The sequence below is a fragment of the Ovis canadensis genome, chromosome 1, assembly GCF_042477335.2.
Source record: "Ovis canadensis isolate MfBH-ARS-UI-01 breed Bighorn chromosome 1, ARS-UI_OviCan_v2, whole genome shotgun sequence".
Classification (NCBI taxonomy): domain Eukaryota; kingdom Metazoa; phylum Chordata; class Mammalia; order Artiodactyla; family Bovidae; genus Ovis; species Ovis canadensis.
In genome coordinates, this window is record NC_091245.1 from 19708959 (window position 1) to 20862391 (window position 1153433).

The 1153433-nt window shown below is 43.8% G+C and overlaps 22 protein-coding genes, 8 long non-coding RNA genes, 7 other non-coding genes and 7 pseudogenes across 104 annotated transcripts; 22 read left to right on the forward strand and 22 right to left on the reverse strand.

The window, feature by feature from the left end:
- The first annotated feature begins 42904 nt into the window (after positions 1–42904).
- RNF220 (ring finger protein 220) lies at positions 42905–305938 on the forward strand. 5 transcript variants are annotated; one of them, XM_069589626.2, is made up of 14 exons: positions 42905–43550; positions 269114–269246; positions 278326–278371; positions 281899–282000; positions 286690–286732; positions 289932–290053; positions 290408–290561; positions 298838–298934; positions 299140–299226; positions 299358–299413; positions 299529–299607; positions 303878–303986; positions 304133–304207; positions 304962–305938. In XM_069589626.2, the coding sequence occupies exons 1-14, from the start codon at positions 42926–42928 to the stop codon at positions 305031–305033; spliced, it is 1800 nt and encodes a 599-aa protein (XP_069445727.1). In that variant the 5' UTR covers positions 42905–42925; the 3' UTR covers positions 305034–305938. The 5 variants fall into 5 exon arrangements, with proteins under 5 accessions (XP_069445727.1, XP_069445748.1, XP_069445759.1 ...); XM_069589647.1 differs by having other exon boundaries at positions 42906–43550; positions 289932–289975; XM_069589658.1 differs by having other exon boundaries at positions 42910–43550; positions 289932–289975; positions 290408–290540.
- On the forward strand, positions 78602–79085 carry LOC138429013 (DNA-binding protein inhibitor ID-2 pseudogene; annotated as a pseudogene).
- Positions 208687–218205, reverse strand: LOC138440694 (uncharacterized). Its single transcript, XR_011257092.1, has 2 exons — positions 217467–218205; positions 208687–210512 (listed from the first exon to the last, which is right to left on the reverse strand). It is a non-coding gene; the product is annotated as an uncharacterized lncRNA (long non-coding RNA).
- Positions 240675–243035, reverse strand: LOC138440692 (uncharacterized). The gene is made up of 2 exons (XR_011257091.1): positions 242900–243035; positions 240675–242037 (listed from the first exon to the last, which is right to left on the reverse strand). It is a non-coding gene; the product is annotated as an uncharacterized lncRNA (long non-coding RNA).
- Positions 260799–286242, reverse strand: LOC138440654 (uncharacterized). 2 transcript variants are annotated; one of them, XR_011446612.1, is made up of 5 exons: positions 285987–286242; positions 285759–285821; positions 265916–265995; positions 264922–265033; positions 260799–261112 (listed from the first exon to the last, which is right to left on the reverse strand). It is a non-coding gene; the product is annotated as an uncharacterized lncRNA (long non-coding RNA). The 2 variants fall into 2 exon arrangements; XR_011446611.1 differs by lacking the exon at positions 285987–286242 and having other exon boundaries at positions 260884–261112; positions 285759–285847.
- On the reverse strand, positions 290252–299141 carry LOC138440685 (uncharacterized). The gene is made up of 3 exons (XR_011257088.1): positions 298767–299141; positions 291802–292089; positions 290252–290830 (listed from the first exon to the last, which is right to left on the reverse strand). It is a non-coding gene; the product is annotated as an uncharacterized lncRNA (long non-coding RNA).
- Positions 305939–308442: 2504 nt separating the features above from the next.
- On the reverse strand, positions 308443–325922 carry TMEM53 (transmembrane protein 53). Of its 2 annotated transcripts, XM_069590169.1 has the most exons (4): positions 315423–315853; positions 315005–315145; positions 313771–313892; positions 308443–309161 (listed from the first exon to the last, which is right to left on the reverse strand). In XM_069590169.1, the coding sequence occupies exon 4, from the start codon at positions 309123–309125 to the stop codon at positions 308460–308462; it is 666 nt and encodes a 221-aa protein (XP_069446270.1). In that variant the 5' UTR covers positions 309126–309161; positions 313771–313892; positions 315005–315145; positions 315423–315853; the 3' UTR covers positions 308443–308459. The 2 variants fall into 2 exon arrangements, with proteins under 2 accessions (XP_069446270.1, XP_069446259.1); XM_069590158.1 differs by lacking the exons at positions 315005–315145; positions 315423–315853 and adding an exon at positions 325591–325922.
- ARMH1 (armadillo like helical domain containing 1) lies at positions 325499–384608 on the forward strand. 26 transcript variants are annotated; one of them, XM_069589840.1, is made up of 15 exons: positions 325976–326137; positions 328885–329111; positions 330723–330824; positions 341056–341179; positions 342153–342380; positions 349213–349281; positions 350908–351074; positions 352249–352445; positions 355113–355197; positions 383144–383266; positions 383358–383430; positions 383581–383710; positions 383791–383868; positions 384140–384221; positions 384296–384608. In XM_069589840.1, the coding sequence occupies exons 5-15, from the start codon at positions 342175–342177 to the stop codon at positions 384412–384414; spliced, it is 1329 nt and encodes a 442-aa protein (XP_069445941.1). In that variant the 5' UTR covers positions 325976–326137; positions 328885–329111; positions 330723–330824; positions 341056–341179; positions 342153–342174; the 3' UTR covers positions 384415–384608. The 26 variants fall into 26 exon arrangements, 25 of the variants coding, with proteins under 25 accessions (XP_069446078.1, XP_069445935.1, XP_069446021.1 ...); XM_069589995.1 differs by having other exon boundaries at positions 325996–326137; positions 328885–329064; positions 384276–384608; XM_069590018.1 differs by lacking the exon at positions 330723–330824 and having other exon boundaries at positions 325996–326137; positions 328885–329064; positions 384276–384608.
- On the forward strand, positions 339902–340334 carry LOC138440621 (proteasome assembly chaperone 3 pseudogene; annotated as a pseudogene).
- Positions 384609–389058: 4450 nt separating the features above from the next.
- Positions 389059–389174, reverse strand: LOC138431108 (U5 spliceosomal RNA). Its single transcript, XR_011253533.1, has one exon. It is a non-coding gene; the product is annotated as a U5 spliceosomal RNA (small nuclear RNA).
- An 8143-nt stretch (positions 389175–397317) lies between these two features.
- LOC138421354 (uncharacterized) lies at positions 397318–406680 on the reverse strand. Of its 3 annotated transcripts, XR_011249476.1 has the most exons (4): positions 406035–406667; positions 404093–404243; positions 402174–402532; positions 397318–398359 (listed from the first exon to the last, which is right to left on the reverse strand). It is a non-coding gene; the product is annotated as an uncharacterized lncRNA (long non-coding RNA). The 3 variants fall into 3 exon arrangements; XR_011249471.1 differs by lacking the exon at positions 397318–398359 and having other exon boundaries at positions 400139–402532; positions 406035–406680; XR_011249474.1 differs by lacking the exon at positions 397318–398359 and having other exon boundaries at positions 400139–402532; positions 406222–406668.
- On the forward strand, positions 405942–424702 carry KIF2C (kinesin family member 2C). 2 transcript variants are annotated; one of them, XM_069555367.1, is made up of 21 exons: positions 405942–406948; positions 407793–407887; positions 410610–410711; positions 410888–410936; positions 413207–413326; positions 414325–414447; positions 414998–415098; positions 415737–415832; positions 416413–416467; positions 416577–416739; positions 418132–418222; positions 418492–418555; positions 418633–418724; positions 419488–419630; positions 420426–420630; positions 420752–420862; positions 421646–421713; positions 422034–422139; positions 422231–422344; positions 423810–423933; positions 424043–424702. In XM_069555367.1, exons 1-21 carry the CDS (start codon positions 406885–406887, stop codon positions 424123–424125), a joined length of 2169 nt encoding a protein of 722 aa, XP_069411468.1. In that variant the 5' UTR covers positions 405942–406884; the 3' UTR covers positions 424126–424702. The 2 variants fall into 2 exon arrangements, with proteins under 2 accessions (XP_069411468.1, XP_069411557.1); XM_069555456.1 differs by lacking the exon at positions 414325–414447 and having other exon boundaries at positions 406754–406948.
- Positions 424703–437891: 13189 nt separating this feature from the next.
- On the forward strand, positions 437892–440622 carry RPS8 (ribosomal protein S8). The gene is made up of 6 exons (XM_069555715.1): positions 437892–438076; positions 438490–438596; positions 439028–439127; positions 439509–439684; positions 439900–440029; positions 440457–440622. Exons 1-6 carry the CDS (start codon positions 438073–438075, stop codon positions 440564–440566), a joined length of 627 nt encoding a protein of 208 aa, XP_069411816.1. The 5' UTR covers positions 437892–438072; the 3' UTR covers positions 440567–440622.
- On the forward strand, positions 438328–438407 carry LOC138431618 (small nucleolar RNA SNORD55/SNORD39). The gene has a single exon (XR_011253771.1). It is a non-coding gene; the product is annotated as a small nucleolar RNA SNORD55/SNORD39 (small nucleolar RNA).
- LOC138431622 (small nucleolar RNA SNORD46) lies at positions 438847–438950 on the forward strand. Its single transcript, XR_011253774.1, has one exon. It is a non-coding gene; the product is annotated as a small nucleolar RNA SNORD46 (small nucleolar RNA).
- On the forward strand, positions 439748–439817 carry LOC138431620 (small nucleolar RNA SNORD38). Its single transcript, XR_011253773.1, has one exon. It is a non-coding gene; the product is annotated as a small nucleolar RNA SNORD38 (small nucleolar RNA).
- On the forward strand, positions 440269–440339 carry LOC138431619 (small nucleolar RNA SNORD38). Its single transcript, XR_011253772.1, has one exon. It is a non-coding gene; the product is annotated as a small nucleolar RNA SNORD38 (small nucleolar RNA).
- A 2586-nt stretch (positions 440623–443208) lies between the features above and the next one.
- Positions 443209–447433, reverse strand: BEST4 (bestrophin 4). The gene is made up of 9 exons (XM_069555792.1): positions 447258–447433; positions 447071–447165; positions 446100–446333; positions 445785–445939; positions 445312–445389; positions 444637–444822; positions 444453–444533; positions 444188–444342; positions 443209–444040 (listed from the first exon to the last, which is right to left on the reverse strand). The coding sequence occupies exons 1-9, from the start codon at positions 447407–447409 to the stop codon at positions 443773–443775; spliced, it is 1404 nt and encodes a 467-aa protein (XP_069411893.1). The 5' UTR covers positions 447410–447433; the 3' UTR covers positions 443209–443772.
- Positions 447434–461197: 13764 nt separating this feature from the next.
- PLK3 (polo like kinase 3) lies at positions 461198–466498 on the forward strand. Its single transcript, XM_069555911.1, has 15 exons — positions 461198–461897; positions 462034–462141; positions 462236–462352; positions 462487–462616; positions 462698–462785; positions 463570–463665; positions 463753–463951; positions 464064–464190; positions 464391–464482; positions 464723–464816; positions 464953–465036; positions 465126–465288; positions 465436–465565; positions 465765–465878; positions 465986–466498. The coding sequence occupies exons 1-15, from the start codon at positions 461688–461690 to the stop codon at positions 466175–466177; spliced, it is 1944 nt and encodes a 647-aa protein (XP_069412012.1). The 5' UTR covers positions 461198–461687; the 3' UTR covers positions 466178–466498.
- DYNLT4 (dynein light chain Tctex-type 4) lies at positions 466403–467789 on the reverse strand. 2 transcript variants are annotated; one of them, XM_069556011.1, is made up of 3 exons: positions 467647–467789; positions 467283–467354; positions 466403–467179 (listed from the first exon to the last, which is right to left on the reverse strand). In XM_069556011.1, exon 3 carries the CDS (start codon positions 467166–467168, stop codon positions 466512–466514), a length of 657 nt encoding a protein of 218 aa, XP_069412112.1. In that variant the 5' UTR covers positions 467169–467179; positions 467283–467354; positions 467647–467789; the 3' UTR covers positions 466403–466511. The 2 variants fall into 2 exon arrangements, with proteins under 2 accessions (XP_069412112.1, XP_069412190.1); XM_069556089.1 differs by having other exon boundaries at positions 467701–467784.
- A 1037-nt stretch (positions 467790–468826) lies between these two features.
- On the forward strand, positions 468827–479952 carry BTBD19 (BTB domain containing 19). 8 transcript variants are annotated; one of them, XR_011249781.1, is made up of 9 exons: positions 468827–469261; positions 470531–470744; positions 470839–470892; positions 472652–472711; positions 472811–472879; positions 472953–473084; positions 473209–473396; positions 478108–478161; positions 479566–479952. XR_011249781.1 is itself a non-coding variant. In XM_069556533.1 (8 exons), the coding sequence occupies exons 1-8, from the start codon at positions 469176–469178 to the stop codon at positions 473576–473578; spliced, it is 876 nt and encodes a 291-aa protein (XP_069412634.1). In that variant the 5' UTR covers positions 468827–469175; the 3' UTR covers positions 473579–474542. The 8 variants fall into 8 exon arrangements, 6 of the variants coding, with proteins under 6 accessions (XP_069412634.1, XP_069412905.1, XP_069412988.1 ...); XR_011249731.1 differs by lacking the exons at positions 478108–478161; positions 479566–479952 and adding exons at positions 473444–473722; positions 475003–475254 and having other exon boundaries at positions 473209–473334; XM_069556533.1 differs by lacking the exons at positions 478108–478161; positions 479566–479952 and adding an exon at positions 473444–474542 and having other exon boundaries at positions 473209–473334.
- LOC138431103 (U5 spliceosomal RNA) lies at positions 477248–477364 on the reverse strand. Its single transcript, XR_011253531.1, has one exon. It is a non-coding gene; the product is annotated as a U5 spliceosomal RNA (small nuclear RNA).
- Positions 479852–496337, reverse strand: PTCH2 (patched 2). 5 transcript variants are annotated; one of them, XR_011249693.1, is made up of 23 exons: positions 495259–496337; positions 494651–494843; positions 488274–488463; positions 488097–488166; positions 487874–487965; positions 486923–487118; positions 486207–486328; positions 485925–486072; positions 485717–485848; positions 485481–485636; positions 485305–485397; positions 484912–485037; positions 484702–484820; positions 484256–484604; positions 484027–484163; positions 483851–483938; positions 483616–483758; positions 483352–483532; positions 482967–483247; positions 482741–482878; positions 481191–481333; positions 481005–481104; positions 479852–480631 (listed from the first exon to the last, which is right to left on the reverse strand). XR_011249693.1 is itself a non-coding variant. In XM_069556259.1 (22 exons), the coding sequence occupies exons 1-22, from the start codon at positions 495328–495330 to the stop codon at positions 480365–480367; spliced, it is 3603 nt and encodes a 1200-aa protein (XP_069412360.1). In that variant the 5' UTR covers positions 495331–496337; the 3' UTR covers positions 479852–480364. The 5 variants fall into 5 exon arrangements, 4 of the variants coding, with proteins under 4 accessions (XP_069412360.1, XP_069412429.1, XP_069412275.1 ...); XM_069556259.1 differs by having other exon boundaries at positions 483851–484163; positions 488295–488463; XM_069556328.1 differs by lacking the exon at positions 484027–484163.
- A 5365-nt stretch (positions 496338–501702) lies between these two features.
- Positions 501703–620745, reverse strand: EIF2B3 (eukaryotic translation initiation factor 2B subunit gamma). 2 transcript variants are annotated; one of them, XM_069589800.1, is made up of 12 exons: positions 620607–620745; positions 617633–617789; positions 608429–608577; positions 579988–580147; positions 567207–567318; positions 546715–546804; positions 527588–527715; positions 526262–526452; positions 524381–524458; positions 523703–523851; positions 509640–509743; positions 501703–501858 (listed from the first exon to the last, which is right to left on the reverse strand). In XM_069589800.1, exons 2-12 carry the CDS (start codon positions 617778–617780, stop codon positions 501815–501817), a joined length of 1353 nt encoding a protein of 450 aa, XP_069445901.1. In that variant the 5' UTR covers positions 617781–617789; positions 620607–620745; the 3' UTR covers positions 501703–501814. The 2 variants fall into 2 exon arrangements, with proteins under 2 accessions (XP_069445901.1, XP_069445912.1); XM_069589811.1 differs by having other exon boundaries at positions 620298–620641.
- Positions 519055–522642, reverse strand: LOC138440588 (14-3-3 protein theta pseudogene; annotated as a pseudogene).
- Positions 579098–579638, forward strand: LOC138440610 (glycine cleavage system H protein, mitochondrial pseudogene; annotated as a pseudogene).
- A 12719-nt stretch (positions 620746–633464) lies between the features above and the next one.
- Positions 633465–641438, reverse strand: HECTD3 (HECT domain E3 ubiquitin protein ligase 3). 2 transcript variants are annotated; one of them, XR_011446613.1, is made up of 21 exons: positions 640970–641432; positions 640649–640809; positions 640325–640417; positions 640110–640245; positions 639749–639864; positions 639552–639665; positions 639326–639408; positions 638717–638882; positions 638423–638504; positions 637603–637785; positions 637401–637453; positions 637166–637230; positions 636902–637005; positions 636517–636636; positions 636319–636408; positions 635186–635392; positions 634856–634939; positions 634653–634727; positions 634451–634532; positions 634237–634308; positions 633465–634077 (listed from the first exon to the last, which is right to left on the reverse strand). XR_011446613.1 is itself a non-coding variant. In XM_069589421.1 (21 exons), exons 1-21 carry the CDS (start codon positions 641336–641338, stop codon positions 633993–633995), a joined length of 2586 nt encoding a protein of 861 aa, XP_069445522.1. In that variant the 5' UTR covers positions 641339–641438; the 3' UTR covers positions 633465–633992. The 2 variants fall into 2 exon arrangements, 1 of the variants encoding a protein (XP_069445522.1); XM_069589421.1 differs by having other exon boundaries at positions 634810–634939; positions 640970–641438.
- A 2458-nt stretch (positions 641439–643896) lies between these two features.
- UROD (uroporphyrinogen decarboxylase) lies at positions 643897–647371 on the forward strand. 4 transcript variants are annotated; one of them, XM_069590097.1, is made up of 10 exons: positions 643897–644071; positions 644759–644871; positions 644993–645072; positions 645148–645210; positions 645427–645624; positions 645728–645889; positions 646243–646380; positions 646548–646648; positions 646731–646797; positions 647137–647371. In XM_069590097.1, the coding sequence occupies exons 1-10, from the start codon at positions 644052–644054 to the stop codon at positions 647296–647298; spliced, it is 1104 nt and encodes a 367-aa protein (XP_069446198.1). In that variant the 5' UTR covers positions 643897–644051; the 3' UTR covers positions 647299–647371. The 4 variants fall into 4 exon arrangements, with proteins under 4 accessions (XP_069446198.1, XP_069446200.1, XP_069446195.1 ...); XM_069590094.1 differs by having other exon boundaries at positions 643921–644456; XM_069590099.1 differs by lacking the exon at positions 645148–645210.
- A 780-nt stretch (positions 647372–648151) lies between these two features.
- On the reverse strand, positions 648152–816784 carry ZSWIM5 (zinc finger SWIM-type containing 5). Its single transcript, XM_069589283.1, has 14 exons — positions 816038–816784; positions 703309–703665; positions 697644–697792; positions 696068–696218; positions 687791–687970; positions 682065–682241; positions 679410–679556; positions 678770–678907; positions 677121–677381; positions 676771–676906; positions 675817–675974; positions 652181–652344; positions 651618–651699; positions 648152–650896 (listed from the first exon to the last, which is right to left on the reverse strand). Exons 1-14 carry the CDS (start codon positions 816633–816635, stop codon positions 650034–650036), a joined length of 3561 nt encoding a protein of 1186 aa, XP_069445384.1. The 5' UTR covers positions 816636–816784; the 3' UTR covers positions 648152–650033.
- LOC138440673 (uncharacterized) lies at positions 676477–690631 on the forward strand. Of its 2 annotated transcripts, XR_011257085.1 has the most exons (3): positions 676477–677304; positions 682411–682590; positions 687427–690631. It is a non-coding gene; the product is annotated as an uncharacterized lncRNA (long non-coding RNA). The 2 variants fall into 2 exon arrangements; XR_011257084.1 differs by lacking the exon at positions 676477–677304 and having other exon boundaries at positions 681420–682590.
- LOC138440599 (large ribosomal subunit protein uL6 pseudogene) lies at positions 693057–693747 on the forward strand (annotated as a pseudogene).
- On the forward strand, positions 706110–706213 carry LOC138431379 (U6 spliceosomal RNA). The gene has a single exon (XR_011253645.1). It is a non-coding gene; the product is annotated as a U6 spliceosomal RNA (small nuclear RNA).
- On the forward strand, positions 715534–717470 carry LOC138440689 (uncharacterized). Its single transcript, XR_011257090.1, has 2 exons — positions 715534–715658; positions 717135–717470. It is a non-coding gene; the product is annotated as an uncharacterized lncRNA (long non-coding RNA).
- On the reverse strand, positions 758079–758469 carry LOC138429020 (small ribosomal subunit protein uS8-like; annotated as a pseudogene).
- A 58261-nt stretch (positions 816785–875045) lies between the features above and the next one.
- On the reverse strand, positions 875046–941705 carry LOC138440681 (uncharacterized). Its single transcript, XR_011257087.1, has 4 exons — positions 941448–941705; positions 928541–928728; positions 877000–877424; positions 875046–875984 (listed from the first exon to the last, which is right to left on the reverse strand). It is a non-coding gene; the product is annotated as an uncharacterized lncRNA (long non-coding RNA).
- A 2636-nt stretch (positions 941706–944341) lies between these two features.
- On the forward strand, positions 944342–946814 carry HPDL (4-hydroxyphenylpyruvate dioxygenase like). The gene has a single exon (XM_069590058.1). The coding sequence runs from the start codon at positions 945408–945410 to the stop codon at positions 946578–946580; it is 1173 nt and encodes a 390-aa protein (XP_069446159.1). The 5' UTR covers positions 944342–945407; the 3' UTR covers positions 946581–946814.
- Positions 946815–947190: 376 nt separating this feature from the next.
- TOE1 (target of EGR1, exonuclease) lies at positions 947191–960527 on the forward strand. Of its 3 annotated transcripts, none has more exons than XM_069589697.1 (9): positions 947191–947339; positions 956607–957040; positions 957755–957897; positions 957984–958024; positions 958170–958266; positions 958396–958554; positions 958825–959084; positions 959285–959444; positions 959523–960527. In XM_069589697.1, exons 2-9 carry the CDS (start codon positions 956989–956991, stop codon positions 960225–960227), a joined length of 1617 nt encoding a protein of 538 aa, XP_069445798.1. In that variant the 5' UTR covers positions 947191–947339; positions 956607–956988; the 3' UTR covers positions 960228–960527. The 3 variants fall into 3 exon arrangements, with proteins under 3 accessions (XP_069445798.1, XP_069445819.1, XP_069445808.1); XM_069589718.1 differs by lacking the exon at positions 947191–947339 and having other exon boundaries at positions 956758–957040; positions 959523–959631; positions 959718–960527; XM_069589707.1 differs by lacking the exon at positions 947191–947339 and having other exon boundaries at positions 956758–957040; positions 958212–958266.
- Positions 947384–957220, reverse strand: MUTYH (mutY DNA glycosylase). Of its 7 annotated transcripts, none has more exons than XR_011256981.1 (17): positions 956706–957220; positions 951713–951796; positions 951433–951559; positions 950753–950901; positions 950624–950663; positions 950429–950502; positions 950250–950291; positions 950096–950167; positions 949905–950018; positions 949727–949824; positions 949500–949644; positions 949350–949413; positions 948985–949176; positions 948849–948880; positions 948502–948683; positions 948270–948311; positions 947384–947568 (listed from the first exon to the last, which is right to left on the reverse strand). XR_011256981.1 is itself a non-coding variant. In XM_069589469.1 (17 exons), the coding sequence occupies exons 1-17, from the start codon at positions 956988–956990 to the stop codon at positions 947437–947439; spliced, it is 1914 nt and encodes a 637-aa protein (XP_069445570.1). In that variant the 5' UTR covers positions 956991–957220; the 3' UTR covers positions 947384–947436. The 7 variants fall into 7 exon arrangements, 6 of the variants coding, with proteins under 6 accessions (XP_069445570.1, XP_069445550.1, XP_069445579.1 ...); XM_069589469.1 differs by having other exon boundaries at positions 948502–948654; positions 948738–948880; positions 948985–949134; XM_069589449.1 differs by having other exon boundaries at positions 948502–948654; positions 948738–948880.
- Positions 960435–1101568, reverse strand: TESK2 (testis associated actin remodelling kinase 2). Of its 6 annotated transcripts, XM_069589531.1 has the most exons (11): positions 1101215–1101565; positions 1067443–1067754; positions 1030675–1030796; positions 1001260–1001308; positions 974147–974293; positions 964409–964491; positions 964099–964183; positions 963530–963613; positions 963227–963313; positions 962408–962525; positions 960435–962092 (listed from the first exon to the last, which is right to left on the reverse strand). In XM_069589531.1, the coding sequence occupies exons 2-11, from the start codon at positions 1067662–1067664 to the stop codon at positions 961368–961370; spliced, it is 1722 nt and encodes a 573-aa protein (XP_069445632.1). In that variant the 5' UTR covers positions 1067665–1067754; positions 1101215–1101565; the 3' UTR covers positions 960435–961367. The 6 variants fall into 6 exon arrangements, with proteins under 6 accessions (XP_069445632.1, XP_069445640.1, XP_069445645.1 ...); XM_069589539.1 differs by lacking the exon at positions 963530–963613 and having other exon boundaries at positions 1101215–1101568; XM_069589544.1 differs by lacking the exon at positions 974147–974293.
- LOC138428442 (BCL2/adenovirus E1B 19 kDa protein-interacting protein 3-like pseudogene) lies at positions 1003878–1015284 on the forward strand (annotated as a pseudogene).
- On the reverse strand, positions 1057937–1062524 carry LOC138440577 (high mobility group protein B1). The gene has a single exon (XM_069590278.1). It carries the CDS (start codon positions 1059048–1059050, stop codon positions 1058403–1058405), a length of 648 nt encoding a protein of 215 aa, XP_069446379.1. The 5' UTR covers positions 1059051–1062524; the 3' UTR covers positions 1057937–1058402.
- Positions 1101569–1105377: 3809 nt separating the features above from the next.
- On the reverse strand, positions 1105378–1110048 carry CCDC163 (CCDC163 homolog). 2 transcript variants are annotated; one of them, XM_069590050.1, is made up of 12 exons: positions 1109984–1110048; positions 1109628–1109757; positions 1109496–1109529; positions 1109142–1109332; positions 1108958–1109039; positions 1108610–1108796; positions 1108431–1108498; positions 1108072–1108139; positions 1107667–1107767; positions 1107224–1107357; positions 1106883–1106997; positions 1105378–1106785 (listed from the first exon to the last, which is right to left on the reverse strand). In XM_069590050.1, exons 1-12 carry the CDS (start codon positions 1109995–1109997, stop codon positions 1106710–1106712), a joined length of 1200 nt encoding a protein of 399 aa, XP_069446151.1. In that variant the 5' UTR covers positions 1109998–1110048; the 3' UTR covers positions 1105378–1106709. The 2 variants fall into 2 exon arrangements, with proteins under 2 accessions (XP_069446151.1, XP_069446142.1); XM_069590041.1 differs by lacking the exon at positions 1109984–1110048 and having other exon boundaries at positions 1107230–1107357; positions 1109142–1109679.
- A 162-nt stretch (positions 1110049–1110210) lies between these two features.
- On the forward strand, positions 1110211–1115609 carry MMACHC (metabolism of cobalamin associated C). The gene is made up of 4 exons (XM_069590180.1): positions 1110211–1110480; positions 1112885–1113079; positions 1113759–1113911; positions 1114838–1115609. The coding sequence occupies exons 1-4, from the start codon at positions 1110400–1110402 to the stop codon at positions 1115249–1115251; spliced, it is 843 nt and encodes a 280-aa protein (XP_069446281.1). The 5' UTR covers positions 1110211–1110399; the 3' UTR covers positions 1115252–1115609.
- A 1118-nt stretch (positions 1115610–1116727) lies between these two features.
- On the reverse strand, positions 1116728–1127623 carry PRDX1 (peroxiredoxin 1). Of its 2 annotated transcripts, none has more exons than XM_069590214.1 (6): positions 1127171–1127623; positions 1125404–1125520; positions 1123617–1123770; positions 1122766–1122888; positions 1122366–1122496; positions 1116728–1117065 (listed from the first exon to the last, which is right to left on the reverse strand). In XM_069590214.1, the coding sequence occupies exons 2-6, from the start codon at positions 1125507–1125509 to the stop codon at positions 1116980–1116982; spliced, it is 600 nt and encodes a 199-aa protein (XP_069446315.1). In that variant the 5' UTR covers positions 1125510–1125520; positions 1127171–1127623; the 3' UTR covers positions 1116728–1116979. The 2 variants fall into 2 exon arrangements, with proteins under 2 accessions (XP_069446315.1, XP_069446304.1); XM_069590203.1 differs by having other exon boundaries at positions 1126803–1127181.
- Positions 1127624–1153433: the final 25810 nt, after the last annotated feature.

The following is a 1153433-nucleotide window of genomic DNA, read 5'->3' on the forward strand; positions in this document are numbered from 1 at the left end:
CAGTTTGGTGTTGTGGTACTGCTCCAACTTTAATGTGCTCACATTGCAATCACCTGGGGATCTTGTTAAATGTAAATTGTGATTCTGTGGTCCTGGGAAAGGCCTCATATTCTGCATTTCTCATGAGACCTCCAGTGATGCTGGTCCTCAGACCACACAAGAAGTAGCCTGGTCTTTGTGCCATCTCTCTGGTCCAACTTTCCACTTTCCCCAATTCATCTGCTCACAGAGCATTCTTTTCACTGAAAATGGTTCAAGGCTGCTGTGGCTCTTCACTTTTATTTAGCATCTATCTTTTAGAAGCTGTTAATTGAATATGTGCTCCACACCCAGCAAAGGATCCGATGCAGAGTGTGCAGGGCTCAGGAAGACAAAAAGCAAGACATTTTCCTGCCCAAAAGTGTTCCATGTCATCTAAGAAGGGGCAGTTTTCTGTGAGCTGCCCTCTGCCAGACCTGTCATAAACATGGTAAATGAGGCCTGTCTCAGGAGTACTCCCTGGGGCCCCACCTCCCCGGCAGTCCCATCCAGAGATGAGCTTGTTTATCCCTAACAGTTGTCTCTGACCTCTAAATCAATTCCCTGTCTGATACACAAACCCTAGTCTTCCCCAACCCTCCTCCCAATTCCAGACTATGTCAATTTGTAAAATTGGAGGCAGCATGTGATGACAGGAGTTACAAGCGCAGGCTGTGCAGTCAGACTGCCTGGGTTCATAGCCCAGCTCCACTACTTATTAGCTGGGTAACCTTGGGCAAGTGGCTTAACCTCCCTAAGCTTCAGTCTTCTCATCTGTAAATTGGGGATAATAATTCTTCCTGTGTCAAGAGGCTGTTGTGGGAGTCAGATGTGGCAGTGCCCATAAAGCACAGCCCCTGAAAGAAGCAGAGAGCTCCCCATAACTGCTAGCTATTGTTTTTAAAAATACAAAATCCTGGGACTCCCCTGGTGGTCCAGCGGTTAAAAATCCACCTTGCAATGCAGGGGACCTGGGTTCAGTCCCTGGTCAGGGAACTAAGATCCCACATACAGCTAAGCCTGTGGAAGGCAGCTAGAGAGTCCATGTGCCTCAGTGAAGATACAGTGTGCCTCAACTAAGCCCCAACGCAGCCAAATTAATTAATTAAAAAACAGCAACTAGATCCTGTGTGTACAGGAGCTTACCAGAGCCTTTTTGAAAGCTCATATGAGTGAAAGTCCTTGTTATCCCTGGGCCACCCAGGATGGCTTTTTCTGCCTGCACCACCCTCTCCCTGATGCTGGGTGAAGGAGGAGGCAGAACACCTCTCAAAGCCGGCAGTACAGAGATGCCCCGCTGGATGAGCAGCCTTTTGGGAGCACTTAACAGGGCAGGGAGCTTTAGCCTCCCAAAGCTGCGGCTCCACGTTGCAGGGAGAGGCTTTGAGGATTCCCTCCTACCTCCACCCGTCCCAACTATATCCCCTCTGTCCAGGGTCATCCAGGCTGCCCCTCCTTCCGGCTGCAGGGAGAGAGGCAGCTTCAATCATTCATCTTAATGTCTCTATTAAGCAGGGTTATGACCAGGATGAGACAAGAAACAAGGTCTTTTAGTGTAAAAACACGGCTCCCAGGACTTGGCCCCAGGGGACTCCTCTCGGCACTGCTGCTGCTCCCAGCTACTGCAGCTGGAGGCCCGATGAGGCTCAGGTCAGGCAAGGTGATTCTGCCCTGGGTTCGCTCTCTCTTTCCCCACTTCTCTGGAACTTTCTAAGGGCCTGCCCAGAGCTTTCCTATCCAAAGAGAAGAGCATGACTTGGCATTTGGTGGCAGCCCCAGGGTCCTCGAGACTGTTAGGCCTGCTTGCTGGCTTGGGATCACTTGTCTGCATGTGCAGGCAGTGACAACCTTAGCCACTGTGGCTTGATCAGCCCTGACCTGGAGTCTGAGCTCAGAGCCAAGGGGATAACAAACAGTATTCCTGATTATGGGAATATTGAGGAGGGTCCTAACAGGACCATTCCACAAGTCCCTGTCACTCAGAGAAGGTTTCAGAGCCATCGTAGAGTCAGCATATGGTGACTCAGGCCTGCTCTAGAGTGGAAGCTGTTGGCCCACAAAAGCAGGGATTAGTGGGCAGCAGCAGGGCCAACCCCCTCACCTGGAGGGAAAGATGGAGGCCCTGGGAGAACAAGAATCAAAAGGCATTAACCCAGAACACACCAGAAGGTCTCAAAGGGAGCCATGTGCACAGACCCACCCTTCAGAAGGGTGGCAAGAGTCCCCAGATAATTGTTCCCACATAATGTCACCAAGAGAACACGAGTCCTTTAGCTAACCGACATGGAGGATGAGAGTGTGGAGCACTAAGAGGTCAAGCCAGGTCCAGAAGGAAGACACAAGTCCCTCAGCATAGTTTGCTGACCACCGCCCTGCTGATCCTCAGGCCGCTGACTTCTGACTTCAGTGGGATCACTGCTGCTGCCTTCTCACTGGCCTTGGTTTCTTCCTCTGTTTCAAGACTTATCCTGAACCTGAACTTCTCACATGGGCTCCCCTGAGGAAGGCTGGCAGAGGGGAAAGGCTCAAGCTGTGGAGTCACATGGTAAAATTGGGTTCCAATCCTGGCTCTGGTCCCTTCGAAGCCAAGCCACTCTGGGCAAGCCATTGCTGCCCCCTGTCTTGTTCTTGGGCTTCCCTGATAGCTCAGTTGGTAAAGAATCTGCAATTGCAACGCAGGAGTGTTCTTAAAGGTCTTGAGGAGTTGCTGGGACAGCTTGTGTCCAGCTTAGAGTAGGACCTGGAGCCTAGTGGAGGGGAGAAGGTGGAGGAAGGAACTAGGGGTCTCTGTTCTCTTCATGCACAGGAAGAACGAAGCTGTAGTCCTTGCTGTCCTCCCTGCTGGCAGTGGGTGAGGGGCCTTGACCAGAGAGGGCTGAGAGAGCAGGGGTGCTGCGGAGGGAATGCCAGAGCCGCTGAGGGCAGCACAAAGTCAGAGTGAGTTAGCACTGGTCCCAGGGGCTGCATGAGCCAGGCAGGCTTTTACAGAGATATCCAGGGAACGAGAAATACCAGCAAGGAAGTTGCCCCATTAATAAATAAGAAGGCGGGAAATTAATGATGGCCTGAAAATGGCTGAGCTACTGAACTCGTTCTTTAAATCTGTCTTTAACAAGAAAAATAAAGAAAAGAGATTTGGCCAATTAGGAGGTAATGAAGACATTGTAAAAATAGCACCTGACAAAAAGCACACGTTAGTAGTGATTGGGGGAGTGGGGGCAGTAGGCACTGAGTGAATATCCAGTGGCTTTGACTCTGCCCCCCGCCACCCCAGAAGAAGGCTAACAACACAGGGTAGAACAGAGGATCATTGGAGGACCTGGGAAGGGGCAGGTAAGGAACCGGGATGGGGAGACTCCGTTTGGGCTTAATTGATGCTTTTCAGGAGCCTATTGTGAGCCACGCAGGATGCTCCACCTTCTCCAACATTGTCTCCTGTGAAGGCTGGAATGAAGGTGAGAATGGGGGTGAGAGTGGGGATAAAAGGAGAGCCAGAATGAGGGCAGATGAGGTGATTGAAGGGGGCTCAGAGTAGGGGATCTCTAAGGACATGGGGCAAAGCAGGACCCTGATTAGAATCACAAAAATTCTAGGCCCCTGTCATCTTTGGGTGGTCCCTTTGCAGATGGTGATTGCAGCCATGAAATTAAAAGATGCTTACTCCTTGGAAGGAAAATTATGACCAACCTAGACAGCATATTAAAAAGCAGAGACATTACTTTGCCAACAAAGGTCCATCTAGTCAAGGCTATGGTTTTTCCAGCAGTCATGTATGGATGTGAGAGTTGGACTATAAAGAAAGCTGAGTGCTGAAGAATTGATGTTTTGGAACTGCGGTGTTGGAGAAGACTCTTGAGGGTCCCTTGGACTGCAAGGAGATTCAACTTGTCCATCCTAAAGGAGATCAGTCCTGGGTGTTCATTGGAAGGACTGATGTTGAAGCTGAAACTCTAATACTTTGCCACCTGATGTGAAGAGTTGACTCATTGGAAAAGACATGATGCTGGGAAAGACTGAAGGCAGGAGGAGAAGGGGACGACAGAAGATGAGATGGTTGGATGGCATCACTGACTCAACAGACATGAGTTTAGGTAGGCTCTGGGAGTCAGTGATGGACAGGGAGGCCTGGCGTGCTGCAGTTCATGGGGTCACAAAGAGTCGTACATGACTGAGCAACTGAACTGAACTGATCTGAACTTTGGAACGCTATGTCTGTAAATACCAGAAGGGAACAAGCGAGGAGGCATGGGACAGAAGGAAAAAGAAGTCTGGAGGAGGGCTTCCCTGGTGACTCAGTGGTAAAAAAAAAATGTGTCTGCTAATGCAAAGGACAGGGGTTTGATCCCTGGGCTGGGAAGACCCCACATGACACAGAGCAACTAAGCCTATGCACTACAACTATAGAGCTTGTGTTCTAGAGCCTGGGAATCGCAACTCTTGAGTGCAATGCCCTGGAGCCCGTGCTCTGCCATAAGAGAAGCCACGGCAGTGAGAAGCCTGCACACGGCAACTAAGAGTGGCCCCTGCTCAACGCAACTAGAGAAAACCCTGAGCAGCAATGGAGACCCAGCATAGCCAAAAATAAATAAATAAATAAATTTTTAAAATAAGTCAGGAGGAGAGACCTGATGTTGAAAGGAGAGAGCACAAGGTTCTCACATGGAGGAAGGAAAATGAGAGGGAGTATTTGGGTGAGGCTTAGGAAAGGAGCTAAGGGAGCTACAAGAGATGGGCCCTTCTGCTAAGTTCTGGAAAAAGCACACTGCTGGCCAGCTCTAGCACTCCTCGGAGGCCCGGGTGACCCACCCAATGAGCAGAATGGCAGCCTCAGTGACAGGTGGCATCACAGGTTGATTGTAAGCAGAGGAGCTTTGAAAAAGAAAGATGAACTAGAAAGATGAGGGTGAGAAGTCCCAGAGAAGAGGTGATCTTGCAGGGTGAACTACAGTGAGGAGAGTCTGGATGGTGCTCTGATCCCCCCACCACCCAGGTCAGGAGATGGGGGTAGGGTGGGTACCTGCAAGAAAAGCAGGGTCACAGAGGAGATTTAGAGGCAGGCTCTTGGGTGAATCTGGGCAGGGAGGGAAGGGTAGGGCTTGAGGAAGAAAGTAAGGGAGGGAGCATGCAAGCCCGCTCTAACACCACCCATGCCCCCTCTTAAGGGCAAATGAGCAGGGTCCTATGGTGAGGAAGGGAGCCTGTGCATCCTTACCCCGCCCTATCCTTTCCTGGGCCATAGTCCACCCTCCCCTGTAGCTCTTGGGTGCTGCCTTTGGGCTAACCCCATTGCCTGTGGAAGCCAAGACTCATTTCCCCCAGGGGACTGAGGTGGTCCAGGGTCTGTCCTGAAATCCAGCCCCAGAATTCAATCCAAAGTGACTGGGCTGTAACAACACTGACATGGTCCACGTGGGGCAGGGAGACTACAGGGAGTGACACTGCAGGAGAAAGAGAGGGCAGCTAGTGATGAATAGGGGCAGCCAGAGCCTCGTTAGAGGGGGTGCAGAGAGGGTGGCCACTGCAAGGATGAGCCAGGGGCCTGATTTATCATCTTCAGAGCTGATCTGAGCGAGAGGGGTTAAGTAGCAAGTTAATGAAATTTGCAGATGCTGCTAAATGGGGAGAGCTGGGTGGCTAGAGGGGATGCAGAAGGGAGGCAAGGAGGCTGGCCCCTGAAGAAGGAGACTCATGTGGAAGGGGAGGAAGATACACATAGCCCAGAGAAGGGGAAGTCATGTCACAGTCCCTGAAATCCGGCTTCGGCCAGCCAGGGAGAAAGAGGTTAGACTGACAGCAGGGAGGCAGGGAGAAGCCAGGCCCAGCCCAGGGACGTCCGCAGGGACATCAAGCTTCACATCGCCGGCCCCAATCCCAATAGGCTTCAGCAAACACTTACTGGGCGGCCCTTGAGCCCCCAAGACGAGGAGGTGGACCAGACGGGCCCTCTGCCATCTCTTCCCCCAGGCTGAGCGGTGAAACAAGTAACTGCAGTTCGCCGTGATAAGTGCTGTTGAGCAACACAAAGGAGGGAGCAATTAATTCTGACAGGGGAGGCCAGGGAGGTCAGGATGACATTAAAGCAAGGCTTGAAAATAAGGATTTTACCAGGCAGAAAAGGGAACACAAGGATTCTAGGCAGAAGGAACAGCATGAGCCGAGGCCAGGAAAAGTGTAAGGGAAGCAGAGGGAAAGACAGCTGGCCCCTCACAGACCAGGTCAGGGAAGGGAATGGGCCAGGGGAAACCTGCCTACAGCCTGGTGTACTCCATCCACCAGTGGGCTCACCTGGGGGTGCTCTGTGTTGTGAGGCTAGAGCAGCCGGCCCAGGTGGTCTGGGCAGGATCCTGGCCACCAGAGCCAGTTCTATGTGCCAGCTGCATGCTCTGTATCTAACAGGACCTCTGTTACGGGGTTGACACGAGGTTGCAATCAAAGCATCCACGGAGCTTTGGGCACAAGGCCTGGCACACAGTAAGTGCTTACTAAATGTAAGGTATTATTTTAGTTGTTAATCTTTATAGGCTGAAGTTAAAAACCTGGGCCAAGTGCATGGCTGCAGCTCAAAAACGTACCCAGGTAGCCAGCAGAAAAGAGGGCCGGAGAGATAGAAAGTAATCCATCACTCTAGTGATGAGGTGGGACAGGGTGCTGCTGAGACATCAGGGCCCAGAGATCCCTAAGAAGCGAGAAGACTGAAACTAGGCTATTGAAACGAACTTTGAGGACCAGAATGTCGACACTTCTGCCCAGACTCCGCAGGCGCAGCTCCTGGAAGCAGAGGAGAGCGGTTTGCCTTCCCTCCCTTCCTCCAGCCCTCAGAGCTGTCGTGAGCAGATGCGCACAGCCCTACCTACAGGTGGCTCCCTTCTCTTGTCCTGAGCAGTAACCTTCCCCCGCAGGAGAACCTTCCCATAGGGAAGTAGCAAGGGTATAATGGCAAGACATGTTTCCCTCCTTTTTATTCTCTATTAACTAGGTATTCAGTGATTGTTGTTGGATGAAGGACCAACTCAATCAGTAAGAAATCTTGAAGCTCTCCTGCATAGCACAGCTCAAGTATACTAGAAAAGCTCCTCAACCTCCCCTCACACACTCCTCTTTCTTCATTCTATCTCATGGCATCTGGCTTGAAGAGAATGGCTAATTGTGTGGCTATTTAAAGAAAAGGTCTTGATAAGATCCAGCAATTCTGCTTTGCGATATTTATCCAAAGAAAACCAGAACACCAATTCCAAAAGATATATGTACGCCTATGTTCGTTGCAGCATTATTTATAATAGCTGAGATTTAGAAGCAACCTAAGTATTCATTGATAGGCAAATGGATAAAGATGTGATACATATATGCAATGGAATATTACTCCAACATTTAAAAAAAGAATGAAATCTTGCCATTTGTAGCAACATGGATAAACCAGGAGAGTATTATGCTAAGTGAAATAAGTTAGAGAAAAACAAATATTGTGTGGTTTCCACTTATACATGAAATCTAAAAAACAAAACAGACTCATAAATACAGAGAACAAATTGGTGGTTGCCAGGAGGAGCAAGGTAGGGAAAGAAGTGAAATAGGTAAACAGGATTAAGAGGAACAAACTTCCATCTATAAAATAAATGTCATGGGAATGTAATGTACAACATGGGGAATATAGTCAATAATATTGTAACAACATTGTATGTTGACAGATGGTTAACTAGACTACTTTTTGTAGTGATCATAATGTATTAAAATATTAAATCCCTGTTATACACCTGAAACTAATATAATACTATGTGTGAACTATAATTCAGTTTTTTTAATTAGCTAGAAAGAATAAAATACAGGCCTTGAAGTCACACGGTCCTGAGATTCAGATTTTGCTCTGCTGCTACTGCTAAGTCGCTTCAGTCGTGTCCAACTCTGTGCGACACCATAGATGGCAGCCCACCAGGCTCCCCCGTCCCTGGGATTCTCCAGGCAAGAACATTGGGGCGGGTTGCCATTTCCTTCTCCAATGCATGAAAGTGAAAATTGAAAGTGAAGTTGCCCAGTTATGTCCAACTCTTCGCGACCCCATGGTCTGCAGCCCACCAGGCTCCTCCGTCCATGGGATTTTCCAGGCAAGAGTGCTGGAGTGGGGTGCCATCACCTTCTCCAAGGCAATTTTGCTCTACTACTCACCAACTCCATGCTCCTTGGGAAGTCACTTACCCTTTGTAAGTCTCAGTTTCCTCTTCTGTAAAAATAGGTATAATAATAATGATGATAATACCTACTTCATAGTTTTGATGGATTAAATTAATAATTCATATAAAAACCTTAGAATAGTGTGCATGGCACACAGAGATAGACTCTTGCTGGGGTTAAAGTCAACAAAATCAAAACAGTAAAGAACATTAAAGCAGTGGTACAGAAAACATCCTAATTCTCCCTTCACCTCCACCTTGTATTCCTTCAAAATTTCTCTAGGAGGCTGCTCTTTCCCTAGCTCTTGCTACATGGGTTTTTCTAGCCAGGTCCCATGACTTTATTCTTTAATAAAAACTGGACTTTGAGACACACTGAGTCATAAGGCTGTGCAGGCCTGGCGACAATCCATCCTCAGATGGAAGAGGCAGATGTGACACTGAGCACGAGCAGGACTATAGGGCACAAACCACCTGCTGAGTGGGTGTCCCAGCCTCCTGTGTCATCTACTCCACTGATGCACCAGCGCGTCTCTCCTGCTCACACCTGTTTGCATGGAGGAATGACCAGGGGGTAGGAGGAAAAAGTCCTAACTTGGTTCTTGGTTGGGTTGACTCAGTGCGGGGGGACAAGCTGAAAATGGACAGGGGCTACACTGAGAGACAGTGCTGAGGGACAGTGTTCCCAATGGGCAGAGCACTGGTCATCCACCTTGTGTGGAAAGAGAAGTGATTCAAGGATAGAATATATCTGGACTCATGGGCAGTCGTTAATGAATGGGCTGACTGGTCAAGGGCCTAGAAGGAACAAGATTAGAAGATCACAGACAAGAAGGTCTGGGGAGTGGCCAGTGACTAGACCTATGAGAATGAACGCAAAGTGTGATGATTTTTGTATCACATGTTAATGCCCAGCAGAGAGTATCTATCATAGAAGGGGCACCAAACCATCAAGTAAGCAAGATGAACCAGCCCACTGATACCTACCAGCCTCTCACTGGCTACCCCAACATCAGCACGATGAATGCGTGAATAAAGGAGCTATGATGGCAGGGATGGAGGGAAGTCCTGCACGGGACCAAAAGCACGAGTTGCTACTTACCAAGGCTGATCTGGCTACTGCCACTACAGAATGGCCAACCTACCAGTAACAGAGACCAATGCTAAATCCTAGGATGGGACCCTCTGCTGAAGAGATCGATCAGCCAACTGGCAGCAAGCTGACTATTTTGGGCCCTTTCTATTCTAGGAGGAGCAGAAGTTCCCTTTGACAGGAATATTCCCATTTTCCACTTACGAGTTTGTCTTTTGTGTCTAATGGGCTTTAGCTAGCATCACCAAGGGAAGGTTTACAGGGCGTTTGATCCACTAGCATAGAATTCCATACAAAATCCACCACATGGGACCAAGGGATCCACTTTACAGCACAGAAGGGACCCACTTCACAGCATTTTCAAATACAATGTACATTTTTTATTTCTTTACCCTTTTAAATTTGTTTTATTTTGTATTGGAGTGTAGTTTTTTAATTAATTGATTTCTGGTTGCCCTGGGTCTTCATTGCTGGGCACAGGCTTTCTCAAGTTGTGGCGAGCAGGGGCTACTCTCTCTGGCAGTAATGCACAGGCCTCTCGCTGCAGCGGCTTCTCCTGTTGTGGAGCACAGGCTCTGGGCACACGGGCTTCAGCAGTTGCAGCACACGTGCTCAGTGGTTGTAGCACACGGGCTCAGCCTCTCTGTGCTATGTGAGATCTTCCTGGACGAGGGATCCAACATGTGTCCCCTGCACTTTGGCAGGTGAATTCTTACCCACTGTACCACCAGGGAAGTCCAACACTGGAGTATGGTTGCTTAACAATGTTGTGTCAGTTTCAGGCATACAGCAAAGTGATTCAATTATACATATACATGTCTCTATTCTTTTTCACATTCTTTTCCCATTTAGGTTATTACAGAATATTGAGCAGAGTCCCTTGTGCTATACAATAGGTCCTTATCGGTTATCTGTTTTAAATATAGCAGTGTGTAATGTCAATCTCACACCCTCAAGCTCTTTGTCCAGCAGAGAAATGGAAAGGGAGGAGAGAGGGGAGAGAGAGAGAGAGAGAAAGTAAGAGCATGTTGACCTCAATCAAGGCTTCTGTAAGCTATAACTCAGTATCTCGCCAAGCCAGCCTTAACATATCTAGCCTGGAGGAGCCTTCTGGTCACCACCTCTGGGCATACATGGGTCAATAAGAAGATCAAGCTGGAGACAGCTGTCTGTACATTTATGTGCATGGAGACATGTTTGTGATTGGAGGCTCATTCAGGGCAGAACAAAGCCTAGCCTTACACCCCCTGGAGCCCTGCTTCAGGCTGGTACAGGGCCTGGGACTGAGAGCCGATGGAAGGTGAGTTTTTTCTCTGGGACCTACTTAATCAGGAAGGGCTCCTTATGAAAGAGAAAGAAGGTTTGGGAAAAGCAATGCAAGTAGTCGCCTTGACTCAGGTTATGTTGAGGCAGACAGATAGATGATGGGCAGAGAGAAGGAATACAGAGAGGAGGGGAGGGTGAATCAGTGCTGCAGGCTGGGTCCTCGGCAGATCACACAAGGACCAAAGAAAGCCTCTCTTTCCATGGAGCACACTCATGGCCTGGGCTGTGGCAGGAGCCTGAGTGGCCTCCCTTTAGGACTTTCTGGGGCAATATGGCTGCTGCACCTCTTGGTTCCCTCCAGGTACTCCAACTGCTCTAAAGCCTTCTGCTCCACCAGCTCCAAGAAGCCCCACGCAGCAACGACAGCTCCTCCTTACTGTGCATGGGATCTGGTGGCTCTGAGGCCCATTTGTCAAGGGAGAAGTTTCTGTCCTCTTTGAGGACTTGGTGGTGCCTGAGGCACCACCAGGGGGCACTAGGGCTTCTAGGCACCAGGGGCCAAGGGAACGGACAGCCACAAAGCGTGGAAGCCTCAGGTCCAGGCGCTGTGCCCCTGCTGCAGCAGCCTCCTCCCGCAGGACCTCAGCACAGATCAGGGAGACTCTGCTGGCTTATCTAACGAGAAATGAGAGGACTGGGCCAAAGAGCCCTATTTCTATCCAGCCCTACACTACCTGCCATAAAATTAAATGATCACAATGAGTACATTAATTACCTGACATGAATGCTTTAACATAACAAAATTATTAGCCATTCTAGATTTAGTGTTTGTACAGCACTTTATATTTGCAAGGGCGTTGCAATAACTTACCCTGCTGAGGGTGCATTTCAGGCCCGGAATGACCTCCTAAAGGGTTTCCTCTGGCCAACCAGCTGTCTGGCCTCCATCACAGCTGGTCCCCTGCCCTCCTTGCCTTCACTGACTCTTCTTCTCCAGCTGCCACTTGGCATCTCCTCCTGGTAGACCCCTCATCCTTTTGTCCAGTCCCTTTTATTTCAGAGAGACAGTTTCTTCACTTGCGCTCAGGTCCCCTGCCTGATCCTGCATCAAAATGAACGGGCTCAAGCGCAGCTGCTGTGGCCACAGCTGAGGTTGCCCTGTCCGGCAACTCTCTCTTCAGGGTGGGCTGTGGCTGCCGGTACAGACACATGATAGGCTCAGCACGTAGCAGGAACTCGAAGTGTGAGGCCTGCGGCCCCCCAGCCTCTACAGGAGTTGACTGCACATCCTGTCTTTGGAGAGGGTTCCCTGCACCCACCCCACAGCAAGCCCAGGGCCCTCGGGGGGCATGGCACGAGGGGACTCACCTCTGGACAGATTCAATTCCACACAGGAAACTTCACTAGGAAAACTTGTTGCCATTGGCTTGGGTGTGAAATCTGCTTCCTGAGCAGAGAGATCAAAAGCCGCCGTGATGGATGGCTGTGTACCCAGCTCTCCTTGCTTGCTTTCATCTCCCTTCCAGAAGGAGGAGTAAACATTAAGCTAGTGAGCACTGCAGGTGTCCTCTTGAGGAGTGAAAGGGAATATCACTGCGTGCAGACCGGACCACCAATGTAGGCGGCCATGGGATAGCAAGGGTCTCAAGGAGGAGCAGAATGTAGGGCCTTGCAGCAGCAGTTCCAGAATTTCTATGAAGGAAGGTCTCTGGGGCAGCAGCAGTTTGGCTGGAAGATTACTGGGGGGACTTACCTTGAAGCTGCATTGGTATAGCTTGTATGATATAGATCAACACTGTTTGTTAACATGCTTTCAGTCATACTTTATACAAGTTGAGAAAACATCCGTTTTCTGGATGGTGTGTGTCTTAACTCACGGTGTAGTCGTCAAAAACAGAACTCTGGAGCTGGATTGCTTGGGTCCAAGTCTAGCTTCACCATTAAGCAGTTAGGTGATCTCAGGCAAGGGTTTTAGCTTCTCAGTGATTATTTCTTCATCTATAAAATGTGGGTAACCATAGTATCTACCTCCCCAACTTGCTATGAGGATTAAAGGAGTTAATCCATATAAAGTCTTTCAGTTCAGTTCAGTCGCTCAGTCATGTCCGACTCTTTGCGAACCCATGAATCGCAGCACGCCAGGCCTCCCTGTCCATCACCAACTCCCAGAGTTCACTCAGATTCACATCCATCGAGTCAGTGATGCCATCCAGCCATCTCATCCTCTGTCGTCCCCTTCTCCTCCTGTCCCTAATCCCTCCCAGCATCAGAGTCTTTTCCAGTGAGTCAACTCTTCACATGAGGTGGCCAAAGTACTGGAGTTTCAGCTTTAGCATCATTCCTTCCAAAGAAATCCCAGGGTTGATCTCCTTCAGAATGGATTGGTTGGATCTCCTTGCAGTCCAAGGGACTCTCAAGAGTCTTCTCCAACACCACAGTTCAAAAGCATCAGTTCTTCAGCACTCAGCCTTCTTCACAGTCCAACTCTCACATCCATACCTGACTACTGGAAAAACCGTAGCCTTGACTAGATGGACCTTAGTCGGCAAAGTAATGTCTCTGCTTTTGAATATGCTGCTGCTGCTAAGTCACTTCAGTAGTGTCCGACTCTGTGCGACCCCATAGACGGCAGCCCACCAGGCTCCCCCGTCCCTGGGACTCCCCAGGCAAGAACACTGGAGTGGGTTGCCATTTCCTTCTCCAATGCATGAAAGTAAAAAGTGAAAGTGAAGTCGCTCAGTCGTGTCCAACTTTGTGACCCCATGGACTGCAGCCTACCAGGCTCCTCCATCCATGGGATTTTCCAGGCAAGAGTACTGGATTGGGTTGCCATTGCCTTCTCCTTGAATATGCTAGCATATAGTAAATGTTGATATACTTGCTCCTTGGAAGAAACGCTTGCTCCTTGGAAGAAAAGCTATGACAAACCTAGACAGAATATTGAAAAACAGAAATTAATTTGCCAACAAATATCTGTCTAGTCAAAGCTATGGTTTTTCCAGTAGTCATGTATGGATGTAAGAGTTGGACTATAAAGAAAGCTGAGTGCTGAAGAAATGATGCTTTTGAACTGTGGTGTTGGAGAAGACTCTTGAGAGTCCCTTGGACTGCAAGGAGATCAAACAAGTCAATCCTCAAGGAAGTCACTCCTGAATATTCATTGGAAGGACTGATGTTGAAGCTGAAACTCCAATACTTTGGCCACCTGATGCGAAGAACTGACTCACTGAAAAAGACCCTGATGCTGGGAAAGATTGAAGGGAGGAGGAAAGGGAGACAATAGAGGATGAGATGGTTGGATGGCATCACTGACTTGATGGACATGAGTTTGAGCAACTCCGGGAGATGGTGATGGACAGGGAAGCCTGGTGTGCTGCAGTCCATGGGGCCACAAAGAGTCAGACACGACTAAGCAACTGAATTGAACTGAAATATTGATTAAGGGTTAGCTACTATTATTTATTGGAAAGAGATCTAGAAGGGCCTAGGATGCCTGTAGCACCTAAACTAAACATCAGGAAGTAAATTTCTAAGTCATTCAAAGTGAAGGGGAGGTAAGGAGAGGGAGTAGAGATTTAGGCTAGGAGTGGTATATATGATGGGGTGCTAAGGAGACTCCTGATTTATCAGAGAATTCCACCTCTAAAAGGGTCATGGAAGGGAAGGGCTATATTCCAGGTGATGGGAGACCTCCAGCCTTTTGACATGCATAAAATGGTTGGTGGCTGCCTGGCACCCCCTTTAACTGGTCTAGATGTTATACCCGTGAGTAGTAGGGAGAATGTGGTATTCCCTTGCCTTTCAGATCACAGAGTATGGAGTGGAGGTGGCATGTGGAGGGGAACGTCTGTGCGGTGGGCAGGTGACCCTGCGCCCCTGGCCTGCCCCTGTTCTGTGCTGTTCATGGGTTCATCCCCAGGTTCCTGGCCCTGACCCAAAGCGGTAACATGATAGAGAAAACAAGCCCAGAAGGAAACTTGGCCCCTGGTTGAGTCACAAAAAGCCCCAGGCCCACTGGCTTGGGGGATCTTGGGCATTTCCAGCCACACCTCCCTCTCCAGTGAAACAGGGAGTCTGACAAGTTTCCACTAAAGCCGCCTTCGTCAACAGGCCCATTTGAAATTCCGTGTCTTCTTGTGACAGTCACCAGGAAAACAAGGGAACAGAGCTCAGTTCTAGGGTTTTGCTATGACTCTTCTGGGCTCTGGAACCTTAAAATTGAGATGTCCAGGCCCAGCCCCCCTCCTCCCCAGGCTCCAGGCAGAGTAGGCTCACCCATTACAAGGTGAACAGAGAGACCCAGATACCCATGTTTCTTCCTGGAACCTCGTTTTCAGGAAGACTCTGGATTGAATATAGAAAGTCAACTAGAAAACCTAGTTACTTGAGACAACCTTCTGATCTCTGGGTCTTCAAAGGTTAGGAAGAAAATGTTTGAACAATAATTTATATGTATTTTTAATGTGAAGAAGAAAGAAATTTGGGATTTGCTGATATTTGACAAACACACTGAGACAGGCACCCTCTCTGATAAGTCACTTGGTCACCTGTCCTATAGGGAACCTGGTGTATCCTGAGAGGAGACAGGAAATTCAACAATGTGGAGTTGACTAGGGTGCTTATGACCTATTGCAGTTAACATGTGTCCAGCTAAGGGATTTGCTGATTATATTAACTAGTTTTAGTTGAACATCTTCATAGAATGGACTGATGGTTTTAAAAGATTCCTACAAAGAAAACATGACTTTTAAATAATACTCCCAAAATGCAAGCCCAAGCAATCACTTCTATTCCTAGTAGGAGTTCTTAGTCAGATTATCAGATTAAAAACAATTACAAGTTTATCAAATTTGACAAGAAGTCATCAAAAACTTTAAAAAATTATTTAGAAAAGTAGAAGAGTTTGTGAAATATGGGTTTACACAATCATTACAAAATTTCCACTATTGTACCTTGATATATTAGCTAAGAATAGTAATCTAGAAATAAATATCTTAAGGGGGTGTGTGCTTTTTTCTTAGTAAGTATACATGGTTAAGAAATCTGGAGATCACTATTTTAGCTTGTCTGTGGCTCAGGTCTTGTCAAAAATAATTATTGTTTTTCAGAATAGTAATAAAACTTCATTTCTCTTAATTTGTGGTATGTTATCTAGTGTCTGACTGTCATTTCCTATCTATGAAACCTTGTACAAGTATCTCAAAATTTTCTGACCTTTGCCTTGCTTACCTATAAATCATTATAAGGTTATTTTAGGGATTATATTAAAATGTTTAAATGTCACTCACATTGTGAGTGTGAAAGTTGCTCAGTCGTGTCTGACTCTTTGTGACCCAGTGGACTGTAGCCTGCCAGGTTCCTCTGTACATGGAATTTTCCAAGCAAGAATACTGGAGTGGGTAGCCGTTCCCTCCTCCAGGGGATCTTCCCAACCCAGGGATCGAACCTAAGTCTCCCACATTGCAGGTGGTTGTTTACCGTCTAAGCCACTAGGAAGCCAGCCCTTGGTAAATAGTTGGCATCAGTACAAAGAAAGAGATTGCTAAGCCAAATTAAGAGGATTAACAAATTAATAGGATAAACAATATTTTAGCATGACACTTTTTAAAAACTCATTTTATGGAAGTATAGCTGATTTTCAGTGTTGTATTACTTTCTGCTATACAGCAAAGTGATTCATTTATACATATTTTTCATATTGTCCTTCATATTCTTTTGCATTATGTTTTATGTCAGGATACTGAATATAGTTCCCCGTGCTACACAGTAGGACCTTGTATTTCCATTCTATATATAATGGTTTGCGTCTGCTAATCCCAAACTCCAGTCCCTCCCTCCCCCTCCTCCCTCTCCCCCTCGGCAACCACAAGTCTATTCTGTATGTCTGTGAGTCTGTTTCCGTTTCAGAGATAAGTTCGCTTGTGTCATATTTTAGATCCCACATGTAAGTGATATCATATGGCATTTGTCTAATTTGCCAAAGGCTCTGTGGTCCAGAGTTTGGAGCTGGGCTGCCTGGGTTACTGCAGCAGCTCTCTGACTAGTCTCCCTGCGTTCAGTGTCCTCCACTGTTTCCTAACTTCAGCTTCCATTTTCAAGTGACCAAGACACCAGTCCTCCTCTTCACTTTCATCACTCATTTCCATGCCTGAATACCTTCCATGGCTCTCTTGTCCTAGACAATTATCTGCCTGTCCTGTACTATCTTGTCTTGTTCAATGACTTTTCTTTGTTAGACTTCTCTTCCCAGGTAAAACTCTTCTAGTTAGCACTTAAAACTTACAAATAAGGAACTTCAAGTTGCCCTTGAGAGACTTTAACTTAATCAGCAGGTGATGAAAGGAACCCAAGTTCTCCTAGGCCCCTTGGAACAGTTACTTGATTTCTAATCAGTGGTATTAACACACCTAAAGAAAGGAAGCTTCAGGATGGTCTGCAATATAGGAAAGAGAGGAAAGGCAGAGGAATAAACTTTGGCTGAATGCATCCAGCAAAGTCCATGGGAGAAAGTTATTGGACACAGGGGAACCTGAACACTTCAGTCATTAGTCTTCAGGGCTGCTACTTCCTCCACCCAGGAGAGGTCCTGCTCCACTGTCCCTTCTACTTCCCTAGGTAAGATACCCAGCATTCTTCTCATCTGTGACCTCCCGGGTGAAAATTCCCCTCTTTTAATTATAGTCGACCCTTGAACAATGCAGTGGTCACTGGTACTGACCCTTCATGCAGCCGAAAATCTGTGTGCAACTTGTAACTGGCCCTCCAACTACAAGTTTCTTCCGTATCTGAGGATTCATACCCACAGATTCAACCAACTATGGATTATGTAGTGTTTTCTATCAAAAAAAATCAGCAAGTAAGCGGACCCATGAAGTTCAAAGCCATGTTGTTCAAGGGTCAACTGTACTAGTTCTGAGAATACCCTCAGCACACCAGTTTACTAATTCTGCTTCCTATGTACCTCCAGAGAGAGATGGAAAATTATATCTCCATTGTTTATGTGAGTATGATAATCAAAGTTTGGTAATCTTAGTTTATGTAAAGCTGATAATTAGATAAGGATCGAAGTGAAAAAGATGAAACTTACAGACCATGAGAAAATAGTGCAGAACATTTTTTAAAATCTTGCAGTTGACATGTTCCTTTTAAGTAAGACATAACATGTCGATACTGTAAAGCAAACATTTAACTAAGGAAGAAAATTCAAATTCTATACAAAGGAAAACACTGTAATTCGAAAGATGTTATGGACTGGGATTACATATTTGCAATATATAGGATAAATAAAGGATGAAGATCCACAATATATGAACAGAACTTAATAATGAATAAGGAAAAGGCAACCCAATAGAAAAATGAGCAAAGATATGAATTAGGAAAGTCACAGAAAATACATCCAATATTAATATGTCTCACAGGCAGTTGAAAATGATTCAAGTTCTCTTTTAACTAAGGAAATGAATTTTAAGAAGCAGTGATATTTCCCTTCCATAAGATTGATATATAATTTTTTAAAGATATGAGAACTAGTAGAACTAGTGTAGAACTAGTGTAGAACTAGTATTTAATTGAAATTTTTATAATGTCTTTAACACAATTGATGAGGGTGTGAGGAAACAGCTATTCTCAAAATACTGCTAGTAGGATATCCATTGGTACAGCTACTTTTTGAGGATCATTTGGAAGTATTTATTAAAACGTGACTCTTGTGGCCAGCTTCCCTGGTGGCTCAGATGGTAAAGCGTCTGCCTGCCATGTGGGAGACCCAGGTTCGATCCCTGAGTTGGGACGATCCCCTGGAGAAGGAATCGACAACCCACTCCAGTATTCTTGCCTGGAAAATCCCACGGACAGAGAAGCCTTGTAGGCTACAGTCCATGGGGTCACAAAGAGTCGGACACGACTGAGCGACTTCTCTTTCTTTCTTTTCCTGTGGAACTTCCCGGGTGGCCCAGTGGCTAAGACTTTGTGCTCCCAGAGCAGGGGACCCAGGTTCCATCCCTGCATCAGTTCGATCTGGTCAGGGAACTAGATTTGCTGCAACTAAATCCCAGTGCAGCCAAATAAATAAATAAAAATTTTAAATGTTACAACAATAAAATGTTACTTTTTAATAATACAGTTGAAAGACAACTTGCCTAAAAATGGGTTGCGTTTTCTCCCCCTCAGAACCCAAAGTCCGTGGCTCTATTGCTTTGTGATGTTGCGTGTTCCTTTAGTTCTTTTATCCCGGCCTTTTCATTCATCTCTTGATGGGTTTGATTTCATCTTAAGTTTTTGTTTTGTGTTTTGTTTTCAGGAAGGGATTATATGTTCTTTATTCCCTAAGTTCTTGCTTGTTTAAAAATGTGTGTCTTGGTATGTTTATTTAAATGATAAGTTGACCAGATGTGATATTCTTGGGCTCACTTTATTTCCCTAGAAAGCTTGCAGCCATTGAATCTGGTGGAAAAGTCTGAGATCTCTTTTAAGTGACCTGTTTTTTCTGCCTGAATGCCTGAGGAATTCCTTCTTCCTCCTTAAAGCTGAAGGACTTAATCAAGATCTATCCTGGTTTCAGTTGTTTGTAACTGGTTTTTCTTGGAACACAGTATGTCCTTTTAATGAGTACATTCAGTTCTCCATAGGTCATATCAGGAAAAATTTCTTCTGTTATACTTAAAACACATTTATTTTTAACTTGTTGCATTCTCTGAGAACATCAATTTTCCATAAGCTGTATCATCTTTATGTGTCTCTCATATTTTTAGAAATCTTATCTCAATTTTTTTTATAAAATTGCCTTTTTTCCTCTGATTCACCAATATTAAACCAAGAATCATTTTGTTCCTTCTTGTTTTACTTAATTTATAAGTTATACAATAGTGTTCATTGAGTCTCTAATTTTCTCTGCTCTATATACCTCTTTTCATCTCATTCTGTTGTTTTATCATGTTACCTTTGAATTCTTTTACTTAATCTATGCTTTTAGAAATTTCTTTTGTAGCATGAACCATTCATGGTCAATTTTCTTTTCCTCTGGTTATATTTTCCTCAACAGTGTGCATTCTTTGTTTTTTGCATGCCATATTCCTTTCTTTCCTTTTTTCTTTTTTATTTGCCATATTATGATTACACATTTACCATGTTATTATTGTGGAGGAATTCCATATATATATATATATATATATATACATATATATACACAACATTGTATACTTGAAACATCAACTATTGTACATCAACTATTACCTCATTAAAAATAATATCTTCTTAAAAAGAAAATAGTCATCATAACAGCTAAGCATCCCTCACCGTCCTTGTATGTTCTCAGGCTTCAGATATGTAGGTACGCTACCCCAATCCTCCCTAAATTGTAGCTCTTAGGGAAAAACAAATCTCAATTCTAGCGTCATCTCCTCAGAAAGGTTTCCTCCAATGACTCTTTCTAAGAGTATCCACACTCTGGTTACTCTCTCAAAGCATCTAGTTTTATGTCTTCAAAGTGTCCATCACTATTTGAGATAGATTACAGTGACCAGTCAGGGTGAAGGTGGTGGGGGTTCTTACAAAGAGGTGAAGAAGCAGTGGACTTCTAGCGCCACTTAGGAATTTCTCCTCGCCTGACACTACATAGGGGTGAGAATATGAGCAGACATTACTGGGAAGAGTTGCGGGGAAAGTACTGAAAAGAGAGCCAGGTTTAGATAAGACAAGAAGCAGAAAGAACATTTAGAGAAGTGACTGAAGGCGTAGAGGACTTGGAATTTCCAGAGGGCTAAAGGAAAGTTTTAGCATGGAAAAGAAGGGGATTTGATTAGGCTGAAGAAAGGGTAGCACATTTTAGGCATGACACTCCATAGAGGACAAATTTAGGAGGGCGGCAGATACTTTTACTTCAGTCTTTGATCTATGAAAATAGGAACAAAGCTTGGCAGGTTTGGTCACAACTGACTTTCATGCATTGGAGAAGGACATGGCAACCCACTCCAGTGTTCTTGCCTGGAGAATCCCAGGGATGGGGGAGCCTGGTGGGCTGCCATCTATGGGGTCGCACAGAGTCGGACACGACTGATGTGACTTAGCAGCAGCAGCAGCAGACCCATGGAAAACAGTGGACACGGGGCTTAATAAAAGTCGACTATGGTCTGGAAGGTTCTGCAAGTACTTGTTTTTTTGTAGACATATGATTAGTCACAGCAGATGCAGCAGAGGTGAGCAGTGGGAGCAAAGAAGCTTGAAGTTCAAGGCTCTTTGAAGGGAGTGGTGAAAAGCTGACCTAAGAAGATGAAACTCTTGGGCTCAGTATCCACTGGTGTCCTATTTAATCAGAGGTTGGAGATCTTGGTGCTTGCGGGTGGGGTGTATGGAGGGGAGGGACTTAGTAGTGGCCCAGGAATCTAGCCTAGATTTCCATGTGCAGATAAGGTTTAGAACTTCTATTACAGCACAATCTTTATTTTCATTCTCCACATATAGAAATTATACCTAAACTATTACTTTAAAATATTTACACTTTCAGGCTCAAATTTTACATGATTTGGGCCATTTCCCCCCAATTTCTTTATTTTAGCTTATTATATATTTGCTCAATTTTTTAATTAAAATTTTTTTAAATTTTCAACATTCATGGCATTGGGTCCCATCACGTCATGGCAAATCAATGGGGAAACAATGGAAACAGTGACAGACTTCATTTTCTTGGGCTCCAAAATCATTGCAGATGGTGACTGCAGCCATGAAATTAAAAGATGCTTGTTCCTTGGAAGAAAAGCTGTGACCAACCTAGACAGCCTATTAAAAAGCAGAGACATTATTTTGGTGACAAAGGTCCATCTAGCCTAGTCAAAGCTATGGTTTTTCCAGTAGTCATGTATGGATGTGAGAGTTGGACTATAAAGAAAGCTGAGCACCAAAGAATCTATGCTTTTGAACTGTGGTGTTGGAGAAGACTCTTGAGAGTCTCTTGGACTGCAAGGAGATCCAACCAGTCAATCCTAAAGGAAATCAGTCCTGAATATTCACTGGAAGGACTGATGTTGAAGCTCCAATACTTCAGCCACCTGATGCAAAGAACTGACTCATTGGAAAAGACCCTGATGCCAGAAAAGATTGAAGGCAGGAGGAGAAGGGGATGGCAGAGGATGAGATGATTGGATGGCATCACCGACTTGATGGACATGAGTTTGAGCATGCTCTGGGAGTTGGTGATGGACAGGGAAGTCTGGCGTGCTGCAGTCCATGGGATCGCAAAGAGTCGGACACGACTGGGTGAATGAACAGATTTTTAAAAAATCTGATTAATTTTTAATTTAAAAATTGGGAGTTTAAGTTAAAATTTCCAACACAAGAGAAGTCATGGAGTTAGAAGTCTTAACAAAACTTAAAGTTGTCATGTTTAAGCGGGGAAGTATAAACCTTAATTTTTAATTTGTTCCTTCTTACAACACCTTATAGAATCAATAGGAAATACATTAGCAGAACTAGGCTAGAATTATACACAGTGAGGCTCCGTGTGACTTCTTGCTCCACTAAACTTCTGGGATCCTTTTGAATCCAATACTCGAAGCTTTTTATGGGTATATTCCAATATTTTCTCACTGTGGAAGCTCTTTATTTTTAACCCACATTCAATCACTCCTAAGATGCATATTTTCCACATTGTGGAAAATAGTTTTGATATAGGGATGGAAATTCTTTGATTACATGAACTGTAGTACTTCCTAGCACATCCCCATACAACCTAAGATAAGTCCTGACACATAGCAAGCACTGAACAAATGTTTGTCTGTTGTTTGACTAATACGTACTTTAAGAAGGGATCATTCAATTCTAATTACTTCTTCAATCAAACTTTAACTAGACCTCTGGCATTCCTTCAATCTCTCAAGGTCCCTAAGTCTTTAGTCAATGAAACATTAGATTGTTAAAAAAAAAAAATAGAAGGAAGAAATAATGAAAGTGTAATTAGTCAACTGCTTTTATGACTTTTAAATGGACTTAATACTTGGTAGGTGTTCCATAATAATACCTACCTTACTTTTGTATAGAATTTGTCACCAAAGCCCCCGTATAATACAGGTAGGGAAAAAGAGTAATAAAGCATACGATTCACTCAAGTTCCACAACTAGTCAGTGCCTTGCGTTCCTGGTTCACAGCACTTGTTCTTTTCACTAGTCTGTGTTGTCCCATGGAAAGGCAGATGGACCAAAAGCATTCTTAAAGGAAACTCATTTTTGCAGAAGGCTTCTTAAAACTGATTGCCATGAAGTGAAATTCAAACTGCACATGTGCTGTCGCCTTCATCTCTTTCTAGTCTACAACAGAAAGCGTGGGAGAAGATACCGCAGAGCTAAAGCATAATTGCTTATTAGGCATCATTCAATGAAGGAGGCAGTAAAAAGCGAAACTACTATTATTGCACAGTAAAGAGCGCCTTATTTAGCTCTTGGGAAAGACTGAAGGATATTTACTGCTAAAATACAATTTTCACTCACTTTGAAGAAATTATCACAAGCATCAACTCCTTTTCCAACTTAGCACCTTTAAGTCATTCTCATGAAATGTTTATATTCATTTGTCTTGCATGGCTCTTCTGCACACTCCTCCTCGTGTTCCTCCACTGCTTAGCTTCGGTTTGACTTTTGCAATAGTTTTCACTTCTACACTCGCATTTCCAGGCTCTCCTTAGGTTATCCCTTTCCTGCTCACGTGTCACTGCAATGATATATTATCTGACATCCATTTTAACTAAGATTAACTTCCATTTGCCCGCAACCCTCTCCGGTATTCTCGCCTGGAGAATCCCAGGGACAGAGGAGCCTAGTGGGCTGCTGTCTATGGGGTCGCACAGAGTCGGACACAACTGAGGCACCTTAGCAGCAGCAGCAGCAGCCCCTGAATATTTGATTTTTCTCTACCTGAGAGCTTGTTTTGAAGCCAGAAGTGTCCCAGTATGGAAGGGTCTATTTTCCAATTTTACTGAAGTTACTTTTTGGATTTAATTCCCTCTTGGGAAAAACAGAGTGCCTTTCAATGAAGGTCACTACTCCAGAAAATAATGGGCACTGATTCAACAGGTTACAGCAAAGGAGCCTGGTAGTAGCGGTTGGCCTGCACTGTGGTCAATCTATCATACTGGTGCCTTATCTCTCCCTTTCTACCCAAACTGCTTGCAAGGCACCTCCAGTGACTTCCAGATAGTTCTGCCTTTGGCTTGTTTTTTCCAATTATTTGTTTATATTTCATTATTTTTCCTTTTTAGCTATGTTTTAGCTAAATTTTGAGCAGGTTACTTAATCTGAGCATCAATTATTTTAACTGCAAAATATAGATGAAAATACCTACCTATAGGGGGTTTTGTAAGAGTTAAGTGACAGCACTTATTTAAGAGCAGCTAGCTATTTCATTTCATAGTTAACTCCTCAAAAATGTCCCTCAGGTCAGTACATTCCTTCACTATTTGCAACCTGAAATCACTCTGATCCCTTGCCATGCTCTTGTCCTAAATATTCCTCTCCTGAACTCATTCAACTTTTCCAAATTCACGTGGTCTTCTAGTAGACTGACCATATAATTTATCTGGACACTTTTTGAGAGTATAAGGGGGAGGGAACCATCAATTGTTATGCTAGGACAACAGGTGTCAACTGGGACTGTCCTAAACAAATTCAAAGGTCACCTATTCATTAGCCCCCTTCTGGCTCCAGCAGACTGCCTCCTACCCTGGGAAATATCTTCATGGTTGTCCTTTCAAGTCTCAGTTGCTTCACTGACCTTCCTACTCAGTAAATTTTTCCTTCTGTCACCACTGCTGTCAATACCTATGTTAACAACTGCATATGTTTATTTCTAAACCACCCTCCAATACCAACTTCTCCATTTCTACTGAAGGCTAGACCATAGTTCAGAGTTATCTTTGGCTTTCCATATTCATTCATATCCAGCTGGCTGGCAGAGTTTGTCAAATTCAATTCTATAAACACTTAATGAGCGTTTACTTTGTTCCAGGGACTAAGTGAAGGAGTAAGGATAAAAAAAAAAGACACAATCCCAATGTACAAGAAGCTCACATTAAATAATAAACATGTAGATAAGCAATTGCTATTTAGTATCTGAAGTCCAAAAATAGAAGTAGTCTCTTCAGTAAAGTGATGATGTCAACATGGAAGTTACCAACTTTGGGGCTTCAAGAAAGTATTTACAGAAATAAAGATGAAGTTGGCCTGTGGCTTATTATATGAATGAATTAATATTTTATTAACTATAATTTGCTAAAGTGCTATGCTATACACTGCCCTTCAAAATCTTCAAATTACTGGACAGTTGCACTCATTTCCCATGCTAGTAAGTTTATGTTCGTGCTTCTTTTGTGCTTGTCACTCAGTCGTGTCCTACTCTTTGCCACCCTTTGGGCTGTAGCCCAACATACTCCTCTCTCCATGAGATTTTCCAGGCAAGGATACTGGAGTGGGTTGCCATTTTCCTTCTGCAGGGGATCTTCCTGGTCCAGGAATCAAACTGGGGTCTCCTGCACTGCAGGTGGATTCTTTACAAGCTGAGCTACCAAGGAAGCCCCAAGGTTATGTTCAAAATCCTTCAAACAAAGCTTCAGCAGTATGTGTTCCAAGAACTTCCAGATTTACAAGCGGGTTTAGAAAAAGCAGAGGAACCAGAGATCAAATTGCCAACATATGGTGGATCATAGAGAAAGCAAGGGAATTCCAGAGAAATTTTTACTTCCTTGACTACTCGAAAGCCTTTGACTGTGTGAATCACAACAGACTGTGGAAAATTCTTAAAGAGATAGGAATATCACCTTACCTGTCTCCCGAGAAACCTGTATGCGGGTCAAGAAGCAACAGTTAGAACCTTATATGGAACAACTGACTAGTTCAAAATTGGTCACCCTGTTTATTTAACTTATATCTAGAGTACATCATGTGAAATGCCAAACAGGATGAGTCACAAGCTGGAATCAAGATTTCTAGGAGAAATATCAACAACCTCAGATATGTAGATGATACCACTCTGAAGGTAGGAAGTGAAGGAGAACTGAAGAGCCTCTTGATGAGGAACCTCAACATTCAAAAAGCTAGGATCGTGGTCTCTGGTCCCATCACCTCATGTCAAATAGAAGGGCAAAAAGTAGAAGCAGTGACAGATTTTCCTTTCTTGGGCTCCAAAATCACTGTGGACGGTGACTGCAGCCATGAAATTAAAAGACGCTTGCTCTTTGGAAGAAAAGCTGTGACCATCCTAGACAGGGTATTAAGAAGCAAAGACATCATCTGTATAGTCAAAGCTATGGTCTTTCCAGTAGTCATGTGAGAGTTGGACCATAAAGAAAGCTGAGGAATGAACAACTGATGCTTTTGAATTGTGGTGCTGGAGAAGACTCTCGAGAAGCTCCAACACTTTGGCCACCTGATGGAAAGAGTGAACTCATTGGAAAAGATCCTGATGCTGGGAAAGATTGACAGCAAAAGGAGAAGAGGGTGACAGAGGATGAGACGGTTAGATAGCATCACCAACTCAATGGACGTGAACTTGAACAAACTCCGGGAGACAGTGAAGCACAGGGAAGCCTGGTGTGCTGCAGTCCATGGGGTCATGAAGAGTCAGACACAACATAGCAACTGAACAACAACCAATGCTATGGACATGGAATACATTGATAGACGAGAAAGGTATGACACTTGTCCTCTTGAAGCTTATAGGGCTATTTACTAGGGAAGACAGACAGTATAATGGTGAGGAGTATTAGAAAAAGGGGGGGAGGGAATCATGTGAATACATAAAAGGAGAACTAACCAACTATGCAACTAAGTCCAGAACAGTTAAGCTGAAATAAGAAAAGATGAAAAGAAGTTAGGTGAAGGGCAGAGATTGATAGGAGCGGGAAAGAGACCAAGATCTTGAGGTGGAGAGAATATGATGAATTAAAACACTGGGAAGAGATCAACATGACAGGAGAGGAAAGAGGAGTGGGGGAAACGGACATGGCATGAAATTGGAAATGCAGGCAGGAGTCAGAACTTCTAAGACTTTGTAGACCCTATTAAGGACTGCGAACTTTACCCTAGGTCAATGGGCAGCCATAATCCAAGCACAGAAAGTGATGTAAACAGATTCACTCTTTCTAGAAGGAGGCTGGAGAAGGAAATGGCAACCCACTCCAGTGTTCTTGCCTGGAGAATCCCAGGGATGGGGGAGCCTGGTGGGCTGCCATCTATGGGGTCACACAGAGTCGGATACGACTGAAGCAACTTAGCAGCAGCAGCAGAAGAAGAAGAAGAAGGCTGTTGCAGCAGCTTAGAGATGATGGTAGTAGAAATGGAGAAAAGTATGATTTTTAGAAATATCTAGAAGGCATAATGACAAAATCAGTGATTGATTTGTTATGAAAGGTGAAGAAGAAATGATTGAGGATGGTTCCCCCAACAGCTGGCACTGTTATTGACTGAGTTAAGGAACATCAGAGAAGGACCAGGTTTGGGAATGAAGATAATGAGTCCAGGTTTAGATATGCTGAATTTGAGGTACCAGCAAAATATTCAGGTGGGGAGCTCAGTTGGATCTGTTTGTCTGGAGCTACTGATTTGGCAGTTTTAGGTATATCCGTGGTGATACAGCCGGGGAGGTGGATGCATTTACGTTAGGAAAAATTCAATTGTGGGAAGAGACGTTAGAAGAGAATATGTAAAACATTTAATGGTTGCATGAAAGAAAATCTATCAAAAATGGTTAAAAGGGAGCAGCTAGAGAAGAAAGAAGAAAATCCCAAACATGTGATGTGACAAAAGCCAAAGAAGAAAGCATTTGAAAGAGGGAATCGTGAAAAATGAAACTGGAAGGTCTTACTGAGGACGGTGTTCGAGAAATGGCAGGTGCAAAATCCAGATTAGTGGGTCTAGGAGTGAGCGGGAGGTGAGAAAATAGAGGCAGAGTATATAGGTAACTCGCCGTAAGTTTGGGAAGGAGAGAGGAGAGCTGAAGAAACATGTAGATGAAGAATTAAGGGAGTCTTTCGTGTCCTGTGAGAGCTACTTGAATACATTTAAATACTGAATAGAAAGAACCGCTAGAGAGGAAGACTGGAAACAGGAAAGAGACAAACCAGTGCAAAGGTTCCCAAAGGTAGCCAGGGCTCCAAAGCACAGATGAGAGTCCAGCCTTTAAAGGCACAGAGGGGCCTTGTCCTTCCCACCCTCTCTGCAATAGGAGAGAACAAGAAGAGAGAGGTTCAGGTGCAAGTAGGAGGCGGGAAGTGAAGTTGTTTCCACTTGATGGCTTTTCACATTTCAAAAACAGGTGCTCAATAAATATTTATTAAATCAATGACTAAATAAATGCAAGTAACAGGAATCTGAAATCTGCAAAGTTCCTTGCTTTCCACCAGAAGCATTCTATTGTCTAGAAAATTTTGGAGATGACTGTAGAGGTGAGAGGATTCAGAGTACTTGTTCAGTAAGAATAGCTTTAGGAAGAGTACTTTTAGGAAGGAATGTCTCAAATCAACAATAAGGATACTGAAGTCTTACTCCAAATGGAAACCAGCAGGGGAAATGCTGCTCTGTTGGACAGAGTGAAAGCAAGAGAGCGGGCGACCTGTTCTCTACAGGTTTGTTTTTTACTTTTTTTCAGTTAAAGCAATCTTTTTCAATCCCTAGAAGTTTCAGACTACAAACTTTGGCTTTGAGGGCAGAGCAAGGATCTATCAGCCACTGAGCACTTATTTGCTACAAATGGTGAAGAATAACTCCCCACACTGGAGAGTAATCAATAAGTGGTAGCTGCTGCTGCTAAGTCACTTCAATCGTGTCGGACTCTGTGTGACCCCATAGACGGCAGCCCACCAGGATCCCCCGTCCCCAGGACTCCCCAGGCAAGAACACTGGAGTGGGCTGCCATTTCCTTCTCCAGCGCATGAAAGTGAAAAGTGAAAGTGAAGTCGCTCAGTCGTGTCTGACTCTTCATGACCCCATGGACTGCAGCCCACCAAGCTCCTCTGTCCATGGGATTTTGAAACAGGATCAATCTCAGACTTTGTCTTCACTCATTTTTAACTGCAGAGTTCTACTTCCACCTCAGATTTTAATAACTCTTACCATTGCAGTCTTTACAGTGCCATCATGAGTAAATTGTTTCTCGACAAATAATGCCATGGGTGCTATTTTTGTGATGTTTTGCACTCTTCAATATTCAAATCCTAACTCCTTTAAGCCCTACTTAAATCCCACCTTCTCCCAAAACACTTCAGGACACCTGAAATCCTGATGGTCTCTCTGGCCTTTAAAATCATATGACAGTCTGCCTGTGTTACTCATTCGATAAATTTAATCTGCATACAATTGAGTTGGATATTATTTAACTTTTCTTTGATTATGACTTGGGCTTCCCTCGCCGCTCAGATGATAAAGAATCTGCCTACAATGAAGGAGACCTGGGTTCAATCCCTGGGTTGGGAAGATCCCCTGAAGAAGGGAGAGGCTACCCACTCCTGTATTTTGGCCTGGAGAATTCCATGGGTTGTATAGTTCATGGGGTCACAAGGAGTCGGACACGACTGACTGACTTTCACTTGATTATGGCTTAACATCACAAATCCATAAGCTTCTCAGAGGATAGAAAGTGCATCTTATTATGTTTCTTTTTTTGGACATCTTTTAAAACTTTGTCCTAATGCCTTATCCATAGTATGCTGCCAGTAAATATTTGTTGATTGATTGCTGGGTCCGTCTCATCATCAATGTTGGTTGAACATCTCTGAGAGCTGTCTGCAACCACTTCAGAAAGTTTCCTGTTGATATCATTCTGAGAAATGGAGGAGTTTTTATTTCTGCTGTGGATTTATTTTTTTCCTTTCTGGTTATAAAGCTGGGAATCTCAAAAAGACTATTGGTTTGTATGTGTGTGCAGGGGGGTTCCTTTTGAAAGGGAGTGTGGAAAAAAAAAAGGCAGACTTTTTATTTTGTAAAGGTTTTTTGAAGCTTACAAGTTCTCATAAAAAAGTCCAAATTGGTTGAACTTGAAGTTCCCCTCCTCCTTTCTCCTCCTGCAGAGCCTTTTTCTAAACCTACTTCCCTTAAAATGACTTTTATTGATTTTCACTCATTGAGAGTTATTCTTCAGAATGAGGATGGAGGGGTCAGAGAGAGAAATTTACCCTGTGCTACCTGTGGAATAGGTGTACCTCCGTATCTAGTCTTGCTTTATTTGTTCTGTTTCCTGGATCCAGAAACCTGCACGCTGGGGATCATTAGGTCCTCTGTGTCTTGGTCGGAACTTGAGTACAGTATACTAATAGATCAATTTATGTGTTCATTCATTCAGCAAACATTTATTGAGCAGGCATGTCCTAGGCATTGGAGATACTAAGATGAATAAGACGTAATCGCTGCCCTCAGTGACCTCCAGATGTACACGGAGGCACCAGCGTAATGGGGGTTGGGGTCAGAGAAGGCTTCCTAAACGAGGTAACTGAATATCCTCTGTTTGGCAATCCTAAAAGAAGGAAGAAATCAGCCCTGTAAAATAAATATAAACATTTAATCAAGTTAGCCAATTAGAAAGACATTTCTTAAGACAGTCTTTTACCAGTATGTCCTATGTTTCTTTTGCAATTTCCCCCAGTTTCTTTGTTTCCCAGGTGGCGCTCGTGCTAAAGAACCTGCCTGCCAGTGCAGGAGACATAAGAGACATGGGTTCGATCCCTGGGTCGGGAAGATCCCCTGGAAGAGGGCACAGGCAACCCACTCCAGTATTCTTGCCTGGAGAATTCCCATGGACAGAGGAGCCTGGCAGGCTACAGTCCATAGGGTTGCAAAGAGTCAGATATGACAGAGCTGCTTAGCACACATAGTCTACGTTTAAAATTGCCTCTAACCTTATTTTTCTAAACCCTGATCTGATCCTGTCATCCCTGTCTTGAGAATTTGTAATGGCTACTCATTCATTCACTCTGCATATTCATCCATCACCTACTGTGCTGTGTCAGGCGAATACTGTTTGGGATGCAGTGTTTGTGAGCAACCAGTTCCTCCCTTCAAGAAGCTTTCGGTCTAGATCGAGAGACAGACAGGTAAGCAGACAGTATTGGTACAGTCTCATATTAGCAGTCACAGGGTAGGCACAAGATTCTGTGGGAGTACAGAGAGGAGCGCCTTATCCTGTCCCTGCTTCCTAAGTCTTGTCCTCAGATTTAAATCAATGCAGCCCAACAGATACCAGTATCTATTGTGCTAAGTACTATGCAAAACAACTGCTTTTAAGCAGATCAAAGTCTAGTGGAGGAGCCTGAGAACTTAATCAATAATTCCAGCACAATGTGGTAAGTGGATAGATAAATGCATTGGATGCTAGGTTAACAGCGGTTGAAGAGGAGAGAGGACTGGTAGACAGCAAAGCTTCCTGGAAGAGACCACGCCTAAGCCGAGTCTTGAAGTACAAATAGGAGTTAGCTAGACTCTGAAGCATCCAGTCCCTTAGCGTGACAAACAAAACCCTTCACAACCTGTTGCTTCACATTTCCACTGCACCCTATGTCTTGTATACCTTTGTTTTTCAAGTTAGGAACAAGAATCCCTAGAGGATCATTTAGTGTTATACATCGGATACAAGGAAGCCCTGGGTAAATGTGGTGCATCTTTACGGGGCATCAGTTTTACCAGATGATAAATAATTTAAAGTATTGTTTTGTATGAAAGCACAATATATTTGTGAACTTGAAGGCAACATTTCCATTGTTTTTTTAGAAGATAAAACAAGATACATAGAAAGTCATTTCAAGCTTGTCCTCAGATACTACCTCTTTCTTGTGGAAAAGTTTGAAATGCAGTATTTTAATGTGCCAAGAACTTTCAGGTCTCTGAGGCTTGGGATATGTTATTCCCTCATCCTGAGTGCGGTCCTTAGTTTCTCCCTAGGTAAACCACTCAAATGGCAGAAAGTGAAGAGGAACTAAAAAGCATCTTGATGATGATGAAAGATGAGAGTGAAAAAGCTGGCTTAAAACTCAACATTCAAAAAACTAAGATCATGGCATCCAGTCCCATCTGCTGCTGCTGCTAAGTTGCCTCAGTCATGTCTGACTCTGTGCGACCCCATAGATGGCAGCCCACCAGGCTCCCCCATCCCTGGGATTCTCCAGGCAAGAACACTGGAGTGGGTTGCCATTTCCTTCTCCAATGCATGAAAGTGAAAAGTGAAAGTGAAGTGGCTGAGTCATGTCCGACTCTTCGTGATCCCATGGACTGCAGCCTACCAGGCTCCTCCACCCATGGGATTTTCCAGGCAAGAGTACTGGAGTGGGTCGCCATTGACTTCTCTGATCCAGTCCCATCACTTCATGGCAAATAGATGAGGAAAAAGTGCAAACAGTGACAGATTTTATTTCCTTGGTCTCCAAAATCACTGTAGATGGTGACTGCAGCCAAGAAATGAGACACTTACTTCTTGGGAGGGAAGCTATGACAAATCTAGACAGTGTATTAAAAACCAGAGACATCACTTTGCCAACAAAGGTCCATGTGTTCAAAGCTATGGTTTTCCCAGTGGTCATATATAAATGTCAGAGTTGGACCATGAAGAAGGCTGAGGGCTGAAGAACTAATCCTTTTGACTTGTGGTGCTGGAGAAGACTCTTGAGATTCCCTTGAACTGCAAGGAGATCAAAGTAGTCCTTAAGGAAATCAACCCTGAATATCCATTGGAAAGACTATGCTGAAGCTGAAGTTCCAACACCTTGGCCACCTGATGTGAAGAACAGACTCATTAGAAAAGACCCTGATGCTGGGAAAGATTGAAGGCAAAAGAAGGGGGTGGCAGAGGATGAGATGGTTGGATGGCATCACCAACTCAATGGACATGAGTTTGAGCAAACTCCGGGAGATGGTGAAGGATAGGGAAGCCTGGAGTGCTGCAGTTCATAGGGTCACAAAGAGTCAGACACGACTTAGCAACTGAACAACAAACTCTATTTACCCTTCAAATTTCGATTTAAGTGTCATCCCATAAGAGTCATTTTTTAACAGTTTAAATGTCGTCCCATACAACAGTTACTTTTTGCACATCCACTTACATTTTGCCTCCTTTCCTAATAGTGCCAGGCAGAGTTCGTACCACCTTCCTTTGTGTTCCCACCGCCTTTTACCCACAGTTTCCGTTACAGCACTACTCACATTGTACAGCGCTGCTCACTGTTCTCCTATCCATTTCTGCTGCTGCTACACTGTAAGCTTCTCGAGGGCAGGGACTAGTTTTTAATTTATCTTTGTCTCCTTAGTGACTGGCTCTTGCTAGAACTTCAATCAATATTTTTTGAATATTGAGTTTATGGACCATCTCCTCTGTATCCCCTCTGCTCTTACATAAAGTAATATCTCCTCTCCTTCTCATCGTTAGGGAGTGATGTGTTCCACAAAAGTCTATTTTCCAGGCAACTGAAATTTACTTCCTAAAGTATCAAAACCTGCTTTCAGTGGGAATTTATTTTTTTTAAGTTTTCACATGCCTCCTCTCTTAAGTAAAATATACTAAGCATAATGTGTTCCTTGATGACTTATCCCTGAAAGCACCAACCTTATGCTGGTTTGGAATCCATGACATCCTCTGGGGACACTGATGGGATAGGACTTCTTGCCTGCACACCAAATAACTCCATCCTCTTCTGGGTTGAGAGGTCTTATGCTCGATTCTTGTGTTTTGGTCACGACTTGGCATCAGTGTGCTCCCTCTAACAACACTGCCTTTTGTTCCTATTTTGTCTTTTAATGAATATTAAAGTTATAAAAGAATATGTTCACTGACACAGAAACAGAAGCATTCCAAGTAAAAACTCAAAGTCCTCCCTCCTTCTTGGCTCCCCACCTTGCCCCTCCCCCACACCCACACTCACTCTCAAGGTACAACCATTGTTAGCAGTGCCATGTGTATCCTTTCCGGTCATTTTCTGTCCATGCATATGTATACTCCTGTATACACAAATATCAAGTCAGCTTCTGCACAACGTTCTATAACTGGCTTTTCTTCCCAGTCCACAATACAATAGGTATCTTTACATGTCAGTATATTCGAGTCTATCTCATTCTTTTTAATGGCTGCCCCCTTTTAATTTGACAATCTTAATCAGCTGTGAATGGGAAAGCCAAATAATCAAGCTTATTAGAATTGTACCTAAGAAAGAGTAAATCAGCTCTGAGTGAAGGCTTGAGGAATTCTCCTAGGGGTAAAATGTGTTAACTTTAGTGCATGGTCTTTGTAATGTTTATTTTGGCTATTCTGGGACCCCTTTTGCTTATTTCCTGGTTCACTGTGTTTTGGATAGCTGAGGTTGCTGGACCTATGCCCTGTGAATTAGTGAGGTATTGCATATTTGATTTTGCATTATAGGATAATACTATGGTTTTGTGGGGGTTGTGCATTTGATTTTTTAATTTAGATTGTCTTTGTAGACAGGGATTATTTCTTCTGATCCTAAGTACTTACATCATAGTGCAGATGGTAGAATATGGTAGCAATTAGAATGTTTGGCTTGGTGATTGACATGGGGCTTCTTATCAGTATCATCTACCTGCACTGGATTTGTGGGAACTCTGTAAGCTCATCTGAAGAAGCCTTTTATTACTAACGAACATTAAAGTACTGATAGCATCTTGCCCTATGATAATAAAATACTATTTAGGATTTATATGGGGTTTTCTGCCTTCATCAACTATAGTAAATGGCTAAATCCTGTTAATTTCACCTTTTAGATTTCACAGTAATTTGTCCTCTCTTCTCCATTCCCACAGCCCCAGTGCCTTGGTTCAGGCCCTATTACATTCCAAGTGAATTACCTTTAACAGACTCCTTAATTGGTCTCCCTACCTCCAGTCAAAACTCTACTCTGCTCACATAGTATCTAGTGCTCTTCTTACCAAAGAAATTCTATCATGTCACATCCCTGAAAAACCCTCTAGGTGTTTCTCATCAGCTGTAGCATAAGTCCACAGTCCTTTGCCCCACTTCTGATTTTCTCTTGTAGTCAGAGCTCATACTACAAGTGGCTTATAGTTTCTCCAACACACCACACAAGAAAGTTCCCAATAAATGCTTGCTAAATTAATGAATGAAACACCTCACCTAGTTAGAGTGACCATTCAATTCACTTGGTTCAGGATTCCCTTCCATCCCAGCCTAATGATTAATAGTGCTTTTCCCTATTAAACTTGTCTGAGGCCAATAAATTACATGGTCCCCTAATCACAGCACACATCAAATTTTTTTCTAACTCTAGTCCTACCTACTAGATAATGGAAGCAGAAATTTTGTTCATTTTACTTGTATATCTTCATTTATTCAAATAAGAGAATGACGCTGTTAGATGCTGAGGTATAATGCTAAATAAAACAAACATGGTTCTTGCCTTCATGAAGCTTATAATCCAGCAGGAAAGACTAATCTAGTGGGAAGAATAGTGCCTAATACATTAAATGCTGCTGTGTGAATGAATGACTCAACGTGGAGACAGATATAGTCATAGCATAGAACTCTAGGTTGATCAAATTAACTATTTAAAGAGTTGCTAACTAAAAAAACTAAACACAAACAACACATACAACACATTAAACATATATAATATTTTTAGATGCTACTTTAATGTGTAAGAAATTGTGAGGAAAAAGGAGACCATGAAACAATAGCAAGAATGAGACTGTGAGGGCTCTTTGTTTTTTATGTAAGCAATTTGTAATCCATGTGGTTCTTTGGAGGACAGATTATCAGTATGCATTCTACCCCCGGCCTTTCTTTTTGAGATGAGAAATCTGTGGTTTTAGAAACGAGCCACAAAAGAAAGGAGTGATGCCATAAACTGGGGTTAGATTTTGGTTGGGTTTCACTACTTGCTATCCTAGACTAGTTACCCATGTTCCCATGGACAAGTTACAAAACCCTTTCAACCTCACTTTCCTCTTCTGTATATAAAATAGTGCTAATATTATGTCCAGAATTGATCTAAGGATTAAATGAGATTATGTAAAGGCATTTAGTCCCATAACCCAGCTTCTAGAAGGCACTCAGGGAATGTTAGTTCTCTATCCATTTCTCCTATTTATCTTTCTGTACGTGGTGAATTAAAGGATGATATAAAATTATTTAAAAAGAACGAACTGTAAATATAAACACCAATAACATTTTTTATTCTCAAATATGGGTGCCAACCTAGGCCCTCTCCATCCCTTCTGCCAGTACCAGTTTTATTTATATTCATTTATTATCTTATTTTTATAGGCAAAGACTCAGAGAAGCATTCCAGGAGCAAGGCAATAGGCAAGATTTTTCTGGGAAAAAGGCAGAGTTTATGAGGGAGTCATTCAGCTGCAGTGGGTGTCTGTTTTAAAGATAACCATTTACTCTTGATCGCTTTTGGTTCAAGAAAGGAAGAACAGTCATCCATCCACGGAGATCTTTCAGTGGTGGGGGTAAACGTGAACAAAAGCAGGATCTCTCTTCTCGCGACCCCAGGACTTTCCAGCTCTTTCGCGAGTGTCCTGGGTCTGGACTCCATTTCCCAGAGTCCCTTAGTGCCCTAATGTATTCAGGGCTCAGAGTGCCTGTATGTGTGTGAGTGTGAGAGAATGTGCGCGTGTGTGCGTGTGTGTGTGTGCGTGCGCGCGTGTGTCTCCGAGTCCCTGGGAGAGTGGAGGCTCATTCACTGATTAGAGCCAGCGCTGAGAGGCAGCACTGCTCCTTCTCTCACACCAACCAAGTCTCTTGATCTGTACATGCAATCCCAGGCAGCTCGCGAACACAAACCCGGGGCCAGCCGCCTACTGCTGCTGCCGCCGCCGCCGCCGCCTCTGCCTCCGCCGGCTCTGCGCACCCGGGACTTTTCATGCACCACACTCACAGCCTCCTTCCCTCTGTGTCCTGAAAAGTGCGACCGTTCTCCCAAGGAATTTCCACGGCAAGTACGGAGACCAGAAAAGGGTGTGGATGCGTGTGCGTACACCCGAGGGGTGGGTGCGAGGGCGGCCGGCTGTCTCAAGAACCCGGCTAACTTTCCGGGTCGCTTTCCTGGGGATTCGGGCGGCTCCCCGGCGATAGGGGCAGGGGCTGGGACCTGGACTGGCGCGTCTCGGATCTTCGCGACGGTGCCTCCCGGCATCGGTGCCCTGCGCACTCAGTGCGCTGCCTCACTCAAACTTTCCGTCTTGAGTTTTCCTTAATGTGTTTTATTTGGGGGGTGCGAGGGGGAGGGACCAGGCGCGGGAATTGGACAGGCAGGGAGGGTGAGGGGGCAGGGGCAGTGAGGGAAGGGAGCAGGACTCTTTTTCTCCATCTTTTAATAAGCCACATTCCCACTTTGTTTGGGTCGAGCGCCGGAATGCCCTGTCGCCGGGCTTCCCCGTGGATCCCGCGGTGATTTCCGGCGGGGCCGGAGCCGGGTGGTACTCAGCGGGGTGCCCGAGGCGGCTGGCGGGATGGGAAAGGGGCGATCCGAATGAGAAAGGACCTCGACCGCCCCCACACAACACGCGGCCGGCCCGGGTGGGGTGCTCGGCGAGAGGCTGGAAGCCTGGGCCCCCCGGGGGCTCGGCTTACTTTCCTGGAGGGGGCGGGGGTGAAGGGCGTGGAGGAGGTGGGGGTGGGCTGGGGGGAGCCGCCGCGAGCAGCAAGGAGGCAGGTGCTGGCCCAGAGGTGGACCGCTCGAAACGCAGCCGGTAAACTCGCGCTCCGCCCGGCCCGCCGGCCTGGCCTCAGAGCAGCCCGACCCGTGGAGGCGGGGGGGTTGTCTCCGGGATTTCCCGGGCCGGGACTCTCTCCCAGCGGTTCCACCGAGCGGGGTGGGAGGACCGCGGCACAGACAGCAACGCGTGGCTCTTTTTGTAGTTTTATTTTTAATCTTAGACTTGCCTTAAACTGAGTAACAATTTCTCTTCCTCCGACTTGAGAACAAAACTTTTCAGCGAGCACGGCGGGCACTGCAGTCCTGCGGCCGCCACAGCCGCGCTCGTCAGCCGCGGCGGACCGACCTTGTCCGCGCGGAGCCTGGCCCGCCACCGCGCTCCCGAGCCTTCGGCCGCCCCCTCCCCAACCCCGGGCTTTTCAGGGCTCCGCCTGGGCGTTTCGCCTTTGTGCTTTGTAAGGGAAAACCTTTTCTTCCAGGGCACAACAAACTTGGGCGGAGAGCTTCCGTGTGGCCCCCCGGGCGAGGCCGCCCACGGTGGTGAGGCCATCTGAGGGGATGCCCGGTCTGTCCTCCGCTCCAGGAGCCCCTCCAAGAGCTAGAGACCCGGGTGGACCCCGGCCGACGGGAGCCCAGAAGTAGCCGGGGCTCGGGCTGCTCGGAGGCAGGGGAAGAGCTCTCGCTTCCCGATCAGAACGCGCTGTCTCGGGCCGGGCCGCGGCTCCAGCGGAGGGTCAGGGCCCGGGCCCCCAGCCGGGCGCGAGTCGCACCGGGCGCGGGTGTATGGGGCGGGGGCGCTCGGCGTGGGGCTCAGCTCTGCCCGGTGGGGCCGGGCCGGCAGTCTGGGGTTCCTGGCCTCCTGCCCCGGAGCAGCTCAGAAGGAAAACTCTCTGCCCACGACGCCCACCAGCCACGTCTCTCCTCTCGTCCTCCCCAACCAGACTCGGCTTGATGGGCAAAGGGGAAAGAAAGGAAAAATAAAGAGGAAAAAAGGGGCGGGCCGGGAGGAAGCTGCGGGTCAGGCTGGAGGAACAGACTGGGCAGGGGTGCCGGCCTCCTCCTCTGCCCGCCTCAGGGGTTCTTCCCGCAAATGGAAAATGAGCCGAGGAGGGAAAGGCAGGAAGAGCGTCGAGGAAGAGCGACGAGGGCGTCTTCGGTGCCGATCCCTCCCGGCCCGCGGAAACCCGGCAAAAGTGGCGTTGAGTTCGCTCGCGGCAGTCCGGGACGAGCGGGGAAAGGCCGAGGACAGGGCGGCGCCGCGCCGCGGGTGACAGAAGGTGTCGGGGCCGTGCACTGAGCGAGCAGGGACACACACCTGTTCTGCGAATCGCGTCGTGTGCGGCGGCCGAGCGGCCGCGGCGCGAGAGGCGGAGCCCTCCCTCCCGTACCCCAGGCCCGCTGTCCGGGAACCGGGAGGGCCCGGCTGCCCCCGCGCCGGCTCGCCTAGGCAGGAGCCCCGCAGTCCAGGAGCCCGGGGGCTGCCCTGCGAAGCGGTGGCGTGCGGCGCCGGGACCCGGCTGACCCGCGGGGCGGGGCTGTTCAGGGGGCGAGGTCCTTGCACTCTGATGGAAGGTAGTCTCCTCCGAGCTGCAGCCCCGCAGGTCAGACCCAGCCGCGCACCAGGGCCCATCGCATTTAGCGGTTCTTCCCCGGCCGGAGTCCTGGTTCCCCAAAGTTACAAACATGTTTCTTGCGGAGGTTGTTGGGATCTAAAGTATTCTTTGTGCAAAGGCAACCGAGAGGTCAGGCCGAGGACTGGTGGGCTCGGCTCTGCGTCGGCCCTAAGTTTATGTAGGTTTCGCCTTTACTTCTTCCTTTTCCCTAAATGAGTTGGGTTTTCCCGGTGAAGATGTAGCGACCGAACTGTGCACCCGCGGCCCCGCGGGCCCGCACTCTCGGACTGGCCAGATGGTCACCCGCCGGCCAAGTCCGACCTGAGTCGGGATCCAAATCTGGGACGGATACCCAGCCACGTCTGAACCGCAGGCGTTGGCCCCAGCCGTGGAACCAGGTTAGCCTTCTGCTTCCTGAGCTCATGCAGATGGCGGTAAAATTTCTGCAAGAGCGGTGTTTCCAAATACCCCCCGGGCATTTAGTGTGCGGGAATTCTCTTCCAGCGAAGCAGTCTGTGAACTTAAAAAAAAAAAAACTTTCCTGAGTTCTTAACAACCCCCCACTACCCTGGCCCCATTTCCCATTGTTCTTTGCTTTTTAAGTTGCCTGTTAATTTTTTAAAAGTTTATTTATGCAAAGGGAAAATATCGTTTAATTTGTTCTATTATTTTAATTCTTGGCTTTTGGAAATGGTTCAGACCACAAAAATGTCACCTGTTGTAATAAGCAGAGGAGGGTTGTGTGTGCGATTTAATTACCGGCAGAGTCGTAGTTTGGTGGGCGTTCAGAGCTCGGGCTCCGGGAAAGAGGCTTTTGCAGCTTTCTTTGTGGCAGTCATTTACAAGTGGGTTTGGCTCCGGGCTGCAGCAGGAGCAGCAGCAGCGGAGCTTCCTTCTACGCCGATCCAGGGCGCGGGTCAGGAAGCCCAGACCCTGGACAGGGATGGTCAGAGGCTGGGGTGGGAGATTGCCCGCTCTCTGAGACTTTCTCTCTGGCTTTCGGTTTTTCAACGCGAAAGTGGCTAGTTCGCGCGGGAGAGCGAGGAGCGCTGCGCATCAGCCCAGTTTCAGACATCTTCACATTCCAAACGTCACCTTCTTCGTTTCATTTGTCTTGGTTCTGGCATGTTTAACAACGCAGTTAGTAATCTCACTAATTATTCAGTTAGCTGGCGTTTTGTAATCACTTTAAACCAGGGTCGGATGTGTGATTTAACAAACTGCCACACAGACACTCCTAAACCAAAACCATCACGTCAAGGATTTGAGATTTTTAAAACTCAATATTTGTTGGTCCCTCAGTCCAACCTCACTGCCTGCTAGACAATTTATTTAGCTTCGTGAATTGATCCCTCCTCCTTGTTTAGTTAATTCAACAAAGACTTTTTGCAATCTGTTTGGAGTTTGTCTGATGCCGTGGAAAAGTAGCTGATGATTTATTTGGTTGCTTTTCGATTTCTGTCTTCAGCCCTTCTTTCTCCTCCTTTCAGCAGGGATGTCAGCTGTTATTACTTCCTATTGATCCCTTTGCAAAGTGAGAAGTGAACTAAAATTAATGTCAATTCCACTGCTCGGATCAATAGCTGGAGTTATTTTAATCTGGATTTGCACGAAGTGCTAAATTAAAAAAAATCAGCATAGAGGCAGAAAAGTAACAGTTACTTACTTTCCCTTTGCCTGGCTCTTTACAGTCCCCCAAATGCTCCATCAAGCTGATTATCTTACAATCCATATTTTTTTAATTAAGAGGGTCAGTTAGTTTTCTTATTTGGGGTTCTGTGTTTAAACCCATGACATTTTGACATTGGGAGTGTATTAACTATAGATTTTCATAATGACTGTGGTCTGCTGAAGCCTCATCTATACAAGTTGTTAATGTGAAGAGGGGGGGAAGAAAGAAAAAGGAAAAGAAAACCGGCACCCCCCCTTCCCCCACAGAGACCAACGCCCACACAGTAGAGTAAAAGAGATGTGGCCTGGGAAAATATTGTTGATTTATTTTCAGTATAATGAAGTTTCAAATGAATAACCAGGTTTGAGTGATTCACCGTGTTCTGTTGGAGTGTCCGGTGCTGTCGCCAGATTACTAATTTATGAAACTCATTTAACATAATGAGGTGATCCAGGAAGTAAAAATAGAAGGGCGAATCCTCTGGGTGATGGTTATTTTTGGGGAAAAAATCCCACCCCTCACCCCTAGTGTATTATGTTTGCCCTTTTCTCCAGCTTGCCTCATGTAGTATTGCCTGTGTGACAGACAAGTAGTTCGTTATTTCTTTTGTGAGGAGCTGCTTAGAACCCTTGGAACAGCCCTGGACCCACTTTCAGAGCATCCATGTTGTATGACCATTAATCTGACTTGAAAACAGCCAAGAACAGTATTCCCAGACTTGTCAGGCTAACTGGCTGTCCTTGGCAGATCATTCCCTGCACTGCTATAACTTGACAGGAAAGTTATTTAAAATTTGGAAGAGAGAAAAATCCGTTAATGTGAGATACATAATCTGGTAATTTAGCAATGATGTCTATAAGGAAAGATGCCAAATGAGGAAGCAGTCTGATGGTGTGCACTCATCTTCCCAATTAATAACAGTCATTGACACGTCTGCTACAGGATGGGAGAAGGAAATACTCTCTATGCACTGCATTAAGCCGGGAGGATTCATCTAGTGCTTAGCTGAGATCTCTCTGTTTGAGGGAATAGCAAAGATACTCCTTTATCTAGATGGTTTTTTTTTTTGAAGGGGACAAATTTTATTTGAGACATGATTGTTAGTTTAGAGGTTATAATTTGTAACAGATGGTGCTTTTTGGTTACACTTTGAGTTTCATTAAGTTTTTATTTAGAGTATATTTCTGAAGCTAATAAGTCCTAGTGTTCATCTTATGTTATCCTGACTCATCTACAGCCCTTCTCACACCCTTACTCAAAATAAATTTTGCAACAGGATCAGTGTCTATGAAAATGTACAACCTAAATTTAAAAGGGAAATTGAAGGAGGTCTTTCTGAACTCCAGTTTGTTCCAGGGGCCTTCAGCGGACATCAACTCTGACTGGGCCAATAAGCAGAGGAAAATAAGTCAGAAATTTTGTTAACATTTTGCTCTAAATGTTAATGGCAAATTCAAGGCAGTTTACAAATCTACTTAAGAGTGAGTGCATTAGTAACTAAAATTACCAATCCGTTCTTTGCTGCCCCTGGAAGACAGACGTTTCCCCGTAACATATGCCAAAGGCACCCATTATGTTTTTAAATATTGTCAGAGATGGCAGGCGCTTTATTGATGAAGGTTTTGTTCCTTCTCAGAAAAGCGAAAGCCTATGTGATTAAAGAGGGGTGTGGATCAAAAATAATGCTGCTGTTGTTTCTTCACATAGTACTTCTTTCTGGAAAGAGACTTAGATGATACATGAAGATGTGTGTTTATGTATGTGCCAATATGTGTGATTTATCCACACATACGATTTGTACCAACTAACATGTGGAGATATTCATGGTTTAAATGTGCTTGATTTAGGGGTTTTTCAGTCTCCGAGCATTGTTAGGGAAGATGAGAGGATGCAAATGTAGAGGGGTCTTATAGTAGAACCTGGCCTCTGTTTGAACATCAGGCCTGTCATGAGTGGTGTATGCAGGTGCAGGCCCTTTAAAATAGAGACCCCACCTCATCTACTGGGTGGCTTGGCCTTCCAAAGCTCATTTGCTCAGGGAATATTGTATTTGGAGGTTTTATGATTTTTTTTTCCTTTGCTGGGCTCAGGCGCATTTCACCCGGAACGTGTAGGGACCAAAGTCAGCTACGCGTACATCACAGTAAGTTGTCTATTGATTTTCCTGAATGAAAATGGTCTGATGCTGCTGCCCACTGGCTCCTAAAGCCTGTGGTGTCTCATGCCCGAGCATCTGTAAGCCAGAAGGATGGTGTTTCAATCACTTGGGGTTTCCCTTGTCTTTCCTCCCCCTGACCTTCCTCCCCCCTTTTTTTTCCTCTTTGCTGTTTCCACAGGTCTTAAAAGGGGACGATGCCCCAGTAATACTCCCTGCCCTGCTCCCAGGTGCCACTCCCTCCCAGGGAAGACTGCTTCTTGTGTGACGCGGGCCATAGAGAGAGACTCCGATGGACTTACACCGGGCAGCCTTCAAGATGGAGAACTCATCCTACCTCCCCAACCCGCTGGCATCCCCAGCCCTGATGGTCCTGGCGTCCACGGCTGAGGCCAGCCGTGATGCATCCATCCCTTGTCAGCAGCCACGACCCTTCGGTGTACCTGTCTCAGTAGACAAGGACGTGCATATTCCGTTCACCAATGGTTCCTACACCTTTGCCTCTATGTACCATCGGCAAGGTGGGGTACCAGGGACTTTTGCCAATCGCGATTTTCCCCCTTCGTTGCTACATCTCCACCCGCAGTTTGCTCCCCCAAATCTAGATTGCACCCCAATCAGTATGCTGAATCACAGCGGAGTGGGGGCTTTCCGTCCCTTTGCTTCCACTGAGGACCGGGAGAGTTATCAGTCAGCCTTCACGCCCGCCAAGCGACTTAAAAACTGCCATGACACAGAGTCTCCCCACTTGCGCTTCTCAGATGCAGATGGCAAGGAATATGACTTTGGGACACAGCTGCCATCTAGCTCCCCCGGTTCACTTAAGGTTGACGACACTGGGAAGAAGATTTTTGCTGTCTCTGGCCTCATTTCAGATCGGGAAGCCTCATCTAGCCCAGAAGATCGGAATGACAGATGTAAGTACCTTGGTGCAGCCCTCCCCTAACCCCAGTAGGCCCTGCCTTACAGTAGTATTCAACAGGTCGGTGGCATTTTTCATGCTCCTTGTAATGGGAAGGGCTGACTCTCCCATTCAGGAGCTGTGGAGTGCTGACATTTACTTGTGTCTTGTCAATGAGCATTGATAGTTCTTGTAGGAAACGTTTTTCTGAAGGTAGCTGGAGGCATGCTGGCCTGCACTGCCCTTCCTTCCGGGGCACGAGTGGCTTATTCTCTGGGGACTCTGGAGTGGAGGGGGGTGCCGTACATATACCGGAGTGAATGTCATTTCATTAGTAAGCATAGGTTCCTAGGGAATTTGTGTGTTGGAGGGGGGCCGCTGAAGACACCCGTCCATCCCTCTTCCCTTTGCTCTCCTCATTATGTTTCTCTGACCTCGGTATTATTTTTTAGCTTTTCCATTGTACCACATCTAGCAGACTCCACGTGATTTTATTTTCACAACTCTCAGCCCTTGTCCAAATCAGGCTATTTTTCAGAGAAGGACAAAGGTGTCGTCAATCACCATAAAGCATTTCAAACAGCTGTGTTTTCCTTGCAATCGCGAGGCTAGAAAGCCAAGTTCTCTTGGGATTTAACAGGTTTGCTGGGTGCTTATCCTGGGGCTCCCTTGTAGAACTAGACAGGTTGGTCTATGTGACTGCTGTTTTTTTTTTTTCTTTTGTTGATGCTCACAACTGTTACCAATTTCTGCTTAAGAAACAGCTCTGTCATATTCTCCAAGGGCCTTGATGGGCTCTGGCTACACTCACTAATAGTTGGGGCTAAACCTTTGCTTGGAACTTGTAGACTAGGAATGTTGAACCCTGCCATCCTCACCTCTCATGTAATCAGAAAATAATTGTGTTTTGAAGCTTTTGGACTATGCGTAGACCCCCACAGAGCAGTTTTCTTCAAGCCTGGTGAGAATTTATGAACTGGGGATGTTTTTTTTCCAACCAACCCTTTGTTCTAAGATTTGCTCCATTTTATTTTCTTAAGAAAACTACATTTGAGGTTTGCTTTCCCTCTTCTCGGTTTTTTGTGCTCCCCAGTCCTCTCTATAGCCACCATCACGAATGCCATTTTTTTCTCTTCTCTTTATGACGCCGAGGAGAGTAATAGAGACGTTGCTGCTCTCTCCCCTGTCGGCACTGCTTCCTCAGGCTGTCTCCTTGAATTAGGCACTGTGTTAACTTTCCTGCGCTAAAAGGCATCTGCCTAAACCCAGCGTACCTTTTCAATAAAAGTCATCATAAAATCAACCTGCCTTGTAAATCCATCGCTCTTTGGTTTTGAAATATGTTGCGAGTGTGTCTTTTATGTCAGCGTCTGTAAGCCTGAGACCTCCCCACTTCAGGGAGAAGGCTGTATCTGACAGCACAACTGCCTGTATTCTGTCTTTTGCTTTAGCTCCTATTCCCCCTTTCCCCCTTTCTGTACAGCTGACGTGTGTGTGTGCGTGTGTGCGTGCGTGCTCGCAATGATCCTGCTTTGGGCATATACTCGCTGAATGCCGTTGTGTCTGTCTGTTTCAGTTTAGTTGAGTTTTCATTTGTCAATGTGCAAGTGATCAAGGCGAGCTTTAACCTGACCTCTGGCCAAAACTGCCCTGGTTTCGGGTGTGACCAAGTCTGCTCCTTTTTTTCTCCAAACACACGTTGAAAATGAAACCCTCTCAAAACTAACATGCCACAAAGTAACACCTGGAGATCAAGAAACCTTTCTTCTCTCCTAACAAATCCAGCTTGTCTCCATTTTTCCATTTTTTAGCCCAAACCTGTATCAGACCCCCAGAGTAGGAGGAAGCTTGTTAGTCGAGTCAGAACTCACAGACGCGGATATCCATTCCCCTCCGAGTGTCAAAGCCATAACTCTTCTGTTTGCCTGGTTCGCCTCGTGTGGGGGTGTCATCCCCCATGGAGATGGATCCCTCAGACAGGAATACGCCTGGGTGGAGAAAAATTAAATGAGTCTGTCTCCCAAAGTGAAATGGAATTCTGACCTTGAAATTAATGAGATTCTGATCAGAAGGGTGGGGAAACTTCTTTATTTCAAATTGTAGTGTTGTATAAATTTGAGCCCTTCCCCCTTTTGTTTAAAACATCCTTCCTTTAGTGAGTATTTTGTGTTCTCTTTTTTCCTCTTAAACAAATGTTAGATCTATAGGCATGCCTGAGTGTAGAATGTTTGTCCACTCACATTATCTAGAGTTGCATTTGTGACTGATCTTAAATGAGAAATAAAGGCACAAAGTGCATGGGAGAGTGTTATCTTGTGATAACCCTGGATTTGTGTTCCTTTCTCTTTTCCTTCTCTTGGGTGGGGTAGCAACCATCACAAGGGTTGTCCTGGGGAACATTTGTGCTTCGGATTTTGAGTTTTGGAAGGCTGGGAAACATTTTTCTGTAGGGAAGGGTCGAAGAGGCACCGTGACCAAGTCTGCTGCAGCCTTCTTGCCTGCTGTCATATGCCGACGTGTGTCAGAATATTTATGGTCTGTTTTATGTAAATACATATTTAAGGGCCGTTAGAAGGCCTGATTATTCCCACTAGATGCCTTTCAGGTCCTCCCTACAGAACCGTTTTGAAATAAGTAATATTTCTCAGATAATCGAGTGACAGTATACAAGACTGCTTCCAAGGGGAGTGCTTGAGGGGCAGATGGGGCAGTAAGGGGGCGGGGGTGGGGAGGCAAGAAAAGAGATTACAGAAAGTGTTCAAGAGCACAGTGATAGGATACTGTGGCTTTTTGCCCAGATTGCCAAAAATTAACCATGTATATTTTAGGTTTTGTAATTCTTAAAATTTAGAGCTAATCCTTGATATAGTTGACTGATTTTTCAGTTCTCTTCATATAAATAAAATTTTTTTCACAAACTGTAAGAGAAGCTATAATTAAATCCAACAGTAAATCTCCTAAACAAGCATGTAGCTTGAGGGTTTTGTTGAGGGGGCGGGGTGAGTACGGGTGTGTGTGTCCCTTAGAGTAGAAGTTTTATGACTGAGTTTTAGGTCAATGAAAAAATCAGTTTTACAATGGAAACACTGACAGTTTTTACTGTCGCAGCCACCCCCTGCTCACACACTGCATCCATATGCAGATATGTCCACATCTGAGAGCATTTGAAAGAAGGGCCTGCAGACATGGTGTAATGCTCACGTGTTCTTTCCTTCAATCTGGGTACTGATAGGAAGGATTTCTTTTGTGGTTAAATACCTGTTTTTGTAGAAAGCAACACAGCTCCTTGGGTAAAGTATTATCTCTCCTAATAGATGATTCCATTTTGCTGTTCATCTACCTGGCATCACAGGTGATTCCTGAGGTAGGTGTTGGGCTCTATGGAAAAAAGAAGGCTTTACTCAACAGGACTGACTTATTTCCCCTGGAAATAGAAGTATTTGATGAGAAGCCATTCATGGAGGATGCATGATTCCCCAAGAAGGGGACTGAGGTAACTCCTGTTTATTGTCATTCCCTGAACCCAAGGCTCCTTGTCCATGTCCTGGGAAATGATGCGAAAATTTATGGACCAATTACAAATAGTCCACGTGTGTCTTATATACCAAGTGTCTACAGATATGTTTCCCAAGGCTTTTAAAATAAACATTTCCTCATTAAGGAAACTTTACAACAAAAGGGAAAATAGGTCTTCTTTGCTGCTTTGTACTAGAATCTATACATATATGACCCCCTGAGCACTCTGGCTCTTATCCTGTGCATTTCCTGATTGTTCTCTATAGGCCACTCCAGGGCCCAATGCCTGTGGGAGACCCAGTCTTTGGCCAGCCTGCCAGTCTATCCACTCAGCCCAAATTGGAATTGGCCAGGATGCATGTTCACCCTGAGGGCTGAGAGGGACAGGAACTGCCCTTGGGGAGCCATGATGGGCCCTGCCTTGTGGCTCACCTCAGAGGTGGGTACTGGGCACTGGCTTCAGGTGGCCTTCTTTCCTGACCCTTCCCTGTGGTCAGGGAGCCTGGATGCTCCCAGATGCAGTTTCCAGATGTTGTGCTTTGCTCTCATCTTTGATATATTTAAAAAGTCACTCAAATCTGAAAAGCGCCGAGAAGGAGATGGTATTTTGTACTCTGAGATGTGTCTTTCCAAAGGCACCTATCATTGAAAACCCTATGTTCTAAAAGAATCACGTCAACTGAACCCACATAGGCCCAGGGCAGCCTGAAAGGAGCTGGCTGGCTGCATCATTGGAGTGTTAGGGGGCTACATCCCAAGGGCTCTGGGACTGGGGTGGGTAGGGACCCTGCTCTGAGCTTTTAAGAGAATTGCTCTTGGTGGAGAGGATGTTTGGGGGCACTTCTCAGGTCACTGGGCTCAACTTCTGGATCGTTGCTGGAGCAGATGACCACTCTGAAAGGGCATGGACATCATCAGAGATGGGTCAGATGGTTCCCGCTGTGCTGACTGCCCAGACCTAGCCCAACTGTCGACTGTCGGCTCAGCTGCACCCGGCTTCTCCCGGAGTCCCTATTCCTTACCCATCTGGGGTGGGGGGAGGGGAGGGGCAAGAACTCCTGTGATGTGTGTGGTTGTTTCTGGTTGTTCGCTCCCAACACAGTCATGGAGACTCCTTTTCATGCTGCTGGGTTTAATTGTCTTGTTGGGATAAAGAAATGTTTGCACAGCTAAAGTGGGGCCGGGCTGGACGGGAGCAGTCCCTGATGGCTGCAGAGCCATCTGGCCTGGCTTGGCTTGGCTCGGCGCGCCGCTGGCCCGCCCGCCCGCCGGGCGGCTGGGCTCGCTCCCGCTCCCGCTCTCTTCCCCTGCCCTCGCTCCACGCCGCGCCGCTCTGGTCGGCGGCCGCCTCCTCGCACGGCCGGAATGCCTAATCACCATGGTGAGAAAACGGACACCGCAGCCGTCCTCCCTCCTCGCCTCGCGCCCTCCCTCCCATCAATTGTCATGCAGAAGTGATCCGGGCTGCCGTTTCCTCGCGGCCGCCAGCCAGCCCCTCGCCGCTCCCGGCAGAAGGGTGGCTGGTAATTGATCGTTTGGGGGGAGGGGGCGCGGAGAGGGGCGAGGCCGGCCCGGGGGAGGGAAGAAGGACCACAGAGTGGGCCCCGTTGGCTCACTTGAAAAGGACCCCCCTCCCCCAGCCTCCGTCACGGAGATGGCGTTCAAGTGGTTTCAGAAATGTTGGTGACCTCGCCGTCGCTCGGCCGGACTGCGGGAAAACTCCGGGAGCTGCCCCCGCGGGCCGGGTCCGGGGGCCGCGCCCCGAGGGCCGCCGGGTCCCCCACCCCCGCTCCGCCCTCCACGCCCAGCGCCTCCAGGTCGCGCTGAGAACCGAGCCCCGGGCGGGTTTCCCATACGTCGTCCGAGCAGCAGAGAGATGGGGTCGGAGCGAGGGAGTGGGCGGGGGTGTAAACCTAGGAGGGGGCGCGACCACGCGGAGGTCCGGGTGATCCAGGACCCGGCGGGAGGTGCAGAGGGGTGGGTGGCGGAGTGAGGAGGCTAGGGGACACTGCGAGGGGAGGGGGCTGGGGGACGAGGCCAGGGGAGGCGGGAGCCGGGAGGATGGACGTGTGTGCACGCGCGCATCTGGACCTAGCGTTGCCCTCGGCACCCTAGGACTTGGGGTTTCTCACGTAGGTTCGAAATGTTTTCCGCGTTCGTCTTGCTTTTCAAGTCGGGGAATGTTTTCCCAAGTCCCGGGGTTCGTGAATCGCCAGGATGGCTGGTATTCGGGCGAGGCGAGTGGACTTAGCCTCTGACCGTCCGAGGCTCGTAGCCAGCACAGCGGGGTTCGTTAATGTCGCGGCAATTTCTGGAACTCTTCCCACGGGAAGTTTTCCGGGGCTGCCTTCCGGTCAGCGGCCCCAGGTTGATTATTTGGTGGCCCTTTTTTGTTTGAAAACAAAAAACACACATTGTATCCAAATAACAAAAGTTGCTCTCCCTCCCCACCCCCTTTCCTCATTAGGCAGGGAAGAGGAAACTGAAAAATAGAATTATATTTTTATATTGGTTTTCCTTATATTTAACCCTTATTAACTTCACCCATCTGGTTAATAAATATTGGCACACGTTGAACTAGTTTTTGTAAATACTCGGAATTTGGACTGATAGTACATTTAATCGAGTTATATTTTTATGATGGATTTTCATATTTTTAACTCTTTAACCACATCCATCTGGTCAATAAATATCAGAATACATTTTGGAAGGTACTCTTTATAAATACTTGAGACTCAGAGTGATGATACATTTTATTGTAAAACCCACAGGATTTCAACACCAAACTAACAATAATATTTGGAATCAAATCTTCCCTTCAGACAGTTGAGCTACATTCTCCAGTGCCATTTCACCCTCCCTAAAAAGAGATGCAGGAGAGGCTGGTTCCATCTCTGGGTGGGGAAGACCCCCTTAGGGAAGGAAATGGCAACCCACTCCAGTATTCTTGCCTGGGAAATCCCATGGATAGAGGAGCCTGGTGGGCTACAGTGCACTGGGTCGAGAAAGAGCTGGACATGACTAAGCAACTAAACAGCAACAACAGAGAGGGATGAGCTGCAGACCTCAGGATAACATTGCTATATAGCAGCTAAAATGCCTTAAATCCTTTTTTTTTTTTTTAATGTCATTTAATTTGTGGCATTTGTGGTTGAACAGAGTGTGATTTTATCCTTTGGAACCTCAAAGTATGTGCTCCAGGGTGGAAATTCCTAAATATCTCTTTCTTGGGGCAAGGAGGAGAATTTTCTGCAAAAGAACTTTCACCTACTTAGTCACTTTGTTGTGCCTTTTCCAGGAAAAGATCCTGAACTGGGGCTATGAGTTTAGGCCTGGAGAAATGAGAGGCTGTGGTATAAATCAGTCAATCTAGTAGATGCTAAGTAAATAGGAATAATTCATACCCTTACAGCCTTACCCAATGGATCAGACTTTTCTATTATCTCAATCACATTTTACTGCTAGTGTTAAAAAAAATTTACACTAAATCAGTACCAATCACAGCAAAGGGTTCAGTGTTAGTTGAGTATTGAATAAATTGATGGCGGTGATTATAATCTGATTTCTAAAGTTTTCATCAATTTGTCACACTTCAGCCTTACTCTAGATAATATCCAGAAAACTGGGCTGTCCCACAGGTATAGTGGTTTGAGGAAAGGAAGAATTTATATGCCTTGAGATTTGATAAGGATAAAGGTAGGTAGGCAATTTTTCAAGACATATGTGCAATTACCTTTCTCAAATATAGATTTATTTTGTTGATTATTTTGGTTAAAAAAATCTTTCATAACTTAAAAAGCAGTTTAAAATTTGCTTTTCTCTCTTTACTCTAGAAACCTAAGATTAGAGTCTATCCCCTTCCCAAATGTTTTCCCACAGCATCACATCCCCTATCATGGAGTCCACAAATACAGATCTGCTTTGTGTGTATTTTAGGAAAAAAAAGTTTCTACCTGGATCCTGACTGGAGCTGGAAACAGACAAGTGATATGTGGGTTTTGTAAACACATATAACCATCTGGCAATTCAGACATTTCACCGTCAGTTTTCTCTGTGGAATGTGTTCTGATCGAAGATGACCCAGAGGAAATGAAAGCTGTGTTTTGGGTGGGGGAACGTGGCGCTGTGTCCAGTGCATTCTGTTCAGCAGACAAGGAGCTTTAGGAAAGTCTAGACCTGAATGTGTGAAGGAGGAACCTTTTGGTACAGTCTCATGAGAAATCAAGCCCAGTAAGCCTGAATGTGACTCACCAGATGAGGGTTGTCTTTTTCCACTGAAATTCATTTGTAGGCTGAGACTTATGGCTTTGCATCCATCTTAGAGCAGCAGACAGTCAGAAAGCTGTAGGGAGGGGGCAAGGGCCAGCCCTGGAGAGACCTTTGCTTTATTTTCAGGTATATGATTCCCATTTAGGTGCTAGCTAATCCTATACTGCTCTCACTTGATCTTGCTTTTCAGGGTTTGATTTAAACTGAATCAGAATGGCTTAGCATAATAAATACCTGTTAGAGGGATAAATGCTGTGTTTGCCCCTTTGAGCCTCAACTTGAAGCTGTTACAGATCAAAAGTAGGGAAGCAATATAACATAGTGGCTATGAGTTCAGCCTCTGGAGTAAAATCATGACCCTTTAGCTTACTTGCTCTGTGACCCTAGGCAAATTATTTAACCTCTCTGGGCCTCAGTACTGTTATCTGTAAAGTGGGAATTACACAGCCTAAAAGGGTTGTTGTGAAGGACTGAATGAGATTAAGCAAACTAATAATGCTCAGAACAGTTCCTCACACATACTAAGTGTTCAATACATAATGACTATTATTATTTCAAGGACAATCTGGTGGTATAATCGTCCTTGTTAGAAGCACTGATGTAGTCAAACACAGGGTCATTAATGGCTAGCATGTATGTAGGATCCTTTCATGCACTCATGGCTTATGGTGATGTGGAAAGAGGGGAGGGAGAGAGGCTCAGCTCTTTTCTGTGATAGCAGCTGCTTCACCTCTCTGCATTATTATCCATCCACCAGGATTAGCCCTGGTGGCCCTCTGACCCCTTTCTCCCTTCATTTTATTGAGAAACAAGGTAATATTACAGTTAAAGAAACTGAGTCTCTGAGCCAGGAAGGGACTTAACTAGGGCTAAATATCTAACCTAGTGGCCCAGGTTAGAAAATCCAAATCTCACCAGATTGTCTTATTCTGGAATTTTGTATTATCAGATATTATTTGAAATAGATGGGTCATTAGAATTTGTGTGTGCTAGAAATTTGGGCCATATATAATCAGATTTGCTATAATGGTATTTGACTAGTATTAGAATTCAAAGTCCCAGAGTTTCTAATATTTCCTCAGATTTTAAGTTATACAAGCACTTTCTCCCCCTCTCGCCTATGTGAGAGAAATCTGTGAACCTTCCCCCATCTGTGTGTGTCACAGTCCCACAGCATGATGGATTGTCTCTGCTTGGGGGAGGCTTAGGATGGGGCTTGAAGGGGCCTTGTAGGTCAGGAGAGAAATACAGCAGCAGGACTGAGCTGGGGGGGCTACTGGGGAGGGATTAGCAGGGGAAGGGGAGGGCAGAGTTGGGCGGGGACAGACCTCTTCCATAGTGTCTCTGTGCATTCTCCTAGGAGTAAAAGAAGGCTGTCCATTACCCTGAGCGCACAAATAAACTCGGTGTTTTTCTCTTTGTAGAAAGAAAGCCCCAGGGGACTTGGGAACACCAGAAGCTGACCGCCTGTCAGTGGGAGAGTTGGGAAGTAGGAGGATAGGAGTGAGAAAGACTGACCCTCTGCCTGAGGACCTTGGATTTGGGTCTGTTATCTGAATATAACAGCTCAAAGTTGAAAAGGCTTCTGTTCAAATACGTGTGTAGCAGAAATAGCCATTGGAGGCCAGTTGTCCGATACCTCAATCCCCATCAGTTCCTTCATGGCTCTGTTTAAGAGAAGGGGTTCTGGTCACTTTGAGGGCCATAATGTCTCCATAGATCATAGAGCACCCATTCTCCTCTCTCCCAGGCCCCAGTTCTTTCTACTCACAGACTTGGAGGCATATGGGAAGTAAGAAGGGAAATGTTGAATGTTAATGTTCAGTTTTTAAAGAAGGGGAGAAAAGTCTGGGATTTAGGCTCCAATGCCATAGTCATGGTTAGGAAGGAACTCGAGGAAAGGAAAGAGTTGGGTCTGAGAGGTAGATAGGGAGGTGAAGGCAGCAGTGCATGCGAGGGTAAGTAATCAGCAGGACCGCAGTTAGGGCCTAGGCTTTGGCTTCCTTCCTGAGCAGTAAAATGTAAAAAAAAAGCCTTAGAACAACAAAAGTCTGGACGCATGGGCTTCCTTCCTGACAGGCCAACCTGGTGGGGCTTCATTCAGCCTGAGCAGCAGTCAAGGCTGATTTACGGGTAAGAGGTCCAGACAGACATGTGTGCTTAACCCCTTCCTAGCTGTAGAGATGACTCCTTGTAAACGCTACCCTCCTCTCCCAGCTTCCCTTCATGGGGCGGGTAGCTCTTTATTGTTATTGTTTCTTTATTCGAAGAGAGTCCCTACTGCTGAAGGACCCAAAATCATCTTCATGAAGAAGCTGGGTCTCTGAGAAACTGAATGACTTGAAAGAGATCTTACCATCCAGCTGGTACTGTGGCTTCTGGCAAGTGTAACTAACAGGCTCTCGGTGACGTTACATTGACTTTGGAATGTTGTGTCCTTCTTAGATCATGGGAAGTAGCTTCTGGAATCTCTATTGGGGTGATCTGTGAGTCTCTGTTCCACATCTGTAAAATACTGGTACTGCAGAAGGAAGGGTGCTGCTCATCGAGGGTGTTTTTAGGTGGCACTGTGGATAAAACTGAGGCTTCCAGGTGGCGCAGTGGTAAAAAAAAAAATCTGCCTGCCAATGCAGGAGATGCAAGAGATGCTGGTTCGATCCCGGGTCGGGAAGATCTCCCGGAGGAGGAAATGGCAACCAGCTCCAGTGTTCTTGACTGGAAAATTCCATGGACAGAAGAGTCTAATGGGCTACAGTTCATAGGGTTGCAAAGAGACAAGACTGAGCGACTGAACACTCATGCATGTGGATAAACCTATGGCAGAGTACAGGAGGCATGGTTCAGTTTCCATCTGATAGTATGATATGTTCATTAGTTTATTTAATCATTCAGTTATTATTTTCTGAATACCTGTGTCCTTCCAGACACTGTGCTGGGTGCTGGTGATATGATGATAGGCAAGAAAGATTGGAGTCCCTGCCTTATTGGAGCTGGAAGCTTAACAACCAATTGCAGGATGTCGTGAAAAGTACTCTAATAGAGGAAATGTAAAATGCCATGAGGTTAGAATCAGAAGCACCTAATCTTGTCTATGAGTCAGGGATAGTTTTCTAAAGGGAAACTATGGGATAAGCTGATATCTTAAGATCAGGGGGTCACTCAAAGAGGCTAGGTGTGACAGTTTGGTTTTCTGGACAAAGTATGGCATCTGAGTGTGGAAGAAAGAACTCCAGAGCTGCCAAGCATTACTCATAATGGTGAGTGTGTGTGTGTATGTTAGTCGCTCAGTTATGTCCAACTCTTTGCAACCCCATGGACTATAACCTGCCAGGCTTCTCTGTTCATGGAATTCTCCAGGCAAGAAAGCCCCATGATGGTGAGTAAGAATAGGATTTCTCTCTGCCAGGGCCTCAGAGCTGACTTTGGATCTCTATTATATTTCATCCTATAGCCAGGCATTCTTGAGACTGTCTGTCTGGTGCTTATATGGTTCTGAGGCTCAGCATCATGTAGGATCTTTCTTGTAAAGTAGCTTTCTAAAGATCAATCACTAGCAAATACTTTCTGATGACATATATCTTAAGAACCACGAGCACCCACAACCATGCTTGGGATGGAGCAGCCACTTGGGAAATATTTGCCAAATGCAGGACAACCTCGACCCTAATGGTGTTTAGGGGGTAGGTCAAGGGCCCTAAGTTTTATCCTAGAGTTCCTGTTCGACTCTATACTTGCCTTGCCTGAAGACTTGATGGGTCTCAAGATCCAGAGTACTCCTGGCCATTAAACTAAGCCACATAGCACCCAGGATTCTTGGCAGGATTTCTTGGCAAAGTTTCCTGTAGGAGGTACATTGCACAGACTTGACTTTCATGACGGAGGTTAGGAGTATAGTGCCAAGACTATTGAAGGAAAGAAAGAAGGCGAAACCAACCGTTGTCCTTGCCTGGCACGCGTAGGCATACTAACATCAGTTCCTTTCAACCGGGGCCGCGGGACTCTGCCATCTCTGCTGTGGTTTTCTTTCCCCCAAAGCCTCTTATCACCATCGTGGTCTATATCCACAGCATTTCCTGAGCTCTGTATGTAGAGCCTTGTGCTCGGCGCTGTTTGCAAGGGAGTCGAAGAATCAGGAGATGATACTTCCTCTTTTTGAGGGCCTTATGGTTAAGGTGAGTAGTTAACATGTACATGGGAGGAAATAAACGATAATGTAAAATAACAGACAGATAAGGCTCTGGGATCTCAAGAGAAGGAGTAATCCCCAAGGCTGCTTTCTTAAAATGGGATCTAAAGACCACCTGCGTCCTGATCACTTGCCAGTGTGAAGGAGGAGGGGGTGGCCTGGCGTTGGGGTGGTGGTGAATGCGATTTACAATGCAGATTCCTAGGGCCCACACCAGACCTGCCAATCAGAATCACAGGGACTATGCCCTGGAAATCTGCATATTGAACAAGTAGGTGATTCTCCTTAAAGTTTATGAACCCCTCTTCCAGGGTGAGAATACTCAGAGGGAAGCTTTGGCAGAGGAGTGTGACTTTGGAGGAAGGGGAATCAAAGCTAGGCAGTGGGGAGGGAACAAACCCAGGGGGCCAGAGGTGGTAAGGGTGAAGACCCGGGGTCTGCCCACAGTGGTACCTTCTCCAGTCGCCTGTTGTGGATGAAATCTGGCCAGCTGCCTCCGGGTACCCCCTTTGCCTTCGCTCCTCCTATGGTTGTTTCCCTTTTCCTCCTTTATTGGCGATCAGCTAACGGTATGGGCGCAGACCTCCCCTTTCTTGGGCGGCATTGTAATTATGAGGCAGCCCAGCGGAGGGGTTGGCGGTGCTTAGCCAGATGTGAGGGAGGCCGGTGTGCACTTCAGTGCTCCTTGGGTTCCAGCCAGCTCATCTTCCACTGCTGTTATACTGCTGAGAATGGGCTGGAGAGTATTTTTTGCCAGCCTTCTATCTCCTCTCCCCCAACCCCGAGGCTTATTTCTTATGCTGAAATGCTCGTTTGTAAGTTTGTAAGGAAATAAGGGTGAGAGGAATTTCGCAGTGGCAGCATTGGTGATCAGCACCTGCAGGCTGGCTCTGTGCTTCAAGCTTTAACCCTTCTGGGGGCAGCTGCCAGTGGGCAGGAGGTTAAATGAGCCGGACATAGGGGCCTGGTTCAATGTTTAGGTGGCTGCAGACACCTGTACGCTAGTGGTTGCTCTCGGCCCTGCGAATGGGCTTGGGGTGGTGTTCTTTTCCAACATACTTCGTCCTTCTTAAGCATTCATCACTTTGTATTGTAATTATTTGCTTAATTGTCCTGCCTCCGAGGATTCCTGTCCATCTCCTTGTGTGATTCTATCCACTATTTCTCCTCGTGTAGCACCTGGCTTAATAAATATTTGTTGTGAGAGTAAGTGAACCCTGGATCTCTGTTTTCTGGGCCCAGTTATGCTGAGCATTACCATCTGGCTCTATGCATTGACAGTCTGAAGAACCACACAGGATCCACCGAAGGCTGAGCACCTCGTGGCTCATTTTCAAGTGGGAGGTGATGACAAGCAATAGAGGCATTGGGAACAGCTCAGCAGTAGGACAGGATCGCAGAGCCAGATTCTCTGTCTTGTCATTTACTAGTGTTTGACCTTGGGTAAGTTGCTTCATTTCTCTGGGCTCCAGCTCCTATATATTATATACCATGAGAGGTGACAGACAATCCTTGCCCTACTGTAAGTGTGTGGGCAAGCTAAGTCGCTCAGTCATGTCCGACTCTTTGCGACCCCGTGGACTGTAGCCCATCAGGCTCCTCTGTCTGTGGGATTCACTAGGCAGGGATACTGAAGTGGGTTGCCATTTCCTTCTCCAGGGGATCTTCCCGACCCAGGGATCGAACCTGCATCTCTTGCATCTTGAATCAGAGAAGATAATACAGATGTGTTTTGGTTTTCTAAAAGTAACCATATAAATGATATACAATGTATTATGGATATATATATATATATACATATGTGTGTGTGTGTATATATATAATATATACATCTTCCCCTTCCAAGAACATCTGTCTAAAGAGAAGAATGGCCATGGGAGACCAAAGTATCAATAATCTATGAAGTACCTGAGTGTTCGGCCTGGAGGGAGCCCTTTGACACACTTCCTTGAAGTTGGCTCCAGAAGAGGCTGCACTCCCTGACACTGGCTACAGCTGTTTATTTTCCTAGGAGGTTTGGGACAAGAGTTGTGTAGACGTTTTGTGAACGTAGGTTGGCAGGCCCCTTTCTGTCACAGATCTGTGACACCTCCACTGAAATTTTATCTCGCCAGATTGCCACTGAAAGGAATGTGCCTTCTGCCTTTCTTCTCAACAAAATTCAAAGTGCCTTTATTTTTTGGTTTCCAGGGCCAGTGACTCTGTTCCTGCTTCCTGGAGGGAAATGTTTTGGCTCAGAGGCATAATGCCCTGGCCTAAGGAATGATGGGCAGAATCAAATTGAAGAGGGCTTTGCCCTGGAGACCTTTCCTAGGCTGCGAGAACAGCCCTGTTCTCCAGGCGTTCTCCAGGCGAGCAGGACAAGATGAAGAGGCCCCTGTCAGATTGGAAGGATTTGGAAGGGCTTGCCCTTAAGGGAGAGCTTTAGAAGTCAGAGCTGGGCCAGGAGGATTGGAAAGAACAAGCATTTGAAAAAGGCTTTACTTGTGCGGTAAACTTCATTGTGTGATTATTTAATAGACTATTAACAAGCAGATTCATTAACAAGATCTTAATTAACAAGTTCCAGGGTTATTCCTCCAAACTCTCAAGGGAACTGTTCTCCTTCTATTTAGTCCCAGAGACTTCCTATCCTCCTTAAACTAACCGTACCAGATGTGTTTAAATTCAGTCTTTTTATTGCGAGTGGAATGACTGCGGGCCCAGACAGGCGCAGAGGCTGCTCCTAATAAGAATAATAACACTTTTGGAGCGCTTTCTAGGTGTCAGGCCCAACTCTGAGTGCTTTACAGGCAATTGTTTATTTAATCCTAATAAAATCCCTATGGGATGGATATTGTTATTTCCATTTTACAGATGAGGAAACTGAGGCCCAGTGTTTAAGCAATATATTCATTGTCACAACAGCAAGAAATAGCAGAGATGAGATTCACATCCAGGCAGTCAGGCTCCAGAGCCGATGAGAAGGAGGATAAACCCCAGGAGAGGGAGGTCTGTGGGTTAGATTTGTGAGGGAATAAGAATCCTTGAATCCTGCTCACCCATGGGGGACAGTTCTCAGCACCACACCTACATCTGTCGGGCTGGGTCCTTACTCAAAGTCTCCTGTAGTGAACAGCCCTTAGGCACCATCTGCTCGGCCCTTCACAAGCCTTTGTCACTGTGTCTACCCTGTGAGTTCTGTGAAGTGGTGACTGTGTCATCTCTGTTGTCAGTGCCTAGTGTGTTGCCTGGAATGTACTAGTTATGGTTTAAACCAGAACAAAAACCAGTGTGTCCAATGTTCCGCTTGATGGGAAGGGGAAGATGTTTCAGCATCTGCTGAGTCCTAGTGCTTCTTGCAGTGTAGGCCCTGCTTTGGGGATACTCTGCACTTTACAGATACCACAATTCAGAAGAGCCAGCTCCTGAGACAGGACAGTGACATCTCACCCTTCTGTGCCTCGGTTTCCTCAGGGTAAAGTAGAATTGGCACTGTATCAGTCCCCTTTTAAAGACGCTTACTCCTTGGAAGAAAAACTGATGAACGGAGATAGTGTATTAAAAAGCTGAGACATCACTTTGCTGACAAAAGTCTGTATAGTCAAGGCTATGGTTTTTCCAGTAGTCATGTACGGATGTAAGAGTTGGACCATAAAGAAGGCTGAGCACTGAAGAATTGATGCTCTTGAACTGTGGAGTTGGAGAAGACTCTTGAGAGTCCCTTGGACTGCAAGAAGATCCAACCAGTCCATCCTAAAGGAGATCAGTCCTGGCAGTTCATTGGAAGGACTGATATTGAAGCTGAAGGCAGAAGGAGAAGAGGGCAGCAGAGGATGAAATGGTTAGATAACATCACCAACTCAACGGACATGAATTTGAACAAACTCCAGGAGATAGTGGAAGACAGAGGAGCCCGGTGTGCTGTAGTTCATAGCATCACAAAGAGTCGGACACAACTTATCACTGAACAACAGCATCAATCCCCGAGGGTTATTATAAGGGTTAAATGAGTTCATATAAAATACAAATCAAGTCCTAAGACAGGGCCTGGCGAAAACTAAGCCTTTAATACATGTTAGCTAGAATCACTGTTACCAGGGCTTGAGCACAGATGTGGAGTCTCTTGAATCAGGCTCTTTCCCTCCACCCCACACCCTCAACCTCTGCTTTTGGTAACATTACAGGGATACTGATTCTGGTGAGCCTTGATCTCTTATGGGTTTGTACAGATTGTGACAGGTCTTTCTATAGCCGAAAGAGATTCCTGGTTGATATTCCTGGTACCCACAATGTTGTCCCTCCTTCTTGACTCCACTTAAATGGGGTTGGGGTGAGGAGGGCTCGAAATCACCTGATGATGATTCCCCTTTTTAACTACCCTCAAAGGCTTAGGGTGGAAATAACTAGAACTCCTACCCAGGAAAGGACAGTGAGCCATCAGGACTTTCTTTTGGGATCAAAGGTTTGGTTACTGTTGTGTTGTTTGTTTTTTAATTTTTGGCTATGCAGGATCTTATTGCTGTATGTGGGCTTTCTCCAGTTGCAGCCAGCAGGGGCTCCTCTCTAGTCAAAGTGTATGGATTTCTCATTATGATGGCATCTCTTGTTGCAGAGCAGAGGTGCTAGAGTTTCAGTAATTGTGGCACACGGGCTTAGTTGCCCCATGGCATGTGGGGTTTTCCCAGACCAGAGATCAAACCGGTGTCCCCTGCATTGCAGTGTGGATTCTTGACCAGTGGACCTCCAGGGAATCCCTGGTTAGTCTTGTTCTTGGCCTCTGCCCTGCCAGTCACTGAGATAGCGAGCCTCTGGGCTCTTTGCCAGCTATATTGGGGAGAGGATAAGGGAGTGGCAGAATGCCTAGAATCATTGGGAAATTTGAGCTAGGAAGGAACTATTGCAGGTTGCTTGATTTATTTTATTGTCTAATTACTTACATGAAGCTTAAGACTGATTGATTTCCCTTTGGTGTGCTAAGTCTCTTCAGTGTGTCCGACTCTTTACAACCCAGTGGACTATAGCCTGCCAAGCTCCTCTGTCCATGAGATTCTCCAGGCAAGAATACTGGAGTGGGTTGCCACACCCTCCTCCAGGGGATCTTCCCGACTGAGGGCTCGAACCTGCATCTCTATGTCTCCTGCATTGGCAGGCGGGTTCTTTAGCATTAGTGTCGCCTGGGAAGCCCAATTTCCCCTTTATCCTAAGGAAAAAATATTCCTTTATTTACTATCCAGATTTTCATCCCATTTGTAGTGTACAAATATCCTCTCCTCAATCTCAGCTGGAAGACTTGAAGACTTCTGAAAGCCCCATTCTCACTGCTGGCCACTTTTGCTCCCACTTCAGTCTCCACCATCATCTGTAGTTAAGGATATATTGATGCTCGTAAACCCCCAAACTGGCCTCCCTCTTCCCAACTTAGCATCTTTGTGTTCTTTCTAAGTAGCTTGGCCACAATATCACTTTCTTTAGCAGCATTCTAACTTCTAAGAAGCTTAATAGGCAAGGAGATTGTGGGGTCTTTGACTTTCTCTGAGCCTCAGCCCTAAGTGGTTTATTCTATTAAGCTGATTCCTGATGGTGCATAGGGCTTTGCTGGATAAGAAGTTGGGGGTAGTGGCGGATGGTGGGTGGGGTTAGAGGAACAAGATGCTTTCACTCCCTCTTCCATTCTGCCCTACCATCCAACCCATTCCTACCCCATGATTCTGTTTTCAGAGCTCAGGAGTGAAGGGAATGGTGATGAAGCCAAAGTATAGAACTTTTCTTAGAGGACTTAAGTTGGCTTTTTCCTGAGCTGTACTTTGCCCCCTCCCCACTACCCTTCCTGCCCATTTGTTCCTGTGCTTCGATGAACTGCTTTGGGATTTTTTTTCTCTCTTTCTTTCCTTCCACCTTAACTTTTGCCTCCATTCCAATTCTAGCCACACACACACAAAAGAGTAGTGAATAAAAAATTAAGAACTGTTGATTCAAAGGGAGGAAATCCAGGTGTGGAATATAGGAAAAAATAACAGATTAAGTTCTAGCAAGGAAACAATGCAGAATTCTTCTTGATGTTTTTTTCCCTCAGAATTATGGCAGGATGAATTTATTCCTTCTGATATTTTGATCCAGGTTAAAGATTTTTGAGTTTCCCTATTAACATGCCTTATTGGTTCTGGATGGCCAGCAGGTTGAGAGAGTAGAATAGTCTGTTTTTTCTTTTCTTTCTTTCTTTTTTTTTTTTTTACTGAATCATGATGAGCTGCAGAGAAACTTTAGGGGAACTTTGTGAGCATAAAAAATGAAGTTGTAAAAAAAAATGAAGTTATTAGTAAAGTGAGGAAAGGGTATCAGGAGTATAAATGTAGAAAAAATATAAGACAGTTTTCACAGAGGGAGGCAGGAAGAAAACGGAAAGTGACCAGAAAGCGAAAAAAGAAAGAAAACCTGAAGAAGGAGGCAGGAAGACAATGGAAGTTTTGAAGCATTTCAAGGAATTACATGTCTTGTTTGTAACATAGCCACTGATGAAAGTATGGGGAAACAGGATCCCATACACAGCACTGAGTGGAGTATAAAGTGGTATAGTCTCTTGGGAGGGCAGTTTGGCAATATTTGCCTATGAACATTTTAAATGCAAATATCCTTTGATGAGATTCAACAGTAAGAAATTATCCTACATGTATTTGGTCAAGTACATAAAGAAGTATGTACTTTATTGTATTGTTTGTAATTTGAAAAAAAACCCAGAAACAATGTACACTGATGCATTTATTGGTAAAATAAATTATAATACATCTATATAATAGAATATTAGGTAGTGGTTTTTTAAAATGAGTTAGGGCCATATGTGCTTATATGTAAAACAAGGTACAGAGAAGTATATGACCCCTTTGTATGGAAAAGAAGAGCCTCTGTATATATCTTTGTATATGCATATAGAACTCTTGAAAAAGAAATTACTAACAGTATCTCCTTTGAGGAATATGACTGAGATGGGAAGTAGGATTAATACTTTAATTATGTTCTTCTGTAGTATTTGAATAGTTAACGTGCATACATTACTTTTATAATTTAAAAATCTGATTTATGATTTAAAACAGATAATTTGGAAGCAGTGGAACAGAAAAATTTGTTGTTTAGTGGCGAAGTCGTGTCTGACTCTTTTGCAACCACATGGCCTGTCCTCTGTCCATGGGATTTCCCAGGCAAGAATACTGGAATGGGTTGCCATTTCCTTCTCCAGGGTATCTTCCTGACCCAGGAATCAAACCTGCATCTCTTGCATTACAGACGGATTCTTTACCACTGAGCCATGGGGAAACCCTTGTTAATGGGAAAAACTCATTAATTTGAATAAAACTCTAAAAATTTGAATAAAATATAGACTTTAGTTAATAATAGTGTATTGATATTGGCTCAGTAATTATGACAAATTACCATACTAAAATAAGATGTTAATATTGATAATAGGGGAGACTGAGTGTGAGGAATTTGGGAACTCTCTGTACTCTCTTTGCAATTTTTCTATAAATCTAAAAGCTATTCTTAAAGGTTTATTTTTAAAAAGACAATCTGGAAGACTATATTATGGGACAGACCCATAACCTAGCGTCTAAAGATTGAATCTTGGAGAGATGAATTGATAAAATTGAATGATTCCTCTGGTTCTAGAACTAATTACTAATTGGTTCCATTTCTTTCATGGCCAAATGGTATGAGATATATAGTCACAATTTCTGGGCAAGTGTCTGATTTCTTGTTGTTGTTTATTAATTTTCTTTTCTGAATTAGTTTGTAAAAAGTTTAACTGATGGTTGTTTCAGTTTCAATGTCCCAAAAGTATAGACTGGTCTGGGAGCTATATGGGGACAGGGGTTCAAAAATGAAGAGACTTAAAGGTGGTCCGATGATGCCACTTTCTTTAAATGAGCAGGGTGGGGTGGACAGAGGACAGATGTGAGTGGTACGTGGAGTCCCACTTAACTGTCTCTGTTTGTGGCCATTTCTGTAAGATCGGCTTCTCTTGTGGGGCACTGTGGCCACATAGGAGCGGGCCAGAAGACTCTATCCCTCACCATCCTCTAAGTGGGGTCTCTTTCCTCCATGCGCCATCAGGGCCCTTACTGTCCACTGGCAGTTCTTTGCAGCTTTAGGGTCTAGAAAACACACCTACCATTGGCTCAATATGTGTCCACATCTATCTTTCTCACCGATGATAAGAAATGGTAAAGACCACGCATAAGATGACCCGAGGGATGGTTCAGGGAGGGAGGTGAGAGGAGAGTTCAGCATGGGGAACGTGTTCGCCTGTGGCGGATTCATGTTGATGTGTGGCAAAACCAATACAATAGTGTAAAGTAATTAGCCTCCAATTAAATAAATAAATTTAAATTAAAAAAAAAAGTAAAATACAGCTTCAAAAAAAAAAAAAAAAAAGAAATGTTTCCTCTGAATTAGTTTACATGGCAGCCAGAGGAAGGAGGCCTTGGTTTTCCCTTCCCATGGAGTGGAGGGAGGTCTCTGGGCCCTCCCATTGGCCTTGGCACCTGCTTCACGGGAGGGGTCCTCTATAGTACTGGATGCAATTGATGACGTCATCCTTCTTGGAACTCCCCTCCCTTGGCTTCTGGGACATGATACTCCTTTGGTTCTTTTTCTACTTCTTTAACCCTGTTTTTATTCCCATAATACCTGGTTTTCCCCCGTTGCAGCATTTTTTATCATGATAAGATAGTGAAGTATGCATTTGTGAGGGGAGTAATTTAGCTATGTTACCCTATAGAGGAATTTTAAAACAACAATCAACTAAAAGTTTATGTACTTTTAAATACCAGGCTGGCAGTTTTAAACAATGTTGATTATAAAATGGTTCTCTCAGAAAGCACCTTTTGTCGGTCTAGGATTTGAAAGATTGCTGTGGTTCTTGAATTTTAATCTTACATATGTAAATTTCAGGGCGTCCAGGTGACCCTAGTGGTAAAGAGCCTGCCTGCCAATGCAGGAGACATAGGAGATGCAAGTTCGAACCTTGGGGCGGGAAGATCCCCTGGAGAAGGAAGTGGCAACCCACTCCAGTATTCTTGCCTAGAAAATCCCATGGAAAGAGGAGCTTGGCAGGTTACACAGTCCATAGGGTTGCGAAGAGTCGGACAGGATTGAAGCAACTTAGCATGCACACACGCTTGTAAGTTTCAAGTCTGCACCTTTTCTATTATTCATTCTTTAATAAACATTGTGTTCTATAAGGAAGACCTGGGAGAACTTCCAGTTACACTGTGGGCCCCAACAGCTGTAGATTCACTTCAAGTGAAAGCATCTAAGAGCTCAGCAACATCTGAGCTCACTCAGGGCAGTTTCTATTCCCAAGTCCTATATATACTGCATATTCTGCATGTGAACAGCATATTCACAGTAAACAATGAGAGCATGTTAATTGTTATTTCAATTTTTTGTGACCACTTGGTGTTTTCATTTATGTTTAAATTTTGGAACAGTGAAACAAGCTGTAAACTGAGGTGAGTGACGTTTTTGTTTGGTCTGTGCAAATTTTAGTTCATCTAGTGAACAGTTTACTGAGCTAGAAAATCTTTAAAAATAAAACATTCTTTTAAAATTGTTAATCACTTATATTAAAACTAAAGAATTAATCAAAAAATAGTTTGTGCCTGATTATGACATGATTGTTATAAAAAAAACTATGCTGTGTCAAATATGCCTGATATACCTCTGAAGGTGATGTTTAAATTGAAATATGAATGATGATTAGGTGACCATCACACAAGTGTTTGGAAGCAGAGTGTGTTGGCTCATTGAAAGAGCACAGAGAAAGTTGGAGGGCTAGGATGGGGTGAACTTGGGGGAATACAGAGGAAATGAACTGGGGAGGGGCTCAACTTCTGAATCTTTTAGATCATTTTGTTCTAGGAGGCCACATGCCTCCTATGCCATGCAACAGGAGGACACAGTGTTTAAACAGTAAAATAACCATGTTGTGATTTATCATTTAAAAAGATTACTCAGGCTGCCGTGCTATGCGAATAACCAATTGAAGGAAGGTAAGTGCCAATAAAAGAGGACCGCTGTCAAAAGGCAGTAGCCACAGTAGAACAGGGGGCAGGAATCATGTCTTACAGTTCTTGAAATCGCCACAGTGCCTTTCCCATAGTAGGTACTTAATAAATACTAAATAAACAAATGTATAAAGCACTGTCTTTAAAAACCGCAAAACTGCAACCAAACAGATGCTGCATGACAGGATGTTAGGCCAAGAACATTGACGTTGATGCTTAACAGGTTGGGTTTTAGTTACAGCTTGAGCACTTAATAGCTGTGCTGCTTTGGTGCAGGTCATTTAAACTTTTTGAGCCTCAGTTTTCATGTCTGCAAAATGGGAATAGCTAACTCATGTTTTTGTTTCCTTGAACAAATGAAGTGAGATAATATATTTATAGCATGGTACCTGATCTGGTGGCTCAGACAGTAAAGAATCTGCCAGCAATGTGGGAGACTCAGGTTCGATTCCTGGGTTAGGAAGATTCGTGGAGAAGGGAATGGCAGCCCATTCCTTTATTCTTGCCTGGGAAAGCGTATGGACAGAGGAGTGTGGGATTGAGCGACTGATACTTTCACTTTCACCTGATATACAGTAACCACTCACTAAATAGTGACTATGATGGTTAGCGGGCTTCCCTGGTAGCTCAGCTGTAAAGAATCTGCCTGCAATGCAAGAGACCCTGGTTCAATTCCTGGGTCAGGAAGAACCCTGGAGAAGAGATAGACTACCTCCAGTGTTCTTGGACTTCCCCCATGGCTCAAACGGTAAAGAATCCACCTGCAACGCAGGAGACCTGGGTTTGATACGTGGGTTGGGAAGATCTCCTGGACGAGGGCATGACAACCCACTCTAGTATTCTTGCCTGGAGAATCCTCACGGACAGAGGGGCCTGGCAGGCCCCATGCAACAGTCCATGGGGTCTCAAAGAGTCAGACATGACTGAGTGACTAAGCATAGCACATGGGATAGCAGGACATGAGACAGTGGTTACTGGAGCTTTGATGTAGTTCCAGCCTTGAGAACAGGGTATCTGAGGGTACCTTAGGGTGTTACAAACACTTTGAATCTTTTCACAGTTGAGATCCTGTCTCCTGAATCTAAACTTTCACTGACTCTTGCGTAACGGGATTTTCAAATCTAAAGATGAAAAATAAGAGAACTCTGGAAAGATAAACTTAGATATAACCCTAAATATTATCCTCTCAGCTAAGTTCTTCCCTTTGATTTTGCTGTTTGGTTGCTAAGTCATTTCCAATCTCTTTGCGACCCCATGAACTGTGGCACAGCAGGCTTCCCTGTCCTTCACTCTCTCCTGGAGTTTTGCTCCAACTTCTGTCCATTGAGTCAGTGGTGCCATCCAACCATCTCATCCTCTGTCACCCCCTTCTCCTCCTGCCCTCAGTCTTTCCCAGCATCAGGGTCTTTTCCAGTGAGTCGACTCTTCGCATCAGATGGCCAAAGTATTGGTGCTTCAGCTTCAGTATCAGTCCTTCCAATGAATATTCAGGGTTGATTTCCTTTAGGATGGACTGCTTTGATCGCCTTGCTGTCCAAGGGACTCTGAGGCATACTTCTCCAACACAAGTCAAAAACATCAGTTCTTCAGTGCTCAGCCTTCTTTATGGCCCGATTCTTACATCAGTATATGACAACTGGAAAACTCTTTAATGTTAGGAGGAGTCAAGTCTCCTGTCACTTCATTCCCAAATGAAACAGTGAAATCCTAAGGTAGGTGCTTCCTTCACGTGCACCATAGCTACTCCCCAAAGCAAGTTTCCAGTTTTCTCTGCAAAAGCTCCCTGGAGCACCGGGATCTCTAGTCTTGTACCTAGTTAAATGCCCCTATTAAGGATGTAATCATAGCTGTTTGACTCTGTGAATCATTTGAGGCCCACCTGGAGCATTCCAGGTCTCTGAGACTGCAGCTGTGGCCATTCAGAATCTCTGAGGACAGGTGGAGTGGGGCGCTGCTTTCATCCTCAGTGGAGAGGTGAGAGCCACTTCTTTGGGGGTGATATAGCTTTCTTTCTCATAAGGTTTTCTTGCCAAGATGTGTGTCTGTGCATGTGTGTGTGAAAGAGAGAGTAAGTGAAAAGAAGTGAAAAGGGGGAACGGGCCAACAGTGTACAGAAACTGTTAGCACAAAGGCCAGGGGAGGGACTTGCCGAGGAAGACAAGGAAGTGATTTTGCCCAGTTTAAATCCCACTTGAACCGTGTGGTTTCTGAGTCCTGAACCTTTTGAGGTTCAAGTTGAGTGCACTCTCGACAAAACATGATTTTCTGGTTCACATCAAAAAGGCTTTAAAAGACTTCGAAGTCTTTTCCTTGGGACATCAAACAGCCCTCCACAAAGCAGGGTGCTGATGAGATGCGTGCAAATGCACAGATTAAACTCTCCTGTGAGGATTAGAGGCTCCTTAAGAAGCATGTGAAGTCAGATACACGGGAGCGCCGCCAAACAAACTCCCACGCGGGGACCCGGGAGCCCTCGTGCCTGTTTACCCTCAGTGCCTCCTGGGCCTGGAGGCTGACCTTATTTGTTATCAGGTTCACATCGAAGCACCCAGGGAATTAGGAGCTGGAAACAAACTCTTCTGTATTCTCTATCTTGCCTAAGGCAACACTTAGGTCCCCCAATAAAAGGTGCAAATTAACTTAGAAAAGATAGGTCATTCCTTTGAAAAATTGTCAGTTGTCTAGGTAGCTTAGAGCAGAATTTTGCTTATTGAACCAGCCCTAATCTTTAGAGAAATAAGGACTTAAATGTCTGCTCCCTTACGGTAAGTGGACTGGCCGACTTTGGGATTAGGGTAGCAAACCAGTGGGGTAGACTCTATTTCAGAGCCAGCAGCAGATGCTATCTGCATGGACGCGGCTGTGGGTGGGTCTTCGGCATTTACATCGTCTCTGAGCTGAGCAACTAAAATATTAATGATTAGCTTTAAGGTGAAGCAACTCAAACTGAGGCCCCTCTCTTGAAGAAACCATAATTAGCAATTAAAGCATATTTAAAGAACTGTTCCAACCAGCAGCTTCTAAATAAATAATTGTCACTGCTGATTGAACTTGTTTTCTTTCCTTGTGTTTTTTCTTATCTTTCCCCCCCTCCCCTTGCATAACTTACAACCCTGTAAATGCTCAGTAGCTTTTAATATGATTCTGTCAATACGTTTACCATGGTGACTTGGGCTGTATTTGGCGAGCATTTGAAGAAATCAGTCACTGGTTGGAGGGAGGAAAGACAAGCTGTCGATATCCAGGGAGAAATGCTAATAACCCTGGTGACAAATCGTCCTCTGGATTCTCCAAGGGTTAAGGAAAAGCACCTCTTAGACATGGGAGCTCAGGGCTAAGTGGTGGCGACTTGTTAGGAAGCACAAACATTAGCTGTCACGAACCTGCAATGTCCTTTTCATCGTCTTATTTTGTATCTCTCGAAGCCGTGGATGGATTTTGGACACAAATGGACCTGGATTTAGGTCCTGATTCCCCTGTTTTTTTAACTGTGTGACCTTGAGTGACTGCCAAACCTTCATTTTCTCATCTGTGAGTTAGAAATTGCAATACCTAGCGTCAGAAGGGGGTGGGAGAGGCCTTGCACAAAGATGTTGTTCACTGCTTTTCACACTCTTCTGGGAAAGGACACAGATGATAGAAGAAAGTAAATTTCTGGCCCCAGCATTGTAAGGGTGAATAAAGAGTAAAGCTTATTTAGGAATCTTTCATTATCTTAAGTTTTGTGAATTACACATTCTGGCTTTAATTTGTCAATGTTTAAATATGCTTTATTGTTAACAGAATTGGTGTTCTGGTATGATGCATTAATTCGACACATATTTATTGGATGCCTGTTATGTGCTAGGCAGTTATAAACACAGAGGATGCTGCGGTGAATAAAACAGGTAAGGTCCAGATGACCAGAGAGTCTACAGCTGCATCAGTCAGGACACCTAGTACTGGATAAATCTGAGGTCCTCTGTGACCCACGTGAGAGAACATCAAACCCTGCACAAGAGAATCCCAGGGAGGCCTGGCTAGTTATCATGATTTTAAGCAGGGAGAAATAGTGAAACATCTTCACAGAACTATTAATATTTTGGCATATATCCTTCAAGATTCTTTTTATGAGTAGATAGATAAGTTGACCAAAAGTTTTTATCAAAGTAAAATTATATTAACGTGCTGGCTTGTGACTTTCTTTTCACTTTTTCATTTATTTTAGATAGTGCTCCATACTGGTAAATACAGATCTAAATAGCACCACTCTTGATAGTTACTTAGTATTCCATAGCAGGGATATATCGTATTTTATTTAACCAACCTCTGATTGTCTAATTAGAGTGTTCTCAGCTTTTCAGTATTATAAACAACACTTACAGAGAACATCTTTATAAATTCACCTCTGTCAAGTGCCTGGTCATTTTCAGAGGATATATTCCTAAAAGTAGACTGCTGGATAAAAATATGCTTATGTCAATTTTTGTGCTTCTTGCCAGGTTACTTATCAACACATGCTCTTATCAATATATTATGATGCAACTTTTTAATCTTTGCCAATTTAATAAGCAAAAATGGTATTATGTTCATTTAATCTGTATTTATTTAATTACTAGTAAAGTTAAACATTTTTTAATATTTTTGAGATTAGTTTTTTTTTTCTTTTCTTTTCTGGATTGCCTGTTCATTTCTTTTATCCCTGTGGTGCCCATTTTTCTTTTACTGATTTTAAGCACTCTTTTTATTAATACTTTTTTATGTATACATTATGTTTTATATTTTTTCCCAGTTTATCATTTGTCTTGATATATTGGTGGGGCTTTATTGTTGTTTATTTTGCATATATAATGAGACATTTTATTATTCCTTTCCTATTTCATTTCTAACTTTTAGCTTATCATTTCTGGGCTTCCCTGGTGACTCAGGCAGTCAAGACTGTGTTCCTGCATTCCAGGAAACCTGAGTTTGATCCCTGATTTGGGAAGATCCCCTGGGGAAGGGAATGGCTACCCACCCCAGTATTCCTGCCCAGAGAATTCCATGGATAGAGGAGCCTGGTGGGCTACAGTCCACGGGGTCACAATGAGTTGGCCAAGACTGAGAGACTAACTCTTTCACTTTCGCTTTGAAAGGTATAAGGCACACTTAATTAATCCTTAAAGCTTCCAATCTGTAGAAATTGCCTCAAAGATAATAGTTCCCAACCTGGAAAGGGTCTAAATCCTAAGGTCCCATGGGTGTCCACTCAAAGGGAAGGTAAGAAGTATCTATACCTGAGAGAAGACATTTGTAGGGCCCCAAGAACACCAATGAAGTTTATATCCTGATGGAAAATACAAAACAGTAATTTTTAAAAATGTGTTAAGTGATATTGTAGGAGAAGTGTAGAGGATGCTATGGAAGTAACAGAGAAGAAACTGAACTGGGTCCAGGGTCTTAGGATATGCATCCTGGAAGAATAGATGTGAAGCTTGAACTTTTAAGACTAAGTAGAAGTTAGGCAGGTGAAGAGTGGGGAAATGACAAATGCAAAGATTTACAGTTTAGAACTCTTAAGTTATGATAGCCGCTAGCCATATGGAGCTATTTAAATTAATTAAAATTGAAGAAGATTGAAATTTTATCTCACTGATCCCATTAGCTACATTCAAGTGCTGACTACCCCCACAAGGCTATGGATATTTTAGTGGGCTGCTTTAATATGGAGATTTTCCTTTTCTTTTCTTTTTTTTTTTTTTTTGCCACATGCGCACCTGTGGGATCTTCATTCTCCAACCAGGGAATGAACCCAGGCCTTCATTAGTGAAAGCAGAGTCCTAACCACTGAACTGCCAAGGAATTCCCTAATATGGAACTTTGTCATCCTGCAGAAAGTTCTTTTTATTATTATTATTATTATTATTATAGAAAGTTCTATTGTACCATTTCTGTGAAGAAAGAGCTCTATGTGTTCAGGGAACTGAAAAGAGTTCATTCCAGCAGGTACATACTATGCAAGGGAGAAGGGCGAAAGATGAAGAGGACATAGCAAAGAAAGGAGGAACTTTGTCAAAGCTGACCCTGGGGTTGGGGCTGATGCTCCCAGCCTGTTATGGAAGAAGTGAAAGGGAAACCGGGATTTCCCTGTCTCAGTTCAGTTCATTCGCTCAGTCGTGTCTGACTCTTTGCGATCCCATGGACTGCAGCACACCAGGCCTCCCTGTCCATCACCAACTCCCGGAGTTCACTCAAACTCATGTCCATCGAGTTGGTGATGCCATCCAACCATCTCATCCTCTGTTGTCCCCTTCTCCTCCAGCCCTCAATCTTTCCCAGCATCGGGGTCTTTTCAAATGAGTCAGGTGGCCAAAGTATTGGAGTTTCAGCCTCAACATCAGTCCTTCCAAAGAATATTCAGGACTGATTTCCCTTAGGATGGACTGGTTGGATCTCCTTGCAGTCCAAGGGACTCTCAAGAGTCTTCTCCAACACCACAGTTCAAATGCATCAGTTATTTGGTGCTCAGCTTTCTTTATAGTCCAACTCTCACATCCATACATGACTACAGGAAAAACCATAGCTTTGACTAAACGGACCTTTGTTGGGAAAGTAATGTCTCTGCTTTAGCAGTATGAACTGCTTCTGTTAGGTCCATACAATTTCTGTTCTTTATTGAGTCCATCTTTGCATGAAATGTTTCCTTAGTATCTCTAATTTTCTTGAAGAGATCTCTAGTCATTCCCATTCTATTATTTTCCTCTGTTTCTTTGCATAGATTACTGAGGAAGGCTTTCTTATCTCTCCTTGCTATTCTTTGGAACTCTGCATTCAGATGCTTATATCTTTTATTTTCTCCTTTGCTTTTCACTTCTTTTCACAGCTATTTGTAAGGCCTCCTCAGACAGCCATTTTGCTTTTTTGCATTTCTTTTTCTTGGGGATGGTCTTGATCCCTACCTCCTGTACAGTGTCACAAACCTCCGTCCATAGTTCATCAGGCACTCTGTCTATCAGATCTAGTCCCTTAACAACCCTTCAGGTAGATATATCTCCATTTTATGGACTCAGAGTATTTAAGACACTGACCAATACACAGCTAGTTAGTGGCAGAGCTGGGATTCAAAGCCAGACTTGTGCTGATGCCAAAAACTCATGCTCTTTTCCTGTTTCTCTGCAACAGATTACAGAACTCTCTGCAAAATTCTCTCTTCAATCAAGGTAAAAGGGATTCTGACTCCTTTTCAACATGGTCCTTCTTCTGTTGAGGGAATGTTAATCATGGGTGAGCTTGGGACCCCACCTTAAAGTAAGTGTAAGAGAGAGCTTAGAGGCAGAGTATTTTCTGGAGTCTTGGCCTCCTGTTCTTAGAGTCTGAAAGGAAACCTCCTTTAGGTTCCTGAGAAGCTTTGACATTAGCCACATTCAAGGGGGAGCTCTCCCCAGGGCCTGCCCCTCAGACCCACGACAGTGTTGCCAAGGAGAGCAGCCCACTTGGAGCATCACATCTGAAGCCCGGCAGAGGCATTTCTATATAGCATAATGTGTGACTTGATTCATCCCCTGCCCTAGAGCCTATTGTGGCCACTTCCAAGGTTCTATCTTTAGAAAGAAAGAGTGCTTGTCCCCCTTTTTTAAATGGGAAGTCCTTTCCCTAGTACAATTCCATTTCATCCAGCCGTTGAAAGATGTGTTAGGCTATGGCTGCCCCAGCCCTAAGCAGCCATGGAGACCAAGGCTTTTAGTCTGCTATCACAACTCCAGGGATTTTCTGAGCCTGTGAAAGTCATGCATGACAGGATATTAAAGAGAATTACCATCAGTATGTGAATTCTAGGTTAGTCTGTTTCCCTAAGTATAGCATCTAGTATTTTCCAGGGTGAACATGGTACCTTCACATCATCTGAGCTGGTGTGATTATGAATGAGGGGAAGATTAAATGTATAATCATTCAGAACAGGAATAATGAAGGATGCAAATCTGAGGAAGAAGTACAAGAGATACGGTCAAGGTGATAGATAAAGGATTAGCCTTGGAGATGAGCAGTTATTCTGAGAAGGGTATGTCAAAATGAGAATGTTATAATTATAAATAAAGAGGTAAAGAATATTTCCTTCAGTTAAATAGTATAATTGGAACTTTTAACTCTTAAACATAGCTTTTTAAAATGCATGGTTGATAATTTTATTTGTTGTCAATAATGAATAGCTTATTAATGTTTTCCTCACCTCTAATAGTGAATTTTAAATTGCAAAAAATTGTCCAGTAGCTTTAATTTTAAAATAAAACTAGATATTGAAATAAATTTGATACTTTAAAAAAAATAATTTTAATTGATAGGGAGAAAGATTCTAGTGGCCTCTACATTTAAAGTAGGAATTAGAGATCTGTGGAGGAAAGGACAGAGTAGCAGCTGGAAACTTAATACATGGAGAAGGTTTATGGTCTCCACTGAATATAATGCATAGACCACTCTAGACACGATTATAAGGGGAGCAAGCAGCATTTCTTCATTCCACAAATTTATGGAGTACTGTACTGTACCTATTATCGGAGAAGGCGATGGCACCCCACTCCAGTACTCTTGCCTGGAAAATCCCATGGACGGAGGAGCCTGGTGGGCTGCAGTCCATGGGGTCGCTGGGAGTCGGACACGACTGAGTGACTTTACTTGACTTTTCACTTTCATGTATTGGAGAAGGAAATGGCAACCCATTCCAGTATTCTTGCCTGGAGAATCCCAGGGATGGGGGAGCCTGGTGGGCTGCCGTCTATGGGGTTGCACAGAGTCGGACACGACTGAAGCAACTTAGCAGCAGCAGCAGTACCTATTATAGGGATGTCCCTAATGGCGCAGCAGTAAAGAATCCACCTGCTGTGGAGATGGAGGAGACGCGTGTTTGACCCCTGGGTCAGGATGATCCTCTGGGGGAGGAAATGGCCACCCATTCCAGTATTCTTGTCTGGGAAATCCCATGGACAGAAGAGCCTGGCGGGCTACAGTTCACAGGGTCGCAAAGAATCAGACACAACTGAGCGACTGAACATACACACACACTATACTACTATACATTGTGAACTGGTAGGTCATAATAATCCAATTAAACAAGACTCAGCTTCTTTTCTTCAAGAAACTTACAGTTGTGAACATAGATATATAAGTAGTCAAATACGTTACATTGTAGCAAGTATTTTAAGACAGATAAGTACATGGTATAGTTCACAGGAATTAGGTCAAGGAATCCTTTTTTTTTCAGTTTTATAACTTGATTTCACAGTCAGTCATAAATTCTCACCAATATTGACTGCAGATTTTTGAAAGCAGTATATAGATATCTGGCATACACAGTTTATTTGGTAAACTTCATTCTCAGTATGTTTTCTAGACAACCACACCAGAATGGCTTCAGTATGCTGCTGCTGCTGCTGCTGCTGCTGCTAAGTCGCTTCAGTCATGTCCGACTCTGTGCGACCCCATAGATGGCAGCCTACCAGGCTCCCCCATCCCCAGGACTCTCCAGGCAAGAACAATGGAGTGGGTTGCCATTTCTTCTCCAATGCATGAAAGGGAAAAGTGAAAGTGAAGTCGTTCAGCCGTGTCTGGCTTCAGTATAGAGCATTCCTTATTCCTTTGGCCCAGACAAATTTATTGAGCCTGGTATCAATGCACTCATCTGGAGGTGTTTTTTGTTTTTTTTTTTAATGGCAAATTTCCAGATCTGAGTGCCTGAGGGATATACTTCTTGAAATCTACACCGTGGTGGTGGTGGTTGTTCAGTTGCTAAGTCATGTCCGACTCTTTGTGACCCCATGGAGTGTAGCACATCAGACCTCCCTGTCCCTTACTATCTCCTGGAGTTTGTTAATGTCCATTTGAGTCAGTTAATGTCCATTGAGTCAGTGATAAGCCCTGAATTTTACAATAAGGAGCTCATGATCTGATCCACAGTTGGCTCCAGGTCTTGCTTTTGCTGACTGTATAGAGCTTCTCTATCTTTGGCTGCAAAGAATGTAATCAGTCTGATTTTGGTGTTGACCATCTGGTGATGTCCATGTGTAGAGTCTTCTCTTGTGTTGTTGGAAAAATGTGTTTGCTATGACCAGTGCATTCTCTTGGTAAAACTCTGGTAGCCTTTCCCCTGCTTCATTTTGTTCTCTAAGGCCAAACTTGCCTATTACTCCAGGTAACTCTTGGTTTCCTACTTTTGCATTCCAGTCCCCTGGATGAATAGGACATCTTTTTATGGTGTTAGTTCTAGGAAGTCTTATTGGTCTTCATAGAACTGGTCAACTTCAGCTTCTTTGGCATCAGTGGTTGGGGCATAGACTTGGATTACTGTGATGTTGAATGGTTTGCCTTGGAAACAAACCGAAATCATTCTGTCATTTTTGATGTGCCTGTAATTGTTAATGGTGTAGTCTGTGGTCACTACCTCACTGATGCCAGAACAGTCCTCATTCACTCCAGCCTTCTTTGCAGGACCTAGGTTGGAAAGCAGGGAATCCTTTATGTTTCGATTCGCAGGTATCTTCTATGTGAAGCCTTTTCTGATTTTTAATTCTCAACAAAAATAGCTTTTCACTTATAAATGCATCTAGCAGTATACTATTGTTAATGTGCCTCTTGGTTTTTTCCTAAGTGCCTTACTTTTTCTTTTATATTGTGAAATATAGCTTCCCTAGAGAAAGGTTCACAAAACATATGGGTACAGTTAAACAAATAATTGAACACTCAGTGAAACCGCAGCCACCCCAAGAAACAGAACACTTCCAGCATCCTAGAAGTCCTTGTATCCTTTGCCTTGATCACAACCCACCCCTCCCTTAACTGGATATTCACTCCCTTCATTTTTCTTTAACTCTGTTTATTTATTTGGCTGTACCAGGTCTTGTTGTGGCACTCGGGATCTTCAGTCTTCGTTGTGGCAGGCGTGATGTTTAGTTGCGACATGTGAACTCTTAGTTGCGGCATGAGGAATCCAGTTCCCTGACCAGAGGTTGAACCCAAGCCCCCTTCATTGAGAGCTCAGAGTCTTAGTCACTGAACCACCAGGGAAGTTCCTCCCTTGACTTTTATAATGATTCCTTTCAGTTTTTCTTTATAATTTTATTACATATATCTCTATCCCTAAACAATTAGTGCTTTTGGATATTTATATGGGTAAAATTTTTGCCAAAGTGAAAACAACACCTAGTTGTGGATGTGACTGGTGATAGTAGTAAAGTCCGATGCTGTAAAGAACAATATTGTGTAGGAACCTAGTATGTTAGGTCCATGAATCAGGGTGAATTGGAAGTGGTCAAACAGGAGATGGAAAGAGTGAACATTGAGATTTTAGGAATCAGTGAACTAAAATAGACTGGAATGGGTGAATTTAGCTCAGATGACTGTTATATCTACTAATGTGGACAAGAATTCCTTAGAAGAAATGGAGTAGCCCTCATAGTCAACAAAAGAGTCCAAAATGCAGTACTTGGGTGCAATCTCAAAAATGACAGAATTATCTCCATTCATTTCCAAGGCAAACCATTCAGTATCTCAGTAATCCCAGTCTATGCCCCGACCAGTAATGCTGAAGAAGCTGCAGTTGAATGATTCTATGAAGACCTACAAGACCTTCTAGAACTAACACCCAAAAAAGATGTGCTTTTCATTATAGGAGACTGGAATCCAAAAGTAGGAAGTCAAGAGACACCTGGAGTAACAGGCAAATTTGGCCTTGGAATACAAAATGAAGCAGGGCAAAGGCTAACAGTTTTGCCAAGAGAATGCACTGGTCATAGCAAACACCCTCTTCCAACAACACAAGAGAAGACTCTACACATGGATATCACCAGATGGTCAACACCGAAATCAGGTTGATTATATTCTCTGCATCCAGAGATGGAGAAGCTCTATATAGTCAGCAAAAACAAGACTGGGAACTGACTGTGGCTCAGATCATGAATACCTTATTGCAAAATTCAGACTTAAATTGAAGAAAGTAGAGGCAACCACTGGACCATCCGGGTATGACCTAAATCAAATCCCTTACAATTACACAGTGGAAGTGACAAATAGACTCAAGGGATTAGATCTGATAGACAGAGTGCCTGAAGAACTATGGAGAGAGGTTTGTGACATTGTATAGGAGGCAGGGATCAAGACCATCCCCAAGAAAAAGAAGTGCAAAAAGACAAAATGGTCATCTGAGGAGGCCTTATAAATAGCTGTGAAAAGAAAACAAGTGAAAAGCAAAGGAGAAAAGGAAAGATATAAGCATCTAAATGCAGAGTTCCAAAGAATAGCAAGGAGAGATAAGGAAGCCTTCCTCAGTAATCTATGCAAAAAAATAGAGGAAAATAATAGAATGGGAATGACTAGAGACCTCTTCAAGAAAATGAGAGATACCAAGGGAACGTTTTATGCAAAGATGGGCTCAATACAGGGCAGAAATGGTATGGACCTAACAGAAGCAGAAGATATTAAGAAGACGTGGCAAGAATACACAGAAGAACTGTACAAAACACATCTTCATGACCCAGATAATCACGATGGTGTGATCACTCACCTAGAGCCAGACACCCTGGAATGCAAAGTCAAGTGGCCTTAGAAAGCATCACTACGAACAAAGCTAGTGGAGGTGATAGAATTCCAGCTGAGCTATATCAAATCCTGAAAGATGATGCTGTGAAAGTGCTGCACTCAATATGCCAGCAAATTTGGAAAACTCAGCAGCGGCCACAGGACTGGAAAAGGTCAGTTTTCATTCCAATCCCAAGGAAAGGCAGTGCCAAAGAATGTTCAAACTATCACACAATTGCATTCATCTCACATGCTAGCAAATCGATGCTCAAAATTCTCCAAGCCAGGCTCCAGCAGTATATGAACAGAGAACTTCCAGATGTTTAGGCTGGTTTTAGAAAAGGCAGAGGAACCAGAGATCAAATTGCCAGCATCCACTGGATCATCAAAAAAGCAAGAGAGATTCTGAGCCTAGTATGGTGCGGAGCGCAGCGAGCTTCGCAGGCAGCGGTGGCAGCGGTGGCGGCGGCCTGAGCTTCGGGGCAGCCCGCTTCCCTCCTCCCAATCTCTTCGCTTCCTTTCCCCGCGGTCTGCATGAAAGCCTTCAGTCCAGTAAGATCCATTAGGAAAAACAGCCTTTCGGACCACAGCCTGGGCATCTCCCGGAGCAAAACCCTGGTGGACGACCCGATGAGCCTGCTGTGCAACATGAAGGACTGCTACTCCAAGCTCAAGGAGCTGGTGCCGGCATCCCCAAAACAAGAAGGTGAGCAAGATGGAAATCCTGCCGCGCGTCATCGACTGCATCTTGGACTTGCAGATCGCGCTGGACTCGCACCCCACCGTCGTTAGCGTGCACCACCGGCGACCCCCGGAGCCAGGCGTCCAGGATGCTGCTCACCACCCTCAACACCGACGTCAGCATCCTGTCCTTGCAGGCTTCTGAATCCCGTCTGAGTTAATGTCAAATGACAGCAAAGCGCTCTGTGGCTGAATAAATGGTGTTCATGACTTTTTTTTCCCCATTTGCACAACAACAACAAATCCGCAGGCTCTTTTAAGGCGCTGAACTTATTTTTCAACCATTTCACAAGGAGGGCAAGTCAGATGGACCTTTTTAAAAAAAAAAATGGAAGGAAAACTTAAGAAAGATCAACTTCCCCAGGGTGTTTTCTGACCTGGAGTGTGATATTAGTTATTTATGAAAAAGTCTTTTAAATGCCCTTTCTGCAGTTGGAAGGTTTTCTTTATATACTATTCCCACCATGGGGAACGAAAACATTAAAATTACAAGGAATTGCCCAATTTAAGCAGACTTTGACTTTTTTCAAAGGTGGAGCGTGAATACCAGAAGGATCCAGTATTCAGTTACTTAAATGAAGTCTTTTGGTCAGAAATTACCTTTTTGACACAAGCCTACTGAATGCTGTGTATATATTTATATATAAATATATATATACTGAGTGAAACCTTGTGAACTCTCTAATTAGAGTTTTCTTGTATAGTGGCAGAAATGTACATTTCTGCATACAAAGTGTAATGATGTACTTATTCATGCTAAACTTTTTTTATAAAAGTTTAGTTGTAAACTTAACCCTTTTATACAAAATAAATCAAGTGTGTTTTTAAAAAAAGCAAGAGAGTTCCAGAAAAACATCTACTCTGCTTTATTGACTACGCCAAAGCCTTTGACTGTATGCAGTTCAGTCCCTCAGACATGTCTGGCTCTTTGCTACCCCATGGATTGCACACGCCAGGCCTCCCTGTCCATCACCCACTCCTGGAGTTTACTCAAACTCACATCTATCAAGTCTGTGATGTCATCCAACCATCTCATCCTCCATCATCCCCATCTCCTCCCACCTTCATTCTTTCCCAGCATCAGGATGTTTTCCATTGAGTCAGTTCTTCACATCAGGTGGCCAATGCTGAGTTTCAGCTTCAGCATCAGTCCTTCCAATGAATATTCAGGATTGATTTCCTTTAGAATTGACTGGTTGGATTTCCTTGCAGTCCAAGGGACTGTCAAGAGCCATCAACACCACAGTTCAAAAGGATCAATTCTTCGGTGTTCAGCTTTCTTTATAGTCCAGCTCTCACATCCATACATGACTAGTGGACAAACCATAGCTTTGACTAGAGGGACCTTTGTTGGCAAAGTAAAATTCATAAAGAGATGGAAATACCAGACCACCTGACCTTTCTCCTGATAAATCTGTATGCAGATCAAGAAGCAACAGTTAGAACTGGACAAGGAACAACAGACTGGTCCTAAATCAGGAAAGGAGTATGTCAAGGCTGTCACCTGGCTTATTTAACTTATTTGCAGAGTATAGCATGTGAAATACTGAGCTGGATGAAGCACAAGCTGGAATCAAGATTGCCAGGAGAAATATCAGTAACCTCAGATATACAGATGAAACCACCCTTATGGCAGAAAGTGAAGAAGAACTAAAAAGCCTCTTGATGAAAGTGAAAGAGGAGAGTGAAAATGTTGGCTTAAAACTCAACATTCAGAAAACTAAGATCATGGCATCCAGTCCCATCACTTCATGGCAAATAGATGGGGAAACAATGGAAACAGTGAGAGACTTTATTTTAGGGGGCTCCAAAATCACTACAGATGATGACTACAGCCATAAAATTAAAAGAGTCTTGCTCCTTGGAAGAAAAGTTATCCCAAACCTAGGCAGCATTTTAAAAAGCAGAGACATTACTTTGCCAACAAAGGTCCATCTAGTCAAAGCTATGGTTTTTCCAGTAGTCATATATGTGTGTGAGAATTGGACTCTAAAGAAAGCTAAGTGCCAAATAATTGATGCTTTTGAACTGTGGTGTTGGAGAAGACTCTTGCGAGTCCCTTGGACTGCAAGGAGATCCAACCAGTCCATCCTAAGGGTAATCAGTCCTGAATATTCATTGGAAGGATTGATGTTGAAGCTGAAGCTCCAGTACTTTGGCTACCTGATGCAAATAACTCACTCTTTGGAAAAGACCCTGATGCTGGGAAAGATTGAAGGCAGGAGGAGAAGGGGACGACAGAGGATGAGATGGTTGGATGGCATCACCAACTCAATGGACATGAGTTTGAGCAAGCTCTGGGAGTTGGTGATGGACAGGGAAGCCTGGCGTGCTGCAGTCAATGGGGTCGCTCAGACACGACTGAGCGACTGAACTGAGCTCATGGGTAAAATTGTGGTTTTGTACTATTGGGTCTCGATTCCTCTGTTCATTATTAAGAATATAGGATTTGTCCATATTATTGCATGTAGCTAGAATTCATTCATTTTTATTTCTATGTTATAGTCCATTGTATGAATATACCCTGATTCATGTATCCATTCTAATGATGGTATACATTTTGGTATTTCCCGTTTTTCTTCTTATGAAAAGTACTACTGTAAATATTTTAATATTTGTACTGTTAAGTGCCCTGGTGTACAGGGTATAAGTTTCATTAGGGTAGAAATCTGGACGTAAAATTGCTGGGTTCTGAGATAAGAGCTTCTTCAATTTTATTAGTTAGCATTGAACTGTTTTCCAAAGAGGTTCTGCCAGTTTATTCTACTGCCAACATGTGCATAAGAATTTTCGTTTTTCCACATTCTCACCAGTGCTTGGTATTGTGAGACCTTTTCATTTACACCAGCCTTGTTGATATATAATGATGACTCGGTGTGGTTCTTATTTACATTTCCCTGGTTACTGGGTAGAGTACGTTTTCATATCTTTATTGGCCATTGCCATTTTTTGTGTGTGTGACGTACTTATTCAAAGTTTTGCTCATTTTTCTGTTTTCTTTAACCTGATCTCTTCTCGTAGACTTAGTATTTCTCTTTCAATTTCCATATAAGAATCTCCTACAAATATATATATATTTATATATATGTGTGTGTGTGAGGGGGTGGATCTCAGCCTGTGGGATCTCAATTCCATGACTAGGGATTGAACCCTAGCCATGGCAGCAAAAGCCCCAAATCCTAACCACTGGACCACCACGGAACTCCCAACCTACAGATATATTCTGCATATTCTAACTGCTCTCCTTATCTCTAACTCCATCCTCTTCATTGCTGTCAGAGTTCCGTTTCAGGACAAGCCCTGTTCTTGTAACTCCTGTGCCTGGAACCCTTCGGTGACCCCCATGGCCTCACAGGCAACACCACATGAAAGCCCTCCATCATCTGCCTGCTGCCCGACAGGTCTCAGCTCTTACAAGTTCCTCTTAACCCTTCCTCCCTCCCTTTTTCCTGTAACCTCCATCTCTACCAAATTGCTCACAGGTCCTTGAATGCATAAAATTGTTGTACATCCGTCTTTACCAGTTATCCTTTTTCTTCCTTTTGCCCTTAATTTGGAAAACACTCTTTTGGGGGGGGGGATGGGGAGGGAAGTAGATAAGAATAGCTTTATTACTTTGCCAAGCAAAGAGGGACACAGTAATATCAACTCATATATATGGAATTTAGAAAGATGGTACCAGTGATCCTACATTCAGGGCAGCAAAGGAGACACAGCAAAGGAGATACAGGCTTTTGGACTCAGTGGGAGAAGGCAAGGATGGGATGATTTGAGAGAATGTACTGAAACGGAGATTCAGTTCAGTTCAGTTCAGTTCAGTCGCTCAGTCGTGTCCGACTCTTTGCGACCCCATGAATCGCAGCACGCCAGGCCTCCCTGTCCATCACCATCTCCCGGAGTTCACTCAGACTCATGTCCATCGAGTCAGTGATGCCATCCAGCCATCTCCTCCTCTGTCGTCCCCTTCTCCTCCTGCCCCCAATCCCTCCCAGCATCAGGGTCTTTTCCAATGAGTCAGCTCATTGTATGTAAGATAGATGACCTGTGCAAGTTCCATGCGAAGCAGGGCACCCAGAGTCAGTGTTCTGGGACAGCCCAGGGGGATGGGGTGGGGAGGGAGGTGGGAGGGGGTTCGGGATTGGGGGAAACACATGTATACCTGTGGCCGATTCATGTTGATGTATGGCAAAACCCATCACAATATTGTAAGGTAATTATTCTCCAGTTAAAATAAATTAACTAATTTAAAAATAATTTTAAAAAAAGAGGGACACAGTAGACTCCTGTCTTGAAAAACTATGTGTTTTTAAAACTCAGTTCAAAGGTTACTTCCTTTATGAAACCCCTCCAGCTCACCTTCTCATCTCTCATTAACTTCTCAATCTCTTGTCCTTCTCAACACACTATTATTTTTTCTAGCAGGGCTAGAATATACAATTTAGTATACAGATTAACCATACTCTATCGTTATGTTTAGTCTGTATACCTGTCTCCCCCATCAGATTGTATAAGCCATAAGCCCTTTGAAGGCATGGGAAACCCCCGAATGTAGAGAAATTTCTCATTTCTCTTTTCATTCTCAGGGCTTAGCACAGTGTCTGGCACAGAGCAGGTGGTGGTAAATAGTACAAATTGTTGTTAATGTTATAACAATTATTATAGGTACATGTCAATCTGTTTTCCTTATTGTGGACTCCTTGAGGGGCCTGGCACTTGGGTGGCATGCAGTGACGCTTGTCTAATGAATGAACAATTTATAAAACATCTGAAAACAGCCATTGCTTTAAAGCAATATTTGAAGTAGCAATAGAGACGTCATGAGTATTAAACTTGCAGAGAAATGAATCTGATGTATATCCATCTCATGAAGATGAAAATTTTAGCTTAAACTAATTCAAAGCAAAATTTCATAAGAAGAAATATAAAATGTTATGCTTCAGTTAAAAATTTAAGCTGTAAAAGTAGAAAAGGCCTAGGTTGTTGGTTCATATGGAAAAGGAGTTCGAATCTATTATGTGATACTGTCCTTCATCTAAAAAAATTAAGTTGCTAACTCCTGCAGCTCAATTCCAGAAAAATAAATGACCCAATCAAAAATGGGCCAAAGAACTAAATAGACATTTCTCCAAAGAAGACATACAGATGGCTAACAAACACATGAAAAGATGCTCAACATCACTCATTTTCAGAGAAATGCAAATCAAAACCACAATGAGGTACCATCTCATGCTGGTCAGAATGGCTGCTACAAACAATAAATGCTGGACAGGATGTGGAGAAAAGGGCACCCTCTTACACTGTTGGTGGGAATGCAAACTAGTACAGCCACTATGGAGAACAGTGTGGAGATTCCTTAAAAAACTGGAAATAGAACTGCCATATGACCCAGCAATCCCACTGCTGGGCATACACACCGAGGAAACCAGAATTGTAAGAGACACGTGTACCCCAATGTTCATCGTAGCACTGTTTATAATGGCCAGGACATGGAAGCAACCTAGATGTCCATCAGCAGACGAATGGATAAGAAAGCTGTGGTACATATACACAATGGAGTATTACTCAGCTATAAAAAAGAATGCCTTTGAATCAGTTCTAATGAGGTGGATGAAACTGGAGCCTATTATACACAGTGAAATAAGCCAGAAAGAAAAATACCAATACAGTATACTAACACATATATATGGAATTTAGAAAGATGGTAACGATAACCCTATATGCAGAGACAGCAAAAGAGACACAGATGTATACAGAACAGTCTTTTGGACTCTGTGGGAGAAGGCGAGGGTGGGATGATCTGAGAGAATAGCATGAAACATGTATATTATTCATATGTGAAACAGATCGCCAGTCCAGTTTCAATGCATGAAACAGGGCGCTCAGGGCTGGTGTGCTGGGATGACCCAGAGGTATGGGATAGGAAGGGAGGTGGGAGGGGGGTTCAGGATGGGGAACACATGTACACCCATGGCTGATTCATGCCAATGTATGGCAAAAACCACTACAATATTATAATTAGCCTCCAATTTAAATAAATTTTAAAAATAAAAATAAGTTACTGAAATAGGTTATAATTTGCATACAAGTGTGGCTGGAAAGATGAAAAACTAAGGAACACAGTGTCAAGAGATTATCCTTTGATTAATACTTACGTTTTTTGTCTGAAAAGCTGTCATTGTTACAATGAAACCTTGTATGGCCCAGCTAAGACTTTCTTTGCTTAACAAGAATGCCTGTTTCTTTCTAAAACCGTTTTGAAGATGACACAGTGGATAGAGTTCATGTGCCTGGCACTCCGTCATAGACAAACCTACAATGATGTACAATTTCTGACCCATGAGCTCTGCTTCCACTCTTTCTCTCCCCACCTTCAAGAAAGCGTATCATAACGCAAGTGAGCAAAAGTGACGTTATTTATTATAGTGATGACCTTGATCTGTTCCGAATTATATTTTCTAAAAACTCAATCATTTCTCTGAACTTCAATAGTAAGAAATTGCTATATTCCTCATGGTTGACATCTTGGTTGAGAACCAAGGTGGTATATTTGTAGGAAGAAGAGAGATTTTGGAACCACACCAATAATAATTCGGATTGCACTTCAGTCACTGCCATGTGATCCTCAGCTAGTTGCTTAATATCTCTGACTTCCATCTGAAGAATGGACCACTTTATAAGTTCCTGTCAGGACTATAAATAATTATGTAAAACACTCAGCATGCTGCCTATCTCCTAAATATCTTTCAAGTCTGTATATAGTAGTATATATATATTTATCTTCTGGCTCCTCACCTCTCTGTGGCTGCATCCCTGTTTTAAGCCACTAGTATCTGTGTTCCAGATTACTGCAGCATTCTTCTTGCTGGTCTTTCACTACCCCAGCCTTGCTTGCCCTGTTTTGTTCAGAGCAAAGGATATTCTACAAGGCTGACTTGAACCCTTAACCCCTAACACGTGGAGATGGATATGTTGCTGCCATTTATTGAGCACCTATCACACGACAGGAGCTGGCCTAGTATCTTATGTTTTATCTCATTGAATCCTCACAATAAGATCGTGATGTCAGTACCATCATTCACCTTTAAAGAATTGAAAGTTGCAGAGATTGAGTGACTTGCCCACGGCCACTCTGCTAGGAAGTAAGGGACTCTGTGTGTGTCCAGGGTTCTCTGGTCTCAAAGTCTGTGCTCTGCTCCTGTTTCATGCTGCCTCTGTATCAGGCTCAGAGCCTGGTGCTGTTAAACCTCCTCATCTCGTGACTAACGCCCCGTGTGCTGGTTCTGGGCTTACCACATGGTCTCCCAGGAGTCTGGCTTTGCACGTCACTTGGCTACACACTTTGGGAGATGGCTGTCACTTGGCTGCACATCACTTGGCTACAGGGAGAAGATGATGGCAGCAAATATCTGGTCATATATTAATGAACTGGTACTCTAGTTTTAATCTTCAGTTTTTTACGACTTAGTGAACATACAGAAACCCCCCCTAGGTTCTCTCAATTCTGGACCACTTGATCTCATGAATAGCCATCAGCAACCTCAGTCACAACATACCCAAACTGATTTTGTTAACTTTCCCTCTTTGGAGAGGCAGTATAACCTGGACCAGTAAGGCTGAGGGCCAGGGTCTGGACTTTGATAAATTTGCCAGGGGAAGTACCACCTGGCATGGGTCTTCTGGCAGCCAGCCTGCTGCTCCAAATTACCACTTTTCGATGTCTACAATTAACCTTGATGACATTGATGAAAAGTCTTGTATTTGATTTGAGACTTGACTGCTTTTGTAGAGTTTTAGCTGGTAACAGAAATGTAGACTCTGTCTGCATTTGGTTTTATGAGACAGGCTAGTCTTTGTGAATGGCTGCTCATTTCCTAATGTTTTCTCAAGCATTCAACCAACAAACATTCTTCAAGCCCTATAACAAGGGGAAATACAAAGAAATTTAGCATTTTAAGATACTTACAGTATAATGGGGACTATTAGACACAAAAATAAGAAAATAACCAGCAATTAAAAATACAAGATCCCAGTCCTTTCACATGATAAGCATTCTGTGAATCAAATGGGTTTGAAGTGAGTGTTTGATGTAACATGTGCCTGGAGCTTATGTGGAAGCTCAATAAATATTTGTTGAATGTTCACCTTCCAGATGCCACTCCCATAGAAAACTAATCCATATCTCTAGCCCTGACCTCTTGACAAAGCTGCAGACTTGTGACATCCAGCAACCCACTGGACCACTTGATCTCATGAATAGCCTATCAGCAATCTCAGTCACAACATATCCAAACTGATTTTTGTTAACTTTCCTCTTTGGAGAGGCAGTATAACCTTAGAATACTCTGAGCATGGAGTCTGGAACACTGGCTTCAACTGCAGCTCCCATACTTAATGGGTAAGTGACCTTGGGAAAGTCCTTAGCTCTTCTTCCCTTGCATGAGAGAAATTTAAGGCTTTTCTTAGGATTCAGTGAGATAATGGATTGTTGTTCTTGTTTAGTTGCCAAGTCATGTCCGACCCTTTTGTAACCCCAAGGACTATAGTCCTCCAAGGTCCTCTGTCCATGGGCTTTCCCGGGCAAAAATACTGGAGTGGGTTACCATTTCCTTCTCCAGGGGATCTTCCCAACCCAGGGATCGAACCTGCATTGTCAGGCAGATTCTTTACCACTGAGCCACCAGGGAAACCCGAGATAATGGATACAAAGCATTTAACACAGTGGCTGCACACAGTAATCATTAAATGTTACCTATTGTCACAATTTTCCCCACATTTCCTATTTTCCTTATTTGGTACTGAGACCAGTTTTCACTCCAACCCTCTCCTTCACCCCATCACATCTAATTTGTTACCAAAAACTGTATGTTCTACTTTTTTATTATCTTGCAGATTATGATGCATTCAACATATACTTAACATCTGCTGAATGCCAAACACATTTCTAGGCACCAAAGACTCAGAGATGAATACTTACCAGTCTCTAGTTATCAGTTCTGTTCAGTAGCTCAGCTGTGTCTGAGTCTTTGCGATCCTATGGACTGCAGCACGCCAGGCTTCCCTGTCCATCACCAATTCCTGGGGCTTACTCAAACTCATGTCATCAAGTGGGTCATGCCATCCAACCATCTCATCCTCTGTCGTCCCCTTCTCTTCCTGCCTTCAATCTTTCCCAGCATCAGGATCTTTTCAAGTGAGTCAGTTCTTCACATCAGGTGGCCAAAGGATTCGAGTTCCAGGTTCAGCATCAGTCCTTTCAAAGAATATTCAGGACTGATCTCCTTTAAGATTGACTGGTTGGATCTCCTTGCAGTCCAAGGGACTCGCAAGAGTCTTTTCCAACACCACAGTTCAAAAGCATCAATTCTTCAGCACTCAGCTTTCTTTACAATCCAACTCTCACATCCATACATGACTACTGGAAAAACCATAGCTTTGTCTAGACAGACCTTTGTTGACAAAATAATGTCGCTGCTGTCTAAAATGCTGTCTAGGTTGGTTGTAGCTTTTCTTCCAAGGAGCACTCGTCTTTTAATTTCAAGGCTGCAGTCGCCATCTGCAGTGATTTTGGAGCCCCCCAAAATAAAGTCTCTCACTGTTTCCATTGTTTCCCCATCTATTTCCCATGAAGTGATGGGACTGGATGCCATGATCTTAGTTTTCTGAATGTTGAGTTTTAAGCCAACTTTTTCACTTTCCTCTTTCACTTTCATCATGAGGCTCTTTAGTTCTTGGTTTTCTGCCATAAGGGTGGTGTCATCTGTATATCTGAGGTTATTGATATTTCTCCCAGCAATCTCGATTCCAGCTTGTGCTTCATCCAGCCCAGCATTTCACATGATGTACTCTGCATATAAGTTAAATAAGCCAGGTGATAACATACAGCCTTGACATACTCCTTTGCCGATTTAGAACCAATCTGTTGTTCCTTGTCCAGTTCTAACTGTTGCTCCTTGACCTGCATACAGATTACTTAGGAGGCAGGTCAGGTGGTCTGGTATTCCTATCTCTTGAAGAATTTTCCACAGTTTGTTGTGATCCATACAGTCAAAGGCTTTGGTGTAGTCAATAAAGCAAAAGTAGATGTTTTTCTGGAGCTCTCTTGGTTTTTTGATGATCCAGTGTATGTTGGCAATTTGATCTCTGGTTCCTCTGCCTTTTCTAAATCCAGCTTGAACATCTGTAAGGTCACAGTTCACGTACTGTTGAAGCTTGGCTTGGAGAATTTTGAGCATTGACTTGCTAGCGTGTGAGATGAGTGCAATTGTGCGGTAGTTTGAACATTTTTTGGCATTGCCAAAATCTTTGGAATTGAAATGAAAACTGACCTTTTCCAGTCCTGTGGCCACTGCTGCGTTTTCCAAATTTGCTGGCATATTGAGTGCAGCATTTTCATAGCATCATCTTTTAGGCTTTGAAATAGCTCAGCTGGAATTCCATATTTATGGAGGCAGACATATATATGGTTGCAGGCTTTAGTTGTTAGCCTATGGTTGTGCGTAATGGAAATGCATAAAGTGTATTCAAAAGAGCCTGAAAGAGATATTTCTTCAAAACCAAGGCTCTCACTTAAGCTTATATCACCTCTTACTGTAGATATTGCAGGAGGTTTTTTTTTCTCTTTCTTTTGATTGATTTTGAAAATTTATAGGTAAAACAGAAATATTTGCTCATTATAAAAATAATAAATTACAGAATACTAATTATAAAGTAAAAGTCTCTTTTACTTGACTTCTTTAATCTTACTCCTCACCATAAAGATAAATACTGTCTACAGATTAGTTTGTAGCCTTCTAGACCTTTGCCTGCTTATACATGTGAACGTTTATATATTTTATGGTAGACAAAAAATCTGGATTTTTACACAAATGGGATCAGATCATAAACATACTTCTTGCTTTTTTCGCTTAATGATGTATCTTTAAATTTTTTCCACGTCAAAACAAAATAGAATTACCTGGTTCTTTTCACTCCTAAATGTTATTCCATATTTTGTAACTACTGTGAGTTATTTAGCTGTTTGTCTGTTGGAAGCATTTCAGTTGCTTCCTGTTTTTTACTATTACAAGTACTATGGACATGTGCAATAATTTATGCAGGTAAGTTTCTAGTAGTAGAAGTGCTGGGTTAAAAGATATGAGAGTTTAAATTTTTGTTAGAGTGTGCTCAGTTATCCTCCCAAACGACTACCATCCGACAGTGAATGGGAGTACTCATTTTCCCACATCTCACCAACACTGGATATTATCAGTCCTTCAATTTTTGCAAATTTAATGAATAAAAAAATAATGTTTATATTTTATAGATTTGTATTTCTGTGGTTACTAGTGAATTCGAGCATGCTTAAATATGTTTATTGATCATTTGTATTTCTTTTTTCAATGAATGTTATTTGCCAAGATCTCTATTAGGTTGTTATCTTTTTCTTATTGATTTGAAGGCTTGCATCATTACATTGTGATATTAGTTCTTTCTCTGTTATAGGTTACAAATATATACATATATATTTAGTCTATTGTTTGTCCTTATTTACACTCTCTTACATACTATAAAAGGTTTTCATATGTAGTAAAATTCATCAGCCTCTTTTATTATGGCTTCTGGGGTCTGTGTTTTACTCCTAGAATATTTTAGACATACAATCTTTTTCATCTCAATACTTTCCTAGTTTTATTATCCAACTTAGATTCTTAATACAATTAAAATTTATTTTTGCCAATTAGTGTGAATAAGGATTTTAATTTTAGTTTTTCCCTAAGAAAATTTCTAATTGTCTCAACACAGTTAGTCTACTTCTTTCCAACTGATTTGAAATGTCAAGTTGTACAAGAGTCTAGTTCTGGATTTATCCTTATCCCTGAATTTTGGGTCCATTTTTGTACCAAAGCAACTGTTTACATTATTGTAACATTATAGAATGTTTTTTTATACCTTCAGTTCTGTTCAGTTCAGTCGCTCAGTCGGTCCGACTCTGTGACCCCATGAATCGAAGCACGCCAGGCCTCCCTGTCCATCACCAACTCCCGAGTTCACTCAGACTGGGACCCAAAACTACATTTACTATCATTTTTCCTTGGTCTCATTGTTTTTCTTACTCATAATTTTCTTGAATGCTTTTATACATTGTTTTTCCTCCCAGATGAATTTTAGAATACATTTTCCTGGTTCCATAGGTACCTTATAAGTATTTTGATTGGAATTTCATTAAATTTATAGCTTAATTTGAGTCTAATCCAAGAACATGAGGTAGTTTTCATTTATTTTTGTCTTCTCCCAAGAAATTAAAAGACGCTTACTCCTTAGAAGGAAAGTTATGACCAACCTAGACAGCATATTCAAAAGCAGAGACATTACTTTGTCAACAAAGGTCCATCTAGTCAAGGCTATGGTTTTTCCAGTGGTCGTGTATGGATGTGAGAGTTGGATTGTAAAGAAAGCTGAGCACAGAAGAATTGATGCTTTTGAACTGTGGTGTTGGAGAAGACTCTTGCGAGTCCTTCGGACTCGCAACCAGTCAATCTTAAAGGAGATCAGTCCTGAATATTCTTTGAAAGGACTGATGCTGAAGCTGAAACTCAAATCCTTTGGCCACCTGATGCGAAGAACTGACTCACTGGAAAAGACCCTGATGCTGGGAAAGATTGAGGGCAGGAAGAGAAGGGGACAACAGAGGATGAGATGGCTGGATGGCATTACCGACTCAATGGACATGGGTTTGGGTGAACTCCGGAAGTTGGTGATGGACAGGGAGGGCTGGCGTGCTGCGGTTCATGGGGTTGCAAAGAGTCGGACACGACTGAGCAACTGAACTGACTGACTGACTGAATGTCTTACAGTAAAGTTTACAGTTTCTTCATATAAATTGGAACATATTGATCAGTTTGTATGTGTGCCCAGTCTCTCAGTCATGTCTGAGTCTTTGCAACCCCGTGGACCATAGCCCACCAGGCTCCTCTGTCCATGGAATTTTCCAGGCAAGAATAGTGGAGTGGGTTGCCATTTCCTACTCCAGGAGCTCTTCCTGGCTCAGGAATCAAACCTGCATCTCTTGCAGTTCCTGCATTGGCAGGTGAATTCTTTACTGCTACACCACCTGGGAAATCCCACTGGTGAGTTCACTCACAAGTATTTTATAATTTGCTTGCTATTTTAAATATTTTTCATTAAGCATTTTCTATTTTGTTATAGTTGGCTTAGGGATGGCTACCAGGTGGCTCAGTGGTAAGGAAACTGCCTGCCAATGTAGAAGACTCAGGTTTGATCCCTGGGTCAGGAGCAGTTACTCTGTGGTCTCCCTGGAGGAGGGCATAGCAGTCCACTCCAGTACTCTTGCCTGGAGAATCCCATGGGCAGAGGAGCCTGGCATCCCCAGTCCATATGGTTGCAGAGAGTCAGACAGAACTGAAGCAACTTAGTATACACACATAGTTGGTCTATAGGAAAAGGAGTGCTTGCTGTGTTGATCTTCTATCGAGCTTTTACTAAGATTTAATATTAGTTTTGAATTTTTACAGTTAATTCTTAGACTTTCTGAGTTGAAAATTAAATCACATGTAAGTTGTGATAGTTTTAATCTGTCTTTGTAATGCTCCTGTTTCTTTTCCTTGTCTTATCACAGCAGCTAGGACCTCTAGTGCTGTGTTTAGTAGTTGCAAGAATAGCAATGAAACAGGTATCTTTGTCTTGTTCCTCACTTTTGTGGGAATAATGAATGCCCTTCATGGCACAGAGGTTAAAACGTCTGCCTGCAATGTGGGAGATACTGGGTTCGATCCCTGGGTTGGGAAGATCCCCTGGAGAAGGAAATGGCAACCCACTCCAGTACTCTTGCCTGGAGAATCCCATGGACGGAAGAGCTTGGTGGGCTACAGTCCACGGGTCGCAAAGAGTTGGACACGACTGAGTGACTTCACTTCACTTCACTTCACTTCATCAAATTAAATAAATTTTCTTCAATTACTGGCTTGCTAAGAGTTTTTAAATTCTTGTTTTGTTCAATAACTTCCTCACACCTTAAAATCAGAAATGAACATTAAAATGTATCATTTTTTAATGTGGGGTGATCATGAAATTTTTCTCCCTTAATCTATTCATGTAATGGATTGTATTAGATTGTATTAGTAGACTTCCTAATATAGAATCATCCCTTACATTTCTGGATAAATCTTATTTAGTCGTGAAAATTATTTGTTTTAAGAACAATTAAGTTTAAGATATTTGCATTGATGTTCTTAAGTAAACTGGTAGTTTTCTCCTTTGTCTATTTTTCCCATTGGAGTAATATAAGTTTAGTATAATAGTTCTCAGACTTTTTGATCTCAGGACCCATTTTTACTCTTAAAAATTATTGAGGATTCTCAAAGAACTTTTGTTTATTTTAAAACACAAGAATGTACCCGGGACTTCCCTGGCAGTCCAGTAGTTAAGACTCTGTGCTTCCCCTGTGAGGGGGGCAGGGGCACAGGTTGATCCCTGGTCAGTTGGGGAACTAAAATCCAGGATGCTGTGTAGCACAGGCCAGAAAAGAAAGAATGCACAAGCATATGTTTTATTAATTGTCAGAGCAGTGACATCATCACACAGCATTCCATTGGTCTCTAGAAAACTCCACCATACATGTGTATGAGAGAATGAGATTAAAAAAAAAAAAAACTGAAACATCTTAGTATTGGTACAGAAATAGTTTTGCCTTATGGACTCCCAGAAAGGGCTCCAGGGACCTTCAGGATCCCTAGACCACACTTTGAGAACTGCTAACATAGCAGAATGTTATAAGTTTTCCATATTTCCTCTATACTAATATAAATAACAGCAATTATTTTTGTCTTGAAGGTAGAACTAATCTATAAATTATTTGAAACTGATGGTTTTTTGAATGGTGTATCTTTGCCTACCATTTCAATTTCTACTATGGTTATTGGCCTACTCAGGTTTTATATCTCTTCTTGAGTTAATTTGTACATTTATATTTACCTAGAAGGTCATGCAATTTCAGGTAGATTTTTATCTTTAAAGTATAAAGTTATACTTAAATTACAATTTTTACATTTTCTTTATGTCAAAAATTAAACCCCCTCTTTTATTTTCATTATTGTTTGCCTGTGAGTTTTCTTTTTTATTCTTACTTGGGTTGCTAAAGGTTTCTTTGTTTTAAAGTCAGATTTATTGAGGTATAATTTATATACAATAAAATTTACCCTTTGCAGTCTATAGTTCTATGAGTTCTGACAAATCAGTACAACCATGTAACCACCCACACAGTCCAATTGCATAAGAAATCTACAGTTCTCAGAAATTCCCTCATTTCCCTTTGCAATCAAACTTTCTTTGATCCCCAGTTTTTGGCATCCTATTTCCTAGTTTAGTAGTTTGTTTCTTTTTATTTCTGAGTAGTATTCCATTATATGGCTGTACTACAGTTATCTATTTACCAGTTGAAGAATATTTGGTTGTTTCCAGTTTGGGGTGATTATGAATAAAGCCACTATAAGCATTTTCAAATAGGTTTTTGTGTGAACATAAGTTTTAATTTTTCTTGAGTAAATACCTATGAGTGGGATTTCTAGGTCATATGGTAAGAATTTGTCTGACTGTACAAGAAACTGCTGAATCATTTTCCTATCATTCTTTGTTTACTGGATTTCTGTTTATTTTGTTTTTTTCCTTTGTTTCTGGTCAAATCTCTTTTTAGAATGTGAGTTTGGTCTCCTCACACTGATTCACCTTAGCAAGGGCATGCTTCACAAATAAAGTGCTAGGGAGGACACCTCAGTGACAAGGCTTGGGAAGTGGTTGCACAAGGTGATATTATGTTTTCTGAACTGAGACACCAATGGGGGATCATAGGAGGGAGGAAGGAAAATGGGATAAATAGAAAGACAGAGAAAGGAAAGGAAGAAAAGAAATTTAAACAACATGATGCCTAAAAGGGGAGTGATGTGTGCTACCCTGTAATACCTTTTTTTTTTTTTTTCAATTTAAAAAAAAATTTAAAAAAAAGTACTTGGCAAACAAAAAAAATAATTTTAATTTGAGGATAATTGCTTTATAGTGTTGTCTTAGTTTTTGCCATACAACAATGCAAATCAGTTATATACGTGTGTGTGTGCGTGTGTGTGTGTGTGTGTATCCCCTCCCTCTTAAGGTGCTTCAGACTCCTGTAATACCTTAATGTAACATTATGAGTCATGGCAGCCTACAGAGAGCACTAACCTGGAGGGCAGTAGGGTAGGGGAGGTGGGCCAGGAACCACTAGTACAGATCCTGAAGGCTTATGGTCCCAAAGTTCTATTTGAGTAGATAGGTGAGCCACTATGGGCTTTGGAAAAGGAGAATGATCCTGATCCAGTTGGGGTAGGACTGTGTATGTGCATGCTAAGCCACTGCAGTCATGTCCAGCTCTTTGCTACCTCATGGGTTATAGCCCACCAGGCTCCTCTGTCATGGGATCCTCCAAGTAAGAATAATGGAGTGGGTTGCCATGCCCTCCTCCCAAGTTTCTTATGTCTCTTGCATTGGCAGGTGGGTTCTTTACCACTAACGCCATCTGGGAATGGGATTAGGATTTGGGAAAAGGAAAGAGGCTGGAGATGAGGCAAGCAGTGAGGCTGCTGTCAGTCTTGGGGGGCTCATGGTGTTATCAAAGGAAAGAGAGATTTGTGAGGTGGAAAATATGGCAGGCACCCAATAAATACTCATTTAATTAATTAAGGAGCTTGCTATTTCAAGTTGATTGCAAAAAATAGTCGTTTGGTAGAACTGCAAAAGAATGAACTGGAGATGATGAAAACATTGAAAACAATGTGGAAAAGTGAGTAGATTGAAAGGAGAAAAGAATCTTGAAAAATTAATTTAACAGTCTGGGACAAGGAAAGGAGCTGGCAACAGAGTCAGAGAATCAACTAGTCAGAAAACTATGACTATAGCACAGACTTTTGGGAATAAACGTGGAAACCTGAGTTCTCTAGCTCCAGCGTCTGACCATCTGTCCCTGTTTGACCCAAGCTCATCTGGACACCCTGAAGCCAGAGAGCTAAGTGATGATAAGCAAGGTTCCTGAGAGGTTCTCAGCTTTGGGGTGGGGTGAGGGGCAAATTAAAATGACCCCGAAGGACCTTTCTATCCTTGGGATCTTGTGATTCTAGTGAAAATATTGCTCAAGTGTCATATTCCCAGAATAAGGACTTGATTTGAAGAAAGGCCCTAAGACCTTCAGTGGGAAAGAACAAGTAAAGGCTATTGGGTAACCCAAGCCAAGACAATTTCCATCAATCTCTGAAGGTGTTTAATTTGGGAGAGAATGGAGCTCTTTCCACTGCAGAATTTATGGAATTTTTTGTCCAGCGCTCCTATAATGAGGTATGGTTACTACATGTTGCAAGAGAAGGAAAAATAATAAGACAAATAACATGGTTTTTATTTGGTTTCAATGGCACATTAAGAAAGATATCAGTTCCCCCTTTACAAGAAAGGCCATTTACCTCTCGGAGCATTGAAAAGCCCATGGAGTTGAGTTCTACATAAGAAAATAGTGTAGAGTGAAAACTGACATGGTAACATTGCATTATTTAGGTAACATTGTTAGCAACCGACTAAGAGCTGGGTGCTGCAGTTCATGCGGTCACAAAGAGTCAGACACGACTTAACAACTAAACAACAGAGAAGAGATGGATCGTCTTGCCACCCCAACCTTCTTCCAGTTTCTCAAACTTGTCTCCCTTCCTTCTGTCTCTGGGTCTTGGTACCTACTGTTCCCTTGATCCAGAACACATGTCCTCCCACCCACCTCTTTGCCCCTACCTACTCCTGCCTCCAGCCCACTTTGCCTAGTTAATCCCATTGCCCTTCAGATCTGCTCCTAAGTTAACACCTCAGTATTCTCAACTGGTTGCTTTTTCCTGCCCCTCTCGTGGTAGCTCATGTCTACTTTCCTTTGCCCTCTTCCTTTTTCCTTTCCTTCTTCCCTCAAGTATTCAACAAATGAACACAAAGAGAAACAGAAAATGGTAAATTGCAATAAATGCTTTGAAGGAAAAGAACAACTTACTTCAAAAAAGACATATATATTTAGGGCTTTCCAGGTGGTGCAGTGGTAAAGAATTCGCCTGCCAATGCAGGAGACTCTGGTTTGATCCCTCGGTTGGGAAGATCCCCTGGAGTAGGAAATGGCAATCCAACCCAGTATTCTTGCCTGGAAAATCCCATGGAGAGAGGAGCCAGGCGGGCTACAGCCCATGGGTTCACAAAGAGCTGAACACGATTGAGCAACTGAGCACACACAGCACAGATATATTTATTGGTTCATTATTCACACAAATAGATGTTCAGAATTTTGTGTTGAATAAATGAATGAAGAATAATTACGAGTAAGACCTCTCACTGGAAGAGGTGGTAAAGAGAATTCCAGGCAAGGAAAATGACACCTGCAAAGATACAGAAGCATGAATGAGTGTGAAGTAATTGACAAATCACTAGAAATACGAGTAAGTGGATGGGTTGAAGATAAGATTGTAAAGGTAAGCAGGATCCTGTTTGTAACTTTGGCTTTTTTCCCAGTTGGGAGAGAGTAGCGGAAATCAAAGGTTTTTAAGCAGGAGAGTGTTATATTCAGATTTGTGTTTTAGAGAGATAACTGATTCTTCATCTATTGCTTTTCCATCCCTGAAATTTTAAATCCTGAAGCAGAGAAGTCCTACTCATTTAGCATGGCTCATATGGTGATTAATCAAAATCAGTTAAAGTGGAAAATCATGAAAATTATATATATGAATAATATATATAATTATTATAGTGAATAATTACTATATATATGCATATTCAAAAGCAGAGACATTCAGTTCAGTTCAGTCGCTCAGTCGTGTCCGACTCTTTGCGACCCCATGAATCGCAGCACGCCAGGCCTCCCTGTCCATCACCAACTCCCAGAGTTCACTCAGACTCACATCCATCAAGTCAGTGATGCCATCCAGCCATCTCATCCTCTGTCGTCCCCTTCTCCTCCTGCCCCCGATTCCTCCCAGCATCAGAGTCTTTTCCAATGAGTCAGCTCTTTGCATGAGGTGGTCAAAGTATTGGAGTTTCAGCCTTAGCATCATTCCTTCCAAAGAAATCCCAGGGCTGATCTCCGTCAGAATGGACTGGTTGGATCTCCTTGCTTTGCCAACAAAGGTCCGTCTAGTCAAGGCTATAGCTTTTCCAGTAGTCATGTATGGATGTGAGAGTTGGACCGTGAAGAAAGCTGAGAGTCAAAAAATTGCTGCTTTTGAACTGTGGTGTTGGAGAAGACTCTTGAGAGTCCCTTGGACTGCAAGGAGATCCAACCAATCCATTCTAAAGGAGATCAGTCCTAGGTGTTCTTTGGAAGGAATGATCCTAAAGCTGAAACTCCAGTACTTTGGCCACCTCATGCGAAGAGTTGACTCATTGGAAAAGACTCTGATGCTGGGAGGGATTGGGGGCAGGAGGAGAAGGGGATGACAGAGAATGAAATGGCTGGATGGCATCACCAACTCGATGGACGTGAGTCTGAGTGAACTCCGGGAGTTGGTGATGGACAGGGAGGCCTGGCATGCTGTGATTCATGGGGTTGCAAAGAGTTGGACACGACTGAGTGACTGAACTGAACTGATATATATATATATATATATATATATATATATATATATATATATATATATATATGTTTTCAACGTCTTACTCTAATTTAGAACATATAAATCCACAACCACTTCAGGTTCCCTTAAGTGCAGAGTCTGATTTTTGAATGACTGCATCCATGTAGAATTATCTGTGGACTTAGCTTCAAAATAGAACAAGAACCTTGTTGTTCAGTCGCTAAGTCATAGCTGACTCTTTGCAACCCCATGGACTACAGCATACCAGGCTTCCCTGTCCTTCACTATCTCCCGGAGCTTGCTCAAATTCATGTGCATTGAGTTGGTGATGCCATCCCACCATCTCATCCTCTGTCTCCCCTTTCTCCTCCCACCTTCAATCTTTCCCAGCATCAGGGTCCTTTCCAATGAGTCAGTTCTTTGCATCAGGTGGCCAAAGTATTGGGGCTTTAGCATCAGTCCTTCCAACAAATATTCAGGGTTGATTTTTTTTAGGATTGATTGGTTTGATCTCCTTACTTTCCAAGGAACTCTCAAGAGTCTTCTCCAGCACCACAGTTTGAAAGCATCAATTCGTTGGCGCTTAGCATTCTTCATGGTTCAACTCTCACATCCATAGAAAATTAAATATTTCTTATAAAATAACCTCAGCACAGAGTCCATGATTATGATACTTTCAGGTTTTTTACATGATATTATAGTGGTTAATACACAGTCTCCCAAACCAGACTGCTGGGTTCAAATCCTGTACCACTTCCTAACTCAGGCGAGTTGTTAGCTTCTTTGTGCCTCAGTTTCCTTAATACTCGCTTCAGAATGTTATCATGAGGCTCAAATGATACTTTACATAAAGGCCTAATGTAGTGCCTGAGACATAGTCAACATTCAACAGGTGTTAACTATTTTCAAGTTGTCTCTCCCACACCCAATTCAATATAGCATTTTAAAAAGACTTTCTTCCATGGGGACTTGCCAAAGCATTTAGTTCAGTGTTCTTAGGAACAACAATTCTCTTTCTTTTTGTACCACTGGCTTACATAATATTTAATTATGTAAATACAGTTACCACTTCTATTGGCAAAAACAAACTTTGGCACAATCACAAAGACTTATACTCAACCCGTGGAAGTAGATGTGCACATGCCAGAGGGTAACCTATGAGTGAGGACCATGCAGGGTGCTGTGGCCATTAAGCAGGGTGTTTTACAGTGGGATTGGAGAGTCTCAATGAGCCCAGTAGATCAGTAGAGAAGAGATCAGTTAAGAGAGCATCTGCTCGTGGGTGACAGCCTCTATCCTGCTTGCATCCTTTCTCCTTTGCTCCTATTACAGCTATGCTTTAATTTCATCAACTCCCCAGGCCTAGGCCAGACCTGTAATCTTTCTAAGCATCAAAAAAGAGACTGCTCTCCTATGACATTTAAAATAAAAGCAATAGTAACTTGTAAAATAAGCGTTAGAAAGTCCAATAAAGGTCTGACTTTTCCCATGGTGTTTATTTTGGTGTTTTGTAAAAAAATTTCAGATTCTGTCCCCAGAATTGTAGCAGGGGTTCCCTTTACTTTGCTGGGGACTTGAGAATGTGTTTGTCTATTGGGTAATCTAGCACTGCATTTGACTCCCACATTTTCCCCCAACCTCTCAACCTCTGGCTAGAATCACTTTCCTCACTTTTAACTGCTTTCTTGCCAGAAACTTTTATCCCATCTCCTTATACAGAACCCATCCAATAGCCCCCAAAACATTGGATATATTGAATTTGATGTGACTTTCAGCTCCCAGGTAGAAATGTCCAATAGAAACTTGAATGTAAAAAGTCTGGAACCCAGGAGAGAGACCAAAAGTAGATAGATTTTAAAATCTGCAGCACAGGGACATCCCTGGTGGTCCAGTGGTTAAGAATCTGCCTTCCAACGCAGGGGATGCAGGTTCAATCCCTGGTTGAGGAACTAAGATCCTACATAACACATGGCAACTAAGCCCTGTGTCACAACTAGAAAGGTGTACATGCTATAACCAAGACCTAGCACAGCCAAAAGGTAAATGAATAAAACATTTTTTAAAATAAAATCTGTAACATGTAAGTGTTAATATCTCAGTAATCCAATGTAATCTATGTCCCAACCAGTAATGCTAAAGAAGCTGAAGTTGAATGGTTCTATGAAGACCTACAAGACCTTCTAGAACTAACACCCCAAAAAGATGTCTTTTTCATCATGCGGGACTGGAATGCAAAAGTAGGAAGTCAAGAGATACCTGTAGAAACAGGCAAATTTGGCCTTGGAGTTCAAAGTGAAGCAGGGCAAAGGCTAATAGAGTTTTGCCGAAAGAACGCACTCTCATGGGTCATAGCAAACACCCTCTTCCAACAACAAAAGAGAAGATTCTACATATGCACATCATCAGATGGTCAATACAGAAATCAGATTGATTATATTGTTTGCAGCCAAAGATGGAGAAGCTCCATAAAGTCAGCAAAAACAAGACTGGGAGCTGACTGTGGCCCAGATCATGAACTCCCTATTGCAAAATTCAGACTTAAGTTGAAGAAAGTAGAGACAACCACTAGACCATTAAGGTATGACCTAAATCAAATCTCTTATGATTATACAATAAAAGTGACAAGTAGATTCAAGGGATTAGATCTGATAGACAGAGTACATGAAGAACTATGGATGGCGGTTCGTGACATTGTATAGGAGGCAGGAAACAAGAACATCCCCAAGAAAAAGAAATGCAAAAAGGCAAAATGATTGTCTGAGGAGGCCTCACAAATAGCTAAGAAAAGAGAAGCTAAAGGCAAAGGAGAAAAGGAAAGCCATACCCATCTGAATGCAGAGTTCCAAAGAATAGCAAGGAGAGATAAGAAAGCCTTTCTCAGTGATCAATGCAAAGAAATAGAGGAAAACAATAGAATAGGAAAGACTAGAGATCTCCTCAAGAAAATTAGAGATACCAAGGGAACATTTCATGCAAAGATGGGCTCAATAAAGGACAGAAATGGTATGGACCGAACAGAAACAAGATATTAAGAAGAGGTGGCAAGAATACACAGAAGAACTGTACAAAAGAGATCTTCATGATCCAGATAACCACAATGGTATGATCACTCACCTAGAGCCAGACATCCTGGAATGCAAAGTCAAGTGGGCCTTAGGAAACATGACTACAAACAAAGCTAGTGGAGGTGATGGAATTCCAGCAGAGCTATTTCAAATCCTAAAAGATGATGCTGTGAAAGTGCTGCACTCAATATGCCAGCAAATTTGGAAAACTCAGCAGTGGCCACAGAACTGGAAAAGGTCAGTTTTCATTCAAATCCCAAAGATTTCATCAATGCCAAAGAATGTTCAAACTACCCACACAATTGCATTCATCTCACATGCTAGCAAATCAATGCTCAAAATTCTCCAAGCCAGGCTTCAACAGTACGTGAACCATGAACTTCCAGATATTCAAGCTGGATTTAGAAAAGGCAGAGGAACCAAAGGTCAAATTGCCAATATCTGTTGGATCCTCAAAAAAGCAAGAGAGTTTCAGAAAAACATCTACTTCTGCTTTATTGACTATCCCAAAGCCTTTGACTGTATGGATCACCACAAACTGTGGAAAATTCTTCAAGAGATGGGAATACCAGACCACCTGACCTGCCTCCTGAGAAATCTGTATGCAGGTCAAGAAGCAACAACAGACTGGTTCCAAATCGGGAAAGGAGTATGTCGAGGCTGTATATTGTCACCTGGCTTATTTAACTTATATGCAGAGTACATCATGAGAAATGCCAGGCTGGATGAAGCACAAGCTGGAATCAAGATTGCCGGGAAAAATATCAATAACCTCAGATATGCAGATGACACCACCCTTATGGCAGAAAGCCAAGAAGAACTAAAGAGCCTCTTGATAAGAGTGAAAAGGTTGGCTTAAAACTCAACATTCAGAAATCTAAGATCATGGCATCCAGTCCCATCACTTCATGACAAATAGATGGGGAAACAATGGAAACAGTGAGAGACTTCGTTTTTGGGCTCCAAAATCACTGCAGATGGTGACTGTAGCCATGAAATTAAAAGATGCTTGCTCCTTGGAAGAAAAGCTATGACCAACCTAGACAGCATATTAAAAAGCAGAGACATTAATTTGCCAACAAAGGTCCATCTGGTCAAAGCTATGGTTTTTCCAGTAATCTTATATGGATGTGAGAATTGGACTATAAAGAAAGCTGAGTGCCAAAAAATAAATGCTTTTGACCTGTGGTATTGGCGAAGACTCCTGAGAGTCCCTTGGACTTCAAGGAGACCCAAACAGTTAATCCTAAAGGAAATCAGTCCTGAATATTCTTTGGAAGGACTGATGCTGAAGCTGAAACTGCAGTCCTTTGGCCACCTGAGGCCAGGAACTGACTCATTTGAAAAGACCCTGATGCTAGGAAAGATTGAAGGTGGAAGGAGAAGGGAGCAACAGAGGATGAGATGGTTGGATGGCATCACTGACTTGATGGACATGAGTTTGAGCAAGCTCTGGGAGTTGATGGACAGGGAGGCCTGGTGTGCTGCAATCCATGGTGTCACAAAGAGTCAGACGTGACTGAAGAACTGAACTGAACTGAACACATAAGTGGGATTTGAGCCCATGTGTGTAGGTCACATAACCCAAAAAGGACATGTCGAGAAGGAAGAGCAATGGCTGAGCTGAGAGCTCTGAGGAATATCACAGTGTAAGGGCCAGGTGGAGCAGGAGCTGCCAATGAAAGAGTCAATCTCGACATGCAGGGAAGCCTGAATCCAAGGCAGGAGGGCTTTAGGAAGTGATGGTTACCAAGTGTAACAGAGAGGCAAGGTAAGAATAGACAGTGACTGGCACCTGGTACTCAATACCTATGTGTTAACTGATGTATTGAGGTGAGAGAGAGTGAAATATTTCAAGATGCTTGGCTGAAAAGAGAAGTTAAAAGCTATATCAGTAGGCTGACTCTATGGAGGGCAGGAAAGAAGGGCAGAATCTAATGGAAGATCAGAACCTCCTGCTGATGGTCATTGAGGAAATTCTCACTTCCCCTTCTTGGTTAGGATGAGAAGTAGTGAACTGCTCTAACTACTCCCGCTTCAGGGTCCTTCTTCATCTTCCTTAGATCAACCACCAGTGTTTTTTCTGCTGGGTTTTGGGATCTGGGTTTTCCACTGAAGAAGTCCTGCTGAGTCCTCCAGTTCAAGGTCCCGGAGACCCTAAACCTGAAAAGCCAGAGTAGCCTGACTGCAGGGGATGAGCACCCTGGGGCAGGAGTGGAGCCCAGTGGCCAGACTCTGAGCCCCTGGAGAACCAGAGGGTCTGCAGAGAGCTGCTTCTGGGGGTTCTCCACTGACTGGCTCCTTGCTTACCTAGCCTTCCTCTCTCATGTCAGCAGATCACAACAGCAGTTGGTTTGGTTGGGGGATAAAAGTCAAAACCACAAAAGAAAAATTCTGTGCCATTCTTCTAAAGTGTGGATCTTTATTTGATGGCTGTCTAGCTCAGCAAAAGCATTAGCTTATGAGAGCAGGGACTGTATTCACTTTAGCACTATTGTATCCTTTGTGCCTGGGATATAATCAGTATTCAATCAGTGTTTGCTTAATGGGGGAAAAAGCAAGTAAAGCTTTCTACTGATGGTGCCTAGACCAGTAAAAAACTGAGATTTTTGTATCCCCCTGAAAGTGGGTTGTCTATGAAGCTAATCCCTTATGATTATACAGTGAAGAAAGCTGAGCACCAAAGAATTAATGCTTTTGAACTGTGGTGTTGGAGAAGACTCTTGAGAGTCCCTTGGACTGCAAGGAGATCCAACCAGTCCATTCTGAAGGAGATCAGCCCTGGGATTTCTTTGGAGGGAATGATGCTAAAGCTGAAGCTCCAGTACTTTGGCCACCTCATGTGAAGAGTTGACTCTCTGGAAAAGACTCTGATGCTGGGAGCGATTGGGGGCAGGAGAAGGGGACGACAGAGGATGAGATGGCCGGATGGCATCACGGACTCGATGAACGTGAGTCTGAGTGAACTCCGGGAGTTGGTGATGGACAGGGAGGCCTGGTGTGCTGCAATTCATGGGTTCGCAGAGAGTTGGACACGACTGAGCGACTGAACTGAACTGAACGTGGGTTGTCTATGAAGCTAATCCCTTATGATTATACAGTGAAAGTGAGAAATAGATTTAAGGGACTAGGTGTGATAGATAGAGTGCCTGATGAACTATGGACGTAGGTTTGTGACACTGTACAGGAGACAGGGATCAAGACTATCCCCATGGAAAAGAAACGCAAAAAAGCAAAATGGCTGTCTGAGGAGGCCTTACAAATAGCTGTGAAAAGAAGAGAAGCAAAAAGCAAAGGAGAAAAGGAAAGATATAAGTATCTGAATGCAGAGTTCCAAACAATAGCAAGGAAAGATAAGAAAGCCTGCCTCAGCGATCAATGCAAAGAAATAGAGGAAAACAACATAATGGGAAAGACTAGAGATCTCGTCAAGAAAATTAGAGATACCAAGGGAACATTTCATGCAAAGATGGGCTTGATAAAGGACAGAAATGGTATGGACCTAATAGAAGCAGAAGATATTGAGAAGAGGTGGCAAGAATACACGGAAGAACTGTACAAAAAAGATCTTCACGACCTGGATAATCATGATGGTGTGATCACTCACCTAGAGCCAGACATCCTGGAATGTGAAGTCAAATGGGCCTTAGAAAGCGTGACTACAAACAAAGCTAGTGAAGGTGATGGAATTCCAGTTGAGCTATTTCAAATCCTAAAAGATGATGCTGTGAAAGTGCTGCACTCAATATGCCAGCAAATTTGGAAAACTCAGCAGTGGCCACAGGACTGGAAAAGATCAGTTTTCATTCCAATCCCAAAGAAAGGCAATGGCAAAGAATGCTCAAACTACCACACAATTGCACTCATCTCACACGCTAGTAAAGTAATGCTCAAAATTCTCCAAGCCAGGCTTCAGCAATACATGAACCGTGAACTTCCAGATATTCAAGCTGGTTTTAGAAAAGGCACAGGAACCAGAGATCAAATTGCCAACATCTGCTGGATCATCGAAAAAGCAAGAGAGTTCCAGAAAAACATCCATTTCTGCTTTATTGACTATGCCAAAGCCTTTGACTGTGTGGATCACAATAAACTGGAAAATTCTGAAAGAGGTGGGCATACCAGACCACCTGACCTGCCTCTTGAGAAACCTGTATGCAGGTCAGGAAGCAACAGTTAGAACTGGTTATGGAAGAACAGACTGGTTCTAAATAGGAAAAGGAGTATGTCAAGGCTGTATATTGTCACCCTGCTTATTTAACTTCTATGCAGAGTACATCATGAGAAATGCTGGGCTGGAAGAAGCACAAGCTGGAATCAAGATTGCCAGGAGAAATATCAATAACCTCAGATATGCAGATGACACCACCCTTATGGCAGAAAGTGAAGAGGAGCTAAAAAGCCTCTTGATGAAAGTGAAAGAGGAGAGTGAAAAGTTGGCTTAAAGCTCAACATTCAGAAAACGAAGATCATGGCATCCAGTCCCATCACTTCATGGGAAATAGATGGGGAAACAGTGGAAACAGTGTCAGACTTTATTTTGGGGGGCTCCCAAATCACTGCAGATGGTGATTGCAGCCATGAAATTAAAAGACGCTTACTCCTTGGAAGGAAAGTTATGACCAACCTAGACAGCATATTCAAAAGCAGAGACATTACTTTTCCAACAAAGGTCCATCTAGTCAAGGCTATGGTTTTTCCAGTGGTCGTGTATGGATGTGAGAGTTGGACTGTGAAGAAGGCTGAGCGCTGAAGAATTGATGCTTTTGAACTGTGGTGTTGGAGAAGACTCTTGAAAGTCCCTTGGACTGCAAGGAGATCCAACCAGTCCATTCTGAAGGAGATCAACCCTGGGATTTCTTTGGAAGGACTGATGCTAAAGCTGAAACTCCAACACTTTGGCCACCTCATATGAAAAGACTCTGATGCTGGGAGGAATTGAGGGAAGGAGAAGGGGACAACAGAGGATGAAATGGCTGAATGGCATCACCAACTCGATGGACATGAGTCTGAGTGGACTCCGGGAGTTGGTGATGGACAGGGAGGCCTGGCGTGCTGCAATTCATGGAGTCCCAAAGAGTCGGACACGACTGAGCAACTTAACTGAACTGAACGAAATTTAAACTTACAGGCCCCTTGTTTGCATAGGCTCCTAGGAGAGACCTTTGCAATACTTTTGTTGTTGTTGTTTTAGTCACTCAGTCATATCTGACTCTTTTGCGACCCCATGGACTGTAGTCCACCAGGCTCCTCTGTCCATGGGATTCTCCAGGCGAAAATATTGGAGTGGGTTGCCGTTCCTTATCCAAGGGATCTTCCCAACCCAGGGAAAGAACTTGTGTCTCCTGCTTGGCAGGTGAATTCTTTACCACTGAACCACCAGGGAAACCCAACAATATTTTTACATGGTCACATTTTTTTAATTTGCAAAAAATAAGATACCTTAATCAGAGTTTAATATGATTGTTGTTTCTTTTCTGACTCCGTACTTCCTTTCCTGTGAAGTGGTTTGAAGCAACTGTGGGTGTTTGGGAGACCTGGTTAACGGGAAGCTGATCTGGGGATATAGCTTGTTTATTTGGGTTTGAAGGATCTGTTTATGTGGTTTGCAGTCTCCTCTGTGCAGAGTTAACTTACTATTGGCTGTCCCAGTGTAGAAATGTCTCTCAAGAGTCCTGCTACTGCCTACCATGCTAACTCACAGGGGGTCAAGACACAAAGATACATGGCCAGAGCTTGTAGGGACATAAATGTGCCCTAGGGTGCCCTGCCATGGAAGAGAAACAAGGCTTAAAAAGGTATGGATCAAGAAACTTGTCATCACATATGTGAACAATTGTAAGTGGAAATTTGGGGTTTTATTGATGCTTCATCAAAACAGAACCTCTCACTTATTAGGAATACACTTCTTATGCATTATATATAGTGATAAGTGTATTATATGTTTTCTTTTTTATGGGAATCACATGAGATAGTTTATTAAAATTCCTATGTTTATAGGGCATAAACCTGTAGCAATACTACTACTAATGAGTGCATTCTTATGTGAATTTATGTTTCATACATCCCTAAAATACTGACAACACTGAAGATAATATAAAACTAATATGCATTATAACTAGGACATCAATAATAAATTGGTAAAAGAGTGTCAGTAAAGTCCAAGAGTATTCAGGAAATTTTGAAATGCCCTGCAATATTACAACTCCTATGTAAAAGAAACTTGATAGATGTTCATAATAGTCCTTTAAAATTTATATAACAATACTAACAGGGAGTTTTGAAACTGGAGGAAACCTCTCTAAGTTATCAATAATAAAATTTGATCAACAGTGGTAGATGAAAAACTGAATTATATTTCTCCTTTCTTTACAGAAAATTACCCTTAAAAATTGTTGGCCCTATGGAGAGTTAAAGCACCTGGAGTCCAAAACTCATAGGAAATAAACACTTAGGGGGTGTAACAGACAATTATTTTTTAAATTGTTATTCAAAAATTTATGTCATGCTCATGATTTTCCTCAGCTTTTAAAATTTTATAATTTGTTGCACTAGCGTTTGTCATTCCATATAAATACTCATTTTTGAACCTAATTTTACATTTGTAATTTAAAAATATTTATTTTTACTTATTTATTATTTGACTGTGCCAGGCCTGAGGGCATGTGGGATCTTCAATCTTCATTGCCAGGATGTAGGATCTTTAGCTGAGGCGTGTGAACTCTTAGCTGTAGCATGTGGGATCTAGTTCCCTGACGAGGGATCAAACCTGGGCCCCCTGCTTTGGGAGCACAGTCTTAGCCATTGGACCACCAGGGAAGTCCCCTTGTAATTTTTTCAAAGAGGTTCTCGGAATTGTACATGTGAAGTTTCAGATGCCACAAGACATGGATCTGCTCCTGTATCCTCCATCTTCCTGGCTTTGGGTGCTTTTGGATGGGAAGCAATAGTATCATTGGAGTCCCAGCTCTAGGCAGTTGGTGTATGACTGGTTCCCATGTCAACATTTTAGATGGCACCTGACCTCTTTTTTTGATTTATAGAATGAATTTCCAGAATTAACCAGGAGATGATGACCACTCCTTTCTGATACACTCATGGGGTTGAGTTTCAACCTTACGTAGCTTCTTAATTCGAGTCTCTCTGAGCCCAGGCTCCTGGGACAGATTCCTTCTTCCTTTGCCATTTGGCTGACTCTAGAATGGAGGCAGAGTTGAAGGGGAAAAGGGGGAAGAGGATCACAGGCCTGCAGAATTCTATTTTGATGTCTTTTTGTAGGGAGTGCCTCCTTACTGGTCTCAGTTGGTATATCTCACTAAGAAATCTGACAGAAATGAGAAAGAAGGCGTATGATGACTGATTGAAGGAAGTGGTGATATTTAGCCTGGAAAAGCAATGTCTCTGTTGGAGACCTGTATCAGGAGTCTGGCCGCAACATAGAGTAGCATGTCTACTCAAAACTCAGTGCCGTAAGATAGCGGGTATTTGTTTCCTGAATGCACAGGTATGTGGATCACTAAGGGGCAGCTGATCTCAGCTGGCCCCAGCGGGACCTGGCTCCAGGCTATGGGTTAGGTCCAGCTCTGCTCCATGTGTTCTTTGATTCCCTTGAACAAGCAGCCCCCAGAGGTGTGCTTTTCTCATGGTGAAAGGCAGGAGCCGATCGTGCAAGCACATTTCTATCCTCTGCTTGCTTTATGTCTGCCAACATTTTACTGGATGAAGCACATTAACGGCCAAGCCCAAATTCAAGGGTGAGAAAATCATCCCACCCTGCTTTGAGGGCAGAGCAAGCCATCTGGGCAAGACAGCATCAGTGGGACAGGGAAGATGGAGGTGGGAGGGTACAGGAGTGACTGTTCAGTGACTGATCATGTAGTATACCTGAAGAGCTATGATACCAAAGGGGGAGGAGATCTCCTCATATCTGGGTCCTCAACCCAGTAGAATCTAGCCTCATTCCCTGCTTTTACCAAAATCACTAACGTATTTTGCCCCCTTATATCTAGAATCTGATTCTTCTCATTTGTTCTCACTGAATTGCTTGCCTGCATTGCTGCTATAGTCTGCTAACTGCTCCCCTTTCTCCTTTCCTGATTCATCATCCACAGAGCTGCCAGCTATTATCAGTATCTCATCAGCATCATCATTATTATCTATTTTGCATTACATTTACTGGTTTACATGCCTGGCTCCTTCATTACATTGACAGCCTCTGGATGGCAAGAACTGGGCTTTATTTATCTTTGACTCTCCAGCATCCTGCCCTGGGCATGATGTGTAGTAAAATTCCAATAAGTAAGCATGAGAAGAGGGAAGCAAAGAAGGAATATGGGATTGCAGTTTGTCTGTATGATCTTAAAGCCTAAACTCTTTCTACTCTACCCTAATTTAGCCTTAGTCACAGATGTGTTGCTGATAAAAACAAGGATAAAGCTACACTGTAGGAAAAGCAGGCTACTTGATCTAGATTAACTAAAGATTGTTTCTCCCATAATCACAATAATCCTTCCTGATCCTGTTTCTTCAAAAGTGGAAAGGTCTAGAAGGCACAAAAATTTGTAAATGGCCATAAGCACTTTAACGATATGAAAAGATGCTCAGCTTCACTCTGAGAGAAACACTTATGCCATTTTTTTATCAATCTGATTGGCAGAGATCAAAAAAGTTTTAACATGTACTGGTGAAGGGTGTGGAAAGAGGTCCATAAATTGCTGATAGGAGTGTAAATAGGTTCAATCTCTACAGAGGGCAATTTGGCAATCTGTCAGCTCTTTTGTACTGATACGGAAAGGTCTCCAATATACCCTGTGTTGTAAGTGAAAAGGCAAGATGCAGAACACGGAGTGCAGAGTTACCTTTTGTGTACATGGAGGGAAGAAAATCAGATATACCTATGTGCTCTTATTGCTCAGGCAAGCTCTGGAAAGATATGTAAGAAATTGTTAATAAGACTCCTGTCTGGGGAGGGGGAATTGAGCTGGAGAACAAGGCTGAGAGGAAGATTTTTCATTGTATATTCTTTTGTATCTTTTAAGTTTTGTTGTAGATAGAACAGAATTGTTTAGATGATGGAAACACTATCAGAAGATAAACAAACTGGAAAACATATTTGTAACATAATATGGCAAAGGGCCAATTTCCTTAATCTACAAAGAATTTATAAATCAGTTAAATTAAGAAAGAGGGAGGGGAATTCCGTGGAGGTCCAGTGGTTACAACTTGGCAGTTTCACTGCTGGGTCCTGGGTTCAGTCCCTGGTCAGAGAACTAAGATCCCACAAGCTGTGAAGTGCAGCCAGAAGATAAAAAGGGAGTGGGGAGAAGAAGGGGGAGAAGATATAATAGAAATACAAATGGCCAATAGTTATATGGAAAAGACTCTTAACTCATACATTATTAAAGAAAAATCAGAAGTCCTTCAAGAACTGAATTCTATTACCAGATGTGCTTAAAGGAGAGATTAAGTGACCAGTTATTAAAGTTGTTTGTTGTCTCTTTCAAACATCTGGTAAAAGAAAGGTTTCTAGCATCCAAAGGAACTAATTTTTTCTAATCTTTAGGGTCTTTAAATCCTTCTGGTACCCAGTGGAGGGATGTTGACAAGGCCAAGCAAGTCAGCCTAGGGAAAGAGGGGAAGGAAAATAATGAAAATTCACCTAAAAGCAAAAAAATCTCAGAAATGGAAGGGATCTTGGAGCTCATCTTTCAACCTCCCACCTAATGCATTGTCTCTTGGGACACAGTCCCAGATTTGCCACTTAATAACATTGAGCAAGCTTATTACCAAATCATTCATTCGTTCGATAAATATTTACTGAGTTCCTTCAACGTGTCAGGCACAGCCCCTGTCCTCATGGAGACAGACATTAATCAAATATTTATTCAAACAAATGTAAAACTGCAACAGTGGCAGGCTATGAAAGCCTAAGGGTGTGATATGACCCAGACGGGGATTTTAGGAAAGTTGAGCTGATTAGGCTGATAGGAATTCAACTGGGCACCAAAGGGAAGGGAAACATGCTAGACAGGCCAACAGCATGTGCGAAGGCTGTATGTTTCAGGAGGGCTTAGGACAAGGCCTAGGACAGAAGAGACTGGAAATGGTGATGAGCACGTGGTATGAGGCGAGGCTGGGAGCTGGGAGTCTGTCATTGGAGAACTCACAGATGTTTGGGGTGGGAGAAACAGGGGACCAGCGCCTTGATCAGATTCGCATTTTGAAACATGGATCTGGCTACTGAGTGGAGAATGGATTGAAGTAAGAGCAGATGGGCACAGGTGAGTTAGGAAGCAGGTGCGCTAGACTAGAGAGGATGGTGGCTCAGATGAGAGTGCTAACGGTGGAGCAATCTGGGAAAATGTGCAGGAGGCTTAAGAAGGAAAATTGACCAGACTTGATGGACTAGATCTGAAGAGTGACAGAGGAAGGAACCTGTAAATAATATTTTGTTGTTCAGTTGCTAAGTCTTGTCTGACTTTGTGACCCCATGGACTGCAGCACTCCAGGCTTCCCTGTCTTCACTATCTCCTGGAGTTTACTCCAACTCATGTCCCTTGAGTCAGTGATGCCATCCAGCCATTTCATCCTCTGTCTTCCTTTCCTCCTCCTGCCCTCAATCTTTCCCAGCATCAGGGTCTTTTCAAATGAGTCAGCTCTTCTCAGGAGGTGGCCAAAGTACTGGAGCTTCAGCTTCAGCATCAGTCCTTCCAATGAATATTCAGGGTTGATTTTCTTTAGGACTGACTGGTTTGATCTCCTTGTTGCCCAAGGGACAGTCAAGAATCTTCCCCAACACCACAGTTCAAAGGGATCAATTCTTCGGTAATATTAATATTTCCTAAGGAGAAGATGTTGGTACCGTTCACTCAGACAGAAAAGAATGGAAGACAACTAAGTTTAGGAGGAAATCTCAAGAGTTGTTTGGAATATGCCAAATACGAGATGCTTTTGAGAGGACGTATCAATCAGTCGGCAGCATTTATTTATGCAGTGTCTACTGTGCAGCTGGCAGTGGAATATACGGGTTTGTTTATTTGTGAAAAAGAAAAAAAGGATAAACACAATTCCCCCCTTGTCAAGAACTTTGCTGTTCGACAATTATATTGTCGTTCCTTCTTCTGACATTTGTCTGACTCTCTAAACTCCTTGTTTGTGGGATGGAATGATCCAATACCTGACATGTATAGCTTATTGTCCTATTAATTTCTAAAGACCACTCCATTTTACTGCCTAGTCCCATGGCCATGCTGTGAACCTTATCTGTCAGAACCCATCAACCTTGAACTCCTTTTAGTTTCGAACTGTACCCTCCTGTACCCTCCATCTCTCCCTTTGTTTCTTCATGTCCGTGTCCTCCTCTACTTACTGTCCCATTTCTCTCCTCGTTATTCCCAAGCTGTTTAGAAGGACTTCCTCCCTATTACAGTCTGACACATAGCAGACATAATGTAATAAGTATTTGTTGAGAAAATATGTCTCCACTTCCTTATCTCCCATTAACTCCCCAACCCATCATGGTCCAGTGTTGACCTCCATCATTCCACCTTTAGGCCAATAAGGTTTCCTAATTACTGAGCCCACTGGATACTTTTCAGCTTTGTTTTACCAGACCTCTCTTCAGCATCGCTAACATTGCTGCCTTGCTTTTAAAATTCTGTTTCCTTGAATTCTGCATTTTCTCTCTTTATGACCACTTTTTCTTCATTTCTTCTGAGGGATCTTAACCCTCAAGAATTATCTTCAGCCTTCTTTATTTCTCCTTTTTACATTTTCCCTAAACAATTACATCCACTCTCTGTTGTTAATACCAAAATATCAATGTCCAGTTTAGAACTCAAAGACTGTGTCTCCAACTGCCTACTGGATATTCCCACCAGGCACCCAGTAGGTGTTTTTTAAATAGTTGTTAAATGAATGAATGAAAATTCTGTAAGCACCTCACAGTTGCCATGCCCCAAAAAAGAAATCATCTTTTCCTTTCAACCCACTCCTCATCTTTTTACATTTCCTATTCTGATTAATGGTAGCATCACAATCTAATTACCAGAGTCCTTACTAATGCAAGGAGATCTGATTATTTTCACCCCTGAATGTGTTTGAATCTGTCTTCTCCTCTCTGTGCCCACTGCTGCTATCCTAATTCAGGCCCTCATCAGATCCCACTGGCTTTTCCTTTCTCAGTCTTATCATAGCTCACTTAGATTATGCCAATAGGTTTAAAATTAGTCTCTCTGGCTTTTATCTTGCTCCTCTTCAGTCTTTTTTAAAAAATGAAGACAAAAATTCACATAACATAAAATTAATCATTTTAATAATCTTGACGTGTACAACTCAATGGGTTTTAGTACACTTACAGCATTGTACAACCATCACTACTATCGAATTCCAGAATGTTTTCCCTATATTTCTGAAAAAAAAAAAAAAAGCCCTGTTTTTCCCAGTTCTCCCCCTTCTTCTATCTCTCAATAACCACAAATCTACTTTCTGTCTTTATAGTTTTGTCTGTTCTGGACATTGCACATAAATAGAGTTGTATAACATACGGCCTTTTGTGTCTGGCTCCTTTCACTTAGCATAATGTTTCTGAGCTTCATCCACATTGTAGCATATATCAGTACCTCATTCCTTTTTATGGCTGAATAATATTCCATCATATGGATGTGTCACGTTTTGCTTATCCATTCATCACTTGACGGGCATTTGGGTTGTGTTCACTTTTTGGCTATTGTGAATAATGCTGTCATGAATATTTGTGTCCAGGGTTTTTGGTGGATATATGTTCAGTTCTCTTGGGTATAGACCTAGGAATAAAAATGCTGGATCATATGGTAACTCTGTGTTTAATATTCTGTTGGATGGCCAAATAATTTTCCATAGTGACTGCAACATTTAAGGCCATCATTCCCGTCAGCAGAGTATGAGGATTTCAATTCCTCCACATCCTGGACAACACTTGCTGTTTCATTTTCTGTTTGTTTTTTTTTTAATAGCCATCCTCATGGGTGTAAAGTTGTATCTCATTGCAGTTTTGATTTGCATTTCTTTAATGACTATTGATGTTGAGCATCTTTTCATTTTTTTTTTGGCTGTTTGTATATCTTATTTGGGATACAGAGTCTTTAAAAAGCAATCTCTACAAACTATGATGAAATGCAAAACATTAGGAAAAAAAGCAATCTCATCACATTACTTCAAAAATTTTAATCACTCCTTATTGTAGAAATAATGAAATAAAAGTTTCTTAATGTAGTACATAAGGCCCTTTCTGTTCAACCTCTTCTGTCACTCCCCTCCTCACTCTTTATGTTTTAGCCACATTGAAGTAAGGAGAGGTAGGGGGGATTTAACTTTTGTTTACATTTTTGTCAACTCAGTCTCCAACAATAGAGGATGTTCAACCAATGTTAAGGAAGTCATCTGCCCAGTGGAATGATGAGGTGGGATTAGGATGCCTGCAAATCTCTGCTGGTTTCTCCTTTCTAACGTTTATCTTTCTTGTCTTGCTTCTTGGCAGCACTTACTTTGCCTTAACCAAGCCACATAAGTCCTGGACAGGACTACATTCATGTCTCTAGATCTTTCTGGAAGGTTCTAGCTTTTAGGTCTTCCTGGGTGTGAGGTGTGTATTTCCTCCTGTCCCTCCGCTTTGTTGAGACTATACAACCCAGGAGGAGGCAGGTAGGCAGAGGAGAGGAGGCAGTTTGCTCCACAGGCCCTTTCCTTCTCTTGTCTTGACTGCAAAGGGCTGGAAAGTCAGCTTCTATTGTGATTAAGTTATAATTTAAGGCAGTGAACATGTGCTCTGCTGGCGGCTATAAAGATTCAAATCATAAAGTTTTACAGTGGAACGGTTTCTGTAAAAGCATCGTTAGGAAGTGGGAACCATGCCTTTAATTCTTATGACATATGGGACTGCCTGGTTTGTTTTGGTTTCAGTGGAGTTTAGCAGGGTGATAGTCTGACTAATTAAAGTCAGGCCCTCTTCCTCGCCACAATGCTGTGCTTCATCCGAGGACAATGTAGGAAGGTGGAACTTTCCTCCCCACTCTGTTCCTTATCTCCACTTCCTGGGGACACAGAACTCTTAGAAGTCAAGAGTAACCCTTCACCTATGAATCTTTTAACATCTCCAACCCATCAGGCTCCATTCCTTGGGGGCTCCATGTCTTCCTCTGTCCCTTACTGATCCAGGAGTAAATCTAGATAGTGAACCAGGCCAGAGATGTTTTCCTCAAGTGGGGATCAGCTGAGGAGAGAGGTGGCCAAGTAACTAGGTCAATGGTAGAAACAGAGAATAATAGTATAATAGCTCTCTTCACTAGCTCTGCCTAACTGACTAACCAAGTTAACCAACACTCTGCTCTGTAAAACACGCTAACTAATGTCTCCAGTATACTCTCGCTTAACGGTTCCTCTCAATTTTGCTGTTAGACAGTATGGCCCCTCGCTGCTTCTCCCACCAGCTAACTTGCATGCTTATCAAAACTCAACTGTACTTGTTCCTAAATCTATGTCACTAAACTCAACACTATAAAACTGGAAAGAAGTGTTGTTTGTTATTGTTTTTTTAAGAAAGTCAAGCTGAAAATTAAAGTGAGTTTTTAAAATGCTATTGAAAGAGGTGTGGGTAAGACATATTGAGTAAAAATATCACAACAATCTAAGAATGGGCACTCTGATTTCTTTAAGTTCTTGTTCCACTATAAAAAACTAAAACCAAGAATTGTAGGCAATGTATTAGGAGTGTGATTTATGCAGGAAAGATCTGGAAAGCCAGTCAGCAGCACATGCCTTGGCCTTACATCAAAAACTTGGAGACTGAATCCACATTTATATATTTTAAGTTAAAATGTTTCAGGTAAGTATATATCTTTTTAAAATGATATTCTGCTGTACAGGGCTTTTTGGATAATCAGCCAGTGCATTGGATGAGAAGGTTTCTCTATAATAGGATTTATCATTTATTGGTACCATTATTGACTAGGTTAAATCATTACAGAGAAAGGCATTACTGTCCCCATTTCACAAGTGAGGAAACTGAGGCTTGGAGTGGTTAAACTTGTCCTAGTTCACTCAGAGTCAGCGACCATCCCAGGTCTGTTAGCTGTAGAACCGAGAGAAAGAAGATGCAAAAGCTAGTGTGGAGTACATGAGCAAATGGAACAGTGGAAGAGGTATTTGTGGTTGATCTAAAAAGTAATATTAAATAGAACATGATAAACTGTTGGGCATATAAATTGTTATTATCGCTTTGGAAAAACATAGCATTATCTGCGTTTATTCAGTCGGTGTCTATTGAGACATTGACTGTGCTGAGCACTGTTGTAGGTTCTGGGCATATGACAATGAAGAAAACAGACAGAAATCCTGACTTAATGTACTGTAACTGCCATTCTTGTAGACCTGAGTGTGTTTATATCCTATGGCTGAGCAGTACCATCCCTAGGCATATTCCCTAGAGACACTCTTGCTCATATACGCCAAGAGATGTGTATACAAGATGTCCACAGCAGAATTGTTTGTAATGGCAACAAAACAAAGCCTGTAAATAACCCCACATGTCCATTAACAGGAGAAAGGATGAACAAATTGTGGTATATTCATAATTGAATACTATAAAGTGGTGAAAATGAAAGCACTTCAACCATATGAATCAATACAGAGAACTCTGAGAAATATAATGCTGAGGAAGAAAAGCTATGACAAACCTAAACAGCATGTTTAATAGCAAAGACATCTCTTTGCTGACAATGGTCCATATAGTCAAAGCTATGGTTTTTCCGGTAGTCATGTACAGATGTGAGAGTTGGACCATAAAGAAGGCTGAGCACCAAAGAATTGATACTTTCAAACTGTAATGCTGGAGAAGACTCTTGAGAGTACCTTGGACAGCAAGGAGATCAAACCAGTCAATCCTAAAGGAAGTCAATCCTGAATATTCATTGGAAGGACGGATGCTTAAGCTGAAGCTCCAATATTTTGGCCCCCTGATGTGAAGAGATGACTGATTAGAAAAGACCCAGATGCTGGGAAAGATTGAGGGCAGGAAGAGAAGGAGACGGAGACAGAGGATGAGATGGTTGGATGGCATCACCAACTCAATGGATATGAGTTGGAGCAAACTCCAGGAGACAGTGGAAGACAGGGAAGCCTGGAGTGCTGCAGTCCATAGGGTCACAAAGATTTGAACATGACTAAACAACAACAACAGGAAAAACCAATTGCGGAAGAATATATACAGTATGATACATTCATAAAATTCCAAAGAAAGCCATATACTGCTTAAAAGATACACTTTGGGTAAGCTATAAAGAAAGATAAGTATCTGAGGAAGAAAAAATCTGGGATGGTGGTTACATTGGTGAGATGGAGGAGACAGAAAGATGGAACTGAGAAGGAGTGCATGACTATTAGTGGTCCTGTTCTATGTCTTCAGTTGGATGGTGGTCCATAAATGTTCATTTACTATTTTGCTTCATATAATATATGATATGATGTGTACATATCATATAACTCATATATAACATTTAATAAAATATTAAGCCTTGCAGAAGAAAAAGTAGAAAAATATAGAAATTGGAGGTCAAAGATCTTGACTTGGAGACGCTTGGGGTTAGGAAGCCAGAAAGCCAGACCTCCAGAAATAATTCACTTAGCTTGGTAGATTTGTACCAGGATCAAGGCTTTACATTTTCTCTCCTCCCCTCCCTTACAAGAGGACTTCCACGCTTATAAGAGACCCTGCTGTGGGCTCTCTGTTTCAGAAATATTGCAGAAACTGATACTGGAACCTTGCAGCAGGAGTAGCAAATGCTCCTGGGAGGAACCTAGTGGTGGCTTGTGTGAGTGCTCAGTTGCTCAATTGTGTCCTACCCTGTGATTCCACAGGCTGCAGCCGCCAGGCTGTTCTGTTCATGACATTTTCCAAGCAAGAATACTGGAGTGGGTTGCTATTTCCTACTCCAAATTATCTTCCCAACCCAGGGGTCAAACCCGCCTCTCCTGTATCTCCTGCATTGGCAGGCAGATGCTTTACCACTGAGCCACCTTGGAAGTCACAGAGGTGGCTTGGGGAAGGTTTATGTTGGAATCACCAGTGTGCAGGCTTAGAGCCTTGGGCTGATGATAACCTTGGGCCTCAGGTTTCTGCCATAGCTTTGAACCAAGCTCTATGTGTCTATTTTTGTGGGTCGGTTTATATTTTGGGAGCAGATAGAATACACCAACCAAAGTTTGTGAAGAAACTTGCCCTGGCCTTGGCAAAAACAGCAGATGGCCTCACCTGCCTCTTTGACCTTGAATCATAATATTTGTCCAGAAGCAACCAGACACAGTAATGGGCAGGGAGCCCACCAGTTAGACTGGTTGATTTGGTAACCAAGAAGGCAGTCTACTTCCTTGGGAAGCACAGCTCATTAGGAAGGGAACAAAACAATTATTATTAAAAATAAGAATGAAGATAAATTGAATTTCATTTTTAAAACTGTGTTCTGAGTAGTCCAAAGAGTACATATACCAAATGTTCCCCAACATATCTTTTGATAACATGCTGGGGCTTCCCTGGTGGCTCAAACAGTAAAGAATCTGCCTGCAATGTAAGAGACCCAGGTTCAATCCCTGGATCTGGAAGATCCCCTGGAGAAGGAAATGGCAACCCACTCCAGTATCTTTGCCAGGAGAATTCCATGGACAGAGGAGCCTGGCAGTCTACAGCCCATGGGGTTACAAAGAGTCGGACATGACTGAGAGACTAATACTTTCACTTTTCATGCATCAGTCTTAATCCTAACTTTGAGAATAAGTTAGTGAATAAATGGACATGGTCCTTTTCTTTACAGGCTCAACAGTGGGGGAAAACAAGGAAATAGAAATATTTATTGTTACAAATGAGGATGAGGATTATGAAACAAATGGCAAAACAATAATTGGATAATTGGATGACCTACTAAGGGTGGTCTCTGAAAAAATGCATTTAAATAAAGTTCTGAAGTTAAGACCTGCAATGAGCAGAGGCGTGTTCAAAAAGAAGGAGTGGGTTATTTTAACAGTCCTGAGGCAGACAAGTGCTTGTTGCATTTGAAGGATGAGAAAGAATCAGGGGCATCAGTGTTTTGAAGAATAAGAAAGAACCAGTTAGCTATTACTACATAACAAACCACCACAAACATCTCAGTTGGATACAGCAGTAGCACTTACTTCTCCTGCATCTTTAGGTTGGCTGATCTAGGTTCTGCTTGGCTAGGCATCTCTGCTCCTTGCAGGAAGTTAAGCTCTAGTTTGATCCATGGATGTTCATTCTGCAGCTTCTGCTGAAGAGAGGGCGGCTTCCTGGGGAGAACTCTTTCCTCAGGAGGGCCAACCACACAAGCATATTTCAAGGCCATATTTTGAGTCATTGCTGACTCCATATACCATTGGCCAAAATAATCTCATAATTAAGTCAAAAATCAAGCAGCAGGAAAGTAAACTCCTCCATGGAGGTGGCAGGGGAATAACAATTTCGAACAATAATCCAATCTATCACAACCCACCTCTTGTTTATTCACATTCCTCTCACCTGTAAAATACACTCACTCACAATCCTAAGACTTCCCCCTAAATCACTGTTTCTTGCTTAAAGGATCATGTCAGTTCTAATTATGTTTTTTCTTAATCTAAAGACCTAAGAACTGAAGTATATATACCTTCCCCCATTCAACATATAGTGGTGGAATAGGTACATGATAACAGCAATACATTTTTTTTTCATTGAAAAGGGAAGAACTAGATTGCACAGAAATCATCAATCCATAGCAACTCTGAAATCCTACTAGCAGGTGTCAACAGGTCCCACCATGCTGGGAGTTGGGAATGTTCCCTGATTAGGCCTGGTTCTGTTTCCTGGGTGTGCATCTCCAATTCCTTGTTCTCCATGGCTCTTGGTTGTATCCTCTGAAAGTCCTTCCTTTTCCACCACCCTTGGATATTTCTGAAGAGGACATTGACTAGCATGCCTTTTTTGGATGACCGAGCAGCTCTTTCAGTGTAACGCCTGGCTGTAGAAATTTGGGGAGTTGGAGATCTTTTTAACATGTTGAACAGTCTCAGTCTGAGACTGTTGGTACTGGCAGTGTACTTGCCAATACAACTCTCTTACAAGCTGTATGAGTCCTGCATATCTGATACTAGTCAGTTCTGTCTGCCACAAGCCATACCTACAATTTATATAAGACATGATTTATCCAGACCTAATTACTGGTACTCTTGAGTATATCAGGCTGCTATATAACCAAACTCATAAGCTTTCTAGAAGCCTCTTTTCCTCCTGAAAGATGGAAAAACACTGCCTTACTTTTTTCAGTGCTTAATGAAGATTCTTGATTGTGAATTCACCTTGAAACTATATCTACTGGCAGCACCATGGATTTGATCGTTAGTCTAGGATGAATCTTAATTTGAAAATCTTTTACTAGAGAGGCTGGAGATGAGAAAGTTTTGTTTTTGAATCTAATAAGTTCTGGGTTCTCTCTATTCCTGCTGTACTCTTCTTACAAACTAGCCAGTTGTCTTCAAGTTTCTCTCTTTCTTGCTGCTGCTGTTGCTGCTAAGTCGCTTCAGTCATGTCCGACTCTGTGCGACCCCATAGATGGCAGCCCACCAGGCTCCCCAGTCCCCGGGATTCTCCAGGCAAGAACACTGGAGTGGGTTGCCATTTCCTTCTCCAACGCATGATAGTGAAAAGTGAAAGTGAAATCGCTCAGTCGTGTCCGACTCTGAGCAACCCCATGGACTGCAGCCTACCAGGCTCTTCCATCCATGGGATTTTCCAGGCAAGAGTATTGGAGTGGGGTGCCATTGCCTTCTCTTTCTTGTTAGTGCCTCATCAAATGTAGGTAAAGCAACCAGCTCGTGCTTTCAGTATGTTGCCATGAAAATCTCCTCTTCTAAGGGTTCATTAGATGTATTTTCTACCTTCCAGATTGTTATTGCTTGGCCAAATGCTTACCACTAAAACTACAAGTTGCTATTATGCCTGACTTTTATATCAGCTTCCTTGCTGCCCACTATCTGCTCCACAGCCAATGCCACATATTTCAGAGGTTCTGCTGTTGTTGTTTTTTTATAACACCACCTCACTATTTAAAGTGATTTAAAATGATGAAATCACTGAGGCAAATAATGTAAAAAGGAGAAAATAAAAGGGCACAGATCCAAGCCTTGGAGAACGCTAACATTAAGTATTTAATAGAAGAAAAGAAGAATGGAGCCTGAGAAAGAGTGGACGGAGAGAGATGGTAAAACCAAGGAGCAAAACCAAGGGGATTGTTTTTATTTTTTTATCTTGAGCAAGTAATTTATTTTCAGAAGCCCCAATGTAAACATAATACACTGATAATGAAGCAAAATTATCTAAGTTCATTGTAAACATGGTTCAATCAAATTTGGCTTAAATCAAAATGGATTTCAGGTCTGTTTTTTTTTTTTTTTTTTTTTTACTGGAGTATAGTCTCTTGTGGAAGTGTTTTTGAAAAGAGCAAATGGTGAGTTTGTCAAATGCTACTGAGAGATCAGAGAAAGGGACGTGTCTTCCAGATTTGGCAATAAGGAGGGTGATTGGTAATCATGAGAGCCATTTTAGTGGAGTAACAGCGCAAATACAAATTGACATAAAATGAAAAGTTAGTGGGAGGTGAGAAAAGGTACACAGCAAATGTAGACAGTACTTTGGAGATGATTGGCTGTAAAGAAGAGCATAAAAATGTGATGGCAAGTGGAGAGGATGTAGGTTTAAGTCAGGGATTTTTTTTTATAGGAAATATCAGTGCGTATATATATGTTGATTGAAATGATCCAAAGAAAAAGACTGATAGTACAAGAAAAAGAGATTATGATAAATGAAGCAGGTTTTAAAAGTCAAGAAGGGATGAGATCCAGAGTACGTGTGGATGACTAGACTAATAGGAAGAAGGTCATTGTCTCAGTTGTAACACGAGGAGACAAGGAGAAGATGGGCGTTAATACAGAGATAGGAAATGGAACAATGATAGCTAACATTTCTCGGGTGCCTTAGACATCATGCCAAATGTTTACATGTGATACTTCAGTTCTGTAAACTTGGTGTTTTTTTTTTAATTCCTGTTTTACAGATAAGAAAACAGAGGCTTAACGAGGTTACATAATTTTCCTCAGTCTTACTAACTTATAAGTCACAGCTGAAATTTGAACCCAGTCGATCCAGCCCTGAATCCACACTCTTGACTTCTGTTCCAAGTTAGTTCAGTTCATTTTTCCAAGGAGGAATAGTAATTTTTTTAATGACGCTAAACCAAGAATACACTACAAGTCAGAACCAGAAGTGGTCTAACCTAGGTCTCTGTATGCTCCGTTCTCGCATGAGCAGGAGTGGGGAGAGAGTACTGCAGGGAAGACTTTCCAGGAGAGGAAGGAGACCAGACTGATGCCAGTCTGTTCCCCTGCGTGTGCTGCACTTTTGATTCCTTCTCTCCGTGAGTAGTGCATGGCGTAAACGGAACTAAAGGGCTACCAGTAGGAAGAAAAGGAGCTATGTTCCAGTAGTCATAGGTACTTGAGTTCTAGGGGATTTGAATTGAGAGTCTTCCTATTTCATAGTGCAGCCCTTGGCACGGCCGATGGCTAATCTCAAGCATAGTGTTAACATACACCTTTCTAGGGGTGATTCCCATTTCCTTGGGGCCAGTTAGCTCTTCCCTACCTTTTTCAGTGCCTGAAGCCCAGTTTTCAAATCCCTGCTTGTTGATCAGAAAGAAAACTGAAAGGAAGTATGTAGAGGACTGTCTCCAGTTTCACGGCACCACTTTAGAGTAAGGAGAGTCAGGAAATAGATTCATCATATTAACATATGCAAAGCTTGGTGCTGTTCATCTAACAGATCCTGAGCCAGGACTGAGTTCCTGGTCCTGAGCTGGCTGAAGGGTTACAGAGCCGCATGAGGCCCTTCTTCTGACCTTGAAGAATCCCCAAGCCAGTAGGCAAGCAGATCACCCTGAGAAGGTATTTGTTGAAACTGGGTCCAGGGAGCTGTGAAAGAAAGCAGCTCCAAGACAAGGGACCAGATCAAGGTGGGGGGCAAGGGGGCAAAGATTGTAAGCAGTGGTACAACTTGCTCCAGTTTGAGGTTATGATTTCAAGTTTGCTTCCACATACATGATGATTATTCCATTTGAGTCACATCTTCACATACTTTAGCTTTATCACCTTTTTTCCCTTGAGCCTTCCGGAGCCTATCAGAATGAGACTTGTCAGGTGTGTGAGGGTCCGAGGAATCCTCACAGCTGTGAGCAGCCTCTTCCAGGTTCGGCCTTTGAGCTCACAACTGGCCTTGGCTGTCCTAAGCCCTTTATCCCGTCCAAGTGCTGAAATGTGTCCCAAATCTGCTTTCCTTCCTTGTTCTTCACAAACTGAGGAGCCTCGGAGGAAGAGGTTGAGTCATTTCATTCACAGGCTTTATTAGCCAAGAGAGGGTAATGACTCCATCAAACAAAGCCTGTTTAGAAGGCAGCTTCAAGGTGGTGATTGTGGAATTCGGATTTGTCAACCCTGAGGGTTCAGAACCCTCTGCTGTGGTTTCTAGCTGGTCCCTTGAGAAAGGGCAGCTGGAAGAGCAGGCGGGGGATCTTCACTGGCCCCGGGGAAGTGGCCTGCATCTCCACCTGCACTCCAATGAGCAGAGTCCTATCACATCTCAGGGCGAGGGGAGCTGGGGAAGGTAGTGCAGCTGTGTGCCCGGGAAGGAGAGGAGATAGGCCTGGACTGGGGGTGGAGGGGCTGTGTACAGTGGGCTCAACTGCAGAGTGGGGAGCTGACAGAGTAGACTGCTGTGCGCTGGTGACGACAATGACAATAATAAGATCCACCAGAGTCTGGAGACCTAGCATATTTTAATTCAGCTTTGAGGTTAGGATGGCCAGGAGAGGCAGTAGCCACCCACTAATGAAAGAAGCCTGTGCATGTGGGTGGCGAGTGACTGGGAACCACTCTGACCCAGACAGGAGCTGACTCTGGACTGGGAGGGGGCTCCCTGCTGGGGTCTCTAAACAATGCTGGAGCCATCTGATGGTCTCTCTTCAGCCTTTTTCAACCAGGGTGAGCACAGATGCGCTAACAACACCCCCCACACACACCCTGAAAGTAATAAACGGACGTCTCTCCCATGCCTCTAGAATGTACCGTCTAGATGTACTCGTGGTGCTATCCTTGGGAGAACTAAGGAAACAGTTACTCAAGTAATTTTCTGTCTGTGGTTCAGTTGAGGAACCTTGCTGAGAAGTACTGCCTGGGGAGATGCAGACAGCATTTTTATATTTGAAGCAAATGCTCTGGGCTCTTTCCCTCCTCCCCCCAATCTCCTGCCCCATGAAAGGAAGCAAACTGATGTCAGAAGAAATTCCTTTGTAATAACAAAAACAAATGGGAGGTCTCAGGGGGATTGTTTGCATGGAGAGACAGTGGTCGTTTAAGAATGAGAAAATGGTGACTCCTGCTCGGAGTTCTGGTTAAGTACCGGGTAGAATTTTTCCAACATCATTTTGAATCAAGGGAGACAGGGAAATCGCTTTAGTAAAATCTCTGAGTGGGGAAAAATGTAAAGAAAACCAAATCCAACTAAGGCTGCTTTTCCCCAGGAAAGGCATTAGTCAGGCAGCCGCTGGAGCCAGCCGCCTCTCAAGAGCCTGTTTGTCAGTGTCACTACGGTGACTCTCCATGCTCTGGGTTTTAATTCTAGCCTCTAATCTCAGTTGCTTCTGTGATAAATTAATTGTAATGATAGAGGCCCCAGTTACGAGGTCTGCACCGTTTGCTTGTAATGTGAGCGACAGGTTTAGGGCCGGCTTTATTTAAGATGCTGGGGTAATTACATGGGAGTTAGCATATGCAGGCCGAGATATGATTCATTCTTCCAGCCGCAAGCATGACACAGCTGTTTGCGGGATAAAATAGGGGAACCGTGTTGTTACAAAATGTTCCCCTTATTATACCTCATTAAAAACAAGGCTGTGATAAGTCAGGGCTGGCAATGAAGAAAATCTATGGCCCCTCTGTAAAACCTGATAGGAGAGGGGCTCGGAGCTGTGCGGTGCTGTTTTATTTTTTATTTATTTTTATTTTTTTATTTTTTTGTCCTTTCTCTGACTCTTTTCTCCCTGTTATTCAGTAACTCACTGAATACTCAGGGAAAGAGCAGTCTCTCAGACCCTCTTCCTTTCTTCTTATGAAAGAGGGTCTGCCCTTTCCCTTTCTTAGATAAAGCTGAGAATTTTTCAGAAAGAGAGAGCATTCACTCAGAACAAAGGAAGGGGGGTCTTTGGGGTGACCTGTCCCAATTTTGTCCTCATCACCTTCAACAGGAGCCCACGGGCTGAGAAAGCGCCCAGAGCAGAGAGAGCTCAGAGCCTCCAGCGGGGAGCAGCACTTCAAAGTCAGAGGCAATCACGGGCAGGAGACAGAGGATCCTACCTTTTAAGAGACAGATGTGTGCTGTCTTCCCCCATCATCTTGCTTTTTAAAAATAACTTTAAAAATTGGGGTGAATTTTGGCCTCATTTTCCTCCTTCTTTTCTCTCTTTCGAAGGGAACTAGTGAGAGTTGAAACCAACCTGCAGATTAACACTGAACTACAGATCCAGGGCCAAATAAATTAGGCTGTTCTTGATCAAAATGGGTGGTTATGAAAGATAGGAGCCACAGCATGGAGGGCATCCTTAGGGCAATAGATACCCAGGGCCATTTCAGAAGAGCTGTTTCATGAGCCACATCTGTGTCTGTTCAACAGTAAAGCTAACCTGGGAGGCCAGAGATCTTAGTGGTTAAGAGAATGGGCCGGGAAGCTAGATGGCAGGGTTCAAATCTTAATTCTATTCCATAGAAATGTTTATTTGTGTTAGGTAATATCTGTGAAACAGAAACAGACTCTCAGACGCAGAACAGACTTGTGTTTACCAAGGGGGAGGCAGGGTTGGTGGAGGGAAGGATTGGGAGTCTGAGATTAGCAGATACAAACTATTATTTGTAGATGGATCAACATCAAGGTCCTACTGTATAGGACAGGGAACTATATTCAGTATCCTAAAGAATGCTCAGTCTACCACACAATTGCACTCATCTCACATGCTAGTAAAGTAATGCTCAAAATTCTCCAAGCCAGACTTCAGCAATATGTGAACCGTGAACTCCCTGATGTTCAAGCTGGTTTTAGAAAAGACAGAGGAACCAGAGATCAAATTCCCAACATCCGCTGGATCATGGAAAAAGCAAGAGAGTTCCAGAAAAACATCTATTTCTGCTTGATTGACTATGCCAAAGCCTTTGACTGTGTGGATCACAATAAACTGTGGAAAATTCTGAAAGAGATGGGAATACCAGACCACCTAACCTGCCTCTTGAGAAATCTGTGTGAAGGTCAGGAAGCAACAGTTAGAACTGGACGTGGAACAACAGACTGGTTCCAAATAGGAAAAGGAGTACATCAAGGCTGTATATTGTCACCCTGCTTATTTAACTTGTATGCAGAGTACATCATGAGAAACGCTGAACTGGAAGAAACACAAGCTGGAATCAAGATTGCTGGAAGAAATATCAATCACCTCAGATATGCAGATGACACCACCCTTATGGCAGAAAGTGAAGAGGAGCTAAAGAGCCTCTTGATGAAAGTGAAAGAGGAGAGTGAAAAAGTTGGCTTAAAGCTCAACATTCAGAAAACGAAGATCATGGCATCTGGTCCCATCACTTCATGGGAAATAGATGGAGAAACAGTAGAAACAGTGTCAGACTTTATTTTTTTGGGCTCCAAAATCACTGCAGATTGTGATTGCAGCCATGAAATTAAAAGACGCTTACTCCTTGGAAGAAAAATTATGACCAACCTAGACAGTATATTCAAAAGCAGAGACATTACTTTTCTGACTAAGGTCCATCTAGTCAAGGCTATGGTTTTTCCTGTGGTCATGTGTGGATGTGAGAGTTGGACTGTGAAGAAGGCTGAGCACCGAAGAATTGATGCATTTGAACTGTGGTGTTGGAGAAGACTCTTGAGGGTCCCTTGGACTGCAAGGAGATCCAACCAGTCCATTCTGAAGGAGATCAACCCTGGGATTTCTTTGGAAGGAATGATGCTAAAGCTGAAGCTCCAGTACTTTGGCCACCTCATGCGAAGAGCTGACTCACTGGAAAAGACTCTGATGCTGGGAGGAAGGAGGCATCCCAGGGGGCAGGAGGAGAAGGGTACGACCCAGGATGAGATGACTGGATGGCATCATGGACTCGATGGACGTGAGTCTGAGTGAACTCCGGGAGATGGTGATGGACAGGGAGGCCTGGCGTGTTGCGATTCATGGGGTCGCAAAGAGTCGGACATAACTGAGCGACTGAACTGAACTGATAATAAACCGTAATAGTAGAGAGTATGAAAAAGGGTATATAAATATATATCTGTATATATATGTAACTGAGTCACTTTGCTGTACAGCAAAATTAACACAACATTGTAAATCTACTATAAAAAACCTTAGCTCTACCACTTCCTAGCTGTGTGGCCTTGGGAAAATTGAGTCAGTATCTATAAACTTCAGTCTCCTCAACCTATAAAATGAAATTGGTAATAATATTACCTACCTCTAGGGTTATTGTGAGGTATAATAAATAAGATAGTATATGAAAAGAGCTAAAACAGTGGCTAGAAAACAGCAGGTACTTAATAAGTGCTATCTATATTATAAGTAGCATAGTTAACAGCAGCTGGCTGCTATGAACCAGGCTATGTGTTAGATTTGAAAGGACTTTAAAATAAAATGTGGTTGCTGAAACAGAAGTAAAGACTCTAACCTGACCCTTCCTCAGCGTTTGGACTTGGAGACAACGTTTCAAAATTTCAGTTTGAGAAAACAAGGAGGGAAATTTCTGGGCATTCTTAGTTGTTTGAATTTTAAACCAAAAACCTGCTCAACTTGGTAAGAGGGGTGCCTTAGGTCTTTTAATTTTTTACACTGTGATTTACAGTAAGAAATATGTTTTACAGTGTGACTCAGTACACACCCACCAACTAAAATAAAAGTTTCACAAATGTAATATTTATCTGTCCTTCATGCAATGAACTCTGCCATTTTCTATCTTACTGTATTTTACTGTATATCATTTAAAAGTGCTAATCATCACTCTTAAGTTGATATCATCCTCCACAAATGGATCTCACTTTGCAAGTGATGGGTACTTGGTTAGTTCTCAATAAGTGAAGTATTCTGGAGGAGGGGGTAGAATATGGAAAGAACAAAGACAAGTGTGTATGGTGTATGCAGGGTACAGCAAGTTTTAAAATACTGCTAAAAGGATAAAAGTTGAAGCTGAAGAGGTAGGGACAGATAATATAAAACTTTATAAATAATACCAGTAATCGGGTCAGAAAAGCATTAGATCCTAAGAGAAGAGATCATGCAGTTTCAAAGATAACTATAAAACACTGTGAGAACAATTCTGAGAAGCTGTGCGAGTTCAGAGGCACGTGAGATGGCTTTTAAGAATTCCTTGTTTTCCTCAGGATTCTGTTCTCCACCGTGTTTATATATTCATTTGTTCAGTGAATATGTGTTGAGTTCCCACTATGTGTCAGCACTCTCCCTTGGCTCTCTTCCATCTCCCTGGTTTCAACCACACGAGCATGACTTGGATTAGGTCAACTGCCTATTAGGTATTTTCCAGCATGTAAAAGGAAAAGTCTTTTTTCTCAAAGCCCCAGTTAAAAGTCTCAGTGAATGGCTTTGACTCCCATTTCTGAACCAATTACTGTGGCTAGAGCAATGTAATGTTCTGATTGTCTTATGTCTGGGTCAAATCCGTTAGCCTGGAGTGAGGAGTAGAATCTGCTTCATCAGAATCTCATAGACCAAGGATGAGGAAAAGGGTGGTCTTAAATACCCTACTTTGTTGCACAACTCCAAGTCTTCACGCATACTATTTCCACTGCCGGGGAAGTGGTCTTTCATTGTTTTGCCTGACTAAAGAGTTATTATTTGTCCTTAGACACCCTGCTCAGTAATTATCACCATTGTGAAAGCTGCTCTGCTAGACAGAGCTAATCACTTCCTTTTCTGTATTCTTTTGTACTTTAAATATAAGTCTGTCATTGAATTTATCAACTCATAATTGTCTGTTTCAGGGTCATCTCTCCCACTGTACTATGAATTACTTCAGTACAGAAACTGTCTTAAATATTTTTTATTCTCAACCCTCAGCTTGAACATACTAGTACTCAACAAATGTTTATTAAATGAAACTGTTTTTCATAAGACTAGTTAGGCAGCAAAACGCAACATCAACTAGAAAGGCAAATATTGGATATATTTTTTAGGGATAGTTAAAGACAAATAATGAAGGATCAAAGAAGAAATCAAAAGGGAAATTAAAAATTGAGGTGAATGAAAATGATAACATCACATCAACACTTATGGGCTACAGCTAAAGCAGTGCTCAGAGGAAAGTTTATAGCTATAAACACCTATATTTAAAAAGAAGAAATATCTCAATTCAATAACCCAATCTTTTAACTTAGGAAACTAGAAAAAGAAGAGCAAACAAAGTTAAGTCTGAAAACTCAAAGTAAGGAGAAGGAAGGAAATAATAAAGACTAGAGGGCTTCCCTGATGGCTCAGACAGTAAACAATCTGCCTTCAAAGCAGGAAACCTGGGTTTGATCCCAGGATGGGGAAGATCCTCTGAAAAAGGAAACGGCAACCCACTCCAGTATTCTTGCCTAGAGAATTCCATGGACAGAGACTGGTGGCTAAAGTGCATAGGGTTGCAAAGAGTCAGACACAACTGAGCGACTAACACTTTCACTCTAACAGAATAAATAAGTGAAATATAGAAATGAAAAAAGAGAGAAAAAAAAAAGTTGGCTCTTTGGAAAGACCAACCAATGGAGAAATCTTTAGTTAGACTGAAGAAAGAGAGAATATCAAATTGCCAAAATTAGGAATGAAAGAGGAGACATTACTACCAGTCTTATAGAATTAAAAAAAAAAAAAAACATTATAAGGGAATACCATAAACAACTGTGTGCCAAAAAATTAGGTAACTTAGAGAAAATGGACAAATTTCTGGAAAAAAAATGTAAACTACCAGCAGTGAATCAAAAAGAAACAAAATCTGAATAGACTTATAACAAGGTGAATTAGTAACTTTGAAACTTCCCACAAAGAAAAAAACCAAGCCCAGATGGCTTCACTGGTGAATTCAAACAAACTTTTAAAAAACAATTATACTAATCCTTCACAAACTCTTATAAAACATAGAAGAGGAGAGCTCTTCCCAAATTATTCTGTGAGGCCAATATTATTCATACCAAAACCAGACAAATACACCACAAGAAAACAGAACTACAGATCCCTTACAAATATATGTACAAAAATCCTCAAAAAATATTTAGCAAACCAAATGCAGCAAGATCTAAAAATGATTATGCACCTTGACCAAATGAAATTTACCATGGGAATGCAAAGTTGGTTTAACATATGAAAGAAATCAATGCAGTACACCATAGTTATAAAATAGAGAGCGAAACCACACGATCATCTCAACAGATACCAAAAAATGACAAAATTCAGCAACCCTTCCTGATAAAAACTACTCAACAAACTAGGAATAGGAGGGAACGTCTTCAGTGATGAAACACTGAATGCTTTCCTCCTAAGTTCAGGAACAAAGCAAGATGTACATTCTCATCACTGCTGTTCAATTTTGAGGTTCTATACAGAGCAGTTAGACAAGAAAATGAAATAAAAGACATCCAGATAGGAAAGAAAGGAGTGAACTGAATAATAAAAAGAATAACTCAGTGTTAAAATGGGCCAAGGATATGAACAGATATTTCTCTAAAGAAGATATGTGAACGTTCAATAAACACACAAAAAGATGCTCAGTATCATGTTATCAGGGAAATGCAACACAAAACTCAGTGAGATTCTACTTCTTACCCACTAGGAAGATTATAATCAAAAAGTCAGGTAATAACAAGTATTGATGAGGATTTGGAGAAATTGGAACACTAATGAACTCCTATTGGGGATATAAAATGTTGCAGCCACTTTGGGAAAGAGCCCAGCAGTTCCCCCCAAAAGTTAAATATAGAGTTACCATTTGATTCAGCAGTTCTACTCCTAGATATTTAATCAAGAGAACTGAAAACATATGTCCATACAAAAACTTGCACACTGATGTTCATAGAAGCATTATTCATAATAGCCAAAACATGAGAACAATCTAAATATCCATTGCTCTGTGTGTGTGTGCACTCAGTCATGTCTGACTCTTTGCAACGCTATGAACTGTAGTCCACCAGGCTCCTCTGTCCATTGGATTCTCCAGGCAAGAATACTGGATGGAGTGGGTTGCCATTTCCTCTTCTAGGGGATCTTCCTGATCCAGGGATCAAACCCATGTCTCCTGCATCTTCTGCATCAGTAGACAGATTCTTTATCACTGAGCCACCAGGGAAGCCCTTCCACCATCTGATGAATAGATAAACAAAATGTAATTTTTCTGTAGGCTAAATAGTATTCATCCATAAAAAGCAATAAAATACCAAACATTTAAAGAAGAGTTAATATCAATTCTTCTCAAACTCCTCTCAAAAAGTGAAGAGGGAGGAATACTCCCAAACTTATAAGAAGCCAGCACTGCCCTGATACCAAAGCCAGATAAGGACACAGCAAGAAAAGAAAACTGTAGGCCAATATCCCTGATGAATATAGACCTAAAAATTCTCAACAAAATATTAGAACACTGAATTCAACAGCACATTGAAAGAATCATACACCATTATCAAGTGGAATTTATCTCTGGAATGCAAGGGTGGTTCAACATATGCAAATCAATAAACATGATACACTATATTAATAGAAAAAAAATCATAGGACTATCTCAATAGATGCAGAGAAAGCACTTGACAAAACACAACATCCTTTTATGATAAAAAAAAAAACTATTGAAAACTTTCTTATAGAGGGAGCACTGCTGCTGCTGCTGCTGCTGCTGCTGCTGCTGCTGCTGCTGCTGCTGCTGCTGCTGCTGCTGCTGCTGCTGCTCCTGAGTCACTTCAGTCGTGTCCGACTCTCTGCTACCCCATAGACCGCAGCCTACCAGGCTCCTCCATCCATGGATTTTCCAGGCAAGAGTACTGCAGTGGGGTGCCACTGCCTTCTCCAAATAACATCATACTCAGCAGTAAAAGCTTGAAATCTTTCCTTCTTTTATGAATAAGGAAAAGGTGCCTATTCTCACCATTCCTATTCAACATAGTGTTATAAGCCCTAGCCATAGCGATCAGATAAGAAAAACAGCAGGAAAGGCATCCAAATTAGAAAGGAAGAAGTAAAACTGTCTCTGTTGACTGATCATATTTTATATATAGATGCTGCCAAAAATGAAACTGCCAGAACTAATCAACACATTCAGAAACTTGCAGGATACAAAATCAACATACAGAAATCTATTATATTTCTATACACTAACACGCTAGTAAAGTAATGCTCAAAATTTTCCAAGCCAGGCTTCAGTAATACATGAACCGTGAACTTCCAGATGTTCAAGCAGGTTTTAGAAAATGCAGAGGAACCAGAGATCAAATTCCCAACATCCACTGGATCATCGAAAAAGCAAGAGAGTTTCAGAAGAAACATCTATTTCTGCTTTATTAACTATGCCAAAGCCTTTGACTGTGTGGATCACAATAAACTGTGGAAAATTCTGAAAGAGATAGGAATACCAGACCACCTAACCTGCCTCTTGAGAAACCTGTATGCAGGTCAGGAAGCAACAGTTAGAACTGGACATGGAACAACAGACTGGTTCCAAATAGGAAAAGGAATATGTCAAGGCTGTATATTGTCACCCTGCTTATTTAACTTATATGCAGAATACATCATGAGAAAGCTGGGCTGGAAGAAGTACAAGCTAGAATCAAGATTGCCAAGAAATATCAATAACCTCAGATATGCAGATGACACCACCCTTATGGCAGAAAGTGAAGAACTAAAGAGCTTCTTGATGAAAGTGAAAGAGGAGAGTGAAAAAGTTGGCTTAAAGCTCAACATTCAGAAAATGAAGATCACAGCATCTGGTCCCATCACTTCATGGGAAATAGATGGGGAAACAGTGGAAACAGTGGCTGACTTAATTTTTCTGGGCTCCCAAATCACCACAGATGGTGATTGCTGCCATGAAATTAAAAGATGCTTACTCCTTGGAAGGAAAGTTATGACCAACCTAGACAGCATATTAAAAAGCAGAGACATTACTTTGTCAACAAAGGTCCGTCTAGTCAAGGCTATGGTTTTTCCAGTGGTCATGTATGGATGTGAGAGTTTGACTATAAAGAAAGCTGAGCACAGAAGAACTGATGCTTTTGAACTGTGGTGTTGGAGAAGACTCTTGAGAGTCCCTTGGACTGCAAGGAGATCCACCTAGTCCATCCTAAAGGAGATCAGTCCTGGGTATTCATTGGAAGGACTGATGTTGAAGCTGAAACTCCAATACTTTGGCCACCTGATATGAAAAGCTGACTCATTTGAAAAGACCCTGATGCTGGGAAAGTTAGAAGGCAGGAGGAGAAGGAGATGACAGAGGATGAGATGGTTGGATGGCATCACCGACTCAATGGACATGGGTTTGGGTAGATTCCAGCAGTTGGTGATGGACAGGGAGGGCTGGCGTGCTGAGGTTCATGGGGTTGCAAAGAGTTGGACACGACTGAGCGACTGAACTGAACTGAATACACTAACAAATATCTGCAAAATAAAGAAAGATAGCCGTGCCATTCACAATAGCATCAATAACAATAAACTACATCAGAATAACCTTAACCAAGGAGGTGAAAGATCTATACACTGAAAACTGTAAGACTTTGATGAAACAAATTGAGGAAGACACAAATAAATAGAAAGTTATTCCATGTCCATGGATCAGAAGAATTAATATTGTCAAAATGTCCATAAACCATCTATAGATTAAGTGCAAATACTAATCAAATTGCAATGGCATTTTTCACAGAAATAGAATAATCTTAAAATATGCATGGAATCACAAAATAATCCCAAGGGAAAAAAAAAAGCTGGAGGTACCACGATTTCTGATTTCAAAGTGTACTATAAAGCTATAGTAATCAAAACAGCATGGTATTGGCATAAAAATAGACATATAGAGCCATGGAATAGAATTGAGAGCCAAGAAATAAACCTTCATATACATTGTTGTTGTTCAGTTGCCAAGTCATGTCTGACTCTTGGCAACCCAATGGACTGCAGCACCAGGCTCCTCTGTCTTCCACTATCTCCAGGAGTTTGCTCAAATTCATGTCCATTGAGCTGATGATGCTATCTAACAATATCATCCTCTGCTGCCCTCTTCTCCTTTTGGCTTCAATCTTTCCCATCATCAGGTTCTTTTCCAATGAGTTGGCTCTTGCACCAGGTGGCCAAAGTATTGGAACTTCAGCATCAGTCTTTCCACGGAATATTGATGGTTGATTTCCTTTAGGATTGACTGGTTTGATCCAAGGGACTCTCAAGAGTCTTCTCTAGCACCACAGTTTAAAAGCACCAATTCTTTAGCACTCAGCATTCTTTAGGTCCAACTCCCACATCTGTACATGACTACTGGAAAAACCATAGGCTTGACAATGTGGACCATTGTCAGCAAAGCGATGTCTTTGCTTTTTAAATACACTTTTTTAATAGTTTTGCTTCCAAGGAGCAAGTGTCTTTTAACTTCATGGCTGCAGTCACCATCCACAATGATTTTGAAGCCCAAGAAAATAAAATCTGTCACTGCTTCCACTTTTTCCCTTTATATTTGCCATGAAGTGATGGGACCAGATGCCAATATCTTAGTATTTTTTTTTAATTAATTTATGGCTGTGCTGGATCTTCGTTGCTGCAGGGCCTTTTCTCTAGTCAAGGCAAGTGGGGGCTACTCTCCAGTTGCACAGCACAGGCTCCAGGGCACTTGGGCTTCAGCAGTTGCTGAGAGTGGGCTCAGTGGTTGCAGCTCCCAGGCTCTAGAGCACAGGCCCTGTAGCCGTGGCCCAGCTGCTCCGAGGCCTGTGGGATCTTCCTGGGTCAGGAATCAAACCCGTGTCTCCTACACTAGCAGGCAGATTCTTTACCAGTGAGTCACCAGGGAAGCCCATGATCTTAGTATTTTAATGTTGAGTTTTAAGCCAGCTTTTTCACTGCCATCTTTCACCAACATACATAGCCAACTAAAAATTGCAAGGGATCCCAGAATACTCATCAGAGAAAGGATAGTCTCATCAATAAATGGTGCTGAGAAAACTAGATGATCACATACAGAAGGATGAAACTGGACCCCTATCTTACACCACTCACAAAAATTACCTCTAAATTGAAGAATGAAGTGAAATCACTCAGTCGTGTCCAACTCTTTGCGACCCCATGGACTGTAGCCCACCAGGCTCCTCCATCCATGGGATTCTCCAGGCGAGAATACTGGAGTGGGTTGCCGTTATCTCCTCTGAGAAAACATAGAGAAAAAGCTCCCTGACATTGATTTTGACAATGACTTCTTGGATATGATAACAAAAGCACAAGCAACAAAAACAAAAATAAGTAAGTAGAACTACATCAAACTAAAATGTTTCTGCACAGTAGAAGAAACAATCAACAAAATGTAAAGGCAACCTATGGAATGGGAGAAAATATTTGCAAATCCTATATTAGTTAAGGGGTTCATATTCAAATTTTATAAGGAAGTTACACAAGTCAATAGAAAAAAAAATTGATTAAAAATTGAGCAGAGGGGAATTTCCGAGGTCCAGTGGTTGAGACTCCATGCTTTCACTGCCGATGGCCCAGATTCATTCCCTGGTCAGGGAAGTAAGATCCCACAAACCACACAGCATGGTATATCACCCCCCCCCCAGAAAAAAGGGGGAAAAATGAGTAAAAGATCTGAGTAGACATTTTTCCAAAGAAGACATATAAATGGCCAGTAAGTACATGAAAAGTTGCTCAGTATCATTAACCATCGGGGAAATGCAAATCTAAACCACAAAGAGATAGCACCTAACACCTTTTAATGGCTATCATCAAAAAAGCAAGAGATAACAAATGCTGGTAAGGATGAGGAGAAAATGAAAACCTTGTGCCCTGCTGATGGAAATGTAAATTGGTGCTGCTACTATAGAAAAAAGTATGGAGGTTCCTCAAAAAGTTAAAAATAGGACTTCCCTGATGGTCCAGTGGTTAAATCCACCTTCCAATGCAGGGGACATGGGTTTGATCCCTGGTCGGAGAACTAGATCCCGCATGCCATGGAGCAACTAATCCCATACTCGGCAACAAAAGATGCCACATGCCGCAACTAAGACCCAGCACAGCAGTGAGTGCTGAAGAATTGATGCTTTCGAACTGTGGTGCTGGAGAAGACTCTTAAGAATCCCTTGGACAGCAAGGAGAGAAACCAGTCAATCCAAAAGGAAAGCAACCCTGAATATTCACTCGAAAGACTGATGCTGAAGTCCACTACTTTGGCTGCCTGATGCAAAGAGCCAGCTCATTGGAAAAGACCCTGATGCTGGGAGACATTAAAGGCAAAAGACAGCAGAGGATGAGATGGTTAGATAGCATTGCCGACTCAATGGACATGAATTTGAGCAAACTTCAGGAGATAGTGGAGGACGGCCTGGAGTGCTGCAGCGCATGGGGTCGCAGAGAGCTGGACACAACTTAGCAATTAAACAACAACAACAATTAAAAATATAATTAGCATATGATCCCTCAGTCCCATTTCTGGGGATATATCCAAAGGAAATGAAGTCAGGATCTTGAAGGCATATCTGCACTCCCATGTTCATTGCAGCTCTGTTACCATAGCCAAGACGTAGAAACAACCTGAGTGTCCCTTAATGGATGAATGGATACAGAAAATGTTATGTGTGCATATACAAAGTAGTATTACTTAGTCCTTTAAAAAGAAGGAAATCCTGCCATTTATGACAATATAGATGGACCTTGAGAACATTATGCTAAGTGAACTAAGTCAAACAGGAAAAGTATGATATCACTTATATGTGGAATCTAAACAAGCCAAATTCATAGAAACAGAATAGAATGGTAGTTGCCAAAAGTTGGTGGGTGGGGGAAATGAAGAAATACTGGATGAAGGGTACAAACTTCCAGTTATAAGATGAATAAATTGTGGAGATCTAATGTACAACATACATTTATACTGTATTATACAGTATATAATACTGTATATATAATACTGCATTATATATAACATAGTATAATAATATAGTATTGTGTTATAATTATGTATAATATACAGTATTGTACATAGTACTGTATTATAGTATATTGTGATTATATAATATCATGTATTATAATGTGTGTGTGTATGTGTGTGCTCAGTCATGTCCGACTCGTCTTGACCTCATGGAGTTAGCCCATTAGGCTCCCCTGTCTATGGGATTTTTCAGGCATGAATACTGGAGTGGGTTGCCATTTCCTCTTCCAAGGAATCTTCCCAACCAGGGATTGAACCCACAAATCCTGCATCTCCTGCGTTGACAGGCTGATTCTTTACCACTGAGCCACCTGGGAAGACCATGTATCACAATACTGTATTATATATTGGAAAGTTTCTAAGGGAAAAGATTTTAAATGTCACCACAAAAATGAAATGGTAATTATGTGAGGTGAGGGAGGTGTAAACTAACCCTACTGTGGTGATCATTTTGCAATACCTGTGTATCAGATCAACACATTGTACAACTTAACTTGTACAGTGTTATATGTCTATTATAGCTCAATAAAGCTGGGGAAAAGCAGAAATGAAGTATTGATACATGCTATAGCATTGATAAAGTTGAATACATTATGCTAAGTAAAAGAAAACAGACACCAAAGGCCATGTGTTGTTTGATTCCATCTATGTGAATTGTCCAGAACAGACATCTATAGAAAGAGAACGTGTATTACTAATAGTAGTCTCCTAGGACTAGAGAAATAGGAGGATTGAGGGGATCACAGCTTAAAGGTATGGAATTTGAGGGGCAATGAAAATGTTCTAAAATTCACAACTCTCTGCATATACCCAAAACATTGAATTTTATACTTTTAATGGATCTATTATATAGCATATAAATTGTATCTCAATAAAGTTGTCTTTAAAAAAGATATCATGAAGACTTGAACTGAAACAGTAACAGGATAGAAAAGAGGAGTACTCTGATGAGCCACCTGCCCTAAACTGGGACCCTCTTCAACTGTTGCAAAAAGAGATTCCCAGCTCTTCCTGAGCCCCAGACTGTTAGAATCTGGAAATGATGCTGTAGTCAGGAGGGGTCTTCTCCCGGAGCTTTGCTTCTCTGTCGATTGGGCATACATAAGACTTCAAAGCTGTCTTCCATTCTGTCCATCAGATCTCACAGGCTCACTCTGGCAACACACCCTTCTGCTCTGGACTGAATGCTCTGTGGGACACAGGACAGAAACCCAAGCTTTTCCATCCTTGAGGAAAGATCAGTCACCATTCTCCTTCTAAGGGTTGAGAGCTGCACTAAGATGACAGCCTCACATGGTGACTGAACACCTGAAATGTGCCCAGGGTGCTAGGGAACTAAATTTTACATTTTATTTAGTTTTAATTCAAATTTTAAAACTGAAAGAAAGAAAAGGGGATAGGCTAAAGAGAGATCACACAACTGGAGAATCTATTGGACTTATTAAAATTTTGTTTTATGGACAAGTGAGATTCATGATAAATTCAGGATAAAATTTCTAAGTTAGGTGGCTGGGAGTAATGGGTAACACCATTAATAGAAACGGGAAATAAAAAAGGAAGTTCGGAAGGCAAGATAAATATTTTTAGGCTTGCATAGTACCTGGCCTAAAACAGATGATCATTAAATATCTGTTGAATTCAACAGTGCTAGGCTCTAAGTCGGAGAAGGCAGTGGCACTCTACTCCAGTACTCTTGCCTGGAAAAATCCCATGGGCGGAGGAGCCTGGAAGGCTGCAGTCCATGGGGTCGCTGAGGGTCGGACACGACTGAGCAACTTCACTTTCACTTTTCACTTTCATGCGTTGGAGAAGGAAATGGCAACCTACTCCAGTGTTCTTGCCTGGAGAATCCCAGGAACGGCGGAGCCTGGTGTGCTGCCGTCTATGGGGTCACACAGAGTCAGATACGACTGAAGTGACTTAGCAGCAGCAGGCTCTAAGTATACGACAAGATGGATGTCAAAGACTGATTTCTAAGAATATATTGGCTAATGGGAATACAGACAACTTGAAAAGTAGTTACAACAAAACATGGCAAGTGCTTTGATGGGGCTGGTACAAGTTGCTTTGGCAGCATAAAGTTAGGGGAACCTAACCTAGTCTGGTAGAGAAGGCAGTGGCCACCCACTCCAGTGTTCTTGCCTGGAGAATCCCAGGGACAGGGGAGCCTGGGGGGCTGCTGTCTATGGGGTCACACAGAGTCGGACACGACTGAAACGACTCAGCAGCAGCAGCAGCAGCAGCGTAGTCTGGAGGGCAAGAGACCTGAATGAGGAGTTCAGTAGGTAAGAGGGGGTTGGAGTAGTGATACATTTGGTGGAAAAAACACAGTGAACTTTCTAAGCTGAATAAATCTTGTACATGTTGGCCCAGAAGTGAGAGGGGAACAGAGAGTAAATCATGATGTCTAGCGCTCTGAGATGGGCAGAGGTCAATTTTGTTCACCTCTGTGTCCCAGCATTTAGAATAGTGTCTGGATTGTAGTGAGGTGAAGTCGCTCAGTCATGTCCGACTCTTTGCGACCCCATGGACTGTAGCCTATCAGGCTCCTCCATCCATGGGATTTTCCAGGCAAGAGTGCTGGAGTGGGTTGCCATTTCCTTCTCCAGGGGATCTTCCCAACCCAGGAATCAAACCTGGGTCTCCCGCATTGCAGACAGACGCTTTAACATCTGAGCCACCAGGGAAGCCCAAGGTAAGAAGCACTCAATACATGTTCACTGAGTGAATGGATAAATGGGACAATGGCAAGACATGATACTGGAGAGGCAAGCGAGGACCGGTCATGTGGGGCTTTTAGAAGCCCTTTTAAGAGACTTGGACTGAATCCTAAAGACAATGGGAAGCCATTGAAGAGTTGTAAGTAGGGCAGAAATATGAGAATTGCGTTTTAGAAGGAGCAGGATGACTGCAGGATGGAGAATAAAACATAACTCTGGGAAAAACTGGGTGACAAGGTGGACAAAGGGACCATCCACTGAGATAGAGAGACGAGTGTAAAGGGAAGAGGGAGTGAGTTCAGCTTTGGACATATTGAATTTTAGGTGCTTGTGGGAAATCCTGGTGAAGTGAGGGGTACAGTTCTACCAGGTGGAACTGAGGAGAGGGCTCCCGGATGGTGATACAGTCACTAACATTTGTTATTGTTGTTTAGCCGCTAAGCCGTGGCCGACTCTTGGGACCCCATGGACTGTAGCCCACGAGGCTCCTCTGTCCGTGGGATTTCCCAGGCAAGAAAACTGAGCTGGGTTGCCATTTCCTTTTCCAGGGGATCCTCTCAGCCCAGGGATTGACCCCAAGTCTTCTGCATTGGCAGGCTTTACCTTCTCTTTCCTGCCGAGACCCCAGGGAAGCCCCACTAACATTTTTATAGTCACTAAAGATGTGGAAATAAATGAGCTATCCCTGGAATAGGGATGTCTAGGCAGAGAATGAATGAATGAATGAAATACATAACCTGCTCTGATTAGTTTTAGTTAAAATCCTGCAGGATGAGGAGTGCTGCAGAGAGAGAGAGAGAAAAGGAAAGTGAAGTCGTTCAGTCCTGTCTGACTCTTTGCAACTCCACAGACTGTAGCCTGCTAGGCTCCTCCATCCATGGGATTTTCCAGGCAAGAATACTGGAGTGGGTTGCCATTTCCTTCTCCAGGGGATCTTCCCGACCCAAGGATCAAACTGGGGTCTCCCGCACTGCAGGCAGACTCTTTACCATCTGAGCCACCAGGAAGCAGAAGGAAGGGAAGGCTTAAATTATGATCCAGTGCTTCCTCCCAGCCCCGAGGTGCAGGGCTGGGTGTGAGGGAAGAAAGCTCTGTGCCCTGGAGGAGGCAAGGGAGACTTGCCACATCACCCTTGCCCTTTGCCACCTTGCGGATGACAGGGCTTTCTAGTCCACTGTGGTGCTGCTGTGTGATAGGTTTCTGTGATGTGGCCAGCGGTCCAGAGCGCAGCTCCTTTTGTTTGGCTGCATCAGGTCTTAGTTGTGGCACTCAGCATCTCCCTTGCATCATGTACAGCATCTCTTTCGCTGCAGCTCAGACTCTCTAGTTGTGGCTCGTGGGCTTAGTTGCCCCGCCGCCTGTGGGATCTTAGTTCCTCACACAGGGCTGGAACCTGTGTTCCCTCCACTGCAAGGCAGATTCTTTACCACTGGACCACCAGGGAGGTCCCCAGAGCCCAGCTTTTATCCTAACTTGTCCTTTCCCCCCAACAATGAAACAGCCTAGTTCACCTAGCAAGTTGCTAAAACTAAAACTTAAGCATGTTTACCTGGGGATGCTGAGCACAGGGAACTTCTGCGACAGACGGTTACAGCAAAGAGAGCTGCAAGAGGTGCCTCCACTTTGTTGCGGTCCCTCTCCAAACTCCTGATGGCCAGAAAAGCTCTGGTGCCTGCCTCCTGCCCACCTGCCTATTGCTTCAAAGGTGAAGAGTCCTGGCTTTCATGATGCTGGCCTGGAGGTAAGGGCAGGAGCGCCAAGACAGTTGTTCCTCTGGCCAGTCTGCCCTTTCTGTGGATGCAGAGAAGGAAACTAGTGTCACCTTTCAAATGAATTCTGGGTCTTAGAGCCCAGAATACCTGGAGCATCTCTGGAGGTTCCTTTAAACCACTGCTGTTACAACAGAGACATTTCATTTGTCTGTCTCATTCTTTCTGATTGTTCCCTTATCCACAACCCAGATAGTTTCTTAAGGGTCTTGTTGGTTGCAGGCACATATGTCCATGATAATTCCTCCCATCCCCACCCCCCGCCAGTGTTCTCCCCTACACTTAGAGATCAAGCTCTTTCTATGTGAAGTCATCTGCCCTTATGCCCTTGGACACTTACCCGTCTATGTGGGATAATCTCCTGGAATCTTGAGTAAACGCCAGGTCTCATGAGTGCATGATCAGACTCCAGTGTATAGCACTGCCGCATCCGCCTGTGTGTGGTAAGCTGTATTGCCGCACCGCCACCACGTGATAATCCTTCTCTTTGGTCTTGGTGGTGTTCTGTTGAATGAGATGATCTCCCCCAATCAGTCTTCCTGCATAAAGGCCCAACCTCGTGAATACATGATCATTTTCACTCCCTCTCCCCAGACCATTGATAGTCCCTCCACCCCCCAAGTCCAACAATTCCTCTTACTCCTGCCTTCATTTACTAACTACATTTATTGAGCACATATTATTACTACTCCCAGGATCCCCTGTTACATGCCCCCTTTCTTTCTGCTAGAAGTTGTCTCCGAAATTCTCATTGTTTAGTAACTAAGTTTTGTACGACTCTTTTGTGACCCCATGGACTGTAGCCTGCCAGGCTCCTCTGTCCATGGGATTTTCCAGGAATGGGTAGCCATTCCCTTCTGCAGGGGATCTTCCTGACCCTGCAAAGCCAAAGCTAATGATGTTCCTTCTCTCATCTGAACTTCCAAGGCATCTGAACTGGACCTGAAGGCCAAGATGACTGATATATCGTGCTGCTACAAAAATAGAAGTGAAGTGAAGTGAAGTGAAGTGACTCAGTCATATCCGACTCTTTGCGACCCCATGGACTGTAGCCTACCAGGCTCCATCCATGGGATTTTCCAGGCAAGAGTACTGGAGTGGGTTGCCAGTATCCTTCTCCAGGGGATCTTCCTGACCCAGGGATCGAACCTGGGTCTCCCGCATTGCAGGCAGATGCTTTACCGTCTGAGCCACCAGGGGAGCCCAGCCAGTAAAAAGCTTGGCCTGGCCGAGGAGCTCGCTAACTAGAAGCAGTGGATATCAGCCAGCCATTAACTTGGCCTCCAGAGCAGTTGCTTCCCTAGACCCGAGCATGCCAAAAAGAAGCCAATACTTATTATGGAGTATATTTGGTGGACAATACACATCCCTATTTTTTTTCATTCATGGGGCTATCTATCCTCCAAAACTACACTTCTTCTGGATTTCTAGAAGAGAAGGACACCTTAGCAGGTGCGAAGTGGATACCCCAGAGGTCCACATGCCTCTGAAAATATTCTCACATCTTCTGCCCCAGAGTCTACCAGGACCAGTGTCTCATGCTCCCTGTTGATTTCACTCACTACAGAAGCTCCCTGATTTCCAGGAAGCCTTCATCACCTGAACTGTTATCCCCTTAGGACCCTGAATGTCCCATATCTAGTGGTTCTCAACCTTGCCTGCATATTGGAATCACCTGACAAACTTTAAAAATACTGATATCATTAAGGTCCCCCTCCCTGCCAGATAATAATTTCACCAATTCTGGAGCACAGCCCTGACACCTGGGGTTTTTTAAGCTCTCTGGGTGATTCTAATGTTGGGCAGCCACAGTTGAGAAACACTGCCCTAATTTGACCCTACTCTCACCCCTCCTCAACTCTGTAATCCATCAAAATCCCCTACACTGAAACTCTTGAATGTTAAAATTGTTCAATCAGCCAGGAGAGCTTGTTAAAACATAGTTTGCTGGGCCTTGCATTCTGAGTTCTGACTGTGTAAGTCTAGAGTGCAGCCCAAAGATCAGCATTTCTAACAAGTTCCCAAGGGTCACTGATGCCACTGGTCCAAGGACCTCACTTTGAAAACCATTTCCAATATCCTGTTCTCTTACTTCCTTGGCCTTCTTTCCCCTAGTGATCTTATCCTCCGCCCTACCTCAGTCATGAATGCTAATATTCATCCCCCAAACCTTGTCATTACCAGTAACTGTGCACGCGTGTGTGTGTGTAAGTTGCTTCAGCCAACCTTACAGACTGTAGAGCCCACCGTACTCCTCTGTCCAAGGGATTCTCCAGACAAGCATACTGCAGTGGGTTGCCATGCCCTCCTCCAGGGGATCTTCCCAACCCAGGTGTCGAACCTGCACCTCTTATATCTCCTGCTTTGACAGACAGGTTCTTTACCACTAGCACCACCTCGAAAGCTCCAGCAATGAGTGTACCCCTTTGTAATGTCCTGCCTTTCTGCCACCTACTGGCTTTTTGCATACTCAGTCACTCAGTCATGTCCAGCTCCACGACCCCATGGACTGTAGTCTGCCAGGCTCCTCTGTCCATGGGATTTCCCAGGTAAGAATACTGGAGTGAGTTGCCATTTCCTTCTCCATCTAGCTCTTTGTTGTTACCCCAGCAAAGCGGGGTTACCCGAATTTTAACCCCAGTGGGATTACACACCTGTGATCCTACCAGCTTCTCGCTGTCACCCCATCATGACCTAACTTCTCCCGTAACTCAGCTTAGGTTCCGTGACCCACTTTCATGTTTATTCCTTTGCATACATCCTCAATTCCCTTGTCCCTTTTTCTTTCATTATCCTGTCCTTGCAAATCTCCAACCCTAGTTAAGTCCACCTCTGGCCTTCTCTCAGCTTTATTCTTGCTTCTCATTTAATTGAGAAAATGGAACAAACAAGATAACTTTGACTTGCTCCCACCCTGCTCTCCCACCCAACCCATTTATGTCTGGACCATTAATGAGCTTTCTTTCCTGTTGCTCTGAATGACTTGTCATGCTTCTCCTCCAGAAGGAGAACCACTTACACTCTGGATCCCAGTCTCTCTCACTTCCTGAAAGACACAGTCCCAGCAATTGTCTCCCACACTTACATCTCATTGTATGTTCTCTGTCTACTGGATCATTCCTGTCAATACACAAACGTGATGATAGCTACCATCCTTAAAAAATTTTTTTAATATTTACTTATTGATTTGGCTGTCCCAAGTCTTAGTTGTGGCACACAGGATCTTCTTTGTGGCATGAAAACTCTTAGTTGCAGCATGCAGGATCTAGTTCCTGAAACAAGGATCAAACCTGGGCACTCTGCATTGGGAGCGCAGTCTTAGCCACTGGACCACCAAGGAAGCCCCTACCATCTTTTCTAAAAAGCTTCCATCGGTCCCCTTTTTCCTTTTAACTGCTTTGCCATTTCTCCATTCCCCCTGTTTCTACACATGTTGTCAACTTCCTCTCCTTTCATTCTCACTTGAAACCTCACTAGTCAGATATTCCCCCATCTTTCCTCCAAAATGACTCTTGTTAAGGTCACTAGTGACTTCACCTCTTGCCAGACCCAATGGCCAATCCTCAGGGCACATCATGCTCCACCAAGTCCCTCCTTGTAAAGCTTCACTTGTTTCCAAGACAACGCTCTCTCTGCGTTCTCCTACCTCACTACGCGCTCCTCTTTTGCTGGTTCTGACCTCTAAACTTTGTTGTGCCTTCAATTTGTTCCACGGATTTCTTCTCTTTTCTATCTAATCTTGTCCAGTGGCTTTTATACCAGCTAAATACAAGTGACTCCCAGATGTATATCTCTAGCCCAGGTTTCTCCCCTGAACTTCAGTCAGGTACCCAGTTACTTCCTGGACGTCTCTGGTGGGATGTCTAATAGGCAGCTCGAATGTATAAGCCCAGCACTGAACTCCTGATTCTTCTAACTGCACTGGCTCCCATGAATCCCTTTATTTCTGCCATCTCAGTAAATGGTGACTTCAGTCTTCCATTTGAATCAGGCCCCAAACCTTGTAGGCCTGTCCTCAATTCCTTTCCCTCACACCTTCCATCAGCAAATCCTAGTGGCTCTACCACCAGGATATACCCCAGATCTGACCACTGCTCTCCATCTCTCCTGCAGTACCCTGGTCCAAGCCGCCATTCTCTCTCACCCGGATCATTACAACCGTCTCCTAAGCTCTCCTACTTTCTACTCTTGTCCTAGGACCTTTTATTGATAAAGCACAAGTCAAATGCTTTGACTTCTTACTCATTCAGAGTAAAATTGAAATCCCTTATCAAGGCTTAAAAGACCCCACAGGATCTGGCCTCCCTGCTCCTCTCTCATGCTGTTGGGTCTGCCCTTTGATCTCTCTGCTTCAGCCTCTCTGTTTATCAACAGTTTAGGGGCCTTTGCTCTTGCTGTTCCCTCAGGCTGGATTCTCCTTTCCCAGACACCCCCCATGGAGGTCTCCATCTAAATTTTAATGATATCCCAAGGCCTTTACAGGAGAAGGCAATGGCACCCCACTCCAGTACTCTTGCCTGGAAAATCCCATGGATGGAGGAGCCTGGTAGGCTGCAGTCCATGGGGTCGCTAAGAGTCAGATATGACTGAGCGACTTCACTTTCACTTTTCACTTTTATGCGTTGGAGAAGTAAATGGCAACCCACTCCAGTGTTCTTGCCTGGAGAATCCCAGGGACAAGGGACCCTGGTGGGCTGCCGTCTATGGGGTCGCACAGAGTCGGACACGAATGACTTAGCAGTAGCAATGCCTTTACAACAAGCCCACCAGTCCCGCCCCCTCCCGTAACCTAACCCCCACCTGGCACTCTCTTCCCCTTTTCTTGCTCTACTTATCTATATAGACTTATACTTGAAATATTAATATGATGTATTGATCATATTTGTTAATTGTCCGCCTTGATCACTAGAATGTGAGCTCTGTGAGGAGGGACTTTATTTTGTTTGCAGCCATTTCCCCAATGAGCATATGGTAGTTGCTCAATAAATACTTGTTGAATTAATTAATTAATTGAAAATGGTTCGGGTCTTTACTCCCCAGTGGCTGCAGCCCTGTTCAGGGAGGTGTCCCCAGGCTGCCTTTCTCTATTCTCTAATAGCCTCCTGACCACCACCTGGGCCCCCTCCCCTCCCCGGGGCCTTCCAGACCATTCTAATTGCTGAGGCTGCAGAGGGAGGGAGATCTTCACTAAAGAGGGAGAAAGGGGGGAGGAGCTCCATCTGGTGTCCAAGAAAATAAGGGAGCAAGCCAAGGTCTGCTGTGCTAGGTCCACCGCGAGGCCATGACGCAAGTCTGGGGGGCTATGGGGCCCAGCACTCTTTAGGCCTGGACTCTTGACTTTTTTCCTCTCCTGTCAGAGGGTGGCCCTGAGCACCCCCCCTACAGAGGCCCCAACTTCCCTTGGTTTGGCCAACGAAGCTGGGCCCAGCTTTAGGCCTCCAAGCTACAGAAGGCAGTGGGGGTGGGGGTGGCGGGAGACAATGGAGAGCCCAGAGCCAGCCCTCCTTTTCCACCAGCCTGAAGAGATACAATGATACAAAGGGTGAGTCTTGTGCTGGGGGAGGGGGTGGGAGAGCCCTTTGTCCCGCTGTTTCATACACTGCTGGGGGGTGGTGAGGGGTTGGAAGGTTGGTGGGAGGGTGGGTTGGTAAGCGGCTGTCAATATGGGGAGGGGTAGAGAGTAGAGCAGAGGCCCTGAAAAGTTTTTGAATTTCAATCAGGTTGGCTTTGAAAGAGTTTGGCTTTTGTTGAAAGAGAGAGAAAGGTTAACGCTAAAGTTGAGGGGGAGGGGGTCGGTTCTGAAGATAGAGTCCTGTTTGCAGGCCAATCAGCTGTGGGACACCCAGACAGGCAGAAAGGCTGGGATGGGGGAGCAGAGAAGGAATGGGGTGCCATCTCCCTTCCCAGGACCAGACTGAGGCACACCAGTCAGTCCTAGAAGCATCAGGGTGACTGCAGATTCGGGAAGGGAAGCACCAAGGAGCAGAGCCAGGCGACTGCTCTCTTCCTTTCACCATCCTTACAGAGCCTTTGACTTTTTAAGCCAGCGAAGAATGAAGTTCCCTCCCTCTCTCCCGTCCTTCCCATACACCCATGCTGGACTGACTTTGTGACAAGTGCAGGCTTAGGTTTCACCAAGAAGGGAGACAAGGCTGGCTTAGGACCTCCTGGTGGCCAAAAATCAGCTGTCTTCCTGCTCTTGGCCTCTGCTGACCCTCCTCTGCACCCTAACTCTCCCAAATATAAAACAAAAATATGAAACTATTGCAGTCTTTGGAATAGGAGAAAAAGAAGGCATGTGGGAGCCGTAGCCATGAAACAGGCTGAAGATCTGCAATTTCAGGTCAGGGTGTAGGGGCCTGGCCTTGCCCAGCTCAGAAGCACCGACGTCTTCAGGTCTTTCTCCTCCATGGATTTTAGACACACACATACACACATTTTAATAAGGCTCCTAGCTAAGGCTGAAGTATGATCCTGTGTCTGGGGAATGGTTCTGCAGAAAGCTTCTGTGGTGATCAGTTCTCCAAAACGAACCACTATGTATTCTTGGCTTCATGGATTATAGACCTGCCTATGACACCCCCAGACCAATCCCTGAACCCCAGCCTAGAAACACTTCAGCAGAAAAGGTTCTGAGAAGAAGAGAAAGAAAATTGGGGAACGGGATATTTCTTTTACTAAGCATCCATACATACTGTTAGGCCTCATCTTCAAGGAGCGAGTATTTGTTCATTAAATATTTGTTAAGCATTCCTTGAGTTAAACGTTATGCCAGGCCCTCCAGGACAGAGGAAAGAACTGTTCTTGCCCTCAAAGAGCTCACCGTCTAGAATAGAAAAACATACAAGACACAAAGAATTATAATCCAATGAGATAATAATAATAGCCCCATGTCACATCGTCGGCTCAGATAGTAAAGAATCTGCTTGCAGTACAAGAGACCTGGGTTTGATCCCTGGGTCAGGAAGATCCGCTAGAGCAGGAAATGGAATCTCACTTCAGTATTCTTGCCTGGAGAATTCCATGAACAAGGGAACCTGGCGGGCTACAGTCCATGGGGCCTCAAAGAGCTGGAAACAACTGGGTGACTAATGCTTTCACTTTCACGTCACATTTGTATATTATAACATAAATTACATCTAACTTCATTTGACAAGAGAATTCTATGGAAAAATGTGTGAACCAAGTTTTAAGATTACATTCACATTTTTGTCTTGAATTTTAGTACATTTGGAACATTTGCAAAGGAAAAGCATTGCGGACATGAACATTTGCCCCAAGCGAGAAAAGACTTGGGTTCCAAATCCAGTCTAAGGGAAAAAGAAGACTGTGTCAATTTTTGTACGCACACAAATGAATATGCTAGAAGATGTCCATAGATACGCTGCCCTTCACTGGAAGCACTTTCCTGATTTTGTTCTTTACCTGGTTTGCAGCCAAAGAATAATCCCGACTTCCCACTTTCACCACCCCCCATCCCCTCCTCCCAAAAGTCTTCAGTTCATCTTTCAGGGCCAGATCTGAGGTGAAGAGAGGGCACTGGGAAGCCAACAGAGGGAGATTTCTAGGCCAGTGTTCTCAAAGCCTGGGCCCTGGGCTAGTAGCATCATCATCACCTGGGAATTTAGGAATACAAACACGCAGGCCCCACCCCAGACCCACTGAACTGGAAACTCCATATGCAAGGCCTAGCCATTTGTGTTTTAATGAGTTCCGTAGTAGTTTCTGATGTTCCCTAAAGTTTTAGGGATGCTGAGCAATATTGCAACTCTTAGTTAAATATCCTGATTCTCCTCAAAATTAATTTGCTCTGGATAGGAGTCAAGCCAGTATTCCAATCTAGCCCTGAACCTGTCTTTAAAGCTAGTTTAAAACTCAACATACAAAAAACGAAGATCATGGCATCCAGTCTCTTCACTTCATGGCGTGTAGATGGGGAAACAATGACAGACTTTACTTTTCTTGGGCTCCAAAATCACTGCAGATGGTGACTGCATCCATGAAATTTAAAGACGCTTGCTTCTTGGAAGAAAAGCTATGACAAACCTAAACAGCATATTAAAAAGCAGAGACATTACTTCACTGACAAAGGTCCTCCAAGTTAAAGTTTTTCCAGTAGTCATGTATGGATGTGAGAGTTGGACTATAAAGAAAGCTAAGCACTGAAGAATTGATGCTTTTGAAGTGTGGTGTTGGAAAAGACTCTTGAGTCCCTTGGACTGCAAGGAGGTTAAACCAGTCAATCCTAAAGGAAATCAGTCCTGAATGTTCATTGGAAGGACTGACATTGAAGCTGAAGTTCTAATACTTTGGCCACCTGATGTGAAGAACTGACTCATTGGAAAAGACCCTGATGCTGAAAGATTGAAGGCAGGAGGAGAAGGGGACGACAGAGAATGAGATGGTTGGATGGCATCACCAACCGGGAGTTGGTGATGGACAGGGAAGCCTGGAGTGCCGCAGTCCAAATGGGAGCACAGGAGCCTAGCAGAAGTACCTAGTGGCAATCCAGTATGGTGGATCTTTTTGAGTTCCTCTCAGGAACCCAGGCTTATAATAACACCAACACAGTTTGATTCTTAGGGGTTTCTGGATAGGCATGGATTATGAAGGGTTGGTTAGAGTTGGAAAGGGAAACAAAGAATAGAGCAAAGTTCCTACTTTCATGTTTGATTTTTCAGGTAATATATCAGAGGCAGGGCTCAGGTACCTGTATTTCCTTTGTATCAGTATCTTTCTTGGCAGAGGTTGACAGTTTCTTTTTGGAAATAAATCCCTTTGCCAAATCACATGACCATTTTTGTCTTAAGAAGTTGGCATCTCTCCTTTTCTCAAATTGGTCTCTCCAGCCTCTTTAACCCCTCCTAGTTTTCTTTTTCACCTTGAGCTAGGAAATTTGTGTCCTCTGAACCATTTCAGGTTGCTCTCACGAAGTGTCTATTAAAATGAAGCAAGAATTCCTTTCAGAGGGAAAGAAAACTTAGCATTCTGTAAATATGAAGTGCCAAGCGGCATGCTCCTAGCTTTACATAATTCATCTCATTTATCCTCATAGCCACCCCGTAAACTGTTATCTCCCCTTTTATTAATAAGGAAACTGGAGTATGAGAGAGTTTGTCGCTGTGTGGGGTTGCCTAGGTTTGAAGTAACATCAGGATTTGAACCCAGATCTGTTCATTCCTCTTTCCCACACCTTCTCAGGAGAGTTCCTGACCCCCTTCCAGACAACACCAAGGATACAGGGCTCTGGCCAAGGCCCCCGGCTATGTCAGTCCTGGCTGGATTCCTTCTTGGTTAGGCTCAGAGTCAGGCCTTACCTAATTTCTGTCCTTCTCTTCTCCTGGCCAGCTGGACCCGGTGCCCTCTTGGCCCTGCCTGGCACCTGGGGGAGAGGGCAGAGTGAAGCCTGGACAGGGTGAGTGGGCACCCTTTCCACCCAGTGTTAACCCCTGCGGCTGGCCCACAGCAGGGAAGCCCTCTTGCCGAGCTCTGCACCAACTGCTTGCCTGCCTGAGTTTGCATTATTTATTTAATGTCTTGTACCGTAAATAATGGTAACTTTATGGTTATTAGGAACGGGTTAAGGTACATGCGGGTAGCACCAGGCTGCCTTCAAAAGGAACAGTCCTGGCATAAAATGTTGCGATAATTGCTTTACTGCTGAGTGTTGGTCTTTATTTTGTGTCTGATTTGTCCCTTAAGCCAGCGTAACATTCTCCCCACGGCAGGAGAATGCAGAGAGCAAATTGAAGGGCTGAGCATGAACAATGCGACATGGCGCACTGCTGGGTTTTTCTTTTTTCCTCTTTCTTCGTTTCTCCCTTGACCTCCCTCCAATCCTCTCCGCTCCCCTCCCCCCATGCCCTGCCCAGTCTCCGCCCCACTTTGGTTGGTAGGATCTTTCTCCCCATCCTTGACATCTCTGGAAGGTATCCCATCTCACCCCCTTAGTTTGAAAATTAGGTTAAAAAAGCACTCCTCTGTCTTACCTCTTCTCTGGGCAACAAACAAGACAAAACAAAAGAATAAACAGAAACAAGGAGGCTCTTTTGCCTGGACCCTGTACCAAGCAGTGCCCAGGCATCTCGGCTCAGAGGTGGGTGCCCCTCGTTTCACACAAAGAGGCTAGTTCCTGGCATGAGCCCACCTCACCAACTTGACAGTCCAGCCCAGCACTGCAGCGGTTGTTGGTAGGGGGTTTGGGGTTGGGGGAGGTTAGGTATGCCAGAGAGCTGGGTCTGCCAGCAACTTCCTGATAGTGGGACAGGGAAACAGCTTCCAGTGGCCGCTAGGACTCTCTTCCTTTTCTGGTGCCATCACACCCAGACAGGAAGACCCCTGGCCCCACCTGCTATGTGTCCAATGGAAGCAGGCTGCCATCACAAGCCGTGGAATGGAGCAGCAGGCAGGATGCCACAGGGCCCACAGGCTCAGCCTTTTGTTTTCCCAGAGGTGGGCACTCCTGGCCTTCATCATCACCCAAGATCATCTCTTAGCCTCTCACAGTGCCCCATAGACTGGGATGGTCCAAGAAAAGTAAAACCTCTGCCCCCTGTCCGAAAGAGCAGGCTCAGAGGAGAGAGGGCACCAGGGCCTACTCTGGACCTCAGAGCATTCAAGGGAGGAGAGCACTGAAGCAGGAGCCGGGAGATCTCTCTTAGTTTCCCACCAACTTGCCAGGTGGTAGTAAACTTGTGGGAAGGGAAGATCCTTGGAGTCTTTCTATCTCAGTTTCGTCTGTAAAGTGAAGGCAAAAATACCTGCCTTGTGGGATGATTAGGATCAAAAGGAGAGAATGACTACAAACCCAGAACAAAACGTACTAGGTTTATCATGGAGGCTCCGCTGTGCCTTCACGCTCTCTAGCCAAAGGCAAAAGGCTGCTTCTGGGTAAGGAAGAAAAGGAGGTGCTAGTGGAGGAGAACTGGCGGGGGCAGTACAAAGACGGAGGAGGAGTGTAGCAGACACCCCCCACCCCCGCCCCAGAGCTCTCTGCGGAGGAGATCACTGTTGCTCTTTCTCCACCCGGTGGGCATCCCGGCTGTGCCCCGACCTGGCAGGACACCCTGCAACCGGCAGCGGGATCTCCTCCCACCCCCAGCCCCAGTCCCTTCCCCTTGTCTGGTTCGTGTGCCTCCACCTCTTGCTTTCCCCTCTAGGGTTCCTCCAGCAGAGGAGACCGCACAGCCCCAGCACGCTGACAGCACTGACTCTAAGCCATCGGAGACTGAGGGGATTTGTTCTTCTCTCCACTCACCCCACCTCTCCAGAGCCTAGTAACTCATCAATAGCGGAAATTTGAACAAAGTGGAGAACCTGGGATGAAAGGAGAAAGGCTGCGGTGATTGGGGTGGGGGCAAGGGGCAGGGGGATGGCTTTAATTAGGGCTCCTTGGCCTCTTTAGTCCTGGGGCTGGTTGGGGTAATCCAGTTAGAGTCCTAGGCTTTCATCTCAGCTGGCTGGCCTCTCTGGGGCCCTGTCAGAGCCTTTAGGGGGCAACAAGTAGCGGGCAGGCCCCGAGTGCGGTGGGGGTTGGTACCGCGCTCACTTCCAGCTGGACGCAGAGGGGGGTGCGGAATGAAGCCCCGCCAGCACAGCAGTTGGTGGTGGGCAGTGAAGTGGCCGGCGCGGGGCGGCTTGGGCGCTGGGCGGCTGTCTCCTGACACCAGAAACTCTCTTTATGAAAGGATCAAGTCGGGAGCATTGTTCTCCGGGCCAGGGAACCAAGGGCTCAGAATGCTCTTTTGTGTGGAGGTGGCCCCCCCAACACACTCCCCCTTCTTTTTTCTCCCTTTGAGCCACTGCTGGCTGTGCCTCTGCCCCCATGCTTGGGGGGAGCGATGGATGGTGGAGATGGGCTCGGGACAGACAGTCCTGGGGGAGCCATCTGTGCTGGGGTGGGATCCACTGGAGCTGAAAAATTAAACAGCATTTTCAATTAACTTTTCCTCTCTTGTTTGGGGGTGGGCGTGGGGGGGGAGGCGTGGAGCAGGCTGGTTGAATTTAACCTTTGAAAAGCTACTATGGAGAGAGGAGGAGGGAATGACCTTTCTTCATGAGGCAGGGGTGGGCAGGGGTGGGCAGGGATGGGGAGCAGCGAGACTGTTTCCTCAGGCCAAGCAGGGGACCCTCTCCTCTGGGGAATAGCCGCAGAAACTCTCGGTGTCTTTGGCCAAGGTCCCACCTGTGTAGGGTGAGTTTGTGCGTGCATCCCCAGAGAGCACACCCCAGGGAGAGATGGGGAGAGCAGCTCAGGGTCAGCAGGTGGAGGGAAGGCTCAGTGCTGAGCAGGAAGAACCTTGTCTACCCCTTAGTAACCCCGCTAATGGTTGACCCCCTTCTCCACACATCTTCCCTTTTCCTCGAGGAGTTGCCTTTTCATTTCACCTCTTGGGATGGGTGCCCCACAACGTGGAAGAACACCTGTGGAAGGACTTGGCTTCGGATGGCTGACCTAGATGCGCTCCAAGGCCTCTCCAGCCCTGTCTGGTTGGCAGTGTGGAATATGACCAGAATATACAGTGGCCAGACATAAGAATCTGCCTACAACATGGGAGACCTGGGTTCGATCCCTGGGTTGGGAAGATCCCCCGGATAAGGGAATGGCGACTTACTCTAGTATTCTACCCTGGAGAATTCCATGGACTATACAGTCCATGGGGTTGCAAGGTCAGACACGACTGAGCAACTTTCAGAAATCAGAACCCAAGAGTTGAGGTTGTACCCTTCTCACATCCCCAGGACTGCATCCCATGGCCTTCTCCATCTTCCTTGGGATCTGGGAGCAGGTCTCCATCAGGCTCCACTGCTCTCTTCCTCACTCAGGGCCTCACCTCTTCCTGGGTCTTCAGTGTGAAGACTTCTCTCACCATAATGAATATTAACTCCTGAAGAGCTGTCTGTAGTTTTCAAAGGATTCATGTGAGTCCTCACTTAGTTTGTGGGATGGATGGTTGGGAAACTAATGAGGAGACTCAAGAGAGATTAATTTTAAAAAATGGGGCATCTTTTGGACAGCACAGCAGCATCACCGAGGGGCCCCTTTCAAATTGCCCATCCAGGACTCTGACCACTCCTATCCTTGCCTTGACTCCAGAACAGAATTGTTTAATGAAATTGCCTCTTGTGCATTTTCTGTTAGCAAAATACAGCGGCCCATTTACAGGAGAGAAAATGAGGAAGGCTACTCATGTCAGCTGAGGCAAAAGAGGAGATAAATCCAATGGTTTCCCTTGCTTCTTCACCAGCCCATCTTTCATCAGAGAAAGAGGGGAGGATGATGCTGGGAAACAGACATGGGAATAAGTTGTCCCCCAACCCTCCTAGGGCACAGTGGAGCATCACCCGCCCTCCCAAGCCTGTTCCTTGTCTTGAAGATTTCATGCTCAGTTAAGGACACTATGCTCAGACCTCAGCTCAGGGCCCTCTCCCATTCGCTACCTATGTTCACTCAAACTGCTTTTCCTTTCATTCATCAAATGCACCAGCTTTCCTTTCCAGCATCTTAGAATATACTTCATCCAGTTTTTACCCACTTTTCCTGTCTCTGTGGATTTTTCTGCTCAGAAGAGCCTATTCTGTCCTCTGAAAGTGAATTTTCGTCCTCTGATTTTACCTTCTCATAGCACTCTACACGTCCTTGATATAGCAGATCATGGTTCAGAATCATCCATGGAGTTGAGGAGTGCTAACGACTCCTCCACTAGACCTGAAGCCAGTGAGAGCAGGCATCCTGCCACTTTGTCCACTACTGTATTCCCAGGGTTGGTGGTAGGCACTCAGGGACTTAACACACACTGACTGACTGAATGAATGAATGGGGAAAGGCAACAACTCTCAGACAAAGTGAGCAAAATGAAAACTGACTTTCCCCAGAAGTATAGGTGAGGACTGATGATAGCTTTGACATCTAGAAAGTGAAGTGACGTTGCTCAGTCGTGTCCGACTTTTTGCGACCCCATTGACTTTAGCCTACCAGGTTCCTTTGTCCATGGGATTTTCCAGGCAAGGATACGTGACATCTAGAAAGTTCCTTTAAAACCCTGCAGTGGAAGTCAGTAGGTGTGAATGGTGCAGAGGACATTTATAGAGCAGCAGATGGGAAAGAACGGTGATGGGCTTTCAGGTGAGGCAGGAAAAGCAAGCAGTCGACTTCCATTTTCGCCTATATTTCAAAAAGGCAGTCCATTTTTGGAGTCCTGAGGAGGAGAAGGCTAGAAGGAGAACGCTAAGAACCGTAGCCAGTTGTGATGAGGAATAAGAGAAGAGGCCTTACCTGCTGGATTTGCTTAGGGTGAGGCCGCCTAGTTTTCTGCAAAATAAAGGGATTGTTTTCAGGCAGCAGCAGAGGATAGATCCTGGGACTGTGAGCAAGAGGATGAACCAGAGGAAATGGAGAGAAGCTTGAACTAGTGAAGGGTTAAAGGGAATACACATGTTTAGCAGTATATTGAGGGAGAGGGGAAGGGAAAGGGGGGAAAGACCAGAGGCCTATAGACCGCTAATAAATGAAGAGAAGAGGGAGATCCATCTTACCTCCTACAGGGCAGAGATACTCGGCTCATTTTTTAGATCCATCTTTAAGAAGAAAAATGGCAAAAAGGAATTTGGATAATTAGGAAGTAAGTGCAGACTGTGCAAAAATCGTTACTGATAGAAAGCAGGTAGGAGAATCCTCAGGAAAAGCAGCGAGGCTGGATGACATCCATCATGGGGGGTTAAGGCTGGTGTTCTGGGGACGTGCTGCGCGGGGAGCTGATGGAACCACTTATAATTATGTCTGGAAAATCATAGAAAGTAAAAGCAGCCATCAGGAGCCCGGGGAAGTGAAACGACGTGACTCCTGTCTTCTGAAACACGGTGCAACAGTCCTAAAAATGTTCGCCCAGTCAGTCTGGGAGATAGAGACAGTGACGGGGGTGCGGGTGATGTCTGTCATCTTGGGAAGAAAACTAGAGTCTGAGCCCTGTGTGTGTGTGTGTACATACAAACACACACACACCCCCAAGGGCCGAACCACACCAAACAGAATAACACCAAGTGATCAAATTGGAAACACAGAAACAGATGTGCTGTAATGGGTGTGCCACCAGTGGCAGTTGTTAAAACAGGTTCAGGTTCTCGCTGGTGGTGTAGGTATGTAAATGAAAGAGGCGCTGAGAGGAAAATCAATGGCAAGGAATCCTTCCGGGAGAGGGACACTTTTCTGGTGAGCAGAGGACCGGAGCCTCTTCAGCAAGGTCTCATCTGGGGCTTTCTCATCTGGAGAAAACTGCATGGAGCTGAAGAAGCTGATAGATGGGTGTGGCTGAGAAATTGCACAGGGACCCAGAGACGTCACCCACCAGCATGAGCACCTGATGCTGTGTGTGTGTGTGTGTGGTGGGGTGGGGTGTGTGTGTGTGTGTGTGTGTGTGTGTGTGTGTGTGTGGTGGGGCTGCGTTGGAACAAATGACCATGTCTGGGGGAAAATGCCCCCTGCTTTTCCAAGAGGCCAGAGGAAGGCCCTGGAAGCTGCCTTGTTCTGGGAGCTGTGTGCACAACATTTGGGTGTGGAGCTCTTGAGCCTGGAAGGGAGGTGATGCCAACACCCTGAAGTGGTTTCCAAAAGGAGGAGAAGGCCCCCTGAGGGAGCTGGCTGAGAGGGAGTGGCCTCTCATGGTAATGATCCCGTGGACTCTGCAGCCCCAGCGCCTGCACGCTTTTACAAGGTTAAAGCAACAGCTTGAACCTGTATGGGGCAAGCATTTGTTTCCTTTCCAGATTGCCAGCTAATGAGGAAAGATTAAAGGAGCTAAATCTGTTTAGCTTGGCAAAGTGACGACCGAGGCAGCGGGAATGGAGAGGCATGCTGGGCCTGCCGGGCCCAAGCGAGGGGTGTGATAACTGACTGCAGATTTCAGAAAGGTGTCTGTCGCTCCAGCGCAGGAAGAGCGGCTGTCTCGGGTGGGCAAGGGGCCTCAGCCTCCCTCAGTGGGAAGAGACCCAGGGAGGGTTTCCCAGCTGTGAGCGTGGTTGCTCATGGTGCAGTAGGTCAACCTGCCGAGAAGAGGTCAGGGATCAGGACATCCTGGCTCAGCTAAAGGAGGGACCACCTGTCCCCAACCAGCAGCCTTCAGTTGGCCCTCTGCTAACACCACCTTCCACCTTTGCGAGGGTCTTCTCTCGCCCACTGCTGTCCCCACTGCAGCCAGGGCCTTAGGGGTTTGGAGTCCAAAAAGGTTACCCCACTTGCAGGCCTATGGCAGATGTTCTTAGTAACTGGTTTGGGGATTCATAGCCAGGCTATTCTTTGATGATGTCTTCAAAGAGAGTCTTCCAAGCCTGTGCAATCAGAACATTCTAAGAGCAGAAAGAATCTTCCCTTGGGGGGAGGGGGGTGTCTAGTATCCTGGTCCAGTGACCCAGGGGTCCCCAAGCCTAGACTCTTGGGAGAGCTAGGCTGCCTCTCATCCTGCTTCCTGTTGGCAGTCTCACAGTTAAACACTTAAACAATCTTTCTTTCTCCTGCTTTCTCTCTCCCCCTCTCTCTCTTTCTCTCCCTTCTTTTCAGAGTTGACAGGGGCCAAATAAAGGCCCTTTTAAAAAAAACACACAAAACAATTTTGTTCCTTCTGAAAGTGATGGAGTGAAAGTGAGTGTAGATTATAGCCCTGTGAGGCGAGGGCCTTCGTGATGGGGGGAGAAGTAGTGACATGATGGGAACCTAATGGCAGTAATTGGCCTTGGCTTTGACAGGGCCCATATCACAGCTCAGGAAAAGAGAGATGTTTAAAGTAAAAATTTACACAAAATTATATGTTTTCGGGGTGAAAAGACTGTTTGGATTTCATTTTTTTTCTTCCTCTTCTTCCCCCCAGGGCATGGTTCCTGGGCCTTCTGCCGGGGTGTGCCTGTGTGCATGTACATGCCTCTGTGTGTGTGTGTGTGTGTGTGCATGTGCGTGTACACACTTGGCCATGAAGCTGTCCCACAGGTATATGTTCATTTTAGCCCTGCGTTGTCAGTGCCTTCTGTTTTCTCGCTTATTCAAGTGGAGACACTGCTCAGCTTTGGAAGTTTCTCATTCCGAAGTAGGAAGAGCCTAAGAGAAGGAAGAAAAAGAGAACCAGTCCAAATAATTTAAGAGGCCACCCTTCATAATTTCACCAAAGCAACGCTTGCTCAGCCTTAACACAGTCAACTAATATCTTGTATTTATTTATCTTTGTAGTTCTCAGTCCTCAATAAGACCGAGGAATAGACTGGGTCATTGTGTCTGTTCAGTGTCTGATTCCCATTCCAGAATGTGAGCCCTTTGAGTGCAGGTCTCTCTTTATCTGGTTCAAGGCCACAGTCCCAGCACCGAGCACAGCACCTGGTGCATAGCAGGCTTCCAGCACAAGTTGCCCAGGATACCCGAATTCTGTTGAGACAGAAGCTAGGCTGGAAGATCATACCTTCCTGAGGATTAAATGCTGATAAATCAGACTTTTGTCTCAGGTACTAGACTATTCAGATAATTGAGTATTTTTTTTTTACTTAATTTTTATTGGAGTTTAGTTGCTTTTCAATGTTGTGTTGGTTTCTACTCTGCAGCACAGTGAGTCAGCTGTACATATACATATATCTCCTCTTTTTTGGATTTCCTTCACATTTGGTCACCACAGAGCACTGAGTGGAGTTCCCAGTGCTATTCAGTAGGTTTTCATTAGTTATCTATTTTATACATAGGATCAATAGTATGTATACATCCATTGCAGTCTCCCAATTCATCCCACCCACCACATTCCCCCTTGATCAATATGTTTGTTTTCTACATCTGCATCTCTATTTCTGCTTTGCAAATAAGACCATCTATGCCATTTTTGTAGATTCCATATACATGATTAATATACAATATTTGTTTTTCTCTTACTGGTTTACTTCACTCTGAGTGATAGTCTCTAGGTCCGTCCTCATCTCTTCAAATGACCCAATTTCATTCCTTTTCATGGCTGAGTACTATTCCATTGCCTACATGTACCACATCTTCTTTATTCGTCTGTTGATGGCAGATAATTGATTCTTCATTGCTTATTAGAAAAGCGACCTGACAGGAAGACATCCACAGTGGCAAGGCAACGAGAATATTAGGTGTTCATCCCTTGTTGTGAGCAGTCCTAGAATCTCTACAGTCAAACTCTGATCAACTCTTTAATACTAATGACCATTCCCAATGTAGCATGGTCTATGTGGGGCCTGCAACTTGTACTGCAGCTCACTGCTTTACTTGGATTTAGACAAAGTGTATGGGCTAAGATGAGGTCTAGTCAGCTGTCAGTCTACTTTTGAGCTTTCTAAAAAAAAAAAAAATTCCATTTGACTAACATAATAACAAGATGCACAAATAAAGCTAAATTGAATGTTTTTTCAATGCGAGCTCAAGATGAAGTACCAGAATCACAGAATCTCAGGTTGGGAAGTGTCTTTAGAATTCTGAAGTACATCCTTCACTAGTTGCCTTCACAGCCTCTACAATAACTCTCAAGTTCCAGTTGTGAAGATTGGTGTGTTCAGCCAGGAAGCAGGGTTAAGAAATGCAAGAATTAGGAGCTGGGCTGGGCAGGAACCAGTCCTAGGGAATCGGTCAGTCATGAGGAACAAAGGGGAGACCCAGCAAGGACTGTGCCAGCAAGTTGCTGTGGAGGTGGGAATCCATTCTGAAAGGAGAGGTCTGAAGGTTGGTGTAGAATGGGAATGTATAGGTATTGGGAACAGGGCCAGGCAACTTTCTGTGACCACCCCCCTCCCCCGTTTTACCTCAGTGTTTGAAGAGAATTTCAACCCAGGCAACTCAGGATGTTCCAAGATCTCTAGGGGAATCCAGAACACTAGGTGGGCATTGCTGGGGGTGGGAGAAGGGCAGCAGTGTCTAGAACCAAATGAGAATGATGCTTCTAGAGCTGTGGTAGTCACTGAGATGTTGTCAAGTGATGCCAGTATAATTCAATGCATGGTTCTTGAATGACACAGTGTTCTTGAATGGTACATGTAGTTAGCACTGAGTTAGGTAAGAGCAGGTGATTCTGTACATGATTTGTAGGATTGCTGTGCTCTAGAAGTGAAGAGCATGATGTGATCACTTATGATCAGAATATAGGTTCTCAAAGAAGAATTGAGGCATTTAGGGTTTGGGAACCATTCTTTTGTACCAACATTTATGGAATGCCTACTCTATCGAAGTATCATATCTGATGAAAGCCCTTCAGGCCTACTACTTAATTTGAGTCACTTCCCTTTTATTTTCCCTCTATATACTGAACTGAGATTGTAAACAAAGAAAAAATTGGCTGGCATTCCATCCAAGAAAATCACAATATGTGAGAAGGTTCTCTTACAACCTCAGAGCTCTCCAAGTTCTGTAGACAACCCAAGAGTCTAGGGGAATGGCTGCAGCTCACAGTTTTCCTCTTCTGGCATTTGGTACAGAGATGGTAACCTTGTCCTCCTGTATTCCCTCTGTATAGAAATATTAAAATTGTAAATTGCAAGCATTTTCCTAAAATACAGTCCTTTCACTGCGATCTGGAATAATGGCTTGGATGCAGGTGTCCCTGGGTACCACTTGACTTGCCAGTCAGTGCAGTGTGTTGATGTGAAGATGAGATGCTAAACCCTTCTAGTCTGACCCCGTTGGACCTGACGTTAGCTGTAACAGTATACCTTCCTAAAAGGATAAGCAAACAGCTTTTTCACTCATCTAAACTTTCTACTTAAATTATGGACACTCCGAACCTTCTTGTTGGTGAGGCAGCATTTTTTTCAATAGACTGCCTAGACTAAGTTAAATGCTGGAGATACAGAAGTTTAAAAACAGTGTCTGTTTAAAGGAATTCTTAGGTCACTGAGAAGACATCCCAGCCAAAGAGATTGTTTCACTATACTGTAAGTGCTAAGATAGATGTCTGAGCAGGATGCGGCACCACTGAGAAGAAGCAAGCCCCTCGGTCAGCCAGAGACCTTAGGAAAGGCTCCACCTTTCAAGCTGGCAAAGCTTGAAATGATTCTTTAGGGAGGAAGAGAATTTTGCTGAGCAGAGGAAGAGCAAAGGGTAGAGTGTTCCAAGCAAAAGCTATAGCATGACTGTTGAAAGCATGAACTCATTTTCTCTTTCGGCCTTGCCATGCAGCGTGCGTGATCTTAGTTCCCCAACCAGGAATCAAGCCCATGCCCCCTGCATCCCAGCACTGGAAGCAAGGAGTCTTAACCACTGAGCCACCAAGGAAGTCTGAAGGCATGACTTTTAAGTCAACTAATCCTGGTCCGTGATTCCTTAATAGGCTTAGCAGTTTCTAAGTTTATGCTGCTCATTTTTCTGACAATTATGTGCTGTGCAGAGGGAGAGTGAGAAAGGGAAAGAGCCTGAGAGCCACTAAGAGAAAGGAAGATGGGAATAAAATAGAGAGAGGGAGGAAGAGAAGGGAAAGGAAACCATATTTATTGGGTGGTTATTATGTGCTGGGTGGTTTTACATGACCTCATTTCCTGTTGTGGGTGCCATTTTCTAAATTAAGAAGATGTGGTTCAGAGAGACGGAGGAACTCCTTCACCCCCACTTTACTTTTCAGGCCTCTCCTGCCCTCTGTTCCCACTGTAACTCTGCCTTCCTGTGAATCCCCTGCTGCACTTCACCTCCACCACACGGATGCCTACTAGATGCTCCATCCAAAATGCTGCAGTCATTTCCCACCAAACCTGCTCCTTCTTCACTCTTCCTGTATCACCTCCCCACCCACTTACTTGCTCAAGGTGGAAATTCAGAATCACTCACTCTGTGACCTTCCCCTCTTCCCCAGCTCTGCTTCTGATGCATCACTCAGTCCCGACCACTCTACCTTCAAAACGTATCTCAATACGTTCACTCTGCCCAGCTTCACCACCACCACCTCAATCAGGCCATCATCACTTTCGAATCATCCATCACACTCAATTAGTTTACTTGTTTGATTTCTCTTCCCTTCTTGCCACTTCCAATCCACCTGGCAACCCAGGACTCTTTTTAAGATGCATGGCCCCCTGTCCGTGTCCAGTAACATTTGCTTCCTGTCTACCTCAACTCCCCTCACCTCTGGGCCTTTGCATCCTACTCAGCTTACTGTACTTGACTTTCTTCACATGCTTGGTCCTTCTCATCCTTTAGATCTCCCCTTAAATGTCGTTTCTTCAGAGACCTCTTCCCAGTCTAAAAGAGGTTTCCCCCTTTTTTCTATTTCTTTATGAAAAATTATAGTGATGTATTTGTTTACTGCTTATCTCCTCTACTAAGCACAAGCTCTAAGAGGGTAGTCCTCTGTCTTTCTTTTGTTCACCATTGAATCATGAAAACCTTGCATGATACCAAGCACAGAGCAGGCATTCAATACATTTTAAATTCTATATTTTCTGTTAAAAATGAGTATTATGTGAAACTGATGCCGGATAAAGAACTTTAACTGAAACCTACCTCTTCCTGCAGCCAAAGCCCATGAACTTTTTCCTCCATCATACCACCTTCCTGAGGGTGAGACCCAGCCTGGGCAGTCAGACTGGAGTTTGTTTCAGAGATGGGATGGAGAGGAACCTGCAGAAGCTTGATCCTGACTGGACAGTGAGCTCTGTGAAGCTAAGGGCCATGTCCTCAGTGTCTAGGAAAGTGCCCGGCACTGGGTAGGTGCTTAATAAATGATGAGTGAACCAACAAACGTGCACTGAGAAGCTCTCAGCTTTTCATATGATCTAATGGATAGAGGTACCATTTACTGAGATGGAGAAGGGAGAGGAGGAGCAGAGTTAATGGAAAGTGGGGAGAGCTGGGGAGAAATGAAGAGCTCAGTTTTAGAATGACATATACAGTGAAAGGCACAGTTGTCAATAGGCATGTGTTTCAGGAATAATGAGAATTTTATTCATTTAGTCATTTATTCACTTAATCACTCAATCAACAAATGTCTCTTAAAAGCTTGGTATATAGCAAGCACTATGTTAGGTGCTGAAAATATGGCAATAAATCAGATAAAGTCAAGTGAGGGAAATGGTTAAGAAAACAGATATTCAAATCAGAGTGATTGGTGCCTTTGTAAAAGCAAGCACACACAGCTGTGGGCCTTAGAGGTGGTGGCAGAAAGACCTGGATACATCCTGAAGGATGGAGGAACCACCCTGACCAAATGCCAGAGAGTCTTTCAAGCAGAGGAAGTAGCACGTGCAAAAGCCCAGTGGTTAAAAAGAAAACAAAAGAGAAGCCTTCCAAGGACTGTACACAGATAGCTCAGTAGGCGGGAATCATGGTGTTGGGAGCAGGGTGCTCTGTGGAAAGTAGGGAGACACCCAAGCTGTGGACCTTCTCCCCATCCCTCCGTTTCTCCATGTAGAGAAGATAGCAGGAGCTGAAAGTCACACACAGATGTGAGTCACTGACTCACAGTCCCAAGTATGAAGTAGGTAGAGAAGCCACGAGGTTGGAATCATAACCTTGGACCAAACTAGTAAGAGTTTCAGTTGCCATAATAAAGAGTATGACTTCTAGAGACAGTTGGCAATGATAGAAAGTTTTTAATCAGGAAGGATGATGGTGGTGGTGGGACATGATCAGATACATGTATTAGAAGTAGTAACTCATGGCTAAGTGTGAAAAATTAATGAATGGAGGTATAATCAGAAGCTACCATATTTTCTTCAGATTGAAAAAATAGAATGGTAAGAAAATATCAAAGTCCAGGATTGTGTGTGTGTGTGTGTGTGTGCAAGAAGCTATCTACATTGGTCTCAACTGTGACCTTCATGAACTACTTGCCATTTGCCTCCTCATCTTGAAGTTTCCACCCTGCCTCTTGTCCATCTTAAACTAAACCATCACTACTTTAGGTCTCAGTTCAAGTCTTTCTACCCCACTCCCCTCACCAAGACAGATTTTACAATTCTGTTCTCTGGGCTGCCACATCAGTCTGGCCATAACAACTGTTTTAGAATTCCTGTTGTTCTCGGCTCTCTCCCAAACCAGACTGTATGCTCCTCAAGGACTGACTGTGCAAGTTTCTTTGTATCCTCAATATCAGGTACGGTTCATGGTAAACAGTTGTTGTTCAGCTGCTCAGTCATGTCTGACTCTTTGTAACCCCATGGACTGCAGCACACCAGACTTCCCTGTTCATCACCAACTCCTGGAGTTTGCTCAAACCCAAGTCCATCGAGTCGATGATGCCATCCAACCGTCTCGTCCTCTGTCGTCTCCTTGTCCTCCTGCCTTCTATCTTTCCCAGCATCAGGGTCTTTTCAAATGAATTGGCTCTTTGCATCAGGTGGCCAAAGTACTGGAGCTTCAGCTTCAGCCTCAGTCCTTCCACTGAATATTCATGGTTGATTTCCTTTAGGATTGACTGGTTTGATCTCCCTGCAGTCCCGGGGACTTTCAAGAGTCCAACACATTTCAAAAGCATCGATTCTTTGGCATTCAGCCTTCTTTATGGTCCAACTCTCACATCCGTACATGACTACTGGAAAAACCATAGCTTGACTAGACAGACCTTTGTAGGCAAAGTAATGTCTCTGCTTTTTAATATGCTACCTAGGTTTGTCATAGCTTTTCCTCCAAGGAGCAAGTGTCTTTTAATTTCATGACTGAAGTTATCATCTGCAGTGATTTTGGAGTCCAAGAAAATAAAGTCTTTCACTGTTTCCATTGTTTCCCCATCTATATGCTATGAAGTGATGAGAACAGATGCCATGATCTTTGTTTTTTGAATGTTGAGTCTTAAGCCAGCTTTTTGACTCTCCTCTTTCATCAAGCAAGCTCTGGGAGTTGGTGATGGACAGGGAAGCCTGACATGCTACAGTCCATGGGGTCGTGGGGAGTCGGACACAACTGAGCGACTGAACTGAACTGAACTTTCATCAAGAGGCTCTTTAGTTCCTCTTCACTTTCTGCCTTAAGGGTGGTATCATCTGCATATCTGAGGTTACTTGTATTTCTCCCAGCAATCTTGATTCCAGCTTGTGATTCATCCAGCCTGGCATTTCACATGATGTATTCTGCATATAAGTTAAATAAACAGTGATAATATACAGCCTTGACATACTCCTTTCCCAATTTGAACCAGTCTGTTGTTCCATGTTCAGTTCTAATTGTTGCTTCTTCACCTACATATAGGTTTCTCAGGAGGCATCCTAAGGTGGTTTGGTATTCCCATCTCTTGAAGAATTTTCTGCACACACAGTTTGTTATGATCCACACAGTCAAAGGCTTTAGTGTAGTCAATGAAGCAGAAGTAGATACTTTTCTGGAATTCTCTTGCTTTTTCTATGATCCAACGGATGTTGGCAATTTAATCTCTGGTTCCTCTGCCTTTTCTAAATCCAACTTGAACATCTGGAAGTTCTCAATTCATGTACTGTTGAAGCCTTGCTTGGAGGATTTTGAGCATGACCTTCCTAACATCTGAAATGAGTGCAGTTGTGTGGTAGTTTGAACATTCTTTGGCATTGCCCTTCTTTGGGACTGGAATGAAACTGACCTTTTCCAGTTCTGTAGCCACTGCTGAGTTTTCCAAATTTGCTGGCATATTGAGTGCTGCACTTTAACAGCATAATCTTTTAGGATTTGAAATAGCTCAACTGGAATTCCATCACCTGCACTAGCTTTGTTCATAGTGATGCTTCCTAAGGCCCATTTGACTTCACACTCCAGGATGTCTGGCTCTAGTGAATGATCACACCATTGTGGTTACCTGGGTCGTGAAGATCGTTTTTGTATAGTTTTTCTATGTATTCTTGTCACCTCTTCTCAATATCTCATGCTTCTTTCTAGGTCCATACTATTTCTGTCCTTTATTGAGCCCATCTTTGCATGAAATGTTCCCTTGGTATCTCTGATTTTCTTGAAGAGTTTTCCAGTTTTTCCTATTCTATTGTTTTCCTCTTATTTCTTTGCATATTTACTTAGGAAGGCTTTCTTATCTCTCTTTGCTATTCTTTGGAACTCTCCATTCAGATGGGTATCTTTCCTTTTCTCCTTTGCCTTTAGCTTCTCTTCTGAGCTATTTGTAAGGCCTCCTCAGACAATCATTTTGCCTTTTCACATTTCTATTTCTTGGGGATGGTTTTGACCACTGCCTCCTGCACAATGTCACAAACCTCCATCCATAGTTCTTCAGGTACTCTGTCTATCAGATCTAATCCCTTGAATCTATTTGTCACTTCCACTGTATAATCGTATGGGGTTTGATTTAGGTCTTACCTGAATGGTCTAGTGGTTTTCGCTACTTTCTTCAACTTAAGTCTGAATTTTGCAATGAAGAGTTCATGATCTGAACCACAGTCTTGTTTTTGGTGACTGTAATAGAGTTTCTCCAACTTTGGCTGCAAGAATATAATCAATCTGGTTTCGGTATTGACCATCTGGTGATGTCCATGTGTAGAGTTGTGTTGTTGGAAGAGTGTGTTTGCTGTGACCAGTGTGTTCTCTTGGCAAAACTTTGTTAGCCTTTGCTCTGCTTCATTTTGTACTCCAAGGCCAAAGTTGCCTGTTACTCTGGGTATCTCTTAACTTCCTACTTTTGCATTCCAGGCCCGTATGATGTAAAGGGGAGAAGGCAATGGCACCCCACTCCAGTACTCTTGCCTGGAAAGTCCCATGGACGGAGGAGCCTGGTGGGCGGCAGTCCATGGGGTCGCGAAGAGTCAGACACGACTGAGTGACTTCACTTTCACTTTTCACTTTCATGCATTGGAGAAGGAAATGGCAACCCACTCCAGTGTTCTTGCCAGGAGAATCCCAGGGATGGGGGAGCCTGGTGGGCTGCCATCCATGGGGTCGCACAGAGTTGGACACAACTGAAGCGACTTAGCAGAGAGCAGAGCAGAGAGATGATGTAAAGGACATCTTTTAAGGGTGTTAGTTCTAGAAGTTCTTATAGGTCTTCATAGAACCATTCAACTTGAGCTTCTATAGCATTACTGGTTGGGGCATAGACTTAGATTACTGTGATATTGAATGTTTTGCCTTGGAAATGAACTGAGAACATTCTGTCATTTTTGAGATTGTACCCAAGTACTGCATTTCAGACTCTTTTGTTGCCTATGAGGGCTACTCCATTTCTTCTCAGGGATCTTTGCCCACAGTAGTAGATATAATAGTCATCTGAATTAAATTCGCCCATTCCTGTCCATTTTAGTTCACTGATTCCTAAAATGTTGATGTTCACTCTTGCCATCTCCTGTTTGACCACTTCCAATTTACCTTGATTCATGGACCTAACATTCCAGGTTCCTTTGCAATATTGGTTAACAGTAGGTAGTTAATAAATATTAAATGAATTGGAATGTAGTAGGATATAGACAATCCCAGTTTACAATGGTAATACATGGTTTTTGGGGGGTTTTTTCCACTTAATGATGGTAGAAAAGTGGTACACATTTGGTAGAAACCGTACTTTGAATTTTGAATTTGATCTTTTCCTGGGTCAGTAATATGTGGTGCAATACTCTTTCCAGTATTGGGCAGTGTTTGGGAGCGAGGTACAGCTCCCAGCCAGCCAGGCCATTCCAAGAGTAAACAAGCGCTACACTGACAGCAGTTCTATAGCCAGGCAACCTTTCTGTCTTTCACTTTCAGCCCAGTATTCAATAAGTTACAAGAGATATTGAAAACTTTATTATAAAATAAAGTCTTTTTAAAGATGATTTTGCCCAAATGTAGGCTAATGTGCGCTGAGCATGTTTAAGGTAGGTTTGGCTAAGCCATGTTCAGTAAGGTAGGTATTAAAATTTTAAAAATGCAGTATTAAATGCATTTTTGACTTAGGATATTTTCGACCTAGGATGGGTCTATCAAGATGTAACCACATTTTAAGTTGAGGAAGATCTGTCCTAATAAATTGGGATGACCTCATAAAGTGAAATGTAACACATGTAAATTCCTGCACTTGGATCCCAGCCTTCTGCACCAGGAAAGGAAGGGAAAGCAAGATTATACACTCAGCAAACATCTGTTGAATAGCAAGTACATGCCAGGTACTGTACCTGGACATAGAGCAGGCAACCAGGGAGATGAGTTCTCTGCCTTCATGGGGTTTACAGACTACTGAGATGACATGTTTTAGACGAGTAACTAAATGTAAGTGAAATGCCACAGAAAAGACACAGAGTGCAATGGGGATCCACCTTAGTCTGGAGGGTCAAGGAGGACTCGATAAGGAAGTGATATGTAAGCTGACTGAAAAGATTACTGGAGTTTTCCAGGCAAAGTCAAGGTTGATGGGGCCCAGGGGAGGGTTGGGTAGGAGATATGGTTTTTTAGCAGATCTTTACTCTATTATCACTTCCTTAGGTAAGCCTTCCCTGACAACAACACGGATCGTAGCAACACGGATCGTGCTTACAGAGCTTCACTGTTGTAGATTCATACTTCTCTCTGTCATTACTTGATTAAGGCCCATTACCCCACTAGACCAGGCACAGTGAAGAGTCCCTTTTTCCTTACCAGTGTATTCCCAGGAGAACAGGTTCTCAACCGATGTCTATGTGAAGGAAAGAAAGAACAAATGAGTGAGTTAATGGATGAGAGGTGGGCATTCCAGGAAGAGGGAACAGGCACTGCAGACTAATATGTCTGGGAACATATTAAGAAAGAGAAGGAGTGTCTGAGAAAAACTAAGCATCAACTCCATATACAGTAACAAAGTGAGGCAGCTGCAAACTCGGGCTTCGTTAAGAAAAATCATCTCTCTGACTACTCCTTAAACTATCCCTATATAGTACAGTGAAGTCGCTCAGTTGTATTCGACTGTTTGTGACCCCCATGAACTGTAGCCTACCAGGCTCCTCTGTCCATGGGATTTTCCAGGCAAGTATACTGGAATGGGTTGCCATTTCCTTCTCCCTAGGGTGTGGTTTTCTTTCCCAGGGACCACATTTGAGAATGAACTGTGACAAACATTTGCAGAACTTTTCCATGTGGGAAGCTCTGTCCCATGATGGAAAAGGGCATGGGATTTCTGACTCAGACCTGAGTTGAAATTTCACCTCTACCACTGCTGGCTGAATCAATGAAACACTTAATTTCTCAGAGCCTATGTTCTTATCTATAATACAAAAATAGTATTATCCACATTCTGAAAGCTAAATAGAATGACATGAAAAATGCCTAACGTGGTACCTGGCATACAGTAGGCCTCCAGTAAATTCGAGTTCCCCCCTCAACCAATTTACTAGAAGAAAAAGAACTCTGGGCTCTTTGAGTTCAGGAAGGCTTCTTGAAGGGGGCAAAATTTGACCTGATTGCTTAAGGACTGGGGGATTTTATTTTACTGAAGAAAAGAGAGGACCTAGTTGGGGGTGGAGGGAGGTTAATGGTGCTGAGCTCTGTGCATAGACAGAGAATCAAGCAGAGCCCAGTCCTAGCTCCAGGCCAACAGATTCCCTCCTTCCATCCCTGATCTCACCTTCCCAACAGGAAGTAAGTTAGTGCCCCGGGTGCCTCTGACTAGGGTGTGTCTTTTGAAAAGAAGGGAACCTACAGCCTCATTCAGCATTTCCTCACAAACTTAGCTTCTGAGAGCCTGAACTCTGAGCTTATGTAGTACACACACTCCACTAAAGGAGGTTTGAGCGAGTACTGGTGTGTGTGTGAGTGTGGTTGTGAGTGCATGCCATGTGCACACACCAAACACGCAGCAAAGCCAAAACAAAGAGTGCTCCCCACCCTGGCCTTAGGGCCTGGCAGTAGTAAGTGACAGCAGCCCATCTAGAGGGTGGTTTGGGGTATGGAAGGACTAGTAAGGGAGAAGAGGGGTGAGAGATGGAAAAGAACACATGTTCAAAAATAAACACTGCCTCCTGCTAAATGGTCTAGAAAGCATCTGTGAGAGGGGGCTCTGGGCTGTGGGGTTTCCGAGGATGGTTAGTGCGGGAATGTTTTGTCTGTGGGTCGGGGCTGGGGGCTCCCACATCCTGGCCCTCCGCCACATCTGGGGAAGTCATCTGTGCTGGGCTGATGGCCCCCTGAGCACTCCTGGTTTAATGGCTCGTGGTGCCGGGAGAAGTGGCCCTGTAATGGCCATTCCAGGCCGCCCTGGGAAGGGCCTGGGGCTAGCCCCTGGCAGCCTGACGGCGTTTCTTCTGCCCCAGGCCATCTGCCACCTCTCAGCCCCTCTTCGCCCAGGTGGGCTGGCCTGCATCCTGGTTGGGACTGTGAGCCTCGGACCGGCTGTGGAGCCGCAGCGGGACTAGTGGTGGTGGTTTAGTCACTAAGTCGTGTCCAATTCTTGTGACCTCATGGACTGTAGCCCATCAGGCTCCTCTGTCCATGGGACTTTCCAGGCAAGAATCCTGGAATGGGTAGCCATTTTCTTCTCCAGGGGATCTTCCCTGACCCAGGGATCGAACCTGGATCTCCTGCATTGGCAGGTGGTCTCTGCATCGCAGGCGGATTCTTTACCGACGGAGCCACCGAGGAAGCCCCCTGGGGACTTGGCACTCGGAGCGTGGAAGGATGTGGTCTCCCTCTTCTGAGCGCCAGTCCCTTGAGAAGGCGCTGCCTCCTATCTCCATCACGGTCTTCCCTCTTCTTTTGATGCAGCTCTATCTCATCTCTTTGCAAAAGGGGGAGGTTCAAGGTTATGGGGTCACTTCCAAGACCAAACGGTGCAGAAAGGGCAGGCACAGCACATTGAGAAAGAACTGCTTCTCCCTGTGAAGCAGGGGATCAGGAGGGGATATGAAAGGAACAAAGCAGAGAGCTGTGTGGAGGGTTCCTGCCTTGGCTGTCCCCACAGGTCAAGGAAGACCCCCTAGTAATTTCTGCCCGCACGCTCCAGTGTAGCCTCATCCTAGAGCCAGTCCCTCAGCTTGAGACGGGGAACTGCAGGTGCAGGTAAACCTGCTGACCAGGGAACTCTGGAATGGCATGTGTTAATGGCATCGTCCCCTCGCCTTGCTGACAGCTCTAGACAATTACCAGGAGGGCCCAAGAGAAGGAACTTTGCGTGTAGCTACCCGCAGGTTGCAAGGATGGAGTAAACGGGCTGTGGCTTCAGCAAGGGTGAGATAACTAACTGACCTCCCTATGCCTCCGCAGCAGCCTGAAACGGGGCCCACAAATGCATGGGGAGAAGCTGGAGGGACAGAGGAGAGGGGAGGGCTTGCTCCTCTCGGCAAAGGGCTCGTAAAGCTGCAGGTGTGAGATGTTGTTATTTAGTCTAGAGCCTGGTATGTGACAGCCCGGACCCTCACTCCTGCGACTGCCGCCTCCGCCGCTGCTGGCCAGATAATTAGTCCATTACGACTCTCCCACCTCGGGTGGGTGGGGGCAGGGTGAGAGCCCACCCTCAGACTCCTTGTAATTCAACTTCCTGTGTTTTATGGGAGCAGGCTGTTGGGGGCAGAGAGCGAAAGGCCCTCCCTAGGCTCAACCAACCCCTTGCAACCCTCCCAGCCCCCACCTCCCTCCTTCCACCCAAACCTCGTTGCCGTGGTGACCAAATGTTATTTCCCAGCTCCCTATTCCAACTAATTTGTAAAAGTTTCTTAAATCTTTTACCTGCCTGAAAAATGAATGTAAGACAGGTCTATCTCTTCCCAAGTCTTGCTCTGCCTGTCTCTCTTCCCCTGCATCTCTCCACTGTCTCTCTCTATTTTTATTACACGCTTATCGCCTTTTTCCCTCCTGCTTTTGAAATTGATTTCCTTTCCTTTCTCCCCCTATTCAGGACCTAAACGCTGAATGTTCGATATTTCATTTGAGACCGCTAATCGCATTACTGCCCTTGACGTTTTACAGATATCATATTATGGGCGCAAATTTGGCAAATTATTAGCGCTGTAATGTATAGCTTGTCAGAGGTATTTAAGACGCTAAGAGCCCAAGGCTTATCGGGGTTAGCAGAGAGCTCTCGTTGAGCTTTTGAAATGCAGAGAGCCAGTTATAAAACACACTGTGACTCTCTCTTCAGCTGGTGAAAAAAAGGAAAAGAGAAAAAGAGAAAGAAAAAGAAAAAAAAAATGTCACCCGTCTATCAGAGGCTTCCAGGGCTGATAACAAGCAAAATTCTTCTCTGTGGGTTTCACTGGAAATGTGAGAAGCTTTTAAAACATTTCTCAAGCTGTCTGGAAAAGGAAAAAAAAAAATCTTTATTGAAAGGATGTAGCGGTCTTTTTTACTGTGGCCTATTTATCTCTGGGGAAAAAGCTGTAACAAGAAGATCCCCTGCCGACCATCAGCCGTGTCGGGGCCTGCCTGGCTTTGGTGGCAGGACTTTGGTGTGGGGGGCTTGCTGAGAGACAGTGGGGCCACCTTTGGCAAAAAGGGGAAAGGCTGCTGGCTCTAGCGCATTCCTGCAGAAGAGGCAGCCTCAAGCACAACACCGAGCGCGGTGCTCAGGGCTCAGCGGACACAACCCGACAAACCCTGTTTGAATGAATGGATGACTGAACCAACAGCAAACCAGACCAGCAGAGCCTTGAAGCGCTGCCCCACTTTGACCGGCACAATAATGTGCTCCGTACCTGTGACCCCCGAGCGCTGTAAGCCGTGACTCCTGTGCGTCCGCACGTGTTCTTCGGCCTCCCACGAGCCTCCTGCTCTCTGAGGCTATGGGGTCCTCTCTGTCCTCCTGTCACTGTCATCTGCTGACGACATCTCTCTGCATGGTCCTTGGCTCACTCTCCCCCTGCTCACCCCGTTCCTGCCTCCATCTTGGGAATGTCCACGCCCACATGGACCGTCCGCATCCCGGGCCTCTCGACTCCAGTCTCCTTCACTCCTCCAGCAGAAGTCCATAGCAGTACGGCCACACTCTTCATCTGACCGTCTCCCAGAATTTCTTCACCTCAGAAATCCCACCTTCCAACCAGAACCTTCATCCTGCAGCTGTTCCACTTCCTCATTCCCACAGAATCTGCTTTTTGACCTTATTTAGACCTTCCATCCTTGGGCCGTTCCTAATTTAACAAGCCCATCATTCCTCTCCTAGCTTCACTTCCTTTCTTACCCAACCTTGACCCTTTAATCAATCTGTTGAAAGCGTTTCTTCGTTCAATTTCCTTACCCCTGTTCCTTTCTGCCCCACCTATCTGCCTTTCTCAGCTCCAGATCCATATCCCCACTTGCTTTCTCCTCCACTTCTGGCCTGCAATGCTTGACTAAGAAAATCACACAACCAGGCCTCCTGGTATCAACCTAGCCAGGCCCTGAACGCATACCACCAGCCCCTTGGCTTGTCCCACGATGAGGTCTCTCTTTCATTTCCCACAGCAATTGTTTTAAGCCTTTTCCTCTCTCTAAAAAAATGTCCTTCCTTGCCTCTGTTTACCTCATTCTCCATAGATGACTTTATTTCTTGCTTTACAGAGAGAATAGAGGCCAACAGGCTCAACTTTCTCCCCTCTGACCCTCTCCTTGGCCCTGGTGGTCACCGTCCCTGCTTCACTCACTGCCAGTCCTCCCACCGTTCGTGCCCATCTCTCCTGCCCCTTGAGATCTTGCACCATCTCTTCCATTGTGTGTTGTTTTTTTATACTTATTTTCTTTTTGGCGGTGTTGGGCCTTAATTGCAGCTTGCAGGATATTTCTTTGTAGTGCACAGGCTCTTCATTACAACGTTCAGCTTTCTCTCTAGTTGAGGCATGTGGGCTTAGATGCCCCACAGCATGTAGGATCTTGCCAGACCAGGAATCAAACTTTCATTCCCTGCATTGGCAGGCAGATTCTTGATCACTGGACCACTGGGGACGTTCCTCTTCCCTTGTATTTTAAATGCCCCGCTTCCGATCTGTACCTTTCCTTCTACCTTTGAGCACCCTCAAATCTCCCCTTTAAACCTTCTTTTCATGTTACCTTCCAAGCACATTACTGTCCCCATGTTCCTCTTTCTCTTTACTGATAAACCTGTTGAAAAGCAGTCTCGCTCTTAGCCCCTCTACTTCTCAATTTCCAATTCACCCAGCCCACTATAGACCATGTTCTGTCCCTACTGAAACTGTGATCACCTCTTTCTACTTCAGCCTATTTTTCCATAGCTTCTCATTTGTTTGGCTCTTACCTACTCCCTCTTATTCTCATTTTCTAGCTTCTCCACCACCAACAGGGTTGCTGCTTAGAGTACCCTGCTTCTCTTCTCACGTTACACGTCTGCCCTGGCTAAGCTCCTTCAAGCCTGTGGTGTCATACACCATGTGAACACTGATGACTCCCATGTCTACCACCTCAGCTTCAACCTCTCTCCTGAACATCATGCCCGTATTCCAACTGCCAATTCACTATCTCCCTGTAAACCCAGAGCACCTCAGACTCAAGATATTCAAAACAACATATTCACTATTATACTTTTTTTCAAGTCTACAACTTTAAATGATCCTTAAGCACCATCCAATCACACATACAGAGAAACCTGGTTCAACATAGATTGTTTCCTCTTTCCTTCCTTGTATCTGTTCTCTTTTACCTAAAATGAAGAGAAATTGGAGTGGGAATCAGAGAAGCAGGGCGTCCCAGGTGGCTCAGTAGGTGAAGAATCCACCCGCAATGCAGGAGACATCGGCAAAAGCCTGTTCGATCCCTGAGTCGGGAAGATCCCCTGGAGGAGGAAATGGCAACCCACCCCAGTATTGCTGCCTGAAGAGTCTGATGGAGAGAGGAGCCTGGGGGGCTGTAGTCCATAAGGTCACAAAAAGTGGAACATGACTGAAAGTGACTGAGCACACACACGGAGAAGTAAGTCCCTTGCGTTGCAATTCATATCAAAATTAATTCTAGATGAATTTAGTAGTTAAATGCAAAGGATAGAGCCACAACTAGATCTGTATCAGATATAAGTACGCAGCTGGTTAAGGAAGGATCTTCATCAGCTCAGGTCAGTCACTCAGTTGTGTCCAACTCTTTGGGACGCCATGGACTGCAGCACGCCAGGCTTCCCTGTGCATCACCAACTCCCAGAGCTCGCCCAAACTCATGTCCATCGAGTTAATGATGCCATCCAACCATATCATCCTCTGTTGTCCCCTTCTCCTCCTGCCTTCAACCTTTCCCAGCATGAGGCTCTTTTCCAATGAATCAGTTCTTCACATCCGGTGGCGAAAGTATTAGAACTTCAGCTTCAGCATCAATCCTTCCAATGAATATTCAGGACTGATTTCCTTTAGGATTGACTGGTTTAATCTCCTTGCAGTCCAGGGGAGTCTCAAGAGTCTTCTCCAACACCACAGTTCAAAAGCATTAATTCTTCGGCACTCAGCTTTTCTTTATAGTCCAACTCTCACATCCATACATGACTACTAGAAAAATCATAGCTTTAACTAGACAGACTTTTTTGGTAAAGTAATGTTTCTACTATTTAATATGCTGTCTAGGTTGGTCATAGTTTTTCTTCCAAGGAGCAAGTGTCTTTTAATTTCATGGGTGCAATCACTGTCTGCAGTGATTCTGGAGCCCCAGAAAAGGCTCTCATTGTATCCACTGTTTCCCCGTCTATTTGCCATGACGTGATGGGACTAGATGCCATGATCTTAGTTTACTGAATGTTTTAAGCCAGCTTTTTCACTTTCCTCTTTCACTTTCATCAAGAGGCTCTTTAGTTCTTCTTGGTTCTCTGCCATAAGGGTGGTGTCATCTGCATATCTGAGGTTATTGATATTTCTCCCTGAAATCTTGATTCCAGCTTGTGCTTCATCCAGCCCAGCATTTCACATGATGTACTCTGCATATAAGTTAAATAAGCAGGGTGACAATATACAGCCTTGACATACTTCTTTCCTGATTTGGAACCAGTCTGTTGTTCCTTGTCCAGTTCTAACTGTTTCTTCCAGACCTGCATACAGATTTCTCAAGAGGCAGGTCAGATGGCCTGGTATTCCCATCTCTTGAAAAATTACCCACAGTTTGCTGTGATCCACACAGTCAAAGGCTTTGGCATAGTCATTCAGTTCAGTTCAGTTCAGTCGCTCAGTCGAGTCCAACTCTTTGCGACTTTTCTTGCCACCTCTGCTTAAGATCTTTTGCTTCTGTTAGGTCCATACCATTTTTGTCCTTTATTGTCTCCATCTTTGCATGAAATATTTCCTTGGTATCTCTGATTTTCTTGAAGAGATCTCTAGTCTTTCCCATTCTATGTTTTCCTCTATTTCTTTGCACTGATCGCTGAAGAAGGCTTTCTAATCTCTCCTTGCTATTCTTTGGAACTCTGCATTCAGATAGGTACATCTTCCCTTTTCTCCTTTGCCTTGCACTTCTCTTCTTTTCTCAGCTATTTGTAAAGCCTCCTCAGACAACCATTTTGCCTTTTTGCTTTCCTTTTTCTTGGAGATGGTCTTGATCGCTGCCTCCTATCAGTTCAGTTCAGTTCAGTCGCTCAGTCGTGTCCGACTCTTTGCGACCCCATGAACTGCAGCACGCCAGGCCTCCCTGTCCATCCCCAACTCCCGGAGTTCACTCAAACTCACGTCCATCGAGTTGGTGATGCCATCCAGCCATCTCACCCTCTGTCGTCCCCTTCTCCTCCTGCCCCCAATCCCTCCCAGCATCAGAGTCTTTCCCAATGAGTCAACTCTTCACATGAGGTGGCCAAAGTACTGGAGTTTCAGCTTTAGCATCATTTCTTCCAAAGAAATCCCAGGGCTGATCTCCTTTAGAATGGACTGGTTGGATCTCCTTGCAGTGTAAGGGACTCTCAAGAGTCTTCTCCAACACCACAGTTCAAAAGCATCAATTCTTCGGTGCTCAGCTTTCTTTACAGTCCAACTCTCACATCCATACATGACTACTGGAAAAACCATAGCCTTGACTAGACGGACCTTTGTTGGCAAAGTAATGTCTCTGCTTTTGAATATGCTATCTAGATTGGTCATAACTTTCCTTCCAAGGAGTAAGCATCTTTTAATTTCATGCCTGCAACCACCATCTGCAGTGATTTTGGAGCCCCAAAAAATAAAGTCAGACACTGTTTCCACTGTTTCCCCATCTATTTCCCATGGAGTGATGGGACCAGATGCCATGATCTTCGTTTTCTGAATGTTGAGCTTTAAGCCAACTTTTTCACTCTCCTCTTTCACTTTCATCAAGAGGCTTTTTAGTTCCTCTTCACTTTCTGCCATAAGGGTGGTGTCATCTGCATATCTGAGGTTATTGATATTTCTCCCAGCAATCTTGATTCCAGCTTGTGCTTCTTCCAGCCCAGCGTTTCTCATGATGTACTCTGCATAGAAGTTAAATAAGCAGGGTGATAGTATACAGCCTTGACATACTCCTTTTCCTATTTGGAACCAGTCTGTTGTTCCACGTCCAGTTCTAACTATTGCTTCCTGACTTGCATATAGGTTTCTCAAGAGGCAGGTCAGGTGGTCTGGTATTCCTATCTCTTTCAGAATTTTCCACAGTTTATTGTGATCCACACAGTCAAAGGCTTTGGCATAGTCAATAAAGCAGAAATAGATGTTTTTCTGAAATTCTCTTGCTTTTTCGATGATCCAGTGGATGTTGGCAATTTGATCTCTGGTTCCTCTGCATTTTCTAAAACCAGCTTGAACATCAGGAAGTTCATGGTTCACGTATTGCTGAAGCCTGGCTTGAGAATTTAATGTCACACATCTCAGTCCATAGTTCTTCAGGCTGTCTATCAGACCCTCATAGCATAAACACAATGGAAAAAGTCACCAAAAAATTTAAATTGCTATACCACAACAACAAAATCCCATCATAATAGGCAAATGACAAAATGCCAGTTTAGAAACAAAAATTTACAATAAACATAGAACGTATACTTACCTTAATATGTAAAGAGCTCTTACAAATCAATAAAAGTTCTAATAGCTCAATATAAAATGAACTAAGGCATGAACAAGCAGTTCACAAAAGAAATACAAAAATCTTCAAAATAATAAAGCTAACATAAATTAAATAAATGATAAAATATTTGGCCTATATAAACTAGCATCTTTTAAAATTATAAACTTCAGTGCTTATTTAATCAGGATAGCGTTAGACAGATAGTCTTATATACTATTGGTAAGATTATATATTTGTTCTAGAAGCAGTTTTGTAATGTATAGCAAAAGTCTTTAAATATTCCTATTATTTTTCAATAATTCCCTTTTTGGAATCTACTCTAAGAAAATAATATGAAATGTAGCCAAAGATTTATGCATAAGGATAATCATTTCCGTATTATTTATAACAGGGAAAATCTGGAAACAAGCTAAATGTTCAACAACAAGGAAAAGGTTACATAACTTATAGTACAATCGTGTGATGAGATATGGTACGGCCATTTGAGAAATCTGGTTTTGAAGAATATTTCAGCAGAGATTCTAAAACAAAGTTAAGTAAAAACTATGCATAGACAAAAATGGAAGGAATTATACCAACACATTTTAGTGGGTGCTACGCTTATGGGTCACTTCGTTTACTTCTTTAGAGTTCTCTTGATTTTCTAAATGATCTACAATGAGTATATATTACTTTACAGTCAGAAAAAAAATCTTTTAAAGATATTGATCATATAGTCACCAATCATCCTTTCATGCTTGTGCTTCTACTTTCTATAACCTCCTAATATTTCAGTCCTTTCTTACAGCGCTTGCCAATGACATTTTACAGACACGGGTGTCACTCTTCTTAGGGTCCACCCAGGCCTCCTGGAACCCTCGAGGTAACTTTAAGGTCCTCAGTAAGTTGCACTAAGTGCTTCACACCCCAGCAACAACCTATTTCCTCAGTTCCCTTTCCCGCTTGCCTCAGCCTTCCCTAAACGTGCTCTGCTTTTGCACAGTTCCATGGCATTGCATATCTTGTGCCATCTGCCTGTTGTTTTCTTACTTCCCTTTTCCAACTATAAGAGTATTTCTTCCAAACTCAGCTCAAGAACCCTCCCTGTCCCAAGCACCTAGTTACTCTTTCTGTCATGCACCCAAAGAACTTTCCCAGACCTCTGTCATAGCAGTTAACCCCACGAGACTCTGAGAGCTCAGAGGCCAAAGACTTTTCCTTATTTTTGCTTACTTTCTCAGCATCTAGACAAGGCCTGGCATGTAGTAGATATTCAGTGAATATCAGATGAGCGTTTAGAGTGAGGACTTCTGACTCTTCCTTGTACCTTTGATAAAGAAGGAGAGAGCCCCTCTGGCCATGACATTTCAGGGTCAGAAGAACTCTGGTCCTAAACTCCATGTTTGAATTCTATTAGGACCCATTATCATCATCCAATCTCTGCTTGAATACCTCTTATGAGAGGGAGCTCATTACTTTTCAATGTGGTCCTTATTTGGATAGCTCTGTTAGAAAATACTTTTCTTAAAATGAGCCCAAATCTGATAACCTGTACAAGAAAGGAATCTAAAAAAGAATGAATATATGTATTGAATGTGTGTATAACTGAATCACTTTACTATACATTTGAAACTAACACAACATTGTAAATCAACTATATTTCAATAAAATTTAAATTAAAAAAATATATATTGATATAAGCCCAAATCATTTTTGTTGTTCAGTCGCTAAGTCATGTCTGACTCTTTGCTATCCTGTGGGCTGCAGCAGGCCAGGCTTCTCTGTCCTTCATTATCTCCCAGAGTTTGCTGAAATTCATGTCTATTGAGTAAGTGATGTTATCTAACCATCTCATCCTCTGCCTGCCCTTCTCTACCTGCCCTTCTCTACCTGCCCTCTCTACCTGCCCTCTCTACCTGCCCTCAATCTTTCCCAGCATCACGGTCTTTTCCAATGAGTCGGCTCTTCGCATCAGGCAGCCAAAGTACTGAAACTTCAACTTCAGCATCAGTCTTTCCAAATCTTATAACCAACCTAAATTACCTTTAACTTCTACCCTCTTTTCTTGGTGTTTCCCATGGGGGACATGCAGGAATCACCTCCCTCTGTCTTCATCAGCTTCCTTTTTACAAACTGACAATCCCCTTTCTTTCTATGGTGCTGAGTTTCCCAGCCTCCCTTGCAGTCCTGTCTCCTCCCCTCTGAAGTCAATACAGATTATCTCTCTGTGTGTTATTATTAGAATGATCTGCTGATTCAAAACAGTGGCTTACGTGTGTGAAAGCGCTGTGGTTTACAATAGGCCTTCACATATATTGTTATTTGAGGCTGTCAAAGGATGGTGCCCAGACCTGCCCTGTGAATGCAGGTGAATATCACATTAGTTGCTAACTGAAATTGAGCTTGTTATCAGTTAAAACCCCAAACTCTTTTCACTGCCGAATCATGTCTCTTTTATCCTATTCCTATGCTGTTGGGTTTTTAGATTCAAATTCAAATTTTCCCACTTATTGTTATTATTATTATCTTTTATAACTTATTGAGTCCCTACTGTATATAGAGGCTAGACATTTCAGATGTACACGTATATGGATATTATTTATCAAATGTTATATTTCTTAGTAAAGCTAGGATGGGCATTATTATTTCCATTTTAACAGGTAGGAAACCTGAAGCTCAGATAGGTAAGCAATTTTCCTGAAGTTGAATAGCTTTTAAGAGGCAGAATTTTGTTGACTAAAAAGCTCATGTTCTTTTTATTATTTTTATAAATATGTCTTTCAGTGGGGAAGAAAGAACAGGACAGTATCACCTGAGTGCTTGTTGTGTGATTGACACAGTATTGGAAACCTTACATCAACAATCATAGTGAAAGGCATTTGTAGGTGGCTTGCTGTATACCTAAGTTTCCTGCAAATGGGAACAGCCCAAAGCAGAGCAGATGCCTGGGCTTTCTGCTCAACAGTCCCTGAAGACCCACTGACCAAGGCGTGGGAGGAAGAATAAGCTCCAGCATGCTGGGGAATGAAAGGGGAGGCCTGACGGACCTGCTGGGTTTGACAGGACTGAGCCAGGATGGAGTTGTCCCTGGACCTGCACCTGTAAGAACTAGTCTCAAAGGAAGGAGAAAGTGAATGGCAGTAAGGTAGAGGACTTTCAGTATCACAGAGATGGGGGAGTTTGCCCCTTCTCCCTGGTTTGGAGGGGACCACCTGGCTTTGAATGCCTAATGCATGCTGAATTAGTTATTGTTATCTGGAGAATAAATGAAAGTCCATGGAGACCTCTGGTCTGGGGAATTCATGTAAGCTGAACGCTTCAGTGCAAGCTGGTTCTCCCAAACTGTGCAATAAATAAATAAAAGTGTATTAAGTAGTCTGGTCTCAGCCAGACTCTATGCCAGGTGCTGGGACTCAAAGAATAAGATACCAGTAAGACACCTACTCTGAAACAGTTCAAAAGCTACTGACTGACAGTAAGGCAGAGCTGAAGTACAGGCATGTAAAGGGTCACCTAGATCAGATCAGGTGGAATGTCAGAAAAGGCTTCTATAGGAGATAATGCCAGGCCCAACTTGTAAGGAGTTGGCTGAAAAAAAGTAGATGGGCCTTCTAGGCAGAAGGATCAGAATGAACACAGGCAGAGGTATAAGAAAGCATCCTTTGGGAGGGGCGCCTAGACTCAGGTCAGCAGTGCAGGGGCATTTGGGTGAGGGACAGAGCACAGAAGGTAAGGCTGAAGAAGGAGGCGGGTTCATGGAACCTCTTGTAGCCTTAGCTAAAGAGCCTGAACTTGATTCTTTCCACCTAACAGTTGCACCTAAATCCCAAATACCATTTATTCGCTTTTGGACTCTGCCAGAGCATTGGAATTTAGTCTAATTCAGAGACATGAATCACCCTTTGGCCCACCGTTCTCTCCTTCAATTTGGAAATCCGAACGAGGTGGTCATTCCTTTATCATCATTGCCATCATCGTCATTATCATCAGGGTGTTATCAGAATAACCAAATAATAACACATGGAACTGCGTATGGGACAGAACTGTCATCCTCCATTTCATCAACCTAGAGTTGGTGATACCTCAAAGCGTGTTTCTGACATTAGAAAATGGTCAAGTGGTCCTTCTCTGACCATTTATGATCTGATTCAGATATACAGTTAAAAGGTATAGAGAATTAAGACAATAAAGTACCTATCTAGAACAGAAAGTGATGACATATTCAAGTGGAAGATGTTACTCCAAGGGGGGATTGAGTTGTCGGCATATGACTACAGGCGAGTTACAGCGTCCTCTCCTGTTAGGAGTTTGGAGTTTTCTGGCTTCATGCAGGTGGGGGTAGTACCAAAAGAACCCCTTCATATATTTTCTTCCTTCCATTTGAGGAGGGCCTTCTTCTATACCCTCCTGTCAGGAGGTCTCTGCTTCTGAGAAGTTTGTGGAACTCCTACAGGTATTGCCTCGCCTTGTCTACCATTAGGGTTCCTTGGAAGGAGCCAGGAGTCCAGCTCAGTTGTGTTCAAAGTTTGAATTTCATCTGTAGCACATCCACTGTGCATCATTAAAGGGATATAACTGTTGGGAGGGGTATAACTGTCTTCTGGTCCATCGAGACAGCACAGAGCACGGCGGAATCGACTCTCTCCCTCTGATAGCGAGCTGCTAGAGTGATGTCCCCTTACAGCTCCAGGATTTTGAACGGAGCCTGGTTAAGTCTTCCAGTCAGAGAGCTCCTTTTTAAGAATCAGCTCCTTCAACCCTGTGGCCCATTGCTGACAGCGAGGCTGTTGGGAGCCAGCCATGTGCTGTGGGTGTAGGCAGTGCAAAAGGGATCTTGCTGGGAGAAGGGGGTGAGCACGCTGCAAGTCTTCCTTCAGTCTGGGGAGGAGAGAGAAAGGGTGAAGAAGGGTGATAGGGCCCTGAAGCTTCTTCCTGCTTCCTTACTGAACGAGGGGACTCCTAAATCTAAAAACTGAGAAGGAGGCCCTGTCTGTTTCCTGACTCCAGCACTATGGTGGCCTTTACTGTGCTTGCTGGTGACGGTGGAGCAGTGACCTCAAGAGGTGTGGCCAGGACCCAGTAGACTAGATAGGAAAGCTGGGGCTTCCCTCACTTTCTCTTAGCGTCTCCCAGAGCACTGAGTAGGGGCTGGGTTTCAAGAGTAGCTTAAGGGTACAGAGGCAGAAGGGGACTCTGCCAGAAGCACTGATCTCCAAAACATCTTCCCAGAATCAGGCTGCCTTCTCTAGAACTCAGTATGTAAGCACTTCAGGGATAAGGCAGTGGGGCCAAGTGTTGCTTTGAACTGGGTCACTCTGGAAGGTTGGAGAGCAAGTGGCACAGATTTATAAGACCTCATAAAACAGCCATGAAACTGATACAGGCTTCTGTGCTCAGAAGGTTCTGGGCTGTCAAAAGGGCTGCGGGCCCTGTGTCTCTGGGGCCCGGCGCTGCAGGCCTGCAGCACCCCTGGGCTCTCTCCTCCTTGCTTTCCTCCTGAGCTGCTGAGATGGGGAAGGATGGGGTCTCTTTGCTTCACTCTCATGAAATGGTGCATCAGTAAGTGCTACTTAAGAAAACACATGGTCTGCCCCTCGAAAAGGCCCCCCTCTGCTGCCTCCGCCACCAACACCTTTCTTTATTCCGCCCAAACCTCACCAAGGGGAATTCGAAACAACTGTGGTGATAAATCCGCCTGCAGATAATTGGCAAGAAAACAACACTTGTGCAGTATATAACGTTTTATGGTTGTTTCATGTACTTTATTATAATACTAATGAGCAGTTATATATCAGGAGCTAACTGCACGCCGGATTAGCTTGTTAGCATGATATGAAATGGCAGAGCAAACAGTCCAGGCCCCTCGCTCCCTGCATGCCTCCCCCCCTCCCCCACTACCCCTCGGTCCCATTTGCACTCAGTAATTAGTATGCAAATTAGGCCCCGGGACCACACAAGTTCTAGTATATTACAAGGGCTTTATTATGCTCTTGTGAGTACATGATGGAAACGGCCCATGACAGTGTTTATCTCACTACCTCTGTCTTGCCTTCTCCTTTATCTCTCTCTCTTTCTACCCCTCTGTGTGTGTGTGTGTGTGTGCGCGCGCGCGCGCGTACACACACCTTCCTTTACATGGTCTACAACCAACCTCTTCCTGAGTCAGACCTCCAAGCTTAATACAGATTTAACTAGGTTTTTCTACCTTTATTTGAAAATATCCACTAATAGGAAGCCTACTCCTTTTGGAAGCGTGGTTCCATTCCTGTTGCCATACTTGAAAGAAAAATTTCCCTTTTTCTGTGATTGTTAGTATGTGTGTGTATATGTGTGTCTCACAGACCCCTTTAAGAGTTTGTTGAGGGACATTCCTGGTGGTCCAGTGGTTAAGACTTCACAGGGGGTGCAGGTTTGATCCAGTCCCATGGACAGAGGAGCATGGCAGGCTATAGTTCATAGAATCTCGAGTGAAGCAACTTAGCATGCAGGTATGTACAGGGAGCTAAGACCCCACATGCCTCATGACCAAAAAACCAAAAAACATAAAACAAAATCTATAGTGTAACAAATTCAATGGAGACTTTAAAACATGGTCCATATTTTAAAAAATCTAAAAAATAAAAAAGAATTTGTTGAAAAAAAAAGAAGTCACGATCTCATACATATTCACATATACACAACATTTATATTCAGTTTTAGGAATCCTAAAACCCAGGCAAAGAGGAGGATCCATTGATTTTTTACCTCATATAGAGCCAAAAGTTGCCTTTATTTAATTCCCACCGTGGAATTAAAGGTCTGCCCTTTGAATCTCTTCAGAGGAAATGTATTGTTTTTTTTTTTTTTTTGACTCTGTGATAAAGTGGCAAATACTTAAGAGTTCCTCTCACATTTCTCAATGATTCTTTCCTCAGCCTCCCCAAGAAATGATCATAAGTCGTGATTTCAAGACATCTTTCCATCGTCACCAAATCTGCCCTCATCGCCAGTGCCCCCCAAACAACGTGAAGGCCAAGTCCAAGTGGAATCTTCCCACTAGGTTTATGGCGTGACTGGCTCCTTTGTTCTGCTCACTGTGTCTCTGCTCATGTGGCCGAGGCCTTCAGAAGCCTTCTGGTGGATGTACATTCACCCCAAACTCCCAGGTCTTCTTCCCATGAACTCTTCTCAGGGCGTAACTCCTCCAGCCTACACTTTGAGGATTTATTTTTAGCCTATGTGTAGAATTGTTTTTCAGTCACCAAGTTGTGTCCAACTCGTTTACGACCCCGTGGACCATAGCCCGCCAAGCTCTTCTGTCCATGGGATTTCCCAGGAAAGAATACTGGAGTGGGTTGCCAGAATACTTAGCTTTTTCTGTTAAATTCCACTAGCCTTCCAACTTATGGAAGGAACTTTTGAATCCTGATTCTGCATTCCATCTTGTTGGCTTGTCCCTAGCTTGTCTCACTGTAAATTTGTCAGCCATATTGTTGCAAGTTGTTGATCAAAGTGCTAAACAGGGCAAAGGACAAAATCCTGCCCTATGTCACTGAAGACCTCTTTTTCAAACGCTGACTAGTAGTCTCTGGGAACATTTATCCAGCCAACTCTGGATCTGCCTTTTTCTCTGCTATGTCTCCTCTATTTCTCTCTCTTTTCTGTCTGGTTTATGCTGCAAGTGTTTTAAAAAGGTCCCCTCCTTCCTGAAAACATCTCTCCTTGATACTGTATGTCTCCTGAAGCTACCCATAGTTCTCTCATTCTCTTGCATTTCTCTGCATTCTCTGCATTTCTTGAAAGACGTAAGCCTCCACTTTCTCAATTCCAGTTCCAGAAGTGACCTGGCTGGTCTGGCCTCTGCCCTCACCACTCCAATTAAACTGCTTTCACAAATTCAGTAACAACCTCTGAGTTGCCAAATCCTATGTACACTCTTCTGTCTCTGTCTTATTTAATTTCACTTTCATGCTTGGCACCGAAAAATCATTGCTTTCTTCTTCAAAAGCTCTATTCCTGTGACCTGCCATGAGCCCGTGATGTGACCCAGATCTTCCCTAACTTTGAGTGTTCCCTTGTCAGTCTCTTGGGTTCCAGTTCTTTCACCTGCCACTAAGTCCCTCTGCTTTCTACCAATGGTTCTGTATTTCCTCTTCTTTTTATTTGACCATTTGTTTGTATGCTTATGTAAGTACCACTGAGTAAGTCTATGTGCCATGCATGATATTAGATGGTAAGATACAAGGATCTAGCTAGCATGGGCACTAGCTTCAAGGAGCTTGAGCTAAGAATCCCATTTCAGTGTGATGAGTGCTTGAAGGGAGATATGAAAAGGGTATTATGGGAGCCAAGAGAAATGAGTGAACCAACTTGGAGAGGGTAGAAATTATTTCACAAAAAAGGCAATGCTAAAATCACTCTTAAAGTTTGAGTAAGGCTTTACTAAGCACTCCTAATAATCCCTCATTTCTGAATTCACTATTTTATTATTTTTCATCTGTATCACTGCAACACTCTTCCAAAATTTTCTGATTCCCATCTCACTCCTTGCTCCCTCTAACCTGCACCCCTCCCAGTCTGCCTTCCATCATGCAGAAGAGTCGAAAATACAAATCTTATTCTTTGTAAAATCCTTCATTGACTTCCTTTGCTATAGGCTAACCTCCAGCCGCTTCTGCATAGTATGCACAGTCTTTCTTATGAATCTGGCCTCTGTTTAACCTGCCAGCTCTCTTGGAGGTGTGGAGTGGGGAAGGTTTGGTTGATTGGCAGGTGATCCTGCCCACTGTGCTAGGGTCCATCACAGATGGCCATGAGAAATCCAGACTATAAAGACATCTTCCCACACTGACTTCAATTAAACTTTGAAGAGTGCTCCCCCTTCCCACCCAAGCTCAAAGTCTGTGATAATGTGTATCACAGGCCCAAGTATCCTGATGGCCTCCCAAGGATACCTTCCAGCCACCTTCCTCTCCTGCTGGTCCACATCCCCTTCCCATGCAACAGCAAAGAAAGCCCACAGGATAAGAAGACAGGAGAGAGCAGGGCAGGAGCTGCCCAAAGGAGAAGGATCAGAAAGGAAGAATCTGTAAAGCATGAGCACAGAATAATGGGCTTCATGAATACTTAGCATAAGGAACAGAGGAAAAAAAATCTGTGTAGCAGGCAGTTTTTGTAAAGCGTTGAACTGTACCACACATCACCCCCTGACAGGCCCTGATGTTAGCTCCTGGAATGGATCACAAGAGACTCATTAGAAAAAACAAATATTATCGCACGCTGAAATGATTTATGGAGAAAAATGAAAAATTTGGTGTTGTTGCGTTCCCTCTCACTCACTCCCCCTCGCCTCTGCCTTCTTATGGGGAAGTTATTTATGGCTCCAGACCCTTAACAAGAGAACAGCAAAGCTCTGAGCTGATCACTCCTGCAAACTGCCTACATTTGATTTTTATTAGTGACTTAAAGCTTCCTTTTTTTTCTTTATTGTCCTGGGCGAAACAAAATGCATTTTAATGCCTGCTATTCAGGCCAGATAAGAAATGTGTATATGCCTCCCCCACAAAGCAACCAGGGCAGCGTCTCTGTCCAGAACTGAGGGTGATGCAGGAGTGAGGTGAAAGACCATACTCCTTTAATGGATGAGCCAAGTGCCGTGAATAGGGGCACTAATACATCCTCCTTTTGTGGTGGCCGCTGGGCCCAAGTTCATGTCCATTGATTCGGTGATGCCATCCATCCATCTCATCCTCTGTTGCCCTCTTCTCCTTCTCCCTTCAATCTTTCCCAGCTCCAGGGTCTTTTCCAATGACTCGGCCTCATGTACTTCCTTTTATGGAAGAGAAACTTCAGAGAAGTCAAGTAACTTACTCGAAGTCACACAGCTAATATCAACTGAGCCAGGATTCAAATCCAAATCCATCTCACATGGTTGTCTAGATTTTTTCCTCTGTATACACCCTCTTAGAGTGAATCATGACATCTTTAGAATCATAATTTCTGAGCACTAACTGGAAGGCTCCTAAGAGACCTATTTCATAGGCCCATCTCCTGCCCACCACAGAAGCTTTCCCATTTCTATGCCAGACAGGTAACCACTGTGCCCCTGCTGGAAGCTGCTCTTTTCTAGGGCATTCCAGGGCACTGTGGAACAGCTCCAGAGGGTCCCACCAGCTTCTCACACTGAATGGTGATGGGTGAATCTTCAGTATGGTGGTCAGATGCCTTCCCATTCTGGATGCCTCACTCTGCAGCCTTGTAGCTGTTAGCCTCCTTCTTACCAGGCCTCTCCTGGAGATGGGTAATTTTATAAAATGAAATCTTGAGAAATCCCTCTTGAGAAAAATTTTAGCCTTTGATGTCCCTGGGTGGAGGGTGGTCTTTACTTCCCACACTGTGGCAACCAGGGCTCTCACTACAGGAAAGTATGGGCTTGACCTAACTAACCTCACTAACTGACCCACCTAACCTGCCTAACCCTGTTTCTGCCTGATCCCCAGGGTCTCTGACCTCTGTCTCAGTACCTGGTCCTTCCAGCCCTAGAGTCTCTCCAGCCACTTCTCATACAAATGATGGCAGCTCTTGGCCAAGAACAGAGTGGGAACCAGTGCAGACTCCCTTGGACCCTGGAGGCAACTTTGCAGTAACCATCATTTTTCCTTTTCCAAGTTATTTCCATTCTAATTCAGCAGTGAGCTCCTACTGTGGAGCAGACAGTTAACAAAGATGCAGGAGAAAACTCAGTGGGCAGGAGCTGACCAGGTCTTTCATCTGTATCTGGGCACCAGGAGTCTGAGGTTTCTGCCTTGCTGAGGACACACTCAGGGGGTTACAAACTAGCCTTGGCGGCTAGCCCCACTCGTGCCTCTGGATTTTAGGTTGTCCGGTGGGTTGGGGAGGATGCTGGCAGTGGAGAAGTGGTCACCAAGGAGTAGGGAACCCCTGCCGGGAGAGCTGAGGAGCCCATCCCCAGCCAATCCTAATCTGTGCTTTCTGCTCCACAGCTGGTCTGGGGCAGGCGGGGTTGTGGGGAGGAGGGAAGCTAGGGTCCCGGCAAGAGGATGGGGAACCCCAGATGAAAGGCCGTGGGGGCGGCACTTCAGTGTGATCCAACGTAACTCACTCTGACATCTGAACAGAAGGAAGGGCCGTTGACTAAAGTGTAGCCCACTCACCCCCACCCCCAACCTCTCCTGAGTCCCCAGAGGACTAGGAGCCCAGCCTGGGGGCATCGCTGGCCCTTCCCCCTGGGCAAATCAGGCTGGGTCTAGGGTGTCCGCAGAGAGGAGCCAGGGAGGGCTGGAGAAAGTAGGGGCGCGAGGCTGGAGGGTCTGAGCCTCCCGCCCTGCCCCTGCCCCTCCCGGGCCTGCTCAGGCCGGCCATCCTGGGCCTCATTCCTGCAGGGCCCCGTCTCTCAGCAGTGTTGCTAGGTGCGGTGAGCCCGGGTGCCTGCCACCCGCCGGCCCCGGCTCCGCCCGGAGACCACTGGGGAGGCTGGGAAGAAGGAGTCGCATTATTTGGTCAATCCCGCCCTCCCTCCCTCCCTCCGCCGCAGCACAGTGAGCTTTCCGGAGCGATGGTTATGAGCCAGCCCATCCCCAGGCCTTCCTCTTTGTGCAGAGACCTCCCCGTCAGACCCCCCACCTTCGCTCGCTCCCCCCTCCCCCTTCCCTCTGGTTCAGCAGAACCAGAGTTAAGCCCGGGGTTAATGCCCAGTGACACCTGCAGGTTGGCTAGTGTTGTTGACATGGGGGTGGGGGGAGGGGAGGGGTGGGGGGAGGTCGTTGGTGGCTTTATTATGGAGAACTCAGCAGGCCTGGGGCCTTCTATTGTCCAAGTGGCAAATAAATAAATAGGAGAAAGTAAGTCTTCCCCATGGCTTACCGACGGGAGGTTAACAGCTGGACATGACATGACAAATTGGGCATTTTTCTTTGGGGACTGATCCTTACAGCAGCTAGCAGGGAGAATGAGAGCGCAGGCTGGGGGGAGTTGAGAGAGAGAGAGCAGGCGCACAGAGCCCTCTAGTCACCGAAGTCCACGTGGAAGCCGAGTGTGCATGTCTGTGGGGATGTCGCTGGGGTGTGCAGGGGACATGCCATTATCTGTCGGTTATTTGTGTGGGGTGGGTGGGTGAGGGTGCGGGAAACGGGAGTTTCGTGTGACTGCCTAGGGAATAAATCCCAGAGCCCTGGAAGCTGGGTGTCTGGCTGTGGAGAGAGAGATCTCACCCCTGGGATCTGTCTCCTTGGATCCCCTCCCCGCCTACAGCCAAATGGACAACCAAAAGCTCAATACTGGCTCAAATCCTAAAGGGTCTCCTCCCTCCAGTTGGGTAGGATTACTGGGCAGTTGGAAGCAGTGGAGCAAGCAGTGGCCTCAAACCCAGACTACCAACAGGGTCTTGCAAGTATGCCCAGTTGATTGGAACTGGTCCCAGCTGAGCATCCCACTTGTATCTGTAGCGGGGCCAGGGAGCAGCAGCTCTCCAGTAGTTCTCCCTGGACCCCATCCCGCCTCCTTTCTCTTCCCTAAGGAGGGCCTAGCAGCAGGAAGTCAAGGGGCCCAAAGGAGATAGTCGCTCCCAAACGACCTCAGTTGCCCTCTGTGAATTGGAGGAGATGGGGATAAAGGACAGAGCGGGGCAGAGAATGCTTGCAGAGAATGCTTGGGCAGAGAATGTTTGGTCTCTGCCAGGGCTCCAGAAACCTTCAAGTCCAGGCCTGCCCTCCATCACCTTTTTCTGAAGCAACAGCAGGTTCATCGCTCAGACCTGGGATCTCATCCTGTCCCTCCTCTTCTCAGCTCTGTGATCTTGGCATGTTATTTAACTTCTCTAAGCCTCAAGTTCCTTATAGATAAAATGGGGATAACACTGCCCTTTCCTCATAGGCTGATGTGAGGTCTAAAAGAGTTGATGCATGAAGTTCTGAGCACAGAGGCTGACGTGTGATTAATCCTTTAAAATGCTACTTAAGGTTGTTCTAGGGGTAGCCAGCCTTTTTCTCCCTTTTGCCCTGTGTCTTAAATTGACTGAGGCCGGGTGAGGGAGTGGGGGGAGGCTACAGAACAGTCCTCTGAAAAGGGAGGGGAGTGTATATCCAGTTCACATTCACAAAACTTAGAATTGCACCATCTCCAAAGGTCTGCATCCAGCCTAGAGTCTCCACAAAACCTCTCCTGCAAGAATCGCACTCTTCCCTTCATTCTCCCTGAACCTGGGTTTCCAGCAGTGAGTGGCAAGGAGAATCCCTTCTGGTGGTGACTCTGCTCCATACTTGCTCCATGGGGGGAAGCCGGGCCAGCATTCCAAGGACATTTAGAGGGAAGAGAGGATGCCTGACTTTCAGGAGGGTTTGTGGTTTGTTCTTCTGGAAGGCAGACTCTCTGTTCTCCCCCTGGGACCAGGGAAAAACTAGGGGAAAGTTGTGAGAGGAGCTGAAGTAATTAATTCATTTAAGAAGTACTTAATGAACACTTACCAAATGTCAAGCCCAGCTCCAGGCGCTGGGAATAGGGCCATAAACAAAGCAGGTGGAAACTCCTGTCCTCCTGAAACTTACATTCTGTCTATAAGAAAGGCATTGCAGTGTCAAGGCACCCCAGAGGCACCTCCACCTCTTACCTGTGCCTCTCAGCCAGGGCCATTTGTGATGTCTGATGCTCTTCCTGTGGGACTCTTATCAGGCATGCACAGGAATCACAAAGAGAGCCTGGGAGATGTTCAGGACGCCAGCAAATTGCGGATGGAACATCTGGTACATGTGGTTGCAGGGAGGGCAGCTCCCAGTGATTCACCAAAAGCTTTCTTACAGGGAGATTTGAGAGGAGGAGGAGGAGGAGGAGAAATGTGGAGGAGGAAGCTAGTGTGCATGTTTTGCAGGCTTACTTCGCACCAGAACCCCAGGCACTTCACAGTCATTGTCCAATTTCATCCTCCCAGGCACCCTGCAAAGCATTTAATGTTATTCCCCCAGACAGATAAGGATGCTGAGATTCAGAGGAGGAAGTAACTTATCCAAGATCCATATCTGGTAAATGACAAGAATGGATTTTGATCCAGAGCTTTGGTTGTTTCCTCTGGCTCGCTCAGAAAGCCCCACCTTGGTTTGCTGGAGAAAGCCTGCCAGACGGTTCGTAGGCACCAGCGGTAGAGGAGGCGGAGGCTGGGCCAGCAGGATGGAGTCTGGAGGTACTCGAAGGGCAGAGGAGCGGACAAATCTAAAGAGGCCTAAAGAGTGGAGGAGAGCTCAGAGGCTCCCCAGCAGAGCCCGCTGCGGCCCCTCATCAGAACACCTCTCAAAATGCTAGTCCGTGTCCTTGCCCCCACCTCGTTCTGCACTAGGTGAAGGGCAGTCTGGACCTGACAGAAGATCATTACCAGGCCAGAGGACCGAAGAGGTGGAAAGTTTATAGCCGGCAGTTTGAAGCTGTAGGGCCTTCCCATATGACACAGGCAGGAAGCACATGGTGGCAACTCACAGGCATCTCAGATGGGCGTCTCCAGCAGGTTGTGGGGGGCACTGCGGGGCTCCCTCGCAGCCCTGGTGACTGTGACCATTCAGCCTTGTGACAGTCAGTGGCAGAGGCCCAGTCCCCGATCCTTCTCCGCAGGCCCACAGCCTCAGCCCAGTGGCCTCAGGCCTAGCCCAGGAGTTCCCACAGCCAGGACTTCTACCTGGAGAATCGCTCCACTCTAAGCATCGGAAAGCAGGAACCACACGGGAGCTTTCATCTTCCAGGAAGTCCCTTCCCCCAGCCCCCTGCTACTCACTCCCCTATATAATATTCCACGTTAGAGCTCATAAATGCTGCTGCGGGTCCCCAGCCTGATTGAATTTGGAAGCCATTGTTTACAGACGTCTGGCTGTACAGGGGGATTTATTGAATTTTCCATGAAATGTTGCTCCCCTAATGCTGTAAAAGGCAAGCAGCCCACATCAGAGGAGCCCTGCGTTACAGGATCATGTTACCCCGAGATGGAGTGCCTGCTTCAGAATCGTTGACGCACCAGCCCTGGCTGTGAGCAGGCAAGAGAGGCCTCGGGCATCACTCCTGACCCCCGCTGGCACCGCAAAGCTGAAACTTCTAAGGCAGCCTGGGCTCCTTCCTGCCCCTCAGCCCTCTTCCAGTCAATCTTGAAGCCCTGGAGTCTCCGTCTCCAGCACACCCTTCAAGTCCACTCTCCTCTCGTCCATCCCACCTGCCTAATTCAAGCCACCGCATTGCTATGGTTGCCTCCGCAGTCTTCCCCTGAAGTCCTTTCTTGCCTGTGCTAACCCCTGTGTTGTACCACCCAAAGCAGATGACGCATAATAAGTGTTCCATCAATGTTTGTTTTGGAAAGGAAGAGGAGTCAGGGCAGAAAGAAGGGAGGAGAAAGTCAAGGTGTTGGGTGAGTGTCCCAGGTTGAAGGGGGGACCCCTCCTCCAGGGTCACTGGTGCACTGGCCCTGGGGATCTCTGGATACAGGAGGCCCCAGGACAGGGGTGGGGCATGACCAACAGCCCTGTGAGATGGCTAATGTGGGGATGGTGCTTGTGTGTATCACGGAAATGCACTCAAGACAAGTTTTCCCCATTAAAAAATCTCTTAAACCCTTACCACATGTTACACTTCCATCCCCTTCACTGTCTTGCTGCTCAAAGGTTTATTTATACTTAACCACCTCACTTCCCACCCCTGGCTCACTGCTGCCATCATCCTACTTCCCTATTGAATCCATTCTCTTAAAGGTCATTAATCTGAATCCCCAAGTCTATCTTAGTCCTCGCCCTCCCCAGCATCTCTTCAGCTAACCCGCTGGCCACCTCTTGGATACCCTCCTCTCGCTCTGGTACCATGTGCCTAGTTCTCCTTACAGACAGCTCCTTCTCTGGCTCTTTTGCCCTCCTCCCACCCGAAATAAAAGTAGGTGTTTTCTCGTGTTCTGTCTTTGACCCTCTTCTCTCCGTGCACACTTTAATCTGATGATCTCATCCATCCCTGCAGCTGCAGCTTTCATCTTTATTTAGAGGACTCCTGAATATGAAGCTCCAAATCTGACCTCTTGCTGCTCTGATCCCATTTTTCCAACTGCCTGGTGAATATCTTCAGTGCTCCGTCCCACAGACATTGCGAAATTGAATCCATCATCTAGCCCCCACCCCATCATAATTCACCTTCAGCGGTCCTTATTTCTGTTGATGACATGATCATTCTTTCAATTACCCAGTCATGAAATCTTGACGTGATCTTTGCTGTAGATGCTCTGGACTCATAAACCCACTACATCCTGTGAATCTCCACCTTGATGGTCAAACCTGTCTTTTAACAGCCATTATTATGCCTTAGCACACACACACACCTTCTCTTTTCTTTATTTCTCAATGTGAACACCATCACTCTTCTTCTAGGCACCTAAACCAGAAACCTAGGCATCCTTGTTAGATTCCTGATCATCCCTTTTATATGTCACCTTGTCCCTAGTTCCTGCTACTGACTTAGTTGAGGTCCAAAGATGTCTCACTTATATTATCTAAAAATCCTCCCAATTGGTGTTCACCATCCAATCTTCTATCACCCATCCTCCACTCGACTGCTGCTGCTGCTGCTAAGTTGCTTCAGTTGTGTCCGACTCTGTGCGGCCCCATAGACGGCAGCCCACCAGGCTCCCCCGACCCTGGGATTCTCCAGGCAAGAACACTGGAGTGGGTTGCCATTTCCTTCTCCATTGCATCAAAGTGAAAAGTGAAAGTAAAGTCGCTCAGTCGTGTCCGACTCTTGGCTCCTCCATCCATGGGATTTTCAAGTCAAGAGTACTGGAGTGGGTTGCCACTGCCTTCTCCGCCACCCCACTGCTAGCGTGATCTTGCTAAAATGTCACTCCAGTACCTGTCTACAACTCACCAAGGACTCTTGATTGCTCCTAGGACAACATCCCAGCTCCCTAAGGCCGCCAAGCGTCTGCACACACTATTCCCTTTACCTGGCCCTCTCTCCTTCACCCAAGTTCCCCACCCTGATGCCTTCATTCAGCCTCTGCTCAGTACACTCTAGATCCTCTTTAAGACCCAGCTCAGAGGTCCTCTGCTTTGTGAAGTATTTGCCAACCCCTCCAGATGCAGTGGAGCCCTTCTTTCCGCTGAGGACTTTGCTTATGCTTCATGTTCTAGCAGAACAGATGAGATGTCACTTGTAATGCCCAGTATATATGAACATCTTCCCCAGCCAGGCATATCTGCTTTGTTCCACCAGCCCCAGCGCCTAGCACGATGCCTTCCATCTAGGAGGCTCTCTGAATGGTTGCTAACATGCTGTGCTAAGTTGCCTCCATTGTGTCCAACTCTGCAACCCCATGGACTGTAGCCCACCAGGCTCCTCTGTCCATGGGATTCTCCAGGCAGGAATACTGGACTGGGTTGCCATGTCCTCCTCCAGGGGGTCTTCCTGACCCAGGGACTGAACCCAAGTCTTTTATGTCTCCTGCATTGGCAGGTGGGTTCTTTACCACTAATGCCACCTGGGAAGCCCAAGGGTGGCTAAATACAGGTCAAATTTAAGTAAAGGAAGCTCAGCATGCCCAAGGAAGCTTCCTCTACAGTGGGGTTTTTTCTTTCCATCTTTTCTATAGTCCTCAAAAGGGATGGATTCCAAGGGTGACCATCTCTTTCTTGTGTGGCTTGTTCCTAAACTGATCCAGGAGTGACCCATGGTAGGAGGGCTTCACCAGCTGTGAGTTTCGGAAGTCTTGGAACTTCCTCTCTCCCCCAGCCTTGACCAGCCTCATCTGCCATCCTTCCCAGTTCTGCTTCCCCACTCTAGCAACCCCTACCCCTTCCTTTCTCTGCCTCTTAGCTGGGGGAGCCTGGCCTTTCCTACTCCTGCCCTCCAGTGTGACTGAAGGGCCTTGGAGGGAAAACAGTGATCCTCCGGAGAGAGCATGTGTTCACCACGTTAGGAAAACATGTCAAGCTGCAGGGGCCAGCCTGACGGAGGGGGCTCCAGGCAGGGACACAGAGAGTCCCCGCACCAGCCTCTCAGCTCCCAGACAATTCCAGCCTCACTCTGCATCGGGGTGGGCAGTGGCTCTGGAGAGAAATAGCAGGACGGTGTTTTCTCAGATTTAATTGGTTTATTTATCTTGTGCCTGGGCTCCATCTGTCCAGCCTCCACAAAGAGAAGCAGCAAGGACTCCAGCTACCACAGGAGCCCTGTCCTCAGCCCGCAGCTCTGCAGGGACCTGGAGCCAGCTGAGAAGTTTGCAGTATGTCCCCTGCAGGGCTGAAACCTGGGACAGCCTCAGATCCTAGGGCCCAATTGCCCAGAGAGATCAGAAAGAGAGCAAACTGATCAAGAAGAGTACATAAGTGCAGGCCCAGGCCCTCCTGACTGCTGATTGGTGTCCCTCCATGGCCTCTCTGTCAAGGCCAAGAGGCCCAGGGGGTTTGGAGAGGTGGCCCAAAATGATTCTAGAGAAGTCCAGAGGACCTAGGTCTGGTCTCTCCTACTGGAGCTGGGTGAGACGGCTTTGATGGGAAGCCAGGTGGAGATTCCTGGGGTGAGGGAGACATCCCCCAGCGTAGGCTACCAAGTGCCAGGGGCAGGTGCATGAGCTGGAAAGGCCACCAAGTGCTGGCGGCTGCCCTTGATTTCACAGCATCCTGGAAGCATTCAGTTCCTTGAACTCAGGGCACAGTGCCTCCTCTGGGTGCATAGGGAGGATCTAAGGGCTTGTCAGCAATGATGAGCTGATGGGAAGAATAAGGCCTGGGGAGATTGGAAAGACCAGAGATTCTAAGAAGATGCAGAAAGGTTACTTTTCTACCCTTCAGAATAGGAAACTCTCCAGAGAACAAAATCATTCCTGCCCAGGACTTGCCCCAAATTTGTGCTCTACCTGTCCCAGCCCTGAGGTTAGGCCATAGGAGCTCTACCCAGGTATCACAGAGCCAGGCTGTGAATGATGGTTCTAGCCACCCCTTCTGGCCCTGAGCCGGTAAGTGGCTTCAGCAGCAACTCAGTGAAGCTCAGGGACTTCTTGGCCCTCCTTGTAATGCTTCCCCTGGTCAGGTTGGCTCCCTATTCATCTCATCCCCACTCTCCATCCCTGAATGTGTGCGTGCTCCTAGCATCACATGCATACTTAAGCCGTGATTCCCAGAGCTGCAGGACTCTGAGGCCAGCCCAGATCCATCCCTCAGACTGTTCATGCAACAGTTGATACCCTCTGTCACCTCTGTCTCAGCAGAGGAGAGGCTGAAGTCAGGTCTTCCCCTAGCCTCCACCGAAATTGGTCCCCTCTCCTATCTTCTGTACTTCTGGAAGTGGCAGCAAAGCTTACTGCCATCTCCAGTCCCTGACCTTATCACCTGTACCTGATCAGACAACAGGTCCTGTTCATACTTTACCCTGTCCTTTCCCTACCCACAGCAACTGCCCCTCACCCATAAGAGCAGGGGGAAACATGTTCCCACCTCCCGGGATAACCACTACTAACCATCTGATGAGACTTCCCTGGTGGCTCAGCAGTAAAGACTCTGCCTGCAGTGCAGGAGACCCGGGTTCAATCCCTGGTTGGGAAGATCCCCTGGAGGAGGGCGTGGCACCTCATGCCAGTATCCTTGCCTGGAGAATCCCATGGACAGAGGAGCCTGGCGGAGTACAGTCCATAGTGTCGCAAAGAGTCAGACATGATTGAAGCAACTTAGCATGCATGAATGCAAGATAGGATTAAATGAAATGTAAGGAAAGTGCTTCACACAATGCCTGACATAGTATGGCTCAAGAAATGTTAGCCATAGATTTACAAAAACATTAAAAAGATATTAAGAGCATAGAGAGTTCCTATATGCCCCTCACCCAGTTTCAATCACCATGGTACATTTATAAAAGCTGAGAAATTAACACTAGTGCGATGTTATTATTTAACTAAATTATTAAACTGCTATTAACCAAAGTACAGACTGTATCTGGATAGTGCCTGCTTTTCTGCTGACGTCCTTTTTCTCTTTCAGGATTCAATTTAGGATACTTCATTCTATTTGTATCATGATTTTTCCACTTATCAATTACATTGTGAGCATTTTTCTAATTCCACTGAGTATGCTCCCAAACCCACTTTTCCAATTCTGTTAAAATATTTCATCGTTTGAAAAACAAACATGTAGGTACAGAGAATGGAGCAGTGTTACTGGAGGGGAAGTTGGTGTAGGGCCAAAATGGGTGAAGGGAATCAGTGACCTGGTGATGGATGGAAACCATAGAAACAGAATGCTATATATATGAACTTTATATCATGCTATAAACTAATGTTACCTCAATAAAAAATAGATCTGAAACTTAAACAAAAGTTTTTACATGCCATAAAATTCACTAAAAAATCGATATTTCATTGTTTAGTGTATTTTAATATATTTAGCCATCTCCCTTTAATGAGGAGGACTTGGATGGTGTCTTCTTTCTTTTCACTGATGAACATTTTTGAACATACGTGTATTTGAGAATTTCTGATAATTACCTTTGAAAGTATTGGATCAAATGTTATGAACTTTTTTAAAGTTGTTGATACATATCAATAGACAGCATTCTAAAAGAGGTTATACCAAGTCACAGCCTCACCAGCAGCAAATAATTATACCCATCTTCTTTAGCATATTATACCCGTCTTAATAATTATACCCATCTTCTTATCCATATTATCAATTTTAAAATCTTTGCTGATTAGCAAAAACAAACAAAAAAACACAACAAATGTAAAGCCGCTGTCTGCATTACTGTAGCAACCTCCCCATTGTTCTATTGGCCTTCCTACCCTCGGTTCACCTTGCACATCACCATCAGGTCATGCATCCTAAGGTTACAGTTTCATCATGCTCCTCCCCTGCTCAGACTCCTCAGTTCTGCTCCCTGACTTGCCTGAGGTTGACATTCTACAAGCCAAGCTTTATATTTGTCTCCTCTCCCATACACCTCCATTTTACCCCCTCCAAGGGCCTGACCCAGAGCTGGAACTAGTTTGCTGCGTGCCCACGGAAGTCATTGCCCTCCAGGGTCCCAGAGAGCCACCAACGGACAGGCTTCAGGTTGTTGAGACAGGAAGGATGGTGGTTGCTTGGTGGCTCTACAGACCTCACCCAAGACAATCTCAGGGTGCTCAGAGAAAGAAGCCCAGCAGCAAGCTCAGAGCTAGTGATCGGGAAACTCCAGATTTTCCTGGCTTCCTTAAGGCTGTCCTCAGACACATCCATGTTGACATCTCCTCAGGAACAGAAATGACATTCATCTTATACCTCCTGCCAGACCCGTTCCCCTTCTCTTCCTCTGCTTTCCATCTTCCCGGTCACCTATGACAGAAATGGGAACAGGTCCTGCCTCTTCTGTTCTCCTCATCTTCTCAGCATCTCTCGCTCACCAGTCCAGTTTTTATCAAGTCTCACTGTCCCTCTCCCTGTCCCCATCCAGGCTATCAGATCAGCCTCTGAGATGGCTCCCTGCTCCCATTGTGCCTCAGCCAATCCACTCACCACGCTGCAGCCAATTACTTCAGTATGAATCTGATAATTTCCCTTCCCTACTTAAGAACCACCAACGGCATCCCCCATTGCTGTCAGAACCAAGCCTAGACTCTTTGATACACTCTAGAAGGCCATATAGGATCTGGTCTCTGTCTCCTTCCGGCCTAATCTCTCACCACTCTCTCCTTTGATCTACAAACTCCAGCCATACTGAGTTACTTTCTGTTTTCACAGACACCAGGTTCCAACTCCTTGTTTTTGCACATACTGTTCCCTCTTCCCTCTCCTTCTCCCCCACCCTCCATGCCTGTCAACTCCAAGATTTCCTCCAGATCTTAGCTTAGACTCGTTTCCCTGTGAAGCCTTCTCTGCTCTATCCACCAAGATTAGGATAAGTGCCACTTATATGTATTTCCACATCACGCTGTATTCACCCCCCTAATAAGGTTATCTTATTATAATTCCTTGATTACTCATCTGTCTCTCTAACAAAATTATGTGCTCAGTGACACTGGGATTACATTTTGTTAACTGGCAATGGCACCCCACTCCAGTACTCTTGACTTGAAAATCCCATGGACGGAGGAGCCTGGTGGGCTGCAGCCCATGGGGTCGCTAAGAGTTGGACACGACTGAGCGACTTCACTTTCACTTTTCACTTTCATGCATTGGAGAAGGAAATGGCAGCCCACTCCAGTGTGTGTGCCTGGAGAATCCCAGGGACGGGGGAGCCTGGTGGGCTGCCGTCTCTGGGGTCGCACAGAGTCGGACACGACTGAAGCAACTTAGCAGCAGCAGCAGCAGCAGCAGCTTTAGCCTCAGCACCTAGCACAGCATCTAGAACGTGGTAAGTGTTCCACAAATATTTGCTGAATATAAAAGAATGAATGAATGAATGTGCCAAGCCATACAGCTACCCAGTCCTGGCATTCTCTGGGTCTCAATTAAACTTCTTTTTAGCCATTGCACTCTCTACAAAGCTGTAGGAGTAAACATCTAGGTAGAGTGAAGAGAAGCTGCCCAGCCTAAGAGCACAGGATTAAATTTCTGTTTGGATTCTCTACAGTCTGCCCATCAACCCAGCAGGGAGAGGCAGCTTCTTATTAATATAGTACTGAAAGGCCCATGGTAGACAAAGTAGGATGGGATCAAAGAGGACTTGCTGGAGCAAATATACGTCCAACTAGTGTCATATCTCTGAGGATGTCTGTTGTAGTGGTCAAGGTTCTAGCAGGGAACAGAGGTCCACAAATGGAGTAACTGAAGAAAGGTTAATGAAGGGACTACTTACAATGAGAAGGTGAAGCCCAGCAGGGAGCCGTTACCACCGCTTGGCCTGATGGAGCATTGACCAGATCCCAGAAAAAGCTGTATCTACGACTTGCCTAGGAGCTGGGACCTTCAGAAAAGGAGGAAGGAGCCAGGATATTTTTTATTCCAACTGCTTCTCTCCTTCTGTCCTCCATTATACTGTGTGTTGAACCCAATAGGGATTCTGAAGCCAAGGGAGGCTGCTTGAGGCGGTGTATAGAAGTTGCCTTCTGGAGGACAGGACAGGATGGGGAAGGGTGATGTGGAGAGCTGGAGGGGCAAACAGAAAAGAGAGGCAGGATGGAGTGGCAGAATGGGGTCTCCTTGTCCGCTCAGGCTGCACCCAGCACAAACAGCAAGGGCCTCTGAAGATGCAGAGCCCAGCATTTGGGCCTCTGGCAGCCTGGTGGGCACTGAAGACAGACTTGGGCCAAAAATCTAGGAACTCCTATCACTGTGCAGGGAGTATCTTTCTCACCTGTCCCCACTCCTCGGTTGTCCCCCTCCCCTAGCATACTGCCAGGTCCTGATCTTAGATCAGGTGGGACCCCTGATAGCTATTTCAGATTACATTTCCTGAGCTAGTCATACCCAACAAATCTCCTTGTTCTGAAGAGCCAAGAACCTGCCAAAAGCATCATCAGCATGTGTAGAGCGAAGGGCTCCAGTGTTAGACCCAAGAACCAAAACTGTTGGGTTGGGAAGGGGAGGGTGGAGGGGCATGTTGAGCTAGGACTTGGCATCTGCTGAGAAGAGAACAGAGAGACAGAAAGATGGACCTTTCTGTGGAAGTCATCTGAGGCACAGCTGGGGTCCAGGGCACCCAGTGCCCTGTAACAGAGCAGTTCCTTCTGTGCAGCCGGGTGGGGAGCCAGCCTAGGTCCCCACTGGAATTTCACAGCCAGCAGGTAGAAAGCTTCCGTGCTAACCTGCCCCATGCCCTCTTCACTCTCTTTTGATCTCTTCCTCGTATCCCCACTCTTTCCATTGTTTTAGCTCAGACCTGTCCTACCACTTCCTCCTAGATTTCTGTTCTTTATCTAATTTTTATTTTCCGTTAGAGTATAGATGATTTACAACCTTGTGTTATTTTCAGGTGTACAGCAGAGTGACTCAGTTATACATGCACATGTGGTCATTCTTTGTCAGATTCTTTTCCCAAATAGATTATTATAGAATATCAATATTCAGTGATCATTTTCTCCTTGTGCTACACAGTAGGTTCTTTTCTTAAATTAATATTTTTTTACTGGAGGAGAATTGCTTTATAGAATTTCATTGTTTTCTGTCAAGTCTCAACATGAATCAGCCATAGGCATATATTAGACAGTAGATTCTTATTGGTTATCTATTTTATATATAATCATAGTGTATATATGTTAATCCCAAACTCCTAATTTATCTCCCCCCACCCACTTTCCCCTTTGGTAATCACAAGTTTTCAAAGTCTATGAATCTGTTTGTGTTTAATAAATAAGTTCATTTGTAGTTCTTTTAGATTCCACACAGAAATTATATCATATGATATTTGTCTTTCTCTGTCTGACTTACCTCCTAAATTTCTGTAATAACTTCCTAGCTAATCTCAACTCTGATTCCTTAATTCTTCCTCCACACTGTTTTGAGAGTGGTACTTCTAAATTGCAAATTCAGCAGTGTCTCACCCCTTTCTTAATTCCTTCAGTGGCTCTTTTTGGCCTGGGGACCAGGTCCAGCCTCCTGAATGTAGCGTTCAAAGCCTGCTATGCTCTACCCACCTACTTCCCTGGTCTCAGCCGCCATGGCTCCTCTCCACAACCCTAAATCCCAGTTGTGCTGAAATACTTCCTTGGCAAACACTCTTCTATTTTTACCTCCATGGCCTTCCCTCTGCCTAGAATTCCCTCCATCCCTTCATCTACCTGTTGAACTCCTACTCATCTTTCAAGACCCAGCTCAACTGGCACATCCTCCTTAAAGCCTTTCTGATGTCACTGATCATTCCCTCCTTTGTGCCTCTACCCAGAGCTTATTTCTATCACTACATCATTTTTTAATAATCTGTTCACATATTTTTCTCCCAGACCCCACCGTGAGCTTCTTAAAGACAGATCTCCTTAGATATAGCACAGTGCCTGGCGCATAAAACATGATCCATAAAGAGCCAGTTCATCACAACCTGAATGAACAAATGACTCCCTTCTCTGTCTTGGGACTTGGCTGCTGTCCTCTGTTAAACCTGCCCCCTTCTTACTACAGCTCCCCCAGATGGCTGATTTGTGATACCTCCTTGCCTCTCTTGTCTCCTTCTGGCTGTTCCTGATGTTCATTTTTAACCAGAGTTCCCCTCCGCCAGAGGGAGGGAGTACTCAGGGAGCTCAGAGCATGACTGAGCTGTCCTTGTCCACTAAGAAGCCCCAAGGCCAGAAATGGCAGCGATGATCCCAGTGTTAATGGGGAACCATGGGGCCTCACTCTGCATCTCTCTAAGGCCTGAGCGGAAGGAGCTTCTTTCTGCTTAGCTCTAAAATCTACCAGTTATTTTGAGTCTCAGATTTGAGATCTACTAGAATCCCTGTCTGCCCCTTTCCATCTCAGGGCCTGATTGTCATAGGATCTTGAGGGTCTTGCCTTGAGAATTCTGACCCTGCTTTTATTCTCTAGGGGAGCCCAGGCTTTCCTTGGCTGTTCATCTGTCACTATGGTGGGGGTGCTTGGTGGTTTAGTTGCTCAGTCGTGTCCAACTATTGCGACCCCGTGGACCGTAGCCCGCCAGACTCCTCTGTCCATGGGATTCTCCAGGTGAGAATACTGGAGTGGGTTGCCATTTCCTTCTCCAGGGGATCTTCCCAGCCCAGGAATTGAACCCGGATCTCCTGCATTGCAGGCAGATTCTTTACTGACTGAGCTATGAGGGAAGATCAACTATTTCCCTTCCAAATAACTTCTCATTCTCCCTCTGTCTCTCCCTCTCTCTGTCTTCCCCACCTCCTTCACTGTACTGTTATCTGAATCTAAACATGTCCTTTATTCTCCACCCCCAAATTTTGGGACTTGTCATTCCTTCTTTTCTGGTACCTTTATGTTCTTTCCACTAGCTAAAACCCAACTTGTTCTTCAAGGCCCATTTCAAATATCACCTTTTCCATAAGATCTTTTTTCATCCCTATTCCAAGCCCCACAGACTCCCTCCCTTCTTTGAGTGCCATAGCCCCCTGCACTTTTTCTTGCAGCCCTCACTATGTCTACCCTGTGTTGACAATGTTTTCTCTAATCCTCTTATAAAAGTGTAAGCTTCTGGATAGAAACTGTTCAGGTTTACATCCTGCACAATGCTTTGTCAGAGTAGGTGCTCCATGAATATTTATTGCATTGGATTGAAATGCCTTGAGAACCACGATCATCCATATTCATTCCTTCATTCACTGAACAAACCCTGATTAAGGAACATCTATGACTCCGTCTTTCATAAATTTGTCCAAAGACTTTCAAATTCATTTATGTTTTCTGCTAGACCCACCACTTGGCTTAATGAATGTCTTGGGTTTACTAGCCCCTGTGTAAAACAGCAGTCACCTGTGTTCACCCCAACTGTGCTCAAGTTTCAAAGCAAACCCACTTTGCCTAGGGTTTCAGGATTTCATGAGTAAGTCTCCAGTCACCTTCCCTACGCTATTTGTGATTTCCTGCACGTCCCCCAGCAGCCCTCACGTATGTAGACTGGAGAGCGAGTCATTTAGCCTTTCCTACCAAGGAGATTTTGCAGCCCTGGGTCTCCTCCAGGACAGGACAGAATGACACAGAGGAGCCCTGCAGGTGGGACTGCCCCAGCTAACCACCTTGAGCAGTGTGTCTCCCTACTTTAAGGTCTTATTCACGGTTCTCTTCGTCTCCTGGCCAGCAGCCTCGGGGAACTGTCTAAATGAAGAAGAATTTTCAGGTTCTTTGCCAGAACTGTGGCTGGCCATGCAGAGTGCAGTACTGGAGACGGGGTTTTGATGTGTTTATCACAAAAGGCACTGTCTTGCACTTGCCCACATTTAATTGAGTCTGTACCCTTTTGCCCTGAAGTCTTCCTGCCAACTAGGTCCTGGAGGCTTCTGGAAAACAGCATCTCATGGCCCGTACCCCACCATATATACATATACACTCCCAGGGTCATACCTTTGGCTGGGTGCCCGGGGTGCTTTACTGGGAGAGTCCTCCCACCCTGTAAAATAGCATTCTCTTTCATTTCTCCCTGTCCATCTGATCAGACACAAAACGTGTAAGACTTTGTCTACACCTTCAAAGACACAGCAGTAAGCTGGTGGGGGTGGGGGTGGGGGTGGGGTGGGAAATAGACATACATGATAGTACTATCAGCCTAGCCTTTACTGCTGATTGAGCTCTTTGTCAGGTACTTTACATACATTTATTATACTGAGGATCAGGTTTAACTCTTACAACATCTCCACAAGGTAAGTATTTTAACCTCATTTTACAGATGAAGCCAAGGCACAGAGAGGTTAAATAACTGCCCCAAGATCACATAGCTTGTAAGTTCACAGCTAGAATTTTTTCACAGGGGTGTCTTCTTCCCACGTCTGCGGTTTTTGCCACTGTGTTATGTGGTCTCAGCACACAACATGGTCAATCGCTGCTCGTGTTTTCCTTTCCTATCGGAAGGCAAGCACAGAGGGCACTGTTTGGCTCCCAGCCCCATGCACAGGGCCCGGCACATAGTAGATGTTCATTAAACTCCCGTTTCTTAGAATATCTCCCTCGGAGAGCTTCGCTGGATTTCCAGCCCTCCCTCCTCCCCGGCTCAGGGCAGGACACCCCAGGCCAGCCCTCCTCGGCCACCTCCACCCTGCTTCTGGAACTTCCTCCAGTGGTGACACTCCCGCATCCCCTCACTCCTCTGCTCTCCCAGCCCTTGGCTGTCCAGAGTTTCGTTTGCATTTTGGAAGCAGGGCAACGCCTCAGCCCCAGCAGGGCAGGGTGCTGACAGGAGCAGCCGATGGCCAGGATACCAGGTTTCCCCTTGCTAAGCTTTTTCCTAGGAATGATTTAAGGCCCCGAACAGATAAGTGAAGAGCAAACCCGCAATGAAGTCAGCACTCTGCTTATTAAGTGGAAAAAGCTGTGCTCGGCTTATTGAAATGTTCATTAGACAGATATATAGAGATGGGAAGGAGGAAGGAGGGGCGGGCGGCACCGCAGGATCAGGCTGTGCACAGCAGGCAAGGCAGGGGCTTCTCCGGGGAGACCTGAGGTCGGCCCAGAAGGAGCAGGAGTGGGGGCCGGAGCAGGTGGGCAATGCCTGCGAGGAAGAGGGGCCACAGCTCTGACTCACAGAGGAGAGCCGAAGGAAGGGGGTTGCCAGCTGAACTGCTGTCTCTGTGAGGGGTGCATGGAGAGGACTTGGCCCACGGAGTCGAGGCACCTCCAGCTCACTTTTGGGAATGCCTGTTTCTCTGCATCGAGTGTCACTCTCTTCGCCCAGGGACCCAGTTTCTGAAGCACTCCGGCCCTGTTCACTTGTCAACTGTGAAGGCAAGAGGGTGATGTGCTTTGTCAGGAAGACTGGGCCTGTACAGGGAAGTGCGCTAAAGCTGCCCCATTGCTGCCCCTGGAGAGAGCCTCCTCGGGCAGAGCTCCCCACCCCCCGCCTTGGCTCCATCAGCCCTGAGCTCCCTCCAGGAAGGGCTGCTCCTGGGGTGGGGGCTAAGGCTGGCTGGACCCCTCAGACCACACAGAGTCATGGCTGCTTCACACCCTCCAGGATCCCGGCTCCTTCCCCTTTAGCACCATCCAGGTAGCCCAGGCAGAGCTCAAACTCAGGGTGGGATGGCCTTTCAGAAGGCTGTGGCAAGTGGGAACCTGCTGGGGGGTCTGTGCCCCCAGCACTAGCACAGAGCCTGACCCTAAAGAGGGCTTTTTCCATGGCAGGTTGAGTTGGTTGCTGATTGAGTGAAAATGCTGCACCCCTGTCCCTACTTTCAGATAGTGTAAGAATCATGGTATGATTCAAGGACCAGGCACTGTTTCAAAAATGGAAAAGCTGCCCCAAGAATTTCTAATATCTTCTAATTCCTTTTTTTGCCTTTGTTAGTTTGGCAAAGAATAGAGGTGATGGTGACCATAATGATAAAAAGAAAAAAAAAAAGGACTCTGGCACGAAACTTGTGAGAATAGAAGGATAAAAATAGTATCTGTAGTATTTCAGAGTGTCTCCACAGACTTTATCTCATTTAATCCTCATTCACTTGTTCAACAAACACTTGTTGAGCTCCTTTCCCATGTCAGACACTGCCCAAGCACTGGGGCCACCTCTGTGAGCAAGACCCAAGCTGTCCCCCCTCCTCCGCCCCCCATGTAGCATATGGCCTTGTGGAGAGCAAACTGCATAATAATTCTGCATTGATTCTTTCATCCAGCAAACAATGATGCCAGGCTAGATTCCTGGAGCTGGAGAAATAAATCAGACATGACTCCTGCCCTGGATATGTTTATAGTCTATGAAGCACATGGACTAGGAAACACAATTATCAAACTCTGCAATGAATGCTGGAGAAGACGATGGCACCCACTCCAGTGCTCTTGCCTGGAAAATCCCATGGATGGAGGAGCCTGGTGGGCTGTAGTCCTTGGGGTCTCTAAGAGTCAGACACGACTGAGCGACTTCACTTTCACTTTTCACTTTCATGCATTGGAGAAGGAAATGGCAACTCACTCCAGTGTTCTTGCCTGGGGAATCCCAGGGACGGGGGAGCCTGGTAGGAGGCCGTCTATGGGGTCGCACAGAGTTGGACACAACTGAAGCGACTTAGCAGCAGCAGCAGCAGGAATGAATACACTGAGGTTAAGGAAGCCGTCCTGAAGAAGGCTGAGCTGAGTCCTTAGAAAAGAGCATATGTTTATTGGGCATTCAAGGAGAAGGAACTTCTTGGCAGACAGAACATCGATTTGGGGGAAATTCAAATCATTCCCAAGAGGGACGTCATGGAAATGGTGTTAAAGAGAGAGGCCCAAATCCAGAAGGAATTTCCATGCTAGCAGGAAATTAGTTAGACCCATTCTAAAGGCTCTGGGGGGGTCACCAAAGAGGAAAAGTCCCCTGGGCAGCAGTGGGAGAGGTTGTCTAGAGAGGCCGAGCAAATGCAGGGCCCATTTGGGGCCATCTCTGCAATGGGCTGAATGAGAGTTGGCACCATCTGACTGGGGTGGTGGCACCAGGAAGGGGTGGGTTGGGGGAGGATGGGGTGGCTAAAGACCTGCTGGATACAGGGACTGAAGGACTGAGAGAGGCTGTCTCCATTCACAAAGTGGGGAGAGCGCAGGGCCCGTGCCCGACCTGGGCAGACCCCGGGTGAGGGTCAGGGGCACTGCAGGGAAATGTGGCTGCTTCAGCCCACCAGGAAGTCCCCACCTCTGCTGCTCAGGCAGCTGACACCTGCTCCTGGGCCTTGATGACTCCATTTCCCAGCTCCCTCCCTCTGCCTCGCTGACTTTGGAGGTGATTAGTAATAAAACTTTAACAAGCATCCATAGGTGCGTCTCGCTGTCACTTTTATGAGGCCATTTCCTGAGCAAAGATATAGGAGTGCCTTCAGCCTCTCTGAGCTGCTGTTTCAGTCTCCGCCTCAGCCTTGGCAGGTCCCAGACAGCCACGGAGGCCAAGTGGGGGTGCCTGGAGGAAACTAGATCACAAGTAGTTCAAAGAAGCCGTGAAAGGCAGGTGCCAGCTCCCTTTACGCCCCCAGGGTTTCTTCTTAGGGCTGGAAATTGTCGCTGGAAAGCTGGGACCACTTTCCCTGCTTGGAGCATTCCAAATCCAGAGGGGCCTCGCTTCTCCTACTTTTCCTTCCCTACCCCACACAGCCCCTTCCAGCCTTGTCCTAGTGCTTCACTTTCTTGATTCATTCAATCTGTGTGTATTTATCCAAAGACACCATAGAAGGAAGTCAGGGAGCCAGTGAAGAGCCACAATGGCTGCTAACCCTTGGGCAGCAGGTGGCCTGATTGGGGCTGGAAATGTCAGATACCTACCAAGCAATCAAAATACACATGGTCAAAGTTCTCCCAGGCATGAATGAAGTGCAAAGGTGGGAATCCAGAAAATGGTACACACTACACTTGAGGAAGCCAGGAGAGTGGGGAGAAGATGGGTAGTATTTCACCAGGAACGGGACAATGGGCCCAGGCCTCACCAAATAAGAAGGATTTTGTGAGCTGGGGCAGAGAGAGCAGCCTTTTCTTCCCTGGTAAGGTCCCCTATCCGCAGGGGCAAGGCCAGGCTGGGCTCGTCCACCTGGAGCAAGCTCTAACTGGGCTGAGCTGAGGCTGAGCAGGGCCCCACACTGTGGGCCTCCTGCTGCAGGAGTGGCTGCAGTGGCGCTGTGATTGTGGAGAAAAGGGCCCCATGCACAGCAGCCGAGGGCTCAAGGGAGGCAGTGCTTTCTTCCCAGCCCTGACAATGCCTGTCCCAAGGCCATTCCAGGGGAGCGAGTCCAGAGGAACAGGAAGAGGGGAAGCCACTGCACTTGACGCTTTGATTCCTGCTTTGTCCTCAAAACGCCCCATCGCTGGGTTCTGCGTCCCATTTGTTTCCTGTAGTATGACCTGGTGCACAGACGCCTGAGATTGGAGAGACCCAGTTGCAAATCTTAGCTCCGGAATTTGAATCACCTGATAACACCCAAGGCAAGTTACACTCTCTGAACCTCCATCTGTAAAAGAGAGATAGAGCACCTACTTCAAAGGGTTGCTGTGAAGTTCAAATGAGATGATAGCTGTCAGGCATCTGGGACAGCATGGCAGGAAAGCTGACGGCTTGTTTGCCCTGCACCACCCGCTTCCCCTCCTCTCTGAATGCCCTTCAGTCTTGTTCTTGTGCTCCTTTTCTTCCACGAGCCCCTCGGGGTTCCCCAGGGCTAATGCCCACCCACGTTTGTGTGTCCTCCTATCTCTCTCCTGAGACCCACAGGTCTAGGCGCCTGTTAGATTCAGTTAACTCACCTTTTATTAGATTTTTGTCCTGGGAGAACTCTAGTGGCCCCTGTAGATTCAGAACTGGTGCCTGTCCTCAAGGACTTTTCTTTTAATCCCACAGAGTTTTACCTAATGGCCTCGGTTTCTTCGTGAAGTTATAATCGAGGTCGTCTGCTAAGAGGGGTGGGTGTGGGATACCAGAGTGTTAACAGCAGCTATAGGAGAAACAGTTCTCAAATTTCCTCTCCTTTCCACCCTTGTTATTGCTCCTCCTGTTCAGATCGCTACTACTCCAGTTCATCTCCCGCCTGGAATGTTGCTGCTGCTGCTGCTGCTATTGCAGTAGCCTTCTAACTCAGGTTTTCAACCTTGGCTGAATGTCTGAATCCTGTGGTGGAGATTTTTAAAAAATCTAACGCCTGGATCTTTCCCCAGAAAATCGGATTCATTGATCTTGATGTGGCCCAGACATCAGCATTTTTAAAGCTCCCCCATTAATTCTATTACACAGCCAAGGTTGAGAATCACTTTCTTGTCTTCCTACCTCTGTTCTCATCCGCTCTAATCTGCTCTCCAGCCCCATGGGTGGTCAGTGCGTGAGTGCTAAGTCACTTCAGTCGTGTCCGACTCTGTGTGACCCTGTGGACTGTAGCCTACCAGGCTCCTCCATCCATGGGATCCTCCAGGCAAGAATACTGGAGTAGGGTGCCATTTCCTTCTCCAGGGGATCTTCCTGACCCAGGGATCGAACCTGCAACTCTTATGTCTCCTACATTGGCAGGCGGGTTCTTTACCACTCGCACCACATGGGAAGCCCACGTGTGGTCAGGGGGATCATTATAAAACTCAAGTTTGGTCGCGCTGTTCCCTTGCTTCTTTGCCCTCCGATTTTCCCTTCTTCCATCCCTGTGACTATACCTGAATGAACTTTGTATCCCAGTCCCTCATTGGAGAGTGCCCAGTTAGTATTCAGTGAATGAGTGAACTAATGAATCCATAATCAACAAACCAACAGATAGTGATCTGCTCTGTTCCTAGGAATATGTTGGTGAATGCCTGCAGTTCACCAGTGAGCCAAGAGGATAAGGCCAGTTAGATACAAATCTGGAGGAAAGCTGGCCGGGGGAGAATGGGAGGGAGGGAGGAGGCAGTGAGAGGTCAGAAAGGCAGAGTTTCCTGAGAGGTGAATTATCAGAGGGACCACCACGGGTCGGCCAAGCACCTCAGCCAGGGAGTAATGGAGTTAGGGAGGAAGGCCCAGCAGAGCCAGAGAGCGATGGGAGCTGCTTAATCTGCCCCCAGGAAGTGCAGGCTGGGGACAAGCAGGCAGGAGGTAGCAGGCCATTCCTCAGCGGCTAATGCCCCCAGCCTAACGCGATTACCCCTTCCTTCTCCCTCGGCCCAGGCAGGGGGGAGGTTGCAGGGAGGGCAAGCATGCCCCGCAGCTCGGGAGGGTGGGGGGCAAGGCTGGAGAAATCCAATCAAGAGTTCCACTTCAGTATTAGCCTGAGCGTCCCATTTTAGCTAGAGGGGCTGGCAGAGCCTGGGTTAGGACCTGGACAGAGATGCTGATGGGAGGTCTGCGGAACCCTCCATTCCCTGCCCCTCCCTGGGTGCCAGTGGGACTTGATCCAGAGACTCCCATCCTTACTGTGTGACCCAGTCCTCTGGGCCAGCAGCCTCACCTCTTCTCTGAGGCCAACAGGCGACCTCGGGACTGGCCCCCGTCGCCACTCCTCACTCCCTACCTCAGCAGCCTCTCGTCCTCCCTCTGCTCCACATTGATATAAATGGAGGCTTCGGCTGCCTTTAAATAGTCCGATCTATCAGAGGGGCACACGCTGCCCATAAATCTGCCGGGGCTGATGGCTCCCTAAGTGGACTGATAGGAGCTATTTCCGGCAAGGTGTTCAGTTACTGTGCCCCTCCTGGCCCTCCCCCCAGCTTGCCCTTCCCCAGGGGCAGGGACCCTTTTTGTCATCTGATAATTGGCATTTTTTCACTTGCACTTGGTTCTACAGAGAGAGTGCAGCGCCCAGCCTGGCCCCTAACCAGATTAGCATTGGCTTTCAGAGAAGGCCCCTCTGGAGTCGACCTTCTCGTTCAAGGGATCAAGATCGAGCTGTTGGCTCAACAAGGAAGGGGGCTGAGGTGGGAGGAGAGTGCCCCGGGGAGCCGAGACTAAGTGGGGGGCGGGGGGGTGGCGCAGGACAAATGAAGACCCCAGTCCTGCCTCCATGCCTCCATGTCTCCAGCTAACCCTGCCTGTTTCCAAGGCCTGGGGCCTGCAGGGCATGGAAGGGACCAGATGATAGGCTCAGAGGTGAGGGTCTCCGTCTTAACTATTAGATCCATCTCCCCCTGGCCATCAAGGCTGCTTGGGGCTAGCCTTGAGTTTTTCCGTCTAGACATGACCTGTATTGAAGAGGGGATGGGGTGTCTCCAGATAAGTGGTATGGATCTGAGATAGAAAGCTGGGGAAGCCTCCGGGCTGGCTGTTACACAATAAGGGGGTCTGGGGAGCACATACATAACCTTAATTTGGAGAGTAACTGCTAATGGATGGATTTCCCTGAGGGAGGCTGGAGGACTCTGGAGCTCTGCCTGGCTTCCTGGCCCCATGGCCCTGCCTAGGGAGACATAGAGAGGCCCTTAGAGGTCACCCAGGTGGCCTCTGGTCAAGAGGTCACTATGGCCACTCAGAGAACATCACGAACATAGCCCTATTTCCCATCCCATCCTGCTGTTGTTTTTGGAGGGCAGAAAGCTGAGCCTGCCTGGTCATACAGGCCCAGGCTCTTGCCCCTGCCAACGACTCCTAGAGTATTTCTAAGGTTCTTGGGTCTAAAGAGGAGACAAAGCCAGAGATGGTAAAGGGCAGAGGAGAGCTAGTAGAGAATTAGCCTGGAGTGTGTCCAGGAGACACTCATCAGGACTTCTCTCCTGAAGTTTGGGTTCTCTAGAATGCGATCAAGTGGGTGGGACAGAGCTCCTTACCAGAGTGCAAGAGGTTGGGATGCTCCTGCTGTGGACTCAGATTAGGGAACCAGGACGATTCCATAGAAAAGTCTTGGAAGTATTATTTGGAACCGAACAAGATTTGCATATTACAGTGACCCTATTTCTGACCAGCTATATGGGACAAAGACCCAGGAAGAAGGTGAAGGGGAGGACCTAAGGGATCCTGGACAGGCAGAATCCTGGAACAGGGACACAGAGCCTTGAACCTGAAGGGTACCTTTTCTCCTGCTACAAGGAAGGGCCAAATACTCAGAGCAGTGACGGATTCACTCGCTTGTTCATTTGCTCAGTCAGTGCACTCTCGCCGTCAGCAACTGTAATCTGCTTTGGGCTGATGGCTGAAGGTGGGAATCTTAACCAGCCCAGTTCTTGCCCCAAGGAGCTAGAGTCTAGCAGGGAGAAACAGACTTGTAAACAGATGATGAAATCCAGCCTGAGAGCCCAGAGGTCCCAGGTAAAAGCAGCCTGGAGGGCCCACCTCACCCTGCAGCTCCAGACTCCAGTCAGACCGCTGGACATTCCCACCTGTTTGACCTTCACACTCCTCAGATTCTACTTATCCAAAACTGAACTTGCCATCTGTTCCCCCTCCAGTGTCCCCAGCTCAGTGAATGGCACCACAATGAATTGGTACTCAGCCCCCACAGCCAAAATTCCTTGATTCCCTCCTAACCCTCAATGTCCACATCTAACTAGTGATTTGTCAGAGTGTCCACTTTTCCCAAGGTAGATAACACCGTGCCACTCCTCTGCTAATCCATCCGTTAGCAGTTGCCCTCCAAATTAAGGTCATGTATGTGCTCCCCAGACACCATACTGTGTAACAGCCAGCCCCGAGGCTTCCCCACCTTTCTGTCTCAGCTCCATGCCACTTATCTTTCCTCTCATTCAGGGTGACATCTTCACTGTGGCCACAGGGTCCTACAGGTGCCATGTCCCCCCCCACACACACACACACTCTGCTCCAGCCAGACTGGCTGCCTGGCTGTTCCTCAAACATTCAATAATGCTAACAAACTCTTACTATGACATAGTATGTTATTTACACACAGACATTTGTGTACCTGTTCTTGACTCTGCTACTGTGATCTTGAGAACACTGAATTTATCTTAACTCTTGTTGGATAACTCACTTCTGTAACCCTGGTGCCTGGCACATAATAGATGCTTGTGTCACTTCCGCTGAAGAAATGAATGGGCAGATACGAAATGGGGTATCCCTGGATGGAGAAAGAGCCTGGAGAGGTGCACTAGTCCAACTACTCTGCAGAACTAGGAAAGTGTTTCTGTCGGGCCTGTTTTCTCCTGGACCTCTATCCAGATCTATGACAGTTGGAGACAGGGAGAGTTCAAGGCCGTGTCACTAAGACTGATAAGCAATGACTCCATGACTCAAGTGTGCCCCAGCATCTGAGCTGGGTCTTGACAGATGAGGAGGACAGTGGCCAGGCTGGGAACGAGTGAGGAAGGAGCTGTAGAGGCCGGCGAGGAGAGGTGTGTGAAAGGTCACTAGGACTGAGTCTCAAACTCTCTGGCAGACACACTGTGACTTGGAATCAGTCATCTCCCTCCCCTCTCTGCCCTTTTTTCTTTCCATTTTTGGAATGGGATGGGGGATTGGATGAAAAGGTTTCTGAATGCCCTTTCTTCTTGAGGGCTTCCCTGATAGCTCAGTTGGTAAAGAATCCGCCTGCAATGCAGGAGACCCCAGTTCGATTCCTGGGTTGGGAAGATCCCCTGGAGAAGGGATAGGTCTACCCACTCTTGGGCTTCCCTTGTGGCTCAGCTGGTAAAGAATCCGCCTGCCATGTGGGAGACCTCGGTTCAATCCCTGGAGAAGGGAACAGCTGCCCACTCCAGTTATTCTAGCCTGGAGAATTCCATGGACTGTATAGTCCATGGCGTCGCAAAGAGTCGGACATGACTGAGCGACTTTCACTTCACTTCCTTCTTGAATATTCTAGGATGCTATAAAAGTGTTTGGGTGCTGACTGACTGGATCAGGAAGCTCAGCAGAGGAGCCTGGCTTTTTGCTCTTGCCGTCAGAACAGTTTCTGAGGCAGAAAAGTTGGCCTCAGAACTTAGTCCATTTTAGGACTAGAGGCAAAAACTTCCTTCCTGCCCTCCAAACAGACTTTGAGGTTTTTGAAAATTGATGAAGATCAGCGACTTACTTGTGGGCAGTCTAGGGGCGTGGAGCTAGAGAGAGGTGACTGTGGCAAAGGCATTGTCCCCCCAAGGGAGGCCCTGGAGAGAGGCTTTTGTCTGTTTTTTAGACTAGCCTCTCTCCCCGCCCCGCTCTCCCCAAAAATTATTATAAAGAATTATTGCCATTAGTACGTCTTTCCTACTGAAAGGAGAAAATCGCCTCATTCATAATTTATACCCTCAATTACTATTAATAAAGAAATATTTCAGCAGAAAATCGCCTGGGAAAATTACACGTAACATTGCATTAACATTCTATTTGAACATTTTCATCACATTTGTTATAGAGTTAATAAGAGGGATACGGTCCCCTGACTTCTTCATGAAATTATGGGCTGACGATGATAGTTTAATCTTTTAGACTTTATATAATATATTCACTTTACTAATTGAGCTATCCAAGGAGCAGTTAGAGATGTTCTTAAACGTGGAGACAGAGGAATCAGGGCCATGACTTTGCTGCCAGAGGCACCGCCTGGCAGGGTGGGGCCCTGGATGAAGCCTGCTGACTTAGGCGCTAGCTAGCTGAGACCCCACCTGGCTGAGCCCAGGATCTTTGCATCACCTCCAGAGGCAGCATCCACCCTGGACCAGGAGAAAAGTATGGGGGATGCTGAGGAGGAACAGAGAGAAGGGGAGAAGGAAGGCCATGGGAGGTGAGAGGAGAAAAGGAGACAGAAGGGGCATTCCTTTCTAGACTCTTCATTCCACAGTCATTGACTTCCACGCTTTCTGCTTTCATTGTCCTGGGCCCCAGAGGGAGCTCACGCCCTAATGGTTTGTGAGATGGCACCTGGCGGTGGTCCTAGGTACCAAGAGCTCCTGGAAGGTCTGGTGTTCTTGGGATAATCCTAGGAAAGCCGTCGAGGTGGGGGCTGGAGAAAACGGTGCCCCTGAGGGCCATCCTAGCACAAAGGAAGGAAGATGGGTTTGTTTCAGGTCTTAACAGAAATGATGGGTGTATGTTTTGGGTAATGAGGTGGGAAGTAGAGCCAAGTGAAGACTGTCACTTGTAACTGCTTTAGTCAACGTGCTTTTTTATCCGTTGTCTCTGTGAACACCCAGCAATGCTGGGAAGCTGCCCCAGTGAGGCATGTAGTTCCCGCTCCCAACTCAGCTCAAATGTCAGGTCCATGGGGGCTTTTCTTACTTATCACTTTCCTTGTCACTCTCTGACTGATTTGGGGGATAACATGTATCACTTCTTAAAATGGCTTCGTTTTCTCCGCTGCTAGAGTTTAAGTTCTCGGTCAGTGCCATTCACTGTTAAGCGCCCAGCACCTAGAACAGGGTGTGTGTAGAGTGGGCACTTCATCCGTGTTTGTTAGACTGATGGAAATGAGGTGTAGAATGGCCAGATAATGAGCTGAGACCACATGGTTCTATCCGAGCCGAGAATAAACTGATTCTCCTTCCTTTCGAATTCACTTACGATGCTCAGCACCTCTTTTAATCTTACTCACCCACTATATCCGCCAATGGGAAGGCGTTCAGACCACTTCTCATCACCTTCATCGCTTGTATGGTGACACAGACCACCATCAGCCTTCCTTATACAACTGCAGTGGCCTCCCGGCTTCCTTTCTTGCTCTCCTACAATCTGTTCTCTATACAAAAGCCAGAGTAATCCTTTAAAACATAAATCAGATTAGATTAATCTCTTGCTGTAAACTTTGCCAGGCCTTCCTATCACACAGAATAGAATCCAGTGTCCTTATCTGGGCTCACAGGACCCCGTGGTCTGGCCCCTGGCTTTCTCTCCACCTCCATTTCCTGCCACTCACGTACATGTTCCCTTCTCTCTGGCCACATAGCCTGGTTGCTCCTTTAGACACCAAGTACATTCCCCACCAGGGCCTTTGAACTTGGCTCCTCTACCTGAAACACTCTTCCCACAGTTTCCCGTGATCCTGTTGCTCAGTTCATTCAGACCTTTGCTCAAATGTCACTTGTACAGAGAGCTGCTACCTGACCAGCTGCCATCACACTGGGCATCTCCTTCCCCTCCTTTCTTCATTGCACTTGTCCCTTTCGGACCTCCTATTATATTTTGTTTGTTGGTTGTCTGCCTCCACCGGTAGAAGGGAAGTTCCACATTCACTGTTGTATTTCCAGCACGTGGAACCATGCCTGGAACATGGTTAAATGCTCAATACATTTACTAAGTGGATGAGTGAATGTCTGCTCCACTTTTCTCTGCACACACTGTGGGTGGCCTCAACCACGCCCATGGAAGAACTACTCCAATATACCAATGGCTTCCGAGTCTAACTTTCATCCAAATCAATCTCCTGAGGGTCCAGCTCCCTTTCTAACAGCCTACTGGACACCTCCCCATAAAGATAGCTAAAGTGCAATTCAGCCAGTCCCCTGTATCCGTGGGTCCCACATCCACAGATTTAGCCAACCTCGGAATTTGTGTATACTGAGGACCTATTGTACTTTGCCATTTTACACCGTTTTACAGAAGAGACTTGAACATATATGGATTTTGGTATCCATGGGGGTTCTGGAACCAGTCCCCCATGGATACGAAGGGATGACTGTCCAGAATTGAAAGTATCGTTTTTCTCCCTGCTTTACTTCCCATTTCATGAAATGGCACCACAATCTTAGATGTCCAGTCCAGAAGCCTGGATTCATTTACTGACTCCTCCTTTCTCACCCACACATCCAAATCTCCAAATTCTATTTATCCAACTCTTTAACAGCTCTCAGATCTCTTCACTTCTCTTCATCTGCAAGGCTCCTAGCCTAATCCAGGCCATGGGCATCATCTCTCCACAGAATTACTGCATCAGCCTCCAGCTGGTCTCCCTGCCTCCAGTCTTCTTTCCTTCTAATCCATCCTCTACAAGAAGTTTTATGTTTTATCTAAAACGTAAATCTTAGAGTCAGAGATAAGGTACAGGTTTCTAGCTTGAGGAATTAGATGATAATGACTCCTATCACGTTAAATGGAAGAGGAGGCGGTCTGGGGACATGTGACATTTGACTGCCTTTGTGGCATTTTTTACTTTGACTGTCTCCTCCCACTAGGTGGCATAGATCATCTCATTCATCTTTGCATCCTCTGTGCTCTCAGCACCCAGCACAGTGCCTGGCACAGACCAGGTGCTCATGAATGTTTATTGCATGTGACTGTCACCCTGAAATTCATTAGAGAAAGGACTCCTTTGACATTCATGCCTCGATGGCACACACCACTACTATTATAATATTTATCACACTGTACTGTAATTCTTGTGTACTCGTGATTCCTCACTAAACAATGAGCCCCTCTTTCACAGCTAAGTCGTCAGTCCAAAGTGAGTGCTCAGTAACATTTGTCAGCTAAATGACAGACTGACTCTCTCCCTGGGACATTGTAACATTTCATTTACTGGTCCTTCTAACTCCTCCTGCCCAGCCAGCCTCCATGGCAGCGAGGCCAGCCATCCTGCCTGGCTGACCTTCTCTGTCTCAGCCATTTCCCAGCTCTCTTGATGTCTGTGACTCACTGCAACAAGGGTAGTTTTTGATCTCTACTATTGGCAACCATCACGGAGAATCTTCTCACCCCTTTTTTCTACAATATCAAGTAACCATGCTGTCAAGAGAAATGTCTGTCCATAGACTTTTGTCCTGTTGCTCTGCTTATGGAGAGATGTTCATGAGGATGGATGATATGGAGTTCACCAAGTAAACCATAAAGGGAAGAGTCTTCCCAATGGAAATCACACTAGATGGAATGTACAAGGACTGGGAGGCTTGAAAGGAGTTTTCTAGGACCTTATGGGAGAGAGCACGTGGGAGAACATCATGAAAGAAGTCTAAAGAGAGATACAGCAGAACACAGGTTGGGGTGTGCGAGAACTTATGTTATAATAGAAATTTGGCACTTCCCAGGTGGCACCAGTGGTAAAGAACCCGCCTGCCAATGCAGGAGACCTTAGAGATGCAGGTTCAATCTCTCGGTTGGGAAGATCCCCTGGAGAAAGAAAAGACATCCCACTCCTGGAGAGTATTTCTGCCTGGAGAATCCCACGGACAGAGGAATCTGGAGGGCTACAGTCCATAGGGTCACACAGAATCGGACACAACTAAAGCAATGGAGCACAGCATTAATAGAAATTATATAATTATTAAATTATTTAATAGTAAAAATAGCTGTTATTCATTGAATGCCAAAAATACCTCAGGTGGTGTGCCAAGTGCTTTACATGAATTATCTCATTTGCTTTTCACTATTGGAGAAGGCAATGGCACTCCACCCCAGTACTCTTGCCTGGGAAATCCCATGGACGGAGGAGCCTGGTAGGCTACAGTCCATGGGGTCGCTAAGAGTCAGACACAACTGAGCGACTTCACTTTCACTTTTCACTTTCATGCACTGAAGAAGGAAATGGCAACCCACTCCAGTGTTCTTGCCTGGAGAATCCCAGGGACAGAGGAGCCTGGTGGGCTGCTGTCTATGGGGTGGCACAGAGTTGAACACGACTGACACGACTTAGCAGCAGCAACAGCAGCAAAACTCTGTGAGTTAGGTGCTAAGGAGTTTGAACTTCATTTTGTTTATCTTGAAGGAATGGGATTCATTAAGGGATTTGAAGAAGAAGAGCTGTTTGTTCAGATTTGTCCAGAGCCTGCACATGGAATGTTGCATACCAAAAAAGGAGATGTCAGTGAGAACAGACTGATGGTTGTCAAGGAGATGGGGGGTAGGAGACTGATGGATTGCGAGTTTGGGCTTAGCAGATGCAAACTGGTATATATAGAAGGGATAAACAACAAGGTCCTACTGTATAGCACAGGAAACTATATTCAATATCCTATGATAAACCATAGATATCCTATGATAAACCATGATGGAAAAGAATATGAAAAAGAATGTAAGTGTTATAGTGAAAGTGAAAGTCACTCAGTTAGGACCGACTCTTTGCAACCACATGGACTATACAGTCCATGCAATTCTCCAGACCAGAATACTGGAGTGGGTAGCCATTCCCTTTTCCAGGGGATCTTCCCAACTAGGGATCGAACCCAAGTCTCCTGCACTGCAGTCAGGTTCTTTATCAGCTGAACCACCAGGAAAGTCCAAGAATACTGGAATGGGTAGCCTATCCCTTCTCCAGAGGATCTTCCCGATCCAGGAATCAAATGAGGTCTCCTGCATTGTAGGTGGATTCTTTACCAGCTGAGCTACCAAGGAAGCCATATATGTTATATATGTATTCAAAAAGCAGAGACACTTTGCCAACAAAGGTCCATCTAGTCAAAGCTATGGTTTTTCTAGTAGTCATGTACGGATGTGAGAGTTGGACCATAAAGAAGGGTGAGCACCTAAGAATTGATGTCTTTGAATTGTGGTGCTGGAGAAGATGCTTGAGAGTCCCTTGGACAGCAAGAAGAACAAACCAGTCAGTCCTGAAGGAAATCAACCCTGGATATTCATCAGAAGAACTGATGCTGAAGCTGAAACTCCAATACTCTGGCCACCTTATGAGAAGAGCTGACTCATTGGAAAAGATCCTGATGCTGGGAAAGATTGAGAAAGGAGAAGAAGAGGATGACAGAGGATGAGAGGGTTAGATAGCATCACCAACTCAATGGACGTGAGTTTGAGCAAACTCTGGGAGATACTGAAGGACAAGGGAGCCTGGTGTGCTGCAGTCCATGGGGTCACAAAGAGTCGGACATGACTTAGCAACTAAACAACAACAGCATAACTGAATCACTTTGCTCGACAGCAGTAATTAACACAACATTATAAATCAACTATACTTCAGTACAGAAATGGAGGGGAAATGTCAAGATCAGGAAAACCATGGGGTCAGTCCCATGGGAACAATAGGCCAGAAAGAGGAAAAGAGGTGAGAATCCATGGGAAGAAGCTAAAGGTGGGCATCATGGTGGGTAGAACCTCCATAATGAACCAGGGCAGAAGCCTGAACTAGGATCAGGAACAAGTTTGGAAGGAGATCAGGAGGAGTTCTATTGGACTGTTCGAGTTTAAGGAGTTTATATCTGCTGACAGTTGGATATAAAAGTTTGATACTCCCAAGAAAGTTCAAAGATAAAAACAAAAGTTTATAATCAACAGAATGTAGATGGCAGTTGCTTCTATGGGAATGTATCCCCATTTGGAACAAAGAACTGGACTTCCCAGGTCCTTCATCGTGTAACCTTGCCTACCTCTTGGGGATTATCCCTCAGTGTCCCCTCAAGAGTTGCCCTCCCCTCTGGTTTACTGTAACTCTTAGATTTTCCCAGCTGGACAATGCTCTTTCACCTGCAGGCCATTTAGTGGGCTTTCCTTTCTGGGAAAACCATCTTCTCCCTACTCCTGCTTCAGACCAGATGAAGCTTTAAATTGCTTGCCATTGAGAAGGTTGATGTACTAAGACCAGGAGAATGTATATTTATCCCATGCTTCCTGCAGCCCATAAGTACACTGTCTCACACCCTTTCATGCTCCAGTTTAAGAAGCTTGGGTAGCATAGACAGAAGCTTCCCAAGGCGTCACATGACTCAATGAATTTACCTAGGGAAGCCAGATCCAGCCACTCACTGGCCACAGTGCTCAAGAGCCTAAGGCCTTGCCCTTCAGTATTTGGGGAGGACAAGAGAATGAGACCACCCAGGTCAGCCTGCCCCTACTCTGCCACTAGTGATTCTGCAAGTCCATTCTTCCTTCATCTAATGAGTACATTTATTTACTGTGTCCTAGATGCTGTTGCCTCAGAGAAGCCTTCCCTGGCCTCTTGCCCAGGGAGATGCTTCCTCTGTGCTTTCTCAGCCCCCTGCTCTCCTCCTTGCCATAGCATAGCTCTCACTGGCTTTTTATTACCTGTCTCTCCCACTAGTCTGAGAACTTCTTGAGAAATATTTGTATAATAGATGGAATAACTGTGCCCCCACTGTGTGTCATGCTCCATGATGGGCCCTGGGGCCACCAGGGTGACCAAGTTGAGGGCCCTGCCTTGAACAGCTGCCAGTCTAGAGTTTGGAGCTTCATCCCTGGAGATCAGTTGTTTGACTTCAATGAATCGCCATAGATCACTCCATCATAGTTACAAATGCTTTTCAAGTCGTTGCATACACATAATTCCCTTTGATCCTCAAGCAGCTTTGAGGGGGGTGGTAGATAAAGCCGAGATCAGTTCCCAGACTTTGGCTACCAGGAAGAATGGGGGGAGGGGCGCCATCTTTGTTGTTCTAAGTTCACCACTTGAAAAGAACAGAAATGGAGGCCATGAGATTCCGGCATTTCTCCTTTCTCGGGGGCTCCTAAGGGCAGAAATGTGGCTGTGGGGCCAGGTCTTATTCTCTTCACTCCACCTGAAAACATCACCATCCGTGGCCCTTGGACGTGTCGGACCCCTAGCCCTACTGCTCCTCAGCCTGAGATAGAGATTGAGGAGCTCTGGGCCAGGAGAGGCCACTGGCGGGGCTCTAACTCGAGCTCCCGACCCAGCGAGAACAGGATGGGCCCCAGTGTAAACCGGATTCGCCTTGTAAACAGCTGAGCAGCTGGGCTCCATCTTGGCGGAGGAACTCCAGCCACAAGCCCAGCAGGACAGCCCCAGCCCAGCAGGGCATTGTCCAGAGAAAAAGGAGGGGAAAAAAGCTGAGTAAACAAAAAGGGCTGGCCAGTATTTTGGTCTCTGACTTGTTATTTCAGCCGGACAGTTGCTGTGCTGACCACGGGGCAGGGTTGGGCTGGGTCAGAGAAGCTGGGCTGAACGGAGCCGGGCTAACGCCCCAGTCAGCCTTCTCACTTCATCTCTTCATCCCTGCGCTGGGCTCACTTCTGGGAAAGGGCCAAAGATGGAGACTGCAAACCTGTGGGGACAGGCACTAGGAACTGACGAGAGGGTAAGGAGTTGGGTGCTTGCCAAGTTTCCGTGTGTACGCAGAGGCGTAGGCAAGGTGTCGGAGAACGTAAAGCAGGGATGTGATTGGTCAGGGCAGCTTGAGTGACACTGTCTCGCATAGCCCCGCTCTAACCCTGCAAAGCGCGCTCAGTCCAGCCTTCCACATGGAAGCCTAGGATTGTCATCACCGTCAGATTTCACCTCCCAGGCTTCCTTGGTCACTGCCCAGGTACCATCCCTGCAGCCTTCTCCCCAGTGTTTTCATCCCCAAACCACTGTGCACTCCCTCTCCTTACCGGTGGCCACCTCCCCTCCCAGCTCTTTCCCTCTGCCACCTGCAGCCCCAAACCTTGGCTTCTTAATATTCCCTCTACTTCCCAACTTAACTGAAATTCAACTCTCTGCAAAGCCCTCTGTTTCTCCTGTAGCTCTATACAGGTCATTCATTCTCCCAAGATACCAGCTTCCTTCCCTTCTCCTGCACCACTTCTAGACTGTCACGAGTCTATCCCCAGGTAAAAAGAAAATCCCCTTCAAACTCTGGTCATTTGGCTAGACCATGCTTCGCTGGCTCTCCTTGTCATCTACCAGCTTTTCTGTTGTTTTCCAATATGTATACCTGTATCAGTCTTCTCTACTCCATCTCCCACCCTCATCTTAGGGGTGAGCCACCCAGCACCTCGCTTCTCAGGTCTTGATCACGTCAACTGCAGTGACCTTTCCCACTACTTTATTTGTCCATCCCTGATCCAATGTCATTGATTCATTTCACACATTTTTATTAAGCATCTACTGTGACGCAGTGGTAAAGAATCCTCCCGCCAGTGCAGGAGATGTGGGTTCTATCCCTGGGTTGGAAAGATTCCCTGGAGAAGAAAATGGCAACCCACTGCAGTATTCTTGCCTGGGAAATCCCATGGACAGAGGAGCCCAGCAGCCTACAGTCCACGGGGTCACAAAAGAGTTGGACATGATTTAGTGACTAAATAACTTTAGCCTCAGCAGCAAGTTCAGTTCAGTTCAGTCACTCACTCGTGTCCGACTCTTTGCGACCCCATGAATTGCAGCACTCCAGGCCTCCCTGTCCATCACCAACTCCCGGAGTTTACTCAAACTTATGTCCATCAAGTTGGTGATGCCATCCAGCCATCTCATCCTCTGTCGTCCCCTTCTCCTCCTGCCCCTAATCCCTCCCAGCATCAGAGTCTTTTCCAATGAGTCAACTCTTCACATGAGGTGGCCAAAAGTCGGCAAAGTGGTGAGCAAAAACCCTGTTATCAAAGAGCTTTTGCTTTAGAGGCAGGAAACAGATAATGAAAAACATACAAGATAATTAAGAGAGTGTCGGTATTATGAAGGAAACAAACAGCATGATAAGAGAGAATGTGGTAGGAGGGACTCCTCTATGTAGGATGATGCAGGAAAGGACTCTCTGTTACATGTAACACTCCAGCTGAGAACTGATAGATGAAACGGAGTCACACGTAAAAGAAGGATCCTGAGAAAGGGAAGAACTGAATAGAATAGATCCGATAAGGAGGACAGAGTAGCTAGGATATAGAAAGGGGAAAGTGGTACAAGAAGAGGTGGAGACAACAAAAAGACAGAATACGTGGGCCTCACCCTATGGCAAGAAGTTTGGATATACAATGGGAAGCTACTTAAAGGTTTTAGATAAACTACGTCACCTCTGAAAGTTCACTCCAGCAACTCACGCTTTCCCCTCTCACAGCATACTCCCACATGCTCCTTCAGCTGAAGTACAGTTGATTTACAGTGTGGTACCAATCTCTGCTGTACAGCACGGTGACTCAGTTACACACATATATACCGTCTTTTTTAATATTCTTTTCCATCATGGCTTATCACAGGACAGTGAATATAGTTCCCTGTGCTATACGTTAGGACCTTGTTGTTTACCCATTCTAAATGAAATAGCTTGCATCCACCAACCCCAAAGCCCCAGTGCATCCCTCTCCCTTCCCCCACCCCACTCCCTTGGCAACCATAAGTCTGTTCTCTATGTCTGTGAGTGTTTCTGTTTAGTAGATAGGTTTATTTGTGCTATATTTTAGATTCTGCGTATAAGTGATATCCTATGGTATTTGTTTTTCTCTTTTTGGCTTACTTCACTTAGTATGATAATCTCGATAGCAGCAGAATAACAACAGAATTCTTCAACATGCGTTGTGCATGTGTGTGTGCCTGGCCTCTTTCATATAGCGTGTTTTCAAGGTTTATCCATGCTATAGCATGTGTCACTACTGCATCCCTCTTCATGACCAATTAATATCCCCTTGTCTGGATATTGGCGTTGTTGTGCCATCACCAAGTCATGTCCAACTCTCTGCGACCCCGTGGACTGCAGCACGCCAGGTCTCCCTGTCCCTCACCATCTCTCACAGTTTGCCCAAGTTCATGTCCATTGAATTGGTGATGCCATCCAACCATCTCATCTTCTGTCACCCTCTTCCCTTCTGCCTTCAATCTTTGCCAGCATCAAGGTTTTTTCCAATGAGGTGGCTCTTCACATCAGGTGGCCAAAGTATTGGAACTTCAGCTTCAGCATCAGTCCTTCCAATGAGTATTCAGGGCTGATTTCTCTAAGGATTGACTGGTTTGATCTCCAGCTGTCCAACGGACTCTCAAGAGTCTTCTCCATCACCACAGTTTGAAAGCATCAATTCTTCTGCACTCTTGTCTTTTTTATGGTCCAGCTCTCACATTCTTCATGAGTAGTGGAAAGACCATAGCCTTGACTACACAGACCTTTGTTGGCAAAGTGATGTCTTTGCTTTTTAATACATTGTCTAGGTTTGTCATAGCTTTCCTTCCAAGAAGCAATCGTCTTCTAATATCATGACTGCTGTCACCATCCACAGTGATTTTAGAGCCCAAGAAGAGGAAATCTGTCAATGCTTCCACCTTTTCCCCTTCTATTTGCCACGAAGTGATGAGGCTGGATGCCATGATCTTAGTTTTCTTACTATTAAGTTTTAAGCCAGACTTTTCACTCTCCTCCTTCACCCTCATTAGAGTGGTATCATCTGCATATCTGAGATTCTTGCTTTTTTCCCCAGCAATCTTGATTCCAGCCTATAACTCATCCAGCCCAGCATTTCACATGATGTGCTCTGCATATAAGTTAAATAAACAGGGTGACAATATACAGCCTTGTCATATTCTTTTCTCAATTTTTAATTAGTCGGTTGTTGCATATAAGGTTCTAACTGTTGCTTCTTGCCTGCATACAGGCTTCTCAGGAAACAGGTAAAATGGTCTGGTATTCTCATCTCATTACGAGTTTTCCACAGTTTGTTATGATTCACAGAGTCAAAGGCTTTAGTGTAATCAATGAAACAGAAGTAAATGTTTTCCTGGAATTCCTTTGCTTTCTCTAAGATCCAACGAATATTGGCAATATGCTCTCTGGTTCTTCTGCCCTTTCCAAACCCAGTCTGTACATCTGGAAGTTCTTGATTTAAGTACTGCTGAAGCCTAACTTGAAGGATTTCGATCATAACCTTACTAGCATGGGAAGTGAGTGCGATTGTCCAGTAGGTTGAAATTCTTTAGTACTGCCCTTCTTGGGAATTGGTATGAAGACTAACCTTTTCCAGTCCTGTGGCCATTGCTGGGTTTTCCAAATTTGCTGACATATTGAGTGCAGCACTTTAATAGCATCATCTTTAGGATTTTAAATAGCTCTACTGAAATTCCATCACCTCCTCTAGCTTTGTTCATAGTAATGCTTTTTAAGGCCCAGCTGAATTCACACTCCAGGATGTCCAGCTCTAGCTTAGTGATCATACCATCGTGGTTATCTGGGTCATTAAGACCTCTCTTCGTACAGTTCTTCTGTGTATTTTTGCCACCTCTTCTTAATCTCTTCTGCTTCTCTTAGATCCTTGCCATTTCAGTCCTTTATTGTGCCCATCAGTTCAGTCCAGTTGCTCAGTTATGCCTTTGTAATCCCATGGACTACAGCACACCAGGCTTCTCTGTCCATCACCAACTCCTGGAGCTTACTCAAACTCATGTCCATTGAGTCAGTGTTGCATCCAGCCATATCATCCTCTGTCGTCCCCTTCTCCTCCCGCCTTCAATCTTTCCAGAATCAGGGTCTTTTCCAATGAGTCAGTTCTTCACATCAGGCAGCCAAAATATTGGAGTTTCAGCTTTAGCATCAATCCTTCCAATGAATATTCAGGGCTGATTTCCTTTAGGATAGACTGGTTAGATCTCCTTGCAGTCCAAGGGACTCTCAAGAGTCTTCTCCAACACCACAGTTCAAAAGCATCAATTCTTTGGCACTCAGCTTTCTTTATAGTCCTACTCTCACATCCATACATGACTACTGGAAAAACAATAGCTTTGACTAGATGGACCTTTGTTGGCAAAGTAATGTCTCTGCTTTTTAATATACTATCTAGGTTGGTCATAGCTTTTCTTCAAAGAAGCAAGTGTCTTTAAATTTCATGGCTGCAATCACCATCTGCAGTAATTTATAGCCCGCCAAAATAAAATCTATCATTGTTTCCATTGTTCCCCATCTATTTGCCATGAAGTGATGGGACCAGATGCCATGATCTTAGTTTTCTGAATGTTGAGCTTTAAGCCAACTTTTTCACTCTCCACTTTCACTTTCATCAAGAGGCTCTTTAGTTCTTCACTTTCTGTCATAAGGGTGGTGTCATCTGTATATCTGAGGTCATTGATATTTCTCCCGGCAATCTTGATTCCAGCTTGTGCTTCATCCAGCCCAGCATTTCACATGATGTACTCTGCATAAAGTTAAATAAGCAAAAAAAAAAAAAAAAAAAGTTAAATAAGCAAGGTGACAATATACAGCCTTGATGTACTCCTTTCCCGATTTGGAACCAGTCTCTTGTTCCATGTCTGGTTCTAACTGTTGCTTCTTGACCTGCATACAGATTTCTCAAGAGGCAGGTAAGGTGATCTGGTATTTCCATCTCTTTAAGAATTTTCCACAATTAGTTGTGATCCACACAGTCAAAGCCTTTTGCATAGTCAGTAAGCAGAAGCAGATGTTTTTCTGGAACTCTTCTGCTTTTTCAGTGATCCAGTGGATGTTGGCAATTTGATCTCTGGTTCCCCTGCCTTTTCTCAATCCAGCTTGAACATCTGGAAGTTCACAGTTCACGTGCTGTTGAAGCCTGGCTTGGAGAATTTTGAGCATTACTTTGCTAATGTGTGAGATGAGTGCAATTGTGCAGTAGTTTGAACATTCTTTGGTATTGCCTTTCTTTGGGGTTGGAATGAAAACAGACCTTTTCCTGAGCCAGACCTGCCTTTGAGTGTTTGAGTATGGAGGTACAGGTCAGCAGTAGCCTGCTGCAGGGGCAGGGGCTCTGGGTACAGCAGACCTGGGTATGGCATAAGCCCTCTTGGAGGAGATTGCTATTAACCCCATCACAGAGTCAACAGAACTTATACACAGGAATGGGGGAACAGACTCTTGGAGGGCACAAGCAAAACCTGCACACCAGGGTCCTGTACACCAGGACCCAGGAAAAAGGAGCAGTGATCCCACAATGAACCAGACTTGCCCAGGAGTCTCCAGGAGTCTCCAGCAGAGGTGTGGGTCAGTGGTGGCCCGCTGCAGGGTCAGGGGCACTGAGTGTAGCTCTGCCTGCATGGGACCTTTTGAAGGAGGTCGCCATTATCTTCATTACCTCCACCATAGTTTGGCCTCAGGTCAAACAACAGGGAGGGAACACAGCCCCACCCATCAACAGAAAATTGGATTAAAGATTACTGAGCTTTGCAGCCAAAGATGGAGAAGCTCTATACAGTCAACGAAAACAAGACCAGGAGCTGACTGTGGCTCAGATCATGAACTCCTTATTACCAAATGCAGACTTAAATTGAAGAAAGTAGGGAAAACCGCTAGACCATTCACGTATGACCTAAATCAAATCCCTCATGATTATACAGTGGAAGTGAGAAATAGATTTAAGGGCCTAGATCTGATAGATAGAGTGCCTGATGAACTACGGAATGAGGTTCATGACATTGTACAGGAGACAGGGATCAAGACCATCCCCATGGAAAAGAAATGCAAAAAAGCAAAATGGCTGTCTGGGGAGGCCTTACAAGTAGTTATGAAAAGAAGAGAGGTGAAAAACAAAGGAGAAAAGGAAAGATACAAGCATCTGAATGCAGAGTTCCAAAGAATAGCAAGAAGAGATAAGGAAGCCTTCTTCAGCCATCAATGCAAAGAAATAGAGGAAAAGAACAGAATGGGAAAGACTAGAGATCTCTTCAAGAAAAGAGAGATACCAAGGGAACATTTCATGCAAAAATGGGCTCAATAAAGGACACAAATGGTATGGGCCTAACAGAAGCAGAAGATATTAAGAAGAGATGGGAAGAATACACAGAAGAACTGTACAAAAAAGATCTTCACAACCCAGATAATCACGATAGTGTGATCACTCATCTACAGCCAGACATCTTGGAATGTGAAGTCAAGTGGGCCTTAGAAAGCATCACTATGAACAAAGCTAGTGGAAGTGATGGAATTCCAGTTGAGCTCTTTCAAATCCCAAAAGATGATGCTGTGAAAGTGCTGCACTCAATATGTCAGCAAATTTGGAAAACTCAGCAGTAGCCACAGGACTGGTAAAGTCAGTGTTCATTCCAATCCCAAAGAAAGGCAATGCCAAAGAATGCTCAAACTACAGCACAATTGCATTCATCTCACATGCTAGTAAAGTAATGTTCAAAATTCTCCAAGCCAGGCGTCAGCAATACATAAACCATGAACTTCCTGATGTTCAAGCTGGTTTTAGAAAAGGCAGAGGAACCAGAGATCAAATTGCCAACATCTGTTGGATCATGGAAAAAGCAAGAGAGTTCCAGAAAAACATCTATTTCTGCTTGATTGACTATGCCAAAGCCTTTGACTGTGTGGATCTCAATAAACTGTGGAAAATTCTGAAAGAGATGGGAATACTAGACCACCTGACCTGCCTCTTGAGAAATCTGTATGCAGGTCAGGAAGCACCAATTAGAACTGGACATGGAACAACAGACTGGTTTCAAATAGGAAAAGGAGTACATCAAGGCTGTATATTGTCACCCTGCTTATTTAACTTATATGCAGAGTACATCATGAGAAATGCTGGACTGGAAAAAACACAAGCTGGAATCAAGACTGCCGGGAGAAATATCAATAACCTCAGATATGCAGATGACACCACCCTTATGGCAGAAAGTGAAGAGGAACTAAAAAGCCTCTTGATGAAAATGAAAGTGGAGAGTGAAAAAGTTGGCTTAAAGCTCAACATTTGGAAAACGAAGATCATGGCATCCGGTCCCATCACTTCATGGGAAATAGATGGGGAAACAGTGGAAACAGTGTCAGACTTTATTTTGGGGGGCTCCAAAATCACTGTAGATGGTGATTGCAGCCATGAAATTAAAAGACGCTTACTCCTTGGAAAAAAAGTTATGACCAACCTAGATAGCATATTCAAAAGCAGAGACATCACTTTGCCGACTAAGGTCCATCTTGTCAAGGCTATGGTTTTTCCTGTGGTCATGTATGGATGTGAGAGTCGGACTGTGAAGAAGGCTGAGCGCTGAAGAATTGATGCGTTTGAACTGTGGTGTTGGAGAAGACTCTTGAGAGTCCCTTGGACTGCAAGGAGATCCAACCAGTCCATTCTGAAGGAAATCAGCCCTGGGATTTCTTTGGAAGGAATGATGCTAAAGCTGAAACTCCAGTACTTTGGCCACCTCATGTGAAGAGTTGACTCATGGGAAAAGACTCTGATGCTGGGAGGGATTGGGGGCAGGAGGAGAAGGGGACGACAGAGGATGAGATGGCTGGATGGCATCACTGACTCAATGGACGTGAGTCTGAGTGAACTCTGGGAGTTGGTGATGGACAGGGAGGCCTGGCGTGCTGCGATTCATGGGGTCGCAAAGAGTCAGACACAACTGAGCGACTGAACTGAACTGAGCATGGCCCCTCATCAGAACAAGACCCAGTTTCCCCCTCAGTCAGTCTCTCCCATCAGGAAGCTTCCATAAACTTTCTATCCTTATTCACCAGAGGGCAGACAGAATGAAAACCACAATCACAGAAAACTAATCAAACTGATCACATGGACCATAGCCTTGTCTGACTCAATGAAACTATAAGCCATGCCGTGTAAGGTTACCCAAGACGCACGGGTCATAGTGGAGAGTTCTGATAAAATGTGGTCCACTGGAGAAGGCAGTGGCAAAGCACTTCAGTACTCTTGCCTTGAGAACCCCATGAACTGTATGAAAAGGCAGAGAGATAGGAAACTGAAAGATGAGCTCCCCAGGTTGGCAGGTGCCCAATATGCCACTGGAGAACAGTGGAGAAATTAAAGAATGAAGAGACAGATCCAAAGCAAAAACAACACCCAGTTGTGGATGTGACTGGTGATGGAGGTAAAATCCGATGCTATAAAGAACAATATTGCATAGAAACCTGAAATGTTAGGTCCATGAATCATGATAAATTGGAAGTGGTCAAACAGGAGATGGCAAGAGTGAACATTGACATTTTAGGAATCAGTGAACTAAAATGGACTGGAATGGGTGAATTTAACTCAGATGACCATTGTGCCCATATTTGCATGAAATTTTCCTCTGATATCTCCAATTTTCTTGAAGAGATCTCTAGTCTTTCCCCTTTTGTTTTCTTCTATTTCTTTGCATCGTTCATTGAAGAAGGCCTTCTTGTCTCTCCTTGCTATTCTGTGGAACTCTACATTCAGTTGGACACACCTTACATTTTCTCCCTTGTTTTTCTGCTTCTCTTCTTTCCTCAACTATTTTCAAAACCTCAGACAACCACTTTGCCTTTGCATTTCTTTTTCTTTGAGATGATTTTGGTCACTACCTTCTGTACAGTATTACAAACCTCTGTCCATAGTTCTTCAGGCACTCTGTCTACCAGATCTAATCCCTTGTATCTATTTGTCACCCCCACTGTATAGTCATAGGGGATTTGATTTAGGTTGTACCTGACTGGCCTAGTGGTGTTCCCTGCTTTCCTTAGTTTAAGCCTGATTTTTGCCATAAGGAGCTAATGATCTGAACCACAGTCAGCTCCAGATCTTATTTTTGCTGACTGTTTAGAGCTTCTCCATCTTTGGCTACAAAGAATGTAATCAGATTTCAGTATTGACCATTTGGTGATGTCCATGTGGGCAGTTGTCTCTGCCCTCCTTCATTTTGTACTCCAAGACCAAACTTGCCTATTACTCTGGGTATTTCTTGACTTCCTACTTTTGCATTGCCCTGTGATGAATAGGACTTTTTTTTACAATGTTAGTTCTAGGAAGTCTTATAGGTCTTCATAAAACTGATAAACTTCAGCTTCTTCAGTGTCGGTGATTAGGGCATGGACTTGGATTACTGTGATGTCAAATAGTTCGCCTTGGAAACAAACAGAGATCATTCTGCCATTTTTGAGGTTGCACCCAACTACTACGTTTTGGACTCTTTTGTTGATTATGAAGGTTACTCCATTTCTTCTTAGGAATTCTTCCCCCCATTAGTAGATATGATGGTCATCTGAATTAAATTTGCCAGTTCCTGTCCATTTTAGTTCACTGATTCCTAAGATGTCAGTGCTTACTCTTGCCATCTCCTACTTGACTACATCCAATTTACTTTCATTTCTCAGTTGAAAGGCTTTTGGCTTGTTCCACTTTTTACTATGATAAATAATGGTATGAATATTTGCATTCATGGTTTTGTGTAGAAGTATGGTTTCCATTCTTTTAAATATATTCCAAGTGATAAGTATATTTCCATCAGCAAATAATGGAGAGTTCCAGTTTCTCTATATCGCCATCAACACTTGTTACTATCTTTTTGGTTATAGCCTTCTGAGTGGGTATAAAGTGTTCTGACAAATGTTTTTTAACCTAAATATTAATTCAGGGATTCTCAAGGAACGTTATCATTAGAGTTAGGTCTTGAAGGAGTGAGAATGAACCAACCAGGTAAACAAGGAGGACTGAGACACCCAGCTGCCAGGCAGAGACTGTGTCATCTCTCTGCTGGCTCTGAACTATAAAATCTCATAAAGGGCCTGAAACTATGTTGATGAAACCTGCAGAAGACACAGCCCAAGGAGGAATATCAAATGATCTTGACTGCATCAAATAAGGGGTAGAAACTTCCAGCTAGATAAAATGCAATCAGGATAAATATCTGAACTTGAGTACATGGAGAGGGAAGGGAGACAAAGCTAAAGAAGCCCTGCAGGATTTTTGATAGTAAATTCAGAAGAATCTAGCAAGTATTATGGCTACCCACCACGTAGCTAGTGTCATTTGGATCCCAGAACAATGGAGGGGACAGATAGTTCCACTCCATGCTGCACTGGTCAAGTTAACTTGAGGGCCTGTATCCAGTGTGGGAGACTAGGCGCTGATCAACAAATCTAATTACCCCCTCAGAACACAGAGCTTGACAGCTGGCCAAGAATGACACATCCTATTAGTTAGCACCCATGACCTTCACAACTGTCCTGGGAGTGAAGTAATAATAATGGCTAACAGAGTGCTTATCATGTGCCCAACATGTTTTGTTCCAAGTTGCACTCCTAAAACGACAAAAGCCTTGTAATGACCCTGAGGTAGGTAACTTATTTGCATAGTTCAAATGAAGAAACAGGTGTAGAGGGTTAAGTAATTTGGCCAAGGTCACACAATTAGCAAGTAGTTGGATCAAGAGTCAAAGCTGAGCAAGCCAAAGAAACAGAGGCTTTATGGGAATCAGCACTAGTAGCTTCGGCAGGAAGGCCAAGTCTGGATCTTAATCTCTCCCCAGACTTGGGGAGCCCTAATCTGAGCATACACACTTCAGTTCTGGTGCTATGGGCCCCGCAAGGGGAGTGGCTTCATCACTGAAACAGCAGCCTTGTCTCAGTTTGAGCATGAAGGGCAAGAATGGGAACAAATTGCATGCTTGAAGCTGTTTACAAGAATTTGGGGCGGTTAGTTCTGGGGCACTTGTCTGGGACAAGAACCTATTTATGAATATTGTTTACTCTTTCTGCCCCTCTCCCCATCCTGGGGCCTATGTGGACCTCCTCTGCTTAGGTAGGTCTCCACTAAGATCCTGGTCTGCTCTTGGACCACATCCTGAAGTTCAGTTCAGTCGCTCAGTCGTGTCCAACTCTTTGCGACCCCATGAACCACAGCACGCCAGGCCTCCCTGTCCATCATCAACTCCCAGAGTCCACCCAAACCCATGTCCATTGAGTCAGTGATGCCATCTAACCATCTCATCCTCTGTCGTCCCCTTCTCCTCCTGCCTTCAATCTTTCCCAGCATCAGGGTCTTTTCAAATGAGTCAGCTTTTCGCATCAGGTGGCCAAAGTATTGGAGTTTCAGCTTCAACATCAGTCCCTCAAAGGAACACCCAGGACTGATCTCCTTTAGAATGGACTGGTTGGATCTCCTTGCAGTCCAAGGGACTCTCAAGAGTCTTCTCCAACACCACAGTTCAAATGCATCAATTCTTCGGTGCTCAGCTTTCTTTACAGTCCAACTCTCACATCCATACATGACCACTGGGAAAAAATAGCCCTGACTAGACGGACCTTTGTTGACAAAGTAATGTCTCTGCTTTTTAATATGTGGTCTAGGTTGGTCATAACTTTCCTTCCAAGGAGTAAGCATCTTTTAATTTCATGGCTGCAGTCACCATCTGCAGTGATTTTGGAGCCCCCCAAAATAAAGTCTGATACTGTTTCCACTGTTTCCTCATCTATTTGCCATTTGGATGCCATGATCTTCATTTTCTGAATGTTGAGCTTTAAGCCAACTTTTTCACTCTCCACTTTTACTTTCATCAAGAAGCTCTTTAGTTCTTCACTTTCTGCCATAAGGGTGGTGTCATCTGCATATCTGAGGTTATTGATATTTCTCCCAGCAGTCTTGATTCCAGCTTGTGCTTCTTTCAGCCCAGTGTTTCTCATGATGTACTCTGTATATAAGTTAAATAAGCAGGGTGACAATATACAGCCTTGACGTACTCTTTTTCCTAATTGGAACCAGTCGTTGTTCCATGTCCAGTTCTAACTGTTGCTTCCTGACCTGCATACAGGTTTCTCAAGAGACAGGTCAGGTGGTCTGGTATTCCCATCTCTTTCAGAATTTTCCACAGTTTACTGTGATCCACACAGTCAAAGGCTTTGGCATAGTCAATAAAGCAGAAATAGATGTTTTTCTGGAACTCTCTGCCTTTTTGATGATCCAGCAGATGTTGGCAATTTGATCTCTGGTTCCTCTGCCTTTTCTAAATCCAGCTTGAACATCGGGAAGTTCATGGTTCACGTATTGCTGAAGCCTGGCTTGGAGAATTTTAAGCATTACTTTGCTAGCATGTGAGATGAGTACGGTTGTGCGGTAGTTAGAGCATCCTTTGGCATTGCCTTTCTTTGGGATTGGAATGAAAACTGACCTTTTCCAGTCCTGTGGCCACTGCTGAGTTTTCCAAACCTGCTGGCATATTGAGTGCAGCACTTTTACAGCATCGTCCTATAGCATTTGAAATAGCTCAACTGGAATTCCATCACCTGCACTAGCTTTGTTTATAGTGATGCTTCCTAAGGCCCACTTGACTTCACATTCCAGGATGTCTGGCTCTAGATGAGTGATCACACCATCATGATTATCTGGGTTGTGAAGATCTTTTTTGTACAGTTCTTCTGTGTATTCTTGCCACCTCTTCTTAATATCTTCTGCTTCTGTTAGTTCCATACCATTTCTGTCCTTTATTGAGCTCATCTTTGCATGAAATGTTCCCTTGATATCTCTCATTTTCTTGAAGAGATCTCTAGTCTTTCCCATTCTATTGTTTTTCTCTATTTCTTTGCACTGATCACTGAAGAAGGCTTTCTTAGCTCTCTTTGCTATTCTTGGGAACTCTGCATTCAAATGGGTATATCTTTCCTTTTCTCCTTTGCTTTTCGCTTCTCTTCTTTTCACAGCTATTTGTAAGGCCTCCTGAAGAACTTATTCCAATGGGAAAGTTGTCTCTCTATCTAGTGTTATAATAGAGAAATGAAGTCTCCAAAAGGTGAAGTATCTTACTCAAATTCATATTGCTGTTAAATAATGAGGCTGAGATTTTGAACCTGCACTGTGACTCTGGATGCTTGCTTTTTCCCCTTTATCATTACAGGCTTCCCTTTCCCACCATGACAATAGAAAATGGGCAGAACATTCTCAGTGGAACAGAACTGGAGTGCCTATAGGTTATGATTCTTGAAGTTGGGTCATATTGGGAACCATCAAATGGACTAGAAATGCTCGAGCTAGAGAAAAGAAAACATCAGGGAACATTACTAATGTTTTTGGATTCCCAAAAGGCTATTGTGTAGAACAGAGATCAAACTTTTTCTGTCTGAACCTGAGGAGTTATATACAGACCAATAGGTGGAACTTTTAAGGAAATAAATTTTAGTTCAGGCTGTATATGAATTTTCTAAACAGCTGAAGGTCTCCAGAGCAGACATGGTGCCTGGGGATGTCTAGAGTCTCTTGGTCTTGGAAGTGTAAGATGGGCTGGACCATGAGAACTTTGAGGTTTTAAACAGAATAATCTGGGGTTCTAGGTTCCAAGTCCAGCCTCCCCCGGCCTTCTGGAAGCCTCTGAATACCACACTTACCCCCTGGCCTGCTCTCCCTATTTGTGTGTCCTTCCTCCATCTTCACACACCCTTTTTGCATTCTCTTTACATCATAATCCCTGTTTCTGTTTTGGCTTTTTAGACTAATTCATTGGTACTCTTTAAATAGCCACCAAATCTCATTGTATAGTCACCCACATATTTTGATCTCTGTTGATTCCAAGGTTGGGTGTCTCTAGTGGCTCAGCAGTAAAGAATCCACCTGCAATGCAGGAAATGCAAGTTTGATCCCTGGGTAGGGAAGATCCCCTGGAGAAGGGAATGGCAACCCACTCCAGTATTCTTGGCCTGGAGAATCCCAGGGACAGGGGAGCCTGGTGGGCTGCCGTCTATTGGGTCGCACAGAGTCGGACACAACTGAAGCGACTTAGCAGTAGCAGCCTGTCCAAAGCATCCTCCGACTTCTCCGCAAGACCCGGGGGAGAAGACCAGCATGTCCCGGGCCTATTGGGTGGGTGACTGCCTCCTCCAGGTCTTGCTTTTCCTCTGATGTTGGATAGAACTTCCTAGGCCAGAAAGTGGAGCCAAGGCCAGGTCCAGAGCCAGGGACTGTGCTGGGGGAACATCCTGGGAGAAAGGTTTACCTGTACTCAAGAGCTGAGGTCTAAGGCCTAACTGGCTAAAGGAGGGAGTGTCCTGGAGAACTGGCTGTCTGGGGCTGAGGAGGGAAGGCTCATTTGATGACATCTTCATTAGGATTTTCCTCTCGTCATACAGACTGTGCACCACACTCACACACATATATAACTATTGGAAAAACGATTTTAATACCCATGGCACATTGTCCTTGTGTGATATAAAATCCAATGACATGTGGCATTTGGAAAAGGTCACTTCTCCCATCAGGATTCATTAGCCTGTTTCAGCCTCTACGCCTGCAGGACGGGTCCCAGCTGCTTGTCCCCTGTAGCAGGGCCAGCTGGACAGGTGGAGCCCACAGGGACCCTCCTGAGAAAGCAAAAGGACTCTGCAGGGTGCTAGCCAGGGAATCCTCGCTTTGGCCACGCTCCTTCTCACACATGCCTGAGGAGTCAGAAGGGGTGGGATCCAGAGAAAATGAAGTCTCTAGCTGGGCAACCTTGGCTTGGGTCTGGAGTGCATGGGAAGGGGAAAGACAGACCCATGGTCTCAGTATTTTCTTAAGAGTATCATCCTCTGTGCAGAGGGAAGGAGGGTTGAAGGGCTCTGGAGAGAGAGCTGAGACTACAGAGCGGGGGAAGGATGTGGGGGAAGAGAGAGGCTTGGGAGACCACAGTAGGCAGGACCCAGAGCTCTCCTTAAGGACCCTGGATAGAACCTGGGGTCTCCTAGTATTTTATTCATTCCTCTTTGCCCAAGTAGGGGCCCAGGCCTGGCTTCTTACTCTGCACTTGCGTCTTTCTGGTCTGGTCTTGGATTTCATCTCCAGGTGTGAAGCAGCTGTCCCACTAGCCAGATCCACAGGAATGGGCACTGTGTGTTCAAGACCCTGGCACTGTTAGCGCCGGCATTGGTGTGGCCAAGGAAGAGCCAGCCAGCACCAGCGTCCATGCCTTCTCTGCTTCCAGTGTGTGGCCTGTGCTGATGCCGGGTCTGCATGAAACGCTCAGCACTCGCCTTGAGAGGTGATCCCCTCCCAGCTAAATGGGAGCGGCCTGATCCTGGGGCTCTTGGCTTGTTTGTTGGGAGTTACCAGTAGGTCACAGAGGAAGTCTAGTGTCAGAGTAGAAGAATGAGGACAGACAGAGGAAGAGAGATGACTCTGAAAACACTAAAATGGGGGGCTGCTGAGCTTGGATGAGAGGAACAGGAAAGAGATACTCCTGAGCAGAAGCCTGAGAAACCAGCATTCCAGCATAAGCCAAGGGCCCTGGACACTGAGCATGGGGTTGACCCACTTACACACTCTTGCACACCTTCTCATGAACCTGTTCTTTTTAAAATATTTATTTATCTCTTGATTTGGCTGCACCAGTTCTTAGTTTTCATTGCAGTGCACAGGCTTCTGTCTAGTTGCGATACTTGGGCTCCAAAGCTCAGGGGTTCTGTAGTTTGCAGCAAGCAGGCTTAGTTGCCCCAGCATGTGGGATCTTAGTTCCCTGACCAAGGCTCAAACCTGTGTCCCCTGCATTGGAAAGCAGATTCTCAACTACTGGAGCACCGGGGAAATCCTCTCATAAATCTATTCTTGCACTCCCGAGTTTAGAGGATGGGAAAAGGAGGGGCCTCCAGCAAGGAGACTAAGAAGGGGTGTCCAGTGAGGCAAGAAGAAAACAGGAGAGTGTGCTGTAAAGGAAGCCAAGGGATCTAAGTGATTAAGAAGGAGGGAGGATCTGCAGTGAAGTTGCTGCCAATAGAATCGATGAGGATTACTACTGAGACTTAAACGTCGGAACTGGCAAACCAGGCATCGTTGGCCATCCTGGCAAGAGCACTTTCGAGAGAGGACTGGAGGGAAGGAAGAGACAATGATGAATATTGACATCTCTTTTGAGGAGTTTTGCAACTAGGAGCAGATATATACATTCACAGGAAGATTCATTTATTCCTTTGAAACACATTTATTGAGGCCCTAATCTCTGCAAGGTTCTGTGTTAGGTGCTGTGCACCCAGAAGTAAGCAGCACAGCCCTTGACCTTGGTGGCCTCACACAGTGATCAGTGAATGAATGAGATGAAGCTTCTATTCTCCCACTGACGATTTAAGCTTCATTTCCCTAACTGTTCAGATAGAGATGCTAAACATCCCTGCCCTCTCTGCTTACCAAACTCAACATGTCCTAGATTTTCTAAACTGCCCCAGTTCCAAATGTTTTGACCTGTTGTCACACCAGGCACTCACACTGGACTCTAATTTTTGATTTAGAAAATGTGGTCATTATGGGGTTGTTGTGAGAAACAAAAGAATTAATCACATGAAAGTATCCATGACCTGCCAAGTGCTGCATCAGTACAAGGCATTATTCAAGCTGGCTTAGACTAGAGAGGCAGCTGAGTCACTCCCTTCTTTGTGCTTTCAGAGTAATGTATACATCCCTCCTCCCCAAGCACTGATTTCCCTTCATTTTTTGTGTGTTTTAAGGTGTGTGCCTCTCATGCCAAATTGTGTCTGACACAGGGTAACTTCTCCATGAGGATTTATTGGATTTCTGAATGAATGGATAAATGGTGAGAGACATAGACAAGTAAACAAATTATGACATAAGCAGAATAAAATGATAATTGCATAGTTAACACTTAACTGAGGACTAATGCTAATTTCTTCACATGCGGTATCTTTCATCCTTTCCAGTTACAGTAGGAGGTGATAATGATGAAAGTCACTCAGTCATGTCTGATTCTTTGTGACCCCATGGGCTGTAGCCTGCCAGCCTCCTCTGTCCATAGAATTCTCCAGGCAAGAATACTGGAGTGGGTAACCATTCCTTTTCTCCAGGGGATCTTCCAGACCCAGGGATCCAACGGGGGTCTCCTGCATTGCAGGCAGATTCTTTACCATCTGAGCCACAGGGAAGCCAATAAGAGGTAGAAGGTATTAATCGCTCTTATGATGAGGCTCAGAGAGGTTAAATGACTTGCCCAAGATGCAGAGGTCCTGAAGGCCTGGGAGCTCCAACTCAGTCCAGCCTGCTCCAAGCTTATAGAAAGTGTCCTTTGGCCCATGGATGGATGGTCCCTCCTTTGACCCACTCAATTTAGAGTCCAGACAGTTGGCCATGAACCCACCCACCACTGAAATCTTCCCTCCTTCACCAGGCCGGCCAGGCCAGGCTAGTCTAACCCTGAGCAGCCTCTAAGGCAGGGGCTGCCCAGAGCATTCCTCTTTTACGGCCCTTGTCAAATTCCAAAGCAAGTTGTAAATTCATTAACCTCGAAGGGATTAAGCTGTACAGCTTACTTAGCACCATAAACAAGATCATTGGGATGTTGATTTTCCTCTTTTATTGCTTCACTTGAGGAAACCCTAGCTGGCCCCAGCTCTGGAAATAGAAGTTGACTCCCCTGACAGGGGAAAGGGTGCTGGGCACATCCTAGCTGGCTGGCCCTTAGCAGTTGCTCATACTATCAGGACTGGGGCTTGGGGCTCAGGTGTAAGTCTCTCCGCTGGGGCACAGCCAGAAGTAGCCACTTCGAATCCAGCCCCCAAGCCTCTGGGGCTGGCACTAAGCCTCCTGGGGTAAAGCAGCGGAGAGAAGCTCAGACACCTACCTGCCCTCCTGGCCAACTGGCTCTAAGCAAAGATGGTTGTAAGGGGGCATTTCCCTTCTGGCTCCCCAGCCCCTGGTGCTCTCTGTAGCTCAGTTCTTCCCTAGTAAGGTTGCCATTGTCTGTTTAACCCTTCTCTCCCTCCAACAGATGAATAACCCTCATGGGCAGGAATTGCTCCCTCTCCTGGTGTTTGGGGTCCCATTTACTCATGTCCCCTCCAAGGCCTGGCTCCAGCAATGATCCTCTCTCTGTAGACTCATCTCTCTTCCAAACACTAAAAAGAAACACATGACAGTCATTATCTAGACCCTGTGCCACTCTTGCTCCTGCCTTCTGGTTCTGGAGTGGGTTGTCCACCCTGACACCCATCTATCCTATCTCCCTCCCTTTCACTCCTTAAGTCCCGGTAGCTTCACATCTGTCCCTGCTGCTCCCTGACCCTGCTCTTGCCAAGGTCCAGCAGCTACTCAAACTATCAAGTCCAATAGATGTATTGTCGTCAATCATTTGTACTCTTTTATTCAACAGATACTTACTGGGTTCCTGGATGTGGTGACAGTAAGCAGAACAGAACAGAACAGAGATCCCGAGAGGTTAAACTTAGCATAAGTACAGGCTGCCAGTCCACCTGGGTTCATACCTTGGCTCAGCCACTTAGTAAATTGTATGATCCTGGGCAGGTTCCTTAAGCTCTCTGCACCTGGCTTTCTGATCTCTAAAATGGATCGATCATTGTGAGGATGAAGTAAATCATGGAGGCTCATAGCCACTGTTCTGTCTACAGTCATGATAAATAACTTGCCCAATAGCACACAGCTGGCAAGTGGGTGGGCCAAGCTTTGGACCCAAATCTTCCTGATTCCAGAGCCTTCACAGTGGCATCATGCTCCCTCCCTATTTTCCCTGCCTTCCCCTCACCCCCTCCACCCTGGGCCATCTGGGGTTTGCACATGGTTGTTGCTGTTCATTCGCTAAGCAGTATCTGACTCTTTGCAACCCCTGAACTGCAGCATGCCAGGCTTCCCTGTCCTTCACTATCTCCCTGAGTTTGTTCAGACCCATGTCCATTGAGTCAGTGATGCCATCAAACCATCTCATCCTCTGCTGGCCTCTTCTGCTCTTGCCCTCAATCTTACCCAGCATCAGGGTCTTTTCCGATGAGTCAGCTCTTCACATCAGGTGGCCAAAGTACTGGAGCTTGCACATGGTGATTACCTGGAGAATCTTTGCTCAGTGTATTCATTGAATCAGTTTGCTCTGGGTTTAGGGAGGCTAGAGGATCAGAACAATAGTCATTTTATAGATAGAAATGAAGGGGAGGAAAGTAAGCCATTTTGAAGAGAAGATAATTATTTCCACTTACAGAGTATTTCATTTGAGGGGAGAGCAGATCCTCCACAAAGATACCTCCTTTGTGCAATTGACAATTCAAATGGAGTTTAGGATAGACATCTAATTGGAGGCACGCCTGGGAGGGGAAGTTGAAATCCTCAAGCGTGAGAAGATAGATTCTCCCAGAGCAAAGAGCACAGGAGTGAGCTTCAAGTCAGAGGAACTAGGAAGAGGTGACAAGGTCCTGGAGTCAGGTCTGCTGAAGAGGAGGGATGGATAGGGCGAGGACAGAGCAGGAGCCTTGAGGAAGAGCCAAGGATGCTGTGAGAAGGAGCCCACGAGGCCCCTTATTCCAAGGGGAAGATGAGAAGACAGAAAGAAATTAGGGAAAAAGGTCAAGGGAAGGCCTGGTCTTTTTTTTTTTTTTTTTAATTTTGGCTGCTCTGGGTCTTCCTTGCAGATGTGGGTTCTTTGTTGAGGGCACAGGCTTTCTCTAGTTGCAGTACAGTCTTCTCTCATTGCAGAGCACAGACTCTAGAGCGTGCAGGCTAAGCAGTTGTGCCAAGCGGGCTCTCTAGTTGTGGAGCATGGGTTCCACAGTTGGCCCATGGTGTGTAGGATCTTAGTTCCCCAACCAGGGATCAAACCTGCGTCCCCTGCATTGGAAGGCAGATTCTCAACCACTGGACCATTAAGGAAGTCCCTGGCTGGCTACTTTAAGAGAGAAGTTACACAAGAGTTTGAAAAGAGGAGAAAGATCTAGCTAGGGACAACACACAAGAGCCAAAGAGGCAGATGTGAGGGTGAAGTCCCTGCTGAAGACTGAGGGATGGCTCTCGAGGACAGGAGGCGCTGGGAGAAAAGGCAGAGACTCTGAGGCCTGCTAGATGGAAGGAGCCAAGTAGAGGCAAATGGCATTTGAGCTGAAGAGGAGTTGGGGGAGGGAGGATTCCTTGTACATGGACGTCTCAGTGACAGAGGCAATAATGATAATAAAAACAGTTCATGGACTAGCTAAACTTGAGAGGTACAAATTGAAATGCTCATCCCCTCCAATCTCTACCAACTACACCCTGTCAAATACCCTTTCTTGGATGGGTGGTTGAAACTTGAACAATATGGGCAAATTCTCCCACTATTTCCGAATTACTTCTGGTTTTAAAAAGTTTATGTAGTGTGACATCCCAATCTCATATCTGGGTTAAGGCATTCCTCTCCTGGTTTTTTATTCCCCCTTCTAATATCCTCTGGAATATTCCCTCTTCCTCTGAACCAGCCTCCAGCTCCTCTGATGGGAAAGAGGGAGAGGGGATGAGCTGGCCTCTTTGACCCCACCCCAGGCTGCTGCAGCCCAGCTCTCCCATGGAATCACTATTTCCCTAGCTAGCAGTTTGGGGCGTGAGGTTCTCTGTCCAGCTTGTAGGTACTCTTGTGGGTACAAATGCTCAGATCACATAACCTGCCTGAGCCTTAGTGTGCTTCGTCTCCTATAAAATGAGTAACACCAGCTCCGACCTTACGGGATCAACGTTAAGGATTAGACAAATGCTTGTAAAGCATCTTATGTACAGTGCTTGCTCCACAAAGGGAACTCGCGTTGCCGGATGCATGAGGCAGAGAGCTCTGGGACATGGGAGTGCACACGTGTCTCTGTCAAAATGTGTGTGTGTGTACCTGTGTGTGCAAAGGAGAGTTATGTGTGGGATGGGAATGGGGCACCCTTGTGAGTCAGCTATTGTGTGTGTCATTGCCTACAGCTGACCCTAGGGCTGTAAATCCTGCCTCTATTCCTGCTAAAGTGAACACTTTATAACCCAAGGTCAGGCCCATGAATCATAAGCGGGGCTGGCAGGAAGCAATCAGACTGGGCTGGGTGGGGCCAGGCCAGGGTGGGGAGCTGGGCTGGAGGAGTGCCCAGCAATAGGACCACTTGGAGAGGAGCCCTGGGCATAGCCTGCAATCCCAGGCCTCAATGAGCCTGGCTGATCTCAGCAGGGTTGCAATTTCCCTGGAGCCTCCGCTGCCAGGGGGCCCTTCTCTATTGATAGCAATGCTCACTCCCAGGATTGGCCTCTTCAGTGTCCTGGGCCCCACACTTCAGGCTAACCTGAAGCTGGAAGATGCAGGGCCCAAGCCCAGGGCTCCCAGCCTGGTGAATGTGGCGCGTCCGGCCCTTTGGGCCAGATGCTTTTATTTCTTCTTTTCCTTTCCAATCTGTCTTGGGGAAAGTGGCCCCAGTAAGGCAGCTCTTTCACTCTGAAACCTTTTTATGACTCCAGCCATAATTAACTGGAGTAATAAAATTTTTCAAATCCAAATAGATATAATTAACATTTAATGCCCCTGGTTGGTGCTGGTGGCTGGGCCCATTAAGAGTGCAGTATTGATTGAGAAGGTGAGCCAGCTGGGCCTGCTGCTGGGCCAGGGGGCAGAGGTGGCTGAAGCCTAGGGCTGCCTATGGGCCGGGCCCCAGCCCAGGTGTGAAGAGGGTGGCAGGTGGCATTCTCCATCCCTGCCTTGGGGACCAGGGTGTGAAGAGTAGAGGGGTTCCATGGAGTCACCTCTGCCACCCATCTCCCATGGCTCTCCCACCTTCAGACCCTGTGATCTCAGGCCTCCCTCGCCACCGTGCACTTCTCTATCAGCCCTCACACTGCCTTTCCTGTGCCTGAGGCTGCTTCCTCTCCCAGAATGCATCAGGCGAGGACAAAGCCATGTCTTCTCCCTGAAGAGTCCCCTGACTTCAGACATGCCTCTTCCCACCATTTCTCCTTTCTGACATCCTGCCGGGCTGCCTGCTTCAAGTTAACTCTAAACCCAGGAAAGAATCCTTTCCTGACTCTACAACATGACTTCCATATCCCTACCTCCAACCAAACCACACATTCCCCAAAGCTGGAGAGTGGAACCGTGAGAGGAGCATTCATTCAAATCGCAGCCCTTCCATTTCCCTGCTGTGTGACCGTGGACAAGTCATCAAGCTTCTCTGAGCCCCAGTGTGCTTATCTGTGAAATACAGATAACAAGAATATCCACCTCCTAAAGGTGTAGGTCTGTCAACCTTCATCTCACTTACATTTCCCCAGAGTCACTGATGGAGGATTGCTGTCTCCTCTTTTCTGACACAGGTTTAAGGAAGATATGTTAAAAACAACATCCACACTGGGAACTACAAAGAACAAGTTGATTCTAAGATCAGACCCCTCACTCAGGGGGCTTCTGGTCTGGTGGCAGTACAGTGCAGGGAAAAGGGGTGTCCACAGTCAGTTGGTTTAAGTTAAGGCTGCAAGGATAGGTGGGCAGGCTGCACACCCTGGTGCAAGTTGGGAGGCAGAATGCTGTAGGAAAAGTGGGTGAAGGTCATGGGCCCAAGGCAAAACCAGATATGAGAACAGAGTTGAACAAAGCATAATGGGGCAGATGTGTGTGGCTATGTGGCCATGAGGGTGCTGGCCCCCACAGTAGGGCACGGTTCTCAGAAAATACATTTTCTCTGGGAAGCCCTGAGCTGGGAAGCAGGCACCTGGTGCCAGGACCCTTAGGCAGTGGATGACATCCCACGCTTCGCATCCGGAGGGCCAGCCCCCCCAGGCAATCACCCATACATGCCCTGGGTGGGGTGAGCAGCCCAGGGCCTGCTGGGCAAGGAGTCTAGGTAGGGACTGAGTCCCTCCCTCTGTCCGTCTTTGCTCCCCCCACACCCCTGCTCCCACGCTTACCATCCTCTGCTCTCCGTGAAGTTGTGTATCCCCCATCCTTCAGGTCCTGCCTCTCAAATGCCTCATCCCAACCTTTAGTGGAGCACCTAGGAGCCCTACTTTTTTTCGGTGCTCACCCAACCCTATGGGGCCTTCCACCATGACCCAGAAGAATTACGGCTTTAGGCCAGATCTTGCATTGAACTTGAACTTGAGTGAGTCTCTGCTTCCTCCACCAGGCCCCTCCGGAAGGCTTGCTCCCAGCAGACCCAGGGCCATACTCAGCACCAACTCTGTTCTTGCAGCCCAACCCCTTTCCCAGTACTGCTAGCTCAGGAGGCCGTGGGGAGAGGATACTGCTGACCCCAGAGGCAGAGAATAGGAAGGCTGGGACCAGCATTAGCCACCTTCCCTGCTCAGTCACTCAACTGACATCATTCACTGTGCCAGGCCTGTTGAGAAAGTAGACCAGTGAGGTGTAACTGCAGTGTGACAAGGGAGGCTGGAGGCTGTGGGGACATGGAGTCCAAAGGTTCGCACAGCACTGCTTCTAGAAGAGCTCACCTTGAAGCTGAACTCTGAAAGGAGGTTTACCAGGCAGAGGGAACAACATGTGTAAAACCAAAAGGGGAGAGGAAATGGCCCGCTTGAGAACAGAAAGAACTCTGTGTGGCCAGAGCGTCGGTGTGCCAGTGAGACGCGGCGCGGTGGGGCTGGCCGGACATGCAGTGGTCTCTACCAGAGCGCCCCTCAGGCCTGGCTGGGAACTGGGCTCTTCAGCTCCCCGCTCCATGGCATGCTGGTGGTGGGGCTTCCTGTATCTCGCTTGACGCCTCTGAATCTCGGTTTCCCTGTCAGTGAAATGGGAGTAATAATTCCAGCTCCCTCACTGGAGCACGAGGCTCAGGCTGCTTCGCGCTGGGCCAGGCCTGGCTCTCAGCATGGTGACAGACACGGCCAAGACATGGCCTTCCACAAAGGACTGTTCTTGTCACCAGCCTCCGTTCCCTGTGCAAGCACCGAGAGGGGCCAATAATATGGAGGGGTCTGTAAGTCCTCCCAGCTCTCACAAGGCAAGGCCGTGTCACCCCTGCTGCACCCTTAGCCCCTGAAAGTAAAGTGAAAGTGAAGTCGCTCAGTCGTGTCCGACTCTGCGATCCCATAGACTGTAGGCTTCTCCGTCCATGGGATTTTTCCAGGCAAGAATACTGGAGTGGGTTGCCATTTCCTTCTCCAGGGGATCTTCCCAACTCAGGGATCGAACCCAGGTCTGCCACATTGTAAGCAGACGCTTTTACTGTCTGAACCACCAGGGAAGTCACCTTAGCCCCTAATGCCTAGGGAAACCACCAATGACCTTTATCTCCCAGACCTCAATATTCCCTCCATTCTCCTTCTACTCCAGCCACACACACTGGCCCTGCTGGGCTGTCTCTCAGTCTCTGTCTTGGCCATGGTTCCACCCTTCCTTCTCTTGCCATCCCAAACTCCAGACCTCCAGCGCCCCCTCCTCCAGGAAGCCCTCCCCTCCTCCACGCCATGACCGCACTCTCCTCCTTAGCTGTTCTCCCTTCAGCCTCTTCTGTGCCCAGCCTCAGAGCTGTGGAGGCAGAGCCGCACTTCTCACCACAACCCCCAGAGCACTGGCTCCCAAACGTGTTAAAAATGAAAGGAGAGAAAGAGAAAGGAAGGGACAGACCAATGGACAGAAGGAAAGAGGGCAGAGGGCAGACTCTCCCTGGAGCATCCCAGCCTGAGCCGAGGCAGTGTTCACCCAGGTCCTCCCTCAGCCCCGCTCCACAATCAGAACCGACAACTGTCACATGGAGCCCTGGCCTGTGACTTTTTGCAGGGCGTGCTGGTGGTGGCAGGGCTCAGCGGCCCGTGGTGTGGCTGGTAACAGGCTGTGCCTGCCTAGGCCTCCCAGCTGCCCTGCTGTCTCTGGCCCTTTTTGCACAGAACCTCCAGCCCAACCCCCATGCAGCTGCCTCCTTCGTGACACTGGCCTGTGTTGTCCTGATGACCACTGACCACTATTCCTGGGGGAGAGCCAGGCCTGCACAGAAGGAGGGGCTCTAGAACCTCCCAAGGCTCCCAGGTGTTCAGCCTCGTCCCCAGGCACTCCCATGCCAGCAGATGCTCCCAGGCAGGGCAGGAAGACACGCCGAGACCTGCCAGTCTCTGGGCTTCAGGCTCTGCCCACTCGTCTCATTCACTTGTTAAAGCAACCTAGGGGGCCTGCGTTATCATCCTCAGTCTCTAGGAATGAGGAAATGAAGATTCAGATCAAGGTACCAAAGTGTGCACGCGAGGCCACTAGCGTCAGCTGGGTTTCAAGACCAGCTCTGCCTGATCCTGATCCCAGAACTCACGTGCCACCTTCCCAGCCTCCTTCCTCACTCTCGCTGCCTATCTTCAGCCCAGCCCTGGCGCTGGGATTCTCCCTACGACTGAGCCACCAGGACAGAAGGCAGAGAGCACAGGTACAGAGGGATGCCAATGTGAAAAGAGATGAGGAGGCCACAGGTGTGAGGGGAGAGGAGGTGTTTCTGGTGGGGGCACTGGGTCCAGAGCTGCCGTGGTAAGTGTCCTTTGGCTGTCCCTCCGGGTCACGGAAGCCCAGAAGGAACCCACAAAACAGACTCAGGAACAGAGCCTACCCAGTCTCCTCCCCCTCTGCAGACCCCCACATCCATTCCCACAGTTCAACAAAGGGAGGCGAGCCCCTTTCCCTATTCCTTCCCATGCATTAGCCCTAGCAGCAGGCAGGGGACCATTGGACCTACCGTCTTGCCTGGTCAGTTTTTGCCTCCTGAGCAGTAAAGAAGCCACTAGCCAATGCAGGAGACATAAGAGACGCAGGTTCAATCCCTGGATTGGGATGATCCTCTGGAGAAGGGCATCGCGACCCACTCCAGTATTCTTGCCTGGAGAATCCCATGGACAGAGGAGCCTGGTGGGCTACTGTCCATGGGGTCGCAAAGAGATACGACTGAAGCGCACACACATGGATAACTTTGGCCAGATGTTTTTAGTGTAGTCAACAGAACATAGCACTGGGCTATAGGAACCAAAAGTTTCACTTTTAAGCTTACTAGCAACAGACTAATACTTTTACCTTTCCCTGTCTCAAGGACTCCACACTTTCGCTGCCAGGAGTCCAGGTGGATCCCTGGTTGGGGAACTAAGAACTCATAAGCCTGGCAGCACAGGTTTAAAAAAGACAAAATTGCATTCCTACTTTAAAAATCACAACGTGTCAGGGGGTGACCCGTTGAAAGGGGTAAATTCTTTGATCCATGTCAGGTAACTACCACCCTTTCAAGAACCCGCTTCTGGAATACCCAGGAGGGCCCAAGCGTAGATGGGGCCTGGGGAGAGGAAAGTTCCTTAAAGAAACCTTGATTTAGAAGAAAAGCCCTAGACGGTGCTTTGTCTGCCTACCCCGCCACTCACCACTCTCTTCACCCCATACACTCACACGCACACGTACACGCATCCTCCCTGTTCACCTGCAGTCAGGGCTGGGCTAGTGCAAGAAGGTCCTCCCTACCTACCCTACATCCAGGAAGTGGAGTCCTTAGAGCAGAAGACATGGGGTAAAACACGTTTCCCCAGCAGCAAGGGGCCTTCCAGGGAGAGTGAGGGATGTCTGTTCTCAAATGGACTGCTGAGTTGCTTTTCCTCTCTGCCTAGGGCACATGCCTGAGCATTGCTGAGGCCTGAACGAGCTTGATGGAGGCGTATGTCCCCAGATCCTAATGCCACGCTGACCTGGCTCAGGCCAGTATCTAGAGGAAAGTACAGCAGAGGACCTGGAGGTCATCAGAGAGGCCAAGAGGACATTCAGTCTTGGGACAAGACTGAAGCAAGGGATAGCATAAGTGCTGGACTTGAGGGGGCACAAGAACTGGGCTGAGGTTGACAGTGAGATTTAGCTCTGAAGGTGGGAACTGGGGTGATGTGGGGGAATTAGGAATGATTCCAATTTAGACTGAAGTTTAGGATTTGAGCTCAGTTGACTCAGAGGATTGGGCGTAAGTTTTGTTTCAGAGTTTCCCTAGAAACCTACTTCATGCCATCCAGCTGAACCCATCATCCAAAAAAAGCAGGGGGATCCTAATAGTCACCTTTGGCCTCTGGTCTGGGAGCTTTGGCCACCTGATGCAAAGAGATGACTCATTGGAAAAGACCCTGATGCTGGGAAAATTGAAGGCAGGAGGAGTAAGGGGCGACAGAGGATGAGGTGGTTGGATGGCATCACCGACCCAATGGACACGAGTTTGAGCAAACTCCAGGAGATGGTGGACGACAGGAAAGCCTGGCATGCTGCAGTCCATGGGGTCACAAAGAGCTGGACATGACTTAGCAACTGAACAACTGGGAGCTTTACTGAGGAAATAGGAATGAGGGTGAGCATTGGCTTTGGAAAGGAGCAGAGTCAGTATCCCCTGACTAGGGAGCCAGGGAGATTAGGATCTTCCTCCTTAAAGGGTGGTCCACAGATTAGCATCAGCTTCACCACCTCTGTAGAAATGCAAAATCCTGGGACAGGCTCCAGAGATATGGAATGAGAATTTACATTTTAACATGAACTCCCAAGTGTTCCACAGACACCTTCCAGTTTGAGAAGCAGTGGGGAAGCTTTCCTAGGAGGAAGGCCTGAGGTAGGGGTGGGAAAAGTCAAAGGACCCCCGACCCCTAGGCCTGTTCCAGAGCCCCCTGCCTGACACCCCCTCCCAGCGCTGGAGCCACAGCGACACCTACTGGCCATGGGCATCTAGGCCACCCCCTCCAGGACATCTGGGCCCTATGGTCCTGCCCTGCCTGGCCTCCACCCTGAAGTTCTAGGGGTCTGGCTTCCCCAGCAAGTCTGGAGCAGGTGTAGGATGAGCCAGGGCCTCAGGGCGGAGCAGGGCTGTGTATAGGTGGGGCTCTGGGGCCTGCAGGTGAAGAAGGCAGTACAGGTGTGTAGGTGTCCTCGGGCATACAGATCTCAGATCACATCACAGCCTTGGCATTCTCCCCACACTCAATAACACAAAACATGTTTGTCTGCTCTCTTAGATCTTCAACCAAAAGGGATAGGGTTCCACCCCAGTCAGCATCCTCTGATGCGCCAGAGGAACTTGAACCTATGTCTAGAGGACTCTTCCTAGAAGCAGGCTGTTAGGAGCTACAATTGAACAGCAACTCAGAAAAGGGGCATTGCTGGAATATTTCTGGTCCAGGGTTGTGGGTACTGGAGGAGACTCACACAACAGAATTCTAGGTCAAAGTGGGAGACGAACACCAAAGGGCAGAGGAGTAAGAGGATAGGGAAGGAAGCCAACCCACCTCCAGGACAGGGCTCAGCTAACTTGGCCCAGGGGACCAGGCTGGTTCAGAAGGCCCCCTCTGGGGGCCAGGGCCACCAGGGTCAAGAAAGGGGCCTCCTTCTGGGCAGTAGTCATCCCCACCCCCATCATTCCCAGGCCTGTCATTGTTGGACCGCCCCACTCCAGTTTGCCCTCAGCTCTGAGAAGGGGTTTGCCTGAGAACTAAATGATTGTGATTACCCACCAGTGTCTGCATTAGTGGTGATTAGTTAAAACATCAGAGTCTAAACAGTCAATTGGTTCTAATAATTAATACTATGGCTCAGCTGTGATTGAGAGAGGGCAATGGAGAGCGAGAGAGAGAGAGAGAGAAGAGAGATGGAAAGAGAGGAAAGAGGGAGACAGGATTGGCAGAAGAGCCTCAGCTCTTTAACTACCATTTCTTGACCCCTCCTGCCAGGTATGGTGCCAGGACACACCTGGCTCCTAATTCTGTGTGCTCACAAGATTTTTTAAACAAATTACATCACTGAGTATCATAAACACTCTATTAGTCTCCGTTTCACAGGTAAGAAAAAGGCACAGAAAGGTAAAAGCTAGTAGATGCTCAGTAACAACTTGGTGAATGAACAGATAAATAAATGCATGAATTACCCCAAACTGAAATCCAAACCCAATTGAGCCTGACTCCAAGAAGTCTGAGGGGAAGGTGTATGGAGGGGAGAATTTGCGGAGACAAAAGAAAGAAGAAAACATACAACCACTCTTCTCTCTCCCACCATCTCTCTCCTTAGAAACACATTCCCTCTCACACACATATTCCTCTCTGTCTCATGACAGAGGTACACCCCTCTGTCTCACTCCCACTCTCATAGAAACTGCCATCATTCACCCCCTCCCTACACCTCCCTCTCTCCGTGTGCCCTTGTCCCATGCATACTGGCCCCCGTCATAAGCACTCAGAGAGCGCTTGGGAACTGAAATGAACGTGTGTGCTGTGCCTAGTCTCTCAGTCAAGTCCAGCTCTTTGTGACCCCATGGACTGTAGCCCAAGAGGCTCCTCTGTTCACTGGGGATTCTCCAGGCAAGAATATTGGAGTGGGTTGCCACGCCTCCTCCAGGGGATCTTCCCAACCCAGGGATCGAACCCAGGCCTCCCACATTGCAGGTGGATTCTTTACCGTCTGAGCCACCAGAGAAGCCCAGATAATAAACATCCCCACCCCTTTCTCTCTCCCTCACACACCCTCCCACCCTCTGTCCTCTTCCAGGAGTCAGGCCCAGAGGCTTCCGGCTGGGCTCTCTCTGGCGAAGTTTGCTTTGAACCGTCCTCAGATCTAGAAGGACCACAGGGGCTGCCCTGCCTGGCTGGGGCGGGGGCTCTAGCCCAGTCTCCTTAGTTATCCTGGAGCACGCTCAGCCCCTCCCCACCCCCTCCCCAGGTCACGCACAGCGGCAGAGCGGCCAGCGAGCAGGATGGCTGTGTGTGCGTTGCTATTAATCACCCCTCCTGGTCCGCTAACGAGGCTAATGCGGTAAGTGACAATAGCCCATCTTGGTTCCTGATTTAGGGGCTCAGGACGGAAGCTGGGCTCCTGGGAGTGAAGACGTGAATTCTCCACGACACTAAACCTTCAAATAAATCTCCTCCAGTCAGAGAAGCCCAGGGCACTAAATCCCACGCGCCGGTAATTGAAACCCTTAGAGCTTTCTTGGGTAGGGAAATTGCTGAGAGAGAGAGAGCAGCAGGGTTCCGGGTCGGGTGGTGGGCCAGCACAGGGGCTGCAGAGGACTCCATGATGGGGAAGCACCAGGAATCTGCCTGTCCCAGTGGGGGTGTCTGTCTGTCGGTATTTCTAGACATGGGATTTCACTGGCTGGCTGGTTTGTGTAGCTACTGCCTACCCTCTTCCCACTAAGTCTACGAACACTTGGTATTTTTCTGGGACAGCAGTTATGGAACCTCTGCCTTCTGAAACCCTTGCAGCCTCTGCTTCTCTTTGGCCATGAAGCCAGGCTTTATTTATGCAGAAAGAATCTTCAACATTACCTCGACTGCCTTCCTTCCCCTCTTTCATCCTCTCTCACCCCCATCACCCCATCTTTTCCTCCCCTCCGGACATTCCCCTGCCGTCCCTTCAAGTCCTCCTGCATTAACTTAGTCATTGAATCATTCAACAGTCGTTGCCACTCTGTACCAGACCCTCTTCAGGGTCCTGAGTGTACCAGGATGTCAGAAAACTTCCCTGCCCTCAAAAAGCTCAAGGTCTACTAGGGGAGACAGATGAATAAACAGACAGTTGCAGTATTATCCGATGTGTGCCCTAATAGAGGTGTTCAGTTTAGTTCAGTCGCTCAGTCATGTCCGACTCTTTGTGACCCCGTGAACTGCAGCACTCCAGGCCTCCCTGTCCATCACCAACTCCCAGAGTTTACCCATACTCATGTCCATTGAGTCGGTGATGCCATCTGACCATCTCATCCTCTGTCATCCCCGTGCCCTCCCACCCCCAATCTTTCCCAGTATCAGGGTCTTTTCAAATGAGTCAGCTCTTCGCTGACCAAAGTGAAGTGACCAGGTGGCCAAAGTATTGGAGTTTGAGCTTCAACATCAGTCCTTCCAATGAACACCCAGGACTGATCTCCTTTAGGATGGACTGGTTGGATCTCCTTGCAGTCCAAGGGACTCTCAAGAGTCTTCTCCAACACCACAGCTCAAAAGCATCAATTATTTGGCGCTCAGCTTTCTTTATAGTCCAACTCTCAGTAGAGGTGTAGACCTATAAGAAATATAGCATGAAGAAGAGGAGTTCCCTGTCAGTGAAAGCTTCCGAAAGGACATATTGTCTAAGCGTGATCTTAATAGGAGTTACAAGTTGCCCGTGCAGAGACGGATGTTGTGGGCATTATTGGCAGTGAGAATAACAAGTGGAGAGCTAGGTCTTGCCTAGCCATAGCACACAGCGTTGCTGGAGGGGATATGAGACTGGAGAGAGACTGTCTGATAAGGAGTTCAGGATTTATGCTGTGGGCTTTGAGAGCCACAGAAGGATCTTAAGTAGCTGAATGATAGGATCTGATTTGTGTTTTAGGAATATCCTTCCAGCTGTAGAGATAGAAATGGATTAGAGGGGAGAGAGATGCATTAGGAAATATAAGAGTAGACTGGAGATGATGATGTCTGAACGAGGGCAACGGAGAAAAGAAGATGGTTTGAGGGCACTCAGGAGGTGAAAAGAGCTACGATGCTGATTTATTGGATGTAGGAGCCTGAGTCAAGGGTAAGAGTCTAGACTGCCGACTGAGGGAGTTCGGTGGGTAGTGGTGCCATACCCTGAAATTGAAAAAGCAGGAGGAGAGCGGGTCTAGAGGAAGATCAGTCTCGTTTCAGGCACGTGGAGGCTGAAGAGCTTGCAAGCAGAGAACCTGGCCCACAGTGATATGTACAGGTCAGGACTGGAGGTACGAACGGCGGAAACGGAGCCACAGCAGCGATCGTGCAGAGTGCAGGGAGAGAAGCAGACGATAGTGAGGATGACAGCTAACGTCAGGGGAAGGAGAGTGGTGGAGAGCATGGGCTCCACTATGGCCCTGCCTGAGTGGGAAGCCCAGCACCACCACTCACCAGGCACCCATGGCAAGTTACAGAACTTCTTATACCTCTGTGTCCTCATTTATAAAAGGAAGGGAAGGGAGGAATACTACAGTGCTTGGCACAGAGTAAGCATTTGATCAGTGTTATCACTTCCCTCCCTCCTCATCCATTCAACTCCTACTTATCCATCACATCTCAGCTTGTGTCAGTTCCTCCGAGAAACCTTTCTGGATTCCTCTGTGCAGGGCAAATCTCCATGTTATAGGCAGGACTCTGGTCACCTCTCTTTGACACAACTTCCATGTTACAGTATTTGTATAGTTAGTTTATTGCATGCTTCCTGCTTGCAAGCTCCATAAAGACACAGATTTCATGGTTTCCTTAGACCTTGGTGTAATGCCTAACACATGGAAGACAATACATGTTTATCAAATTAATGAATGGATATAGCTGCAGTTCCATCATATTTGGCAAATGATGACCATCAAGGATTTATCTGACTGAGAACAGATTGATTGAGAGTAGGGTGGTAGGGGTGAAAATCAGACTGCCATGAGTTCAGAAGTGTTTGGGAGAGAAAGGAGTGTCAGAGCATCTTAGGTGAAAAGGAAAGTGGAAAGAAAGGGCATTAGCTACAAGAGACCATATGGAAGAGATGGGAGGATGCTGTTGATATTGTTGTAATGGGGGAGACAGGGTGTATGTGCTGATGGAGGGAAGCATGAGAAGGGACGGGGGAGGATGCAGGAGAGAAAGGAGAACAGGACAGCTTCCCCAGGGAATGGGATTCTCGGTCCAGGAAAAGAGATTAAGCAAAAACAGGAGGGTGAATACCTCTTGCACTGAAACTGAAAGGAAATAAGGAAGTGCATTTTGGGTCTGGAAGTTGAATTCATGCCTAAGGACTTCAAATTTCTAGGTGAAATAGGCAGTAAGACCACCTAGTAAGACAGAGGGACAGAAGGTGGGGAGGGGGACTCAAAATAATAAAACATTATTGGATTGTCTCTGTGGAAAAGGAGAGACAGAGCTGACCAAGGGCATGGAAAAGGATTGCTTAGCAGTGCTGAGATTGGAAACTGTGAATTTTTATTGGCACATCTCTGCGTGGTTTTGTGATTCTCCCCAGCTGCGTTTAGCCGCCTGTGTGTCTGAGGCAGAGAGGAGAATAGCTGGGTTGTGGAGAAGGCAGAGGCAACAAGGAGGTTGAGTATGTTGGCAAGAGGGTGTTGCAGTGACGCACCCTGGGGTCCAGGCTAGAAGCCATGAGTAAGTGGTCTGGGGAGATAAGAGGAGGAGAGAGAGGGTCCAAGGCCATGAGAGGGCTTGGGGCGAGGGAGTTCTTTCACAGAACAATTTTGGTTGTTGGCAAGGTCCTCCAGGAGGATGTGGAATACAGGAAGAAACAACAGGAGCTGACAAGATCAGGGCAGGTGTCACCTGGGTGACAGGTGAGTGTCAAAGTCCTAGGCAGATATGGAGAAGGCGGATAAGAGCGATGAGGGATGCAGGGTGGTACTTTCCCTCAGGGTCCACTGGGTGGAGAAGCAGTGGTCTGAAAGCAGCAGTAGGCACTAAGCGAGACACTGACCCCACCTCCTGGCCTGAGGAACCTGGAGTTGGAGAGGACACAGGGAAGTGATGTCACCAGGGAATATAAGTGATGTTTCCAGGAAAAAGAAGAGAGGAAGTAAAGGGAGCATCTAGGGAGCAAGGATGCAGAGGAGTTTACTGCCAAGGTACTAGGTCCCAGAGGGCATGGTAGGAACATCGTCAAGAGCCCACTCTGCCCCCTCTTTTCCCAGCATCTCTCCTAGGACCCTCTGCGTCCCTCACCCATCTCCCTGGCTTGACATCACCCCTCTGGCACCATCCACTCCGCAGTCCATGTCCTGCCCATCTGTTCTCCCATCCCATCCTTGAATCCTTCCCTCCTCTTCCCACACCTCCTCCCCAGTTCTCTCCTCCCCAAACCCTCCTCCTGCCCTGCCCCACCCCAGCCGGCCTGAGTGAGCAGGAACCCCTGCACCTTCATTTCTCAGGTCACTGCTTGGCTAATGGGCTATTAATTTGCTCAATCGTCCCCTGTGAGGCAAACTCAATTTCTGCCAGCCAGTCGTCCCTCCCTGTCGACAGTGTGATTGATTGGAGGAACAGCTGTCACCGCCCGGCTGCCCGCTCCCTGCCTCTTCCGCGCAAGTCCGCGCCACCCCTCCTCCTCGGGCCGCCGCCCCGCGCCCACAGAGGCAGCGCACCCCTGCCACCTGCCCAAGGATCTGTCGCCAGCAATGAAAAATGACAGAAATATTTAAGGACAAATAAGGTTTCCCAACGCAATTGAAAATGATTACAGGCAGCTACAGATGGGGCCAATCTGATGCGCAGCAGCAAATCAAATCGAATTTCCTTATCGGCGTATTATTTTAGGCGTTATCTGGCACGTTGATGCAGTTATCAATTCAATTTCAGCCGCCGGTCCGCTGTTTACTGTCTCGCCTTTGCTGGGAAAAGGTAAACATGCTCAGCCCAGCAAATTAATTTCTGGCCGAAGACAGAGGCTGCAAAGGACTGCTCCGCAGGCCCCGCGGCCCCCACCGTGGCCCTGGGCTGCAGTGGGCCATGCTGACTGGACTGCGGGGGCAGGCCAGAGTTTGCCCAGGGAGCAGAAGCCCCGCTGCTGCTTGCCTGCGCCTGGCCCCAACCCCAAGCAGGATTCAAGGCTCCTAGGAGGCTGAGGTGACCGCTGTTGGCTCTGCGGCTGCTGCCAGGGAGAGGTGAAGGTCTCCCATTAATTTCCAGCTAAAAATGACAAATTCATCTTGGACGACAATTAAATGAAGTCAGTAATTGATGCTAATTGATCTCCAGATGCGAGGGCTCCCCTCAGCCTTAGCAGCACGTGGCTGTCTTGCTCACTCTGCCCACCCCAGCCCTTCTCCTCTACTTCTCTTCCTCTCTTGGCCCTTGCATACCTCCACCCCGCCCCCACCAGGGCTCTGGGTCTCTGCACCCCGCAGGTCTGTAGGAGACAGCTGGCCGGGGCTGGGCTAGCAGGCAGTGCCCGAGGCCAAGCAGCTGGCCCGCTGCCCGTCCCACCCTGCAGGCACTTGTAATCAGTGCCCCAACTTCCCCCCGTGAGCTGAGAAAGCAGGTAACACTGGCCTCCTTGGCGGTTCAGGATTTACTGCCCACAGCTGCGGAGGTTCCCACTTCATTTTTATAAGCCCATAGTCAGAGCCAGCAGGGGGTAAAGCACACTTGGATTTACTTTGCTTTACACAGTCCAGTCCTAACATTTTGGCTTCATGGCAAGGAAGATGCTGGAGGGGAGTGAAGTCTGTGGACATGTGAGGGAGTGTCCGGGTGGACTCAGTCTACGCTTGCATGTATGCCTGTGCTCACATGCATTTGTCTAGATGGGAACAAATACCCACACTTGTCTGAGCACCTGGGTGTGCCAGTGCTCACGCGCACATGTGTGTGTCCAGACATTTGAGAGGATATTTGTGCATGTCCATATGTGGATGTTTTCCTGAACTGGGCCCTTTTCTGCAGTTTATAATAAAGCCTAATCCCAGGGAACTCTGGGAGGCCCACCTGCCCCACCCACCACAGGCCTGGCCCAGCACAGGGCACTGTCTGGAAGTGATTAGCTAAGGGACAAGGGGAAGTTAGCTAAGAGGAGAGAGGCTGCAGTTGTGTCTGGGGCAGCCAAGTTCAGTGGTATGAAATAGCTGTGACCCTTGAAGCCCCGACAGCCTCTAAACAGGCTGGCTGGTGCTCTTGGCTGAAGCAAAGGCTCATGGGGTCAAGGGTTTAGGGTCCATGCCCAAGACTCAGTGAGCTTAACTGTGCCTTGGCCCACAGTCCTTAGCTCCAGCTCCAGCCCACATGCGAGCCTCAACTACCCACAGGCTGACCTCCACCTGGCTGTCTTGCAGATGTTGGCTACTGGCCCCCCAAGAGCCATGCCCCCTCCATTGCTATAGACAGTAAATAGTATCCATCACAATAGGAGTCAGGGCATCAGCGCGGCTGCAGTTTTACAAGAACCTGGAGCTGGCAGGAGGCCATATGGAGTGGGCAATACCAATCTGGGTTTCTGCCAGCAGAGTAGAGGGAAGGGAAGATGGCAAGGGCATGTGGGCATGAACATGTCAACCCTGTGGATCCTGAGTTTATATGTCACCTGTAAGCAACCTGGTGCTGTGAGGGAGTCTTCCCTATAGCAGGAAGAGGAGCAAGTGAAGAAGATCGTGTACAGTAGATAGATGATCAGACCAGGGGCAAGGTAGAGGCAAGGAACCAGATAAAACCTCCACAACATCTCCCAGCTAACATCCGCGCCTTCTGGGGATTTAGCAAGGTCAACAATCATTTATTCATTCATTCAAGGAATATGTATTTGTTTCTACTTAAACTACTAATATCGTCTTACTTTGGGTTACGCCCTCTGCAAAATACTGAAAGTCGAAAGTGTTAGTCACTCAGTCATGTCCGACTCTTTGTAGCCCTCCAGGTTCCTCTGTCCGTGGGATTCTCCAGGCAAGAATACTGAAGTGGGTTGCCATTCCCTTCTCCAGGGGATCTTCTGGGACTATAGCAATAAACAAGTTATTCCCTGCCCACAAGAAATTTAGTCTAAAGAGAGTGACAGATACATGATAGGCAACTGTAACACTGTGTGACCAGAGGTAGCACAGGAAACTATGGGAACACAGAGGAGGCACCTAGTGCAGTCTGGAGGAGTCAGGAAAGGCTCCCTGGAAGAAAGAATTCAGAGTCTTAAAGGATGAGCAAGAGTTAGCCAGTCTGTGCAAACGGTCCCTGCCATACCCTTTTTGGTTGCATGGCAAGCCCAAAGCAGAGACAAATAGGCCTCTTTGCTTCCAAGTGACTCTGGAACTGCTAAAAAATATCACCAGACCACCAGCCACTGCCCTGGGGTCTGGGCAGGAGAGTGCAGAGCTGTTTTCAGGGCATCCCTGGGCACTGGCAGATAAGGATGGGCCATAGCTAAACATACGTCTCTCCTCTGCCCGCCCCACCCCCACCCCCTCGACCAGGGATGCCTATTAATCCTGACAAATGATGACTTACGAACATGTAATGCAAACTGATTCATCATACATTCAAATCCGCCGCCCCGCCCCAGCGGGAGGCCCCAGCCAGACAAGTGTATTACACGGATAATGTATTTGACGTATTAATAAAACCAGCCGCATTGCTCTGGCGCGGGGACTGGGGAATGCCAATATACGATGACAGATCACATATTGATGAAATCCAGATGTTTGGAATCATAGTCTTGGGGCCTTGTTCATATTGACTGAAGGTAAAAAATGCCGTCTGTCAGCAAGTTAACTCTTCCTGTCCCACGCTCACAGAGGCACCAATCACGGTTTTCTGGAGAGAAGAGAAGGAAGAGGCAGACGAGTGAGAGGGGAGAGTGGTGGCTTGGCTGGATGAGGTGGGGTAGATGGTTGTACTGTGGACTCGATGGGTGAAAGAGACACTTTGCATGCCTTATGTTCTTAACCTCTCAGCAGCACGCAACCCTATGGACCATGCTCCCCACTCACCCTTCCCTTCTTGCCTTTGATGACATCACCTTGTTTTCATCCTCCTCTTGGCTGTTTTTAGTCTTCAGTGACTAAAACTTCTTCTACCTGTTGGAATTCCTCAGCCTCTTCTTACTGTGCCCTCTCGCCCTAGGTGATCTCCCCTACTCTTAAAACTTTTGTTGAGTATTTACCATGTGCAAGACATTATTCAAGGCACAGAGGGTGCAGTGCTGGTGAATTTCAGTCCTTATCTACATGTCAGCATTTCCAGTTCTATCCTTCTAGCTCTGGCTCACATATAGTGCCTACTGAGCATTTTCACGGAGTATGTCTTAACCGTTCCTCAAACTAAGTTCATCCAAAACAGAGCTCATCATTTTCTTCCTTATCAAGCCTACTGCCCTTCCTCCTGTTCCACAAGTCAGTAAATGGTCTACCACCTAGCAGCTGTTCAAGGCAGACAGCTTGGAGCCATCCTTGATTCCTCTCTGTCCTTGAACCCCCATGTCCAGTCCACCTGCTTCTGTTCATCTCATCGTCATCTGTATCATCTAGCTAGAGCAGGTCACCATCATGTCTCACCTCAGTTAGGGAGATAACCCCCTAGATGATCTTCCTGCACTTGGTCTTATCCCCTTAGATCTTTCTCTGATTTGCAGTTAGAATGATCTTTTTAAGATGAAAGTCTGAGATGTCACTCCCCTACTTAAAATTCTTCAATGACTTCTCCCTGTATGTTAAAAATTAATAATTAGCCAAAATCCTTAATATAGTGGAAAGTCCTCTGGGATCTGGCCTATCATCAGCTCTCAGTACTCTGCCCCTTGCTGCTCCAGCCACATTGAACCCTTTTCAGTTCTTCACTGAGGCTTTATTTCTGTACCTTCAAACATGCTGTTTTCTATGTACTATAGATCACTACTCCTCCACTATCATTGCTTGAACTGGTTCCCACTCATCCTTCAAGGCTTTGCTTAAAAATCACTTCTTTTACCTCCCAGGCAAGATAGTCTACTCCCATAGTTCTATGTCCTTCCCTTGTTCTAAGACCATGCTGGGGATATTTGTTGAATGTCTCTATCCACAATTAGTGACTAACCTCCCTGAGGGCAGAGAGTGTGTGTTCATTATTGCATGGCATCCATACTGTAGCAGACCCATCTTGGTACTCGTTGACATTTGTCAATGATTATTGAATCATAACCTAGGTGATAGGCTAGGTAGGTAGGTAGCCAGGTATTGTGCAGTGGTTAAGAGCACTGGCTTTGAAGTCAGACAGACCTAGATTTAAATCTTTGCTCTGAACCTTCCAGCTCTGTCATTTCATTGTTCTGAGCTCCATTTTCCTCATCAATATGATACAAATAGATTATACCTACCTCACAAGACTGTTGTAAAGATTAAATGAAATAAAATAGATACAGCATTAACCTGTAGCCTAACATATAGTAACCTTCCATAAACAGATATTACTACTAGGGGGCAGATAATGGATAAATGGCTGAATGGTTATATTGACAAACAAACAGGTAAATAGAATGTGGGTATGGATGGCTATGAAGAAGTAGCTCCATGGAAGCTGAAAGGCCCAAGGTGCCTACTGAGTGGTACACAATCTTGATCATAGCAGGGAAGGAGGCTGAATACAGAGCAAGGCCAATCTGGTGTCAGGATGGGGTAGATAGAGACACAAACAGCAACGCTGTGCCAGGTTCTTACTAGAGATAATGGTGACTCATCTCTTGCACACAGCCCTGATTTAACTAGAACCTCACGAAGGTGCTGAGTACGTTATTATCATCCTTGTTTCAAGAAGAATCTCCAACTCAGAAGTATTAAGTGATTTTCCCAAGGTCTCACAGCTAATAAGAGGCAATCCTGCTCAAAGACTCTTGGTCATTGGGAAGTGGAAGCTCTTCTACTGGGACAGCAAGAGGGGAAGGGCAGGTCACACATGTGTGTATATACCAACACACGTGTATACACACACGTACTCTTTTTATTATTTATTTGGCTGTGTTGCGTCTTAGTTGTGGCATACACCGATCCTTCTCGGCAGCGTGTGGGTTCTGTAGTTGTGGCTGGCGGGCTTCATTGCCCCAAGGTATGTGGGATCTTAGTTCCCCCACCAGGGATCAAACCCACGTCCCCTGCACTGGAAGGCAGATTCCTAACCACTGGACTACCAGGGAAACCCCACATAGGTACTCCTGAAAGTTCCAGCCTCTATTGCCATATATCATTAGAGTTAGCCTCCCCCTCATTTTAACCCTCCCCATTCTTAAATCAGACACCAGGCAGTCAAACTCTGCCTTTTGTGTTCTGTGGAGAAAAGATGATGAGGTTGGGGTTTGCTCTTTAAACAAGCAGAGAGGAAAGAATGGAACCCACAGGCAACAGAACTGGGACGAAACCAAACGGGCCAAGCTGGAGAGGCAATCGCAGGGTGGGGAGTTGCAGGGCGGGACGTGGGTTAGGGATCGAGGAAGAGTGGGCTTTCTCTTTGAATGGGACCCTCATCCTCCAGGGCCCAGTTCTGCACCAGGCCTCACCATGGATGATGGGAAGGATGGCAGAGAAGTAGCAGCCCAGCCCCTGAGCTGCCTGCTCCCAGTGGCCAGCAGTTCCCAACAGAGGGGGGCAGCAGAGGGCTGATCTGGGACCCCAGGTACCTGAGGCCTTGATCCAAGGCTTGAGGCCTGGACTGGCTGCGGCCTGGCCCAGGCCAGGGAAAAGCTACTTGTCTCGCGGGCTGCTCCTCAGCAGGCCTGTCCCCACTCACAACCACAGGCAGTCACTTTCTGGTGGAGCCTGGCTGTTTTCTGGTGGGGAGCTACCCCAGAAAGGGGAAGGGACCCTCTGGAGGTCCCACCCCTAGGGAGCCTCCAGGCAGGGCCTGTCTTAGCCCTGACTTTCTGCTTCCTGAGCCTGTGGTGCCCTGTGTTAGACTGTGGGTAGGGCCAGGCCCCTCTGCAGCCCTTTCTCCTCTTGCTGGGGGGATACCTGTGGCAGGCGGAGAAGTGGAGGTGGCAGGCACAGCGGCGGTGGCAGCCGCGGCAGCGGTGGGGTGGCGGGAGGTAGGTGCGGTAATGAATGTGGACGGGAGGCGGAATGAGCGATCCATCTTTGCATGGGAGGGGAGGGGGCCGCGCGCCTCCCCCTCGACACACTCACACACTCAATCAGGCGCTGTCAGACCTCCGGCCGCCTGGCATTTTGGTGAAGAATCTCTCAGCTAAAAATTGTTGTCAGTCCCATTTCCTCGTTATCAGTGCAAGGGCTGAGGCAGCGCCCGGGGATTAGCAGAAGCGGCGAGCGCCCGCACCGCCATCCACTGCCGATAACACCGGCCTCCCGCCTCACCTCCCCCATTCATCATCTTTAGCACTGACAGCCCGTCCTAGTCCCTGTCCCCAGCCCCTCATGCTGCCCACGTCTCCCCACGATGCTGCTCAGCCTGGCTCCTGACCTCCCTGGGGAACTAGGCTTCCTGAAGAGGGAACAGGATTCAACCTAGCACGTCTGACCTGGACCCACCTGTGGCGGAGAGCTTTGGTGGGCTCAGGGGTAGGGGGCCACCGGCTGGAGTGAAGAATGCTCAAGGAGAAGATGCTTTCTGACAGCCTGCCCCTGCTGGGCTGGTCTGCCTACCTGTGATGCTGGCAGCGGTGTTGGAGAAGGCATTCCTGCATCAGACGGGCAGCTGGACTAAGGATTTCTGGAGGCCTCTCCAGTCTGAGACGGACTTCCCAGATTCTGGAAACTGTGGAAGGAGAGCCCGAGGATGCCTCGGAAGAGTAGGGGGTTGAACAGTGCCTTCCCACCCCCAAAGGCCCACAGCCTCCTCCTCTGGGCCATCCCCAGCGGTTTTATGGCCCGTTTTATGGCCACTGTAATGGCCCAGGTCAAAAGCTTCAGGGAGCTGTATTCTGGGAATTATGCAAACGAGGAGCAGGCCCAGGGCCAGAGTATGGATTTTGTCATTAAACCTGGGCAGGCCATGTCGTTAGTGCAGTAAAACCCACGTCATGACCACAGGTCTCAATATAAAATTACAGGGAACACAGCGGCGGCGGGGAAGCAGGGTGCCCATGGCCATGCCGGCACCCCTGAGAACATGGGGATGGGATGCAGGCCGGAGGCTGCGGGGTGCCCAGGCTCATCCCTGTGACTGGGCTCCCTGAAGCTGGGAGCCAGGAAGAGGAACTGAGGCCAAGCTGGGAAAAGTAGAAGATCCCTGTGGCAGGAAAGCAGATGGACTGAGCACAGGTATATGGGAATGCTAATGCCTGCTTCCAGGTGCAGAGGGAGGAACTGGGGCTCTGGCAGCCCTAAGAACCATACATGGTACCCCAGGCGGAGGGGCTGAAACCCTGATATTTCCACCTCAGCTCTGACCTCATGTCCTAGGTCCTAACCTTTCTCTATTCTCGTCTCTCACCATTTCCCCCTTTTGTCCTAGCCCCTACCTCAATGCTCGATTTCAACAGCCTTGTCAGTTGTCCCTTAGTCACCCTCCATGCCTGCCAGCAAGCGTTACCACCCTCCTCTGGCCCCTTCCTGCTCCCCCCCATCACCACCACCACAAGCACCCATTCCTGCCTCCCTCACCCTGACTAAGGCTGCACAGACTGCAGTCACTGACCTTCTTTCCCAGTTTTCTCGCTGGTTTGTGATCTTCTTGAGGCCAAGACTGTGTTTTCTTTATCTCTGAGCCCATTTCTCCTAGAATAATACATGACATAGAATAATTGTTTGATAAATATTTGATGAATGAATAAGTAAATGAAGCAATGAGATCATGAGCCAAGTAGAGGGGTCCCTGCCCAGTTCTGAGCCTCAGTTTCCCCATCTGTAAAATAAAGATACTGGCTTGAAGAATTTCTAGGGTCTCACTCACCTCTGAGATTCTCTGGCTGAATGAAGATGATTATAGAATGAGTCTAGAATCCTCACCTCCCTACTCCTAGACCAGGGCCACATCTGCCTTTTCTACTCAGAGCTGCCTTTCAGCTGTCCCCTGAATATCTGGGGCACAGCTCCCAGGGCATATGATCAGTAGACCCCTTCCCCTCCTCAGAGACCTAGCCGCACTGACTAGAGCCACCCCTACCTGACCCTGCCACACACAAAGCCTCCAGAGCAGACATCCCAGTTCTGCAAAGGTCATCTGGCTTCTGGGACAATCAGCTCTTCATTTCTACCTCTCTTCCTTCCCTTCGTCTTCTCCACTATTTTGTTTCATCACTGAGAATCTAATCTATGCCAGGTCTTTTTTCAACTGTCTATAAACTAAAAGATGACTAAGAAATAGTCCCGCCCACAAGAAGCTCACAACTCAATCATTCATTCATTCATCACTTTGCTCCCATTCTCTGCCTGGAATTCTTCTTAGGCGCATCTTAAATTTTGTTTCTTTGGTTAAGCCTTCTCTTTTTCCACTTCTCAAAACACATATCTGGGATGAATCACTCCCTCCTCTGAGCTCTCAGTTGATCTAGTCTGGGCATCCAGGAGAGCTATACTCTTGTGTCAAAGGGAGATAGGTTTTTGTGTTCAGCCTAAATGGGGAACTCCCTCAGACATAGAGTTGCTAGACCTAGCAAATAAAAATATAAGACATTCAGGCAAATTTGAATTCTAGAAAAACAATGAATAACTTTTAACATAAGTATGTCCTGTGCAATAGTTGAGACATACTAAAGTGAAAGTCACTCAATTATGTCCAACTCTTTGTGACCCCCTGGACTATACAGTCCCTGGAATTCTCCAGGCCAGAATACTGCACCAGGTAGCCTTTCCCTTCTCCAGGGGATCTTCCTAACCCAGGCATCAAACCCAGGCCTCCTGCATTGCAGGTGGATTCTTTACCAGCTAAACCACAAGGGAAGCCCAAGAATACTGGAGTGGGTAGCCTATCCCTTTTCCAGCATCCCAACCCAGGAATCGAACCAGGGTCTCTTGCATTGCAGGTGGATTCTTTACCAATGAGCTATCAGGGAAGCTACAAAATGCCCAATCGAATTTCACATAAACAATTAATATTATTTTTAGTATAAGTTTCCCCCTTTTGCCATGGAAAACTTACACTAAAAATAATATTGTTTATGTGAAATTCAACTGAGCATTTTGTATTTATCTGGCAACCCTACCCAGTCAACTATCTTAGTCATCACTGGCGTGGACTTTATCTCTCTAAAAGCTGATTTTGACTCTCTCCAAGCATCAGAGGAAAGAAGAGGCAGGGAGAAAGATCTGACCTTAAGCTAAAGAAGCATTCCTTCCTACAATCAGAGTTTACATGGATAGGGATGTTTCTAGATGAATAGAGCTCCTCAACCCTGTGCCTATAAGCAAAGGCTAGGGGAGCATTGGCTGGGCAAAGTGGCAAGGGTGGGAGTTTAGGAATCCCATGAAGTGCACTAGGCAAACTTCAGGCCCCTTCCTAGCACAGTGAGCTCTGGTTACCATCAGGGACAGAGTTTAGGCTCCCAGGGGGCCCCCAAGTCAGTATAGCCAGTGCTAGATCCACGTGTGCTTGTGTATTGAGGGCACACAATTTGAAGGGCATTTTGGAGGGGGAAAGCTCAGAATCTGCTAGACTCACAGCAGCCAGTGAGGTTAGCCGAGTGAGGAGTGAGACCGGAACTGGGAGAATGTAGAGTCCAGGAATACTGAAGCAGAATGGACAGGACTTGGTGGTTAAATGAATGTGGGAGGGGGAGTAAAGCAAGGAAGGGGCCGAGGGCAAAGTGAAGGTTGCTGGCTTGAGTGACCAAGTCTTTCACTGAGAAGAGCACTGGGTCTTTGCTGTCGCACATGGACTTTCTCTCGTGGCGAGCAGGGGCTGCTGTCTAGCCGTGCACAGGCTTCTCATCGCAGTGGCTCCTCTTGTTGCTGAGCTGGGCTCTAGGGCACATGGGCTCAGTAGTTGTGGTGCACAGGCTTGGTTGCTCACCAGCATATGGAATCTTTCCAGACCAGGGATCAAACCTGTGTCCCCTGCCTTGGCAGGTGGATTCTTAACCACTGGACCACCAATGAAGTCCAAGTATTCGATTCTAGATGGTTGAGTTTGAGATTCTTGTAGGACATTCAGGCATTGGTGTCCATTAAGTATTTGGCTATAGGGGTCTGGAGAACATGGGAGGGATCTGGGGCAGAGAAATGGATGTCAGCAGGGCACAGGTGGGAGTGAGAGCCAGTAAGAATACGCAAGATGGTCCCATAGGCAGAGAGAGGAGAGGAGAGGCCATGGAAAGGAGCATGGGGAAAAGAGAGGGGCTGGGAGAGAATGCTACCCTGGTCCTTTTCGGTCTTTCCCACCCAACTGTGAGTACCTCAGGGCAGGGACTAGATCTGTGTCCCCACTGCTGTGCACTAGGCCTGGTTCAGCACAGACATCAGACAATGTTTGTTGAATGACTGTAGGAACGATCCCTTTTCTCCCTCTTTTCTTCCTTCTGCTTTGGAAAGTGTGAAAGCAGCGAGGAAAGGAGTGACAGATGCGGCCCTGGATATTCCGGGTGACGCTATGATTAAACCAAGACCTGCTTCACTAACGTGTGAAATGAAGTGATCAAGGTTTGATTGCACAGAGCATTGATTGTGTCCCGATAGATTTCCGAGAGGGGCAGCTGGCTGAGGAGGTGCTGTGCACGGCCACAGCCTCTGGAGCCGCAAAGCGGAATAATGTACATGGGCTCTGAGACCCTCAGGCTCACCCTTCCTCCAGGCCAAGAAGCCCTAGGAGGCAGCAGAGGCTTGGGGTGGAGGACTGGGATGTGGCGTTTCTCTCCACGTATAGCCCAGCTTATATGTCTGTCTCTCCTTCTCTCACCAGGTAAGAAAAAGGCAGCAGCACTGTTTGACAGCCAGGCCCCTATTTGCCCCATCTGTCAGGTCCTGCTGAGGCCCAGCGAGCTACAGGAGCATATGGAGCAAGAACTAGAGCAGCTGGCCCAGCTGCCCGCCAGGTAAGCCACCTGCCAGAGGCCTCCACTCAGGGTTCTGGCTACCAGGTCCCAGCCTCTCACAGGCAGCAAGACCCTGCTGCCATTCTCCACCTGGCTTTCAGTCCTCAGCTCCTCCGGCTGAATGGTGCTGCCTTTCTCTTCTTGCTCTGTTTCTGGAGATGTGAGGAGAGTGAGCCTTACGTCTCAAAAAGGCACAAGAGGACCTGGAAAGGGGAGGAGCCTCAGAGCAGGGTGATGGAAGCAGGGACTGGGACTGGCAGCTCCCCAAGAAGTGCAGCCTGGGGTTGCCATCCACCTTCCCTATGACTCTCAAGGTGTGAAAGGTGACAACCTTGAGACCGTGCTCAGGCGTGTCTCCCTTGCTCCACCCCATCCTCCTTGTCCCTGCCTGAAGGACCGGGTGGAGCCTCCTCCCAGAAGAGCCAAGGTTGTCAAAGGGAGCAGAGAAACAAATTACCCCAAAGCTTAGGGGTTTAAAGCAACCATTTCATGATGCTTATGGTCTGTGGGGGTCAGGAATTCAGACAGAACACAGAGCGGGTGGCTTGTGTCTGCTTCACCCTGTCTGGGGCCCCAGCTGGGAAAGCTTGGTGGCTGGGAGCGGGGATCACCTGGCTCCTTCATTCACACGTCTGGTGGTTGATGTTGGCTGTCAGCAGGGACCTCAGCTGGGGCTGTAACCAAAGCACCTACATATGGCTGCTCCTTGTGGCCTGTGAGCATGATAGCTCACAGTGTGGTAGCTGAAGGCATGAACGCAAAATGTTCCAGCCAGTGAGATTGAAGCTGGATCACCTTTTATTAACCTAACCTCAGAAATCACTTAATATCACTTCTGCTATACTCTCTTGGCAGTATTAACCTACCCAGATTTTAGGGACGGGGACATGTACCCCACCTTTAGATGGAGAAGGGGCAAGCTCCTCTTACAGAAGAGCATGTGGGCTCTAGCCACTCTGGGAAATACAGTCAGCCACTGGGAATAGCCTGCCCCACGATTCCCAGTCCACAAACCTGGATCAGTTCAAGTCAGCAGACTTGACTGATCCTCCTTCCTCTACCTTCTCACCTAACCCCCCATGCAGGGTGCAGGGGCCCAGAGGTGAACCAGAAATCGTCCCATGTAAGTTGGTGTAGCCACTATGGAGAACAGTATGGAAATTCCTCAGAAAACTAAAAATAGGATTACCATATGATCCAGCAATGCCACTCTTGGGTATATACCCAGATAAAACTATAATTCAAAAAGGTACATGCACCCCGAGGTTCATGGCACCACTATCACAATAGGCAAACCACGGAAGCAACCTAAACGTCCAGCGAGAGATGGATAAAGAGGAGGCAGTGCATATACACAGTGGAATGCTGCTGAGTCATAAAAAGGAACAAAGTAATGCCATTTGCAGCAATACAGAGGCAACCAGAGATATCATACCAAGTGAAGTTAGAAAGACAAATACCATATGATGCCCCTTATATGTGGAACCTAAAATATGGAACAAATGAACTTATCCACAAAACAGAAACAGACTCACAGAGAGAGCAGGCTTGCGATTGCCAAGGAGGAGGGAGGGAAAGGGACAGACCTGGAATTTGGGGTTGGTAGATGCAAACTATTACATTTAGAATGGATAAACAGCAAGGTCCTACTGTATAGCACAGGGAACTATATTCAATCTCCTGGAGTAAATCATAATGGAAAAGAATATTAAAAAAGGATGTGTGTGTATATATAACTGATTCACTGTGCTGCCCAGCAGACTATATGGTGTACAGCGTGTATTGGCACAATGTTGCAAATCAACTATACTTCAATTTAAAAGAAAGAAAAAAATGGTCCCACCCTCAGGAGCTCCTGATAGGAGTAAGGAGAGCCAGGCATTAGCAACCTTGAGGGACGGAGACCGCTCTATGGGACAGACAGGAGCTGTGGGTTCAGAAGGTACTGAACCCAGCACAGAGCAGAGAAGGCCTCCTGAGGGAGGTGAGGCTTGGGCTGAACTGAAGGCCAAAACACTACTTATCTATTGCTGTGTTACAAATTCTCCCCAAACATCATGGCTTAAAAACAGCAAACGCTTAATATTTCACAGTTTCTGGGGGTCATCAATTCAGACACTGCTTAGTTGGATAGTTGTGAGGGGTTGTGGCTTTTATCTCAGGCTCTCATGAGACTGCAGCCAGGATGTCAGCCAAGGCTGCAGTCGTCTGAAGGCTCCACTGGGGCTGCAGGACCCCTTTCCAGGATGGTTCACTCGCACAGCTGTTGGCAGGAGGCCTCAACATGCAGGACTCTCCATAGGGTTGCTACAGTTTCCCTGAGACATGGCGGTTGACTTCCCACAGAGGAGGTGATCCAAGAGAGAGGCTAGAGAGGGAGCCACAATGCCTTTTATGATCTAGTCTAGGAAGTCATACACTATGGCTTCTAATATATTTTATTCTACTCACTAGAAGCAGGTCAGCAAGTCCAGCCCACACTCCACAGAGGGGAATTAAACACTGTAAGCTCTACCTCTTGAAGGGAAGTAAAGTGAAAGTTGCTCAGTTGTGTCCGACTCTTTGAGACCCCATAGACTATACAGTCCATGGGCTTCTCCAGGCCAGAATCCTGGAGTGGGTAGCATTCCCTTCTCCAGGGGATCTTCCCAACCCAGGGACTGAACCCAGGTCTCCCTCGTTGCTAGCAGATTCCTTAACAGCTGAGCTACCAGGGAAGCCTTGAAGGGAAGAGTACCAAAGAATTTGTGGGAATACTGAAAACTACCACAGAAGACTGTACTAATGATGATAATAATAGTCTTGTTGAATGCTGTGTGCCAAGAACTTTATACTAATTTATTCAGTCTTCACAACAACCACTGGTATGTGTGTGTGTGTGCACACGCGTGCTAAGTTCCTTCAGTCCTGTCTAATTTTTTGCGACCCCATGGACTGTAGCCCACCGGGCTCCTCTGTCCATGGAGTTTTCCCAGGCAGGAATACTGGAGCAGATTGCCATTTCCTACCACAGGCGATCTTCCCAACCCAGGGATCGAACCTGCCTCTCTTGCGTCTCCTGCATCGGCAGGCAGATTCTTTACTGCACCTCCTGGGAAGGGCTACCACTGGGGTAGGTAATAATTATTAACTCCATTTTACAGACGAGGAAACTGAGATACAGAGAGGTTAAGTGACTTCTCTAAGGTTACACAGCCTGTAAAGTGGCAAAGATAAAGGGTCAAAACTAAGCCCATACTTTTAACCACTCCCCTTTCCCTCAGCAACACACACCCAGGACTAGCCTAGAACAGAGAGAGGAAGCAACATCCTTCTACAGCTGAGTTCCATACCTTGGCTGTGCAGGAGTGCTTCTGGGTGGAGGACTTCTCAACAGAAACTGAGAACAGAGGCAAAGATGGAGGGACACCCACCCCCGCCCCCCACCCCGCGCAAGGGTCTGGAGAGTGGGGGCCCGAGCTCTCTTTCTGCCTCCTCACTGCTGGCCACACCACAGCCTAGCCCCTGTGGCCCCATCCACGCACTGCCCAGGGCATCCACTTGTGCCCACAGAAGTGTTCCACCCCCACCCGTGACCCTCCGGCAATCCCTCCTGCCCCACAGCCTCTCAGAGGGTCCCCTACTTTCAAATCTTTTGGCCCTGGTGCATTTCTCCGCTCCCCGCCCCCCAGCCTTCACGGGTGCCCCACGCCCTTACTTCTGTGCCCCTCGTGTTCAGGCCCAGCCCAGCACCCCCTAACCCCTGGTACGTTTCCCCCCCTCCTCAACCCGGTGTCTGACAGCCGGACAGCGGGATCTGCACAGCAAGTGAAATTCCCGTCGGATCGATAAAGCCGAAGCGCTGGCGGCGACGGGTCGATGGTTTTATCTGTCTCGGCCCCGCCGCGCCCGGCGCGCTGACAGTCCGACCGGCCGGCAAAGGCGTTCAAGGGCAGCCGCGCCCGCCGCCCCCTCCCCTCGCCTATACGCCCCCCCTCCCTGCGGCCGCTGCGCCCACCGGACTGCAGGCTGGACCTCCCCGCCGCCGCCCTCGTGATTTATCTGGGTTTTTAATTGGAAAAAATTTGCGAATTAATTGATTTCAGGAACTTGCCAATTAACATTGTAATTGGGTGCGTGATAAATTCCCAAGGAGCGTGTCAGCTCCCTCCGGGCTGAGGGCCGTGGCGCCCGGGTGGGCGGGGAGGGCCCCCAGCCTTGGCTGCCCTTGCCCCGCCCCTGCCCGCTTTCCGGGAGACCGGAGCGGAGGAGAGGAGGTTGCGAGGGCTCGGAGACCCCCTCCCTCCTCTTCCCCACCTCAGTTCCGACCTGACAGGGGCCTTTGACCAGGTTATTTCACAGACGGGGAAACCGAGTCCTGCGGGAGGGCAGAGCCTGTGCGCGCATCGCTCAGAGTGTTCTGGGCAGAACCCAGGTGAGGGCGTCCCCAGCCACTGTGGCCTCCCCAGCTCTCTAGTCCGCCCCTCTGTCCCCTTCTCGGCTCCCGTCCTTTCTTTCCTCTCCTCTCCTCTCCAGCTGTCCCCTCCCCCTCTCACCCTCCTCTGCCTCCTTTGCCCCCACCCCCTTCCCTCAGCCTGGCCAGCTCCCGAGTCTGTGGATGCTGCTGCCAGGGTGCCCGTCCTTCCATCGCCCTCCCACAGGGTCAGTCCCAGAGACGCTCCTCTGGGTGGGCCTGGTTTGCGCTCTCTGCCCCCTTCTGCCCAACAGCACAGAGCATGCCCCCCACAAAGCACACTGCTGTTTTAGACACACCTAAGGGCTCACACTGGTTGGGCTTCCCTGGTGGCTCAGCTGGTAGAGTCCACCTGCAATGCTGGAGACCTGGGTTCGATCCCTGGGTTGGGAAGATCCCCTGGAGAAGGGAATGGCTACACAGTCCAGTATTCTGGCCTGGAGAATTCCATGGACTGTATAGTCCACGGGGTCACAGGGACACGACTGAGTGTCCCAAACTAGGGCTGGCTGGTTTTCACAGACACCAACACAAATGTATGTAGACAACATACAGGCACACACCCTCCCCCATTCCAACACATATACATGTGCTCACACCTACCCCCTCAAAGAACCACTTCCCACGGATGCTCATCCCCACAGGCACACAGGCAGATAGACCCAGGAAGAGGAGTCAGAACTTCTGCTGGCAAAGCACTCACACTTCTCAAAACACTTGTACATTCGAGATCAGAAGCCGTGCACCCACACACTCCCTCACCTCATCCTCTCTCTTTACCCCTCTCAGTCCTGCACAGGCATTCCAGCTGACCCCAGGATTCAGCTAGCTGGACCAAGAACAGCAAAGTTAGATTGGGGACAGATAGTAGAGAGCCTTCAGTGCCGGAGGGTCACCTTAGGGTGGGGGAATTAGATCATCTGTGAGCTGGAGAAGCTTAATCAGAGAGCTGAGCTGTAGGAGAATCGCTGTGGAGGTGGCATGGAGCAGAATTTGGGGGAAGAAGCAAGGAAGCAAGTGAGGAAGTTAGGCAGGGTCCAGGGGACAGATCGTGAGGCTCACCTAGGACAATGGCAGTGGGAACAGAGAAGAGAGGGAATGGTGAGAGACTGGTGGGGGACTAAGCAAGAGAACTCAGCTGATTACTTGTGGGGCACTTACTGACTTCGCTTTCTGACCTGACTCACAGGAATGGTGTCGATGGTAGCGAAGCAGGTATCGGAGGGAAGGAGAAGACTGTAGACAGAGCTCTGGGTGCCCTGAGCTTTCTCTGGGATGGTGATAGTGTGGGGAGTGGACGTGGACAGACAGACAGACAGGCAGGAACATAGATGGGAGCTGGAGATTGATGGGCAGGTTGGACAGTGGTCCCCAAACTTCTCTGTGGCCCTCAGACAGGAGTTTCTACCCAGAAATAGAAAAAAACCTTAGACTCTTTCAGAGATCACAGAGAGCTGAAACTGAGACTTGGCTTGGAGGGCCCTGAGCTCGGAGACCTTTTTCTGGTGGCTTCCTCAGCCACTCTGAGATCTGGTTTAGTCAGTGTTTTAAAGGGGCTGGAAGGAGCCAGAGGGAGGCTGGGTGACTCTAGAGGAGAGGCGGGGTGTGGAGATGGCAGTGCCCCCACCCCCACTTAAGCCTTATTTAAGGCCGGCCTCGGTGTTTGGTTGGGTAATGAACTAGATAAACAATTCCCCAAATAGATTAAAACGAAGTGTAACTTACAAAGGCGGCTGGTGATGATGGTTTATTCCCAGGCAGCATACCATTTCTTTATTTCCAAGGATAATTCAGTGTAAATCACCTTAATTAAAAGTGTCAGCCCAGCCCATGAATATTGTACTTAGGAACGCGTTTCCTGGGTCCCAGTTATAATTTAAAACCCATGGATCACTAGGCAGCGAGTGACTGAGAAGGGAGGAAATCGTTGGGGGCGGGCTGCGGAAACTGGGAGGGACGAAGGCAGAGCCGAGTGGATGGGCTGGGCGGGAGCCTGGCTGACAGCCGCTCGGGGCTCGGGGCTCGGGGCTCGGAGCTCTCCTCTCCAAGGTGGGCCCCTCACCAGACTCCTCTCTCTGGGGGAAGCAAGCACACTTGGAGGTGATCAGGTTGTTGGAGGAAAGGTAGGGAGGGCGGGGGGAGGGAGGTGCTTGCTCAGGGAGAGGGAAGGAGTCTGACCAGTCCAACTGGAGGGAAGGTGGAGAGGATTGTAGGAAAAGATCCAGAGGACTGGCCAAGGGAGAAGCTGGACATCCTGGCCCTGAATGTCTTCATTTCTGTTCACCGGCAGAGTAAACAAAAGCTGAGTCAGCAGAGCCCTCCCCAAAGTGGAGAGAGTAAAAGAACTCAGAGCTCAGCCCTCCATCCTGAGTGTCTTTAGGAGGCAGTGGGGCCAACAGAAAAGTAGCACTCTGGACGCTTGTCAGATAGGAACGCAAATCCCAAACCCTGCCTGGGCTGTGTGAGCAGTGAGGTGTCCCCCGGCCCACCAGTCAACTCTAGTTTTTGTGAAGATCAAAGCGATGACACACTTGAAGTTCCTAGCCCATGCCTGTCGCGTGTGGTGGGTGCACAACAATTGTCCAGTCTTTCCTTTTCCATTTCACCCTGATTCTGCTCAGAACGCACTCAGACCTCAGTCCAGGGGCCTGGTGGGAACAGTGTCATATAGTTCCCTCATTTCTCTACCTGTAGGTCCCGGAACGGTGCTGGTAGCCGGGCAACAACAGCACTTGGTAACAGAGTGAAGGGAAGATAACAGTAACAGGCTCACATCTAGTTGTTCTTAACGGCAGCTCAGTTTCCTCTCTGTATCCCTTGCGCCCGGATCAGGAGCAGGAACATGGGAACCATTTATGAACAAAATGCCACTGAATGGAACCCAGTTTGGTGGTCTTTTCCTGTCTGTGATGCCCCCGCTGTGTGATCAGACAGGCATACAGCTGGTTTTTTAAATATTTTTAATATTTTGGCCACATCATGTGCCATGCAGGATCTTAGTTCCCTGACCAGAAATCAAACCCATGCCCCCTGTACCCCCACTCAGATCTTAGTCTCAGCCTGCTGCCAAGCTACCGGCCCCTTCACTATGACGTACGTCTGCTTCTGTGGGTGTGTCCATGTACGGCTGCATTTGTGGGTACCTGAGTGTTGGGCATGTGTCAGCACACGTGGGTGTCTGTACCTGTGCATGCTTGTGTGAAGGTGGGCACGCGAGCAGCTCCTCATCCAGGCCTGGGTGACAGTTGTGAATTTCTTTAAGGACACGGCCCTGGGAACGCGATTCTGCCCGCGCCTCTGGGTGCATGTCTGAACCTCGGTGTGACCACACGTTGACAGAATCACAGAGACAATGGATATGCGCATATCCGCCTTTACACCAGGGTTTCTCAACCTCAGCACTATTAACATTTGGGCTGGGTAGTTTTTTGTTGTGAGGGGCTATCCAGTACCCTCTAGGATGGTTAATCCCTTGTACCTGCTACATGCCAGGAGAAAACTGCCCGCTCCCAGCTGTGACGATCAAAAACGTCTCCAAGTGTTGCCAGTTGTCCTCTGGGGGGCAAAATGGCCCTGGATGGAGAACTACTTTATCCAGAGCTGCCTATGCCTTCGCTCACACATTAGGTGTGTTTATGCCTATCCCTGTGGGTGTTCCCTGTCCACACAGCTTGTGTGGGCCCTGGGTGTCTGCCCTGGCTCTGTCTTTTGTGCTGTATGGATCTCTTGGGTGTGCTCTACCTAGACTGCTTGTATGTGCATGGGAACCCTATGGGAACCGGCTGTTTCTGCCTCCTGCCGTGTTCCAGCCGGCGCCTGTGTGTGTGCATGTTGTGTGCATGTGCTAGCACGTGCGTGAATGTGTGAGCACAGATGTGGTGAGCATAGAGGGGGCAGCAGGGCGGGAGGGACAGGAACAGGGATATTAATGTTTCTGAAGTGGATCTGATTTGATACGTCTTGTTCCATTGTCAGCATCTGTTTAGCGGGGATTTGTAATACTTTGTGGCTCTGGATCACTCATGCTTAGCGCTGGGATGTGGCCTTGCATACCAATTTTGTTATTAAACACAGTCCTCGCCTCCCCCACAGCCCATCCATCACCTCCCCCACCCCAGCCCCCGCCTGCTCCGAGCCACCCACCATATTTCAGGGCCCAGCTCCCGCCCGCCTGCCGCGCCCGATGCCGGAGGGCCTGGGGCTGACAAATTGAATCAGGAGGAGATCATTCCTGGCCTAACGCAGTTTGCAGCATGTTGGAGGGAGAAGTGACAAGAGCCATGGCAGTTCCATCACCCCCCTCCCATAGGAGCTGAGTGCAGGCTGGGGACAGGGGGTGGAGGGGAGGGGTAGGACAGGCGCAATCCTCAGGGCTGAGAGCATGGGTCAGGTGAAGCCCCTTCCCTCAGATCCACAAGGCAGCCTGCCACGCCTCGTGTCTGCCCCCCGCCCGGGAGCCAACTCTGGCCCCTGGCCCCTGATGGAGGCTGAGCTGGCTGGGTGGGGCTTGGCTGAGCTGAGCCGGGCAACACGGGCTGTCTTCTCCCCCTGGGGTCTTCTTGCTGTTCTCTTGCATGCCCTGGGCAGCAAGTGGAATGGTCACCCTGTTCTCTTCTTTCTTGGCAGCAAGAATTCCCTTCTGAAGGATGCCATGGCTCCAGGCACCCCCAAGGTAGGTGGACAATTGTGTGCTTTTTCCCACCCCTCCTAATGTCGGCCCACCCAGAACTGGTTCCTGAGAAGAAGGAGCTCTTCTTGGATCCCCAGCTGTTTTCAGGGTTTGATCGTCAGCCTGGGGTCTCGGGCTGCCCTGTGCACTCAAGCACATGCGTGCAGTCTGAGTGGGAGCTAGAGTGTGCTCATCTGACTCCCTCCTCTTCCAGACAGGATGGGGTCAAAGCCAAGAATGAACCGGGGGAGTGGGGGAACCAGACACTAAGTCTGGAGAGACTCAAAAGGAGGAAGGTGAGCTGCAGCAGGTAAAGAAAAATATAGACATGCAGGTCAAGACAGCTAGTGCAAGGCCTTAGAAAGCCAGCCCATGGGATGAGAGCATGTGCTTTGTCCTGAGGGCAGCAGGGGGCCAGAGAGGATGTGGGGCTCATTTGAGACCATCTGACTCTCTGAACAGACACTATGAAAGGGAAGCTTGAAAGCATCAGATGGAGAAAGGAAGAGTGAAGGACAGTGGCTCAAAAGAGGGGCCAGAGGCCTCAGCAGGATGGCATGACTTGAACCGAGAACTCTTATAGGTGGCCACAGAGGTAGACAGTACTGCATCCCCAAGGGGGATGATGTTTTGAAGCAGTGGGGACCTGGGGAGGAAGACTAAACCGTTACTCAGAGTGTCCTCTTTCCCCCACCCCTCAGTACGGTGACATCCTGTCTTAATAAATTCTCACAATGACTTGTAAAGGCAGGTATCCTCAGCCCTTTCTATAGGGAGTGAGGAATGAGTGCTGAATGGATGAAACTTACTTTCTGGCTGTGCCGCAGGGCTTGTAGGATCTTAGTTCCCCTACCAGGGGATGAACCTGCACCCTTGGCAATGAAAGTGCAGAGACTAAACCACTGGTCTGCCAGGGAATTCCTCAGAATGGATGAAATCAGTCAGTGAATGTGTGTGGCGTGATTAGAGCAGAAGCCAGGAGTCTGGGACTCCTGTGGGGGTGGGGTCAAGAGAAGGCCCCAGAGCCAGGGAAGGAGCAGAAGAGGAATAGTGATGAGTGAGGAGGGGCACAGGAGAGCATGGTGTCCTGGGGTCCTAAGGGAAAAAAACCCCAAACTGCCGGGGGTAGTCAGATGCCAAACAGGAGGGCTGGAGAAGGAGGCTGTCATATTTAGATGTCTTATAGGCACCGGTGACCTCTAAGAGGGCACTTGTGGGAAAAGGAGCCAGAGTGACAGTACTACTTCCAGGGGGTTGGCCCGTCTCCCCTGCCGGCCTGTCTAAAGGAGTGAACTATGCACCTTCATGCACTCAACACAGCAAGGTGGACAGAGGAGGGGCAGGGGACCTAGCCCAGCCCTGGACAGATACAGGCCCTGGCCAAGAAAGCAGAGCCCTCCCAGCCCTAAAGGGAAAAGATGTGGGGGGAGAAGTCACACTGGCTAAGCCTGGCCCAGCCTGCAGTCTTCAATGGCTGTGGTTAAGGAAGACAGGTCACCAGGTCAGGCACAACTGCTGACCTGACACCTAAGCGCGGCTGGCAGGGCTGGGGACTTGACCCCAGTGAGGCCTGTGTTCAAAGTACAAACACAGACACAGACCACATCCATACTTGGCTCCCCACATGCACCGATGCACACCCACTCACCTACCCCTAGCCCATCAGAATACTTACACAGGAAATCTTAAACCTGTGCAGATTCCTGCAACCAGCGACGTGTGGATTATTGATAATCAGATTTGGAGGCAATGGCCACCACTTACTCACTTCTAGATATAAGTTCATGCCCCAAAGCTGAGCGTTTCAGGGTCTGTCTTCTGCCTTGACCCAGGCTTTAGGGAAGCAGGTCATGGGTGGAAGAAGCACAAGGTATAAGGTTCAAGCAAGAGACTGAGAGGACAGGGAGAAGGAGGGAGGGAGGAGGAGGAGAGGGCGAGGGGGCCTCAGACAAGATTGATGGCCTCGTTGCCATTAAGAAAAAAATTAGCCGGTGGCGGCTATCATATTAAAGGGTGAAGAAGCCGTGAATTATTTTCTTAAAGATCTTATCGCTTACAATGATAATTTTACCTTCCAAAAGGCCACTTTTAATGAGGCGAAGAGCCAGGCAAAAAGTCATGATTTAATGCCGGGATTTTTTTTTCAAAACACATTTTACTGCTTTTTGGTCCATGTTTAAAAAGCGCCAGTGACCTTTTTTTATTCCGTTTGCCCCAGGTGTAATTCTGAGGCCTCTCAGGGCTTCTAACCTAGAGAGAATGAGAGAGAGCGCGCGCAAGCAAACGAGCTCAAGCTTTCTCCTGATGGAGGGGCGGGGGCCCCACGATGTCGTCCCTCCTCAGCATCCTCCTTGGGACCAGAGGAGGAGGAGGACATTGCCTGAAAGCCCACCTCTTCTCTGAGCTGGGAGCTGAGGCACTCACTAGGCCTCCCACTGGGCCAGGGTGGGTGAGGAAGGGGCTCCGAGTTGCAGGGAATCCCACCCCAGACCCTGCCCGGCCTCCTCCCCGATCCAGCTCCTGGGCTGAGGCCGAGTCAGGGAGCCCTGCCAGACCAGCAGCTGCCCCCTCCCCTCCCAGGGGCCTCAGGCGTGAGGATGTGCAGCGTGGCCACCGCATGCGGGTCACATCCTAAGGCTCAGTCGGAGATGAAGGATAAATGGCTGCTCCATCTTTCCCAGATTGCTTTCTTTGGGCTGTCACTGGCGATTTGGCATGGTTTTCTAGGCTGGGGAGGCCTCCGAGGGAATTGTATGCTTCCGGCTCAGAGCTGTGCAGGCTGGAGAAGGTGGTGGGGGGGGGGGGCGGTGTGGGAAGTATGGATTGCTTTCAGGCCTCCAGGCCCCCAGTTAGCAGCTGAACAGGCCTTGGCACAAGCCAGCAAGAGCAGGCTGAACGTGCCATGTGGTATTTAGAATTGCGGAGCTCGCGCAGTTTAAAGCAGACAGTTTATTAATCTAAACTGCGGGCGTATGTAGAAGAGGCCGTGCAGGATTGACACGGGGGGGATTAGTTTTGCTGTGGTTTTTGCTGGGGTCGCCACCACAGCGCAGGGAGAAGTGGAGCCGGCGCACATCCCTAGCTGCATGGCGGAAACTCATACATACTATTTAATTTACTGTCTCCATAGCAGGGCTGCCACCAGCCTATATTAGGAGCAAGCAGAGTGGCAGGGATGTGGCTCTACCCCAACCCTTCAGGGTCCCAGAGTCTCTGCTCCCTACGGGAGAACAAAGCCTATATAGCCCCAGCCCCCTGGGAAGCCTGCCCCACGGGGACAGAGATTAGTTGGGGTGGAGGAGACTGGACCCTCTCCAGGGGCTTCCACCCATCCCCAGGATCAAGCCATCCTCTCCCACAACCAGACTCTGGGGTCTGACCGCATCCCTTTAGAATCTCAAGTGTAGCCTCCACCCCTCTGCCTCCTTTTCTCTGCCTCTCTCCTAAAAGCTCCATAGGACCGGACACCCTAGGGGATGGACTTTAGGTCTCACTCAGCCTGAGGCCATGTGTCCTTTTTCTTCTTTCAGTCCCTCTTGTTGTCTGCTTCCATCAAGAGGGAAGGAGAGTCTCCAACGGCATCACCACACTCATCAGCCACCGATGACCTGCACCACTCAGACAGATACCAGGTGAGCAGGGGCAGGCTGGGCACTTGGGTGAGTCCTTCAGAGTTAACCCACAGTTAACTCCTCCTACCCCCAGAAGACTGGGGGGGGGGGAGGGGGGAGGACTGAACTATATTTGGTTCCCCTTGCATCTAGTGACCCTAAGTGAACCAGAAGGCACAGGTATCATAGAATGTGCCTTACACAGACGGACCTTAGGGAGAGATGCCAAGGTCATCTGGGCCTGGGTGGGCTCTTCTGAAGCATCCCAGCCATCTGCCCTCTAGGGTTCAGTGTCATCAAGGACCCAGGGATGTGGCCCAGCATCACCTAAAGACTTCACACTTCAAAAACCAGAATCCCCTGAGCAAAGAGCCATCAATTCTGCCAGACCATAGTGTTGGGCATTGGCGGGGGGGGGGGGGGGGGGGGGGGGGGTAGAATACTGCCTGTGAGTGCCTTGGGCAAACAGGATAAGAATAACCATACAATTCTCAAGCAGCAAAGCAGGAGGGGACTTAAGGGGAACATTCCAGCTTATCCAGACCTTCTTTGTGGAGGGAAGGAAAAAGGGCTTCCCTAGAAGCTTGTGTCTGAGAAGAGACAAAGCCCCACCTGCAGGAGCCCCAGTCAGAGGGTGTAACACAGAGGCTGCTCCAAGGAATATGTGCCTAAATGGCAGTGGGGCTTCTCATGGAGCCGTGATGTGAAAAGGGAAACGCAGCCCTGACTGATGCAAAGAGACAAGGCGGCAGGGACCTGTCATCTGGGGCACAGAACCAGGGTCACTGCTGGCACTCAGGAAGCCTTTCCTGGAATTTGAGGTCTTCTCTCTGGGTGCCTCTTCCTCCCCACTGACACAGCTTGGCATCAGAGTACAGAGCTTGGTTAGTGAAATACCACGTACAGACTGTACACCAGCTTCCACTGGCACCTCCTCTGTTCAATGCTTCTGCATGCGACTCAAAGTACAGAGCCCAAAGTTTCAGCTCTGGGGAGGGATCCCTACTCTTGTGAGCCCTAGTTTAAGAAAGGCAGTCAGTCCTCACCTAGACAATCCTGCTTCGAGATGGAGCAGTAACCCAACTTGAGGGAATTCTGGGATAGGGAGATAGGGCTCCATCCGAGAATTCCACTCCCAAGGGAAACAGAACCCTGCCTTTGGAGGCTCTTCTCTCTACTTCAGCCACAGCATCAGCCCCACTATTTGCTGAATCAGGGAGAGTAACCATCAGGCACAGACATGGCATGCTAGACACAGGCTAGGTGTGCTAAGGAATGGCACCAAGGCCTCCAGGGCCATACACATTATTTTAGATTCAACCTGTATTTCCAGCTTCCATTCCTAATACTGCCTTCTATGAATCCTGTGGTCTATGCTCGCCAGATTAATGCTAACCACTCCTTGGCTGTGCCATTCCTTTCTTGCCTCTGTGTGTTTTTACACATGCTGTTTTTAATGGGATTATTTTATCCCACCCTATCAAATTTCTATGTATTCTTCAACAAACTGCCCCCAATCTCCTCTGCTCTAGGAAGCCTTTCTGGATTAGCATTCTCTTCTCATGACCCCTGCATATCCCTGTCATTACTCTGATCATCCTATACTGTGATCACCCATTTAATGTTTCCATTATTTACAAGTATATAACAAGCCATCCCCAAACTTAGTGGCTTAGGACAACTTTGATTTCTCATGATTCTGTCAGTTGACTAGACCTTTCCTCATTCATGAAGCTCATTCAGCTGGAGGACTAGCTGGGTTGGAAAGTCCAAAATGGCCTCACCACATGTTGGGAGATCAGGGATCTTGATTTTCTTCCATATGGTCTATCATTCTCCAGTAGGTTAGACTGACTGCCTTACTTGGCAGTCTCAGGGTAGTGTCATGCCAAGAGGGTGAAGGCCAAAGCTGCAAGGGCTCGTGAGGCCTAGACTCTGGAACTCACCTATCACTTGGCAGAGCAAGTCACAGGGCTAATACATAATCAAGGGATGAGGAAATGCAGCTCATGATAGGAGGAACTGTGAAGAGTTGTGAACATACTTTATCTATCATGATGAGACTCACTGTTGTATTAGATTGGGGGGGGGGGGGGCACGGCTCTCTAAGGCAAAAACGTCTTATCCTTCTTTACTCCCTAGCTTTACTCAACCATTTATCTAGTATTCATGCTCAGTTCAGTGTCCTTGCCTTCAAGGGGTTAATTTGCAGATAGATAATTTCTAAATACTTTAAATGCTATGATGGGAGTGTAAATAAGTTTCTAGGAGAGCACAGTGGAAAAAGAAAAATCAGAATAAGATTCACGGAGGAGGTAATGACTGAACAGAATGAGCAGGAGTTCACTTTGGTGGACAAGGAAGAAAAGATATTCCCCACCAAGGCAACAGAATGTGCAAAGGACACAGAGGTGTAACACAGAATGATGTATCTGGGGACCCACCAGCAGCTCAGTTTTGTTAGAATGAAAAACACAAGGGGAACTGGTAGAAGGTGAAGCTCGAATTCCCTGATCTATACACAATGCCTGGCATGTAGTAGTTGCTCAATTATATTGTTTAAAAAAAATCATCAAACTTGGCTTTGAAATCAGAGGGGACTGGTTTCTGCTTTGGATTCCCATTTACTTAGCCCCTGCTGGGTTACCTAACCCTTTAACCATTACCTCACTTTACCCTCATAGCAACTGTGCAAGCTAGGATTCATTGCCCTATTTATTGCTAAGGAAACGGGCCTAGAGAGAAGTGACTTTTCTAAGCACACATATATGTTAAGAACCAAGTCAGGCTGAGTCTGTCTGGCCCTGAATCCTAGATTGCTTCCCAGCCCTCCAGTTGGGCTCAGGAACTTCCCTCATAAACATCCTCCTCTCCTTCCTACAGATTTCTTCTGCATGCCAGATCCTGTGCTGGGTGACTGCATGGAGATGAGCTCCCAGGGAGAAGGGACAGGTCCAAACAATCAAAATATCCAAATTCAAAGTGAAGCCAAGGGACTGTGAAAACTAAAGAAGAAGCAACTAACCCAACATTGGGGGAAATGTGAAGTCTTCCCACCCAGAGTCCTGTAGCATGAACAACAGTTAACCAAGCAGGTTAACCGGTGCATGGAGAATATTCTACCCGAGAGTGCAGAGAATGGCGTGCTCAAAGAGCTACGTAGCTCTGCAAAGCTGAGTGTCAGGAAGGCAAAAGGAGAGAGCAGGAATGGTAGAAGAGAAGTCTGGAGAAGCAGGCAGAGCAGATCAGACATGACCTGTATGCAGATCATCTCAGTGGAGAACCACTGAAAGATTTAAAGGGGAAGAAGGAAAGACGGTCAATTTTGCACGATAGGAAGATCACACTGCATGTACTGTGAAGGATTGGGTACAGAGAAAAAAGCTGGAGATCAGAAAGCCAGATGGGTGACAGCTGCAAATTTAGAGAGCTCAGTAAGATTATGAACTACAGGAGTAAATCCAAGATAGGTATAGCGACTGAAGAAACACAGGGATGTCTTGCCTATGCCAAGTGCTGTGCCGAGCTCTGGGTTCACTCATGACTCACACAAGGTCCCGTCCCTGGAGTGGTTTGACAAAAATCTGTATAATAAGCCATACTAAGAGTAGAGATGAAGTAGAGAGGAAATGATATTTTTCAAACAGGTCTAGAAGGATACGTAGGAGATACACAGAGGTGGAGATGAGAAGGTTTAAAAGACCTTTAAAGGTAGACTCTCTGAGATGAGAGAATTGAGCGCGAGAAACTGAAGGAGGGTGGGATCAAGTACGACTCACTTCCAAGTTTCTGGTGTGGGCACACCAGAGTGGATGGTGGTATCCCGTTAGGAACTGAGAATCCTGGAGGAAAGCACTTGTTTGAGGGATGCTGGGTTCCAACTCGTGGGTGTGCGTTACCAGTAGCAGCTCCAGGGGTTGTCCAGAAAACAGCTGAAATGTCTGGAATCCTCTAGTGTCCAGACTGCTGAAATGCTAGGGACTGGGGGCTGAACAGTTGGGACTTACGGTGGCATGACCCGCGGCGATCAGGAAGTCCTACGCCACCTCCCCAGCAAAGGGGTAGCGGCGCGGGAGGCGGGAGCCGGGCGGGGCTCCGGGACGGAAGAAGCCCCGCGCTAGGAAGGGGCGTGGAGTTGGGTGGGAGGACCTCGCAGCCGCTAAAACCGGGGCGGGTTGGTTTTGGCGGGCGGTGGGAGGAACCCCTGGGCGGCCTCAGCCTGTTGCTGCCCGAGTGCGAGCAGCTGTTTCCTGGTCCCGGTCCGGCAGACCCACCCCTCCAACCCCCACTTCTTGAACTTTCACCTGCGGCGCGCGACGGCGGCGGGTCACATGACCAAGGCCAACATGGCCGCCGCCGCCGCTGGGAGCTGAGGTGCCGCCGCCGCCGGGCAGCCGGGGGGAATCCGCCCGCATCGCCGCCCTCGCCGGCCGGGTGGCCGCGGGGCCCGGAGCGCCGGAGGCCGGGGCTGGGGCGGCACCGCGTGGCGGCCTCCGGGGCCCGCTAGAGCAGCCCCCGGCGGCTATGCCGAGGGCCCGGAGCGGCCGGCGGAGCAGGGGGGCCGGCGGGAGGGAGGAAGTAGGTTTGTTTACGGGCTGTTTGGGGCGGGGCAGGCCTGGACCGGGGTCCGGGGCTGGGCCGGGGGCTGGGATTCCCGGCCGCGCTGACGCTGTCTTCTCTTTTTTGCATCTGCCCGGGATTTTCTCCCAGACCTTCTTGCGAGTGCGAGCCAACCGGCAGACCCGACTGAATGGTGAGTCTTGCGCAGCCCCTCCCTTCGCCCCACCCCCGGCCTCCTCCCTCCCTCACTGCCTGCAGCTCCTGGCTTGCCTGGGTCTCTTCAACGTTAGGGCCCGTGGGTTTCCTCGCAATCACAGCGCCTCAGTATGTGCCGACCGAGGCTGCCGCCCTCAGTTTCCCCATCTGTTTAATGGAGGTGATGGTTGCCAGCTCTTGCGTGAGCCTCTCTAGGCCTTGAAGAACCCTGGGGGGCAATAAGTGGCAGAGAATGAGGAACAAGCCACACAATTCCACTTGGGAGCTCCGCTTTGAATTTGCAAACTGCTGGGACCTCACTGTACCAGCTGGCAGGGCGCTGAGAATGTTTTTCTTCCAGTTTTTAATCAGTGCCCAGTCGTGTGAATACAGCCTCTCTGCTGAGACTTGACAATGCAGTGAGATCTGGAGTTCCCACGGCAACAGGAACTAACTCATCCCAGGGCTCTTTGAGTTATCAGTCAGCCCACATTTCACAAAGGTGATCAGCGTGGGCTCAACAGCTCTTAGAGGCCTTGTCTGAAAGCACGCTGTGTATGCACTACCTGGCAGCCGCCCCCCTCCCCCCCCCTTTTTGGATTCAAACCTCTGGAGCATTCCTGTTTGCTGAACAAACTGGATGATCTAGTTTTTTGTGCTGACTAGGGTGTGGTATATCTGGGGGTTGTCAGTAAGGGGCTTGAGGGTCTCTGGACCAGCTGTTAAGGCCATCGATGTTCAAGATCCTGGGTTCCTGCCACTTGGTTTCTGCTACCAGGCTGAGTCCCAGATTGGGGAAAGGAGAGCATTTATCATGGGCCGGCCTCATGTTAAGAGTCTTTATCATAACTAAGAGGGAGTGTTAACACTCCTTTTGTAGATGAGGAAACTGAGGCTGGGACAGGTGAAGCAATTTGTTGAAAAACACACAGCTGGGATATGGCCGAGCCATGGTTTGAACCAGTTAACCCACTCTAGTATTCTTGCCTGGAGAATTCCATGGACAGAGGAACCTGGTGGACTGTAGTCTGTGGGGTTGCAAAGAGTCGGACAGACTGAGTGATAAACACACACCTACCTCCAGAGCCTGTGCTGCTTGGACCATGCCATGCTGCCTCCTTGGCAATACTTTGACTTTTCCTGTTAGTGGAAGCTTCCAGGTAGGGAGCACACTTTTCCGTATCATGCTTTAGTAAACTTAGTTCAGGACTTAGAAGATGGATGGCAAGAAAATAACCAAACCTGCCTTGCTTATCTGAGAATTTCCAGGTGATGCCCAGTCCATCAGGGTGCTTTCCTGGGACCACAAGGAGTTTTCTGGCATGGGTGGCTTGGGCGAGGAGAGCATCCAGTGTCCTGCCTTCCTTGGCAATCCTGTGAGATTCACCTGTTTATTCAATTATCAGTGTCTCTCATAGTCTCCTTCTTACCAGAGAGGCACCCTAGGCAGGTTAGGGGACGCACCTTTGTACTGGAGCACGGCTCCATACAGCCTTCTTGAACTCTCAGAGTCACTTGCTCAATGCCTTTCTGATATCTGGCATCCCTTCTCCACCCCAGCCCTGGCTCTAGAGTGTCAAGGTGGCTTGAGCCTGAGATTCCAAGGGTTAGGGCAGTCGAGGTGAAAGAGTCTAGATTTTTGTCCGCAAAATCAAGTGGGCACCGGAACATGGTCACATCTCCTGTAGTGAGAGCAGCGGAAACAGAGGAGATGGGCCAGGCTGCGGGCCAAGGTTTCTCAAACTCCATGCTCAGTCCTTGTGGGATGGTGGCTTTCCTGTTGATTTGGGTCCTAGGGCTGCTCTGTTCTGGGGTAACTCCCTGCTTCAGGCCCTCAGGCAGGAGCTGGGGTTCCAAGTGTTGCCCTAGCACACTCACAGGATCCGTCTTTGTTGATACTGATCAGTGGGGGGCACTCTCGGGACAAGAGAGCCTTTGAAGCTATGGAGTAAGGCATGGTTTCCTGTCCTGCCTTTGCCACTTTTTAGCTACCTGGGCAACTGCCTGATTGAGCTTTAAGTATCTTTATCTGGAAAAATGCTTAATACAACCTGGTTTCCGGATATGGAATAAAATGAGCTTCCTTGTGTAAGGCAGTTAAATCTTAACACACAGTTGAAGCTCTAAATTGTAACTTATCAGCTGTCACCCGCATCACCATTCACCAGTGTCTCACTCCCTAGCCTGCATTGATGAGACTTCCACTAGGGTCAGTATCCATGAGAAAGTTCCTTCTGGCCTTGCAGTGGGGAACCCTTCCTTCCTTGGCTGGCTCCACCCCCGCCCTAATCAGTCTGGTCTCAAAGTGGCTAGCTCTGCATCAAGGGAGGGGATAGAGGAAACAGAGTCCCTTGTTTTGACCCCTTCCTGCTTCAGTGACAGGAGGGCTGCAGAGAGGGATTAGTGAGCTAATTAGAAATGATTGCATCTCTCAGCATTAATTAGCAGTGCTGTGGGCTTGCAGTGTGCACTTTGGAATTGAGCCCCCTGTGGGACAGCATGGCAGGCAGCCCTCTGCCTCGGGGGCCTGCCAGCCCCTCTTCACTGATCAGAAATGATGGAACAGGTTCGGGAGGGCACAGTAAGGGCTACCCTCTCAGGATATCCTGGGCTGTCTGACTCAGACCCTCTGTACCTTTATGACTGGGCCTTGATCTCCTCTTCTGTAAAATGGGACCAGTGGACCTGAGAGAAATCCTCCCTGGGATGATTCTATATAGGACACTGAGGGCTGTACCTCGGGCCTGCTGGCCCAGGAACAAAGTGGTTTTAACTGATAAGTGAACAGCTGGCCAAATCAGGCCCCTGGAGAGACTTTGGATTCTAGCCAAGAGGTGATCTCTAAAGTTGTGGGTCTTGGCTCTAAAAGAGCCTGTGATCTTGGCCTTCTGGGGAGATACCTAGTAAGTGCCAAGGGGAGCATCTTTGCTCACTGGACTCAGTTGAGCACCGCAGGTACACAGCTGTGGCCAAAGAGTAGACACTGGCTGGCCTAGCACCAGTCTCCTCCCCAGGCGCTCGTGGCAGGGCCCAGACCCCAAAGGAGCTGAAGGTGCCACATAACAAGGGCGAGATTGGGCATGAGCCAGAGGGCTAATGGCTGGCAGGAGGTCAGGATATGTCAGTCCCTCTGGGACCTTGGGAGCGCCAGTGACCGTCTGCCTGTTCTGTGCTTTGTTTTTGGTTTCTCCATGCAGCTCGGATTGGGAAAATGAAACGGAGGAAGCAAGATGAAGGGCAGGTATGTCCCCTGTGCAGCCGCCCCCTGGCAGGATCGGAGCAGGAGATGAGTAGGCATGTGGAGCATTGCCTTTCTAAGGTAGAGGGGCCATCACCACCTACCCCGCCCCCTTCCCCTGACACTAGCTGCTGACTGCCTCCAATCTCTGGGCTGTTGGGTTCTCCATGTGGTCTCAGCAGCAGCTTCTTCTCTGTTCTTTGCCCTCTTCCTTTGCTTTCACTCTCCCACTCCTCCCCTGGGGCTCCAGTGGAAAATTATTGGGAAAAAGCCCAGGTCTTTGACCTCTCGATTGGTTTACTTCCAAGGAGCTCTAGAGCCGGGGGCCTGTGGGGCACACTGCAGCTGGGGGCCTGGGCTGTGCCTTCCTCGCAGGCCCTGGGGAGCAGGTAGGGACGGCCTGGGACCCGCATGATCCTGCTCTGCTCTTCACAGAGGGAAGGCTCCTGCATGGCTGAGGACGATGCCGCGGACATCGAGCATGAGAACAGCAACCGCTTTGAGGAGTATGAGTGGTGCGGGCAGAAGCGGATACGGGCCACCACTCTCCTGGAAGGTGGTTTCCGAGGTACAAGCAGCCGACACCTAGGTAGTGGCACTGTGGTGGCCAGGCCTCTGCTGGGTAGCCATCTGTGGGAGCCAAGAGGCCAGGGCTGGTGGCTGGTCATCCATTCAGCCACGTGGGAACTGCTGCTGGCAGGGCTTCTTTGTGACCGTGCTGCCTGCCTGTGATGTGCATATTAAAACGGATGTATTTGGGTGGGGAAATGGAATTGTGAGGCTGCAAGCTAAGAGTGACGAGGGGGGCTCTCCGCCTCGGGTGATGCATTGAAGGTGACAGCCAAGCCGCGTTAGCACCTGCATAAAATATTAAAGGGACGGTTATGCATTTATCACTCCATCCCTCTTAAGGCTGATAAATGAGAATCCAGCAACCTGCTGTACACCTCCAGCACTGGGGGCCCCGAGGGCTTCCAGGCAAACACATTGGATTTTCCTCCTCCTCCTCAGCCCCACGTCAGGGAAATCAGTTGCAGAGGAGAGAGTGAGTTATGGCAAAATTTGACCTCCCATGAGCTTCATTGGTGAATCTAATTTTACCTGTGATCCCATCCCTTCTCCCTGGGCGCCCTCTGCCCTGAAGCAAGAGGGGCCTGTGCCCAGCTGCTCCTGCTTCCCTTGGACTTGCTGCAGAGGGCTCTACAGGGACCTCCCCAGCTCCACTGCCCACCTGGATCCTTGGAGACAAATGGTTTGGCCCAATGGAAGTCTCCCACCCCCACCAGGTTAGATAGCAGACTGGTAGGAACCCAAGAAGCGTGTCCTCTTGTTGATGCTTCCTGCCTTGGGCAGGGTGAAGGGGGAGCCGTCTTGCTTCCCAGCCTCCAGCTCATCGCTCTTTCTGTGCACAAGCACAGCTGGCACTGCAGCTTGTGGTCATTAAGTGAGCCAATCTGCTTCCCATCTGCCTCCAGTTCTCTGGGCAGCTCCCTTGGGAGTAGTGCTGTGTCTGGTCCCTTGGGAATATCGCGGCAGCTGAGAGGAGGGTCTCTGCCTCACTGGGGCTATGCTTCTAGGGCTGTTGATGAGAAGTGGTCCCTACAGTGCCATCCAGGGCAAACTGGCTCGCTGAAGAGGCCACAAGCCCAGGTGTGGCATTATGCCTCCGGTCTTCTCTCACATTGGCAAAATGTAAATGAGAAAGGTTAATCAGACCAAACTGAGGACTGAGCTAGAGAATGTCCATTGGCCATTTCCCTCTGGTCCTGTCCTAGAGTTTCTGAGGCCCAGAGAGCCCTGAAGATAGGGATCCTGTGGCTTGTACTCACAGGTGTCCCTGGCCAGTTCCAGGATGCTGCGCTGGGTTCGCTCTGTTGGTGGCTGCAGATTTTCATGTCTTCCATTGCTGTGGCAACTTCTTGGTGAGGTTACTGATGGCTTCTGGGCTCCAGACAAAGCTTAGGAAGATGAAGCCGCATGGGGCCTGCTCATACAACCATGTACTTCCCAGGCCCTGGGACCTACTTGCAGAGCGGGTGTGAGGGGCTCTTCAGCCCTGGGCGGGTGTCAGTTTTCCCTGAGTGTTTACATGGTGAGGTGGTTCCTTTCAAGAATTCCTGAGAGGAGTTCAAAGGGGGTTTTTCTTTGAGCGATTTGGAGAGCGAGAATGAGAGTGAGACTTGAAGAGGGAACAGGGGCCGGAGGTGCCTTTATCTGCAGAGAATTGCTCCGGCTTTCCTGATAGAAGCTGCTGCCGCCTCTTAAACAGCTTAGTGCAGTCAAAAGACAGACAGACTTGAAAGGCTGTTTTACAGCGAGATCAGCAGGGGCCACGAGGCAGAGAGCAGGGCGCAGTGGAGCGGAGGAGGCTGAGGCTCCTCGGTAGGGGGGTGCTATCAAAGGAGGCCCTGGCTGATCCTGACCGCCTCTGCCCCTGAAACCTTGTCTGCAGAAGCTGACCATCTGTCAGTCTACCCTTCTTGGCCAGGACCGAGAGGCCCCAACTCTTGGGGGGTTGGGTGTGGCCCAGCCAGGCGGCCTGGTGTCAGTGCAGCGCATTGATCGCCCGCCGGGCGGGCTGGGCCGCAAGCCGGGCAGCGCGTGCTTAATGTGATTGAAAGGCAGTTAAAATGGCGGTGACCTTTTCAGGAGGAATTAGATTGCCTGCCAAGACCGGTTAGAGGGAGTGATAACGCCAGTTGAAGAAGCTGCCCAGCCGGCTTCAGAGAGAGGGAGCAGAGGCAAGATGAGCAGGCGAGCGGCGAGGCCCATTTAAGCCGCACTGTGCGTGCTGACAGAACAGAGATTGCTGTCCTTGTTAGATATGAAAGAATTGAAGAATTGCACATAAGTTCCTGTATCTGATCATCACCTATCCCTCCTCCCAGACCAGGGCCCCTTCGTCCTCAGCATGGCTTCCCATCAGGCCCAACGGGGGCTGATCTGGTGGAGCAGATGAGTTCCTTTGAATGTAATGTGCAGCAGAGCCAATGAACAAGCAGGAATTTTTGGTGGGATACTTGACTGAGGAGAATGGGCCTTGGAGATGGGACCTGTGATTACTGAGACCCAGAGAGCTCAGGCCTGGGAGGGCTTGGAATTGGTATTGTAGGACCAAATGAAGGATCAGACAGAACAGGTAAGGACTGGGATAGGTCCAGATAGACGTGGATCTTCAAGAGCCTAAAAGAAGAGATACTGAAAGGTTTCAAGAGAGTAGTTTGAAAGAAACGTTTGTTTAGGAAACATGGTGGCCTTCTCAGTTCTAGGGGACACCCTGGGCTGTGTGCGTGAGGTGTGGGTTGTCCTCTCTGAACCTTGGGTTTGCTAGCCTGCTAGTGCTGTTTTTGCCCACTCAGTTATAATTGCATAAAGGGAGGCGCACAGACCTTAGTGCTTCACCAACATTTCCCTTAAAGAGTTCAGCATTGGCGGGGGGAAAGACACTCTTCAGGCACCCCATGCCAGCCCTGGGCAGAGCAAGGGGCCTCTAGGTTGGGCCACAGTGGGAACCAATTATACAACCCCTGGGGACAAACCCGTGCCTGCCTGAATTCCAAGGAGGTATGTGACAAATGAGCCCAGCTTTCCTCATTGCCTATCTCCAACTCCTGGTCTTGGACAAGAGACCTGTGATGGGAGCCTTGATCCTTCCTCTGTCTTGTTTGCCAGTGAATGTTCACTTTGCTGGATTAGGGAGCCTAGAGCTCATTATCTCTGGGATGGACAGGCTGGTGAAAGGACATGGAACAGTTGGCTTCAGATGACGTGACAGTGATGTAATGGGCCTTTGGGTGACAAGGTGGAGGGATTTCCCAGGAGGCAGCAGGAAGTGGAAGGTGCTGCAGCTCAGTCTTGCAGCCCTGGAAGGAACTGCGTCCCTGGAATCCAGCATTGAGCCCCTTTGAATCAAACAGGTGGAAGGGTAGAGACAGGGACGCTACTAAGAGAAACCGCTGTCCAGGCCTCTGCCCTGCCCCGATCTTCGCCTAGGGACTGCATCTTACTTGAGTTCTTGCCTTGGATTTAGACTGGTTCCATGTGGCCTGGAATGAGATACCATGGGGAGGAAAGGTGGGGCAGCTGTGGCGCAGATCTGTTAACTGGCTGTTGCTTGGTAAAACTTCGGTGCCAGATTGTGGGTCAAGGGGTTGAGAGGTGTTGTGAGTCCAGGGCCTGGAGAAATTGGCCTGGCCTTAGCTGCTGCCTCCTTATGTGTGTTGATTTCCAAAAGATGGGAGCCCCAGATTCTCAAAATGTCCCCCAGGGCAACCCTGCTGCCTGGTATAGTCAGTGACAGGTGCTAGAACAGCCAACTGCTGGAGGCGGTCTTGGAACGGAGTGTGTCCAGGCTGCCGCTTTCTACCTCCTTACCACCCTGAGTTAGAACTTGTTTGGTGGGAGGAGCAAGGAGGGGTGGCAAGGAGCAGGGCACCTTCTGTCCCCTGTGGCAACTGACGGGGATTTAATCGCCTTTTGGAAACACAATTGTTAAGCCGGGACAGAGGGAGTACAGGCAGAAGGAGCAAGTATCAATGGTTTTAAACGGCGTCTGTCTCTTTGCGCCTCTCCTGACGTGAGGCAATGAAACGCGTTATCGAGGAGGCCCGGAAAGTGGCTAAGTGCGTTTGACACACGCCAACTCCCTGCCTCCACACTGGATAATTGCATTGTCAACTGTTCAGCGAGGTGGCAGGTGACACTGCAGGCCGATTGATTGTCCCGCATCGCAGCTCCCCAGACTGTCAGCTCCCCAATCGATGGCGTTTACACAAGACACCGTAACTGCATCTGTAACTAATTCCAGTGTAAAACTCTCCGGAAGCTGCTGCTGCGCACCCCCCCTTCTCCCCTCCTTTGGAGAGCACGGGCTTCTGGAGGCCCCAGGACGCCTTTCTCCCTGGGCTTTGGTTTTGTTGGGAACAGCAGGTGAGGAAATCGATGGCTCCTTTTTTGTGGTTTCAAGTTCCAGGACGTTACTGCCCCTAGTCAGTGGGCATCTCCAGTTTCACAATCGATCATCTGATCAATTGATCAAATTAACGCTGATTTTTTTTTTCCTTCTCTCTTTGTGATGACCCAAGAAGAAATGAGTTTATGAGAGATGGGACATTTTTATAAAATTTAAGCTTTGCTTATCATTTATGCACTTAACCCTCTGCCTCTCTATTGCTAAGTATCCACTTGGAGGGAAGAGGTTTTTTTTTAACTGCCCGCCCTCCCTAGACCAGGCCCCCACTGCTGAGCATCACTGATCATCAGGGTTAGTTTGCCTGTGGAGAGCACCCAGCCCTTCATGGGTCTGAGCCACAACAAGGGGACTCCCCGGTGACTGAAGAGTGCTGTGGGTCATCTTGCGGGGTCTGAAGGCAGTCCCTGCCCTGGATAGGAGCAGCAGGAGTGGCAGCTTGCCTGTTACTCTGGAGCTTCACAGAGCAGGAGCCAGAGGCTTGGGAAGGCGTTCTCTGTGCCATCTTGCTTCTGAGTACTGGCTTGGGATATTCTAGCAGCTGAGAACATAAAATGACTGTGGAGCTTTCTCAAAGTATGTGTGGGAGGGGGGCAAGCTGGCGGGGGCCCTGTATGCATAAAATGGCTTTATGGCCGTTTCTTTTTATTATGATTCTGCCAGAAGTCAGCAAGTGACATTTCATTAAGAAAATAAAGTTTAATGTGCTGGGAAGGAGGTTGGAGTTGGCTGGGGCAGCGCAGGAGTGAAATTGGCAGTGGCAGCCTGTTCTGAACACCTGAGGGGTAGGGAGAGGCTCCCAACATCTGTCTGCTGGAGGAGGGGGTCAGGTCAGAGTCGGCTGTCTGACCAAAGGCAGGCCTTTTCCTTGGCGAACAAGATGTGTCGTGCTCTCCATCCTGTTAGCGTGGTCGGAGAAGGAGATTGTTGCCCACCTGAGAGATGGGGTCTGAGAGGTGAGGTTGTGGCCAGAGAGGTTTCTACAGGCCACCAGCTGATCAGGCCTGGGCCTGCCTCTGGCACAGGGCTCCCAGCACCTAACGGAACAGCACCATCAGCATTTAGCTGTCACTGCTCGGGGGTGTTACGTGGCACCTGTCGTGGGCTCGGCCAGCTGTGTGCTGGGTGACGCTTAGATCACAGACTTAGGCTTTTAATCTGATGAGCAACATTGACAATACATGGTAATACATGTGAATTTGGAGTTGTACAGAAGCCTGGGTGGACACCACAGAAGGGGCCCCCTCTGTAGAAATGTCTAGGGAAGTCTCATCTGTACTCAGCACCTTGAGCATAGGAATCAGATCAGGAAACAACGTCCTCAGTGTCAAGCCAGGCGGAGGATGAGTTCAATGAAGTTTGAGAGAATGTTGAAGCAAGTTCACTCAGGAAGTATTTAAAGAGCAACTATTATGTGCAGGCACCGTGAATGGAAGGCATGATTGAGAAGAGTCAGACTTGCAGAATGAGCAGGAATGTGTTCCGTAGACCAAGAGGGAGACGTTTCTAGGCAGAGATAACAGGAAGTACAAAGGCCTAAAGTGAAAGTGAAGTGAAGTCTCTCAGTCGTGTCCGACTCTTCGCGACCCTGTGGACTGTAGCCCACCAGGCTCCTCTGCCCATGGGATTCTCCAGGCAAGAATACTGGAGTGGGTTGCCATTTCCTTCTCCAGGGGATCTTCCCAACCCAGGGATTGAACCCAGGTCTCCTGCATTGCAGACAGACGCTTTAACCTCTGAGCCACCAGGGAAGCCCAGGGACATGAGAAAACACAGGCCCTGGGAACCAAAATAGCTGTGTTCCACCAGACTACAGAGACCTGGTCCAGGCCTGGCAGGCAACAAGACTGCAGAGAGAAAGACTTCTGGCCACTGGGCTGCTTTACGTGTGGCGAAGCCTGGACTTTTCCTGGCAGTTTGGGAGTGCCCCATTGTCTCAGGTTTGCCATGGGAGCCACTCTGGGCTGAGGAGTGGTGCTAGGATTCTCGGCTTTGCTTCTCACGCACCCACCAGGCAGGGCTGGGCAGGGTCTAGCCAAGCCGTAGATGTGAGGCTGACTGCTGAGCTGCATGCGCTTGGGCGGGGGCCGCTTGGCAGGGCTCAAGGGGTGCAGGCTCTAAGTGAACCTGATGGCTACATTCTGATTGATGGCGGAGTTTGTCTCCCAAACTGTCAGAGGGTTTATAGAGGTGCCACTCACCCACAAGGTGGGAATTGCTTGTCAGGACACTTGGCTGTGAATAGGAGACAGAGCTGTAACTTGGTGTTTTCTCAGCTTAATGGCCCCGCTGCTGACCCGCCTGCTGCCTTGAGTTTGTTTGTGCCTCAGTGTGGAGGGCAGATGAGGACTGGCGGGCAGGGGTGGAGCAGGGCAGTACCTGTAAGCTCTCTGTTTCCCTGGTGCTGCTTGCTTCTGGGATGGGTGGGCCCGTTGTGAGACCAGAAACCGGAGGTGTAGGATAGAGAAGGATCAGGAAGAAAGTGCTTTTGAAACGGGCTTGAAAGATGGAGAACATTCCAGATGGAGAGAGAGCATGAGCCAGACAGACAGGGTGACGCTGGAGGTGGAGTAAGTCTGTCCGTGTATATGGGACTTAGGGAGCGAAATGAGAGAAGGTGAAGAAGTGGGGGCATCCAGAGCGTAGCAAGTCTGGCTTAAGAGTAGGAATTGGTCGCAGGCACAGTGAGGAGCCGCAGGCAGTGCTGGAGCAGGGGAAAGAAGGGTCTGGACTCTGTGGCGACAGGACGAAGCAATAGATGAGAGGCTTGGCAACCCACTACAAGCCTGTTGCCTTCATGAATGTGTAAGACGCTGAAAGTGGGAAGAATGGACAAGAAATTTCTGAGATCATTGGGCAGAACTCCGAGCTGCTTTGCATCGATTCCACTCACCCCAGACCCCATCGCTTTCAGTCCTTTTTGTCCCCAGCAGGGCTACTCCACTGGCTCATGTGATGTGGTCCGAGACCAGAACCACTGGGAGAAGGCAGGGGCAGGGAGGGAGAAGCTGCTTTGTGGTCCCTGGCCCTGGGCTATCAGGAAGGGTGGTTCTGGGAGTCGGAACATAAAGCAGGTGAGTGGGCCTGGGGCAGCTTCAGCCACTCAGCCCCTTGCATCACCACCACCCCTCCCACCACTGGCCAAGAGTCTGCCTGTTGCTGTGCCAGATACACCTTGGTGGGGTCAGCTGCCTGCCCCGCCCTTGGCCCTGCCTCTGCCCAGCTGGGTTGCCTCCAGGGACTTCTCTGAGAAGCAGGTGTGCATGCATGTCCTCCCTCGGCTGTCCCTTCTTAATCCCTTTATAACTGCACTTGTCCAGGAATCTGGGCTGAGTGAGGTGGGGATGAATAATTAATGTCAGGCGCTTCAGACACCAAATATTTGAACAGCTGCCTGGTGTTTTTGCTGGCAAGGACCTGCCGGCCAAAATCAGGACATTGGCTGAGGGTTCCGCTGTATGGCTCTGACAGGCCTTTGCCAGCCTACTCTCCCCTCTGGTAGTCTTGCCAGGCTGGACAATGGGACATGGGATGCCCAGGTCCTGGGTTGGGGTTGTAGACCTGTCTGTCCTCTTCCCACTCTTCTTAGATGTGGAAGACAGGTGGACAGCAGGCCTAGACTAGGTGTCTCCTGAGAACTTGACATAATGTACAAATGGGCTGCTTTATGAGCAGAGATCATGGAGCAGCAGGCAGTGCAGGAAAGGCTGAGGTATGCAGAGTGAAAAAGAACTGTAATGTCAGAATCAAGAGCACCCAAGCACGCTCTATTCCCCAAGCCCAAGTTTCTGCCGGGCCTTACCTAGCCCCAAACCTGACCCCTACCTTAGGAAACAAGGGGGATCCTTGGCCTCGTCTTGCTGGCCCCGGCCCTCCTCACACCCTGCTTCCCACAGGCTCTGGCTTCATCATGTGCAGCGGCAAAGAGAATCCAGACAGTGACGCTGACTTGGATGTGGATGGGGATGACACTCTGGAGTATGGGAAGCCACAGTATCCTTGGGGCACTGCGGGACAAGGTGGGACTGGTGGGACAGACCAAAGGGAATAAGAAAAGTCACAAGCACCTGGAGTCACTCATCCACACCAAAACTCCCAGGGTCAGTGTCTCAACTTGGGCCAGGGGCAGCCCTCCTGGGGATTCAACCCTCACGGCCCACCACAAACTAGGATCCATTGTCCTTGACCACCTTGCCAGATACACGGAGGCCGACGTCATCCCCTGCACAGGCGAGGAGCCTGGCGAAGCCAAGGAGAGAGAGGCACTGCGGGGCGCAGTCCTAAAGCAAGTGTGGGCACAGGCTTGGGCGGGTGGGAGAAAGGGAAGGGAGGCCCTGAGGCGAGGGTCCACCCGGTGCCCGCCCTCAGGGCTGTCCCTTCGGGGCTCACTTTGTCCTTCCTCTTTCCTTCCTCTAGTGGTGGCCCTCCCAGCACACGCATCACACCTGAGTTCTCTAAATGGGCCAGTGATGGTAAGTCCTGACCCAGGTTAGCAGGGGCAGACGGGGGTGGCCACTGATTCAAGCCCAACTGCTTATCTGTGCTGCCCATCTGGCCAGAGTGTGAGTCCTCTGTCTGTCCCAGCAGAGATGCCATCCACCAGCAACGGTGAGAGCAGCAAACAGGAGGCCATGCAGAAGACCTGCAAGAACAGCGACATTGAGAAGTGAGTGGCCAGCGGGGAGACCGACTCCAGGGACCGCAGCTCCGTGGGAGGGAGGGGGCCCTTCGCTAACAGGAAGGCCTGCTGCCCTGGCACACAGCCGGCAGTGGGGCCCAGCTGGTGCTGAGCGTGACTCTCTGAATTGATCACTAGGCCATGGCCCCGGGAGCCTTGGTGGAGGGAGGAGCAGGCGGCCTGCCCGCCTGCCTGCTGCAGAGGCCTCTGCCCGGGGAATGTGATGTATGGCCGCCCAGCCCAGCCGGCACACTTGATTCATCTCCAGTTTCTGTTTCTTAATCGGGAGCTAAATTGGTTTCATTTTTCTTGTCCCGGGTGGCGCTTGCAGTGTGGGTTTTAGGCAGGAGTATTGGGTCTCATCACTTCTGGTAGGAGTTTTCGGCCCGCATTCTCTGGCAGCGGAAAAGGAGATCCATTAGCACTTCCCCCAAGGTTGGGCCATCCCTGGCCTGGATCCCCAGAAGCCACCAGGATTCGAAAGCAGCAGCACACCTTACTGCCTTTCCAGTAGCCCAGGCAGGCCAGTTCTGGCCCCAGGAGGTGGCACTGTCCAGTTCTGGCTGCCTGGAGCTGCTGCTGCTGTTGGCCATTGCCTAATTCCTCACACCTGCCCCTCCCTCCTCTGAAGGCTAGGTTGCCTGGGGTTAAAAGGCAGCCTCTTCATTCCAGGGCCAGTGTTCCATCTTGCCTCCTGCCAGGAGAGTGGATTGCAGGCCAGTGCAGGGCCGGGTCGGCGGCCCAGGGTCACCTCCCATTTGTTTCCCTCCATTTTGTGTTGTCATAAATTCATTCCAGCCCGTTGTGGTTGATCAGTTTATCTCGGCCAGGGCCGCGAGTGCTGCTGGCATGATGTATGGGCCGCGGCGCGGGGCCCGGCTGCCCATGAATCACCGCAGCTGCTCCGTGTCAGCGCCGGAGCGGGCCGCACGGGTTCGGTGCAACCAGCTTGGGGGGAGAGGAATGACGTATGGATGTTTATTTAATAATTCTCTCCTACTCCAGCTGAGCGGGGCGGGCGGGGCTGTAAGGGGCGCCTACCCTCATCTGGAGGGGCTGCTCATAAATCAGAAAGACAAGATCATTAATCAGGGATGGCGCCGGAGGGGGAGGTGGGGGCCGGAGCCAGTGGCCATCCAGTGGTCCTACCCCACTGAGGGCTGGGGAAGCTGGGCTTTCTGTCCCACCTGTATGAGCACGAGCACCCGTGGGCAGGGCCCTCGGGGATGAGTTGGGGGCCAGCTCAGTCATGTGCAGAGATCTTCGACAGGTCTGGCCCTTCAGTCCCCATGACGTCTCTCCCAGACACGTTATGGGTTCCCATCCTGGATCTTTTTCACATCCAGGGGAAGGAGAAACACAGGATACATGGCTTCTTCTAAGAAATTCTCCACCTCATGCCTTCAAGGGGCTCTGGAATAGCTCGCAACCTCCCTGAATCGGGGGTCTGGAGGATTGGGTGTTTCGCTAGAGCAAAGAGTAAAGGCCAGTTATGTGCTGAGCAGATCCACCATGGGGATGGAGAGGCCTTGGAGATGGGAGTGGGAAATGGCTCTTCTGGACTCATGGCTTTTGCCTTCCTAGCTCTAGCTCATTCTCTGGTTTAGGGTTTTCGAGTTAGTGTTCTACTCTGGGGTAAGCTGCCCCCAGTTCCAGGCCTTGGTTTCCCAATCATTGAAGTAACCACACAGGATCAGCCTGGTCCTTGGAGAGAAAGGAAGTATAGCTACCCATCCTTGTCTCCCTGCCAGGAACATACCAGCAGTCTAGATGGGGGTGGCACATACTGCATTGGGCAGACTGCCAGGGGGAAGACTCAGCTGTGCAAGTGCGTGTGAGGAAGGAGAGTGTGGCAGCGGCTTTCCAGAGCTGGAAAGCTGAAGGGATGCTCCCAGGAAACCCACCAGTGCCAGAAGGAGTTGTAGTCAGAGCCTTTCTCAGGTTGCTTGGAGAGAGGCAAGGCAGAGAGAGCCATGGACTGCTGGAATGATGGATCTGGAGCGTCTCTGATCAGGGACACAGCCATCAGGGCAACGCATTCTGTGTCACTGCTGGTGCCCCTTTAAGAGAGAACGGTCAGAGATCAGAGTTCGCCGCTGCCCATTAAGTGTTTCCCACCATCCTCACATGCCCCCTGTTACACCTACGCCCAGCAGGGACAGACTGCCTGGAAGCTTTCAGGCTTTCTGGGCCTGCTGCACCCCCAGGCTGGCAAGACAGACCACCCCCTAGGAGATGGTCCTAGCCCACATACCGCCCTTGTGATTCTACCTCAGCTGACTGAGTACACCTTCTAAACCTCAGCTCTTACCCTTTACAGCCCTCCTCCAATATCCTCAAGTACTTGCTGTAAATCGAGTGTAAGATAAACTTCCCTTTCTGATTGTGGCATCTGGGGTCGTCTTGGACACTGGGTTCCCAGTGTAGCAACCTTCTGCTTGTCCACAAGTGAGTCTTCCAGCCAGATGGGGCCAGGGGCCCTTGGCCTTGGTTCCCAGTTTTCTCAGCCTGGAGGCCTATCTCCTGGTTGTAGCCAGTGTAGAGTAATGGCTATTCACGCTGTTACTGGTTGATTCCAGAATCAGTCTGTCGGGGTTTGAATCCCATCTCCCCCGCTCTATGTGAACCTTGGGTAGTCTACTTAAGTTTCTGTGCTTTTGTTGTCTTTGTAGAGTTGTGTCTGACTCTGCAGCCCACGGACTGTAGCATGCCAGACTCCTGTCCTGCACTGTCTCCCAGATCGTGTCCATTGAGGCAGTGATGCTATCTAACAGTCTTTGCCTCCCCCTTCTCCTTTTGCTTTAGTCTTTCCCAGCATCAGGGTCTTTTCCAGTGTTCCTTCATATATAAAATGGGAGTGTTAGGATCTCCCCATGGGGTTTTTGTGAGGTGTAAATAAGATAATTTTTAATCCCTCAGTAAAATTCCTGGCATTTAGTAAGTGTTTAGTAAATTTTAGCTCTTTTATTTGTATTATGTCATTATTCCCTGAGGCTCATCTCCAGTACCATCTTTTCTACTCCTCCAGGAAACATTCCTCCCCCTGTAAGCTCTTCTGGGTTCTGTTGACTTGTTTTAGGAGTGGTGGGAAAGATCACTCCTTAGAATTGTCCGAGCTGTTCCCTGTTCAGTATCACAGCTCAGAGAGTTCAGGAAGTTGCAGGGCTTGTGCAGGGATTGGACAGCAGGTGAGGACCACCAGGACATCTGACATGCCTAGGAAGAAACAGCTAGGAGCTGTTGATGTAGGCTAGACCTCCAGCCCAGGGACCTAGATTATGTGGGCCCCCTCAGATCACCATCTCTCGCTCTCCCTGGGGGTTAGACCTGCTGTTTCTTCAGCAGGTGTTTACTCACACCCCCATGCCTGGAGTGGGGCTGATGTCCAGAGTCAGTATTGGTGGAGTGATCATCTCGCCCTCGGGGAAGCGAGTCTGGCAGAGGAGACAGGCATTTGCAGTTGTACTACTGTAGTGCCGTCCAGCACAGGGGCTGGAAGAGCACAAAAGGGGCAACCCCACCGGTGGTACTGGCCGAGGCTTGGAAAAGGTTTCTGGGAGGAGGTGGGGACTAGGCCTGAATGATGAGATGGAACTAGAGAGTTAGGAGGTGGGGTGACCCAGAAGCAGCAGAAAGTACTTGAGAGGCCAATGAGTGAAAAATGCTGGGGCGTGTGGAAGAACTCCAGCATTGGACGTGGATGGAACGCGAGGCACGTGGTAGGGTGCTGAGGCACATGGCTGGTGGGGGCAGGCCAAGGAGGCCCTCATAAGCTTGTAGGAGTTTGCTAGAGCTTTATGCTGAGATAGACGCTGAAATGTTGGAAATGTCAGTAGAAGTGGTCGGGCTTGCACAATCGTAGGTGCCAGAAGAATGGAGGCAGAGGGGCCATTCGGGTTGGTATAATGCACAGAGTCATGAGCACCTGAACTACAGGTGGCAGCGTGGAAAGGAGTGGAGATGCCAAAGATGTGAGGAGCTGGATGTCAGGGGTGACTGGGAAGGAGTAGTTTCGAGAATGGTTCCCAGGTGTCTGGTTTAGAAATTCACCAGGATGGAGGTACAGGAGCAAGGCAGGTGAGGGGCACAGGTCTGGAATGTGGAGTTTGTGGATCTAGGATGTGAGTGGGATTGGGGAGCAGGGAGGTCCGAGAGACATGGGTACATGTGGTTCTGGAACTCAAGGAAGGTGTGGGCTGGAGGTTCAAATTAGAGATGCCAGCCTGCTGCCTGCGCAACTGTGCCATCCTCCTCACAGAATCACCGAAGATTCAGCTGTGACCACGTTTGAGGCCCTGAAGGCTCGGGTCAGGGAACTTGAACGGCAGCTATCTCGTGGGGACCGTTACAAATGCCTCATCTGCATGGTGAGAGGAAGGGAACCTCGCATGTCCCTGCTTGGGCCTCAGTGCTCCCTGGGGGTTGGAGAGGGTCTCTGCTCAGTGAACTGGGCCCTTCAAAGGGTGGGACACCTCAGAGTGACCCCTCCCTTCTCTGCCGGTCTTCTCCCTAGGACTCATACTCAATGCCTCTGACGTCCATCCAGTGTTGGCATGTGCACTGTGAGGAGTGCTGGCTGCGGACCCTGGTGAAGTGGTCTGGGGGTTGGGAGTGGGTAGCCTTTCGGGTTACTGCCCAGATGTCCATGCTAATGCTTGAGCCTCCCTCGGGGGGAGGAAGAGCAAGGAGCAGGCAGAGCAGAACCACAGACCACAGCCTGATTCCAGGATACTCATCCCCAAGCTCATGAGCCTCTCCCCTCCCCCACACCAGGTTTATCCAGTTCTCCCCAGCCATGGGGTCTCTGCTCCCTTTCCCAGCCCCCACCCTGGAGGGCCCCCGTGTTACACATAGCAGTGAGATCCCCGGTCAGGAGGAGGCTGGGTGTGGGTAAGCAGGACCAGGGCCTCAGCCCCTCCCCCTCCCATTACTAAGCTCCTTCTGCTCCTGCCCCTGTTCTTCGCTCAGGAGCAGCCATTAAAATGTCGCCCGGAGACAGCAATAAAAGGCCCGGACGTGGGCTCTGTGTCCTGATCAAAGGCCGCGTGTAATCTCGTTAGGGCCGCGGCAGCCACAGCTGGACCCAGCCTTGTTCTCATTACCGGGGCTCCCGCTGCGGGCCTAGCCAGGCGGTTTGATCCTGGCGTCCCCCCAACACAGGAGCGTGCCTGCCTGCTCACAGAGGCTGCCCAGGCCTCCCCAGCCCTCGTGGACAGGACCAGTCCAAAGTCCCAGCACACATCGGATTCAGGGAGACATGGCTGCAGGCCTGGGTGCACACAATCAAATGTGTGGGCCGGGGTTTAACCAGAGGGCCCTACCCTGCCCCATTCTCCCCGCAGGGCGCCAAGAAGCTCTGCCCCCAGTGCAACACCATCACAGCGCCTGGAGACCTGCGGAGAATCTACTTGTGAGCCGGCCACCCCAAGCAGGCCTTGCTCCAGCGCCACGCCTGCCCCACCTGCGACGAGACGCCCCCTTGTACATACTTGCACACAGGTTCCCCATGTACATACATGCACACACATGAACATGCACACACACACAGGACTCTGGAGCCAGAATGGAGGCTGAGGCCCAGGCCCTGCCTGCTGGCTCCCACCAAGATTGGGGGTCATACCTGTTCCAGGTTCTGTTCCCAGAGTGGGGCAGGGAGGTGGGGGTGGGGGGAGTATTGTCAAGCAAGGCTCCTGAGATCCAGCCCCCAGACGGACAGACATGCAAACACCAGACTGAAGCACATGTAATATAGACTCTGTATGTTTACAATGTTGTGTATAAATGGGACAGCTCCCCGCCCCCCCCCCGCCCCTTCCCCATCCCCTGGTTGTATGATTTTCTTCTTTTGTTAAGAAGGCCTGGAGGCAGCGCCTCCTTGAGGGCTGGCTGGGGGCTCGGCCCATCCGCCTTGGGGTGCCTGCCTCACTCCTTCCCAGTCCCTCCCCTCTCCCATGTGCTCGCTGTTCAGTGGTGTATATTTCTTCTCCCAGACGTGGGGCATGTGCCCCAAGGGACGTGATCCTCTCCTTAGTCTTAGCTCCTGGGGCTCTTGGTAAGGAGTTGGGGGAGGGGGGAGGCACAGGCGTGGGAACCGAGCTGAAGCAGGGGCTGAGACTGGGCTGGACAAAGGGTGCTTCTGGCTCCCCAGCCTTCCGCAGAGAACCTTTCCTGGGATTAGAGCTGCTCTTCCCGGGAAAAGTGTGGTCTCCCCTGCCCTGTGGGCCCCATGGTGTGATGCTGTGTCTGTATATTCTATACAAAGGTACTTGTCCTTTCCCTTTGTAAACTACATTTGACATGGATTAAACCAGTATAAACAGCTGCTGTCTCTGTGTATGTGTACAGGGAGGGGAAGATGATGAGGTGGTAGGAACAGAGGCAGTTAAGGGGTTAATTCCTGGCAGCCATGTGGGGAAAAGGACTTGGCTATGGCTTTGTGAGGCAGGGTGGGGTTAGTCTGTTCAGGGGCCCTGGAGCCTTGTTGGGTGTGGGGGGGTGGGGCCAGGACCTGGACTCCTGACTATTGATGGGTAGGGGCTCCAGGTTAATTCCTTATCGATGCAGAATCGTCAGCTCATTAATCACAGGAGAGGTCAGAGCTTGGGGGTACCGAGGGGATGCAAGCTCTATCCCCTGGTCTAGGGCTGGAACAGGCTGTAAGCTCAAGTGAAAACATAATCCCCAAACCTCTGTCCCTTTCTAGTCCCTTGAAGTGATCCAGGGACCAAAGTCAGCATCTTAGTCCCCTGTGGCGGCGTCTGCTTTCCATCCTAGTGACCACTGCCTGCTATAGCTACTGCCCAGATAAACGAACAGTAAGAACCCCCTTTATCCAAGGTGGACCCTCAAGTCAGGGAACTGAGGCTGGACAGCCAGCACTTACGATGGAGCTTGGTCAAGTGGTGATCCCCATGGCTGACCAGTACCAGGGAGTGAGCAACTGGGTGCTCGGGCAGGTGCTCAGAGCTGCAGAGGAGGTCTTGCCCACCACAGAAAGCTTGTTTTGACAGAAGATTCTGCTAAAATTCAACACCCCAGAGTATCTTCATGACTCCAGACTCCTTTCCTTCACATGTTCTCACACACCAGACCCCGCCTCCCAAATCTTAGACACACCCATCTCTGGGATGCGCAGTGAATACTATAGAATCAGGTCCAGTTGCCAGTTCCTGCCCACCTCTGAACCCAAAAGACAAATCACCCTGGTTGGAGTCCAGTGAAGGCCCTTCACAGTGCCAGGCCCAGCTTGATGGCACCAAATATTCTGAAAGCAAGGATCCTGGAGCCCAAGTCTCTAGGAAAATGTATGTGGCCTGAGCAGAGCAGCTCGTGACAGTAGAGGGTTTAGAAGTGGACGCCGCCCAGTTCCCATCAGGCTGGCTCCTATCGGATTTCTACTCTCCCCTCTCCCTGCCTTGGACTCAGTAGGTCCTTGATGGCTGGTTACTTTCACCCCCCGGGGCCAAATGCTCTCTAATAGAAGACATTAACCCAGAGTGAGGGCGTGAAACCTGCCCTGCTGTGGGAGCCTTGAGTTCCATCTCATGGCACAGGCAGCACTGCCACCTGTTGGCCATGGCTAGGAATGCAGCCACACAGAAGGAACGGGCTGCAGCAGCTGAGGGGCCATCCCACAGGGCTGAGGCCATGCAGGGAGAGCTGAGCTTTGGAGACAGAAGGTGCATCAGCCCTGAGACTGTCAGGGTCAGCTCCCACCCAGAGCTCTTCCAGCCATCTCCTTCACTGACTGTCAAACTTTCAAAGCCCGTCCCTGGCCCCCAAGTCCCTTGATCACCACAGTGTGCTAAGTCACTTCAGTCATGTCTGACTCACTGTGACCCTATGGACTGTAGCCCGCCAGGCTCACTCCTCTGTCCATGGGATTCTCCAGGCAAGAATACTAAAGTGGGTTGCCATGCCTTCCTCTAGGGGATCTTCCCGACCCAGGGATGGAACCTGCACCTCATGTCTCCTGCTTTGCCAGGCGGGTTCTTTACTACCAGCGCCACCTGGGAAGGGATCACCACAGTAAGCTCAATCAATCAACACAAATTTATTGAATGCCTACTATGTGCCAGTATTGTGCAGCAGTGACTTACAGGATGATAGATGATACAGAATTCTAAGGCTGAAGCCACTGCTCCTGTCTACAGAGGATCCAAGTGGGTCTCCCTCAAGGAGATGAAGGCCAATGGTTCTGGTCTTCAGAACTCCTGACTCAGCTTGTCCCAGCTCCCATCTGGGGCTGCTGTCTTCCTGCTCCCCACACCCTCTGCCCACTCCACACACATCTTGCAACTTCCCTGGGTCCAGTGGCTTTCTGGCAAAGTGTAGTAGATCTTGGACAGATCCCCCACCTGTCAGCTCCCCATATGGCTTCCACCTCAGACTCCCTGGCAATGAGAAGCCTGAGTGAACTGCCAAGTGGGATCCTAGGGGATTTTGCTCCAGGCTTGGGGGGGCTTTGCCTGCCCTTCCAGGTCCTGGGAGCACAGATCACAGCCCCTTCCCCTACCTTCTGACACCTCCCTGCAAAGCTCACCTTCCATTCAAGGAATCAAAGATCAATCAATGCTGGGGCTTAGCCTCACCCCACCCCCAGCTTTATTAACCCTTCACAGCCTAAATGCCACAGGAACCAGCAGCCTGACTGTTGCACTTAGCAAACACAAGAGCTGCAAGGCTCCTGTGGAGACCTGCACAGGCACTACAGCCCCCAGGATCTTGGGGTAAACAGACTGACATGGTCCCCCAGGACAGAGGGACCACAAAGACCCCGAGAGCTGCAGGGAGCTGTACCAGCGAGGACCCCACCCATGGATGTAGGTTGTGGGGAAGAGTCAGGCATTTATTTCTGGAGCAGAGGTGAGGTGGGGAGGGCAAGGACCTGAGCAGTGGACACAGCTGTGCATGAAGTTGACACAGAGGGTAGTGTAGTAAGTAGGGTAGTCGCGGAGGTGGCTGACGTGTGCAGACGACACGAAGTCCACGGAGCGCACCAGGACCTGGTGTGCCAGGCGTGCCTCCACCATGCGCTCCACGTCCCGGGCCAGGACCACCTCGTCAGCCCTGGAATAGAGGTAGAGCTCGGGCCAGCGAGAGGCTGCGTCGAGCAGCCTGTCATAGAAGTGCGTGTGGAAGAGGGCGGTGAGTGGCGCGAGCAGGACATGGAACAGGAAGGCCACCAGGGCGAAGGCCACCAGGAGCAGCAGGCGGAGCGCAGCAGGCCGGTGCTCTAGGACGACCGCCAGTGCCCGCAGAGCCCCCAGCAGGTTGCTGTCACCGGGACCGCTGTCAAAGATGGTGCCCACCACACGCAGGTGACAGAAGCGCCGGTGGGTCTGCAGCAGCTCCAGCACATATCGGTACAGCATGACGCCAGCGTTGCTGAAGACGTGGAAGAGCAGGGGCTCCTTCTCAACCTCGTAATCAAAGAGCAGCTCAAGCAGCTTCTGGGCCAAGACACGAAGTGAAGGGATGCCCAGGGTCTCAGAGAAGAAGACCATGTGCCAGGGGGCTGTGTATCGGATCACGATGCAGCCCTGGGGAGAGGAGAGAGGCCCGGTTGGTCCTCGGGAATGGGGTTGGGAGGAGAGGCAGCGACCAGCTAAGGTCAGAGGGGTCCAGCAGCTCTCACTTCCACAGGCCCATAAGCTGGAAGTCCTCCAGGCCCTGCTGCAGCCTAGGTGCACGCTCACCTCTCCTAGACACAGGTGCCTCCCAGAGGGGAAGGGCCACTCCAGGCCCATTTGTGGAATAATCGCTTCATGCTGGCCAAGCCCTTGAGGCCTAGAGCCCAGAGCTCGCTTTGGAGGCCTCTGGGCTGACCAGAAGGAAGCCTTCTCACTTTGGTCTGCTGTCTCCCTCCCACCCACGACCTTGTACCCACATCTGATCAACTCTGGCAGACTTAAGGCCTCACTGCCTGGCAACACCTTGCTGCAGCCACTCTGCTCTGCACGGTCCCTGCCTCCCAGGGACAAGCAGGTACCCCTAGGAGACCCAGCACCCAAGACACGCCTGCAGGCCCAGCCTTGACCACTAGAGGCCACTCATGAGCTGGGCCACAAGGCATCAGTCTGGCCACTGCCACCTTTCTCGCAGGGTCCTGTCTGGTTCTGAAGCCTGGGATCACTCCTCACTCTCCCTGAAATTCCAAGTACAGTAAACACATTATTCCTCAAATTCTAAAATAGCTAAAAATCTCTAGGCCTCTGTATCCCTCGACGCCTGGGTCAAAGAACACCTCAAGGTCCTCACCCAGATCCCCTTCTAGGCCAGTTAGAGAAGGTGACCAGAGCCACCCTGAGTCCTAACCCTCTGCCATTAATGCGTGCCAGACACACAGGGCTCTTTGTCAGGGGACTCTGAGTTAGGCAGGCCCTGGGGTCAGACAGTTCTGGGCTCAGTTCCTGGGACCAGCATCTATAAACAGTATAGATGAAGAGCAATTTAACTCATCTTTCTGAGTTTGTGTTCCCTTCTGTAAGCTGGGACAACATCCAATTCATGGGATTAGAGTATAATTAAATGAAGAAAAAAAAAAGTATCTCCAGTGCCCCCAAACAGCACTTGGCACAGAGTTCCAGCTAAGAAGAGCAGTCATTAGTGGTGGCAGGAGTAATAACAAGGAGAAAATTATATGGGCGCAGTACCTGAATGACCCAGAGCCAAAAAGACAGTCAGCGGAGGTTACCCTGCCACAGCCCCCTGACCTCCCCTCTGGCTGACTGAGATCACGTGAGCCACGGGTCCTCCTGGCTGTGCTGTCGCCAAGGCCCTAGCGGACCTTACCACTCTTCCCAAGACTGCACCGAGGGGTCGTGGGTGCCACCTGGCCCCACAGCTCTGGAAAACTTCACAAAGCGCTCTGCTCCAGCTCCCCAGGGGCGTGTGAAATGTCTTTCCACTCACCTTCAACCTACACACACACTGCCAATGAATACAAACACACTCCACACCACCACCACACACACGCAACTCCTGGACTAAACACAGCCTCTCTGTCTCACACCCCTTAGATGCAGATGCCCATGACTCCCACCATGCACTAGGGTGCCCACTGCACCACGTGTGAAGTGCAAACAACTGCCAGAGCACACCCGCAAGCACACACACCACCTTCAGGAATGCACACACACACGGGCACATACACGCAACACACACACTCCTCCCCAGAAGCATTCCCATGCAGAACTACCTGTTGGCGCAGGCATGAACTCATTCGTGCCTGTGACTGTGCCGTCTGTGAGGGCATGCGCGCTCTCTACCTCCAGGCTGCCGGTGGGAGCACACACATAGCGGGCCTTATGAACGCCCAACGCTCCTGCGCAGAGTGTGCACATGGAGCCTCCCTGGGCCTCACTTTGACGTTTCCACCTCTGCTGCTTCTAGTCAGATGCTCCCAGAAGCCCCTGCGCCCGTCAGATCCCAATCTCCTGTCTCTCCCTGGAAGCCACCCATCTCTCCACCTCCACACTCGCTCACTCCCAGCCTGCTCCATTCGTCCTCACCTCCTGTATTCTCAGTCTCTTCCTCACTCCAGATTCCTGCACAAACCGATCTCGTTAATAAAAAACACTAAAGCCTCTGCCTTTACATCATATTCCTCGCTAAATCTGTCCCACCCTCTCTTCACCTTGCTAGACAAACCTTGACAGTCACCCTCTCTCCTTGGTCCCCCTCCCACGGACTCCACTCTGACAGCTGTGCTGCTGTTACCAAGGTCGCCCACATCCTCCCGAAGTGCTCCATCCCATGACGCCTTTCAGCCCCTGTTGTACTTTCCTTCCAGCAGCATTTGGTATCACAAGCTCTTAGGAAGACTCTCCGGCACCTCCTTGGTGGTCCCGTGGTTAAGACTCCGCACTCTGAGGAAGTCATTCTAGGGTAGATCTCTGGTCAGGGAACTAAGATCCCGCATGCCATGTGGTGTGACAAAAAAAAAAAAAAACAAAAAACCTCTCTGGCTCTTTAGTAACAACATCAGGAAAAAATGGACTGTTCTAGACAAAAGAGGTTTACGGAACAAAATGACAAGATGCAATGGGTGATCCTGGATGCTGGTGGTTCAGGAAAATCAGCACTTTAAAGGACACTTTGGCGACTATCAGAGAATCTGACCATGGACTGGAGACTTGATGAGATTAGAATATATTAACATGGGACAGTGGAAATCACAGTCCAAAAAAAGCAGGATACAAAAACAGAGTATTCAAGAAATCTCATTTAGGTAAAGAAAAGACACACAGAAGAAAAGCTGAAAGGACACATACTGATGCTAAATAGAGGACATCTCTGGGGGGTAGAATATAATGCTTTTATTTTCTTTTAAATAATGAAGTATTAGGAGTTGGGGGTTAGAAAAATTTCTTCTCTACCCCCATTCATCCTTCTGACCAGAAGGTAAAAGTACCCCTTCCTTTCCCAGGTGACCCCCAACAAGCAGCCCTGCCCCCTCAACCTCTTTGCCTTCCCTGGGATCCTTTCTTCCTCTCCACTCTATCACCTCCTCCCCATGCCTTCCACCCCAGGAATGTCCTTCCTGTCTCCCTCGTCACCGGCCCATTTCCCTAAGATTCCCTTCCTCTGGATTCAGTCATGCTCCCCTGAGTTTATTTCTCTTCCTGTGGCCTCTCCTCCTTCCCACGGTGGATCCTCTTTATCTCCTGCTCCTCAGAGCTTGGCCTCTTCTCCCTGCTCTCTACACACTCCCTGGAGGAATCTCATCCAGCCCAGAGCCTAAGGCGTCTCCTCTAGTACTCCCTGTGTCAAAGGACATACCCACTTCTACCAGGGAGCAGCTGCAGCTGGAAGCCTGGCATTACCCTGGATCCCACCTATGCCCATGCCCACTCCCAGTCTCTCATCCACCGATCACTGTGCCTCCTAACAAGCCCCTTGATCTATTAACTTCCCTCCACCGGCACCACCAGCCTCAAGGTTCCAGCCACTGCGACAATCCCACTTCGCGACCTCCAGCCCTGGCCTCCCCAATCCTTTCTCCACTCAGCAGGGAAGGACTCTGAGAAGCACAAGTCTAACATCACACCCCAGCCTAAATCCCCAGAGGACCCTCCCAGACTCTTCTCTTCACACTTGCCCTTCCTTTTGTCCTCTGTTCTGGCCATACTCACCTATTTCTTGGCCTCCGCCTGCCTTCAAGGATCTTAGTCTAATGGAGAAGCCAGACAACGTAGCCTTGCCCAAGGAGTGGAATTCAGAAGCAGCTGAAACTACTTAAGGAGTAAGGCGATGCCAGGGCACCAGGCTTGCTGGCTGAGGGGAGGCCTCCAACTCCCGTCCTATTCCAGGGCCACCACGCACCTGGGCACAGCGCAGACCTGGGTCAGTAGAGGGAGGCTGAGGGGAGGGGGCCCTAGCTGGCCCTTCTCCCAGGTGATTGCTGTGCCTCCTCAGTGCAGGGCTTCCAGCTGGCGGCTGGAGTGGGGTGGGGAGTGGTCTGTACTGCCTCCCTCCCTTGGGAGGCCTGGGAGAGGAGGGCAGGGCCAGGCCAGTGGCCAAAGCTGTGAAAGGGGTACTCAGGTATAAGAGGCCCTCCCAAGGCTCGCTCCAATCACGGCAACCTCTATATCCAACTCTCGTGAGGCCTGAGATGAAGCAAGGAAACTTCAGGCCTGAATTCTTCTCTAGAAGACCCTTCTACCCTGGAAACATGAAGGTGCCATGCTCAACCCTAAGACAGAAACTCTCCTGGTGAGACAAGAAGGAGGCCCCAGGAGTTCACACTATGCCCAGCACACCCGGCCCGGCACACACCCAGAAAGGCAGCACCAGCCCAGAAAGATTTGAGGTCTGGGCTGACGCCTCAGTCGGGAGCACAGTGGGGATGATCTGCCACCTTGGGGCTTGGGGAGGAAGGAAGCGGGAGGTCAGGGGGCTGGAGGGGACAGACCAGGCCACAGAGTTGGCTGCAAAGGGTGATAATCCTGCCCAAGTCCCCATGGGCCAGCATCTTCCTCACAGGCCAGTCCTGGTGCCATTCCCAGGCCTGCCCGGCCCCTGACTGGTGGTCACCTTCCACGGCAGCCTGGAGATGAGGGCAGCCTGGAGAGAAGGGCAGCCAAGGCTGAGAGCGCCCCTCCAGAGGGGGCCCAGAGCACTGGGAGTCCACATGCCCGCAGTACTCACCCTTTTGTGATAGATGGCGCTGTACTTGGCCAGGTTCTTGTCGGCGCAGCCTCCCCAGCCCAAGAGAATCACCAAAGGCAGTCGAGCCCCAGCCTCCTTTCCACCTTCGTCGGGGCTGTCCTCTGAAACACAAGCAGTGTAGGACGGTCAGCTGTGCAGTTAGCGTGTGGGATGGGGTGACTGGCCCATCCAGCGCTGGTGGCAGGGAGGCGCCAGGGGCCAGGCCTAGGCATCCTTCCAGCCCCTGTGCCTCAGGTGCCTAGGAGGCTCCTTCCTCTTTCCTTCACTTCCGCTGGCTTTCAGGCTTCTCAGATGGCACTGCAGGGTAACCAGAAAAAGCCACCTGAAGGCCCCTTTCTTTTCTTTCAGAGACACAGCCCAGGTGAGAAAAATGAAAAAAAAACTTCCTCCATGCAATTTCACCTTCTAATCCTGGGATCAGCATACCATAGATATTAACACAAGCCATGGGCTGAATTCACCCATGATCTGTTTTCATATGACCTTTGAGCTAAAGATAAAAGTGCTTTTTACATTCTAAAATAGTTTTAGGAAAAAAAATCAAAAGATTTTATGGTGTGAAAATCATGAAATGTAAATGTCCACAAATAAAGCTTTATTGGAACACAGCCCAGCTCATTCATTTACATAACGTCTACGGCTGCTTTCAAGCTGAAACAGCAGAGTTGAGTAGCTGCAACAGAGACCACACAGTTCACAAAGTCTAAGGTCTAAGGTACAGCCCTTTACAGAAAAAAAGTTGGCCAGCCCCTGTTCTAATTCCACGGACAGATGGAAGAAGAGGGTTTTAAAGAGAAATCGATAGGGCAGTGCAGGTGGGGAAGTGAAGCAGACCGACTCTGGGGCCCCCTACCAAACCAAACCCTGTCCTGAGAGAGAATAATAACAGTTAGTATTTACTGAGATTTAATCCTCACAGCACACTACAGGGACTATTATTACAGATGAGGAAACTGAGGCACAGAGTGGTTAAGCTGCTTGCCTAAGGAAACACAGGAAGTGCAGAGCTGGGAAGCCGGCCCCGACTCCCCATCCTAACTAACCCACTGGAGGTGCTCTGGGCCGCCAGCCCCGTCCACCACCAGAAGTACATCTCCTCCCCTGATGTGCCAAGGCACAAGCCAGCTGCCTCCTCCATGGCCGCTTCTGGAGGCCTCCCCGCAACCATGTCAGTCAGGCCTCCTCTCATTCTCCCCACCAAGGAAGTACTCACACCCCTCGGGGTGACTTCTGTCCAGGGACTGTCTGTTGCCAGTTATCTGTCCTCCTGAAAGGGCCAGAGTTTACTCTTCCAAGGATCAAGCCACTTGGCTATGCTCAGCTGCCACTGAGATTTATAGATGCTGGTGGTGACCTGGCAACAGTAAATTTCAAGGCTAGTTAAGAGGATGGTAAACATAAATCACTAACCTTTGGACAAAAGGAAGACAACAATTTCCTGTGGAAATTAATGTGATTGAAAAGTTCAGTGTTTCTGCTCTCCAGCGGTGGCGACTCTGGCCTTTAGAGATTAACTGCCCGCGCCCACGGGGATCCAGGGTTGGGCTACAATTCAGCCTGGAGCAGGAGCTGCCAGCGCCTCAGTCCCATGCTGACCCCTGCCAGCCCTCCCAGGCTCCCCTGACACTGACCTCGGCCTCCAAAAAGAGGGATGGTTCCACAGCTCGAAGTCAGGCCACTCGAAATACTGTCTCCAACTGTCTTGGCCTGGTCCTTGGCCAGGGCAGTGGTTCGCCTGCACTGGCCTTTCTCTGCAGAAGCCCAGCGTTGCTGGTGATGGCCACCCACAAGGCTCGGGCTGCAGCCACCTCACGGGTGGTGATCGACAGCTACCATTTGGATCTACCTTTGACCATCTGAGGTCCAGCCACTGGATCTCTGAGACCTGCCCCAGGGAGACTCCCTAACTTCCATGCAACTGTCTGAGTATGGACTCCCCTCCCCCAGCACTTCCCTATGGTGCTCCCCTCCAGGTACCACCACCAAAATATCAGCAACGGGTTAGGGGGTTCATCTCAAATAGAGAGAAGGAGGCTGAGCGAGGTCACATCCCCTGGTGACTGCCCTGACCAGCAGGGGTGGCACATTTCCAGACAGGGAAGGCTCAGACACTTCCATTGGCTCTCTGACCTGCCCCTACCGCCACGGCTGGGCTCTACAACTCCACTTTGTTCCACCTCAGATTTTCCTGACACCCTTGGATTCACCAACTCAGGTAGGAATGACTTCACCAGACACGCCTCTCATGAAGAAACTCAGAACATGGACACCCTGGACACGCTGCCTCTTCCCAGAGCCCAAGCTTTTCGTAAGGTTCCTAAAAGGAGGGAATTGGTGCCCCCACTCCAGCCAGGCACTCAAGGCCGCCTCTCCTGAACCACAAGGTGCCCCTCCTGCCCACGAGCATCTCCCGTTCCCCCAACACAGTCTCCTCCCAGGACGCCCCTCCTAACTTGGAGCTCTGTCATGACCTCCTCCCACTGGAGCCACGCTACCCATTCAGATTCTAGACATGAAGTGTTATCATCCAGAAAAGTCCAAGGTGCTCTGAGACCACGGCTGAGAGAGTGATGGTGACATGTTTGCTGTGCTGGTCTTGAAGGACCATAGGAGCATGCCAGGTAGAAAGAGGGCATGAGCAGGGGCAGGAGGTGATGGAGATGTTACAGTCACTCTGGAGCACAGCAAGCAGTCCTGGGAGGCTAGAAGCCTGGATGAGGGAACAACAGTGGGCAGGAGAGCTGCTAAGAGTGGGAATGGGGGGCCTGATCCTGCAAGGCCCCCAGGCCATGCTTATGAGTCAGGATTTTATTTGGAGCAGTGGAGAGCGAATAGATTCTGGAACCGGGGGGGGGTGGGGGGGGGGAGGTGGCAAGATCCAATCTATACTGATTAAAGACTTGCACAATTATTTGAATAACATCTGTCACCCCTCAGCCAGCAGGGTCCCTGAAGGCAGGAACTGGGTTCGTCACACTTATTGCCACATTCCTGGTGCCCAGGACTGTAGCTGGCCTGTCCAGGCACTCAGCAGAAACGTGCTGAATGAATGAACACGTGCCTGCAAAGTGAAGGATGGATCCAAGGAGAAAGAGCTGGCATTCCTCTTGTTACCCGTTGCCCTTTCCAGAGTAATAAAAGTAATTGCTATGGCTATTGTTATTTATTGCCACATCCAGATCCCGTGATTCCTCCACCCTCTGTAGGAGCCCCTGCTCCTTTTATGTTCCTCCCGTTGGTCACCACCCTCTCCCCTTCCTGCTGCTGACATCTCCCAGCCTCTGACCACTGCCCCTCAGGCACTGAATACTCAGGCACTGGCCCCCATCTCCCATTTCTACACCAAGACTGACCGCAGCCCTGCACAGGCAACCAAACCCACCTCAGTCCTAAACTATCAAAAACTTCTCTGAATTTCACATCTCCTTCTGCCCCTCTTTCCCATCACCAAGAAAAACAATAACAGCAAAAAGAGAATTGTATCAGATACTATTCTAAGCACTTTAAATATATATATTTGGCTGTACTGAGTCTTAGTTGCAGCATGTGGGATCTAGTTTCCTGACTAGGGATCAAACCCTGGCCCCCTGCATTGGGAGCACAGAGTCTTAACCACTGGACCCCCAGGGAAGTCCCTAAGCACTTCATATATCAACTCATTTAATCTTCACGACAATCCTATGAACAAGGTAGATAATAAATAATTGGTCAAAGTTACAAAGCTAATAAGCAGTGGAGCTAGATTCCAAACCCAGGTGGTCATCACCATTATCCCGCTGGCCCCCTGGGTAAAAAAACAAAACAAAACAAAACACAAAGCCCCCCAGTCTTAACCAAATCTCTTTCCATTTAGCTCCAAACTTGTATACTTGGTTTTCTCTGTACATCAACAGATCCAGCACTGACCTCTTCCACCTGCTCCTCCTCACGGACTGGCCACCAAAGTCAGAACCTCAACACACGCTGCCTCATTTGGTCCCTCCACCATCCTAGGAGTTAACTCTTATTGCTATCCCCATTTTACAGATGAGAAAACTAAAACACAGAGAGAAGTCTCTCTCCCCAAAAACATAGAGCCAGGAAGTGGCAGAGCCAGCATGCACCTCTGAACCACCACACCACATTGCCCCCTGCCTCCAGGACTGCACGCACGCTCCTCATTCCCAAGCCCAGATGCTGATAATCCATGTTTATGCTTTGCTAATGCCCATGCCCCCTGCTGACTCAGCTCACTGCTGACATCCAAGAAGTTCCCCTTGATGCCGTCTCCAACCCCTTCTCACCACTCCCCTAAATCACTAGACAGGGCTAGATGCCCCTCGTCTATACCATCACAGCACCACCACCACCACGCCACTGTGTTCATCCACTGCGCTGAGAGGTCCCATTAGGAAAAGTCAGAGATGACTGTAACACGCAAAACAATAGATGGTAAAGGCCTGAACCAGGGCAGTGGGAGACAAGTAGGAAAGGGAGGGAAATGAAAGGAAGAAAAGAATCACAACAATTCTGGTATGTGTAGCAAAAGCCTCAAAAACATGCAATCTTTGACTTAGCGATTCCACTTCTATGAAAGAAAAATGCTTAATCTATGACAGAAATATTCAGGACTCTCTTAAGCAGACCACAGACATAAATGTAAAAGCTAAAACTATAAGACTCTTGGCAGAAAATGTAAAAGTAAACCTTTCTGACCTTGGATTAAGGAATGGTTTCTTAGACATAACTAAAAGAAAAAGGAATACAAGGAAAAAAAAAAACCAGACAAACCAGGACTCCACCAGCATTGAAAACTTTTGTACATCAAAGGATACCATCAAAAAGTTGAGGAAAGTGACAGAATGGGAGAAAATATTTGCAAATCATATATCTGCAAGGGTTTGTATCCACGATATATAAGAACACTCACAATTCAATAATGAAAAGACAAATAACTCAACTTTAAAGTGGGCAAAAGATTTGAAGAGACATTTCTCCAAAGATGATGTATAAATGGCCAGTAAGAACATGAAAAGATGTCCAACATCACAGTCATCAGGGAAATGAAAATTAAAACCACAATGAGACAGCATATTAGGATCCACTAGGATGGCCATAATCAAAAAGTCAGGTAACACCAAGTGTTGAGGATAAGAAGAATTCAGAACCCTCATATACTGCTGGTGAGCGTGCAAAAAGGTACATTCATTTTAGAAAGCAGTTTGGCAGTTCCTCAAAAACATTAGGCATGGAGTTTCCATATGAACCAGTACTTCCACTACGAGGTACAAAACCCAAGAGAACCGAAAACATATGTCCATACAAAAACGTGTACATGAATGTTCATTGCAGCAATATTCATGACAGCCAAAAAGTAGATACAATCCACATACCTATCACCTGTAAATGGGTGAATAAAGTGTGGTATATCCATTCAATGGAATACTACTCGGTGATAAAAACAAATGAGGCACTGCTACCACATGGGTGAACCTTGAAAACATTTGCTAAGTGAAAGAAGCCAGACACAAAGACCATACATTATATGATCCCATTTATATGATTTATACGAAATGTCCAGAATAGGCAGATCCATAGGGCAGAAAGCAGATGAGGGGCTGCCAGGAGCTGGAGGCAGGGGGAAATGGGGAGAGACTGCTAATGGTTCAGGGTTTCTTTTGCAGATGATGAAAATGTTCTGAAATTAAATAGTGCTGCTGGGTGTACAATCCTGTGAACATACTAAAAACCAATGAATCACACATTTTAAAAGGGTCAGTTTTACAGAATGTGAATTATATCTCAATATTGTTATTATTTTAAAAATTAATAATAACACATTAAGCAAAAAAGTGAGTTGCAAAGAATATGTACAACAGAATCCTATGTACATACATACATGCATACCTATACATCCTTAAGCATAGAAAAAAAGCATCAGATATTGATAGCAATTATTCCTGGGATTAGAGGCAATGTCTTGTTCATGATTTTTTACATTCACAATCTAAAAATCCATAGGTATCACTTTTGCAATGAGAGTTTAAAAAAAAATTTTTTTTAACGGTTGGGGGGTATCCAGCAGAGTCAATAGTGGTTAAGAAGTCAAAGAGATCATGGATGCCCAGAAGTTCCTTGGCAAGGCTTCTCAAGCCTGACACTTCTTAAGTACCCCACAGAACAATTTAATCGCAGGGGCTCTCTGTCCTCTGGACTTTTCTCAACAAATGACACTGACACTGATAATACAAGAATTACAGATACATACTATATTGTACAACAGTTCAAGTCATAAAACTAGAGCATAAATTAGATTGTGTATATCCCAGGGGCATGTGGGGAAGATAAAGGAAAAGGCTGACAAAGAAAAAGGATTTGTGGAACACTATGTGCTTTTCATCAGCAAGCAGGACTCAGAATACAAAGAACTATGTTTTCTTCTTAAAATGCAAAGAATCAAAGGATCCTCAATTTCCCTTACTCCCAAGAAATACTTTCTAGAGTCTTAGAGTTCCTATATTTAATCCAAATTACTTCATTTTAAATTTACTTTTTTTTAACCTTTTGGAATAATAGTACAGAAGAGTAGCATGGTATCTAGGACTATCTATCGTATAAACCCTGCTGCTAAGTCGCTTCAGTCGTGTCCGACTCTGTGCGACCCCAGAGACGGCAGCCCACCAGGCTCCCCTGTCCCTGGGATTCCCCAGGCAAGAACACTGGAGTGGGTTGCCATTTCCTTCTCCAATGCATGAAAGAAAAGTGAAAGTGAAGCCGCTCAGTCATGTCCGACTCTTAGTGACCCCATGGACTGCAGCCCACCAGGCTCCTCCATCCATGGGATTTGCCAGACAAGAGTACTGGAGTGGGTTGCCATTGCCTTCTCCAATATAAACAAACCCTATCTGGGTTCAAATCTCTGTCTCTGCCACTAATAACCTTGAGCTAGTTCTCTAAGCTTTAATTTTCTTAACTGTGAAATGAGGATAACAGTACATAAGACTAAACAAGAAAATGACTACTGAGGGCTTAGCATTTTTACCCTAGCACAAAGAAAGAGTTCAATGCATTGAAGTTATTACTTCATGAGGAATGCATGCTCACTGTAGAAAAAGTAGAAAATGAATATCTTATACAATTGGAATCATACCGCTTTGTAATCTGCTTTCTTCCATTTAGCAATATATTGTGAACATCTCTCCCTGTCGGTTTATATATTTCTACACCATTCTTTTTTAGTGGCTGCAGAGCAGCTATAGATATTTCATAATTTATGGTGACCAAGCTCCCATTATTGGACACGATGTTGTTTCTAATCTTTTGCTGTTACAAAAGTACTTTAATGGACATCTCTTTCTTCGTGCATGTCCTTAACTGTTTCCGAGAAATGGAACTGTATTCAGGCAGCACTTCCTGATGGCAACTGAAATATGCATACACAGGCTTTGGAGTGAGGCTCCTGAGTTGGAACCTGGGATGACTTGGGGCAAGACACTTTACCTCCCTTGAGCTCCTGTTCCTCATCTGGGATAAGAGTACTCCAGACTTCACAAGGTGGTCGTAAAGAGTAATAAAATCATATGAGGGGTTCTTGGTGAACATGGCGTGTTAGCAGGGCATGGTCAACAGTGTAAGCCCAACAGAAACCACAGAGATCTCAGGCAAAGGGTCCTTGAGGTCTGAAGCTCAGATCCAGGGCCTAGCATGACACTTGGCATAAAGCAGACAAATTAGGAAGGGTTTCTATTAATGAATGAAAGAAGAGAGGTCACGATTCAAAAAATGAACAAAACTCCTCTGTTTAGAAAAAAAAAAAGCACCCCTGGGGTTCACACAGACCAGAAGAGTCTAGTTCAACTCGGCACCCGGGCCTGTGAGGCCTCTTTGGTGTGACAGCTCTTGAGGTTTTCTCTCACCCCTGCTCCAGAAAGCACACCTCAGCCTCCTGCCAAGGCCCCACTCCTTTGGGCCCGTCTCAGTCCCCCAGTGCCCCAGCTCTGCACCTTCTGCTGCTCCCTATCTACAGCTCCAGGTCCAGCGTGGGCCACTCTTCTCCAGGAAGCCACTGACCCCTGCAGCCCACCATGGTGGCCCAAACTACAGTCCACCCCATACTGTTTCCCTGGCGCTGGGAGAAACTTCCTGGGGGTCAAGACAAGCTCTTCAGTTCTTCAACCCCAGCCAGCGCTCAGCCCAAGGGTAGACTGACAATGAAGCTTGGGCTCACAGCAGACCTATTGCTTGCCTTCTCTGTGACTCCTCAGAAGGCTAAGAGTGAGCCCCTTGTCTCAGCCCCATTAATTTTGTAAATCAATTATTTGTAAAAATGTTTACAGAACCTGAGAGCAACAGGATGCCTTTAAGAAGTGCCTGCGCAAGCCGCAGACGGGCCCTGGGGCAGGACTTGGCTGACCAGTCTCTGGCTGGGAGGAGGGGCAGTGCAACCCTGGACTGGATGGCAGAGCACCTCGGGTGGGGCCAGAGCACTGCCAAATGTCTCCCTTCAGCTCTTCGGGCACATCTTCCTTGCCAGGCTCCCGCAACAGTGAGCCAAACCCTCCAAACAACACAACAGGGATCCCTGCACTGGGGGTCCTGAGGACAGAACCTTCCCCAAGGAAATGAGAGAATACCCAACTCTCATTAGCAGGGTGAGGGGACCACTGGTCAAAGAAGAGTGGGTGGGGAGAGGGGAATGCCAGGCCAAGGGATCAGCTTCGGCAAAGGACCAGGCAGATGATCCTTGTTAGGCCCAGTCAGCCACAGATAACTGCCTGGTGGGAGTTCCAGCAGGAGGACCCTGAGTGATGAAGGGCCCCAGATCTGTAGCTGCCTTCCCGCTAACTGCGTGCCAGCGGCAGCTCTTCGCCTCTCTATCAGCTCACAGCAGTGCCAGGCTCTGTGGCTCTAAAGCTCAGTTATGGGGGAAACGCAATCCCAGAAACCAAATATGACCGTCCTACATACTTCTGCACCTTTAAACAGTGAGTGCAAAAGAGAGACAATCTCCGGACCCCCAAAGACTGTCGCTCTGTGAAGCCACATCAGCCTAGAGGGGAGCTCTCTACAGACAGGAAGCAAAGAGATGTGGGGGGTCACAGTGCTGCCACTTCCTCCTGAGGGGTCCTACAGCCTCGAGTTTGGCTCTGGGGTACGCACTTGGAGAAGAAAAGGCATGATGACCCAAAGCCAGTGCAGAAGGCAATCATAAGGAGAGGGTTATTAGAACCTCACCAGAGGAGGAACAGCTGAAGGCCCTGGGGGTATTTCTCTTGGAGAAAAGAGATGAAGCTGTCATCTTGAAAAGAGAGGAAGACAGACTACCTTGCTCTGTCTCCACCACGACCTCCGAGCCCTGCAGTCACCACATCATAGTGAAACCAGCTGCTTCTAAATCCTCAGTCCTCCCTGAAGCACAGGTCCTTGCAGGGAGTCTGTGTGTGAGTCACTTCTGAGGAGACCAGCAACTAGCCCATGGCCAGGACACAGCAAATGCTGAGCTGAAAGCAGAAGTGACAGGAAGGCCTATTGTGGCTCAAGGAAGGGAAGCTTTCTAACAATCCAGTTGCCTCCAACAGGCCAGGATATGTGGGAGGAAGGATCCTGTTCGGGAAGGGTCTGGTGCTAACAGCAAGCTCTCATGACAGGAGAAGGATGCAGGACAAAATGGCCCCCTAAGATTTCTTCCAATTCTAGGACCCAGCCCCTTGAAGCAGGGGGGAGAGCCACAAGGGGAAGACATATACGGACAGAGCACGCGTCAGGCAGCACGCACAGGAGCACACATACCTGCTCCAGGTCAGTCACTACTTCATTAACCCTCACAATGCCTCTTATCACTTCCATTTTACAGTCGGGGAATCTGAGGTTCAGAGAGGTTCAATAACTTGCCAGAACCAAAGAAGAGCAAGAGGTAGAACTGAAATGCAAAGGCTGCCCACTGGGGCTGAGGAACAAACTTCTGCCCTCCTGGCCACACAGAAGGCAGCTCCAGGCCTTTGCAACTAAAGGTGCTCCAAGGGCAATAATCTTTAAAAAAATTACTTTAAATAGTTGTGTTTTTTTTTTTTAACATTTTATTTATTTGGCTGTGCCAGGTCTTAGTTGCAGCATGTGCCAGGTCTTTAGTTGTGGCATTCGGGATCTAGTTCCCTAATCAGGGACCGAACCCTGCCCCCTGCACTGGGAGCCTGCAGTCTTAGCCACTGAACCATCAGGGAAGTCCCCAAGGGTAATAATATTAATTGACTTCATCTCCCACTGATGCCAAGACTTTTCAAAAGGATTTTTACATCTATAAGCCCAAGAGCCCTTGGCTAACAGATCTGGCTCTAGTGAAATACAACTGGTCTGGGGCTACCTGCTCTGTCAAGAGCCTAGGGGTTGCACTCCCCTCTTAGACCCCATCCAAGGAACACAGCTGCTATGCAAGGGGTCTGGGAAGGCTCTCTTGAAGAAAGTAACACCTGAGAGAAGCGTTAAACGATGAACCAGACATGGGAGCGGGCAGAGTGGGGCAGCAGAGAGGAAAAGGCATTCCAGACAGAAGAAACAGCAGGAGCAGAGAAAAGCAGCAAGAGTGTGCAGAATCACAAGCAGCTTGGGGAGGCCAAAACACAAAACTCAAGTGAACAGGGAAAGGACACAGTGAACAAAGAAGTAAGCAGGGGCTGCTAAATGATGAAGAACTTTGAATGCCATGTTAAGGAATCAGGACTTGATTTATCCTGAGGGCAAAAAAGTCACTGTAGGGTTCTAGCTAGGATAGTGATAAGACCAAAGCTTTGCATTGGGAAGATGGCTGGGGTGGCAGAAGAGGTGAGGTGGGGCTGGTGGTGAGACTGGAGGTGTGAAGGTGATGTGGAGTAAGACAGGCAAGACCTGCAGCTTGAGCTGGGCTGTATGACAAGGCTCCTCTACCATAATTCACTCCCAATCCGGGCCAAACTTTCCATTCTCTGGAACCCCAATCCGACTCACACTGCCTGGGATCCAGACCTGCTCTACAGGCTACTAATTCTGTGGCCCTGCCACACTCCTTTCTCTAATATGACTGTAGGGAAAAAATAAAGCTAATCACGAAAATGACTCAGTGCCAAGCATTATGCTGGGTCCTGTACACAAACAATCTCAGTTGTGCAACCAACCACCGTCGGAGGGAGGTTACTGTTGGTACCCTAACTGTGCAGATGAGGGTATCGAAGTTAAGAGCTGGAAGCCTACCAACGGTCACACAGCTACTGAAGGGAGGAGTGGGGATTTGAGCCGACTTCTAACTCACAGCAGAGACGGCTCTGCTAATTATACTGCCAAAGAGAGTGCAGAGGAGGGAAGGGTGAAGGTTCTGTGTCCTGGGCTTCTCCATGGACCCTGGGGAAAACAGTGGATGGAATATAACGAGTGGAACCACCTAAGCACAACCGCCAAGAAAGGATAGCAGTGGGAAACCCGACTCCAGACAAAGGAATCAGGATGTCCCCTGTCCTCGGCAGCCTTCAGTTACTGGGAAAGAAGGGAAAGCTTGGACCTGAGAACTAAAGAGACAGAAAAAAGGGCCCCAGCCTGGTCGCGGGTGGGGGTAGGCGGGGGGCGTGTCGACTCCGAGGGGCGGGTCTGGGACAGGGAAAGCGCCCTGCGGGCGGGGCTTACTAAGGGGCGGGGCTCTCTGGACCCGACAAAGTCTAAGGACCTGCGGGACCCTATGAGGAGGTGGGCCGCGGGAGGGCGGGGCCACAAGTGGGGCGGGGCCACAGCTGCGCTTGCAACCCACGGACTCCTTAGGTCACCTACCCACGACTGGACCCAACCCTCGTTCCATACCCTGACTCCGGCAGAGCTGATCCGGGATCTCGATGGTGTAGTCCAGCTGGGCTGAAGCCATGGTGAAGGAGCCGGCCCTCAGCTTGGGCCTCCGGCCGGAACTCCCGCTCGCGCGCCTGCACCTCACCCAAGCCTCTCCTGGGCACCGCCCAATCACCACCCACCTCCCTCGACGCTACCCAATCCCTGAGCCGCGCTCTGTGACATCTCTTCTTAACAACTGCCGAGTGTCTCCCGGAGCCTCTCGCCACACCCCGCTTGCTAGGCCCTAGCAACCATGCCCCGCCCGGCTCTATCTCTGACCCTCGGCCATTGGTTAATTCGCTTGGTCTGGATTAGGTATTGGCCAGCTAAGGCGCCAGTCAGGAAGAGTCCCCACCCTCCCGTGTAGGTAAGGGGGTCTGTGGGAGAGTTGCGTTTTCTGGGGATCAGGAGGGTTTCCTTTCTTAACCGCGTCTTATCCTACCGGACGGACAACAGTGCCCTTTGACTTGCATCATCTAGTACTTCCACCGACCTCTACCAACCGCAGCTCCGAGGGCTGGAGGTAGAAAACCATACGAAACGGCCACAGGGGTGCTTGCCAGCCCGTGGTCCACCCAGTTGGTCGAGGCTTATTTTGAATGGTGGGGTGGGTAGGATGCAAAGGAGGTGCTATCTTCTGGAGAAGACTTTAGAGAGTGCCCTGTTCGTGCGCAACATAAGGGGTTAGGGAGTAAAGTTTTCTTAAATTTATCCACGTACTTAAAAATATTTACTTACCATCTGTTACATAAGCGGACTCTAGTTAGGATTGTTTTTGACCCTGACTTCCGTAAGTCTCCTGGAGAAGGGAAAGGCTACCCACTCCAATATTCTGGCCTGGAGTATTCCCTCTACAGTCCATGGGGTCGCAAAGAGTCGGACACGACTCAGCGACTTTCACTTCGCTTCACTTCCATAATTCTTACAAGGAGAGGGAGAGAAACCGTGCATGAACCAGCTCTAATACTATGGGAGGGATAAATACTACAAGAAGAGTAGACCCTAAGGATTTTAGGAGCTCAGAATTAGAAGGGGAACTTATAGCAGTGCAGATGGCTCTTGAGCTAGGCTTTGAAAGACTTGTGGAGACATGAGTCTTTGCATGGATCAAAGAGAAAAGTGAGGGGTTGGTCCCAGGAACTATGAGCATCTTCTGGCCAGAGGAGAGAATGGGAGAGCAATCTTGGAGGAATAGGTAGGCCCAGACTCTGGAAGGTCTTTGATGCCACACTCAACCCTGAGCTTGTGGGTAGATCTTACTGATGGAAAAATATTTCCAATGCATTTTATGCCACCAAGCACCAGAGCTTAGACTTTATCCTAAGGACAATGGGGAGGCTGCAGAGGTTTAAACAAAACAGTAACAATCAGATTAATGTTTTAGAAAGATCAATGAAAAGAATGGATTTGAGACTGGGAGAAGGAGGGAGACCAGTTTAGGAAGTTGTTTCAGTCATGTGAAAGGATAATGGTGGCCTGAAGCATGGAGAGGTAACAGAGTTGAAGAGAAGGATGGATTCCTTAAACACTTATGAGTTTAAAAGAACTGGACTAGAACTGGACTTGGTGACTGGTTGGATGTGGGGTAAGTAGGAAACGTGAAGAATGTCTAATTTCCTGCCTTGGGCAAACAGAAAGAAGAGTTGTTAGGAAACAGTCAGTTCTGGGCATGGTGAGTTTGAGGTGCCAGTGGGATATCCAAGTGAAAGTGTCCAGGAGGCAGCTGAGTATGCCTGACTGGAGTTTGCAAGATAAGGCTAAACTGGAAATTAAAATATTTAGTCTGTAGTGTCTTAAAGATGGCAGCCACACACTGGATTGATTTGTTTGGCTTGCCTGGAGAGACTGTGTAGAGAAAGAAGAGAAGAGGGGACTTCCTTGATGGTCTAGTGGCTAAGACTCCAAGCTCCCAGTGCAGGGGACCTGGGTTTGATCCCTGGTCAGGGAACTAGATCCCACATGCCGCAATGAAGAGTTCTCGTGCTGCAACTAAAGATCCCACATGCCACAGCTGAGCATGCGGGAGTTTATTTCTTCAGGCAGCTGAAGAAATAAACATTTTTAAAAGAAGAAGAGGAGAGAGCCTAGGACAGAACCCTGAGAAGCACCTGTGTTTGAGGTTCTGGCAAAGGAGAATGAACCTGCAAAGGTAATTGAGGTGAAGTGTCTACAGTAGTTCATTAATCAGTAGTAGAACATGCTTTTCCAGTAACCAAGGAGGAAAGTGTTAAAGGCTGATTACTAATCAAGATAAATAAAATCTAAAAAGATTCACTGAATTGAGAAACAAGGAAGTGGTTGTAAAGGCAGTTTCAGTGAAACTGCAGGAGCAGAGGTCAAATTACATTGAGCTGAAAAGTAAGTGGGAAGGTGAGGAAGTGAAGACTATACTTTCAAGAAGTTTGGCTCTTTAGGAGAAGAGAGAGAAAGTGATAGCTGGAAGGAGAGATGGGTTTTTATTCGTATGGGAGGAATGCTGTCAGTATAGATCCAGCAAAGAGGAAGATGAGAGGGAAGAGGAAATAACAGAGTGGTGCCCCCAGGTAAAGTATAATGTTGGGGATCCAAAGCATTGGTGGCAAAATTCACTTCTAGCGATATCTGCCTTGTGACAGAAAGGAAGCATGTGAGACTAGTACACTGGTAGATTTGGTAGCAGGAAATTGAGAAAATTCATGTTTGGTGGATTCTATTGTTTCTCTGTAGTAGGACCATGGTATTAGCCAGGGAGAGAGAGGTTGGAGATGGAGTGCAAGATTTGAGACAAGCAGAAGATTGAAATAGCTGCCATGGAGAATGGAAGCAGGTTGACTGAGCTAGCCTACAGATTTCTGGGCAGTTATGAGCACTGTTGAGGTTCAGTTCAGATCAGTTCGTTCCCTCAGTCGTGTCCAGCTCTTTGCAACCCCATCGACTGCAGCATGACAGGCCTCCCTGTCCATTGCCAGCTCCCAGAGTTTACTCAAACTCATGTCCATTGAGTCGGTGATACCATCCAGCCATCTCATCCTCTGTCGTCCCCTTCTCCTGCCTTCAATCTTTCCCAGCATCAGGGTCTTTTCCAAAGAGTCAGTTCTTCACATGAGGTGGCCAGAGTATTGGAGTTACAGCTTCAGCATCAGTCCTTCTGTTGAGGTTGGAGACCATTAATTCATTGCAGCTGCAGTCTGCTTGGTTGTGTGCTATATATTCTTCCCCCAACAATATTTGGCCATCTGCTGGTGGGTGCAGAAAGGTGAATTGAGTTGATCTCAGTTTGAATTTTATCAGGTGGATAAAATGGAAGGACAAAGGATGAAGTTGAGAATCCTGGCAAAAGAGTGATTGAGATGATGGACCACAGACCCTAAACTGCATGCTGCTGATGCTAAGTCACTTCATTCGTGTCTGACTCTGTGCAGCCCCACAGACGGCAGCCCACCAGGCTCCCCCGTCCCTGGGATTCTCCAGGCAAGAACACTGGAGTGGGTTGCCATTTCCTTCTCCAATGCATGAAGGTGAAAAGTGAAAGTGAAATTGCTCAGTTGTGTCTGACTCTTAGCGACCCCATGGACTGCAGCCTACCAGGCTCCTCCATCCATGGGATTTTTCAGGCAAGAGTACTGGAGTGGGGTGCTATTGCCTTCTCCGCCTAAACTGCATAGGAGAGTGTAAAAAGTGTTATGGGCTGGAGGTCCTGGGGAAGTCAGAGAACCCAGATCTTGGAAACAGTTGAATGAGAGAATTATGATCACAAAGTGGAGTAGTGAAGTTTGAGTAGTTTCAGGTGATGACAAGGCCCGGGGTGTGGCCACAGTAGTGGGGTGCCAAACTGGAGTACAGAAGGCAGCCAGGATGTTGATGTGGCCATTGAAATCCCCCAGGTGGTGGCAAAACTGGAAGCAGGGAAAGGGAGGAGGATGCTTGTGAGCCAGGCACCAAGGTCCTTGATGAATACAGCAAGTTGTTCAGTAGTCTGTAGATGACAGCAGGAGGAGGGGCAAAGGTCAATACAGCTGAATGGCATGACGCTAAAGTAGCAAGTGTTTTCACAAAGAACAGGTAGAGTAGGAACTGAGGTGGGCTTTGGTAGGGAGACCCTAGCCTCTGTCCCAGCTCTGAGATCCCTGGGATGTAAGAGTGTAAGCAGCCTTCTCCAGGGTTAGCTATGCAGAAATGGTGCCCTGAGGAAGACCCAGCTTTCGGGGTTGGCTGGAGGTGGGCAAAGAAAGTGTGGAGCCACTAAGGGGCTAAGGGTGAGGGAGACTTTGCTGATCAGGAATGAAGATCAGAAAGTTTTTGAGGGCAGAGTAAGAAGTTTGGAAGGGAAGGAAAGACAAGAAATCAGGTCCAGGAGGATGAAGCGTAGAGCAGAACTTGGGCAAGAGACTCTGGTGGACCTAGATAATTTACATTTTGTGGGGAGAGCATGAGGGCAGGCCTGTAGAGTGGAGCCAGAGGCAGAATTGAGTCCGGGATGAGGAAAAGGAGGTCTGTGGGTAGAGAATGAGGATAAGTCTGGGCAGCTGGTAAAGGCAGAGGGTTGTGCAGGAGAGCGATAGGGAAAATGGTCTGTGAAGAGAGGATGGAGGGAATGGCAGCTGACAGTGGGAAAGAGATGGGGGCGTATGGAGTCTGTGGGGAGCTGGGGGGCAGCAGAAGGGGTGTGTGAAGAGAGTATGAGTAGGGAGCAGGAGGAAGAACGTCTATGAGGAGAAAGGGACAAATTGTCGTGCATTTGGCCCTAAGGGAGAGGTGAAGGCCAGGACACCCTGGGCATGAAGTTTGGAAGGAGAATGTTTCTCTCTCTCCCTCTCCCTCCGTCTTCTCCCTCCACCTCTCCCTCTCTCTCTCTGAATGAGGAGCTGAGAGTGAGGAGTAGGACTGGGAGAGGCCTCTGTCCATTCTGCAGGTGGAACCAGCAGGAACAGGAGAGAACGGCTGCCTTGTCTCCAAGGCCTTGTGAGGACAGGGAGCCAGGCTGGCAGCCCATGTCCTGGAGGCTTCTTGCTTTTCGAAATATGTCTTTTGATTTAGGAGGACAAAAAGAAGCCCTCGGAGAAATTTTATTTAGAAACGAGACCTAGTGACCTTCTGATTTTTAATACCTCTTCTCTCTTGTTGTTAAGGACCTTTGGCTTAGTACAAGAGCTGGGGGTTTTCAGGTTTCTATGATTTTCGTTTCCCGGCATGAAGAAGAACCATTTGGCTGCTATAGAAATGATTTATGGGTGAGTCTAGATTTATTAATCACCTCTGAAGATGGAGAGGAAATTAAAAACAAAGAGACCACTCTGGGCTGAAGACAAAGTAGGTTTGTCGTCCTTGCAGAAGACCTTGCCAAGGTTAGAAGGCCACAGACAAACCAATTTGGATGGGGGCTCCTAATCCAGATTTTAATTTCATGTGCTTTGATTTTTTCAGACCATTTTCTCTCCAAGGTAAAATAATGACCATTTTAATTGGCTGCCACTTACAGAGAGATTCCAATAAGCATGATGGCACACGTGTATTTTTCTCTGGCATTCCGGGTATTCTCTGGTTCTCATGATCAAGCTGGTGAAACTGACTTTTACTGCAAGCTGCATGCCATGATCAGTTGACTATAAATTAAATCCTCTTCTCCAAAAGCCATTTTCCATTAGCGCTAATTTGTTTGCTTCTCATTTCTACTGATCATTAGAGTCTCTGGTTGTGAGCACCAAATTGGAAATGATTTCTTTGACATTTCAAAAAATTTTCTCCTCTTCTTGAATGCCATTTGGCTGCAGCTAAAGAACATTATGGTTTGCAGAGGAACAGTTCACTCCAATTACAATTTAACTGACCGTTCATGGCACTGAATCCCTGTCCTTAGTGTCCAAAGATGACACCGCTGCTGACATTGCTATCTCCTGTCGTAGCTGTAAAATGCCTCATAGACTTTGCACCGGCCTTCTTGGATGGGAATCTGCCACTCTGCACATGGCAGCTTTGAGAAGTTGGTAATTTTATGGACCTACATATCATGAACATTCAGACATAACCATCTAAACGGGAGCTGGCTGATTTCTTCACTCATTCATCTAGCGAGCACTTATTAAACATCTACTTTGTGCCAGGCCAGGCCCTGGGGACAAAGAGACAGGGAGGACCAATCCCTGCCCTTGAGGAACTCACACTCTAGTGGGAGCGATGGTGAAGTTTTATAGCATAGCAGAGGAGTGGCATACGTAGAACCACATGCCAAAGAACCCCTAGCTGTCTTGGGAAATTGTGTCAGGGCAGAAAGGAGCCTAGCTATTCCCTGATGGCAGAGCAGGGTTGAGATACAAGAGGGCCCTGGAAGGGCCTGGGGAGTTGAGAAGTCGGTGCTGGTTGCAATGTGGAAGTGATTGTTCGTGAGGCTAGGCTGGGGTCAAGTTTTGAAGAACATTTTATGCCACATTGAGTATAAACTTCATTCTGTAGGCCAGAGGGAGAAATCTGAAGATAAACATGGGAGGAAGTATAGAAGTTTGAAGGAAAGTCTTTGTTTCTGTTTTATGTTGGGGTTGGCAAAGATTGGAATAAGTATAAGAGAAATCAGAGGAGGTGGAGAGACTGAAGATAGAGGAGCAGAACCTAGCACAGGCAGTAAAGCTGGGTGCCCGTGTGGTGAGGTTAAGTGTAGAGGGAGAGGGAGCTCCCTGGTGGCCTAGTGATTAGGAGTCCAGGCTTTCACTGCCATGGCCTGGGTTCAGTCCGTGGTCCAGGAACTGAAATCCCACAAGCCATGTGGCACAGCCCGAAAAAAAAAAAAAAAAAAAATGGAGGGAGAGGAGGGAGTTGCTCCTGATGGGCTCTGTTTTCTCTGTGAAGCAGGAAGCAAGGTTATCTGGGCATCTTTCCTGACCCCTCCAGCTTTCATACTCCAGACAGTCACCAGGTCCTGCTGCTCCAACTTGTATGACATTTCTACTTCTCTCCAGCCCTAGGGTCATCAGCATCTTTTGCCAAGATTATGGAAACAGCTTCCTAACTGCTGCCCCACCTTTAGTCTTGCCCCCTCCTCATCACCTTTCCGCACTGCAGTCACGATGGTATCTGTCACTCTTGACTTGTTGTTGCTGTTTAGTTGCTACATCATGTCTGACTCTTTTGCAACCCCATGGACTGTAGCCCACCCAGCTCCTCTGTCCATGAAATTTCCCAGATAACAATACTTTAGTGGGTTGCCATAACTTCCTCCAGGGGATCTTCCCAACCCAGGGATTGAACCCATGTATCCTGCATCTACAGTCCATGGGGTCACAAAGAGTCGGACACGACTGAGTCACTTCACTTCACTTCACTTCACATCCTGCATTGACAGGCAGATTCTTTACCACTGAGCCATCAGGGAAGCCCGCCACTCTGGACTTAAAGCCCTTCAAGACCCTCCTATTTCCCAAGGGTTTCCTATATGCTAGGCAATTTGTTGACCCTTATGAGAGTCAACTCTTATTATCCTCTCTTCTCAGGTAAGAGAAGTGAAGCCTGGAGAAGTTAAGTAATCTGCATAAGATAACGCAGGCAGGAGGTAGAAGATCATCCAACTCCTGTGTCTGTGTTCGTAGCCACTGCACTGCACTGCCTCCCACTCACAATTCTTTAAATATGCCTTAAACTTGCACACCTCTGAGCCTCTACATGTTTTATTCCCTCTGCCTGGAATACAATTTCCTCACCTCTTCACCTGGCCAGCTGCAGATGCCTTTCAGCCTGGTTGGCATCTCCTCTGGAAATCTTCCATAACAGCTGGGTTAGGTGTCCCGTGCTCACATTCCTGCAGTATCCTGTTGCTTGCCCCATTCTAGCACTTACTACACTTATTGGACTTAAAATTGCTTATTTACAGGACTCTATGCCACACGTAACCTTACCCACTTAGGGCAGGAACTGTGTCTTTCTCAGTTATCTCTAGAGGGATGGGGCTTGTAGGATGAGATACACTTGTCTCCCACTATTTGTTGAATTTCACATTGAATGGAGCTGCTGACAGTGAAGTTGGCAGTGGGCCAGAAGGATTCCTAGTCACACCTGAGACAATTTACTGAGGATTTACTGAAAGACAGGGCAGAGAGAGGCAGCAGCCTGGGATGCGGGCTGTCCAAGAGAAGATGTCGGGGTGAAGAGGCATGAGGGAAGAAAGCCTTTTGAGCAGGAAAGGTGGCCAGTGATGTTAGTTGTTGCCCGAACAGGACAGGTGAGCAAAGGACTAAGATTGACCTGCTGCTGCTGCTGCTAATTCACTTCAGTCGAGTCCGACCCTGTGCGACCCCATAGACGGCAGCCCACCAGGCTCCCCCGTCCCTGGGGTTCTCCAGGCAAGAAAACTGGAGTGGGTTGCCATTTCCTTGTCCAGTGCATGAAAGTGAAAAGTGAAAGTGAAGTCGCTCAGTCGTGTCCAACTCTTAGCGACCCCATGGACTGTAGCCTACCAGGCTCCTCCGTCCATGGGATTTTCCAGGCAAGAGTACTGGAGTGGGGTGCCATTGCTTCTCCAAGATTGACCTGCACCTTTTCACTGACCTGCACAATTAGGAGGTTATCAGACATGGCTGAAGTAATGCAAGTTGTAGGAGTAGGGGTGGCAGAGAAACAGAACTGTAGTGAGTTGAGAAGAAAATGGTCTGTGGAGGAACAGAGAGTGTGTAGAAGCTTTGCTGTGAAGTGAGAAAACCAGAAAGGTGACTAGAGGGGGACAGGAGGTAGAGATAAGTGATTTTTGTTTTCTTTTTTTGCTTATTTTTATTTTAGGCTTGGTAAGAATTAAGTAAGTTAACAGAAAAATGCCTAATTAAAGAGACCAGTTGAGGACCCAGGGGAATAGGGAGTAATGGATGGAGTGAGGACCCAAAGGAGACTGGTTTGGTAGGTGTGGAGCTCTGGTAAAGGGGTAAAGAAGGAAAAGAGAAGGATGGATATTCATTCCATAACACGAGAAGAATGAAGAGACTGTGAGGACATTCTTGCCTAATGGCCTATAACTTTTTGCTGAGCCCACAAGTAGATCTCCTGAGAACAGAGGGGAGAGGTCGAAGGGTAAGGAGCTTGGAGTTGTAAATTTCCCAGGCCATTCACAAAATTTAGGCTGTGGACCGTGAGTATGAATGCCAAATTGGACGAAGGTCACCGGAGTCCAGATCACGTGCCTTTCCTGTGAGCCCCAACATATCACGGGTTTAACCTCATCAGAGCACTTTGTACTTTTCAGTAAAATCACCTGGTTGCCTTTCTCTCCACCTCATCAGTCAGCAAGCACCTTGAGAGCAAAGAATATATTTGTTATGTTAACCGCTACCAGTCCTTGTGCCTGGCTAGGACTGGCACCCAGGACATCTGTTTAATTAATTACTGTGTGGAGTTTAGGAAAGTAAAGTGCTTGTTATGAACACAGTGTGTTGAATGGCAATTTAAATAACACTTGTTGAATATCGTAATGTGCCAGGGATGACGCTGGCCAAAATCATGAAAATGGAACAGGTTGATGTTGGAATTGCCTGGCAGCTTGTGGGCAAACAGGAGGGCTTAGTGCAGGAGGGAGTGGCCAGGGAATCAGCACTGGGTCAAGGCAGAGGGGGAAAGACAGGAGGCCTGACCTCAGAGGAAAGGAAGTGACTTAGAAACAATATGAAGACCTTAGAGAATAGTGTGTAAAGCGGGGGGAAGCTAGCAGTCTCCTCTTAATTCCCACTGGAAGCATAATGTAGGGGATGGACTGGTGTTGGGGACAGAGTCAGATCTCAGTTGTGGAAAGATGTACATGGAAGGCATTCTTTGGCCTGAGATGTTTGAAACTTTATCTTGAGGATAATGGGAAACAACTGAAGGGTTTTAAGCAAATCTGCCTGATTTGCATTTTTAAAAGAATCTCACATCACTACACGGAGAATATAGCCAATATTTTGTAATAACTGTAAATGGAGTGTAACCTTTAAAACTGTATACAAAAAATGAAGCACATTTTATTGTAATGATGAAAAAAAATACTTTCACATCGCTGTGGAGATTAGGATGGGGTAAACCTGAAGATCAGTTAGGAGGCTGAAGCAGGGATCCCCGTGAGGGATGGGGGTAAACTACAACAGTAGCAATGGAGATGGAGATACACAATCTGAGGGAGGATTCGATGGTCTAATTGGCAGGAGTCTGGCAACAGTTCTGATGAGGAGGGCAAGAGAGACAGCAAAGATTTCCCTTGAGTGACTAGAGAGTGATAACAGGCACTGAAATAGGACCAACACAGGCACAGGGGCAGGTGGGAGGCCTTGATGATGGGACTCATTGAAGGGTGTATGAAGCCTACCAAGGAAGATGTCTGTGGTCATTTAGTCATGTTCTATGGTTTTTCCAGTAGTCATGTATGGATGTGAGAGTTGGACTATAAAGAAAGTTTAGCGGCGAAGAACTGATGCTTTTGAACTGCGGTGTTAGAAAAGACTCTTGAGAGTCCCTTGGACTACAAGGAGATCTAACCAGTCCATCCTAAAGGAAATCAATCTTGAATATTCATTGGAAGGACTGGTGTTAAAGCTGAAACTCCAGTACTTTGGCCACCTGATGCAAAGAACTGACTCTTTGGAAAAGACCCTGATGCTAGGAAAGATTGAAGGCAGGAGGAGAAGGAGACGACAGAGGATGAGATGGTTGGATGGTATCACCGACTCAATGGACATGAGTTTCAGTAAACTCCAGGAGTTGGTGATGGACAAGGAAGCCTGTCATGCTGCAGTCCATGGAGTCACAAAGAGCTGGACATGACTGAGCGACTGAAGTGATGGATTTGGGAGTCATAAAACCTACAGATGTAATAGGAACTCGAAATTGGTACATTTCTCCCCCATACCCACTGTTTTCTTTAATTCTTTTAAAATTTGTACTTACTGTTTTTTTCAATCATCACCAAATCTCTTTTTTTTTTTTGTGGGAACACCAAGTGGCTTGCAGGCTCTTAGTTCCTCCACCTGGGGTTGAAACCCAGGTCCCAGCAGTAAAAGCACCAAGTCCTCATCACTGGACCATCAAGGAATTCCCATCAAATCTTATTTTGAAGAAAAGTTGAGACAAAAATAAATAAGTGGCTGGAGTCTCTTAATTGAACATAATTGCCCCCCTTTACTTCCCCCTACCTCTCAAAACTTCACAGATTTAACACTAAAGAAATATTAAAAGAAACACAAAAGCTCAGAAAAGGAGGTAGTAGCAGATGAAAGTCAACAGATACTTGGAAGGCAGAAGGCAGGTGGTGAAGCATTACCTGGAGAGAAACTTTGTAAGAAATTACAGACTAAGTGCCAACCAGGGGAGATTACCAACACGAAGCAAATCAGTTCCCCCAGTTTAACCTCAGAGAGGCTTAATGCCTGGGAAGCATGAGTTACCCCAGAAGGTCAGCTTGGAGGCACAGGGTTAAACCCAGGCAATTGGCTGGAGTCCGTGTGCAGAGCCCTTTGTTGCGGCCCCAGAGCTCTGCTCTCAAAAGCCAAAGAATTCTATGGACTTTCTTGGTGGTCCAGTGGTTAAGGATCCGCCTGCCAATGCAGGAGATCCCTGACCCAGGAAGATCCCACATGCCTCAGAGCAACTAAGCCCATGAGCCACAACTATCGAGCCCCTGTTCTGGAGCCTATGCACCACAACAGCTGAAGCCCGAGGGGCCTAGAGCCTGTGCTTTGCAACAAGAGAAGCCGCCACAGCGAGAAGCCCTCGAACCACAGGAGTAGCCCCCTGCCCCCTGCAACACGAGAGCAGCAATGAACACCCAGCACAGCCAAAACAAAGCCAAGCAACTCTATAAACTGCCTTGCTGCATATGGAGGAACTCTGGAGGCTTCCATACTCAGGGATCTCAAGCAGGGTTTGAAGGGCAGGGAAGAGGTACAGGGTGGAAAACTGCAGGGTGGAGGGAAGATCTATCTACTTCATAGTGACAGCCCCAGGCCCTCCCCTACGCTTCCCCCCAGGATGCCAGCCGCCAGGCACTTAGCACCCCTACCCTCCCATCCTCCCTGTGAAAGTAGAAAATTCTTCTCCAGAGGCCCTGAAAACCCCAGGTGGGGATAGGAAAAAAAGAAAAAACCTCCACTGACATTTAAGGATTTCTCAATGACAAATCTAGTTGTTGCCTGATAAAGAAATTTTTGAGATTTTTCGATGGTGATCCAGTGACTGGGACCCAATGCAGGGGGCCCAGATTTGATCCCTGGTCAGGGAACTAGATCCCATATGCCGCAACTAAGAGTTCACCTGCTGCACTTAAAGATCCTATGTGCCACAACTAAGACCCTGTGCAGTCAAATAAATAGTTTTTTAAATCAACTTCCTAAAAAAATTTTTTTTTTCAAAATTGAAGGAGACAGCACCTATTGAAAAGAGCCCACCAAAGTCTCAGTATAATAAATGAAAAAGACCTGCACCAAGGCATATCGTCATACAATTTCAGAAATGGTTTTCAAAGCAACAGGAGTGGAAAAAACAAGCCACAGACAAAGGCACAGGAATCAGAATGATGTCAGATTTCTCAGCAGCAAGCCTAGGGAGGCTCAGTCTAAGGAAGCTTGTTGCTAACCTGGAATCACACACCCAACCAATCTGACATGAGGTCAGAATACTTTCAGACTTTCAAGAACACAGAAAAAATTTCCTTACTAAGAAGCTACTGGAGAATGTGCTTCAACAAAATGAGAGAGTAAACCAAAGAAGATGAGGTGGACCCAGAAAATAGGGCGATGGACAGAGAAGACTAGAAAAAGGAAATCCCAGGACAACATTTGTGTACCAGGCTTAGCAAACAGTCAGTCCAAACTGGAACAGAAAGACAAAAAGTTCATGAGAGAGAGGTCTTCAGGGGAAAGATGGGACTGATCAGTTAGAGGTTGAGCATTTAGGAAGATTGTTGCTATGTGTTTGAACTATTTGGAAGAAAACAACTCTAGTACTTAGAAAATTAAACAGTTGAAAAAATAATTACTAACTCCAGATAAAACCAGCTTTGAGAAGGAAAACATAATAGTAGTTTACAGCTTGAGTGAACAGTGTTTATATACATGATCAGTAATGTAAACACTATATATAGATTAACTATAAATTGTGGAAAACTATATGGTGAGAATGAGGGGAGGACAATAGGGCTTAGAGTGGAGTAAGAGAGCTAACTCCTCAGAATTAGAAATAAATATTGCCTAAAATTGATGAATCAGGTAGTAGTAATTATTAGTTTGTGAGAGCTGCCCTGTTACAGAGTAACACAGACCAGGTGGCTTAAACAATAGAAATTTGTTCTCATGGTTCTGCACCTCAGATAAAGGTGTCCAAGATCAAGGTGTCAGAGGATTGGCTTCTCCTGAGGCCTCTCTCCTTGGCCTGATGGCCACCTTCAGGCGTCTTAGATGGTCTTCCCTCTTCACGTGTCAGTGTCCTAAGCTCCATTTATAAGGATACCAGTTATGTTGGATCAGAGCCCACCCCAATGACTTCATTAACTCAGTTACCTCCTTAAAGACCCTCTCTCTAAGGACTTCCCTGTGGCTAATCCCAGTGATTGAGACTCCACACTTCGACTGCAGGAGACATGGGTTCAATCCCTGGTCCGGGAAGTAAGATCCCACACGCCACATGGTGCCACCAAAGAAAATAAAGAAAAAATTAAAAAGCAAACAACAACAAAAAATGCAACTCTGATTTGGAAATAAGTAAATAAATAAAAATAAAGACCCTGTCTCTAAACAGAGTCACATTCTGAGGTACTGGGAACTAGGGCTTCAACATATGAATCTGTTGAATTCAGCCTGTAGCAAGTAGTATAAACTCATTATTTGGACATATAGAGGTGGCACCAGAAGAAATAACCAGAAGAGTTGAAAGTGGTTGCCTCTGGAGTGAGACTGAGGATGGCAAAGGGGAGGCAAGTGTTATCACCTTTTTACTTTTTACTAGATATCAGGTGGGCAGCCAGGCCTTGAGCCCAGTCTGGCTCTAAACCCAGTGTTCTTCCCATCTACCATAAGGTTAGGAGCTCCTCCAGGCCACGGCCGTGCCTCATGCCTCTCCTCGCTGCCCTCAGCACCTTGCACAGCCCTTGACTACATGGGTGTGACTTACAACTCTATCACTATAACCGTTAAAGCCACTGGTGACCTAAACAGAAAGGAAATCTTAAAAAAGAGTATATATGTATATGTATAACTAATTCACTGCACTGTACAGCAGAAATTAAGACAGCATTGTAAAGCAACTATCCTCCAATAAAAAAATTTTTTTAATTTAAAAAGCTGCCATTTGTCAAGTTCTTTTCCTGTTTAAAAAAAAAAAAAAGAAGAAGAAACTGGACACAGCGCTGTGAGCTGGGTGCCCTGGAGCAGACTTAGCTATGGAAGGTAAACCATTGGTGATATCCGAACAGAAGACTGCAGTGGTGTATGGAGTCCCCACCCAGCTGGTTTGCACAGCCTTCAGCAGCCGCATCCTGGTGATGGTGACCCAGTTGGGGAAGATGGGTACTCTGGTCTCCCTGGAACCCAGCAGTGTGACCAGTGACATCAGCAAGCCTGTGCTGACCACTAAAGTCCTCCTCGGGAAGGATGAGCCTCCCATCCATGTCTTCACAAAGAGCCTGGTGGCATTTGTTTCTCACGAAGCTGGAAAACAGTGCCATTCTCCTCGCCCTGGCCGTGAAGGACGAGAGCATGGAGGTGATGAAGACCCTGAAGAAGGTGATCCGGACACGCCAGGCGTGGTGACCTTGGAGCGGCGCCCCCTGCTGTCCAGGAGGGCCACGAGGCAACTCAGACACCTCCTCAAGGATTTGAAGGCCCTGCTTTAGTTAGAAGGAGGAACTCTCTCTGGCTTTGGCCCTTAAAGGTGGAATAAACACAAACATCTCTGGCTGACCTTGGTTTGGAGGCTGACGTCCCCCCTGGAGGGAGGACGGGAAACATGTCCTGAGAATGTTGTGAGTCCTCCTCCCCAGGTCCAGACAGCTGCACATGTGTGAGAATTGATGGAATGAGTCATGGACCTCAATTGTTGGGGGAAACTTTTTTTTTAATGAAAAATAAATGCATCCTCCCCCCCGAAAAAAAAGAAGAAGAAACCAATAGAGGAAGACAGATCCAAGGAAACCTAAAGGGACCATAATGTGGAGCTTCCAGCTGAAAGTTTCCCATCTGCAGTGTTCTAGAATTGCCGGGTGCATCTCTGATAGCACTCTGAGTTTTCATCCTAGAAAGGGTCCATCCACGGCAGGGGAGGGGCACGAATGTTTTCCTGCCGATGGCGGTGTTTCAGCCCCTCCCTCCTGGGGTCTAGTATAGCCAATGCATCCCCATTTACTTGAGGCCAATTTGGCTGTTAAAAGTGGCCGTGGCCTCTGTAAGTTATTCTCAGACTTGGGGCTGTAATGTCATTCACAGTGATGGATGCCTGATCCCATGAGAGGTTTTGGTCATTTTTGTGTTTCAGTTGATCCACAGTTATTCACCTGGATGTTAATGCTGACCGGCTATCTTGGTTGACTCCATCCCTGAGACTACGTGGACGCCCTTCCTGGAAGAACATACCCAGTGCCCTGTGGGGTGCAGTGGAGGTTGGTGTGTATGTATGTCTGTCTTAGCAGGCCTCAGATTATTGCTTCCTAATAAAATTCTGATAGCTGGGCCCCATCAATATCTCAAATACATGTGAGGAAACGTTAATTTAGAATCAATTTTAGGATGTTTCAGACTGTAAAGTCCTTTTAACTAGATCTCTGGCGAAGATGTAGGAGCACTTTATGGGACTGTAAATTTCATGTTGAACCGTCTTCGTGAAATACACATCTCCCCTACCCACAAGCTGTTCTCTCCATATCAATCATGGCCCTGCAAGTAATGTTTCACAAATATTCTGTAAATCACAGAAAACCCCATGATAATGTGAAATATGACTTTCACTTGTCTGTTAGACAAAAGAATCACACATGCCTCTCTCCCATCAGCACTAACATTTGTTATGGATAATAACACTTTCAATCACAACTATTTTTGGAAAACGGGTTTATTTTAAACCTTCCCTCCCCCACTGAAAACACTCTCCCAAGGACACAGACTCCTACAAACCACAGCCCATTAATCCAACTATGGAATGAGAACTTTTTCTTCCCACTAACTTAAAAAAAAAATTATTTTTAAAAGAGTTAGCCTCAAAGCCAAGGCATAAGGTTGAGTAGCGTTTTACCTTGGCTGATTGGTGTAAGAGGGGGCTGGGCCTCTAAAGGCCCAGTCTCTGATGCTGTGTGCAGTGAGGACTGAGAGAGGCCAGATTTTCCTCCAGCATCTTCGTATCCACTGAAGCCTGTGGTCCTTTTAGTCACTGGCACCAGCAGAGAAGCCGAAGAGCTGCAAATGTATTTTCTTGACTCCATGACAAGACAGCTGGATCCTCCCTGCTTGAGCAGCAGGTGGCCAGTCCAGAGGTGCCTGCCTCCAGCTGACTGCTAGGAAAGCAAAACCTCCAGCATAACTACAGGCCTTGCATGGTTCTGAATACTGTGGTAACCTGTCTGTTTTCCCTTCCTGTAGCCAGCTTCAGGACTGATGGATCATGACTTCTATAAAGGAGCAGGCAGCAATCAGCCGGCTCTTGAGTTTTTTACAGGATTGGGACAACGCTGGCAAAGTCGCCAGGAATAACATCCTCAACAATTTCATTGAAGCCAACCAAGGCAAGACTGCCCCTGAGCTGGAGCAGGAGTTTTCCCAGGGAGCTAGCTTGTTCCTGGTCCGCCTGACCACCTGGCTGAGACTCACGTATCCTTTGCTGAACAGGAAGACAGTTAGGTAATCTTCAAAAGAGAAAAGGAATGGAGACTGTTGGGGGAACGCTTGCCCTGACTATCGCTCAGATTTTAGAACAGGACATAATAGTGATCAAAATACCGTCCCCGAAATCAAGAACTCCCTCAGCATCCTGTCTTTCCAGCCTATAAATATATCCTCATTCTCTCTGCTAACCTCTGTTGCTCCCATCAGAGCTGAAGTGGGTGTTCTTTGTCTAGGATCAATCTTCTATCTGTACTATGCTTGAATCCCCTCCTGTCTCCCCAAGGATTTATTCATTCTCTCCTATAGACTTTACTTTTGCCTCATTACCAGGTTTTTACAATATATATATACATATATATTTTTTAATTTATTTGGCTGTACTGGATCTTAGTTGCAGCATTTGGGATCTTTAGTTGTGGCATGTGGGATCTAGTTCCCTGACCAGGGATGGAACCTGGGCTCATTGCATTGGGAGCACAGAGTCTTAGCCACTGGACCACCAGGGAAGTTCATCCTTACCAGCTTTTTCATCAGCATTTATGTGTGCTCAAATCTCTTCTAACTTAAAAACTGAAATTCAGTCCTTGCTGGAACCTATATTCCACCTTGCTTCTGCCCTTTGTGCTGAAGCTTGTGGAAAAGGCTGTTGACCTTCCCCACCTCCTTTCTCCTCCACCCACTGCAGTCTGACTTCTGACTCCTCCGCTCCACTGATGCAGGTCTTGCCAAGGTTACCAATGCTTTTCTAACTGTGAAACCCAGTGACCACATCCTCAGTCCTTACACAAGACCTCTCAGTGGGATTTGTCACACAAACCATTCCCACTTCTCAAAACACTGTTCCCTAAAACTAATGTAATGTTTATGTAAATTGTACCTCAATTTTAAAAAAGGAAAGAAAAAGAAGCCCTGTAGACCACATCACCAAACACACACACACACACACTCACACACACACACTCTTCCTGTGGTTTCTGTGATACCAGTTCTCTTGGTTTTCTCCTTTCTTTCTGTCCATCCTGCTGCTCTTCAGCCACCCCTTAAACTTTGGTGTTCTATGGGACTCTAGGCACAGCCATCTTCTCTGCTCACTCTCAGATTCTCCCGAAGTGATCTAACCACTGTCAGGATGTCGCCATCACTCCAGTTTAAGGACTCTCAGTTGTGTCCCCCGCCCACATTTCTCTGGAATCTGAGTTTCATATCTTTTAACCTAACTGCCCCCTCTACTTGTCTCCCACAGAAGGACTCTCATGTCTCTGGCTTGGGAAGCTAGGTGAATGGGGTGTCATTACATGGGAAGAAAATACAAGGAGAGGAATGAGTTTGGAGTGGATGTGTTTGATTTGGGACATGTTGTGTTTGAGGTGCTGTGCTCAGGAGCCCCAGCAGCAGATGGGGGCCAAAGACAGATGTAGTCCCCATCACGGTGATAGTTTGAGTGGCGGGTGGCAGCACTCCATGAATTCATCTCAAACCTTTTCTTTTACTTATTTATTATTTATGGATTTTTGGCTGAGCTTGGTCCTCCCTGCTGTGTACAGGCTTCCTTTTCGTTGCGGTGAGCGGGGGCTACTCTTTGTTGCGGTGCACGGGCTTGCCATTGCCATAGCTTCTCTAGTTGTGGAGCACAGGCTTTAGGCACACAGGCTCAGTAGCTGCAGTTCACGGGCTCTAGAGCGCAGCTCAGTAGTTGAGGTGCAGGGACTTAGTTTCTCCATGGCATGAATCTTCCCAGATCGGGGACTGAACCCATGTCCCCTGCTTTGGTAGGTGGATTCTTATCCAGTGTACCACCAGGGAAGTCCTCAGACCTTTTTCTTATGTATTTTTCTCTTTGCCTGAACCCTCTCCCTTAAACCTCCTCTTTATTTGACCAATCCCTCTCTATTATTCAGGTCTCAATCCAGGCATTACTTTCTTAGGAAGCCCTTTTCAGAGTCCCAGACTAGTTTATGTTCCCCTGTTAAATATATTCATGGTGCTTAACGTCTTATTATTACCTGAGATATTGATCTCTCTTCCTCCACTGGACTGTAAACTCGACAAGGGCAGGAATTGCATCTGTTCTACTCATGTCTGTATTTCTAACACCTAGCACATGCCTGGCACATAAAGGGTGCTTAACACATGTTTGTTGAACAAGGGAATGACTGAACCAGAGAACCTGCAACTAAGCAGAACTAAAGACTTAGGTAACCACAGCTTTCTTTTTTTACAATTAATCATTGATAAAATTATTAATCAGACTCAGACCTAGGACAGAGTCCAAAGGGAGTCCTCTGAATACATCTTTGGGTTAACCCCAACGTTCTTAGACATTAATGTGCATAAAACAGGTTTAAAATGCAGATAACAAGTCTATTCCCCCCACACGACCCCCAGGTTTTGATTTAGTAGATTGAGGGTGAGTCCTTGGAGTCTTGGTCAAAAAAACGCTGGGTGACTCTGATGCCAGTGATCCACAAGTGGTGTTTTGAAAAACATCAGCACTACCATCTGACTTTGTCCCCTCAACTCGTGGCACTAACCTCACCAGGGCTGTCACTAACCTGACAACATTTTCCATTCGACCAAAGGGTGACGCAAGTAAGGCAGAGTCATACGTGTTCAGAGTCAGATCCTAGCTTTATTTAAAACTGTGATATTGATTGATTGATAAATGTGGGCCATTTTTAAAGTCTATTGAATTTGTTACAATGTTGTTTCTGTTGTTCGTGTTCTGGTTTTTTTTTTTTGGCCATAAGGCATAATGGCATCCTAGCTGCCCCACCCGGGACTGAACCCTTATCCCCTGCATTGGAAGGTGAAGTCTTAACCACTTGACCACCAGGGAAGTCCCCAAACTTTAATTCTTTATTCATCGTGGATATTTGTATTATTTTTCTTTTTTTTAATAGTGCAGGAAATATTATTTGGTCACTGAGTCTTTTGATAGCCCCTTAAATTTCATACTTCAGGGAATTCCCTAGCACTTAGGTTAAGATTCTACACTTTCTCTGCCCAGGGTGTGGGTTCAATCCCTGCTCAAGGAACTAAGATCCTGCAAGCCACATAGCATAGCCAAAAAAAAAAAAAAAAATCCTACCAGAAGAAAGTGAACCACTCACCTCATACCCAAGCCCTGGCTCTGCTTGATCACTGCCCCTTGTAAAGCTCTCCTCTCCTCTCCCTTCTATCACTGTTTCTCAATAACCATTACAGAGTCTTTCCTCAGCTCAGTTCAGTTGCTCAGTCGTGTCCAAATCTTTGCAACCCCCATGGACTACAGCACACCAGGTTTCCCTGTCTATCACCAACTTCCAGAGCTTGCTCAAACTCATGTCCATCAAGTCGGTGATGCCATCCTCCGTCATCCCCTTCTCCTCCTGCTTCAATCTTTCCCAGAAACAAGGTCTTTTCCAATGAGTCAGTTCTTTGCTTCGGGTAGCCAAAGTATTGGAGCTTCAGCTTCAGCATCAGTCCTTCCAATGAATATTCAGGACTGATTTCCTTTAGGATTGACTGGTTTGATCTCCTTGCAGTACAAGGGACTCTCAAGAGTCTTCTCCAACACCACAGTTCAAAAACATCAATTCTTTGGCACTCAGCTTTCTTTATAGTCCAACTCTCACATCCATACATGACTACTAGAAAAACCATAGCTTTGATTAGACAGACCTTTGTCAGCAAAGTAATGTCTCCACTTTTTAATATGCTGTCTAGGTTGGTCATAGCTTTTCTTCCAAGAAGCAAGTGTCTTTTAATCTCAAGGCTGCAGTCACCATCTACAGTGATTTTGGAGCCCAAAAAAATAAAGTCTGTCACTGTTTCCATTGTTTCCCCATCTAATTGCCATGAAGTGATGGGACCAGATGCCATGATCTTAGTTTTCTGAATGTTGAGTTTTAAGCCAACTTTGTCACTCTCCTCTTTCACTTTCATCAAGAAGCTCTTTAGTTCCTCTTTGCTTTCTGCCATAATGGTGATGTCATCTGCGTATCTGAGGTTATTGATATTTCTCCTGGCAATCTTGACTCCAGCTTGTGCTTCATCCAGCCTGGCATTTTGCATGATATATTCTGCATCTAAATCAAATAAACAGGGTGACAATATACAGCCTTGATGTACTCTTCTCCCAATTTGGAACCAGTCTGCTGTTCCATGTCCAGTTCTAACCGTTGCTTCTTGACCTGCATACAGATTTCTCAGGAGGCAGGTCAGGTGGTCTGGTATGCCCATCTCTTGAAGAATTTTCCACAGTTTGTTATGATCCACACAGTCAAAGGCTATGGCGTAGTCAGTAAAGCAGAAGTAGATGTCTTTCTGGAACTCTCTTGCTTTTTCGATGATCCAGTGGATGTTGACAACTTGATCTCTGGTTCCTCTGCTTTTTCTAAATCCAGCTTGACCATCTGGAAGTTCTACCACCCCTTAAATGTTAGTATTTCCAAGAATTCTCTCTTCAGCCCTCTTCTTTTCTTCCTCAATCATTGCGCTGGTTAACTGAGGCATTGTATCATTTTTCTCCATATCCTAAGTATCAATCAGTGCACCAGACATTTCGTGGACACTCAGTCAATGCTTATTGAATGAACAACATGTTTGTTTGTTTGTTTTGTCATGCTGCACAGCTCGTGGGATCTCATTTCCCCACCAGAGACTGAACCCAGGCCACAGCAGTGAAAGTGTGGAGTCCTAACCACTAGGCCACCAGGGAGCTCCTGAACCACGCTTTTAATATATAGTTGTATATTCAGTTTCTACACCTGAAATTTATAATTTCCTAACTTTTTGCGACCTCGTCACACAACAGAGAAAACAGACTGAAGACACATAGCATTTTGAATCAGTGACCCCACCCCTACCCCACTACTCTCCAGCCCTCCAGTCATGGTGGATTTGAAGGAAAACAAATCAGTATAACTTCATCATGTTTTATAGAATTGACTGCCACCTCCTTCCACATTAGCTTCAAACCCCTTTTTGAAACTTGAACTTCCAGAACTGTTCAGTAAAACTAAGGATGTATATATTATAATGACAAAAATGATTAGTTACTATATATTGAGTCTTTTTATGCTCTAAGCACTGAACTCTGTGTACCATATGAATATCTCATTTGAGCCTCATAGGTGATTGGTATTGACCCATTTTATAGATTAGAAGGATGAGCCTTGAAAAGGTTGAATAATTTACTAGTAGGCACAGAGATGGGGAGGGCATGGCAACCCACTCCAGTTTTCTTGCCTGGAGAATCCCCATGGACTGAGGAGCCTGGAGGGCTACAGTCCATGGGGTTGCAAAGACTTGGACATGACTGAGTGACTAAGCACAGCACAGCACAGCTACACAGATAAACACTGGCCCCAGATCCAGACACCATCCACTGTACCTCAGGGTCTCCCACGGTCCCACTTCCAACACCATCTAAGGAGACCGTCCAGGCAGGATGGCCTGACAGTAAGAACTCGGACTCTGAGTCAGGCTGCCTAGGTTCAAATACCAGTTCCATCAGTGAACCTGGGGACCTTGACATTATAACCTGTCTGCGTTACCTCCTCATGAAGAAAGCAGAAACACTGATAGCATCCACTGCAGGGTGCAGTGGCAGCTAACTGAGACCAGGCAGGCAAAGCCGTTAGCACAGGGCCTGGCACACAATGAATGCTTAGCACTTGCTAGCTCCCGCTGATAGCTTGGCAGAAGTGGCAAACTTCTGGAACTAATTGCTGGAAATAATGGACCAGAAATACATATAGTGAGTGGTTATGATAATAAGGCTAGCCTGGGACAGAGGAAAAAGAAGCTGCCAAAAGTTGGTCAGCCCGCACTGAGGAGGCATGGGGCAGGAATGGGGGCAGGGGTTTCAGGGAAGCAGGGTGATGAGCTGGTAGCCTGGCCCCCAGCTACAATGGCAGCAGGCAGGGGAGCCTGGCTCCAGAGCAAACACTGTTTTTGCAGTAAAGAGCCTTTCCTAATGAGCCAATCTGTCTCTACTTCTATTGGCACCCTGGGAACCAGGGTGCAGCAGAGATAATTTGCCTCATGCACCCTCCCTTCCCAACAAAGCACCATTACCTCCAACCCATTACATTAGCCTTTATCAGTCTTGGAAGCTCTCAGTCATCCTCCATGAGCTGCAATAATTTCAGCTAATTTCTTAAGTGTTCTAAGAGCCCGTGATGTGTTATGAGCCTAGTAATTGTTGACTGGTTCCTCTTCTGTTGTGGCTTGATTTCATACCTTGCATCCAAGCTGATGCGTGCTCTGGGTACTTTATTACACTGAAGCTTTTTGCAAAAGCTCACATTAAAAAATAACATTAAGTACTGAGGTTCTTTTAAATCAGAGTTTAATTTTTTCCACCATCTCCTATTGTTTTTATTAGGAAGACACACAATTCTTCATAAAGATAGTGACCTCCAGTATAAAGCTTTGAGCAAGGCAAAATTGAAAATTAATGATGAAGCTGATTATTTTTTAGAGAAGTCCAAGAATGAGGCACAAAGTAATGAACTGTGCTGAGACCCAAGGGTACGATGGTCATGGCATAGGGAGGATTGTGAAATTGACCCCCAGCATTCTTCCTACACCGCCTCTTACTCTCTAGAGAGCCCATCAGGGCCAGGGTGGTTGAACTGCCCCAGAAGAGCTTCCTGGAGAACCATGAACACACCTGCCAGCACCCCTCATCCACCTGTTCCTTCAACCTAGTAGTCCCTCTCAGATGAAGGACACAGTTCAGCTGTTGGTCATCCTGGGCCATAGGTGGTGTCAGGGGTCAGACATGGGATGGAAAACCACCCTGAAATTCACTCTTTAACTTGTCGTACAGCTACATGACTGGTTCGCCTTTAGATAAGCTGCTCAGGTCCATTGGCGTCTTCTTATCAGCTGTAAGCAGGTGAGTTCTGTTCTAGAGGGATTCTGGAGTCTCAGTTGCCTACCAGGCTCATGGTGTCCTTGGCATTCCCACCCCAGGGGACCTTGACTTCCTTTTATCAGTGGGTACCTAGTAGCCCTCAAAATGGACCCAGAGGTGGCGGCACCTGTGGTCCTGGTCTAGTTGCTTCTCCATCTCATGTGCTCCATTGATACTTTGCTAGTCAGCATCCTCTTGGTTGTTAATTACAGGAAACTAAGTCGTACTGGACCTGGGTTTCCCTGATGGCTCAGATGGTAAAGAATCTGCCTGCAATGAGGGAGATCTGGGTTTGATCCCTGGGTTGGGAATATCCCCTGGAGGAGGAAAAGGCTACCAGTATTCTGGCCTAGAGAATTTCATGGACTATATAGTCCATGGGGTCGCAAAGAGCTGGACACAACTGAGTGACTTTCACTTTAACTCATACTGGACAAGGAAAATGTAAACATTATTAGCCCACTTAACTGAAATGTCTGGAGGATAGAAATCCATTTTTCCAGGTTCACTAGATCCAAGGGCTCAAAAAATATCAGTTGTTGGTCACTCCTGCTTTTTCTTCATTTCTCAGCTCTGTTCTCCTCTATATTCATAGACCTGCATGTGCTGTGGTCTTCAGACGCTCCAGACTTGCATCCTTCTAGCTCAGTCACATCAAAAATAGAGCATGTAGGACTTCCCTGGCTGCCCAGTGGTTAGGACTCCATACTTCCAATGCAAGGGGGCACAGATTTGATCCCTGGTCAGGGAACTATGATTCCACATGCTATGAAGTGCAACCCCCCAAAAAAATTTTTAAGATAACATGTGAAAAAAAGAAAGCATGTATTTCCCAAGGGTTCCCAAGAAAATCCTGAGCCTCACTGGACCAACTTAGGTCATATGCCTGGCCCCAAATCAATTACTACAGTCAGAGGATGACATACTCCTTGTCATCTGCTCACCCTCCAAAAACCACATGGCTCATGAGAGGTGGAGGGGTGATTCCCCAAGGGAATCTTCTTTCAAGAAGAGACACAGATGCTGGAAAGTCAAGCACAGGAAATGGCCATTGTATTTGACTTTCACATTTCCTTCTGGGAGGAATAATTTCCTAACTATTGTATCACTTTATCCATGAACATTTCCTGGATAGGAGGACTATATGAAGAAAGGTCCTTGAGATCTCTTAGAAAGGTTCAGTTCAGTTCAGTCATGTCCAACTCTTTGCGACCCCATGGACTCCAGCATGCCAAGCTTCCCTGTCCATCACCAAATCCCAGAGCTTGCTCAGACTCATGTCGAATCAGTGATGCCATCCAGCCATCTCATCCTCTGTCGTCCCCTTCTCCTACCTTCAATCTTTCCCAGCATCAGGGTCTTTTCAAATGAGTCAGCTCTTCACATCAGGTGGCCAAAGTATTGGAGTTTCAGCTTCAGCATCAGTCCTTCCAATGAACATTCAGGACTGGTTTCCTTTAGGATGGACTGGTTGGATCTCCTTGCAGTCCAAGGGACTCTCAAGAGTCTTCTCCAACACCACAGTTCAAGAGCATCATAACCTTAAAAAGGTTAGTGCCAAGGAACTTGACAAGTTTCTTATTTCTACTTTTCTATTTCTCTGGACAGTAATCGATACCTCATAGAGTTTCTTGAGGTTGGAGGGGTCCTAACACTCTTGGAAATACTTGCGCTGAATAAGATCAAGGAGGAGGACAAGAAGGAATCCGTCAAGCTACTTCAGGTGATTGCAAACTCCGGCAGGAAGTACAAGGAGCTCATCTGTGAAAGCTACGGTGGGTATCATGTAGGATAATGGTGTCATTCCCTCCCATCTCCCTGGGGATCCCCAGAACTGCTAGAGGAAAACGCCCCAGGTACCTGGTTGCACAGGAAGCATTCTGTAGAGTGGACTCACTTAGCTCCCATCCATATTCACCACCAGAAGACCGAGATTTATGACTTTCCTGATTCATCATTTGCTCAAATCTTTTTGTGGTGGTTTTGGAAATACTTCATTTCAAATATATCCTCTTTCATGCATCCATTCAGCAAAGAGTTATTGAGTCATTTGTAAATAATTCTAGAAATAAAATTGAACTAAAAATTTTAAATATGGTACTAGGTATACACTAAATTGGGCTTCCCTGGTGGCTCAATGATAAGGAATCCACCTGCAATACAGGAAATGCAGGTTCAATCCCTGGGTTGGGAAGATCCTTTGGAGAAGGGCATGGCCATCCACTCGTTATTCTTGCCTGGAGAATCCCATGGACAGAGAGAATCCCATGGACAGAGGAACCTGGTGTCGGGTTGCAAAGAGTCAGACGCAACTGCAGCAACTGAGCATGCATGCATACACTAAGGTGCTGGGAATACAAAGCTAAATAAAATGCAGTCCTTATCCTCAAAGAGCATCAAGGGCAGTTCAGATAGGAAGTCACCCAGTCATTTCAGGATGTTCCCCAAGCACTCTGCTTGAGACATGCCCAGGAGAGGCCGTCTCCACGCACACCTCTCTAAAGTGCATCCCTCACTGCCCTTCCCTCATGTCTTTCTGAGCTTTGGTGTATTTATTCATAAAGTGGGACTAACACCTCTCTCTCAGTGTAGTTTCCAGGACTAAATATAATAGAATTTGTTAAAACATTTAGTGCTGACTGCTACCTATGTGTTAGTTATCATACAACCATCAAACAGGCAAGTTTTATTGTGCATTTTGCAGAGCCATTTTAAATTTGAAAACAGATTTTGACAAGCTAACATGCCTAGGTTGAAACAAAATCCTCCAGACACGTAACCATTAGATGAAAAAAACAGTGATGCAACATGAGAACAGAGCCTCGATTTTGCTTTGAACAGGACTGGTTAAATAGATCTTATTCCTATTATCTCATATTATATAACCTCAAGTGAGGATACTTTTCATAAAGCCCTTCCCATCTAGCATCTCCTCTCTCCTTTGCTCAGGTGTACGATCCATAGCAGAATTTTTGGCAAAGTCCAAGTCAGAAGAAACTCAGGAAGAAGTGCAGGTCCTGTTGGATTCTTTGATCCACGGTAATCCCAAGTACCAGAATCAAGTGTACAAAGGCCTGATAGCTCTGCTGCCCTGTGCGTCCCCGAAAGCTCAGCAGCTGGCCCTGCAGACACTCAGGACTGCCCAGGTAAGCCCAGGCCGCACGCTCCAGTGATTCTGATTCCAACTCAGTAATCTGACAATTACCTTCCACAGTTGCGCTCCACATGGGGATGAGAAACGGAGCTTGACCTCCCACTGCCTATCGGCTGTTCAATCAGCGTTACTTCCAGAAGGCCAGAGCAGGGCAGAGAGTTCGTGTCTCTCAGCAGACTGATTTATCCTGTTTATTTAAGGATAAGAAAGATGTTGGCAGACTTAAAAGTGGTTGAGACAAGCAACAAGGATGATGGAAGGACCATAGAAAAGATTAAAGGAGTCAATTTGATAGGGAAAGAAGCAGGGTGCCATTGTAGGCCGCATGTAAGTGAAGAAAGGAGCCAAATCTCCAGTGCATGGGAACGCTCCATTTCTTTCATTGGCTCCTGCCTTCCTCTGGGTGCCCTGGCATACAGAAAAGTCAGTTTTGGGGCATGGTGATGAGCCCATGAAGACACCATGCCTAGTGAGCTGGGGACACCATGCCTCCAAGAGAGGTTTTGAGATGAACCATCTAAAGCTCTCAGTACAGCTCCAGGAGGGGCTGCAGGCAGAGAGACAACTAAAAGATCAAAGAGGGATTTCTCTGGTGGTCCAGTGCTTGGGACTTCACCTTTCAATGCAAGGAGTGGGGGTTTGAGCCCTAGTTGGTAAACTAAGATCCCACATGCCTCATGGCCAAAAAGCAAAACATAAAAGAGAAACAATATTGTAGCAAATTCAATAAAGACTTTAGGGAGTTCCCTGGTAGTTCAGCGGTTAAGAATCCGCCTGCCAATGCAGGGACCACAGGTTCAATCCCTCGGCCATGAGGAATCCACATGCCTTGAGGAGAGTAAGCCCACGCACTACAACTACTGAGTCAGCGCTCTAGGGCCCTAGAGCCACAACTACTGAAGCCTATGCCCCCTAAAGCCCAAGCTCTGCAACAAGCCGCCGTAATGAGAAGGCCAAGCACCGCAACGAAGAGTAGCCCCAAACTCAGCACAACTAAAGAAAGCCCCACATCCACGAAGACCCATCACTCTTAAATGATCCACAATTTTTAAAAAATCTTAAAAAAGAAAGGCCGTCAAGAAGACACCAGTTTTGGACTTCATGGGTGAGTTGTATGCCACCAAGAGAACAGGAAACATGGCTTTGATTTGGGAGGAGTTAGGTTTTGACCCAACAAACTTGATGAGTCTCAATGTCTCCCAAGGGCCCATGTGAGCAGCAGGCCAAGTTAGTTGCAAAATATATAGATGGGTCACTTGTGCAAATGATACTAAATCCTGAGCCCGCTGCCAGAGAATCTGACAGCTTTCAGGGGGCCTTTACGTTTTCCCAGGCAATGATGATTCCTAGCTGCACTGAGGAATCACTGCTGGGGACATCTGGTAGAGACGCCCTCAGGACAGCAGGAAATTAAAGTCTGAGGCTCCAGAGAGACCCGAAATGAAGATGGCCTTTTGTTGGAGTTTCTGAGTGGAGAAGTGGTATCTGAAAGAGTAGAAGTAAATAAGGTCACCCAGGTAGAGTGTAGCACGTAAGAAGAGAAGGAACACCACCAACATTTAAGAGATGAGCTCAGAAAGAAGACCAGTAAAACATCTGATTAGCATCATTATTTCCAGTTGCCATGTCTTAAGTGCCTCCTTCCCGGTGCTCGGGGCTTTACTTACACTGTCTCTTTCAGTCTTCACAATGGCTGATGGAGACAAGGACTATCAACCCCTTGATGGGTGATGGAACCAAGCCTTAGAAGGATGTTCAGTGACTTATTCAAGGCCGCACACAGAAAATATTTACTAAGTGACTATTAAATCCAGCTCTACCTCAAGACCTTATTCTCTCCATATACCATGCTGCCTCTTTGAAAAAGAACCAGAAGCCATAAAAGGAGAACAGAAAAACACAGATCTGTGAAAATGAATGGAAAGGAGTTTCAAGAAGCAAGTCATGATCAGCTGGCTCAAATACAGTAGAGTGATTGTGTGGGTACAACAGAAAGCTGGGCCCAGCAGGAAAAGTTTCGGTGAATTGGGGGACTATCCAATGGCAGGAAAACAAAAATTATAGCCTCCTGTCAAAGGATGCATGGAGGACAGAGACTTGGCTTCCCCTCAGAAGCTTAGGTGTAAAGAGGCAGCGAGCAGTAGTGAGAAGAGACAGAGTTGAAAGACAGTTGCATTGAAGCTGGGTGAGTGTGAGGATGTTTAACGCCGAAGCACAGGAACCCTACGCACAGGCAGGGGGGAGATGCAGAAGGGGCGGGGGCTGCCTGATTGTTGAGGTCTTGCTGAAGAGGAGACTTAGGATCTTAGATGAGTTCCCTTCTCTCGGGCCTGTGCTCATCCCAGATGGCCAACTGGTGTCTGCTCTTCTAGCAATTGCCAGCTAGCCTCCACCGAGTGCCTCCTGAGCCAGGCGGCCCAGTGGCAACCTTGGCAGATTCTAGGGAGATTTCCAGCTGCCCATCTCCACCTCTCCTCTCCAGAAGAAATGAACCTCTTCAGTGTGGGGGCCAAGGCCCTGTGACTCACTGCTGCTCACCCGTACCCCCTAACTCCCCATTCAGCCAGGCTGCCTGGCTGTTTGGAAGTCAGCTTTTCACTTCTCCCAGGTGGACTAGATGGAAAGAGTAACCACCTTGTCCCCCTGTCTGTCTTGCCAGTCAATCATTGGGACCACACACCCCAGCATCGTGGACTGCGTGCTGAAGGTGCTATGCACGATGCACTTGGAAGTCCAGTATGAAGGTAAGGGAGATGGCCGGGTCTGCTCCAGATGGCCGAAGGTGGCCATGAGAACTGGGCAGACTGGCTCTGAGACGTTTTCTCCTATTCACAAAGAGCCTTATTGAGTGTCCGAGACATCCTCGGCAGACGGAAGGTGCTGCCTTGGTACTGATGGGCAAGTTATGCAGAAAATGACAGTCATGTTCTGCACTAGGAATCAGCCACATGCTCTTGCAGTTGTTATAATCTTCCTGGGTCCAGGGCTGGCTCTGGTTCCCGGACTTACGTGGCACATCCCCTCCAGTAGAAATCACCCTGAGGACTGTTCTTCTAAGAAACTAGATTGAATAATGGTAGTATTAATAGGTTTTTATTTATTGGGGTCACCTATGCACCAGCCACTTTCCATGCATCATTCCATTTAATTCTCAAAGTAACCACAAGAGTATAGATTCTGGCACATATTAGATATTCAAATGTTCAAATGAATGAATGGTGGGGTTTGGCATTTTTATATTTTTCAAGCTAAAGCACTGAAGCACAGAGAGATGAAAGATGCTGTTACACATGTTTATACAACTAACCAGATTCAAACCAGAGCTGTCTGACTCCAAAGCCTGTGGTTTTAAAATGTAGCACATGGCAGGTGTTTATAGGATATTATTTTTCTTCCCTGCTCCTACAATGGTTCAGAAAAGGGAGATTCTGTTTTCAACAGAAGAAATCAAAGAGGATTCTCTGAGAAGCTGGTATATGAGCTGAGCCTTCAAGATGGGAAGGATTAGGGAAGGTAGAAAGGGGAGAAGAGCATTCTGGAAAGGAGCCTGGTGTAAAGGCCTAGACACAGGGAAATACAAGATGTGTCTAGGGAATGGCAGGGAGGCCATTTGGTGGAGGTTTGGTAGAGGTCTCACTCCAGGAAGACCTAGGAAGGTAGGCCAGGACCAGATCGTGGAGTTCCTAGAATGCCAGATGGCATCGCGAGCCAGCCCTGCAGGGAGACTAGAGGCTGGAGGCCAGCTGGAAGGCCTTTGTTCAGACAGCAAAATGGACTGTGCTGATCTAGCTGGGCACAGAGGCCCCGGCAAGAAAGAGGAGGGGGACTGGGGACCACCTAGGTGTGGAGAATAAAATGGTACATGAGAGGGAATGGGCCTGACCAAGGAGGCCAGGGCAGGGAGGCCCGCCAGACAGTAAGAGCCACCTGTGTCCAGGAGGACAGGCTGAACCTCCAGGTCCAGGAAGCCTGGGGGTTGGGGCAGAAAGGGTATACAGGCACTGGGGTTAAGGTATGCACGTGACATCCTGGGGTTCGCTCCCAACCTAGATTATTTTTTCAGAAGCAGTGTTGAAATTGAATGTCTGTCTTATCTTGCCTTCAGCAGCACTGTCTACTTTGTATTTGTTTGACCCCTGCAGCGATACATGGGCGCCTATGTTGATTAGCAGTGCCATGTTGGAATTGGTTCCAGCTGGAGCAGAGTCTCCTAGCTGGGGAGGAGTCACCGGTGAGGGAGTGGAGTGGTGGAGGCACCTAGGTCAAGGTCAGGCGCAGTAGAGAGTTGTAGCTGGCACTGGAGCAAGGGGGTGAGCTGGCGGTAGAATCATGTCAGGAGACTTAATCATACAACCCGGAGAAGACTAGATTGTGTGGCTCTGTGACCTCCCTCCCCTTGCCCCACCTCCACGTGGCCAAGTGACCACTCCCACTCATCTATCACTTCCCAGCTTAAGCTTTCTTCACTGAGGCCTTTCCAGACCTGTCTTCAACCCTATCCAAACGTCAGCCTGCTTCCTTTTTCCCACCTTGCACCCCTCTCCCCTCCAGCACCTCCCTCCCTTGGAGCAGTTATCTCCAGAATATACTGCCCTTTACATAGACAGTGAACAGTTTTCTTGTAGCTCACATCGCTTGCTCCTAATACCCTCAGCACAGTCCCCAGCGTAGGTTAGGTCCTGGGTACGTGTCTGCTGAGTAGATGAGAGAGGGAGTCCTCCCATGCACACTGTATTAGCGAGCAGTTTCAGGCCTGGGATGGGGTCTGATTCATCTCTTTCTCCAGCTTAGGGCCTGGCAAAAAAAGGGTGGTAGGCACTATAAGTTTGTTGAATAAATTTATCGAAAAAATGGCTTAGCTTCAGTTTTTCCAATAAAGCCCTCCAGAGCTGAACTGGCCTAGCTTCTTCCTATATTGTACCCCATCTTGAGTCCCTCTGTTTTTATTACGTAACAACCTACTCTGTCAGAGGCCACAGGGACCTGAAGCTCTGGACTGCCTTCTTGGTTTGATGTCTGCTGGTGTGATAACAGCGAAACTGTGCACCTCAAAATAATTTCAGATAAGCCAGACTCATAACAGGGTACAAGAAACGTCTGTTGAATGAAACAATTATTCTTCCTTTTTTTTTTTTTCCACCAGGCGCCTTCAAGACTGTCTTTGTGTCCCTGGGAATTCAGAGCTTGCATGTGCATTGATTGTCCACTAGGGGGAACTCTTTCACAAGATGGGTGGAGCGGAAGTTAAGGGCAAGAATACAATTCTCTGGAGAAGGAAATGGCAACCCACTCCAGTATTATTGCCTGGAGAATCCCCATGGACAGAGGAGCCTGGCGGGCTACAGTCCATGGGGTCGCAAAGAGTCCAACACGACTTAAACGACTTAGCAGGCAGGCATACAGTTCTCAGTTTCCACAGCAACTCCACCAAGGGCAGGGGCGGGAAGGTCTGACGGTCCTTAGATGGGGCCCTAACAGCAGTGACTTGGATAGAACGACCAGAGATTAATTTCTCTGAGTTTGAGGACACCAAATTGCATGGCCAAGGTGGAGCACTCCCCACCACCAACCCCCGCGCCCCAGGATGACAGCAACATCAGGGGACACAGATGATATGGCTGAAGGGACTAACCTTTGTAAGGGTAGGGTTGGTTTAAAAAAAAAAAAAAGTATTGATTGAACACCTGTGGGGTGCCAAGTACTATCCCAAGCCCTGGGGTTTTGTTTGTCTTTGTTTGTATTGGAGGAGAAAAAGGAATAGTTTGGAAGGAGGAAGGTATGGAGGCTGTGCTCTCTACCCTGCGTGCTGTATGGCGGACTGTGGAGGTAGGGGGAGGACATCCTTCCCTGAGGAGGCTCCACGGGAAGAGGGCTCTCAGGGAGAGTCCCACTGAGAACAGGTGACGAGGCTCAGAGGGCCTGGTGACCCTTGCCGTTTGCCATGGGTGTTTGCGATGGAGGAGCCAGGGGATGACTTCACCTCCTTTTACACTGAGAACCCCACCTTCCCACCTCCAAGCCTACCAACCTGCCTGGCAGGTCACCCACCTTCTCTCTTCTCTTTCCCTTTCCAGCCGAGTGTCCCTGGTCCTGTCACAGGCCTGCCCCCCCTTCTTCTGCTTGTTCTCTGAAGCACATTCCCTCAGACTTCTCTTCTGAAGCTGCCCCCTCCCTTTTTCTCTGACAGTTCATCTCCATTCACATGTAGACATGCTCTGTAGATGGCAATTATTCATCAATAAAGCTGATAAAGTTTTTAAATATTTTAAAAAATAGGCTGCATATCACCCATCTTCAAAATGAGTCCCTCCTTGCTAACCTATGGATTAGACAATATGTAAAAGACATAATCCCCCCACCAAAATAAGATTAATTTATCCTGTTTAGGAATGCACAGTTCCAGTTCCTTGACTTCAAGTTCCCCTCCAGCTCCATTTTTCCATTTGCTTCCTACATGATCTCACAGTCGCTTTTGACCCAGTTGGTCAAAAAACAACTCACTCTCTTCTCTCAGCTTCTGTGATACAACTTTGAGTTTTCCTCCTGCGATCTCGTTTCGCCAAGTCTCCTTTGCTGGTTTTTACTATTTCTCTTACTAGACTGTTGGGTCAGCCTATGTCCCACCTCTTTAGCAACACCTTCTCCCTGTGTGGTTTTGCCTGTTGCTGTTTAGTCTCAGTCATGTCTGACTCTTTGCAACCCCATAGACTGCAGCATGCCACGCTTCCCTGTTCTTCACTATCTCCCAGAGTTTGCTCAAACTCATGTTCATTGAGTCAGTGATGCCATCCAACCATCTCATCCTCTGTTGCCCCCTTCTCCTCCTGCTCTCTGTCTTTCCCAGCATCAAGTTCTTTTCCAATGAGTCAGGTCTTCACATCAGGTGGCCAAAATATTAGAGCTTCAGCTTCAGTATCAGTCCTGCCAATGAATATTCAGGGTTGATTTGCTTTAGGATTGACTGGTTTGATCTCCTTGCTGTCCAAGGGACTCTCAAGAATCTTCCCCAGCACAACAGTTTGAAAGCATCAATTCTTTGGTGCTCAGCCTTCTTAATGGTCCAACTCTCACACCTATACATGACTACTGGAAAAACCTAGCTTTGACTAGATGGACCTTTGTCAGCAAAGTGATTTTGTCTAGTCCCATGGCTTTACACGCCACATGTATATGTTATGTATTCAGCTACCAAGTCTGTACGTCTGGCCTGATCTCTCCTCTGAAATCTCCATGAATGTCTAATAACATCTGAAATGTATAGCCAAAACAGAACTCTTGATTTTTGTTGTAGGAGAATGAGAGAATGATCATATCCTAGGTCTGTGGAGAATCCCTGGGACAGGGCACCAAGTGAGAGTCCTTGGCTTCTCCCAGGAAAGAATTCAAGAGTGAGTCAAAGTAAAGTGAAAGCAGAGATTTGAATTCCATAGGCAGAATATAGTCAGACTCAGAAAGTTTGAGCCTCCCTTGGGTGCAGGAGGGGTTAGTTTTTATGGGCTGGGTCATTTCATAGGCTATTAAGTGGGAGGATTATTTATTTGAGGGAAGGAGTGAGGATTTCTAGCAATTGGGCCACCACCCATTTTTTGACCTTTTAAGGTCAGCCTTGGAGCTGTCATGGGGCCTGTGGGTGTATTATTTAGCATGTGCTAATGTATTACAAAGGACAGAAATGGTATGGACCTAACAGAAGCAGAAGATATTAAGAAAAGGTGGCAAGAATACACAGAAGAACTGTACAAAAAAGATCTTCATGACCAAGATAATCACGATGGTATGATCACTCACCTACAGCCGGACATCCTGGAATGTGAAGTCAAGTGGGCCTTAGAAAGCATCACTATAAACAAAGCTAGTGGAGGTGATGGAATTCCAGCTGAGCTATTTCAAATCCTGAAAGATGATGCTGTGAAAGTGCTACACTCGATATGCCAGCAAATTTGGAAAACTCAGCAGTGGCCCCAGGACTGGAAAAGGTCAGTTTTCATTCCAATCCCAAAGAAAGGCAATGCAAAGAATGCTCAAACTACCGCACAATTGCACTCATCTCACATGCTAGTAAAGTAATGCTCAACATTCTCCAAGCCAGGCTTTAGCAATAGGTGAACCATGAACTTCCAGATGTTCAAGCTGGTTTTAGAAAAGGCAGAGGAACCAGAGATCAAATTGCCAACATCCGCTGGATCATCGAAAAAGCAAGAGAGTTCCAGAAAAACATCTATTTCTGCTTTATTGACTATGCCAAAGCCTTTAACTGTGTGGATCATAATAAACTGTGGAAAATTCTTCAAGAGATGGAAATACCAGACCTGCCTCTTAAGAAACCTATACGCAGGTCAGGAAGCAACAGTTAGAACTGGAAATGGAACAATAGACTGGTTCCAAATAGGAAAAGGAGTATGTCAAGGCTGTATCTTGTCACCCTGCTTATTTAACTTATATGCAGAGTACATCATGAGAAACGCTGGGCTGGAAGAAACACAAGCTGGAATCAAGACTGCCAGGAGAAATATCAATAAGCTCAGATATGCAGATGATACCACCCTTATGGCAGAAAGTGAAGAGGAACTAAAAAGCCTCTTGATGAAAGTGAAAGAGGAGAGTGAAAAAGTTGGCTTAAAGCTCAACATTCAGAAAACGAAGATCATGGCACCTGGTCCCATCACTTCATAGGAAATAGATGGGGAAACAGTGGAAACGGTGTCAGACTTTATTTTTTTGGGCTCCAAAATCACTGCAGATAGTGATTGCAGCCATGAAATTAAAAGATGCTTACTCCTTGGAAGGGAAGTTATGACCAACCCAGATAGCATGTTGAAAAGCAGAGAGACGTTATTTTGCCAACAAAGGTCCATCTAGTCAAGGCTATGGTTTTTCCAGTGGTCATGTATGAATGTGAGAGTTGGACTGTGAAGAAACCTGAACGCCGAAGAATTGATGCTTTTGAACTGTGGTGTTGGAGAAGACTCTTGAGAGTCCCTTGGACTGCAAGGAGATCCAACCAGTCCATTCTAAAGGAGATCAGTCCTAGGTGTTCTTTGGAAGGAATGATGCTAAAGCTGAAACTCCAGTACTTTGGCCAACTCATGTGAAGAGTTGACTTATTGGAAAAGACTCTGATGCTGGGAGGGATTGGGGGCAGGAGGAGAAGGGGACAACAGAGGATGAGATGGCTGGAGGGCATCACCGACTTGATATACGTGAGTTTGAGTGAACTCCGGGAGTTGGTGATGGACAGGGAGGCCTGGCGTGCTGCGATTCATGGAGTCGCAAAGAGTCGGACACGACTGAGCGACTGAACTGAACTGAACTGAATGTATTACAATGAGTGTATAATAAAGCTCAAAGTCTATTGGAAGTTGAATCTTTCACCATCTTGGGCCTAGTAGAGTCTAACCAGCTCTTGTCGAATCCTGTTTTTCTCAACATCCATGTCATCCTTTAAAAGTTGTGCCCTGCCCTCTTCCCTCCTGTCTTATTTCCTTCCCCAAACTTGTTCTTTCTCCTGTTTTCAGTAAAAGCTACCACCACCAACCCAATTGCTCAAGAAAAAGTATAGGACTGATACCAGACGACCAACTTTCTCTCACCTCCCACCCATTCCATCTTTGTCAAGTCCTCAAGGCTCTGCCTCCACTTACCTTCTCTGTTCCCACTGTGATCACCTAGGCTAACCCACCATCCTGTTGATAGCTTATGGTGAATGGTGTCAGATTTGTGATCACTAAAGAAGAAAATTTCACTTTGGGACCAGGGACCAGGATTGATCACTCAAAAGGTTTTTGTGAAGTAGAGTTTTATTAAAGTGAGAAAGGGACAGACAAAGCTTCTGATGTCGACATCAGCAGGGGAGGGAGAGTGCCCCAATCCCTAGTCTTAGCAAGGAAATTATATACTTTTTAATTGGTTATTACAATAAAGCAAAAGAATGTCTCAAGGTTGTAAAAACCTTACTAGACCCACTCCCATAATATACATTTTAAGATAATAGGATTAGTCAGAAGGTGTTACGGAAGGAGAAACATGTCCTCAAGCAGGACATTATTGTTATATAATCCTTACTAAGGAATGTAGGAAAAAACTTTTGTCCTTTCCTCCTCCTTGAGAATTCCAGACCCCTTTCTCCTCCTTGGGGACCCTGGACTTCTCAATCTGCCTAGGAATTGACTCTCTCATTCCCCCCTTTTCTTTTAGGAGAATTATGTTGCCAAGGGAAAGGAGCGTCATTTCGTTCCATAACTACTTCCTTCCATCCCTAAATTGTTGAGGCAACATATTCTCCTAACCCTCATATTGAGAGTCTCTGATCCAGGGGCCCCAAGTAATAGTTGGAGGTGGCTGCGGCACTCACAGGAGCCTGGACAACCGTTTGTAACTTAAAAGCTTTCAGACAGTTAGAAACAAACCCTGTTTTACAGTTACAGATATAAGGCAAAATAGTCATTAAGCCAAGTTAAAACTTAATTAAAATCAAAAGTCACATTATGTCCATAGTTAAGGTACAATATGTTATACCAGTCCCTCTTAGGACTGTTAGATGTCAGCAGATCAAGAAGAGGCATGACATATGATTGTTGTTGGTGAAGGTATCTTCAGAGTTGAAGGAAGTCCTTTCCTTGAAGTGGAGAAACCCACACAGGAAGCCTGCCACTGATGAAGAGGGGAGTGGTCCGCAGACCCAGCAGTTAGACCGATTGTGGGACGCAGCATAGGAGTGAGCCCAGGACAGGAAGGCATTGTCTTGAGGATCAAACGGCAGACCCAGGATTTTTGGAGTCAGCAGAAGCAGGCGGACATAGATTATCAGGCCCATTTGAAAAGTACAAAGCCAGACCATAGCAAGTAAAGACATAAAATGACATCATTTAGTTCTGGCCAGGGTGCCACCTCTTAACTCGAGTGTGATGTACCCACAAATCAATTCCTGGCACTTTGACTGCTGTGGGAAAAGAAAGAATAACCTGGCAAGGGCCTTCCCAGAGGGGCTCGAGGGATTGGCCCCCAGATCCCAATGTTTTTATCAGGGCCTCAGTTCCTGGCTCAAAGAGAGGCTTGCTTGACTCAGAGGCTGGGTCAGGAGTCACCTCCCAGAGTTCCATTAATGCCTGTTGAAAAGCTGAGAGCTGAGTTACATAATTAGCTAATTCCAAGGCTTCAGGGTCTATAACAATGTCTGTGCGTAAGAAAGGTCTTCCATAAATATATTCAAAGGGGGACAGTTCCTCCTTTTGGGGAGCAGTTCAAGCCCTCATTAAAGCTATGGGTAGAACTTTAAGCCAATTGTCCTGCACCTCTTGAGTTAATTTGCACAGATGTCTCTTAATAATGTCATTAGCTTTTTCAACCTTTCCTGAGGATTGGGGTCTCCAGAAACAGTGTAAGTAATATTCTATTCCTAGAGCTTTTGACACCCCCTGAGTTACAGCAGCTTTAAAGGCTGAGCCACTGTCACTCTGAAGGCTCTGCGGCAGCCCAAACCTGGGAAAAATTTCATGGATTAAAATTCATATAACCTCCTTAGCCTGTTCACTATGACAGGGAAAAGCCTCGATCCATCCAGTAAGCAAGAATCCACCCAAACCTGTAAGTAAGAATACCCATTAGCTTTTGGCATATAAGTAAAACCAATTTCCTAGTCCTCTCCAGGAAATTTTCCACTTCCACTTCGTCCTCTCCAGGATATTTTCCACCCAGATTTTGCTAGCTTTTCAGTGTTTGAGTTATTTTTCTGACAAACCTCACATCTTTTGATAATGTTCTTTAAAGTTTTCATTACACTTCCACCTTCAAACAAACGAGAAGCCATCTGGTAAGTACTCTCAACACCTAAATGAAAACTCTGGTATAAACCCTTAAGAATTTTCCATTGAGCATTTTCAGGAATTATTAATCATCCATCCTTGGACTGTAACCATCCTTTATCGGTAATCTTTGCTCCTCTTTTCTCATATCTTTTAAATTCTTCCTTAGTATATTGTGGTTTTTCCTGTTCCACAGGACCTGTTCAGATCAAAGGCGTCTGCAGTGAGGCGGTTTCACAAAGCACCGCCTTTCTGGCTTGACAGTCAGTCAGCTGATTACCTTAGGCTGCTTTACTCCCATCCCTGCTGTGCCCTTTTCAATGGTAACAGCTACTTCTTTAGAACAATATATACCATTAAAAGTCTCTCAATTTCTCTGAAATGCTTAATAGGTTCTCCTGTTGCCATTTTAAACTGTCTTTCTTTCCATATTGCAGCATGAGCCTGTGAAGTCAAATAAGCATACTTAGAATCAGTGTAGATATTTACTTGCTGCCCTTTGCTTGACTCTAGAGCTCGGGTCAGAGCCACAAGCTCTGCTAGCTGAGCACTCATTTCCTGGGGGAGAGATTTTGCTTCTAAAACCTGTTCAGCCATCACCATGGCATAACCTGCTTTACACTTCCCATCCCAGACAAAAGAACTGCCATCTGTAAATATTTCCATGTCAGGATTGTCTAATGGGGTATCCATCAGATCCTCCTGAGCTGCATAGTTTAAAGTTAGAAATTGGGAACAATCATGATCAGGGGTTTCATTTTCTTTCTCAGGGAGGAAAGTGGCAGGATTTAAGTTTCCACAAACTTTAAGCTTAGTTATTGGTCCTTCTAACAGCGATGACTGATATTTAAAAAGCCTACTGTCTGTCATCCAAGTATTAACCTTAGAGTTTAAGATTCCACTCACATCATGAGAAGTCAGTACAGTAAGATTTCACCCACTGATTATTTTGAGAGCTTCAAGTGTTAATAAAGCAGTTGCCGTGATTATACTTAGTGTGGCCACCCAGGTGACACTACATCTAATTCTCTGCTCAGATATGCTATAGGTTGCTGGTGAGGCCCTTGGGGTTGTTTGGAACTCTAAATGGGTGGTCTGAATCTCAGTTTGGGCTTTTACTGAGACCAAGGCAACCCTTCCTGGGGGTGTTCCCTGACTTTCAATTTGCTCAGTTTGGAGCCTCGGGTATGGCGGCAAAGTAGGAGGACCAGAGGGAGCTGAAGGTTTCATATCCAAATCTATACCCTTAGGACATAAGTCCGCCATGTCTCGCAGAGAGAAGGGCAACATATATGCTACTTCTATCCATTTCCCTTCTTTTCTACAGAACAATTCAAATTGTAAAACAGTATTATAATTAAGAGACCCTCCAACCAGCCACCATTCACCATCCTCCAATGGATACCGTGGCCATTCAGTATCACAGAAGATCAGGCAAGTCTTTTTTAAACTCTGGGGATCAAACTTGTCCCAGTTTTTCAAGATACAGTTCAAAGGAGTGAGGCTGGAATTGTTAGCTACCATCTGTAAGAGAGAAAAAAAACGACCAGTGCATCTTTCTACCGGAGGTATCCCTCCCTGCTCTAGATGGGGGCATAGACAGACTTTACACCGAAGCTTTCCTTCCCTGGTCGGACTTAGTCTGTCCCTTACCAATGCAGGCACCATACTCGTCCCCCCTGGCTCTACCACCGAGATGGGGTGGAGCTGCGCCAGGGGTAGACCTGATAGCATCCCTGACTGACATCCCGTTCCTCACCATTAAAACCTTGCTTACCTCTGTTGCCACCTGGGGTGCAATCAGAGTGACCTTCCAGAATGCCTCCCAAGCTAAGGCTGCTGGGAGAAACATTCATCTCCTGAGTGCCTGTGCATGACCCTGAGTATATTCCTGACCACAATAAAACCGGTACAAACATAAAACCAACATGTTCCTTCCAAGCATCACCGCACCAGTATAAGTGATAGCAAAAGAGATGGTGAAGGGCTGGCCAGTGAGGAAAAAGTTATTTTTGTCCTTGAGTTATTAGAGTCAGTCCTTCCAGTTCATTCCAACAGATTCCACAGAAAGAATATCTAAGGAGTTGGGACAAAAGCCACTGAAGAGCCTCCTCTGGTCCACTAAGAGCTAGTGCTACCATAGGAAGACACCCATTGCACTTTCAATCTGACCAGATCCTGCAGTTCCCAACCTGTGTCCTCAAAAACCTTATGGTCACCAGCAGTGCTTCTATCCACATAGATCGGAGGCACAGCCATAACAAAGACACACTTTTAGGTTGCTGGCCCCTGAGGCAGGCAGCCAAGAGAGAGACCTCTAGCCTGAGAGACATTCCTGGAGCTAGAGCTCTGCCTCACTCCCAAATGGGCTCTTGTAATTTTTGGCTCCTAGCAAGGCTAGGCGCTTCCATACACGGGGTCTAAGTAAAAGTACATAGTAACAGCATGGATCACAAGTCCCTTGAAAGTCCTAATCCGACAGATTAGGTTAGCAGTTCTAATTCCCCAAGCAATTACGAAATGGTCAAAGAGACCAGGAAAAGGTGACTGCGAAAGGAAAGTTCGGTCCACAAGCTTCACCCATTTCTGGCAGCTCTCCTCACAGGGACCTTGGGTATCTCTTGGCATTGGCAGGTTGGATTAATCTCCCAACAGGGTTCTCCTTTCTGGGGCTGCCTTCAGTCATTAGGAGGCACCGCAAAACCACAGAGCAGGGCTCATCGCTTGCTTTAAGCAGGGCGTGTCATTCGTTCACACAGGCACACTGTAGAGTTAGTAAAGTAAAGCAGAAAATGTGTATACTGAGAAAGCAGAGAGTCTAGAGCTCTGAGTGTTCTTACCTTGTTCTGAAGATCCCGGATGAGTACCCAAGATGATGATTTACAGTGAATGGTGTCAGATTTGTGATCTCCAAAGATTTCACTTCGGGACCAGGGACCAGGCTTAATCACTCAAGAGCTTTTGTGTAGCAGAGTTTTATTAAAGTGAGAAAGGGACAGATAAAACTTCTGACACAGACATCAGAAGGGGACAGAGAGTGCCCCAATCCCTAGTCTTAGCAAGGAAATTATATACTTTTTAATTGGTTATTACAATAAAGCAAAAGAATGTCTCAAGGTTGTAAAGACCTTACTAGACCCACTCCCATAATATACATTTTAAGATAACAGGATTAGTCAGAAGGTTTTCCAGAAGGAGAAACATGTCCTCAAGCAGGATACATTATTGTTATATAATCCTTACTAAGGAATGTAGGAAAAAACTTTTGTCCTTTCCTCCTCCTTGAGAATTCCAGACCCCTATCTCCTCCTTGAGAGCCGCAGACCGTTTTCTCCTCCTCGAGGACCCTGTACTTCCTCTCAACCTGCCTAGGAATTTGCTCTGTCAATTCAGTTCAGTTCAGTTGCTCAGTCATGTCCGACTCTTTGCAACCCCATGGACTGCAGCATACCAGGCCTCCCTGTCCATCACCAACTCCCGTGATGCCATCCAACCATCTCATCCTCTGTTGTCCCCTTCTGCCTTCAATATTCCCAGCATCAGGGTCTTTTCCAATGAGTCATTTCTTCCCATCAGATGGCCAAAGTATTGGAGTTTCAGCTACAGATCAGTCCTTCCAATGAATATTCAGAACTGATTTCGTTTAGGATGGACTGTTTGGATCTCCTTGCAGTCCAAGGGAGTCTTCTCCAACACCACAGTTCAAAAGCATAAATTCTTTGGCACTCAGCTTTCTTTGTAGTCCAACTCTCACATCCAGACATGAATACTAGAAAAACCATAGCTTTGACCAGATGGACCTTTGTTGGCAAAGTAATGTCTCTGCTTTTTAATATGGTGTCTAGGTTGGTCATAACTTTTCTTCCAAGGAGCAAGCATCTTTTTAACTTCATGGCTGCAGTCACCATCTGCAGTGATTTTGGAGGCCCTCAAAATAAATTCTCTCTGTTTCCATTGTTTCCCCACTATCTGCCATGAAGCAATGGGACCAGATGCCATGATCTTAGTTTTCTGAATGTTGACTTTTAAGCCAACTTTTTCATTCTCCTCTCTCACCTTCATCAGATGGCTCTTTAGTTCTTCACTTTCTGCATAATGGTGGTGTCATCTGTGTATCTGAGTTTATTGATATTTCTTTCAGCAATCTTGATTCCAGCTTGTGCTTCATCCAGCCCAGTGTTTCTCATGGTGTACTCTGCATATAAGTTAAATAAGCAGGGTGACAATATACAGCCTTGACATACTCCTTTCCCAATTTGGAACTAATCTGTTGTTCCTTGTCCAGTCCTAACTGTTGCTTCCTGGCCTGCATACAGATTTCTCAAGAGGCAGGTCAGGTGGTCTGGTATTCTCATTTCTTTAAGAATTTTCCACAGTTTGTTTTGATCCACACAGTCAAAGGCTTTGACAGTCAAAGGCTTTGGCATAGTCAATAAAGCATAAATAGACGTCTTCTGGAAATCTCTTGCTTTTTTGATGATGCAATAGATGTTGGCAATTTGACTTCTGGTTCCTCTGCCTTTTCTAAGTTCATTGTTCATGCACTGTTGAAGCCTGGCTTGGAGAATTTTGAGCATTACTTTACTAGCGTGTGAGATGAGTGCAATTGTGCGGTAGTTTGAGCATTCTTTGGCATTGCCTTTCTTTGGGATTGGAATGAAAACTGACCTTTTCCAGTCCTGTGGCCACTGCTGAGTTTTCCAAATTTGCTGGCATATTGAGTGCAACACCTTTACAGCATCATCTTTCAGGATTTGAAATAGCTCAACTGGAATTCCATCACCTGCACTAGCTTTGTTCATAGTGATTTTTCCTAAGGCCCACTTGACTTTGAATTCTAGGATGTCCGGCTCTAGGTGAGTGATCACACCATCATGACTATCTAGGTTTTGAAGATCTGTTAGTATCCCTTAGTATCTCTAATTTTCTTGAAGAGATCTTTAGTCTTTCACATTCTATTGTTTTCCTCTATTTCTTTGCACTGATCACAGAGGAAGGCTTTCTTATCTCTCCTTGCTATTCTTTAGGACTCTACATTCAAATGGATATATCTTTCCTTTTCTCCTTTGCCTTTCGCTTCTCTTCTTTTCTCAGCTATTTGTAAGGCCTCCTCAGACAACCATTTTGCCTTTTGCATTTCTTTTTCTTGGGGATGGTCTTGACCCCTGTCTCCTGTACGATGTCACGAACCTCTGTCCATAGTTCTTCAGGCACTCTGTCTATCAAATCTAATCCCTTGAATCTATTTCTCACTTTCACTGTATAATTGTAAGGGATTTGATTTAGGTCATACCTGAATGGTCTAGTGTTTTTCCCTACTTTCTGAAATTTAAGTCTGAATTTGGCAATAAGGAGTTTATGATCTGAGCCACAGTCAGCTCCCAGTTTTGTTTTTGCTGACTGTATAGAGTTTCTCCATCTTTGGCTGCAAAGAATATAATCAGTCTGATTTCGGCATTGACCATCTGGTGATCTTCATGTGTAGAGTCTTCTTGTGTTGTTGGAAGAGGGTGTTTGCTATGACCAGTGTGTTCTCTTGGCAGAACTCTGTTAGCCTTTGCCCTGCTTCATTCTGTACTCCAAGGTCAAATTTGCCTGTTACTCCAAGTATTTCTAGGGCTTCCCTTGTGGCTCAGCTCGTAAAGAATCCACCTGCACCTGGGTTTGATCCCTGGGTTGGAAAGATCCCCTGGAGAAGGGAACGGCTACCCACTCCAGTATTCTGGCCTGGAGAATCCCATGGACTGTATAGCCCTTGGGGTCACAAAGAGTTGGTTGGCTTTCCCTGGTGGTTCAGACAGTAAAGCATCTGTCTGCAATGCGGGAGACCCAGGTTCGATCCTTGGGTTGGGAAGATCCCCTGGAGAAGGAAACAGCAACCCACTCCAGTACTGTTGCCTAGAAAATTCCATGGATAGAGGAGTCTGGTGGGCTACAGTCCATGGGGTCGAAAAGAGCTGGACATGACTGAGCGACTTCACTTTTCACTTTCTTTCATCAGGTATTTCTTGACTTCCTACTTTTGCATTCCAGTCCCCTATAATGAAAAGGACATCCTTTGAGGGTGTTAGTTCTAGAAGGTCTTGCAGGTCTTCATAGAACCATTCATCTTCAGCTTCTTCAGGTCAGGGCATCGACTTGGATTACTGTGATATGGAATGATTTGCCTTGGAAATGAACAGAGATCATTCTGTCGTTTTTGAGATTGCATCCAAGTTCTGCATTTCAGACTCTTTTGTTGACTATGATGGCTACTCCATTTCTTCTAAGGGATCCTTGCCCACAGTAGTAGATAGAATGGTCATCTGAGTTAAATTCACCCATTCTAGTCTATTTTAGTTCGCTGATTCCTAAAGTGTTGATGTTCACTCTTGTCAACTTCTATTTGACCACTTCCAGTTTACCTTGATTCATGGACCTAACATTCCAGGTTCCTATGCAATGTTGCTCTTTACAGCATCGGACTTTACTTCCATCACCAGTCATGTCCACAACTGGGTGTTGTTTGACTCTCTCACTGTCTCCTAGTTTATCTTTCTGCTTCCATTCTGGGCCCCTGCAGTCCATTCACCTACTACAGTCAGTGTCATTTTAAAACATAAATTAGGCAACATCACTCCTTAGCTTTCCATTGCACCTGGCCTGAACTGTATACTTGCCATGGCTTGCAGAGCCTTAGGCCTTGAATTGATGGTCAGCTTCTCAAATTTCAAGGGTCATCTCAGACGTCACTTCTGAGAGAGGCCTTCCAACCACTCTCTCTGAGCTTCCCCGTTCCTTCCCACCATCCCTCTAGGTCTTTCTCCATCATCTTACATCATAGCATTTATCTCCTTCAAAAATGATCTCATTTATTTATTATCTGTCCTCTGTTAGAAAGTCCATTCCAGAAGAGCTGAGACTTCATCTTCTCTGTTTACCGTTGTATCCCTAATGCCTAAAGGGTGCTGGCAAGAGTAAGCTCTTAAATATTTGTTGAACCGAATAAATTGAGATGACTGAATTGTGTATACCCTAATTTGTACTAACAGTCATGATAATGGGAATAGAATTTGAAATACCTAGTTTTTTCAGCCTAAATGGCTACATGGAGGCTATGTGTCTTAAGTGACTCTTTCTGAGAGTTCTTAGGAACAAGGCACAGGGTTCAGAAGAGGGAAAAGAGAAGGAAGATAGGAAATGGTAAGATTCTCAGGCAGAGGATGGGTATTCTGGTTACCTACTTCTTATAACAAGCCACCCCAATTTTAGTGTCATAAAATGATCACTATTTTATTGTCACATATTATGTAGGTCAGGAATTTGAAGGTGATGGAACAGAGATCTCTGCTCCATGATATCCAGGGCCTCAGCTGAAAGACAGCGGGGGCCACAACAGGGACGAGAGTGAAGCTAGAGAGCATCACTGATTTTTCCTTATCTCTCAGGCTCCAGTGTGGCTCCATGTGACACTCTTACTGAAGCTGTGTTTTTTTTTGTTTTTGTTTTTATTTTTGGTTGCACTGGGTTTTCGTTGTGTTGGACTTCCCTTGTGGTTCAGATGGTAAAGCGTCTGCCTACAATGCAGGAGACCCAGGTTTGATCCCTGGGTCAGGAAGATCCTCTGGAGAAGGAAATGGCAATCCCCTCCAGTACTCTTGGTTGGAAAATCCCATGGACGGAGGAGCATGGTAGGCTGCAGTCCATGGGGTCGCAAAGAGTTGGACACAACTGAGCGACTTCACTTGGACTTGGGCTTGGGTCTTCGTTGCTGCACAGTTTTCTCTAGTTGCAGCAAGCGGGGGTCTTCGTTGCAGTGTGCAGGCTTCTCATTGTGGTGACTTCTCCTGTTTTGGAGCTCAAGTGTCAGGCACATAGGCTTCAGCAGTCGCGGCTGGTGGGCTTTAGAGCACAGGCTCAGTAGTTGGGGCACAAGGACTTGCTCTGCAGCATGTGGGATCTTCCCAGACCAGGGATTGAACCTGTGTCCCCTACATTGGCAGGTGGATTCTCATCCACTGTACCACCAGGGAAACCCTTTATATAAAAACATGCTGATAGGTTGTTCATCATAAATTGTTTTGCTTTTTTTTTTTTTTTTTTGGCTGCACTGGGTCTTCACTGAAGTTCACAGGCTTCTCACTGTGGTGGCTTCTCTTGCTGCAGAGCACAAGTTCTGGAGCACAGGGGCTCAGTCACTGTGGCTTGAGGGCCTCTCCACTTGCAGTTTAAGGAGTTAGTGCTCCTCAGCTTTGTGGGATCTTAGTTTGCTGATCAGGGATCAACCCCTCGTCCCCTGCACTGGGAGGCGGATTCTTAACCACTGGACAACCAGGGAGGCCCCTTGCACTCATTTTTTAATTGCATTCAAAAGTATCTTTCTTGATTACTGGGTTTTGGCCCCTCCCTTCAATTTTGCAGCACAGGCAGATGCCTCCCTTGCCTTGCCCTAGCCCAGCCTTGAGCTGCACCAGCAGACTGGGACTTGTGCTGGGTCTTGAAGGTGGGACTCAGAGCTGGGCCTGTGCCCTGCAGCACACCTTCATGTGGCCTCTCCCTGTAGCTCTGCGGCTTAGGCTTTTCTGAGCTGAGTGGCCGGATTCCGAGAGGGGGCAGCCTGAGCAAGCTTCCAAGATATTCCAGACCAAAGCTGCATAGCATTTCTTGACCTAGCTTCATAAGTCACATAGTGTCACTTCCTGCCCAGACTCAAGGGAAGCAAGCAGCTTCTACCTCTTGATGGGAGGAGGATCAAATAATTTTATGACCAAGTTTTAAAACAACTGCAGTGGGACGTGTGGCACCTGGGGCTGGCTCTATGTCTGTCTAGGTGAGATAAGCTTCTTTCTTCCTCTTTCTTCCCTCTCTCAATATTCTCATGCAGTTTCCTGAAATATGTCTGTCTGGCTGAGCTGGATTTTGTAACATTATGTCTACCCCACAGCCATGCAGGGGCCCTGGGAGGAGCTGTGGTTCAGGGAGCCCCAGGAGCCCCGTCTTGAAGGTTGTGGGGAATGCCTTGCCCTTCCAGGTTCTTACAAAGAGTGGAAGAGGAAACCTGGGACCAAGTCATGGGTTTCTGGTCCCCACTGCAGCAGACTCTGATTGTCCATTCTCATCTGCCATTCACTTTCTCATAGAAATAACCAGGGAAGAAGTTCTGACACCTACATCCACTAATTTCTGAGGATTTTTTTTCCCCATAGAATTAAGATTTTAATAATGATCCCATTCAACCTAAAAGAGTCAAAATTAAAATTAAGGGGGGACTTCTCCAAAGTGGTCCTGCCTGGAATTTATCTCCATTTATAATGACTCTGAAGTGAAAAATGGCAGTTTCCTCCCAGGGAGGATTGCTATTCCAGGAATTAATGGCAGATGGGGACTTAATCATCACTCACTGGTCTCCCTCCCTGAAGAAGAGAAATGTCAAAGTCACAAACTTTTTTGGAAGGAGAAATTAATTCTGTTGGGAATCTGAAATATATATCTGTGTGGGTAAATATATTAGTATCTGTTACAAATAAATTATTATCTTAGGATCATAAAAATTACTATGTATGACTTAATAAGAAACTGACCCGTCACTGTAAATTAATTTGCCAAATGTATGCTTACCCAAAAATCAACTGGCCAGATGACCAATTTGCTGAGTGCCCAGTTCACCAAATCACCAACTTACTGAAAATATGTTTACTTTAAATATTTAAAGTATAAGGACTTCCCTGGTAGTCCAGTGGTTAAGAATCTGCCTTCCAATACAGGGAACAAAGGTTTGATCCCTGGTTGGGGAACTAAGATCCCACATGCCGTGGGGCAACGAAGCCTGAGCATCATAACTAGAGAGGCCCAAGCACCACAATGAAGACCCAGGGCAGTCAAAAAAAAAAAAAAGCTAAAGTGTATAGCAGCTCCTCTTGGTTGTATTGGTAGGGCCTAAGAGAGCTGGGAGAAGCCGGAACTTCTGAGTTTTCAGAAGTTCTGTCCCTCCATACCCACTTCTTACCCTTCATTGGCCCCCTTCTCTGGCCCTTGTGCTCCCTTTCTCTGCTGAACCCCCTCCCACCCCCTCTTCTCTCAAGGATGGGCAGTCTAGGCCATGTAGCATGGTGACTTCCAGCAAGTTCTCTCATCAGGTCTCCCCTCCTTGCTCCTACCCACTGCCACTGCAGCCTCAGAGAGCTCAGGCAAAGACAAGTGAAAATTCCTTAAAATTGCTGCCATGAAGGCAACATGAAAGACGTTATAGTCAAACTTTGCAAAAATCCACAAAAGCTGTTAAATCAATCCATCTATATTCATTACCTATTGCTCATATAGTAAATCACCCTAAAATCCAGTAGCTAAAAAAAAAAGATGAACGTTTATTATCTCCCACAGTTTTTGTGGATCAGAAATCTGGGAGCAGCTTAACTGAGTGGTTCTGGCTCCAGGTGTGTCATATGGTTGCAGTCAGGCGGTCAGCTGGGGCTATCATCACCCAAAAGTGTGACCAGGCCTGGAGGACCCATTTCCAGGGTGGCTCACTTACTCACTTGGCAAGCTAGTGCTGGCGGTCGGCAGGAAGCCTCTGTTCTTCACCACGTGGATCTTGCTATAGGGCTGCCTGAGTGTTCTGACAACATGTCAGCTGGCTTCTCCTGGAGCAAGTGATCCAAGAGACAGCAAAGAGGAAGCTCCAGTATCTTTTATAATCTAATTCTGAAGCTGCATATGTCACTTCTGTTTTACTGTCTTCATTGGAAGGCAGTCACTAAGCTGACCCCACACACAAGGAGAGGAGAGAATTGGGCTCCACCTCTTGAAAGGAGACATACTGAAAACTTTGTGGACATATTTCTTTTTGGCCCGCACCTTGCGGTAAGCAAGATTTTAGTGAACTTTAGTCCAACTTTTTGCGACCCCATGGAGTGTAGCCCACCAGGCTCCTCTGTACCTGGGATTTCTCAGGCAAGAATACTGAAGTGGTTAGCCATTCCCCAGCGCTACTGGAAAGGGAAGCAAAGCTCTGTATGGATGGCACTGAGGTGGACTTCTTAAGTGTGACCAGTAGGTGGCAGTCTTGCCTGGGTGTGAAGAAAAGGACAGGACACTGGTTTTCGCCGGCTCTAGGAGCGCAGTCGATGGGGTCGCTAAGAGTCGGACTCGACTGAGCGACTTCACCTTCACTTTTCATTTTCATGCATTGGAGAAGGAAATGGCAACCCACTCCAGTGTTCTTGCCTGGAGAATCCCAGGGACGGGGGAGCCTGGTGGGCTGCCGTCTATGGGGCCGCAAAGAGTCAGACACGACTGAAGCGACCCAGCAGCAGCAGGAGCAAAAAGTTGTAAAAACCAACTTCATCAGAGCTGAGAGCGCTGGAAACGGTTGCCTGACGGAGCCACAGTTCCCAGATGCAGTGCCATTTCTGAGACACACGAACGTGAAGCCTGCTGCTACAGCTCTGTGTCCTATTCACTGAGATCCCCCGGGGAAGTCTTTGTTCTGGGTTTCTGCATCTATCAGACAGGTGATCACAGATCTTTCTTTCGGTGCTGACAGGCTATGGGCTCTGTGGTTCCTCTTTGGATTGGAGGAATCCTTCCCCTTGCACCGCAGTTTCCTTCAAGCGTTGGTGGCATGCTCCTTGCATGTTTTGTTTACTGCCAACTCAGTCAGTGCCAGCGCTGTGGTTGACAGGTACCCAATGTGTTACTTGTCAAATTAATGGGCATGGGCCCTGCAGAGCTTCTTCTCAGCCTCACTGGGCATGAGCTCTCAATTCCAAACCCTCCTGATCACATCCTCCTCCCTGAGGACTCTGATCCCTTCATTCCCAGACCCACACTGTCCCAGGCTTCCTCCTTTCTCTCTGGATTCTACTTCTTAGCCCTTCAAACACTCCTGTTCTTCCACCAGTCCCTTAGGTATTGGTTTCTTTTCCTCCTAGGAGTCAATCCCAGGTTGTCTTCTCTTCTTTACTTTTGGTTCTGTGGCACCTCACCCACTCCTGTGGTTTTAATTACCATGTATAATGATAGAAATAATAGCTCTTGGAGCAGGTAATGGCAACCCATTCCAGTAGTCTTGCCTGGGAAATCCCATGGACAGAGGAGCCTGGCAGGCTATAGACGGGCCTTTTTAATTTATTATTTTTTTTAGAAGAGGCTTCTTTAAAAGGTTGCAAAAGAGTTGGACACAACATAGGGACTAAACAAAAACAACAAAGTTTAATTAAAGGGAGTTATATGCATACTGATACTAAATATGTTGCTTTTCACGGCAAAGTTCTTTTGGTACATATTTACATTTCAAATATACAAAGGTAAGATAATCCAGTAAGCTTAGATTCCAGGGAACATCTCCTGGTCAGAAGGTAATCATTTCAGTCTCATTTTATACACATGAGGGGTTTGAGTACGATGGGAGAGTAGCCCCCTTAAAAAAAAAAAAAGAAGGAAATAATAATAGCTCACAAATAGATGGGGGAAAAGTGGAAACAGTAACAGATTTAACTTTCTTGAGCTCCAAAATCACTGTGGATGGTAATTGCAGCCATGAATTTAAAAGATGCCTGCTCTTTGGAAGAAAAGCTATGACAAACCTAGATAGCATATTAAAAAGCAGAGACATCACTCTGCCGACAAAGGTTCATACAATCAAAGCTATGGCTTTTCAAGTAGTCATGTATGGATGTGAGAGTTGGACCATAAAGAAAGCTGAGTGCCGAAGAATTGATACTTTCGAATTGTGGTGCTGGAGAAAACTCTCAAGAGTCCCTTGGACAGCAAAGAGATCAAACCAGTCAGTCCTAAAGGAAATCAACCCTGAATATTCGCTGGAAGGACTGATGCTTAAGCTGAAGTTCCAGTACTTTGAACAACTGATGTGAAGACCCGACTCATTGGAAAAGACCATGCTGCTGGGAAAGATTGAAGGCAAAAGGAGAAGGGGAAGACAGAGGATGAGATGGTTGGATGGCATCACTGACTCAATGGACATGAGTTTGAGCCAACTCTGGGAGATAATGAAGGACAGGGAAGCTGGGCATGCTGCAGTCCATGGGGTCCCAAAGAGTCAACACGACTTAGAGACCGCACAACAATGACACCTTTAGATAGAGTTATTAACTATATGCTAAGTACTGCTCTAGCTCTTTCCTCATTGAGTCCTCACAACAAGCTGATGAGGCAGGCATCACTATTACTTCGGTTTTGTGGTTGAGGGTCAGAGTGGTTGGGTGGTGCTGTGCAGCTGAAATCTCTCCTGAGCCTGAGGACCTGATGCTCATATTCACTTGCCTTCTAGACATCTCCCCTTGGATGTCACTGACCATGTTCAGAATTAGAATCCTGATATTCCTACTCCAAACCTTTCGTTCTCTGAGGTCCAGTCTCAGCAAAACAAGTACCCAATCAACACAGGCTAGACATGTGGGTCATCATCATCTCCTCTTGCTTCCCACCTTCAACCAACTTCTAACAAGACCAGTCAACTCTAACTCAGTATCATTCAGATCTGCTCCCCCTTCATTCTGTCTCCACTGCTGTAATTCAAGTCTTTGTATTTCTCACATCTACACTGACCTTCATCTCTCCCTCATGGTGCCCACACAGTCTCTTTTCCTGGTCCTCCACCAAAGAGGATGCAGTGGGGCTTAGTTTAATGGAGAAGAATATGAGTTTTGGAATCCAACACAGTTATACCCTGTGTGCCAGCCACACCTCCCAGCTTGCCTGGCCACCAGGGTGGCACACACTATCCAACATGGTACCCGCCACATTCTTCCTTCCTTCTCGTCTCCTCATGGCCTTGCTAGTTCTCTGCCACCATGCCCTCTCTGTCAACATGCCCTCACACCAGCCCAGCTGTTCCCATGGCTCTTTTAACACATCATAAATGCCAGTTTCTTTACTGGTATTCCCCATTGAACTGTGTCATCCCTGAGGGTGGGGATTTTATCTTAGGCCTCCTGATAACCCTAGCACAGGGATCTGGCACAGAGAAGATGCTCAAGAAGTATTAAATCCACGGCAGCGTCAATTTAGGCCAGTTGGATGTTGTCAGCACCACAGGCTTCAGGCAAAGCTGCCAAAGGTCTCCTGTTCCTTCTGCTTTCTGAATGAGTCCGATACAATGAGTAACTAGTACAGGGTATAGAGTTGTAACTGGCTGTGGTTCTTTAGGAGACATTGGGCAGGAACTAGCACTGCACTTTGGGTGTAAACAGTGACAGCTGTGAAATTTAAAACTCAATCAAAAGCGGTTCAGTGAATAAATTTTTTTTTATTTTGTAAAGGATCTACATGCATAATCAAGGAGCAGATACAGAATCAGTTAAGCCTCAAGCATTCGTGTAAAGTGAACAGACAGAACCAGATATTTGTCTCCTGAAGTGCTTGGTCCCACGTGGGTGGAGAATGCCATTGTTGGTCAGGGAAGCATCACTGAAATATCTTCATCTATTCATTTTTACCCTGAATGTTCACCGAATCACTTCTCAATGCAGGAAGAACTCTCTGAGGTACAGGGAGGCAGTTTTCCCAGGGCATCCTGGCACTAAGGTGCCACCAGCTCGTGCCTGCCAAGTACCCAGCTAGTACTGAGAGCTGTGCTGTTGCTGACCAGGCCCCTGTAGTCAGATATAAGGAGGAAATAACTACTCAAACCCCAAAACCAAGCAGCACTAATTCAAGAGAAAGGAAGAAAAGGTTTCATCCAAACAATAAAAGAACAAATGAGAAAGACTTGGGGATTGTGGCACTAGGCTGGAGCTGCCAAATGTCCAGAGGCATCCCAGGCTTCATTTTTGTCCAAGTAGAAAAGTGTTTGGGGGAATCCAGGGAGGCTCAGTGTGCTGGTGGCTTTCCCTCCACACTGTTGCTGTCTCTGTGATCCCAAATTAGAACCATACCTGAGTAATCAGAGGTTGGAGTGAAGCATAGCTGGGATTGCAAGGACTACTTCAGTAGAACTGGATGCAAGAGAAAGTGCAGAAGCAGTGGCCAGCTGTTTCTGAATCAGGTTGGCCCACAAGGGAAAAGGGCTGCCCCAGAAGGCCTGCCCCCAGACTGCCAAGAACTGGAAGAGGTAGCATCAGACATTCTTGAGAATTTTACTCCTGGGAGGATAATTCTTTGATTCTGTGATTGGGAAAAACAGGCTGAGACCAAGTAAGGTTTATTCCGACAATGCAAGGCTGGTTCGATATCCCAAAATCAACCAATTTAATCTACCAAGTTAACAGGCTAAAGAAGAAAAATCACATTATTAGATCAATCAGTGCAGAAAATGCATGTGACAAAATTCAACACTCATTTGTAATTAAAAATTCTCAGAAAAATAGGACTAGAGAAGAGCTTCCCTGGGTATTACCTGGCAGGACAGTGGTTAGGACTCCACACTTTCGTTTCCAAGGGCCTCGGTTTAATCCCTGGTTGGGGAACTAAGATCTGGCAAGCCACATGGCATGACCAAAAAAAAAAGGGAAAAGAGAGAGAGAAGAACTTCCCAACTTGATAAAAGGCATCTACCAGGAAAAAAAAAAAAAATCTATAGCTAACATACTTAATAACGAAAGACTGAATGCTTTCCCTGGAAATTCAGGAACAGAGCCAGTATGTCTGCTAAAGGATTACTTCTAGTGGAAGAAAAATAATCCTAGGAGACAATTCCCATAGAGACAGGTCTTTCACATTTCTGCATATATTGTAAATGACATACTTACTGCTCTTCATTCCAGACTACATTTTCAAGGATGTTTGTTTGGCAAACAGCTTTGGAAAATAAAGATAGTTTCCCCATTTATAGCAAAGGGCAAGCATGCTTACTGACTACTATATAGCATTCAGGTTCTCTGAAATCAGGATTCCTCTTTGTAATGAAATCCATCTGTGTTACTTCCATGCTATATGAGGGCAAAGGGAACTGATAGAAAGAAAAAAAAAAAAAAGAAAACCCATAATATCAATATTAAGAATTTAAAAGGTAACATCATTATAGGCGGTACATTCATTAAAATGATTTTTAATGATATAATGAAAACTTCTTCCAATATGTTGAAAATTTAGATGAAAACAGCTAGAAAATAAAATTTACTAAAACAGACTTAGAAGTAGAAAACCCAAATAGCCCTCTAACTATTAAAGAAAATTAATCAGTAATTAACTTTTCCATAGGATCAGAAGCTTCAGAGAATTCTATCAAACATTCAACAAAAAAAAATTCTAGGTTTACACAAATTCTTCCAAAGATTAGAGAAGGATAGTACATCTTTTCCAAAATTTTCTTTTACAGATTTTCCTGGAGGAGAAGGCCATAATAGTACAGGAATAGATACCAGTCCTGGGAGAGTTATAATCAGTTAAGAAAACAGTGGCAAATGTAGCTAAGTGTACTCTGGTTTCTCTTCAGATGAGTTATCTTTTACTCTTTACTAAAGATTTCCTGGAGAGGAAAGTGTGGGAGGTTGCCTTCTCATCCAAAAGGGAACGTTTCCAATGTTTCATCTATTAGGTATGATGTTTGTTATAGCTTTCTATAGATAGGTCTTATCAGATTGAGATTTAATTTTGTCCAACTTTTTTTGTCTATGAAGATGATATATGTGCATTCCCAGATGGCACATTATTCTTTTTACATACTGCTGGATTCAACTTGCTAATATTATGTGAAGAATTTTTGCACCTATGTTCACAAGTAAGCTTGCTATATAATTTCTGTAGAAAAAAAGAAAAGTAAAAAAGTCACTCAGTTGTGTCCGACTCTGCAACCCCATGGATTATACAGTCCATGAAATTCTCAAGGCTAGAATACTGGAGTTGGTAGCCTGTCCCTTCTCCAGCAAATCTTCCCAACGCAGGAATTGAACCGGGGTCTCCTGCATTGCAGGTGGATTCTTTACCAACTGAGCTATCAGGGAAGCCCAATAATGTCTGTAGAGCCTCACTTAACAGCTGAGGGCAGGGAACCAGACAGCCTATTTCCCAAACTACAGCTTAAACTTGAAACTGCCTTCTAATGCAAGTTGGTCCTACCTTCTACTTTTCAGAACCTACTTGTATTTCTACACATCAGGAATTGTTGTTCAGTTGTTGAGTCCGACTCTTTTGTGACTTCATAGACTATGTAGCCCACCAGGCTCCTCTGTCCACAGGATTTTCCAGGCAAGAGAATACTGGAGTGGGTTACCATTTCCTTTTCCAGGAGATCTTACCCACCCAGGGACTGAAACTGTCTCCTTGGCAGGTAGATTCCTTATCAATCAGCTACCTAGGAAGTCCACAAAGTCTACATATTTAGCTTCAAATAAGTAAAACCTCAAAGGATCACACCACCAGTCTCAATCGTTCTTTTTCACAAAAGTCTTTGCTAAGACACAAAAGGTAACCAGAAGAGAAAGTGAACCATGAAAGCATGTATTTCTCTACCATCAGTGCCCATTCTCCCAGATACTCCCTTATGACGCGTGGCGCCTTTGCGCGTACCAACAAAAGCCTTTCTTCCACTGTAGAGAATTATCCCTAAATGTGTTCTTACTTCCCTGGTTAACTGTCAGTAAAGAATCCGCCTCCAATGCAGGAATCAGCCTGCAATGGAGGAGACCAGGGTTCCATTCCTGGGTCCGGAAGAAGGAATGTCCCTGGAGAAGGAAATGGCAATTCTTGCCTGGAAAATCCCACGGACAGAGGAGCCTGGCGGGCTCCAGTCCATGGGGTCGCAGGAGTCGGACACGACTTGGCGACTAAACCATCATTACCACCATTCTTACAGGGTAAGAAGTCCTAACAAGGAAACAAAACGGGTAACTTTAGTCATTAAAACAGATAACATAACGTTGCATTTTGATATGCAAATAAGCTAATCAGGGAAACAACTTTGCGTCTCTGAGTAAATGGAGAGACTGGTGGCACTGACTCTCAAGCTGAGGCAGAGTGCATTTCTGTCTGTCACGCCGCAAGCCCCGCCGCACCCCACCCCACCCGCCGTGTTTATCCGGCGTACCGCCGCATTACCATCCAGCTCTGTTCTCCCTCTGGTTCCTTTTCCTTACAAAAATATTCCGCCCTCCGCCATCTTCCCAGGTACTCCCACAACCCAAGGACCAGTTTGTCACCAAACTGGTCTCGGGGCACAGTAGGCTTCCTATGCAGATTGGCCGAAAGGCTGAGTCAAAGCTGGAATGACTGGGAAGTAGCTACAGAAAGTCCCCTCAATAAAGTCTAGTCCCCTCCCTCCTTCCTAACCCAGTCTTTCCCTCCTTTTGCTTCCACCACTTCCTAGCTGTGGTACCCTAGGTAAGTGCTTTAGCCCTCTGTGCCTCACCCCCTCAAATGTAAAATGGGGATAACAGTCGCCGTGCTGGTGCAAAGCGGACCTCGTCGGTCCCAGCCTGCGAGCGGCAGCGGGATACCGAGAGTGCTCAGCACAGAGCCTGGGCAAACTAGGCCTCGACAAGGGTTCGTCAGAAACTCAAAGTTTCTCTAAACTTCTGTCAGCCTTGCCTCTTTTCTCATTTTCTGCCACACATCCCCACCCACCTGCTCTGTGTCCTTCTCACCCCTTGTTTTTCCCCGTCCTGTCTCCCTCTGAAGACCCGACCCCTCCCTCCTCCACAAAACCTGCTAGATTCCTCAAAGGCGGAAGGCGGGCCTGCCTCTGCGCGGCCTTCAGCTTTTTCAGCCTCTAAGCCTCAAACCCTTCCTCTTCCCGCTCGAGCTGCTTCTGTGAATCCCCGGAGACCTCGGCCCCCTCCTCCCTCTCTTTAACCACCAGTTCCAGGAGGGCAGGGCCAGCTACCCCCACGCCTGGCACATTGTTGGCCAGAAAGAGGTGCTACGAAAGGTCGATAAAGAAGGGGGAGGGTGCTTCCTTGCGGGGATGGGGCGTGAGTGCAGCGGCCGGCCTCTCCAGCGCCTCTGCCTTCCCCAGCCATCGAGCTGATCAAGGACCTGGTCAACTACGACGTGTGCCCAGCGCTGCTCAAGGGCCTCGTAGCGCTACTGATACCGTCCTTCAAGGAGACCAGCAAACTGCAGTCCCAGATCGTCAGCGGTAGGGATCCGCTCGGATTGGGGGGTGGGCGCCGGCGGGGCAGGAGGGAGAACCGGGTTCCTCCCAGTCTCACGGCCACTCCCTCCTCTAGACTCGTCGGTCCTCGAGCTCACCTCCCACCTGCCGCTGTTTTTGCAGCAGGCCGCGGCCGCCAAGGCCATCGGGTAAGCGGGCCGCAGGTGGTGGGCGGATGCGGCAAGCCGGGCTCAGCGCTGCCCGGGCGCTGGGGAAGGGCTCCGGCCGCCGAAGGGTCCCACCCTACCACCGCAGCCCGAATCCCACCCCCACCCCCAAACCACCCCACCCCCGCCCAGGATCCTGGCGCGCCACAACACGACCCTGGCCGAGGAGATGCTGCACCTGCGAGTGATACACAGCCTGATGGCCGCCATGGGCAACACGGATCACAGCAACAGCCAGCGGCAGGCCAGCCTCACTCTGGAGGTGCACGGGGCGGCTGGGCGGCGGGCGGGCAGGGCGCGCGGGCACTGCAGTCACGCCCCACCCCCGCCCGCCCACCGCAGTACTTCGTGCAGTTATTCCCGGTGGTGGAGGAGAACGTGCGCAAGACCATGGGGGAGGAACTCTACAAGCTCTTCCTAGTAAGTGGGACAAAACAGTGGCCCTGCGCGTGCTGCAGCTCACGCCCTCCCCCCACCCCCATGGACACCCCACACAAGATCTGGCTGGGGCGGGCGACAGAAGGGACTGCCCTGCTTGGGCTTCTCCACCTGGCACCCTTCCGTTCCCTTTCGGGCCCATCCTGTCAGGCTAAGAGCCTGACTGCAGCCTGCAGCCTCCCTCTGCCCACGCCCAACTCCAAGTCCAGGCTGCCCTGGCATCTAGCCAGGTTTCCCTTGCTTCTGTCTCCAGAGCAATGCCGAGAATCTGTACATGAATATAGATAGCATTCAGGCGGACATCTTGGCAGCCAACAAAGTCAATGTCACCAGAGGTGAGTGGCGAGAGAGGGGGCCTGGGCCAGAGGGGCAGTGACACCCAGTCTCAGGCTCATCTCCCTGCCTCCAGTGCTGCACCTCAGCGGCCTCTCCTACAGCAACATGAGCTTTTACTTTGGCCATTCTAATGAGGATCAGGTGGCCTACATCACACACTTCCAGAAGGAGGACGTGGAAGAAAAAGAGTAAGAGGAGGAAAAAGGAGCCTCGGAGGCAAGCCAGGAAGCCAAGGCTGTGTGGCAGGGAAGCCTGGCAGAAGCGAGGAGTCACAGCCAAGCTCCTGTCGACTCCTCTTGGCCTCGGTGGGAAGCTGGGGGTTCTGCCCTCCGGTAGGGGAGAGAGCGAGTCGGCTGGGAAGTCTTCAATAAACAAGTCTTGCTGTCTGTCTGGTGTCCATGTGTGGAGGGCAGAGGGAGATCCAGTGAGAGCTGTGATGATGGACCTGGGCGCCTCTGCTCATCAGGGAAAAAAGCTGGTCAGAAGGGCAGGACCACCAACCTCCTAGAAGATTCAGGGAGGTAGTGTGAGGAGTGGGCCTCACCTCCAGTCCCTCCTGGCCCCTGCACTCTCACCTCCAGGACACCAGACCCACCTGGGTTCTCTCCTGCTTCTCTGGTTGCTTTTGTCCATTCTCTTTGCTGATTGATCATGCATGCAGGCTCAGTCGTGTCCACCTCTTTTTGATCCCATGAACTGTAGTCCGCACCAGGTTCCTCTTTCCATGGGATTACCCAGGCAAGAATACTGGAGAGGGTTGCCATTTCCTCCTCCAGGAGATCTTCCCAACTGTGTCTCCTGCATCACAGGTGGATTCTTTACCACTGAGCGACCTGGGAAGCATTTTTATGGGTTCCTCCTTTTCAACCCAGCTTCCTTCAAGGTGGAGGGAGGCAGGACTTTGACCTTGAGCCTCTTCTCTATATTTATACCCTGGTGATTCTATCACTTTATTTTTTTAACTTGTATTTATGTATTTTTAAATTTTTTTGGCCATGTCATGAGGCATTCCCTGACCAGGGTTAGAACCCATGCCTCCTGCAGTAGAAGCATGGAATCTTAACCATTGGACTGCCTGAGAAGTCCCTCTATCACTTTAAATACCACTTATATACAATGACTCCCATATTTCTCTTTCCAGCTAAACATTTCCACCTCATTTTGTTGTCAACAAAAAATTTAATCAGTAGATCTAAGAAAGAAATGGAAAGTTTTATTCTAGCCAAATTGAGGATTATAAACTAGGAACAGCCTCTCAGAAAGCTCTGAGAACTGTTCTGCTTGTTAGAGGTAAAAGCTCAGTTATATAAGTTTTTGAGACAAAAGGCTCAAATTAAATGATGTGTACAATGCCATTCACGCTTACAATGCAAGTAGTGGTCCTGGGTCATCATGGCCCCTTACAAGATCAAGAAGGAAGGTTATCTCCTAAGACGTTTTCTTAGCAGGGGCTACTCTCCAATCTTGAGGATTCTCATTGCAGTGGCTTCTCTTGTTGCAGATCCTAGGCTCTAGGACTGCAGTAGATTTTGCACATGGGCTCAGTAGCTGCTGTTCCGAGGCCTTAGAGCATAGGCTGCATAGTTGTGGCGCACAGGTTTAGTTGCTCAGGGGCATGTGGGATCTTTCTGAACCAGGGATTGAATCTGTGTCTCCTGCACTGGCAGTGTGTGGTTCTTGAAAATGACAAACAAGCTCATGATTTAGGACTTTTGTGCAAGCTTTTCTGCTGAACACTTGAGAGAGGTTCTGTTCCTAGAACTCTCACCCCAGGTATCTGTATGGCTTCACTTTCTTTTACACAAAAGTCAGCTTCTCAATGAGGGTTACTATTTTTTTTAAGTTGCATCTCATACTACCAGTCCCTGTACTCTAATCCCTAACCCCTGCTACTCACCTATTTATTTCATATCACTTATTTTTTTATCTGTCTCCCCACCTGAATGTAAGCTCCAGCAGGGCAGGAATATTTGTTTTCATTACTGATATTTCCCACATGTTGAGAATAGTGTCCTGGCACACATGAATGAATTACTGAGTTATTGTGAGGGAATTGTCCCTCAAGGTCAGAGGAAATAAATCAGATGGCAGTAATTCTTTAGGGTGCCACAAGAGGGCATCACTGGCCCAGATGTTGTCGGTCAAAGGCTGCCTAGCCTTACCCTAACTGGGATTTTGAGCCTCCTCTTTCCTCTGTTTGGGCAGAGAAAGGAAAGAAAAGTTAACAAAATATCCAGCATGTTTTCCTTAAAGCTAAATGAATTTCCTATTTTAAAGACATGTCCTGTCCTTTGGTGTCAAGTCATTCTTACTGTTTTTAGTCTTGAAATAGCCTTTCGTTCTATAGAATTATTTTAAAAACAGTACCCCATAAACTTTTGGAAATTTTAATAATTAGAAAATAAAAAATACAGGAAAAAATCCAAAACTCTTGTATAATAGTTTAATAACAATGGAATGTTTTAAAATGAAATCTTAAGTATACTACAAATATCTGACAAATATACATTACATGAAATTTATTAATATACATTTATTCCCCCCCAACTTTTAACTTTCAAAAGTTCAAAATTACCCAAAAAAAGTTAAAAGAATAATACAGTGAATACCGATACCCTTTGACACATTTTCTTTTATTTACCGGGCTATTTGGAAGTTTCAGATATGACGTTTGACAACTAAAAACTTGACTACTAAAAACTTCATGTTGTATTTCTACTAAGCATAAGGACATCCTCCTACATAATTACTGTATCATTATTGTGGTAGTCTAAGTAATGGCTGAGTGAACTCCGGGGGTTGGTGATGGACAGGGAGGCCTGGCGTGCTGCAATTCATGGGGTTGCAAACAGTCGGACACGACGGAGCGACTGAACTGAACTGAACTGAAGTAATGGCTTCCAAATGCACCTGCATCCTCCTCCCAAGAACCTGTAAATGTGTTACTTCATGTGGTAAAAGGAATTTTGCAGGTGTGATCAAGGATCTTGAGATGGGAAGATCCTCCTGGATTATCTAGGTGGGTCCCAGGTAAGTACAAAGGTCTTATACAGCAGGACAATCCATAATTAGTTAGGAGATGACATAACAGAAGCAAGAGGTTTAGAGTAATGCCTGGAAGGTGGCACAGGCCAAGAAATGAAGGCAGCTTTCTAAAGGCAAAGACAGATTCTTCCCCCGACTTCCCAAGCTTCTAGAAAGAATGCACCCCTATCAACACCTTAATTCTAGACCTCTGACCTCCAGAACTATAACTTTGTTTTTTGTTCAGGATCCAGTTAAGATTTGTGTTAATGTATTGCATTTGATTGTCATATGGTTGGTGACAGTGGCTTAGTTGGGTCCAACTCTTGTGACCCCCATGGACTGTAGCCTGCCAGGCTCCTCTGTCCATGGGATTCTCCAGGCAAGACTACTGGAGTGGGTTGCCATTTCCTTCTCTAAGGGATCTTCCTGACCTGGGAATTGAACCTAGGTCTCCTGCATTTCAGGCACATTCTTTACCAACTGAGCTATGGGAGAAGCCCAACTGTCACGTTCAGTTCAGTTCAGTAGCTCAGTCGCGTCCGACTCTTTGCGACCCCATGACCTGCAGCACGCCAGGCCTCCCTGTCCATCACCAACTCCTGGAGTTCACTCAAACTCACGTACATCAAGTTGGTGATGCCATCCAGCCATCTCATCCTCTGTCGTCCCCTTCTCCTCCTGCCCCCAATCCCTCCCAGCATCAGAGTCTTTTCCAATGAGTCAACTCTTTGCATGAGGTGGCCAAAGTACTGGAGTTTTAGCTTCAGCATCAGTCCTTCCAATGAACACCCAGGACTGATCTCCTTTAGAATGGACTGGTTGGATCTCCTTGCAGTCCAAGGGACTCTCAAGAGTCTTCTCCAACACCACACTTCAAAAGCATCAATTCTTCGGCGCTCAGTTTTCTTCACAGTCCAACTCTCACATCCATACATGACCACTAGAAAAACCATAGCCTTGACTAGACAGATCTTTGTTGGCAAAGCAATGTCTCTGCTTTTGAATATGCTATCTGGGTTGGTCATAACTTTCCTTCCAAGAAGTAAGTGTCTTTTAATTTCATGGCTGCAGCCACCATCTGCAGTGATTTTGGAGTGCAAAAAAATAAAGTCTGACACTGTTTCCCCATCTATTTCCCATGAAGTGATGGGACCAGACGCGGTGATCTTAGTTTTCTGACATGCAGTATAAGCTTATTTTTAAAGTTCAAATTTATAGCAATAAATTTTTTATCTTGCTATCTTGAGCCACATAAAAACTAGGAATTACAGATAATCTTGAGGATTTATATTTTTCGGTTGTGCCACACAGCTTGCAAAACTTTAGTTCCACAACCACGGATCAAACCTGTACACCCTACAGAACCATGATACCCTAACCACTGGACCATCAAGGAACTTACAGGATTTCCTGTTTTGAAGCCTATATCAAGTGCACTAATTAGAAACCACAGCCTCAGAGTGAGTGGAGTCTTGTCTGCCTGCCATGCTCAAGTATCCCCCCTATAAAAATTGTGAACAGATATGCCCAAACCTGAACTTTAACTCAAGGCCTAAACAAAACCAGATTAACTGGGTTTTTCATAGGTAATAAACATCTATTGAACAGCTGACTCTTCCGTGCCAAGGCCTGTACCAAACCCAGAAGGCCATCCAGTGCCATGACAAAACATAGTTACCACTTCTCTATAACTGCGTGACTACGTAGTAAGGCTGACAATCTTTGAACGACCAAGTTTTGAATAGTATTAGGTCCCGGTACAGTAACACACCATGTAAAGACTATCATCTATTTTTAAACACACCTGTAAGCCTTGCGAAAGCAAGGCCTCAAAAAATTGGCTTAAGACTCAGAATTGTTCCTCTCCACGGAAATCTTTAGTAAAAGGCGAAAGATTTATACGATCTGAAGAGAAACCAGAGTATGCCGCCGAGTTCCGGCACACAGTCCTCGGTTAACCATAAGTCCTAAGTCAGCAGTGGTAACTATATGCCCACTCAAAAAGCGAGTAAGTATCTGCCATCACAGATAATTCTATTAAAATATCCTAATTTTTCAGAAGTAGGAGAGAAATCAAAAGGAAAAAAGGATCTAGCCTTTAAAGTAGGCACGATCCTGAATGCAATGCATTGTGGGTATGTAAATGAAGTTGACTCACCAACTTCGCACACAGGGAAATGCTTTAAAATTTAAGGCATTAGGTGGCTCGGTCTAGAGCCACCACTAGGGGGCGAAGCAGAAGCCAGATCGGCAAGAGTATAGACGCGGGGTCCAACGAGAAAATTAGATTTTATCTTTTTTTTTAAGGCACGACATCTATTCCTTTCCCAAATGTTACAGTAAAACCAAGAGGGAGGGAGAAAAAATGGTTTTAGCAGTCAGGATAAAGAAAAGTACCAATCTGGGGTTTGGCCAATAAAAGTTATTGACAACAATGGGAGGGAAGAAAAGAAAAAGACAAGACGTTATTTCACGTTACAGACCTTCCCCTAACCCAAAGTTTAATACTTGCTTACCAAGTAGAAAAAGAGACACAGTTGATTCACAAATTGGAGGTTTGAACTTCAGTTAAGACACTTATAAAAACCTAGACAGGGGCCGTGTCCTCCTCAGCCCAGGTGTCGCTAGTCTAAAAACTCAAGGGAAGGCAGAACACTCAGGATTTGGGAGTGTACCCACATCTCGCTCAGGAATTTGAGCAGCAAACATAACCTACTTGGAAAGAATTGGGAAAGAAAACCAGCAACTGCCTTCTTCCCGGGGGGGGGGGGTGGGGGGGGTGGGGGGGGGGGGGGTGGGGGGGGGGGGGGGGGGTGGGGGGGGGGGGGGGGGGTGTGGGGGGGGGGGGGGGTGGGGGGGTGGGTGGGGGGGGGGGGGGGGGGGGTGGGGGGGGTGGGGGGGGGGGGGGGGGGGGGGGGGGTGGGGGGGGGTGGGGGGGGTGGGGGGGGGGGGGGGGGGGGGGGTGGGGTGGGGGGGGGGGGGTGGGGGGGGTGGGGGGGGGGGGGTGGGGGGGTGGGGGGGTGGGGGGTGGGGGGGGTGGGGGGGGGACAGGGAAGGAGGTGAGGCTAGGGCTAGGAGCATTTCCCATCACTAACCTAACTTGGGCAACTGCAAGGAACCATCTTAAACTGGTCTTAAGAGGAAGGCCAGATGGATGATGGGAGAATCCATAGGAGAGAGAGGAGGAGAGGGAATGTGCCTAGGGGGCAACAGCTCCTTCCTTTCTGGGCACAGGAAGGCAGCCAGGGTCCAGGCAGTGACCTCACAAGGACAACACAGCTCTTGCAGCTTGGAGATCACCCACCTGCCCCAGAATGAAACAGCTATTCATTCTGTTTCCTCCACGGTATAGGCTCTGCGGCCTGGAGCCCTTCTCTTCTGTGTCTCCTCCTTTGGGAGGCAGCATTAGCCTCTGCCCCTTGGACCTCAGGCTCTTGGCTCACAGGGGAGGCAGCAACCTTTCTTCCTGAGCAGTGCCTTCTTCGCTGTAAGTACCAGATCTCTGCCTGCTCCTGCTCTTCTTGTGTGGGTTGAGGCAAGACAAATCACCTCACCCTCCTTCTGATTTCTCTTGAAGGACAGGCTATTCAGTTTGAAAGATTTCTTGAAAGAGAATTTCTTCCTCTCCTTGAGGGTCTCCTTGAGGGGGATTGTAGGGCCCAGTGTGCTAGCGGCACCACATCACCGCTCAGCTCTGCACCAGAATGCCTGTTTTTTTGTTTACTGAAGTATATTTGATTTATAATATTATGTCAGTTTCAGGTGTATAGCATACTGATTCAGTATTTTTCCAAATTATACTCCAGTATAGATTATAGATAATGGCTATGATTCCCTGTTATACAGTATATCCTTGCTATGTCTCTATTTTAGATTTTAACACTCAAATAAAATTGCTCTTGAATTAAAAAATTAAAACTGAACTTTTTAGATGCCTGAAAATAGTTTTCATACATTCATGCAACAAAAATGTATGGAACACTGTGTCAGACCATGTGCTGGGCCCCATGAGACAAGTGTGTGTGATGAGCACTGATGACTGTTTAGTGACACATAGGCCAAGCAAGAAAGGATCCACAGGAGTAGGGTGGCGAGGGCGTTCTCAGCAGAAAGGCACTTTGAACAGTGTGAGCCCGAGTGGTGAAAGGACAAGTGGCTAAGCGACAGGGACCAGATCAGGTCCAATGCCAGTGAATGACCTTGGATTTACCTTGAGAGCAATGAGGGCTCTCTGAAAAGCTTTCAAGGAGAATCAGTTCAGTTCAGTCCCTCAGTCTCGTCCCACTGTGACCCCACGGACTGCAGCACACCAGGCTTCCCTGTCCATCACTAACTCCCAAAGCTTGCTCAAACTCACGTCCACTGTGTTGGTGATACCATCCAACTATCTCATCCTCTGTCATCCCCTTCATCTCCTGCCTTCAATCTTTCCCAGCATCAGGGTCTTTTACAATGGGTCAGTTCCTTACATCCTGTGGCCAAAGTAGGAAAGGAGAATAATATGATCAAATTAGTGTTTTGAAACAGCATCAGCATCATCTGGTACTATCAATATTATGAGTTGAATTGTGTCCCATCCCCTCTCCCCCACTAAATTCATATGTTGAAATACAAACACTCAGTACTCAGAATGTGACTTCATTTGGAAATAAAGTCATTGTAGATGTAATTAGTTTAAATGAGGCTTCCAGAGCTCAAAAAATTTCTAAGCCACCAAATTTGTAGTGTTTTGTTACGGCATCCTAAAATATACACCTAATTTACCTGGGTGTGTGTGTCCAGTCACTCAGTTGTGCCCAACTCTTTTTGACCCCATGGACAGCAGCCAGCCAGGCTCCTCTATCCATGGAATTTTCCAGGCAAGCATACTGGAGCAAGTTGCCATTTTCTATTCCAGGGGTTCTTCCTGACCCAAGAATCCAACATCTTGCATCTCCTGCATTCACAGACAGATTCTTTACCACTGGACCACTTGAGAATCCCAATATACCTGGGTGTTTGTTAGAAATATAAATGATTGGGCTATACCTCAGACCTACTGATTCAGAAAATCCAGGTGAGACCCAGGTACCTGAGTTTTAACAGTCTTCCAGGTGATTCTGATGCAGGCTAAGTTGAGAACCACTGGACACTTATTCTGGCTAAAGTATGGAGATGGTATGGTGGACAAGAAGTTTGGAAAAATGATTTAGGACTGAGCACTAAAGCCAGAGAGAAATAACAGGCAGCCTGGACCAGGGGATGGTCAGGACTGCTCAAGGAGAAAGAGTGCAAAGTAAGGAGAGAAAACAAGGCTAGACTAAGTCCCTAGAGAACCATGGCTTAAGGGAGGGATGCTGCAGAAGCAGTGAAATTAGGAAGGCCAGAGTAAAGCAGCAGTGTGGAGAGCTTAGAAATCAACAGCAGCAAAAAAGAGATCCATCAGTTCCGTCAGATGAGTGATCAAGTGAGGTGGGGACTGCAAAGTTCATTTAGTAGGGATAAGGTTAGTTAGCGCAGAAATCCCAACAGGGTGTTTTAGATAGGGAGGGAACTTTAGGGGGCTTTGGGAGACCATAGTAAGTTAATGATCACTTAAGAAAGCAGGCTTGCTTAACCTTGAAACTGAGCAGGCTGGTTTAGCAACAAAACCAGGGAACAGAAGCATGGGACGTGCTCCCAAGCAATAAAACAATGGTGGCCTGAGACCCACATTCTGCCCAGTGAGCCCAGTAAGTTACTGACCCCTAGGACATGCTCTCTGCACACATGAAAAACAATAGTTTATGGAAAGGTGACCTTTCCATAGTAAGTAAAGACCTTCACTGTAACTAAGATCTGAAGTAATTTTTCCATAGTGCCGTTACAGTCCTGACTTGGCCATGTAGGGACAAGAAAACTCCCTTGCCCATCCTGGAGGAGAAGCTAATGATGGAAGTGTGACACCTACTCAGGAATGAGGAAGAAGCTGTTTTTTCCCCCCTCCCTACTTTCCTCTGGTTTTAAAACTGTAGCCCACTAAGTTCCCAGGGCCTCTCGCCCACCCACTTGTAAGCTTCACAGGAGTCCTATTCTGTTAATAAGAAGTCACTTCTTATCTATCATTTTGCCTCACTGAATTTTTTCTGCCCTGAGACACAAAGGACCGGAGTTCCTCAGAGCCCTCAAAATGCTGCCTAGTCGTCTCACATTGGATCCAACAGCAGGGCCGTTGCTGGTGACCCGAGTGTGTAAACAGAGGGCATTGATGGAAGTCCAACCACTGGGAGCCGTTGAAGGAGGCCATGGAGGTAGAGAAAGCAAGCAACTCTTCCGAGACATTGGCCCTGAAAAGCCAAACAGAGACTGTAGCTGGAAAGGGTTTGGGATTAAAGGTAGCCTCCCTCCATCTCTTTTGTTAATATTGTATGTGTTCTCAGTCACTCAGCTGTGTCTGACTCTTTGCATCCCCATGGACTGTAGCCCGCCAGGCTCCTTGGTTCATGGGGATTCTCCAGGCAAGAATACTGGAGTGGGTTGTCATTTCCTCCTCCAGGGATCCTTTTCAACCCAGGGATCAAACCAGTGTATCCTGCGTCTCCTGCATTTCACACAGATTCTTTACTGCTGGGCTTCTCTGGTGGCTAATATGGTAAAGAAACTGCCTGCAATGCTGAGGACCCAGGTTCAATCTGTGGATCAGGAAGATCCCCTGAGAAGGGCATGACAACCCACTCCTGTATTCTTGCCTGGAGAATCCCATGGACAGAGGAGCCTGACAGGCTACAGTCCATAGGGTCACAAAGAGTTGAACACGACTGAAGTGCCTTAGCACGCACGCATGAGCAACCAGGGAAGCCCTTTTGTTAATGTTAGGAGAGTGTTAAACATGATTAAACCCCTTGGAAAGGAGTCAGTACAGATGGAGAGAGTGAAGATCTGAGAGAGAGGAATTACAGGACAGATAAGGGGGGCTGAGGAGTGAGAGGGGAGGAGGATGGAGGTCGTTAGGTAAGATGAAGGATCCCGACTCCCTGGTGGCAGGAAGAGGGGAGCAAGAGGATGCAGTATTAACTTCACTGCAATGGAGATCTTTACGGAGCGGGTCCTCCACCCAATTGCTCACCAGCAGCTCCTCCCCTCACCACTCTGACCCTCAGATTCCCCTCCCTTTTCAGTATCTACCCTGCCACAGCTGAACTACTGGAAAAATCACACAACTGAGCCAGGCCTCTGATAAAGTTCCTGCTATTACTCAACACGTCTCTACTTGGCTCTGCTTCCCACTCTCTATGTACCTTTTCTCACCGAAACCATCCTACACCTCCTCCCCAGCTCTGGTGCTCAGCAGATGACCTCACTGCAGAAGTTGCTGAGAAAGCAGAAGCCATTGCCTTATCTTCCCACCCTCAACCTAACAGTGCCCATCATCTGCCCCTTCCTCAGCCCTCCTCCCATCAGAGACCATCCCCATGCTGCGCTGCTTCCTCTCGGTCCCCCTCAGGGCACCAGCTGTCGCCTCCCCATCGGTTCCTCCCTGGAGACCAAGTAGCCTCCATCAACTCCTAGCTGAAAAAGAAAGTGGGGGCAGGAAGTGGGGAGGAGGAGAGGGGAGGATGAACCTGCAGCACATGCCAGCGGCAGTCTCCTTTTGGAATATAGCAATCAACCACAACAGAGAAAAAACTTTGTATTTTTTTATTTCAGAGAAAAATTCTGGCAGAAATATTTTTTTTAAAAAACAAACTTTTCTACCTCCGCAAGAGAACAAGTGGAACTTTCATTCTAAATAATGTTTCCACTGAGCCTCACCCTCAAGAAGCTTAGTAACACTTTACTGTGGATGCATTTACATCAACTGGTACCATTTTCAATTAGTTAATTTTCACACTAAATTTTTTAATGACTTTTGTAATTATCTAAACAATGCTTCACAAACCTTGAAATTGATTCAAATGACAGAGACACCAGTTACACTTAAGTGAAATAATTCCTGTATTAAAAGAGTTCTTAGTTTTTCCCCCTTGTCTCTGCTTCCTCACTTCTCATTCTTTTTTATAATTTTATTTATTTTTGGCTGTGCTGGATTTTCTGCATGGCGGCACGGGATTTTCTCTAGTTGTACTGAGCAGAGGCTGCTCTCTAGTTGTGCTCAGGCTTCTCATTTTGGTGACTTCTCTTGCTGTGGACAACAGACTGTAGGGCTTCAGCAGTCAGCACACAGCTGTGGCTCTAGAGCACAGTTTTTGTGGTGTGCAGGCTTAGTTGCTCCAAGGCATGTGGGATCTTCTGGGATTAGAGATCAAACCTGTCTTTCCTGCATTGGCAGGTGGATTCTTTACCACTGAGCCATCAGAGAAGCCCTCATTCTTTATTATTTTAAAAAATTCATCACGAACTATTTCTAACTCCACAGAAAAGTGTAGAGGACAAAAACATACCTGATACTCAGACTTAATAGATACGAACACTTCTTCAGATGTGCTTTAGATATGTTTGGAAAGTAAAGAGAACCTTACATAGCTCCCCTTCCTCTGTTTTGGAGGCTGTAGAGGCCTGCTGGGAACAGGACTTTAAAATGATGAATATGTCCGGAAGGCTTTGTGCAAAGCCATTTTTGCAGGCTCTAAGCATGGTCTCGAATCAAAGAGAGCACACAGCTCTTCAGAAAACTGAAAATGTTTATGCTCAGGATGAAACCAAATTCTCCCTAAGCAAGAGAAGTCCTTGTGTGTACAAAGCAAAGATAGCACAGTGACTCCTGGTGGCAAACCCAACGAATGAGAGAAATCAAGGAAATGCAGTTTGTGCCCACGAAATCTTGGTTCCTGCCAAATTCTGAGGCAACATTCCAGCTAAGGCCGTTAAACACACAATCTGTGTGATGCTGTACTACTCAAGAATTTAAACTTATTAAAATAAATCAAAGTGTGAATGTTTGCTTGTGAAAACAAAACTAGAACCAAAACCTTGTCTATATACAGTTGAAGCCTGCATTTGTTCCCCCTCAATCCCCTTTGGTCCCCTTCTACCCACTAATACCTACTATTCTGAACATGGTATGTCTTCCATCCACCAACAATATCAGTCTTGTGTTTTTAAAATTTGTGTAAATATCATACCTTCCCATCCTGCTCTAACTTCCTTCCTCTTTTTGGCGGGGGGCGGGGCTGGTGGTGGCGGTGCTGAGCTGCTGGCCTCGCTCTCAGGCCAGATTGAACCCAGTCCCTCTGCAGGGTTTTCCCTGAAACTTCCTTTTTCATTCAACATTACATTTTTAAGATTTATTTGTGTTGGTATCTATAAACCTAGTTTCAGCTCATCCACTTTATTTCCTGCACAATATTCCATGCCTGGGACATCCAACAAAGGGACATATACTGACATTACTATATATATTAAAGAACAACAACTACCACCTCTCTCCAATCCCCATCTATTTATTCTAAGGTTTCTTAGATTTTTTTAAACTTTTATTTATTTAATTTTGGCTGTACTGGGTTTTTGTTGCTGTGGGGCTATCTCTAGCTGCCAGTTGCCATGCAGAATCTTCCTGGACCAGGGATGGAACCTGTGTTCCCACCATTGGCAGGTTGATTCTTAACCAATGGACCACCAGAGAAGTCTGATTTCTTAGGTCTTTTGCTTATGAAAACAAAAACAGGACTAGAACTGGTGACAAACTGTCTCACTCTCTGTAAGCCAACTGAAAAATAAAAGTTTGCTCATCTCATTAGGAGATGTATTTCCAATAAATTTTTACTTTTTAGGTTGAAAATTCTTTTTTCAATCAATCATGTACATGGGATGATAAATAATTCAACCCAGAAGATGTGTGTTATTACTCAGAGACTTAAGGTTACAAGTAATCTTTTAAAACATACATAGAGAGAAGTACATGTGAGTATCATCTCATTTATTGGTAATTCATTTTTCCCACCCCAGGAACTGCCTGTTCTGGTCGTTTATCCATTTTTAAGTTGTTTTTGTCTTTTGCTTATTGACTTATAGGGCTTCCTTGATAGCTCAGTTGGTATTTCTTACTCTTCATATTCAGAAAACTAAACCTTTGACAGTTTATATGTATTGCAAGTTATTTCCTGTAGACTGTCAGTTTTTTAATGTTTATTATCATATAGAAGTTTATTTAATTCATGAATTTTCACTTTATAGTTTTCCATATTTTAAGAAATCTTTCCCTACCCTCATGTGATAGAAATATACTCATATTTTCTTCTAAAAGTTTTTACAATTGAATTCCAAATGGCCTAGATTTTTTTTTGTCTGCATGATGTGAAATAAGGACCTAATTTTATTTCATGGAGCATTACCTGCAGCATCCTTGGTGAGGGGAGGGGGTTGGAGACAATTTGATATCCATCAGTAGGAGATCAGTAGGTAAAATGTACTATTATACAACAGTTGGAAATAATGTGTTAGATGTTCATATTGCATTAAAAAAACAGGATGTTTAGGGATTTCCAGGGCAGGGCAGTCCAGTGGTTAAGACTCAGCACTTCCAGTGCTTCCACTGCAGGCGGTGTGGGTTCCGTCCCTGGCTGGGGAACCAGGATCCCACATGCCTCGAGGAGTGGCCAAAAGTTTTTTTAAAAAAGAATGTTTAGTGACAAAAATAAGATGCATCATACAATATCATTAACATAACTTTAAAAATCCATGCACATAAATAATTTGTTGTTGTTCAGTCATTTAACTCATGTTCCACTCCTTGCAACCCCATGAACTGGAGCATGCCAGCTCCTCTGTCCTCCATTATCTCCTGGAGTTTGTTCAGATTCATGTCCATTGAGTTGGTGATGCTATCTAACCATCTCATCCTCGGCCACCCCTTCTCCTTTTGCCTTCAATCTTTCCCAGCATCAAGGTCTTTTCCAATGAGTCTGCTCTTCGCATCAGGTGGCCAAAGTATTGGAGCTTCAGCTTCCACAAGAGTCCTTCCAATGAATAGTCAGGGTTGATTTCCTTTAGGATTGACTGGTTTGAACTCCTTGTTGGCCAAGAGACTCTCAAGAGTCTTCTCCAGCACCACAATTCAAAAGCATCAAAGTTTTAAGCACTCAGCCTTCTTTATGGTCCAACTCTCACATCTGTACACGTCTACAGAAACTCAAACAAGGGGCTCTGTTTCAACCTGGGTGGGATGGGGAGAGAGATGGGAGGGGTTCAGGATGGAGGGGATAAATGTATACCTATGGCTGATTCCTGTTGAGGTTTGACAGAAAACAAAATTCTATAAAGCAATTATCCTTCAATAAAAAATTAATTAATTAAAAAAAAACACAGAGGGATGGTTGCCTGGGAGAAGAAGGCAAATGGGAGAGGGATATGAGAATAAAATAAATAATGAAAGATAAACAGATAAATGAGTAAATAGCAAGAAGAAACTTCTACAGATCACTGATGATAATGTCATGAACCCAGGAGTAAAATCATCTCATGGGGGCCAATGATAGACAGATAGACAGACAGACAAGCAGAACTGCTATGACATGTGACAGAAAGAGAGGAAGAGAGGAAGCAGGCAATAGGAAAAAAGGAAAGTGAAAGGAGGAGGCAGGCTGACAAATCAAACTGAGTTGCCTTCAAAGAGCACACAATCCAATAAACAACAAGGTCCTACTGTATAGCACAGGGAACTATATTCAATATCCTGTGATAAACCACAAGGAGAAAGAATATGAACACACATACATACATACATACATATATATATATATATATATATATATAAATATATATAAAACTGAGTCACTATCCCACTATCCCGTACAGCAGAAATTAACACAGCGCAAATCAACTATACTTCAATAAAACTTAAAAAAAGATCACACAGTCTAGAGGAAATTATTTGTGTGCCCAGAAAGATATAAATGCTGTAATCATGATACAAGCAGTGGAAGAAAGTGGTGTAAGGGTGTTGTGGAATCTGGAGTCGCAAAACACCTCGGAAGACACTCAAGACAGTGGAGAACAGTTTGTTACACAGCGGGTCCAAGGGGAATCAGTTCCCAACAAGGACCCTGATGTTTCTGAGAGGCCCAGTTTTATACCCCCCACTATATGACTGGTTACATGTTAGCAACCTCTTTGTTGTATATGATTGAGTTTTACAACAAGTAGGTGCTAGGAGAACAAACAATTAAGGTTAAAGGGTGGGAACAATGATATACATCAAGCAGGGATGTCTCCATGGTTAATCTAACGGGGCAGCCTGACCTCAACTACAATCTCCGTTTGTCATCTGCAGGGAGGGAAGTCTCCAGGAGACCTGGTTTTCGCTAGCAACAGTTTCCTTACTCTTGGGCAGTGTTCAGGCCCAGTTCACATCCTGTCTTTAATACAGATGACAGGCTTCAAGATGGAGTTTCTCCTGTTTTCTCACACTCCCCCCAACAAGGGAAGGTGTGGTGCTGAATGGGAGCTGAATTTCTTCTCAGGAGTCCTAAACTGTAACACCTCGACTTGTCCCTTCATGGGCTCTATCAACATCTCCAGAAGCAGTGTCTGGCGGCTCAGATGGTAAACCGTCTGCCTGCAATGCAGGAGACCCAGGTTAGATGCCTGGGTTGGGAAGATCCCTGGAGAAGGAAATAGCAACTCACTCCAGTACTCTTGCCTGGAAAATTCCATGGACAGAGGAGCCTGGTAGGCTACAGTCCACTGGGGTCACAAAGAGTCAGACATGACTGAGCTACTTCACTTCACGTCACCACCACCACAAGCAGTATTCAAAGCAGAAGGCAGATAGTGCTAAATAGCATTAAACAAACAAACAAACAAACCCTGTTACTTTTTCTCTGCATCCCACCTCACACCCATTTCTGTTATCAGAAGCAACTACTGTCAACTCTCAGATATTTCTTCTGCTGGATATAGGCCTGTGTTTCAGAATAATGACTATACTGTTGCCTCTTAGATCACTAATTGTATTTATTTTTTTTATTGTTAAAAAATTTAAAATTTTTTATTGACATACACTTGATTTACAATGTTATATTAGTTTCAGGCATATAGCAGTGCCTCAGTTATAAATATATATTCTTTTTCAGATTCTTTTCCCTTATAGGTTATTACAAAATACTGAGCATAGTCCCCTGTGCCATACGGTAGGTCCTTGTTGGTTAAGTCACTAATTTAAACATAACTTCTTGATTTATATTAAAAGACAAAATTCAACTGAGTAAATTTTAATGATCTTATTGGTTTTTTTCAATGATTCATGAATTGAACACTGTCCAAAGTAGTTAATAGTAAGAACTTCGGAGGAGCTGTACAAGATGAAAGACTTTAAAAAAAAAAAAAAGATGAAAAGACCTTTATAGGCAAAAGGGAGCAGGAACAAGGAAGCTGTACTAGGCCAAAAATCGGGTTGGTTGTAGTAAGGTTTCTTTCCTTTAGGGGAGGGCAGGGGTCTATCACGAAGATGATCTTACTAATGCTGATCAGGCATCCTGATTGACTGGTTTAAGATTCCAGTTCTGGGAGAGCCCAAACTGTAATTAAGTCTCAGTTTGGGGTTTAGCACAAGCCATTACATTTTAGGCATTTTGTCTTGTTTTTGACACTTAGCATCATGCTAAATGAGGTTGTTTTCTCCCTCACATCCCCTCATCCCCATGCCCATCATCCTCATGTGATTATATTTTAATATTCAATACTGTTTGAGCCAAGCCAAGTAGACTTCTATGATTACCTTTCTTACCATATATAACTTTTTATTTTCCTGGAGTCAGAAAGTACTCCATTTTTTAAATCTATTTTTTCTATTTTTAAATTATGAGGTGTTTCATACATAAAAGAGTATATTAAACTTGTATTCTTGGAGCATAATACTAATAATAAAAAGCTGAATATCCCCAACAAAAATTAAGAAACAGAACTTGACTTGTTCTATTAGCTATTCCCTGACCATTCCTCTCCAATCCCATCTCCTGCCTCTCTGGTCACGCAAGTAACCAGTATCCTGAAGTTCAGTTTTCCTGTCCAGTATCACTCTGTTGTTTTATTTGGCTTTGCTGGGTCTTGACTGCTGTGTGCAGATTTTCTCTAGTGTGGCCCATGGACTTAGTTGCCTGAGGTATGTGGAATCTTCCCAGACGAGGAATCAAACCTGTGTCCCCTGCATTGGCAGGTGGATTCTTAACCACTGGACCACCAGGAAAGTCCACAATTAGCTTTTAAAAATACTTTTAAAAAATTTCTTTTTCACTTATTTCTTATGTTTCCCCTCTCTTATTTCTTTGAATCTCAACTTCATAATCCTTTTTCAAATTATTGAACAAGGCATCAGTTAGGAATATTTTAGTTAGGTATGTTTTCTGTTGCTGATTAAAGAAAACATGAATAATGGTGGCATAAATAAACAAGTGGAGTTTCATTTTGCTTTGTTTTGTACTTGCATAGCAAGGAATCTGATTGGTAGGTGGCTGCTGGCATTAGTTCAGCTGTTCAGCCACCAAGAACCTTCTTGGGCTCTTCCTGCCTTCCTACTTGGCTGTCCTGAGTATGATGAATTTTTTTGAACTGATGACTAGCAACCTACCTCATGATCACAAGAAAGCTGTCACAGCTCCAGACAAGGAGCTTTCTTTCTATATACAAGGCAAGTTAAAAAGGGGAGGAGATATAACAAGCAAAGGATCCTCATTGCAGTCCCTTCTTTTTCAATCTCCAATGTGGATATGAGTAAGGGAGAAGGGGGCGGGAATGACTGTGGGATTACCACCAACAATGTATGTCACAGACAATGAGCTCATTTGTTTTCTATTTTGTTGTTTTCTTTATCCCTTCCTAATGCCTTTTGGATGAATCCTCACCCTGATCTTATTGCTCATCATTTCGTTTTGGCTGTAACTATTCTGCTATTCAATCCATGTATGGATTTCAACTATTAAATTTTTCATTCCCAGTAGTTCCAACTGATTCTTCATCTTATTTGTTCTTACCTTAAGTTAACAATCAGTCAGTTCAGTTCAGTCATGTCTGACTCTTTGCCACCTCATGGACTGTAGCACTCCAGGCTTCCCTGTCCATCACTAACTCCCAGAGCTTGCTCAAACTCATGTCCATTGAGTCAGTGGTGCCATCCAGCCATCTCATCCTCTGTCGTCCCCTTCTCCTCCTGCCTTCAATCTTTCCCAGCATCAGGGTCTTTTCCAGTGAGTCAGTTCTTCACATCAGGTGGCCAAAGTATTGGAGTTTCAGCTTCAGCAGCAGTCCTTCCAATGAATATTCAGGGATGATTTTCTTTAGAATTGACTGGTTTGACCTTGCAGTCCATCCAAGGGACTGGATGAAGCACAAGCTGGAATCAAGATTGCAGGGAGAAATATGAATTACTCAGATATGCAAATGACATTACCCTTATGGCAGAAAGCAAAGAACTAAAAAGCCTCTTGATGAAGGTGAAAGAGGACAGTGAAAAAGCTAGCTTAAAATTCAGCATTCAATAAACTAACATCATGGCATCTGGTCCTATTACTTCATGGCAAATAGATGGGGAAACAATGAAAACAGTGACAGACTTTCCTTTTTTGGACTCCAAAATCACTACAGGTGGTGACTGCAGCCATGAAATTAAAAGACACTTGCTCCTTGAAAGAAAAGCTATGACCAACCTAGATAGCATATTAAAAAGCAGAGACCTTACTTTGCCAACAAAGATCCATCTAGTCAAAGCTATGCCTTTTCCAGTAGTCATGTATGGTTGTGAGAGTTAGACCATAAAGTTGAGCGCCGAAGAATTGATGCTTTTGAACTGTGTTGTTGGAGAAGACTCTTGAGAGTCCCTTGGACTGCAAGGAGATCAAACCAGTCCATCCTAAAAGAAATCAGTCCTGAATATTCATTGGAAGGACTGATGCTAAAGCTGAAATTCCAATACTCTGGCCACCTGATGTGAAGAACTGACTCACTGGAAGAGACCCTGATGCTGGGAAAGATTGAAGGCAGGAGGAGAAAGGGACAACAGAGGATGAGATGGCTGTATGGCACCACTGACTCAATGGACATGAGTTTGAGCAAGCTCTGGGAGTTAGTGATGGACAGGGAGGCCTGGTGTGCTGCAGTCCCTGGGATGGCAAAGAGTCAGACATGACTGAGTGACTAAACTGAACTGAACTGAACTGCACTGCACTATTGAGGACACTGATCCTTTGCTTATAATGGTCACTGTCACATTTCTCCATGTATAGATAAGCTTTCCCTTTGCAAAATATTAACACAAATAATCTGTGGAGCAATGCTCTGGCACCAGACAAACATCTTGTACTCAGTAACCTTTTACCTATCATCCACTGAATCACTAATTGGAAACGGCAGTACATACTGTTCCAAAGGTTTCTTTATTTCAGTGGGTGTATTTTAAAAGCTTCTCCAGGTGTCTTTTTTTTTCATATGTCTGTTCTTTTTTACACATTGCTCTATCCTTTCACAAAGTTTTTTTTTTTTTTTTTATGTTAAGCATAACAATTTTATGGGCTTCCCAGGTGGCACTAGTGTTAAAGAACCCGCCTGCCAATGCAGGTGACATGAGAGACATGGGTTCAATCCCTGAGTCGGGAAGATTCCCCTGGAGGAAAGCATGGTGACCCACTCCTGTATTCTTGCCATGGACAGAGTAGCTTGTCAGGCTACAGTCCATAAGGTCACAATGAGTCAGACATGACTAAAGCAACTTAGCATGCAGGCATGGATACCAGTTTTATAGACTCCAACTGTTCTATTACCAGTTTAAGGGAGGGCTTCTTTTTCTGTAGTGGTGGTATGTCTATGGTAATATGCTGGAGACCCTGGCATATGTAAGCATCTCCAATTTAATGGTTTGGTGTTTCCTAAAGTTCTACCGGTTTCATTATTCTCATACCATGGGACTCTCCTTGGTCAGTTCCCTTTGTTGCTCTGATTACTCTCTTCATTTCTGGCACAAAAGGAATTCTTGACTTTGAAAACTCAGCGTTTGCTGCAGTTTTTATTGATATTGAATCACTCGATATTAATTCCTTGATTTCAGGTTCCTGTAACAGGAGAATATTGGAATCAGAAACAAGTAATGAGGGCTAGAGTTTTACCACCCATGCAAGATGAGGAGAAATTCACTAGGTCTGTGGAAGGTTGAGGAACTGGAAATAAGGGCCCCTGCAAAACGCATGTGCCCCAAAGCCTTGGGAAGCAGCAAAGAAGTTTGCAACTACCTGGACCAAGAGGTAGAAAATAAAAAAAGGTGGGGATGGGTCTAAATTTACATTGCCTTCCTAATTCAGGAGGCACAGAAAACAACATCATGAATACCATGTATACTCGTGACTCATGTAAAAAAACAAAATTTCTATTTTGTTGAAGTACCCCTGTCCAATCATTTTACTCTCTCTTCCAGAGGCAGCTGCTCTCCTGAACCTTAGTGTTTATCATTCCTAAGCATACTTTTATTCTTTTATTGCGTATGTATGCATCCCTAAACAATATCCAACTTGTCTCTCTAGTCTGACTTTCATTCTCAGCGCTTCACCAAGACTGCTCGAAGTCACCAATGACTTAGATGCTGGCAAATATAAAGGATATTTCCAAGTCCTCGTCTTGCCTGTCCTCACTGCAGCTCTCCAGAGTTACCTCCTCCGACATTCCTTCTTCTGCTTGCTACTCCCTGGTTTTCCTCATCCCTTCAAACCACCCTCATCTCATTCCTTTGCTCTTCCTCCTTTGCCCTCCCTCAAGATGTTGGCATGCTCTGTGGCTCCGGGATGGTTCTTCTGATCTCCATCTATACTCTCTCTCTAGATCATATTTAGTCCCAGGACTCTGAATGTATCTACCTAAAATGACTGCCAAATCTCTATCTCTGGCCTGGATCTCTCCCTGAGTTCCTAACTTGCCTATCCAACTGCTCACTGACACCTCCACTCTGAGGTCTTCATATCTCAGACTCAACATGACTACAGCAAAACTTTTTACCTAACTCCCCAAACTGTTTCCTTTATAACTCCACTTCCCTACTTTAGGTAATGGTCCACTGCCTACCCAGCTACTCTAGCCAGAAACCAGCAGTCAATCACGATTATCCTTTCCCCTTCACTGGCACATCCAACCTGTCCACCTAGAGGTAAACCAAGGCAGACTCAAGTTATCAGAAACTGATTTGCAATTTGAGAAACATATGCTATAGCAAGATACAAGCAAGTCCACTGAGGGTTTGGGTGAGTTGTATTAATGGGCCAGGAGAACAAAGAGTAGGAAGAGTGGCCAGAGTCCCAAAGTATTAAGTTCATTGGCTTGACAATGGAGAGTAATTTTTGGTGGATGTTCCCTTGATCAGGAAGTGTTTTTTTCTGTAAGCCAGGCAATTATGGGAAATTAGTCTCTAAGTTCCATTCTGTGGAGGGTGGATGTGTGAGATTCTCCATTTCATATCCTCCTGTTTCATTTAAGACTGAAATCTTTTCACAAATCTCATCAGCAAAATCCATTCACTCCACCTCTCCAATAAGGTACACCTTTAATCCATTCTCTTGGCTACATTTCCAGTATTACAACCACAAGCTAGGCCAGCATAATCTCTTGCCTACTAAATGGTCACCTCATTTCCAGTCTTGCAACCTTCAAATTAATTCTCCAAACAGAGCAAGCCCAATAAACAAAATCTAATGTAACTCAGATCATGTCACTCCTCTGCTCAAAATTCTTCAGTGATTTCTCATGAGGATAAAAGTCAAAATTATTAGTATGGGATCAGTTCAGTTCAGTCGCTCAGTCGTGTGGAGTCTTTGCGACTCCACAAGATGCTAAATTGATCTCACTCCTTTTCCACTCACCTATTGCCTTCCAGCCACGCTCTCTTCTTTCTTCAAGACCGTTGATTTTGACATTCCTTCTTATTCTCTACTCAGGTTATAACTTCAAAGATTTCTCCCCTGGCCATTTTACCTAATGTAGGTTCCTCCATTTTTCTGTATTCCAGTTCTGTTTCCCTCAGAGCACTTACCACACTTCGTTACTTACTTGTAATTTACTTCTTTTTGTTCCGTTTGCGTTAGAAATGTTAGGTCGAGGGCAAGAACTATGGGTCCTGTTCACAATTACTATTTCCAGCGCTTAGCACGTGATAAGACACTCGATAAAACCTAGTGAACCAGGTCTTCCAGGCACTCCAAACGTAGTCCCCCATTATTAGAACTTAGCAATAATATCACAAGGGAGAATCGCGCGAATAAGGCAAGTTTAACTTGTATGAGGTCACTGAGTAGGCAACTAATGGAGCTGAGGTTCGAACCCATGACTATAAGACCTCAGAACCCTCCCTCTCTCACATCACCCTGAGGTTTCTGAGTTTAAAGGACCCCAGCGGCGATGCCAATGGTTGAACTCAGGGAAAAAGAGACCTCCCAGAGGGCGGGTTCCCAAAGCTCCCGACAGGCCCTGCGTTCAGCGGTCTGGCCAGACGAGTGGGCGGTTCCAGACGCCAGAAGGCGTCCCGGAGACTACGTATCCCAAAAGGCTCCGCAGAACGCCGCTGATTGGCGGAAGGGAGACCGGCGACAGCGTGATGACGTTTCGGGACGCTGGCGCGCGGGATTTAAACTTCGGCGGTTTACACGGCGTTAGGATTACCAGAGTTGGTTTTCTGGCCTTTCGCGTGTCCGTCACTGGAGCTCCTTCCTGCCCATGGACTCGTCGCTTCAGGCTCGCCTGTTTCCTGGTCTCACCATCAAGATCCAGCGCAGTAATGGTGAGGGGCGGGGTCCTGAGACCAAAGGGACCCGTGGGCTGAGACGACTGAAATTACCGCCCCTCCCCAAATGGCAGGCCCTGAATCACTATTAAGGATCCCCCCACACCCCTGGTCTAGGTCTCCTCGCTGGCGGTCAGTCTTCCCTACCAACGGCCAGGGGCCTCTGCACTGGCCATGCGGCCCCTTTCCGTCCTCTAGGAGTGAGCGGAGTCCCCGTGTCACTGGACCTCTCCGGGGAGTCAGGATTCCCTTCCCCTCCGAAGGTCTCCCCTGAAACTGCCCTGCTCTTGCAGGGACCTCGGCTCTCTGACCCCTCTACTCTCCCATTAACACTGAGCACTTAAAATATGTCAGACACTGGATTCAGGGTAATGGGACAAATGATTAGATCCCTGCTCTTCATTCAGGAGCTTGCAATTCTGCCCTCTCCTTTCCAGTTCAGCAGGTATCCCAACTGTGGTAGGTCTGATGATACCAGTATCATTAGAATGGTCAGACATAAAGGTCAGGAGATAGGAAAACCTGAGGGTGCTAGAGCCTCAGTGCTGTGTTGAAGAATGGCTCACCTAAGCACTAGAGACTCTCCTGCCCAAACATACCTTCACCACGCTGTAGGTTCTCTTTTGAGTCGGGGTGAACCCTTATCCTCTGCAACTCAGTTTTAAGAACTGTTCCTGCCTAGGTCACTGAGGGATATTCCAAGGGTGGGGTGCCAAGAGGTTTGTCTGCTGGGGTTAGAAAGAAAGTCAACTGTCCCTTCCTTCAGGTCAACTTGACATTTGAACCTCTGGGATCCTAAAAGTGAAAGAGATAGGTTAACTCTGGCCTTTTCATACTTTAGGCATAATTCACAGTGCCAGTATAAGCACTGTGAACTTGGAGAAATCCTGCGTTTCAGTGGAATGGAAAGAAGGAGGAGATACAAAGGGCAAAGAGGTGGGTTCTATGAGTGTGCCTCTACCACAGTTAAAAAGACATGTCTGGAAATGGAACTTGTGTCAGCCTTGTTTTCGATCCTGACTTGTCCTCCCCAATCTTAAATATGGTCCTCTTTGAATGCTTTGGGACTCTTTTTAAGGCAGCCTTGTTCTAAATTGAAGCAGTCAACAGTTTCTGGTGTGTTTGTAGAAAGCAAACCGCACAGAATTCTAAAACCTTACTCACCCAAGCTAGCTTCTGAGTGCACACTACCTATGATACTGATTTGGAGAGTAAAATTGATCATCTCTTTGGGGAGACAAAAGTATGTTTCTGAAACACCCAATAATAGAAGGCAACTACAGATGGAATAATGCTAGAGCAGCTCAGAGATGGAAACTCACTGAAGATGAGCTTGTGAGGGTGGGGCCAAAGACACAGTGAGGTGGTCCTCATGGGGACTGGTAAAGAAACTGGCTCCAGGCACAGAGGAGGGCTTATTATACTTGGCAGCAGCAAAAAGACTGGAAAAGGAGACTAGAAGACCTTTGTCTCCGGCACTAAGATGTTTAAGATCTTATTCTGCAGACAGTGGGAGCCGTGGAAGGATTTTGAGAAGAAGGAGGGATATGCCTAAGACATTTATGTTTTAGAGGCATGTGGTGTAGTGAAGAGGTCACCAGGCTGAGTACGAAAACCTGGATTCTAGAGTCTGGCCCTGCCACTACTTAAAGTGTTCTCAAGCACATTTCTGCTCCTATGAGAAATTCAGCTTCCTCATTAATGAAATGAGGATGATAATAATATCTACTCATAGGGTTGTTTGAGGACTTATTCAACAAATCCTTTTGTACTGGTTCCAAAATGCCAGCCGGTGTGTCTGGTATACAGAGGATGATACAGAGGTGAATAAGACAAACCTAGACCTGCTTCCGTGAAGCTTAATGAAATAACACAGGTAAAGTGCTTGCTTAGCATAGTGCCTTATAGTAGGTACATGTTTATTTAGGTGGTATATTTGAGAAATAGAAGAACTGAATTCTTTATATTATCTGTCCTTGAATCAAGAGGTTCCTAGAATCCCTTTCAACTATCTATTAGCAGTTCCTTGTGACTTGTTTTTGTTGTTTGTTTAGAAATACAATTCTTATTGTATCTTAACTCCAGCTCAAATGTTCCCTGTGGAATATTCGTTCAGCCTTCTTAGTGAGGCATTCAAAGCCTTTTCAAGATCTGATCCCAATCAACTTTAATCCTTTTTACCATACACTCCTCCCAAAGTATCCTGTGCCAGGGACAAATGGGGCAGTTCCCCACTCTGTGGTCCTGCCCAGTGCCCCGCTGTCTCCACACTCTTAGGCCTGCCTGAATCGTTAATGTGAGAATCAGTTAATGTCAGAACTCTGGTCTCCTGCATTGTTTATGCTCTCTGTAGTTTAGGGATTGGAATCGGGGTAGAGGGGTAGTGGTAAGGGTTTGTAGCTGTCCCAAGAAAGATGAGTAGAAGTGTGACTACTGAAGTACTTACCAGCTTTTGCACTTGATAGTTATGTCCTCCTTGTCTATCCCATGCTGCTTGGGTTTCCAGCCCTTTATGTGACGGCTTCTCTTCCCCACTAGAATATGAGCTCACTGAAGGCAAGGGCAATACATGTCTTTTTAATTTTTTGGTTGCACTGGGTCTTCGTTGCTGCATGTGGGCTTTCACTAGTTGAAACGAGTTGAGGCAGCTCTCTAGTTGCAGTGCATGGGCTTCTCATTGCAGTGGCTTCTCTTGATGCAGAGCATGGGCTCAGTACTTACGACTCTAGAGCTTGAACTCAGTAGCTGTAGCACATAGGCTCAGTTGCCCCCCAGGATGTGAAATCTTCCCAGCCGTCCAACCATGGGACCGCTAGGGAAGTCCAATACATGTCTTAGTTCACTTTTGAGTACCTTCCCCCTACTGCCTTACTCATGCCTAATAAGTGTTTGAAGAATCTGTTAATACATAAAAATTGCATATGTAGGAAGTGACGTTCTCACCTGGGAGTACATGCGGCAGCTCTTTCACATTTTATCACAAATGTGAAACACAAATAATCAAGTTGGTACTATTTTGGTGTGTTTGAATCTGCTGTGCAGTATGCTGATGAAGCCTGAGTTGTCCCTAGAGGGTTTGAGGACTCTGGTGATGTAAACCTGGAATTGTGACCTCATTGCAGGTATGCACAGGAAGTAGAGAAGGCATGAGTAGGATGCTGTGACTGGGGAAGAAGTTTCTGGGCCCAGTAGAAAATGTAGGTAGATTTAGGACTAGGTAACAGCTCTCGGGAACTTGTCCCCGCCCATAAGATCCTGAAGGGCCCTCCATCTGACTATCAGTGGGACAGTTAGAATTGTTTCCCTCTTGGTGGCAGGCAGCAAGAGGTGTTCAGGGGGCTGTGCCCAGCAAGACCCCACTGCCCCACAGAGCAGTAGGGAGCCAAGTGGCCAAGGTCTACTGTGGACTATCTGACTGTTGGCCTTCCTCTTCACCTCATTCTCATCACTAACGTCTACCATTGGCTTGGAAATCAGAAACCAATATCCGTCTAGATGGTAAAACACAATCAGGGAATAAATATTTGTTTATAGCTGTTAGTACTTGGTGGAACTTAAAGTTTATAAAATATGAATTTAGGGGTATCCTTGATTGCAGAAATGCAATTGAATTGAACAAGCTATGTTGTTTACAGAAACTTTTACTTTCTCCTTGCAGGTAGATTTTGATGATGTGGCTGCAATAAACCCAGAACTCTTACAGCTTCTTCCCTTACACCCGAAGGACAATCTTCCCCTGCAGGAGAATGTAACGGTTCAGGTAGCTGCCAGTCATCTGACTTCAGCCAGTGCACAGAGGATGCACTTGGCTTGTTTGGGTCTTTGCTGGTTTGTTTTCTGGGCCTGCTTAGTACTTCACTACAGCACATGGGCCCAGGATAGGCCCCTGAGAACTGATAAGACCCATATGTTGTGGTGATTTGTTTTGTTTTACAGAAACAAAAGCGCAGATCAGTCAGCTCCAGAATCCCTGCTCCAAAGGAAGGTAAATGGATTTCTACTGGCTCACTGTCTTGGGGTTTGTGCCAGAAATGATGTTCTTGAGGCTCAGGAAGCTGAGTAGACTCATGGTTCCAGTTTAGAAGACCGCTACTGTATAGGCTGAGTCCTGCTCTGTGTTCCATGCCTCTTTCTCAGTGAAGAAGAATTCAACCTTCAGGGAGGAAGAAATGGAGAGGTGTTGGTCAAAGGGTACAAAGTTTCAGTTAGGGAAGATAAAAAAGTTCTGGAGATTTAATGTATATCATAGGGCCCATCATCAATGAGTGTATTGTATACTTAGAAATTTACTATGAGGGTAGATCTTATGTTGAGTGATTTACTACAAAAGGAGAAAACAAAATATAAAATGAAGGGTACAGGGGGAAACTTGGAGGTGATGAGTAGATTTATAGCATTGATTATGATGATGGTTTTATGGGTGTATACTTACCTCCAAATCCATCAAGTTGTACACATAAAATACCTCCAGCTGTTTTTATGTCAATCCTACCTCAGAAGCAGTTAAAAAAAAGAAAAAGAGAATTCAACCTTCAGCTCTTAACTTAGACCAGTCTGTTTGGATCTGGTGCATTTGGGAAATTTGCTAACTGGCCTGGAAGCCTTTCCTGTGGAATCCAGAGCACTAATCAACCATGGTGGGCTTGTTTTCTCTCCCTGGGGAAATAACATGCCTTGGAGGGAGGTGGTAAGTGGGCTGTCAGAAAAGCTAGGTCAGGGCCATTTAGAGGTAGAGTTGGTAGTGCTGTGGTGATCTGGGGATAGGGTGGGACTGGACAAATAATGGCAGTACTTTGAACTCCAGGAGAAAGGCTTTCTCTGCAGGAATCAGCATAAACCTGCTTTAACTATGGTAGGCTGTGACAGGTGCCTATATGCACAAGCTGCCCAAATAATCCAGTTTATAACCCAGAGCCAGCTATACTTTACAGCCTGTACAACCTGTCCCGGTTGAGGGGTTATCACTGTCCATAATCCAGCCACCCTGGGCTCACAGACTACTTGACTGGAGCTTCAGGTTTCCCAGGGGCCCAAGGTGGGGTGGTTTTGAGCTTGAGCTAGGCAGGAGTGGTGTAATGCTGGCCCTCACTTGCTGGCTGTACTACTCCAGTGGCCTCCAGGAGAAATATGGGTGGCAGTGGTCTCTCTCCACATGCATGTCCCAAAAGGATATTGCCACTCTTCCTTTTTTCTTTTTTTTTTTGACTATGCCACCTGGCTCATGGGATCTTAGTTCCCTAACCAGGGATTGAAGCTGGGCCCTCGGCAGTGAGAGCATGGAGTCCTAACCACTGGACCCCTACCGCTCCTTTTAATAGGAAAAAAATAATGATTCATTATGGAATGAATGATAGTGAACAGTAGAAGTGAAACACAAGATCACAGATCTTTTGAGAAATAGGAATATTATAATAACTCATGCTCTTTATGAAAAACATAGATTGAGTATATAGAGCCATCGTATCAGCCTAAACTTAGGAAACTCAAATTCCATATAGATTGATACTTGTTTATATGACGCTAGTGTTTTATTTCCAAATTGGAGGGAAGCAATATAGATGAGTAGAAATTGACAGGAATTAAACTTGTTTAAACAACTTAATTGTATAAACTCAGTTAAATTGTTTCTGTCAGTTAAGCATTCTTTTAAGATTCCAGAAAAATCAGTTGCTGGTCCCATGGCTTCTGATGATGTGGCCCAGGTCTGGCTCTGTAAAGCATCTTGGAGCAGTGGAAAAAGCCCTGATCGTGAAATCTGGCAGTCTTGGGTTCACATCCTGACTCTGACACTTACTAATTGAGTGACACTGGGAAAATTGCTTAATTTCTCTATGCCTTAATGTCCCCTTTTATCAATTGGGAATACTGGTATTTACCTCTGGATGTTTGGGAAGATTGTAGAATGGTAGGTGCTGCTGCTAAGAATAAAATGCTTCTTTCCTGGGATTAGGTCTGTGTCTCCGGAAATGATCTCAGATTGTCTGTAGGTCCTTCCATTTACTCCAGACGGATGCTCTTATGGGAGCCTTCAGGAGCTCTCAGACCGCAGAATGTAACAAATTAGTTTTGGGGTCACTGGTACTTGGCCTTTCTTTCCTTGGATGGAAGGAATGGGAAGTGGGTGGGCTGCTTTCCAGGTATCGGGACCCATCTCACCCTGTATAGAATCTTGAAGGGTTACCCTTGGCCGTCTCTCTATGTGTTTTGCTCTCCTGATCACAATGCACTGACTGGCCGTGGCCCTTGGTCCTTCAGGTCTCCGAGGCCGTTCCACTCGCATGTCCACTGTCTCAGAGGTTCGAATCACTCAGGAGAATGATATGGAGGTGGAGCTGCCTGCATCTGCAAATTCTCGCAAACAGTTTTCAGTTTCCAGTGAGTAATGAATCTATTCTCCCTGTTTGAGGCCTTAGAGCAGCTCTTCACACATTGCCCTGAGCCTGTTTTGGAATATCCTAGGATTCCTATGCTCCCTGGCTTTCATACCGTTCTGCTCCTGCACCACTGCTCCCTTATCTGAAAATCATCTCACTTTACTTTTTAAACTTTAAACATTATATATATACACACATATATATATACACATATATATATATATACATATATATATATATACAGGAAAGTAAACCTATCATTGACTATATAGTTCACAAAGTAAACACACTAATATAACTGACATCTAGATCAAAGAGCATTACCAGCACTTCAAAAGTCCCCTTCAGGCCCCCTCCCAATTCCTAAGCCCCAAGGGTATCTATGTCCTGACTTTGGATCACATAAATTAACTTTCTACTTCATTTGGACTTTATATAAATGGGAGTTTAAAAACATTTTTAATTGTCAGTTTGTACTAGTTATTAGTAAATTAAGTGATTTAAAGTCAAGGTAAACAAAAGGGTCCATGGCCAGCTATGGGAAGTTGCTGTGGGTTGTACCTCTCTAGGTTGAACCAGGTTCCCATTATTCCTAGTTTTCAGTCCTTCCTCCTGTTAACCACTGGGGTTCTGAAGTCAGAAATTTTTCCCAAATGAGCTGAAAGGCCTGGCCTGGCCTAAGAACCCTTACTTGATCAAGCCCAAAGAGGTCAGACCTTTAAAGGCTTTTCCCTTCATAGTGAAGCTCATACTGAGCAACTTACATAACCTTTAAGATTTCTTAACACCAGGAGCCAACCCCTGTGGCGGGGCTTACTGGGTTCAAGGTGTGGATTGAGATGAAGGGAAAAGCCTGAGCTCTGCTTATATAGTAGAACCTGAGCCCTTGATGAGCTGGCAGTCAGTAGCCATCCTCCTGGCCTGTGACCCTCTAGGGCTCAGATGAACACAGCTGCCGTATGCCTACCTGCTTCTCCAATGACTCTTGTTCCCCCGCAGCTGGCCCCTCTAGGCCCTCCTGCCCTGCAGTGGGTGAAATACCATTGACGATGGTCAGCAAGGAGGTGGAAGAGCAAGTCCACTCCATCCGAGACAGCTCTTCTGCAAACTCTGTGAAGTCAGGTAGACACACTGAGCTATTTGGTACCCTGCTTCTGGTGCAGGATAGGAATTACAGCCTGTCCCAAACCTGGCTTGCTTGGTACCTGAGTTCAAACCATGTCTGTCACATGGGGACATGTTGCCCTGAGGCCACAGAATCGATCTTTCACAACTGGTGACCCTGTCACTCACTGCCAGCTCGCAGAAGCTCTCTGATGTAACTGAGGTGTTGTTATAGCTAAAGTCTTGGTCAACACCTGAACAACAGCCCAGAGTGACCACCAAACAGGGACAATCTCATCTCTACTCATTGTTGAGAAAAAGGCCGCAGAGGCATAGAGAGAGCTTGGGTTAGACCTGGAGTGCTCATATTAGCAAGTTTCTTGTCAGCTAGGCCATCCCAAGAGTCACAGCTGGTGCTTCCTCTCTTTGCATGTGGTGATATAAGAGCAAAGGTCTAGAGAAGGTCTAGCCATGAGAAAGGCCCAGACTCCACACAACGGCCAGAGAAGAGCAGGCTGGTAAAAGAGACAGGTAAAAGAGAGAGCTTCTTTTTTTTCTCTTCCACTAGTTCGGAGGAAATCATGTATTGTGAAAGAAATGGAAAAAATGAAGAACAAGCGAGAAGAGAAGAGAGCCCAGAACTCTGAAATGAGAATAAAGCGAGCTCAGGTACCTTTCTTGGGAAGCAAGGGCAAGGGTTTTTGGACAGACATTCTTAACTGCAACCTTGTCAGCAACAGAGATAGATAACGGTTCAGCCCCAGCATTTCTGAGGCTCCAGTTCTGATAACCAATAATTTTAACCAATTTCTCATCAGGATTCAGAGAACAAATCATTCAGATATTTTTCTGAAGACCTTCAGATGATGAATATCTCCTACTGATTATCTAGGGGGCATGCCCATCACACAGTGCACTGGCAGTTGCCTGCTTCCCCTGACCGCCTAGTTGCGCATATGTGGGGTGCCACAGTGGAGTTAAAGTTTGGATTATTTCCCTTTGGTTGGGTTAATGGCACTGGAGAATCCCAGCCTGCTGGTCTCCTAAGACATGGGGCAGTGGCTCTTGCCCCGCTTCCTAGAATGGTTGCTGCATGCCTAGGCCCCCCTGCCAATCTTGTTCCCAAAACTTGTGCCTGGATTCTCTGCCCAGAGCCAGAGTCAAGGGCAATGAGATCGTGTGAGGGTTTTGTCAGCCCTGAAGGGGCTGTGTGCATGGGAACGGCTGTTGTTGCCACTGCCTAGCACTGAGGCCTGTGAACACCTACACCTTGGCAGTCAGTCCTTCTTCAATCTTACCCCAAACAGGAGTATGACAACAGCTTTCCAAACTGGGAATTTGCCCGCATGATTAAAGAATTTCGAGCTACTTTGGAGTGTCATCCGCTTACTGCGGCTGATCCAGTAAGTAATCCCAAAGGGCTTCTATCTCTCCTTCCTGAATAGGCATAAAATTTTTTTTAAATATAGTTGATTTCAATATCATGTTAGTTTCAGGTATACAGCAAAGTGATTCATTTTTTAATATATATGAAAAGATTATTTTCCTGAGTAGGCATATAACTGAGAAATAGAAACATCTCTTAAAGGAATGAGAGCATACAGGAATCGTCACTCACCCTCAAGGGGTTTTTAAATACCCTTTGGTGGGCTGGAGCTAGCAAGGGCTAGATAGGAGACTCTGATCTTTATAAACTCCCTTCCAGCTCCTATCCTCCCTGCTTCAGTAGATTGGCTAAATTCTTACTACTAATCATGAAAGTGTGCTGAAACCTCCTATAGGCAGCAGAGTGAGAAAACTGAGAAGAAAATTCAGAGCTTTCTTGTGCTCTAGAGTAACTATGAGCACAGTGGATCCCAGTGTTAGGTCTCAGCCCCTGACTGGGCCAGACATATGATTAGTAAGGGAGGGGTTCTGGACAAGCTTGCTTTCAATATTACACTGACATTTCGCTGACAGTTGTCTTCTCTCCTCCTCCTGAAGATTGAAGAGCACAGGATATGTGTCTGTGTTAGGAAACGCCCACTGAATAAACAAGGTAAGTCCCACCTTACCTTAGCCTCAAGGTAAGTTCAGTCAGAATGAGGCTTCAGACTGAGGGTCCCCCGTGTCCAGGGAGCAGCCCCTGAAATACTGTCCTTCTGCAGAGTTGGCCAAGAAAGAAATTGATGTGATTTCCGTTCCTAGCAAGTGTGTCCTCTTGGTCCATGAGCCCAAGTTAAAAGTGGACTTAACAAAGTATCTGGAGAACCAAGCATTCTGCTTTGACTTCGCATTTGATGAAACAACTTCAAATGAAGTCGTCTACAGGTTAGTCCCTTGCCTCTGTTTCCCCCCTTCCTCCTGACACTTTCCTTTTTCCAACGTGGGACATTGAGGTAACACTTGCACTCTCAGGCATGCTGACTCTGAATCCCTTCCTGGCCTCCTCTTGTGTCTTCTTTGGATGGACCATGATGCAGAGCTGGCTCTGGCTTCTAGCACAAGGAAGGTCCTGTTGGGGCTGTCACATCCTATGTTTCAGCTTTAGTGGCCCATGCTTGAGTAGACAGAAGAGAAATATTCCCACTGCCCTCTTTGAGGCTGGGCTGGGCAAGCCCCAGGGGTTCCTCCTGTGTCTGTGTCCTGTACAGCCCCCATTACCCACTGGGCTTAGCAGACTCAGCAAACTCTGGAGCTGCTTGGTCCAGTACAGTTCCCCCTAACTTCATGTGACTGTTTAAATAAAAGTTAAATAAAATTAAACGTTCAGTTCTTCAGGGGCTTCTCTGGTGGTCTGGTGGTTAAAGAGCTGCACCTCCCCTGCAGGGGCATGGGTCTAATCCCTGGCTGGAGAGCTAAGATTCCCACGTGCTGTACAGTGCGGTCAAAAAAACTCAGTTTTTCAGTTACACGAGCCACATTTCAAGTGCTCAGTAGATGTGTGACAGTGGCTACTGTTGGACAGTACAGATAGAGATCATTTCCAGTATCCATCCTCAGAAAGTTCTATTGGACAGCACTGCTCTACACTAGAGGTTGATAAACTGTAGCTCATGGGTGAAAGTGGGCTTGCACCCCCTTTTTATATGGCTCTCAAATTAAGAGTGGATTTTGTGTTTTCAAAGAATCATTAAATATATATGTGTATTTCGGACTTCCCTGGTGGTCCAGTTTCTAAGATCTGAGCTCACAATGCAGGGGGCCCAGATTCGATCCCTGGTCAGGGAACTAGATCCCACATGCCACACTATGCTGCAACTAAAGATTCCTCTTGCCGCAACTAAGACCCAGTGCAGCCAAATAAATAAATTTTAAAAATGTATATATGTATACTTACGTATGTATATATATGGAAGAGACCTATGTGGCCCACAAAGCCTAAAATATTTTAGGCTTTTACTTTAAAGAGTTTCTTCGCTCTTAGTAGTGTATCATATGCTGGAAGGCGGCTGCTAAGCTCAAGCTTCCCTCTGTGTCTCCAGGGTAGAGGAGGTGCTGGTGGCTCAGTTAGAGTATAGACCAGCCTGCTCCTGGCCTGTTGGTCCAGCCTTTCCCAGGTGGTTAGGATAATTTCAGATTTATAAGTGGGCGTGGGGTCAGGTAGGACCACTTTGCTTAGAAGGAAGCCCCCAGGAATCCTGCTTTGGAAGGGTAGCAGAACCACATTCTAGGAAGCACATTTAAGCAGAGACATGCATGCTTCCCCATCCTTTCTCTTAGGTTCACAGCAAGGCCACTGGTACAAACAATCTTTGAAGGTGGAAAGGCAACCTGTTTTGCGTACGGCCAGACAGGAAGTGGCAAGACTCATGTGAGTATTCAAGCCTGGCAGAGAGTGATCCTGCCCTTAGTGCACCTCTGGGTCTCTGAAAAGGAGGACAATGAGTTTCTTGCAGAAGGTCCCCTTGGTGCAGATGCCCCACCTCCAGATGCTCTTGCTGTGTCAGGGGCAAGGAAGGGCCTTAGCAGGTCCAGATCCCCTCCTGGCTGTAGTATGGCCCACGGTGATGGTAGAGCCAGTAATGCTCTGGCCTAGGCCAAGGGCCCTTTAGCACAGTCTCCTGTCCTTTCCCTTTGCAGACGATGGGTGGAGACCTCTATGGAAAAGCCCAGAATGCATCCAAAGGGATCTATGCGATGGCCTGTAAGTAGTATGTTCTGCCGCAGCAGGGTTGGGCACAGAAGGGCAGGTTGCTTACTTAATCCAGGTTCTCCCCACAGCCCGGGATGTCTTCCTCCTGAAGAATCAGCCCCGATACCGGAAGCTGGACCTGGAAGTCTATGTGACATTCTTCGAAATCTATAATGGGAAGGTAGCTGGCAGGGAGCCCTCTGTGTATGCTGCTGGGGCCCCTGAAGTTTCTAAAATCTTGAGGTTGGCTAGAAATTGTAGAAGACAAACACCCTATGTGTTGTCACACCTTTGGGCCACTTTGCCCAAATGTGTGGGAGGTTTTCACCCGATGGTGGGACGGGAGGCATGCTCAACAAGTAAGCAGGAACACACCTCAGGGCTTCCTCCCAGACGGGAGGTTTACTTGTGTGTGTGCCCTGTGCTCCCTCCATGCACCTCCCTCTTAAATCTCCCTTCTTCTCCTGATCGCACACATTCATTCTCATACTCGTACTCTCTATATATTTCTGTGTATCTCTCTACGCTTTTGGAGAGTCACCTTCCCCGAGTGGGGTCTAGATAATAGCTAATTTGGCTTATTAACATGTTACTAGGTACTGAACACTATTCTAAGCACTTAACTTGTCTCAGCTCATCACCACAACCCTACTAAGAAGTATCACCGTTATTATCACTATTGCACAAGTGAGAAATGAGGCTGGGTGGCTAAGTGCCTTCCCAGGTCACACAGCTAGTAAAGAAGCAGGGTCACATCAAACCCAGGTGGCCCAGTTCAGCTCCCAGGTGAACTGCTCGCTGCTCATCTGACATCACCCAGTGTAGCCTCTCCCGCCTTTCCTGTTCCCAGCCATTGTCTAAGCTGCGACAGGCTCTGAAGCGGGGAGGGATCGGTGGGTGCCTGGCGCCTGACAGCCTTGGCCTTGTTCCCCTGCCCGGCACAGCTGTTCGACCTGCTCAATAAGAAGGCCAAGCTGCGCGTGCTGGAGGACGGCAAGCAGCAGGTGCAGGTGGTGGGGCTGCAGGAGCGCCTGGTGAGCTGTGCTGATGACGTCATCAAGATGATCGACATAGGCAGTGCCTGCAGGTCAGAGTTTGGCCGGAGGAAGGGGCCACCTTCTAATGCCAAGTTAGGTGATAGATGAGCACTGAGCCCTTTGCTGTTTCCACAGAGCACCACTTCCCCCAGCTTGGTGAGGGCCCTGAAGGCCTCTGCCTTAAGCGGTCGCAATGGGGCCGATGACCCAGGGTAAGACTCGTCAGTGGCGAGTCAAATCATCTTGAATCTGACCAAGGCAGGCTTTATTACCAGACTCTTATCCAGAGGCATGCTTCCCAACTTCTCTGAGTTTCTCTTTGCTGTTCCCTCTCTCTGTGGTAGGGGACAGAAGCTCTGGGTATGTTCTCGCTAGAAATGATGGGACCAGAGCTCCTGTGTAGAGGGAGGAAAGTGCTCTTCTCTCAGGGCCCTCGGCGTGGTGCAGTGGGTGCTGAGCAGTACATAGAGGACCAGGGAGGGGCTATCTCCCCAGGGCCCTTGAGTTTAGCATGTGGTTCATGACAGCCCCTCCTTCCCTGTGTGCCCTGCAGCAGAGGTAACTCATGCCTCCCCACGGCCTATGGCCCAGGGTCTGGCCAAGGCCCTGACACAGAATTCAGTACTTTGGTACTTTGGCTGCCAGGGTAAGCCATGCCCAGATGGCTGGAGGGAGGGCTGCTGCCCAGGGAAGGAAGGACAGAAGTGGGACAGGATGACGCAGAACAGTTTTCCTCCTGGAGAACTGACTGCATTGAAGCCTCAGGTGCCATGGTGGCTGGTGACCGCCCCCCCCTCCCACCCCACCAGGAGCTCATAGCCCTTCTTTGTCCTCCTTTGCCACAGGACCTCTGGGCAGACATTTGCCAACTCCAACTCTTCCCGCTCCCATGCCTGCTTCCAGATTCTTCTTCGAACCAAAGGGAGAGTGCATGGCAAATTCTCTTTGGTGGATCTGGCAGGGAACGAGCGAGGCGCAGATACTTCCAGTGCTGACCGGCAGACCCGCATGGAGGGTGCAGAAATCAACAAAAGTCTCCTGGCTCTGAAGGTAGCTGGGCCCAGCTACAGGGGAGCAGGTGGCCCTGGTGGTCTGCTGGGAGGAAAGGGTGGGAGGGAGAGGGCATCTTAAAAGGAAGGAGGGGACCTCAGCTTCCCCTGCTGTCCCTCAGGAATGCATCAGGGCCCTGGGACAGAACAAGGCCCACACCCCATTCCGCGAGAGCAAGCTGACACAGGTGTTGAGGGATTCCTTTATTGGCGAGAACTCAAGGACCTGCATGGTGAGTTGGGTCCTTTGGAGTGGTGCAGTCCTGTCCCTGGGCAAGAGGCTCCGTATTCTTGGCTAGCTGGGTTTCCAGGCTCTAATTTAACTGGGCTTCACCCCCTGCTTTCGGGCAGCAGGCTCCTCTTTGCCTACACAAGCAGGGAGGAAAGGATCTTCTCCCTTCACTGTGTGTCTGTGCACCTCTTGGATCGGGGAGGTCGTTCCTCCCATACCTGATGAAAAGGGGGCTGCAGGATTCAGGAGGAGGACCTTTGGGGAAGCAGGGGAGGCAGTCCTCGTCCCTCTGTGACTTCCCTCAGGGGTCACTGGCTCCCAGCCTAGGAAACTGGAGAGGGCCTCAGCCTTGAGTGACTTTCTGTCCCCTTATTTTATCCATAATGCTTTCTAACTCGGATCTGCCCTCCTTCCTCACCAAGGAAGATCCTCTCTCCTGCCTGCTGAGGAAGGTGGGAATTTCTGACTAAGCTCTAAACCCCTCTCCCTAAGGCAGTATCTCTGAGCCCAGGTGAACTAAAGTTTCCAGCAGGAATCACAGAGTCTTGCATTGTTGTCTTGGTGAGAGGAACAGGTCAGTAAAGAAATAAAGAAGCAGGAGTAATTAGATAGACCAGCAAAGACAGGGGACCAATTTTTAAAGAACCTTAGTTTGCAGGGCCCATGGGGCAAGTTGCCTGGCACACGGTATGTAATGAGCTCTCCCCCCAATTCCTGGCAGCCTCTCCAAGAGCACCTTACCCTGGGATCCTTGACCATTAACTGCCCATTCCTTCTTTTGCAGATCGCCATGATCTCACCAGGCATAAGCTCCTGTGAATATACTTTAAATACACTAAGATATGCCGACAGGTACTGGTACCTATGCCAGGTGGGATGGGAAGGGGCAGGGTTGGGGAGGAAATGGCAGTGATGAGAGTGGGGAGGGGGCTCTGGGGACTCAGTGCCTATTGTCTCCTCTGCTGTGACTTGCTAAGTCTGAGGCTTGGGAGTTCATATATGATGCTACTAGGTTTTTTCCTGATCCCCTTCAGGCTCTGGTGGGGAGCAGTGTGAGTAAGAATCTTTCTAGGTCAAAGCAAAGCCACTACTCCATCTCCTTGAAGTCTCGAAATCTGAGTGGTGCTGCCAAAGAGGCTGCTGTGGGAGCTGCGACCTTCTTGTTTTCTCAGGGTCAAGGAGCTGAGCCCCCACAGTGGACCCAGTGGGGAGCAGCCAATTCAGATGGAAACAGAAGAGATGGAAGCCAGCTCCAATGGGGCCCTGAGTGCAGGCAATGTAAGGGGAGGTGGGCCAGGCAAGAAGGGAACATGGCCAGCTGAGATGGGGACCAGGCCACACTGTTATGGGTCTCCTTTTGCCCCCTTAGTTCTCCAAGGAAGAGGATGAACTGTCTTCCCAGATGTCCAGCTTCAATGAAGCCATGACTCAGATCCGGGAACTGGAAGAAAGGGCCATGGAAGAGCTCAAGGAGATCACACAGGTGGAGAGCTGGCCCTGGGCTCCGCGTCAGTCCTGAATGTGACCTGGGCTTTACGTGCACACATACACCCCTCCTCGGGTCTTCTGGCTGGGGTGGCAAGAGGCAGCCTTCTGGATCAGCATTTCTTAATTCCCCAGTTAGTTATTCAGCTGCTCCTATAGGGCAGCTAATTACCGCACCTCCTTCTCCAGCCTGGCATACATAGGCTTTCCCCCATCCTCCTGGCTGGAGCTAGTCTCTCTCTCCTGTGCTCCTGACTGAGGGTTTGGAGGGTAGCCAGGTCTCGTTTGCTCATGAATGTTGGTGAATACTTTCTATATACCATCAGCTCCTGTGCTGAGACCAAGGGCCAAAATCATGAAGTATGGATAACAGGCCTAAAGAAAGACTTGATCAATCCCAACTCTTCTATTTATGAGCCAGTTTCCTCGTGAGTGTCGTTGAGGCTCACCTGGGCCCCAAATTCTTCATCTCCAAAATGGTCAAGACAAGATGGTTACATCTAAGGATTAAGTGATATGTTGTTAAACACTCAGCCTTCCCCAGCATGTGGTCAGCGTTTAGAAGGTGATAGATGCTACCACTGCCGTGATCCCTGCTGTAGAAGTGCAAGTAAGGGAGAGGCCTGAAGGGCATTCTAACAGTGGGGCACTCCAAGTGTGGAGCAGAGAGGGCAGCTCGGGGCCCTCTCTGAGAGGGCTGAGGAGGGAACGTGCAAGGTCAGTGTCTACACGAGTCCTCCCTCCCTCAAGTGCTCAGGGTCCAAATGTTTGAAAGGACTTGGCACTTTCAGGAAGAGTGATAGGTTCACTCTGGCCATAGCAAAAGGTATGAGCAGGTGAGGGAGGAAGATCAAGGCTGTGGGCGGGTCAGCCGGGACCTGATGCTAAAGGACATTATGGTTTACACCAAAGGCCTGGACTTCGTTATGAGGGCAGTGAATGCCTTTGAAGGGAGTAAAGCAGAGTGGTGCCTTGGTCACGCTTTTAGGGACCTTACTGTGGCCACAGCACAGAGCCTGGCTTCAGGACCTGGGGAGAGCGTGAGTAGAAACGCTTAGGAGTTAAAAGCAGTTAGGAGATTAGTAGAGTTCAGGAGAGACATTGGTGTCCACACTAGCTGTGACCACGGTCTTGGGATTGACAGGAAGGCATGAGATTTAAGAACCATTTCAGGGGTGCAGTTGTTAGGATTGGGGGACAAGGTGAAAGAATTTTTGCCCAGATTTCTGGCGTGGGCATCAAGATATGCATTTGATATCAGGGACAGGGACAAGTTTTTGGCAGGCAGGGGAAGGACAGTTTCAAGCTGAGAGTTACGGGGGAAGGGTCAGGAGTCAGGGTCAGGGTCAGGGCCATGGCTAGAGGAACAGGCATCTGCATTGCAGATGGTAGAGCCCTGGGAATGATTTGCTAAATTGGTTTGGTCATTATTGACTTGACAATGTCCGTCTGTGTCGCTGCAGCTAGGGCCGGGCTGGCTGGAGCTCTCCGAGATGGCTGAGCAGCCAGACTACGACCTGGAGACCTTTGTGAATAAAGCAGAGTGTGCTCTGGCCCAGCAAGCCAAGCACTTCTCAGCCCTGCGAGGTGGGTGCAGCCGGAGGGTGGGGTCTCTGTGGGTGGTGGTGGCTCTGCCTGAGGGAACAGGGTCTCTGAGAGACCTGCTGACTTCAAGTGCACCACCCCTGCCTTCCAGATGTCATCAAGGCCTTGCGCCTGGCCATGCAGCTAGAAGAGCAGGCCAGCAAACAAATAAGCAGCAAGAAACGGCCCCAATGACGACTGCAAATAAAGATCTGTTTGGTGTCATACCCAGCCTTTCCCCTCCCCTTCCCTCCTCAGCAAACTCTGGGCACCTGGTGGGTCTGAGCTGGGACAGGCTTTGGTAAATGCCAAGTATGGGCGCATCGGGGCCCAGGGCAGCTGGGAGGAGTCAGTCAGTGTGCGTGGGACACAGCTTTCCTTTTCCTCACTTGCAGCCATGGAGGGAAAAAGGATGGAAGGAAGGAGCTTTTAGTTATCCTGTGCACTGCCCTTCTCTCCAAGAGGGGAAGGCTCTCCGTCGTAGAGTTTTCCCGTAGGCAGCAATCTGCCCGTGTGGACTGGCTGCTGGGGGAGAGCTTCCTGGGGCTGTCCTGGCTCTGCAGGGAGAGAAGGAGCCTATAGTTTAGCTCTGCTGGCTCTGGCCTGCCTTCCACACCCTTGGTCCAGCCACTAATATATGTTGTACTTTAAAAAAAAAAGTTTCCTGGGGCCTCTTCGTTCCCTGCTGGTTTTTGAGGCCTACGAGGATCCATGCTATTTTCTGTTTTATGTGTTTATACATTATGTCTAATAATAAAGAGAAAAAAAATCAGCCTGTTGAGTGGTGTGTGGGAAGAGCTTCTGGGACTCAGACACCACCGCAGGGTGGTGCTGATGCTGACTCTCACCAGGAGGCCACATCCACACCTGCGGTTCCAGTGACATGGTGAAGACGCCAACTTCTGCCGTGTTCAATGCCGACTAGGTCCTAGGCCTTCTCCTGGACACAGGAGCTCTAAGCAGAAAGGAAATTGTGCTCTGTCATTTACAGTCTGCTAAAGATATGTTAAAAAATTCTGTGGGAACATGGACGTGAAAGCACTTGCCTTGCTAGACAGGAAAGGATCTGACAGGTTAACACATTTGCTCTTGAAAAATGAGAAGTTTGCAATATAAACTGAGGAACCAAACACAGGGTATGGAGGGTTTGGGAACCGGAAGACTCCAGATCCCACATCACAGAACATGAATCAGGTAAATGGTGTGTGCTTAATCGCTCGGTCATGTCCGACTCTTGGTGACCCCACATGACTGTAGCCCACCAGGCTCCTCTGTCCATGGGATTCTCCAGGCAAGAATACTGGAGTGGGTTGCCATTTCCTTCTCCAGGTAAATGGTAGCGCACCACTAAAAGGTTTTTAGCCTAGTGCCACACAACCAAATACATGTTTTAGGAAGGCTTCATTCAGTCAGGGAGACATGACATAGGACACATGGGCTGCTGCAGAGACTCAGGACTGGGATCAGGTGGGCCAGGTTCTAGCCCTCTTTCTCAGCCTCAAGAACTTCATTGTAGGGGCATTCTCTATCTTGTGAGAAAATCACATGAGTGAGGTGCCATCAGATAACCAAATAGAGGACCTAGATTCAGAAATTCACCCTGGACTTCCCTGGTCATCCAGTGCTTGGGGGTCTGCCTGCAAATGCAGGGGACACAGGTTCAACCCCTGGTCTGGGGAGATTCCACATGCTGTGAGGCAGCTGGGCCCATGCACCACAGCAGCTGAGCTCACACCCTAGGGCTCGTGTTCTGCAACAAGAGAAATCTGCAATAAGCCCACAAGTAGCAACAAAGTCCTAGCACAGCCAAACATTAAATGAATACATTTTTAAACATTCTGTAATGACATTTTAAAAAGAAATTCCGCTAAATCAGTTTGACAGAGCGCTCACTTCGGCAACATGTGTACTAGAATTGCACTACAGGAAGATTAGCGTGGCCCTGGTGCAAGGATGCTAGGCAAGTTCATGAAGTAGTCCATATTTTTACCTGTGGTGTTCAATAATGAACCACCACTACTAACCATGATTAAAATTAATGAAATGAGAAATTTAGTTTCTCAGACATGCTAGTCACATTTTAAGTGCTCAAAAGTTACATGTGATTGAAAAAAAAAGTTTGTCAGAAATGGCACTAACTCAAGGCCTTAAAAGCTTTCAGCTTGCCACATCTGTAAAATGAGGCCCCCCTATACCCACTTCAGAATTGCAAAGATCCAATGAATGCCACCATCCCAGACCTGACCACCTTCCCTAACTAGCCCCCTATCTTGAAATCTTGACTCATAGAGACCCATTCTCCCCAGCCAGTCAGAGGAAGCTTTTAATAAATTCTGAATGCCCTCCCATGGCATTAGACCCCACCTGGCACCTGGTCAGCTCCTTTCTGTTGGTCCAGTGGGAACATAACTTGAGCAGAATGACTTGGAGACTAAGAGCCCAGCTTCTGAAGCCATAGTGTAGGGTATGATCCAAGATCTGTGACTGTATAAAATGGGTTATTTAACCTCGTGCTCTCTGTAGAATAAGAATAATGCTGGTATAGTGTTTGGGAATTCTCTGCCTATACAGTCATTAGGACTCAGCACTCTCACTGCCAGGAGCCTGGGTTTGATCCCTGGTTGGGAAACTAAGATGCAACACTGTTAAAAAGAAGAAAGTTGAGTTCATACACCCAGCAGTAAGTACAATGTCTCACATTTAATAAGTGCTAGCTATTTAAGCACAGAAGAACAAAGGTTTTTGTTTTAATATTGTATCTACAATATCTTAAGCATACAGTGTGTATATATCAAATGAATAAATGAACTTTTCTCTAACTTCTCATGATTCTCCAACCACATTGGTCTTTCTTTTTTTCCCTTTTTTATAGTTTAATGTATTTTAATAGCAAACTTACAGGAACAGCACAGGAGAGAGACAACATTAAAAACATGTCTTTCCATGTAGGACAACTCAAAAAAGCATAGTGAATGGATGGAATCTACTGTGTGATAAAAATGCTACAAACAGCATTTCAGTTCAATACAGTCGCTCAGTCGTGTCCGACTCTATGACCTCATGGACTGCAGCGTGCCAGGCCTCCTTGTCCCTCATCTCCCAGAGTTTGCCCAAGTTCATGCTCATTGCATCAGTGATGCCATCCAGCCATCCTATACTGATGCCCTCTTCTGCCCTCAATCTTTCCCAGCACCAGGGACTTTTCCAATAAGCCATCTGTTTGCATCAGATGACCAAAATACTGCAGCTTCAGCTGTAGCATCAGTCCTTCCAGTAAATATTCAGGGCTGATCTTCCTTAAAGTTGACTTATTTGATCTTGCTGTTCAAGGGACTTTTAGGAGTCTTCTCCAGCACCACAGTTCAAAGGTATCAATTCTTTGGCATTCTGACTTCTTTATCGTCCAGTTCTTAGAACTGTACGTGATCACTGGGGAGACAGTGAAAGTGAAGTCGCTCAGTCATGTCCGACTCTTTGCGACCCCATGGGGTGTAGCCTACCAGGCTCCTCCATCCATGGGATTCTCCAGGCAAGAGTACTGGAGTAGGTTGCCGTTTCCTTCTCCAGGAGATCTTCCCAACCCAGGGATCGAACCCGGGTCTCCTGCATTGCGGGCAGATGCCTTACCATCTGAGCCACTGGGGCCTTGACTATATGGACCTTTGTCGGCAGAGTAACATCTCTGCTTTTCAACACACTGTCTAGGTTTGTTATCGCTTTCCTGCCAAGAAGCTATCGTCTTCTGATTTCATGGCTGCAGTCACCGTCTGCAGTGATTTTGGAGCCCAAGAAGAGGAAATTCGTCACTACTTCTACCTTTTCTCCTTCTATTTGCCATGCAGTAATTGGAGCCGGATGCCATGATCTTAGCTTTTTTCATATTTAGTCTTAAGCTGGCTCTTTCACTCCCCTGTTCACCCTCATCAAGAGGCTCCTTAGTTCCTCTTCACTTTCAGCCATTAGAGTGGTATCATCCGCATATCTGAAGTTATTGATGTTTCTCCCACCTATCTTGATTCCAGCTTGTAATTTATCCAGCCCAGCATTTCTCATGATGTGTTCAGCATATAGATGAGTACGTGTTCTCCTTTCTCGATCTTAAACCAATCAGTTGTTCCATACAGGGTTCTAACTGTTCTGGACCCACATACAGATTTCTCAGGAGACAGGTAAGATGGTCTGATATTCCCATCTCTCTAAGAGCTTTGCACAGTTTTCCATGATCCACACAGTCAAAGGCTTTAGCGTAGTTGATGAAACAGAGATGTTCTTCTGAAATTCAATCTTTATCCCAATCCCCAAGAAGGATATACCAAAGAATGTGCTAACCATCAGACAATGGCACTCACCTCCCATGCTAGTAAGGTCATGCTTAAAATCTTGCATGCTGGGTTTCAGCATTATGCGAACCAAGAACTTCCAGATGTCCAAGCTGGTTTTAGAAAAGGAAGAGGAACTGGAGATCAAATTGCCAATATTCGCTGGATTACAGAGAAACCAAGAGTGCCACCGTACCAGGCATGTAAAGATGAGGTTCTTAACTGCTCCAGTAGAGGGCGCACTCTTGCGAGCGGCTTTTGTAGCCAGTCGCTTCCTCAGTGCTTTACCACCCGTCGATTGCGGACAGTCGGCTTTGAACAAGCGGTGGTCCAGAGACCCTTACTCTGCTTCTCCTTCGGCTGGAGCTCGGCTAGCTAGAGGCGGCCCTAGCGTTGGAGAGCGACGGCGGCGCGGCGGCGGCTGCGAACACTGGTCTTTATTTCTTAAATATGCCAGGGCTTTTTAATTTTTATTTATTTTTAGGGCTTAAAAAAAATAATAGCTGCTTTATTGAAATGTAATTCACATAGTATAAAATTCACTCTTTTCAAGTGTACAATTTAGCGGGCTTTTTTAGTGTACTCATTTATCACTAACTGGGTAACCATCACCCCTAATTCCAGAACATTTTTATGACTCCCCCAAAGGAAATCCTGTTGTACATCAACGTCAATTAAAAAAAAAACATTACCCATGAGCAGCCACATATACACCACCACTCACCTCTCTCTAGAGCCCTAGGCAACCACTACTCTATTTTTCTTTCACTATGGATTTGTCTTTTCTCGACATTTGGTATAAACAGTATCATAACATCAAATGTGGTCTTTTGTGTCTGGCTTCTTCGTTTAGCATATGTTTTAAAGGATCATGTTGTAGCATGTATCACTTCACTCCCTTTATGGTCAAATAACATTCAAATCAAATGGCTATAGCAGTTTTTGTTTATCCTTCAGTTGATGAACTTCTGGGTTGCTTCCACTTTTTGGCATAATGAATAGACCATTTGTGCTATCAGTACTCGTGTACAAGTTTTTGTGTAAGCAAAACTTCAGTTTTCGATTCTCTCATCTATATTCAAGCCCTTTGCCCGTTTTAAAGTTGGCTTGTCTTTATCATTGACTTGTAAGAGCTATTTATAAAACATCTTCTAGATACTGGACCTTTATCAAATTTATAAGTTACAGATAGTTTTCCTGACACCATGGGTTATCTTTTCATGTTCTTGATGGTATCCTTTGAAGGATAACAGTTTTCAAGTTCGATGAAGTCTTAACTTTTTGTTGTTTTTCTTGTACTTTTGCTGTTATATCTGAGAATCCTAGGCCAGATCCAAAGCTGTGAAGATTTACTCTAGTGTATTCTAGTAAGAGTTTTGTGGTCTTATGGCCACTGATCCATTTTGAGTTAATTTTTGTAGCCACTGTGGGGTAGGGTTTCAAAATTCATTCTTTGCATGTGGATACCTAGTTTTTCTAACATCACTTATTTTAAGACTGTTCTTTCCCTTATTGAATTGTCTTGACAACCTTCTTGAAAATCAATTGATGGCACGGGGACTAAGGGATTGAATGAAGGCAGTCAAAAGGTAAAAACTTCCAGTTATGAGATATATGTGTGTTAGAGATGTAATGTACAACATGATGAATATAATTGACACTGCTGTATGTTGCACATGAAAGTTAAGAGTAAATTCTAAGAGTTCTCATCATAAGAAAACATTTTTTTCTAATTTATGTTTATATGAGATTATGGATGTTCACTAAACTTACTGTGATAATCACTTCATAATATATATAAATCAAATCATTATGTGGTACAACTTAAACCTATATAGTGGTATACCTCAATTATAGCTCAATAAAACTGGAAGAAAAAATAAACATAAATGTTTTTAAAAGAAAATGAGGACTTCCCTGGTGGTCCAGTGGTTAAGAATCCGCTTGCCAATGCAGGGAACACGGCTTTGATTCCTGGTCTGGGAAGATTCCATATGCTGTGGGAAAACTAAGTCACAAGTACTGAATCTTCATGAAACGATTACTGAAGCCTATACTTCCTAGAGGTTGTGCTCCACAGCGAGAAGCCACCACAGTAAGAAACCTGCACAGTGGAAACAGAGAATAGCCCCTGACCCACTGCATCTAGAGAAAGCCGGAGCAGCAATGAAGACCCAGTAGAGCCAAAAATATATTAACTAACTTAAAAAAGAGAATGCACTTATTTATGAGACTTTAAATGCCATTCCATTAATCTTTGTGCATGCATGCTCAGTTTTGACTGACTCTTTGCGGCTCCATGAACTATAGCCCACCAGGCTCCTCTGTCCATGGATTTTCCAGGTAAGAACACTGGAGTGGGTTGCTATTCTCTTCTCTATGGGATCTTCCTGACCCAGGGATTGAACCTGGGTCTCCTACATCTCCTGCATTGGTAGGCAGATTCTTTACCACTGAGCCACCTGGGAAGCTCTTCCATTAATCTATATGTCTATTCTTATGCCAACACTTCACTGTTGGTTACCGTAGTTTATATTTTTTTCTTTTTTGGGTCATGCTGTGTGGCTTGCAGGATCTTAGTTCCCTGACCAGGGACTGAACCTGGGCAATGGCAGTGAAAACTTGGAATCCTAACCGTTAGGCCACAAAGGAACAACCATAAGTTTTGAAATCGGGAAGTGCGAGTCCTCCAACTCACACTGTTCTTTTCCAACATTGTTTTGGCTTTTTGAGGGCCCTTGCAATTCCATGTGAATTTAAGGATCAGCTTTTCCATTTCTGCAAAAAAGGCTGATGGAATTTTGGCAGGAATTGCATTGAATCTGGGTTGTATTGCCATCTTATTATTAATCCAGGAATGCAAGATGTCTTCCCATTTACCTAGGTCTTTAATTTCTTTCAACAATATTTTATAGTTTTCAGTGTACAAGTCTTTTACTTCCTTGGTTAAATATATTTCCTAAGTATTTTATTCTTTTCGATGCTATTGCAAAACAGATTGTTTCTAAGTTCCTTTTCAGATTGTTCATTGCTGATATATAGAAACAACTGATCTTTTGTGTGATCTTTTTTTAAAACTTTTTTAAAAATTGAAGTATAGCTACTTTACAACGTTGTACTAGTCTTAAACGTACAGCAAAGTGATTCAGATATATATACTTTACATATACATATATTTATATATATTGTATGTAAGTGTTCAATTCAGTTCAGTTACTTAGTCATGTCCGACATCGTGTCTGACTCTTGGCGACCCCATGAATTCCAGCCTCTCTGTCCATCACCAACTCCCGGAGTTCACTCAAACTCATGTCCATCGAGCCAGTGATGCCATCCAGCAATCTCATCCTCTGTCGTCCCCTTCTCCTCCTGCCCCCAATCCCTCCCAGCATCACAGTCTTTTCTAATGAGTCACCTCTTCTCATGAGGTGGCCAAAGTAGGAGTTTCAGCTTTAGCATCAGTCCTTCCAAAGAACACCCAGGACTGATCTCCTTTAGAATGGACTGGTTGGATCTCCTTGCAGTCCAAGGGACCCTCAAGAGTCTTCTCCAACACCACACTTCAAAAGCATCAATTCTTCGGCACTCAGCTTTCTTCACAGTCCAACTCTCACATCCATACATGACTACTGGAAAAACCATAGCCTTGACTAGACAGACCTTTGTTGGCAAAGCAATGTCTCTGCTTTTGAATATGCTATCTAGGTTGGTCATAACTTTCCTTCCAAGGAGTAAGCATCTTTTAATTTCATGGCTGCAGTCACCATCTGCAGTGATTTTGGAGCCTCAAAAAATAAAGTCTGACACTGTTTCCACTGTTTCCCCATCTATTTCCCATGAAGTGATGGGACCGGATGCCATGATCTTCGTTTTCTGAATGTTGAGCTTTAAGCCAACTTTTTCCCTCTCCTCTTTCACTTTCATCAAGAGGCTTTTTAGTTCCTCTTCACTTTCTGCCATAAGGGTGGTGTCATCTGCATATCTGAGGTTATTGATATTTCTCCCGGCAATCTTGATTCCAGCTTGTGTTTCTTCCAGTCCAGCGTTTCTCATGATGTACTCTGCATACAAGTTAAATAAGCAGGGTGACAACATACAGCCTTGATGTACTCCTTTTCCTATTTGGAACCAGCCTGTTGTTCCATGTCCAGTTCTAATTGTTCCTTCCTAACCTGCATACAGGTTTCTCAAGAGGCAGGTCAGCTGGTCTGGTATTCCCATCTCTTTCAGAATTTTCCACAGTTTATTGTGATCCACACAGTCAAAGGCTTTGGCATAGTCAATATATATACATATATTTTTCAGATTCTTTCCCATTACAGGAAAAGACTTTTGAATATAGTTCCTTGTGCTAAACAGTAGATCTTTGTTGTTTATCTTATACTTAGTAGTGTGTACATATTAATCCCAAACTCCTAATTTATCTCCTCTCCTCCCTGCCCCCACTGACTGTTGATATTGTACTTTGCAACTTTGCTGAATTCTTTTGTGGTCATGTATGGATGTGAGAGCTGGACTGTGAAGAAGGCTGAGTGCCAAAGAATTGATGCTTTTGAACTGTGGTGTTGGAAAAGACTCTTGAGAGTCCCTTGGACTGCAAGGAAATCCAACAAGTCCATTCTGAAGATCAGCCCTGGGATTTCTTTGGAAGGAATGATGCTACTGAAGCTCCAGTACTTTGGCCACCTCATGCGAAGAGCTGACTCATTGGAAAAGACTCTGATGCTGGGAGGGATTGGGGGCAGGAGGAGATGGGGACGACTGAGGATGAGATGGCTGGATGGCATCACGGACTTGACGGACGTTGAGTCTGAGTGAACTCCGGGAGATGGTGATGGACAGGGAGGCCTGGCGTGCTGCGATTCGTGGGGTCGCAAAGAGTCAGACACGACTGGGCGACTGAACTGAACGGAACTGAATTTTTTTTTTAGTAAATTCATTGGGATTTAGTCTATTTAGGATATCATCTGAATATAGATAGTTTGACTTCTTCCTTTTTAATTAACATTCCTTTTATTTCTTTTTCTTTTCCTTTTATTTCTAATTTCCCTGCCTGAATAAAACACCCATGTCATTCTGAACAAAAGTAGTGAGAGTGGACATCCTTGTCTTGTCCCTGGTCATTCATTATGATGTTAGCTGGGGGCTTTTTGTAGATGCCTTTAAGAGGTGAAGAAGTTCACTTCTGTTTCTAATTTGTTGGGTGTTTTTATCATGAAAGGATACTGGATTTTGTCAAATGCTTTTTCTGTATTTTGAGGTGATCATACATTTTTCCGCTTTATTATTAATAAGGTATATTACATTAATTGATTTTTCAGATGTTAAACCAACCTTGAAAACCTGAAATAAATTCGACTTGCATGTGGTGTACCGACTTTACTTTTTGCTTGTGCAGAGCTTGGTCAGTCATCTCTCACTGACATTAGGGGTTTTTCAAGTCTCCTGGGTATGTAATCATTCCTGCACACACATGACTTTCTAAATTTTCTAGATTTTCAGGAAAACGTGGGAACTTAAAAAATTCCCATATTCCTCTATTTCTCCTTTTTTAAAATTTTTAATTAATTAATTTTTGGCTGTACCACATGGATCTTATCTCCCTGACCATGCCCCCTGCAGTGGAAGTGTGGAGTCTTAACCACTGGACCAACAGGGAAGTCCCTATTTCTCTTTAAATTAAAAAAAGTTTTTAATTATTTTCTTTATCAGCCTCTTATTGACCCCAACTTGGTATTTTGAAAAGTAATTTATTTTCCAGTAATTTCAAATTTACAGTTTTACATACATAAAAGCAAGTCTTGTATCTTGATTAAATATATATTCCTAAATATTAATGTTGACATTATTTAAAATGAAATTGCTTTCATAAATTTTTTCTGATTATTTATTGCTGCTGCTGCTGCTAAGTCGCTTCAGTCATGTCCGACTCTTTGCAACCCCATGGACTGCAGCCTACCAGGCTCCTCCGTCCATGGGGTTTTCCAGGCAAGAGTACTGGAGTGGTGCCATTCCCTTCTCCGATTTATTGCTAGTATATACATATAAGATAGAGTGTGTGAACTGATTCTACCTCTTATAACTTTGCTGAATTAGTTGATTAGCTCAAATAATTTTTTATTGTTATGTGTATGTGTGCTCATTCAGTCATGTCTGACTCTTTGCGACCCCATGAACTGTAGTATGCCAGGCTCCTCTGTTTGTGGAATTTTCCAGGCAAGGATACTGGAGTGGGTGGCCATTTCCTACTCCAGGGAATCTTTCCAATCCAGGAATCAAACCTATGTCTCTTACATCTCCTTCATTGGCAGGCAGATCTTTCCCACTGTACCACCTGGGTTATAGTAAGTTTTATATATAATATGATGTGGTCTGTGTTCTGTGAATAGACAGTTTTAATTTTTCCATTCACACATGGATGTCTTTTCTTTCTTTCCTCAAGACTTTGGGTAGAACTTCCAGTATACTACTGAATAACAGTGGTGAAGACCAGCTTCCTGGCCATCCTGATTTCAGGAGTGAATCTTTCAGCCTTTAACATTAAGCATGATGTTTGCTGTGGCTTTGTATACTACTCTTTTCCATACTAAATAAATTTCCTTTTATTCCTACTTGGAGTGTTTGTATTATGAAATAGCACCGGGTTTAAAAAAATATTTATTTAGTTGACTGTGTCACGTCTTCGCCATGTCACGCAGGATCTTTCATTGCAGCAGCTGGGCAGGCTCCAAAGAGTGCAGGTTTCAGTAGCTGTGCTGCACCCGGCTTAGTTGCTCCTAGTTACTCCAAGACATGTGGGATCTTAGTTACTAGATCTGGGATTGAGTCTCCAGGACTGCAAGGAGGATTCTTAACCACTAGACCACCAGGCAAGTCCCAGCACTGGATTTTAATGTTCGAGTGACATAGACTAGTTGATGGGGTGGACACTGGGTTAGGTGTGGTGAGTGGGGGTGGGAAATATCAGTCCCATTCTCTTCCAAGCTTCAGACTCATCTTTTCAACTACTTACAATACAAATAGCACTTATATGTCCCACAAGCAATTCAAACTTATCCTAAGATTGCCTTTCTAGAAACCTGCCTCTCCGGTGTTTTCTAGTGATGTCACTCCACCATTAATGTGTTTCCCCAGGGGAGGAGCCGTGTGTTGCTCTTTTGTCATCCCTATAATCTAGTCTATCACAAAATCCCATCACCCAACAAGTGTCCTTGATTCCAACTTCTCCTTTTTATGTCCAGCACAATCGCCTTTTCTTGTGCCAAGGGACTGGGAGTAGAGAGATGTATGACATATGCGCACTACACTCTTAACATTTCAACCTATTGGTAAAGCCCACTGAACACAATGTAGTAAGCAGAAAAATAAGTTGCTCAAATATTTGAGTACCACTCAAATATTTATTGAGTACTTATTAAATGCCAGGCATTCTAGGTGTTGGAAATACAGTAGTGAACACAGTTCCTACTCTCATGCTTACTGTATTTTAGTGGGAAGACAGATAATAAGCATGTAAAAACAATGTTAGTATAGTGTTGCTACTTCACAAAGCAGGCTCAGAAAAGGTCTATGGGAGATAGGCGTGGTGGTGAGATTCTGAGCAGAGACTTGAAGTGAGGAAGGAAGCCAAGCTAAGACCTAGGTGAAGAGCCTTTTCAGTCAAGAGAAGGAAAGCCTGAAATAGGAACAGCAAGGAGAGAGTGCCTGCAGGTGCGGGAGGGGAACAGGTAGGAGATTAGGCAATTTGATAAGGCAAGGGATAAGCAAGGGTCCAATACCCCTGGGTCTCCTAGGCCATAAGGAATTTAGATTTTATTCTGAATGTGCAGGGAAGCCATGGAAGCTTGAAAATACAGAAGAGAGAATGGAATAATGCTGGGAGAATCCTTTCAGCATGGGATGGGATAGGATCTGGAGCCAAGTGCAAAAGAGTCTTATCAGGCAGTTTACTCGATTGAAAAACTTCCCTCTGCTTGAGTTTCTCTTCAGCCTTCTCTTTAAAGTTATACTTCTTATAAGAATTATCTACATATACTGTATCTTTTTAAATTTCCTGTTTGAATTTGAAAAATCCAGTTTCAAATTTTTCCCCACTCCAATATAGCGCTCAACCCAATAATCACTAGTGAGAGCTGGACTATAAAGAAAGCTGAGCACTGAAGAATTGATGCTTTTGAACTGTAGTGCTGGAGAAGACTCTTGAGAGTCCCTTGGACTGCAAGGAGATCAAACCAGTCAATCATAAAGGAAATTAGTTTGAATATTCATTGGAAGGACTGATGCTGAAGCTGAAACTCCAATACTTTGGCCACCTGATGCGAAGAACTGACTCATTGGAAAAGACCCTGATGCAGGGAAAGATTGAGGGCACAAGAGGAGAAGGGGATGACAGAGGATGAGATGGTTGGATGGCATCACCAACTCGATGGACAGGAGTTTGAGCAAGCTCTGGGAATTGGCGATGGACAGGGAAGCCTGGCATGCTGCAGTCCATGGGGTCTCAAAGAGTCAGATACGGCTGAGCTTACTGAACTGAACTGAGTCCTCCTTCTAACTAGATGTCACAGTAGCATTAGACAATGACCTCACCCTGTGCTGGCTTTCCTCTGGCCGCTCTAATTGCTCCCTCCAGCTCCTTTTCTCTACCTGGCCTTAAATGTTGCCATTCCTCAAGCCTTGGTACCAGATCCTCCTTGTGTGCCACCAGTTGGCACACTACTGTATGCTGATGGGGCCCGTGAACTAAGAATAGTTTTCCTGTTTTTGTTTTGTTTTTTAACATTTATTTATTTGGCTGTACCAGGTCTTAGTTGTGGCACTCAGGATCATTTGTTACTGCGTGCAAACTCTTACTTATGGGTTGTGGGATCTAGTTCCCTGACCTGCGTGGGGAGCACAGAGTCTTAGCCACTGGACCACCAGGGAAGTCCCGGTTTTTGTTATAAATGCTGGGATAAAAAAAATCAAAAGTACGTTTCATGACAGGTGAATGCTAGTATCCCTTCAATTTTATTGACACACAGTCACATCCATTCGTTTCCTATTGTCTATGGCTGGGTTCACACTACAGCAGCAAAAGTGAGTAGTGGTGACGCAGAGCCTAGAGTATTAGCCAAAGTATTAGCCACAGAGGCCAAAGTATTAGCTCTCCGTTTCCAAGAAAAGTTTGCTTTATGCTTTCTCCCTAGGTTCCATTCATTCTGGTAGCTTTGGTTACCATGTATATGCCAAGGAGTCCCAAGGCAGCATCTTCGGTCCAGATCCCTTCTCTACGGATGACCAGACATGAACATCCAGCTGCGTGTCATTCCCTCGTGCAGGAGTCACCAAGAGACCAGAATGAACAAGACCAGACCAGCTCCTACCTCAGCTTACCCCTTTTCGCTAAGTGGCACCAATATCCATCCAACTGGTCACGTGAGGAATTCGGAATCCTTGACACACCTCCTTTCCCCTAAATCAAACGAAACCTAAGTCCCCCTCTTCTGTCTTCAACGCACCCGCATCCACAGCTGTCACATAAAACGGGTCTTTTCAAAACGTAAAGCCAGGCAACCCTCGCCGGCGTTTGTGCCCTGGAAGCAAAGGCGCTCGCGCATGTCAGACACCGCGAGATCCCCGCGCGGCCCTAGATCGCCGCGCAGCGTTCCCAGGACCCTCCTAAACCCGAGGCCTCGTCGCCGCCTCAGAAACGTAAGCAACACCGCCCTCCCGCCCCAAGCCGCTCTCTGCGGCGCCCGGAAGACACGTAAGGAGGCGGGGCTACGTATTACAAACCGGACCGTGACGCGCTGCGTTTTCTCTTTCCAGCCAGCGCCGAGCCATGGGTGAGTGGCGCTCTGCTTCGGGGCCGGGATCGGGGAGCGAGCTCAATCCGGTGCCATCCTGCTTCGGGGCCCAGCCGGCAGCGCGGGCTCCCGGGCCCCCGGACACGGAACCCCCGCCAGGAGGGTGGTGCTCGGGCTTGGGCCGCCGGGACCGTTCCAGGGGCCATTCCTGGAGCCGGAGGACTCGGGGCCGCGAGCGGCACCATCATGGCTGCCGGGGTCGGGACGGGAAGGGTCCAGGCTGCGTCGCACGTGCATGATGACACCTTGGAAATGCTGTGACCTCCCGACTGCGCTGTGGGGGAGCTAACCTTGGAGAGCTGAGCGTGCGACCGCCGGCGTGGGGCGTTGGGCTGGCGGCTTCGGCTCCGGGCTCCCTGCCTCAGGCTCCCGCCCCCCGCTTCCACACGCAGGCATCTCTCGGGACAACTGGCACAAGCGCCGTAAGACCGGGGGCAAGAGAAAGCCCTACCACAAGAAGCGGAAGTATGAGCTGGGACGCCCCGCTGCCAACACAAAGGTGCGTGCGGGTCCTCACGGCCCGGGAGGTCGCTCCTGCGGCGTCGGTTGAATCTTTGTGCGGCTCTGCGAGTTGCTGTGGGGACTAGGCGGTCTCCTCGCCTTCGCGTGTTGGGTAGATACTGAGAGATCGCCTGAAGACTGCTGCCGTGTCCTAGTAGTACCTGCAAGGGTGCCCGGAGCGAGTGGGCTTCTCGGCGCACCGAGCCTTACGTTTCAATGGTTGGAATCGGGCTTTGTCTCTTGAAGGTGACTGGAATGATGAAAAAGTATCCTTAGGCGTGGTTGTGGCCGTCTTGGTCACCTATGTGCCACTTGCCAATGCTAGGGCTTGTCATAGTTACACTGACTGTTACCTCCGTCGCGCCCGGGTTCCCTTCTCTCTCTCGCCTCTCCTTGATAACCTAGATCCTGTCTCTTTGTGTTTTCTAGATTGGCCCCCGCCGCATACACACAGTCCGTGTGCGGGGAGGCAACAAGAAGTACCGGGCCTTGAGGCTGGACGTGGGGAACTTCTCCTGGGGCTCGGAGTGTGAGTGAAGTCCTGCAGGCGAGGGTGGGAACTCAGCACCTAATCCTTGTTTTCAAGCACTTCAGTAAGTGCTTTTAGCAGGAAGTCCATGGCCTGGACCAAGATACTAAAGTTCTCCTGTTGAACACCTTTGAGGTTGTGGAGACTTATCTCCAGTCCTGTCCTGCCACTTAACTCGAATAGCCTCAGGGATTGGAGTTGAATCTGGAGACAGTGTGAGTGCCAGCCACGTCTGGAAAGATAGGTTTGTAGAAGATGAACTGTTGCTCTATGGCTCGATGGAGGCTTAGAGTTTCCCTTCTTAGGCCTTACTAGGGTGGGGATGGAAGACTGTTGGCATCAGGTTTACTTGGCTTGATTCTGGATTTCTTCTGTGAACAGGTTGTACACGCAAGACAAGAATAATCGATGTTGTCTATAATGCATCCAACAACGAACTGGTCCGTACCAAGACCCTGGTGAAGAACTGTATTGTGCTTATCGACAGCACACCGTACCGACAGTGGTACGAGTCCCACTATGCACTGCCCCTGGGCCGCAAGAAGGGGGCTAAGCTGGTGCGTATTTGGGGAGCAACTTCCTGTAGGGGGTACAGGGGGAGGCCAGCCTGATTGCAGCCTTCTTGTGATGAAAACTCTGTCCAGTTCTGCTACTGAAGGGAGAGAGATGAAAGCCTTTAGTGCTGAGGAAGGTGGCAGGGCTGTGGGATGTGGCATTCCTGAACTAGGGTTTGGGGAGCCCCCTCTAAGCCATCTGTATTTCCTTTATTCAGACTCCTGAGGAGGAAGAGATTTTAAACAAGAAACGATCAAAGAAAATTCAGAAGAAATACGATGAGAGGAAAAAGAACGCGAAAATCAGCAGTCTTCTAGAGGAGCAGTTCCAGCAGGGCAAGCTTCTTGGTAAGATGACTTCTGCATTTGGGGGAGGAGGCATCTCAAGATATGGTGTGCTCTCTGGAGGCTAGAGAGTTCACCAGAAGGGTTTGATAACAGTGCACAAGCACAGATCAGAATATTTGATCATCTGGTGAGTTTGAAGAGGAAATGGAAGATAGTGGGCAGGAGCCTAGAACTTGGTCTAGGCCTCTGCGTTTCAGGAGTATCTTGAGAACTCGTCTGTGTCCAGGCTGAGGGGATTGTCTCAGTGATGAAAACTTTGTCCAGTTCTGCTACTGATTTTCAAAGTGATGATAAAGTATATCTGAGGAGACTTTGGGCTTTGTGTCTGCCCCCAGGATACCTGGACCAAAGTGGGCGCTTAAGGGGATACATAGGTATGGGTAGGGCCACAGTGTCATTTTCCTGAGGACCGCATACTTTCTTGCAGCATGCATCGCTTCAAGACCAGGCCAGTGTGGCCGAGCAGACGGCTATGTGCTAGAGGGAAAAGAGCTCGAGTTCTATCTGAGGAAGATCAAGGCCCGGAAAGGCAAATAAACCCTCTTCCCTCCTGTCTTAGCTCATCTAATAAAGGCGTTTACTGTTCTATGCCATGTTCATGTTCTGAGAATACTTCATTGTTTGGCACGCTATGGAACACCCCAACTCCCCCTGCCTGAAGGCCAGGCCTGTTACCAGGCTGTGAGTCTAGCAGGAGGAACAGTTCTCACTCCTGAGGCTGAGTTTCAGTGGCAACAGGGATGTGTTGTGCAGGCTGAGCAGAGACTATGAGGGAGGTAACCCAGCTTGGGGCCCCTGCAGTATTGGACTGTTGACTGGACCATCGTTGGAACCAAAGCCATGTTGCCTCCCTAAAGTTCTCTTAGAGACCCTGTATGCAGACTTTGGTTTGGGGTTTTTATTTTTTCAGGTTCCTGGTCTAGAAACCTTGAAATTGTATTCTACATTTCTGCATTGTTGAGCAAGTTTTTTCTCTTGAGCTCTAATCCTTTCCCCTCTCCTTAATCAAAAGTTAGTTTGTTAAATTGTTGAATTGGTTTCTTCAGCTTTCCCTTTTCATAGTTCCTCAGTTATTTGATTGTAGCAAGTGGTGGTCTTTTAGGTTAAAGACAGGTTAAATCTTAGGTTATCCTTGGGTCGTAACTCCCACATCAAATGTCACCAAATTTTTTGTGGTGCTAGTGGTAAAGAACCTGCCTGCCAGTGCAGGAGGCATAAGAGACGCAGGTTTGGTCCCTGGGTTGGGAAGATCCCCTGGAGCGGGGCCTGGCAACCCATCCCAGTATTGCCTGGAGAATCCCATGGACAGAGGAGCCTGGTGGGTTGCAGTGCAAAGGCTGAAAACAGCTGGCAACCGAGCACAAAGCACAACTGCTGCTCTGGTCTCTTTTCTGCATCCTGCTTTGCTCTTCTGTTGTCTCCAACACAATCCCAGCTCTCTGTGATCATTTTAAAGAGAGAAGATTTTTTTTTTTTAACTTCTTTTGGATATGAACCATTTTTAATGGTCTTTATTAAATTTGTTACAATAATGATTTTGTGTTTGGTATTTTGCCTGCACAGCTTGTGGGATCTTAGTTCCTTGACCAGAAATCAAACCTGTGCCCCCTGCATTGGAATGTAAAGTCTTAACCACTAGACCACCAGTGAAGTCCCTAAAAGATAAATTTTTTTACACAGTATCCCATCTCAAAGTTGCAACCAGAAACTATGGAACTCAGTGAGACCTAATCCCTTCTATGGTGACTGCCGTCCTTACATGTGTTCACTTACTATTCTTTTTATACTTTCTGTCATATGCCCACGTGGCTCACTCCTTTTAGATCTTTGTCAGTCCAGTGAGTTCCCTGATCACAGAATTTTAAATAGCACTCCCTTCCCCTTCCATGCTGTATCTTTTGCCCCTGTTTTTTTTCCTTATTTGGCATAAATTTTGTTTGCTTATCTTATTTTGAACCCTCTATTAAAATATATTTATTGGGGAAACGGGTACGTTTATTGCTGCATCTCTAGTACCTGTAAAGTGGCACAGCACTACAACAATCAAATATGTACTTTAAGGAGTTCTAAAGAAAAGGTTTTATCCAATTTAAAGTGGTTGAAAAGCACTTCTCTTAAATGAGCTACAAATCTAAATTGGTTCATCAACTTGGCTAATTGCAGACTTCTGTAATTCCAACTTCTGGCTAAACGGTTAGAAAGGGTGGACCACTAAGACCAGCCCTTTACCATTGACTCTGAGGAGACCTGACCTCTGCCTTCCCACCCAGTGATCTGATAACACCTGGTCATTAGCTGATGTTTGCTCGGAGAGCTGTGTGTTGGGCATGGCACAGCAACAAAAGAGCCTTGAATGCATGTACATCTCTACTGCTCTCCCTGATGAGTACTCAACCTGAAGCAAGGCCTCCTCTCTCAACCCTTCCAAAACACTTTGGGTGCCTTCTGAGTGAGTGGTGACCAGAAGGTGCCTTTTCTGGACAGTACAGGTTTGTCAACCAAGGCTGAGAAAAGTTCAGCATCCCGTCACCCAGCAGGAAAGCAGAACCCAGCATTGTAATCCTGTCAACAGTGCCAGAGGCTGCATGTCCTCAAGCTCTCCCTACATTCACCATGCCTTCCGTTTTTGAGTTTTGGCATTTGTTTACGGTAAAGCATCTGTCTACAGTGCGGGAGACCCGGGTTCGAGCCCTGGGTTGGGAAGATCCTCTGGAGAAGGAAATGGCAATCCACTCCAGGACTATTGCCTGGAAAATCCCACGGACAGAGGAGCCTGGTAGACTACAGTCCATGGGGTCGCAAAGAGTCAGACAACTGAGCGACTTCACTTGCACTTTCCTTTGGCTTTAACATTCAGCTTTGGCATTCACCAGTTGTTTAGAAGGCAGGAATCTTAGAGAAACTCAGTTTAGGAGCAACTCTAGTACTCTGTGGGGCTGTTTTCCAAAGGCCCACTCTTAACTCCTGAGTGCCCCAGACCCGCCACAGAGATGGGACGTGCAGTTTTCACCCCTTAAATTGTCCTTGCGTTGTTTGATGGGAGCAGAGAAGGGCTTGTTCAGATGCTGCAGGTCTAGGCTGGGTGCCTTCACATCTCAGTGTCAGCTTTCAGGGCAGACTCTCAAACCCTCTTTCTCCCCCGCCCCCCAAACCCTTATCTTTAGCCACTTCCGAGTATGCCAGTTCAGTTTTAAGCAATTTTAATTGCACAAATAAATGAATACATTCTCATTGTAAACAAATTGAACATAACAGATAAAAGTACCCAGTACACACTTTGGCCCCTCTTCAGGGTGAGGTTATCAGAATAAGGTATATTCTAAACATCTTTTTATGTGACCCTGGGTGCAGCAGCAGCAGCATTCCCTGGAAACCTACTAGAAATATGCAAATTCTTAACCTCCATCCCAGACTTATCAATCAAATGCCGGGGGTGGTACCCAAGACTTTAACCAGCCCTTCAGTGATAACTGATGCTCCGTCTAGCCCAAAATCACAGCGGAAATAAACTGCACTTGGGCTCCAGTCCTCTGTGCCTCGCCCTTGTGTTCTAGCTTCACCTCCAAGCCAACGTGGAAGCATCCTCTACCCTGATTCAGGCCCTTCTGCCATCGGGGGCGGTCCCTAGGTGCCCGGGCTTAGGGCACGTAGGAATGCTACTCTAATAGCTCCGCAGGGCCTGCAAAGTGGGCGGGGGCGGGACTGGGGGAGGCAGCTGGACTGCCCGCCCCGGCTGGTTTGGCTCAGGGCTGCTGGGTCTCGTCCCCTGACCCTGACGCCTCCTCCTCGATGCGGTCCGCTGCCTCGATGTCGCCACCCTCTTCGGCCCGGAAGCGCAGCAGATGCGGGGTACGGGGGGCGCGGACGCGGCCGAAGTTCCGGAGGCTGATGGCTGGCGAGGGAGCACCTACGCCCAGGAAGCGGCCGAGCAGCGGGGTCTGCGCGGTCACCGGCCGGGCTGGCCCAGGGGACGCCTCCACCTGCAGGCTCTGCTCGGGGTCGTCGCTCATGCTGCGGGCAGGCAGGAGGGCTGCGTGAGCAAGCTTCTGACAGCAGGTGGACCGGAAGGGACAGAGTCCTGGGCGCCAGGAGGGTGGGTGGGTGGGGAACTGGAGCCTGGCTATTGACTCAAGTTCTGCCTCGGCCTGGGCTACTCACCGCAGGTTGAAGGTGGAGCCCAGGAAGGAAGGCCGCAGCGACTCGGCCACGGTGGCCACCGTGTAGGGCGGCTGCGCCGAGTCCTCATCCCAGTATGCGTCCTTCTCCGTGGGAGGCAGGTTCTGGTACATGTCATCCACGGAGAGCAGGGATACCTGGGAGCAGCAGTTCACAAGAATCCCCTTCTCCTCTGCGAACCCGAACTGAGAACTGGCAAGGAGGGAGAGCCCGACTGCCAGGGAGCTGCCACCAGACCCTGAATCACCTGCAAGTTGCGGTCTATAAGCTGGTTGGTTTCAAAGTCGTCGTCATCCTCACCAAAGGGATTGATGATCTGTTCTGCCACCTGCAGGTGGTAAGAGAGTGTTTTCTGGGCTCAGAGCCCTCCTTTCTAACCCCACAGTGTGGGTGGGTCCTGGGTCCAAATCTCCTCCCCCTGAAGTGCCCACCTTGAGCCAGCCAGCATAGAAGAAGAACTGCAGCAGAGTGGTGAGAGGCACATACATGTCCAGGTCTCCTACGGCCTGCCCTGGCTCCAGAGGCTCCCGAGGTTTGGCAGCCCCTGCCACTGGCTCCACAAACTGGCGGCCCACCAAGGAGAGGGCAAAGAAGGAGTATACCGCTATGGTCACCACCTGGAGGAGGGATGCCAGACTGAGTGGGACAGGTTAAAATGCTGTCTCTGCCCCGAGGGTCAGTGGTAGATCTAACAAGTAATTAAAACATGTAGCGGGGACTTCCCTGGGGGTGAGGTCCCAATGTGGGGGGCCCAGGTTCGATCCCTAGTCAGGGAACTAGATCTCACATTGCTGCACCTTGAGTTTGTATGTGCCAACTAAAGCTCCCCCATGCTGCAAATAAGACCCAACCCAGCCAAATAAATAAATATTTTTAAAAATAAATTTAAAAATAAATACAACATATAGCAAGGTGTGGCAGCACCAAATGGGAGGGGATCATCTTTGTGAGGGCCCAGGGAGGCTTTGAGGATAAGCCCTTGGCTATTTAGTGTCTCACTGGACTGAACTGCCCCCGGGCAGGTACCATCTCTAGTTCTTCTCAGTGTCACACACAGCACAGGACATACAGTAGGCACTGGGACTGGGGAGGTGAGAGGCAGTTACTTGGGTGTAGACGAGGGGGATGCTGATCCAGTCATAGTGGAAGAGCATGCTGCACTTGGCCCGGTACTTATTCAGCTCCTGGTGGAACAGCAGGAAGAGGAAGTCAGTGGAGACAGAAAGGAAGAAAGGAGAAGGGGACGGGGAGTCCAGTGCACATTAGGCCTGGGCTAGGTCTCATTGTGCTTTCAGAGGTGTTGTCAGGCCCGGGTGCCTGTGATGGAAGGCAGTTTAGCACAGTGACTGCAAGGACAGACCCTGGAGCCAGAAGGTCTGAGGATGAATCTCAGCTCCACTAACTAGCTGTGTGACTTGGGCAAGTTTGTTTTTTCCGCTTCTTGCCTCAGTTTCCTCACTTCCTCACACTTGCTGCGCTACATATCGACACCATGTAGGTGTTAAGCACTGAAATTATGGTTGCAGTAAGCAAAACTAGGGGGAGGAGGGCAGATGGACCCAGTCCTAGGCTGACTCACGTCCAGGAGCAGGCAGAGAGCAATGTCATCACGGATTCGCCCATCTTTCCGGGCCTGGGCCGCCAGGTTGGTGAACCAGACGCAAGGAATCCAGTACTTATTGAAGTCAGATTTCAGGCTCTCAAACTTTTTCCTCTCTTCCTGCGACATAAAACCTGCAGGGATTGAAGAGAAAGAAATGAAGTATCATCCTTGGCCTCCAGGACTCACCGCTCTGGGGTCCTGGAGCTCCCCCTGGTGGTCAAACCTCCCCGCCTGGGAGACCCTCGGGGCAGGTCCGGTCCAGTCCCTCCCAGGGCTCCCGGAGCGCGGCACCTGCGTCCACCACATGCTCCATGGTGGGAAAGCGCTTGAGCACGCGCGTGCTGACAGAGCGCAGCACCAGCACCGACGCCAGGTTGGCGTAGCGGATGAGGGTGCGGCGCAGCAGACGGCCACGCTGGTCCACGCCGTGCACGGTGGCCGAGATGACGCACATCAGCTGGTCCGGCAGCGGGATGCTTGTGTACTGGGCCCACCAGCGGTTCACCACCATGGTGACATAGAAACCTGGTCGTCGCCGTGGGTGGTGGGGACGGGAAGGGAAGACGGAGGGCTTGGAAGTCAGTGTGTCCTGCCCGCAACCAGAACGCCTGGTCCAAGCCAGGTGGAACCAAGGCAGGGGGAAGGACACATTGACTCCAGTAACCCTGCCTCGCTTGTCAGAGGGACAGCCTCATCCTCTGATCACGCCCTGAAGGACCAAACCAGGCAGGGAGGAAGAAGACTGCAGACCTCCTCAGGCAGAAGAGACGTGATGGTTCAAGTCCAGGCAGTGGTTAACTCTGAGCCCTGCTTCCCATGAGGGTGTGGAGGGAGGTGTCACCTCTCTCCAGTTCCCCTGAAGGACGAAGAGGCCTGTGAGGCCAGCAGCAGGTTGGGGCTGTGTTTGGAGTGAGGGTTGGGCTGGTGATAGGCAGGGCCTGCTGCTGCTGCTCCTAAGTCGCTTCAGTCGTGTCCGACTCTTAGTGACCCCATGGACTGCAGCCTACCAGGCTCCTCTGCCCATGGGATTTTTCCAGGCAAGAGTACTGGAGTGGGTTGCCATTGCCTTCTCCGAGGCAGGGCCTAGTCCTCTGGAAATCCTGGACCCGACACACAGCTCCCATGTCTGCTGAGCCTGCTCTGGTTGACCTCCAGATGTGCCGCTGGGCTAATTCTGACCCTCAGAGCTAGCAGCCCAGCCCAAAGGTCAGGAAAGATGGCTAGGAGGCTGCAAGCAAGAACCCCTTGTCCTTTGAACTTACCCAGTACAAAGGACAAGGGGATGAGGTCCGCAGAGCGGTTGCAGTATCGGGCCACCTGAGCATACACGTGCTTCTGCTCCTGGGTCAGCAGCAGCCTGGGGAAGGGCAGGTGGGGCCTGGGTTAGAGGGAGGTGGGCAACCTAGTCCCCCGCAGGCCAGCCCTGAGACCCTGCCCTCACCCTCGCACCGGTAGGTGACGCTGAGCAGAGCATACAGGGCGATGAAGAGGAGGAACTCCTTGTAGAGGAGCTTGTAGATGCTTCCCCGCCAACGGAGAAGCAGGCCAGAGAAGCCTCCGAAGCGGGCCTCCGCCACTTTGAGGGTGTAGGAGACGGTCATGGTGCTGGCGGCCTGGGGCAGAAGGTCGTGAGAGCTGCCCTTGGAGCTGTCCTTCTCTCCCCACAAACCTCCTCCTTAGCCTGCCTTCTCATCACCCAGCTTAGGTCCCCAAGTAACCTCCCACAACTCTGGTCCCCCCCGACCCCAGCCTTCACCCTTTCAGTAGGAAGGAAGCAGACAAGTGGACAGAACACACCTCCAGCCCCCTAGGCTTAGTGGCACATGGGTCAAACCAGGATGAGATGGGGCAGAGGGGAGCTGAGATCTACATCCTCTCCTGCCTGAGGCTGCCCCAAGCTCCTCTTCCACTTGCAGGACTAGGAGGAACCCCTAAACTGCTGAGGACAGGAGACTCAACTGTCGCCCAGCCCCACACACCGTGGGGTCTTGCTCTCGAAGCTGATAGTTGGTCTCTCAAGGCGCAGGGCACCCTGACCCCCATCCCACACCTACCTGCCTGCTCTGGACAGCAGCCTGTGCCGAGGAAGGGGAACTGAGCTAGCCTTCACCCCACAACACTTAAGTACCTCCTGGGCCCATAAAGTTTGGCCGGACTGAGGTTATCATTGATGGATTGAGGCTGCCACCCGGCTTCCCCTGGTGCTGGGAACTGGCTGTGTCTTCCTGTGCCTGCAGGGCTGGGCTGGCCTTTGAGTGCTATAAATGCCTCTGCATTGACCCCACAGCTCACACCATGTCCTTGGAGCCAAGGTGACAGAACTGACTGTCCCACGCTCCAGGTGAGAAGATAGAGGCATGATAAAGCGTCATAACAGCTGCTGATGGCAGAGCACTGACTAAGTGGCAGGCACGGTGCCAGAGCACCAGTCCATCAAATCTCTGGCCTGTCCTGGGAAGCTCCCTCCCCACGCTGCGAGCTGGTTCTCCCTGCAAGTGGTTCCTGAAGAGAGGAAGCATGGAGAAGTGGTTAGGAACATAAGTTTGGGAGGCCGACACACCTGGGGTTGAATTCTGCCTCTCTGTGGCTTTATCCAAGATACCTAATCTCTCTGAACTTCAGTTTGCTCCTCTGTAAAACAGTATCAATAACTCCTTCCTCACAAGGCAGTGGGGAATATTAAGAGCAAGAATGCCTGGAGCCTGGAGCATGCAGGCATTCATCCTGGGCAACTATCACCATGAAAAGCCAGTCTTTTCCCTTTGGTTTCCACCTAGCGGTCCACTGTTGCTTCTCAGAACCTGGGATGCCTGGCCAGCCTCTCCCCAAGCCAAACAGTGCCAGGTCCTGGCTTTTAACATGGCCTATGAGATGCCCCCACTTCCATCTGCTTTCATCAGCCTCTGACCTCGCTCCTTTTCACTGCTCCTTTGAGGTCCTCTCTCGAATCAGTTAGTCATATCACCCTAAAGTCTTCTACAAAGAGGTCTCCCCTCCAGCGCACAAGACCTTGGACAGGATTACATCTGATTCATCTCAATAAAGCTGAGGACTTGAACCCAGGCAGGCTTTTCTTTTCTCTTTCTATTTTATTAAAAAAAAATTAAAATTAGAGTACAGTTGATTTACAATGTCGTGTTTGTTTCTGCTGTACAGCCAAGTGAATTATTTATGCATATGCATATATCCATTTTTATTTAGATTGTTTTCCCATATAGGCCATTACAGAGTATTAAGTTCCTTGTGCTATACAGCAGGTCCTTATTAGTTATCTACTTTATATACAATAGTGTATATATATCAATTTCAATCTCCCAATTTATATCCCTTCACCTCCTCCCCCCATAACTATAAGTTTGTTTTCTACATCTGTGATTCTATTTCTGTCTTGTAAATAAGTTATTTTATACCACTTTTTTTTAGATTCCATATATAAGTGATATCATATATTTGTCTTTCTCTGACTTCACTTAACATGAGAATCTCTAGGTCCATCCATGGCATTATTTAATTTTTTATGGCTAAGTAATATTCCATTGTATATATGTACCACATCTTTTTTATCCATTCTCTGATGAACATTTAGGTTGCTTCCATGTCTTGACAATTGTAAACAGTGCTGCTGTGAACACTGGGGTGCATGTATCTCTTAACCTGAAAGACATCTGGTCCCTCTCCCCACTTTTTGTAAGAAACTCCCTGAATGAGCAAGGTCTGAGAGCCAACTCATAGCCTGATGAGTTATGTTCTCCTTCCCAGGCTCAGGGGAGGTGTCCATATGTAGAAAGAACAGGACTCTGTGTGTGTTTGTCCTGGAGGTCTGGAAAACCCACGAGCTGACCTGCAAAAGGGCAAGATACCAGTCCTGGGGCCTTAACCCCCTGGACTTGCAGCCCCTTCTGACGCTCTGATCTGTGGCTTTCCTAGAGCATTCTGGACTGCTTCTCTTAAAGAGTCTCTGGTACCTGGGGAGCTCGGGCCCTGAGGTCCTATCACTTCTCTGACAGTGCTTCCAGTTGGCTGTGTTTTAGTCCTTAGCTCCCATCCCCATCTGAGGCTGTCTCACATCTGCCTGTTACCCAACTCTCTGGATCCCTGGCCTGTGAATTTCCCACACAGCCATGGGTAAAGGTACAGAACCTGAAGCCTTGCCCCAGGAGGGAGCAGTCCCCAGGCCCCACCCTGCCCCTCCTTCCTGAGTCACTTTATCTCCCTTCCCAGTTGCTGACAGGTCCCTTTGGTTTATGGTCAAGGAGAGGGAACCACTCCACCTGTAAATCATTTTCCCCACCCTTCTCTATCCTCCCCTAGCTCTTGCCCCCACCTCTCTTCTGGTCCTAACCACCAGTGCCGCTCCCCTCCTCACAGCTGAGAGCTGATATATGACTTGGCAGTTTATTGCATGGAGTCTGGAGCCAGAGTGCCTAGATAATTTTTTTTTAAGAGCACGTTTTATACATTTATTTATTTTGTTGTTCAGTCGCTAAATCGTATCCAACTCTTTGTGACCCCTTGGACTGCAGTGCAACAGGCTTCCCTGTCCTTCACTATCTCCCAGAGTTTGCCCAAACTCTTGTCCATTGAGTGAATATTTATTTATGTATTTGGTTGCACCGGGTGCTAGTTGCAGCATGCGGGATCTTCAGTTGCAGCATGTGAATTCTTAGTTGTGATACATAGGGTCTAGTTCCCTGCCCAGGAATCGAACCCAGGCCCCGTGTGTTGGAAGCATAAAATCTTAGCCACTGAACCACCAGGGAAGTCCCTGCCCATATTTTTAAATCCAGACTCCACAGTGAACTACCTTTGTGACCTTGTTCTTAAGCAAACTGTTTAACCTCTGTCGTTAAGTTCCCTGTGGGGAAACAATACCTATCTCACAGAGTTGTTGTGACTATCAAATGAATTAATATTTATGCAGCGCTTGGTAAGCATGAAATGCTCCTGTAGATATTAACTTCTCCTTTCTGTTGCAGCTCTTGTACTTCCACCTCTGCACCTACCAAGGACACTTGAGATCTCTTTGTTGTTGAATCCAGTAGGCGTCTCCTGAGTCCTCACCTTACTTGGCATCTTTCACTATTTTTTTTTAAATTTATATATTTGGCCACACAGACATGTGGGATCTTAGTTCCCCAACCAGGAATCAAACCTGTGTCCCCTTCATTGGAAGTGCAGAGTCTTAGCCACTGGATCACCAGAGAAGTCCTGCATCTTTCATTCTTGAAAGACTCCCTTGACCTCTGTGACCTGATACCCTCAAGAGATTCTGACTCTGAGCTGCCAAGGGGTAGGCATTTGGGATAAGTGTTCAACTAGGAGCAGCAGGTCTGAGAGCATCCTCTGGGAGATGGAGACTCAGAGAGCTCAGTAAAACCTCAGCTTGGTCAGAGGTTGTGAGTACCTTGTGGGGAGGAGAAAGGGCACTAGTAAGAGGGACTGAGAGATGAGTAGAATAGAAGGACAGATGCAAGGACAGAGAACTAGTGACTCCCAGAAAAGTCAGGCAGGGGAATTCGCTGGCCGTCCAGTGGTTACATTTCCACTGCAGGGGGCACGGATTTGATCCCTGATTGGGGAACTAAGATCCTGCATGCCATGCGGCCAAAGAATAAATTAAAAAGTCATGCAGTGGTGAATAGTGGGGTTAGGCATCTTGGGTTCAGGTCTTGGCTCTGCCTCTTAACCTTGGGCAAGAGGCTTAGCCCCATGAGCCTCAGTTTCCTCATCTGTGAAATGGAGATAATAATCCCATGACATCATAAGGTTACCGTGAACAGTCCAGAAGATAAATGCTTAGCCCATGCCTGGTTTGTGGCAGTGTATAAGATCCATTAATGGCAGCTTATGTGACACTGAAGGAGGAGGCAGAGTAGGCTGGCAGGCCCTTCAGTTACAGCATCCAGGAGGATGTCCTCCTGATGCCTGGGCTCCCGGAGGAGGGCTCCAGAACCTTGTTAACCTTCCAAGGGGAGGAGACAGTGATGGCTAACAGAACATGCCACCCCCAAATGTGCCACTTTGGCATATTGGTTACTTTGAGCTAAATAGGCACTTGAAAAATTGCAAATGCAGGGAGAGGCTTTCTCTGAACTCACCTTATCTGCCTGAAGAGGGAGCCTCCAAAGAAACTCAATCATCACAAATCCCCTTCCTGGGAGTTTCATCTCATATCACTGGAATTCTATATCACATCCAGACCAACTTTGTCATAAACTATCATGTCTCCCATCCATTCGTCTAAGGGCCCATACCTCTTTCCTGTAAATTATTTACTCTCCCCTAAGAGGCCTACATTCCCCTATCCCTTTCTCTATTCAGTTGGTATTTAAACCTCAATTCTAAGCCACATGGAGGAGTTATTCATTTTCCCCTGGAATATCCCCCATGTATAGGCTTCCCATACTGTTCATGGGGATCTCAAGGCAAGAATACTGAAGTGGTTTGCCATTCCCTTCTCCAGTGGACCACATTTTGTCAGAACTCTCCACCACCATGATCCGTCCATCTTGGGTGGCCCTACATGGCATGACTCACAACTTCACTGAGTTACACAAGGCTGTGGTCAGTTTGATCAGTTTTCTGTGTTTGTGGTTTTCACAATCTGGTTTCTGTCTGTCCTCTGATAGGTAACAATAAAAGACTTATGAAAGCTTCCTGATGGGGGAGACTGACTGTGGAAGAAACTGGGTCTTGTTCTGATGGGCTGGGCCATGCTCAGTATGTAGGTGTTGCAAGAGGGCATCAGAGGGCAGACACACTGAAACCATAATCACAGAAAACTAGTCAATCTAATCACACTAGGACCACAGCCTTGTCTAACTCAATGAAACCAAGCCATGCCTGTGGGGCCACCCAAGACAGGCGGGTCATGATGGAGAGGTCTGACAGAATGTGGTCCACTGGAGAAGGGAATGGCAAACCACTTCAGTATTCTTGCCTTGAGAACCCCATGAACAGTATGAAAAGGCAAAATGATAGGATACCAAAAGAGGAACTCCCCAGGTCAGTAGGTGCTCAATATGCTACTGGAGATCAGTGGAGAAATAACTCCAGAGAGAATGAAGGGATGGAGCCAAAAACAATACCCAGTTGTGGATGTGACTGGTGATAGAAGCAAGGTCCAATGCTGTAAACAGCAATACTGCATAGGAACCTGGAATGTCAGGTCCATGAATCAAGGCAAATTGGAAGTGGTCAAACAGGTGATGGCAAGGGTGAACGTCAACATTCTAGGAATCCGCAAACTAAAATGGACTGGAATGGGTGAATTTTACTCAGATAACCATTATATCTACTACTGTGGGCAGGAATCCCTTAGAAGAAATGGAGTAGCCATCATGGTCAACAAAAGAGTCCAAAATGCAGTACTTGGATGTAATCTCAAAAACGACAGAATGATCTCTGTTTGTTTCCAAGGCAAACCATTAAATATCCCAGTAATCCAAGTCTATGCCCCAACCAATAATGCTGAAGAAGCTGAAGCTGAACGGTTCTATGAAGACCTTCAAGACCTTTTAGAACTAACACCCAAAAAAGATGTCCTTTTCATTATAGGGGACTGGAATGCAAAAGTAAGAAGTCAAGAAACACCTGGAGTAACAGGCAAATTTGGCCTTGGAATGTGGAATGAAGCAGGGCAAAGACTAATAGAGTTTTGCCAAGAAAATGCACTGGTCATAGCAAACACCCTCTTCCAACAACACAAGAGAAGACTCTACACATGGACATCACCAGATGGTCAACACCGAAATCAGATTGATTATATTCTTTGCAGCCAAAGATGGAGAAGCTCTATACAGTCAGCAAAAACAAGACCAGGAGCTAACTGTGGCTCAGATCATGAACTCCTTATTGTCTAATTCAGACGAAATTGAAGAAAGTAGGGAAAACCACTAGACCATTCAGGTATGACCTAAATCAAATCCCTTATGATTATACAGTGGAAGTGAGAAATAGATTTAAGGGACTAGATCTGATAGATAGAATGCCTGATGAACTATGGACAGAGGTTCATGACATTATACAGGAGACAGGGATCAAGACCATCCCCATGGAAAAGAAATGCAAAAAAGCAAAATGGCTTTCTAAGGAGGCTTTACAAATAGCTGTGAAAAGAAGAGAAGCAAAAAGCAAAGGAGAAAAGGAAAGATATAAGCATCTGAATGCAGAGTTCCAAAGAATAGCAAGAAAAGATAAGAAAGCCTTTCTCAGCGATCAATGCAAAGAAATAGAGGAAAACAACAGAATGGGAGAGACTAGAGGTCTCTTCAAGAACATTAGAGATAGCAAGGGAACATTTCATGCAAATATGGGCTTGATAAAGGACAGAAATCGTCTGGACCTAACAGAAGCAGAAGATATTAAGAAGAGGTGGCAAGAATACACAGAACTGTACAAAAAAGATCTTCACGACCAAGATAATCACGATGGTGTGATTACTCACCTAAAGCCAGACATCCTGGAATGTGAAGTCAAGTGGGCCTTAGAAAGCATCACTATGAACAAAGCTACTGGAGGTGATGGAATTCCAGTTGAGCTATTTCAAATCCTGAAAGATGATGCTGTGAAATTGTTGCATTCAATATGCCAGCAAATTGGGAAAACTCAGCAGTGGCCACAGGACTGGAAAAGGTCAGTTTTCATTCCAATCCCAAAGAAAGGCAATGCCAAAGAATGCTCAAACTACCACACAATTGCACTCATCTCACACGCTAGTAAAGTAATGCTCAACGTTCTCCAAGCCAGGCTTCAGCAATACTTGAACCATGAACTTCCAGATGTTCAAGCTGGTTTTAGAAAAGGCAGAGGAACCAGAGACCAAATTGCCAACATCCGCTGGATCATGGAAAAAGCAAGAGAGTTCCAGAAAAACATCTATTTCTGCTTTATTGACTATGCCAAAGCCTTTGACTGTGTGGATCACAATAAACTGTGGAAAATTCTGAAAGAGATGGGAATACCAGACCAGCTGACCTGCCTCTTGAGAAACCTATATGCAGGTCAGGAAGCAACAGTTAGAACTGGACATGGAACAACAGACTGGTTCCAAATAGGAAAAGGAGTACATCAAGGCTGTATGTTGTCACCCTGCTTATTTAACTTGTATGCAGAGTACATCATGAGAAACGCTGGACTGGAAGAAACACAAGCTGGAATCAAGACTGCCAGGAGAAATATCAATAAGCTCAGATATGCAGATGACACCACCCTTATGGCAGAAAGTGAAGAGGAACTAAAAAGCCTCTTGATGAAAGTGAAAGAGGAGAGTGAAAAAGTTGGCTTAAAGCTCAACATTTGGAAAACGAAGATCATGGCATCCGGTCCCATCACTTCATGGGAAATAGATGGGGAAACAGTGGAAACAGTGTCAGACTTTATTTTTTTGGGCTCCAAAATCACTGCAGATGGTGACTGCAGCCATGAAATTAAAAGACACTTACTCTTTGGAAGGAAAGTTATGACCAACCTACACAGCATCTTCAAAAGCAGAGACATTACTTTGCCAACAAAGGTCCGTCTAGTCAAGGCTATGGTTTTTCCAGTGGTCATGTATGGATGTGAGAATTGGACTGTGAAGAAAGCTGCTGCTACTGCTAAGTCACTTCAGTCGTGTCCGACTCTGTGTGACCCCATAGATGGCAGCCCACCAGGCTCCCTCATCCCTGGGATTCTCCAGGCAAGAACGCTGGAGTGGATTGCCATTTCCTTCTCCAGTGCATGAAAGTGAAAAGTGAAAGGGAAGTTGCTCAGTCGTATCCGACTCTTAGCGACCCCATGGACTGCTGCCTACCAGGCTTCTCCATCCGTAGGATTTTCCAGGCAAGAGTACTGGAGTGAGGTGCCATTGCCTTAAGAATTGATGCTTTTGAACTGTGGTGTTGGAGAAGACTCTTGAGAATCCCTTGGACTGTAAGGAGATCCAACCAGTCCATTCTGAAGATCAGCCCTGGGATTTCTTTGGAAGGAATGATGCTGAAGCTGAAACTCCAGTACTTTGGCCACCTCATGCAAAGAGTTGACTTATTGGAAAAGAGTCTGATGCTGGGAGGGATTGGGTGCAGGAGGAGAAGGGGACGTTAGAGGATGAGATGGCTGGATGGCATCACTGACTCGATGGACGTGAATCTGAGTGAACTCCGGGAGTTGGTGATGGACAGGGAGGTCTGGCGTGCTGCAGTTTATGGGGTCGCAAAGAGTTGGACACAACTGAGCGACTGAACTGAACTGATGCTCAGTAATCTTTAAGGCAATTTTCTGTTTATGGGCAGGTTGTTTTCCTTCCCTATTGTTTGACCTGAGACCAAACTACGGTGGAGGTAATGAAGAAAATGGCAACATCCCTCAAAAGGTCCCGTGTAGGCACTGCTACACTCAGTGCCCCTGACCCTGCAGCAGGCCACTGGCCCACGCCTCCACCGGAGACTCCAGGACACTCCCAGGCAAGTCTGAGTCAGTCTTTTGTGAGGTCTCTGCTCCCTTCTCTTGGGTCCTGGTGTAGGCAAGGTTTTGTTTGTGCCCTTCAAGAGTCTGTTTCCCCAGTCCTATGTAAGTTCTGGCGGCTCTATGGTGAGGCTAATGATGACCTCCTCCAAGAGGGCTTATGCCACACCCAGGTCTGCTGCACCCGGAGACCCTGCCCTGCAGGGCCGCTGCTGACCCGTACCTCCACAGGAGATACTCAGACACTCGAGGCAGGTCTGGCTCCGTCTGTGTGGGGTCTCCTGGTGTGCACAAGGTTTTGCTTGAGCCCTCCGAGTGTCTCTGGTGGGTATGGGATTTGATTCTAAATGTGATTTTGCCCCTCCTGCCATCTTGCTGGGGCTTCTCCTTTGCCCTCAGACGTGGAGTATCAGGTTTTTTTTGTTTTTTTTTTGTTTGTTTTTTTTTAGTGGGATCCAACATTCTCCTGTCAATGAGTGAGAAAGCTGGCTTAAAATTCAACATTCAGAAAACTAAGATCATGGTATCTGGATGGGAAATAGATGGAGAAACAATGGAAACAGTGAAAGACTTTATTTTTTTGGTCTCCAAAATCACTGCAGATGGTGACTGCAGCCTTGAAATTGAAAGACACTTGCTCCTTGGAAGAAAAGCTATGACCAACCTAGACAGCATATTAAAGTGGAGACATTACTTTGCTGACAAATGTCCGTCTAGTCAAAGCTATGGTTTTCCCAGTAGTCATGTATGGATGTGAGAGTTGGACTATAAAGAAAGCTGAGTGGTGAAGAATTGATGCTTTTGAACTGTGGTGTTGGAGAAGACTCTTGAGAGTCCTTGGACTGCAAGGAGATCCAACCAATCAATTCTAAAGGAGATCAGTCCTGAATATTAATTGGGAGGACTGATGCTGAAGCTAAAATTCCAATACTTTGGCCACCTGAGACTCATTGGAAGAGACCCTGATGCTGGGAAAGATTGAAGGCAGGAGGAGAAGGGGACAACAGAGGATGAGATGGTTGGATGGCATCACCGACTCGATGAACATGAGTTTGAGCAAGCTCCAGGAGTTGGTGAAGGACAGTGAGGCCTGGTGTGCTGCAGTCCATGGGGTCACAAAGAGTCAGACACGACTGAGAGACTGAACTGATGGGCTTCCCAGGCAGCGCTAGTGGTAAAAGAACCCGCCTGCCAATGCAGGAGATGTAAAAGACGGTTCTTTTATGTAAATGCAAGTTCAGATGTGAAATGCAGGTTCAGTCCTGGGTCAGGAAGATCCCCTGGAGAAGGGCATGGCAACCCACTCCGGTATTCTTGCCTGGAGAATCCCATGGACAGAGGAGCCTCGTGGGCTACAGTTCATAGGGTCATAAAGAGTTGGACACCACCGAAGCAACTTAGCATGCACACACATCCCGCATGTATACATAAGCTCTGCATGTTAATAAACTTGCTTTTGGGGACTTTCCTGGTGGTTCAGTTGTTAAGAATCCGCCTTCCAATGCAGGAGACATGAGTTCGATCCCTAGCTGGGGAACTAAGATCCCACATGCCACAGGGCAGCTAAGCCTGTGCTCTGCAACTAGAGAAAAGCCCACACTGCAATGAAGACCCAGTTCAGCCAAAAAAAAAAAAAAAAACCTTTTAATTAAAATAAAATAATCCTTTAAAAAAATACATAAACTTGCTTTTAATTGTTTTGTACTTGTTATCTCTTTGTTGAAGAGTCCTATTTGGGTTAGCTTGATTTGGGAATCCAACTTTAGATAGTGTAGTTAAGCCAGAAAAGATAAGAATGAATAAGTCATAAGTAAAGACTAGGGGAAAAGTATTCCAGGCAGAGGGAAATGTGCAAAGGCTCAGAGGCAGGAACAGTTCTATTATGTGTGAGAAAGACAGAGAGAAGGCCTCTCTGACTGGAGCAAAGCAGGCAAGAGGGGATTGTTTAGAGAGGTCGATAGGGCCTGACTACGGGGAACTTTATAGACCATCTCAAACCATCTCAAGGATTCTGAATTTCATTCTCAGACTAAAGGGACACCCCTGAAGAGTTACTTGTAAGAAATGTACCAACTAATAAGATGATGATAATAAAGGAAACTTTGTGTGTGTGTGTGTGTGAGGGGGCCATGTGGGAAAGTATATGGCAACTCTGCACAACCTGCTCAATTTTTCTGAAAAATCTAAAACCATTCTTAAAAAAATAAAGCCTACCAATAAAAAATACAAAACTGAAAATAAAGAGCCCTATATGAAAACCTAAGATGGGTAGAGTTTTGACTTCTGCCAACCCCCAGTACCTTAGAATGTGACTATATTTGGAGATAGGACCTTTAAAGAGGTAAGTAAGTTAAAACAAGGTCCTCAGGTAGACCCTAATCTTATCTGACTGATGTCTTTAAGAGAAGAAGTGATTAGGACACACAGTAAAAGATCATGTGGACTTCCCTGGTGGCTCAGGCACGAGTCTACACTGCTACTGCAGTGGGCACAGGTTCAGTCCCAAGGAGGGGAAGAAAGATTATGTGAAGCCAAAGGGAGACCGCCATTACAAACCAAGAGAGCAGCCTCAGAAGAAATCGACCTTGTCAATAGCTTATCTTGACCTTCCAGCCTCTGGAAGTAGGAGAAAATAAATTTCTGTCGTGTAAGTCACCTAGTCTGTAGTAATCTTATTATGACAACCCTAGAAAACGCATACAAAGGCATTTCACTTTAGTTTCCAAATACAAAATGGCAATATCGAATAGCTTTGTCAAACTATACACCCTCAGCCCCATTTCCCCTGTGGATTTGCTTTTCCTGGCCTTACGTCTACCATCTCCCCATCTGGAAAAGTGTTGACCTGTAGAATAAAGACCAAACTCCTGAGGATGGCACTTAAGGCCTTCCTGCCCAACCGCCCGCTCTCTCCCTCTCCACATTTCAGGCTGGTTTGGTTCTCCCTTCAGGGGACATGGAAGACAAGGTTAGAGAAGTAAGCTTTTGTGGGCCTGGTGAGGGATGGGATGGGATGGTCATATGGTGGGAAGATGAAATGGAGACCAGTAAGGTGCTGCAGCAGCAATCCTGATTTGAGAGACTGTGACCCAGATTAGAGTGCTTGGGGAAGATGGAGTGAACTGCATAGATTTCAGAGATATTTGGGAGATAAAACTGACAGCAATCGAGTACTAAATAAATATTTGTTGACTTTCCTGGCCACTCTTTCTAAAGTAAGCTCTTTGGTTACTCTCCTGTTTACTTCCTTCACAGCACTTTTCACAGCCTGCAATTACTTTGTTTATATTCTTGCCTATTGTCTGTTTCCATTAAGCAGAATGTAAACTAAATGAGGGCTGCAACCTTGACCAACCTTATACACACAGTGCTTGGGCACTGACCAAGGGCTCTCAGATCTTTGAGGACTGAATAGGTTAATAAGTGATTGGATGGTACAGAGTGAGTACAGAGAGGTGAAAGGTCAAGGCCAGGAAGAAGCCTGTAATCCTGGGATCCAGAGGGTTTAAGACTCCACCTTTTGTACCACCTCACATGGGTCAGAATGGCCATCATTTAAAACTATTATAAAAAATGCTGGAGAGGGTGTGGATAAAAGAGAACCACCTTAAACTGTTGGTGGGAATGTAACTTGGTGCAGCCACTATGGAAAACAGTATGGATGTTCCTCGAAAAACTAAAAATAGAGTCGCCATGTAATCCAGCAATCCTACTCCTAGGTATATATCCAGAGAAAATTCTAATTAAAAAAGATACGTGCACCTTAATGTTCATTGCAGCACTATTTACAGTGGCCAAGACATGGAAACAACATATATGTCCACTGACAGATGAATGGAAAAAAATGTGGCACAAATATACAGTGGACTACTGCTCTGCCATAAAAAGAATGAAATAATGAAATGGCACCCCACTCCAGTACTCTTGCCTGGACAATCCCATGGACGGAGGAGCCTGGTAGGCTGCCGTCTATGGGGTCGCACAGAGTCGGACACAACTGAAGCGACTTAGCAGCAGCAGCCACACGGATGAATCTAGAAATTATCATAACAAGTGAAGATTATCATACCAGAAAGACAAATTCCGTATGATATCATTTATATGTGGAATCTAAAATATGACGCAAACTTACCCATGAAACAGAAACAGACTCAGACATAGAAAACAGACTTGTGGTTGCCAAGGGGGAGATGGACTGGGAGTTTGAGATTAGCAGATGGAAACTATTACACATAGAATGGATAAACAGTACGGTGCTACTGTTATAGCACAGGAAACTATATTGAATATCCTGTGATAAACCATAATGGAAAAGAATATGAAAAAGAATGGATGTATTGATATATGTGTAACTTAAGTCACTTTGCTGTATGATAGAAATTATACAACATTGTAAATCAACTATACTTCAGTAAAGTACATAAATTTAAAAAGGCCCCATCTCTCTGTCTCTGGCCCTGTGAAAGGTGGGCATGGACCAGAGGTTTAGGGGTTCAGGTGGCCCCAGGACCACCTGCCCAGTTGTCCTTTGCTTGATTTTAGAAAATACAAGTACCATTCTTCACTTTCTGGCCTCTGGCTGTGGACGTAGGGCAGTGGATGTTTTCAGGGAAAGAGAATAGGCACCCCTCCAGAACATGAGATCTGCCCCTTAAGGGTGTGGGTGTAGGGGTAGCAGAAGATGTGACCTAGCTCGTTACAAAAGCCTTGAATGCCTGGCTGTTTGATCTCAAGACTCAGCATAGGAGCTCAGGCTTCCACACTCCCTACTCCAGGAAAGCCCAGCTGGGAGTATGCAATTCCTCTCAGCCCCTACAGGGGGCAGCACTGGCTTGGACCTGCGGTCTCTGGCCAAGAGCGTGGGACGAACGCAAATTCCCGCGCACTTAAAGGGTTGGTGACCAACTCGGGCAAAAGCGAGCGGCTTCCCTGCTTCTGCCCTCCAGGTTGGAATGGTGGTCCATCTAGTTGCTGAGGAGACTCCCCATACGCCCAGGCACCCTCGGACTTCAGCATAAGCCCCCAAGAATGGGGGGCGAAAGGACCCCCATTACAAGGACTCTCAGTCACCAGGACGAGGTAGGAGGGCAGGAACAAAGCTGGCTCTTACATCCTGATGGACACCCACATGGTGACTGGCAGTATGGCTGCATCTTGAAGGCGGGAGCAGTAGGCTTGGCCTCTGGGTGCGCGGTTGGGAGGAGGAGCTTCTTCTTGACGTAAGGCCTGATGAGGGGCGTGGCTTCTCGATGACTCGCATGAAGGGGGCGGGCTCTTAATGATAAGACGCCGGGGAGGGGGCAGGCGTTCATTGATAAAAACGCTGGGCTCTCTAGGGCACGAGCGCGGCGTAGCAAATCCTGGCAGCGCCTCGCGCCGTCGGGGCCTGGCGGAACCCAGAAATTAGCCCGGCCGGCGCTGCGCCGCACCGCCCGCATGGAGCCTGCGGCCGGCTTCCTGTCCCCGCGACCCTTCCCTCGTGCGGCCGCCCCGCCAGCGCCCCCCGCCGGACCCGGGCCGCCTGGAAGTCCCAAGCCTGGATCTGAGCCAGAGGTGCTGGCCGAGACTCCGGCACCGGACCCTGGGCGCCTCATCACCGACTCGCGGAGCGGCCGCACCTACTTCAAAGGCCGCCTGTTGGGCAAGGTGAGCTGGGGAGTGGTGCCAGCGAGGGTAGGGGAGCCCTGCCGACTTCTTTGCCCTCGCGGAGCGGGGCGGGGCCGTTTGGCCTCGGCATGGGGACGTCTGCGGGCCAGACCTGCCTAATGCCTTCTCCTCATAGGGGGGTTTTGCCCGCTGCTACGAGGCCACTGACACAGAGACCGGCAATACCTACGCGGTCAAAGTCATCTCGCAGAGCCGCATTACCAAGCCGCATCAGCGTGAGAAGGTGAGCCAGGGCCCTGGCCCAACGGGCGACGGGTGGGGTGGGGACGGTGACGAGGGAGCCCTTGACGGATGGTAACCCCGCGCCGCCACTGCAGATCCTAAACGAGATTGAGCTGCACCGCGGCCTGCAGCACCGCCACATCGTGCGTTTCTCGCACCACTTTGAGGATGCTGACAACATATACATTTTCCTGGAGCTCTGCAGCCGAAAGGTGAGGGATGGTGGAGGTAGGGGAGGAAGTAGGGACCTTAAGACCCAAAGTTGGAGCCTTGTTCTTCCTCGGCGAGCACACGAAGGGAGGGTCGGGGAGGGCGGACGAGGAGCTGAGGCCGCCGCTCTCTGCAGTCCCTGGCCCACATCTGGAAGGCCCGGCACACCCTGTTGGAGCCAGAGGTGCGCTACTACCTTCGGCAGATCCTTTCCGGACTCAAGTACTTGCATCAGCGGGGCATCTTGCACCGGGACCTCAAGCTAGGTGAGAATCCTGGGCCACCAGGATGGGGGGCTGGGGAGGCAGAGAAAAAGGCGTCTGACACATTTCTCCGCCCCTGTTCAGGAAATTTTTTTATCACTGAAAACATGGAACTGAAGATGGGGGATTTTGGACTGGCAACCCGGTTGGAGCCCCCAGAGCATAGGAAGAAGTGAGTGTTTGGGTTGGGGGGTGGGGTGGCCACAGTCTGTGTGACACAGATGACGTGAGTGACAGACACTGAGTATATATCTGTAGGAGGCATGATGATTGCCTGATGTGACCGTGTGATTGATGGGAGGGATGATTGGGCTGTGTGTGTGTGTGTGAAGGTGGCGGTGGCAGCCTGGGTTCCTGGAAATGGTGGAGAGGCTGTTGGTCCTGTGTGTGCCTGAGTCCTTAAGACGGATGGGGTGTAAGGATTCTTGAAGGTGTATGACCAGTCCTGTGTGTGAATGTGGATGGTGACATAAGCAGTGTGTGTGTGAGACAGACTGAGTGTGGAGATGGTGGACATGACACGCTGTGTGTGTCAGAAAACCCTGCTGTGGTCATGAGGATTGGGAGTGTAACACAGCATGTGTAGTGTTCATGGGGGATGTGACAGCTGATGTTAGTGTGTACAGCACAGACCACAGGAGGTGACAGCCTGTGAGCCTGTGGTGGGAGTAGGGGAAGGAGGAAGGCATCAGTGATGGACCCTCTGTTGACCTGCAGGAGGGGGCTGGGATAGGGGTCAGGAACTCCCCCGTCCTGCAGAGTCGCTGAGCAGCTGGGCCAGGCGGGTGGGCAGGGACTCAGCTGCCATCCCCAGCTCCATTGTCTCAGAACAAACAGGAGTTCTCTGGCCTTTGGTGACAGGCAGCTGCTTTGTCTGGATTCTCAGTGGGGGTAGGGATGAGGGGCCAGTCAGGCTGCCTCTGAACCTTGCCCTCTCCTCCCCCCTCTCCCGTCAGGACCATCTGTGGTACCCCCAACTATGTGGCCCCAGAAGTGCTGCAGAGACAGGGCCATGGCCCGGAGGCAGATGTGTGGTCCCTGGGCTGTGTCATGTGAGTGCCAGGGTCATGTGTACACAGAGGGTGTCCAGGGAGCCTATGTTCCACTTTACTCCTGACCACCTTTTCTCGGCCCCACAGGTACACGCTGTTATGTGGGAGTCCCCCCTTTGAGACCGTTGACCTGAAGGAGACGTACCGCTGCATCAAGCAGGTTCACTACACGCTGCCTGCCAGCCTCTCACTGCCTGCCCGGCAGCTCCTGGCCGCCATCCTTCGAGCTTCACCCCAAGACCGCCCCTCAATTGACCAGATCCTGCGCCACGACTTCTTTACCAAGGTTTGTGGCACCCCAGACGCATCCAGTCTGCAGATTCCCCAGGGATTGAATTGGGAGCAGGTGACAGGACCCCTGGGCTGCTCTTCTCTACTCATACACTTTCTCTCTTCAGGGCTACACCCCGGACCGGCTCCCTGTCAGCAGCTGTGTGACAGTCCCAGACCTGACACCCCTTAACCCAGCTAGGATTCTGTTTGTCAAAGTTACCAAGAGCCTCTTTGGGAGAAAGAAGAATAAGAGTAAGTCTGAGACGTCAGCGGACTTGAGGGTACAGAGCAGCAGGGGGCTTGTCACATACATGTGGGGGTGTGAGTGTAGGGCCCCTGGAGACCCCTGGGGATAGCATGCATTACACAGGCACTTGGCTATGCCTGTGTCATCTCTTCGGGAAGCAGGGGGTCTGGGCAAGATTCTGAGGGTTCTATCTCCCCCCACCCAGATAAGAACCATCCAGAGGAGCGGGATGAGGTCTCCTGTTTGGTGAATGGCCTCACTCGGACATCCATTGGCCATCAGGATGCCAGGCCCAAGGTGAGGTGCTCACGTGGACGGTGTTCCCCTGACTCACCCCCACCCTAGCAGCTGCAGGAAGCCTGGGATAAAAGAGGCTGGTGAAGCATCTAGCCTCGTGGTGGCCTAATTGGCTGCGTCTCATCGGTCAGGCGGGGTGACCTGGGGTGCCCTGGGTGCCAGGACAGGGTGAGCCATGGACTCTCAAGGATCTGGATTTTGGGGCCTGTCTCACTCCTTTTCCCTAACCCAACCCTCCAGGCTCCAGCAACTTCAGGTGAAGCCCCCCTCAGCCTGGTAGAGACAGCACCAGAAGACAGTTCACCCCGTGGGACACTGGCAAGCAGTGGAGATGGTGAGCCACCAGGAGGGTGAAGGCTGCTCGAGGTTGCGGGGGCTGAGACCAAGCCCGGAGGGAAGGGGTGGGTGGAGAGTCATTGCCTAGAGCTTGTGGGACTGTTGCCTAAATCTCAGTGCCCTGTTCTCTTCAGGGTTTGAAGAAGGTCTGACTGTGGCCACAGTGGTGGAGTCAGCTCTCTGTGCTCTGAGAAACTGCCTGGCCTTCATGCCCCCAGGTGAGGCTGGGGCCTGGCACATGTCAATGGTGGTGGGAGTTCTTTGGGAAGCCAGGAACAAGTCCTCACTCCTACCTCTTCTATGACAGCTGAACAGAACCCAGCTCCCCTGGCACAACCAGAACCTCTGGTGTGGGTCAGCAAGTGGGTTGACTACTCCAACAAGTTTGGCTTTGGGTATCAACTGTCCAGCCGCCGTGTGGCTGTGCTCTTCAACAATGGCACACACATGGCACTGTCGGCCAACAGAAAGTAAGTGCTATGATGGAGTGCCTTGTATCCAGGCCTCTGTACTCAGCAGTGCTGCAACACTGCTCCTGGGCTCCCGGTCCTACAGTCTCTGAGGAGGGGGTGTGGGTGCTGGGCTCTCTGACCTCTGTCTCTGTCTGCTTCCTCCAGGACTGTGCACTACAACCCCACCAGCACTAAGCACTTCTCCTTCTCTGTGGGCGCTGTGCCTCGGGCTCTGCAGCCTCAGCTGGGTGTCCTGAAGTATTTTGCCTCCTACATGGAGCAGCGCCTCATGAAGGTCTGTGGACTGGGTCCGGGGTTGGGGCTGGGGGGAGTTGGTACATTCAGGACTAACACATCCTGATCCCCTCCGAGTCCCCTTTGGGGGTGGGTGGACAGTGGGCTGGGTTTTGAAGCTAGAAGCTGACCTTCTAAGGGAGACATGAATGGGGAGAGGACTGACTGGTGTCAGACAAGTGACCGGCCCCTGTTCCCAGGGTGGAGATCTGCCCAGTGTGGAAGAGGTGGAGGTGCCTATGCCCCCGCTCCTGCTGCAGTGGGTCAAGACCGATCAGGCCCTACTCATGCTCTTTAGTGATGGCACTATCCAGGTAAGAGCTCTGCCTGGAGTTGGGGGTGAAGGCTGGGAGGTCCAGGGTGCTGGGGAGGAAACGATCTGGGCGCTACGCCCTGATTAGTGCCGCCCTCCTGTGCACAGGTGAACTTCTACGGAGACCACACCAAGCTGATTCTCAGTGGCTGGGAGCCCCTCCTTGTGACTTTCGTGGCCCGCAATCGCAGTGCTTGTACTTACCTCGCTTCCCACCTTCAGCAGCTGGGCTGCTCCCCAGATCTGCGGCAGCGGCTTCACTATGCTCTGCGCCTGCTCCGGGACCGGTGCCCCGTCTAGGCCACAGTCTGCTGGCCCGGCCACCACTCAAGCCCTCAGGCCTGAGGTCTGGGCCTGTCAGGCTCTGGCCCTCACCTTTGTGGCCCTCCCTGTTCCTTTGGTGCCTCACTGGGGGCTCTGGGCCGAATCCCCCAGGGAATCAGGGACCAGCTTTACTGGGGTTGGAGGCAGCCTCCCACCCCTTCTCCAAGAAAAGCCTGAGCCTTAGCCCCCCGCTAGGGGACATTATTTATGGACCACTTTTATTTATTGACATTTATTTATTGGGATGTGAGCCCCACGAAGGGCCTCCTTCTGGGATAATAAACCGTTTTTGCATAACTCGAGGGCCTCCTCACTCGCAGTAGAGTCCGTGGACCGTGGCCACGGCGAAGAGCGAGGCGTTGGTGACGGCAGCCGAGGCCAACCCGTCGCGCGCGGCGTCCCAGAGCGCGCGGCTGACCACGCGGACGCCCTGGCCGGCGCGCTGCCCCAGCACCACGCTGCACACCAGCTTGTAGCGTGGCGGGCTGAGCTCACGCAGGCGCATGCGCACCAGCTCACACAGCTCCTGCGCCAGCCGCCCGGTCTCCGCGCCCGAGTAGCGCGCGTCCCGCAGTCCCTCGGCCAACGCCGCCTCCAGGGTCTGCTGTGCGCGCGCGGCCTCCCAGCGCTCCCCCGGCGCCGGCTCCGTGCGGTACGAAGGCGCCATCCGGCGGGCGGGCGCCAGGGGCAAGCCAGAGAAGCTGACCCGCGAGCCTAGAGGGGGCACGGGGCCCAGGGATGGGCGTCGACCCCCAGGGCCTGCACTTGGCCCTGCCAGCGAGTTGCGGCGTGAAAAGGACAAGACCGGCCCTAGCACGGAGCCACGGCGGGAGGCCGGGCCCAGGCCAGCTGATCGGGTTTCATCGATGCTGGGCAGGTGGCCTAGAGGCCGCGCTGCTGATAGTTTCAGCCCATGGTCTTTGGCCTCCTCCTCCTGGCGTCCGGGGGGCACAGGCCTGCCAGCCATGGACCTGCCGGCTGGAAGACCCACACTTGGATGGGATGGCCCTTACTGGCTATCTTTGTACACCATCTAGTCTCTTACTCAGTGATGAGTTTTTACCCTCTAATCCCTCCTTACCTGTGTTTTTCGGACCGGTGAATCAAATAGTTCCCGGCTGCGTGGGTTCCTGGGTGCTTAGAGGGTTAAGGGCTGTTAGGGACAACAAAGGAAGAGACGCTGCTCAAGACTACCATCTCTGTCCCTACCCCCTGAGCTTCACTTCACCTGAACACTATGGACGTTAGACAAGTGCTGCGCCTAGACAGTGGTGCCTCCACCCCCTAACCAGAGGGAGGGACAGACAGATCCAGCTCCTTCTAGCCCCTGTGAGTCTTGAATCCTGCCATCCTCCACCCCCTCCCTGCTCTTAGGGCATCTGGCAGAGCCTGGGGCTAGGTGACTCAGGATGATCCTTCAGCCTGTTTTTGGCTTCTGGCCCTACCTCCGGAGTCAGTTCTGGGATGGCTGCCCTCTCTTCCCCAAACTCCTTAGGCACCCGAGCCACCTGTGTCCTCCAGGCGCTCTCCTAACAGCCCTTGCCCAACTGGCCTGACTGGCAGGTAGGAGGGTAAGGGCCCCTTGCCTGTGTTGTGGAGTTGCCCTGGGTTGCTGGGCAAGCACTCACTCTTCCTGGTTCCCTCTCACCAGTCCTGGCTCTGGCTTAACCTGGGAGTGTTACTGTAAGCACATGTTGATTGAATGCCTGGTGGCTGAGTCATCAGGGGAAGGGGATCAACAGGGGGTTAGAGCCTAAGGGCATACAAGTGTGAGTGAAGGGGCAGATGTAGAGGGGGCTCTGGTTAGAAAGGTGTCCCCCTACCCCAGGGCTCTTGAGCCACTGTTCATCTCTGCCCTTGTGAAGGCTGGCTCTCTACTTGTGAGCAAGTCGCAGAGGCCTGGGATATGGAGAAACCCTGAGGTTGCTGGGGTGGCTGCTCAGGAATCAGGATCCGGGCCTACAGGAAGGAGCACGTCATGGCCCTATCGTCTCCCCATCAGCCTCAATTAGGACAAACATTTCCGTTCCTTGTATACAGCTAGGGTGGGGCTTGGATGACTTCCTCAGTTCTCGGCTGGGGGAGGGGGAAGGGAGGCCCATTGGAACTCAGATCTGATGCAACAGTGGTGACTTCACTCCTCAGTGAGTCCTGCTGACCTAACTTAAGTGTCCTGGGCCTAGTCACCCGCTGTCCACACCTCTTGTGTGCCCTAGTGCCCAGACTGCCCCCACTCGCACTGTGGTTGTACTTCAGGGACGCCAGAGACCATGATGCCTCTGTCAGTGTTGACACCTCCTCACCTGAACCCTCTCTGGGAGGCCCAGGACTGCCACCTCCCAAACAAGCCAGCTCTGGACCTTGAAAATGGTCCATGGGGACAAGGACTTTCCCTGTTGATGGGAGTTCTTCAGGTCCGCTTAACCTGTATGCTTGTAGGGGGAGGGGAGAGAGGGGAGGGAAGTTTGAACTCTGAACTCCGGACAGGCAGGGACCAGGATGCTAAGACCCCCCAACTCTGCTTAGGGCCCCTCTAGGGCTGAAGTTTTCCCTGGGCCTGTGGGAGCTGGGCGGGGCCTCCTCTCTGGCCCGGCTCTAGTTTCCGTGGAAACCCACAGGCTTCCCACCCCAGCGCTGCCTGGGCAGGCTCCCAGCTGGGGCCTCATCAGCAGCCAGCCTCTCCTCCCCAGTCCAGTCTGCTCCACCTCGGCCTCTCTTGGTCCCCTCCCGGAGTCCCCAAGCCTCTGGCCTCTTCCACTGGCCTCTGATGCCTTCTGGGCCTCTCCTGCCTCATTCCTAAACTTTAGCTTCTCAGCAAACAGGCCTCTGGATCTCTTGCCCCTCCCTCTCAGGCCTTTCTAGCTCTTCACCAGCTCTAGGGCTCAGCCTGGCCTCTGCTCCTTCCACGTACTGTCTCTCCCACACATAACAAGCCTCCTAGGCTATTCCACCTGCTTAGCCCCCTGCCCCACCCATGGAGACCCCAGGACTGGTTGTGCATGGGGAGGCTGAGCCTTTTTCCACAGCACTCCGGAGCCTCATCAACAACCCCTTATACAGGTGAGAGGGGCGCCTGTCTGTGGGTTTTCCCTAACTGGCTCTGCTGGGACCCATGACTCTGAGGAATCTCTGAGTACAGAGGAAGTGGAGAATTAGGACTTGACCCTTCTCCCGGGTGAACTCAGCCTGGGGAAGTGGAGTGTAGAGGATGGCTACTGATCACGCAGTGTCTGTGACAGCCTGAGAGCCAGAGGTGGGGGCAGTGGGGACTAGAGCTCAGAGCAGCTATGTGACTTCAGGGAAAGGCCTTCCTTTTTTGGACCTTGGGCTCCTGGCAGAGAAAAGCCCTCTGCCCTCTGGATCCTGAGAAATGGAGTGTAACTTGAGTGCCTCCCTGGGGAGGCAGAGGAACAGACAATCCTATTCTGGGGACTGAGGACTTGTAAGGGGAACAAAGCTCAAGAGACTGAGCCAGAGTCGCAGACAGGAAGTAGTTCACATGTACTGCCTGGGGCTTACTGCCTGTAGTGTCTAACCGGGGACCAAGCACAGGGCAGGGCCGGTCAGAAGAACCAGAATGCAGCTTTCTGTCTCCACTGCTTCAGAGCTGGGGTCCTCCCACAGGTTGGCAATTTCTGTAACCCTACTGTTTTGGGTGTCACAGTCTGGTCTGAGCAGTAGACCCCCCCCCACCCGCCCCCCAGGCCTTGGACGTGAGCCTAGAAGGCTCCAGGAAGCTCAGGCTTCATCATCTGTCCCTTACCCGCTGTGCTGTTCAGAGGCCCAGCAGCTGGGGCCGGAAGTATCATGAAAATGGAAAATGTGGTCTGGCTCATGATAGTGTATCACTGACGTGTCTGTTTGCAGTCAGTGCCCTCCACGCCCTCCTCCTCCCCCCTCCTGTCTGGAGGAGGCTGAAAAAGCTGAGTTTGCAGTCTGGAGGAGAAGCCAAAAAGAGTTTCCCTTCACCAGAGTCACAGACTGGGGAGGAGAGGGACATTGGGATTGATCTTGTATCAGCCCTGGTGCCCCCTCAGTGATCAAACATAGCCACCTAATGTTAGCCACCCTAGGGTTTGGGATGAGCATCTTATTTCAGGGATGAGAAACCTGAGAGGCAGTAGGTCAGAAATCTCTTCCCTAGGCTTCGCTGGCCTAGCTGGAGCTGTGATTAGAACCAAGCCTGTGTGACCCAGACTTTTTGCTAGAGGGACTGCCTCTTATATGGCAGATAAGGAAACGGAGGCCCAGAGAGGGCAAAGGCAAAGTCTAGAGTTACACAGAGACTCTAGCCTCTTCTTCCTGGTTCTCTGCCCCTCTCTCCCACAGTGATGTTCGCTTTGTGGTCGGTCAAGAACGGCAGGAGGTGTTTGCCCACCGGTGCTTGCTGGCGTGTAGATGCAACTTCTTCCAGCGACTTCTGAGCTCAGAGCCAGGCCCTGGGGTGCCTAGCCCTGTGGTGCTGAGTACCGTGCCAGCTGAGGCCTTCCTGGTAGTGCTGGAGTTTCTGTATACCAACAGTGCCAAGCTGCAACGCCACTCTGTGAGCCCACTGGGCAAGGGTCTGGGTGGGCAAGTTCTGGGTGGCTGAGGGGCGGGAAGACTCTCTTCTACCATGCCAACCACCCATTCTGCAGGTGCTTGAGGTGTTGACGGCGGCTGTGGAGTATGGGCTGGAGGAACTTCGAGAGGTGGGTTCATGGGTAGCCATCTCCTTTCCCCTGCCTCTTATGGGCACGGTTCACACCCTGCCTCACACACCCGCTAACCTAGAGAGGAATGTGCACCAATACAGAAAGAAGTATGGGTATCTCTATATAAAAACAGGCATTGATGCATGCCTATATGCAAAAGGATATGTGTGTGCCCTGTGAGGGCATATGGGGGTGTAGATACCGGGATAAGCTAGCCTTGATCCTTGTTCTTCAAAAAGAGATAGGCACAAGAAAAACGCTTAACCCAGTGGCATAAGTGTGACAGAGAAGGGCACATGGTGCTGAGACTGTACAGAGAGTCTCTCTAGTCTCACCATGAGGGAGAAGAGGGGAATACTTCCTGGGGAAGGAAACATTTGTTTTGTATCGGGGAGAATAGGTAAGATTTTTGTTCAGCGGGGAGAGGAAAGATGGTATTCTAGTCACAGAGGCACAAAAGGAACATGTGAAAATTCCACTCTCCTTTTCTTTCAAGACACTTATCTTTTTCCACACTTTTCTCTGAACTCAAAGACACTATTTTAACCAGAAACTTGAATTCATCTGTGACATCTCCCTCTCATCCAGGAAAGCCCTGGGTAATGCCAGTTCACAGGGTCAAACCAGCCAATCCTAAAGGGAATCAACCCTGAATATTCACTGGAAGGACTGATGCCGAAGCAAAAACTCCAATACTTTGGCAGAGACATTGAGACTTTTAGTGCAGCAGGACTAAGAGGACTAAGAGTGCGAAAGGAAGAGAGGAAGAAATGAGATTGGAGAGGGTGCCAGGAGCTGGTTCCTATAGGGCCTTCAAAAATTTGGACTTCCTTTACCCAGAGGGCAGCGGAGTTTCAGTGGAGGTTTCAGGTAGTGAGGATTTGGAAGCTAAGAGGAGAAGGGACTGGGAGCCATGGGAAGGGCTCACCAGTCCCGTAGGGACGGGGTGGCAGTGGTTGCCCAGGAAAGAAGTGCCTGCCTTTGAGAGGAGTGGAACTGGCACTGTTCATAGTTGAGCTGCTGTAGAAACTGAGGTTGCACTAGCAACCAGTGCTGTTGTTCAGTGGCTCAGTTGTGTCTGACTCTTTGAGACTCCACAGACTGCAGACGTCCCTGTCCTTCATTATCTCCGAGTTTGCTCAAACTCATGTCCATTGAGTCACTGATGCCATCCAACCATCTTCTCATCCTCAGTCTCCCCCTTCTCCTCCTGCCCTCAATCTTTCCCAGCATCAGGGTCTTTTCCGGTGAGTCTGTTCTTTACTTCAGGCAGCCAAAGTATTGGAGTTTTTGCTTCGGCATCAGTCCTTCCAGTGAATATTCAGGGTTGATTCCCTTTAGGATTGGCTGGTTTGACCCTGTGAACTGGCATTACCCAGGGCTTTCCTGGATGAGAGGGAGATGTCACAGATGAATTCAAGTTTCTGGTTAAAATAGTGTCTTTGAGTTCAGAGAAAAGTGTGGAAAAAGATAAGTGTCTTGAAAGAAAAGGAGAGTGGAATTTTCACATGGCTCTTATCTAGTCTGATTAGTGAGGAATGTACTAAAAGGTGGGCTGCTGGGCTTGGCTTTGCTAGTTCCTAGTCTCAGTCCTTGGTGATTCCCTGCCTCCCTTGGCCTGGAGGTCTGCGTGGGCCTGGGGCTGCTAGTAGCCTGGGTGGCTCACTGCTCCAAGGCTGTTCACTGTTTCTGGGCTGGGGCTGGGGCCTTGGAACAGGGACATCTGGGCACAGCCCACCTTCACTTCTGTTCCCAGCTGTGCCTGGAGTTTGTGGTGAAGGCACTGGACGTGGAGCTGGTTTGCGAGGCCCTGCAGGTGGGTGTCGCTGGACAGGCTTGCAGGAGGTTCCAGTGTGGAGGGCCGGGCTGCCCGGCCTCTCCATTTCCAACCTGACTTCCTTCATTCTGCTCTCAGGTTGCTGTAACCTTTGGCCTGGGACAGCTGCAGGAGCGTTGTGTGGCTTTCATTGAGGCCCACAGCCAGGTACTCCCCACTGCATACTCCCTACCCCACACCCCTCGTTCTGCTCCTCCCTGACCCAATCGCGGACCCATAGGAGACCCTCCGGACCCGTGGTTTCCTGGAGCTGTCCGCGCCCGCGTTGCTGCCCCTGCTGCGTAGCGACAAGCTCTGTGTGGACGAGGCCGAGCTGGTCCTGGCAGCCCGGAGCTGGGCGCGCGTGGGCGCTGTGAGCAGGGGCTGAAGGGAGTGGGAGGTGGGGGTGCTGAAAGAGGCTCTAGCTGCAGGAACCAGGAGAGCAGGCGGTTGGGCAGGTGCCCCCGCCCGCCCAGGTTCAGTGCTGACGTCCGTAGGCGGTACTAGAGCGGCCTGTGGCCGAGGTGGCGGCCCCGGTGGTGCGGGAGCTGAGATTGGCCTTGCTGGCTCCGGCAGAGCTGAGCGCCCTGGAAGAACAGAACCGGCGAGAGCCGCTCATCCCGGTGCGGACGCGGGGAACACGTCTCGGATCGTGTTGGAGGAGGCGAGGGGGGCGTGGTCCAGGGTAAGGTGGGCACTGCGGGACTCCGCGGTGATTCGCGTTCCTTGCAGGCGGAACAGATCGTGGAGGCGTGGAAGTGTCACGCTCTGCGGAGAGGGGATGCGGCCCGGGGCACCCCGTGCCGCCGCCGGAGGGGCACCCTGCCGCGGGAGCATCATCGTTTTTTGGATCTGCCCTTTAAGTGACCAGTGCCAAGACTTGTGAAGCATTCTGCGCCTCTCTTAAACTGCAGCTCCCAACACGCTCCGCGCTCAAAGCGGGCTTCCGCTCCCAGAATGCTTCGCAAGTCGGGGCGGGAAGGACCAGTTTGCCAAACGCAGGCGCTATAGGTGAGGTTCCGGCGGTGGGCGGGCCTGAACACCGCGGTCTTCCGCGGAGCCTTGGCCTCCAACCCTGCGCAAAGTGGGAAAGCAGTTTCTTTGCCCGCGTGCTCTGGCTCTACAGCCTGTCTCTGAGCACTACCGCTCGCCTCCTTTACTCTTGTAATTCCCACATACCTTTTCAACTGAGCCCACTCTTTAACTCCAGACCTGGCTCCTGGCGATCTCTCTCCACATGTCCTACAGACACTTAAGACTCAATCCAAAATTGTGCTTCCCCTCATCTTTCCCCAGTTCTGCCCCCATCGTGTTTCTCATCTCCATGGGTGCCAAAGCCAGAAACCTAGATGTCATCCTTGTTTTATTCTTCACACTTGCCTCCCATGGCTTCTATTTCTTAAGAGACTGAAAGCAGAATATGCCACCCCAAAATATGCTGTTTTGGTATAGGGTTGTTTTAAGCTGATTATTTTGAGAAAAAGGAGACGTTTTGAAAACAGAAAAGTTACCCTTTTGTAAGGGAAATTTTTATAAACTAAATCTACATTGGTAAGGGTGTCTCCCTCTTTCTACAGAAGGATGACTAATTTACAGGAGACTTCCTGTGAAATCATCAAGATTTGCTTAATAAACCTTCTTGCTTTCGGTGCTTTTTCCTAATGGCCTTCCCATATCTGGCCTCCCCACTTTTCTTTCTTTTGTCATTAGCTGAAGGAAGTATTTAACCAGGTATTTTCGGCCACCTGTGGGAGTTACTGATTTTTCCCTGGGTATCTCCCATGTATATGTGAGATATACATGTTAATAAACTTCCATTTTTGTTTCTCTGGTTAAGCGGTCTCATTACAAAGGTCTCAGCCAAGAACTCAGAGAGTAGAAGGAAAATTATTTTTCCTTTCCTACAGGATCTTTCCAGTTGGTTCAGTTCTCTTACCCCAGTTCAACCAGTCCTATCTCTGGCAGGAATTACTGCCACAGGCTCTTATTAATCTTCTTGCCTTCACTCCAGTGGAGACCTCCTCCCAAACCATTTCCCACAGTGCCTCTCGATCTGTCTAAAATTGTCAGCCCTATGCCCTTTATTTTCTCTATTTACCCACTGCCCTCTGGACAAAATATAATTTGTTTCACTTTTAGAGCACTCAAAATACTGGTGGTTCTAAACATTAGAAAATTTTCTCTCAACTACTACCTTTGCAAAAATTCACTGGTCTTCAGACTTCCTAGTGGCACAGTAGATAAAAATCTGCCTGCCGGTGCAGGAGAAATGAGTTCTATCCCTGGTCCAGGAATATTCCACATGCTTTGGAGCAACTAAGGCTGTGGGCCCCAACTACCGAACCTCAGCTCTAGAGGCCTCAAGCCTGCAACTACTGAAGTCTAAGCACCTAGAGCCTGTGCTCCGAAACAAAAGAAGCTATGGCAATGAGAAGCCCTCATACCCCAATGAAGAGTAACCCTCACTTACTGCAACTAGAGAGAGCCCGTGCACAGCAATGAAGACACAGCACAGCCAAAAATAAAAGTTAATTAAAAAAAAATACACTGGCATTCTATCCCTGGATTTCCTCTCTTGGTTATTGAGGACTCCCCATGTTCTCCTTTCATTTGTTGTGCGTTTTGTCTTCCTGAGGATCCAGATCTCCCTGAAGAAAGATCTCTGGGGCCAGGAGTGGAGCCTAATTCATTTCTACTTCCCCAGTCCCTGACACATAATCAGTGCTCTGTAAATGTTCAGTGATGACTTTGCTTTCTTATTTAAATATTATTTTATTCCATTAAGATACCATAAATATGAAATTAGGGACTGACTTTATTTTGGCTGTGCCTCTGGACTTAAAGCATCTTAGTTCCCTGATCAGGGATCTTTTAATAACTGGTGCCCCCTGCAGTGGAAATGGGGTTTTAACCACTGGACCCCCAGGAAAGTCCCTAGTTGACTATTTGGGAAAAAAATAAAGTTACTCTTCTTTCTCATGGATTTTACATAAAACTATGTTGTACATGGGTTAAAAATAGTTATTTGTTATTGTATCTCTCAGGACTGAAAAATATACTGCCTTAGATAATGAAAACTGAAGAAGAAAAGGTATAAGTCCTGGAGGACTGGTTTAATTTAGAGGGCTGGTTAAATTAACTATGGTATAGTCCTTACAGTGATAGTAAAAAAAAAAATCCATGGTCTTTGGTGAGCAAAGCACAGTGCAGACCAAGCAGAGCATGATTCCTTTTGGTGAAAGAAAAGATAATATTGGGAGGAAAAGTTTTCCTCACTGTTAGCTGGTAACATTTGAGGAGGTAAAATGTGTTTGCACGAAGCACACATATGAATATGAATATGGAGTCTGTGGGATCTGCTAATGGCTGTGAATCTAGAGGACACCAAGTATGAGATGATAATCACATAAAAAGTCGCTTCCCTCGTGGTTCAGATGGTAAAGAGGCCACCTGTAATGCAGGAGACCTGGATTCAATCTCTGGGTGGGAAAGATCCTCCCTGGAAAAAAAAAATGGCAACCCACTCCAATATTCTTGCCTGGAGAATTCCATGGACAGAGGAGCCTGGCAGGCTACAGTCCACGGGGTCACAGAGTTGGACACAACTGAGCGACTTTCACTAAAATCCACAGGCCTAGGTGATCTCCCCTAGAGAGAATGTAGATCTAAGGACAAGAGGACACATTTGGTAGCTAGCCTTGTTCTCTCTGTTTCTGTAGGGCACTTTTCACAGATTATGTATTATCTCCCTTTTTTAAGTTCTTGGTTCCACCAAAAAATTAAGCTCCTTAACGGAAAGGTTTAGAATGGAAAAGTGGCATTGAGTGAGTGTTGAACAGACAGTCTGAAGTAAGTCATACCAGAGAGCCTCAGCTAATTTTCCTCAGAAAACAACCTCTGGGAAAGGAACCAGGTAGTCTGATGGGACTTCCCTGGTGGTTCAGACGGTAAAGAATCTGCCTGTAATATGGACGGCCTGGGTTCAGTCCCTGAGTGGGGAAAATCCCCTAGGAGCCCACTCCAGTATTCTTGCCTGGAGAATCCCCAGGGAGTGAGGTGCCTGGCGGGCTACAGCCCATGGGGTCGCAAAGAGTCGAACACGACTGAGCATACCCTGGTAAGAAAGAGAATTACTGCGTTTACCCTCTTCCTGTATGCTCGCGTGTTTTAGTCGCTCCAGTCGTGTCCGACGCTGAGACTGGTATCTGCCAGATCTCTCTGTCTGAGGAATTCTCCACGCAAAAATACCGAATTTAGCTGCCATTCCTTTCTCCAAGGCGTTTTCCGGATCCAAGGAGTGAACTTTACGCCATCTGGGAAACCGTTGGTGCCTTCGTTACGTGATTTTGACTTTCCCATTTTATATGCTAGCTTTAAAATGACTGCAGAAATACACAAGGGAAACACGCAAAATAAAACCCCACACTTAACAGCGCAGACGAAAAAACCAAAGTCGTGAGTACATTCAAAAACTAAAGATTTCTTTCATAAAGGGTTCATAGTTGTTGAGTTCTAATTTTTAACTTTAAAAGATGTAGCCTCGTTGAAAACGAGGCCTCAAAAAATTGGGTAAAGACTCAGAATTGTTCCTCTCCACGGAAATCTTTAGTAAAAGGCGAAAGATTTATACGATCTGAAGAGAAACCAGAGTATGTCTACACGGTTCGCTTGGAACCTCCCAGAGCAACGTAACACTCTGTACACTTATGGTTGCTCCGCTCCCGCGCTGTTTGGGCACCCTGAGTGGAATTTGCACAGACCGTACGTTTCAAACAGGTACTGTCCCCTCCAACAGTGGACAAACCCCCGTGGGGCTGGAATTTAAGCGCGTGAAATCGTCTTTTCGTGGTGCACTATGGGTATGCAAATTGAAGGCGGCTCCGCCGCTGGGTGACGCCACTCACCCGCCGGGCCGGGCGGCGCTGTGGGCACTTCAGGGCTGCAGCTCTCTCTCTTTGCGGGACCCCCAGGAAACCGACGCTTCCTTACCGAGGGTGACGTTAAAGCCCTATCATTTCATACCTGCAGACGTCGAAACGGCATCCAACTTATCTGGAAGGATAGTTCCATTGAATGGGAGGTGGAAACGAGTTCTCAAACACTGGGACTTGTCCCCAAGACTGGCTGTGGTCAGTGCCCAGGGACTGACTATTCCTGGGGCGGTCCCGCTCCAGTTGGCTGGAATCCTTCAGCTAGTGCCATATCACGACACCGCTCAGTGTTTTAGGTTTATTCACTAAGCATTTGATCAGAACACAAACTTTCAACATAGCTAAAATATCACAAACTACAAAACTATGAGAAGCCAGGCCATTTCTTACATGAATATTTCACTTACAATCCTACATGGAAAAACCAGCAGCCTACAAAATGAACTGTAATCTTCCATTTCACAGATGAAGACGCTGAGGCTCAGAGAGGATGTCTGATTTTTACAGCTCACTCAGCTGGTAAGTGGAACTGGGGGTAGGGGGTGACGACATGTTTTGCACTGTTACAGCCTGGTGAGCTCTCCTGCCCTACCTCAAAGCTGCTCCATAGTGACCCAAACACCACTGGACCCAAATCCAGGGTCTATCTCTTTGGCATACCGGATGCACCCCCTACCCTTGGTTCCAAGCCAACCACCTTCTCTTCTTTGATTCAGTGTTGATTCAGCTGCAGTAGATGTCTCCCCTCTCCACTCCCAACGTTAGGTCAGAACATGATTTTCCAGCCTTTGGCTTGGTGGGGTGGGGTGGGGTGGGGTGGGGTGGGGTGTGAGAAGGCAGTGCTCTGGGGGTGGGACTGTTCCTGGTAAGTGTGTGGCTGGAGCCCAGGGTGTATATGTGTGTCAGCTGAGACTGAGCCCTGGGATAATTGGAGAAGGGCACTAAAAGACCTCTCCCTCCCATCCATCAGATGAGACTACACCCAGGGTTGTGGCCAGAATCGTCCAGACCTCTGTACAAGGGGATTGTTCAACCTTTACAGAGCAAACAGCTTAAAGATAGTGCCTCACTGGTTGCTAGTCAAACTATGGTTTTTCCAGTAGTTATGTACAGATGTGAGAGCTGGACCATAAAGAAGGCTGAGTGCCAAAGAACTGATGCTTGTGTCTGTGGTGTTGGAGAAGACTCTCAAGAGTCCCTTGGTCTGCAAGATCAAACCAGTCAGTCCTAAAGGAAATCAATCCTGAATACTCATTGGAAGGACTGATGTTGAAGCTGAAGTTCCAATCTTTAGCCATCTGATGTGAAGAGCTGACTCACTGGAAAAGATACTGATGCTGGGAAAGATTGAGGGCAGAAGTGGGTGACCCAGAATGAGATGGTTGGATGTATCACCAACTCAATGGACATGAGTTTGAGCAAACTCAGGGAGATAGTGGACAGGGAAGTCTGACATGCTGCAGTCCATGGGGTCGTAGAGTCAGACATGACTGAGCAACTAACCACAGCAGCACTGGTTGCTAGTACAACCTCAGTTTCTACAGCCCTACGGATCCTCTGCTGTCTGGACAAAGATGCCTCTGGGGCGCCATGCTGACTACTGACTTGCAGAGGCCTCTGCCTTAGAGATTGGTCTGGGCACAAAATTCCTAAAACACCCTCCCCATCTCTGTTTCAATTGGCCATATATATATATATATATATATACATATATATATATATATTTTTTTTTTTTTTTGGTCACATCAAGAGGCTTGTGGGATCTTAATTCCCCAACCAGGGATCAAACCCAGGCCCCTGGCAATGAGAGCACTGGGTCTTAACCACAGGACCACCAGGGAATTCCCTTGGCCACTTGGTTGATCTGCTTCCACTTCACCTCTCACCTGTTGCCTGACTGTGTCCCTCTGCCCATCCCCCCAGGCTGCTGAAACAGGAGCTGGCCAATGAACCTGGAGAGGAACTCGAGGCTGGACTGTGATGGCTCTGAAAGCCGCACAGTAGGGTTTCGACACCAAAAACGTGTATCATTTTGTGTACTAAGCACTTCAGCCAGACCATGTTACCAAGTATGTGACCAATGCATTTGCTGCACGTCATCTTCATTTGCCAGGTGAATAAACACACAGGACTAGAGGGCTAGGACCTCAGGCCCTGACACTTCTATGTGCAAACTCACAGCTATACAGACACAAAGCACCAACGTCAATTGAGATGAGTTCACATAGAATATATTTCACTCTTTTAAAAATAAAACTTTCAGCGTAGCTAACATCCAAACTACAAAAATAAACATCTCCATATAAATAATTTATGTGGTGAGAGATGGGCGGGGATACAGAGCGCCTCCTCAGGGGTCACCAAGCAGCGGGGACCAGGCCCAGCAAAGGGTGCTAACGATCCCTCAGCTTGGTCTGCTGGGGGCAGCAGTGTCAGAGGGGAGGGGGGTCTGGGCTGCACTGCAGCCTGAAGTGCTGGCTTTTACCCGACCCAGACACAGCCCCAGGCCCAGAGGAGCCGGGCATGCAAGGCTGCTCACAGCCTAGACAGTGGTGGCTTTGTGTGGATTTCAGGGAGGTCTCCGATGGCCTGGTCAGGGGAGGGGATGAGGTGGCAACAGCAGCAGGGCTCCCCAGGAGTCCACCCTGTCTTCAGGAATGCCCCACTGCTTCCCAATGACTTCATGTGGCCTCAATGGAGTCTCCATGCTTCAGCTGCTCTTTCACCCGGTGGCTGGACACAGTCCCCTAGAGCCGAGGTTGCTGGGGCCATTGGCAGCTGGTGTGGCAGCAGGCGACCAAGTAGGCTCCTCAGAGGCTGGGTGGATGTAGGCACCAGGCAGTGGGGGTGGGTGGAGGGCCACAGTCATGGAGGTAGTCACTCTGGCAAAGCTCTGGGGCAGGGTGGAGGGTACCCCCCACCTAAGCCCTCCTCCCTGCGGAGCTGGGGAGCTCAGGACCTCTGCGCTCTCCTTGTACATCTGTACCACCTGGGGGGGAAACAGCAGCCCCAGTGAGCCTGGGGGCTACTGGGGACTCAGCCCCCTTCAGCAACTTCCTGGTTGGGAAGCTGGGGTCTTTGGTGGTTCCTAGCAGGAGACAAAAGCTAACAAGGGACAGGATGTTGAGATCAGGGGCCAATCCTGCACCTAAAGGCTAAGGTGGATCTCAGGAAGAAGTCAAGAGGGCTGAAGGGCACGGACATGATGTCTGGGCAAAAGAGGATACTGCTAACTTCAGCTGGTGGTACTTCATGGGGAAGGGGCCCTGTGAGTTGAGCCCTGTCTATTGGCCACTGAGGGTGTTTTGTCTTGGTTCTATCCCACCCCACCCCGTGGGCTGGGAGCAAGATGGTGTGGTCACCTCTGGTGGGGGGCCCAGGATGGACAGCAGTACCGGCAGCAGCACAAGCCCGTGGAGGAGGCCCAGGAGTGTAAGTATTGTCAGCACCACGAAGAAGTATCTGGGGGTGTTAAGAGGGGTCGGCCCGGTCAGGTCCTGTATCCAGTGCAGGCCAGCCCTGCCTCCTTGCTCTGAGCCCTCCCCTACCTTACGATGAAGTCAAAGTTGGAGCCAGCAAGCATGAGCAGACCTAGCAACGTGGAGATGGCCCCATCAGTCACTGGGGCAAATGTGCGCTCCAGGGCCCGGGCAGCCCGCAGGTTCCGGCTACCCTGAGCGGTCAGGAAGCCCTGGGGGAACAAAGTCGTCCTGGAGCTGCTCCTTGACCAACCATGGCCAGCTCATCTATGTCCCCAGGGCTCACTCATGCCTGGCCCACAGAAGGCCAGGTGAACCGAGTTCCTGGGAACTGCGCAGGACCCAAGCACAAGTCCATGTAGGAAACCCTGTACAGATGAGTGAGATGTGCTGTGTGTGCTCAGCTGCTCAGTTGTGTCTGACTCTTTGGGACCCCATGGACTGTAGTCCACCAGGCTCCTCTGTACATGGGGATTCTCCAGGCAAGAATATTGGAGTGGATTGCTATGCCCTCCTCCAGGGGATCTTCCCAACCCAGGGGTTGAACCCAGGTCTCCCACATTGCAGGCAGATTCTTTACCAGCTGAGCCACAAGGGAAGCCCAACCTATTCTAGACATCTCCGTCTCATTCATCTAGCTCAGCTGGTAAAGAATCCTCCTGCAATGCAGGAGACCCAGTTCGATTCCTGGGTTGGGAAGTTCCCCTGGAGAACTGAACCACTCCAGTATTCTGGCCTGGAGAATTTTATGGACTGTATAGTCTATGGGGTGGCAAAAGAGTTGGACATGACTGAGCGACTTTCACTTTCACTTTCTTTCAGACTAGGTTGGCCATCTATAGCCTGTCCCATGTTTTTGTAAATAAAGTTTTGTTGAAACACAGCCACACCCATTCATGCACCTGTCATCTATGGCTGCTCTTGTGCTACACTGGTAGAAAGAACCTATGGCCTGACAAGCCTAAATATTACTATCTGATCCTTTTCAGAAAAAGTGTGCTGATGCCTGGTCTAGAAGGAGGGACACTTCTCAGGGTGGCATTTCAGAGGCTTTCTGATTCTTTCTTGGTATTTTTCTGCATCCTGACTTTTTTGTCCCCCAAGAAGTATATGTTGTTCTTATAATCAGAAAAATAATAAGGATTTTATGGGGGAAGAATGAAGGAAGCTGTTTGTGGGGTCTGGCCAGGTTTGTGTTGGAGCTCCCAGCGGGTCCACTGCCCCCACTCCGCCCCCACCCCTTCTCTGCCGGAGAACCGGAAGCTGTGGGAGAGGCCAGCCCACCTCTGTTCTGCATCTCTGTCCTGGAAGGATCTCGCCTTACACTCACTCATCTAGCTACCACCCCATCTCCCTGATTCACAGTAAATCCATCCCAAATAACTGTCAGTTCCCATTTTCTCACCTTCCATTCTGTCCTCATCGCATTCTGGTCAAGCCTTTGTCTCTCCTCTCTACTGAAATGGCTGTCTATTCATTTATTTACTTGTTTATTATTTATGTCTACACTCTTGAAGGTAAAGTGTGTCTGTATTGTTCTCATCTCCCCAGTACTGAGCACACAGTATTTGTCAAAAACTGAATCAGCTGGCCCGCCCCTTCCTAGTGCTTGTGCTCACCAGAGCCACGTGGACGGTGAACTCGACACCGATGCCTACGGAGGCCACAAGAATCACCACTGGGATGGCACTCAGCTTGATGCCCAGGAAACCCATGATGCCAAAGAGCTCCACAGTCATCATCGCCAGGACCAGTACCTGGGGAGGGCAGGGCTCACCTAGGGCTCCTGGGCAGGGCAGCTGGGGGAGCTATGAGTCCCTCTAGCCCCACTCCTGCAGGACTCACTATGAGTGCAGCCGTCCAGGGGTTGAGCAGCAGCAGGGCACAGACAAGGAAAGTGCACAGCAGCAGGGTGCAGACTGCCAGCAGGAAGCAGCGCCGCAGGCCCAGGTACTGCTCCCAGAAGAGGAAGGGGGAGCCACTGGGGTAGGCACGCACCCCGGCCCGGCCGGCCTCGGCACACGCTGCCCGGGCCCCCTCAATGGCCTCCACGAAGTCTGCAGTCTTCTGGAGGCCGCGCAGGAGGAAGGGGAACTGGGCAAACTCCAAGGGCTGGGCTGCCGGGACTGTGGAGGGAGGGGGCGGAGGGAGAGGGAGGGGCGGCCGGTGAGCACGGGCAGCAGTGGGCAGGGCTTCAGGGGAGGGCAGTTAGGGCTCCCCCGGGACTCACTGCGAAGATTCTCCCCCGTGGTGTCGTACTTGTCATGCAGCCACTCGGGAGGTGGGGGATAGAAGTTGGCCTGCGAGGCTGCCAGACCCAGGGGGTCACTGCTCACCCACACGGTCAGCCCCATGTAGAAGAGCTCGGGTGGGATCAGCCCTTCCTTGTCCACCAGCTTCTTGGTGGTCAGCTGCAGAGGCAGAGGGGGTCAAGGCTGGGCCCATGGGGCCTGGAGCCCCTCTGTGCTCCCCTGCCCTCCGGTCCTCTTCCAACCTGGCTGAAATCTAGAGGCTCCTGGGCATCCCCGGTCTGGACGAGCAGCTTGTATGCCAGGGCCCCATCCTCAGAGCCATTGCGGTATGAGTGGTGGGTGATGCGCCCAGAAGCCCAGTCCTGGTCAAACGCAGCCTGGATTCCTGGCAGAGGATGGGGAAGGAGTCCAGTTGGACTGTGGGCTCTGCGGGATCCTGCCGGCCGCAGCCTCCCTGCCCATCTCCTCGCCTCTCACCCTGTAGCCAGTTGCGATAGTAATGCAGCCAGGTGCGGGGTGCCTGGGTGGCTGGTGGGGGCAGCACGGCCTTGAGGGAACTGAAGCGCTGGTGCAGATCAAAGAGGGCGCGTTGGGAGTGGGCGTAGTCAAAGCCACCCTGTGTCACCAGAGCCACCTCGTACAGAGAGAAGTACCTGAGCTGGGCGCTCAGGAAGGCATGCTCCTTGGTGCCACGCGGCACCACATCAGTCAGGGCCAGACCGTCCTGCACCAAGGTTGCTCCATAGAGGCTCAGGCCCAGGAGAGCCCCAAAAAGTACCAGTACTACAGCCTGTGGGAAAAGGTGACTAAGCTGGAGGCCCAGAGACATCTAAGAAGTCTGTGCCGCGTCCCACCTCGACCTGCCTGGGCCTGGAGGCTTACCTTGGTGTGGGACTGGAGCAACAAGGGTGCAAACTGAGAGCGGGCGAAATGGGCAAGACTCCAGCGGGCACAGGGCAGGGACTTGCAGGCTGCCTTCTGCCCTGTCCCCTCCTCCTGTCCTAGAAGGTCCCGTGTGGACCCTCCTGGGCTGAAGAGCTCAGAGCCCAAAGGGTCAGAAGGTGGTGGCACCAGGTGGGCTTGGGGAGGCAAGATGGTGACCACATGTTGGCTGCTGGCTTCACAGTGGGCAAAGGCTTGAACCGTGGCAGTCAGGTGGGCAATGCCCACTGGTACCGTCCCGTTCCCCAGCTCCTGAGGCAGAATCTGAATCACCCGAGCAGAGCAGGGGCTGGAAGAGGCAGAGAGGGGACGAGGGTCTGGAAATGGTGCCAAGGGGACAGGACGGGATGGGGCTCAGGAGGGACGGCCCGGTGGGACAGGGGTACCTAGAGAAGCAGCAGAGCACGTCCAGGCGCTGGCAGTGGCGCCGGTGCAGGTCCAGGCTGAGGACCGCTGGGAAGACAAGCATCACGGCTGCAAAGTTGCAGCCCACCACTATGGCTGCCTGCGGGGTGGACAGGAGGGGCACAAAACCTGGGTGAAGCCCACCAGGCTCCATGCCCACCCGAGTCTGGGCCCCATGGGTGAGGCCTCACCTGCAAGGAGAAGGCCCGCAGTGCAGGGATGGGAACTAGGGCAGCCATGAAGAAGGCAACCATGTTGTTGATGGACGTGAGTGTGACGCTGGTGCCCGTGCGCTGCAGACACTCCCCCATGCGCTCCTGCCAGGACAAGGCCGAGTGAAGAACGGCAGGGGAGGGGCAGGAAGCACACAGCAGCTGACATTTATTGCCCTGTTCTAAGCACTCAAATTACCGATCCTCACCACAACCCTTACCACACAAACACTATGATTACCCCTGTTTACAGATGAGGAAGCGAGGCACAGAGAGGCTTATTACCAGCCCAAAAGTCACTTAAACCAAGAGGCTCTGAGCCCCTCAGCAGCATGGCCTGGGATGAACCCAGGCAGGAGGACGAGGCCTCACCTGGAGAGGGGTGCCAGGTGGAGCCTCTGTGAAGGCGTGTGCCAGCAGGAATATGTCGTCCACGCCGATGCCCAGCGCCAAGAAAGGCAGCACCTGGAGGGGCATGGGGGCAGGCAGTTGGAGGATCTGAGCAGCCCGGGCTGTGGGCCCCAAGTCTGCCTGTAGACCTGGCCTACCTGGGTAGTGGCAGCGTTGAAGGCAATGCCCAACAGGGCACAGAGCCCCAGGCCCGAGGCCACCGCCAGGGCTACCAGGAGCACCCCAGCGAGGCCCACTGCACCCTGGGACTGGGCACAGTCCCACCGCAGCATCGTCACGCAGGCATAGGCTAGCTGTAGGGAGAGAGGGCAGTCTGGGATGGGGGCTCCCAGGTGGGGCTGGTGGTAGGGGACAAGGCGCCAAGAGGACCCACCATGAGCAGGTAGCCCCCCACCACGCGGGCAGCGCTGACTTCAGAGAAGGCGTGCAGGATGTCGTCCAGGGTGGTAGAGGAGAAGGCATGGATCTGCTGGGACGCATTCTCGGGCAGGGCCTCCTGGGCCAGCTGGAGAGACAGGGTGGTGTGAGGCGCAGGAGGAAGCAGCGTCCTCGGGCGCTGCGCTCGTTGGCTCCATGCTGACCTGCACAAAGCGTCGCTGCCAGGCCTGAAGGACCGTGCCGGCCTGCTCCTCGCTCCAGCCGATGTCGTGCGTCTGGTAGTCACCCCGGAAGTGCTCGTAGAGCTGGCGGGGGCTCATTAGCAGGAAGGTGCTCTGCAGGGCCTCTGCCCTGGCGGTGGTGTAGGAGAAGCAGGAGTCAGGGCTGGTCTCAACGACCAGGAGGGTGTGTGCCAGGGGCGTTTGCGGGAGCTGCCTGGCATCAGGGTGTGGCTCCCCATGGCAACTCCCGGGGGGGTGGTGTACCTCAGCAGCTGTCCTTGGGGGTCTCTGGCCATGCCTCCCAGCAGCAGCTCCTCCTGCCAGTGCATAAACTTGTGGGAGAAGCCATGGCAGCCCCCACTCAACTCCTGAGCCACGTTGGGAGCCTGGAGTGGGTGGAGAGAAGCTCGTTACTCCAGGTCCTACTTGTGGGTAACTAGGTGTCTCTGGGCGGGCACCTCCAGGAACCATGCTTGCCACGGAGCTCTGTGGGCCTGGGGTGTATATACTGTTGTGCTGAGCCTCTTGCATGCCCTGTAAGCTAACAGCTAGAGTCTGGCAGGGAGGAGGCCACAAGAGGGAGCAGAGGCCTAGAAACAGGCTGCAGGGAGGAGCTGGCTGAACTTTGGTGGTTTTGGGAAAAGGTCCACATTCACAGGGCCACACAGACAATCAGGAAACCGGGTATGACCCCCATGCTTATCTAATTTGTCTTGTCTCTCTGTACACATGTGTTTTGATGAAGTCCAGCCTTTCTGGGCTTAGAAAAAGCCAAAAGGATTCATATGCTACTTGAGGAGTCCTTAGGAGAGCTGAATGGGAATGGAAAACTCTAGGTGTCGAGTGCAGTGTGGAGAGGGTAACAGTGGCCAGGAAGTATGGGGCAGAGCATAGGGCAGTCTGTTGTCTCCAGGAAAAGGGGAACATGAGGGGAAAGGGAAGGAAATAACCTTTCCCCAGCAGACCTGGCTGGAACCCACCTGCCTGCTGTGATGGTTAGGGGCACTAGGTGGGCAGTGGAGGTCGTCAGGGTGCAGACAGGGCCGCCCCACGTAGGCCTGGCCCACCTGTGCCTTGTCTAGCAGCTCCCGGAAGCCCTCAAGGGAGGCAAAGGGGCCCAGCTCCTCCAGCAGCTGCTCTGGGTCCAGGTTGGTCCATTGGATGTCTGGGCGGCCCCTGCAGGGAGAGCTTGTGGTTGGTGAGGATCAGGGATCAATGCCCATTCTCCAGACTGCTGCCATGGGGCCCATGGGGTACCCACCCCACTCCTAGCTGCTCATCTGTCCCTCTCTGTGGAGGCTCAGTCCAGCAGGTTGCTGCAGTGAACTCTGAATGGATACAGGAGCTGAGATGGAACTCAAGACAGATGGTACTTAACACAAGGAAAAGACCCACAAAAGCCCCATTTCATTCCTTCCCAAACTGTCTATCCTTGGTTCTCATACATAACCATACAGCCGCCTGCCTGTAACAGGTTTTCTTTCCAGCCTGGGCAACAGCTGAGTTGACACCTAGCTAACTTTCCCTGGCAAATTCTCTTTCTGGGGATCTTTTCTTTAAAAAAAAAAACAGCAAAAAAAACCTTTTGATTTTATATTGGAATACAGTCAATAATAATGTTGTGATAGTTTCAGGTGGACAGCAAAGGGACTCAAGCATACATATACATATCCATTCTCCTGGGGATCTTTTTTCTCCTTTGTTCAGATCTTACAGATCTTCGTGTTTTATCTAAATAAGACAGGCCTGCCTTTCCTTCGGAGGTGAGGAGAAGGGGGATGAGGAGAGAGCCCTAAGGCTGCCTGTGCTCTGACCCTGGCCTGGCTGGTAATCAAGCCCTGGTGAGCTTTTGCTCACCATCCCTCCTTTCTGTTGGGGAAGTCCTGGCAGGGGATGAAGCAGGGCCCGGGAGCAGCAGCAGCGGCACTCACGGCAAGTAGGCAGAGCCCCCTTGGAGTTTGGCTCCCTCCCAGAAGCAGTCGAGGGGGGTGAGGATCACGCAGGGAAACAGCTTTTCAATCATCTGCCAGGGACATCCCAGGCCAAACATCAGTCCTGCCCCCGCAATGCCCCCTACTCCACCCACCCCCACCTCCCCTACTGCAGAGAAGGCTCCACTCTACCCTGTCTCAGAGAACAGTGCAGGAGACTCACCCGCTCAATCATTCCATTTTCAATTAGGGGAACTCCTGACTTGTAGCAGATTTTGTTCAGATCCCAGGACCTGCAATAGCCAGGGGCATAGGACGTCAGTAGAAGAGGCCGACTCCGGCTCCAACCCTGCAGTGGCACCTCTCGCTCCCAGCTGCTCGGGGGCTCAGCCAGACTCACTTTCCATAGAGGGATACTTGCACTTTACTGGCGGTGAGGGCTGCCTGGAGGTGGAGGTCAAGTGCCTCGGGCGTGAGGACGTTCTCCCCCTCCTGGCGCGGGGTCTGTATCAACATCTGGGAGGTATACGCAGCCTCCTCCCCCAGCTTCTCCTTGGTGTATTCCAGTTCCTGGCTCACCCGGCTGCCCACTGCCAGAGCAGAGAGAGAAAGCTGGGGGGCAAGAGCCTCGGTGGATCCAAGCTCCAGGGAGAGTGAGACCCCAACTCCAGAGGCCTCCCAGGACAAGTGGGAAAAACTTCTCCTTGATGGCCACTCTGAGGCCCCAGGCTCCTGGCCCTCGTTTCAGAATCTGGAGTGGAGAGGCCCAGCTGTGTGGCTCTTTGGGACTCTTGTGAGACTTAAGGTTTCAGCATGAACCCGGCTGGCTGTGTTTAGAGCAAATAACTTAAACGTGAGATCCACAGGAGCGGGGCCAGGGTGGAGCTTTGGGGGTCCTGGTAAAAGGGCCCCCACTCAGTCTCTCTGTTCTGGCGGGGAGGACGAGGGGCAAAGGGGCCAACAGGGAGGCTGCTGTTGGAAGGTCTCCTGAGGAACAGGTCTAGTGCTGGGGCTGGCTCCTAGTTCAGGTTGTCCCAGACAGTGGTTTATATCCATGCACCTTTCTGCAAACTGCTCTGTAAAGAGGGTGGGTGGCTGGGTCAGTGTCGGGCAATAATGGCTCTGTAGCGGCACAGGTGAGGGGGGATCACATGGCCTTTCAGAGCGGCACTGCCAGCAGACTGCTTCCTCCCAGGAAACAGCTCCAGGCCCCTGGCAGAGGTGGCATCAAAGTGGGCTGGGGGAAGAAGATACCGTTCACCAGTTTCTCAGGCCAGACACTGAGGAATCCCAGGACCAGGTCTGCCTCATCTTCTTGATCGAGTCCTGCATTAGCCTGGCTGCGGAGGCTAGCTCTGTACCAGAGGCCTGGGAAGGCAGGGAGGTTTGCGGGATGCTATGACTTGACTGTGGTTTGGGGGAGGCAAGGGCTAAGGCCAAACCACCCCAGAGGCTTGGTGGACTTGGCCTGGTCTTAGGCTCAGTTCTGCTTTCCCCGATCTGGGGCCTCTTCCTGTAGGTCACTGCCGCCCCTGGGCCCACTGGACTGCTTTTCCAAGACTCCAGTCCCACTTGGGACCATCATACCCCCCCCATCTCTTTCAAATCCACATAATCCTCTCACTCATGAGAGCCCCAAACCCTTGGTCATGTTCATCACAGATTCACTCCTTTGCTCACCCCCGCTCCCAGTCACATTCCTGACCCTCCCCTCATGAACAGTCTCACACAGCCATTCTGCCTTCTCTGCTGTCAATTCCACATACTTCTTTTCTTCCTTTCCTGACTCCCCTCTTCTGCAGACCTGTACCGCAGTGTTTATTTCACCAGGCTTAGGCCAGAGCTGCCACAAGGAGGGACAGGAGTAGAGGGCAGAAATAAGCTCCCCAGAGTAAGGGAGTTTGCTGAGGGGACTGAGGTTTGGGAGAAAGAAGCAACCAGACAAAGCTAATGAGAAAGCAAGAGAAAGGGACAGGCATAATTTAAAACAGTATCAAAGGACTTCCCTGGTCGAGTGGTTAAGAATCTGCCTTCCAGTGCAAGGGGCATGGGTTCAGTCCCTGATCGGGGAATTAATAAAACCCCACATGCCTTGGGGCAACTAAGCAAGCCCATTCGGCTCAATGAAAGATCCTGCATACTGCAATGAAGATTCCGAGTCCTGCAACTAAGACCCGACACAGCCAGGTAAATATATGAATGTTAGAAATAATAAAATATAGTATCAAAGAGAGTAAGGAGTCCTCAGAGAAAATGAGGAAGAGAAAGCTATGTTCTGGCTGGCAGTGATGGTGACAGTTATGAGGACAGATGAACGGGGTGTCCTGTGCAGGCCAGAGGAGACAGCAGGTGTCGGGGAGCACAAAGGCTTCCGAACAGGCCCGGCTTTGGGTCTTGGCTCTGATGCTGGGGATACTTAGTCTCTCTGACCTGCAATTTCCTCATCTGAGAAATGGGGACAATGCCCACCTTGGTGGACTGAGAATCAATGTGATGGGATTTTCCTGGGGGTCCAGTGGTTAAGAATCTGCCTGCCAATGCAGGGCACATGGGTTTGATCCCTGGTCAAGGAAAATTCCACGTGCCTCGGAGCGACTAAGCCCATGTGTCACAACTACCGAGCCCACACCCGAGAGCCCACGCTCTGCACGTGAGGAATCGCTGCAACGAGAAGCCTGTGCGCCGAAACTACAGAGTAGCCCTTGCTCCCCGCAACTACAGAAAGCCTGTGCATAGCAACAAAGACAGAGTGCAGCCAAAAATAAATGAAGACACAGAACTAAACATGAGCAAAGTACTTAGGAAGTTGTCCAGGACCCAAGAGGCACAGATATGGAATTATTATTCAATAGTTGCTGGGACAGAAATGATGTGACAGACACATGAGAAAGAACTGAAGAAAAAAAGAGACTGTAAGTAAGTGGGGAGAAAGGCAGAACAGGGGAAGGAGACACAAAACCATCACATCTGTTAAAGACTTTACAAAAGGGATAATATAACTGGTTAGAGCATGGATAGAGTCCACTTTATAGGTAATCCAATAAATGCAACTTATCATCTTTCAACCGTCTTGAGATAGCATCACGACTCAGTGGACATGAGTTTGAGCAAACTTCAGGAGATAGTGAAGGAACTTCAGGAATGCTGCAGTCCACGAGGGTCACAAAGAGTCGGATATGACTGAGCACACACGATATTGCAATATGTTTCAGGACCCACAGAAATGTTCACAATCTTCGGTCTATAAATTTCACATGTAAGGACCTGTAAGCTTTTGTAGGGACTCAGGCTGTATCTGTATGAAATGGGAGCCATGGGAGGTTTTGAGCAGAGAAGTTGAGATGACCTGGCTTTTTCATCACCTAATATACTCCAGAGCTGAACTGTGAATGATGAACAGGAGTTGGCCAGGGTAAGAAGCCAGGGAAAGGGGTTCTGGACCAAGTGTGTGCAGGTAACTGTCAGGGGCTCAGCATTGCTGGGCTGCTAAGAGTGAGGGAGAGACAAAGCTGGGTAAGCAACCTACAGTGTGCTTCTGGTGCTGCTAAGTCGCTTCAGTCGTGTCTGACTCTGTGCGACCCCACAGACGGCAGCCCACCAGGCTCCCCCGTCCCTGGGATTCTTCAGGCAAGAACACTGGAGTGGGTTGCCATTTCCTTCTCCAATGCATGAAAGGAAAAGTGAAAGTGAAGTCGCTCAGTCATGTCTGACTCTTAGCGACCCCATGGATTGCAGCCTACCAGGCTCTTCCGTCCATGGGATTTTCCAGGCGAGAGTACTGGAGTGGGGTGCCATTGCCTTCTGCTAGGGGGCTTGAACTTGATTCTGGAGACTCCCTGGAAGCCAGTGGAGAGTGGTGGAAGGACTCTGTGGGCATGTGCGTGCTAAGCCACTTCAGCTGTGTCTGACTCTTTGTGACCCCATGGACTGTAGCCCACCAGACTACTTTGTCCATGGGATTCTCCAGGCAAGATACTGGAGTGGGTTGCCATTCTCTCCTCAAGGGGATCTTTCCGACCCAGGGACTGAATCCGGGTTTCTGGCACTGCAGGCAGATTCTATTAAGGGGTCACCGTAGCACTAAGTACCAAGGGAAGCACTAAGCAGAGACTGACTGACTTGGTCAGATTTAGATGCACCACAGGAGGGAGGTGTGGAGGCAGATTTAAAGGTGAGGGGAAAGGGCAGTCCCTTAACAGACCTAGATTTCCTGGGCCATCCTCAGAAAGGCCTAGTGATTCAGGGCAATTGGGCCCCTCCCCAGCCTTAGGAGCTGGAATTTGATGAGTCTAAGAAGTCAGTCACTTATAATTCCACTGTCTTTGCCAAGTGAAGGAGTTAGACATAGGATGCTATACAATTCTTGCCAAAATAACCAAATGGGAAGTCTGTGGGGGTGAGTGGTGGGAAGGGGTGGGTAGTAATATTTTCCTCACTTTCAAAAAAGGTGTGCAAGATAGGCATGCCTTCCCTTTTCCACCATGGCAGCAGCCACCTTGGGAGAAAGTGTGATAAACCTGAGGGCAAACGCCCAACATACAGAAGAAGGCAGAGGAGAAAGACAAAAAGAACTTTTTGCCGATGTCCTTAGGTTGCTGAATTATCCATGGTGGAACTTCTCTACTCTCTACTGCTAGACTTCGAGGAGGGAAATAATAAATCAATCCTCTTCCTTTCTCCCTCTTTCCCTTTCTCTCTCCTTAATGTGGCTAAACACATTCTAAATGATACAGTAAGGACTGTACTGCCAGGCCTTAGCTAGAGCAACTGCTACCAGGTTGCGAAGAAGGGATCCCTTATGAGAGAGGCTGAGAAGGAAGAATTTTAATTGTTTAGTAACCAATTAACTGAGTAAGAAGAACTGAGACTGACTCTCAAGGTTTCAGCCTCGGGAATCTGAGTGAATACTGGTTCCACCAATTGATACATGGCTGTCACCTGCCTTCTAGACAGAAGGGCTCTATGTTCCTTATCTTCAGGGACAGCTCCAATTTCAAACCATTTCTATCACTGTTTCTGAAAGTACTAGTTGGACTCTACGTTGTGATTTTTCTTTGCTTTCTTGTTATTATTTTTTTGGCTACACCACCTGGTTTGCAAGATCTTAGTTCCCTGACCAAGGACTGAACAGGGCCCTCGGCAGTGAAAGCACAGAGTCTTAACCACTGGACCACCAGGGAATTTCCTGGGTTTTTATTTTAGAGAATTTATCTCTGAGTCCTTCACCTTTAACACTGACCAGGAAGGAGAAGTCACATGCCAAATCTCACCATGGCAAAGCTGGAGAGTCCAGAAATCTCAGAGCTAATGCCATGCTTCTCTCCTTGCTTTCTGTATTAGCAAAATAGGAAAGGAATGGAGAATACCTTTCAGTCCTCATTGCCGAAGGTATTGCTGGAAGAAGCCTCAGAGAAAAGTCCAGGTCAGGATCACTGCTTCCAACTCACCTCCAGCCCCAATAGAGAGCAGAGTGATGTTCCAAAACAATGGAAAAAGACCTAGGAATTGATTCCTGCCCTCTTATATGACCCTCCCACAAAGATCACCAAAAATCCAGTGAGATCAAGCCTGGCCTGTGCTGGAATGCGAGAGAGAGGATGAGGAAACATGGAGGTTCAAGCAGTGTTTAGACTGGGAAGGTCTGGGGAATGGAGAAGCAAGAAGGGGTGGGAGACAGCCTCTATTGTGGCAGGAAATCCAAGAGTCATGTGGGACCACCCAGGCAGCAGTGGTGTGGGTGGGGGTAAGTGTCTGTTCGTGTATGCACATGTTTGTCCTGGGGCTGGGGGCAGGCAGGCAGGCAGGCACAGAGAAACATCTGCTCTGGACCCCAGGGCTGGCCTGGAGTGTGTATAGATGTGAGAGTCTGCAGAGGGTGGGGGGTAGGGTAGGATGAGGTGTGGGATCCTAACAGGCAGACAGGCTCCAAGAAACATCTGCTCTGGATCCTCAGGAGTGCCAGCATTTAAAATAACTTAGGGGTGTGAGAGTCTAACCTGGCTCTGCCTTTGGGTGTGGGCCAGGGCTGGGGGAGGTTCAGGGGAGCCCACAAATGCAAATTTCCCAGGAAAGAACAGAGAGGAGTTTGATTCTGTTAAAGGGTTATTATACCAGACCCCAGGAAAGGAGAGTTGTGTCAAAACTATTAATAAGAAATCATTTTAATCTAATGCTTCCCTTAGGAAGTGAAGATCTGGTTCCATTTGACTCCACTGTTGCCTCAAAGTGCAGATTCTGTGACACTTTTCCGCTAAACGCTTACAGGGGGCCTTGGTGTATGGGACCTCTCCCTAGAGGCCTGCCAGATGATTTATCAGTTCCCCCAGCCTTCTAGTTCTAATACTTCTATTTCTCCTAGTCAGATGTGATCTCTCTCTGCCTTCTCTTACATGACACAATTGTTTTCTGCTTTGTATTATATTGTATATTATATCACAGCATATATTTTACTTTCCTTGCTGCTGAAAGATGGGTTTTGTTTTAGTTGCTTTGCAGACACTGCAGTGCAGTCAAATACATATAAAAGATTGCCAATAAATGCTAAATAAACACACATACACTCACAGGCTCCATATGCCTGCTCACCAGGATCCACCATCTGCATATGTCCGTTTATGGGTGTGAGAGGAGCAGTGCTCCCAGATGCCCAGGCTCTGGCAGGCAGGTGCCCCCTCCACCCAGATCAAAGCCCACTAGAACTCAATAGCCAGCTTCTCACCCTATTCCTGTCTTGCACTTACCACATCCAAGCAACTACAGCCAGTGCCCACAACTCACCTTCCACCCAGAGCTGTTCTAGGTCTGTCTCAATGATGGCCACGCGGAGACCCAGTGCTAGGGCCCCAAAGGCCAGCAGTCCCAGGAAGAGCACTTTGCCACAGTGTCTCTGGATCCCGCAGCCCAAAGAGAAGAGCAGGCCCTGGAAGTAAGCACGGAGCCAGAGCGGAGCCTTCAGGCTCCCAGCTAGGATCTGGGATAGAAAAAGAAGGGTCAGCCAGGCGTTACTGCAACCACCCATGAAACCTTTCCCTTTTCTCCTTATTCCACCCTCTGCCAAGCTCTGGCTTCTTGGTTTCTGGATGCAAGACAGGGAGGACCTACACAGACACAGGCCCAAACTTGGAAAAAATTTAACTCCATTCCCTGCCTCCCACCCAATACAGACTTGAAGAAGGCATAGATTCATTTTCTGAGATAGGATACACACACACACACTCACACACGGGTTCTCAGTGGACTGAGGTCGACACAGACACCCTCTCTCTCACCGGGCAGATGCTGAGGATACACACACACACACACACACGCACACACACAGTTTTCCCAAGATTTAGGATTTACACTTTGCAGACCCGGTTCCTTCTTCCGCCTTCCCCTCCACTCACCTGGGGTGTTGCAGGTCGAGCTGGGGGTGTGTAGCCCGGGGGCAGCTCCCCGAGAGGTGGCGGCCGAGCCATGCTGGCGGGTATGGGGGGGCATGGGCGCCCCCAACCTGCGTTATCTGGGAGCCCCCATAGACTGGCCTGGTCCGGTATACCGCTGAGCTACGAGTCGGAATTCAGCCGGGCCGTTAAGACGCGGGTACGGGTGTGCAGTCGTGTCCGCGAGCGTGAGGAGTGGGGCAGTGCGGCTCGGGGCGCACAGCCGGAGCCGAAGTGGGTCCCGCGTGCAGGAACTGGCCCGGCACGGCTGGGGTCGGCGACCGCAGTGCAGAGGAAGCGTCTGCAGTCCTAGAAAAAGGGAGCGGGCTGGGGATACGCCCTCCCATTGGCTGAGTCTCCCGCAAATTACCCGGAGCCTAGCGGCCGGATCTGCAGCTAGGCAACGGGGCCGCGGGGGGGCGGGGCAGGAGACCACCCAGGCAGGGCCACCCTTTGCCTTGCTTCCCCGCCCGCGCGTCCGCCGGGCCTTCGGGGAGCAGAAGGGAGGGAGATCTTGGAGAGGCGAGGCGTTGGCCAAATGTAAGTCAGGAGAGATCAGTGCTAAGAGGTGTCGACCCAGCCAAGACCCAAAGACTTCTTTCTACAGTTCTCTGCGTTCATTCTTTTCCCATTCAGTTCCTTCTCTCCACTGAGGCCATAGTCATCTCTCTAAAATGCAAATCTGATTATAGCTCCAAAACACAAAGCCCACGTGGAGTACAGGGCCCTGCAGGATCTAAAATCTTCTCTCCCATAGTTCCTTCACACCCACTCCGTGTTCCTTCCAGCCCTGCAGAGTTACACGGAATTTCCTAAATCCACCATGTTATGCCATGTTTTTCTGCCTTTGTACATGTTGGGGCCCTTTTGCTTTGGCAGACCGTCTTCAAAACTGAACTTGAGGGAACTCTGTGGCAGTCTAGTGATTAGGCCTTTGCACTTTCACTGCCAAAGTAACGGGGTTCAGTCCCTAGTGGGGAACAGGCTCAAGTGGTGTGGCCAACCTCCCAAAACCAAAAACCAAATCAAAACAAAAAAACCCTGAAACTGAGATGAGTTAACCATGTCCCTTTGAAGCCTTTCTTGATTCACACCACCCTCCTAACAGATAGTTGCATCTTTCTTTGTGCTCCTTATAACACTTAATTTATATATTATTGCATTTGATACAATTTATGTACTTGAAAGTCTGCCTGCCTCACTAGATAATAAGTAGGTGTTCAATACTTGTTGACTGAGTCATTTGAGAGTTGCAGAAACTAATCTTGGAAATGACTTGGAAAGAGAAAATAGTCCCTTTATTAAACTTTCATCAACTATCTGGCCTCTGAGCATGCTGTTTCTGCAGGTTCCTGACTTATTAACCCTGAATGGCAGAGGAGGGTAAAATCAATATACCACCATGTAAAGTCTGAGAAAGATAAAAAGAATCTGCAATAAATGCATTTCTGTAACACAACTACTATTATCTCTGGCCAATATCTTGGTCAATTCTTCCAGATTTGTTTATGATTACATCATAAACATTTCATATTACTGCATTGTCTCTGTATCAATCATTTGGAGAATGTCCTTAGGACAGATTCCCAGAAGTGTGTTGGGTCAAAAAGTATGAACATTTTTATGGCTCTTGCTACATATTGCCAAACTGCTTCTTGAAAACTTGTGTCAACTAACATAATCTCCCAGGAGATCTCTCCTCAGTTCCGGGAAAGGGGAATTTTAGGCCGAGGGAGTGAACACTAGTGGGTGTTCATCCAGCAAAATGCCTTGGAGGAACTAATACATGTGTGATGCTGTTGGCCAGGTAGTGACTACATGGTAAAAACAGCATATGTGCATAGCACTTTGTTCCTCGCTGTCATAGAGAAGACGGTCCTGTTATAGATAAAGAAAGTGCACCCGAGGGAACTTCCCTGGTGGTCCAGCAGCTCAGTGCTCCCAGTGCAGGAGTCCAGGTTCCACTCCTGGTCAGGAACCAGATTCCACATACTGCAACTAAGAGTTCACATACTGCAACTGAGTTCACGTGCTGCAACTGAGAGTTCACATGCTGCAACTAAATACCAGTGCAGCCCAAAAAATGCACCCCCCCCCAAACAAACCGACATTTTTTTTAAGCATACATACCCTCAGCAATTCTCTAGAAATAGAAATAGCCTCTAAACTAGGTTGTATGGGCCCTTAGATTGTTTTTGCTGTTCCAGCAAAAGATGGGTATGGCTGGGTGTCATCAGGACTAGAAGTAGAGAGGATTTGCTGTAAGTAGTTCTTGAGACTTCCTTCTTGCTAGATTTGCAGACATAAAGGCCATGGAGAAATAGATTTATAGTCATCTGGGCCTTGGGACTCTGTTTCCACAGCAGGCCCACCACTGCTAACAGTGGTAAAGTCCAGCACATCCGTGGATGCTTTAATGGCAGGGCCTGCCTCCTGAGAAAATTTCTTGCTTTGTAAACTCTAAAGACCAGGGTGAAAGGAATTGCTCTGCAATTCTAACAGTTCCAACCAGGGCCTAGTGCCCTCTGGCTGCTTTGAGCTCCAAAGTGACCTTTCTTCTCCCCAACAAAGTGAGTTCCTAAGCATAGCTGAGCTCAGCCAGTGGTGATCTAAAGCCACAGACCCCAGGGAACCGGGAGGGAAGAAGCTTCTCTTTTCTCTCTATAAGCAGCTTGCTTCAACTATGGAATAGCCTGGTTCACAGTCACTTCCACTGGACCTGGGTATGTGTCTTTGGCCCAAACCAGAGAAATTCTCCAAAGACAAATAAAAGAGAAAAGCAATCCTTCATCACCACCAAGGAGTAAATCTAACTACTGATTTATGGGACAAACATTCCTTAAGGTCTCTTATGGATCCACCCTTTTCTAAGCTCTGAGGTTGTAGGGTACCTGCTTTTTAAAAGTTCATAGCCTAAGAGGGAGCACAGAGACCACAGGGGAAACCACTGTGAGCTAGATTACTCAGGCAAACTTCTAGAAGTGAGAGGAACTGGATGGGAGAAGTGGGAGGGTGACAATCTAAAAGGAAAGGACATGGTTCAAGGTCTGGACCTTTCATTTACTGGCTATGAGATCTTGGGGAGATTACATAGTGTGACATTTCCCTAAGGTTTAAAGGAGATAATATATGCAGGCTAGGAGCAGTGCCAGGAAAGGTGAGGCGAAACACACAGTCATACTGTTGGGGAAAGTGGTCAGCCTGGCTTCAGAGTAGGGTCCATGAGGGCGGAGTAGGTCAGGCTTTCTTTCCCTGCCATTCCCCAAGCTACTCACTTGCCACGCTTTGGCTTTGGGCTGGCTTCTGTTATCTGGGCCAAAGTCAATAACCCTGATATGTGGAGGAGAGAAGTAAAGGCAGCCCCCCACTGCCACCCACTATGTTTAGAGACCACGTCTAGGACTGTATGCCCCTTCCCTCTAGGCAGATTTATGCCAATAAGACCTGCCAAGTCTCTAGTGCTAGAGGATGCAAGCAGAGATCAGAGAATGGCCTTTTACCTTGATGGTGATATAAGGAGAGAGGATTAAGAATCAAAGTAGAGGTACTTTCCTGGTGGTTCAGTGGCTAAGACTTTGTGTCCCCAGTGCAAGGGGCTTGGGTTCGATCCTTGGTCGGGGAACTAGATCCCATATGCCACAACTAAGATCTGCTGCAGCCAAAAAAATAACAGAGTAGAATTTCCCTGTTTATCCACGGCGGAAAAACCCGTGATGGAAGCCTTCTGAGTGGTGGCAGATAGCACAGGTTGAGGACAGGGGATCCTGACCTCTAGTAGAATGTGTTATCTTGCTTAGCCTCTTTCCCTGTCAGCTCCATCAGAGCTGAGCTTTCTAGACCTTCTGTCTGGGTGGTCCTTCCCACACCTCTCTCCCCTTTCCTCAGACACATTTAACTATTTAGAAAGCAGTATACAAAGACCTGGCTTATGTATTAATACTTCCTTAGGGGGACGGATGCTTGTGGATTTAAAAATAAAAGTATACTCTTTGCAATTCTCTGCAAACAGAAACAGCTTCTAAACTAGCCTGTGCAGACCCCTAGATCACTCTTGGGGGTCTAGCTAGAGAGTTTTCCCCACACTTTCCCATGCAGATGGAAGTGGGCTAGTAAGAGTAATGTGGTGAAGAAGTGGGAAGAAGCTCAGCTTCTGGCCTTGGCAGTCACTCCCTTTATAGGCTCAGGGAGCTCTTGCTAGCAAGTAGGGGAAAGGTGTTACTGGGGGTGGGGGCGGGGGTTCTTGGAGCAGTAGCCATCAAATTGTGTCTGATCTAGCAAGCTCCCAGAACCCCGTTTCTCAACACCTCCTCAGAGACCTCCTTGATTTGCCATTAAAGGCTCCCTGTCCCTCTCCTTCACTCCCCTCATGCAGCACTACTCGGAGAGGCAGGGCAGAGCCTGTCAATTCTTTTGCCTGCCTAGCCTTCTGGCTTCTGTCCCATGAGAGGTAGCTGGCCAGTGGACATTCAGTTGCTCATTCTATTTCAAACCTCTGGAGATGTTGCCAAAAGAAAACAAAAACTGTCCTGCCTTCTGGCAGAGTGAACAGAAGAGAAATCAAAGCATCTTGGGCACCCAGCCAGTTTGGGAGTTGGTGGAGACAATAGCAGCAGTGTCCCAAGCTGGGGGCTGCTCCCAGCTGGGACTCAAACTCAGCAAAGGCCTTCCCCTAGGGAAGGCTCCCTTCTTTCCTTGGAGCAGGAGCAAGGGAAGGCAGAAGAGAGGCCTTTTCCTCTAGCCAAAGGCTCGATGGGGAAGATCAGAAAGGAGAGTGGGAAGGTTCTGGGACAATATAACCAATCCTTCCCATTCCCTGACTCCACCCTTCCTCCAAACCCACCCATCTCTAGCCATCTCTGCACCTGGACCCCAAGCGTCAGAAAGCTCTGAGAGGGGATAAACCCTGAGATTAAAAGGGCCCTTAAAAGTCACCCAGTTCAACTTTTCCATTTTGCAGGTGTGTAAACTTAGGGGCAGAAAGTGACCTGTCCAAAGCCAGACTACATTCCAGAGCGCAGGTCTTCTATCTAGGCCAGAACTGTCTCCAGCACCATCGCTGCCCCACACATTTAATTTCAGCTCCAAAAGGGATCATCTTGGGCATCACCACAGCTCTTTATTTCCACCTCCCCACAGTCCTCTCGGTTTCAACCACTCTGCTGGGCCATTTCCGCTTCTCTCTGATGAGGGCAGACTTTCAGGAACCTTGTCCTGACCAGTGGGGAGAATGTGGAGCTCTAGAGCAATCCAGAAGGCTGGTGGAGGTGGAGCCCCCCCAGAGGAATGCTCAGTTAGTCTCTCACAAGTCCAATGAGAGCAACTAAGATTCAGGCAGGATCACTCAAATGAACTTGAGAGACTTCAGATTTTTGAAGCAATGTAGAAACCAGTATTTCAAATCATTCTTTATAATTACTGCCACCCACAGTGAACACATCAAGAGAAACCTTTACTTTGATAACTCTAGGAGGTGAAATCTCACCCCAGGAACCACTTTCATCTTCCAGCGAACACCTGCAGGAGGTAAAAGTGGTGTAGGGAGAGGCAGGAGCGGAGTAGAGCATCTGGGAGCGGGGGCGGTGAAGACAAGGTGGATGGGGTTCCAGAGGAGCTCTGAGAATCGAAGTCTCATTTCTCAATTACCGGAAGCAGCAGAGTCTATATAATTAGGATATAAAGAGTGCAGCTGGAGAAGAATCAGTAAGAATTTCAAATGATGATCTGGGTTCCTGGCTCTTCCTCTCCCAGTTGGGCAGACCTCACTAAAGAAGAGGGGAGAAGGGGCCTGGCTTCTCTCAGCCCACAGCTTTCTTTTATTGTCCTTGCTTCCACTAAAACCTGTGGGGATAGCATTGTTGGCTAGGCAGGGGCTGCCTCCTGCTTGCTTTAAGGGTCTCCAGGGTATAACAGTTGGGCTGGATGCCTCCCAGGCACTGGGAGGATGGGAAGTAAATGGCAGGGATGGGAGGGTGAGGCTGGGGTGGCACGGTGGCAGGGGCCAGGAACCTGTGTGGGCAGGTATGGGAGCAGAGTAGTTAAGTCTTGGGCTGAGATTCAGGGGCAAGGCTGCCCACACTGGCAGCTGCAGGAGGCGCATCACATGCAGAGGTGGCAACGGCAGCAACTAGGCCTGCAGATCTAGAAAGCTTGATTAGGGTTGGGGGCTGATGGACCCTCAAGTCCTTTCAGGTGGGAGATGCTTTTAAGGGCTAGACTGGGCCAGCCAGTTGGAAAGTAGGCCTCCTGGGAGGTTCACCACCAGACAGCTGCTGCCCCTGCCTGATAACCTTGGTGTATAAGAGCCAGGCCACGTGTCCTATCTTGTCTCACACGCTGGCTCTTGACAGTTTTTCCAACAGGAACATACACTGTATTCTTGGAGCCCGACTACTCCATAAGTCTCCAGAATGCCTTTGGGAGCCCTTCTTTTATTGGGAAATAAATACAGAGTCAAACAGGTGGGCCAGCCAACATCTGTAGTTCTGGGGGCCAAAAGGAATGAATCTGACTTGCTCAGAACTCAGATCTCCATGAGCTCCACGATCACCTCGTTCACTCGTTTGGCTGTAAAAAAAAAAAAAGAAAAGGTTGTTTGAGAACTGGAAGCAAATGATTTCATTTCAAATCCGATTACTTCTAATTCTGTGTTCATAAACATTTATTCCTCTCCGATGTGGCTCTGCTCTTTAGAAGCTCTTGGGAAAAACAACTTGCCAAAAGGCCTTTGGGAGAGACAGCATCTTCCCACCCAGGAGGTGGGGACCGACTCTATACACCTGGCTTTCAGGAGACGTTCCATCAGAGGGGAACTGGAACTGAGTCTTAAAGGATGAATAGAGTTTTTTCAGGCAGTGTATCAAGGGGAAGGCATTCCAGGCTCTTAGAACAGCATGAGCAAAGACATAAGGATGTAAGAAAGAGGAATGTGAAAAACTCTGGTGTAAGATAGGGCATGGGGGAAAAGAGTGAGAGGAAAAGAGACTAAATAGTTAAATGGAGATACTCAAAGGAGAAAGGGAGATGTCTCCCATGTCATATGTAAATAATATTGCACACTCGATAGGGTTATTGTGAGAATTCAATGAGTTAAAGCATACTGAGTGTTTGATAAACAGTGGTTATTATTTTTGTAAAGTTCAAACCCATAAGGCTCTCTATGACCTGACCCTTGTCTATCTCTCCAGTTTTATCTTCCATCTTTCTCTATTTGTACTTAGAAGCCATATTGTTTTGTAGCTCTAGACCTTAGTATATGGTATTTCCTCTGTCTCAAATGCCTTTCTTCTCCTCCCTACTCACCCGAAATACCCTAATGAAGCATCTCCACTATGTGGTGCCTTCCCTTCTGAACCGTTCATTCCGTGGTTTGTGAAAACACTCTACCTCGGATGTATCTCTATTTCTCTGTAAGGATCTTGAGTGCAGGGGCAGTGGATTTATGATCATATCTAGCACGGCTGCTGGCACATGAAAGATTTCAGAGGTCTGTAGTTAAATGACAAGGATAGGGTGTGACTGTGTCTAAAGTTGCAAGGAAGTGAAGGTTGGTAAAGTTGAGATGACCAGGGAATGGTGAAGCTGAGGGGCTGGATGGTTCATTGATGAATCCGTTGAAGTTGTCCAAGATGTCTGGAAAAAGAGAGGGAGGAAGCGGGAAGACTGAACCCTTGATACATTTAGGAGACTTCCCTGGGAGCTGACCAATTATGTGGTAAAAGGTAAGAAAAGGGTTAACTTTCAACAAGCAGAAGCTATAGAAAGGAGGCAGTGAACCAATGGTCTGGAAGGGGCAGGGGAAACCAGGCATGCCTTCTTCCCTGAGGCCCTGGGGCAGATGTAGGGGAGAGGGGAGTGTTCAGCCTTCTACTGACTCAGACAGAAAAGGCTGACCACCTGGCTGACAATGGATTCTTTCTGGGTGAGCCTGACCTCCAAAGGTCCAACATCTTTATTGCCGTACTTGGGACTTTAAGTGTGACCCTGATAGGTAAGGCAGAAACTCTTGACTTTCCTGCAGCCCTACTTCAGCCTCAGAAGGGTTTGGGGAAGCAAAATGAAAACCGCTGATGATGGTACCAAGTTTGATAATATGAGATGTTTCGGTCCACAGCCTGGAGCCTACTTCTGCTCTGCCAGTAGAAAGGGAGTTTCTGACTAAAGCTCTGGAAACTTTGAGATTTCAGACATGTCTTCTGTTCTACCCACCTTTCTAGCTTTGTTTCTTACTACATCTCCTTTACATACTGTATTCTAGATTTTCCAAATGATCTGCAGTTCCCAACACAAGAGACTGTTTTTTGCTTGCCTGGTTCCCCTTAGTTTGAGAGGTTCTTCCCTTTTGTATATTTGGTGTATAGCCAGCAATTTTAAAATTTAGCCTAAATTCCTTCCTTTGAGATGGTATGCCTGATCCTTGTGCCAAGAACTGAATGATTTCTCTTTTCTGTCCTTAATGAACCCTGACATCATACCCGTGAAACTTTACTGTACTTAGTTCTTAACTTATCTGTGTCTCTATAATAGACTGAGCAGCTGGACAGTAAAAGGCAAGTCTTACTCATCTTGACACCCCTAGTCTCCCAGAGCCTAGAATATAGGAGGTGGTATTACTGAAGAAAGCATGTGTGTTCTCGGTGGTTATGTGAGGGTACAGCAGAAGGAAGAGGGGCATGTAGAGAGGAGAAGGCCTCCAATCCCCTTGCCAGAGAGGACACAACTGACACACTGGTGCATCACAGCAAAGGTGCTAGGGGTCGAGAGCATCTTTGGGCCTCTCTCTCTAATGGCCTCCAGTAGGAAGAGAAACCTAGGTCTAGGCCTTTCACAAAGTTTCTGTTATAGCACTGTATTTGACAGAGGCAATCTCATGTGAGAAGAAAAGGTGACAATCCAGAATAGGAGAGCTCTGAGCCACAGAGCTTTGAATTCTCACTGGACTTTGATCACATTATTCCATGTCTTTGGGCTTTGGTTTCCTCATAAAGTTGTGGGGATTCAGTAAGATAACTGATGTAAAGAGCCCTGGTAAGAATTAAACGGAAGTTACGGAACACACCTGGGTGTGGCTTGTGTGGTCCTGCCCTAGGAAGCCATCTGCTTCCTTCAGTGAGAAGAATGGGAGGGAGGCCCAGACAGCGCTCAGGCTTCTACATTCCCAAGGGCTGGGGCTGGCCTTGTAGTGTGACTGTCAGTCAGGCTCGACCTTGAGGTAAGACTTATCAGAAAAGAACAAAGGAAATGTGTCTTGGGCTAGCTTCCCAGGAACCTCCAGAAGTTCCTCTTGGCCCTTATCCCCTCTGTGGCCATGAGTTGGTCATTTCATCTCATATCTAGATTCTGACATCTGCTTTCCCTTCCCCTAGTCTCCTCCTAGTTTCCAGGCCACTGGAATGTTCTGAAGACAGTCCCAGTTTTATTAACACTCTTCTTGGTCCTTAGTGCTCCAGACCAGAGGGGTGAATGAGGTGTCAGGCTGAGGCAAACAACATCTTATTCTGCTCTGCTAGGCTCCAAATAAATACCTGCACCTTCTCTGGCTTGCTCACTGGGATTCCGGGGAGAAATATCGTATCTGGTATTTTGGGGGAAGATGTATTTTTATGGAGACTTTCAGTAAGGTGGAGGAAATCTGAAGGGGAAAAACAAGCAGTGCTAGTTCTGCTTGGCCAGGGTTGGAAGCGGGCACCAATAAACGCACTGGAAAAGTTCTGGACTGGAATCAGATCAGCAAAGATCCTAAAGAGAAGAGCACAAGGGAGGAAAGTAAGCTGGGGAAAACCCAGTGAGACAGAGGGGAATGACAAGTCACATACAAGAAGCTGCACTGTTGGGAGGCTAGGGAGGATTCCTGCTAGGCAGGACTTGACCTGTGTACCCATCAGATCTACTTTCATGGCCAAAGGACTGATCACTGTGGTCCCAGGGAAGAGATCCAAGTTCTCTCTCTGCAAGTAATGAGAGACTCAGATGAAATGTCCAATTAGTCTCCCAGGTTTTGACTTTGTTGGCTGTAGCTTTTCAGTTGGCTTGAGCAGGAGGTCAAACTTGGCTGCCAGGATTTTTGCCAGAGATAATCTCATTAACTGAGCATGCTGGGTGGGGTGAAAAAGGCTGGAATTGCTAGAAAATGCCTTGTTCTCCCAGTAATGCTAGAAAAGGGTAGTGGGGCCTACACTGGGTTATGAGAGTCCTGTTTTCGGTGTACAGTCCCATTTTTGCTATGGATGCGGTGACTCTGTGGCATGCAAATGATTGGGATTTGGAGAGAGGACAGTATTACTTCTGAGGATGAATGTTTTTCCCTAAAACCCCTCCATGGGAGAAAGACTGACTGGGGACCTTGCTATCTCCTGACCTCTTTGTTCGTGAGGACCTAAGTTGATGTTTGTCTAGGTCATCCATAGTAACAAGTCGAGATTGCTACACTGATGGCTGGGAATTTGCTTTCTCAATATAGCTCAGCCTCAAAGAAAAGTGATAGTGGGAACAGGCTGACTGGCCAGGAATACCTGTGGCAGGAAGGCACTGACTACTGTGCTGGCTGCAGCGATCCCTCTAGCATAGACGACAGAGCAAGAAATGTTGGGGATCTCCAGTTTAAAGACTTCCCTGGCCCCTTCTTCAGGACCCTTAACGAGAGGGCACAAAGTGTTAGTTACAACCAGAAAGCCCAGGAGACACTGCAGCCTGTGACATCTTAGGGATGTGGCAAGCCCAGCCCTGTGCTCCTTGATGGGAGATGATGTGCCTCAAACCCTCACTGTCTGGCATTCATTATTCATTCATGCATTCTGCACACAAAACTAAGAGGGGTCCTTGCAAAGGAAAAGAAAGGCGCACTATGACTTTGTTGGAAGTGGGGAGAGGAAGGAGGAGAAACTGTGAGGTTCCAGGTTAAAGCATGTAAGAAAGCGGGGGTTCGACCCTGTAGGGCAGTGGCAAATGGAGTTCACACATTCAAATATGCCTGTAAAAACAACAAAAGGAAGCATCTCCTGGCTCTAGGAGGGACTAAAACAAGAAAGCACTGGGGTATTTCTACTTTTTTGCTGAGCAGGAGCTAATTTACAAAGCAAAGAGGCAAGAAGGAGGTAGAAGAAACATTGCATGGGGCCACAAACCCAAATAGAAGAGAACAAAAAGGACAGAGAAATGTAATGAGGAGTCAGGGAGTGGATGGATTATCCTATCCTGCTTTTGAAGGATCCCTTCTAAGGCCTTCCACAAAGTCAGAGAATAGGCTGAGGTTCTGAATTCTATTTTAAAGAAACAACCAATAGGGCCTAGATGATCAAAAACCAAATTTCTCTTCAAGCCAAGGGTAGGTATTGGTGAACCGGTACGTTGAGCAGGAGAAAGAGCTAAGACCTGAGGTTCCTGAGGAAAGAAAGAGCCAGGATATGGAGGCCAAATATATTTTTCCTACCTGTTGGGAAAAGATGGACTAAAGTGAGAAAAAGAGTATCACTGGTTAAATTTTGCTAGGCAAGCCAAGAGTGGCTTCTTCCTCTGGTCTTTTTGGAGGCTGTCAATAGTTCAGGCTGAAGACCCAGTTGTGTCATGTACTAGCTGTGTTCAGTTCAGTCGCTCAGTCGTGTCCAACGCTTTGCGACCCCATGAATTGCAGCACTCCAGGCCTCCCTGTCCATCTCCAACTCCCGGAGTTCACTCAGACTTATGTCCATCAAGTCGGTGGTGCCATCCAGCCATCTCATCCTCTGTCGTCCCCTTCTCCTCCTGCCCCCAATCCCTCCCAGCATCAGAGTCTTTTCCAATGAGTCAACTCTTCGCATGAGGTGGCCAAAGTACTGGAGTTTCAGCTTTAGTATCATTCCTTCCAAAGAACGCCCAGGACTGATCTCCACTTTTGGTAAATTTCAGCTCTCAAAGTCTCAGTTTCCACTTTACCAAATGGGTCAATAAAGAATCCCTACCTCAGAGGGCTTTCATGAGAACCCAGTAAGACAGTGCACGAGAGAACATTTTAAAGCTGTATACAATAGCCATAAGCCAGTGGCCCCCTCAGGAAGGCAGTGCCATCCTTCCCCCTTGTGCTGGGGTTCAAGCTCGTGTCCCAGCCCTCTCATCTAGGCTCATACCTTCAGCTTGCATGGGATCATGGCAGAAGGTACCAACAGCTGGGAAGCCACTGCTGACCAACACTCCAGCTCAAAGGCTCTCTGGTGAGACACCAGGTGGAGTTTGTCCACTACAGACTGAACTAAAAATGCCAGCCTTCCTGCAGCAAGGGCATGGATAGATAACCTACGTTTGACCTGTTAGTGCAGCCACCAGAAACCATGAGCTGGGAACTAGTGACACAAAAATATAGGAACCACAGAGATTCCACTTTGGGGCTGCTGGGCGGCTGGAGCAGCAGAGCAAGCGTGTAGCATCCAGTGTTCAGTAAGGATGGCAGCAGTGTCCTAACCAGAATGATCTGGAGGGTAAATCTTGGCTATAACCCATTTTCTAAGCTTGATTCTGCAGCCATTATGGAGCTGTGAGCTATCTAGTATCTTTTCAATGAATTCTTTATCAGTTTAAATCACCTAGAGTTAGTTTATATTGCTTACAACAAAGAACTTTATTGGTAAACTAGTATCACTCAGAAAAAGCCTTTTAGAAATGACAATTCTCGCATGTAGAGGAAGAAAGTATTTGAAATGTGAGAGGAAAGGCAGTGAGAAGAAGAGTTATGTCTAGTCTCTAGTGAAGAAATAAGGCTGAGGGGTGGTTTCAGGCAAAGGCAGCACCTCCTCAGTTCATTTATCAGTGTTCCATTTGGTTCCTTCATCAGAGTAAGTTTAGAAAAAGAGTCAGAAGAGATCTCATGATTATTGCCACTGTCTCACAAATGTCTTTTTTGGAACCCTAACTCTCTGCCCTGAAATGCCCCCAGATTCCCTTTACCAAGGGATCCAAAATTCATTTGCTCATCTGTACACTTCCCACGTCTACTATAAACTAGGACCTGTTCCAAGAGCTAGGGACACATGTTGAAATAAGTCAGTCCTTGGTCTGAGGTTCTTAGTCTAGTAGGGAAGATAGATTCATAGATAATTGCCATTTGTATATGTGCTTTAATTAAGGTATTGACAAAGGTGTGGAGGAGGAAGGAATGCTCAGTTTGACTGTGAGGAATCACGGAAAGAGTCAGGAAGGTTCTATAGAGAAAACACTTGGGCAGAATCATTAAGAATTTCAGACAGAGAGAGGACATGTGCAAAAGCACGGAGAGGCACAAGAGCATGGTGCATATGCGGAGCTCTAAGCCCCGTGGTATGCTCCAGAAGTCGTGTATAATCCTCACATTTAACTGTATTTAGTTCTCACAACGATCCTCCAAAATAAGTTATTATTGTCTCAGTTTTTCTAGTTTCAAACATCTGAGGCCTAGAAATTAAAAACAACCTGGTGCCCATCCAATGATTTGCACAGCTGAGATCTGAACCCAGGTCTGTTTTGAGTCTAAAGCTCACAGGAGAGGTATATGACTTTAAAATAAAAAGGGAAGGAGAAAAAATGAAAGAAGGCCTTTACTTACTGGGAGAAGGAAAAGGTGGCTTCCACCAACTCAGAACTGGTGGATTTAGTTTTTTCAGCAACTCTCCTACCCCACCCTAGTTTAGGTTTAAGGAATAATCTGAAAAGGAATGTGCCCTCTTTACTGATCTTGAGCTTTGGCTACTTTTTGGTTAAAAGTCCTCAGCCAAATTATGGACCATTCCAATTTGCCCAGCCCAGCAGGAAAACCCTGATGTTTGTATGTCTTTTAAGCATTACATAGACTTTCTATAGCTGCAGAGCAGAGCAAGCTAACACTAAAGCATCTCTAAGCAGTTGAGGATGGCACTGAGACAATGGCTTTCAAGAAGCTACTAACCTTCTTCCAGGCCAAGAATCCATGGGACTCCTCTCCCTTAACTACCAGGTCAGATGAAGTACCCAAGGACTGCAGGAGGCTGCCAGAGATAGTTCCAGAGCCTCTGTTGATCACTGGCCCTTTTCTCTTATGCCTGACAGCCATTGTAAAGTATTGGTGCCAATCTGGGTCATTAGATATTTCTGGTATGTTTTAAATTTTTTGGTAGTAAGGCTACATAAATATATATGAAGACTTATCCAACAAGATAAATTTCCATGATGGGACTGTGAAGTCAGAATTAAAAAATGTGACAGTGATGTCAATTGCCCTCCTAAGATGGCTTTTATCAATTTATATGTTCTCACCTGTGGGGTATGCATATGCTTGTTCCCCAGTTCTCATCAGCATGGAGCGTTATCTGTGTTAGTGTGATATGAAAACAATAGCATCTGTGATTGTAACTTGGGTTCTGGTTTACCTTTGGCTTCAATCCTCTGGTTGCTTCCAATTAGGCAGTTCTTGATGTCTGCTCCCTTCTCAATTACAGCGTTGTTGCAGATGACGCTGCTCTGGATGTTGCTTCTGTAACACAGTAGCCAAGTTAGGGAGTGTCCATGTCTCTCATCACCATCCTCATCCTTATGGGTTGGAGGTTCTGGTTCCTCCATATGCTAGGAATAGCTGGCCAGTCTAGTTCATGGTTACATGCTTATGCTAGAAGACAGAATGCCTCAAGAGAGGACTGGGCTTTAGAGAAGTCCGGAGTCTGTATATGCTCATAATGACATTCACCCAAAGCCTGAAAAGAACAAACAGTATGACTTCAGTTCTTTAGGCACCCCAGACCTGGAGGTCTAAATTCCACCCTTTGGTCTGGGGGTGGAAGCTGGCCCTGACCCCTGGGCTGACCCATTGCTTCTGCCTCTCATCTGGGAATATATAAAAAATTTCAGTGGAGGCTCAGATCCAGTGAATCTTCCTAGGAGATAAGCTATACAAATAATGGGTACCCCACAGCTCTTACCACAGACCCTGGTTAATCAAAACCATAATTATTTAGAAAAATAGGATATTTTTAAAGCCAACTCCATGCTATATTAGAGCCTACTCTAGACCCTAAAGCCACATTCTCAAGAGTAGCACCACTGGCTCTTAGCATTTGAATGTGTTTAAAAAGCATCCTCTTGGCTTCCGAGGATGGGTGGGTGGGGGAAAAGTCCTTCTGAAAATCTTCACTAGCATTTATTACATACCTACTTCAGGCCAGGCTCTGTGCTAAGCAGTCTACATACATTACAGAAGTGACTTACCCAGATGATTCTAGGAGTATCATTTTTACCTCTGATAAAATAACCAAATTTTGCAGATGAGATGACAGATTAAGAGAAGTTAAACCATTTACCTAAAACCACATTAACAGCCAAGTAGCAATTTCAAAACTAAGTCTGCCTGACTCCAGAATCCATACATGCATGGTCAAACAAAGAAATTAGGGGAGAAGACTAGAGGAAGCCTGGGACTGCCGAGTTGTTTTTCTGGGCCAAGATGGCTCTGTGGAATGAGATCTATCCTAATAAGGGAATATTCAGTCCCTAAAGAGCCAGAAGTGGGCAGCTGGAGGGGAGAAGGAGGTAAGTAGGAACGGTCTGAGTGTCCATTTAAACAAAATAAAACATCAACTAAGGAAAAATCCTCAAGCAGTCCAAGAGGCTTGGGGGATGGAAAAGAGGCCATTTCAAGGACTGAAACTATCATCCACAGGCCATAAAAAAGATTCTTGACAAGTGCCAAAATTTTAGTAAAATGCAAAAAAGTAACTCCAGCATTTATGGCATTTCAGAGCCTTCTTTATTCTTCTAGAAGGTTAAAGCTTGTCACAAAGTGGCAAAGGTCAAAGCCATAGCACTCTGGTGTGGGCTAGAGATGGGTAGAGAAAATATCATTTTTTTTTTGGGCTGCTTGGTGAGGCATGTGGGATCTTAGTTCTCAACCAGGGATCAAACCCATGCCCCCTACAATAGAAGCATGGAGTCTCAACCACTGGTCCACCAGGGAAGTCCCAGTACCAGTTTTTTTGGCTCAAACTCAGGATATACTCAGTGGGTGGGCATTAAGGGACTTTCCAGAACTTTTCAATTTGCCCTCCCTGAGAGAAAGCAGTCCAATCAGCAGTTAGGGTGATTCCTGATCCTGGGTGAAGATTCACCCCAAAAGAGTAGTAAGGAAGTATACAGAAAGCTTCAGACACAGAGGCTTCTGAGATATAGTAGTAGGTTTATAACTGGCTACTAGTTTGTCACTGAAAAATCTCACTTCTTTTTTCAAAACGGGAGTAAGGAGATGCTTCTTGCTCTGGAGTTAGGCAAGAGGTAAACATAGTAAACGAGAAAGAGCCACGAGGAACTCAAGCAGCCATAATCAGGGAGTACTAAATGACTATTTTGGAATCCGGAACACAAGTGGGAACCATCTCTGGAAGGAAGAGTCTGGAATGACTGAGGTCAGATTTCTACAGCAATGGAGAGCGTGGGTTCTTATGTTTTACAGGTCTGACTCAGATCTTCAGGAACCGCCCATACTGCTTTGTTGCTTGTTTCATCTAGTTTGTGTGTAACTCCCTCAGACAAATAAACCACTACTAGTGAATCTGCAGATGTGATCGGGAAAAAGTGGAAGCTCTTGGTCAGTGGATCTGTGGAAGGCTTTGAGGTGAACACCTGAAAAAAGGCCTTAGTGAGTGTCAAACTATTTTCTACCACTTGTTTCTTCAATTGTTTCCCATGATCACTGGTGCAGTCACAAGTCACCTTCATTAGTAAGGCTGAGGTACTCTGGAAAAATTTTAAGCCAATTTAGCTTTCCCCCTGTTGAGAAAGAACTCCAAGGTTAAGGATTTTACTGGAAGTATATGCTCAGGCTGGAGGGGAAGGACAGATACTACTATATCTAACAAGCCCCCTCCATGCTGCCAGTCCACAGTAAAGATTGCCTTGTGCTTAAAGTAGGAGGGGAGATGACCTCCTATATAGCTCATGAAAAGACCCAGCTCTAGTACCAGAACTACAGCTTCTACATTCTACTTTAAGCTCTCAGCTGGGTACTAAGGACTCTGCTGTGCTGATGCCTGGCTGTGTTCTCTAGGAATCTGCTTGGAGATGGCTAAGATTAATGGACTTTTGATCTTCACTTCTCCTTGTGTGTGCACACAGTTTCTAAGTTATGTCTGACTCTTGTGACCCTGTGGACTGTAGCCCTCCAGGCTCCTCTGTCCATGTAATTTTCCAAGCAAGAATACTGGAGTGGGTTGCCATTTCCTATTCCAGGGGATCTTCCCAACCCAGGGATTAAACCCACATCTCTTGCATCTCCTGCATTAGCAGGTGGATTCTTTACCACTGGTGCCAGCTGGGGAGCCCTCACTTCTTAATGCTGTCAAATTTTAAGCAAAGCTGCAAGCCTTGGGAAATTACCCTGAAAACTCTAAAGCTTCAGTGGACAGGAGGCCATAAGAAAAACACAGAGGCCTATAGTAAGATCACTGCTTAGCCAGGCACACCATGCCATACCATGGCACATGACATGAGGAAGAAGCCCTCACCTGGGAATCAGGGATGCCTCCAAATTCTCATTCCTCTTCTGGTTTTAGTTAGAACTTTTTTCAGTTTATTTCAGGAGAGAAGGGAACTTACATAAATGTAATGTCTAATACAGCTCAGTCACTACACAAAACACTTTATATTCATTATGTAACTTAATCCTTTTAGCAAACCTGCAGGAATGGTGGTATTTATTCTAATTTTTACACAAAAAACTGGGGCTCACAGAGATTAAGCCATGTGCCCAAGCCTACACAGTGGGAAGTGACCCTCCACTGTACTACAGGCTTCTGCCTCAGCTGCTGACTGGCAGTGTTTGGCAAAGAGCCATGAAACTTTTCAGTAACTCTGAGGACAGGCAGGTTCTTCTCTGGGGATTAGCTGGCAGGCTTGCTAAATTTATTCATAACCTTAGGGGAGAAAAGCTTTTTAGGCATATGACTAAATGTCCACTCTAGGCCCATCCACTGCTTCAGTCCAAAGACTATGGCTGAGTTGCCTGTATCTTTCCAGATGCCAGAGGCTCCTTGCCTTGGCCCAAGGGGCTCTGGTCCAGGTGTCTTTTTCTTTTAGAAGAAGAATCATGTATTATTTTTAATGAAATATTTCAGGCATAGATAAGTGCCAGGTGGTACTAGTGGTAAAGAACCTGCCTGCCAGTGCAGGAGATGTAAGAGACGCAGGTTTGATCCCTCGATAGGGAAGATCCCTTGGAGGAGGGCATGGCAACCCACTCCAGTGTTATTGCCTGGAGAATCCCATGGACAGAGGAGCCTGCCAGGGTATAGTCCACAGAGTCACAAAGAGTCAGACACGACTGAAGCAACTTAGCACTCAGCACAGCAAAGAAAAATACAGAGAATATAAAGAACTCTCCAAAATATAATACAAAAATACAGCAATTTTCTTTGCTCACATATCCCCCGCTCTCCTCCCAGAGATAATTACTGTTTGACTCTGGTATTTATTGTTCTTAAGCATTTTTACTTCATATAATAGTAAATGATATATTGTATTCTTTTGCAAATTTTAAAAATTTTATATAAATGCTATCATTCTCTACATCTATATATCCTAGTGCAACTTCCTTATTTCCCCTTCAACATCGTATCTGTGACATTTACCCAGGTTAATTCATGTAATGAGATATAATACTTGTAAAAATATCTCATTTTCTTTCTGTCTCTAGTCACTCTTGCTCTTGGGTCCTCTTGGGTCCTGTAGATTAATATGTACTGTCTCAGGGACTTCCCCGGGGGTCTAGTGGTTAAGAATCTGCCTTCCAATGCAGGGGATGTGGGTTTGATTCCTGATCCAGGCAGATCCCACATGCTGAGAGGCAACTAAGCCTGTGCGCCACAACTACTGAGCCTGTGCACCTAGATCCTGTGCTCCACAACAAGAGAATTCAACACAATGAGAAGCCCACACACTGCAACGAAGAGTAGCCCCCACTCTCTACTACTAGACAAAGTCCATGCCCAGCGCTGAAGACCCAGTGCACCCAAAAAATAAATAAGTAAAATGTACTCTCTCCAGCGAATAGGCTGAACATTTCTTCCTTTTAGTTATATGTCTCCCTTTACAACCTTACACAAAGGTTTAGTGGTAAAAATGTCTCCCTCCTAAGAAATTGAATTATATTCCCTAAGCAGAGGCAAAGAAAAAGAAAAACAAGGGTTTGGGAGGGAATCAAAGGGGTAACAATTAAAAAATATATGTATTATCTTTTTGGCCACACCACATGACTTGCAGGATCTTTGTTCCCCAACCAGGGATTGAATCTGGGCCCACAACAGTGAAAGCATGGAGTCCTAACCATTGGACTGCCAAGGAGTTTCCAAGATGTAACAATCTTAAAAGAAATAAGCTGGAGTATTCTCAGAATATGGGTTTAGTGCAAACAGTTCAAATAGAGAATGAATCAAAAGTCCTAAGGAGCCCCTTAAGTCCAGGGGATCTTGTCAGCTTTATTATCTGCCTTTTTTAAAAAATAAAAGTGTTACTGAAGAAATGTGGACAGAATTCTTTTAATGATTATGATCTTTCTGCATCTCTCACTGCCACAGACTTACACTCAACCTAACCATTTATCAGTATTTTGTTTCCTTACCTACTTGGCTTTATTATGTCTTCAAGCAGAGTTTTCTAGAGGGTTCATGGGCACCACATCTCCTAAGCCTTGGAGTATTTTTTATGATTTTATACTTTAACCCTAACTTCACTATCTACAGGATTCTTAAGTCACAACTGTTTTCCTTCCAAATTTTCTAAATGTTGTTTTACTGTCTTCTGGCCTTAAATGTCACAGAAAAGTATGAGGCCATCCTGGTTTTCTCCTTTCTCTGTGCCCTGAGATTTTGTAAAAGTGGTGTTTACCATTTCTCCTTTGGACTGCCCAAGTCCATATTCCTTATGCTGGTCCAGTCTTGGTGTTCTTTTTGGATTTGACCTAAATTTCATTGTATCTGGCAGATATTCTCTAGTCTGTGTATGGGTACATGGCAGTTATCTAGTTTTATTACAGATGAAGCTTCCTTCTCTGGTTTTGTTTTCATCTTGGTGAGTTTCAAGGAGTTAAAGTATTTACTCCAAGACTTTTCTAGAAGTAAACAGGGCTCTCTTGACAGAAATCAGTCAATTACAGTAGGAGGGCTCAAATCAGGGATCTCTATTTTTCATTTAGTAAATACTTACCAGGTATCTAGTACATGAAAAGTACAGTACTGTGAATTAAGGGATACGAAGACATATGAGAAGTATTTCTGTAAAATTATAGTCTAGTTGAAGAAAAAAGAAAGATGCATTAAATATCACACAAGCATAAGTGATGGTTACACCAGGAACACAGAGGTGGGGGAGATAATATCTGGCTAGGAAAATTTAAGAAAACTGCACGAAGCAGCTGGAATACATATTGGACCTTGAAATGTGGGTAGGATTTCTACAGGTAAAGATCTCTAGAAAGAGACAATTCAGGCAGAGTCAATGTCAGGACTAAGGAGAGTGGAAAGGTAAGGGGCTCAGTGGGCAGGAAAGTGGGTTAAGTGTCGGTACAGAGGACACTCAGGGTAACAATGAGAAACAGTAATATCTTGTTTGCTTTGGAGGGCTGCACTTGCTGCCTGTAGAAAGCATGGGAAATCCAGGTAAAATCCTGGTTCCCCAGCCTGCCTGCATGTGAAAGTGTTACCCTAGACTGCTGCTTGGGTCATTCACCTTGGACTAGGAGGAAATGTTGGTGTTAATCAAGACCAGAAGATTAAAGACACAGACCATGGGATTGACAATTAAGTTTTCACTATACTTTGGATTGCTGAGCATCAGCTATCATATAAATTGAAGTGGCAGAAAATGAGAAAGACAGGCAGAAGCCTTCTCTGCATAGTCTTGCCTACACCTTTCCCAAGGTCGTTCTATTAGCATCCTTCAAGCCCTGAGGACCTCGGGCAGGTGTTCAAGCCACTGTCCAAACCACTGCTGGCAGAGACAAGCAGACCAAGAATATGAGAAACTCCTTTCTAGACAAATTCATGCTCCTACTCTGCCATTTAGTCCAGATGTAATAGCATCAGGGTAATCAAGTCTCACATGACTACAATTTAATCACCTTCCCTGAATTTACTGTAAGTAATTAAAACTAAATGACCTGAAAATAATGGGAAAAAAAGATCATATGGGATGCAAGATGTCTGATCATATCACCAAGAGCTAATCTGCAGGGTTGGGTAGTCTCTAATGGCCTTCCAAGTCATTAGCCCCAGGTGGGCTACCTAGAGCTTCACTTAAACTTTTTTTTTTACAATAGCTGGAAAAATAGCAGCAGCCACCATCTACACCTTTACTGTTTCCCCAGCTAGATGCCTTATTAGGCTATCTGAGAGTATACCTCCACCCAATATGACTCTGGGATATTATGCTAGGTCTTTCTATGAATTTCTCTCATATAAATAAACTGGAGTTCTTTGGAAGCCTTAGTTTCCTTACCAAGTTTATTTACATCAATTCAGGACACTAACAGTGGCCTTTAAACATCTGCTCCTTTGTCTGCCCATCCACAGGGAAAGAGGGAGAGGTTACTAATTAAAGCAAACAAGAAAGTTATAGCACTCTCTTCATTGGAAGGTCTGAGGTAAGATGAGACAGAGTGTAGAAGTTATAAAGCCTCATGAGCTACTCTAGAACTAAGTGATCAAATGGACAAATACCAGTGTAGTTCTGGTTTTCAAGAGAATGGTGACATCTTCAGTCTTATGCAGGAATCTGGAATGGGACATGGAGTAAGTAGCACAGGTACAATAAGGAAAAAGTCTGGATTGCCACTACCATTTATTCCTTGTAAAAACGCAGAAATTGAGCTGGATGATTTCTAAGGACCCATTTCATTCTAACATTCCAGGACCCAGTGTTGGAGCTAGATCATGAAAAATATGAGAAACTCTGAAGTTGAAACTTCATTCTAAAACCGAATCAAGAAGCGATAGATAACTTGACAGACCAATCACTAGAAATGAAATAGAACTCGTAATGAAAAAAAAATTCCAACAGACAAAAGTCCAGGACCAGAGGGTTTCACTGCAGAATTTTACCAAATGTACAAAGAGGTACTTATACTGATCCTTCTCAAATTCTTCCAAAGGATTGAAACTTTATTCTAAAGATAATGGAATGGATTCTTCAAAAGTTTTTCAGTAGAACAGGGATATGATCAGATATTCTTTCAGACAACAACACAGGGAACATGCCACCTCTGTGAAGTGAGATAAAGTAATGATGAAGAAGATGATGGTGATAGCAGCTAACATTTTTTGTGACAAGTGCTGTTTTCACTGCTTTATGTCTACTAACTTATTTAGTATTCCTAGTAAACCTCTGAGGCAATTGGGTTTTTATCCTATTTTATTGTGAGAAAATTTGGCTCAAAGAGGTAAAACCAATCCCCTAAGTGACTAATAAGTGATAGACCCAGTATTCTACCTGGCAGTCTGATCCCAAAGTGCATGCTCTACTTCATAAAAACAATGCTGGAAGGGTGGATTTGGCAGAAAAAGAAAAATGGAGACAGGGAAGTATGTCAGAGAACACATGATTCAGGAAGAGGTCTCTGGGTCTGACCTCTTTCCCTAACCTCTACTCAGAAACTGGGGGCTTCCCTAGTAGCTCAGTGGTAAAGCACCTGCCTGATAATACATGAGCCGCAGGTTCGGTAGTTGGGTTGGGAAAATCCCTTGGAGAAGGAAATGGCAACCCACTCCAGTATTCTTGCCTGGAGAATTCCATGGACAGAGGAGTGTGGTGGTAGATATAGCCCATGGGGTCGCAAAAGAGTCATACACAACTTAGGGACCAAACAACAACAATCACTACTTAATTTTTCAGTTTTAAGCATTGTCAATAGACTGTGCATAATGGGAGGTGAAGGTTTAGCTCTCTTTTCTTCCTGCCACTGCTTCCTTTCTCCCTTCCTACCTTTCATCCTTTCAATGTAGTTATAGCATAATTTTGGTTAATGATCAGTGTTTATTTATTTTTTAAAAATTATTTTAACAATTTTATTTGGTTTTGGCTGTGCTGGGTCTTCATTGTTGCTTGGGCTTTTCTCTAGTTGCGGTGCACAGGCTTCTCACTGTGGTGGCTTCTCTTGTTGCAGAGCACAGGCTCCAGGCATGCAGGCTTCAGCAGGTGTGGCTCGCAGGCTTCAGCAGGTGTGGCTCCCAGGCTCTAGAGCATAGACTCAACAGTTGCGGCCCATGAGCTTAGCCGTTTCATGGCTTGTGTATCTTCTCGGATCAGGGATCGAACCTGTGTCTCCTGTGTTGGTAGGCAGATTTCTTTACCACTGAGCCACCAGGGCAAACTGAGCCACCAGGGCAAACTTTGATGCCTTTTCCTTTCTTGTACAACTTTTTTTAAAAACAGAGTTACCAGTGCACCAGCCCCAAGCATGCTGCATCCTGCGTCAGACATATGGGGAGGGAGGTGGGAGGGGGGTTCATGTTTGGGAATGCATGTAAGAATTAAAGATTTTAAAATTTAAAAAATAAAAAACTAAAAAAAATAAAAAAAAATAAAAAAAAAAAACAGAGTTAATATCTGTTTTGTTGTAATTCAAACCTAACTTTTTACCAATTATCTAAATTTTTCAAGATGTTTATATGAATTTATCAGTTTCATCTTCCTGTGTAACTGTTTCCTGGATTCCACTCTGGACTAATTGTTGCTTTTATGGTTCATGCATAGCAGTCATCCTTGGATGTGCCTTCACTATCTTCCCATGGATTCTTTTCAATATTTATTTATTTTTGGCTGTGTTGGGTCTCAGTTGCCCCGAGGCATACGGGATCTTAGTTTCCCAACCAGGGACTGAATCCGTGTCCCCTGCTTTGGAAGGTGAATTCTTAACCGCTGAACCACCAGGGAAGTCCCCATATCCCACAGTTCTTTTTGTCTTTTTCTGAGTGAGATTCTCTTGTTTCTCATCAGTCTCCTTTTGGTTTACCTTTCATTTTGGTGGGACATACCTTTTCATGTCTGAAAATGTCTCTATTCCACTGTCACACTTGACTAACACTCAGCTTGAATACAGAATTCTAGGTTGAAATTAATTTTCCTTCAGATTTTTGAAGGCATTGTTCTATTATCTTCAAGTTTTCATTGTTGCTACTGGTAATAAGTCTAAAGCCATTCTGGTTGCTGATTAGTTGTTTATGACCTATTATTTCTCTTTGTAAGTTGGTAGCATGCTTTGTATCCGATGTTCTTAAGTTTTACAATGATGTGGGCTTATTTTTACCATTGGGCTGGCCCCTTAGTAGGCCCTTTCATTCTGTAGATTCATATTTTTCAGTTTTAGGACATTTTCTTATATTATTTCTTAAATAATTTCCTCCTCCGATTTATCAACTCTCTTTTTATGGAACTCCTATTCAGATGTTAGACATCCTGGACTTTCTCTCTTACTTTCTATAATTTATTTTTTTGGTTTATAAAATGTAATTTTATTTTATGTTACTCTGCTGTTACATAGGGCATAATATTTTCACAAGGCTTTTTTGGGACTACAGTCAATGATTAGCAACATACAATAGTGGTCCAACTCTCTAAATAACAATCACTAGACAAACTGGACACCCTCTCACGTGCACAAATCTGCATGGAACAGTACTAGTGTTTTAGACTGGACTGTGTGCTTTTTTCCCCCTTTCTAGTGTATTAAGAAATGACATGCACTTTAATTGCCAAAAGCAATGGTTGTATTCTGGCAGCAACATGCTACTTCTATTACATAGTAAAGTGAATACCAGAACTACAAAGGCAGGAGGTCTAAGTGAGTTTTTATTGGGAAGGGAAGTTGTCAACTTAAACAGCAGCAAATGAAGAGTGAATAAGGAAACTCCCTGTTGTCACAGATACACAAGACTTCCATCACATATGCTACAGGAGGCATTTAAATCTGTGATCCCCCAGCCCCAAAATGTAGAATGCTTTTCCATTCAACCTAATACTTCTGGATTCCTACTAAAAAGGAATACATTAGAAGGATGGAAAAGTTGCTTACTGAAAGGAAATCTCTGAAGAAGAGTAAGGGAGGATTACTTAAATACCAGATACATTTTTAGTCTTCTACATAAGTGTTTGGAAGTTACTTATGTTTGTATGAAATGAAGCTATTAATACTTTTCTACAGCAGTAACTGCACACCGGGGAGGCTAAGACAAACACAAATCAAGGAATGGAGTTTTCCCAAAGCCGCAGTGTGAAAAGACTATAAACAGTTGATTCCATACACATGAATGAGTTTCTTTGCTATAGGAAATCCGAATGGAGTAAGGAATGGAGATGAGTAAAAAGGTTTCAAGGGGAAGAAAGATGACACCCTGTATGCACTCAGTTTTCTGCCCCTTCTGCCACATCACATTCTTTTCCTGCACTGTCTGATGTCCATAATGTGAGGTTGTCTCTCAGCAGCTGCATGATGAGGGTGCTGTCTTTGTACTAGTCTTCATTCAGTGTGTCGAGTTCTGCAATAGCCTCATCAAAAGCCGTTTTAGCCAGTGTGCAGGCCAGTTCTGGGTTACTGAGGATCTCACAGTAGAACACAGAAAAGTTAAGAGCCAGCCCCAGCCGGATGGGGTGTGTGGGTTGCATCTCTTTCTTGCTTATATCGAAAGCCTCTTGGTAAGCTACTTGGGAATTATCTATCGTTTGTTTCCGATCATCTCCACAAGCAACTTCAGCAAGGTACCGGAAGTAATCTCCCTTCATTTTCAGATAGAAGACCTTACTCTCTGGATTAGTTGCATTGGCTATTACATACTTATCCAACAATTCCAGGACCGTGGTGCAGATGGACCTCAGCTCGGACTCCACTTTCTCTCGGTAGTCCTTGATCAGCTGCAGCTTCTTGTCCGAGGTGTCGGTCTTCTGCTCGATGCTGGAGATGACCCTCCAGGCGGACCGGTGGCCCCCGACCACGTTCTTGTAGGCCACCGACAGCAGGTTGCGCTCCTCGTTGGACAGCTCGGCGCCCTGCTCCGTCACGGCCTTCATGCAGGTGGTCATGTCGTCGTAGCGCTCGGCCTGCTCGGCCAGCTTGGCCTTCTGAATCAGCTCCGTCTTCTCCATGTGGGCCGGGGGAGCGGACAGTGAGTTCGAGCGCGGACCCGGGGGGCTGGCGGGGGGTGGGGAGGGCGTGGCGAGGAGGCCTTCACGTCTCTGCGGCCGCGGCACGAGTCCCACCACTTGGATCCCTCTTCTCTATCTTTTCTTTTATATGCTCCATCTTTTTATCTTTTTCTTTTACTTTCTGTGAAATTTCAAATTTATCTTCCATTTTTTTTACTGAGGTCTTCCCTCTTTGTTACCACATTTTAAATTTCTTAAGAGTTTCTTTTTTGTTCTTTGAAACAATAGGTTGTCTGAAAGCATCTTTCTCTCTCTGAGGAGTCTCTGTCTCTTTCTAAGTGCTTTTTTCTCTGTTTGATTTGTTCTCTATCTTTCACGATAGAGGCTTTCTTTAGATCCCTGGCAATCTTTGATTATCTCCTTATATTTAGGAAAGGATTTTAAAACAGAACATGAATGGAATTTGTCATCCATAATTTTAACTATAGGATGATTTGACTGGGCTGTTAGAAATGTCTTATGTAAATAAATTCAGGTTCTTCTTCTTGGGCTGCTCAGATTCTCCAGAAAAAATTCTTCCAAATTCCCAACAGAAGACTTAGGCCTCTTCACCAGGGTTCTGGGAATCATCAGGATGTAGGCTTGGGGGAGGACATATTATAGTACTTTCCCTTTTCACCCTGTCTCTATTGTCTTCCATCAGCCACTCTTTTTAAAAAATTAATTAATTTTAATTGGAGGCTAATTACTTTACAAAATTGTCATCAGCCACTCTTTCTAAAGAGCAAAGGCTTTACCTTTAGCTCTATCCCTATGTAGTACCTCTTCCCAAAATGTTTTGTTTAATCCCAAGGACAGTTGTGAGAGGTAGTTCAGCTTTTACTGGCCTTTATAATCTTTCCGTTGGAGAAGGGCATGGCAACCCATTCAAGTACTCCTGCCTGGAGAATCTCATGGACAGAGGAGCCTGGTGGGCTACAGTTCATAGGTCACAAAGAGTTGGACGTGACTGAAGCAACTTAGCACACACACACAGTCTTCCCCTATCCTTCCCTCCTATCAGTTCCTGGACAGAGAAATCAACAGATGTCAGAGCTAGAATCAATCTCAGGCTGACCTAGCCTACGGGCTTTTTTTTGGCCGAGCTGAGTGGCTTGCAGGATCTTAGTTCCCTGGCCAGAGACTGAACCCTGGCCCTGGAAGTGAAAATGCAGAGTCCTAACCACTGGACTGCCAGGAAATTCTCTCACCTAGTGGTTTTAGCCGCAACTCCAGGGCAGTCCAGTAGTTAAGACTCTGCCTTCCAGTGCAGGGAGTGAGGGTTTGATCCCTGGTCGGGAAACTAAGATCCCACATGTCATGGGGATGTGGTCAAGATTTGGGGCTTCCCTGGTAGCTCAGATGGTAAAGAATCTGCCTGCAATGCAGGAGACCAGAGTTTGATCCCTGGGTTGGGAAGATCCCCTGGAGAAGGAAATGGCAACCCACTCCAGTATTCTTGCCTGGAAAATCCCAAGGACAGAGAAGCCTAGCAGGGTATAACCCATGGGGTTGCAAAGAGTAGTTTTTAAAATTTGTTTTATAGACCAGTTTTCACCTTCCATAGGAAGGATAAGTGCCCCTCCCCCACTGTATTCCAAACAACAGTGCCTTTACCAGTTTTAAATAATGAGTTCCTGCTTAAGATTTATCTTAAGAAAAAGTTTCCTTTCTAAAAAGTCTGGAAACCATTGGTAATATCCTTCCTCTCTTCCACTACTAACTTTGCATTTTATACAAGGAAAAAAACCTGAGGTTCATACAGAGGAAGAATTTTATTAAGCATCATTTAAGTCTTACTCCAAGTTCAGGTTGTTCATAAACCAAGATTTTAGGGCATTCCAAAACATCTTAAAATGGGAAAAGATTCTTTATAACTAGTAACAGAGAAGCTTTCCTTTGAAAATGGAATGTGTCTTATATGTCCACTCCTTGCAGGCCTCTGCTTTCTGTAGGACACTGAGAGGGGGCAGGTGACTCTTAGACATTGGTGCAGTGTCCACCCTGCCACAGGCTCACTACTGTGGTCATCCCATCAAGCAGGATACCAAAGCAAGAGAAGGCAGCTTATCTCAGGACTCCAATCATCATGAGAAAACTGCTAGAAATGCTTTCCAAGACTATGTCATTTTTGACATTGAAACCAAGGCCTAGGAATTATTCCTTCCTTTCCCTTTTCTTCCCCTCCCGAAGCTGATCACCTCCCTAGGCTAGGGTGGCCTCCAAAGCCTCCCAGAGACATCAGGGGCCTTGCCTCAAGTGGGTACAAGGGGAGACATACCCTTCCTCCACGGTAACTGAGTTCATGAGAAGACAATTGGTGACAGTCACTCTATCTCTTATGACACATGATGAACCAATGACCGAATGCTTAATGGATGACTTCTCTCCAACCTGTGTATCTGGCCCAATGAGGCTGTCAGCTCCAACCTGTAAAAGGCAAATAAAAATATAAAATATAATACCTTGTCCCCTCATCTCAACCAACTGCAAACCAACCATCCAGATTCCTTGAGCTGGGGTCTAGTGAGATCTTTTCCTAGAGACACTTCAGCAAGAGGGATCATCACCAGTATTTCTCAGGGCCACAAGGTCCCATAATATCTCTGAGACCAACTCAGACTTACACACTCATGCACTTGTGTATACCGAGGTGCTCTCCTGAAGGCAGTGCTCAAGTCAGGGTAAGAAGAGGGACGGAAATGGAAAGATCCTGTGTCTGAGTTCAAAGAACTCAGAACTTTCCTTATAGGGTTTGTGTGGCTGGGCTCAGCGCCTGTCTAGGCAGTCTGCTTGAAAGCCTGGACTGGAAGGTAAAATTTTATAACCAGAACACAGTTTGGGACCTCCCTGGGGCCAGTGATGTTCAGGGCTTGACACCCCAAACCAGCTTCTCAAAGGCAAGCCTCAGTGTATCCAGATAGTGCCCCATACCTGCTCTGCCCAAGCCAGTACTTACCATGTGTTTACTGACAATCTGGGCTGATGAGTGAATCAGTGATTCTTCTGGACAGATAACAGGTAGCAATTTGGACACCTTGAGGAAAGAGGTTTGGTCACTAAAGTAAGACCAGAAAACAACTGAAAACATGTTAAGTAGAACCTCGTGTTCAGTTAAGAGATGTGGGGAATTTTTAGCCACTGCCTCCTGTCTGGATGAGGCAGGCTGAGGTATTTCCCCCAAGACAAGGATCATTTATGCAACAGCTTCTATACAGTCTCATCCTCAGTTTCCTAGTTGAGAGCCTCCTCCCTGAAGTACTGCTGTGTCCCTCAACCGGGAGGCTGTGAGACAAGCCTTAGAGACAGTCAGGCAGCATTTGGGAGAGGAGGTCTGACGAGAGCAAGGGGAACCCTGAGGCCTAACCACAGTCACCTTAGGTTCCTGTTCACCTCCTGGACCATAGTGACCATGCAGGAGGGGAGGATGGGAGTAATCTTAGATAACTCCACAATCAGGACACACCCTAAGGAGGCATCCATGTTCTTTACCAACCAAAATAAAATGTCTAAGGGGACATTCACACTATTCTGTTTCCAGTATGAGAAAACTGAAAATGTTATGGGTGTGGAGTGTTTTAGCTCTGGGTCCATTAAGGCAGAGATAGTATATCTGTGATTCTCAGTGTGGAGAGAATGCTGGTCAGAGCACTGTGTGTGGCAGACACTCTAACTGAGGGAGGCCTGGCCAGACTGGCTATATTGGTGATATGAAGGCTAATCCCTCTGTCCCTATGCCTGGGATCTCCTCTGTTATACTTCAGCCAATGCCATTCAGGCCTGTCTGACGCACAGCCCCCGCTGACACGCCAGAGGATACTTCTCTGGCCTTAGGCTATCCATCAACTTGCTTTCAGACTAGCCAGACAGACTCTAGTCATAGAACTGAATTAGGAGAACTAAAAGTCAAATTAAGGAAGCCTTTTATATACCTCTAATGCTACACAGGGGCAACTTTCTCCAGGACTGCCCTGGGTAAACATGGGACTAGCTTGGACTTCTCATAAACCCTGTGGCTTGGATTCCATTGACTATAACCAATCCGGTTTAAGGCTAGCTTGAGGTCTGGGTCTGAGACTGTTACTACCACATGGTGTGGGTCCTAAAGATTCTTGAGTCAGATTTTCTTCAGGGATTCAATTCCAATTCCAGTTTTCCCCTCCTCCTGTCCCTGGCACACAATAAAGAGCTCTTGCACACAAGCTGCCTCCTCATTGTTCCCCCTCTTCACCCTTGCCTTAAATAAAACCTGGCGGGCCTTAAGGGCACTGCTTCCCCTTCAATAGAAGCTACTAATTCTCCACACTTCACAAACCTCAGGGTTAAAAGGATGGGTTAGCAAGACTCTGCATGCTCTAATGCCGTTCTCCAGATTTCTCTCACATAGGCATTCCTCCCTTGATGCTTTGTCATCTGGGTTCTCTATACTCTGCTCCTTCACCTTCTAAGGAAAGCCTCCCCTGTGTGCCTGGTTACCTCCCCTGTGTGCCTGGTTACACAGTATTTATCTACTTGTTTATGAAGTGCTATGGATATCCCCATGCTGAGCAGAATAGGAGAAATCTGTTGAACCCAGAGGCCAGAAGTGAAGCCTTCCCGAGATCTCGGCCTTTCTTTGGAGCCACAGCAGCTCTGCCTCTGCACGATGCCCCTCACTTCCCCTTTTGCTGTACTTGGGTACCCCTATGGTGTCTCCTGACACACCAGGTCTTGCTCAACCTTAGGAATGTGGGATTCTGTACAAGTTACTGTGCACCTAATGAAGAAATAAGACAAAAGGCTCCGATCTGTTCCTGGGAGACGAATCCCCATGATTTCTCTTCTGAACTCATCCTCTCACCTGTCTGTTGGCTTCCATGTAGAGTCCTAGGGTGCTTACTCGAGAGCAGAGCCCCTCTTTCATGATGTGGACATAGCAGCGCACCTGTGATCTGGACAAACCTTCCCAGCTGTCTCCTAGACAGGCGTTCCAGCAGGCATCATAGGGAGCAAGGGTCAGTGTATTGGCTTCTTTTATAAAACTGTAAATATCTTCAGAACCAAAAATAAGCAAGTACATGAGACAGGTAACAGAAAGGATATAGACTCAGTCAAGTTTTGAAGGAGGGTACAGCTCAAATCTCTTCCCCTGCAACTCAACCATGCAGCATGGACCCTGGGGAAATCCCACTAAAACCTGAAAGACTAAGTCAAAGAGCAAAAGAAGCAATGTGCTTTCATGTACATTTGAAATATTATGACACAAAAATGTTTTTAAAAAAGGTCCTGTAAGCAAGTTTGACTGATGATCAAGCACTACTGGGAAGATAAAATAGACTCTGTACACCATGGAGAAACACAAGTGACTGTCCAGGCTTTAGTGTCTAGCCCTATTGGCTTTGTGCTGCTAGCCTCTATTAGCACATCTGGTAGTTGTGCTGTGAGAGAAACAGCACAGGACCTGGGCCCCAGTTTTTCAACTCCTACAAGAGTCATTTGAAATCTTTTATGATTAAGAAAATGGGGGCTCAAAAGACTGAAAAATCTGCCTTAGGTCACAGAATTAATAAAAGGTAGAGTCAGATTTCAAACGCAGGTCTGAGATGCTAAGCCCTGATATCTTAACCATCATGCTATACTGTCTCCATTTATTCCTTTGATAAATACATTTTTGGGAACATCTACTATGAGTCCAGGACTGGGCCAGGGACTAGGCAAGGATATGAGAGCAAAGACTGACCTCATCCCTACACCCTTCAAAGGAGAAAGTCTGTTGGCTCTGGTTGGACTGTCATTATACAGCCCTTCACCTTTCCTCCCTTGATAGGAGAGGCTGAGTTTAGTCAGGAGTGGGGCTTCCCAGAGTCAGAGAACAGGAGAACTGAGAAACGGTGGGCAGAGTGCAAAGCCAAAAAGGTCTAGAGACGAACATGGCCAAACCAGGCCTGTTAACCAGAGAACAGGCCTGAGGCATGGTTAGCCTGTCCCTGAAGAGCACAGGGACAAGAATCGGCTTGAGTAAGCCTGCCCAGAGCTCAGGGAGTGGTGTAAGCTAACCTGGCCTGCCTGTTGGCTAGATGAGAACCTGATGCCTTGAGACAAGCATCTTGGGCTGGGCTAAATTGTCCAGCCACTCTTTCCACAAGTGTCACTACCTGTACCGTACTGCACCAACTCAAGCACTGACCTAAGGATTTCAGCTCCTTTTTCTTTAGATCTTCTTCTTTTTCTTCTTGTCCTTGTTGTGGTGAAGCTGAGGAGAACTGCTTTCTTACTAGGTATGGAATCAGTTCACTCCGGATGGAAGTGATTGACCTAGGAAGAAAGAGTAGCCAAATATCAGAAATCTGATGGTCTGGATTCAATTAGAATAAAAAACTGTGCATCCAAGGAAAAGCCAAATTCCTTCCTGTCATGCCACCTTGGGACCGACAGAGATCAGAAATGGCAAGGGCTTGGCAGTTCTGGAGAAGCAGAGGATCTAAGTTTTCTCAGTTCAGGCTGGAGCTGGACGAGCAGTGTGTTGAATCTGAGATGCCCGTCCCCTGATCTATGCAGAGAACAGTCTCTTACAATTCCTGTTTACAAAGTATGTGCCTGAAAGTTTGTATGTGTGTACATATGTCAACATGGTGTCTTGACTATTAACTGACAATAACTCATGAGAAAGCAGAATGCTCTGGCCTTTTGAAAAAAAAGTTGTTTCAAAATATTAAAATTTTTCTACAAAGGCTTTGTATTTTCCATTAGATTAATCAGAGTATCTTAATTTTGGAGGGATTAGTATTATAGATGGTGTCTTTTCAACAATTATTTTCTTCTTATTTGTTAACAGAATCTCATTTTACTATATTTCAACCTTGGGGCCAATTGCCTTGATAAACAATCTTAATATTAATAATTTATTTGTAGATTCTGACAATCATACCAACTATGTAAACAACAATTTTTCTTCTTCCTTGCTAATTCGTATTTTTCATTATCTTACCATATTGGCTAAGACTTTCAATACACTAATGCTGAACAGAAGCACTAACAGCAGTTCATCCTTACTTATTCTTGATTTTAAAGGGAATTTTTCTTTTTTATCATTTAGACTAATGATTGTTACAATTTTTATCGCCAAAGCCACTATTTGATTGTCCTCTATGTGTAGACATTGGGCTTTGTACTTTATAGCTAATACTTGGCACATGTTATTGGTTTTGTAGATACCCTTTATCCAGTTAAGGAAGATCTCTCTTATTCCTAACTTTGCTAAAAGCTTTCATCAATGAATGGGTATTGAATTTTCTCTTTTTGCATCCATGGAGCTTATCATATTTTCTCCTCTTTTGCTCTGTTATAGTAATGGATTAAAAATTTATCTGATACTAGGACTATTGATGCTTTCGAACTGTGGTGTTGGAGAAGGCTCTTGAGAGTCCCTTGGACTGCAAGGAGATCTAAACCGTCCATTCTAAAGGAGATCAGTCCTGAGTGTTCATTGGAAGGACTGATGCTAAAGCTGAAACTCCAATACTTTGGCCACCTCATGTGAAGAGTTGACTCATTGGAAAAGACCTTGATGCTGGGAGGGATTGGGGGCAGGAGGAGAAGGGGATGACAGAAGATAAGATGGCTGGATGGCATCACTGACTTGATGGACATGAGTTTGAGTAAACCTTGGGAGTTGGTGATAGACAGGGAGGCCTGGTGTGCTGTGATTTATGGGGTCACAAAGAGTCAGAGACAACTGAGTGACTGAACTGAACTGAACCAAGGACTTCCCTGGTGGTCCAGGGGTTAAGAATCCACCTGTCAATACAGGGGACACAAGTTCGATCCCTGGTCCAGGAGGATTCCACATGCCACAGAGCAACTAAGCCTGTGCACCACAACTACTGAGCCCACATGCCACAAGTACTGAAGCCCACATGCTCTAGGACCTGTGCTCCACAACAAGAGAAGCTACTGCAATGAGAAGCCCATGCACTGCAACTAGACAATAGCCCCTACTTGCCACAACTACAGAAAGCCTGTGTGCAGCAACAAAGACCCAGTACAGCGAATAAATAAATATTAAAAATTTTTTGTGATACTAACAAGTTGAATAACACTATTCAAAAACCATTTATACAATTTCTACTCTATACTCTCTTACAGTAGTAGAATTATGGGTGATTTTTCTATTCTTTATGCAAATTATCAAATTTTATCATTTAAACCATTCTTTATGTTTCTTGTCTTTTGTTTTCTCCTAGATTCTACTCTTACAGATTCTACTACTCTCTTGGTTTGATTCCGGACTCTAGAAATTTAAAATCCATTTTAATGACTAATCCATCCTAATCCATTCAGTATTTCCCACATAGATTTCAGCCTCCATTCTACTGAAGAGTGGGCTCTCTCATATTAATAACAGTTGTACTCATTTACCAAGGCTACCAAAGAATTTTCACAACAAAATCAACTTCAATTTACTTTCATGAAATCAGATCAGTCTAGGACAGCACTTACAGAAAGAAAATCAGACCAAAGATCAATACGCAGAAAAACTTTCAGAAGGCAAGAAATTTCCTATACTATTTTGTATCACTCAGATACAAGCAGTAAGCTACCCTGGCTAAGAGGTTTGGAACTCTTCCATTTGGCCCCTCTGGGTCCCAGGAGGCATGGTGCTTCCCCATGGGTGCTGAACCAGGATGTTTGGTTTAAATGACTAGGAATCTGTAATGGGGAAGAAGGACCTGATCCTTAGTACAGTGAGTATGCTTCTAATTTATACTTAGCAAAGGAACTGCAAGACTACCATATGATTTTTAATTTCTTTCTCACACTGTGGACCTTTTAGAATTTTAAATCACTGATTAATTACCTTAGAATTTAACAAGACTAGTAATATGCTGTGACTTTACTAGACCTTGGAAATACACTGTTTCTGACTTCAAAAAATTCATAATCTAGTGGACAGTAACCTGAGTATGGATTTAAGGAAAAGAGTAGAAGGAGATGAAGCTGCTTAAGGAGGCAATGGAGCCAGATCATGAAGGCCTTCTGTGGCAGTCTAGAAAGTTTGGACTGAGACAAGCCAGAGGTAGTTTTTAAGCAGGAAAGTGACATGATGAGTTTTATTTCTTAATGCGGTGATTCTGGTAGCAGTGAAAATAGGCTTGGAATAGGAGAATGAAAAGAGACCAGTTTCAAGACTCTGAAAGATGAGATAACATGGCCTGAGAGAGGGGTTAATGTATGAGAGCCCAGTTAATCTAGCTGATGCTTCATACTTCCTATCCCCTCTCCCAGCCCCCATTCAAAGAAGTTCTGCAGGCTGACACAGGACCACATAGATGGAGTGTAGGTAGGAAGGCAAGACAGAGGCGGAGGCTGAGGAGGGTAAGCAAAATTACAAACCCTGGAGCTACACAGTTCATGGTTTTTGTCATTTTTAAAGGATCAAGCCAAATACCTTTGAAAAATTCTGTGTAAGCTGGAAGCTCTTGTATTGAATCTCAATGTGATTTTTCTTCTGATCTTTTGATGAAGATTAAAAATTTCCATATGAATACGAAGAATGAAACAACACTTATTCTTAGCTTTTTTCTCCCCTTTTAATACTCCAAGCCAGTGTGGGTAGCAAATGTTCCTTGGCCCCACTCGGGTGGAAAACAAGTCAGTTCCCTTTGAAGAAATGACAAAGCATGGACAGCTGGGGGATTTCAGAGCCATGATGTTTACATTATAGGTCAAACAGAACTGTCCCTGCAAGAAGCAAGCAAACAAGCCTTGGCACATAGCCTCTTTAGACAGAACCCTTTAAGGAGATCAGATAAGGATGTGAGGAGAGGACCTGAAGCATTCCTGCCAGGTCCCACCTGCCTCTGCAGACGCTCAGCAATCAGGTCGATTCTCATAATGCAGTTGGCTTAGCATCATGATGGAGGACAAAATTATACTTCCTGCTTCCTAGTCAAACTAAAAGTAGCTCAAAGCTATACCAAGAAGTAGGAAATGCCACCATGAACCATTCATTGTGAACATCCATTGGGGCTGAAGGCTGGCAGCTGGATCCACTGCCCTGGCCCTTGGCAACCTCACTTTCTCCTTTTCCTTTTCTTTTTTTTTTTTTAAATTTCATATTTATTTATTTGGGTGCGCTGGGCCTTAGTTGTGGCATGTGGGATCTAGTTTCCTGAACAGGGATAGAACCCTGGGCCCCTGCATTGAGAGCACAGGGTCTTTAGCCACTGGACTACCAGTGAAATCCCCTCTCCCTTCCCTCTTAGATAGTTTTCCCAGAAACACCTGCCTCATGTCATAAGCTCCTAAGAAATAAAAAATCACAGAGGAGAACAAAAGATTTGACTACTAGCTGCAAACAAGCAACTCCACAAAATAAGCCAAAATTATTTTTACAAATAGAACAAAATATTAATATTCTTCACAGATAGATTAAAATGTTTAAAATTATATAAAAATATTATTTTCTAAAAATTGGCAATATATAACAAAGGTTTTGAAGATATTCATATTATTTTATTTTATAATTCTGTTTCTATATATCTGTGCTCAATAAATATATGCTGAAAAAATAAAATAATCAGATAATAATACATCTTTGAGCAAAAAGATATTATTTAATGTTATTTATAAAATAACATTATTTATAAAATAGTAAGTTATTAGTTATTAAAAAATAACTCAATGTTATTTATAAAAATAGAGAACCACCAAATAGTCAACAATAGAAAAGCAATAAAACACATATGTAATAGAAGAGCATATAGGCAAAACTCAGTAAACAATTTTTTAATGACACAGGAAAATGCTTGTGAAAAAATACTGAACAAAGAAAGCAGAAGGCAGTTATTTATACAGCACAATCTCAAGTGTGTATATGTATATATAAAAATAAATAAAATGATGGAAAGAAATACATTAAAATGTTCAAGGGACCTCAATCCCTGGTCAGGGAACTAAGATCTCTCATGCCACAGGACTTGGCCGAAAAAAAAAAAAGTTAGCAACTATCTCAAAGTAGTAGAATTATGAAAGTGTTAAGTTGCTCAGTTGTGTCCGACTCTTTGTGACCCCATGAACTGTAGCCCGCCAGTCTCCTCTGTCCATGGGATTTTCCAGGCAAGAATACTGGAGTGGGTCCAGGCAATCTTCCCAACCTAGGGATTGAACCTGGGTCTCCTGCACTGCAGGTGGATTCTTTACCACCTGAGCTACCAGGGAAGCATGAGTAGAGTTATACGTAGCATTTTTTTTTTTTTCCTTCCTTGCTGCAGGGCAGGCAGGATCTCAGCTCCTGGACCAGGGATTGAACCCATGCCCTTGCAGTGGAAGCATAGAATCTTAACCACTGGACTGCCCAGTAAGTCCCCAATAGGTAGAATTTTTAAAATATTTTCTGAATCTTCCAAATTTCACTGTCATAGGCCATTCATTCCTCACTTCCTGTGGTATCACTTTCTTGATCTGTTTCTATTTTTGATAACTCTTTGTTTCCTCTAAAATATTTGGTGTTTCTCAGGATTTTCCTTTTTGCCTGTATTTTTCTCATGCTATTCGTCTCCCTTAGATAGATCACTTGGTGACTTCTTTGCTACTCATTCCTAAATGTAAACCTATAGCCAAGTTCTCTCTTCTTTTTAGTCTCACATTTTCAACAGCCTGATGGACCCTGTCATTTAGGTGACCCACAATACCTTAAACACAAAGTCTCAAACTGAATCCATCATCTTTCTCCCAACCCTTCTCCTACCCCCCACAAACACTGATTACTTTGCTTAGTGATATGGAGATTCATTTAGTCACCCAAGCTAGCAACATGGTAATCATCTTGACTCTTCCTTCCTCCACTCCTCACATACAACCAGTCACCAAACACTGCTGATTTTATCTCCTAAATCTCTTTCAAAACTATGAACTTGCTGCATCTCTACTGCTACTATCTAGTCTAAGCCACTGTCATTATTTGCCTGGACTCCTTCAGCTGCTTTCAATCAGTTTCTTTTCCTCTAGTCTTACCGCATAAAATCTATCCTTTGTATTATATACAGAATATCCTTTCTAAAGCACAATCTGATCATGTCTCTTGTTCCTTCAATCCACCCTCTGTGTTGCAGGCACAGTGATTTTTCTGAAGTACAAATCTGATCTTATCTTCTTAAATTTATTTAACACTCAAGATAACAGTTACTTTAGTGTGCAGGGGATAGTTGCTTAAAGGGAGCTTCTGGAAACTGGGTTAATATTCTACTTTTTTATCTAAATAGTAGTTACAAGGGAGTGTTCACTTTGTGAAAATTTACTGAGCTATAAAACCGCTCTCAAATATTATCTCTACTTGGAAGCCTTTTGTAACACTTGTAGGTTTCTGTACTGTCATAGCAAAAACAATTATTTGTATTATTTTTGAATCAATATCAAGTGTGAGTTTCATGCTAGGAAATTAATATATATTATTTTATATTCTTATAGCAACCCTCATGGTAGGTATTATCATCGTCATTTCATAAGTGAAGAAATCAAGGCTTAGAAAGGTTAGTTACTTTGATTAGGTCAACACAGCTTTTATAACTGGTAGAGTGGAAACTTATTCTATATCTACCTCAAAGCCCAGGACTCTTTCCACTACACCATTCTAATCAGTATCCTGTGTTTTCTGCAACCACAGCACTTTCTACAGGGTTGAAAATTTTCTGCTGACTGTCTCTATACCAATAAATAGGTGCTGCTGCTGCTGCTGCTAAGTCGCTTCAGTCATGTCCGACTCTATGAGACCCCATAGACGGCAGCCCACCAGGCTCCCTTGTCCCTGGGATTCTCCAGGCAAGAACACTGGAGTGGGTTGCCATTTCCTTCTCCAATGCATGAAAGTGAAGTCAAAGTGAAGTTGCTCAGTCATGTCCGACTTAGCAACCCCATGGACTGCAGCCCACCAGGCTGTTTCGTCCATGGGATTTTCCAGGCAAGAGTACTGGACTGGGGTGCCATTGCCTTCTCCAATAAACACGTAGTCAGTGCTAAATAAATATTTATTTGAATAGATGAATGAGTGGATATGTGAATGACTGAGTGTAATGCCTCTAAGCCAGACAGCTGGCAATAATTTCTTCTTCTGATCTTTGGAGATAGAAAGAAGAACTTTCCTGATCTGGAAATGTAATGAACTCTACATATGTTTCTGTATTATTAATATTACTAGCATTAAAAATGTAACATCTGAAAAAAAAACACATGATACTAGTTCTGCTTAAATCTATTATTTTTAGCATTTTGCCCTGATCTGGGATCAGGTCTTTGTTATAGCTCTAAGTTTTTTTTTTTAGGGAAAGCCTAAAAATTATGTCCATGGCAAAGGGAAAAAATTGGCTAATTTTACATTCTACCTGTTCTGTTTCTGTAAGCAAATTTAAAGAGACTTAAAATCCTCTGTCTTCCACTTCAAGTCAGTCCTTAAAAAACAGTAGTTAGCAAAGAGGCAGAACAGAAAACCTACTTTTATAAGGCCTGCAACTCAAGACTGCAGAAGAACACTAAAGGTTTGGATTTCTTGCCTCTTGTCTCAGCAGAGCTATAACTGGAAAGAAAACATGATTGCTGAGTTAACCCTATGCTTTGTTTTCAGGCTTTTTTTCTTTCTTGCTGATCAAAGAAAATAGATATAATCTGGAATAGTAAACAGGAAATTGTTTTAGATTAAAAGGTATTGACTTTAGAACCAAGTATTTGGTATATAATATTCTGAGATATTTTTTCCCTCTTTTTAACAAAATATTGAAAGCTTGTATAAGAATAAATTTTTGATGCTGGTGCATATGTCTTGAGAAAGACAAAGATATTCAGATCCTAGCAAGCCTGGCAAGACTGCTTAGACTTCAGTTCAGTTCAGTCGCTCAGTCGTGTCTGACTCTTTGCGACCCCATGAATCGCAGCACGCCAGGCCTCCCTCCCTGTCCATCACCAACTCCCGGAGTTCACTCAGACTGGCATCCATCGAGTCCGTGATGCCATCCAGCCATCTCATCCTCTGTCGTCCCCTTCTCCTCCTGCCCCCAACCCCTCCCAGCATCAGAGTCTTTTCCAATGAGTCAACTCCACAGTTCAAAAGCATCAATTCTTCGGCACTCAGCTTTCTTCACAATCTAACTCTCACATCCATACATGACCACTGGAAAAACCATAGCCTTGACTAGATGGACCTTTGTTGGCAAAGTAATGTCTCTGCTTTTCAATATGCTATCTAGGTTGGTCATAACTTTTCTTCCAAGGAGTAAGCATCTTTTCATTTCATGGCTGCAGTCACCATCTGCAGTGATTTTGGAGCCCCGCAACATAAAGTCTGACACCGTTTCCACTGATTCCCCATCTATTTCCCATGAAGTGATGGGACCAGATGCCATGATCTTCATTTTCTGAATGTTGAGCTTTAAGCCAACTTTTTCACTCTCCACTTTCACTTTCATCAAGAGGCTTTTTAGTTCCTCTTCACTTTCTGCCATAATGGTGGTGTCATCTGCATATCTGAGCTTATTGATATTTCTCTCGGCAATCTTGATTCCGGCTTGTGCTTCTTCTAGCCCAGCGTTTCTCATGATGTACTCCGCATAGAAGTTAAATAAGCAGGGTGACAATATACAGCCTTGACATACTCCTTTTCCTATTTGGAACCAGTCTGTTGTTCCATGTCCAGTTTTAACTGCTGCTTCCTGACCTGCATATAGGTTTCTCAAGAGGCAGGTCAGCTGGTCTGGTATTCCCATCTCTTTCAGAATTTTCCACAGTGTATTGTAATCCATACAGTCAAAGGCTTTGGCATAGTCAATAAAGCAAAAATAGATTTTTTTTGGAACTCTCTTGCTTTTTCCATGATCCAGCAGATGTTGGCAATTTGATCTCTGGTTCCTCTGCCTTTTCTAAAACCAGCTTCAACATCTGGAAGTTCACGGTTCACGTATTGCTGAAGCCTGGCTTGGAGAATTTTGAGCATTACTTTACTAGCGTGTGAAAGGAGTACAATTGTGCAGTAGTTTGAACATTCTTTGGCATTGCCTTTCTTTGGGATTGGAATGAAAACTGACTTTTTCCAGTCCTGTGGCCACTGCTGAGTTTTCCAAATTTGCTGGCATACTGAGTGCAGCACTTTCACAGCATCATCTTTAGGGCAAGTCAATGAATCTTTTATTCCTTTGAATTTATTCACTGAGTACCCTAAATGTGTCAGACATATTTTAGACTGTAGGGATGTAACAGTCAAATAAAACAAGTAAATCCATGCCTTCATATAGATAGGGATAGAGTAAAGGGACAAAGTTGGTAATTAAATAGTTAATCCCAGTAGGCGAGTGTAAGTGATGAAGAAAGTATGGGAGACCCCTGTAAATTAATGATCACTCAAGAAAGCAGGTCTGCCTAACTACAAAACCAAGCAAGCCCACTTTGCAACAAAACCATGGAACAGAAGCATGAGACATACCACACTGAAGAATCATGGCATGAGACCCACATCCTGCCCAGTGAGCTCAGTAAAATTTAGGACATGCTCTCTGCACACATAAAAAACAATACTTTATAGAAACGTGACATTTCAAAGTGAAAGATCCTCATTGTACTAAGACCTGAAATAATTTTTCCAGAGTGCCATAACAGTCCTGGCTTGATCAAGTAGGGACAAGCAAACTCCCCTGCCCAACCTGGAGGAGGAGCTAATGATGGAAGTGTGACATCTACTCAAGAATGAGGAATAATGAGGTGGATGAACCTAGAGACTATTAAACAGAGTGAAGTAAGTCAGAAAGAGAAAAGCAATTATTGTATATTAATGCATATATATGGAATCTAGAAGGATGGTATGGATGAACCTGTTTGCAGAGCACCAATGGAGATGCAGACACACAGAACAAACTTGTGGACACAGCTGGGGAAGGAGAGGGTAAGACGAACTGGGAGAGTAGCACTGAAACAAACTTTAGTGAAGTGAAAGTGAAGTTGCTGAGTCGTGTCCAACTCTGCGACCCCATGGACTGTAGCCCCCTAGGCTCCTCTGTCCGTGGGATTTTCCAGGCAAGAATACTGCAGTGGGCTGCCATTTCCTTCTCCAAGAGATCTTCCTGACCCAGGGATTGAACCCGGGTCTCTTGCATTATAGGCAGACGCTTTACCATCTGAGCCACCAGGGAAGTCCTGGTAAAAACATACTTTACCATATGTAAAATGGATAGCCAGTGGGAATTGCTGTATGACACAGGGAGTTCAAACTTCATGCTCTGTGACAACCTAGATGGGTGAGATGGGATGGGAGGCAGAAGGGAGGTTTAAGAGAGAGGGGACGTGTATATATCTATGGCTGATTGATGCTGATGTACAGCAGAAACCAACACAATATTGTAAAGCAATTATCCTTTAATTAAAAATAAATAAATTAAAAAAAATAAAGAGAGAGGGGATGTGTGTAAACCTATGGCTGATCAGGTTGATGTATGGCAGAAACCAATACAATATTATAAAGCGATTATCCTCCAATTAAAAAAAAGATTATAAAAAGAATGAGGAAGAGGTGGTTTTTTGCCCTTCCCTAATTTTTCTTTGATTATAAAACTGCAGCCCACTAAGTTCTCGGCCCCCTTGCCCACCAGCCTGTAAGCCTCAAAAGCATCCTACTAACAAATCACTTCTTATGTATCACTTTGAATCTTGTTGAATTCTTTCTATGCTGAGACATTAAGGACTAGAGCTTCTCGGAGGCCCCCTGAAACAGCACTTAGAGGTTTCAGTATGAAGTTGACAATCTGGCTGCCTTTTTATTTATGGAGCATCTACTATGTGTCACAAGATGAATCAGAATTGGTTTCTGTCTTCAAGGAGTTTAAAAAAGTAGAAAAAAAAGACATGCAAATCCAATTTAATAGGATGCATGTGATAACTGAAGATTATACAAGATCAGAAGAGAGAATGATTTCATGCCTAATGGAGAGAAGCACAGACTACTATGGTAGCACAAAGCAAGGGCATCTATTCTAAGTGGAAGTGAAGAGAAAAAAAATTGAGAAAAAACTTCCTAGAGGAGTAATATCTAGGTGAATTTTAATGGATATTTAAGAATGTTGTCAGAGAAGAAAGAAGGCAAGCATACCGGTTAAGCATTACTACTGAAGCCCATGGGCTTCAGAGCCCGTGCTCCATAGCTAGAAAAAGCCCGTGTGCTGCAATGAAGACCCAGTGCAGTCTAAATAAATAAATAAATGAAAATCACCATCAAAAAAACAAAACGAAACAACAACAACAAAAGTCAATGTGCTGCTAGGACTTTGTCCCTTTCTCAACAGCAAAGAAGTCCCAGAGATCAAGATGACTGTAACCAAGAAGTCCAGAGAAGACTACCCTGGTTTAATTTTGGTAGCATCTACATATTCAGATATCAGTACAGAGCTACCATATAACGGCTCTGGTTAGAAGATTATGTAAACCATAAATTCTTACCTTAGTTTTATTTGGTTGTTTAAGTAAAAGATACCTCATACAATCTCTAGCACATCTAAGGATAAGAAAACAAGTACAACAGATAAGTTCATATGGATACATGAACTGAACAGTAAGAAATCAAGGTTCCTGCCTATCTCCCATGGCTCTACATGGTCCCTCATCTGTTTATCTCTTCTCTGCTTTCCTATGTGACTCATGGCTTTTCTAGGCAGTCTATCACATTATCTTCCATGTGGCTTTAACTATCACCCTGATTCTGACCATGTAGCACAGCTGCCTATTCCCAATTCCTGACTTCAGTTTGTGGAGCCCATCCTTACTCCCCTGCATCTCTATTTAGCTAAGACCACGAAGCTGTGACTGCTCTCTTATCCTTCCAGGTATACATGCACATGTGTGTGTGTCTGTAACAGAGAGACATCTGAGATATGAGGTGGACGTTGCTAGCAATCAATTCATCAACAGTGGCTGATTTTATTAGGGCCCTGACTGTATGACATTGAGCAAATTATTTGAAGCTTCATTTTCCTCTTCTATAATATGAAATTAATACCAAATGAGAGAACTGTTTTAAGGAGTGAATGAACTGAAGTATGAAAAGTACCCAGAACAGTGCCTGGTACACGGATGGTGCTCTGAAGGCCAAACCCTAAGGTTGTATGTCCTGTACCGACAGACTGGGTTTTAACACTAGAAGAGGCTGATTATAATTTTGGGTTCTTCTGAACAAAAGGAAGTATTCAGTTTTAATTCTTCCTTTTTCAAAGATTAATCTCTTCTACATCTCTTAAAATGGCTCGCAGGTCTAACAGGTCAGGAAAAGGAAAAGAAAGATAATTCTTTCCCCAGGTTTCTGTGTTAAAGGAAACCAGGACTAAATCTGGTATAAACCTTCCGTCTTCCAAGGCTTCAGCTCAGACAGCCAACATACTGCTTGAGTGCTTTACATGGCTAGTCTCCTTTTAGAGCAACTGTTGCTAAGCCACACAAAAAGTTCCAAAATGGCCAGCTTCCTTAAGCTTAGATCAGATAACTTTGTAAAAGAGAAGAAACTTTTAGCTTACCACTCAGCCTCAAGAGACATCACAATGATAATACTCAGTCTAAGCTCTGCTCTGGCCATAAAATCCAACACATTTTTGAATTAAAAATTTCAGATAATCTTTGGAATATCCATCTGTCAAACTACATTCAGAAATGGATAAAAAGACCTTCTAAAACATATTTATGTCTATCTTTTTATTTCTTTAGAGCAAAGAATTGAATTACATTACACTGAAAATATATACTAATACTGCAATTTGCTTTTTTTTAAGTAAAAGTATCTTGGAAATCTTTCCACATCACCACACAGTCATACTTCATTCTTTTTAAAGTTGCACAATAATATAATTAATTACCCTGTTTAAACTGTTACAACTTTTCCCTGTTATGAACAATGCTGCAAAGAACATTTTACAATGAATATTTCCATATTTTTAAGTAAATATTTCTGTGGGATAGAGTCTTTGAAGAGGAACTGCTTAGGCAGGGAGTATATAGTTGTAAGTTCAGATAGGTATCATCAACTACCCTACAAAAAGTTTATGTAGAAAAGCATAAGAGAATTTCCCCACAGCCTTGCTAGGTTCATCACAAAATTTAAAAATCTCTGTCATACAATAAGGATAGTATTTTAAAACTGCTTAACATGCATTTTTATTGATGAGAGTAGGCATCTTTTGATGTATACAAGCTTTTTCCATGAACCCACTACTTACAGCTTTTATCCATTTTTCTACTGAGTCATTTGTCTTTTCCTTATTGATTTTAAGTGCTCTTTGTAATGTATGGAAACTAGTGTTTGGGATAGCTTGATATTTGTTGTTTCTTTTTGTGTTGTTGTTTAGTTGCTAAGTCGTGTGTGTCCAACTCTTTTGTGACCCCATGGACTGTAGACTGCCAAGCTCCTCTGTCCATGGGATTTTCCAGGCAAGAATATTGGACTGGGTTGCCATTTCCTTCTTCTTCTCCAGGGGATCTTTCCAATCCAGGAATCAAATTCACATCACCTATTGCAGGCAGATTCTTTACCACTGAGCCCCTCGGAAAGCCCCCCTTTATTTTTATACTATGTTTACTGGATTTTTTTTTTCCCCCACAACACAGAACTTTAAAAACTGGTATTAGTCAAACATATCAATCCTTTTTTTTTTTAATGGCTTCTAAGATTTATTTGATACTTAGAAAGCTTGAGTTAGAAATAACTCAAGATCACATATTAACCTTAATGCACATGCAGACTAGCAGACATTCAGCACGACATCGGCATCCAAGTCAAACAGCGGCATCCCTAAGGCAACTCCTGCCACATCTTTATTACCCCAGGCACTACTTCCTGGGCCCATGCATTACTTCAACTGGTAAATGCTGGACGTGGCGATGCTTGTCAACTAGATATGATCCAGTCAGATTTGCAATTTAGAAAAGTCCCTGGTAGTTTTGTGAAGGATGAATTAAAAGAGGATAGGCTGGAGGCAGAAGCCTAGCAAGGAGAACGCTATATTAAGCCAGCTGGGAAAAGACAGACTGTTAGCTAAAAATCAATATTGAACGACATTACCTTATTAAGCTCAGCCTAATAACTGTTCAGTCTCTCCCTCCCATTGCTGATGGAGAATCTTTCTAAAGCATAGCTGTCATGACACTCCTGCTGCCTGAAGTGCCCTTTTCATATTTATTAAGACTGGGGATCTCTGACTCATTTTTTTCTCTCTTGTTTCATAATATAATTTTCTCCAGGTTACCGAGACAATGGTCTGTAAAACTATTCATCTTGGTATCCTTATCCCCCAACATAGCAATTGGAATATATTTAGGTATTTATTAAATGTCTATTGTTTTGAATTTTTTAAAAATTATAAGTCCAATTCATTTTTTAAACTTAAAAAATATATATATATTTTTTAAATTACATACAATAAAATGTACCTATTTAAGAGTTTCCTGGTGCCTCAGATGGTAAAGAATCTGCCGGCAATGCAGGAGACCCGGGTTCGATCCCTGGGTCAGGAAGATCCCCTGGAGAAGGGAATGGCTACCCACTCTAATAGTCTTGCCTGGAGAATTCCAAGGACAGAGAAGCCTGGTGGGCTACAGTCCATGAAGTTGCAAAGAGTCGGAAATGACTGAGCAACTAAGACTTCACTTTTATTTAAAACACAAAATTCAATACATTTTGTCAAATATATACTACTGCAATCACTACTCCAAATCAAGATATAAAGCACTTCCATCATCCCTCCCAAATTCTCTTGTGCGTCTAGCTCACTATTATACTACTCAACTATACTCTCGTACCACTTAGCACATTTACTGTAATAATTTAACCTGCCTGCCTCTCTCTAAACTGTGACCAACCTGAAGGCAGAAACTATATTGTTTCATCTTTAGCATCCAGCAACATAGGTGATCAATGAAAAGTCTTTACTGTGTACCAAGTACTACTCTAAGCTCTTCACAAGTATTTTTCACAATCACCATTATGTGTCAGGTACCATCTGTTTCAATTTACAGCTGAGGAAAGTGAGGTACAGAAAGGCAGACACCTGTCCAGGGTCACACAGCTCAGTTTAAGCTTCTCTTGTCAAAGACTGCACAGGTTTTCTCCTTTCCACAGCCTTCCCTATAGCTTTTCTACTCAACTGCAGAAATATTCATCTTCTTCAACTACTGATGTATCTAATTACTTCTGCTGTCTAAACTGTCACAGCATCTCCTTTTCTTCCATTCATCAAGCATATATTAAATGCCTTATCAATCCAGGTAGGAGTCTAATCTCAAGGAATCTGTGTGGGAGACATTAATATGTATTAATAGACAATTAAAATTTACAGGGCCGAATGGTAATTTTCATAAGTGAGAGAAAGGATTGCTAAAACAGTCCTTTTTTGAAGTGTATCTCCTAGGTTTCTTTTTCCCCATCTATCTCTAAAGGAGTCATTTTCATAACCAGATTACTATAAATGCCTCCTTTAATCTCACCAAGTCTGAGAGGTAATGCAGTAGATGGGGAGAAGAAAGATATAAAGGTCTTTAAGACCTTGAGATGGGGAGGTGGTTTGAGCTGAGGCTCCATATCCTCTTCTGTTACAGCAAGCTCTGGGAAAGTCCCTTTTGGTGGAGCTTCTGGCCAGGAGCCATAGAATCACCAAATTGAAGCTGGTCCTTCAGGTACATACCATCACAGTACACTTGCCAGGTGGGGGACCTGCTAACCAGTGGGGGTCAAGTGAGCTACAAAGGAGCTGCAGCAGCCAGGACAAGGTTGGCTTTGTTGCAAAACGACCGCATATTCAGATACCAAAAGCTAAAACCCCATTTGGTAGTATTAAGGTAATGCTGTTAGATTATTATTTTTTTTAAGTGCAAGAGTAGTACTGAGGTATTGTTTAAGGATACTGAAATATTTATACATAATTACAATTGAAATAATAACAGATGAAGTTATAATGATTTGCTTTAAAATAATCTGGTGTGACAGTGGCAAGATTGGTGGTAGCAAATATAAACTAAGGTTAGCCATGAATTGGTGACTATTGATGTTATATGAGGGCTTGCTCAAAATTCTCCAAGCCAGGCTTCAACAGTATGTGAACTGTGAACTTCCAAATGTTCAAGTTGGATTTTGAAAAGGCAGAGGAACCAGAGATCAAACTGTCAACATCTGTTGGATCATAGAAGAAGCAAGAGCATTCCAGAAAAACATCTACTTCTGCTTTATTGACTATGCCAAAGCCTTTGACTCTGTGGATCACAACAAACTGTGGAAAATTCTTAAAGAGATGGGAATGCCAAACCACCTGACCTGCCTCCTCAGAAATCTTTATGCAGATTAAAAAGCAACAGTTAGAACCAGACATGGAACAACAGACTGGTTCCAAATTGGGAAAGGAGTAAGAAGGCTGTATATTGTTACCCTGCTTATTTAACTTATACGCAGAGTACATCATGTGTACTTACATGCAAAATGCCAGGATGGATGAAGCACAGGCTGGAATCAAGCTTGCCAGGAGAAATATCAATAACCTCAGATACGTAGATGACACTACCCTCATGGGAGAAAGCAAAGAAGAACTAAAGATCCTCTTGATGAAAGTGAAAGAGGAGAGTGAAAAAGTTGTCTCAAAACCCAACACTCAAAAAACTAAGATCATGGCATCTGGTCCCATCATTTCATGGCACACAGCCAAAGGCTTTGGCATAGTCAATAAAGCAGAGGTAGATGATTTTCTGGAACTCTCTTGCTTTTTCTATGATTCAAAGGATGTTGGCAATTTGATTGCTGGTTCCTATGCCTTTTCAAAACCCAGCTTCATAAAAAATAGATGGGGAAACAGTGGAAACAGTGACAGACTTTATTTTTTGGGGCTCCAAAATCACTGCAGATGGTGACTGCAGCCATGAAATTAAAAGACTCTTGCTCCTTGGAAGAAAAGCTGTGACAAACCTAGACAGCATATTTAAAAGCAGACACATTATTTTGCCGACAAAGGTCTGTCTAGTCAAAGCTATGGTTTTTCCAGTAGTCATGTATGGATGTGAGAGTTGGATTGTAAAGAAAGCTGAGCGCTGAAGAATACTCTCCAGAGTCCCTTGGACTGCAAGGTGATCAAACCAGTCAATCCTAAAGGAAATCAGTCCTGAATATTCATTGGAAGGACTGATGCTGAAGCTGAAACTCCAGTACTTTGGCCACCTGATGTGAAGAACTGACTCAATGGAAGAGACCCTGATGCTGGGAAAGATTGAAGGCAGGAGGAGAAGGGGATGACAGAGGTCGAGATGGCTGGATGGAATCACAGACTCAATGGACATGAGTTTGAGCAAGCTCTGGGAGTTGGTGATGGACAGGGAAGCCTAGAGTGCTGCAGTCCATGGGGTCGCAAACAGGTGGACGTGACTGAATGACTGAACTGAACTGAAGCTGTATGAGGGGTACATGGGAGTTAACTGTATCACTTTCTCTACTTTTTTATCTATGTGAAATTTTCCATAGGAAATAATTTAAAAAAAAAAAAGGTCTCTACCATTACTGTATCATCTCTCAATATGTCAAGGCCAGGACCTGTCTGACAGTGATTCATTTTCACCTGAGATTAAAAAAGTAAACCCTTTCATGGCAAAGAATTAACTTCATTTTTAACACGTGGATAGCCCAGACACTGGTAACTAGAAAATGGGTCCTGATAACTTTAATTCTGTAAGGGCAGAGCCCCTATCTGCTTATTCACCATGGATCCCACAGCTGATTTAGCACAATGCCTGCCTCACAACAGGAGCTTAATAAATATGTGCTGATTCAATGAAAAAACAGAATAATAAGTCAGAAGGGAGCAGGGCAATACTGTCCTGGTGAGAGAAAACAGAGAAACAACAATACCTGGGAAAGCTTTCTAGGAGCCCAAATAACTTGTTTTATCATTGGCTCTACATGGGGTTTCTGTAGTGGGTTAGCAGGAGTTATAGGTGGTAAGGGTTAGGATGCTGCAAAAAAATATTATATTGGGCATGGAGGGACAATTTCTCTTCCCCTCAATATTCTTGTATATATCCAAGTCCACCAGTCAATAGCATGCTTAGCACTTAAACTCAGGTTCTCAGACTCCCTTCCCCAGCTTGTCTGAGGGAACTTAATGATGTCGTGCCAGCCTGACTGCTTTCCAGTTACCAGTACTATGCAAGGTAGAAACTTATCCAGAAGCCATCAAGGAAGACTAGGTGTTCCTCTTCTTAACCAGGTAGTTATTAAATCTTTTCCTACCTGTTCTTCTGAGGACTCTAGTTGCATTGCCTATCAAAATCCTTGAGGTTAGGCTTCCATGGTGGCTCAGTGGGTAAAGAATCCACCTGCCAATGCAGGAGACACGGGTTCCACTCCTGATCTGGGAAGACCTCACCTGCAGTGGACCAACTAAACCCATATGCCACAGCTATTGAGCCTGTGCTCTACAGCCAGTACACCACAACTACTGAAGCTTGTTCACGCTACAGCCTGGGCTCCGCAACAAGAGAAGCCACTGCAATGACAAGCCTGTACATCACAACTAGAGAGTAGACCCCATTCTCTGCAACTATAGAAAGCCCATGCGGCAAAGAAGATCCATCACAGTAAAAAAAATAGAAAAATTAATAAATAAATAAAATTATGTATGAAAAAAATCCTTGAGATCAGCCACAAATGGAAGTTTTCTCTCTGGAAACCCACGTACATCCTGTGATCTGCCAGACAGTCTCTGGCAAGTGTTTAAGGCCCACAGTTCTATTATCAAAGCAAAACTATAGAAAAGTACCAAATTTCTTAATTCATGAGATTCATGAATTCATGAAATTCATAAAACTTCACTCAGAGAGGTGGACTTCTTTTACAAAATTGGAAGAAAACCTGCTTTTCTTTCTTTCCTTCTCTTGGGTAAGTGTCTGACCCTTTGCTAAGAGGGCCCATCTATGGGACAATTGCCCAGGGAAAGGACATTCTCTTGGAGACAAATAGCACTACAGCTGGTGAGCTCACCCTTGCAGAAAGAAGGAAGAGCCTGAAGCTGTGTAGAAAGATGCTGCATACGTGAATATTAGTTTTATAAAAGTAATTTGCTGGTTATCATAGTACAGGCCCCCAAAATATGAGCTGGTACAGATGAAATAACAGTATCCTGATAACATAATTTCATTTCTATAATAGACTATGTTATTTATACAAACTAGTTATTTATATAACTGGTTATTATCAAGGTTTAAAACTGTTAACTAAGTCACAGGGTAGCTTAAGTCCTGTGAGTTTGACTCAATCTCCCTCCTTCTTACTTATTTTCCATTAGGAAGTCCACAACGTATTTTTTCAAGCAGTAGAGGTGGGCATCCACAAGGCCTGTGTGGAAACGTATTCTTGGGTGCCTGCAAAAAGAATGAGAGAGAAGAGGGTCACATGAGTTTCATTCTATTATTAGGTAGTATGCGTTAGGAAGTTTCTGAGGGTCTGAGTCATGCTGCCTACACCTCACTCTGGGGAGACCAAGAAGGTGATTATCAGCTCTGATGCTACCACAGAACAGGCTGTCTCTTTATGGAAGCCCTATTTCACACTTTATGAGGTCTTTAGGCTTCCGAAGACATGAAACCAAAACTGGTAAGTCACCAAATTATTGACAGGTCATCTTCTATTTTACTACAAACTCCTACCCACAATTCTTGTAACTAACATTTTCTTGCTTCTACTCCAACTGCCTCACTTCCTGCAGGCCATACTTAAGCCATGCTTTCCTTTAGGATTTGATATATATTACTCCATGTTCATAGAACATGAAGTAAAATTTTATGAATACTCTCTAACTCCTGACTCTAAATTATTCATCAGGGGTTTCCCCAAGTTTACTTTTTTAGGAAATCTTCCCTGAGGACCCAAGTTTGTGTTCCTACAACACCTGGTGCCCACTTCTACCAGATAACTTAGCATAGAGCAAAGTAACAGTCTACTTACTTGTGCTCTTTCCCACTAGACTAAAAGTTAACTGAGGGCAGAGATTTATTTTTTAAAATATTTATTTGGCTGCGTTGGGTCTTAGCTGTAGCACACAGGAGCTTTTGTTGTGACACATGAACTCTTGAACTGTGTCCAGGCAGGCTGCACTATGCAGGCTCAGTAGCTGTGGTGCACGGGCTTAACTGCTCCCTGGTATGTGGGATCTTAGTTTTCTGACTAGGGATCGAACTTGTGTCCCCTGCATTGCAAGGTGGATTCTTAACCACTGGACTACCAGGAAAGTTCCAAGATTTATTTTTATAGGCTTAGTACTTAGCATTGGCTCTCACACAGAATCAATGTTTGATAGTGGCTCAACAGACAAACACACAAATAAATTAGGTCAAATTAAGCACCCACTCCACTACTCTTGGCTGGAAAATCCCATGGACAGAGGAGCCTGGTAGGCTGCAGTCCATGGAGTCGCTAAGAGTCAGACATGACTGAGCGACTTCACTTTCACACATTGGAGAAGGAAATGGCAACCCACTCCAGTATTCTTGCCTGGAGAATCCCAGGGACAGAGGAGCCTAGTGGGCTGCCGTCTATGGGGTTGCACAGAGTCAGACACGACTGAAGCGACGCAGCAGCAGCAGCAAGGCATTTGCCTAGTTGCTATTTATTCGCTTCCCTGGTGGCTCAGTGGTAAAGAATCTGTCTGCCAATGCAAAAGATGTGGGTTTGACCCCTGGGTCAGGAAGATCCCCTGGAGAAGGAATGGCAACCCATTCCAGCAGTCTTGCCTGGAAAGTCCCATGGACAGAGGAGCCCAGCAGGCTAGAATCCATGGAGTCACACAGAGTTGGACACAATTGACAGACTGAACATGCACTAGTTCCTACTTAGTCTACTAACTTTGGTTTCAGCCTGAAGAAATGCCATGTTTCATGTTCAAAGTCATTTTATTCAATAAAATAAAAGATAGCTGAAGGAGAGGAGGGGAGTAGGGTGGAAGAATAGCAGTTCCAGTTGTAGCTGCCTGGTTGTTATCTTCTACTCTGTGTTACTCTCCTTTGACTGCTTATAGTCTGAATGAAAATTATTCTCATAGGAGCTGGATACCTTAGAAGTAATTTCCCAGGTGGCATAGTGGCAAAGAATCTGCCTGCAATGCAGGAGACAAAGGGGACACAGATTCAATCCCTGGGTGGGGAAGATCCCCTGAAGGAGGACATGGCAACTCACTCCAGTATTCTTGCCAAGAAAATCCCATGGACAGGCATCTGGTGGGCTACAGTCCACAGGGTCCATGGGGTCACAAAGAATCATACACAACTGAGCAACAGAACACACACACACCACCCTGGGCTTCCACTCTTTCGGGAAGAAGGGGGAACAAAATGCTTCCAAAAGAGCAAGAGATAAGTCGGATTTCAGATCTCACATCTATAACACACACACACCCCAAAAGCCAATTACTGTATACAGTGAGGATGAAGAAGAAAGTTATGTCCCAATTCTCACTTCCTGAAATTCTTGAGTTCTAAGAAATTCTTCAGGAAACAGAATTTTGCAAATATGGTTACTTACCTTGTGGTGCCCGGGTTTGATTTGAAGTTCACACTATGATAATTCTCTCCCTTGATCTAACCAACTTGGAAAGCTGAACTCTCTTGTTCAGTTCCTTGGTTTGTGAATTCCTTGACTCATTCAACATATTCTACTTAAATTATTCCATCCTTGCAACTACCTTATGAACTATATATCTCATATTTATAGCTGAACTCAAGTTGTATCATATACCTGGGGAAGGAATAACTTATAAGTTTGAGTAATCATCTTCTAAATTCTTACCGATCCCTACCTCATATGGCAATAATATTCAAATAGCATTTTACAGTTTATAAATTTTTTCAGCTTTTTACTCTGATCATATAAAGTAGGTAAAACAAACAAGAAAATATTCTTCCATTAAAAAAAATTTCCAAAAATTTAGCTGGTACACTCAACACTAGAGATTTAGCTACAAATTTGAAATAATAAAGGAACAGAGATGGGCAATTCAGACATTTTTTTCTTTCACATGAAATTTGTACTGAATGCAAATCTTGGGACCAGGATTTAGTGCCATTTAAGTTGCCCAAAAGGTGTTTTCTTATTTTATTTTTCCCCATTTAATTGTTTTTAAATGGCATTAGAAATAAGAATTGATATTTTAAAATAAAACAAAATAAACAAAACCAAAAAACCTCAAAGAGGCACCAGTAAATCTGGGTAACTGGTTGATTGCTCTGGGCCAAGAAGATGTTTTTGATTTGTACAAAATAAAGAAATCAGTAATAGAAATGATAACACATTTAGAAATAGTTATAACACTTCTAGGACAATATAAGCCATCAGGATTATTTTTATAGACTAATTTTTAAAATAGTAAGTTATATAATTTAGAATTCAAATTTAAAGTGTTTAAAATTTAAGGTAAACCAAGCATCTTTTTATGATCTTAAAAACAGGAATACCAGTTTTTAAAGCAAGGAAAGAAAAGCCAACAGGTAGTAACTATAATTATTAATATTATTTTAGAATAAATGAGGAATGTATAAATGAAATAAATACTGGGAACGATGCAAGGATAAGCATTTACTGTTTAACTGCAAAGATAGATGGCTTTTAAAGATCTTCAAGAAAGTCCTTAGCTGGTTTGTACAATTTACTATTTTAACCATTTTCAAGTATATAGTTCTGTGGGATTAATCATATTCACTTTGCAGTACAACTGTCACCAACATCCATCTCCAATACTTTTACATCTTCCCCAACTGAAACTCTGTATCCATTAAACACTAACTCCCCATTCCCTTTTTCCTGTGAGCCCCTTGCAACCACCATTCTACTTTGTCTTTATGATTCTGGCTACTCTACTGCTAAGTTGCTTCAGTCGTGTCCGACTCTGTGCGACCCCATAGGTGGCAGCCCACCAGGCTCCCCTGTCCCCAGGATTCTCCAAGCAAGAACACTGAAGTGGGTTGCCATTTCCCTCTCCAACGCATGAAAGTGTAAAGTGAAAGTGAAGCCATTCAATCGTGTCCGACTCTTTGTGACCCCATAGACTGCAGCCCACCAGGCTCCTCCGTCCATGGGATTCTCCAGGCAAGAGTACTAGAGTGGGGTGCCACTGCCTTCTCCAGGAACCTCATATAAGAAGAATCATATATTTGTTCTTGTGACTGGCTTATTTCATTAGCATAATGTTTTTACAGTTAATGTTGAAGCATGTGTCAAAATTTCCTTCCTTTTGAACTCTGAATAATATTTCATTGTATGTGTGTACCACATTTTCTTTACCGATTCATCTGTCTATAGATAGTTGAATTGCTTCCACCTTTTGGTTATTGTGAATGATGCTGCTATGAACATGAGTATACAAACATCAATTTAATCTGTTTCACATACACATTTCTTAAATTTTAATTATGGAAATTTTCAAACACATAAAATAAGAGAAAAACATAATAAATTCCTATGTGCCCAAATAGTTTCAATTATCAACATTTTCTAGTCTTTAAAACTTTTTGCTGCAGTATTTATTATGGGTTAAATTGTGCCCCCCCCAAATGATAATACACAATACCTGTGAATATGATCTTAATTGGAAATATGACATCTGTAGATGATCATGTTAAGGTTAGGTCATTAGAGGAGCCCTAATCCAATAGAACTAGTGCCTTAATAAAGGGGAAACTTGAACACAGAGACAGATATGCAGAGGGAAGACAATATGAAGACATGAGGAGAATGCCATCTACAAGCCAACAATGCCTGAGGTTTCCAGAAGATTAGAAGGGTGGAACAGAGTCTCCTTCATAAACCTCAGGAGGAACCAATGCTGAAAATATCCTGATTTTGGATTTCTAGCCTCAAGAATTGTGAAGACAATAAACTGTTGTTCTAGGCCACCCAGTTTATAGTGATTTGTTAATACCAAACTAATATAGTTTTTAAAAGCATGTTCCAGACACAAAATCATCTTACTGTAAATATTCCAGTATGTGTAGTACATATTTCCAAATGATAAGGACTACGAAATACAATCATTATATCACTACACATAATAAAATTATCAACAACTTCATAACATCTAATATCCAATCCAAATCCAGATTTCTCTTTTTATAGCTAGTCTGTCTGAATCAGAGCCTCACAATTCATTTGGCAATTTCAGTTTAAAAAAGTTACCCCTTTGTATTTCCCTGACAAGCCATATGATTAGAGTGAATCATCTGTTTTGTAGAACACTGACTGCTTTGAAATATTGTTTAAAAAAAATAGATTTATCGATATATGCCACTGAGAAACTAAGGCTACATATCTTAACTAGAGAGTCTCAAGCAGCCAAACAAATATATATGTTTTAAAGATGTATAATATGATCCTTGGGGATCAGACTATAGCATACTGATAATCCCAGGACTCTCCTATGCTCAGTTCTCTTATCAGTTATCCATCGCTTTGTGTAAGCTTTTTTTTTTGCGGGGGGAGCGGGGGAGTCTTGAAGCTTGCAAGATCTCAGTTCCTGACCTGGAATCAAACCTGTGGCCCCTGCTACTGAAGCATGAAGTCTTAACCACTGGACTGCCAGGGAAGTCACAGTAAACAGTTTTTTGGTAATTTTTGTTTTTGAAGGCATAACCCCTGTCTTGCTGTTCACTGAACTCACGGTAGACAAAGCATGAGTGGGGAAGCTAGAAGAGAACTCGAGGAGGCATAGGAACTGCAGATATGTTTATTATCTCCAGGACGGCACAATAGCAAGACATGCTATATTCTCTCATGATGGACCCAGCAGGCACAGCCACAAGGGCTTTTCAGGTGGTGCTTATATAGGTCATGATGCACATGTGCAGTGCTACAAATGATCTCGGCTGTTACAGAACCATGCAAAGTCATTATTCACAAAATGTTGGGTAAGAGCAAGAGGACATGGGGGCGAGAGGGCCTGACCACCACCAAATTGACTAATTTGCTCTTTCTCTGTATTCTACCCCTTCAGGGTCTCTCACGTCACAATCCAGGCGCAGTCCATCTTCTGCGATATTTCCTTGGCTTAGTAACACTGACTTTTGAACCCACATTCTGCAACAGCAGTAGATGCTACAACAGCAAATAGTTACATCCCTGCTGCTGCTGCTGCTGCTAAGTCGATTCAGTCGTGTCCGACTCTGTGCGACCCCAGAGACGGCAGCCCAGCAGGCTCCCCCGTCCCTGGGATTCTCCAGGCAAGAACACTGGAGTGGGTTGCCATTTCCTTCTCCAATGCATTAAAGTGAAAATTGAAAGTGAAGTCGCTCAGTCGTGTCTGACTCCTAGCGACCCCATGGACTGCAGCCTACCAGGCTCCTCCGTCCATGGGATTTGCCAGGCAAGACCCAACTCCAGGTATCACCTGGAACTCATGTTGCAGTCCTTGTCCTCATGGGGTTAGAAGAGCCACCCACCACATGTGGACTGCCTTTATTTTCCATGGCCAAGTCTAGTCCACTGTCTGTCCTGGTGAAATTGCAGCATCCTGAAATTGCGGGGTTTTTATTAAGGACCCACAAAACCCTGTACAGGCACCAGGCCCACCCCTTCAAAGAGCAGATTTTTGCAGTTTTCACAGCCTATCCATGTGATTCTGTATGCTTTATAACCTCTGGTGCACACTGTTCCAAATCTGTAAGAGCATCAGAGGTTAGCAGCAATCATAGAACACAGCCTTTATAGTATACCTCTGCACAGGGAGCCATCCAATTTCCAAAGGTAAGCACACAGCCTTTACAGTATTTCAAAGTGGAAAAGAGCATCTGAATGGATGCCATGTAATCTTCTAGCTGAACCACCCGTATCTCTTGCTGTCGGTGTTTCCCAAACTTGGTAAACTGCTGTTCTGATCTCAGTTGCCTCCATAGCTCTAGGAGCAGAGCACTGGGCTGTTTATCAATTTTATTTCTGTCAATTCCTGCTGCCAGCAAATCAGCCCACATTTGCATCTGCGAACCTGGATGGGGCCTTTACCAATTGGCCACCCCCCTTCAGGGTCTTCACACTTTTAATCCCCTTCGCCTGCCACCATTCCACTGCTTCTCCCAAGCCTGCCACTATTGAGGTGGCAATTATGGAACCAAAAGGGTGGACAGGATATTGTTCAAAATGGCAACTTGCATGCTGCCTATAAAATGGTTGTCATCTTCTGAAGGCTCCTCCACCTGCCAGACCAGTATAGAAGCTGACAGGGTGGATGTCCAGCCGATTCCAAGCATGGTGATGGTTTCCTAGTCATCACCCACCACCTTGAAGTCCAGGTCCTCATTGTATTTTCTGAGCTTCACTTGCCATCCTGTGAAGCTGTCTGCAGGCTCAGTGGTTTCCTTGGTGCTCCACAGAGGTGGGTTCAGCAGGACCTGATCCAGCTCTAAACTTGCCACTGTGGTTTCACTTTCTCTTTTTCCTTTCTTCTTTCTCTACAGTGGGGTTGCTCCTTGATCACCTTTCTGGACTTCACCCTGGCTGCAGAGTTGGTGCCGTTCCTCTTCTCTTTGGCCTCCTTGGTGCCCAAGGCCTCCCGGGGCTTCACCTTCTTGGCCCCATCTTTCTGCTGCATGACAAGCCTTACTAACAAGTGGGGGCCTGGACCTGTGGTCTGAAAAAGATACAATTCTGTCTCACTGTCAAAAACACTGGGTTCTTTAAGGCCACGAAGTTCTTGCTCTAATTCCAATATATGCTGCTCTAGTTCTTCCAAGCATCTCTGCACAGCCTTCAGGGCAGTCAGGAAATCCACCCATGGTGCCAGTGGTAGTCCGTGTCACCTTGTCTGGCAAACGGGAACTTATCACCTGCAACACCTTCTCAATGTGATACGGTGATCTGTCCACTGCCTCCCAATCTTCCACTGGGGCCCATGCTGACAGGACCATGGCCACTGGGTTCCTCCATCCACTGGAGCCTCAGGCTCCTCTACCTGCTGTGTATCCTGCCGGCTACGCCAACTGTCTCACTGTTCACTGAACCCAGGGTAGGCAAGGCACCAGCGAGGAAGCTAGAGGAAACTTCGAGGAGCTGTAGGAACTGCAGACATGTTTATTCTCTCTGGTCTGGCGCAGCAGCAGACATGCTATATTCTCTCGTAGCTGACCCAGCAGACACAGCCTCAAGGGCTTGACAGGTGCACGCAGTGCTACAAAGGATCTCAGGTGTAAGTAACCATGCAAAGTCATTATTTACAAAACATGGGGTGAGAGCCCCTGACCACTGCTATCTTGGCTAATTTGCTCTTTCTCTACAAACCCAAGGACAAAGACCAGGAGAGGAAAGTAACAAAATTTTGGAAGCTGTAAAGAAGGATAGTGGTAACAGACTTAGCATACCTAAGAAAGCTGAATCCTAAACCAGCCATAAAGAAAGCTGAGTAGCTACCTGATTTGTACTGCAGAAGCCCTGAAAAGATCAGAAATTGGCAGCATAGCTTTTACCCACTAGAAAGTTTAGAGGAGTACTTTAGGGGTTTCAGCTGGTTAGTAGCAATGGGGCTCCTAATGTAGATAAACAGCAAGCATTTCAAGACTTTCCACACCATCAGCAAAATAATCAAGAATGTGAACCCATTTCTCATCATCTATAGTCCCAGAAATAGAGATGTGGCCATGATCCTTGAGGTTTTGACTTAAGTTCCTGTCTTTCCCCAAGATGAATGTGTGAATATTTTATTCCATTTTTAAAAGACATCATTTAGAAGCTTGTTTTAATATTTTCATTATCCTTCCAGTAAAAAACCTCGACTAGTATTCAAAAGAAAACAACTAGCATTGGAGAAAAGCCACATGATTTTCTTATTAAATATTTGGCACAAACACGTTTACTTACAAATTATTAAAAACACATGTCTTTCAGAAATAAAACAGGAATTTAAGAGCTGGGGAAGGGCCATTAAAGAGCCACTAAGCCAATCTCAGCTGGGGAAATTGAGGCTTAGAGAAGCAAAGTGATTTGCTCAAGGTTATACAGCTTTTCTCTCTCAAGATTAAATTCCAAATTCTCTGCACTTGAATTTCTAGTACCATACTCTTTCTATCAGTAAAATTCAACATTCTTTTCCACTACCTATACTGCCTCTCCAAATCAGTAATACATCAACTTGATAGATGGAAAAGGTGCTTGATGGATGCTGTGCCTTCTCCAAATCCACTGAGGCACGATGAATTTGGGCCCACTGGAATAAAGTTATCAGTACTACTTGATGACAGAGGGAGAATCTCTCTGTACCTGACCATAGGCTGAGTAGAACTCCTACTTCAATGTCTTATACTGTCTCATTTTCTAGGACCAAATATGCCCAAGGCCCAACAGAAGAGAAAATTATTTGCAGTCAAGTAAATACTTCATCCTCTACTGGACAGTGGGAAAACAAATGGGATGTACATTTCATCCTCACTGTCCTTTTCTCCTACAACCAGTACATATAAAAGTAAGAAAACTTGAAAACAAGAGGCTTCTGGCTCTGTAACTCCCCCCTTTGGAAATTTAGTTTGAAAAGAAAGATAGGAAGCACTGTCTTCTGGTATTCAAAAAGTGCTTGAAAATCTGCCCCAGCATTTACTCAAGGCCCTGAGATCAACAGGTATGAAGGAAAAATATACCTCCATATGCTCTTCATTTTCCCCTTACCTCTTGGCTATGTTCATCTTATTTGCTCCAATCATGCTTAACCCTTGCTCTCTGTGGCAGGGACCTCTGAGACTAAGATATTTACTAACAATTCACCATAGAGAACAACAAACTAGTTCCCAAGGAGGTTAAAGAGAAAGCAGGAGACAATCTCCAGCTTCTAGCTGTGATTACAGAAACATAAGACCCTGGCTTCTAAGAATTTTATGAATAAACCTGCCAATCTAATGTAGCATAAACATCAGTGCTTGGTGGATGCATAAATGAGTCAGATCCCTTGTTTCACATAATAATAGATGACCACAAGTAGTCCCTTCTACATTCCAGAGGACACAGTCCCTTTGTTCTTTGGAGTCTTGTGAATTTAGGAATGCAACACTGTTTTCTTTTCAGGTCTTATACCTTAAACCTATCCTGCACACTGCTGTCAGATTACCTTTCCAGAGTCCAGAACTGAAAGCATTCTCTCTCTGCTCAAAATGTTTTTAATAATTCCCCAATATTCAAGCCCCTCTATTTTTGTACCAACTTAATTTCCCAGTCTCAATTCCTAGTGCTCCCCAACAGAGAGCTTCCATTTGGGCCAAACTGTTTCTAAACAAGTCTTGCATACCCTGTCTCTCACACCTTTGCTCAGAACATTCTCCCCACACAGGATTCAGCTTCACATGTCCCTTTCTGTATCAGACCCAAATCCATTTTTCAAGCTGAAATTAATCTATTATGCTTTCTTCATCACCTCAGCCCCTAGAGTTTGATGCCTCCCTTGAATGTTTAGAACACTGTTAGCCTTCATTGTTCAGAATCTGATATTGTTTGCTACTGTTTGTTAGGCTTTTATATGTAAAATCTTCCCTTCTACCAAGGCTAATGTGAACTCTTTGAGTCAGTCTCCTGCCTCCTTAAATACCAAAACAGTGGTTTAACAAGAGGAGGAAAGTCAATAATCATTTGCCAGTTGAATATAGTATTCCTGAAAAGTATAAAGCATGAACTAAATAGAAAAGGCCTGTCTCTAACTAGATAAATGATATGGAACAACTTCTTCTTCCCTTGGCTTCCAGTATCATTATCTGAAATATATGGACCAAATGACCTTCTAGCTGTGATAGCATTATTCTAAAATATCTATAAATAAGATCATATTTTCAATACAATCAGAGATATCCTTTAATTGCATCTTATGTCCTCGGCTCTTCTAAAATATAAAGAAATCCTCCTCTGTTTCCTAAAATTTTATTTTGATAAATTGTTTAGGAAAAAATAATCTGTAAGAACCCTCTTACTTCTTTTCTCAAAAGAAAAAATTCCACATCCAGTCTGCCATATCCTGACTGCTGTCAGAAACAAGCTATGTTAAAATGGGCCCATCATAGATACTCTTTTTAGAAAGGGAGAGGAAAAAAAAAAACACTCCAATGGGGCTGGTAAACTACAGCCTGCGAGCTGGATGATCCTGCTTCCTGTTTTCGTAGATAAAGTTTTATTGGAACACAGCCATGCTCATCTGGTACATATCTAAGGATGCTTTTGTGCTATAACAGCAGAGCTGAATAAATGCAACAGAGACGAGATGGTCTGCAAAGTCTAAGATATTTACTATTTGCCCCTTGTAGAAAAAGTTTGCCAATCCTTGTTCTATACCTCAACGTTTATCAGAGTGCCAAGCCGTAGATTATAGACTTTCAATCATATAGGTGATTTCTCACTTATTCATTCAACAAATATTTATTGGAATTTCTTATTTCTAACTAATCCTTGTTCATTTCCTCATCTGTAAAGTGGCATAAATAGAATCTACTTCATAGAGCCATTGTGTAAAAAAAAAAAAGCCTTTAACACAATGCCAGGCACAAAATTTGAAAAACTAGGGCTGCTGTCTTATCATCTTCATTGTCATCATCACCATTACCACCAACACAACCATGATGCTTTCCTGATGTTATAGGAAAAGTAGGCTCTCTGACGGCCGTGACCACTTAAGAAAGGAGAGGACTCTAGCATTACTCAGGCTTAACTTTGTACTTAGGAAAGAGCTGTACGTTGATAGCACTCTGACTGCAACCACAAGAATAAAAGAAATGTTCCTCTGATATGAAATGGCAGTTGATCATTTAGGCTTCTGATACCAGAAATAACAAAAACTCAATATCTTTTCCAGCGTTCAGTTCAGTTCAGTTGCTCAGTCATGTCCGACTCTTTGCGACCCCATGAATCGCAACACACCAGGCTTCCCTGTCCATCACCATCTCCCGGAGTTCACTCAAACTCACGTCCATCGAGTCAGTGATGCCATCCAGCCATCTCATCCTCTGTCATCCCCTTCTCCTCCTGCCCCCAATCCCTCCCAGCATCAGAGTCTTTTCCAGTGAGTCAACTCTTCACATGAGGTGGCCAAAGTACTGGAGTTTCAGCCTTAGCATCATTCCTTCCAAAGAAATCCCAGGGTTGATCTCCTTCAGAATGGACTGGTTGGATCTCCTTGCAGTCCAAGGGACTCTCAAGAAAAGAGTCTTCTCCAACACCACAGTTCAAAAGCATCAATTCTTCGGCACTCAGCTTTCTTCACAATCTAACTCTCACATCCAAACATGACCACTGGAAAAACCATAGCCTTGACTAGACGGACCTTTGTTGGCAAAATAATGTCTCTGCTTTTTAATATGCTATCTAGGTTGGTCATAACTTTCTTCCAAGGAGTAAGCATCTTTTCATTTCATGGCTGCAGTCACCATCTGCAGTGATTTTGGAGCCCCCAAAAATAAAGTCTGACACTGTTTCCACTCTTTCCCCATCTATTTCCCATGAAGTGATGGGACCAGATGCCATGATCTTCGTTTTCTGAATGTTGAGCTTTAAGCCAACTTTTTCACTCTCCACTTTCACTTTCATCAAGAGGCTCTTCAGTTCTTCTTCACTTTATGTCATAAGGGTGGTGTCATTTGCATATCTGAGGTTATTGATATTTCTCCTGGCAATCTTGATTCCAGCTTGTGCTTCTTCCAGCCCAGCGTTTCTCATGATGTACTCTGCATAGAAGTTAAATAAGCAGGGTGACAATATACAGCCTTGACATACTCCTTTTCCTATTTGGAACCAGTCTGCTATTCCATGTCCAGTTCTAACTGTTGCTTCCTGACCTGCATATAGGTTTCTCAAGAGGCAGGTCAGCTGGTCTGGTATTCCCATCTCTTTCAGAATTTTCCACAGTTTATTGTGATCCATACAGTCAAAGGCTTTGGCATAGTCAATAAAGCAGAAATAGATGTTTTTCTGGAACTCTCTTGCTTTTTCCATGATCCAGCGGATGTTGGCAATTTGATCTCTGGTTCCTCTGCCTTTTCTAAAACCAGCTTGAACATCTGGAAGTTCACGGTTCACGTATTGCTGAAGCCTGGCTTGGAGAACGTTGAGCATTACTACTAGCGTGTGAGATGAGTACAATTGTGCGGTAGTTTGAGCATTCTTTGGCATTGCCTTTCTTTGGGATTGGAATGAAAACTGACCTTTTCCAGACCTGCGGCCACTGCTGAGTTTTCCCAATTTGCTGGCATATTGAGTGCAGCACTTTCACAGCATCATCTTTTAGGATCTGAAATAGCTCAACTGGAATTCCATCACCTCCACTAGCTTTGTTCATAGTGATGCTTTCTAAGGCCCACTTGACTTCACATTCCAGGATGTCTGGCTCTAGGTGAGTGATCACACCATCGTGATTATCTGGGTCGTGAAGATCTTTTTTGTACAGTTCTTCTGTGTATTCCTGCCACCTCTTCTTAATATCTTCTGCTTCTGTTAGGTCCAGACCATTTCTGTCCTTTATCGAGCCCATCTTTGCATGAAATGTTCCCTTGCTATCTCTAATTTTCTTGAAGAGATCTCTAGTCTTTCCCATTCTGTTGTTTTCCTCTATTTCTTTGCATTGATCACTGAGGAAGGCTTTCTTATCTTTTCTTGCTATTCTTTGGAACTCTGCATTCAGATACTTATATCTTTCCTTTTCTCCTTTGCTTTTCGCTTCTCTTCTTTTCACAGCTATTTGTAAGGCCTCCTTAGAAAGCCATTTTGCTTTTTTGCATTTCTTTCCCATGGGGATGGTCTTGATCCCTGTCTCCTGTACAATGTCACGAACCTCCATTCATAGTTCATCAGGCACTCTATCTATCAGATCTAGTCCCTTAAATCTATTGCCCACTTCCACTGTATAATCATAAGGGATTTGATTTAGGTCATACCTGAATGGTCTAGTGGTTTTCCCTACTTTCTTCAATTTCAGTCTGAATTAGGCAATAAGGGGTTCATGAGCTGAGCCACAGTCAGCTCCTGATCTTGTTTTTGCTGACTGTATAGAGCTTCTCCACCTCTGGCTGCAAAGAATATAATCAATCTGATTTCAGTGTTGACCATCTGGTGATGTCCATGTGTAGAGTCTTCTCTTGTGTTGTTGGAAGAGGGTGTTTGCTATGACCAGTGCATTTTCTTGGCAAAACTCTATTAGTCTTTGCCCTGCTTCATTCCGTACTCCAAGGCCAAATTTGCCTGTTACTCCAAGTGTTTCTTGACTTCCTACTTTCTTTCCAGTCCCCTATAATGAAAAGGACATCTTTTTTGGATGTTAGTTCTAAAAGGTCTTGTAGGTCTTCTTTCCAGAGTTAACGAGGAAGAAAAAAATGATTTGAATTTATGAACACCTCTCTTGAGAACTTAGAGATTGCTGGCAGCCCCAAACTCCAGCAACAACATTAAAAGGCAACATGACATTAAATGAGTCCATGGATGGATTCATAATGTGAAATTAAATGAGTCTGCTGAGTACCTTCCAAATCAACCATCTACCCAGATTTGGTTACAAACAAATTTTCTGTCTTTGTGAGAACTATGATTTTTTAAAAGTCCAACAGCCTGATACATGTATGTAGTTTTTTCTAATTCAATCCAACAAGTAAATGTTGGATTGAAATGGGTGTCTATTTTTCTCTACTACAGTGTTTGTAATGTCTCTCTAACATGTACATAAGTTGTCTGAGGAAATAAGTATGCTTTATGCTCAGATATGCAGATGACACCACCTTTATGGGAGAAAGAGAAGAACTAAAGAGCCTCTTGATGAAAGTGAAAGAGGAGAGTGAAAAAGTTGGCTTAAAGCTCAACATTCAGAAAATGAAGATCATGGCATCCGGTCCCATTACTTCATGCCAAATAGATGGGGAAACAGCAGAAACAGTGGCTGACTTTATTTTCTTGGGCTCTAAAATCACTGCAAATGGTGACTGCGGTCATGAAATTAAAAGACGCCTACTCCTCAGAAGTAAAGTTATGATCAACCTAGATAGCATATTAAAAAGCAGAGACACTCCTTTGCCAACAAAGGTCCGTCTAGTCAAAGCTATGGTTTTTCCAGTAGTCACGTATGGATGTGAGAGCTGGACTATAAAGAAAGCTGAGTGCTGAAGAATTGATGCTTTTGAACTGTGGTGTTGGAGAAGACTCTTGAGAGTCCCTTGGACTGCAAGGAGATCCAACCAGTCCATCCTAAAGGAAATCAGTCCTCAATATTCATTGGAGGGACTGATGTTGAAGCTGAAACTCCAATAATACTTTGGCCACCTGATGCGAAGAACTGACTTATTTGAAAAGACCCCGATGCTGGGAAAGTTTTAGGCGGGAGGAGAAGGGGACAACAGAGGATGAGATGGTTGGATGGCATCACTGACACAATGGACATGGGTTTGAGTAAACTCCAGGAGTTGGTGATGGACAGGGAGGCCTGGCGTACTGCAGTCCATGCGGTCGCAAAGAATCAGACAAGACTGAGCGACTGAACTGAACTGATGCTCCTTTTGGGATCCTTCAAAATTCTGGATAATAAAATCCTAAATGATTCACTGGGGGAGTAAAAGATTTAAAATCAAGTGCTGGATTTCCCTGGTAGTCCAAGTGGTTAAGATTCTTGTGTTTCCAATGCAGGGGGCAGGGATTCAATTCCCAGTCAGGGAACTAAGATTCTGCATGGTGTGCCCCTCCCCAAAACACTTAAATTATTTTACCAAGAATCCTTTGTATCTCTGAATGCATCTTTTGACCACATGAGATATTAATTATATTGAATTATCTTTCTGCCTTATTTCTATTAGATTCTAATTTCAATTATTTTCATTTTTCATCTAAGGTACTGCTGCTGCCACTAAGTCACTTCAGTCGTGTCCGACTCTGTGTGACCCCATAGACGGCAGCCCACCAGGCTCCCCCATTCCTGCCATTTCCTTCTCCAATGCATGAAAGTGAAAAGTGAAAGGGAAGTCACTCAGTCGTGTCCGACTCTTCGCGACCCCATGGACCGCAGCCTACCAGGCTCCTCTGTCCATTGGATTTTCCAAGCAAGAGTACTAGAGTGGGGTGCCATCGCCTTCTCCACTAAAGTACTGGATATCTTATATCTTTTCTTTATATATAAAATTTGATTTTCAGTTGTATCACTTCTGTTCTTTGCAATTTTAAAATTAATTAATTCTGTAGTTATTTGGTACTCAATTTATTTTTGTTTCCGTACTATTTTCTTTTATCTCATTTTGTTTTCATAACACCATCTCATCACTGAACTCTTATTTATTAAATTCACAGTCCATTGAGTTGTTCTGAAGTTGCAGAATTATATATATATATATTTTTGCCTTTTTAAAAAATATAAATTTATTTAGAATTATATATTTGTAAGGAAATTCTTTGTATTCAGTCCAGTTCAGTTCAGTTGCTCAGTTGTGTCTGACTCTTTGCGACCCCATGAACCGCAGTACGCCAGGCCTCCCTGTCCATCACAGGCTCCTGGAGTCTACCCAAACCCATGTCCATTGTGTCAGTGATGCCATCCAACCATCTCATCCTCTGTCGTCCCTGTCTCCTCCTGCCCTCAATCTTTCCCAGCATCAGGGTCTTTTCAAATGAGTCACCTCTTCACATCAGGTGGCCAAAGTATTGGAGTTTCAGCTTCAACATCAGTCCCTCCAATGAACACTCAGGACTGATCTCCCTTAGGATGGACTGGTTGGATCTCCTCGCAGTCCAAGGGACTCGCAAGAGTCTTTTCCAACACCACACTTCAAAAGCATCAATTCTTCTATGCTCAGCTTTCTTTACAGTCCAACTCTCACATCCATACATGACTACTGGAAAAACCATAGCCTTGACTAGACGGACCTTTGTTGGTAAAGGAATGTCTCTGCTTTTGAATATGCTGTCTAGGTTGGTCATAACTTTCCTTCCAAGGAGCAAGTGTCTTTTAATTTCATGGCTGCAATCACCATCTGCAGTGATATTGGAGCCCAGAAAAATAAAGTCAGCCACTGTTTCCCCATCTATTTCCCATGAAGTGATGGGACCAGATGCCATGATTTTCATTTTCTGAATGTTGAGCTTTAAGCCAACTTTTTCACTCTCCTCTTTCACTTTCATCAAGAGGCTCTTCAGTTCTTCTTCACTTTATGTCATAAGGGTGGTGTCATCTGCATATCTGAGGTTATTGATATTTCTCCTGGCAATCTTGATTCCAGCTTGTGCTTCCTCCAACCCAGTGTTTCTCATGATGTACTCTGCATATAAGTTAAATAAGCAGGGTGACAATATATAGGCTTGATGTACTCCTTTTCCTGTTTGGAGCCAGTCTGTTGTTCCATGTCCAATTCTAACTGTTGCTTCCTGACCTGTATACAGATATTCACTGAGTTGTTTTTCTCAGGACAGGTTTTTGCAGTATATTTTTCTTGCTCTAATTTTTGCTATGCGTTTGCACAGTTGGATAGATTGAGTCTTTTGGTCTTATTCATGTTTTAAAAAAATAGTTTTATTTATTTTTAGCTATGCTGGGTCTTCCTTGCTGCACAGGCTTTTCTCTAGTTGCAGTGCATGAGTTTCTCGTTGTGGTCACTTCTCTTGTTGCAGAGCATGGGCTCTAGAGTGCACAGGCTTCAGTAGTTGTGGCTAGTGGGCTCAGCATTTGCAGCTCTCAGGCTCTAGAGAACAGGCTCAGCTGTGGGGTGCGTGACTTAGTTGCTCCACAGCATGTGGGATCTTCCTGGATCAGGGATGGAACCCATGTTTTCTGTACTGGTAGGCAGATTCTTTACCACTGAGCCACCAGGGAAGCCCATGCTTGTTTTATTTAGTGTGATATATTATAGGTGAATTCTTTTTTTAAAATGTTTATATTTATTTATTTGGCTGCACTGGGTTTTATTTGTAGCATGTGGGATCTTTTAGTTAGAGTATGTGAGGTCTTAATTGTGGCACATGGGATCTAGTTTCCTGGCCAGGGACTGAATCTGGGCCCCCTGCACTGGGAATGCAGAATCTTAGCCACTGGACCACCAGGAAGTCCCATAGATGAATTCTTATCTTTTATCCTTTCATATCTGAGAGTTGCTATCATGTGAGTCTTGGTTATTTTGTATTCTGTGTACTTTTCTACAGCTTCAGGGAATGATGTGCGTGGGAGAGATGGAAAGGGTATAAGGAACTCACCAAGGTACCGTAGAGTCTTTGTTCGATTATTTCTCTATCCCAAGATTCTGTTAAACATTCTTGTTTCATTCCATATACTTAAGGAGTTACCCCATTTCTATAGAAGTCTCTAGCCTCACCCTATTTCACCTGTTCATTGTTTAAGGCCAGATCTTTTGTTTCTGTTACAGTCAACCTCAGGGAAAATTGTTCATTTTCCCTGGTGCATCATTTACTCCTCAGTACTGTTTCTACTGCTTCTCAGTCAGAAGATAAATGTACAGATAGGTACTCAGTTTGCTTCTTTTCAGATCTGGAGCTATTAGTGAGAATTTGCAGGATTTCATTAAGACATCAGTATGGATTCTGGGGAATGCTGATAGGGCGGAGCTGAGAGCCTACTGCTCTTCCTTTCTGTTCCTTATTGGAATCTTGCTTCTTTCCTTGGTCACCAATTTTTGAGCTTTATTGTGTTTAATTATCCTACTGTGTTTGCTACTGTTGAAACTGCCAGTTTTTAAATTTTTTAAGTTTACTTATTTATTTAATGGTTGTGCTGGGCCTTTGTTGCGACGAGCAGGGGCTACTCTTTGTTGCAGTGCCGAGGCTTCTCACTACAATGGCTTCTCTTGTGGCACCCAGGCTCTAGACACACAGGCTTCAGTAATTGCAGCACTCGGGCTCAGCAATCATGGCGCATGGGCTTAGTTCCTCCATGGCATGTTGAATCTTCTAGGACCAGGGACCGAACCTGTGTCCCCTGCATTGGCAGGTGGATTCTTATCTACTGTATCACCAGGGAAGTCCCTCTGCCGGTTTTTAAATTATTTCTCACACTTGATTAGAAACTAGTAGTAGGAAGTTCTGTGATAAAACCTGAAGTAGCCACTTTAATTCACAAGTGTTTTCCTCAAGAGCTGTTTATAGGTGATGTTTACTATGTTTTGGTCACCTACTATGGAACAGGCATTATGCTAACTGTTTTGCATACATTTATTGGAAGGACTGATGCTGAATCTGAAGCTCCAATACTCTGGCCATCTGATGCGAAGAGCTGACTCATTGGAAAAGACCCTGATGCTGGGAAAGACTGAAGGCAGGAGAAGGGGATGACAGAGGACGAGATGGTTGGATGGCACCACTGATTCAATGGACGTGAGTTTGAGCAAACTCCAGGAGATGGTGAAGGACAGGGAAACCCGGTGTGCTGCAGTTCATGGGGTCGCAAAGAGTTGGACATGACTGAATGACTGAACAACAACAAATTTCCCATAGCAGCCCTATTATTATTAAACTCATTTTTACAGATGAGACAACCAAAGCTCTAGGGTAACTGGGCCAATTGAAACTAGAGTTTAACTTCATTTTCATTAAAATATATACACTAAAATATGTCTTCTACCTCTACTGTGCTGGAGAGCAAAACAAACAAACAGGAAAAAACACACCAACCAGCGGAAAAAACATGCCAACCAGTAAGACACTTTTCTTTCCCAATTTTCCCTCACATTCACTTCATCCAGGTTCCAAACATTTATTAAGCATTGCTATGTAGCGGCATCAGGCAGTGATGCCCACTGAGGATAGTGGCTTCTGAAGTAGTCAATAAAATGCTGATTAAAGAAAATGTGACTATGTTGCCTATGTGTAGCCATTGGGATGACTACTATCAAAAACAAAACAAAACAGAAAACAACGCATGTTAATGAGAATATAGAGCAATTAGAACCTTTGTGCATGGTTGGTGGGATTGTAAAATGGAAAACAGTATGGACACTCCTCAAAAAATAAAAAATAGGGAACTATCAAATAATCCAGCAATCTCACCTCTGGTATATATCCAGAAGAATTCAAAGCAGGATCTCAAAGGGATATTTGTACATCCATGTTCACTGCAGCATTATTCACAAAAGCCAAGAGGTGGAAGCAACCCAAATGTCCACTGATTGATTAACAGATAGAGAAAATGTGGTGTATATACACAATGGAATTTAAGAAGCCTTGAAAAGGAAAAAAAATTCTGACACATGCTACAATGTGAATAAACCTAGAGGACATTATACTAATGAAGTGAAAGAAGTCAGTGACAAACACAAATAGTATATGATTTCACTTATAAATGGTACTTATAGTAGTCAAATTCAGAAAAACAGAAAGTCAAATGGTGGTTACTGGGGGCTGGGGAGAGGAGATAAAGGAGAGTTGTGAGTTTCATGTTTGCAAGATGAAAAAGTTTCAGAAATCTGCTTCACAACAATCAATACACATAATGCTACTGAACTGTACCCTTAAAAATGGTTAAAGTGATTAATTTTACGTTGTGTGTTTACCATGGTTAAACAAAAAACAGGAAGCTCTATAACACTGTCGAAAGATAGTTCTGTTTCCTGTTCTCTCCACAGCCACTTGCTCTGCTCTGAAGCAGGATCTGATTCTACCGTGGCCAGAAAAGACATAGGGAAAAGCTAAGCTTGTGTAGTGAAGAAAAGCCTCTATCCTACCTCATGGGAAAACATTCACATACTTTTGTCAGTTTCACAGAGATTAAACTAGTTTTCATTTCGTTTTTCCCATCCACTGGGTGGTTTTATTTTGTTTTAAGACAAGGAGAACTGCCAAAAAGAAAAACCCCAGGGCTTACTTCTGTAGGATGGATCCCTTAATGATCAGCTCCTCATCCAAGTCTGCTTCATTAGCCATGAAGAGCAGCCTCTTGCCTGTGCTGTCCACTCCAACGAAGTCACGCTGCTCCACTGAATCACACACAAAAAGGAAAATCAGACAAAGCCATTGGCCATGCCTGTGTGACTAAGTGAGGGGACAGGGCACCTGCTCACAATGCTTTTGGAACCAAATACAGGAGTATTATTTAACATGTACTCATCACAGTGTTTAAAACATGGGCAGTCAGAATTTTTTTGTATTGCTCTAGAGGATATAATTAGGTTAGCTAGTGAACTTGAATAAAGTCTGCAGACTGAAGTGTTATGCCAATGTAATTTCCTATCTTAGGAGATTGTCCTTTTTGGGCTGGGAGTATGGGGGAAAGACACACACTGATGTGTTAAAGGCAAAGGGAATCATATCTGCAATTTATTCTCATAAATAATTCAGAAAAATAATGATTATATAATATATTGTATATACATCAGATATATTGAATACATAAGAGGGAAAGAGGGGGGAATCTGGGTAAAGGATATATGCAATCTCTGTACTACCCCTATAACCTGTAAATGTGAAATTATATAAAAAATTGAACAGTTAACGAGATGATGGATATTTTAATTAGTTTGTGGTGGTCATTTTATAATGGTTACATATATCAAAACTTTATGCTGCTTATCTTAAACATATAATTTTTATTTGTTAAAAATAATAAGTAAATACAAAAAAAGAAAAGTTAAAGAAAAAGAGGGGCAATCAAGATACTGCTTAGCCAAATTAAGTGGATGAATCTCAAGTTCACTGCATGGAACAGAAGGAAAGTACAACTGCTTCTCTGTAAATAATAACCTAGGTCTGCTCACTGTGTAAATGGGAATAGTATTTAAGGACATCCACATTTAGCCAACAGTAACTATATGTGTATTAGACACTAGATTCTATGCTGTGGAGGGGAGCAATGAAAGAAAATAAGGCACATATTTACTAGATGAGGAGAGTTCTCTGGCAGACAGTGATCTTATAGGCGGCCATATTATTGCTGTCTTCTGTGTCATATTTCTTTCCCCCAACAAGATTACAAATTCTAAAAAGGCAGATTTATGATTCCTTTAGATCTGCCACAACATCTAGTACAATGTTGAACACTTAATAAAATCTGCCAGTAACATCCGTACAGTATCTGTTTATAGTTTACAAAAGCATTTTCACATAGAGACAGCATAGTGTAATGATTAAGAAGAGAGCTTCTGAAGTTAGACTACTTGGGTATGAATTCCACATACTAGCTGTACATCTTTGAGCAAAATACTAAACTTCTATTCCTCAATTTCATCTGTAAGAAGGAAATAATAGTGCCGACACCTACCTCACAGGATTGTTAGGAGAACTAAATGAATTAATAGTATCTGTAAAACTGTATTTAGTGCTTTTAACTAAAACATCAAGTAAAATGTTTACGTTTAAAAAATTAAACAAAAAATTCTGGAAATAAAAGCAAAAATAAACAAATGGGATCTAATTAAAATTAAAAGCTTCTGCACAACAAAGGAAAATATAAGCAAGGTGAAAAGACAGCCTTCTGAATGGGAGAAAATAATAGCAAATGAAGCAACTGACAAACAACTAATCTCAAAAATATACAAGCAACTTATGCAGCTCAACTCCAGAAAAATAAACGACCCAATCAAAAAATGGGCCAAAGAACTAAATAGACATTTCTCCAAAGAAGACATACGGATGGCTAACAAACACATGAAAAGATGCTCAACATCACTCATTATTAGAGAAATGCAAATCAAAACCACAATGAGGTACCACTTCACACCAGTCAGAATGGCTGCGATCCAAAAATCTGCAAGCAATAAATGCTGGAGAGGGTGTGGAGAAAAGGGAACCCTCCTACACTGTTGGTGCGAATGCAAACTAGTACAGCCACTATGGAGAACAGTGTGGAGATTCCTTAAAAAATTGCAAATAGAACTACCTTATGACCCAGCAATCCCACTGCTGGGCATACACACTGAGGAAACCAGAATTGAAAGAGACACATGTACCCCAATGTTCATCGCAGCACTGTTTATAATAGCCAGGACATGGAAACAACCTAGATGTCCATCAGCAGATGAATGGATAAGAAAGCTGTGGTACATATACACAATGGAGTATTACTCAGCCGTTAAAAAGAATTCATTTGAATCAGTTCTGATGAGATGGATGAAACTGGAGCCGATTATACAGAGTGAAGTAAGCCAGAAAGAAAAACACCAATACAGTATACTAACACATATATATGGAATTTAGGAAGATGGCAATGACGACCCTGTATGCAAGACAGGGAAAGAGACACAGATGTGTATAACGGACTTTTGGACTCAGAGGGAGAGGGAGAGGGTGGGATGATTTGGGAGAATGACATTCTAACATATATACTATCATGTGAATTGAATCGCCAGTCTATGTCTGATGCAGGATGCAGCATGCTTGGGGCTGGTGCATGGGGATGACCCAGAAAGATGTTATGGGGAGGGAGGTGGGAGGGGGGTTCATGTTTGGGAATGCATGTAAGAATTAAAGATTTTAAAATTTAAAAAATAAAAAACTAAAATAAATAAATAAATAAAAATTAAAAAAAAATAAAAAATAAAAAATTAAACAAAAGACACACTCTCATTTGATCTTCACAACAATCAAATAAAGCAATGATTTAATACCTCTTTGAAAGAGAAAAACTAAAAGTTGAGTTCTAGGAAAAATGGCCATCTCTAAAGATGAACTTGTCTACCTCCTATTGACAAACAAAGGCCACTATATAACCTAATATGCTTCCCTGTTGGCTGCAGCTGCCTATACCTAAAACCAAATGTTTCACTCAAGTGTACAATGTGTTTATTAGTTCAGGTTCTTGAAAGCATTCATTCTTTCAAATGTTTTTTGCTTAGCTCACATGCAGTGTTTTAATCTGAATAGGGAGAAACTGTCATAAAAAATTACACTTTTCTTTTTATTACCAAGATAAGTGAACTCCAAAGAAGGAAGGATAAATAATGCTAATATGCTGCTATCAAAAGTCTACAAATAGTAAATGCTAGAAAGGGTGTGGAGAGAAGGGAACCCTCTTACACTGCTGGTGGGAATGCAAATTAGTACAGCCACTGTGGAGAACAGTGTGGAGGTTCCTTAAAAAACTGGAAATAGAACTGCCATAAGACCCAGCAATCCCACTGCTAGGCATACACACCGACAAAACCAGAACTGAAAGAGACATGTGTACCCCAACATTCGTTTATGATAGCTAGGACATCTTAGATGCAACCTAGATGTCCATTGGCAGATGAATGGATAAGAAAGCTGTGGTACATATACACAATAGAATATTACTCAGCTATTAAAAAGAACACATTTGAGTCAGTTCTAATGAGGTGGATGAAACTGGAGCCTATTATACAGAGTGAAGTAAGTCAGAAAGAAAAACACCAATACAGTATATTAACACATATATATGGAATTTAGAAAGATGGTAATGATGACCCTATATGCAAGACAGCAAAAGAGACACAAATATAAAGAACAGACTTTTGGACTCTGTGGGAGAAGGCAAGGTTGGGATGATTTGAGAGAATAGCATTGAAACATGTATATTATCATATCTGAAATAGATGACCAGTCCAAGTTCAATGCATGAAACAGGGTACTCAAAGCCGGTGCACTGGGACAACCCAGAGAGATGGGATGGGGAGGGAGGTGGGGGGTGGGGTTTGGGATGCACAGACATGTACACCTGTGGCAGATTCACGTCAATGTATGGCAAAACCCACCACAATATGGTAAAGTAATTAGCCTCCAATTAAAATAAATAAATTAATTTTAAAAATTAAAAAAAAAGAATGTCAATATGAAATTTACAGAGAATTTCAACTGAAGCTATATTTTACAGAGAATTTCAAATGCCACAAAGCAACTGTGACATATATCAATTCATCCATTACATGGAAACTTGAGAATATAACAAAGTCTGCAAAGGTCTGATTACAAGCCAATATTTTAAAAAGAAATAACACAGAGATGTTATTTTTGGATATATTTGGAGTGCTTACCCTATCCAACTCCTCTGGCCCACAGAAACCTTGAATTACTCAATGTCCTGGGAGCAATAATTTCCAACAAATCAATTTTTCAGCTATGTTGCACTTCAGTCACATTTCCCTCACTCTCAGGCCCCCTCCTTGTATTGGCTTCTTTGTAGCTACCATAGTAACTAGGACCTCAGAATATGATACAAATTATAGATACTTGGATAGGTTTCTTTCTGTTCTGCATTAACAAAGTGAATTCCACCTGGGAAGCAGAGCAAGAACATCCTAAGACTGTCCATCCTAAGAGAAAGCTTACACAAATAAGGTTAAGAAGGCAGTTAAAACTATGATCTCCCAACTTAAAAAAATCTGTCATAACCAACTATCCATATATTTTTCCAGTTGTTTTTTTCTTCTCTGTTTCCTCTTTAGTCATTTACTTATCCATTTATTCATTCAACTAATAAATATATTTGTGCACCAGCCCTGTGACAGGTCATATGTTTGGGGTGGGGAATTTCATCTCATTTCATGAGGCCAGTATGATTCTGATGCCAAAATCAGACAAAGATACGAGAAAGGAAGATTACAGGCAACTTCACTCATTATATAAATATAAGAATCCTGAATAAAATATTAGCAAATAAAAAGTAACAGTGTATATTATAGATTTAAAAGGGTTACAGATTTGTTGTAGCTCTTCCCATCAAGAAATAGAGCCTAGAATGTAAAATGGTAGCCCACTGTGGAAACCAGCATGGTGGTTCCTTAAAAAATTAAAAATAGAATTACAATATGATCCAGCAATTCCACTTCTGGGTATATACCTGAAGGAATGAAAGTAAGGTCTTGAAGAGATATTCGTATACCCACGTTCATAGCAGCATTACTCAAAATAGTTAAAATGTAGAAGCAACCCAAATGTCCATCTGTGAACTAAACAGATAAGCAAAATGTGGTATATACACATAAGAGAATATTATTCAGCTTAAAAAGGAAGGAAATCCTAAAATATGCTACCACATAGATACACTTTGAGGACACTGTACTAAGTGAAAAAAAGACAGTGACAAAAAGACAAATACTATATAAATCTACTTATATATGGTACTTAAATTAAGGTAGCCAAAATCATACAGACAGAAAGCAGATGGCATTTGCCATGGGCTACGAGGGAGAAAATGGGGATTTATATTTAATGGCTATGAAGTTTCAGTTTTATAAGATGAGAAGAATTATGGAGAAGGGTAGAGGTGATGGTGCTCCACATTATAAATGTATTTAATGCCACTAAACTAAATTTTATGTTACGTGTTTTTTACCACAACAAAAAAGTGGGAGGAAAAAAAACAGTGCTGACCAGAAGGGGAAAAAAAAAAAAGTAAGGTTAGTTCCCCATCCTTTATATCTAGGTTGGTCTAGTGACTAACTTTGACTAACAAGAGTTTGGAGGAAGTAACACAATGTAAGTTCTGATTTTGGGCCTCAAGACATTGTGTAGCTTCTGTTATTTTCTTAGAACGTACAGCTGCTGCCATGTGAGCAAGCCTGGGCTAGCCTCCTGTGTAAGAGACTAAATGAAAAAAGAAAGGGACTTCTCTGGTTGTCCAGTGGCTAAGACTTCACACTTCCAATGCAGGGGGCCTGGGTTCAATCCCTGGTCAGGAAATTAAATCCCATATGCTGCAACTATGAGTTCTCATGCCACAACTAAGACTCGACACAACTAGATAAATAAATAAATATCTTTTTTTAAAGAAAGAAACTTGGCTGTCCCAGCTAAAGCCCTAGATATATTAGCGGGTTCAGCTTTGGTAGGCAGGCTCAAAGAATTGTAACAGCTTCCTAGCATTCACACCCTTCTGTATCCTCTCCCATTGAATATGGGCTGGCCTAGCTACTTGCTTCTATCCAGCAAGGGGGAAAAGTAATGAGATATCATACTTGTGATTAGGTTATGTAAATTCATAACTTATGCTTTGCTAGAAGATTCTCACCTTTTCTCCTTGGAGAAAAGGTCTATTTAACAAATGGAGCAAGGAAGAAGGGACATCTACATGGGGAAAAAAAAAAGCCAACCTGATACCATATACAAAAGACAAATCTGTTTGGATCAAGGAATTATGTGTCAAGCATAAAACTTAAAAATTCTTAATGGAAAATCTAAGTTAACATTGTTCAGAACTTGCAGTAGAGAGTTCTTCAGCAAGACATAAAAAAGAATGAAATTTGCCATTTGTAGCAACATGTAGGGACCTGGAGAGTATTACACTTACTTAACGAAATAAGTCAGATGAGAAAGACACACACAGTATGTTATCACTTATATGTGAAATTTAAAAAATAAAAAGAAACAGACTCACAGCTATAGACAACACTTAGTGGTTACCAGTGGGGAGAAGGAAGATGGAGACATAACAGAGGTAGGGTATTAACAGGCACAAACAACCATGTATAAAATAAATAAGCTAAAAAAAATAGATTGTACAGCACAGGGAATATAGTCAGTGTTTTATAATAACTATAAATGGAATATAATCTTTAGAAACTGAATCACTATGATGTACACCTGAAACTTAGATAATATTGTAAACCAACTAAACATACTTTAATGAAAAAAAAAAAACAGGCAAACAAAACAGAGAATTGGAGTCTAAGAGAAAATTAAACATGTATGAATAAAAATTCACTTAATTTTTTTTTAAAAAAGGAGATTAATTTGAGACAAAAATTTCAGAACTGAGGACTTGAATTTTCAGATTGAAAGGCCCAAGAGATCATCCAACACAAGAGATGTCATTCAACACAAGAGATGACAATCAAATCCTAAGGCATATCAATGTGAAATTTTAAAAGTTTGGAAATAATAAGATTCTATAAGTTTCTAGAAAGGGAAAAGCCTCAAGAATCACTATGCCATTGGACTTCACAGAAAAGCTAGAGTATAGTGAAATAATACCTTCAAAATTTTGAGGGGTCAGGATTTCCATGAGAATTTTATATCCAGCCAAAATATCCAATAAGTATGAGAACAGAATAAAGACGTGCAAAAGCTCACAAAATTTATTTTTCACAAACCCCATCTTAGGAGGCTACCAGAAGATATATTTTTATACACACATCCACAAAGGTACATAAGCTAAGAAAGAGGAAAATATGAGGTGCAAGATATGAGAATGAAGGGTGAACCAAAAAAGACAGTTCTATAGCAGAGCAACTAATCCAGAATCTAGGAGAGAGATCTTCAAGAATTTGAAATTCTGGGAATACTTAGACTGTTGGAAACTAATTAGAGGAGGAAATTCACACAACTGGGATTAAGGTTGAATTGGTAATAAATACATAGAAAATTAGGCAAATGAAAAAACAGGACAATTTTTAGGAAAATAAAGAGAAAAATAACAACATACTACAAGGTTCTGCTGTGAATATCATTTATAAGCTCATAATAATGTAAACATATATTCAGTTAATCAACACTACAATATAAGTATGTCACTGTATTAGGAAGCTGGGGAGACTGGAAATTTACATGCCTTGTGTGTGGGGGGAGAGGGTATGGTAAAACAGAACTAAATCTTTAAGTTTCACAGTAGAAAGTAAGTAGATAATTCCTAAAACTAAAAATATCAAGACACAGCAAACAAAAGCATGTCATTTGAGATGTGGGATTAAATGTGAAAAAAAAATTGGCTAAAAATGTTAAGTGGCTGCCTCCGAGTATGGTGGGATAGACAGGATGGGGGTTAGTCATAGTATATTGTAATAAGTTGCAACCCCCATATATATATACCTAAGTAAATCACTCACCTCCTTCTTTTCAAATATTATGCCTTGAAACACACTTCCCTGTAACTGAAACATTAAATTGCTCCCTGTATTTTGTACATGTTCCTGCTATTGTACCTATCACACCATGACATACAATTTCTACTATATTTGAACTTATTTCTGTACACTGATTCCTCAAACACAAGAATTTCAGTTTTGAGTACGCAGGAGTTTCAATCACTTCTGTTGGACATAATTAGGGGAAAAAACAGGTTGGGGCAGAAAGAATGAGATTGAGAAGAGAAAAAAAGATAAATCAGAAGCCTAAACAGGAGTAGAAGTTTGCTTGTTGAAGTAGAGCTTTGAGAGAAATAAAGGAAGCTGAAGCAAAAGAAATACAGGCTCAGAACTGCCTGCCAACATGTGTTAATACAGAGGGAGCTAAGCTGACTGACAGGTGACAACCAAGTGACAGCTTTCATTTGTGAGATTCTGAAGCACCCTGATATATATTGATCTAGTTTGGACCCAGGTAAAGAACCTGCCTGCCAATGCAGGAGACATAAGAGACACTGGTTCAATCCCTGGGTCAGAAAGATCCCCTGGAGAAAGGCATGGCAACCCATTCTAGTATTCTTGCCTGGAAACTCTGTTGGACAGAGGATCATGGCAGGCTACAGTCCATGGGGTTGCAAACAGCTGAACACGACTGAAAGGACTTAACACAGTCTGGACCAAAGCTATCCATTACTCTGAGAACTAGGGGAGAGTTTGAGAAATACTACAGTGAACTGGGTAAGTTAAATAACACATTGATAAAAAATTAACATTAAATTTTTTAAATAAAGAAATGAACTAGAAAGTCAAGGCTGTGGAGTTAGAAGCCATGAGTTCAAATTCTGAACCATTCAGTTTCCTACAACATTTTCCATTTCAAACATTCCAAGAGACACGGGAACTGTAGAGATAATAATCAATAATTTGTATCAGAAAACCATAATTTTAATAGCATTAAACAGTTGTATAGAAGAATGCCCGGGAAAAAAAGCCTCTTAGTAAACCTGTTATCTGTGATGAAGCGAAATAAATACAATATGTTCTCACTGAAATTGAGAGAGAAGATTTTGGATCTTGGATTTTCTAAGCAAGGGTTGGTAAACGGAAATCTTTATACAACTGGTTGGTTGAATTCATATTGTGAAACCTGGATATAGAGGGCCAACTATGCTGTTTCAAGAAGTAGATTGCCTGATTTACAGACATCTCATTTAATTCTCACACAAAAATCCTCAAAAGATTCAGTCTCATTTTACAGCTAAAGAAAATGAAGTTCAGGTTAGTTAGATAATTTGTCCAAGACTGCACAGTTTTTGAGCACTGAAGCCCACTCAGTCTGAATTCCAGAACCTGTGCATTTAACAACCATGCTACAGCAGCAGCTGTTTAATTGAAAAATCTTGGAAACATTTCTAAACACAAATTAATAGGCAATGGGAATTCCCTGGTGATCAAGTATTTAGGACTCCGTGCTTCTTCTGGCTGGGGCTTAGGTTTGATCGCTGGTCAGGGAACTAAGATTAAATTAAAAAAAAAAAAAAAAAAGGCAATGTAGTGTCAGTATATTGTATATTGCTGAAACTCAGACTCCTATAATACCCATTCATGAATCCAACTACAACTTAGACTCTAATTTTTAGGACTTAAACATCTAGGGCTTGAATATACTTTCTCTTACCTTGAGGGCAATAAGAGATACCTTTATAGGCAGGCCCCTCAACCATTCAGTAGTATCTAGTAACTGGTCACCATGGGCCATAACTGAGCCAGATGTGGGGATAAACTAAACAAAACAGACATGACTCCTATTTTCATGGAGCTTATAGTTCAATAGAGGAGAGAGTAAGTACAAGAGTAGGGCTGCCATATATAGGCAAATAGGGGTTGAATTAGAGGGTCAAGGAAGGCCTCTCTCAGCAGATAACTTGAAGTTAAGTTGGATTTAGAGTGCATGTGTTTCAGGTAAGGGGAGAGCATTTCTGGCAGAGAACATCACATGTAAAGGCTTGCAGCAGGGGGAAGAATAAGCTCCAAAAATCCAAACATAAATTAATTTGATCCTGCCCTCCTCAGTATCTTTAGTTCCTAAAAATCTAAGAGGGAAGTGGCAACACGAAGAAAGATGGGTCCTGAAACATCTAGCCATTAGCCATTCTCCCATAAGCCAGTAAGAACACTGTTTGGGAAACTTGGATCTAACGGATCCAGACTATTAAACAATATCTGAGAAAGAGAGGACCACTGGCTATTCTGGCACATAAGAGCAGTCAAGAGGCAGACCAAACATACAATCTGAGAAATTTATGACTCTTAAAAAAAATGCTTATCATTGAAATGCATAGCATTCCATGGTAAGAATTTAAAACTTAGTCCTCAAATACAACAAAATATAGATACTGAGGAGTTCAAAATTTCATGTAAAGAATGAAAAAATCAAAAATATAAATCTGACTATGACATTCTCTTGTTTAAAATTCCTCAAATACATCCCTACTGTTTCAGGGATAAAGTTCAAACTCATTAGTCTAATCCCTGTATTCTCTCTAGTACCATTTCCAGCTCCCCTGCCCTCCGTACTCAGAATCTAACCATACAGCAAGTTACCAGTTAACATAACACTTTTTCAAAAACAGAAGAGCCACCTTAAAGAAACTTCCAATAACCATGTTGTTACCATTTAAGCATCAATTTTAAAATAAACATAATAGTTAATTTAAGATAAAATTATGAAAAGCTACTCATCTATAATGATAATTAAGACATAAAAGCTAATATACAATGTACAAAAAAGTTATAATACCAAGAGTAACTATAGTAAGGTATTTGATTTTTTTGCATTGTTATAAGTAGAGGATTATAAAAAAGAAAACAATAATATTTGTAAAATATATATATGTTTATAAAGTCTGACAATACACTTGCTTCTATCTAGTAGGTAGAAAAGGATGAATACAAGGAATTGTGAGTAAGCAAACCAGAGCTCACAAAAGTAGAAATTACATCAAGAACCAAAGGACTGATCCACGTAGGAAGTATAGAAAGAGGATTCAACGATTAATCTGTATCAATGATTGCTTTAATACAAAAAGCACCTAGAAAGACATTTCAATGCTATAGTTCAAAATAATAAATTAACCAAATGTTCTGAAAAAGAGAGCTAAAAGTACAAACTACATTACTAAAATCCTATGAATGAACATTCTAGTGGCTCTATTAATAATAATCAGATACTAATAAACCATACATAGCTTCTAATAATTGTAACAGACCATGTCAATATATAAAGATAGGACAATGGGTTATATAATGCTGGCTAAGAAAAATCTAAAGGACATATCATTCCAGGGGGAAAAAACACATTATAGGAAAAACTAAAACCTAAATAAAAGTACTCTCTAACAAAATTTTTTGGTCATAAGTTCAGTTATTAAAAGTAGCCCAGTCATAGTATGAATGATTCAGCTGAAATACTCTGGGAAAAGTAGTCATGAACTATGCCTTAACTAAAAATCAACAATAAGTCCAAAACCCAAATTCTATAACCCTGGCTGGAGTAGAGTATTATTCCTTTTCTTTTGGATCTGGTAAGATTACTGTAACTCTCTGAAAATTAAAAAAATAGCCCACTACTGGAATCCGGGGAAATATCAAGATATGTTGTAATCCCAAGACAAAACATGGTTAATGACTGTTTTGTTTACTGGCTATTTTGGGTTCGTGTTGGCCCAGCTAAAGAATTTGTCTGCAATGTGGGAGACGGTTCAATTCCCGGGTTGAAAGAACCCTTTGAGAAGGGAAAGGCTACCCACTCCAGTATTCTGGCCTGGAGAATTCCATGAACTGTATAGTCCATGGGGTTGCAAAGAGTCAGACAAGACTGAGCAACTTTCAGGGTCATTGGAGTATTCAAGAGAATCAACCATTCTAGAGGTGCCGCGCGGAGACGCTCTGCACCCGTGCGAACATGGTGCTGCGCGTGGTGCGGAGTATGTGTGCCATCTTGCGCCTGCGCACCATCTCGGCACCCAGTGCACCCTGCTTGCTGCGGCCCTGGGGACTGTGGGCGGGTGCCGTCTGGGCGCTGTGCACCGGCCCTGCTCTGCTGTCAGTGCGGAAATTCACAGAAAAACACGAATGTGTAACAACAGAAAATGGTGTTGGAATAGTGGGAATCAGCAATTTTGCACAGCAAGCTTTGGGAGATGTTTACTGTAGTCCTTCTGAAGTTGGAACGAAGTTGAACAAACAAGAGGAGTTTGGTGCTTTGGAAAGTGTGAAAGCTGCTAGTGAACTCTATTCTCCTCTATCAGGAGAAGTAACTGAAATTAATAAAGCTCTAGCAGAAATCCAGGACTTGTCAACAAGTCTTGTTATGAAGATGGTTGGCTGATCATTCAGTAACCCTTCAGAACTAGATGAACTAATGAGTGAAGAAGCATATGAGAAATACATAAAATCTATTGAGGAGTGAAAATGGAACCCCTAAATAAACTACTTTGAAACAACTTAAAAAAAAAAAGAATCAACCACTCTAAATGTGCAATAGTAATCTTAATTGCTTAAAGATATCTAACTTGTCATTGGATTTTAATTATTTTTTAAAAAGTGATTTTAAATTAGATTTGTTTCTCACGTATATGTATTCAGTTACACAATGCAAACAGTTCTGAGTGCTCCTCTCTGTAGACAAAAGCCTCTTGGATAATATAGAATCCAATCAATAGTTATAAGCTTCTTTACCCCTAGCACAGTGCCTACAGCACAGTCAGTTTTCAATAAATATCTGTTTTTAAGTGAAAGCATGAATGATAATTATAAGAAGTTGACAAATAAATCAAACTCCACCCTCCTTACCTGCTTTTTTTTTCCCCTTTTGACCTGGAACTGGTTCTAAGCTTTCTTGACCTTTTCTCATTAACATGGCAAGTGATGCATGATGAGCTCTGAATAGGTCCACAACCTCATGTAAGGCAACATCTGTTATCAGATCACAGCTCAGGACCAGTACATCTGTCTGTCAAAGGAGAAGAGGAAAAGTCAGTATCACAAGGGACAAAGGATCACACAAAATCATCACAGGATAAACTCACAATGTCTCTCTCAGAAGCACACACAAACTAGACACTTGTCCTCAGACCTTTTTCACAGTGGTGGAATAGGTAAAATAAATAGGGTTGTTCTAGCTGAACTGTGTTGGAGGAGGGTCTGGAAGTCCTACCTCCCCTTTGTGTGTGCCTTACTGCTGCTGTCCCTGAGGCACCTCTGGAATCCTGGGCTCTAAGGAAGAGAGTATGAAAACCATCACATTGTCTATTTCTGTGACTATGGAGTTAATGATCTTAAAATTTATATGTCTCTTTACAGTTTAAAAGGTGCTTTCACACAGTCTGATTATCCAATAAGATTGTGAAATGCTTTATTTTAAAGCAGTCACTTTGCTATAATACTAGGAAATAAATAATAGGATGAATATATTATAATGTGCCCCTCTTTGGGAAAACAGTCAAGCTAATAAACCATTATACTACAACCTTGGGTATGTATAAAAGCATTCATTTAATCCTCATAACAATACAAATTCTGCTATTTTTAAAAAGTCTGAAAAACACTGGACTACATTATTTAGGTTAAAGAATAAAGTGAATATCTAGAGAAATTTTTGTAAGTGGCTCCAACTTTTCTAAGATTTTAATTTAAAATCAAGATTCTTGCTTTGGGGGAAATAGATAATTTCAACTTACATTCTAGGAAAAAGAATCACACTTGCTCAGAAAGTGAGACTCAACCATCAGAATGCCTTATCTTACTGCCTGTAATTTCCTATTCCAAATACAGAATCTGTACTAGGACCATCATTTCTTTTTCTACATGAAACTCATTATTTATAACGTAAACAATTCCTTTTGAAGGCTTCAGGTTTAAGAAGTTCAAATTTGGATTTTTTTTCTTTTTCTACTCTTCTACTTATTAAGGCTCTCTTAGTTCTTTCTGGATCTTAACTGAGCTTAAAAAAAAAAGTTCCTATAAACATCTTCTTTTTAGGAAAAAAAATTCCTAAGCCTGCAACTCACCATCCAGGAACCGTCAAACATTAACAAATCAGCCCACATACATGCAAGCTAAGGAAGAAATAGCCTGCAGAATCCCACTTCTTGTTAACAGTACTTAGAAAGGCAGGAAGCATGGGCCGTTACTAAAGACATTTCACTAGAGCCGCACAGAAGTTACCCCATCTCATTACAATGAAAATAACAGTTTGTTGAAGAAAAAAAATCCTTTCTATTTTTCTAAGTTTCTCTAGTAAGATGACTGATTTCTGCAAGCTGACTGTTCCACAATAAATTAAGTTATTAACTGTACTCCAAAGTGAAGAAATGACCCCAATGCAGATGCTTCTGAAGTGGTGACAATGCTGTCTTGGAAAATTAATGCTGTTATCATTCAATATCTGCAGAAAACAAACCTGTCAGCATAATGAATGCCAAACAAGTCCTGCATAATTGTGAACAGTCTGCAGCCTCATTTTTCTCTCTGCTTTTAGATGACTTTTTGCTAAACTGAATGCAAAATCCCCAAGGAGCACAAGAAACAGAGCCCTCCTCCTAGTGTCTGGTTGCCATCTGTTCTCAATGTGAAATGAAAGGATTCAGTCTGAAAGGGCAGAACCTGGGATACAGATGGAGGTGCTATTCCGTCAGGCCCTCTTCCTGCCTGTTCCCAAAGAATGCACCACTCTCACTGAGACCAAACACATTCTTGTTCTCTTTGCAACTGCATTTCCAAAGGAAAGTCTTTGCTGACTGATCAATGTACTTTGTTTCCAAGGCTAGAAATCCTGGAAGAAGAAACTAAAGTCTAAAAGGAAAATGAAATCATCCTTTTATCTTTCTAATACTGTTCATTTTTGTTTAATAAAAGTTATAATTGTAAGAAAATAAATGACTATTGTTTTAATTTTTATTCTAAAAATGTAAAGGCCATTCTAGAAATGCAAATGTTCTTCTACTAACTGGAACCCACAGAGAGAAAGAGGAAAAACTCCTAAAAGAGCCAGAAGTATTTCTGATCACGTGTGACCACAAACCATGAATAAACATGGACTGTTTGGACTGTGAAGCAACTGTGTATCTGAAATGCAATTAACTTGAAAGTTCCTGGGAGACATCAACCCTCAGTTGCCTTGTGTTCTTTTCTAACATCAGAGTATGTGTCATCTGCAGAGACCAACTGGCATCTCCACAGACCTCCCTATTCACTATCCTATCAGTCCTCAGTAAGCTTTACCCAAGCCTGCTCCTGTAAAGGAACGAGGGCAACATCAAGGGTGAAAAGTACAGTTCTAAAGGACAGTAAATGCGTGCATTTTTGACCAAGTGGAAACATACAAGGTCTTCAAGGGAAGGTAGAAGATAGCACTTTAGTGTTCAAGATACCCCAGAATTCAAAACTTGAACTGCTGCCGATTAGTCTTGGCTAAAGCAAACAAAGAGAGCTTAGAAAACCCAATTACCAAGCCACGGCAAAGTCCCGAAATCTGTCATTATAAGAACATTTTCAATCAAGCCAAAACCACTGAGTAAAACTAGAAGAAAAAAACAAAACCGGATGTATGCATGTGTGGTGATAATGGTAGGGTAGGAGGTGGGAAGAGCTACTGGGAATAGCCTCTTTTCTTTTCCTGGCAGCTGTTCCATGATAGATTGTTATAAGTAACACAATCTGGCAAACAATTTCCTACAGCAAGGAGAAAGAAAAACACACTTACTCCCCTGGAAAAAAACTGTCAGGGTAAAGTAACTACCATGCTTTTACCCACTCAGCACTTCCACAAACAATGACTATGATCCAAATCACCACCCAATGCCTACCCCTGCCAATAAGGAACTAATGAATTCAGCTATTTGGTACAACTGTGAATTGTCACAGTTTACATTTTTCTATGTGGTCCAGTCCCAATCCAATCTCCAAGAGTAGTTTGGTGCTTTAATAATTCAGTTCAGTTCAGTTTAGTCGCTCAGTCATGTCCGACTCTTTGTAACCCCATGGACTGCAGCACGCCAGGCTTCCCTGTCCATTAAGAAATTTTGGAGCTTGCTCAAACAAACTCATGTCCATCAAGTCCAGTGGTGCCATCCAACCATCTCATCTTTTGTCGCTCCCTTCTCCTCCTGCCTTCAATCTTTAATAATTACCCATGGCTAACTGCAATAGAGATCTCACTATGCTCAATTTTCGTTGAAAATGCCTGGAAAAGATTCACAGTCATCAGTCCCCAAAGTGCTCACCAAAGGGCCAGCTGCCATTTTATTTTTTACTCTGGTTGGACAAGCAGGTGCAGGAAGGAATGACCAACTTAGTAATGTAAATAAGAAATGTGACAATCCTTAGGCTTTCAACTAAATATCCTTCCTCTGTTCCTTAACTTAATCACAGTATCACCACCTTCCAGGATCTGAAGTCAGAAAGCTGGCCAGAGCCTAGGATTGAAGTCCTCTTTCTCTGGCCAAGTTCCCCTACCCCATCCCCATATTTCACTGGCCCCAAGTCCTCCTCTTTTATTTCCATTGTCCTGATTTAGGCCTCAAAATATTTTTCCAGTATCTTAATTGGTCTCTCTCACTGCAATTTTCCCATATTCTAATCTGTACCCCAATTTCCACTGCTTCAGTTTCAGTTTAGTAGCTCAGCTGTGTCCAACTCTTTGTGACCCCATGGGCTGCAACACGCCAGGCCTCCCTGTCCATCACCAACTCCGAGAGTCTACCCAAACTCCTGTCCATTGAGTTGGTGATGCCATCTAACCATCTCATCCTCTGTCATCCCCTTGTCCTCCTGCCCTTAATCTTTCCCAGCATCAGGGTCTTTTCAAATGAGTCAGCTCTTCGCATCTGGTGGCTAAAGTATTGGAGTTTCAGCTTCAACATCAGTCCTTCCAATCAACACCCAGGACTGATTTTCTTTAGGATGAACTGGTTGGGTCTCCTTGCAGTACAAGGGACTCTCAAGAGTCTTCTCCAACACCACCCTTCAAAAGCATCAATTCTTCGGTGCTCAGCTTTCTTTACAGTCCAACTCTCACATCCATACATGACTACCAGAAAAACCAAAGCCTTGACTAGATGGACCTTTGTTGGCAAAGTAATGTCTCCATTTTCCTTTTTTAATATGCTGTCTAGGTTGGTCACAACTTTCCTTCCAAGGAGTAAGGGTCTTTTAATTTAATGGCTGCAGTCACCATCTGCAGTGATTTTGGAACCCCCCAAAATAAAGTCAGCCACTGTTTCCACTGTTTCCCCATCTATTGGTCATGAAGTGATGGGACCAGATGTCATGATCTTAGCTTTCTAAATGTGGAACTTTAAGCCAACTTTTTCACTCTCCTCTTTCACTTTCATCAGGTGGCTCTCTAGTTCTTCTTCACTTTCTGCCATAAGGGTGGCGTCATCTGCATATACTCCCAGCAATCCTGATTCCAGCTTATACTTCATCCAGCCCAGCATTTGTCATGATGTACTCTGCAAAGAAGTTAAAAAAGCAGGGTGACAATATATAGCCTTGACGTACTCCTTTTCCTTTTTGGAACCAGTCTGTTGTTCCATGTCCAGTTCTAACTGTTGCTTCCTGATGCATATAGATTTCTCAAGAGGTAGGTCAGGTGGACTGGTACTTCCACCTCTAAGAATTTTCCATAGTTTATTGTGATCCACACAGTCAAAGGCTTTGGCATAGTCAATAAAGCAGAAATAGATGTTTTTCTGGAACTCTCTTGCTTTTTCCATGATCCAGCAGATGTTGGCAATTTGATCTCTGGTTCCTCTGCCTTTTCTAAAACCAGCTTGAACATCTGGAAGTTCATGGTTCACGTATTGCTGAAGCCTGGCTTGGAGAATTTTGAGCATTACTTACTAGCGTGTGAGATGAGTGCAATTGTGCGGTAGTTTGAGCATTCTTTGGCATTGCCTTTCTTTGGGATTGGAATGAAAACTGACCTTTTCCAGTCCTGTGGCCACTGCTGAGTTTTCCCAATTTGCTGGCATATTGAGTGCAGCACTTTCACAGCATCATCTTTTAGGATTTGAAATAGCTGAACTAGAATTCCATCACCTCCATGAGTTTTGTTTGTAGTGATGCTTTCTAAGGCCCACTTGACTTCACATTCCAGGATGTCTGGCTCTAGCTAAGTGATCACACCATCGTGATTATCTTGGTGGTGAAGATCTTTTTTGTACAGTTCTTCTGTGAATTCTTGCCCTAAAGTAGTGTTCTCCAAACAAAAAGATAAATACTTATCCATTTATTCTCACTTAAATTTATTTAAAAACACACAAGTCACTATAAATGATAGAATATACTCTTTCTATAACATATAAAAAACAGATACTTTTAAAAGAAGAAATAACATTAAAAGAACTAATTGTTGTGTTTAGTCTCTAAGTCATGTCCGACTCTTTGCAACCCCATGGACTGCAGCACGCCAGGCTTCCTTGTTCTTCACCATCTCCTGGAGTTTGCTCAAATTCATGTCCGTTGTATCAGTGATGCCATCCAACCATCTCATCCTCTATTATCCCCTTCTCCTCCTGCCTTCAATCTTTCCCAGCATCAGGGTCTTTTTCAATGAGCTGGTTCTTCACATCAGATGGCCAAAGTAGTGGAGCTTCAAGTTCAGCATCAGTCCTTTAATGAATATTCAGGGTTGATTTCCTTTAGGATTATCTGGTTTGATCTCCTTGCTGTCCAAGGGACTCTCAAGTCTTCTCCAGCATCACTGTGCAAAAGCATCAATTCTTCGGCACTCAGCCTCTTTATGGTGCAACTCTCACATCTGTACATGACTAACTAGAAAAACCATGGCTTTGACTATATAGGCCTTTGTCGGCAAAGTGATGTCTCTGCTTTTCAATATGCTGTCTAGGTTTGTTATCTCTTTTCTTCCAAAGAGCAAGCATCTTTTAATTTCATGGCTACAGTCACCGTCTGCAGTGACTTTAGAGCCCAAGAAAATAAGAACTAGAAATTCAAATATTTTCCTCTGGGACTCCATCCTGCACACCCTCTGGCTCTGAGAACACTCTATTTTGGAAATCATCGCTCTGCAGGATTAAGTTCAAATTCCTTACCATGACATTCAGTTCAGTTCAGTTCAGTCACTCAGTCGTGTCTGACTCTTTGCAACCCCATGAATCGCAGCCAGGCCTCCCTGTCCATCATCATCTCCCAGAGTTCACTCAAACTCACGTCCATTGAGTCGGTGATGCCATCCAGCCATCTCATCCTCTGTCATCCCCTTTTCCTCCTGCTCCCAATCCCTCCCAGCATCAGAATCTTTTCTTCAAAATGTGACTCCACCTACCTAATTAGTCAGCTTCTCTCCCACAATCCCCCCTCCACACAGTTAATGTTAATTTGCTAGAGTAAACTGCCAAGAATGCTTTCCCAATTCTCTCTTTCCACCGCATCAAGATTCAGGTCATAGTTACTGGAAAACAAAGAGTCAATATATTGTCTCATCTAGAGATAAGGTCTTTTCCGATCCATTACTGACCTTAAATCACTAAGCTGTTTTTTCTCCATCTAGATTTTGATCTTCATAAGGAGCTCTTATATCTTTGTATCCTCAGAATTCAACCTGCTACTAGCAAACAAAAGCATCAGTAAATACTGGCAATCTTGTTACTTCCCTCTCCTTGTTTAAACTGACTCAAAGATTAGAACATCCAATTTTAGATGTTTAGAAACAGCATACTTTCTGACAGAGCTGAGTGTCCTCTGTAGAACTTGTGACTATTTGGAGTTAGGGCAGGGATCACAGAGGTAACTTGGCAGCTTCCTGAAGCAATGAGGTAGGGGACAAATCTGCTGCCTCCAAAGAAAAGGCAGAAATGTCTGAAAGAAAGAAATCAAATGCCATTGTCCTGGACAGCATGGCTAGAGGGTGATATGCCAGATTTATAATTTTTAAATGCAGGTTCAACATTTACAGTTATAATAATTTTAGCTCATTCACCTTTCTACAGTAAGTTTTCCTCTTCAGGTTAAGAACAAATGGAAGAATTCTACTCATCTTTCCTATGCGAAGCTAAAAACTAACTGAGAATGTGTTAATTTCTGTTAAATGAGTTCTACATAAGAATGCTGACTACATCTCTTCCAGGATTTAGATATCTACAATTTAATTTTAATCTCCAAATGTACTGCTATTAATAGAGAAATAACAAAAGCTTTTTATTTTCTCAAATCAAACTTTCACTTTGAAATTATCTATTATTCTGAATTTATAATAAATAACTTCATTCTTTTTCTTTGTGTCAGACACACATATGCCACAGGATAAATGTATCACTGCTCCATTTCAAGACCACAGAGTATGCTCTTACAATTACATTATATATTTTCTGCCTGTAACTTGAATATTAATTTTACCCTGAAGTAGATGACATAGAAAGTGTCCAGTTTACTTAGAAACCTAAAAGTTTGGAAGAAGATCAGCAGAGGGTTGTGAAAGAGGAGCATTTATAACAATATGAGAAACAAACAACTATCAAGTTTAAACAAACAACAAAAAAAAGAAACTAAAATCAGAATTTTATCATCCCTAAAAAGTAACTTCTAAGATTAGACATGTTTACTTTTCCTATTAATTACACATGTGACTCTGAATAAGTCATTCCCTCTTTGAGCCTCAGTTTCCTCATTTATAAGATAAAAGCCTGCACCAACTTTGAAGCCCTTCATGGCACAAAACTGTATGATTACCAGGGTCAAGCTATTATCAATTCTTTATCTAGAGCCATATTCTGGGTTCAGTGGCATTAATAATAGTGGCGACCTTAAAGTTCACTTTGGGAATCTTCATGAAAGATTAAATCATGTGAAATGTAATTTTGAGGCTCACTAAATTTAATTAAACTTGAAAACTTTCTGTACAACATGGGGAATACAATAAATATTTATAATAACTATAGAGTATAACCTTTAAAAACTGTGAATCACTATGTGTGTGGTGCGTTCAGTCATTGTGTCCCACTCTTTGCAACCCCATGACTGCAGCACACGAGATTTCCCTGTCCTGTACTATCTCCTGGAGTTTGCTCAAATTCATGTCCATTGAGGTGGTGATGCTATCTAACCAACTGTATGCCTATAACCTATACAATATTTATATCAATGGAAATATACTCAATTAAAATAAAAAGCTTGAATTAATTCCAAAGTAATAATCCATGTATGGCAATTCTCAGTTAATCAGAGAAGTCAATTAGGCACAAAAATCCATAACAAGCTAACCATTCTGGTTAAAGAGATGTTACCATCCAAGTTCATTCATTAAAACGTGTTTCTGAAAACCTTTTTAGCAATAGCCTGATGAATCACATACTTTTAGAATTCTGATCCATAAAGATTCCAGTTTGGAAACTAATTACAGTCTACTGCTACCATCATCAGTTCAGTTGGTTCCCTAAGGCTATGTTATCTCTAAGTTGATGGCAAAAACAAGTAACTTAAAATTGGACAGCATTTTACCATTTACAAAGCTCTTACATATATTTGAATTTAATTCTAAATTCACATAATTCTAAAATATCAAAATAGTTAAACTCATTTTATAGACAAAAAGTAGGCTCAGAAATACTATGTGATCTGCCCCTTTGCCATCATATTGCCTTCCAAAATACACACCCCCCCCAAAAAAATAGTTGGTGCTAAATGAATCTACTTCTTTATACATACCTATGTTACACTTAAATTCGGTCAGGCATCTTGCTGCTACTGCTGCTACTGCTAAGTCGCTTCAGTAGTGTCCGACTCTGTGCAACCCCATAGACGGCAACCTACCAGGCTCCCCCATCCCTAGGATTCTCCAGGCAAGAACACTGGAGTGTGTTGCCATTTCCTTCTCCAATGCATGAAAGTGAAAAGTGAAAGTGAAGTCGCTCAGTCGTGTCCGACTCTTCGCTACCCTACGGACTGTAGCCTACCAGGCTCCTCCGTCCATGGGATTTACCAAGCAAGAGTACTGGAGTGGGGTGCCACTGCCTCTTGCTACTTAACACTAAATCACAGCTGATAAAAAAACTAGTTGAGTTCAGTTCAGTCTCTCAGTCGTGTCCGACTCTTCGCGACCCCATGAAATCGCAGCACGCCAGGCCTCCCTGTCCATTACCATCTCCCGGAGTTCACTCAGACTCACGTCCATCGAGTCACTGATGCCATCCAGCCATCTCATCCTCTGTCGTCCCCTTCTCCTCCTGCTCCCAATCCCTCCCAGCATCAGAGTCTTTTCCAATGAGTCAACTCTTCGCATGAGGTGGCCAAAGTACTGGAGTTTCAGCTTTAGCATCATTCCTTCCAAAGAAATCCCAGGGCTGATCTCCTTCAGAATGGACTGGTTGGATCTCCTTGTAGTCCAAGGGACTCTCAAGAGTCTTCTCCAACACCACACTTCAAAAGCATCAATTCTCCAGCGCTCAGCCTTCTTCACAGTCCAACTCTCACATCCATACATGACAACTGACTGGAAAAACCATAACCTTGACTAGACGGACCTTAGTCAGCAAAGTAATGTCTCTGCTTTTGAATATGCTATCTAGGTTGGTCATAACTTTTCTTCCAAGGAGTAAGCGTCTTTTAATTTAATGGCTGCAATCACCATCTGCAGTGATTTTGGAGCCCCCCAAACTAAAGTCTGACACTGTTTCCACTGTTTCCCCATCCATTTCCCATGAAGTGATGGGACCGGATGCCATGATCTTAGTTTTCTGGATGTTGAGCTTTAAGCCAACTTTTTCACTCTCCACTTTCACTTTCATCAAGAGGCTTTTGAGTTCCTCTTCACTTTCTGCCATAATGGTGGCATCATCTGCATATCTGAGGTTATTGATATTCCTCCTGGCAATCTTGATTCCAGGTGGTGTTTCTTCCAGTTCAGCGTTCCTCAAGATAGGTTAAATTACAAGATACTTGAAAACTGTAAAGTACTGTATGATTGTAAGACTTGGCTTTTATTGAAATTAAGAAATCTGTGATCATTTTGTAATGTATAAAAATATAAAATCATTATGTCATACAACATGAAACCAATATAATACTGTAAGTCAATTAATGATACTTAAATAAAAAATTAATAAATTGCTCATAATAATGACCTCCAAATCATAGGATGTAAATAATACCACTGTCACTGTTCAGGTCACATTTCTGAACATAACATTTTAAAAGAGACTGACAAATCAGAGACATCAAAAGAAGTTACAGGGATGCTGATGGGTCTGAAAATCATGAGACCTAGCAATCCTTAAACAGGAGAAGAGAAGAACTTAGGGATCCCTCATGCCACATGTTGGGGCCAAAAAAACAAAACACAACAAGAGGAGCACTGATGAGTTCAACATTACTGAAACGTTCTAGTATCTAGAACCTCATGAGAAATACCCATTGGAGGTTTTCAAACAAAGCATAGCATAATCTCCATGGGAAATAGTCATGAAACGATTCTTGTGAAGGGTAAAAGACTAGATTAGATGTCTTTATAAACCTTTTCTAATTCTAAGGTCCTAAGAGTCTACCACTCATAATTATAAAAGCACCAAAGGAATTTTTAGGACGTTTTCTCTGTTTTGCATACTGTCCTCCAACCAAAGGGCCCAGAGGGAAGTAGGCAAACTCCTTACACATTACCATTTCCAGCCTGTTTCTCTCACTCCATTATCCCAGTTCATGACATGAAGCAAATGACAACAGACAAAATCATGTATTCCTCCATGTTGCCGCTATGGAACTCCCTTGTCAGCTCTTCTTCTTCAGATATTATGAAAGTTTTAAAGTAAAGATGATAGATTGAAAAAGCACAACTACAATTTCCTTTCTCAAAATATCAATGAAATAGTAGTAATAAGATTTTTTAAATGGGCACAACCACACAAAAAACAGGAAAATGGGAGAGGAGACAACATTGAAAAAAATGACTCCAGTCAGTTGTAGGAAAACTGAGAAAAGTTTTCTACAAACTCAGTTTATACCAGACTCCCCAAAGGGCTCAGAAACTGATATGAGTATATAGCTAGGAAGGGAGAAGTTAAAATTAAACAGGTCCTTTGAAAGATCCCTCTTTTCTATTCTGCAATCCAACTACTGCATGGGTCTCACCGTGGCAGATGGCTGAAGAGAATAAAATAGAGGATATCTGGACTGGGGTAGCATAATCACAACTGGCAGCAGGGAGAGGGGATGTACCTTAGAGAAAAGGAGGGATTTTAAAAAGAATGCATACAGGATTCTCAGATACCCAATTCCCCTCCCTGCCACAACCCTAGTCCTGACCCTCATGTCTTCACCTTTCAGGCAGCAGAATTTAATAGTTCTCTCTGGGAAATTTGACTAGTCTAAGAGGAAAAAACCTAAAAATACAAATATAAGAGATTCTCCTGAAACACCCCAACCACATTATCATATTACCCTACAGTGAAGCTCACAGTCAACATACCCCATCCACACATAAAACTTGAGAAAAAGATAAAGAAATGGAAGATATAAGAGAATAGATAAGAAAACTAGAGTACCAGTCTAAGAGATTCATTATCAGAATAGGTTTCCAGAAAAAAAGGAGAAAAAAAAACACATAAGAATCATCAATAAAATGATTTTTTAAAGGTCCCCTAAACTGAAGGACATGAAAATCCAAGTTGAACAGTTTCACTGAGAGGAGGGCTCGCCTGGATAAAACAGATTCACATGAAAGTACATCATCGTGAAATTTCAGAACGTTCAGGACAAAGAGAAGATGAAACAAATTTCCAGAGAAATAGGTAATCAGATTTAAAAGGTTAGTAATGATAAAACTTAAAGACTTAACAACACTGGAAGGTAAAGACAATGGATCAAAGTCTTCAAAATTCTTAAGGATCAGCTTTTCAACTGAGAATTCTATACCTTGTCAAACTTATCAATCAAGTATGAGGGTAGAATAAGGAGATTTTTCAGGCTGGCAAAATCTCAAAAAAAAATTAGCTCCAAAACAAATTTTGTCAGGAAGCGCTAGTAAGTTTTTCAGAAAACAAAGGGAGTACACCAAGAAAAAGGAAAATAAGGATTCCAGGAAACTGAAGAAAAGAGGTAAAGTAAATCCTCATGATGATGAAGGGAAATGACAGAATGATAGCTGAGCACCAGGCATGGAAGGCAATCACTACTACTCTGGGAGAGACTTCTGTAGGAAGATGAAATTGATAGAATAGTGAAAGAGTCTAAATATCTTAGATGGTTAGACAACTAGTAAAAAGGTTGGGGTTATTCAGTAAGTGCATAGAAGGACTTCCTTGGTGGTCCAGCAGTTAAAGACTCTGCACTCCCAAAGCAAGGGGAATGGCAGGGAAGATCTGGCATGCTCCATGGTGTGGCAAAAGAAAGTTCATAGAAAATGAAGCCTGGGAAAGGACAAGCTATGATAATTACCCTTCAGGCAAAAAAGAAATGGTGTGGTAAAGGAAAAAAACTGTAGATGACTACAAGGCTCAACAGTATACATGGTCAAACTACACAGTCAAATAAACACTAAATATTTATCTTCTAAAATTACAATATAACTATATTGTTGTTGTTGTTGTTTAGTCTCTAAGTTACGTACGAATCTTTTGTGACCCCATGGTTCCTCTGTCCATGGGATTTCCCAGGCAAGAATACTGGAGTGGGTTGCCATTTCCTTCTGCAGGGATCTTTCTGACCCAGGAACCCACGCTTCCTGCATTGGCAAGCGGTTTCTTTACCACTGAGCCACTAGGGAAGCCCATAACTATATTAGAAGGAGCAAAATCCTCATGCTTCATAGCAGGTAATCAATAAACAGTGTCTATAATCAAAAGTAACAATTTAAGCATGTTATCTAGAGATACACGGGTGAATACCAAAATAAGTAGCTAAAAGAAGAGGATGTGATTACCTTTATGGAAAAGGCTATGAGAAGAGGTAGGCAGGGCACTAATATTTTTAGGAACAAACTCTGAGCTAGAAATACTAAGCATTTTTTTGAAAGACTTTAAAACTATCTTCCTTTCATTCCTTCTTTTATCACCTCAGTAAAATGTCAACATCCTCATTGTTAGGGTTCCTTGACCTCACTTCTGATGATTTTTTTCTCCACTTCACTCAACCATTTTGTCATACTCTATTCCTTGGCACTACCAATAATTGCACTATCTCTTAACGTCTCATTTTAAAATATCCTATTAATTAAAAAAACATACATATATTGAATCCCTAATGTAACCAGGTGTATTATTTTCCTACTTTCATTAGATACTTTTCTCTGAAAGAAGAGAGGTGAGCAAGATGCCAACCCTACCCACCAGGAGCTCACAATCCAGTGGGGAAAGGAGTCATGTAACCAAAATTAAAGTACTGTATGGTAAGTACTATAATGTGGGTACCTACAGTGTTCTGGGTTAGACCTTGTTTTACTACAGAAAGAAGTCAAACATGAAAACTACTAAAGTCAGGTGATGAGAGGTAGCAAAGGTTCTGGATTCCACATGGTACCCACATGTATTATGCAATGTGAAAATTTAATATGCTCTTAAGTATTTTTTTTTACAGTAAAGTTTTCATAAAATTTGTTTTGAAGTTAATAGTCCTCACTCTTTTTTCAAATTAATTTTTATTGGAGTGCAGTTTGCTTTACAATGTTGTGTAATTTCTGCTATATAGCAAAGTGAATCAGCTATACATATACATATATCCTCTTTTTTGGATTTCCTTTGAAAGTGTGTATTCTTTTCACTATGCTATCCTACCCCTCCAATAAAATAAAATAACCCTCCCGCTGGGATAACTTGCTTGGGACAGAGGCCTAGCAACGTCAGTAAACTTAAGGCTTGGTGGGAACTTACAGACGAAAATAAAGTAAACGCCAAGCAGCCAGTGTTATGCTCCCTCTGGTCTACAATCATTGAATCTCATCCACTCACACTTAGGCTCATATAAACATCTGTGTCTATATTAAAGGAGTAAGAAGCTTGTTCCAAATGTTTATGAAGAGCTTACCTCTGTCTGTTATTCATTAACAAATATTGAACATCTTCTCTGGGCCTCTCTGAGAGGTCCAGATATGGTTCTTATTCCACAGTCTAGGGAAGGGAGATGATGCTATAACAGATAATTTAAATTCTCTCTATGATTACAGAAAAATGGCAGCTAATCCAGTCTTAGAAATAGAAAGCTAGGGAAAGCTTGTTGGAGAGGATGATACCTAAGGTAAGAGCTGAAAAAAGGTTGGGTAGCTACAGGCTACTTCAAATGAACTCTGCTCATGCTGACAGAATGCTTACTGACTTCCCACAGATTGTACACATGGGTCCATTTCACTGGTCAGGCTACCTTATGATTCAAAGCAGGATAGGTGGTCCTGCCAAGAGTTTCAAAAAACCTAAGCCATGTGGGCTACTTGTCACCCAAGGTATCGAGAGTTTATGATGACACCCTGGGCTTTCTATCACAATCCTTATTATCACAGTTCCCTCCTACCCTACAGCCCTCATTCCATGAAAGTTTTCCAGTAGAAGGAAAGAGACTCAAAGGAATCAAGCTCACACAGGACTTGAAAGTTTTTTCTGGCTACTGAATGTGGTACAGGGCTGCAAAATCCTATCCTATAGACCAGAGTTCCAACAAGGATAAGATGAAAACATTTCAAGCTTGTGAATACATATACTAAATTACTACAGTCAAAAGAAAAGCTCCATCGAGATTTCCCAGAGCAGGGGTGGGAAATGGGAAAAAATGTTCAAAAATTCTCTCAATTAACTTTTTAACTTGTTTCTGTTATAACTCCTGGGCTTTTCACTATGCGACCAGTAGGTTCAGCAAAGGCATATTCGGGGATATACTGAGGCCCTCCCAGGCAACCTCAGCCCACCAAAGCAGTCATAAGAAGGAAAGTTGCCATTTTAAAGTTTTCAGGCAAGTTGGGGCCAAGTTCTCAGATGTTACCCTGTACTCATTCTTTTCAAGATAAAAATCTGCCAAAAACAAATCCCTGGGCAAAATGAAAGGTTCCAGGAAAGAATGACAGAGATTTATAATTTATTACAGACATCAAACACTCAACTGAAAACAACTTGCACTTAGCTTTTTGAACATCTAAAAATAGCACATACGCTCAATCTTTCTAATAAGCTGTCTCTCCAATGGGGATTTCATCAGCATAGTTTGTTCTTTGTTGTAGCATGCTAGGTGTTTCATAAGACATATAACAATAGTTCTTTTTTGACATCAAAGGATTTAAATAGCTTAACCTCTAACTACTGTGTTGGTATTATTATCCCTATTTTCTTGGTTGTGAAACTGAGGCAGAGGGTAAATGAGGCTTGCCTGAGGCCACAGAAAGATTCTTGTCTAGATTAAATGGAAAATTATCAGCTCCACAATCTCTAAATTAAAGGAAGCCATGAGATCTGCAATATAAGTGCTTTAACCACAGGTTACAGAACATCACTGTGGATTTAGTCTGCTGAGGCCTCTCAAATATACTTCACTAACCTGTTCTCAAAACATGTACCTAAGGAATGGTGGCATTGTTTCTAAAGCACAAAAATGGCACCAAAGCCTAATTACTTCAGACAATCAGACGAGCATCTAATGTAAGTCAGGCTCAATGTCCAAGGACTTAGCCAGCTTTGCTTTATGTGGTGATCACAGACTGAATCCTTACTTCCTGCACAAGAGACAGTGCTCCTCCTGCGCAAGAAGAGCCAGACTTTTTGCTCATATGGCTCTAAACAGGACAGAAAATTTCCCTACAATACTGGGTCTCCCTCCACTTTAGAAAGATATCAAGGAACAAAAGCAGCACTCTTGGAAGACAACATAGTTCTCTGAGTCTCGGTAGGAGATTTGCTAATTTTTAATGTTTTACATAAAAATATTTAAGAGTTCTACACTAAATCGCATACTTTAAAAGAGTTCTATATATAAAAATAACTATCAACCACACAAAAAGAAGAGGAAAATATAATTCTGAAAAATACCAGACCACTGAACTTGTTCTAAAGCCAAAAGTCTAAAGTAGACTTTTGGACTACATGATAAAGTAAAAAAAGCATGGGCATCTGAAATGCACAAATGCATCTCAAAATCCAGGACTGGGTTCTAGCTCTGGCTCAGCACCTAACCAGGGATGGGATTTGGAGCAGGTTATTTAAGCTCTCTGAGTATGAGGTTTCTCAACTGCAGAACAGAGTAATACCATCTACCTATCAAGGTGGCTGTAGGGATCAGAAACACAGGCCAGACACACACAATAAATATGAAAGATTTCCTTTGCAATCTTCAGAGAAAATGTTCTAGGTAACACCACAGAAAATGAAACTTACATCCTGATATTTAGCCAATAAATTAACTCCCTACTTTAGAGTAGTCTCTAAGAACAGAAGTAAATTAATTAATTTCTCAAATGTACTCATTTATAAAGCTTTAGCCAATTTAATTATCCCTAAAAGTGCTCAACTGGCTGCAGAGAGAGATCTTGTGTGAATAATCAGCTGTTAATACAAAGCAGGTCGCTGTTGCTTCTCACTTTCATCTTTCATCTACTTTTCTGTTTTCTTCCAAATTGTTCAACTTAAAAATAAAAGATCAAATTAACCTTAAATGGATATAATTCAGGCTGCCATCCGGAAATAGTGAAAAGGCTGGCTTAAAACTCAACATTAAAAAAACTAGGATCATGACATTCAGTCCCATCGCTTCATGGCAAACAGAAGGGGGAAAACTGGAAACAGTGACATATTTTATCTTTTTGGGCTCCAAAATTAATACGGACAGTAACTGCAGCCATGAAATTAAAAGATGCTTGCTCTTTGGAAGGAAAGCTATGACAAATCTAGACAGCATATTTAAAAAGCAGAGACATCACCTTGCCAACAAAGGTCTGTATAGTCAAAGCTATGGTTTTTCCAGTAGTCATGTATGGATGTGACAGTTGGACCATCAAGAAGTGCCGAACACCAAAAAATTGATGCTTCTGAATTGTGGTGCAATCCCTTGAACTGCAAGATCAAATCAGTCAATCCTAAAGGAAATCAACCCTGAATATTCATTGGAAAGACTGATACTGAAGCTGAAGTTTCAATACTTTGGCCATCTGATGCAGAGCATCACATGGGAAAGACCCTGATGCTGGGAAAAACTGAAGGCAGGAGGAGAAGGGGGTGACAGAGGATGAGATGATTGTATAGTATGACTGGCTCTATGGACATGAGTATGAGAAAATTCTGAGATATAGTGAAGGACAGGGAAGTCTGGTGCTGTAGTCCACGGGTCACAGAGTCAGACATGACTTAGTGACTGAACAACAGCAACCCAGAAAGAAAAAAAAGAGTACCAATTAAGTTATTTAATTGATAAGTTTTATTTTTTAGTACATCTCAAAAAAACATAGACTTGAGTATAAGTTTTAAAGGTATATATGCTCAACACTGGGTGAGGCCTTCAGATTACACAACTTGGAGGTAAAAACACCCCCTCATCTCTCAGCTTTGTAGTAATTCCTCCTTCATACTAGTAACATCTACATTTCCTCATCTCCACACCATCACAAATTCCTATTCTTCCTACAAGAATCAATTAGAAAGCGTCAATAAGCAGAGCTAAGCAGTTTCCTCTGGAGGCTGTACAGTACTGTAACTCTGTGCTCAGTTGCCCAGTCGTGTCTGATTGTTTGGGAACCCAGGGACTGTAGCCTGTCAGGCTTCTCTGCCCATGGGATTTCCCTGGAAAGAATACTGGAGTGAGTTGCCCTTTCCTCCTCCAGGGGGTCTTCCAGACCCAGAGATCAAACTTGTGTCTCCTGCATCCCCTGCACTGGCAGGTGGATTCTTTACCACTGAGCCACCTGGGAATCCCACCATGTTCTTAACCCACTCTAGTACTGCACTCTCAAATAAAAGTTCAGTTTCCAAGGAGATAAGTGCCATCTGACTGTACCCAGCAGACATGATTCTATTAATCCCTCAATTAGTCAATGCACTTAGGGGAAGGCAATGGCAACCCACTCCAGTACTCTTGCCTGGCAAATCCCATGGACAGAGAAGCCTGGTAGGCTGCAGTTCATGGGGTCGCTAGGAGTCGAACACGACTAAGCGACTTCACTTTCACTTTTCACTTTCATGCATTGGAGAGGGAAATGGCAACCCACTCCAGTATTCTTGCCTGGAGGATCCCAGGGATGGGGAAGCCTGGTGGGCTGCTATCTATCGTCTATGGGGTCACACAGAGTCGGACATGACTGAAGCAACTTAGCAGTAGACTTTGGCACCTAATGTACAGTCTTTCTTTCCACCTGAAGTGTAGGAAAGTTATTCAACCTCTGTGAGCCCTACTTTCCTCACCTGTAAAATGGGAACAAAGATTCAGCTTATATATACACGGATATATATAAAATATTCTTAAGATGTATTTATATATAAATTCAGTTCATATATATATATATATATATATATATATATATATATATTCTTAAGATTCTTTTCCATTACAGGCTATTACAAGATCTTGAAAAAAATGTAAAAACAAAAAATATGATTCAGGAAAAGTACACTTAGCTATAAGGGGTCTAAATTTCTGTAAACAATGTTACTGGATCTTTGACAGTGATGGCATTGAATCTGTAGGCTGCTTTGGTTAGTGTGGACACTTTAACAATATTAATTTTTCTAATTCATAAATATGGGATATCTTTGCAAAAAAAAAAGAAAAGAAAAAATGGAGATAAAGACAACATACCTCAGAGTGTAGTTGGAGGATTAAATTAAATAATGCATATTAAGTGTATAGCATGGAGGCTTCTAGTGTTGGAAATCTCATGGACTAGGAACCCAAAAACAGTTACAAATACCTAAAAATTATGGATAAGGTACTAACAAAAAATTACTCCAAATGTATTCAAATTTATGAGAAAGAATAGGAAAATACCAAGTGCCAGAATTGAAGAAGGAAATGAAAACTACGTTGAAAATTTTGTTGTTATTGCTGAGTTGCTAAGGTGTGTCCAGCTCTTTTGAGACTCCATGGACTGTTGCCTGCCAGGCTCCTCTGTCCATGGGATTTCCTAGGCAAGAATACTGGAGTGGGCTGCCATTTCCTTCACCAGGATATGTTCCTCATCCAGGGATCAAACCCACGTCTCCTGCATTGGCAGGCAGGTTCTTTACCACTGAGCCACCAGTTACAGTGGGCCAAAAGATGTAGTTTGAAGCTGGTATGAAAGCATGAAAGCTGGGAGTCTGAACTGAGATTCTGCATAAATGGGACCTCAGTGAAAGGGTAAATTTGGAGAAAAAAAAATCCACCTGTAGCACAGGGAGTCCATCAAGGACGTTTGTCTGTTTGCTCCTGGGACAAAAAATTCTGAGAGAATATTATTTCTAACCTAGAATTCTATGTAAAGATAAGTTATCATTCAAGAGTAAGGATGGAATAAACATTTTTAAACATGCACTTCTCAAAATATTTACCTTCCATGTTCTCTTTAAAAAGCCAATAATGACTGGGTTCCTTTGAAATGGGAGAGTAAACCAAGAAAGAATAAAATGTGAGATCTAGGAACCAGGGTATCCAACACAGGAGAGAAAAGGGAATTCACAGAATGATAGTGAAAAGAAGTCCCAGAATGACAGATCTGCAGCAGGCTAGAGCAATGAGTAGAAATTTCAAGAGAGAATAGATGGCTTCCAGGAGGACAGTCTCAAAAGAAAAAAAAATGATGGACTGAATACCTAAATTGTTTAAACAAATTGACATCTTTTCATTCCTTTTAAAGGATCTGAGGATGAATTAGTGATAGAAACAAAAAACTAAACAACTTTAAAAGGGAGGCAATTAATAGCTCTAAGAAAAACAAGTCACTGTATTTAAAAAAGGAACTTGGAACAGTTGACAGAACTTTTGGAAGAGTTGATAGAACTTTTCTTCTTTATCTTGATATGTATTTCAATATATATCTATATCTTCCATATCTATATCAAAACTCAGTATACAATACACACACTACTATATATAAGATAGATAACCAACATGGACCTATGGTGTAGCACAGGGAACTCTACTCAATATTCTATGATAACCTCTATCAGGACAATGCAGGGGGGAGTCTGAAGCTGAATGGATATATGTATGTGTGTAATTGGGTCACTTATTTGTATGCGTGAAGCTAATACAACATTGTAGATCAACTATTTTCCAATAAAATTTTAAAAAAAAAACCTTAGTATACCAAAAAAGGTAATTTTATGTATGTAATTTATACTTCCATAAACCTGATTTTTAAAAAAAAATCAAACTGTACTTTTAAAATGGGTATATTTTATTATATACAAATTATAACTCAATAAAGTTGATTTATTAAAAAGGGAAATATAGGGACTTCCCTGGTGGTTTAGTGGCTAAGAGTTGGTGATCCCAATGCAGGGAACCTGGGTTTGATCCCTGGTCAGGGAACTAGATCCCACATGGTACAACTAAAGGTCTTGTATGCTGCAACTAAGACCCAAAGCAGCCAAATAAATAAATGTTAAAAAAAAAAAAAAGGGAGACATAACACTAGTACACTATATAACTCAGCTGTAAATAAATCCCTCATAATTGATTTAATAAAAATTTTGATGCTACTATATTGGGAAATTAGGAAAGAGGGAGCTTATGTACATGGAGAAGGGCAGACAAGGTGCTAAATGAGTCAAATCCTTACTTTCCATAGTGGAATTACAATAGATAATATCTAAAACCTAAAGAAAACAGCAGTATAAATATGGTACTTAGAAATATTGAGGGCAAAAAAAAAATATTGAGGGCATTATCAGAAGGAAAAAAAGAAGAGCTGAAAGCAGTTGCTTCTGAAGGGTAAGAATAATAAACAAGGAAGGACAATGCAGGAGACCCTTGTTATTTACTCTAAGTCTTGTAACTATTTGACTCTTTAAATTATATATATATATATATATATAATTTGCATATACAATATATATATACTAACAAAAAGAGAGCATGAAAACACAATCTAGGAACAAACCTAAAAAAAATTAGATTTTTATGAAGAAAATCATAAAACTTTACTGGGATATATTTTAAATGACTAAAATAAATGGAGAAATTCTAAGTGAATTAGAGCCTGAAATGTAAGAAGCAAGATTAAACTTTTATATGAAATTTTAAGAAAATCTCTTTTAAGATGTTAAAATAGGGATTAATTTCTAAAGCAAAAACCAGAAATCACAAACCATAAAAGAAAAACTGAAAAATCAATTTCAATAAAATTTAAAAGCTTCTATTTCTCCTAGAGCCCAGACTGTAGTCCATAAACATGTTCCACAAAAAGAAACCATCTGGGCTGTTTTTTTTAACCACTTTATTAAGACTGACATCATAATCAAAATCAAGGCTTTTAAAGTAAATATCTGATTTCATTTCTGAATATAAAGCAATATGAAGTAAACACATGAAGTATTATTGTCAAAAAAAGTTGACACTGAATCTAATTAAAATTTAGATACAAACTCCAGTTTACAAGAAAATACTGAAAAAGAGAAGGAAGTTAGCCAATATTCACTGCAGCATATATACAACTGCCAAGATATGTAAACAACCTGTGTCCACGGACAAATGAATGGATAAATAAAATGTGGTATATGCATACAATGGAATATTATTCAGCCATTGAAAATAGTGAAATCTTGGCATTTGAAACAACATGGATGGAACTTAAAAGCATATGCTAACTGAAATAAGTCAAACAGAGAAAGACAAACACCATACAATCTCATCTACACGTGGAATCTAAAAACAAATACACAACAACAAAGCCAAGTTTATAGTTACAAAGAACAGACTAGTAGTTGCCAGAGGTCAGTGGTGGGAGGTAAGCGAAATAGGCAAAGGGAGCCAAAAGGTACAAACTTCCAGTTATAAAATAAGTAAGTCACAGAGATGCAATGTACAACTTGGTGACTACAGTTAATCATAGTGTACCGTCCCAGGTGGCGCTAGTGGTAAAGAACCTGCCTGCCAATGCAGGAGACATAAGAGATGTGGGTTCAATCCCCAGCTCAGGAAGATCCCTTGGAAGAGGGCATGGCAACCCACTCCAGTATTCTTGCCTGAAGAATTCCATGGACAGAGGAGCCTGGAGGGCTACGGTCCATAGGAGTGCAAAAAGTCAGACACAACTGAGCACGCCCACAAAGGAAGGGAAAGGCCATATACATATCTGAATTTTTTGTTCTTTAGTATACCGGTAGGTTGAAAATATTAATACATCTGTCTGCAGTCACCAGAAATAGTAGGACAAAGTTTGCTCAGACACAGATAAGACTGAATCCTTCGTCAGTCTGATAAATATGAAATACTACTATGAAGAAAATATAAAATCTAAGTACTTTTATATTATCAGCACCAGTTATAAAAATGGAGCTCACTCACCCAGGGCCTGGGAGAATGAATGAGCCAATAATTATCTTTTGATAAGTCAAAGAAAGAGGTTTGGGCAGCTGAAATAAAAAGTGATAAGCCAGTAAATCAGTGAAATTGTATGATGAGATAAGGCAAAATGAAGTAGAAAAGAATGCCACAAGGATAAAACCAAATGAAATATGTTGAAAGAATACAACATAGCAGATATGATGTCCACCTCCAATAATTGATAAGCATATACATTTAGCAAATGCAATGCAAATGACGAAGATGGTAAATTAAAATGGTAAAATACGTTTTAAACAAAGAAGCCAAATAAAGCTAATATACTTCTGTGGTCTTTCTCTGAGAAAAGCAGGAACCACATGGGATAACCTCAGCAATATTTGAGAAACTCAGTGTGTAGGAAGTGGGTAAAAATAAAAGAACCAAAAGCTAATAAACTCAAAAGTCAAAGGTAATATTCTTTTTTACCAAAATCTTATTAAAAAAGAATCAATGTTTAGGAAGTCGCCTTTTAGGCTTCCCTGGTGGCTCAGATGGTAAAGCATCTGCCTGCAATGCGGGAGACCCCAGTTCAATCCCTGGGTCGGGAAGATCCCCTGGAGAAGGAAATGACAACCCACTCCAGCACTCTTGTCTGGAAAATTCCATGGACAGAGAAGCTTGGTAGGCTACAGTCCATGGGGTTGGTTGCAAAGAGTCAGAAATGACTGAGCGACTTCACTTTCTCACTTCTTTCTTGTGGGCAAAAGGGAAGAGATATAAATTGGCTCAAAGAAGCACTGTTTTTAAACCACAGCACAGCTGGAGGTGTTACTTTCTCCCTTAAGGAGATACTTGTCATCCCTTAGCAAACAACTGCCTCCTCAGGCTGTCTCAACTCTTTATATGTATTTCTATTGCGCTTCCTACAAGTTCATGTTGATCCCAAACAGACAGTTCTGAATTTTGGCTCGTTTGACTTTGTTCTTAATGGTTATTCAGGAGGCTACTTATGTTCTTCCACAGGTCAGTTCTGTTGCCTTCTACTTGAGGTCGGAATGCAAGCTGATGTGACGAAGCCAGGATTTCAGGAGTCACTGGTACAAGAGAAACCAAGCAGAGATAGCAAAGAGAACAGACACCTGTTAGTCAAAGTCACAACTTAAGAAAGCTCAGAGGTAGGATTATAGGTAAAGGATGCTGTGTAAATGATGTGGAAACAGGAGTAAGGAAGGAAAAGAAATGAGACCATGAAGAATGAGTTAATGGAGAAGGCAATGGCACCCATCTCCTGTACTGTCGCCTGGAAAATCCCATGGACGGAGAAGCCTGGTAGGCTGCAGCCCATGGGGTTGTGAAGAGTCGAACACGACTGAGTGACTTCCCTTTCACTTTTCACTTTCATGCGTTGGAGAAGGAAATGGCAACCCACTCAAGAGTTCTTTCCTGGAGAATCCCAGGGACAGGGGAGCCTGGTGGGCTGCCATCTATGGGGTCACACAGAGTCGGACACAACTGAAGTGACTTAGCAGCAGCAGCAAAATGAGTTAATGAGGATTCTGATCTCAGGGATAAGGAGCCCTAAAATAAGAAGTGATCAAAACTATAAGAAGAGGTAGTAGCTTGGGAATAAAATGTCCTTTTGGTAGTTACTTTACTCTTTACCTCATGGCCTCTCCTATTTATTAATAGTTGCCCCTATTATTTCTCAAGCCTCTAAGGGTTATAGGAACTCATTTGCATGGATCTCCCAGGATCTCCAGTTCCAGGCTAGGGCAAAAATAACATTTCTAAGATTTATAGATTAGGGAATAGAGACTCTAGTTTATACCTCCATACTAAACTTTTAGACAGTAACTAAAACAGCTCCTGGGAAGACCACTAAACACTCTAAGCTTCTTGGTAAACCTGGCATCTACCCCTGTAAAAGAACACAGTTCTTTTCTCATTATCCTAGTGAAATCCTCTATTTCTTCCTTAAATAAGAAACTGTACTCAAGAAAGCCACACAGCCAACATGATAGTATTAGAGATCTCCCTTCTATCAGAAGCACCAAAATCTACTTGTATGAAAGCACAGAAAGACAAAAGAAGGCCAAAAAGTAAAAGGAAATGTCTATATACACTGAACTTCTGGAAGCCCTGACCAGGGAAATAAGACAATAAAAAGAAATGAAAGCATTAAGATTAAAAAGGAAGATATAATACTGTTTTTATTTGCAAGCAACATGCTGTATATAGACAATCTTAAAGAATCTACAATTTAAGAAAGTCATGGGGTACAAAGCTAATACATAAAAACCAGCTATGTGGCTATATACAAGTAATAAACAATTAGAAAACAGAATGAAAAGTACTAGTTACAATATTATCAAACTGATGAAATAGGAATAAAATTGCTGAAAGATGCTCAAAACCTCTATACTGAAAATTATTTTAAAAAACACTACTGAGAGAAATTATAGGCAATCTAAATAAGTAGATGTCCAAGGATTGGAAGATTCAATATTAAGATGTCAATTCTCCCCCAAAATGACCAAAAGATTCAATCAAAATCCCAGAAAGCGTTTTCCTGGCTAAAAACTGGCAAACTAATTCTAAAATTTATGTGGAAATGCAAAGGACTTAGAATAATCAAGGCAATCTTAAGGAAAAGGAATAAAGTTGGCAGATTTATAGTACCTGATTTCAAGACCAACTTTATAAAGTTAAGATAATCAAGACTTTATTAAATGTAGTACGGAAGCAGAGACAAGACAAACAGACCAATGGAACAAAGAAGAGAGAACAGAAATAGCACACACATAATCAGTCAGCTGATTTTCAACTAAGGCACCAGAGCAACTCAATGGGGAAAGGAAGGTCTTTTTAACAAATGATGCCAGAACAACTGAATATTCATACAGAAAAAAGTAAACCTTTATTCCTATAACATTTTTAGATGTAAACACAGAAGAATATCTTTTCAAGCTTAGGGTAAGCAAAGATTTCTTAGGATACAACAAACACCAACCACAGGGGACTTTACTGGCAGCTCAGTGGCTAAGACTCCATGCTTCCACTGCAGGGGGCACAGGTTCAATTCCTGGTTGGGGAACTAAGATCCAGCATGCCTCGTGGTATGGCCAAAAAAAAAAAAAGTACTAACCATAAAAGAAAAAATCGGTAATTTGGATTTCATCAACATTTAAGACTTTTGGCCATCAAAGTCACCATTAAGAATATAAAAAGGCAAGCCAGAGACTGGCAGAAAATATTCACAACACATATCTGACAAAAGGCTTGTATCTATAATATACAAAGAATTTCTATAATCTATAGTAAAAAGGCAAACAACTGAAAAAAAAAAAGGCAAATGTCTTGAACAGACATTTCATGAAAATATACAAATGGTCAAAAATCACATGAAAATGTGATCAGCATCATTATTATCAGGGACATGCAAATTAAAACTACAATGAGATAGTGTTACGTAATACCCACTAGAATGGTTAAAATTAAAAAGACTGACAGTACCAAGTGTTGATGAAGATGTGAAGCAAATGCAATTCTTATACATTGCTGACAGAAGTATAAAATGTACAACCACTTAGAAAACTATCTGGCATTTCTCAATACAGTAAATCCTAAAAACTATAATGTAATTTTTTTCAAACTATAATATTTTTACAAAAAGATCTGCAGGACAATGTTCATAACAGCTTTATTCATAATATCTAAAATTTTGAAACTGCAAATGACCATCAACAGAAAAATGGGTAAACAGTGGTATTCTTATTCAATGGAATGCTACTCAGCAATAAATAAGAACAAACTAGTTATACCAGTAATAATATGAATTTGAAAAACACTATGTTGAACAAAATAAAATAAAATAAAATTATATGATTTCATTTATATGTAGTTCATGAACAAGCAAAATAACATATGGTGACAGAAATCAGAATAGCAGTTGACTTTAAAGGTGGGGGATTAACTAAAATGAAGCACAAAGGAACTGTGAGAGGTGATGGAAATATTCTAGATTTGGAAAATGATAACCTAGTGGCTCAGATGGTAAAGAATCCACCTGCAATGTGGGAGATCTGGGTTTGATCCCTGGGTTGGGAAGATCTCCTGGAGGAGCGCATGGCAACCCACTCCAGTATTCTTGCCTGGAGAATCCCCATAGACAGAGAAGCCTGGCGGACTTCAGCCCCATAGGGTCACAAAGAATTGTACACGTTGAGTGACTGAGCCACAGCACAATCTGAGTGTATATAATTGTCAAAACTCATCAAACTATATACTTAATATCTGTGTATTTTACTGTGTATAAACATAAAATACATTTATACACAGTAAATGGGCACTGTGTATACAGCTACCCTGGTGGCTCAGTGGTAAAACAATCTGCCTGCCAATGCAGGAGACTCAAGAGATGAGGGTTTAGTTCCTGGGTTGGGAAGATGCCTTGGAGTAGGAAATGGCAACCCTCTCCTGCATTCTTGCCTGGACAAGAATAAAAAACTGGCTACAATCCATAGGGTTGCAAAGAGTTAGACTCAACTGAGCATGCACAGAAAGGAAGGGAAAGGCCATGTAAATATCTGCATTAATTTTTTGCTGTTTGGTGCATAGATATGCAGAAAATATTAATATATCTGTTTGCAATCACCAGAAATAGTAGGAGAAATTTTGCTCCCCAACTCAAATAAGATGGCAACATTATTAGAATGTAATTTTTTCCAAAGGACATCAATTTTAGAATAGTCAGCAGTGGAACTTTCTCAGTTTATGTGCCACAAACCATGGGGACTGCATTCTCATATCCACAGGCTCGCTATATAATTTTTTTTAATTTTTATTTACTTGCCATATAATTTTAAAAATAATTTATTATTTATTTATTTTTGGCTCTGCTGGGTCTTCATTGCTACACGGTCTTTTCTCTAGGTGCAGCAAGCGGGGGCTACTCTCTAGTTGAGGTACTCAGGCTTCTCATTGTGGTGACTTCTCTTGCTGTGGAGCATGGGCTCTAGTGTGTGGGGGCTTCAGCAGCTGCAACACGTGGACTTGGTAGTTACGGCTCCCAGACTCTCAGCACAGGCTCAACAGATGTGGTGTCTGGGCTTAGTTACCCTGAGGCATGTGGGATCTTCCCAGATTAGAGATCAAATCTGTGTTTCCTGCATTGGAAGGAGGATTCTTTACCACTGAGCCACCAGGGAAGCCCGCTCATGTTAGCTGCTTAATCAAAGGAGACTAAACTTTCAAATACTATCATGTAAAGGAGCCGAAATATTTGAAAGTTTCTTCCTATTTCTTTCCACTCAATCTCTCATCTGCAGAGTCAACTGGTGGTCTCATTTCTATTACTACACATGAAAATGAAAGTGAAAGTCGCTCAGTCATGTCCAACTCTTTGACGCCCCACGGACTATACAGTCTGTGGAATCTCCAGGCCAGAATATTGGAGTGGGCAGCCTTTCCCTTCTCCAGGGGATCTGCCCAACCCAAGGATTGAACCCAGGTCTCCCACACTGTAGGCAGATTCTTCATCAGCTAAGCCACCAGGAAAGCCCCTACTATACATAAGTTTTGCTTATTCATGAACTTTATATAAATGGAATCTTTAGTACATTAGAAATGTATCTTTTTTATAAAGATATATTATGACTGAAAAATACTGGAAACTAGTGAGTATCTAAATCTTTACTAGTAATCAAACTAAACAGCAGCTGAAACATGGGCAACAAAATATGGGGTATTAGAAAATATTTTTTAAAATACACTGTAAACTGCAATGCATTGGGAAAACATAAGATGATATATATTTTCAACAAATAAACAATAAAAACAATAACCAGTTTTTTACCTTAAGTTTCTGATATATGCGGCGCAGAGAATCCGCAGTTCCCATGTCAGCTTCATCAGGAATACACACAATATCTAGCTTCATTTTCATCTTGTTGAAGTCTGCACACAAAGTCTTTTGGACTTCCTTGGTCGTAATGACAATGACTTCTATAGCATGAAAAAAAAGGAAGGAAAAGTGCAAAAACTTTCATTCATTTAGACAATGGCTACACTACTTCAATTAGATTTGGTCTGTTTCTAGATTTAGTAATGACAGCTAATATTATTGAGATATTGCAACACACTTTACATGTATCTTCTCAATTAATTCTTACAGCAAATTATTAAAAATTTGTAAAAATTCCTCCATTTTACAAATGAGGGAACTTGGACTAAAAGATATGAAGTGACTTTGCTCAGGGTACATAAAACCAGTAAGCAAGAGATCTAAGATGAAACATGTTAATATATTATACACCACTTCTTCCTGACATAAAGGATTCAAAAGAGCACTTATTAAACCATATACCAATGAGATTATATTTTATCTTATTCTAGTTTTAATTTTTGGTCACGCCATGCTGCATGTGGGATCTTAGTTCCCCTGACCAGGGATTGAACCTGTGCCCCCTGTATTGGAGGCATGGAGTCTTAACTACTGGACCACCAGGGACATCCTGGGATCACATTTTAAAACTTCCTTCACTACAAAGAAAGAGCTATCACCACTTCCCATCAGATGGCTATTAGTGTTTCACTGATGATCATAATGAATTCAGTAACAGACAATTTCCATAAAATAGATGCCTTCACCTTATCCATATAGCCATCAAAAACTTGGGGTTCTGTCATGGATCTTTGGCAGGGTAATGTAATCCACTGCAATATAACATGTGTTGCAGATACCTGACAATTAGATTTTAACATCTCTAAAGTATAACAATTTCGATATGTGTTTCATCAGTTCAGTTCAGTTCAGCTGCTCAGTTGTGTCCGGCTCTTTGCGACCCCATGAATCGCAGCACGCCAGGCCTCCCTGTCCATCACCAACTCCCAGAGTTCACTCAAACTCACATCCATCGAGTCCATGATGCCATCTAGCCATCTCATCCTCTGTCGTCCCCTTCTCCTCCCGCCCCCAATCCCTCCCAGCATCAGTCTTTTCTAACGAGTCAACTCTTCGCATGAGGTGGCCAAAGTACTGGAGTTTCAGCTTTAGCATCGTTCCTTCCAAAGAAATCCCAGGGCTGATCTTCAGGATGGTCTGGTTGGATCTCCTCACAGTCCAAGGGACTCTCAAGAGTCTTCTCCAACACCACACTTCAAAAGCATCAATTCTTTCCCACTCAGCCTTCTTCACAGTCCAACTCTCACATCCATACATGACTACTGGGAAAACCATATCTTTGACCAGAAGGACCTTTATCAGCAAAGTAATGTCTCTGCTTTTTAATATGCTGTCTAGGTTTGTCACAGCTTTTCTTCCAAGGAGCAAGAATCTTTGAATTTCATGGTTGCAGTCACCATCTACAGTGATTTTGGAGCCCAAGAAAATAAAGTCTGTCACTTTTTCCACTGTTTTCCCATCTACTTGCCACAAAGTGACCAGATGCCATGATCTTTGTTTTTGAATGTTGAGTTTTAAGCAAGCTTTTTCACTCTCTTCTTTCACTTTCATCAAGAGGATCTTTAGTTCCTCTTCACTTTCTGCCATAAGGGTGGTGTCATCTGCATATCTGAGGTTATTGATATTTCTCCCGGCAATCTTGATTCCAGCTTGTGCTTCATCCAGCCCTGCATTTCACATGATGTACTCTGCATAAAAGTTAAATAAGCAGGATGACAATATACAGCCTTGACATACTCCTTTCCCAATTCTGAATCAGTCCATTGTTCCATGCCCAGTTCTAACTGTTGCTTCCTGACCTGCATATAGGTTTCTCAAGAGGCAGGTCAGCTGGTCTGGTATTCCCATCTCTTTCAGAATTTTCCACAGTTTGCTGTGATCCATACTGTCAAAGGCTTTAGCATAGTCAATGAAGCAGAAGTAGATGTTTTCTGGAACTCTCTTGCTTTTTCAATGATCCAACAGAGGTTGGCAATTTGATCTCCGGTTCCTCTGCCTTTTCTAAAACCAGCTTGAACATCTGGAAGTTCACGGTTCATGTACTGTTGAAGCCCATCTTGGAGAATTTTGAGCATTACTTTGCTAGCATGTGAAATGAGTGCAATTGTGCAGTAGTTTGAGCATTCTTTGGCATTGCCCTTCTTTGGGATTGTAATGAAAACTGACCTTTTCCAGGCCTGTGGCCACTGCTGAGTTTTCCAAATTTTATGGCATATTGAGCAGCACTTTAACAGCATCATCTTTTAGGATGTGAAATAGCTCAACTGGAATTCCATCACGTCCACTAGCTTTGTTCGTAGTGATGCTTCCTAAGCTTTGAGTTCACACTCTAGGATGTCTGTCTGTAGGTAAGTGATTACACCATTATGGTTATCTGGGTCATTAAGATCTTTTTTGTATAGTTCTGTGTATTTTTTGCTACCTCTTCTTAATATCTTCCGCTTCTGTTAGGTCCATACAATTTCTGTCCTTAATTGTGCCCATCTTTGCATGAAATGTTCCCTTGGTATCTCTTCACTTTCTTGAAGAGATCTCTAGTCCTTCCCATTCTATTGTTTTCCTCTATTTATTTGCATTGATCACTTAGTAAGGCTTTCTTATCTCTCCTTGCTATTCATTATGGAGAGACTAATGCTAAGCAGGGCTATGAACTTCCTAAAATAATGAACTATATGAACAGAATGAACAAAGAGTTTATAGATCAACTACAGAACATCATGTTTAGGAGTCATTCTTCAAATTCTGAGTTAGCCTCATCCAGAAGGAATTTTCTATATAATAGGCATTTAATATGCCACAAAAAACTATCCCCAAATATAACTAAAGATATATAGCAAGAGGAAAAAAAAAGCGATGACAAAGCCATAACAACTTATTAAAGGAAAGCAGTATATTTGAAAGTGTATTAAGATGTGTCATTCACCTGTGATATTGAGTTCTAAAAAGAAAATCTTTTCTAAAACACATCTCAATGTCAATATCATACAGACCACTGCAAAGAACTGTTCATGGGTCTGTCTCAAGAAAGTATGACTGGAATAAACACTGGATCATAAGCCTAGGGCCCAGCATCTGGCACCACCTCCATCTGGTATTCTAATCTGCTATATCTAACTAAAGGACACCTCAAACTCATTGTGGCCAAAGCCAAACTCACTGTCTTCGCTCAGACCTGTTCATTGTCTTACATTTCCTCTCCTATTACTGATATCACTATCCACTTAGTTACTTACCTAAGCAGAAAGTAGAGGGAACTCATCCCTTTCTTTCCACTACCCCTCCCCATGAATCAACAACATTCCCAAATGGGCCTTCTTCGCCATCCTTAGCACTAATGCCTTAGTTCAGGCCCTCTTTGCTGTTAGCATGGACTTTTGTACCAATCTCTTAACTCATCTCCTTGCTTATAGTCTTGACCCCCTCATACTAATTCTTCATACAGCTCCCAAAGCAGTTTTTAAAAAAAATCTGTATTTCAAATTTATTATCATAAAGTTGTTCACATTTGCTTATTATCTTTTTTGTTTGTTTGCTTGTTTTGGCTGCGCTGCATGGCTATAGGATCTCAGTTCCCCACCAGGGACTGAACCTGGGCCACGGCAATGAAAGTGCAGAATCATAACCACTAGACCACCAAGGAACTCTCTTGCTTATTAACTTTTAATGTCTGTAGGATTTGTGGTGATGTTTCGTCTTTCATTCCTGTTATTAGTAATTTGTGTCTTCTCCCCTGTTTTTGATCAGTCTAACTAAAGATTTAACAATTCTATTGATATATTTTTTTAAAGAATCATCTCTTGGTTTTACTGATTTTCTCTAATGCTTTTGGCTGCTATTTCACTTACTGCTGTTGTTATCATTTTTATCTCCTTTCTACTTGAGTTTCATTTGCTTCTCTTTTTCCAGTTTGTCAAAGTAGAAAATTAGATGATAATCTGAGACATTTCTTTTCTAACAGAGAACTTAATGTTATAAAATTTTCTGTAAACATTGCTTTAGCTACACCCCTCAAATTTGAAAATATCGAATTCTCCTTTTCAGTAAGTTAAAAACATTTTCTAATTCCCCTTGTGGTCAGATGGACAAAAAGCACAAGAAAAGATGATCAACATCACTAATTATTAGAGAAATGTAAATGAAAACTACAATGAGCTATCACCTTACACTGGTCAGAATGGCCATCACCCCAAAAATTCTAAGAACAATAAATGCTAGAGAGGGTATGGAGGAAAGGGAACCCTCCTACGCTGTTGGTGGGAATGTAAATTAGTACAGCCACCATGGAGAACAGTATGGAGGTTCTTAAAAAACTGGAAACTACCATATGACCCAGCAATCCCACTCCTAAGCATATAAACCACAATTCAAAAAGATACATACAAAAAAAAAAAAAATGCAGCCCGATGTTCACTGCAGCACTGTTTACAATAGCCAGGACATGGAAGCAACCTAAATGTCCATCAACAGAGGAACAGATAAAGAAGATATCATATATATATATACTTGGTAGAATTTTACTCACCCATAAAAAAGAATAAAATAATGCCATCTGTAGCAACATGGATGGACCTAAAGACTGTCATACTGAGTCATGTAAGTCAGACACAGAAAGATAACATCATATGATATTGCTTATATGTGGAATCTAAAAAAAAAGGGTAAAAATGAAGTCTGTATAGAAGCAGAGCCACAGATGTAGAAAACAAACTTATGGCTACCAGGGGACAAGGGCGAGAAGGGATAAAATGGAAGTTTTGGATTGACATAGAAACACTACTATATAAAATAGGTAACTAATAAGAAGGAATGATGCTAAAGCTGAAGCTCCAGTACTTTGGCCACCTCACACAAAGAGCTGACTCATTGGAAAAGACTCTGATGCTGGGAGGGATTGGGGGCAGGAGGAGAAGGGGACAACCGAGGATGAGATGCCTGGATGGCATCATGGACTTGATGGACGTGAGTCTGAGTGAACTCCGGGAGTTGGTGATGGACAGGGAGGCCTGGCGTGCTGTGATTCATGGGTCGCAAAGAGTCAGACACGACTGAGTGACTGAACTGAACTGAACTGAATAAGAACCTACTGTATAGCACAGGGAACTCTACTCAATACTCTGCAATGGCCTATATGGGAAAAGAGTCTAAAGAAAGAGTGGATATATGTGTATGTATAACTGATTCACTTTGTTGTACACCTGAAACTAATACGATACTATAAATCAACTATACACTAATAAAATTGTTTTTTAAATTTCCTGTGTGGTTTCTTCTTTGGGTTATGTACAGATATGTGGTTTGATTTCCAAATACTTACGGATTCTCTTGATACATCTATGTTACTGATTTCTACTGTAACTCTACTGTGGTTAGAGAATATATTTTATATTAATCTTCAAAGATTTATTGAGACCTGATTTATTTCAAAAAGTACAGTCTATCGTCGTAAAAGTTCTGAGCATTTGAAAAGAATTGTGCATTCTGCTTTACTAGGTGGCATGTTCTATAAATGTCAATTAGGTAAAATTGTAAAAAATCATAATGAATCCACAAAAGGCTGTCAGAATTAATAATAAGTGTATTTAGCAAACTTGTAGGATACAGGGCAACATAAAAAAGCTATGTTTTTATGTACTGGCAACAAATTTTCTGGAAATTGGAATAATTACCATTTATGATAATACCCTCTTCCAATAACACAAGAGAAGACTCTACACATGGACATCACCAGATGGTTGACACTGAAATCAGATTGATTATATTCTTTGTAGCCAAAGATGGGGAAGCTCTATACAGTCAGCAAAAACAAGACTGGGAGCTGACTGTGGCTCGGATCATGAACGCCTTATTGTCAAATTCAGACTAAAATTGAAGAAAGTGGAGAAAACCACTAGATCATTCAGGTATGACCTAAATCAAATTCCTTATGACTATACAGTGGAAGTGAGAAATAGATTTAAGGGACTAGATCTGATAGACAGAGTGCCTGATGAACTATGGATGGAGGTTCATGACATTGTACAGGAGACAGGAATCAAGACCATCCCCAAGAAAAAGAAATGCAAAAAAGCAAAATGGCTGTCTGAGGAGGCCTTACAAACAGCTGTGAAAAGAAGAGAAGTGAAAAGCAAAGGAGAAAAGGAAAGATAAACCCATTTGAATGTAGAGTTCCAAAGAATAGCAAGGAGAGATAAGAAAGCCTTCCTCAGTGATCAATGCAAAGAAATAGAGGAAAAGAATAGAATGGGAAAGACTAGAGATCTCTTCAAGAAAATTAGAGATACCAAGGGAACATTTCATGCAAAGATGGGCACAATAAAGGACAGAAATGGTATGGACCTAACAGAAGCAGAAGATAGTAAGAAGAGGTTGCAAGAATACACAGAAGAACTGTACAAAAAAGATCTTCACGACCCAGATAATCACGATGGTGTGATCACTCACCTAGAGCTGGACATCCTGGAATGTCAAGTCAAGTGGACCTTAGAAAGCATCACTACGAACAAAGGTAGTGGAGGTAATGGAATACCAGTTGAGCTATTTCAAATCCCGAAAGATGACGCTATTAAAGTGCTGCACTCGATATGCCAGCAAATTTGGAAAATTCAGCAGTGGCCACAGGACTAGAAAAGGTCAGTTTTCATTCCAATCTCAAAGAAAGGCAATGCCAAAGAATGCTCAAACTACTGCACTCATCTCACATGCTAGTAAAGTAATGCTAAAAATTCTCCAAGCCAGGCTTCAGCAATATGTGAATCATGCAAAGTACATCATGAGAAACGCTGGGCTGGAAGAAGCACAAGCTGTAATCAAGATTGCTGGGAGAAATATCAATAACCTCAGATATGCAGATGACACCACCCTTATGGCAGAAAGTGAAAAACTAAACAGCCTCTTGATGAAAGTGAAAGTGGAGAGTGAAAAAAGTTGGCTCAAAGCTCAACATTCAGAAAACGAAGATCATGGCATCCGGTCCCATCACTTCATGGCAGATAGTTGGGGAAACAGTGGAAACAGTGTCAGACTTTATTTTTCTGGGCTCCAAAATCACTGCAGATGTGACTGCAGCCATGAAATTAAAACACGCTTGCTCCTGGGAAGGAAAGTTATGACCAACCTAGACAGCATATTAAAAAGCAGAGACACTACCTTGCCAACAAAGGTCCGTCTAGTCAAGGCTATGGTTTTTCCAGTGGTCATATATGGATGTGAGAGTTGGACTATAAAGAAAGCTGAGGGCCAAAGAATTGATGCTTTTGAAGTGTGGTGTTGGAGAAGACTCTTGAGAGTCCCTTGGACTGTGAGGAGATCCAACCAGTCCATCGTAAAGGAGATCAGTCCTGGGTGTTCATTGGAAGGACTGATGTTGAAGCTGAAACTCCAACACTTTGGCCACCTGATGTGAAGAGCTGACTCACTGGAAAAGACCCTGATGCTAGGAAAGATTGAGGGCAGGAGAAGAGGGGGATGACAGAGGATGAGCTGGTTGGATGGCATTACCAACTCGATGGACATGGGTTTGGGTGAACTCCGGGTGTTGGTGATGGATAGGGAGGCCTGGCGTGCTGCGGTTCATGGGGTTGCAAAGAGTCAGACACAACTGAGCGACTGAACTGAACTGAACTGAACAAATAAATATAAGAAAATATGTGTAAGTCCTGTACACTGAAAACTATAAAGTAGTTTAGTTTTAGTTGAGAGAAATTACAAAGGTCTAAATAAAAGGAGAGATATACCATGCTCCTCAATCAGGAGACTCAATACTAAGTAAGATGTGAATTCTCTTCCTACTGATCTACTGATTCAATTCAGTCTTAATCAAAATTCTAGCAACTATTTTTGTAGAAATTGATAAGCTGATTCTGAAATTTATATAAAGATACAAAGGACTTAGAGTAGCGAAAACATGAATTTAACCATATTAAACTTCAGTTTAGTAAGCCTTTCAGAACTTCCTTGTGCTTCCACTGCAGAAGGCATGGGTTTGATCCCTGGTTAGGGAACTAGGATCCCACACGCCTTGTGGTACAGCCAAAAAAAAAAAGGCTCTTCACTGATTTCCCACTGCTTTCAAGAAAAAAAAAAAAAAAATCTAAATTCCTCAACATGGAATACAAGGCCCTTAATAGTATAATGCCTGTTTATTTCTCTCTTACATTTATTCCCTCTTACGCTCAATATTGCTGTTGTTGTTTAGTCACTAAGTCATGTCTGACTCTTTGTCAACCCCATGGACTAGAGCCCACCAGGCTCCTCTGTCCATGGGATTTCCCAGGCAAGAATGCTGGAGTAGGTTACCATTTCTTACTCCAGGGGATCTTCCCGACCAAGGGATCAAACCTGCATCTCCTGCACTGCCAAGCAGATTCTTTACCACTGAGCCACCAGGGAATACACATGGTATTACAGCCACATAAAATGAAAAGTAGTTATAAAAAAAAAGAAAAAAGCAGTTGCGAGAATATGTGCTGATCATGACTCTATCTCTGCAAAATTTACTACTTCTGTATGGAATACTTCTTCCACACTGGTCAGAATGTTCATCTATTTTTCAAGAGTCAATTCAAGGGTCAGCTACTCTATAAAGTCTTCTCTGAATCTCTCAAACAGTATCTTCCTTATATTAATAACAAGCACTTATAATGTGCCTCTGTTATAACATTTACCACATTTCACAATGATAATCTGTTTACATGTGTTTATCTCTCCACTAGACTCTAAGGTTCTAGAAATCAGGGCCTGAGTTAACCTTTTCAATTCCGTACTCCAGTGTTGAATATACTACCTGGCAAATGCAGGTTCTCAGTAAATACTATGAGGCATATGGTCGTTCTCATATTATGTTCTGATATCCTTCCAGGGTTATCTTGGATCACTGTGGAGACCAGCTCTAAAAAAGAAACACTTAGCACTCTCTTCTCAACCTTTTTCGCACAGCAATAGAGTACTCCAAAGTTTCTAATTTAAAGAGGCCCGTCTCCAGCCAACATTGAGTCCTAGTCTTCTTTCATTCATTTCTCTCACCCTCGTAAAGCTGACAAATTACTGGGATGAAGAACCCTAAAAGTTTTGTGAGTATATCTCATTGCCATAACTCACCTTCAAATCCAACACGCTCAAGCAGGTTCAGTGGGTACCAAATTAAAGGTTTGTTGCCGACTGGAAGCAGAGGTTTGGGAATACTGGAAGTCAGGTCTGTCATTCGCGATCCCCCTCCAACTGCCATTACAACTGCTTGAAATTCCATTTTTAAAAACTGTAATCACAGAGAAAACCAAGAGAAAAATGTAATAAAATCAATGCACACACAGTATTAATCTTACTTTTATTTAGGTTATTGATATTCACTTATGACAAACATGTCATTTCCAACTCCAATAACCAGAATAAGAAAGACTACTTAGCCACAGTATAAACATCACATTTATCCTATTCTCTTACTGATACATACTCTGATTTCCAGCCTGGGCTAGAGGCGGGAAATGAATAAAACAAAAATCTGGCTCTTGCTCTTGAGTTGTTGACAATTAAGTGAAGACAAATGCAGTAAATTACAATACAACATTAATGCCATGACAGGGATATATCTAAGGTGCAGTAGCCATATACAGTGACAGTAACACCTAAGTCTTCCTAGAAAAGGCAGGGAAGGTTTTATAGGAAAGTAATGCTTGAGCTGACTCTTAAAGGAGTAAGAGTTTATCAAGTTGGTTTCTGATATGTGAGTTTGTATTCCCTGAAAAAAAATTTTAAACTTCTGACTAGAATTAACTGCACAGAGACAAGCACATTAGATCTCTGAAAAGTATGAAATGACTTAAGATGCTTCTGTTAATTCAGCCACCTGCTCCCATTTTTTCATTACCCCCAACTTGAAATATAACATTATAAACTCAAATGTAGGCTTGTATCTTAACCTAAGTTTGCAGAGCCCAATTACAGAAACAAACCAAGTTAATTTTTTTTTTTTCAGATTCAAGGTGATAAATGAAATTGTTTGACATTCAAAAAAATCTCTTTACAGCTGCTACAACAGAAGAGAGGCACATTAAAAGCTCACAAATCCTTACTGATTTAAAATAAAAGTACTATTTGACTTACAACAAATGATGTAACCTTTTAAAAACAAAGTGAAATTCAATGCTCCGGAAACAAAAATGTATTTAACACCAAACTGGTGAATAATGTTGCTCCTTTATCATAATTTTGATCAGTCCTGGGCTCCTCACATTAGTATCTAAACTGCAACACACACACACCCCATACACCCCAGCACAAAGTAAAGGCTCTTCCACAACATCCACAAAGTAAAGATATGGTACTTTCAATTCCAGCAGGCACTGCCTCAGATTGGTATTTAACTTCAATCTGCCATTATATAAATCTCATAACATCTGATGTTACTATGAAAAGTATTAACACTGGATCCTTAAGAGTTAAAAGACCTGAGTTTGAGTTCTGGTTCTGTCACTTACAGATGAGGTAACCAGGGGCCTGACATTTAAAACTCAGCGTCCTCAGTGTCTAGAAAAGAGCCTGGTGGTTAAGTTCACAGGCCTTTTAACCAGACTGCCTGGATTTTAATTCTAGCTCTACCATGAATTAGCTGTATGATCCAAGGCAAGCTACATACCTTTCCCAAGCCTCCATTTTCTTAATTTTCCAAGGGGGGGATAATTTCTACTTCACAGAGTTGTTATAAATGTTAAATAAGTTAACCCAAGTAAAGCACACAAAACAATGACAAGCATTATATAAGTTTTTGATAATAGACAGGTCATGGAAACTTTCTGTGCCAGCTGAACCATGCTGTTGCATAATTCTGGCCCCTGTATCACTATTCTTAGTTGCCTTTCTCCTGTGTCCAGTATGTAATCACCAATTAAACTTTAAAGACTCAGTTGAAGAATCACCTTGTGTATAAAGACATTCTTATCCCTTCCCACCCTCTTAGAGAAGTAACTCTTTTCTCCTTAAAGGCTTCCATTCTACTATATACAGATTACCTCTACCTTTCAGGATTCACTGCCCATTTATTTTAATTTTTATTATTTCTTGGCTGCCACAAGTGTGGCATGTGCGATCTTACTCCCCTCTCCCCCAACCCACCCCCCCCCCCCGCCCCCGGGATGGAACCCACCGCCCTGCATTGGAAGTGTGGAGTCTCAACCACTGTACTGCCAGCGAAGTCCATCTGCCTGTTTAAATGTCTATTTCCTGTGAGTTCCTTGACTGTCATCGTTGTATCCCTAGTACCTGACATAATTCCTGTCAGATGCCAGGCACTCAGTCAGTACTCGTGGAATGAGCATCTGTGAACCTCACAACAACCCAGAGTAAGCATCAAGCTCAAACATGTGCAGAAGGGACATGAGAACCCAGGTCACTAGGGTCTGAGGTTCCTGCTCTCAGTGAGGCTCTGGGTGATAATCATGAACATAACTGATCGCAGGCAGCCTGACAAATGTCTCAATGCCACTGCCACGACTCTGAGCGATGGGAATCAAGGCAAAAACTCTCTAGCCACTCAGGCTTTAGAGAGGTGGTTCATGGCATCTTCAACCTGTCTCCGATACAGCCCTCACTGCCTTCTCCCTTTGTAAATTGACAAAAACCCCGAATCACAACTGATCTCTCAGCCAGACTTTATTGTATTGCTCTTTGTATTTGTATCTTGCACCTAAAATAATCAGAAACAATAAAAGAACGAAGGACTTTTAAGTGGAAAGGATCAAGAACTGTGCGCAGGGCGTTCGGTGCTCACTCGCTGTGACTTCCAGCAGATCCTCCCCTCCCTGAAACTCAATTTCCTCAACTTTTGCACAAGGTGGCTGGCTCGGATGCTCCCCGAGCTTCCTTTTAGTTCGGCCACTTGGCTCCGCGGCCAGGTCCGGGAGGCACTGGAGCTGGCGACTCGGGCTCTGCACCCCTGCAACCCCCTCGGGCCCTCCTCTACCAGGCTTGAGGAGCCCGCCTCCCTCCGGTGAAGTGAGGCTCGGCGGCCTCCACCGCGCGGCTCCCCCCCGCCAGCCAGCTCGTGCGCGGCCTGGCAGCGCAGAAGCCTCAGCTTTACCTCAGGTCCCCGCGCGCCGCCACGGTTCCCAGCGCTCCCCGCGCTCCCCACGCCGCCGCCGACTGACAGCCAAAAGACGCAGGCGCACGATGGCCGGGCAGATCGATGGGACGCGCTGGGCAGGCCCGCAGAGAAGAAAATGAGCACCGAATAATAGATGACGGCCGAGAAGGATGCCGCGGGGAGGAGGGGAGGAGTAGCGGAGGCGGGGCCGCCCGAGACTTTTCATTCATTCACAAATTACCAACGCCCACTGAGCGTCCCTCACGTTGCAGGGGAACTGGTCACAGTCTCTTCCTTCAGGCAATTCTCCTTCTAGGAGAATTCTCCTAGGACCTGGTCCCTACTACCACTCTGCGGAAGGACAGCTCATTGGGAGCTGCGGTCTAGGGCTGACCAGTGGAGAAATCACCAAGGATTGCCAAGGTTTTCTATGTCCAGTGAGGTCTAATGTGGCACTCAACGTTGGCTTTCTGAACCAGATTATTATGGTATGGAAAACATCCACCTTTAGCCATCAAAAGTTGGTCGGGAGTGTGGGATTCAGGAAGATCTCACTGTAATGGTGGGGAAAATCCCCTGGAGGAGGCATAGCAAACCACTCCAGTATCCTTGTCTGGAAAACCCCATGGACAGAGGAGCCTGGCGGTCTACAGTGCATAAAGTTGCCCAGAATCAGACACAACTGAAGCGACTTAGCAGCACTGTGATGGTGATACTGAACAGTGGCTTGGAGAGAGTGAGTCAAATGAATATCTTGGGTAAGAGCCTTCCAAGAAGACTAGCCAGCAAGTGCAAAGGCCTTGGAGAGAGAAGGCAACTTCGGAGAACAACAAAGAAGCCAATAGAGCTGAAGAAAAGTGAACTGGGGGAGAGTGGATGATGGCAGAGTAAGCCGGAGAGGCAATGGGGGAGAAGGTGGAGAATTCAGATCCTGTGGGTCTTGTAGGCATTGTGAGGACCTTGACTTGTGCAGAGGAGCAGCGAAATAACACGCTTTTAGAGGATCACTGTGGTTGCTGTTTTGATAATAGAATCTCTGCTTCCAGAGACCAGTTAAGAAGCTGCAACCTCCGGATGAGAAAACCCAAACATCTGAGTCTAGACTCCAACAATTGTGAGATAACAATAAAATAATTCTTTTTTGTTTGTTTTGTTTTAAGCAGTACATTTTTAAGGTAGATTGTTAAGCTGCATTATCTGGTTTGGGGTAGGGGTTGTGTGGTTTCCATTTTTTGGGCCATGCTGCTGGGCTCAAGCAATCTTAGTTCCTCAACCAGAAATTGAACCCAAGCCTTGGCAGTGAAAGCATGGAGTCCTAACCACTGGACCACCAGGGGATTCTATAAACTACATTGAATAACAATTCAATAACATTGAATGGTCGTTCTCTCCTTTGGAAGGTTCCCTCTTTTTCTATCCATCTCTTTTTAATAATATTTCTTTAATTTAAAAACATGTATCTGTTTTATTTTTGGCTGCATTGGATCTCCGCTGCTGTGCAAGGGCTTTCTCTGGTTGGGTGAGTGGGGCTACTCTTCCTTGTCGTGCACAGGCTTCTCGGTGCCGTGACTTCTCTTGTTGCAGAGCACAGGCTCTGAGGCACGAGGGCTGTAGCAGTTGTGGCACACAGGCTTAGCTGCTCAGTGCCACATGGCATCTTCCCCAGCCAGGGATCAAACCCGTGTTCCCTGCATTGGCAGGTGGATTCTTAACCAGTGGACCACCAGGGAAGTCCTCTATCCATCTGTTAAAACTTTAGTTACCTTAGCTCCCTACCAATTAGGAAGCGGAGTCTAACTTCTGCAGTAAAAATAAAGGAATTTGACTTCATTCAACAATATTTATTGTATCCCTAATATGTGCCAACCAGTGTCTGAGATCCTAGATAGTGGGACTACAACAATCAGTGAGAAAGACAGGACTTGTAATTTTTCCCTGACTTTCAGCCAGAAGAGTAAGAGCTCAGCCTAGAACGTACTAAAAAAAAAAATGTCCTGTGGCCACATCCATAAAACTAGCCTATCTGTGCCCTGCCTCTCTTTCACTTTAGAATGTTGGTGATGAGTTATTGGAAAATTACTTAGCTCTAAACACTGAGTTGGTAAAGAGAGCCATGGAGTGATTGCTTTGGCCACAGGAGAGCTGGAACTTGATTACCATTTCCTTCTGCAGCAAGATTCTTTCTCTCTTTGGTATTAGCTCAAGCAAGCAGAGGCCTCGGGAATTACAGCATGGTTTTGAGGTCAGAACTAGTTATGAAGTAAGAATAGCATTCAACCTATCTGGCATCCATTTTAAATGCTCATGTTTAAATTAGCAAATGTTTTCAGGGAACTGGAGGACTTTCTCCTCTAGTTGAAGAAAGTAGTTGAAGGATTACTTCAATGTAAACTCACTTTAAATTATTTCCTTGGAGCAGTATGTTTCGGTTTCTAGACTCTTTACAGTCTCAAAAATTATTGGAAGCTTCAAAGAGCTTTTGTTTGTATGGGTTGAATCTGTCGATACCAACCATATTAAAAATTCAAACTGAGAAATTTTAAAAACACTAATTCATAAAAAATAGAAACAAAACCATTACATGGTAACAGTATCACTTTATTGAAAACAACTATGTTTTCAAAAGAAAACATTTAGTGAGAAGAATGCAATGGTTTCATCTTTCTTTTGCAAACCTCATTAATGTCTGGCTTAATAGAGAACAGCTGAATTTTCCCATCAGTTGTGGGATATAGTTTGGGGTGATGAAAAACCTGACCTCACACAGATACATAGTCAGAAAAAAGAAAGAGATTTTAATAGTCTTTGTCAAATAATTGTGAGTATTCTTCAGTACTACACACTAAACTCAAGAAATGGTAGTTTGTTAATGATTAGTTGTGATATAGAATCATTTGTATCAATGAACATTTTGTACTCTGTTATAATACTTGCATTTTGAATAGGCATTTTACCCATGCATGATTTTGCAACTTGATGCATTGCTCATTTGTAAAATATTGATTCACTAAATTATGCAGATCTTCCCAATGTTGACTCATTATACAATATTTGTTAAATCACACTTGTTAATACCACCACCAATTATTAGAAAAGTCCTTAATGAAGACTTCTGTGGTGGTACAGTGGATAAGAATCTGCCTGCCAGTGCCGGGGGAAGGGGTTTGATCCCTGGTCCAGAAGGATTCCACGTGCCATGGAGCAACTAGGCCGTGATCCCCAGCTACTAAAGCCTGGGGCTCTAGAGCCTGTGCTCCACAACGAGAGAAGCCATCACAACGAGAAGCCCGCGCGCCACAACCGAAGAACAGCCCTCAGTCTCTGCAACTAGAGAAAGCCTGTGTGCAGCAATGAAGACCCAGAACAGCCAATAAACAAATAGATTGACAGATAAAGTCCTTAAGAATGTTGGCAAGCTTGGGACAAGTTTCCCAAACTTCTTATTTTCTCTTGAAAGCTCAGATATCATCGTTATTAGTGGTTTTCCTTGAAATGACAGGCTTACTTCACTCATCTTGATACATTTTTTCCAGTTTGTCAGTTGTTCTTTCAAAAAAATACAGTGTTCTGTGAAAAAAGCAGTAGTTCACAAACGAAACAATGGCCCAAGTTTTCTGGAGACAGTCATCATACTTACTTCGTATGCACAGAAGTGTTACATGTGTACTTGCGATTTCATCACATAGAATATTAAAAAGACGTATGCTCAAGGACAGAGATTTAATAAAATTATTTTATTGCCTCATCAAAGACATTCTTAAGTAGAACTTACTTTGTTTTATTATTTTTAAATTTTTTTATGGTAAGCCTGTGGCAGTGAAGAGTACAGTGACTATTAATACACTTTGGCATCACTGCTCTGATTGATACTAAAGCATCAGCAGTTTTATCCAGCATTGCTTTTGCATGATCAGTGCAAATATCAATACAGTGAAAGAGGCAGTGTTTCAGTATTATTATGAAAGTAATGTTAACTCGATAGACCCCCTAAAAGGGTCTTGGGGAATTGCTGAGGTCCATGGAGCATATTTTAAGAACTGCTGCCTCGTGAACTTCTTGCTGGCTCCCACTGCTTCTAGTTCTTACATTATGGCAGTCACCACAAGGGACTGTCATTCTCCTTTTTCATGTTTTCTGTATCACATTGGGAACCCCCTGAGGACAAAGACTGTATCTTATTTGCTAAAAAGACTTTATATCTGAGAGAAAGGTCTCTGCAGATCTTAGACAGAATCTGGGACATGTTAAGTAAATAATAATTGGGCGAATTAGAAATTTCTCATAAATTTTCCCTTGTCATCCCATTTGGTAGTATGAAAACTGGGCTGAGGGCCTGGATCACTGACAACACCTCTTCTTCTAAACATTTCTTTTCACTAAGTTAATCTTAATTATTAGCCCTCATGCCTAGCCTCACTCTTATTATTTACTTTTCATTTACTTTTAGTTATTAATCACATGGGAAGTATTTAATAAGTGATTATTGAATGCAAGCTCTTCCCTATAATGTTTATTTCTTTCCTGTTCACATCGCTTCCCCCAAAGGATGTTTATGTGTACTTGTCTGTATGTGGTAGGGAAATAGTTTAAGAAGGTCAAGGTCTACGTTCTCTTTGAACTGTGGGAGACAAAAGAAACTTTTCAAACGTTGGGCCTTGGCTCAGAAATAGTCTTCCCACAGTCTGCAAGAAATCTCTCTTTGGGAATTTACTGGCCATATCACAATATTCATCTACTCCATCTGGCTGAGGACATGTCACTGGGACAGGGAATTATTATTTTTAGAGTGCTGAGTGAAGGATAAAAACGGAAAGAGAAACTCTACTTTGGCAACCGATTTCAGGTCCTAAAATATTTGTGCTTTATTTTTGTACATAAGCCCAGCAGTTTCCTAATAGATTCATGATAAGTTAGAGAGCAAATGATGCTACAGTGTTTATATAGAGCTTGGAAAGAACCTTTGTTAATTAGGAATTCAATATTTCCTTTCAAGCACATAGAATTTTCATTGTTGGTGGTTTTGAAGGTCAGAATCTGAATGTTTATGCTCTAAACTGATCACTTTAAAAACAAGTGAGTTAATCAATTTTTAATTTTCTTCCTTTATTGGAAAAACCTTCAGATATCTGATTTTCCTTGTTTTTAAATGGCAAAATACAGTTTATGGGCCACAGTTCATTTATTTAACAGCTATTTGTTGAATGACTACTATGTGCCGAGAATAGTTTTGGGCTCTTAGGATATATTAGTGAACAAAAAAGGATCCAGCCTTCATCCTAGCTGGGAGAGGCAGCATAAAATAAAAAAGAAATTTAAATAATAAATCAGTAAACAGTGCCATATATTAAAAAGTGATAAGTACTTTGGGAAAATGAAAAAAGTTAGGCAGGGAGGAGGGACAGGGGGAGGGAGAGAACACCATATTGACAGCATAAAGTGCGTTTTACAGAAGTTACTGAAATTTGGGAACTGTGTCTCATTTAAATCTGTCCACAACTTTCTATCTAATAAATTTAGAAATAAATACAAAAGGAACAGGCAACATCAGTAGAAATGGAATAAATTCCTCCAAGAATTCTCTCCTCCATAAAAGGAGAGGAGAATAATACAAAAAATTGTCAGAATCAACTTGGATAATGATGGATGTGCATCATGAGAAAACAATCATGTCACTTAAAAAAATTTTAAAGATAGGTAGACAATGTATTGCAGAGAAGGCAATGGCACCCCACTCTAGTACTCTTGCCTGGAAAACCCTATGGACTGAGGAGCCTGGTAGGCTGCAGTCCATGGGGTCGCTAGGAATCGGACACGACTGAGCAAGTTCACTTTCACTTTTCACTTTCATGCATTGGAGAAGGAAATGGCAACCCACTCCAGTCTTCTTGCCTGGAGAATCCCAGGGACGGGGGAGCCTGGTGGGCTGCCGTCTATGGGGTCGCACAGAGTCGGACATGACTGAAGTGACTTAGCAGCAGCAGACAATGTATTGTTAATTAAAAGTTTTAAATAAAATATGTATTTATGTGGCTACATTGGGTCTTAATGACAGCACATGGAATCTTTAGTTGCATCGCGAAACTTTAGTTACAGCTTGTGGGAGCTAGTTGCCTGACCAGGTACCAAACCTGGGCTCCTGCATCAGGAGCATGGAGTCTCAGCCACTGGACCACTAGGGAAGTCCTCATGTCACTTTTTAAAGTCTGTTGGTGATTAGTCCCTGCATATCTCTTATTCAGTTCATTCACAGACAGCAAAGACTGTAATTGTGTTAATTTCTTGTCTCCCAGTGATAAACCCATGTGACATTAAAAAAAAAAGGATAATTGAGAATTGACCAACAAAATGAAAGTGTAGCTGATAAATGAGAAATGATAACAGCAGACGTGAAATTAAAACTGTCTGTAGTTGTGGTACATGAACTCTTAGTTGTAGCATGTGGCATCAATGTAGTTCCCTGACCAGGGATTGAACCCAGGCCCCTTTTCATTAAGAGCACAGAGTCTTAGCCACTGGACCACCAGTGTGTGTGTGCTTAGTCACTCAGTCGTATCTGACCCTTTGCGATGCTAAGTACTATAGCCCACTAGGCTCCCCGTCCATAGAATTTTCCAGGCAAGAATATTGCAGTGGGTTGCTTTTTCCTTTTCCAGGAGATCTTCCCCACCCAGGGACTGAACCCACATCTCCTGAGTCTCATGCATTGCTGGCAGGTTCTTTACCCAATGCGCCACCTGAGAAGGTTTGGACTACCAGGGAAGTACTTAATTCATAAAAATTTTAAAGTTTGTATGTTAGAAAAGAACATATATGAAATTAAATGGCAAAGTACAGGCTGGGAAGACATATTTATAACACCTGACACAACAAAACGGTTAATATTCAGGACACAGTGCCTTAGTTACCATGTCAGCAGGCTTTGGAGCTGGCAGATCGTCATCCAAATCCTAACTTCATTACTTACTACCTACCCTGGGCAAGTTAATTAATCTTTGCTTGAGTTTCCCAGATGGCTCAGTGGTAAAGAGTCTGCCTAACGATGCACGAGATGTGGGTTTGATCCCAGGGTCAGGGAGATCCCCTGGAAGAAGAAATGACGACTCATTCCAGTATTCTTGCCTGAAAAGTCCCATGGACAGAGAAGCCTGGTGGGCCACAGTGCATGGGCTTGCAAAGAGTCAGACACAACTGAGCACGCATGCCAGGTTTCTCATCTGGAGATGACTATAATAATAGTACTTACTTCACAGAGTTGTTGAGAAGATAAAACAAGATAATGCACGTACTGCACTTAGCACACTGCCTTGCTGTGCTTATTATTTTAGTCCTACACGAAGACTGTTATAAATCAATAAGAAAGGAATAATGAATCTAGTCTAAAGAACAGAAAATGGGTGAAAATAAAGAGCAGTTCCTAAAGAAGAAAAATAATTGCTCAATGCTGTAAATAACCAAAGCAGTGCAAATTAAAATAACAATCATACAATTTTTCTGTGTGTTAAATTCAATGCCCAGAGTTGGTAAGAGTTTAGGAAATAGACACTAATGGGAGTAAAAATTGATACATCCTTCCTAGAGGGCAATTCAGCAGTTTGATGAAGCAATTTTAAAAAGTTATTCTAAGAAAATAAATAGGTATGAAAGGATATATGCATGAGGATGTTTATTATAACATTTATAGTTTTTAATACAGAAAATTTGTAAACAACCTTAATGTTCATCTGTTGAGGGTTTGAAATGAATAAAAGTTACGAAATGCCTTATAATGTAATACAATGCAGCCAATAAAAATAATGGCTGAAAATGAGTATCACCCTTGTTCCAGCGACCATTATTTCCTGCTTGGATTCCTCCTTGCCTGTAGTCTCTCCCTCTCAACTCATTCTCTACGGGGCTGCCAAAAGCAATCTAATCATGTCACTCCTTTGCTGAACCCTCTCATGGCTGCTCAACGTAAAACCCTCTAAAAGCCTCCGAGGCGAGTCTCATCTCTGTCTTCCCTTCATACTCCAGTAACACAGGACTCAACATGCTTCTCAGTTGGTTTTTGTACCGTTATTCTCCCTAAGGATTTAGTATTTCTCTGAGCCGCCTTTTTTTTTTTTTTTAATTCTTTGGTATTCCCATTTCCTAGTCTTTTTTTTTTTTTTTGAACATTTCTTTTTTTTTTTAATATTTATTATTTTTGGCAGCACTTGGCCTTGGTTGCAGTGCATGGCCTCTTCTTTGCTGTGTGGGCCTTCTTTAGTTGCTGCTCTGGCTTAGTTGCTTCGGGGCATGCAGGATCCTTATTCCCGGACCAGGGATCCAATTTCTGTCTCCTGTATTGGCAGGCAGATTCTCAAGCACTGGACCACCAGGTAAGTCCCCGCTGAACCACTTTGGTTAGAATCATCTGATTCTGTCTTCTAATGAAATCCTTCACTTCTTTCTGGAGCTCTTACATGAGTGTTATTAAATGTTGTTTATGTGTGCGTGCTCAGTCGTGTCCAACTCCTTGCTACTCCGTGGACTGTAACCCGCCAGGCTCCGCTGTCCATAGAATTTCCCAGGCAACAATCCTGGAGAGGGCTGCCATTTCCTCCTCCAGGGGATCTTCCCCACCCACGGTTCCCACCGAGTCTCTTGCAAGGGCAGGCGAATTCTTTACCACTAGCGCCACCTGGGAAGCCCGTTATTTATGCGATTATCTGTTTAATAAATGTCTCTTTGGGCTTGCCAGGAGGTGCTAGTGGTAGAGTCCTCCCAATCCAGGAGACACAGGTGAGGCAGGTTCCATCCCTGGGTGGGGAAGATCCCCTGGAGGAGGGCATGGCAACCCACTCCAGTATTCTTGCCTGAAAAATCCCATGGACAGAGGAGCCTACCGGTTACAGTCCATGGGATCGCAAAAAAAGTAGGACATGACTGAGTGAGCACCCGGCCACACCCTTAAAGGTAAAATCCCAAGATGACAAAAATGATCTGTTTAACCATTTTACCCATTGTAGCCAGCCTGGCTCCTGACATAGCTGCTCCAAGCATTCACTGAATGAATAAATGAATGAATGAAAAGCAAGTTACAAAATACACAATGCGGGTCCAATTTGGTAAAAGACAGATCAAAGACTTGTGTGGCACAAGTCTCTGCTTGCTCAGTCGTGTCTGATTCTTAGGTCCCATGTCTGTAGATTGCCAGGCTCTCCTGTCCATAGGATTTCCCAGGCAAGAATACTGGAGTGGGTTGCCATTTCCTCCTTCAGGGCATCTTGACAACCCAGGGATCGAACCCGAGTCACCTGCATCTCCTGCATCGGCAGGCGGATCCTTTACCACGGAGTCTCTTGGGAAGCCGTTTGGCTTCTCGACCACTAAACTACCTGGAAAGCCCTTCGTGTGGCCAGTACCAGAAACAGACTACCTCTGGCAGGCCCGTGCTGGCCAGGCCTTTCCCCGAAGAGCAGAGAAGGGGAAGGAGAGAATCCCCGGGTGGAGGGAGGAGGCGGCGGGAGCTTGCCGGGAAGCGCGGAGCTGGGCGGGACTAGCTGCCTCTCGGCTCCAGAGCCTCAGGCAGAAAGAGACTGCAGGGGGCGGGGGCGGGGGGGGGGGCAGTGTCCTGCGGACCACCCAAGGCGTAGGGGTCGGGAAGCCGCAGGGCCAGGCAGGCTCATCTGGAGCATCAGATTCCAAATTACGGAGTGGTGGTCTTGAGGATGCACTCACCCCGGGATGCGGAGAGGGGCGGATCTCAGAGCCCAAGTGGTTTTCCCGCAGAGCGGCGTCCGGGCGCGCCCTAGAGGGCATCGTGCGGAGGCGGTGGGAGAGTGTGACTTCTCTGGGGACCCTGCTTGAGGAGGACGGCCCCCTGTGGGGACTGCATCCACATGGCGGGATCTCTCCATCCCAGAAGACACCAGGCCAGCTTTATTCCTGCTTCTGGGCAGAGGACTCCTTATTTCCCCTCTCAGCTCCAGATTTCATGTTTGCACTGAGAAGCCCTACCACTCCCACTTGACACATGTCTCCTTAGCTCCTGGAAGGACCCCTAAGTCCTGGAACAGTCTTCTTTAACATCCCTCAGGAGCCCAATAAACATACTCTGAAGGAATGAATTCGTCCATTTATTCAACTTTTCCATGTGCAAGAGCTTGGATGGAGTGTTATGGAAGCTCTTAAGGGAGAAAAGGCTGGGGCGGGACATGCATAAAACTTAGGAGGAGGTTTAAAGTTTTTGTTTAGTTTTATTTTAAAGTTGGGTAAAGAGGAGCTTCCTACTTCCTACTTTTGCATTCCAGTCCCCTATAATGAAAAGAACATCTTTTTGGGGTGTTAGTTCTAAAAGGTCTTGCAGGTCTTCATAGAACCGTTCAACTTCAGCTTCATCAGCACTGGTCGGGGCATAGACTTGGATTACTGTGATACTGAATGGTTTGCCTTGGAAACGAACAGAGATCATTCTGTTGTTTTTGAGATTGCATCCAAGTACTGCATTTCGGACTCTTTTGTTGACCACGATGGCTACTCCATTTCTTCTAAGGGATTCCTGCCCGCAGTAGTAGATATAATGGTCATCTGAATTAAATTCACCCATTCCAGTCCATTTTAGTTCGCGGATCCCTAGAATGTCGACGTTCACTCTTGCCATCTCCTGTTTGACCACTTCCAATTTGCCTTGATTCATGGACCTAACATTCCAGGTTCCTATGCAATATTGCTCTTTACAGCATCGGACCTTGCTTCTATCACCAGTCACATCCACAAGTGGGTATTGTTTTTGCTTTGGCTCCACCCCTTCATAATCATGATGGTATGATCACTCACCTAGAGCCAGACATCCTGGAATGTGAAGTCAAGTGGGCCTTAGGAAGCATTACTAAGAACAAAGCTAGCGGAGGTGATGGAATTCCAGTTGAGCTATTTCAAATCCTGAAAGATGATGCTGTGAAAGTGCTGCACTCAATATGCCAGCACATTTGGAAAACTCAGCAGTGGCCACAGGACTGGAAAAGGTCAGTTTTTATTCTAATCCCAAAGAAAGGCAATGCCAAAGAATGCTCAAACTACCACACAATTGCACTCATCTCACACGCTAGTAAAGTAATGCTCAAAAATTCTCCAAGCCAGGCTTCAGCAATAGGTGAACCGCGAACTTCCAGATGTTCAAGCTGGTTTTAGAAAAGGCAGAGGAACCAGAGATCAAATTGCCAACATCTGCTGGATCATCGAAAAAGCAAGAGTTCCAGAAAAACGTCTATTTCTGCTTTATTGACTCTGCCAAAGCCTTTGATTGTGTGGATCACAATAAACTGTGGAGAATTCTGAAAGAGATGGGAATACCAGACCACCTGACCTGCCTCTTGAGAAACCTATATGCAGGTCAGGAATCAACAGTTAGAACTGGACATGGAACAACAGACTGGTTCCAAATAGGAAAAGGCTATATATTGTCACCCTGCTTATTTAACTTCTATGCAGAGTACATCATGAGAAACGCTGGGCTGGAAGAAGTACAAGCTGAAATCAAGATTGCCAGGAGAAATATCAATAACCCAGATATGCAGATGACACCACCCTTATGGCAGAAAGTGAAGAGGAACTAAAAACCTCTTGATGAAAGTGAAAGAGGAGAGTGAAAAAGTTGGCTTAAAGCTCAACATTCAGAAAACGAAGATCATGGCATCCGGTCCCATCACTTCATGGGAAACAGATGGGGAAACAATGTCCGACTTTATTTTTTTGGGCTCCAAAATCACTGCAGATGGTGATTGCAGCCATGAAATTAAGAGACGCTTACTCCTTGGAACGAAAGTTATGACCAACCTAAATAGCATATTGAAAAGCAGAGACATTACTTTGCCAACAAAGGTCCATCTAGTCAAGGCTATGGTTTTTCCAGTGGTCATGTATGGATGTGAGAATTGGACTGTGAAGAAAGCTGAGTGCCAAAGAACTGATGCTTTTGAACTGTGGTGTTGGAGAATAATCTTGCGAGTCCCTTGGACTGCAAGGAGATCCAACCAGTCCATCCTAAAGGAGATCAGTCCTGGGTGTTCTTTGGAAGGAATGATGCTAAAGCTGAAACTCCACTACTTTGGCCACCTCATGCAAAGAGTTGACTCGTTGGAAAAGACTCTGATGCTGGGAGGGATTGGGGGCAGGAGGAGAAGGGGACGACAGAGGATGAGATGGCTGGATGGCATCACCGACTCAATCGACGTGAGTTTGAGTGAACTCCGGGAGTTGGTGATGGACAGAGAGGCCTGGCGTGCTGCGATTCATGGGGTCTCAAAGAGTCAGACACAACTGAGTGACTGAACTGAACTGAAAGAGGAGCTATTGAAGACTTCAGAGAGGACATATCTGGCCTTAACCTGGGCAAGGTCTTGGAGGGCAAGACAGCAGACAGGGAGCCAGGTGTTGCAGAAGTGATGAACAGCGTGTAGTAGCAGTAGTAGTGGAGAAGCAATGGCACCCCACTCCAGTACTCTTGCCTGGAAAATCCCATGGATGGAGGAGCCTGGTAGGCCGCAGTCCATGGGGTCACAAAAAGTCAGACACGACTGAGCGACTTCCCTTTCACTTTTCACTTTCATGCATTTGTGAAGGAAATGGCAACCCTCTCCAGTGTTCTTGCCTGGAGAATCCCAGGGACGGGGGAGCCTGGTGGGCTGCCGTCTATGGGGTCGCACAGAGTCAGACACGACTGAAGCGACTTAGCAGCAGCAGCAGTAGTAGAGGTTTAATGTTGAGTAGCTATATGTTCTGAGTCAGGGACAGTGGTGGCACTTTGTCAGTTGGTACTGAGTTGGAGAAAGAAAGTTGGAGCTCACACCTTGGGGATGGAGGGAGAGGAGGAAAAGACCAGTATGTGAGGGAGAGGGTGTTCAGTTGTTGCTTTATTCTTGGTTCAGGCGACCAAGGGGGATGGCCATCACTCTGTATCCATCTATGGAGATTTGTTGGGGGAGGAGCCTCCATCCCCCCACCCGCCCCCACAAATTTTTAGTTCAGGCTGAAACCAGAGAAAAATATGGAGGGAAAAAAAAAAGGAATCGAAAACTTAAACAAAGTCCATGAGGTGGGGAGCTAGAAGAAGGCCCCCTTCAAGTAGCTCAGGCCTGGCAGCTTGTGCTGGGCTTGTGGAAGATTCCTCTCACAAGAGGTGAAATAGCTCTGGAAGCAAACCCGAGCACGTGTAGGGCTTGAGGGTCTGTGGGGCTGGGCCACCAGTGTCAACCCGCTGCTCCCACTTCAACCGCACCCAGGGGTGCAGTGCACTGGCGTTTTCTGCTCATACTGCACTGGTCCAGGGAAGCTGTCTCTGCCCTGGGTGCTCAGGGGGAGACCCCATGGGACCAGCGCAGGCGCAGTCCTGCAGGCCCGCGACTGCCCCCTGGCGCCGACTCACTCCTCCCAAGGGCTCATGTCGGTGTCAATGGCCACACAGTTGTAGGCAGCGTATCGGAGCTTCTCCTCACACACCTTGGCGCTGTTGGGGGCAGGGAGTTGTTCAGCACGTGGTGCAGAGGCTCCTCCATCATGACCAGGGGCTCTGGGAGTCCAATTTGTACCCTGAAGCCCTCCTCCACCCTAGGATGTCACATTTCCCCGACTCCCCACTCCCCAGGCTGGAACTTAGGGAACCCACCTGGCATAGTGCGGCAGGAAGAGGGTGCTGGAGCAGGTGGAAGACTCGGGCAGCGCGTCTGTGGTCTCATAGCTGGGGGTGTGGAGGGACCAGAGATGAGGAAGAATTGGAGGGGCACAGGGCAGCGGTCTGACAGGGGAATGTGTGTGTGGCGGAGGGCAAAGGCCAGCCACAGGCTCTTCCGACGAGACCTCCCCTCCCCATCGGCTCTCACCCCAGCTTGTCTGGGTAGATGTAGATCCGGGCCGGCAGACGGCTGCGGCCGGTGACAAAGCGCAGGAAGCGGCTCCGGTCCTCTGAAGAGGAGAAGGAAATCAGCGCCCATGTGCTGGTGGAGGAAACTCGACCACCTCCCCCATCTCTGTATCCCAGGAGTGGAGTCTGAACCCAGGCAGTCCTCTGCCATCTCCACTGACCGTTGGTGAAGTTGTTCAGTGCCTCCCAGAAATACTGCACCCGGGTGTCAGATGGCTCGAAGTCCTCAAACCGGGCTGGTGGGACAAAGCCACACAGAATTCATTCTTAGGTCCTTAAGCCCTACCCCGGGACTGTGCTGCCCGGCCCCACACTCACTGAGCTTGCGCAGGGCATCCACAGTGACCTCTGGGTCCCCGCACACCTTCTTCTCCAATTCTTGCCACGTCAGCAAGTCCAGCACAGCCTGGGGCACCACCTTCAGCAGACCTGCCTGCATGGCTGCCACCTGGGGAGAAGGGAGAAGGCCTGGGTGGAGAAGATGGCACAACTCCCAGCTCTGGGTGTGGTGGGCACACCTGGCCTCCACTCACAGAGATAAAGTACCTCTGTGCCCCACAGATCAGCAGGAATGTGGGGCAGAGGGGTGGTGGGGGCCAGAGCTCTCGGGGCTGGGTTCTGGTGGCCCCTCGGGATGGGCTCTGGCTCCTGGGAGCATCCACAGCTCTCTGTTCCACTGGCCTCTGGGTAGTACCTGCTCCTTGCTCTCTTCTAGCCGTGCCTTCTGCACCAGTTGGATGAAACGGGAACGGTCCTCATATCCCACCACGATGCCGGAACCCCCAGGGATCAGCTCCACCACCTGCTGATCACTCAGCACAGTGGTGAATGTTAGCTCCTTCCCAAATTTGAACTCAAATGTCTCCTTGTCCATTCCTTCCATCACTTCCAGGAGCTTCACCTTGGGGTTGAAGAGAGGCAGGAAGGTCAGCTTTTCATTGTGGAGATAGTCTTGTTTTTTTCCTCAGGGAGCTCACAGGAAAGCAGGGGAGGCAGCCAGGCAAGGCGGTTGTTATGCAGGCAGTGAGGGCAGTGGGGGGGTTAGTAGACGGGCTGTGAAGCCCAGCATCAAGACGATGCCTAACCAGCCGTGGAGATCAGGGAAGGTGTCCTGGGGGAAGTGGCATCTAAGCTGAGACCCAAAGGATTGGCTGGGAATTGGCTGGGCCACCAAGAAGTCAGGAGAGAGAACATCTTTAAAAAAGGTGGAAAGAGCAAAAGGCCTGAGGAACCTAACCGGGCAAGTGTCCAGAGATACAGGAGTCATGTAAGGCCTTTTCAGACTCTGCATTTTATCCTAAGCCCAGGGTGGCCCATTGAAGGCGTTATGGAGATCAGATGGGTAAGAAGGGAGACATGCAATCAGTGGCTGGATCAGGAAGGAAGGTGACTAAACCTGAGGGACAGAAGGGAGACGGGAGAGGTGGGCAGATTCCAAAGGCAGATGTGACAGAATGTGGGAGGTGAGGGAGAAAGAAGAGTGAAGAATGACCCTGAGGGGCTTGGCAAGGGGAGGGCTGGGTGGTGGTGCCACTGCGAGAGGGAGCCCTAGAGGGAGAGGATGAAGAGTGTGCTGAGCCCAAGGTGCCATCTTGGGAGAGAAGTCCAGTAGGTAAATGCATATATAGCCCTTGGCTTAGCAGAGAGGCTGGGTCCAGCGATTAGCAGTCCTTTCAGGGTCACCAGAACAGTGACAGGAATCGAAGCTATGGGAGTACATGAGGTGGGAGAGGGGAAACACGTGTGGTACGAAAAGGTTCAGGACAGCCTAGGGGTGCAATAAGCTTGAGAGCTGGGCAGAGAAACCTGGTCCAGGCCCCAACTCACCAGCACAGAGTCCACAGCTGGGAAGTCCTTGCTCCAGCTCACCTCCTCACCAGAGAGCTGCTTCCACACAAAACCCGGCAGAGCCAGGACCTGTGGGACAAACACTGCTGTCTTCGTGCCCTGAACTGCCCGGGTTTGGCTGGCTCTTCTTTCCAAGAGCCAGGACTAAGCTGGTTGGGTGCAGATTAGGCTACTCACCAGGAACTCCTTACCCCGAAGGGCAGCCCCCATCAGCTGTCCGATCCACTCATACTTGGCAAAGTCCCGGCAGGAGGGGTTGGGCACATACATGTCCCGGGCCTCGCCTGTGCCATTGCCCTGCCCCCGAGACAGAGCTGTCAGCATGGCCTGTAATGGACCCTCCTGTGTTACCCCAGATGCCTCAACGACTTCCCTGAACACCTTCCACGGAGGGGCCCTGAAGGAGCCCTCTGAACATACAATGGCTCCTTCCCTGTCTGCCCAGAAGCTGCCCCGGGCAGTTCAGTCTCTCCCTGCTCCTTCTCTGGCTTAGTCTGGCACCTGGGAGGTTTGCAGAGACAGAACAGCAGAAACAACTTGGGAGGTAGGGGTGAGGGCTTACCTGGTTGGCCGTTCGTACAAAGAAGGGCAGAGGCACAGGGGTGTCCGCCGAGCTAGGGCACAGTTCTTCTGACATGTCTGCCAAGCTGTCCCGGAAACCACCTCCTGAAAGGACAGACAGATGCTCTCAGTTGAGGCACACAAGAGCCCCAGCCCCCATGAGGGGGTAAGAAGCAAGTCCCCTATCTGGCTTAGCTGGTCAGCCCAGATACCCCAACCACTCTCAATACGGCAGGCCTCTTGCTGCTGGCCCTCAAGGCCTCACCTTGGTCAATGATGCCTTCTGCAATGAATTTACACTCCCACCACTGGTCATAGCGCATGGGCCACCTATAAGGAGGGGTAAGTCTCTATCATTACACCGGGCTAGGGCTCAGGATGACCCACCAGCCCAGGGTCCAACCAGGAGTAGGGGCTACAGAGGGGTAACACTGAGGGGTCCAGAGGCAGTGTGTGGGTGGACATGGGTCCATGTGTGGTCCCCTGCCCCCAAGCCATACCTGTAGTCCAGGGGCTTTTCATACTTGTCAGAGGGCTTGAGGCCTTCATAAACCTGGGGCCAGGGAGAAGGGGAGGGAGTTGTGGGAACGTCTGAGACCCGGCCCCACTCTTGCCCAAAGACCTTGCTCAGGCCCCTCCTGGCCCAGCGCCCCCTAGTCCCCCTGCTGACCCGCCCTTGCTCTGACCCCAGGTGGTCCAGACCTGGGTGAAGACAGCGTTCTTGCAGGCGGGATCCCGTAAGGGGCAGGCACGGTGTTCCATGGCGAGGCGCCGGTTGATGTACAGACGTGGCATGAAGCTGGGCTTGCTGCTCTCCGAGTCACGCAGGCACTGGGCCACCAGGCCTGGCCGTTGCCGTGACAGCAGCAGGAACTGCTTCACTTGCTGGTGGGGAGAGGCGGCCAGAGCGGGGCCGGCAGGCAGTCAGCCTCTGACCAGGCCCGGGAACATTTCTCTGTTCCAACCCCACGGGGCCAGTTCAAGCCTACTCTATCCCTGGTCCTTGCTTTCAGTCTCTCCCTTAGTCCAGCCACCAGGGGAAGCTTTCTAAAACCCAACTTTGTCATTACCTGACATAGAAACCCAACTCTGTCTTTACCTTACATAAAAACTTCCCAATGGCTCCACTGACCAGGAACAAAGTCTGGCCCCGGTGCCCTCGGCTACCAGGGCCAGCCTCCTGCCCACCTCCTCCTGCCTCATCCCATGTCACACTCACATCTATGGCTATGCTTCTCTTAAGTCATCCTGAGCAGCTAGGAACTCCCAGTGGGCACCTTTCATACAGCCTGCCCTGTCCATGCTGTCACCTCTCCTCCCCAAGCTTTGTGCATGTCACATACTCTCTGGGAAACAGGACCCTAAACACTAAATTTTGATTATTTGTGTCTTTCTTCCTATGTTTCCAGAGCCTAGCAAAAGTCTAGGCCTAGAGTAGATCTAAGAACTTTCTGATGAAGCGTGAACAACTGCAGAAAGGGGTGCCCACTGCCAAGGCCAGCACTGAGTGAGTCAGGCTCACCTTAATCTCACTAAAGGTGCCCAGCGTGTGGTCCCAGGCCGGTACCAGGTGGTGCAGGACGCTGTCTAAGATCTTTATGAATCTGGGGAGGTTGGGTAAAGATAATTGTGGCTGAAGTCATAGATGTAAGACCCACTCACCACCCCCAACACACAGGGACAGGAGAAGGCAGGGCCCAGGGGCTCTCTGCCTCTTGAAGTGGAATAGCATACAATGTAAGATCTCTTCCACACAGACAAAAGGCTCAGGATGGGGGGTCAGGGGAGGGACTAACAGGCCCAGGACCACAGCCACCTCTGCAGGAGAACAGCTCTGCGGTACAGTACTTCCGGGTCAGTGCCTTCTAGGCGTGGGTATCGCACGAGATTGGTGGGCTGAAACAGATCTGCATTTAGCCCTAATTCTCGCTGTCTAGAAGACTTGATCTTGACCCCTCGAAGACGCACATCAATCCCGTCATCTGGGGGAAGAGTCAGAGTGAGCTCACTTACGGCGCCTGCTGCCTCTTTGGCCCCGGGACCTGAGAATGGCTCTTCAGTGCTCAGCCTTGTGTCACCCTTCGCCCCTAGAAACTCGGGACCTTTGGGATCCCCTTCTATCGCCCGATTCTGACGATTATATTCTGTGCTAGTTCCTCCGTCCACCACTATAATATGGGGATGCCTGAAGGTCCCAACTCCATTCCTCTTCCAGGTGAGCCCAAGCACTTCTATGGCTTTAAGGCAGGCTTATACCCGGCACCATCCCGTTGGCTTGGGCCCCAAAGCTTCAGATCTTGGCGTTAGTTCAGCTGTCACCTTTATCCCAACTCCAAGTCCATCTCCTTCATTCCACACTCACTGCCAGCTAACCCCCATCTACATGCTGGGGCTCCCTTTCCCTCCTTATGGCCTTAAGCCCCACCTCGGCACTCGACGATGCGGATCTCGATGATTGGGAGGTGGACAGTCATGTCCTCCAGGACACAGACGTCCCCGATCAAGGTCCTGAGGGGATGAACATGGGGAACTTTGGAAACTCCTTGTCTTCAGGGGTTGCTGGGGTCACAGTCCACCTTATGCCTCCAAGCTGGGCCAGATCCTGCTGCCAGGATCATGTCCCACCTCCCAGCCCAGATCAGTTCACTCACTCGTCAATGCTCACGTCACTCAGCTTCTTCAGGTTGTCCCCTTCACCCCCATAGACCACCACCCGCTTAGGCATAAAGTTGTCATCTGTGGTATCCACCGTCAGTAGTAGTTTCCTGAGGGTTAAGAGGGTGCACATGTGTCTTTACACTCACAGGTACGTGGCTCACCCACCCTGTTGTGTTCAGAGCCCACTCACTTGACAATGGTGCCCTTTTTCATGGTCAGCCGTACCCAGTGCTGGCACTGGGACCCATCGCTCTCCCAGTACGTGTCCGCGTTGCTGTCTGTCAGGCAGGACACATTGAACTCCTCCTGGGGAGGGTAGAGAGGTGGATGGGCCAGGGAGCACAAGAGAGAAAGCACAGTGGAGCTGAGCTGGAAATCCATCTGGTAAGGGTGGAAGTGTCGAGGGATTCCTATAGGACTTCCAAGACTGGGGGGTGGACTGAGTCTGGCCTGTGGGGATTCAGGTTTGGCTGTGGCTTAGAGGTAAGAGTTCCGAATCTAGCAGGATGTTACTACATCTTGCTTGGGGTGGGAGGAGTCCCAGCACCCACCGTGTAGGAGGAAACGTCTATGCTCTCCACATACTGCTTCACGCTACCCAGGTTCTCATCCTCCTTGCCCAGGTGGTCGTACAAGAAGTGGATCAGGTCCTCGTCGCACTCGTAGGTCCACGTCGGGGGCACATAGCTAAGCGACCCCAAGTCCCTAATTAGGTCGGGCCCAGACCTGGAGCTCCTTCCTCCCCAGCCCATCCCAGCTTACTCACAGTAGCCTTTGTACAGCTTCAGTGTATGCCTCGGCCGGCTGAGGCCTTGATCCCAGGCGATGTGAGTATGTCAAGTCCACCACCTGTTCCCATCTGTGCGCGCAGAATGGGGAACGGGATATGGAGACCTCAGCGGGCGGCAGAAGACCCTGGAGCCTTCTCCAGCGCTCTGGCTCCTCTAAACCATGCCTCCAGAAGCCCCACCCCAGCTCCCTTTAGGTCCCGCCCTTTTTGCTGTCAATCCTATCAGATCACACCGCCCAGGCTGTGCCAGTCTAGGGCCTGGCAGTCGGCCAGCAAGCCCCACCCATCCCAGCGCAGGACCTGAGCACCGGGCGGTAGTCCACTCCGAAGAGCTGCTGCTGCCGCTGGAGGTGGTCTGGAGTGTCGATGGGTACCAGGCGGGCCCCGCCCTCGGCTGGGCGGCACACCAGGAGCCAGCCTTCGTCCAGCCCGCAGTCGCCCAGGTGTTCCGCCAGCTGCTCCTACCGGGACGCACCAGACGAGGACAGCCGTCAGGGAACTGCCAGCGGCCCGCCCTGCCCAGCCCAGGGCGAAGGGCACCGGACGCTAAGTCAGCTCGATATGGGGGGTGGGGGGGTGGGGAACAGCCAGGGGCTTCCCTGGCCCCGGGGTCTTTTGCACCTTGGTCAGCTTCACCCAGAGCCCGTGGCCGTTGCACAGCTCTTCGCCTGTGGTGCGCACGCAAGCGCCGCGCCGCAGCTCGATGCTGTCGCGGGCCGCGCGGAGGGCCCCAGAGCCGGTACCGGGGGCTGGGCCCGTGGCTCCCACACGCAGCCCCAGGCCTTCCGCCTCCCACACCGGCAGCAGCACGCGCGACGGTCCCGCCGGGTCCTTGTAAAGCTTGTAGAGCACCTCGCGCGGCACGAAAGCTAGCGCCGCCGGCAGCGGCCGCCCGGCACGGAGGCTCTTCGCTGCCTCCGCCAGAAAGCGTACACGGCCCAGCAGCTGTCGCGGGGACTCTAGCGCCGCGCCCGGACCCGGGCCAGCCATGGCGGTATGGCCCAGGGAAGCCCGGGGGCGATCCGGGCGCAGGAGATTCGGCAGAACCAGCAGACAGAGCTTCCCACCACCTTCAGCCCCGCCCTCGACCAGCCTTCGCCGTAAGTTCTGGACTAAGCGCACCTCATGTGTCGCCGTATTGTTCTGTGTACTTGGGTACTAAATCCTGTTATTTATTTCTGTGCCTTCCACTCAGTCAGCCAGACCCAAGTTCCGAAGTTTCTACCTGATCAATCTCCCTACTCCATTCCCATTGCTACTGCTCTCCTTTAAGCCACCATCCATCCTATCGAGCCCGAGCCCGAAACGCTATTCCTTCGACCTTCTGGAGCTTCCCTGCTCCCAGTGAGCCTCACTACAACCAACTGAATGTGTTAGCTATCCTGTCAGGTTTCCCATCCTAGGACGAGTGTGACTAAAATGTTCGGGAAAATGATCCCTCCCCAGCCTGGCTGCTGATGGGACTCTTGAGTCATTTAGACTTGTTCCTAGTGGTTACTCTTAACCTCAGGGCACTGGGGATCATTATCCAGTTTCTCCCAGTAATCCTAAACCAAATGAGAGGAAAGGCCAACGTGGCAAGAGAGGAGGCAAAAACAAACAAACCGCGTACAGAAGTTGTTTAGTTCAGTCCTTCAGTCGTGTCCGACTCCCTGTGACCCCATGAATCGCAGCATGCCAGGCCTCCCTGTCCATCACCAACACCTGGAGTTCATCCAAACTCATGTCTATCGAGTCGGTGATGCCATCCAGCCATCTCATCCTCTTTCGTCCCCTTCTCCTCCTGCCCCCAATGCTCCTGCCCCATCTCCTCCTGATGCTGGGAGGCCAGCATCAGGGTCTTTCCCAATGAGTCAACTCTTTGCATGAGGTGGCCAAAGTATTGGAGCTTCAGCTTCAGCATCAGTCCTTCCAATGAACACCCAGGACTGATCTTCTTTAGAATGGACTGGTTGGATCTCCTTGCAGTCCAAGGGACTGCAAGAGTCTTCTCCAACACCACAGTTCAAAAGCATCAATTCTTCGGTGCTCAGCTTTCTTCACAGTCCAACTCTCATGTCCATACATGACCACTGGAAAAACCATAGCCTTGACTAAACGGACCTTTATTGGCAAAGTAATGTCTCTGCTTTTTAATATGCTGTCTAGTGTTGGTGATGGACAGGGAGGCCTGGCGTGCTGCGATTCATGGGGTCACAAAGAGTCGGACTGAGCGACTGAACTGAACTGAGTGATGTATAATCACGGAGGAAAAGGAAAATTTGTCCCACCCCCACCCTTGTTTATTGAAAAGTTTACTGAGATGTAACTCATATCATATAAAGTGTACAAATCACTGTTTTTTAAATATAACATAAATTTTTAATAGTAAATAATACATATAACAAATTTTGCAATCTTGGCCGTTTTTTTAAAGTGTACAATTATCTATTTCCAAAACTTTTTTGTCACCCCAAACAGGAAACTCTGTATCCTTAAGCAATAACTCCTCCTTGTCCCCACTCCCTAGTCCCTGGGGACTAATCTGCTAAAGCTCTAATCTACTTTTTGCCTCTATGAATTTGCCTATTCTAGATATTTCATGTAAGTGGAATGATACAGTATTTGCCATTTTGTGTCTGTCTTATTTCACTCAGCATAATGTTACAACAATGTTGTTGCATGTATCAGGATTTTATTTTTATGGCTGAATAATGTTCCATTGTATAAATACACTACATTTTGTTTATCCATTCGTTGAGGGACACTTGTGTGGAAAATTTGTTTTGATGTAGTTATCAAATAAAGGTATCAAGAAATAAATAATCCCATGTAATTTTGAGAGTTTTCCACTTTTTTCTCAGTAAGTTGGGAACACAGTGCCTCTCTTCTGATTTCTCCAAGCTATTTGTACCCTGTCACACTACTACAAGATAAAGCGAATACGTGCATTTAACAAAGGCCTGCATGAGCTGAACTCTGTGGATAGTTCCAGATTATTTAAATCCACTAGCTTGATATCCTGTTTTCCATTAACCCAATTGCTGTTTTGCATCTTCTCTTTGCACATGCTGTTTCCTTTGCTTGTAATATCCCATTGCCTTCCCCAATTAAATGGAGTCCTTGCTACTTGCGTCTAGCTTTTTCCTTTTAAAACATTTACCATTGTGATTGCTGATTTCTGTTTCCTCATCAGTCTGTAGCTCCTTAGAGGAAGAAAATGCCTTGTTCACCACTGTAACCTTTGCACCTACTATAGTGCCCGCCTCTTTCTAGGTAATATTTAATTATTTCAGTTTCCTGTACAACTTTGTTCTACCATAGTTGTGGCTGGTTGAGCCCGGCATAAAATTATTAGAATCGTGGAGAGTGGGAGTGAAAAGTGAGCCTTGGGCCGAGTTTTCTGGGATTCCCAGGCCGTCAGAGGAGAGCAAACTCCTCACACCATGCAAAGTGTATTTACAGCAAAGTTCTTTCGGGGGGTGGGGGTGGATGTGTGTTTGTTGTTGCGTCGCTACAGCTGACTTTACGGTGAAGAGACTAGGGGTGGGGTCCTACCGGCAGCAGCTGGGGCAGCCCAGGAGCGGTAGCGGGAGTCTGATCATGTGACCTTCAATATGGCGACTGCCCTGGTTCATCCCTGGAAGAGGCGGAGCCTGGGCAGAGGGCAGGCTCAGATTCAGTCTATAACGGGGACTGTGCTCGCGTTTACCGACAGCTTATCATGGAGGCGAAAGAGTCTAGGTGAGTTCCCTGGACCACCACGCAGTGTGGTCATAGGGGCTTCTGACCTGAATCTTCCAGCCTAGGAATCTGTTCCTATACCCTTCTTCCCCAGTCCGGAGAACCCAAGTCGCTGGGATTCCAAATCCTCCAACCATGGATTCTTAAAATATTCATCCCAGGGACTACCTAGCTGGACTGCGTACCCCAGACCTTAATTTAGGATACGCCCCCAGGACTTTCTAATCCTCAACTAAGATCCCCATTTCGGACTTCCATCTCTGATTCCCCCATGACTACCCGCCCCCGCCTGGAGATTTTTCAGCCCCCAAACCTTCCAGCCCTGGAACTAGCCCATGGATACCCTTGTTCGAGAGACATGCTCTCCCCCTACCAGTTCTCCTAAGTGAGTTTTCGTCTCCTCACCCCCACTCTCCTAGTCCTGCCAGTGGGAAGGGGAAAACTGGGGAGGCTGGGGAAACTGGGACTATGCGTAGGGTAAAGGCCCCAGCACCGGCCCTTCTAGTCCTGTACACCACCTGATAGGCAGAGAGAGGGCAGAATCGGCGGGGAGGCGCAGCTTGGTAGCTGGTCTGGAGAAGGCAGATAGCGGTGCTGGATGGACTGTATCCGCCTTTAGAACCCAAGCCCTGCCCAACCCCCAGCCTAGTTTACTGAGACCTACCCTTCCCTCCTCTTGATCCGCAGACCTCAGGGTTTTCCGGAACTTAAGAATGACACCTTCCTGCGAGCAGCCTGGGGAGAAGAAACAGACTACACTCCTGTTTGGTGCATGCGGCAGGCAGGACGCTACTTACCAGGTCAGGGTCAGGGCCTCGGAGTCTAGGTAAAACTCTGGAGAGTGAAAAGTTTTGGAGGGGCAGAGAAGGGCTCTTGGAGGTTCCCTAAGGCTGAGCCCTGCCTTACCTTTTCTGTCTGCAGAGTTTAGGGAAACTCGGGCTGCCCAGGACTTTTTCAGCACCTGTCGCTCCCCAGAAGCCTGCTGTGAACTTACCCTGCAGGTGAGAGGTCGACAAAAGAGGAGGGATTTATGTCCTCCGCAGGCCACCTAGCAATCTGTCTTCTGTTCCCTATAGCCACTGCGTCGCTTCCCTCTGGATGCTGCCATCATCTTCTCCGACATCCTTGTCGTACCCCAGGTACCTGCTCAGATCTGACTCAAACGTATAAAACAGAAAGGACAGTCAAGGCTCAAGAAAAGCATTTACCCTTATGGGACAGAGGGAAAAATAGGCTGGAGGAGATGGAGCTTGGCCGAGTTTCATTCTCCTTTTCCTCCTTCCTGGCATGGATTGAACAGATCTCATTCTCCAGGAGTTACAGGTTGGGAACCCAGATGTTTTCTCCCCTGCCAGGCACTGGGCATGGAGGTGACCATGGTGCCCGGCAAAGGGCCCAGCTTCCCAGAACCATTAAGAGAAGAGCGGGACTTAGAGCGCCTCCGGGATCCAGCAACAGTGGCCTCTGAGCTGGGCTATGTGTTCCAGGCCATCACCCTCACTCGACAGCAGCTGGCTGGGCGTGTGCCACTGATTGGCTTTGCTGGTGCCCCGGTAATATGGAGCAGGGCAGGGACTTGGGCTTGGAGAAGTTACTTTGGCAGGTCTGGGTGAAGACAAGGGAAGGAAGTGTCAATCTGGCTTTTGCCTTTTGTAGTGGACTCTGATGACATACATGGTTGAAGGTGGCGGCTCAAGCACCATGTCTCAGGCCAAGCGCTGGCTTTACCAGAGACCACAAGCCAGTCACCAGCTGCTTCGCATCCTCACTGATGCTCTTGTCCCTTATCTGGTGGGACAAGTGGCTGCTGGTGCCCAGGTAAGACCTGAGGGAGAGACAATAGCCTGGGGCTTAATCTTTAAGGACCAGAAACAGTACAGTTCCTTATACCTGAGAAGCTAGGTATCTTAATGCCAGGCACAAAAGAGGCTTGACCTGCAGTGATCTGACTGGAGCAGCTAAGCCCAGATACTGGCAGAGGGGCTTAGTGCTCTGTTCAAAGACCGAAGCTAGAACTAGGATCTGGAGAAGGCAAAAGTTTTTGACTGGAACAAGGTTTATAGGCTTAGGCAATCTCAGGGATGAAGTCACTTGGGGAAAATTGAGGCACATTCTACGTGTATCTCCTCTTTGTACGCTATGTATTTATTTTCACTACCCCGTAATTGTAGGCATTGCAGCTCTTTGAGTCCCATGCAGGGCATCTTGGCCCACAACTCTTCAGTAAGTTTGCACTGCCCTACATCCGTGATGTGTCCAAGCGAGTGAAGGCTGGGCTGCAGGAGGCAGGCCTGGCACCGGTGCCTATGGTAAGGATGGGGATGGGCTGAGTGAAGGTGGGGCGGTGCAGCTATCAGGTTAAGTCCTGCATGGAACTAAGTGACCACTAGAGGGCAGCAGAAGTATGACTGAGGTATATTATTAATAGCCAGCAGAGCAAAGCTCTCTGCAGCCTGAGATTTGCCCTTTCCCCCAGATCATCTTTGCTAAGGACGGACATTTTGCCCTGGAGGAGCTGGCCCAGGCTGGCTATGAGGTGGTTGGGCTTGACTGGACAGTGGCCCCCGAGAAAGCCCGGTGAGTGATGGAAGGTGAGGTGGAGCAGGGGACAGCTACAGTATGTGCAGTCACCAGAACAGGGCCCTGACTCTGCTTCCAGGGAACGCGTGGGAAAGACGGTGACCCTGCAGGGCAACCTGGACCCCTGTGCCCTGTATGCATCTGAGGTAACAACCAGGTTCTTGTGTGTGTGTTGGTGACTTTGTCTCTGCACTCTCATGGTTCTGGATGTGGTTGTGTTTATTACCATGTGTGTGTTTTCATCATTGGTTTATCCCTCCCTTCTTCTCCATTCACAACATGGATTCTAGGAAGGCAGGAGTTTCTTTTCATTGATTTCGTTCATTTGGCTTTTCTTAGTGCCTGGTCCATACTAGGGCTCCGATAAAGTTTTTTTGAATGACTGAGTAATACTGAGTGCCTCCATGTATGTGTGTCACTATCATGTATAGGGAGGACAGAGGCGTGCTGTCCCCCTGTAGCCAGTGCCCTGTTGGTCCCCCCAGGAGGAGATTGGGAAGCTGGTGCAGCAGATGCTGAATGACTTTGGGCCACAGCGCTACATTGCCAACCTGGGCCATGGACTTTACCCTGACATGGACCCGGAACATGTGGGAGCCTTTGTGGATGCCGTGCACAAACACTCTCGCCTGCTTCGACAGAATTGAGCGTGCCCATTTTCCCTGAAGTCCCACTGACACAGATGATTATTTCCAGGAGAATAAAAGTTTGAGAGTTGGAGTCTTGCATGTGGTTTTGTTTGTGAAAGATCTGTGCCCTTATCCTCCATTTCTTCTCAGCCTCTTCCTTCCCTGGGCTGCTGCTTGCATCCTCTCCCACAAGTCCTTGGAGCTCAGATATCAATGCCTAGGCCCTGTCAGACTTCATGTCAGGGCCCTGACACCAATGTGCTCTCAGATATCCAAGCCCCAGAGCCACATGGGGTTGCATAGATCTTCCTAGGAGTGGGAGCTGTGACATGTGCAGGGAAATGGGGTCCCTACAGCATGTGAAGCCAGGGCTTTGTGTCTGGGGAGGAAGAGTGTATAGATTAGAAAGGGACACAGAAACGGTTAGAATATTCAGAAAAGCCTGTTGAGGAAGATGGAGTCTAGGTGAGCAGGAAGAAGCTGAGAGGCCTTCAGCTTTGACCCGAAAAGTTGGGAAGAGGGCATAAAGATCGGCTGAGTTGCTTAGACATGCATCACGGAGCTGAGAAGGCTTCTGACACTGATAGGCTTCTTTTCTGTGTATACCCTCTAATTTTCTCAGTATCTTGATGTTTCTGCTCATCATGATGGTACCTACTTTCTGGGGTCCGGCCCTGATGTGCCTGTGAGTTCTGGAAAGCGGTCTGGTGCAGTAGGAAATTCTTCATTTGTTATTCCATATCTTAGTAGAGTGCTAGGAACCCTCTGTGCTATAGGCCTAACCAGCTCCCTGTCCCAGCCAGGGTGATGGAGAATACGGAGAAAGGCCCCATTTATTGAAATAACACAATTTCTGATTTTAGAAAAATGATCTTTTCTGTGATCCGTGATTTATTCATAGAAAAGCACTGTGAGTTCACATACTTGCTAAAAAACGGCAACTGTGATACAGAAATGGGAGTGGTGTCTTTTTTTTTTAACCAACCTATCAGGCTGAGAGGTTGTACGGTCCATGACGGAACAGTAAGACTTCAGTAGCCACAAACAGCAAATACAAATTTACGGTCAGTGTGGAGGGGAAAAAAAAGTGACATAGTTTGTCAGAGAAAGTGAAGTAAAGCAGACAGGTCCTTAGTTCACACTCTAGCTATACCACCCCTTCCCTATCACACCCCGCCCCCTACTCGGAAACTAAGACAGGAAACAGTAAACACCAAGTCACTGGCATCTAGGACTCCTGAATGCCCGTGCCATCTCCCACAACAATTCCAGGCGAGGAGGGGGCAGGAAGCCAGCAGGAGCATGACACACTGTGGAGGCCAGTCAGAGAGAGCAGAGGGTTGTCCACCCGGGCTAGAAACTAGTCAGGGCAAGGCCAGATGCATTCCAGCCGCAGCCTCCAAGTCAGTGACCCATGGGACTGTGGCAGAAGAGGGCAAGGAAGCTTGAGGTAGAAAGGCAGGGGAAGAAAGCAGGTGCAGGGGAAGCAGAGAAATGTGGCGCTCAAGGAGCCACTCGGCAGAGGGAGTTAGTGCTCAGAAGCTTGTTGGGTGACAGTGATGAGTACAGGAGCCACAGAGATGGGGAACGTGTTTAGCTGGCGCGAGAGAACAGAGGAATGGGCATGAGAGATCTGGCAAAAAGAAGGGACACATTCATGCAGATCCTAGAACATGAATTCACAGACAAACCTACATGTGGCAATACCACAGTTACTCAGACAGAGACAGAGACAGACCAAACATTTATACGCGTGCACTCGTGTGGCCAGATACACACAGGCTAGATATGCATCAGCAAACGCAACAGACACACAGATATGTACTACAGACCTGACACATACACATATATGTGCACATACAGGCGTGCATAGATACACCAGTGCACACAGACACACGTATTTAGTCATTCAGGTCTCTACGCACACTTAGAGATGAAACCAGACACTAACACAACGGTGTCCAGAGCAGATGAACATTATGAGCTTAGTGGCCTCCCAGACGTTCACCTTCACCTGTTTCTCAGGAACTCGTCAGACTCCTAGAGAGGCTGTGTGAGGCAGGAGCAACCGCTTCCGTGTCCTCGTGGCTTCGTGAGGTGAAAGTCTAAGTCCAGACTGGGCCTCCTCACCCATCACTGGGTTTCTGCATAGACTAGACTTGAGATTTCCTCTTAACTGGCCATTTTTCTCCCTGCCACCCCCAATCTTCCACTGCCAACAGAATATACTCTGCAAGGGAAACCTGAGAAATGGTTGTGAATCTCCTCAGAAAACAAGCCTATCTTCCCACCCACAGCTACTTCAAGTACCCATCAAATTAGAACCAGAATTATAAATAGTTACAACTTTACAACATAATTGGCAACACACAGACTATAGTATTTACAGTACCATAAACGCTTCTGTTTCTCTGGTTATGCAATCCCTGAGACGGAACAGTGTTCTGTGTTTGCCAAGGGAGAGAGGGGCAATGCCCAGGACACGCAGGATACAAGGGCCTGAGGTGGAATGTTGTGGGTACTGATCGGTCTGCAGGGCCCTGCTCCTCCAGGAACAGTGGGCTGTTGTAAGAACCCTGCCCAGGCAGGCATGCTGGCTACAGCTGGACTCTCCCCATGCTTAGCCCTGTGGTCCTCTGGCTTCAGCCACAGGTGCTCAGAGTCCTCTCAGGGTGGACAAATGCTTGTGTCCGTGGCCTGACCTGATGGTACCTGGGAGCCCACGCTGCCCTGGCAGCGAGCCGTCTGCTTTCTCAGCCGAAGCGCTCTCGCACCAGCAGCATCAGCTTCTTCTTGCCTTTGTAGATCTGTTTGAGGTTGTCGATGAACTGGGCAAACTGCAGGTGGCCATCCTGTGGCAGCAGGAAGGTCTCCCGGGCCTTGCTCAGAAACTCAATGAACTCTCCATAGTGGCGAGGGCTGATATGCGTCAGGCGCGAGTGTGTGGTGTTGATGTAGGCATTGATGGTGGCATCCAGCAGCTGGCGCAGGGGAGCCTTGTCAGTGGACATGAGCTTTCCAGAGCTGCGGCGGCCTGGGATGCCGGCCAGTCCAGGAGCAGTCACGGTGCAGCGCCGGAGGATGTCTGAAAGCACTGTGGCGCAGTGCACGCTCTTCACCACCAGGGGGATCAGGGCCGCCAGCTCATTCTTGCCCAGGGAGTGGCTGAGGGCGCAGGCCCAGAGCACATCGTTGATGGCCGGGTGGGTGTCCTGGTTGTAGGCCAGGTTGAGATGGCTCATGGCCAGTGAGGCCAGCTTGAAGGCACGTAGCGGGTAGCCACGGAGCTCCATGTAGCGGGCGATGGTGAACAGCTGTGAGTGAGTCATGCCGCCAGCCGCAGCATCAATGGCGATCTGATAGGCTGCTTCGAAGGCGATGTGGTCCTTCTCACATAGGGTAAGGGCCGACAGGGCACAGCTCTGCGGATCCTTCATAGCGCACTGCAGGGCCAGGGTGCGAGCACAGCTGGCCAGCTCCTCCCGCTGTGGATAGTCAAGACTGAGGCGCAGGATGGTGGTGTGGGAGACGGCTGTGGCAGCCACAATACTGGTAGCCTCGGTGGGGGTGAAGAGTGTGTACCAGCTCTGCAAGATGCTCACCAGGGCCCGCACACCTGTCAAGGAGAGGCTGTGCTCAGCCATGGGCCTCCGGGTCCTGATCCAGGTCTGCTCAGATTGCCATTTGGGGTAGGAACTTGGCCTGCAGGGACAAGCTCTCTCTCCTCAGCAGCCCTGAGATGATCTGCAGTAACCAGGGCTAGGGGGGCAACCCTGGTGGCCAGACCCCATGTGAGGTCTCTTCCTATCCCTTCCTTCCCCCAGGTCAGAGGTTTGAAAGTTTCTGCAGGTGCTCTTAGCTCCTCACAAGGATGGAGCAACAGAGCCTGTGGTTTGCCTGCTCCAAGGCAGGAGTCTCAGATCTGCCCCTGGGTTTTCTCGCTGAAGTGAAGCCTCTCAGGGCAGAGTTTTGTGCTGGGGCTTTGGGCACTAGATGGGGTCTTGAGCCTCCAAGTTGTTTGGGATTTCTCAGAAGCATGGACAGGGACTGGGACTAAACAACTCTTAAGGCTGCACTTGAGTACTGGTGGCTGAAAATTATTCTTTCAGAATGTTTCTATCAGAGGATCAGAGTGCTGCTTGCCCTCAGGGTACGATCCAAGCAGTGAGGGAAGAGCTTGGTCAGGCTGAACAGGGCCATCTTCTCCTACCAGCAGCCTCATCCTTTCCTAGGCCATCAATAATAGGAATATGAGAGCTCTAAGGATTCACTGTCCTGTCCCAAGAGTAGGGCCTAGGAATCCTTTCCCCTGGGGGCATAGGAGCTGGGAGACTCACCCACTTCTGTAGCACAGGTTACCAACCACCGCACCATCTCCCGGCGCCTCCAGTTGAGGGTTGATAAGGTCATCCTCATCACCTGGGTGAAAAGAAGTGGCATTCCCAGCGGACTAAGCATAACTGCTATAACCTGTCCCTCCTCTTTGCCATTCATTTATGTACATGTATTTATTTATGCCTTAAACAACCATCTCTCCCCTGAGAAGTACAGATGGGTTTGTTTAATTTCTGCCCCATCCTGCCACCAATCAGATAGAAGATTTCTCTGATGACCTGTAATGAATAAACCCCTTATTATCACACCTTGACTTGGAGGGATGGGGGTGGGTAGGGAAAAAATGGGGACCCTGTGGAGCCTAAGGTTATACTGCTTAACTGGCCTTAACTTCAAAACAGAGCCCAAAATTGAGTCCTAACCTTGTGACTAGCCTAGAAGCTATGTTCTGGGGACACAGAAAGAATCAGACCTGGCCCATGCCCACTCCAGTCCTCATGGGATCTTAACTCCCTGTCACTAGGCCAGAAGTTTAAAGTCGGGATGGCCCACTCCTCCTCCATACCTGTAGCCCCAGCTCCAAGGCCACGTTGAGCAGGGTGCCATCTGTACTACTGTCCGTGGGAGTAGCAATCTTGAATGCATCTTGGGCCAGTTTGAAGATGAGGGAGGAAGAATGGATGTGCTTCTGTATTGCTTCCAGGATTGTTCGGAGCCTCAGAGTGTCCCCTACAGGCACCAAGAGAAGGGGCAGGGACAAGGTCTTCCTTAAAGCTTTCCTGAACAGTCAGCTGATCACAATAGGTGCTGGCTGAACTGGCTGGTATCAATGCACTGAATGCTTCCGAATGGTTGGGGTGGTCAAGCTTTTTCTCCACTGAACCCACTGGAGGCTCCTTCCTTCCCCAGGCACCCATGCAAATTCACTTCTCTCCACCTTTTCATCGGCCTTGACCCCTTACCCTTTTTTCCCCTCAGGATCTTTAGGTCCCAGAAATAACTTTTTCTAACACCTGAATTTTGAGAGCTACTTAAAGAGGAGAAGGAAGCCATAGTACTGCCAAGAAAGTATGCCAGTCCCATGGTCTGCTTCTCAGTACAGTTCCCTGGAGCTGGGCTACCACTTCTTATCCAGTAGGCCAGTATGAGTGCACAGAGTTATGGAATACATTGCAGGAATGCCATGGGTACCATATGATGTAAAGGCAGTAGGGTATATGAAAGACTGGTGTTATCTTCTGAAGGGGTAAAATGTGAAATAAAGATAGAAGAAAAAGTAGGTCTTATGTCTTACAAAGAGGTGCAGTGCTAAGAGTGTACAGGCTTTGGAGTAAAAATACATTGGGAAATGAACCTAGTTCAGCCACGTACCAGACCAGTTACTTCATCTATAAAATAGAAACAATGACCTTTTAAGGTCGTGGAGGGAATTATAAACAATTTGTGTACAGGTAATATGTGTGTGCATGCACATAAATGAAGAGAAAATATGCAGGGATATTTACAACACTGTCTTAGCAGTAGTAGTTATCTTTGGGTGTCAGGATTGAGAGATCACCTTTTTTCCTTCTATCCTCTTTAAAAACAATTAAGACATTTAATAGACTTCTTTTTTTTTTTTTTTGGTGGGACCTTAGTTTCTCAACCAGGGATCAAACCCAGGCCCTAGGCAGCGAGAGCAGAGTCCTAACCACTGGACAGCCAAGGAAACCCTGACTTTATGTTTTTAAAGTGGTTTTAGGTATACAGAAAATTGAGCAGATAAGACAGAGTTCTCACATATCCCCCTCTCTCCCCTTTCAGTTTCCCTTATTACTAACATTTTACATTGAATGAACACTGATACATTATTAGTAACTGAAGTCCACAGTTAACATTAGGGTCCACTGTGTTATACAATCCTATGGGTTTTGACAAATGCATAGTATCATGGATCTGCTGTTACTATGTCACAGAGAATAGACTCATTGCTGTAAAAATCTCCTGTGCTCCACCTGTTCATCCCTCTTCTCTTTGCTTCTGAAACTACTGATCTTTTTATTGCCTCTATAATGTTAACTTTTCCACAATGTCGCAGATTTGGAGTAGTATGTAACCTTTACAGACTGGCTTCCTTCAGGAAGCAAAATACATTTGTTTCCTTAAATGTCTATTTATGGCTTGGTAGCTCTTTTTTTTTTTTTTTAATTTAGTTTTAGTTGATGTACAATATTATATACATTTCAGGTATACAACATAGTGATTCACAATTTTTAAAGGTTATACTCCATTTATAGTTATAAAATACTAGCTATATTCCTATAATATATCCTTGTAGCTTACTTATTTTATACATAGTAGTTTGTACCTCTTAAACTCCTTACCCCATCTGACCCTCCTCCCCACCTTACCTCCCCGCACTGTTAACAAGTTTGCTCTCATACTCTGTGAGTCTGTTTCTTTTTTGTTATATTCAATAGTTGTATTTTTTATATTCCACATATAAGTGATATCATGTAATATTTGTCTTTCTCTGACTTAATTTACTTAGCAGAACACCCTTCGATTCCATCTATGTTGCTGTAAATGGCAAAATTTTCTTCTTTTTATGACTGAGCAGTATTTGATTATATATTTATACCATCTCTTCTTTACCCATTCATCTTTTGATGGGACACTTAGGTTGGTTCTATTTATTATCTACTGTAAATAATGCTGTCATGAACATTGGTATACATGTATCTTTTTCAATTTGTGTTTTACATTTTTTGGCTATATACCAAGGAGTGGAACTGCTGGGTCATATTGTAGTTCTAATTTTCTGAGAAACCTCCATATCATTTTTCACAGTGGCTGCATCAATTTACATTCCCACCAATAGTGTACAAAGGTTCCCTTTTCTCCACGTCCACACCAACAGTTGTTATTTGTGTTCTTTTTGATGATAATCATTCTGACAGGTGTAAGGTGATATCTCATAGTGGTTTTTAATTTACATTTCTCTAATAATTGATGATATTGAGCATCTTTTTATGTGCCTGTTGACCATCTGTACTTCTTTGGAAAAATGTCTATCCACGTTTTCTGCCCATTTTTAAAATCAAGTTGTTGTTTTTTTTAATGTTAGTTCATATGAAATGTATATTTTGGATTTAATTCCCTATTGGTCACTCTATTTGCTAGTATTTCTTCCCATTCAGTAGGTTGTCTTTTCATTTTGCTGATGATTTTCTTTGCTGTGCAAAAGCTTTTAATTAGGTCCCACTTGTTTATTTTTTATTTTCCTTTGATTTAGGATGCAGTAAAAAAAAAAAAGACTGCTATGATTTGTGTTAAAGTGTTCTGCCTATGTTTTGAGTTTTATGGTCTCCGGTCTTATATTTAGGTCTTTAATTCATTTGGAGTTTATTTTTGTGTACAGTTAATGTTCTAATTTCGTTCTTTCATATGTAGCTGTCCAGTTTCGCAGCACCACTTATTGAAGGGCACTTCATTTCTTTATGTTGGTAAATAATATCCCACTGTATGGATCTACCTCAGCTTGTATATCCATTCACCAGCTGCAGGATATCTTGTTTGCTTCCATTTTTAGGCAATTACAAATAAAGGTGCTATAAGCATTTGTGTGCTGGTTTCTGTGTGGACAGTTGTGTAAGTTTTCAACTTATTTGGGCAAATAACTAGGAACATGATTACTGGATCATATAGTTAGACTATGTGTAGCTTTGTAAAAAACTGACAATCTCTCTTCCAAAGTGGCTGAACCTTTGGCATTCCCACCAGGAATGAATGAGTCTCTGCTGCTCCACATCCGCACTAGTGTTTGGTGGTGTGTTTTGGATTTTAGCCATTCTAACAGGTATATAGTGGTATATAATTTTTGTTTTAATTTGTATTTCCAGTCCATCCTAAAGGAGATCAGTCCTGGGTGTTCACTGGAAGGACTGATGTTGAAGCTGAAACTCCAATGCGTTGGCCTCCTGATACGAGGAAGAGCTGACTCATTGGAAAAGACCCTGATGCTGGGAAAGATTTGAGGGCACGAGGAGAAGGGGATGACAGAGGATGAGATGGCTGGATGGAATCACTGACTCAATGGACATGGGTTTGGGTGGACTCTGGGAGTTGGTGATGGACAGGGAGGTCTGGCGTGCTATGGTTCATGGGGTCTCAAAGAGTCAGACACGACTGAGCGACTGAACTGAACTGAACTGAACATGACATGTCCTGGTGAGTATCTTTTTACATGCTTGTTTGACATCTATATATCTTATCTGGTAAGGCATCAGTTCAGGTCTTTAGTGCATTTTAAGATTCAGTTGTTTTCTTTATTCTTGAGTTTTAAGAGTTATTTGTGTATTTGGAATACAAGTTTTTTATTAGATACTGTTTTGCAAATATTTTCTCCCAGGCTGTGGCTTTTCAATGTTTTTCATATAAGTTTTAAATTTTAATGAAGTCCTACTTACCAATGTTTTTTTCATCAACTGTATCTAATTTTGGTGTTGTATCTAAAAAGCTATTTCTGGGAATTCTCTGGATGTCCAGTGGTTAGGACTCTGCGTTTCTACCGCAGGCAGCCCAGGTTTGATCCCTGATCAGGGAACTAAGATTCCGCAGGTCACACAGTGTGGTCAAAAAAGTTACTGTCAAACACAAGATCATCTAGTCTTTCTCCTGTGTTATCTTCTAGAAGTTTTTATAGTTTTGTGTTTTATATTTATGTCTATGATACATTTTGAATTTATTTTCATGAAAGGTATAAGGTCAGTGTGTCTATATTCATTTTTAAAAATGTGGATGTATAGTTCTTCTAGTACCATTTGCTGAAAATTCTATCCTTTGCTCCTTTGTCAAAGACCAGTTGACTGCATTTGTGTGAGACTATTTCTGAGCTCTCTATTTTGTTCCATGGACCTATTTGCTTGTTCTTTTGCAAATACCACACTATTTGATTACTGTACCATATACCATACATGGTACATACTGTACATGGTAGTTCTATTTTTAAAATTTTTTGAGAAACATCCATCCTGTTTTCCATAGTTGTTGTACCAATTTACATTCTCACCAATAGTGTACTCCACATCTTTTGTCTTTTTGATAATAGCCATTCTAACATGTGAGGGAATATTTGCAATATTACCTCTTTTCTAACATATGTATTTAATGCCATAAAATTTCCCTCCAAGCACTGCTTTCATTGCTTCCTACATTTCTGATTAGTTGCATTTTTTTTTTTTTAGTTTTAAACTTTCATTTAGTTTCAAAATATTAAAATTCCTGAGAGTTCACCTTTGATCCATGTGTTACTTAGAAGTGTGTTTAAACTCCATAGTTTTGGGAATGTTCCAGTTATCCTTCTGTTAATAATTTCTAGCTTAATTCCACTGTGATCTGAAAGCACACTTTGTATGATTTCTATTCTTCTAAATTTACTGAGATGTGTTTCATGGTTCAGAATGTGGTCTATCTTGGTGAACATTCCAGCATGTAAGCTTGAAAAGAATGTGTATTCTATTGTAGTTTGATAAAAGTATTTTATAAATATTAATTAGATTCAGTTAATTAATGGTGGTGTTCAAGTATAACATTGATTTTTTTGCCTGCTGGATGTATCACTTACTGATAAGAGGTACTGTGAATTCTCTGAATGTAAAGGTGGATTTCTCCATTTCTCTTTGCAGTTCTATTGGTTTTCCCCTCACATATTTTGATGCTTTGTTGTTGGATGCATATACAGTAAAGATTATGATGACTTTTTAGATAACTGACTCCTTTATCACTGTGTTCTGCCCCCTTTTATTCCTGATAATTTTCCATTTATTGAAGTCTTTGTTTAATACAGGGATTCCAGGTTTTTCTTGATATGTGTTAACATGGTATAACTTCCTCTATCCTTTACTATGTTGTTGGTGAAAGAATCAGACTGTGGTTAAGAAACAGTTTTAGAGATGAAAATAACAAATTAGCTCAGTTGGTACACATGCTTTCCTGGGAGAATATCTTTTCCAGACTCTTCCTGCTTTTAGTGCAGCTACTTTGGTAGTCTACAGGGTATGGAAAGTAGGGGTGAGAGTGTCGACAATACCTCATTATGTGTGGTTTGTTTAAGCCCTGGCTTCTGTTTTTAGTGCAAAATATGACATGACTGAGTGACTTTCATTTCACTTTCATATGGAAAGGTAAAGTGTAGAAGTTCAAGTCACAGAAGAATTAAATATGTACCTAAAGGTACTAGGATTAAAATGAAGCCCAGTACTGTTTAATGTTTGTACTTAGGGTCATTTGCTTGCTTTAACACTGCCTCTTTATTAATTCCTTTACCTATTAATTGTGGTAAAAATATATATACTAAAACTTTCTATCTTAATCATTTTAAGTATACAATTGAGTACTGTTAATCACATTCAACATTGTGGAATATCATTCATTGTGTAAATAGCAGCACCATATATTTCCAAAAGTTTTTGAATCATCCTAAACAGAAACTCTGTACCTATTAAGCAGTAATTCACCATCATCTCTCCCTTTAGCCCAGGAAACTTCTATTTTCTGTCTTTATTAACTTGCCTATTCTAGACATGTATGTTCAGTTCAGTTCAGTCACTCAGTTGTGTCCGACTCTTTGCGACCCCATGAATCACAGCACGCCAGGCCTCCCTGTCCATCACCCTCTCCCGGAGTTCACTCAAACTCACGTCCATTAAGTCGGTGATGCCATCCAGCCATCTCATCCTCTGTCGTCCCCTTTTCCTCCTGCCCTCAATCCCTCCCAGAATCAGAGTCTTTTCCAATGAGTCAACTCTTCGCATGAGGTGGCCAAAGTACTGAAGTTTCAGCTTTAGCATCATTCCTTCCAAAGAACACCCAGGACTGATCTCCTTTAGGATGGACTGGTTGGATCTCCTTGCAGTCCAAGGGACTCTCAAGAGTCTTCAACACCACAGTTCAAAAGCATCAATTCTTCGGCGCTCACTTTTCTTCCCAGTCCAACTCTCACATCCATACATGACCACTGGAAAAACCATAGCCTTGACTAGATGGACCTTTCTTGGCAAAGTAATGTCTCTGCTTTTGAAAATGCTGTCTAGATTGGTCATAACTTTCCTTTCAAGGAGTAAGCGTCTTTTAATTTCATGGCTGCAATCACCATCTGCAGTGATTTTGGAGCCCCCCAAAATTAAGTCTGACACTGTTTACACTGTTTCCCCATCTATTTCCCATGAAGTGATGTGTATGTGGAATCATACAAAAATTACTTTTGGTGTGTCTGAATTATTTCTCTTAGCATAATGTCTTCAAGTTTCCCCCATGTTGTACCATGTTATCAGAACATAGTTTCTTTTTTAATGACTTAATGTTAATAGTCCACTGTATATATATACACCATATTTTGTTTACCCATTCATTTGCTGATGGACACTTGGGTTGTTTCCAATTTTTGGCTGTTGCAAATGATGCTGCAGTGAACACTGGTATATAAAGTACCTGTCTGAATCTGTTTTCAATTCTTTGGGGTATATACATAGGAGTGGAACTGCTAGATGATACGTTAATTTTATTTAAAAATTTCAGGCACCATCACACTATTTTCCACAGCAGCTATTAATCACTTTACATGTGCAATGTAAAAGAAAAGCTATTAATCACTTTACAGCAGCAATGTAAAAGAATTTCTCCATATCCTCACCAAAGGACTCCATGCTTCCACTAAGGGCACCCAGATTCAATCCCTGGTTGGGGAACTAACATACCACAAGCTGTGCAATAGCGCAGCCAAGCCATCCTAGTGGGTGTCTTCCCTAATGACTAATGATGTTTTTCCTTCATGTCCTTATAAGCCATTATATATCTTCTTTGAAGAACAATCTCTTCAAATCTGTTGCCCATTTAAAAATCCAGTTGTTTGTCTTTTTTATTGTTGAATTGTAGTTCTTTATATATTTTGTATATTAAGCCCTTATCAGATATAAAACATAAATTTTTTCCATCCTTTTTAAGTTGTCTTTTCACTTTCTTGGTAATGTCCTTTGATGAATGAAAGTTTTTAATTCTGATGAGGTCCAAATTTATTCTTTTCTTTTGCTGCTCATGCTTTTGGTGTCATAACCTAAGAATTGCCAAATTCAAGGTCCTATGTTTTCTCTTATGAAATTATGGCTTTAGTTCTTATATATAAGTAATTGATCCCTTCCTTTTACTTTCACTCTATATCTTTAAAGTGAGTTTCTTATAGACAACATATAATTGGTTTTTTTTTAAATCCACTGTCAGTCTGTCCTTTTTTTTTTTTTTTTTTAGCCAAGCCATGCAGCTTGAGGGATCTTAGTTCCCCAATCGGAGATTGAACTGGGGCTTCCTGCAGTGGAGGCATGAAGTCACCTCTGGACTGCCAGGGAATTTCTCCTTTCTTTTTTCCCCCAGTCTGTCTTTTAATTGGCTTATTTAGACCATTCACATTTAAAGTGATTATTGATATACTTGGATTAATATCTACATTTATAACTTTTTTATTCATTGAATTTGTTTGTTTTTAAAAACCTTTCCTCTTTTCTGCCTTCTCTGGTTTAAACTGAGCATGTTACATGATTCAATTTTCCCTTCTCACAATTCTTTTCAAATTTCACAGTTCTTTTCAAATTTCACAATTTCTTTTCAAAGTTTCTTTAGTGTTTGCCCAAGAGTTGTAGGATACATTTACAACTAATCTAAGTCCATTTTCAAATAACTATATCACTTCATAAGATACCTTAGTATTCTCAATTCTTCCTTCTATCTGTAACATCACTGCTTCATTGATTTATCTTTAAGCTATATTAACCCAATACATTTCTATTATTATTTTGAACAGTTATTAGTTCAATTAAGAATTTTCTAAAAACCAAAGGATTTATTTTACCTTTCTGCGGTTCAGTTCAGTTCAGTGGCTCAGTTGTGTCCACTTCTTTGTGACCCATGGGCTGCAGCACGCTAGGCTTCCCTGTCCATCACCAGCTCCTGGAGCTTACTCAAACTCATGTCCATTGAGTCGGTGATGCCATCCAACCAGCTCCTCCTCTGTCATCCCCTTTTACTCCCGCCTTCAACCTTCCCAGCATCAGGGTCTTCTCAGTGAGTTCTTTGCATCAGGTGGCCAAAGTATTGGAGTTTCAGCTTGAGAATCAGTCCTTCCAATGAATATTCAGGATTGATTTCCTTTAGTATGGACTGGTTGGGATGGACTGGTTGGATCGCCTTGCTGTCCAAGGGACTCTCAAGAGTCTTCTCCAACACCACACTTCAAAAGCATCAATACTTCAGTGCTCAGCTTTCCTTATAGTCCAACTCTCACATCCATACATGACTACTGGAAAAACCATAGCTTTGACTAGATGGACCTTTGTTGGCAAAGTAATGTCTCTACATTTTAAAATGCTGTCTGTGAAAAAAAAAAAAATGCTGTCTGTGTTGGTCATAACTTTTCTTCCAAGGAGCAAGCTACTTTTAATTTCATGGCTGCAGTGATTTTGAGCCCAAGAAAATAAAGTCTTTCACTGTTTCCATTGTTTCCCATCTATTTCCCATGAAGTGATGGGACCAGATGCCATGATCTTAGTTTTCTGAATGTTGAGCTTTAAGCCAACTTTTTCACTCTCTTTCACTTTCATCAAGAGGCTCTTTAGTTTCTCTTTGCTTTCTGTCATAAGTACAGTGTCATCTGCATATATGAGGTTATTGATATTTTTCCCGGCAATCTTGATTTCAGCTTGCACTTCATCCAGTCCAGCACTTCTCATGATGTACTCTGCATAGAAGTTAACTAAGCAGGGTGACAATATACAGCCTTGATGTACTCCTTTTCCAATTTGGAACCAGTTCCATGACCAGTTCTAACTGTTGCTTCTTGACCTACATACAGATTTCTCAGGAGCCAGGTCAGGTGGTGTGGTATTCCCATCTTTTTAAGAACTTTCCACAGTTTGTTTTGATCCACACAAAGGCTTTGGCATAGTCAATAAAGCAGAAGCAGATTTTTTTCTGGAACTCTCTTGCTTTTTCAATGATTCAATGGATGTTGGCAATTTGATTTTTGGTTCCTCTGCCTTTTCTAAATCCAATTTGAACATCTGGAAGTTCACAGTTCACGTACTGTTGAAGCCTTGCTTGGAAAGCATTACTTTGTTAGTGTGTTAGATGAGTGCAACTGTGTGGTAGTTTGAGCATTCTTTGGCATTGCCTTTCTTTGGAATTGGAATAAAAACTGAACTTTTCCAGTCTTGTGGCCACTGCTGAGTTCTCCATATTTACTGGCATATTGAGTACAGCACTTTCACAGTATCATTTTTTAGGATTTGAAATAGCTCAACTGGAATTCCATCACCTCCACTAGCTTTGTTCGTAGTGATGCTTCCTAAGGCCCACTTGACTTGCATTCCAGGATGTCTGGCTCTAGGTGAGTGATCACACCATCGTGATTATCTGGGTCATGAAGATCTTTTTTGTATAGTTCTTCTGTGTATTTTTGCCACCTCTTCTTAATCTCTTCTGCTTCTGTTAGGTCCATACCATTTCTGTCCTTGATCATGCCCATCTTTGCATGAAATATTCCCTTGGTATCTCTAATTTTCTTGAAGAGATCTCTAGTCTTTCCCATTCTGTTGTTTTCCTCTATTTCTTTGCACTGATCACTGAGGAAGGCTTTATCTCTCCTTGCAATTCTTTAAAACTCTGCATTCAAATGGGCATATCTTTCCTTTTCTCCTTTGCGTCTTTTCTTTTCACAGCTATTTGTAAGGCCTCCTCAGACAACCATTTTGCCTTTTTGCATTTCTTTTTCTTGGGGATGGTCTTGATCACTGCCTCCTGTACAATGTCATGAACCTCCATCCATAGTTCGTCAGGGATTCTTGCCCACCATAGTAGATATAATGGTCATCTGAGTTAAATTCAGCCATTCCAGTCCATTTTAGTTCTCTGACTCCTAAAATGTTGATATTCACTCTTGCCATCTCCTGTTTGACCACTTCCAATTTGCCTTGATTCATGGTCCTAACATTCCAGGTTTCTATGCAATATTGCTCTTTACAGCATTGGGTCTTCTTCCATCAGCAGTCACATCCACAACTGGGTGTTGTTTTTGCTTTGGCTCCATCTCTTCATTCTTTCTGGAGTTATTTCTCCATTGATCTCCAGTAGCATATTGGGCACCTACCGACCTGGGGAGTTCATCTTTCAGTGTCCTATCATTTTGCCTTTTCATACTGTTCATGGGGTTCTCAAGGCAAGAATACTGAAGTAGTTGCTGTCCCCTTCTCCAGTGGACCATGTTTTGTCAAACTCTCCACCATGACCCATCCATCATGGGTGGCCCTACATGGCATGGCTTATAGTTTCATTGAGTTAGATAAGGCTGTGATTCATGTGATCAGATTGGTTAGTTTACTGTGATTGTGGTTTTCACTCTGTCTGCCCTCTGATGGAGAAGGATAAGAGGCTTATCCTCCTGATGGGAAAGACTGACTGAGGGGGAAACTGGGTCTTGTTCTAATGGCTGGGGCATGCTCAGTAAATCTTTAATCCAATTTTCTGTTGATGAGAGGGGCTGTGTTTCCTCCCTGTTATTTGACCTGAAGCCAAACTATGGTGGAGGTAATGAAGATAATGGTGACCTCCTTCAAAAGGTCCCATGCCCACACTGCTGCACTCCATGCCCTCAACCCTGCAGCAGGCCACCACTGGCCCATGCCTCCGCAAGAGACTCCTGGACACTTACAGGCAAGTCTGGGTCAATCTCTTGTAGGGTCACTGCTCCTTTCTCCTGGGTCCTGGTGCGCACAAGGTTTTGTTTGTGCCCTCCAAGAATCTGTTTCCCCAGTCCTGTGTAAGTTCTGGCGGCTCTATGGTGGGGTTAATGGCAACCTCCTCCAAAAGGGTTTATGCCGTACCCAGATCTGCTGCACCCAGAGCCCCTGTCTCTGCAGCAGTCCACTGCTGACCCATACCTCCGCAGGAGATGCTCAAACACAATTCTGTCTCAGTCTCTGTGGAGTCTCTGGGTCCTGGTGAGCACAAGGTTTATTTGAGCCCTCTGAGCAAAACGAAGATGATGGCATCTGGTCCCATCAATTCATGGGAAGTAGATGGGGAAACAGTGGAAACAGTGTCAGACTTTATTTTTTTGGGCTCCAAAATCACTGCAGATGATGACTGCAGCAGCCATGAAATTAAAGGGCACTTACTCCTTGGAAGAAAAGTTATGACCAACCTAGATAGCATATTCAAAAGCAGAGACATTACTTTGCCAACTAAGGTCCGTCTAGTCAAGGTTATGGTTTTTCCAGTAGTCATGTATGGATGTGAGAGTTGGACTGTGAAGAAGGCTGAGCGCTGAAGAACTGATGCTTTTGAACTGTGGTGTTGGAGAAGACTCTTGAGAGTCCCTTGGACTGTAAGGAGATCCAACCAGTCCATTCTGGAGATCAGCCCTGGGATTTCTTTGGAAGGAATGATGCTGAAGCTGAAACTCCAGTACTTTGGCCACCTCATGCAAAGAGTTGACTCACTGGAAAAGACTCTGATGCTGAGAGGGATTAGGGGCAGGAGGAGAAGGGGACAACAGAGGATGAGATGGCTGGATGGCATCACTGACTTGATGGACATGAATCTGACTGAACTCCGGGAGTTGGTGATGGACAGGGAGGCCTGGCGTGCTGTGATTCATGGGGTTGCAAAGAGTCGGACACGACTGAGTGACTGAACTGAACTGAGCATCTCTGGCGGATATGGGGTTTGATTCTAAATGCGATTTCACCCCTCCTACTGTCTTGCTGGGGCTTGTCCTCTGCCTTTGGACGTGGGGTATCTCCTCAAAGTTGCTCCAGCGCTGCGCAGCCGCCGCTCCAGCACCACCTTTTTTATGCCTTCTCTAACACTATTCCTTTCTTCACATGGATCTAAGTTTCAGATCTATATAATTTTCCTTCCCTGTGAAAGATTTCTTGCATTTTGTTGGCAATAACTTCCCTGAATCTTTGTCTGAGATAGTCTTTATTTCTTTTTTCAAAGGATAATTTATTTGGATACCTAATTCTAGGTTGGTGGTTTTTTCTTGCAACATTTAAAATATTTCACTTCACTCCCTCTTGCTTGCACGGTTTGTGAAGTGAATTCTTATCTTTGTTTCTCCATAGGTAAGGTTGTCTTGTTCTCTTGCTTCTTTCAAGAAAGAAAGAATTCATGGTATTCATCCTGCTCAGTGTCCTCTGAGCTTCCGGGATCTATGTTCTGGTGTCTGTCACAAGTTTTGGTAAATTTTCAATCATTATTACTTCAAATATTTCTTCTACTGTTTTCTTTCTTCTCCTTCTGGTATTACAGAATATACTGCATATGTTATATATCTTTTGTTTAATTGTCTCATGGTTCTCAGATATCCTGTTCTGGGTTCCTCCACCCCCATTCTTTTTAACTTTTGCATTGCAATATGACATGTTTCTTTTGACATTCATAATTTAAAATTTTGGAAATATTCACATGATTCAATGTTGAAAAGATACAAAAGATAAATAATGAAGAATTTTCTCCCTCTTACCTCTGACCCATAGTCACCCAACTCTAACCCTATACACAACTGATAGTGTTTTACTTTCCAGGACATTTTATGCATAGTAAAGAAACACTGTATTTCCCCTCCTTTAGCATAGTATATACAAATTTGCATATCATTTCCCCTTCACATATTAGTGTATCTTGGAAATTATTCTACATCAGTACATAAAGAAATTTTTGTTCTTTTACATGACTGCATAATATCCCATTTATGGATGTACAGGTCCATAACTGCTTCTTTAAAACTCTTAGGTTATGAATGCATTTGGAGCCTATTATATAAAGATAGTTTGTGCATATATTATATATATTACTCACACTGGGTCTGGGGCAGCATCCTATAATTAAACACATTATTAGTTGTTCAGCGAAAGTATGAATATTCATGCTAGGTAGGATAAATAGCAAAGTTAGTATTGAATTTTTTTGATACAGTAATAAACTGATGGATGAAACAGTGTGATATAGACTAAATACTTGGGACTCTTTAATTCTAAGGAAAATACTCAATAAAACCTCAAACCAAGATACACTTCTAAACATATGCATAAGTAAATACTTCTTCTATCTGGTTTCTTGAGGATATTGGACAAAAGGCTTCATCTGCATTGCTATTACTGTCACCAAAGAACAGAGTTAGGAATTTAATGATGGGCCTGGAAAGAAATTCTTTAATGATGAAACAACTACAATAGATGACCTTAAAAAAGGAGTACTTCTAGGATAATATGTCTGATTAATACAGATTTCTACATAAGCAGTCTTTTTCAATTAACTAAGCAGCTATAATCCTTTTTCACTGATAAATGCATGTTATTCAAGGCCAATTAACTGCTCATACATTTCCCCCATACTGTCTATGGATATTTTTTTTCATCTGTTACATTTCATAATTGTCATTATTCCTAGCCTCATGCTTACTTGGGATAACACTATTTTAACAATTCTTCTATCTTGCAAGGAATGTACAATAGGGATATAACTTAAAATAGTGTATATATTTTATGATGTCAGCTTGCTCTAACTGAACACTTCTACAATCTTCAGTTCAGTTCAGTTCAGTCGCTCAGGCGTGTCCGACTCTTTGCGACCCCATGAATCGCAGCACGCCAGGCCTCCCTGTCCATCACCAACTCCCAGAGTTCAGTCAGATTCATGTCCATCGAGTCAGTGATGCCATCCAGCCATCTCACCCTCTGTCATCCCCTTCTCCTCCTGCCCCTAATCCCTCCCAGCATCAGAGTCTTTTCCAGTGAGTCAACTCTTCGCATGAGGTGGCCAAAGTACTGGAGCTCCAGCTTTAGCATCATTCCTTCCAAAGAAATCCCAGGGCTGATCTCCTTCAGAATGGACTGGTTGGATCTCCTTGTAGTCCAAGGGACCCTCAAGCGTCTTCTCCAATACCAGAGTTCAAAAGCATCAATTCTTCGGCGCTCAAACTTCTTCACAGTCCAACTCTCACATCCATACATGACCACAGGAAAAACCATAGCCTTGACTAGACGGACCTTAGTTGGCAAAGTAATGTGTCTGCTTTTGAATATACTATCTGCTGCTGCTAAGTCACTTCAGTCGTGTCCGACTCTGTGCGACCCCATAGACAGCAGCCCACCAGGCTCCCCCGTCCCTGGGATTCTCCAGGCAAGAACACTGGAGTGGGTTGCCATTTCCTTCTCCAATGCACGAAAGTGAAAAGTCAAAGTGAAGTCGCTCAGTTGTGTCCGACCCTCAGCGACCCCATGGACTGCAGCCTACCAGACTTCTCCATCCATGGGATTTTCCAGGCAAGAGTACTGGAGTGGGTTGCCATTTCCTTCTCCGGAATATGCTATCTAGGTTGGTCATAGCTTTTCTTCCAAGGAGTAAGCGTCTTTTAATTTCATGGCTGCAATCACCACCTGCAGTGATTTTGGAGCCCAGAAAAATAAAATCTGACACTGTTTCCATTGTTTCCCCATCTATTTCCCATGAAGTGATGGGACCGGATGCCATGATCTTCGTTTTCTGAATGTTGAGCTTAGGCCAACTTTTTCACTCTCCACTTTCACTTTCATTAAGAGGCTTTTTAGTTCCTTTTCACTTTCTGCCATAATGGTGGTGTCATCTGCATATCTGAGGTTATTGATATTTCTCCTGGCAGTCTTGATTCCAGCTTGTGTTTCTTCCAGCCCAGCGTTTCTCATGATGTACTCTGCATAGAAGTTAAATAAACAGGGTGACAATATTCAGCCTTGACGTACTCCTTTTCCTATTTGGAACCAGTCTGTTGTTCCATGTCCAGTTCTAACTGCTGCTTCCTGACCTGCATACAGATTTCTCAAGAGGCAGGTCAGGTGGTCTGGTATTCCCATCTCTTTCAGAATTTTCCACAGTTTATTGTGATCCACACAGTCAAAGGCTTTGGCATAGTCAATAAAGCAGAAATAGATGTTTTTCTGGAACTCTCTTGCTTCTTCTATGCTCCAGCGGATGTTGGCAATTTGATCTCTGGTTCCTCGGCCTTTTCTAAAACCAGCTTGAACATTAGGAAGTTCATGGTTCACGTATTGCTGAAGAATTTGTTAAAGCATAAGATTCTTGGGCTATATTCACAGAGATTCAGATTCAGAATTTGCATTTCTAACAAGTTTCCAGGTCATGCTGATGCTGCTTATCCACTGATCATACATTGAGTAGCAAGATTCTGACTTATTTAGACTTTTAGCCTATTAACTTTTAATGTAAGTAATGAGACTACATTAGTGACACAAAACCCTTCACTATCTTTATATACAAGTGCCCTTTCAAAGTGAAAGTCTCTGCAAAATATTTATCAATTGTTCCAAGTATCAGCAACTGTGTAAATAGCATAATTAGGTATACCTGATCCAGCTTCTACAATAACTCTTTTAGGAAGACTTGGGAGTTACCTGTTTCAAGTATATAGTATGAAAATAAATAAATATTTACATTTGTTCTTCACTGGGAGTAAAATTTCTTGGTTACAAGAAGTTCATGAGGCGTGTGTGTAGAACAGTGGTCTAGGAACGAGTATGCAGTTTTCTTCCATTCCAGCTTCCTGTGCAATGAGTTCATGTCATTGGTACAGATTATTAAGCCTGACAGAAATGATCTCTTTGATTATTCATGTTTTTTTGTTTAAATACTAACAAATAAATTGTGAACAACTCTTTTGTTTTTGGTTTTACTGCACAGCTTGCAGGATACTAGTTCCCTGACCAGAGATCGAACCCTGGCCCACGGTAGTGAAAGCAGAGTCCTAACCACTGGACTGCTAGGGAATTCTCTGAATAACTTCTGAAACATTATGGATGTTGACTTTTTCTAGCTTAATCTGGCACTTCCCAGAACTTTCACCCTGTGTTTAGAGTCCTACACGACTGAGCGACTGAACTGAACTGAACTGAACGTAGAGTCCTAAAAATCTCGTTTGCTCATCAATCACTGTTAAAGTTTTTTTTTTTTAAGAAAACAGAACAGAGCTATTTCATCAGCAGTGTATAGTTGTTCAAGACTAAGGTTTTCATTAATTGTCAATATAATTTTCATCAAAAATTATATTGAAAAGAAGTTTTATCATCATAGTTGTACAGATATTTTATACTGCAATGCTTCTGAAATTTCTGCAGCCAATCTTCTGATATCCTAAACTCACTGTAAAGCTTCAGTCCTTCATGAAATAATCTAGCTTATTTCATGAACAACAAACCAATCAGTGGCATATTCATACTGTTTCATTGTTGAATCCTTTCAATCATGGTAATGTCAATATCTTCATTTTTTGTCCTCAGAAAATTTTCTGTTCTTCTTTAGTTCTGGTCACTGTCCCTGTAAAACTTCAATACTTTGTCTTTCTATTACTTCAAGTCATGCTGCTGCTGTACTGAGCTCAGTTGTGTCCGACTCTTTGCGACCCCATGGACTGTAGCCCACCAGGCTTCTCTGTCCATGGGATTTCCCAGGCAAGAATACTAGAGCGGGTTGCCATTTCCTTCTTCAGGGATCTTCCCAACCCAGGGATTGAACCTGCGTCTCCTGCATTGGCAGTGGATTTTTTTTTTTTTTAACCACTGAGCCACCCGGGAAGCCCAGTTCAAGTCATATGTGGTGTTAATTCCCACACTTTGCTCTTTAGTAAGATGTCTTATAGAAACACCTGATCAAATTTTGCACTAATTCTATTTTCTGTGCTATTGATGTCACATGGTTCCTTTTCTACTGATTTTTATCCACAGGAGTATCTTCAATTTTCTGGACATTTTTACAGAATAATTAAACTCAAATTGACAAAATAACAACCATCTTAAAAAAAAGAAGGCAAACATTTTAGTAGTGAATAGCAGAGATGTCTGTGACTAGTAAGAGTGTTGAGAAACAACTAATGCCTCTTGTCAGCTGAGGCCAGGCTTTGCTTTCAACTTAGAAAAAAGTGTGGATTTTCAAAGCTTTTCAAATTTTGGAATTCCATGTGAGATTTGGTGCTAAGGTAATAAATTTAATCGGTCTCCTATTGATGGCTATTTAGAATGTTTCAAATATTTTGCAACCGCAAACAAGGTTGTAGTGAATAACTTTGTACAAACATCATTTCACAAATATATTTGTAAAATAAAATCTTTGAAGTGAAACAGCTGGGTCAAAGGATATATGCATTGTAATTATGATAGACATTTGATAGATATCGTGTAGGGCCAAATTGCCCTACACAAAGGATTACCAATCTACACTCCCACTTTACACCTTTGCAAACACAATGTTCTATCAAAATTTTTCCTTTTATTTTGAAATAATTTCAAACTCAAAGAGAAGTTTCAATAGTACTTCAGGCATCATCTTTTCTCCATGCCCTCACCCCAAACCACTTGAAAGTAACTGATTTGATACCCTGAACTCATTCCTGAGCTCTGCAGTCTATTCCTGGCAAATAAGGACACTCTTCTACTTACCTGCAACATAACCATCAAGATCAGGAAATTTATATTGATATATTACCACCTAAGAAGACATGACAAACTAAATGCAGCACGTGATCTTGTATAAACATGTGTAAAGATTTTATACAAGATCATGTGTTACGTTTGTCATGTCTCTTCAGCCTTTGACAATTAGGAAAAATTCCTGAGTCTTCCCTTGACACTCATGGCCTTGACATTTTTGCAGATTAGACTAGTTATCTTACAGAATGACCTTCAGTTTGGATATGACTGATGTTTCCTCATGATTAGATGCAGGTTTGCATTTTCAGTGTAATGTAAGAGAAGTGATACTGAATTCTTATTGCCTCCTACTAAGTAATACATGATTTTGACTTAACCCATTACCCATGATATATCTATTGCCCCCAAACTTTCCTTGTGACCCTTGCTAATCCTTTCTTCCCTTCCATCCTAGCCTATACCAGATCCCACTCCCAGGAAACTGCTGATTTTTCTGTCACCATGGTGTGGCACTGCTAGAATTTTATTTAAATGGAATAATACATATGCACCGTTTTTTCCTTTAGTTCGGCTTCTTTCACTTAGCATAATTATTTTGATTCTTCCATGGTGTAGTATGTATCAGTAGTTTGTTCCTTTTCATCACTGAGTAGTATTCCACTGTATGGTTGTTTCACAGTTTTTATCCATTCAATCTACTCATGGATATATGGATCATTTCCAGTTTGGGGTTAAAAAATAAATCTGTTATGACACTCATGTTGAATTCTTTGTATGGATATATGCTTTCATTTCCTTTGGTTAATACCTATGAGTGGAATGGCAGGATCATGTGTGCAGGCGTCTATTTAACTTTCTAAGAAACTGACAAATGGTTTACCAAAGTGGTTTAACTTATGTTCCAACCTGCAACGTATGAGAGCTTCAATTGCTCTACCTCCTTGCAGGTCTTATTACAATTGTTTTTTTCTTTTTTAAATTTTATCCTTTCTCTTATTGTCTTATTTTTTAATTTTTATAAATTTATTTTTTTAATTGAAGGATAATTGCTTTACAGAATTTTGTTGGTTTCTGCCAAACGTCAACAGGAAGCAGCCATAGGTATACATATCCCCTCCCTTTTGAACTTCAAGATGTTGTTATAATGATAACTTAAAAAATTTCAACTTCTGACTGTTCATTGCTGGTATATTGAAATACTATTGATTTTTGTATATTAATCTTATATCCTGAAACATTATTACACTTATTATTAGTTCTAAAAGTTTTTTCTAGGTTCCACAGCATTTTTTACATAGATAATCATGTCATCAGAGTTTTGCTTCTTCCTTTCTAATCTGAGTATCGTTTGGTGCTGTTAAGTGTCTTATTGTACTGGCTAAAATCAACAGTTTGATACTGAAACAGAAAAGGTAAAAGTAAACAGCTTTGCCTTGTTCTTTTTAAAAAAAAATTTTAACATTTAATTTTTTTTTGCCCTACCAGGTGGCATGTGGGATCTTAGTTCCCCAACCAGGGATTGAACCTTTTGCAGTGGAAGCTCAGAGTCTTAAGCACTGTATAGCCAGGAAAGTCCCTGCCTTGTTCTTGATGTTAGGAAGAAAACATTCAATCTTTTACCATTAAGTATAAAGGCAGTTGTAAGAGAGATGCCCTTTATCATGTGGGAAAGTTCCCTTCTTTTCCTAGTTTGTTGAGAATTTTAATGTTTTTAGTAGTAATAAATGTTGGATTTTATTAGGTGCTTTTTCCCTATTACTGAGATGATCATTTGAGTATTCTTTTTTACTCTATTATTATGGTGAAATACAGTGATTGATTTTGAATGTTTTAAACCAACTTTGCATTCTTGGAGGTAAACCCTACTTATTATGATGTATTATCATTTAAAAAATATATTATTTGGATTCAACCTCTTACAATTTTTAAGAGTTTTTGCGCCTATGTGCTCATGAGAGTTTTATTCTGAGTTTTTGCTTTTGGCTGTGCAGTGTGGCATGTGGGATCTTAGTTACCCAACCAGGGATTGAACCTATATCCCCTGCAGTGGAAGCACAACGTCCTAACCACTGGACTGCCAGGGAATTCCCTGAGTTTTCTTTTTTATAGTTTTTGTCTGTATTAGGGAAATTAAAACAGAGGAAGTCTTGATCAGGCTTCAGAAGCAGCAGAGCAGGCCCCTGACCTTTCTTCTGACCAATCTGGACACTGCCCAGATTCTGTGCCTGCCTGCCGGCACAGCAAGTCAGGCAGCACTTTAGATAAGAAAGACATTTGGTCCTGAAATTCTTGAGAGCCTGGAAGTCTGGCCAACTGTGATTGTGGCCACATTATTAAAATGATATCTGCCAGGTTTACCTACTCTATGGTAATTATACTTCTTCCTTTTATGACTGATAAATAGTAATACTTTGTAGAGAGATACTATGTACAGTAAGTCCCCCACACATGAACCTTCAAGTTTGAACTTTCAAACATATGAATGTACATTCCGTAAACATTAGGTATGAGTGAAATTTCTCCTTGTCCTCTGTCTCCTATTGCTGATCATTCTTCAGCTCTACCATCTCCTATCTCCTCTCCTACCTCCAGTTAGTACTCTTCTTGCTGGTTCACTTCATGCCAGCCCCTGTATGCCAGCTGAACTGTATGTACTACTGTACTTTTTAAGGTATCATACTGTAAGATTAAAAATGCTTAATTTTTTTTCTTAGGTACTATTGTATGAAAAGTATAAATCTATTACAGTACTATAGAACTAGTTGTGTTAGTTGGGTACCTAGGCTAACTTTGTTGGACTTATGAATAAATTCGACTTATGAATGTGTTCTTGCAATGGAACACGTTCATATGTAGGGGACTTACTGTAAATATCCTGTTCCTCATCAAATGTTCAACCATTATTAGTATCTACTGCTACTTTTTCACTGTGGCTACTCTAGGTACCTCATATAAGTGGAATCATGCAATGTTTTGTCTTTTTGTGTCTGGTTTATTTCACTTAATGTTTTCAAGGCTCATCCATGTTGTAACATGTATTAGAAGTTCATTCCTTTTTATGGCTAAATAATATTCCATTGTATATATTTACTACAGTTTGTTTATCCATTCATCTGCTGACAGATACTTGAGTTATTTACAACTTTTGGCAATTGTGAATAATGCCACTATTAATATTGGTGTACAAATATCTGTTTAAGTCCATGTTTTCAATTCTTTTGGGTATATGCCTACCTAATTCTTATTTATTCTTGAGTCAGCTTTGGTAGTTTGTATCCATCAAGAAATCAGTCTATTTCATTTATATTGTTGAATTTATTAGCATAAAGTTGTCTTTAGAATTTGTTGTGATGTCACTTTTCCCATTCTTAAAATTGCTACTTTGTCTTCTCCTTTTTTCTTGATCAGTCTGGACAAAGATTTCAATTTTATATATCTTTTCAAAGAAACAGCTTTTTGTTTCATTGATTTTCTTTTTTTCTATATTTTATTTGATTTCTGCTCTGATATGTGTTATTTTCTTTCTTTTACTTATTTTAGGTTTCATTTGCTCTTCTTCTCTGGGTTCTTATGTTAGAATCTGGGATCGTCGATTTGAAACCTTTCTTCTTTTCACATATAGGTATTAAGTGCTAAAAATTTCCTTCTAAGTAAAGCTTTAGCCCTAATCCACAAAATTTTAAATGTTGTACTTTTTCATTCAGTTTAAAATATTTTCTATTAATTTTTTTTCTGTTTTTCTCCCTTTGTTCAGTGAGTTACATGGAGGTGTACAGTTTAATTTCTAAAACTTAAGTGGATTTTTATTATTGATTTCTAATTCAACTGTGGTCGTCTGGAAAAGATTTTTATTTCAGCTTTAAAAAAATTTATTTATTTATTTATTTTAATTGGAGGCTAATTACTTTAAAACATTGTAGTGTTTTTTGCCATACATTGACATGAATCAGCCATGGGTGCACATGTGTCCCCCATCCTGAACCCTCCTCCCACTTCTCTCCTCATCCTATTTCAGCTTTTTTTAAACATCATTTTATTTTATCAGCCATGCCACATAGCATGTGGGGTCTTAGTTCCTCAACCAGGTACTGAACCCATGCTACCTGCAGTGGAAATGTGGAGTCCTAACCACTGGACTGCCAGGAAATTCCTTTTACCTTTGTTTTTGGAAAGATATTTTCACTGGTATAGAATTCTAGGTCAAAAAAAATTTTTAAGAGTAATTTAAAGATTTTTCTCCACTGTCTTCTGGCTTATACTGCTTCTAATGAGAAACCTACTCTCATACTTATCATTTATCCTTAGTATATAGTGTGTATTTTTTTCCCTGCAGTTGCATTTAAGTAAGATTTTTCTCTTTAATCATGGGTTTTAAGCAATTTGATTATGATGTGCCTTGGTATAATTTTCTTCATATTTCTTATGCTTGAGTTTCAGTAAGCATCTTGGATCTGTGGCATCCTTATCCTGCTTGGAATCTGATACTCCATGACAGGCCACTGCCACCCCCACTTCCCATATGGATGTCTATTGTCAAATTTATTATTTTTTCCAATAAGATTTATGAAAAATGTTATCTTAGAGTAATTTAAATTTGTATTTCTCAAGTGAGGCCAGGCATTTTTAATTGTTTAAAACTCATTTGTACCTTCTTTTCTGTAAACTGCCTGATCATATTTGTTCAATTTTTTTTTACTGTTTTTTAAAAATCATTTTTATATTGATTTGTCTGTGTCTTTTACCTTTTCTACAATTTTGCATACATTCTTTCTACTATAAGAAGACACAACATAACGTTATTTTAAATTTTAAAAAAGTGCTTAAAAAAACCCGTGTAATTTCCTGGTATCAGAAAAATACTCACAGTCCATGGCAGCTAGTATTTTATTATAACTTCTCTGGGGCTTATTTTTACTTCTCTTTGTGATGAGATCTACATAGCTAACATGGAGGATGTGAGCTTAAAAACCTGAGTCACTCTGGACTGTCTTATTTTTTGACCAGGGGCCCTAGAAAAATCATAAACTCTCATATCTGAGATTTGGAGTTCCATCACTCACTGGATCTTCCAATGGTCCTGGGAAGCTGACAGGTCATTGACAATGATCCCCATTTTATAGATTTTTAAACCAGAGGATTAGAAATGTAAAGTGACTTTATCATATGGAAGGTTAGATTTAGAAGTTACCTTGCTAAGTCACTTCAGTCGTATCTGACTCTGTGCGACCCCATAGACAGCAGCCCGTCAGGCTCCCCCATCCCTGGGATTCTCCAGGCAAGAACTCTGGAGTGGGTTGCCTTTTCCTTCTCCAATGCATGAAAGTGAAAAGTCAAAGTGAAGTCGCTCAGTCGTGTCCAACTCTTAGCGACCCCATGGACTGCTACCAGGCTGCTCCGTCCATGGGATTTTCCAGGCAAGAGTACTGGAGTAGGGTGCCATTGCCTTCTCCAGAAGCTACCTTAAAGATGATCTATTCTCTGTTCTCAAGAGTCCTACAATTAGTAACTATGGCAAAACTCTGACTTGGACTCAGGTGTCATAGGCAGTAATCAAAGTGAGGATCCCTACCACTCTAAGTGCTTAAGAGAAGTCGAATAGCTTCTCTTCTTCAGGAGACTCAGGCTAAGCCTTTAGTAGGTCATGACCAAGCAGGCATACTGGGGGTGCTGGAACCTTACATCTATCTATGCTCACCTTTGGCAGCAGTCAGCATGGTGGAGGCCAGTTCACACTGCTGTGATTCCAAGTGTCCAAGCGTGAACCAGCGAGGGTAACGGCTGGGCACCACAGATACCATATGGTGAGGGTGGGAAGTGTCGCCTGAAGAAGTTGAGTTTTCTAGAACAGGTAACCTAGAAGACCCAGGGAGAGTCATCAACTACTACCCAGACCCTTGCCATTCTGAGCCACCTTAGAGAAGCTTGTTCTTTGCTGGGGAGGAAATGGGAAGGAAAGGGTTAATGAGGACCCTCAAAGGTTTTAAAACCTATGAGTACTGTACGTTATATGAGGTGAGTGCCTGGGCACTTGGAAGAACTCAAGCTGAACAGTTCTTACTGAAAACAGTTCAAAAGTCATAAGATTATTTGTTAAAGTATAAGAAATATATGCCAAGTAATCCTCAGCAGTCCTTTCTGGTCAAGCTGAGGTGCTCTCTCAGCCTTATAGTCTAACTTAAATTCTTCTGTACCGTCTGCTGCATCCAAGAGGACTACCTGCCTGAACCAAGGATTCTACTCTTGTTTGGAGACAGGATGCCCATAGCTCACTGTTCTCAAGTCTTGATACAGAAAGACTTACTTCTACTTCCCTAGATGTATCTGGTGACCTATGCCCGGGAACCATTTCTCAGTTAGATATGGAAGGGCTCAAACCCTTTGTGAAGCTGCCAAACTGGCCCTTGAACAAAGAGGCTCAGGCCTTGGATATTCTGTATCTGTTAAAATCTCAGAGGCTTCTTCAACTCACTGAGAATGCAGCCAGGGAAGAAGCTAGGAGTCCTAGATCATAGGAAAATATCTGAACCATTTTAGGGCAGGCCAATGGCAGGTCCAATAGAACACAGAAAGAGGGAAAGAAAAGAAAGTGAGACAAACCAAGAGGCTTCTGCTTTGGTGGAGGCATTTGGGCTGGGAAAAGGCTACCCACCTCATGGCACGTAAGGCTAACTTATAGGACAGGTCTGGATCATGCGGCAGCAGAGCTGAGAACAAGTACTTGGCAAAGGTGTGCATGGGAACACTCTCTCGGTGGATGACTTCTCCCAGGCCACTGAAGGGGCCTCCTGCAGGAAGGAGATAAACCAGCCAGTTGTTTATCTGTGCGCTTTTATTTGCCTGCCTGACCTTGAGCTCCAGGGCCCCACAAGTGCTCGCTAGCCATGGGAACCTTCATTACACTTTAAAGTCAGAAATGTTGCTGTGCTTGTGCTCTATTAGAGAGGGGAACCTGGAGTCAAATGCCTAAGACTCTGTGCCAACAGTCCCTTCTCTACTTACCTTCTAGTAGTAAGATGCACTGTTTCTGCAGTGTTTGCACTAGCTCATCGTCCAGCTGCAGCTCCTGGAGTCGACTCAGCAGTTGCTCCTCATTACGGCACACCTTGTCCTGTGCATAGAGGCCTTCAGGCATCACCCTCTGTTGACCCATCCCCATCAGAGCAACTTCCATGGCCAATGACAGGTAGGACTCACTGCTGTTTGGGCAGCCTGCAGCCACAGGCACATGCTGGTACACAGGGGGTCTGCTTTCATTCATATCTGAGGACAACAGGGCACCAGATTTGTTAGGTCAGGTCCCATGGATTTTTGTGCCTCTCCCACCAATGCACACTTTGGGATACAGCTTGGTCAATAACTAACACAAAGAAGCTAAATGAAAAACCAGAACAGTAATATACTGAAAATAAAAAATAAAAACATACTAAAAAATGTTATACATGGTTCTAAAGATTAACTCCTTCCTAAAATATGAACTGGCTAGGCCAGCTGGAAAAAAATACAGTCATACTAGTCTTCTGTTAGAATGTTATGTAATACTACAATGATCTATTTTTGTGTCTGTCTCTTCATTAGAATGTAAGAACCTTCTAGGAAAGGGACTTTATTGTTTTGCCTTAGGCATCTCCACTGTCTGGTATGTGTAAGGAGCCAAATGTTTGTGGTGAATAAATCCCAAGTACAACCTCAGGTTCTTAAGACGTCTAAGTGTCATTATGCAGATGAAAGAGACCAAGGAGGATGATTCCTTTTTCAGGGGATAAGAGGAAAGACACAGTAGCCCTGTCTCGCATTGAAGTCACCTCTTGTATCTCTACCCAGAGATATCTGAATCATCCAGTTAAACTATTACTTTTGTGATATTTGCAACTTTAATGTTATTGTTACTTTTTATCCTCCACCTTTGGGTTCTAAGTTTCAGGAGAAGAGCACAGATCTAAAAGCCAGAGTCTTAATTTCTTTCCTTCCTCCCATTATCCATTTCGTAAATGTTTAAGGGAGACTATTAAAAGGGAGTTATTGCCCTAACTGCTGTTTTCAGGAACTTGAAAGGCTAGCAGAGACACTTGTAAACAAATTTTATGGCAGTGTGCTAAATACCATAATATATGCATGTTTACAATACAGTGATAGCATAAAGGAAAAAAGAATCAATTTTGTCTCAAGTCCCTGTTAATTTGAGACTCTACTAAATTACCTCCCTTTTATTTCTCTTTTGTAAAATTGGTACAAAACTACCACCAGGGAGACTGTTCAAGGGAAACATGAGAGTATTATGTAATTGCAAGGGATACACACACTGCTGATGCAAGTTCTTTTACATTTCCAGACTGTTTTGAGGACCTGGCCTCTGACTTCTCAAGTCCCGCTGGTCCTTTTTGTTCCCTTTGGATTACTCTTCAGACATTCACAAGGTAGGAAAGTGACAGGAGCAAAGGAAAGCTGAAGCTGGCAAGGTAAAATGGGTGAACAGGACAGAGCCAGTCCACAGAGTGGGGAAGGAAGATAAGAAAGGAGCAATCCCAAGGAAACCACTCAGGGGAGGTCCAGTTTAGATAAGAGAACAAGAGGGGTAAAACAGACTCTGTCATGGGAAAGAAGCGGGCTCCGAAGGGTAGTCTGGGCTTCCCTCAGGCTGACCCCTGTACCTGACACTTCCAGATAGCCATCATCATTCAGGCGGCAGGCCTCAGTCAAGGTGAGAAACAGGCAGCCAATTGGATCCAGAGGGTGGCCCACCCAGCCTTCTAGGTTTGTGATGGTTGTGGTTCCCCTCTGCAACAGTTCTGGAAATAAGCAGGTCAAAGGTTTTGAGAGGGATATACACACACTGCTCTCTGTCCCTGCTTGGTCTCTTCATCAGTCTCCTCATCAGTCTCCTTCAGGCGGTGGCCCTGAGACTCAAAGTAAAGCTTGCCTTGGGTTGAGGAGTCTGGTCACCAGCTCATCAGCCACTATGAGGCCATGTGGGATGCATTTGGGCTGCCTGCCGATAGCACACATATGTAGACACAGCTTTACAGTTTAAAAAGGGTCTTCTCATACCAGATCTCAGTGGATCCAACTGTCCTATGCGAGAGGCAGGCCAGCATTATTATTCCCATTTTACAGATAAGAAAACTGAGATTTATAGAGGTAAAGAGAGGGATTCCACACAGAAAGGAGAATGACCTGGAATCCCCTAACCCCTGCCACACCAGGAAACTGAATGAAAATTAAGTCCTGGGCCTTGTAGTCCCTGAGAACCCCATCAGCCTAAGCAGTTGAGATGGCTCCTGATCACTATACCTTTCTTCTGATGCTTGTAGATTTCCAGCTGCCGCTGCTGCTGCAACCTGAGAGTATTGATAATGGCCACTGTGAGTCTGAGGGCCTCTTTTGGGTAACCATGGGAACGCAGGGCATCAACCCGAGCACAGGCTGTAGGCACATGCTCTATCAGATGAGAAGAAGATATTTTGATTGAGTTAAATTTTCAAATCAGGAAAACTTGTGTTTGACAACGGCAAACAGTATTCAGTTCAGGTCCTCAAATTTGACCTGACATCTACTGTGTACCAGAAATTGTATTTTATCTTTTAGGGATATAAAGTTGAATAAGTCACAGGTACTACCTCCAAGGAGATACACTGCAGCCTCAGTATAGTGGTTTGGTGTAGAAAGGGGCAAAGAACTAGGATAATAAACTGTTATACCTCTTTCTGAACATAAACCTCAGGAACCTAATACAGCAATAAACTACTTTTATAGAGGGAAGGCCTCACTTGTTTATTAATCCTGTTTCCTGAGAACCTATTATGTGCCAGGTAGCATGCTGGGCAAAGCAACTACAAAAATGTATAAGAAACGGTTACTGTCCTCAAAGAGCTCATAAATAATACATAAAAAGATCATTATAAAACAGTTAAAAAGAAATGACAAGATAGAAATATACACAGAAAGAAAATATTTGAGCTATATGCTTTGTAGGGCAAGTAATATTTTAAATAGGTAGAAAAACAGAAAGAGGCATCCCTGGCAAAGAGAACGTATAAATAAAGGCATGTAAGTAAAAGCATAAAAAGTATTCTGGATAACATCTTCAGAGTATGGCAAATAGTTTGGTGTAGAGTTAGGTTATGTGGCTAGAGATAGCCTGGAAAGGTGGAGTCTGGAATGTTAAGAGCTTCGAATGCCATTCTAAGAAGTTTGGATTTACCTTAGGCATAATGGATGACTACCAAACACTTATAAATGGGGAAGGGACATAAATATACACAAAGCATATAGCTTTGCCCTACAAAGCATATAGCTCAAATATTTTCCTTCCGTGTTTATTTCTGTCTTGTCATTTCTTTCTAACTGTTTTATAATGATCTTTTTATGTATTATTTCTGAGCTCTTTGAGGACAGTAACCGTTTCTTATACATTTTTGTAGTTGCTTTGCCCAGCCTGCTACGTGGCACATAATAGGTTCTCAGGAAACAGGATTAATAAACATAAAAATTATAGGAATAATTATAGAAAATACAGATAAAATAGAAAATAAAAATCAGAGATAACCATTATTTCTAATTTCATATTTTTATGAAAAATATGTATCTCTAGACTTTCCTAAATAATTTTAATAAAAATGATGTATTATAATTATTGTTTTATAATTAGGTTTTCCACTTAATAATTCATTGTAAATATTTTTCCATACCATTAAATATACTTCCATAATATTAAAAATGATTACATATCATTCCATTAAATATGTGTACTATCCATTGGCTCAATCAGTCCCCTATTGCTGGACATTATTGTTTTTAATTTTTCTCATCTATACGTTATATGTTCATGTTCTAATAAACCTCATAACTTTATGTACATTCTTAGTTAATTATAGCTCAGGATAAATTCCTAGATATAGAATTCCTGGATCAAGGGCTATGAATTTATTTTAAAGGCTTTTGATAAGTGTTGCTGAACTGCAGTAAGTATTTACATTCCTACCAGTAATATATGAGATTACTATATCCAATGTAGCCTCTCCTACACCAAAATCAGTTATCATTATTTAAAAAAATTCCTATTTGACAACTGAAACATGGTAATTCAGTGTTGTTTTGATTTGGATCTTTGTTTATAATGGGGTGTGTATTTTTCACACACTTGTTAGATTTATGTTTTAAAAGTATTAGATCAGAGAAGAGGAAAAATAATCAGTGGGAATTTCAGGTAGTGACCTACAGTGAGTTTGGCCAAAACCTTTCAAGAGAGAGACAGGCACACACCCAGATTCAGCAGGCTCTTGCGAAAGACAAAGATATGGGATGAGGGACAGAGGTAGGGAATTAGGAGATGATAATAAAAATGTATGCTATTGTTTTAAGACTCAGAGAATGAATATTATTTTATAAGTGTGTAGTATGGAATATGCATTCTGTAACAAAGTCAAGAACAGACTCAAAGAAGGCTAGAGGAGAGTTTAAACTCATGATGGAACAGCTTTATTCTGTGATGATAAAGGAAGGAATGAGGAAAGGAAGACAGCTTGGTGACAAATGCAGACAGTCTGAGCTACTAGTACAGAGCGATTTAAGTTTCAAAGTTCATGCCTTTTTAGCAAAACATGTAATTTCATAGTAGATTCTAATGTTGTTCAGTAACTGCTAAGAGTCTATGAACTGATGTCTAATGGTTTTGTTAGTACTCCTTTAGATTTATTAGCTCCTTTCCCCTCCCCAAACTCAGGAAACAATAGAAATACCTCTTTTTGAGATTACTGTACTTCAGCTGAGAACATATACAAGTGGCTCAGGCTATACCCTGAGGCCCTAGTCAAGGCCCCAAAAGATCTGGATGAAGACTGTCCAAAGGTTAGTTGTGTTGCTGGTACCTATGGAGATGGCTCACTCAGGCCTGACATGAGGTGAGACTGGGCTCTGAAATTCTTAGAGTAGGATAAGTACACTTACCAAGCCACAGTGGTTGGCCTTGGGAATTGAAGAGTAGCCTCTCACTTTCCCGCTGGCAGGCAGGAGCTGTATATACATCACTGCTGATGATTCGCTGTAAGTGGCTGTCCTGCCAATGCAACTCACGGCCCTCAATGGCTCTAGTGAACACCGTCCGTCTCGGTCTGGATAAAGAATCTGGGGAAAGGAAAAAAGATGCAGCAGTTCAGTGATGGGTAATCTGAAGATCTAACTCCTGTGTCTTCTTCAGGATGGAAGGACAGGCAGAACAATAGTGTATAGTTAGTGAGAGCAGCAACTCTGCCATTTGTCTGGGTATTCATTGTCTTACTTCTCTATTGGGTAGCTTTTAATGTGTCCCTGTCCTCTATGGGAAGAACCTTTCTACATAGATCTATGACTGAAGACCAATTTCTCCTAAGACCCAGAGCTACATGAGAGAGAAGAGGGATAGTGATGCTCAGCTGCTCAGTTACAAGGATTCCAACTGCTTCTACAGAAGCCAAAGGAAAAGATAAGCAGTGAGGTAATATCCTTGGTCAACCCATAACTGGTTTCTTTTACAGTATGACCCTTATCAGACTACTTCTGTAACATTGATATAAAAGCTGAAAAACAGCGGCAGTCCTGTGTATTTTGGTATCTTTAATTTTTAAAATAATTTTATTTCTTTATGCATTTTCTTTTGGCTGGGCTGGATCTTCATTGCTGTGTGGGCTTTTCTTTAGTTGTGGCAAGCAGGCTTCTCATTGTGGTGGCTTCTCTTACTGTGGAGCACAGATTCGAGGCACTTTCATTTCAGTAGTCACAGCACAGGGGCTCAGAGAATAGGCTCAGTAGTTGGGGCACACGGGCTTAGTTGCTTTGCGGCATGTGGGATCTTCCTGGTTCAGGGATCAAACCTGTCCCCTGCATTGGCAGGTGGATTCCTCACCACTGAGCCACCAGGGTAAGTCCTCTGGTATCTTTATCACGCTAGTATCTGCAGGCTTACAACCTGTTCTCCAGTAAGAAAACCTGAGGCTGACTAAAGATTAATTGAATTGTTTTCTCAATGGAGTCCTACCAAAACATCTCTCTTCAGGAAAAGGGCTGAAGGGAAACAGCAGACAAAGTAAGCTCAATTCTTTAGGGTGGTGTGTAGGAGCTGACTCATTAGAAAAGACCTTGATGCTGGGAAAGAGTGAAGGCAGGAGGAGAAGGGGACAACAGAGGACAAGATGGTCAGATGGCATGGACTCAAAGCCAATTTAATGGACATGAGTTGAAGCAAGCTCCAGATGGTGAAGAACAGGGAAGCCTGGCGTGCTGCAGTCCATGGGGTCACAAAGAGTTGGACACGACTGAGTGACTGAACAACGACAAAATACTAGAGTGGGTTGCCATTTCCTTCTCTAGGGGATCTTCCTGACCCAGGGATCGAACCTGAGTCTCCTGCATTGCAGGCAGATTCTTTACCATCTGAGCCACATGGGGTTTAATAAGGTAACATCTGAATAGAGACCTGAAGGAACCAAAGAGCAAGCCTTAGATGTAACTAAGGAAGCGCATTCTAGGCAAAAGGAACAGCAAGTGCTAAGCTAAGGTGGGAACATATTTGAAGTTTTTGAGGGCAGGGCAGAGGCCAGTGTACACAGAATGGAATGAGCAAGCCAGAAACTCACAGGAGATGAGGTCAGAGAGATACTAGGGAACCAGAATGGGCAGAGCCTTCTAGGCCATGAGGAAAGATGAGAAGCCACTTGAGGGCTCTGAGTTGTTGAAGGTGTATGATCTGATTTGACAACTGGCAGCAGCATAGAGAACAGACTTTAAGGTAGAAGCAGTTAGGAGGTCACTGTAATAATTTGTGAAAGATAATCTGTTCAGAGTAATATGCAGTAGAGACGATGAGAGTAAATGAACTTTGGCTATGTTCTAAAGGCAAAGGTGACAGGATTTGCCCATGGATTAGATCTGGGGGATCTGGGTGAGAAAGAGAAGAATCAAGAATGACTCCAAGGTTTTTAAGGTAGGCTTGCCATATGCAGAGATAGGGAAGTCTACACAAGAGGAGCAGGTTTGGGTGGGGCTTGAGAGGTAAGAAATCCTACTGAGATGTCTATTAATATCTAAGAGGCAATATCGAAAAGGTAGTTAAACATGTAAATCTGGAGTTGAGAGGAAAAGTTTGGGCGGGAGTTATAAATTTGAGTATTGTTAGTATACAGATGATTATTAAAACAATGCAATTATCAGGGGAGTAAATACAGAAAGAGAAGTGGTTTGATGACTGAGCCCTGGGTACTCTAGAATTTTAGGTTGGGAAGTGGTGGGGAGACAGTAAAGGAGACTGAGGAGGGGCCAAGGAAGAGGAGAACCAAGAGAACAGTGTCGTGGAATAAGATGAAAAAGGTGTTTGAAAGAGAGAGTGACCAGCAGTAACAAATACTGTTGATAGATCAAGTAAATTCTGACTTGAAAACTAGATTTAGGAATGGTTACCATTAGTGACCCAGAGAAGGCAATGGCAACCCACTCCTGTACTCTTGCCTGGAAAATCTCATGGACGGAGGAGCCTGGTGGGCTGCAGTCCATGGGGTCGTTAGGAGTCAGACACGACTGAGCGACTTCACTTTCACTTTTTACTTTCATGCATTGGAGAAGGAAATGGCAACCCACTCCAGTGTTCTTGACTGGAGAATCCCAGGGACAGGGGAGCCTGATGGGCTGCTGTCTCTGGGGTTGCACAGAGTCGGACACAACTGAAGTGACTTAGCAGCAGCAGTGTTAGTGACCAGTACAAGAGCTGTTTCAGTACTGGAGGGATGACTGCCTGACTTGAGTGAATTCAAGGAAGAATAAGAGCAGAAGCAGAGAAGATAAATATATAACATTCTTTTGAGCATTTTTCTTAATTCTACCACTTATTTCTACTCTCTCAGAGAAATAGGGTGGTGGACAGGAGAGGCATGTAGGGTCAGCAAGTATGTTTTTGTTTTGTTTTGTTTTGTTTCAGGTGAAAGATAAAACAATGTGCTGGTATACTCCTAGGAATAATCCACAAAAATCTGTGATGCAGGAGAGAGGAGATAATTGCTGGGGTGATTCCTAGGTAAAAGAGAAGGAATAGGTTCTTAAGAACAAATGGAGTGCTTGGACTTAGACAGAAGCACAAAGAAGAATAGGGGAACAGGCAGACAGGCATAACAGGTAGATGGGCATAAACAGAGGCAGATGTGATGACAGAGTTTTGGAGATTCTCTTCTGATTGCTTCTGTATTCTCAGTGAACAGGAAGCAAGGCTCTAGGCTGTACGTGAGGAAGGGGAGAAAGCATAGAAAGTTTTAAGGAAAGGCAATGTGAAACAGTAATTTAGAAGAGTGAAAGGAAGCATGGACCAGAGAAATGTAGCTGATGTATGGACAGTACAATGGGCCCACTTGAGATTACTGGTCATGAACTTAAATAAGACCAGTTATTGTGGCCGTGTTTCTCGCCAATATGCTCACTGTGTGAGTGTGAGCACTGAGTAATTAGAAAGTCAGACCGAATTACTAAGGATAAGGTTTTGCTATGTGAATATAACTAAGGGAAAGAGGGAGTTGAATATGTTTGCAGAGTAGTGATTATAATGATATACCAAGGAATCTAATCTGGATAAGGAGGAAAATGAGGCTACCACAAGAAAGAAAAAGTGACAGGATCAAAATTCCTAATGGGGTCCAGGAATTACTGGAATATGCATAACAGAGAAAATAATCTAGTAAGGCTGGTGGTGGTAATTAGAGCTGCTTGAAATTATGACTGTAAAGAAGGAGCAGTTATTGGTAATGAAAGGGTTCAGGGTATGACCTTGGGGTTGCATGGCTAAGTTATGTAGAAGATAGACTATTGGTACTTCCCTGGTGGTACAGTGGTTAGGAAACCACATGCCAATGCAGGGGACATGAGTTTGATCCCTGGCTGGGGAAGACCCCACATGCCTGAGAGCAGCTAAGCCTGTGCACTACAACTACTGAAGCCCAAGAACCCAAGAGTGCACGCTCTCCAACAAGACAAGCCATCACAGAGTGAAGCCTGTGCACTGCAACTAGAGAGCAGCCTGCACTCGTCACAACTGGAGAAAGCCCGCACCCGGCGGTGAAGACAAGGCACAGCCAAAAGTTAACACAAAAGATAGACTATTCAAAGAGAGGAGGTCAAAGAACTCGGAGGCTTGAATACCGGAAGTGTCATCTATGTGGCTAAGAATTACAACAGAAGTAGGGACAGAGAGTAGTGTTATTGAGCCAACTGCCAAAAATCTTCAAGGAATTAACCCAGAGATAAAAATGACCAAAACCAGGAGGGTAGCAGACAGCATGTTTTAACAGCATCAACTTTAAAACTGGGGGGTATTTTAGGAAGGAGGATAGGATAATGATGTAGAAATGGCAATGAAGAGTAAGCAGGATGCCTACTGCTCCATCAGGCCCAAAGGTAAACATACATGAGTGATAAATCAGTCATGGCCTGAGAAAACTTAACAGGAAACAATACCCTCAAATAAGAACCAGTAACAAGTGTTTTGGAACGAGAGAAGCCACCACAATGAGAAGCCTGCAGAGCATAACTAAAGAGTAGCCTCTGCTTGCTGCAACTAGATAATGCCTATATGCAGCAATGAAGACCCAGCACTGCAAAAAAAAAAAAAAAGGAACAATAACAACAAATAACCAAAATAATATACAAGAAAGAAACTGCCAGACTGGAGGCATGTGTTTATATGCAGCATTGGATTCTCTCTATGCCAATCCAAAGCCAATACTGAAAGCATGAATTCCTATGTTGTGGAGGTTAGATGAGCTACCCAGGAAAGGAGAGCTTCATGTGGTGAAGTTGTAGCCTTTTCATCTCTCATTACCTTGGTTACCTTAAATACACTGATAATCAATTATGGAATAGTAGATGAAGACCAAGCAAGAACAATAATTTAAGTGATTTCCTCCTTGAGGTTAAAAATATCAGTGGATTTATCACTTACAATAAAAGGGAAGACATGTAAAATCAATGTTTGATAAAATCTACCAGTAAAAGATCCCCATGGGCTAAACAGCAATCAATTGCTAGCAGCACATGGCCTGAGTTAGATGAACTAAAGCTGATGTGAATGCTGATGCCCAGTAATATCTGGTCAGTGGGCTCAAAAGGCAGAGGGTACAGTATCACTGTACTGGATTTGTCTTAAAATGGGGCAAGAGTAAGCAGTATCTTGGAAGCATGGCCCCAGCCTCTTCCCCCCAGATATCGGCTATATAAAAATTTGAGGAAAACAGAGAAAAGTAAGAAAAGCAGCTGTCAGGACATTTTTTAAAGTTTTTTTTTTTTCTTCTTCCTGCAGGTATTCCATCTTTCCCTTGAGGTAAGTCTTCTGAGATAAAACCAGCCCTAGTGGAGGCCAAGATCCCTGAGTCATGAAGAACTTGAAGGGTAAAGAGGATTCATGCAGAGGGTTCCAGGAATTCATGCTGGGCACTGTAAGGACACACCCAGAGTAGAAAAGGACAACATACCCAATGTCAAAGATAAAAAGCTTGCCCTTATTTAAGGTTTGGCATTTCAAGATAAACAAAGGACAGGCTTTTCTTATTTAGGATGACAATTCTGACAGTCTAAAAGTTGTCCAGCCACCTTCGTTCTAGGGCTTTAACCTCTGACCTTTTGGAGTTCCAGGCACCAAGACCCTAGAATGACATCTGGCTCACCTGAACTGTGACTGGCATTCTGGGGAAGTGCATTGGTGATGTTGGGCAGCTCATGCCCATAGTTCCCATCCTCCAGGGGACAGACATCCAGGTCATTCCATTTCTGCAGTTGCTGCAGCCAACAGGATTTTTCTTCCAATTTGCAATGTGGATTTAAAATGATGCACACCCATAAGGCCCCTGGAAAAGAAAGCAACCACATCCTTGACATCTCTCCTTTGATGTATGTCTAAGCCTTAATTTTTCAGTTTACTCTTTTCTTCTATTTTCAGTTGGTAGGAAAAGTTTCCAAAACATCAGTTCTCAATATAAAAAACCAAATCTGCTAAAGTTTTCAGAAATGCTTATTTTTCCTTCCCAAAGGTTTCTTAAAGCAGAGTAGCTATCTTGATATCTGGGTATGTGCCTGTGTTTGATGAACAAGATAGATTTGGACTTGAATTCTGAGCTCAAATCGGCAGTCCAACAATTTATTGAGAGCTTTCTTGTTCAAGAGTTTGTATTGGAGAATAAGACACTGTTCCTACCCTTGAGGAGCTCTGCAGTGGGGGAAGACAGAAAAATAAACACAGTGTCATTTTAATATGAATATGATAAGCGTTAAGATAAAGATATGTTCAGGGTACAATAATAGCACAGAGCAAAGACATTTACTGTAAGAAGGAAGGTGCTCAGAAAAGGATTCAATTTTTGGTTAGTTGATCTTGGGCTTTCTGAGCTTCAAATCCCTCAACTGTAAAACAGATCATAATGTAGAGAGCCTGGCATATTACTTGGCATGTAGTGGAATTATATTTCCTTTTTCCACGGAAAATAATTTATTTGGACTTGGGTTTTGATACTGTTGATCAGCTATGATGCCTTAAAACTATCACATTCTTGGATCTTCTCTGTCACTATAGCAGCATATCACATATTCCACATAACCAGTAAGTACTGTTTCTTTGATCCCATCACCCTTCTTTTCAAGCAAACCTGCTTCCTCTCTTCAAAGCTGGTTACATGGCTGAGCCAGAAATATTCTCAATCTCAAGTTAACAATAAAACCTGGCTGCAGAGTGTCTTAAGTTAAACATTCTTTGGGATGGAGCTACATCTGTGGGTGGAGGTATATTCAGACACTATTTTAAGACCCCTTAAAGTCAAGTAAGAATGTTTTAAAAGACCATTTAAGCCTCAATTTCAGGTACTAACTAGAAGATAAAAATTCATTTCTATAGGTTCAAATAAGTTTTTCAAATCTACAATGAAAAAGAAACTATACTATATAATACTGTAGTATTTTGTATAATGATGGCTCTTAAGAGGATTAGTTAGGAGTCAAATTAAGTGACTCCTAACTTATAATAATTGTAACCCAGGTGGCTCAGTGGTAAAGAATCCACCTCCCAATGCAGGAGAAAAAGGAGAGGCAGGTTTGATCCCTGAGTTGGGAAGATCCCCCGGAGAAGGAAATGACAACCCACTCCAGTCTTCTCACTTGGAAAATCCCATGGACAGAGGAGCCTGGTAGGCTACAATCCATAGGCTCACAAAGAGTTAGCCACTGCTGAGCGACTGAGCACACACATACACAAATAATAATAATTATAATAAAGACAGTAAATACTATTATAGCCATATATAAAGTGTTATGAGAATAGGTATGATGGAACAATTAACTCTGTACATGTGGTCAGGAAAGGTTACAACATTTGAGTTTGTCTTTGAAGAATAAACATGAGTTAATTCTATTTAAAAATGGCTAACTAAACATGTATGTTTATCACTACTCCCTCTTAATACTTTATTAAAACAAAAGTGGAGAGATAAAAACAGGCATAAATATTCAAGGTAGTTCAGTACCTGCTCATTCCCTCTCCTGGAAGAAAACCAGAGCTTTACTCACTGGAAAGACTGATTCATAGAAGTTCTGGATTGGGAATACTACACAAAGCTGAGGGTAGATTTTCCTCACTAAAAACTGAGGGATTAAGAAAAATATACATATGGAACAAATGAACACCCCCACTCCCACCAAGCAGTCCTCTTTCCCTGCTTGGTTGTGAGAGGACTGTGGTGGTCTTATAATTGAGACACTGTGTTCATGTCCTAGTGTTTTGTGGAAGGCAGAACTTCTGAGTAATAAGATTAGCTGAGGAAATACCTAAGCAAAGTGCTAAAGGAGCAGCCTGGTTCCTCTTGAGTGCTTAGAGTAAAATGCAAGAAGAAAGAAATTATTTAAAGACAGAACTATTCATCAAAAAGGAAGTAAAACTTAAAGATGTGGAACATTCTCAGCCTATGCACATTGAAAAGAATGAGAAAAGCTGTTTGGGAAAGAACCCTAAGGGTGTGACCTTAAAAGAGGTAAATCCTCATCTTTCATTGTAGGAAGAAAAAGAGAACATCTATAATTTTAAAAATTAAGAAAGAACGGTCATTTAGAAATATGGAGGCATATTAGAAAAAGCAGCTAGAAGAATTAAAAATTGCTCTTTCTAAGAAGTAGAAACTGACAATGTAAAAGAATATGGCAGAGGAATACTGCTTTTTATTATAAAGTTTGTAGAACCATTTGAAATTTTAATCTGTGTACATGTATTACTTCATTTTAAAAGAAGAACAAGAGATAAATAGGAGTTGTTTAAGCACAGAAATGGCGGGAGAGTATGTACCAAAACAGGGGGAAGGACATAAGGGAAAGCAAAAATGCCGAGATGTCATTGTAGTCTCTTTGAATATTTGTAGTCTATTGGATGTTTTTTCCTTTTGGTAGAAAATTTTTGTAATCTAGGATGTCAGCTTTTAATACTATTGGGACTGTGAGTTCCTATCAATAAAAGTTCACCTTTCTGAACACCAGGTGGCAAGAAATCCTTAATATACAGAAGGTAAACATTTTTGAACAGTGTGGCAACAAGAAAGATGCACAAATATTCAGATCATAAAAGTTACTTTCTCAACTTTTAGAATTCAAGAATCCTAAAGGCCTGTATAAACCTCATGAAAAAAACTGTTTTTTTCACATAGTAGTTCTTCTCCTATGGTGTCTGTGTTACACTGTTTGCTGGTTCTTGTAAAATTAATGTAGGGATAGGGTATGGTCAATTTTATTGGAAACTATTAAGAGGTCAAGTAAAGTAACAACAGAGAAGAGCAATATGGCAGACACTGGTGGTTTTAACCAAAGCTACTTATCAGTAGAGTGACAGCAATGAGCAATGGAAGACTGCAGTGGGCTCAAGACAGCATATGGAGGTAAGCAAATGGAAAGAGGGACGAGGTTTTCAAGAAGTGTTGTTCTGAAGGAAAAAAGAGAAATGAGGTAGTGATTAGAGGAGGAGGGGAAAATCAAAGGCACTTATGAGACTGAAAATATTAGACCATATTTGTATTCTGATGGAATTGATCCAGTATTGAGGGAGAAATTAATGATACCCGAGAAAAGAGTAATTGCAGGAGCAAAATTCTTGAGAAAAGGGAATGGCATAGGAACAGGAGCAAATATGTAAAGGCTGGTCTTTTATGGGAGCAAAGATACTTTACAGGTTTTAAAAGAAAATGTTTAAAAATGTGCACCTGTGGCTGATTCATGTCAATGTATGGCAAAACCCACCACAGTATTATAAAGTAATTATTATCCAATTAAATAAATTTTTTTTTTAAAAAGTATATGTGTACAGACGTGGGGAGATGAGAAAACCATGCCTGACTGCTTCTGTTATCTCCCGTTCAGAAACTGAAGGAACTGAGGCCACTCCTCCCATTCTTACTATCCCTGCTGAGACCATCCCCAGAGGAGCAGGCCTTTTGACCAGTGAGGAACCCTCAGAGTAGTCGGGGCGGGGGGCGGGGCATGAATGCACATGCTCTAGTGTCTAACCCAATAATGCAGTGTTTTATAAAATGTGGTCTCTGGAAGAACGTCATCAGCATCCTCTGGGAATTTGTTGGAAATGCAAAGTATCAGGTCCTCCTCCAACTGACAAGATCAGAAACTCAGGTCAGGGCCCAGCAATCTATTTTAACAAGTATCCCAGGTGATTCTGGGAAGATCATAGATAGCGGTCTGTGCAGAATGCTTAGAGTTTCTTGGAAGGTTGATACAGCAATTTCTTAGATAAGAAAATGTCACAACCAGGAGCTTTTCATAATGAATCTGAGTAACCAACAAAAGTTTTAGACGCACTGAGGTCATGCTCCACTTACTTCCTGTCACCTAAGGCCAAGTCCAAATCCACAACACAATCCTGCGATTATCACAGAAATTATTCCCAAGAGATTCAGGCCTCAGATAAACCTGATGCTCTGAAGGCTAATTTCAAATTCTTAAAAAACATGCACTTTTGGGGAAAACAGCACATGCGAGATGAAATTGAGGGAGACGTTGCACAAGGATGCTTGATTTGGAGTTGGACAGGTTGGGGCTCCAGTGTTAGAGCCACCACCTGCAAGTGTGTAACTTTGAACAAAAAACTTTCTGACCTCCATTTTTCTCACCTAAACATATGGAGATGCTGATGTCTTATCCTTGAAGGGTCCATGCCTACAATCCCTTCTGAGGGAAGCTGTTTCCAAGTTGCCATGTACTGTATTACATGGCCCTGGTCACAACTGGTTAGACCAGTAACTTTAAATTAGTATTTCAACATTCCTGTACTTTGGAAAATGTGATTGTGTCAGAGAGACAGTTTTCTATACTTCTTTATTTCATTCTGTATCCAGAAGTAACCAGAGGTGTCTCTGTTTCTTTGCAATAAACACACAATTACTTCATAGGTTTGTTATGAGAATTAAACATGCATACAATCTTTAACACAGAGACTGGCACATAATGTTCAATAATGCAGCTGTTCATTATTAATGAAAACTCCAAAGCTATAGTGCCTCAGGTGATATGAAGCCCCAGCACTCAAACCAAAACCCCACACTTACCAGCCCCAAAGTAACCATGTAAAGTCTGAATCATTAAGCCTTATTCCTCAAAGCTTTTAGCTCTAAGACTATAATGTATTAATATATGCTTTGGGGAGTTCACTAAAATCCTAAGCTGTAGTGGTTTTATGGTGCTATTTTGTATGAGAGGAAAGTCTGTCATTGCTTTTTGGGGTGGAGAAAGTACGAAGAAGCTATATTAGAAATTTCAGAATATGCCATAGACAACTTTTCTAGTATAACACCAAAGTGGGGCTGTGACTGGATTGTAAGTTCAGAGTATGAAGGATTCTGCAAACAGGGAGGGGAGTTGAGTATCACCATTACAAAACTGTCATTGAAATGGGAATGATGAAGATAAATAATGACTAAAGAAGATGGTCTTGCTCTCTTTGCCGCATCTACTGCAAGAATGAAGACCATTCTCAGCAATCGGATTGTCGACATCCCAGAAAATGTCGACATTAACTTGAAGGGACAGACAGTTATTGTGAAAGGCCCCAGAGGCACCCTGCGGAGGGACTTCAATCACATCAATGTAGAACTCAGTCTCCTTGGAAAGAAAAAGAAGAGGCTCCATGTTGACAAATGGTGGGGAAACAGAAAGGAATTGGCCACTGTTCGCACAATCTGTAGTCACGTACAGAACATGATCAAGGGTGTTACACTGGGCTTCCATTACAAGATGAGGTTGGTGTATGCCCACTTCCCCATCAATGTTGTTATTCAGGAGAATGGTTCTCTTGTGGAAATCCGAAATTTTTTAAGCGAAAAATACATACACAGGGTTCGAATGAGGCCAAGGGTTGCCTGTTCAGTATCTCAAGCCCAGAAAGATGAGTTGATTCTTGAAGGAAATGACATTGAACTTGTGTCAAATTCAGCTGCTTTGATTCAGCAAGCCACCACAGTTAAAAACAAGGATATCAGAAAATTTTTGGATGGTATCTATGTTTCTGAAAAAGGAACAGTTCAGCAGGCTGATGAATAAGATCTCAGTGATCCTGCTGCAGAAACAACAAGATAGCAGATGGTTCTATGGACTCAGTTGTGATCTTTTAAAGAGACAATAAAAACTCTTGATTTGAGAAAAAAAAAAAAAAAAGAAGATGGTCTTAATGACAAGAATCTTGAACAAAGAGACCATTCATGAGGCCACAGGTCTAATTTAATCTAAAAGTCCCAAGGTCCTCAACCAGACCAGTTATGACAAGAAATAAAAGTGTGAATGGATACTAAATTACATTTAAAAGATCAAGAAATCAAATTATATTGGTGACTGGATGTAGGGAATGACACAAAAATGAATGCTTGACAATAAGTTTCGTCGAATAAGAAATGGAGGTGCCAATGCCAGGTTCAGGGGAATCTTTCTTCATAGAAGGCCTGATTTCATTTTTGGATTTCTCAAGTTTGAGGTGATCAGGAGATTTTTTCAGTAGAAATGGTCATAGGGTAGCAGCTAATATGAGGCTGGAAATAAGATAATCGAAAAAGGATGAGGAAGAAAACACCACAGAGGTAACTCTGAGGTCATGATACTAAAAAAAAAAAAAAAAGAGTTCTCAAAGGACTGGAAAAGGTCAGTTTTCATTCCAATCCCAAAGGAAGGCAATGCCAAAGAATGTTCAAACTACCACACATTTGCACTCATCTCAAACGCTAGCAAAGTAATGCTCATAATCCAATCCAGGCTTCAACAGTACGTGAACCATGAACTTCCAGATGTTCAAGCTGGATTTAGAAAAGGCAGAGGAACCAGAGATAAAATTGCCAACATCCACTGGATCATAGAAAAAGCAAGAGAGTTTCAGAAAAAAATCTACTTCTGCTTTATTGATTACACCAAAGCCTTTGACTGTGTGGATCACAACAAACTGTGGAAAATTCTAAGAGATGGGAATACCAGACCACCTGACCTGCTTCTTGAAAAATCTATATGCAGGTCAAGACGCAACAGTGAGACATGGACAACAGACCAGGTCCAAATTGGGAAAGGAGTATGTCAAGGCTGTATATTGTCACCCTGCTTATTTAACTTCTATGCAGAGTACATCATGAGAAATGCTGGGCTGGATGAAGCATAAGCTGGAATCAAGATTGCCAGAAGAAATACCAATAACCTCAGATATGCAGATGACACCACCCTTATGGCAGAAAGTGAAGAGGAAGCCTCTTGATGAAAGTGCAAGAGGAGAGTGAAAAAGTTGGCTTAAAGTTCAACATTCACAAAACTAAGATCATGGCATCCGGTCACATCACTTCATGGCAAATAGATGGGGAAACAATGGAAACAGTGAGAGACTTCATTTTTTTTGGCTCCAAAATCACTGCAGATAGTTGACTGCAGCCATGAAATTAAAAGACACTTGCTCCTTGGAAGAAAGGCTATGATCAACCTAGACAACATATTAAAAAGCAGAGACATTACTTTGCCAACAAAGGTCCATCTAGTCTAGTCAAAGCTATGGCTTTTCCAGTAGTCATGTATGGACGTGAGAGTTGGACTATAAAGAAAGCTGAGTGCTGAAGAATTGATGCTTCTGAAGTGTGGTGTTGGAGAAGACTCTTAAGGGTTCCTTGAATGGCAAGGAGATCCAACCAGTCTATCCTAAAGGAAATCAGTCCTGAATATTCATTGGAAGGACTGAAATTGAAACTGCAGCTGAAACTCCAATACTTTGGCCACTTGATGTGAAGAACTGACTCACTAGAAAAGACCCAGATGCTGGGAAAGATTGAAGGAGGGAGGAGAAGGGGCCGACAGAGGATGAGATGGTTGGATGGCATCACTGACTCGATGGACATGAGTTTGAGCAAGCTCTGGGAGTTGGTGATGGACAGGGAGGACTGGTGTACTGCAGTCCATGGGGTTGCAGAGAGTCGGACATGACTGAGCGACTGACCTGAACTGAACAAAGGAGAATAGAGAAAGAAAAACAGAAGTCCAGGGCTCAAGGCTTAGAAATGGCCTTATGGCTAAGAGGTTTGCTGGAAATGATAAAGAAAAGCAGACCCAGGGAATGCGAGAAAAGTGAGAATAACAAGTATTTGGAGAGCCAAGCTAATGTCATGAGACAGAAGCCAAGGCAAAAGGTTTTCTCTCACTAAAGGCTTCTGTATGGCAATATCTGGAATAGAACGCTGGTGTCAGTAGCAAAACATAAGGCTGTGGAAGAAACACAAGTGAGTTCAAAATGACTCCGGGTGGCCTCTATAGAACCTAAATCTTCCACCATTTGGGCTAACGTTCACTTAGCAAGATCTATGTAATGACTAATGACAAGTATTCACTAACACTATTGCTGGGGACAAGCTCACAGGATAGACATAGCACCTCGCTGAGATATGGGGACTTACCTAGCTCATCCCAGAGCTGCCTGCACTTATCTGTCATGCTTGTTCCTTGTTGCCTCCACAGTGTGAGTCGTGGGTCGGCCATAAACTGTTCCGTTATTAGTGTCAGCATCCTGGCTCCATTGGAATCTCTCATCCGCAGCATCTCTCGAACCTGACACATAAGGAGGGGCAGGTGGTTGGTGACTGTACATCATAACAAAGTAGGAGGAGAAGGAAGGGGAAGAGAGGGAGGAGAAGATGAAGTATCTAAGCACAGCATATCCAAGGAGCCAAAAAGAAGGCCTCTTCTTCTGTAAGCAAGTTCTCTGCATGTATTAAGAGAGCCTGCTGTGCACAATGAGATACCACTTCATACTCACAAGGATGGCTAGAATAAAAAAGCTAGATAATAAGTATTGGCAAGGATATAGAGAAATCAGAACCCTCATACACTGTTTAGTGAGATTGTAGAATGATGCAGCCACTTTGGAAATCACTCTAGAAATTCCTCAAACATAGAGCTACCATATGGCCTACTAATTCCATTCCTAGAGAGAAATGAAAATATATATGTCAACACAGAAACACTGTACAAGAATGTTTATAGGAGCCTTATTTATAACAGCTTAGAGGTGGAAATAATCCAAATGCCCATCAACAGACAAATGAAATGTGTGGTATCCATACAATGGAATATTATTTGGCCATAAAAAGAAATGAAGTACTGACACATGCTACAACATGGATGTATGTTTTAAAATATTTTGAAATACTATGCCAGGAGAAAAAAGCCAGTCACAAAAGACTACATACTATAGGATTCCATTCCTAGGAAAGTCCAGAATAGGGAAATCTATAAAGACAGAAAGCACATTAGTGGTTGCTTAGGGCTCAGGGAAGAGGGGCATGGGGAACAGGGGAATGATAGGTAAAGGGAAAGGGTTTATTTTTAAGATAATGAAAATGTTCTAAAGTTGATTGCAGTGATAGCTGTACATATCTGTCAATATACTAAAAACCACTGAATTGTACAATTTTTTAAATGGGTGAATTTTATGATATGTGAATTATATTTCACCAAAGGTGTTAAGAAAGAAAAGAAAGCAAGCCTGCTGTGAGAGTCCCCAGTTCCAAATTACTAAGTTTCTGGGACTTCTCAGTGGCTAATACTCTGCACTCCCAATGCAAGGGGCCAGGGTTCAACTCTTGGTCAGAGAACTAGATCCCACATGCCACAACTAAGACCTGGCACAGCCAAATAAATAAGTTAATATTTTAAAAACAAAATATTGTCTCTTAAGGCCTCATTGGGCAGCCTTGGGTTCAAGGCAGGGGGAGGTAGCTTCATTACTAATCCCCCCAGGAATGCAAACTCATTTAGAGAGTGTGGAGCAAGAGGAAGAGGACGACCAGGGTGAGGCAGTAGGGCTCCCTGGATGCAACCTGCTCTGTTCTGCTCTGCTCAGCTCCCCTCCCCCCAAGTAGTTTTCAAGCATTCAGTACAGGTAGGTCAAGTGAGCTAGCTACAATGCATGAAGCCAGAAGTGTGGTGAGCCCAGTTTACGTAAGGAAAAAAAAAAATCTTTTCATCTCTTACCTTGGCAAACATTGAATTGAGTTGCTTTCCAGAGCCATAGTAACCACCCTGGGAGAGAAAGAGCTTCACTTGTTCTTTCACCTGTTCTTCATCCAAATGCCAACAGTTCTCATCATCAATGCTGGCCCCAGCCGTGGGGTCAGGAGCACCTGCAAGGAATAGGATGGTGAAATGAATCTCCTGAGTTCCTACACTCCACACTCAGCAGGAGCAGCCCTATGTGAGTATATTCAGAAACAGATGGGCATTCTGCCTTAATCCAGGCTTTGTCAATTGTGTGGTTCTCAAGAAACGTAAGAGAGTAGAGCTAGTCTCATGTTCACTGAAAGTCTCGGTTGTATCCTCTCCCAAGGTCTACAAATATCATCCTGGGGTAAAAATGCATAAACACGAAAGTAGTGATGTATTTTTTTCCCCTAGGAGAATGTAATTCTTCTACTTTGTTTTTCTTTGAAGTTTAGAATAAGCCTTAAAGCACACGTATTATTTTAAAATTAAAATAATACTTTCTTAGAAAATAAAAATTTCTCTTTTTAAAATTCACAATAAAATTGTAGCTTCTCAAGTGGAGTCAACAATTCTAAATTTCTGGAAACTTGCTACCTAAAGTTACAGGCAGGGTTATATACAGGGTGATATTTTATAAATTTATACTCAGAATATCTTTCCTTCCTGGGCTCACCTCAATGACATCACTTAAAACACAGTGTTAGTTATTTATACATCCCTCTCCCCTAGTAGCCTGTTAGCTCCTTGCTCACAGTTGAATCATCTATGACACAGTTCTGGTAATGTGACAGGCACCTAAAAAATATCTGTGGAATGAAAACTGAATCTTCTTTCACTTTCTCAAAGACTGAGTCCTGTGATAGGTTTTTAGAACCCTGTCTCCAAGTGACAAAAGACTACAAGTCAATATAGTCTTATAGTATAAGTCAATACTCCATATGTGTGGTTGTGCAATTGGTTACAAATTCATGTCATGTTTCATCAGTCAATCTACCTTTCTTCTTGTCCTCCTATATGAAAGCCTCATTAAATTAATTCCAGGTCTGCAGAGAATAGTGCTCTTCTGCCATGCTTTTTCAGTGCATCTTATTGTCCAGGAAATCAGGAGGACTCATATTTAGTCTACAAATACTAATTAACATTAGGAGCAACCAGTTTATGGAATCTGCTATATGCTACTTTTCTTCAAATGTGTTATTCTCAACACAGTTTTGATCATATCCCTTCCCTGCTCAGAAGTCTTCAGTGATAAACTATTCTTTATAAATGAAGTCTAAACTTAGCTTAGCATTTAGGGCCCTCCCTGTTCAGGCCCCTTCACTTCTAGTCTTGTCTTTCCTATACTTATGCTATATTTCAACTAGAAACTTAGTGTACCCAGAAGTCAATGACATTTCTTGATGACTTTACTTATGCTTTTCCCTTTACTTCCCTTCCTTTCCCCACAACCTGTTCTTTGGCCAAAAAGCATTACTTCTCATTGTCAGTATTGCCTCAGCTCTATAGTCAGGGCTGCAATGAGAAAGAAAAACCATAAAATCAGTATACAGATAGGCTAACACTGCTGAAATTTACTGGGCAGGAGGGGCTCTCACTGAATTCACCATATACCCCATACACCTAACCTGTCAAAAGTATGCCCTTCATGCTCATATGCATGAAAGTAATGTAGTAACTCTCTTCTTCGTACTTTATTATTACTTCTCTTAAAGACCTGTTGCATTTTGTTTTACATTAGAATTGAGCTTGTCTCATATACTCCCAACTACACTGAAGCTTTCAAAGAGTAGAGTTCAGTTCAGTTCAGTCGCTCAGTCATGTCTGACTCTTTGCCACCCCATTAACTGCAGCACGCCGGGCCTCCCTGTCCTCACCATCTCCCGGAGTTCACTTAGACTCACGTCCATCGCGTCCATGATGCCATCCAGCCATCTCATCCTCAGTCGTCCCCTTCTCCTCCTGCCCCCAATCCCTCCCAGCATCAGAGTCTTTTCCAATGAGTCAATTCTTCGCATGAGGTGGCCAAAGTACTGGAGCTTCAGCTTTAGCATCATTCCTTCCAAAGAAATCCCAGGGTTGATCTCCTTTAGGATGGACTGGTTGGATCTCCCTGCAGTCGAAGGGACTCTCAAGAGTCTTCTCCAACACCACAGTTCAAAAGCATAAATTCCTTGGCACTCAGCCTTCTTCACAGTCCAACTCTCACATCCATACATGACCACAGGGAAAACCATAGCCTTGACTAGACAGACCTTAGTTGTCAAAGTAATGTCTCTGCTTTTGAATATACTATCTAGGTTGGTCATCACTTTTCTTTCAAAGAGTAAGCGTCTTTTAATTTCATGGCTGCACTCACCATCTGCAGTGATTTTGGAGCCCAAAAAAATAAAGTCTGACACTGTTTCTACTGTTTCTCCATCTATTTTCCATGAAGTGATGGGACCAGATGCCATGATCTTTGTTTTCTGAATGTTGAGCTTTAAGCCAGCTTTTTTGCTCTCCTCTTTTACTTTCTTCAAGAGGCTTTTTAGCTCCTCTTCACTTTCTGCCATAAGGGTGGTGTCATCTGCATATCTGAGCTTATTGATATTTCTCCCGGCAATCTTGATTCCAGCTTGTGTTTCTTCCAGTCCAGCGTTTCTCATGATGTACTCTGCATATAAGTTAAATAAGCAGGGTGACAATATACAGCCTTGATGTACTCCTTTTCCTATTTGGAACCAGTCTGTTGTTCCATGTCCAGTTCTAACTGTTGCTTCCTGACCTGCATACAGATTTCTCAAGAGGCAGAGCAGAGATTCATTTTTGTACCTCACAGTGCCTGGATCATTACAGCATTGAGTTAATATTTATAGAATGAACAAATGCATGTCCTATTGACCATCTAGATTTAAAACCCAGGTGGGCAAATAATATATCCTATACTACCTCTGTAAACTGAAAGTGGCAAAGAAAAACAAATATACTCCTTCCATCCTTCAATATTTGTTAAAAACAGCCATTTATTGAGTGCTTCCTATAGGACAGTGTCTATGTACTTTTTATACATATCCCTGCAGTGGCTATAGGACAGGACTGGAAAAGGTCAGTTTTCATTCCAATTCCAAAGAAGGGCAATGCCAAAGAATGTTCAAACTACACTGCACTCATTTCACTTGCATTCATTTCACATGCTAACAAGGTAATGCTCAAAATCCTTCAAGCTAGGTTCCAACAGCACGTGAACTAAGAACTTTCAGATGTACAAGCTGGATTTAGGAAAGGTAGAGGAAGCAGAGATCAAATTGCTAACATCCTTCTGATCATAGAAGGGCTTCCCAGGTGGTGCTAGTGGTAAAGAAACCGCCTGCTAATGCAGGAGATGTAAGAGATACTGGTTTGAGCCCTAGGTCGGGAAGATCCCCTGGAGAAGGAAATGGCAACCCACTCCAGTATTCATGCCTGGAGAATGCTATGGACAGAGGAACCTGGCAGGTTACAGTCCATGGAGTCGCAAAAAGTCAGACACGACTGAAGAGACTTAGCATAGTATACTGGATCATAGAAAAAGCAAGGGAATTCCACAAAAACATCTACTTCTGCTTCACTGATTATGCAAAAGCCTTTGACTGTGGGGATCACAATAAACTGTGGGAAATTCTTTAAAAGATGGGAATATCAGACCACCTTATGTGTCTCCTGAGAAACCTGTAGCAACAGGTCAAGAAGCAACAGTTAGAACTGGACATGGAACAATGGACTGGTTCAAAATTGGGAAAGGAGTATATCAAGGCTGTACATTGTCACTCTGCTAATTTAACTCATATACAGAGTACCTCATGTGAAATGCTGGGCTGGATGAAGCACAAGCCAGAATCAAAACTGCCGGGAGAAATATCAATAACCTCAGATATGCAGATGACACCACCCTTATGGCAGAAAGTGAAGAGGAACTAGAGTTTTATAATTTTATTTTTACTTATTTATTTAATTTATTTCTGGCTGTGCTGGGTCTTCATTGCTGTATGGGCTTTTCTCTGGGTGCGGCAAGTGGGAACTACTCTATAGTTTAGGTGTGTGGACTTGTGGAGCAGGGGCTTTAGGGCACATGGGCTTCAGTAGTTGGCGGCTCCCTCTAGAGCACAGGCTCAACAGTTGTGGCACATGGGCTTAGTTGCTTCAGGCACATGGGATCTTCCTGGATCAGGGATGGAACCCGTGTCTCTGGCATTGGCAGGCAGAATCTTTACCACTGAGGCATTGGCAGTGCCTCATTTACCACTGATTCTTTACCACTGAACCACCAGGGAAGCCCCTTTAGAAAGCTACTCTTTAATAGCATCTCTCAAATAGAGCTCAGTTACCACGTAATGGGCTTCCCAGGTGGCACTAGTGGTAAAGAACTCTCCTGCATGAAACATAAGAGATACAGGTTTGATCCCTGGGTTGGGAGATCCCTGGAGGAGGGCATGACAATCCACTCCAGTATTCTTGCCTGGAGAATCCCACAGAGGAGCCTGGCAGACTATAGTTAGTGACTTAGCATGCATGCATGCATCATGTAAACGCAACTCTGAGGATAAAGCAACAGAAGATTATTTCTGCTAGTCAGCAAGAGTTCCTGGAAGCTTGTCTGACTATCTTTATTTCTGAGAAGTGGTGAGGTTGTATGTAGGACTTGATTAGTTCTCTTGGGCAACTGGGAGAGGCAGGCCTTTAGCACACAGACCATAGTATTATACAGGCCATTAACCTAGTCTCACTGCCTTATTCACACTAATACCAAAGTTATATTCTAAAAATAGGAAGGAAGTATAGAGAGGTATAAAAAACTCGAGTTCGGAGGTCAGGTGAGCCTAGGTTATAATAATTTCCTTATTTATAAAATGGTTATAATATCTACCTCACAGGGTAGTTTTGAAAGCTAAATGAATTAACATATATAAACATACATAAAGTTCTCATGTATGATGCCTGGAACATAGTAGAACCTAACTAACAAAATGAAAAATTGGCTCAAATAGCTCCTCTTCTCAAAATTCTTCAACAGTTTCCTATGATTAAGTATCTACAACCTGGCTTCATAACAAAAGCAAGCATTCACTTCAGGCTTAGCTGTCTTTTCTACTAGATTGTAAGATATTTGAAGACAGGAACCATGTCTGTTTTATGCCCTCAACAATCAGCACTATCACATGCACAGAGCAGGTACTCAACATACATTTCTTGAATGAATACGTGAACATCGTATCTCTCTCCATCCATTATATAGCTCATAAACACAAGGCAAACAGACATGCTTTAGAATAACCATGGTGCTATGCAGGATCCCGAAATTGTAAGGAATTCTGATACCCATTTCATTTCACTGAATGACATTAATTATTTTATGTTTTCTTTCACTCCTGAATATTCCAGGCTCCTAGAGGCAAGGATTATATGGACACATGAAGTCCACAAACTGGTTTAATTTATAACTCTAACATCCTCTGTCATTTTCATCCAAACTTTATGAGGTGGACAACTGGATGGCTTTAAGAAACAGAGTTAATAAATAGTTTGGATAGAATAAACTGATTAAAGTTAAGCGATTACAATGGCAAAAGTATCCCAACCTCTAAACATGCAATAAAGCAACAAAATAGATTTTTTAGCAACAAAAATATTGTACAATTACCATTTACTTGGTTGATTTCGGAGTTGGAGGACAGAATCTCATCTGCCAATTTCTGTGCAGTAGGAAGAACTTCAGTGTGGTGTGCCGTGATTAAATATTGAATAAACTTTTGTAGCTGGTCCCTATTCATCTGGAAAAGGGTTTCTGAGATAGGAAGACGCAATTTGACTTGATCTGGTCTACGGATCCTGTAGAGTGAGAGTGCTACCACATGAGCACAGTAGAATATGTCTTTATTCCCACAGCCACAGGTCACTGAGGTGATTTTGCACCGATCAAAACTGATGGCAACTTTATAAGTCACTGCTGGTTCAGAAGTAGTGGCTGGTTCAGTTACTGTGCCACTGAGATGGAAGCCTAAGGAAACAAAGAAGACAGGTTTAGAGATTGTCTAGTAAGAAACTTGAAGATTTTCATTTTGCATTCCAGTTCATCAATTCAGAAACTATTTGCTGAGTATCTCCCACATACACAGCAGGCTCTGTCAAAGGTCAATGAAATCTAGGTATAGTTCTTAAGGAACATACAATCTAGAAAGAGTCCTTACCCTGAAGTCTATGGACCTCCAGAACTAATTATAAGAAAACTTTTGTTTGTATGTGTGTACATTCTTCTGGGGGAACATTTCATACCTTTTTTCATAATCTCAAAAAGGTTAATCAAGAAGCTTGAATAAGAGACTTCCCTGGTGGTCCAGTGGTTAGGAATCTGCCTGCCAATGCAGGGAACACAGGTTTGATCCCTGATCAGGAACTAAAATTTCACATGTGTGGGCATCTAAGCTTGTGTGTCCCAACTACTGAGCTCGCACGCCCTAAAGCCCATGCTCTGCAAGAAGAGAAACCACCTCATCGAGAAGTCCATTGTGGTGGTTGGGGACTCAAGTGCTCTAACAATGAGTGAGCCTGAATGCACTACACACTTTCTAGGACTTCTTGTTTAGTTTTACAAGCATTGCATCCCTCCAACCCATCCCCAAGTCATAAAGCTAGCTCTGCCTTGACAAAAAGATGTGAACAAATTTCGGCTTACTGTTCTATGGCTGAGGCACCTTTCCTAGCTGGCCTCTACACTGTTTAGAAATTTTAGAATAAAGTTGTACTGCAGCACTTTCTTCATTACATATCACAATGGCTCTGACATCTCAGCGTCCAGGAAAAAAGCTGAACTATAAACACCTGCTATGAGGTTAGCCCCTACAAGCATGTTATCCTATAAGTGTACCATGTTTTCCTTACCTTCAGCATGCTCCAAGTGCCATTTAGGAATAAGACAAGATTCAAAAGTGTGCTGAAATGGCCTCATAGGCCCCTAACAACTGAGTTCTTTGTAAGCAGTCTTGCTTACATTCATGATTAAAAGTGCAACAAGAGCTCTGAAAACATCAATATTAGCAAGAAATTGTTAAAAATTCAGGAATGGCTCATTAGAAGAGTTCTTATACCCCTGCCTTCTAAACTAAATAGAGGCCTAAGTGGAAATGGAAATGTAACTTAACATTGTGTTACAATGTAAATGTTACATTTGTAACACTTAACATTTCTTTACCAGTATCACAGCTGGGGAATCCAGGGCATGGGCTAGACCCGACCTTGGACTAAACAGAAAGTGCTAAGGATCAATCAGTTTTATAGCTATGGAAAATATAAATAAAGTTTCTTTCCCAAATAAGGAAATCCTATGTTCTTCATGGCTTAGCTCAAATATCACTTCCATACGAAACTCTATCTGGTGTCGCAGTTGCAAAACTGAATCTTATTAAATGAAGAAACTTTAACATTTGTGCCTGTAGAGCTTACAGTTTAGTTTACAAGAGGGCAATTTACCCAGAATTGACTAATAATTTCATCAGATGATAATTTCACAGATGAGGAATAGGCTCACAGAAGTTATGCAATTTGCCCCAATTTTACTGTATGATTACAGTCATGATAACAGAAATTAAAATGACTGCAAATTCACATTCTGAAATATTTTAGGCTTTAAAACCAATGAAAAACAAATTTGTAAAGAGTTTCCCTCAATTAATGTACTTCTTGAATATATCCAAATTGCTTCTTTTGCTTTAAAAAGAAAATAATTCTTCATCACTAACAGTTTTTGAGCACTTACCATGTGTTCTTTCATAAGCATTATATCATTTAATCCTCACCACAATGTTATATGTTTAGTACTATTATCCTCATTTTCTGTAGGTAAAGAAACAGGCTTACAGAAATTGTTTAAGTTACCTAACTTTATACAGCCTATAAGTGGCAGAGCTAGGATTTGAACCCAGGCAGTCTGGCTTCAGAGTCTATGCTCCTAACAACCACATTTTATTTCTATTATAGCGTTCCCCAAACACTAATTTCATTTTCCTAGCTTAGGAGAATCAGAGTGATGCTGGGTACTGTTCCTTAATTTTTTTTACTAACTCAATTTTCATTCTTTGTTTGTATACAGTCAGCTAATATGATACTAAATTTGCAAACTGGTTAAAAAAAAAGGTCCCCTGACAAAATTCTCCAAGCCAGGTTTCAGCAGTATGTAAACTGTGAACTTCCAGATGTTCAAGCTGGTTTTAGAAAAGGCAGAGGAACCAGAGATCAAATTGCCAACATCTGCTGGATCATCGAAAAAGCAAGAGAGTTCCAGAAAAACATCTATTTCTGCTCTATTGACTATGCCAAAGCCTTTGACTGTGTGGATCACAATAAACAGTGGAAAATTCTGAAAAAGATGGGAATACCAGACCACCTGACCTGCCTCTTGAGAAACCTATATGCAGGTTAGGAAGCAATAGTTAGAACTGGACATGGGTGCTCGCTTCGGCAGCACATATACTAAAATTGGAATGATACAGAGATTAGCATGGCCCCTGCGCAAGGGTGACACACAAATTCGTGAAGCGTTCCATATTTTTAATTAGCCTCCAATTAAAATAAATATATTTAAATTAAAAAAAAAAAAGAACTGGACATGGAACAACAGACTGGTTCCAAATAGGAAAAGGAGTACGTCAAGGCTGTATATTGTTACTCTGCTTATTTAATTTCTATGCAGGGTACATCATGAGAAACACTGGGCTGGAAGAAGCACAAGATGGAATCAAGATTGCCAGGAGAAATATCAATAACCTCAGATATGCAGATGACACCACCCTTATGGCAGAAAGTGAAGAGGAATTCAAAAGCCTCTTGATGAAAGTGAAAGAGGAGAGTGAAAAAGTTGGCTTAAAGCTCAACATTCAGAAAACTAAGATCATGGCATCTGGTCCCATCACTTCATGGGAAATAGATGGGGAAACAGTGTCAGACTTTATTTTTTAGGGCTACAAAGTCACTGCAGATGGTGATTGCAGCCATGAAATTAAAAGACGCTTACTCCTTGGAAGGAAAGTTATGACCAACCTAGATAGCTTATTCAAAAGCAGAGATATTACTTTGCCAACAAAGGTCCGTCTAGTCAAGGCTATGGTTTTTCCAGTGGTCATGTATGGCTGTGAGAGTTGGACTGTGAAGAAAGCTGAGTGCCGAAGAATTGATGCTTTTGAACTGTGGTGTTGGAGAAGACTCTTGTGAGTCCCTTGGACTGCAATGAGATCCAACAAATCCATCCTAAAGGAGATCAGTCCTGGGTGTTCATTGGAAGGACTCATGCTGAAGCTGAAACTCCAATACTTTGGCCACCTCACGCGAAGAGGTGACTCATTGGAAAAGACCCTGATACTGGGAGGGATTGGGGGCAGGAGAAAAAGAGGACGACTGAGGATGAGATGGCTGGATGGCATCACCGACTCGATGGACATGACTTTAAGTGAACCCCGGGAGTTGGTGATGGACAGGGAGGCCTGGAGTGCTGTGATTCATGGGGTTGCAAAGAGTCGGACACGACTGAGTGACTGAACTGAACTGAATAGGGACAAATGGCAGAGAATATGCGAAATGTGGTCTCCCATCAGATTCAATCTGGTAATCCACGTGTAAGACAGCACATACCTTATCTAAGTGACTACAAGAAATTCAAAGAGCCAAAACATATAAATATGTTAATTTTTTCTCTTTCTAAAGGTATATCTTGAGTAATTCATTCATTAAACTAATAACTATTTAAGATCTGCTATGTTGGATCCCAAGGATACATCTATAAAAAGACCAAACAACCCCTGAGTTTATAGTATCTATATAACTTTGGGGACCTGTTGCAAAAGCCAACTCATTGTAAGAGACCCTGATGCTGGGAAAGATTGAGGGCAGGAGGAAAAGGGGGAGACAGAGGATGAGATGGCTGGATGGCATCACCAACTCAACGGACATGAGTTTGAGCTAACTCCAGGAGATGGTGAAGGACAGGGAAGCATGGCATGCTGCTGTCCATGGGGTTGCAAAGAGTCAGACATGACTTAGCAACTGAACAACAATAACATAGTCTAGCTGGGGAGACATATTTAACAACTAAATCCACAGGTAATTATTTAGTTCTAATTGTGAATAAGTACAGAATGGTTGTTGTTCAGTCGCTAAGTTGTGTATATAATACGGGAGACATGACCTGGTTTAGGGACAGGAGTGGTAAGGGATGGGTTCCTTGAGGAAATAACATTTTGAGAGGAAATAACATGCAGAATTTTATAGAATAAATCAGAATTAATTAGCCAAAAGGATGGGGAATGGCAGAATAATGGTAAAGATGACTCCAGGTAGAAAAAAAAAAAAAGTGCATATGCAAAGGGCAAAGGAAGACTATGCAGAGGTGCAAAGGCCAAGAGGAACACAGAATGCGCAGAGAATGGAAAGAAGCCCAGCAACTGGAAAGCCAATAGGGACGGGGGACGGGGGTGGAAAGGGGAATACAATGAGGCTGGAGAAGCAGGCAGGAGCCAGGGCTCTGGGATGCATCCCAGCTCCTCCCGATGCTCCATACCCAAGAGGGTCACTAAATGTTGCAGATTCTGCCTCCTAAGTATCTCTCCATTCCAGCCGCTCTCTGTGGTGACCCAAGGAAGAAAGAGCAGATAAAACCAAGGAGGGTCTTGGAATGCAGGAATGGAAAAACCAGATCCTCATCATCCTTCCCTCCCCCATGTTGTAACTATTAACAGATTTCAGGTCCTCCTGAGCAGTATAACCTGTCTCTCCTCCTGTCGCACACAGGGAGAAGGTATTTGCCTTACTCTTCCCCCACCAAGTATACATGCCTCATCCAATCAGCAAATGACCCACAAGACCCTTATCCCACTCCTTGTACCCTGGGTATGAAAGTGGACTAAAGACCACTGTTCTGGAGAAGGAAATGGCAACCCACTCCGGTATTCCTGCCTGGAGAATCCTGTGGACAGAGGAGCCTGGTGCGCTGCTGTCCATGGGGTTACACAGAGTCAGACACAACTGAAGTAACTTAGCATGCATGCATGCACTGGAGAAGGAAATGGCAACCCACTAGAGTATTCTTGCTTGGAGAATCCCAGGGACAGAGGAGCCTGGTGGGCTGCCGTCTATGGGGTCGCACAGAGTCGGACATGACTGAAGCGACTTAGCAGCAGCAGCAAGGATCCCTGTTCAGCGTTGGTTCTCCGTTGAGCTGGCCCACTGTTCTAACAGTGTCCCCATTTAATAAACTTTATTTCCATCTCATTCTGTTTCATGTCTGGAAATCCTTTTCCAATCCTTGCCTGGACCACGACACTCATCCTTTAACTCCCCTAAGACTGCCTCAGACCAAGATCATCATAATCTCCTACTTGGATTAACTAATCTTCTTGCCTCCTAGTCTTATTTCCCTCTCATCTTCCATAACATAAACAGAATGATCTTCCTAAATCATGGCATTCCTACTAAACTATGACCTATTCATTTCATAGTCTTGGTATTTAACACAGAATCTGGCATAGAAAAAAAAATTATAAAAATGTTTGTTTAAAATCTTTTAAATGATTCCTAACTGATAGTAGGATAAAGTTCAAATTTATGATGCAGTCTCTTTTTTTAATCTCTTCAGACTTGCTTCCTGCCACTTATCAGTGCACTCAGTTCAGTTCAGTCGCTCAGTCGTGTCTGACTCTTTGCGACCTCATAAATTGCAGCACGCCAGGCCTCCCTGTCCATCACCAACTCCCAGAGTTCACTCAAACTCATGTCCATTGAGTCGGTGAGGCCATCCAGCCATCTCATCCTCTGTCATCCCCTTCTCCTCCTGCCCCCAATCCCTCCCAGCATCAGGGTCTATTCCAGTGAGTCAACTCTTTGCATGAGGTGGCCAAAGTACTGGAGTTTCAGCACTAAACTACTTGCAGATTCTTGACTATGCAATGTTTTCTTAGCCTCTATGTCCCCATACCAGGTGTGAGTTTCTCACCTCCTTATCTTAATTCTCAACTCAAATGATACCTACTCTGGGGAATCTTCCCTGACATCCTTAGAGAATTAAATGCTTCTCCTCCTTTTTTTTTGATGGTGCAACATGCGCGATCTTTCCCAGTCAGGGATTGAACCCCTGCCCCTGCATTGGGAGTGTGGAGTCTTAACCACTGGACCTCCAGGGAAGTCCTAAATGCTTCCCGAGCTCTCGTTTGTTTTTTTTTTTTAATCATCCATATCTCTTTTACAGCACTTGATATCAGTGTAATTAATAGTTTTTATGTTTGCCTTTTCCCTTTAGATTGTGAACTCCTTGAAAACAGGGATTGTCTTTTTCATCCTATGTTTTCATCTCAGGCACATTTTGAGTTTCATAAGCAGTTGTTTATGGATGAATGAATAAATGAACACTAAACTGAATCTTTAATTTATACACCCACATTCATGATTCACAGAGAATTAAGCATGCTTATAAAATTCCTGATTTTATAATAAAATAAAATCAGCTAATAAGTAAACAGTTTTACTGGGATGGTGAACAAAATAACAATAATTTGAATACAAGCTAACAATAGTGAAACATTGATATTATTTTCCATAATTCATATTTATGCCTCATATGGACACTTGTTATGCTTCTGCCAATCTTCAACCCATTTTCTAAAATATAAAATATGAAGTTTCACTAGCTAACAATCATTGGATACTCACTATGTACGAGAGTATTCTAAGTACTTTCCATGTATTATCTAACTAAATCCTCACAACAGGATAGGTTTGTGTATTAGTCCCCTTTCTCAGATGATGAAACTGAGGCTCAGACAGTAAAGGAAACTATCTAACATCACACAGCCTGTGAGAGGCTGAAGTGGGCTTTGCACCAGACAGTCTGGTTCCAGAGCCTGTACTCTTAACTACTACGATAAGTCAGTCATACTGAATACGACTATGCAGTTAAAATTATGCATACGGAATTTTATAAAAGTAATTAGCAAGCACAGTGATATACAAAGATGCACTAACGACAAGTCAGTAAACTAATGTTTGCCTGATTTCCCGGGCAATTGTTAAAGGCAACTGAAACTGACAAGTGCTTGTGATACTCTCACAGTTGGAAGGAAGACGAGCTCATGAACTCATCTGTACAAGACAATGTCTCAACACAGGGAGTGAATCATCTCAAAGTTCTAAAGGAAAGCACTTCTCAGTATAGCCCTCTGACACCATTCAAAGTCTTTTGTGTTTCTGAGTGCAAAAAATGCCTCTAGTAAAGCATGGGCAATTAAAACCACTTTGCTCATTGCTCTTTTGATTCACCAGACCCTTGAGCAGGTGCTAATGCATGAAAATGAATGTAGTTTCAGCCAATGGCAGGGAAAAGGAGAGCAGTGGTTCACAAAAAGAATAATTTTTCTTATAGTCAGTTTAGCTACACACACACACACACACACACACACACACTAGGTAACTTCTTTGCACCAGAACACTTTTCTCTTGAACAAATTTGGTTTTGATGAAACTGTATAGTATAAATTAGATCTTCTCAATTCCTGTTTCCTGGAAGGCTATAGCAGTACACTAGAAGCCACTCTTTTTCCTTTCTGTCACTTGGCAAAATGGTAGTCACACAAAGGCTGTGGAAGTGACAAGCTCAAAATAACTAATTGCCCTTCTAGAAAACCTTACTCAAAAGCTGGATAACTACTGCTTAACAAGAGTACTGGAATGGCTCTATGGACTCATTCTATTATACACTGAGCTGAGGAATCAAGGTGCTTGGGTTCGAATTACAATGCCCCTCAATTTCTCTTTGCCTCAGTTTCTTAATTATGCAAACAGACATAATACTTATATGCCTATCAGATTCATATGAATGTAATTAGTAAAGAACACATTTCCCAGAGATATCAGTCAATAGCAATCCCAACCAGCCTATATAAGTTTATAAGAAGCAGATGGCACCCACATACTGGATGAGGGTGCGAGAGATGGCAAAGTGAGGAGCAGTATTGTTATCTGGGAATATAAATGATGCTGCCCCATTACCCTGAGAGCTATTTGGTTTGTTTGTATTAGAGAGGTCACCCTAAGCTTCTGAGAGCAGCTGAGTAAGCTGGAGGGCCCTTCTTGTGGCCATCTGCTCCCCTCCCAGACTCCTCTGGCAAATCAAGAGGGTTTCCTTGTATTAATCTCTGAAGGGCAGCCACAGGCCCTTCTCAGCACCAGCTTCAGCAGGCAATGGTCTCTGCTCTCCATCTGTGCCAGCAACACAGTCACAGAAAAATGAGACTTCCCAAGCCCAGGCATTCACTTAGAGATACCCTTGCATTACCTAGTTTACCAGTACTCTTTCTTCTACTTGGATCTCTATTAAGGGGATTATGTGTGTATTTTAAAAGATTGAATTATCTTTCTTTTGTTATTTTAGAAACATTTTATGTAGAAGAAAATAAAATGAGGAGGATTTGTCTGGAAAATTCATTTAAACATCTAATATGCATAAAGCATAATCATTTAAAAATGATAAATTCATTTCCCCCACCCCAGCCCCTCTGTGGAGCAGAAGACTTATGGAATAAGCTGCCTGTATACTGATGGACAACCAATCTACTCAGAACTGCAGATCAGATGCCTGCTTCTCACTTCACAGATTTGAACACAAGTTGGAAAAAAATAGCACATCCCTAAGCAGTTCTCTGCAAAAACAATGTGCATAAAAAGGTATTCAGTTCAGTCCAGTCGTTCAGTCATGTCCGACTCTTTGCAACCCCATGAATGGCAGCACGCCAGGCCTCCCTGTCAATCACCAACTCCCGGAGTTCACCCAAACTCATGTGTATCGAGTCGGTGATGCCCTCCAGCCATCTCATCCTCTGTCGTCCTCTTTTCCTCCTGCCCCCAATACCTCCCAACATCAGAGTCTTTTCCAATGAGTCAACTCTTCACATGAGGTGGCCAAAGTATTGGAGTTTCAACTTCAGTATCAGTGCTTCCAATGAACACCCAGGATTGATCTCCTTTAGGATGGACTGGTTGGATCTCCTTGCTGTCCAAGGGACTCGCAAGAGTCTTCTCCAACACCACAGTTCAAAAGCATCAATTCTTTGGCACTCAGCTTTCTTCACAGTCCAACTCTCACAGCCATACATGACCACTGGAAAAACCATAGCCTTGACTAGATGGACCTTTGTTGGCAAAGTAATGTCTCTGCTTTTTAATATGTTATCTAGGTTGGTCATAACTTTCCTTCCAAGGAGGAAGCGTCTTTTAATTTCATGGCTGCAATCACCATCTGCAGTGATTTTGGAGCCCCCCAAAATAAAGTCTGACATTTTTTGCACTGTTTCCCCATCTATTTCCCATGAAGTGATGGGACCAGATGCCATGATCTTAGTTTTCTGAATGTTGAGCTTTAAGCCAACTTTTTCACTCTCCACTTTCACTTTCATCAAGAGGCTTTTGAATTCCTCTTCACTTTCTGCCATAAGGGTGGTGTCATCTGCATATCTGAGCTTATTGATTTTCTCCCAGCAATCTTGATTCCAGCTTGTGCTTCTTCCAGCCCAGCGTTTCTCATGATGTACTCTGCATAGAAGTTAAATAAGCAGGGTGACACTATTCAGCCTTGACGTACTCCTTTTCCTATTTGGAACCAGTCTATTGTTCCATGTCCAGTTCTAACTGTTGTTTCCTGACCTGCCTATAGGTTTCTGAAGAGGCAGGTCAGGTGGTCTGGTATTTCCATCTCTTTCAGAATTTTCCACAGTGTATTGTGATCCACACAGTCAAAGGCTTTGGCATAGTCAATAAAGCAGAAATAGATGTTTTTCTGGAACTCTCTTGCTTTTTCCATGATCCAGTAGATGTCGGCAATTTGATCTCTGGTTCCTCTGCCATTTCTAAAACCAGCTTGAACATCTGGAAGTTCACGGTTCATGTATTGTTGAAACCTGGCTTGGAGAATTTTGATCATTACTTTACTAGCATGTGAGATGAGTGCAATTGTGCGGTAGTTTGAGCATTCTCTGGCATTGCCTTTCTTTGGGATTGGAATGAAAACTGACCTTTTCCAGTCCTGTGGCCACTGCTGAGTTTTCCAAGGTATACATGTTGCCAAAAAGGAGGTTATAGGCTAATAACTACTGCCTGGGTTATTCATTTGAACAGAGAAAAGGACAATATATAATTATAAAATGATTTCCAGAAATTACTCTACTCCATTTAGTAGTCTACATCAATGGGGAAAAACAGAAAACTAAACAAGAGTTGCTTTTCAATGGGAAAAGGAAAAGGATACCCACAGCCATTTCTGATCAACCACAATATTGAGTGATAAGATGTTTATTTCTGAAAAGTCTTCAAAATAGTATTCAGATTTATATTAAAGCATTAAAATTACCCATATATCTTTTTCCAAGAGGAAAAGCTTCTGGCTTCCTCTTTAAGATTGTATGGCCTTAATCAAGACACCAGAATACACTGAAATTCTACTCAAATGAGTTAATATGTAGCGTTTATAACAGCGTCTGGTGGTATAGCGGTTTAGTCACTAAGTTGTGTCCAACTCTTTTGCGACCCCATGGACTATAGCCCACCAGGCCTCTCTGTACACGAGATTTCTAGTATTCTTGCCTGGAAAATTCCATAGACAGAGGAGCCTGGTGGGCTACAGTCCATAGGGTCTCAAAGAGTCAGACATGACTGAATGACTGAGCAAACATACTGTAATACTACAAAAATATTATTCTGTTAGTATTCCAACTAAACTGCAGTTAACTCCTTTATTACAATATCTAAAGGCCCCCTCATTTTGAGCTGAGCGCTAACCTCAAATGGTTTAAAGAAAAATGTCTATGCATAAGTATCATATGTGTATGTTAATTGCTCAGTCATGTCCAACTCTTTGTAACCCAATGGATTGTAGCTCACCAAGCTTTTTTGTCCATGGAATTCTCCAGGTAAGAATACTGGAATGGGTTGCCATTCCTTTCTCCAGGGGACCTTCCTGAACCAGGGATTGAACCTGGATCTCCCGCATTGCAGGTGGATTCTTTACCGTCTGACCACCAGAGAAGCCCATATAATCAAATTCTAGCAGCAATCAAAAGGCTAATTTTCAGGAGATCTTAATCCTCATTTTTTTCTAAACTCCATGACATTTTATTTCCATCATGGCCTTTTTAATATGGAGATGAATGCATATCTCTCATAACATTCTTTATTTAAAGGTTTCATATGCTAGTAAGAACACCATTCCTAACATTTACAGCATTCTGGTCAAGGCCTCACATTACCCTCTAGCTTTATTCTTTTGTTCCATCTTGCAGCTTGACCTGTGTAGGGCAGCAAGAATGTCAAAACAAATTCAATTAGGACAATGCTTTTCATTTTGTTTAGAAACTGAGCAAACCATTTTTCCACATTCTACAGTAATCTGATTCCATACAAACACCAATCAAATAGAAGGCATTCTCATTAAGCCTTCATTCAGGGTTCTAAATGCATTTACATCGTCCATTGGATCCAAGAGCCATTCTTCACTGGAAAAATCTCTAATGTCAGCAACTCTTCTGAATGAAAATTACATTCTTACTGTACAATCCCATAAATTGGCCAGCTTTCCCTTGCACCCACTATTCTTATATGGCTTTTAACTCCTTTGCTGCTTCATCCCCAAAGGCAGGGAACAAAACTGCAAGACAGAATGTTCCTCCTCATGTATACTTCTTTAGAAAGATTCCCAGAATCACCTTTGGAATATCTAAATTGTGCATTGTGCTTTTATGGGTTCTCATGCTCTGTGTAACATAATTTATTTTTTAATAAATTTGAGTTTAAATTTGTTTATAAAACAATCATGATCTAAGCTAAAGTTCAATTTATTCAGGCCTTGCCTCAGAATCATAGCACACCAGAACTCAGAAGGTATAGACATCAAGGACAAGAAAAGCTGCCTCTGTGAGTCAGCAAACTTGCTTACTGAGGAGCCTGTAGGAGAAACAAACAAGTCAGGTAAGTTTTCTCCTGTATAAGCCAGGTTAAGATTAAAGAGTTCATCTGTGGTTCATGTAGGGACTCTCAAGACCAAGAATACAGTGAAGAAGAAGGCTACAGAATGTTTTCGTAGGCATAGAAGTGAAGATTCCTGGAAGGTGAATGGAGATACCCTTACCTGAGCGGTAGCTGAAAGATAAAAATCTAGAAGGTCCACAAAGATAAGAGCCAAAGAAATTTCTTTGGCTCAAAGGTCTAAGTAAGACCACACATGGAATCCCAATATGCAAAATGTTCTGCCAGGTAAAATATTTGACTTTTTTCTCATGCAAAATTGAAGGGAAAAAGGAAAATAATCACTGTTATCTAGGGAAATAGCACTAAAACTTAATGATCGTCTGAGACAATGAATGTTGAAAAAGATGAATCTCAGATCATCAGGGTTATTACCATATTTTTAATGGCCACCATAGTGAGCTATTTTTCTTATTTTTCATACTCTAATGAAGGAAAAAAAGATTTTCAAGCTCAGGATAAATATAATATTCCAACAGCAATTCTAAGAGATAGAATAAATCATTGATTCATTCATCAAACTTTATTTAAGCTCTTAAAATGTGCTAGGTACTAGGCTGGGTACCAAAGATACTAAGATGAGAAGAAACAGTTTCTAGCGGGAGAGCAGACAAGTAAACATTTATAACTGAGAAAGTAAATATTATGAAAAAAATTGGCAAATGCTATTACAGAAAACAGAGCAGGAATAACTAGTCCAGGCTGAGGGTCTGAAGTTCAGAGAAGACTTTCAGGCAGTAGTGATATTTGAGTTAAATCTTGAAAGTGAAAAGGAGGCAGACAGGTAGCTAAGATCTATATTACCTGAGAAGCAATATGAAAAGCACCACAGAGTAAGATGGAAACGCGAGGGTGAAACAACAATCTAGACTGACGAGGGGGCCAGAAGTAGGGAAAGGAGGTAGAATGGCATACACAAAAGCAAACCAGCCTTGTGGGAAGGCCTGGCAGCAAGAAGTATTGTATAAATGAGATGCAGTATAGTATAGTGATTACGTTAGTTTCTTATTGCGGCTGTAACAAATTACCAAAAACTTGGTGGCTTAAAACAACACAGATTTATTATCTTACAGTTCTGGATAACAGAAGTCCAAAACGGGCCTCACTAGGTTAAAATCAGTTTCTACCGGACTTCCCTTGCATTCCAGTGGTTAAGAATCAGGCACTTCCACTGCAGGGAACGTGAGTTTGATCCCTGGTTGGGGAACTAAGATCCCACATGCCACTCGGCACAGCCAAAAAAAGTGTCTGCAAGGCTACATCCCTTCTGGAGGCTATAGGAAAAAAATCTATTTTCTTGCCTTTTCCAGCTTTTCCTTGGCTGGTGGCCCCTTCCTCCAAATTCAGCCTTAGTAAGGGCTGCATCTCCACTGTATCAATCTGACACTGAATCTCCTGCCTCCTTCTTTCTCTTATAAGGACTACTGTGGCTGCACAAAGAGTCAGACACAACTGAGCAACTGAACTGAACTGAACTGAACTGTGGCTGCACTGGGACTACCTGGATAAACCAAGATAACCTCCTCAACTCAAGGCCAGCTGATTAGTAAATTTAATCCTCTCTATAATCTTAATTCCTCCTTATCTCATAACATAGTCATAGATTCCAGATGACTGAGATGTAGACATCTTTGGAAAGCTACTATTCTGCCTAACACAATGATTAAGAGTGTACATGCTGGAGTCAAACTGCCTGGGTTCATGTTCTAACATCTTTTAATAGTTGTGTGACCTTGAGTAAATTACCTCTCTGCACTTCAGTTTCCTCATCTGTAAAAAGGGATAATAACACTATTTTGTTGTAGTGAGATATTTATGTTTTCTCAGTCATTTCAGTCATGTCTGACTCTTTTCAACCCCATGGACTGTACACCACCAGGCTTCTCTTTCCATGCGATTTTCCCAGCAAGAATACTTGAGTGGGTTGCCATGCCCTCTTCCAGAGGATCTTCCTGACCTGGGGATCGAACCATGGATTCTTTACTGCTAACCCACCAAAGAAGCCTGCAGTGAGGTATAAATGGATTAATATGTATGTGGTTAAAGGGTTAACAAAAGTAACTTTCTTCATGAGACTTTGACCTTTGATTAAAATTTTAACTACGTTCCCCTGAAAACCTGATAAAAGTAGAATATCAACTATGTTCCTAAGCAACATTATGGCTAAAAATGACACCTGATTAGTTAGAACTGGAAGAATTATAAATACCTAATTGATGCCAAATCTTTGGGCTCCCTTGAGTGGTGACTTTTTTAACTTGGCACAGCCCTTGTGGGAACCCTGCTTACTATGCCTATGGAAATTCTATAAGAGATACTGACTCTTTTGGGACATAAGCCTTTTAAGTCAGGGCACCTACTAGACCAGTTCAATATGGATCTCATTTCCTTATATTTGAGCATCACTTAGAAGAATGAGGGTAAAAAATAGCTTCTGAACAGCTATAAAATGCTACAAACTAATGGAAGAAGAATGCCTGATGCTGTCTTGCTGGCAAGCTTTGGATCCTATCCTATATACTTTGTTTCCTTTTAAGTGTGCTAAAATACACATACCATTTCATATTAGCCATTTTTATGTGTGCATTTCAGTGGTATTAAATACATTTCACATTGTTGCACAGACATTACCACCATTTATCCTCATAACTCACTACATCTTGTAAAATAACTCTCCATTCTTCTCTCCTCCAAGCCCCTGGCAACTGCCATGCTGCTTTGTGTCTCTATGATTATAACTACTCTAAGTGCCTCATGTAAGTGGAATCAAACAGTATTTGTCTTTTGGGGACTGGCTTATTTCATTTAGCATAATGTCCTCAAGGTTCATTCATACTATAGCATACTGGCTTCCAGGTGACGCTAGTGGTAAAGAACCCACCTGCCAATGCAGGAGACATAAGATGGGTTTAATCAAATATGGATTTGATCCCTGGGTCAAGAAGATCCCCTGGAGGAGGGCATGGCAACCCACTCCAGTATTCTTGCCTGGAGAATCCCATGGACAGAGGAGCCTGCAGACTACAGTCCACAGAGTCTCAAAGAGTTGGACACGACTGAAGAGATTTAGCACACATGCAATGTCCTCAAGATTAATTCATATTATAGCATACTGTAGAATTATCTTCCTTTTTAAGTATGAATAGCATTCCATTTTCTGTATTACCACATTTTGTTTATCCACTCATCCATCATTTTTTCTTTTTTTGGCCAAGTCACACAGCATACAGGATCTTAGTTACCCAACCAAGGGTCAAACCTGTGCTCCTTGCAGTGGAAGCACAGCCTTAACCACAGGACTGCTAGGGAAGTCCCTCTTTTGCATTTTAGCTATAGCGAATGATGCTGCTATGAATAAGGGTGAACAATATTTCTTTGAGACCCTACTTTCAATTCTTTGGGGTATATGTCACCCAGAAATGGAACTGCTCAGCCATATGGTAATTCAATTTTTAATAATTTAAAGGAACCTCCATACTGTTTTCCATAGCAGCTGTACCATTTTGCATTCCTACTGGAAGTATACAAGTGTCCCAATTTCTCCATATCCTCATTGTTTTTTCTGGGTTTTGTTTCTTAAAGTAATAGCCATCCTACTGGGTATGAGGTGCTATTTCAAGAGAGTTTTGATTTGCATTCATTTCCCTAATGATTAGAGATGCTGAGCTTTGTTTTTAATGTGCTTATTAACTATTTGTATATATTCTTTGGAGAAATGTCTATTAAGTCTTTAGCCTATTTTTGAATGAAGTTGTTTGCTCTTTTGTTGTTGAGTTTTAGGAGTTCTTTACATATTCTAGATATTAATTCCTTATCAGATATATGATATATAAATATTTTTCCCATTATGTGCATTGCCTTTTTACTTTATGGATAGTGTCATTTGATGTACAAAATGTTTAATTTTCATGAAATCCAATTTCTTTTATTAACTGTGCCTTTGGTATCATATCAAAGAGATCACTGCCAAATACACTGCCACAGAGCTTTTGTTGTATGATTTCTTCTAAGAGTTTTATTGTGTTTTAGAAGAAAGAAAGTGAAGTCACTCAGTTGAGTCCAGCTCTTTGCACCCCCATGGATTGTAGCCTACCACAGGCTCCTCCATCCATGGAATTTTCCAGGCAAGAGTACTGGAGAGGGTTGCCATTTCCTTCTCCAGGGGATCTTCCCAACCCAGGGATTGAACCCAGGTCTCCCTCATTGCAGGCAGATGCTTTACCATCTGAGCCACCAGGGAAGCCCTTTTATTGTTTTAGGTATTATATTTAGGTCCTTGATCTATTTTTGAATCAATTTTTGTATATGGTATTAGTTAACAGTCCAACTTCCTACTTCTGCATGTGGACATCCAATTTTCCCAGCACCAATAGTTGAAGACTGTCCTTTCCCCACTGAATGGTCTTGGCATCCCTGTCAAAAATCATTTGACCACATATATGAAGGTTTCTTTCTGGGTTCTATACTCTATTCCATTGGTCTGTATGTCTGTCTGTATGCCAATACCACACTGTTTTGACTACTGTAGCTTCATAGTTAGGTTTTGAAATGTCCTATATCCTTTTGAGTAGACTAATGTCAGTGCGTGAGTGAGTGAGTGAAAGTCACTCAGTTGTGTCCGACTCTTTGCGACCCCATGGACTATAGAGTCCATGGAATTCTCCAGGCCAGAATACTGGAGTGGGTAGCCTTTCCCTTCTCCAGGGGATCTTCCCAATGCAGGGACTGAACCCAGGTCTCCCACATTGCAGGTGGATTCTTTACCAGCTGAGCCACAAGGGCAGCCTAAGAATACTGGAGTGGGTAGCCTATCCCTTCTCCAGCAAATCTTCTGACCCAGGAATCAAAACGGGGTCTCCTGCATTGCAGGCGGATTCTTTACCAACTGAGCTGTTAGGGAAGCCCAGACTAATGTGAAGTATAGTCTATTACAGTCTTTTTCTTTGCCTACTAGTCTTGAGTCTGAATGTTTAATTGAACCTAAGAAGATACCCCTCCCTGGTTGATGTGGCAAAGTGTTAACCTCTTTGCTGTGATATGGTATGTGCTATATTAAGTTTTAGCTATTATTATATATAAATTGCTTAAAATGAGAACTGGCAGAATCTTGACATTTGTTGAAAAAAATATTGCTATTAGTAGTAGTATCCCCACCACCTCCACCATCTGTTCTATAATGGAGGCCTCTACATGGGACTTTGAGCAGTTTATTACGGCTGAAGTGCTTACTAGCTCAGTCATGTCTGACTCTTTGCAACCCTAGGGACTGTAGCCTGCCAGGCTCCTCTGTCCAAGCAGATTCTCTGGGCAAGAATACTGGAGTGGGTTGCCATGCCCCCTCTCCAGGGATCTTCCCAAGCCAGGGATTGAACCCAGGTCTCCCACATTGCGGGTGGATTCTTTACCATCTAAGCCAACAGGGAAGCCCAAGAATACTGGAGTGGGTGGCCTATAGCTTCTCCAGGGGATCTTTCCAACCCAGGAACTGAACTGGGGTCTCCTGCACTGCAGGTGGATTCTTTACCAGCTGAGCTATGAGGGCTGAAGGGTAGAGTATAAAGAAGAGGATGGAGAGATGTACCCAAAGAGGCAGCAAGGGATGAGATTATAAACATAACAGGTAAATACTATTGATTGTTTTCTGAAAACAAGGAAGAATCATTCAAAGATTATTTTAAATAAGTCAATATCATAATTAGATGTACATTTTAAGAAGATCATTCTGGAGAATGTAGAGAATGAATTGAGAGGCTGGAACAGAAGCAGAGAGATTAGTTGTTGAAAGCTATTTATAGAAGAGAAGTGATGGTGAGAACTAGGATAGTGTCAGGTAATTTTAATGGTTACTTTCTGCTGGAACACCCAAAAGTATATCTCTCAAAATCTTCTAGGCTCTAGGTCTACATTTGCAACTGCCTGATGAACATCTCCTGAGGAAGTCACTTAAAATGTTCTAAACTGAATTCTTCATCTTTCCCCCTAAAATTATGCTCCTCTGATTTTTCAGACCCTATTAAAGAAAACAGGCTGGTCATTCAGTATTAAGCTCTGGTCGTATATTCTACAACCTGTTCTCTTCCGTGCCTCTTACATACACAGTTTACAAAATTCTCCAAAAATGGTCTATAACCTATCTACTCATTCACTCTGTCAAGCAAACAATCAAATAACACCTTCTGAACAATGTGATAAAGTTGAGCAATAAAGATGCAAAATTAGACAAAGTCCTTGAGTATATTATAATCTAAAAAGAGAGAGACATGTAAACAGATAATTATAATACATAGTAAAAAGCTCCTATGATAAAACCAAGGCAAAGTGATAGAAAAATAGTAAAGGGAATGGTAAAAATACAAGTTGTGGGCCATGTCATTTTTAAATTCTACAACTACTACTTCAATTTAGGCTCACCTTACTGCTTATCCTGATTACTATCTCCAATAGTCTCTAAACTAGTCTCTTTTCTCCAAACTAACCAACGCTTAGGCTCAAGTAGAAGTGGTTATGGTATGATGGAAAGCACAGTTCAGTTCAGTCGCTCAGTCATGTCTGACTCTTTGTGACCCCATGGACTGCAGCACACCAGGCCTCCCTGTCTATCACCAACTCCACTTACTCAAACTCATGTCCATTGAGTCAGTGATGCCATCCAACCAGCTCATCATCTATCATCCCCTTCTCCTCCTGCCTTCAATCTTTCCCAGCATCAGGGTCTTTTCAAATGAGTCAGTTCTTCACATCAGGTGGCCAAAGTATTGGAGTCTCAGCTTCACCATCAGTACTTCCAATGAATATTCAGGACCAGTTTCCTTTAGGATGGACTGGTTGGATCTCCTTGCTGTCCAAGGGACTCTCAAGTCTTCTCCAACACCACACTTCAAAAGCATCAATTCTTTGGTGCTCAGCTTTCTTTATAGTCCAACTCTCACATCCATACATGACTACTGGAAAAACCATAGCTTTACTAGATGGACCTTTGTTGGCAAAGTAATGTCTGTGCTTTTGAATATGCTATCTACATTGGTCATAACTTTTCTTCCAAGGAGCAAGCATCTTTTAATTTCATGGCTGCAGTCACCATCTATGGTGATTTGGGAGCCCCCCAAAATAAAGTATCTCACTGTTTCCACTGTTTCCCCATCTATTTGCCATGAAGTGATGGGACTGGATGCCATGATCTTAGTTTTCTGAATGTTGAGTTTTAAGCCAACTTTTTCACTGTCCTCTTTCACTTTCATCAAGAGGCTTTTCAGATCTTCACTTTCTGCTATAAGCGTGGTATCATCTGCATATCTAAGGTTATTGATATTTCTCCTGGCAATCTTGATTCCAGCTTGTGCTTCATCCAGTCCAGCATTTCTCATGATGTACTCTGCATAGAAGTTAAATAAGCAGGGTGACAATATATAGTCTTGACATACTCCTTTCCCGATTTGGAACCAGTCTGTTTTTCCATGTCCAGTTCTAACTGTTGCTTCTTGACCTGCATACAGATTTTTCAGGAGGCAAGTCAGGTGGTCTGGTATTCCCATCTCTTTCAGAATTTTTCACAGTTTGAGGAGATCCACACAGACAAAGGCTTTAGTATAGTCAATAAAGCAGAAGTAGATGTTTTTCTGGAATTCCCTTCTCCAGTGGACCACGTTTTGTCAGAACTCTCCACCATGACCCGTCAGTCTTGGGTAGCCCTACATGGCATGGCTCATGGTTTCACTGAGTTAGACAAGGCTGTGGTCCATGTGATCAGATTGGTTAGTTTTCTGTGATTGTGGTTTTCATTCTTTTCATTCTGTCTGCCCTCTGATGGAGAAGGATAAGAGCCTTATAGATGCTTCCTGATGGGAGAGACTGACTGAGGGGGAAACTGGGTCTTGTTCTTATGGGTGGGGCATGCTCATAAATCTTTAATCCAATTTTCTATTGATGTGAGGGGCTGTGTTTCCTCCCTGTTATTTGACTTGAGGCCAAACTATGGTGGAGGTAATGAAGATAATGGCGACCTCCTTCAAAAGGTCCCATGCATGCACTGCTACATTCAGTGCCCCCAACCCTGTAGCAGGCCATGGCCAACCCACGCCTCTGCCAGAGACTCCTGGACACTCATGGGCAAGTCTGGGTCAGTCTCACATGGGGTCACTGCTCCTTTCTCCTGGGTCCTGGTGCACACAAGGTTTTGTTTGTGCCCTCCAAGTGTCTGTTTCCCCAGTCCTGTGTAAGTTCTGGTGGCTCTCAGTTCAGTTTAGTTCAGTCGCTCAGTCATGTCCAACTCTTTGCGACCCCATGAACCACAGCACGCCAGGCCTCCCTGTCCATCACCATCTCCTGGAGTTCACTCAGACTCACGTCCATCAAGTCCGTGATGCCATCCAGCCATCTCATCCTCGGTGATCCCCTTCTCATCCTGCCCCCAATCCCTCCCAGCATCAGAGTCTTTTCCAATGAGTCAACTCTTCTCAAGAGATGGCCAAAGTACTGGAGACTCAGCTTTAGCATCATTCCTTCCAAAGAAATCCCAGGGTTGATCTCCTTCAGAATGGACTGGTTGGATCTCCTTGCAGTGCAAGGGACTCGTAAGAGTCTTCTCCAACACCACAGTTCAAAAGCATCAATTCTTCAGCGCTCAGCCTTCTTCACAGTCCAACTCTCACATCCATACATGACCACAGGAAAAACCATAGCCTTGACTAGACGGACTATGGTGGGGTTAATGGCGACCTCCTCCAAGAAGGTTTATGCCAAACCCAAGTCTGCTGCACCCAGAGCCCTTGCCCTGAAGCAGCCCACTGTTGAACCGTATCTCCACAGGAGACACTTAAACACAGTTCTGTCTCTGTGGGGGTCTCTGGGTCCTGGTGCGCACAAAGTTTGTTTGAGCCCTATGAGTGTCTCTGGCGGTTATGGGGTTTGATTCTAAACATGATTTTGCCCCTCCTATCGTTTTGCTGGGGCATCTCCTCTGCCGTTGGACATGGGGGTATCTCCTCAAAGTTGCTCCAGCACCATGTAGCTGCCGCTTCAGCGCCACACAGCCACCGCTCCAGTGCCTACAAGGCTATAGTCCTTGGGGTCACAGAAGAGTTTAATTGACTAAACAACAACAGTAAGAACACTGTTAAATGTATCAATAGTAATACTATAGTGTAATCCATGGGTATCATGATACAGAATATTTTCAAGTCTCCAGAAATTTCTCTCAGGTGGCTTTTTGTCAGGTCCCCCACCTGCCAAGAGCCAACCACTGTTTTAATATTTTTCACCCTAGATTGGTTTTCCTGTTCTAGAACATCATATAAATGGGCTTATGTAACATGTATCTATGTTGAGCATTATATTTGTGAGATTTGTTATATTATTATGTATCAGTAGTTCAATTGCACCCCACTCCAATACTCTTGCCTGGAAAATCCCATGGATGGAGGAGCCTGGAAGACTGCAGTCCATGGGGTCGCTGAGGGTCAGACACGACTGCGCAACTTCACTTTGACTTTTCACTTTTGTGCATTGGAGAAGGAAATGGCAACCCACTCCAGTGTTCTTGCCTGGAGAATCCCAGGGACGGGGGAGCCTGGTGGACTGCCATCTCTAGGGTCGCACAGAGTCGGACACGACTGAAGTGACTTAGCAGCAGCAGCAGCAGCAGTAGCAGTTTATTTCTTTTTAATGCCAAGAAGTATTTGATTGTATGACTATACCACAATTTGTCCATTCTTCTTTGAATAATATTTTAGCTTTTTCAGCTTTTTTGCTATTGTGACTATAGCTGCAGTGAACCTTTTTATACAAGAATGTGTGGACGTTCTTTTGAATTTCTCTTGGATAAATACCTAGGAGTGGAATTATTGGGTCAAAATATACAGAGATATAATTGATTATATCATTTTGAAATTCATCAGTTTGTTTATAGTTATTCCCACTAGCATTTATATCAAAGTTCTAATTGTTCACTTCTTGGCTGACATTTTAAGAAATCTTCGCCTAACTCAAGGTCAAAAGAACTTTTCCTGAGAGGGACATCAGCATCATGGTAGCATAAGATGTTGTTCCTTTTTGCTCCTGCTTTTAGCAACTAAAAATCAGCATCCATCCAAAAATGAAGGTACCTCTGAGAGTTGTGGGGCTTCCCAAGTAGCTCAGACTGTAAAGAATCTGTCTGCAATGTGGGAGGCCTGGGTTCAACCCCTGGGTTGGGAAGATCTCCTGGAGGAGGGCATGGCAACCCACTCCAATATTCTTACCTGGAGAATGGACAGAGAAGTCTGGCAAGCTACAGTCCATGGGGTCGCAAAGAGGCAGACACAACTGAGTGACTAAGCACACAGCACTGGGAGTTGTGAGATCTCCAACACTATATGCCAAGAGACTTGGAAGCAGTCTCTCGTATCTGTGTATCAGCTAATAGTCAGAGAGGACTCAATAAGGGCTGGGAAATGGAGCCAGCAAACTAGTCCCAACCTCTCTTAGCTATAGTTGGGGAAAACTCAAAGAGAGTTCATGTGGAAGTCACTGCCAGATAATAGAGTATTTGTAGAATCCAGCCTTCTTGAGGGGAAATTTTTAGCACTCCACTGGAGCAAAAACAAAACAAAGAAAACAAAAAATAAACTAGATGCAACAGAAAGAGTAACTAGAACTTTGCCAGTGCTATCCCTCTCTCAAGGTGATAAGGTTGGGGAAGGTGAGTGCTTGGCTACTCCAGCTGTGCAGACACTGCTGGAGAAATCTGTTTTTTAGTACCCAGAGTATTGAGGTCAGACTTCCATGTCTGGAGGTAGGAAAAGACTATGAAAGAGGCAAATAAAAATATTAAAGGGCATTAAAGAGACATGGTTCCTGCTATTTGCATTTAACCCACCCAGGAGCTACTAGGAGAACCTCACCTAATGATCTCTGCATCTGATCCACAGGCACCCCAACATCACAAGTGTTATACCCACACCACCCACCCCTGAAGGCAGCTCCTTCTGCACACTCCCAAATATGGCAGTGAGACTGAGAGCCAGTGGAATGCACTCAGATAATCAGACCAGGGTCTGTATGGCTTAAGGTGCATACTTAAGCCATATAGCACCACCTTCTGGAAAATAAAAGAGGTTTCCAGCAATTGGCCTTGAGAGATGTGAAAATTAAAGAAAGCATAAAAGCTTAAGAATTCTCCCACAAGGATGAGCAAGAAATGGGAAGCAGGTGTATCCATTCAAGATTGGAGAAAACCCCACATATAATAGGACTAAAAAACAGTATATCCTACCTGAAGGCAACTAGTAAATATTTGAGGTGTCTGCTACTCCAAATGCAAAAGCAGCAACACAAAAGTCCAAGGAACATGAAGAATCAAGCAAACATATCATCACCAAATGACAATAATCCTGCGTAACTGAATACAGAGATACAGAATTTTGCAATCTATGAAAAAATTTGAAATAACTATTTTAAGGAAGCTCAATTAGCTACAAGAAAAATGCAAAAAGATAATTCAATGAAGTCAGGAAAAGTAATACCTAAACAAAATGAGAAACTTAACAAAGAGGGAGAAATCATAAAAGAGAAACAAACAGAAATTCTGGAGCTGAAGAATCCAATGAATGAAATGAAAAAATGCAATAGAGAGCATCTACAGCAGAATGGACCAAACAGAAGATAGAGTAAGTTTTCTATAAGATAGTCAGAAGAGAATACTGGAGAAAGAGGAAAGAAAGCATATGTAATCTTTATGACAGTAACATTGTTCAATTATTAGAATAACTGAACTATCAAAAGGAAAAATGTGGGCAGAATATTTAAGAAATAATAGCTGAGAAATTCCCAAATTTGTGGAGAAAACTGGACAACTAGGTTCACAAGGCTAATAGATCCTCATTATCTCATGCAATGCAAAGCAACCTTCTTCAAGATACGTTATAATGAAACTGTCAAAATACAAAAACAAAAAGAGAATCCTAAAAACAGCAAGGGTAAAAAAGATGGTAACATTCAAAGGAATTCCCGTTAGGACATCAAATGATTTCTCAGCAGAGACCCTACAGGCTAGGAGAGAATGAAATGATATATTCAGAATAATTGAAAGAAAAAAATTGCCAACCAAGAATACCTTATCCAGCAAAGTTATCATTCAGATACGAAGAAGAAATAAAAGACTTCCTAAGACAAACAAAAGCTGAGGGACTTCATCAACAACAGACTTGAAGTTCAGCCGAATGTTGTGTTCAGCAATACTGTGGCTCAGTGGTTCAGAATCTGCCTGCCAATGCAGGAGACATGAGTTCAATCCCTGATCCAGGAAGATTTCACATGCTGCAGAGCAACTAAGCCTGTGCACCACCACTACTGAGCCTGTGCTTTTGAGCCCAGAAACCACAACTACTGAACCTACAAAGTTTACTGTCATCATGCTATGTTTTGATTATTTTAAGACTTTGAGGTTGTGATAGGCTTCTACTTTTGATTTCCATTAAATTTTTGGCAGGTGTAGCACTTTAAAGAATTTTTGCTATTTTGGTACTGCCTAGGACCTATTGCTAGGGGAAGGCGATGGCACCCCACTCCAATACTCTTGCCTGGAAAATCCCATGGATGGAGGAGCCTGGTAAGCTATGTCCATGGGGTCACTAAGAGTCGGACATGACTGAGCGACTTCACTTTCACTTTTCACTTTCATGCATTGGAGAAGGAAATGGCAACCCACTCCAGAGTTCTTGCCTGGAGAATCCCAGGGACGGGGTGCCTGGTGGGCTGCCGTCTGTGGGGTCGCACAGAGTTGGACACGACTGAAGCGACTTCGCAGCAACCACAACTACTGAAGTCTGTGCACACTAGAGTCCATGCTCCACAAAAAGAGAAGCCACTACAATGAGAAACCTGCACACCACAACTAGAGTAGCCCTTACTTGCCACAACTAGAAAAAATCCTGCACAGCAATGAAGACCCAGCCAAAAATAAATAATTTGTTTAAAGACCTAAATAAATGGAGAGAAATTCCATGTTCAAAGTCTGGAAGACTCAATATCATAAAGATTTTAATTCCTCCCAAATGGAGTTAATGTAATTACTATCAAAATCCCAGCAAGATTTTTTACGGATAAAGATTATTCTAAACGTTTAATGTAAAGGGAAAGGAACTAGAATAGCTAAAACAAATTTTTAAAAGAATAAAATAGAAACAATCTACCCTATTTTAAGACTTTATAAAGCTATAATAAATCAAGACTGTGTGGTATTAGAGAGGTAAATACATAGCTCAACACAACAGTATAGAGAACCCAGAAACAGACTCACAGAAATATTACCAACTGATATTTATTTGTCTGTTTTAAAATTTACAATTTACATTAAGGTTCACTCTTTGAGATGTATAGGTCTGTCAGTTTGACAAATGCATGTCATGTACCTATCATCACAGTATCATAAAGAGTAGTTTCATTGCCCTAAATATACCCTGTGCTTCAGTAATTTACCCTTTCCTTTTCAATCACCACCATTCCCCAAACCCCTGACAACCACTGGTGGTTGTTTTTTTTAAAGTGTCTATAGATTTGCCTTTCCAGAATGTCATGTATTTGGAATCATATCGTTTACAGACTTTTCAGACTGGCCTTTTCACTTAACAATAAGCACTTAAGGTTTCTCCAAGCCTTTTCCTGGCTTGATAGTGCATTTCATTTTTCTACTGAATAATATTCCAATGTATGAATGTACCAAAGTTTATTTATCCACTCATCTTCTGAAGGACATGTTGGTCGCTTCTAAAATTTGGCAAATATGAAAAAAAAAACTGCTACGAGCATTCCTATACTAGTGTTTGTCGCTGTTGTTCAGTCACCCAGTAGTGTCTGATTCTTTGCAACCCCATGGACTGCAGCACATTAGGCCTCTCTGTCCCTCACCATCTCCTAAAGTTTGCCCAAGTTCATGTCTACTACATCAATGATGCCATCCAGCCATCTCATCCTCTGAAGCCCTCTTCTCCTTCTGCCCTCAATCTTTCCCAGCACCAGGGACTTTTCCAGTGAGTCAGCTGTTCACATCAGATGACCAGAATACTGGAGTTTCAGTATCAGTCCTTCCAATGAATACTCAGTGTTGATTTCCCTTAAATTGGCTGGTTTGATCTCCTTGCTGTCCAAGAGACTCTAAGGAGTCTTCTCCAGCACCACAGTTTGAAGGCATCAGTTCTTCGGCATTCTGCCTTCTTTACAGTCCAGCTCTCACAACTGTACGTGACCACTGGGAAGACCATGGCCTTATGTATATTGACCTTTGTTAGCAAAGTAGTATCTCTGCTTTTCAACACCCTGTCTAGGTTTGTCATAGCTTTCCTGCCAAGAAGAAAATGTCTTTTGATTTCATGGCTACTGCCACCATTTGCAGTCACCATCTGCAGTACTAGTTTTTATGTGGAATTCATTTGAGTAAACACCTAGGAAAACATGGATTGTATGGTAAAACTATGTTTTGCTTTGTAAAAAATTTTCCAAAATTGTTAGAAGCACATTCCTACAGTCAATGAATGAGAGTTCCTGTTGCTCCACATGCTAGTCAGCATTTGGTGTTGTCAGTGTTTAGGATTTTAGACATTCTAATATGTGTTAGTTGCTCAGTCGTGTCTGATTCTTTGCAACTCCATGTACTGGGCTCCTCTCTCCATGGGGTTCTCAAGGTAAGAATACTGCAGTGGGTTGCCATTTCCTTCTCCAGGGGATCTTAACAACCCTGGGATCAAATCTGGGTCTCCTGCGTTGCAGGCAGATTCTTTACCAACTGACCCACCAGGGAAGGCCTGTTTTAATATGTATGTAGTAGTAATCCGTTGTTTTAATTTACAATTCCCTAATGACATACGATGTTGAGCATCTTTTCATATGCTTATTTATCATCTGTATATCTTCTTTGATGAGATGTCTGTTCAGAACTTTTGCCCATTTTTAAATTGGGTTGTCTGGATTTTTATTCAGTTCAGTTCAGTTCAGTTGCTCAGTCGTGTCTGACTATTTATGACCCCATGAATCGCAGCACACCAGGCCTCCCTGTCCATCACCATCTCCTGGAGTTCACTCAGACTCACGTCCATCGAGTCTGTGATGCCATCCAGCCATCTCATCCTCTGTCGTCTCCTTCTCCTCCTGCCTCCAATCCCTCCCAGCATCAGAGTCTTTTCCAATGAGTCAACTCTTCGCATGAGGTGGCCAAGGTACTGGATTTTCAGCTTTAGCATCATTCCTTCAGAAGAAATCTCAGGGTTGATCTCCTTCAGAATGGACTGGTTGGATCTCCTTGCAGTCCAAGGGACTCTCAAGAGTCTTCTCCAACATCACACTTCAAAAGCATCAGTTCTTCAGCACTCAGCCTTCTTCACAGTCCAGCTCTCACATCCATACATGATCACTGAAAAAACCATAGCCTTGACTAGACGGACCTTAGTCGGCAAAGTAATGTCTCTGCTTTTGAATATGCTATCTAGGTTGGTCATCACTTTTCTTCCAAGGAGTAAGCGTCTTTTAATTTCATGGCTGCAGTCACCATAGCAGTGACTTTGGAGCCCAAAAAAATAAAGTCTGACACTGTTTCCACTCTTTCCCCATCTATTTCCCATGAAGTGATGGGACCAGATGCCATGATCATAGTTTTCTGAATGTTGAGCTTTAAGCCAACTTTTTCACTCTCCACTTTCACTTTCATCAAGAGGCTTTTTAGCTCCTCTTCACTTTCTGCCATAAGGGTGGTGTCATCTGCATATCTGAGGTGATTGATATTTCTCCCGGCAATCTTGATTCCAGCTTGTGCTTCTTCCAGTCCAGCGTTTCTCATGATGTACTCTGCATAGAAGTTAAATAAGCAGGATGACAATATTCAGCCTTGACGTATTCCTTTTCCTATTTGGAACCAGTCTGTTGTTCCATGTCCAGTTCTAACTGTTGCTTCCTGACCTGCATACAGGTTTCTCAAGAGGCAGGTCAGGTGGTCTGGTATTATCATCTCTTGAAGAATTTTCCACTGTTTGTTGTGATCCACACAGTCAAAGGCTTTGGCATAGTCAATAAAGTAGAAATAGATGTTTTTCTGGAGCTCTCTTGCTTTTTCCATGACCCAGTGGATGTTGGCAATTTGATCTCTGGCTTCTCTGCCTTTTCTAAAACCAGCTTGAACATCAGGGAGTTTACGGTTCACGTATTGCTAAAATCTGGCTTGGAGAATCTTGAGCATTACTTTACTAGCATGTGAGAGGAGTACAATTGTGCAGTAGTTTGAGCATTCTTTGGCATTGCCTTTCTTTAGAATTGGAATGAAAACTGACCTTCTCCAGTCCTGTGGCCACTGCTGAGTTTTCCCAATTTGCTGGCATATTGAGTGCAGCACTTTCACAGCATCATCTTTCAGGATTTGAAATAGATCAACTGGAATTCCATCACCTCCACTAGCTTTGTTCGTAGTGATGCTTTCTAAGGCCCACTTGACTTCACATTCCAAGATGTCTGACTCTAGATTAGTGATCACATCATCATGATTATCTGGGTCGTGAAGATCTTTTTTGTACAGTTCTTCCATGTATTCTTGCCACCTCTTCTTAATATCTTCTGCTTGTTAGGTCCAGACCATTTCTGTCCTTTATCAAGCCCATCTTTGCATGAATGTTCCCTCGGTATCTCTAATTTTCTTGAAGAGATCTCTAGTCTTTCCCATTCTGTTGTTTTCCTCTATTTCTTTGCATTGATCGCTGAAGAAGGCTTTGTTATCTCTTCTTGCTATTCTTTAGAACTCTGCATTCAGGTGCTTGTATCTTTCCTTTTCTCCTTTGCTTTTTGCCTCTCTCCTTTACAGCTATTTGTAAGGCCTCCCCAGACAGCCATTTTGCTTTTTTGCATTTCTTTTCAATGGGGATGGTCTTGATCCCTGTCTTCTGTACAATGTCACGAACCTCATTCCATAGCTCATCAGGCACTCTATCTATCAGATCTAGGCCCTTAAATCTATTTCACACTTCCACTGTATAATCATAAGGGATTTGATTTAGGTCATACCTGAATGGTCTAGCGGTTTTCCTTACTTTCTTCAATTTCAATCTGAATTTGGTAATAAGGAGTTCATGATCTGAGCCACAGTCAGTTCCTGATCTTGTTTTTGTTGACTGTATAGAGCTTCTCCATCTTTGGCTGCATAGAATATAATCAATCTGATTGCAGTGTTGACCATCTGGTGATGTCCATGTGTAGAGTCTTCTCTTGTGTTGTTGGAAGAGGGTGTTTGCTATGACCAGTGCATTTTCTTGGCAAAACTCTATTAGTCTTTGCCCTGCTTCATTCCGCATTCCAAGGCCAAATTTGCCTGTTACTCCAGGTGTTTCTTGACTTCCTACTTTTGCATTCCAGTCCCCTATAAGGAAAAGTACATCTTTTTGGGGTGTTAGTTCTAAAAGGTCTTGTAGGTCTTCATAAAACCGTTCAACATCAGCTTCTTCAGCGTTACTGGTTGGGGCATAGACTTGGATAACTGTGATATTGAATGGTTTGCCTTGGAGATGAAACAGAGATCATTCTGTCGTTTTTGAGACTGCATCCAAGTACTGCATTTTGGACTCTTTTGTTGACCATGATGGCTACTCCATTTCTTCTGAGGGATTCCTGCCCGCAGTAGTAGATATAATGGTCATCTGAGTTAAATTCACCCATTCCAGTCCATTTTAGTTCGCTGATTCCTAGAATGTCGACATTCACCCTTGCCATCTCGTTTGACCACTTCCAATGTGCCTTGATTCATGGACCTGACATTCCAGGTTCCTATGGAATATTGCTCTTTACAGGATCGGATCTTGCTTCTATCACCAGTCACATCTACAACTGGGTATTGTTTTTGCTTTGGTTCCATCCCTTCTTTCTTTCTGGAGTTATCTCTCCACTGATCTCCAGTAGCATATTGGGAACCTAATGACCTGGGGAGTTCTTCTTTTGGTATCCTATCATTTTGCCTTTTCATACTGTTCATGGAGTTCTCAAGGCAAGAATACTGAAGTGGCTTGACATTCCCTTCTCCAGTGGACCAGATGTTTAAGAATTTAAAAGACGCTTACTCCTTGGAAGGAAAGTTATGACCAACCTAGATAGCATTTCAAAAGCAGAGACATTACTTTGCCAACAAAGGTCCGTCTAGTCAAGGTTATAGTTTTTCCAGTAGTCATGTATTGATGTGAGAGTTGGACTGTGAAGAAAGCTGAGTGCCGAAGAATTGATGCTTTTGAACTGTGGTGTTGGAGAAGACTCTTGAGAGTCCCCTGGACTGCAAGGAGATCCAACCAGTCCATTCTAAAGGAGATCAGTCCTGGGTGTTCTTTGGAAGGAATGATGCTAAAGCTCAAACTCCAGTACTTTGGCCACCTCATGCGAAGAGTTGACTCATTGGAAAAGATTCTGATGCTGGGCGGAATTGGGGGCAGGAGAAGGGGACGACAGAAGATGAGAAGGGGACGACAGAAGATGAGATGGCTGGATGGCATCACCGACTCGATGGACGTGAGTTTGAGTGAACTCCAGGAGTTAGTGATGGACAGGGAGGCCTGGCATGCTGCAATTCATGGGGTCACAAAGAGTTGGACATTATTGAGCAACTGAACTGAACTGAAGGCTTCATTGTGTTTTTTGGATAACTGATGAAGTGAAAATTGCTCAGTTGTGTCCAGCTCTTTGCGATCCCACGGACTATACAGCCCATGGGATTCTCCAGATCAGAATACTGGAGTGGATAGCCTTTCCTTTTTCCAGGGGATCTTCCCAACTCAGAGTTCGAACCCAGGTCTCTCTCATTGCAGGCGGAATCTTTAAAGAATTCTTTAAATTTAAATTCTATAGATTGTTTAAATTTTTTATATAATTTATAATATAATAAATTAAACAAATTTAAATTATTTAAAGATTCTTTATAAAGAATCTGCCTGCAATACGGGAGACCTGGGTTTGATCCCTTGGTTTCTTGAGAAGATCCCCTGGAGAAGAGAAAGGCTACCCACTCCAGTATTCTGGCCTGGAGAATTCCACAAACTGTATAGTTCATGGGGTTGCAAAGAGCTGGACACGACTGAACAACTTTCACGTCACATTTTTTGGATATTTGTCTGTTATCAGGTATATCATTTGCAAATATTTTCTCCAAGTCTGTAGCTTGTCTATTCATTCTCTAACAGTGTCCTTCACAAAACAGAAGATTTTAATGTAAGGCAATCCATCATATCAATTTTTTTCTTTCATAGATCACACTTTGGGTGTCACAACTAAAAACTCACTGCCAGACTCAAGATTTTTTCCCCTATGTAACTTGTAGAAGTTACATAGTTTTGCATTTTACATTTAGGTTTATGATCCATTTTGGGTTAGTTTTTGTGAAAGGTGTAAGTTCACTATCTATATCCATTTCTTCCATGTGAATGTCCAGTTTTTCCAGCACCAATTAGTTGAAAAGACTATCTTTTTTCTGTTTGCTCTTTTGTCAAAGTTCAGTTGAGTATATTTCTATGAGTGTACTTTTGAGTTCCCTATTCTGTTCCATTTATCTGTTTGTCCATTCTTTTGCCAAAATAAAACTGTCTTGATTATCATAGCTTTATGCTGCTGCTACTAAGTCACTTCAGTCGTGTCCGACTCTGTGCGACCCCACAGACGGCAGCCCACCAGGCTCCGCCATCCCTGGTATTCTCCAGGCAAGAACACTGGAGTGGGTTGCCATTTCCTTCTCCAATGCACGAAAGTGAAATGTGAAAGTGAAGTTGCTCAGTCATCTCTGACTCTTAGTGACCCCATGGACCACAGCCTACCAGAGGTATATCTTAAAAGTCAGGTAGTTTCAGTTCTTTAACTTTGTTCAACCTCAAAAGATTTCTGGATCTTTTGCCTTTCCTCACAAACTTTAGAAACAGTTTGTCAATATCCACAAAGCAATTTGCTGGTATTTTGACTGGGATTGTACTGAATCTAGACAAAGATCTTAACTATATTGAGTCTTAACTCTATTTGTGTGTGTGTGTGTGTGTGTGTGTGTGTTAGTCACTCAGTTGTGCCTCTTTGTGACCCCATGGACTGTAGCCTGCCAGGCTTCTCTGAACCACCAGGGAAGCCCTAACTACATTAGAGTTTTCTTATCCATGAACATGAAATATCTCTTCATTTATTTAGTTCTTCTTTGATTTCCTTCTTTAGAGTTTTGTAATTTTCCTCATTTAGGTCTTATACATATTTTCTTAGATTTATGCCTAAGTCTGTCTGTCTTTCCTTCCTTCTTGTCTGATGTAAACAGTATTTTATTCTTCATTTCAATATAACTACTCATTGCTGGTCTAGAGGAAAGAAACTGACTTTTGTGTATCAACCTTGTTTTCTTCAATATTGCTTTAATCATATTTTTCATAAAAGTGCAAAAGCAATTTAATAGAGGAAAGAAAGTATTTTAAACAAAAAAATACATTTCAATATCCTCAGCCAAAAAATAATAATAATAAACTTAAACCTCACACATTAAAAATTAACTCAAAATGGCAAAATGGATCATGAATTTAAATGCAGAATGCAAAACTATAAAATGTTTAGAGAAAAAATAAAATCTTTAGGATTGATAGCTAGGCAAATAGTTCTTAGGACAATCCATAAAATAAAAAATTGTAAACTAGACTTAATCAAAATTATAACCTTTTGCTCTATGAAAGGACTTGTTAATAGGATAAAAAGACAAGCTACAGATTAGGAGAAAATATTGCAAATGATATAGCCAAAAAAGGACTAGTATTTAGAATACATTTTTAAAGAATTCTTAAAACTCAACTGTTAAAAAAATCCAAATAACAAATGGGAAAAAGACATGAACAGATATTTCACCAAAAAGGACAAATAAGCACATGAAAAGATGTTCAATATCATATGCTATAAGAGAAATGTAAATGAAAAATGCTATGAGATATCTCTATATACTTATCAGACTGGATTAAAAAATTAAGAACATCACCAAATGCTGGTGAGGAAAATGGATCACTCATTAAGTTGTCACTGGGACTGCAAAATGGTACAGCATGCTAGAAAACAGTTTGGTAGTTTCTCTAAAAACTAAACATGTAACCACCATATCAAGCATGATCCAGCAATTGCACTCCTAGGCATTTATCCTAGGGAAATAAAAACTTATGTTTTCCAGTAATCTTGACTGGAAAATTCTATGGACAGTGGAGCCTGGTGGGCTATTGTCCATGGTGTCACAGAGAGGCAGACACAACTGAGTGACTAAACAACAACAGAAACAACTGGGTTTTATAATATGAAAAACAGGGTATCAGTATTACATGCTCAGCAGGCGACAGTGTGGGGAACTGCTGTGGTTATCTTGAGGAAAATAAGTACTGTATGAAGGTACTACACTTCCAAAGATTAAGAATCATTCTGCCTGCTAAACAAAATATATTCTGAAGGCTGTTGGTTTTGTAATCCTATGTCTGGATTTTTTTTGGGGGGGGGGGTTCTGTTACTTTAAAATTAAAAGAGAAGCATTAAACAATAAAACAAGATACAGTGAAATCTACTTATTGTAAATTCCATCTATATTTAAATTATTCTAAAATAATTTATCGGTAGCTACTTTTTTCTAGCAGAATGAGTAGCATTTTCTTGTATGCTGTGTGTGTGCTTACTCACTCAGTCATGTCCGACTCTTGTGACCCCATAGACTGTAACCTGCTAGGCTCCTCTGTCCATGGGATTCTCCAAGTAAGAATACTGGAGTGGGTTGCCTTTTCCTTCTCCAGGGGATCTTCCTGACCCAGGAATCGAACCCAGGTCTCCTGCATTGCAGGTAGACTCTTTACTGACCGAGCCACAAGGGAAGTATTTTCTTGATTATATATTTTATTTTTTTTATTTTTTATTTTTTAAATGGCCAATACAGTTATGAATAGGATTTGCATGCCTCAGTTTTTGTTCTTTTGTCATAAAACTTGAGATAAAAATTATTTTAGCTGTAACCTAAAAAAGTCTGAAAAATGACAGGTGTTAACTCTTGAGAAATCTATATGCAGGTCAGGAAACAACAGTTAGAACAGGACATGGAACAACAGACTGGTTCCAAATAGGAAAAGGAGTACGTCAAGGCTGTATATTGTCATCCTGCTTATTTAACTTCTATGCAGAGTACATCATGAGAAACCCTGGGCTGGAAGAAGCACAAGATGGAATCAAGATTGCCAGGAGAAATATCAATAACCTCAGATATGCAGATGACACCACCCTTATGGCAGAAAGTGAAGAGGAACTCAAAAGCCTCTTGATGAAAGTGAAAGTGGAGAGTGAAAAAGTTGGCTTAAAGCTCAACATTCAGAAAACTAAGATCATGGCATCTGGTCCCATCAGTTCATGGGAAATAGATGGGGAATCAGTGGAACCAGTGTCAGACTTTATTTTTTGGGGCTCCAAAATCACTGCAGATGGTGACTGCAGCCATGAAATTAAAAGACACTTACTCCTTGGATGAAAAGTTATGACCAACCTAGATAGCATATTCAAAAGCAGAGACATTACTTTGCCAACAAAGGTCCATCTAGTCAAGGCTATGGTTTTTCCAGTCAGTCGTCATGTATGGATGTGAGAGTTGGACTGTGAAGAAAGCTGAGTGCCGAAGAATTGATGCTTTTGAACTGTGGTGTTGGAGAAGACTCTTGCGAGTCCCTTGGACTGCAAGGAGATCCAACCAGTCCATTCTGAAGGAGATCAGCCCTGGGATTTCTTTGGAGGGAATGATGCTGAAGCTGAAAATCCAGTACTTTGGCCATCTCATGTGAAGAGTTGACTCATTGGAAAAGACTCTGATGCTGGGAGGGATTGGGGGCAGGAGGAGAAGGGGACGACAGGATGAAATGGCTGGAGGCCATCACCGACTCGATGCGTTTGGGTGAACTCCAGGAGTTGGTGATGGACAGGGAGGCCTGGCGTGCTGCGATTCATGGGTCGCAAAGAATCGGACACGATTGAGCAACTGAACTGAACTTAAAAGCAGCATATATTAATTTATTTTGTTGTATAATGCTGATCTCTTAGGGAAATTTGATAAGCTTCCTTTTGTCCTAACTTAGAAAAGTATATGTCAGAGTTCTGGAATATGTCTAATTTCCTCAGTGAATTTTATCTGCTTAAGTAGGTTTGTAACACATAAAGCAAATGAGAATGTGCATAACTATAGTGAACAATACAATTTTGTTCATATTATCTGATGTTTGCTAAAAAAGAAATAAAAGGTGAATGAATTAAATGAAAAAAAATCTTATGTTCACACAAAAACCTGTACACGATGTTCAAATAAGCTTTATTCATAATAGCTAGGAACTGGAAATAATTCAGATGTCTTTCAATGGAGAGTTAAACTTAAGTATATTTATCCATACCATGTAGCATCCATACATGTTTGGCATGCATATCCATACTGTGGAACACAATGTAACAATAATTTTAATAACACATGCAATAACTTTGATGAATTTTCATAGAATTATGTTGAGTAAATTATGCTTAGTTATATATTGTGTTATTCCTTTTATGTAACATTCCTGAAATAATAAAATTAAAGGAACAGAGAACAGATCAGTGGTTGCCAGGGATTAAGGATGTTACTTGGAGAGGGATATCGGAAAGAAACGTGAGGCTATAAAAGGACAATACCTGATATCCTTGTGGTAATAGAAATGCTTTGAATTTTGACTGTATCAATATCAATCTCCTGGTTGTGATATTGTGGTATTGTTTTGCAAGGTTTACTACTAGGGGAAATTAGGTAAAGGACACAGGGATTTTTCTGTTTTTTTTTTTTTTTTTTTACAAGTGTATGCCAATTTACAGTCATCTAAAAATAAAAAGTTTCATTAAAAACTTGTATAATGCTTACAAAGTGAGTAATATATAATATTTCCGACTTTGAGAAAGAACTGAGGAGTTCAGTAGGTAAGACAAGTATTCTCATTAAAAAATCACAATGCCTGATGATAATAATAGCTACATCCATTTACTATGCACCAGACACTGTCATAAGCTGTTTACATATACTAATTCATTTTGTTTTCATATCAACCCTATGAGGTATTATGATTATAATTATTTTATGGATGAACAAACTGAAGTATAAAGATATTTGGTGAGTTATACAAGGTAACACAACTTTCAGCTAACAAGTGCTATAAGAGCTATATACAATGTATGGCGCTAATACAGAGACTGGAGTGACCCACTATATCCAAGGAGACAAAGGTTGACACAGAAAGTTTCACAGAACTTTTGATGGATATTAAAGAGTTTATATGGAATTCTAACAAAGGAATCAACATACACAAGTTTCAGTGATGTAAAATAAGAAGATGCCACTGAGGAAAAATCATTAAAGTTTTCCTGGCTTTTAGTTTTCTTCCTCATAAAATAAATAGTTGAGACTGTGTTACAGTCCCTTCTAGCTTATACCGTCTATGATTTTATGCTGCTAGTGTACAAAGTTAAATTACTGGGGCCCTGCAGGTACAGTCCTTGTCTCTATGCAGTACTAGAATAATTTATGGGAAATGTGTCACTGTGCCCAAGAAACAAGGATATAGCTATTATCAATTATAGATTAAATACCACTGTGACACAAGTTTAAAAGGCTTTGGAGTTGGCTGGAGAAACCAAACCACCATTTATAATATTGTTTTTATGGGAAAATAACTTTCAAACTAAATACGGCATATAAAGCAGTTGTTTAAAAATTGTGCATGTTCTATTCAAACATATTCTAAAATGTCTGTTCAGAAGAAAAGAAAGAGATGGGTCCTTTAAAAAAATTAGAATCAGGCTTGGAAGGAGCTGTAGGTCTCAGAGAAAAGTTAATGAATAATCTTTTGTGTTTGATGCCAATTAGCTTTTATAACAGTTCCAGCCTTCAAAGGACAGGAAGCGGCAGAGAATTCAAAAGAGAATTCGAGACTGGAAAAAAGTGGCAAAGGCTAATCTCGGGAAAACAGTGCATATGTAAGCAAAATCATTTCCTTTCTTTTTGGTTCAAAGTGGAAACGAGCAGGATGCTGAAAGATGAGGGGAAGCAAGCAAAACCTGAGTTAGGGTAGCAGAAAAGAAACAGCCTCTAGGGGGACCCTGTAGTATAACAACTAAGAGCAGTACTTTTTCTTTTTCTTTTTTCTTTTTTTCTTTTTTAAGAGCACTACTTTTTCTTAGCTCTTCATCCCTGTGAGTGAAAAGAAAAGTAAGACTTCATATTAAACCAGAGTAAAGCCAAGGTTAAGTCACAAGAGTGAAAGTTTTCTGATGATGAAGTGTATGCTGAGATGTTTTATTCAACTGTGCTCCGAATTGTGTGTTTTAAATAGAAGCCCTAGGTTTATACTGACTATTCCACATTAGTTATTTACATTTATAATTTAGGACACTTTTCTAAACTTGAAATCCTTATAGTCAACTGCCTACTTGATGTCATCACTTTGATGGCTCACAGGTATATCATACTTCATAAATCTGCCTTCTTCTGGGCCTCCCACATAGCACGGTGGTGAAGAATCCACCTGCTGATGCAGGAGACACTAGAGACGTGTGTTTGATCCATGGGTCAGGAAGATCCCCAGGAGAAGGAAACTGGCAACCCACTCCAGCATTCTTGCTTGGAAAATTCCATGGACCGAGGACCCTGTAGGCTACAGTCCATGGGGTTGCAGAGTTGGACACGACTGAGAGACTGAGCTCACACACAGTGCCTTCTTCTGCCCCTAACTCCTGGCACAGCTTCCCTCCAAGTTGGACACGACTGAAGCAACTTAGCATGCACACACGCATATTTATATATGTACACATATATGACACTGAATCGCTTTGCCGTATACCTGAAACTACCACAACATGGCAAATCAAATATAATTCAATAAAAATAACAGTAATAAAATAAAAATATATGAAAATTATGATGGAGGTATTATATAAGGGTCTGCAGAGCCATGTTTTACATGAATAATACACAGAGGGAAGTTCAGTTAGAGTATTTCTTTAAATGCTGTATTGGGATCTTACTTCTAAAGTTCAAACACTGTAAGAGAAATTTCTAAGTAAATGTTAGCAGTTTTAAAGATCTACTTTTAATAAGTTTTAAACTAGCCACATTTTTAAAGAAAGAACATTTTAAGCAGTAACAGTATTAGCAAAAGACAAAACAAATTATCTATATAATATAAACTGTTTCATCGAGGTGGGCAAAGCTTCATTATGACATTAGTGCTTTTCTGAGTTTCTCCCTTGATAGTAAGATACTATCAAATGAAAGTCTATGAGATAGGTTTATGTAAAACTCCTAGGCAGATAATAGAGGAATAAGAGAAACCTTTTACCAATACCTTCAGCTAAAGTAGTACACAGAGAGGATGAAAAGAAAAATAAAAATTCCATTTATTGGCAATATGTAAAAACAGTTATCATATTATGAATTATCATATTTAACTGCTTAAATCCATGCTATTTTTATTTCAGAACAGTATGACCTTGGTATTTTCTAACTATAAAAATAAAGGATATATGATGAATATCATTGATGTCATCCTTTCCTAACCTGAAATGCCAATCTCCTCTTTCTATAATAAACAATCTAGGCAATGAGTATTAAATCAGCAAATACTGAAAACCACTAGCAATTTTCAAAATTAGTTTGTCATTAGTTTCAATATTCTTACTTCTGAACACAATTGCTAACCAGAAAAAACTGCTATCTTTTTTATTTACATCTAATCTCTTTTCCTGTCCAACTCTTTTGGAGGCATAAAATAAGAAAAGAGTAATCAACAGAAGGGAGGTGAAAGGAAATTAGAAACAAATTACCTGGATAATCCATACACTGAATGATCATTCCATGAATGCATAATTAAGAACTACCTGTGAAATACATCATCTTTATACTAAAAAAGTCTCATTACTCTTATTTTTCTTTTTTAAAATTTGTTTAAAATTTTTTTTAATTTAAAATCAAGTATAGTTGATTTATGATATTGTGTTAATTTCTGTTGTATAGCAAATTGGTTCAGTTTTATATATAATACTGATATATATAAAATAATATACGTATATTATTTTTCAAATTATTTTCCAGTTACTCTCATTTTAATGGATATTTTTTGAACAACAATGACTAACCTCTACTATACTGACTTTTTTGCTAATTTGTGTTGAATTTGGTATACTATATTTGCTTAAAATTAAAATAAAGTATGCCTCACATACTTCAGACTCTTGATGAGGTTGAAGGAGGAAAGTGAAAGAGCCAGCTTAAAACTAAATATTAAAAAAACTAAGATCATGGCATCTGGCCCCATTATTTCATGGCAAATAGAGGGGGAAAGGGGCTTCCCTGTGGCTCAGCTGGACCCCAAGAAAATAAAGTCTGTAACTGTTTCCAATGTTTCCCCAACTATTAGCCATGAAGTGATGAGACCAGCTGCTATGATCTTTGTTTTCTGAATGTTGAGTTTTAAGCCAGCTTTTTTCATTCTCCTCTTTCACTTTCATCAAGAGGCTCTTTAGTTCCTCTTCACTTTCTGCCATAAGGGTAGTGTCATCTGCATATCTGAGGTTACTGATATTTCTCCAGGCAATCTTGATTCCAGCTTGTGCTTCATCCAGTCCAGCATTTCTCATGATGTACTCTGCATAGAAGTTAAATAAGCAGGGTGACAATTATTCAGCCTTGACATACTTCTTTTCCAATTTGGAACCAGTCTATTGTTTCATGTCCAGTTCTAACTGTTGCTTCTTTACTTACATACAGGTTTCGTAGGAGGTAAGCAAAATGGTCTGGTATTCCCATCTCTTTCAGAATTTTCCACAGTTTGTTGTTATCCACACTGTCAAAGGCTTTAGCATAGTCAATGAAGAACATGTTTTTCTAGAATTCTCTTGCTTTTTCTATCAACGGATGTTTGCAATTTGATCTCTGGTTCCTCTGCCTTTTCTAAATCCAGCTTGCACATCTGGAAGTTCTCAGTTCATGCAATATTAAAGCCTTTTTTTTTTTTTTTACTAAGAAAACATTTTTATTTTTTCTTTTTTTAAAATTTTATTTATTATTATTTTTACTTTACAATATTGTATTGGTTTTGCCACACATCAACATGAATCTGCCACAGGTGTACATGTAGTCCCAATCCCAGACCCCCCTCCCACCTCCCCCCCGACACCATCCCTCCGGGTCATCCCAGTGCACCAGCCCCAAGCATCCTGCACCCTGCATTGAACCTAGACTGACGATTCATTTCTTATATGATATTATACATGTTTCAATGCCATTCTCCCAAATCATCCCACCCTCTCCCTCTCCCACAGAGTCCAAAAGACTGTTCTATACATCTGTCTCTTGTGCTGTCTCACATACAGGGTTATCGTTACCCTCTTTCTAAATTCCATATATGTGCGTTAATATACTGTATTGGTGTTTTTCTTTCTGGTGAAGCCTATCTTGAAGGATTTTGAGCATTACCTTGCTAGCATGTGAAATGAATGCAATTGTGCGGTAGTTTGAACATTCTTTGGCATTGCCCTTCTTTGGGGCTGGAATGAAAACTGACCTTTTCCAGTCCTGTGGCCACTGTTGAGTTTCCCAAATTTGCTGGCATATTGAGTGCAGCACGTTTAACAGATCATTGTTTAGGATTTGAAATGGCTCAGCTGCAATTCCATCACCTCCACTAGCTTTGTTCGTAATGATGCTTCCTAAGGCCCACTTGACTCCAGGATGTCTGGCTCTAGATGAGTGATCACATACACTATTGTGGTTATCTGGGTCATTAAGATTTTTTCTGTATAGTTCTTTTGAGTATCCTTGTCACCTCTTCTTAGTATCTTCTGCTTATCTTAGGTCCACATTTCTGTTCTTTATTGTGCCCATCTTTGCATGTGATGTTCCCTTGGTATCTCTAATTTACTTGAAGAAATTTGAATATAAACCTCCATGATATGAAACATCTATAAGTTACTGATTTCAGCATTATTTCTAATATCAAAAGAATGGAGATATCCCTTGTGTCCAGCCACAGATGTAGAACATAGTTTTCCAAATTCTTCCCATGTGTTTTGTGCAATGTGCCTATGTCACTCCTCCATCAAGAGGTATAGTGACTCTGGGCCAATTTTAGGGCTGCCCTAGAAAAAATGATGTCACAGTGGCAACAAGCACATATAGCACCTAGGTTTTTGTTTCTAAAAACCATTACCACTGAAAGTAACCATTCCATAGTGAATTTCAGGTCTAGGCAGTGAAGGTATCAATTTTTTTCTGGGTCGTTCCACATTGCCTGAAATCAAGGATGAACTCCAAGGAAAAGTATGTTAAAAGGAGACAAGAAGCTGGAAAGGACTTCCACTAGCCAAATAAATAACAATTTGAGTATCAAAAAGAAAAATGACTATGACCATAAAACATTTTTAAAAACCTATGTGTCCATAGAGATACCTCAAAAAAAAAAGGGGGGGGGAAGAAAGAAAAGAAAAACCTCATTTGCCGCCATTGGAGGTCACTTTTTATTACTTAAAGTCCTTATCTGATCATTTCAGCTAAAGAGGAAAAAATTAGCACTAACAATGATGTTTTAGTAGGAACTGTCAAGGCTGTATATTGTCATCCTGCTTATTTAACTTCTATGCAGAGTACATCATGAGAAAGGCTGGGCTGGAAGAAGCACAAGATGGAATCAAAATTGCCAGGAGAAATATCAATAACCTCAGATATGCAGATGATACCACCCTTATGGCAGAAAGTGAAGAAGAACTAAAGAGCCTCCTGATGAAAGTGAAAGAGGAGAGTGAAAAAGTTGGCTTAAAGGTCAACATTCAGAAAACTAAGATTACGGCATCTGGTCCCATCACTTCATGGCAAATAGATGGGGAAACAGTGGAAACAGTGTCAGACTTTATTTTGGGGGGCTCCAAAATCACTGCAGATGGTGACTGCAGCCATGAAATTAAAAGACACTTACTCCTTGGAAGGAAAGTTATGACCAACCTAGACAGCATATTAAAAAGCAGAGACATTACTTTGCCAACAAAGGTCCATCTAGTCAAGGCTATGGTTTTTCCAGTAGTCATGTATGGATGTTAGAGCTGGACTGTGAAGAAAGCTGAGCACTGAAGAATTGATGCTTTTGAAGTGTGGTGTTGGAGAAGATTCTTGAGAGTCCCTTGGGCTGCAAGGAGATCTAACCAGTCCATTCTGAAGGAGATCAGTCCTGGGTGTTCTTTGGAAGGAATGATGCTAAAGCTGAAACTCCAGTACTTTGGCCACCTCATGCGAAGAGCTGACTCATTAGAAAAGACCCTGATGCTGGCAGGGACTGGAAGCAGGAGGAGAAGGGGATGACAGAGGATGAGATGGCTGGATGGCATCACCGACTCGATGGACGTGACTTTGCGTGCTGCAATTCATGGGGTCGCAAAGAGTCAGACACAACTGAGCGACTGAACTGACTGATCCAGCACTTCTCAGGAAACACTCTCTTTGAAGAATGCTAGCTGATAAATATAAAAGGAATGATGGGATAAGAAAAAATAACTTTTCCATAATCCATAATGAAACAGTTGATTATAGCAATTGTTTATATCTGGTTAATACTCTAAATATATTAAGAACTCAACTCAAGAGCAACAAATCAATTCGATTTAAATTGGGCAAGGACTTTGAATATACATTTTCCCAAAGACATACAAATAGACAACAGGTACATGAACTAGTGCTCAGTATCACTAATAATCAGGGAAATACAAATAAAAAACACAATGAGATATGACTTCCACCTGTTAGAATGGTTATTATCAAACAGACAGGAAATAACAAGTGCTGGTGAGGATGGAGAGAAAAAGAAACTACTGGTGGGGATATAAGTTGGTACTGCCACCTGTGGAAATAGTATAGAAGTTCCTCAAAAAGTTTAAAATAGAACTACCATATGATTCAGCAATTCCACTTCTGGGTATACATACAAAATAGATGAAACCACTCTTTCAAAGATAGCTCCAATGTTTATTATAGCACTACTCACAATGGCCAACACACTAACATAACTGCCTGTTCATAGATGAATGGATAAAGATGTGAGATACACACACACACACACACACACACACACAATGGCATATTATTCAGTCATAAAAGAAGGAAATTCTGCCATTTGTGACAATATGGATGGAGCTTGAGGGCATTATGCTAAATAGATAACTCAGGAGAAAAGAAACATTGCATGATTTTATGTGGAATCTAAAAGAAACCAAACTCAAAGATACCAGACTGGTGGTTGCCTGGGGCAGAGTGTAGGGAAATGGATCATGATAGATTAAATTAGAAATAAATAACAGAAAGATAAGGAAAATTTCCAGTAGTCATGTATGGATGTGACAGTTAGACTATAAAGAAGGCTGAATGCCAAAGAATTGATGCTTTTGAATTGTGGTGTTGAAGAAGACTCTTGAGAGTCCTTTGGACAGCAAAGATATCAAACCTGTCAACCCTAAAGTATTCACTGGAAGGACTGAGGCTGAAACTGAAGCTCCAATACTTTGACCACTTGATATAAAGAGCTGACTCACTGGAAAAGATTGAAGGTGATGGGAAAGATTGAAGGCAAAAGAAGAGGGCAGCAGAGGATGGGATGGCTAGACAGACCATTAATCACTGACCCAATGGACATGAGTTTGAGCAAACTTCAGGAGATAGTGAAGGACAGGGAAGCCTGGCATGCTGCAGTACATGGGGTCACAAAGAGTCAGATACGACTTAGTGACTGAATAATAACAGCAAGGAAAATTTCCAATCTCTTGGCAAGTTTGAAAATAGAAAAACAACACAGAAAAATCAATAGAGCCAAAAGCTGGTTCTCTGGTACTAAGGCCAAACAAAATCAGAGAAAGGAAGGAAGGCAGGAAGGTAAGAAAAAAGAAGACATGATTATTTATATAGAAACTTCCAAAGAATTTACAAAAAAATTCCTAACACTAAGTGCATTTAGCAAGGACTTGGATATAGGTATAAAAATTTTGGATACAGAATACAAAAATCAATTAGATTTCTTTATATCAGAAATGTACAAATGAAAATTAAAAATTTTTTAAATATTCTATTTTAATAACTTCACAAAAAGGTATGTTTTTGTAAACTCCTTGGGAGTTTCTATATAGACAATCACGTCATTTTCTTTTTTTCTTACCTTATTAAAAAGCAGAGACATTACTTTGCCAACAAAGGTCCATCTAGTCAAGGCTATGGTTTTTCCAGTTGTCATGTATGGATGTGAGAGTTGGACTGTGAAGAAAGCTGAGTGCCGAAGAATTGATGCTTTTGAACTGTGGTGTTGGAGAAGACTCTTGAGAGTCCCTTGGACTGCAAGGAGGTCCAACCAGTCCATCCTAAAGGAGATCAGTCCTGGGTGCTCATTGGAAGGACTGATGTTAAAGCTGAAACTCCAATACTTTGGCTACCTGATGCAAAGAGCTGACTTACTGGAAAAGACCCTGATGCTCAGAAAGATTGAGGGCAGGAGGAGAAGGGAACGACAGAGGATGAGATGATTGGACGGCATCACCGACTCAATGGACATGGGTTTGGGTGGACTCTGAGAGTTGGTGATGGGCAGGGAGGCCTGGCGTGCTATGATTCACGGGGTCGCAAAAAGCTGGACATGACTGAGCAACTTCCTTCCTTCCTTCCTTCCTTTCTCTGATTTTGTTTGGCCTTAATACCAGAGAACCAGCTTTTGGCTTTACTGATTTTTTTCTATTTGTTTTTCTATTTTCAAACTTGCCAAAGATTGAAAACTTTCCTTGTTGTTTTTCAAAAATATCCAATTATAATAACTTTAAAATAGGTGTATAAGCCTAACAAAACATTTACAGAATCTGTATGCTGAAAACTACAAAGAGTGATGAAAGAAATCCAGGAAAATCTAAATATAGAGATATTGTATTTATAGATTAAATATGCAACAAAGTAAAGATTTCAATTTTTCCAAAACCGATATATAGGTTTGTTTAGTCACTGAGTCATGGTTGACTGCATGATCCCATGGACTGTAACCCGTCAGGCTCCTCTGTCTTCCTCCTCCTACTTTTGCAGGCAAGAATACTGGAATGGGTTGCCATTTCCTTCTCCAGAGCATCTTCCAGACCCAGAGACTGAACCCAGTCTTTTAAAGACAGATTTACTAAAGTGGTAAAGACAGACTCTTTACCACTGAGCCACCAAAAACATTCTTTTGCTGATATTTTGACTTGTATTATAGGCTTGTATATACAGGCTATATAGGCTTAATATAATACAAGTCAAAATATCAGCAAAAACTTTTAAAATATATATATTGGTTCTAAAAGGAACTGGAATAGTTTAAAATGATTTTAAAAGAATAAAGTTAGAAGAATCACAATGATTTCAAGACTTACTATAAAGCTATAATAATAAAAATTGTGTGGTAACAGTAAAAGGATTGACACCTAAATCAATGAAAGAAAACAGAGTCTTGAAATAGACTTATGCAAATATTACCAACTGATTTTTGGTGAAGATTCAAAAGTATTCAGTGGATAAGGATAGTCTTTTCAACATACAGGGTTGGACACAGAACATTTATACGCAAAAAAAAAGTAATCTAAATATCGTATTTTATATAGAATTAACTCAAAACAGATTACAGACTGAATGGAAAAATGTAAAAATAGAAAATGTTTAGAATAAGACATAGCAGAAAATCTTTGTGACCTGGGGTTAGGCAAAGGCTTTCCCCCCCGCCCCACCCAACTTATTTCTTTACTGAAGTACAGTTGATTTACAATGTTATGTTAATTTCTTCTATACAGTAAAGTGACTCAGTTATACACATATATACATTCTTTTTAATATTCTTTTCCATTATGGTTTATCCCAGGACATTGAATATGGATCCCTGTGTTTACAGTAGGACCTTATTGCTTAGCCACTGTATATGAAGGAGTTTTTAGACATGTCAGCAAAAGCACAATACACAAAAGAAAAAGCTGATAAGTTAGACTTCATTAATATTAAAAACCTTTGCTCTACCAGGGATACTGTTAAAAGGATGAAGAAAACAAGCAAGAGATTGGGAGGTGCTATCTGCAAAGCACATATCCAATAAAAGACTTGTATCAAGAATACACAGTGAACTCTCAAAACTCAAATTAAGAAAACAAAGAGTCTACTTTAAAACTAGGCAAAAGATTTGGACACATCTCTAAAGAAAACATGCAAATGACAAGTAGGCACATGAAAAGATGTTCAACATCGTTAGCTCTGAAAGAACTGCAAATTAAAACAATAACTCTGATGTATATTTATGAGAATGGATAAAATTAAAATAATGACAAGACAAAAGAACAAACAAAAACAAAACAAGAAAAAATTTAAAAATCAACAATACCAAGTGTTGGTGAGGACGCAGAACTGGCATTTTCATTCATTGAAGGTAGGAATGCAAAATGGTAAAGGCATTCTGGAAGATCATCTGGCAGTTTCTTCAGTTCAGTTCAGTTCAGTCACTCAGTCATGTCCGACTCCTTGCGACCCCATGAATCGCAGCATGCCAGGCCTCCCTGTCCATCACCAACTCCTGCAGTTCACTCAAACTCACGTCCATTGAGTCACTGATGCCATCCAGCCATCTCATCCTCTGTTATCCTCTTCTCCTCCTGCCCCTAATCCCTCCCAGCATCAAAGTCTTTTCCAATGAGTCAACTCTTCGCATGAGGTGGCCAAAGTACTGGAGTTTCAGCTTTAGCATCATTCCTTCCAATGAACACCCAGGACTGGTCTCCTTTAGGATGGACTGGTTGGATCTCCTTGCAGTCCAAGGGACTCTCAAGAGTTTTCTCCAACACCACACTTCAAAAGCATCAATTCTTCAGTGCTCAGCTTTCCTCACAGTCCAACTCTCACATCCATACATGACCATTGGAAAAACCGTAGCCTTGACTAGATGGAGCTTTGTTGGCAAAGTAATATCTCTGCTTTTGAATATGCTATCTAGGTTGGTCACAACTTTCCTTCCAAGGAGTAAGCGTCTTTTAATTTCATGGCTGCAATCACCATCTGCAGTGATTTTGGAGCCCCCAAAAATAAAGTCTGACACTGTTTCCACTGTTTCCCCATCTATTTCCCATGAAGTGTTGGGACCAGATGCCATGATCTTCGTTTTCTGAATGTTGAGCTTTAGGCCAACTTTTTCACTCTCCTCTTTCACTTTCATCAAGAGCTTTTTAGTTCTTCTTCACTTTCTGCCATAAGGGTGGCGTCATCTGCATATCTGAGCTTACTGATATTTCTCCTGGCAATTTTGATTCCATCTTGTGCTTCTTCCAGTCCAGTGTTTCTCATGATGTACTCTGCATAGAAGTTAAATAAGCAAGGTGACAATATACAGCTTGACGTACTCCTTTTCCTATTTGGAACCAGTCTGTTGTTCCATGTCCAGTTCTAACTGTTGCTTCCTGACCTGCATATAGGTTTCTCAAGAGGCAGGTCAGGTGGTCTGGTATTCCCATCTCTTTCAGAATTTTCCACTGTTTATTGCGATCCACACAGTAAAAGGCTTTGGCATAGTCAATAAAGCAGAAATAGATGTTTTTCTGGAACTCTCTTGCTTTTTCCATGATCCAGCGGATGTTGGCAATTTGATCTCTGGTTCCTCTGCCTTTTCTAAAACCAGCTTGAACATCTGGAAGTTCACGGTTCACATATTGCTGAAGCTTGGCTTGGAGAATTTTGAGCATTACTTTACTCGCATGTGAGATGAGTGCAACTGTGCGGTAGTTTGAGCATTCTTTGGCATTGCCTTTCTTTGGGATTGGAATGAAAACTGACCTTTTCCATTCCTGTGGCCACTGCTGAGTTTTCCAAATTTGCTGGCATATTGAGTGCAGCACTTTCACAGCATTATCTTTCAGGATTTGAAATAGATCAACTGGAATTCCATCACCTCCACTAGCTTTGTTAGTAGTGATGCTTTCTAAGGCCCACTTGACTTCACATTCCAGGATGTCTGGCTCTAGGTGAGTGATCACACCATCATGATTATCTGGGTCGTGAAGATCTTTTTTGTTTCTTACAAACCCAGAAATTTCTTCTAAACCCAGAAATCCCTCTCCTGGGATTTCTCCCTGGAGAATGAAAACTTACATTATACAAAACCTGATTATCAGTGTTTATAGCAGTTCTGTTCATAGTTGCCCAAAACAACTCAAACTGGAAAACAATTCAAATGTCCTTTACACCAGATGAATGGAGAAACAATTTGTGGTACATCCATACAAAGGATATTACTCAGCAATAAGAAAGAAGAAACAAAAGATACATGCAACAATTTAGAGGAATATCAAAGGTTTATGCTGAGTAAAAGAAGCCAGTCTAGAAAAGTTACATACTGTATAGTTCCATTCGTATGACATTCTCTAAAAGATGAAATTATAATGATGGAGAACAACAATGGTTTCCAGGCGATAAAGGTTTGACTGTAAAGAGATGACATGTGGAAGATTTTCAGCGTGATAGAATTGTTCTGTATTCTGATTATGGTACTGATTACACAAATCTATACATGTGTATACATCTATATGCTTGTTACTTGGAAAAAAATCTGTGACAAACCTAGACAGTGTATTAAAAAGCTGAAACATTACTTTGCCAACAAAGGTCCATCTAGTCAAAGCTATGGTTTTTCCAGTAGTCATGTATGGATGTGAGAGTTGGACTATAGAAAAAACTGAGTGCTGAAGAATTGATGCTTTGAACTGTGGTGTTGGAGAAGACTCTTGAGAGTCCCTTGGACTGCAAGGAGATCAAACTCATCAATCCTTAAAACATCAGCCCTGAATATTTATTGGAAGGACTGACGCTGAAGCTGGAACTCCAATACATTGGCCACCTGATGTGAAGAACTAACTCTTCACATCAGGAAATCTTTGCTGCTGGGAAAGATTGAAGGCAGGAGAAGGGGACAACAGAAGATGAGATGTTTGGATGGCATCACCAACTCAATGGACATGAGTTTAAGCAAGTTCCAGGAATTGGTGATGGACAGGGAAGCCTGGCGTGCTGCAGTCCATGGGGTTGCAAAGAGTTGGACATGACTGAGTGACTAAACTGAACTGATACATGTGTTAAAATTCATAGAACTGTACACGTCAAAAGAAAAGAATAGTTTTGTTTTTTACAGTGTGAGGTTTTAAAAAACACTTTTTAAAGTTGAGGGACAAAAGAGAGGAGAAGAGAGAAGAGCAACTGAACAACCAAGGAGAAATTTCAACTAAGAGAGCAGAGTATCTTGGAAACCTTGTGAAGATTACCAGTCAAAGATGAGGGTGTAATCTATATCAAATGTTACTGATAATCAAGTTAGACAAGGACCGAGAAATGACAACTAGTAATGTAGAGGTCATCAGTGACTCTGATGAGAACACCATTAGAATAGGATGGAAAAAATGGGAGGAGGGAAATTAGAGTTAACAAGTACAGAGCCTGGGAAAGAAATAGGACAATAGCTGACAGAAGTTAGCAGAGTTAAGAGAAGATAATTTTTTTAAGACTCAAGAAATAAAAGTATGTTTATATGCTGATGTGTGTGTGCTCAGTTGCTTCAGTTGTGTCTGACTCTGTGTGACCCCATGGACTGTAGCCCAACAGGCTCCTCGGTCCATTCGATTTTCCCAACAAGAATACTGGACTGGGTTGCCATGCCCTCCTCCAGGGGATCTTCCTGACCCAGGGATAGTACTCCCTTCTTCTGTGTCTCCTGCATTGCAGGCAGGTCCTTAATCGCTGAGCCACCAGGGAAGTCCTTATAGGCTAATGTGAATATCCAGTAGAAAATGAAAAGTGGATGCAGTCCAAATTATTTTGCATACAGCTTTTTTTCAGCACTTACACTGTAACTAATTGTTTACATACACACACACATTCCATATGGTAAACATAAAGTCTGAAAACATAGGAAAATATACTTTTCATCAAAGACTTCTTGGATCTTTTTTAATTGGAGTATAATTGCTTTGTATTTAGATCTTAAAAACATATATAAGTATAAAATAAAAGTATCTATGTTTCTAGACCTTACAGACAACTTACAAACACAGTTGCAAATATACATAGTCATGGTGATTATAAGTTCCTTGAGGACAACTATTATATCTTACTCATTTTTTTAGTCCTAGTCCCTATGAACAGAGTCAGTATTCAATTAAAAATATTTGCTGAATGGATTTATAGTACATAATAAGTCAGTTAGACTATTTTTTTTAAAAAAGATTCAACTCTATGAGCTACTCTATAATAAATCAACTTATTTTCCTATGAATATCCAACACAGCACAAAACAACTCTCTGATTTTCCTGATCAGTCCTGACCCACATGACCCTTGGTCTTATGCCTGCAGTCCACATTTTTTGTATTAACTCTGAACTTAGCCAAATTCTTCTGAATTATCACTGCTATAAACTATACTCCTTTTATTATAAATGTTCACGATTTCCCTAATGTCCCAATGGGCACAAACGACAAGTCCTAAATAACAAATGATATCACTTTTAATAAAAAAGGAAAAACATTATCACCTTCAAAAAGGGCTAAATATTAAACCTCAAAACTTAAATTTTGAAAATGTGGAATCCTAATTCAAAACATAACTAGAATTCTATGTAGATTCCAGTTTAAATGAAATGTCATATTAATTTAAGAAACAATTTTTCCATATAAAACCTCCTCCAGTTACCACAAAGGAAAAAAATGCATATGTATACATACTGCAACTTGCCATGTTCACTAGAAAATGTACAATTATCACCATAAGAGAGGTTTCTGCTTTGCAGAACTCTACTGTGCATTCAAAAACAGTTCTAAGAAAAGTCTCTAATCTCCCCCATTGTTAGTCAAGTGGTTTATACATGCAGAAAAAAAAAATGAAAATCAGCTAGATGCATATACTATGGGAAGGGAAAAATGAGGAAAGAAATCACCTCAACAACTCTCACTTTTCTCCTTTCCAAAAATCCCTTATTATTACTCCCTTTCCTCATTCTTCCCTCCGAAAAGGAAAAAAAAAAGCCAGGATCCTTGCCAAACCCCACAAAAACCCTTAGGCCTCTCTCAAGCATGCAAATGTAATTTTCTACCCAGACAACACACTCTCTTTTTAATGAACTCCAAAAACAATCTGTGAATGCCCACAGAAGAGAAAAGAGGAAAATTGCAATGAAAGAAAATACAAACAGAGAGATGTGGGGGAGGGTCAAGATGGATATGGCAAGTCCAGAGTTTAAATAGACATAAAAGATAATGAAGGTGAAAGGACTATAATCAAATAAAATGGTCTGCAGGCTGTCATTTCATACAAATTAGAGTCAGAGAAATATATGAATATTCACTTGAATAAAAATCATTCATTATAGGAGTGGCCCTTCAAGTAAAAGGATCCCTGTCAAGGCCCAATGTGGCTGTCATTCTTTGTTCCATTTTGTAACTAAAAAACAAAAACAAAAATAACTGTGTAGAGATGAAAGAGAAAAAATAATAATTTTTCATATGCACCCACCTCTGAAACAGTCAAGAGCAGGAGCAAATTTCCTCATGACACAGCCAAATAATATGTCAAAATTAGATATTCAAAGAATGTTAATAAATGACAAGAGACACTTCAGTCAGTCACATGACTCCGATCCCTGCAGATGCACATTATGATTCAGATTTGAACAGCAAACAGAGTAGGCCACAGGGCAGGGTGGGAGGACTTAAGAAAAACACAATGCAAAAGGTCATCAAAATGAAAACTGTCTTCTTGCCTCAAAATTTGAAGAGAAGTTTTACTGAAAAAAAAAAAAAGCTTTAAACCAATTGAGGCTGAAATAATTACAACATTTTATGATCTAACCTCTTAATGATGAAGAGAATTCTTCTCCCTGCTTAAGGATCAAATTGGTTGGGCTCTACACTTGTCTGGCACCATGCTGTGGGCTATTTCCTTTAATATATAACCAATCAAAGATGTATTCAGGCTTTTGTGAGACCCTAAAGCTTTGCTAACTGCATATCCTAGAGCATCATGAGGTTTTTCTAAAAGGAAGCAGACAAAGCGATATACAGTGATAGCCTCCCTTGGATACGTGATATTCAGTAGACCCTTTCTCAAAGGTAGATATTGAAACCTTTTATAATACACCAAACAGACAATTTTCCTTATAATATCTGTAATACTTTTCTTATAATATTTATACTAATTTTTTTCCTCCCTTCAATTTATATCAACATACTTCAAGGTCACAGATGCTTAGAGGAGTGACAAAAGAAAACAAACTCTTCAAAATATGTAACTGTTAAAATACATAATTCACTGGGAAAGACCCTGATGCTGGGAAAGATTGAAGGCAGGAGAAGAGGATGACAGAGGACAAGATGGTTGGATAGCATCACCGACTCGATATACATGAGTTTGAGCAAGCCCTGGGAGTTGGTGATAGACAGGGAGGCCTGGCATGCTGCAGTCCATGGGGTTGCAAAGAACTGGACACAACTAAGTCCTGGGTGTTCTTTGGAAGGAATGATGCTAAAGCTGAAACTCCAGTACTTTGGCCACCTCATGCAAAGAGCTGACTCATTGGAAAAGTCTCTGTTGCTGGGAGGGATTGGGGGCAGGAGGAAAAGGGGACGAGAGAGGATGAGATGGCTGGATGGCATCACCGACTCGATGGACGTGAGTTTGAGTGAACTCCGGGAGTTGGTGATGGACAGGGAGGCCTGGCGTGCTGCGATTCATGGGGTCACAAACAGTAAGACATGACTGAGCGACTGAACTGAACCGAATATTATATTGTATTGATACACCACAATTTATTAATCAGTTGGTGGACATTGAGTTGTTTCCACCTTTCAGCCATTATGAATAATACTGATATATAAACACTTTTGTACAAGTTTTTGGATAGACATATACTTTCATTTCTCTTGGGTGTATGCTGAGAAGTGAAATTGCTGGTTCATACGCTAATTCTGTTTTCAACTTTTAAGGAAGTGCCAAATTGTTTTCTATAGCTGCTCTAACATTTTATATTTCCAACAATGTACAGGGGCTCCTATTTTTCCAGGTCCTCTCAGCACTTGTTATCATCCATTGTTTTGATCATAATCATCATAGTGGTATGAAGTGGTATCTCACTGTGGTTTTGATTTACATTTTGTTAATGGTTGATGATGTTAAACATCTTTTTATGAGCTTATTGGTCATTTATATATCTTCTTTATGGTAGCTTTTAAACATGATTTATATGGGAAAATGAACAAAATACTGTTTTATGAAGAATGTTATATACTTGAAACAGATTTATTACAAAGATACATGTCATTTTTCAGTATAAACGAATATTTAACTCTATTTTCTGTACTCTCATGTGAGTCCCCTGGATGATGTACTTGTTATAAATAAGTGAAAGTAAGACTTAATTTGTATAATACTGTTTTTTATGTTCTTTCATTCTTAAAGTCTTGATTTAATCTGGTTACCTTAATATACTTTGTTAGGAAGGTTTTAAAAGGCTATATGATCAATCTCATATAGATATTGCTGTGTAGTATGTGCCAATATGTACAATTACTTTCACCAATAAATCATAAATTTAACAATAGTAGAGTGTTTATGTATACCTTGTATGGTCATTCCATAAAGATTTAAACTAAATTGTATATTCAGTGATGATTTTTATCATTAAGCCTAATAAAGTAGTATTAGCTTTCAGTAAGTTCTTACAGATTATTGTGTTTAACAGTTGTTGCTCAGTCGCTGAGGTGTGTCAGTTCTTTGCATCAGGTGGCCAAAGTGTTAGAGCTTCAGATTCAGCATCAGTCCTTCCAATGAATATTCAGGACTGATTTCCTTTAGGATGGACTGGTTAGATCTCCTTGCTATCCAAGGGACTCTCAAGGGTTTTCCCCAACACCACAGTTCAAAAACATCAATTCTTCAGCACTCAGCTTTCCTTACGGTCCAATTTTCACATCCATACATGACTACTGGAAAAACTATAGCTTTGACCAGATGGACCTGTATCAGCAAAGTAATGTCTCTGCTTTTTAATATGCTGTCTAGGTTGGTCATAGCTTTTCTTCCAAGGAGCAAGAGTCTTTTAATTTCATGGCTGCAGTGACTTTGGAGCCCAAGAAAATAAAGCTGGTCACTGTTTCCAATGTCACCCTGTCTATTTGCCATGAAGTGATGGGACCAGATGCCATGATATTAGTTTTTTGAATGTTGAGTTTTAAGCCAAGTTTTTTTCTTTCCCCCTTCTGAGGCATTTTATTTGTATGTATTACATCCCTAGAAAAAGAATCCAAAGATTTTCCCTCCTGTATGTTTTCATCTTGCTTCTTCATTGTCCATGATGCCAGCTGAGGTTGTCAGTACAATGAAATCAAACTGATGGGATGAGAGCAGGTTATTCTGCCATTTTTCTAGATCTTTGAGTTGTACATCGAATCTGGGGCTGATCACTCCACACTTATTTAGCCTGCCTGTGAGGTTCACAACAATATTCCCAGCTCTGTGATTGTCAATGATTTCAAATTCACTAATGTAACCATGATTCATCATCAGTTAGAAACCCAATGATGATTTTGGAGCATAGCATAGTAAGGACCTGGTGTTTGCCTCTCTTTTCAGCATTCTTGATACTCTTGAGAGCATCAGCCAGGACATTCATGTGCACCATCCAGCACAGAAAGATGGCAGAAAGAGCTAAGCCAGCTTTTTCACTCTTCTCTTTCACTTTCATCAAGAGACTCTTCAGTTCCTCTTTGCTTTCTGCCATAAGGGTGGTGTTATCTGCATACGTGAGGTTATAGATATTTCTCCTGGCAATCTTGATTCCAGCTTGTGCTTCATCCACCCTGGCTTTTTGCATGATGTACTCTGCAAAGAAGTTAAATAAGCAGGGTGACAATATATAGTCTTGACATACTCCTTTCCCAATTTGGAATCAGTCTGTTGTTCCATGTCCAGTTCTATCTGTTTCTTCTTGACCTGCATACAGATTTCTCAGAAGGCAGGTGAGATGGTCTGGTATTCCCATCTCTTTAAGAATTTTCCATTATACTACTGGAGAAGGGTGGAGAAATAACTCCAGAAAGAATGAAGAGATGGCGCCAAAGTGAAAACAACACTGACTCTTTGTGACCCTATGGACTGTACAGTTCATGGAATTCTCCAGGCCAGAATACTGGAGTGGGTAGCTGTTCTCTTCTCCAGGGGATCTTCCCAACCCAAGGACTGAACCCAGGTCTCATGCATTGCAGGCAGATTCTTTACTAGTTGAGACACCAGGGAAGCCCAAGAATACTGGAGTGGGTAGCCTATCCCTTCTCCAGCAGATCTTTCTGACCCAGGAATTAAACCAGCATCTCCTGAATTGCAGATTCTTTACCAACTGAGTTACTAGGGATGCCCAACATAATATTCTTCAGCCATAAAAAGACAGAACGCTACAACTTGGATGAACCTTGAAAACATTAAGAGAAAGAAACCAGACACAAAAAGTCACATATTGTATTATTCCATTTATATGAAATATCCAGAACAAGCAAATCCACAGAGACAGAGAGTAGATTAGAGGGGACAGAGGAAACACATTAATGGGTACCGGGTATTCTCCTGGGGTGATGAAAAAAGTAAAGTGCTATAATTCTCCAAGCCAGGCTTCAGCAACTTCCAGATGTTCAAGCTGGTTTTAGAAAAGGCAGAGGAACCAGAGATCAAATTGCCAACATCCCCTGGATCATGGAAAAAGTAAGAGAGTTCCAGAAAAAACATCTATTTCTGCTTTATTGACTATGCCAAAGCCTTTGACTGTGTGGATCACAATAAACTGTGGAAAATTCTGAAAGAGATGATAATACCAGACCACCTGACCTGCCTCTTGAGAAATCCGTATGCAGGTCAGGAAGCAACAGTTAGAACTGGACATAGAACCCTGTATGCAAGACAGGAAAAAAGACAGATGTGTATAACGGACTTTTGGACTCAGAGGGAGAGGGAGAGGGTGGGATGATTTGGGAGAATGGCATTCTAACATGTATACTATCATGTAAGAATTGAATCGCTAGTCTATGTCTGACGCAGGGTGCAGCATGCTTGGGGCTGGTGCATGGGGATAACCCAGAGAGATGTTGTGGGGAGGGAGGTGGGAGGGGGGTTCATGTTTGGGAACGCATGTAAGAATTATAATTAAAAAAAAAAAAGAACTGGACATAGAACAACAGACTGGTTCCAAATAGGAAAAGGAGTATGTCAAGGCTGAATATTGTCACCCTGCTTATTTAACTTTTATGCAGAGTACATCATGAGAAACACTGGGCTGGAATAAGCACAAGCTGGAATGAAGATTGCCGGGAGAAATATCAATAACCTCAGATATGCAGATGATACCACCCTTATGGCAGAAAGCGAAGAGGAACTAAAAAGCCTCTTAATGAAAGTAAAAGAGGGGAGTGAAAAAGTTGGCTTAAAGCTCAACGTTCAGAAAACTAAGATCATGGCATCTGGTCCCATCACTTCATGGCAAATAGATGGGGAAACAGTGGAAATAGTGGCTGACTTTATTTTTCTGGGCTCGAAAATCACTGCAGATGGTGATTGCAGCCATGAAATTAAAAGATGCTTCCTCCTTAGAAGGAAAGTTATGACCAACCTAGACAGCATATTAAAAAGCAGAGACATTACTCTGTCAACAAAGGTCCATCTAGTCAAGGCTATGGTTTTTCCAGTGGTCATGTTCGGATGTGAGAGTTGAACTATAAAGAAAGCTGAGCACTGAAGAATTGATCCTTTTGAAGTGTGGTGTTGGAGAAGACTCTTGAGAGTCCCCTGGGTTGCAAGGAGATCCAACCAGTCCATCCTAAAGGAGATCAGTCCTGTGTGTTCATTGGTAGGACTGATTTGAAGCTGAAACCCCAATACTTTGGCCACCTGATGTGAAGAGCTGACTCATCTGAAAAGACCCTGATGCTGGAAAAGATTGAGGACAGGAGGAGAAGGGGATGACAGGATGAGATAGTTGGATGGCATCACCAACTCAATGGACATGGGTTTGGGTGGACTCTGGGAGTTGGTGATGGACAGGGAGGCCTGGCGTGCTGCAGTTCATGGGGTCACAAAGAGTTGACACAACTGAGCAACTGAACTGCACTGAATAGTATCCATACACTGTGGATGCATCAAATTCCACTCAACTGCACACTTGAAAATGGTTACTTATATTGTGTGAATTTCATGCCAATTTTTTAAAAGGGAAAGCATCTATGTTTTTAAAAATTAGGACTTAAAATAGTATATAAACATATGTTATACGTTATGTGAGGAAAAGGAAGAGAAAAAGCAGAAAGTAAAATAAGATCATTAACTACTGTAATAACTGTGAGATTCAAAGGATAGCATTTCAACTGAAAAGCCACAAAGTAAAAGGTTAAGTTAAAAAAAGATGACTGTGGTCATGGTAAAAGGTATTAACATAAAAATAACCACAAGAACAAATAACAAAAAACAGTCCTTTCCACATACCAAATGAAATCTTGAAAGAATAAAAAATACATGGGAACAAGCTCTTAGGAAATACAATACAGCAGTAATTAAAAAAGAAAATAATCATACAACAGTATAGAGATGAAACATTTTAGTTACATCAATAAATGGAAATGGGCTTAATTCATTTATTGAAAGAGGAAGATTTTCAACTGGCTTTTAATAAAATCTAAATCTATGCTATGTACAAGAGAGACATCTAAAACACAGAGAATTAGAAATACTGAAAATAAAAGAATAAGCAAAGACAAAACAGGCAAATAGAAAAAAATTTTTAAAAAGCAATCCTGATCTCAGACAAAGTAGAATTAGGTGAAAATGATTAAATGAAACAATGAAGGATATTTTATGGTGATAAAAGCCAAAATTAAAAAGAAGACATAACAGGTGTCTATATCTACCCAGCAAAAAAGACAAAAACCCCCTGTATAAAGCAGAAATACAAGGAGATAAAAATAAGAAATTGATAGAAACCACTACAAGTAGAAAGCTTTAACAGCGCTCTTAGTAAAAGATAGGTGAATTGAATTGAATCGCCAGTCTATGTCTGACGCAGGATACAGCATGCTTGGGGCTGGTGCATGGGGATGACCCAGAGAGATGTTATGGGGAGGGAGGGGGGAGGGGGGTTCATGTTTGGGAACGCATGTAAGAATTAACTATATTAAAATTTAAAAAATAAATAAATAAATACATAAATCCAAAAAAAAAAAAAAGATAGGTGAATTGAACGAAAAACAAGAATGGATATAGAAAAATCTAATAACACAGTCAATACAATCTTATGGAAGTATCAATATAAATAAAACACCACACTCTAATAATAGAGAATATATCTTCTTTTCAAGTGCTCATAACATGTTCACAAAACATGATCAGAACAGCAGCAAATCCCATAAAGTACAGAGCAATATTAAAACAACATGCTCTGATAAAGCAAGAAACAAAAAGTCCCTCTGACCTAAAAATGAAAAAGTCTTCTGTTAAAAAACTCTTGGGTAAAAGAGGAAATAAAAACAGAAATTAGAAGATTTCTGAAAAAACAGCAAAACACTACAATAGGATCCATTTAAACCACTGTTCAAATTCATAACATTAAACACATATCAATAACAATAAAGAAAATTAATTAGATTATCATATTAAAAAGCTAGAAAAAGAACAAATAACAAACAGAAAGAATACACATCAAGTAAACAATAAAAATGAAAGAAAAACTGGTAAACTAGAGAACAGAAATTAGTTATTGAAATTAATATATTAAAATCCCAGCTCCTTGGGGGACAAAACCAACAAATTGGACAACATAAGAGAAAACTCCACTTACAAGAGCAAAAAAAAAAAAAGGCAAATATTCAGAATAAACTTCAGACATGCATGAAGAAATCCATAAAACACTATGGAAAGAATAAAAGTGCTTGTTCAAAGATATACCTCATTCTTAGGATATCTCAAAATCACCAAGATTTTCAGTTCAGTTCAGTTCAGTTCAGTCGCTCAGTCGTGTCTGATTCTTTGTGACCCCATGAATCGCAGCACACCAGGCCTCCCTGTCCATCACCAACTCCCGGAGTTCACTCAGACTCACGTCCATTGAGTCAGTGATGCCATCCAGCCATCTCATCCTCTGTCATCCCCTTCTCCTCCTGCCCCCAATTCCTCCCAGCATCAGAGTCTTTTCCAATGAGTCAACTCTTCACATGAGGTGACCAAAGTACTGGAGCTTCAGCTTTAGCATCATTCCTTCCAAAGAAATCCCAGGGTTGATCTCCTTCAGAATGGACTGGTTGGATCTCCTTGCAGTCCAAGGGACTCTCAAGAGTCTTCTCCAACACCACACTTCAAAAGCATCAATTCTTCGGTGCTCAGCCTTCTTCACAGTCCAACTCTCACATTTATACATGACCACAGGAAAAACCATAGCTTTGACTAGACGGACCTTAGTTGGCAAGGTAATGTCTCTGCTTTTGAATACGCTATCTAGGTTGGTCATAACTTTTCTTCCAAGGTGTAAGTCTCTTTTAATTTCATGGCTGCAGTCACCATCTGCAGTGATTTTGGAGCCCCCCAAAATAAAGTCTGACACTGTTTCCACTGTTTCCCCATCTATTTAGTGTTCCCTAAATAACATAATTTAATGCAACCCAAATAAAAGTACCAAGCTGTTTTTCTCAAGCTAGACAAGTTGATATTAAAGTTCATATGGGAAAATAGACACAAAAGAATAGCTAAGAAAATACTGAAAATAGAAAGCTTATGAGGAGAAATTACTACCAGACATAAAACTTGCAGTCTTCAAAAGTAAAGCAGTATAATACCAGCACATGAGTACACAGAAAGACCAATGGAATAAAACAGCAAGTAAAGAAACTGACTCAATTTGGAAGTACATAATAAAGGTGATATTCCAAATCACAAGGACAAAGATGGACTTTTTAATAAACGGTGTTGGGATGACTGAAAAAAAAAAAGATAAAATTAGATTTCTCTTCATGCCATATACAAGAATAGACTTCAAATAGATCAAGGATCTAAATGTAAAAGAATGAAACCATACAAGTACTAGAAGAAAACGTAAGTGGGTTTCTCTACAACTCAGATGTAAGGGAGAAGCCATAACTCAAAATTCATATTAATAAAAGAAAATATTGTTAGATTTGACTACATAAAAATGAAAAACAATTTGCTTGGCCTCAAATACCATAAAATCAAAAGACAAATGACACATAAAAATCAATTTAACTTTCTCTATTCTTCATTTTTCTCCTAAGTGCCTAGTACATGCAGCTGCTGCTAAATCGCTTCAGTCGTGTCCGACTCTATGTGACACCAGAGATGGCAGCCCACCAGGCTCCCACATCCCTGGGATTCTCCAGGCAAGAACACTAGAGTGGGTTGCCATTTCCTCCTCCAAAGCATGAAAGTGAAAAGTGAAAGTGAAGTCACTCAGTCATGTCTGACTCTTCGTGACCCCATGGACTGCAGCCCACCATGCTCCTTCATCCATGGGATTTTCCAGGCAAGAGTACTGGAGTGGGGTGCCATCGCCTTCTCCGGCCTAGTACATCAGTTCAGATGTACACTCAGACTCATGTCCACTGAGTCCGTGATGCCATCCAGCCATCTCATCCTCTGCCGTCCCCTTCTCCTCCTGCCCCCAATCCCTCCCAGCATCAGAGTCTTTTCCAATGAGTCAACTCTTCACGTGAGATGGCCAAAGTACTGGAGTTTCAGGTTTAGCATCATTCCTTCCAAAGAAATCCCAGGGTTGATCTCCTTCACAATGGACTGGTTGGATCTCCTTGCAGTCCAAGGGACTCTCAAGAGTCTTCTCCAACACCACACTTCAAACGCATCAATTCTTCGGTGCTCAGCCTTCTTCACAGTCCAATTCTCACATCCATACATGACCACAGGAAAAACCATAGCCTTGACTAGATGGACCTTAGTCGGCAAAGTAATGTCTCTGCTTTTGAATATACTGTCTAGGTTGGTCATAACTTTTCTTCCAAGGAGTAAGCGTCTTTTAATTTCATGGCTGCACTCACCATCTGCAGTGATTTTGGAGCCCCAAAATATAAAGTCTGACACTGTTTCCACTGTTTCCCCATCTATTTCCCATGAAGTGATGGGACTGGATGCCATGATCTTTGTTTTCTGAATGTTGAGCTTTAGGCCAACTTTTTCACTCTCCTCTTATAGTAAGCACTTAATAATGATAAATGAAATTATCATTATCACCCAGCTTAGATTCCTTAGTCCATTATTTTAATCACTCTTTGGATATTTGTCAATATCCCAAAACCTGTTACTCAACTATCTTTATATGATAACTACCTGGCAAAACCTTAATCCTAGAACTATTTGTCATCTCCATACATGATTGACAGACACTGAGGCACAATTATGCTGACTGGTATAATTGAAAATGTGGGTTCACCAAATCTATTTGTGCTCACAACACTGTTAGGCATTCTTTCTTGTTTAAATTTATTTATTTATTTATGGTTGCACTGGGTCTTCTCTAGTGCACGGCCTTTCTCTAGTTGCGGAAAGGCCAACATTTTAGAGACTGAATTCGACATCTTTCCCACCCGACACTGCCCCCAACCATCCAAATACTTCCCCTCCCTTCTCCAGCCCCCTTACAATGGCACTATGATAAGGTCAGAAACCTGGCAGTCATCCTTGTCTCCGACTGTTGCCCTACCAGCAACAATCCCAACAGCTAATCAATCATCAAATCATGCTCACTACTTGTAGCATGTGTAGAATCCAACCAGTTTTTCACGAGTTCCTTGAGCCTAGATAAATATTATTTTCTAGCAACTTATAGTTTTTCAAAACCCACCTTCCTGCCTCTACTCTTACCTTAATTCTTTCTGCAAACTGAAGTCAGTTTTCTAATTGGCTTAAGACTCTTACAAGGCCATCTTTGACCTGACCTTAGCCAAACTCTTCAACTTCAGTAAATTTCTTTCTGTCTCAAAAACATCACTCTCTCATCTCTGGGACTTTGCAAACACTATTTTCTCTTTACTGAGATACTTTCCTTATACCTCTTAATCTGATTAACTCTTATAGAAACTTTAGGTCTCAAACACAACATCACTTACTCTAGGCTCTATCTTATTTCCCAGAAGAGTTAAGAGCCTGCTGTCATTTGTTTCCTACCCTATACTGCCCTTGGCCCCAAGGAATTTACAATGTGATATAAACAAACACATAAAAGAAAGGAGTCTTTTTTTTTTTTTCCTACATGGGAATCAGAGAGAAGGTGACATCTGAATAGTTTTAAAGAATGAAGAGAGGTCTAGCTGAATGATAAGGATACTACTCCTCCTCTTCCCTTGAAAATACAAACACAGGGAGGGAAAGATATGAGACGGTTCTGTCCAAACAAATATATGAACATGTACACATGCAAGGCATGAGGAAGGTTTGAAGGAGTGAGGTCAGAGACAAGTAATTTTGTATTATAGTGGCATCAAGTACAAGAGTGTAACAGACAGCATTCAGTACTTCTCAAAGGTGGGCTGGAGACCATCTGCTTCAGAATCACCAGGCATCAGATTTAATCAGTCAGGACCTCTGGAATTGGGGGCCCAGTAATACACAATTGTGGGTAATAACCCAAGAGATCTTATGTACATAAAAATTTAAGAATTATATGGAATAATTTTTTTAATAGCGAGAACTGATGGTTTTGAACTGTGGTGTTGGAGAAGACTCTTGCGAGTCTCTTGGACTGCAAGGAGGTCCAACCAGTCCATCCTAAAGGAGATCAGTCCAGGGTGTTCACTGGAAGGACTGATGCTAAAGCTGAAACTCCAATACTTTGGCCACCTCATGTGAAGAGTTGACTCATTAGAAAAAACCCTGATGCTGGAAGGGATTGGGGGCAGGAGGAGAAGGGGACAACAGAGGATGACATGGCTGGATGGCATCACCGACTCGATAGACATGAGTTTGAGTGAACTGTGGGAGTTGGTGATGGACAGGGAGGCCTGGCGTGCTGCCATTCATGGGGTCGCAAAGAGTCGGACATGACTGAGTGACTGAATTGAACTTACAGTTACCAAGATTCCTCTGGGATTAGAAGTAGGAATCAGGGTTTGTTCATTTTAAATAGAAGGTGTATCTTTGAAGCTTTCAGACAATACAATGGAAAGGGAAATGCTTGTATTCAGCTATTACATGGCAAAGGGTGTGTGCATGCATGCATGTGTATATGCTCAATTGTGTCCAACTCTTTGCGGACTGTAGCCTGCCAGGCTCTGCTATCTGTGTAATTTTTCAGGCAAGAATACTGAAGTGGGTTGCCATTTCCTCTTCCAGGGGATCTTCCCGACCTAGGGATTGAAGGTGTGTCTCTTGGATCTCCTGGATTGGCAGGCAGAGTCTTTACCAACTGTGCTACCTTGGAAGCCTGGGAACGGGTGATATTCTGCTAAATATAGCATATAGGGACTTGGGTTGCCTTAAATTTAAATTAGAGAATAAGAGTCTGCATTTTCACTTTTAGTTTTATGAAGCAGATCACACCAGCTGTAATAACATATGTAAAGATTTAGTAGAGTCTGGCTCACTGCAATTAATCAATAAATATGGTTATTATTATTTTAGAGAAAGAAGCAAAGGTCGTTATAACATTTACAGTCTGAATACTGGAGAGAATGATCACAACGGGGAGATTAGGAGAAATATCTGAGTTTGTGGGAAATAACTGGCTACACACACACACACATTGAGTTTGGGGTGGAAGAGAGGCATCCAAACAGAGACACTATTTGCTTAAGATGCAATTTCCTATCATTTCTGCTGGTTGAAATCGTGTCCTTCCTCTACCTCATTTTACCTTCCACTTTTCTTTCTGCCCCTACACCCTTTCCAATTATTCTTCCCTTCTTTAGTTCCGTAGTACATTTATATTTCTGCTATTACTCTTACTACATCTTATTTATATCATAATTATTTTCTACATATAAGTCTTGTCGACTACATTGCGAGTTCCTTGAGAATAGGAAGAGATTAAAGTCAGGTAGGTGGTTTTTGTTTTTCCCAAAGGATATTACTGGTGGTTCAGTTCAGTTCAGTTGCTCAGTTGTGTTCGACTATTTGCGACCCCATGGACTGCAGCATGCCAGGCCTCCCTGTCCATCACCAACTCCCGGAGTTTACCAAAACTCATGTCCACTGAGTTGGTATGCCATCCAACCATCTCATCCTCTGTCGTCCCCTTCTCCTCCCACTTTCAATCCTTCCCAGCACCAGGGTCTTTTCAATGAGTCAGCTCTTCACATCAGTTGGCCAAAGTATTGGAGTTTCAGCTCAGCATCAGTCCGTCCAGTGAATATTCAGGACCAATTTCCTTTAGGATGGACTGGTTGGATCTCCTTGCTGTCCAAGGAACTCTCAAGAGTCTTCTCCAACACCACAGTTCAAAAGCACCAACTCTTTGGTGCTCAGCTTACATGACTGGAAAAACCATAGCGATAACCGGACAGACCTTTGTTGGCAAAGTAATGTATCTGCTTTTTAATATGCTGTCTAGGTTGGTCATAACTTATCTTCCAAGAAGCAAGCACCTTTTAGTTTCATGGCTGTGGTCACCATCTGCAGTGATTTTGGAGACCCCCAAAATAAAGTCTGTCACTGTTTCCACTGTTTCCCCATCTTTTTGCCATGAAGTGATGGGACCAGATGCCATGATCTTAGTTTTCTGAATGTTGAGTTTTAAGCCAGCTTTTTCACTCTCCTCTTTCACTTTCATCAAGAGGTTCCTTAGTTCTTCTTCACTTTCTGCCACAAGTGTGGTGTCAGCTGCATATCTGAGGTTATTGATATTTCTCCTGGCAATCTTCATTCCAGCTTGTGTACAGCCCTGACTTACTCCTTTTCTGATCTGGAACCAGTCTGTTGTTCCATGTCCAGTTCTAACTGTTGCTTCTTGACCTGCATACAGATATTTCAGGAGGCAGGTCAGGTGGTCTGGTATTATCATCTCTTGAGGAATTTTCCACGGTTTGTTGTGATCCACACAGTCAAAGGCTTTGGCATAGTCAATAAAGCAGGAATAGATGTTTTTCTGGAACTCTCTTGCTTTTTCCATGATCCAACAGATGTTGGCAATTTGATCTCTGGTTCCTCTGCCTTTTCTAAATCCAGCTGGAATATCTGGAAGTTCTCGGTTCATGAACTATTCTCCAAGCCTGGCTTGGAGAATTTTGAGCGTTACTTTTCTAGCGTGTGAGATAAGTGCAATTGTGCAGGAGTTTGAGCATTCTTTTGCATTGCCTTTCTTTGGAATTGGAATGAAAACTGACCTTTTCCAGTCCTGTGGCCACTGCTGAGTTTTCCAAATTTGCTGGCATATTGAGTGCAGCACTTTCACAGCATCATATTTTAGGATTTGAAATAGCTCACTTGGAATTCCATCACCTCCACTAGCTTTGTTCGTAGTGATGCTTTCTAAGGCCCACCTGACTTCGCATTCCAGGATGTCTGGCTCTAGGTGAGTGATCACGCCATTGTGGTTATCTGAGTCATGAAGATCTTTTTTGTATAGTTCTTCTGTGCACTCTTGCCACCTCTTCTTAATATCTTCTGCTTCTATTAGCTCCGTGCCATTTCTGTCCTTTATTGTGCCCAACTCTGCATGAAAATTTCTCTTGGTATCTCTAATTTTCTTGAAGAGATTGCTAGTCTTTCCCATTCTGTTGTTTCCCTCTATTTCTTTGCATTGATCATTGAGGAAGGCTTTCTTATCTCTTCTTGCTATTCTTTGGAACTCTGCATTCAAATGGGTATATCTTTCCTTTTCTCCTTTGCCTTTTTCTTCTCTTCTTTTCATAGCTATTTGTAAGGCCTCCTCAGACAACCATTTTGCCTTTTGCATTTTTACTGGTGGTTAGTATTTTACAAATCTGTCAGTAGCAGAACTTCCCTGGTGATCCAGGGGCTAAGATTCCTAGCTCCCAATATAGGGGGCCAAGGTTTGATCCCTGGTCAGGAACTAGATCCCACATGCTGCAACTAATGGTTCAAATGCTGCACCTAACGATCCCTCATGCCACAACTAAGACCCGGTGCCACCAAATAAATAAATAAATATTTTTTAAAATCTATTAGGAGCAATCAAGGAAAACATCCAGCACTCTATGTACTCTAGATAAAACACCTAAACTTCCCCATCACTATTCGCAGGATAAACAGAAAGAACCAAGGATTGTGCATGATCCTAGCAAGACTCCTGATCCTCCTATTGCTCAACACTCACAGCTTCAACTAATTGCCTTGAGACCTTCAGGACTAATCGCACAATGCCCTTTATGCCCCACCACTTCAAGAAGTCCAGAGCTCCTAGGTCATTCCTCAATGCCCAGATACTAATCCCTGTCTCTATGGGCAATAAGACAATTCTCCATATGCCTCAGCACCACTTATTCCCCTTCCCTGCTTTATTTTTCTGCACAGCACTTGCCACCACCTTCTATTTAACTGTCTGTATTCTGACTCTTAAATGTAAGCTCCATGTGTACAGAGATTTTTTTTTGTCTGTTTTGTTCATTGCTGTAACTCCAGAACCTAGAATAGTCCCTGGTTACTGGTAGAGCTCAATGAATATGTGCAGAATAAATGGATACATATTTGTTAATTGAGTCAACAAATATTTGAGCACCTATAATACATCCCTAGGATACATTAGTGAACAAGAAAGGCATGGTCCCAATCCTGAGGCAGCTTACAGTTTGGGGGAAAGATGACATTAAACAATACTATATAATTATTCATAATTATGAGAAGTGCTCTGAAGGACAGGATATGTAAAAGGGAGAACTAATCCAGTGGGATATGAATGAGGATTCCAAGCTAGAACCTGAAGAAATATATTTAAGCAAAGACTAAAGAAAAGGTAGGAATTGGGTGAGCAAATTTGGAGGAGGAAATGGCAACCCACTCCAATATTCTTGCCTGGAGAACCCCATGGACAGAGGAGCCTGGTGGTGGGCTACAGTCCATAGGGTCGCACAGAGTTGGACACGACTGAGCACAACACTACCACCAGGTGAGCATATTAGAGCAAATGAAGATTCTAGATAAAAAGACTGTGCCAAGACCCTAAAGAGAGTAGTGGCTCAGAGGTTAAAGCATCTGCCTGCAATGCAGGAGACCTGGGTTAGATCCCTGGGTTGGGAAGATCCCCTGGAGAAGGAACTGGCAACCCACTCCAGTATTCTTGTCTGGAGAATCCCATGGACAGAGGAGCCTGGTGCGCTGCAGTCCACGGGGTCACAAAGAGTCGGACACGACTGAATGACTTCACAAGACCCTAAAACAGAACATAGCTGCTTGTTTAACAGCTTTGTTAAGAAAAAATTATATGCAACAAATTACACCTATTTAAAGTGTACAATAGGTTATGTTTTGATGTATTAAGTTTGACATAAGTTTTGACAAACATACATGAAACCATCATCACAATTAAGATAATGAACATATCCATCTCTACCCTGGCACATAATAATCTGCATTTACTTAAATTTACTGGTAACTAACCATGCGTCAGGCCCTGAATAAACATCAGTATATGATCCCAGCCCTTTGGTATTTAAAGATCAATATGTATCTAGCTCAGGGAAGCGAAAGAAAGCCAGTGTAACAATGTCTGGAAAAGTAGGCAGAGCCATACTATAAAGAATATGTACCTTATATGTGACTAACCATCATCAGTTCAATTCAGTCGCTCAGTCGTGTCCGACTCTTTGCGACCCATGAATCACAGCACGCCAGGCCTCCCTGTCCATCACCAACTCCCGGAGTTCACTCAGACTCACGTCCATTGAGTCGGTGATGCCATCCAGCCATCTCATCCTCTGTCGTCCCCTTCTTCTCTTGCTCCCAATCCCTCCCAGCATCAGAGTCTTTTCCAGTGAGTCAACTCTTCGCATGAGGTGGCCAAAGTACTGGAGCTTCAGCTTCAGCATCATTCCCTCCAAAGAACACCCAGGGCTGACCTCCTTCAAAATGGACTGGTTGGACCTCCTTGCAGTCCAAGGGACTCTCAAGAGTCTTCTTCAACACCACAGTTCTAAACCATCAATTCTTCATCGCTCAGCTTTCTTCACAGTCCAACTCTCACATCCATATATGACCAATGGAAAAACCATAGCCTTGACTAGACGGACCTTTGTTGGCAAAGTAATGTCTCTGCTTTTCAATATGCTGTCTCGGTTGGTCATAACTTTTCTTTCAAGGAGTAACCATCATAATACATAGTTATTTAAGCTTCTTGACACTCTGCATTTAAGGCGATATTTATAAATGAAAAATTTCAATGAAATTAGTTTTTTAAGTATCTTTCAGACATTACAGTTTGTATCTATTTAGTATGTCTAACTTTTAAAAAATGTGTGCATCTGTCATTTTAAAATTTCAGGATGATAGAATAATACTTAATATTATATGTTTTCACTTATATATATATTTTTTAAAAGACATTATAGATAGGTGGTGATGACCTTGGCGTTCCAGGTGGCACAGTGGTCAAGAATTCGACTGCCGATGCAGAAGATACAGGTTCAATCCCTGGGTCAGGAAAATCCCCTGGAGCAGGAAATGGCAACCCACTTCAATATTCTTACCTGGAAAATTCCATGGACAGAGGAGCCTGGTGGGCTACAATTCATGGGGTCACAAAGAGTTGGACCTGACTGAGCATGCACACACATACTTAAAAGGCCTCACAGACCGTGTTTTGTTTTTTATAAAAAGAATAATGGGAGCAAGCAAGGCAAGGACTCAAACCATGCTAGACTTGAATGGGAAGCCATAAGAAGGTGTTAAGCAGGGCAGTGACCCGGTCACAACTGTTTTTTCAGAAAGATCATGCTGGGCTTTCCTGGAGGCTCAGTGGTAAAGAATCTTCCTGCCAATACAGAGGACATGGGTTCCATCCCTGGTCTGTGAAAAGCCCATATGCCATGGGGCAACTAAGCCTATGTGCTAGAACTACTGAACCTGTGCTCTAGAGATTGGGAGCCGGAACTACTGAAGCTTGTGTGCCCTAGAGCCCGTGCTTTGCAACAAGAGAAGCCACCGCAATAAGAAACCAGCACACCACAACTAGAGAGTAGCCCCTGCTCTCAGCAACTAGAGCAAAAAGCCCATGGAGCAACAAAAACCCAGCACAGCCCAAAATAAATAAATAATTTAGAAAAGAAAGATCATGCTGAGAGATATGTGAAGAATAGGGAAATGAAAGTAAAGAGTAGCTTCTGGAGGAACCAGTTAAGTGAGTGCAATAATAGTCCTGGCAAGAGATGATGATAGTTTGACCAAGGGTAGTGGCAGCAGAAAGGATAAGTTTTAGACTGAATCAAGAGAGTTAGGAAGCAGGACCATCAGGACAGAGTGGTGGATTAGATATGATGGGTAAGGAAAATGGAGGAGTCAAAGGTGAGTCTCAGTTTTCTGACTAAACAATTAGTTGGATTGGATGTGATGTCATTAGCAAGACAGCAGATTCCAGAGGAAGAAGATTTTGATAGAAACAGTGAATTCAGTCTTGGACATAGTGAGTCTGATGATCTAAAGAGATACGTAAGTGGACACACCCAGAAGGCAGTTAATTATACCAAGATTTGATGGAACAGATACAGACTGCAAAGGTGATGAGAAACCTTATTAGGCAAAGAAAAGAAATAAAAGGCATTCAAACGGATGGAAGTAAAACTACTAACTCTATTCACAGACGGAATGGCCTTACATACAAGAAATCCTGAGGGAGCTACACAAAAACTATTAGAGATAAATAAACAATTTCAGCAAGGTTATAAGATCAATATACAAAAAATCAATTGTACTAATATGCACTTGCAATGAACAAGGAAATTTTAGAAAAGCAGTCACCATCACCCAGGAAAGTTTTCTCATGCCCCTCACCAGTCAATCCCCTCCAGAGGCAACCACTGTTCTCTTTTTTTAGCTGTTGATTTCATGTCTTCAATTGTTTTCAAAGGAAATTTGAGTCTTCTTTCAGATGCTGAATCCACTCAACATCAACTCAGCTGTGTCTGACTCTTTGTGGCCCTATGGACTGTAGCCTGCCAGGCTCTTCTGTCCACGGAATTTTCCAGGCAAGAATACTGGAGTGGGTTGACATTTCCCACTCCAGGGGATCTTCCTGACCTAAGGATAGAACCCACAGCTAATGATTGATTAGTTTTGCCTATTTTAGAACTTCCTATATTGATACCAAACAACATGCACTCTTTTGAATGAGGCTTTTTCCACTTAGCATAATATTCTTGAGACATGCTTATGTTGTTGAACATATCAGTAGTTTGCTCCTCTCTACTGCTGAGTAGTAGTCCACTGTATGACTGAAACTTTAGCCATCCTTCTGTTCAAGCAAAACAGGGCTATTACAACTAAAGCTGCTATGGACATTCTTGTACATGGCTTTTCATTGACAATTTTTGAAATGTGCTTTCATTTATTTTGAGTAAATACTTGAGTGGAATTTCTGATCATAGGTTAGGTGTATCTGTAGACCATTTTCCAAAGTGGTTATACCATTTTGACAGGGCTAGTCACTTGGTCATGTCCTCTTTGCAATTCCATGGACCGTAGCCTGCTCCTCTGTCCATGGGATTCTCCAGGCAAGAATATTGGAGTGGTAGCCATTCCCTTCTCCAGGAGACGTTCCTAACCCAGGGATCGAACCTGGGTCTCCTGCACTGCAGGCAGATTCTTTACCATTTGAGCCACCAGGGAAGCCCATTATACCATTTTTATATTCCAAAAAAACAATGTATAAGACTTCTGATTGCTTCACATCCTTACCAATATTTGGCTTTTTAATTTTAGCCATTCTAGTGGGAACACAGTAATACTATCTCACTGTGGTTTTAATTTACATTTCCCTGATGACTAATAACATTGACTGCCTTTTATTGTGCTTATAAGCCATTTGTATAGAATAGTCTTTTGTGATGCGTTTGTTTGCATCTTTTGCCCATATTATATTAGGTTGCTTGTCTTATTATTAAATTGCAAGAGTTATTCATACATCTAGATATCAATCTTTGTTCAAATATATGTTTGGCAAATAGTATCCCAAGTGATAAGTATTTATTGACTGAATTGCTTACAGTTTTTAAGTAAGGTTACAGAACTTCTCTCTTTGAAATCATATAGATTTGGGTTTAAATATTGCTCTACCTATAACTAGCTGTGGGAATTTGAGCACAGTATTTAACTTTGGGGGCATTTTTTCCCATCTGTAAAACAGAGTTAACACTTAACTTTATAGGGTTTTTATGATGATTTAGACAACAGATTTTGACATATCTGGCATATAAAAGGTTTCCAATAAATGTCAGTTCTGTTCTTTTTTGATTTCAGTTCTATGATAATGTGGCAGTTGCTGCCTTAAATAGCTGAACTGCAATTCTTACGCTGTAAAACTCTATAAAAATTTGAATTTTCACAATGGTAAAAAGCACTGCAATAGTTGAAACCATAAAGAATTAGGGCTCCTGGGAAGACAGTAGTATATCTTTCTTTTATTCTAATTCAGTAACATATTCAAAGTAAGGCTGAACCTAAAAGCAGTTAAATCAAATGAAATTCATCTGGAGATAAAATTGAAAAGAAAAAGGTGAAAAATTCAAATTGTGTTGTGCTAACAGTCATCTGTTACAGCACACAGAAAATTTAAATGACAGGCTATTGCAAATACAATTGTACTAAATGCTGTCTATACCAGTCAGCTGTATTTCATCTCTAGCAGAAATTCACATAAAAACAGGTTTAACCCAAAAGCCTTTTTATGGAATAATTTCAACATAATAAGACTTTAAACACACGTTGTCCTGATAACTTACTATAAATAAGTTAATTCAGCTCTGACAATTACCATAATTGTTGTTATACAGTATAGAACTAACTTTATTGTTTGTGTTCTATTTGTTGCTATAAAAAGTTTCAGGTTCTGAATCTAAATTCTGTCCCCTTGGTTTATTAGTCAAGTTAGTTAACTCTTCTAAATCCTATTTCTTTCATTTATAAAATGGAGTTGGTAATATTATCTATCTTACATCACTGCTATGAGGATTAAATAAGTTTATAAAGCCCTTAGCATGGAATACTTTTAGCATATAGTAAGCAATCAGGAGGAGAAGGGGACAACAGAGGATGATATGGCTGGATGGCATCACCGACTCAATGGACATGAGTTTGAGTGAACTCCGGGAGTTGGTTATGGACAGGGAGGCCTGGTGTGCTGTGATTCATGGGGTTGTAAAGAGTCACTAAAGCAGAGACATTACTTTGCCGACTAAGGTCCGTCTAGTCAATGCTATGGTTTTTCCTATGGTCATCTGTGGATGTGAGAGTTGGACTGTGAAGAAGGCTGAGCGCCGAAGAATTGATGCTTTTGAAGTGTGGTGTTGGAGAAGACTCTTGAGAGTCCCTTGGACTGCAAGGAGATCCAACCAGTCCATTCTGAAGGAGATCAGCCCTGGGATTTCTTTGGAAGGAATGATGCTAAAGCTGAAACTCCAGTACTCTGGCCACCTCATGCGAAGAGTTGACTCATTGGAAAAGACTGATGCTGGGAGGGATTGGGGGCAGGAGGAGAAGAGGATGACAGAGGATGAGATGGCTGGATGGCATCACAGACTCGATAGACATGAGTTTGAGTGAACTCTGGGAGTTGGTGATGGACAGGGAGGCCTGGCGTGCTGCGATTCATGGGGTCGCAAAGAGTCGGACATGACTGAGCGACTGAACTAAACTGAAAGAGTCAGACATGACTGAGCGACTGAACTGAACTGAACTGAAGCAATCAGTAAATACTAGTTATTTGTTATTGTTGTTGTCAAAGTATGTTAGTCTTTTTTTTTTTTTTTTAAGTTTCTGTGACTAGCCTGGGCTTCTCATTTCCCAATTTGGAGAGGTAACAGATATGATTATGATTCATCTGTCAAACTGACTAGAAAACAAAGGACAGATTATGTATTTTGCATTCTTCCGATCACTTTCTTGAAGAGACCTACTCTCCAAAACAGGTCCTTCATTTAAATTTTAACTTCTAATATTGCAAATATTGATAGATATGACCCACATAAGCAAATGCTCTTTGGGAGACCTCAGTAATTTTTAACAAAGAGGTCTTAAGATCAAAATGTTTGAGACTAATATAATGAACTGATTAGAAAATGTTAGTTGGAATTCTCCTGATTCAAAGTATATTATAGTCAAATTTCTGAGTAATTTATATTCCCTTTTTTTGGCTAGATTTAATTTGAGCAGTAATTAAGAACTATACATATTCACTTTTCCCTATTGTAGTTATACTTACAGTAAGGTTACAAAAGCTAATTACAGCTTCAGGCCTAAGTTCTGTTTTGCTTGCCTTTTTTTACTGTGAAGTAAAATTGAATTAACTTAATGCAGTATGCATAGTTGCTTTATGCCTATAAGACCTTATAACTAGTGATTAAAATTTTATGGTGATATGATTGCTAAGAGAAAAAAAGTGCAAGTGTCAGTTGCTCAATTGTACCTGACTCTTTGCAATCCCATGGACTGTAGCCCACCAGGCTCCTCTGTCCATGGAATTTCTCAGGCAAGAATACTGGAGTATGATTATTAATAAATACAGCTTATTTGCAAGACACAAACAGTAAATCCACAGTGGCCCATGAAAATGAATATATTGGGAAGCATGGCACTGAAATGAGCTCTTCACCTCCCACTCCCACTTTGACCCCTATGCCACTGCCTTAAGCTAGTCACTTCTCTCACTTTTTTTCTATAACAATAGCCTTCTATGTTCATTCTTTATTCTCACCAATCCATTCTCCACACCGAGGCGAGAATGATCTATCTCAAAATTGAATCTGGGCCTGTCACTACCCTTGTTATTAAAAAGCTTGTATGGCTTCCCAACTATCTACAGCAGAGGACATAAACAGCCCACAGGTTAAGTAAAAAATAAAGGTAAAGGATTTCCCCCCACACACACACACGGGTGCTTGGGAAATATGATTTCATATTTAAAATATCAATACATAACTTCACTTTTAAAAATAAGAAAATTTGGCAAAACTGGGTCCAAACTGTGGAAAACTGTGCTGAAGCAGAAGAAAGGACATCTAGATAAGACAAGGCACATGTGATTTGTGACTTTCAGTTTGTTGCTGTTTAGTCGCTAAGTAGTGTCTGACTCTTTTTGCAACCCGTGGACTGTAGCCTTGCAACCCCGTGGACTGTAGCCTCCTCGTATACAATTGGATTTTGAAAGAGGAGTAAAACAGTTCATTTTGTGATGAAACAAATATGAGAAGGACATTCCAAGCAGAAGGCACTAGATGTACAGCTTACAAGGTAAAAGAATGTGTGAAACAAAGTGGTATATTTGAGAAATGGTGAGCGTCCATGGGATTTTCCAGGTATGAATACTGAAGTGGGTTGCCATTTCCTCCTCCAGAAGATTTTCCCAACCCAGGGATCAAACCCGAGCCTCCTGCACTGACAATTGAATTCTTAACCATTGAACCACCTGGGAAGCCCGATTTTCAGTTTACCACAGTCCTTATCCAGGCCAGTTTACTCAATTACCTTTCCTGCCTGACTCCCCATAAACAATTGAATTTGTGCCATCTGCTTTAAAGGATACAGCCTAAACTCCTTAGAAAGATAGATCCTCCATAACCTGAGTTTCTCTCAATTTCCATCTCTCTTATACTTTTCCTTCACACACGCTACCCTCATCATCTCTCAAATACACCACATTATTTCACATATTCTTTTACCTTGTAAGCTGTACAACTAGTGCCTTCTGCTTGGAATGTCCTTCTCACATTCATTTCCCCACAAAATGAACTGTTTTACTCCTCTTTCAAAATCCAACCATATAAGAAGGTGGAGAAATATATATTCTCATATAAATGAAATTAATGCATATCGCACAGAGCCAAGCATATAGTAATCTCTCATTAAATGTCCTTACAACAATTCTAAGAAGTATATATTATGATCCTATATTACAGACAGCATTTTGTTGTTCAGTTGCTCAGTTGTATCTGACTCTTTGGGACCCCATGGAATGCAGCATGCCAGGCTTCTCTATCCTTCATCGTCCCCTGAAGCTTGCTCAAACTCACATCTATTGAGTCAGGGAGGCCATCCAACCAGCTTGTCCTCTGTCATCCCCTCTCTTTCTGCCTTCAATTTTTCCTAGCATCAGGGTCTTTTCCAATGAGTCAGCTCATCACATCAGATGGCCAACATTTTGGAGCTGCATCAGTCCTTCCAAAAAATGTTCAGAGTTGATTTCCTTTAGGATTGACTGGTTGGATCTCCTTGCTGTCTAAGGGACTCTCAAGAGGCTCCTCCAACATCACAGTTTAAAAGCATCAGTTCTTTGGTGCTCAGTTTTCTTCATAGTCCAACTATCACATCCACACATGACCACTGGAAAAACCATAGCCTTGACTAGATGGACCTTTGTTGGCAAAGTAATGTCTCTGCTTTTTAATATCTGTCTAGGTTGGTCATAGCTTTTCTTCCAAGGAGCAAGCATCTTTTAATTTCATGGCTGCAGTCACTGTCCGCAGTGATTTTGGAACCGAAGAAAATAAAGTTTGTCACTATTTCCATAGTTTCCGCATCTATTTGCCATGATGTGATGGGACCGGATGCCATGATCTCCAATTTTGAATGCTGAGTTTGAAGTCAGCTTTTCACTCTCCTCTTTCACTTTCATCATGAGGCTCTTTAGCTCCTCTTTGCTTTCTGCCATAAGGATAAGCATAAGCATAAGCATCATCTGCATATCTGAGGTTATTGATATTTCCCCCGGCAATCTTAATTCCAGCTTGTGCTTCTTCCAGCCCAGCGTTTCTCATGATGTACTCTGCACAGAAGTTAAATAATCAGGGTGACAATATACAGCCTTGATATAATCCTTTCCCAATTTAAAACCAGTCCGTTGTTCCATGTCTGGTTCTAACTGTTGCTTCTTGACATTCATACAGGTTTCTCAGGAGGCAGGTAAGGTGGTCTGGTATTTCCATCTCTTGAAGAATTTTTCAGTTTGTTGTGATCCACACAGTCAAAGGCTTTAGCATAGTCAATGAAACAGAAGATATTTTTCTGGAACTCTCTTGCTTTTTCTATAATCCAATGGCTGTTTGCAATTTGATCTCTGCTTCCCCTGCCTTTTCTAAATCCAGTTTGTACATCTGGAAGTTCTCAGTTTATGTACTGTTGAAGCCTAGTTTGAAGGATTTGGAGCATTACTTTGCTAGCATGTAAGATGAGTGCAATTGTTTGGTAGCTTGAACATTCTTTGGCATTGCCATTCTTTGGGACTGGAATGAAAACTGACCTTTTCCAGTCCTGCAGCCACTGCTGAGTTTTCCAAATTTGCTGGCATATTGAGTGTAGCACTTTCACAGTATCATCTTTTAGGATTTGAAATAGTGCAGCTGGAATTCTATCACCTCCACTAACTTTTTTCGTAGTGATGCTTGCTAAGGCCCACTTGACTTCGCACTGCAAGGTGCTGGGCTCTAGGTCAGTGATCACACTATCATGGTTATCTGGGTCATGAAGATCTTTTTGACCTTCAGGAGAAGGTCTTCTGAAGATCTCCTAAAGATCTTTTTTGTATAGTTCTTCTGTGTATTCTTGCCACCTCTTCTTAATCTCTTCTGCTTATTAGGTCCATACCATTTCTGTCCTTTACTATGCTCATCTTTGCATGAAATGTTCCCTTGTATCTCTAATTTTCTTGAAGAGATCTCTAGTCTTTCCCATTCTACTGTTTAGGAAGGCTTTCCCATTCTTTACTTAGGAAGGCTTTCTTCTCTCTCCTTGCTATTCTTTGGAACTCTGCATTCAGATAGGTATATCTTTCCTTTTCTCCTTTCAGTTCGGTTCAGTTGCTCAGTCGTTTCCGAGTCTTTGCGACCCCATGAACTGCAGCACACCAGGCCTCCCTGTCCATCACCAACTCCCAGAGTCCACCCGAACCCATGTCCATTGTGTCAGTGATGCCATCCAAGCATCTCATCCTCTGTCATCCCCTTCTCCTCCTGCCCTCAATCTTTCCCAGCATCAGGTTCTTTTCAAATGAGTCAGCTCTCCGCATCAGGTGGCCAAAGTATTGCAGTTTCAGCTTCAACACCAGTCCCTCCAATGAACACCCAGCACTAATCTCCTTTAGGATGGACTGGTTGGATCTCCTTGCAGTCCAAGGGACTCTCAAGAGTCTTCTTCAACATCACAGTTCAAAAGCATCAATTCTTCGATGCTCAGCTTTCTTTATAGTCTAACTCTCGCATCCATACATGACTACTGGAAAAACCATAGCCTTGACTAGATGGACCTTTGTTGGCAAAGTAATGTCTCTGCTTTTTAATATGTTGTCTAGGTTGGTCCTTTCTCCTTTGTTTTTGCATAAATAACTTAAGCAAGACCAAGGAGCTAGTGACAGATTTGGAATTTCTCTTTTTTCACTATTGGTAGTATTTTATTATCCTATTGTTTTATTTTTAATTGAAGTACAGTTGATTTACAATGCTGTGTTGGTTTCTAGTGTATAGCAGAGTTCAGTTCAGTTCAGTTCAGTCACTCAGTTGTGTCCAACTCTTTGTGACCCCATGAATCGCAGCACGCCAGGCCTCCCTGTCCATCACCATCTCCCGGAGTTCACTCAGACTCACGTCCATCGAGTCCGTGATGCCATCCAGCTATCTCATCCTGGATCGTCCCCTTCTCCTCCTGCCCCCAATCCCTCCCAGCATCAGAGTCTTTTCCAATAGCCAATTCTTCGCATAAGGTGTCCAAAGTACTGGAGCTTCAGCTTTAGCATCATTCCTTCCAAAGAAATCCCAGGGTTGATCTCCTTCAGAATGGACTGGTTGGAATAGCAGAGTGATTCAGTTATATATACATACATGAATTCTTTCTCATATTCTTTTCTGTTATGGATTATTACAGGATTGTGAATATAATTCCTTGTGCTATACAGTAGGACCTTGTTGTTCATCTGTTTTACATATAGTAGCTTATATCTTTAATCCCATATCCTAATTTATCCCTCCCCCAACCTTTCCCCTGGCAACCGCAAGTTTGTTCTCTATGTCTGTGAGTCTGTTTCTGTTTTATAGATAAATCCATTTGTGTCATATGTAAGTGGCATCATATGGTATTTGCCTTTCTCTTTCTGACTTATTTCACTTAGTATTATAATTTCCAGGTCCATCCATGTTGCTACAAATGGCATTACTTCACTTTTTATGGCTGAGAAGTAGTATTCCATATTCTTTTTCTTCCGTCACATATTCAACCAGTTGCTATATTGGGTGGATTCTTATCTGAAATCAGAGACAGTTTTACATTCTATTAGAAGCCTTCTTGAAACTGTATTGACATGTCAATCAGTGTTGAATAACCCCAAATGAGCAACTCATTCAAAGCCCTAGGCCATCCAAGAAGAGGATCCTAAGCTCTTCAAATCTCAGATTTGGGTTCCTGAAACAGCCATCTTAATTCTCTCTGGCCACTCTGCTCTGTCTCTCTGATAATGTATACCACATCTTCATATTCACTAATCTGTTGACAGACATATAGGTGGCTTCCATGTCCTGGCTATTGTAAACAGTGCTGCTATGAACATTCGGGTACTTGGATGTTTTACAATTAGTTTTCTGTGGATATATGCCCAGGATTGGGACTGCTGGATCATAGAGTAATTCTAATTTTAGTTTTTTGAGGAACTTCCATGCTGTTTTCCATAGTGGCCGCACCAATTTACATTCCTTTTTTTTAACAGTGTAGGAGTGTTCCCTTTTTTTCACAGCCTGTGCAGCATTTGTTCTTTCTAGACTTTGTAATATTGGCCATTCTGACCAGTGTACCTCAATGTAGTTTTGATTTGCATTTCTCATAATTAAGCAGTGTTGAGCATCTTTTCATGTGCCCACTGGCCAATCGTATGTCTTCTTTGGAGAAATGTTTATTTAGGTCATCTGCCCATTTTCTGATTGGGTTGTTCGTTTTGCTGTTATTTAGCCATATGAGCTGTTTGTATTTTGGAAATAAAGCACTTGTCAGTTGTATCATTTGCAAATATTTTTTCCCATCCCATATGTTTCTTTTCATTTTGTTTATGGTCTCCTTTACTGTGCAACAGCTAGTAAGTTTGATTAGGTCCCCTTTGTTTATCAATATTTTGCTCTTATTTCTACTGCATTGGGAGACTGACCAAGGAAAACACTACTATGGTTTACGTCAGAGAACGTTTTGTTTATGTTCAGTTCTAGAAGTTTTATGGTGTCATACCTTAAGTCTTTAAGCCATTTTGAGTTTATTTTTTGTGTATGGTATGAGGGAGTGCTGTAACTTCATTGATTTACTGCAGCTGTCCAGTTTCCCCAATATCACTTGCTCAAGAGACTATCTTTTCTCCATTGTATATTCTAGCCTCCTTTGTCAAAGATTAATTGACCATAGGTTTGGGCTTACTTCTGGACTCTCTTTTCAACACAGTTGGAATTTGAACCTTAATCTCTCTAAGGTCCATGCTATTTATCACCAGGCTGTACTTATCTCTTTTTACTTGACTCAAATGACACAAATTAACTTTCCTAATATATTTCATCATATCAGCTTTCTAATTAGGTACCTCCAACAGTTCCCTACTGTCAACAAATCCAAATCATTCTACTTTTATACTCCTAACTGCCTATCACAGTTTAACACAATACAAGTTTAATATATAGTCTCAACTAATTCTACTCACATTATTGAATGAATGAATGAATAGATGAGAAGCCTTCAACTGTACTGATAATCTGCAGTAGATGATAAGATCTTAATACTTTCTTTACTGTGTGCGTGGATGTGAAGTCGCTTCAGTCATGTCTGACTCTTTGCAACCCTATGGACCATAGCCCGCCAGGCTCCTCTGTCCATCAGATTCTTCAGGCAAGAATACTAGAGTGGGTTGTTGTGTCCTCCTCCAGGGGATCTTCCCAACCCAGGGATTGAACCCATGTCTCTTATTTCTCCTGCACTGGCAAGCTGGTTCTCTACCACTTGTGTCACATGGGAAGAAGCACCAATACTTTCTTTAGCATTTCCCAACTCACGGATCTGTATTTGTTGAGTAAATATTAATAGTTGTACTTTCCTCTCAAAAAAATTAATCTGTCCCCCAAAAGGAGATAAAATGTCAACTTCATTTGTAATAAATAGAATATATGTTCACTTAGCAACATTATAATAACTGAAGAACCTAGTACCATATTAGTACTACACATACAGTCTTACCAGAGTGAGCTAAAACGAACAAATATGTTCTTTAAAAAGTGAAATATTTTACTATGCAGAAAACTGGAAAAAATTCTAATTTACGGTTCTGTAGCAAACTTACCACACATGATTTTAGATAAATCACAACTAATATCAATACAGAACTTTATATTTCAGCAAGCACTTCAGATATATTATCTTCTGTAGCTGAACTCTAGAGGAAAACATTCTGTCAAAAAGGAGCTAGGAAGATTGTGGCATGCTTTTTTCTTCACAAAACATCCTTATAATCTTCCCAGAACCTCTAGGATCACAGGGTTTAGAACAGTTAGCAAACAAACCACATATTTAGATTACAACTATCATGTAAATCACCTTTTTTTTTAAGTTCCCCAACCAGAGATCAAACCCCACTCCAGTAGCGAAAGTGCTGAATCCTAACCACTGAACTACCAGAGAATTCCTGTGAATTTACTCTTAAAACGAGTTTTATAAGCCACTCATCAGTAAAACTTCTAAATGTTCTGCCTGTTTTCTTCCTTGTATTGCTTTCTAACGAATTCTATAATACAATGAAAAGTGAAATTATCTAAATTGCTATTGGTAAATCATAAAGGCAATTAAAAAAGGTGAATAAAATCAATAATATATTCTCCATTCATGAAGTCACCTGTTCTGCTTTTCTATCTATACTGCAAAATGAATTATTTCCTTGATTTAAATTATAACTATCACTAACATCAACCATTTTATACTGCTGGAGAAAAAGTTCATATTGTAAGAATACATAATAGGTCCATGATATATTAATTTAATATACTAAGCTCAACAATAGATTCAGCTAGATAGTTTTTTTAAGTCTGTGCATTAAAGACGTGATATGATGCATAAGGTAAGAATGAGTGTTATTAAAGGCAATAAAGATTAGTCATAGTCTATATACAAAATCTATGTCTGAATTTTCTTAGTTATAAAGAGGAAAGGAATAATTTCAGCATATAATGTGTTCACGTAACTGATCTGTTTTGCCCTTCTCAATCACTCTTTTGGACTTAAGCTGCTCATTTTATTTTTCACTATGCATAACTGAAAACACCATGATTAAGATTTTGGATGCAGGTACCAGACTGTCTTGGTTCTAACCTCGGTTCTGCCACTTAACTAGTTATGTGATGTTGGACACATTGCCAACATCCACTGGATCATCGAAAAAGAAGAGAATTCCAGAGAAACATCTACTTCTGCTTTATTGATTACGCCAAAGCCTTTGACTGTGTAGACCACAATAAACTGTGGAAAATTCTTAAAGAGATGGGAACATCAGACCACCTGACCTACCTCCTGAGAAACCTGTATGCAGGTCAAGAAGCAACAGTTAGAACTGGACATGGAACAATGGACTGGTTCCAAATTGGGAAAGAAGTATGTCAAGGCTGTATATTGTCACCCTGCTTATAACTTCTGCGCAGAGTACATTATGCGAAATGCGGGGCTGGATGAAGCACAAGTTGGAATCAAGATTTCTGGGAGAAATATCAATAGCCTCAGATACACAGATGACACCACCCTTATGGCAGAAAGTGAAAAAGAACTAAAGAGCCTCTTGATGAAAGTGAAATGGAGAGTGAAAAAGTTGGCTTAAAATTCAACGTTTAAAAAATGAAGACCATGGCATTCAGTTCCACGACTTCATGGCAAATAGATGGGGAAACAATGGAAACAGTGAGAGACTTTATTTTTGGGGGCTCCAAAATCACTACAAATGGTGACTGCTGCCATGAAATTAAAAGATGTTTGCTCCTTGGAACAAAAGCTATGACCAACCTAGATGGCATATTTAAAAGCAGAGACATTACTTTGCCAACAAAGGTTCATCTAGTCAAAGCTATGGTTTTTCCAGTAGGCATGTAAGGATGTGAGAGTTGGACTATAAAGAAAGCTGAGCACCAAAGAATTGATGTTTTTGAACTGTGGCATTGGAGGAGACTCTTGAGAGTCCCTTGGACTGCAAGGAGATCCAACCAGCCCATCCTAAAGGAAATCAGTCCTGAATATTCATTGGAAGGACTGATGCTGAAGCTGAAACTCCAATACTTTGGCCACCTGATGTGAAGAACTGACTTGCTGGAAAAGACCCTGATGCTGAGAAAGATTGAAGGCAGGAGGAGAAGGGGACGGCAGAGGATGAGACGGTTGGATGGCATGAGTTTGAGTAAGCTCTGAGAGTTGGTGATGGACATCAAAGCCTGGTGTGCTGCAGTCCATGGGGTCACAAAGAGTCAGACACGACTAAGCAACTGAACTGAACTGATAAGGTTCAGGGATTGGTGGTATCGTGGTGAACATAGCTGCCTTCCAAGCAGCTGACCTGGGTTTGATTCCCAACCAACACAACCTTCACTTTTGGGCTTCCTTTGTGACTCAGAGAGCAAAGAATCTGCCTGCAATGCAGGAGACCCGGGTTCAATCCCTGGGTTGGGAAGATCCCCTGGAGAAGGAAATGGCAACCCACTTCAGTATTCTCACCTGGAGAATCCCATGGACAGAGGAGCCTGGTGGGCTACAGTCCACAAGGTCACAAAAAGTCGCACACAACTCAGTGACTAACACACAACAGACACATGTCCACTGAGTCGGAGACACCATCCAACCATCTCATCCTCTGTCGGCCCCTTCTCCTCCTGCCTTCAATCTTTCTCAGCATCAGGGTCTTTTCAAATGAGCCAGTTTTTCACATCAGGTGGCCAAAGTATTGGAGTTTCAGCTTCAGCATCAGTCCTTCCAAATGAATATTCAGGACTGACTTCCTTTACGATGGACTGGTTGGATCTCCTTGCAGTCCAAGGGACTCTCAAGAGTCTTCTCCAACACCACACTTCAGAAGCATCAATTCTTTGGTGCTCAGCTTTCTTTATAGTCCAACTCTCACATTTATACATGACTACTGGAAAAACCATAGCTTTGACTAGACGAACCTTTGTTGGCAAAGTAATGTCTCTGCTTTTTAATATGACCATCTAGGTTGGTCATAGCTTTTCTTCCAAGGAGCAAGCGTCTTTTAATTTCATGGCAGCAGTCACCATCTGCAGTGATTCTGCAGCCCCCCAAAATAAAATCTCTCACTGTTTCCACCATTTCCCCATCTATTTCCCATGGAGTGATGAGACCAAATGCCACGATCTTAGTTTTCTGAACGTTGAGTTTTAAGCCAACTTTTTCACTCTCCTCTTTCACTTTCTTCAAGAGGCTCTTTAGTTCTTCGCTTTCTGCTATCAGGGTGGTATCATCTGCATATCTGAAGTTGTCGATATTTCTCCTGGCAATCTTGGTTTCAGCCTGTGCTTCATCCAGCCCAGCGTTTCTCATGATGTACTCTGCATATAAGTTAAATAAGCAGGGTGACAATATACAGCCTTGACGTATTCCTTTCCCTATTTGGAACCAGTCTGTTGTTCCATGTCCAGTTTTAACTGTTGCTTCCTGACCTGAATACAGATTTCTCAAGAGGCAGGTCAGGCGGTCAGGTATTCCCATCCCTTTAAGAACTTTACAGAGTTTGTTGTGGTCCACAGAGTCAAAGGCTTTGGCGTAATCAGTAAAACAGAAGTAGATGTTTTTCTGGAATTCTCTTGCTTTTTCAATGATCCAGTGGATGTTGGCAATTTGATCTCTGGTTCCTCTGCCTTTTCTAAATCCAGCTTGAACATCTGGAAGTTCACGGTTCACATACTGTTGAAGCCTGGCTTGGAGAATTTTGAGCATTACTTTGCTAGCATGTAAGATGAGTGCAATAAGATGAGTAAGTTCCAGGAACCTAATGTACAGCATGGTGACTACAGCTAACAATAATGTACTATATACTTGAAAGTTGTTATGAGAATATATATTTAATATTCTCACCAGAAAAAAACAAGGCAAAGGATCTGAAGAGCCATTTCTCCAAAGAAGATATACAAATGGCCAATAAACACATGGAAAGATGTTCAACATCATTAGTCATCAGAGAAATGCAAATCAAAATCAACCACAATACTGCTTCATTCCTACTAGGATGATAATAATAAAAAAGATAGATAATAATAAGCTTTGACAAGGATGCAGAGAAATTGAAATCCTTATATATTGTGAAGGCAGGGGGTGTAAAATGGTGTAGATACTTTGGAAAATAGTTTGGCAGTTCCTCAAAAAGTTAAACACAGAGTTACCATATGACTCAACTATTCTATTCCCAAAAGAAATGAAAATATATGTCCACACAAAAGTTTGTACATGAATGTTCATGGCACCATTATTGATAACCAAAAGGGAAACAATGCAAAAGTTCAAGAACTAAGTAAAAGATAAACAAAATGTAGTATATCCATACAGTGAAATATTATTCAGCCATAACAAGGAATGGAGTAGATGCATGTAACAACACAGATGAACTTTGAAAAATTATGCTAAATGAAAAAAGTCAGTCACAGAAGATTAAAATTGATTTTTCTTTGAACGGCTTAAATAAAATGCTATCTAACCGAGAAAAAAAAAAAAAGAAGATTACATAGTATATGATTCCAATTATCTGAATAAGATAATAGGCATAAAGATAAAAAATCAGTGGTTGCCTAGGGTTAGAGGGGATGGTAGGATTAGGGAGTGATATCAAAGGGTAGTACAGGGTTTCTTTTAAGATGATAAAAATGTTCTAAAATGGACTGTGGTGATGGCTGTCCATATCTATGACTATCCTAAAAAACATTTAACTGTACACTTCAAGTGGGTGAGTTGTGTGGTATGTGAACTATATCCTGCCAAAAGTGGGAAGGAAGGAAGGAAGGAAGGGAGGGAGAAAAAAGGATAGAGGGAGGAGGGAGGAAAGAAGGAAAGGGAAGAGTGTCTGCTAAAAGAGCCCCCAGTTTCAAAATATTAAAGTCTCTTCAGGGACACTGCCAACATTCTCATCTTCAAAGGCTCATCAAGCAGGCTTGGCTTCAAAGCAGAAGGAAGGTTCCTCACTAAAACCTTTCAGTAATGTTAACATGTCTTGATGGTTTGCTAAATGACATAATTATCACATGGCTATATAACTGCATTAAGATCCAGCTCCTCAATTTTTCAATTCTAACCTCTAAGTGAATAGGTAATGGGGAGTGGGTGGTAAACAACCACTCATTACTCACTAAAGTTCTAAATAAAACTATACCAAAATACTACAAATAAAAACATAAGATTTTAAGTAACTTCTTTTGTTGCTAATTATCCCGACAATATATTAATACTATTTGCAAGAGACAACACAAGAACTGACAATCTATAAAACTCTGCAATTAGTATCCCCATCATGTATCAAACAAACATTAATGAAACAGATTCAACACGGTTCTGTTTGATCTTTAAAACCCACATAATAGATCTGATTTTAATGTCACGTAACATGCTACCTTAGCAACACATGTATAAATGAAATTAAGCAGATTTACCAACACAAAGAAAAGTAACATCAGGAACTAGATGACATTTAGCATGGAGGTTACCACCGGAGCATCTCTTAATAACTTCCTTGTCCAATGTTGACAGTAAATAAACAAGTACAGTGCCAAGACCTAAAAAGGGCATCATAACTAGGCTCAGACTCCTCAGTCATGACCACCATCCCATCTCGTAAGTCATCTAGACAGGAAGAGATTCTGGCCAAGAATCTACAGATTAGTGGAAGGAGACAGACTAATCAGTTGTTATCTGAAGACCAGCTGTAGTGAAAGAGGTTGTAATTGGTCCACTAATTTCACATTTGTAAATTCCCAACATTTTAAAAGAGATCAAACAGAATACTGGAGAATTTGTTCACACATGGGGTGAAATTACCATTTGAAATGAATTCAAGACACACAAGGATTACAGTGCTCAGACACTCCAGTCAAGACCAAGGCATTTATTCCTCTAATTGCCAGGAGAGTTGGATGCTAGTAGCTCACAACCAAGGCCTCTTCCACAAACTGCCCTCAACCAAAGTACCATAGGCTGCATTCTTTGAAAGCAGAAATTGAGAGGGAGCTTGGGATACAAGATACTTATTAGAAATCAATACTTGTGACGGAAAGGCAGCAGAAGCAGGACTGAGAAGAGGAAGAAGTCAAACTGTAATGCAGGCCTGACAACCAGGAACAGTTCTCTGAACAAGTACTGCCTGTCAACAGTTCCATCTTGGGCCAATATACCCTCATCTTGCTCAGCCATTTGAAAACTGCTCCTGGAAGACTGTGACTCAGGTGAAGCAGCTCTCTGTAGGTGAGACAGATCCTGAACCAGCTGATAATTGAAAACCATCTGCTTAAAGCACTTCCTGCAGTTGGGAAGGAGAACTAGGTAGTTCTATCTTTACTGCCAGGAGGACACCATGCCCAAGGGGCGGTGGCCAAGAGGAGTTACCCCATGTCCGAAGTCAGGGGTGGCGGCCGGGAGGAGCTACCCCACGTTCAAGGAGCAGTGGCTGCCCGGGTGCAGGAGGGCCTAGAGGAGCTATTTCACAGTCGAGGTCAAGAGGGGCAGTGGTGAGGAGATATATCTTGTCCAAGGTAAGAGAAACCCAAGTAAGACGGTAGGTGCTGCAAGAGGGCATCAGAGGGCAGACACACTGAAACCATAATAACAGAAAACTACTCAATCTAATCACACTAGACCACAGCCTTGTCTAACTCAATGAAACCAAGCCATGCCCGTCGGGCCACCCAAGATGGGCAAGTCATGGTGGAGAGGTCTGACAGAATGTGGTCCACTGGAGAAGGGAATGGCAAGCCACTTCAGTATTCTTGCCTTGAGAACCCCATGAACAGTATGAAAAGGCAAAATGATAGGATACTGAGAGAGGAACTCCCCAGGTCAGTTTGTGCCTGATATGCTACTGGAGATCAGTGGAGAAATAACTCCAGAAAGAATGAAGGGATGGAGCCAAAGCAAAAACAATACCCACTTGTGGATGTGACTGGTGATAGAAGCAAGGTCCGATGCTGTAAAGAGCAATACTGCATAGGACCCTGGAATGTCAGGTCCATGAATCAAGGCAAATTGGAAGTGGTCAAACAGGAGACAGCAAGAGTGAACATCAACATTCTAGGAATCAGCGAACTAAAATGGACTGGAATGGGTGAATTTAACTCAGATGACCATTATATCTACTACTGTGGGAAGGAATCCCTTAGAAGAAATGGAGTAGCCATCATGGTCAAGAAAAGAGTCCGAAATGCAGTACTTGGATGCAATCTCAAAAACGACAGAATGATCTCTGATCGTTTCCAAGGCAAACCATTCAATATCACAGTAATCCAAGTCTATGCCCCAACCAGTAACGCTGAAGAAGCTAAAGTTGAACGGTTCTATGAAGAACTTCAAGACCTTTTAGAACTAACACCCAAAAAAGATGTCCTTTTCATTATAGGGGACTGGAATGCAAAAGTAGGAAGTCAAGAAACACCTGGAGCTAACAGGCAAATTTGGCCTTGGAGTACGGAATGAAGCAGGGCAAAGACTAATAGAGTTTTGCCAAGAAAATGCACTGATCATAGCAAACACCCTCTTCCAACAACACAAGAGAAGACTCTACACATGGACATCACCAGATGGTCAACACCGAAATCAGATTGATTATATTCTATGCAGCCAAAGATGGAGAAGCTCTATACAGTCAACAAAAACAAGATCAGGAACTGACTGTGGCTCAGATCATGAACTCCTTATTGCCAAATTCAGACTGAAATTGAAGAAAGTGGGAAAACCACTGGACCATTCAGGTATGACCTAAATCAAATCCCTTATGATTATACAGTGGAAGTGAGAAATAGATTTAAGGGACTAGATCTGATAGATAGAGTGCCTGATGAACTATGGACAGAGGTTCATGACATTGTACAGGAGACAGGGATCAAGACCATCCCCATGGAAAAGACATGCAAAAAACCAAAACGCCTGTCTGGGGGGGCCATAGCTGTGAAAAGAAGAGAAGTGAAAAGCAAAGGAGAAAAGGAAAGATATAAGCATCTGAATGCAGAGTTCCAGAGAATAGCAAGAAGAGATAAGAAAGCCTTCTTCAGTGATCAACGTAAAGAAATAGAGGAAAAGAATAGAATGGGAAAGACTAGAGATCTCTTCAAGAAAATTAGAGATATCAAGGGAACATTTCATGCAAAGATGGGCTTGATAAAGGACACAAATGGTCTGGACCTAACAAGCAGAAGATATTAAGAAGAGGTAGCAAGAATACACGGAAGAACTGTACAAAAAAGATCTTCACGACCCAGATAATCACGATGGTGTGATCATTCACCTAGAGCCAGACATCCTGGAATGTGAACTCAAGTGGGCCTTAGAAAGCATCACTACGAACAAAGCTAGTGGAGGTGATGGAATTCCAGTTGAGCTCTTTCAAATCCTGAAAGATGATGCTGTGAAAGTGCTGCACTCAATATGCCAGCAAATTTGGAAAACTCAGCAGTGGCCACAGGACTGGAAAAGGTCAGTTTTCATTCCAATCCCAAAGAAAGGCAATGCAAAAGATGCTCAAACTACCACACAATTGCACTCATCTCACACGCTAGAAAAGTAATGCTCAAAATTCTCCAAGCCAGGCTTCAGCAATAGGTGAACCACGAACTTCCAGATGTTCAAGGCAGAAAACCAGAGAAAAGGCAGAGGAACCAGAGATCAAATTGCCAACATCTGCTGGATCATGGAAAAAGCAAGAGAGTTCCAGAAAAACATCTATTTCTGCTTTATTGACTATGCCAAAGCTTTTGACTGTGTGGATCACAATAAACTGTGGAAAATTCTGAAAGAGATGGGAATACCAGACCACCTGACCTGCCTCTTGAGAAACCTATATGCAGGTCAGGAAGCAACAGTTAGAACTGGACATGGAACAACAGACTGGTTCCAAATAGGAAAAGGAGTACGTCAAGGCTGTATATTGTCACCCTGCTTATTTAACTTCTATGCAGAGTACATCATGAGAAACCCTGGGCTGGAGGAAGCACAAGCTGGAATCAAGATTGCCAGGAGAAATATCAATAACCTCAGATAGGCAGATGACACCACCCTTATGGCAGAAAGTGAAGAGGAACTAAAAAGCCTCTTGATGAAAGTTAAAGTGGAGAGTGAAAAAGTTAGCCTAAAGCTCAACATTCAGAAAATGAAGATCATGGCATCCGGTCCCATCACTTCATGGGAAATAGATGGGGAAAGAGTGGAAACAGTGTCAGACTTTATTTTTGGGGGCTCCAAAATCACTGCAGATGGTGACTGCAGCCATGAAATTAAAAGACACTTACTCCTTGGAAGGAAAGTTATGACCAACCTAGATAGCATATTGAAAAGCAGAGACATTACTTGGCCAACAAAGGTCCGTCTAGTAAAGGCTATAGTTTTTCCAGTGGTCATGTATGGATGTGAGAGTTGGACTGTGAAGAAGGCTGAGCGCCGAAGAATTGATGCTTTTGAACTGTGGTGTTGGAGAAGACTCTTGAGAGTCCCTTGGACTGCAAGGAGATCCAACCAGTCCATTCTGAAGGAGATCAACCCTGGGATTTCTTTGGAAGGAATGATGCTAAAGCTGAAACTCCAGTACTTTGGCCACCTCATGCGAAGAGTTGACTCATTGGAAAAGACTCTGGTGCTGGGAGGGATTGGGGGCAAGAGAAGAAGGGGACGACAGAGGATGAGATGGCTGGATGGCATCACTGTCTCGATGGACGTGAGTCTGAGTGAACTCTGGGAGTTGGTGATGGACAAGGAGGCCTGGCGTGCTACGATTCATGGGGTCGCAAAGAGTCGGATATGACTGTGTGACTGAACTGAACTGAACTGATCTGTACTGCAGAAAGAAACTGCTCCACCCAAGGTTACACCACCCAAGGTTACCTCAGGTGAGCCACATAGACCAGTTGCTGAGAAAGACTGAGGGATGGAGTAGAACAGGGAATTAGGAGATAAGATGGTTGGATGCCATCACTGACCCAATGGACTTGAGTTTGAGCAAACTCCAGGAAATAGTGAAGGACAGGGAAGTCTGGCATGCAGCAGTTCATGGGGTTGCAAAGAGTTGGACACAACTCAGCAACTGAATAACAACAATTCCAGACAGCTCTGAAATGTCATCCAAGCTCCAGAATTCCCAAAATGTTGACTAACTTCTCTGCTGCAACTGCATCAGTTCAATCCTTCTGCCCTCCTAATCTTGCTTCCTTCACTCCATTACAAGTATCGTTCCTCAATAAACCTGCAAGCAAATCTCCATCTTAGAGTTTATTTCCCAGGGAACATAACCTAAAAAATCTGATTCCATAGGAAAATTCAATAAAGAAGTAGCTATGACCTACTCTATTCATTAACCTCATAGGATATTATTTTATTTCAGCTAGTGCAAATCATTAAAATGCAGCTGTGTATGGCACAAAAATGTCAAGCCATCATTCTGTTAATACAGGGAAAAAAAGGAACTTAGCAGCACTTAGATAAGTAGCAAAACAGAATCAATATATGAAAGATGACAAAACTGAGATACTTATTAGAAAAAGCAAATAATAGAGCTGTGTTAACCTTTAAGAAAATAAAGTAACTATTCTATTCATAAGGCTCAAAGGTAATAGAGGAACTTACTGCAGGATTTTTATCAAATAAAACAAATTCTTTTGTATAAATTAGTGGTTCCTGGACTTATTTGAGTTATGTATCCCTTTGAGTATCAAATAGAAGTTATGGACTGCCTTCTCTAAAAAATGTCCATATGCATTTGTAAAGTCTGAAAATATTTCAGGAGTTCTTGGATCCTTGAAAGCCATTTATAGGAGCCAGGTTAAGAATTCCTTATCTAAGTCATGTTTATAAAGGTAAAATGACATCTGTCCAACCCATGTTAATTTAAAAGACAAAAGTCACTGACCAAAATGCAGTTGAATAAGTCACATTCTTTAACTTATTTTTAAATAATTTTATTTATTTATTTTTGGCTGTGCTGGGTCTTCGTTGCTGCGTAGGCTTTTCTCTAGTTGCACTGAGTGGCGGGGTTACTCTCTAGCTGAGGTGGGCAGGCTTCTCATTGTGGTGGCTTCTCTTGTTGCAGGGCATGGGCTCATTAGTTGCAACTCTCAGGCTCTAGAGCACAGGCTCAACAGCTGTGATTCATGGGCTTAGTTGCTCCACGGCATACGGGATCTTCCCAGATCAGCAATCAAACCTGGGTCCCCTGCACTGGCAGGCAGATTCTTTACTATTGAGCTACCAGGAAGTCCTAACTTATTTTAATTACATTATTATACAAGGAATACATAATAGGTTCTTGCCATAAAATAATTCAAAAAATTCAGATTAAACTAAATTTCCTCTTGGTTACCACCTATTCCCCTTTCTCTTCATAAATATTATTTATCAGTTAGATGTAAATCCTTTCAGACTTTTCCAATGCTTTTTCAGAAATGCATGTAACTATTAAAATGTGGATAATTATTTTGGATAAAGTACATTAAGAATTAGCATTTGAAAAGAAAAAAGGATGGATACTAGTGATTTTCCCGATAGCAAATTATAGTTTGCTGAGATGACTTTTTCATATAACTCTTTCCTGAAATCACTACACCCATTTTTTTTTTCAATTTGACCCACAAGTTCCGAATCTGGTTTGGAAAAAACTAGTGTATAAATCAACCAATAAATCAATTCATCCAACAGCTACTAAGCACATTCCATGTAAATCACTGTGTTATGGAATAGTAGATCCCAAGCATTTAAACCTGCAGAGCTTATAAAACATGGAGATTCCTGAGTCCCATTCCAATCTTAGTTAACTAGGATTTACACGGGTAGAGCCCCAGAATGTATTTTACCAAAGTTCCTCAAGTAACTTAAGTATAAAGCAGCAGCACTGAAAATTACTATTATGACAGTCAAAGAAATTAATAAGATGTTTTTGATTCATTTCCACAAAGCTTCTTAAAAGTCTGTTATGAAATCAGCTAGGTATTGTGCTGGATGCTGAAAATATTGTAGGATACATTCCTTGCCCTAGAAGTCCTTACAGACTGGAACAGAAAATAATACCTAATTATAAATAAGCGTAACATAGCTGAAAGGAGAAAGTGCTTTAGTGAGTGGGTCCCCTCACTAAGATGTATGCTCCACAAAAGCAGAAACTGTTTTATTCACTGCTGCATCTCCAGGGTCTAGTTCAGTTCAGTTCAGTCGCTCAGTCGTGTCTGACTCTTTGCAACCCCATGAATCGCAGCACGCCAGGCCTCCCTGTTCATCACCATCTCCCAGAGTTCACTCAGACTCGCGTCCATCGAGTCCATGATGCCATCCAGCCATCTCATCTTCTGTCATCCCCTTCTCCTCCAGCCCCCAATTTCTCCCAGCATCAGGGTCTTTTCCAATGAGTCAGCTCTTTGCATGAGGTGGCCAAAGTACTGGAGTTTCAGCTTCAGAATCAGTCCTTTCAACAAACATCCAGGACTGATCTCCTTTAGGATGGACTGGTTGGATCTCCTTGCAGTCCAAGGGACTCGCAAGAATCTTCTCCAGCACAACACTTTAAAAGCATCAACTCTTCGGTGCTCAACCTTCTTCACAGCCCAACTCTCACATCCATACATGACCACAGGAAAAACTATAGCCTTGACTAGACGAACCTTTGTTGGCAAAGTAATGTCTCTGCTTTTGAATATGCTATCTAGGTTGGTCATAACTTCCAAGGAGTAAGCGTGTTTTAATTTCACGGCTGCAGTCACCATCTGCAGTGATTTTGGAGCCCAGAAAAATAAAATCAGCCACTGTTTCCCCATCTATTTGCTATGAAGTGATAGGACCGAATGCCATGATCTTAGTTTTCTGAATGTTGAGCTTTAAGCCAACTTTTTCACTCTCCACTTTCACTTTCATCAAGAGGCTCTTTAGTTCTTCTTCACTTTCTGCCATAAGGGTGGTGTCATCTGCATATCTGAGGTTATTGATATTTCTCCCGGCAATCTTCATTCCAGCTTGTGCTTCTTCCAGACCAGTGTTCCTCATGACGTACTCTGCATGGAAGTTAAATAAGCTGGGTGACGATATACAGCCTTGACGTACTCCTTTTCCTATTTGGAACCAGTCTGTTGTTCCATGTCCAGTTCTAACGGTTGCTTCCTGACCTGCACATAGTTTCTCAAGAGGCAGGTCAGGTGGTCTGATATTTCCATCTCTTTCAGAATTTCCCACATTTTATTGTGATCCACACAGTCAAAGGCTTTGGCATAGTCAGCGTCTAGACCAGGGCCTAAAACATAACAGGTACTCAATAAACATTTGATGAATAATGCATAGGACTAAAATGAAAGAAAGGTTTAATTTCAAGCAAGTAGATAAGGAAATGGCCCTCTGGCGGGGAAGGGAGGGAGGCTGTGCTGAGTCGTCCTTGCAGTGCATGGGCTTCCCTAGTTGCAGCACACAGGCTTCTCTAGTTATGGAAATGTTCCTTTTAAAAATGGAAATATATAGACCATAAGAGGCACAGAAGGTTAAAAGAAAGAGAACTAACAGTCACAGTATCCCTATAACGTATGTGTTAGAAATTCCAAGTTGACTTTGAATACATTATCTCATTTAACTATAATACCATTCTGAAATGGTATTGTATCTCCATTTTAGAGATAAAGAAACTGAGCCACAGAAGGATTAAGTATAATAACATGTCATCCAAGGTTATACAGCTAAAAAGCAGCAGAACTGAGATTTGAACCTTGTTAAAACAAGCCTAAAATAATATCTAAAAATAAGACTTAAGAATTTAGACCTCGTTTCCTAAGAAACAGAATGTCTTTGAAAGTTCTCCCCCAACTTTGGAATATTTGCTTTTTTAATATCAGCTTTATTGTGACATAATTCATATAACACAAAAAACTTACACTTAAAATATACAATTCAGTGGTATTTAGTATATTTACAGATTTGTGCAGTCACAACCATTATCTAATGTTAGAACATTTCATCACCCCAAAGGAAACCCCATACCCATCAGCAATTACTTTCCCTACTGCCAGGTCCTGGAAACCAAGAATCTACTTTCTGTCTTTAGGATTTGCCTATTCTGGACATTTCATATAAATTGAATCATATGATTCAAATTTTTTACAACTTTTTTTCTTTCAGTAAGATATAAATAAGGTGTACCCTTTGGGCTTCCCTGATGGCTCCCATGGTAAAGTGTCTGCCTGCAACGCGGGAGACTCGGGTTCAATTCCTGGGTCGGGAAGGTCCCCTGGAGAAGGAAATGGCAATCCACTCCAGCACTCTTGCCTGGAAAATCCCATGGACGGAGGAGCCTGACAGGCTACATCCGTGGGGTCGCAAAGAGTTGGACACGACTGAGCGACTTCATTTCACTTTACCCATTTTAAGCTTACAGTTCAGTGACATTAAATATATTCTCACTGCTGTGCAACCATCATCATTATCTATCTCTAGAACTTTTTCATTATCCCACAATAAAACTGTACACTCATTAAAAAATAACCTTCCAGATCAGAAAAGAAGTAAAGCTCTCACTGTTTGCAGATGACATGATACTGTACATAGAAAACCCTAAAGATAGTATCAAAAAGTTACTAGAGCTAATCAGTGAATTTAGCAAAGTTGCAAGATACAAAATCAATACACAGAAATCACTTGCATTTCTATATACTAACAATGAAAAATCAGAGAAATTAAGGAATCAATTCCATTCACCACTGCAACAAAAAGAATTAAATATCTAGGAATAAACTTACCTAAGGACACAAAAGAACTGTACACAGAAAATAAGACACTGATGAAAGAAATCAAAGACAACATAAACAGATGGAGAGATATTCCATGTTCCTGGGTAGGAAGAATCAATATTGTGAAAATGACTATACTACCAAATGCAATCTACAGATTCAATGCGACCCTTATCAAATTACCAATGGCATTTTTCACAGAACTAGAACAAAAAATTTCACAATTCATATGGAAACACAAAGACCCTGAATGGCCAAAGCAGTCTTGAGAAAGAAGAATGGAACTGGAGGAAACTACCTTCCTGATTTCAGATTATACTACAAAGCTACAGTCAGCAAGACAGTATGGTACTGGCACAAAAACAGAAATATAGATCAATGGAACAAGATAAAAAGCCCAGATATAAACCCATGCACCTATGGGTACCTTATTTTTGACAAAGGAGGCAGGAATATACAATGGGGCAAAGACAGCCTCTTCAATAAATGGTGCCAGGAAAACTGGACAGCTACAGGTAAAAGAATGAAATTAGAACACTTCCTAACACCACACACAAAGATAAACTCAAAATGGATTAAAGACCTAAATGTAAGACCATAAACTATAAAACTCTTAGAGGAAAACAGAATACTCGATGACATAAATCGAAGCAAGATCCTCTATGACCCACCTACTAGAATAATGGAAATAAAAACAAAAGTAAATAAGTGGGACCTGATTAAACTTAAGAGCTTTTGCACAGCAAAGGAAACTATAAGCAAGGTGAAAAGACAGCCTTCAGAATGGGAGAAAATAATAGCAAATGAAACAACTGACAAAGGATTAGTTTCCAAAATATACAAGCAGCTCATACAACTCAATGCTAGAAAAATAAAACCCAATCAAAAAGTGGGAAAAAGACCTAAACAGATATTTCTCCAAAGAAGACATACAGATGGATAACAAACACATGAAAAGATGCTCCACATCGCTCATTATTAGAGAAATGCAAATCAAAACCACAATGAGATATCACCTCACACTGGTCAGAATGGCCATCATCAAAAAGTCTACAAACAATAAATGCTGGAGAGGGTGTGGAGAAAAGGGAACACTTTTGCACTGTTGGTGGGAATGTAAATTGATATAGTCACTATGGAAGACAGTATGGAGATTCCTTACAAAACTAGGAATAAAACCACCATATGACCCAACAATCCCACTCCTAGGCATATACCCTGAGGAAACCAGGGCTGAAAATGACACATGTATCCCATTGTTCACTGCAGCATTATTTACAATAGCTAGAACATGGAAGCAACCTAGATGTCCATTGATAGATGAATGGATAAAGAAGTTGTGGTACACGAACACAATGGAATATTACTCGGCCATAAAAAGGAACACGTTTGAGTCAGTTCAAAAGAGGTGGATGAACCTAGAACTTATTATATAGAGTGAAGTGAGTCAAAAAGAGAAAGATAAATGTTGTATTCTAACGCACATATATGGAATCTAGAAAAATGGTACTGAAGAATTTATTTACAGGGCAGCAATGGAGAAACAGACATAGAGAACAGACTTATGGACATGGGGAGAGGGGAGGAGAGGGTAAGATGTATGGAAACAGTAACATGGAAACTTACATTACCATATGTAAAATAGATAGCCAATGGGAATTTGCTGCATGGCTCAGGAAACTCAAACAGGGGCTCTGTATCAACCTAGAGGGGTGGGATGGGGAGGGAGATGGGGGAGGTTCAAAAGGGAGGGGATATAAGTACACCTATGGCTGATTCATGTTGAGGTTTGACAGAAAACAACAAAGTTCTGTAAAGCAATTATTGTTCAATAAAAAAATAAATAGAAAAAAACACTTTCCATTCCCCTCCCCCCTAGCCTCTGGTAACCTCTTTTACTTTCTATCTCTATGAATTTGACTATTTTAGGTAGCTCATTTAAGTGGAATCAAATAATTTTGCCCTATTGTGTCTGGCTTATTTCACTTAGGATAATGTCTTCAGGGGCTTCCCCGGTAGCTCAGATGGTAAGGAATGCTGAAGCTGAAGCTCCAATACTTTGGACATCTGATGTGAAGATCCAACTCATTGAAAAGACCCTGATGCTGGGAAAGACTGAAGGCAAAAGGAGAAGGAGCAACAGAGGATGAGATGGTGGGATGACATCACCAACTCAAGGGACTGGAGTTTGAGGAAACTCCAGGAGATAGTGAAGGTCAGAGAAGCCTGGCATGCTGCAGTCCATGGGGTTGCAAAGAGTCAGACATGACTTAGCAAATGAACAACAGTATCTTCAAGGTTCATCCATGTAGCATTCATCAGAATTTTCTTCCTTGTTAAGGCTGAATAATAGCAAGCTGTATATTTATACCAAATTTTGTTTATCCATTCATCTTATGTTGGACACCTGGGTTGTTTATACCTTTTGCCAACTGTGACTACTGCTGCCATAAGGGGGTGTACAAACATCTGTTAGAGTTCCTGCTTTCAATTCTTTTGCTTATATACCCAGAAGTGGAACTGCTAGATCCAATAATTTTATGTTCAGTTTTTTGAAGAACTACCATATCATTTTCCACAGAAGCTGTACCATTTTATATGCCCACTGGTGATGCATAAGTTTCCAATTTCTCCACATCCTCACCAACACCTGTTATTTTCCGTTGTTTTTTTCTCTTTATAATAGGCATCCTAATGGATATAAAGTGATGGCCCACTGTGGTTTTTGCATTTTCCTAATGATTAGTGATGCTGAGCATCTTTTTATGTGCTTACCGGTCATTTGCATACCTTCTCTGAAGAAGTGTTTATTGAAGTCCTTTGCCCATTTTTCAATCAGGTTGTTTGCTTTTTGTTGTTGAGTTGTAGGAGTTCTTTACATATTCTGGACATTAATCCTTTATCAGACACGTTGATTTTCAGTGGCTAGTAGGGTATCCATTTAGAAATACCTAGTGGGCAAATATATAAGCTGATCTTGAATTCAAGAGGGAGAAACAATGATATATAGTCTAATTATTTGTAATAAAGTATTTTCATGTATATGAGCTTATTTAGAATCTCACAAAAATTCTGATACTTTTACAGATGAGAAATCTCAGGCAGATCTCCTGACTACAAATCCCAAGATTATTTGGAAGTGCTTCAGGGATCAAAAGGAAAAAGCTGGCCAAGCTGACTGAGTTTTGGGCCCTATCCCAATTCCCAAAACAGCTCAAATTTTCCCACTGCAAAAACTGGAATATCATCTAAGATTTCATTTGAAAATAAGCAGAGTGGCTTAAAACAAATTTGAGACCACTACATTATATGATGCTAACTTGTTATTCAATCGATAAATCATGTCTAACTCTGAGACCCCATGGACTCCATGGAATACCAGGCTCCTCTGTCCTTCTGGAGTTTGCTCAAATTCATGTCCATTGAGTTAGTGATGCTATCTAACCATCATATCCTCTGCTGCTCTCTTCTTTTGCCTTCAATCTTTCCCAGCATCAGGGTCTTTTGCAATGAGTTGGCTCTTGGCATCAGTTAACCAAAGTATTGGAGCTTCAGTTTCAGCATCAGTCCTTCCAATAGTATTCAGGTTTGATTTTCTTTAGGACTAACTGGTTTGATCTCCTTGAAGTCCAAGGAACTGTCCAGAGTCTTCTCCAGCACCACCACAATTCAAAAGCATAAATTCTTTGCATGCTCAGTTTTCTAACTTATGTTCATAAAATAGTAATTGAAGATATAGAAATAAACAAGACTGGTTAATTAGAAAACTTGGGGCAAGACTGTGATCCTACTTTTGTAGAGTAAGAGAACAAAGAAGAAAGGTAGAAAGAAAACCAGAATGGTGAAGTAAAACAAAAATCTAGGAAAAAGTATTTTAAAAGACTATAGAAAATTCTATATAGAGGTCATAAAGGATGAGGACTGAAAAAAGGATACTATATCTGGCAATCATGAGGTCACTGGTAACCTTTAAGGGGTCAATTTTAACATAGTGAGTGAAAGCAGAAGTCAGATTGAGAAGGCTTCAGAGGTGGCACGAAGGTTAAAGGAAAGGTAACAAACATGGATTACCTCAACAATTTTGGTACAATAATAATAATGAATGAATATTTACATAATACCTAATAGGAGTTAGGCTCTGTTCTAAATACTTAACATGTTGATTTATCCTCAAAACAACTGCTGGTCCTAGAGGAGACATGGCAACCCACTCCAGTATTTTTGCTGAGGAAATCCCAAGGACAGAGGAGCCTAATGGGCTACAGTCCATGGGGTCACAAGGAGTCAGACAAGATTGAGCATGTACCACCACCACCATGGTTGGGGAAACTGAGATGTAGTGAGGAGCCAGAATTCTGAGGCTACCTGCTGTATGGTCTCTGCATATATGTGATAATATATATGATAGAACATGCAAACATACATACCAGTAGACAGTACAATAATATTGAGAGTTTAATCTATAGAAAACTGAATCACTATGTTGTATACCTGAAACTAATATAAAATTATAAATTAACTATACTTTAATTAAAAATAAAAATAATAATGTAATACTGAATGAGAGAAAAGATCAGCAAAATTATTTTTTCACAAGAGGGAACCATGACATGGGGAAGGGTTTTATACCACTAACATCAGTGTATGTCGGTGATTCTTGACAGTCCTGTCAGTTTACCAGGTATTGATAGATTTAAGCAAAATAAAAACAGGATGACTTTTCCTGAATGTATTAATGCTACCAGCTTCCATTCAATAAGACCATAAATGAGTAGGGAAGAGATGTAATTATCTCCAAGTACTTTTAAAGACATAATACATTTTCCCGCTGATTACAGAATGCAAGATAATGAATGGATGGATACACCAAAATTTATTTTACTGATTAGCTCTATCATATATTTGTACCTTAAAAAAGCAATAATTTTTTAAAAAGATCCTATGAAGATATAATAAAGTTATTCTAAAGACAGAAATCTGTTAAATTTATACTGAGGGAAAAAAAAAATCTGGCAATATTTCTGTCATCTTCCTGACTGCTAATGTCACCTCTTTGAGTCAACTATGAACTAGAGTACTACAGGGCAGAGAAACGTTAATACAGAAAGAACTTCATGAAGGGTCAAATCTAATCTGTAAGCAATAAATAATGTTCTCAATCTTTATTGTACTGTTAAACATAATTTTAATATTTTTATAACTGAAGTTATATTAAAATAGAGTAATTTATCCAGCTAGCCCCATTTCTCTAGTTAATCACTTTCTACTCTTTACCTCTGCAGTAACTACTCTATTACTAGAGAACATTGTGCTAAATGCTATTTTAATGTGTATCCTATACTAAACTATACACTCCTTAAATACAGAATTTATGTTCTGTTCTGCACTGAGAATGTTAAATGTTAAGTTTTACAAATGAGTGAACAAACATGAATAAAATTAAATGTTGGTGTTACATTTATAGTGTCTTTTGATGGCATGAATTTATGCACTTTTGCATAGGACCTTTTCAAAACACAGACACACATTTTTTAAGTGAAAGAGAATAATTTTCCTTGAGATCCATTAATAAACCTAAAGATAGACAGAAGAAAACAGGCTGAAATAGAAAAGAAAGTTGACATAGTCCAAAGCATTTGTGTAATAAATATTAAATAATGTTTTGATTGTCTACAGTAAGTTTAAAAACACTGAAAATACTAATAAAGGTGATCATTTTTCTAGAACAGTGTCTTTCAACCCTGGCTGCACATAAGACATCTAGGAGCTCTTTAAAAATTCTGAGGATCAGTCCTCATTCTCAACAGACTTTTAATTAATTTAGGGTTAGTCCTTGGCACTTTCTTTAAAATCTCCCCAGCGATTTTAATGTGAAATCAACGATTGGAACCTACCATTCTTTCCTTTAAAACCAATTTCTGAGGCAAAATTTATATTCAATAAAATTTACTAATTTTTTGGAGTATAATTGTTTTACAATGTTGTGTTAGTTTCTGCTGTACAACAAAGTGAATCAGCTATATCAGGTTTCAGAGAATCTCAGTCTACAATCTCCCACCTGCATAAAGATGGCAACATAATGTAGTTCTTAGAAGCATAGGCTTTGGTATCCAACTTGGGTTTGTAGTCTAAGGTAGGAAAATACAAAGTATTTTGAAATGATTTCCACCCAAAGTAAGTAAATAGTTATTTACTGAGCTTTACACAAAACAAGTGACCAAATATCCAATGAAAAGAATCAGAAACTAGTTAATAAGCTTTGTCGGTATTTTTAAACCTATATAATGTTTTAAAAATCTAAAACATCCAGAAATTACATTTTGCCAGTATATCTTCTAGGCTCCCATTACTTACAAATCAATAAAGAGAGATTTTCATATTATCTAAATATTTTTAAATTATATAACAGCTGGCTCATTCATTCAATAAGCATTTACTGAGTATCAATTTAAGGCATATCACATTACATAGCCTAAGAGGGAGAACAATTTTTCTCAATACTGAGAACCAAAAATTAATCAGTTGGCTATATGCTTATGAAAAGTATCAGAGAAATTTATCATATGATAATATAATGCTAAAGCTAATATTAAAATGAGTGTGATTTTTTTCAGTATACCAGCTCCATGACAGGTTAAAAGTGGCCAAGAAGCATGCTGCCTAAATGAGGAAAGAAATAAGCCTATATATAAACCACAAGGTAGAAAATTTACATAATAGTAATCTGGAATGGACTGTAATATATTTCTAATATCACAATCCCAAACCATATTAACTTGGGGTTTGAAAAAAGTTGGGCTTCCCTGGTGGCTCAGATGGAAATGACCCACCTGCAATGCAGGAGACCCAGGTTTGATCCCTGGATGAGGAAGATTCCCTCAAGAAGGGAATGGCTACTCACTCCAGTATTCTTTTTTTTTTTTAATTGAAGGCTAATTACCTTACAATATTGTAGTGGTTTTTGCCATACATTGACATGAATCAGCCATGGGTGTATATATGTCCCCTATCCTGAACATCCCTCCACCTCTCTCCCCATCCCATCCCTCAGGATCATCCCAGTGCACCAGCCCTGAGCGCCCCGTCTCATGCATCAAACCTGGACTGGCAATCTGTTTCACATATGGTAATACACATGTTTCAATGCTATTCTCTCAAATCATCCCAACCTCGCCTTCTCCCACCGAGTCCAAAAGTCTCTTCTTTGTATCTGTGTTTCTTTTACTGTCTCACATACAGGGTCATCATTACCATCTTTCTAAATTCCATATATATGTGTTAGTATACTGTATTGGTGTTTTTCTTTCTGACTTACTTCACTCTGTATAATAGGCTCCAATTTCATCCACCTCATTAGAACTGATTCAAATGTGTTCTTTTTAATAGCTGAGTAATATTCCATTGTGTATATGTACCACAGCTTTCTTATCCATTCATCTGCCAATGGACATCTAGGTTGCTTCCATGTTCTAGCTATTGCAAACAGTGCTGTGATGAACATTGGGGTACACGTGTCTCTTTCAATTCTGGTTTCCTTGGTGTGTATGCCCAGCAGTGGGATTGCTGGGTCATATGGCAGTTCTATTTCCAGTTTTTTAAGGAATCTCCGCACTGTTCTCCATAGTGGCTGTACTAGTTTGCATTCCAACCAACAGTGTAAGAGGGTTCCCTTTTCTCCGCACCCTCTCCAGCATTCATTGTTTGTAGACTTTTTGATAGCAGCCATTCTAACCAGGGTGAGATGGTACCTCATTGTGGTTTTGATTTGCATTTCTCTGATAACGAATGATGTTGAGCATTTTTTCATGTGTTTCTCAGCCATCTGTATATCTTGTTTGGAGAAATGTCTGTTTAGTTCTTTGGCCCAGTTTTTCCATTGGGTCATTTATTTTTGGTATTGAGCTGCATGAGCTGCTTGTATATTTTTGAGATTAATTCTCTGTCAGTTGCTTCATTTGCTATTATTTTCTCCCATTCTGAAAGCTGTCTTTTCATCTTGCTTATAGTTTCCTTTGCTGTGCAAACGCTTTTAACTAGGTCCCATTTATTTTTGCTTTTATTCCATTGCTCTGGGGGGTGGATCATAGAGGATCCTGCTGTGATTTATGTCAGAGAGTGTGTTGCCTATGTCTTCCTCTAGGAGTTTTATAGTTTGTGGTCTTACATTTAGATCTTTAATCCATTTTGAGTTTATTTTTGTGTATGGTGTTAGAAAGTGTTCTAGTTTCATTCTTTTACAAGTGGTTGACCAGTTTTCCTAGCACCACTTGTTAAAGAGATTGTCTTTTCTCCATTGTATATTCTTGCCTCCTTGGTCAAATATAAGGGGTCCATAGGTGCAAGGATTTATCTCTGGGCTTTCTATTTTGTTCCATTGATCTATATTTCTGTCTTTGTGCCAGTACCATACCATCTTGATGACTATAGCTTTATAGTGTAGTCTGAAGTCAGGCAGGTTTATTCCTCCAGTTCCATTCTTCTTTCTCAAGCTTGCTTTGGCTATTCACCACTCCAGTATTCTTGTCTTGAGTATTCCATGGACAGAGGAGTTTGGCAGGCTACAGTCCATGGGGTCACAAAGAGTCGGCCACAACTGAGCAACTAACACTTTGGAAAAAGTTAAGACATGGTTCATATGCTTTCAGGGTTACCTATTTCCTTTTTTGTTTACATCTTATTTCTGTACAAATTAAAAATGCACTAAAAAATAAACCAATAAAAAGAAATGAGAGGTCCAGAGCAGGGGCATTCCAGGCTGGGAGCAGTCAAGCCTGGTCATGATCAAGCATAGCCCTTGTCCTGTCCCAGCCAGTCTGAGTTGGAAGATAAGTGTCAGCCACTCTGTCAATACCAAAGCCAAAGTGATGTCCCAGAAGGAGAGTCAGCTCCAGCCACTTCTGCCTAACTCCTCAAGAACTCCCAGTTTAAAGAAGCAGCGTTTCCAGTGGGAGTTCAGAGTGGGACATGGGTTGGCTCTGTGAGGAACTGGAAGTTGATGATCAGGCTCCCTACAGAACTATTTGGTGTTGGGGTCTCTCCAGCTGGAAAGAAGGATGGCACTTATCCCAGGTCTTAATTTATTTTGCAAGTCAGTTACCAGGCTTATTCATCTCTGACAATGTGCCTCTATCCAGTGGGTGATCACCAATCATTGCAGGAGACAAAAAGAATAGTGAAAGCAGAGCGAGAAAGCTAACTGACCACCCTAAGTAATTGTGACATTGCAGCTGACTTCTAGACCCAAAAGAGGACTGACCATTTTTCTCTTCACCGCCTATCGTCTATACCCCAGCTCTAATGCATATGTATGTTTTATCCCTAATATAGGAACTTGTTGCTAACAGTAAGCTAAATGAGCAGCCCCTCCTCCTGTACTAATTCTGGGATCCCCACTTCTTCCTACTGCCCCTTTCTTCTTAGAGGATAGTCTAAAAGGCCACATAAAATTGCCAGGGTCTTGGTACCTCCAAATGCCCCAACATCGAATCACACAAAGTAAACTCAGAAACTACATTCATTACCACAGAATTAGCAGGAAAAAGAAGGTACAGTGAGGGGATAGGGGCATCAGTAGGACATGACAGAGTGGTAGAATTCTTAATCTCAGAAAGAAAGTGCCTCCTTAAACCTCTCCCTCCCAGCAAAGAGACTGAGGTCAGCTTACAAGACTTACAAGATATCTAACTGTCCTTATTTCTCTGCTCTCCTAGGGTTCTTTCTGCAAGCTGACCTAGGACTCTGTTCTGTTTACTCACTTGCTCTAGGTCAGTAGCTGCAGAACTTCCTTATGCATGTAACAGGGAAAGGCCATACAAGGTGCCCTCCAGCTCAGGCTCTCATCTCCCACCAGGATGAGCTTGAACAGCATCTCCAGCTTGCCCTCCTGTTTCTCCACGATAACCTCATGCACTGCAATCTCTATTCCCTTAAACTATCAATGAGGTCTCATACTTTCATGCACAGTGTATTGTGCAGAACTGGCAGAACACTCAAGCCACTGGTGATCTGACTGAAGGAGATGCTGAAAAGGCTCTGGACAACTGAGGGTTACCTATTTCTATAAATGAGTTATAAATGGTATTCATGAAAAAAAATCTGACAGTAATCTGTTCATCCACGCGTGTATGCCCTGAGTGCTGTATTGCACAGTCATCATTTTTTATAAAGAATGATGACAGGTTTAACCTTTAAATGACCACTTATTTATCAAAAAAGTTCCACATGTATTAAAAATATTAAATAATCAATCATGCAAACTGAATCAGTTAAACTGAAATAATGCTTATCTAATAAAATAGATGTGGTGATATCTAATTTAAGCCATATTCAACATATAAAAGTTTAAAATTCACATGAAACTATGTTATGCAATAAGAAACAAGCATGAGAAGCTGTTATGAGTTGAATTGTGTTCTCCCAAGATTGACAGGCTTCCCCAATGGCTCAGAAGGTAAAGAATTTGTTTGCAGTGCAGAAGCAGGAGATGCAGGTTTGATCCCTGGGTTGGGAAGATACTCTGCAGGGGGAAATGGCAACCCACTCTAGTATTCTTGCCTGCAAAATTCCATGGACAGAGGAGCCTGGCGAGCTATAGTCCATAGGGTTGCAAAAGAGTCAGACACAACTGAGCAACTGAGCAACACTGATATGTTGAAGTCCTAACCTCCAGGACCTCAGAATGTGACCTTATTTGGAAATAGGGTCATTGCACATGTAATTAGTTAAACTGAGGTCATACTGGAGCAGGGTAGGCCCCTAATCCAATATGACTGCTGTCCTTCTAAAATGGTCATGTGAAAATACAGACACATAGGAAGAATGCCATGTGACAAAGAAGAGACTGGAGTTATGAAGTTGTATGTCAAGGAATACCAAAGACTCCTGGCAAACCACCAGAAGCTAGGAAGAAGCAGGAAGGATTTCCCTACTGGTTTCAGAGGGAGCATGACCCTGCTGATACCTTGATTTCAGACTTCTTGCCTCCAGAACTATGAGACAGTAAATTTCTATTGTTTTAATCCACCCAATTTGTGGAAGTTTGTTACAGTAGCCATAGGAAATCAATACAGCATTTTCAGTATCTCTTATATGTTAAGTTACTAATATTAATGTCTTTATTTTTAAAATTATTTTCTAAAATAACGGTAATTTTGACTTCTGGGAGAATAGTTCTATATATTTTAACATGTATACAGATAGGTAGATAGATACATGTGTATATTCATATAACCATCAACTCTAAGATACTGTTAATGTCTTGATTTTTAACAGCTGTCATTGAAACAAGTTCAATGAAACTGTTTCACATAGGCTTAAGTAAATTTCTAGTCCTTTCACTTCAAAATTTAAACTTTGTATTCACACTTCAGTAATACATTCTTAATTCCTAAAATAAAAATAACCTTTAAAAGTCTACTACCTTTAGTTTATTCATTATCTTTAAAGCTCTATAGTTGAGAAAGTTGCCTTCAATAAGAATTCATTTAAAGTTTTGGAAAAAAAACTGATAAATCACTATTCTTCACAAGAAGCAGACAGTCAACATAAAAGATACACACTGTTGCAACACTCATAACACTTACTGCTATCAGCTTATTATACCCACAAGAATGGAGTTTTCCCTTTATCTTCTAGCACCACACTCATTATAAAAATTCATATCTCTCTTAACTAAGTCTGTTTTAAATTTCTAAACATTCACTATTCAACAGACTTCTTTATTGCAGTGTAATTTACAATGTTATGTTAGTTTCAAGTGTAAAGCAAAGTGATTCAGTTATATACACACACATATATATTCTTTTTCAAATTCTTTTCCATTATAGGTTATTACAAGATATTGAGTATAGTTCCCCTGTGCTATACAGAAGATCCTCATTGTCTGCCTATTTTATATGTAGTAGTCTATTCATGTTAACCCCAAATTTCTAATTTATCTCACCCCCAACTCCCACTATCCCCTTTGGTAATCATGTTTGTTTTCTATGTCTGTGACTCTATTTCCATTTTGTAATTAAATTCATTTGTATCACTTTTCAGATTCCACATATAAGTTATATGATATCTGTCTTTGACTAACTTCATTTAGTGTGATAATGTCTAGGTCCATTCATGTTGCTGCAAATGATATTATTTCATACTTTTCATGGCTGAGTAATATTCCATTGTATATATGTACATCTTCTTAACCTATTCATCTTTCACTAGGCATTTAGGTTGCTTCCATGTTTTGGCAATTATAAATAGTGCTGCTATGAACATTGATGCCCAGGAGTAAGATTGCTGGATCATATGGTAGAACTATGTTTAGTTTTTTAAGGAACGTCCATACTCTTCTCCACAGAGGCTGAACCAATTTACATTTCCGCCAACAGAGTAAGAGGGTCCATTTCTCTTCACAGCCTCTATAGCACTTATTTTTTATAGATTTTTTGATGATGGCCATTCTGACTGGTGTAAGGTGATATTTCATCATAGTAAAGCTGGGAGGGATTGGGGATAGGAGGAGAAGGGGATGACAGAGGATGAGATGGCTGGATGGCATCACCGACTCGATGGACGTGAGTTTGAGTGAACTCCAGGAGTTGGTGAGGGACAGGGAGGCCTGGCGTGCTGCGATTCTTGGGGTTGCCAAGAGTCGGACATGACTGAGCGACTGAACTGAACTGAACTGAGCATCTTTTCATGTGCCTGTTAGCCATCTTCATGTCTTCTTTGGAAAATGTTTATTTAGGTCTTCTGCCTATATTTTTTATTAGACTGTTTGTTTTTTTCATATTAAACTACAGGAGCTGTTTGTATATTTTGGAAATTAACAAACACTTGAATATTAAGATACGTGTGTGAGGTGCTGTGGTGGAAGAGGAAGGAGAAAATTCATTGCTTAAGAAAGAAAAAAAGCAATGTGATTTTAAAACCTGGTAAGTTTCTACTCTAAAAAATGTTACCACTTATCCCTTAAAGGCATGCAGCTGCTTTCCCTGCTGGAATATCTCACATATAAATTAAGTCATTTTTCCCCACATAGAAATTTTATTATGATTTTATATCTATTCTAACTTACAATGCTATACAGCTTTTTAGGTTAGGGTATCTTTTGTTCCTCTAAATAATATAGATTAAAAATAAATTACCTATAGAAATCAACACCAGCAATACTTATTACTGCTGCACTTTACAAAAGCTGTACTACAGAAAAATTACACAGATGTTTATTGATAATATATACATGCTCATAATTATAAACTTAACTACTTAATGTGTAAGCTATGAATAACTTCCTGAAATGGATCTTTTTATTATTATTGACTTTGTAATTACATTTCTTTCACATAAAGTAGTACTTAGCATTGTGGCTGTAGTCTTGAAGATTATCCACACACAAATTATGCATTTATTAGAAAATGTGTAGGCTAAAACTATGGGGCTCGACTGTCAGAATATATGATATTTTCTGGATAAACACTTGTATAATTAAGATATACCAACACTGAAGGCCCCAGTAAGACTTTATCCAATTTTTGAAAATCTAAATGTTCAAATAAATATAATATTTCTGCATACAACAAAAAAACTATCAATGCTTCTTTTCCATCAATCAAGTCAGTTTTCCCTGAGAAGACACAATCCTCCTTTAAGTTCTACCAGACACAGAGACATTAATTTAAAATATGATGATGGGTCAACATCTTAAAATTATTAGTAAATTATAGTTGTACCATTCTTATTATACCATCTGCAGATTCCTGAGTAAGTATTTTCCCAAGGTTTATACTACAACTATTTCCATGGGCTCCTTAGACAGGTTAAAATGCAGATGCTTAAAACATCTGAACTCTATTACCTTCATAATACCGAGAGAACAGAAAGATCTATTCACAGAGCTTCAAACTTACAGATGCCCATGAAAAGACTAATTTATAATTTTCCCCTTTTAAAAGGAGCAATACCTCTGATTCAGTACTGCCTTGTAAAAGAAATGTATCCTTTGAGCATAACAAGCTACAGTCCTCCCATTTCTTTATACCAAGCTGGGAAACTTTGAGTTCTAATTCAAAATCGGATGTTTTCTACAGAGCATTTGTGTTTTAACCAGCCCATGATGTCCCATTACCAGATTCCATGTGGAAAGTAATCAAAAGTTACTGAATATAAATACTCTTTGTACAAAGTCTTTGTTGTCTAATTTGTTTCAATTTTTTTCTTTTATGTTGTGCTTTTTATTTTTAAATTTACTTATTTATTTTAATAAAATATTTAAAATACATGTTTACCTTGTTTAAATCCCTTTATGAATCTTTTATTTAAAAGAATGTTTAAAAGAAATACCCTAATTTCCCTTACTTCCTAAAGCATCAGCCTTCAGTATCTTTCCAATTCTGAGGTTTTAACTATGGCTTGGATATAGTAAGGAAATAAATAAGAATTTTTAATAGTAGCACTGGGTAATTATATTGAGGGTTTTTTTAAGTAATTGTATTTCTTTATTATTTTTGGCTGTGCTGGATATTCGTTGCTGCTCGGGCTCTTCTCCGGCTGTGGTGAGCAAGGGCTACTCTCTAGTTGCAGAGCATGAACTTCCCATTGCAGTGGCTTCTCTTGTTGCAGAGCACGGACTCTAGGACACATGGGCTCGGTAGTTGCGGCTCCCAGGCTCTAGAGCACAGGCTCAGCAGTTATGGAACATGCACTTAGTTGCTCCAAGGCATGTGGGATCTTCGAGGATCGGGGACTGAACACATGTCTCCTGCACTGGCAGACAGATTCTTTACCACTGAGCCACCAGGGAAGCCCCTATATTGAATTTGAAGTGAAATTATAAAGTGAAGAACATGATTACTGTCTTGCTATATACAAATCTTTTTTTTGCTTATCTCTTGGTAATACTTTTATAAAACCTATCATCTAGATCGTCACATACTCACATTTTAGGTTTAAGAGATGAGGAATGGTTCTCTAATTGTACATACTAAACGATGGTTTGAGACTTCCCTGGTGGTCCAGTGGTTAAAACTCTGTGCTCCCAACACAGGGCACCCATGTCTGATCATCTGGTGGGGGAAGATGATGCATGATGCAGCCAAAAAAATTAACAGGGGTTTATGCCAAGATACAGAACTCAGAATGATAAAGAATGGAATATTCTTCTCTTTCACCTTCACCAGCATAGATTAAAATCAGAAAAATAAAATTATACAACTCATGTTTCTCAAATAGCATTACTTAAAAATGATTAATTCATTATCCTATCTTCATCTATGAAATCCAATGTAAGAATCAAAAAATATGCTTAAATATATTTTCTCCAGTCCCTAAAACTATCATACAAGAGCTCATCATCCTAAGAAGCATGCCAACTCTCATACTGTAGAAGAAAAAGATCTGATTTAAACATGACCTGGATCACTCACAACATCTGATTTCATTTACAACTTGACATTATAGTCATTTTCAAAATATATACTTCTTTAAAACTCTTCTTTCTCAATTGCCCCTTCGAAGTTTGAAAATTATTTCAAATACAGTATCTCTTACTATAAAATGACTACTTAAATTGAAACTTTTCAATTCAAAATATTTAAACAAGGAACTTAAAAATTGATATAAACTCATAAAAAGAATATGATCTACAGATGAATAATGAAATGCCTATATTCATTTTCATGTTTTCAGAATTAAAGCTGCACACCTTAATTACCTGTTATTCAATTCATTATTACAAATATGTACAGAAACACACAAAGGAATAGCCTCAAATAAACAAAACTTTCTCAATCTACTGTTTCTGTATTCTGACACAGGATAAATTTAGATAAATTTACATTTCATATTTGCAAAACAAATTGTGGTATATGTTGCTTTAAAAAGAAACAGGGTTCAGTGAGTCTCAATAATCAAAAGTAGGTTGCTTTATATGAAACACCACAATGTGCTACTCTTCAAATGAAAAAAAAAAATCAAATATGTCAGTTTTACCTGGGGAGAAGAGAGCTAGATGTTTGGGGTTCCTGTTTATGTGTGTTCCTGTGTCTGTTTAATTCTAAAAACAGCCTCTCTCCAACTCCTTTCAAAAATCAATATTTTTTCAGTAAATATGAGCATATATTGTACAATAAAATGCATAAAGATAATGTGTACTTCCAAAGTGCTATAATAGTCCAAATAGAAAAAAAAAATCAGTATTTAAATTTCCCCACATAGCAGGTCAATGTTAAACAATGTCATTTTTTCCCCTTTCTCCCTATCCATCCCACAAATCAGGACTACTGAATTTGTATATTTAATAAGACGAACAAACTGACTAGAAGCTCTGGAGCAATAAAAGAAAAAGAAATCCTTTTCATTCCCCCACAAACAAAAAGATAAAACAAAAGCAAATATGAACACTTGTTAAATGAGAAGCATTTGAAAAACCCAACGTGACCAGCTTTTGATTTACCCCAGTCTGACAAGGAAGACAGACCCCACCCCCACTCCAGATTGTGCCTTTTTTTTTTTCCTTGGGTGGGGGTGTGGAGAAGAAGCTGTCACATTTCCATCTTCGGGTATTGTTAAGTCCACAGCCTAGATTCCCAAGTATCACTGGTCCAGGGGAAAAAAACATTAAAGCAGATAATTAAAACTGTCTGAAATGCACAGTATTTTGCTGAGTTTTTTTTCCCCCATTTTTAAAGTTAATTATACCCAGCTTCAATCTGCAAAGACTAGATTGCCTTTGACAGCCTGTCCCTCAAACGTTCCCTGTAAGACCGCTTGCTCCAGATTCACTAACAGTTCGCTCCTCTCTCAACTTAAATTAGAAAAACGCATTCAGAAATGATTACATCCAGAAAGCCATACTTCCCCATCCTTTTTGCTTTGGCTTGGGGTGTAGAACGAAGAATAAAAAAGAGATCTATTCGCTCTTCAAACAAAAAGAAATGGGGGTAGTGGAGGAAAGAGCAGCAGTGGACCTGACGAAATGTTGAGAAAAGTTTTTTATGTGACTAGTTTGTCCTTTGGCAGAGGATCGGGAGTTGGGCAAAAAGCCGGGGTCCTGGCTCAGGGCTTGTGCAAAGAGAAGGCACCTGCGGAAGAGGAGGCCGGGGACCCGAGAGAAGCCGAGCGAGCACCTACCGACTTGCAGCACATTCTCCACGGAGCCGCTGTCCAGCAGACGGATACCCCGGCGGAAGGGGAGCCCCTCGCCGCTACCGCCGCCGGCCACTCCAGCCCCAGAGCCCAGTCCGGGGGGCGCCCCCGCCACGGCGGCCCCGGGGGCGGAGCCGGCCGGAGCGGCGGCCCCGGGGGGTGGCGGCGGCCCCTCCTCGGCCGGCGAAGCCCCCGCGGCGCCGCTAGCCGCGCCGGCGCCAGGGCCGCCGCGGTACTGGAAGCTGGAGTACATGCAGATCTCCCGCTCATTCCGCGGGAAGGACCAGTAGACGATGCGGCGCTGCACAGGCTCCGGGATCCGCTCAAAGCGCTCCTCCACCCGCTCGTACGCCCACTTTTCTGCCACCGTCTTGGCGGCGCAGTCCAGCAAGGACTCGGGCTGCAGGTGGGGGCGGGCCCCCGGGGGTAGGCAGCTGCCGCCGACGCCCCCCACCCCGCCGCCGGCCGCCCCGGGCGAACCGCGAGGGTGGTGAGCCTGTGGACTGGGCCACGAGCACAGGCGCTTGGCCGGAGAGACCGGCGACGGCGAGAGCAGTTCCTCTCGCTCACCTCCTTCCGCCATTGCTGGGGACTGACTGACTGACTGAGGCGGCGGCGGCGGCACCGGCTGCGGCGGAGACCCCGGCCACGGCCACGCGCCCCGCGCAAGCGCCCAGCTGCGGCACCGGGGGGCGGGGCGAGCAAACCCGCGAGCCGGCCGGCCCGAGTGGGGAGCCTGGGCCGGTCCGGTGCGCGCGCCGCGAGGGCCGACAGGGGCGGCCTGAGGACGAGCGGGAGGCGGCGCGCGCTGTCCGGGCCGCCGCGAGCGCGAGGAGGGACGGGAGCGAGCGCGGGCTGGCGGCGCGCGCCAGGGGCAGACGGCCCAGAATGCGCACCGAGCTCTCGCGACTGGCCGACTTCCACCTAGGGGACACCCAGGGACGGGGAGCGCCCGGCACCCTCGCCAGCCCGCGCGCCTCCGACGCACCTGCAGCCTGGAGGGAAGGGAGTGGACTGTGCGGCCAAGTGCAACGGCCCGGAGCGAGTATTGCGCGAAGCCGCAAGCAAAGTGCTAGGCTTGTGGGGCGGAGAAAGAGAGAGAACTCAAAATCGAGGGTCCTCTGGTAGATGGACCAGACGGGCGACGGCCACAGAGGAGCGAATGATCTGGCAGAAAGACGCTAGGAAGACGCTAGGGGGGGAAATCGGAAAGTTCCATTGATGAAAATTCCCCTCACACCACAGCAATGTAGAATAAAGTCAGCGGTCCCCTCCAGAGCCAGGCAAAGTCGCGCCAGCCCCTGACTGGACAATGGGGCGCCAAGATCTCACTGCCACGGCAGCTACAGCCTCCGTGGGTTTTGAAGGGTTTTAGAACCTTGCATCCTAGGAAACAAAACACTTCCGTTGGTTTTAGGTACAATTCTCTAATCACCTGAGTCCAGTCTCAATTAGGGCTTTATATTTTCCTCACTTGTAGAAGGCAATGGCACCCCACTCCAGTGTTCTTGCCTGGAGAATCCCAGGGACAGGGGAGCCTGGTGGGCTGCCGTCCATGGGGTCGCATAGAGTCGGACACGACTGAAGCGACGTAGCAGCAGCAGCAGCACTTGGCTCAGTCTTCTGCACTTTCATATTAATTATAACAAGTAACATACATATTTTTATATATTTGTGTAATGGTCCGTCAAGTCAAAGCTATGGTTTTTCTAATAGTCATGTATGGATGTGAGAGTTGGACTATAAAGGAAGCTGAGCGCTGAAGAATTTTGAACTGTGGTGTTGGAGGAGACTCGTGAGAATCCCTTGGACTGCAAGGAGATCCAACCAGTCCATCCTAAAGGAAATCAGTTCTGAGTATTCACTGGAAGGACTGATGCTAAAGCTGAAACTCCAATACTTTGGCCACCTAGTGAGAAGATCTGACTCATTTGAAAAGATTCTGATGCTGGGAAAGATTAAAGGCAGGAGGGAAGGGGGACGACAGAAGATGAGATGGTTGGATGGCATCACCAACTGGATGGACATGAATTTGAGTAAGCTCAGGGAGTTGGTGATGGACAGGGAAGCCTAGCATGCTGTAGTCCATGGGGTCGCAAAGAGTCGGACTCGACTGAGCCACTGAACTGAACTGTAATGTCCAACTGCTTGTGCACTCCATGACAGCAAAGATCATGTCTGTCTTCTTCTTGATAATTTATACTCTGACATAGCAACTTTACCACTAACTCCTCCATAAACAATACTGAGTTGTAAGCGATGGTATGTTGGTCAGTCAAGAAAACGTATGTTGCTCAGTCAAGAAAACTTATTTCAGATTTGCAGACAAATTAATCTCTAAAACATTAAAATGTTCCAAAAACTGTATTGAGAGTTCCTTCAGTTGTGGTCTCTCTCCAAAATGAACGAGTTCTAGAGTGTAGTATAAATAAGGATTCAGTTCAATTCAGTTAATCGCTCAGTCGTGTCCAACTCTTTGCGACCCCATGAATGGCAGCACGCCAGGCCTCCCTGTCCATTGCCATCTTCCAGAGTTCACTCAAACTCAGGTCCATCAAGTCGGTGATGCCATTCAGCCATCTCATCCTCTGTCGTCCCCTTTTCCTCCTGGCCCCAATCCCTCCCAGCATCAGGGTCTTTTCCAATGAGTCAACTCTTCACATGAGGTGGCCAAAGTACTGGAGTTTCAGCTTTAGCATCATTCCTTCCAAAGAACACCCAGGACTGATCTCCTTTAGAATGGACTGGTTGGATCTCCTTGCAGTCCAAGGGACTCTCAAGAGTCTTCTCCAACACCACAGTTCAAAAGCATCAATTCTTTGGCGCTCAGCTTTCTTCACAGTCCAACTCTCACATCCATACATGACAACTGGAAAAACCATAGCCTTGACTAAATGGACCTTTGTTGGCAAAGTAATGTCTCTGCTTTTGAATATGCTATCTAGGTTGGTCATAACTTTTCTTCCAAGGAGTAAGTGTCTTTTAATTTCATGGCTGCAGTCACCATCTGCAGTGATTTTGGAGCCCAAAAAGATAAAATCTGACACTGTTTCCACTGTTTCCTCATCTACTTCCCATGAAGTGATGGGACCAGATGCCATGATCTTCGTTTTTAGAAAAGAGTAAATGACTGAAGATGGACAGGGGCCAAAGTAGTTTGATTTTGCTATAATCTCAGAATTTAAAGGGGGTTTTCCTTGTGGCTCAGCTGGTAAAGATTCTGCCTGCAATGCAGGAGACCTGGGTTTGATTCCTGGGTTGGAAAGATCTGCTGGAGAAGGGGAAGGCTACCCACTCCTTCTGGCCTAGAGAATTCCATGGACTGTATAGTCCATGGGGTTGCAAAGAGTCAGACACGACTGAGCAATTTTCACTTCACTTCAGAATTTTTAAAGTATAGCTATAGAATTACAGAATTACAGTGTAAATCACACTTGCTACTTGTATGATGCTAATCATATTATTTGTAAAAGGGAGGTAGTAATGATAAATGATAACCTACACATAAAATTTACTAGAAGTAATTTAAATCTAGTGTTTATTTGGTGTAGTAGATAACATGTTTATATCTGTAAATGGATTTATATCTGCAAATATCTAAATGAATTATTGTGAAGTAGCATAAATCCTAGTTGTTTAATCTCTAAATCATGTCTGACTCTTTGCCACCCCATGGACAATATAGTCCATGGAATTCTCTAGGCCAGAAGAAGTAGGTAGCCTTCCCCTTCTCCAGCGGATCTGCCAGGCTCCTCTGTCCATGAGATTTCCCAGACAAGAATACTGGAGTGGATTGCCATTTCCTTCTCCAGGGGATCTTCCTGACCCAGGGATAGAACCCCTGCATTAGCAGGGGGATTCTTTACTATTGAACTACCATGGAAGCCAGAGTAATCCCTTGCTGTGCTATGCTGTGCTTAGTTGCTCAGTCATGTCTGACTCTTTCTTACCCCCATGGACTGTAGCCCCCTAGGCTCCTCTGTCCATGGGAATTCTCAGGCAAGAATACTAGAGTGGGTGGCCATGTCCTCCTCCACGGGATCTTCCCAACCCAGGGATCAAACCCAGGTCTCCTGCAATGCAGGCAGATTCTTTACCAGCTGAGCCACCAGGGAAGCCCAGCATAATCCCTCAACCTCTTTAAATCTGGTACCACAATTACAGACTTTCATGGCACCATTCTTTTCCTTCCTAGAATTTATCAGTTTATTTTGAGGGTCAGTATTCCTTTAATGCCTTTCTCTCTAACTAGATTATGAGCTAATGTAAGAGCAGAAAATATTTCTATGTAAAGGCCTATCTCTAACATTCACTGTAATGCTACATATATTATTGTTGTTGATCAGTCGCTAAGTCGCATAAGACTCTGTGACCCCATCGACTGCAGCACACCATGCTCCCCTGTCCTTCACTATCTCTTGGAGTTTGCTCAAATTCATGTCAGTTGAGTCAGAGATGCTAGCTAACCATCTCATCCTCTGCCGACCCCTTCACCTTTTGCCTTCAGTCTTTCCCAGCATCAGGGTCTTTTCCAGTGAGTTGGGTCTTTGCATCAAGTGGCCAAAGTATTGGAGTTTCAGCTTCAATATTAGTCCTGCCAATGAAAATTCAGGGTTAATATCCTTTAGGACTGACTGGTTTGATTTCCTTGCAGTCCAAGGGATTCTCAAGAGTCTTCTCCAGCATGCTGCTCAAAAAAATTTGCTTTCTGAATAAATGAATATGTTTGAGCAAATATCTGATATACTCAACAGCTGGAAAATATGGTTAATAGAGGTTGGCACATAAGAAGACATGTTACTTAAACATTTACTAAGAATCAAGTTTGTTTTTTACAAGTTTGATTTAACTAGGTGTTTTTCCTTATCTGGAGGACATTAAAATTTATAGAAAAGTACAAAGAATAGCATAATCTATACCCATATACTCACCACTCAGAATTAATAATTATTACTTAATATAGCAGAAGTCCACTTTAATGCCTCCATATAGCATCTCTGGGAGCAAGTACAACTTGAGTTTGGAGTCCATTTTTAAATTATGTGTACGTGCATATGTAGCATTGTTTGGTGTATACTTTATTTAATTAAATGGTATCACAGCTGCCTACTATCACATTGGTAACTTTCTTTTTCCAGTGCATACTGTTTAATTACCAATTAAATTTGGTAATATGTAATTGAATTTGTAAATATTTAGATGAGAGGTAAGATGAATTTTCCTTCTTGTTTTTGTTTTCCAATTTTTTCTTAGCTCTCTATGTACTTTTTCAACCTTCTATATAAATCTTATAATCTACTCTGTTTCCAAAATTCTTTCCGGAATTCTTCTGGGAATTACATTAAATTTACAGATTAATTTGGGGTCAACTATAACTGTCTTCATAAATATAATATATCCTTTCATTTATCTGAGTGTTCCTTGCCAATTTTTTTTAAAAGAACTATTTTATTATTCAGTCAGTTCAGTTGCTCAGTCGTGTCCAACTCTTTGCGACCCCATGAATCGCAGCACACCAGGCCTCCCTGTCCATCACCATCTCCTGGAGTTCACTCAGACTCACGTCCATCGAGTCCGTGATGCCATCCAGCCATCTCATCCTCTGTCGCCCCCTTCTCCTCCTGCCCACAATCCCTCCCAGCATTAGAGTCTTTTCCAATGAGTCAACTCTTCGCATGAGGTAGCCAAAGTACTGGAGCTTCAGCTTTAGCATCATTCCTTCCAAAGAAATCCCAGGGTTGATCTTCAGAATGGACTGGTTGGATCTCCTTGCAGTCCAAGGGACTCTCAAGAGTCTTCTCCAACACCACAGTTCAAAAGCATCAATTCTTCGGCGCTCAGCCTTCTTCACAGTCCAACTCTCACATCCATACATGACCACAGGAAAAACCATAGCCTTGACTAGACGGACCTTAGTCGGCAAGGTAATGTCTCTGCTTTTGAATATACTATCTAGGTTGGTCACAACTTTTCTTCCAAGGAGTAAGCGTCTTTTAATTTCATGGCTGCACTCACCATCTGCAGTGATTTTGGAGCCCCCCAAAATAAAGTCTGACACTGTTTCCACTGTTTCCCCATCTATTTCCCATGAAGTGATGGGACCAGATGCCATGATCTTCATTTTCTGAATGTTGAGTTTTAAGCCAACTTTTTCACTCTCCTCTTTCACTTTCATCAAGAGGCTTTTTAGCTCCTCTTCACTTTCTGCCTTAAGGGTGGTGTCATCTGCATATCTGAGGTTATTGATATTTCTCCCGGCAATCTTGATTCCAGCTTGTGTTTCTTCCAGTCCAGCGTTTCTCATGATGTACTCTGCATAGAAGTTAAATAAGCAGGATGACAATATACAGCCTTGACGTACTCCTTTTCCTATTTGGAACCAGTCTGTTGTTCCATGTCCAGTTCTAACTGTTGCTTCCTGACCTGCATACAGGTTTCTCAAGAGGCAGGTTAGGTGGTCTGGTATTCCCATCTCTTTCAGAATTTTCCACAGTTTATTGTGATCCACACAGTCGAAGGCTTTGGCATAGTCAATAAAGCAGAAATAGATGATTTTCTGGAACTCTCTTGCTTTTTCCATGATCCAGCAGATGTTGGCAATTTGATCTCTGGTTCCTCTGCCTTTTCTAAAACCAGCTTGATCATTAGGGAGTTCACGGTTCACATATTGCTGAAGTCTGGCTTGGAGAATTTTGAGCATTACTTTACTAGCATGTGAGAGGAGTGCAATTGTGTGGTAGTTTGAGCATTCTTTGGCATTGCCTTTCTTTGGGATTGGAATGAAAACTGACCTTTTCCAGTCCTGTGGCCACTGCTGAGTTTTCCAAATCTGCTGGCATTTGAGTGCAGCACTTTCATAGCATCATCTTTCAGGATTTGAAACAGCTCAACTGGAATTCCATCACCTCCACTAGCTTTGTTCGTAGTGATGCTTTCTAAGGCCCACTTGACTTCACATTCCAAGATGTCTGGCTCTAGATTAGTGATCACATCATCATGATTATCTGGGTCGTGAAGATCTTTTTTGTACAGTTCTTCCGTGTATTCTTGCCACCTCTTCTTAACCTCTTCTGCTTCTGTTAGGTCCAGACCATTTGTGTCCTTTATCGAGCCCATCTTTGAATAAAATGTTCCCTTGGTATCTCTAATTTTCTTGAAGAGATCTCTAGTCTTTCCCATTCTGTTGTTTTCCTCTATTTCTTTGTATTGATCGCTGAAGAAGGCTTTCTTATCTCTTCTTGCTATTCTCTGAAACTCTGCATTCAGATGCTTATATCTTTCCTTTTTTCCTTTGCTTTTCGCCTCTCTTCTTTTCACAGCTATTTGTATTATTACTCTTATATTTATTTTGTGAAGGCTCTTAAGAGTCCCTTGGACTGCAAGGAGATCCAACCAGTCCATTCTGAAGGAGATCAACCCTGGGATTTCTTTGGAAGGAACGATGCTAAAGCTGAAACTCCAGTACTTTGGCCACCTCATGCAAAGAGTTGACTCATTGGAAAAGACTTTGATGCTGGGAGGGATTGGGGGCAGGAGAAGAAGGGGACGACAGAGGATGAGATGGCTGGATGGCATCACTGACTCTATGGACGAGAGTCTGAGTGAACTCCGGGAGGTGGTGATGGACAGGGAGGCCTGGCGTGCTGCAATTCGTGGGGTCGCAAAGAGTCGGACAAGACTGAGAGACTGAACTGAATTGAACTGAGTAATTGATAGATCTTTTCCAAAATATCATTAAACAAGAAACAATCTCACATCTGGCAGCTTAACATCAAGTTAGTGAGCTACTATAAAACATGTGGAAAGTTAAGTAACAGTAAAAGACTGTAATAATACAAAAAAGTAATAGCTTCAGAAGATTGTCAGGTGATTTGAAGAAGCACTCATTATTTGGGGAGCCAGAAGAAAGATCGGTTTCGGTAAAACTTGTGAGAGGGAGCTCTACTGTAGTCTTATTTCATGTAGGTCTTGGAGAATGAATAGGATTCAAATATGCCCAAAAGCTTAGGTAAGGAATTTCAATTATGTTGAACAACTTCAGCAAAAGCCCCAAAGCTAAGAAGTACAGAACATTCATGGAACAGTTAAAAATAAATGTTTGTATATAAAAATGGGAAATAAAGATTAGAAGTGCCTTTTAAAGCCAAATTATGGGTGATATTAAATGCCAGGTTAAGGAACATGAAGTTAAGTATATAGTATGGGCAACAGGGAACCAAGATAGTGAAGGTTGTTAGACATCTATATAGCATGATAGCACTGAATGTAACCTATGTTTTTCACATCTCTTCCCTCATTAGTATGCTTTGTGTGTTAGTCGCTCAGTCATGTCCAACTCTTTTCAATCCCATGGACTGTAGCCTGCCAGGCTCCTCTGTCCATGGAATTCTCTAGGTGAGAATACTGGAGTGGGTAGCCATTCCCTTCTCCAGGGGATCTTTCTGACCCAGGGATCAAACTCAGGACTCCTGCATTGTAGGCAGATTCTTTACCATCTGAGCCATGAGGGGAGTGCCAGTGTGCTTTGTACTTAGCACATAATAGACCCTCAATACATGTTCCATGAATGAATGAATCATCTGGCTGTGATGTGGTCAATCTATTCAAAGGGGAGAAAAAGAGACATGGAAACCTTTTAGGTACCTATTCCAACAATCTGGTCATGAACTGTAGTGACCTCAATTCAGATGACAGTAGGAAAACAGACATTTCTCTGAACAAACTGCTTCTGCCCTATTGTTTCTAAAAAATAATGATATAATGACATTGTACCTTAGAGTAGCAGGGTGACTTTTTTTTCCTGATAGCTCATGAAGCTGCATGTTGTGTTTTCTGATATATTTGCCATTTTTAAACAAATACAAAGAAATAAGCTACTATTTGTGAGGAGGTGGGTTGGTGGTAAAGAATCAGCCTGCCAATGCCTGAGACATGGGTTCAATCCCTGGGTCAAGAAGATTTCCCTGGAGAAAGAAATGGCTGCCCACTCCAATATGCTTGCCTGGGAAAGCCTATGGACAAAGGAGCCTGGTGGGCTACAGTCCATGGGGTCACAAAAGAGTTGGACATGCTTAGCAATTAAACAATAACAACCAGTAGTGAAGGATACTAGGTTGCTTAAGATAACCTGGACATTAAGAATGAAAGAAACTGGGATTTCCCTGGCAGTGGTTAAGACTCCATGCTTCCAACACAGTGGTGCAGGACCGACCCCTGATTGGGGAACTAAGATCCTACATGCCACAAAGGCACAACCAAAAAATAAAAACAAAAAAAACTTCCAAAAGAAAAGAAGAATGAAAGAAACCATATGTGACCCTGAGCTGGAACCAGGGAAACCTAGAATTGATATAGAGGAAGTTACAGGAAGGAGGAAAGAACATCTAATAATGATGATATTTAAAATTGATACAATGTTTTACAGTTTTCAGCTAGAAAATAAAGCATTCCTGAAGAAAACTGATGCTGACCAAGAATATTAATTTTATTCTAATTCCATGTGGGCCCTAAATTGCTGCTTGTTAACCCTGTTATTCATCTCCAGTTGACTAGCATCTTTATTCCCGTTTTACCTTTGTAGAAATGCTCAGAAATATTGTGTTTTAATCAAGGTCACTAGCAAGTGAGTGACAGATCCAGAACTCAAATGCACCTTGTTGAATTCTGAGTCCAGTGAAGTTTCCTTTCTATACCATTAGTTGTCTCACCTAAGTGGCAATGTATTTTGTAAGGATAGAATTAAAGTGACCATATATTCTCTCCTGGATAAGGACTCAAATTTGGCATGAAGGGAGCTATCAGATTGATTAACTTAGAAGGGAATAAGCAATGAGATTTCTCAGTAAAGCATGAGAACTGTTCCATTGGTTAAATAATTAAACTTAAGGAAATAAGAAGGAAAAAGAGGGTAAGAACAGGAGGAAGGTGAAGGAGAAGATGAAAGATGAAAAGGAAAAGCAGCAGTGACTTGTGGTAAGAAAGAGACCATAACACACTGGAAATATCAGCAGGTGAAATAATAATGAGACCCCAAAGCAGGTCTTGTTTATCTGTGGTTTGTGTGGAGTAAATATGGAGGTCAATGTCCCTGAGAGCTATATGAAGCCACTGTTGACATCTGCCAGCTCTTTTCAAAATACCCTAAACATTGGTTCAGATTAAAATAATACCAGTTTGTTGATGTTAGAGTTATTGTTCTAGCACTTTAAATACAAAAGTCAACATACAATGTGGGGCTTACAGTCAGTCTAGTTTAGGAAACAGACATTAAACAAATAAACATATAAATATATAAATACAGATGATAAAAACATGGCATATAAGATTTTGGGGAATATGTAAAACATGGCTGGGAATAGCAAGTACTTAAGATTAATTGGAACACAAAGACTGTGGTGAGAAGTACCAGGAAAAGACTATAAAAGAGACTTGAGAAACATTGGGAAAAGCTTTAGGCTGCTAACTTAAGGAATCTGAATTCTCTTAGCTTGGCAGAGGGAAGCCAATGAAGGTGTTTTGAGCAGGAGAGTAGCATGAAAAATAGGCCTGTTTGGGGAAGATTAATCAGACAAATGTGTGTGGGATCAATGGGAAAGAGAAATGGAGGCAGAGGATAAGTCAGAAGGCTATGGCAACATGTGAGAAGGACATGTGAGAAAGCCCTGTAGAGGACACACGACATCTAGACATCAAGGCTGATTTCCAGCCTGCACTCCATTCACCCGGTCCTGCACCTAAAGGGTTGCAATTTGGGTGCCTTTCAAATTCTCACCAAGGAACCACATGGGTAGTAACCCTAGGCCTGTATTACCCTGTTTCATCTCTCTCCTCTGGTGAGAGAACTGATCCATTTCAAAGAGACCGAAGTCTAAAGATACTTCTTTTATAGCATTGCAATGTCTAGGGTGAAAACACAAATACCAAAATCAATGACCAGGAAGAATACATGACATTTTATAACAGCTCTTTTAATGTCAGGAAAATTTTGAGCCAGTCTTAAAAACAAATCTTCAAAATTGCATTTGTGGAACATCCTCAACCCTTTAGGAATGGAACAAAAATCATGGGTGAGGGATAGAGTTAGGCTCAGAAATGCAGATTTAGGCATCATTTGGGAAGTAAACTATACGTAATCCAGAATAATGTATATGATAATAGACTTTATTCTGGTTTCAGTCTCAAAATATAATGCAGACACCTATGCTCGATGATAATGCTAACTTTGAAAGTAAAAGTGAAAGTCACTCAGTCGTGTCTAACTCTTTGTGACCCTATGGACTATACAGTCCATGGAATTCTCCAGGCCAGAATACTGGAGTGGGTAGCCTTTCCCTTCCCAACCCAGGGATCGAACCCAGGTCTCCCGCATTGCAGGCAGATTCTTTACCAGCTGAGCCACCAGGGAAGCCCAAGAATACTGGAGTGGGTAGCCTATTCCTTCTCCAGCCAATCTTCCCAACCCAGGAATTGAACTGGGGTTTCCTTCCTTGCAGGCAGATTCTTTACCAGCTGAGCTACCAGGAAAGCAAATGCTAACTTTGAATATATATGAAATACTGATAAACTGGGGGTAGGGAAAGATATTTGAGAAATGGAAAGGAAAATCATGATTAAAACAATATTGAGGACTTCCCTGGTGGCACAGTGGCTAGGAATCTGCCTGCCAATGCAGGGAACACAGGTTTGATCCCTGATCTAGGAAGACTCCACATGCAGCGGAGTAGCTAGGCCCATGTGCCGCAACTACTGAAGGCCATGTGCCTGTGCTCCACAACAAGAGAAGCCACTGCAATGAGAAGCCCCTGTACCACAACTAGAGAGCAGCCCCTGCTTGCCGCAATTAGAAAAAGCCTGTTGCAAAGCAAGGAAGACTCAGCACAGCCAAAAATAAATATAAATAAACGAAATTATTTTTAAAATTGACTTGATTGGCCCTATTACCGAACACTGCCATATTTCTTCCAGTGAAGAACAACGATAAAATTAGAGGGATTTAGCTCCACAGGTAAGCTCAAACTTGTCTAATGGATTGCAGTAATCCCACACCCCATTCTAAAGTGATTCGTTCAGGGATAGGCAGTTGTAAGTCAATCAATGTACGGCATTTCCCTTGCACTGGGGATTGGTTTGGGAACGGGCATAACCCACTAGGCCAATGAGACATGGTTTGCTGGCAACTTCCAGGAAAGAATTGTTCTCACTCTCTTAAAAGAGCTCATGGAAGTAACTCTCTGAGTGCTCTGACATAGAAAAGGAGATTGCTGATAGCATGCAATGAATACAAGGGTAAGCCAGGCTTCACTTGAAGGTGACACACCAGAAGGCTTATGGGAAACATAGAAAATAACTAGATTTCTGATGGCATTCTTGAACAGCTGAATCAAACCTACCTAATGCCCTCTATGTCTATCAACATCCAGTTACATGAGTCAATAAATCCCCTTTATAATTTTTCATTATTTTTTGAGATATAATTTACATGTATTAAATGCACAACCTCTAAATGTATAGCTTAATGACTCTCTACATATGTACATACCTATGAGGCCATCACACACATCAAAATATAGAATATTTCTGTCATTCCATAAAGTTCCTTTGTATCCCTTTTCAGTCAATATGAATTCCTGCCCACCCCCCTCCTTCCTGCCCTGCTGCCTCAGAGACACATTATTCAAGTAGAATCCTATGGTATGAATTCCTTTGTCTGGCTTTTTCCACTTAGCATGTTTGAAGAATCATCTCTGTTATTCCCACATATCAGCAATTTGTTCGGTTTTAATCCTGAGTAGTATTCCATTATACAAATATACCACATGTCCATTTTTCTTTATCCATTCTCCCTTTGATGGACATTTGGCATGCGTGTTAGTCAAGAAGGATTAGATGTGTGAGAGCTTTATTAGAAGTTAAGCTTTACAGGGAACACAGAGAGGAAACTGTGAACTAGGGAAAGACTGTGCGAGCTATCAGGGCACCCCTGGTGGCTCAGCAGTAAAGAATCCATCTGCAATTCAGGAGATGCAGGAGATGTGGGTTCGATCCCTGGGTCAGGAAGATCCCCTGGAGGAGGGCATGGAAGCCCACTTCAGTATTCTTGTCCCATGGACAGAGAGCCTGGTGGGCTATAGTCCATAGGGTTGCACAGAGTCAGACACAGCTGAAGCGACTCAGTATGCTTGCACACACGACAGCCATCAGAACTCTATGCTGGTGAAGAAGGAAGGACAAGAAGGAAGATTGAGTGGAAGGGTCTTAGACTGCAATTCAGTTCTAAGAATGTTAGACAAAACCAGTCATCCATCAGAGAGGTCCTGCATCTCCCAGGATCAGGTCTGCCTTAGTATCTCTTTTACACTCAGTCAGAAGAGCAACCTGTGGAAACCATGGCCTTTGAGTGAACATGGGGATTGATTTTAGAGCACAGCAATCAAGATGGTTAATAAAGAATGCCCTCACAATGTACAGAGAAGGCGATTGCACCCACTCCAGTACTCTTGCCTGGAAAATCCCATGGATGGAGGAGCCTAGTGGGCTGCAGTCCATGGGGTCGCGAAGAGCTGGACACGACTGAGCGACTTCACTTTCACTGGTCACTTTCATGCGTTGGAGAAGGAAATGGCAACCCACTCCAATGTTCTTGCCTGGAGAATCCCGGGGACGGGGGAGCCTGATGGGCTGCCATCTCTGGGGTTGCACAGAGTCGGACACAACTGAAGCGACTTAGGAGCAGCAGCAGGAGCAGCTCACAATGTAATCTTCTCAGATCACAGAGATCCGAGAAGAGCGTTTTTATGGCTTCCACAGTCTACCCTTTATTTCATAGATTTACTTCTCCTTACAGGATTGCGGAACATACCTTCCATAGCTCTCTTTCTGAGAGGAAACAGAAGAGGAAGGTTGACTGGGTGAGGTACAGCCTTCATTGCTACAACTGATCTTGGGGCCGCAACTAGTATTCATTTTCTCCTTCCTCTGCTTATCCATTCTGAATTTGCCCCGCCCTCAATTACCACCTCAGAGCTCACTTAGTGGTGTGACTAAACCTACAGTCCTTAGGATTCTGAGCCCTTAGTAATCATATCTTTCTCAGGCCAGGATGTTTTTATGTGTCTGGTCACAGTTACAGTGGGGCAAGGGAGTACCAGGAGGCACCCAAATAGATCTCTTGGATTCTGTGTGTTTCCTCCCTGACCCCACTGTGTAAAAGGAACACCATCTCCTTCTGCTGAAGGGTCAATGACTCCTGCCAATGTCATGACTCCTCACCTGCTAGTCTCTGGACACAAGTCTCTGGTGCACTGGTAGGCGCTGTAGTTTGTGGTACAGTGGACCAGGGCCTTTAATCCTGCAGAACCTACTGTTGTGGAGACAAGAAGTACACAATCCCCAGGAGGTCACTGGCAATGATTATAAGTGGGACCACTCCTGCTTCCATTCTTTGGTTTCAGGACATCTGTCTTCTTCCTAATAGAGACACAGCACTATATGCATGCATATGTACTAAGTTGCTTCATTTATGTCCAACTCTTTGCGACCCTATGGACTGTAGCCCACCAGGCTCCTCTGTCCATAGGATTCTCCAGACAAGAATACTGGAGTGGGTTGTCATGCCCTCCTCCAGATGATCTTCCCAACCCAGGGACTGAACTAGCATCTCTTATGTCTCCTGAGTTGGCAGGCAGGTTCTTTACTACTAGCACCACCTGGGAAGCCCACAGCACTATGTAGAGGTCCCTAATTTGATGCACACACAGCATTGAAGGATGGCACCCATCCCTTCAGAATGTTGTCTCTGGGGGCTTCTCTGGTGGTTCGGTGGCTAAAACTCTGCACTCCTAGTGCAGGAGGGCAGGGTTCAATCCCTGGTGAGGAAACTAGATCCCACATGCTACAGCTAAGAGTCTGTATGCCTCAACTGAAAGATCCTGCATGCTACAACTTGCCGGGGTCCTGCCGGGGTGGATCTAGGGAATTCGAAGGGGAGACGGTGTAGGCGAGGAAAACTTATTTATCTAGAAATATAAAAGAAATTAAGAAGAAATAGTATAGTAGGAAAATTTAGTGGAGAAAAGAGCCTGAATAACTTGGTTTACATGGAAAACCAATAAAGTTCCAAGACAAGGAACTTGCACCATCTACTTTAGGCCACCGGTGTCCTCTTGAATAGCTGGGGGTGCCCTGCCTTGGGCTCCCTCTCATGTGGATCTTAGAAGCCGGGGCAAGTAAGTAGACATGGTGAGCCTCCATGCCCCAGATGGGAATTCAGCCAAAAAATAGAGTAAGAAAAGAAGACATGGGGGAAACCAGTCTTTCCAATGACTGGCCCATCCTCTATTGTTGTAAAGGCTTTTTAAACATTTTTTTGTACATAGAGATCAATGGATAATATAAAATTATGCAGTGTCAGCAGCCCTGAATCTTATCGAGACCAGGCTTTTTCTCTGCATACTTAGTCGTATACACAAGTCTTAGGTGATTTACATCATCATCTGGCCAGAAGGGCCAATTAACATTTTACAGCCCTTTTCTGATAAGGATTTGTCAACCAGAAGACTTATTTGTGTTGTTCTTCCCAAAGTCTGGTGCCACTCTCAGAAAGCACTAAATAAAGTTACATTCTTACATAGCAAGGATACAACAATTTATAACAAGTAAAAGGAGTACAGTGATTTATAACGAAAAGAAAATTAATTAACTCAAAGTCTAGTGTTGCTAACATCAGAACTACTATATTCTTATTTCTGCATCCCAATTACACTGATTAATATCCTCCCAGGTGCCTAAAAGATAAAGGATATGGAGGTCTGGCGGCAAACATTAACTCAACACACTCTTCACCAAACTAATTCTTAACTCTAAAAGGCTTTATATCTTTAAGATGTTTTGAGCTTCGTGCCTCTCATGGTTGGGGGCTGTAAACAATCCACAAATTGTAAAAGTCCGGGCAGATAAGTTAGAAAGCCATCAAAAGGGGTTTAAGCCGAGACATTCTTTTTATATGCAGGAGACTGTTAACTGGAGCTCTGAATTAACTCTTTCCAGAGAAAAGGTGGTAATGTCAGAAGAGTATAGTATAGCAGACAGTAAACAGACAGATTTTGGTTTCGGGGTAGATGCTCAGACAGAGGACCCCTTGAGACCTGACTCGCCTTGCCCATCAGGCCTCTCCGCATGAACTTGTCATGGGTGGGATCTCCCGTGCTGGCTCCCGGCAACAACTAAGCTCTGGCACAGCCACATAAACAAATATTTCTTTAGAAAAGAATGTTATGGGGCTTCCCTGGTGACTCTGTGGTAAAGAATCCACCTGCCAGTGCAGGAGATGTCAGTCTGATCCCTGGTCTGGAAAAATGCCACATGCAGAGGAGCAACTTAGCCCGTGCACCACAGGTATTGAGCCTGTGCTCTAGAGCCCAGGAGCCACAAAAACTGAGCCCATGTACCACAACTACTGAAGCCTGTGCACCTAGAGCCTGTGCTCCACAACAAGGGAAACCACCACAGTGAGAAGCCCGAGCGCCATAACTAAAGAGTAGCCCCCTGCTCGCTGCAACTAGAGAAAAGCCCGTGCAGCAACAAAGACCCAGCACAGCCCAAAATAAATGAATAAATAATTTTCTTAAGAAAAGAATGTTGTCTCTGAGCTGAGCAGTTTAAATGCACCTGTAGAAGGCCTTTCTAGCATTCTATGAGGCTGGCTGCTTCTGGGTGATGTGTTATCTGCTATGGCCAGTGGATTTCACAGTCAAATCAGATGATTCTGACACATCTTTTGTTATGAAATGGGTCTCCTGGTTAAGTGCTATTCTGTGTGAGATTCCATGCCTGTAGATCAAGGATTCCATAGTCCCTGAGTAGCAGTTATTGGCTGAGGTCTGTGGGCAGGTACGACAATTTGTATGTAGAATAGGAATCCATTCCTCTGAGAACAAACTCCTGACTCTTCTAGAATGGAAGGGGTCTTATATATTTTATCTGCCAGAAACCAGTTAGTCTCTGAAAAACAGGGTCATATCTTCATCTTGATCAGAAACAGGTTGAACACTCAAGGAAACAAAAGCTAGATCAACCTTGGTAAGGACCTGCCATTGGGCCCGTATGTAGTCTCAATTTCTGCCACAATCATCATCACTCTTTTGTGTTCCTATCATGCTAGTTGTGGGATAGCCAATGACAAAGGCTGGCTAACACCAATTAACCAAGTCATTTTGTCTGCTTCAATGTTCAGTGTCTCTTTCATAATAGATGCTTTCTGGTGCTGTGTAATTAAAAAAAAAAAATTGTTTTCCTTCTAAGCTCCTGACCAGATGGCCCATGCTGAGGTCACTGCCCAGGAATCTCTATATATTTTCACCTCTCTAACCCCTTCTCTCATCCTCACGAAGCAGACAACCAGATGCGCTGCTCCCAGCTCTATTCATTTGGAATATATTTCCTCTCCATCGTTTTTCAGGGCCACTGCTGAATATGACTATAATGAAATCAATACCCATTTTTGGCTTTCACCCACGTTCCAAGCAGACTCACCCATAAACCAAGCTCAGGCTTTTTCTTTCTCCTTCAACTATTGTGTCAGACCTCCTTCTCCCCATACAGTCATAGGAGCGAGCTCAGAGAAGGGCAATGATGCAACCATGGTAGGTATATGAGGGCCTGAACTTCCTGCTCACTTTCTCAGGCTCCTAGAGTCCTAAATGTACCATTTCCATCTTACAATAGACACATGCTGGGTATGTCAGAATTTATGACTTGGCCTTTCCAACAAAATCTAGCTCATAATGGAAAGTTCCATACTCAAAGTTACGTAGTGCCCCATAATCTAGTGTGTAACCAGTAATGCATCTGGTGCTGTTTATCACAGGGTGTATAATCCTCTCCTGTGAGTGGCATGCCCTTGTTCCAGAATTTCAAGGTCTTCCTTATGATTCTAGTACTGGGGCTTGCCATAAATTCCATATTAAATCTTTTCTCACTATTGACAGCTCCACCTGGAGCTGCTGAATCATACAACCCAAGCATCAAGGCTGCCTGCTCTACAGTTTGAACCTGCTTCTGACCCTTTCCTACTTTAGGTCCCGTTGAAAGCCAGCTGCTTTCAATGTTACCTCAGTATACAGGCTAGAATAGCATTCTTAGGTATGGAATATGTTACCTTAAGAACCTAATGGAGCCTATCAGGCTCTGTACTTTTTTTTTGTATTAGGAAATACAAGACGCATGCAATTTTGTCTTTCACTTGGAGGAGATATCCTGGGATGCCCTGAAACTGGGCCCCTAAATGCCTTCCAAAGTGGCACGTGCATGATTTGCAGCAGAGTTTCTCTCTCACCCTTTGTTTTATCCTCATCCTAGTAATCTAGTGCTCATTCTGTTCCATCAGCACAATGTCATCAATGTAATAAACGATTGTGATACTCTGAGACTGTCAGGATCATACTGCATTATGATGCTGGGCAGAAAACAGCATAGCCCCAAAGTGAAACTATAAATAATTGTGATGGTTAATTCTATGAGTCAACTTGACCAGACCACTGAGTGTCCAGATACTTAGTCAAACATTATTCTGGGTGTTTTTGTGACAGTGTTTTTGGATGAGATTAACACTTAAGTAAGACTGACTAAAGCAGATTGGCTTCCCTAACGTATGTGGGCCTCGACCAATCATTTGAAGACCTGAATAGAACCCAAAGTCTGACCTTCCCCTAAGTAAGAGAGTTTTGTCCTGTCCAACTACCTTTGAATTGGGACATTAACTTTTTCCCTGCCTTTGGACTTCAGCTGAAACAGCTCTTCCTGGGTCTTAAGCCTGGACATGTTCAGATAAGAACTACATTTGCTCTCCTGGGTTTCCAGCTTGCTGATTCACCTTGCAGATCTTTTGTTGTTGTTCAGTTGCTAAGTCATGTCTGACTCTTTGTGACCCCATGGACTGTGACACTCCAGGCTTCCCTGTCCTACACTATCTCCCAGACTTTGTAAAATTCATGTCCATTGAGTTGGTGATGCCATCTAACCATCTCTTCTTCTGCTGCCCCCTTCTCCTTTTGCTTTCAATCTTTCCTAGCACCAGTCTTTTCCAATGAGTCAGCTCTTCACATCAGATGGCCAATGTATCAGAGCTTCAGTTTCAGTATCAGTCCTTCCAATGAATATTCAGAACTGATTTCCTTTAGGATTGACTGGTTTGATCTCCTTGCAGTCCAACAGAATCTTAAGAGTCTTCTCTAGCACCACAATTCAAAAGCATCAGTTTTTCAGGGTTCAGCTTTCTTCGTGGTCAAACTCTCACATCCATACCTGATTACTGGAAAAACCATAGTTTTGACTATATGGACCTTTGTCAGCAAAGTGATGACTCTTTTTTTTTTTAATATGCTGTCTAGGTTTGTCATAGCTTTTCTCCCAAGGAGCAAGCATCTTTTAATTTCATGACTGCAGTCACCATCCGCAGTGATTTTGGAGCTCAAGTAAATAAAATCTGTCATTGTTTCTACATTTCCCCTTCTATTTGCCATTAAGTGATGAGACTGGATGCCATGATCTTCATTTTTTGAAAGTTGAGCTTTAAACCAGCATTTTCACTCTCCTCTTTCACTTTCATCAAGAGGCTCTTTAGTTCCTCTTCATTTTCTGCCATTAGGGTGGTATCCCCTGCATACCTGAAGTTGTTGATATTTCTCCCAGCAATCTTGATTCCAGCTTGAGAGTCATCCAGCCCTGCATTTCGCCTGATGTACTCTGTGTATAAGTTAAATAAGCAGGGTGACAATATACAGCCTTGACGTACTCCTTTCCCAATTTGGAACCAATCTGTTGTTCCATGTCCAGTTCTAACTGTTGCTTCTTGACCTGCATACAGGTTTCTCAAGAGACAGGTGAGGTGTTCTGGTATTCCCATTTCTTTAAGAATTTTCCACAGTTTGTTGTGATCCATACAGTCAAAGGCTTTAGCATAGTCTATGAAGCAGAAGTAGACGTTTTTCTGGAACTTTCTTGCTTTTTCTATGATCCAGCTGATGTTGGCAATTTGTTGTTCTTTTGCCTTTTCTAAATCCAGCTTGAACATCTGAAAGTTCTCAGTTCACATACTGCTGAAGCCTAACTTGGAGGATTTTGAGCATTAGTTTGCTAGTACGTGAAATGAGCAAAACTGTATGGTAGTTTGAACATTCTTTGACATTGCCCATTTTGGGGACTGGAATGAAAACTGACCTTTTCCAGTCCTCTGGCCACTGCTGAGTTTTCCAAATTTGCTGGCATAGTGAGTGCAGCACTTTCACAGCATTATCCTTTAGGATCTGAAATAACTCAGCTGGAATTCCCATGCATACAAAAAGCAAAACTTTGATTCTAATTTTTACATCATAGTCTCTTCAGATAAAATATTCAATTGCTTAAGAACATTATAAAATTTTTATTTTCTAGTGTTCCTCTTACATAATTGTTGATATGGAGATGGTCGGTATTGTATACATAATATTTAAATCATGTTGATAATGCCATTTATCATGTTTTAAAAATAGTCCACAAAAATCTTGTCACCTTCTGTATTTACACCTCTTATACAGAGAGTGACCATATGCAGCTTTCTTTGGTTAGATGCTACATCCGAAGACTCATGGCAGTATGTTACATGACAGGTTAAAACAAAATCAATCAAAATAAAAAACTGTAAATTTAATTTGAAACTGTATATGGTATTATATATTTGCTAGGAATTTGATATTTAGAGAGAAGAAAATAATCAGCCCTTCATATCTGCATATCCATGGATTCAATCAAAGGATGGAAAATATTTGAAAAAAAATTCCATGAAATTCCAAAAAATAAAACAAATTTGCCACTCATATTCAACAACTTGCATAGCACTTAACATTACATTTGGGCTTCCCTGGTGGCTCAGACAGAAAAGAATCTGCCTGCAATGTGGCAGACACGAGTTCAATCCATGGGTCAGGAAGATCCCCTGGAGAAGGAAATGGCCACCCACTCCAGTATTCTTGCCTGGAGAATTCCACGAACAGAGGAGCCTGGCTGGAAACAGTCCATGGGGTTGCAAAGAGTCGGACATGACTGATCGACTAACACTACACTATACTAGTACTGCGAGCTTTGTTCATAGCAATGCTTCCTAAGGCCCACTTGACTTCACACTCCAGGATGTCCAGCTGTTAGTGACCAGAACATCATGATTATCTGACTTATTAAGACCTTTTTTGTATCGTTCTGTGTATTCTTGCCATCTCTTCTCGGTATCCTCTGCTTCTGTTATGTCCTTACTGTTTCTGTCCTTTATCATGCCCATCCTTGCATGTAACATCCCCTTGATACCTCTAATTTTCTCGAAGAAATCTCTAGTCTTTCACATTGTATTGTTTTCCTCTATTTCTTTGCATTGTTCACTTAAAGGTTTTATCTCTCCTTACTACTCTGGAATTCTGCGTTCAGTTACATCTTGGTACTTCTTAAAATCCAAAATATCGTATGTGCCTGTTCAGTCCCTCAGTCATATCCGACTCTTTGTGACCCTATGGACTATAGCCCACCAGGCTCCTCTATCCATAGAGTTTTCCAGGCAAGAACACTGGAGTGGGTTGCCATTTCTCCCTCCAGGGGATCTTCCCGACCCAGAGATCAAACCTGAGTCTCTCAAACCTGAGTCTCTTGCGCCTCATATATTGCAGGTGGATTCTTTACCACTGAGCTACCACGGAAGCCCAATACCATGTGAGCTAATTCCTTATGATAAATCTTGGCTTTTTAAAAAAGTATTTGTTTATTTTTAGCTGCACAGGGTCTTTGTTGGTGTGTGGGAGCTTTCTCTAGCTGCAGTGAGCAGAGGCTACTGTCTAGCTATGGTGCACAAACTTCTCATTGTGGTGGCTTCTCTTGTTGCTGTGCATGGGCTCTAGGGCATTTGGGCTCCGTAGTTGCAGCACGCAGGCTCAGTAGTTAACGGCACAGGGGATTAGTCACTCCATAGCATGTGAGATCTTCCTGGACCAGGGATTGAACCCACGGCCCCTGCATTAGCAGGTGGATTTTTAACCACTGGACCACCAGGGATGTCCAGTCTTTCTTTTTTAATAGATAGATAAAAATAAAAATTTTATATGCATATATATATATAGGTGCTGTTTCTCTGGAAAACCCTACAACAATAACTGTGTTTCAGGTAAGCAAAACTCTTTCTGATCCTCTTCTTGATTAGGGTAGAAGAGAATGCATTTGTCAATTCAAAGGCTACAAAATATGTTCCTGAAACCATCTTAATCTAATCTAGCAATGATATTATGTCTCTTATGGTAGTTACAACTGAGGCTGCCACTTGGTGGAGTAGTCTACCAACCAATCTTGGTTTGTAGTTTGTAGTAATCTATCAGTTAGTTCAGTTCAGTCGCTCAGTCGTGTCCAACTCTTTGCGACCCCATGAATCGGAGCACGCCAAGCCTCCCTGTTCATCACCAACTCCCGGAGTTCACTCAAACTCATGTCTATCGAGTCGGTGATGCCATCCAGCCATGTCATCCTCTGTCGTCCCCTTCTCCTCCTGCCCCCAATCCCTTCCAGCATCAGGGTTTTTTCCAATGAGTCAACTCTTCACAAGAAGTGGCCAAAATATTCAGCTTTAGCATCAGTCCTTCCAATGAACACCCAGGACTGATCTCCTTTAGAATGGACTGGTTGGATCTCCTTGCAGTCCAAGGGACTCTCAAGAGTCTTCTCCAACACTACAGTTCAAAAGCATCAATTCTTCGGCACTCAGCTTTCTTCACAGTCCAACTCTCACAGCCATACATGACCACAGGAAATACCATAGCCTTGACTAGACAGACCGTTGTTGGCAAAGTAATGTCTCTGCTTTTCAATATGCTATCTAGGTTGGTCATAACTTTTCTTCCAAGGAGTAAGTGTCTTTTAATTTCATGGCTGCACTCACCATCTGCCATGATTTTGGAGCCCCCCCAAATAAATTCTGACACTGTTTCCATGGTTTCCTCATCTATTTCCCATGAAGTGATGGGACCAGATGTCATGATCTTCGTGTTCTGAATGTTGAGCTTTAAGCCAACTTTTTCACTCTCCTCTTTCACTTTCATCAAGAGGCTTTTTAGTTCCTCTTCACTTTCTGTCATAAGGGTGGTATCATCTGCATATCTGAGGTTATTGATATTTCTTCGGCAATCTTGATTCCAGCTTGTGCTTCTTCTAACCCAGCATTTCTCATGATGTACTCTGCATAGAAGTTAAATAAGCAGGGTGACAATACTTGACTTACTCCTTTTCCTATTTGGAACCAGTCTGTTGTTCCATGTCCAGTTCTAACTGTTGCTTCCTGACCTGCATATAGGTTTCTCAAGAGGCAGGTCAGGTGGTCTGGTATTCCCATCTCTTTCAGAATTTTCCACAGTTTATTGTGACCCACACAGTCAAAGGCTTTGGCATAGTCAATAAAGCAGAAATAGATGTTTTTCTGGAACTCTCTTGCTTTTTTAATGATCCAGTGGATGTTGGCAATTTGATCTCTGGTTCCTCTGCCTTTTCTAAAATCAGCTTGAACATCTGGAAGTTCATGGTTCACCTATTGCTGAAGCCTTGGAGAATTTTGAGCATTACTTTACTAGCGTGTGAGATGAGTGCAATCGTGTGGTAGTTTGAGCATTCTTTGGCATTGCCTTTCTTTGGGATTGGAATGAAAACTGACCTTTTCCAGTCCTGTGGCCACTGCTGAGTTTTCCAAATTTGTTGGCATATTGAGTGCAGCACTTTCATAGCATCATCTTCCAGGATTTGAAATAGCTCAACTGGAATTCCATCACCTCCACTAGCTTTGTTCGTAGTGATGCTTTCTAAGGCCCGCTTGACTTTACATTCTAGGATGTCTGGCTCTATAGATAAAGTAAAATCCCTCTAGTTTCTGCAGGGGCTACATTAATGAATTAGAGTTAAAGTAGGAGATCATCATAGCGTGTAACCTTTGCATTCTTTTGATCTTTAAAGGTGGCACTAATTTCCTCCATCCACCACCCCCTCCACAGACACAAAGAATACGTGGGGGTGGGGCATTTTCAGAAGCTTCCCCTTAGCCTTTCCTACTAGGATAACTCTTATCCCATAGACCAAGGACCCAATGTGAGGGTTATCCCAACTGCCAATGACATCAACTCCAATTATTCATTTGAGGATGAGGGAAATGACTAGAAATGTCTGGATGGGCCCGTGTCTCCTGTGGACCCACTGTACTGTGGAATGTGTCCAGGACTGCACTGATTACCTGACTTCCATGTGCCCCCACTCTGATAGGGAGGTCATGATGATACCTCAGGTTTCTGGGTATCAATATCAATTCAACTCTGTGTCCAAACATCCTCAAAATATCTCTTAGTCCTCTTTTCCAAGTATCAGTTCAGTTCAGCCACTCAGTTGTGTCCAACTCTGTGTGACCCCATGGACTTGGACTGTAGCACGCCAGGCTTCAATATCCATCACCAACTCTCAGAGCTTGCTCAAATCCATGTCCATTGAGTTGGTGATGCCATCCAACCATCTCATCCTCTGTCGTCCCCTTCTTCTCCTGCCTTCAATCCTTCCCAGCATCAGGGTCTTTTCCAATGAGTCAGTTGTTTGCATCAGGTGGCCAAAGTATTGGAGTTTCAGCTTCAGCATCAGTCCTTCCAATGAATATTCAGGACTGATTTCCTTTAGGATGGACTGGTTGGATCTCCTTGCAGTCCAGGGGACTCTCAAGAGTCTTCTCCAACACCACAGTTCAAAAACATCAACTCTTCAGCTTTCTTTAGAGTCCAACACAGTTATTCAAATAAATGGTCACAGGTCTCTTTAAAGAATGAGTTGGGGGAATCATTATTGCATATATTTGCTATGGTGTGGCAGGGTCCTTCTCCCTGGGAACTCAGTCACCTTTCAGTCAATAGGTTCCAGGTCTAAAAACTGGTTCAGGTCTAAAACTTGGGCGAAAGATTATTACTTTTAACTGAAGTGATTTCAATGTGTTTTTGTACTTAATTTTACATTCATAATTTTGTATTCTTTTTCTTAAAGAGAGCTCCCAAGATGGCATAAGCTCCAGGTCAGACAAAACTTAGGTCTGCCCCTGTTTTTGAAAAGGAATGAGAAGTAATCACCAGAACCAAATACAAAAAGAGATCAAGAGCAGACTGTCTGAACTCAAGTCAGTGAGCTTCTAGCACAGGGCTTTTGAAATAACCATATCTAGCAACTGGATGGATCCTGAGATCTGGAACACAGGTGAACTTACAGGTGGATTAAAAGCGCGCCCACCCATGTAGATGTACAGAAAGTGAAGCAAGCAGAAAGTCACCTTGTTAAAGTCAGATCAGCTAGTTTAGTTAAGATTCTGCTACAGAGTTAAAATGATAATAATATTCACTGGCTTTTATTGAGCACTTTCTTTGTACCACAGAATATATTAAGCACTTACAATATTATCTCATATATCAACCTGGTTAACCCTATTTTAGCTATGACAGATGAGAAAACTGAGATTTGAAGAAGCTGACGTGTGACATGTCCAAGATCATGTTGGTGCATTAAAACTCAGAACCACATGACTAACTCCAAACTTTTGCCCTTCATCAACCATACACTGCCTCCAAAAGATTCCGTGGAATAACTGTTGTTGTATCGCAAAAAGTATACAAGACTTTTACTCAATTTCCCCTGCTTTGCAGCAATACTTACATCATCTCAATCACACTGTGATTTTAAAAAATATTTATTTCTTTATTTGGCTGCACTGGGTCTTAGTTGCAGCATGTGTGAACTTTGATCTCCACTGAGGCATGCGGGATCTTTAGTTGTGGTGTGTGGGATCTTTTTTTTTAAGTTGTGGCACATGGGATCCAGTTCCCTGACCAGGGATTGAACCCAAGCCCCCTGCAGTGGGAGCATGGAGTCACTGGACCACCAGGGAATTCCCACCATGCTGTGATTTAAAATTCTACCGCAATTTAAATAGTGGTGGAGCAGTTACTATTCTTTAGAAATCAATCCAAGAGGCCTCTATGATGAGAATTAACACCCTTACAAACGCACTATGACAAAATTTTCACCTATTCACTTCAAGTTCAGTTTTCACAGGCTTGTAGTGGAATTGCTTCTTTAGAAATCTCCACTGTCTGTAACAGTGAAGGCTCTCTTTGCTGAGAAGGCAGCTGGAGAATGCTACCCAGCAGGTGAGAACAGAATGCACGTCAAGGAAAGATCCAGGCATGGGCGAGAAAGGGAGGAGAGATCATCGTCAGAGAACCCAGAGACAGGCCTTTGTTCAGAAGAAAAAAAAAAAAATGCTGGCTTCTTGCTCTCTCTTGTCTCTTCCCTTCTGTGTGGTAAGATTATTAACCAAAAGTTTTAGATCTCAAGTCTCTTTATTCTTTCTTCTGATCATTCAGCCAAAAGCTCCTGTACTGTGTAGCTATGCTCCTGCCTGAATTACCAGTGTAACTGCTATTGTTACCAAGGTGTTGCTAAAGTTCAGTAACAAGTTCATGTGCCCAATGCACAGTGAGGCCAAACAAATCATAACACTAGAGTTTGGAGCAGATACAGGTTTACTGTAGGGCCAAGCAAGAAGGACGGTGGTTGGTGCTCAAAATCACAGAAATCCCTGCTGATTTGGGGTGGAAGCAGGCAGTTTTTAAGGCAAAATTTGGAGTGAGAGCTGCAGGGTGTGTGACTTTCATCTGATGGGTTAGTGATGAGGTAACAGGGCAGTGCTCCAGGAATCTTGTGCTCAGTCTGAACTTACCATCCTCCACCAGGGTAGGGGGCCTTAGTTTCTGCAGAACTTACAAAAATATTGTTATGTATATCCCTTAAGGAGGAACCAGGATCCTGCTTTAATTACTGACTAATTTCCAATTTTTAAAATTTATTTATTTGACTGCGCTAGGTCGTCATTACTGAGTGCAGGCTTTCTCTAGTTGTGGTGAGTGGGAGCTACTCTCCAGCTGTGGTGTGTGGGCTTCTCACTGGTGGCTTCTCTTGTTGCAGAGCATGGGTGCTATGGCACGTGGGCTCAGTAATTGTGGCTCACGGGCTTAGTTGCTCCATGGCACGGGGGATCTTCTGCAACCAGGGACCAAATCTGTGTCCCCTGCATTGGCAGGTGAATTCTTAACCACTGGACCACCAGGGAAGTCCCTACACTATAGTTTCTTGATTGTTCCTCCTTTGTTTCTGTATTCCCTTACTTCTCTGATTAGCAACTATTTGAATCTGCTCTTTGGTATTCAGGAAGTTCGAAGAGGGTGACACTTTTTTCCTGCAAATTAAAAAAGGGACCTGGAAAGGCTTTTGTGCCTTGGAGGACCTCACAGGGTCTGCTCAATTTCAAAGGCTGTTACCCAAGAAAGTAGGGAAAGAAGGGAGTTGGATAAAAGCTGATTTGAGAAGTGATTACTTCCCTAGATCTCCTCCCAAATTCCATAAGAACTGCCCCTCCTTTACCATGCAAAAGTCTGGAGGCCGATTTTCTGGAGATGTGATGATGACCTCTGGATCAGGGGATACGAGACACAGTTAAGGACTTGTGTACCCTGAAAAAATGGGGAGAGCAGATGGCCATATGTTTTGTATACGAAATGCTGAGATGACTCTAGCCCCTCCCTCACACTGCTCCCAGAACATCGGTGGTTACTGAACCTCTAGTCTTCAGTCAGGAAGGGCAAGATTCTTCTCTGGGGGAATCTAACTGTCCCAATAACTCCAGAAGAATGAAGGGATGAAGCCAAAGCAAAAACAATACCTAGTTGTGGATGCGACTGGTGATAGAACCAAGGTCTGATGCTGTAAAGAACAATATTGCATGGGAACCAGAAATGTTAGCTCCATGAATCAAGGCAAATTGGAAGTGGTCAAACAGGAGACAGCAAGAGTGAACATCAACATTCTAGGAATCAGTGAACTAAAATGGACTGGAATGGGTGAATTTAACTCAGATGACCATTATATCTACTGCTGTGGGCAGGAATCCCTTAGAAGAAATGGAGTAGCCATCACGGTCAACAAAAGAGTCCAAAATGCAGTACTTGGATGCAATCTTAAAAATGACAGAATGACCTCTGTTCGTTTCCAAGGCAACCCATTCAATATCACAGTAATCTAAGTCTATGCCCCAACCAGTAACGCTGAAGAAGCTGAAGTTGAACAATTCTATGAAGACCTACAAGACCTTTTAGAACTAACACCCAAAAAAGATGTCCTTTTCATTACAGGGGACTGGAATGCAAAACTAGGAAGTCAAGAAACACCTGGAGTAACAGGCAAATTTGGCCTTGGAATACGAAATGAAGCAGGGCAAAGACTAATAGAGTTCTGCCAAAGAATGCACTGGTCATAGCAAACACCCGCTTCCAACAATACAAGAGAAGACTCTACACATGGACATCACCAGATGGTCAACACCAAAATCAGGTTGATTATATTCTTTGCAGCCAAAGATGGAGAAGCTCTATACAGTCAACAAAAACAAGACCAGGAGCTGACTGGCTCGGATCATGAACTCCTTATTGCCAAATTCAGACTCAAATGGAAGAAAGTAGGTAAAACCACTAGAGCATTCAGGTATGACCTAAATCAAATCCCTTATGATTATACAGTGGAAGTGAGAAATAGATTTAAGGAACTAGATTTGATAGACAGAGTGCCTGATGAACTATGGAATGAGGTTCGTGACATTGTACAGGAGACAGGGATCAAGACCATCCCCATGGAAAGAAATACAAAAAAGCAAAATGGTTGTATGGGGAGGCCTTACAAATAGCTGTAAAAAGAAGAGAAGTGAAAAGCAAAGGAGAAAAGGAAAGATATAAGCATCTGAATGCAGTGTTCCAAAGAATAGCAAGGAGAGATAAGAAAGCCTTCCTCAGTGATCAATGCAAAGAAATAGAGGGAAACAACAAAATGGGAAAGACCTACAAGACAATTAGAGATACCAAGGGAACATTTCATGCAAAGATGGGCTCGATAAAGGACAGAAATGGTATGGACCTAACAGAAGCAGAAGAGGTTAAGAAGAGGTGGCAAGAATACACAGAAGAACTGTACAAAAAAAGATCTTCACAACCCAGATAATCATAATGGTGTGATCACTCATCTAGAGCCAGACATCCTGGAATGTGAAGTCAAGTGGGCCTTAGAAAGCATCACTACGAACAAAGCTAGTGGAGGTGATGGAATTCCGGTTGAGCTCTTTCAAATCCTGGAAGATGATGCTGTGAAAGTGCTGCACTCAATATGCCAACAAATTTGGAAAACTCAGCAGTGGCCACAGGACTGGAAAAGGTCAGTTTTTATTCCAATCCCAAAGAAAGGCAATGCCAAAGAATGCTCAAACTACCGCACAATTGCACTCATCTCACATGCTAGTAAAGTAATGCTCAAAATTCTCCAAGCCAGGCTTCAGCAATAGGTGAACCATGAACTTCCAGATGTTCAAGCTGGTTTTAGAAAAGGTAGAGAAGCCAGAGATCAAACTGCCAACATCCACTGGATCATGGAAAAAGCAAGAGAGTTCCATAAAAACATCTATTTCTGCTTTATTGACTATGCCAAAGCCTTTGACTGTGTGGGTCACAATAAACTGTGGAAAATTCTGAAAGAGATGGGAATACCAGACCACCTGACCTGCCTCTTGAGAAACCTATATGCAGGTCAGGAAGCAACAGTTAGAACTGGACATGGAACAACAGACTGGTTCCAAATAGGAAAAGGAGTACATCAAGGCTGTATATTGTCACCCTGCTTATCCTGTCTCCAGAGTGCATCATGAGAAACACTGGGTTGGAAGAAACACAAGCTGGAATCAAGATTGCCTGGAGAAATATCAATAACCTCAGATATGCAGATGATACCACCCTTATGACAGAAAGTGAAGAGGAACTAAAAAGCCTCGTGATGAAAGAGGAGAGAGAAAGAGTTGGCTTAAAGCTTAACATTCAGAAAACAAAGATCATGGCATCTGGTCCCATCACTTCATGGGAAATAGATGGGGAAACAGTGGAAACAGTGTCAGACTTTATTTTTAGGGGCTCCAAAATCATGGCAGATGGTGAGTGCAGCCATGAAATTAAAAGATGCTTACTCCTTGGAAGGAAAGTTATGACCAACCTAGAAAGCATATTAAAAAGCAGAGACATTACTTTGCCAACAAAGGTCCGTCTAGTCAAGGCTATGGTATTTCCTGTGGTCATGTATGGATGTGAGAGTTGGACTGTGAAGAAAGCTGAGTGCCGAAGAATTGATGCTTTTGAACTGTGGTGTTGGAGAAGACTCTTGAGAGTCCCTTGGACTGCAAGGAGATCCAACCAGTCCATTCTAAAGGAGACCAGTCCTGGGTGTTCATTGGAAGGAATGATGCTAAAGCTGAAACTCCAGTACTTTGGCCACCTCATGCGAAGAATTGACTCATTGGAAAAGACTCTAATGCTTGGAGGGATTGAGGGCAGGAGGAGAAGGGGACGACAGAGGATGAGATGCCTGGATGGCATCACGGACTCGATGGACATGAGTTTGAGTGAACTCCAGGCGTTGGTGATGGACAAGGAGGCCTGGCATGCTGCAATTCATGGGGCTGCAAAGGGTCGGACACGACTGAGCAACTGAACTGAACTGAACTGTCCCAAAAGAAAGACCTAAAGACACTAACATCAAGGGTTTCCCCAAGAAATGGCTTGTCCAGATCTGTCGACAGGGAGACTTCAAAGTCAAACCATTGTAAGGGTTTAAATTTTATCTTGTAGGTACTAGGAGCCAGCAGAGATTTTTAAGTAGGAAATGACTAGATTGTGTACTAAGTGGAGGAAAAATGGTTGTAGGAGGAAAAGTGGTAGGAAAGGAGAGAAAATAATAGCAATGAAAACAGTACAAAGTTATTTAACATGGTGAGGAGGACTTCCTTGGCAGTCCAGTGTCTAAGACTCAGCATTCCCAATGCAGGGGGCCAGGTTTCAATTCTTGGCCAGGGAGCTAGATCCCACATGCAGCAACTAGGAGTTTACACGCTACAATTGAAGAGCTCATAGTTTAATAAAAGGACTAAAAAGTAAACAAAGGAAATGTCAAGGAAGCATGAGAACCAAATACATAGGTATCAAAAATTGAAATAAATGTCAATTATGATGATAGATGTGAGCAATTAAAATATTACACTGAAGGACTAAGACTGAGGAATTCCATTTCAACATGCTAATCTGGGCACAAGAATTTAATTTCTTCTGTAAGTCAGAGTAAGAGTCCAGTAAGAAGAGAGAAGCCATTTCTCTGTAAATAGAACAGAGAAAATTTAATATTCTACTAACTAATAACTTTTTTTACTAGTTAGTAAAAGGTTAACTACTAACAGGGTAAAGGAGAGCTTAAGGCATACACAAGTCACAAAGTGTAAAAAGTAGTTATTATCTCTAAGGTTGAGAAGTTTAGAGATAATAATTGTTCAAACTACCACTCAATTTTACTCATTTCACATGCTAGCAAAATAATGTTCAAAATCCTCCAAGCTAGGCTTCAACAGTATATGAACCAAGAACTTCCAGATGTACAAGCTGGATTGAGAAAAGGCAAAGGAACCAGAGATCAAATTGCCAACAATCATTGGATCATAGAAAAAGCTAGATAATTCCAGAAAAACATCTACTTCTGCTTCATTGACTATGCTAAAGCCTTTGACTGTGTGATTCACAACAAACTGGAAAATTTTTAAAGAGACAGGAATACCAGACCACTTCACCTGTCTCCTGAGAAACCTGTATGCAGGTCAAGAAGCAACCGTTAGAACAGGATATGGAACAATGCACTGGTTCCAAATGAGGAAAGGAGTACATCAAGGCTGTATGTTGTCACTCTGCTTATTTAACTTCTATGCAGAGTGAGGTGAGGTGAAGTCGCTCAGTCGTGTCCGACTCTTTGCGACCCTGTGGACTGTAACCTACTAGGCTTCTCCGTCCATGGGATTCTCCAGGCAAGAATACTGGAGTGGATTGCCATTTCCTTCTCCAGGGAATCTTCCTGACCCAGGGATTGAACCCAGGTCTCCTGCATTGGAGGCAGACGCTTTAACATCATGTGAAATGCCAGGCTGGATGAAGCACAAGCTGGCATCAGGATTTCAGGGAGAAATTGACATTTCTCCCTGCAATTTTCAAATAAGCCAACTCACTGGAAAATACCCTGATGCTGAGAAAGACTGAAGACAAGAGGAGAAAGGGCTGACAGAGGATGAGACGGTTGATGGCATCACCGACTCAACGGATTTGAGTTTGAGCAAACTATAGGAGATGATGAAAGACAGGAAAGCCGGATGTCCTGCAGTACATGGGGTCACAAAGAGTCAGACACAACTGAGCGACTGGACAAGGCTGAGAAAGAGCAAACAAGGAAAGAACAAAGACTGTAGAAGAGCCCCGCTCCTGAGCTAAGACTCAGACCTTTTTGGAGAGAGTCTGGCTGCTGCAAGAACATGAGACCTATGGGTGGTGAAGGAACTTGCTGAAAGTGGCAAACCAGAGCTGGTTATAGGACTGGCCCAGAAACTTTTCAAACTATACAAGTTGGATCTGGTCTATACGAGTAACTTGCTGGGTGGTGGAAAACCTTGCTTTCGGTTGTAGCTGCCCAGTGGGAGCAGCCTGCTAGGTGGGAAGATAATATGCTGAGTATGCAGGTCACAGCTGGTCCGTGAGGACTGCTGAAGTGAGCACTAACCAGGCCTCCTCACATGCTCAAAATGAGCTGACAGGAAACAGGAAACGAAGTCTCTCCTATGGCTTTGCAGTGTCCCTCCAGAACTCTACTGACGAAACTAATATAAAATAACAAAGTAGAAATGTTTATAGGGTCCACTATAAAAAAATAGGACAAAAAAGAGGACATTTGGATGTGAGAAGCAACAAACTAATAAGTTATTCCCATTGATTTCCAGATGCACCCTTCTTCACACATTCAAACTTCCATACAACAATAAAGCAACAGTTATTCTTCATACAAGTAGAATTCTCCCCTTCTCCCCCAAACAAGGCGACACATAAACAGTCATACCCATTATTGGCTCCATTAATTACTCCTCAGTCACAATCTCACTGAATCTTCTGCTGCCCAAAGACACAATTGTAAAGTTAACCTCCAGCAATTTGTAAAGAAAATAATAACTAAAAGAAGAATAAAATAGTTAAATATACACATAATTAGTGAAAAGAAAGTAGATAAAGATATCACAATCCTCACCTTGATAATTAATTAGTCATGAGGCCATAGTTGAAATCTATGACTTCTTCCTTCAGTAACCACATTGACCATTTTGGTCTTTTATGTGGTAGGGTGATCTCAGCCTTCATTCTGGAAAGTTCAATAATCATGTCTTTTTTTTTTCTTTTGGCCACACTGAACAGCATCCAGCATGTTCCCCAACCAGGGACTGAACTCAGGTCCCCTGCACTGGAATTGCAGAGTCTTAACCACTGGACTGCCAGAAAAGTCCTAGTCTTGCTCTTTTTTGATTGCTATAGTTTTCCATAAATTTTACTTGGGTGTAGAAGTATCAAGAGTAGCCCCTTGTAAAGGAATTATTATACAATTAAAAAAAGAGTACACCCAGAGGGGCTTCCCTTGTGGCTCAGTGGGTAAAGAGTCTACTTGCTAATGCAGATGACACAGGTTTGATCCCTGACCTGAGAAGATCCCACATGACTCAAAGCAGCTAGCCTGTGCACTACAACTATTAAGCCTGTGCGCTACAACTATTGAGGCTGGGCGCTACAACTATTGAGGCTGTGCTACAGCCTGACAGCCACAACTACTGAGCCCACATGGTGCAGCTACTGAAGACTGAGTGACCCAGAGCTCATGCCCTGCAACAAGAGAAGCCATTACAATGAGAAGCCCTCACACTCCGATTAAGGAGTAGCCTCTGATCACCACAACTAGAGAAAAGCCTGTGTAGCAACAAAGACCCAGGACAACCAAAAATAAATACATTATATATATATATATGTATACACACACACATATATATATATATATTTAAATCCACAGATTTATACCCTATGGGAACTTGAATAGAATTTGTATCCTGCTGCTATGTGAAAATTGTATAAATCTTAATTATGTTGAATTGGTTCATAGTACTTTTCAGGTCTACTATATCCTCCTCAGTTATGCAGGTGACACTGCCCTAATGGCAGAAAGCAAAGGGGAACTAAAGAGCCTCTTGATGAAGGTGAAAGAGGAGAATGAAAAAGCTGACTTGAAACCCAACATTCAAAAAACTAAGATCATGACACCCAGTCCCATCATTTCATGGGGAGAAAATGGAAGCAGTGACAGATCTTATTTTCTTCAGCTCCAAAATCACTGTGGACAGTGACTACAGCCATGAAATGAAAAGACGCTTGCTCCTTGGAAAAAAAACTACAACAAACCTAGACACTGTATTACTATGCAGAGACATCACTTTGCCGACAAAAGTCTGTATAGTCAAAGCTACGGTTTTTTCAGTAGTCATGTATGGATGTGAAAGTTGGACTATGAAGAAATGAGCCCAGAAGAATTGATGCTTTCAAACTGTGATGCTAGAGAAGACTCTTGAGAGTCCCTTGGACTGCAAGGAGATCAAACTAGTCAGTCCTAAAGGAAATCAACCCTGAATATTCATTGGAAGGACTGATGCTGAAGTTGAAACTCCAATACTATGGCCACCTGATGTGAAGAGCCGACTCAGTGAAAAAGACCCTGATGCTGGGAAAGACTGAAAGCAGGAAGAGAAGAGGGCAACAGAGGATGAGATGATTGGATGGCATCATCAACTCAATGAAAATGTGTTTGAGCAAACTCCAGGAAATGGTGAAGGACAGGGAAGCCTAGAGTACTGCAGTCCATGGGGTCACACAGTGGGACACAACTGAGTGACTGAACAACAACATATCCTCCTACTTTTCTGTCTATTGATTCTAAAAATAATTATAATATATAAGGGACTAAATGTAACTTTGTTTTATATTTTCTAAGTCTCCTTTAAATGTGTTACCATACTTTCATAATTAAAAAAAAATCACTCAGTTCAGTTCAGTTCAGTTGCTCAATCATGTCCAACTCTTTGCAACCCCATGGACTGCAGCATGCCAGGCTTCCCTGTCCATCACCAACTCCTGGAGCTTGCTCAAACTCATGTCCATCCAGCCAGTGATGCCATCCAACCATTTCATCCTCTGTCATCCCCTCTCCTCCCGCCCTCAATCTTTCCCAGCAGCAGGATCTTTTCAAATGAGTCAGTTCTTCGCATCAGGTCGCCAAAGGATTGGAGTTTCAACTTGAGCATCAGTCCTTCCAATGAATATGCAGAACTTCTTTCCTTTAGAATTGAATGGTTGGATCTCTCTGCAGTCCAAGGGACTCTCAAGAGTCTTCTCCAACACCACAGTTCAAAAGCATCAATTCTTCAGCACTCAGCTTTCTTTATAGTCTAACTCTCACATCCATACATGACTACTGGAAAAACCATAGCTTTGACTAGATGGGCCTTTGTTGGCAAAGTAATGTCTCTGCTTTTTAATATGCTGTCTAGGTTGGTCATAGCTTTTCTTCCAAGGAACAAGCATCTTTTAATTGATGGCAGCAGTCACCATCTGCAGTGATTTTGGAGCCCAAGAAAATAAAATCTGCCACTGTTTCCACTGTTTCCCCATCTATTTGCAATGAAGTGATGGGATTGGATGCCAGGATCTAAGTTTTTTGAATGCTGAGTTTTAAGCCAGCTTTTTCACTCTCCTCTTTCACTTTCATCAAGAGGCTCTTTAGTTCCTCTTCGCTTTCTGCCATAAAGTGAAAGTCGATCGGTCGTGTCCGACTCTTTGTGACCCCATGGACTATACAGTCCATGGAATTCTCTAGGCCAGAATACTGGAGTGGGTAGTCTTTTCCTTCTCCAGGGGATCTTCCCAACCCAGGGATCAAACCCAGGTCTCCCACATTGCGGGGGATTCTTTCACCGGCTGAGCCACAAGGGAAGCCCTTCTGCCATAAGGGTGGTGTCATCTGCATATCTGAGGTTATAGATATTCCTCCCGGCAATCTTGATTCCAGTTTGAGATTCATCCAGCCCCGCATTTTGCATGATGTACTCTGTAGAGAAGTTAAATAAGCAGGGTGACAATATATAGCCTTGACGTACTCCTTTTCTGATTTGGAACCAGTCCAAATGTTCTATGTCTGGTTCTAACTGTTGCTTCTTGACCTGCATACAGATTTCTTAGGAGGTAGGTAAGGTGGTCTGGTATTCCCATCTCTTTCAGAATATTCCACAGTTTGTTGTGATCCACACAAAGGCTTTGACATAGTCAATAAAGCAGAAGTAGATGCTTTTCTGGAACTCTCTTGTTTTTTTTTTTTCCCTTTATTTTAATTTACAATACTGTATTGGTTTTGCCATACATTGACATGAATCCACAACGGGTGTACATGCATTCCCAAACATGAACCCCCCCACCCACCTCCCTCCCCATGACGTCTCTCTGGGTCATCACCGTGCACCAGCCCCAAGCATGCTGTATCCTGCATCAGACATAGACTGGCGATTCGATTCTTACATGATAGTATACATGTTACAATGCCATTCTCCCAAATCATCCCACCCTCTCCCTCTCCCTCTGAGTCCAAAAGTCCATTATACACATCTGTGTCTTTTTTGCTGTCTTGCATACAGGGTCATCATTGCCATCTTTCTAAATTCTATATATATGTGTTAGTATACTGTATTGGTGTTTTTCTTTCTGGCTTACTTCACTCTGTATAATCAGCTCCAGTTTCATCCATCTCATCAGAACTGATTCAAATGTATTCTTTTTAACAGCTGAGTAATATTCCATTGTGTATATGTACCACAGCTTTCTTATCCATTCATCTGCTGATGGACATCTAGGTTGTTTCCATGTCCTGGCTATTATAAACAGTGCTGTGATGAACATTGGGGTACATGTGTCTCTTTCAATTCTGGTTTCCTTGGTGTGTATGCCCAGCAGTGGGATTGCTAGGTCATAAGGTAGTTCTATTTGCAATTTTTTAAGGAATCTCCACACTATTCTCCAAAGTGGCTGTACTAGTTTGCATTCCCACCAACAGTGTAGGAGGGTGGAACTCTCTTGTTTTTATAGTGATCCAATGGATGTTGGCAATTTGATCTCTGGTTCCTCTGCCTTTTCTAAATCCAGCTTGAACATCTGGAATGTCACAGTTCACATACTGTTGAAGCCTTGCATGGAGGATTTTAAGCATTACTTTGCTAGTGTGTGAAATGAGTGCAATTGTGTGGTAGTTTGAACATTCTTTGCATTGCCTTTTTGGGGGGTTGGAATGAAAACTGACCTTTTCCAGTCCTGTGGCCACTGCTGAGTTTTCCAAATTTGCTGGCATATTGAGTGCAGCACTTTCACAGCATCATCTTTTAGGATTTGAAATAGCTCACCTGGAATTCCATCACCTCCACTAGCTTTATTCATAGTGATACTTCCTAAGGTCCACTTGACTTCACACTCCAGGATGTCTGGCTCTAGGTGAGTGATCACACCATTGTGGTTATCTCGGTCATTAAGATATTTTTTATATAGTCTGTGTATTCGTGCCACCTCTTCTTAATATCTTCTGCTCTGTTAGGTCCATATCATTTCTGTCCTTTATTGTGCCTTTCTTTGCATGAAATGTTCCCTTGGTATCTCTAATTGTCTTGAAGAGATCTCTAATCTTTCCCATTCTGTTGTTTTCCTCTATTTCTTTTCATTGATCCCTGAGGAAAGTTTTCTTATCTCTCCTTGCTGTTCTTTGGAACTCTGCCTTCAGATGGGTATATTTTTCCTTTTCTCCTTTGCCTTTCAATTGTCTTCTTTTCTCAGTATTTGTAAGGCCTCCTTAGACAATCATTTTGCCTTTTTACATTTCTTTTTCTTGGTCTTGATAACTGCCTCCTGTACAATGTCACGAAATCATAGGGTTGTTTAAAAAAAAAAAAAGATTAGCCCCAGGGAATACCCTGGTTCCAGAATCATTCTTATTGCTCCTTGGTGTAGCAACGACTTAATTTACCAGTGATAATCAAGGAGTAACCCCCCAGTAGAGCAATTCTTTTACCTGCCAGCTGGCTCAGTGACAATAAGAAACCCAAATAGCCAAATGGAGTTTCACTTTCTAGTTCAATGGAATTATCATTGTATTTGTATTAAGAACAAAAATCTCCAAACCAACAAAGCTCAAAGTAGTTGAAAGAGGAGGGAAAAACCCTGTGAGTGGATTATCAGGTATTAATTGTGAGAGGAGCCACTCCGACTTCCACTCCCTTGATTTCCAGATTCTGGTTACGAAGGAGATAGCACCATATAATGGTCTCTGCTTCGAAGCATACACTGCAGGCTGGAAGATGGAATCCCATCTTTTCATCATAGTATCTCCCAATCTGAAAATCCGGTCATTGGCCAAGGTCCATCCCATTTCTGCAGAGGCCAACAAGTATGTTAAATGCAGATGTGATAGATATCAGCATCCCAGCATGTTTCAAGTCTTTGATGGTGGTACTCATATCTACAATTTCTACAGGGATGTAGTTTGCTTGTGCTGTTGTGTGTGCTAGATTGAGTTGGACTCTTTGCAACCCCAAGGACTGTAGCCCGCTAGGCTCCTCTGGCCATGGAATTTTCCAGGCAAGAATACTGGAGCAGGTTACTGCTTCCTCCTCCAGGAGATCTTCCCAACTCAGGGACTGAACCTGCATCTCCCGCAACTCCTGCATTGGCAGGTGAATTTTTTTTTTTTATCATTGTGCCATTGCTTTTTATTTGCTAATTTGTTAGAGAGGATAGCCTTGCTACTACAGTGATACTTATAAACATGTTCATTCCAATTAAACATTAAAGAAATGGGGAAATAAACATATGATATGTCTGTGAACCAACTGGTCCCACCTTAGGCCTCAACTCCATTTATCACCACCACAATAGCCTCCACCATGAGCCACAATGTCATTTTGGATTCCCAGCAATTAGCATCAATGCAGAAGCAGTGTCTACCAATACCTGAAAGATGTGGATATTCCTTTTTTATCCAGTGCACAGTCACTTAAGCAAACGGGTGAAGGTCCCTTTGGAGAAGGCTTGAAGATTTATGATGTATTCATGCAGCAATGTTGTAGGATCATTCCTGAAGGGAAAGAACCCTACCATTCAATTAAGGAACTCTACATTTGTGAAGTGTCTTAAGGCTAGAAGGTGGACAAAAGGCCATGACTCTCCACTGTGGTAACTTGGTTCAGGTTTCTGGCTATTAGACACAGATCACGCTGTTCATCTGTTTCACTCTAAGGGACATCAGGATCAATTAGCCACAGTCAAAGATCCCTGTGGGCTTCCCAGGTAACCCAGTGGGTAAAGAATCCTCCTGCCAAGCAGGAGATACAAGTTCGATCCCTGGGTCAGAAAGATGCCCTGCAGAAGAAAATGACAACCCACTCCAGTATTCTTGCTTGGGAAATTCCATGGACAGAGGAGCCCAGCAGGCTGCAGTCCATGGGGTCACAAACAGTTGGACACGACTAAGCAGCTAAAAAGCTGCAACAAAGTTCCCTATAGGCCAAAGCATTCTTATTATTAATAATGTCCCTGCTTCCATTTACAATACACACATCTACTTTGTCTTTTATGGTTAAGTGATGCCATTTGACCTTTGCTACTTGAGAGCTTCTCATTTCTAGTGAAATCTGGGAGTTCATCTCAATGACAGCATCTTGCATGGTCAGGAAAGCAACCACAGACCTCTCTTAATTTCTTTCTCAATGCCTCAGTGACAAGAAAGCCTTCCAAGCTTTCTCAGGAGTTATAGAGGGGGGATGAGTATGCAGTTTGCACATAATAAACCCATTCCAACCTTCTTCTCTCCTTAAGTCTTTGTATTCTCTTTATTTCATGCCACTGAAGCTTTGGTATCTTATCCTCTTTAAACATAGGAAAACAGGAAATTCCATGGTGGTCCAGAGGCTAAGACTCTATGCTCCCAATGCAGGGGGCCTGGGTTCAAGCCTATTCAAGGAACTAGATTCTGCATGCCTGGACTAAAAGATCGGACATGCCACAAATTAAAAAAGATCCCACATGCTGCAACTAAGATTCGGCACAGCAAAATAAATACATTTTTTTTTAAATGACAACAGGAAAATGAGTCAAAATGTTGATCCTTCAACCCACTAAGCTGTTAGAGCCACCTCTACTTGCATAAACTAACACATTAAACCTGGAATATCTAGTAAGGGGGCCCTAATCAATGGATTATTCCTGATCTAGTTAAATTTTGTCTTTTTTGGCCTGACACTCTTAGAATCTATCTACCCCTACACATGTTCCCAGGCTTCTGCTACACTATATACATTAGCTAAACTTTGTAATAATTCATCTGATGCTTAGCTACTCCTTTCTTGGTCATATTGTACTGTACACCAGACTCCCTAGAGCAGACTGAGATTTGACCTTACTTATGGTTCTAGCAGTAGCCAAGTAAGATTGTAGTAGTACCTGTGGTGGATGCACATTGCCTTGCAAGGCACCTGTCCCTGGTCAGGTGAATGCCAGGATTTCAAACAAAACTAGGCTAATTTCCTCAGTTCAGTTCAGTTCAGTTTAGTTCAGTTGCTCAGTCGTGTCCAACTCTGCAACCCCATGAATTGCAGCACGCCAGGCCTCCCTGTCCATCACCAGCTCCTGGAGCTCACTCAAACTCATGTCCATCAAGTCGGTGATGCCATCCAGCCATCTCATCCTCTGTCGTCCCCTTCTCCTCCTGCCCCCAATCTCTCCCAGCATCAGAATCTTTTCCAATGGGTCAACTCTTCGCATGAGGTGGCCAAAGTACTGGAGTTTCAGCTTTAGCATCATTCCTTCCAATGAAAACCCAGGGCTGATGTCATTTAGAATGGATTTGTTGGATCTCCTTGCAGTCCAGGGACTCTCAAGAGTCTTCTCCAACACCACACTTCAAAAGCATCAACTCTTCGGTGCTCAGCCTTCTTCACAGTCCAACTCTCACATCCATATATGACAACTGGAAAAACCATAGCCTTGACTATGTGGACCTTTGTTGGCAAAGTAATGTCTCTGCTTTTGAATATGCTGTCTAGGTTGGTCATAACTTTCCTTCCAAGGAGTAAGCATCTTTTAATTTCATGGCTGCAATCACCATCTGCAGTGATTTTGGAGCCCCCCAAAATAAAGTCTGACACTGTTTCCACTGTTTCCCCATCTATTTCCCATGAAGTGATGGGACCAGATGCCATGATCTTCGTTTCCTGAATGTCGAGCTTTAAGCTAACATTTTCCCTCTCCTCTTTCACTTTCATCAAGAGGCTTCCTCTTCACTTTCTGCCATAAAGGTGGTGTCATCTGCATATCTGTGTTATTGATATTTCTCCCGGCAATCTTGATTCCAGCTCAGACCCCTGCTATTTGGAGGTGATGGATGCTTATGGCACTGACTGCAGCAATGGTTTCATGGATATATACTTATTTCCAAACTCATCAAGTTGTATACATTAAATATGTACAGCTTTTTGTATGTCAATCATTTTTTAAGTGATAAATATCTTTTATTATATTACATAACAAGTAACCTTCATGTAAGCAGTTCAAGTGCTCCTAGAGAAGCTCAGTGACTTAATTTTTTATTTTTTAAATTTTTACTTTATTTTACTTTACAATATTGTATTGATTTTGCCATACATTGACATGAATCTGCCATGGGTGTACATGAGTTCCCAAACATGAACCCCCCTCCCACCTCCCACCCCATATCATTTCTCTGGATCATCCCTGTGCACCAGCCCCAAGCATCCTGTATCCTGTATCGAACATAGACTGGCAATTCATTTCTTACATGACAGTATACATGTTTCAATGCCATTCTCCAAATCATCCCACCCTCTTCCTCTCCCTCTGAGTCCAAAAGTCTGCTCTACACATCTGTGTCTCTTTTGCTGTCTCGCATACAGGGTCATCATTGCCATCTTTCTAAATTCCATATATATGTATTAGTACACTGTATTGGTGTTTTTCTTTATGGCTTACTTCACTCTGTATAATCGGCTCCAGTTTCATCTGTCTCATTAGAACTGATTCAAGTGTATTCTTTTTAATGGCTGAGTAATACTCCATTGTGTATATGTACCACAGCTTTCTTATCCATTCATCTGCTGATGGACATCTCGGATGGCTAACAAACACATGAAAAGATGCTCAACATCACTCATTATTAGAGAAATGCAAATCAAGACCACAATGAGGTACCGCTTCACACCAGTCAGAATGGCTGTGATCCAAAAGTCTGCAAGCAATAAATGCTGGAGAGGGTGTGGAGAAAAGGGAACCCTCTTACACTGTTGGTGGGAATGCAAACTAGTACAGCCACTACAGAGAACAGTGTGGAGATTCCTTAAAAAATTGCAAATAGAACTGCCATATGACCCAGCAATCCCACTGCTGGGCATACACACCGAGGAAACCGGTATTGAAAGAGACACATGTACCCCAATGTTCATCGCAGCACTGTTTATAATTGTCAATCACTTTTTTAAAGATTCTCTTTTTATGTGGACCATTTTTTAAAGTCTTTATTGAATGTGTTACAATGTTGCTTCTGCTTTATGTTTCAGTGTTTTGGCTGCAAGGCATGTGGGATTTTAGTTCTCTGACCAAGGATTCAGCCCACACCCCCTGCTGTTGGAAGGCAAGGTCTTAACCGTTTGCACTGTCAGGGAAGTCCCTGTCAATCACTTTTTGAACTCAATAAATGTTGAGGTCCTTTAATGGACCGGAACCTGGTGATCTGGAGACGACAATAAGAAAGTAAAAGAGAAAAAGAGGCTGATATTCCTTGGTTTACACAGAAAACCAATAAAGCCCTTGACACGGGGCTTCCACTGCTTCACACAGGCACCAGGCACCCTCTCGAGGGGGTGAAGGCACAGTGTGCCTTCTTGAAAGGGTCTTAGGAGCCCAGGCAAGACAGTGAGCTCAGCGGGCTTCTGCGCTCCAAAGAATTAGTTGGAGAGAGAGAGAGAAAGAAAGAAAGAAAGAAAGACAAGGGGACCCAAGCTCTGATGGAGCAAAGGTGTTTTATTCAACATAGTGTGGGTATATATACTGTCTTATAAGGTAGCTATTTTCAGCAAAAATAAAAATCAAAAGTCCAGACTTACAAGTTATCAAGGAAACATAAGGCAATCCATATCAAAGAGAGAGGGTTGTAAATAATCACTTTTACCATATGGTTAATAAAAAGGAAGAGGATCGTAAATAGTTACTTATCACCATATGAAAAAACTAACAAAGGAAATGCATGCATTCCTCAGCCCCGGGAGCGGTTTGCCAACACCTCTTAATTCCTGAATATTCAGGAATTAATAAGGGACAGAGGATTCATAACAGACCCAAAACAGCACACAGGAAGCCTCCTGTTAATGCTTCCTGACAAATAAAGAGGCTTTTTTTAAAAAGAAAACACAATTTTAATTTTAAAAAAAGAATTTAATTGCCTAAGGCCTGGCCCACTCCTCTACCAGAGGAAAAAGGGGATGATATAAGGTTGACCACTGCTCAGGAAGTTGTCCTTTCTGGTCCTTCCTTCTGGGTGCTGTCACCACCTAAAGCAGGTGGGCAGCATGAAACAGTCTCTTATTGCCACAAACACACACTGTCCACTCCTGCCAGTTATCCCCATGAGTGTTGGGTCACACTTTCTTCAGACAATATGAGCTTTTATGAGCTTTTTAAATGCTGAAAATATAAAAGGACATGGAATTTATTTGAGAAGAAGGAACCCAATAAGTTTTAATTTGTCTTACTTGCCCCTCCTAGGAAGAACACTCTGATTTGGTGTAATGGCTAAAGTTTTGGGGAGAAGAGTTTAAAGAAAAACAACTATTAATATTCACTGGCCATCATGTTTAGTGATAAGTAGCAGGTGCTTTAGGTCCAAATAGAAATGGTGAAACAGTGCTATGGGAAAAGCAGCATTAGAGTCACGTGAAATTTCTAGTAATGATCATATATTTTCAGTAAACTTGGGCTAAAGTGAGACATCTGAAGAGAGAAAAATAGACAACATATTCATCAAAGAATACATCAAAAACTTTTGAATAAAAGTTGCATCTGTAATCTGGGAATTCAATATGTTTATGCCTTCTTTCTGGCCTGGAGAAAGTCCATGGATTGTATAGTCTATGGGGTCACAAGAGTCAGACATGACTGAGTGACTTTTGCTTTCACTTTCACTTTCATGCCTTCTTTTGGGGCTTCCCAGATGGTGCTAGTGGTAAAGAACCTGCCTGCCAGTGCAGGAGACATAAGAGATGTGGGCTCAATCCCTGGGTCGGGAAGATCCCCTGGAGGAGGGCATGGCAACCCACTCCAGTATTATTCTTACCTGGAGAATACCATGGACAGAGGAGCCTGGTGGGTTATAGTCCATGGATTCACAAAGAGTCTGCCCAACTGAATACACATGCATGACTCCTTTTTGGCTGATGTTACACTTTATGAGTTACACATTAGAGCATGAACCATTTCTGGACACCTTAACCATGTTCTTAGCTTCCCACCTCTACCTACAACTAAGTTATGAATTAGTTATTCTTCTTACATTCAAACCATAACTATCTCACATTTACCCATGCAGATGTACTTTCAGCATGTAATCCATATGGCGGAAGAAGTGTTGACCTTGAAGACATCAGAATTTCTTACTAAAAAATATCTAACCAGCCAGATTAGTTGAAGTGCTGGTGATACACAGCAGAGACACTGGTGCAATGCACTCAGAAGACATGACAGTCTCTGGGAAATATGATAATGTTGCCATATGGATTTTTAAAATATACTTGCAAGTCTTTGCTGTAAATGTGCATTTTTGAGGCAATTATGAAAGTGGTGTGTGATTGTTGATGTGTTCTGTTGTAAATACAGAGCTTTTTCAAGTTTATTGCTCTTTACCTATTGCTTTCAAAGTGTCTATTTTTAATTAAAACTTGTTATACCACTACAAAAACAAAATCTAGCCAGCTAATTCCTTTGTTGTTGTTCAATTGCTAAGTCATGTCCACAGCTGCCTCAAATGCAGTTTGCTTCTGGCCACAAGTTCCATGAGAATCAGTATTTCAAAATACAGTTGAATATACATTTGTATCTAGAAATAATATTACCCTTTCCTCCTAGTAACAAAAGCTAAGAGCAAGTAACAATCCAGAAAGTTATCCATCAGTGAAGAAGAATATAGGCTTGGATTCTTTGCTGCCAGAGGGGTGCTGATTTCAGTATAAATGCATCTTTCAGTTGAGAGGCCCTGCCACTCACCAGTGATGTTCACTTTCATTAATTAGGAATAATAAAATAACATGGGAATAATTTTGCTAGCCTAAAAGAGCTTAAATAAATTATACAAAAGTCATGAGTAAACAGAACATTCACATTAACTTTTCATAACTGTTCCCATCTCAACTTCATAGATTAGAAAAGTCTCCAAAGTTCAGTGTGATAGAAAGTCAGAATAAGACTCAACTGGTCCCAACCACACTTCAGATATATAACTAGTTCTTGTGTAACAGATGGCATGCTGAAGGGATAAGGAATTAGTTTCCTTGAAATGAACTTCAACCATATTATCATGTGTACTTCAATAGAAATCAGGGGTAAATTTCTGGCCAAGGATGCAGTGTGACCTTAGAACAAATTATTTTATACTGTAGTAAAAGCTTTCAGGTCATAATAAAACCATTCAACTTCAGCTTCTTTGGCATTAGTGGCTGGCGAATAGACTTGGATTACTGTGATACTGACTGGTTTGCCTTGGAAACAAACAGATCATTCTGTCGTTTTTGAGACTGCACCCAAGTACTGCATTTCAGACTCTTTTGTTGACTGTGAGGGCTACTCCATTTCTTCTAAGGGATTCTTGCCCACAGTAGTAGATATAATGGTCATCTGAATTAAATTCACCCTTTCCGGTCCATTTTAGTTCACTGATTCCTAAAATGTCGATGTTCACTCTTGACATTTGTTTGATCACCTCCGATTTACCTTGATTCATGGACCGAGCATTCCAGGTTCCTATGCAATAGTGTTCTTTACATCCAGCATCTAACTTTACTTTCATCACCAGTCACATCCATAACTGGTCGTTGTTTTCACTTTGGCTGTTTCTTCATTCTTTCTGGAGCTATTTCTCCACTCTTCTCTGGTAGCATATTGGGCACCTATTGACCTGGGGAGTTCATCTTTCAGTGTCATGGCTTTTTGCCTGTTCATTCTGTTCATGGGGTTCTCAAGGCAAAGAATACTGAAGTGGTTTGCCATTCCCTTCTCCAGTAGACCATGTTTTGTCAGAACTCTCCACCATGATCTGTCCATCTTGGGTAGCCCTACACAGCATGGCTCATAGTTTCATTGAATTAGACAAGGACCATAAAGAAAGCTGAGCGCCGAAGAATTGATGCTTTTGAACTATGGTGTTGGAAAAGACTCTTGAGAATCCCTTGGACTGCAAGGAGATCCAATCAGTCCATCCTAAAGGAAATAAGTCCTGAATATTCATTGGAAGGACTGATGCTAAAGCTGAAGTTCCAATATTTTGGCCACCTTACGCGAACTACTAACTCATTGGAAAAGACCCTGATGCTGGGGAAGATTGAGGGCAGGAGGAGAAGGGGACGACAGAGGATGAGATGGTTGGATAGCATCACTGAATGGATGGACATGAGTTTGAGCAAGCTCCAGAGTTGGTGATGGACAGGGAAGCCTGGAATGCTGCAGTCCATGGAGCTGCAAAGAGTCGGACAAGACTGAGTGACTGAACTGAACTGAAAGGCTTTCATAGGCTTTGTTGGTGGTAGTGGTGGGGAGCAATAATGAACTACCCTTCTCTTAGGTATAAGAAAATATAGAGTGCAGTGGTTCTTGCCATAATGAATGATAGGAGAGCAGAGAACTCCTCTGATTACTGATTTTTTTTCCTCTTCTAAGGGAGACAGCCATGCCTGGGTCAGTGCTGCCCCAGGAAGTTGAGGGTACTGGGGAAAAATTTTTTTTACATGACTCCTATGTATAGAAACTGTTTATTTCACCAAAACCACCATGTCAGCACCATTCTGGTGACCCAATTGCATGCAATCCCATTAAAGAATACTGATGTACTTTTCATTATAGGGGACTGGAATGCAAAAGTAGGAAGTCAAGAAACACCTGGAGTAACAGGCAAATTTGGCCTTGGAGTAAGGAATGAAGCAGGGCAAAGACTAATAGAGTTTTGCCAAGAAAATGCACTGGTCATAGCAAACACCCTCTTCCAACAACACAAGAGAAGACTCTACACATGGACATCACCAGATGGTCAACACTGAAATTAGATTGATTATATTCTTTGCAGCCAAAGATGGAGAAGCTCTATACTGTCAGCAAAAACAAGACTGGGAGCTGACTGTGGCCCAGATCATGAATTCCTTATTGCCAAATTCAGACTGAAATTGAAGAAAGTGGGGGAAACCACTAGACCAATCAGGTATGACCTAAATCAAATCCCTTAATTTTCTACTACAGTGGAAGTGAGAAATAGATTTAAGGGACTAGCTTTGATAGACAGAGTGCCTGATGAACTATGGACGGAGGTTTGTGACATTGTACAGGAGATAGGAATCAAGACCGTCCTCAAGAAAAACAAATGCAAGAAGGCAAAATGGCTGTCTGAGGAGGCCTTACAAATAGCTGTGAAAAGAAGAGAAGCAAAAAGCAAAGGAGAAAAGGAAAGATATACCCATCTGAATGCAAAGTTCCAAAGAATAGCAAGGACAGATAAGAAAGCCTTTCTCATCGATCAATGCAAAGAAATAGAGGAAAAGAATAGAATGGGAAAGACTAGAGATCTCTTCAAGAAAATTAGAGATACCAAGGGAACATTTCATGCAAATATGAGCTCAATAAAGGACAGAAATGGTATTGACCTAACAGAAGCAGAAGAGATTAAGACGAGGTGGCAAGAATACACAGAAGAACTATACAAAAAAGATCTTCAGGAGATCTTCAGAAGATCTTCTCCTGAAGGTCAAAAAGATCTTCATGACCCAGATAACCACAATGGCGTGATCACTCACCTAGAGCCCAACACCTTGCAGTGCAAAGGCAAGTGGGCCTTAGCCCTCCACTACAAAAAAGTTAGTGGAGGTGATAGAATTCCAGCTGAGCTATTTCAAATCCTAAAAGATGATGCTGTTAAAGTGCTACACTCAATATGCCAGCAAATTTGGAAAACTCAGCAGTGGCCACAGGACTGGAAAAGGTCAGTTTTCATTCCAATCTCCAAGAATGGCAATGCCAAAGAATGTTCAACAAGCAGACTTAACAAGCAGAAGAGATTAAGAAGAAGCGGCAAGAATACACAGAACTATACAAAAAAGATCTTCACAACCGAGATAATCACAATGGTGTGATCACTCACACTCACCTAGAGCCAGACATCCTGGACTGTGCAGTCAAGTGGGCCTTGGAAAGCATCACTATGAACAAAGCTAGTGGAGGTGATGGAATTCCAGATGAGCTAATTCAAATCTTAAAAGATAATACTGCGAAAGTGTTGTACTCAATATGCCAGCAAATTTGGCAAACTCAGCAAGTGGCCACAGGACTGGAAAAGGTCAGTTTTCATTCAATCCCAAAGAATGCTCAAACTACCACACAACTGCACTCATCTCACATGGATGGAGAAGCCTGGTAGGCTGCAGTCCACGGGGTTGCTAGTAGTCGGACATGACTGAACGGCTTCACTTTCACTTATTACTTTCACGCATTGGAGAAGGAAATGGCAACCCACTCCAGAGTTCTTGCCTGGGGAATCCAAGGGATGGGGGAGTCTGGTAGGCTGCCATCTATGGGGTCGCACAGAGTCGGACACAACTGAAGCGACTTAGCAGCAGCAGCAGCACACACTAGTAAAGTAATGCTCAAAATTCTCCAAGCCAGGCTTCAGCAATACAGGAACCATGAACTTCCTGATGTTCAAGGTGGTTTTAGAAAAGGCAGAGGAACCAGAGATCAAATGGCCAACATCTGCTGGATCATCGAAAAAGCAAGAGAGTTCCAGAAAAACATCTACTTCTGCTTTATTGACTATGCCAAAGCCTTTGACTGTGTGGATCACAATAAACTGTGGAAAACTCTGAAAGAGATGGGAATACCAGACCACTTGACCTGCCTTTTGAGAAACCTATATGCAGGTCAGGAAGCAACATTTAGAACTGGACATGGAACAACAGACTGCTTGCAAATAGGAAAAGGAATACGTCAAGGCTATATATTGTCACCTTGCTTATTTAACTTCTATGCAGAGTACATCATGAGAATTGCTGGGCTGGAGGAAGCACAGCTGGAATCAAGATTGCAGGGAGAAATATCAATAACCTCAGATACGCAGATGACACCACCCTTATGGCAGAAAGGGAAGATGAACTAAAGAGCCTCTTGATGAAAGTGAAAGAGGGGAGGGAAAAAGTTGGCTTAAAGCTCAACATTCAGAAAACGAAGATCATGGCATCCGGTCCCATCACTTCATGGGAAACAGATGGGGAAACAGTGGAAACAGTGTCAGAATTTATTTTGGGGGGCTCCAAAATCACTGCAGATGGTGATTGCAGCCATGAAATTAAAAGACGCTTACTCTTTGGAAGGAAAGTCATGACCAACCTAGACAGCACATTAGAAGCAGAGACATTACTTTGCCAACAAAGGTCCATCTAGTCAAGGCTATGGTTTTTCCAGTGGTCATGTATGGATGTGAGAGTTGGACTGTGAAGAAAGCTGCTGCTAAGTCGCTTCAGTCATGTCTGACTCTGTGCGACAGTGCAGCCAAATAAACAGGGCTTTCCTGGTAGTTTAGAGGGTAAAGCGTCTGCCTGCAACGCGGGAGAAAGTGAAGTTGCTCAGTCGTGTCCGCTGAAGAATTGATGTTTTGGAACTGTAGTGTTGGAGAAGACTCTTGAGAGTCCCTTGGACTGCAAGGAGATCCAACCAGTCCATTCTAAAGGAGATCAGTCCTGAGTGTTCATTGGAAGGACTGATGTTGAAACTGAAACTCAATACTCTGGCCACCTGATGAGAAGAGCTGACTCATTTGAAAAGTCCCTGATGCTGGGAAAGATTGAGGGCAGGAGGAGAAGGGGATGACAGAGGATGAGATGGTTGGATGGCATCACCGACTCAATGGACATGGGTTTGGGTAGACTCCCTGCAGTTGGTGATGGACAGGGAGGCTGTGCTGTGGTTCATGGGGTCGCAAAGAGTTGGACACGACTGAGCGACTAAACTGAACTGAACTGCTGGCTAAGGAGCATCTAATCTCCAGGTACCTTCCTGCAAGTGGAACTCAGCCATGGGACCCTGAAACAACTGTGGTATGAATCTCACAGTTCCACAGAATATCTAATTACTTCCATGTGTGTAATAGGAATAGAAAATGAGATTTTAAATAATTTTAGTATCATCAAAAAACATGAAATATTTAGGTATAAATTTAACAAAGTATGTGTAAAACCTGTACACTGAAAACTGCAAAACATTTCTAAGAGAAATTAAAGCACAATTGGGACATCCCTGGTAGTACAGTCGCTAAGACTTCACACTCCCAATGCAGGGGGCCTGGGTTCAGATCATGGAACTAGATTCCATATGTCGAAACAAGAGAGTTCACATGCTACACCAAAGATTGAAGATCCTGTATGCCACAATTAAGACTGCTGCTGCTGCTGCTGCTGCTAAGTTGCTTCAGTCGTGTCTGACTCTGTGCGACAGTGCAGCCAAATAAATAGGGCTTCCCTGGTGGCTTAGAGGGTAAAGCATCTGCCTGCAATGAAAGTGCAGTTGCTCAGTCGTGTCTGACTCTTTGGGACCCCATGGACTGTAGCCTATCAGGCTCCTCCATCCATGGGATTTTCCAGGCAAGAGTGCTGGAGTGGATTGCCATTTACTTCTCCAGGGGATTTACCCAACCCAGGAATCGAACCCTGGTCTCCCGCATTGCAGGCACATGCTTTACCGTCTGAGCCACTAGGGAAGGAGACCCGGGTTCAGTGGTGTCTCAAGCAGTCCATGGTATCTCAAGAGTCGGACACAACTGAGTGACTTCACAGTCTAATTAATTAATTAATTAATTAAAGACTTAGCTTAGAAAAAGAAAAAGAAAATAAAGCAGAATTAAATAAATGGAGAGGTGGAATCATGTTCATGGATCAGAAGACTCAATGTTGTTAAGATGCCAATTCTCTCCAAACTGGTCTATCAGTTCAGTTCAGTTCATTTCAGTCGCTCAGTCATGTACGACTCTTTGTGACTCCATGAACTGCAGCACACCAGGCCTCCCAGTCCATCACCAACTCCCGGAGTTTACTCAAACTCATGTCCATCGAGTCAGTGATGCCATCCAGCCATTTCATCCTCAGTTGTCTCCTTCTCCTCCTGCCCCCAATCCCTCCCAGTATCAGAGTCTTTTCCAATAAGTCAACTCTTTGCATGAGGTGGCCAAGTATTGGAGTTTCGGCTTTAGCATCAGTCCTTCCAATGAACACCCAGGACTGATCTCCCTTAGAATGGACTGGTTGGATATCCTTGCAGTCCAAGGGACTCTCAAGAGTCTTCTCCAACACCACAGTTCAAAAGCATCAATTCTTCGGCACTCAGCTTTCTTCACAGTCCAACTCTCACATCCATACATGACCACTGGAAATACCATAGCCTTGACTGTGTGGACCTTTTTTGGCAAAGTAATGTCTCTGCTTTTTAATATGCTATCTAGGTTAGTCATAACTTTTCTTCCAAGGAGTAAGCGTCTTTTAAGTTCATGGCTGCAATCACCATCTGCAGTGATTTTGGAGCCCCCAAAAATAAAGTCTGACACTGTTTCTACTGTTTCCCCATCTACTTCCCATGAAGTGATGGGACCAGATGCCATGCTCTTCATTTTCTGAATGTTGAGCTTTAAGCCAACTTTTTCCCTCTCCTCTTTCACTTTCATCAAGAGGCTTTTGAGTTCCTCTTCACTTTCTGCCATAAGGGTGGTATCATCTGCATATCTGAGGTTATTGATATTTCTCCCGGCAATCTTGATTCCGGCTTGTGTTTCTTCCAGCCCAGCGTTTTTCATGATGTACTCTGCATAGATGTTAAATAAGCAGGGTGACAATATACAGCCTTGATGTACTCCTTTTCCTATTTGGAACCAGTCTGTTGTTCCATGTCCAGTTCTAAATGTTGCTTCCTCACCTGCATATAGGTTTCTCAAGAGGCAGGTCAAGTGGTCTGGTATTCCCATCCTTTCAGAATTTTCCAAGGTTATTGTGATCTACACAGTCAAAGGCTTTGGCATAGTCAATAAAGGAGAAATAGATGTTTTTCTGGAACTCTCTTGCTTTTTTGATGATCCAGTGGATGTTGGCCATTTTATCTCTGGTTCTTCTGCCTTTTCTAAACCTGCTGAACATTTGGAAGTTCACGGTTCATGTATTGCTGAAGCCTGGCTTGGAGAATTTTGAGCATTACTTTACTAGCGTGTGAGATGAGTGCAATTGTGCGGTAGTTTGAGCATTCTTTGGCATTGCCTTTCTTTGGAATTGGAAATGAAAACTGACCTTTTCCAGTCCTGTGGCCACTGCTGAGTTTTCCAAATTGAGCGGCGGCTGCACGGGCACAGGAGCGCCAAGAGGAGCTACTCCACGTTCAAACTGGTCTATAGATTCAATCAACTTATGGAAAGGTTTTGTTGTTGTTGTTGTTTAGAAATTGAGAAGTTTTATAAATGTATATGGAAAGGCAAAGGACCCAGAATGGACCAAACAATCCTGAAAAAGGAAACAAGCTGGGGCACTTATGCTATCTGACTTCAAGAACTACTATAAAACTGCATTATTAAGACAGCATGGTGCTGGCATATAGACATATATGAATATGTGTGGATGGACATATGGGTCCACCAATGGAACTGAACAAAGAACCTATAAATAGACTCATATGTATATGGTGAGTTGAAGCACCAAAGCAATCCATCAGGAAAAGGAAATCCTTTCAACAAATAGTGCTAGAACAGATAAATATCCATATAAAGAAAATGAATCTCAACCTCTATCTCATCCCACACAAAAATTAATTTGTGACAACCCTAATGTAAAAAACTATAAAACTTTAAGACAAAAAATATGAATGGGAGTAGGCAGATTTTCTTAGACATAACACAGAAAGCAATAATCATTAAAAAAAAAAGGTGATACATGAGACTTTATCAAAATTTAAAACCTCTGTTCATCAAAAAATATGAAGAAAATAATAGGCAATCTACAAACTAAAAGAATATATTCATAAAACATGTATCTGACACAGGACTCATGTTCAAAATATATAAAGAATTGCTAAAATTAACATTAATAAATTATCAAGCAAGATATTTAAACAGATTCTTCACAATGGAAGTTATATGAAATGCCAATATGCACATGTAACAGTGCTCAACATCAGTACTCACTAAGAAAACGCAAATTTAAGCCACTATGAAACACAACACCCACTGTGTACGTGCTCAGTTGCTCAGCCATGTCTGACTTTTTGTGACCCCATGGACTGTAGCCCACCAGGCTCCTCCATCTATGGAATTTTCCAGACAAGAATACTGGAGTGGGTTTCCGTCTCCTCCTCCAGGGGATGTTCCTGACCAAGAGATCAAACCCACTTCTCCTGGATCTCCTGCATTGGCAGGCAGATTCTTTATCACTGTGCCACCTACAATGGCTAAAAATTTCGAAAACTGGTATCACCACATGCTGAAAAGGATGTAGAACAAAAAGAACTCTCAAACATAGCTGGTGGAAATATAAAATGGAACACTTGGGTAAAATGTTTGCAATTTCTCATAAAGTCAAATCATAAACCTAACCTATATCCAGAAAACTCATGGGGTCGCTGAGGGTCGGACACGACTGAGCGACTTCACTTTCACTTTTCACTTTCATGCGTTGGAGAAGGAAATGGCAACCCACTCCAGTGTTCTTGCCTGCAGAGTCCCAGGGACAGGGGAGCCTGGTGGGCTGCCGTCTATGGGGTCGCACAGAGTCGGACACGACTGAAGTGACTTAGCAGTAGCAGCAAGTAGTTAGTCAAGAGAAATAAAAGTACAAATCTACAAAAAGACTTGTGCAAGAATGTTTATAGCAGCTTTATTTGTAATAGCATAAAACATAAAAAAAACCCAAATGTCCTCCAGCGATTGAATAGATAAACAAGTTGTAGCATGTTCTTACAATTAAATAATTACTCAGAATAAAAGACAAAGTCCTATTCTATAGCACAGGGAACTACATTCAATATCCCATGACAAACCATAATGGAAAAGAATTAAAAAAAGAATGTATATATATGGATAACTGAATCACTTTTATGGACAGCAGAAATTAACACATTGTCAACTATACTTCAATAAAAAATTATTCAGAAATATGAAAAAACATGAAAGCAACCTAGATGTCCATCGATAAATGAATGGATAAAGAAGCTGTGGTACGTATATATATATACAACGGAATATTACTCAGCCATATAAAGGAACCCATCTGAGTCAGCTCTAATGAGGTGGATGAACCTAGAGTCTATTATACAGGGTGAAGTCAGAAAAAGAAAAACAGGTATTGCATATTAACTAATATATATGAAATCTAGAAAGATAGTACTGATGAAGCTATTCACAGGGCAGCAATGGAGATGGAGACATACAGAATAGACTTTTGGGCATGGAGGGCAGGGCAGGACGGAGAGGGTGGGATGTATGAAGAAAATAATGTGGAAACATATATACTACCATGTGTAAAATAGATGGCCAATGGGAATTTGCCGTATGATTCAGGGAACTGAAACCAGGACTCTATAACAAAACCTAGAAGGGTGGGGTGAGGAGGGAAGTGGGAGGGAGGTTCAGGAGGGCAGGGACATCAGTATACCTATGGCTGATTCATGTCGATGTTTGGCAAAAAACAACACAATATTGTAAAACAATTATCCTTCAATTAAAAATAAGAATATCTCATTGAAATAAAAAGAAATATGAAGAAATAAACTACTGATATATACACCAACATGGATAAATCTCACAAACATAATGCTAGGCAAAAAAAGCTATACACAAAAGAGCATGTACTATATGATTCCATTTGTAAGAAGTTCTAGAATAGACAAAACTAATCTAAAATGAAAATAATCAGAACAATGGTTCCCTCTGGGGGGACAGAGAGGGACTGATGGAGAACAGAGAGGATGGAGATTTTTAGGGGGAGACTGAGTGTTATTTGCTCAATCGTGTCCAACTCTTTGCGACTCCATGGAGTGTAGCCCACTAGGCTCCTCTACCCATGGGGTTTTCCAGGCAAAAATGCTGGAGCGGGTTGCCATTCCCTTCTCCAGGGGATCTTCCTGACCCAGGAATCGATCCCAGGTCTCCCACATTACAGGCAGATTCTTTACTGTCTGAGCCACCAGGGAAGACCTTATATTATTATAGGTGTGTGAGTCATACAGGTATATCTGTCAAAATTATGTAATTAACTTTCTTGCATTTCAATATGTGTATATCTTACCTTTAAAATAACTGCAAAAAATAAAATAATGGTCAAAAAACAATGCGAAGTGAATGGGTGGAAGCACTGAGGAAACAGGATTGGTAGAATGTTAATAATAACTGAAGCTGGTCATAGTTACACTGAGTTCATTACATGATTCTGTTTGCTTTGTACAGACTTAAATTTTTTCATAACAAAAGGTTTTAAAAATTAGCTGGGCCTGCTTCATTTCCTGGTAACATTTGCTTGTTGTCCATCAAAAAGCTCATTTCCCACTATCAAAAGACTCTCTCAAAACCTCCTCCTCCACTTTCCTCCAACCTGCCACCTGCCCTGTCTCCTAGTCTCCTCCTACCACTGAACCTACAGCTCCACCAGCATCTGTATCCACACCTTTCTCCTTCCCACCTGTTCCAGAGAAAGGGGTGGCACTTCTTCTCTTCAGTGTCAGTCCCTCTGCCCAAGCCCTAAAGCCCTGGCCCCACCACCAACCCACTTTCTCAGAGATCTTGTGCCTTTGATGATCACTTTCTCCTCTGTCTTCTAGGCTGTCTCCTTCCCATCAACATTCAGCTGTACTCAAGTCTCTCCTCTCCTAAAAACAAAGCAAAACAGAAAAGCTTAACTCCACACTCCCCCCAAACCTCTGCCTTTTTTCCCACCTCCTCTAGAACCAAATTTCTTGAAAGAGTTTGACACTATCTCCACTTCTTCCATTTCTTCCACTCTTTGGCCCACTTCAGTCTGGCTTCCATCTCTACCGCTTCACTGAAATGGCTCTTACCAAGACCACCAATGACCTCCATGGCACTAAAACAAAAGAGTATTTTTCAGTCCTCACCTTCTTGGACACTTGGCAGCATTCGACAGCCCCTTCTTATCAAAATCCCTCTCAAAGTGACTCCATATTCCCTGACCTAAGTCTCATCTGTTAACCTCTGTCCTCTATCAGAATATTTTACGCTGGAATTTCCAAGGTCAATGTCTGAGACCTCTCTCAACACACTGCGCCCCTCCTGGGTGATCTCATTTGCTCTGAACTATATGCTGAGAACACCCAAATGGATATAACCAGACTGTATCTCCTTCATATGCCAAAACCATATACTTGACTCTCTATATGCTCCTGGATGTCCCATGGACATCTCAAACTCTGCATGTCTAAAGCTGAACTCTTGGATTTTCCTGGTGATCTAATTGCTACAACTCCATGCTCCTAATGCAGGGGGCCCAGGTTCAATCCCTGGTCGGGCAACTAGATTCCACATACTGCAACTAAAGATCAAAGACCCCGAATGCTGCAACTAAGGCCGGGCACACCCAAATAAATAAATAAATATTAAAGCAATAGAAAACTGTTTAGGAAAAAAACAACAAAGTTGAACTCCTGGCTTTCTTCCCATACCTGCTTCCCTCAGAACTTCCTGTTTCAGTATCTGGCATCACTTTCCACACAACAGCTCAAGCCAGAGATCTGAGTATCCTTGACTCATCCTTGAAGTCACTACCTACATCCAATGAAACACCAAGTTTTAGAGATTCCACCTTTAAATATCTCTCAAATCTTTGTTGTCTCTGGCTCATCCCAGTCCAAGACACCATCCCCTCTTCTTAGACTCCAGAAATTGTCTTCAGTCTCACGGTCCTCCAGCCCATCCTACACACAATAGCCAGAGTGCTCATTCTACACTTACGTTTGATGATTTTCCCTATTTCTCCCCAATTGACTCAGAAATATGCAGTGTCTTCCAACTACCCTAACTGTAAAATGAAAACCACTTAGCGTGATCTATAAAGCCCTGTGTGTTCCAGCTTTTCTTACTTTTGCAGTCTGGCCTCATGGCTCTCCCCTTCAGTCTCTGTCTTGTTACACTGAGACAGGTGTGGCAGTCAAATCCTCCATGATGGATAGATGCTGAGATGGAGTCACGAAGGCAAAGGTTTGTTGGGGAGTAAAACCTATGAAAGCAAAAGGAAGGAAGCAGGATTGGGCAAGGGGAAGCCATGAAGACCACAATACAGGCCTGTCACCATCTTTGTCAGCACCACGGGGAGCTCTGGAGCAAAGGTTGCACATTACAGGATGCACACTGGATGTAAATGGCCAGGCTCTTATACCACAGTCTTAGTCACTGGCTGGGGCCATTGGAGAGGATCATAACCCCATCTCAAATACTGAGGTGGAACTGAAAGAGTTAACAGTTGTAGGTTGTTAATTGACCTTACTTTTTTTTTTTTTTTTTTTTGGCTGCATAGCACATGGGATCTTCCCTGATCAGGGATAGAACCTATACCCACTGCAGTAGGAACACAGAGTCTTAGCCACTGGATTACCAGGGAAGTCCCAACTGGCCTTCTCCTTAACAGTCCTCTTTTGAAGAGAAAGCAGCTATTTCAGCGTCTACCACCAGGAAGCATATAATCAAAGTCCCCACTGAAGTCTAGGGGATTAAGGGCGTTTCCCAGTGAAGTGGTATTCCCAATGAAGCTGAGGCCTAGGCATTCCCTGGTGGTTCAGTGGTTAGGACTCAGCCCTTTCACAGCTGGAGGCCTGGGTTTGACCCCTGGTCAGGGAACTAAGATCCTGCAAGCTAGTGTGTAGTAGCCTAAACAAACAAACAAAGACCTGCTGGATAGATTAAAATTGGCCACGGAAGCGTGAAAGTATTCCAAAGACCAGCATATGGGAAAGCTCTGTGTGGCAAGGGTGTTGGATCCTTGAAGGAAATGAAAAGAGATCCTTGTGACTGAGCACAATGTGTTGAGCAAAATGTTGGCTTCCAGCACACTGAGGAAACAGATCTTTTTCAAACTGAAGGTGTAAAAGACTTTGAGAACCTCTAATTAAAAATGCAGACCCCTGACCCTCACCCAGAGAGTCTGATGCAGCAGGTTTGGTACAGAGCCCATTACCTATGTTTTAAAAGGCACGTTCCCCTGGGGATTCCAAAGTACGTGGTTCACAGGACACACTTTGAGGATGGTGGTAAACAGTAGCTCTTATTATCTCTTTACTTGTCTCCCATAGACTGTGAGGTCCTCTCAGTTTTCTAGCATTGGGCATAAAATATACATGTCATAAACTTTTAAGGAAGGAGTAAATGGCAAATGAAAAATGGAGGCAGAGCCATGTAATAAAAATGGGATAACTAAAAGCATCTTGTAAACTATAAATAAGATGTTCTATTCTGTGAACAGTGACTTTCAAACTTTTGGGGCATGTCCCACAGTAAGAGATATATTTTACATTGGGACTCAACACACACACACACACACACACACACACACGTATAATTATAAAACAACAGATTCACTAAACAATAGTTATCTTTATTGCATGCAAAGCATCTCTATCCCTTTCCAAAAAGTATATTGTTTTAATGATCCATTCATGGGTCTTATGCAATTTAAAACACAGTGAGTAAAGTGCAGTCACTATCCCCTGACCTATCCTGTCCCACTCCCTCAGGTATGATTGTGTGCTAAGTTTCTCAGTCATGTCCAACTCTTTGTGATCACTATGGACTGTAGCTTTCCAGGCTCCTCTGTCCATGGGCTTTTTCAGGCAAGAATACTGGAGTGGGTTGCCAATTCCTTCTCTAGGGAATCTTCCCTATCCAGGGATTGAACCTGCATCTCTTGAGTCTCTTGCATTAGCAGGTGGATTCTTTACCAGTGTGCCTCCTGGGTAGCCACAGGTATGATTTGGCCTTGCTAAATTAACAACTGCAGGCATGAAATTAGAAAATGATTGCTTCTTGGCAGGAAAGCTATGACAAACCTAGACAGTGTATTAAAAAGCAAAGACATCACTTTGCCAACAAAGGTCTGTACAGTCAAGGCTATGGTCTTTCCAGCAGTCATGTATAGTCCAATGAGAGCTGGACCATAAAGAAGGCTGATGCTGAAGAATTGATGCTTTCGAACTGTGGTGCTGGAGAAGACTCTTGAGAGTCCCTTGGACAGCTAGGAGATCAAGCCAGTTAATCTTAAAGGAAATCAATTCTGAATACTCATTGGAAGGACTGATGCTGAAGTTGAAGCTCCAATATTTTGGCCACCTGATGCAAAGAGCTGATTCATTGAAAAAGACTCTGATGCTGGGAAAGATTGAAGGCAGGAGGAGAAGGGGACATCAGAGGATGAGATGGTTGGACGGCATCACCAATTCAATGAACATGAACTTGGGCAAACTCCAGGAGATGGTGAGGTACCTGAGTCTATGTGGTTGCCAAGAATTGGACATGACTTGGCAAGGGAACAACAACAACAAGTTAGTGACAAGTACCCATGACTTCTGTGAACTTAAGTCTCATATATGGTGTTTCTTCTGACTCAGAAGATCATTCTCCCCATCCTTACTTGGGTATGTGTATGTTAGTCACTCAGTTATGTCAAACTCTTTTGCGACCCCCTGGACTGTAGCCCACCAGGATCCTCTATCTACGGAATTCTCCAGGAAAGAATACTGGAGCGCATTTCCAGTTCCTTCTCCAGGTCTCCTGCATTGCAGGTGGAAGCTTTACCGTTTGAGCTACTACACCTTTTACTTACTTGGGTAATTCCCATTTATTTTATCCTGTCCTGTGGCCTAAGAAGACTCCCCTCTGCTTATGCCTGTCTTAGGCTAAGACAGCATAGTGTTCCTAGCTCTGTCACTTTGTACGGAAAGCGTCTATGTGTCCATATCCTTTAGCAGACCATGAATATTTAGAAGTCAAGGATTTGGCAAAATGGGCAATCAAAAAATACTTGTCAAATACCTGATTAAAATCTAATGTGCTGTTATGTGTTATTTTGAGAGGAAAAGTCTGGGTGCTGGAGAGGTGAAGAGGAGGCATGAGCTAAATGGTATAGTTATGTCGTTAAATACATGAAGCTTTTGTAAACAGTCCAGGAAAAAACTCACATTTTCAGATCCTTTCAAACTCTGTAACTCACTAAAACCATTCACTATTACAGTAAAGTTTTAAGTCAGAGTGCAGGTTTTTGCTGTGTGATTTTTGTACAGAAGCTAAATATTTAAGAGCATAAATATTAATAGAAATAGTGATTCAGTGAGAAGTGATAAAGGCTTTGATGCTGGAATCAAACCGAATGGGTCAAACTCAAAGATGTAACCTCAAAGTGTCTAATATGATGGCCATAATTGAGATGGACAAGCTCTCAGAAGGAGCAGAGTGGCTCTGCTATTCAGTACAACCAAAGGTCCCTTGGCTAATGTCCACATGCAAAGTGAGAAACTGAAATTACAAGTTCTTACCTTTTCTTTACTCCTAAGGTTACTTCTGTTTATTTACATATACTGTATTTTAGGGACAATGTTAACAAAATCCAATAACATTTCAAGGAAGCTTGTGTTGCCTTGAAAAACTTCTTCATCTTTGTAAAGACAAAGTATTTTTGTCATTTCTTAGCATCCTTCACTTTAAGCATTTCTACTTAAAGAGGCTCTTGACACTCTTGACTCCTTTCTCTGTCCCTGGCATCTTTCTTCTGTCTTGTATTCTCTCTCTTCTCCTGAGTAATCAGAAACCAAAAGGATCTTTGAAATGCAGCTCTCTGACAGCCGAAGGGGGTAAGGGAATACCTTGCACCATACTTCACAAACAAGGACTCCAGAGAGTAAGGCTCCAACTCCTGGGAGCTGGGGCTGGTGTTCAACAGTGGTAGCAGTGATGAGGGGATCTGAGAAGAAGATGAAGAAGCATGGTTACATGTGAAAAGTCTGCTGTTCCCCTACTATACTGACACTTGGTAAAACTGACCAACCCAAATTTACTGCTTTTATTCTTTGTTTTTTCTTTCTTTCTTTTTTTTTTTTTAGAAAAGCTATTTGTCACTTGAAAAGAGATTAAAGCTAAAAAAAAAAAAAAAAAAAGCGTACATTGGGATAATCTGTTGCCCACTGGCAATTTTCCTCAGCGGAGCCCAGACCAAACTATCATAGACATAAAACAAGAATTGAAATAGAAATGTGTATTCTCAACAACTATGAAATCTTCTCTTACTCTTCAATTTTCCAGAAAAGTACTTTACTTCTGAAAACTCTTTCATAAGTTTTTCATTACTAGTCATAATGTATCACTGTCTATGTACTCATGTGAGAAAATATGGATTCTGAAACTGCTGAAAATGTAGCTCCTATTAAAAAGGATGAAAACAGTGAGTTTAACATCTAGTATAAATGAATCTTACCACCTAAGTTGCTATCACTCAGCAGTCTAGGGAAATTGATTCCACAAGGGATTTCTAGTAGGAAAGGGCGGCATATTAGGCCACTGGTTAAGTGAAATATTCACTATGTGCACTTGTATGACCTTGCTTTCAGTCTAAGAGCATGTGGTCTAACACTGAGCTTCCTACTTTTCATGTTTAATATGAGAATTAATCGAAGTGTCTTAATATTTATGCAAATGCTGCATTATAAACATACAGCATTTATAATACTATGTCTATTATGACCTTGTGTCTTTTAAGACTTTTTTTGAATATCCAGAAGTCAAGTGGGCCTTAGGAAGCATCACTATGAACAAAGCTAGTGGAGGTGATGGAATTCCAGTTGAGCTGTTTCAAATCCTAAAACACGATGCTGTGAAAGTGCTGTACTCAATATGCCAGCAAATTTGGAAAACTCAGCAGTGGCCACAGGAATGGAAAAGATCAGTTTTCATTCCAATTCCAAAGAAAGGCAATGCAAAGAATGTTCAAACTACCACACAATTACACTCATCTCACACGCTAGTAAAATAACACTCAAAATTCTCCAAGCCAGGTTTCAGCAATACGTGAACCATGAACTTCCAGATGTTCAAGCTGGTTTTATACAAGCCAGAGAAACCAGAGATTAAACTGCCAAGATCCGTTGGATCCTCGAAAAAGCAACAGAAAAACATCTATTTCTGCTTTATTGACTATGCCAAAGCTTTTCACTGTGTGGATCACAATAAACTGTGGAAAATTCTTAAAGAAATGGGAATACCAGACCACCTGACCTGGCTCTTGAGAAATCTGTATGCAGGTCAAGAAGCAACAGTTAGAACTGGACATGGAACAACAGACTGGTTCCAAATAGGAAAAGGAGTACGTCAAGGCTGTATATTGTTACCTTGCTTATTTAACTTATATGCAGAGTACATCATGAGAAATCCTGGGCTGGATGAAGCACAAGCTCAAATCAAGATTGCCTGGTTATCAATAACCTCAGATATGCAGATGACACCACCCTTATGGCAGAAAGGGAAGAAGAACTAAAGAGCCTCTTGCTGAAAGTGAAAGAGGGGAGTGAAAAAGTTGGCTTAAAACTCAACATTCAGAAAACTAAGATCATGGCATCTGATCCAATCACTTCATGGCAAATAGACAGAGAAACAGTGGAAACAGTGGCAGACAATTTTTGGGGGGCTCCAAAATCACTGCAGATGGTGATTACAGCCATGAAATTAAAAGACGCTTACTCCTTGGAAGAAAAGTTATGACCAACCTAGACAACATATTAAAAGCAGAGACGTTACTTTGCTGACTAAGGTCCGTCTAGTCAAGGCTATGGTTTTTCCAATAGTCATGTATATATGTAAGAGCTGGACTATAAAGAAAGCTGAGCACAGAAGAATTGATGCTTTTGAAGTGTGGTGTTGGAGAAGACTCTTGAGAGTCCCTTGGACTGCAAGGAGATCCAACCAGTCCATCCTAAAAGAGATCAGTCCTGAGTGTTTACTGGAAGGACTGATGTTGAAGCTGAAACTCCAATACTTTGGCCAACTGATGTGAAAAACTGACTCATTTGAAAAGACCCTGATGCTGAGAAAGATTGAAGGTGGGAGGAGAAGCGAATGACAGAGGAGGAGTGGTTGGATCGCATCACTGACTCAATGGACAAGAGTCTGGGTAAACTCTGGGAGTTGGTGATGGACAGGGAGGCCTGGCATGCTGCAGTCCATGCGGTCGCAGAGTCGGACATGACTGAGCGACTGAACTGAACGTGAATATCCAGAAACCCTTGTCAGTCAAAGTTAGTAGAGACTTCCCTGGTGGTCCAATGGTTAAGAATTCACCTGCCAATGCAGGGGATGTGGGTTCTATCCCTGGTTGGGAAACTAAGATCCCACATGCCATGGGGCAACTAAGACAGCTTGCCGAACAAAGCTACTTAGCGCAAGCTCTGGGGCCCATGGGCTACAACTACAGAGAAGCCCATATGCTGCAACGAAAGACCCTAAGCACCATAGTGAAGACTCAGTGCAGCCATAAATAAATAAACAACAATATTAATAGGAATCAAAGAAAGAAAAATTTACTCTCAGTCCCACCACTGCAACAAATCAAAACTCTCTTCCTTTTCCTGTGTTCCCTCCAAATCCTTGCCTGTATCTCTATCAGCTATTTCACTTGCAAATGACAAAAGAACAATAAACAATAAAGGAATTGTTGGAAAGTAGTTTCACATGAGGCTTCCTTCCTTCACCCAACAGCTTGAACTAAATCACCAAGTACCAAGTTTCTTTCAACTACACTATTCTGCCTACCACTGCCTTGCTTTACCCTCAGGCTCTGTCTGGTGACCTTAGCAAGTCCCAGGCCCTCCCAGTGTGGTAGGAAAACAGCTGCAGAAGTTCTAGATCCCACACTCTTACACCTCATCAAGCCCTAGTAAGTGGGCTCCAATTAGTTTACCTGCCCATCCCTGAGCTAGCCACTATGGTCAAGAAGGTGATGTTTAGATTGACCTGGATTATCAGAACTCAACACATGGCTGAGAACTGGTGAGAAGTGGTTTCCTTTCAAACAAACATATGTGCCCTTAGGAAAAAAAGAAAATAGATGCTGAACAACAGAAAGAATATATGCCTGTTACCATATGCAAACTTGATTTGTATCATTATAATCACCGTTTGTTTGGTTGGGTTGTTTTTTTTTTCTTTTTTGGCACACCCTGCAGCATGCAAGATCCTAGTTCCCAATCAGGGATCAAACCCATACTCCCTGCAATGAAAGCGCGGAGTCTCAACCACGGGACCAGTGAGGAAGTGCCATAATCACTGTGTGGGTGTGATTTTTTATTCTGCCTTTAAAATATACCTTTATTTAATTATTTTTGGCTACATCAGATCTTAGTTGTGGTGCACAGGCTTCTCTCTAGTTGAGGCATGTGGGCTTAGCTGCCATGAGGCCAAGTGGGATCTTAGTTCCCTAACCAGGGATCGAACCTGCATCCCCTGTATTGGAAGGTGGAGTCTTAAACCACTGGACCACCAGGGAAGTCCCTATATTCTGCTTTTTAAACACAATTTTCTATAGAGTTGTATCTCAATATGTTGGACTGATAGTAAGCATATTTTTTTCCTGTCTTCACCTCTGTCAGATAATCTATGTAAGAGTGTTTTCATTTTATTCTACTGCCATATGGACTAGGTTGGTTTATGGTGACATTGACAGATATCTAGGTGGGAGGCCCAGGGGAGAAGGGGAAAGCCAGTGAGCATCCTTTTTTTTCAGTAAGCATACTTTTAATGCTGTTAAATTTATGTCATCTTTACTGATTCTGTCATCATTTAAACTTGAATGTAAAATACTGTTGATGCTAATGAAAAATCTAGTGACCAATCATTCAAATAATATGAGCATTAAAATGAATCATCTGTGAAAGCCTATGTATCATAACAATGATCAAAACACATCTTTGATGTGGTCAACAGTTTAAGGTGAAGACTGCAAGTGAGTATTTATTCATTGATTTATTCATTTATTCTCAACAGACATTCAACAAGTACTCATTGTTTGCCAGTGTGTGCCAGAGTAGAGAATACAAAAGGCAAATTAAACCTGGTCCCTGACCTCACTGATTGCAAGTTTTTGGCAGCCTTTTCCTCAAACCTCATTCTGAGTTTCCTAATCTTGTTTTCTATATAATCTACTTTGATGCAGCAAAATTCAGTAAAAACCTCAAGCTTTACATCTCTGATCAATTTCTTCCATGGGGTGGCATGGACATCATTTCAATTTTCTTCAGACTGACCATCAAGCTGCAGGACGGCAGTGTCTGACTACAAAAAAGATTCTTGCATATTTGCTTATGTGCCTCCAGAACTTAGTTATCAGCACATAATAATTTCTAGAGCTATAGAGGAATATTTGACTGAATGGAAACAGGTAACATGCTCCTGGATGTCAGTCCTTCCCCAATCAGTGTATTGTTAAGTGCAATTCTAATCAGTCATCATATTAATTTTTAAATTATAACAAAATATCTTCTGGAGAAATATAAAAAATGAGTGATGGTTAGCCCTTCAGAGAAACTACTTATTTTTCATTTTTTTGGCTGTGCTCCTGTGACATGTGGGCTCTTAATGATGTTAACGAAAGTTAAATACCCCAGTGGAGTGTGATGAGAAGGGTGCTTCACTTCTGTGTTACTCTTTCCAAGAGCAGTAAATAGACTGTAAGTCCAGTCTAATCATGAGAAAGACATCAGACAAACCCCAGCTAGAGAGAAGCCTGTGCAAGGCAACAAAGCCCAAGCACCACAACTAAGACCCTACACAGCCAAAAATGAATAAAATTTTTAAAAATAAAATAATTTCAAAATAAAAGTTTACCTTGTTAAAAAAAAATCATGATGCTGGCATAATTACATGCAGATAGAGCAATGAGACTAGAGATATTGCCTAGAAAGAATATTAGGGTATAACAATATAATATAAGAAAAAGGTGTTACAAATTACAAATAATTTATAGATTAATCAGCAAATAAAGTTGAGCCACAGTTTTTCAACAATTTGAAATTAAATACAATTTGAGCTTTACTTCCATATTCATCTATGAATAATCTATAAATATTGAGCACCATCCATATGCCAGGAAGTATGTTGGGTATTAACACTGTTCCTATTCTCAATGTGCTTACAATTTAGTAGGAAATGAGACAGGGAACAGTAATTATAAATATAATTATTGTAAAGGGGCAATCAGTTCAGTTCAGTCACTCAGTCGTATCTGACTCTTTGCGACCCCATGGACTGCAGCATGCCAGGCCTCCCTGTCCATCACCAACTCCAGGAGTTTACTCAAACTCATCTCCATTGGGTCAGTGATGCCATCCAACCATCTCATCCTCTGTCATCCCCTTCTCTTCCCACCTTCAATCTTTCCCAGCATCAGGGCCTTTTCTAATGAGTCTGTTCTTTGCATCAGGTAGCCAAAATATTGGAGTTTCAGCTTCAGCATCAGTCCTTCCAATGAATATTCAGGACTGATTTCCTTTAGGATGGACTGGTTGGATCTCCTTGCAGTCCAGGGGACTCTGAAGAGTCTTCTCCACACTACACTTCAAAAGCATCAACTCTTCGGTGCTCAGCCTCCCTCATAGTCCAACTCTCGTATTCATACATGACTACTGGAAAAACCACAGCTTTGACTAGACGGACCTTTGTTGGCAAAGTAATGTCTCTGCTTTTTAATATGCTATCTAGGTTGGTCATAGCTTTTCTTCCAAAAGAGCAAGCATTTTTTAATTTCATGGCTGTAATCACCATCTGTAGTGATTTTGGAGCCCCCAAAATAAAGTCTATCATTGTTTCCACTGTTTCCCCATCTATTTGCCATGAAGTGATGGAACCAAAAGGGCAATACTGAGTGCTTGAAAAGTGTTCCTAACCTAGCCTCAGGCATCAAGAAAATCTTCTCTGTGGCAGTGACATTTAGGTTGACATCTGAAGACAAGAAATTGACCAGGTAACATGGGAATGAAGAGCACTGTAGGAAGACCCAAGTAAAGACTTGAGATGTATGAGATGACCTAAGGAGAAAGGTTAGTGTGGCAAGAATAAACAAGAGCTGAGAAAATAGTCCTAAGGTACTCTAACATTAGAGGATGAATAGTGGAGCAAGAGCCAGCCTTGGGACAGAAAAGAAACAATCAAAGATGTATAAGGAAGAGATGTACATGTCTTCAAAACATAATGACAATGTGGACGCCAAGAAGAGAAATTGTGAACACCAATTGCTATATGCTGCTACAGGTTGAAGTGTCCCTTTTATTTAGCAATACTATTGGGGAAAGAAATGGCAACCCACTCCAGTATTCTTGCCTGGAGAATCCCAGGGACTGGGGAGCCTGATGGGCTGCCATCTACGGGGTCGCACAGAGTTGGACACAACTGAAGCGACTTAGCAGTCGCAGCAGCAGGTTACTGGTAATCTTAAATAAGAGCATTGAAATGACTGGAATAAAAGCCAGATTAAGTGATCTGAAAGGGCAAGAGACAGGACTTCTGTTTTGAAGATGGCAAAATGATCCCTTACAGGAGTGTCCTAAAAGTATAGGACACTCTTTTCACCCAGACTCTGAAGATTCTATTGGTGAGGGGAGCACCAGCCTCCTTGAAAGGCTCTGTATTGGCCATTCTTGGAAAGTCAGAAATGACAGTGGTGATGCTGCCATTGAGATGGGCTCCCTGAATTCTATGTGTGATAAGAGTGGCAGAGGCCAAGTGGAGCACTTAACTGTCAGAGAGATACTTCAGAACTCTCTCTCTCTCCTCCCCTCTACTCTGTCTCTCTCGTGTGCATGGGTGGAGAGCTGGGGATGAGAGAAAGACACGTGCCCGTGTGTGCATGTGCAAAGACAGTCAGAGCAGTGAACTTTCATTGGCAGAGACAGTTACGCCTTCAGTATCTTGCCTCAAATCTGTGTTGACTCTCTGTCATAATCTAGACTCTAGAGACTTTGATCATCTTTCCTTTCCATATCACCAAACCAGCTTCCACAGATGGTTGATTCACTGCCTTGATGACATCTTGCAGACTGTAAGAGGCAAGCAACTTCCTAATGAGCAGGAAGTTGTTTATCCAAAACACTGGATGCTTTGATAAGACACGAGTGCCAGAAGGAGGGAAATAAACATAAACATTCATGAGACTGTTACACTGATGAAGTTTCCAAGGGTCCAGCGGTCTGAAGTATGCAAAATGTGTAGTTCTCCAAGATGAGATGAAGAGCAGAAGAGAGGAGACCGTTACTCTGGAGATCATTGCAGCCAGAGATGTGGGCAGACATGAAAGCCAGAGTAACTTCCCAGGGAGCTCAGAAAACTATCTGCTTCTGCTTCACTGTTTGAGACTAAGTCAATTGGTGGAAGTGTCTCAGGTTCCTGAGAATTATGGCACATTCCCAGTGCCTTCTGGAGAACTACTCAATCATTGATATCTCAAGATGAAACTTTGGTGGCACTTTCTTTATCTTCGATAATGGTTTCTCCAGCCTTTACTCTCCTGCTCTTCTAACTGTTGTATAAGCCCCTAATTCATTATTTAGCCTTTCATATCTAGAAAACATAGAATGGTTCTGTTGTCTGATCCAGCCCATACGTCCCTACTTATTCAGGAATCTTTGACTTCACTGAATTTTCAAGTGGTTGAACCAATTTACTATGCTATTGACTATTTCAGTTTCTTCCCTTATGAATTAGCCATTATTCTTATTAATTGCCCATTTTTCTGTGGTTCATGTGATGGTTAGTTTTATATGCCAACTTGGCTAGGCTATCATTTCAGTTCAGTTGAGTCGATCACTTGTGTCCAACTCTTTGTGACCCAGTGGACTACAGCACACCAGGCTTCCCTGTTCATCACCAACTCCTGGAGCTTACTCAAACTCATGTCCGTTGAGTCAGTAAAGCTATCCAACTATCTCATCCTCTGTCATCCCCTTCTCCTCCTGCCTTCAGCCTTTCCCAGCATCAGGGTCTTTTCCAATGAGTCAGTTCTTCTCATCAGGTGGCCAAAGTATTGGAGTTTCAGCTTTAGCATCAGTCCTTCCAGTGAACATTCAGGACTTATTTCCTTTTAGAATTGACTGGTTTGATTTCCTTGCAGTCCAAGGGAATCTCAAGAGTCTTCTCCAACACCACACTTCAAAAGCATCAATTCTTCGGTGCTCAGCTTTCTTTATAGTCCAACTCTCACATCCATACATGACTACTGGAAAAACCATAGCATTGACTAGACAGACCTTTGTCAGCAATGTCTCTGCTTTTTAATATGCTGTCTATGTTGGTCATAGCTTTTCTTCCAAGGAGCAAGTGTCTTTTAATTTCATGGCTGCAGTCACCATTTGCAGTGATTTTGGAGCCCAGAAAAATGAAGTCTCTCACTGTTTCCATTGATTCCCCATCTATTTGCCATGAAGTGATGGGACCAGATGCCATGATCTAGTTTTCTGAATGGTGAGTTTTAAGCCAAATTTTTCACTCTCCTCGTTCACTTTCATCAAGAGGTTCTTTAGTTCCTCTTCACTTTCCGCCATAAGGGTGGTGTCATCTGCATATCTGAGGTTATTAATATTTCTCCCAGCAACCTTGATTCCAGCTTGTGCTTCATCCAGCCCCACATTTTGCATAGTGCATTCTGCATATAAGTTAAATAAGCAGGGTGACAATACACAGTGTTGACATACTCCTTTCCCAATTTGGAACCAGAGATCTCTAGTCTTTCCCATTCTATTGTTTTCCTCTATTTTTTTTTTTTTTGCATTGTTCCCTGGGGAAGGCTTTCTTATCTCTCCTTGCAATTCTTTGAAACTCTGCATTCAGATGGATATATCTTTGTTTTTCTCCTTTTCCTTTTGCTTCTCTTCTTTTCTCAGCTAATTGCAAGGCCTCCTCAGACAACCATTTGGCCTTTTTTGCATTTCTTTTTCTTGGGGATGGTCTTGATCTCTGCCTCCTGTACAATGTCATGAACTTCTGTCCATAGTTCTTCAGGCACTCTATCAGATCTAATCTCTTGAATCTATTTGTCACTTCCACTGTATAATCATAAGGGATTTGATCTAGGTCATACTTGAATGGTCTAGTGGTTTTCCCCACTTTCTTTGATTTCAGTCTGAATTTGGGAATAAGGAGTTCATGGTCTGAGCCACAGTCAGTTCCCAGTCTTGTTTTTGTTGACTGTATAGAGCTTCTCCATCTTTGGCTGCAAAGAACATAATCAATCTGATTTCAGTATTGACCATCTCGTGATGTCCACATGTAGAGTCATCTTTTGTGTTGTTGGAAGAGGGTGTTTGCTATGACCAGTGCATTCTCTTGACAAAACTCTGTTAGCCTTTGCCCTGCTTCATTTTGTACTCCAAGGCCAAACTTGCCTGTTACTTCAGGGATCTCTTGACTTCCTACCTTTGCATTCCAGTTCCCTATGATGAAAAGGACATCTTTTTTTTTTTTTTTTTGGTGTTAGTTCTAGAAGGTCTTGTAGAACCATTCAACTTCAGCTACTTTGGCATTATTAGTTGCAGCATAGACTTGTATTACTGGAATACTAAATGGTTTGCCTTGGAAATGAACAAAGATCTTTCTATCTGTTGCATGTGAGACTGCACCCAAGCACTGCATTCAAACACAAATCTAGGTATTGCTGTGAAGATATTTTGCAGATGTAGTTAACATCTACAACTATTTGACTTGAAGTAAAGGAGATTATGCCCACTGACAGAGTAATACATATGGGGGTGGGAGGGAAGCAGAGAGAATCTCCCCTATTTAGTTCTGTGTCCCTGGAGAACCCTGCCTGAATCAGATTTTGGTACTAGGAAGTGGGTGCTGCTGTAACAAATGCCGAAAATGTGGAAATGGCTTTGGAATTGGGTAATAGGTAGGGACTAGAAGAATTTTGAGGCGCATGATAGAAAAGGCCTAGATTGCCTTGAAGAGACTGTTCTAGAAATATGGAGGTTAAGGCAATTCTTGAGGTCTCAGATGGAAATGAGAAATATGTTTTTAAACCCTCAAAGAAAGGCAATCCTGGTTACAAAGTGGTGGAAAACTTGGCTGAACTGTGTCTTACTGTTAGGCGGAAAGTAGAAAATGTAAACAATAAATCTGGATATTTAGCCCAAGAGATTTCCAAGAAAAAGTATGGAAGGTATGACCTAATTTCTTGTTGCTTACAGTAAGACATAAGAGGAAAGAAAGAAATTGAAGAAAGGGCTGTTAAACAAAAAGGAACAAACACTTGATGATTTGAGAAATTTTCAGCATATTCAGATAATACATATACTCTGGAAACAGAGGCAAGGGTGTATGTAGCTGGACAAACTGTTGTGGATGAGATTAGTTGTGTGACTTAACAGATCTAATCAACCACCTCAGGAGAACCCGGGAATAGACATATGGTTTATACAAGAGGGATCTGTGGAGAACCCTCTTGTGTAATGGCATGGATTCCCCTGACATACAGAGAAGACTAACAAAGGTTTGTGAGAATGTCATATCAGCAGAAATACTGCTAACCTGGACTGACGAGGACAGAGACAGAATGAAGGAAAGCTGTGGGACTTCAGGGATTGTATAGGTAGGAAATGAGCTGCCAAAATTACTCAGCTACATATATATGTTATGCTTCAAGTAAAAGGAAAAATGATTCCAAGGGCAGTACCTTGGACACAGAGGCCAGAGAGATGGGCCCAGAGGCAGAAGCTGAAGAGACCTCCTCGGGCTCAGAGGGCAGATAGAGCCACAGAGAATGATTCTCCAGCCCCAAGACCTAAAGGAATTTTCCCTGCCAGCTTTTGAATTTGCTTGAGATCAACTCTTTGGGACACTATGGACTGCAGCATGCCAGGTTTCCCTGTCCTTCACTATCTCCCAGAGTCTGCTCAAACTCATGTCCATTGAGTTGATGATGACATCCAACCATCTCATCCTCTGTTGTCCCCTTCTCCTCTTGTCTTCAATCCTTCCCAGCATCAAGGTCTTTTCCAATGAGTTGGCTCTTCGCATCAGGTGGCCAAAGTTTTGGAGCTTCAGCTTCAGTGTCAGTTCTTGCAATGAATATTCAGGACCGATTTCCTTTATGATGGACTGATTGGATCCTTGCTGTCCAAGGGACTCTCAAGAGTCTTCTCCAACACCACAGTTCAAAAGCATAAATTCTTCAGTGCTCAGCCTTCTTTATGGTCCATCTCTCGCACCCAAACATGACTACTGGAAAAATCATAGCTTTGACTATACAGACCTTTGAAGGCAAAGTGATGTCTCTGAGTTTTAATACACTGTATATATCCACTCTTTTTTAGATTCTTTCCCATATAGGTCATTAAGAGCATTGAGAAGAGTTCCGTGGGCTATACAATAGGTTTTTACTATTAATAGTTATCAATTTTATATATAGTAGTATGTATATGTCAATCCCAACCTCCCTATTTATCCGTCCCCCACCCTTCCCCCTCTTAAACATAAGTTTGTTTTCTACATCTGTGACTCTATTTCTGTCTTGTAAATAAGTTTATCTGTATCATTTTTTAGATCCTACATATAACTGATATCACATGATATTTTTCTTTTTCTGAGTTACTTCATTCAGTATGATAATATCTAGGTCCACCCGCGTTGCTGCAGATGACATTATTTCATTCTTTTTTATGGGTGAGTAATATTCCATTATATATATATATATATATATATATATATATGTATGTATCACAACTTTTTAATCTGTTCATCTGTTGATGGACATTTAGGCTGATTGACTATTGTAAATAGTGCTGCAATGAACATTTGGGTGCATGTGTCTTTTCAAATTATGATTTTCTCTGGATATATGCCCAATGATGAGATTGTAGGATCTTATTGTAGCTCTGTTTTTAGTTTTTTAAGGAACCTTCATACTGTTTTCCATAGTTTATCAATTTACATTCCCACCAACGGTGGAGGAGGGTTCCCTTTTTTCCACATACTATGAAAAAGAAATGGTATACTGGAGAGCACTTGCCTGGACTCCAGTATTCCTGCCTGGAATTCTATGGACAGAGGAGCCTGATGGGATACAGTCCATGGGATATCAAAGAGTTGGGCATAACTGAGTTCACCCACACACATATCCAGCATTTACTGTTTGTAGATTGTTTGATGATGTCCATTTTGATGGGTGACAGATGATACCTCATTGTAGTTGTGATTTGCATTTCTCTAATAATTATCGATGTTGAGCATCTTTTCATGTGCTTTTTGGCCATCCATATGTCTTCTTCGGAGAAATGTCTATTTAGATCTTCTGCCCATTTTTTGACTGTCACCTTTGTATTCTGCAACCAGGCAACTTGTTTTCTAGCTTCACAGGTTCACAGATAGAGAGAAATTTTGTCCCATGGTGGAGCATTTTCAGAGTTTCACCCACACTTGATTTACAAAATTTAGATTATGAGGTTTGGGACTTTCTAAATTGATATTTAGATGAGATTTGGGACTTGGAGTTGATGCTGGAAAAATTTAAGACCTTTGGAGATGTTTAGATGTAATAAAGGTATTTTGCACACAGCATGAATGTGAAAGCACGGGTTCAAAGAGCAGACTGTATTGGGTTGAATAGTATCCTTCAAAAAATCAAGTCCACCAGAACCTCAGAATGTGACCTTATTTGGAGATTGGGTTTTTGCTGATGTAATCAAAATTAGGTGAAGCCATATTAGATCAAGGTGGTCCCTAAATATAACAGTTAGTGTCCTAAGAAGCCCATGTTAAGACACAGGGAAGAAGAACATGTGAAGAAGACAAAGGCAGAGATTGGAGTGATGCAGCTAGAAGCCAGGAAATGCCAAGGATTGCTGACAACCCCACTAGGAGAGAGGCATGGAGCAATTCTTCCTTAGAACTGCCAGAAGGAAACAGAGCTGCTGTCACCTTGATTTTGGACTTCTAGCATCCAGAACTGTGAGAGTATATTTCTGTTGTTTTAAGCCACTTCAGTTCAGTTCAGTTCAGTTCAGTCGCTCAGTTGTGTCCAACTCTTTGCGACCCCATGAATCACAGTACACCAGGCCTCCCTGTCCATCACCAACTCCCGGAGTTCACTCAGACTCACGTCCATCGAGTCAGTGATGCCATCCAACCATCTTATCCTCGGTCATCCCCTTCTTCTCCTGCCCCCAATCCCTCCCAGCATCATAGTCTTTTCCAATGAGTCAACTCTTCGCATGAGGTGGACAAAGTACTAGAGTTTCAACTTTAGCCACTTAGTTTGTGGTAATTTGTTATAGTGTGCCTAGGAAGCTAATACAGTCAGCATTTAGGTGTTGACTGGCATTTTATCATTATATTCTAAATACATATCTTTTATTGGACATTCAGTTCAGTTCAGTCACTCAGTTGTGTCCGACTCTGCAACCCCATGAATTGCAGCATGCCAGGCCTCCCTGTCCATCACCAACTCCCGGAGTTCACTCAGACTCACATCCATTAAGTCAGTGATGCCATCCAGCCATCTCATCCTCTGTCGTCCCCTTCTCCTCCTGCCCCTAATCCCTCCCAGCATCAGAGTTTTTTCCAATGAGTCAGCTCTTTGCATGAGGTGGCCAAAGTACTGGAGTTTCAGCTTCAGCATCAGTCCTTCCAAAGAAATCCCAGGGTTGATCTCCTTCAGAATGGACTGGTTGGATCTCCTTGCAGTCCAAGGGACTCTCAAGAGTCTTCTCCAACACCACACTTCAAAAGCATCAGTTCTTCAGCACTCACCTTTCTTCACAGTCCAACTCTCACATTCACACATGATCACTGGAAAAACCATAGCCTTGACTAGACAGACCTTTGTTGGCAAAGTAATGTCTCTGTTTTTTAATATGCTATCTAGGTTGGTCATAACTTTTCTTCCAAGGAGTAAGCGTCTTTTAATTTCATGGCTGCTGCAATCACCATCTGCAGTGATTTGGGAGCCCAAAAAAATAAAGTCTGACACTGTGTCCCCTGTTTCCCCATCTACTTCCCATGAAGTGATGGGACCAGATGTCATGATCTTCGTTTTCTGAATGTTGAGCTTTAAGCCAACTTTTTCACTCTCCACTTTCACTTTCATCAAGAGGCTTTTGAGTTCTTCACTTTCTGCCATAAGGGTGGTGTCATCTGCATATCTGAGATTATTGATATTTTTTCTGGCAATCTTGATTCCAGCTTGTGCTTCTTCCAGCTCAGTGTTTCTCATGATGTACTCTGCATAGAAGTTAAATAAGCAGGGTGACAATAAGCAGGGTGACAGCCTTGACGTACTCCTTTTCCTATTTGCAAGCAGTCTGTTGTTCCATGTCCAGTTCTAACTGTTGCTTTCTGACCTGCATATAGGTTTCTCAAGAGGCAGGTCAGGTGCTCTGGTATTCCCATCTCTTTCAGAATTTTCCACAGTTTATTGTGATCCACACAGTCAAAGGCTTTGGCATAGTCAATAAAGCAGAAATAGATATTTTTCTGGAACTCTCTTGCTTTTTCCATGATCCAGCAGATGTTGGCAATTTGATCTCTGGTTCCTCTGGCTTGTATAAGATCAGCTTGAACATCTGGAAGTTCACAGTTCACGTATTGCTAAAGCCTGGCTTGGAGAATTTTGAGCGTTATTTTACTAGCGTGTGAGATGAGTGCAATTGTGCGGTAGTTTGAGCATTCTTTGGCATTGCCTTTCTTTGGGATTGGAATGAACACTGACCTTTTCCAGTCCTGTGGCCACTGCTGAGTTTTCCAAATTTGCTGGCATATTGAGTGCAGCACTTTCACAGCATCATCTTTCAGGATTTGAAATAGCTCAACTGGAATTCCATCACCTCCACTAGCTTTGTTCATAGTGATGCTTTCTAAGGCCCACTTGACTTCACATTCCAGGTGAGTGATCACACCATCATGATTATCTTGGTCATGAAGATCTTTTTTGTACAGTTCTTCTGTATATTCTTGCCACCTCTTCTTAATATCTTCTGCTTCTGTTAGGTCCAGACCATTTCTGTCCTTTATCGAGCCCATCTTTGCATGACATGTTCCCTTGGTATCTCTAAGTTTCTTGAAGAGATCTCTAGTCTTTCCCATTCTGTTTTTTTCCTCTAATTCTTTGCATTGATTGCTGAGGAAGGCTTTCTTATCTCTTCTTGCTATTCTTTTGAACTCTGCATTCAGATGCTTATATCTTTCCTTTTCTCCTTTGCTTTTCACTTCTCTTCTTTTCACAGCTATTTGTAAGGCCTCCCCAGACAGCCATTTTGCTTCTTTGCATTTCTTTTCCATGGAGGTGGTCTTGATCCCTGTCTCCTGTACAATGTCATGAACCTCAGTCCATAGTTTATCAGGCACCCTGTCTATAAGATCTAGTCCCTTAAATCTATTTCTCACTTCCACTGTATAATCATAAGGGATTTGATTTAGGTCATACCTGAATGGTCTAGTGGTTATAATTTCTTTCAATTTGCCCCTTAGATTTTCACTATGATGCCACTGACATACATGATTTTTAACATAAAAGGTATAAACCTTTTCCTTTATGTTTTTTGGTGGTTTTCATTCTCCTGTTGAAGAAATCCTTTTTACCCTGAAACAATGAAGATTTTCTCCCATATTTCCTTCTGTAAGTGTTTGTGAATGGAATGAGATAGAATTGTATTTTTTTTCAATCAATTGCTCCAGCACCACTTAGTAAACAGCCTGTCTCTTCTCCACTGATATATAATTCTATTCCTGTCATATATCACTTTCCATATATGCAGGGGTCCATTTTTTATCTCTCTCTTCTGTTCCATGGATCTATTTGTCTACCCTTGTACCAGTAACACATCAAATACTGAAACTTTGTAGCAGTGGTCTTCAACTGGGGTGATTTTACCTTCCAGGGGACATTTGGCAAATCAGGAGACACTTCTGGCTGTCGTAATGGAGGTTGGGAGTGGTACTGGCATCTAAGAGTAGAAAATGGAAATGCTGGTAAACATCTTAAAATGCACAGACCAGTCCCACACAAGGAATTATCCTGCCTCACATGTCAGAGGCACTGAGGTTGAAGGATCTTGTTTTATAGAAGGCTTGTATCTGATAGGAAGTGCATTATCTCACTGAAACCTCACAATAACTCCATGTGATAGGTACTATCACTATCCTTACTTTACAGATGAGAAAGCAGGAGCTCTGAGTTGAATGAAGGTCCTACATCAAACATTTGTCAATAATTGGTAGAATCTGGATATAAACCTAACAAAAACTCCCTAAAATAAGACAGTTCTCATCATGTCCTAAGATGGGGCTTCCAAATCTCTAGTGTTTTCCATTGATTAACTGATCTTATCAGAAAACTCACTATACACCCTTTAGATGCCAGACTGAGTTGAATGGTGGGAATCCCCAGCAAACAAACCAGAGCCCCTTGGCCTTGTGGAGTTCATAGTCTAACAGGGAGATAAAAATGGGAACAGACAGTCTCTCCTAAAATGCTGTGGCAGAGGGTAACCATCACTTCAGTTATCTATCATAAAATAGTGCTTTAAGTGTTCAGGGACATGTGTCATCCTATGTACTCCCAAGTTTTGTTTAAAAATCTTAATTTTAATCCATGACAGAAAGGGTTTGCCAAGCAAAATTCAACTTCACCCCAAACCCTGTTCGAATTATTGCAAATTACAAATAAACTTAGCAAGTGGAATTGTACTGTTATGGGTATATAAATGTAGGGCAAAGACTGTATATGAAGATTGGGAGCTTCCCTTGTGTTCCAGTGGCTAATACTTGGTGCTTTCAATGCAGGGGGCCTGAGTTTGATCCCTAGTCAGAAAACTAGATCCAGTAAACCACAACGAAGATTGAAGGTTCTGTGTGCTCAACTAAGACCTGGCAGAGCGTAATTGATTAATTAACTTTTAAAAAATATTGGATAGCAATCTTCATATAAAGACAAATCATTAAATCTCTTATTTTGGTGGGACTATAAATCAGGACAGTCACTATGAAGAGCAGTACAGAGATACCTTAAAAAACTAAAAGCAGAGCTACCAAGTGATCCAGCAATCCCACTCCTAGGCATATAACCAGAGAAAACTCTAATTCAAAAAGATACATGCAAAAAGAAAAAAAAAGGATACATGCATCTCAGTGTTCACTGCAGCACTAATTACAATAGCCAAGACACAGGAAACAACATAAATGCCCATCAACAGATTAATGGATAAAGATGTAGTACATATATACAATTAAATACTACTCAACCATAAAAAGTAATGGAATAATGCCATTTGCAGCAAGATAGATGGAACTTACTTACTAAGTGAAATCAGACAAAGACAGATATCATGATATCACTTATATGTAGAGTCAAAAAATTATACAAATGAACTTATTTATGAAACAGAAACAGACTCACAAACTTTGAAAATAAACTCATGGCTGCCAAAGGGGAAAGGTCTTGTGGATGGATAAATTAGGAGTCTGGCACTAACATATACACACACATATATATAAAATAGACAATCATAAAGATCTACTGTGTAGCAAAAGGAACTCTACCTGTATTCTTTGAATAACCTGTATGGAAAAGAATCCGAAAAAGAATGGATATATGTATAACTGAATAACTTTGCTGTACATCTGAAACTAACACAACATTGTAAATCAGCTTATACTTCGATAGTAAATAAATACTAAAAATAAAATTGGAAAGAATTTGTCAAAAAATTCTCTTCTTTTGTTTGGAGAGAAAATGCTTGTCATTTGTTCTGGATTAATACAATAATCATGGCAGGGAATCTGCGGTAAAACTGTAGAATCAAAGTTAAAACCATTTAACCTCCGTCTCTGCCCACCCCAGCCTTTCAGAAGTTTGAAAAGAAGGCCTGCAGGGTCATTAGTTTCTCTCTGTGGTAGCAGGATGGATGTGTTGGTCTCAAACCATCCATAATAGATGGGTTCTAGTCTAGCCTTCAAAATCTACTCCTATGATGATTGTTCCACAGCCTCCCTTGGCAGTTCTTAAGTGTTCTTAGAATTTTAATATTTATTAAATCCAAACCTCATCAACTTATTTCTGAAGTCCAGACAACAGCAGGCAAAATCTCTTGTAATTGATTCGTCACCTGTTCTTCCCTTGTTAGGTTCTGACTTTACTTGCCAGGCACTTTCCACTGTCAAACTATTTCCTTCCTGTCTCAACTGCCAAACTTTCTTCTTAGTCTTACATCACTCCTGTCCTCATCTCCTCCCATTCCTGCCCAGCCTCTCCTTTTCTGAGTGCAGGCTTCTCAGTCTCCTTTGGATCTAATTCTGGGAGCACTCCTGATTCCAGTTGCTAAATTTTGCAACTTTCCAGTTATCTTTTTACTTTTTCTGAACAGTAATGCTTACAGGATTAATTCTATTTTACTATTACTGTAGCTAGCTAAGGGAAACTGATGCCTATTTTGTAATGTTGCTTTTATGAGAAATAACCTCGCTTTAGGACTTCCCTGGTGATACAGTGGATAAGAATCTGCCTCCCAATGCAGGGGACATAGGTTTGATCCCTGGTCCAGGAGGATCCCACATGCCACGGGGCAACTAAGCCGCTGCACCACAACTACTGAAGCCCTCCATACCTGGAGCCCATGAACCACAACTCCTGAGCCTGCATGTTGCAGCTACTGAAACCTGAGCACCTAGAGCCTGTGCCCTGCAACAAGAGAAGCCACAGCGAGAAGCCTATGCACTGCAGTTAGAGAGCAGCCGCCACTCCCCACAACTAGAGAAAGCCTATGTGCAGCAGCAAAGACTCAGGAAAACCAAAAAAATTAAAATCTAGCCTTAAATGTTTTCACCCAGTATCTATTTAGCCATTTTCACACTTTTTAGTTAAGTATTTCTTATGTACTTAAGTAGATTGGGCAATGCTTTCCTGACAAAGACTTCCCTTAATACGGTTTGGCCAAAGTTTTGTTGAAGAATCATAGCAATTAAAATTTTAATGTTCCTACTTCAAGCATTCATCCACCAGCTATTTATTAAGGATCTATTGTATTCCAAGCACTGGGCCTTTAGGATGAATCAGACTCAGACTATCTTCCTGCAGCTCCCGTCCAGTGGCACGCCAGGCATTTTGACTAATAATTATGGTAAGAGGTAGACTCTTCTGAGTGTCTTCAGAGCACAATGGATGTACAGCTCAGTCACAAACATTTTCTGAGTGACTTCAGTCTGACTGCTGAGCAGAGAGGGAAGGTGAATCATATAAGGTCCCTACCCTCAGGAGTCAAAATCTAGAGGGAGAGACTCAATGGGGTAAGATGTCTTGAGGCTTACAAAGAGGAAATATCTAGGCTGAGTCTTGAAGAAGAAGATAGCAGGCAGAGGTAGAGGAAGGAATTCATCCTGGCAGGGTAAAAGCCTATACAAAAACACACAGAGGCATAAAACCACAAGGCTGGGACTTCCTTGGTGGTCCAGTGGTTAAGAGTTTGCCTTGCAATGTAGGGGACGTGGTTTTGATCCCTGGTCAGGGGACTATGATTCCACATGCCTCGGAGCAACTAAGCTCCATGTGCTGCCACAACTACTGAGCCCACACACTGCAACAGAAGATCCTGGGGTCGTAACAAGAAATAAAAGAGGAAAAAAAGAAAAGACCTGGAGCAGCCAAGTAAATATATACATACATATTTTTTTTTAAAGCAAGTTGCAGACAGGTAAATAGGAAAGACTAAAAATCTCTTCAAGAAAATTAGAGATACCAAGGGAACATTTCATGCAAAGTTGGGCACAATAAAGGACAGAAATTGTATGGACCTAACAGAAGCTGAAGATATTAAGAAGAGGTGGCAAGAATAAGCAGAAGAACTGTACAAGAAAGATCTTCATGACCCAGGTAATCATGATGGCATGATCACTCACCTAGAGCCAGACATCCTGGAATGTGAAGTCAAGCGGGCCTTAGGAAGCATCACTGTGAACAAAGCTAGTGGAGGTGATGGAATTCCAGTTGAGCTATTTCAAATCCTAAAAGATGATGCTGTGTAAATGCTGCGCTCAATATGCCAGTAGATTTGAAAAACTCAGTGGTGGCCACAGGACTGGAAAAGGTCAGTTTTCATTCCAATCCCAAAGAAAGGCAATGCCAAAGAATGCTCAAACTACTGCACAATTACACTCACCTCACAGGCTAGCAAAGTGATGCTCAAAATTCTCCAAACCAGGCTTCAATAGTACATGACGATGAACTTCCAGATGTTCAAGCTGGACTTAGAAAAGGCAGAGGAACCAGAGATCAAATGGCCAACATCCGCTGGATCATGGAAAAAGCAAGAGAGTTCCAGAAAAACACCTACTTCTGCTTTATTGACAAAGCCTTTGACTGTGCGGATCACAATAAACTGTGGAAAATTCTTAAAGAGATGGGAACACCAGACCACCTTACCTGACTCCTGAGAAATCTGTATGCAGGTCAGGAAGCAACAGTTAGAACTGGACATGGACTGGTTCCAAATAGGGAAAGGAGTACGTCAAGCCTGTATATTGTCAACCTGCTTATTTAACTTACATGCAGAGTATATCATGAGAAACGCTGGGCTGGATGAAGCACAAGCTGAAATCAAGATTGCCTGGAGAAGTATCAATAACCTCAGATATGCAGATGATACCACCCTTATGGCAGAAAGTGAAGAGGAACTAAAGAGGCTCTTGATGAAGAGGAGAGTGAAAAAGCTGGCTTAAAACTCAACATTCAGAAAATGAAGATCATGGCATCCAGTCCCATCACTTCGTGGCAAATAGATGGGGAGACTGTGGAAAGAGTGAGAGACTTTATTTGGGGGGGCTCCAAAATCACTGCATATGATAACTACAGCCATGAAATTAAAAGATGCTTGGTCCTTGGAAGAAAAGTTATGACCAACCTAGACAGCATAATAAAAAGCAGAGACATTACTTTGCCAACAAAGGTCCATCTAGTCAAAGCCATGGTTTTTCCAGTAGTCATGCATGGATGTGAGAATTGGACTATAAAGAAAGCTGAGTGCCAAAGAATTGATGCTTTTGAACCGTGGTGTTAGAGAAGACTCTTGAGAGTCCCTTGGATTGCAAGGAGATGCAACCAGTCCATCCTGAAGGAAATCAGTCCTGACTATTCATTCGAGGGACTGATGCTAATGCTGAAACTCCAATACTTTAGCCACCTGAGGCAAAGAACTGACTCATTGGAGAAGACCCTGATGCTAGGAAAGATTGAAGGCAGAAGGAGAAGGGGACGACAGAGGATGAGATGGTTGGATGGCATCACCAACTCAATGGACATGACTTTGAGTAAACTCCAGGAGTTGGTGATGGACAGGGAGGCCTGGCATGCTGCAGTCCATGGGGTCGCACAGAGTTGGACATGATTGAGCAACTGAACTGAATTGAGACAGATAAATATAGTATGATACCACTTACCTAAAGCTTCAATATATGGAAAATGATACTATATATTATTTTGGAATACTTATGCATTGAATAGTAAGATTATAAAGACATACATGTGAACATTAAATACTAAATTCATTTTGGTTACTGGAAAAAGAGCAGGAAGCCTCGGGGGAAGAAAGGGCTATAAGAGGGTATTGTAATAATTATATTGTAATCATTCACTTCTTTATCTGGGTGGTGAATTAGGTCGGGTTCAATATTTAATTTTCTCTTCTCTTTCACATGCAACAATATTTTAAATTTGTTAAAGTTGGGGAGAAAGGGCCTTTTGGAATAGACTGTCTGTTAAATTGTGGTAGTGACCCTAGAGCAGTGTCAGTAGGTGGTGGGAGCAAAGGCTGAATGCAGTGGTGAGAAGATAACAGGAGGTACCATTTGAGCTGCATGTTAAAGACTTGCAAGACCTCAAACTGTATTTCCAGCCTCCAGTCAAGCTAACCAGGTCAATATGCCTTAGATATAGCCCACTTGATCCCCACCCTAATCCTCACACTTGATTCCCACATTTATTTACATCAATTCTGTTCCCAGGGATTAACAGTTGTAGCTGTGACTTTCTGACAACCTGCTGCAGTTCTGGCCACTATGTATTGAATACCTACTATGTGCTGGGAACTTTACAGATACTCTTCTATTTATCCCTGACAGCAGACAGAAGTAGATGTCATTCTCATTTTACAAATGAGAAAACTGAGCTTAAATGTCATATTCCAGGTCACTCAGGAAATGGTAAAGTGAGATTTATATCTATGTTCATCTGAACCTAAAACATGTTTTTCCATTATAACAGTCTGTCTTACCTTCCTAACCCTGGCCCCACTATACTGTTTCCATTCCTTGACTCAGTTCAAATATCCAATGCTTCCTTTTCTGATTCAGCCATTCAAACATGTATTGAGTGTTTCCCAGGTGCTGGTACTCCATCCATATGCCCTTGGCCCAGCCCAGAGACACTTGCAGCTTCTGAAAACTGAATGGCTTATGCTTCAAACACTGGCATCTTTCAGCTTGAAGGCTTTATCTGGCTGCAGGAGGACTTGGCCCATGTGGCAAGCAGGCTAAGGTAATAGAGAATTAGCACTTGAGGGTGCTAGCTTCAACCAATGCAGGGTGGTGCTTGGTAGAAAATACCCCCACTTGCTCTCTTTCATGGGACAACTCGGAAGTACATTCTACACACTTCCTGAAAGGGCACCCAGCAGGATGGAGCCCTAGTTGTCCATCGCTGTAGCCCTCTGATTAATGAGCCTTTTATTGGCTTTCTTACCTTTTGTGTCTCACTTTCCTACTCTCTCACCATACTTCTTGGAATCACACTCAAATAAGCTCCATGTGCTTTCTCAGAGGGTACTTAGGGGAACTGAGACTAAGACAGAGGGTCTTCCTTATGCAGTCAGCAAAGCCTTCCCTCGAGCCCAGGCATGGTTTGTGTTCCCTCCTTCCGCTTGCTTTGCTCTAGCTCTCTGAGGCTCTGTCATGCTATCCCAAAGCCTTTCTAAATGTGGGTCTGCCTAGCTCACTTTGAATCCCTCAGAGCTGATGCCCTGTTCTTCTTTGTCTTCCTTGACCCCAGCACACCAGAACTGCCCACAGAATGCCTGCTGAGTGGGCTGAACTGTTGAAAGTCCTTCTTACATTTGATCTAATTAATCCTCACCCCTTTTCAGGAAACCTTGTATTACCCTTAAGCCTAGAACTATAAACAGCTAAAGTCAAAATACATACAAGTTGTAACAGTGTCAGAATAAATTCTTCTTCAGTTTGAACCAGAAATAAACTAGAAAAACAAATCCAGGGACTACATCTTCTAATGCAGGGGGTGCAGGTGATCCCTGGTTGGAGAGCTAAGATCCCAGATGCCTCGGGCAAAAAACTAAAACATAAAACTGAAACAATATTGTAACAAATTCAATAAAAGACTTTAAAAATGGTCCACATTAAAAAAAAAAAATCCAATCATTGATTGCACTTAAGATATTAATTCTGACAGTTTTCCTTTTGAAAAAAAAGAGCCGTACTTACGTTGGGTGCTTTGATTCAGACTATGAAGATGAATTGAAGTAATTGTTTTTAAATTTGTTTATTAATAAAATGCAAATGTGTTGCTTGAAATGAAGGCAAGCAGGTTAGTCCAGGACCAGAGATATCTGAAGAGAAATACATTTTTTTGTTTGTTTTCAGTGAGGCACCCTTATGAAACAATATAAAGTGGTGGATAAGAGCATGGATTTCAAAGCCAGCTTACCTCTGTTTCTGTTTCTACCACTTACAGCCATGTGATTTGGAACCATTTACCCAATCCCTCTATTTCTTAGTTGCCTTAATTATAAATTAGAGATAATAATAGTGCCTATTATCTCACAAAGTTGCTGTCATTGAGATGGGGGTGGGGCTGATAATCTTGCTGCTGTTTTGGCTCATCCCTGCATCTTCCTCCTGCTCCATCAGAGTGCACCTTACTCCATGTTTCTCATTCCTGCACCTCCCCTCACCTTCTCATAACCAGCCACTTCTTCACTCTTGATCTACCTCCTTTCTCTCACTACCTGGGCCTAGCCCAAGAGCTCTCTCCATTGTGGTCCTTCCCGTTTCTCACACCTCCTTTTTCCTACTTCATCTCTCTTCTCCAATTGAGGATATAGGTATTTAGAAGAGGCATATCTATAGGACTCAGAAAGGAAGTTCCAGAGAATACAATGGAATGACTGAGGAGAATGCAAGAAGGAAGGGCTGAGTCAGTGGAGGGGACCCAGGGAAGGACCTGTATAGAACAGAGTCAGAAAGAGTCAGAAAGGAAAGGTGACCCCAGTGAATGGGGTTCATCCTGAGAGTCTCTTGGAGGAGGAAGCATTAACCCTGACTCTTTTCTCCCCAGAGCAGTCTGTTCTTGTCCTATCCTAGGACCTTAGGTGAATCCCTCATTCCAAGTGTCTGGAAGAAGTAATTGAACCAGAATTATCTGTCTTTCTCACTGATAAAGGTGCCAGGTCTGTCACTTTGAAGAGAGGGTCCTCTAGTTTCCAGCCTTCCCCAATCTTACAGCATCATCTTGACTGTATCTGGGAAGTAGGAGATAAGAATATTCTGCTTCTTATCTATAAAACACTGGCTCTCTGGCTGTAGACCTAATTTAGATTATAATCTCCTAGAACCATGTCTAGCAGTGCTGCATAGGAAAAAGCATAAACCATGGTGTCAGGTAGACATAGATTCTATTTCAGCTCTGCCACTCACCAGTCACATGACTTTGAAGAAGTCATTAACCTCTCTGAGCCTCAATGTCCTCATGGGGACTGAAGTCCCCACCTCATAGATCACAGAAATAATTTTATTTGTTTATTTTTTATTTGGCAGCACCAGATCTTAGTTGCAGCATGTGGGATCTAGTTCCCTGATCAGGGACCAAACTCGGGCCCCCTGCATTGGGAGTGCGGAGTTTTAGACACCAGATCACCAGGGACATCCCGGTTATAGGAAGAGTTAAATGAGATGATGTATGAAAGACTCACAGCTGGGAGGACTGAGGCTGGGCCAATTTGTTCACTATTTGTAGTTCAATGTTCAGCACAAAGCATGCTCTCAATAAATATTTGTTATAACTGAACGAATGAGTAGGTACCTAACAAACTGTAGCCAGGTATCCCTTTGTCTGGGCTGATTCTGGCTGGCTGCAATGACACTCTTCCCTGACATATTCCCAAAAAAACTCACTGCATCGAATCCAGAGATAGTAGCACACTAGTCTAATGTGCGTGGGAGATTGCATCATGTCCAAGCAGGTTCAAAGGGGCTGGTGTGAAACAAAAGTTTCAATAATATTGATTGTGCCCATTGAGGAGTTTAATATAGTGCTTCTCAAATCTTAGTGTGCCTCTGAATCACCTGGGGATCTTGTTAAAAAGCAGGTTCTGTCTGCCATCTTTCTGTGCTGTCATAATGGTGTGCACAAATGTCCTGACTGATATTCTCAAGAGCATCAACAATGCCAAAAAGAGAGGTTCTTATTAGCCTGTACTCCAAAGCCAACATCCAGTGTCTAACTGTGATGATGGAGCATGATTAAATTGGCCAATCGGAAAGTCACTGATGATCACAGAGCTGGGAAAATTGTGAACCTCACAGGCAAGTTACACAAGTGTGGAGATCAGACCCAGATTTGATGTACAACTCAAAGATCTAGAAAAATGACACAATAACCTGCCACCATCCAGTCACTTTGGTTTCATTATACTGATAACCTTAGCTGGCATCAAGGACCACAAAGAAGCAAGATGAAAACACACAGGTGGGAAGATCTTGGGCTTCTTTTTCTAGGGATATAATATGTGTATGCTCAATCGCTCAGTTGTGTCCAACTCTTTGTGACCCCATGGACTGTAGCCCACCAGGCTCCTCTGTCCATGGGATTCTCCAGGTAAAAATACTGGAGTGGGTTGCCATCTCCTCCTCCAGGGGATCTTCCCACAGGGATTGAACCCACATCTCCTGAGTCTCCTGCGTTGGCAGGCAGATTCTTTACCACTGCACCACTTGGGAAGTAATACATACACACAAAGAAAATGCCTCACCGGGGGAAAAAAGAACAAGTTCTGACTCATCCGTTACAAGTGGAGATTTGACAAGCTGATGCCGAGACTGCTGGCTTATGGACCTCATTTTGAGTAGCGGGGGTCTAATACAGGGGTGAACAAATTTCCTCTGTAATGGGCCCGACAGTAAATATTGTAGCTTTGTGAACCATGGGATTCCTGCTGCAACTGCTTAACTCTGCCAGTACTGAAAAAAGGCAGCCATAAAAAACACTCAAAGAAATAAGTATGATTGTGTTCAAATAAACCTGTATTTCCAAAACCCAGCAGACCGAATTTGGCCTATGGGCTGTATGTAGTTTGCCTACCCTTTATCTAATATAGGTAAATCAGCATACCACTCTTGTAATGAACATCAGTGAGCTTGTCACCTGAGTATCTGATAATTCCCTCTCATATGATAACTTCTCTTTCCTGAAGATCCGCTTCCCTCTCCTCACTATGATGCCAGGAGAGGAGTACCCACTGCCAGGCTCTCACAACGGGCCTCTGCTTCCAGACCCTAGCAGACTGGTTCAGAATGGCGGCACAAGTCCAAAGGGCATCATTCACATTCACATCATCCATACTCTCTTGCACAGAGTGCTGCACTCCAGGAGTACCCTCTACAGAGAGAACCACGCACCTGACTAAAGCACGTTACTCATAGTCTTTCCTTAAGATTCTGGAATTGAGTGTAGGGGATTCCTGTTTTTGTCTGCCTATCTGTTCTCTTAAATGGAGAATACATAAGCAGAGATAGACCCTTTAAAAAAAAAAAACAACTCTGTTTACTGGGATGGAGATAAAGTTAGTAGAGAGAAAGAAGGAAGCATATATTCAGAGAGAGACAATGGTGAGAGCTGAGAGGGGCTTCCTGGGTTTTCAGCAGCTCTGCAGTCACTGACTCCAGGTCACCCTGAGGTCCAGCTGCATCCTTGCCCTTGCCTTCTGTGAGAAGACCTTCTATAAATGTATTTTTCTTTTGCTTAAATCCAGTAGAACTCAGATGTATGCAAACTTCAGTCCTAATAGCACTGGTAAGCCACAAAAAAGTTCTTCAGTGAAATTCAAATTTCATAGGATTTTTTTTTTTTAATCAATGGATAGGGACTTTCCTGGTGGTCCAGTGGCTAAGACTCCACACTACCAATGCAGGGGGCCTGGGTTGATCCCTGGTCAGGGAACTAGATCCCATATGCTGCAACTAAAAGCTTGCATGCCGCAATGAAGACTCACCACATCCAAATAAATAAATGTTAATTAATTAATTTATTTATTTAGGCTGTGCTAGCTTCATTGCTGTGTATGGGCTTTCTCTAGTTGCAGCAAGCAGGAGCTACTCTGCAGTTGCAGTGCATGGGTTTCTCATTGCAGTGGCTTCTCTTGTTGCAGAGCATGGGCTCTAGGGGCGAACAGGCTTCAGTGATTGTGGCATGCAGGGTTAGTTGCCCCATGGCATGTGGCATTTTCTCGGACCATAAGTTGAACCCACGTCCCCTGCACTGGAAGCACGAATTCTTAACCACTGGACCACCAGGGAAGTCCCCAAAATATGTTAAATAAATAAATGCATGAACAAATAAAAAATCAATGTCTAGATTGTTGTAGAAGCACATATTTTTGTTGAAACTGGATCTTCCTGACAATAGAGTATGTCCAGTGCGTGGTTCAGTCCAGTGGTTAGGACTCCTTGCTTTCACAGCCATGGGCCTGGGTTCAGGCCCTGGTTGGGGAACTAGGATTCTGTGAAAGTGAAATTGCTCAGTCATATCTGACTCTTTGTGACCCCATGGACTGTAGCCTGCCAGGCTCCTCCGTCCATGAAATTTTCCAGGCAAGGATACTGGAGCGGGTTGCCATTTCCTTCTCCAGGGGATCTTCCCAACCCAGAAATCAAATCCAGATCAAAAGAGTATGTGATACTTCATAAATATTAAAGTACATCCATATTCTAATAAGCCACATAGTAATCAACCATTGTGTCAGATGTATAATAATTCTCAGCCCCTAGGGCTTAGTGGCAGAGAAAACTACTCACTTGGGCAGAAAGGGATTTGGTGCAAGGTATTATTAAGTCGCTCAGTCATGTCCGACTCTGTGACCTCATGGATTATAGCCTACCAGGCTCCTCTGTCCATGGGATTTTCCAGGCAAGAGTACTGGAGTGGGTTGCCATTTCCTTCTCCAAGGGCATGGTATTAAGTGGCTTACAATGTTGTTAGATGCCCTGAGGAAACAGACTCCAGTTTGATCACCCAGGAAAAATTCTGTAATCCACTCTGCAGAACTGGGCTGTGAAGAAGGCTGCTGCTCCCTAGAAAAACAGGAGACTACTTGCTGAATCAGGGAGTAATGACCCAGCACTAGCTCTGGAATCTTGTTACCTCTTCCGCATGAGGAATTACCCTGCCAAATTAGGGAGTCAGTACCTCTGCTTTAGGTACACATCAAACTCCTTTCCTCCCATTAGAATGAGTAAGATAGATGCCTCAAACTCTCCCTCTTAACTGTTCATTTTCAGGTTACAGGTGGATGCATTTGAATGAAGGAACCTACATCTCATTCAGAACCCTAGCAGGAAAAGAGTCTGGAAAATGTACTTTTAAACTTTCAGTCTCTGCTTTCCAGGAAGACACACTGTAATGAGAATGGAACAGATGTTGAATGAGCCAGTCCACAGAATTAGCCGCACCCTTAATCGACCACACAGTTGTAAAACAAAATTTGAATTTTTGTGAAGAAAATGTAAATAAAGCAAACAAACAATAACACAGTAGTTCGCTGCACTTGTCACATTGATGCTACCTAATTCAGACTTTCCTTCCTTTTGCCAGATAGTGTTAGTTACGCATTCATTTCTACTTAGGCAACTGGAACAGCTTTTAACATCGCAATGACTATGATGAGTAAAGAGATCTATCCATTCATTCATTTATTCAACAAATATGTTTCAAATGCCTGCTGTGTGCCAGGCACTGCTTTTGTTCTGCAGCTACAACAGGGAACAACGGATGCTACATCCTATTAGGTCAAGATTCCCTTTGAAAATTCCCTCCATCCTCTATGAGGCTGAAAGGATTCTCGGGGTTCTGTTGACAGGGGCAAAGACAAAGCTGTTGCAACAGTCAATGACCCTTAAGTAGATGGCCTTTTAAATCCAAAAGGTGCAAACATTTGATCAAAGCATGCAATGACATGAAAGTTAACTTTATTGACTTAAAAATTGTGTTTAAAAAATCTACATTAGAGATTTATTTTAAAAAATTTTTTTAAACCCTCTCTCAGCCAAAATTTCACCATTATTTGATGATCCTTACGAATTTTGCCTTGTCAGCTTTACTTTTATGCCAACTAATCTTTGGTAGTATGTAATGGAAGTGAAATATAATTAATCTTTCCTTATACTGAGATCACTCAGATAAATGCAATCTTTTAAGGGTTAAGTATTTTTGCTGATTTCTTTGTATATTTTTCTCCCACTCATAAGGATGAAAAAGTCTATATATGAAGTGAAATGCAGAGAAGAGGCAACAGGAAGTTTCAGGCACCTATTAGAATCATTATTGATCTAATTATTGATTGACACCAAAGCAGAAAAACACTTAAAAAACAAAAAAAAGGTGTTCATGAATTTGGTGATTCATTCATTCAGTAAATATTTGTTTAAAAACCTATTATATTAGTTACCTATTGTTACATTATAAATTACCTCAGAACTTGGATGCTTAAACCAATAATGATAATCATTTATTACCTCTCACAAGAAGCAACTTGTTGCAGTGGCTTAGATTCTCTCATGAGCTTATAGTCAGATGCCAGTCAGAGCTGCAGCTATCTGAAGGCTTGACCAGGGCTGGAGGATCCACTTTCAAGTGCCTTCCTCCAATGGGCGGAAGGGATAGTTAGGGAGTTTGGGATCAACATGGACATTCTGCTATATCTAAAAGGAATAAAATGGATAACCAACAAGGTCCTACTGTATAGCACAGGGAACTCTGCTTAATGTTATATGGCAGCCTGAATGGAAGGGGAGTTTGGGGAAGAATGTTTACATGTATATGTATGGCTGAGTCCATTGGCTGTTCACCTGACACTATCACAACATTGTTAATTGGCTATGTGTGATGGTTCAGTGGTGTCCAACTCTTTGTGACCCCATGGACTGAAATTATTGCATTAGGATTCAGAGAATTCTCAGTTGCTCATAAAGAATTTGAAATTTTATTTTGTCATACTTCTTAATGGAAGTATGATTCCTTGCTAAAGTCTGAGGTAAAAGAAGTGTCCTTAGTATGCAAAAGTTGTGGCTTATATGGAACATTTATCTGTCCCTAACAAGAACCAGCACAATGCATGCAAAGAGTTGTGGTTGTTTAGTCACTAAGTTGTGTCTGACTCTTTGTAACCCCATGGACTGTAGCCAGACAGGGTTCTCTGTCCATGGGATTTTCCAGGCAATAATAGTGGAGTGGGTGGCCATTTCCTCCTCCAGGGGATCTTTCTGACCCAGTTAATTGGCTATACTTCAATAGAAAGTAAAATATTTTAATTAAAAAAAGACAAAAAGGTGCCTTCCTCTCATGACTGAAAACTTGATGCTGGCTATTGGTAGGAGGCCTCAGTTCCTCTCCATGTGAGTCTTACCATGGTGTTTCTTCTTTAAAAAATATATTTATTTATTTATTTATTTATTTATTTATTTATTTGGCTGTGCTAGGTTTTAGTTGTGTATATCTTTACTTGCAGCATGTGGAATACAGTTCCCTGACCAGAGATCAAACCCAGGCCCCCAGAATTGGGAGCATGGAGTCTTAGCCACTGGACCACCAGGGAAATCCCTACCACAGTGCTTCTTGAGTGACGTCATAGCATGCCCTGGCTTTCCCTGAGCAGGCGATCCAAGAACAAGAAAGCACCAGGAGGAAGCTTTATTCTTTCTATAACCTCAGAAGTTATATATTGTCACTTCCACTACCTTCTATTTGTTAGAAGCAAGTCACTAAGTCTGGTCCACATCAACAGGAGGAAAATTAGTTTTCTGCCTTGAAAGGGTGAGTGTCAAAGCATTTTTGGATATATTTTAAAACCATCACACCTATTATGTGCAAATATTAGAATACCATGTGTATCAAATAGACATGACCCTTGTGGAATTTACAGACAAGCAAAAGAGAGGGGCTTTAATTAAATGAGCACACAGATAACTGCAAACTTATAACTATGATAAGCTCTGTGAAGGAGAACACAATGTAATGAGACAGAATAACAGGGGAGCCTGGGGTGTACCCAAAGGAGGGATGTTTTAGTCAAGATCTGAAGGATGAATAAGAGAGGGCAGAGAGAAGGGTATGTGCCCCTGTGGCAGAGAAGAACATGCAAGAATTGAGGAACTAAAAGGTGGCTATGATATCTGGAGCAGAGAGTGCAATGAAGTGAGAGGAGGCTGGTGGGAAAGGCCTACCATGAGTTGGGCTCTAGGTCTCAGTGGCTGTTCCATGTGAACCTGGGGGCAGATGCCCTGAGTCATCAAATCCCCCTCTGTGTGCTGCACCCCCATGTGAAGCTGCAGGGACCATATTATTGCCAAATCACCACAAGAAGGCTCCCAACTATACTCGGCCAGTGTATATCTCTTTCAACAAGGAATTCTCAGGACAAATTCCATTCAAAAGGGTCACCTTACCTTTGTGACTCTCCTTACCTGTTCTCGATATCCCCTCAACTGATCCAGCACTCTCTCTTGGCCCTGAACCCCAGTCATTCCTTTGTATCCTCTTGAACCTCATTCTGAAACTGATAAACTCCCTTAGATACCAACATCCCCAAGCTTTTCTTTTGCCTTAACTGAAGCCTGGTGATCCCTTGAGGACCCTCCCTCCACCCACCACAACCCCCTCACCAGCCAAAGCTCCCTCTCCAACTGGAAGGTGAAATCAGTGTCCTTCTTACCACCATGTATAACTTCTAGAACTTTACTACTTCTCCTTGTAAAAGAAAACTTATGAGAACTTCCCTGGTGATCCAGAGGTTAAGAATTCACCTTCCAATGCAGGGGACACAGGTTCAATCCCTGGTCGGGGAACTAAGATCCCACATGCTTCGGGGCAACTAAGCACAAGTGCCACAAACAGAGAACCCTGTACACTGCAATGAAGAGCCCATGTGACATAATGAAGACCTAGCGCAGCCAGAAAAAAAGAAAAAGAAAAGAAAAATTATGTGCCTGCAATGTCTCACCTCATCCAGATTTACCACCATCTTCTCCTCCCCACACAACTATCATTTTTCATTTTCTTAGTCATGACCTGTCATCCTCTGAAGACTTTGGCATATGATTCAAGACTTTTCTCTCATTTACAATTCCTATTATCCTTCTGCGTGGTATTGGTACCCACACAGCTAAACCTGGGCTCTCGGTTTCCTAGACTTCCTCACTGTCAGTGATTATTTTCTTCATTCCATCTCTGCCTCCCTATGTCCATGGTCACATATGGACCTTGTCATCATCAGAATCCAATCATATCCTAAATAACTTGTCCAAACATATTCTTCTTGAAAGGGCAAACACCACAGTGCCCTCTCATTCCAGCTTAATTATTTAAGAATCCCCATGGAAGTCACTCTTGGCCTTATCAGGATCTCTAACTTACTGGTTTTGCTCCATTCTGTCCATCAGCACTTACCTTCCTTGTCTCCTTAATGCCTTAAACATGGTCTGTCTTTGTAGTCATTCTTTTGCAAATATCCTTGACCTCCCTGCCCCTGTCTCCTGGCTGGGGAAAAAAATCTATCCTCATGGGCTCTTAAGCCTGGTTTTTACCCCTCTTGTTTCTTAGAAAGCTCACTGTTTCCACTAGCCCCTTCTCCAACCCCCACCTCATCGTCTACGTCTTTAACTTCTTCCCCTATAGCAGAGATTGCTAGCTACCAAATCCTTTTCTTCCTCTTCCTGCATGCAGCTAGACAAGATCTCTGAATCTCTCTGGAAGTTAGGTATGTATTGATAGTATGGCTCTGTGTGCTGAAGTGATCACTGCTGCTTCCAAGCCAGACCCCTAAAAACATCCCATGAATATTATTCATGCTCTTTTCTCTTTCAAGCCTTGATGCAGACAAGCTTAGAATCACAGGAGTCTGTTGAAGGTGGGTGAGTCACAAGGTATAGGAAGTCAAGGTCCTAAATTACCATCTGGAGTAAACCTGATTGCTTTAGAATTTAAGTTATCAAGACACAAACTTCTATCATGTTTGAGCCATTATGCATAATTGGGTAAGTTTATATAGGAACTGGGCTTCCCCAGTGGCTCAGCGGTAAAGATTCTGCCTGCTGTGCAGGAGACATACCAAGAGGGGCGTTAAATCCCTGGGTCAGGAAGATCCCCTGGAGGAGAACATGGCAACCCACTCCAGCATTCTTGCCTGGAGAATTCCATGGACAGAGTAGCCTGCTGGGCTACGGTCCATAGGGTCTCTAAGAGTTGGACATGACTGAAGCAACTGAGCACACACACACACATAGCAGCTAATGTTAGCTTAATCACTACATCATTTACTGAACTGTTTTCATCAGCACACAAACATAGGCTGGGATCCTCCAGTTATAGGAGGAAATGTCTCCCTTGATCCAATACCCTTTCCGGCTACTACCCTCTCTTCTCCCCTAATTGCCAAGTTTTGTCAAGAATGATCTCAGACTTTCCTAGTGGCCCAGTGGATGGGAATCTTCCTGCCAATGTGGGGCACATGGGTTCAATTCCTGGTCCAGGAAGATTCCACATGTTAAGGGGCAAATAAGTGAGTGTGCCACAACTACTGAGCCCATGCTCCAGAGCCCATGCTCCACAACAAGAGAAGCCACCGCAATGAGAAGCCTAAGCACCACAACAAAGAGTAGCCCCCACCCATCACATCTAGAGCAAGCCAGTGTGCACCAACGAAGATCCAGCGCAACCAAAAATAAGATAGACAAATAAATTATTTTTAAAATCCCTCATAGGCTATTTAAAAAAAGAAGAAGAATGTTCTCACACTTTGTTTTCTCCCCCAACTCATTCTGATAGTCTCCAACCTAGCTTCTACCCACATCACCAAAATTTCTCTCACCTCAGTCACCACATTGGCAAGCCTTTTGGACACTTTCCAGTGTCCATCTTACTAGCTCTCTCAGGAATATATGACTCAGTTGGTCAGCCTTTCCCTCTTGAAACACTTTCTCTTATTTTCTGTGGCACCACCCTCTCCTGGTTGATCTCTCACCTCTGTACCTATTCCTCTTTCTCCATTGCCAGCTCATTTTACCTGACATGGACTGTCAATATATTTCTTTCACTCTCTTTCTCATTCAACTTTCTCTCTCTACACAACTTCATCCACGCCCATATCTTTAACAACTAGCTATATACAAATAACTCAAATTTATGTTTCCAACATAGACTTCCCTTCTGAGCTCTAAATACTCTATCTACGTGAGGTATTCTACTTACTCATTTCATGACATTAAAGATAGAACAAGAGTCCAGAGCCAGAGAAGTGAGAGTGAGTGCTGGTATATCCAAATCAAGCAGAAGGAGAGGGGACTTCCCTAGTGGTCTAGTGGATAAGACTTTGCCTTCCAATGCAGGGAATATGGGTTTGATCCCTAGTCGGGGAACTAAGATCCCATATGTCTTTAGGCCAAAAAAAACCCAAAACAAAACAGGAACAATATTGTAACAAATTCAATGAAGACAATAAAAATGATCCATATCAAAAAATATATATTAAAAAAACTACAGGAAGGACAGATTGGACTGGGAGTGGAGGGGATAGAGAACACGGAGGACACACTGTTTTACAGCCCATGGAGCACACAGCCTGGATGCATCAGTCTCTCTCTTTAAAAAAAAAAAAAAAAAAATATATATATATATATATATATATATATATATTTGGCTGTACCAGGTCTTAGTTGTAGCATGTGGGATCTAGTTCTCTGACCAGGGATTGAACCTGAGCACCCTGCATTGGGAGCATGGAGTTTTAGCCACTGGAGCACAAAGGAAGTCCTAGATCAGCCTCTTTTAAGGTACTAATGAAGCAGAGACATGGTGACAAGTATTTTGCTTCATCCTTTGCCTATAATTCCCTTCCTCTAAATCAGAGAACTAATTTAGCCTGAAAGTTAGACTTGCACATTCCCAGACATTTGGGAAAATCTATTAAATATGAAATTCTTCTTTGTTGGATTAAGAACATAAACTTGTATATAATTTTATGTGTTCAAGATTGTTATATTTTATATGTTATGTTTTAAAACATTTCAAATTCAGAACATAAATTACAAATTCACTAAATTATTTTTAAATATAAAAAAGATGGAGCCCACAAACTACAGGACTTTAAGAACAAAGTATTGTTTGCCAGCTATAAAAAGTAGGCAAAAACTGCAAATATAAGAAGATGAGGACTTCCCTAATGGTGCAGTGGATGGAAGTACATCTGCCAATGCAGGGGACACAGGTTTGATCCCTGGTTCAGGAAGGTTCCACATGCCATGGGGCAACTGAGCCCCTGCACCACCACAACTACTGAGCACAAGGAGCAGCAACTACTGAGCTTGAGTGCTGCAAATACTGAAGCCAGCATGCCTAGAGGCCCTGCTCCACATAAAAGAAGCTATTGCAGTGAGAAACCAGCGCACAGCAATGAAGAGCAGCCCTCACTCACTGTAACTAGAGAAAGCCCAGGGACAGCAACGAAAATAATCCAGCATAGATCCAGCACAGCCAAAAATAAATAAATAAATAACATTTTCAAAAAGAGAGAAAGAGAGAAGATGATATCCTTTTGGTAATCACCCTGAGTCCTCCAACCTGCCGGGGTTACTCTTTAATATCCAAATAAAGATTGCTCGAGACACTGCCCCACAGAATGCAGAAGTCTGTGCCCTCCTGCTGTTTCGTATATTGCTTGGGAAGGACTCGTGTTCTCCTTATCACTGATTGCCCTGTTCTCCAGCTCATGATGACTTACTTCACTCAAGGTTCTTCTTTGGATCTGGTATTCCAACCTTGTCATTTCTTCTCATTGTTTCACTCTCTCCAAGTTATCCAGGCCTATTCCCCCAGGCTGCTCCTGAACTCCAAATTCCCCTCACTTACTGCTTACTTTCCCTGGCAGATCAATTCTGCCCTCTTATCTCATTTCTTCTGTCCTCCTCTCCCCCTACCCATTCCTTATTCACCTCCTGAGAATCACACATCGTTTTCCAATCTGTGTCATGAATGCCATCTTCCTCCTGAGCCATGATTTTTTCCCTGAAGAGCAACTTGTTCCCACTCCACAGAGAAAATCATTCTTTTAACATCAACATCTGCCTCTGTGCCTCAGCATATACTGTTCCCTCTGCCTGCAACAGCCCACATACTCCTCTCAACCCTTCTCATGGCCCACACATCCCACACAAGGCTCACTTAAGCATAACCATCCCCAGCACCTGGTACACGTTTGAGAATTGAACACATTAATTACGTCTTCTCAACTCTCAAGTACAAACAGCATTCATTTCTAGAAAAAATCTTCAGGAAAAATAGAGCAAAACTGACTCAAACTTTTAATCTAATGGGTCTCATATTCTGAGCTACTGTTACCATCAGTTTCTACTGCTGTAGTTTTAGAATTTGCATTGGCTCCTCCAAGTTCAAGGTTAGCCAAGATGGGAGCATCCTGCTCTTTCTTCCCTCATGTTCCTTTACTCCTTTAACTGATACATTTCCAGGAGGGAATGGAAATGATTTCTGATGGACATGCTTGTTGGAACCCAGCTGCTCTCTGTGGAGTGTACACTATTTTCAAGATCTTTCTGGTATGCTGTCATTTGGTCAACATTTGCGGGTTTGCATTTCTGCCTCTGCAAGTAGAAAAGGGCAACAACACAGTTCCATTTCTTAAAAATTCTTCTCCAGATAGTTTGGAAAAGGGCTGTTTTCACATTGTAACTAAGAAGTCAATTTCTTCTTTAATTATTTTTGATAGTCTTTTAAATTTTTTAATTTGGAGTATAGTTGCTTTACAATGTTGTGTTAGTTTCCACTGTACACCAAAGTGAATCAGCTAATATGTATACATATATAACCCTCCCTCGTGAGCCTCCCTCCCACTCCACCTCCACCCTACCATCTAGTTCATCACAGAGCACCCAGCTGAGCTTCCTGCACTATACAGCAGCTTGCCACAATGTTTGTCTGCGCACTCAATCAGTCTATCCAACTCTTTTTGACCCCATGGACTACAGCCTGCCAGGCTTCACCATTAGTGGAATTTTCCAGGCAAGAACACTGGAGTGGGTTGCCATTTCCTTCTCCAGGGGATCTTTCTGACCCAGGGATCAAACCCACATCTCTTGCCCTCCTGCATTGGCAGGTGGATTCTTTACCACTGCACCACCTGAGCTTCCTGCCAGCTAGCAATTTTACACATGGTAGTATATATAGGTCAATGCTACTCTCTCAATTCGTCCCACCCTCCCCTTCCCCCACGTTCAGAGTCCATTCTCTTTGTCTGCCTCTCTATTCGTGCCCTGAAATAGGTTCATCAGTACCAAGAGGTCAGTTTAAAAAAGGAATGCATACATCACTCAGGAGTCCGTCTTCAGGTGGAGACAGATGACTGTGCAACATGGCAGTAATATTTTGACAATTCACTTATTGTGCTGTTGGTCCTATTTACCTATAGCATTCTGATGTACACTGCAGCTTAGTAAAGCAGATGTTTCATTGGCCCTGCTGCTGCTGCTAAGTCGCTTCAGTCGTGTCCGACTCTGTGCGACCCCATAGACAGCAGCCCACCAGGCTCCCCCGTCCCTGGGATTCTCCAGGTAAGAACACTGGAGTGGGTTGCCATTTCCTTCTCCAATGCATGAAAGTGAAAAGTGAAAGTGAAGTCACTCAGCCGTGTCCGACTTTTAGCGACCCCATGGACTACAGCCTACAAGGCTCCTCCATCCACGGGATTTTCCAGGCAAGAGTACTGGAGTGGGTTGCCACTGCATTCTCTGTCATTGGCCCTAGTCTTCTACAAAATGTACTATCATTAACTCATAATACATTGGGTGTTCTGTTATTTCCCTTTTAGCACTTTTATTAAAATTATTTTGAGGTGTTATCATGAAGCTTATTATTTCTTGTTCCTGAAAACGTTTTATCTATCCAGGCAAGACACAGAGACTCATGCCTTTTTTTCCACACAAGTTTTATCATCTGGTTATAATCTCACTTTAAAAGAGGTTTGTTCTGGGGACTTCCCTGGTGGTCCAGTAGCTAACACTCTGTGCTCCCAGTGCAGGAGGCCTGGGTTCAATCCCTAGTCAGGGAGCTAGATCCCACAGGCCACAACTAAAGACTCCATGTGCCACAATAAAAAGATCTCGTGTGCTGTAACTAAGATCCAGTGCAGTCAAATAAATATGTATTTTTAAATTAGATAAATAAAAGAGGTTTGGTCAAACTTGACTATTGTGCAAATAGGTAAATAATACAAGGCAGTGATTACCATGGGCTTTGGAATCAATGGCTTCCCTGGTAGCTCAGCTGGTAAAGAATTCAGCTGCAATGCCGGAGACCCCGGTTTGATTCCTAGCTAGGGTAGATCCGCTGGAGAAGGGATAGACTACCCACTCCAGTATTCTTGGGCTTCCCTGGTGGCTCAGCTGGTAAAGAATCTGCCTGCAATACGGGAGACCTGGGTTTGATCCCTGGATTGGGAAGATCCCATGGAGAAAGGGAAAGCTACCCACTCCAGTATTCTGGCCTGGAGAACTCCATGGACTGTACAGTCCATGGGGTCACAGAATTGGACAAGACTGAGCAACTTTCACTTTCACTTTGGAATCAGTAAACGCCTCTACGTACTGGCTGTGACTTTGGACAAATCATTTCAATTTGGCGAACTCCAGAATGCTACTTTAGAAAATGGAGGGCCATGTATAACTAAGAATTGCAACTAAGGATTGAAAAGCATTAAATGATTTTCAACTTGTTGACACAACAACCATAGAGCCTGAAACATAGCAAGCACTTAAACAGGAATTACTACTCTACTCAGTTCAGTTCAGTCGCTCAGTTGTGTCTGACTCTTTGTGACCCCATGAAATTGCAGCATGCCAGGCCTCCCTGTCCATCACCATCTTCCAGAGTTCACTCAGACTCACATCCATCGAGTCCATGATGCCATCCAGCCATCTCATCCTCTATTGTCCCCTTCTCCTCCTACCCCCAATCCCTCCCAGCATCAGAGTCTTTTCCAATGAGTCAACTCTTCACATGAGGTGGCCAAAGTACTGGAGTTTCAGCTTTAGCATAATTCCTTCCAAAGAAATCCCAGGGTTGATCTCCTTCAGAATGGACTGGTTGGATCTCCTTGCAGTCCAAGGGACCCTCAAGAGTCTTCTCCAACACCACACTTCAAAAGCATCAATTCTTCGGCACTCAGCCTTCTTCACAGTCCAACTCTCACATCCATACATGACCACAGGAAAAACCATAGCCTTGACTAGACGGACCTTAGTCGGCAAAGTAATGTCTCTGCTTTTGAATATACTATCTAGGTTGGTCATAACTTTCCTTCCAAGGAGTAAGCCTTGACTAGATGGACCTTTGTTGGCAAAGTAATGTCTCTGCTTTTCAATATGCTATCTTGGTCATAACTTTTCTTCCAAGCAGTAAGCGTCTTTTAATTTCATGGCTGCAATCACCATCTGCAGTGATCTTGGAGCCCAAAAAAATAAAGTCTCACACTGTTTCCACTGTTTCCCCGTCTATTTCCCATGAAGTGATGGGACCAGATGCCATGATCTTCATTTTCTGAATGTTGAGTTTTAAGCCAACTTTTTCACTCTCCTCTTTCACTTTCATCAAGAGGCTTTTTAGCTCCTCTTCCCTTTCTGCTTTAAGGGTGGTGTCATCTGCATATCTGAGGTTACTGATATTTCTCCCGGCAATCTTGATTCCAGCTTGTGTTTCTTCCAGTCCAGCGTTTCTCATGATTATTACTGCACTTATAGGATCTGAAAAATCCTGACATTCCCCTTGAGTTTACTTGTCAGTTTTGATCAGTGGTGTCCCAGGAAGAGGTCCAAGAAATAAATATTCTATTTTCCTACATGATTTGCTCCTAAAATCTTGTATAAAAATCAAATGTGTGAAAATTTAACTATCTATTCATCAAGGAAAAGAAAGGTATCTATTCATAACATGTAAATATATATGTGTGTATATATACACACATACATATATACATAAAGTCTCAAATTATATCTGATTATATATTCCCAGTATTTTTTTACCTATTCATTAATTCTTTTTCCATCCAAGTCAACACAAAATAAACTGAGTTAACACATTCTCATCTAAATGAGAATAAAGTCAACACTTCCAGCTTAACTGAATGGTAACCATTTAATCTCAATAGCAATACATTTATAAGACATATACATTTTATCACCACTATCAGCAATTTCTTTTTCTGTTTTCCACTTAGTTATATAAAATATACAAAAAATTCAAAGTTGGACAAATACTGTTACACCAGCAAAAATGGAGAAACCAAATTGCCACTTGGTATTGTGTGATGGATTAAAATGCTCACTTATCAGCAGATGTGCAAACATTCAAAATGTTTTATTTAGAGATATCAAAGTGTAATGTATAAAAGTACAGGTTGTAAGTCAGTCAAGAACTACTCCCATTGCATTTTGACAATCTCTTCTAAAGTTAACCAATAACTTTTCGTAATGATTATTCATCTGAGATTGTTAACGGGCAATTCTTTTTTATTCTTAGTTTTCTTGGGGGGCAGTGCCATGCAACATGTGGGATCAATGCAGGATCTTACTTTCCCAACCAAGGATGGAACCCACACCCCCTGCAATGGAAATATAGAGTCTTAACCACTGGACCAACAGGGAAGTCCCTGGGCAATTCTTTTTAATAATGCTGATGTAATGGAGCAGAGGAGATTTCTGGGCAGAGGATGTTAGGAAAAGCAAGAACACCTTGTCCATAGCCACAAAAGACTTTTAAGGTGTGGAGCTAGCCCTAGTACATGAGGCAGGTGGCCATTTGAATGTAAACTGGAACTGCGTATTTCATGAGCCAGTATTTGCAAAGGTCTTGCCTGGATTGGGGCTTTTTGTCTCATTCTCAGGAAAAATTTCAGTTTGGAAATGTTTTTATGCCAGAATTTCCCCAGGCCTCATCAACCTGTAAGTACAAACGAGGTCACATTAACAGATAAAAGACAGATCGTACTGGCTCAGGCCCACGTTCAAGACTGTAGGCAGTGAGACTGACAGGTGACCTAGAAAACTGGGTTACCTGTGAAACTGATGTTTATTTAAAGCTTACAATGGGAACAAAAGTAGCAGTGGAAAATCTGAGTGTGATGGCAGAAGCATGGGTGCTACTGCATGAGGGGGTGGGGGAAGTTCCAGCTTAAGGGTATGTTGCAACAATGCAAAAAGACAACTTTCTGTGGCTACTTTATGGTGACCCCTAGATCCTCATGGTTCAGAGGTGCGTGTGTGCTAAGTCACTTCAGTTGTGTCTGACTCTTTGCGACCCTATGGACTGTAGCCTGCCAGGCTCCTCTGTCCACAGGATTCTCCAGGCAAGAATACTGGAGTGGGTTGCCATGACCTCCTCCAGGGGACCTTCCTGACCCAAGGATTAAATCTGGTCTCCTGTGTCTCCTGTATTGCAGACAGATTCTTTACCTCTTGGAGAGGGAAACAGCAGCCCACTCCAGTACTCTTGCCTGGAAAATTCCATGGATGGAGAAGCCTGATAGGCTACTGTCCATGGGGTCACAAAGAGTCGGACACGACTGAGCGACTTCACTTTCACTTTCACTTTTCTTTACTTCTAGCGCCACCTGGACAACTCGGACTTTAACAAAGGCTCAGTTTAACCAGTCGAAACAAGACATGCCTGCAATGTAGGCCATCTCTTCTCCCTGCTCACCCAATTCTCCCCTATAATATCAAGTTACATATTAAGAAACATAAGAAGGAAAAAAAAAACCACACTGAGTCATAAGCTCAAACCATAAGCAGCACTGACTTTAAACCTGGTCCAGAGACAACCTGCAACAGAGAGGTGCCCTCTGTCCCTGACTGGGAGCTGTCTTAACACAAGCTTCTGGCACAGAGGATGACAGTCACAAGAATCACTTCTGGCCTGAGGGAGTCTCAAGCCTGCTTAAGTCACCACCATGACTCCATGAGGCCAGACTCCTAATAGCACACAGAGGAACCAGAGCCTTCATGTGCAGAAGCGTTTCCCACTTGAGAACAATACCTCCAAACTACAAAAGCTAAAAGTTGAGAAGCTGAGAGGCAAAAATCCTGTGGGTTATTGGGTATAAGAGTGAAATGAGTATTTGTATACATCACATTGTAGACATCCTAGTTGCATGCACTGATTCCCAGACCCATATATTCTGGCTGTGGGGGAGGAAGTACCATATAACCATCTCTGAATCAGAGCATATACTGTTACTGAAAGAGTGTGTGTGGGTCTGGGAGCTCGCTGCTCAAAAGGCAATAAACAGGCCAAGGAAAGGAAAGGAAAGTTTGCTTTATTTCACATGCTGGCAACTGGGATGGGGGCGGCGGGGACAGGAGGGACCAGTATCATCTTGGTTGCTTTAGGTACAGCTAATCTTCAGTTCCAGGGTCCCGTCTGTCCCCATTTCTTTGAGGCCAGTTCTCAGAATTGTGGCAACTCATGTTGTGGGTACAGTCTGGTCATCATGTGGTTAACTTCTCCATCTGTGTGTTTTAGTATCTATAAGACAGCTCAGAATATCAGCTATAGCCCTTGAGAAAGAACTAAATGTCCTTGACTATGCTTAAAGAGTATATTATTATTATTTGGTTTCCCTTTGTTTACACATGTTCTTATTTCTCCAATTAAACTTATTCTTTGACTTAAGTTTCCCACAGACAAAAGGCAGGCAGAGGACATGGGTGGGGAGGGCAAGGACCATACAGCCCTGCTCCATTTCAATATTTCAGCCTATAAGACAGAACACTGTCCCTTCAGAGTGTTGCCTCCTAACTGACTCCAAAACTGAGTCTTCAGTAAGCCATTCCACCTTTTTAGTAAGCCAGATACTTCTAGGTAATGGTAAAAGTAGTAAGACCAGTCAATTCCCTGGGCATGAGCCCACTGACTGTGGATAGAATCCATGACAGTACATAAAGTATCCTGAAAGTCTGTAGGTGGTAGAATTGACAGAAACATTACAGGCAGGATATGGAAAATCCATATCCATAATATATGTTTAGTCCTCTAAGGATGGATTTATGACCTTTTCATGATGAAAGAGATATAATATATTCAGCCTACATCAGCTGGCTGGCTTGTTCCTCGAGAGAATGCTATCTATTGGGGACTCAGTGTTGACATCATCTGTTAGCAGATTAGGCACTCAGAAGCAGCAGCAGTCAAGCCAAGTCAGCTTCCTTAAGGGAAAGACCATTTTGTTGAACCCATGCAGAGTTCTCACCTCCATCATCAAAGCATGCTGTTCATGAATCCATTAAATATGCACTGGGGTGGCTGATGAAAGGGCATAGATTTGATCCAAAATCCTAAAGGTCTATACTGTGATTCTCTTACTGGTACTTGCCTAAGGTTTTATTACCATCCTTATTTGTTAGAGATTCTTGACTGTCACTGGACCTAGTGATCATAAGGACCAAGTAGAAAAACATCTTGTGCTATAGCCTGGACTTGCAGAAGCTTTGTTTCACCATTTGACACTTGCAGCCTTATAAGGGACTCCTCAGATGGTTCCAACTCAAAATGTGGTTTACACTGCCTCCAAAAGCCAAAAAGACCTATCAATTATGATTCTTTTGTCATGGTAGATAATACATCAATTTGTCTGTCACTGTGGAAAGAATACCTCAACATGCTCCAGTCTGCTGGATTCTCAGAAATCACTGAAGTGGCAGGTCCCTCAGATTTATCTCAAACTTTCTGGTTTGCTCATATCTTAGTAAGGCTTCCAAATTAACTGCTACTTTTGCTCATCAGATTCAATCAGCAAAATGTCATCTATGCAATAGACAGAGTGACGTTTTGCAGAACATCAGCACCATGGAGATCTCTGCTGACTATAACACGGCAGACAGATTGAGAGCTGACATAGGACTAAGCCAGGATGGTGAATGTCTTGGCTGTCGTTGCTGCCAGGTAAAAGTAAACTGTTCATGGTTACCTTTTCAACGTGGTATGGAGAAAAAAGCATTAGTCACATAACAGGGCCAGGGACTCTATTGATTTGTTCCAGTACAGAAACTCTTTTATAATGGGAGTTGCAACTGAAGTCACACCCTAACTAAGTTTATTGAGATCTATAGTTATTCTCCAATATCCATTCTATCCAGGCCAAACAGGTAAATTAAATAAGGATATCCTAGATATCACCAATCTTGCATGTTTCAAGTCTTTGCTATTGAACTGATCTTTGTAGTTCCCTCAGAAATACAGCATTGCTTCTGGTTTACTATCTTGGTAGGAGGAGAAAGTTCAAAGGGCCTTCCATTTAGCTATTTCTACCATAATGACCTTGTCCCATGGGTTAGGGAGCCAACACAGGAATTTTTGCCTCTGGTCAAGTTTGTCTGTTCCAATCACTGGGGGAATTACCATAGGGTAGACCCATGAACTGACTGATCCCATACACTGGTGGGCCACAGTGGCATTTTGGGCTCCCAGGAATTAACATTAATCTAAAAGTAGTGTCTAGACATCCACCAAAGCTCTGAGTATTTTCTTTTCTCCACTTTAGTAAATGATATTAGGTATCTTAAGGAAAGGCTCACAAGGAAGATTTATATCATATATTTGTGGCAATTCTATAGGATTCTTCCATAGTGAGACCTAGCTTTCGGTTCAGTAAAGGAGCTCTGGATTTCAGAACTGGATTAATTATGTAAATTGAATGAGAAGCCATGATTTTCCACTGTGGTGACCCAAAAGAACTGAAAACAGGTACTCCAACAGACAATTGTTTATAAATGTTCACAGCAGCAATATTCACAACAGCCAAAAAGATGGCATGAATAAATTTTAAAAATTGTAGTATATCCATCCCATGGGTATAATTTATCCATAAAAACAAATGAAGCACCGATACATTGCTATAGCTTGGATGAATCTCAAAAGCATGCAAAGCCAAATAAGTGAGACAGAAAATAGCACATACTACATGGTTCACTTAATATGAAATATCCAGAATGGGAAAATCCAAAAAGACATTAAAGCAGATTAGTAGTTGCCAGGGACTGGAAGAGGGAGGAATGGGGAGGGATAGCTTAATGGGTATCTTCTGGAGTGATAAAAAAAAGTTTGAAGCTAGAGAGAGGTGGGTGTCTACAACATTGTGACTGCACTACATGATACTGAATGGGACACTTTAAAATGGTTAATGGTATGCTATATGAATTTCATCTCCATTTTTTGAAAGAAAAGTAACAAAACAGTACCCATTAATTAAAAAGTAATAAAATTATTCCTTCTCTAGTACCAGTGGAAGCAGAGCATCCTGTTTTTCAGTCATGCATATTTTTACCCTTTTACTTCAGAGAAACAGTACTTAAAAGAAATTGCAATGATCCAATACTACTAAATAGTTACATATTTTGCTGAGTTGTTGGAATTTTGGGGGGTCAGGTAGGGATTGTTATGAAGTCTGACAAGGAAAAGAAGATCTATATAAAGCCTTTTTGTATTGGTCTCTTTGTTCTCAAAGAGAACATTTCTTTTTTAAAAAAATATATATATATTTTTATTTGGCTGCTTTGGGTCTTAGTTGCGTATCATCCTACAGATGCTCTTTTGTAAGCATCTAATTTCTTGCATTGAATTCTTTTATGTTCCTTTCCTTTTGAATGGTTTCCATTTCTTATCCTGAACCTCATTGACTTTTGAGGGTATTTAAAGAGATAAAGCATTAAAAGCAATCAGCCCAGTGCCTGGCACATGGAGAGGGGTCAAAATTGATAGCAATTATTATTATTACAACACATTATTTTCTAGTTTTTATTATTACTACATGATGTAGGATTTCAATGTTTCTCCCTTTTCTTTGTTTCCCAGTCCTGGTTAGATTATAAAAGGTTCACTCAGGGACTTCCCTGGTGGTCCAGGGGCTAAAATTCCTTGTTCCCCATGCAGGGGGCCTTGGTTCGATCCCTGATTGGGGAACTAGATTCCACATACTGCAAGGAAGACAAAGTGCAAAGTGCAGCCAAATAAAGGAATATAATTTTAAAAACAAACAAACAATAACAACAACAAAAAGGTTCACTCAAAGAACTGAGGAGTCCTAAACTTTTTCTCTGTTTTCATTTAGGCTCCTCATATTAGTCAAATTTCTTCAGAAAGAGACTTCCCTGGTGGTGCAGTGGTTATGAACCCACCTTGCAATGCATAGGATGTGAGTTTGATCGCTGGTCAGGGACTAAGATCCCACATGCCACGGAGCAACTAAGTCCACACACTACAACCAGAGAATTCGTGCACCACAACAAAGATCCTGTATGCCACCACTAAGACTCAACACAGCCAAATAAATAAATATTTTTTAAAAGGTTCTTCAGAGAAAAAGAATCAATAGAATATATGAGTGTGTAAGGATGTGTGGGTATGGGTAAGCATGTGCAAGCATGCACACACACACCCTAGCAAGTTTGAAATTTGTAGGGCTATCCAACAGTGTGGAATTCCTGGCATAAGTTGATAGATTCTTGAATCAGAAGGCAGAATTCCTCTCTCTTCAGAGGACCTCAGTCTTTTCTCGTAAGGCCTTCCACCTCACTGGATGAGGCCTACCCACACTATGGAATGTAACTTGTTTGACTCAAAGTCTACCCATTTAAATGTTAATCTCATCTAAAAATACTCTCACAACTATTTGACCACATAACATAGACTAGTTAAATTGACACAAAATGAACTATCACACTATTCAATCATGTCATGCAATATTTATCTATTGATGTTAATCCACAATGCTTTGGGGCATAAGACATATTTGATTCCACTATGTACATGCTAGTAAAGTAATGCTCAAAATTCTCCAAGCCAGGCTTCAGCAATACGTGAACTGTGAACTCCCTGATGTTCAAGCTGGTTTTAGAAAAGGCAGAGGAACCAGAGATCAAATTGCCAACATCTGCTGGATCATGGAAAAAGCAAGAGAGTTCCAGAAAAACATCTACTTCTGCTTTATTGACTATGCCAAAGCCTTTGACTGTGTGGATCACAATACACTGTGGAAAATTCTGAAAGGGATGGGAATACCAGACCACCTAACCTGCCTCTTGAGAAATCTGTATGCAGGTCAGGAAGCAACAGTTAGAACTGGACATGGAACAACAGACTGGTTCCAAATAGGAAAAGGAGTACGTCAAGGCTGTATATTGTCACCCTGCTTATTTAACTTATATGCAGAGTACATCATGAGAAACGCTGGGCTGGAAGAAGCACAAGCCGGAATCAAGATTGCCGGGAGAAATATCAATCACCTCAGATATGCAGATGACACCACCCTTATGGCAGAAAGTGAAGAGGAGCTAAAAAGCCTCTTGATGAAAGTGAAAGAGGAGAGTGAAAAGTTGGCTTAAAGCTTAACATTCAGAAAACGAAGATCATGGCATCTGGTCCCATCACTTCATGGGAAATAGATGGGGAAACAGTGGAAACAGTGTCAGACTTTATTTTGGGGGGCTCCCAAATCACTGCAGATGGTGACTGCAGCCATGAAATTAAAAGACACTTACTCCTTGGAAGAAAAGTTATGACCAACCTAGATAGTATATTCAAAAGCAGAGACATTACTTTGCCGACTAAGGTCTGTCTAGTCAAGGCTATGGTTTTTCCTGTGGTCATGTATGGATGTGAGAGTCGGACTGTGAAGAAGGCTGAGCGCCGAATAGTTGATGCTTTTGAACTGTGGTATTGGAGAAGACTCTTGAGAGTCCCTTGGACTGCAAGGAGATCCAACCAGTCCATTCTGAAGATCAACCCTGGGATTTCTTTGGAAGGAATGATGCTAAAGCTGATACTCCAGTACTTTGGCCACCTCATGTGAAGAGCTGACTCATTGGAAAAGACTCTGATGCTGGGAGAGATTGGGGGCAGGAGGAGAAGGGGACGACCGAGGATGAGATGGCTGGATGGCATCACCAACTCAATGGACGTGAGTCTGAGTGAACTCCGGGAGTTGGTGATGGACAGGGAGGCCTGGCGTGCTGCGATTCATGGGGTCACAAAGAGTCGGACACGACTGAGTGACTGAACTGAACTGATGTATGTTTTAAAGGTATGGTACTTCAGTTTTCTTAGATTGAGTATCTGATATATGCAATAAACTACAGAAGACTACAAAATGAGTAAGGAATAACCTGGGGCCTCTTCCTGCCTTTCACATGCCACAGCTAGAAGATCCTGCATGCCCCAACGATCAAAGAACCCACATACCACAACTAAGACTCAGCACAGCCAAACACATAAATAAATATAAGTGAAGTGAAGTGACTCAGTCATATCCGACTCTTTGTGACCCCATGGACTGTAGCCTACCAGGCTCCATCCATGGGATTTTCCAGGCAAGCGTACTGGAGTGGGTTGCCATTTCCTTCTCCAGGGGATCTTCCCAACCCAAGGATCGAACCCAGGTCTCCTGCATTGCAGGCAGACGCTTTACCGTCTGAGCCAAAATTACATGGAGCGTGAGATATAGGAAGACCATTAGGGTCCATGGCAGTAACCCAGGCAAGAGATGTCAGTCACATGGATTAGGATAATAACAGTGGAGGTAGGAGTGGAGATTAGAACAAGTAAATGATTTTAAGAGCCCTTTAAGAGGAAAAGTGAAAACATTTGGATATGGATTGGGCACAAGGTGAAGGAGAGGTTGGGGTCCCAGGTTTCTGGCTGGTACAACCAGCTAGTCAGTACATCGTTCACTCAGACAGGGAACACTGGACAAAGAAAAAGTATAGGAGAAACTGTGTGTTCAGCCTCAGGCATGCTGAATTTAAGGTAAGACACTCAAATAGAACTATCCAATAAGCAGCGGGGTATGCAGGTTTGAAGGTCAAAAGGGAGGTACAGCCTGGAGATGAATATTTGGAAGTCATATCCAGGGCCAGTCTATCTACTGGGCATGGCTAGGCACATTAGCGCCCCAATACTCTCAGGGCTCAGTTCAGTTCAGTTACTCAGTCGTGTCCGACTCTTTGCAGCCCCCATGGACTGAAGCATGCCAGATTTTCCTGTCCCTCACCAAATCCTGGAGCTTGCTCAAACTCTTGTTCATTGAGTCAGTGATGCCATCCAACCATCTCATCCTCTGTCGTCCCCTTCCCTTCATGCCCTCAATCTTTCCCAGCATCAGGGTCTTTTCCAAGAAGTCAGGTCTTTGCATCAGATGGCCAAAGTATTGGAGTTTCAGCTTCACCATCAGTCCTTCCAATGAACATTCAGGACTCTTGGGGCTCATACACACAAAAAAAAGCTTTAATCTCCTTTAAATCAGAAAAAGAAGTCTTACTAGATAAACATGTTTTAATAGAAATTCCATGGACAGAGGAGCCTGGTGGGTTACAATCCATGGAGTTGCAAGAGTCAGACACAACTGAGCACACACACACACACAACACACAATATATTCATCTTTACATCAATGTAGTCGTAAAAGATAATTTTAAAAGAAATGGTTCCCTAGGAAGGAGTGAGCCCACAAAAGTCCTAATGCTGTTCTGGTTGTATCAGTAAGGATGCTTCCTACCACAAATATCAGAAAGCCCACTCTCAATGACTTCAGCAGCAATGATATTTAATTTCCCTTGTTCAGCATTAGCGTGGCCTCCAGAGATGACAGGAAGCTTATGCCCTCAAGGACAGAGGCTCCTTCCAACTCTCTACTCTGCCATCTCTGCTGTTGGCTCCATCCTCAGCTGGAAGCACACCAGTGCAGTAGGTCCAGAACACATCCAGACTTGTCAACATTTCCAGAAACCAAGCTCCTGAGGAATGTCATGTCCAGAGAATGCTTCTCTCCTAGGAGTGAGAAAACCTTTCCCAGAAGCCCTGCAGCAAATGTCTTCTTAAGTCTCACTAGGCAGATACCCATTCCTAAACCAGCTACTGGCAAGAAGGAAGGAATTTATATGATGGGCTCAGACTAATAATCTGGGGTGCAATACAGGTTAGGGGGTCAACCACAATGCCTTCTCTCAAAGACTTCCTCCAGGAGGTGGGACTAGAAGCTAAAAGCAGGGATGAGCTCACCCAGGGAAGAGTGTTCAAGAGGAAGAAGCACAGAGGACCTAGGAACTTTAGTATATCCATGTTATGAGGGCTTCCTCACTGATGAAAGAGACTCGTCATTAAATACAGTTGCAAATGGACTGGAATGTGAATACTCCAGCCTGGGTGTTGGAGGCCCCGGTGTATGTTAAAACCTGTGTGACTGGGTAGGTTTCTTAAACTTTCTGCCTCAGGTTTCCTCTCTGAATAATACCCTACACATAGTAAATATCAAATAAATTCAGCTATTATTTTTTTATGGTCATCCACATTATTATTATATTTAGGTGATGGGAAGACACTGGAAGGGAATTGACAGGCAAGTGTCCTGGACAGATTTGTGGCTTGGTTATATGGCTTGGGCAGGTTGTGCTCTGCACTGGGTTTCCTTTTCACGAGATCACTGCGAGCAACTCTCCAAGTTTCCCTCTGGCTGCCCCCAAGGTTGAACCCCACCAGAACCCTCCAGACCCCAGCAGCATCTCTATAAAATCTGTGTGTTGGTTTCAGCTACACTCCTGTGTCTTGGAATCAGGATAAATTACTATCTCTCCTTTCACCCCTGTCTGCTTGCATTGTTGTCACTCAAAGAAATTAATCAGGTTTATTAAGCATGACCTCCCTTTTGTGAGCCTTGCTCCTGGTCCGCAGATCTGTACCTGTCTGCTGCTCTCCTAGCTCAGTTCCAGTTGGGGAGGCCTCAGCCTCTCTCGGTGTTCTGGTGGGGGCAGGGACAAGCAGCCGAGTGGCCACATCTTTTGTTATTTGCAGCGATTGACGCACTGGGCTGGATTGGACAAAGGCAGGATGCTCCGCTGTAGTGAGCACAGGCTCTTTGTTGCCATGGCTGTGGAAGAAATAGGAATAGAAAGGATAAATGTTGCATCCAAATACACTAATAATTAACACTTAGCACCATGGATATAAAAAGCACTTAATGCTAAATTACTGTGATCATAATAGCTATTCTTTATTCAGCCTGACTCCATATGGCATCATGGTTTGGTAGTTAAGTGTGTGTGAACTGGAGCCTGACTGGGTCCAAATCCTGGCTCTGCTTTTTGCCAATGTGGGCCAGTTACTCACACTCCTTGAGTCTCAGTTTTGCATCTGTAACGCACAGACAGTGGAAGTACACAACCCATTGTATTATGTGAGTTCACACTAAAAGCACTTAAGCATGACCTGCCACATAATAAGCACTCAATAAATACCATATTTTCATATAAATTGGTGGGCAAATTTAGACCTCAAAACAAACTTATGACATAGATGTTATTATTACCCTTATTGATTGATTGAAGATTCCAAGACTCAGAGAGGTTGAGTAACTTTCCCGAAGTTACCCAGCAAGAAATTAGCAGGACCAATTCTGACTGACCCTAAAGTCATGTGCTTTCTACCGCACATGTCACTGTCTTCCATGAGCTCCTGGCAAGAGGCCCCACATCAATGTGATGGTGCAGTATTGGTGTCTTTCACAACACTCTTTTTCATCACAGGTGGTACAGACCAGGTATTGTCAGAATGAAGGACAGAGGAGTCTTGTGGACAAGGCAGCTTAATCAAGGTTTCTCTGTTCTTTAGCCTGGCTTCATGCCCAGACCCCCAGGCTTCCATATGTACAATGCCCAGTCCTCTGGTGGAAGGTAGAAGGCCAGCTAGGGAAGAGCAGAGACATAGCCCAGGTCTGTCTCAGGCACCATCCGTCTGATGGCTTGGCTTGTAGAGAGGAGCCACAGGGCAGAACTTGGCCATGGGACACCAGGCTACACCAACACCAGGTCTGAGCCCAAGATGGTCCAGGACAGATCTTGCACCCCAAACGTAAATAAAGTAAAACAGCACAGCTCAAAGCACCTTCATGCCAAAGCACTTAAAATTCTTGAGGGATGTCTACATTTTGGTGTGTTTTTCATGTAAAAGAATCCAAGTCTGGCTTATCATACTTTCTGTGGAGTGGACATCTGGCTGCCAGACCAAAAAGTGCCCACAGGGCTCTGACCACTGTCTAGCCTAGTCAGGCCTCTGCCCATTCCTCCACACAACCAAAGCTAGGCCTCTGCTCATACTTCCACACTACCAACTCTTATTATGTATTCAATAGCAGCTCAATTCCTAAATGACCACCCAGGCAAAAATAAAACAGCCTTACAAATATCTCTGAGAAAGAGAGGCAATTGGCTATATCATTAATTGCAGCCATTCACTGAGCCCAAACTCTGGGCAAGGCACTGTACTTACCATGACCCTTGTCACAGGCCCTACCCATCCCTCACTTATCAAGTTTAAGTTTATGGCTAGCTCCTGACGGCTCCTCCTCTGTGATTCATATTCAGATGTCCATTTGCAAGCAGGTAAGATATGGCTGGGTTTACCCTTGACTCTGGGAAACACAGCCTTGAATATACAGCCTGGTGTCAGGAGAAGAGCCTGTGAAGGGGGCTCCCTAGAGTCCACAGGCTATGCCCACCTCTACTTCAAGACAGCAAAGACTTCTCTTGTGTGGACAGGCAAACTGTCAGTGCTATGCGGATCCCCCCACTCCTATGCAGGCTCTGATCACAGACCCTCTTCCTCAATCCCTTCTACCCACACCTGCCTCTTGCCTCCTCCTCACACCCCAGGGGCTCTCAAATGGTGACCAGAGAAGGAAGGAAATGGCCAGGCTAAAGATTCAGTGAAAATAACAGGAGCTTTATACTTGGACAGACATGGGTCTGAATTCCACCATGTTATTTAATAGCTCTGTGACCTGGGCTGGTCACTTGACTTCTCTGAGTCTGTTTTCTAATCACTGAAAGGAGAATAATCTTCTGTACTCTTAGGGTTTCTGTGAGGATTAGAAAAGGTATATATCAGTATGCTATGCTCAGTGGCACTCAATAAATGGTAGATATTGTCAGACATAAATTGGTCTCTTTTTAAAAATTTTTCAAAAGATTTTATTTATTTATGGCTATCCTGGGTCTTTGCAGCTGTGCGGGCTTTTCTCTAGTTGAGATGAGCAGGGGCTATTCTACAGAGGCACTGCACAGGCTTCTCATTGCAGCGGTTTCTCTTGTTGCCAAGCATGGGCTCCAGGGCACGCTGGCTTCAGTAGTTGAGACTCCCAGGCTCCAGAACACAGGTTCAATAGTTTTGGTGAAGGGGCTTAGTTGCTCCATGGTATGTGGGATCTTCCCAGATCAGGGGTTGAATTTGTGTCTCCCCCATTGGCAGGCAGATTCTTTACCACTGAACTACCAGGGAAGCCCTATAAGTTGGTCTCTTTCCATTCATTTAAAGTATATACACTTTCTCTCTCTAAATGCTTACAACCACCAGGCAACAGTCAGCCCACTCGTGATGCTGCTGTAAGGAGCTTGGCTAGGTTAGAGTATCTTTCCTGCTGGGCTTGGAGCTTAGTCTAGTACATATGTTGCAGTTTCAGCCCCTCTGTCCATGGTTTGGTGACCAATACTCTCGAGTTGCCTGAAGTTCAGCCTTGGGAAATCTGGTATGATTGGTCGCCCTATCAAGACAGTTGACCCAGAGCAGATGGAGAAGATGTGAGACCTGGAAAATAGCTGGGATTCCCATAACCTCTCCCAGTTTGCTGGATTGATGAGCCAGACTGGGCATCAACTCCACCCTTCCTTCTAGGTTCCCAGCCAAAGCCTAGTTAAACTGAAGTCAAGGGCGACACCTAGAGTCTGTGTGAAAAACTGCAGTCTGGTAACCACCTACCTGCCCTTGAGGCCTTAGTTGGGTTAGTTCCTTTCAGTTCAGTTCAATTCAGTCGTTCTGTTGACTCTTTGCAACCCCATGGACGGCAGTATGCCAGGCCTCCCTGTCCATCACTAACTCCCAGAGTTTACTCAAACTCATGTCCATTGAGTCGGTGATGCCATCCAACCATCTTATCCTTCTGTTGTCCCCTTCTCCTCCCGCCTTCAATCTTTCTGAGCATCAGGGTCTTTTCCAACAAGTCAGTTCTTCACATCAGGTGGCATTAAAGTTTCAGCATCAGTCCTTCCAATGAATATTCAGGACTGATTTCCTTTAAGATGGACTGTTTGGATCTCCTTGCTGTCTAAGGAACTCTCAAGAGTATTCTCCAACACTGCAGTTCAAAAGCATCAATTCTTCAGCGCTCAGCTTTCTCTATAGTCCAACTCTCACATCCATACATGACTACTGGAAAAACCATAGCTTTGACTAGATGGACCTTTGTTGGCAAAGTAATGTCTCTGCTTTTCAATATGCTGTCTAGGTTGGTCATAGCTTTTCTTCCAAGGAGTAAGCGTCTTTTAATTTCATGGCTGCAGTCACCATCTGCAGTGATTTTGGGGCCCCCAAAAATATTCTGTCACTGTTTCCACTGTTTCCCCATCTATCTGCCATGAAGTGATGGGACCGGATGCCATGATCTTAGTTTTCTGAATGTTGAGTTTTAAGCCAACTTTTTCACTTTCCTTTCATCAAGAGGCTCTTTAGTTCCTCTTCACTTTCTGCCATAAGGGTGGTGTCATCTGCATATCTGCGGCTATTGATATTTCTCCAGGCAATCTTGATTCCAGCTTCATCCAGTGCAGCATTCTCATGATGTACTCTGCATATAAGTTAAATAAGTAAGGTGAAAACATAGAGCTTTGACATACTCCTTTCCCAATTTGGAACCAGTCTGTTGTTCCACATCCAGTTCTAACTGTTGCTTCTTGACCTGCATAGATTTCTCAGGAGGCAGGTCAGGTGGTCTGGTATTCCCATCTCTCTCAGAATTTTCCAGTTTGTTGTGTACACATAGTCAAAGGTTTTGACATAGTCAATAAAGCAAAAGTAGATGTTTTTCTGGAACTCTTGCTTTTTCGATGATCCAGAGGATGCTGGCAATTTGATCTCTGGTTCCTCTGCCTTTTCTAAAACCAGCTTGAACATCAGGGAGTTCACAGTTCACATATTGCTGAAGCCTGGCTTGGAGAATTTTGAGCATTACTTTACTAGCATGTGAGATGAGTGCAATTGTGTGGTAGTTTGAGCATTCTTTGGCATTGCCTTTCTTTGGGACTGGAATGAAAACTGACATTTTCCAGTCCTGTAGCCACTTCTAAGTTTTCCAAATTTTCTGGCATATTGAGTGCAGCGCAGCACTTTCACAGCATCATCTTTTAGGATATGAAATTAGTTAGTTCAGTAAATATTTATTATTGAGCTCTCACCATGTGCCAACCCTTGTATTAGGCACTAGGCATAAGTCCTGGGGGTCTTAGAAGACATCCTCAAACAAGTTAAATTTATGTTGAGACCTGAGGTTGGAGAAGGAAATGGCAACCCACTCCAGTATTCTTGCCTGGAGAATCCCATGGAAAGAGGAGCCTGACAGGCTACAGTCCATGAGGTTGCAAGAGATGGACACGACTTAGTAACTAAACCACAACCACCACCTATTGAGGTATTTGCTAGGTCAAGGCAGGAGAGCAAGAGTTTTCCAGGCAGGAAGAAATAGCAAAGACAAAAACTCTGAGTGGAAAGGAGCACAAAACATCCAAGAAGCTAATTACAGTACGAAGGAGGGAACCAGTGATGACAACAGCAGTTGGGAGGGTTACTAGGGCCTATTAAAAAAAGTCAGGGGATTTTTGTCTTTCGGGTTTTTTTTTTTTTTTTTTTGGTCTTTACCCTGAGTGCAATCAGAACTTAGTGAAGGGTTTTAAGCAGGACTGTAACATAATAGGGCTTCCCCAGCAGCTCAGTGGTAAAAAAAAAAATATGCCTGTAATGCAGAAGCTGTGGGTTCAATCCTTTGGTCGGGAAGATCCCCTGCAGAAGGAAATGGTAACCCACTCCAGTATTCTTGCCTGGGAAAGCCTACGGACAGAGAAGCCCGGCAGGCTACAGTCCACTGGGTCACAAAAGAGTCAGACACAACTTACCAATTAAACAGCAATAACATAATCAAACCTGCATTTTTCAAAGCTTACTCTGGCTTGGAGGGTATTAAGTCTAAAGCCAGGGAGGCGATTAGAAGATCACTGCAGTGTCCAGATGGTCCACAGTCTGGACCTGGATGGTACAGGGAGATGATGAGAGATGATGGTTTGAGAGATGTTATGGAGACAAATGGGCAGAGACATGGTAATTGATTGGAGGTGAGGGTTGAGGAACAGTGAAGTTCAAAAATGACTTGCAGGTTTCTGGCTAGGATCACTGGACAGCAGTGGGACAGCTGCTGTGATGGAAGCACAAGAAGGAGGATGATGTTGGACACATGGAATCTGAGGGACCCATGGGACATCCACATCAAGATGGCAAATAAGCATGTGAATAAAGATTTGTTGTTGTTCAGTCACTAAATCGTGTCCAACTCTGCAACCCCAAGGACTGTATCACACCAGTCTCCTTGGTCCTCCACCATTTCCCAGAGTTTGCTCAAATTCCTGTCCATTGGGTCAGTGATACTACCTAACCATCTCATCCTCTGCTGCCCCCTTTGCCTTTAGCCTTCAATCTTTCCCAGCATTGGGGTCTTTTCCAATGAGTTGGCTCTTCACATCAGCTGGCCAAAGTATTGGAGATTCAGCTTCAGCATCAGTCCTTCCAATGAGTATTCAGGGTTGATTTCCTTTAGGATTGACTGGTTTGATCTCCTTGCAGTCCATGGGACTCTCAAGAGTCTTCTCCAGGTTAGGAAGAAGGAAATAATGTGGGGGTCATACACTTGCAGATGGTAACTGAAGCCCTGAGCAGCACCAACCTTCACACGTGGGCAGAGGAAGACCAGGCAAGTATTATAAAAAAGTATTATAAAAGCCAGGGCCAGAGTGTTTCAGAAAGAAAAGCGTGGTCAACCCCATAAAACATTTCTGAGAGGCAGCGAGATGAGATCCGGAAATTATTGACTAGACAACATGAAGGTCATTAGTAACCTTAGATCCTTTTAAAGTGGAATGATGGAGAGAAGTCAAGTTAGAGTGAATTGTGCTGTGAACAGGAGGTGAAGAGGTGGAGAAAGTAACTGAAGCCAATTCTTTCAATAAATTTGGCTAAACTATCACAAGTTACCAGTGAGAGTGTGTGTGCTATGTCACTTCAGTCATGTCCAACTGTAACCCCATGGACTGTAGTCTGCCAGGCTCCCCTGTCCATGGGATTCTCTAAGCAAGAATACTGGAGTGGTTGCCATGCCCTCCTCCAGGGGATCTTCCTGACCCAAGGATCAAATCTTTTGTCTCCTGCATTGGCAGGCGGGTTCTTTACCACTGAGCTACCAGGGAAGCCCTAGCACTTCAGGCAGAAGGATGTGCTAGTAACTTCAAGAATGTGAGAGTGTAATTAGGTACAACTTTTTTGAATGGTAATTAGGCAGAACTTATGAAAATTAAAAACACACATAGTCTTTATCCCAACAATTTTACTTCCAAGAAGTTAGACTGTAAATGTACTTTATCTATGTACAATGACTTACAGAAAGGATATTTACTGTGGCATTTTATAAATAGCTAAAGTGAAATACAACTAACACATTCGTCAACAGGGGGCTGGTTAAATTAGCTGTAATACATCCATGTGACAGGATGTTATATGTCCATTAAAAAGAACATGTTAGATTGATATGTATTGAAATGGGTACATACCTAAGACTGGATTTATCAAGGAAAAAAGTATGCCATATAAATGCTTGTATAAATGAACAGAAAATACTTTAAATGGATACATAAGAAACTCTTCATAGTGGTTACTTCTGCAGAGTAGTCAGTGTAAGAATTTTACTTTTCATTTTATGGTTTTTCTTATGTTTGGATCTTTATTGAGAGCAATGTACAATGAAAATTTATGTAATTTATATATCTATATAATAATTGATATAACTAGTTTTTTAATAGGCAGCAGACTTAAATAGACATTTCTCCAAAGAAGACATACACGTGGTCAGCAGGCACATGAAAAGATGTTCAACATCACTAATTATTAGAGAAATGTAAATCAAAACTACAGTGAAGTACCAACTCACATTGGTCAGAATGGCCATTATCCAAAAAATCATAAATGCTGGAGAAGGTGTGCAGAAAAGGGAACACTCCTACACTGGTGCTGGGAATGTAAATTGGTACAGCCATCATAGAAAACAGTATGGGGGTTCCTTAAAAGGCTAAAAATAGAGCTACCATGCAATCCAGCAATTCCACTCCTGGGCAGGTATCAGGGAAAGATGAAAACTCTAATTCAAAAAGATACATCCAGGGAATTCCCTGGAAGTCTAGTGGTTAAGACGGCACTTTCACTGCTGTGGGCCTAGGTTCAATCCCTGTTTGGGGAACTAAGATTCTGCAAACCATGAGGCATGGCCAAAACACAAGTAAACAAAAATCCCAAGAGGAAAAATGCACTGTAATGATTAAGAGACTAAAAAAACTAAAAAAAATTTTAAATTTAAAAAAATTTGAAATTCTATCCTCTCCATTTACCAGCTGTCTGATTTGCTGACTTGGCAAATTATTTAACTCTTCTTTGCCTCAGTCTCCTCATCTACAGTGGACAAAATTACAGTATTTTTGCTTAATGAGTTAATGTGTGTTACAGAAGGTTTTGTTCTTATTACAAATATTCATTATCCATAATTAGATTAAAAGTAGGGGCAATGTCAAGTGTGTGTATGTGTTCTTAGCAGATAGTAAAGTTCCTCATACATAGTATAACAAATATTTATTAAATAAATGAAATACTAGAAAGAAAAAAGTACTTGGAAAATCATTTTTTGTTCTCATTTTTTTACTTTGCATATGTTAGTTCCATAAAATAATGTTAAATAAAAAAATAATAATCTAGGGGACTTCTCTGATGGTCAGGGGTTAAAAATCTGCCCTGCCATACAGGAGACATGGGTTCAATACCTGGCTGGGGAACTAAAAATACCACATGCCACAAAGCAACTAAGCCTGGGCAGTGCAAGCACTGAGCCTGCATGCTCTGGAGCCTGCGTGCCACAGCTAGAGAGTCCATGCACCTCAACAAAAGATCCCACATGATGCAAGGAAGGTTTTGCATTCCACAACTAAGACCCTCTGCACCCAAATAAATTTGTTAATGTGATGTGTATATATATATATATATATATATATATGTATACATATACAATGGAATATTAGTCAGCCATGAAAAGAATGAAATATTGCCATTTGCAGCAACATTCATGAACCTAGAGAATATCATACAAAGTGAAGTAAGTTAGAAGAGAAAGACAGATATTATATATCACTTATATGTGGAATCTTGAAAAATACAAAACAGAAACAGACTCACAGACATAGAAAACAAACTTATGGTTACCAAAGGGGAAGGGGATGGAAGGAGAAGGAAAATAATCTGGAAAAAAAAATTTATATATATATATATATGTATAACTGAATCACCCTGCTATACACCTGAATCTAGCACAATATTGTAAGTCAACTTTACTTTCAGAAAACTTATTTTTACAAGTTTGACTGTGAAAGGGAGGAGAATTATACAAAAACAGTTGTAGAAGTAAGCAGGATAGAAGAGAAAGGAACAGTTCGGGTTCTTTTCTTTTTTTAAGATGAGAGACAAGAGCAGTTGGCGAGGGGTGGGGGGGTGCGGGGGCGGGGTGCAGATGACACATCTGACTACAGAATGGAAGATTCTAGATGAGAGAGAACTATTGATCTCTTAAGAGGGAAAGAGTAAAGATATACAGGAGAGAGAGGAAAATCAGTAAAGCAAGTTCACTGATTTTACAGGGATTTCCAACTGTGCAGGGATTGTCACCCCAACTCTATCCTTTTCTTCACCACCTCTGTTGTTCATGCATGCATGTTAAGTAGCCTCAATAGTGTCCGACTCTGTGTGACCCTACGGACTGTAGCCCACCAGGCTCCTCTGTCCATGGGATTCTCAAAGCAAGAATGCGGGAATGGATTGCCAGTATCACATCAGTATCACTGATGATGTCAGTGTTGGTGGGATCCAGTGCCCTGGTTAGTCCAGCAGGTTTTCAGAGCCTGGCCCTAGGGCTATGGAAATGAAAACACATTCTGCCACTCCCACCCTCCCAGGAAGCTCCCAAACTAGGGGTTTAATTAGTTGACCCCTGAACAACACAGGGCTTCCCAGGAGGCACTAGTAGTAAAGAAGCTGCCTGACAATTCAGGAGACATAAGAGTCACAGGTTCGATCCCTGGGTCGGGCAGATCCTTGGGTCGGGCATGGCAACCCAATCTAGTATTCTTGCCTGGAGAATCCCATGGACAGAGGAGCCTGGCGGGCTACAGTCCATAGGGTCACACAGAGTCAGACACAGCTGAACCGACAGCATGCATGCATGAACAACACAGGTGGTAAAGGAACAGATAGGGCTGGGGTGACAATCTCTGCACAGCTGGAAATCCCTGTAAAATATGCATATAACTTTATAGTCAGCCCCCCATATCTGCTGTTCCACATCCTCAGGTTCAACATACCACGGATGATATACTAATACAGTATGTATTTATGTATGATGCCAAAACCATCACAAAGAAAAAGAAATGCAAGAAGGCAAAATGATTGTCTGAGGAGGCCTTACAAATAGCTGAGAAGAGAAAGGGAAAGCAAAGAAGAAAGCAAAAGATATACTCAACTGAATGCAGAATTCCAAAGAATAGCAAGCCAGAGATAAGAAAGTCTTCTTAAGTAAACAATGCAAAGAAATAGAGGAAAACAAAAGAATGGGAAAGACTAGAAAACTCTTCAAGAAAATTATACCAAGGAAACATTTCAGGCAAAGACAGGCACAATAAAGAAAAGAAATGGTAAGGACCTAACAGAAGCAGAAGAGATTAAAAAGAGGTGGCAAGAATACACAGAAGACCTTTACCCAAAAAGGTCTTAATGACTCATATAACCATGATGGTGTAATAATCACTCACCTAGAGCCAGATATCCTGGAGTGTGAAGTCAAGTGGGCCTTAGGAAGCATTACTATGAACAAAGCTAGTGGAGGTGATGGAATTCCAGTTGAGCTATTTCAAATCCTAAACAATGATGCTGTTAAAGTGCTGCACTCTATATGCCAGCAAATTTGGAAAGCTCAGCAGTGGCCACAGGACTGGAAAAGGTCAGTTTTCATTCCAATCCCAAAGAAAGGCAATGCCAAAGAATGTTTAAACTGCACAATTCTGCTCATTTCACATGCTAGCAAGGTAATGCTTGAAATCCTTCAAGCTAGGTTTCAACAGTACGTGAATTGAGAACGTCCAGATGTACAAGCTGAATTTAGAAAAGGCAGAGAAACCAGAGATCAAATTGCCAACATCCGTTGAATCATGGAAAAAGCGAGAGAATTCCAGAAAACATCTAATTCTGTTTCACTGACTATGCTAAAGCCTTTGACTGAGTGGATCACAACAGACTGTGGGAAATTCTTAAAGAGATGGGAATACCAGACAGACCACCTTACCTGCCTCCTGAGAAACCTGTATGCTGGACAAGAAGCAACAGTTAGAACTGGACATGGAACAACAGACTGGTTCCAAATTGGGAAAAGGGTATGTCAAGACTGTATCTTGTCACCCTGCTTATTTAACTGATATGCAGAGTACATCATAGGAAATGCTGGGCTGGATGACTGACACACTGAAATCAAGATCACCCTCAGATATGCAGATGATATCACCCTAAAGGCAGAAAGTGAAGAGAAACTAAAGAGCCTCTTGATGAAGGTGAAAGAGAAAAGTGCAAAAGGTGGTTTAAAATTCAGCATTCAAAAAACTAAGATCACGGCATCTGATCCTATCACTTCATGGCAAATAGATGTGGGAAAAATGGAAATAGTGGCAAATATTACTTTCCTGGGCTCCAAAATCATGGCGGACAGTGACTACAGCCATGAAATTAAAAGACGCTTGCTCCTTGCATGAAAGCTATGACAAATCTAGAAAGCATATTAAAAAGCAGAGACATCACTTTGCTGACAAAGGTTCATATACTCAAAGCTATGATTTTTCCAGTAGTCATGTATGGATGTGAGAGTTGGACCATAAAGAAGACTGAGCATCGAAGAATTGATGCTTTTGAACTGTGGTGTTGGAGAAGACTCCTGAGAGTCCCTTGGACAGCAAGGAAATCAAACCAGTCAATCCTAGATGACATCAACCCTGAATACTCATTGGAAGGACTGATGCTGAAGCTCCAATACTCTGGCCACTTGATGTTAAGAACTGACTCATTGGAAAAGACCCTGAAGCTAGGAAAGATTGAAGGCAGGAGGAGAAGAGGACGACACAGGATGAGATGGTTAGATGGCATCACTGACTCATGAGTTTGAGCATACTCTGGGAGATGATGCAGAACAGGGAAGACTGGCGTTTTACAGTCTATGGGGTTGTATAGAGTTGGACACAATTTAGGGACTGAACAACAACAGTATGTATTTACTGAAAAAACCCCACATATGAGTGGACCTGCATGTAAGTTCAAACTCATGTTGTTCAAGGGTCAACTGTACTAACAACTGTCAATCAACTACACTCGCTCTCACCTCCCAGGCCTTTGTATAAGCTGTGTCCTCCACCTGGAGCATTTCACTCCCAATCTCCAACACATAAAAGTTACCCCTCATCTTTTCAATTCCTACTTAAAAATCTGGTCTCAACTTCCCCTGGAAGCCTTCCCTAGACCTCCAGACAATGTTAGAAGCAACAGTTTCTTCACTGGCCTCCCCAGTCTGCCCTGGCACCCCTCCAGCCTATTATCAACTCAGCAGCCGGCTAGGTTCAATGAAAATGCAGTCTGATATGTCAGCCTTCATCTTAAAACCTCCAATGGCTTCTAGATAAGTGAAAGTGTTTTTTTTTTAAGTGAGTGTTAGTCACTCAGTCCTGTCAGACTCTCTCCCCAGGGCCTGTAGCCCGCCAGGCTCCTCTCTGTTCATGGGATTCTCTGGGCAAGAATGCTAGAGTGGGTAGCCATATCCCTTCTCCAGGGCATCTTCCCTACCCAGGGATCGAACCTGTGTCTCCCACATTGCAAGCAGATTCTTTACCATCTGAGCCACCACGGAAGCCCATCTTACTCAGAGTAAAAGCCAAAGTCCTAACAGGCTAAAAGCCCTCCTCCCTATCTTCTTCCAGCTTCACTGGTCCCTTGCTCCAGCACACCAGCCCCATTCCTGCCTCTGAGCCTTTCCGTTTGTTCCTCTTGCCCCCACACTTCCTTCAACAATTAATTAAAAAGTCACCAACTCGGAATTCTGACATTTTACAACATGGATGAAACTTACAGGCATCATGCTAAATGAAATAAACCAAACACACACTGCCCAATTTCATTTACATGAGGTACCCAGAGTAGTCAAAACTATAACAGAGACATTAAAATAGAATAACGGTTGCCAGCGGCTGGGGGCAGGGGCGAGTGGAGAATTATCTACTGGGTAGCGCTTCAGCTGTGGGAAAAGGGTTCTGTACTTGGAAGAGGGGCTGGGTGCACAACACGAATGTACTCAATGCCATTGAACTGTACCTTAAAAATGGAACATGGTAAATATTATGTGTATTTTACCACACACAAACACACGCACAAAGTCACCTTCTTTACGGTCTTCCAGGTCACTCCTTATAAAAAGTCAAGAACTCAAGGAGAACGGGATCACGTGGAAGAAGGGCGAGGGCAAAGCCAGAAAGGAGGGAGCCACACAGGGAGCCTCCTTGAAAGGGTCGGGGCCCGGAAGAGGCGCCACCTGAAAGGCGGGACCTTCCCAGAGCGCGTTTCTGAGGAAGAGAGTAAGTCCGGAGCTTGGGAGGAGCCGGCTCCAGGAAGGGCGGAGTGGGGCGCCATCATGGAAGGGCGGTGGTGGGGGGTGGGGAGAGGAGGGCGGGGCGGGGGAGAGGCGGGGAGGAGGCGGGAGGAGAGTGGGGAGGGGGGTGAGGAGAGGAGGGCGAGGCGGGAGGGGAGGGGGGAGGAGAGGAAGGCGGGAGGGGGGGGAGCGGGGAGGAGAGGGGTGGGAGGGGCTTGAACGGTGAGAGCTCTCCTGTGGAAAGAGGCGAAAAGTGGGAGGGGAAGCGGTGGGGGAAAGAGCTGGAAGCTGCTGAGGAACCGAATTTCCTCTGAGGCAGAGGGCATCTCGGGTAGCCGGCTTCCTAGACTGAGCGCTCCACGAATTCGACCTCTTGGCCCTCCACACCCCTCACCTCGACCTCTTCTGACCTTGTCGTTGTAGACGGCAGATGTGTTAGGCGTGGCATCACTACCTCACCTCTCGGACCACGCGCCCTCGCGTACTACAGGCCGCTTTGCTCAGGTCTCCACCCTCAGCATCAGTAGCCCCAGTCAGTCAGTTCAGTCGCTCATCCTTTCCGACTCTGCGACTCCATGAGCCGCAGCACGCCAGGCCTCCCTGTCCATCACCAACTCCCGGAGTTCACCCAAACCCATGTCCATTGAGTCGGTGATGCCATCCAACCATCTCTTCCTCTGCCGTCCTCTTCTCCTGCCCTCAATCTTTCCCAGCATCAGGGTCTATTCCAATGAGTCAGCTCTTTGGATCAGGTTGCCAAAGTATTGGAGTTTGAGCTTCAACATCAGTCCTTCCAATGAACACCCAGGACTGATCTCCTTAGGATGGACTGGTTGGATCTCCTTGCAGTCCAAGGGACTCTCAAGAGTCTTCTCCAACACTGAAGTTCAAAAGCATCAGTTCTTCAGCACTCAGCTTTCTCTATAGTCCAACTCTCACATCCATACATGACCACTAGAAAAACCATAGCCTTGACTAGATGGACCTTTGTTGGTAAAGTAATGTCTCTGCTTTTTAATATGCTATCTAGGTTGGTTATAACTTTCCTTTCAAGGAGTAAGCGTCTTTTAATTTCATGGCTGCAGTCACCACCTGCAGTGATTTCGGAGCCCAGAAAAATAAAGTCAGCCACTGTTGCCACTGTTTCCCCATCTATCTGCCATGAAGTAATGGGACTGGATGCCATGATCTTAGTTTTCTGAATGTTGAGCTTTAAGCCAACTTTTTCCCTCTCCTCTTTCACTTTCATCAAGAGGCTCTTTAGTTCTTCACTTTCTGGTGTAAGAGTGGTGTCATCTGCATATCTGAGGTTGTTAATATTTATCCTGGCAATCTTGATTCCAGCTTGTGCTTCATCCATGTATTATACCATATACTATTTCTTTTAATCATAACAATCCCATGAACTAGGTACTATTATTATTCCTATTTTTACAGATGAAGAAATTAAGGCTCAGAGAGGTTAAGCAACTTGCCCGAAGTTATACAAGTGCTAGTCAGAATTGGAGGTGAATTTTAATACCAGGTCTTAATGGCTTCTGGAGCCCATGTTCTCAAAATCACTGGTGTGTGGAGTAGCACAAAGTGCCTTTCACCGCTAATGACCAGCATCCAGGTACTGACTTACTGACTGTAGGCCTGAACACTCAGCCAGGCCTTTTGCTAAGCCCTGTCTCCTTGTTGCATCCTTCTTCCTCTTGCCAGTGAAACTCAATAATAAGTTGTCACACCAGGCTGCCTGATAAAGGAGTCTCTTTTACAATGCCTCAGACCATAGCATCCGTCCCACTATCTCCCCAACCTTATGCTCCGTGGGTCCCCTGAAGGGCTTGTCTCACACTCCTCACTGAGCTTTTGCTTATGCCATCTGCCCTTCTTGGAATGTCCTTCCAATCCCTTCAACAGCTACCAGTGAAGTTCCGAAAGAGTCCTAATTTCCTGAACCCAGGGATCTCACACTGTTCTGAATGACAAGACCAGAAGTGCCCCCACTAAGCTTCTCTGGCCCAGTACCCAATCAAGAAACTGCAAACAGCAGGGAGGGCTTGTTCAATCCTAAGGCTTTCCTGGTGGTTCAGCTGGTAAAGAATCCACCTGCAATTTAGGAGACCTGGGTTCGATCCCTGGGTTGGGAAGAGCCCCTGGAGAAGGGAACAGCTACCCGCTCCAATATTCTGGCCTGGAGAATTCTATGGACTATTCCATGGGATCTCAAAGAGTTGGACACAACTGAGTGACTTTCACTTTTCTTTCAATAGAGTCAGGAGGGTGAGAAAGGACACCCATGCAGCTATTCCTTTCAGATCCTGAGCCACTGTTTTTTGTTTTTCCCTCTAAATCTTGTTTAGGACAAGGAGGGTAAACCATATTAAGAGAGAAGTGGGGTTGAAAAAAGAGGTGGAACTGAGAGATTTCCCAAAAGATAGATGCATGTAGTGAAGAAGGAATTCATAGGGCCTGGACTCCATCTTAGGCCTGGTCATGCTGATCATGCTCAGCCGCCTTTCCAATGGACTCTGAACTCTGTGTTTAGTGCCTATGAAAACAACAACAGAAGGATAAGACCCGCTCCAGACAGGGGAACCTTGAAGATCATATCTAGGTTACTCTTTGCCTAAGAGAAAACATACACTAATCACCCCCTTCCTCCATCCAGGCCATAAATTTTTCTGTATCAATCGGAGTGTAACCTCGGGTTTATTGATTATTGGCTAATTGTTTGACTGTTTGAGCATGTGAGCACACAGCACGTGAATGATGGGGTTATTGGGATTGTATTTTCCTTGGTTTATGTAAGTTTCAAGGAATTTGGAGTGGTGGGTTCAGACACATATACATGGGGTATAAAAGATTTTCGCATATGCTGGTCGGGGTCCTTGGCTAAGAGGAGACTCTGCCTTGGGGCCGCCGGTGTAATAAACTGCACCCCACTATCTGCATTGTCCTTCTGAGTGAGTTTGTTTCCTGGAACGTGTGGCTACATTAGGAGCTATATAAATGGTCTATCTTCCTATAACATAAATTTCTCTGCACGACTTTGGAGAAAGAGTGAAAATTTGTAACTTAAAGCATTTTAAGTGTTAGGAACATTAAGACTTAAAAGCAAAATTCTCCAAATATTTTAAGCTAAAGCAGGAAAATTGCTAAGAAATTCCGTGCTTGTAGGGAGAAAATCCGGGCTTTTCCCCCAACTAGAGTTGATTCCCTTTGCTCTGAGGTTGGAACATGAATGGGAGGCCAATGCCTGGAATCTAGTGAAGGCAGCTATTGTGATCTCGAGAGTTGGGGGAAGGGAGAATCAGTGCCCAAGGGTGTGTGGCCCAGACAGAGGCCATGGGAAGGTCAGTGCTCAAGGGTGAGGCCCAGCCAGAGGCCGTGGGAGGGGGCAGTCCTGTGTCCCCGGGTTACCGTCAGCGACACAGGCTGAGCAGAAGGTGGAGCATGGCAGCTGCAGTCACTGGCTCCGCCCCTTCTCCCGCCCCTTCCCTGCCTTGCTTCCACGTGGTTCTCAAAAGCCGCAGCTCAGACTTGGTGGTCCCCAGGCAGCTCCAGTTTGCGGTAGCTCGGAAGCACGAACTGCAAGCCCCCAAGGGGGTCCGTCTGCGGCCTCTGCCAGAAAAAGATCGAGGAAGGTGCTTTGCGGGCAAAATTGGACTCCACAGGCTTTCAACGACAAGACTGAGCGTCTCGGAGTCCCGAACAAGTGAGCATCCCCAGGGAAAGGACAGGCCAGGGTCGCCATCCAGACCGCTATGGCCGCGCCCGTCCGCCGTCTGTGTCATATTGCCTTCCACGTGCCGGCAGGGCTACCCCTCGCCCGGGATCTGCAGCGCCTCTTTGGCTTTCAGCCTTTGGCAGTGCGGGAAGCAGACGGCTGGAGGCAACTGGCTCTGAGCAGCGGCGACGCTGTCTTTTTGGTGAATGAGGGCGCGGGCCCCAGAGAGCCGCTGTATGGCCTGGACCCGCATCATGGGATACCCAGCGCCACAAACCTGTGCTTCGACGTGGCCGACGCGGGTGCTGCCGCCCGGGCGCTGGCGGCGCTGGGCTGCAGCGTGCCGGTGCCCCCTGTCAGCGTGCGAGATGAGCAGGGCGCTGCCACCTATGCCGTGGTCAGCTCGCCGGCAGGCAACCTCAGCCTGACTCTGCTGGAGCGCACTGGCTTCAGTGGGCCCTTCCTGCCTGGCTTTAGTCCTGTACCCTCGGCACCCGGCCCTGGCTGGTTCAGCCACGTGGATCACCTGACCTTGGCCTGCAACCCCAGCAGCTCCCCAAAACTGATGCACTGGTTCCACGACTGTCTAGGCTTTCACCACCTGCCACTGAGCCCAGATGAGGATCCAGAGCTGGGCCTGGAGGTGCCAGCAGGGTCTGGGCTTGGCGGGCTAAGGCTCACCGCCCTGCAGGGCCCTGTCGGCTGTGCTGTCCCCACCCTTGTGCTGGCAGAGTCCCTGCCAAGGGCCACCAGCGGACAGGACCAGGTGGAGCAGTTTCTGGCCCGGAACAGGGGGCCTGGATTGCAGCACGTAGGGCTGTACACACCCAGTATCAAGGAAGCCATTGAAGGGGTGGCAGGGGCTGGGGGTCAGCTTCTGACTCCTCCTAAGGCCTACTACCAGCAGCCAGGCAAGGAGGAGCAGATCCTGGCTGCAGGGCAGGAGCCTAACCTGCTGGCCCAACAGGGAGTCTTGCTAGATGGTGACAGAGGAGAGTTTCTGCTTCAGGTCTTCACCAAGTCCCTGTTTGCGGAGGACACTTTCTTCCTGGAGCTGATCCAGAGACAGGGGGCCACTGGCTTTGGCGAGGGCAACATTCGGGCCCTGTGGCAGTCTGTGCAGGAGCAAGCTGCCAGGGTCCAAGAAGCCTGCAAAGGGCCCAAGCTGGATGCAGCTGGCTGTCCCGGCGCATTGGAAAGTTCAGCATAGGGCCTGCTGGAACTGAGGGACATTCACAGAGGCCTGGAGTAAATGCTTTTGTCTTTAGGGGCTTCCATCTCATCAGTACCTGCCAGAAGCTGAAACTCTCACAGGGGTCCAGAGAGGTGGGATTTTTTAAACTGTGAAGTATTTCTCATATTGTCTGTATCTAATATATATGCAAAGTGTAAAGAATAGCAGAATTATATGATTAGGAAATTAAACATAATCAGTATTTCTGAATCCTCCTTGTCTTTCTGACCTCATTTCTCTCCACCACACCTCCAATATTATGATTAAAAACTTGTTTTCCTGCAGTGTCGCTCCATATGTAATGTACCCCTAAACAAATGATCTACATCGCAACCCACTCCAGCATTTTTGCCTAGAAAATTCCATGAATAGAGGAGCCTGGTGGGCTACAGTCCATGGGGTCGCCAAAGAGTCACTGAGCACAGGAGTCTAAGGCAAAATAAATTCTCCTCTGTGCTTCCCTGCTCCCTAGGGAGAAGCCACTGCAGGAAGGAGGGGCTGAGTCAGGGCTAAGCCCAACCACCTGCTCTAGGGTGATAACGCAGCTCCAATCAGAGACCTGGCCGGCGAGTGCTGGATGTAAGCCACTGGCAGGGGCTCCCTGCAGCTGCCTTCTCCCTTTCTGGGGTTGGAGGAGGACAGAACACCACCCTCCTCCATCTGCCCAGGGCTGGCTGGGAGCTCAACAGAAGTCAGCACCAAACAGAGCTCTACCACTTTCTGGGTCCCTCAGAGGTGAGGAATGAAGGGGCTCAGGAGAGGGTGGGAAGCCTCCAGAATGACTACAAAACTAAGCATTTTATTAAACAGGATTCTCAGCAGGGTGGAGGCATCACTGGGCTGCAGTGTTGAGGCTGGGTGCATCAGTGGGGACGTGGGGCCGAAAGAAACTCTCCAGGACTTGCTGGCCTGGACTGGACTTTTTCCGTTTGGACAGGGTGGCCACCTGGGATCTTTTGGAACCCTGTGCAGAAGACAAAGGAAGGAAACAGCGAGTGACAGTAGAGAGTCTTCCTTGCACCTCGCCCCCCCCTCGCACCACTGATCTAGCTCAGATTTTAGCCTTAATACTGTAAAGCTTCCATCCTGTTTCCAGTGTCTAACTCTTCAATCAATCAATTCTTTAAAAGGCAGCCTGAGGTAGTCTTTCTAATAGGCAAATCTGACTCCTCTCTCCACCTAAAATCCTTCAGGGCCTTCATTGGCCTGGGCCAGTCCTGCTAACAACTCCAACTAATCCAACAGCTCACAGGCTGTATGGTACTTCACCTTGGCTCATACAACTCTTGGGCCAGGAAAGAATATCTTTACTGCTGATTCTCCTTCCAAACCTGGAGAAAATGATTTAGTTCTAGGACCTAGATTACCAGCTGCTTCTTCCAAGCATCCATTCCTGATTCTTGTCTCCCAGATAGAAATGATAGCTCCCCACTTCATATCCCACAAAACTGAGTACAAACATTTCACACACTGTGACTCTACTGTCCCCATCATTTGCTCCTGTCCCCTCTCTACCTGTAAGGTCTTCAGGTCAAAAACTATTCCTCTTGCCCCAGTGAACTCTGTCATGCAGACTGTTCACCCAAACATGCATCACTTAACTCACTGAAAACCTGTAGATTTGGCCCTGGGGAGAGATGGCTGGGTGAGGGCCAAGAGACTCACCTTGCAGGTGCCAGGCTGTTGGCCCTCATACATGCGGAATACCTACATGAGAAGAGGGAAGTGCAGGGCTGGCATCTTTGCCGCAAAGAGACAAATCTCTGTATTCTACCCTTAACTTCATGCCCCAGCCCTTTTGTTTAAGATATGTTTTTCATTTGTTTACATAGTAACAGGTTTACTCAGAACATGCAGGGAACAGGAAAAAACACAACAAAGACAACAAAGGTAGTGCCTTTTTCATGGCGGTGGAGACGGCTGCAGTGTGAAAGTCCTCCCGGGTCAGCCAGCGAGCACCAGGTGGTACAATGGTCACTGGGGTGTGTTCTTCCAGGACCTGACCGTATACTTGGTATGTCATCTTGATGTGAGAGAAGGTGTGGACCACCTAGGGGGTGCCAAGAGGCTGAAACAGACCTGGAGATGTGGCCACAGAAGCCATCATTCCTGGTCACTTCTCTCCTCACTCACCTGCCCCAGGTGATGAAGGCGCATGTCCGGGAGGGGCCCCACCCAACTCTGCAGTTCCTGCTGCAGGGCCTCCCGCTGATGCTGCCCTGAGGCTTCCGCATTCACACTCACCGATGGGAACTCCCACAGTCCTGCCAGCAGACCTGAGAGGAAGGGCAGCCAGGCGTGGGTGGGGCCTTAGCTGCTGCTGCCTCCATTTCTTCCCTGTTGCTCATGCCACCTCACGGCACTCCCAGGGTCCAGGTACCTGAGTTGGGCCTCTGCACCAGCAGAATGCGGGCACCCCCAAGAGCCTTGGGCTGCTCCAGAACACAGATGGCAGAGCACTCCTCCCTGGGGGGCTTGCGGCTGGCCTTTCTGGGAAAGTTGGTTACTCCCAGGGTTTGGTCCCAGGGCTCTGTGGGAGGCACACACAGCGGGCATTGTCCAGAGTTGGGAGCTGGGAAGAGAGATCAAGAGCCTCACTCAGGCCGAGTGGGCTCAGGTGCCAAGCCCAAAGAGCAGGTCTTTGCCCAGCTCTGTAGAATCTGACTCAGTTGTAGGATGAAAGGGAATGAGGCTGCCACAGGCACCTCCCTGACAGCACAGGGAAGGGCTGGGGCTGCCACTCACCACACTCCTCCACATCACAACTGCCGGGCAGGCTCTGTGAGGCTGAGAGCTGCTCCCGCTCCACCTGAGAGGCACAGACAGGGCAGGATGCCATGGGGCAGTGGTCACTCCCTAGGACCCCTGACTGCCTCCCTTCCTTGGGTGGCTCACCCTCTGGCGTGCCCGGCACAGGCTCTGCACAGGGCAGTGGCTGCAGAGTGGGCGCTGCGGGGTGCACACTATGGCCCCCAACTCCATGGCTGCTTGGTTAAAGTCCCCTGGCCGGGCTGGGTCCACCAGCTGCTGGGCTAGGCTCCTACAAGAAGGGAATATTGCTCTGAGCCAAAGACCCTTTGGAGACACCTTTTCCAATCTTCCCCTTTACCCTAGTATCCTACCAGAGGTGCTGGGAGACAAGAGTGCTGCCAGGATCAGCACCTATGGCTCGGACACGGCACAGCACCCGTATGACGTTCCCATCTACCACTCCGGCGGCCTGGCACAGAGGAGTCCAGAGTCAGCCTGGTCTGGGAGGAAGGTGGGCACGTACAATATGGGGGTGGGTGGTGGGCTCACCTGGCCAAAGGCTATGGAAGCAATAGCTCCGGCTGTGTACCGCCCTACCCCAGGTAGGAACTGCTGCAGGGTCTCTGCTGTACGTGGCATGTGGCCCCCTAGCTCCTCTACCACCTGATTGGAATGGGAAGGTTCATGGTTACGAGGCACCCAAGATCCTGGAGCTTCCAGACCCCTCGTCAACCCCTTACCTTCCGGGCTCCTTCCTGTAGCCACCGGCCTCGAGAGTAATAGCCCAGGCCGGCCCAGAGTTGGTTAACTTCCTGTGCATGAGGTCAGAGGTCAGAGGGGTCCGGGATCGGTCCTCAGTAGTCCCCATTCCCCCTACCCTAGGGTGGTTCTCACCTCCAGGGAAGCACTGGCCAGGTCCTGCAGCGTTGGCCACTTCTACAGCCCGAAGGCAGACAAAAAGAGATGAGGCCAAAGGTGAAGGAAGTGGAGAAGGCCTTATTTTATCCCCACCCCCAAGGAGTCATCTGGGGTCTGGACCATGACTGACCCATCCCTTTGTTCCCGGAAGTCACCTGCATCCATCGGGTATAATAGTTGATCACCGTGGCAACCTGGGTCTGCTGCAGCATGACCTCTGAGACCCACACTGGGGAAGAGGGGCTGGCGTGAGGACACCGCTGGCTGCCCTACTCTTAGCCCACAGCTCCTAGACCCCAAACCTGAGGTCGTCTAGGCAAAGCAGCCCTGCTCCAAGGAGATGTACTCACCAGCGTATGCCCGCCTGTCTAGGTCCACCTCACCCTCCACCTGCCAATGCAATCCCAGATGGACAGTTAGTGTGGAAGGCGCTGGGCACCAGTCTCCTACCTACCCCCTCACATCCATTGTCCTCCTACCAGCCTTCTCCAGGGTAGGTCCCGCTTCTTTTGGTCATACCAGCCCAGCAAGCTCTCCTGGAAGGCTGTGACCTCAGCCACATCTCGGAATAGATGGTATGGGGAGACAGAGGCCTGCAATAACGCCTTCTGCTGCCTGGCTGGGCCTGCTGGGGTTTCAGAAAACTCAGGGATCATCCCTGCACAGGCTGTGCACCAGAGGCCTGGTTTTAGGCTGTCCACTTAAGGCTTAAGTGGACACTCCCACTCTAATCCCTTGATTGAGCTCAGACCGGGAGGCTCCAGGGTTTCGTAGCCTACGTCAAGTTTCTAGCCTTTATTTCCCCAGGGAGGTACCCCTGGCTCCTTTGTCTCTGGATCATAATGAAAATCCAAGTTTCTGCCAAACATACACCTGTGGAGGGCCTTCCCATTCACAGAACACGTTCAGGCTGATAAACTCGTTGGATCCCATGAAAGCCAAGTGAGGAAGGAAATGCACAAACTACTGCTCCATGTCACTGATAGAAAGCATCTTATACAGAGCAATTATCCCAAAGTACAGAGCAAAGTCAGAATTAGATCCTTAATTAGTCCCCTAATGACTTGATACATACCATGCTCTCTTCTCAGCCTGAATTTGCCCCCTTTCACGGCCAATTAAACCAGCCCCTGAGTCTGATTAGGACCCAGATCCTCACCACTGGGGGCAGACGGCTTGGCCTGGCTGCTGCCAAAGGCACATTTCTCCTTTCCCTCCTGGCTGGATGCCTGCTTCCTGCGACCACTTCGATTCCCCACAGCTGCTCGTGGCTTCTTCATGATCAGCTAGAACAGAGTGGCCCAGCCAAAGTATGTCAGTCACCATGAGGCTGAATCTTAGGGTCCTATAGAGGGTAAAGCTACCTCCCTCCCCACACCATTCATATAAAGTGTCTAGCTTTTCTCAAGCACCCCCCGGATGCTCACGGGCTTACTTACTCTTAGCTGGCTGTGGTACTGAGGTATGACCAGTAGGGCTGAACTTCTGCAAGTGGCCTTAGTAGAACCAGCATTAGTATACACCTGGAGACATAAATAAGAGGTCAGAGCTGGGCTGAGTCAAGGACCAAAGCCTCCTGTGCAGGAGCATATGTGTATCCCTGGGAGCTCAGGTGTAAGAGGTTTATCTCCTTAGAGATGTAGCACATTTACACTGAAACAGCCTTTTTTTTTTTTTTTTCCTAAATTTTAATTGGAGACTAGTTACTTTACAATATTGTAGTGGTTTTTGCCATACATTGACATGAATCAGCCATGGGTTTACATGTGTTCCCCATCCTGAACTCCCCCTCCCACCTCCCTCCCCATCCCATCCCTCTGGGTCATCCCAGTGCACTAGCCCTGAGCACCCTGTCTCATGCATTGAACCTGGACTGGTGATCCGTGAAACAGCCTTTAGTAATCATCTAGTCTAAACCATCCTATAGAAAGGAGAAACCTCAGTGATGATTTTAAAAATAAAATGCAAAGGGAAAAAGAAAACAGAGAAATTAAGGATCAGAGAGGGTAAAAGATTTGCCTGAGAGCAGATGGCAAGCTGGGAAGAGGGGGAAATGAGCTATTTTTATTTCTAATCTTCTACTGATTTAGTAAATCACAGCTGCCTATCCACTAGTAATGAGAAAACATCTGGTTGATCTTCACTGCTCCCTAACTGTTCTGGCTGCTGATTTTACCTTTTATCTAACAGCTAAGTTAGTGAGTGTTATACATGCCAGAGTTCTTACTCAGTCTCTTTAACAATCTCATGAGGTATGTTCTAGGATTACCTCCATTTCAGTTACGAGGAAGCTGACGCTTGTGATCAGGAAACTTTTTGATTCAAACTCCAAAGGTCTGCCTGCAGAGCTATACGTGGCTCTGCTGCAGTCCCTGCTGAAACTCTGGTTCAAACCCTCTCCTCAAACTTTTTGCTTCACATCTGATTTTTTTTTTAATTAAAGGGTAATTGCTTTACAGAATTTTGCTGTTCTCTGTCAAACCTCAACATGAATCAGCCATTCAGTTCAGTTGCTCAGTCATGTCTGACTCTTTGCGACCCCATGAATGTCAGGCCTCCCTGTCCATCACCAACTCCTGGAATCCACCCAAACCCATGTCCACCAATTCAGTGATGCCATCCAACCATCTCATCCTCTGTCCTCCCCTTCCCCTCCTGCCCTCAATCTTTCCCAGCATCAGGGTCTTTTCCAATGAGTCAGCTCTTCACATCAGGTGGCCAAAGTATTGGAGTTTGAGCTTCAACATCAGTCCTTCCAATGAATACCCAGGACTGACCTCCTTTAGGATGGACTGGTTGGATCTCCTTGCAGTCCAAAGGACTCTCAAGAGTCTTCTCCAACACCACACTTCAAAAGCATCAATTCTTCGGCGCTCAGCTTTCTCTATAGTCCAACTCTCACATCCATACATGACCACTAGAAAAACCATAGCCTTGACTAGATGGACCTTTATTGGTAAAGTAATGTCTCTGCTTTTTAATATGCTGTCTAGGTTGGTCATAACTTTCCTTCGAAGGAGTAAGCATCTTTTAATTTCATGGATGCAATCACCATCTACAGTGATTTTGGAGCCCAGAAAAATAAAGTCAGCCACTGTTTCCACTGTTTCCCCATCTATCTGCCATGAAGTGATGGGACCGGATGCCATGATCTTAGTTTGCTAAATGTTGAGCTTTAAGCCAACTTTTTCCCTCTCCTCTTTCACTTTCATCTAGAGGCTTCTTCACTTTCTGCCATAGGGTGGTGTCATCTGCATATCTGAGGTTATTGATATTTCTTCTGGCAATCTTGATTCCAGCTTGTGCTTCCTCCAGCCCAGCATTTCTCATGATGTACTCTGCATATAAGTTAAATAACCAGGGTGACAATATACAGCCTTGACATATTCCTTTTCCTGTTTGGAACCAGTTTGTTGTTCCATGTCCAGTTCTAACTGTTGCTTCCTGACCTGCATACAGGTTTCTCAAGAGGCAGATCAGGTGGTCTGGTATTCCCATCTCTTTCAGAATTTTCCACAGTTTATTGTGATCCAAGGCTTTGGCATAGTCAATAAAGCAGAAATATATGTTTTTCTGGAACTCTTGCTTTTTCGATGATCCAGCGGATGTTGGCAATTTGAATCAGCCATAGGTATACATATATCCCTCCCTTTTCAAACTCCCTTCCCATCCCAACCCTCTCGGTTAATACAGAGCCCCTGTTTGAGTTTCCTGAGCCATACAGCAAATTCCCGTTGGCTATCTATTTTATATATGGTAATATAAGTTTCCATGTTACTCTTTCCATATATCTCACCCTCTCCTCCCCTCTTCCAATGTCCATAAGTCTATCCTCTGTCTGTTTCTCCACTGCTGCCCTGTAAATAAATTTTTCAGTACCATTTTTCTAGATTCCATATATATGTGTTAGAATACAGTATTTATCTCTGACTCACTTCACTCTGTATAATAGGTTCTAGGTTCATCCACCTCTTTAGAACTGACTCAAATGTGTTCCTTTTTATGGATGAGTAATATTCCATTCGGAGAAAGCAATGGCACCCCACTCCAGCACTCTTGCCTGGCAAATCCCATGGATGGAGGAGCCTGGTAGGCTGCAGTCCATGGGGTCGCTAAGAGTTGGACATGACTGAGCAACTTCACTTTTCACTTTCATGCATTGGAGAAGGAAATGGCAACCCACTCCAGTGTTCTTGCCTGGAGAATCCCAGGGACAGGTGAGCCTAGTGGGCTGCCATCTATGGGGTTGCACAGAGTCGGACACGACTGAAGTGACTTAGCAGCAATATTCCATTGTGTATATATACCACAACTTCTTTATCCACTTATGTGTTGATGGACATCTAGGCTGCTTCCATATTCTAGCTATGCTTCACACCTCATCTTCATCAAAAGAGCTTGCTTCTGCCTTCAGAAAAAAAGAACCAATGCATAAACTTCCCTCCATCTACACTTTCCTTCTCCTTTATCCCATTATATGGAGGAATGTTCTCTCTTCTTCCTCCAATCTCATCCACAAGACACACCCACTTCCTAGCAAAAGTTCCTTGACCAAACTCAGACTTCCATAATTCCTTATGGAGTGCCTACTATATGCCAAGCAGTTTTAGGTACTTGGAATACTTCAATAAATAAAACATCAAAGGTTTGGGCCTTCATAGAGTTTATGGGGTCTACAAAAAATAATGCACAAAATCAGCCAATTATATAGGATGTTAGGTGATAAAAACTAGCATAAACAGTCAAAGTAGACTTGTGAAGGGGATAAGAAATAAGTGAGGGTGGTGGAATGTCGCAATGTTAAAGAACGTGGTCAAGGTGGGCCTTGTTAGAGCAATACTTGACCAATGACTTAAAGCAGTTAAAGGAGTTATTCATATAGATGACTACCTGTGGGAAAGGTATCCTGAGAAGCTAGTCCAAAGGCCCTAAGCAGGATTCCTGGTGTGTTTGTAGACTTAGGAAGTCAGTGTGGTTAGAAATGGAAGGGGTGAGTAGTAGGTGAGGTCAAAGAGGTAAAGAAGGGGAAACTGAAAGTGGCTCAGTCATTTTGTGACTGTAGCCCTCCAGGCTCCTCTATCCATGAACTTCTCCAGGCAAGAATACTGGAGTGGGTGCCATTTCAAACAAGGTGGGGGGAATAGGATTACAAAGTACCTTGTAGGCCACCGGAGGACTTTGGCTGTCACACCCATTGCTCTCAGGAGCCAATTCTCTTAATGTATCTTTGCAGGATACAAACAGCTCAACCTGCCTCATCCCCTCACCCACTGTACTCCAGCCATGAAAGTGAAGTCCCTCAGTCGCGTCCAACTCTTTGTGACCCCGTGGACTGTAGCCTACCAGGCTCCTCTCTCCATGGGATTCTCCAGGCAAGAATACTGGAGTGGGTTGCCATTTCCTTCTCCAGGGGATCTTCCCAACCCAAGGATCCAACCCGTCTCCCACATTGCAGGCAGACGCTTTAACCTCTGAGCCACCAGGGAAGCCAAGCCATGTTTGCCTGAAATAGTTGCCTCAATTCCCAAAGTGTCTGTCCACCTTGAGGCCTCACCCAGTTCATTTCCTCTGCTTGAACAGCTCTTCTGTTTTACCTAACATTTATTCACTCTTCAGGTCTAGACTTAAATGTCCAAATCAGATTCTCCCCCACCCCCCCAGTCTTACCCTCTTCTGTACTTCTCCATTGTTGCTCTTATACCAATCATATTTTCATGTTTATTTGTGATTCTTTGATCAGTGTCTGCTTTCCCCACTTAACCGTAAAATTCCATGAAAGAAACTTGGCTGTCTTTTGTTGACTGTTGTGCACAGTGCCAGGCAAATTGCATAAAAAGTACCCCTTTTTTTCCGAATGGGAGAAATCCAAACAATTCAGAACGATGACAAAAAGATTCAGTAGAGAGAAAGGATGAACTGGAAACAGCAAATAATCAGAGAGAGAAAAGGTTGAGTCCTTGGTGGAACTCTTGGGAAAGTTCTGCTCTACAGTAGGAACAACTCTCAGTAGCAGAAATCAAATCCAAAACCCCTCAGAACAACTATAACTCCTAATTGCTTACAAGCTGTCACTGCTGGAGCCTAATTCAAGTCCTTATTATCACGCGCGTCTATTGTTTCAAAAGTGTCCCCGCCAGCGGTCGCTTTCACCCTCCGCAGCCTCATCTCCTGTCCCCCTCCCTGGCTCCTTTCACTCGCTGGAATGCAACCAGCTCTCCACCCTTCCTAGGAGCTTGCCTTTTCCCAAATCCTTTTTCCCCCGCACACTCTCTAGTCTGCATAACTCCTACGGTTGCTTTAAGCTTAGCTCAGGTATAATCTCATCCTCTACAGACATAAAAGCCCCAATCCCCACAGCGGGGCAGAGTCGATGAAGACAGCGTAACGCGAAAGCCTGCGTTCCCGCCGGGTCGCACGGGAAGAAGGAATTACCTCCCGCGTGATCTCCCGCGCCAAGCTCAACGGCGAACTCCAGGGGGCGTGGCCCCGGCCAATTTTGGCGGCGAGCCGATCCACGCCGGCCAATAGGATTCCAGCGCGCGCCAGGCTGCCTCTTCCGCACCAGACCCAGGAGATCTTAAAGGTAGTCCGACCGTTCGGCGATTCTGGGCATGAGACCCCGCCCCATCCCCGACTGCAGGAACCAAGACAGGAGAAGAAGCGGAAGTCCCCCGTGCCCAGTGACTGACTATACTGGCGAGGGACCCGTGGTGTCATGGCCGCCGAGAGTGACGATGGCGCAGCCTCAGCTCCCGCGGTCTCAGACGGTGAGTGGCTTTCCCAGGGGCCGTTTTCAAAGCCTGTGCGCTCGGAGGCAGCGGAGGGTCTCGGACTCGTAGTGCTAAGAAACCGGCCTCAAGTTTCAGAGGACTTGCGCCTTCCTTTTGAATCGGCCACGAGGAGACTACATGTCCCGGTGTGCACCGCGGTCCCACCTCCAAAAGCCTGGAGTGTTGGGAGGCTAGTTAGGACCAGTGAGGGCATCTCGGGAGATGTAGTTTGGAGTTGAAAGCGCTGTTTATTGGGGGAGGTTGGGAGTTGTGGTCCACAGGAAGTGGGACGGATTGGGGCGTTATCTATTAGGTTCTGGCGCAACCTGGCTACTGCCGCTTGTGGCTGAGGCACCATGGGAACGGTTACAGAGCGTTGTGGGATATCACGGGCCTGAAGTCCTCAAACCTTGCAAAGTATTTCCTGCAGGATATGGGGAAAAGGAACCTCAACAGATTATCTAGTTCAGTCTTCCACTTTTACAGGTTTTGATGCTAAGGGGAAATATTTTCCTAGAATTTTACATCAACCACTGGAAGACCCAAGCTTTCTCTCCCCAAATTTAGGGCACTGTTCACTCCAATCCTGTGTATAAAGCATATGCAATATAACTCTTGAGGGGGAAGCTGCCCCTAGCCATGGCCTAGCTTGGTGTCTGTTCCCTTGGCTCTTTCCTGAGCATTAATATCCATCACCCTTCTTATCTCCAGATGGTGTCAGCCAAAGGACAAAATCTGGGGAGGAGCTAGTAGTCCAGGTTCCCGTGGTGGATGTGCAAAGTGACAACTTCAAGGAGATGTGGCCATCCCTCCTCCTGGCCATAAAGACGGCTAACTTTGTGGCTGTGGACACGGTGAGAGCTAGGGAACTGGGAGAGCAGGTGGTGGTTAAAGGGCTGGTACTGCAGAACCTAACAGCTCTCCCTTTACTGATCCATAGGAACTGAGTGGGCTTGGGGACAGAAAATGTTTGCTGAACCAGTAAGTATAAGCCCTGATCTCTTTAGTCTTAGCCTTGCCAGGAAGGGCAGACCTCAACCCTGGAGTGGAGGTCACAGTCCTGGGTGGTTTGGGTCTTTCATGAGGCTAACTCCCAGCCACAGCCACCCCCAAACCCAACCCCAAGGTGCATCGAGGAACGTTACAAGGCCGTGTGTCATGCTGCCAGGACCCGTTCCATCCTCTCCCTGGGCCTCGCCTGCTTCAAGCAGCAGCCAGACAAGGTATGGGTTACTCTTACCCCCATCCCAGATCTGTGGCAAGGGAAGGAGGGATTAAAATACTGAGGAACATCAGCTATGAGGTTTTTTTTCTCCTAAGGCTGGATGTAGCAGAATCTGTTTTTCTCCCAGGGTGAACACTCATACCTGGCGCAAGTGTTCAATCTGACCCTACTGTGCATGGAAGAGTATGTCATAGAACCAAAGTCTGTGCAGTTCCTGGTACAGCATGGCTTCAACTTCAACCGGCAGTACGCTCAGGGAATCCCCTACCACAAGGGCAATGACAAGGTAGATCTTCAGCCTTGAGACTGCCTCTTCTGTGAATTCATTTCTTACTACTCTAGGCTGGGTACACTGGGGAGGATCTGCTTCTTAGGGAGTATGGGGCCTCACCAGTGACAGAGCTGGAGAAACAAGATTGATATACTGGTGAATAGCAGTAAATTAGATGAAAGCAAGGGAGAACTTTCCAGGTGAGGCTGCCTGGGACAGGTGTCCTGCAAAAGAGGTTCCCTAAGGCACTCTATCCTTCTTGATGACCCCTTTCTTTCCACCTAGGGTGATGAGAGTCAGAGGCAGTCAGTGAGGACACTGTTCCTGGAGCTGATCCGGGCCCGCCGGCCCCTGGTACTACACAATGGTCTGATAGACTTGGTGTTCCTCTACCAGAACTTTTATGCACACCTGCCTGAGAACTTGGGAACCTTCACTGCTGACCTTTGTGAAATGTTCCCCGCTGGCATTTATGACACCAAATATGCTGCTGAGTTTCATGCCCGCTTTCTGGCCTCCTACCTAGAATATGCCTTCCGGAAATGGTGAGGGACTGGTTGAGGGAACGGGGTGGGGCCTGGCATAAGCCTGATTATTTCGTTCACTTAAGATATTCAGTGAGTGCCTACCATGGGCCAGGCACTGCTTTAGTGCCAAGGGTTCAGCAGTGAACAGAACAGACAAAAACCCCTACTCTCACGGAGCTTACATGCTAGTGGACCTATATCCTTTTGTTATGTTGCAGTGAACGGGAAAATGGGAAGCAGCGGGCAGCTGGCAGCCCACATCTGACCCTGGAGTTCTGCAGCTATCCTTCTAGCATGAGGGCCCATATTGACTACCGCTGCTGTGCGCCGCCCCCCACCTATCGTACTCATTCCACCAGCATCTGTGACAACTTCTCGGTGAGCACACCTGCCCGTTTACTGGGGAAGGGACTTTGATGCCTGGAAACCCTCTCTAAGCTTCTTTCCTACCTCTAGGCCTATGGTTGGTGCCCCCTGGGACCACAGTGTCCTCGGTCCCATGATATTGACCTTATCATTGACACTGATGAAGCTGCGCTGGAGGACAAGAGGCGACGGAGACGACGTAAGGAAAAACGGCGGAGGGCTTTGTTGGGCCTGCCTGGGAAACAGCCTTCTAGGGAAGCTGAAGACAGTCCTCCCACCAAGCAGGTCTGTAAGGACAACCTCAAGCCTGAGGAAACTGAGCAGGAGGTGGCTGAGGATGAGACTGGGACCCAACCTGGCTCAGGGCAAGGTCACACAAATGACCTGGAGATGGAGCCTAAAGCAGCAAGTGCTGAGACAACTGACATGGCCACCTCAGACGTGCCAGAAAGGCAAGTTACAACTGACATGGCCACCTCAGAAGTGCCAGAGAGGCAAGTCACAACTGACATGGCCACCTCAGAAGCGCCAGAGAGGCAAGTCAGTCCTAACCCAGTGCCTGGGGATGGACTGCATCGGGCTGGTTTTGATGCCTTTATGACAGGTTATGTGATGGCCTATGTGGGAGTGAGCCAAGCATCCCAGCCCTGTAGCTCTGAACCATGGCTACCTGAATGTCACAACAAGGTATACCTGAGTGGCAAAGCTGTCCCCCTCACAGTGGTTAAGAGCCAGTTTTCCCGTTCTTCCAAAGCCCACAACCAGAAGATGAAGCTGGCTTGGGGCAGCAGCTGACCCAACTTTCACGCAGCACTCAGGGCCTAGGAAGAGAAGCTGAGAGTGGATCAGAGGGGTCTGGATCCCTTTAGCCTGTGAGTGACTTAATCCCAACTACTCGGGGAAAGGATGGGGTCCTGGCAGAGATACTGTTGCACTGCTCTGGCATTTCTGCCTTTACCCCAGAGGCTGAAGAACAAGGGTACAAGTAAGAAGGCTGACCAGCACCTGTAACACCGACTTTATTCATTTTTAAATCTCAAAGTGTCCTGGGAAAGTTTTACCAAAAAAAAACAAATCAGAAACAAGATATGAAAATATCTGACCAGCTTCATCTTTGGTTATTTCTTATTGTGGTTCTATTAGGACAGACTGTTCCCATAGCTCCGGCCATAGCAGAAAGGGAAGAAATCAGTCCATGTATAAATCAGTTGGGTGTATCATGTGTCGACAAATTCACAGAGCAGGCCCTAGGGCCTACAAAATCAGCCCCACTCCCAACCACAAGGTTGAAAGTCTTTTAGGGCAGAACATTAAGACTCCTTCATAAATATGAAAATAGATTAATCAACTGGAAAAGATCTTTGAATAGGTTAGCTGAGAGCCACGACCACCACTCTGCCTTGCCTTGCATAGAAATGTAGTGACATGGTCTGGCTGTGCAGTAAGTGCAAACAGCAATTATTATTCAAGTGTCTTAGACATTCTGGCAAGAAGCACCCCAGTCTTCAGGTCTGAGAAATAGCCATGCCCTTTATGATCTCCTGTCCAGGTTCCATCCATTAGCTTATATGTCCCAGGAAAGGGCAAGAAACAGACCCGGGGTAGGAGAAGAACCTGGGGTAATAGCTGCCTGCCAGCTCACAGGAACTAGGAATCCTCTGGTCCTGTTGGGAAGTCTCAGGGATCTGGTGGGAGCCAGAGCTCCTTGCTGGATTTCAGAGGCTTCGTATCAGCCATTGGCCCTAACTAGGAATGTCTCTCATGGCTACTTCACCTCACATAGCCACTGGGCAGTGGGAGCCTCACAGATGAGTCTGGCTTGGCTTAGCTTGCGTGCTCTGTGGGCCCTGGGGAAGAGTCTAGGCTTTGCACCAAGGGGGCCCTGTGGCTTCAGCTGAAGGTCTGTCCCCAAGGTGAGGTGGGGATGAACTCTGCTCACCCATCCTGTTCTCCCTGGGTCCTCAGGCCCATGCCTGAGACAGAGAAGGGGACTGGAGCCGAGTCTCTTGGCCTTTCTTCTTCCACCTCCATCTCCTCAGGGTCACCTGCAAGGCATGGACTGACCCCCTGGGGCCTGGGCCCAAAACCATTTTCTTCCTGGGGGTTGGAGCAGTCCATGGCCTCATGGGCTGGAGCAGCTGGCTGGGCAGATGCTCGGAATGGTGGGATCTCCCTTACTCTGTACTTGTGACTGCTGAGGCGTGGTGGGGGCCCATCAGATAGTGATTCTTCCCGGCCCACAAATGGACAAGCCTCCTGATGCAAGAACTCAGGTGAACTAGGCAAAGAACGCCACCGGCGAGCAGGTGGGCCCAGGGGCTCCTGCCAGTCAGCCATGGGCATCGTTCCAGGCCCTGGTGCATCCAGGTCAAATACCAGGGAGATGACAGATTTGCTGGGCAGGTCAAAGAACTTGATCTTGCCACCTTTGAGGTCCTGGCGAGCACTGAAAGGGTTGATTTTGGGGGCTCGAGCAGCACCAACTCGTTGTGGCTGGTAGTAGGGATCCAAGACGTTCACTGTACGTGGGGGCTTATTGGAGAAAATGTCTGACTGGCTTCGAGACAGCCAGATGGTACGTTTTGGGTGTGGGGACTTAGGAGGTATCTTGTCATCCAGTAAGCTCAGTTGCTTCACCCCAGATCCTTTCTCCAAGAGTCCTGAAGAATAGTGAGTCAAGTCAGCGTTTCTAGTCATAACAAACAGAAGCAGTATCTCGTACACAATGTGTTACCACTTGAGAAAGCAAAGGTAGATACTGTTGTCCCCATTCAACAATGAGAAAACAGACTCAGAAGGGAGGCGGTATGCTAGCGCAGAGCTCTATGACTTTTCCCATCATCCCCTGCTTTTTTGCCTTTCTTCTGTACATGGGATCCTGTGATCACAGCCCTAGAGTGGAAGCCCTTTTGCCCCCCCACCATCCTAATATCCTCCCATGGGTTCAGGCTGGACATTCTGGTTTCATTTCTTACCCTTGGCTGTGGGCTGCAGCTTCCTGTCCCTCTCCAGCTCTTCCTCCTGTAGGCGGCTCAGAATCTCCTCCAAGGTCTTCCCAATCTCCACAAAGGATGGGCGTAGTTTGGGGTCCATCTGTAGTCATCCACAGCAGCCATTAGCCCTGACCTCCTATCTTCCATCCCGAGGATGGCATTTGAGTCTGTTTCTGGCATCTTTTGAGAGTCAGATGTGTATCTAAGAGATCTTTTCTGAAGGTTCCAGACCATAAGACTGAGCCCCAGAGTGAAGGTCAGGGAAGATGCTATTGTCTAGTACCCTCCCCTATCACAGCAGCCTTTCTATGTCTTGTCCCCTTGTTTGGCATAGAGCCCTCCAAAAGTGGGTGTTCACATTGGTTGGTTCTATTCTTTGTTGAGTTCTGCAGCTAACATGTTTCTGGAAGCCACCTGGACCAGTCCCAGCTACCCCTTAGTCATAACTGGTAGGTGTGGCCCCAAACCTAAAATGCTAACAAGAGCCTTTCTTATGGGCCTTGGACCAGTTGGATGCATGGTCCAACTAAAACCTGACCAACTCCATCAATATCCAAGAAAAGGTGTAGTAGGTTTACATTACAAGCTGAGGACTGGATAATACAAAGCAATTTCCCTTTCCTTGGTCCAAGGCTCTGGGCCAGAGTCCAACAGGCACAGAGGAAGGAACATAGGCACTGCCACTCATCATTGAGAAAGAAGTCCCTCATGAGGCTAATTAGCAGCCTCTCCATGTGGTCCTAACCAGGTGAACAGGGTTCAGCCAGCCCCAACCAAAGCCCAGGAGAAGAAGATACTCACATTACAGCAGTTGAAGGTGAGCTGCAGGAAGTCTGGGGGACAGTCTCCCACCATGTGCTGGAAAGCATCATAGTCTAGCCCGAAATTCTGTGGATGGGTATGGTGGAGAAGGAGCAGGGACATGGGTAGACAGGTCATTAACCCCTCCACCCATGTTGGCCTGCTCAGGAGAGGTGGAGAACTGCCCCAGAGAAGAAGCCACAGACTAAGTTCCAGGAACTCCACCCCAAGAAAATAAAAAATTCCATGGCCTTGAAAGCAGCCCCATCCCAGTGGCACACTGGTCCCCATCCTGGAGCTCACCTCTGTTCGGGGAAGATAGTCTGGATCAGCCTGGATGCGGGCGATGATCTCACAGAGGATGATACCATAAGAGAACACATCCGCCTGGTGGGTAGTGAGATCTCAGTTTCCCTCGATGGGGTAAGAGGCGGGGTTTCTGCCTCTCATGTTCACTAGCCCAGGCTTGGGCCCTACTGACCACGTGCTCAGTTGCCCAGTCATGTCTTAACTCTGTGACTCTGGACTGTAGCCCGCCAGGCTCCTCTGTGGGATTTCCCAGGGAAGAATACTGGAGTGGGTTGCTATTTCATACTCCAGGAGATCTTCCTGACCCAGGGATCAAACCCACATCTCCTGCATTTGCAGGGGGATTCTTAACCACTGAGCCATCAGGAAGTGGAATGAAATACTGACCATATTTCATTCAGTTCATTCACCAGGCAGCTGACAGGTACCAGTGCTGATTTTGCAGGAAGGATATAGATCCTTACCCTATATGTGAAGGGTGATCCAAGATACTTTATGCTAAGAATGGATTCTACAGAGAATCAGGCCTTGGGGGTCCCCAGACTCACCTTCCCCAGACTTACCTTTTCATTGTAGGGCTCATCTCGGAGAACCTCAGGTGCCATCCAGAAGGGTGAGCCCACCACAGCTAGCTTCTCACTTCCCGTGCTGTGGGGTTAGATTGTATGGAAAATGAGCTTGCCACTGGTGGGTGCAATGGGAGATCTGACTATTGGGAATTTCTCTCCCCCAAGAATGGGCACACCAGAATTGACTGAATTTAGGGAGCTGAGATTGGGCTGTGACCAAGTCCTAGCCTCTGAAGAGGACGCTGGAGTTTTCCCCTTTTCCTCAGTCCCTTCAGTGACCCCAGCACCCATTAGGGCTACCCACCTGACATCAGGGATCTTCTCAGCCAGGCCAAAGTCAGCTACCACTGCAGAGTAACCATTTTCATCCCTCTTTATCAGGCAGTTCTAGGGTTCCCAAAGAAGAAGACATGCGGCTCAGAAGAGGGGACCAGCCAGCCATAGAGTTTCCCACCACCCCTCCCTACTACCACAGGGCACCTTGTCCTTTTGCTTTTTGGTGAAATCATGCTCTTGGGCTGACCCCAGTGGGGCTCTGATAGCCATGAGAGATGAATTAGGCCTGGATCTTGGGTGGCTGCCCTAGGATTCATACCATGCTCCAAACACAAATATTTATCTTTGTTTTCCATGTGCTAGGCAAGGTTCTAAGTATCAAAGATACCAGAGTGAATAGAAACCCTTGTTCTCTTGGAGCTTATAATCTAGTGGAAGAAGACAGGTTATCAGACCCTGACCTCCCTTCATTCTTCCCTCAGAACATAGAGACTCAAAGACCAGGCCTGACCTTGCCAAGTAATGTATGCACAGGACAAGTACCCAAGCCTATACCAACTTTCACTGCCCACAAGATCATAACCACCCTCTCCTCTGGCATTAAAATTCCATGATCTGGCTCTGTTCTGTGATCTGAGCCCCTGGTGCCCCTATGTACATATCTTCATCCAAACTTCTTACAGACAAGCCTGAACAGGCCCTTCAAACCTTTGCCTTTGCTTTTACTTTTTCTTTCTATTTGGAATATTCTCCCGATTCTTTTTTCCTCAGAAAATTTAGTGTGCTTTAAGGTAAGCTTACCTTTCCAGTCCTGACCTCTCTAGTTCTCACCTTCAGCTTTCTCAACTCCATTAACTCCTCTCTGCCACTTCCTCTTACAGCCTAGCAGAGAGGCCATCAGCCTCTCGGGCAAATTCGGGTTTGGGCCTTCCTCACAGTATGCAGTTTATGAGAGAGGTTCAAGACAAGCTTGTTGAACAAATGCTGCTGTCTCCAGAGAAAGGATGAACCCAAATGACTTTAAACATACAGCAGCAACGAGCTTTCCCCAAATATCATTCAAAATGGACCTTCACCACTCTGGCTCAGGAGTCGCCTCATTCCATCCCCCTTCCTCCAGGGGCAGCAGAGAGCAGGGATCCTTGGCTCACAGGGACATTTCTGGGACTGGCAAGGCCCTCTAGCCCTCCCTCTTCCTCACCTTGGCACATAGTTGCCAAGGTATTGCTAAGTCACCTGGTTACTTCACATCAGGTACAAAGTAGTCCCTTACTCTGGCCTCTCTTTTTCTGAGCTGGAAGCAGCCTGTGATTTCATTACCATCTACTGCCCTCATTTCCTGATAGACATAACTGTCCCTGGCTTCTAAGCAGGCCTGTCCTTGTGCTTGTCCTGGCTTCAGCCCTTCCATCAGTCCCCTGGATTGCTCAGCAATCTACCACCCCCACCCCAGCTCCCTGACTGTACAATCTATGAGAAGATGGGTTCTAAGCCAGCCTGTCTATTAGACAGCCAAAGTCTAGGCTATTGGGCACTGGCTTGTGAGGCAGTGGCGGCTCAGATCTGTTGCTTGTTTTCCTCCCCTCCCCCTGTTCTTTCATCAACAACTCAGGCTCCTGTCTCCAAGGATCAGTCTAAAGTCCTGTTTACTACTGGCTTTACAGCCTTCAGAAACAATCCTGTGAAATTAAGCTTAGGTGCAGCAGTAAGGAACAGCATGGCCAGTAGCCCTTATCAAAGCTGTTCAATTTCTGTCCCATCTTCACAGTCATGAAGCCCTCTCGTACACTCACCGTAGACCAACCATCCAAGAGGAAGTGACTTACAGTAGCTTCTTGAGCCACTGAAAGATGGCTACAGCAAGGTTGATCAGGGCCCCACAACATGGGTGAGCCTGCCTAGCCCAGTCTGCCTCTGATTTGGAATGTGACCCCTGCCTATCTTAAAGCTTCTCCATAGCCAGCAGCCAGGCACTGGAGCCAAAGACAAAGATGGAATACTGAAAACCAAAAGAACCAACTTTAGGAGTCTGTATCTGAGGTGATAAGGAAAATGGGGAGGAACCCTGACCATGATTAGCTCCTATGGGGTTTTTCAATAAACTCCTGAGCCTGTCTTTAATGAGGTCTAGACTAGTGAAGTCTGGCTGGCAACACTTGCTGTTTTCACTTCCTCATCTCCCATCCCTTCTTCACTGGCTTCTGCTGGAAGTGTTCTCCCTGAGGATCCCTCTGAGTTCCATGGCATTAAACTCAATAGACAAAATCAGTGCTTAGTATTACTTGATTTTGCTGCTCTTGACATTGCTGATTATTTCCTTCAGCATTTTTACATATGATTCAGGAATCCTATCAATGCTGGGCATGTAGAGACTAAGCCATTGTGGTCCCGGAGCAAACAGACTAGCTATCACAGGCTATTACAGGCTATTTCTGTTGCTTTTGATTCTTCTCTCCTGGCTTCTGTGACACTGTAGATTGCCTTCTCTACCTCTGGCTACTCTGAACACTCTAGGGCAGGCCCTTCCTCCCATCCCCCCCAAGGGTGATGGTCTCAGGGTTCTCCTAGGCCTACAGCTTGTGCTCTATTGTGGAGACTATTCCACATTTCTTTTCTAATTACCACTTCTGTAATGATGACTCCCAAATGTATATCCTCAGCACTGACCTTTATTTCTCAATCTTCAGCTTTGCATATCCAGTCTATATCTGGACGACATTTGGATTATTCACACTGAACTCTATATATGCAAACATGAACTCATCTTTTTCCCCCAAAACTAAATCTCTAGCTGTATTCTTATGTCAGCTAGTACTGCCGTTTTCCACCCAGTTTGCTAAGCTAGAAACTTGGGATTCACCTAGACTTTCCACTGTTAACTCCAAATAATTTTAGCTTCTAAATGTTTTCAAATTGCCCCCTCCTTTTTCATCCCCATGACTACTGCCTTAATTCAGGTCCTCCTCTGAATACTCCAGTATTCCAAATGGTCTCTGCCTAGGCTAGGCTTGACCTCCATAATCCACCTTCCTCACTTCTGCCAGCACGATCTTTGTAAAATGCAAATCTGTGTTACTCACCTACTTAAAAGCCAGCAATAATATACTGTATGATTCTATTTCTATGAAATGTCCAGATTAAGCAAAGCTATAGAAACTGAAAAAAGATTAGTGGTTGCCAAAGGCTGAAAGGAGGGGAGAACAAGGCATGGGGTTTTTCTTTTGGAACGATGAAAAGATTTGAAATTAATAGTGGTGATAATTGAATATACTAAAAACCACTGAAATGTATACTTTGGAAGGATGAATTTTATTTTATGTGAGTAATATCTCAAAAAAGCTATTATTTAAAAGAAGCCTACAATGGTTCTTCATTTCCTATCTAGAAAATAAAATCCAGGTTAGATAGTACATGATCAGACTCCTCTGCTTTCAATTCTTATCCCCTACCACTTAAGCCTCACAGTCTGCATATCATACTGTTTGCCTTTGTTTATGTCGTTCATCTGATCTGATCTGGAATATAACCCCACCACATACACAATGTGGGTTGCCACACCCTCTTCCAGGGGCTCTTCCCAACCCAGGGATTGAACCCAGGTCTCGCACACCAGGGCTTCCCTGGTGGCTCAGTCAATAAAGAATCTGCCTGCAATGTGGGAGATTCGGGTTTGATCCTTGGGTTGGGAAAAATCCCCTGGAGGAGGGCATGGCAACGCACTCCAGTACTTATGCCTGGAGAATCCCCATGGACAGAGGAGCCTGGCGGGCTGCAGTCCAGGGGATCACAAAGAATCAGACATGACTAAGCAACTAAGCACACACACACACAATACTTACTAAGTAGAATTCAATTTTCAAGATTCAGCTCATGCATCACCTTCTCCAAAAAGTCTTCTCTGTACCCTCAGGTTAGGTTCAATATCCTTTTCCAAAGTATCCTTTGCATTCTCTTCTCTCTAACCTTAGCATTTGACCTAAGTGTGTTTCTATTGTCCCTTCCTATAGCTATAGGCTGTACGCCATATACTAAAAGATTCAGCAAAGCAGCAATATCTTAAGAGCGAAGTGCCTTCGAGAGTATTTCCTAGCTGCTTGTGCAAGGGAAAGACTGTCTACTTCTGCCTGTGTGGTACCTTACGAATTAATTGTAAAACACTTTATAAACTAGTCCAAGTGATTCAAACAACCTTGTCAGGTGGGCAGATCTGAGATTTTTACATTTAAGATGAGAAAAGTGAAGCTTACAACTATGAGTGGTGGGTCTCCTGATTCTAATAGGATCCCCCCCTAAAGATTCTGACCTTTCCAGAAAAACTGGTTGAAAAGCTTTCCACTAGAGACAGCAAGGCTATGGCAGGAAAACTGTAGTCTTAAGACAGAAGCAGAGGCCCAGACTCATGGAGAAGGCAGCACTGTTTGTGCAGGCAATACAGTAAGACCCCTTCATCTGGGATGCTAGCCCCCACCTCCAAAGCTGATTAATCCAAGGGCGCCTACTGTAATGCTTGCATTTCTCACCCAACTTGGACATGGCCACAGTAGAGACTAACTACAGAGCATAAAATATGAACTCAGACCACTGTGCAGCTCTGAAGAACCCAGACTAATTTTCAGGCTGTGCGGGATACAAAGTCCATTAAGTCAAGCTAAAGAATGCTTTATTCAAAAGTATGCCTGGAGTAAGCAACAGACATAAGAAAGGCCCAGTCAGACTTCCCTGAGGTGAGAGGTGACCTTTTCTGGTTCAAAGAGGAGCCCAGGCACTGCTACCGCCTGGCTCTCATTCCTCTTTGTCCTCACTCCTATTATAATACATCACACAGTAGCAGAGAGACTTACATGTCTGCCTATTTAAAGGGCAGAGACTGATCCTATTATCTCTGTATCTCTAACCTAGCACAGACACGCAGAAAGAACTCAGCCAAAGTTTGTCATGTGAAAGTCTGACGAATAAAGCTTCTTTCGAAAGCAAGTGAAGAGGCACACACTAATCATCCATTCAGCTCTCCATGATGGGGACCAAGCTGACAGATTCAAAAGGTGGCCGTGAACGCATTTCTGTAAGCCAGCACAAACCCTTCAGGACTGGGCCAGGGGAGACACCTGAGAGCAGATCCCGAGGGCTCCTAGGACAGCTGCACGTCTGTACTGGCACTGGATGAAACCACCCAAACGGAGAAATGCCAGGTCCATTTGTAAGTGTTAGCTCTAAGCTAAAGCTATTTCTATAACAACAAAAAATGGCTTTCCGTGTGCCAACACCTCTCTCCCCTTACCCCCAACAAAGTCACTCCATAAATCCAGTTAGAAAGAAAGTACTGATTCTATGTCTCAAGAAAGGTTAAAAGTTTCTTTTCACAGCACAGCCAGATCAGAGATTGAACTGCCCTCCTAAATGTCCCAAAGACAACCAGAGTCCAACTTGGAGAAGATTATCTGGTTTGCTCTAATGTGTCCTGTCCCTTCCTCTCCATTCCACCGTATGATCCTATACTTTCTCCATAGTTCTTGGGAAGTAATCTGCTCACATATCTGTATCTCCAACTTGACTCAGAGCCCATGGATGGTACAGATTAGGTTCCAGTAATTTCTATCTCCTCTAACAGCACAGTATAAGTGGTTCCAAAAGGCTGTTGATGGTTCTCATTATAAAAAATGACTACAGAGTGCCCTAACACACACTCTCTACATCCTCCAGCATTCAACTCTGTTTCTAATTCATGTTCTCTTCAGTCTCTGAAACCATTCTCTCGAGTTTGATGTGTGACACAGGGAACCCAAAGCCAGTGCTCTGTGAAAATCTAGATGAGCGGGATGGGGAGGGAGCTAGGATGGGCGTTCAAGAGGGAGGGGACACATGTATAGCTAATGCCAATGCATGTTGATGTATGGCAAGAACCATCACAATACTGTAATTATCCTCTAATTTTTAAAAATATATATTTAAAAACAAACAAAGAAGCCCTCCTTAGCTGCCCTTAAGAGGAAGGCTCACATACAATGGAATCAACTGCTTCTAGCCTGCATGTGGCTGTTGCCACTTCTTGATGGAGCTCAAGAACTGAATGTTTTTAAAGCCACACAACCTCCCATTTCCTTCTAAGTAATCAGCATTGCTACTGCACGAACCTAAATCAGCCTATTTCTTAGAAGTAGTTATAAAATTAGACTGAACAGCTATATCTGACAGACTTTTCATTCTTGAAAACAGTGTTGCAGTAACCACTGATGTGTGAATTCTACAAAGGCAATACTACTTTCAGTAGGCACTCTGGAAACTAGGATCCTTTCTGCCACTACTCTAGGCCCAGGATCATTTGGAAAATGGCATATGCTTCTCTCTGTCCTGGTTTACCCACCTGAAACACACTGCCACTATTTTAAATCCCTCTTATTAGCTCTGGTCTGAGAAGCCAGCGCTGATGTCAATAGCCTAGGGACACTAAGGGCCCAAGAACACTGAAGTCATTTAAAGAGGTGGAATAAAACTGGATGTGGGACTCAAAATCTCAGTTCTCAAGCAGATGTTCTGGCCTCTGTGCCATCAAGCACATTTTCTGCAAGAGGGCCAGGAAGCCTCTACTCTGACAGGCCCTATGTTAGGTGCTAGGGGGGAAAAGGTGAATAAGAGCAGCACTTGAGAAACTCATGTGCTGGTGGGAGACACAGACACAGTATAACCATCAAATAACTGGAAGTGTACACACTCAAATACAGGTAAACCTTTTATTGCACTTAAATCAAACTCAGATGCAAGGCTGACAATGAGGAGATAATTTGGAAATTTCAAAGCCCTGCTCTGTCCCTTTAGCCTTATTTTTCCCTTGGGCTTCTCATTCTTAGGGTCAATGTCACCACCATACAGGTCTCCTGGGTGGGGCTGTTCTGGTCTAGGTGTGAACATACAACCTCTCCTTAATCTCTGCAACACTGTGAAGCTGAAACATTTGGATAAAAGGGCAATAAATACAGTCTCTCAAATTGGATGGTCTGGCTTATAAAATGTGCTTGTTTTTCTTCAACTTGAGATTCCCTAAAGTGTAGTTCCCAGCCTGTCTTCCAGTTGCAAAGTCATTTGTTCTCACCACCACCTAAAGTTCAGACCCAAGAAAGTACACCCAGTAATACCAGAGAATTATTTCTCCTAAATTCCTAGTTTCTCATCACAAGCCAGCTGACAGGGGAACACCCACCATCAACTAGGAAAACCAAAGGACAGTGGTCTTACCCTAAAGATCCAAAAAGGGTAGTCATTTTTACAATACATACAATATGACAAACCCAGACAGAACCACGCTAGCACAATGGGATAAAATATTTTGGGGGCACAGAATGGAATGTGATGAGTTCCTCCAGAAAACCTAGGTACCCTAGTCTACTGATTTTTTTTTCACTGAAAATACATAGTCTATAGCTAAACACTCAATTATAAAATGCTATGAACTTTTCTGCAAGGAGATCCAACCAGTCCATTCTGAAGGAGATCAGCCCTGGGATTTCTTTGGAGGGAATGATGCTGAAGCTGAAACTCCAGTACTTTGGCCACCTCATGCGAAGAGTTGACTTATTAGAAAAGACTCTGATGCTGGGAGGGATTGGGGGCAGGAGGAGAAGGGGGCGACAGAGGATGAGATGGCTGGATGGCATCACTGACTCGATGGACGTGAGTCTGAGTGAACTCCGGGAGTTGGTGATGGACAGGGAGGCCTGGCGTGCTGCGATTCATGGGGTCACAAAGAGTCGGACACGACTGAGCAACTGAACTGAACTGATGAACTTTTCTTCAGTTATTTGCCAACAGACTATCTCTGGTCAGAAATTATCTTTCTTGAATATTCCTTCATGCATGGTGCCAGGCACAGAAGACACTCATGTGGGTGTGTAGGAAATATCTGTGTGATTGATAAATAACTGATCATGACCTCCCTCCAGTTAGAAGACATGATGCTCTCTGAGTAGGAAGCAACAATTTGATTTTAGTTGCATGCCCAAGGTAAGAGTATGCCATCAACTTGAGACAGTATCTAAGTTGATACAACTCAACCCATCTGCCAGGAACAGGTGCAGTTTTCTAAGTCTTGACTTTCTAAAACATTCTAAGGAAAGAGAAGAGGCTGATGAAGGGATAAGATACTACCTTCCAGCTCCCAGCTGTCCAGCTCTTGCTTATACCAATGAAGATAAAGGACTTCTCACAACCAGGTCTCAGCTGGTCACCAGATTCCACCAATCTACAAATGGCACTGCCACACCTAGAGCCCTACAAGCACTACTTAAAGCTATTTTCTGTGTAGTAGTCACAAACCAATGGCCAGGGTCCCTTGGGGACAGTACTGCTGTTTAGAACACCAGAACCATTCTAATGGGAGGTAGCCAGGGACTCACTGCTCTAGGTCTATTGGCTCTGAGAGCACAGCCTGCTTTTGTTCCCTTTGCAAACTTTTTCCTGTAACAGGTTTCCTTACCCCCTCATCCATGACAGAAGAGCTGCGTGAATATGTATATGCATGTGCATATGCATGTGTTGAGGGTGCAGAATGAAGTGACCGCTGTTCTTGGATGGGTATAAAACTTCCACTCACCTCCCCTGCATGCATGTGTGTGTGCTCAGTTGCTTAGTTGTGTCTGACTCTTTGTGACCCCATGGACTGTAGCCCACCAGGCTCTTCTGTCCATGGGATTTTCCAGGCAAGAATGTTGGAGTGGGTTGCCATTTCCTCCTCTAGGGGACCTTCCCAACCCAGAGATCGAACCCATGTCTCCTGCATCCCCCACATTGGCCAGCAGATTCTTTACCACTGAGTCTCCTGGGAAGCCTCATATACCTCCCTAGGAGACTTTTAAATCAGCTTCTGAACACAAGTTATATTAGATGATTTATAGCTCCCGTATCAATGGTCCAACAGTACTATTAAAAAAAATTTTTATTGGCGTATATTTACAATGTTATGTTACTTTCTGCTGTACAGCAAACTGATATATATATACATCTCCACTCTTTTTGAGATTCTTTTCCGATATGGGTCATTACAGAGTACTGAGTAGAATTACTGTGCTATATAGTAGGTCCTTATTGGTTATCTATTTTTTATATATAGTAGTACAAACAGTACTATTTATATAAGCCTTGTCATGTGGTATCCTGTGCTACTTGGCCCTGAGGTGTCTGCCTTGTAGTATAGCCAACTTCCTCTAAAAGCAACTCTTTTCTAACCTGGTCACACAGCAATTTGGACAGCAAGAGAATACTACAGAGACCAGCTGATGCAAAAGAGGAACTGGCAGGATGGCAGAAACTCAATCACACAGAAAGAAAATGGGTCAGTACATTATGGCCTCTAAAACCTGTACTCAAGTGACTAAAAATCACAGAACCCCTGCTGGAGACCATGGGAGAGAATACAAAGAGGCAGGTTCCCACACGGCCTTGACTGCTGTCACCCCTAAAGGGCAAGAATCTCTTACGTATTCTCATGCCATCTATTCCTGCAACATACATTCAGCAGTGAGTGAAACCAAGAATAAAGGTTCTCAAGATGTATGTGCTGATGGACTCAACAATGAAAGGAACCTGCTGTTAGCCAAGTTTGGCTTTCTAAGGACTAGCTATACACAGTAATAAGCTGTATCTTCCATGATTAAATGTTGAATTTATAAGAGATCTCCAACATTCCAAAGCTCATTAATGACTGGTTTCTTAATGCAGTTTTCTTGGTAAATGGGACATAGTGTCTCACAGAGTTGTCCAAGTAAAGCCTTCGTACCTTAGAGGTGAGGTCCCGATGGAAAATGCCTTTGAAGTGAAGGTAGCTGAGGCCCACTGCTATGTCATAAGCCAGTTTCACCCTCACAGTCCAGGGCAAATGCAGGTTACTGTCTAGCAACTGTTCCAGGTTTCCAGAGTTGATATACTGCAAAACAGAAGGAAAACCCAGCTACCATTTGTCAGCAACATTTAGGGTGGGGGTAAAACTACTAGAGGGTAAACACCTAGAAGACAGAGTGTTGGTGTTTTTTTTTTAAGTTACTGAGCAGTTATTCTGCATCCGGGCACTATGGTAGATGCTGCACCTTGCTTTGAGATCACAATCTATTAAGGGATATAGACAAACAATATCATGTAGTAAATGCTAAAAGATAGCTTTGAATAGGCATGACAGCACAAAGGGTAAAGGTACAGACTCAATCTAGGCATGTCAGGGAAAGCTGCACAAAGGAACTGAGGAGTTCATAGGATGACTTGGGGGAGCAGGAAAGAAAGTCCACACAAAGGGAGCAGCAGACATAAAGCTATAGGTTAAGAGTATGGAGTATTCGGAAAACTAATTTACTCAGTGTGGCCAGAGTACATGAGAGGTGAGGCTGATATCTTTGCTAAAGTATATGGACTTTATCCTGTCTACGGGGAACAAAAGAAGCCTTTCAAGCCAAAGAGCAACATGTTCATACTTGCTTTTTTAAGGAAAAGATTATTTCAGCAATGGTATGATGGATGGATTAGAGTGGAGAATATGGAGAAGGGAAAATAGGTTAGGAAATTATCGCAGTAATCCTGATGAAGGAAGAATGCCTGAGTTAAGGCAACAGTAGAGGCATTGGAACAGAGCAAGATTCAAGATTTTAGACGGTAAAGTCAAAAAAACTTGATGAATGCCTTGATGAGGAGGATGAGAACAATGAAAAGTTCCTAGGTGGATTGCAGGCTATTGGCCCCTGTGTGCCATTATTAAATATCCAGAATACAGGGAGAGGAGGTTTTTAGAAGAGGCAATGTTAAAACACAGGGAGTACAACTAAGACATGCTGGGCTTAAGGACATATGGAGATACCCTATACCAAGTCAGTTTAAAGTTTGGGAGCAAAATCTGGGCTAGAGACTAACATTTAGGAGGCAATGACATTGAGCTGAAGTAGTCACTGAAGCTAAGGAATGTATGGAATTGCCCAGGGTTTAACATGTAAGGTGGGAAATTAACAGACTCCCAAACAACTGGAACATTTACAGAAGCAGGCAGAGGAAGAACCACCAAGCAAGAATGTCACCACAGAAGCCAAAGAAGGAGAACATTCCAAAAGAGAAAATGACCAAAGTATCAAAATGCTACAGATCAAGTAAGATGAGCCTGAAAAGTGTCTACTGAATTTGCCTCTAACAAGTCACCGGCAGGATTTCCCTGGTGGTCCAGTAATTAAGAATCTGCCTTCCAATGCAAGGGATGAGGGTTTAATCCCTGGTCTGGGAGCTGAAAATCCCACATGCTCTGCCTCAACTGCTGAGCCCACACTCTGGAGCCCATGGGACACAACCAGAGAGAAGCCCATGCGTCATAACAGAAGATGCTACGTGCAAGACCCAATGCAGCCAGATAAATAAATAAGAAGTCGCTGGCAACCATGGCTAGAGCAGTTTCAGTAAAGTGGTTAAGACCAGAATAAGACCAAAGTGAATTGAGGAGTGAGTAGGGGACAAGGCTGTCTGTCATTCCTCAGTTCAGTTCAGTCGCTCAGTCGTGTCCGACTCTTTGTGACCCCATGAATCGCAGCACGCCAGGCCTCCCTGTCCATCACCAACTCCCGGAGTTCACTCAGACTCACGTCCATCGAGTCAGTGATGCCATCCAGCCATCTCATCCTCTGTCATCCCCTTCTCCTCCTGCCCCCAATCCCTCCCAGCATCAGAGTTTTTTCCAATGAGTCAACTCTGCGCATGAGGTAGCCAGCGTACTGGAGTTTCAGCTTTAGCATCAGTCCTTCCAAAGAACACCCCGGACTAATCTCCTTTAGAATGGACTGGTTGGATCTCCTTGCAGTCCAAGGGACTCTCAAGAGTCTTCTCCAACACCACAGTTCAAAAGCATCAATTCTTTGGCACTCAGCTTTCTTCACAGTCCAACTCTCACATCCATACATGACCACTCGAAAAACCAGTCTTGACTAGACAGACTTTTGTTGGCAAAGTAATGTCTCTGCTTTTGAGTATGCTATCTAGGTTGGTCATAACTTTTCTTCCAAGGAGTAAGCGTCTTTTAATTTCATGGCTGCAGTCACCATCTGCAGTGATTTCGGAGCCAAAAAAAATAGTCTGACACTGTTTCCACTGTTTCCCCATCTATTTCCCATGAAGTGATGGGACCAGATGCCATGATCTTCGTTTTCTGAATGTTGAGCTTTAAGCCAACTTTTTCACTCTCCTCTTTCACTTTCATCAAGAGGCTTTTTAGTTCCTCTTCATTCATACCCACAAAGAGCTGCTTTGTTTTGTTTTGTTTTGTTTTAAAAGAGCAAATAAGTCTATTCATACAGAGATAATAATAATAACAACAATAGCAGCAGCAGCTGCTATTAGTTGGTGCTTACTTTGTGCTAGGCATTACTCTGAGGACTTACCATTAATTACATCATTTAATCTTCACAAAACCCTAAGGTAAGTGTACTATTATTCTCATTTCACAAGAGGTATTTGGAGGTTTAGCAACCTGCTCAAGGTTACCCAGTTATTAAGCAGCAGAGCCAGGGTTCAAACTCAGGCAGCCTGGCTCCAGAGTTCATGCTCTACCCTGGTATTAAATTGGAGAATAGAGGCCGTGGCACCTGGACCAGGGAGCCTCATGTAGAAGAGGAGCTCAAAATTTTTCACTAATTAAATTCATGAATTTACTCAAACCTCACATGATGTATTATTTCCCTCCTCCTTCCAAGGAAGAAAAAGGGGCAAATTCCTCTAAGCCTAAAAATAAGCACCTCATATCTTTTCGGAGTGGGGGTGATACTGGTTTTACAAAAGACTAGGGAGCCTAATGGGAGAGAAGATAAGAAATCTGAATTTTAGTCCAACTCTGCCTCTAAACAGCCATTTTACTTTGGACAAATCAACTAATGAGGCTTTCCTTCTGTTTTCCCATCTATACAATAGGTATGATAATCCATGATCCATATACCTCATGATGTTATTATAAGAACTGAATACAAATACATGAAAGTGCTAAGAAAAAAAATAATAGAAGTTTCATATAATCGTAGATTCTCTGATGTGGTAACATGAGTACCAAAACGAACCAGTTGGGGGCAGCATGAGGCAGCATTTCAGATCCTTGGATGAAGTAGATCAGGTTTGGCAAGGCAGAGAGAATGGCTAAAAATACGCCAAATTTCTCAAAAGGGAAACCTGTTGATCTGCTTCATCTTGTTTGATAATCCACCTTTGGAAATCTCAAAACAAAGCATAATGACGGCATTAGCATAGCACCTTAGCCTCTTCACTCTAGTTGAATTTTTCACAGTTCACATCTGAGGTGTCCATTTGCTAAAAGGAAAGTGAAGTTGCAAATTCCAAGCTATATAGAGGGGCAATGAAGCTGACAGCTAATCATGTAGACAAATTTCTCTAGCTCTGAGAGTAAAAAAGGTATGACAAGGTTGTAGTCCACTTGTTTGGCACCAAGACAGTGTGACATGGAAGGCTTGACTTCAGCAGCCACTCAAGTTTCCCACTGAGGGCCAGGCAGAAAAGACAGGTAAAAAGGCTGTATGTGTACTCTCTGTGGGCCAGGGTAAGCCAGGACTCTTGGTTCAGACAAACGCATGTTTACTCTGTCCCACCACGTCTCTGAAAGTCTTGAGAAATCCACAGACCAAGCCACAGGGTGGAGAGCAGAGGACAGAGGTGAGACAAGGTGAGGAATCACACTAGCTATTAGGCTCTGACTTTTCCAGACAAGATGGAAAAAAAGCACAAACCCAGGACCAGAGAGGGAAATCAAATGGAGTTTACTGTTACAACCCATTTCTCTTCAGTGAATACTTCAGTGGGGCTGATAAGCCTCTGGGGCTCTCAGAAACCACAACTTCTCACTGTCTCAAGACCTTCGCATGTATGAGGAAAGGAAGTTTGAGATCTGCCAACAAGGAAGATTTCTAAGTTGCTACACACTCTGTGTGCCCATTAGTCGGAATATCCACTTCCCCATAAGCAACATCACATGCAGACTCAGCTGGTGTGTGCTCTGAACAAATTCCTCTGTGGGAAGCAGAGGCAAGAACAACTGTCACCACACATTCAGCTTTCTGGGCTGGGGATAACAGCCGCTTTGCTTTCATTTTCTTCCAGACCACTCCCTTGGGAGCTCTACAAACCAACCTAAGGCACTGGCAACACATTTAAATACCTACCAGAGAGAGAAGATTTTATAATTTTTATTGTTGCTCTTTTTAACTTTCAAGTTCAGAAAACTATAATATCAGCCGATCAAACGTGTCAGAGGGACTTAATACCTCTAAGTGACTGTTCCCCAAGTTCACCTACACCAAAACCTGCTTCTCCTCCTCATGGTTTAATAAAATGTTAAGAGTTTCTGCCATTTCATTTGTGTGATACTTGATTTCATTATGGACTTTTTTCTTAAAAGGCACTGAATAGACAAATATGTGTTGGTGACTGAACAATATTACTATGTATGTAAAAAATCATAAGCCACACTCTGGAAAATTATCAAAGGAACAGGTAAGCACACACTCAGTTCACCACTCAGGAATATCAGCTTATTTCTCCAAATACTTATTGAGCACTCCTCCCCTTCCTACCACCCCCATATGAGAGTAAGAACTTGTCCATTTACATCAACACTGTATCCCCCAGTGATTACAAGAGTCCCCATCCACACAGTAAATGTGGGTATATAAATACTCAGTTTATACCATAAAGATGTTCATGAAAGACACACTGGTAAACAAATAATACTAGTAACCTTTTAGCAGAAGTAAATTCTTGGGGTATAAAAGTAGATATTGAAGAGTTTGGAAAGTTTCAGAGAAAAAGTAATATCTGAGTTGGATCCTAAAAGGCTGAGAATGGCTCTTTCCATATATCCCCTATAGAGTCTGATGGCACCACTCAGACATAGACAGACACATAAACTTGTACATACAAAGAATATTCTGAAGCAGGACTAGGCAATACATACCTCTCCCTGAGGTAACATGCACTACACCCAGGACTCCTAGATTCCTGCTGATTCTAATCATAACCTCATCCAATCATAACTAGTCAGAAGAACAAGAAAAAATGGTTAACCTTTCTTAACTCTGAATTATCAAAGTAGTAATATCTATAATCAAACAAACTTATCTGTGAATAGTAGTTCAAAGGCATATTCAGTGAGGTACTAAAGAAAATATCAACTCTAAGAATTATTCCTTTGTGAAAAATCTACCCAAAAATAAGGCAGATGAATGTGCTGCCATTCCACTAACAGACATCATTTGCTGCCACCTAACTAGAGGGGTTGTCCCGAGGAAGATCCACCCACTTCTATCCGTACACCTATAGAAACACTGAAAACCTACTATGTGAAAACACAAAACTAAGCAGGGCCAATCTCTGCCCTTAGTTCACAGTCTAGTAGAGATGACACAAAAATCAATAATTTTTTTCACCCAGGACAATGACCAGATGTGCTTTAGAAATATCATTCTAACAGTAATGTAAAAATGGTACAGAAAGGTCAGGAATTGAGGCTGGGAGAAGAGTTAGGAGGCTTCTGGAATCCAAGTGAGAAGCAACAAAGGCCTGAAAAAGACTGGGAGTGAGAATGGAAAAGAGGTTAATATCTAGAGACATCTCAGAGGCAGAACCAAAGTGATTTGGTGTTTAATCAAAGGCAGGGAAAAATAAAGATAGATAAGATATACAAAGTATTAACATGTCTAGCACATGCTTCGCTTAGCTCAAAGTATACAACTCATTCTTTCCACTATTAATATCTTATCATTATTCCTCCCCTGGGTTACTCTACTAGCTTTCGAAGTAGTCTTCTTTTCTTTTCCTTACATCTTGAATAGAGTTAGCCCTCCTTCCAATCCATTTTCCTTAATATATCCAAGATTAACCATCTAAATGCCAACCTTAAGTCATTCCCCTTTTAAAATTATTCACTGATGCCCTATTACTCTTAGGATAAAATCCACAATCCTTAGCATGTCATACCAAGTCTTTCACTCCTGTTTATAAGGGTCTGATCCCTGCTTACTTGCACATTTGTGCACACTGCTGGCCCCATTACCTGGAATACCTTTTCCCACTAGGCCTGGCTCATCACCCATTGAGGATTCAGTTCTATTTCCTGGAAGCCCATATTCAGGGTTGGGAGTAATAAAGACATTTTATACAAAAGGAACACCAAGTGCAGCGATTAGCAGTTATTCCTCTTTTTTTTCTTTCCCTGCACGAAGCATAAGCAGGGGAGAAGAATGAAGTTAAACAGCGAAGCCAGGCAGTGCAATATAGTGGTGAAGCCCGCATACTGTGGAGTTAGGCTGCTTCTTATTGAATCTCACCTCTGACTAGCTGTGTGACCTGGGTTGGTTACTCTTTAACATTCATCTATAAAATGGGAATAATAATAGAACCTAACACATAGCCTTATGAAGATTCAATGAATTGATTATCTGTGAATGTGACCTTATTTGAAAATAAGGTCTTTGGCAGATGTAATCAAGTGAAGATAAGGTCCTTCTGGAGTAGGATGGATCCTTAATCTAATATCTTAACAAAAAGAGGAGAGGAGACACAGACAAACAAGGAGAATGTTAGGTTACAGTGGAGGCAAAGATCTGAGTGATGTGTCTATAAGCTAAGGAACACCAAGAGAAACCATGAAGAGGCAAGGCTCTTCTTCCTTTAGGGCCTTCAGAGAGAGCAAGACCCTGCCAACACTTTGATTTCAGACTTCAAGCTTTCAGAACTATGAGAGAATAAACTTGTATCATCATAAGCCACTCACTTTGTGGTGCTTTGTTATGGCAATCCTAGGAAACTAATACATGACTGAAACTACATTTTAGAAAGCTCATGGTGTTAACAGGAGAGAGAAGGACCTAGATGGAGTTTAAAGGCCACTGCATCAGCCCAGATGACAGATGACCAAACACCTGACTTATAGTGCTATTAAAGGCATGAAAAAACAGTCTAGAGTTAGACTAAACAGAGGTATAATCTAAAGGATTTAGCAACTGAGTGGTAGATATGAGAACTAAGGGAAAAGAGTCAAAGGCAACTCAGAGATTCCAAATAGAGCTGTTGATAGAAACAATGGGAAGAAATCCTACAATGTTACACACCAAAAGTAAGTCAGAAAGCCCATCAGAAACCAGCATCAATACCAAACAGCCAAATCAGAGGCTTGTCCAACCTCTGTTCTTTGGATGGGCCCTCTGCAGAGGAGGGCCTGGGCCCCGACCTACTTTTCACTGAAGCCCAACAATGCCATTGTGCTGGTCACTGTATGTTTGTTGGTTGGCTCCAAACACAAAGGCTAGCAGACATCCCATCCTGCTGGCTTGGTTTAAAGAAGAAAAGAAAGCTTTGTTACTGCCCTGGGTAATTCCGGGACAGGCATCCCAAGAGCGCCCTGTGGGAGGCTCATGCTCTAAAGGAGCCCCCTGTTCTCAGCCCGAGGTTCCACAGCCACCACACAAGTGCACATCCACACATCTGCCAAAGCCTGAGTTTGCCACGGTTCAGCCTCCACTCCAGGAGGTCCACTGGGACCTGTGTGACTCAAGCAGGCAGCAGTAATGAACTGAGTCAAAGAGAAAGGGAACCCAAGATGTACTTCAGAATATTTAAATGGTAAACTCTCTCTGCCTTCATATATGCTTAATTACTATGCAGAATACTCTTCTTCCCCTTCACAGCTTTGCTAATTCTTATTCATCCTTCTAAACCCAACTTGAGTCACTTATATTGGAAAGTATTTCCTGATACCCTATCCCATCCTTTGTGCCTCTTGGGCCCCCTGTATGTATTTCTACCATTGCTTATCATATTGTGCTATAACTTTGATGACAGGGACCAGATCTTTCTCAAGTTTCTAAGTCTAGTATCCAGTAAGGTAAATAATAAATCACTGAATTAATAAATGAATGATTAAGTACATTTAAATAATAGAGGCAAGTTTTAAGTTCCCTCTTTTATTAGAAGCCCTCCCATTTCTGTCATTACTGTAATTTAAGATCAAAAAGAGAGATGTGCTTTTAAAGGAATTTTCTGATAAATATCACACAAAACAAACATTTAATAACGCCTACTTGAAGGCTTCTCAGATGGCACTAGTGGTAAAGAACCTGCCTGCCATTGCAGGAGACATAAGAGATATGGATTGGGAAGATCCCCTGGAGAAGGGCATAGCAACCTGCTCCAGTATTCTAGTCTGGAGAATCCATGGACAGAAGAGCCTGGTGGGCTAAGGTCCGTGGGGTCACAAAGAGTTGACACAACTGAAGCGACTTAGCACGCATGCACTATATGGCAGATACTATGGTAGCAATAAATACAAAGCAAAATACAAAACAGCCTGTCTGGCCACTCAGTGGAAGGAGATTCTGAGGATCTTTTGATCAGTCTATCTGTAGACTCCTCAATGTGATCAGAATCACATGGACTTAAAAATATATCTAAGATCTCTTTTTGAAAATTAGAGAGGGCATTTTTTTTATCAGTAGCTGAAAAAGCCAAGTTAGAAGAGGCCATAAAGATACCACTCACTTTTTCCTCATACTTCCTGCAGACACTAAGTATAGCCCGCTCACCACTTTAAGAACATGTTTGTTTAATGCACCTGAAGTAGTACGAGTGTTTTTCTATGCACATAAACTACTATAAACATCAAAATGACTGTTTACCCACAAGATTCAAAAAGTATGACTAAACTTCTCCCACAGATCTTTAACTCTTACTGTAAACATCTCATAATCAAAATCAAATTTGTTTAAATAAAGTAAACATTAAAAGATAAATATGTAAAACTAATCTTCTCAAAGAAATGAACTAAGATAACACTAAGACTATTTTATTTGCCCCATAACACTCTACTAGCAATCAATGGTCTCAGACATGATTTAAGATCAGCCTAGGTCTCCTGACTGCTCTATCCAGTCTGCTTTCCCATCCCCACCTCCATGATATCTTCACCAGCGACATAGTTATTAAGGTCATGTTTGAAAGCTTTCTTCTATACTTCAATAAAAAAAATTGTTAATTCAAATTTTTAAAAATAAATAAAAGCATTCTTCCCTCCAACTTGCTACCCCATATCTACTACAACCTCACATTTTCCAGATTCAGACAAGAACCTCTGACATTCACCTTGTGATTGAACTCACAGTGAACAAAGCAATCTGTTAAGGAAGACAAAAGACCCTGCTTCCCCCTTCACCAGATCTCAGGAGTAAGGGCTTGACAGTGGACAAAGTGAAAATGGAAACCAAAAGAGGTTTAAGTTTCTAATTAAGATGATTTATATCAAAGGAAACTACAACATGGAAACTTACATTGCCATACGTAAAATAAATAGCCAATGGAAATTTGCTGTATGGCTCAGGGAACTCAAACAGGGGCTCTGTGACGATCTAGAAGGGTGGGATGGGAGGGAGATGGGAGGGAGGTTTGGGAGAGAGGGGACATAGGTGTCCCTAAGGCTGATTCGTTAATGTTTGACAGAAAACCACAAAATTCTGTAAAGCAATTATCCTCCAATTAAAAAAAAAGGTGGGGGGGGGAGAGACTCTATCATCAAATGAGCCAATCATTTGTTCCACCTCTTCTGTCCATATCAACATACAACTTGACCTATGGATAAGGAAAAAGTCAAGCAAAATTTAGAGGCAAACTATAAGCCCAAATGGTATCTTCTAGTGGCAAATGGTACGTAGAGAGGCAAAAAGGGAGGAAAGGTTTCCAATCTGCTATGTAGAAAACAGCTTACCAACTCAACAGTCACTCCAAGTGCAGGGAGAATTCTCCTCTAAAGGCTAAGGGTTAAATAGGTACTAATTACCTGCAAAATCACAAAAATTCACAAAGACTAGCTGGAGTTATCGAAAGAAGGGGCGGGCAAAGAGGAGTCAGCCAGTTTTGGTTCAACTGCAGAGAAAACAGATTTAAGGTCTGGTGTATACATAAGTGAACTTCCCAGGTGGCTCTGTGGTAAAGAATCCACCTGCTAACACAGGAGACACAGGTTTGATCCTTGGGTCAGGAAGATCCCCTGGAAGAGGAAATGGCAACCCACTCTAGTATTCTTGCCTGAATAACCCCATGGACAGAGGAGCCTGGTGGGCTATAGTCCATGGGGTCACAAAGAGTCAGACATGACAGTGACTGAGCACGCATATATACGTAAGTATCTACAGCTGTAAAGAAAGAGACAGAGCCTTTTCTTTGGTTTCAGACCATCTCAAATGTTGGAATTATGTGCCCTCTGTAATGACAGAGTAGAGAATTCCTGGGTGGTCTGGTGGTTAGGATGCCATGCTTCCACTGCAGGGGCACAGGTTCAGTCCCTGGTTGGGGAACTAAGATCCTGCAAGCTACACAGGAAAAATGAGAAAGGAAATGAGAGAAATGAGATGATTAATCTTGAGTGAAGTTAAGTCTAGATTTTTTTCTATCAACATGTTCCAAATTATCTTTTCTCTATCAGTCACTGGACTCTCTGAGAAGCAGCTAACGCTAGTCTAAGGCCAACTCTTAATTCAAACAAAGCAGCAGATCTGGGATATTATATCACTCAAAGGGATTTTGGGGATGCTAAATTCAAAGAAATTTTCCTAAATAGCTAAAAGTAGAGAATGACCAAGGTGCTGAATTCTGAATATTTTATTTCCAAATAAATTCAGAAGGTTCTAATGCACAATTAACTTCACTTCTTGAGTTCACTGAGATTCAATGCCATTGCTAGATCAGTGTAAGCCTCAATAAAAGGGAATTGAATTAATGAACAAATTAAGCATCTCCAACCATTTATCTACATATAGAGATCCCTTCTACACTCTCCATGAATCTACTCTCATCAGCTACCTCAGTCTTTAGAGCTTAGACCAAAAAGGTCTTGTCCACGGAAGGGCTTTAAGATGCAGTGATGTGTTATTCTTAAAAAGCTCAAAGGCTGAGTCTGGTCTTCCACAGCAAACAGACTATTCTGATTAAGTGTTATGCTTAAAAAAAAAAAAAATCTCAGGTAATACATACATGGCTGAGTAGGCATTCCATCAGCATTCTGCAAATTTTCCAAATCTCAGTAAATGAAACAACCACTCACCTAGAAAATGGGCCTCATTTGATTCCTTACTCTTTTTCTTATCAAAGTCGCAAGACCTTGTGTTTCTATTTCTAAAAAAGACCTTTAAAAATCTTCACAGATACCACTCCAGTTCAAGCTACCCACATTCTCTCATATAATCCGTGTTTCTCCCCACTGGTCTCCTTGTCCTCACTTTGTCCCTCTACAATCTATTCTCCACAGCAGCCAAAGTGCTATTTTTTAATGCAAATTGCATCCTACAGCTCTCTTATCTAAAATCTTTCAATTGCTTCCTGCTGTATTTAAAATAAAATTCAAAATCTTCACCATGGTCTATAAGGCTCTGTATGATCCAGCCTCTCTCTCTCAAATTTTTAACATTCTTTTCTCTAATCTTCATGAATGTCTCCTTATCTTTTACGTATTCCCAGAAAAGTATTTCTAAGAAATTATGTACAGGATAAGTTAGTCAGTATTAACATAGGTACATTCTCCTTCCTGATTTCATGGATGGATCAACAATTTTTTCAAAGATGCTCATGAAAAAAACAATGCCCAAGGGTATAGAATAACAATATAATATGGTGGGATAGGCCTGAAAGGCAGTCCATGCTAAACTCCACATCATACAATTGAAGTCCTTCTATAACATCCTTGCCTAGGGGCCAAAGTAACCCATATTAGCTTTGTAAAGAGAGTAAGTTAGGGAAGAGAATAATCACACTAAACACAACAGTCCTCCTTAACTGTGGTGCCCTCTAACACTCCAAATTCCCAGTATCTAAGAATGTGGTCTTTAGCTTCCTGAGCTTAATATAAAGGCAGTAACTGAGGAGGTCCACTACTTCCTCTACCAACCCCATGCCCTTCAATTACCTGCTACTTTCTTGTTGCTGGTGGTAAACAAAACAGAACATGGTCCCAGTCCTACTGGAATTGATATATGGGAGAGGGACAATAAATAAACATCAAATAAATAAAGAATTATATGTTATGGTATGTGCTACAATGAAAAAGGGAAGAATACTATCAAAGAGAATAATAATCTAAGTAATGATCTAGATGCGGGGGGAACTATTAGGAAAAGCCAATATAATGAAGTGAAAATTTAAACTAAGACTTGAAAATTAGGCTAAGTAGATAAAATGAAAGAAGAGCTTTTCAGGTACTATTTAATCTAATTCTCAGCTTCTGTTTATATAAGATAGCAACAGTAATGTCTACATCTCACAGGGTTGTCAAGTTGTCACAGGGTGAAAAAAGAAAATGCATGCCAAACTTGACATTCTAGAAATATTAGCTGCTTCTTTAATGAGCATGTGTGATTTCATAATCAGAAAAAAAAGTTATTTTTTAAAAGCATTCCTGACACTGCCAAGTACAACAAATTATTGGTGAAAAATTAAAATATTTCCTCATCCTAACACTTCAGTTGACTTAAAGATTTACTGGGCAAGTAATATGTCTATTGTTTTATTTCTAAGTCCAGTATTCAGTTCTGTTTCTTCTGAGCATATCAGAAACACGTCTGACTAGCTAGTCTGGGTAGAAAAGAAATTGCCGAGTGAACTAGTTACAGAAGGAAAGGATAACTATGCAAGAGGTCTTACAATTGAACAATTTAAGAAGCCATTTAGAAATTATTCCATTCATGAGGCAAGAATTCTACACATTTGTACAGGTACTAAAAATCACTGGAAGATTTTCTCAATTTCATTTTTTTGATGACATAAAATGTTTACTCTTTGCTTCCTTTCCTCCCTATTCAATCATTCAGCCAATACCTATAAAAGCATCTTCTAAACCTGGGATTTCTTTGGAAGGAATGATGCTAAAGCTGAAACTCCAGTACTCTGGCCACCTCATGCAAAGAGTTGACTCATTGGAAAAGACTTTGATGCTGGGAGGGATTGAGAACAGGAGAAGAAGGGGACAATCGAGGATGAGATGGCTGGATGGCATCACTGACTCGATGGACGCAAGTCTGAGTGAACTCTGGGAGTTGGTGATGGACAGGGAGGCCGGGCATGCTGCGATTCATGGGGTCGCAAAGAGTCGGACACGACTGAGCGACTGAACTGAACTGAAACATGAGGTACTGTTGGGAGATTAGGAATATACAGATGAATGAGACACTATGTTTGCCATTATATAATAACCAGCAAGTGATTTTACAAAGCACTTTCACAGTTACCTCATTTGAACCTTGCAAGATCTTGAAACATTCCTGTCATCCTTTTCTACTGAATAAAGAAACCAAGCCCAGAGAATTTAACTAACTTGCCTTTGGCTATTCAATGGATCTGAGATAGGGATCTGAACCAAGTCTTTTGACCCTGAAGTCTGGGTTCCTCCTTTACTCTAGGAGCTTACACTGCTGCAAGGAAACTAAAGCAAAAATAACTTTAATGCATGGTGAAATGTGTAATAAGAGAGGCACCAAAAAAAAAAACCTGTAAAAGATCAATGAGGGAAACATTTCGACTACCTAAGGGAGAGGTAGGGAGGTGTAGCAATGGTAAGGAAACAATCAGGAAAGGTTTTATGCAGAAATAAGTGGCCTTTGAGCCAAGTCCTGAAGAGGGGGAAGATTTCCATAGGATAAAGGAAAAGAGTATTCTGGGTTGAAGAAATAATACGAATAAGGAGGCAGGAAAACACACACTGCATTTAGTAAACACATAAAGCCCCGTTTGCCTGAATTATAGATACTTGTTAAAGAGGAAGAGAACTAGAAGAAAACAGGCAGGATGATGCTAGAGCAGAGAGGACTGAATACCAGGCTAAGAGTTTATTTTGAGTTCCATGTTTTAACCCTAGCTGTGTACTAGATAACCTATGGTGCCCTATTAATTTATTTTCAAATACAGATGCCTGGGTCTCACCCAAGACTTTAACTCAATAGGCCCTGTGTGAGGTCTCGGCATCTGTACTTTGTAAAAAACTCCTAAGCGATTCTAATAAGCCACTGCTGCTGCTGCTGCTGCTGCTGCTGCTGCTGCTGCTGCTGCGTCGCTTCAGTCGTGTCCGACTCTGTGCAACCCCATAGACGGGGGCCCACTGTCTCTGGGATTCTCCAGGCAAGAACACTGGAGTGGGTTGCCATTTCCTTCTCCAATGCATGAAAGTGAAAAGTGAAAGTGAAGTCGCTCAGTCATGCCCGACTCTTAGCGACCCCATGGACTGCAGCCTACCAGGCTCCTCCGTCCATGGGATTTTCCAGGCAAGAGTACTGGAGTGGGGTGCCATTGAAGGTTAAAAACTGTGATTTCCAATGAGGAAATCACAAAATACTTTTGAGCCAGAAAATACCCACTGATTTTTTATTCACTCAATCAATCAACAAATATGATTAGCAGTTATCATTGTCAGGCACTATGAAGGAACCAATGGAGGCCAATGGAAACAAAACAGACCCTGACCTCAAAAAATTTATAATCTACATACAAAGTCAGTTCAGTTCAGTCGCACAGTCATGTCTGACTCTTTGCAACCCCACGACTGCAGCACGCCAGACTTCTCTATCACCAACTCCCAGAGCTTGCTCAAACTCATGTCCATCGAGTCAGTGATGCCATCCAACCATCTCATCTTCTGTCGCCCCCTTCTCCTCCTGCTCTCAATCTTTCCCAGCATCAGAGTCTTTTCTAAGTTCTTTTCAGTTCTTCACATTCGGTGGCCAAAGTATTGGAGTTTCAGCTTCAGCACTGTCCTTCTAACAACTATTCAGGACTCATTTCCTCTAAGATTGACCAGTTTGATCTCCTTGCAGTCCAAGGGACTTGGAAGAGTCTTCTCCAACACCACAGTTCAAAAGCATTAATTCTTCAGTGCTCAGCTTCCTTTGGGCTTCCCTGATACCTCAGTTGGTAAAGAATCCGTCTGCAATGTGGGAGACCTGGGTTCAACCCCTGGGTTGGGAAGATCCCCTGGAGAAGGGAAAGGCTACCCATTCCAGTATTCTGGCCTGGAGAATTCCATGGACTGTATATAGTCCATGGGGTCGCAAAGAGTCGAGCATGACTGAGCGACTTTCACTCATAGCCATCTTTATGGTCCAGTTCTCACATCCATACATGACTACTGGAAAAACCATAGCTTTGACTAGATGGACTTTTGTTGGCAAAGTAATAGCTCTGCTTTTTAATGTGCTATCTAGGTTGGTCATAGCTTTTCTTCCAAGGAGCAAGCGTCTTTTAATTTCACGGCTGCAGTCACCATCTGCAGTGATTTTGGAGCCCCAAAAAATAAACTCTGTCACTGTTTCCATTGTTTCCCCATCTATTTGCCATGAAGTGATGAGACCTGATGCCATGATCTTCGTTTTTTGAATGTTTTGAATTTTAAGTCAGCTTTTTCATTCTCCTTTTTCACTTTCATCAAGGGGCTCTTTACTTCCTCTTCGCTTTCTCCATAAGGGTGGTGTCATCTGTGTATCTGAGGTTATTGATATTTCTCCTGGCAATCTTGATTCCAGCTTGTGCTTCATCCAGCCGAGCATTTCGCGTGACATACTCTGCACAGAAGTTAAATAAGCAGGGTGACAATATACAGCCTGACCTACTCCCTTCCCAATTTGGAACCAGTCTGTTGTTCCATATCCGGTTCTAACTGCTGCTTCTTGACCTGCATACAGATTTCTCAAGAGGCAGGTAAGGTGGTCTGGTATTTCCATCTCTTTAAGAATTTCCCACAGTTTGCTATGACCCACACAGTCAAAGGCTGTGGCATAGTCAATGAAGCAGAAGTAGATGCTTTTCTGGAATTCTCTTGCTTCTTCTATGATCCAATGGATGTTGGCAATTTGATCTCTGATTCCTCTGCTTTTTCTAAATACAGCTTGAACATCTGGAAGTTCTTGGTTCACATACTATTGAAGCCTAGCTTGGAGAATTTTGAGCATTACTTTGCTAGCATGTAAGATTACTTTGGTACATACACAAGCAAAGAGTAAATTAAAGTCAATGATAAACACTATGGTATTATGGAAGCATATAGGAGAGATGTCTAACTAATCTTGGGAGATTAGAAAAGACTTCCCAGAGAAAGTTACATCTAAGCTGAGTCCTAAAGGTTAAATAGGATTTGGCCAGGCCAATGAGAGACAGAAAGATTGTGTTCTAGGCAGAGGAAGAGCTGGGGCAGGGACCCAAAGGTGGCAAAGGTCACATCTCATTCGTGGAACTGAAGGAGAAAGAGGTTCAGTACAGCTGCAGTATACAACTGAGACAAGAACCAACAGATCAGAGAAGAACAAGCAGTGAGGACACAGAGATGGTGAGGACCAGGATTAGATATTTTGACTTTACTCTGAGGATCCAAAAAAGGGTTTATGAAAGGAAAAACAAAATTAGCTTTGCATTAAACATTGTGGTGTTGGCATAAAGACAGACATATAGACTAATGGAATAGAATAGAAAGCCCAGAAATAAACCCTCATATATATCAAAGGGAAAAGGACAGTCTCTGCAACAAATGAGAAATGGAGAAATGCAAGTCAAAACCACAGTGAGTTATCACCTCACACCCATTAGAATGCAACTATTCAAAAAAAGAAAGAAAGAAAACAGTAAGCTTTGACAAGGATGTAGAGAAATTAGAACCTTTGTGCACTATTTGTAGGATTGTAAGATAGTACAATAACTATGGAAAACAATATGCTGGTTCCTAAAAAAGTTAAAAATAGAACTATTATATCATTTAGCAACTCTGCTTCTTGGTATACATCAAAAAAAAATTGAAAATGGGGTCTCTGAGAGACATATGCACACTTTTATTCAAAGCAGTATTGTTCACAATAGTCAACAGGTGGAAGCCACCCAAATTTCCACAGATGAATGAATAGGTAAGTAAAATATAGTATGTATATACTTGTGATGGAATATTATTCAGACTTAAAAAGGATGGAAATCCTGTCACATGTTACAACATGGGTGAACCTTTAGAACATTAAGCTAAGAAAATGAGCCAGTCACAGAAAGACAACTACTGAGTGATTCCACTTTTTTGAGGCACCTAAGTAATCAAAATCATTGAAACAGAAAATAGAACAGTGGTTATCAGGAACTGGAGGAAGAGGGAAATAGGGAGTTGTTTAATAGTACAGAATTTCAATTCTGCAAGACGAAAAAGATCCAAAAACCTGTTGCACAACAATATAAACATATTTAACTCCAATACTTTGGCCACCTCATGTGAAGAGCTGACTCACTGGAAAAGATGATGCTGGGAGGGATTGGGGGCAGGAGGAGAAGGGGACGACAGAGGATGAGATGGCTGGATGGCATCACCGACTCGATGGACATGAGTTTGAGTGAACTCCGGGAGTTGGTGATGGACAGGGAGGCCTGGTGTGCTGTAATTCATGGGGTTGCAAGAGTCAGACACGACTGAGCAACTGAACTGAACTGAATACTAACTATTGAATTGTACACTTAAAAATTGCTCATATTGTTAAAAAATAGATTTATATTTTAACAGGAACTCTGGCTGGCAATATGGACAATATGGATGCAAGGCAAAGGAACAAGACTGATAGGGAGACTAATTTAGAAGGTTGTGGCAAAAGATGATGATAGCAGAAGGAACTTGCCTGAGGTGAATGGATTCAAGATAGAAAGGAGGCAAAATGGTCAGGACATGATGATTGATGAGATGTAAAAAATGGGAGAGGTCAAGGAGGAAGGGAAAGAGAACTAGTTTTAGAAAAGCTAAGCATTATACTAATATTTTTACAAGGTATTAATTAATTTAATAAACGTTATTAAGGAGCTACTTGTGCCAAGTACTTCAGAAGGCTTTAGACAATTGTTCTGCCACCTTCACAGAGCAGCTTCTCCTCTTGGAAGTTCATCTAAACTAGCCCTTGACACAAACTGTCTCCTTAATAATTATTTGTTGAAAAGGATATAGACACGAGCAATTACTATGAGAAGGTCAAGTGTATTAAAATGAGCATGTTGAGGAAAGAAAAGCTTATTATTCATTTTGGAAATCATTGATCTAAGAACCTACTATATAAGCAAGCAACAGTGACTGTGATAACAAGAGAAGACCAACATAAACAGCAAGGAAACACAGAGTAGAGTGATTAGGTATCAAGTGTAGGAATGCTGAAATGCCCTGAAGTAGTAAGAATGTGTGAGAGGTACATCCTCCCACCATTGTCCTATTTGCTACAGAATCCAAAGTAGGAGAAGCTCTTGAGTCAACACAGATCCAACTCTGATGAATGATACCACCTATCAAATTAAGAAAAACATACTTGTAAAAATTTCTGTTAGAAACAGGTTTAGCCTAAACTCACAAGGGGCTCTACGAATTCAAATGCCACACTAGTTTCACAGTCATGGAGACGATTAAAAGAAAGATTAGCTAGAAGTCTCCTGAAACATTTTGTAAATTCTCTGTCCTATCACTATCAACCACTGAAAAGATTCGTCAGTTGCCCAAAACAACCCTGAAAGAGGCAGATGTCTGTGGGTAACAGCTTAATGGCTAGAAGTTCAAGTGTTGGGAAGCAGTGTCCACTCATTCATCTATTTATCCATTCACCCAACAAATATTTATTGCATGCCAGTTACGTGAGATTCAACAGTGAACAAAATAGCCAGGATCAAGGAGCTTAAAGATGAGTAAATGGAATTATAGTCAGGTAGAACTTGACTCAATCCCAGCTCCACTACTTAGCTAAGAGATCTCAGGTAAATTAACTTCTTTTTGAGCCTCAGATTTCTCACCTGTAAAATGGGAAAATACCACATATTCCATGGGATTGTATGCTAATGCATCCCCTCCACCCCAAAGGAGAGGCTTATAGGACCTGGGACACTTATAAGAAGAACAGCTTAATGTTCTTCAGAACAGCTTAATGTTCTTCTTATAAGAAGAATAACAGAAATAATAGTAACAGAAAATAAATTATTTTTCTTATAATAAGAAAAATAGCTTAATGATTTTCATTATTATCACTCAGAAAGTAATACAAGCAGTTGAAAAACACCTCCTTCTAAATCAATAAAATGTCTTCTAGTGAAAAAGCTGATAAACAGGATCTGTACAAGGAAGGTATCTTTCAGAGCACTCCTTGAAATCCTGATGCTTTATGAAGTTATCTCCACTTCGATGTTCAGTAAATATCACAAACTCAATCTGTTCAAAATTGGCCTCTTGATTATTTTCCATCTTGTACCTCCTGAAGTCTTCCCATCTCCATTAACAGAAACTCTATCTTTCCGATGTTCAGGCCCAAAACTTCAGTTATCCTTGAATTATTTCATCTTCTCACTTCCCTCACCCACTGCATCAGCAAAGTTTGTTTTCTCTACTTTCAAAATAGATCTAAAATCACAAGGTTCACTGCTACCACTCTGGTCCAAGTCACCATTCAGTTCAGTTCAGTTCAGTTCAGCAGCTGAGTCGTGTCCGACTCTTTGCGACCCCATGAATTGCAGCACACCAGGCCTCCCTGTCCATCACCAACTCCCAGAGTTCACTCAGACTCAGGTCCATCGAGTCAGTGATGCCATCCAGCCATCTCATCCTTGCTCGTCCCCTTTTCCTCCTGCCCCCAATCCCTTCCAGCATCAGAGTCGTTTCCAATGAGTCAACTCTTCACATGAGGTGGCCAAAGTACTGGAGCTTCAGCTTTAGCATCATTCCTTCCAAAGAAATCCCCGGGTTGATCTCCTTCACAATGGACTGGTTGGATCTCCTTGCAGTCCAAGGGACTCTCAAGAGTCTTCTCCAACACCACACTTCAAAAGCATCAATTCTTCAGCACTCAGCCTTCCTCACAGTCCAACTCCCACATCCATACATGACCACAGGAAAAACCATAGCCTTGACTAGACAGACCTTAGTCGGCAAAGTAATGTCTCTGCTTTTGAATATACTATCTAGGTTGGTCATCACTTTTCTTCCAAGGAATAAGCGTCTTTTAATTTCATGGCTGCAGTCACCATCTGCAGTGATTTTGGAGCCATTACCTCTCACCTTTTTTGCATAGTCTTTATTTATTGCATGGACTCTGTTGCAATAGTCTCTCTTTAAACTAGTCTTTCTGCTTTCACCTTTGCCTCCTTTTCAGTCTATTCACCACACAGTTGCCAGGGTGATTCTGTTAAAAGGTAAGTCATATCATGTCGTAATTCTACTCAAAAACCTCCAAAGACTTCTCAATTCATCCTGAGTAAAAGAGGAAACTCTTACAATGGTCTATAAGGCACTTTGCAGGCTCTGGCCCATGTTTCTTCTCTGACTTCCGTCTACTACCATCCTTTTTCTTCCTACTTCCTTTTTCTTCCTGCAGCCACATCACCGTCTTCGGAGTTCTTTGACCACACCCAGCACAAGGCATTTCTCCCTCCATATCTTTACACTTGCTGTTTCCACTGCCTAGAACACTTTTCCCCCAGATATTCACATAACTAGTTCCATTACCTCCTTAATTTTTATCTCTTCTGTGATATCTTCTCTATCCACACATTCAAAATTGTAAACCCCAGAGCACATAACATCATATATACAATTTGTTTCTTGTTTAGTCTAACTCCTCTCCCACCCCTGATGATTACAATGTAATTTCCATGAGGGCAGAGATCATCATTTGTTCATTATTATATTCTACAGTCTTCCCTGTAGCTTAAATGGTAAAGAATCTGCCTGCAATGCAGCAGACCTGGGTTTGATCCCTGGGTCAGAAAGATCCCCTGGAGAAGGAAACAGCAACCCACTCCAGTATTCTTGCCTCGGAAACCCCATGCACAGAGCAGCCTGGCAGGCTATAGTCCACGGGGTCTCAAAGAGTTGGACACGACTGAGCAACTAACACTACACTATATTCCCAGTACCTGGAATGGTGCAAGACACATAGCGGGAGCCAGTAAATTTGTTTCTTTAATGAGCTAGAGGCATGCTAGCAAATCAGGGGGAAACTTATTTAAGAAAAAAGTAAATTAAATGAACTCTTCTATTATTTGTAGGTTAGGCTGCCAACCTCAAATTCTTGTTTCTCAAATGTCTTAGGGAGTTACTAAAAATAAGGGCAGAAAACATGTACCACAATTTATTTAGAGATTTTTAAAGTTACTAAATGACCAAACCAAAAGTTACATAAAAGCTACATTTTTTTCAGAAGTAAAGAAGACGCCAACATGTATTCATAGGAATGCTGTAGCTATTTTTACATGTATAAATGGAATGAACTTCTAATTGTGAAAGGACTTGGATGTAACATTTCACACTATTTTTGATTGCTGGCTCTTTCCACTGGAGTTAATGCAGCTTCTACATGTACTATGGACCCAGTCACACAAGGTATCATTATACAGACCCTATTTAAGAGACTGACCTTCACTAGAGAACTTGGAATTTGACATAACTTGGAAAGTGGAAGGGAGAAGAGAGACAAGGGCATCCCAGGTCCTGGAAGGCATATCTAAGGCCAGCACGTGTAGAAGATAGCAAAGTGACCCACCTAACTAAAGGGAGCAATTTGAATTTTGAAATCCGATTAGAGAAAGTCTAGAATACTAAACAGAAGTTTTTAAACAGAAGCATCATATTATCAAAGTATGCCTAATGAAGATTACTTATGTAGTAACATATCAAACTGAAACAAAGGCAGACCAGGGACAAGAAAAGCAGCCACACGCTTGAAAGATAGAGGGCATGGCTATGCTGCCAAAGTTAACTCAAGGCAGGCACCAGACAACTTTGCATTTGGCTCAAGGTAAGTTAGACCAGGAGAATACTCTGTACTGGGTCACACAAAAATAAGAAAAGCAGTAGGCAAAACCAATGGTAATATCACAGCACACCAAGAAACTGGAATCAGGGTCTGGCTGCTCGTTTTTATAAATAATGCATGAGTTTGGTTACCGAACCCACAGAGTTTCCTTTCATTGTAAGCTCTCTGATTATATAAGGCTTCTTAGAGGTCTGACAGAAACCAACTCAGAAACAACACATATCAACCCACATAAACAAGGAAATTTCCAAAGTAACTCTTCTTTAATAAAGAAGGTGGGGAAGGGGGTAGAAATGGTGAGTGAGAAGAGGATGAGGGCTTTGTGAATTAAAAATTCTCTTCAGCCACTTGCAGGGCTAAACACTCCCTCATGAGTGAAGAGCATTTCTTTCAGTACCAAGAATCTGACTGGCTGAGGTGACTTTGCTGTAAAGAGGCCAAGCAATTGCTCTGTTTATAGCTGCCATGCCGTGTTCAGTTGCTTCAGTCGTGTTGACTGCGACATCAGACTGTAGCCTACCAGGCTCCTCTGTCCAGGGGACTCTCCAGGCAAGAATACTGAAATGGGCTGCCATTCCAGAGGATCTTCCCAACCCAGGGATTCAATCTACATCTCCTGCACTGCAGGCAGATTCTTTATCACTGAGCCACCAGGGAAGCCCCCTTTTTATAGCTAAAGGGCTCTTATAGCCACAGTGGAAAAAAGAAGTTTTTCCATGGCAGAAATGGCAAGAAAGACCCCAAAACGTCCTACCAATTCTTTTGCTGACTCCCTTGACCAGAGTATTGTCACTTGAGGCCCCTACCCTACAACCTTATACTCCGTTCATCCACCAAATTCCCAATCTTCTAGGCACTAAAATGTTCTATACAAAGAGGTCCCCCGCAAAAAAGAAGTTCCCCGAACTGTTTGATATGAGGATATTTCCCTCCTTGTGCTTAACAAAGTAAAAAACAAAAAATATCCCCAAACAAAAACAAACCATAAAAACCATTATGAGATGACATGTAATCTGTCTGTAAGCATCTCTCTCTCCTCTCTTTCTTTGACATCCCTCCTACCTGAATATGGAATAGAAAACAGCATGTAAGTTGGTGGCAGCTACTTTTTGATTATGAATGAGAGCCAACCTTAGGACAAAGCTGACAATGTAAGCACAGAACAAAGAAATGGGGAGAGGTGGGGGGTCTCTGGATAACATCTATTTAGCTGCTGAATTAAACCAAGCTCTAACCTAATAAGTTGCTAGAATTTCAGTTTATATGAGTCCTTTTGTTGTTTAAGGCCATTTAACTATTTTGTTTCTTGCACCCAAATACATTATAATATATCCAATAACCAGAAAACAGCTTTCCCAAATAACAGAAAATATACAAAGTTAATCAAAAATGAATTCTACAAATACTACACGTGTTACACATACAAGAACCTGTGCTCAGGACTATGGGGAATACATAAGTAAATTAAGGACGGCATGTTGCAATGAAAAGAGTATCGACTTTGAGGTCAGATGAACCTAAATCCACATGCTACTTTGAGGAAGTCACTTAACTTCTCAAGCCTTAGTTGTCTCATCTATAAAATAGAAGAAACAGAACTACAGAATTGTGAGAACTATAGCTACTATATAAAGCACCAAGCATAGCACTCAGCCCACAGTGGGTGCTTAATAACTAGTAGTTATGATTTTTAAAATGAGAGCAAGTCTTTACCCTCAAGTAGGGTAGAAAAGACAAATAATTATAATGTGCTAACTGGGATGTTTATAGGGTATGAGATATTGCAACAAAGGTCCCAATTCTTCACCCCTTACTGAATCAATGTTCTTTGACACAAAGAACTTTGCAGTATGCTCCCAGTGTGGATTCAGGCACGTGATTTGCTTTGTCCAATCAGATATTAGCCAACCAAACTGGAACATAAGCAGAGTCATGAAAAACACTTGTACAAATGTGCTGGCATACTCTTGCTATTCTGGTATCATCTTAAGAAGGACAAGTCCAAGTTAGCCCACCAGTCCCAGAAGACAATGAGAAACAGCTGAAGCAAAGTGCCCACACAAAGCTCACCCTACAGCAGACCACCAGCAGACCTGCAGATAGATGACTGAGCAAGAGAGAGAGCAGCAAAACTGCCCAACTGGGCTGGCCCAGTTCAGCTTAGCAGAGCCTCCAGAGGTATGAGAAATAAATGTTTATTGTTGCATGGTTTTGTGGTTGAATATTATGTAGCAATAGCTAACTGACCACACGGTTATATTTCTGTCTTTAAAAACCAAAGATTTCCACCTCCTTGATACTCATGACTAAATGAAAGACAAGGTTAGGTCGTCTGAGTCAAAGACATACTTTGGGATTCTTAATTCAACTCATTAAACTCGAAAGTGCCTGATCTTCCATCAAACTGCTTTCTCTTTAACAAATACTAATTTGTTAAAAAATTAGAAGTCTATGCTTACTATAAGCAGTTAAAAAAAACACTCGTAAATGTCTGACTGTTTCAAGTTCAATTAATGTTTACAATTACAATGAACACTTGTAGAAGCGGCTGAGGCCCAGAAAAGTCTGTATCACCATTGTATGTGAGAAATATTCTTCTTAATAATATCAATACTTTATAGGCATCAATAAGAGCTGTGCTTCTCTACTGTAATTATTGACAAACTATCTTGAGAGAAATAAGGAATGGTGCTCACGTTACTGTGGAGGACAGGCATTCCACCAATCAAGAAATATTTACTAAATATCACCCAAGTTCTAAGCAGTGTGCTTGATGTTATTAGTAATTTTCTTTATGATCCTTAGTGAAACCAAGAGCTGTGCTGTCAAGTCAAATTATTAGGCCATTAAACCAGAAATCTATGCCATGAAGGCCTTTATTGAGCCCCTTATAAAAACAAGCAAGAACATTTGGATTTGGGCTTCATGACCTGTGGCCTATTAATATCATAATAAGATTATTAATATGATAAGTTGTATCAATATCTCATTCATTATACAGAAATACACTCACAAAGCACTTATTGTATCTTGCATATGACTGTAAACAAGCTACTAAGCAACAGAAAATATTATTTAAGTGCAACATGGCCAAAAGGATGTTGCACTACAATCAAACATTTCTGCCCTTTCTACTACATCTACTTTCAAATTTGAAGCATGGTCACAGGTTTTAAAGCATATTCTTATTTGTCAGTAAAACCAACACACAAGCTCTTCCAGTGAACTTACATTTCAGAAAACAATGATATAAACAGGGAGTGCAACAAATACTTTTACAAGTGTTTATCACTAGTGTCAGAGCTCTGGTGGATAGAAGGCTTGAGAGGAGACAGTTTTGTCTTTGAGGAATATATATACTCACTTCTGAGAAAAGAAATACACAGAAAATATTTCTTGATCCAGGATGCTGGTTATGGGTGTGTTCATTTGTGAAAACCTAGTGAGATACACATTTTCCATATGTGTGCTTTTCTTTATACTTGGTAAAAGGTTTTAAAAGTTTAATGACATAAACAGCAGTACAGAATTAAGTACTTAATGAAAACTACTGACAATTCGAGGAGTTCAGGAGGGACTGGTCACTGTTAATGCTATAATAGTTAAAATGCATTAAGCAATTACTGTATGCCACCTACTGTGTTAAATAAGCATTTTACATCCACATAGTATTCAGTGTGGTCATAATCTTACCAACAGCATTTGCCACAACTACGTAATTATTTCTTCCTCCTTGAAACCCTTTCCTTTCCATTACAGGCCAACACACTCCTGGTGTTCTTCCTATTTCCCTAGCTACTCCTTAATCTGCCTTTCCCACCAGACTTTAAAAATGCAAGTATTTTAACACTCAGCTATAGTCCTCTTCTCTATCTGGACTCCTTGGGATAGGCACTACTATTATTATTCCTGTCTCATAGATGAAAAACACTGTAGCACAGGGAGATTCAATCATTAGATTCAATTAGTTATTGGGGAATCCAGGAATACTAAGAGATATGGCAATCAACACTACAGAGCCCATACTCTTCACTGCCTCACTAACCCACTTTCTTTGGCCTTCCATACAAGAAGCAGGACATAGCTATACACATTCCACATTCTGGTGTTCTCAGTAATTGAGAAAAAAGACACTGAGTGAGGCACATGGGACCCTCCTTGATAATATATTAAGGATTAATTCCAGGTACCAAGCCAGTAGGAAACTAATGCTCTTGCAAATTCTGTTGAACAATTTTCCTTCTTAAATTCTTCACTTTTTATTCTGGTGCTTCTCAAAGAGAAATGTGAAATCATTCTAGAAGATAGAATCTGAAGAGTTTTCAAGAATACCTAGGAGCCTTATGAAGACCTACTAAACCTAGAGTATTCTAGGAATCCAAATTTCTAAGAAGCGACCCAAGCAAATTATGAAGCTGGTAACCTAGTACCTGAATTTGGGAAGCATTTGTTTGAGAGGGGATTCCCTGGTCCTCAGAGGCTAAGTAGTGACCACTACATATTTACCTGCCTAGAAGAGACTAAAAATGAAATGAGAATAGAGATGTAAACTCTACAAGGAGTACTTTCCTCCAGTCAGGAAACTAGAGCAACAACAGTGGAATTTTAGATCAGGACCCCACACATTTCTTAATAGTCTGGGAATTTGCTGTCATGATACAGCATGCAGCCAAGTGACATCATCCCTTAGTTTAGGAGGGGGTCATCCAGGCAGCAACAACCAATATAATATTTGAGCACTCATTCCCACTTCAGTTCAGTTCAGTCGCTCAGTGTCCGACTCTTTGCGATCCCATGAACCGCAGCACGCCAGGCCTCCTTGACTCATTCCCAGAATACTCACCAAGTGCTATCAGGGAATCTAAGAGTATTAAGAGATATGGCAAACTGTCCCAAGGCTACAGAAGAAAGCTTTGTTAACAATGCCCCTTTTGCATGAACATAAATGAATACATATTTTGCATACGTATGCGAGTAACAATTAGAGTGGAACCATAAATGCTGAAACTAAGGCAAAGAAGTCACTTCAACATGCGTATTGGAGTCTTACCTCTGTGAGTGCATGCAACTGTCCTTGATGTACACACACACCCATGAACCTACAAAATAAACAGATTTTTTTTTAAACAAATGAAAAGGACATGAACTTAACTAGTGTAGTTGTGCATGCATTAGAGACAGTCCAACACCTGTAAAGTCTACCGTCCTGAATAACACTGTAGCTTCTCAAACTTTAATGCCACTCTTGTAAATTCTAAGTTTATCATGAAATATCTGGCTGTGGCAAGACCCAGAGGTAAAAAGTACTGGTGGAAGAGGGAGGTGAGCAAGCCTTTAAAAACAGCGTGGTATAATGAGACAAGCACCAAGCTGGAACCAAGGAAACTTGATACTGGTTTAGCTTGGCCATTATCTGTTTACATGCTCACACACACAAAAAGGTCACTAACCCTATGGTTTCCGCAGTTTGCTCATCTAGGAAGTAAGTAGGTTGAACTACCCAATATGAAGGTCTGTAATTTACAATCAATGAACTGGGGTTGGGAATACCCACATTAACTAGAGGACAGAGAGCTAACTTCCTTAATATAAAAAGAACTCTTCTAAATATGTAACTTTAAAAAGAACCCAATAGAAAAATAAGCAAAAAGCATGTACATTAAAGAAAACTAAGAATAAAGGGCTAATCATATAAAAATGCGCTCTCTCTCATAATGAGAGAAATGTATACTAAAACAAGGAGCTATTACTTTTTAAATCTATCAATGAATGAAGATTAAGAATGATAATGATTGGGAGAATTCCTCAAGATGGATCCAGTGGTTAGGACTCTGCTCTCACTGCAGAGGGTGCAGGTGCAATCCTTGGTTAGGGAACTAGGATGTTGCCTAGGAACGCAAGCCCAACAGGGCAGCACCCCCCAACCCCCAGAAAAGAGTGATAATGCTCAGTGTTGTCCAGAAGGGAAGGAAACAAGAATAGGAAATACTGCTGAGTTCTCAGTACAACTTTTTCAAAGGGTAATTAATTGATCATCCTGGCAAAAATTTTCATTACTCCAACAATCCACTTCTAGAAATTTATCTTAGAAGTATAATCAATTTGGGTGAGCAAAAATTCACATAAAAGGACATCTACTTCACCAGTGTATGTGAATCTAAATACCCATCATATAAAAGACTTGTTAAATATTTACAGTATAATTCATACATTAGAATACTATACAGGCATTAAAAAAGAATGAAGTACTCCTTATGCATTGACATGACAATATACACAAAATATACTGCTAAATGAAAATGTCAAGCTTTAAAATACCATTTGTGTAAAAAAATTTTTATACATTAACAGAAAGTATCTAGAAGCATTAATAATAAATGGTACTGAGGGGGTAAAGGGTGATTTTTATTTTTTAGTGCACAACTTATGTTATATTTGAAGTTTCTTCAAACATCAGCTTAAATTTTTAGGTAAAAATAATTTTTAAACAAAAATCACAAATCAATTATGACTGATGATAATCATTAAGTGACAGAAGATAAATGATATAAAGCAGTGACACTCAGGACTTAGGTTGTCAAGAAAAGTCTCATTAACAATACCCACAAGGCCCAAGTAAGTTCTAGTTTAGAAGAGAAAAGAAAAGGGAAGAGATTGACTAAAGTGATAGTGAAGGCATAGCAGTGACTGTGCTCGAAAGGACCATAAAGCTCTATGAAGGCAGAGTCCAGGTCATAGCACCTAACAGTGCCTAGCAAATAGTTTGCTTACTCAGTGAATAATTGCTGAGTGAAAAGGAACTGAGTGAGGGAGAAGGCCAGCTGTAACATCACAGCGGTTTTAAAGACATGCTGCTCTAACCAAAATTACTAGTGTGAAAATTTCACAGTTTCTCCAAGAGGTGTTATCTAGACCACTGGTTTTCTCTAAGGGCATCCAGAGACAAGATGGGGACTTGAGAAAGGAAAAAAACCCAAGGAAATATTTAGGTAGTACTGAAAATAAGATGCAGGTTTCAATGACAGGCTAAAACTTACCTCTTGGGAATAAAGAGGCTTAGGAATAAAAAGGAAGTGAGAGTAGTTAAAAGAGGTCTGGGGAAAAAAAAATAAAAGAGGTCCTGGATTTCCCTGGTGGTACAGTGGATAAGAATCCACCTGCCAATGCAGGGGACATGAGCGGGATCCCTGATCCAGGAAAATTCCACATGCCATGTGCCACAACTACGGAAGCCCACACATTTTAGTACCCACGAGCCCCAACTACTGAGCCCTCATGCTGCAAGACTGAAGTCCAGCACACCTAGAACTCGTGCTCTGCAACAAGAGAAACCACCACAATGAGAAGTTTGCACACCACAACCAAGAGTAGCCCCTGTTTGCTGCAACTAGAGAAAGTCCACACAGCAATGAAGCCCTAGCACAGACAAAAGTAATTTAAAAAATTAAAAGTACAGAAAGAAGATAATTGACAATCTAGATATCGATTTAAAAAAGAGCTCTGAAGTTAGAAGGTGTAGGTTCAAATCTCATCTCTACTTGTTACTAGGCAAGCAATAGTTTCCCTCTTATAGGATAATAGTGTCCACAACGTAAGGTTGTTGGAAAGACTAAACGAAACAACTTTATTCACCAGTCAGTTTCTTTACTGTGAAACTCACTACCTAATATGGAAGAGAATGAGGTGAGGAATGTAGACAGGTAAAAATTTAAAGAATAATTAACATAAGTAACACAGAGTGCTTGAAGACTGAATCTGGAATGCTGAATGTTTCTGGGCACCATGGCATAGTGTCTTTGCAGATAAACAGCATCTGATAGCTTCAGTTTAACATCAGAAACCAGTTGGGTAAAAGAGAGGAAGCTGTACTAGAACAAAGGAAATCCGGGCAAGATAAATGAGAAAACAATCAATCTGGGGGAGCTGAAGTTTTAGAGGTATCTTTTTTTCCCCTTATTAAAGACACTTTTTTTTTTGGTAATAATGTTTTTATTGAAGGACAGTTGATTACAATATTATATTCACTTCAGGTGTACAGCAAAGTGATTCAGTTATATATATATTCTTTTTCAGATTCTTTTCCCTTATAGGTTATTACAATATATTGAGTATAGTTCCATAGCTATATAGTAGGTCCTTCTTGGTTATCTATTTGATACATAGCAGCATGTATCAGAGAAGGCAATGGCACCCCACTCCAGTACTCTTGCCTGGAAAATCCCATGAATGGAGGAGCCTGGTAGGCTGCAGTCCATGGGGTCACTAGGAGTCGGACAGGACTGAGTGACTTCACTTTCACTTTTCACTTTCATGCATTGGAGAAGGAAATGGCAACCCACTCCAGTATTCTTGCCTGGAGAATCCCAGGGACGGGGGAGCCTGGTGGGCTACCGTCTATGGGGTCGCACAGAGTTGGACACGACTGAAGCGACTTAGCAGCAGCTTCAGCAGCAGCAGCATGTATAAGTTAAACCCAAACTCCTAATTTATCCCCTTCCCACCTTTCTCTTTTGGTAATGATAAGATTGTTTTCTATGTCTGAGGCTCTATTTCTATTCAGTGTCATATGTGTGTGTATGTGTGTGTGTGTATATACATATATATATATGTATGTATGCATATATATATCCTTTTTCAGATTCTCTTCCATTATAGGTTATGACAAGATACTGAACATAGTTCCCAGTACTATACAGTGGCTCCTTGGTGATTACCTATTTTGTGTATAGTAGTGGGTATCTGTTAATTCCAAACTCCTAATTTATCTCCCACTTTCCCTTTTGGCAACCATAGATTGGTTTTCTATGTCTGTGAGTACATTTCTATTTTATAGATAAGTTCATTTTGTATTTTTTAAGAGTCCACATATAAGTGATATCATATGATATTTGCCTTTGTCTGACTTACTTCACTTAGTATGATAATATCTAGGTCCATTCATGTTACTGAAAATGGCATTATTTCATTCGTTTATGGCTGAGTAATATTCTACTGTGTGTATATACCACATCTTCTTTACTGTAGAGGTATCTTTTTAAAAGGTCAGTGTTCTTTAAGTGTTTATACAGTTCCTCAGTCACCAGAATTATGAGAGTCAGTATTCTATTCATTTATTTAACAACTATTTGTTGAGTGGTCACTATGTGTAAGACATTAGGGACAGAACAGTGAATAAAACAAAGTCCCTGCTCTCAAAGCAGTTTCATTCCAGGGATCATTCTACTGGAAAGTAATTGTAATAAAAAGTTAAATGGATGTTTTGCAGAAAGCAGTTAAATTGTTGTGCATAAATAGCTGTATCTAGTAAACCTCTTACAGGAAGGATGCTTCCCTGAGATTACATGGTATTTCTGCCTAAGGATGATTCTATTCTCATTATCCCACCATAGCAAAAAGAGATAAATAATACACAATATGCTTTTATTACAATTATACAATAAGCTTTTATTACAAAAATTTTATTACAATATTACAATAAGTAATATATAAAAGCTTCACTACAGCTTTCTAAACTATAAAGGGCACTAGCAGGGGTCAATAACTAAGGCCTACTACTTGTTTTTATAAAAATTTTATCGGAACATAAGCAGCAGCAGCAGCAACCATGGTATTTTCTGTGGCTGCTTTTGTGCTACAACAGCAGACTTAAATAGTTGTGACAGAGACTGTATGGCTTGCAAATACTGAAACATTTACTATCTCGTCCTTTACCAAAAGAGTTTGCTCATACTACTTTAAAAGACTGTTAGGAAGATAAAATGGGATATTTCAGGTACAATATCTACCCTGTAATCAAATAAATGTTAAATGTTTTTTATTTTATCATTATTAACAATTCTAAATTATACCATCTCTTATATGACTATTAGAGTTACCTTTTCAAAACCTGAACTATGTAATTTCCTTCTTTATAAACCTTCAATGGCTCCCTTCTGCCTATAGAATAAAGTCAAAATTCCTTACCACAGCATTTGAAACTTTCCATGATGTGTTCCAGCTTATCTTTGGAAGCTCACACTTTCCCATGAGCCTTACTCTTCACCCATTTCTCCCTTTCTTCTGCTTCTATCCTACAAATATATTTAAATTTACTCATCTTAAAAAATGCTTCCCTTGCCCCCTCTCTAGTGGTTCAACAGTAAAGAATCTGCCTGCAATGTAGGAGATGTGGAGGTGTGGAGCTCTGTGGGTTTGATCCTTGGGTCAGGAAGATCTCCTGGAGGAGGAAATAAATTTCTAATGGCACTCCAGTATTCTTGCCCGGAAAATCTCATGGACAGAGGAGCCTGGTGGGCTACAGTCCATGGGGTTGCAAAAGAGTCAGACAGGACTGAGTGACCAAAACAACAACAAAAACAAAGCCCCCGCCCTAAAATATGATCCTAAGTCATTCTTTGCATTTATACCCAACCTTTAAGAGTAGGTTACATACACTATATGGCCTCCCTAGTGGTTAAGACAGTAAAGAATCTGCCTGCAATGAAGGAGACAGGGGTTCAATCCCTAGGTTGGGAAGATCCCCTGGAGGAGAAAATGGCAACCCACTCCAGTATTCTTGCTTGGAGAATTCCATGGACAGAGAAGCCTGGCGGGTGACAGTCCATGTGGTTGCAAAGAGTCAAGTCGGACACAACTGGGTGACTTAACAGTTTCACTTTACATACATATCTTTACACTATCTGGCTTCCCTGGTAGCTCAGCTGGTAAAAAATTTGCCTGCAACGCAAGAGACCCTGGTTTGATTCCTGGGTCAGGAAGATCTGCTGGAGAAGGGATAGGCTACCCACTCCTATATTCTTGGGCTTCCCTGGTGGCTCAGCTGGTAAAGAATCTGCCTGCAATGCAGGAGACCTGGGTTCTATCCCTGCATTGGGAAGCTCCCCTGGAGATCTTCATGGCTACAAGTCCATGCGGACACGACTAAGTGACTAACACTTTCACTTTGCATACACTATCTACGTATCTTTAACCTTCCTTTGTTCCTAGACTCATTAAACCTGCCTTCTGCCCACATAACTCTTTTTGAAACTTTCCTTACTGTGGAAGATTCAGAGTTTTATTTGTCTCTGCATTTCTAGTAACTAGTATAGTATCTTACACACAGTAAGCAAGATCTCAGTAAAGATTTGTTGAAGGGCATGAATGATTTTTATGACCTAGAAACTTAACTTCAAGCTCCTCCTTGAGCTGGAAGACTTCATTTACTTACAGAAAATTATCCTTCTAGGATCAGCTAAAATTTCATTTTCTCTGCAATCATCTTTAGGATGCCTTCAGTTAACATTAGTACTCTCTCTTTCTTCCTGGCTCCAAGCAGTGCTAACATCCTTTTTTGCAAGATTGCTCATTAGCATAAGTCAAGAGGTCCAAGGTCTGGAGTCTGCTTGGATTTGAATCCTGGCTCTGCTTACTGATGACCTCTCTGTATTTCAGGTTTTTTCCACATGCAAAATGGAAATGTTGGTATTATCTAATCTATATGGTTATTGTGATGATTAAAATAACTTGAGCTCTTAGAACATAATATGCACTAGAGAATGTTAGCTATTCTTCTTTTTAACCTTTCTGACTTCTCCAGATTGGAATATAAGGAAGGCTTTTAAGAATACAGAACTCATCTAATTTATTTCTATATACATACAATGCTTTGCACATAAGATGCTAAACAAGTATTTCTTGAATGAAAAGGCAATAATCACCAGGTTAGTTTCACAACGTAAACTCATTTTATAAGAAAGAACATTTAGAGGCAGGTACAAGGCTAGAAAACCAAGAGGTATTTATTTTATTTCATCAAATATTTGTATAGAAGGGAGGCAATAGGATTCTATTAGCAAAACAATGGCTACGTTCTAAAGTTAAGAGTCGTCTAGAAACTGAAAGTACTTGGTTTGAGGGTGATTTACCCTTGCTTCCCATGCCCTCAGACCCACCATCACTATTACCACACCACCCACAGAGATGTCACAGAGGACACGTTAAGGCAGGCATGGCTTCATATGACAGTCTTCCCCACCCCCTACTCACATCACCACATCATAGTGGTGTCGCACAATTCTACTTCTACGTGAAACTTTTCTGCTAGACCTTCTCAACCTCATTTCCTTTCTACCACCACCACCACCGCATCGAAAATGGTATTAAAGAGCTGGCAAGCTGAAACAGGCATTAGCTTTCTATTGGAAGAAGAGCTTGAGCAGAGCTAATCATTCGAGTTGCTATAAAAAGCATATACTTTTAAAAGGGAAATATTACTCATCCTTAATAGGGAAGTGATTTACGCCTAAAAAGGCATTTAATATATCAACAGTAAGTTTCCACTGATATTTTTATTGCTACTTTAATCAAAATCTAAACTGTGGCCGAAGCTGAAAATCTTTCTTGGTAAGAGACAGGATCTTAAAAAAAATTACATTATGAATGATTCTAATTCTCCACTACCAACACCCAAAATCATGTAAGCTTAAATTATTTAGCTCAGAAAGGGGGCATTTTCTTAATGGATATGCTTGAGAGTGAGTGACAGATTACTCAAATTTGTTATTTTTAATTTCATATTACACACACATTTGCATTGTCTTTTACACCAGTGCTTCCTAAATTTTAATATGGAAACAGATCACCCAGAAGTTATATAAACTGCAGACTTTGATTCTATAAGTCAGGGGGGAACTGAAATGTTGAATTTCAGTAGCTGATCACTACTCTAAAGTTACTAAGACTATAACAGGAAACTCCCAACTCTGATACTACTGGTAAACTAGAGTTTGAAAGAAAGTTTCCTGTCTTTCCTGTAGAATGATTTACCATTCCCCATAAAGTATCATAACCACACTTTTCCATAACTTAGCTTTTTTCCTCAGACTGTTTCCAATGTTTAGAATGCCCCACCCTTCATTTCCACAGAGTTATATTCTGCCCCAAAGCTCATTTCCTTTCCCCAAAACAAATCTGGCTCTAAGTAGAAGTATTTCTGAACTAGCATGCTTCTGAATTACCAAGGCACTCCATCTATACCACACTGCCACATCATCATAATTTCCTACCTTTAACTTTTATAATATGCCTTATATTTCCCTTAGGAGACCATAAGCTTCTTAAAGCATTCTCTTGAGTGGCATACGATAGTATATAAACACTTGCTGGATAATTTAAAACACAACTCTGATATTTCTGAGTGCCAGTTATGTGCCAGGCACTGGTAACGATCATAACAATTATAAGAACTAACTCAAAGAGTGCTTACCATCTAGGCATTGTTCTAAGCACTTTATGTTATATTCATTTAATCCTCATAATAACCCAAAGAAGTAATACTTTTATTAACCTGATCACATTGATGAAGAAACTGAGGCTCAGAGAAATTAAGTAACTTGTCCAAAGTCACACAGCTAATAAGTGGCAGAGTCACGAGTCAAATCTAAACAGTGGGTTCCAAAGTCTGTGGTTTTGTTGTTTTTGTGGGGTTTTTTGGCCGGGGGCAGGGGGCGGGTGTGTACCATGTGGCTTGAGAGATCTTAGTTTCCCCTACCAGGGATGGAATCCAGGGCCCCTGAAGTACAAGCATAGAGTCCTAACCCCTGGACCACCAGGGAATTCCCAAAGTCTGTGCTCTTAATCATGATGTTATAATACCTCTCTGTATAGTTATAAAGAGGATATAAAAATGAGTAAGACACAACCTGTTCACTTAAGAAGCTACTGGCTACTCAAAAAAATTGTTGTGGCAGCTCAGAGCTCCTGATTTAAGTCCAAACTCCTTAGCATGTTATTCAACAGTCTGAATGATCTGACCCAAACCTCTCTTTCTTTATTACATCCATCTGCATTCTCTATGTTTTACTGTAGTTATATAACCAGCTTCTCCTAAATATGTCCTTCTACTTCCGTTTTGTTGCTGGAATAAGCCCATCTTTCTCATCAAAATTAATCTTTCTCTTCCCTATACACTCAAATTACTCCATTTAAACTTCTACTGTAACATTAACCAGGCTTGCCTTCTACGTGTTTTAGCTATCTCCATCTTTTCCACTCAATTAGAGGATTCTTGAGGGCAGAGATGGAAGAGTATGGAAGAGATGGTTACTTGTTAACTTCCCTTTTCCTCTTGAAGTAGGCTACATTTCCCAGATGGTTAAGATCATAACACTGAGTTCTGGCCAGTGGTACAGGGATAGAAGTGATTATATCATTTTCAGGCCTGTCCCATTAAAAACCTCAACATCATCCTCCATGCTTTCTTCCTTCATCTGCCAGCAGATGCACAGGATCCAATAGAGGAATCTGAGGTCCTGTCCTAGGTTAAAAGGAGCCCCCTTCAACCTCCACTCAACATGCACTGGATTAGAATATGAGTAAGAAACAGCTTTTAAGCCAATAACGTTTTAAGTTAGCCCATCTGGACTAAATACACCTTATAGTTTTGTTTCTCTATATATACCCAAAACACTGCCTTGTTCATAATTAGTGTTCAGTAAATATTTAGAGTTCAATTAAAAGTTAAAATTCTTATTGCAGGGCAGAACCTTTCAAGACTCTACTATTAGCCAGCAGTCTTCACAACTGGGGGTATGAGAGAGATTATTCATTGAAGTATGGGAAGAAAATTGAAATTTTTACTTTTTTTATACAAAAAAAGAGAAATGTTTACTAATATTTAACATGGGCTGATAGTAGCACCTGGGATGGGCTAAAAAATGTTTTCCTAATGGGATTCTACGGTAGACAGAAGATATCCAAAGATGTTCATGTCCTAATCCCTAGAACCTGTGACTATGTTAGATGGCAAGCAGAATAAATTTTAAAAACTGCAGATGGAATTGACGCTGCTAATCAGTTGACTTTAAATTAGGGAGATTATCCTGGATTAGCAAAGTGGGTGCAGCGTAACCACAAAAGGTCTTCAAAGGTGGAAACAGGGAGGCATAAAAGTCAGTATCAGAGGGCTACAATATGAAAAAGACTCAACGGGTCACTGCAGGCTTGGACGACAGAAGGGGACTACAAGCTAAGGAATGCAAAACAGTCACTAGAAGCTGAAAAAAGTAAGAAAATAGATTCTCCCCTAGAGCCTTCAGAAAGGAATACAGCCCTCCTTGAATTTAGCCCAGTAAGATCTGTAAGATAATAATTTTCTGTTATTTTAAGCCATTAGGTTTGTGGCAATTTGCTACAGCGGTCCTAGAAAACTATCAGAAAAATCTAAGGGTCACTATTTTATGTTATAATGTTCACAGATCTAAGATAGACTTTGGGCTTTGACTCTTTGTAAAGAAGCATAAGGAAAATAATAACGTTATTTTCCTTAGTGGCATTTACATCTAGTAGGTCAAATATTTATTGAACTCACAGTCATGTATAAAGCTCAGAGTTAAACATTAAAGTTCAAATGTTATCCCTTCTCAGAAGTTTATTACCTAAATAAAAGAATAAGGGAGAGGCATGGTAACAGTCTAAAACACATCTATCCTTCTTCTAAAAAACAAAACAAAACAAAATACTGACACTACTATTTTGACTGGGACCTCTTCAATTCTGCATAACAGGACCTAGGAAGAGAAATGCAGCCACTGCATCAAAGCTGTCAAGAAAATTACTCTGTACTGCTCACCTACAATATACCTGGAAACTGTGCTAGGTATTTTATAGGTACTACCTGATATGAAATTACCCCTATTTTATCATCTAGGAAAATAAGATTCAGAGTATTTAAGTGACTTGACAAAGACTCGAGAAGGTACTGGAAAGTGGATCCATTTGGCTCAAAAGCCTATGTTTTGTTCTGTGATAATCAGTATGTATGAAAAAGGCCAGTAGATCAAGAATAATTTTATTTTTTATTCATAAAAAAGAACTATCTATCTGCAAACCAATGAAACTCTGACTAGTTTGCTTTACAAGCCCTTCTACTGCCAACTTTGAGCAGTAAAAATAGCAGTCTTATTAAAAAAGTTTTTCTGACCTGTACTGGTCTTTCTGGAAAAATGTCTGACTCCAAAGTTTGGTAAAAACAATTAAGAGGCCTGAAATAAACCTATAGCAAAATATTAGAATGTGGGCTTTTTTTTTTTTATAATAATACGCTTTCTAAAAGGTTTGCATTTGAAACTTACTTAGATTTAAACCAAAGTTTTTCCAGAAGTTTGAATATATTTTTATCTTATTTCCTCACATAATTTTGGAAGGCAAGGCCCTGGAACATACTCCATGAGATTCCACTAAGCTGTAATGTGTGGCACTAAAAGGAACTGCTTTGCATTTTACTCCCAAATAAAGCAAAGATACCAACACTCTCTGTTGGACTAGAAAAAATTACCAATAACCAAAAAGGAGAAGAGGCGGAAATGGCTCAAATCTTAAGTCCCAAAAGAGCTATGAATCCAGACCCATAAAAAAAGGAGTAATATCCTTAGGTAATTAAGGCTTGCTGGAGTTCAAACGTGTTTTAGAGGTATTACATAATGGAAAACTGGTTGTACTGGGTCCTAGATATGAAAACTCATAAGGAAAACTCAGCTGAACTGACATTAACCACCAGAGCTCACATCAGGTGACACTGAGCAGAGCTGGTTCAGTCTGGTTTTCTCTTTTCTGTCCATAGCTTTTATAGTCCAATTTTAAGATTGCTAAAGGCAGAATAAATATGCCTCAGCCATCACTAGATTATGTCAATAGCACTATATATAATAACACAAGGAAGAATCAAGTTCATGTTAAAATTTTACTTTTTCTTAGTCAAACAACACAAATATCTAAAAAGTTAAAATGAGATCTGCTTGTTTATAAATATTATACCAGTATAATAAATATAAAATCCTAGATTTCTGAGAGAAGAATATCCTCTATCTTCAATAACAATTGAAAATAAAATGAGACTAAGAATGAATTCATTCTGTATTTTATGTCATAGAAAATTTTAAACCAGATTGCTCAAAACAGCCATGCAAGCAGCAAAATACCAAGTCTCCCACCAAAGGCAGAGCTATTAATAAATATATGGGCAGTGACTTCAAAATGTCCCCAACATGCTTCTGTTTGTAAAACCAGGAAGTTCAGAAGAGAACTAAAATCCACAAACCTAAGTATATAGATTGTCTCCCCAAGCACTGAAAAAGCTTCTTCCTCCTTCCCAAAATTATCTTTTAGCCTACAATTACTCATAAACTCATGCCAAAATAGCAAAATATAGACACAGACTTCAATTTATGTGAACATACTTTTGAACATACTTTTGAAACTATACTCTCACAATGATTTCTTCCCCAATTCAATCCAATAAGCATGTATCAAGAAATACTATGTGCAATACTTGTATTCTCCATTGATAAACAGAACACTTAATTTTCTTTTTCACTGCCTGTCACATATATATAAGCACAGTGCCAGGCAATAAGGATCAAGTAAGGTCCGTCTAGTCAAGGCTATGGTTTTTCCACTGGTCAGGTATGGATGTGAGAGTTGGACTGTAAAGAAAGCTGAGCACCAAAGAATTGATGCTTTTGAACTGTGGTGTTGGAGAAGACTCTTGAGAGTCCCTTGGACTGCAAGGAGATCCAACCAGTCCATCCTAAAGAAGATCAGTCCTGGGTGTTCATTGGAAGGACTGATTTTGAAGCTGAAACTCCAATACTTTGGCCACCTCATGCGAAGAGCTGACTCATTGGAAAAGACTCTGATACTGAGAGGGATTGGGGGCAGGAGGAGAAGGGGATGACAGAGGATGAGATGGCTGGATGGCATCACTGACTTGATGGACATGAGTTTGAGTGAACTCCGGGAGTTGGTGATGGACAGGGAGGCCTCGTGTGCTGCGATTCATAGGGTCGCAAAGAGTCGGACACGACTGAGCAACTGAACTGAACTGAAGGGCCATAGAAATAAACATAAATAAATCCTTCTTTAAGGCGCTCACAGACAAATAATGATAATACTAGATAACATTTACTGAGCACTTATGTGTCAGACACTGTTCTAAATATTTTACAGGATTTACCTCATTTAATCTTTATGAAGATATTATGTAGTAGGTACTATTACTCTCTCCATTTTACAGACATGAAGACTGATTAAATGGCAGTCAGAAGTAGATCCTTAATCTTTTTTTTTTTTTTTGCTTAACAAGTTATCTATTTATTGTTGTTTGAATCCTTAACTCTTAAGCTTTATGCTATACAGCCTCAATATATAATGCTTCAGATGATTATAACAGCAACAATAATAAAAATATAATAGTTAAGATTTAGTCCCTTGCATTGTGATAAGTTGTTTGTAGACATTATTTCATTTAATCATCTCCATAAAAGCAAGCAGGACCCTGGGCACACAAGCCTTTCAAACAGTTGCTAATCTGGGAAAGGAGGGGATGGTGAGACAAGGAAGGAGCAGTCAGGAAACAAAGGCTAGTGTTGCTATCCAACCTCTTGGCGGCTGCAGCTCTTCCAGCTGCCCCAACAGCCGCTGCCCCCCCACAACAATAACAACTGTGTGGAAGGTGAACAGTCTCTGCCTCTGCCAGCCAGCCTCAACAGTTCCTGGGCGCAGCTCCCCAGGAATAGCAGCAATGGCAATGGTTATAACAATGGGGAAAAAAGGGGGCTAGAACAGGTACCCTCCTCATCCTCTATCCACAATGGAGACATAGAGAAGATTCTTCTGGATGCACAACATGAATTCAGAGTAGTTCAAGAGACAGTCTGCACTGCAACAACCCTTCCCCACCAGAAGAGGGGGAGATCGTGTTTGATGGGAAACACAGCAGCAGGGACCGTAGCTCTCAGTCAGAAGAAACTGCCAAAGAGAGAGATGTGGGTGCACTGAAGAAAATCGCAGACTGGGTGTCCAGCTGGTCTAGCAGACCTGAAAACATTTTGCCTGAGGAGTCCCACTCAGGCACCCTAAATATTCCATTTCCTTAAGCACGAGGAAAAGTGGGTCCATGAAAAAAGGGCTGATTTTCTTTCTCCGCGCAATTTCTTAACTATTCATTCCATCTCTCTTCCTTTGCCACGTTATGGCTTTGGAGGTAGGCACCTACATTGGAAAACGACTCATCACGATTACTGCCAGTACCTACTGAAGGAAAAGAGCCCCTGGGAAAGCGTGTGACTTGTGAAGTGTGTATTGTCAGTAGTTTATTTGAACTTGAGACCATTGCGAGCATGACCCAACCTACACCCTGTTTTTATATATCCAAGTAGTTCCAGTAATTCTTAAATCCATTATTTTATTCAAACTCGAGGCATCGAGTTTAACTAATCTCATTCTCTTTTTGACCTAAAAAACACTTAGGTATTTCTTAACAAAGTTTACTGTTGTTGACCTTTATCATTTGTGATACAAATTTTACTCTTGCAAGATTATTTCCATCTTTCTTTTTAAATGAGACCAGGTTAGCAAGTGACATAAAAGCTTTGTTGTTTTTCAAGACAAAGGCCAGTTTGAATTTATAGTTATTTAAAAAGAAAATAAACAAAAGAAGACACAATAAAAAATATCCTGGGCAATAAAAAATTATTTTAAACCAAAAAAGAGAGAGAGAGGAACAAAGAGCAGTTTGGGGGCAGGGTCCTGGTTCCATGTGAAGAGATAAAACAGTATCTTTGAGCCCTTCTACAGAATTAAAATCTCCAACAAGTGGAAGATGTTAGCATTCTTCATTCCAGAGGAGATCATAGTTTGATTAATCTCAGGAAGACCATGAGAAGACCACCTAAGGCCAGATAAAAGAAGGACAAGCCCTGCACACACCTTGATCCTTATCAGCAACCCTGCCCTTGAACCATTGCTATAAATCTCACCAAATCTCCTGGATTGGGACACACAGTTTTTATCAGAGCATGAGCCTCCTGTGTCCCTCTTTGCCTGGCAAAGCAATAAAGCTATTCCTTTTTCCCCAAACTGTCTCCAAGATTTAATTCAGCACCACTGCACAGAGGCTGAATTTTTAAGAGCACCACCAACCTGGTACAGTAGTAATACTATTCCTTTCTACTTCACAGATGAGAAAACTGAGGTTATAAAGGTTATATAACTTACCTACGGTCCCCTAACTATTAAGTGATAAAATCATCCTGAACCTCTCCTCTAAATTCCAGACTTGTTTACCGAACTTGCTCCAAGAGGAACAACCCCACGTCCAAGGAGAGGCAGCTGGGCGGGCACAGGAGGGCAGAGAGGAGCTACTCCACATTCAAGGTCGGGAGGGGTGGCCGTGAGGAGATACCCCTCATCCAAGGTAAGGAGCACCAGCAGCACTTTGCTGGAACAGCCATGCCCCACATCCAAAGTAAGAGAAACCCAAGTAGGTGTAGCCAGAGGGCATCAGAGGGCAGACACACTGAAACCATAATCATAGAAAACTAGCCAATCTGATCACACAGACCACAGCCTTGTCTAACTCAATGAAACTAAGCCATGCTCTGTGGGACCACCCAAGATGGGTGGGTCATGGTGGAGAGGTCTGACACAATGTGGTCCACTGGAGAAGGGAATGGCAAACCACTTCAGTATTCTTGCCTTGAGAACCCCATGAACAGTATGAAAAGGCAAGATGATAGGATACTGAAAGGGGAATTCCCCAGGTCAGTAGGGGCCCAATATGCTACTGGAGACCAGTGGAGAAATAACTCCAGAAAGAATGAAGGGATGGAGCCAAAGCAAAAACAATACCCACTTGTGGATGAGACTAGTGACAGAACCAAGGTCCGATGCTGAAAAGAGCAATATTGCATAGGAACTTGGAATGTCAGGTCCATGAATCAAGGCAAATTGGAAGTGGTCAAACAAGAGATGGCAAGAGTGAACATCGACATTCTAGGAATCAGCAAACTAAAATGGACTGGAATGGGTGAATTTAACTCAGATGACCATTATATCGACTACTGTGGGCAGGAATCCCTTAGAAGAAATGGAATAGCCATCATGGTCAACAAAAGAGTCTGAAATCCAGTACTTGGATGCAATCTCAAAAACAACAGAATGATCTCTGATCGTTTCCAAGGCAAACCATTCAATATCACGGTAATCCAAGCCTATGCCCCAACCAGTAATGCTGAAGAAGCTGAAGTTGAACAGTTCTATGAAGACCTACAAGACCTTCTAGAACTAACACCCCAAAAAGACGTCCTTTTCATTCTAGAGGACTGGAATGCAAAAGTAGGAAGTCAAGAAACATCTGGAGTAACAGGCAAATTTGGCCTTGGAGTACAGAATGAAGCAGGGCAAAGGCTAATAGAGTTTTCCCAAGAGAACATAGCAAACACCCTCTTCCAACAACACAAGAGAAGACTCTACACATGGATATCACCAGATGGTCAACACCAAAATCAGATTGATTATATTCTTTACAGCCAAAGATGGAGAAGCTCTATACAGTCAGCAAAAACAAGACCAGGAGCTGACTGTGGCTCAGACCATGAATTCCTTATTGCCTAATTCAGACTTAAATCGAAGAAAGTAGGGAAAACCACTAGACCATTCAGATATGACCTAAATCAAATCCCTTAATCTTCTACTACAGTGGAAGTGAGAAATAGATTTAAGGGACTAAATCTGATAGACAGAGTGCCTGATGAACTATGGATGGAGGTTCATGACATTGTACAGGAGACAGGGATCAAGACCATCTTCATGGAAAAGAAATTCAAAAATGCAAAATGGCTGTCTGAGGAGGCCCTACAAGTAGCTGTGAAAAGAAGAAAAGTGAACAGCATAGGAGAAAAGGAAAGATATAAGCGTCTGAATGCAGAGTTCCAAAGAATAGCAAGGAGAGATAAGAAAGCCTTCCTCAGCAATCAATGCAAAGAAAGAGAGGAAAACAACAGAATGGGGAAGACTAGCAATCTCTTCAAGAAAATTAGACATACTAAGGGAACATATCATGCAAAGATGGGCTCGATAAAGGACAGAAATGGTATGGACCTAACAGAAGCAGAAGATATTAAGAAGAGGTGGCAAAAATACACAGGAGAACTGTACAAAAAAGATGTTCATGACCCAGATAATCACGATGGTGTGATCACTCACCTAGAGCCAGACATCCTGGAATGTGAAGCCAACTGGGCCTTAGAAAGCATCACTACAAACAAAGCTAGTGGAGGTGATGAAATTCCAGTTGAGCTATTTCAAATCCTGGAAGATGATGCTGTGAAAGTGCTGCACTCAATATGCCAGCAAATTTGGAAAACTCAGCAATGGCCACAGGACTGGAAAAGGTCAGTGTTCATTCCAATCCCAAAGAAAGGCAATGCCAAAGAATGCTCAAACTACCGCACAATTGCACTCATCAAACACACTAGTAAAGTAATGCTCAAAATTCTCCAAGCCAGGTCAGCAATATGTGAACCATGAACTTCCAGATGTTCAAGCTGGTTTTAGAAAAGGTAGAGGAACCAGAGATCAAACTGCCAACATCTGCTGGATCATCGAAAAAAAAGAGAGTTCCAGAAAAACATCTATTTCTGCTTTATTGACTATGCCAAAGCCTTTGACTGTGTGGATCACAATACACTGTGGAAAATTCTGAAAGAGATGGAAATACCAGACCACCTGACCTGCCTCTTGAGAAACCTATATGTAGGTCAGGAAGCAACAGTTAGAACTGGACATGGAACAACAGACTTGTTCCTAACAGGAAAAGGTATATGTCAAGGCTGTATATTGTCACCCTGCTTCTTTAACTTCTATGCAGAGGACATCATGAGAAATGCTGGGCTGGAGGAAACACAAGCTGGAATCAAGATTGCCGGGAGAAATATCAATAACCTCAGATATGCAGATGACACCATCCTTATGGCAGAAAGTGAAGAACTAAAGAGCCTCTTGATGAAAGTGAAAGAGAGTGAAAAAGTTGGCTTAAAGCTCAGCATTCAGAAAACTAATATGGCATCTGGTCCCATCACTTCATGGCAAATAGACGGGGAAACAGTGGAAACAGTGTCAGACTTTATTTTGGGGGGCTCCAAAATCACTGCAGATGGTGATTGCAGCCATGAAATTAAAAGACGCTTACTCCTTGAAAGGAAAGTTATGATCAACCTAGATAGCATATTGAAAAGCAGAAACATTGCTTTGCCAACAAAGGTTCGTCTAATCAATGCTATGGTTTTTCCAGTGGATGTGAGAGTTGGACTGTGAAGAAAGCTGAGTGCCAAAGAATTGGTTCTTTTGAACTGTGGTATTGGAGAAGACTCTTGAGTGTCCCTTGGACTGCAAGGAGATCCAACGAGTCCATTCTAAAGGAGATCAGTCCTGGGTGTTCATTGGAAGGACTGATTTTGAAGATGAAACTCCAATACTTTGGCCACCTGATGCGAAGAGCTGACTCATTTGAAAAGACCCTGATGCTGGGAAAGATTGAGGGCAGGAGGAGAAGGGGATGACAGAGGATAAGATGGTTGGATGGCATCACCGACTCAATGGACATGTGTTTGGGTAGTCTCTGGAAGTTGGTGATGGACAGGGAGGTCTGGTGTGCTGCAATTCATCGGGTCGCAAAGTGTTGGACATGACTGAGCGACTGAACTGACTGACCTCAATTCTTCCCCAAATCCTCCAACAGAACTGCAAAATTTTTCTGAACATGAATGTCCATCCTGTCAAAGACATCTGGGAATCTATAAATTCTTTCCTCAAACTCCACTGCCCAATATCTCTCCTGAAGTTCTTGATCCTCCCACTCCAGTTTTGACTGTTTATTCTCTAGCCTATTGCCCAGCAGTCACCCTGGGACTTGCTATCACCCTTCTTTCCAGATCTTATGCCTTTTTATTTTTATGTGTTGTTTTGTTTGCCCCCTTACTTTTGATGGGGGGTCATAGTCCAGCAGCTTCATAAGAAACAGCTCACGAGAGGTAACATTTTCAAAACCGTGCATGTCCGAAAATGTCTTTACTCTCATGCCTGACTGGTAGTTTGACTGGATAAAGAATTCTAAGAAATAATTTTCTCTCAGAAAGCATTGTTCTACTGGTAGAGCTTCCAGAGCTGGGTTTTGGTTGTGTTTTTTTTAGATTTATTTATTTATTTTTTGGCTGTGAGTCTTCGTTGCTTCATGTGGACTTTCTCTAGTTTCCACGAGTGAGGGCTACTCTTCATTGCAGTGTGCAGGCTGCTCATCTTCTCTTGTTGAGCAGCACAGGCTCTAGGCGCAAGGGCTTCAGCAGTTGCAGTATATGGGCTCAGTAGTTGTGGCCCATGGGCTTAGCTGCTCCAAAGCGTGTGGGATCTTCCCAGACTGGGGAGTCAAACCTGTGACCCTTGCTTTGGAAGGAGGATTCTTAACCAGTGGACCACCAGGGAAGCCCCCAGAGCTGGTTTTGAGAAGTCTGATACCATTTGAATTTTCAGTCCTTTATATGGCCTCTGATTCTCTCCATCCCTATGCTGTCAAAGTACTTAGAATCTTATTTTTATTACCCATATTCTAAAATTTGACAACTATATGCTCTGGGATGGGCCTTTTTTTCATTCATTGTGCTGGGCACTTAGGAGGCCCTTTCACTTTGGAAGTTTATGCCCCTTGGTTGTAGAAAATGTTCTTGTATTAGTCAAAAACAGACTTCCTAGATTAATCCTTTACTTTTTAATTCTTTTCTCTCTTATTTTCCATCTTTGTTTTTTTACCATTAATGGATGATTTCCTCTTTATCTCCTTGGCAGGCCAATCAAATACTTAAAACCATAAATAAAGAATCATATAAAACTATACATAAACATATAATCATATTTTAAAATTTTCAAGAATCTTTATGGTTAATTACTCCTGTTTTACAGTATATTATTATTTCATAGATGCAGCTCCTTCTCAAACCTCTCCTAGAAGAAGTATATTTAGAAGATAATAATTAGTTTTTTTGCTGGTTATACTTCAAAGTTTTCTTCTTTTACTTGGGGCTCTTCAATTTCTCCAAATCTACCAGTTTCCTGGCAGATGAGGGTGGGATGGGGTAATTCCTACCTGCTTAAGAGTCAAAGGATAGGAGAGGACTAGAAGTCTCAAGAGCCTCACCATTCAGTACATAGACAGTCCCTTCATTTCCCTCTTCTTAGGATAACATTCCTTCTCCATCAGCTGTCATACTAGATGCTTACCTAGCATCTAGTTCAATTTTTTTCCAAAAATAAAAATTCACCTCTTGTTGAGGTAGGTGAGACTTAACTGATCAATTGCAATGAATGGAGATGGTAACTTTTAGGCCCAGTTACCCCTGAAAAGACTTTCAATAGTCCTCCTGTTTTCAGCCCAAGCCTGACATCCACCTTCAGTTCCAGAGCTGAACTGTAGGTTTTATAGGTTTCTGTGATGCAAACTGGCTTGCTTCTATCTAGCATCTGCCTCTATAGACACTACCTTCAGGGAACTCACCCTATCTGAAGGCTATAAACAATAAGTAAACAAATAAACAAGATATTTTCAAAGATGATAAGAATGATGTAGACAAAGCATAATAATGAAGGGGTAAAGAGTGATACTGGATGGCTATTTTAGACAGGCTAGTCAACAAAAGTCTCTTTGAGGATGGGATATCTCAGAAGAAGCATGCTAAATGATTCTGGAACAAAGACATTATAGGAAAAGGGAAAAGAAAGTACAAAGACCCTGAAGTATGAAAGACGTTGGTGTATCTGAGAAACAAAAAGGCCAGTGAGGGTGGTTAGGATGGTGTAAGATAGGAAAGAGTGATCTGAAATAAGGCCAGGGACTTCCCTAGCGGTCCAGTGGTTAAGACTTTGCCTTCCAATGCAAGGGGTGCAAGGTTCAACCCCTGGTCGGGGAGCTAAGATCCCACATGCCTCGTAGCCAAAAAACATAACCTCATAGCCAAAAAACATAAAACAGAAGCAATATTGTAACAAATTCAATAAAGACCTTAAAAATGGTCTACATTTAAAAAAAAAGAAGAAGAAAATAAGGTCAGAGAAGCAGATAGGTCAACTCATTTAAGGTCTTGTATGCACACATCTCAATATCAAAGCCCTGAGTTTAGACTTCATTTGAAGAGTGACAAAAAGTCATAGAAGGAAATTCAGCAGAGGAGGATGGTATGATCTGATTTACCTTCTTCAAGTTCAAACTGGCTACCGTGAAGCAAGAGGGGATCTGGGAGATCAACTAAGAGTGTTGAAGTAGGATGGTGGCTATGGAGGTAATAAGTGGTAGTCAGACTCAGGGAATATTTTTTAAATAATGCTAAACTACTTGAAGGTTTAAAGTAGGGTATAAAGGAAAAATATTAAAGATGACACCTAGGGTTTTGGCATAAGTAACAGATGAATGGTAATTCCATTTGCTGAGAATGGGAGACATCTAGAAAGTAAAATATGTGAGTGGGATAGGAATATGATCAACAGCAGCCCAAAACAGGTGCTCAATAATTGGTACCCATTGTTTATATTAACAATCATCTTACATTGTATGTCAATTATATCTCAATAAATTTCTTAAAAATCACCTTCTTTCTGGGGTTACACTACTTCACTATCCACAGACAATGACATAAATAGTACTGAAGCTTATTCCACATTTATTTTAAACAAAAACTTTCTGGTTATGTGAAATTAGAACTCAGACTCAATTCATAAGTTATCAGACTTTCTAGCTTAGTACAGAGAAGAGAAAACAATAATAAGATTCCCCTTACCAATGTTCAAGTATTAAAATTTGCTTTGATGGCTATATTGACACTCTCATTTAGTTACTCACTAGGATTACAATGATAAAATCAAAAAGGTGAACTTTAATCCATCATTTTTAAATGCTTCCCATTTATTCTGAACAACATGTGCACACACATAATGCAAACGCACCCTGAGATGATATATTTTTCAAACCTGATCATTTAAAAACTATTCAACATTAATTCCGTATGATTTCTAAGCTGATCCATTCTCCTCATTTAACAAAAGGGAAAACCAAAGCCCAGAGGTCAAATAACTTGTCCAAGAGAACACAATTAGGAAATCACAGAGTGCATAAGAATGTGCATAAGAATAGCTGAAGATAAGGCTAGAAAAACAGAGCAGACATTAGCTGTCTGTCTAAAGAATTTCTGATTCAATTCTGAAATAAATGGGAGCCACAAAAAGTTTTTAAGAAATATTCAGTCGCTAAGTTGTGTCCAACTCTTTGTAACCCCATGAATTGCAGCACACCAGGCTTCCTTGTTCTTCACTATCTCCTGGAGTTTGCTCAAATTCATGTTCATTGAGTCAATGATTCTATCTAACGCACTCATCCTCTGCTGCTCTCTCCTCCTTTTGCCTTCCCTTCTCTTCTCCTTTTGCTTTCCCAGAATCAGGGTCTTTCCCAATGAGCCAGGTCTTTGTATAAGCTATACGGTTAGAGCTATGTATCAGGAAAAGTAAAAAGGAGGGCAATTCATTCAAGGCAAAAGTGAAGAGGATTGAACTGACAGATGCATAGGGGAAAAAGAAGATGCTAAAGTCTTTGAAAGTTTAAAATCAAGAGCTTAGTTTCTGATTAGAAGCAAGGAATAAAAGGAATAACTAGAGATGAGTTTGGGATTTTCATAATGGGTAACTGGAAAGACTGCTATCTTAATAATGAGGTTGGGAAAATACTCTGACACATCCTCATAGCATTAGCAGATATTAGTCTGTTTCCTAGGTATACAGCTTGCTTTCTAAGGAGACCATCTGGGAGATAACAGCCCTCTCTCTACTTTTCATCTATTCACCATGGTATTACCTAGCATGGGGTTGGACTGAGTAGTTCTAAATAAATATTTGGTGATTTGAAAGCATATTCTTCATTTTAACAAAATGGCAATCATATTGTTGAATATGGATTCTGAATAAAAATAGGTAGATAGGAAAATAAATTCAGAATGTGGCCTAAAAAGAAGTAAACATGAGATTGTCAACAAGGAGTCTAAAAGAAATATTAAATTTCTCATGGCGTGAAGAATAACAAGGAGGTATGAGAACAAATCTTGGTACAGGTCCTCAAAAAGGCCATTGGGGAGTGGAAGTGAGCGGGGCACAGAACTGGATTACAGATCTTTGAGCATAAGACTTCCTGGCATAAACAACCTTATTCACAAGAGGTCCAAACTATCGGTCCCTGCCCTCAACAAAGCATTTTATTGTTCTTTTCTTCAACCGATAAGTTAGAGCAACTGATGATAAAACAATCTTAACCGTATCCATGTATTAAAAAAATACATACACACAAACAAAATATACACATCTACTTGCCTCTGTGTCTCACCAGGGCCACTCTCTTCCTTCCAACTAGAAATCTTAGGAGGGAGAAAGATAAAAAGAAAAGAGGAAATAGGGAGGCTAGGGTCAAGAAAAAGAGAGAAATAAAACTGCAAAGGTTCAGCTCATTCACTCATGCTGGGCACAGAATAGCTGTGCCAGCAGAGGACCAATTCATGCCCAGAAGATCAGATGCCCACCATCTGGCAGCACACGCAGATAACCTTTTTTTCCCCAAGTACACCTTCAAAATCACTAATGTAGCAATTTTCAACTTTTTCTTTGTTTTTAAGTAGGAGATCTTTTCTGCAAAACTCTTAGATGGAAGTTCAGTATAAAACAGCTTCTCTGGCTGGATGAGGCAGAGATGGAAACCGAAAGGCTCATCTGCTCAGCCACCTCCCTCCTGAGGTTAAGCCCCTGAGGACGCAAGTTGGTAAAATCCTAGGGTTCCAAGAGATGGATTCTTCCCAATTTAAATCCCATCTTGAAGGAAAACTTTGGTGCATATTTCTGTCTCAGCTTTTGTACCTCTAAAAACAAACTAACCTATACTAACAGCTTGAAAATAGGCTAAGAGCCATACTAACAAATAGGAACAAAAAATTTGAATCACAAAAATAGTAAGTATGAACAGTAAATTTGTAAGACAACTAGAAAAGCATTCATGGAGAAGGAAATGGCAGCCCACTCCAGCACCCTTGCCTGGAAAATCCCATGGACTGGAGCCTGTCCATGGGGTCGCAAAGAGTCGGACACGACTGAGCGGTGTCAGTTTCACTTTCCTCACCTCCTACTCTTCTCTGTCTATAAAAGAAACTGGCATTCAGACCCAGATAAGATGATACGTGGGGGCACTAGCCTGCCATCTTCTAGGACGCCTAGCTTTCCAATAAAGTTGTATTCCTTGCTTCAGCAAAAAAAAAAAAAAAAAAAAAGGCATTCAGTTCAGTTCAGTCGCACAGTGGTGTCCGACTCTTTGTGACCCCATGAATCGCAGCACACCAGGCCTCCCTGTCCATCACCAACTGCCGGAGTCCATCCAAAACCATGTCCATTGAGTCGGCGATGCCATCCAACCATCTCATCCTCTGTCATCCCCTTCTCCTCCTGCCCTCAATCTTTCCCAGCATCAGGGTCTTTTCAAATGAGTCAGCTCTTCGCATCAGGTGGCCAAAGTATTGGAGTTGCAGCTTCAAAATCAGTCCTACCAATGAATACCCAGGTCTGATCTCCTTTAGGATGGACTGGTTGGATATCCTTGCAGTCCAAGGGACTCTCAAGAGTCTTCTCCAGCACCACAGTTCAAAAGCATCAATTCTTCGGCACGCAGCTTTCTTTATAGTCCAACTCTCACATCCATACATGACTACTGGAAAAACCTTGACTATAAGGACCTTTGTTGACAAAGTAATGTCTCTGCTTTTTAACATGCTGTCTAGGTTGGTCATAACTTCCCTTCCAAGGAGTAAGCATCTTTTAATTTCATGACTGCAATCACCATCTGCAATGATTTTGGAGCCCCCAAAAATAAAGTCAGCCACTGTTTCCACTGTTTACCCATCTATTTGCCAGGAAGTGATGGGACTGGATGCCATGATATTAGTTTTCTGAATGTTGAGCTTTAAGCCAACTTTTTCACTCTCCTCTTTCACTTTCATCAAGAGGGTCTTTAGTTCTTCTTCACTTTCTGCCATAAGGGTGATGTTATCTGCATATCTGAGGTTACTGTATTTCTCCTGGCAATCTTGATTCCAGCTTATGCTTCCTCCAGCCCAGTGTTTCTCATGATGTACTCTGCATAGAAGTTAAATAAGCAGGGTGACAATATATAGCCTTTTCCTATTTGGAACCAGTCTGTTGTTCCATGTCCAGTTCTAACTGTTGCTTCCTGACCTGCATATAGGTTTCTCAAGAGACAGGTCAGGTGGTCTGGTATTCCCATCTCTTTCAGAATTTTCCACAGTTTATTGTGATCCACACAGAAAAGCATTAAGGAAATAAAAATTCTAAGAATTTGAGACTGGAACACAGTTAGGCATCCTCAGTTCAGTTCAGTTCAGTCGCTCAGTCGTGTCCGACTCTTTGTGACCCCATGGAGTGCAGCATACCAGGCCTCCCTGTCCATCACCAACTCCTGGAGTTCACTCAAACTCATGTCCATCGAGTCAGTGATGCCATCCAGCCATCTCTGTTATCCCTTTCTTCTCCTGCCCCCAATCCCTCCCAACATCAGGGTCTTTTCAAATGAGTCAGCTCTTCGCATCAAGTGGCCAGAGTACTGGAGTTTCAGCTTCAACATCAGTCCTAAGGAGGTATAATAAATGCTTTTACTGCTATGGGACTCCTCTGGTTAACAAAAGCCAAGAGGACTCTGCTTGTCCTAGGCCCCCTTGATAGGATAATTTCCTTCTGTTGTATTCAAAATATACAATGAAAGTAAAGGCATGAAAACATGAAAAATAAAAACAACTAGAACTTCTTTTAAAAAGTAATCCACTTCCAGGTTATAACTGCACTATATTTGAGACAGATGGCTTATGGACAAAAAATGTCACCATCAAAATGCAAACCCACCATGGTTAATAATCATTATAATAATTTTCATGTATTATATGCTTACTATGGATTATAACAGATCTATAGACTTTATATACATTATCTCATTTGTTAGCTTATTGTGAAGATCAAGATAGAATTAACATTATATTTTATATGTTAGAAAACTTAGCTCACAGCAAAGAATATGATTTTTTGTAAGTTAAAAGGGAAGGGTGTGTCATTCCTGAACAACGAGGCAAAAAAAAAGATAGACTGAGAAAGCAGACCAAGGAGATATCAGAATAGGAATGGTATTCAACAAGAGCAAAGATGTACATATAGACTGAAAGCCCAGGATTGTCCAATATAGTAGCTGCTAAGCTTCCAGTGGCAATTTAAATAAAATCAAATAAAAAATTTAGTTCCTTCTTTGTACTAGCCACATTTCAATGCTCATCAGCCACATGAAGCTATTGAACAGCACAGATAAAGAACATTTCCATCATTTTAGAAAGTTCTATTCTATTCAACAGCATCACTCTAGCAGAAAACTCGTGAATGTATTAGAAACAGCAGTAAACCCTCAACAAATGTTTGGTGAGTGAATGAATGATAAAAGACAGATGGAATGCAGTGAGCCATTTAAAGAACTCACTAGAGGAAAAGAAACTAATAATAAAAGCTAACATTTACTGGACACTTAACAAAAACCAAGTACTATTCCAAGGTGCTTTATATGAATTAAATTGATCCTCAATAACAACTCTATGAGGAATTTAAGGTCATTATCCTCATTATAGATGGGAAAACTAAGGATGTCAGAGGTTAAATAACTTTCCAAAGATCCAGGATTTGAATTCAGGCAGCTTGATCTGGAATCCAGAGCCTCTATTTTTAATCAGTACACTATAGTATTCTACTTCTTTATATAACAACTACATCTTTAAAACTTTGCTGTCAGGAAATAAAATTTGTTTAGAGTTCATCTTCCCATGCAATTACGAGTCAAGTTCATAGTGAAGAGAATAAAAAAAGAAGTGATGAATAAAGAAGACTGGCAGAATATATACCAAATGTTAATATGAGCTTGATGCCCAGATGCTGAGATTAAGGACCATTTTTTATTTTCCTGTTTTTGAGAATACTATTTTCTCAATGATCCACAGTGATGATGTATCAATAATAATAAAACACTATTTTTTAAACAAGACGAAAATATAATCAGCTTAAAAATTCCTAAGCAGAACATCAAATCAAGACTCAGCCATCTTGAGGAAACGGCAACACACTCCAGTATTCTTGCCTGGGAAATTCCATGGACAGAGGAGCCTGACGGGCTACAACCCATGGGGCTGCAAAGAGTTGAACACAATTTAGCAACTAAACAACATATACTATATACGGTATACTATACATTAAATAGTAGAAAGAAAAAAAAAAGACTCAACCATCTCAAACACTGTAGATGTCCCCTAACTGATCTCTTGGCCACCAGTCTCCCCATCATTAAACCATTTTGAATTTGCCATTAGTTACCCTCTGTCATCTAATCCCTGTTCAGAATTCAACACATAAAACATAAAATATAATCTTCTTGGCTTTGGGCAAAATATTTCTGCATAGAATGGCCCAGCTCTACCTTTCCACATTTATCTACCAATGCTATCCTGTCAAATCCTTTAGGAGAGACATGAAAGAAAAAGTTCTTCTAGGAGAAACATGGTAGAAAGTGTCCTACCTCAAAGTTACAGACCTCAGACAACACATAATCTCTTGGCCTCAGTTTCTTCAATGGAGAAAAATTGTGAAAATTAAATCTTTAAACAGGCAAAACGTCCAGCATACAAGGAAGACTTCAATAAATGGTTTTCTCATTGCTTTTATTATTAACAAAATTTTTTTCAGTCCAATAAATTGCTCTATTTACTTCCTGACCAGATCACAAAAATAATCATAGTAGATATCTTAGTTCATCCTTTGAACAACCTGTTGATCTAGTCTTCCCTGTGGCCAGCATCTCTACCTTCAATAAAATGGGTGGTCTTTTCCTTCATTCCACCTCATGGAGAAGAGAATTTGAATGGCCACAGGAAGTTGTTTCCTTCTTTGAAGAATTTTCCAACAGTATGGGTCTTATAAATCAGATCCTCCATGTAGATAATGTTATATTTACCAAGACATCAGGCAATCCATGTGTTATCTGTCAGGGAAATTTGCTTCTTGTTGATTTTGTCATAACCACATCTGTAGATCAATTCATCTACTGACTGCAGGTTCGGTTACCCCCATGCAATCTATGGTTCCATGGTCCTTGGCATGTTAAATGGAGCATAGCTGATCTTAACGAAGGTGCCATTGAAGACTTGACAGAGGTGAAGAAGTTACATCGTCTTTCAGATCTGTGAACTGAACAACACCGATGCCTCTGATCCTGACGACAAATGCCAGTTTGGGCTCTGCAGGTGCACAGAAGCTGCCAGCTTTTCTTGCCATCCAAGCCATCAGAATCTCAGTTCTGTACATCTGCCTATACTCTTTGTGAGAGCACTTAGCTTCTTTACAGATAAGCTTCATTCCTTACCTTTTGAAGGATCTTTTGGGCAAATTTCTTTCACAGGCACTTGATATTCAGCTCTGCAAAATTCCTTCCCATTTCAAACATATATTTGTTTTCTAATTTTATTTATTTTGACTGTGCCAGTCATAGTGGCAGCACACACAATCTTCCATCTTTGTTGTGGCATGTGGGATCTTTTACTTGCGGAATATAGAATCTTTAGTTGTGGCATGCAGGATCTAATTCCCTAACTAGAGATCAAGTCCAGGCCCCCTGCATAGGAAGCGAGGAGTCTTAGCCACTGTCCACCAGTGAAGTCCTCAAAATTCCTTCATTTTTTCTTAAGGGTTTCAGTAGGAGCATTAGTTTTCTCCTCTTCTGCATACTCCAGAGCCAAATGGGCTTTTAATTCACTGACTCCTTAAAAAGCCTTGTACTTTTACCTTTATGCTTTATTTGTTATTATTTTGTTCCTGAGTTTCTAGAAGACTCCTGAGAATCCCTTGGACAGCCAGGAACTCAAACCAGTGACTTAAAGGAAATCAACCCTGAATATTCATGGAAGGACTCACGCTGAAGGTGAAGCTCCAATACTCTGGCCACCTGATGCAAAGAGCCAACTCACTGGAAAAGACCCTGATGCTGGGAAAGATTGAAGGCAGAAGGAAAAGGGGAAGACAGAGGATGAGATGATTGGATGGCATCACCAACTCAATGGACATGAGTTTGAGCAAACTCCAGGAGATAGTGAAGGACAGGGAAGCCTGGTGTGCTGCAGTCCACGGGGTCACAAAGAGTCAGACACAATTCAGCGACTGAACAACAACAATTTTGTTCCTTTCTGAGTTCCTTCCCTATCTTCTAAAATCCTATTAAACTTCACGTTCCAATTTGAGTCAACCTCCTCCAAGAAAGCTTTCTGGCTCTACCAAGGGAAGTCCCCAAAGTTGCCTTACTAAATGCAGTTAATTACCAGAAAATTGTTTCAATAGGTAGAAAAAGACCTACAGCACAGCTAAATTCCAGCAAGACAGCTTCAGCATGAAACCTGGAATCCCTCTTTTCAGCTATTACTACTATTCTAACAAGTCTCCAATAATGTTTCAGCTTTCTCGCTGATCTCTGGAAGGAAGGAAAAGCCATTACCTAAGGATGTTGGGATGGGAGAGTCTATTCATGAGCTGCACTTCTTTCAGCATGTTTGCCCGGTTACTGCTCAACGTGTTCATCTTAAGAGCCATCACCTGGCCGGAAGCTCGGTGGCGCACCTAGAAAATAAAATAGAACAAGAGACTCAAGGACAGCAGCTATATATGAGGTCAAAGTCTCCACATGTAGAGCATGCTGAGATGTTTTACTGTCAATTCAGATAAAACAGACATGGTAAAGGATGTTTTTCTATAAACTCTGATTACATAGGGTTTCACATCCATTAACAAAGATGGATTTATTCCTTTGAACACCAAAACTGTTTCATATTAAGCTGGCTAGAAAATATGATTATACCTCAAGAAATCATGACTTCTTACTTTGCTGTCCACCTGAAACTATCACAACATTGTTAATTGGCTATACTTCAATACAAAATAAAAAGTTTACTTAAAAAAAAAAAGGAAAAAATCATCATGTCTTAAAAAAAATACCTTAGAGAAAAATGGGGAAAATGTATTAGGCTGGTTCCTCACGGCCAATGCTTCTGAGCCTTAGGACACTAAGCAGAAAGTCTCTTTCGTGGAGTTTTAATTGTGCAGAGAAAAGATTCATTCACAAGGCTTATGTAACATTTAATGAACTATAAAACTGTCTTTATAGAACACTAAACCCACATCCTCAAAATCTCTCCCAAGCACCATAAAATGTATATCTATACAGAAAATATTATTGCATATTAAATATAGAAAGAAGGCAGTGGATCTTCTGGACCTAATATTGAGTAATGCAACCCAAAGTTCCTTATAATCATTTACAATCAAATCAGATACAAAAAACCTGAGCCACACCACTTACACCATTACCCATATACACAGAGCAAAGTCTACTTCTAAAACATTCATCCACTGTAGAACTCAATCTATTTTACATGTAAAAATATTATTATATAATTTCAATGCATACTCCACAGGTTTAAAAAACTCAACACTTCACCTGCAAGAAAAATAACTATGTTTTCAGTCTCTAAAAGTAGTCTCACTCTGTATAATTGGCTCCAGTTTCATCCATCTCATCAGAACTGATTCAAATGAATTCTTTTTAACGGCTGAGTAATACTCCATTGTGTATATGTACCACAGCTTGCTTATCCATTCATCTGCTGATGGACATCTAGGTTGTTTCCATGTCCTGGCTATTATAAACAGCACTGCGATGAACATTGGGGTACATGTGTCTCTTTCAATTCTGGTTTCCTCGGTGTGTATGCCCAGCAGTGGGATTGCTGGGTCATAAGGTAGTTCTATTTGCAATTTTTTAAGGAATCTCCACACTGTTCTCCATAGTGGCTGTGCTAGTTTGCATTCCCACCAACAGTGTAGGAGGGTTCCCTTTTCTCCACACCCTCTCCAGCATTTATTGCTTGCAGATTTTTGGATCGCAGCCATTCTGACTGGTGTGAAGTGGTACCTCATTGTGGTTTTGATTTGCATTTCTCTAATAATGAGTGATGTTGAGCATCTTTTCATGTGTTTGTTAGCCATCCGTATGTCTTCTTTGGAGAAATGTCTATTTAGTTCTTTGGCCCATTTTTTGATTTGGGTCGTTTATTTTTCTGGAGTTGAGCTGCATAAGTTGCTTGTATATTTTTGAGATTAGTTGTTTGTCAGTTGCTTCATTTGCTATTATTTTCTCCCATTCAGAAGGCTGTCTTTTCACCTTGCTTATATTTTCCTTTGTTGTGCAGAAGCTTTTAATTTTAATTAGATCCCATTTGTTTATTTTTGCTTTTATTTCCAGAATTCTGGGAGGTGGATCATAGAGGATCCTGCTGTGATTTATTTCTGAGAGTGTTTTGCCTATATTCTCCTCTCGGAGTTTTATAGTTTCTGATCTTACATTTAGATCTTAGAAAGAAAAACACCAATACAGTATACTAACACATATATATGGAATTTAGGAAGATGGCAATGACGACCCTGTATGCAAGACATGAAAAAAGACACAGATGTGTATAACGGACTTTTGGACTCAGAGGGAGAGGGAGAGGGTGGGATGATTTGGGAGAATGGGAATTCTAACATGTATACTATCATGTAAGAATTGAATCGCCAGTCCATGTCTGACGTAGGGTGCAGCATGCTTGGGGCTGGTGCATGGGGATGACCCAGAGAGATGTTGTGGGGAGGGAGGTGGGAGGGGGGTTCATGTTTGGGAACGCATGTAAGAATTAAAGATTTTAAAATTAAAAAAAATAATAATAATAAAATGCACTATCCAGTCAAAAAAAAAAATAAATAAAAATAAAAGTAGTCTCAGTGGTATCAAAATGAGAATCAAAATGAGAGACTAACAAAATGACAGAAAATATTTTGTCTTAACCAAAAGAAGCTCAATTATTCACTTAGATATGTGTTTCCTACTTAGCAATTATGAATGAGGCTGTAGAAAAGTTACAAAGTACCAAAGACCTCATTATTTACTAGTTAAAAAAAATTCATTTCAGATCATATACAACAGGGACATGCCATACACAACTGTCATCATTTTATGGACTTTCAGAGTATCATTTCAGGATATTATTTCTACTTCACCAAGTGGAAATTCCAATAGAAAACACAAAAATCTACTTAACTCTTCAATCTCCAGAAATTCTTTGACAGGACAACAGCCTCAGGAGTTTAGTATAGCTATTAATATAGGACAGACAACACAGCTTATCTTAAAACTCAAAGAAACAATGTTTCAGAGTATCTAGACAGAAGAAGGGGAAGGAAGAATTAAAACACTCAGAGCCACAGGAACTCTGATCAGAAGAACTGAGCACAACACCAGCTGTCTCTCCCCTCTTCTAGATCCCTGAGTGAGATTTGGAACCCAACTCTCTTCCTAGTGCATCAATGATTCTGTTGTCATGTACCTCGTGACTGATGAAAAAGAAGTGGCTTTCCTTTTCAGATCCTGGGTGGATAAGTTAAAAGAGACATTTATATACAAAGAACACACTGACAGTATTTTTCCAGCTTTATTTACAGAAGACATCTGTTTTTTCATAAGGGCTCTCCATTCTGAAAGTCATTCCTCTTTTTCTTTTTTTCATCATCTGAAAACTATCACTCTTGAGGTCTTTTTTTTTTAATGTCTGCTTTTAAGAAACTTTGATAAAACAATGTGTGAAATTTAGGGATAAAAAAGTTGTTTCAAATTAATCATAAAAAACTCTACTTTCTAAACAACTGGACAAGGATATGAACATGTTCATAACACTGTATATCTTTCATGTGCATAAAATATTTTCCTCTTTCTTCTAGCCCCTCAAATTCTACCTATCTTTGAAGGCCATACTCAAATATCCCCTTCCTGTCTGACATCTTGTCTGTCTCTAGGAACTGTTTGTGGTTTCCTTCTTCATATTGCCTCAGAACAACAGAATACCACTCAAGACATAGTTCTGTGCATAAATATATCCTCACTAGGCTACAAAGCATTTTGGACCAGGATCTATACTGTATTAATTTTTATTTTGCAGTACCTAAATAAAAGGCCTGGCACATCATAAGAGCGCAATGAAAATAAAAACAACAGCAAGAATGGTGAGTTAAATGATAATTCTAACACAGTTTTTAAGGGCCAGGGCATCATTCATTTATCCAGGTAATTTCTTTCGGGGTAGTGCTTTTTTCTTTTTCTCTTTTTGGTGGCAGAGGTACGGGGGGAGGATATAAACAGAAAAGCAGTACAAGATTTGGCTTAAATTTTCTGGAATTAGCCATCTAGAAAAGGACAAACAATAAGCAATATGAATGTTGTGATACTAGTTAAGCTTGCAATAATAACAGCTTCTGGGAATGAGCACAGAAGATTGGGATTAATGAATCTGATAGTCAAAAGGGACTTTACTTATGCATATTGTTTAAATGTGTTACAAAGAAAATATATGCATGTATTACTTATTTAGCTAAAAATGAATATAAATTCAAGTTGAAAAGCTATGTTTTCTATTAGAAAATTAAGGCAAGTACATTATGGAAGAAAGTAGAAAATGAAGAAACATATATGAATGTTGATGCAATTAGGGGAAAACTTCATGGGACTTCAGTGAAACTTCCAAGAACTAATAGATTTGGACAGATTTTTGAAGCACAAAACTGACTACCGGCGATAAAGAAAAAGGTATCATCCAATACAGAGGTCCACAGGACTTCCCTGGCAGTCCAGTCCAGTCCACATTTCCAATTCAGAGGACGTGGGTTCAATCCCTGGTCAGTGAACTAAGATCCCACATGCCCAGAGCAAGGCGAAAAAAAAAAAAACATAGAGATCCACTAAACATAGGGAACCTGTCTAAATCCAGAAGGATCTTCATTCCACGTTGTCAAAACCACAAAAATTTGTTAGCCCTCAAACCTACTTAGATTTTCAGAATAAAGGGAAGGTCAATTTCTGCTTAAGTTTGCCCTCTATACATAGATCATTGTTACTACTACTAAGAGGATTTCCAAGAGACTGATATCTTTAAATATCTTTTTTAAAAAACTTAAAAACAGAATTGCCATATGATCCAGCAATTCTACTTCTAGGTACAAACCCAAAAGGACTGAAAAAGGGTCTCAAAAAAATATTTGTACACTCATGTTCAAAACAGCATTATTTATAATAACCAAAGGGCAGAAGCAACCCAAGAGTCCATCAATAGATGAACAGATAAACAAAATGTGGCACATGAGGGAATGTTATTCAGCCTTAAAAAGGAAGGAAATCTTGACATATGCTATCACATGGATGAACCTTGAGATATTATGCTAAGTGAAGTAAGCCAGTTAGGAAAATGCAAATACTTATGATTCCACTTACATGAGGTTCCTCGGATAGTTTAATTCAAACAGAAAGAATGTAGAATGGTGGTTGCTAGGGGTTGCAGGGAGGGGAGGAATTCAGAATTGTTTAATGGGTACAAAGTTTTAGCCTTGCAAGATGAAAACAGTTCTGGAGAATGGTGACACAAAAACAGGAACTGAACTGTACACTTAAAAATGGTTAAGATGGTAAATTTTATATATACTTTACCACAAGTATAAATAAAGGAAGGAAGAAAAGAAGAGAGAGGGAAGAGAAGAGAATCACCAAGGTAAGGAAAATTACTATCTCTCTTTGAAGCTTTCTGTTGTAAAATAAAGAGTATGATAGTCTCTATCTTATTTGGAGGATAAACTGATGTTGTTATGTTAAAGAAACCAAAAAATGTGTATAAAGTACTTAACATAGTACTTGGCACATAGTATTCAGATAAATAGGTATTGTTTTTAATAAAGATAAGAAACTATATGTTCATAATAGTTTAGCATATCAGGTGATTTTAAGATGATATAGAAAATGTATACCTGTAATTTTAAGTGAAAAGAGCAATATTCAAATCTGTATTGGCCTCCAAGATGATTTATTTATCACAAAGGGGAAAAGGTAACCTTTACAATGGAGAGGTCTGGCAGCTAGTACCTTAATCAAGGGTTTATAAATTCAGTTATCAGCAAAAGTGAGACATGCAACATTATCAATCTTCTGAAGCAATGAAATACACTTGCCAAATGTTTAACTCAAATCTAATCATAAGAAACTGACTCATCAGAAAAGACCCTGATGCTGAGAAAGACTGAAGGCAGGAGCAGAAGGGGATGACAGGATGAGGTGGTTGGACGGCATCACCAACTCAATGGACATGAGTCTGAGTAAATTCTGGGAGTTGGTGATGGACAGGGAGGCCTGGCGTGCTGCAGTCCATGGGGTCTCAAAGAGTCGAACATGACTGAGCGACTGAACTGAACTGAATCATAAGAAAAAAAATAGACATATTCAGAATATCTAAAAGACAACTGTGCAGTACTCTTCAAACAAACAAAATGTGGGGGAACATTTTAGATTAAAAAAAATTTTGGCCATACCTCATGGCATGGGGGATCTTAGTTCCCTGACCAGGGATCAAACCCATACCCCCTGCAGTGGAAGCACAGAGTCTTAAGCACTGGACTGCCAGGGAAGTCCTAGAATATTCTAGATTAAAAGAGATTAACATTCATAACCACTGAAATGAAACAGATGAAATCTTAACTGAATTTAGGGTCTAAAAGTTATAAGACTTTTTGGAGGCAAACAGAAAATTTTAATAGAGACTGTACATTAAATTATTCTACTGAATTAAGGTTAATTGTCTAATGTATAAATAATGATATTATGACTTTGTAAAAGAATGTATTCTTAGAAGATACATACTAAAGTATCTAAGTAAAATACAGATACATAAAGCAATGTAGCAAAATATTAACAACTGATGAATCTAGATGAAGGGACTTACAGGAGTTTATTGCATTATTCTTTCAATTTTCTATAGATTGAAAAAGTTTTCAAATGTTGGAATAAACAAGTAAAAACTGAATTTCATTTCCTTACATGAATTTAGGAAATTAGGAAATAAAGATTAGCTTTTAATTGCAGGGAGAAAAATTCTGCATATGGCATATGCCTAAGTTTATGTCAAAACAAAAAGAAGTAGAAGTAAGTTTATAAAATATTAATGATGCTTGTCACTGACAGTAGATCAATGATTTTTTTCTTGCTTTTGTTTCTTCATTTTCTACTTTCTTCCATAATGTACTTGCCTTAATTTTCTAATAGAAAACATAGCTTTTCAACTTGAATTTATATTCATTTTTAGCTAAGTAAGTAATACATGCATATATTTTCTTTGTAACACATTTAAACAATATGCATAAGTAAAGTCCCTTTTGACTATCAGATTCATTAATCCCAATCTTCTGTGCTCATTCCCAGAAGCTGTTATTATTGCAAGCTTAACTAGTACCTTTCTGGGCCTTTTACAGAATGCATTGACCAAAACAACAACAAATCACTGGTGTGTATAACGTACACATGATCTACATGAGGGATATATTATGTGTATCAGAAGATGAAAGCTCTACAAAACCGAGGCTTCTTTCAACATGCTCAGAAGTCCAAGTACCATATATGTCTTTTTTTTTTTCCCAAGTACCCTGTATGTCTTAAGTTCTAAGAATATTTCAGTAATAAGCTGAAACAAAAAAACAAAAAAGTCATAGATACCATTACCACAATGAGAAACCCGAGAACCAAAACAAAGAGTAGCCCCTGCTCACTGCCACTAGTGAAAAGCCTGACCAGCACTGAAGACCTAGCAGAGTAAAAAATAATTAAATTATTTTTAAAAATAATAATGATTTTTTTTAAATTAAAAAAAAAAAAAACAAAAAAAGATCCACAAACAAAAACTACAAACTAAGGTAAGAACTAAGAGTTGGCCAAGTATGTGCATGCAGCTGAAAGTAACTGATATTTCATTAGTCTTTTCAGTCACATTCAAATAGCAAATACTATCAACCCAGTTCAGTCGCTTAGTCATGTCCAACTCTTTTGAGACCACATGGACTGAGCACACCAGGCCTCCATCACCAACTCCCGGAGCTTACTCAAAATCATGTCCATTGAGTCGGTGATGCCATCCAACCACCTCATCCTCTGTCGTCCCCTTCTCCTCCCGCCTTCAATCTTTCCCAGGATCGGGTCTTTTCAAATGAGTCAGCTCTTCTCATCAGGTGGCCAAAGTATTGGAGTTTCACTTTCAACAGTCCTTCCAATGATTCAGGACTGATTTCCTTGAGGATGGACTGGTTGGATCTCCTTGCAGTCCACGGGACTCTCAAGAGTCTTCTCCAAAACCACACTTCAAAAGCATCAATTTTTTGGCACTCAGCTTTCTTTTTAGTCCAACTCTCACATTCATATATGACTACTGGAAAAACCATAGCTTTCACTAGATGAACCTTTGTTGGCAAAATAATGTCTCCGCTTTTTAACATGGCATCTAGGTTGGTCATAACTTTTCTTCCAAGGAGTAAGCGTCTTTTAATTTCATGGCTGTAATCACCATCTACAGTGATTTTGGAACCCCCAAAATAAAGTCAGCCACTGTTTCCCCATCTATTTCCCATGAAGTGATGGGACTGAATGCCATGATCTTAGTTTTCTGAATGTTGAGCTTTAAGCCAACTTTTTCACTTTCCTCTTTCACTTTCATCAGGAGGCTCTTTTTTTAGTTCATCTTCACTTTCTGCCATAAGGGTGGTGTCATCTGCATATCTGAGGTTATTGATATTTCTCCGGGCAATCTTGATTCCAGCTTGTGCTTCCTCCAGCCCAGCATTTCTCATGATGTCTTCTGCATATAAGTTAAATAAACAGGGTGATAAAATACAGCCTTCAAGTACACCTTTCCCTATTTGGAACCGGTCTGTCGTTCCATGTCCAATTCTAACTGTTGCTTGCTGACTTGCATACAGATTTCTCAAAAGGCAAGTCAGGTGGTCTGGTATTCCCATCTCTTTCAGAATTTTCCACAATTGATCCACACAGTCAAAGGCTTTGGCATAGTCAATAAAGCAGAAATATATGTTTTCCTGGAACTCTTGCCTTTTCTATGATCCAACAGATATTGGCAATTTGATCTCTGGTTCCTCTGCCTATTCTAAAACCATCTGGAAGTTCACTGTTCACATACTGTTGAGGCCTGGCCTGGAGAATTTTGAGCATTACTTTACTAGCGTGTGAGATGAGTGCAACTGTGAGGTAGTTTGAGCATTCTTTGGCATTGCCTTTCTTTGGGATTGGAATGAAAACTGACATTTTCCAGTCCTGTGGCCACTGCTGAGTTTTCCAAATTTGCTGGCATATTGAGTACAGCACTTTCACAGCATTATTGTTCAGGATTTGAATTAGCTCAACTGGAATTCCATCACCTCCACGAGCTTTGTTCGTAGTGATGCTTTCTAAGGCCCACTTGACTTCACATTCCAGGATATCTGGCTCTAGATGAGTGATCATACCATCGTGATTATGAGTCATGAAGCTTTTTTGTACAGTTCTTCTGTGTATTCTTGCCACCTCTTCTTAATATCTTCTGCTTCTGTTAGGTCCATACCATTTCTGTCCTTTATGGAGCCCATCTTTGCATGAAATGTTCCCTTGGTATCTCTAATTTTCTTGAAGAGATCTCTAGTCTTTCCCATTCTGTTGTTTTCCTCTCTTTCTTTGCATTGATCACTGAGGAAGGCTTTCTTATCTCTCCTTGCTATTCTTTGGAACTCTGCATTCAGATGTGTATATCTTTCCCTTTCTCTTTTGCTTTTCTCTTTTCTTCTTTTCACAGCTATTTGTAAGGCCTCCTCAGACAGACATTTCGCTTTTTTGCATTTCTTTTTCTTGGGGTGGTCTTAATTCCTGTCTCCTGTACAATGTCATGAAGCTCTGTTCATAGTTCTCAGGCACTCTGTCTATCAGCTCTATTCCCTTGAATCTATTTCTCACTTCCACTGTATAGTCACAAGGGATTTGATTTTGGTCATATCTGAATGATCTAATGGTCTTCCCTACTTTCTTCAATTTAAGTCTGAATTTGGCAATAAGGAATTCATGATCTGAGCTACAGTCAACTCCCGGTCTTGTTTCTGCTGACTGTATACACCTTCTCCATCTTTGGGCTGCAAACAATATAATCAATCTGCTTCCGGCATTGACCATCTGGTGATATCCATGTGTAGAGTCTTCTCTTGTGTTGTTGGAAGAGGGTGTGTGCTATGACCAGTGCGTTCTCTTGGCAGAACTCTATTAGCCTTTGCCCTGCTTCATTCTGTACTCCAAGGCCAAACTTGCCTGTTACTCCAGGTGTTTCTTGACTTCCTACTTTTGCATTCCAGTCCCCTATGATGAAAAAGACATCTCTTTCGGGTGTTAGTTCTAGAAGGTCTTGTAGGTCTTCATAGAACTGTTCAACTTCAGCTTCTTCAACATTACTGGTCGGGGCATAGACTTGAATTACTGTGATACTGAATGGTTTGCCTTGGAAACGAACAGAGATCATTCTGTCGTTTTCGAGACTGCATCCAAGTACTGCATTTTGGACTCTTTTGTTGACTATGATGGCTATTCCATTTCTTTTAAGGGATTCTTGCCCACAGTAGTAGATATGATGGTCATCTGAATTAAATTCACCCATTCCAGTCCATTTTAGTTCGCTGAGTCCTAGAATGTCAATGTTCACTCTTGCCATATCCTGTTTGACCACTTCCAATTTGCCTTGATTCATGGACCTAACATTCCAGGTTCTTATGCAATATTGTTCTCTATAGCATCGGACTTTGCTTCTATCACCAGTCATATCCACAACTGGATGTTGTTTTTGCTTTGGCTCCATCTCTTCATTCTTTCTGGAGTTATTTCCCCACTGGTCTCCAGTAGCATACTGGGCACCTACTGACCTAAGGAGTTCCTCTTTCAATGTCCTATCATTTTGCCTTTTCATATTGTTCACGGGGTTCTCAAGGCAAGAATACTGAAGTGGTTTGCCATTCCCTTCTCCAGTGGACCGCATTTTGTCATACTGTCATCTTCCATATATAAATCACCATGCTAGCTGCTGAGAAGGCTTTTACATATCAACATGAGACATCAGTTTGTCAGATCTCCCAGCAATCCTTGTTTCCCAATTCCAAAGTTATCTTGTTGCTCTCCAGCTTAAAATTCTTCAGTGGCTCACCACTACCTGGAGAATAAAGTCCAAACTCCTTTTAGCAAAACTAAATCCATCGACTTCTCCCTGTATATTCCCACCATCCTCTCCCCTTCAGTGCTCAGTGTGTGCTCAATCATGTCTGATTCTTTGTGACCTCATGGGCTGCAGCCCACCAAGTTCTTCTGTCCATGGAATTTTCCCAGCAAGAATACTGGAATGGGTTGCCACTTCCTCCCCTAGGGGATCCTCCTGACCCAAGGGTCAAACCTGAGTCTCCTGCATGGTAGGCAGATTCTTTACCACTGTGCTACCTAGGAAGCCCTCGTCTCCCCTTACCTTTAGTTATTATATACTAATACTTGTAATTATTTCTAAATGCATCACCCTCTCCACTTTTCCTTTCCTTGACACATTCTATTCTCCTTGCCCTGATGTAATCCTCAACCCCCTAAGCCCTATCCTAATCTCCCTTCCAAATTCCTTTCAATTATTCAAGTTATAAGAAACATCATTTTCCCTGAGAAAAATCTCACTTCAAGAAAAGTTAGATGGCTCCACTCTGTTTTCTTAATACTCTGTTCTTATTTATCTCTGTTACAGCGCTTGCATATTTTTTTAAAACGTTTATTTGGCTGTGCCAGTCTTAGTTGTGGCACTCAGGAGATCCATTTTTGTTGCAGCACACAGGATCTTTAGTTGCAGCATACTGGATCTAATTCCCTTACCAGGGATCAAACCTGGACCCCCTGCACTGGAAGAGTAGAGTCTTAGTCACTGGGCCACCAGGGAAGTCTCAGCACTTGCATACTGTATGCTCTTAGTCTGTCCACTTATCTCCAGTATATCTAAGGGCAGTTCTGGTTCAAGGAGGCAACTAGGAAGATCTAGAACTTACCTCCTCCCAAAGACACAGAATCTACATTTGCATATGCAACAACTTCCTATATGCTTAAGGGGAGTTCAGTTCAGTTCAGTCACTCAGTCGTGTCCAGAACTGCCTTATTCATTATTCATTTATTTATTCCAAGAATAGCTATTCAGCTCCTCCCACCATCCACCCGCAATACACACCTTCTGACAAGCAAGACTTTTCATATGGACAAACCTAGATTTTCGTCAAAATTCATTAAAAGCTAGTCAGGAAAGAAAAGCATGGCTATTATTATATAACTATCAACAGACACTAGTAGACTGCAAACTGTAGACTGAAAAGGCAGATTACCGGTTATACACAATCTTACGGCCACTAGTTATTACTCTACCCATTTTTATCCCATTCAAGTAAGCATATTAACATGCAAGTGAGAATGACAGGAAACATAGTTGCTCTTGTTTAGTCACTCAGTTGTGTCTGACTCTTTGTGACCCCATGGACTGCAGCCCACCAGACTCGTCTGTCTATGGGATTCTTCAGGCAAGAATACTGGAGTGGGTTGCCATTTCCTTCTCCAGGCGACCTTTCCAACCCGGGGTTCAAACCCATGTCTCCTGCGTGGATTCGTCACCACTGAGCTACCAGAGAAACCTCAATTGGGGTGGCTGTGTGTGTGTGTGTGTGTGTGTGTGTGTGTGTGCTTAGTCGCTCAGTCATGTCCAACTCTTATGACCCCATAGACTGTAGCCTGCCAGGCTCCTCCATGGGATTCTCCAGGCAAGACTACTGGAGTGGGTTGCCATTTCCTTCTCCAGGGGTGCCTCTAATTCAGCTCTAATTTATATTTTTCAAATTAAATTATTTGCATATGCTGGTACTTCAATTATTTAAAATAACGAACTACATGCAATAACTTCAGCTTTAGCAATGTGGTATGAGACCAAATTGAGAAATTCTTCTCTGGCACAGTGCCTAGCATCTAGTAGCTGACTACTCAAAAACGGTTTGTTGAATTTAAATGGTTAACTTGAGTCAGGACACTTATTTTCTAGAGGGGAAGAAAAGCATAAGCCTCTGACCAGCTCACAGAAATACTAAAGGGAGAATTAAGTAATAAAAACAACAACAGTGTAAGAACTGTAACAAAGTAATTAATCATAAAGTTAACTATTAGATGAGTGGCTTAGGACTTCCAGCCAAGAAGTCACAGTGAGTGTACAGTACAGAGTAAGCTGGTATAGCAGCATTAATATTAGGCAAATAAAGTTTAAATAGCAGTCTTCAAAGGAGGCTATAACACCTCACTTCAGAAGTGTTTTTGAAGTTTTCGGGTGAAATGTTTTGGTTCTAACAATGACTGGGGGCAAGGAGTGCTGCAGGCCTGAGATGCTAAGACATCCTGCAGCTACAGGACTGTAATGCACAAGGAAGCATTGTTCCATGTGCTGTAGAAAATGCAAATGTCTTAACAGATATTCATGCAAATAAAGAACATATTTATTATTATCTACGCTTGGGTTCTAACTCCATTTTACATTAAAAACAAAGTCACTTTGCATGGTATTAGTATATACTGAACTTCCTAGGAATGCAACTAACTACCTGTAAATTAAGGAAAATTGCTTTTTGTTTTGTTGAGAATATCATTAAGACTGGTCCTCATTTCAGAAAATCAGACCACCAATGACAGTGCTGCTCCTGAATCCCAATATAACACATCTGTATCAGATCAAATTGCAGTTTTTATATTTATGGTGATTTATTTAGCCTTAAAAAAAAAACACACTTTTTATTTTGTATTGGGGTGTAGCCAATTAACGGGAGAAGAAAACAGCAACCCACTCTAGTTTCATGGGAAATCACATGGGCAGAGGAACCTGATGAGTTGCAGTCCATGGGGTCACAGAGAGTCAGAGACTACTTAGTGACTAAACAGCAACACCATAGCCAATTAACAATGTCGTTAACAGTTTTCGGTGAATAGTGAATGCAGAGACCCAGTCATACATAAACATCTATTCATTTTCCCCCAAATCCCCCTCCCATCCAGGCTGCCACATAACATTGAGCAGAATTCCATGTTATTTATTTAGCCTTTTAAAAAATATCAAACATACATAGGACTTTCCTGGTGGTCCAGTGGTTAAGAATCCTCCTGCCAGTGCAGAGGACACGGATCTGGTCCCTGGTCCAGGAAGATTCAACATGCAGGGCATGTGTGCCACAACTGCTAAGCCTGTGTACTGCAGCTACTGAAGCCTGCCCGCCCTAGAGCTCAAGCTCTGCAACACGAGAAGCCGCCACAACGAGAAGTCCGTGCACCACATCTAGAGTAGCGCCCTCTTACCAAAACTAGAGAAAGCCTGCGCACAGCAACCATGACCCAGCACAGCCATAAATAAATAAACATAATTTCAAAAGTATATATGTATAAAGTGTATTTTTGCTTTGCCCACAAATTTATCATTGTGCCTATTCTGCCAACTTTTTTCTCTAATGAAACATTCCAGATTAAATGAACATCTGATAAACCTGGCAAAGATATAGTATACCTCCTTAATCAATCTGTAATTTGTCTTGGCAAGCTATTCCTATTTCAACTGAAGTTCCTCTTTCCTTTATCACATACAAATAAGTCTGGTCTATTATTATACTTTTATTCTAATATTCTATGGCATCTCTGTTCTTTTTTTTTTTTTTTGCATGGAGTGGTTTCTGTCTTCTCTTAAAACTAGAACTAGTCATGCTTAAGAAGGTAAAAGCATCTAACTATTTTAATATGTATTCCAGCATAGTCAGGCCCCAAAATGTGCATACTGAAATCTGCATTTTTACTAATTTAATTTTACTCTTCTTTTATCATACAATTTTATCAATGATGTTTACCACTGATCTTATATACGTATAATTATAAACAACAGAACCACTGTTCCCTATCAATTTCATGTCAGGGTAGTTAACAGTTAGGTTTTAAAAAACTTGTTATAACAGCTAAATTTATACTACTTGCTATATACTAGGTTCCGTTGCGTAACTGCTTTATATATTTTAACTCAGCTAATCCTCAAAATAATTCTATGAGATATTACTAACATTTCCCATATTACAGCTATGGAAACTGAGGCAAAGAGAGATTAGATAAGACTTTTTCAGGGCTCCAGCAAATGGCAGAGCCAGCATCTTAATTCCAATAATGCAAAGAACAGTGGACCTGAAAGTGTTCAAAACAAGTGGTCTAAGCAAAAAGCACTGCATGCACGAGAAAACAATTTACCAAATGCATGGATACTACATCATAATGATTGAGTCACATTCTCAGACCACCATGAAATAAAATTTAAAATCAACAGTAAAGAGATCATTAAAAATAAGCATAGTGGGCAATACTAATTGTTTACCCAACATCTAACGTCCCCTTTTCTTGACTAACGTAATTCCAATTAGGTGGCTTAATTAATTAAACTATTCAATCTTCCCTTCCCTGCAGCTAGGATGGATAGATGTCCTAGTCCTAGTAAGGACATGGAAGTGGGAATTGCTTGGTGGGGGATTCTGGGAATGTTAATATTTTCCTGATGCAATTGTTCTTTTTATCTGCTGAAGCACAGATGTGGTGCTTGCATCAAGAGCAAGAGGACAAAAGCCACACACTAAAGAGAGCTAGTGGAAGCCTAGATTGTTGATGACTTCCTCAAGCAGTTATAAAGCACAGGAATTTCTCAAGATTACCTGAGAAAAATTAATATCTTATTTGAATAAGATAGTGGTGTTCTGATTTCTGTAACATACTACCAAAGACAATCCTAACTGATCTGTAAAATATTAAAAATAAATAATTTAGAGTTCAACCTAAAGATTCTAGGAGGACTTCCCTGGTGGTCCAGTGCTTAGGCATCCACCTGCCAATGCAGTGGGCATGGGTTCAATCCCTGGTCTGGGAAGATTGCTCATGCTGCGGGGCAACTAAGCCCAAGCTTAGCAACGTCTAAGCCCATGTTCTAGAGCCTGTGCTCTGCAATAAGAGAAGCCACTGCAGTGAGAAGCCCACACACCTGAAATAGACAGTAGCTCCTGCCTGCTGTAACTAGATAAAGGCCTGTGAGCAGCAATGAAGACCCAGAGCAGCCAAATATTAAAAAATAATAATAAAAATAAAGATTCTAAGGAAAAAAGAAAGGATAATAATAAAGATAAAAGCAAAAGTTAATGAAACAGAAAATGAAAAAATAATACAGAGGGTCAACAAATCAAAAGCTGATTTGGGAGGAGAAAAAAAACATATACAGAAACATATCTCCAGGGGCTTCCCTGGTGGCTCAGTGGTAAAGAATCCACCTGCCAATGCAGGAAACACGGGTTCAACCCCTAGTCTGGGAAGATCCCACATGCCAAGGAGCAACTAAGTCCATGCACCACAACTACTGAGCCTGTGTTCTAGTAGCTGCAACTACTGAGCCCACATGCTGCAACTACTGAAGCCCAAGTGCCTAGAGTCCATGCTTGGCAGCAGTGAGAAGCCTTCACATCGCCTCAAATAGACCCCCAGCCCCCACTGTCCAAAATTAGAGAAAAGCCCATGCAGAAGCAAAGACCCAACACAGCCAAAATAAATAAATAATAAAATTATTCAAAAAAGAAAACATATCTCCAGAAATCTTTCATTTTCAGGTCACTGCTTACCTTTCTAGACTCATTACAGGCTTGCCACTTCTTTCCATGCACGCAGCAGACATGAACTAAACCCAATTTTTCACTCACCACTCTGAGAATACTCCAAGCTCTTATTCCCCTGTGCCTCCACAAATGCTTTTCTTCTTGCTTGAAATACCCTTTTCCCTGGTTGTCTTCCTAACAAGCTCTTTCTTCTTCTAGAAAATTCACTGGTGGCCTCCTCTGAGAAGCCTTCTCTGACTCCTTTAAACAAAGTTTGTACTGGTGGCCCATATTAAATTCCTTGGCACCCTTTGCATACTTTCACACACTTATTAACTATATATTAAGTAATTTGAGGCTCTTGCTACAGGCTCTGTTTTAGCAAGTACTATATTTTAAATATATTTCCTTTTCTTCACCCTTAAGCAAAGAGCTCATTTAGGGTGAGATTTTATTCATTTCTCTATCCCTAACACTAGCTCAATGTCCTATACGTAATGAGCTGCTGCTGCTGCTGCTAAGTCGCTTCAGTCATGTCCGACTCTGTGCGACCCCATGGACAGAAGCCACCAGGCACCGCCGTCCCTGGGATTCGCCAGGCAAGAACACTGGAGTGGGTTGCCATTTCCTTCTCCAATGCATGAAAGTGAAAAGTGAAAGTGAAGTCGCTCAGTCATGTCCGACTCTTCGTGACCCCATGAACTGCAGCCCACCAGGCTGCTCTGTCCATGGGATTTTCCAGGCAAGAGTACTGGAGTGGGTTGCCATTGCCTTCTCCGATACCTAATGAACACTAACTATATATTTTCTGAGTAAATGAATGAATGATTAAGATAGCAAATAACTGCAATATTTATTACATGCTCCAAGTATCAGCCTTATGAGATCTCAAAGAGGAAGCAACCAACCCTCTCACCTTCCTTATTGCAAAAATAATATGCTTTAAGATAATCTTTTTTTTTTTTGGCTACACCATAAGGCCTGCAGGACCCTAAGTTCCCCAACCAGGAATCAAACCCTGGGCCTCTGGCTCAGTTCGAAACAGAACACAGTTTCTAACCACTGGACCCCCAGGGAAATTCTAAGATCAGTGTTTTATATCTCTCACATGCCTTTGCATATATCAACGTCAACAAAAATACACCCATACACTGAGTGAATCCAAGTTGTACATACAACTTCTGTGCTTCCAGTTTTTGTTTTTCTAGCTGGATTATCAATTAAGGTGAAGGATCTTGGGAACACAGCAGTACACACACAGTAAAACTCTCAACCTGATAAATTATCCCCTGATGTTAACTAGTGCTAAGTTCACCCCCCAGAGACATCTGCAAAGTTCTTTACTAATCAGTAGCCCAACTTTCCACATCAGCTCTGGAGGAAATAGTAAATGGATGGAATATGGCCAAAAGCTACAATCATACATTACTGTGAGTGAACCTTAAGAATACATGTGATACAAATAGTCTCCTTTAAAACATATCATTTTACCCCAAAACCCTGAACCTCCCCATAAGTGCTCCCTCTCTGAAACCTCACTGTACCTCAAAGAGGTTGCAAAACGAGATAAATGTAACAAGAAAAACAGCAGGAAATTTAGCAAGAAGCAGTTTTGACAGACAGCAAGGATATGTAACAAGGACCATTTCCAAGGTGCAGAGCCCTAAGAAGCCTTGGACTGCTATCATCCTTTCTCCCAGGGTTCTCAATGCTAAACTCCTTTTCAAAAGGTGGTGGGAGATGGGAAGGAACTTCTTTCCTCTCTATTCTCTTTTGTAAATCTCTGTAATACATTGTTAGCCCCTTGGATTCAGCACAGGCAAAAAAATAAATAAAATTATTTTTTAAAAATTAAAGAAGAATTAACAATTAAAGAAAAATTAAAGAAGAATTCTGGTGGGTCAGTAGCTAAGACTCCATGCTCCCAAGGCAGAGGCCCCAAGTTCAACCCTTGATCAGGAAATTAGATCCCACATGCCGCAACTAAGAGTTTGCATGTGACAAAGAAGATCAAAGATCCTGCATGCTGCAACTAACATTGGGTGCAGCCAAATAAATAAAAATAAATAATTTTTAAAAGAATAGTTAACTGCAACCTAAATATAATGATGTTAGATAAGACTCTAACCCATAACTTGCTAGGAGACTCCCATGTTTGCTGGCTTTGAAGAATCAAGCTGCAACATGAAAAAGGAAATAGCAAGGACCTACAGCCTTCAATTCAGCAATCTGACAGGAATTGAATGATGCCAACAACCACATAAGCTTAGCAGCAGATCCTTCCCCAGTTGAGCCTCATATAAGACAGCTGCCCTAACTGACGCCTCGATTGCAGCTTTGTGAGCTTCTGAGGCAGGGGACCCAGCTAAGTCATACCTCGACTCTTGAACTACAGAAACAGGTATAATAATATGTGTTCTTTTTAAACCACTGCATCAGTGGTAAAATTGTTATGTAGCAATAAATAACTAATATACTATCCTTCCCTTTGTGTGGCAATTACCCTTGTACTTAATGTTAATATAAGTGATTACCATTAGATTATAATTTCTACAAGGTCAGGATTAACAAGTTTTAATCATCTCTGTATCTCAGCACTTAACACAGTGTCTGGTGTGAACAGATGGATAGATGGATGAATAAATGCCTACTCTGTTCCAGGCATAATGCTATATCTTAGAGAAACCAAAGGTAATTAAGACGTAGTCCCTGTTCTTATGGAGTTTGAAGTTAAGTAGAATGACAAGATACTTAATCAGATGATTTCAAAAGACTATGTTAAAGGTAATATAGGCTTCTGTGAAGACACAGAACATGGGCTTTTAACTCAGACTGCATGGGTCCAGGTACACGAGAGGAGAAAATCTTCTACAAACAAGGCTGTTACTCTCTCAAGATTGACATCATTATCAATAACGTCTTCAGAATATAATCTAGTCCCAAAATGACAAAGTATTCGGTATGCTGCTGCTGCTGCTGCACTGCTTTAGTCATGTCCAACTCTTAGCAACCCCATGGACTGCAGCCCACTAGGCTCCTCCGTCCATGGGATTTTCCAGGCAAGAGTACTGGAGTGCGTTGCCATTGCCTTCTCCCGAGTATTTGGTATAGCAGGATTAAAAACAAGGAGCCACACCTCTTACAATGTGAGAAGACACATTTTAGGTACTGTATTAGTTACAAGAAAATCTGATATCAAAGAAATTCAATTAATCTTCTAAAGGAATGTTTGGGGATTCTCAATAGATCAATAAAATCAAGATTTATATTGATCAGGCAACATGATCTTATGTATAGAAAATTCTAAAAAAAAAAAACTACAAAAACTATTAGAATTAATAGAAGAGTTCAGCAAGGTTATAGGATACAAGATAAATATATAAAAATCAATTGTTTTCTATACTGTGCTGTGTGCGTCCATAGTCGCTTAGTCACATGTCAGACCCTTTGCAACCCCATGGATTGCAGCCCGTCAGGCTCCTTGGTCCAAGAGGACTCTCTAGGCAACCCACTGGCATGGGTTGCCCATGCCCTCCTCCAGGGGATCTTCCCAACCCAGAGATCGAACCCAGGTCTCCTGCACTGCAGGTAGATTCTTTATCATCTGAACTACCAGCGAAGCCAGTTTTCTACACTAGGAATAAGCAATCAGAAAATGAAATTAAGGACATAATTTTCCTACAACAAAACTGCTAGAAACAAAGACTGAGAACCTTAGGACTTTGAACCCAAGGTAGCTGGAACATTATCCTTATAGCACATAAAGTCCTCTTCTAGAGGAGGCAAAAAGGTTGCTGCTCTGCCTGGGTTTTTCCCTACAGTATCCCTTGCTGTCACTCTGGAAGACACCAAATGACTTTTGCCTGACACTGACATTCTCAGTTTGATCTCAGCCACTGCATCCTTCCAACACTTACACTCCTGAAGTTAAAGAAAGGGTCCTCATTGCTTGAGTATAAAAATCCTCCCAAGTGAAACATCACTCTTAGTTTTTTTTTTAAACCCTCTTTCACTGTAATAACTTTCTTTAATAAAAGACCTAGGAAGGAAGGGAGGAACACAGAAAGAAAGGAAGAGAAGAAAGAAAAGAAGACAATCACACTTACAATAGCACCAAAAGTTAAGAGCTGAAATGACAGAACTATTAGAAGAAAACATTAGGGGAAATCTTCACCACATTGCATTTGGCAACAATTTCATGGATATGACATCATAAGCACAAACAACAAAAGGAAAGCTATAAACTGAATCTCAACAAAATTAAGAGCTTTTGTGCATCAAAGGACACTACATAAAGAACTACAACTCGATGAAAACAACTCAAGTTTAAAAAAAAACGAAAGAAAGGAAGGAATATGCAACAGATTAAAGACAATCTCTTCAGCAACTGGGGTTGGGAAAGCTGGACAGCTACGTGCAAATCAATAAAATTAGAATACTCCCTCACACTATGCATAAAAATACTCGCTTAGTATCATGCTTAGTGAAATAAGCCAGAGAGAAAAAAAGACAAATGCTATATTTTATCACTTACTTGTGGCATCTAAAAAAAAAAACAAAACTAGTGAATAGAACACCAAAAAAAAAGCAAAAGAGACACAGATAGAGAGAACAAGTTAGTGATTACCAATGAAGCAAAGAAAAGGTATAAAATAGGGGCAGGGAATTAAGAGGTACAATCACCATGTACAAAATAAACTACAAGCACATTATCTATAGTACAGGGAATATAGCCAATTTTTATAATAACTATACATGGACTAAATCTATAAAAATTGTGAATCTCTATGTGGTACACCTGAAACTAATATAATATTTTAAATCAATTATTATCTCAAAAAAAAAAAAGCTTATGAGATACTACTTCACACCCACTAGGATGGCTATAATAATGAGAAATTTTTTAATAATAAACAGAATAGTAAGTGTTGGTGAGATGTAGAGAAACTGGAACCCTTACACATTGCTCGCAGGCATGTAAAATGAAACAGCCACTGTGGAGAACCTCAGTACCTCAAAAAGTAAAATGAAATTACTATATGACCCAGAAATTCCACTTCTAGATAGACAGCAAAAGAATTAAAAACAAGTGCTCAAACAAATACTTGTATACAAATGTTCACAACAGTACTATTCACAATAGCCAAAAGAAGGAAACAATCCTAATGTCTATCAACAAATGACTATATAGACAAAATGTGGTATTTCATACACTGGAACATTATTGGGCTATAAAAAGGAATGAAATGTTAATACATACTATAACACGGGTCAATGCTGAAAACACTATGCTAAATAAAAGAAGTCAGTCATAAAAGTCACATATTGTATGATTCCATTTATATGAAACCTCTAGAACAGGCAAGTCTATAGAGATATGAAGTAGAACAGTGTTTGCCTGGAGATGGGGGAAGGGAGGAACGGACAATGACTATTAATAAGTACAGGATTTCTGTTTAGAATGATAAAAATATTTTTAAATTAATGGTGAGAGATGTACAGCCATGTACATATACTAAAACCCATTGAATTTTGTATTTTAAAAAGGAGAATTTTATATTACCTGAACTATTTCTCAGTAAAGTGCTTATTAAAAAAAAAAAAAAAGTACCCTGATACTTTGTTCTGGAATAGGATTCCAGGTTTTATAGGTTTCACAATATACACTAAAATACAGAACTATCTCATGGGGGTACTTTAGTTATCTCAAGAGACTGGAAAAGTCATCAGCCTACAAATCCTCCTTTCAATTATATTTCCAAACAAAACAAGGACTAGCATAAGAAGAAATTAAGAGCCTTCTCCTGTAGCCCAACAGAAATACTCTTAATGTGAAACTGAAAAGGTTGTCAGCCACTGCTACACTGAAGCTGAATACATTTTCCACTTACCAGAGGTAAGAGATTGGGGCCATTGTGCCATTTGGTTTTACATTCTTTTCTTTTTACAAATGTACATACAAACACTCATGTCACCTCTATTTACACATACCTCAGTTCTTCCCTAAACAGATTTCACTAACATCCAAAATATCTAAGTCATTTTCTTAGAAACAACTGAAATTAATGTTTTATAGTATTTTTAAAATAAGAAGATTAACAGTCAAAAGAACTCTCTGAAGCTCACAAATTGTTTTAAGTGTAAATCCAACCTATTTTGCTTCTAAAAGGGTGTTTTTTCTAATTTCAGTAACAGATGTTTTATATATCTTTCCTAGTACTTTTAGGTCAGGGCTTTATAATCTCAGCACTATTAACATTTTGGACCAGACAATTTTTGGTGGCGGACGGCTATCCTGTGCATTATAGAACTGTTAGTGGTATCCTCTACCCACTAGATGCCAGTAATACCCCCTGGCCAGTTTTGACAATATCTCCAGACATTGCTAAATATCTCTTAGGAAAGCAAAACTGACCCCAGTTGAGAACAACTGCCCTAGTTCATCGGTCTTAATTATTTCCGGACTTCCCTGGTGGGCCAGTGGCATCCACACTTCCAATGTAGTGGGCCTGGGTTCAATCCCTGGTTGTGGAAAATCCCACATGCCACATGTTGTGGCAAAAAATAAGGAAAATGACAAATTATCTAATTGTGACTCATGGGGCTAATGAACCACAAAGTATACAATAAATACCATGAGGTTTGATAGTCATGGCTTTCTATCCTTCATAAAATATAGCCTAGTAGTCTTTGTTACTTATCTAAAGACAGGCTTCAGAACTAAATTGAACAGATAATATAACTAAAATCTATTCTTAAGGAGGAATGACCAGAGGGTGCTAAATCCTAAAACTGAACTATTTCAAAGGAACATAAATAAGCTGCATAAATCTACATTCTTGGGACTTCCCTGGCGGTCCAGTATCTAGGGCTCCATGCTGCTGCTGCAGGGGGCACAGGCTTGATCCCTGGTCAGGAAACTAAGATCCTACATGCCATGTGGTGCAGCCACAAAATAAAAAATAAAAAGTTCACATTCTTTAATATGAAGTCATCCATCAGCCAGTTTTCTTTTGCTATCTAAGGCAACTAAACGTCCTTAAGCTACCTGCATAATTTATACCTCCCACACCAGAAGTTAAATATTTTCTTTTATTGCTACTGATACATTTTTTATTTAACCTGACCTTTAAAGCTCTGTAATCATCTGTACTTTGGTAATCAAAGATAAAAACTAACCATCACCTAGTTGTGCACTACAGAGCTATTAGACCAGAGGTTGGAAAACTTTTTCTATAAAAGGACAGACAATAAATATCTTGGGCTTTGAAGTTATATACTCTCTGTTGTAACTACTCAACTCTGTCACTGTAGCACAAAAGCAGCCGTAAACATACATTACCAAATAAGTGTAGATGTGTTCCAATAAAACTTATTTACCAATGCAAAAGGCAGGCAAGATTGGTCCAAAACCCTGTATCAGAATACTACATGTGAGAAAAAATAAAAATATTGATCCCTCTCTTTCCCAATGATGTTTTCATCATAAAATTAAACTAATAACTTTCTAAAATACCATAAAATACAATTAAGTTTTGTTGTTGCTGTTTAGTTGCTAAGTCATGTCCGACTCTTTGTGACCCCATGGACTGCAGCACACCAAGGTCCTCTGTCCTCCACTATCTTCCAGTGCTTGTTCAAATTTATGTCTATTGAGTCTGTGATGCTATCTAACTATCTCATCCTCTGCCACTGCCTTCTCCTTTGGCCTTCAATCTTTCCCAGCATCAGGTTCTTTTCCAGTGAGTTGACTCAGCTGGCATCAGGGGGCCAAAGTATTAGGACTTCAGCATCAATCCTTCCAATGAATATTCAGGATTGATTTCCTTTAAGATTGACTGGTTTGATCTTCTTACAGTCCAGAGCACTCTCCAGAGTCTTCTCTAGCACCACAGTTCAAAAGCATCAATTCTTCGGTACTCAGCTTTCTTTATAGTCCAACTCTCACATCCATACATGACTACTAGAAAATCCATACCTTTGACTAAACAGACTTTCATAGGCAACATTGTTTCTAATATGCTAAGTTTGTCATAGTTTTCCTTCCAAGGAACAGTATCTTTTAATTTCATGGTTGCAGTCACTGTTCACAGTAATAGTGGAATTCAAGAAAATAAAATCTGTCACTGCTTCCACTTTTTCCCCTTTTAACTAGCTTTCTTCAATTAACAAGCTTTCTCCTATTTAGTTACAGGCATTCACAGTGGGATAATGCTGGACCCTATTGCTTTCAATGAGGAAAAAGAGCCAACTATGAAATCAGTATACAGAAGCCTGACCCAAGAAATTAAAATAAATCCTTTAGGTTCAGATCCAGAACCTAAACGAACCCAGCAGAAGCAATGTCAGACCTGTATATTAAAACACACCCACAACCTAGAAAACTGCAAGGTAAAACCTATCTCCCTGAATATAGGCTCTCAATATAAAATTATATATCACAGAAAAAATTAAACACCAGCAGGTCAAAAGACCAAATAGTAAGGTATTCACACCCTAAGATTTGCAACTAATCTGAAAAGGACTAAAAACAAACAAAAAAGTTTAATGGTCAAAATTTACTCATCTCTATGCAAATCTACTAGAAAACCTATAATAATCACATTCTCTTTTTTCAAATTTTAATTTTTTTTTGGTTGCACTGAGTCTTCGTTGTTATGAACAGGCTTTCTTCAGCTGCAGCAAGCAGGTGCTACTCTTCATTGCAGTGCACAGGCTTCTCACTGCGGTGGCTCCTCTTGTTGCGGAGCGTGAGGTCTCCGGGCACAGGCTTTAGCAGCTGCTGCATGTGGGCTCAGTAGTTGTGATTCACGGGCTTAGTTGCTCTGCGGCATGTGGGATCTTCCCAGATCAGGGATCAAACCTGTGTCCCCTACATTGGCAGACAGATTCTTAGCCACTGGACCAGCAGGGAAATCTCAACAATAATTTTCTGGTAAAATATAATTACTGAAATTGACGTAGAAGAAACAAAAATTTGTACAGATCAGTTAAACTAAAAGGATAGAAAAATTTTTCAAAGTACTTGGCCAAGATTTGACAGAAGAATTCAATCAAATATTCAAGAAGTAAATTATTCCAATAATATTTCAATTGTTACAAAGAATAGGGGAAAAAACTTCCAAATTATTTTTATGAAACAAGCACAATGTTCCTAACAAAACCTAAAAACAGAAGCACGAAAGAGAAAAACACAACCTATTCTCATAAATATTTGGATATAAACACCCCAGTAAAAAGAAGTTAGCAGCTCATTAAAGAATAATATACCAGGAATGCAAAGATAGTTTACTATTAGACTACTTACTAATATAATTCACTTTACTGATAGCAAAAGACAAAAATACATGCATCATCATATGTATTACAGTCCTTCAGAGAAACAGAACCAACAGGATATATACAGAGACAAAAAGATTTATCACAAGGAATTGGCTCACACAGTTATAGAGCCTGATAAGTTCCAAGATCTGCAGCTGGTAACATGGAGACCCAGGAAAGCCAATGGTGTAATTTCCGTCTGAGTCTGAAGCCCTGAGAACCAGGAGAGCCAATGGGATAAGTTCCAGTCCAAAACGGGGCATGGCAGTTCAGTTCAGTTCAGTCACTCAGTCCTGTCCAACTCTTTGTGAACCCATGGACTACAGCAAGCCAGGCCTCCCTGTCCATCACCAACTCCCAGAGTTTACTCAAACTCATGTCCATTGAGTCGGTGATGGCATCCAATCATCTCATCCTCTGTTGTTCCCTCCTTCCCAGCATCAGAGTCTTTGCAAATGAGTCAGTTCTTCGCATCAGATGGCCAAAGTATTGGAGTTGCAGCTTCAACATCAGTCCTTCCAATGAATATTCAGGACTGTATTTCCTTTAGGACAAATTGGTTGGATCTCCTTGCAGTCCAAGGGACTCTCAAGAGTCTTCTCCAACATCACAGTTCAAAAGCATCAGTTCTTCAGTACTCAGCTTTCTTTATAGTCCAACTCTCACATCCATACATGACTACTGGAAAAACTATAGCTTTCACTAGACGAACCTTTGATGGCAAAGGTCTCTGCTTTTTATTTTTTATTTTTTAATATTTAAAACCTCTGCAATTATTAGTTTATTAGTATCATTCAGGACTCAGATGTTCAGTATTCCTCCTGAAATTACATAAACAAATGCAAATGGAAAGAATCCAAGTCAAAATTATATAACAAAACAGCACTCCATCACAAAAGCGTGTAAAATTACAAGAACGCTATTTTAAAACACTGGCACTTTAAGAGAACAATAATCTCAAAAACCACAAAATTGCCAAATTGTTCCCTAAACTGCTAAGCAGATAAACATATGACCCTAATGAATGAGCTGGAGTTTTGTAAAGAAAAGTCAAATTCAAATAACTCAGTTAATTCATACTGAAATATAAAGTGTCTTCCTCCCTTGTCTATTCAATTTATAAAGGGGCAAACCATAATACAGGAAAATATACCTGATTTAAAATGTGGCATATAACTTTAAAAGTCGGTCTAATTAATTAAAAATATCTTTAACCAAGGGTCTCAAGTTTCCTCAACAGTCTCTACTTGGATAAGCAGGAGAAGACATTTACAGCCAGCACTTTTTCCCAGAGCCTTTGCTGGGACAATCAACAAAAAACCAATATGGCAGTCTTGTATTTTAAGCTCACGCTTTTGGGGATACATTCTCGGGTCTTTAACGTGGGAACTGCAAATATAACTGCCATTACATGGTAATGGGAGTTAAAAAGTGTAGAGTCCTCATGTAAAGATTAGAACATACTTTTCTATTAGTCCTTCAAGGACAGACTTTCAAAATGTTTGATTCTAATAATCCCGTGCTGTGAATGGATTGGTTGCTCTTCACTTGGTAAATGTAACTGGGCTATGTGAAATCCACTATCAGCTGGTCAAGATCTAAGTTTCCGGTTATGGGTGAAAGCTGTCTCAACTCAACTTTTATTACCCTCACCACGGGTATATGCAGGGTGTGCAGACAAGAGCTGTCTATTTATCAGCTAACTATATGAAAGAGAAACAGTGTAATAATTCGTGTGATCCAAAATGGGCAAAAGCAAAAGACTAGCTTCCCCTTAAGAAAAATTTTCAGACCTATGAAAAGGACAACAATACTAATAAAAAAAATTGTATTTACTTAGAAGCATTCAGAATGTCAACAAAACAGCTGCAACTTTTTTTCTTTTTCTTTTTTTGCAATTACAGAGTGGTATTCAGTTAACAGAACAACAATTATTCGTAGAAGCTGCATCAGACAACTGAAGATGAAAAAACTACCATCCCCATATATAACTAATTTGTGCTGTGCACCAACAAGAACCTGCTTTCAATTTCCATGCCAATTTACAACCCCCATACTGTACCAGGCAAGGTTAGTGGCTATTGAAAATACCACCAGGACAGGGCTATCTAAAGACACATTCGGTAGTGTGTTAACTATACAAAAAAAGACACTGTACAGTTTAAAAACAAATCTTACACAGCCTTACATTTCAATTTTTTTTCTTTAAAAGGAGTGAGTTGTGTACAGGGGGGTTAAATGCTTTATAGACAAGAAAAAAAAAACTGCGCTAGAACCAACTTATTCATCATCATCATCTTCTTCTTCCTCCTCATCCTCTTCATCTTCTTCTTCCTCCTCATCCTCTTCATCTTCCTCATCTTCCTCCTCTTCCTTCTTTTTCTTGCTTTTTTCAGCCTTGACAACGCCCTTTTTTGCTGCATCAGGCTTCCCTTTAGCTCGGTATGCAGCAATATCCTTTTCATATTTTTCCTTCAGCTTAGCAGCCTTCTTCTCATAAGGCTGCTTGTCATCCGCAGCAGTGTTATTCCACATCTCTCCCAGTTTCTTTGCAACATCACCAATGGACAGGCCAGGATGTTCGCCTTTGATTTTTGGACGATACTCAGAACAAAACAAGAAAAAGGCCGAAGGAGGCCTCTTGGGTGCATTGGGATCCTTGAACTTCTTTTTTGTTTCCCCTTTAGGAGGGATATAAGTTTTCATTTCTCTTTCATAACGGGCCTTGTCCGCCTTTGCCATGTCTTCAAATTTTCCTTTCTCTTTAGCAGACATGGTCTTCCACCTCTCTGAGCACTTCTTAGAAAACTCTGAGAAGTTGACTGAAGCATCCGGGTGCTTCTTCTTGTGCTCCTCCCGGCAAGTTTGCACAAAGAATGCATATGATGACATTTTGCCTCTCGGCTTCTTAGGATCTCCTTTGCCCATGATTAATTATTTTTCCTCCGCGAGGCACAGAGTCGCCCAGTGCCCGTCCGGCTCTCACTTGCCCCGGCGCTGTCTCTATGGAGCTCAATGTACTGCAATGGCTGTGAGAGCGGGAGCCAGACACAGCCTCCTCACTCTCTCCGCTCTGTCAGGTCTCTGCTTTTTAATAAACCTTCAATAAAATCTTTAATAAAAGGTCTCTGCTTTTTAATATGCCATCTAGGTTGTTCATAGCTTTTCTTCCAAGGAGTAAGCATCTTTTAATTTCATGGCTGCAGTCACCATCTGCAGTGATTTTGGAGCCCAAAAAAATAAAGTCTCTCACTGTTCCCACTGTTTCCCCATCTATTGCCATGAAATGATGGGACCAGATGCCATGATCTTAGTTTTCTGAATTTGAGCTTTCAGTTCAGTTCAGTCACTCCAACGTGCCTGACTCTTTGCGACCCCATGAACGGCAGCACGCCAGGCCTCCCTGTCCATCACCAACTCCCGGAGTTCACCCAAACCCATGTCCACTGAGTCGGTGATGCCATCCAACCATCTCATCCTCTGTCATCCCCTCCTTCTCCTGCCCTCAATCTTTTCCAGCATCAGGGTCTTTTCAAATGAGTCAGCTCTTCACATCAGGTGGCCAAAGTACTGGAGTTTCAGTTTCAACATCAGTCCTTCCAATAAACACCCAAGACTGATCTCCTTTAGGATGGACTGGTTGGATCTCCTTGCTGTCCAAAGGACTCTCAAGAGTCTTCTCCAACACCACAGTTCAAAAGCATCAATTCTTCGGCGCTCAGCCTTCTTCACAGTCCAACTCTCACATCCATACATGACCACTGGAAAAACCAAGCCTTGACTAGATGGACATTTGTTGACAAAGTAATGTCTCTGCTTTTGAATATGCTATCTAGGTTGGTCATAACTTTCCTTCCAAGGAGTAAGCGTCTTTTAATTTCATGGCTGCAGTCACCATCCGCAGAGAATTGGAGTCAAAAAAAATAAAGTCAGCCACTGTTTCCATTGTTTCCCCATCTATTTGCCATGAAGTGATGGGACCGGATGCCATGATCTTAGTTTTCTAAATGTTGAGCTTTAAGCCAACTTTTTCACTCTCCTCTTTCACTTTCATCAAGAGGCTCTTTAGTTCTACTTTACTTTCTGCCGTAAGGGTGGTGTCATCTACATATCTGAGATTGTTTATATTTCTCCCAGCAATCTTGATTCCAGCTTGTGCTTCTTCCAGCATTTCTCATGATATACTCTGCATATAAGTTAAACAAGCAGGGTGATAGTATACAGCCTTGACGTACTCCTTTTCCTATTTGGAACCAGTCTGTTGTTCCATGTCCAGTTCTAACTGTTGCTTCCTAACTTGCATACAGATTTCTCAAAGGGCACGTCAGGTGGTCTTGTATTCCCATCTCTTTAAGAATTTTCCACAGTTCGTTGTGATCCACACAGTCAAAAGCTTTAGCATAATCAATAAAGCAAAAGTAAATGTTTTTCTGGAACTCTCTTGTTTTTTCGATGATCCAACAGATATTGGCAATTTGATCTCTGGTTCTTCTGCCTTTTCTAAATCCAGCTTGAACATCTGGAAGTTCACCATTCACATACTGTTGAAGCCTGGCTTGCAGAATTTTGAGCATTACTTTACCAGCATGTGAGATGAGTGAAGATGGCAAGCCCAAAGCCTAAGAAGAGCAGTATTTCAGTTTCAATCCAAAGGCAGGGAAATACAGATATCCCACCTAAAGTAGTCAGGTAGGAATTCCCTCATCACAGGAAAGTCACCCTTTTAGTTCCTTTTGGGCCTTTAAATGATTGTTCAGGGGGTAAAGAATCTCCCTGCAATGTAGGAGACCAGGGTTCAATCTCTGTCTCAGGAAGATCCCCTGACACAGGGGAGTGGCAACCCACTCCAGTTTTCTTGCCTGGAGAATTAGCAGGCTACACAGTTCATGGGGTTGTAAAGAGTTGGGCATGACTGAGCGACTAACGTCCACATTAGGGATGGCAATCTGCTTTACTCAGTCTACTGATTCAAATGATAATCTTATTCAACATGTACTCTATGAGAGACATACTCAGAATAAAATTTGACCAAATATCTAGGCACCATCTGGCCCAGTTAAGTCAACATATAAAATTAACCATCATGCTAGAGATTTTGAAAAGACACACAGTAAAAGTCATCATCCATACTGCATAAAAATAGTTCTTAACAAAATAAGAGGTTTTTTTACTACAATTTTGAAGATCGAACAGAAAAAGAAATATCTACTTCAGCCCCCAAATCATATCATGTTTAATTAGAAAACACTACAGGTATTCCCATTAAAGTCAGGAACAAAGACAAAGATGTCAAATACCAATATTATTTAACACTTTAGGAAGTATTAGTCAATGCTGTTTATTGAGAAAAAGTGAGATAAAAAATGGGAAATAAATTTATCATCATTCACAGATATGACTATATATCTGGGAAATCAAAGTGAATCAACTGAAAATCTATTGCAAACATTAAAAAAACTCAGTACACTGGATGCATCAAAGATTAGTGTGTAAAAATTAGTAGTCTTCACAAGCAAACAACAAACAGAAGATACAAAAGAAGTGCAACTGACATTTACAATTGCAGCAGAAAAAAATGAATATCCAACATCAGAAGAAATGTGGAATTTAAAAAAAAATTTTAATGTCTACAAAGAGACACAAAATACTTGAACAGATGAAAAGGTATGCCATATATGCTTATATAAAAAAATAATAATTCTCTAAATTAATCTATACATTTACTCAAATCTCAATAAAAGGGTAATAGGATTTTTTTGGAGAAGGAAATGGCAGCCCACTCCAGTGTTCTTGCCTGGAGAATCCCAGGGGGAGCCTGGTGGGCTGCTATCTATAGGGTCGTACAGAGTGAGACAGGACTGAAGTGACTTAGCAGCAGCAGCAGCAGGATATTTTTAGAAACCAACAAACACATTTTAAAACTCACAATAAAAATAAGGAAGAATTGCCAAGAAAATTCTGAAAAGGAACAATAATGATGAAGACGATTAGACTAACCAGATATTAAAAAAAAGTTGAAATGATTAAATTATTATAACAGTGTATTATGGTAGACAGGCCAATGCAACAGAATAAAGTCTAGAAAGACACCAAAATACATACTGAGAAAAATTCAGGATAGAATAAAGGTGACACTTCCAATCAGTGAGAAAAATATTAAATATACATTAAATGTTGCTGGTACAACTGAGTAGGCATCTTAAAAAACAAATTCCAGATAGATCAAACATTTAAACATAAGTAGTAATACCATAAAAGTGATAAGAAAAAAATTATAATGTTATTTATAACATAGGAGTAGAGAGAGCTTTTTTAATAATAAAAGAAACAGAAGTCAATAAAAAACAAAGTGAACTATTTCTACATTGCAAAAAATTGTTAAAAACTAACTTAAAAAGCACTACAATCTTAGAAAATATAATTCATAGCACACATAAAAAGAAGTTCTACAAAACTAAGATACTTGTAGAAGAATGAGTACTATACGCCATGTAGAATTCTAAGCACTCAGGATACAGCAGTGCAGAGGTAAAAAGAGATTTAAAAAAGAAACCTGCCCTCATAGAACTTACACTACCTCTACCATGGAGCAGGTAAGTAAGTAGGTAAATACATGCACACACACACACACATACAGACATACATGTATTTGCCTACATAAGTACAAAATACCTCTAGAAGGACATGTAAGAAAGCACTAAATACCAGTTACCTAGAGAGAAGAAAACTGAGGGGCAGAAAAAAGCAAATGATTTTTCATTGAATAACCTTTTACACCTTTTAAGTTTATACTATGTGATTTTTAAAATAAATTCAATTAAAATTACACAAAATTAGATGTTCAAAGAAAAGCAGGAACAGGATATTTGAAACAAAAGAGAAGTGCATTTAAGAAACACAAATAGAAAGTCTACAAAACTCTTATCACAAGAAAAAAAGAATCTGCAAATACATGACGTGATGGACGTTAACTAAACTTATTATGGTAATCATTTCACAATATATATTCATATGAAATCATATTATACACTGAAAATTAATACACTGTTATATGCCAACTGTATCTTAATAAAATCTAAAAGAAAAAAGCTAAAAAAAGAGAAAGTCTAGAAAAGAAAAACATAGCAACTGAAATTAAAAAATCTCAAAAGCAGTTTGAATAATAGAGTAGGCCCCAAATGAGAAGAAAGTAAATAGGAAAACAGGCTGAAAATCACCAGCACACTCCCCCCTAAAAAAACTAGCACAAAAAGGCAAAGAAACAAAAACACGAGAGAAAAATTAAGAGACATGAAAGATAGCACGAGACAATCCAATATACATGTAATGAGACCTTAAGAGGCCAAAGAAAAGAGCAGAATTTTAAAAGATAAAATGTCCAAGAATTTTCTAGAATTTAAGACACATGGTTCTTAAAATGAAGGAATAAACCACATTCTAAGCAGAATAAACAAAAATAAATCAGCTCCAAGACCAATATAATCAAAACCGAACAAAGAAGAAAAAATAATTCTAAAGGCTGATTAAAAAGGGTAAACAACCAAACTAACAACTAACTTAGTGACAGCAGAGGTGAATTAAAAAAAGAAGAAAAAAGGGAAGAATAATTTTAATGTGCTGAAGAAAATGCTGTCCTAAATTCAATACTCATTAAATTATCATTTAAGAGTTTATTCAGTGTAAAGATAGAATAACAGTAAATATAAATAGATTACAATTTCTCTGTCTCTTTATGGGCAAATTTAATTTTGGATCAAAAAAATTAAATATAAAACTATTTCACAGGACATACATAAAAAATGTACTATCACAGACAGAATAAAAATAGAGATAGAAAAAGACATACTGGGAAAATAATAACCAAAACAACAGATAAATGCATATAGTGAGGAAGAAGGTACATAATATTGATATCAGATAGAGTAGAAATCAAAGCTAACAGCATAAAGTGGGACAAAAATAGAAAACTAGCATTTATAAAATATACAATCTATCTACAGTGTACAATCCAATAATAAACAAGAATTTCTATTAATATATACTTCACAAAATGGACTATAAACAAAATAACCACACTGACAGAAACACAAGGAGAATCTATAAACACATTAGGAAATATTAATAGACTTTTTTCAAAGAAATAGATTAGACTATAGAAATAAGGTCATATAACATTTGAATAACAATACAAAAGCTTAATCTAATAGAGGTACACAGAACTTCATGCAATCAAACAAAACAGAAATTCATATTTGTTTCAAATATATTTGTGGCATTCAAGAAAATCTGACCTTGTGCTATATCAAAACAAAATCTAAATTATATTCCAGAGGCTTTCTTGATGGTCCAGTGGTTAAGAATCTGCCTTGTTGGACATCCCTGGTGGTTCAGTGGTTAAGAATTCGCCTTGCACATGGGCACATGGGTTTGATCCCCGGTCCAGGAAGATTCCACATGACACAGGGCAGGTAGGCCCTTGTGCCACAACTAATGAGCCTGAGCTCCAGACCTTGCAAGCTGCCACTCACTACTGAGCCCACCTGCTCTAGAGTCCCTGAGCCAAAACAAGAGAAGCCACTGCAAAGAGAAGCCCACACATTGCAACTAGAGAAAGGCTGCCTGCAGCAATGAAGACCCTACACGGCCAAAAATAAATAAATAAACAACTTTGTTTAAAAAAAAAAAAAAAAGAATGTGCCTTGCAATGCAGAGGACTCAGGTGCAATCCCTGGTCTCAGAACTAAGATTCCACATGCCGAGGATCAACTAAGCCCCCGTAGACCACACCACTGAGCTCTTGTGCCACAACTCAAGAGTCCCTGCAATGCAACGAAAGATCCTGCATAATCCAATTAAGACCCAACACAGGACTTCCCTGGCAGTGCAGTGGATAAGAATCTGCCTCCCAATGCAGGAAACATGGGTTTGATCCGTAGTCCAGGAAGATTCTACATGCTGTGGAGCAACTAAACCCGTGCACCACAACTACTGAGCCCACGAGCCCTCCTAGGGACTTCAGGCCACAACTACTGAAGGCCGTGTGCATAGAGCCTGAGCTCTGCACAAGAGAAGCCACCACACTACGAAGCCTGTGCACCACAACAGGTAGCCCCTGCTCGTTGTAACTAGAAAAAGCCCACAGGCAGCAACAGAGCCAGAGCAACAAAAAAAATACATGAGATAATTAAAAAGAAAGAGCCAACCCAGCCAAATAAGTAAATATTTTAAAAAATAAATTATACTCCAAAGACAGATTTCATATAAGCCATTTTCTGTGATCATGATGCACTAAAATTAGAAATTAAATATCAAACAATTACCAAAACGAAAATTCACCATGTAGACTTTTTAAATTTTTATTTAAATAATTCTCATATCAAAACGAAATCAAACCAAACTACCTTTAGAAATGATGAGACCACACTGAAAACCTGTGATATGGCCAAGTCTAGAGGAAACTTTAAAGCTTAAGTGTATATACAAGAAAATAATAAAGACTGGGAAAAACTGAGATAAGAATAAAATTCAAAAAGCTACAAAAAGAACAAAACATCACTAGATCTAATAAGAAAGTAAATGAAAGAAAGTAATACAGATATAAGTAGAAAATAGCGAACCATAACACAAACAGAAGATAATCAGCAGAATCAAAGGTAATATTCTGACTACTAGGCTCTGCCCAGGGTGGAGTTATCAACAGGTGTGGAAACAGACAAACTTCCCTGGGACAGGTACAAGGGCAAAGGCAGGACCAATGAGACTTCACAGCTATCCTCACAGGTCCCGGAATCCTATATTTCTTAAGCCTTCAGTTTATCAATAAACGATACCTCTTCCCCCGCCCCCCCCACCCGCCGTTTTTGGCCACATGGTGTGGCTTATGGTATCTTAGTTCCCTGGCCAGAGGTTGAACTCAGACCTTGGTAGTGAAAGCACCAAGTCCTAACCATTGGATCGCCAGGGAATTCCCAACTAGCTCAATTTTTTTTTAAGCAAATCCTTTGAGAAGAAACCTAAAATAAACTTGTGTTGTTTTATTTTTAAAATAGAAGACACAAATAAACCATATTAGAGGAATGAGGCAGATATTGATATGGTATTAATTACACTTAGGTTTGGCTGCAAACAGAGGACCAAATATTAAAAGTCGTAAGATTTTTTTCTTACAAAGAAACTCCAGGAGATAGTACAGAACCAGGCAGCTCTCCCATGTAGGCATGGAAGATGCAGGCTCTGTCTTGTTGCTCTGCCACAGAAGGCCTCCATTTGTAGGGTTACACTATGATCAAAATGTACAACAGCAAACATGAAGGAAAAATGGATGTAAGAAGTGGCAAAGGAAGAATTCCAAAAGCTCCTATACGACAATTCTGCTCATATCCTATTGGACAGAACTACTCATATAGTTAAACTCAGCTATAAGGAAAGCTAGGAAATGCCATCAGTGTGTCCAACTAAAAGATCTATTAATATGGAAGAAGGAAAACACAGCTATTGCGGAAACAAAAAACCTGTGCCACATCAATTACATAAAGTATTTATGCCCACAAATCCAAAAATTTAAGTAAGATTAATTATATCCTAAGAAAATAAAATTAACAAAAATTACTTAAGAAAGGAAAGATCCCACACAATGTGAAGCAATTAAGCGTGCTCTCCTCAACTAATGAACCAACATGCTCTGGAGCCCACAAGACACAACTAGAGAGTCTATGCACCTCAAAGAAAGATCCTGAATGAAGCAACTAAGACCCAATGCGGCCAAATAAATAAATAAATATTGAATGGAAAAAAAATTTTTTTTTTTTGGCCATGCCACAGGGCTGGTGGGTTCACAGTTCCCCAACCACAGATAAAACACAGGCCCGGCACTGACAGCACCAAGTCATAACCACTGGATGACAAGGGAATTCCAGGCACAAAAGAACAAATATTACAATTTCATTATATGAGGTTCCTAGGATAGACATATTCATAGAGACATTAGGTAGAACAAATATTAACATGGGCTAAGGGTACTAGAGGGAGTTTTTTTTTAAATGCATACAAAGTTTCCATTTTGGATGATGAAAAATTCTGGAGGAGTGGAAGAGGCTCCTATGTTATTTTAATTTTTGACCAGTATGGATTATTTTTATAGTTAAAATAAATAAAATATCTTGCAAGTTAACAGATAGCTCAAGAGGAGTTTACAATACTACTCAAGATCCACAGTCCCCTGACAAGGCAAAGCCTACTTCCTAATGAAACACAGCTGTGAACTCTGCAGTGAAACTGACCCTCAACAAGACAATATGAGAAAAACTGTGGCATCACTCACCTTGAACACTTCAGAGAAGAAGCCAGACCCTATTTTTTCACAGGTGAAGTCATCTAAACGTGTCAGTCTGGAAAAGGCACTTATAAGAGCTCGATATGAGGAGGGCCAAATTCTTCCCACTTGGGTCATGTTCCCATCCCCTCCACTACCTCCTTCAAAATCCTCAAGACGCTCCACACGTGGAGGAAATCCTGCAATTGAATTCCGTTTGCTCCGATCCATAGTCTTCAATAATCACTTGTTTCTTCTTTTAAGAATGAATTCCATACATAATAAGTTTTTGTTGAGTTTTACTTCTCTTCTGGCTTGACACTAAACAAGAGATCAAAATAATATTTCATTAAAAACATTAATAAAAATTAAACACATGCATACAGTATAATATTAATGTAAAAGTACTGCCTCTCTTATAGTCTAGTTACTGATTTTCAGACCTAAAAAACACCTTATGCCTTTACCTTCAAAAAACAATGATATAGCCATGATTTATTGAGCACCTACTATCTAGGAAACAGTATGAGAGTTGTACATATGTTATGTCATTTGATTCTCAAGTAACCCATGATACAAAGATTATAATGCTTATTTTGCAGAGAGGTCAAATAATCATACAGTCACTAAATGACAGAGATAACACTAAAATGCCAGACTGTCTGATTCAAAAACTTGTACTCTTGCCAATGCCCTTCACAGTCTCACATAATTTTCTCTTCATTTGAAAAAGTCAAGTTCAAATATATAAAACAAGGATGATAAATATTTTACATTTTAAAATTATATAATTTTAAAAGAAAAAAACTATATCCAAAGGCAATTTAAAAAGCCACTCTTGATTAAACAACCCAGTCTAGCAGAAATGACCACAGAAGGCTCTACCATTCTGGTACCTGATGAACAATAAAAACAAAAGCCCACTTTTTCTTTTAGTCCGTCTCTACTACTTTTTCCCACAAGAATCAATTATATTTAGGTTTAATTAGTCCATTTTGAGTTTAGTTTTGTGTTTGGTGTTAAAGAATGTTCTAATTTAATTTTCTTACATGTAGCTGTCCAGCTTTCCCAGCACTTATAAAACTCTTAGAGGAGAATATAGGCAGAACACTTGACATAAATTACAGAATTACTTTTTCAATCGATTTCCTAGAATAATGGAAATAAACAAATGGGACCAAGTGAAACTCAAAAGCTTTTAAACAGCAAAGGACACCATAAAAAAAAAAAAAGACAACGTACAAAATGGAAGAAAATATTTGCCAACAATGCAATGACTAAGTGATTAATCCCCAAAATTTACAACAGCTTATACAGCTCAAAAAAAAAAAAAAAATCAACAGAAGATCTAGACAGACATTTCTCCAAAGACATACAGATGGCCAAAAAGCACATGAAAAGATGCTCAGCACTGCTACTTATTAGAGAAATGCAAATCAAAGCTACATGATATCAGGCTTCCCTTGTGGCTCAATGGTAAAGAATCTGCCTGCCAATGCAGGAGACATGGGTTTGAACTCTGATCCACGAAGATCTCACATGCTGTGGAGCAACTAAAAGCTGTTCGCTACAACTACTGAGCCTGTGTTCTGGAGTCTGGGAGCCACAACTACTGAGTCCACGCGCTGCAACTAATGAAGCCCAAGTGCCCTAGAACCCATGTTCCACAAGTGAAGCCACCACAATGAGAAGCCCTTGCACTGCAGCTAGAGAACAGACCCTGCCTGCTGCAACTAGAGAAAACCTGTGCAGCAACAAAGACTCAGCACAGTCAAAAATAAATAAATTTTTTAAAAAAAAAATATATATATCACCTCACACCAGTCAGATAAATACTGGACAGGGTGTAGAAAGAAGGGAACTCTCCTGTACTGTTGGTGGAAATGGTACAGTCACTATACAGAACAGTATGGAGGTTCCTCAAGAAACTAAAAATACAGCTACCATATGATCCAACAATTCCATTCCTGGGATTTTTCTCGAACCTGAGAAAACCATGGTTCGAAAGGATACATGCACCCTAATGTTCATTTCAGTGCCATTTACAGTAGCCAAGACATGGAAGCAACCTAAATGTCCACTGACAGATGAATGGATAAAGATGTGGTACATATATACAATGGAATATTACTCAGCAACTAAAAAGAATGAAATAGTTAGGACCAACCTAGACAGCATATTAAAAAGCAGAGACATTACTTTGCCAACAAAGGTCCGTCTAGTCAAGGCGATGGTTTTTCCAGTGGTCATGTATGGATGTGAGAGTTGGACTATAAAGAAAGCTGAGCACCAAAGAATTGATGCTTTTGAACTGTGGTGTTGGAGAAGACTCTTGAGAGTCCCTTGGACTGCAAGGAGATCCAACCAGTCCATCCTAGAGATCAGTCCTGGATGTTCACTGGAAGGACTGATGTTGAAGCTCAAACTCCAATACTTTGGCCACCTGATGCAAAGAGTTGACTCATTGGAAAAGATCCTGATGCTGGGAAAGATTGAGGGCAGGAGTAGAAGGGGACGACAGAGGATGAGATGGTTGGATGGCATCATCAACTCGAGGGACATGGGTTTGGGTGGACTCCGGAAGTTGGTAATGAACAGGGAGGCCTGGCGTGCTGCGGTTCATGGGGTTGCAAAGAGTCGGACACGACTGAGCAACTGAACTGAACTGAACTCAGTGCTATTTGCAGCAACATGGATGGACTTCGAGGTATCATACTAAGTGAAATCAGACAGAAAAGACAAATTTCATGTGGTATCTCTTATATGCAGAATCTAAAAAATATATGATATAAACAAACTTATTTACAAAATAGAAACAGACTCTCAGACAATGAACTTATGGTTATCCGAGGAGAAGGGGGAGGGGGAGGGATAGATTGAGAATTTGGGATTGACATGTACACACAGCTATGTTTAAAATAGATAACCAAAACTCCTAGAGGAGAACATAGGCAAAACACTCTCAGAAATAAATCACAGCAGGATCCTCTATGATCCACCTCCCAGAATTCTGGGAATAAAAGCAAAAATAAACAAATGGGATCTAATTAAAATTAAAAGCTTCTGCACAACAAAGGAAAATATAAGCAAGGTGAAAAGACAGCCTTCGGAATGGGAGAAAATAATAGCAAATGAAGCAACTGACAAACAACTAATCTCAAAAATATACAAGCAACTTATACAGCTCAATTCCAGAAAAATAAATGACCCAATCAAAAAATGGGCCAAAGAACTAAATAGACATTTCTCCAAAGAAGACATACGGATGGCTAACAAACACATGAAAAGATGCTCAACATCACTCATTATTAGAGAAATGCAAATCAAAACCACAATGAGGTACCACTTCACACCAGTCAGAATGGCTGCGATCCAAAAATCTGCAAGCAATAAATGCTGGAGAGGGTGTGGAGAAAAGGGAACCCTCCTACACTGTTGGTGCGAATGCAAACTAGTACAGCCACTTTGGGGAACAGTGTGGAGATTCCTTAAAAAATTGCAAATAGAACTACCTTATGACCCAGCAATCCCACTGCTGGGCATACACACCGAGGAAACCAGAATTGAAAGAGACACATGTACCCCAATGTTCATCGCAGCACTGTTTATAATAGCCAGGACATGGAAACAACCTAGATGTCCATCAGCAGATGAATGGATAAGAAAGCTGTGGTACATATACACAATGGAGTATTACTCAGCCGTTAAAAAGAATTCATTTGAATCAGTTCTGATGAGATGGATGAAACTGGAGCCGATTATACAGAGTGAAGTAAGCCAGAAAGAAAAACACCAATACAGTATACTAACACATATATATGGAATTTAGGAAGATGGCAATGACGACCCTGTATGCAAGACAGGAAAAAAGACACAGATGTGTATAACGGACTTTTGGACTCAGAGGGAGAGGGAGAGGGTGGGATGATTTGGGAGAATGGGAATTCTAACATGTATACTATCATGTAAGAATTGAATTGCCAGTCTACATCTGACGCAGGGTGCAGCATGCTTGGGGCTGGTGCATGGGGATGACCCAGAGAGATGTTGTGGGGAGGGAGGTGGGAGGGGGGTTCATGTTTGGAAACGCATGTAAGAATTAAAGATTTTAAAATTTAAAAAATAAAAAACTAAAAATTAAAAAAAAAAAGAATTAAAGATTTTAAAATTTAAAAAATAAAAAACTAAAATAGATAACCAATAAGGACATACTGTATAGCACAGAATACTCTGTAATTCCCTAAACAGGAAAAGAATTTGAGAAACCATACACACATATATGTATAACTGAATCACTTTGCTGTACACCCAAAACTAACACAACATTATTAATCAACTATATTCCAATATAATAAAAATTAAATTAGTATTGAAAAAAATATTTTAAAAAGAATCAATTATGAGTCCTATGCAAAATACTACATTGTGATCCTACAATTAGTGAAATGCTTTTGTAAATGTTATGAATACCTAACTCAGACTACCTCTACCAACCTCCAATCATGGAGAATTAGTGGCAGGGCTCACAAGATCATCCTTATAGTATGCCCCTGATGTAGTGAAAGCTGGTGGCCTTCTACCCAATATGGACCAATCGCATTTCCTTTCCTGGCAAGTTGGAATTGGAATTAAGATACTCCAGCCTCAGTCTGGCTGCTTTCTAAAATGAAAGCAATGTAAACTCAGGAGATGTTGTCCATGTCTATTTTCTACCATGCAGCCTTGAAGGCACAAAAAGCCAAGGGACTGAGGCCAATTTGTAAAGAAAAAAAAGAGACAGCAAGAACTTCTTGATTTTCCTAATGTGTTCTATCTAGTTCCTGATTCCTGAGGCCTAACTGCATCCTGGCAGTTAAGGTTTCACAAGCTATCCCCATATCTTTAAATTACTTTTGCTTAAGCTAGTTTCACCAGTCTTCATAGAAAGAAGCATAATCCAAGTTCCTAAAGTACCTCTACTGAACTTCTGCCAAGAAGTGGCAACAGATCACCAGTTCAAAAATTTAACATTATAAGATCAACATTTTTAAAATTTTACAGCCAAGAGAGACCATAAAGTTCATTTTATACTTGAATAAACACAAGGACCAGAAACTGGAAATTATGCGCCCACAGCTCTAAGTTATTTACTAGCAAAGCTAGACATGGAATCAAGGATAGCGCATCTCTAAAAGTTGATCATCTGCTTCAAAATTACCCAAGGATTTTGTTTAAAACTCAGATTCCTAGGTCTCAACCTTGACCTACTACTCACTCTTGGAGTGAGGTCTGGAAATTTTACCAAGTTTCCCAGAAATTCTAATGTGCACTAAGAGTTGAAGATCCTCTATAGCAAGGAAGGAGAATATTAATAGCTTATAAAAAACCTTTTTTTAAAAAACCATCAAGAATTTCACAAGCATTTTCTCATTTAATCCTCAAAATATACCACCAAGTAGGCGTATTTTGAGGATTTTTTTGAGGATTTTCCCCAAGTTACAGAAAAAGAAATGTAGGCTCAGGAGTTAAAAGTAACTTGTCTAAGGAAAAACAGCTAGTAGAATCAGCACTGTAACCAAGGTCCACCTAGCACCAAAGCTCAGGCTTTCTCCATTTCATTATTACTTAGTTCAGTGTTTTTCCCACTAAGAGAGTTAAAAGTTCAGCTAGTCATCTGCATAGAAAAGAAAATCAGGACTTGAGTGCAGAAGGCGGCCAGGCCGATTACAATTTAGACAGAGATGGAAAAGAAAAAGAAACTTTAGAAAAATACAGAATGGAAGAAAATATTTTCAAAACAAAGCAACTGACAAGAAATTAATCTCCAAAATATATAAACAGTTCATCCAACTCAATAGCAAAAAAAAGAAAAACTCAAATCAAAAAGTGGGCAGAAGACCTAAATAGACATTTCTCCAAAGAAGACATACAGATGGCCAACAGCACATGAAAAAATGCTCAACATCACTATTTGAGAAATGCAAATCAAAACTACAATGAGATATCACCTCACACCAATCAGAATGGGCATCATCAAAATATCTACAAACAATAAATGCTGGAGAGGATATGGAGAAAGGGGAACCCTTCCCTGCCCTGTTGGTGGGAATACAAATTGGTAGAACCACTATGGAGAACAGTATGGAGGCTACTTTAAAAACTAAATATAGAACTACCATATGATCCTGTAATCCCACTCCTGAATCCAGAAAAAATTATACTTTGAAAAGATATACGCACCCCAACGTTCATTAAAAGACTATTTATAATAGCCAAGACATGGAAGTAACCTAAATGTTCACTGACAGAGGGATGGATAAAGAAAATGTAGCATATGTACACACACACACAAAGAAGTATTAGCCATAAAAAAGAAAGAAAGAATGCCATTTGCAGCAAATGGATGCACCTGGAGATATCACGCAAACTGAAGCAAGCCAGACAAAGACAAATATGATATCACTTATATGTGGAATCTAAAAAAAAAGAGAGAAAGATACAAATGAATTACTTATAAAACAGAATAGACACACAGATATAGAAAACAAATTTATGATTATCAAAGGGGAAAGGTGGGAAAGGATAAATTAAGAGCTTGGGATTAACAGATATACACTGCGATATATAAAACAGATAATCAATAGGGCCTATTGTATAGCACAGGGAACTTATATTTAACACTTTGTAATAACATATAAGGGGAAAGATTCCAAAACAGAATAGAGATATATACATGTATAATGGAATCACTGTGCTATATTCCTGAAACTAACACAATACTGTAAATCAGCTGCTGCTAAGTCGCGTCAGTCGTGTCTGACTCTGTGCGACCCCATAGATGGCAGCCCACCAGGCTCCCCCATCCCTGGGATTCTCCAGGCAAGAATACTGGAGTGGGTTGCCATTTCCTTCTCCAATGCATGAAAGTGAAAAGCGAAAGGGAAGTCTCTCAGTCCTGTCTGACTCCTAGCGACCCCATGGACTGCATGCAGCCTACTGAGCTCCCCTGTCCATGGGATTTTCCAGGCAAGAGTACTGGAGTGGGTTGCCATTGCCTTCGTAAATCAGTTATACTTCAATAATTTGTTTAAAGAAAAAAAAGATATATATACCCCAATGTTCATTGCAGCACTATTTACAATAGCCAAGACATGGAAGCAATCTAAGGCCTTCAACAGATCAATGGATAAAGATGATGTGGTATAATGTGCAACTTTTAAAAAGGGTATAAAGGAACTTTTTTACAAAACAGAAACAGAGTCATAAATATAGAAAACAAACTTATGGTTACTAGAGGGGAGAGGGTGAGAGGGAAAATTGGGAGATGTGGATTGATATATGCACACTACTATATATAAAATAGAGAACTAATAAGGACCTCCTATATAGCGTAAGCGGAGAAGGCAGTGGCACCCCACTCCAGTACTCTTGCCTGGAAACTCCCGTGGATGGAGGAGCCTGGTAGGCTGCAGTCCGTGGGGTCGCTAAAAGTTGGACATGACTAAGTGACTTCACTTTCACTTTTCACTTTCATGCATTGGAGAAGGAAACGGCAACCCACTCCAGTGTCCTTGCCTGGAGAATCCCAGGGATGGAAGAGCCTGGTGGGCTGCCATCTATGGGGTCGCACAGAGTTGGACACGACTGGAAGCCCCCTTGTATATTTTAAAAATACATTAAAAAATGAAAATGGTATCATTCTATAGGGATAGTCCTATAATTTGGGGGGTAACTTCTTAAAAATTGTTTTCAGTTCAGTTTTAATGATACCGTGAACTACAACTTGCTTCTTTCCACTTCCACTCATTGCTTTTTTTACCCTATTTTATTTTTTAAACTATTTCTTTTAATTGACGCTTAGTTAACTTAAAATGTATTGCTTTTAGGTGTATAGCAAAAGTGATCCAGGTTTACATATATGTTTATTTATATGTTTACATATAAACTCTCAGCGACCCCATGGACTGCAGCCTACCAGGCTCCTTCGTCCATGGGAGTTTCCAGGCAAGAGTACTGGAGTGGGGTGCCATTGCCTTCTCCAACAGAGCAGCTGGGCCTGGGCCAACTGTTAAGCCCGTGCTCTGGAGCCTGGGAGCCACAGCTGATGTGCCGCTGGCAGCATCTACTAAGGCCACACCCCTGGAGCCCCTACTTTGCAGTAAGAGAGGCGGCCACAGTGAGAAGCCCACGAACGGAAACCAGAAAGTGGCCCCCACCTGCGGCAATTAGACAAAGGCCCGGGTTGCAGCAAAGACCCAGCACAGTCAAAAGCAAATAAATTAAATAAATAAATAAAAATTATTAGACTAAGCCTGAATGCCTCAACTACTCAGCCAGTGAGCCACAACTAGAGAGCCCACATACTCCAGAGTTCTCACACCACAGCTAGAGAGAAGCCGGCATGCCACAACCAAGACCTGATACGGCCAAAATAATTAATTTTTAAATACATACAAAATAACATATATTTATAGAGAAGCAGGATTGCTTAAAGGTACACACTTGCTTCATTTGGGAGTTGACTGCCACAGACCTCAGGAGAAAATGCACCTTGCTTTTGCAGAGATCAACATAGTTCAGCAATTCCCAAGCTTCTTTTTCAGAGAGGTGAACCTCAGCTTAGAGGAAGGGCCAAGGAGGCTTCCACACTGAAGGTGACATGGAGAAGAGGTAGTAATCACACGGGAGCCAGCTCAGGGAACAAATGGAGCGCATGGCCACCTGCTGCTTCCCTGTGCCCTGCCAGGAGAGCGCCGTAAAGCAGAGGCATCCAGGTTCCCAAGCGGGCACCAGCAACACCTCCAAAGCAGACTCCGAGGGCTCCCTGCTGGAGGGGACCTGAGGAACCTGAGGATGAGGTTCCAAAAGTAGTCCCTGCAGAGGCTAAGAGTCTAATCAGGAATAAAAGTAGACAAGCAGGGTGGGGAGTGGGAAACGGGGCTTGGTTTATGTATGTGTGTTCAGTCTTGTCTGACTCTTTGCAATCCCATGAACTGTAGCTCACCAGGCTCCTCTGTCCATGGAATTTTCTAGGCAAAAATACTGGAGTGGGTTGCCATTTCCTTCTGCAAAGGTATACATGATTAAAGGTATAGCCTCCAGACAAACCTGGCTTCAAATCCTCGATCTGTAGCTTGCAGCTATAAGAACCCAGCCAAGTTATTTTAAAACCTCTACATAATTTACAAAATGGAAATAAACTAGTACCTGCATTGTATGGACTTCTCCGGTGGCTCAGATGGTAAAGAATCTGTCTGTAGTGCAGAAGACTCGGTTTGATGCCCGGGTCGGAAAAATCCTCTGGAGAAGGGAATGGCTACCCACTCCAGTATTCTCACCTGGAGAATTCCATGGATAGAGGAGCCTGGTGGGCTACTCCATGGGGTCTCAAAGTCTAACATGACTGAGCAACTAACATTTTCACTTTATACTTCCTGTAACATTTTCTATGTATTAATTCATTACAGTCACCATAAGGTTATTGGTTAAATGAACAGTGTCTGGCAAGTAGTAAGCATTCAAGCCCATTGGTTACTATAATTATTATTTTGTTGCTGTTGAGCTGCTCAGTCCAGTCCGACTTTTTGTAACCCCATGGACCATAGCATGCCAGGCTTCCCTGTCCTTCACCATCTCCTGGAGCTTGCTAAAACTCATGTCCATTGAGTCGGTGATGACATCCAACCATCTCATCCTCTTTCACCCCCTTCTCCTCCTGCCTTCAATCTTTCCCAGCATCAGGGTCTTTTCTAATAAGTCAGTGCTTCCAATCAGGTAGCCCAAGTATTGGAGCTTCAGCATCCATCCTTCCAGTGAATATTCAGGACTGATCTCCTTTAGGATGGACTGGTTTGACCTCTTTGCAGTCCAGGGGACTCTCAAGATCCTTCTCCAACACCACAGTTCAAAAGCATCAATTCTTCGGTGTTCAGCCTTCTTTATGGTCCAACTCTCACATCCACACATGACTACTGGAAAAACCATAGCTTTGACTAGACTGACTACTATCGGCAAAGTAACATCTCTGCTTCTTAATATGCTGTCTAGGTTGGTCATAGCTTTTCTTCCAAGGAACAAGCGTCTTTTTTATTTCATGGCTGCAGTCACCATCTGCAGTGATTTTGGAGCCCAAGAAAATTAACTCTTTCATTGTTTCCATTGTTTCCCCATCTATATGCCATGAAGTGATGAGACTAGATGCCATCATCTTCATTTTCTGAATGTTGAGTTTTAAGCCAGCATTTTCACTCTCCTCTTTCACTTTCATCAAGAGCCTCTTTAGTTCCTCTTCGCTTTCTGCCATAAGGGTGGTGTCATCTGCATATCTGAAGTTATTGATATTTCTCTCAGCAATCTTGATTCCAGCTGCGCTTCACCCAGCCCAGCATTCTGCATGATGTACTCTGCATATAAGTTAAATAAACAGGGTAATAATATACAGCCTTGAAGCACTCCTCTCCCAATTTTGAACCAGTCTTGTTTCATATTATCTTCTAACTGTTGCTTCTTGACCTGCATACAGATTTCTCAAGAAGCAGGTAAGGTGGTCTGGTGTTCCCATCTCTTCCAGAATTTTCCACAGTGATCCACACAGTCAAAGGCTTTGGTGTTGTCAATGAGGCAGAAGTAGATGTTTTTCTGGAACTCTCTTGCTTTTTCTATGATCCAACAGATGTTGGCAATTTGGTTTCTGCTTCCTCTTTTTCTAAATCCAGCTTGTATATCTCAAAGTTCTCAGTTCACAGACTACTGAAGCCTAGTTAGGAGGATTCTGAGCATGACCTTGCTAGCATGTGAAATGAGTACAATTGTGCAGTAGTTTGAACATTCTTAAGCAGTGACCATCTTTAGGACTGGAATGAAAACTGACTTTTTCCAGTCTTGCGGCCACTGCTGAGTTTTCCAAACTTGCTGGCATATTGAGTGCAGCACTTTCACAGCATCATCTTTTAGGACTTGAAATAGCTCAACTAGAATTCCATCACCTTCACTAGCTTTGTTCCTAGTGATGCTTCTTAGGGTCCCTTTGACTTCATATTCCAGGATGCCTGGCTCTAGTTAAGTGACCATACCATCCATCATGTTATCCGGGTCATTAAGATGGTTTTTTGTATAGTTCTTCTTTAAATTATTATTTAAAGGTACATATTTATAGTAGATGTCTAAAAGCAAGAAGTAGAAAGCCAGTCACTAAATTCATCGTAGTAGTTGCCTTGGTGGCAAAGAAGAAAAATGAAATAAGGAAAGGAAAAAAGGAGACTTGTATTATAGCAATAATGTTTTGTTCATTTTTATTAAAATATCAGAACAAATATGTTTGCTAACTTTATTATTTTTTCACTAACTTGCTGTTATTGTTGTTCAGTCGCTAAGTTGTATCTGACTCTTTGCAACTTCCCATATATTGCAGCGCTCAAGGCTTCCTTGTCCTTCACTATCTCCCGGAGTTTGCTTAAAGTCATATCCACTGAGTCAGTTCAGTTCAGTTGCTCAGTCATGTCCAACTCTTTGGGACCCTAAGAACTGCAGCATGCCAAGCTTCCCTGTCCATCACCAACTCCCGGAGCTTGCTCAATCATGTCCATGGAGTCAGTGACGCCATACAACTATCTCATCCTCTGTCGTCCCCATCTCCTCCTGCCTTCAATCCTTCCTGGCATCAGAGTCTTTTCTAATGAGTTAGTTCTTCGCATCAGGTGGCCAAAGTATTGGACCTTTCAACTTCACCATCAGTCCTTCCAGTGAATATTTAGGGTTGATTTCCTTTAGGATTGACTGGTTTGATCTCTTTTCTGTCCAAAGGACTCTCAAGAGTCTTCGCCAGCACAATTCAAAACCATCAATTCTCTGGCACTTAGCCTTCTTTATGGTCCATGTCTCACATCCATACATGGAAAAAAACATAGCTTTGACTATATGCACCTTTGTTGGCACAGTGATGTCTCTGCTTTTTAATACACTAAGTTTGTCACAGCTTTCCTTTCAAAGAGCAAATGTCTTTTAATTTCATGGCTACTGTCACCGTCCTCAGTGATTTTAGAGTCCAAGAAAATAAAGTCACTGCTTCCCACTTTTCCCTCTTCTATTTGCCATGATCTGATGGGATTGGCTGCTATGATATTAGTTTTTTTAATGTTGAGTTTTAAGCCAGTTTTTTCACTCTCCTCTTTCACCCTCATCAACAGGCTCTTTAGTTTCCTTTCATTTTCTGCCATTAGAGTAGTTATCACCTGCATATCTGAGGGTGTTGATATTTCTCCCGGCAGTCTTAATTCCAGCTTGTGACTCATCCAGCCTGGCATTTCACATGACGTACTCTACATATAAGTTAAAAGAGCAGGGTGACAATATACAGCCTTGTCGTACTCCTTTCCCAATTTTCAACCAGTCTGTTGTCCCATGTCCAGTTCTGACTGTTGCTTCCTGACCTGCATACATGTTTCTCAGGAGGCAGGTAAGGTAATCTGATATTCCCATCTCTTTAACAATTTTCCACAGTTTTCACTAACTAATATTTGTTAATACTGGGTGATATTATATTGTACTTTTTTCTATATTTAACTTTTCTAATAAAAAAAGAATTTTAAGTTTGTTTTGTTTTGTTTTCCAATACAACAGCTATGCCATATGCTCTGGCCAAAACAACTGACAATAATTTGGCAAATAAATAGCATCCCAATGTGCAAGCCAAGTCTCACAATTCTCAAACTTTTATTCTGCAACAGTTCAACTGTAGTTCTTGGTCCAAGGAGCATTTATATTTTAAGCTAAAAACTCAAAAGCACTGGGAGAATTTTTGGATAGCTTTCCTTATTCAAATCCACACACTCAAAATATAAAAACACTCATGAAAAACACTGATATTTAGTTGTAGAGCCCTTATTATATGCTAAAGCAATACTAATTACTAGACAGTTGAGGGAGGTGAGTAGGAAAAAGTACAGTCCCCTTATGGGAGTAAGAACTTTATTAATCCATTTTGGAGAAGTGCTGAACATGGGAAAACCTCCAAACCATGCCTTCTGCTCCCCTGGCCAACATACTGAATGACCACATTTTAATAAATGAAACCAACCAAGTTACAAATAGCTTTCAATTTAACCTAATAAATCTTAATTTAGCCATAAAAGGCAGCAAAGGTATATATGAACAGACTCTAAAACCATATGCTGTTTTTTTTAAATCTGAAAATGACTAATTTTAAAATGAGACAATACATTCTTTGAAATGTGTGAGATTTTATGCTATTTTCAGACTCCGGATTATTTCTCTTGGTGTCATTTATGGAATATTACCTTTTGATGTTAATGATGCCCTTTAAAGTACACATTTTGGGTAGAACAGAAAAAACAACTACAGTTACTCTTGCTATCGAGGCTATTTGATTCAAGAGATGACACACTGATGATCAAGAATAATGAATTTTTAGCTTGTAAAAGCTTGAAATTCCTAAATGGAAGCTGATGATACTGTGAGCTGCTTCACTAAATATATCCGAGCGAGACTCCCAGTGGTTCTCCATTAAGGGCATGTGAAATTTAGGGGGAAGGAGGCTCTTCTCAGGGTGGCGCTATCGTCACAATGGCGGGGGTGTGGGGTGGGCACTTTTGGCATTTTAGTGGGCAGGGCCAGGGAAGCTAAATGTCCTACAATGCACACAACAGTCCTGCACAACAAAGAATTGTCTTGCCCTAAATGCCAATAGTGCCCCTGTTAAGAAGCACTGTGTGAGAAAAGCTTAATCAGTTTTGTTCTTAAACTAGGAAACAGCCTTCAGCACTCTTTCAAAAATGCCAAAATCATGTGCTTACAAGGACACAAAGAATTTTTTAGTGTGTTCTCAACTTCAATACTTATAAACTGGGAAGTTCAGAACTTTTTCCCTTTCCCATAAGCAGGTTTGTCTTTTCAAGGCTAATTTTCACTTATCTTGGGATTGATTTCTTTCTCACAAAGAAAGTACAATTAAAAGCTTTTACTGGAGAAACTAATAGGAAAAGCTGTCAATAAAAAAGTCAGTGAACTAAATATCCTATAAGATACATTACATCTTTCCAAAGTAGGAATTCCACAAATCATTTTCCAGAGAATTAAGAAACTTTCTTAGGACTCCCAAGTAGACCATACACTCATCCACAATGCTTCTGGAAATAATAACCACAATCACCATTTACCATAGGTCATGGATTCTACCAAGTGTTTTTGCATTTTCTATCTCTAAGCTTTATGAGTCTTGAGAGTCTTCTGGACAGCAAGGAGATCCAACCAGTCCATCCTAAAGGAAATCAGTCCTAAATATTCATTGGAAGGACTGATGCTCAAGCTGAAACTCCAATACCTGGGCCACCTGATGCGAAGAACTGACTCATTGGAAAAGACCCTGATGCTGGGAAAGACTGAGGGCAGGAGAAGAGGGAACGACAGAAGATGAGATGGTTGGATGGCATCACCAACTCACTGCACATGAGTTTGAGTGAACTCTGGGAGTTGGTGACGGACAGGGAAGCCTGGCCGTGCTGCAGTCCATGGGGTCTCAAAAAGTCAGACACGACTGCGTGACTGAACTGAACTGAACTGAAGCTTTATGACAACTCTGCAAGATAGGTATTATCATCTCCATTTTTTAAAAAAGAAATTACAACACTGAGAAATTAAATTCAAATAAACATGGCTCAGCTGGTAAAAGATCTGTCTGCAATGCAAGAGATGCCTGCAATGCAGGATACCTGGGTCCCATCCCTGAGTCAGGAAGATCCCTTGCAACAGAAAACAGCAACCCACTCCAGTATTCTTGCCTGGGAAATCCCATGGACAGAAGAACCCGCTTGGCTATCGTTCATGGGGGTCACAAGAGTCAGGCACAACTTGGTGACTACACCACCACCACCAGCAACAGGCTGTATTCAAATTCAGAGTTCTAATACCAAACACTTCCACTACAGCATGTCTCCTCCAGAAAAATAACTAAATTTCTGTGAAAAACTGTTCATTAGCTAGGTACAAAGCTACTATTATTCCCCACCCTAACTTAACAGAGACTAAAGAATATACAGACAAGAGCTTCACTAGCCTCTGGAGCAAAAGCCTTCAGTCATTTAACCACATTCCACGGGCATAAAAATTAGCATTGGCTTAAACAGACTATTTAAAGAACAGAGGCCAAGCTGACAGGAAAGATATGCAAACTCCCAATCAGTCCTTCTTTTCCATTCTAAACTACAGTATTAGTTGTTTCTTACCCTTTCATTCCACAAAAATGAAGCAGATGAAACTTCACAACAACGCAGATGCAAATAAAATCCTGTAACACACTGAACAGCTATCAACCATCAGGTAACTGGATATGGCCAACTGTCAGCCAGCAACCATAATCTTCAACATCCATCCAAAAATGGAATCGTGTGCACACAGTTGGTAATGAAGTTCACAAAGTGAGTAAAAAAAGATTTCTGAAACTTTTATACCCTGGGTATAAAAAGCGGAAAAAGAATGCAAACACAATATCCTGCTATCCTAATTATACTTTGTTTTCTTTCTATCATCATAAAAATTCCCTAACTAATTCAAAATAAATGAAGGATTCATCATGAGTAAGATGGAGCCCAGAAAACTGGCCATTTTCCAGAGATGGAAAACTGATAAGCACATTAGCTATATATCAAGACCAACCACATGGCAAATCTATATCACAGGTCTACTCAGTTGCTATCCTTTCTATGAACCAACATAGCAAATACAGACACATTTCAGGATGACTGACTAATTAAAAATAAAAGCAATACTGCTGAACTTGCCATCCTGCTGTGAAATAATGAGTTGCAGTTTCCATTCAAACCAAAAGCAATCTAACATAAAAACTGGCATCCCCTATTTAATTAGTCATGAGTATACACAATGGCATATATTACTGCCAGACAGATCAAAAAGCCAGTTCTTAAAACTGTATTGTCTCTTTTGGATAAGCATATTATATGCTGTTGTAACTACAATCCACCAGGCCCTAGGTCATGACATAAAACAGAAACTTAGGTTGAAAGTTGTAAAGGCATTTAGAGGTTAACTAGTCCAATCTTTCCAATATTCATTGGAAGGACTGAGGCTGAAGCTGAAGCTCCAGTACTTTGGCCACCTGATGCAAAGAACTGACTCGCTGGGAAAGATTGAAGACAGGAGGAGAAGGGTTGACAGAAGATGAGATGGTTGGATGGCATCACTGACTCAATGGACACAAGTTTGAGCAAGCTCCAGGAGTTGGTGAAGGACAGGGAAGCCTGGCATGCTGCAGTCCATGGAGTTGCAAAGAGCCGGACATGACTGAGCAACTAAACTGAACTGAGTCCAATCTTTCAGCCAATTCAACAATCCCCTCTATTAAAAAAATCAAATGTTAGGTACCCACTAGGTACAGGGCATTGAGATATGTGCTATAATATTTACCGAGCATTTACTATAATCCAGATATTCTTCCAAGTGCTTTATATTTAATATCCATATCAGTCCTATAAAACAGGTACTACAGTTGATCCTTGAACAGTGGTGGGGTTAGGAACTCTGACCCTCAATGCAGTTAAACATATATATATATGGTCCCCAAGTTCCTCCGCATCCAACCAGTCTCAGATCATGTGTACCATAGTATTTACTATTGAAAAAAATATGCATATAAGTGGACCCATGCAGCTCAAACTCATATTGTTCAAGAGTCAACTGTATTAGTATCCCTGTTCTACAAATGTGGAAACAAAGACATGACATGAAGGAATTACTTAACTTGCCCAAATTGTTAGAGCCAAGAAGTGGTAGAGCCAGAAATTCAAATCCAGAGCCTATGTCATTAATCACTATACTATTACACCTCTGCGAGGACATAGAAAACTGAATAAAACATGACTCCATCCCTCCAGGAACTTAGTCTCTCAGGAAAACACATGTAAATCAATAAGTACAATATAGCATACTAATTGTTAGTGACAAGTTAGAAGTAAGGAGGGCTTAATACTTACTGTTCTTACTTGAGGGTGAAGAAGTAAGAAAGGAAATATGTGATTTTAAAAAGGAGAACAAGGACTTTCCCAGTGGTCCACTGGTTAAAAATCTGCCTGCCAATGTAGGAGACACATTGATCCAAGAAGATTCTACATGCCACAGGGCAACTAAGCCTGTGTGCCACAACTACTGAGCCCGTGCTCTAGAGCCCACAGACTGCAGCTACTGAAGACTGTATCAGCTCACACTCTGCGGGAAGCCCACGCATTGCAACTAAAGAGTAGCCCCAATTTGCTGCAACTAGGGAAAGCTCATGCACAGCAACAAAGTCTCAGAGAAGCCATAACTAAACCAATTTTTTTTTTAAAGATGAACAGAATAGGAATTCCCTGGAGATCCACTGTAGCCTGGGTTCAATACCTGGTTGGGGAACTAAAATCCCTCAAGTCATATGGTACAGCCAAAAAAATTTTTTAATAAAAATCATAAATAAAATGAAATTAAAAGATAAACAAAAAACCCAAAGCAATCTACAGATTTAATGCAACTCCTATCAAATTACCCCTGACATTTTTCACAGAACTAGAATAATCCTAAAATTTACACAGATCCTCAAAAGAGCCAGAATAATCAAAGCAATCCTGAGGAAAAAGAACAAAGCAGGAGGCATAATCCTCCCAGACTTCAGACAATGCTGCAAAGCTACAGTAATCAAAACAGTAAGGTACTGGCACAAAGTCAGACCTATGATTAGTGGAACAGAATAGACAGCCCAGAAATAAACCCACACACTTTCAGTTAATTAATCAACAAAGGAGGCAAGAATATACAACAGAGAAAAGATAGTCTCGTCAGCAACTGATGTTAGGAAAGTTGGTTATCCATGTATGAAGCAATGAAGTTAGAACACTCTGTCACACCATGTACAAAAATAAATTCAAAATGGTATAAAGACTTAAATATAAGACATGACACCATTAAATTTTTAGACAAGAACACAGGCAAAACATTCTCTGACATAAATCATACCAATGTTCTTAGATCAGTCTCCCAAGCTAACAGAAATAAAAGCAAAGTAAACAAATGGGACCTAATCAAACTTATAAGCTTTTGCATAGCAAAAGGAAATCATAAACAAAACAGAAACACAACCTACAAATTGAGAGAAAATATTTGCAAACAATGCAACCAATAAGGGCTTAATTTCCAAAGTATACAAACATCTCATATAACTCAATAACAGAAAAACAAACAAGTCAACCAGAAAATGGGCAGGGAACTTCCCTGGTGGTCCAGTGGTTAAGACTCCATGCTTCCTTTTCAGGGGCATGAGTTCAGTCCCTGGTCACAGAAGATCACACATGCCCCATACCACCAACTCCACCTCACCAAAAAAACAGAAAATGGGCAGAAGATCTAAGCAGACATTTCTCCAAAGAAGACATATAGATGGCCAACAAGCATATGAAAAGATGCTCAACATCACTAATGATCAGAGAAATGCAAATCAAAACTACAATGAGGTATCATATCACTTCATGCAGGTCAGAATGGCCATCATCAAAAAGTCTATAAATAGGGACTTCCCTGGTAGTCCAATGATTAAGACCCTGAGCTTCCAATGCAGGGGGCACTGATTCAATCCCTATCAGGGTCACTAAGACCTGGCATGCCATGCAGCATAGTCAAAAAACAGTCTGCAAACAACAAATGCTACAGAGGCTGTGGAGATAGGGAACTCTCCCACACTGTTTGTGGGAATACAAATTGATACAACCACTATGGAGAAGAGTATGGAGGTTCCTTCAAAAATTAAAAACAGAACTACCCAATGATCCTGCCATCTCACTTCTGGGCATATACCCAGAGAAAACTATATAATTCAAAAAGATACATGCACCTCAGCAGCCCTGTTTACAATAACCAAGACAATGGAAGCAACCTGAAAATGTTCATTGACTTAGCACCTGCCGATATTCCAGTTTCCCAAACTAGAAAAATGAGTCAGATGTAACCATTTACTGAATTGCTACTATGTTCCAAAGCCCAGTCTCTTTCCTGCCTCCTTAGCTGAGATTAGACTAAGACGTCAAGGGACCATCAACACATACAGGACAAAAAGAATAAAATGAAAAGGAGGCATGTCACACAGGCCAAAGGTGGGAATGACAAACATATCAAAAGTCACAAACCAGTCAAACAAAATGAAGAAAAGTATCCACTGGATTGGAAACTACAGAGGCCAGAGTTAGCTCAGCCTACTGAAACACTACTACTAGTGAGCTCTCTTTGAGCTCACTAATTCCTTCATCAGCCTGTTCTACTACTGGAAAGTTCTGATTGTTACAAAGTCCCCCCTCCCCACCCCAAGGAAAGAAAAGCAGAGAAAAAGCACAGTATGGGGACTTCCCTGGTGGTCTAATGGTTAAGACTCTGAGCTCCCAATGCACGGGGCACAGGTTCCCTCCTGGTCAGGGAACTAGATCCCACAGGCCACAACCAAGACCTGGCACAGTTAAATAAATGTTAAAAAAAAAAAAAAAAAGAAAGAAAGAAAGAAAGAAAAAGCATGCCACGATATTCAAATTTTAACTCTGAAGGAGAATTAAGAATATTAACAACCAAAACAATAACACTTGATTGAATCTTGATTTGAACAAAGTAGGTATAAAAGACAACTGGGGAATTTTTAATAAGGACTACTATTAGCTGTTAACAGAAAGTTATTACTAACTTAAGTGTGATAATGATATTAAGATTATATAAGACCTATTTTTGGAGATACACACAGAAATAGAAGTGAAATACACACAGAAATAGAAGTGAAATATCATGTCTATATTTGTGCTAAAATACATCAGAAAAAAAGATGTAGCAAATTTTACAAAATGTTAATAATTGTTAAGATACTGGTGACAGGTAAATGGGGGTTTTGTTATATTTTTATCATGATAATAACAAAAACAAAAAAGGCTTCAGAAACAAAAGATGATAAACTTTTTTGTCAATTAAAAAAAAAATCAAGCAAATGAATGAAGCACAGAGCTCACAAACACCAACAACAGAAATGGAAAAACCAAATGGTCTTATGTTGTGTGAATGACTTCTTGCTGCTTAGAATAAAACTTCTAATAAAGTACCATATACATATTCAAAAAATGTGCTTTCTAAAACAGCTTAGAAACTAATAAAGAACCTAATGTATAGCACAGGGACCTCTATTCAATATTCTATAATGGTTTAAATGAGAAAAGACTCTAAAAAAAGAGTGATTATATGCATATGTATTACTGATTCACTTTCATGTACAGCAGAAACTAACACCATACTGTAACAATTTAACATAATATTGTTAATCCACTATACTCTAATAAAAATTAATTTAAAAAATAAAACAGTTAAGAGGAAAGAGCAGAAAATATACAATGCAAACTGTGCTAGATAATTAAAAAAAGACCCAGTGACAGCAAAGATACTGAGATTGAAAAAGCATGTAAAGATAGATAAAATTTCATGAAATGAGAGCAGTCGGGGAGGGGATGACAATTTTTCTAAAATAACATACTGTTACGTATTATTTAAAACATATGTATGTGACCAAATTAAAACAAGTTTAAAAAATTCTGACTCTAACTTAGTAGGTGAATGATCTTAGGGATATTAATTAACTTCTCCCCTAATTTACAAATTAAAGGTAAATATTAACTATATTTCACAACTAAGGTCCGTCTAGTCAAGGCTATGGTTTTTCCAGTGGTCATGTATGGGTGTGAGTTGGACTGTGAAGAAGGCTGAGCACTGAAGAATTGATGCTTTTGAACTGTGGTGTTGGAGAAGACTCTTGAGAGTCCCTTGGACTGCAAGGAGATCCAACCAGTCCATTTTGAAGGAGATCAGCCCTGGGATTTCTTTGGAAGGAATGATGTTAAAGCTGAAACTCCAGTACTTTGGCCACCTCAGGCGAAGAGTTGACTCATTGGAAAAGACTCTGATGCTGGGAGGGATTGGGGGCAGGAGGAGAAGGGGACGAGCGAGGATGAGATGGCTGGATGGCATCACTGACTCGATGGACGTGAGTCTGAGTGAACTCCGGGAGTTGGTGATGGACAGGGAGGCCTGGCGTGCTGCGATTCATGGGGTCTCAAAGAGTAGGACACAACTGTGCAACTGACCTGAACTGAACTGAGTTGTTATGAAAATTAAATGAGAACATACTAAGGAATTCTAAAAATGCATATATGAAGGGACTTTCCTGGTGGTCTAGTGGTTAAGACTTTGAGCTCCCAATGCAGGGGGCATAGGTTCCCTGGTCAGGGAACTAATTCCCACATGCCACAACTAAGAACGTGTATGCTGCAACTAAAGATCCTGCATGCCGCAGCTAAGACCCAGTGCCACTAATATAAAATTTTTTTAAATGTATATATGAAGCACAAGGCAAAGTCCTAACACACAATAAGCATTCAATAAAAATGAGTTTCCTTTCCTCTCTCTCCCCAGCTCCAACCTTAATCCTAGTTCTGGATGCTGCAAGTATACAACAAATTAAGTCTGGTTTTCTTCTTCATGATACCTTTTCAGTTACCAAGTTTTCTCCAGGGCAGATGCATACAAGCCTTTCAGGTCTCCTATGGAACAGGGCATCAAGAGCTTCCTGGTCACCTTCTCTAATGTAGAGCCTTAATTACCCTCCAAACCATCAAAGCCTCTCTAAAACACAATAGCAAAAAATGTACATGATATTACATATGTGATCCAACTAGGAGAAAATTGAGAACTATTATTTCCAATAACCTGTAATCTGGATATAAAAAGCTTTGTTTCCAATCTTTTTTTTTTGGCTGCACCATATGGTTTGTGGGATTTTAGTGCCGCAACCAGGGACTGAACCTGGGCCCTCAGCAACGAGACCATGGAGTTCTAACCCCTGGACTGCCAGGAAATTCCTTCTGATTTTCCTTTTTTTTTTTTTTGATTTATTTTTTTCAAATCCTTGTGTCATGGACCGACTTTCAATAGACTGCAGTGAGAGAGCTGCTCTGCTACCCACAAAATCCAGACCCAGAAGCAAGTCGTCTACGAATGGTTTAGCACCAGGTTCCCCACAAACATGTGGTGCATGATGGGCAAGAGGCTCATCTTCTAAGTACACCAAATGTATCTAAAATTTTGTATGCTGGAACAAGAAGCTTGACACAGGATAAACTCATATTGGACCCTATTTAAATAAGCTGCATGCTAAAGTACTAAGAGGATGTATGAATATGCAGAATAATCTCTATTTTGATAAAATTTCTCTCTCTTTTTTTTTTTTTTGGCCACTCAGCTTGTGGGATCTTCATTCACCACCAGGGACTGAAGTGGGGCCCCTGGCAGTGAGAACACAGAGTCTTAACCACTGAACTGCCAGGAAATTTCCTGATAAATTTTACTATTTGAATTTAAGAAGACCACTTAGGTCAGTTAGGCAACTCACCTCTTCTTTTGAGTTAGAAGGCTATTTAAGAGACTGGGGAAAAAAGTCAAGATAAAAGAGGAAGTTAGGTTCCTGGGGTTAGGGCAGGCTCTTCTATAGTTTACATCACAAAGTTGATGTCAAAGGAAAAATCTGATAAAAGGCAAAACAAAATTAGTAATATGAAATATTGTCAAAAAGTAGTCACCAAAAATATTTTATATTCAATCTTATTTCTCTCCCAAATGTATCATTTCTACTAAAGGGAATACTTTATAGCCATTAAAAGTGACACTTAACTATAAGCACATAAAATATATATATACAAGAATGTATTAACTTACATGCTGTCAGTAACAGAAAAAAAAAAAAACTGAAGACAATCCAAATATCCATCAATAGGGTAGGTTAAATAAACAGTAGTATATCCAAATAATGTATTATATAGTCATTCAAAGAATGAGATAAGTTCTATATATACTAACATGGGGAGATGTTCAGTTTCACTGTCCAGTGACCATAGTATGTTGCAAAACAAAATGTATAGTGCAATCTTATTTTTATTTTTTAAATATAATAGTAAACATTAATATATATCCAAAAAACAATTTAGGGGCACTCATATATTAAACTGTCATCTTGGTGGAAGATATGATTATATAAGACTCATTTTTGTATGGAATACATTTCTGTTCAGTTGTTTGTTGTTTTTTGTGTTTTTTTCACAATTATCTTGCATAAATTTTGCTTTTAAAAATTTAGATTAACAGTATTATAAAGTAAAATAAAGTAAAAATAAAATTTAAAAAAAAATTTAGATTCAAAGGTTAGAACTAAAAATCACCCTTTTATCCCTACCACCACACGAGCTTAAATGACATGAGACGATATTTACGATATATGTTAAATGGGAAGAGGGAAGGGCAAAAATACAAAACTGAATAATCAATAATTATATAAAATTATGCACTGGAAAAAAGGAATTATAGCAAAGTGATAATGTTGTTTTGGGTGGAAATGTATGACTTATTCTTTACTCTTACTCTAAACTATCTGTAATACTATATTGATAATAAATATAGCAAAATGTAAATAATTTCACAATCAATGTATAATGAACCTGAGTCTCTGAAAACACTCAATTATGAGTGTACAGAAATACAAATATAAAAGAAGTAGTAATTCAGGTAAGTTCATATTAACTACAGCATGCATGCATGCATGCTCAGTTGCTTCAGTTGTGTTCGACTCTGCGACCCAGCAGGCTTCTCTGTCCATGAGATTCTGCAGACAAGAATACTGGAGTGGGTTGCCATGCCCTCTTCCAGGGGCTCTTCTCTACCCAGGGATCGCAGCTGCATCTCCTGTATTGCAGGCAGATTCTTCACCCACTGAGCCACCGGGGAAGCCCAACTACAGCACACTACCTGGCATTTCTTCTACTTTCTGATAGGGATTTGCTTCCTTAAAAGATTTTCTTTCTGATTGAAATTCAGGAAAAAAATTCCAGTTCAAAAATAAAAATGTATTCTTCAATGTAATTATGGAGCTTTAAGAGGACTTTTGCAGGGTGTTTTTGGTTTGTTTTGGGAGGGTTTTTTTGACCATGCCATGCAGCTTCCCCCAACAAAGATCAAACAGAGTGCCCTGCACAGAAAAGTAAGTCCTAACCACTGGATAACTATTAACAAAAGGTATTTGCAAACAATGCCTATTTTCATGGGTCTTCACTCTGTGTGTGTGTGCATACTTTCCAAATAAAGGGTCATATTCCAGTCTGAAATGTTACTTGTTTAGATACAATTTTGATAACATTTCTATTATTTCACAGGCATAAAAGATTTCAACATCATTTCAGACTAGCCAGAAGGAAGCACTGAAGAAAGTGGGGAAAACCACTAGACCATTCAGGTATGACCTAAATCAAATCCCTTATGATTATACAGTAGAAGTGACAAATAGATTTAAGGGATTAGATCTGACAGAGTGCCTGATGAACTATGGACGGAGGATCGTGACACTAGACAGGCATCAAGACCATCCCCAAGAAGAAAAAAAATGCAAAAAAGCAAAATGGCTGTCTGAGGAGGCCTTACAAATAGCTGTGAAAAGAAGAGAAGTGAAAAGCAAAGCAGAAAAGGAAAGATAGAAGCATCTGAATGCAGAGTGCCATAGAATAGCAAGGACAGATAAGAAAGCCTTCTTCAGAAATCAATGCAAAGAAAAGAGAGGAAAACAACAGAATGGGAAAGACTAGAGAGCTCTTCAAGAAAATTAGAGATACCAAGGGAACATTTCATGCAAAGATGGGCTCAATAAAGGACAGAAATGGTCTGGACCTAACAGAAGCAGAAGATATTAAGAAGAGGTGGCAAGAATACACAGAAGAACTGTACAGAAAAGATCTTCACAACCCAGATAATCACGATGGTGTGATCATTCACCTAGAGCCAGACATCCTGGAATGTGAAGTCAAGTGGGCCTTAGAAAGCATCACTACAAACAAAGCTAGTGGAGATGATGGAATTCCAGCTGCGCTATTTCAAATCCTAAAACATGATGCTGTGAAAATGCTGCACTCAATATGTTAGCAAATTTGGAAAACTGAGCAGTAACCACAGGACTGGAAAAGGTCAGTTTTCATTCCAATCCCAAAGAAAGGCAATGCCAAAGAATGCTCAAACTACCACACAATTGTACTCATCTCACACGTTAGTAAAGTAACGCTCAAAATTCTCCAAGCCAGGCTTCAACAATATGTGAACTGTGAACTTCCAGATGTTCAAGCTGGTTTTAGAAAAGGCAGAGGAACCAGAGCTCAAATTGCCAACATCCACCAGATCATCAAAAAACAGAGAGTTCCAGAAAGGCATCTATTTCTGCTTTATTGACTATGCCAAAGCCTTTGACTGTGTGGATCACAATAAACTGTGGTCAATTCTGAAAGAGATGGGAATACCAGACCACCTGACCTGCCCTTTGAGAAATCTGTATGCAGGTCAGGAAGCAACAGTTAGAACCGGCCATGAAACAACAGACTGGTTCCAAATAGGAAAAGGAATACGTCAAGGCTTTATATTGTCACCTTGCTTATTTAACTTATATGCAGAGTACATCATGAGAAACGCAGGGCTGGAGGAAGCACAAGCTGGAATCAAGATTGCTGGGAAAAATATCAATAACCTCAGATATGGAGATGACACCACCCTTATGGCAGAAAGTGAAGAAGAACTAAAGAGCCTCATGATGAAAGTGAAAGAGTGAAAAAGCTTAAAGCTCAACATTCAGAACACTAAGATCATGGGATCCAGTCTTGTCCATGGCAAATAGATGGGGAAACAGTGGAAACAGTGGCTGACTTTATTTTGGGGGGCTCCAAAATCACTGCAGATGGTGACTGCAGCCATGAAATTAAAAGATGCTTACTCCTTGGAAGGAAAGTTATGACCAACCTAGACAGCATATTAAAAAGCAGAGACATTACTTTGCCAACAAAGGTCCGTCTAGTCAAGGCTATGGTTTTTCCAGTGGTCATGTATGGATGTGAGAGTTGGACTATAAAGAAAGCTGAGCGCTGAAGAATTGATGCTTTTGAACTGTGGTGTTGGAGAAGACTCTTGAGTGTTCCTTGGACTGCAAGGAGATCCAACCAGTCCATTCTAAAGGAGATCAGTCCTGGGTGTTCATTGGAAGGACTGATGTTGAAGCTCAAACTCCAATACTCTGGTCACCTGATGCGAAAGGCTGACTCATTGGAAAAGACCCTGATGCTGAGAAAGATTGAGGGCAGGAGGAGAAGGGGATGACAGAGGATGAGATGGTTGGATGGCATCACCGACTCAATGGACATGGGTTTGGGTGAACTCCAGGAGTTGGTGATGGACAGGGAGGCCTGGCGTGCTGTGGTTCATGGGGTCGCAAAGAGTCGGACACAACTGAGCAACTGAACTGAACTGAACTGAGAAGGAAGCAAACTTCAACCTGTAACAGTTCACACAACACATGACAGTTTAAAAAAGTCAACATTTATGATGGTTAAAAGAAATTCATTGACATCTGTTGCATATAGAATTTCTTAGCTTGGTATTCAAAGCCTTTGCTCTGCTAAAACTGGCCTAATTGTTATACCCCAGACTTAACCCTTCTTTCAAGTGTAGCTTTCCCCTCCTAACTCGGCTTAAATGATGTTCACCGCATTCAGCTGTTGTATTCAACATCTTCTTGGTCTTCCTAACTTTACTGTCACACCTCTCCCAATTTACTCTCCAAAATGAGTAAATCTGAGAATTTTTCATGTGTGACACAAAGGCTCTTATTTGGCCCCTGCCCACATCTCCAGCCTCATCTATCTGTATTCCTTTACCCACAGACACAATCTGCTACAAACATAGAGAACTATTTGTAGTGCCCTACTCATACTTCAGTGCCTAGAAGGAATATTCCTTCTCTCGGGCGTGTTTTTCTTGAGCTCTTCTCCATGGCTCTCTGGAGATCATCTCATATGGGAAGTGTTCTCTGAGTCTTCAATCTCTGCTAGTGCCTTGCACAAAGCTCTGTTATAATAGTTATCATACAGTATTTTAATGGCTGCTTATCTATCCCTTTCATTGGACTATGAGCTCCATGAGGACTTAGACTTGAACTTACCTCCAAATGAGTATGGCATAAAAATATTAATATTACTATATGAATAAAAATTTACAGTAGGAATAAACTAAAATAAATAATTATGTCATTGAAATTCCATACCTTCTATATAAAAACATATTCATCCATTCGTTCATTCAGTCAACAAATATTTATTTAGCACCTTAAGGGCCAGGCACTATGCCAAGCCATACAGAGCTAGTGATGACAATACAGACACATACACAAAAAGAATCCTGAGAGTCTTTGAATTTGGGGAAGATATGAATAATTTAAAATCATCTCTATTTCCCAATTCCTTTTTAACGAACATGCATTAGTTTTATAATCTCACACACATACAAAGTGAAAGGTCCTCCCAAATTACACATTCCTACCAATCAGTAAGAATATAATGCCCAAAGTAAATAATGTGCAAATTTGTGAACCATAGCTAATGCAAAAGCAAAACAATTTTTAACACCTTTTAGTCAGATTCCAATTATACCTAATACAAAAAAAAAGATTAAGTATGCAAAAATACTTCATGATTTCCACAGTGCCTACTTTTGAAAAAAAAAAAAGATACCATGCAAACTGTCCAAGAAAAACACTGACCACAAGATCAATACCATCCTAGTTTCCCACACTGCAGGGAAAAAAAAAAAAATTTGTCATCCTATTCCACTCAATTGGAGGAGGAAATGGTAACCCATTCCAGTACTCTTGCCTGAAGATCCCATGGACAGAGTAGCCTGACGGGTTATAGTCCACAAAGGTGCAAAGAATCAGACATGACTGAGCAACTAAGCACATTCCATTCAATGCAGAAGAGGTGACATCCTCCATACAATTTGTTCAGAAGACAAATTAACAAACACCATATTTCATCTGTATAATGATTTACAGTTTACAGTTCACTAAGCACTTTGACCTTTACAACAATTCTGTTTTCTTATTCCCACTGGACAGATTAAAAAACTAAGGGTTGAGATGAAGAAGGTCTTTCTAACTATGACTCAAAACCAAGTCATAAAAGAAAGGACTGATAAGCTTATCTACATAAAAATCTAAAAGTTCTGCATGGGAATAAAAGAAGTCAGAAGACAACTGTCAAGATGTGAAAATATCTGCAATACTTCAGACAAAAAAAAATTTATTTTATCATCTTATCATACATATATATGATACACAGTACATAGTACACATAGTATTAGTCGCTCAGTCATGTCTGACTCTTCAGACCCCATGGACTGTAGCCTCTGTCCATGGAATCCTCCAGGCAAGAATACTGGCGTAGGTAGCCATTTCCTTCTCCAGGGAATTTCCCAATCCAGGAATCAAACCCACGCCTCCCTCATTGTAGGCAGATTCTTTACTGTCTGAGCTACCAGGCAAGCCCATATACATATACAAATACACATATATTACGAATCAACAGAAAGAGACTTACAGAACAGTAGGAAAGAGATCTATGACTCAAAAGAAAAATAGGTAAAGAATTTAGACACATATTACAGAAATATGAGTGATCAAACAATAAAAAAAAATCCTTGATCTTAATAACATAATATTTTAAAACTTAAAACTACTCTGAGCTATCATTTTTCTCTATCACACTGGCAAAAATTCAAGTCTGATAACAGCAAAACTGACGTAACACTGATAACACTGATCACACTGATCCTACAGCCAGAGTACTTAGCTTGAGTTTCTGCCACAGTAGCTGTGTGATTTGGGCTAGGCATTTAAATTTTCTACTCATTAAGTATTCTTCTGAAAAGTGGAGATAATAATTGTACCTAACCCAAAGGAGGTTATTAAGATAAAATGAAGTAATGTATATAGAGCACTTAGTATCTGGAACACAGAAAGCACCATATAACTGTGATAACAGTTAATGTTGGTGAGTGAACAGGCAACATACATTTTGGAGCAACCCCAAAGGAAAGCAATTCGGCAATATATTTCATAGTTATAAATGCATACATCGTTTAACTTAGAAATCCCACTTTCTACAAAGTTATCCCACAAGTGGCCTTACACACATGTAAGATGGCAGGCATATGTTCAACGGTCTCCATCACAGAACTACTTATAATATCAAAAGACTAGAAGCAACACAATAAGGAACTATTTGACTAGAAATAAATTATGATACATCCATTCAATGAAATAGTATGCAAAAAAAATTTTCTTTTAAAAAGCAGGAGTTCCCCAATGACCTAGTGGTTAGGAATCTGGGCTTTCACTGCCATGTCCCAGGTTCAATCCCTGGTTGAGGAACTAGGATGTGGCCAAAAAATAAACAAAGGGTAAGAGCAAAAACCGTAAAAATAAATTACATTTTAAAAATTAAAAAAGCAGAAACTATGTACTGAACTGGAAAGATCTCTAAGATATATTAAGTAAAAAAGTAGTTTGGGGGTAACAGTTTGAAGGTGCAGAACAGTGGGGACCATGGACTAACTTCTGCATGAAATGTAGAAAAAATTAGATTACATTCATATTTGTAAGCATTTGCCTAAAGAAAGTCTCAAAAAATGTAAAGAAACTAGTAAAAGCAGTCAGGAAGGGAGCATGGGAGGACTAGGCATAGGAGTGAGAATTTTGCTGCTTACATAAAATATATAAATGGGCAACTAACTATTTGAATGTATTACCTTTTCAAAAATTAGTTTTTAAAAAAAGCTCAGAGCATACAAACTTTGCCTACAAGCATATAGTTAATTATAACAGGATGAATTATAATTTTTTCACACTGTCTTTCTGAAATTTTCAAGAATGTAAGATTTAAAAATTATCACAGGACTCCCCTGGTGGTACACTAGATAAGAATCTGCTAGCCAATTCAGGGGCACAGGTTCAATCCCAGGTCTAGGAACTAAGCCCATGCACTACAACTACTGAAGTCTGTGTGCCACAAGAGAAGCCACTGCAGTAAGTCCGAGCACCACAAGAAGAGTAGCCCACAGCCGCAGCAACTAGAGAAAGCCCGCGCAAACGTAAAAAAGACCCAGTGCAATCAAACATTAAAAAAAATAGTCACAAGTGAGACTTCCCTGGTGGTCCAGTGATTAAGATTCTGCATTTCCACTGCACAGGGAACTAGCATTCCATATGCCACACGGTGTGGCTATAAAATAATAATAATGATGATGAAGTTTTTTAAAATAAAAATAAAAATTATCACAAGGAAGTTTTTCTCTGAAACAACCACTCCCTCAACAAAAGTAACACCAATGTGACCACACTGAAGTCATCTCCATATGATGACTTGGAAAATATATATAACAATGTGAGTCTAAAATATTCACCATCACCTACACTATTCAGTGCAATAATTGGGCTTCATTTCCTAGAAGACGAAATTCTCATAAAAGCCCTTATCATAGGTTTCAAATTCCAATACAACATTCATTTTGCAGAAAAATGAAATATACGACACAGGAATTATATTCGTAAAAACTTTCACATGGAGAAAGAATCATTAAAGCAAGTCAGCTTTCTACTCTAAATAAGCTGGAGGATGAGTACATATAAATATGAAAATGTGTAACTTTGGTTTTACAAATAAGTACAAAATGTTATTGGGAATAATGGGTTGGAGAGTCCTAGCCTAGCTTCTCAACATACACACTTTTAAACAGAACTAAACAGGCCTGAGTTCAATCCCTCGGTCGTGTCCGATTCTTTGCGACCCCATGGACTGCAGCATGCCAGGCCTAAAATATTCCAAATTACAAAAGACTGTTTGAGACCACCATCCCAAATATATATATACCTGTGTGAGAGAATACATCATACATCGAGTGTATCAAGTATCTGAGGATCTCAACATTAATTCACACACAAGCACGCAAGTACTTGTACCACCTAGTACTTCTTTTGAACAAGTGACGAGGAATGTCCAACTCAATTTTGGGTCCCTTAGGGCTTCCCTGGTGGCTCAGTGGGTAAAGCGTCTGCCTGCAACGCGGGAGACCCAGGTTGGATCCCTAGGTCAGGAAGATCCCCTGGAGAAGGAAATGGCAACCCACTCCAGTGAGCCTGCAAAATCCCATGGCCTGAGAAGCCTGGTAGGCTACAGTCCATGGAGTCGCAACGAGTCGGACACGACTGACCGACTTTCCCTTTAATTATGAGCAGCCCCGCATATAGGACCCAGCATCTCCTCTGTTCCACTTCCTGCTTCATAGTGAGCAACTACAACATCCATATTGATGACATAATATCTGTCATGTCCCTTATCCTCCCACTAGTTCAATAATCTTTATTCCCCTTCAACAGCATTGAGACAGTTACATCTTGTTTTTAGTTTTTACCTTGAAACTATATTTATATTGAACTCACAGCTTTCTCATTTTGTATCTCTTACAAAACCTAGTCTTCAACTACCTTTCTGATTATCTCCTTATTCTCCAAGTACACTAGCCCCAATGAACGTTTTATTTCTTATAGCCCCAGCTTGGACCCTTAAAGTCCATCACATCTCCCACACTACCATTAGCAATGTAAAATTACTCTCCATTTTATCTTTCTTTCTTGTAAATTCCACTTCTGGATCCACTCAATCATCTTTTTTGCCCTCTTGCTCTTAGGCTGCTGAAGAAGTATAAAATCCATGGTGCTAGGCCCCATAATTATAAATATTACTGGACCTACATGTGGTTAGCAATTTTTTGTTTGTTTAATCCTTAATCCATCCCTCTTTCATGTTCCATTGAAGATTTCCAAGGCCATAAAACTCAAGCCAGAAACTCATAGTTCCTTCAGTCTTTGAAGATAATTGACTTCTCCACAGATAACTGAGCACAGCAAGAAAATAAGACCACCTTTAAACTCGCTCACTTTCTTTCCCTCCAACCACATCAGTATCCATACTTAATGTCTATTCTTGTGGTGTCAAAACATGAAACGCTCAACATATTAAAATTTCCCCTTATAAATAAAGTTTCCCTTCAACCTACAAAACTGTTTCACTCATACTAAGAAAAACACACATGTGCCATAGTGGAAAGAACACAGGTTTCAGAACTAGACTTTTTTCAAATTCTTGCCTATAGCCTTCCCAACTATAAAAGAGGGATACTGCTGATATTAAACAAGGCTGTTGCGATCTATAAAGCATCTTTATGATACGCAACCTGTAGAATAACCTCAACAAAGGTGTTTCAATACTATCAGTTTTCCTTCACAACCACAGACAGTTGTTGAACAAGGAATTTTACTCACTGTTCCACATTTGTTTCTCAGTCCATCATGATCTGATTACTGCCATCCATCATTCCCACCATCAAGCTATCTAAAGTGTCTTTCAAAGAAAACAAGTGATCTCCTAATTACTAAATTCAGTGGTTTCTTCCTAATTCTCATTATACTGGTATCATACACTGATAGTTACCCTCTCCCTTCCTGGGATCCTTTCTTCCTTTGGCTTCCATCATAATGACACTCTGTTCTAGTTCTTGTCCCATTCTTTTAACCTCTCTTTCTCAGTCTACTACCCTACAAATAATGATATTCTTCCTGGTCCACAGCACTTTTCATCTCTTCTTTCAGCATTACCATCCCATACTAAGGCTTCAAATATCCTGCAAATATTCTTAGTTGACCCTCAAATATATGTATCCAGTTCCAAACTCTCTCCCAACTTTCAGACCCAAATTTCCACAATAATACCTGAAAAACACCTCAAACTAAACTTGTCCAAAACCAAATTCATTCCCTTCCCTCATAACTGCTCCTTTATTCTCTATTTCAATTAATATTACCAATCCATCCCATCAGTCACGTTAGAAATCTCCCACTAATTCTCTCCACTTTGTTTTGAGAGCACATGGAATTGCATGCCATTCTCTTCACTCTCCTCTGACCTGGATTAGCACATTACTTTCCAAACTACCTAGGCTGTCTGCCTCCAAGTCTTCACTTTGAATTCTTCCTCCATATTTTCACCAGAGATAATCAACCATACCAAATTCCTGCTTACAAAAGCTTTAAAAGCTCCCCATACCTACGGAATAAAGTCCAAATTATTTAGCAAGGTTCCCCACCCTGCCCAGAGGGATAAACTGACAGGTTTTTATTTTTAAATTCAACAAACCCGGTTTCACTTCTAGCTAAATCTGAATACTGGCTTAGTCCGGATTGTTCAAAGAAAAGGAGAAAAGGCAAAGGAGGGAAAAGGAGAGATTGGGATAAAAGGGATGACAGGCGAGGACTGAAAAGGCGCTAGTAGTGCCTGAGGGGAAGAAAGTATCTTTCGAGGGTAGAAATGGATGAGGGAAGATTATGTTTGATAAAAGTTTGAGAGTTCAGATCTCCGTCCGAGCCGACAGGGTGAAGCTTAAGGTCTCAGACACAGGAGTTCTCCGAGGAAATGAAGGAGTCCTGAGTCTCTAAAGTGGGAAAAGTGCCTGAGAGGAGTCGGGGACTGGGTAACATTTATGAACGAACTTCTCATGGGTTCCGGGCCTCTGAAGAGGGCAGAGAGAAGGCGCGGGGGGAGGGGGGAGAGGGGGAGCTGTCCCGGGACCCTGAGGGAAGTGAAAAGAGTAGGGGACGGGGCCGAGGAGTGTCCCCAGCCGCTGAGAGAAGGGCCTCCGGGAAGTGAAGGACTTCTGCCAGTGCTAAAACACCCGAGCACCAATGCTCCGGAGCCCAGGCGGGTAGCAGCCGCGCGCGCGGGCCGGGTGCCCTGGGTTCGTGCCCCACGCGCTCTCTTGGCGTTACCTGAGGCGGGACTGAGCAGCGAGAGGGGTGCCTGCGCAGGCAGGAGGGGGAGGCGAAGGCAAAGAGGGAGCATAGTAGCCCTCACTGCTCGGAGGCGGCAGCGGCTCTTAGCCTGCGGAGGCGGTGGGGGTCCCTCTCGCAGAAGCCGGCGACTCGGCGGGGCCAGCGGCGGCGAAGGGCGAGGAGGCTACGGCCATGACCCCCCCAGTCGGGGTCGCTCCCTCCGCTTGTTCGGCGGGGCCAGGAGGATGATCCGGCCGGAGAAGCAAAGAGGGCAGCTGGGAGCGCCGCTAGGCTCCCTGGCCGCGAGCGACTGAAACGCCTGCCCCGCAGGGCAGGGGAGTTTGGGGCGGGGTTTAGTTAGCCCCGCCCCTCACCTCAAGCCCTCCCTCAGAACAGCCAATCAATCGCTAATCCTTGAAAAAAACGAGCTGGTGAAATTGCCCAATTAGCGCTAGGAATACCACGTGGTATGAGGGCGGGCACAATGGGCGTTCAGAGAAGCCAATCATCAGCCCAAAGCTCCAACTCTGGAGGACTAAGGGAGCCAATAGGAAGAAAGTAGAGGTAAAAACAGAAGAAGCAGTGTGTGGAAAAGGCGGAACCAAGGGCGGAACCAAGGAGGAGGGAGGGAATACACCTGGGGGAAACCCAAGTCCAGGAGCCTCTCAGAGGGCGGGACAGTAAACACAAAATGGGCCAATCAAAATGCCAAACATATAAGCTCTTGGTAATTGATAAAGCCAACAGAAAACGGACTCGACTGGCGCGGCTTTTGGGTTGGAGAAGAAACAGCTGAGTAAGAACTATCTGAGTAGGCAAAAGCTGTATGAACGCAGAGTCCGACAGGATCTCAGTGTAGTGTGGGGAGAGAACTGATGTGAACAAATATTAGCGACTTGAGATAGTAAGAGCAATGAATAGAAATGCTGAGCTAGTAACTCATCTAAACTAAGAGATTCGATTTGGTGAGGGCTTCTTGAAGGAGGGAACCCTTGAGCTGGCTTGAAAACAGGGCAAGGAATAGAATTTTGTTCAGCTGTTCAACAGGTACATATTTCCTCTTGTTTTCCCTATGCCTGAACCTCAAGCAGTCATAATCTCATGCCTGAGCAGATTGGAATAGGATGAGAGCTTCCAGGGGAAAAAAGCAAGTAAAGAAACAAAGGAGTATGGACCTTCTTGCACCAGTGCTCCCTAGGGTTGGAGACCTCCTTTCTGACATCTTTAGGCTTGCCTCCTGCAGGGTCTTCCTGCTGGGTCTTGACAGATGAGTGGAATTTGAATAAGTGGAATGGTGTGCATTCTTGATGGCAATATTGTTTAAGAAAAGGGACTTCCCTCGTGGTCCAGTGGCTAAGATTCCACAACTCATAATGCAGGGGGTCTGGGTTCAATCCCTGATCAGAGAACTAGATCCCGCATCCCACAACTAAGAGTTCCCATGACACAACTAAAGATCTCACTTGACTCAAATAAGACCCACGTACAATCAAGTAATTTTTTTTTTTTTCAAAAGAAATTTAAGCTTCCTAGTTAGGTCAGTGGTAAAGAATTTGCTTCCCAATGCAGGGGATGCAGGTTCATTCCCTGGGTCAGGAAGACCCTCCCTAGAAGAGGAAATGGCAACCCACTCCAGTATTCTTGCCTGGAGAATCTCATGGACAGAGGAGCCTAGCAGGCTACAGTCCATGGGGTCCCAAAGAGTTGGACACGACTGAGCACGCACACTGTGAGTTAGGAGATAAGAATGGAGAAAAAGTTTAAATGTGAGTTCAGTTTAAGTGCCAGACATGTCCTTTCTTTTTTATGCTGTGAGAATTATCAAAGGTTCTTTAGTAGGAGAGTACCTTAACAGGATATTGTTATAGAAAGATGGATAGCTCACAGGATCTCTAAAGGGAGAAAAGAGATCAACAACATTGGCCCAGTTTCCTTGGCCAAAAGCCTTTTCTGTATCATTCTTCTGGCAACAAATCATGTGCTGCCACCTGGTGACAGTTCAAATACCATTGTTCCACATTGCTATTGCAGCCCTGGCACCCTTACAAACCTGTCTTCCACAGACATTGATAAATAAACAGAGCACTGGTAGCAAGTAGATTAAATAATATCATTATGCCAGATGTATCACCTCCCCACTGAAAGATGTAAAACACAGGGTTTCTTTGCCTGCTTCAGTAGGAAGATGAGCCTTGATGGGAAGGTTTGGGGGGTTTGAACAGCTTATATTTGACCCAGGTCTGATTTTTGTCATTCCACTCTCATTAATCTCCCTAATGCTGAAGGGAAAGAAACCCTGAGGATTGCCTTATAGCTATTCAGGTGTCAGAGGCCCACTCTTCATGACTTGTCTGCTAGTTAACTCAGGGCCTTGAATATACCCCATAACAGGAGATAGTTCCTGCCCTCCTCACCTCAGCCTTTTATTATATTTCAGATAACTGTCTCCTCTTCCTAGCTAGATTGAGCTAAGAGCTGGGAGTCCACTGCACACTTTTGTTGTTGTTCAGTAGCTAAGTCTTGTCTGACTCTGCAACACCATGGACTGCAGCACACCAGGCTTCCCTGTCCTTCACCATCACCTGGAGTTTGCTCAAACACATGTCCATTGAGTCAGGAATGCCATCCAAACATCTCATCCTTTGTCGCCCTCTTCTCCTGCCTTCAGTTTTTCCCAACATCAGGGTCTTTTCCAATGAGTTGGCTCTTCACATCAGGTGGCCAAAGTATTGGAGCTTCAGTTTCAGCATCCGTTTCTGCCCTGCTCACCCCCAGCCTTTTATTGTGCTTTTATTTCAGGTAACTGTCTCCTCTTCCCAGCTAGATTGAGCTAAGAGCTGGGAGTCCACTGCACATCTTAGCTCAGGACAAATACATACCAGGACTGGTATGCATTAAGTTCAAGAAACATCATCCACTTGTGTTAAGCAACTATACTCCACTAAAAATTAATTTAAACAAAGGAATGCCTTTGAGTCAGTTCTAATGAGGTGGATGAACCTAGAACCTATTATACAGAGTGAAGTAAGTCAGAAAGAGAAAGATAAATATCATATTCTAACGCATATATATGGAATCTAGAAAAATGATACTTAAGTATTTACTTACAGGGCATAAATGGAGAAACAGACATAGAGAATAGACTTGGGGAGAGGGAAGGAGAGGGCAGGCTGTATGGAAAGAGTAACATGGAAACTTACATTACCATAGTAAAGACAACGGGAATTTGCTATATGGCTAAGAAAACTCAAACGGGCTCTGCATCAACCTAGAGGGGTGGAATGGGGAGGGAGATGGGAGGGAAGTTCAACAAGGAGGGACTATATGTATACTTATGGCTGATTCATGTTGAGGTTTGACAGAAAACAACAAAATTCTGTAAAGCAATTATCCTTCAATAAAAAATAAATTATAAATGTTACAAAAAAGTTTTAAAAATAAGAAAAATCCACTTAGTGGATAAATAACATTATTTTGGCTATGTTTAGCAGAGGAAGAGACTTCATGAGACCTCAGTGAGATGCTACTACTTCTAGGGAAATCTTGGAATGCACTGTCCAGAATACAAAGCCCAGGTAAGGAAAAAGTAAAGATTCCCTTACCTGCCTAGGAAGACATCCTTTCCAGAGAGCATCCAAGCGGAGGAAGGATCAGAACCAATAGCTAAAAAGCATTTTTTAATATAACAGGAAATATCAGAGTATCTAACTCCTAGTAAGTACTGAATCATAATATTTGTTTCGGTTAATAAATACAGACATGTATATTTACTAGGCTACAATTCAGTCTAAACTATTTTTTTACTAGAGGTCCCAGTCAAAAAATCCTGAAAGCCACTGGATTAAAGGTTGAGGCTGAAAGAACGACCAAAGGGGAAATTGCTACAGAATCACAGCCTGCGCTGCTGAGGATGAAGGGATATAAAGGGGCCAGAGAGAGCCTCAAGAGGCGAAAGCTGAAGGAAAAAAAAAAAAAAAAAAGAGGACTCCTATTGCCCAGGTCAAGGGCCCACCAGAATGTCTTGTCCTCCTCTGCATCCCCACAACAGTACTGCCCCAAGCACTGGCCTACCTCATTCTACCCACCAGACTGGGAGATTCCATCTCCTTCTGTAAGGCTCGGAGAACAGCACTCTGAAAAGGACATTCAGGGACAGCCTCTAGTGGACTGACAAAGTTTATTATCCAGCTGTGTAGTTTTATGGTCTCAGGGAACAGAGCATAAAGCAGACTTGCACGTAGCCTTTCTCGATAAACTTCAAAGCATTCAAGCATAAAATACAGTTCCCACTGCCCAAGACATAACATAGCTTTGGCGAAACTCTAAAGGGAGTCTTATCATGAAACAACAGTCCTTGCTCCCAGAAACAGGTGGTCAGAAGGAAGCCTCTGAATGCTTCAAGGCCAGGCGTATGACCCTTCGTCATCCGTTCCCAGCCTTGGGCACTCAGTGAACGTTTATAACCCTTTGTTATGCTCATTCCAGCTTCCAACCTTCGTCATGAGTGGAGCAAATACATTTTCAGTATTTGCTTAAAGCCTTCCAGCTCCTCCACATCCTTCCAATTTCCACTGAGCACAGGGTCTGTACTCAGAAGATACAATCATAAATGCCAATGAACTTGGATTTCAGAGAGGTGGCAGGAAGCAGTCAAGTAAACAGGAGGAAGACAAGGTACAGCTGAGCCTATCCTATGTGGGTGCTGATTCACAAACACAAGTTCAGTTTAGTCGCTCAGTCGTGTCCGACTCTTTGCGACCCCATGAATCACAGCACACCAGGCCTCCCTGTCCATCACCAACTCCCGGAGTTCACTCAAACTCATGTCCATCAAGTCGGTGATGCCATCCAGCCATCTCATCCTCTGTCATCCCCTTCTCCTCCTGCCCCCAATCCCTCCCAGCATCAGGGTCTTTTCCAATGAGTCAGCTCTTCACATGAGATGGCCAAAGTGTTGGAGTTTCAGCTTCAGCATCAGTCCTTCCAATGAACACCCAGGACTGATCTCCTTTAGGATGGACTGGTTGGATCTCCTTGCAGTCCAAGGGACTCTCAAGAGTCTTCTCCAACACCACAGTTCAAAAGCATCAATTTTTTGGTGCTCAGCCTTCTTCACAGTCCAACTCTCACATTCATACATGACCACTGGAAAAACCATAGCCTTGACTAGATGGACATTTGTTGGCAAATTAATGTCTCTGCTTTTTAATATGCTGTCTAGGTTGGTCATAACTTTCCTTCCAAGGAGTAAGCATCTTTAAATTTCATGGCTGCAATCACCATCTGCAGTGATCTTGGAGCCCAAAAAAATAAAGTCTGACACTGTTTCCCCATCTATTTGCCATGAAGTGATGGAACCAGATGCCATGATCTTAGTTTTCTGAATGTTGAGCTTTAAGCCAACTTTTTCACTCTCCTCTTTCACTTTCATCAAGAGGCTCTTTAGTTCCTCTTCACTTTCTGCCATAAGGGTGGTGTCATCTCAGGGAGGGTTAAACCATTTTATTGCAATTGCCAGACAGGGATGGACAGGCAGTGACAAGCCTCAGTAGGGAGGTCAAACAGCAACTAGATCAAGAGGGGAGGGGCAGGCAACTCAGAAACAGGACCTTGGAGGGGAAGGTGAGCAAAGAAGACTTCATCCTACTACATTACAAGTCCTTACAGGTCACTTAGGAGTATCTTGGGGCCCTTAAAGAATAGGTCCTCTTGCGCAAGGCTCTGGGCCTGGAGCTGAAAGCTGCTGGGCTCCGGGTTAGAAAGGGTATGCCTCTGGAGATCTATGAGGAGAAGAAGGAAAAAAAGAACAAATCATCAGCAAGCACTGTGTTACACACAGACCTAGACTTGGGCCCTGTTGGGGAGGGGCATACAGGCATGATGGGATAAGGAGCGACAGAGGTTGATGGATTTCCAAAGAAAGAGGCAGAGACCCCATTCTATCCAGTGTCAAACAATTAGGCAGCTGGCATCCAGGCACCACTCAGATTCAGCCTCCTGCCTTACCCTCACCTAGCTTCCTTAAAAGTTCCCAGCTACTGTTACTGTCCAGAAGCCTGACTTCAGAGCTAGATGAAGAAAGCGACATGGCGAAGGTAGGCAGTCTGGGCAGCTTAGATTGAAGGACATGAACGGAAGTCCTGCAAAGGGGAAACAATCAGAGGTAGACATGGTGACAGTGGGTTAAAGGGGCCCTCCCAGCACAGACCTGACCTGTCCCTGAGGCTAGGATTCCAGTCTCCCCCCTTTATCCTCTAAATACAGAGATACCTCAGAGACACTGTGTCAAATAAAGAAAATGTGCAGTACTGCCCATATAGGCTATAACCCCCTACCATACCTTCCGTACCAGCTCATGTCAAATCTGAGATAGCTGCACTTTGGTCCCCAATGCCTGGCCTCTGTGAGCCAAATCCTTTCCACAGCCATAAGCACCCACATCCCCTCACCTGAGGAGGTCATGCTCCTGCCGGGCATCTTGGACCTCTGTTCTGACAGCCTCCAGGGTGTGACCTTTGCCATCCTGGCCACTTTGCAGCTGATCCAACATCTGCCATACCATAGGGTCAGGTAGAACCAAACCTCTACCTCTCCAGGAGGAGCACCTGCCTCCCCATGATTAGCCTCTTGAGCCCACTTGGAGCCCTCATGCGGACAAAGATAGTTTCTTGTGTCCTTTAGCAGAGGGCTTGGGAAGAAGAGCTTTGGAGGGAGGTGGAGTCAGCACAAGGAAGAGATGGAAACAGATAGGAGTAGGAGAGGGTATCCTGGCCTGCCCGCAAATCAGGATAGATAGAGAAAGGAAGGGGCCTCCAAAGGGAGAGATGAACAGATAGGTCTGATCCTGGTCCTACCTTCCAGCTGCAGGCCTGAGCTTGCCGCCTCTCAGTTATCTGTTTCAGTAGCAGCTCCTGGTGCTGGCCTGCAGATGAGAGAAAATGTGAGGGAACGTCTCCAACTTCCTTCCTTCCCCTTCCCTGCCTTGCGCCCAGCCTGGCACTGAAAACAGACAGATACATTCTGGTCCAGCTACTGGGCAGTTTCCAAGCTGACTGGAGAGACACACTCACACCATATGAGAAAAGACAAAATACTTGGCCAGGTTTCTGGGTAGCTCAAGCTGTCAAAGGTATGGTCATTTATTAGGAAAGCAAGAAGGCTTTTCAGAAAAGGGAACAGGTGAATTCATACGCACCCTCAATCTTTTACTCACTCAGCTGGTCCCGTAGCAACTTTAGTTCCTCCCGAAGAATCTGGGACTCCTCGCACAGCAGTTGCCGCCTTCAGGGATAATAGCAATGTCATTCTAAAGCCAGTTAACAAGCCTAGAGGAGGCTACCAGAGTACCAGGAGTTCAGGGCTGAAGAAGGCAAGGTTTTGCCCATCACTTACTCATTCTGAAGCTCTTCGTGAAGGCCACTGGTGGCACTGCACTTCTGTGCTCCTGTCTGTATTTGGGCTCGGGCCTGTTCCTGCACTTGGCTTCGAAGGCCCTGCAGTTCCCTTCTCATCTCTTCCAGAAGTTGCTCCAGGAGAAGGACTCTTTGCTCTGGGCCGCCCTGCAGCAACCTTAGTGATGCTACAGTGAGACAAGTAGGGGATCAGCCCCCTAAGAACTTCACACACGAGCCTGTAGACTCCACTTGCAAATCAAGACACAAGTGCACAGACAACAGAAGAGCCACAAAATGTGCATACACATTTGAGGCTATGTATATGAAGAAAAGAACGATCAGATACCTTCCAGGGCAGAGATCTGGTACTTCTGCTGCTCTCGCTCTTCCAGCAGGCCCTGGACAGCCTGCCGTAGTGCTTCAGTCACCTACCCAGGCAGAAAAACCCCATGAGCTCCCCAAGCACTGGTAACCTCATCCCACACTCACACAAACCCCAAATATACACACCTCAGGAGTCCATGCCTCACCTGAGCCTGGGATCGAAGCTTGGATCGTAGAATAGTAACTTCATCCCAGAGAGAAGATGTACTGTGGGCCTCAGCCCAGTTTAGCCTCTCTGGAAATACAGGAGCCTCTAGAGCCCAAGCCTTTTGAGCTTGGATTCCTGACTGAGTAGGCAAGTGATGAGGGGAAATCCAAGTCCCAGCCAGGTCTCCTGCTGAGGGAAAAAGGAAGAGACGAGTGCAAAGCCCGTTAGGCGGAGGAGGGAACAGACGTTTCTTTTTTTTTTTTTTCAGATGTTTCTTCAGGAAAAGAAAAAGTTGGTATTTGGAAGGAACAGTGGATAACACTGGAAAGAAAGGCTGAGGGACAATATTTACCCCCGGTAGAGACTCCAAGTGGATACAGCCGTTGCTAAAAAGAAACAAATGCACAGGCCAATGAGTTCTGTTTTGCAATCTATTAACCCACATCCCCTAAACAGGGGGCGCGGGACTCAGGCGCCCCCTCACCTTAATCCTGCTCACATTTCGGTCCGTAGCATTGAGAAGCGCGTCGAGCTGCTCAGACCAGCTCAGGCTCCTACTCATAGCCTGCGGCAGGGGTCTGGCTCCCTGGCGTCTTGTGCCCTTGCTCCCCACACTGTGGACACCAAAGACACAGCCCCGGGAAGACCACAACGTAAGCTCTAAAGAGGTGAGTGGAGGGATGCAATACTAAAGGTAAGGAAGCAATAATCAGACCAAAACTGAGCTTCTGGGACTAGTCGGGGGAGTGGCTTCCTTGCGGAACTAGGGGAAAAGCGGGATGCCCTGATAAACAGATATCAATTGGGAATTTAAGATGCTGAATCTTGGTTTAGACTCACAACTCTGGCGCCATAACACCGAAACTGTGCCAGTGACCACTACCGCCGCCCAGTTCAAACCTTATGGTAGGCCAGGACTGGCCTCTGCGGCGCCACTTGGGAAATTGAGTTCGCCTCTATTGGAGACAACCGGCGATGGAAGCTACCGAACTACGTTTCCCTGGAAGCAACACGCGCAATACAGTGCCCCCCTCACCGTGAAGCTTGCCGGGAAACCGAGTTTTTCTGCTTCTGTAGTTGATGCCTCTACGAACTGAATGAACTACATGTCCCAGGATGCGTCGCGCAGAGACGACACAGTCCCGCAGCTGATCCCCGTAGCTCTAGGGAAATGGAGTCCAAGCTGTCTCAAAGCGTAAAGTCCCGAGTAACCTTGAGACTCCATTCCCCAGCAGGCTCAGTGTGTAACGTGCACTATGGAGCCGCTAGTCGCAGAGCTGAAGCAGAAGATTGAGGACACGTTGTGCCCTTTTGGCTTCGAAGTTTACCCCTTCCAGGTTGGTTTATCCCTGCTGCGGTGCTAGGGCGAAGCGTATGGATGGCGTCGGTGCCGCTGACCTGGGGCCCGTGAATTTTCTGATCTTTCTCGAGCTCCTCTGGCCGCGTGTCCGTTTGATTGTCCAGACAGGGCGCTTGGGCTAAATGGGTAGAGCAGCGTTGCAGGTGTGTTCTTTTGTTGTTATTGTTCAGTCGCTCAGTCGTGTCCGACTCTGTGATCCCATGGACTGCCCCACTGCCAGGTTTCCCTGTCCATCAACAGCTCCCGGAGCTTGCTCAAACTCATGTCCATTGAGTCGGTGATGCCATCCAACCATCTCGTCCTCTGTCGTCCCCTTCTCCTCCTGCCTTCAGTCTTTCCCAACATAAGAGTCTTTGTAATGAGTCATCTCTTTTACCCTCCTACAATGCTGTATTGATGAGTGGGAGACAATGTGATCCAGTAACCTTGTGGTTCTGTCACCTAGGTAATTTAGAGGAAGAAGGGGATCTGTGAAGCCAGAGTCACTTTGGAAGCTTCCTGAAGGAGTTTAGGAGAGGGCAAGGTCTGGGAATGTTTGTATGGCTCATGAGCAAAGGGCATTCTGGATGTTGAACAAGCAAACAGTTGGCTTGGTTGTTCAATCTACCTGTGAAAGGTTACATTCATGATGTTGCCAATCCATCAATGCTGGGCTGGGTTTAGAAACTGTACACTGGCCTGACGCAGAAGTCTGGCATCAGGACCTACCCTTATTCACATAGGTCCATCTCCCCCCACATCCAATGCCGTCTGCACTGAGCCCTGTGCTTAGTGCAGGGCTAAATCAACTCAACCTGAGCCTTTTGCCTGATGCTTAAGAGGCCACCCTTTCCACTTCCCACTGAGTGGCATACAGCAATGCTGGAAGAGGATTATAGATGAAGAGGTAGTTGGGTCTAGCCTCAGAGAGGCTTCCCTGGAAAAAATGGAGTTGAGCTATATATGAAAAGATAGATTGGAAGGAAGGAGGGTCATGTATATCTCAAATATCAGAAATAGCTTGAGTAAAGGTATGGAGGTAATGTTGGATGGCAGGTGTGGGAGAGATTGGAGATGCCTGTCTGATATAATCAAGACGACCTTGGTAGTAGGAGCTGTGGTATTGAACAGTGTGCCATTTACAGCCCTGCCAGTCATCCTATGTTCCTACTTCTCTCACCTTCCCAGCGCCACATAGTCATCCACAGCGATCTTTAGGAATCTGTCTCCTAAATCGGTTTCCTAAATTCAACCTATCTATTGTATGGATGTGAGAGTTGGACTGTGAATAAGGCTGAGCGCTGAAGAATTTATGCTTTTGAACTGCGGTGTTGGAGAAGACTCTTTGAGAGTCCCTTGGACTGCAAGGAGATCCAACCAGTCTATTCTGAAGGAGATCAGCCCTGGGATTTCTTTGGAAGGAATGATGCTAAAGCTGAAGCTCCAGTACTTTGGCCACCTCACGCGAAGAGTTGACTCATTGGAAAAGACTTTGATGCTGGGAGGGATTGGGGGCAGGAGGAGAAGGGGACGACAGAGGATGAGATGGCTGGATGGCATCACTGACTCGATGGACCTGAGTCTGAGTGAACTCCGGGAGTGGGTGATGGACAGGAAGGCCCAGTGTGTTGCGATTCAGGGGGTCGCAAAGAGTCGGACATGACTGAGCGACTGAACTGAACTGAACTGAATGCTCTGGTTCAGCCCACTATTAGTCATTTGGATTTCTGCAGTAACTTCCTTGCTGTCACTTTGCCTCTGTTCCTTCCTCTACCCTGCAGCCAGGTTGATCTAAAATTGATCATGTCAGTTTTCTTCTTAAATCTTCAATGGCTAACCCCTCACTGTCAGCAAATTAGACCCATATTCCTTCAATTGGTATTCAAAGCCAGTCACAGTCTCACTCTTACTGATCTCTCCAGCCTTCTCTCCCTCTGCTCCCCTCCACAGATGCTTCATTTCTATCAAACTAGACGATTTGCTGTTCTCCCAAGTATGCTTTGCATTTTTTGCCTCTTTGTTTATGCTGGGACCTGTTTAAAACACACACCAGATTCTCCCTCTCCACCTCAGCCTGTAAGTTACCTTCCCAGCCATCAAGACTCAGCTTCCAAGAAGCCTTTTCTAATTTCAGAGGACCTTCATTGGCCCTGTTATTGCACTAACCACAGTACAATCAATTTCTTTTTTCTTAGTTGTTTATGAATTCTTTGCCTCTCTATTGTAACTCTGTCAAATGAGTCCCCCACAAACATATCACACAGCATCAGGAGAATTTCATTGTTTGAATAAGAAGGAAGCTGGACAAGATGCATGAAACCTTGAATGCCAGGCCAAGGTGTGGGCCTGGCTAAGGCCTAAGTTGGCCCTCTTGTGTGGCCTAAATTATCTCTCTGTTCCAGGTGGCATGGTACAATGCACTCCTGCCTCCAGCCTTCCACCTGCCCCTGCCAGGACCTACACTGGCCTTCCTGGTACTCAGCACACCTGCCATGTTTGACCGGGCCCTCAAGCCCTTCCTGCAGAGCCGCCACCTCCAACCACTGACTGACCCTGTGGACCAGTGTGTGGCCTATCACCTGGGCCGAGTTAGAGAGGTGAGCAAGGCTGGCTATAGCCTCACCCAGCTTCCAAACCTGCATCTGCTTCCAGTTCCTCTAAACTCAGTATAGAATCTAGACCTAGGACAAGGAGCCACTTCCCCGGCAGAAGGCTATCCTAAAGCCAGCCTTGACTTTGTGATTTCTCCCCATTCTGCCTTCTCATCTCAGGTTTAGCCACCCCCTCTAGCCAACCAGGTCTGAAATGGATCAATCTCACCCTTCACTGATGGGCAACTTGATGAGCAGACTTCCCTTGACTGCCAAGTGAAATAAGAATAAGCCCCAAAATTCCCCATGCATCTCCCACCTGTCTCTGCCCTAGACCTGGGAGCCTTATGGGGTCTTTTGAGGACAGAACAGGACTCCTGAACTACATACTTTACACATATACATAAATACGTATACATACACTGGGTCTCCCCAAAGCTGGACCGTCTTCCTCCGCACTGGGCCTCTGGAGGCCAGAGCCATAACAGAGGTTTCTGAACAATCCTAAACAGAACTATCATTTTCTTCACACTGGAGCCTCCAGTCCCACTCCAAGTTTAAGGTCATGTTTTCCCTTTAAACATGACTTCTAAGGACAGGGCCATGTTAACACAACTGAAGGCTCTGTTGAACATGATCATGATTCCTATTGTGGTACAAGTCTTCATCTTATCTTCTATCCCAGAGCTTCCCAGAGCTGCAGATAGAAGTCATCGCTGACTACGAGGTACACCCCAACCGGCGCCCCAAGATCCTGGCCCAGACAGCAGCCCATGTAGCAGGGGCTGCTTACTACTACCAGCGACAGGACGTGGAGTCTGACCCTTGGGGGACCCAGGTCAGAGGGCAAGTATGAGCAAGTAGGGGCTGAGAAAGGAAATGAAATAAAATTCCATCAAAATTCCAAGTCCCAGGAATTCCCTGGTGGTCTAGTGGTTAGGATTGCAGGTTTTCACCGCGATGGTCCCGGTTCAGTCCATCATTAGAGAACTGAAATCCTGTTAACCACGTGGCACAGTGAAAAAAAAAATTCAAGTCCCATTCTTCCACCTTCCCTGGGTAAAGGAATTGCTGGGCACAGTCCAGGACAAGAGTGCACCATGGTCAATGATCCAGTTCCATGATATGTCTACTTGCAGACACATCAGGTCAGAAAAAGTGAGGTGTTAGTCACTTAGTTTTGTCAAACTCTTTGCTTTGCGATCCCACTAGGCTCCTGTACACAGAATTCTCTGGGCAATACTAGATAGAGTGGGTTACTGTTCCTTTCCCCAGGGGATCTTCCCAATCAAACCCAGGGATTAAACCCGTCTCCTTCACTGGCTGGCAGTTTACCATCTGAGCCACCAGGGACCGGGTTAGAGAACTAGTCTGTTATTCTTTGTGACAGAATGGAGCAGGTAGAGCTGCGATTAAACCCACGGTGCGACTGGGAAGCTGAGGCTCAGCTTAAGGAAACTCTCCCTGAGGTCAGTGACTTCGTGAAAAGTTGACTGAGTAAGGGAGCCCAGCCAAGACTGACAGAAGTTCACGTGTGTATATGCAGCGCAGCTTGTGGGATCTTAGTTCTTTGACCAAAGATAGAACCTGGGACCTTGGCAGTGAGAGTGTGGAGTCCTAAGCATTGGACCACCAGGGAATTCCCTGACAGGCTCACATGTAGCATCATTGTCTGTTGAATGAGAAGTGAACTAGCTTGCATTGATGGTAGTTATTGGTGCCTAGGACCACCATGACCTTGCTTTCTTTTTACCCTCTCCCTAGCACATAGCAGGTGTGTGCATACATCCCAGATTTGGGGGCTGGTTTGCCATCCGAGGGGTGGTGCTGCTGCGAGGAATAGAGGTGCCGAATCTGCCACCCACAAAGCCCGTTGACTGTGTACCCACAAGAGCTGACCGCATCACCCTGCTCGAACGCTTCAATTTCCATTGGCGTGACTGGACTTACCGGGATGCTGTGACACCTCAGGAGCGTTACTCGGAAGAGCAGAAGGCGTACTTTTCCACTCCTCCTGCCCAACGCTTGGCCTTACTGGGCTTGCCTCAGCCCTCAGAGGAGCCTAGCTCTCCATCCCAAGAGCTTCACTTCACTACACTCTTACCCAAGAAGCCTCAGAATCCCAGAAGAGGCTGGCTCAGTCCCACAGTTTCCCCACCTATATCCCCTGGACCCTGATACCTTCCCTGCCCGTGGGATCCTCATTTAGGGCAGTGGCACCTGTTAAAAGACTTTTACGCTACTATTAATATTTCACCAGGTTAGAAACTTATTTTGAGTATAAAATGATTATTTTTGATAAAGAATTCTAGTAGAGATCTTAAATGAAAATAACAAGGCTCAGGAAAGTTTGGTTAAGACCAAAGTAGATCCAGATCTCGCACCTGCCTTGGAATGTGGGATTGCTACCTGTTACCATTTCTCTGCAGTGCTTCAAAATGCTGCCTGTTACAGGGTGTGAGGAGGACTATCCCCTCAATAATACCTGCTTCATAGGGTTATCATGGTGACTGAATAAATGTGAAATTGCTTAGCATACAGTAAGCTGTTGTTGAAGGCCCTGGGAATCCTGTACTACTGCCCACAGGTAGGCTGGGCTAGTGGTGGGGTGTGGTATCCGGGAGGGCACATACTAAAGGATCTTCAGTTGTAAATCTGCCCTAACCTTGGGCCCAGGAAGAATCCACCTTCACCCCATTGACAACCCTCCCTCAGAACACAGATATGAATGAGAACAAGTTCAAAGTGAGTGAAGTCGCTCAGTCGTATCCGACTCTTAGCAACCCTGTGGACTGCAGCCTACCAGGCTCCTCTGTCCATGGGATTCTCCAGGCAAGAGTACTGGAGTGGGGTACCATTGCCTTCTCCAACAAGTTCAGTCGCATCCAAATCTTTTCAACCCTATGGACAACAGCACGCCAGGCTTCCCTGTCCATCACCAACTCACAGACCTTACTCAAACTCATGTCCGAGTTGGTGATGTTCTCCAGCCATCTCATCCTGTCATCCCCTTCTGCCTTCAATCTTTCCCAGCATCAGGAAAGATGGGGCTTCCCTGATAGCTCAGTTGGGAAAGAATCCACCTTCAATGCAGGAGATTCCTGGGTTGGGAAGATTCACTGGAGAAGGGGAAAACGCTACCCACTCCAGTTTTCTGGTCTGGAGAACTCCATGTTGCAAAGAGTCGAACAGGACTGAGTGACTTTCACTTTCATAAGGACAAGAACTACCCTTAAATCAAGGCTGGAAACCCAGGGAAGCCAAGAGGTGCTCACCAATGTTCTTTGGACACAGAAGCCAGCCCTGGGTTTGTCTCCCCCTTTCAGTTCCAAAGGTACCTAAAGCCCATAACTCTGTAATCTTTTGTAGATGCAGTCAGGCATTATCTAGGTTTTCATGTAGCCCTCCTAGTACTGTAAGTGTCAGGCACTCATTGCAACCCAGCTACAGCATGAACTGCAGCCTCAGCTGATCCTGTAGCAGGTCCTGCTCTTTTCCCTGTTGTCTATGTACATTTTCTCTCAATGTCATTGCACGATTCTGAGGCAGCTCTTGCACCTCATTTTCTCCCAAAGTGGGAAAACAGACTAAATTCTTAAAATCAAAGGCTAATGCTCCCCCCACCACCCATCCGCCAATGAAGAATCAACAAGGTCTCATTTCAAATTTAGTAAAACTACAAAAGATCAAATGATACCCCCTTACAGTATACATCAGTTGGCCTGGCTCAGGTCATTCCATCCAGAGGAAGAAAGGCTGGCGTCCCCAACCCCTGCAGGAAAGGCCCATCCTGTCCCACACATCCTGGTGGAGTGTAAGATCATGGTTTTAAGCATGAAAATAGGACAAAAGAGGTTTTGTTTTCAAGGCCGCCTACTGCAGCCTGGCCCTAAAATGGCTGAGTGCTCACTTCTGCTTAGAGAAATATTCTTTGCTCTTCTGGACATCAGGCTTGATGGTATCACTGCCAGGCTTCCAGCCAGCTGGGCACACTGCAAGAGAAAGGGTACTGATTAATAACCGGATCACTGGTAAGCTCCACCCTCCTAAGGACAACTGGATGCCTCAAAACCAAATCTGAGCCCTAAAGGGCTTCAACATTCAGGTGCCAAGAGGCCTATCCTCCAGTCAGAACATTCAGCCTTTCGGTACAAAACTAAATATGCAAGTTAATCCTCACCGTAGCCTGAATTACTATACTTAATTTGTTCATGCAGTAACCGAAATTTAAAGAAATTAACAGCTTCATTTTTATGCTGTTCTAAAAACAATCTAAACCATGTACAGCAAAATATTTGAGGTTTTGTTAACAGTGGGTAGTAACATGGGTACTCATGTGCTCTCTGTAATTTTATGTATGTTCCAAAAATGCACGTTTTAAAAAATAATCTTCAAAAGATGTTCTGGAACAGCTGAATTTCCACATGTACAACAATGATGCTGGTCATCTATTCATACCATATACAAGAAATTTACTTAAAAACACATTAACAACCTAAATATAAGAGCTAAAACCATAAATTCTTTTTTAATGAAGGATAATTGCTTTACAGAATTCTGTTTTCTGTCAAGCCTCAACATGAATCAACCATAGGTATACATGTCCCCTCCCTCCCATTTCCCTTCCCATCCCACCCCTCTAGGTTGGTACAGAGTTCCCTGAGACATACAGCAAATTCCCTTTTGCTATCTAATTTACATATGGTAATGTAAGTTTCCATGTTACTCTCTCCATACATCTCACCCTCTCCTCCCTTCTCCCCATGTCCGTAAGTCTGTTCTCTGTCTTATATAAATTTTTGGGTACCATCTTTCTAGCTTCCTTAATATATATGTTCATATACGATATTTATCTTTCTCTTTCTGACTTACTTCACTTTGTATAATGGGCTGTAGGTTCATCCAAAAGTCCATAAATTCTTTGAAGACAACTCACAGAATGGGAAAAAAATATTTACAAATAGTATCTAATGAAGGATTAATAGCCAAAATTAAATCCAAACTCCGATAACTCAACAACAAAAAGACAATTCAAAAATGAGCAAAGGACTTGAAAAAAGATGTATCTCCAAAGATATACAAATGGTCAATGAACACGTGAAAATATACTATCACTAGTCATTAGGGAAATACAAATCTAAACCACAGTGAGATACCACTTCATATCCCCTAAGATGGCTATAGTTTAAAAAGAAAAAAAAAAGACAAAGTAAATGCTGGGAAGGATATAAAGAACCCTTGGTATTGCTGCTGCTGCTGCTGCTGTTAGTGAAGATGTAAAATGGTACAGGTGCTGTGGGAAAGTCTGTAAATTCCTCAAGAATCTAAACACAGAAGTACCATAGGAACCATGAATTCTACCCCTATATATTTATTCTAAATAACTAGAAACAAGGATTCAGATATATTCACCAATATTTTAGCAACATTATTCACAATAGCCAAAAGGTGAAAAAACCTGTTAACAGACAAAATGTAATATACATATGAAAAGTGAAAGTTGCTCAGTCGTGTCCAACTCCTTGCGACTTCATGGATTGTAGCCCGACAGGTTACTCTGTCCATGGGATTCTCCAGGCAAGAATACTGGAGGGGGTTGCTTTACCCCTCTCCAGGGGATCTTCCCCACCCAGGGATTGAACCTGGGTTCCTGCATTGCAGGCAGATTCTTTCCTGTCTCAGCCACCAAGAAGCATACATACACAATGAAGTATTAGTCAGCCTTTAAAAAGAATGAAGTTCTAATACATACTACAGCCTGGATAAACTTTTGAGAACCTTGAAAACATTATGCCAAGTGAAAGAAACCAGACACAAATGGATAAACATTTTATGATTTCACACACATAAAATATTTAAGATAGGTAAATTCATAGATGCAGCAAATTGAACAGAAGTTACAAAAGGCTGGAGGGAAAGGGGAATGGTGAGTTATTTCTTCATGGTTACTACTACTACTACTGCTTATTTGGGATGATGAAAAAGTTTGAGAAATAGTGGTGATAGATATACAACACTGAATGTAACTAGTGCCACTGAATTATACACTTAAAAAGGTAAATTATATCATATATAACCACAGTAAAAACTGACCAAAGTGACTTACCCCCATACCCAAGAAAAATACAAGCTAAAAAATGACGAAGTTAGGACTGTGTAAACCCTAACACTAAGCTGCTGCTTCTATCAGCTGGCTCTTCAGAGATAGAAGGCAGCAGTTTGTCTTCATGTTCCTTAACTCTGCCAAACAAGAATGCCTGAAACACAAAGGGGCAAAGGGGCAGGATCCACAGAAGGTCCTGCTTGTTTCACTAAGTAATTGCCTTCTATACCCTTGGTAAGCAAAAGGTATGAGTTTGAATCTCTCAAACAGTTTATGCAGAAAAGCATAACCTTCAGTCTTTCCTATGATCCTGAGTTAGCAATGGTCCCTGGAAAAACCTGAGGAAAGTGAGATAAGGCGAGCGATCTCTGATATTCCACTCTTAACCTGGTGTTTTGTCTTGCAGGAGACATGTAGTCACCAAAGTCCAGTAACGAAGCAGCAAAAGTCTTGCTTTCTCAAGTGAGAGAAGCAAAGCCCTTTTCTTCCCCTCTAAGGATGTCATAGCCTCAGAGGTCAGACACTACAAATAGCCGTTTGGGAACAAGGTATGGATGCACTTAGCTGCTTTACAAAATCTCCATTTGATCCTTACATAGTCATTGGCTTTAGTGCCACCAAAGGGTTAGAGCACAGGTCACAGTATAAACAAGCTTCTGAGAATAAAGAGCAGCATAAAATCAGAGACCAGACCCAGCAGTTTACCACCAGGGAAACCAAAGATTCTTCTGTCCAGGAAGAAAACACAGCTTTAGAAGAGCCCAGTTACAAACCACGACACAAAGATAGAAGGAATAATGAGGCAGGAAGAAGAACCTTGACAACTTAGTATCCTTGCACTAAGGCCTCTTGGCACTTAAGACTGTACCAATAATCAATCACACAGGAAAGAAAGATCCACACTTGGACTCATAGCCAACAGTGCTGGTTTTTAGAATATGAAGCTCAGCAGAACTGGCTGAGTCCCACATTCACCAGCTTTCAACAGAACCTGAAGTACAACTCTCCCCAACACAGAACGCGCTCAACAATGCCTTTCTCATCATTTTAAACTATGTAAAAAAAGGAGGGCTTTGAATTTTGATCCCAGTTCTACCATTAACTGAATACATGCAGTGTTTAAACAGTGGTTTACTGGTCCTAAAAATAGGAACACAGGGGCTTCCCTGGTGATTAGTGGTGAAGAATCCGCTTGCCAACACAGGAGACATTTCCATCCCTGACCCAGGAAGATCCCACATGTCACAGAACAACTAAGCCCGCGCACAACCATGGAGCCTAATTTTAGAGCCCAGGAGTCACAACTACTGAAGCTTGAGTACCCTAGAGCCCACAGTCCACAAGAGCCCCCACAATGAGACGCCCTCACACTGCAACTAGAGAGTAGCCCCCACTCGCAACTAGAGAAGAGCCCAAGTAGCAACGAAGACCCAACAGAGCCAAAAATTAATAAATTTTTTAAAAATTTAATTTTTGAAAAATTAAAAAAAAATAGGAACATAGGATTTATGTAAAAAATTTCTTTGTAGTATTGTCAGTTCACCCTTTTCTCTGCTAAAATGTAATACAGGTTAACTCAAAGATCCTCCCCCCAAAAAAGTGTAAATTCAAGATAAAAGAAATTTTAAAGAAAAACAGGAACGTAGGATATACAAATATCAGATCATTATGTGGTACACCTGAAACTAACATGCATCTCAATTTTAAAAACAGGACTGTAGGATTATTTGTCAAATAACATGACAGCACCTCATAGAGTGCTTGATATCCACAGGCACTCAAACACTAACTATCATATTATAAGCCATTAAAGACTGCACACAGAAAGCTGTGCTTGTTTTAGTGGGATGGGAAGCAGCAGAGAACAAGAGTGTTGAGAAGCAAGCTTCACAACTCATGAAACCTTGGGTTCAAGAGTCTATCCCAGTAAAAATTAATTTAAAAGTCTATACTACACATGCAAGGGAAAGTCAAATAAAGGGCCAACTTTGCCACCCACTCCTCAGCTCCTTCCATCTTTGTTCTGAACCATTCTCCACCAGAGGGCAGTCTCAGCAGCTGTCTGCTTCAATCCAGAGTAAACCCTACACATACTTCTGCAAATGGTGCCTTCTGATTCCCATTACCTACTTGCCTTCCACTCCAGCCAAACTAGTACTTTCGGGTCCCCCAAACACCACTAATCCAGACTCTTAACTTTCACCTCCTGTAACTCATGAGATCTGAATTGAACAGTAGCAGTGATCACAACTATTTTATATCCTCAATTACATTAAGCTGGGGTAGCTGGGTGGGGTTCAAGATCCCCTTCCCCCTACATATCCAGCACTTGAGCAGACTGAGGAGTTGTTCTTTTTTTTTTTAAATTTTAAAATCTTTAATTCTTACATGCGTTCCCTAACATGAACCCCCCTCCCACCTCCCTCCCCATAACATCTCTCTGGGTCTTAAAACTAAACTCTTAGTTGGAATACGGTGGTCTCATTACAAGCAACAACTCCACTGGGCCAAAGTGGGGAGTTTTCAGAAGCTACAGTCTTGTAAACTGAGAGCCTGGGAGCAAGCAGTTCAGGACTTTATCAAAAACACTTCAAGGAGACTATTTCAGATGAGAAGGACCAGAGCAGTAAGAAAGACCTACACTCTAACGAATGCTAGACAAAAACCATATAATTGAATCTTCTCAGTAATGTTTAGATTTTACAAGGACAGACTCACAAAAACATCTTTAATCCTGAAACTTCTCGAAGGACCTTGAGATTTCATCTCAAACCCTCTTGCCCTAATCCCTCCTCAAAAAAATTTTTATATTGAACATTTATATAATTTGGTATTTGGTGACTATAATTCTTATAGATACAAAAAATATTCTGCACAACAGAATGAATTTTTAAAAGACAAAAATGTTAACACCTATGAGATCCTCCTACACTTTAACAAGTTGAATCTGCAGCAGTAAGTAATTCTAAATGAGCAGGGTAGAAGCTGGGAATACACAGCTGGAACAAAAAGCCTTTATATTCTCCTCCCCAAGCTTTTCTATTACCTCACCCCCACAACCCACTATAATCCAGAGACTGCAATTTCTTAAAGAGACATAATAACCCTTTTCCTATCTGGTAGACTTTGTTCCCACCGTCTTTCCCACCCTATCACTCCACTGTCCTGTCACCAGGCAAACTGGCTTACCTTCCCCATGCTTGTCAGTAAACTGGAAGGCCTGAACTAGTCTCAGTGTCTCATCCACAGAGCGGCCAACAGGAAGATCGTTTATGGTGATCTGTCGAAGGATACCTTTATCATCAATAATAAAAAGGCCCCTGCAAGAAAATATTAAAGGTCAGAGGGAGAGATAGTACAGTTTTAGAAATTGCTGTTAGAGTAAATCAGCAGAAACTGGCCTTCCCCTTAGGTCCTGCATAAAGAATGAAACCATTATGCCATCCACCTTAAACTTACACAGTGATGTATATCAATTATTCTCAACAAAACAGGAAGAAAAAAACAAAATAAGAAACGTCTCCACAGATCACAGCTCTACTTATAAAAGATCTTCAGCCAATCATCCAGTTTCCTGGTGCATATATACCTGAATGAGATGCCTTCATCGGCCTTTAAGACCCCATAGTCCTGAGCAATGGTGCGCTTGGGGTCTGATATCAAGGGAATGTTCATGGGTCCCAGTCCTCCTTGTTTCTTGGGTGTGTTGATCCTACAGTAAAAAAAACACACATACGATCACACTCATTCAAATTCTTCTGTAACAAAAGCATTAACTGTGTCTATCCTACCCCAACGTTGCTAATCTAACTCCCCAGAAAACTTTAAATTCTTTCCATCAGTAAATGGTGGTTTAGTGGCTAAGTTGTGTCCAACTCTTGCGACCCCATGGACTGTAGCCTGCCAGGCTCCTCTGTCCATGGGATTTTCCAGGCAAGAATACTGGAGTGGATTGCCATTTCCTCCTCCAGGGGATCTTTCCAACCCAGGAATTGAACCTGGGTTTCCTGCATTGCAGGCAAATTCTTACCGACTAAGCTATAAGGGAAGTCCAGCGGTAAGTGGCTGAGGCCAATTAAAATCACCAGGGTACACTCAGCTGCAACCCAAGCTGCTTTTTCTCTGCTGCTAAGTTATAAGAGCAACAAGAGGAAGTCAGAGCATTTGCACTCCTTCCATGAGGAGCCAGAAGTCAATACTTGAAAAAGTCTATTGCCAAAGCCTCCTGGTTCCAGTTGCTGCTTAAAAGCTCCTATGCCTGGACTTCCCTGGTAGTCAGGGATTAAGACTTCTACCACGTTTCCACTGCATGAGGCACAGGTTTGACCCCTGGTTGGAGAATTAAGATCCCACATGCCACACAGCACAGCTACAAAGAAAAAAATCCATAATTTATAATTTTCTAAAATAAGCCCATGCCAAATGGACCAAGAGATTTACCATGCCAGGTGACAGAAGTGAGAATCCACAGAAGCACCAATTACTTGGCAGTTCAGTTTCTTAAATTCTTCTGCCCTATCACTGAAAGCAATGATCTCCGTGGGGCACACAAAGGTGAAGTCAAGAGGGTAAAAGAAGAACACAACATATTTTCCTGGGAAAAAAAAAAAAGCCTGTTACCCTTTGAAATAGACTTCCTTGTTTTGCAGAGAATGTAAACCTAAAGACATTTTCCTATGGGAAAAAAGAAGCCTTTTTTTTTTTTTTTTTTTAACTGATGGCAGACAACTGTTAAAATACCAAGATGCACAACACAGATGATGCCTAGCAGCTACTGTAGAACCTCGGCCATAAGAATTTTCCTTCTTCCATGTTAGCTGCCAACTACAGATAAGCACTGTTCAGTCTAATTTTGATCTTCTCTGAGTAGTTAAAATTAACACAAACACCAAGTTCTTCTGTGAAGAAAAGAAAAAACAAGGATGCAATCATCTACTGCCAATACTCATATAATCAGTGCCCAGAAAGAGCTGAATTGCTGGATTCTCTGCCACAAGGCAACAAGACCAACAAGAGAAAGTCAGAGCCTTTGCTATTCTTCCACAGTGAACCACAGTTAACGTGACAGGTAAGGTCTAAGTGATACCTAAATCACCACAAACATGGTTCAAGTAAGTCTGATAGGATGCACAAGCAAAGAAAAAATTTCTAAGACAAAGGTCCCAAAATTCTCCTGGTAGGTAATAGGATTTCTAGTTGGAATTTTATTAAAGTCATTCTGATTACCAACTGAAGTAGATCTTCAACCTGTCAAGCAGTCTCTCACCAACAATTCCAAATATTCACATTTCCAGATACCAGCAATGTTTCAAAATCAAAATATGCTGGTCCTTCTGACACTCACTTCAACCTTCCCCCAGGGTTTTGCTAACAAGCTTCAGCAGGTCAAGCCCAGGAGGGCACAGAGCAACTCTTCCTAAACCTCATGCCTTTACCCTTGGGCCAGGGTCACCTCCCTATGGTACTACTTACTTTGTTTGCCAGGAGGAGCTTTCCTCCATAGGGCCCCACTTATCTGCTCTCATTCCAACCAGTATGTGGAATTTGTTAAGAAATCTAGTCATAGGTTTTACCCAAAAGCTAACTCTATGAACTGCTATATCACCAAGAAAGGTATACTTGACGCCTGAGTCCTTAAGTTTAAATTCTAGGAAATCCGTATTTTGAACTGTCCCAGAATACCTTGCTATTCTAGGACAGTAAAGTAAAAAGATCCTCATTAGTATTTGCCTGGTTTCTACATGAAACTACTTAACAGAAAGGAGAGTTGTTCCAATTGTGACATCAATTTTTCTCTGGGGGTAAAATGTCAAGGGAACATGCCTAAACCCTCAATCGTGACACACATTTTGTAAACTGAACAGTTTCACAGCTCCAAAGACTTGAGCTCTGAGACTTTAAATTGTCCAAGGCTTTAAATTGTAACAAGATAATGAGTGTATCTCCAGTTAAATAACTGAGGAGCAATATTGGGAAGATAATTGAGATATTATGTCCAGATATAATGAAGTAGGCACATGCCTTCTCCAGAAGTAGTTTGGACTTGGAGATCTACCCTGTGTTCACTGATGATAATCACCACTTCAATAGGAAGGCAACAGCCTCTTATCCTAAAGACAAATGAGATGTAAAAATCATTTTACACTCAAACATGACAAGAGATAGAGTGAACAAGCCCTCCCTAGACTGTAATATAATTTCATATTAATGAACTTAATTACTCTTACCTTTGTAGTCAGCTAGGCTGATATCCTTGAACTGACCATCTGGCATAACAGCTGTTGCTTTGAACTGGGGGGCACGGTGCCCAATTTTGGCATTTCCTGAAGACATATTGCTATCAGCTGGAAAAGATGAGAAAGTGAATTAGAAACAAGTCTTACTTTTCTAGACAACAACCTTCATCTATTTAAGAGACTAAGCTGTAGAAATTGTCCACTGGTCTTGAATATACACATAAACTTTTATAACAGTGAGAAGCATGAACTGAGCTTTCCAACTTTTCAAACAAAAATATTACACATCTCTGAATCTCACCTCTGTTTTCATTTTTGAGGGGAGGGACTGTTCATTTAAGATCTTTAAATTTTTATTGGAATATAGTTGATTTACAATGTTGTTTTCATTTTAAAATGGGAATTTCTTTATAAACTGAACTCTTCCTGTTCCTGAACCATCATCAGTACAATTGCATTTTCCTGTGTACGTTTATTATACAGGTGTACAAAGAGAAGAGGGTGGAAACTCTCAAACCTGGGCCCAAAGGTGCAATGCCATAAACACTAAGCACCCAAGCCTCAGAAGCTGCCATGATGCCCTTTCCCTGGACTGCACCTCCATCTGCCTTCAGAACGTGGGAAGCACACGTTCTTTCTCTGGGTAGATTTCCCAAGACACACACCCTAAAGCCAATCCAATTTTTTAAGAGGCCAAGTCCAAGATTATGGCATCTCTCAATTTCAAAATTCTAAGTGTTGTGTTTAAAGCCCAGAAGTCCTTTCAAAAGTGCGTTTACCGAGGGACCAAGATCCTGGAAAAATGGTTAGAACAGGAGTCAATTTATTGCCAAAAAGCAACGTAACACTGGATTCACCCTGGTCAAGAACATGGTAAGATTTAACCCAGTAAGTCATCAGTTTGATAATCCCAAGAAGCTAACTTTTCAAGTCCCAAAATTCTTGGTTCATAATACTACAGCCAAAAGAAAGATTGAACATCGACTGTGACAATTTTTTTTAACCGCTTAACACCTATAACAGCAAACCAAAAAACCCAACCAAACACAGGAGGTGACCCTAATATACATGTCCTCCTTATTCAAACCTTTTCCAAGGGATCCCTACGTCCACTAAAGCACGACCAGGAGCGGGAGGCGGGGAAGCTGGAGTTCCACCGGGTGTGTCCCCTTCAGGAAATCGCCCCTTGAAGGTCCCTGGTGAAAGCCACTCCGCCAAAACCCACTTCTTGTACCCTCCCTGCCACTCCCATCATCACCCCCACCCTAGCGTCTCAGAAAGCTCCAGAAGAGTGCTCAGTCTTCACCGAGGACATTTAGAATCACTACAAACCCCATTCTGCAGGTGGAAAAATAAAGACGGAGAACGGAATCTTAGTAACTTTCCACACCTGAAGACCGGGAACAACCTCTCCTTCTACTACACGATCGACGGATAGCTCTCAGTTCCTGATCAGTTTGCAGATTCACTCGAGAAGTTTCCCCTACCCGCCCGTCAGGAGACTCCATCACCACCAACCCGCCCAGACGCCACGCCAAGCCAATCAGCGCTTTCTGCTTGTATTGCTGGGGGTAGGGGAGACTCAAGCTGCCGTTAGCCTCGGGTTTCAACCTCGTCCCCGCACCCAAAGGAGCCCCACACGAGGGTCGCTTCGCCTGGCCGCCTTCTTTGTCCGAGGAGCCCAGCTGAGTTCAGCGGGCCCCGAGGAGAAGACGGGAAAGGTGACGGGCGGGGCGGGGGCGCGGCCCTCATACTCACCAGTTCCAGAGAAAGAGGACCGATACCAGCGAGGAAGAAGACGCGCGAGGCGTGCGCGGGGCGCTGCCTTTATAGCCTGTAAGGCTCTCGCGAGAGTCAGGGCGGGCCGGGGGTGCAGGCGGGGGAATGGGGAGGGGGATATGGCCAGCACACCGCCGGGACCCGACGTGCCCTGCCAGGATGACTCAGCGCTTTCCCTTGCTGGGGGCGGGCTCCCGCCCTTAGAGTACCAATCCCCCTCCCCGCCGCCGACGGTTGAGGCCTGAGTTTGAGGCGCTCTTTCAGTCCTTTCAGAACACGAACGCCTCCTCCTTGTTCGTAAGGCTACGGGCACTCGCTGCTGCTCACGGAAGACTACGTCTAACCAAACCCTGAGGAGAACGATCTCTTCAAGTATTTCTGAAATATTCCGCCCCTGTTTCCGCAGCCTCTGCTCTAGTACTGATCCTCCGTGTGTGTGTGTGTGTTAGTCGCTCAGTCGTGCCCGACTCTTTGCGACCCCATGGACTGCAATCCACCAGGTTCCTCTGTCCATGAGATTTTCCAGCAAGGATCCTGGAGTGGGTTGCCATTTCCTTCTTCAGGGACTGATCCTCCGTAACCCTCATTATTTAGACAGCCTCTCTTATTGTTCTTCCTTATAACAGGGTTGTTGCATTCCAGCTCCCCTGCATGAGTTCCTTTCCCATTCACTCCACTGCGGCTGCAGGAAATCTTTCTGAAATTTGATCTCATTCATTCACCGCTCTGATTTGTGGTTTATAGAAACTGGGGCTCTGTCTTCCTGGGTTAAAACTCTTGTTATTTTATGTGTGGTCTTAAGGCAAGAGTCTTAATCAATCAGCCTTAACTTTTCTCGCCTGTAGAATGGGAATACTATGAATTCTTTGTTGAGATCATCTCTAGCTTATTTAGCAATTCTCACACATGAAAGTGTTAGCTGTTGTTTTTAGTTTAACTCATCTTGCTCCTCTGTTGTAACTCCCAGGACAGGGAGTAACTGTTTGAAACCTCAGGCTTTTGTTCGAACGTGCAGAACCTGTTCTCTCCTATTTGGCCTGCAGAAAACGTGTCAGCTGAGGCATTACCTTCTGGTGAAACTCTTCTGACTTTCACTGATCCTCAGAATTCATTCCATCCTTTCTGCTCAAACAGTAGCCTGCTTGGTCACAACCATCTCTGCGCCCTCAAGTCACAACATAGCATCGGCTATAAAATAAAGAGTATTGAATACATATGTTAGGTAGTTAGAATAGGAAACAGGAGTCCAGAATGGCTGTGGCTAAAAGGCAAGGAAGGGAAAAGCCCGCGAAAATAGAACAAAGGAAGGTTGAGGACTGGAATGAGGACCTCAGGTGGAACAAACAGCACTCCAGGCTAGCCCAGTTTACATAGGGCAGGCCCAGGGGGAGGAAAAAACATAACGCATAGTACTGTGTTCCCCTTTCTGCCCACAGCCCCCACTACCTTATCTCCTTTGGAGCTTATAGCAGAATAAAAAGTAGGGAAGTGCTGTGTCATTCTGATTGAGCATCTCAAAAATTTTTTCGCATTTATCATCCTACCGCACAACAGTAGTGATTTTTTTTTCCTTTTTTTCCCTCTCTGCCTGAGATGAACAGTTATTTGGCCATTACTCATGTCCTTCTTTTTTTCTTTTTAATTGGTCATAGCCATCCATTACTGTGCTCAATCAAATTTTATTGTTTTTTTAATATCTATAATATTTTCCTTTATTTATTTATTTTTAGTTGTGCTGGGTCTTCGGCACTGTACCTGCTTTCTTTACTTGCTCTGGGAAAGGGGGTTGCTATGCTTTGTTGTGGTGAATGGGATTTTTATTGAGTTGGTTTCTCATGTTACAAGCACAGACTCTAGGCATGCAGAGTTCAGTAGTTACTGGCCCAATGGGCTCAGTTGCGTTTTAGCATGTGTGATCTTCCTAGACCAGGGAAGATCCGTAATTGAATCCATGTCGCCTGCATTGGCAGGCAGACTCTTATTTACTGCACCACCAAGGAAGCCCCTCATTTACTTCTTGAGGGTTCAGGGGAAAAAAGACATTCAGAGTTTAGTGTTTTTGTGTAATCAGTCACTCAGTCCTGTCCCACTCTTTTGCGACCCCATGGACTGTAGCCCACCAGGCTCTTCTGTCCATTCTTTTGTCCAAGGGAATTTCTTAAGCAAGAATACTAGAGTGGGTTGCCGTTTCCTTCTCCGGGGGATCTTCCTGACTTAGGGATCAAACTTGCGAATCCTGCATTAGCCTCAGAGCTTAATAGTGGATGGTTATTGCTGTTAAACCAACAACACACAGTCCTACTTCACCCAGAATAAAATTGCCATTTATTGTATCTACCATGTGTCAGGCCCTGGGCTGGGCACTTGAGTTTGTCTTATTTAAGAACCAAGAGTTATCCTGGCCCAGGGAAATATTAATATCCAGTTCTTGTGGGAATATAAAAAAAAGAAATAGGACAGTTCTAACAAGAGAAGAAATCTATTGAATGCATGTGTAGAGTCTCTTTCCACAAAGAACTGTAAACATTTTGGAAATGGGGGCAGGGGAACTTTATCCTTCTATGGGACCTCTGTCCTCCCTATTCACCAGTAGTTCTGGGAAGGATTTTATGTTTTATTTATATTTGTAGTACCAGAACCCATCATGCTAACTGGCCTAGGAGATGTGCTTAATTAATTTTGGAAGGCACTACAGATTTTTGAGATGTGGAGTTGACTTACTTGAACTACATTTTAAGATGATGATTCTAGCACCTGTGTGATAGATAAACATAGTGACTAGGAGACAAGAGACCAACTGGGAGGCTACTGCAATAGTCCAGATAAGAGAAGTCTCACAGGGACTTCCCTACTGATCCAGTGGCTAAGAATCTGCCTTTCAATGCAGGGGGGCACAGGTTCGATCCCTGGTTGGGGAACTAGGATCCCACAGCAATCGTAACTAGTAATGAGGGGCAACACTGTGAGCAACTAAGTGCTTGAGCCACGTCAAAGATCCCAAGTGCTGCCTCTAAGACAGAATGCAGCCATATCTAACTAACTAACTAACTAAATATTTTTAAAAAGAAAAAGAGAAGTCTCAGAACTGTAATGACATTGGCAGCAGGAAGGGAAGAAGAAGAGAAAGTATGTTTATACAGGCTTTTGGATTAATTGCATTTAGGGTGAGAGGAAAGAGGAGGTTCAGTCTGATTCCTTGGTTTTATAGGAAACGTAGGAGGAGACAATTTTAGGTTAAAAATAGCAATGAACATTTGTTGAGTACTACCTGTTTTATAGATGAGATGCCTGATGCCCAAAGAATTTAAGTAGATAATCTAAAGTCACAGCTGAGTGGTGCTGGAGCCAGAGGCCATCCAGGCCAGCAGAGCCATCATGTTGCACGTGAGGCAGATGTACCATTTACATAGACCATAATGTGGACGATGCCCCCTGGAGATGTGCCTTACACTGGTTTGGCCAGGCTGACTCTGGAGTCTACCTCATTACTGACTCCTCTCTTAAAGGAGACAATAATCAGTTTGGTTTGAGGCAAACAGCACTGAGATGCTAACAAGACATCCAGGTAGAGGTATCCAGAGTTGCCTTTTGGAGATGAACATTTGAAAATCAACAGCACAGAGGTTTAGTTACATACTTATTTTTTTTCTATTTATAGGAGGCCTATTCTCTACTAGGTAACAGACATGCAAAGATATTCAAAATACCATCTATTGAGGTGTTTTGAAGCACCACTAAAGAGTTAGCTAGGGCTTCCTCCCTGGTGGTTCAGTGGTTGAGAATCTGCCTGCCAATGCAGAGGACGCAGGTTCCATCCCAGGTCTGGGAAGATCCTACATGCTGCAGGGCAACTAAGCCAATGCACCACAGCTACTGAGCTGCACGCTGCTGCTGCTGCTGCTGCTGCTGCTGCTGCTGCGTCACTTCAGTCGTGTACAGCCTGTGAAATGAAACTACTGAAGTCCACACACCCTAGAGCCCATGCTTTGCAACTAAAAAAGCCACCGCAATGAGAAGCTTGCACACCACAACTAGAAAGTATCCCCCACTTGCTGCAACTGGAAAAAGCCCTTGTGCAGCAACAAAGACCAAGGACAACCAAAAATAAATAAATGAATAAAAATAACTTTTAAAAAAAGTTAGCTAAGGAGAAGGAGTTAGCTAAGATCCAACCAGTCCATCCTAAAAGAAATCAGTCCTGATTATTCACTGGAAGGACCGATGCTGAAGCTAAAATTCCAATACTTTGGCCACCTGATGTGAAGAACTGACCCATTGGAAAAAACCCTGATGCTGGGAAAGATTGAAGGCGGGAGGAGAAGGGGACGACAGAGGATGAGATGGTTGGATGGCATCACCGACTCAATGGACATGAGTTTGAGCAAGCTCCGGGAGTTGGTAATGGACAGGGAGGCCTGGCGTGCTGCAGTCCATGGGGTCGCAAAGAATAGGACACGACTGAGCGACTGAACTGAACTGAACTGAAGGAGAAGAAAAATGTGGAATGAGTTCCAGGCAGAGAAAACAGCAAAAGAAGTGGAAAACAATATGTTTGGGGAAGCACAAAAAGTTGAATATTAGTAAAATGTAAATGCCAAAGTCTAGAATGTAGAGACTAAGAACACAGAGATTCTTTATGATGTACCCCATAAGCTAGGCTGAGGAGCTTGAATTTTATCCCGGGGGCAAAATTGAATATGGAAGTATAGAAAGACAGTAAGGGTTTTGAATAGGAGAATAACCACATCAGGTTGTATTATTTATCATTCTGGCAGCTGCAGCAAAAATAGATTTAGGGGACCAAGAGATAAAGGATAAGAGAGACCAAGAAGGAAGCTATAGCCATGACTGGGGGGAAAGAGGTCAAGAGCCTGAGGGAAGACAGTAGTGCCAAGCATGGAAAGATGGGGTCAGATGGCAGAGTTTGCAAGATCTGAGCATCAGGCACAAGAATTAAAAGAGAGGAAGGAGTCAAGGATGAGTCCCAGGGAAACTGGGTGAAGATGATATAATTCGGAAGAGATAATGAATCCACTTTGGGACATGCTGAATTTGAGATTCCAGGAGGAGATGGGCAGGGGGATGCTGGAAATGTAGAAACTTGAGTGTAAACCTGTGGAAAGGCAGGGACCCTGCCTATCCTGTTCAGCACTTTATAACTCTAATACTTAGCAGCATGCTTCCAGGCACATGATAGGTACAGTAGATATTTGTTAAAGGAATTAATGCATTACATTTTCTGGCATAATTTGTGATATCAAGGATATCTGAAACTGTAGGAGAAAATGAAATCCCTAAGAAAGTGGAGAGAGGGGAGCCAAGACCAGAATCTCAAAGATTTTCTATGAGGATAAGAGGAGGGACAAAAGCAGTTAAAGGAAGTTTAAAAAACATACCCCAAAGCAAACCAAAAAAATGCAGCATTTTGTGCTCAAAGGGTCATTCATGAAGATGGACTGTTTCTACCCAGAATAATTTCCTTTGATCTTCACCATCAGCATTGAAGTTTATTGTACCTGGCAAAGGATAACAAAAAAGCAAACAAACAAAAAAAGGGATGAGTTATAACAGGCCAGTCAGTATGTAGATATATATGCCATCCTTGAGATTTACTGCTGAGTTTTCTCTAAAATCCTTTAAATTAAAAAAAAAAAAAATCTGTTACTAAGTTACTGGTTGCTAAGAGCTCTAAGTGGGGCTTTATTAAAAAGAATTGCTTCAGGTCAGGGCAGCTGCTCAGTACCGCCCTTAACATTTTTCTCTGTCTAGTTCAAATAAGGATGGCTCTCTGCTGGGCAAAGCACCGGTTCCCAGCACAGTTCTTTAAAAGATTTAGTTCTCTCCATCTATTAAAATAGTATTCTCAAACAAAAGTAACATTAGGTCCCTTATGAAAGGAAAAACATTCATGAGGACCCCCAATGTTGCTTTGATTTATTAAACTTAATTATTTAACTTTCATTAAATTTATTTCATTTTTAAAATTAAGAATTATATGTGTGTGTGTGCGTGCTCAGTAGCTTCGGTTGTGTCCGACTCTGCAACCCTATATACTGTGGCCCACCAGGCTCCTCTGTCCATGGAATTCTCCAGGCAAGAATACTGGAGTGGGTTGCCATGCCCTCCCTCAAGGGATCTTCCAGACCCAGGGATTGAACTTGGGTCTCCTGCATTACAGGTGATTCTTTACTGCTGAACCATGGGGGAAGCCCCATATATACGTATGCTGCTGCTGCTGCTAAGTCACTTCAGTCGTGTCCGACTCTGTGCAACCCCATAGACAGCAGCCCACAAAGCCCCCCCATCCCTGGGATTCTCCAGGCAAGAACCCTGGAGTGGGTTGCCATTTCCTTCTCCAATGCATGAAAGTGAAAAGTGAAAGTGAAGTCACTCAGTCCTGTCTGACTCTTTGCGACCCCATGGACTGCAGCCTACCAGGCTCCTCCGTCCATGGGATTTTCCAGGCAAGAATACTGGAGTGGATTGCCATTACCTTCTCCAGGGGATCTTCCCGACCCAGGGATTGAACCTGGGTCTCCTGCCTTGCAGGCAGACGCTTTAACCTCTGAGCCACCAGGGAATTAAGTGGCCTGAGATGACCCCTAAAAATGGTGCGCTATTCGCTTGACCCAGAAAACCCCACAAAATCATGCAAATCAAGAGGTTCAAATCTTCGTGTTCACTTTAAGAACACTCGTGAAACTGCCCAGGCCATAAAGGGTGTGCATATCCGAAAAGCCACCAAGTATCTGGAGGATGTCACTTTAAAGAAGCAATGCATGCCATTCCATTGTACAATGGTGGAGTTGGTAGGTGTGCACAAGCCAAACAGTGGGGCTGGACGCAGGGTCAGTGGCTCAAAAAGAGTGATGAATTTTTACTACACATGCTCAAAAATGCAGAGAGTAATGCTGAACCTAAGGGCTTAGATGTAGATTCTCTGGTCATTGAGCACATCCAAGTGAACAAAGCCCCCAAGATGCGGTGCAGGACTTACAGAGCTCACGGTCGGATCAACCCCTACATGAGCTCTCCCTGCCACATTGAGATGATCCTTACTGAAAAAGAACAGATTTTTCCTAAACCAGAAGAGGAGGTTGCACAGAAGAAAAAGATATTCCAGAAGAAACTGAAGAAACAAAAACTTATGGCCCAGGAATAAATGCCGCAAAAAATAAATGCAAATAAAAGTAAAAGTGTTGGTTGTCTTAAAAAAATAATAATAATAATCTCATGGCTGCAATCACCATCTGCAGTGATGTGTATATATATATTTTGCCACATAGTGCAGCATTCAGAATCTTAGGTCCTTGACTGGGAATCAAACTTGTGTCCTCTGCCTTGGAAGCACAGAGTCTTAACCACAAGTCCTCCAGGGAAGTCCCTATATTCAGAATATTTAATATTTTGATAGGTTAAGCAATATTGAATATAATTTAAAATACTGTTTCATGAAAATGTTCTTCTTATTAATCACTACTGTACTTGCTGCTGATGAATTATTGCCAGTTATAATATACAAAATGAGTTTATTTTAACCAATTCCCTTCATGAATACGGTCCTGATAATATTATAGTTCATCACCTCCTGGGTTCTGCATACTTTTACTGGCCAACACATGTGTTGGTGACTCAATTCTCCTATTACCTTTCTCTGTTCAACTAGCCATGAAACTGGTTCATAGTGTTTTTTGACATCATCTGGCCCTCAGTTAACTTAAAGCAGTAGTTACCTCACAGCACTAATTTGCTGTGGTGGACACAGTTAACCGACTCATCAACAGCAATTGCCCTCTTCTTCATATTAGCTAGATGCAACAGGTAAGGTAATTCAATATGAGTATAAAGCAGATGTGAAGAAGGCAATGGAAACCCACTCCAGTACTCTTGCCTGGAAAATCCCATGGACGGAGGAGCCTGGTAGGCTGCAGTCCATGGGGTCGCAAAGAGTTGGACAGGACTGAGTTACTTCACTTTCACTTTTCACTTTCATGCACTGGAGAAGGAAATGGCAACCCACTCCAGTGTTCTTCCTGGAGAATCCCAGGGATGGGGGAGCCTTGTGGGCTGCTGTCTATGGGGTTGCACAGAGTCGGACTAAAGCGACTTAGCAGCAGCAGCAGCAGCATAAAGCAGATGTCCCAGAGCAATGAGTATCTTAACCTTAGGACTTGCTAACCTAATAGCAACCTGTCATAAACTTACAAACCATTAAAGTTAAACCTGTAAACCATTAAAGTTAAACCTATAAACCATTAAGTTTAAACCTGTAAACTATTTAAGTTAAATCAGTTCAATTCAGTTCAGTCACTCAGCCGTGTCCAACTCTGTGACCCCATGGACTGCAGCATGCCAGACCTCCCTGTCCATCACCAACTCCCAGAGTTTACTCAAACTCATGTCCATTGAGTCAGTCCATTGTTTGGACGTGCCATCCAAGTACGTCATCCTCTGTCGTCCCCTTCTCCTCTGGCCTTCAATCTTTCCCAGCATCAGGCAGAGTCTTTTCATATGAGTCAGCTCTTCGCATCAGATGGCCAAAGTGCTGGAGTTTCAGCTTCAACATCAGTCCTTCCAATGAACACTCAGGACTTATCTCCTGTAAGATGGACTGGTTGTATATCCTTGCAGTCCAAGGGACTCTCAGGAGTCTTCTCCAACACCACGCTTCTAAAGCATCAATTCTTCGGCGTTCAGCTTTTTTTATGGTCCAACTCTCACATCCATACATGACTACTGGGAAAACCATAGCCTTGACTAGACTTTGTTAGCAAGGTAATGTCTCTGCTTTTTAATATGCTGTCTAGGTTGGTCATAACTTTCCTTCCAAGAAGTAAGCGTCTTTTAATTTCATGGCTGCAGTCACCATCTGCAGTGATTTTGGAGCCCCTGTCTCCACTGTTTCCCCATCTAGTCCCCCATGAAGTGATGGGACCAGATGCCATGATCTTAGTTTTCTGAATGTTGAGCTTTAAGCCAACTTTTTCACTCTCTTCTTTCACTTTCATCAATAGGCTCTTTAGCTCCTCTTCACTTTCTGCCATAACGGTGGTGTCATCTGAGTATCTGAGGTTATTGATATTTCTCCTGGCAATCTTGATTCCAGCTTGTGCTTCCTCCAGCCCAGCATTTCTCATGATGTACTCTGCATGTAAGCTAAATGAATTAACCTAAAGTTAAATGCTTTAATGTAATCGTAACCATAAATACAATCATAGGAATAAAAATCTCAGGGTAGTATTTAGTTATGAGTGCATCCAGATAATTTTAAAAAGATTTATGTTAATTTTTTTAATTGTCACTGAAAGAAAAACAGTACATTTAACAGCTCTCAAAGAATACTTGAATCCTTTAATTTACAAAATTATATTAGGGGTACACAAAGGCCTACAAATCCCAACAGAAATACTGTTATCAAGGATATGTTTGTTAGAATTGAATACAGCTGCAAGTAACAGACAACTCAAATAACAAGCTCAATCAGATAGAGGATTAATTTTTCCCATTTAATAAGTCAGCATCCAAGGCTCCTCTCAGGAACCCCGAGTTTTCACTTTCTCTTCCCAAATCTCTAGCATGCAGCTTTTATTCTTACAATTACCTTATAGTCACAAAATGTCTGCTCTACCTCCAATCTTATACCTATACTCCAGGCAGGGAGAAGAGAAAAGGCAGCCAAAAGTAGGTGTGAGCTCTAAATGGGGAGGCAAAGCATTCCCAGAAAGCCTGTTTATATAGTATTTGCCTGAGTATGTGCACGACTGCTCCTAGCTATAAGGGAGTCTGGAAATTGTGTCTATTAATTGGGCATTCTGCCAATCCAAACACAATTGAGATTCTGTTAGGAAGGAAGCGGGGGAAGGAAGGAGAAAGGATATTAGACAGGCAACTGACCAGATGAATAGGACAATAGAAACAGGATTCAACCATGTAACAATGTTGAAATGCTAGAAAAAGAGACTAAGTTATATATTTTTCCTACTCTTGCTACAGATGGCAATTTGTTTTATTAAACTTTTAAATTTCTACATTTTCAATCAGATTCCAAACCTTAAATTCATGTATGATTTGATATCTGTTATTCTTCCATGATTATCCTGTTTTTTTAAGCTGTTGGTTATAATTAAATGAGGCACATGTTTAGAATATCAAATTCTTGATTTTAGGCTCAAGTTTTCACCCCTCCATACCTAACTAAAAATAAACATCAAACTTGTTTCTTCTCTCTCTCTTTTAAATGTTTATTTTTTTGGCTGAAACAAGTCTTGGCCGCCGCATGCAGGATCTTTAATTGTGCCATGTGAACTGTTGTTAGTTGTGGTATTTGGGCTCCAGTTGGCTGACTAGGGATTGAACCCAGGCCCCCTGCACTGGGAGAGAAGTCTTAGTCACTGGACCACCAGGGACGTCCCTGATTTTCTTTCTCTTCCTCCATCGTCCTTCTCCTCCAATTTTAGGAGAGCTGGAATAAACACACAGATACATCCAGACCAGAACAGTAAAGCAGAAGGAAGTGCCTGAACTGGATCAACCATGGTGCAGCTGTAAGTTAGACTTGTAGAGGAATGCAATCTGTGTTCATAGAATTAAAATTGATTTTTCACCTCTAACTACCTTGTGTATCGGGAACTAATGCTCAAATCCTCATCCACCCCTGCTCCCAACCAAATCTTTACAAACATAAGTACTTATCAGTTATTTCTCAACTGCAGTGCCATCAACATCATGAGTCTGATAATTTTTTGTTGGAGGGAGGGGCTGTCCTATACACAATTAGATGTTGAGCAATATCCTAACCACCAGATGCCAGTAGCACCCCCTCCAACACATTGCCAAATGTCCCCTGGGGACAAAACTGCCACAGGTTGAGACCCTCTCAGCTAGAGAAAGTCAATAGACAACTTGAAGACTCCTGGCCTATCTAAACTTCTGGTTCATTTATCCCAACTGGTAGGGTCTTCTCTGCCTGGAAGCAGGGAAAAATACATTTTATTTCTTTCATGTATTCATACTTTATTTCTAGATATCTTGGCCAAAGCTTCCAGAAAAGAGTGCCTTGCTCATCAGAAGAATGGCAATTAGGAGAACAATGATGTTAAGACCAGAAAGACTCACACCCATTGTAATGACTCTTTGGCTTTTTCTTCTGAGCACTTCTCGGTCAGTGACAGCTGGGAAAGAGAAACAAAGGATTAAAGGATCTGAGAAAGCACACAGATGGAAAAGGAGAGCTCTACCTCTGGGCAAGGCTTCAATGATTCATTCCTAGCCTCTACCACACCTCCGACCACAAGCTGGAGTCCTGCCTTTCCTGGAGTCCTTAGTCATGTTCCCCTGACCCTCTGCAAGCTATAATTCTGCAACTAAAGCTATGTCCACATTCTTTCCTGCCACCTTCCCCCGAGGAACAACAGGGCTGACAAGCAGACCCCGGTTGGAGAACTCGTAAGACTGGAGCTGGATAGGAGGCAGGGCCATCTCAAATGTTTGAACCATTTGGGCCACTGACCTAAGAGTCTAGCTAACCTGCTTCTAGTGTGTAGTTTACCAAGCCAGAGTAAAAGTTGGCCCTTTCTGGACTTCCCTGGTATTACAATGGATAAAAATCTGCCTGCTAATGCAGGGGACCTGAGTTCGATCCCTGGTCAGGGAAGATTCCACATACCGTGAAGCAACCAAGCCCATGCACAAGTAATGCCACAACTACTGAACCTGTGTGCTGCAACTACTGAAGCCCACGCACCTACAGTCTCTGCTCTGCAACAAGAGAAGCCACTGCGATGAGAAGCCCGTGCATCACAGCAAAGAATAGCCCCCACTCTCTACAACTAGAGAAAGCCCATGCACTACCCCAAATTAAACTAATTAATTATTTTATAGCTGACCCTTTCTGATTCTGAAGTAACATAAGGAACAGCTCTTAAAACATTTCTCTCTCCTAAGTCTTCTCTTCTTCAATGTAAGTAGCCCTATTTCCCTAACAACTCCTATGTGACTTGATTTCCAACCCCCTTGCTGATATCTCCCCACAGCATTTAGACTGGCAAGCATTCAGCATAATGTTTCTTATCTTGACACACAGGCCCTCTACCCATCTAATGTCTTGTCTCTCCTTCCTCACTTACAGCACGAGCTGCTCTAACCATAAAGCACTGTGCGCAGTCCTGGAGTGTATCATGATGTTACAGATCTCCCATATCCTGTTTGGTGACTCTTGGTTGCCTGCCTCCTGCTTATCTCTCAGGATTGAGCTAAAGTGTTACCATTCGGGGACACCTTTCCTGACAAGCTCTCCATTCTCAAACTGATTTTCTGTGCTCCTCCCTCTTTATTTCCAGCATACCTTGTGCTTATTTCTGTCACAGCTAGCATTTATCACATCATTCTGTAATTACTGATTTTTTTTTCCTCTACCCTCAGTGACCATGATCTTAGTGAGTTAAGGTTACGGTGGTAGTAAGTACTTTATAACACTGAAGAGAAAACAGATTGAGAAGCATTGCATTGGACTGCCATTCCTCGAGGGCTGGGCCACATCTTCACCTTGCCCTCTGCAGCATCCAGAGGGAAGCATGATCTGGAAGCAGCTGGTGCTCAGCGAATGTGGAGTATGCATGAATGCCTCAGACAGAGGGAACTGATCTCAGGTGGCCAATCATACATTTGGTGATCTTATCTTTGAGTGTCATGAGGATACTCATGACAGGTTTCTTATTTCTGTCCGGAGCAGAGAAAGTGCTCAGTGGGTGCTTGTTGAATTGATGTCTCAATTTCCCTATTGTCAAGAACTAAGGTTCCTGCTCCGTTCTACCTTAGGCTAGCAAGATCAAATATAAATAAAAAACAGCCTTCCCAAGTATTTAGTATTACTTGCTGAGTTTCCTGGGAGCAAAGAGTATGATGAGTCAGCTCCATTAAAATTGAGTCAACCATATCTACTCTGGTCTGAAAAGTGGCCTGGAAAACTGGCAGGATAGAGGTTCACTTTTTTTAAAAAAATTAAAGTATACTTGATTTACAATATTTTGTTAGTTTCAGGTGTGGTATATAGTGATTTGACATTTACACATATTATAAAATGGTCACCATGATATCTAGTTACCATCTGTCCCTATACAAAATTATTACAATATTATTGACCATATCACTTATGCTTCATACTACATCCCCATAGCTTATTTATTTTCCAGCTGGAGCTTTGTATCTTTTAACCCTCCTCACCTATTTCATCCCCCGCCTCCCTTCTGGTAGGCAATTCTTTTCTATACCTATGAGTCTGTTTTTGTTTTGTTTGTCTGTTTGCTTTATATTTTATTCTTTGGCAGCATCCTAGTTCCTCGACCAGGGATTGAATCCGAGCCCCCTGCAGTGGAAGCACAGAGTCCCAACCACTGGACCACCTGAGAAGTCCCTCTTTTAGTTTTTAGATTTCACATATAAGTGATGTCATACAGTATTTGTCCTTGTCTGATTTATTTCACTTTAGCATAATACCCTCTAGACCCATCTATGTTGTTGCAAATTGCAAAATTTCATTTTTATGACTAATATTTATATATATATATATCATATATATCACAGTATATATACCACATCTTCTTTATACATTTATCTATCAATGGACACTTAGGTTGCTTCCATATCTTGGCTATTTTAAATAATGTTGCAATGAATGTTGGTGTGCAGATATCTTTTCAAATTAGTGTTTTTGTTTCCTTAGGGTAGGAGGGAGCTTTATTTATATGGAATTAACCTGGGCCTGAGAATTGCATTGTGACTTCTGTCCTTCTCCTTTCCAGAAAAAAAACTGCAGACATTTTTTTAAGTGTATAAGAATTGGGCCCCTAGTACCTTAGCTGGGAAAGGCCAATGTGGGGATTTTTTTTTGTGGGCGCGGGTGGATTTTCACTGGAGACTTTAGTTGTTGTTGATGTTTTAATATTTATTTGTTTATATTTATTTGGCTGCACTGGATCTTAGCTGCCACAGGTGGGATCTAGTTTCCTGACCAGGGATCAAACCTGGGCCACCTGCATTGGGAGCACAGAGTTTTAGCCACTGGACCACCAGGGAAGTCTCTCACTGGAAAATGTTTTGATCAGTAAGTGTTATAAACTGGATTTATTACCTCAGACCCAAGAGGGTTTCCAGATGGGGCCTGGCCAGGGAGTTCCAGAGCTCTAATTAGCTACTAATTGGCCATTTAAGTATCAATAATAACAGCTTGGTTTGTCCAGTGTTCAGATCCTAAAATATTTCATCTGATGAAGAAACTGTTTTTTAACAGGAAGTCCAGGCTTATAACAAAGCTTAATTAGTGTTTATTTACTCTTATTTCTGAAGACCTTGAAATCTTACAATCCTATCACCCCTCAGAAATGGACTTGAGTATCTCTCCTCTAATAGAACACAACCAAGCAGCTTAACTACAGTTGGTCTATGACTAAACGGACAGCCTTATCTCAAAGGCTAATCTGCTCAAGTCCCTTAGAAAAAGGAAGTCAGATTCACAAAGTCCAGCACTAGCAGAGCCCAGGCAAGTCACCTTCACACCCTAATGAAGTGGGAAAGGCACCAAAATATACCCAAGGCTTTGGGTATATCCTCATCCTCTTTCTGCTGGTGAAGGAAATCCAGGCTCCAATGCAGGTATCTGTCATAGCTGTGACAGAGCTGAAGCAGAAATGCCCATTCCATTCTGGGCTCTGGGCTCAGGGCCAGTCTCCTCCCTCATTATATACAACCTTGATCTAGAAGCAGGAACTGGCACCTGGGCCTTCTGAGGCCGCAAGAGTTTGATCTTTGAATCTGAATGAACTGAACACAGCTAGTGCCAAACCTGCTTTTGGTGACCTCCTTTCTGCTCTTTTTTTTCCCTCCACTCAACAACACATCCTGGACACTTTTCTACAACAGTTACAGACCTACTTTATCCTGTGGCTGTATCGCCTTTATTGTGTGGATGCACAATAATTTGTTTTGCCAGTTCCCTTTTTATGAACCCTTGGGTAAATTTTCTTTTCTCTAAACAATACAATAAACCATCTTGTCACTTTTATTGTTATTATTTCTTTTTACTAAATTCCTTAAAATTCCTGGATGAAAGGGAAAATCAGAAAAGATGCACACTAAAATTTTAATATATATTACCAAATTGTAGAAGGATATTTTGTACTCCCATCAGCAACAGTGTGGGAGTAGGTCCCTTTTTTTCACACTGTCTCCCAACACTGGGCCTGGCTTGATCTTTTTATTTCTTTCTTTCACTTTTATTTTTTACTGGTTGCCCTGGGTCCTTTGTTGCGCACAAGGGCTTTCTTTAGTTGTGGTGAGCAGAGGCTACTCTTTGTTATGATGCACAAGCTTCTCCTTGCTATGGCGTCTCTTGTTTGGAGCACAGGCTCTAGGCACATGGCCGTCAGTAGTTGTAGCACACAGGGTATCGCCCCGAGGCAGGTAGAATCTTCCCAGACCAGGGATCAAATCTGTGTCCCGTGCATTGGCAGGCGGATTCTTATCCACTGTGCCACCAGGGAAGTCTCAATCTTTTTAATTGTTTCAATCTGACAGGGAAAGTAATCTGTATTTCTTTCATTGCTAGTGTATTTAAATGATCTTTTTATAGCCATTTTTCTTTCTTCTATTGGGAACCACACTGTTAAGAATTTTGTCTATTTTTATCAAAATGTTCTTAATTTATTTTCTATCAGTTCTTTACAAAGTAATACTTGAACCCTTCAACCATTAAATGGTGCAGACTCTTCTTACTGTCATTTGTCTTTTTGTTTATGCTGTCCTTTCCGCAATTTTCACTTTTATCTGTGAAAACTGTCAACATTTTCCTTTATACTTTCTAACTTTGGTTTTAAAGTTAAGAAAAGCCTTTCCCAACTCCAAGATAATGCAAATATTCTCCTATTTCTTCCTTTAGTATTTTAAAGATGTTTTTATTTTATATTCAAGCCTTTTTTTGTTATTTATTTCTTCTTGGCTGTGCTGTGCAGCTTGAGGGATCTTAGTTCCCTGACCAGGGATCAAACCCGGACCCCTGCATTGAAAGCTTGAAGGTACCAAGTCCTAACCACTGGACCACCAGGGAATTCCCATATTCAAACTTCTAAAGCTCCTGAAATTTATTTTTGTGTCTAGTACAAGGTAAGAGTCTAAACTTTATCTTTTTTTCCAAATGGTTAGTCAGTTATCCCAGACATTTTAGTGTGGTAATTAAGGCTCTTTATGAACTGGTCTCATCTTACCTCTCCAGTTTCATCTCCCACTTTTCCCTCTGGAACTCTGTGCTCTCTTTTTATCAAATCACATGTAGTTCGTGGAATTAACATCCTACTTCACCCCACCACAACTTAACACATGTTAGTTTCTCTGTCCAGACTGTCCTTCTCCAGCTCCGTTTAGCTCCCTGACCAACAACTATTTCTTTAAAAATACTTTATTTATATATCCATTTGGCCGCTCTGGATCTTTTAGTTGTGGCACACAGGATCTTTGATCTTCGTTGCAGTGTGCCTGATCTTTAGCTGCAGCATGTGAACTCTCAGTTGCAGCATGTGGGATCTAGTTCCCTGACTAGGGGTAGAACCGAGGCCCCCTGCCTTGGGAGCACAGAGTCTTAGCCACTGAATCACCAGGGAAGTCTCCCCAACCAACAGCTATTCAGTCTTTCAGAAAATTCCTGGCACATGGTAGGTATCATTAAATGCTTGTCAATGAATAAATCAATCACTTCTACCCACTTTTAGCACTGAGTGGCCTCTGTGGTAGACATATGCAATGGAAGGATGTAAAATTGGGAAGTGAAGTTGACAGGGGAAATCCGAACTGCCATATGACTTAGACTGTCTGCTTCCTGCCGTGGTTCTGCTCTTGTCTTGCCAGCCCTGCCCACAGTACTTACTCCTCTTCCCCACCCTTTTCCAGTCCCAGACCAATAGTTTCAGTTGGCTGCAGCCTCATTTCCACCACTGAACTGCAGCATTGACCTTTGTGCCTGTTTACCTCTGCCCTGATATAAGTGTGCACACAGGTGTGTGAAGGTGTGTGAGAGAGAAAGAGACAGAGAGAGTGCAACCCTTCTGCAGAGTCCCTTTCCATTCAAGAGTCCTGCTATATTTCTCAGATCTGGGGAGGAGTTTTAGCATCTTCACCGGTTGGGGAGGGGACTGTTGCAAACCACACCCGCCTAGCCTGCAAACAGTCTATTGGAAATACAAACAATAATCACAACCATTTACCAAATCCCTACTATGTACTGTCAGACATTTTACTTCCATTGTTTCCTTTAATCCCAAAACATATCAGCAAGGTAGGTATTAAAATCTTTATTTCAGGACTTCTCTGGTATTTCAGCGGCTAAGATTCAATGCAGGGGGCATGGGTTGGATTCATGGTCAGTGAAGTTTCACATGATGTGCAGTTAGGCAAAAAAAACACCTCTATTTCATAAATAAGGAAATTATGCCCAAGGTCACACAAAGGGTACAGGAAGGATTTAAACACAACTGCACTTAAACAACCCTTGTAAAAAAAATAAAGAAATAAACGACACTTGTTCTGGTTAATTCACAACCCGTATAGTTGGGCATTGCAAGAGGGCATCAGAGGGCAGACACACTGAAACAATAATCACAGAAAACTAGTCAATCTAATCACACTAGGACCACAGCCTTGTCTAACTCAATGAAACCAAGCCATGCCTGCAGGGCAACCCAAGATAGGTGGGTCATGGTGGAGAAGTCTGACAGAATGTGGTCCCCTGGAGAAGGGAATGGCAAGCCACTTCAGTATTCTTGCCTTGAGAACCCCATGAACAGTATGAAAAGGCAAAATGATAGGATACCAAAAGAGGAACTCCTCAGGTCATTAGGTGCCCAATATGCTACTGGAGATCACTGGAGAAATAACTCCAGAAAGAATGAAGAGATGGAGCCAAAGCAAAACCAATACCCAGTTGTGGATGTGACTGGTGATAGAAGCAAGATCCAATGCTGTAAAGAGCAATATTGCATAGGACCTGGAATGTCAGGTCCATGAATCAAGGCAAATTGGAAGTGGTCAAACAAGAGATGGCAAGGGTGAACGTTGACATTCTAGGAATCAGCGAACTAAAATGAACTGGAATGGGTGAATTTAACTCAGATGACCATTATATCTACTACTGTGGGCAGGAATCCCTCAGAAGAAATGGAGTAGCCATTATGGTCAACAAAAGAGTCCGAAATGCAGTACTTGGATGCAATCTCAAAAACAACAGAATGATCTCTGTTCATCTCCAAGGCAAACCATTCAATATCACAGTTATCCAAGTCTATGCCCCAACCAGTAACGCTGAAGAAACTGAAGTGGAACGGTTTTATGAAGACCTACAAGACCTTTTAGAACTAACACCCAAAAAAGATGTCCTTTTCATTATAGGGGACTGGAATGCAAAAGTAGGAAGTCAAGAAACACCTGGAGTAACAGGCAAATTTGGCCTTGGAATGCGGAATGAAGCAGGGCAAAGACTAATAGAGTTTTGCCAAGAAAATGCACTGGTCATAGCAAACACCCTCTTCCAACAACACAAGAGAAGACTCTACACATGGACATCACCAGATGGTCAACACCGAAATCAGACTGATTATATTCTTTGCAGCCAAAGATGGAGAAGCTCTATACAGTCAACAAAAACAAGACCAGGAGCTGACTGTCGCTCAGATCATGAACTCCTTATTGCCAAATTCAGACTCGAATTGAAGAAAGTGGAGAAAACCGCTAGACCATTCAGGTCTGACCTAAATCAAATCCCTTATGATTATACAGTGGAAGTGAGTAATAGATTTAAGGGTCTAGATCTGATAGATTGCCTGATGAACTATGGAATGCGGTTAACGACATTGTACAGGAGACAGGGATCAAGACCATCCCCATGGAAAAGAAATGCAAAAAAGCAAAATGGCTGTCTGGGGAGGCCTTACAAATAGCTGTGAAAAGAAGAGAGGTGAAAAGCAAAGGAGAAAAGGAAAGATATAAGCATCTGAATGCAGAATTCCAAAGAATAGCCAGAAGAGATAAGAAAGCCTTCTTCAGCGATCAATGCAAAGAAATAGAGGAAAACAACAGAATGGGAAAGACTAGAGATCTCTTCAAGAAAATTAGAGATACCAAGGGAACATTTCATGCAAAGATGGGCTCAATAAAGGACAGACATGGTCTGGACCTAACAGAAGCAGAAAATATTAAGAAGAGGTGGCAAGAATACACGGAAGAACTGTACAAAAAAGATCTTCACGACCCAGATAATCATGATGGTATGATCACTAGTCTAGAGCCAGACATCTTGGAATGTGAAGTCAAGTGGGCCTTAGAAAGCATCACTATGAACAAAGCTAGTGGAGGTGATGGAATTCCAGTTGAGCTGTTTCAAATCCTGAAAGATGATGCTGTGAAAGTGCTTCATTCAATATGCCAGCAAATTTGGAAACTTCAGCAGTGGCCACAGGACTGGAAAAGATCAGTTTTCATTCCAATCCCAAAGAAAGGCAATGCCAAAGAATGCTCAAACTACCACACAATTGCACTCATCTCACATGCTAGTAAAGTAATGCTCAAAATTCTCCAAGCCAGGCTTCAGCAATACATGAACCATGAACTCCCTGATGTTCAAGCTGGTTTTACAAAAGGCAGAGGAACCAGAGATCAAATTGCCAACATCCGCTGGATCATGGAAAAAGCAAGAGAGTTCCAAAAAGCATCTATTTGTGCTTTATTGACTATGCCAAAGCCTTTGACTGTGTGGATCACAATAAATTGTGGAAAATTCTGAAAGGGATGGGAATACCAGACCACCTAACCTGCCTCTTGAGAAATCTGTATGCAGGTCAGGAATCAACAGTTAGAACTATACAAGGAACAACAGACTGGTTCCAAACAGGGAAAGGAGTACGTCAAGGCTGTATATTGTCACCCTGCTTATTTAACTTCTATGCAGAGTACGTCATGAGAAATGCTGGACTGGAAGAAACACAAGCTGGAATCAAGATTGCCAGGAGAAATATCAATAACCTCAGATATGCAGATGACACCACCCTTATGGCAGAAAGTGAAGAGGAACTAAAAAGCCTCTTGATGAAAGTGAAAGAGGAGAGTGAAAAAGTTGGCTTAAAGCTCAACATTCAGAAAACGAAGATCATGGCATCTGGTCCCATCACTTCATGGCAAATAGATGGGCAAACAGTGGAAGCAGTGTCAGACTTTATTTTTTGAGCTCCAAAATGACTGCAGATGGTGATTGCAGCCATGAAATTAAAAGACACTTACTCCTTGGAAGGAAAGTTATGACCAACCTAGATAGCATATTCAAAAGCAGGAACATTACTTTGCTGACTAAGGTCCGTCTAGTCAAGGCTATGGTTTTTCCAGTGGTCATGTGTGGATGTGAGAGTTGGACTGTGAAGAAAGCTGAGCGCCGAAGAATTGATGCTTTTGAACTGTGGTGTTGGAGAAGACTCTTGAGAGTCCCTTGGACTGCAAGGAGATCCAACCCGTCAATTCTGAAGGAGATCAACCCTGGGATTTCTTTGAAAGGAATGATACTAAAGCTGAAGCTCCAGTACTTTGGCCACCTCATGCGAAGAGTTGACTCATTGGAAAAGATCCTGATGCTGGGAGGGATTGGGGGCAGGAGGAGAAGGGGACGACCGAGGATGAGACGGTTGGATAATATCACGGACTCAATGGATGTGAGTCTGAGTGAACTCCGGGTAATGGTGATGGACAGGGAGGCCTGGAGTGCTGCGATTCATGGGGCCACAAAGCATCAGACACGACTGTGCGACTGAACTGAACTGAACTGAACTGAACTGATGGTTGGTCAGCCTCAAGGTTGGAGGTTCAGGGCTATGACATTCCCTGTTCCCCAGCCTGACATTCCAGAAACTCCACAGCTACTATCCAGCTTCTTTTTTTATTTAATTTTTTTTTACCATTTTAACTTTTTATTTTATATTGGAGTATAGCCGATTAACAATGTTGTGATAGCTTCATGTGAACAGCAAAAGCAGTCAGTCATACCTTTGTAAACTCCCCTCCCATCCAGGCTGTCACATAACATTGATAAGAGTTCCTTGTGCTATACTGTACGTCCTCGTTGTTCATCCATTTTAAATATAGCAGTGTTTACATATCAGTTCCAAATTCCTTTGCTATCTCTTCCTCCCATTCTTCCCCCTACTATCCAACTCCTTGAGTAGTACATTTCTGTGCACAGTCTCACTGATCGAACAACCTTTCTTGATCTTGGTGAAACAGGCACTCTCTTTGAAATCAGCCACATATTTTTTGGCCTCTCCACAAGGCTTAAGGGATTTTAGTATACCGATCAGGGAAACCCAGGGCAATGAAAGCATGAAGTCCTAACCAGAATTCCCTGAAAGTGAAAGTCACTCAGTGGTGTCCAGTTCTTTGCAACCCCGTACCATACAGTGCATGGAATTCTCCAGGCCAGAATACTGGAGTGGGTAGCCTTTCCCTTCTCCAGTGGATCTTCCCAAACCAGGGATAGAACCAAGGTCTCCTGCATTGCAGGCGGATTCTTTATCAGCTGAGCTATCAGGGAAGCCTGAGCCAACATTTTTAATCCTATCTTCACTATTTTGTTATTTTAAGCAAGTCACTAAGCCTCTCTAACACTCAATTTACCCCACTTTAAAATAAGAATAGTAATACCAACGTATTGGACTACCAAGAGGATTAGAGGAGATACAGGGGATCAGGAGGCATCAATCACTTTAAAAAGTATTTGTCAGGGAAATTCCCTGACAGTCCAATGGGTAGGACTCTGCTTTCACTGTTGAGGTCCTGGATTCAGTTCCTGGTCAGGAAATTAAGATCCCTCAAGCCATGTGGTGCAGCCAAAAGAAAAAGTATTTATCAGTGTGCCCTCCGATCTGAGGCAGATGACCAATGCTCTCTTGCCTATTCAAAAATGTTGCTATTGCAATTATTTTCTCTTTCTCCTGAACTGTAAGTGTTTCTCACTCTGATGGATCAGCATATAACCTGCCATACTAGTGCGTCTGCCAATTCAGGGGGAAAAAATATCCCACCTTTGACTTCATTACACATCCAACTACCATCCCATTTTGCTATAGCAAAATTCCTAAAAGAGTTATATCCACTTTGTCCACTTCTTCACCTCCAGTTCTTTTCTTAAATTGCTGTAAATGAGCTTTATCTATACCACCTCACTGAAACATCTATTGTTGAGACTGCCAATGACTGCCCTTATGCCAAACCAGTAGTCAAGCCTCATTCCTCATCTTAAATGACATCCTGGCAGCATTTGTCCTGGTTGATCATTCTCTCCCTAAAAAGCTTTCTTTACGTGACTTCTGGGATTTTTGGTTCTCCTGAATTTTCTTTCATCTATCGGTTGCTTTTCCTGGGTCTTTTTCCTGACTTCTAAATATTGCAGGGCCATCCGGAAGAGAGTCTTTGGTCTTCATTTCTCTTATGTCTCATTCATTCCCTAGGTGAGCTCCTCCAGGTTCAAGACCGCAGACATCATTTATACAGTCCAAACTTCATCCCTGGGCTCTGCATTCATACACCCAAAGCCTCCTTGTTTCCCATCTTTTATGCTATATAGACATTTTAAACTCAATTGTCCAGAAAGAACTCTTTTCTCCCTACCACTCGCATACTGCTTTTCCAGTTTTCCCCATTTAGGAAAAGACATCAACATTTGCCCAGTTGCTCAGGTCAAAACACCAAGGTAATCCTTTATACATCTCTCCCTCCTTATCTCGGAGAAGGCAGTGGCACCCCACTCCAGTACTCTTGCCTGGAAAATCCCATGGACGGAGGAGCCTGGTAGGCTGCAGTCCATGGGGTCGCTAAGAGTCGGGCACGACTGAGCGACTTCACTTTCGCTTTTCACTTTTATGCATTGGCGAAGGAAATGGCAACCCACTCTAGTGTTCTTGCCTGGAGAATCCCAGAGACAGGAGCCTAGTGGGCTGCCGTCTATGGGGTCACATAGAGTCGGATACGATTGAAGCGACTTAGCAGTAGCAGCAGTAGCAACCCTCCTTATCTATCAATAATACATCCTGGGACTTGCCTGGTTGTCTAGCGGTTAAGACTTCAAGCTCCCAATGCAGGGGACCTGGGTTTGATCCCTGGTCAGGGAACTAGATCCTTCATGCTGAAACTAAAAGATGCATGCCACAACAAAGATCGAAGATCTTGCATGCCACAACTAAAATCCAGCACAGCCAAATAAATCTAAAATAATAGTAATAATAACCCACCCGGTCAGCTCTCTCTTCAAAATGTATGCCAAATCTGACCACTTCTCACCACCTTATTACCTCCACCCTTTTCTAAGTAATGATCATCTCAAGTATGGTTTACTTTTAGAGTGTCCTAACTATTCCTCACATAGCCGTCAAGGATGCAGGCTTGATGCCTAGGCAAAACTTACTTGGTCACTGCAGCCCAGGGAATTTTTGTTAGGGAATCCTAGCTCAGCGGATCTTACCAGCATTTACAAACTCAGAAAGGACTGATATATAAATTAGAAAATCAATATACTAATCACCATGGAAAGATTTCTTTTCAAGAATGCGTATATGTTCCTGCCTGCCCTCCAGAACACTCTCTTCTAAGCATTAAGAAATATAGAGGACTTTCCTGGTGGTACAGTGGATGGGAATCTGCCTGCCAATGCAGGGAACACGAGTTCAATCCCTGGCCCAGGAAGATTCCACATGCCCCAGGGCAACTAAGCCTGTGCACCACAACCACTGAAGTCCGAGCATCTAGACCTATGCTCAGCAACAAGAAAAGCCACAGCAACCAGAAGTCGCAGCACTGCAATGAAGAGTAGCCCCTACACGCCCCAACTAGAGAAAGCCCTAGTGCAGCAAAAATAATAATAATAATAATTAATTTAAAAAAATTTTAAATATAGAAAGCAGAACATTACTAAGAATTTTGCTTTGATGTATATGGAATTAGGGAAAAGGCCATGAAGTGGTTCCAAGGACTAATCCCCTCTGAGTTAAGGAAAACCATATGGTCTCTCAAGTCCACCAAGCCCCCAACAGAAGTGCCTTGCCCAATGACTCCCTCCCTTCCATAGTAATTTATAACATCTTGATTCCATTGTCGTTGTTGTTGAGTCACTAAGTCAAGTCTGACTCTTTGTGATCCCATGGACTGTAGCCCTCCAGGCTCCTCTGTCCATGGGAATTCCCAGGCAAGAATACTGGCGTGGGTTGCCCTTTCCTTCTCCACAACCCAGGGTTGGAACCTGACCCAGGGATGGAACCCATGTCTCCTACTTGACAGGCAGATTCTTCCCCAATGAACCACCTGGGAAGTCCAGTTATTGTCATTCAGTTCAGTTCAATCGCTCAGTCATGTCCGACTCTTTGTGACCCCATGAATCGCAGCACACCAGGCCTCCCTGTCCATCACCAACTCTCGGAGTTCACTCAGATTCACGTCCATTGAGTCAGTGATGCCATCCAACCATCTCGCCCTCTGCCATCCCCTTCTCCTCCTGCCCTCAATCCCTCCCAGCATCTGGGTCTTTTCCAATGAGTCAACTCTTCTCATCAGGTGGCCAAAGTATTGGAGTTTCAGCTTCACATCAGTCTTTCCAATGAACACCCAGGACTGATCTCCTTTAGGATGGACTGGTTGGATCTCCTTGTAGTCCAAGGGACTCTCAAGAGTCTTCTCCAACACCACAGTTCAAAAGCATCAATTCTTCGGCGCTCAGCTTTCTTCACAGTCCAACTCTCACATCCATACATGACCACTGGAAAAACCATAGCCTTGACTAGACGGACCTTTGTTGGCAAAGTAATGTCTCTGCTTTTGAATATGCTATCTAGGTTGGTCATAACTTTCCTTCCAAGGAGTTTTAAGTGTCTTTTAATTTCATGGCTGCAATCACCATCTGCAGTGATTTTGGAGCCCAAAAAATAAAGTCTGACACTGTTTCCACTGTTTCCCCATCTATTTCCCATGAAGTGATGGGACCAGATGCCATGATCTTAGTTTTCTGAATGTTGAGTTATTGCCATTAGAATGGTGTTAATTAAGTTGGTCCTTACGTACACTATGACAGATTATAGTTTGTCAGAGTTTTAGCAGAAGTTTGCAATTCTGGTGCTTTTTCCCTTTGACTTCGGAGGCAGACAAGGATCGTTCACTTTATTCTAGTAATGAAGTACCTCCCTAACTCAGACTCTTACAACACAGGCTTAGGCCTTGTGCTAACCAAAACTGCATCTATTTTTTATGTTTTACCCAATTAATCTTCCCAATGTATTCCTCTAATTGGTTTTTTTTTGTTTGTTTGTTTTTGTTTTTTTTTTATCCCCACTTAGAAACCTTTACTATCTCTGCAAAGTCCAAACTTCTTGGCTAAGCAGTCAATGTTCTACATGAACCTACTCTCCAGCTGAAGTGGCCCTCTGGCTAAGCATACTTTGGTTCTTCTTGTCAACCTGACTTTGCTAATTAATGTTCGAAAATGTTCCCTCCTTCCATTTCAGCCTATTAAACTGATACAAACATCATGGGAAAATACAGTCTCTAAAGTAATAGCTTTCAATCTTTTTATAACTTATGTCCTATGACTCACTTTCCAAACACCCTCAATCCCACTATTACAGAAGTTTTTTAAAAATTTGTTTTCCCCAGGAACTTCACTGGAGGTCCAGTGGTTAAGACTCCAAACTTTCAATGCAGGGGGTGTGGGCTCCGCTGCCAAACAAACAAACAAAACCTATTTTTCTCACATTCACAAGCATCATGGAGAATAAACAGAATTTCTATGAATTAAATCACAAATAAATAGAATAATTATTTTAGTAGTTTAGACTACAGAACAATTCAAATCATAAACACACATACAGAAAAACCCATAAACACAAAAGTAGGTAATAATTTCTCATATGCTATAATAGTGACTGTTATTAAGTAATTGGACTGTTGTTTTTGTATTTTCAAAAGCTGCAATAAGGGGCTTCACTGGCAGCTCAGTGATAAAGAATCCACCTGCTAATGCAAGAGACATAGGTTCGAGCCCCAATCCGGGAAGATCCCACAGGCTGCAGAGTAACTTAGGCTGTGCGCCACAACTATTAAGCCTGTGCTCTAGAGCCTGGGAACCACAACTACTGAAGCCTTTACACCCTGGAGTCAGTGCTCCACAACAAGAGAAGCCACC

What these genes read in the sequence shown, in the direction of transcription:
- RNF220 (XM_069589626.2), top strand. Translation starts at nt 42,926, where the DNA reads ATGGACTTACACCGGGCAGCCTTCAAGATGGAGAACTCATCCTACCTC. An exon ending in TACAAGCAGCCGACACCTAG is followed by an intron (nt 290,562 to 298,837) that starts GTAGTGGCACTG and finishes TGCTTCCCACAG; the next exon opens with GCTCTGGCTTCATCATGTGC. An exon ending in AGTGCTGGCTGCGGACCCTG is followed by an intron (nt 304,208 to 304,961) that starts GTGAAGTGGTCT and finishes TTCTCCCCGCAG; the next exon opens with GGCGCCAAGAAGCTCTGCCC.
- TMEM53 (XM_069590158.1), bottom strand. Translation starts at nt 325,651, where the DNA reads ATGGCTTCAGCCCAGCTGGACTACACCATCGAGATCCCGGATCAGCTC. An exon ending in TCAGCTCTGCCGGAGTCAGG is followed by an intron (nt 313,893 to 325,590) that starts GTATGGAACGAG and finishes CTTGTGTTTCAG; the next exon opens with AGGACAGCCCCGACGAAGGT. An exon ending in GCGCCATCTATCACAAAAGG is followed by an intron (nt 309,162 to 313,770) that starts GTGAGTACTGCG and finishes TCCTCTCCCCAG; the next exon opens with GGCTGCATCGTGATCCGATA.
- ARMH1 (XM_069589834.1), top strand. Translation starts at nt 342,175, where the DNA reads ATGACTTCTATAAAGGAGCAGGCAGCAATCAGCCGGCTCTTGAGTTTT. An exon ending in CTTGGAAGTCCAGTATGAAG is followed by an intron (nt 355,198 to 383,143) that starts GTAAGGGAGATG and finishes TGCCTTCCCCAG; the next exon opens with CCATCGAGCTGATCAAGGAC. An exon ending in AGGCCAGCCTCACTCTGGAG is followed by an intron (nt 383,711 to 383,790) that starts GTGCACGGGGCG and finishes CGCCCACCGCAG; the next exon opens with TACTTCGTGCAGTTATTCCC.
- KIF2C (XM_069555367.1), top strand. Translation starts at nt 406,885, where the DNA reads ATGGACTCGTCGCTTCAGGCTCGCCTGTTTCCTGGTCTCACCATCAAG. An exon ending in AAAGTCTCCTGGCTCTGAAG is followed by an intron (nt 420,631 to 420,751) that starts GTAGCTGGGCCC and finishes GCTGTCCCTCAG; the next exon opens with GAATGCATCAGGGCCCTGGG. An exon ending in AGAACTCAAGGACCTGCATG is followed by an intron (nt 420,863 to 421,645) that starts GTGAGTTGGGTC and finishes CTTCTTTTGCAG; the next exon opens with ATCGCCATGATCTCACCAGG.
- RPS8 (XM_069555715.1), top strand. An exon ending in GCCCCGCTGCCAACACAAAG is followed by an intron (nt 438,597 to 439,027) that starts GTGCGTGCGGGT and finishes TGTGTTTTCTAG; the next exon opens with ATTGGCCCCCGCCGCATACA. An exon ending in CCAGCAGGGCAAGCTTCTTG is followed by an intron (nt 440,030 to 440,456) that starts GTAAGATGACTT and finishes ACTTTCTTGCAG; the next exon opens with CATGCATCGCTTCAAGACCA.
- BEST4 (XM_069555792.1), bottom strand. Translation starts at nt 447,409, where the DNA reads ATGACCGTCTCCTACACCCTCAAAGTGGCGGAGGCCCGCTTCGGAGGC. An exon ending in CTGCTCAGCGTCACCTACCG is followed by an intron (nt 447,166 to 447,257) that starts GTGCGAGGGTGA and finishes GCCCTTCCCCAG; the next exon opens with GCTGCTGCTGACCCAGGAGC. An exon ending in TCCCCCTCGTCTACACCCAA is followed by an intron (nt 444,823 to 445,311) that starts GTAACTGCCTCT and finishes TCCCTCCTCCAG; the next exon opens with GTGGTGACCATAGCGGTATA.
- PLK3 (XM_069555911.1), top strand. Translation starts at nt 461,688, where the DNA reads ATGGAGCCTGCGGCCGGCTTCCTGTCCCCGCGACCCTTCCCTCGTGCG. An exon ending in GCCACGACTTCTTTACCAAG is followed by an intron (nt 463,952 to 464,063) that starts GTTTGTGGCACC and finishes TTCTCTCTTCAG; the next exon opens with GGCTACACCCCGGACCGGCT. An exon ending in ACTGGCAAGCAGTGGAGATG is followed by an intron (nt 464,817 to 464,952) that starts GTGAGCCACCAG and finishes TGTTCTCTTCAG; the next exon opens with GGTTTGAAGAAGGTCTGACT.
- DYNLT4 (XM_069556011.1), bottom strand. Translation starts at nt 467,168, where the DNA reads ATGGCTGGCAGGCCTGTGCCCCCCGGACGCCAGGAGGAGGAGGCCAAA.
- BTBD19 (XM_069556533.1), top strand. Translation starts at nt 469,176, where the DNA reads ATGGAGACCCCAGGACTGGTTGTGCATGGGGAGGCTGAGCCTTTTTCC. An exon ending in TGGTTTGCGAGGCCCTGCAG is followed by an intron (nt 472,712 to 472,810) that starts GTGGGTGTCGCT and finishes TTCTGCTCTCAG; the next exon opens with GTTGCTGTAACCTTTGGCCT. An exon ending in TCATTGAGGCCCACAGCCAG is followed by an intron (nt 472,880 to 472,952) that starts GTACTCCCCACT and finishes GCGGACCCATAG; the next exon opens with GAGACCCTCCGGACCCGTGG.
- PTCH2 (XM_069556174.1), bottom strand. Translation starts at nt 495,330, where the DNA reads ATGGCTCGGCCGCCACCTCTCGGGGAGCTGCCCCCGGGCTACACACCC. An exon ending in TCAACGCTGCCACTACCCAG is followed by an intron (nt 485,398 to 485,480) that starts GTAGGCCAGGTC and finishes ATGCCCCTCCAG; the next exon opens with GTGCTGCCTTTCTTGGCGCT. An exon ending in AGCCTCTAGATTTCAGCCAG is followed by an intron (nt 483,533 to 483,615) that starts GTTGGAAGAGGA and finishes CTGCCTCTGCAG; the next exon opens with CTGACCACCAAGAAGCTGGT.
- EIF2B3 (XM_069589800.1), bottom strand. Translation starts at nt 617,780, where the DNA reads ATGGAATTTCAAGCAGTTGTAATGGCAGTTGGAGGGGGATCGCGAATG. An exon ending in AAAGGGGAAAAAAAAAGCAG is followed by an intron (nt 567,319 to 579,987) that starts GTAAGGAGGGTG and finishes TGTGTGATTCAG; the next exon opens with TGGAGCAGCGTGACTTCGTT. An exon ending in AAGGGATCCATCCTACAGAA is followed by an intron (nt 546,805 to 567,206) that starts GTAAGCCCTGGG and finishes TTCTTTTTGCAG; the next exon opens with GCACCCAAGAATACGTTTCC.
- HECTD3 (XM_069589421.1), bottom strand. Translation starts at nt 641,338, where the DNA reads ATGGCTGGCCCGGGTCCGGGCGCGGCGCTAGAGTCCCCGCGACAGCTG. An exon ending in GACTACCGCCCGGTGCTCAG is followed by an intron (nt 640,418 to 640,648) that starts GTCCTGCGCTGG and finishes CTGCGCGCACAG; the next exon opens with ATGGGAACAGGTGGTGGACT. An exon ending in TAGACGTTTCCTCCTACACG is followed by an intron (nt 639,865 to 640,109) that starts GTGGGTGCTGGG and finishes TACCCTCCCCAG; the next exon opens with GAGGAGTTCAATGTGTCCTG.
- UROD (XM_069590094.1), top strand. Translation starts at nt 644,407, where the DNA reads ATGGATACCCTTGTTCGAGAGACATGCTCTCCCCCTACCAGTTCTCCT. An exon ending in AAGTGGCTGCTGGTGCCCAG is followed by an intron (nt 645,890 to 646,242) that starts GTAAGACCTGAG and finishes CCGTAATTGTAG; the next exon opens with GCATTGCAGCTCTTTGAGTC. An exon ending in GTGCCCTGTATGCATCTGAG is followed by an intron (nt 646,798 to 647,136) that starts GTAACAACCAGG and finishes TGGTCCCCCCAG; the next exon opens with GAGGAGATTGGGAAGCTGGT.
- ZSWIM5 (XM_069589283.1), bottom strand. Translation starts at nt 816,635, where the DNA reads ATGGCGGAAGGAGGTGAGCGAGAGGAACTGCTCTCGCCGTCGCCGGTC. An exon ending in GGAGAATGTGCTGCAAGTCG is followed by an intron (nt 703,666 to 816,037) that starts GTAGGTGCTCGC and finishes TTGTTTCCTTAG; the next exon opens with GCTTCCATCTCAGTGGCACA. An exon ending in CTACAAGCATCAGAAGAAAG is followed by an intron (nt 678,908 to 679,409) that starts GTATAGTGATCA and finishes GCTTATTTCCAG; the next exon opens with AACTGTTGCAGAGGGGAACC.
- HPDL (XM_069590058.1), top strand. Translation starts at nt 945,408, where the DNA reads ATGGCCGCGCCCGTCCGCCGTCTGTGTCATATTGCCTTCCACGTGCCG.
- TOE1 (XM_069589697.1), top strand. Translation starts at nt 956,989, where the DNA reads ATGGCCGCCGAGAGTGACGATGGCGCAGCCTCAGCTCCCGCGGTCTCA. An exon ending in TCAAGCAGCAGCCAGACAAG is followed by an intron (nt 958,267 to 958,395) that starts GTATGGGTTACT and finishes TTTTTCTCCCAG; the next exon opens with GGTGAACACTCATACCTGGC. An exon ending in ACCACAAGGGCAATGACAAG is followed by an intron (nt 958,555 to 958,824) that starts GTAGATCTTCAG and finishes CTTTCCACCTAG; the next exon opens with GGTGATGAGAGTCAGAGGCA.
- MUTYH (XM_069589449.1), bottom strand. Translation starts at nt 956,990, where the DNA reads ATGACACCACGGGTCCCTCGCCAGTATAGTCAGTCACTGGGCACGGGG. An exon ending in CAAGCCGTCTGCCCCCAGTG is followed by an intron (nt 950,902 to 951,432) that starts GTGAGGATCTGG and finishes CTGAAACCCCAG; the next exon opens with CAGGCCCAGCCAGGCAGCAG. An exon ending in ATTATACCCGATGGATGCAG is followed by an intron (nt 950,292 to 950,428) that starts GTGACTTCCGGG and finishes TTCGGGCTGTAG; the next exon opens with AAGTGGCCAACGCTGCAGGA.
- LOC138440577 (XM_069590278.1), bottom strand. Translation starts at nt 1,059,050, where the DNA reads ATGGGCAAAGGAGATCCTAAGAAGCCGAGAGGCAAAATGTCATCATAT.
- TESK2 (XM_069589510.1), bottom strand. Translation starts at nt 1,067,664, where the DNA reads ATGGATCGGAGCAAACGGAATTCAATTGCAGGATTTCCTCCACGTGTG. An exon ending in GAGAAGATCCCTGATGTCAG is followed by an intron (nt 964,184 to 964,408) that starts GTGGGTAGCCCT and finishes CTAACCCCACAG; the next exon opens with CACGGGAAGTGAGAAGCTAG. An exon ending in ATGAGCCCTACAATGAAAAG is followed by an intron (nt 963,614 to 964,098) that starts GTAAGTCTGGGG and finishes ACTACCCACCAG; the next exon opens with GCGGATGTGTTCTCTTATGG.
- CCDC163 (XM_069590041.1), bottom strand. Translation starts at nt 1,109,588, where the DNA reads ATGTGGGTTAATAGATTGCAAAACAGAACTCATTGGCCTGTGCATTTG. An exon ending in CTCAGGCCTGCAGCTGGAAG is followed by an intron (nt 1,107,768 to 1,108,071) that starts GTAGGACCAGGA and finishes ATGGTATGGCAG; the next exon opens with ATGTTGGATCAGCTGCAAAG. An exon ending in AAGATACTCCTAAGTGACCT is followed by an intron (nt 1,106,786 to 1,106,882) that starts GTAAGGACTTGT and finishes CTCTTGATCTAG; the next exon opens with TTGCTGTTTGACCTCCCTAC.
- MMACHC (XM_069590180.1), top strand. Translation starts at nt 1,110,400, where the DNA reads ATGGAGCCGCTAGTCGCAGAGCTGAAGCAGAAGATTGAGGACACGTTG. An exon ending in ACCTGGGCCGAGTTAGAGAG is followed by an intron (nt 1,113,080 to 1,113,758) that starts GTGAGCAAGGCT and finishes CTTCTATCCCAG; the next exon opens with AGCTTCCCAGAGCTGCAGAT. An exon ending in CTGACCCTTGGGGGACCCAG is followed by an intron (nt 1,113,912 to 1,114,837) that starts GTCAGAGGGCAA and finishes CCCTCTCCCTAG; the next exon opens with CACATAGCAGGTGTGTGCAT.
- PRDX1 (XM_069590203.1), bottom strand. Translation starts at nt 1,126,920, where the DNA reads ATGGAGTCTCCTGACGGGCGGGTAGGGGAAACTTCTCGAGTGAATCTG. An exon ending in AGGTTGTTCCCGGTCTTCAG is followed by an intron (nt 1,125,521 to 1,126,802) that starts GTGTGGAAAGTT and finishes CATCTTTTCCAG; the next exon opens with CTGATAGCAATATGTCTTCA. An exon ending in TACTGACAAGCATGGGGAAG is followed by an intron (nt 1,117,066 to 1,122,365) that starts GTAAGCCAGTTT and finishes TTTCTCTTGCAG; the next exon opens with TGTGCCCAGCTGGCTGGAAG.